At 45.2% G+C, this 1153433-nt stretch overlaps 2 protein-coding genes and 2 non-coding genes across 8 annotated transcripts; 3 read left to right on the plus strand and 1 right to left on the minus strand.

Annotated features, from left to right (window-relative positions):
* Positions 1–43772: 43772 nt before the first annotated feature.
* ADGRA1 (adhesion G protein-coupled receptor A1) lies at positions 43773–723237 on the minus strand. 2 transcript variants are annotated; one of them, XM_029061334.2, is made up of 19 exons: positions 723082–723237; positions 596220–596291; positions 495255–495326; positions 487633–487704; positions 470380–470451; positions 464994–465157; positions 436620–436833; positions 406337–406501; positions 390579–390777; positions 382931–383080; positions 376266–376427; positions 363136–363351; positions 191889–192096; positions 190877–191085; positions 156277–156404; positions 151731–151854; positions 128723–128868; positions 56016–56114; positions 43773–46301 (listed from the first exon to the last, which is right to left on the minus strand). In XM_029061334.2, exons 5-19 carry the CDS (start codon positions 470418–470420, stop codon positions 45098–45100), a joined length of 3429 nt encoding a protein of 1142 aa, XP_028917167.1. In that variant the 5' UTR covers positions 470421–470451; positions 487633–487704; positions 495255–495326; positions 596220–596291; positions 723082–723237; the 3' UTR covers positions 43773–45097. The 2 variants fall into 2 exon arrangements, with proteins under 2 accessions (XP_028917167.1, XP_028917168.1); XM_029061335.2 differs by lacking the exon at positions 723082–723237 and adding an exon at positions 609038–609114.
* On the plus strand, positions 113123–113260 carry LOC114810461. The gene has a single exon (XR_003758160.1). It is a non-coding gene; the product is annotated as a small nucleolar RNA SNORA7 (small nucleolar RNA).
* A 25310-nt stretch (positions 723238–748547) lies between the features above and the next one.
* LOC114810522 lies at positions 748548–748674 on the plus strand. The gene has a single exon (XR_003758221.1). It is a non-coding gene; the product is annotated as a U6atac minor spliceosomal RNA (small nuclear RNA).
* A 191177-nt stretch (positions 748675–939851) lies between these two features.
* CFAP46 (cilia and flagella associated protein 46) lies at positions 939852–1133026 on the plus strand. Of its 4 annotated transcripts, none has more exons than XM_029061715.1 (60): positions 939852–939911; positions 943701–943785; positions 948080–948204; positions 951547–951678; positions 954261–954325; positions 957827–957991; positions 963319–963442; positions 965386–965480; positions 967419–967529; positions 968418–968517; positions 972988–973086; positions 975332–975522; positions 977396–977624; positions 980874–980994; positions 990527–990650; positions 998433–998563; positions 1001039–1001196; positions 1003452–1003585; positions 1008258–1008470; positions 1009437–1009653; positions 1012334–1012483; positions 1017860–1017967; positions 1026750–1026931; positions 1033132–1033263; positions 1036506–1036671; positions 1038281–1038365; positions 1041576–1041714; positions 1046435–1046618; positions 1048485–1048644; positions 1051431–1051639; positions 1054976–1055131; positions 1055487–1055633; positions 1056992–1057140; positions 1060445–1060543; positions 1064714–1064876; positions 1071368–1071514; positions 1072183–1072383; positions 1072889–1072995; positions 1079715–1079891; positions 1082037–1082172; positions 1085779–1085967; positions 1086339–1086527; positions 1090013–1090147; positions 1090272–1090451; positions 1092045–1092215; positions 1093637–1093734; positions 1094331–1094407; positions 1096024–1096145; positions 1099811–1099944; positions 1101775–1101839; positions 1102601–1102765; positions 1106023–1106102; positions 1110036–1110096; positions 1110176–1110211; positions 1112443–1112545; positions 1115133–1115245; positions 1117782–1117863; positions 1124334–1124470; positions 1125456–1125536; positions 1132532–1133026. In XM_029061715.1, exons 2-60 carry the CDS (start codon positions 943737–943739, stop codon positions 1132666–1132668), a joined length of 7935 nt encoding a protein of 2644 aa, XP_028917548.1. In that variant the 5' UTR covers positions 939852–939911; positions 943701–943736; the 3' UTR covers positions 1132669–1133026. The 4 variants fall into 4 exon arrangements, with proteins under 4 accessions (XP_028917548.1, XP_028917549.1, XP_028917550.1 ...); XM_029061716.1 differs by having other exon boundaries at positions 1106026–1106102; XM_029061717.1 differs by having other exon boundaries at positions 1064744–1064876.
* The last annotated feature ends 20407 nt before the right edge of the window (positions 1133027–1153433 follow it).

Genomic DNA, 1153433 nt, shown 5'->3' on the forward strand with positions numbered 1-1153433 from the left:
CCAGTAATTTATTTTAGTATCATTCAATCAATAGTATTTATTGAATGTTTATTGCACGCAGAGCACGAAAATAAGCACTTGGAAGTGTACAATATACTGGAGTTGGTAGACATGATCCCTGCCCACAAAGAGTTTAAAGTCTAGATGGGGGGACAGACATTAATGTAAATTACAGATACGTGTGTACATAAGTGCCCGGGGCTGACGGTGGGGTGTCTATTAACTGTTAAAGGGGACAGATCCTAGTACACTGGTATCGCAGAATGGAGAGGGAGTACGGGACAAGGGGGCTTAGTTGGGGAAGGCTTCTTGGAGGAGATGTGATTTTCGGAGGGCTTTGAAGGTAGGGAGAGTGGTGGTCTGTTGGCTGTGACAGGGAGGGAGCTCCAGTTCAGAGGCAAGAAAAGGGCAAGGAATCAGTGGCAAGATAGATGAGATTGAGGACCAGTGAGTAGAATGGCATTAGAGGAGTGAAGTGTTGTAGTACGAAATCCGTGAAATAAGGTTGGAGGGGGAGAGGTCTGTCTCCCGTTCACAGTAGACCAAATTTTATCTACTTTGAAGACAATGGGCACCGGAAGCACATAACTGCAGGCAAATTCGTTCTGTGTTTTCAGCTCCCTTGATTGAGTTCTGAAGGACTCTGGAGAGACAGCACTTAGAAGAGCACTCTGCAAGCAGTAGGTGCTCAGTAGGTGCTCAGTGAATACTACTGATTGATTGGGAGGTAAGTCCTCTCTCTCTAAGGGGCTCAGAGGGCAGGCAGGTATGTTCAAAGCGATTATCACCGCGGTGGTATGAGGAGACTCCAGTAAGGTAGCTAATACCTGTCCTTTTCTTCAGAGGAGGAAACCAAGGAGCAAAGAAGTGGAATTCTTGGCCTGAGGATCCCAGTGGCAGAGTCTGCCCTGCCAGGGCCAGGGGGTGGAAGACAAACACTTCCAAGATGCTTTTGGCAGGGAAAATAGTTTGCATATACTGTATCAGCATTGTGCTAAGGGTTGAGGAGTTTCCGCGGCCAAATTCACACCCATCAGCAGCTGTTTTGGGGTCTGCCAATCCCTTAATACAATGAAGCGATTGGAGAGCTGCCCTGAAAGCCAATATTTCCGTACTGCGAAACTGCATTGCAATTGACAGGAGGAAGAGACTTTGAGGACGTCCACAGATCGGAAGCTCCTCTAGACCGAAAGCTCATCGTGGGCAGAGAACGTGTCTACCAACTCTCGGCTCCACCACTTGTCTGTTGTGTGACCTTAGGCAAGTCACTTCACTTCTCTCTGCCTCAGTTACCTCATCTTTAAAATGGGGATTGAATCTGTGAGCCAATCCAGACAGTATCTAACCTGATATGCTTATATCCATCCCAGCGCTGAGTACAGTGCGTGGTTCAAAGTAAGTGCCTAACAAATACCACTATTATTATCATTATTATATTGGACTCTTTGAAGGGCTTAGTACAGTGCTCTGGACTCAATAAGCCCTCAATAAGTAATAATAATAATTAATACTAATTATGGTATTTGATAAGCGCCTACTATGTGCCAATCACTGTTCTAAGCACTGGACTAGATACAAAGTAATCAGGCGGTCCCACGTGGAGCTCACAGTCTTAAACCTCATTTTACTGTTGAGGTAACTGGGACACAGAGAAGTGACTTGCCCACAGACACACAGCAGACAAGTGGTGGAGCCGGGATTAGCAGCGTGGCTCACTGGAAAGAGCCCGGGCTTGGGAGTCAGAGGTCATGGGTTCTAATCCCAGCTCCGCCACTTGTCGGCTGTGTGACTTTGGGCAAGTCACTTAATGTCTCTGCGCCTCAATTACCTCATCTGTAAAATGGGGATGAAGACTGTGAACCCCATGTGGGAGAACCTCATCACCTTGTATGCCCCAGTGCTTAGAACAGTGCTTTGCACATAGTAAACGCTTAACAAATATCATCATTATTATTAGAACCCAGGACCTTCTGACATCCAGGCCCGCACTGTAGCCACTTCGCCATTCTGCTTGATTGATCGTCTGACCCTTGTGAACAGGGATCACATCTCCTGACTCTATTGCATCATACTCTCCTAAGTGCTTGGTACAGAGTTTTGCACACAGTAAGCACTCAATAAATACCATTGATTATTGATTGATTAAAGAGGGAGAACTGGACAAGGCTCTGGGAACATCTCCTTGGATTTAGTCAGTGAATCCATCAGTGGTATTTTTTGAGCGCTTACTACGTGCAGAGAACTAATAATAATAATAATAATGATGGTATTTGTTAGAGCTTACTGTGTGTCAAGCACTGTTCTAAGCACTTCCCCTGGGGAAGTACAATACAATAGAGTTAGTAGATGCAATCCATGCCCTCAAGAAGCTCACAATCTAGCGGAGTCATATTTATTGAGCGTTTGCTGTGTGCAGAGCACTGTACTAAGCACTTGGGTGAGTGCGACACAACAATATAATGGATAAATTCTTTGCCCACACTGAGCTTACTGTTTAATAATAATGATAATAATGTTGGAATTTGTTAAGTGCTTACTATGTGCAGAGCACCGTTCTAAGCGCTGGGGTAGATACAGGGTAATCAGGTTGTCCCACATGAGGCTCACAGTTAATCCCCATTTTACCGATGAGGTAACTGAGGCACAGAGAAGTTAAGTGACTTGCCCACAGTGTTTAGAGGAAGATGGACATTAAAATAATTTACAGATGGGGGGAAATGGCAGAGTACTAAGATAATGGACATAAATGCCGTGAGGCTGGGGTGGGGGGATGTATCAAAGTACTTTAGGGGTATGAGCCAAGTAAATAGGCAATGCAGAAGGGAGGGTGATTAGGAAAAGTGAGGGGTTAGTCAGGGAAGACCTATTGGAGGAGATTTGATTTCAGCAAGGCTTTGATGATGGGAAGAGCGATGGTCTGTTGGATATGAAGAAAGGCACTGGAAATCAATTCAGGTAAATGTGAAGTAAAATACCTTTGAAATAACTTCAACAGACTCACATGAAAATGAAGAACAAAATTATTGCTTACTGTCCAACTGGGGCCTTTTCTCAGTGCCTTAGCTGCAAGTAAACCATACAAACATTCCAGAAATGCAAATAGAATTTTTCAAATCATGTGCTCTTCTTAAATCACCCCTGATTAAAATGTTTTCTTTTGAAACAGAGCCAGCCTTCCTCTTCCCGAAAACCAGGAGCAAAATTCAGTTCCCATCTGGCCAAAAATCTTTCTTAATCAATCAATCAATCATATTCATGAGGACCTGATATGTGTTCTAAGCAGTTCTGGAAGGGTAATAGAAGAAGAGGCCATTCCTGACCACAAGGAGCTCTTAATTTAACAGGGGAGATGGACACAAAATCATTTAGAGAGAGTGCCCCAAAAGTAGAGTATTCAAAAACGTGCAAGGAGAAATAAAGTGTGCAAAAGGGTTGAGACGACAGTAGGGAGGGTGTGACCGGGGGAGAAGAAAAACAAATCAGGGAAAGATTCTGGGAAGAGAGAGTCCTGCAGAAGTGCTGTGAAGATGGGTGAACTGTGCACTGTGAGGTAAGAGCCCAAGTGATTTCCCCCACTTACAGGATATGATGACATCATAATAATGTTGGTATTTATTAAGCGCTTACTATCTGCAGAGCACTGTTCTAAGTGCTGGGGTAGATACAGGGGAATCAGGTTGTCCCACGTGAGGCTCACGGTCTTCATCCCCATTTTACAGATGAGGTATCTGAGGCCCAGAGAAGTTAAGTGACTTGCCCACAGTCACACAGCTGGCAAGCGGCAGAGCTGGGATTCGAACCCATGACCTCTGACTCCCAAGCCCGGGCTCTTTCCACTCAGCCACATCATGGAAGCTGAGGAGTTTGATGTCATACACTGCACTCTGTATACATCTCCCATTTCCTCAAAAGCCTCCTGTGGTTGTCATTCCCCTCTACATCAAGGAGAAACTTCTGACCGTTACCTTTAAGGCAGTCACCCAGCTCTCTAGACTGTAAGCTCATTGTGGGCAGGGAATGTTTCTGTTATAAAATAATTATGATTTTACTATATAAAATAATTATGTACTAAGTGCTAAGCACTGTACTAAGACCTGGAGTAGGTACAAGTAAATCAGGTTGAACACACGCCCTGACCCTCATGGGGCTCACAGTCTCAATCCCCACTTTACAGATGGGGTAACTGAGGCCCAGAGAAGTGAAGTGACTCGCTCCAAGGTCACACAACAATTCACACAGCAGACAAGTGACAGAGCCGGGATTAGAACACATGACCTTCTGACTCCCAGGCCCGGGCTCTATCCACTATACCATGCTGCCTCAGTGGAAAGAGCCCGGGCTTGGGAGTCGGAGGTCATGGGTTCTAATCCTAGCTCCACTGTTTGCCAGCTGTGTGACTTTGGGCAAATCACTTAACTTCTCTAGGCCTCAGTTACCTCATCTGTAAAATGGGGACTAAAACTGTGAGCCCCATGTGGGACAACCTGATCACCTTGTATCCCCCCAGTGCTTAGAACAGTGCTATGCACTTAGTAAGCATTTAACAAATACCACCATTATTATTATTATATTGTTCTAGTGTACTCTTCCAAGTACTTAGTACAGTGCTCCGCACACGGTAAGTGCTCAATAAAGATGATTGATTGACTCCTTCCTAGCTATTCTTGCTCCTCTCCCGCTACCGCCCGGCTCAAACACTTCCCTCCTCCAACGTCAACCTACTCTCTGTGCCTCATTCTCATCTCTCTTGCAACTTACCTCTTGCTCACAAACCCCTGCTTATCTGGAACTTCTTCCCTCTTCACATCTGGCAGACGTCTGCTTTCCCGATTTTTAAAGACTTCCTCTAATCACATCACCTCCAAGAGGTCTTTCCTGATTAATCTTTCTCCTCACCCTATTTCCCTTTTTACTGCCATTCCAGCCCTTTTGCGTCACCTGAGCACTTGGACATTCACCCTGTACTAAGCGTGTAGTACAGTGCTCTGCACACAGTCAGCGCTCAATAAATATGACTGGCTGACTCACCCCTGGAACCTGCCCTCCCTATATTTTTTGCTTAGGTACAGATTTTTAAACACACTTTCCCCTACCTGCACTTTACTTTGTATTTCTCTCTGTCCCATTAGATTATGGGGAAGAGATTATTAGATTATTAGAGAAGGAGCATGGCTCAGTGGAAAGAGCCTGAGCTTGGGAGTCAGAGGTCATGGGTTCAAATTCCGGCTCTGCCACTTGTCAGCTGTGTGACTGTGGGCAAGTCACTTCACTTCTCTGTGCCTCAGTGACCTCATCTGTAAAATGGGGATTAAGACTGTGAGCCTCACGTGATACAACCTGATCACCTGTATCTCCCCCAGTGCTTAGAACAGTGCTCTGCACATAGTAAGCACTTAACAAATACCATCATTATTATTATTATGTACCTCTGAAAATCAGGAGTAGTAACTACTAACCGTATTGTACTCTCCCAAGAAATTATAATAGAACTAGTAGAAATAGTAGTAATAGTATTTATTAAGCACTCATTAATTCTTCTTCTCTCCAGTATATGCCAGTGTACAGCATGGCGTAGTGGCTAGAGCAAGGGCCTGGGAGTCAGAAGATCATAGGTTCTAATCCCTGCTCCATCACCCGTCTGCCCCGTGACCTTGGGCAAGACATTTCACTTTTCTGGGCCTCAGTTACCTCATCTATAAAATGGGGATTGAAACTGTGAACCCCATGTGGGACAAGGACCGTCTACAACCCGATTTACTTGGATCCACCTCAGCACTTAATACAGTGCCTGGCACATAGTAAACCCTTAACAAATACTACACATTATTATTATAGCTGTTGCGAAGTGGACTGCAAATCACCTTATTTCTCTGCTCTGAAAACTTCTTGTAGGCAGGGAACATGGCTTCAAATTCAATTGCGTGATACTTTCCCAAGGGCTTAGTATGGTGCTCTGCTCAGAGTAAGGGCTCAGTAAATACCATTGGTTGATCATGGTTATCTATGCCTTTCTACATGTTGTTTGCACTTTCAGGAGGTAAACAAAAGCCCAGGTTGTACAGCTAAAACCAAAGATGCTCTGGAAAGAAGCCTACTGCTGATAGTCACCAAACCAAGCAACAAAATTGTGCAACGATAATAATAATATTTGTATTTGTTAGGCGCTTACTATGTGCAGAGCACTGTTCTAAGCGCTGGGGGAGATACAGGGTAATCAGGGTAATCAGGTCGTCCCATGTGAGGCTCACAATTAATCCCCATTTTACAGATGAGGTAACTGAGGCACAGAGAAGTCAAGTGACTTGCCCACAGTCACACAGCTGACAAGTGGCAGAGTCGGGAGTCGAACTCGTGACCTCTGACTCCGAAGCCCAGGCTCCTTCCACTGAGCCATGCTGCTCCCCATAATAGCAAGGCAGGCATGAATCACTGTTATCCTTTCATCTGTTTATGAGAAAACTCATAAAGGATATGAGGAAGGATAAGAAGAAAGGATAATGTGGATTGGTACCTTTTTTCACTGTCTGAGACCAAACATTTAAACAGCATGGATTGGCAATAGCTAAGGTCCAGCCTAAACATAGTTCCTAATTGCAATTAGACTGTGGGTCCCATTTGGGACAGGGACTGTGTTCGAACTAACCTATACCTACCCCAGCATTTAGAACAGTGTTTGACACACAGTAAGCACTTAACAAATACCATAAAAAAAAAGCCAGAATCTCAATCAAAACTGAAAGGCAGGTGGACCCAGCTTGGAATTCTGGGTCTTTCCCCCAGGCAGAAGCCCAAACTGTAGTCACTCGGTTTCTCTCCCTCTTGTCACTCAGCAGTATTTATTGAGCACTTCCTGTGGGCAGAGCACTCTATTAAACACTTGGGGGAGGACAATATTACAAAATAACAGACGTATTCCCTGCCCATGATGAATTTACAAGGGGCCTGCTGCTAAACTCAGACTCCCTCATCAACCAATCAGTCAGTTGCATTTATGGAGCATATTGGCATAGTGGATAGAGCCTGGGAGTCAGAAGGTCATGGGTACTAATTCTGCCTCCTCCACTAGTCTATTGTGTGACCTTGGGCAAGTCACTTAGCTGGGCCTCAGTTCCCTCATCTGTAAAATGGGGATTAACATTGCGAGCCCTTATGGGACAGTAACTGTGTCCAGCTCAATTTGCTTGTATCCATTCCAGCGCTTAGTACAGTGCCTGGAACATAGTAAGCACTTAGAAAATACCACTATTATTATCATCATATGCCATTTAGACTGTAAGCCCGTCAAAGGGCAGGGATTGTCTCTGTTGCTGAATTGTAATAATAATAATAATAATGTTGGTATTTGTTAAGCGCTTACTATGTGCAGACCACTGTTCTAAGCGCTGGGGTAGACACAGGGGAATCAGGTTGTCCCACTTGGGGCTCACAGTCTTAATCCCCATTTTACAGATGAGGGAACTGAGGCACAGAGAAGTTAAGTGACTTGCCCACAGTCACACAGCTGACAGGTGGCAGAGCTGGGATTCGAACTCAAGAGCCCTGACTCCAAAGCCTGTGTTCTTTCCACTGAGCCACGCTGCTTCTCTACATTCCAAGCGCTTAGTACAGTGTTCTGCACATAGTAAGCACTCAATAAATACTAATGAATGAATATGCAGAACCCTATATGAGCACATGGGAGAGCATAATGGAGTTAGTAGCCACGATTGTTTTCCTGTAGAACCTACAATCTAGTGGGGGTGGAGAGAGATCTTGAAATAATTAACAGATAGGAGGAATAAGGAGAAGTGGAGTGAAACTTGGGGGATGTAACCAAGGGAGAGGAAAAACTGATCAGGGAAAGTCAGAGAACCTTTCATTCAATAGTATTTATTGAGCGCTTACTATGTGCAGAGCACTGTACTAAGCGCTTGGAATGTACAATTCGGCAACAGATAGTGACAATCCCTGCCCAAATCCCTTCTCTGGTAACTTTATTTGTATTGATGTCTGTCTCCCCTCTCTAGCCCGTGAGTTCGTTGTGGGCAGGGAATATGTCTATTGCTGTACTAAACTCTCCCAAATGCTTAGTCCAGTGCTCTGCATTTAGTAAGTGCTCAAAAAATACAAATGAATGAACAAAAGAATGAACTTGTTTGCTGCATGACCTTGGACAAGTCACGTAACTTCTCTGGACCTGTTTCTTCACCTGTAAAATGTAAATCTACCTCCCTCCTACTTAGACTGAGCCTCATGTGGGACAGGGATGGTGTCCAACCTGATTATCTTGAACCTACCCACTGTTTAATACAGTGCTGAGCATATAGTAAGCACTTGGCCAATGCCATTTTTTTTAACATTTACTGGAAGAGATATGATTTCACCAGGGCACTGAAGATGAGAAGGGCTGTGGTTTGGTGGATTTGAAGTTAGGAGGGTGTTCCAGGCTGGGTGGGGTAAGAGCATGAAGCCTCAGAGTTGATTCGCTTAAAATAAGGCTCTTCAAGCCAGGAAAATACACCAAATGAAAATGACAGAATTGCCAGGACACGGTGACCTAGTCAGCATTTTCCCATCCAGATGTCTTGGGGTAGGACAAATTCCCTGAAAACGATGAGGTAGGATAGGTTCGGTTCGCTCTAAGGGCCAGAGAAGCAGGGGGAGGGGGAGGAAGGAGGGCTGAAGAAGAATGAAAACCTCTGAAGCCACTTCTCATCTTGTGACGCTCTTTCTGAAAATATTGGTGCAGAACGAGATGAATAGCGTGCAGTATGTGGTATTATCAATAGGCCCTTGAGAGTGGGCCACTGACATATACTCAATCAATCAATTCATAGGATTTATTGCACATGTATGCGGAGCCCTGCAGAAAGTACTTGTAATCCTACTGTAAACTTTGCTAAGCCTTGGGAGAATATAAAACAACAGAGTTAGAAGACACATCCCCTGCCCTCGAGGAGCTTTCAGTCACTGGTAAATGGCATAAATTGTGTTTTTTAATTTCCTCTGAAAAGGTAGTAAGTCTCTATGCTGGTGTACAAGCTGCTGTTTATGGGACTTTGATGAATTCCACCAGTTCCAGGAAGCTGATGATAAAGAATAGCAATGGTGTAAACATGCACTGTAATAATACTCATTTAATTTCAATGTTGCATTAATGCTTCCCAAAAGGGCTCAGTGGGGTAATTTTCACTTTCACAGAAATCTCCTGGAAACAAATAGAATTTGAAGTCAGTAGGGGTTGCTCTCCGTAAGAGGACTCAAGCATATCCAGAGCCCTTGCTGCTAAATTATTTATTATAAATTACGTGTTTATATTGATGTCTGTCTCCCCCTCTACTCTGTAAGCTCTTATTTTTAAAAATGGTATTTGTTAAGCACTTACTATATGCCAGGCAGAATACTTAGTGGTGGGGTGGATGCTGATGAAGTTGAATACAATCTATGCACCACCCCAGCGCTTAGAACAGTGCTCAGCACATAGTAAGCGCTTAACAAATACCAACATTATTATTATTATTATTATTATGGGACTTGCAGTCTTAATCTCCATTTAGCAGATGAGTTAACTGAGGCACAGAGAAGTGAAGTGACTTGCCCAAGGTGACACAACAGACAAGTGGCAGAGTTAGAATTAGAACTCAGGTCCTTTTGATTCCCAGCTCTGTGTTCTAACCAATTTGCCACGCCGCTTCTCATGTGGGAAGGAAATGCGCCCCAACTCTGCTGTGCTGTACTCTCCCAAGCACTTAGAACAGTGCTCTGCACACTGTAAGTACTTAATAAATACAATTGATTGATTGATTACTCTGGATTCCTGGAATCTTCTCTCTCTTGCCACTGCCAAGGACAAAAGTGGGGCTTGGGCCATTCCTCTGACCTTCTGAAGTGCCCTGATGCTATCCATGGCATTTATTGAGCACTTCGTTTATGCAGAACACTGTAAGAAACGCTTGGGAGAATACAATACTTCAGGGTTGGTAGATATTCATTCAATAGTATTTATTGAGCACTTACTATGTGCAGAGCACTGTACTAAGAGCTTGGAATGTACAAATCGGTAACAGATAGAGACAGTCCCTGCCCTTTGATGGGCTTACAGTCTTGTTCCCTCCCCACAATGATCTTATAGTCTGGAAAATACTACTCATAATAATTATGGTACTTGCTAAGCACTTACTATGTGCTAACCACTGTTCTAGGCACTGGGGTAGATATGTCAGGATGGACCCAGTCCCTGTCCCGCATGGGGCTCACAGTCTTAATCCTCATTTTACAGATGAGACAACTGAGGCCCAGAGAAGTGAAGTGACTTGCCCAAGATCACACAGGAGACTTGTGGCAGAGTGGGGATTAGAACCCATAACCTTCTGACAGGCCCGTGTTCTAGCCACTATGCCATGCTAAAGCATTTGACATCCTCTGTACCCACAGGAGTAATAATAACTGTATTTATGAGGTCATGACCATGTGTCATACACTGTGCTCAGCACTAAAGTAGATAAAAAATCATTAGACTGGACTCTGTCCACTAGCCTGCTGTGTGACCTTGGGCCAGTCACTTCTCTGTGCTTCAGTATCTACATCTGTGAAATGGAGATTCAATTGATATTCATTTCCACTGCTTTTAGACTGTGAGCTCCACATGGGACAGGGACTATGTCCAACCGCATTGTCTTGAATGCACCCCAATGTTTGGCACATAGTAATTACCAAATATCATAAGTATTATAGTTTTATAGTTTTTTAATGGCATTTGTTAAGCACTCACTATGAGCCTGATACCATATTCATTCATTCAATAGTATTTATTGAGCGCTTACTATGTGCAGAGCACTGTCCTAAGCGCTTGGAATGTACAAATCGGTAACAGATAGAGACGGTCCCTGCCCTTTGACGGGCTTACGGTCTAATCGGGGGAGACGGACAGACAAGAACAATAGCAAGAACAATAGAATCGAGGGGATGAACATCTCATTAAAACAATAGCAGATAAATAGAATCAAGGTGATGTACATCTCATTAACAAAATAGGGTAATGAAAATATATACAGCTGAGCGGATGAGTACAGTGGGGAGGGGAGGGGAAGGGAAAGGGGGAGGAGCAGAGGGAAAGGGGGGAAAAGAGGGCTTAGCTGAGGAGAGATGAAGGGGGGCTAGAGAGGGAGCAGAGGGAAAAGGGAGAGCTCAGTCTGGGAAGGCCTCTTGGAGGAGGTGAGCTCTAAGTAGGGTTTTGAAGAGGGGAAGAGAATCAGTTTGGAGGAGGTGAGGAGGGAGGGCGTTCCGGGACCGCGGGAGGACGTGGGCCGGGGTCGACGGCGGGGTAGGCAAAAACGGGGGACGGCGAGGAGGTGGGCGGCAGAGGAGCGGAGCGTGCGGGGTGGGCGGTGGAAAGAGAGAAGGGAGGAGAGGTAGGAGGGGGCAAGGGGATGGGCAGCCTTGAAGCCTTACTATACTAAGCACTGGGGCAAATACAAGCTAATCAAGTTGGACACAGTCCATTTCCCATATGGGGCTCACACTCTTAATCCTCATTTTCCAGATGAAGTAACTGGGTCAGGCAGAAGTGAAGTGGCTTACCCAAAGTCACAAAGCAGACATGCGACAGGGCAGGGATTAGAACCCAGATCCTTCTGACTCCCAGGCTTATGCTCTATCCACTAGGTGATGCTGCTTCTCTGTCGCTATTATTCACTTCCTGAGTTGAGACTTGGGTTTGAAGCAATGTTGTCACCACTGGGATGAACTCCCAGCTGGATTTGGGGGAATTCCCTTCGCTTTTATTGGCCTCCTCCATCCAGCTGTCATCACTTGGGGGCTACGTTGCAGGAATCCAAATCCTGAGCAAACCTTCCATGCATCGTTAACTGTATAATTTAATTGCGGTTGAAAATATCCAGCTGTGTTATATTAGGGGAAACTGTGTTGTCATAGGAGAAAAGAAGCTGAGGGTTCTTTTTTTTTTCAGCGAGCGCAGCAGAAGCAGCCGTGGGAAGAAAAGATCAAGGTCGAACAGAGAACCTGAAATGAATCACATGTGGAAGGTCTCAGAGTTTGGGGTGAGAAGAAAGATGAACTTGAATGCCTAAATAGGCCACGGTAGAGAAAAGGCTGTCAATCAACCAAATATTTCACAAAACTCTTCCTAAAAAAATCCCTCTTCCTCCAAGAGGCCTTCCCTGACTACACTCTCATTTCCTCTGTGTACCTTCCCTTCTGTATTTACTGTGCTGTTTGCCCCTTAAGCATTTTGGTCCAGTGGAAAGAGCACCGGCCTGGGAGTCAGAGAACCTGGGTTCTAATTCCGACTCTGCCGTGTGTCTCCTGTGTGACCTTGGGCAAGTCGCTTAACTTCTCTGGGCCTCAGTTCCCTCATCTGGAAAATGGAGATGAATAATAATAATAATAATAATGTTGGTATTTGTTAAGCGCTTACTATGTGCAGAGCACTGGGAAAGTACGATACACAGTGACATTCCCTGCCCACACGAGCTTATAGTTTAGAGTCTATAGTGAGTTGTTACTATGTGCAGAGCACTGTTCTAAGCACTGGGGAGATACAGGGTAATCAGGTTGTCCCACGTGAGGCTCACAGTTAATCCGCATTTTACGGATGAGGTAACTGAGGCACAGAGAAGTTAAGTGACTTGCCCACAGTCACACAGCTGACAGGTGGCAGATCTGAGATTCGAACCCATGACCTCTGACTCCCAAGCCCGGGCTCTTTCCACTGAGCCACGCCGCTTCTCTGTGAAGACTGTGAGCCTCAGGTGGGACAACCTGATTACCTTGTACCTACCCTAGTACTTGGCACATAGTAAGTGCTGAACAAATATCGTAATTATTTATTATTATTATTCATTTATTTACTCACTCAAGCACTTAGTACAGTGCTCTGCAAAAAGTAAGAACTCACTATAGACTCTAGACTGTAAGCTCGTGTGGGCAGGGAATGTCACTGTTTATCGTTGTATTGTACTTTCCCAAGCACCAAATACAGGGCTCTGTAATAATAAAAATAATAATAATGTTGGTATTTGTTAAGCGCTTACTATGTGCAGAGCACTGTTCTAAGAGCTGGGGTAGACACAGGGGAATCAGGTTGTCCCACGTGGGGCTCACAATCTTCATCGCCATTTTACAGATGAGGGAACTGAGGCACAGAGAAGTTAAGTGACTTGCCCACAGTCACACAGCTGACAAGTGGCAGATCTGGGATTCGAACTCATGACCTCTAACTCCAAAGCCCATGCTCTTTCCACTGATCCATGCTGCTTCTCTGTACACAAAAAGCACTCAATGAATACGACTGAATGAATGAACTAAATACCATTGTTTGATCTATTGGATGATTGAACACTTTTCAGGCCACAATTAAGTTCAATCAGACTGAGACTGTGAGTCCTGCGTGTGGAACAGGGACTAACTGGATCCCATCTGATCCTCTTGTATAGACCCCAGGGACTAGCAAAAGTAAGTGCTTAATAAATACCATTATTAATAAAATGAGGATAAGATACCTGTATTCCTTCCCCTTAGATTGTGAGCCCCATGTGGGACAAGGATTTTCCCCGTCAGCTTCTAATCTACCGACCCCAGGTCTTTGCGTAGTGCACATAATAACTTAAAAACTACAGCCTATTAGTATTATCATTGTTGTTATTAATAACAATCCATGCTTTCCTCTATCTAAACCTTCTCTCACCTTGGGATTTCTACCATTCAGTTTCTCTTATAGAGGCGTGCATCATCAATAGCAATTATTATTAATAATAGCAAACCATCAATAATTATTAATCTTTAGCAACAATTAATAATTATCAATAGCAGCAGTAATAATACATGTCATTATAAAAGAAATCTAATGTGAAAAATCCCAAGGTGAGACAAGGTCTACGTAGAGGAAAGCGTGGATCAGAAATTAAAAGGATTCTAATTTTTTGCTGAGTATGTTGGAGGAAGTTAAAATACACCTGGGCAGCTTTGCTACGGAGCTTGTTGTTTAGAGCTTGTGCCCTTTGCCAGGAGCAGGGCCTCCTCGTTCTGTGATGCTCTCATCAATCCATCAATCAATCATATTTATTGAGTGCTTACTGTGTGCAGAGCACTGTACTAAGCGCTTGGGGGAATACAATATCACAGAATTAGTAAAGTTCCCTCAGTAATCCTCCCCACTCCAAATCTGACAGACCACAGCCCTTCCCACTTTTAAAGTCCTCCTGAAAGTCCACCTCCTCCAGCCTGTCCTCCCCGATTGACCCTCAGCATCCTATAACATAAAAATCCATGACTTACATCCAACGTCGGCACTCATGTATAAACATTTATTCAATTGCAGGTTCCATTCTTTAAATAAATACTTTAACTTCTTCCCTCCCCGCCATAGAGTATAAGCTCCTTGTGGGCAGGGAATGCGTCGCTTGTTAGTTTTGTTCCCCCCAAGCACTTAGCCCAGTGCATTGCACCCAATGGACACTCAATGAGTACTATAGCTACTACTGGTCAGTCAATAATATTCACTGAGTGCTTACTGTGTGCAGAGCATTCATATATTCAATAGTATTTATTGAGCACTTACTATGTGCAGAGCACTGTACTAAGTGCTTGGAATGTACAAATCGGTAACAGATAGAGACAGTCCCTGCCCTTTGACGGGCTTACAGTCTAATCGGGGGCTTACAGTCTAAGAAGTGCTTGGCAGAGTACAATACAACAGTAAACAGACACATTCCCTGTCCACAATGAGCTTATAGTCTAGAGGGGGACACAGACATTAAAAGACATAAATAAATGACAGATCTGTACATAGGTGCTATGGGGCCGGGAGGGAGGGGGACTGACGAAAGGGAGTAAGTCAGGGTGACGCAGAAGGGAGTGGGAGAAGAGGAAAGGAGGGCTTAGGGAAGGCCTCTTGGAGGAGATGAGCCTTCAGTAAAGCTTTGAAGAGGGGGAGACTAATATTCTATACGATAGGATGAGGGAGAGGTTAGTGGCGAGATAGACAAGATTTAGCTATAGTGAGAAGGTTGGCATTAGAGGAGTGAAATGTGCCTGCTGGGTTGTAGTAGGAGAATAGCAAGGTGAGGGGAATGGGCAACCACGGGAGTTTCTGGAGGAGTGAGAAAACACCATCTGAATGTTTTCGTAGCAAAATGATCCTGGCAGCGGAGTGAAGCATGGACTGAAGTGGGGAGAGACAGGAGGCAGGGAGGCCAGAAATGAGGCTACTTCTTGTTGTTAGAGGAGCTGAGGGTGTGGGTTGGAATATAGTAGGGAATCAGGGAGGTGAGGTTCGGGAGGAAGAGCTGATTAAGTGCCTTAAAGTAAGAAGTTTGATGCTGCAGTGGATGGGGAACCATTGGAGGCTTTTGAGGAATGGGGACTTAGGAACTGAACATATTTTTAGGATCCAGGCAGCAGAGTGAAGTGAGGACTGGAGTGGGGAGAAACAGGAGGCGGGGAGGTCAGTGAGGAAGCTGATGAAATAAGTCAAGGTAGGATAGGAGAAGAGCTTGGATCAATGTAGTAGCAGATTGGATGGAAAGGAAAGGTTGGATTCTAGAGCTGCAGCTAAGTGAGTTGCCCAAGGTCACACCACAGGCAAGTGGCGGAGCTGGGATTAGAATTTCTGACTCCCAGCATCTTTCCACTAGGCCACGCTACTTGCCCGGATAGTACTTCGTACTGGACTAATACCCCAACTTCACTCGTGAGAGGAGATTTTTTTAAAAAAGATTAAAACCCTGCAGGGAACTAGGCAATTGATCGTCTCTGATTGGATGGAAAATACCAACTTTTCCCTTCTCCCATTTTCCCAGATGTGGGTCTCCAAAGCCCTCTTTATCACAGTTGGCCAGAATTTATGTTAGTCTACTTTCTACCACCCCTTTCAGGGTGGCACCTGGAGAGTTTCCAGTACTCTATCAGTCTCGTCTATTCTGGGTTCTATTCCTGGCTCCACCACCTGTCAGCTGTGTGACTTTGGGCAAGTCACTTAATTTCTCGGTGTCTCAGTTACCTCATCTGTAAAATGGGGATGAAGACTGTGAGCCTCACATGGGACAACCTAATTCCCTTGTACTTAGCCTTGTATTATGGCTATGTACATTCAAGTGACATGATCCCTGCCCTCAAGAAGCTTGTCATCTAGTGATTGGGTAAGCTTAGAAGAGTGCTCAGCACATAGTAAGCACTTAACGAATACCAACATTATTATTGTTATCATTATATCTTTCCCTTTTAGTTCAGAGGTTCCCCCTCTGGGAGCCGGAGGGAGCCAGAGGGGTGGGGAGAGGGGCCGGGTAACAGGCTCCCATGCCCCAAGCTACCCCATCTAGTTCCCCGACCCCGTGCCCGGATCAGCGCCTGGGCGGAAATCCCAGCCCGCTCTCTGCTCCCAGTGGTCCCGCGTGGACAGGCGCGTGCAGGCCCACCCGCAGCCTCTACGGGAGCGGGGTGCGCTTCAGCAGCGTGGCTCAGTGGAAGGAGCCCGGGCTTGGGAGTCACAGGTCATGGGTTCTAATCCCAGCTCCACCGCTTGCCAGCTGTGTGACTTTGGGCAAGTCACTTCACTTCTCTGTGCCTCAGTTACTTCATCTGGAAAATGGGGATGAAAACTGTGAGCCCCACGTGGGACAACCTGATCACCTTGTATTCCCCCCAGCGCTTAGAACTGTGCTTTGCACATAGAAAGCATTTAACAAATACCACCATTATTATTATTCACCACCCGGCCATCCTTGGCCACGGCGAAAAGGTAGCTGTGTGGGTTATCTAGGGCCTCTTCGATCCTCTGCTCCAAGTTCTTGGGGCTGATGAAGTGTTTTGCTTTTTCCTGTAGCTGGAGGACCTCCTTCATCCTTTCCTGGAGAAACTCCTCTGTAGCCCGGGCCTTCTGGGTGGCTTCCTGGGAGTCGAGGGTGGAGACTCCAGTTGACTGCATGGAAGGAGGCAAGGGTAAACCACTTCCGTATTTTTTCCAAGAAAATTCTCTGGATTCACTACCAGAACGCTTGCAGATGGAAGTGGGGAGTTCTGGGAGAGACGTGTCTGTGGTGTCACTATGGGTCGGAGACGACTCCACAGCATAAGACAAGACTTTAGACCAAATCTAGGCATTTATCCAGTAGTTCTGTTTGATTAAGGAAAGGTCACGAAAATCAAATACTTCAAATATCTACTCAGGGCTGGGAAAGTTAATCACTTCACTCAACGTTTCCTCCCTGAAGATCTTTTCATTAGCTCTGAGACTCACGAGCAATCTCAAATGAGGGTTTATCCAGCAGAGAAAGTTAATAGAAGGAGTCTTTTTTATGGTATTTGTTAAGTGCTTACAATGTTCCATGTCCTGTACTAAGTGCTGGGGTAGATATAAGATAAGTGGGTAGAACGCAGTCCCTGCCCCACATAGGTCTCATAGTCTTAATCTCCATTTTGCAAATTAGGTGACAGGCATAGAGAATAATAATAATAATAATTCATTCATTCATTCAATAGTATTTATTGGGCACTTACTATGTGCAGAGCACTGTACTAAGCGCTTGGAATGTCCAAATGGGTAACAGATAGAGACAGTCCCTGCCCTTTGGTGGGCTTACAGACTAATAGGGGGAGACAGACAGACAAGAACAATGGCAATAAATAGAATCAATAATTTATTAAGAATCAAGAATTTATTAAGAATCAAGAATCAATAATCAATAGAATCAAGAATCAATAATAATAATGTTGGTATTTGTTAAGCACTTAACTATGTGCCAAGCACTGTTCTAAATGCTGGGGTAGATACAAGGTAATCAGGTCGTCCCACGTAGGGCTCACAGTCTTCATCCCCATTTTACAGAGGAGGTAACTGAGGCACAGAGAAGTGAAGTGACTTGCTCAAAGTCACACAGCTGACAAGCTAACAAGCGGTGGAGCCGGAATTAGAACCCATGACCTCTGACTCCCAAGCCCGGGCTCTTTCCACTGAGCCACGCTGCTTCTGGTCGCACAGCAGACAAGTGGCAAAACTGGGATTAGAACCCATGTTCTCTGACTCCCAGTCCTGGGCTCTTTCCATTGGGCTATGATTGATTTATCTGGAGCTGGGAAGAAATCCCCGACAGGCCACGAGAACTTGGCTGGATTGAACTTGAGTTTGGAAGGCAAAGTCAGGAAACAAAGACAAAAAGGTAAATCGAGGGAAGCAGTGTGGTCCTCCGGGCCTGGGAGTCAGAAGGACCTCGGTTCTAATCCTGGCTCCGCTACTGTTATACACCTATACTGATAGAGAAGCAGTGTGGCTTAGTGGAAAGAGCCTGGGCTTGGGAGTCAGAGGTTGTGGGTTCTAATCCTGGCTCTGCCACTCATCTGTTGTGTGACCTTGGGCAAGTCACTTCACTTCTCTGTGCCTCAGTTACCTCATCTGTAAAAATGGGGATTAAAAAATGTGAGCCACACGTGGGACAATCTGATTACGCTGTATCTACCCCGGTGCTTAGAACAGTGTTCAGCACATAGTAAGTGCTTAACAAACACCAGCATTATTATTATTATTATTATATACCTGTACAGCAGAGCACTGTACTAAGTGCTTGAGAGAGGATAATGCAACAGGGTTGGTAGACATGTTCCCTGCCCACACTGATCTTACAACCTAGAAGGGGAGACAGACATTAATATAAATAAATAAATTGTGGCTATGTACATTCAAGTGACATGATTCCTGCCCTCAAGAAACTAGTCATCTAGTGAATGGGGCATAGGCTGGGGCATTCTTTTTTTTATGGCATTTTTAAAATGCTTACTATGTGTCAGGCACTGTTCTAAGCACTAGGGTAGATTTAAGGTAATCAGGTTGGAGAAGCAGCGTGGCTCAGTGGAAAGAGCCCGGGCTTGGGAGTCAGAGGTCATGGGTTCGAATCCCGGCTCTGCCATTTGTCAGCTGTGTGACTGTGGGCAAGTCACTTTGCTTCTCTAGTCCTCAGTTCCCTCATCTGTAAAATGGGGATGAAGACTGTGAGCCTCACGTGGGACAACCTCATTCCCCTGTATCTGCCCCAGCGCTTAGAACAGTGCTCTGCACGTAGTAAGCGCTTAACAAATACCAATATTATTATTATTACTCTGTCCCTGTCCCACATGGGGCTCACAGTCTTCATCCCCATTTGGCAGATAAGGTAACTGAGGCCTAGAGAAGTGCAGTGACTTGCCCAGGGTGGGGGAGCCTGGATTAGAGCCCAGCGTGGTTTAGTGGAAAGAGCCCAGGCTTGGGAGTCAAAGGACGGGGGTTCTAATCCCGACTCCATCACTTGTGTGACCTTGGGCAATCCACTTAACTACTCTGTCCCTTAGTTACCTCATCTGTAACGAACCAATTGATCAATCTTAATCTGGACGATTAAGAGCGTGAGCCCTACGTGGAACAACCTGATTATCCTGTATCTATCCCAGTGTTTAGAACAGTGCTTAGCACATAGTAAGTGCTTAACAAATGCTATTATTATTATTATAATTATTAATCCATGTCTTTCCGACTCCCAGGCCCGCGCTCTATCCACTCGGCCACGCTGCTTCAGGCTTGATATTGACTGGACCCTCAAGCAGGGTTTATGCTTTAGATACATATATTTGAATGTAAAAGTCTAAAATATACTAAGTTCTTGTTCCTCTTCTTCTACTGAGTCTATTCCAAATGCAGAAGGGATAATTCTGCCTAATGTGTCTAAGGCCTTGTAACAAAATTGCTAATAGCAGCCAATCACTCATTTCCCTGAAAGCCATTCTACATCGATTTTGTTAAAGCCCATTTTATTCTGGTTCGATTTGGCTGAGATCGGAAGTGAAGATCCAGAAGACAAAACCATTTCATTCCGGCGTTTGTTCCTAAACTCTGGAATTCCAAATGCAGGCTCAGAGGTTTGCCTCATTCCGTTTTACTTAGTGGGAAGTCCAATTTGCTTTTTCCTGTTTTGCCCATGGTTCCCTAGGGAAGCAGCATGATGCAGTGGATAGAGCAGGGGCCTGGGGGTCAGAAGGTCATGAGTTCTAATCCTGGTTCTGCCACTTGCCTGCTGTGTGACCTTAGTCAAGTCACTTCAATTCTCTGTGCCTCATTTGCCTCATCTGTAAAAAGAAGATTGAGACTGTGAGCCCTATGGGGGACAGGGCCCGGGTCCAACCCAATTTGCTTGTATCCACCCCAGCATTTAGAACAGTGCTTGGCACATAGTAAACGTTTAACGTATACTGTCATTATTATTACTACAGTGTCTGGCACACAATAAGCACTTAACAACTACCATGGTTATGATTATTACCTCTGTGCAGTGTGATTGATGCTTTCCTGAAAACATATCCAAAGGAGGGAACGCAAAGAAAATAAGTCATTGCCAGCTTTTTGCCTAAATAGCCTTACCTCATGAACAAGGAAGAAATCCCATAATTGTGTGGAAATAATAATAATTTTTATTAAGCACTTATTTCATGCCAAGCATTATATTAAATGTAGATACAATATAATCAGGTCAGACAGACTCTCTGCCTTATACGATAATAACAATAATAGTAATAACAACCATAATAATAGTAATTACTACAATTGTGGTGTTCGTTAGGCACTTACTCTGTTCCAAGCACTGAACTAAATGCTGGGGAAGATACAATATAATCAGGTCTGACATAGTCCCTCTCCCACACAGTGCTCATAGTTTAAGGGGAGGGAGAACAGGCATATAATAATCCCCATTGTATAGAGGAGAAAACTGAAGATCAGAGAAATTAAGTGACTTGTCCAAGGCCACACAGCAGGTTTAGAGGTTGGCAGGGGGAGAGATGAGAATGAGGCATAGACTCAGAAGGAGCAAAAAGTGCAAGCTGGGGTGTAGTGCCAAAAGAGAGTGGATAAACAGATAGGAGAGTGTTGAGTGTGTTGAGGGTAATGCTTAGGAGTTTCTGTTTGATGTGGAGAGAGTGGATTGCTGAATTGTACTTTCCAAGAGCTTAGTACAGTGCTCGGCACACAGTAATCGCTCAATGAATATGATTGAATGAATGAATGAATGGATAATAATAGTAATGATGTTGGTATTTGTTGACCTCTTTCTATGTGCCAAGCACTGTTCTAAGCACTGGGGTAGATGCAAGGTAATCAGCTTGTCCCACGTGGGGCTAACAGTCTTATTCCCCATTTTACAGATGAGGTAATTGAGGCACAGAGAAGTGAAGTGATTTGCCCAAAGTCTCACGGCAGACTAGTGGCAGATCCGGGATTAGAACCCATGACCTCTGACTCCCAAGCCCGATCTCTTTCCACTAAGCATGCTGCTTTGTGGATACCTCACAATGTTTAGCTCTGTGTCTCCTCCTCTTCTCACTCTACACCTTCTTCTCTCTTCCTAAGCTTATTGGCTCATGTGGCTTTAAAAGATGGTGCTCAATAATTACCATTGATGGATCAATTGGTTTGACCTCAAGACTGGAACAACCTGATTACCTTGTACCCTCCCCTCCTCCCCCCGTTCCTCCCCCACCCCAGCACTTAGAACAGTCCTTAGCACAAAGTAAGCATTTAACAAATGCCACTATTATCATTATTATCATCAATCAGTAGAATTTAATGAGCCCTTACTGTGTGCAGAGCCCTATACTAAGCTCTTGGGAGAATATAACAGAGTTGGTAGACAAGTTCACTGCCCACAGTGAGCTACAGAAAATTCCCGTATTTACATAAGGTGATCATGTATCCGATTAGACTGTGAGCCCGTCATTGGGCAGGGATTGTCTCTATCTGTTGCCAAATTGTATATTCCAAGCGCTTAGTACAGTGCTCTGCACATAGTAAGCGCTCAATAAATACTAATGAATGAATGAATATACTTTTGAATTCATTCATTCATTTGGTTTTATTGAGGGTTTACTGTGTTCAAAGCACTGTACTAAGCACTTGGGAGAGAAAGGGCCTCTATGAGTAGGAAAGTTCTTTCTACTTTCTCCCTTCCCTCCCTTCCCTTCCCTATATATATGTGTATATATATATATTCACATACACACAAAGGTCACATATGTATGTAGAGTGAGAGAATATATATAATATAAATATATGAATATAATATATAAACATATATATATTGAGAAGCAGCATGGCCTAATGGAAAGAGCCCAGGCCTGGGAGTCAGAGGACCTGGGTTCTAAACCTGGCTCTGCCACTTACCTGCTGTGTGATCTTGGGTAAATCACTTCACTTCTCAGGGCTTCAATTTCCTCATCTGTAAAAATGGGGGATTAAATCCCACTCCCTTCTACTTAGACTGTGAGTCCCATGTGGGACAGCAACTGTGTCCAAACTGATAACCTTGTTTCTACCCCAGCACTTGGAACAGTGTTTGGCATATAGTAAGCACTTAAATTCCATCATTTATTTATATATATATATATATATATATATATATATATATATATATAATATATTCATTCATTCAATTGTATTTATTGAGCACTTACTCTGTGCAGAGCACTGTATTAAGTGCTTGGAAAGTACAATTCGGTAACAGAGACAATTCCTACCCAACAATGGACTCATAGTCTAGAAGGGGGTAGACAGACCACAAAACAACTAAACAGGCATCAATAGCATCAATATAAATAAATATAATTATAGATATATACACAACATTAATAAAATAAATGAAATAATGAATATGTACATATATACACAAGTGCTGTGGGGCAGGGAGGAGGGTAGAGCAGAGGGAGGTAGTCGGGGCAATGGGGAGGGGAGGAGGAGCAGAGGAACACAGGGGCTTAGTCTGGGAAGGCCTCTTGGAGGAGGTGAGCTCTCAGTAGGGCTTTGAAGGGGGGGAAGAGAGCTAGTTTGGCAGAGGTGAGGAGGAAGGGCATTCCAGGACAGCGGGAGGACGTGACCCAGGGGTCGATGGCGGGATAGGCGAGAACGGGGGACGGTGAGGAGGTGGGCGGCAGAGGAGCAGAGCGTGCGGGGTGGGCAGTAGAAAGAGAGAAGGGAGGAGAGGTAGGAAGGGGCAAGGTGATGGAGAGCTTTGAAGCCAAATATATGTATATATGTAAATATACATGTATATGTGCATATATTTGATTTGACATATATATGTATATATAGATACACACACATATAAGGAAAAGAATGGAAGGAACACCCAGGGTGAGAGTGTATCAGTCTGAGCAAGAAATAAGAGAGGCAAAGAGAGAGAGAGAGAGAGAGAGAGACTAACAAAGAAAAATGGAGCAACCCTGAGAAGAAAAGTAGGGCACCCAGGAGGGGTGGTGGATACTCCACATTCTCATTCAGAAACATCTAGCAGTTGAAGAGAATGAAGAACTGTGGAGCAGCAATTGAAGGCAGAGGCTCAGCTCCTGCGGTGGACAGTGGACAGCAGGGCAGGACAGAGCCAGTGCCAGCAGAGGGGAGAAGGAAGAAAGGGAAGGGAAGGAAGGGAAGGGAGGGAAAGGAGGGGAGGAAAAACAGGGAACAGAGGGAGAAAAGGGAGGGGAAGAAGGGAGGAGAAGGAAGGATGAAAGAGAGGGGAGGAAGAAGAGGGAGGGGAGGGAGGAAAAAGAGGGAAGAGAGGAAAATGAGGGAAGAGAAGGGGGGAGGAAAGGGAGGGGAGGGGAGGGACAAAAAGGAGGGAAGGGAGGAGAGAGAAAGAAGGGGAGGGAAGGGAGGAAGGGGAGGGAAAGGAGGGAAGAGAGGGAGGAAAGGGAGGAAAGAGAGGGTTAGGGAGAAAAGGGAGGTGAGAGAGGGGAGGGAGGAAGGGGCTGTTATGGCTTAGAAGGTGCAGCCCACCCTTGCCAGCTGAGGGGACAGGAGAAGGGGCCTCTGGGGTGGGAATGGGGTGCAGGCCTCTGGAAAGCTTTAAAGGGGTGGGCCCAGAGAGAAGCCCTGGGAGCACAAAGAGAGAGAGAAAGAGAGGGTGGGGGGGGGAGAAAAAGAAAATGGGGTAGAGGAAGAGAAGAGGAGAGACAGAGAGGATGAAGAAAAGGGAAAGATGAGATTAAAGGGAAAGGCAAAGGAATCTGGAAAACTGGTAGAGGGAGGGAGAGCGACACAAGAGAGGTGCAAGGGGAGACTTTGGCTTTTTCTTCTACTGCTTTTCTCTTCATTCCCCATCCTGCTTACCTACATAGTGACACAGAATACTTGGATAACACAGGACTGGGAGAGATTTAAATCTTGTAAAATGCAAGGGCCCGTGCTGGCTACCCAGTGGTTCTGTCTCCCTTCACTATTATAATCCAGCTCCTTGAGGATACAAATCTTTTACCAGCAAGCTCGTTATAGGCCCAGAATGTGTGTGCTCATTCTGTCATACTGGACTCCCCTGAGTGTTTAATACAGTGCTCTGCATATAGGAAGAACTCAATGAATACCATCACCTGATTGATTGAGCATCCACTGCATGCAAGGCACTGGTCTACGAATTCTAATTTTATTGTAGTCTCCCTAACACTTAGTACAGTGTTCTGGAGAAGCAGTTTGGCCTAGTGGAAAGAGCCTGGGTCTGGGAGTCAGAGGATCTGGGTTCTCATCCCAGCTTCATCAATGGGAAAGCTGTGTGACCCTGGGAAAGTCACTTGGCTTCCCTGGGCCTCAGTAAAATGGGGATTCAATTCCTGTTCTCGCTCATACTTGCACTTAGAGCCCCCTTTGGGAAAGGGATTGTGTCCAACCTGATTATCATGTATATTTACCCCAGGGCTTGGAACACAGTAAACACTTAAATATTAAGTATTAACAAACAGTATTATTACTGTTGCTCTGCACGCAGTAGGTGCTCCACAAATATAATAATAACACTTATGGTATTTGTTAGCACTTACCATCTGCCAGGCACTGCACTGGGGTGGATACAAGCAAATCGGATTGGACACAGTCCCCGTTCCATATTGGGCTCATAGTCTTAATCCCCATTTTTCAGATGAGGTAACTGAGACCCAGAGAAGTGAAGGGACTTGCCCAAGGTCACACAGCAGACAAGCATCAAGCTGGAATTAGAACCCATGACCTTCTGACTCCCAGGCCTGTAGATTGATTGATTGGCCAGTCAAGGAGACACAGAAGGGAGTTGAAGGAAAAAAGGGGCTTAGTCAGGGAAGCCCTCTTGGAGGAGATGGGCCTTCAGTAAGGCTTTGAAGGGGGGAGAGTTGTTGTCTGTTAGATATGAGGAGGGAGGGTGTTTCAGAAAGAAGCAAGAGGTGGGCGAGAGATCAGTGGCAAGATAGATGAGATGGAGGTACATTGAGAAGGTTGGCAGCAGAGGAGCAAAGTGTGCGGGCTGGGTTATAGTAGAAAAATGTGTGAGGTTGAGTAGGGAGGTACAAGGTGATGGAGGGCTTTAAGTATTCATGGATTTAATAATTGCAATTAACCATTTCAGGGGCTCCCTGTTGAAACGGCACTGTTACAAACCAGATTCCTTTGGTCGGTTCTTCCATCAAGGGGAGGAAATGGGGAAGAATCCCCCAAACTCCCAAATTAAGAGAAACCCACAGAAGAGGCTGGAGCACAATGTGTGTCTCCATAAACCTGCCAAAATATTCCAGGGACTTGTTTGCCAAATCCCTCCTTAGCGTTTTACTCTGACTTCGAAGCTGGCTTCTTTTTAAGTCATTTTTTCTAAACAGCAAGGATGCATTAAGGATGGATTGTCAGTTCAGATTTTGATCTTCAGTGAGGAATTTGGATGGCTTTGTGGGATTAGGAGTTATTTTAACACAGCTTTCTGTGGCTTATTGAATAGAATGTGCTACCGGGAGAAGGGAGGCAGCCTAGCTCATTGGTTGATGTCACTGCAACCAGTAATGGAGACGAATCCTCTATCATTACTCTTTCAGAATTCTGCAGCTCCTGCAGATAAACAATTTAAACAATGGGGTTTGGAGATAAATGACCACAATGTCACATTTTCCAAAGCAGACTTCAAATGGCTGCTTTTTTTATAGTTGTTGTCGTGGCTGCTTTTTCGCTTTATAGGCAGATGAGATTTTGGGGTTATCTTGTTTGTAATCCGCTTTTGTTTTTGCAAGCAGAATGTGTCCTGGCACGATTTTAACGTTTTTGTCTAGCTTGAAAGGATTTTACAAAGTACAAGTCGGCTCTCCATCTACACCCACTCCCTTGGAGAACTCATTTACTCACAAGACTTCGACTACCACCACTCTTTGGCTGATTCCCCAATCTCCATTTCCAGCTCTGATTTCTCTCTCTCTCTCCAGTCTCATGTCTTCTCCTGCCTTGGAGACATCCCTGCTTGGATGTTCTCCCATCACCTCAAGCTTAACATGTCCAAAACAGAACTCCTTATCTTCCTACCCAAACCCTGCCCTTCCCCTGATTTTCCCAACACTGTAGATGGCACCACCGTCCTTCTGGTCTCACAAGCCCATGACCTTGGCATTATCCTTGATTCCTGTCTCTCATTCAAACCAAATATTCAATCCATCACTAAATCCTGTCGGTTCCACCCTCACAACATCACTAAAATCCACCCTTTCCTCTCCACCCAAACTGCTACCTTGCTGGTACAATCTCTCATAATATCCTGACTGGATTATTGCATCAGCCTCCTTCCTGATCTCCCATCCTCCTGCCTCTCCCTGCTTCAGTCTATACTTCACTCTTCTGCCTGGATTATCTTTCTGCAGAAATGCTTTGGGCATGACACTCCCCTCCTCAAAAATCTCCAGTGGTTGCCTATCAAGCACAGAGGTTTCTTTATCAAGCAAAAACTTCTCACTATTGGCTTCAAAGATCTCCATTCCCTTGCCCCCTACTACCTCACTTCCTTCTCTCCTCCTACAGCCAGCCCACACACTCCGCTCCTCTGCCACAAACCTTCTCACTGTGCCTCGTTCTAGCCCGCCCCATCATTGATCCCTGGCCCACGTCCTGCCTCTGACCGCCTCATATCCTCCAAACTAGCTCTCTTCCCCCTTCAAAGCCCTACTGAGAGCTCAACTCCTCCAGGAGGCCTTCCCAGACTGAGCCCTCCCTTTACCTCTGCTCCTCCTCTCCTTCCCATTGCCCCTACTCCCTCCCTCTGCTCTCCCCCCTTCCCCTCCCCACAGCACTTGTATATATTTGTGCATATTTACTGCTCTATTTATTTTATTAATGATATGCACTTATGTATGGTTCTATTTATCTGTATTGATGGTAGTGATGCCTGTCTACTTGTTTTGTTTTGTTGTCTGTCTCCCCCTTCTAGGATGTGAGCCCATTGTTGGGTAGGGATTGTCTCTATCTGTTGCCGAATTATACTTTCCAGGTGCTTAGTACACTGCTCTGCACATGGCAAGTGCTCAATAAATACGATTGAAGGAATGAATCCCACCTTGATTACCATCTTCCTTTGCTGACCTCCCAGCCTCTTGTCTCTCCCCACTCCAGTCCATGCTTCACTTTGCTGCCCGGATCACATTTCTACAGAAACGTTTAGGACATTTCCCCATTCCTCAAGAACCTCCAGGGTTTGCCCATCCACCTCTGCATCGAACAAAAACTCCGCACCATTGGCTTTAAAACAGTCCACCACCTTACCCCCTCCTATCTCACCTTGCTAAACTTCTACTACAACCCAGCCCAAACACTTTGCTCCTCTACTGCCAACCTTCCCACTGTGCCTCAATCTCCTCTCTCACCAACCCCTCACCCACATCCTGCCTCTGGCCTGGAACTCCCTCCCTCCTCAATTCTGATAGACAATTACTCTCCCCATCTTCAAAGCCTTATTGAAGGCAATCTCCTCCCAGAGGCTTTCTGACTAAGTCCTCCTTTCCTCTTATCTTCAAAGCCTTATTGAAGGCATATCTCTCAGAGTCTTTTTCTGATTAAGCCCCCCTTTCCTCTTCTACCATTCCCGTCTGCATCGACCTGACTTGCTCCCTTAATTTATCCCCCCTCCCAGCCCCACAGCACTTATGTCCATATCTGTCATTTATTTATTGATATTAATGTCTGTTTCCCTCTCTAGACAGTAAGCTTGTTGCGGGCAGGGATTGTCTGTTTGTTGTTCTATTGTACTCCCCCAAGCGCTTAATGCAGTGTGCTTGGGAGAGTACAGTAGAACAACAAAGAGACACATCCCTGCTCTCAACATGCTCACACACAGTAAGCACTCAATAAATGCAATTAAATGAATGACCGAATGAACGGTATGGAATTCTAGTCCCGGATGCACCCTTTGCCTGTGGTGGGCCTTGGGCAAATCATTTAACCTTTTGGGTCTCAGCTTCCTCATCTGCATAATGGAGCTAATGATAATAATAATGATGATGGTATCTGTTAAGTGCTTACTATGTGCCAAACACTTTTCTTAAGCGCTGGGGTAGATGCAAGGTAATGAGGTTGTTCTACATGGGTCTCACAATCTTAATCCCCATTTTACAGATGAGGCAACTAAGGTACAGAGACATTAAGTGACTTGCCCAAAGTCACACCGCTGACAAGTAGCAGAGCTGAGATAATCATGTTGGTATTTGTTAAGCACTTACTATGTGTAGAGCACTATTCTAAGCGCTGGGGTAGATACAGGATAATCAGGTTGTCCCACAGGAGGCTCACAGTCTTAATCCCCATTTTACAGAGGAGGGAACTGAAGCACAGAGAAGTTAAGTGACTTGCCCACTGTCACACAGCTGACCAGTGGCAGAGCTGGGATTCGAACCCATGACCTCTGACTCCCAAGCCCATGCTCTTTCCACTGAGCCTCGCTGTTTCTCCTTGAGCCACGTAAAACCCAGACCTCTGACCTCCGAGCCCGTGCTCTTGATAAGTCCTTAATAAATACTATTATTATTTTTTTATGCTATTCGTTAAGCACTTCCCATGGACCAGGCATTGTACTAAGAGCCTGGGTACATACAAGATTATTGGGTTGGACAGTCACTGTCCCACATAGGTCCCACAGTCTTAATCCTCATTTTGAAGTTGAAGTAACTGAGTCATAGAGAAGTGAAGTAACTTGCCCAAAGTCCAAACAGCAGGCAAGAGGCAGAACTGGGATTAGGACCTAGATCCTCGGACTCCCAGACCCGGGCACTTTCTACTAGGCCACACTGCTTCTTGTTATTATTAGCTTGGAAGCAAAAAGGCAGGGAGTCACAGCTGATTTCACATAGCTCAAGGAGCAGAAGGAAACAAGGGAGAAGCAGCACGGTCAGTGGAAGGAGTACAGGCCTAGGAGTAAAGGATGTGGGTTCTAATCCCGGCTCCGCCATTAATCATCTGTGTGACTTGGGGACACTCAGTTACCTCATCTGTAAAATGGGGATTGACTGTGAGCCCCACGTGGAACAACCTGATTACCTTGTATCTACCCCAGTGCTTAGAACAGTGCTTGGCACGCAGTAAGCACTTAATAAACAACATGATTATTATTATTATGCTACAATGGAGTTGTGTCACTGCTCGCTTGATGACAGTGACTTTCCAAGCAAATTAGCTCGAGTTTGGAAGTGTTCTTTGATTCCTTAGAGACCGGAGAGCTGAGATCAAAATAGTGGAACTCTGGTACTGTCCTTCTCACAGTGCCTCCATCTCACCTGTCACTCACTGGGCCCCTTTTATTGCCATTGTTCTTGTTCTTGTCTGTCCGTCTCCCCCGATTAGACCGTAAGCCCGTCAAACGGCAGGGACTGTCTCTATCTGTTGCCGACTTGTTCATTCCAAGCGCTTAGTACAGTGCTCTGCACATAGTAAGTGCTCAACAAATACTATTGAATGGTCTGGAACGTCCTCCCTCTTCAAATCCCACGGACAATGACTGTCCCCCTCTTTCAAAGCCTTATCGAAGGCCCATCTCCTCCAAAAGGCCTTCCCACACTAAACCCCACTTTTCCTCATCTCCCACTCCCTTCTGCGTCGCCCTGACTGCTCCCTTTGCTCTTCCCCCCTCCAAGACCCACATCACTGATACATATCTGCCATTAGAGAAGCAGTGTGGCTCAGTGGAAAGAGCATGGGCTTGGGAGTCAGAGGTCAAACCCATGAATCCTGGCTCTACCACTTGTCAGCTGTGTGACTGTGGACAAGTCACTTAACTTCTCTGTGCCTCTGTTACTTCATCTGTAAAATGGGGACTAAGATTGTGAGCCTCACGTGGGACTACCTGATTATCCTGTATCTACCCCAGTGCTTAGAACAGTGCTCTGCACATAGTAAGCACTTAACAAATACCAACATTTTATTTAGGGGAAGCAGCGTGGCACAGTGGAAAGAGCCTGGGCTTCGGAGTCAGAGGACATGGGTTCGACTCCCAGCTCTGCCACTTGTCAGTTGTGTGACTGTGGGCAAGTCACTTAACTTCTCTGTGCCTCAGTCACCTCATCTGTAAAATGGGGATTAACTGTGAGCCTCACGTGGGACAATCTGATTACCCTATATCTACCCCAGCACTTAGAACAGTGCTCTGCACATAGTAAGCACTTAACAACTACCAACATTTTATTTAGTATTAATATGTCAGCTGTGTGACTGTGGGCAAGTCACAACTTCTCTGTGCCTCAGTTACCTCATCTGTAAAATGGGGATTAAGACCGTGAGCCCCACGTGGGACAACTAAATTCCCCTGTGTCTACCCCAGCGCTTAGAACAGTGCTCTGCACATAGTAAGCACTTAACAAATACCAACGTTATTATTATTATTATCTACCTTCCCAACTCTAGACTGTAAGCCCGTTGCGGGCAGGGAATGGGATTGTTTTTTGCTGTACTGTACTCTCCCATGCGCTTAGTAGAGGGCTCTGCACACAGTAGGCGCTCAATAAATACAATTGCATGAATGAAAGGCTGTGGACTTGGAAGGTCTGAGCGTCCAGCGAAGTGTCAATCCCGCACAATTTAGCTGATTCAGCAACTCCGCACACTTGCTGCTTTGCACCCCCTAGTGGCCAAACCATGGCGCTGCCTCCTCAAAACGTAGTCGATGCTCTTCATGAAAACTATCTTCCAGAGCTACTTACTGAAACCTCTCTCGGACGACATTCTAAGTGCATCAGATGACTAATTCTAAAAGGAACATACTATTAATATTATTCATTAACATATTAATCTGGAAAGAGATCCCAGTGACATCAGCAGGCGGGCAGCAGAGGACCCAGGGAAGGAGGAGGAGAAGAGAGTCCAAATAGCACCGTCCATCCACCTCTGGACCGTAAGCTTCTTGTGGGCAGGGATTGTGTCTACCTACTCCACTCATTCATTCGATAGTATTTATTGAGCACTTACTATGTGCAGAGCACCGTACTAAGCGCTTGGAATGTACAAATAGGCAACAGATAGAGACAATTCTTGCCCATTGATGGGCTTTAAAAATATATTTTTAATACCCTATTTATTTTATTAATGAGGTGTATATCCCCTTGATTAAGTTGTCTTGTTTTTATCCGTCTGTCTCCTACTGCACTTTACTCCCCCAATCAGTAAGTGATCCATAAATAATAATAATGCTGGTATTTGTTAAGCACTTACTATGTGCAGGGCACTGTTCTAATCGCTGAGGTAGATACAGGGTAATCAAGTTGTCCCACGTGAGGCTCACAGTTAATTCCCATTTTACAGATGAGGGAACTGAGGCACAGAGAAGTGAAGTGACTTGCCCACAGTCACACAGCTGACAAGAGGCAGAGCAGGGATTCAAACTCATGACCTCTGACTCCCAAGCCCGGGCTCTTTCCACTGAGCCACACTGCTTCCCCAGCATATACTATATCTGATATACTACCAGAATGATTGCAGGTGGAGATGGGGCGTTCTAGGGAAGATGTGTCCATGGAGTCGCTATGGTTTGGAGATGATTCGACAGCGTAGGGCAAGACGAGATAGTTTAGTGGGCCCAGAATTAAAGAAGACTTGGGTTCCAATCCCCACTCTGCCACTTGCCTGCTGTGTGACATTGAGCAAATTACTTGATTTCTCTGTGTCCTCATCTGTAAAAATGGGGATACGGAACTAGACAGAACTAGAACCAGAACTGCAGTCTCCAGACTGTAAGCTCATTGTGTCACGGAATGCTTCTGTTTATTGTTACATTGTACTCTCCCAAGGACTTAGTATAGTGCTTTCCACACAGTAAGCGCTCAATAAATATGATCCAATGAATGAATGAACCAGCTAGTGGGGAGGGAAGAGCCTGAGTGGGTTTCAGACTGTGACCCAGGAGGACTGGAGAAGGCCCAGATTATGAACTCAAAAGGTTCTGATACAGAACTCCTCTTTGCTGTCAGGAACCCAGGCAATAAACTCAGATGGTTCTGACTCAGAAGTCCTCTTGTTGTCGGGGAACTGGGGAAGGGTCTGTTGGCAATGGGAGCCAACTTGATCTGCTCCACACTTGGAATAGAACCAGGGCTTTCTTTTTCAGCTGGGAAACCAGGGGCAGGGAAATCTGGTTAACACACCATACTATACTAAGCATTAGGGGAAGAATAGCAGAAGCACAAGGCATATCTCCTGTTCACAAGAAGCTTACAATGGAATAAAATTATTTTGGATAGAGTGATCACAATATATATATATCTTGCAGTTGATTTCCTCCTCTCAGGATGGCATCTCAAGTACTCTACAATCTCATCTAGGGGAGGGAGAGTGAAGCAGAGGCCTACCCATTCCATTTTTAGCTTGGCCAGTGGCTAGCGAGTGGCAGGCCATCGGCTACAAGTCAAAACTCACCCGGGCTGGACAGCAGCAGCATGGGAGAGAGTTGAGGGAGGAGGCCCAAGTTGACTGTGCAGAAGAAGGAAGGAAAAAAAAAACACTTCTGGATTTTTGCCAAGAAAACTCTCTGGATCCACTACCAGAACGATGGTAGGTGGAGGTGGGATGTTCTGGGAGAGATAATAATAATAATGATGTTGGTATTTGTTCATTCATTCATTCATTAGTATTTATTGAGCTCTTACTATGTGCAGAGCACTGTACTAAGCGCTTGGAATGTACAAATCGGTAACAGATAGAGACAGTTCCTGCCCTTTGATGGGCTTACAGTCTAATCGGGGGAGACAATTTGTTAAGTGCTTACAATGTGCAGAGCACTGTTCTAAGCACTGGGGTAGATACAGGGTAATCAGGTTGTCCCACGTGGGGCTCACAATCTTAATCCCCATTTTACAGATGAGGTAACTGAGGCCCAGAGAAGTGAAGTGACTTGCCCACAGTCACACAGCTGACAAGTGACGGATCTGGGATTCGAACCCATGACCTCTGACTCCCAAGCCCGAGCTCTTTCCACTGAGCCACACCGCTTCTCTAGCATAATTATGGTATTTGTTAAGTGCTTCCTATGTGTCAAGCACTGTTCTAAGTGCTGAGGTAGATTCAGGGTAATCAGGTTGTCCCACGTGGGGCTCACATTTTTTTTAATCTCCATTTTACAGATGAGGTAACTGAAGCACAGAGAAGTTAAGTGACTTGCCCAAGGTCACACAGCAGTCAAGTGGCGGAGCCGGGATTAGAACCCACGACCTCTGACTCCCAAGCCCATGCTTTTTCCACTAAGCCACGCTGCTTCTCTTATGTGTCCATGGCATCGCTAGGGGTCGGAAAGAACTCGACAGCATAAAACAAGACAATTGAGTCTACAAATATACACAAGTACAAGCAGTGTGGCTTAGTGGATAGAGCACAGGCCTGGGAGTCAAAAGGACCTGGGTTCCAATCCTGACTCTACCACATTTCTGCTGTGAGAGCTCAGGCAAGTCATTTAACTTCAAGCCCCAGTTACCTCATCTGTAGAACGGGGATTAAAAGTGGGAGCTCCATGGGGGATAGGAACTGTGTCCTTTCTGATTACCTTGTATCTATCCCAGCGCTTAGAACAGTGCTTGGCACATAGAAAGGGCTTAACATGTACCATAATTATTAATATTATTTATTATTTAAGGGCAGGGGATGGAATTAAATAAATGTAAATGCTAAATTTATTAGAGAAGCAGCATGGCTCAGTGGAAAGAGCCCGGGCTTGGGACTCAGAGGTCATGGGTTCGATACCTGGCTCTGCCACTTGTCAGCTGTGTGACTGTGGGCAAGTCACTTCACTTCTCTGGGCCTCAGTGACCTCATCTGTAAAATGGGGATTAAGACTGTGAGTCTCACGAGGGACAACCTGATTACCCTGTATCTACCCCAGCGCTTAGAACAGTGCTCTGCACATAGTAAGCGCTTAACAAATACCGACATTATTATTAAACTAAATGAGAAGCAGCATGGCCTAGTGGAGAGAGCACAGACCTGGGAGTCTGTGGACCTGGGTTCTAATCCCACTTCCACCACTTAAGCTGCAGTGTGACCTTAGGCAAGGCAATGAACTTTTCTGTGCCTCAGTGCCTCAGATCAAGATTCAATCCCTGTTCTCCCTCCTACTTAGACAATGAGGTCCATGTGGGACCTGATGGTTTTGTACGGTGCTTGGCACATAGTAAGCACTTAACAAATACCACAATTATTATTTTTAGTATTATTGGTTGTTGTTGTCTCCTGCAGCAAACCCACGGGCAGACTGGGAGAAGAAACACTGCATTTGATGAAGTACATCTTCTTTGATGAATTACCTGTCTATTCATCCAAAATCAGGTAACCTGCCAAATGATCCGCTAGCAATATCAGAGCACATTTCCACTATATTTTTCAAAGGACAGCTAATTACTAGCATTGTGTCAACTACCCAGAAGTATTCCTTTTCATGTAGGGAACACATCGTTATTAATGAAGCACATTTCTTCATCTTCTAGAAAGACCTTTTTCTAGAAAGATATTCTTAGATGGTTGGGTCTTTGGCCCAAATCAGCTTTGTGTCGGCTGCAGAAGGAAGCTTGTCTCTAAGAGCTACTTAGAACTCTGCCTCTCCATTTTTTGTTTTGTTTCTTGTTTATTTTTTTGTTTAGTTTTTCATGGTATCTGTAAAGTGTTTTGGCAGAGACTTGTTTACTGCGTGGAAGGAGCAATGGTAAATGCTCCACGAGAAGCAGCGTGGCTCAGTGGAAAGAGCACGGGCTTGGGAGTCAGAGGTCATGGGTTCGAATCCCAGCTCCCCAGCTTGTCAGCGGTGTGACTGTGGGCAAGTCACTTAACTTCTCTGTCCCTCACTTACCTCATCTGTAAAATGGGGATTAAGACTGTGAGCCTCATGTGGGACAACTTGATTACCCTGTATCTACCCCAGCGCTTAGAACAGTGCTTTGGACATAGTAAGTGCATAACAAATTCTAACATTATTATTATTATTATTATTAAATTCTGTATTTTTACTAAGAAAACTTTATGGATCCACTACCAGGGCGATTGCAGATGGAAGTGGGGCATTCTGGGAGAGATGTGTCCATGGCGTCGCTATGGGTCAGACGTGACTCGACAGCATAAACCAACAACATAAAGTGCTTACTGTGTGCCAGGCACTCTACTGGGCACTGGGGTAGATATAGCTTAGTACAGTGCCTAAGCACCTACTACAGTGCTCTGCACATAGTAAGCGCTCAATAAATACAATTGAATGAATGAATATACGATAATTAGGTTCAACACAGTCCCTTACCTCATGGTATTAGTCCACTTTTTACAGATGAGGTAACTGAGCTACAGAGAAGTGAGGAAACTTGCCCAAGGTCACACAGTGGACAAGTGGCAGAGCTGTGATTAGAAATCAGGTCCTCCTGACTCCCAGGTCACTCTGCGTCTCTAGTTTCTAATATTGGGCAAGCCTCTGGGTGGAGAAGGAGGATAACAAGCTCATCTGGTACTTTTCATCATGTTGCCCCGTGAGGGCTCCGAGAACGTTAATGATGTCTAACACCCACTCATGATTTCTGGAAGAAAGGATAAAAGAGGGTATTCTGAGTTCCACCTGTCCAGTGTTTAAGCTACAGAAGGAGATCCAGCCAGGGATAAGGCTGGTTCTGTTCCCTGGACCCCACCTGTCAGAGACCATGAAGGACACCCATAGGGTGCCCTACAGTAGCCTACTCTTATTATTACATCACATGCACTTTGCAATGCGTAATATGCATATTGGTTGCCCAGCCACCTCCTCTAATGCTAACCTTCTTACCTTACCTAGATCTCATCTATCTCATCTCCCACCTGCCTCTGGCCTGGAACCCCCTCCCTCCTCATATCCGACAGACGATGACTCTCCCCTGCTTCAAAGCCTTATTGAAGGCCCATCTCCTCCAAGAGGCCTTCCCTGACTAAGCCCTTCATTTTTCTTCTCCCACTCCCTCCTGTATCGCCCTGACTTGCTCCCTTTATTCATCCCCCACTTCCAGTCCCACAGCACTTATGTACATAGCTGTCATTTATTTATTTACTTATGTTAAGGTCTTTCTCCCCATCTAGACTGTAAACTCATCGTGGGCAGGGAATCTGCCTGTTTATTGTTATACTGTACTCTCCCAAGCACTCAGTACAGTGCTTTGCACACGGTAAGCGCTCAGTAAATGCAATTGAATGAATGCACACAACTCTTCCTCTCAGCTGCCTTTGACACTGTTGACCATTCCCTTCTCCTCAACACATTAGCCAACCTTGGCTTCACAGACTCTGTCCTCTCCTAGTTTTCCTCTTATCTCTCTGGCCATTCATTCTCGTTCTCCTTTGCGGGCTCCTCCTCCCCCTCCCATCCACTAACTGTAGGGGTTCCTCAAGGGTCACTTCTTAGTCCCCTTCTGTTCTCCATCTATACTTACTCCCTTGGAGAACTCATTTGCTCCCACGGCTTCAACTATCATCTCTATGCAGATGACTCCCAAATCTACATTTCCTTCCCTGTTCTCTCCCCCTCCCTCCAGACTCGTATCTCCTCCTGCCTTCAAGACATCTCCACCTGGATGTCTGCCCGCCACTTAAAACTCAACATGGCCAAGACTGAGCTCCTTATCTTCCCTCCCAAACACTGTCCTCTCCCTGACTTTCCCATGACTGTGGACGGCACTACCATCCTTCCCATCTCACAAGCCCTCAACCTTGGTGTCATCCTTGACTCTGCTCTCTCATTCACCCCACACATCCAGTCCCTCACGAAAAGATGCCGGTCTCACCTTCACGACATCACCAAGATCCACCCTTTCCTCTCCATTCAAACAGTTACCTTGTGGGTTCAATTTCTCATCATATCCCAACTGGATTATTGTATCAGCCTCCTTTCTGATCTCTCAACCTCCTGTCTCTCCCCGCTTCCGTCTATACTTCAGTCTGCTGTCCGGATTATTTTCCTACAGAAATGCTCTGGGCATGTCACTCGGGCATGTCACTCCCCTCCTTAAAAACCTCCAGTGGTTGCCTATCAACCTTCGCATGAAGCAAAAACTCCTCACTATTGGCTTCAAAGCTCTCCATCACTTTGTCCCCTCCTTCCTCGCCTCCTTCCTCTCCTTCTTCAGCCCAGTCCACAAAACTTCACTGCTCTGCCGCTAATGTCCTCATTGTGCCTCATTCTCGCCTGTCCTGCCGTCGACCCCTGGGCCATGTCCTCCTGCTGTCCTGGAACGCCCTCCCTCCTCACCTCCGCCAAACTACCTCCCTTCCCCTCTTCAAAGCCCTACTGAGAGCTCACCTCCTCCAGGAGACCTTCCCAGACTGAGCCCCCCCCGCCTTTCCTCTGCTCCTCCTCCCCTCCCCATCACCTCAACTCCCTCTCTCTGCTATTCCTCCTTTCCTGCCCTATAGCACTTGTGAATATTTCTACATACTTATTATTCTATTTATTTTATTAATGATGTGTATGTATCTATAATTCTGTCAGGGATTGTCTCTATCTGTTGCCGAACTGTACATTCCACGTGCTTAGTACAGTGCTCTGCACATAGTAAGCGCTCAATAAACACTATTGAATGAATGATTATCTATTTTTTACGCTACTGATGCCTGTCTACTTGTTTTTTGTTGTCTGTCTCCCCCCTTCTGGACTGTGAGCCCCTTGTTGAGTAGGGATTGTCTCTCTGTTGTCAAATTGTACTTTCCAAGCAATTAGTACAGTGCTTTATACACAGTTAATGCTCAATAAATACTATTGAATGAATGATGAACACACGCACACACACACACACACATATGTGTGTGACCTTCATTTCCGACGAAAACACCACTTAAAATCTTATTCAGTTCTCCTTCTCCTTTACACTCAATCACACAACCTACCAGTGTTGGCATGTGGAAGTGAAGGACAGTTATTTCCAACCATTGGTATGAATTCTGGGGGAATCTCCCTCTGCCGGATTGGCCATTGATGGCACTAACCAATCCCGACCTCCTTTTTGCTGAACATTCTTTCCACCCTCTCATAGCACTGGACAGGAGATGAGCCACTTGAAAACCAGACCACCTGACCACCCTACCTGTGACTGCTGATATCGCCTCAGAATGCCGCCTCTGTGAAACCCAAATGGCACCCGCCCGAGAAACGCCCGACATTTTTCATTTCATCAGCTGTGACTGCCTAGCCCATAGAGGCTCACCCAAATGGCTTTAGTAAATTGGGGATTTATGGGACCCCCGATACAGGCTATCCAGGCTAGACCAGAGGGGTTCCCCCCACCCCCCGATACCCTGATCTTGCCGTGGCACTTATGTCCATATCTTTAAACTCCTTTGCCTCTCCCTATCTGAAATGTATTTTAGTGTTTATCGCCTCCGCTAAATAGTTGGCCCCTTTATTTCAGTGTTCGTAGCTACTAACTTGGGAGCAGCGTGGCCTAGTGGATAGAGTACGGGCCTCAGAGTCAGAAGAACCTGAGTTCTAATGCCGACTCTGCCACTTCTCTGTTGTGTGATCTTGGGCAAGTCATTTAATAATAATAATGTTGGTATTTTTTAAGCGCTTACTATGTGCCGAGCACTGTTCTAAGCGCTGGGGTAGACACAGGGGAATCAGGTTGTCCCACATGGGGCTCACAGTCTTAATCCCCATTTTACAGATGAGGTAAATGAGGCACCGAGAAGTTAAGTGACTTGCCCAAAGTCACACAGCTGACAAGTGGTAGAGCCGGGGTTCGAACCCTTGACCTCTGACTCCCAAGCCCATGCTCTTTCCAGTGAGCCACGCTGCTTCTTCTCTGTGCTTCAGTACCCTCATCTGCAAAATGGGGATTAAAACTGTGAGCCCCATGTGGGACAACCTGATGACCTTGTATCCCCCCAGTGCTTAGAACAGTGCTTTGCACATAGTAAGCGCTTAACAAATACCACCATTATTAATATTATTATTATTGTGAGCCCCATATAGGACAGAGACTGGGCCCAACCCGATTATCTTGTATCATCCCCAGCAATTAATACAGTGCCTGGCACATAGTAAGCACTTAACAAATACCATAAAAGGAAAACAACAAAAAAACTCTATTATACTGTCCCAAGGCCTCCAGACAGTGCCCGGCTCAGAATAAGCAATCAATAAATTCATTCATTTGATCATATTTATTGAGCGATTACTGTGTGCAAAGTACTGTACTAAGTGCTTGGGAGAGTACAATATAACAATAAATCGTCTTAGTTGATCGACTGCCTCCACAATTAATCTGGACATTTAAAGAACATCTTTGAAACAAAAGACTCCCAAACGTCCGTGAATGAAAACACATGAGGCTCGTGTTTTCCTTGTAATACTTAAATAATTTAAACATCATCAAAAAAGATAGCTTTTCCACTGAAACTCTCCAAACTATTTGTTTCCAGGAGTTCAGCCATGAGGCTTTCACCCCCAGTATAATTTCCACAGAAAGATACAACTGAAAATGAGAAGTGAAATGTCATCTCTGTAGAGACAGTGTCTCTAATCCAAGCAGCATCTTCCTTTAAAACACCCTCTCTTCTGGACAGTAGCAGTAAAAATGAAACTTTAAAAAGGTGAATAGCTATTCCATTTACTAATTCAGTTTATAATCATCTGTACTGTCTCCTGCTACTGTGAATGCTTAGCTCCATCTGATGTTTAAACTGTCCTTTAAGGAGGAGGATATATTTCTGGATCAGAGCCATTTTAATTCATTGACTTTGAAGCGGGGAAGGCAATTTTTGACGCTGACTCTACATTTTAAACTGATTGCTCTTTCTTTTAAAGGACCTGGTTTTTTATTTGCTCTCCTTAGAACATCCTGTATACCAGCTTGTATTTTTTTTAATGTGTGTGGTATTTGATAAGAATTTACTATGTGCCAGGCACTGTAACAGCACCGGGGTAGATTCAATTAGATCAGGCACAGTCCCTGTCCCACAGGAAGCTCACGATCTATGGGAAAGGGAGGATAGGTATTGGATACCGGGCTTACAGATCAGTCAGTTAATCGTACTTATTGAGTGCTTACTTATTGAATGCTTACTGTGTGCAGAGCATTGTGCTAAACGCTTGGGAAAGTTCAATATAACACTCCCTTTTGCATCGCCATGACTTGTTCCCTTTGTTCTTCCCCCTTCCTCCCTCCCAGGCCCACAGCACTTATGTCCCTATCTGTCATTTATTTATTTCTATTAATGTCTGTCTCTCCCCAACTAGAATGTAAGCTATTGTCGGCAGGGAATGTGTCTGTTTATTGTTGTATTGTCCTCTCCCAAGTGCTCTGTGCTCTGTGTAAAGTGCTCTGCACACAGTAAGCACTCAATAAGTATGACTGAACAAATTAATAAACAATACAAGAGACACATTCCCTGCCCACAACAAGCTTACAGTCTAGAGGATGAGGAGACCGAACCATAGAGAAGTGAAATGACTTACCCAAGAGCATCCAGGTGACTGGCAGAGCCAGAATTAGAACCCAGGTCTCCACGAGCAGGTTTGGGTTCTTTCCATTAGGTCACACAGCTTTCCCTTCCGTTTCTTCAGAGTCTAACCTTGAGGTCGGGGGACAGGCCATTGGTAAAATCAGGGCTGTGAGTGAATCATTCTTACTCAGGAGCAGTGTGGCCTAGTGGCTAGAGCATGGGTTTAGGTGTCAGAGGACCTGGCTTCTAATCCCAGCTCTGCCACTCACCAGCTTTGGGACCCTGGGCAAGTCACTTAACAGCTCTAGGCTTCAGTTTCCTCATCTATAAAATGGGGATTCAACTCCCTAGAGTTCTCCCTCCTGCTTAAACTGTGAGCACCATGTGGGGCGGGGACCGTTTCTGACCTGATTATTTTATACCTACCCCAGGGCTTAGAACAGTGCTTGACACGCAGTAAGTGGGTTAACAAACACCACAAATATTATTATCACTATTAATATGATCACTCCTCATCATCCTGCCTCCTGGACTGCCAAAGAAAGAAGTATAGAGAACCACAGGAAATCTGTAAACAAGTGAAAAATTCTGATGAGCTCTGGAACTACCAGATTCTTTTTCAAATTTATTTCACATGGAATAACCCTACCCTCTGGTTGCTGGGTCGATTTTTATTTTTCTCTAATAAAATGGGCAAACAACATTGCACGGCATCCTTTCCAAACGCAGTCCAATAGCAACCCAGTCAACATTTAAATACAATAAAATTGAATATTTAATGTTTAAGGTTCTATCGTTTTTCAGGGCCATATCCCCTGGGGAGACCGGCAACCACTCAGTTGAATTCTAGTGTAGAAGCCTCTCCTATAGGAAATGACCATCTGCACAGATGTGAGAGCTAAGAAAACAATCTCTCAAATGTGTGCCTGAAAGAAGGACGCAGATGGAGCTGTGAATGTTTAACCTGGTAAATGCAAGGTGACTTCGCACAGCTTGGTGGTCTCCCCGTTTGATAATTACAACCGGTGACTTCGTTTATCTTCCCCGAGGACTTGTTTTCTAAGAGTCAGGAGAACCAAACATGAAAATAACGATTAAATGAAACAGTCCAATCTGCAAACAATGGAAAATACTGTATTTTAGTTCTGTGACGGTCCAAGCATATACAGCATATACATAATAAAGCTTCGATTTTTTTGTTGTTGTTGTTTTGGCCACAGCTAAAGAAGCAGTCATGGACAGGTTACACATTGGGATAAAGCAATAATTGCACCCTCACCTAGTGCATTCACCTGGTTCCGCTTTTAAAGACACATCGCATGTGAAATGGATCCATTACACTGTTGTAGTTTACAATAGATCTTTCAAATTTACAAAAATACAGAAAGACAAGATTTCTCGCACTCAGATACTGAGCATTAACCCTTTGAGCACTGATTCCCACCTGCAACAGTGTAGAACACATTCATCACGACAAATACATTTTCAAAACATTCCGACGGATAATACTTCTCGGCTCTATATACACTGTCAGGAATATCTGCTCCTCGCAAAAGAGGGACAAAAAAAATACAACAAAACTGTAGGGGCTAGGCAACTGAAAGGAAAATTGACAGACGCCAGGTAGAAATATGTAAGGACTCTGGCAAGGACAGACTGTGATCTAAACATCAAAGATCTAGCGAGGTTCTTTTTCAACGATTTCTTCTGTTTTCTAAAGCAACGTGTCGACTACCTAAGCTTGTGTGAGGATCTGAGAATAGAGTTTCTTATATTCCTGTGGCCCGTGGAAAGAGCTCGGGCTGGGGAGTCAGAGGACCTGGGTTCTAATCCTGCCTCTGCCACTTGCTTTTTTTGTTTTGTTTAAATGGTATTTGTTAAGCGCTTACTATGTGCCAGGCACTGTACTAAGCACTGGGGTAGATACAAGCTAAACGGGTTGGACGCAGTCCATGTCCCAAATGGGGCTCACTGTCTTCATCCTCATTTTACAGATGAGGTCACTGAGGATCAGGGAAGTTGAATGACTTGCCTAAGGTCATGTAGCAGACAAGTGGTGGAGCTGAGATTAGAACACAGGTCTTTCTGACTCCCAGGCCTGTGTTTTTTCCACTAGGTCATGCTGTTTCTTGCTGTGTGACCTCGAGCAAGTCACTTAACCTTTCTGGGCCTCAATTTTCTCAACTGTAAAATGGGTATTCCATATCTGTTCTCTCTTCTATTTGGACTGTGAGCCCCATGTGGGAAAGGGGCTGTTTCCCACTGGATTATGTGGGCTCTACCCCCACACTTAGGATAGTGCTTGACCCATAGTAAACCGCTTAACAAATACCATTACATTCCTATGGCGGTGGGCTAATCCTGCTAGAGATGGATAGTTTCCTCTTTTCAGCTTAATAATGTTAATGATAATGACTTTTTTTAAGCACTCATTATGTGTCAAGCACCATGCTGATGTAGACACAAGTGAATCAGTTTGTATACAAGTCCCTGTCCCGGTTTGGGGCTCAGAGAATAAGCCCAACGCAGGGATGGTGACTACTAATTCTTCCCAAGAGTTTAATACAATGTTCTGCCTAGGGCAAATGTCAAATATTTATTAAACACCATCGATTAATCGACTGATTGATGCTGGTCACCTCTGGAACCTGCTATTATGATACTACTTCCTAGCTGATAAAATCTTTTTTTTCACATAAGGCTAGTTGCAATCATCATCTACCCTCTGAGTCCATTTATTCTGCCCAGGTGCTGATGGGAAGAGTCAAAGTAAATTCTTCCCTAACTTCTTCCCCTCCTCATTTTTGGGGGAAATGACAAAAGTCATCGTTCCTAGGAGCTCTGGGGTAGAACGGAATTAATAATTGTGACCGAGGAGTGAAAATGATAATAAAAAGAATGATTATGATATTCTTTTAGAGCTTACTATGTGCCGAGTACTGTTTTAAGCGCCGGGGCAGATACCAGATAATCAGCTTGGACACAGTGCCTGTCCCATCTGGGGCTCGCACTCTTAATCCCCGTTTTGCAGATGAGGTAACGAGGTCCAGCGGTGTGAAGTGACTTGCCCAAGGTCACACAGCAGACCCGTGGCGGAGCCGGGATTAGAACCCGGGTCCTTCTGACGCCCAGGCCCGGGGGTCTATCCACTAGGCCATGCTGTAACTCGAAGATCACGTATACATCTGGGATTTTTCAGAGGAACGGCATTCCCACGCAATCATAACTATGACGACAACAATAATGATGGTGATGGAATTTCAAATAAACACACGGTCATCGATCAGTGCTGCTACAAGACCCCTTTCCTCACGTGATCGGCCAACACAGAATGTTACGGTCCCAGTGAAAGATGACTGTAGTCCCCCAAGAGCTAATGATAACACTGCATTATGGGGGGCAGCGGTGATTGGGAAACAGCCGACAGGAGTGTTCCCAAGGCATATTTTACAACAGAGTGTCAAACTTGCAGAGACAACTGGCAGTCCATGGCAGTGTCGCAAAACACGATTGTGCATGCTCGACGGAGATATTAGAGTGGGCCCTTATCAAAGCTATCGTATAACCTCGGATGAGGGATCGTGCCACTTTAATTAGTCCGGTGGAGATCAGTGTGGATTCGTAATGCTCTGCGGCAATACCAACAGGGCTTTTGCAGTCTCTTAAAATACTGCTTTTTTTAAACACGTTTAACACCAGAAAACAGCAGCAAATGAAATAGCCGACATGGGGCATGCAGAACACAACTGGTACGACGCTGGAGATGTAACAGAGATATCAATTACCTACTACTTCTCTCCAGCATGGAGGGAGAGACTGTGCATTAGGTGATTTTACAGGCCACACGCTACAGTAAGGACGTTTGAGGCAGTATCACTTTTGGAGGTCTAAAAATTGATGACAGTTATTTTAAAAAAATCCTGCCCTTTATTTCTATGGCTGTTGCTTTTGCATATTAAATCCACGGCCCACCGAAATTGGCTCACTCAAAACAAACCCTAAACAATCTAGAGAAGCAGAGATTGGGATGTTTGCAGGTTAAAAGAAAAAAACGAAAGTTCCCACATCCTGGAGGCCTTTTTGTCAATGAAGCAGTGATCGAAAAGGGAATGCCCGTCTGCCTAAACACCATTCTGGGTGACCAAAGGATATTGCCTCAGAGTCAGTTGTGTAGGATGGATTTTCCAAACCTCTCTCAGCACTCCCTTTAACCTTTCGCGAACCAACGAGCAAACAAACCCACAGACAGACAGACACTTCACATTCTGGCTACTGTTGCCGCGTCTCTTCGGTAGGCGTCCTTCCCAGCAGAGAGAAAAGCTGGAAAAGGTCGACGTCGTAAGGAGCTCTGGGATCGATCTTCCCCGGTTTCGAAGACAAGCTCGGCGGAGGCGGGGGTGGGGGCGGGCCCGGGTCGAAGCCCTACACGGTAGTTTCGTTTTTCCAGGGGCCGGTTTTGATATTCCCCGTCCCATCCGAACCGTAGACGAGGGCCTCATGCAGCAGCTTGCCCTGGAGGATCCCGTCGCGCCCCGTGGGCCCGAAGCGCAGAGGCCGGGTCCGGGCCTGCATCTCCAAGTGAGGTCCCGGGGTCCCGTCGGCCGAGCCGGCCCCTCTGTAGAGCCCCACGGGGCTGGCGTCGCCGCTTCCCGGCTGGCTGGTGGTGGCCAGGGGCCGGTATGGGTCTCCCGGAGGGCGACCGTCGCGGGGGCTGTCGGTGCACGAGCTGCGGAGGCTGCCGTCGAGGCTGGAGGGGATGTGGTAGGCGTACGAGGCCCGGGGGCAGCTCAGGTAGCGCGCTTTGGTTCGGCCCTTGGGGCACCTGCTCAGGGCCGGGGCGGGCCCGAAGCCGCCCTCTCCGGGCACGTGGCCGCGGGCCCCATCGTGGTCCGCGTCGTCCTCGTCGTCGTCCTCGTCGTCCTCGTCGTCGGGCCCCATCAGCTGCTCGCAGCGCGCCTTGGCGCAGCAGGGCGTCACGGGCGACAGACAGTTGACGGGGTGGCTCTGGACGGCCTGGAGGTTGGTCAGCTTGCAGGAGCCCAGGGCCGGGTGGCCCAGGCCGGCGGGCTCGGCCGGACCGGGCCGGGGGGCCTCCCCGTTGATGGCGGCCTTGGGGCGGGGGGCGCCCGGAGGGGCGAGGGCGGGCGCGTCTCTCCGGGAGGGGCAGCAGGCCCACCAGCAGTGCCACACGTCGTCCCTTTTGGCGCAGTGGTGGATGAGGACGAAGAGGCCCAGCGTGACGCAGAAGGCCCCGTAGAGGCAGCTGAAGACCAGATCCAGGAAGTGGCCCTGGGACACGGCCAGGGCCCCGAAGGTCCAAGTGGCGGCGAACAGGAAGAGGGTGAACGCTGCCGCCCGCAGCTGGGCCTTGAACGAGTGCTCGTTTTCCAGAAGCGACGAGGGGGCCGAGGGGCCGGGCCGAGGGGCCGGCGGGAGGCCGGGCCCCGCTTCGGCCGGCCCGCCCGGCCTCTGCCGCTCTTCCGGCCGCTCCTTCAGTTCGTACTTGCGCTCCGGGTGGCGTCTCAGCTGGACGTAGGTGCAGAGGAAATAGACGCAGGTGACCAGCACGATGAAGGCCACGGGCCCGTAGAAGGCCCCCAGGCTCGGCTCCCAGGCCATCCAGCAGCTGTGGGGGACCAAAGGGCAAAAATGGCTCAACGCTGCCCGGAAATCAATCATTCACCTCCCTCCCCCCCGTCCCCACAGCACATCTATGTCCATATCCGTAATTTATTTATTTATTTCTATTCGTATCTGTCTCCCCACATCTAGTACTTGGTAAACTGCTCGGCAGAGATCGAGCCTTTAACCAACACCATAATAATTATTACTAGGCGAGAGGAGGAGGGTAGAGAAGGATCGGTGAGGAGTGACAGAAGAGAAGGAGAGACCAGATGTCGGTGAGGAAAGAGGACAGGAGGAGATAAGAAGAGTTAGACTCCAACTCCTTGGGCTGACAGACTACACAAACTGTCATGCCAAGTAACGGTTTACTTCCAGTGGAGAAGACTTAAAATCTAAACTCACAAGAGAAGTGAGAAGTCTAGAAACTTAGAAAAAGTCATTGCGTTCAATAAATGCCAAGGGTTGATTTTTTTTTCTAGTATTTGTTAAGCGCTTACTATGTGCCAGGTACTCTACTAAGCGCTGGGGTGGAGACAAGTTAATCAGATTGGATTCAGGGCCTGTCCCGCATGGGGCTCACAGAGAAGCAGTGTGGCTCAGTGGAAAGAGCACGGGCTTGGGAGTCAGAGGTCATGGGTTTGAATCCTACCTCTGCCACTTGTCAGCTGTGTGACTGTGGGCAAGTCACTTCACTTCTCTGTGCCTCAGTTACCTAATCTGTAAAATGGGGATTAAGACTGTGAGCCTCATGTGGGACAACCTGATTACCCTGTATACGTCACTGCTTAGGACAGTGCTCTGTACATAGTAAGCGCTTAACAAATACCAACATTATTATTATTATTAATCTCCATTTTACAGATGAGGTAACTGAGGCACAGGGAAGTTAAGTGACTTGCTCGAGGTCCCACAGCAGACAAATGGCAGAGTCAGAATTCAAACCCAGCTGACTCCAGGCCCATGCTCTTTTCACTAGGCCATTCTGCTTCTCTAACTGATTGGCTGATTTTCCAAACTGCTGTGACAATTAGACTTAGTCTGGGAGCCCCATGTGGGACAAGGACAGGGTCTCATCTGAATATAGCAGTATAAATTAATAATTATGGTACTCGTTAAGTGCTTACTATGTTCCAAGCACTATTCTAAGCGCTGAGGTAGATACAAGGTAATCAGGTTGGACACAGTCCCTGTCCCACATAGGGTTCACAGTCCTAATCCCCATTTTATAGATGAGGTAACTGAGGCCCAGAGAATTGAAGCGACTTGCCCAAGGTCACACAGCAGACACGTGGCAACCAGGATTAGAACCCATGACTTCTGACTCCCAGGACCGTGCTCCATCCACCTAGTCATGCTGATTCTCCTTCTGTACCCGCCCTAGCATTTAGCACAGTCCTTACTATATGGAAAGTGCTTACCAAATACCAAAAGAAAAGCCAGTTGAAGTGGCTTAAATAATTCTGATGTGAGATGATCTCATCAGGCGCTAGACAAATCTTCACCACGGGATTCTATATAATTTATGAATCCTAGTCTTGTCCATCAGATCATAATCTCGTCAAGGGCAGGCCTTGTGTCTTTCACTGTGCTCTCGCAAATGCCAAGTACAGTACTATGATTATATCATCATCGTCGACAATAGAATTTATTGAGTGCTTATTGTGTGCAGAACATTGTAGGAAGCGCTTGGGAGAGTACCATACAAGAGGATTGGTAGAAATGTTCCCTGCCCACAACAAATTTACAGTCTAGAAGGATGCCAAAATAATCCTTTTGAAAGGATGAATTGGTGGATGGTCCTTCACTGTACCTGCAGTACAAGTTCGGGGATTTACACTTGGAATTTATGCTTAGAGAAGCAGGGTGGCCTAGTGGATAGAGCATGGGCCTAGGACTCAGAAGGACCTGGGCTCTAATCCCGGCTCCACCCCTTCCCTGCTGGGGGACCATGGGCAAGTCTATTCACTTCTGTGTGCCTCAGTTCTCTCATCTGTAAAATGGGGACTAGGACCGTAAGCCCTATATGGGACAGAGACTGTGTCCAACATGATCAGCTTGTCTCTACCTCAGTGCTTTGTACAGTGCCTGACACATTAAGTGAGTAACAAAAGCCATTTAAAAAAGAAAAGGGAAGGGCAGGGGAAAGGTATTGGCAGCTCTTTGGGTTTTCTTCTTTAAATTAAATCTCCACAACTCTCAAGCTCTTTGTGCTTGTCCTTGACTCTCCCACTCCCAACACCTTTTTCATGCAATTCTTCCTGCTTGGAGCTTCCTCTTCCTTGAGATCCACTAGACAACAGCTTGCCCCATCTTCAAAGGCCTTCTGAAGTCCCACCTCCAAGAAGCCTTCCCTGATTGATTTTTCTTTCCCGATCTTACCTTTCCAATTCCCACCCTCACAATTCTACATCACCTCCAGAACTGTGTAGCACTTCTGCCTTACCAACTTATTCCCAAGTGCTTAGTACAGTGCTTTGTACACAATAAGTGCTCAAAATATACAACTGAATGAATGAACATCCTCCACTATTTAAATGCTTACTCAAATTCATCCTTCCAGTCTCTTCTTCCTACTAGCTGTAAATCAATTTGGATAATAATAATAATAATAATGATAATGATGGTATTTGTTAAGCACTTACTAAGTGCCAAGCACTGTTTTTTGCACTGGGGTAGATACAGGGTTCGCAGGTTGTCCCACGTGGGCCGCCCAGTCTTAAGCCCTATTTTACAGATGAGGTAACTGAGGCACAGAGATGTTAAGTGACTTGCCCAAAGTCACACAGCTGACAAGTGGCAGAGGCGGGATTAGAACCCATGACCTCTGACTCCCAAGCCCGGGCTCTTCCCATTAAACCACACTGCTTCCCTCCCCCCTTAGAATATAAACTTCTAAGGGCAGGGATGTTGTCTTCCACTACGATGTTGCTCTCCCAGTCGCTTAGCACAAGGCTCCGCACGTTAAACCCCAAGATGCCCTCTCTGCCGAGTCTCTTGGCGAGAGGATGCTTTAAAAACACAGTCCTTTGAAATTCAGTCCTTTGGTGCAATGGAAACCTGTTTCAGTGTCTATTCCCAGGCGGTTGTGGGTCAGTGTTCTTCATTACTTTATGCATGGACTCAATCACTGATGTTCAGATTGGTATCCTAGGGGTTTTGGAGAAAAAAGGATGCTTCCGTGACAAAAATGCTGGACAACCTGGGTCATTACCGATCCCTCCTACTAGCTCCTTAAGGGCTACTAACTCCACTGTATTTTCCTTAATGCTCAGTACAGTGCTCTGTCTTGAATAAATGCACAATAATTTGATTGTGTTCCTCCCATTTAGACTGGTTTCACCGACAAAGTGAAGACTTAGAGAAAGAACATGGCTTAGTGGTCAGAGAATAGGCTTGGGAGTCAGAAGGACCTAGGTTCTAATCCTGGCTCTGCATCTTGTCTGCTGTGTCACTTAGGGCAAGTCTCCGTACCTGAGTTACCTCATCTGTAAAATGGGAATTAAGATTGTGAGTGCCCTGTGGGATAGGGACTGTGTCCAAGTTGATTACCTTTTATCTACTCTACTGCATCCTAAAGGGCCTGGCACATAGTAAGTGTTTAACAAATGCCATAAAAATGTGTGAGGAAAGCAATTTCCTGGTGAATTTCATCAATGTAAAGGGTCGAATCACTCAATCCTACATCTCTCTTTTACCTTTTTGTAAAAGGGGGTTGAATTATTCACGTAATGGCCTCAACCTATCTGTTTCTAAGCAATTTTAGCTTTCATCTTAAAAGTCCTTGCCACAGTCCAACATGTGGTTTCAAACTCATATCTCTTTCAGTTATTTTTTTTTTATGGTATTTGTTAAGCACTTACTATTACTCAAGGAACCTCTCAGGGTCACACCTGGGGAGTTTCCAGTACTTTATCAGTCTCGACTACGGGAGGGAGAGTGAAGCAGAGTTCCATTCCTAGACTGGCCAGTGGCTAGCGAGTGGCAGGCCATCTGCTACTGCTGGGCAGTAGCGGCACGGGAGAGAGTCGAGGGTGGAGACTCGAGTTTACTACACGGAAGGAGGCAATGGTTTTTACCGAGAAAACTCTATAGATCCAGTACCAGAAGGATTGCAGATGGAGGTGGGGCGTTCCGGGAGAGATGTGCCCATGGCGTCGCTATGGGTCGGAGACGATTCGAAAGCGTAAGACAAGATATCTCAAGAATTGTTCTAAGCCTTGGAATAGATACTAGTTTATCAGGTTGGATACATTCCTTGTCCCATATGGGGTTCACAGTCTAATTTCCTCTTCTCCCACACCTTTTTGCATCACCCTCGCACGTGGATTTGCACGCTTTATTCACCATTTCTCCAGGCCCACAGCACAGTGGCTCAGTGGAAAGAACCTGGGCTTGGGAGCCCGAGGTCATGGGTTCGAATCCCGGCTCTGCCACTTGGCAGCTGTGTGACTGTGGGCAAGTCACTTCACTTCTCTGTGCCTCAGTTCCCTCATCTTGAAAATGGGGATTAACTGTGAGCCTCACGTGGGACAACCTGATTCCCCTGTATCTCCCCCAGCGTTTAGAACAGTGCTCTGCACATAGTAAGCGCTTAACAAATACCAACATTATTATAGTAGATAGAGCATGGACCTGGGAGTCAGAAGGTCCGAGGTTCTAATCCCAGCTCTGCCACTTGTCTGCTGTGGGACCTTGGGCAAATCACTTCACTTCTCTGGACCTCAGTTACCTCATCTGTAAAATGGGGATTGAGACTCTGAGCCCTGACTCTGAGCTCCACATAGGACAGGTACTGTGTCCATCCCAATTTGCTTGTATCCAATCCCAGCACTTAGTACAGTGTCTGCACATAGTAAGTGCTTAAAAGTACCATTATTTTTATTACTATTATGTATATATCTGTAATTTCTCTATATTAATGTCTATCTCCCCGTCTAGACTAGAGAAGAAGCGAGGCTTAGAGGAAAGAGCACGGGCTTGGGAATCAGAGGACGTGGGTTCTAATCCTGGCTCTGCCGCTTCTCTCCTGTGTGACCTTGGGCAAATGACTTAACTTCTCTGGGCCTCAGTTACCTCATCTGTAAAATGGGGATTGAGACTGTGAGCCCCACGTGGGACAACCTGAGAACCTTTTATCTACCCCAGTGCTTAGAACAATGCTTGGCACATAGTAAGCATTTAACAAGTACCATCATAATAATAATTATTATTGTCTTAGCAGGGAATGTGTCTACCAACTTCACTCTATTGTACTTTCCCCAGCACTTAGTAGAGTGCTCTTTACATGGTAACTTTTCAAAAAAACTGATCGATTAAGTTGAAAGGTAGAGGTATAATCCCCATTTTACAGATGAGGACCCTGAGGCCTAGAGAAGTTAAGTGACTTGTCCAAGGTCACCCAGCAAGCAATTAGCCGGTCCTCTGCCTCCTAGCTCCAAGCCATTTCCTCTAGGCCACACAAGATATTCCAAGCTCCTAGAAAATTGTAACATATGGATTTTCCCCATATGTTGCTACAGTTATCCTCGAAGGAATAAAAGAAACTCTCTTTTCATGTATCCAGGTATATCATTAAAATGTAATTAGTGCCACATAGAGTCTATGCATTGTGTTTTATTTTTACCAAGCGTGATTTTGAAATCTCTTTCTCCTTCAGTTGCTAAATAAATCAAAGCCTGATGATGAATGAATGTCACTGAGAAAAAGCCTGTCTCCTTAGTAACAGAGCCAAAATCAGCAGTGGAAATGTCTGAGTAGTAGAAGTACTAATAGTAGTGAGAACATTTATTAAGCCACCCCGGGTGTGATTGTGCTGTATTTAGTGAATGAGAAGCTCCAAATAAAGTGACATGCTTCAGTTATTGGCCTAGTGAACCGAGCACAGGCCTGGGAATCAGAAGGTCATGGGTTCTAATCCCGGCTCTGCCACTTGTCTGCCGTGTGACCTTGGACAAGTCACTTTACTTCTCTGGGCCTCAGTTACCTCATCTGTAAAATGGGGATTGATAGTGTGAGCCCCACATGGGACAGGGACTGTGTCCAACCCAATTTGCTTGCATCCATCTCTGTGCTTAATAAGCGCTTAACAAATACAATTGTTATTATTAGTATTATTTACTGAGTGCTTACTGTCTGCAGAGCACTGTATTAAATACTTTTTTTAAAAATGGCATTTGTTAAGTATTTACTTTGTGACAGGCACTGTACTAAGCACTGGGACAGATACAAGATAAACAGGTTGGACATAGGCCTTGTCCCACATAGGTTTCAAAGTCTTAATCCCCATTTTACCGATGAGCAAACCAAGGTACAGAGACGTCAAGTGACCAACTCAAGGCCACACATTAGACAAGTGGCAGAGCTGGAACTACAACCCAGAACCTCTGACTCCCAGGCTTGTGCGATTTCACTAGGCCACACTGCTTCTCTGCTTGGGAGAGTACAATGTAACAGAGTTGGTAGACATATTCGCTACCCACAAGGACCTTAGAGTCCAGCAGGGGAGACAGACATTAAAATAACTTACAGACAAGGGAAGCAGTAGAGTATTAGGCTAGGTACACAAGTGCTGTGAGGGAGGGAGTAGGGTGACTATCGAAGGGTTCACAATCCCTAGCTGTGAAGTCCTGTCTCTGAAGCACCTGTGATCTAATTCAACATGAATCTTGTCTTGTAGCTGCAATCTGGGCAAGGTCGATGGTCATACCTGCCCTCCTTACATCTAAACTTACTCAGGAAATACAGATTTCCCTCAAGAAATTCCTCCCTCATTCCTTCTCCAGCTGGAGTCCAAATCACCCTGATCCTTTTATTCATCCCACCCTCAGCCCCTCAGCATTTACACACATATCCATAAGCTGAGATATTAATATTTGTCACCCCCTCTAGACTGTAAATTCCTTGTGGGCAGGGAATGATCCCACCAACTCTGTTATACTGTACTCTCCCAAGAGCTTAGTGCAGTGTTCTGAACATATAGTGAGTGCTCAGTAAATTCGAATGACTGATTGACTGATTCCTTTAAATAATAATGGTACTAGTTAAGCGCTTACTATGTGCCAAGTATTTTTCTAAACACAGGAAGGTACAAGTTAATCAGATTGGACACAGTCCCCATCTCACACAGGGCTCACATTCTTAATCTCCCTTTTACAGATGAGTTAACTGAGGCTCAGAGAAGTTGAGAGATTTGCCCAAGGTTACAAAGGAGGCATATGGCAGAGCTGGGATTAGAACCCAGGCCCTTCTGACTCCCAGGCTCTTGCTCTATCCACTGTCACGCTGCTTCTTCACATTCAAACTTTTGATCAATCTATTGAAGAGCCTCTCATTTCCCTCCCCTTGTGCTTTCTATCTCTTTTTCCTTCTTCCTTTCCTTCTCACCTCACCCCACTTCCCTCCACCCCTCTCTCAATCTTCTCTGATTCCCAGGAATCTGGCTGTTCCTCACAAAGAAACTGCTGACATGAGGCTCTTGAAAATTTAAGTAGCTAATTCTCCAGGCTCTGTGAATGCAGCAAAGTTACGTCAATACATATTCATGCCGCTCGACGCATGCTGATACACAGGTGGTCAAGAGACTGGGCAGAAATGGCAGAGTCTCATCCAGTGGCAAAGCTCTCAGCCCAGAGCTATGGGTAAGAAATTCTAGAAAGTTGATCCTGAGGCCCTGGGGGTTACCATCTATAATACATCTTCCCGGGAGGAGAACTGAAAGCATTTGTGTTCCTGCCACCCTAAGGTATCCATCATTAGGCAAAGCAACAGCAAGGGAGTTGAGACCTGTATTAGCTTATCGCTCTAGAAAAATGAATATTTCAATATAGAAATACCTGCATCTAATAGCTTGGCTAGTGGATATAGCACGGACCTGGGAGTCAGAAGGACCTGGTTTCTAATCCCAGCTCCACCATATAATAATAATAATGTTGGTATTTGTCAAGCGCTTACTATGTGCAGAACACTGTTCTAAGCGCTGGGGTAGATACAGGGTGATCAGGTTGTCCAATGTGAGGCTCACAGTTAATCCCCATTTTACAGATGAGGTAACTGAAGCACGGAGAAGTTAAGTGACTTGCCCACAGTCACACAGCTGACAAGTGGCAGAGCCGGGATTCGAACCCATGACCTCTGACTCCCAAGCCCGGGCTTTTTCCACTGAGCCACACTGCTTCCCCTGAAGATGGTATTTGTTAAGTGCTTACTATGTGTAAAGCACTGTTCTAAGCACTGGAGTAGATACAAGGTTATCAGGTTGTCCCACTTGGAGCTCACAGTCTTGAGAAGCAGCATGGCACAGTGGAAAGAGCCCGGGCTTGGGGGTCAGAGGTGATGGGTTCGAATTCCGCTCTGCCACTTGTCAGCCATGTGACTGTGGGCAAGTCACTTAACTTCTCTGTGCCTCAGTGACCTCATCTGTAAAATGGGAATTAAGACTGTGAGCCTCAAGTGGGACAACCTGATTACCTTGTATCTACCCCAGAGCTTAGAACAGTGCTCCGCACATAGTAAGTGCTTAACAAATACCAACATTATTATTATTATTATTAATCTCCATTTTACAGATGAGAGAAGTGAGGCATAGTGAAGTTAAGTGACTTGCCCAAAGTCACACAGTTGACAAGTGGCAGAGCCGGGATTAGAACCTTCGACTTCTGACTCCCAAGCTGTGCTCTTTCCTCTTGGCCATGCTGCTTCTCTGCTATGTGACCTTGGGCAAGTCCCTTCACTTCTCTGGGCCTCAGGTACTTCATCTGGAAAATGGGGATTAAGACTATGACCCCCATGTGGGATAAAGACTGTGTCCAACCTGATTTGCTTGTATTTACCCCAGAGCTTAGTACAGTGACTGGCACATAGTAAGTGCTTAACAAATACCACAGTTATTATCATTATTATTATTATTTTGGGCCATTTCTGAGAACTGGAGCCCCTCTCAAAGGATACACCCAGACCAATGTCATAGCTAGTGCCTTCCAATCCAACATTCTGCAGTCTTTATTTTTATTATCATTATTATTCTTACTAACATAAGAAAAGCACCATGGCCTAGTGGAAAGAGCACAGGCCTGGAGTCAAAAATCCTGGGTTCTAATTCTGGCTCTGCCACATCTGCTGTGTGACCTTGGGCAAGTCACTTCACTTCTCTTTGCCTCAGTTGCCTCATCTGTAAAATGGAAATTGAGACTGTGAGCCCCATGTGGCACAGGGACTATGTTCAATACGATTTGTGTGCATCCACCCCAGCGCTTAGTACAGTGCCTGGCATATAGTAAGTGCTTAACAAATATCATTATTATTATTATTATTTTTATTCAAATCCCCAGAGTTTTAAAGATTGTCCCTTTCAAGAGATTTTCCAGTCTTTGCAGTCCACATTATTTGAACACAATTTTGGGGTCTAGAAGAAAGAACACCAGACATGGTGTCAAAAGATATGGCTTCTTATCCTGGCTCCTCCACTCACCTGCTGCTTGATCTTAGGGAAGTCTCTTAATTTTTTTTTGTTCCTCTGTTTCCTCATATTTTTAAAAAAGGGGATAAAATACCCATTCTGTTCTTCTTCCCTGTTTGACTGTGAGCCCCTTGTGGAATATGAACGCATCTGATCTGACCAGCTTGCATCTACTCCGGTGCACTGCAGAGGGCTGGGCAGAAGGTGAACATTTAGTAAATTGTACCTTGATTGTTATTATTATTATTGCCATTTACTTACTATGGTGCATCATCCCCTTCAGTCCCATAATTCTTGATGTTAGTTGCAGCTGTAATTCCACATATAATAAAAGGAACACCTCCGCTAATCAGATAAAACCTGTAAAAACACAAACATCATGCTTTAATTCCCATGGTATATGAATGAGTGTTCTTTTCACAAGAGTTTCTTCTTAACTAATGATCTTCCCTTTACTGCACTCTGCACATAGTAGAAATAACACATTAGCATGATCTCATGACCTAGCCCAAGGTAAAACAATAAACAGAATTAAGCACCAAATACACATTCCGCTCCATAATAAAAAAGACTGTTATTATCCTAATATAGTAATTCAAATTGCCCACTTGTTTTGTGTCCATTTAGTTATTGCTCCAGTAGACCCAAAGAACACAAAAGAGTATCTAAATTAGAAAGGATCGAAGATCTGATTCCAAGTTATCTTTTGTTTGATAGTGCCAAAGCCCCTCAAATCACATGTAATCCTCTTCTGCATTAATGTACCAAAAATGTAAACTATAGATAAGCCACTGAGCCCCGAATATGTATCCAGTGGTTTCAACAACAATTCTGGAAAAAGAAACTTGATTTCTAAACTGTCACTTCTTTGGCTTCATTTCTAGGCAACAGCCAGCAGTTTGGGCGTCCTCTCGAGATAGGTTTGGTGAAGAGTTCAGGGAGAAGGTAGTTCTAAGCTCCCCTCTTCCCAAAGAACGGGAATTCACTCCAAATAATAATGATGATGGTATTTGTTAAGCATTTACTATGTGCCAAGCACTGTTCTAAACGCTGGGGGTGATACAAGGTAATCAGGTTGTCCCACGTGGGATTCACAGTCTTAATCCCCATTTTACAGATGAAGGAACTAAGGCCCAGAGAAGTTAAGTGACTTGCCCAAAGTCATCCAGCTGACAAGTGGCGGAGCCGGGATTAGAACCCATGACCTCTGACTCCCAAGCCCCGGCTCTTTCCACTGAGCTACGCTGCTTCTAAGGTCTATCTTCAGGAAGCAGCCATAGTCTCTGTGGCTTCAATACCTTTCGATATCCCAAGCGCCTTAGTACAGTGCTCTGCACACTGTAAGTGCTCAATAGAGGAGACTGATTGATCAATATAATCGAATAACAATAATGATGATGGTATTTGATAAGTGCTTATTATGTGCTAAGCACTGTACTAAGCTCTGGGGTAGATAACAGCAAATCTAGTTGGATACAGTCCCTTTCCCATATGGGGCTCACAGTCTCAATCCCCATTTTACAGTTGAGGTAACAGGCACAGAGAAGTGAAGGTGCTTGCCCAGGGTCACACAGTAGAAACGTGGTAGAGCCAGGAATAGAACAGAGGTCCTTCTAACTCCCGGGCCTGCGCTCTATCCACCGGGCAACTCTGTTTCTGTAAATGTTCTGTGTATTAAAAGCACATCTCCTCTAAAAGGCCTTCCCTGATTAAGCCCTCATTTCCTCTTCTCCCTCTCCCTTCTGTGTCACCCTTGCACTTGGATTTGTAAAGTTTAATCACCCCTGCCTCAAGCCCTCAGCACTTATGTCCTCGGATTCATAATTTACTTATTTATGTTAATGTCTCACTTCCCCTATCGACTCTAAGCTCATTGTGGGCAGAAAATGTGTCTACCAACTCTGTTACAATGTACTCTCCCAAGAGCTTAGAACGGGGCTCTGCATACAATAAACATTCAATAAATACCATTGCTTGCTTGGTTGATAGAACACTGTATTAAGTACTTGGAAGAATGAAATAGAACAAGTAGACACGATTCTTGCTCTTAAAATGCTTACAATTAGCAAAGGAGACAAACACAAAGTAAATTTCAGATAGGGGAAATAATAGGTATAAGGATAATAATAGTAAATTTGGTACTTGTTAAGGGCTTACTATGTGCCAGACACTGTACTGAGAGCTAGGGTGAATACAAGCAAATTGGTATGGGCACAGTTCCTGTCCCATGTGGGACTCGCAGTCTCAATCCCCATTTCACAGATGAGGAAACTGAGACCCAGAGAAGTGAAGTGACTTGCCCAAGGCCACACAGCAGACAAGGGGCAGAGCTGGGATTAGAACCTATGACCTCCTGACTCCCAGGCCCGTGCTCTATCCATTATGCCAAACATATATAAATAAGTGCTTGGGGTTGAGGGAAATGATTGCAGTACTTAATATGGGGATTGAAAGAATCTGGGAAGCAGTGATGTCTAGTGGGTAGACCGTGGGACTGGTTGTAAGGAGGAACTGCGTTCTAGTCCTGGCTCCACCATTTGTCTGCTGCATGACCTTGGAGAAGTCACTTCACTTCTCTGTGTCTCAGTTACCTCATCTGTAAAATGGGGATTAAGACTATGAGCCCTATGTGGGACACAGATTGTATCTGGCCTGATTAGCTTGTTTCCATCCCAGGTCTTAGAACAGGGCCTGGCACATGGTAAGCACATAAAAAATACCATAAAAAGATAGAGGGCAGAGGCAAGACTATTGCCAAGTACGAGGCCTTGAGAGACAGAAAAGATGATAGCGTCATCAACCGTGATGGGGAAGTTAGGAGGAGGGGAGGATTTCAGAGGAACATTAGGTGCTCAGTTTTGGAACTTCATTGCTACAGCCTGATTTTCCTTCGATACTGGTTTCTACAAGAACATGCCCCGCCCCACCCCCCCATATTTTAGATGAACTAGGTGTAAGGCACCGATTCTGTCCATTTCAATTTTTATTAAATAAAAAAACCCTTCACTTTTCAATGAGGCATTTCCTTTTAGTTTAGGATTGGCATTTTTTCCCTTATGGCTCCTGTTCGTTTGGTTACAGTTGGACTGTGGCTTGTGTGCCCTGCCCACAGGAGGAAAAAGCTACTTCCTTTTTCCTATGATTTATTTCAGTGCCTGTTTCCCCCACTAGATTATAAACTCCCAGAAGGCAGAGATTGCATCTACTAGTTCTAGTATACTAGTGGTATTCTCCCAAATACTTCGGCACACAATGGGCATTCACTCAATTGATCCATCGTATTTGTTGAGCATTTACCTTGTGCAGAGCACTGCACTCAGTACTTGGGAGAGTACAGTATTACAGAGTTGGTAGACAGGTTCCCTGCCCACAAGGAGTTTTTGGTCTTTAAGGGGATACGGTCATTAATACAAATAAATTTTGGATGTATAAATTAGTGCAGTAGGGCTGAGGGTGTGGTGAATAAAAGGTACCAATCCAAGAGCGAGGGCAATACAGAAGGGAGAGGCAATAAATATTGTTGGGTGGGGTAGCTGACATTGAATATAGCAGTGAAATGGGAAAGTGGCATGACAGAGGGAGGAGGAAATGAATAATATTAATAAATTTACATAGTGGAATGCTCATCAGAATATAAGTTCCCTAAAAGTAGGAAAGGGACTCTGTCTTTGCATACATATGCACATATACAGTATATTTGGGTCTGATAAAGTCTCTATTCAACTCATATGTAGTAGTAATGATATTTATTGGGCACACCCTGGGTACGATAAACTCTATTTAATCAATCAATCATATTTATTGAGTGCTTACTGTGTGCAGGGCACCATACTGTTTGTGAGAGTACCACACAATAATACAACTGACATATTCCCTGTCCTTACTAAATGCCTGGGAAAGTTCAACAGACAAGCAAGACATAACCTCACCAAGAGCTTACAATGGGAGAGACAGACATAAAAATCAGACTCCGAAAAGACCATTGTGCCAGAAATAGTTCATTTCAAAATTACGCTTTTACCTGCGGGTGTGTTACATCGTCCTCTCCCAAGAACTTAGTATAGTGCTCTGCACACAACAGGCGCTTAATAAATATGACTGAATGAATGAATAGCGACTATCTAATAGCCATTGGCCTATTTTGATTCTGCTCCTTTGTCTCCAGTCTGCAGTTTGGGAAAATAAAAAGAGCATCACCATATTTCTACTTACTATTCATTCCACACTGTGTCCATTTAGCACGGTGAGTCCTTAATAAATATTCAATGTTGGTGGTAACCAGTGATTTTAGCTAAGCAAAAAAGACTATGTTTCATTAATTTACAATTCGTGTGGGAAACTCTCCAAGAAAGCTGAATAAGCCTGATCATTTAAGTTATTTCTAACCAGGCTGGGGAAAAGCACGACAGCCCAGACAAGCAAATAAGTATTTTCAGGACAAAATTTATGTGGCATTATCTCTCTGCTTCAAAAGAAAAACAAATGATTAGTTGAATTGTAGGGCTAACAGATGGGATCACCTCTGAGGAGATGTTAAGGTCTGAACTGTGGCAGTGGCAGAAAGGAGAAAACATAGAAAATAAATGTAGGATGAAAATGGAAAAAAGAAAGAGTGAATTCTTATTCTCTCTCATTTCTCCCCCAACCCAGCTAATCAGCAAAAACTAGTAATGTGAGTTCCAGTGGAAGAAAACTAATGGTTTAAAACACAAATTAGTCAGTGCCAAATCGATGTGCATCTGATCCCGTTCCTTTGCATCTTATCAATGCCCTTTGGCTCCTTCCTTCATCCCTCTTCAACAGCCATCTTCAAACTGTTCGCTCTCCAATGGCTTCTTCCCTATTGCTTTCAAACATTCCCGTGTCTTCCCTAAGTTAAAAAAGAAAAACCCTCCCTTGACCCCACAGCTCCCTCCACTTACCGCCCCAATCCTTCCTACCATTCCTCTCTGAACTCCTTGAACGAGTTGCCTACAACCTGCTGTCTCAAATTCCTCTCCTCCAATTCTCTACTCGAGCCCCTCCAATCTGGTTTCCATCCCCTTCGCTCCACGGAAACCTCCCTCTCGAAGGTCACCAATAATCTCCTTCTCATCAAATCCAACATTCTCTACTCCATCCTAATCCTCTTTGACCTCTCAGCTGCCTTTGACTGTCGATCACCCCCTTCTCCTGAAAATGTTACCAGCCTCAGCTTCACTGATGCTATCTTCTGATTCTCCTCCTCTCTCTGGCTGTTCGACTTAGTCTCTTTTGAGGGCGCCTCCTCTGTCTCCCACTCCCTAGCTGTGGGGGTCTCTCAAAGTTCAGTTCAGGGCCCCCTTCTATTCTCCATCTACACCCCCTCCCTTGGAGAACTCATTCACTCCCAAAGCTTCAACTACCACCTCTATGAGGATGATACCCAAATCTATGTCTCCAGCCCTGATCTCTCTCCCCCTCTCTGCAGCCTCACATTTCCTTCTGCCTTCAAGACATCTCTACCTGGATGTCCTCCCGTCACCTCAAAATTAATATGTCTAAACTGAAGCTCTTATCTTCCCACCCAAACCCTTTCCTCCCTCTAACTTTGAGTTGAGATACCAAGCTCTGGTACTGGCCTGCTGTGTGACCTTGGGACAACCTGATTACCCTGTATCTACCCCAGCGCTTAGAACAATGCTCTGCACATAGTAAGCGCTTAACAAATACCAACATTATTATTACATTTATTGGTTGCTTACTGTGTGTAGTGCACTGTACGAGGCGCTTGGGAGAGTAAGATAAAACAGAACTCTGGCAGTTACGTTCCCTGCCCACAGTGAGCTTGTCACATTTGGATAACTCTATCAGCCTCCCCAGTGTCTCCTTGCCTTCAGCATCTCCTTGTTTATGTTGATATTCCACACTAGGGGCCAAATCATCTCGCTGAACTATCACTCTCCTCTCTATCTTCTCATCCAAAGCCTCCAATGGCTGTCTATCTCCTTCCTATTCTGACAGAAACTCCTTATCATTAACTTTCTCTCCATTTTACATCCTGGATCTCTTCTCTCGCTACTCCCCAGCCTGCTCTTGGAATGCATTCTTTTCTCTCTCCAAGTTCTCCTGTTTCCCACCCGCCCCCTCCCCCTGCCTGCAGCAAACCCCTGGCTCATGCTTTGCTCCCAGGCTGAAACTCTTTTCTCCTCACAAACCTGCCAAACCTCAGCCCTCCCCACCCATAAAACCCTCCTAAAATCCCACCTCCTCCAATAAGTCTTTTCCAATTAATTTTCAAAAGCCACTTAGTTTTCAATTGTACACAATATTTTTTTTCCGGATTCCACCAACTTTAATTAGTTCTATCTCCCCTATTAGAGTTCAAGCTCTTTGTGGTCAGGGAACATGTCTTGTGCTTCTGCTATTGTATATTGCTCTTAGTTGGGCATTCAAGAAATACCATTATTACCAATACTGACAAATTCTAAGATTTTAAGGTCATTTAGCCTTAAATCCAAGATTGAAGGTCATTTTGAAGGTTGATGTTTACTGAATTTTTTAGTCACTCTAAAGGGAAATGGAGAAATAAATTAAACTTACAAGTACGTGTTGCCCTTATGCAGGAATATTAGTTTTGCCTTCTCCCTTCCTTCCCTCTTTCTGAGGGCAGCATATTCAATAATAATAATAATAATAATAACAATATTTATTAAGCACTTATTATGTGCCAAGAGTGGCACTAAGCTCAGTAGTAGACACAAGACAATCAGATCCTAATCAGAGTCTAAGTAGGAGGGAGAACAGGTTAAATCCCCATTTTGCCGTTGAGGAAACTGAGGGACAGAGAAGTTAAATGACTTGCTCAAGGTCACACAGCAGAAAAAATGGTGGAGCCAGGATTAGAACCCTGGTCCTCTGACTCCCAGACCCAGGCTCTTCCCACTAGGTCACACTGCTTCACTAGCATTATTGCTTCACTGTTGCTGAACTATGACCTCAAAACCAGTGAAACTTGGAGAGTAAACTGAGGAAACTTTCATATTTATTGGTAATACCTAGGTAGAGAGATATCTTGGTATTTGCTAAACACTTACTATGTGCCAGGCACTGTTTTAAGAGTTGGGGTAGATACGAGTTCGTCAGATTGGACACAATCCCTGTCCCTCCTGGGGCTCCCAATCTTAACCCCCATTTTACAGATGAGGCACAGAGAAGTAAAGTGACTTCCTCAAACTCACACAGCAGACAAGTGGAAGATCCGGATTAGAACCCAGGTCCTCTACCCTTCTTTAGAAAAAGTTTAAAGGGCACTTATGAAACAGGGCACTTTGTTCCCCAGTTGTCTAGCAATTTTCTATCTTATCAAGAAATACAGCCTGTCCTTTATTAAATGCTTTTTAATATGATAATACTAAAATAAATACTAAATACTAAAATACTAAAACAATAAAATAATATGATATTATTTTCAACATACCATTGGCTGCAGATAAATACAGTATTCTGTTATGATTCCCAAGTGCTTAGCCCAGTGTAGTGCAATTACTGGTGCTCACAAAATGTCATTACTACCATTACTAGTATTCGAGAAAGCTAAGTGGGTATTGCTTTAAGACCCAGGGGATTCTGACTCCAATATTCCAAAACTTTTCTTTGCAGCTTGAAATATTAACAATAACTGCAAGTATTTTGAAAAAAACAAATGAAAATGGAAACCCAAAGCAGTCATTAGTGTAAGCCACATTTAAAAATTAAATGAGGAGACCTGAGGAGATCCATTCTGACAGAATCAGGGAAGAGAAAAGCGCAAAATTATTCCATTTGAATATTACTAGAAGCCAAAGTAAATGAACCCAAATATTTTACTGCCTTGTGTCCTGTAAAATTTACAGAAAGGAAATGAATAAAATTCCTACAAACTAAGCACAGCATGAGAAAAGAAAGTCAATAAAGCTCCCCAAGAAGGCAAAATGAGGGCTGAGTTGCAGGAGAAAAACTACCAATTGTTTTTAATGACTTGAAGCATATGACATCAGTGAATACATGCAAAAAAAGAAAGCGGGCTTGAAACACTACCTGTTTTCACAACACTTTTCCCAAGGAGCCAGGGCTTTTAAATATTATTCAAGCATTAATTTCCAGAGTAAAGTGGCCTATAATCACCCCCAAAGCAATTCATTCCCTATTCCCTCTTCCAGGCGCTTGACTGCAATACTACAAAGTTGCTATCTAAAATTATGTTCCGGTTCCAGAGGGTCAAATCCAACTCAGCCACTACCTCAGTATCATGGCAACTCGTTAGAAAGTCAATTATCATCAGGGTTGCCCTTCTGCCTTCCAGGGAGGAGAAAGGAATCATTAACCTATCAACCTTCATCAGGACAATTCATTTGGAGAACTATCTATTTATGGTAATGCTACTTATTTAATATACAGCACAAGGGAAAGCAAAACATATAAGTTAGGATGCTAAATCCAACGTCCTTATAGTCTGCCCCTTGAATGTTTGGTTCATATTATACAGCACTGAGGTGTCATAACTGTCAATGCACAATTCCTTTGGTTCTGCTTCGTGGAAATTGCATTAACTTTGCTCAAGGGGGCAAATCAAAATATTAAGAAAAGGGAATGCATTTTATTTTCGCTCACAAGGCAAGTCTCGGAGAGCGGTGCCATTTTATGGCTTCTAGGATTGAAATGAAAAACACAATTAAAAAAAAAGTCATTTACTACAATTCAGGATCTCTACATTGGGACCATCAGCAAATCATCAGAAACATTGATGAAGTATACTCGTGGTTGTTCTGTCGCTAGTGAAGTTTTTGATGAAAACTTGACGAATTCTCACTGAATAGAGATTTTACTGCTTTTACGATAGTAAACCGAGAAGGCTGATTGGGAGTTTGAAATTCCTTCTCTTGCTTTCAGATGGATGATTTCTCCTGTCTAGGGAAGCCTGAAGAGAATCCTTAGGCTGTAATTGAGGCAGTATTGGAGACTCTTTTCCCTTAATTGAATGTTGGGCTTTCTCCTCTATCTTAAAGAGGTATCACATGGTTATTGCCTCTGGTTATATCTTGCTCTAGACCATGACAGCTTTGACACAGAATGAAGTTTCCCTTTGCCTCTGGTTAATGGGAGCTGAGGGACTGATGGAATATGCCAGGATATCTACTGAGCACATTTCCTTCCTAGTCTTTCCCTTCCAGCCTGCTTAGCAAGGGGATCAGGGGTTAGAATAAGTTGGTTGAGAAAATTTAAGTCTAATGCCTGTCATACTCTAAGGTAGTGACCTAGTGGAAGGAGCTTGGGCCTGGGAGTCAGAGGACCTGGGTTCTAATCCCCGGTCCACCATGGGCCTGCTGGGTAACCTTGGACAAGTCATTTAACTTCTCTCGGCTTCATTTTCCTCATCCGTCAAATAGGGATTTAATCCTCTGCCTGCAGATTTAGACTGTGAGCCCCAGGTGGGACAGGGACTGTGTCCAACCTGATTATCTTGTATTTACCTTAGTGTTCACTTCTGTGAGTGGTACAAAGTAAACACTTAACAAGTACCATATTAAAAAAAAGTTCAAATCCTGCTCTATGATGCAATAGAAGCAGCATGGCTTAGTGGATAGAGCATGGGCCTGGGATTCGGAAGGACCTGGGTTCTAATCCCGCCTCCACCACTTGTCTGCAATGAGAACTTGGGCAAGTCACTTCACTTGAGAAGCAGCGTGGCTCAGTGGAAAGAACCCGGGCTTGGGAGTCAGAGGTCATGGGTTTGAATCCCGGCTCTGCCACTTGTCAGCTGTGAGACTGTGGGCAAGTCACTTCACTTCTCTGTGCCTCAGTTACCTCATCTGTAAAATGGGGATTAACTGTGAGCCTCACGTGGGACAACCTGATTACCCTGTATCTACCCCAGCGCTTAGAACAGTGGCCTGCACATAGTAAGTGCTTAACAAATACCAACATTATTATTATTACTTCTCTGGGCCTCAGTTACCCCTCTGTAAAATGGGGATGAAGACTGGGAGCCCCATGTGGTACATGGACTGTGTCCAACATGATTAACCCCAGTGCTCAGGACAGTGCCTGAAATACAGTAAATGCTTAACAAATACCATGACAAAGATAGTAGATCAAGAAGTAGTATTCCATTCATTCGTTCATTAATTCATTCGATCATATTTATTGAGCACTGACTGTGTGCAGAGCACTGTACTAAGTACTTGGGAGAGTACAATACAGCAATAAACTAAATCTCTGCTGACAACCAGCTCACAGTTTAGAGCAGGGGAGACGGACCCAAATACAAATAAATAAAATTACAGATTTGGACATAAGTGCTGTGGGGCAGGGAAGGGGGAAAAGCCAAGGGAACAAGTCAGGATGACGCAGAAGGGAGTGGGAGATGAGGGAAGGTGAAGCTTAGTCTGGGAAGGCCTCTTGGAGGAGATGTGCTTTCAATAAGGCTTTAAAGTAGGGGAGAGTAACTGTCTCTCAGATACGAGGAGGGCGGATGTTCCAGGCCAGAGGCAGAAGCAGCGTGGCTCAGTGGAAAGAGCCCGGGCTTGGGAGTCAGAGGTCATGGGTTCTAATCCCGGCTCTGCCGCTTGCCAGCTGTGTGACTTTGGGCAAGTCACTTAACTTCTCTGTGCCTCAGTTACCTCATCCGTAAAATGGGGATTAAGACTGTGAGCCCCATGTGGGACAACCTGATCACCTTTTATCCCCCAAAACTTAGAACAGTGCTTTGCACATAGTAAGCGCTTAACAGATACAAATACCACTATTTTATATGGGCGAGGGGCTGGTGGCGAGTTAGGGGAGATGGAAGCACTGTGAGAAGGTCAGCATTAGGGGAGTGGAGGGTGTGGGTTGGGTTGTAGAAGGAGAGAAGAAAGGTGAGATAGGAGGGGGAAAGGTGGTAGACTGCTTTAAAGCCATTAGTGAGGGGTTTTTCTTTGATGTGGATGTGAATGGGCAACCACTGGAGTTTTTTGAGGAGAGGGGCGACATGTCCTGAACGTTTTTATAGAAAAATGATCTGGGCAGCAGAGTGAAGTATGGATTGGAGTGGGAAGAGACAGGAGGCTGGGAGGTCAGCAAAGAGGCTGATGCAGTGACCCAGGAGGAATAGGATGAGTGACTTATTACGTGGTAGCATTTTGGATGGAGGGGACTGGGCAGATTTTAGCTATGTTGTGTAGGTGGGTTTGATGGCATTCAGTGATGGATTATGTGGGTTGAATGACAGAGAGGAGTCAAGGAAAAAACCAAGGTTACAGGCTTGTCAGACTGCAAGAATGGTGGTGCCATCTACAGTGACACAAAAATCAGAGAGGGGAGGGTTCAGGTAAGAAGATAGGGAGTTCTGTTTTGGACATGTTAAGTTTGAGGTGATGGGAAGGCATCCAAGTAGAAGGCAGGAGAAGATGAGAGACTGAAGAGAGGGAGAGAGATCGGGGCTGGAGATGAAGATTTGGATATCAGCCATATAGAAGTGGTAGTTGAAACCATGGGTGGGAATGAGTTCTTCAAGGGAGTGGGTGTAGATGGAGAATAGAAGGGGACTGAGAACTGAACCCTGAGGGACCCCCACAGTTAGGGGATAGGAGGAAGAGGAGAAGCCAGGGAAAGAGACTGAGAATGAACGGCCAGAGTGATGAGGAGAACCAGGAGAGGACAGAGTCAGGGAAGTCACGGTTGGAAAATGTTTCCAGAAGAAGGGGGTGGTCCACAGTGTCAAAGGCAGCTGAGAGGTCAAGGAGGATTAGAATGAGTAGAGGCCTTTGGATTTGACAAGAAGGAGATCATTGGTGACCTGTGAGAGGGTGGTTTCTGTGGAGTTAAGGGGACAGGAGCCAGATTGGAGAGGGTCAAGGAGAGAATTGGAGATAATTTTGTTCTAAGCGCTGGGGGAGATACAGGGTAATCAGGTTGTCCCACGTGAGGCTCAGAGTCTTAATCCCCATTTTTCAGATGAGATAACTGAGGCACAGAGAAGTTACGTGACTTGCCTACAGTCACACAGCTGACAAGTGACAGAGCCGGGATTTGAATTCTTGACATCTGACTCCCAAGCCCGAGCTCTTTCCACTGAGCCACGCTGCACGTAGACAACACGTTCAGGGAGTTCAGAGAGGAATGGTAGGAGGGAGATGGGATAACTGTGGGGAGCCTTGGGGTCAAGGGAAGGGTTTTTCAGTATTTATTGGGAGCCTACAGCATGCACAGTCCTGTGCTAAGCGCTTGGGTGAGAACAAATAGACCTGATCCCTGCCCGAAAGCAGTTTACAGGGTAGTGAGGTGCTGACAGTATAGAACAGCACATTCACACCCGAGCATTGGAACCTCAATTTGATCAACTGAGTGGAGTCTGAGCCAAAGTCTTACTTTCATGTGATTTCACCTGCTGAAGAAATTCCCCTGGTCATTTCTTCCAATTTCTTGGAATGGAGATTATCACAATGATCCAGTGTGAATGAGGCCAGGCAAAAAGCTTCAACTAGACTGTAAGCTCCTTCTGGACAGGGAACATATCTACCCATTCTGTCGTACTGTAGTCTCAACAGATCAATTGGTCTTGCCGAGAATTAGAAGGCTGCTCTTCTCCCCATCATTAGAGCCTCCAGGAAGCCCTCCGTGACTAATCTCTCATCTCTTCACCCCATTTCCCTCCCTTTTGGGTCACCTATGCCTTTACCTACCTAACCCCTAATCACTTTGAGATTCATCCCAACCCCGCAACACTCTGTCCACAGAAAGATCGCGGGCTTGGGAGTCAGAAGATGCGGGTTCTAATCCTGACTCCGCTGCTTGTCTGTTGTGTGACCTTGGGAAAGCTACTTAATTTACCTGTCCCTCAGTTACCTCATCTGTAAAATGGGGATTAAAACTGTGAGCCCCACGTGGGACAAACTGATTACCTTGAACTACCCCAAGGATTACAACAGTGCTTGACACATAGTAAGTGCTTAACAAATACCATTATTTGTATTATTATTATTATCCTTATACTCTGCTGCTTACCCAGCTGAAATTTGTTTTAATGTCTGTCTCCCCCACTAGATTGTAAGCTTCTTAAGGGCAGGAATTATGCCTATCGAATCCTGGCTCTGCCACTTGACAGCTGTGTGACTGTGGGCAAGTCACTTAACTTCTCTGGGCCTCAGTTACCTCATCTGTAAAATGGGGATTAACTGTGAGCCTCATGAGGGACAACCTGATTACCCTGTATCTACCCCAGTGCTTAGAACAGTGCTCTGCCCATAGTAAGCGCTTAACAAGTACCAACATTACTAATATTACTCTGCATTTTACTCCTTCCAGAGCTTAGGAAAGTGCTCTGCACAGAGCAGACTCTCCATGAATATCACTGAATCCTTCATTGATTGATTGATTGTTTGCTGTGGCTAAGACTCCAGGACTGCAACTTGTTCTAATCAAAAGAACACCAAATAGCAAATCCATAGGCTGGTGCCTTTTATGAAGCATGAAATTATTCGTTTCTCAGTTAACCTCACATTGGTCTTCTCCATGTTCAATTTTAGCTTAACATAGTCCTTATTCTCTTTTTTTAAAAAAATTATCCTTGTACTCAGAGTAAACACTGGATCCAGTGACTAATGATAAATATGTCATTTCAAGTGCTCTTAGGAAACATGAATAACACCAGAAGAGAGAGGACTGGTCTTTAAAGGAGTTTTTAAATATATATTTTAAAATTGGAAATGGAGCAGAGAATGAGAAAACACATATTCTCTCTCTCTCTCTTTCTGTTCTTTCTGGACAGGGCATGCTTAAGGGGCATCTCACCTCCACAGTATTCCTCAGCCTCCTCTCCAGTATGAATCCCAAGGCCAGGGGAAGGGGCAGGATTGGTTACTTAGCAACCAGGTTGCTATCCTATGATTAATAACACCCCATTCTCCGGGCAACATAATGTTCTCTAAACTAACAGTTTCTTTCATCAGTAGAACCATGGAAACAGCAAAACCCCATCTCAGCCAGTAATAGTGCAGCAGTCACGAATGCCAAGGAGTTCTAGATTTAATCAACTGAATTCGTTTTCTAATTTCCACCTAGATTTCCTAAGTCCAGATAGAACAATATTCCCCGTTTGGCCGCAGTTGAGTCTCCAGCAGGAATACCAGTAATTTGATTGGTAGCTCTCAACGACGATATATCCTTGCTCCTCTCCCACTACACTCCAGCTTGCACACTTTGCTCCTCTCAAGCCATCTTAGAGAAGCAGCATGGCGTTAGTAGATAGAGGCTAGGCTTGGGACTCAGAAGTTCATGGGTTCTAACCCCAGCTCTACCACTTGTCTGCTGTGTGACCTTGGGCAAGTGACTCTACTGCTTTGTGGTTCAGTTACCTCATCTGTAAAATGGAGATAGAGACTGTGAGACCCACGAGGGACAGGGACTATGTCCAACCCAATTTGTTTGTACTCCAGTGCTTAATACAGTGCTTGATACATAGTGAGCACTTAAATACCATAATAATAATTATCATTATTAGTCATTGTGCCTCAGACTCATTTCTCTTGCCACCAACACCTTGCTCTTCCCTCCTTTCTGCTTGGAACTCTCTCCCCCTTTACGTCCATCAATCTATGCCCTCTCCATCTTCAAGGGCCTTCTGAGAGCACACCTCCTTCAGGAAGCCTTCCGTGATTGATGTCTCATCTCCCCACCTTATTTCTCACCTACTGCCACTTCGAGAGTTTCATGTCACCAAACCCCTTGGATACTCATCCCTGTTCACCCTCTTCTGCATTATATGCATATCTTTATTCTCCCTTGCTTCCCTCTACTTAAAATTTATTTTTGTGTCTGGTTCTCCTAATTGACTGTAAGCTCCTCGAAGGCAGGGTTCATATCTACTATCAATCCCACCCCATAGCCTCACAATACTTTTATACACATCCTTATACTTTCCCATTTCCACTTGTTATAAGTCTGTCTCCTGCTCTAGACTCTAAGCTCCTTGAGGTCAGGGATCATAATAATAATAATTTTGGTATTCGTTAAGTGCTTACTATGTGCTAAGCACCGTTCTAAGCGCTGGGTAGATACAAGGTAATTAGGCTGTCCCATATGGGGCTCACAGTCTTAATCTCCATTTTAACAGATGAGGTATCTGAGGCACAGAGAAGTTAAGTGGCTTGCCCAAAGTCACACAGCTGATAAGTGGCAGTCGGGGATTAGAACCCATGACCTCTGACTCCCAAGCCCATGCTCTTTCCACTGAGCCATGCTGCTTCTTATGACTATCTACTCTATTTTATTGTATTCTCCCAAGTGCTTACTACAGTGTTCTGCACTCAATAAGCATAGTAAGGCAGAATGGATAAAGCACGAGCCTGGGAGTCAGAAGGTCATGGGTTCTTATCCCAGCTTTGCCACTTGTCTGCTGTGTGACCTTGAGCAAGTCACTTCACTTCTCTGGGACTCAGTTACCTCATCTGTAAATTGGGTATTGAGACTGTGGCTCCACAAGGGACAGGGACTGTGTCCAACCTGACTTGCTTGCATCCACCCCGTGTTTAGTACAGTGAGTGGCCCATAGTAAGCAACTAAAAATACCATTATTATTATTATTATTATTATTATTATTACCCAATTAATACCACTGATTGAATCATAATGCCCCGTCTGCTCAAACAGATTGGCTCTAACCCTGAGCATGAGGAAAGAAAGAATAAGGGCTGTCATTTGTGGGCAGGAGGCAAAGTGGTCCAGAGGAAATAGCATAATTCTAGCATCTGGAGCTCCTGGGTTCTAGTCCCAGCTCTGCCCCTCCTCACTTCATTGCTCACCTTCGAGACTTTAGAGGGTGTTCTGAGCTCTCGAAGGGTGGCAGTGGAGAATGGGGCTGGGATTTTGTATGTCTCAGGAAGAAGTGCGGTTAATAACTATGGTATTTGTTAAGTGCTTACTATGTGCCAGGCACTGTTCTAAGCACTGGGATAGATACAAGGTAATCAGGTTGTCCCACGTGGGGCTCACAGTCTTAATCTCCATTTTATAGATGAGGTAACTGAGGTCCAGAGAAGTTAAGTGACTTGTCCAAAGTCACACAGCTGACAAGTGGTGGAGCCGGTATTAGAACCCAAGTCCTCTGATTCCCAAGCCCGGGGTCTTTCCACTAAGCCACGCTGGTTCGTTGTCACAGCACCCGAGACATCTCCTAAATGTAGTAAATTAATCATTCAGTCAACGGTGTTCACTGAGTGCTAAGAACTTTACTAAATGCTTGGGAGAGTACTATACAATGGAGTTGGTAGACACAAAACCTGCCCTCAAGGAACTTCCCGTCTAATGGCTATAATTGTTCAATTTGTTCAGTCATATTTATCAAGCGTTTACTGCCTGTAGAGCCCTGTACTGGGTGCTTCGGCAAATACAGTATAACAATAAAAAGACACATTCCCTGCCCGCAGTGAGCTTACTGTCTAAAGGGGGAGACAGACATTAATATAAATAAATAAATGATGGATATGGACATAAGTGCTGTGGAATTGCGAATGGAGATGAATAAAGGGAGCAAGTCAAGGTGGTGCAGAGGGATTGGGAGAAGAGAAAAGGAGGGCTTAGTCAGGGAAGTCTCTAGCAGGAGATGTGCCTTCAATAAGGCCATGAAGCGGGGGAGAGTAATTTCCTGTCAGATTTGAGGAGGGAGGGCATTTCAGAACAGAGACAAGACGTGGACAAGAGTCCACGAGATAGACGAGATTGAGGCACAGTGAGGTTAGCTTTAGAGGAGTGAAGTGTGCGGGCTGGGTTATAGTAGGAGAATAGTGAGATGAGGTAGGAAGGGGCAAGGTGCTGGACTGCTTTAAAGCTGATGGTGAGGAGTTTCTCTTTGGTGCGGAGGTGGTTGGGCAACCACTGGAGGTTCTTGAGGAGCGGGGAAACGTGGCCTGAACGTGGCTCAGCAGGACTCAGATGGGCAAGGATGAGAGATTGCACGTGGTACAGAGCAAACCACCGGGGCTAGAGTCAATTCCTTCATGTGGGGTCTAGGTCCTGAGGTGAAGAGAAGCAGCATGGTGTAGTGAATAGAACCGACACATTGGAGTCAGAAGGTCATGGGTTCTGAACCCAACTCCAGCACTTGTCTGCTACGTGATTTAGGCCAAGCCATTTCACTTTTCTGGGCCTCAGTTACTTCATCTGCAAATTGGGGATTGAGACTGTGAGCCCCCCATAGGAGAGGGACTGTGTCCAACTCGATTTGCTTGTATCCACCCGGTGCTTAGTTCAGTGCCTGACACATAATAATAATCACTTAACAAATACTATTATTATTACTAAGTGTCAGGCCCGAGCCTCGTCAAGAGATCCCATCACCATGAAGCAGCATGGCCTAGTAAAAAGAGCACGGGCCTGACAATCTGAGGCCTTGGGTTTTAACTCTGACTCCACCACTTACCTGCTGTGTGATTTTGGGCAAGTCACTTAACTTCTCCATATCTCAGCTCCCTCAACTGTGAAATGGGAATGAAATACCTGTTCTCCCTCATAGTTAGACTGTGAACCCCATGCGGGATAAGGATTGAGTCCAACCTGATTCATTTATACCTACCCCAGTGATTAGAACAGTGCTCGACACAATAAGCACTTAACAAATACCACTAAAAATAAAGGGAGAAATGAGTGAGTACAGGTTTCTTTTATTTTTTCCTTGCTTCAGGGTGTACGTGAGGCTGCTAGCCAAATCCGGGGAATGAGTCACCTTTAAGGAAGTAGACTGTGACTATAAGCCTGAGAGAAAAATCAACTCTCATGGCTTACAAGAGCAGAAGGACCCTAAATGACCAAATGTCTGGGAAAAGGACTTTGATGATTTCTCAATCCTTGATGAAAGTCTGGGAGGCTGATTATGGTTCATTTGGTCAGTTTTGGAAACAGGCTTGAAAGCCCAGAATCAATTGGGGACTGGGAAACCAAGAAAAAATTAAAATGCAGATACCCTCAGTTGGTCATAACTCATTCAATAGTATTTATTGAGCGCTTACTATGTGCAGAGCACTGTACTAAGCGCTTGGGATGAACAAGTCGGCAACAGATAGAGACAGTCCCTGCCGTTTGACGGGCTTACGGTCTAATCGGGGGAGACGGACAGACAAGAACAATGGCACTAAACAGCGTCAAGGGGAAGAACATCTCGTAAAAACCGATGGCAACTAAATAGAATCGAGGCGATGTACAATTCATTAACAAAATAAATAGGGTAACGAAAATATATACAGTTGAGCGGACGAGTACAGTGCTGTGGGGATGGGAAGGGAGAGGTGGAGGAGCAGAGGGAAAAGGGGAAAATGAGGCTTTAGCTGCGGAGAGGTAAAGGGGGGATGGCAGAGGGAGTAGAGGGGGAAGAGGAGCTCAGTCTGGGAACGCCTCTTGGAGGAGGTGATTTTTAAGTAAGGTTTTGAAGAGGGAAAGAGAATCAGTTTGGCGGAGGTGAGGAGGGAGGGCGTTCCAGGACCGTGGGAGGACGTGACCCAGGGGTCGACGGCGGGATGGGCGAGACCGAGGGACGGTGAGGAGGTGGGCGGCAGAGGAGCGGAGCGTGCGGGGTGGGCGGTAGAAAGAGAGAAGGGAGGAGAGGTAGGAAGGGGCAAGGTGATGGAGAGCCTCGAAGCCTAGAGTGAGGAGTTTTTGTTTGGAGCGGAGGTCGATAGGCAACCACTGGAGTTGTTTAAGAAGGGGAGTGACATGCCCAGATCGTTTCTGCAGGAAGATGAGCCGGGCAGCGGAGTGAAGAATAGACCGGAGCGGGGCGAGAGAGGAGGAAGGGAGGTCAGAGAGAAGGCTGACACAGTAGTCTAGCCGGGATATAACGAGATAATAATAATAACAATAATAACTGTGATAAGTGCTTTCTATTTGTTAAGCACTGAACTAAGTACGGGGGTAGATACAAGACATTGGTGGGCACAGTCCCTGTCCACGTGAGGCTCACAGTATAAATAAGAGGGAAAACAGGTACTGAATTCCCATTTTACAGCTGAGGAAATTGAGGCCCAGAGAGGTTCATTGAGTTGCCCAGGCTCATAGAGTGGGTAAGTGGTAGAGTTAGAATTAGAATCCATTTCTCTGACACCAGACCCATGCTTTTTCCACTAGGCCACACTGCTTTTTATTATAATAAGAATAATAATGATGATCTTATTGAGTGCTTATTAGGAGCCAAAACAATGTGCTAAGTTCCTGTCCCACCAAGGGCTCACAGTCTAGTTCACAGAAAAGGAAACTGAGGCACAGGGAGGTTAAGTGGCTCAGCGGAAAGAGCCCAGGCTTGGGAGTCAGAGCTCATGAGTTCGAATCCCGGCTCTGACACTTGTCAGCTGTGTGACTTTGGGCAAGTCACTTAACTTCTCTGTGCCTCAGTTACCTCATCTGTAAAATGGGGATGAAGACTGTGAGCCTCACGTGGGACAACCCGATTACCCTGTATCTCCCCCAGCACTTAGAACAATGCTCTGCACAAAGTAAGCGCTTAACAAATACCAACATTAGTAGTAAGTGTCTTCCCCAAGATCACACCACACACTAATGACAGAGCCAGAATTAGAGCACAGGTCTCCTATCTTCCAGACTCATACTCATTCCACTTGACATCCCAGGATTTTTTTTATTCCAACCTTGAAAAAAAAGATGAGCATTGTAGAAGTAATGAATATTTAGAGTCTCAGAGGACCCTTACTACTTGATTACATTTTGCGAGATGTCATTGTGGTATTTAGAATGACTTGACCATGTAAAGGCAGAATGAGTGGAAAAAGCCCAGGCCTGGGGAGGCAGGGGACCTGGGTTCTAATCCCGGCTCTGCTACATGTCTGCTGCATGACCTTGGACAAGTCACTTAACTTCTCTGGGCCTCGTACTTCTCCAGCGTTTATTGTGTGCACTGTACCAAGCACTGGGGAGACAATAAACAGACACACTCTCTGCCCACAATGAGCTTACAGTCTAGAGAGGGAGACAGACATTAATAGAAATAAATAAATGGCAGCTATGTATATAAGTGCTCTGCGGCTGGGAGGAGGGATGAATAAAAGGAGCAAGTGAGGGCGACTCAGAAGGTAGTGAGAGAAGAGGAAAGGTGGGGCTTAGGTCTGGGAAGGCCTCTTGGAGGAGATGGGCCTTCAATAAGGCTTTGAAGCGGGGGAGAGTAATTGTCGGATACGAGGAGGGAGGGTGTTCCAGGCCAGAGGCAGGATATGGGCGAGGGCCGGCAGCGAGTTAGGGGAGATTGAGGCACAGTGAGAAGCTTAGCAACAGAGGAGTGGAGTGTGAGGGTTGGGTGGTAGAAGGAGAGAAGCAAGGTGAGGTAGGAGGGGGCAAGGCAGTGAACTGCTTTAAAGCCATTGGCGAGGAGTTTTTGTTTGATGCAGAGGTGGATGGGCAACCACTGGAGTTTTTTGAGGAGTGGGGCAACATGTCCTGAACGTTTTTATAGAAAAATGATCTGGGCAGCAGAGTGAGGTATGGACTGGAATGGGAAGAGACAGGAGGCTGGGAGGTGAGCAAGGAGGCTGATGTAGTCACCCAAGCGAGATAGGATGAGTGACTGTATTACATGGTAGCAGATTGGATGGAGAGAAAAGGGTGGATTTTAGCTATGTCGTGTAGGTGGGTTTGATGGCATTTAGTGATGGATTATGTGGGTTGAATGACAGAGACGAGTCAAGGAAAACACCAAGGTTATGGGCTTGTGAGACAAGTAGGATGGTGGTGCCATCTACAGAGATGGAAAAGTCAGGGGGAGGATGGGGTTTAGGTGGGAAGATAAGGAGTTCTGTTTTGGACATGTTAAGTTTGAGGTGACTGGAGGACATCCAAGTAGAGATGTCTTGAAGGCAGGAGGAGTTGAGAGACTGGAGAGAGAGCAGGAGATGAAGAATTTAGGTATCATCTGCATAGAGGTGGTAGTTGAAACGATGGGAGCGAATGAGTTCTTCAAGGGAGAGGGTGTAGATGGCGAATAGAAGGGGACTGAGAATAATAATAATAATAATGATGGTATTTGTTAAGTGCTTACTATGTGCAAAGCCCTGTTCTAAGTGCTGGGGGGGATACAAGGTGATCAGGTTGTCCCACATGGGGCTCACAGTGTTAATCCCCATTTTACAGATGAGGCAACTGAGGCACAGAGAAGTTAAGTGACTTGCCTAAAGTCACACAGCTGACAAGTGGCGGAGGCAGGATTAGAACCCATGACCTCTGACTCCCAAGCCCGTGCTCTTTCCACTGAGCCGCACTGCTTCTCTAACTGAACCTTGAGGGACCCCCCACAGTTAGGAGGTGAGAGGAAGAGGAGATGCCCACGAAGGAGGCTGAGAATGAATGTTCAGAGAGGCAAGAGGAGAACTAGGAGAGGACAAAGTCAGTGAGGTCAAGATTGGATAACTTTCTAAGAGAAGGGGGTGGTCCACAGTGTCAAGGGCAGCTCAGTGGTCAAGGAGAATTAGGAAGGAGTAGAGGCTGCTGGATTTGACAAGAAATAGATCATTAGTGACCTTTGAAAAGGTGGTTTCGTGGAGTGAAAGGGATGAAAGATAGATTGGAGGGGGTGAAGGAGAGAATTGGAGGAGAGGAATTTGGGACGGGGTGTAGAGAACTCGCTCAAGGAGTTTGGAGAGGCATGGTAGTAGGGAGATGGGGCGATAACTGGACGGAGCCTTAGGGTCAAGGGACGGTTTTTTTAGAATGGGGAGACGTGCATGTTTGAAAGCAGTGGGGAAGGAGCCATTGAAGAGCAAATGGTTGAAGATGGCTGTTAGGTCAGGATGAGTTAAAAAATACATCAGATTAGTACAATCTTCTTCTACTTATAGAAAGTAACACTACATTAAGATGGAAATACATAAAAAAACCAGACCATGAAAGTTTGATTAAGTGAATAAAATGTCAATGATTACCCTGATCAATTAGGATGAGCACATTTCCCATCTCTCCAGACCAGCATTTCGAGCTAATGATTGTTCTGCATATTCAATAAATCAATCCTATTAAGTAGAATGGCCTTTACTCAGTCAGCTTTAACATTCCAAATGGGATATTTATTGGGGGAATTTCTTTCTGAAAAGCTGGTAATTAGCGAGTAAACTCTCCAGAGTCTCACTTCAAAATACAATTCTGAAAACACAAATGCATTCTGCTCTATAGAACAATGCTAAATCTAAATCAACTACTATTTAATTTTTTTCATGATCCATTATTATGCAGTTTACCAAGGCACACTAGGCAAACACTGAAAAATATAAATCTCTTTTACCATCAGAAATTATCAAGAGCTCCCTACAAACAATGCATTTTTAGAATAAGATGAAAAATGATCAGAACCAGTAAAAAAAAAACTTGAATCTTAATTTAGTATGCCAGAAAAATCCTTGAGAAGATGCACAAGATTTGGAAGATGAAATGCTCCAGTGACCATGGAGGAAGATTATTTCATTTTGAATTTTACTAGCTTTATCTTGAATTAACTAATAATGACAATCTAACTTATGTTACAGAACCTACTCAAGTGCAGTTTTATTCTTCTGAAGGGTTTTAAGCAGCACAGCCTAGTGAAAAAAGCAGGGCCTCTGGGAGTCAGAAGGTCAAAATCAACATGAGCAAGACTGAGCTCCTCATCTTCCCTCCCAAACCCAGTCCTATCCCAGACTTCTCTATCACCGTGGATGGCACAACCATCCTTCCCGTCTCTCAGGCCCGCAATCTCGGTGTCATCCTTGACTCGTCCCTCTCGTTCACCCCACACATCCTATCCGTTACCGAGACCTGCCGGTTTCACCTCTACAATATCGCCAAGATCCGCCCTTTCCTCTCCACCCAAACGGCTACCTTACTATTACGGGCTCTCGTTATATCCCGGCTAGACTACTGTGTCAGCCTTCTCTCTGACCTCCCTTCCTCCTCTCTCGCCCCGCTCCGGTCTATTCTTCACTCCGCTGCCCGGCTCATCTTCCCGCAGAAACGCTCTGGGCATGTCACTCCCCTTCTTAAACAACTCCAGTGGTTGCCTATCGACCTCCGCTCCAAACAAAAACTCCTCACTCTAGGCTTCGAGGCTCTCCATCACCTTGCCCCTTCCTACCTCTCCTCCCTTCTCTCTTTCTACCGCCCACCCTGCACGCTCCGCTCCTCCGCCGCCCACCTCCTCACCGTCCCTCGGTCTCACCTATCCCGCCGTCGACCCCTGGGTCACGTCCTCCCACGGTCCCGGAACGCCCTCCCTCCTCACCTCCGCCAAACTGATTCTCTTTCCCTCTTCAAAACCCTACTTAAAAATCACCTCCTCCAAGAGGCGTTCCCAGACTGAGCTCCTCTTCCCCCTCTACTCCCTCTGCCATCCCCCCTTTACCTCTCCGCAGCTAAAGCCTCATCTTCCCCTTTTCCCTCTGCTCCTCCACCTCTCCCTTCCCATCCCCACAGCACTGTACTCGTCCGCTCAACTGTATATATTTTCGTTACCCTATTTATTTTGTTAATGAATTGTACATCGCCTCGATTCTATTTAGTTGCCATTGTTTTTACGAGATGTTCTTCCCCTTGACGCTGTTTATTGCCATTGTTCTTGTCTGTCCGTCTCCCCCGATTAGACTGTAAGCCCGTCAAACGGCAGGGACTGTCTCTATCTGTTGCTGACTTGTTCATCCCAAGCGCTTAGTACAGTGCTCTGCACATAGTAAGCGCTCAATAAATACTATTGAATGAAAGGTCTGGGATCTAATTGCTCTGCAACTTGCCTGCTGTGTGCCCTTGGGTAGGTCACTTAACTTCATTGGGTCTCAGTTTCCTCATCTGCAAAATGGGGATAACAATAATGTTCTCCCTCCTATTTACACTAGGAGCCCCATGTGGGATAAGGACTGCCTCTACCCCAGTGCATTCCCCAGTACAGAGTTTGGGCCCAAAGCAATGCTTAACTAATATCACGTTTATTATAATAAGGGTTTAGAAAAATATAAATATGCTTAGAAAAAAGATCAGAGGGGTTTAATAAGCAGTTCTAGGTGCAGAAGAATGTACTTAAAGGTTGGGATATTACAAGAGGTTAGGTAGGCACTATCTCTGCTTTCAAGGTGATTACAATCTAGTGGGGGAGATAAACATTAATTCAAATTACAGGAATTAGTTCAGCAATTGTCAGTATGATTTTCTAGTGTGAGTGGAAGGCAATAGTGACCATACTTTGACAGGGAATTTAAAGCTCAAAATAGAGCAGTGAAGATTAATTAAAAGCCTTGAAAACAAGATCCATCACGAAAAACAGCTCTAGCAGAAAGAACACAGGCCTGGGAGCAGAGGTCCTGGGTTCTACTTCTGGCTCCGCCGCTCATCTGCTGTGCAACCTAAGGCATATCACTTCAATTCTGTCTCAGTTACTTCATCTGTGAAATGGGGATTAAGTCTGTGAGTCCTATGTGGGACAGGGCCAATGTCCAACCTGATTATCTTGTATCTATCCCAGTGCTTAGTATTGTGGCTGGAACAAAGTAAGCACTTAACAAACACCATTAAATAAAAGAAAATAAATGAATGATTCAATCCAGAAAAAGGTTGATTTATTTGGGAGAAGAAAAATACTGATCATAGGTTAGTGTTTAATATTAGCCACTCTAAGGTTAATGAAGTAAATCTTAATTTCTTAATTTCTTAAATTCTTAATTTCTCTGTATATCATTTTACCCCACCTGTAAAATGGGGATAGTAATACTAATAATAATAATGGTACTTGTTAAGCACTTACTATGTGCCGAACACTGTTCTAAGCGCTAGGGTAGATATACAAATTAACCAGGTTGGACACAGTCCCGGTCCCCCATTGGGCTCACACTTTTAATCCCCATTTTACAGAAGAAGTAACTGAGGCCCAGAGAAGTTAAGTGACTTGCCCAAAATCACATAGCAGACATGTGGCAGAGCCAGGATTAGAACTTGGGTCTTCCTGACTCCCAGGCCCATGCTCTGTCCCCTAAGCCATGCTACTTATTCTAACTTTATCACAGAATTTAAGCCCCATGTGTATGTTTTCACCTTCCCACTTCCAGAATTACACTCTTATAGAAAAAAAGAAAATAACCTGCCCTTGTGTGTGCAAAAATCAAATCATGCACATATTACGTTGTGTAAAATCATGGCCATTTCTTTGGTTTTCCTGTTGGTTAGTTGTTAAAGCACCAGGCACTGTACTGAGCACTGGGGTAGATGCAAATCAATCAGATTGGACACAATTCATGTCCCTCATGGGGCTCACAGACTTAATTCCCATTTTACAGATGAGGTAACTGAGGCCCAGAAAAGGTAAGTGACTTGATCCACGTCACACAGCAGATAAGTATCGGAGCCAGGACTAGAACCCAGGTCCTTTTGACTCCCAGGCCTGTACTCTAGCCACTGGGCCATGCTTCTTCTCACCCTGCTAGTCTACTTGAATGCCTCAATCTTGATCACAATGACCTTTTCTAGCTTCGGTAGTAATTTCAAGATTTCATAGCAAGGTGTTGAGGACCCTAGAGAGTCAATGAGTAGGAATAATCTTGTGCCTATGTTCTATGGTCCTTCAATGAGACAAGTGGTCCTGGCAAATGGCCAATCCCGCCAACCAATAATCCCTTGAGGGATTGGTCAGCTAAGTGTAAATTCAGTGGCAAATAATTCACAGGCACCAAGGTTTAGGCAAGGACTGAGAATCCTTTTAGAAGCAGAGAGGGCTCTGGAACGCGGCCACTTCAAGTGAGAGACAAGGACTCTCCACTCCTTCAAGGCCTTACTGAAGGCACATCTTCTCCAAGAGGCCTTCCCCGACTAAACTCTCCTTTCCTCTTCTCCGTCACCCTGACTTGCTCCCTTAATTCATCCCCCCTCCCAGCCTCATAGCACTTTTGTCCACAGCTGTCATTTATTTCTTTACAGTAATGTCTGTTTCCCTCTCTAGGCTTTAAGCTCATTGTGGGTAGGGAATATGTCTGCTATATTGTTATATTGTAATAATAATAATAACGATGGTATTTGTTAAGCGCTTACTATGTGTAAAGCATTGTTCTAAGCATCGGGGGAGATACAAGGTAATCAGGTTGTTCCCCTTGGGGCTCACAGGTTTAATCCCCATTTTACAGATGAATAACTGAGGCCCAGAGAAGTTAAGTGACCTGCCCAAAGTCACACAGCTGACAAGTGGAGGAGCTGGGATTAGAGCCCATGACCTTTGACTCCCAAGCCCGTGCTCTTTCCACTGAGCCACGCTCCAAGGCCATCAGGTTGTCCCCCGTGGGGCTCACAGTGGACATCCCCATTTTACAGATGAGGGAACTGAGGCACAGAGAAGTGAAATGACATGCCTAAAGTCACACAGCTGACAAGCGGAGGAGCTGGGATTAGAACCCACAACCTCTGACTCCCAAGCCTGGGCTCTTGCCACTAAGACACGCTGCGAGCCTGTTGTTCGGCAGGGGTTGTCTCTGTTGCTGAATTACAATTGCTCAATAAATATGATTGAATATATGAATTGTACTTTCCCAAATGCTAAGTACAGTGCTCTGCACATGGGAAGTGCTCAGAAAACACAATCGACTGACTGACTGACTCTTTGCAGTCACCAAAGAGAGAAATGGCTGCATTACGTGTTGCTCTCATTGTTTTCACCCACTTCTACACATCTCAAGCAGTGGATAGAGCACCGGATTACCACTGAAGCTAGAAAAGATTTAGGCATTCAACAGGACTAGCAGGATGAGAAGCAGCTTGGCCTACAGTATAGAGCACGGGCCTGGGAGTCAGAAGTCCATAGATTCTAATCCCAGCTCTGCCACTTGTCTGCTGTGTGACCTGGGGCAAGTCATTCCCTTTTTGGTGCCTCAGTTACCTCATCTGTAAAATTGCGATTGAGACGGTAAGCCCCAGGTGGGACAGGGACTGCGTCCAAATTGACTAGCTTGTATCTACTCCAGTGCTTAGAACATTACCTGGCACTTAGTAAAGTACTTAACGAATACTATTAAAAAAAATCATTTTCTTTACACCTCCCAAGCTTACGCTCTAACTGTGCTTTCCACTTCTCCACCTCTGACTCCTCACCCATGTTGTCCTGACTCCAGCTCTCCCCATCTTTAAAGCCCTCCTAAAATCTCACCATCCCCAGGAAACAATCTCAATAAATCAATCATACTTGTTGAGCGCTTATTATGTGCCGAGCACTGTAATAAGTGCTTGGGAGAGCACAATACAACAATATAACGGACACAGTCTCCGCTCGTGACGAGTTGACGGATTGATTCATTCCCAACCCCCTAGTCCCACGTGACTTTCATCCCATCCTCAGCACTCAATAGGAGTAAAGATTTCTATTTCTTTACAAATATCACTTCTACATTTCTCTGTCATTCTAATTACTTGCTCAGTGGTTTCATTCTAGATGTCTCTCTATTACTTTCTTCTTTGTATTTGTTCCTCCGGCTTTCGCTGTGTAAATCATTTTTGCCGTCTCCCCTAAATACTTGGAAATTCCCCAAGGGCAGGGAATGTGTGTCTTCTTACTTTTGTACTTCCCCAACACCACAGTACAGGTACCTACCACTCAGTAGGTGCTTAATAAATTCATTGATTGAAAAATGTTCAGAAGTGTTCTCACCGAACAGTCATGCAAAAAAGTACAAATTCAATACAGCCACCAGTAGAGTATAGTAGTAAAATATAGCACAGTGATATTTGTTAAGTGTTTACTATGTGCCATGCACTGTACTAAGCGCTAGGGTGTATACAAGCAAATCAGGTTGGACACATGGGGCTCACAGTCTTGCTGCCCATTTTCCAGATGAGGTAACTGAGGGATAGAGAAGTGAAGTGACTTGCCCAAGGTCACCAGACAGACCAGGATCCCCCAGGAGATTACAATAATAATAATAATTAGAATAACTATAGTACTTGTTAAGTAGTTACTATGTGCCAAACACTAAGCCCTTGGGGAGAAACAAGATTCTCTGGTCAGACAAAGTCTGTCTCCCCCTCTAGAGTGTAAGCTCTCTGTGGACAGGGCATGTGTCTGTTTTATTGTTATACTGTACTCTCCCAAGAATTTAGTATAGTGCCCTGCACAGTGAGTGCTTAATAAATAGGACCGAATGAATGAATGAGAGTCCCTGTCTCACATGGGGCTGACAGCCTAAAGTGCATGTAGTGGGAGAGAACAGATATTGAATTCCCATTTTACAGATGAGAAGTGAAGTAACCTGCTCTGTTTTCCACAGCAGGGAAATAACAGAAGCAGGATTAGAACTCCGGCCTTCTGATCTTCAGGGACTTGCTCTTTGCAGTAGTTCCCATTGCTTCCATTCAACATTGAACATGTCAGTCCTGAGGTCACTTGTCCTGGAAAGACATATTTTGTGGCCACTTTTTACTAATTTGACCTAGAGGGAAGTTGTCGATGGGGATTGTAATCTCCCTGAGAACAAGCAATCATGTCTACATCTTGTCTTGTCTTACGCCGTCGAGTCATTTCCGACCCATAGCGACACCACGGACACGTCTCTCCCAGAACGTCCCGCTCTCCCTCCGCCAACATTCTGGTAGTGGATCCGGAGAGTTTTCTCGGTAAAAATCCGAAAGTGGTTTATCACCGCTGCCTACCGTGCAGTAAACTCAAGTCTCCACCCTCGACTCTCTCCCACGCCGCTGCTGCCCAGCACAGGGGAGTCTTGACTTGTAGCCGATGGCCTGCCGCTTACTAGCCACTGCCCAAGCTAGGAATGGAATGGACAGGCCTCTGCCAGACTCTCCCTCCCAAAGCCGAGACTGGTAGAGGACTGGAAACTCTCCAGGTGCCATCCTGAAAGGGGCATGTCTACATATTCCATTGTATTCTTCCAAGCATTTAGGACAGTGTCTTGCTCACAGTAATCTCTTGATAAATACCATTCATTGATGCCGTTGAAGGCATATTCTCCATGGTGGATGGTGTAACTCCAATTACGAGGATGAGAGTCAAGGAAGGCATTTCTCCTGTTCTTTCAAGCATCCTTCGTTACCTCTAGTGGAACCAGAATATTGGACTGGATGAGCACCTAGTAAGCACTTAACGAATACCATAAAAAAATCACATTCTTTACCCTTCCCAAGCTTACTTTCTAACTGCACTCTCCACTCCTCACCTCTGACTCCTCACCCATGCTGTCCCCTAACCTGGAACTGCTGGGGGACTCCAGCTCTCCCCATCTTTAAAGCCCTCCTAAAATCTCACCACCTCCAGGAAGCCACCTCAATCGAATAATCAATCATATTTGTTGAGCGCTTATTATGTGCCAAGCACTGACCTAGTGCATAGACCCCGGGCCTGGGAGTCAGGAGGAACTGGGTTCTAATCCCTGCTCCACCACTTGTCTTCTGTGTGACCTTAGGCAAGTCACTTCGCTTCTTTGGGCCACTGTTCCCTCCTCTGTAAAATGGGAATTAAGACTGTGAGCCCCATGTGGGACAGGGAAGGTGTCTAACCTGATTAGCTTCTATCTACTGTAAGGCTTAGAACAGTGTCTGGCACACAGTAAGAGCTAGACAAATATCATCATCATTTTATTTGTCTATCGCACTAAATAACCAAAAACAGATGCTGCAAAACAAAGTCCTGGAATAAGCATATATGTAGAAGATTCCTACAGAATTTATTTTAGCAACCCATCAACATTAACAGGTGTAACTAGTAAATTAATGAAAAAGTATTTATTGAACATCTAGTGTGGGCAGAGCACTGCACTAAATACTCGGGAGAGTACAACAGGTATAAAACTATTTAGAATTCATCAGTCGCCACCTGATATAGAAATGAGTTCTCTAGATATAAATTTATCTAGCTGATGAAAATGTTCATTCAAAGAAAGAAGCTTCACGCTTTATAAAGTGGAGTAAAAGTGTGGTCAATTAGGTGGAATCTGAATCACCGACTGATAAATGGACTGCGAATTGCTTTATTTCTCTGTGAAATATAAGTTAAAGTTTCCAGCTCATGGGTAAAACCAATTTATGGAGGGAACAGTCAACAAGCGGGGTTTTTCACATAGAATGCAAAATCTTCAAATAGAGGAAAAAAATGGAAAAATATCACCCTGGTCCAAATTTCCACATGAAAACAAAGAAGATGAATTTCCTTATCATCCAGGCTATGTAAGGAAACTAGGTATTTATCTGAGCAAAGGATAACTCAATCACTAATATAAAGTAACTACAACTGTACCTTATTTGAAGTTTTACTAAAGCTCCTTATGGATGAGGAACATGTCTACCAACTCTGTTGTACTACACTCTCCCAAGTGCTTAGTACAGTGCTCTGAACATAGAAAGCAGTCAGTAAATACCACTGATTGATTGATTAAATAAACCACTTGGAGAAACTGAGAAAAATCTGATTCTAAGGCTTCTGCTATAGATAGAAGATAATGAAATATAGGCTGAACTTCTTACAATCTTCCAGCAGCTGGGCAAAGTGGATAGAGCCTAGGCCTGGGAGTCAGGAGGACCTGGGCTCATTAAATTGTATTTATTGAGCCCTAACTGTATGCAAAGCACTGTACTAAGCGCTTAGAACCTGGGTTCTAATCCCACCTCTGTCAATTGTATGCTGTGCGACCTTGGGAAAGTCACTTAACTTCTGGGCCTCAGGTACCTCATCTGTAAAATGGGGATTGAGACCGTGAGCTCCACATGGGACAGGGAACTGTGTCCAACCTGATTTGCTTCTTCCCACCCCAACACTCAGTATAGTGCCGGGAACATAGTAAATGCTTAACAAATAACAATTATTATTTTAGACTTGTAGAGAAATATAGACTTATAGACAAATAGACTTAGATACTCTGCTATTTTGGCTCTTAGTCACCCACTCCCTTCAAAGCTTTACTGAAAGCTCACCTCCTCCAAGAGGCCTTCCCAGGCTAAACCCTCCTTTTCCTCAGCTCCCCCTCCCCTCGGCATCACCCTGACTTGCTCCCTTTGCTCTACCCCCTCTCCCCACCCCACATCACTTTTGTATATATGTATTTATAATTCTATTTATTTAGATTGATTACTCTTTACTTGTTTTGATGTATATATATCTATAATTCTATTTATTTATACTGATGCCTGTTTACTTGTTTTGATGCCTGTCTCCCCACTTCTAGACTGTAAGCCCAGTGAGAGCAGAGATTGTCTCTCTTTATTGCTGAATTGTACTTTCCAAGCACTTAGCACAGTGCTCTGTCCAGAGTAAGTGCTCAACAAATATGATTAAATGAAAGATTGAATGAATGAAATTATCTATTCCTTTTCTTCCTACTTACAATCATCTGGCATCCTCAACAAGAATGTCGACTCCTTGAAGGCAGGGATAAGGTTTTCTCCCTCTATTATACCCTCCCAAGCATTTAGAACTGTGCTCAGCACCCAGTAGGCAACCAGTCAAGTCCACTGATTGATTGGTTGATTGATTGTCTTCAGGTTTATGTTCTGCATTAGGAAAATGTCAATTCTAATACTTCCTTTCCTTTTAGGTTCAACAGGCAGGTCAAACCTCTTTAGGCTTTTTCCTTGTTAATTTCCTTCATGCCTTTAATCAATTTCATTGTGATTTTAAGACGTCCTTTCCATTTTTTTTTAATACGCCTTAGGAGGGAAAATGGACAAAAATGAAAGCTGGGGTTTCAACAAAGTTACTTAGATACTATTAGTTCCCAGTTCTGAGCACTGAGCCCCTCTCTTCAAAGATCCTGATTTTTTTCTTTTTTTTTTAAAGGCATTTGGTCAATGCTTACTATGTGCCAGGCACTGTACTAAGCACTGGATTGGATATAAGGTAATCAAGTTGGAAAAAGTCCATATCCCACATGGGGCTCACAATCTTAATCCCAATTTTACACATAATATGAAGTGACTTGTCCAAGATCTCATAGCAGACAAGACCAGTGGTGTGGCCTAGTGTGAAGAGCATGGACCTCGGAGTCAGAAGACCTGGGTTCTAATCCTGATTCTTGCACATGTCAGTTGTGTGACCTTGAGCAAGTCACTTCACTCCTCTGTGCCTCAGTGCCCACATCTGCAAAATGTGGATTAAGACTGTGAGCTCTATGTGGGACCCAAACTGCATCTGACCCAATCAGCTTGTACTTAACCCAGTGCTTAATATGGTGCCTGGCAAACAATAAGCACTTAACATGGGCAGGGAATCTGTCTACAAACTCTGTTGTACTGTACTCTCCCAAACACAGTACAGTGCTCTGCAAACAGTAAGCACTCAATAAATACAATGGCTTGATTGATTAATAATAACCACACAAGAAAGTGGCAGAGCCAAGATTAGAACCAAGGTCCTTCTTACTTCCAAGCTCATTATTGATACCTTAGGCATAGTATACAATAGGCATACTTTTCTTATTAGCTAAGTTTACTTGCAGTACATATCTCTCAGCTCAGTTTCTTAGGCCTCTTTCTTCTCTCTCTCTTTCCCTGTCTGTCTTTCCCGATCTGATTGATCTTATCTGTTACCGATTTGTACATTCCAGGCGCTTAGTACAGTGCTCTGCACATAGTAAGCGCTCAATAAATACTATTGAATGATCTATGGTGCACTAAAATTAACCAATATTTGCCCATACAACCCTTAGTTCTCTTAAAATAGGGTTATAGTCTTGAAAAATCCTCATGAAAGTAACCTTTTCCTTAACTTCACACCCTTTGGCCAATGACACACAAATTGCACGTGACTATATCTCCTGACATTCCATCGTGTTCTATCCAGGCACTACTATTTAGCATTGCTGGACTACTTGTTTTCTTTGGTTTTGTTGTCTATCTTCCCCTTTTAGACTGTGAGGCCGTTGTTGGGCGGGGATTGTCTCTATCTGTTGCCGAATTGTACATTCCAAGGGCTTAGTACAGTGTTCTGCACACAGAAAGGGCTCAATAAATATGATTGAATGAATGAATAAATTATTGAGCACCTACTGTAACCAGAGCTCTGAGCTAAACATGCATAAGCAAGCAGTGTGGCTTAGTGGAAAGAGCATGGGCTTGGGAGTCAGAGGACTTAGGCTCTAATCCCAGCCACTTATCAACACTGCCACTAAGTGTGACTGTGTGACTTTGGGCAAGTCACTAAACTTCTCTGTGCCTCAGTTACCTCATCTGTAAATTTGGGATTAAGACTGTGAGCCCCATGTGGGAAAACCCGATTACCTTGTATCTACCACAGTGCTTGGCACATAGTAAGCACTTAGCAAATATCATTATTATTATTATTATCATCCCTCCCCTCAAGGAGTTTATGCTCTAGTGAGAGAGACTTCCACAAATTTTCAGGGTTGTCAGAAGAACATTCCCTAATTCCCTCACATCGTTCCAGCCGAAGTGAATACTAAAGGTTCTAGTATATCAATGATGCGAGGGATAGTTATCCTTAGAATAACAATCTACAGTATTAGACTGAACTTTCAGAAGTGTAGCTACTTTGCCCTTTAGCCACTCTTTTACTAGCCTCCTGATTTTTATGTGCCATTTCAATAACAGAAATCGGCCACTCCTCACAAACATTTTCCCTATAGACCGGAAAACCAGTTATTACTACTTGCGATTCACCTCCTTTCCGCATTAAGTCAAGTTATAATGCCCTCTAAGAGACTGCTCCAATGTATGCCACAATAATTAATCCTAATAAAACAGTCCATTTTCCAGAAACCATAAAAATATGGAATTTATGGAGACAAGGTTAATTTAACAATAAAATAGCTAGAGGGAATAAAAGAAATTGCATATTTAAATGTAGAATCTGTTTCTATGGAAAATACAAGTCTATAAATTTAAACGGCAGAGAGAAAAATGAATAAGGAAAGACAATAAAAGAAGCTTACAGACTCTACATGAATTGCGTTTTGTTGTAATGCAGCAAGCAGATTAGGCTTGCTGATCACCTTTTCTTATGTTTTAGGTTTGAAGTGTACAATTAATTGAATATACTGGGACACAGCTAAACCGGAAGAAGTCATCCTGTTTTTTACTAAGATGCTGGAAGTTACCTACCCATCCCTATGCTATTCAAGGTGCCCCCCCATATCTAATATTATTCTAAGAAGAAGATAACCGAAGGGCAGAACAATTTTCCAAAGCACCATATAGAATTCTAGAAATCAAGAATTCCAAAGAGAGTCAAAGTTGTAATCTCTGACACCTTGTCGATCAGGAAGCAGGGAAGCAGAGAAAAGGAAGCAGTGTTGCCTAGTGGATATAGCACGGGCCCAATAGTCAAGAGGATCTGGGTTCTAATCTTGGCTCTGCCACTTGTCTGCTGTGTGACCTTGAGCAAGTCACTTCACTTCTCTGTGCCTCAGTTCGCTCATTTGTAAAATGGGGATTAAGACTTTGAGCCCCATGTGGGACAGGGACTGTGTCCAACCCAATTTGCTTGTATCCACTTCAACGCTTAGTACAATGCCTGGTGCATAGTAAACCCTTAACAAATGCCATAATTTTATAGTAAGCACTCAACAAAAACCATTATTATTATTATTATTTTGGATCTACCTCGAAAAAAGGCAACTTTGGTTGTTTTGACACCATTTGGGGTCTTTGTGGTCAAACTGTCTGCAGGTCACCAATCTTAGCAGGACTCTTAGCAGGGCTTCACTATTCTTGTAAGGAATAATAATAATGGTATTTGTTAAGTGCTTACTATGTGGCAAGCACTCTTCTAACTAAAAGGTCATCAGGTAGGATACAGTTCCTGTCCCTCATGGGGCTCACAGTCTTACTCGCCATTTCCAGATGAGGTAGCTCTGAGGCCCAGAGAAGTGCAGTGCCTGGACCAAGTTAATAATAATAATAATGTTGGTATTTGTTAAGCGCTTACTATGTGCAGAGCACTGTTCTAAGCGCTGGGGTAGATACAGGGTCATCAGGTTGTCCCACGGGAGGCTCACAGTTAATCACCATTTTACAGATGAGGTAACTGAGGCCCAGAGAAGTGAAGTGACTTGCCCACAGTCACACAGCTGACAAGTGGCAGAGTCAGGATTTGAACCCCTGGCCTCTGACTCCCAAGCCCGGGCTCTTTCCACTGAGACACACTGCAGACAAGTGGAGGAGCCAGGATTAGGACCCATGACCTTCTGACTCCCACGCCCATGCTCTATCCACTAGGCCATGCTGCTTCAAATGTTTCTCCCTCCAGCTACTGTCTTTCTCCCCACCAATGAGGCTCTCGCCTGGAGACTTCTGTGGGGACCTTGCTTCAGTGTTGGAACAATAATATTTATTGAGCACCTACAGGGTACCGAGCACTACAGGAAGGGCTTGGAAGAGTACAGTTGCTGTCAAAACCACCATCCCTACCTTCAGTGGTAACTGTGCTATTTAATAATAATGTTGGCATTTGTTAAGCACTTACTATGTGCAGAGCACTGTTCTAAGCACTGGGGTAGATACAGGGTCATCAGGTTGTCCCACATGGGGCTCACAGTCTTCATCCCCATTTTACAGATGAGGGAACTGAGGTACAGAGAAGTTAAGTGACTTGCCCACAGTCACATGGCTGACAAGTGGCAGAGCCGGGATTCAAACCCATGACCTCTGACTCCCAAGCCCGGGCTCTTTCCACTGAGCAACACTGCTTCTCTAAGGGCTTACTGTATACCAAACACTATAACGAGTGCTGGGATAGAGTCAAGAATGAACAGGTTTGACACCATTCCCTTTCTCACATGGGGTTTCACAGTCTAAGGGGGAAGGGTACATGTATTTAATCCCCATTTTTGCAGATGTGGAAACCGAGGCTGAAAGGATAATAATCATGACGATGGTATTTTTAAGCACTTATTATGTGTCAAGCACTGTTCTAAGCACTGGGGTAGGTACAAGTTAGTCAGGTTGGACACAGTCCCTGTCCCACATGGAGCTCCCGGTCTTAATCTCCATTTGACAGATGAGGGAACGGAGGCCCAGAGAAATTAAGTGACTTGCCCGAGGTCACATAGCAGACAAATGGGGGAGCCGGGATTAGAACCTAGGTCCTTTGACTCCTGGGCCTGTGCTCTGTCTACAAGGCCATTCTGCTTCCCACAAGTTAAGTGACTTGCCTAAGGTCACACAGCAGGCAAGTAGGAGAGCTGGGATTAGAACCCAGGTCTTCTGACTCCCAGGCCTGTGCTCTTTCCACTTGGCCATGCTGCTTCTCACAACAGTTCCCACAGACATACATTCACATGGGCACATATATATATACACACGCTTGCACACAAATGCAAGGCTCTGATACTTGTAAGGCTTTCTGGATGGAGCCTCTTCCCCTCCTTCAATCATATTTATTGAGCGCTTACTGTGCACAGAACACTGTATAAAACGCTTGGAAAGTACAGTTCAGCAACAAAACAGAGACAACCTCTACCCAACAACGAACTCACCCTCATTCACCCAAATACGCTGAACAATGAATGCAAAGTCTTCTGCCTGCCAACTCTGACACTTAATAACCTGGAATTTTTAAGGAGAGGCACCTTCCATTTCTTCAGGAGAGGGAGAACAAGTCTTTGATTGTAAAGCTTTGGATCTTCTACTGTTAGTGGCTGCTACAGGCCATTTATGTTCCTCTCACTGTGTGCAACAGTGAATCAATCAATCAATCCATCAGTCGTGTTTATTGAGCACTTGCTACATGCAGCTCACTGTACTAAGCACTCGGGAGGGTACGACACAACAATATAGCAGACATATTCCCTGCCCAAAAGGAGCTTACAGTCCAGAGGGGGTGACAGACATTAATAAAATTAAATGCTGGATTTGTACATAATTGATTATTATTTGGCAAAACATAACCAATTCTTAAAGCCTTTAGACCCCTAAAACAAGCTCTGTAGCTGAAGCCATATTTTGTATCTTATCTTTTAACCAAGTCTTAAGTGTAAGGAAGAATAGAATCCATGTCTCTATAGTTTCCAGAATATACGATGCACAAGGTAAGTACCAAATATTATTGGCATAGCCAGTCTTCAATCTTAAACTATTCTACTTTAGAAATTTACCTTAATATACTCAGCCTCTCTTCTTGGCTCTGTCATTCCAATCTAGGAGGATTTTTTTTTATCTGGCTCTTTAAATCATCTCATTATCCATTCATACAATTGCTCTCATCTCACTCATGAATGATAGTCTCTTGAGCATTTCCCCCATCTCTCACACATGGCATAAATTGGAACGTGTACACATCGTACATCTTAAAGAAAGCATGTGCTATTATCCCACCTTGGATTCATGGAGGAGAGAGGATCATTTCCTCTCAAAGCTGCAAATAATCTTCCACTATAGTAAACAGAAAAGCAATTCATTCTTCTCTGTAGGTCACAGGTTTACCAAACATTCAGCGCATCAACCCTACATCACCTTTGAATAGATTCCACTCTGCAGTCTGACATCCCTCTGCTCTGATGTAGGAATTGAATTACTCCTGACTTGAAGGATTCAGTGTTCTTTCTTCCTCAACGAGAGTAGGCTCTCGCTCTGGAGTTTCCAGCATGGCATAGTGGATAGAGCACGGGCCTGGGAGTCAGAAGGTCATGGGTTCTAATTCTGACTCCGCCGCTCGTCTGCTCTGTGGCCTTGGGAAAGTCATTTCACTTCTCTGGGCCTCAGTGACCTCATCTGGAAAATGGGGATTGAGACTGCGAGCCCCAAGTTGGGACAGAGACTGCGTCCAACATGATTTGCTTGTATCCCCCCCCAGTGCTTAGTATGGTGCCTGGCACATAGTAAGAGCTTAATGAGTACCATAGTAATAATTATTATTATTCCCTAAATGAACCAGTTTTTGCTAGTAAATAGTAAAGCAGCCACCTTCAGAAGCGAGGTTCTTTCCGTTGAATTTCTTATGCTAGAAAGTCCAGGGTGACTGTAGTAGCCTGGTGTGTCTGAAATATATTCAGAGCTGATAATGATAATAATAACTGTGGTATTGGTAACTGCTTACTATGTGCCAGGCAAGGTTTTAAACGCTGGGTGAATACAAATTGGGTTGGATGTAGATCCTGTCATTATTCATTCGTTCATTCATTCAATCGTATTTATTGAGCGCTTATTGTGTGCAGAGCACTGTACTAAGCGCTTAGCACTCTACTAAGCACTTAAAATTGTGATGTGTACAGGTGTAAAGAGCTGGGACTGGGAGATCGGGAGAATCAGGTTTTATTTAGTCCCAGCTCTGCCACTGGGCTGCTGTATGACTTTAGGTAAGTCACTTAACCACTCTGAGTCTCAGCATTCTCAGTTGTAAATAAGGATAAAATATCTGTTCTTCTCTTCCTCCCTCTTTGACCAAGAGCCCTATCTGGTAAAGGGACTCTGTCTGATCTCATTATCTTGAATTTACCATAGTGGTTCACACAGTGCTTGGCACATAGTAAATTCTAAACTCATACCACGTATCCCATAACATAAGAATAAAAATACTAAAAAAAATGATTATCTTTCAGGCATAGATCAGACACAATAATTATCATCTGTGCATATTAAGAATTTACTAGGTACCAAGCATATTATTATTAGTCTATGTATCAGTTGTTTAATATGCTTATTACCAATAATAATAACAATAATAAAACTAGTAAAATTGTAGGTGTGACAGGGATTGTGCCTGAATCTACAACTGCCTTGCAACCCACACCTCCACCTTGCCCTGCTACCTCATCTTGCTACTCTCCTTCTACAACCCAGCCCGCACACTTCACTCCTCTAATGCCAGCCTTCTCATTGTATCTCGATATCCCTGCCGACCCCTAGCCCACATCCTGCCTCTGGCTTGGAATTCCCTCAAATCCGACAGACTCTTCTCTGCCCTTCAAAGCCTTAATGAAGGCACAGCTCCTCCAAGAAGCCTTCCCAGAATGAGCTCCCCTTTCCTCTTCTCCCACTACCTTCTGCATCACCCTGACTCCCTCTCTTCCCCTCCTCCCAGCCCCATAGCACTTGTATCTGCAGCTATCATTTATTTATTTGTGTTGATGTCTGTCTCCCTCCGTCTAGACTGGAAGCTCGCTGTGGGCAAGAAATATGACTTTTTATTGTTGTATTGGACTCTCCCAAGCACCTAATTCAGTGCTCTGCACACAGTAAGCGCTCAATAAATACAATTGAATGAATGAATGAACCTTTCTCACCTCACTGGCCCTCTCTCCCGTGGCTTGGATGAGCAGCATAGGAGATGCGGCAGGAAGCTTTTGTTGGAGTGTATTGCTTCCAGAACCTCCTTTATCTCGGCAACTCCCTAGGCAACAGGAGAATTCATACACCAGGAGGGAAGTAGTTATCTCTAGAGAGCAGGGATAAGCCATTTGTATTTTTGCTTCTGCTACATCTGACAGAGACCAAAAATATTCAGGCTACTACAGGGACAAGGCAAGTAACATAAACACACACACGCACACATTTCTAATCCCGGCTCAGCCACTTGTCTCCTGTGTGACCCTGGGCAAGTCACTTCACTTCTCTGTGCCTCGGGTCCCTCATCTGCCAAATGGGGATTCAACCCATGTTCTCCCTCCACGTGAAGCTACAAATACCACATTTATTATTATTATTATTATTCTGAGCGACTGATAAGGTGACCAGGGCTGCAACGACCCTTTCAACCCATGAGCAAACGAAGGACAGTCTTGGAGTGAATTTTGCAGGGAAAGCAGGAAAAGGAAAGACAACTTCTATTTTTTTAATCTCTATTCTTTCTAGAGAGTGAAAATTAATCTTTAGCAAAGCTTCAGTCATAATATATGCTCTTTTCAAGATTTTCCACCGAGAATACACACGTGTACTCTGAATCACTGTACTCCTGTAATAATGAAAGCAGGAAAATGAAGGAAACATAAAATTGAAAAAAATTCCACCAGAGACTGCCTGTATTTCACTGACTGAAAGGAAAGACGATCCAAAAAAGCATGCTGCTATTTCTGACTGAATTTCCTCGCAGGGGTCTGAATCAGATTCTTGAGGGGATTGCCAACTGTCACCCACACAGTGAAATTGATGGATTTAGATTTATTTCTGTGGTGTTGATTTTAAGAATAACCTAATCTATTTTGGCAATCCTTCTTCCAAGCTTCTACCAGAAGTGAACAATTAATTCTGCCTCCGGAAAGTAAACTCGGGCATCATAAATAAAGGTAAAAAAGTGGGTTTTTTTAAAAAGGTAAAGATATAATCTAGGAATTCATAAAAATTATAATAATGGTGGCATTTATTAACTAGTGCAACTATGTTACTAAACTGTGTTACATATGTTACTACTATGTGCAACTTAGTGCCTGACACACAGTAAGCACTTAACAAACACCACAATTATTGTGTTAAGCAGCAGCACTGATACAAGTAATCAAATTGGACACAGACTCTACCCTACTCTATCTGTTGCCGATTTGTACATTCCAAGCGCTTAGTACAGTGCTCTGCACATAGTAAGCACTCAATAAATACTATTGAATGAATGAATACCCCACGCAGGGCTCGCAGTTTGAGAGGGACGCCAGGTATTTTATCCCCATTTTACATGTAAGGAAACTGAGGCCCAGAGAAGTTAAGTGAGTAGCCCTTGGTCACACAGCAGGCTAGCTGCATAACAGGGACTACAACCTTGCTCTTCTAAATCCTAGTCCAATGTGCTTTCCGCGAGGCCGTGCTATTTCCCAGATACGCACCACACCAAAATGATTCTGAGGGGCAGCGAGGAAGTGGGGAAGGAAGAATGGAGGGAGAGGGAGGAAGACATGGAGAGAGAAAAGAACCTTTGAAAAATTAAAAGTTGAGATTAAAAAGAGGATAAGCTCCTGGAGGGAGGGGGCATTTAACATGGAGTCGTTAGCAGTAAATGCACAATGAGCAATACTAGATATTTTTTTGTAGAATATTTTCTATGTGGCGGTGACTGTGATTCCTTTTTTTATATTCTCTATCCTGGCAGCCAATTAATGGCAGGGTGGTGGGTCATTTAAAGTTGAATCGATGTGGCACTGAATAGAGAGCCATGTTAATTGGGTCACCCACCCCCTAGGATTTCAAATGTCTGTTCCCAGAAGCTAAAAAGCACCGAGCACAACTAAGAAACCCAATTAACAAGTGTGCTCCCTCCAGATAGCTCAATCTCCACATAGCAAGAACCATGGAGAATAATTTCAACACAGTGTTTGGTGAAGGGAAGGATTTGACTAGGGCAAATCTGAATGACGTCAGGCTCCCTGCTTGGCAAAAGCCATTCAAAGTGACATCAACAGTCATCAACGGAGGCTGCAGGCAACATCTTCCCATCTAGATTGGAAGCTCCTTGTGGGCAGAGAACATCTTCACCAACTCTTCTTCAATTTCAATAATGGTGGTATTTGTTCAGCGTTTACTATGTGCAGAGCACTGCTCTAAGCGCTGGGGTAGATACAGGGTAATCAGGTTGTCCCACATGAGGCTCACAGTCTTAATCCCCATTTTACAGATGAGGGAATTGAAGCACAGAGAAGTTAAGTGACTTGCCCACAGTCACACAGCTGACAAGTGGTAAAGCCGGGAGTTGAACCCATGACCTCTGACTCCAAAGCCCAGGTTCTTTCCACTGAGCCACGCTGCTTCCCAAGCACCTGGGTCAATGCTCTGCACACTGTAATCAGTCAATCAATTGTATTTACTGAGTGCTTACTATTCATTCATTCATTCATTCATTCATTCATTCATTCATTCATTCAATAGTATTTATTGAGCACTTACTATGTGCAGAGCACTGCACTAAGCGCTTGGAATGTACAAATCAGTAACAGATAGAGACAGTCCCCGCCCTTTGATGGGCTTACAGTCTAATCGGGGGAGACAGACAGACAAGAACAATAGCAATAAATAGAATCAGGGGGATGAACATCTCATAAGTGCAGAGCACTGTACTAAGTGCTTGGGAGAGTAGCTCACTCAAATATGATTGATTGATTGATGTTTGCTGAACAAATCATTTGTATAGTGGATATGTACATACGGATAAATTTTTGCACGTAACTGTACTTCATATGTCAGTCATTTATATTGATGTCTGTTTCCCCTGCTAGACTGTAAGCTGGTTATGGGCAGGGAATATGTCAATCAAGTCTGTTGCATTATACTTTCTCAAGCATTTAGTATAGTGCTCTGCACACAATAAGGGCTCAATAAATATCTCCCCAAAATGCGCAATGTATAGCCAAAGGTGTTATGACTTGCCACAGCGCAACAGATGATCTTGCAGGACTGATGCGATCTGGGGGGCTTCTCTCATTCATTCAGTCAAATTTATTTAGCTCTTACTGTGTGCAGAGCACTGCTCTAAGCACTTGGGAGAGCACCATGCAACAATATAACAGACAAATTCCCTTCTGCCTCCTGTCCTCCAACCAACAACCGCCCACATGAAGTCTGAATGCCACATCAGTAGTAATAACAATATTAATTACTGTGGCATTTGTTAAGTGCTTACTATGTGCCAAGAATTCTACCAAGCACTGGGCTAGATACAAGATGATCAGGCTGGACACAGTCCCTGACCCACTTAGGGCTGACAGTCTTAATCCCTATTTTACAGATGAGGGAATTGAGGCCCAAAGAAGTAACGTGACTTCCCCAAGGTCACACAGCAGACAAGTGGTGGAGCCGGGATTAGCGCCCAGGTCCTTCTGACTCCCATGCCTGGGGTACATCCACTAGGCCAAGATGCTTCTACAGTAGCGGGACGGGGTAAAACAGGACTCAGGGCCATGATCTTTGATGTCTTCCTCGGATATATGCGATGTAGTCCTGCTGGCATAATCGGGAGCCCACTGGCTGCCCTCAGGCAGGAAGAGGAAAAACTCCTGGGATCCGTGGACTTCTAAACTCAGCGGATAAGACGGAATACATAACTAGTTGGGCCAGTGACACTATCTGCTCCATGGACAGTGCTCTAATGATTGTTAACTATGCCTGGATACTGAATGATGTTATAAAACAACTGTTCCACAACCAGATTATAAAACCTAGGAGTCACAAGAGGAAGAAAGATCACAAAACCAATTGAATTTAGGGCCCCGTGGAGGAGTCTGGGCACCTGGACAGAAGAGTCGGAAGCCGCTTTGGGCTGGAGATGGCCGAGTATCAAATTCTCTGGGCAGGTTAGGAAGACATTTATTTTAGAGGCCCTGTCAAAGCCTGCTTAGGTAATATACGTTGATATATGATAACTACGGGATTCTATAAAATCTAAAGGGTTGTAGAAATGCAATATCAATAGAGTACAAAATGAAGATTTAGGAGGTAACAAGGACCACATTAAAAACAAGGTATTTACACTGTGTAGCTTGCTTCTGCTCAGTAAAAATGCACGGCAAAGTCACTGTTGGGTTTCAAAATATAAATAAAAATGTTTGTCAGGTAACTGAAATGGCTTATTCTTCCTCAATTTTGATTACTGAAAGGATTAAACTTTTGATCAATCAATTGTATCTATTGAGCACTTACTGTGTGCAGAGCACTGTACTAAGCACATGAGAGAGTACAATACAACAATAAACAGATGCATTCCCTGCCCACAAGAGCTTACAGCCTGGCGGGGTGGGAGGCAGGGCAGAGGGGGGGCAGAGACAGACATTAATATAATAAATTAAGGATATGGACATAAGCGCAGTGCAGCTGGGAAGGGGAATGAATCAAGGTTGCCAATCCAAGGGCAAGGACAACACATAAGGGAGTGGCAGAAGAGGAAATGAGAAGAAGTAGCGTGGCTCAGTGGAAAGAGCCTGGGCTTGGGAGTCGAAGGTCATGGGTTGAATCTTGCTCTGTCACTTGTCAGCTGTGTGACTGTGGGCAAGTCACTTAACTTCTCTGTGCCTCAGTTACCTCATCTGTAAAATGGGGATTAACTGTGAGCCTCACATAGGACAATCTGCCCCAGTGCTTAGAACAGTGCTTGGCACATAGTAAGCGCTTAACAAATACAAAAATTATTAAATGCGGGCCTAGTCTGGGAAGGCCTCTTGGAGGAGATGGGCCTTCAATAAGACTTTGAAGGTGGGGAGAGTCATTGACTGATGGATTTGAAGAGGGACAGTGTTCCAGGCCAGAGGCAGGATGCCGGTGAGGGGTTGGTAGTGAGATAGACGAGATTAAGGCAGAGTGAGACAGTTAGCATTAGAGGAGCAAAGTATGTGGGCTGGGTTACAGTAGGAGAGAAGTGAAGTGAGGTACGAGGGGGCAAGGTGATGGACTGCTTTAAAGCCGATGGTGAGGAGTTTCTCTTTGATGCGAAGATGAATGGGCAACCACTAGAGGTTCTTGAGGAGTGGGGAAACATGGCCTGAATGTTTTTGTAGAAAAATGATCTGGGCAGCAGAGTGAAGTTTGGACTGGAGTGAAGTTTGGACTGGAGTGGGGAGAGACAAGAGTCAGGAAATAATGTTGGCATTTGTGAAGCGCTTACTATGTGCAGAGCACTGTTCTAAGCGCTGGGGTAGACACAGGGGAATCAGGTTGTCCCACGTGGGGCTCTCAGTCTTAATCCCCATTTTACAGATGAGGTAACTGAGGGACAGAGAAGTTAAGTGATTGCCCACAGTCACACAGCTGACAAGTGGCAGAGCTGGGACTCAAACCCATGACCTCTGACTCCAAAGCCCGTGCTCTTTCCACTGAGAGGAAAGCTGATGTGGTAAACAAGGCAAGGGAGAGGATAAGACCTTGTCGACAGTCTGCTATTTGCACCGCCTGTTGCAGACAGTCTTCTATTGCACACAATTCCACCATTCATTCATTCATTCAATCGTATTTATTGAGAGCTTACTCTGTGCAGTGCACTGTACCAAGTGCTTGGAAAGTACATTTCGGCAACAAATAGAGACAATCCCTACCCAACGGGCTCACGGTTTAGAAGGGGGTAGACAGACAACAAAAAACAAAACAAAGCAAGTGGATGGCATCAATTGCATCAATGTAAATAAATAGAATTATAGATATATACATGCCATTAATAAAATAAATAGAATAATAAATATGTACATATAAACACAAGTGCTGTGGGGCGGAGGGGGTTAGAGCAGAGGGAGGGAGTAGGGGAGATGGGGAGGGAAGGAGGAGCAGAGGGAAAGGGGAGCTCAGTCTTCTACTCTCGACTAGGCTTCCCCTGACTCCTCTGAGTCCCTGGCACCCTCCATGACAGCCTCCTCTACCAGACTGACCTCTCTTCTGCCTCTCTGGGACCTCTCCCCAACTCTCCTTCGTGTACCCGAGTACCTTCCATCCCGCCCTGCCCCCCACCGCTCCAGCTCTCCTCCATTTCCCCTAGGACTCTGCTAGATAGTATTTGTTAAGTGCTTAGTATGTGCCAGGCACTGTACTAAGCACTGAGGCAGATACAAGACAACCGTGGACACGGTTCCCATCCCTAGAAGGCTCACATTCTTAATCCCCATTTTACAGATGAGGTAACTGAGGCTCAGAGAAGTGAAGTGACTTGACCAAGATCACACAGCAGACAAATGGCAGAGCCAGGATTAGAACCCAGGTCCTTTTGACTCCCAAGCGCATGCTCTATCAATTAGGTCAGGCTGCTTCCCATCCTGTCCCACCGCCCACCATCCCGGCCCGCCTCTCACGACCCCGGCAGAAAGGAGAGAAGCAGCCGCCTCCTGGCATTACTGCCGCTACTAAAGTTCAGGGAGATGTGGCGGCTGCCCCTGGAGTGCCCGCCGTGGCCACGGCCAGACCGTGGACTCTGAGCCACCGGGAGCCCCTACTGACAGCTAGAGAGGCATCACCCACCTACAGGACATCACCTCACAAAGTTCACTGTGGGCCGAGAACGCGTCTATCAACTCTGTCATCTTGTCCTCTCCCAAGCGCTTAATACGGTGCTCCGCACACAGTAAGCGCTCAATAAATACCATCGGTTGATTGATTTCTGCTTATTTCTGCCCATGCTCATTTCTGGACCTTTGTATTTGGGGTAGGGAGAATGTTCTAAGTGCTGGGGTAGACATAGGGGAATCAGGTTGTCCCACATGGGGCTCACAGTCTTAATCCCCATTTTACAGATGAGGGAACTGAGGCACAGAGAAGTTAAGTGACTTGCCCACAGTCACACAGCCGACAAGTGGCAGAGCTGGGATTCGAACTCATGAGCCCTGACTCCAAAGCCCGTGCTCTTTCCACTGAGCCACGCTGCTTCTCCATGTCCCTGCCCTCATGAATTCATAGGAAACCTTTCCCATTTTCCCTCAATCCCTAAAACAGGGCTCTCTATTAATGTTATCGATAAAGATGGTAAGGAATTCATTGGGATTTTCCTTCCATGATAATTAATTCCACATGGAGTGGGAAAAAGCTGGCCCTGGGGTTTTTTAAACATCTACTACCTACAGACTTGAGATTCATTCATTCAATAGTATTTATTGAGCGCTTACTATGTGCAGAGCACTGTACTAAGTGCTTGGAATGTACAAATCGGCAACAGATAGAGACAGTCCCTGCCCATTGACAGGCTTACAGTCTAATCGGGGGGAGACAGACAGACAAAAACAATAGCAATAAATAGAATCAAGGGGATGAACATCTCGGGACCTAATGTTGCTGTGACTATTAGTCTGCTGTGGGCAGGGAATGTGTCTACTAACTCTGGTATTCTGTTATATTGTACTCTCTCAAGTGCTCAGATCAGTGCTCTGCATATAGTAAATGCTCAATAAATACTATTGATTGATTAAGATTTGATGAATAGAAATTCCATTGCTCCATCAGTAGCCCACTTCTGACTCCAATATCTATAAAAAAATTTCCAACCTCTGGAAAGTCAGGCATTTTATGAATCTTTTTCTCAATAAATATCATCGATCTATTGACTGCTTGATAGATGTCATGGTCTTTGCAGATGAAAACAGTGAGTTGAAAAATAGTTACATGGTCTACCTAATCTTAATTTATATTCATCAAACATTCAGTATTATTTGCATGCCTACTGGGTGAAGAGCATTATATTATGTGCTTAGGAGAACAATGGTTTTAGTAGGCAGGTTCCCTGTCCTCAAGGAATTTACAATCTATTTTTTAATAGTATTTAAGCACTTACTGTGTGCCGGACAGATAGCTTTTTTCTGACAGATATGAAGAGGCAGGATGTGGGCGAGGGGTTGGCATTAGAGGAGTGAAGTGTGTAGCCTGGGTTGTAGTAGGAGAGTAGTGAGGTGAGGAGGGCGGAGGCAAAGTGATGGACTGCTTTTTTCAAGAAAACACATTTGTCTTTTTATATAATCCAAAAAATACATAAGTATTTGTTACGCTTGTGATTAGATTAGAGTCAGGTACTGGTGAGATGACCTATAAAATTAGAAATCAGTTTCTGAATGTAATCTGGATGAGGCTAGTTAAAGGTCAGTGTTTCACGACATTTGAAATGTTCTGAAGCTCCATTTAAAATTCCAGCCGACTCCATACAAACTCAGGTTGGAAACGCAAGTAAATTCCGAGAATCTGTCCCTTATGCACTAGGAGTGAATTGATTATAGCAAATTCAATCCCAACTGGAAGTCACATTCAGTGCCTATATTGGCCCTTCTGTGCTTTGACTGAAATATGGCTCCTGTCCATAGGAAATGGTATTCTTGAAACGGTTTTCCAAGACGATTCAATTTCTGGGCAACTTGTGAGAGATTTCTTCCACAAATGAACCAGTTTACTTCATCATCATCAAATTCGGAGATTTAAAAACACAAATGATAATAGTAATGATAATTGCAGTATTTGCTCAGTGTTTGCCAAGCTTCTGCTAAGTCCTGCAGTAGATATGGGATAATGGTATTGGACATAATGCCCGTCCCATATGGACTCACGATCCAACAGGATTTTAGTTTTAAAGTCTTAAAGCCTATGGGATAGTCTATTTTCAAATATAGAACACCACCAGCAGACTTTAACTTACTAGAATGGTGCATTTTATTAGAGGAAGCAAAACGGGACAAAATTAGAAGTTAATTACGCATAGCTTTATTGCAAATTAGATCCTCGGTATCTCTGAAGTATCAAAAGAAGGCTAGTTCCCTTGGATGACTAAGGGAATCAGAAGGTTAGGCCGATTGCCATTAAAGGGGTTTTTTTTCTTAACTATTTTTGGGTAAGGAGAGAAAGTCAGAACAATTTGGAGACATCACGTAGTGCCTGATGCCACCTACGTGCATTATATCCACCTGTGTTCTGGTCTGTTCCCACAGAGGAGTAGAGTATCATAAGGGGAGCAAGAGGAAAAACAGAAACCATTTCAGCTCCTTGAGATAAACTATATAACTTCAGTCAGCGAGTGGCTATTATGGCTGCAAGGTCTGGACTAGCTAAAGGAGATGCGTTAGGATGGGAGATGCTGAATGGAATCAATTCAGAGTAAGAGTAACTAATAGAGTAAGAATAAAAGCAGAGAAGCAGCGTGGCTTAGTGGATAGAGCCCGGGCCTGGGTGTCAGAAGTTCCCAGCTTCACCACATGTCTTCTGTGTGATCTTGGGCAAGTCACTTTACTTCTCTGGGCCTCGGTTCCCTCACCTGTAAAATGGGGATTAAAAGTATGAACCCCACCTTCACAATATCTCCAAGATCCGCCCTTTCCTCTCCATTCAAACTACTACATTGCTGGTACAAGTTCTCATAATATCCTGACTGGATTATTGTGTCAGCTTTCTCTCTGCTCTCCCGTCCTCCTGTCTCTCCCCGCTCCAGTCTTTTCTTCCGCTGCCCAGATCATCTTTCTAGAGAAACGCTCTGGGCATGTCACTCCCCTTCCCAAAAACCTCCAGTGGTTGCCTATCAACCTTCGTATGAAACAAAAACTCCTCTCTCTTGGCTTCAAAGCTGTCCATCCCCTTGCCCCCTCCTACCTCATCTCCCTTCTCTCCTTCTTCAGCCCATCCCGTACACTCTGCTTCTCTGCCGCTCACCTCCTCAAGGTCCCTCGTTCGCACCTGTCCCACCATTGACCCCTAGCCCACATCCTACCGCGGTCCTGGAATGCCCTCCCTCCTCACATCTGCCAAACTAACTCTCTTCCCCTCTTCAAAGGCTTAGAGCTCACCTCCTCCAGGAGGCCTTCCCACACTGAGCCCTCCCTTTCCCTCTGCTCCTCCTCTCCTCTCCATCCCATCTTCTCCTGCCCTCTGCTCTTCCCCCTTCCCCTCCCCACAGCACTTGAGCATATCTGTATATATTATTTATTACTCTATTTATTTTGTAATGATGTGAATATATCAATGATTCTATCTTGTTGATATTTATGCCAGACTACTTGATTTATTTTGTTCTATTTTGTTTTGTTGTCTGTCTTCCCCATTTAGACAGTGAGCCCATTGTTGGGCAGGGATTGTCTCTATCTGTCTTTTACATTCCAAGAGCCTAGTACACAGTGCTCTGCACACAGTAAGCACTCAATAAATACGATTGAATGAATGAACAGGGAAGGTGTCCAACCTGACTAACTTGTATCTACCCCAGTGCTTGACACATAATAAGTGCTTTACAAGTACCATTATTATTATTAATGGCTGCACACCGTTCTCTTCTTTAGGGGAAAATACTGTGCTGAGAGTCGAGGGCGGAGACTCGAATTTACTGCACGGAAGGCAGCCATGGTAAACCGCTTCTGTATTTTTACTGAGAAAATTCTATGGATCCACTACCGGAATGATTGCAGATGGATAGCAGGGCGTTCTGGGAGAGATGTGTCCCTGGTGTCGCTACGGGTCGGAAACGACTCGACGGCATAAGACAAGACCTGCAGCTGATGTCACGTCTACCCGTTTCCTTCCGGGAGGAGCTAGTTGCACGTGCTCCTTTCTGGTGAGCAGGACGTGAAATGGAAAAGAGGTTGAAGAGAGCATGGTTGGGGGCCACTCTCTCAGTCAGTCAATCGTATTTATTGAGAGCTTACTGTGTGCAGAACATGGTACTAAGCACTTTAACAAAATTTAACTGACTCATTTCTTGCCCACATTGAAGCTTCCTCTCCCCGCTCCAGTCACCTGGGTAACGGAAGGGCAGAAGGGATTGTTTGGGGAGCAGAGAGTAGTGATGCATTCAGTTTTGTGGGTGTAGGAAAGCGGAGGACTGAAGTGATGTGGGGGATAGTGCTGTCTCATCTCCTCCAGGAAGCCTTTTCTGAAAAATCTCTCATCCCCTCACTCTCTTTTCCTGTCCCTGCTGAGTCAGTCAGTCAGTCACTCAGTCAATTGTATTTATTGAGCGCTTACTGTGTGCAAAGTGCTGTACTAAGCGCTTGGGGAAGTACAATAGAACAATATAACTGACACATTCCCTGCCCATAACAAAATCAGTTTTAGCGGGAGAGAAATCACCTACATACTCGAGTATCCCCTAAGCTACTTAGGAATCCTCCCACTGTAAACTTGTTGTAGGCAGAGAATGTGTCCGTTTATTGTTGCATTGAACTCTTCCAAGCACTTAGTACAGTGCTCTGCACACAGTAAGTGCTCAATAAATATGACTGACTGAGTGGCCCCCACCAAGCTCTCTTCTACCTCCCTTCCAGTTCATGTCTTCGGAGTCAGGGGTTATGGGTTCGACTCCCAGCTCTGCCACTTGTCAGCTGTGTGACTCTGGGCAAGTCACAATTTCTCTGTGCCTCAGTTACCTCATCTATAAAATGGGGATTAACTGTGAGCCTCACGTGGGACAACCTGATTACCCTGTTTCTACCCCAGTGCTTAGAACAGTGCTCTGCACATAGTAAGTGCTTAACAAATACCAACATTATTATTATTATTATAAATACAATTGAATGAATCAATGAATGAATGTCTAGCCCACCAGAAAGGAGCAGCATGACCTAGTGGCTAGAGCATGGGCCCAGGAGTCAGAAGGATCTGGGTTCTAATCCCAGCTCCACCACTTGTCTGCTGTGGGACATTGGGTATGTCACTTCACTTCTCTGTGCCTCAGTTCCCTCATCTGTTAAATGGGAATGAAGACTGGAAGCCCCATGTGGGACATGGACTGTGTCCAATCTGATTAGCTTGTATTTGCTCCAGTACTTAGAACAGTTCATTCATTCATTCAATAGTATTTATTGAGCACTTACTATGTGCAGAGCACTGTACTAAGCGCTTGGAATGTACAATTGGGCAACAGAGACAATCCCTGCCCAATGATGGGCTTACAGTCTAATTGGGGGAATGTTGGTATTTATTAAGCACTGACTATGTGCCATGCACTGTTCTGAGTGCTGGGATAGATACAGGGTAATCAGGTCATCCCACGTAGAGCTCACAGTCTTCATCTCCATTTTACAGATGAGGGAACTGAGGCACAGAAAAGTGAAGTGACTTGCCCCAGATCACACAGCTGACAAGTGGCGGAGCCGTGATTAGAACCCACGACCTCTGACTCCCAAACCCGGGCTTTTTCCACTAAGCCACGCTGCTTCTCTGTAACAGTGCTTGACACACAGTAAGCACTTAAACAAATATCACCATCATCATTATTATTAATACATATCATGGATACATTTTTCTTTGTTTGCTTCCCCTATCTGTAATCGATTTCAGTGTCTGTCTCCACTGGGAGGTTACAAGCTCCCAGAGGGCAAGGATCGTGTCTACATACTCTATTGAACTTTCCCAAGTGCTTAGTACATTGCTTTGCACACAGTAAGCACTTAGTACAAACAATTGCTAAATTGATTGATTGACAGAGCTCTGCACACTGAGAGAGGATGGATCCAGCCAAGCCCGATCCCATTCCATTTGGAGCTCCATCAATCAGTCGATCAACTAATCATATTTGATTCTATTTATTGCTATTGTTCTTGTCTGTCCGTCTCCCCCGATTAGACCGTAAGCCCGTCAAAGGGCAGGGACTGTCTCTATCTGTTACTGATTTGTACATTCCAAGCACTTAGTACAGTGCTCTGCACATAGTAAGCGCTTAATAAATACTACTGAATGAATGCATATTTATTGAATGCTCACTGTGGGCAGAACACTGCACTAAGCAGTTGGGAGTATATGACAGAATTGGCATAACGGAGCTCAAGTCTGACTCAGCGGCCAAGAGGGAGGGGAGGATAAGGCGGGCTGCACATCGAACCTTGTCTCTGAGACTGCAATCGATGGCTCAGTGGTATTTATTGAGCACTTACTGACTGCAGAGAGCACTGCTATTGTTCTTGTCTGTCCGTCTCCCCCGATTAGACTGTAAGGCCGTCAAAGGGCAGGGACTGTCTCTGTTACTGATATGTACATTCCAAGCACTTAGTACAGTGCTCTGCACATAGCGCTCAATAAATATTATTGAATGAATGAATGAATGAATGAATGAGTGCTTGGGAGAGGACGATGCAACACAATTGGTAGATTTGTTCTCTGCCCACAAGGAGCTTATAGTCTAGAGGGGTGACGTCTCAATTGGAGCAAGTGGATTCTGCATGGGCACAAAGGAAAGTGGCATCATCTAACAGAATCAGGGATATCCCACTATCCAGAGGCCTCCCACCTCCGCTTTGCCTGATCTGGGGCGCAGGGAGATAAAGGACCTCACGGTAAAAGAGATGAGATCAATGTGGGACTCATCTCACATGTCCAACCTGATTTACTTGTATCTACTTCAGGATGGCAGTCCTCTAGAGAAGCAGCGTGGCTCAGTGGAAAGAGCAGAGGCTTAGGAGTCAGAGGTAATGGGTTCTAATCCCTCTTCTGCCACCTCTCAGCTGGGTGACTTTGGGCAAGTCACTAAACTTCTCGGTGCCCAGTTACTTCATCTGTAAAATGGGGATTAAGACTGTGAGCGTCATGTGGGACAACCTGATTACCCTGTAATACTGTTGGTATTTGTTAAGCGCTTGCTATATGCAGAGCACTGTTCTAAGCACTGGGGTAGATACAGGGTAATCAGGTTGTCCCACGTGAGGCTCACAGTCTTCATCCCCATTTTACAGATGAGGGAACTGAGGCCCAGAGAAGTGAACTGACTTGCCCACAGTCATCCAGCTGACAATGCTGGCATATAGTAAGCTCTTAACAAATACCAACATTATTATTATTATTACCAGCCTCGGCTACGGGAGGAAGAGTCAGGCCGAGGCATACCCATTCCAATCCTAGCTTGGCCAGTGGCGAGGGAGTGGCAGGCCATCGGCTGCAAATCAAAACTCCCCTGTGCTGGGCAGCAGCGGCACGGGAAAGAGATGAAGGGAGAGACTCAAGTTTACTGTGCTGAAAATGGTGATGTTAAACCACTTCTGTAACTTTCCCAAGAAAATTCTATGGATAAACTACCAGCACAATGGCAGATGGATGTGGGGCGTTCTGGGAGAGATGTGTCCATGGAGTCGCCATGGGTCGGAAATGACTTGACGGCATAAGACTAGACCTCAGTGCTTAGAATGGTGCTCAGCACACTGTTTTAGACTGTGAGCCCGTTGTTGGGCAGGGATTGTCTCTGTTGCCAAACTGTACATTCCAAGTGCTTAGTACAGTGCTCTGCACATAGTAAGCGCTCAGTAAATATGATTGAATGAACTGTATCTACCGCAGCACTTAGAACAGTGCTTGACACATAGTAAGTGCTTAACAAATACCACAATGATAATAATCACAATGATGATGATAACAATGATAATAATGCTAATAATAAGCACTTGACATCCATCCCAGCTCTGCCACTTGTCAGCTGTGTGACTGTGGGCAAGTCACTTCACTTCTCTGTGCCTCAGTTACCTCATCTGTTAAATGGGGATTAACTGTGAGCCTCATGTGGGACAACCTGATTACCCTGTATCTCCCCAAGCGCTTAGAACAGTGCTCTGCACATAGTAAGCGCTCAATAAATACCAACATTATTATTATCTTTTAGCTGCACTTAATACGCTAGGAAACAACTCAAGCAGAGTTCCTTCTATTGTATTTTAACACTTTTATCTTATTCTTCATTGTACAAAGAGCATCAACTCAGTATGAAATGGGGTGTTGTGCTTAATGGATTCTTAAACAAGGTGTAAGGAGTAACAGAATTTTAATCATAGCAAGTTATTCAGAATCCTTGGATTGGTATTTAATCATCATCATTAGTATTTATTGAATGACTAGTGGGTGTAGAACTCAAATCATTCTTACCAAGGAAATGGGATGGAGCACTTAGTCTAAAAATGTGGCTTTGAATTAGGAAGATGTTTGAAAATAGGGAAAAACAATTTAGGCAAAAGAAAAGCAGTAGCATGGCTTAGTGGAAAAGAGCTCAGGCTTGGGAGTCAGAGGTTGTGGGTTCTAATCCTGGCTTCACCAGTTGTCAAGCTGTGTGACTTTGGGTAAGTCACAAAACTTCTCTGTGCCTCAGTTACCTCATCTGTAAAATGGGGATCAAGACTATGAGCCCCAAGTGAGACAACCAGATAACCTTGTATCTATCCTAGTGCTTAGAACAGTGCTTGGCACATAGTAAGCGCTTAACATACCATCAAAAAAAAAAAAGATCCCTAGTGGTGTAAATCTAACACAAGAGGTGAGAAATCTGTAATCAAATTATCACAGCATCTCATTTTAAAACCCGATTCTACAGGGAGTTCTAATGTTCACAGCTAGTATGTTCCTTAAACCTTTGATTCTTGAACACCCTGCCTTATTGCCTCATCAAGTAGAGGTCTAATGCATTATGGTCAATCAAAATTGCAGTTAATAGTATTTATTGAGCATTTACAGTATTGAGCAATTACTGTACTAATCACTAAAGACATTACAATAGTAGAAATGAGCCCCACCCTTAAGGAGCTTACACTCCAGAGGAGAAAATGGACACTAAAATAAATCACAGCTAGAAGGCGGTAATAGGCTATAAATATTTTTAATGGTATTTATTAAGTGTTTAATATGTGTCATGGTTGAGGTTGAGACCTCTTTTAGGGCAACAGACTCTATCCATCCTCACTCATACAGATCAGTATTAAATATTGCAATAAAAAAAAACCACCTTTGAGCTATGCTGATATTACTTGTTTGTTTTTTTTTTGGACTCGACACTAGCAAGTGGCAGGCAATCTGTTACCAGTCAAAATTCCCGGGTGCTGGGCAGCAGTGGCATGGGAGAGAGTCTAGGGTGGAGGCTCAAGTTTATTGCACGGACAAAGGCGATTGCAAACCACTTCTGTATTTTTATCATGAAAACTCTAGGGATCCACTACCAGAATGATTGCAGATAGAAGCCGGGCGTTCTGGGAGAGATGTGTCCCTGGAGTCGCTATGGGTCGGAAACAACTCGACAGCATAAGACAAGACAAGACTACGCGTCAGGGACGATGCTAAATTCTGGGGTAGATACAAGCCAATTAGGTTGGGCACAGTCCATGTCCCACGTGGGGCTCACTTACGTGTGGCTTAGTGGAAAGAGCCCGGGATTTGGAGTCAGAGGACAGGGGTTCTAATCCTGGCTCTGCCACTTGTCAGCTACTTCTCTTACGTCTCTTAGCTCTTAACAAATACAATTATTATCACTATTATTATTAATAATCCCCATTCTATAGATGTGGTAACTGAGGTACAGAAAAGTTGAATGACTTGCCCAAGGTCACACAGCAGGTAAGTGGTGGAGCCTGGATTAGAACCCAGGTCCTCTGACTCCCAGATCTGTGCTCTTTCCACCAGGCAGTGCTGTTTCTCTATATGCACAAGTGTGATGGAGGTGAAAGGAGGTGTACACAACCACTTAGGTGGTTCAGAAGTGCTAAATTGGAAGCTGGGTGAATTGTAGGGTTGGAAGATGAGAGACTAATTAGGGAATAATGATGAATCTGAGCCAGAACACAGAATGGAGAATTACTGTACACTTAGTCTACATCCTTCAGTATAACTCCCATCTCTTGGCTTCACTGATTCTATCCTCTCCTGGTTCTCCTCATCTTTCTGGCCATACTTTCTCAGTCTCTTTCGTGGGATCCTCCTCTGCCTCCCATCCCCTAACTGTGGAGATCCCTCGAGGTTCAGTTCTGGGTCCCCTTCTATTCTCCATCTACATCCACTCCCTCAGAGAACTCATTTGCTCCCATGGCCTCAACTACTACCTCTAGGCAGATGACACCCAAATCTCCATTTCCAGCCTTGATATCACTCTCTCTCCACAGTCTCACATTTCCTCTTGCATTCAAGACATCTTTGGTATTTATTAAGCACTTACTATGTGCTTAGAACAGTGCTCGGCACACAGTAAGCGCTTAACAAACACCAACATTATTATGTGCCAAGCACTGTTCTAAGTGCTGGGGTGGTTACATGCAAATCAGGTTGGACACAGTCCCTGTACCACATTCATTCATTCATTCAATTCATTCAATAGTATTTATTGAGCGCTTACTATGTGCAGAGCACTGTACTAAGCGCTTGGAATGTACCAATCGGTAACAGATAGAGACAGTCCCTGCCCTTTGACGGGCTTACGGTCTAATCGGGGGAGACCGACAGACAAGAACAATGGCAATAAGTAGAGTCAAGGGGAAGGACATCTCATTAAAACAATAGCAAATAAACAGAATCAGGGTGATGTACATCTCATTAAACAAAATAAAAAGGGTGATGAAGATATATACAGTTGAGTGGACGAGTACAGTGCTGAGGGGATGGGACGGGAGAGGGGAAGGAGCAGAGGGAAAGGGGGGAGAAGAGGGTTTAGCTGCGGAGAGGTGAAGGGGGTAGAGGGAGCAGAGGGAAAAGGGGAGCTCAGTCTGGGCAGGCCTCTTGGAGGAGGTGAGCTTTAAGAAGGGTTTTGAAGAGGGGAAGAGAGTTTGGCAGAGGTGAGGAGGGAGGGGGTTCCGGGAGCGCGGGAGGACGTGGCCCGGGGGTCGACGGCGGGACGGGCGAGACCGGGGGACGGTGAGGTGGTGGGCGGCGGAGGAGCGGAGCGTGCGGGGTGGGCGGTAGAAAGAGAGAAGGGAGGAGAGGTAGGAAGGGTCAAGGTGATGGAGAGCCTCGAAGCCTAGAGTGAGAAGTTTTTGTTTTGTGCGGAGGTTGACAGGCAACCACTGGAGGTTTTTAAGACGGGGAATGACAGGCCCAGAGCGTTTCTGCAGGAAGATGAGCCGGGCAGCGGAGTGAAGAATAGACTGGAGCGGGGAGAGAGAGGAGGAAGGGAGATCAGAGAGAAGGCTGACACAGTAGTTTAGCAGAGCTCACAGTCTTAATCCCCATTTTATAGATGAGGTAACTGAGGCAAGGACACATAGGAGCCATGACCTTCTGTCTCCCAGGCCCATGCTCTATCCACTACTCCATGCTGGGGAGAGGTGGTTGCGAGGCAGAGATTCCCCTGCCAGTCAGGTCCAGCTCATTTTGAGTAAACTAGAGCTTCTTTTATACAGTACGGCATCTAATTGAATCCAAGTATGATACAGGATCACCTCTCAGGGTCGCAGCTGGAGAGTTTCTAGTCCTCTATCAGTCTCGACTCTGGGCGGGAGAGTCAAGAAGAGGCCTATCCATTCCATTCCTAGCTTGGTCAGTACCTAGCAAGTGGAAGACAATCTGCTACAAGGCAAAACTCACCTGTGCTGGGCAGCAGCGGCATGGGAGAAAGTCGAGGGTGGAGACTGAGGTTAACAACAATGATACAGGATAAATACATCAGATAAGTACATACATCTCTACTTGGATGCCCTCCTGTTACCTCAAGCTTAACATGTCCAAAAGAGAGCTCCTTATCTTCCCACCTAAATCCTGTCCTCCCCTTGACTTTCCCATCACTGTAAACAGCACCACCATCCTTCCTGTCTCACAAGCCCATAACCCTGACATAATCTTTGACTGCTCTCTCTCATACAACCCTCGTATTCAATCCATCACTAAGTCCTGTCAGTTCCACCTTCACAACATCGTTAAAATCCACCCTTTCCTCTCCATCCAAAGTACTACTACATTAATATAATTACTCTTCCTATCCTGCCGGGATTACTGCATCAGCCTCCTCGCTGACCCCTCAGCCTCCTCCTCCAGGTCATACTTTACTCTCCAGCCCGGATCATTTTCCTTCAGAAACGTTCAGGACATGTCACCCCCCCCTCCTCAAAAACTCCAGTGGTTGCCCATGCACCATCACATCAAACAAAAACTCCTCAGCATTGGCTTTAAAGCAGTCCATCACCTTGCCCCTTCCTACCTCACCTCGCTTTTCTCCTACTACAACCCAACCTGCACACTTGGCTCCTCTAAGGTTAACCTTCTCACTGTACCTCGCGCTCCCTTATCTCACTGCCGACCCCTGGCCGACGCCAGGCCCCATGGCCTGCCTCTGGCCTGGAAAGTTTTTCCTACTCAAAACTGACAAACAATGAGTCTTCCCGACTTCAAGGCTTTATTGAATTCAATACCTGATCTCCCTTCTACTTAGACTGTGTGCCCCATGTGGGACAGGGATTTTATCCAACCTGATTATGCTGCATCAACCTTAGGGTTTAGCTTGCCTAATGGATAGAGCAGGGGCCAAGAAGTCAGAAGGACCTGGGTTCTAATTCTGCTCTGCCACATGTGTGCTGTGTGATCTTAAGCAAGTCACTTCACTTCTCTTTGCCTCAGTTAGTTCACCTTTAAAAGGAGTACTAATACTGCGAGACCTAAGTGGGACATGGATTGTGTCCAACTGGATTAGCTCGTATCTACCCCAGCACTTAATACAGTCAGTCAATTGTATTTATTGAGTGTTTTTTGTGTGCAGCGTTCTGTACTAAAAGCTTGGGAGAGTACAATACAACAAGGAACAGATTCCTTGCCCACATTGAACTTGAAGTCTAAAAGGGTAGACAGTGCTTAACAAATACTATTATAAGTAGTATTTCTGTTTCTACTGCTTCTGCCCTCTCTCCCACAAATGAAGAAGCTCTGACTGTTGTGCAGAAATGGGAGAGACTCCAGTATCCTTCCCCAGGATGGAATTTAATTTGATGCTAGATCGAAAGACATTGGGAGTGCTAAATTCACACCGACAAAACTCTCAGCTAGAAATGAGAGATCAACATTAAGGTTACTATCTTTTCAGTTTAAAAGGTTACATTGAGGCCAGCACCAATATAGATGAGGTTATCTGGATTATCCCATGATGTATACGGAACACATAATGCACTTGACAAATATTTCCATTTTGAAGACTTCTAAGCAGTTTCTTGTTCTCTTTTTCACATCTCTCAGGCTTAAGTGACCTAGATTGACATCATGAATAATTATGATACTTGTTAAATGTTTGTTATATGCCACACATGGTACTAAGCTCTGGGACAGATAAAATATATAGGATGTAAACCTGGACACCGTCCCTGTCCCACGTGAGGCTAAAAGTCTAAGTAGGAGGGGAGCAGGATTTAATCCCCATTTTACAGATGAGATAACCAAAGCACAGATAAGTGAAGTGACTTTCCAAAGGTCACATAGCAAGACAAATGGAGGTGCTGGAATTAGAAGTCGGACCTTCTGACTCCGATACTCATGGGATAGAAGTACTCAAGTATAAAGATATGGACCTACATGCTGTGGAGGGATCTAAATTTAATTAGAAACTAGGCTGCCTTTTGTGTAAAGGAAATGCAGCATAGCAAATTGTTTCCCTGAAGCTCGAAAGCAATACGGTCTCTCTAAAGGATCGATCTAATCTTCTCCCCAGGGAGAAGCCTTGATATCCAGCAGAATTTGGTTTAGGGTGACCATTCGTCTGGTCCTACACCGGACAGACTGGCTTTCAGCTGGTCTGCCCTATCTGGTAGGCACACTGCTTCACATCATTAGATCTACGAGCTTGGCAAAGTTACAGAAGGGGTACCACGTTTTTTTAAATCAATGAAGAGGAATGAGAGGACCACTGTCTAGAAAGCAGCGTCGCTCAGTGCAAATGCAGAAATGGGAGAGATTCCATTTCTGCAAATGTTCAGAAAGAGAAGCAGCGTGGCTCAGTGGAAAGAGTGGGGGCTTGGGAGTCAGAGGTCACGGGTTCTAATCCCGGATCTGCCAGTAGCCAGCTGTGTGACCTTGGGCAAGTCACTTAACTTCTCTGTGCCTCAGTTACCTCATCTGTCAAATGGGGATTAAAAAACTGTGAGCCCCACATGGGACAATCTGATCACCTTGTATCCCCCAGCGCTTAGAACTGTGCTTTGCACATAGTAAGTGTTTAACAAATACCACAATTTATTTTATTTTATTGATTTAGAAATACACAAACACACCTAATGAGCAGTAAGAAGCCATTTAGTAAGAATGTTAGGATTTAGCTAGAAAAAAAAATTATCTAAGTGCCACAAAAAACAGTGTATAATAAAATCTCACATTTTAAATGGCATACGGCCTGCTCCTCCCCTTCCAAGCAATTCCAAAGATCTCAAACTCTTTACTTACAATTGGCCAGGCCCTGATTTTTTTAAAAATGGTACTTGTTCAGTCTTTAATAGTGTTAGGGTAATGATAATGATAATAATAATAATAATGGTATTTGTTAAGCACTGACTATGTGCCAAGCACTGTTTTAAGCACTAGGATAGATACAGGGTACTCAGGTTGTCCCATGTGGGGCTTTACATTTTTAATCCCCATTTTACAGATGAGGCACTTGAGGCACAGAGAAGTGAAGTGACTTCCCCAAGGTCACACAACAGACAAGTGGCAGACCCGGGATTAGAACAAGATAATCCAGTCATCCAGACAAAGTCCATGTCCCACATGGGGCTCATGATCTTAATCCCCGTTTTCAGAGGAAGTAAATGAGGCACAGAGAAGTTATGAAGACAATGTTAAACCACTTCCATAATTTTTTTTTACCAACTCTACAGGTTAATCCACTAAATCACTACGAATCAGAAACGACTCGACAGGATTTAAAGAAAGAACTGAGGCACAGAGAAGTGAAGTGACTTGCTCAAGGTCCCACAGGAGACAAGTGGCGGAGCCAGGATTAGAACCCAGGCTCTTTGGCTCCCAGGCCCGGGCTCTTTCCACTAGGCCATGCTGTGTCCCTCATTAGAAGACAAATTTGCTCCCTTTTAGGCAAAATGAGGATTTTTCCAGATGGGATGGATTCGCCCACCAACTCTGTCTACTAGAAGCGAGAATTGGCAGAGAGTGAGAGACTGAGGATATATCCTAGGGGTGCAAATGTTGGCAGCCTCAATTGCAGTCAGACAAAATGGGAAATGCAACCTGCTGTTTTGGTCATGTTTGCACAGCTTGGCAGGCCATCAGTTAGTAGATCAATGGTATTTACTGAGCACTTACTGTGTGGACAGAGCACTGCATTCAGTACTTGAGAGAGTACAACAGAATAAGTGGAAATGAATCCTATTCTTAAAAAATTTACAATCCAGCAGAGGGACAGATAGTAAAACAAATCTCAGAAAGGTGAAGTGCCTAAGTATAAAACATGTACCTAACCCTCTGTGGTGGGCGCTTAGTTTAATTGGTACAGCGCTTTGCACACAATAAGCGCTCAATAAATACGATTGAATGAATTAGAAACTGGACTGCTTTTTGTACACAGGAAATCAGCATAGCAAACGTTTTCCCTGAAGCTTGAAAGCATTAGGGTCCTTATAGAGAGTCTAGCTAATCTTTTAAAAAAGGAAAAGTCTCAGGATCCAGCAGAATCTGGCCTAGAGTGACCGTTCTTCCCGTCCTATACCCAATAGTCTGGTTTCCACCTTGTCTGTCCTATCTGGTACATATGCTTTTATCAATCAATGGTATTTATTGAGCACTTACTGTGTGCAGAGAACCATACTAAGTGCTTGGGAGAGAACAATACAACAAAATTAGCAGACACATCTCCCGCTCAAGTGTGGAGGGTTTATATTTTCAGTGTTGGGTCTCTCTCCACGTAGGTTCCTGCCATCTAGTTCTTTGGCTTGGGAGTAGGGCTTGTCATCAGGGGGAGAAGACAAGAAAGGAAAGGGAAGGAAAGGAAGGGAATGGAAAGGAAAGGGAAGGAAAGGAAGGGAATGGATAGGAAAGGACAGAACAGGACAGGAAAGGAAAGAAAGGACATGACAGGATAGGAAAGGAAAGGAGAGGAAAAGGAAGGAAAGGAAAGGACAGGAAAGGAAAGGAAAGGAAATGAAAGGAAAGGAAAGGAGCCAGAAGGAGGTAAAATGCTGCATGTAGCACATCACATTAGTCTACATGCCTGGCTTAATGTGTGACATTTGTCATGTGTATGGGGGCCTGCAGACTGCAAGTGCCATCACTGACTCCTCCAATCTGACCCAGTATCAATTAACCAATCAATCAATTGTATTTATTGCACTTACTGTGTGCAAAACACTGTACTAAGTACTTGGTAGAGTCAGCTAGTCAATCGTATTTTTGGGGCTCTTACTGTGTGCAGAGAACTATACAAAACACTTGGGAGAGTGCAATTTAACAATATAACAGATATAGCAGTTAAATGAAGTGCTAGTATAGTGCTCCACACCCAGTAAGCGCTCAATAAATACGACTGAATGAATGATTTACCCAAGGACACACAACAGACGTGTGGCAGAGCTGGGGTCAGAACCCAGGTCTTTCTGACTCCCAGGTCTGCGTTCTATCCACCAGGCCACACTGCTTCCCCGCCGTCTGATTGGCAGTTAGATTATTTCGGTGTTCCCCACCCTGGATGTTTCAACAAAGCCCCGGAGTCCCAGCAGATGGTGGAGACCAGAGAGCATCGCGGAGCCCCGGCTCTCTGAGCAAACAGTCTGTCAATTTGGGAAATGTCTAGCTCCTTTCAGGCTGTTTCCATGAGCACGCCATCCCATTCCCAGAGACCCAGCCTGTCAGACTACACATCGCTGGCTTTTCAGCTTATTCAGGCAAGTCGGAACCCCAAACCGCCCCTTGAAATCTCCCCCTGATTGAAATTGGGGGGGTGAACCTTACCACCTTTAAAGGGAAAAAAATGGATCCTGCTTTTCCTTCCAAAGAGCACTGGCTTTGGTTCTCATACAGACCACCCATTACTCCTCCTCCTCCTCATTATCATCAATTATATTTATTAATAATGATGGCATTTGTTAAGCACTTACTATGTGCCAAGCACTATTCTAAGCACTCGGGTAGATACAAGGTAATCAGGTTGTTCCATGCAGGGCTCACAGTCTTAATCCCCATTTTACAGATGACGTAACTGAAGCACAGAGAGTTAAGTGACTTGCCCAAAGTCACACAGCTGACAAGTGGCAGAGCCAGAATTAGAACTCATGACCTTTTACTCTCAAGCCTGTGCTCTTTCCACTAAGCCATGCTGTTTCTCACTTACTGTGTTAAGAGCACTTTATTAAGCACTTGGGAAAATACAATATAAAATAGTTGGTAGACATGTCCCCTGATTACAATGAGCATACAGTCTAGAAGGGGGAAAAGCAGTGGTCTTAACCCCCATTTTCCAGATAAGGGAACTGAGGCCCAGAGAAGTTAAGTGACTTGCCCAAGGCCACACAGCAGAGAAGTGGCCAACTGGGCTTAGAACCAAGGCCTGCGGCCTATCCACTAGGCAACACTGCTTCTTTTAAACAATTCACACACTTAGAACCTTTTCATCACCAGTATCATATTTACAAATAAGGGCAGCTCTCAGCCCCTCTTTCTATCTTCAATACTAATTCTGTTATGTGTTAAGCACTTATTATTCGCCCAGGACTGTACTAAGTACTGCAGTCAATACATGACAATCAAGTTAGACACAGTCCCTGTCTGGTAGGGTACTTACAGTCTAAGAAGGAGGGAAAACAGATATTGAATCCCCATTTTACTGATGAAGAAATTGAGGCATAGAGAAGTTGAGTGATGACCAAGATCACACAACAGATAAGTGTCTGATTTAGAAGTAGAACCCAAGTCTTCTGAATCCTAGATCTAGGCTCCTTCTATTAGGCTTCTCTGCTGTTTCCCTCTCTCCCCTGGGTACCGCCCACCCCCCTCAAATCTGCAATAATAATAATAATTATAATAACTGTGGTATTTGTTAAGTGCTTACTATTTGCCAGGCACTGTTCTAAGTGCTGGGGTAGATCCGATATGATCAGGTTGGACACAGTCCCTGTCTCACATAGGACTCACAGTCTTACTCCCCATTTTACAGATGAGGGAACTAAGGCTCAGAGAAGTGAAGTGATTTCCCCAAGGTCTCACAGCAGACAATTGGCGGAGCTGGGTTTGGAACTCAGGTCCTTCTGACTCCTAGGCCCGTGGTCTATCCACTATGCCACGTTGCTAAGTACGGGTATATGTTTACATGCATATGTCTAGGTATATACTAATTAATTATTATTATATGCATTTGTATACATACATATGCCAGGGAATGTGTCTGTTTATTGTTGTACTGGATTCTTCCAATACCTTAGTAGAGTGCTCTGCACATAGTAAGAGCTCAATAAATACACTTGAATTAATATACATATACATGCATATGTATATGAGTGTGTGTGTGTACATACAACAATTCTGCATAATCTCTAGGTCAGTCAGCAGGCTATAAGCCCAAAGCTAAAGTAGGACTACAGTGGTTGCATTTGATCCGGTCAGTACCCAAGGAAGCCCTGTTGATTTTTTTTGACACTTCCCTCAGGGATCACTTGTTGATTCTCACTGATTTTACTCACAATGGCAGGGGGTGAATAAAGCAACACTCACTATCAACTGCCTCGAGGAGAGGTTTGCCCCAGTGGGTGAACCACGTTGAAGGAAAGTGAAATGTTTTCTAATTCTGAGGAATTCCAGATTTCACATCTATTCCAAACCATTCCAAACTGTTTTGTTGTATGCCAATGTAGAACCCAGATACCACTAGCTAGGACTAGTCCAGGCCCAAACAAAAATGGAAATATTCTGCACTTTGTTCTGCATACACAAGGGTCCAACTCAAACAGGAAGTTCCATGTTAAATAACTCATAGGCATCTTTAATCAGGTAGAACTGGGCCAAACCGAAAAATGAGCAACAGCAAGTTTGGCAAGGCTAAATGAACAAATCCCCGAATCCAGAGTCAATGCCGGCTTGTGAAGCTACTTGAGAAGTTTTACTTAAAACAGTGTCAGTGTTTAGAGCAGTGCTTGGCACATAATAAATACTTAACAAATACCAACATTACTAAAATATAAATACCAACCACAACTTTAGTATATTTAGCAGATGACTACAGGTACGAATAGTATAACCTGGGGAAATAAAAAGTGTTTAAAACTTTGGCAGAAACCAGAGACAAGGATGTAGCCAAGGGGGTGAGGAGGAATCGACAACTCCTCCCAGAGGCCTTCCCTGATTAAGCCCTCTTTTCCCTGGCTCGCTCTCCCAATGCACTTGGATTTGTGACCTATGGACATTTGATATTCACCATATCCCCAAGCCCACAACACTTAGGTACATATCTTTAATTTATATACTATAAATAATTTATTCATATTAATGTCCGACTCCCCTTCTAGACTGTAAGCTCATTATGGGCAGGGAACATTTTCACTAATTCTGTTGTACTGTAATCTCTCAAGTACATACTGCATCAGCCTCCTTGTGGACCTCTCATTCGGCTGCCCAGATCATCTTTCTACAAAAATGTTCAGGACTTGTCACCCCCCTCTTCAAAAATCTCCCGTGGTTACCTATCCACCTCTGTATCAAACAAAAAGCCTCACCATTGTCTTTAAAGCTCTCCATCACCTTGCCCCCTCCTACCACACCTCGCTTCTCTCCTTCTACAACCCAGCCCTCAAGCTTGGTTCCTCTGGTGCCTCTAACTTCCTCACTGTGCCTCCATCTCACCTGTCCCACCGCCGACCCCTGGCCCACATCCTGCCTCTGGCCTGGAATGCCCTCCTTTCTCAAATACGCCAGAAAATTTTTCTCTCTGCTTCAGAGCCTTACTGAAGGCACATGTCCTCCAACAGGCCTTCCCTGACTAAGCCCCACTTTTCCTCATCTCCCGCTCCCTTCTGCATCACCCTGACTTGCTCACTTTTTCTCATCCCCCTACCCCAGTCCCACAGAACTTATGTATATATCTGTCATTTTATTTATTTGCATTGATGTAGGTCTCCCCTGCTCTAGACTGTAAGCTCGTTGTGAGCAGGAAATGTAACTGTCTATTGCTGTACTATACTCTCCAAGGTCTTAGTACAGTGCTGTGCACACAGTAAGCGCTCAATAAATACAATGGAATGAATTAATCGAGAGTTTATCATGTGCAGACCACTGCATAAAGCATTTGGGAGAATACAACAGAGTCAGTCAATCATTTATTGAGTGCTTACTATGTACAGACCACTGTATTAAGCTCTTGGGAGAGTACACTGCAACAATATAACAGACATATTCCCTGCCCACGATGTGCTGACAGTTGCTTCTAGACATGTTCATTGCCCACAAGGAGCTCATGTTTAGGGAAGCAGCATGGTCTAGTGGAAATAATAATAATAATAATAATAATAATAATAATAATGTTGGTATTTGTTAAGCACTTACTATGTGCAGAGCACTGTTCTCAGCGCTGGGGGAGACACAGGGGAATCAGGCTGTCCCACGTGGGGTTTACAGTCTTAATCCCCATTTTACAGATGAGGGAACTGAGGCACAGAGAAGTTAAGTGACTTGCCCACAGTCACACAGCTGACAAGTGGCAGAGGTGGCATTCGAACTCATGATCTCTAACTCCAAAGCCTGTGCTCTTTCCACTGAGCCACGCTGCTTCTGGAAAGGGCATGGGCCTGGGAGCCAGAGGTCATGGGTTCTAATCCCAGCTCTGTCACTGTTTGCAAGTCCCTGTGTCCTGGTTACTTCATCTGTAAAATGGGGATTAAGACTGTGAGCCCCATGTGGGACAGGGACTATATCCAACCCCATTACCTTGTATCTACCCCAGTGTTAACAAATACCACAATTATTATTATCATTATTTGCACTATTAAAATTTAAGCTCCTTATGGGCAGGAACATGATAATTCTCTGTTTTGTATTTCCCAAGCATTTAGTACAGTGCTTTTCGGTCAGGGGGCACTCAATAAATGCCATTATCACTACTATTACGGTGACTACTGCGATGAGTATGGCTACAACTAGTATAACCTGGAGAAATAAGAAATGAATGTGGACTGCTGACAAGAGCCTACAAAGGAGAGCCGAAAAATGAATCGATCCATCTGTCAATGATATATGCCTGACCCTGAAGCTCAGAGATTGATTTGCCAAGTCTCCACACCATTGCATCAGAGACGATCACTGCCTGAATATTAATTTCTGATATTATCGAGATTGAGAAAAAAGAGATTCACGAGCAGAATAAAGGAGCAGTGATGCTTATTAATACATTTATTAGGTAACATCTCACCTAAAAAAGTACATCCCTGATTAGAATTTAAATGGGTTGTGAGCCCAGTTTGATGACAGAATTTTTTTCCACCTCTTTTATTTCTCTGAACAAAGCACTAATAAAGGCATTTCTGTATGATCATAAAAACTTAAAGCATCCTAGAACTTTTAATGAACTTTGAGTCATTTTTCCTCACCCTCGGAATTAATGATTTCTGGATCTGGCGTTTGGTTTTGGATATTTTCCTTTGTTGGCTTTGCCTGACATGGCCGCCTCTGCATTTTCCTCTAGCCCCTATAATTTGTGTGGGTAGGGAACAAGTCTACCATCGCTATTATTCTTTCTGTACTCTCCCAAGTGCTTAGTATAGTGTGCTGCACAAAATAAGTGCTCAATAAATATGAATGATTGATTCATCTGCTCAGTGTGCAATTTGGCACTTAATAAATGCTATTACTAACTAAGGAATAGGGAGCAGAGTTATTTAATCCCCATTTCAAAGGTGATGAAACTGAGTCACAGAGTTCAGTGACTTGCCCAAGGTCACACAACAGGCAATTGGTGGAGCCGGGATTAGAATCCAGTTCTCCCGACTCCCAAACCTGTGCTCTTTCCACTAGACCAGGCATGCTGCACTCTTATGTTGTTGTAAAATAGCATCTGACACCCTCCACTCCACCATATCAGAAAGTTTGGGCTAATGGCAAAGTCCAGCTCTGTTGCCCGAGGCAGGCAGCTCCCCTAACTACTGGGACAATCCCTTGATTTTCCAAGAGAAAAATCCCAACGTGGGGATGAGTACCCCACCAGAAACCTGAGAGGAAAACAGCAGGGATTTCTCTCACCTCATCACCATTTCAATCTCTTTCTTGTATTCCAACTCTCTTTTTCCAACCTTTCACTGATCCTTGTGGATTTCAATATCCATATGGATGATCCTTGATGACCCTTCCGCTGCCTGCTTTCTATCACTCCTCAACTTCTGTGACTTCCTGCTGCACCTCACCTTGCCCACTCACCAACTTGGACACACACTTGATCTCATCATCTCTACTCACTGTACAATCTCTACCCTCACCAACTCTGAAATCCCTCTATAATAATAATAATAATAATGTTGGTATTGATTAAGCGCTTACTATGTGCAGATCACTGTTCTAAGCGCTGGGGTATACAGGGTAATCAGGTTGTCCCACATGAGGCTCACAGTCTTAATTCCCATTTTACAGATGAGGTAACTGAGGCCCAGATAAGTTGTGACTTGCCCACAGTCACGCAGCCGATAAGTGGCAGAGCCGGGATTCAAACCCATGACCTCTGACTCCCAAGCCCGTGCTCTTTCCACTGAGCCACGCTGCTTCTCTAATCCAACCACAACCTCCTCAGTTACCTTTTCTTCCCATACACACCCTCTCCACACACTCCCTCCTCACAAATCTGTCCTGTTCCCCCACAGAGACCTTCAAACCTTTGATTCCACCTGGTTTTCTCAAGTCACCATGTCCCATTTAGTTTCCATATCCAAACTACCTCCCCCCGATGACCAATTGACACCCACAACAGCATCCTCACCACTGAACTCGGTCCCCTATTCCTCGGCTGATCTCGTACTACTAACCCATAACCCTGGATCACTTCTACAGCCTGCTTCCTTTTCTCCTGTGCATTCGCCGCAGACCTCTGATGGCAGAAATTCAGATATCAGTCTGACCTCGTCTACCTTGTATTCATCCTTACCTGTTTTAACTCTGCCCAGCAACATAGGCCCAAAAGATAGGCCTGTACTTGAATGTCAAGAAAACAAAGATCATGACAACTGAAAGTTTTAACACTTTTGTAGGGAATGGAGAGAAGATTGAAATAGTTGACAGTTTTTCTCTCCTGGGATCGAGAATCAATAATAAAGGAGCGAGTAGCCAAGAAATACACCAAAGATTAATGTTATGAAGACAAGCTATGAAGAGCCGGGAAAAAGTCATGAAATGTGCTGATTAACAATTGCTACAAAAACACAAATTGTCAACTCTATGGTGTTTCCACTGACAATGCATGGATCCGAAAGCTAGACAGTGAGAAAACAGGATAGAAAGGATGTCAATTCTTTTGAAATGTGGTGTTGGAGAAGGCTTTTGCGACTACCATGCACTGCCTGAAAGGCAGACAAATGGATTTTGGAGCAAATTAAATCAAAGTGGTCTTTGGAAGGTCAAATGACTAGACTTAGATTAGCATATTTTGGACACAAAATCAGGACTAATTCTCTGAAGAAGACACTAATGCTAGGAAAAGTCCAGGGAAAACGTGGAAGAGGCAGATTGGCAGCTAGATGGATAGAGACCATAACAACGATAATGGAAGAATCATTAGAAAGGTTGCATATTATAGCAGAGGACAGGCCATTCTGGAGAAAATATATCCATGAAGTCGCACTGAGTCAGAAAAGACTCAATGGGACTTAATAATATAATACAGCAACATTAAATATTTCCCTCCCATGTCCATTGCCCTCTCCAGTTTTTTCAGACATTTAACTCCCTCCTCACACCGCTTCCCTCCCTGACCACCATCTTCCTGTTTACTCTCTTATTCATTCATTCAATAGTATTTATTGAGCGCTTACTATGTGCAGAGCACTGTACTAAGCGCTTGGAATGAACAAGCCGGCAACAGATATGGCTCTCCTATGGCTTTTACCTCACTGTTTTCAAACATGCTCACGTCTCCCCTATCCTAATGAAATCCTTTATTGACCCCACAGCTCCCTCCAGTTATTGCCCCATCTCCCCCCCTACCATTCCTCTCTAAACCCCTTGAGCGAGTAGTCTACACCCATTGACTCCGGTTCTCTCCTTGACCGCCTCCATTCTGGTTCTCACCTCTTTCATTCCACAGAAACCACCCTCTTAAAGGCCTCTAATGATCTCCTTCTTGCTAAATCCAACAGTCTCTACTTCATTCTAATCCTTCTTGACCTCTCAGCTGCCTACTTGGATGTCCCACTGACATCACATACTTAACATGACCGAAACAGTACTCTTTATCTTCCCAAACAAACCCTGTCCTCCCCTTGACATTTCTACCACTGTAGGCAGCACCACCATCCTCACTGTCTCACAAACCCGTAATCTTGCTGTTTCATCTGAATGTAAAAGGAGAAAATCTTTAAGGCAGTTACTTTAAAAACCAAGGGACCTTACACCTGATCAATCAACCAAGGACAAAAAATAAGAGCACTCATGGTAGTGTAGAAACTGTCACCTGAGGATACCTCAGGTCACATTTCCATCAGGAATAAGTTTCAATGTGAGACCTGGTATCGTTCTGCTTGTTGTTTTCTTTAAAAAAACAATCAAATAAGAAAATAGCTTAGGTTCAGAGTAACTTTCTATCCAGCTATCCTGCCTCTAGACTAAGCTCTTTATGGGCAGGGAATGTGTCCGATAATTCTGTTGTATTGTATTCCTCCAAACATTTAATGCAGTGTTCTGCAAATAGTAAGCACTCAGTAAATAGAGAAGCAGCGTGGCTTAAGTGGAAAGAGCACCAACATGGGAGTCAGAGGTCTTGGGTTCCAATCCGGCTCCACCACTTGCCAGCTGTGTGACTTTGGGCAAGTTACTTCACTTCTCTGGGCCTCAATTATCTCATCTGTAAAATGGGGATTAAGATTGTGAGCCCCATGTGGGACAGTCTGATTACCTTGTATCTACCCCAGAGCTTAGAACAGTACTTAGCACATAGTAAGCGCTTAACAAATACCATCATCATTATTATTATTATCATTATTATTAAATACCACTCATCGATTATAGAGCTCTTTAAGCACTCTTTCCTTATGATGGCATTTCATGTTAATGCTGACTACCTGCTCTCTCAATTCAAGCGAACTATCCAGAATGTACTTTGGCTTAAGCGTTACCCTTTCCACCCCTCTGAAGTGGCAGAGTGATCACAGTTTATTTCATTTAACATTAGATAGCTCCAAGAGTTCCATCCGGGATCGATAATAGCAAATCTGTTAGAACAAAGTGTCTTTTGTTGAACAGGATGTGAAAGATAATGCTCTGAAAAATAAATGTCACATTTCCATGTGAACGCAAAATCGCAGTTCCAAATATTACTTTAGAAGATGTATTCGCCTCGCTTTTGACGGCGCAACCATATTTACTGTGCTTATTTTTCTGTTTTAAAAATATACTTTTACGTGATTTTAGTCAATTATTTGAATCTTGGAAATGCTTTAAGGCACTTTACATTTCTTTTTGTGTCTCCAGGGTGGCCAGGATTTTAGATTCTGCATTAGACTTTTCAGCCAAACTCACAAAAGCACACACTTCACCATCAGTCGTGTATTTTGGAATTGTAAACGCAGGAGTGTTCAACACTCTTTCACTTAATCGTGACTCGGTCAATTAAGAGCGTTAACAAGGGTGAGGCAATACCAGCCGATTTGATTATCTTGTGATGATGATGGTATTTGTCAAGCGCTTACTATGATTCTATTTATCTATTTTGAGGGTATTGATGCCTGACTACTTGTTTTGTTTTGCAGTCTGTCTCCCCCTTTTAGACTGTGAACCTGTTGTTGGGCAGGGATTGTCTCTGTTGCCGAACTGTACACTCCAAGTGCTCAGTACAGTGCTCTTCACACAGTAAACACTCAATAAATACGACCGAATGAATGAATGCCAAGCACTGTTCTAAGCACTGGGGGAGATACAAGCTAATCAGGTTGGGGCACAGTCCCTGTCCCACATGGGGCTCACAGTCTTAATCCCCATTTTACAGACGAAGGAATTGAAGCCCAGAGAACTGAAGTGACTTCCCCTAGATCATAGGGCAGACAAGGGGAGGGCCTGGATTAGAACCCAGGTCCTTCTGACTCCAAGCCCCGTGCTCTATCTACTAGCCCGTGCTGCTTCTTGTGCCTATCCTACTGCTTAATACAGTGCTTTGACACATAGTAAGCACTTAATAAAAACCTTCTCTGCATCTTATATATAATGTCACAATTCACAGTCTCTAAGGGACTGCAGATGGTTGTCATTTCTTTCTCCCTAGCTCCTGACTCTCTGCTTCTTCCATACTGAAAACCTAAGAAGATGTGCTTTGCTGTGTCTCAGAAAATGGGATTTTGAAACTGGAAATTATTTATTTTGTGATCTGCTAATAATAGTCTTAAAAGCACATGGAGGGAATGCCACAAGTTTTTGAGAAATGTCCTGCCATTTGGATTGTACAAGCAGCAATCATTATAAATTCCGGTTTTTTTGGCTACTCATTCAATCATATTTATTGAGCACTGCCGGTGTGCAGAGCACTCTACTAAGTGGTTGGGAAAGTACAATACAACAACAAACGGTGACATTCTCTGCCCAGAATGAGCTTACTCAATGCACTGTGTTCTTTTTGCATATACGAGTTGGTTCAGGACACCATATTAAAATGCACACCAAAGCCTAGAAGTAAAAACACATTCATTCAGTGATCCTATAATGACTGACAAGGCACAGTAACACTGTGGTCATTTAAAAATGACTGATGCCATTTTAGGCATTGCTTAGGCACCGTGGACAACATTTCTTCCATACCTCGTCCAAAAGTGAAAGTGCACCAGGGCATAGATATGAAGGCAAATGCAAAACCGTCAGACACAATGCACGTCAAAACAGTTGATCCGTACCTGAGCAATGGTTGTTTAGGATAAGGAGGTGGGTCTCCATTTGGACACGGGTGGGCTTTTTTTATCACTTGCTTGTAAATGTTTCTTGCTGTAACCCCGATCCAGAGCATGGTGGAAAGTGTCGAATAATGTAAGACGATGCCAACCTGGAGAAAGGAGATGGAGAACATAAAGATGAGAGAGCCTCCAACCTTGAGCTCATCCTCAGGGCTTCTCTTGCATCTGGCCCTAGGTCCTGTTTCCTAGTCTTCCTGGTTTTTCCTGCACAAAATTTCCCTATTTCTCCCATCAAAATGTCACCACCCTGGTTACAAGCTCTGGCTCTGCTACGGCCAGACTCCTGAATCAGCCTCCTTGCTGGTGTCCCAGCCTCCAGCCTCTAACCAATCCATCTCTACTTCAGACTGCCGCACGGATCATCAACCTAAAGCAACAATCAGACCACTTTTTCTGAAGCAGCGTGGCTTAGTGGGTAGAGCCTGAGCCTGGGAGTCAGAAGGACCTGGGTTAAGCAGAGTGGCTCAGTGGATAGGTCATGGGCTTAGGAGTCAGAGGTCATGGGTTCTAATCCCAGCTCAGCCACCTGTGACTTTGGGCAAGACACTTAACTTATTGGTGCCTCAGTTACCTCATCTGTAAAATGGGGATGAAGACTGTGAGCCCCACGTGGGACAACCTGATTACCCTGTATCTACTCCAGGGCTTAGAACAGTGCTCGGAACATAAGTGCTTAACACATACCAACATTATTATTATTATTAATAATAATCCTAGCTCTGCCACATGCCTGCTGTGTGCCCTTGGGCAAGTCACTTTGCTTTTCTGGGCCTCAGTTACCTCATCTCTAAAATGGGGATTAAGACTGTGAGCCCCATGTGGGACAGGGACTGTGTCCAACCTGATGAACTTTTATCTACCCCAACGTTTAGAAGCAGTGCTTGGCAGTGAACAAATACCATCATTATTATTATTTCTATTAACTCAAAACCCTCCACTGACTTCTCGTGTCTCTTCTTATCAAACAAAACTGGCTCTGCTTCTGGCACCACCTTACTTATATGCCGTCTTCTCCCGCTCTTCCCCAACCCGTTGACTTGTTTCTCCGAAGTCAACCTTCTAGCTGTACCTCCTTCTCGACTCTCCCACCTCATTCCCCAAATTCACACCATTCCCCTGCTTGGAACTTCCTCCTTCCTCACATCAAACAGACTACACTTCTTTCCACACAGCAATCTCTCCTAAAACCCCAGCTCCTCCCACAAAACTTTCCCCATTGAATTTCCCAGCTCCCTAGTATATCATCCCTTCAACCCTCTAGACTGTAATCTCATTGTTGCCAGGGAATGTGTCTGTTTATTGTTCTACTGTACTCAGCCAAGTACAGTGCTCTGCACACAGTAAGTGCTCAATAAACAGGATTGAATGGATAAATGAATTCAGCCAACTCTAGCACTTAACTTATTTAACCTCTCTTCAACACTCATAAAGCATGATGTATATGCTATATTTATTTATTATCACTTTAATTGTAAATATCATTATGCTTACTTCTCCCTTTGGAATCTGAGCCCCTTATGGGCGGGGAATGTGTCACTTCATTATTTTGGACTTCCTAAGTGTTTTATACAGTGAACTGAATAAGTGGGTATTCAATAAATGCTACTATTACTAAATGCCAAGACGGATTAAACTTATCCTTGTAAGTTCTGTATGGGCAAAGAGTACACAGACATGCCTCCATACTAGACCCATATAAAACCACAGAGACTCTTCCATGAATTTCGGGAAGTCAGAATCCAGTAAAACAGAAATTTGACTATGTTTTATGCCAAAATCAATAATATTTTCCAGTGAATATGTTTGTACTCTCCAGTGAAATCTTGAAAAAGTTCAACAGTGCTAATATTTTCAATGTTATGTGTGGCATGAAAGTTAAAATATCAACAGCGATAAGTTACTAGCATTTGAAGTATGTAAGAGTTATTCATTACTATGGAAACAGTAATTGGAATTTTATCCAATCTCCAGAGCTTTATTACATTAGCTAATTATGCATTCTGCGCTCCTTAGTCTCCATCTGATTATAATAAAATGATGTTACCTTTGAAGCAATAACCTGACATTTTACAGTGACAAGTAAAATATTGCTATAATTGGAAAGCACATAAATGTTTAAGGAATACAAAGATTCAGTGACTAAAGCTAACATCAGACCATTATAATGATTTATCAAAATGTAAGTTCAATTTCTGCTGCAGTAGAAACTAGGAAATAATTGATGAGATCTTATGGGGTAATGCACACAAAAAGAAAAACCAAAGGATTTTGTTTATGTTTACTAATAACAAGAGCCACTCTACAATTGGTTTAAAAGAAGTCATGGCTGCTCCTTGGGAGAAAGTCTACGGTGAGTCTGACACATTAGACACGAGGTTTGAGGTTCTTTATAGGTGATGTCACCAAAGGGGAGAGAGGCAGAAGTAAGATGTTGAGAGATTGCCCTTCCACAAGTAGTCAAGCATCACTAGATCAAAGCCCAGGGCTGACTGCACTCACTTTAAGCTACAGTTGCAGCAACTCTACCAGGACTTTTCACTGTAAAGCTGAGGGAGAAGAAGAAGAAGGAATATTAAGAGTCCAGTTAATCTTTTAGAGGAAGGGTGCTGGGGGGGATCCATTTGTTATTTAGGAAACCTTGAGGCAGCCAGTGTCATCCTCTGGATTTGCTGTCTTGTCTTATGCTTAAGAGAAGCAGCGTGGCTCAGTGGAAAGAGACCGGGCTTGGGAGTCAGAGGTCATGGGTTCGAATCTCAGATCTGCCACTTGTCAGCTGTGTGACTGTGGGCAAGTCACTTCACTTCTCGGTGCCTCAGTTACCTCATCTGTACAATGGGGATTAAGACTGTGAGCCTCACGTGAGCCTCACAACCTGATTACCCTGTATCTACCCCAGTGCTTAGAACAGTGTTCTGCACATAATAAGCGCTTATTAGTACAGTACAGGTGGGAAGGGTCTGTTATATTGCTGTATTGTACCCTCCCAAGCATTTAGTATGGTGCTCTGCACACAGAAAGTGTTCAATAAATGTGATTGATTGATTGAAGTATGAGGGATGGGTTTGGAGGTGCAGATGCAGGAGGTAGATTTTGTTAGAATGCTGAAGACTTCTTGAGATCCTGCTCGGAAGGATGAGAGAGTGGAAGAGGGGGCAGGAGGAGGAGGGTGGGGAGAAGTAGACTATAAGCTCCTTGTGGGCAGGGAATCTGATTATTGTTATATAGTACCTTCCCAAGTGCTCAGTACAGTGCTCTGCACATGGTAAGTGCTGAATAAATATGGTTGATTGAATGAATGAATGAATGTGAAGCACAGGAGAGATTTTAGGGAGATCATGTCTAATACTTTCAAATTTATCAACAAATAAGGTGTCATTAGAGGCAAGGCATGGGGAAGGTGGGAGGGGAGGGACTTTGAAGAGGGAGTTAAAAGTCAGAAACAGCTGTGGTGAATAATGGGCACAGGAATCAATAAGGATGGAGAATGTGGTTATTGGAGGAAGAGAAGGAAGACTTGCAATAGAAGAGGATGAGTTTGAAATGAATGAGGTCGACTTGGCTGGATTTCTGCCTTCCACACTCTGTAGCTTGAGGAAATCCAATGACTTGATAAGACACAGCATCAAGGGCAGCTTACTTGTATCCCAGAGACAGGTAATTCATGAGGGAGAGGATGCCAGTGGCCCATCCCAATGCTTTAAGAGTGCCAGCTGTGACCCTCGTCTTTGTGGCTGCTCAAAAACTTGTCTAAACAATAAACTTCTCAAACATTCTGGCTCATGACTGGGGAAGCAGGCAGAGGGCCATTAAAATTTAGCCCTAATTGGGTTAGCATGGTTAAAATAACTCACTGACAATAGATAAAGAAGGCAGGCACAAAAATTCTGGTTTTTAAACCACGGGGCAGGTGATGAAGGGAGAGTTTGTTGTGTTTTGCTCCACAAGGGCACAAGGGTTCCTGTGCTGTTGTAACAGTGGAGCCAGCAAAGACCATCTGCTTTTGTTTATTATGCTATGTAAGAGTTTCAATTAGTAAAATTGTAGTCCCTTTTGTTTCCATAACAACTGCCTAGTCAGTTCAGTCATCCCGAATTTGGCACCTTCTTGTGAATCAATTTCCTCTAATGCTGAACACAAGTTTTACAGGAAATTGGAACAGCTGCTCAAGTTCTGACGTTCTCTGAGTTTTTCTAGAGGCAAATGTCCAAATAGTTCAAAGGGCTGTGTCAAAAGAGCTGAGGGCGGGAGTACAGGGGGCGTGGATGACGGTGCAGTCAGTCAGTTGTATTTATTGAGCGCTTACTATGTCCAGATCAGTGTACTAAGCACTTGGGAGAGTACAGTTTCACAATATAACAGACACAGTATCCGCCCACAGTGAGCTCACAGTCTGGATGGGGAGACAGTAATATAAAAAAATAAATTACAGATATGGATATAAGTGATGAGGGGCTGGGAGTAGGGGATGAATAAAGGGAGCAAGTCAGAGCGACGCAGAAGGGAGTGGGAGAAGAGGAAAGGAGGGCTTAGTCAGGGAAGGCCTCTGGGAGGAGATGGGCCTTCAAATAGACTTTGAAGTGGGGGAGAGTCATTGTCTGTCAGTTATGAAGATGGAGGGGGTTCCAGGCCAAAGGCAGGACATGGCAGCGAGATAGATGAGGTGGAGGTAGAGTGAGAAGGTTGATATTTGAGGAGCAAAGTGTGCAGGCTGGGTGGCAGTAGGAGAGTAACGAGGTGAGGCAGGAGGGGGCACGGTACTCTCCCAAGTGCTCAGGACAGTGCTCTTCCCAGAGTAAGCACTCGATAAAAACTCCTGATGGATGGATTGATTGATAATTGATCGAGCGGGAGGCTTTTCCTCTAGACTGTGAGCTCGCTGTGGGCAGGGATTGTCACTCCTTATTGTTTTATTGTACTTTCCCAAGGTCTTAGTCCAGTGCTCTGCACACAGTAAGCGCTTAATAAATGCAACTGAATGAATGAATAAGAGAATGAATGTGAGAGGCCTGTCAGTTGCTCTAGACTGCAAGCACCTTGTAGGCAGGGAACATATCTACCGACTCTACTGTGCTGCACTCTCCCAAAGACCTCGGACAGTGCTCAGCACACAGTGTGAGCTCATTAAATACCATTAACTGGAGGAGTGGGAGTGAACTGTAATAATAATAATAATGTTGGTATTTGTTAAGCGCTTACTATGTGCCGAGCACTGTTCTAAGCGCTGGGGTAGACACAGGGGAATCAGGTTGTCCCACGTGGGGCTCACAGTCTTAATCCCCATTTTACAGATGTGGTGACTGAGGCACTGAGAAGTTAAGTGACTTGCCCAAAGTCACACAGCTGACAAGTGGCCGAGCCAGGATTTGAACCCATGACCTCTGACTCCAAAGCCCATGCTCTTTCCACTGAGCCACGCTGTCTACCATGATGTAACTATAACAGAGGTTTTCCTGGATTCTTTCCCCTCATCCCCCCCACCTTCCAATAGGTTCATTCATTCATTCAGTTGTATTTATCGAGAACTTACTGTGCGTAGAGCACTGTACTAAGCTCTTGGAAAGTACAATTCCACAATAAAGAGAGGCAATCCCTGGCCACACCGGGCTTACCGTCTAGAGAGGGGAGAGAGACATCAAAACAAACGGGAAATGAATAGAATTATAGATATGTACATATATACACAAATGCTTCGGGGCAGAGCAAAGGGAGTGAGTCGCGGTGAAGCGGAAGGGAGGGGGAGCTGAGGAAAAGGTGGGCTGAATCTGGGAAGACCTCTTGGAGGAGGTGAGCCTTCAGTAGGGCTTTGAAGGGGGTAAGTGTGACTGGTGGATTTGAGGAGGGAGAGCGTTCCAGGTCAGAGGTAAGATGTGGGCCAGGGGTTGATGGTGGAATAAGAGAGAACAAGGCCCAGGGAGAAGGTTAGCTGTACCAGAGGAGCGGATTGGGTGAGCTAGGCTAGAGAAGGAGAGAAGGGAGGTGAGGTAGGAGGGGGCAAGTGGATGGACAGCTTTGAAGCCAAGAGTGAGGAGTTTTTGCTTGATATTGAGGTTGATAGGCAACCACTGGAGATTTTTGAGGAGGAGGGGTGACATGCCCAGAGCGTTTCTGTAGAAAGATAATCCGGGCAGCGGAGTGAAGTATAGACTGAAGCTGGGAAAGACAGGAGGTTGGGAGGTCAGAAAGGAGGCTGATGTAGTAATTAAGGCGGGAGAGGATGAGTGATTCTACTAACTTGGTAGAGGTTTGGTTTTAGAGGCGATGTTGTGAAGGTGAGACTGGCAGGCTGTGTTTTAGTGCCATTGTTCTTGCCTGTCCGTCTCCCCCGATTAGACTGTAAGCCCGTCAAACGGCAGGGACTGTCTCTATCTGTTGCCGACTTGTTCATCCCAAGCGCTTAGTACAGTGCTCTGCACATAGTAAGCGCTCAATAAATACTATTGAATGAATGAATGGTGACAGACTGGATATGTGGGATGAATGAGAGAAGAGAGTCAAGAATGACACCAAGTTGCGGGCTTGTGAGTCGGGAAGGATGGTAGTGCCAACCATGGTGATGGGAAAATCAGGGAGGGGACAGGGTTTGGGAGGGAAGATAAGGAGCTCAGTCTTGGACATGTTGAGTTTTAGGTGGCGGGAGGACATCCAAGTAGAGAGGTCCTGAAGGCAGGAGGAGATGAAAACCTGGAGGGAAGGAGAGAGAACAGGAGAGAAGATGCAGATTTGGGTGTCATCCACATAGAGATAATAGTTGAAGCCATGGGAGTGAATGAGTTCACCAAGTTAATGAGTGTAGATGGAAAATAGAAAGGGACCGAGAACTGAATCTTGAGGTACCCCACACAGTTAGGGGATGGGAAGGGGAAGAGGAGCCCATGAAGGAGACTGAGAATGAACGGCCAGAGAGATAAGAGGAGAACCAGGAGAGAAGAGAGCGAATGAAGCCAAGATTGGATAATGTGTCAAGGAGAAGGGGATGGTCCACAGTGTCAAAGGCAGCTGAGACATAGAGGAGAATTAGGATGGAGTAGGAGCCATTGGATTTGCCAAGAAGGAGGTCATTGTGGACCTTTGAGAGGGCGGTTTCAGTGGAGTGGAGGGGATAGAAGCCAGATTGGAGGGGGGCCAGGAGAGATTTGGAGGAGAGGACTTCGAGGCAGTGAATGTGGAGACAGTGTAGGTTCACATCAGGGAGGTTCTCTTCCTATTTCCTCTGTCCCTGGATGTCGATTGGCCAGCACCGTCTAATATATGGGCAGGGGTCTCTGAAGACCAATCAACGTCCTTGCTGCATGGCTTTGAAATGAATCTCAGCCCACGTAATGCATCATTGCTATGGAAATAACTTTGGTCGCCTTGAGGATTTCAACAATCCTGGCAACTGGAGCATGAGAACTTGCATGGCCTAGGGGGAAGAGCCTAGGCCTGAGAGTAAGCAAATCTGGGTTCTAATTCTGGCTCTGTCACTTAGTAATAATAATAATAATAACAATAATAATACTTGTTAATCATTATTTTGTGCCAAGCACTGTTCTAAGTGCTGAGGTAGATACCTCGATTCTATTTATTGCTACTGTTCTTGTCTGTCCGTCTCCCCCGGTTAGACTGTAAGCCCGTCAAAGGGCAGGGACTGTCTCTATCTGTTACCGATTTGTACATTCCAAGCGTTTAGTACAGTGCTCTGCACATAGTGAGCACTCAATAAATACTACTGAGTGAATGAAAGTTCATTAGGTTTGGACACAGTCCCTGTCCCACATGGGACTCACACTTTTATTCCCTATTTTACAGATGAGGTGAGGCCCAGAGAAATGAAGTGATTTGCCCAAGATCCCACAGCAGACAAGTGGTGGAGCCAGGATAGGAACCCAGGTCCTTCTGACTCCCAAGCCCACCTTCTATCCACTAAGCCACGCTGCTTTCCACACTACTTGTCAACCATGTGATCTTCGGTAAGACACTTAAGTTCTCGGTGCCTCAGTTTTCTCACCTGTAAAATGGAGATTAAATTCTACTCCCCTCCTACTTAGACTACGCGGCCCCTTGTAGGACAGGGACTGTGTTCAACCTGAATATCTTGTAACTATCCCAGCACTTAGCACAATGCATGGCACGCAGTAAGTGTTTAACAAATACATAATAATAATAATAATAATGTTGGTATTTGTTAAGCTCCTACTATGTGCAGAGCACTGTTCTAAGCACTGGGGTAGATAAGGGTAATCAGGTTGTCCCACGTGAGGCTCACAATCTGAATCCCCATTTTACAGATGAGGTAACTGAGGCACAGAGAAGTGAAGTGACTTGCCCACAGTCACACAGCTGACAGGTGGCAGAACCGGAATTCAAACCCATGACCACTGATTCCCAAGCCCGTGCTCTTTCCACTGAGCCACACTGCTTCTCTAATCATAATAAAAATTGCAATGAATTTTCACCAACGTGATTTTTTTAAGAACTGGTCTACTTTCATCCCAGATCACAAAGCTAGTATTTCATAGCTGGCTTAGTGGAAAGAACCCGGGCTTGGGAGTCAGAGGTCATGGGTTCTAATCCCTGCTCCACCACTTGTCAGCTGTGTGACCATGGGTTTCTCTGTGCCTTAACTTAACTTCTCTGTGCCTCAGTTACCTCATCTGTAAAATGGGGATGAAGACTGTGAGACCTACTTGGGACAACCTGATTACCTTGTATCTACCCCAGTGCTTAGAACAGTGCTTGGCACATAGTAAGCGCTTAACAAATACCAACATTATTATTATTATAGCTGGTAAAATCAATAAATCAATTCTCTTCAATCAATCAAAAGTATTTATTCAGCACTTATTCCACGCAAATCACAGTACTAAGGGTTTGACAGACTACAATAGAGTCAGTAGCCTTGATCCCTGCCTTCAAAGAGTTTACGATCTAATGGCAAAGATCGACATTGAAATAATTTACAATAGGGCAAGCAGCAGAGTTTAAAGTTAGATACATAAGTGTTACGGGGGATGGGGAAAGAGAGAAGAGTGAAAACCAGGTGCTCAGGTGCTGTAGAGGGGCTGAAATGGGAGTGGGTGAGGAATAGAGTGGGGAGATGAGATGAATCAAGGAAGGTCTTCTAGAGGAAGAAGCTTCCTCTTTTCTTCTGACGTTTATTACTAGTGCCGTGCGAGTGGTTAAATGGGTAACTGCAAGATATAAAGAGCTGAACTCTTTAGAAAGGTAGTAGCTGGGCCTAGGGGAAAGAGCACGAGTCCAGGATTCAGAGGACCAGGGTTCTAATCCCGACTGTGCCACCCGCCTGGTGGGCCACATTGGACAGTCACTTCAATTTTCTGTGCTTCAAGTTCCTTAGCCTAAAATTCATTCATTCATTCAATAGTATTTATTGAGCGCTTACTATGTGCAGAGCACTGTACTAAGCGCTTGGGATGAACAAGTCGGCAACAGATAGAGACAGTCCCTGCCGTTTGACGGGCTTACGGTCTAATCGGGGGAGACGGACAGACAAGAACGATGGCACTAAACAGCGTCAAGGGGAAGAACATCTCATAAAAACAATGGCAACTAAATAGAATCGAGGCGATGTACAATTCATTAACAAAATAAATAGGGTAACGAAAATATATACAGTTGAGCGGACGGGTACAGTGCTGTGGGGATGGGAAGGGAGAGGTGGAGGAGCAGAGGGAAAAGGGGAAAATGAGGCTTTAGCTGCGGAGAGGTAAAGGGGGGATGGCAGAGGGAGTAGAGGGGGAAGAGGAGCTCAGTCTGGGAAGGCCTCTTGGAGGAGGTGATTTTAAAATGGGGATTCAATACCCGTTCTCCCTCTTAGACTCTGAGCCCCATGGAACACCCTTTATTCACCTCACCCTCAGTCCCACAGCACTTCTGGCCATCTATATTATTTATAATATAGAATATATTTCTATATTTATTATTTATAATAATGCCATCTCCCCCTCTAGATTGTAAGCATCTTTTGGTCAGGGAACACGTCTATCACGTCTAGAGAAGCAGCTTGGCTCAGTAGGAAGAGCCTGGGCTTGGGAGTCAGAGGTCATGGGTTCTAATCCCAGCTCCGCTGCTTGTCAGCTGTGTTACTTTAGGCAAGTCACTTAACTTCTCTGTGCCTCAGTTACCTCATCTGTAAAATGGGGCTTAAAACTGTGAGCCCCATGTGGGACAACCTGATCACCTTGTATCCCCCCAGCGCTTAGAACAGTGGTTTGCACATAAATAATAATAATAATAATGTTGGTATTTGTTAAGCGCTTACTATGTGCCGAGCACTGTTCTAAGCGCTGGGGTAGACACAGGGGAATCAGGTTGTCCCACGTGGGGCTCACAGTCTTAATCCCCATTTTACAGATGAGGGAACTGAGGCACCGAGAAGTTAAGTGACTTGCCCAAAGTCACACAGCTGGCAAGTGGCAGAGCCGGGGTTCGAACCCATGACCTATGACTCCAAAGCCCGTGCTCTTTCCAGTGAGCCACGCTGCCTCTCTGTGGCTCCAGTGAGCCACATAGTAAGCACTTAACAAATGCCATCATTATTATTATTATTATTATTATTATTATATATTATAATATTTATAATATATAATAATTTTTATAATATAAAATTATTATATTATTATTATTATTATTATTATCAACTCTGTTACATTGTACTTTCCCAAATGCATGCAGTAAATGCTCAATAAATTCAATTTTTGGACTGATTGACATCGATTAATGTCAAACAATGACTGTCTCTAACCTGACAACCTTGTATGTACCCCAACAGGCGATTACTCTCCCCTGCTTCAAAGTCTTATTGAAGGCCCATCTCCTCCATGAGGTCTTCCCTGACTAAGCCCTCCTTTTCTCATCTCCCACTCTCTTCTGCATCACCCTGAATTGTTCCCTTTATTCAGCCCCCATTCCAGCCCCACAGCACTTTTGAACAAATCCACAATTTTATTTGTTTACATTAATGTCTGTCTCCCCTCTAGACTGTAAGCTCACTGTGAGCAGGGAATGTGTGCATTGTATAGTTATATTGTACATTCCCAAGCACTTAGTACAGTGCTCTGCACACTGTAAGTGCTTAATAAATATGATCGACTATCTTGTGTCTACCCCAGTGCTTAGTACAGTACTTGGCACATAGTAAGTGCTTACCAAATACATATTATTATTATTATTCTTTAGGTCAGCTTGAGAGAAACTCAAAATGCAATTTGTCTTCACATTCCCCAAAATGGACATTCTCCTACTTGCAAGGAATTCTGGAGGGGCGTGTCAAGAAAAATCCTATTCTTTATTTATTGCCAAATAGAAACACTCTTTGTGGATATAGATCACACTAGCAGTAAAAGTGTTTACTGAGTGCTCACTTTTTTATGGTATCTATTAAACACTACGTGCCAGACAGTACAAAACAGTGGGGTTAGATACAAGTTAATCAGGTTGGACATAGTCTGTGATTCACATAACCTCACAATCTTAACCTTTAGTTTACAGATGAATCAACTGAGGCAAAGAGAAGTTAAGCGACTTGCCCAAGATCACCTAGCAGTTAAATGGCAGAGCTGGGATTAGAACTCAGGTCCTCTGACTCCCAGGCTGTGTACTATCCACTAGCTCATGCTGCTTCTCAGGTACTCGGTGCTTGAAAGTGGTTGACTGTTCTTGGGGGCATTTTAATATTTCCACGTTTTCCCACATATTTCCCACATATTCTCATCAGTTTCTAAGAAGAATATAACACTCAGAACCGAGTTGAAATCTCTTCGGACAGTGCTACACACTCTTTTCTTCCCACACTCTGGAGGTTAACCTTGGAAGGAACTATGGGGTGACCCAGTAACACTGAGATCACTTAACAACGGAGACCTAAAACTGGAGACATCCATGCCTTAGGAGAGAGAAGGGATGAAACAGATGCGTATCGGCTCTAGGTTTTATGCCTCAGACAGATTTTGTTTATTGACAGGATCTTTGCATGTGGAGTAATCAGTGCTGCAAAGTGCTGCAAATAAAAATAACTATCCATTTTACTGCCTTTCTAATGGTTCCAGGGCTTCGTGATTTCTGGCAAACTTTCAGAGGGAGAACATAAGCTGCATTTGCGGTGGAACTTATATTTCATCTGTTTTACCTCTTCTTGGAGGAGAATAATGGAGGGCTTGGCAAAATGAGTATGGTAGAAGCTTCGTTATCCTGTAAGTTGTGGGGTGGGGGATGATGGAAATCAGGGCTGAAGACCACCCCTTTTAGGGACAGGGTCTGGGTCTGACTTGATTATTTTACATCTATCTTACCTCTTGACACACAGGAGCTACTTAACAAATATTATTATCACTATTATTATCATCATTATGTGAGCTTGTTGTGGGCAGGGAATGTGCCTGCTTATTGTTATACTGTACTCTCCCAAGCTCTTAGTACAGTGTTTTGTACATAGTGAGTGTTCAATTGACCCGATGGAATGAATGAATGAGAGAAGCCTGGCCCTAGAGACTCTGTTTGGAAGGGGATTGACATAGGTCAAATAGAAGTTATGTCAGATTGATTGATTCCAATACGCATGACTAGCTCACCATGTCCAAAGCATTCTGGGCAGAACTCTTGTAGAGCACTCATGAGAACCACCTTTTTTTCTTTTTAATGGTATTTATTAAGCGCTTAATATATGCCAAACACCATATTAAGCTCTGGGGTAGATATACGGAAATCCGGTTGGATACAGCCCCTGCCCCACATGGGGCTCAAACTCTTCATCCCCCTTTTACAGATGAGGTAAGTGAGGCCCAGAGAAGTGAAGTGACTTGTCCAAAGTCATTGAGCAGAAAAGGGGCAGAGCTGGGATTAGAACCCAGGTCCTTCTGACCCCCAAGTCCTTGCAGAGACTGAGCTAGTCTTGAGGAGTCCAAAATATTCTGTCTGATAGACTGTAAGCTTCTTGAGGGCAGGGATCTCTTTCTCAAGTGCACTCTCCCGAGGACTTAATGCAGCGGCCTGCAAACCCAGGTCTTCCAGAAATGGGATCAACTAAGTGATCATTGGAGTGAGGCATTTCCCTCAAGAGACTTGGTGGCCAAAATTGTTACGATTTGGATAGTAAAGGGGGATAGCGCAAGTACTTGTTACGAGAGGTTTATGGTGGATAAAGTCCCAGATAATATATTTTTTACTGGAAACCTTGGGGAATCTGCTAATGATAACAATCTATTACTAATATTAATGGATTTGTTGAACATTTACTATGTCCTAGCCGATCAATCAATCAATCGATCAAAGGTACTTATTGAGCGCTTACTATGTGCAGAGCTCTGGCCTTGGGAGAGTACAATGCAGCAGAATTAGGAGATTCGTTCCCTGCCCGTAACAACCTTACACTCAAGAGGGAGAGATAGACATCAATATGAATAGTTTATAATATGTAATATATAATTTAAAGTAGTTTATAATAAATAAATTAAAGATATGTACATAAGTGCTGTGGGGCTGAGGGTGGGGCAAATATCAAATGAACTGTACTAAGCCATGAGCTAGATACAAGATACCTAGGTTGGGTACAAGATTGCATACAGAGGTTCTGGTAAAGTGTTTCTACCAGATATCTTGCGGTTCAGTACATCTCAAAAAGCAGTTTTATTTTAGTTCTTTTTGCGAGGTGCCAAACTGTCCACACCCACTTCTGGCACTTTGGAAAGACTGAAAATAATTTTAGTTAGTCCTGGATGCGGCAAATAATCACCCCCAAGAAATTCTTAAAAATTCATTTTTGGAATTCTGCTGGAAGATATTAAATTTCAAGCCATTTAGATACATCAATGTCCACAAGAATTGTGTGTCATTATCAAGTAGTAGGCAGGTAAACAAATCATTATTGTGACAACAGATGGTCATTTGAAGTCTAAGAGAGCTGATACACGGCATATGGTAAGAGATTTGAGTCCCAGATAATTATCTAGTTATTGCTCCTCTAAAAACGCCTTACCGGAAAGAAGCTACAGTTATTGGGAAAAGAAAATCAAACCAAGGATGGAATTAAATCAAATTTTCACTCAGGTGAAATCAGAAGAATGGAATGAATGATGGTGTCTTTAGAAGTCAGTCTTGAGAAGCAGTGTGGCCGAAAGAGCACGGGCCTACAAGTCAGAGGACGTGGCTCTAATCCCGGCTCTCTCACCTGTCTGCTGTGTGACCTTGGGCAAGTGACTTTGCTTCTCTGTACCTCAGTTCCCTCATCTGTCAAATGGGGATTAAGAATATGAGACCCAGGTGGGACAGGGACTGTGTCTGACATGATTAGCTTTGTCCACCCCAGTTCTTAGAACGGTGCTTGATACATAGTGTTTAGCAAATACCACAGTCATTATTATTATTATGTCACTGAATTCATTCATTTGATCATATTTATTGAGCACTTACTGTGTACAGAGCACTGTACTAAGCGCTTGGGAAGTACAAATCAGCAACAAATGGAGACAATCCCTGCCCACAACGGGCTCTTGGTCTAGAATCTACTGAATCTACCCCACCACCACACACTCAACACTTGTCATTTTGGGGAAGGTATATAAAGAGGCCACAGATGACATCTCTAAAATGGGGATGAATAATAATAATAATGGTGGTATTGGTTCATTCATTCATTCAGTAGTATTTATTGAGCGCTTACTATGTGCAGAGCACTGTATTAAGCACTTGGAATGTACAAATCGGTAACAGAGACAGTCCCTGCCCTTTGACGGGCTTACAGTATAACTGGGGGAAACAGACAGACAAGAACAATAGTAATAAACAGAATCAAGGGGATGAACATTTCATTAAAACAATAGCAAATAAATAGAATCAAGGCGATGTACATCTCATTAACAAAATTAATAGGGTAATGAAAATATTGGTTAAGTGCTTACTATCTGCAAAGCACTGTTCTAAGTGCTGGGGGGAATACAAGGTGATCAGGTTGTTCCACGTGGGGCTCACAGTTTTAATCCCCATTTTACAGATGAGGTAACTGAGGCACAGAGAAGTGAAGTGACTTGCCCGAAGTCACACAGCTGGCAAGCGGCCGAGCCGGGATTAGAACCCATGACCTCTGACTCCCAAGCCCGGGCTCTTTCCACTGAGCCACGCTGCTTCTCTATGATTGGTGAAGACTGTGAGCCCCACGTGGGACATGGACTGTGTCCAAATTGATTACTTTGTATCTACACCAGGGCTTACTACAGTGCTAGGCATATAGTGAGTGCTTAAAAAATACCATGATTATTACTGTTATATTTTAGCAGGAGACCAGGATGTCATAGATTAATGGAGGCTGCCCTCTGCAGAAGTGTCTGAGAGGAAGTCAACTCAACTTCGACAAGGGCACGTCTCATCAGCTCTGTGCTGGGCGTGGAACTAGTGGTGTGCAGGATGGCGTGGTTTAGTGGAAAGAGCGCAGGCATGGGAGTCAGAGGTCGTGGGTTCTAATTCCGGCTCTGCCACTTGTCAGCTGTGTGACCTTGGGCAAGTTACTTAACTTCTCTGTGCCTCAGTTACCTCATCTGTAAAATGGGGATGAAGACTGTGAGTCCCACTAGGGACAAACTGATTACCTTGTATCTACTCCAGCGCTTAGAAAAGTGCGAGGCACTTAGTAAGCTCTCAGTAAATACGAATGAATAAATGAATAGTAAGCACTTAACAAATACCAACGTTATTATTATTAAACACCTGCTATATGTCAAGCGCTGGGAAAGAAACGGGCTAATCAGGTCATGCGTGAGGCTCACAGAGTAAGTAGGAGGGAGAACCAGTACCGAATGCCCATTTTGCAGATGAGGGAATTGAGGCCAAAAGAAGTGACGTGACTTGCCCACTATCCCAGAGCAGGTAAGGGGTGGAGCAGCATGGCTCAGTGGAAAGAGCCTGGGCTTCGGAGTCAGAGGTCATGGGTTCGACTCCCGGCTCTGCCACTTGCCAGCTGTGTGACTGTGGGCAAGTCACTTAACTTCTCTAGAGAAGCAGCGTGGCGCAGTGGAAAGAGCACGGGCTTTGGAGTCAGGGCTCATGAGTTCGAATTCCAGCTCTGCCACTTGTCAGCTGTGTGACGGTGGGCGAGTCACTTAACTTCTCTGTGCCTCAGTTCCCTCATCTGTAAAATGGGGATTAAGACTGTGAGCCCCACGTGGGACAACCTGATTCCCGTGTGTCTCCCCCAGCGCTTAGAACAATGCTCTGCACATAGTAAGCGCTTAACAAATACCAACATTATTCTCTGTGCCTCAGTTACCTCATCTGTAAAATGGAGATTAACTGTGAGCCTCACGTGGGACAGCCTGATTAACCTGTATCTCCCCCAGCGCTTAGAACAGTGCTCTGCACATAGTAAGCGCTTAACAAATACCAACATTATTATTAGAACCCAGGGGCTCTGACTCCCAGGTCTGTGTTCTTTCCACTAGGCCAGGTTGCTTCCCATATGGGAGCAGGGTGGTTCCTGCGTTCCGTGAGACCCTGCCCACCTGTAACATTGTAGGTTTCGGGGGCACCGTACCCGCGTCCTCGGGTTACCCAAGGGCCTCCAAGGGCAGAGGGGGTACCGGAGAGTCGGTTGGAGGCCAACAGAGCCGCTGGAGGATAGGAGGGGGATTCCACTTTGGATGGTTCCAGGGGAGGCCGTGGCCGCTCGGAAGGGAGTTTTTGTTCCCGTTCATTCACTCGTATTTACCGAGCGCTTACTGCGTGCAGACCATTGCACTAAGTGCTTGGGAGAGGACAAGACTGTGCTAGAAGACCCTTCTAGCCTGTTGTGGGCAGGGATTGTCTCTATTTGTTGCTGAATTATACTTTCCAAGTGCTTAGTACAGTGCTCTGCATGGAGTAAGTGTTCGATAAATACGATCGAATGAATGCATGAATACAATATAACAATGAACAGATCCATTCCCAGCGCACAAGGAGCTTACAGTCTAAAAGGGGAGAAAGACTTTAATAGAAATAAATAAATTCATAGATATGGACACAAGTGCTATGGGGCTGAGGGGGGCGATGAAGGAAGGGAACAAGTCAAGGTGATGCAGAAGGGAGTGGGTGAAGAACCTGTTCCCATTCTAGAAGCTTCCATGCGGCATTCCTGGAAACTATGTAAGCTGTTACCGCATCATGGGCAGGGAACATGTCTGCTAATTCATCACACTCTCCCATGCGCTTAGTACAGTGCTCTGCAAATAGTAAGTGCTCAATAAACACTTTCATTCATTCATTCATTCATTCATTCAATAGTATTTATTGAGCACTTACTATGTGCAGAGCACTGTACTAAGCGCTTGGGATGAACAAGTCGGCAACAGATAGAGACGGTCCCTGCCGTTTGACGGGCTTACGGTCTAATCGGGGGAGACGGACAGACGAGAACAATGGCACTAAACAGTGTCAAGCGGAAGAACATCTCGTAAAAACCGATGGCAACTAAATAGAATCGAGGCGATGTACAATTCATTAACAAAATAAATAGGGTAACGAAAATATATACAGTTGAGCGGACGGGTACAGTGCTGTGGGGATGGGAAGGGAGAGGTGGAGGAGCAGAGGGAAAAGGGGAAAATGAGGCTTTAGCTGCGGAGAGGTAAAGGGGGGATGGCAGAGGGAGTAGAGGGGGAAGAGGAGCTCAGTCTGGGAAGGCCTCTTGGAGGAGGTGATTTTTAAGTAGGGTTTTGAAGAGGGAAAGAGAATCGGTTTGGCGGAGGTGAGGAGGGAGGGCGTTCCAGGACCGCGGGAGGACGTGACCCGGGGGTCGACGGCGGGATGGGCGAGACCGAGGGACAGTGAGGAGGTGGGCGGCGGAGGAGCGAAGCGTGCGGGGTGGGCGGTAGAAAGAGAGAAGGGAGGAGAGGTAGGAAGGGGCAAGGTGATGGAGAGCCTCGAAGCCTAGAGTGAGGAGTTTTTGTTTGGAGCGGAGGTCGATAGGCCACCACTGGAGTTGTTTAAGAAGGGGAGTGACATGCCCAGATCGTTTCTGCGGGAAGATGAGCCGGGCAGCGGAGTGAAGAATAGACCGGAGCGGGGCGAGAGAGGAGGAAGGGAGGTCAGAGAGAAGGCTGACACAGTAGTCTAGCCGGGATATAACGAGAGCCCGTAATAGTAAGGTAGCCGTTTGGGTGGAGAGGAAAGGGCGGATCTTGGCGATATTGTAGAGGTGAAACCGGCAGGTCTCGGTAATGGATAGGATGTGTGGGGTGAACGAGAGGGACGAGTCAAGGATGACACCGAGATTGCGGGCCTGCGGGACGGGAAGGATGGTCGTGCCATCCACGGTGATAGAGAAGTCTGGGAGAGGACCGGGTTCGGGAGGGAAGATGAGGAGCTCAGTCTTGCTCATGTTGAGTTTCAGGTGGCGGGCCGACATCCAGGTGGAGACGTCCCGGAGGCAGGAGGAGATGCGAGCCTGAAGGGAGGGGGAGAGGGCAGGGGCGGAGATGTAGATCTGCGTGTCATCTGTGTAGAGATGGTAGTCAAAGCCGTGAGAGCGGATGAGTTCACCGAGGGAGTGAGTGTAAATGGAGAACAGAAGAAGGCCAAGAACTGACCCTTGAGGAACTCCAACAGTTAAAGGATGAGAGGGGGAGGAGGCTCCGGCGAAGGAGACCGAGAATGATCGGCCAGAGAGGTAAGAGGAGAACCGGGAGAGGACAGAGTCCGTGAAGCCAAGGTGAGATAAGGTATGGAGGAGGAGGGGATGGTCGACAGTGTCAAAGGCAGCAGAGAGGTCAAGGAGGATCAGAATGGAGTAGGAGCCATCGGATTTGGCAAGAAGGAGGTCACGGGTGACCTTAGAGAGAGCAGTCTCGGTAGAGCGGAGGGGACGGAAGCCAGATTGGAGGGGGTCTAGGAGAGAATGGGAGTTAAGGAATTCTAGGCATCGATTGTAGACGACCCGTTCTAGGATTTTGGAAAGGAAGGGTAGTAGGGAGATAGGACGATAACTGGAGGGGGAAGTGGGGTCAAGAGCGGGTTTTTTTAGGATGGGGGAGACGTGGGCATGTTTGAAGGCAGAGGGGAAGGAACCCTTGGAGATTGAACACTATTGCTTAAGTGATTGATTGGAGAAGTCTGGGACAAATCGGAACTGCCAGAACCCCCAACCTATCAGAATCCCTCAGGGAACCTGTCAGTCAATTAGTCGTATTTATTGAGTGCTTACTGTGTGTAGGGCACTGTACTAAGCACATGGGACAGTACAGTAGAACAGAAGAACAGACACATTCCCTGCCCACAGTGAGCTTCCGGGGGGAGACAGGCATTAATATGAATAAATAAATGACAGATATGGACATAAGGGCTGTAAGGCTGGGACAGGGGATGAATAAAGGGAGCAAGTCAGGGTGGCTCAGAAGGGAGTCGAAGAAAAAGAAAAGAGAGGCAGCCTCCCCTCCAACCCTAGGGTTACTCCCTAGGGGTCTTGGAACTGGGATAATAATAATTATAATAACTGTGGTATTTGTTAAGTGGTTACTATGTGTCAGGCACTGTATTAAGCACTGGGGTGTATATAAACTAATCAAGTTGGACACAGTCCCTGTCCTGCATGGGACTCAGTCTTAATCCCCATTTTCCAGATGAGGTAACATTTTCCAGAAAAGTAAAATGATTCGCCCAAGGCCACACGCAGACAATGGCAGAGCTGGGATCAGAACCCAAGACTCAGGCCCGTGCTCTATCCACTAGGTCATGTGAGAAGCAGCGTGGCTCAGTGGAAAGAGCATGGGCTTTGGAGTCAGAGATCATGGCTTTGAATCCCGGCTCTGCTACTTGTCAGCTGTGTGACTTTGGGCAAGTCACTTCACTTCTCTGTGCCTCAGTTACCTCATCTGGAAAATGGGGATTAAGACTGTGAGCCCCACGTGGGACAACCTGATTCCCTTGTGTCTACCCCAGCGCTTAGAATAGTGCTCTGCACATAGTAAGCACTTAACAAATACCAACATTATTATTATTCATGCTGCTTCCCGTTGCTGGACCCGGCTGGGCTCCGGGTTCCCGGAGGATGTTTACATATCAAGACCATCCTCCCAAGCAACAACGCCCCTTCGTTCATTCATCATTCAATTGTATTTATTGAGCACTTACTGTGTTCACAGCACTGGACTAAGCGCTTGGGAGAGTACAACATAACAATAAACAGACACATTCCCTGCCCCCATTGAGCTCACAGTCCTAGAGCTCACAGTCTAGAAGCATCATGGGGTAGTAGATGGAACCCGGGCCTCGGAATTAGAAGGTCATGAGTTCTAATCCCGACTCCACCACTTGTCTGTTCTGGTGTTACTTTGCTTCTCAGTGACTCAGTTCCCTCATCTGTAAAATCGGGGTCGAGACTGTTTCACCCCACACGGGACAGGGATTGTGCCCGACCCAATTTACTTGTCTCTACCCCAGCACTTAGTACAGTGTCTGGCACATAGTAAGCGCTTGAAAAATGCCATTATTATTATTTTTTTATTAGAGGGGGAATTCCTCCCAGGGGGCTACTGCCAGCCAGCTCTCTGGTCAGGAGGCTCTCAGGGGAGGGCGGTGTCACACGGCAGAGCGGCAGTGCCCCCTCCCAGGGGTCTGCAGGGACGGAGCCTCGGCTCCGCAGCTCCTGGGTGTGTGTCTTATCGTCAGTCAGTCCATTCTATTTATTGAGCGCTCACCCTGTGCAGAGCACTGCACTAAGTGCATGGGAGAGTACGTTATCACAAACAAGCACATTCCTTGCCCACAATGAATTTATAGTCTAGAGGGGGAAACAGACGTTAATATAAAGTTCCCAGAACTCATACTCATATTCTCTCAGGAGAGAACAGCGAGGCTTAGAGGAGGGAGCCAAGGTCTGGGTTCTAATCCTGGCTCTGCCACTTGTCTACTGTGTGACCCAAGTCACTTTACTTCTCTGAGCCTCAGTTAACTCATCTGCAAAATGGGGATCGAGACTGCGAGCCCCAACCCAAGTGGGACAGGGATTGGGTCCAACCCAATTTGCTTGTATCCACCCCAGTGCTTACTACAGTGCCTGGCACATAGTAAGTGCTTAACAAATACCATAATCGTAAGTATTATTATTATTTACACATACCACAATGATTATTATTACACAAGGAAGACTACGTATGGGTTATTCTTGCTTAATTCACACACAGACTGGGGGCCAAGAGAAATGGAGTATGTGGGGGTGGGCTGCCTTCCCTTTGATGGGCAGCACTTGAGACTTGCCCCCTCCCTCTCTTGTGGGGGGCCGATCCCTCTCAAATTACTCCATCTTTCCACACCTTCAGCAATAGTAATAGCATTTATTAAGCACTTCAGCATTGTTTAGTGGAAAGAGCACAAGCCTGGGAGTCAGAACGACCTGGATTCTAATGCTGACCTCCAGTTGTCTGCTGTGTGACCTTGGCAAGTCACTTCACTTCTCTGAGACTCAGTTACCTCATCTATAAAGTGGGGATTGAGACTGTGAAACTCACGGGGGACAGCGACTGTATCCAAGGCGATTTGCTTGCATGAATTCAATCATAATGACTGAGTCCTTACTGTGGGCAAAGCACTGCATTAAGCACTTGGGGAAGTACAATACAGCTATAAAGAGAGACAATCCCTGCCCATATCAAGCTCACAGTCTAGAGGCAGGGAGACACACATCAATACAAGTAAACAGACATCAATATAAATAAACACATAAATGAATACATTTAGTACAGCGCCTGGCAAATAGTGCTTAACAAATACCAGAATTGTTATTATTGTTATTATTAATTATTACTACTAAGTAATGACAAAGGAAGGGATGAGGGCCAGATACAGAGTTCCTATGCTGACAACAAAGAAATTTCACATCTGTGGAAATCTACTGGAAGATTGAAAAGGCAGCTGAGAAAAAAAAAAGGAGGCAGTTTTCCAGTCCTTATTGTCAGCTTCAAACTTCATCATAAAAAAATGAACAAAGAAATATGCTTCTCTCACCAACCCAGTAGGCTCTGTCCTTTTTCAAGGTTGTCACAAGCCCCAGGAAAATTTATGTCTTTCTTAAGAAAGTCTGGCTAGGTCATGGGGTCGAGTCAAGATTTATTTCTGGGGATGATTTCTTTTGATCCTTTTGAGTGCCCCGATGCTATAAAACTCCACTTCTAAATTAGATGTGAGAAAAGAAGGTCTATAGTATTAGGATTGCAGGCTGGATTAGGCAGCCTTACTTTCATCACCAGTCATAGAAAGAGCTCATCAGCACAATTATTTTCAATCACCTGAATCTCCACTAGAGAGTCCCTTTGAAGAAGAGAGGATATCAACAGCAATTAAATGTCTCATTGCTAATAGAGTTTGGAGCAGGAAGGGACTTTAATTCATATTTCCACTTCTCTTAATACTTTAGAGAAGCAGCGTGGTCTAGTGGACAGAGTACAGGCCTGGGAGTCGGAGAGTCCCGGGTTCTAGTCTACCGCTTCCACTTTTCTGCTGTGTGACCTTAGGCAAGTCACTTCACTTCTCTGTGCCTCAGTTACCTCAACTGTAAAATGAGAATTAAGACTACGAGCCCCAAGCGGGAGATGGACCGTGTCCATCCTGATTAGCTTGTATCTACCCCATTGCTTAGTAGAGTGCCTGACACATAGTAAGCGTTGAACAAACACCACATAAAAATGCGTTAGGGTAGGAATAACATATGGAAAGAGATGTTTAATTGCAGAGTAAACTATTAATTAAAATGACAACAATAAAGCCAATTGGCTAAATTTGAAAATAACTCTTGTGAGGTCCAAGTAAGATGATCTGCTGCTTTCTTGAAACAAATGCAATGCACATCCGGTACTGCTCCCTTCATTAAAGTATTTGAAAATTTGCCGAAACACTACTGCACAAATAAGCAATTATCACAAATGTCTCTTTCGGCAGAAAGTCAATAAACACAGCTTATGCTCTGCAGAGAAATAAAGGTAATGATGATACTTACAGCTTGACAAATAATTGGGTATTTTATGCGATTGATTCCACCAGCAAAAACGGCAAACGTAAGAGCGGTGTGGAAACAGAAATTGAGAAGCATGTGCCATCCTTTTCTACTGATTCGGATTGTGCTGTGGGAAATTAATAGAGAATATTTATAAATCCACATTTTGATTGTGTAACCCCCCAAAAATCATTTCGCATTCAGAAGTACTCTTAAAAATCCTTATTTTCCAAATGCTCTGTCTCCTTGATAATGGAAAAAATCAGGTGATGAACAAGCCTTACATCACTGTTGACTATACAATGGCCCTTATGTGTCAAGTCTAATGCATTAGCCGAATGATAGAGATTAGATTAATTGCACTTAATTCATTGTTTATTTACTTAAATTATTAATAATCCTGACATATTAATTCTCTAAAAGTCACAGCAGTGATTATAGGAGTGAAAAATACTGGGCAATGTAGGTTTGAGAGGAGACCTTCAAATGTATTGGCAGCGAATTTTGGGTGGGGTAAATTGGATACATTTTTGTCAGAAGCAAATAGAATCAAAGGAAATAGACCTGGTTCCTTCTTTTAGATTGATGAGGGACTATTAGTATGTGTTCTTCCGCTGATTTAAAAAACCATCATTATTATTATTATTATTATCTAAAGCCACCTTTCTCTGAGGCAGCTTCAACTGCTGCAGTCACTCTAACACTCTATCTAGGGGGTAGTTATAAGAAAGGTCCACTATGATTCTTACTTTCCTAATAGAATAGTTTAGTGACTAGAGCTCAGGCCTGGGAGTCAGAAGGTCATGGGTCTAATCCCGGCTCTGCTACTTGTCTGCTGTGGGACCTTGGGCAAGTCACTCGACTTCTCGGTGCCTCAGTTACCTCATCTGGAAAATAGGGATTAAGACTGTGAGTGCCAAAAGGGACAGGGGCTGTGTCCAGCTTGGTTTGCTGGTATTCTTTCAATCGTATTTATTGAGTGCATACTGTGTGCAGAGCACTGTACTGTGCGGTTGAATCGACCCTAGCGCTTAGAACAGTGCCTGGCACATAGTAAGCACTTAAATACCATCATTATTAATTAAACGAATAGAATCTCCTGAGTTTCATTCTTTCTAGTCCATTCATTTCAGGGGTCAGACTTTTTTGGCCAGCCTACACTTTCAAAAATTCACTCCATTTGAGGTAGCTACCCAGAAAATCAATTTCTGGAAAAAAAAATGTAACTTTCTTTTTCTTTTGATTTTTATGGTTCTTGTAAAGTGCTTACTATGTGCCAGGGGCTGTATTAGAGAAGCAGCATGGTCTAGTGGATAGAGCATGGGCCTGGAATTCAGAAGAGCCTGTGTTAATAATAATAATAATAATAATGGCATTTGTTAAGAACTGTTTTAAGTGCTGGAGAGGATGCAAGGTGATCTGGGACAACCTGATTACCCTGTATCTACCCCAGTGCTTAGAACAGTGCTCTATACATAGTAAGCGCTTAACAAATACCAACATTTTCCCCCCACTAGACTGTAAGCCCATCAATGGGCAGGGATTGTCTCTCTCTGTTGCCGAATTATACATTCCAAGCACTTAGTACAGTGCTCTGCACATAGTTAGCACTCAATAAATACTATTGAATGAATGAATGAATCAGGTTGTCCCACGTGAGGCTCACAGTTTTAATCCCCATTTTACAGATGAGGTAACTGGGGCACAGAGAAGTTAAGTGACTTGCCCAAAGTCACACAGCTGACAAGCGGCTGATCTGGGATTTGAACCCATGACCTCTGACTCCCAAGGCCATGCTCTTTCCACTGTGCCACGCTGCTTCTCTAATCACCACTCCGCATTTGTCTGCCATGTGACCCTGGGCAAGTCACTTTACTTCTCTGTACCTCAATTCCCTCATCTGTGAAATGGGGATTAAGACCCTGAGCCCTTTGGGGGACTCTGAGTGAGTCCAACTTGATTAACTTGTGGGCACCTCAGCTCTTAATACATATACTTGTTTTGTTTAGTTGTCTATCTCCCCCCTTCTAGACTGTGAGCCCATTGTTGGGCAGAGAATGTCTCTATCTGTTGCTGAATTGTACTTTCCAAGCACTTAGTACAGTGCTCTGCACACAGTAAGCGCTCAATAACCAAGAGGCCTTCCCAGACTGAGCTTCCCCTTTCCCTCTGCTCCCTCTCTGATCCCCCCTTCACCTCTCCTCAGCTAAGCCCCCTTTTCCCTCTGCTCCTCCCCCTCTCCCTTTCCCTCCCTTCAGCACTGTGCTCCTCCGCTCATTTGTATAGATTTTTATTCCCCTATTTTTTTGTTAATGAGATGTACATCCCCTTGATTCTATTTACTGCTATTGTTCTTGTCTGCCTGCCTTCCCCGATTAGACTGTAAGCCCGTCAAGGGGCAGGGACTGTCTCTATCTGTTGCCTAAATGTACATTCCAAGCGCTTAGTACAGTGGTCTGCACATAGTAAGCGCTCAATAAATACTATTGAATAAATACGATTGAATGAATGAATGAATGAATAAAGGCTTAACAAATACCATAAGAAAAAGACTGGGGTAAATACAAAATAATCAGGTTGGACACAGTCCCTGACCCTATGGGACTCACAGTCTAAATTTGGAGGGAGAAGGATCTAATCCCTATTTTCCAGATGAAGTAACTGAGACCCAGATAGGTGAAGTGACTTATACAAGGTCACAAAGCAGAAGCAGCGTGGCTCAGTGGAAAGAGGATGGGCTTTGGAGTCAGAGGTCATGGGTTCGAATCCCGGATCTTCCACTTGTCAGCTGTGTGACTGTGGGCAAGTCACTTAACTTCTCTGTGCCTCAGTTCCCTCATCTGTAAAATGGGGATTAAGACTGTGAGCCCCACGTGGGACAACCTGATTCCCCTGTGTTTACCCCAGCGCTTAGAACAGTGCTGTGCACATAGTAAGCGCTTAACAAATACCAACATTATTATTAAGTGGAGGACCTGGTATTAGAAACCAGGTCCTCCACCAGGCCACACTGCTTCCCACTGGGGTTCCTGAAGATGTGTGACTTTGGGCAAGTCACTTAACTTCTCTGTGCCTCAGTTACCTCATCTGCCAAATGAGGATTAAGATGAGCCCCACGTAGACAACCTGATTACCTTGTAGATAACCCAGCACTTAGAACAGTGGTTGGCACATAGTAAGCACTTAACAAGTATCATCATTATTACTGTTATTATGTGGAGAGATTCCACCTTGGACTTGACAGGGAAAACGCTATTATGTTGTGCAGACTTGGTCTGAGGGTTTAGGCGTCTGGGTCATTTCATTCTAGAAGCAGCGTTGGGCTCAAAATCAACCAGTAAGCAATCGAGTGCTTATTGAAGCAGTTTGGTGTAGTGGCTAGAGCCCAGACCTGGGAGTCAGAAGGTCATGGGTTCTAATCCTAGCTCGGCCACTTGTCTGCTGTATGGTCTTGGGCAAGTCGCTTGACTTCTCTGGGCCTCAGTTTCCTCATCTGTGAAATGGGGATTAAGACTGTCAGCCCTATGTGGGCAGGGACTGTGTCCAACCTGATTTGCTGCATCCACCCCAGCACTTAGTACAGTGCCTAGCTCACGGTAAGAGTTTAATAAATAGCACAATTATTATTATTATATTATTTACTTTGACCTGCCTCAGTTACCTCATCTGTAAAATGGAGATTAAGACTGCAAGCTCTATATGGTCAAGAACTGTGTCCAGCTCAAGTTCCTTGTATTCACCCCAGTTGCTTAGTACAGTGACTGGCACATAGTAGGAGCTTAACAAACACAGCAATTATCATGATCATTATTATTCACTTCTCTGTGCTTCGGATACCTCAACTGTAAAATTCTACTTATCTATTTTGATGATATTGATGCCTACTTGTTTTGTTTTGCCGTCCGTCTCCCCCTTTTAAACTGTGACCCTGTTGTTGGGCAGGGATTGTCTCTATCTGTTGCCAAATTGTACATTCCAGGTGCTTAGTACAGTACTCTGCATACAGTAAATGCTCAATAATATGATTGAATAAATGAATGAATCAAATCCCGGCTCTGCCACTCGTCAGCTGTGTGACTGTGGGCAAGTCACTTAACTTCTCTGTGCCTCAGTTACCTCATCTCTAAAATGGGGATTAACTGTGAGCCTTACATGGGACAACCTGATTACCCTGTATTTACCCCAGCGCTTAGAATAGTGCTCTGCACATAGTAGGTGCTTAACAAATACCAACATTATTATTATTAAAATGGGGTTTAAGACTGTAAGTCCTCTGCGGGACAGGGTCCGTGTCCAACCCAATTTGCTCCATCCACCCCAGCGCTCAGTACAGTGCCTGGCACATAGTAAGCGCTTAACGAACGCCACCATTATTAAATAAACCAAAAGCATCTCCTGGGTTTCATTCTTCGTAGCCCACTCATTTCAGGAAGGAGACTTTTTAAGCCAGCTTATTATTTCAAAAATTCATTCAACCGAAAGTAACTAACCAGAAAATCGCATTCCTAGAGCACTGCCAGCGTCGGGATGGGATGAGGCGGGCTCTTACCTGTGATGCACGATGTAGGTAATGATAGACGAGAGGAGGCACAGTAGCATCACTGCAGTGCAGGCATAGATCACAGGGTGGAGGAATTCCCCTGGGTACTGGGGCAGGGAGAGCACAGTCTTCAAATCCTGCCGAAGAACCAAAACAACATTAGCCTCCGATAATAATAATGATAATTAGGGTGCTGGTTATGCAGTCATTCATTTCAATCAGTCAGTCGTATTTACTGAGTGCTTACTGTTTGCAGAGCACTGTAGTAAGCACTTGGGAGAGTACAATAGAAGTATAAACAGACCCAATCCCTCCCCACAAGGAGCTTACAGTCTAGAGGGGGAGACTGACATTAATAGAAATAAATAAATGACAGATATGGACCCGAGTGATGTGGGGCTGGGAGGGCGGAAGAAAAATGGGAGCGAGTTAGGGTGACACAGAAGGGAGTGGGAGAAGAGGAAAGGGGGGCTTAGGGGAGGTCTCTTGGAAGAGATGGACTTTCAATAAGGCTTTGAAGCTGGGGAGAGTAAGCGCTTACTATGTGCCCAACACTGTTTTAAGGGCTGGGGTAGAAACAAGTTCATTCATTCAGCAATATTTATTTAGCACTTACTGTGTGCACAGCACCACACTCAGCACTTGTGGGAGAGTAATATATAACAATAAATAGATACATTCCCTGCCCACAAGTTTTCAATCTAAAAGAAGAGCTTAAGTTAATCAGGTTGGATACAGTCGCTGTCCCACATGGGGCTCACAGTCTTAGTCTCCATTTGACAGAGGTGGTAACTGAGGCCCAGGGTGTGAAGTGACTTGCCCAAGGTCACACAGCGGACATGTGGCAGAGCTGGGATTAGAAACCAGGTGTCTCTGACTTCCAGGCCCGGGCTCTAACCATTAGGCCATGATGCTTCTAAGGGTCACTTTCTTCATCCAAAAAAAATGATCTTTTCACATTCCCAAATACTACTCTAAAAGTCTCCTGCCCAGGAATTAAGCTATTTCTAACCAATCAAATAAAATATTTCTACCTTTAGTTATTTAAAGATATTTTTTCCATAGCCATTATTTAAAGTATGTTTCTACCCTTATCACTTATTTGAAGTAAGATATGTCTACCCTCATCAGGCATTTAGAGATATTTCGCTACCCAGAGCACTCATTTAAAGATACTTCTACCCTTCTATATGGGTTATTTAAAGATATTCCTCTACCATATCACTCATTTAAAGATATTTCTAGCCATATCAGTTATTTAAAATAAAATGTTTCTATCCATATCTCTTGAAATATGGTATTTCTACCCCTAGCAACTATTTAAAGCTAGTTCTACCCACAACAGTCATTTAAAGTAAACTACTTCTATCCACAACAGTTCTTTAAATGTTTCTTCTTGCATAAGGCATCTGGTGTGTCTTTTAGAAATAGAAACACTGGAAAAGAGAAGAGATCCACATGAAGTGAAAAAATAGTCTTCTCCAGGGGAGTTAAACAACAACATAAGGGTTCAAATTAGATAAAATTAGTTCTTTTTATGGCTAAGTAAGGCAAGAAGAGCAGTGAAATAAACAACGGTAATTCTATAACCACCTTGTGTTTCAACTAATGTCTGGGAGGTCTTTGCTGGGCCATAAGAGGATGCTAAAAGTCTAGGATTATTTTTTTTTTGCATTTCCTTAGAATTCTAGTGCTTTTCAAAACAATGAGAAGCAGGATGGCGCAGTGGATAGAGCATGGGCCTCAGAGTCAGAAGGTCATGGGTTCTAATTCGGACCCTGCCACATGTCTGCTGTGTGAGCTTGGGCAAGTCACTTCACTTTTCTGTGCTTCAGTTCCCTCTTCTGTGAAATGGGGATCAAAACTGTGAGCCCCATATGGGACAGGGACTGTGTCCAACCTGAATACCTTGTATCAACCCCGGCACTTAGAACAGTGCCTGACACATAGCAAGTGCTTAACGAATACCACGATTATGATTATTTTCAATGTAACTCCGTTTAGAATTCATTTTTAAGCCGATTCATTCATTCATTCATTCAATAGTATTTATTGAGCGCTTACTATGTGCAGAGCACTGTACTAAGCGCTTGAAATGTACAATTCGGCAACAGATAGAGACAACCCCTACCCAATGACGGGCTCACGGTCTAATCCCTTTATTGAGGGATTGAGTCTAAATGGCAGATCCCTTTATCATATGGTGTGGATGCGTTTCACGTGCTGGTGAACAAGTTACCTTGCTAAAGAGTCTGGATTAAACATGCAAAAAAAAAATAATAAAAAACCCAATTACTCCCATCTAAAGATCCTGACTTCTGAAAACCTGCCACTGAAGCCAGAACGCTCTTTCTGTAGAAAATTGCCCCTACTCCTTTGGATTGAAATAATTGAGAAAAGAGATACAGTTTTACTCTCCAGGGATACAGTAGTTTCATAGTCCTTTAGGGGATCTTGAAATCATAAATTGGGCTTTTCTGTTTATATTGCCACTGGGAATTACCCATTAATAAGTCTGACTAAAGCCTAGACAACATCATCAGATTGTTTTTGTTTACCCAGACTGTCTCAAATGTTCATTGTCATTCCTAAGAAATGCCTCAATACCTCAACAAAACACATCATTCAATGTGGATTGGTGGGGTTTTGAACTCATTTCCAAGTGACCTGAGTTAAAAAATGTTATCAGTTATCAGTGGGTATCGTTATCAGTTTTCAACTACAAATAACACCCAGTATTTGCCTATCAACCTTCACATGAAACAAAAACTACTTACTCTTGGCTTCAAAGCTGTCCATCATCTGGCCCCCTCCTACCTCACCTCCCTTCTCTCCTTCTACAGCCCAACCTGGCTTTGACTACCATCTCTACGCAGATGACACGCAGATCTACATCTCCGCCCCTGTCCTCTCCCCCTCCCTTCGGGCTCGCATCTCCTCCCGCCTCCGGGACGTTTCCACCTGGATGTCGGCTCACCACCTAAAACTCAACATGAGCAAGACTGAGCTCCTCATCTTCCCTCCCAAACCCGGTCCTCTCCCAGACTTCTCTATCACCGTGGACGGCACGACCGTCCTTCCCGTCTCTCGGGCCCGCGATCTCGGTGTCATCCTTGACTCGTCCCTCTCGTTCACCCCACGCATCCTATCCGTTACCGAGACCTGCCGGTTTCACCTCTACGATATCGCCGAGATCCGCCCTTTCCTCTCCACCCAAACGGCTACCTTACTATTACGGGCTCTCATATCCCGGCTAGACTACTGTGTCAGCCTTCTCTCTGACCTCCCTTCCTCCTCTCTCGCCCCGCTCCAGTCTATTCTTCACTCCGCTGCCCGGCTCATCTTCCTGCAGAAACGATCTGGGCCTGTCACTCCCCTTCTTAAACAACTCCAGGGGTTGCCTATCGACCTCCGCTCCAAACAAAAACTCCTCACTCTAGGCTTCGAGGCTCTCCATCACCTTGCCCCTTCCTACCTCTCCTCCCTTCTCTCTTTCTACCGCCCACCCCGCACGCTCCGCTCCTCCGCCGCCCACCTCCTCGCCGTCCCTCGGTCTCGCCCATCCCGCCGTCGACCCCCGGGTCACGTCCTCCTGCGGTCCTGGAATGCCCTCCCTCCTCACCTCCGCCAAACCGATTCTCTTTCCCTCTTCAAAACCCTACTTAAAAATCACCTCCTCCAAGAGGCGTTCCCAGACTGAGCTCCTCTTCCCCCTCTACTCCCTCTGCCATCCCCCCTTTACCTCTCCGCAGCTAAAGCCTCATTTTCCCCTTTTCCCTCTGCTCCTCCACCTCTCCCTTCCCATCCCCACAGCACTGTACTCGTCCGCTCAACTGTATATATTTTCGTTACCCTATTTATGTTAATGAGTTGTACATCGCCTTGATTCTATTTAGTTGCCATTGTTTTTACGAGATGTTCTGTAGAGAAGCAGCGTGGCTCACTGGAAAGAGCACGGGCTTTGGAGTCAGAGGTCATGGGTTCGAACCCCGGCTCTACCACTTGTCAGCTGTGTGACTTTGGGCAAGTCACTTAACTTCTCGGTGCCTCAGTTACCTCATCTGTAAAATGGGGATTAAGACTGTGAGCCCCACGTGGGACAACCTGATTCCCCTGTGTCTACCCCAGCGCTTAGAACAGTGCTCGGCACATAGTAAGCGCTTAACAAATACCAACATTATTATTATTATTCCTCTTGAGTCTATTTATTGCCATTGTTCTCGTCTGTCCGTCTCCCCCGATTAGACCGTAAGCCCGTCAAACGGCAGGGACTGTCTCTATCTGTTGCCGACTTGTTCATTCCAAGCGCTTAGTACAGTGCTCTGCACATAGTAAGCACTCAATAAATACTATTGAATACTCCGCTCCTCTGCCACTGCTCACCTCCTCACTGTCACCTGTTCGCACTGTCGACTCCTGACCCACGTCCTACCACTGTCCTGGAATGCCGTCCCTCCTCACCTCTGCCAAACTAACTCTCTTCCCCTCTTCAAAGCCCTACTGAGAGCTCACCTCCTCCAGGAGGCCTTCCCAGACTGAGCCCTCCCTTTCCCTCTGCTCCTCCTCCCCTCCCCATTACCCCCTCCAGCCCTCTTCTCTTCCCCATTCCCCTCCCCTCAGCACTGTGTATATTTGTTTATATTATTTATTACTCTATTTATTTTGTTAATGATGTGTATATCTCTATGATTCTATTTATCTTGATGATGTCTGTGCCAGACTGCTTGTTTTGTTTTGTTCTGTTTTGCTTTGTTGTCTGTCTCCCCCATTTAGACTGGGAGCCCATTACTGGGAAAGGATTGTCTCTATCTGTTGCCAAATTGTACATTCCAAGCACTTAGGAAGGCTCAATAAATACTACTGAATGAATGAATGAATATAATAATAATAATGATGGTGTTTAAGCCCCTACTATGTGCCAAGCACTGTTCTAAGTGCTGGGGTAGATACAAGGTAATCAGGTTGCTTCATATGGGGCTTAAAGTCTTAATCCCCATTTTATAGATGAGGCAACTGAGACACAGATAAATTAAGTGACTTGCCCAAAGTCATACAGCTGATAAGTGGCGGAGCCGGGATTAGAATCCATGACCTCTGACTCCCAAGCCCGGGCTCTTTCCACTAAGTCACACGGCCTGGTCTGAAATTCTGTTTTGTTTTTTGGTTTTTTAAACATAATCCTCTCCGGAGACGTTTGTATCGCAATTATAACGATTCATATATTTTAGGGCAAACTTCAGCTGTTGCCGGAATTACCCAGAAAATTAAAGAAAAATTGCGTTGTATAGTCCAAATTGCTCAGGCATGCAATCAAGATAAATTTCAGATAACTACACTAATTTCAAAGAGAAGGGAAGGCTTCTAGATGGTGCCTTGCTTTGAATTGGGTTTCCTGAGCTGTAATTTAGAGGAAGGATGCTACTTCCCCAAAAGATGAGAAAGGAGAAGGTTAACTGGGCGATATGAACTGGGCAGTGAAGGTTAGGTGATGAAGACTCCTAAGATTATAGTTAGAATTTAAATTTAGCGGCACTTCAAAGGATCCTCAGTTGTTAATTGTGTTTTAGAAACATCATGGCCTAGTGGAAAAAGCACAAGCCAGGGAGTCAGAGGACCTGGATTCTAATCCTTCTCTGCCTCTTACCCTTTGGGTGACCTTGGGTAATAATAATAATAATGTTGGGCATTTGTTAAGCGCTTACTATGTGTAGAGCACTGTTCTAAGCCCTGGGGTAGATACAGGGGAATCAAGTTGTCCCACGTGAGGCTCACAGTTAATCCCCATTTTACAGATGAGTTAACTGAGGCACCAAGAAGTTAAGTGACTTGCCCACAGTCACACAGCTGACAAGTGGCAGAGACGGGAGTTGAACCCATGACCTCTGACTCCGAAGCCCAGGCTCTTTCCACTGAGCCACGCTGCTTCTTAAGCAGCTGCTCCTCGAAGTGGGTAAACCACTTTGCTTCTCTGTGCCTCAGTTCCCTCATTTGCAAAATGGGAATTCAAAACCTGTTCTCCTTCCTGCTTAGACTGTGAGCTCCACAGGGACCTGATTATCCTGTATCTCCCCCAGTGCTTAGTATAGTGCTTGGTACTGTGAGCCCCATTTTGGACCTATCCCAATGCTTAATACAGTGCTTGGCACATAGTAAGCACTTAACAAATGCAACAAATGCACAAAAAGCAGCATAGCATAGTGGATAGAGCATGGGTCTGGGAGTCAGAAAGTCATGGGTTCTAATTTCGACTCCGCCACTTGTCTGCTGTGTGACCTTGGGCATGTCACTTCACTTCTCTGAGCCTCTTGAGTTCCCTCATCTGTAAAATGGGGATTGAGACTGTGAGCCCCACGTGGCACAGGGACTGTGTCTAACCCAATCTGCTTGTATCCACCCCAGTGCTTAGTACAGTGATTGGCACGTAGTTAAGCGCTTAACAAATATCATAATAATAATAGTTATTATTATTATTAACAATTGTTAATTATAATTAGTGGGAGCAGGAGCTGGAGGGAGATATTGAAGGGAGAAAGTAGTTTGATAGTTGGTGCTAGGTTCGTATTTACTCTGAATCTGGGGTAGCTGGCTGTGTTTCTACCACTTGGACCAGTAGAAACCAGGAGCCAGTGATGTCTGCTGCTGCTGAAATCTAAGAGGACTAAGCCATAATCTTTTCTGGGAGCCCAGATGACACCTGTTCTCCCCACCGGTTGTTCCTAATGTATGCCTCGGGCCAGGTGGGGGAATTGGGCCAGAGAGTGGGGACGGTTCAGTGCAAACCACCACTACTTCTGCAAAAACAGCTCACACGCATGCTGTACTGGAGATAGCTTTTCCCTTTTGTTTTCCTTTTATGGTATTCATTAAGTGCTTACTATACGCCAGGTACTGCTCTAAGTGCTGAGGTAGATACAGGATCATCAGGTTGGACACCGTAAGCCCGTCAATGGGCAGGGACTGTCTCTATCTGTTGCCGATTTGTACATTCCAAGTGCTTAGTACAGTGCTCTGCACATAGTAAGCGCTCAATAAATACTATTGAATGAATGAATGACACCGTCCACGTCCCAAGTGAGGCTCCCAATCTTCATCCCCATTTGACAGATGAGGTCACTGAGGCCCAGAGAAGTGAACTGACTTGGCCCAGGTCACATAGCAGACAAGTGGCGGAGCTGGGATTAGAAGCCAGGTCCTTCTGACTCCCGGGCCTGTGCTCTATCCACTAGGTCACACTTTTAACCACACTGCTTTCCTCTTAACCACTGGTGCCTGAGCACTGCTCATCCGGTGGCAAAGGGATCAGAAAGGTGCATGACTGTAATTCATTCATTCATTCTTATTTATTGAGCGCTTACTATGTGCAGAGCACTGTACTAAGCGCTTGGACTGTACAATTCGGCAACAGATAGAGACAATCCCTGCCCAGTGACGGGCTCACAGTCTAATCGGGGGAGGCAGACGGACAAAAACAAGACAACAGCATCACGATAAATAGAATCAAGGGGATGGACACCTCATTAACAAAATGAATACGGTAATAAAAATAACAAATGAGCACAGTGCTGAGGGGAGGGGAAGGGAGAGGGGGAGGAGCAGAGGGAAAGGGAGGAAAGGGGGCTTAGCTGAGGGGAGGTGAAGGGGGGAATGGGGAGGGAGCAGAGGGTGGAGGGGAAGCAGAGAGGGAGCAGAGGGAGCAGAGGGAAAAGGGGAAGCTCAGTCTGGGAAGGCCTCTTGGAGGATAGAAGAGCACAAGGGGCTCTCTCTCCGTGATGTTCACACTAATCGGTGCAATCTCACTGTCAACAGCATCATCTTCAACCCAAAGGACAACTCTCTATATCTCCAGTCATGAGCTGAACAGTTATTTTTCCCGAAAATGATTCGAGTAGCTGTTTTGGTTCACAGAGAATGGGGGATGAGGTGATGCTTTTCAATTGAAGGTGCACTGCTTCATTAATTTTATAAAATGCTCATCATGTGTTTTTGTTTTTAGTGTTCTGTTTTTAAAAGCCGAGGTCTGTGCAGCGGACAAGCTGTACATTTTGAGATGAGAAGCGGTGTGGCCTAGTGGAAAGAGCACGGGCCAGGGAGTCAGAAGGTCTTGGGTTCTAATCCTAGCTCTGACATTTGTCTGATGTGTGACCTTGGGTAAGTCGTTTCACTTCAGTTCAGTTACCTTCATCTGTAAAATAGGGATCGAGACTGTGAGCCCCATGTGGGACAGGGACTGTGTCCGACCCAATTTGCTTGTATCCCCTCCAGCGCTTAGTACAGTGCCTGGCACACAGTAAGCTCTTAACAAATTACCATCATCATTATTATTATGATTATCTCAGTTCTAATCCCGGCTCCACCACTTGCCAACTGTGTGACTTGGGGCAAGACACTTAGTTTTCCTGGTCCTCAGGTTCCTCATCTGTAAAATGGGAATCAGTACCTGTCTTCCCTGCCACTTAGTGAGCTTCACAGAGGACAGGGTCTGTGTCCAATGTGATTAGTTTATATCTACCCAGAGCTTAGAACAATGCTTGACACATAGTAAGGACTTAACAAATACCATAATTATTATTATTACGAGCCAGGTGGATTGGTGTGGTACATTTCAGGCCAAACTTGGGGTGAAAATAATAACAATAATAATAAAAAATAATGATAAAGGAATTCGTTAAGCTCTTACTATATGCCAAGCACTGGGGTAGATATATTACAATCACAACAAAGTCCCTATCTCACATGGGGCTCATAGTCTAAGTAGGAAGGAGAACATATATTGAGGGCCCATTTTACAGATAAGGAAACTGAGGCACAAAAAAGCTAAGTGACTGGCCCAAGGTCACACAGCAGGCAAGCGGTGGAGCCGCATTTAGAACCCAGGTCGCCTGGCTCTTCGGCTCTGTGCTTTGGACGTCAGGCCACATAGGGGGTGAGAAGTGTGCCTGAAACCACAAAGAGATGGCTATCTGCCCCAGACTAGCCTCAAATGTCCCATCAGTGATGGAGTGAAACAAGTCCATGTTTCTCCTCGAGTCTGGAGGGCTACCGATGTCTCCATGCAATGAGATAATGATGACACACTTGATTAAATTCTAGCTTTCTTCCATTTTCTAACCTAGCTATCAGAGCAGGTACCTTATGCGAGGATGAGGCTGAGGTCTGGACCAATATTGCCACGGTAAAATGACGAGTGTTTGGCGAGTGAGGAGAACAAGCAGGAATCCACGTTCGCAGCATTTGCGAAAGTAAATGTTACTGTCTAGTAAAGGATTTATTGCTTTTGCAGGAACCAAGGAGTGTAGGAAGATCTGCAAATAGGCTCAACAGTTCACTATGTACCGAAACCAGGAGCGTGTGGAAGATTAGGTGTATCCAAGAGTTAAACTGACGGGAAATGAAAGGGGAACGACTAGAGGAGACTTTAGTTACATGGGCTCAGAGGATAATGGTTGAAAAACCTGCCATTAGAGTAATTTGTCATCATAATGGCGGCAACAGGGAGAAAACTGCAAGACAGATGACTGAGGAGAATTTTACATCAGTCTGTTAGGAAAAAAGAAAAGATTCAATGTCAGTCGAAAGAGGCTCTTACGCCTCACTGTGATCTGGGAGATAGGGATCCTGTTCATCAAATTTGCTTTTCTGGCCACAAATGCAGAATGCCGGCATCTCGGGGATGTGGAATCAAAGCAGAAGTCAAAGCAAAAAGCCAAAGAATCCGCCCGTCTGCCCTTCAATCAAAAGATCAACAGGAATGCACAGTTTTCTTGATATTGAATAAAGGAAATATAACACTGGTTAAGAAACACATGCTATGAATTCTCTGCAGGCAGAACACTGGGGAGATGATAGGAGTTGAAAGTCGAGGACATTGCTCAAGTAGGAGATGGTCTGGGCATCATCCATTACAGTGCAACGGGACTGAGTGATAGGAACTTGGTAGTACAGGTTCAGTTCTAATAATAATGTTGGTATTTGTTCTAATGCTTACTCCCGTGTCTCCCTATTACACCCTGTGCTAAGAGAATAAATAATTTATAGTTTTAATAACAACAACGATGATGATGATAATGGTGCTACTTATTAAGCGCTTAGTATGTGGCACTTCAGCCCTTCCTCGCCACCAGAATCTTAGCTCAGCCACTAGCCTGATGTTTGAATTCAAGAAAGGCACTTAACTTCTCAGCGTCTCAACTTCCTCACCTGGAAAACTGGAATTCGATTAACATCTCTCTCCCTCTTAGATTGTGAGCTCCATGTGGGACGGGGACCTTGTCTGATCTGTCTGCGTTATATTTACACCAGTGTTTAGCACAGTTTTTGGGACATAGGAAGCACTTGATCATTATTGTTATTATTATTATTATCTAAATACTGAGTATTCACACTCTAGAACTTATGGATATATCTTTCTACTCTATTACCATCTCCTAATTCATTCATTCATTCATTCAATTGTATTTACTGAGCCCTTATTGTGTTCACAGCACTGTACTAAATGCTTAGAAAGTACAGTTCAGCAACAAATAATGAAAATCCCTGCCCACAGCAGGCATTAAGAATATTAGATATTTGAGGGCAGGAATCATGCCCACTGATTCGATTTTACATTCCCAAGTGCTTAGTACAATGCTCTGTATGGAGTAAAAATCTTTATTTGATATTCTTCTTCAGTGGGGCTACACATGATCCTCTAGCTCTCTTTAACCAAGAAACCTTCTCTGTCACCAACAGCCAGTGGCTACCGTGACAAAAAAAAATTATTCAGAATCAGTCAATAGTCAACAAATATTTATTAAGGGCCCTTGGGGTACAGAGTCTTGTATTAGACCCTTGATAAGTGAGTAAAGAAAGAAAATCCAGACAAATATCACACATTAGCCTTCTCCTTAGACTCAAAGGAAGATCTTGATTGACATTTAAAGATGAGTCTGAATAGTTAGGTAAGGGAAGAATAGCAGGTGAGGAAGACACAAGGAAAATGCCCACAGATGAAAAGAGGCAGAGAAGTTGGATCAAGGTGACCTTGCCAATTTGAAGTCTGGAAGGTAAAAAGAAAGGAGGAGGAGGAAAGAGGTTAGGAGTGTAGAATGGATAGAAAACGGAAACAAATGTGTCTTCCACCAATTCAGAAAATTGTTCCACCCACTGCATCTTCATCACCTTGAATTTTTCAATCACAAAGAACAATCAACTAGGATTCTCCCTTGGGTACTAATGAATATGAAGGATATTCTTATTCAGGGAAAATGAAGGAGAGTAACTGTTTAGGTTAATTCCAAACATTTCAACACCTGGAAGCCAATGAACTTGAATTGAAAATGAAGCTCTCTGAGAAACCAGGGATAAAGTGTCTGAATTAAGGGCTAAACAATGAAGAAATCCACTAATTGGAAATGCAGCAGTTGACTAGGATGGGAAGACCCTTAGAGATCTTTAAATGGGAGAGCTCCTTCTAGGCTAGCCTGCATTCAATTTTCATGAATTTCACCGAAATTTTCCGGTGCTTTAAGTGTGACAGGCAGAGGGATAGGACCGAAGTAATGACTCACTTTCCTCATCTATAAAATGGGGATTCAATACCTGTTCTCCCTCCCCAATCTAATGTGAGCCCTATGTGAGACACAGACTTTATTTCCACCTGCTTATACTGTATCTACCCCAGTGCTTAGACCAGTGCATGGCACATGGTAAGCGCTTAACAAATGATTTTGCTATTATTGATCAATCAATCAATGACATTTGTTGAGTGATTACTATGTACAGAGCAGTGTTCCAAGCAATTGGGAGAGTCCAATACAATAGAATTAACGGGCATGTTCCCTGTCCATGATAAGCTTACAGACTATTATTATTATTATTATCTTACATGGAAAATGAATTTGCTGACTGGGTGAAAATTTTCAACAGGGGTTTTAATGAGATCAATCATATTTATTGAGCACTTACTGTGTGTAGAGCACTGTACTAAGTGCTTGGGAAGATACAATATAACAATATAATGGACATGCTTCCTGCCCTCAAAGAGCTTAGAGTCTAGAGGGGGAGACAGATGTTAATAGAAATGAATTGATTACGTATACGGACATAAGAGGTGTGGGGCTGGGAGGGAGATGAATAAAGGGAGCATGTTAGGGAGACACAGAAGGGAGTTGAAGAAAAGGAAAAGAGGGCTTAGTCAGGGAAGACCTCTTGGAGAAGATGGGCCTTCAACAGGCCTTGAAGTTGGGGAGAGCAACTGTCTGTCGGATATGAAGACGCAGGGGGTTCCAGGACGAAGGTAGGACGTGGGCAAGAGGTCGGCGGTGAGACGGACAGGATCGAGGTACAGTGAGTAGGTTGGCATTAGAGGAGCGAAGGGTGAGGGCTGGGTTGTAGGAGGAGGGGGCAAGGTGACTGAGTGCTTTAAAGCAAATGGTGAGGAGTTTCTGTTTGATGCAAAGGTAGATGGGCAACCACTGGCGTTTCTTGAGAAGTGGGGAAACTTGGAATGAATGTTTCTGAAGAAAAATGATCTGGGAAGCAGAGTGAAGTATGGACTGGAATGGAGGCTGAAAAAGCAATCAAGGAGGGATAGGATAAATCCTTGGATTAACGTGGCTGTAGTTTGGATGGAGAGGAAAGGATGGATTTTAGAGATGTTAAGGAGGTTGATCCGACAGGATTTAGTGATAGATTGAATATGTGAGTCAAATGAGGCAGAGGAGTCAAGGATAACGTCAAGGTTGTGGGGTTGTGAGACAGGAAGGGTAGTAGTGCCGTCTACAGTGTTGGGAAAGTCAGGGGAAGGACAGCGTTTGGGCGGGGAGATAAGGAGTTCGGTTTTGGCCACGTTACGTTCGAGGTGACGGCAGAACATCCAAGTAGAGCTATCTTGAGGGTAAGAGGAAACGCGAGACTGCAGAGAGAAAGAGAGATTAGGGCTGGAGACGAAAATTTGGGAATCATCTGCATAGAGGTACTAGTCGAAGCCATTATTAAGCATTATTGAGATGGGTAAAGACAGATGAAAAAGAGCACAGCCCGGGGAGTCAGAAGGACTGGATTCTAACCGGGGCTCCACCGTCTACTTGCCAGGTGATTTGGGACAAGTCACTTAACTTCTCTGTGCCTCAGTTCCCTCATTTGCAAAAGGGGAATTTCAATCAGCTCTTTGACTTTGGGCAAATCACTTAACTTCTCTGTGTCTCAGTGACCTCATCTGTAAAATGGGGATTAGTAATGTTGGTACTTCTTAAGCGCTTACTATGTGCAGAGCACTGTTCTAAGCACTGGGGGAGATACAGGGTCATCAGGTTGTCCCACCTGGGGCTCACAGTTAATCCCCATTTTACAGATGAGGTAACTGAGGCACAGAGAAGTTAAGCGACTTGTCCACGGTCACACAGCTGACAAGTGGCGGAGCCGGGATTCGAACCCATGACCTCTGACTCCCAAGCCCGGACTCTTTCCACTGAGCCATGTGAGGCCCACATGGGACAACCTGATGACCTTGTATCTACTCTAGCACTTAGAACAGTGCTTGGCACCTAGTAAGCGCTTAACAGATACCATCATTATTTATTATTTATTGTTATTAAATAATCCTTCCGCAAACAGACGTGGCCTTCCGATCTTATTACTCACCACGACTTCATGGATTCCAAAAGAGAAGCTGTGCTCCCTCCTACTTAAAATGTGACCCCCATATGGGACCAGATTATTTTGTATCTACCCCAGTGCTCAGTACAGTGCTTGACATATAGTAAGGGCATAACAAATACCACAGTTACTATCATTATGATTATTATCATCATCGTCTTCATCAAATTTACAGATCAATCTCTTGATACTTTATAACTGCCATGACAGGTCTAATTGGCCCGTGATCATTGCGATCTTCTATATTTATTAGCAAGAAAAGTAACAAGTCAACACATCTCAGCGCTCAGTACAGTGCCTGGCACATAGTAAGCTTTTAACAAATACCATAATTATTATTATTATTATTCCAGTGCATGCTACTATTCTGCTATCCTGGCTCTGCTCCTTGCCTGCTGTGTAATATCGGGCAAGTTCAGATAACTTCTTTGTGCCTCAGTGACCTCATTTGTAAAATGCCAATTGAATACCTTAGACTGCATGCCTCATGTGAGACAGGGATTATGTATGATCTGAATGAACTGTATGTCTCCAATATTTAATGTTGTGCTTACTAAATAATGTTAAGATTATTTGATTAACACCTCTCTCACCCTCCAGACTGTAAGCTTGTTGTGGCCAGGGAACATGTCTACCAACTCTGAACCCTTTACTCTCCCAAGAGCTCAGAACACTTCTCTGCACACAATAAGTGCTCAATAAATTATATTGCTTGAGTGAGCACTTAAATAAAATTTATTATCATTATTATTGTTATTATTATAATTTTTATTTTTATTATTTTACCTCTCTTGACAGAGTAAAGAAATGATCCTTTCTCTCTCAGAAGCAGCATGGCATAGTGGATAAAGCATGGGTCTGGGAGTCAGAAGGACCCAGGTTCTAATCCCGACTCCACCACTTGTCTGCTGTGTGACCTTGGGCAACTCACTTTACTTCTCTGTGCCTCAGTTATCTCATTTGTAAAACGGGGATTGAGACTGTGAACCCCACATGGGACAGGGACTGTTTTCAACGCGATTTGCTTGTACCTATCCCAGCGCTTAGTTCATTGTGTGGCATATAGTAACCACTTAACAAATACTCATAATCATTATTAATTATTATTATCCTTTCTCAAAGGTTACTGTGATCCTAAGGACAGAGGGCAGTTGAGTCTCAAGTCACTGACCCTTTAGACAAGGCAATCAATGCTGAAAGGGAACGTCTGAAGTGGTTGTGATCGAGGTGAGAATCCACACTTTCTCTTTTGGGATACATAAAGTCTCAGTGAATAGTAAAACCAGAAGGCCACGTATGTTTGTGAAAGGATGATTTAGTAATAATAAATAATAAAAAATGATGGCATTTGTTAAGCACTTAGTATGTGCCAAGCACTGTTCTAAATACTGGAGTAGATACAAAGTAATCAGGTTGTCCCACATGGGGCTCACAGTCTTAATCCCCATTTTACAGATGAGGTCACTGAGGCACAGAGAAGTTAAGTGACTTGCCCCAAATCAAAGAGCTGATAAGTGGTGGAGCCGGGATTAGAACCCACAAGCTCTGACTTCCAAGCCCATGTTCTTTCCACCAAGCCACACTGCTTCTCTAATCTGATCTAATCTAGTCTTCTCTAATTTAGAATTTGTTCCCATTTGCTTGGAGATTTAACACCTGGAGAGATGTTAGAATTGATGTCAATGCATTTGCCGAGAATAATAATGACAATTGTGATATTTGTTAAGTGCTTACTATGTGCCAGGCACTGTCCTAAATGCTGGGGTGGATACAGATAAATAGTGTTGGACACAGTCCCTGTCCCAAGTTGGGCTCACAGCTTCAATTCCCATTTTACAGATGAGGTCACTGAGGCCCAGATAATTGAAGTGACTTGCCCAACTTCACACAGCGGACAAGTGGCGGAGCAGGGATTAGAACCCATGACCTTCTGACTTCCAGGCCCATGCTCTACCCACTACGCCGTGCTCCTTCTCATCTTTGATCTTTCTCCTTGCCTGCCTAGTCACTCGCCACCCTCCGTGCCCTAGTGGGAATGAGACTGACAGGGACAAGTGAAGGTGAATGGAATTGCGCAAAACACTAGCCCCAGAATCAATTCCTTCCGGAAGGTTCTCGGGCCTGAAATCTCCATGGTTTGGACTGGAGGCTCGTCTGTCCCTTCATGCTGGGAGACTCCATCTTATTCCCAATGTCAGGGAGGCAGACTGTGGCCTGGTGGAAAGAGCCCAGGATGGGACCCAGAAAACCCAAATTTTCATTTTGGCTTGGCTGCTTGCCTGCTGTGGGACCTTGGGAAAGTCATTTTTCTATTTATTTTGTTAATGAGATGTACATCACTTTGATTCTATTTATTTGCTATTGTTTTCATGAGATGTTCATCCCCTTGATTCTATTTACTGCTATTGTTCTTGTCTGTCTCCTCCGATTAGACCGTAAGCCCGTCAAAGGGCAGGGACTGTCTCTATCTGTTACCGATCTGTACATACTAAGCACTTAGTACAGTGCTCTGCACATAGTAAGCACTCAATAAATACTGTTGAATGAATGAAATGAATGAATTTCACTTCTCCGTGCCTCAGGTCCTACTCTATAAAATGGGGTTAAAATTCCCATTCTCCCTCCCTCTTAGGCTGTAGTCCTCAGGTGGGACAAGAGCTGTGTCTAGTCGGATTCTCTCGTTTCTATCCCAGCATTTAGCACACTGCTTGGCATGTAGTGGGCATTTATGTACATAGCTGTAATTTTATTTATCCCTTTGCTCTTCCCCATCCCAGACACAAAACACTTATGTACATATCTGTAATTTTATTTATTTGCATTGATGTCTGTCTCCCCTACTCTAGATTGCGAGCTTGTCAAGGGCAGGGAATATCACCAAGCGCTTAGTACAGTGCTTTGCACATAGTAAGCAATCTATAATACAGTCGACTACATGAATGAATAATATTATTTTTTTTTTTACTCAGCTTGAATCACCAAAGATTTTCTGAAGGAACCACTGACACATAATAGTTAGGAAAAAGTAACTTCTACCAGAAACATTTGATCTCTTGTAGTACAGTGCTTTGCCTACAGTAAGCAGTCTATAATTCAGTCGACTACATGAATAAATAATATTATTTTTTTACTCAGCTTCTATCACCAAAGATTTTCTGAAGGAAGCACTGACACATAGTAGCTAGGAAAAAGTAACGTCTACCAGAAACATTTGATCTCTTGTATTTCTCCAAAAATGTCACCGTTGATAGAGCATGTTGTCTTGACTGTAACGGAGTAAAGGTTGACTCTATGCACAACTATTCTTTAAAAGATTTCAACTCTCTGAGACCACATTCTTGGAATATATTTTGATCTCTGCTATTTATGTTCCATAAAGGCTTAATAAGTACAGTAAGATTTATGGTGATGGAGAATTCATTAGAATTCTGTGACCTTGGCTACATACCAGGTGTCACCCTAGAGTTTGGTGTTTTCTGTGTAATTAAACAGCCATCAGTTAATAAAGGTATTTTCAGAAGTCACCGAGAACTAAACGTCTGTTTCCCTGATCGAATAATAATGATGGTGCCACCTTTTCTGCTCTTATTAGGAGCCAAGTACTGTGGCCTAGTCGATACGGCATGGGCCGGGGAGTCAGAAGGACCTGGGTTCTAATCCCATTTGTGCCACTTGTCTGCTGTGTGACCTTGGGTAAGTCACTTAACTTCTCTGGGCCTCAGTTACCTCATCTGTAAAATGGGGATTAAGACCGTGAGCCCCATGTGGGACAGGGGCTGTGTCCAGCCTGATTAGCTTCTATCTACCCTAGGGCTTAGTACAGTTCCTGGCATATAGTAAGCCCTTAAAAAATACCACACATGGTTTTGTGCCGAGCACCGATGAACATACAAGAACAGCACAGTCCCCGTCCCCCATGGGGCTTTAGTATACTGGGTTCAGAGAGCAGCAGGTATCTTGTTCCCATTTTACAGATGAGAAAACAAAGGCACAGAGAGGTTAAGTGATGTATCAAGGTCACCCCCAGGTGAGTGGCAGAATTGGTGAAAAACTGGGTCTCTTGACACCCTATCTCATTTTTTTCAGGCAGTCAGTCGTATTAGAGAAGCAGCATGACCTAGTGGCAAGAGTCCGGGCTTGGGAGTCAGAGGTCATGGGTTCTAATCCCTGCTCTGCTACTTGTCTGCTGTGTGACCTTGGGCAAGCCACTTGACTTCTCTGTGCCTCAGTTACTTCATCTGTAAAATGGGGATTAAGACCGTGAGCCCCAAGTGGGACAACCTGATTACTTTGCATCTACCCCAGTGCTTGGAACAGTGCTTGGCACAGAGTAAGTGCTTAACATATACCCTAATTATTATTACTATTATTTATCAAATGCTTTCCATTTGCAGAGCACTGCATTAAACGCTTGGGAGTGTACATTTGTTGTCTGTCTCCCCATTCTAGACTGTGAGCCCATTGTTGGGTAGGGGTTGTCTCTATCCGTTGCCGAATTGTACTTTCCAAGCACTTAGTACAGTGCTCTGCACACAGTAAGCGCTCAATAAATACGATTGAATGAAATGAATGAATGAACAATACATAGAGACATTCCCCTCCCACAATGAGTTTCAGCTCTTTCATTCATTCATTCATTCATTCATTCATTCATTCATTCATTCATTCAACAGTATTTATTGAGCGCTTACTATGTGCAGAGCACTGTAATAATAATGTTAGTATTTGTTAAGTGCTTACTATGTGCAGAGTACTGTTCTAAGCGCTGGGGGAGATACAGGGTCATCAGGTTGTCCCACATGAGGCTCACAGTCTTAATCCTCATTTTCCAGATGAGGTAACTGAGGCACAGAGCAGTTAAGTGACTTGCCCACAGTCACACAGCTGACAAGTGGCAGATCCGGGATTGGAACACATGACCTCTGACTCCCAAACCCGTGCTCTTTCCACTGAGCTACGCTGCTTCTCTACTGTACTAAACTCTTGGAATGTACAATTCAGCAACAGATAGAGACGATCCCTGCCCATTGACGGGCTTACAGTCTAATCTTCTTCCTACTAGGCCATGCTGCCTAACATCTAATGCTCTTTTTTTCCCCAGCGTGTTCTTTTTAGATGAACCCTGGAACCAACAATTTATTTTTTCCAGTGAAATATGTTTGGAATTTAGAGTCATCCTTCTAAGTACCATGCTTACAAAATGGTGGTTTCTGCTGCTGAGAGAATGGGGATGATTCACGACCAACTGTCACCACTACTGCAAACACAATGAAAGCACCTATCCTTCTGGTGGTAGGACATATCTTTTCACTCTTAACAATGCTCTCCAAACAGGGGATGGGAAAAGGAGCCCATCTGTATTTGAAACCCAGCTTGGCAAAGAAATATAAATCCCTATTTGAAAATACTCAGAGTGGGAAGATGATAACTCTTTGTTCCTTGGGTTGCAGATCATGGGTTGAAAAAAAAAATCAAAGAATGAAACATTTTGACCCAAAATATCTTTTTTTGTTTTGTTTTTGGTGTGACATCTGGGTCTTTTTCTTTCCACTTGTCAGGATGAAATAGACTCCTCACTTTGTCCATTTTCTTGGTGTTCCCAAATAGTGCATTTGATCTAGTTTTATGAAGAGGAAACTTTCCCCCAGATAAATGACCTGCAAAGGTTGCATTCCCTTTGTCGGTCAGTTTATGGAATTTATGGAGTGCTGACTGTGCAGAGCACTGTACTAAACGCTTGGGAGAGTCTGACACAACAGACTTGGTAGACATTTTCCCTGTCCGTAATGAGATGATGACGATGATGATCATGTTTGTTAAGTGCTTACAAGCAATGTTAAAAGCAGTGGGGTAGAAGCAGATTAATCAGATAGGACACAGTCCCCGTCCCCGGGGAGCTCGGGCTTTGGAGTCAGAGGTCATGGGTTCGAATCCCGGCTCGGCCACTTGTCAGCTGTCTGACTTTGGGCAAGTCACTTAACTTCTCGGTGCCTCAGTTACCTCATCTGTAAAATGGGGATGAAGATTGTGAGCCCCAAGTGGGACAACCTGATTCCCCTATGTCTACCCCAGCGCTTAGAACAGTGCTTGGCACATAGTAAGCGCTTAACAAATACCAATATTATTATAGCCTAAATAGCCCACTGTTGGTTAGGGATTGTCTCTATCTGTTGCTGAATTGTACTTTCCAAGGGCTTAGTACAGTGCTCTGCACACAGTAAGCGCTCAATAAATACGATTGAATGAATGAATGAAATAGCAGGGAAACCAGGCATTAATAATAATAATAATGACGGTATTTGTGAAGAGCTTACTATGTGCCCGGCACTGTACTAAGCGTTGGAGTGGATACAAGCAAATGGGGTTGGACACAGTCCTTATCCCATGTGGGGCTCACAGTCTCGATCCCCATTTGTTGAATCCCCTTTATTTTTGAATGTCCCGTTCCACTCTTCAGCCACTTTACCCTGCCTTTGAGCTACTTCAAAGCAGCCGTCACACAAAGAAAATCCCCCAGCTGGTTGTGGCGAGGGATGGAGTGGTGAAGCTGCCAGACATGGTGAAGTGCTTGCTGGAACTTCGCCACCAGTGGTAAGAATTCTGACAGAACCAGCCGATAAATAAAATAGGCTCCGTACATATGACTGATTGATTGACTGACTGATTTATTCATTGATGATCATGGCCCATATGGTGGACAGTTTCAGAAGGAACTCTGAAAAACAGGTGGAAGACTGCAGTGGCTATCAAGATGGTTCCCCTGGCAACTACCCGCTGGTCTAGCGTGGTCTATAGAGGCAGGTTGGCCTAGTGGATAGAGCCCGGACCTGGGAGTCAGATGGATGCCGGTTCTAATCCCGGCTCTGCTCTGTGTGACCTTGGGCGAATCGCTTCACTTCTCTGGGCCTCAGGGAGCTCATTTGGAAAATGGGGATGTGACGGTGAGCCCCACATGGAACAGGGACTCTATACAGCCCTATTTGCTTGTAACCACCCCAGTGCTTAATACAGTGCCTGGTCCATAGTAAGCATTTATCAAATACCATGGTTATTATTATCATTTATTATTATTAGTATCATGGCACCGCATCGGCACTACATTCTGGTCATTTGGATATAAACAGAGAAGCTGCATGGCTTAGTGGACAGAGAAGGGGCCTAGGAGTCAGAATGACCTGAGTTCTAATCCTGCCTCTGCCACTTGCTTACTATGTGCAGAGCACTGTTCTAAGCGCTGGGGTAGATAAGGGTAATCAGTTTGCCCCACGTGAGGCTCACAGTCTTAATCCTCATTTTACAGATGAGGTAACTGAGGCACCGAGAAGTTAAGTGACTTGCCCACAGTCACACAGCTGACAAGTGGCAGAGTCAGAATTCGAACCCATGACCTCTGACTCCCAAGCCCGGGCTCTTTCCACTGAGCCACGCTGCTTGTCTGCCGTGTGACCTTGGGTGAATCCTTTACAATATCGCCAAGATCCGCCCTTTCCTCTCCACCCAAACGGCTACCTTACTGCTACAGGCTCTCGTTATATCTCAGCTAGACTACCGTGTCAGCCTTCTCTCTGACCTCCTTTCCTCCTCTCTCGCCCCGCTCCGGTCTATTCTTCACTCTGCTGCCCGGCTCATCTTCCTGCAGAAACGATCTGGGCATGTCACTCCCCTTCTTAAACAACTCCAGTGGTTGCCTATCGACCTCCGCTCCAAACAATAATAGTAATAATAATAATGTTGGTATTTGTTAAGCGCTTACTATGTGCCAAGCACTGTTCTAAGTGCTGGGGTAGACACAGGGGAATCAGGATGTCCCACGTGGGGCTCACAGTCTTAATCCCCATTTTACAGATGAGGGGACTGAGGCACAGAGAAGTGACTTGCCCAAAGTCACACAGCTGACAACAAAAACTCCTCACTCTAGGCTTCGAGGCTCTCCATCACCTTGCCTCTTCCTACCTCTCCTCCCTTCTCCCTTTCTACCGCCCACCCCGCAAGCTCCACTCCTCCGCCGCCCACCTCCTCACCGTCCCTCGGTCTCGCCCATCCCGCCGTCGACCCCTGGGTCACGTCCTCCCGCGGTCCCGGAACGCCCTCCCTCCTCACCTCCGCCGAACTGATTCTCTTCCCCTCTTCAAAACCCTACTTAAAACTCACCTCCTCTGAGAGGCCTTCCCAGACTGAGCTCCTCTTCTCCCTCTACTCCCTCTACCACACCCCCCTTCACCTCTCCGCAGCTAAACCCTCTTTTCCCCCTTTCCCTCTGCTCCTCCCCCTCTCCCTTCCCATCCCCTCAGCACTGTTCTCGTCCACTCAACTGTATATATTTCCATTACCCTATTTATTTTGTTAATGAAATGTACATCGCCTCGATTCTATTTAGTCGCCATTGTTTTTACGAGATGTTCTTCCCCTCGACTCTATTTATCGCCATTGTTCTCGTCTGTCCGTCTCCCCCGATTAGACCGTAAGCCCGTCAGACGGCAGGGACTGTCTCTATCTGTTGCCGACTTGTTCATTCCAAGTGCTTAGTACAGTGCTCTGCACATAGTAAGTACTATGTATTAAGTACTATGTACTATTACTATTATTATAGTAAGTACATAGTACTATTGAATGAATGAAAGTGAATCCCTTTACGTCTCTGTGCCTCAGTTCCCTCATCTGTAAAATAGGGATTAAGAATGGGAGTCCTGTGTGGGACAGACTGTGCCCAACCTGGAAATCTTGGATCTACCCCAGTGCTTAGAACAGTGCCCGGCCCACAGTAAGTGCTTAATAAATACCACGGTTATTATTATTATTATTAGAAATGGATTTAGTGTGTAAAATTCTTGCATGCACTCAGCTGTGTGTTGAACCCTTGTCTAACTGGCATGTTGCACTCTGGCCCCAGAGAGAAGAGACTGGCAGAGAAGAGAGAGTGTGAGTGATACTCACCGTAAGCTCGTCCTCTAGAGAGTAAGCTCCTTGTGGGAAGGGAAGATGTCTGTTTATTGTTCTATTATACTCTCCCAAGTGCTTAATACAGTGCTCTGCACACAGTAAGTGCTCAATAAATATGATCGAAAATGATTGACGCTGTGCAATTCACCAGCACTGTAGCCCTAATTTATTTTAATGCCAGTCACCTCCTCTAGAATATACACTCCTTGTGGGCAGGGATCATTTCTACCAACTCTGTTGTATTGTTAATAATAATTATGGTTTTTGCTAACAATAATAATGACAATAATAATAATTATGGTATTTGTTAAGCCCTTACTATGTGCCAGGCCCTGTTCTTAGCGCTGGGATGCTTACAAGCAAATAAGCACTTACTGTGTGCTAGGCAAGGTATGAGGTGCTGGGGCGGCCACAAGTAAATAAGGTTTGGACACAGTCCCCGTCCCACATGGGGCTGCCAATCTTAACCCCTATTTTACAGATGAGGTCACTGAGGTGGAGAGAAGTGAAGTGACTTGCCCAGGGTGACACAGAAGCAAACAAGTGGTGGAGCTGGGATTAGAACTCAGGTCTTCTGACTTCCAAGCTCTATCCCCTAGGCTACGCTGCTTCTAAATTCTTCCCAATTCTCAGTGCTTCTCATTATTTTTTATCAAGGGCTAAGTACAGTGTTCTGCACACAGAAAGCACTCAAATAAATACCATTAATTGATTATCACCAATTCTTTCATGCAGATTCTAGGTCCTTAAGTCTCATGACAGACCTGTGGCATGGCCTAGAGGAAGGAGTCCGGGCCTGGGAGTCAGAGGGCCTGGGTTCTATTCTCAGTTTCACCACTTATGTGCTGGGTGACTTTGGGCAAGTTGCTTAATTCCTCTGTGCCTCAGTTCCCTCATCTGCAAAATGGGGATTCAATACCTGTTCTCCTAATACTGTGAATCCCAGGTTTCTCATGTATTCTCATGTATCTATTCCGGCGCTTAGTTCAATTCTTCGCACGCAGTATGTACTTAACGAATTCCACAATTACTATCATTACTACTATTATCTGTCATTTAGCTCTTTATAGGCAGGGAACATGTTGGCTAATTTTGTTGTATTGTACTCTCCCAAGTGATTAGTATAGTGCTCTGCACATAGAGAGTGCTCAATCAAGAACATTGATTTATTGATTGATTGACTGCCTTAAAGAGATATATTGACAGGTTAGAAATAACGATATTTTTTGAGCGCCCACTGAAGGCAATATCCTGTGCTAAGAGTGGCTGAGTGGTCACTGGTATTATGATCTGCTACAAAAAACTAAAAGAAATACCAGAATATTCATCCTGGCCTCTTCTACCCATGCCTGCCTCGTCCTGCTTCTCTCAAATGAAGATCATAGAGATTGGACTATTGCAACAATTTTCAAAAACGAATTATTTTAAATTTTAAAAGAACAAGCAAGGAGATGAATTTTGTATCTGAAAAGCAGTGTGAAGCTGAAACCTAGTTGAAAGTGCACGGGTCTGGGAATCAGAGGACCTGGGCTCTAATTCCGGCTTCTCCGGTTGTCTGCTGTGAGACCTAGGGCAAATCACTTAACTTCTCTGTTCCTCGAGTTGCCTCTTCTGCAATACTGAGATGAAATCCTATTCCTTTCTACTTAGGCTGTGACCTCCATGGGGCAGGGACTGTGCCCAACCTGATTAACTTGAATTTACCCCAGCACTTAGTGCAGTGCTTGACATTCATTCATTCATTCAATAGTATTTATTTAACGCCTACTGTGTGCAGAGCACTGTACTAAGCGTTTGGAATGTACAATTCGGCAACAGATAGAGACAATCACTGCCCAACAACGGGCTCACAGTCTAGAAGGGGGAGACAGACAGCAAAACAAAACAGGGAGTCAGTCAGCAATGCCATCAAAATAGATAAATAGAATCATAGATCTATATACATCATTAATAAAATAAATAGAGTAATAAATAATATGTACAAATATACACAAGTGCTATGGGGAGAGGAAGGGGGTAGATCAGAGGGAGGGAGTAGGGGGAATGGGGAGGGGAGGAGGAGCAGAGGGAAAGGGAGAGCTTAGGCTGGGAAGGCCTCCTGGAGGAGGTGAGCTCTCAGTAGGGCTTGGAAGAGGGGAAGAGAATGAGTTTGGCGGAGGTGAGGAGGGAGGGCGTTCCGGGACAGTGGGAGGACGTGGGCCAGGGGTCGACGGCGGGATAGGCGAGAACTGGGGACGGTGAGGAGGTGAGCGGCAGAGGAGCGGAGCGTGCGGGGTGGGCGGTAGAAAGAGAGAAGGGAGGTGAGGTAGGAGGAGGCGAGGAGGCATCATTCTTTGATGCCAAGAATGAGGAGTTTTTGTTTCATGTGAAGGTTGACAGGCAACCACTGGAGGTTTTTGAGGAGGGGAGTGACATGCCCAGAGCGTTTCTGTAGAAAGATGATCCGGGCAGCGGAATGAAATATAGACTGGAGCGGGGAGAGACAGGAGGATGGGAGATCAGAGAGGACATTGATGAAATAATCCAGTGGGGATATTATGAGAGTTTATACCAGCAAGGTAGCAGTTTGGATGAAGAGGAAAGGGCGGATCTTGGCGATGTTGTGAAGATGAGGCCAGCAGGATTTGGTGACGGATTGGATGTAGTAAGTGCTTAACGAGTACCGTAAGTATTATCATTAATATTTAAACATAAAGGAAATATTAATTTGGGGGTAGGAGGGTGAGGAAGAAGGGTAATGTGGTTTAGTGGAAAGAACTTTGGAGTGGGATGGCAGGGAGACACCTTTCTATTCATTCATTCAATTCAATCTTATTTACTGAGTGCTTACTGTGTGTAAAGCACTGTCCTAAACGTTTGGGAGAGTACAACAGAACAACAAGTGAACATATTCCTGCCCATAATGAGTTCACAATCTAGAGGGGGAGACAGACATGAATATAAATAAATAAATAGATAAGCAAATAAATAAATAAATTTCTAGCCCTACTGGTCTGATTTGGGTCCTTGGGCAAGTCACTTAACTGTGTGGGGCTTAGTTTCCCTACTGGTAAAATAGGATAAAATATTTTATTTCTATTTTCTTTATTTTATTTTATTTTATTTTATTTATCATTCATTCATTCAATAGCATTTGTTGAGTGCTTACTGTATGCAAAACACTGCAGTACGCATTTGGGAGAGTACAAGAGAACAAAAAACAGATACATTCCCGGCCCACAACGAGCTTAGTGTCTAGAGGAGAGACAGACATTAATATAAGTAAAAAAAAAAATAACACTTCCTCCCTCTTAGACCATGAGTCCCATGTGGAACAGGGACTGCATCTGATTAAATACAGCATAGCTTAATGGAAAGAGCACGGGCCTGGATTCATGGGTTCTCATTCCGATCCACCACTTGTCTTCTGTGTGACCTTGGGCAAGTTACTTCACTTCTCTATGCCTCAGTTCCCTCATTTGTGAAATGGGGATTAAGACTGTGGCCCCACTTGGGACAGCCTGATTACCTTGTATCTACCCCAGTGCTTAGAACAGTGCTCGGTACATAATAAGTGCTTAACAAATGCCATCATTATTATTATCTACCCAAATGCTGAGCATAGAGTAAATGCTTACTATATACCATCCCTCATTAATTATTACCGATGAGTTGAATCTTTCCATCTACTAGATTATAAGCGCCTTTAACGCAGGGACCCGTGTCTTGTTATTTTTTGGTACCTCCCAAGCACTTCATAAAGTAGTGCTCAATAAATATGATGATCCTGCAGAAACGCTCTGGGCATGTCACTCCCCTCCTAAAAAACCTCAAGTGGTTGCCCATTGACCTCCGCACGAAACAACAACTTCTCACTCTTGGCTTCAGGGCTGTCCATCACCTTGCCCCCTCCTACCTCTCCTCCCTTCTCTCTTTCTACTGCCCAGCCCGTAGGCTCCGTTCCTCCGCCGCCCACCTCCTCACTGTCCCCGGTTCTCGCCTATCCCGCCGATGACCCCTGGCTCACGCCCTACCGCTATCCCGGAACGCCCTCCCTCCTCACCTCCGCCAAACTAATTCCCTTCCCCTCTTAAAAACCCTACTTAGAGCTCACCTCCTCCAAGAGGCCTTCCCAGACTGAGCTTCCCCTTTTCTCTCTGCTCCCTCTCTGCTCCCCATCAGCTAAGCTCCCTTTCCCCCCTCTTCCTCTGCTCCTCCCCCACTCCCTTCCCCTCCCCTCAGCACTGTGCTCCTTTGTATGTATTTTTTATTTCCCTATTTATTTTGTTAATGAGGTGTACATCCCCTTGATTCTATTTATCGTGATTAAGTTGTCTTGTTTTTGTCCGTCTGTCTCCCCCGATTAGACTGTGAGCCCGTCAATGCGCAGGGATTGTCTCTATCTGTTGCCGAATTGTACATTCCAAGCGCTTAGTACAGTGCTCTGCATATAGTATGCGCTCAGTAAATACTATTGAATGAATGAATCATTTATTTCACTTAATTTGTGCTATAGGTTTAGTAATAATAATAATGATCTTGGTCTTTGTAAAGCGCTTACTATGTACAGAGCACTGTTCTAAGCGCTGGGGTAGACACAGGGTAATCAGATTGTCTCATGCGAGGCTCACAGTCTTCATCCCCATTTTACAGATGAGGTAACTGAGGCACAGAGAAGTGAAGTGACTTGCCCACAGTCACACAGCTGACAAGTGGCGGAGCCGGGATTCGAACCCATGACCTCTGACTCCCAAGCCCGGGCTCTTTCCACTGAGCCATGCTGCTTCCCATACAGTGCCAAGCACTTAGTACCTTGTTTTGTACACAGTAAGCGCTCAATAAATACGGTTGAATGAACAAGTGAATAGATTTATAAACTTTCAATAGTCACGTGAACAGAAAAGCTATTCTGAAAGATGGCAAAAAGTGCCTCTCAGTGGCATTCCACGGAGAAGAATCCAGAGTTGAACAACCTGAATGTCTGAACGACAAAGGACACACTCATTGGAGAAACAAGCAATGATCGTGCATCCCTCCCGTCTAGACTCGAAGGTCGTTGTAGGAATGTGTCTCTTAAAATGTTATATCGTCCTCTCCCAAGAGCTTAGTACAGTGTTCTGCTCACAGTAAGCACTCAATAAATGTGATTGACCGACTGATCCCAGGCGACTTTGTAGGTGGAAGATTTCAGTAATCCCTCTAAGCCTCACAGATGGCAGGAATTTTGTCTATCAACCCTATTGTATTGTACTCTCCCTCATGCAGCCTGGCTCAGTGGAAAGAGCCCGGGCTTGGGAGTCAGAGGTCGTGGGTTCGGATCCCAGCTCTGCCACTTGTCAGCTGTGTGACTGTGGGCAAGTCACTTCACTTCAGCGTGGCTCAGTGGAAAGAGCGCGGGCTTTGGAGTCAGGGTTCATGAGTTCGAATCCCAGCTCTGCCACTTGTCAGCTGTGTGACTGTGGGCAAGTCACTTAACTTCTCTGTGCCTCAGTTCCCTCATCTGTAAAATGGGGATTAAGACTGTGAGCCCCACGTGGGACAACCTGATTCCCCTATGTCTACCCCAGCGCTTAGAACAGTGCTCGGCACATAGTAAGCGCTTAACAAATACCAACATTATTATTATTCTCTGTGCCTCAGATACCTCATCTGCAAAATGGGGATTAAGATTGTGAGCCTCACGTGGGATGACGTGATTACCCTGTATCTACCCCAGCGCTTAGAACAGTGCTCTGCACATAGCGCTTAACAAATACCAACATTATTATTATTATTCATGCTTAGTACATAGTAAGCGCTCAATAAATACCATCGCTTGATTGATGACAGAAAATATTAGGTGACCCACAGAGACCCAGCCATTTTGTCCGCAGAGAAGTTTAGCGCCATCCATTTTTACAAACTAGTCATGATGTCTAACCAAATGGTTAAAGTTTTCCTTTTTTCATCTCGTAGAGTAAATCCATCAGAGGATCGCCTTCCAGATGGAGCACTGCACAAGGGATGCCGTAAAGAATCCGATTTTATGGTTCTGTGCCCCGGCGAATGATTTCATTAAAGATCAAGGATAAATTTCTCCTGTCTCCCCTTTAATGATAATTAAATCTTATTGATCTGTCAGCCTCTCCTGAGTATTCCTTTGGGAGCGTTTGTGAGAAAACAATAAGTCACTTGTTTCATCCAAGATGCAAACTACATGGATGGTGTATTATGCTTATATGCCGGAGTTTTTATTTGGGATTTTTTTTTTATTGGCGGGACCAGGGAAAAGGACTCTGGATACTTTATATTACTATAACAATGAATATTAATAATAATCTTGGTATTTGTTAAGCGCTATGTGCAGAGCACTGTTCTAAGCACTGGGGGAGATACAGGGTAATCAGGTTGTCCCATGTGAGGCTCACAGATAATCCCCATTTTACAGATGAGGTAACTGAGGCACAGAGAAGTGAAGTGACTTGCCCACAGTCACACAGCTGCCAAGTGGCAGAGCCGGGAGTCGAACCCATGACCTCTGACTCCGATGCCCAGGCTCTTTCCACTGAGCCACGCTGCTTCTATTAATATGGATGTATGTCTCTCCCTCTACACCGTAAGCTCCTTGTGGACAGGGAATATGTCTACCGCCTCGGTTGTATTCAACCAAACGCTTAATACAGTGCTCTGCATAGAATAATCACTCAATAAATACCACTGATTGATTGACCACTGATTTATAATTGACTTCCTAATGGAAGCATTAGGACCGTACAGACCTCTAGACTCTAAGTTCGTTGTGGGCAGGGAATGTGTCTGTTTATCGTTATATTGTATTCTCCCAAGTGCTTAGTACAGTGCTCTGCATACAGTAAGCGCTCAATAAATACTATTGAATGAATGAATGAACCTGTCTCAGAGAGGATGTGCCTTGGACCAGAGACAGGATGATAGGGGAGGCGAGGGGAGAGGCGAGGTTTGACCCAGCTGGTGTATTGGCCTGGGCTTCTCCCGAGAGTGTAGGAGGTCAATGCCCATTTGCCATATATACAAGTGACATACTGTCATACTGTTAGAGAAACTGCGTGATTTAGTGGATAGAGAAGAGGCCTGGGAGTCAGAAGGTCGTGGGTTTCAATCCCGGCTCTGCCACAGTTCTGCTGTGTGACCTTAGGCAAGTCACTTCACTTCTGTGGGCCTCAGTTGCCTCATCTGTAAAATGGGGATTGAGACTGTGAGCCCCATGTGGGACAGGGTCTGTGTTTTGCTTGTATCCACTTCAGCACTTAGTACAGTGCCGGGCAGATAGTATGTGCTTAACAAATACCACAACTATTATTATTATCACATGCCTAGCACATTGGAAGTACATAACAGATATCATTATTATTATTATTATTATTATTGTTACATGAAGGCAAAGATACTTTCCAGGGAAGGCCCGTTTGTGGCTGAATTAGCCACAGCATAATGTCAGTGCTGTGCCGTAGGGCTGTGGACCAGCGGGTACTTGTTAAGCGCTTACTCTGTGCCAAGCACTGTTCTAAGCACTGGGATAGGTAGGAGTTAATTAGTTTGGGCACAGTCCCTGCCCGACATGGAGCTCACACTCTTAATCCCCATTTTACAGATGGGGTAATTGAAGCTCAGAGAAGTGAAGAGAGTCGCTCAAGGTCCCACAGCAGACCTGTGGCAGAACCAGGATCAGAACCCAGGTCCTTCTGACTCCCAGGCCCGTGCTCTATCCACTAAGCCACACTGCTTTCCAACCAGGCCACAGAGACACCCCAGCCTTCTCTTGACATAAGGTGTTTTTGAAGTTAGAGTCAGGACTCAGTCAGTTAGTCTTTAAAAAGAATCCAAATTCTATTCTGGATCAGGGCTTGTATAACACACTATTTTGTTCTGAGATAATGGTTAAAAGGAAGTGGGTCACAGTTTTAAGCTTAAACACCCAGTCGTAGTCAGCTTCAAGAACTGTAACAGAGAGTCGAGGCTTTCCAGTCGAGGCTTCATTTGGAAAGACATTTCATTTGGAAAGACAGCACTCGGTCAGGTTGGAGAATTTGATTTTGACTCATTTCCGAATGTGGTAGAAATCACTGATGATAAACTCCTCTGCTAAATAATTAGACCGTAAAACCTTTTAGGGCCAGGGATAGCGCTGTCTAATTCTCACCTGCGTATCCCTTCCCAGAACTTAGTATAGTGCTTTCCAAACAATAAACACTCAATCAATAATATTACTCCTTTAATAGTTGTAATAATTGTGATATTTGCTAAGTGTTTACTATGTGCCAAGCACTATACTAAGCGCTGGGGTAGATATGAGATAATCAGGTCTGTCACGGGGCTCAGAGTCTGAGTAGCAGGAAGAACATATATTGAATCTTCATTTTTGCAGATGAGGGAACTGAGTCACAGAGAAGTTAAGTGACTTGCCTGAGGTCACACAGAAGAAGAGTGACGGAACTGGGATTAGAACCCAGATCCCTTGATTCACAAGCCTGTGGTCTTTCCACTAGGCCACGCTGTTTCTCCGATTCCATGAGAGAAGGTATCGGGTCTATTAATGTCACTGCACTCTCCTTAATGCTTAGGACAGTGCTCTGCACACACTAAGTCCTCAGTAAGTAACTACTCCATCGATTAGAACAAGCCGATGTACGAAACGGAATACCTCGCTATAAAGGAAAATGGCATTAAAGCTCAAGCAACTGATCGCTTTGTTCTAATACACTGAAGGGGACAAAAAGCAAACCGGGGAAAAAAAAATCTGTCTGCTCCAAGCACTCATTTTCATTCTCCAGTCTGCTCCTTCCTTCTCATGGAGCTCCAGGTTTCCATTAATAACATGCACATAACCGGTTTTATTAAAAGCCGGTCTGCTTCAAACCTAATCTGAAATGCAAGTTGGTTTACTAAAGCTTTTATGTACATGAAACGTTGGCTGAGGTACATAAACCCTTCGCGAGCAACAGCTAAACTTAAAAACAGCATGCAGACATATTCACGGTCGTATGAGAGCTAAAGAAAAAGACTTTTGCGAGATGAGAAATGGAGAAACACACCATTTCTGGCAAAAGACCTGTGAATGGAAACCCTGTGTGAATCCTCAGTGTGAACAGCCCTAATTCTGCAAAACTAATGAGCCCTAGATCCCTTGGAGAAAAAAAAATTAAGATCCTTATCAAGCTACAGATGTGCTCGGAAAGGAGCTAGCCTCAGGCTCGGCCTTCAGCTAAAGAAACTTTGGAAGATGCTTTTTTTTCCCACACTCTGAGGTGCACTTTTCATACTCTATTCGCCTTGATTATGAGCTCCACTGAAGCTCATTTTAAAAAGGAGTCTACACTGCAGCGTAAGCCAATGACTCAAACCTCTCATGAGTGTTTACGCTCTTCTGCCTTCAGGATGAGCAAATAAAGAAGCGCTTATATCTTCCACGTTTACGCAGGCGGGTATTCCCCAAAGGGGCAGATCGTCAGCCAGACCCTCCGAGCATGAGTCGAGTGGTTGAGGTCATCACAGTCCTTTGACACGGGCCCCTGGGGGTGGATTTCATCTGTGGCATCTCCTTCACATACGAAGGGCAGCTAGATACATTTGATGTAGCTTTTGCGCTTCAGATTGGAAGGATGAAGCATCCTTATACTCGAACTAAAGTCAACAGGTGTCCAGTATTCGGGGCAAATATGACTCTGTCCAAAATCAGTGACTTTTAGGAATGAAGAGACAGAACGGCAATGGGCTTTTTCCTTGCCAGGGCGTATGTTCGATCTTGGACTTCTTACATCTATCTCTTCTCTGCAACCCTCCCTGGATCACGTGAAGGCAGTTGTCCCATCACACTCACTCATTCAGTCAGTGTTATTTATTGAGCACTTACTGTGTGCAGAGCACTGTACAAAGCTCTTGGGAGAGTGCACTAGACTAACAAACAACCACATTCTGTTGCCGAATTGTACATTCCAAGTGCTTAGTACAGTCCTCTGCACATAGTATGTGCTCAATAAATACTACTGAATGGATGAATTACCCTATTTATTTTGTTAATGAAATGTACATCGCCTTGATGCTGTTTATTTGCTATTTTTTTAATGAGATGTTCATCCCCTTGATTCTATTTATTGCTATCGTTCTTGTCTGTCCGTCTCCCCCGATTAGACCGTAAGCCCGTCAAAGGGCGGGGACTGTCTCTATCTGTTACCTATTTGTACATTCCAAGCGCTTAGTACAGTGCTCTGCACATAGTAAGCGCTCAATAAAATACGAATGAATGAATGAATGAACATTCCCTACCCTCAGCGAGCTTACAGTCTAGAGGGGGAGACTGGAGAAAAGTTCCGTAGAACACTCAGGATACAGTTTTTCTCTGGGACCCCTGTAGACGGGAAAGGCAAAGACGGGAAAGCGGGATGTATCAAACCACAGTTAATATGATATTTTCCACTTACACCCCGGTCCCTCTCAGAGAAATGTCCCAGAAAACCTCCAAACCCCTGCGGTTTAGGGGCCGTGAATAAAAGAAAAACAAACTGCGATGATCACTCCTCGGGATGTAATTCTTGAAAAGGAAGCTGAAGCTAAAGCCTTGATGATGATGGATCACCTTTGCGCCAATATGTAAGTTTCAGGGAAAAAAACCCAAAGAGTGAATAGAGATGACAAGGTTGCAGAAGGAGACAGCCATGTTGGGTGTGGTACCTGCAAAGTCAACAGGTGTTTGCCTAAACATTGGAAAGACATGTCACTGGCAATACTCTCTCCGCTCCTTGAAAAAGACCTGTGTTCTAGGACAAATAACTGGAGTTTGCGTTTGTGTGTACGCACAGGCATGGACTGGGGTGGGGTTGAAAAGTAAAGTGCATTCGATATCATTTCATTCTGAACTGGGTTGAAACATTGTGAGACACTTCATTTGGGCAAAAACATCTCCCTCAATTGGCCACTCAGGATGTAACCAAAAAAAAGAGAAGGGACACAGGCTAATCGATTCTTACAAAGTAAAGGATAATATCTGCATTTTACTACTCGTTGCCACAGCCTTGTGCAATGACTGGGTGACATCTGAGCTCCATCTGACGGCAGGAAGATTGGAATTCTCTGCACACCGTTCTCAATTCCTCTGTCGCCTCAGTTTGCTGTCCTTTACGAACACACACACAGACACACACAATGCATTGTTTACTCCACTCTAAACCTTTTTTTTTATGCCAACAGGCAGCATTTAACACACAAGGACGTGCGAGTCTTTAGGACACAAAGTCAGAGGCAGGGGCATGCCCGTAGCCTTCGCAATCATCTCATCTTTATTCTCAAGGGGAATAAAGAAAACATCAGTCAGCCCTACGGGTCCCGGCACCCTTCGTATTCGGTTTTCTCTGCTCTTCCTTTCCAAGCAGCCCACCGATCCAGCCCCGACTTAGACAACTTTCCGACAAGGAGGGGAGTTCACGTCTGCAACACGAACGGCAAGTGTGCCTCAGTAGAGAGAGAGGAGCTGCCTTAGGTGTGAGCACAAATCCGGAGAGATTCTGTCCTCACGAACAACGATTTAGTCCGAAAGGATATTGTCATCGATCCCCGGATTCAAGCTCCCGCAATTCTGCCAAGACTCAAGTGTCCCGATTCGGCGGAGCGTTAGAGGTGCTGTTATTTCCCCTCGATTTATTAAATGATTCAACATTGCGGTACGCCTGGAACTAATTAGTATGATCAACACGAGAGCGAGGCAGGAACAAAATCAGACAACCTTTCGGAGAGAGACGACGTCAAAAGCCCCCAAGTACCTGAACGTCTCTGAAACGATAACCGTCTTCGAGAGACGGCCCTTTGATTGAACTGGCACCTCATGGGATCGAACCAACTGTCATTTCTCATCGGGCCCGCTTCCCATCAATCACACTTAGCCTACCGCCCGGCTTGGACACCCGCTGCCCGTTAAATAAGTGACTCGGCCGAACACCGTCTCGCGGAGGACCTAAAGAGCCACTCGGCGCGAGGTGGACGCCCGCGGGGTAGAAGGGTAAGCGGAAAAGCGAGAAGTATTTTTGCCAAGTCATATACTACTCACCATGAGCACTGCAAAGTTACCGAAGTGTGTACACTGAACGGTGGTGCTATCGCCCGCGGAGCTAATTATGTGGCACCCTTCTCCGCGCCAGCCTCCATGTCCACCGCGAAGGTCAAAGTCCCAAAAGGCTACGATGGGATCCGTGCCCTGGGCAAAGTGCCTCAGTCCTACGGTGAGCAGGCTGGTGAGGTTTCCGGAGCTGCACCCATCTGAAAAAAGCAACAGACCGAATCAGGCACCCGGGAGCAGGGCGACCGTCAGCCTGGCCGCCGGTGGCACCGGCCGGCCGGTCGGAATCGCAACGCCGCGGGAGGGAGAGCATCGAATCCCCCCGAAGTTTGCCCCGTCCCGGGTTGGTGGGAGAATTCATCGCAGCCCGTCGAAGCGGCCGACCGACGCGGTGACCCGGGCTGAGGGAGAGCGAGTCGGAGAGTGACTACTTGGGTGACATTCCCTTTAGCACCTGCAACAAGGTCTCCGTTTCTCAGGAAACACCGGCAACCAAGAAACACCCTGCTCGGAGGACTCGCTAAATTTCCTCCCCGCCACCGATCCCCAATCTTAAAATGAAATTAGAGTGATCGGAAACGTATCCGGGAATAGTCCCCTTTAAGCGTCATCCACTTGGACGGAAAAAAAAAAAACAGATAAACTTCAAATACACCCGGCAAACAGTCTGCTGGTGAAAGGGACTAGATCCCCACGAGAACCTTAGCTATTTCAGCATTTACTCTGAAGGCGAACACCTCACCCCGTCGGTCGAATCTGTCGTGGCTTTAAGGCCGTCGGCTTAAAGTTACATCTACTCTACATTCTAAATACGGTTAGTCGCCTCTCCCTGATGTCCCGAGTGGGTTCCGAGGAAACGACCCAGGTACGTGTTAAGCACACTTAGGTTAATCAGGCTGGGGAGGGGATGAGTCCCTAGGCGACATCCCCTCTCTCCATCCTCTACAGAATCAAATACCCGGCGGCTCTAGACGAGAGGAGAGAACGCAGGATAACTTCTCACCTATTTTAGCAAAGACCGCCGGTGTGGTGACCGTCCTCCGCCGTCCGTGATCCGCAAGGTTGGACGAGTTCCCCGTGCTGGGAAAGAGTTTGCCATTGCGAAAGACGATGAATTGTAGCCGGCAACTGGAGTTATCAACAGATTGCCAGACCGGAGACTGAGAGAAGACGGGCTGTGCTGAATGAACTGAAGCGACAGCTACAGTATTCTGTACGATGAGAGAGGGAGAAGGGGGTGGGGAGAGGGAGGGGGGAAAGGGAGAGAGAGAGAGAGAGAGAGAGAGAGAGAGAGAGATTTCAAATGCAAATCTCAACAGGGTTGCTTTCGGGGTGTTTAAAACTCCGACGTGAGGAATGAACGCCCGTCTCCCTTTTCCGAGAGGCTGGAAGCAACCAAAGAAACAGGAGCTGTTACCATGGGGATAGGATCGGCTCGGTGCATATTAAAAGGCAAAACGTTTTGATGGCATGTTCCAGTCTGTATGGTCAAGCTCCCTGCTGCAGAGGTGATAATGGTTCTTACCAGGCCGGCTAGAGGGTCCAGCGACACTGCAGATCGGATTTAAAGAGACAACCCCGACCGGGTTTTTCTCCTTCACTTCCAACAGAATCCGACAACTATCCCTGAGATATTGCTCGGAAAAGGAGCTTGAAGAGTATGGAGACCACTTTTATCATCTAAGTATATATACTTATATTTGTGTGTGTGTATGGAGATCACTTTATTATCTAAAATATATATATATATATATTTGTATTTATACACGTGCACACACACACACACATTCCATCCATTGTCAACCTCATTTATACACAGATACACAGAAAAGGAGAAAATTTATTTTAGGGCATTTTTCTTCCTCCCTTGTTCCAGCACTCCAACACTTGAAAATTTTAATGTTTGTGGCATGAAAAATATATTAAAGTAGAAACATGCTAGAGCAAAGCAGTGATCGCAACAGTGAATAAAAGCTGTTTAATCCCACTAGTCAATCAGCAGGGTGGCAACATGATCCATATATGCATTTTCTTCAGTTCATTCAGAAAAATCGAGCCTAGCACAGATATTTCCCAGATCCGGATCGTCATTTGCCCGCAGAAACGTAATTTCTCATTGAGACCGAAAAACTACACAAGGTAATCCCAAGGAAGGAGGCAGAAGTGAGCCAAGCACAAGGGAAAGGACGGAAGCAAGAATAAAAGTTTTGTGTTTTTTTAAATAAATCAAAATCAGAATGTTCAATACTGAACATTCTGTTTTCCAAGTGCCAAAATATGGAAAAATGCATTTCTATCAGACTGTTTACTTATGTCTTAACTCTTATAGGGGGATTATAATTTTCAGATTCTACAGAAATGTGCCCAGCATACACATGTAGAACTATCTGGATGTTTATGCTCAGGATACGATATTAACAGCTGGGGCACAATTTGCCTATCCCCACGTATTCAGTGGATAAGCAATGAGAAGTAGCGTGGTTTACTGGATAAAAGCAAAGTCTTGGGAGTCATAAAAACCTGGGTTCTAATCCCAGCTCCACCACTTGTTTGCTGCTGAGTGACCTTGGGCAAGTCACTTAACTCTAAGGGCTTAGTACAGTGCTTTGTACCCAGTAAGCACTCAATAAATACGACTGAATGAACTTCTCTGTGCCTCAGTTCCCTCATCTGTAAAATGGGGATTAAGACTGTGAGCCCCACATGGGACAACCTGATTACCCTGTATCTACCCCACCGCTTAGAACAGTGCTCTGCACATAGTAAACACTTAACAAATAACAACATTATTGTCTGCCGTGTGATCTTGGGCAAGTCACTTAACTTCTCTGTGCCACAGTTCTCTCATCTTTGAAATGGGGATTAAGACTCTGAGCCCTATGTGGGACTTGGCATATACAGGCTTGGCACACAGTAAGCATTTAACAAATACCATTACTATCATTATTATTATGTGCTTAAAAAATACCCCAAATAAACTGCCGCCTTTTCAGACTTTCAGAAAACAAAGTCAACGTATAGTTTCCTTACACATTATTTGCCCAGCTTTTCCATACTTTACTTGCCACCTACAGAACTTCACGAACGGTCGTTCAAGAGTACGAAAACACGTTTTGCTCATGTGGGATATATAAAGAAAACTCGGTGCTGTATATTACATTTACACCGGTATTGAATAGAGAATATAATATCCTGTTCAAGATTGTTTTCTTTATCTATATATATATATATACCCTACGAGGAAACTATGCTTATAGTAACTGCTGCTTTAATACACTTCAGATGGAAAGTAAAATAACTGAAAGCAGGGAAAATACTGAGGATAGATATCTCAGTTTGTTTCAGGGGCCTGAGTTTTGCACCCATTTTACAGATGAGGTATGGATAAGCTAATTTAATTGCCCGAAGTCACAGGCAGGCAAATGGCAGGACAGGGATTAGACCCCAGATCTTCTAAATATGAGAATATCAACTGTCTTCTGCCCTACAGGGCCCTATGGGAAGGAAGCTTGCTGTTCCTCCAGCTTTCACTCTTTGTAAATCACTTCTATCTCTCTTCCTCATTATTTTCTAAGCTTGTCGAAGGCAGGAAATGTGGATCTTGCTAAAGTCCTGTGCCAAGCTCTTAGTGAAGCAGTGAGGCCTAGTGGATAGAGCGAAGGTCTGGAAGTCAGAAGGACCTGGGTTCTAATCCCGGCTCCGCCACTTGCCTCCTGCGTGACCTCGGGTAAGTCACTTCGCTTCTCTGTGCCTCGGTTTCCTCATCTGTAAAATGGGGATTAAGACCGTGAGCCCCATGTGGGACGGGGACTGCGTCCCACCTCATCACCTTGCATCTACCCCAGTGCTTAGAACAGTGCTTGGCATGTAGTAGGCACTTAACAAATACCATGATTTTAGCACAGTGCTTAGCATACAGCAGTTGCTCGGTAAATAACACTGATAGACCGATCAATTGACGGAATGAGGGCCTGACAGAGCCAGGATGGAACCCTCAAAACAACTCTTGCAAGAGCACGGACAGTCGTAACAGTCAAAGAACCTTTTACGTTAACGAGCCAACGAGGATCTAAAACAAACAAGTCGATATACTTGCCCACTTGAACAGATTGTCGCCTAGAATAGGAACTAAAAAACCAATGATGTGTATTCCCCTCTCTCGGCTCCATCTCTGGTGAGCAGAAAATGGACACATTGCAATATCAGTTTTCACTGAGTAGTCATTCTCTCCATCCTCTCGTTCAGTGGTGAACTGGGTACCTCTCTTACAACTTAGCTTCCCCTCATTCTTCTCCATACATAGAGAAGCAGCGTGGCTCAGTGGAAAGAGCCCGGGCTTTGGAGGCAGAGGTCGTGGGTTCTAATCTTGGCTCTGCCGCTTGTCAGCTGTTTGACTTTGGACAAGTCACTTCACTTCTCTGGGCCTCAGTGACCTCATCTGCAAAATGGGGATGTAGACTGTGAGCCCCACATGGGACAACCTTTTACCTTGTATCTACCCCAGCGCTTAGAACAGTGCTTGGAAAATAGTAAGTGCTTAACAAATACCACTATTATTAGTATTATTATTATCGGGAAGCAACACGGCCAAGTGGAAAGAGCATGGGTCTGGGACTCAGAGGACCTGCGTTGTAATTCTGGTTCTGTTGTTTACCTGCTGCGTGATCTTGGGCAAGTCATTACACTTCTCTTTGCCTCAACTACGAAATGGGGATTTAATACCTGCTTTCTTCCCTACTTTAACTGTGAATGCCATGTGGCACGTGATTTTCTTGAATCTACCACAGTGCTTAGTTCATTCATTCATTCATTCAATCGCATTTATTGAGTGCTTACTGTGTGCACAGCACTGGACTAAGCACTTGGATAGAGAAGCAGCGTGGCTCAGTGGAAAGAGCCCGGGCTTGGGAGTCAGAGTTCATGGGTTTGAATCCTGGCTCTGCCACTTGTCAGCTGTGTGACTGTGGGCAAGTCACTTCACTTCTCTGTGCCTCAGTTCCCTCATCTGTAAAATGGGGATTAACTGTGAGCCTCACGTGGGACAACCTGATGACTCTGTATCTCCTCCTATCTCCCCCAGTGCTTAGAACAGTGCTCTGCACATAGTAAGCGCTTAACAAATACCAACATTATTATTATTAAAGTACAATTTGGCAACCGGTAGAGACAATCCCTACCCAACAATGGGCTCTTGGCCCGTGATAAGCCTTTAACAAATACCACATTTGTTATTCGGCATTTCTCCTTCAAGTCTCAATCTCTTTTCCATCTGACCCTTGGGCTGCTGCAAAGTTTTGCAGGGCTCAATTCCATCAGTTTTTATCAATCGACGGCAATTATTGAGTGTTTACTGTGCAGAGCACCCAACGTTTATTGTAAATAGCTGTAATTTATTTTAATGTCTGTCTTCCCCTTTAGACTTATGCCTTATCTGTAATTTATTTTAATATCTGTCTCCCCTCTAGACTGTAAGCTCTTCAGGGGCAGGGAATGGGTCTACCTTCTCTGTTTCGCTGTACTATCCCAACTGTTTAGTGAGGTGCTTTGCACACAGTTAAGCACTCAATAAAGACGATCGATTGACTGATTGTAAGCTAATTGTGGGAGGGGAATGTATCCACCTATTGTTGTATTGTACTCTCCCACGTGCTTAGTACAGTGCTCCGCATGCAGTAAGTGCTCAATAAATACAACCGAATTGAATGAATGAATGCTTAATCTGCATGAGGTCATCCAACAGCAAAGGATGGAGCCGGGATTAGAACCCAGATCCTTTGTCTCCCAGACCCGTGCTCCTTCCACTAAATGCTCCACCAATACCCCCCACCCCCCACTTGGAGCTCGTTGTGGGCAGGGATCGTCTGTCTTTACTGCTGTGTTGTACTTTCCCAAGCATTTAGTACAGTGCTCTGCACACAGTAAGTGCTCAATACATACGACTGAATGAGAAACTCAGCTCCCTGTGCATCCTGCTTTGGGGAAAGCGTTTGAGGCTTATTTATAGACGAGAGACATTTTGTTGAAAAAGCGGTGAACGTTTTCCCTAAAACGATTCCTTTCCAAGTGATATCTCCCGATCACGGTGATCGGAGTGGCACGGTCTGGTGATCCGAGGACAGGATTAGGAGCCAGGTGAGGGGGTCGGGGAGGGGAAACCAAATCCCATCTTTGTCATCGGCCGATTGCCGCTGGCTCTTGAAGGAGGCACTCGTTCAGCCCAGCTCCTGTTTTCTCAGCTGTAAAAGAAGGCTCCTAAGAGCCATCTCACTCACGGGGATGGAGTGTGGATTAATTAACCATTAGAAAGCAAAATACATTTTAATTTTCATCATTTCATCACTGTGAAATGCCAGCCTCTCATGTAGTGGTGAAAATGACAAGACTTTTTTAGCCCATGTAAATTACATCAGTGCCTGAATTTACAGATTTCCTGGATTGAAAAGAGTGTAAAATATTTTTGTAAAATTTTGCACAGCTTTTTTCCCCAGTGCTTATGATACAAACTGGAAGCAAATTACGGAAAATTAGGACTTTATCTAATCTGATTACATGTATCTCCTCCCAGAGTTTCTCCCCTGTCTGGACTCTAAGCTCGTGGTGGGCAGGGAATGTGTCGGTTATATTGTTCTACTGTATTCTCCCAAGCATGTGTCTGCTGTGTGACTTTGGGCAAGTCACTTAACTTCTCTGTGCCTCAGTTATCTCATCTGTAAAATGGGGATTAAATCCCACTCCCTCCTTCTTAGACTGTGAGCCTCATGTGAGACAGAAACCGTGTCCAGCCTGATTAACTGGTATCTACCCCAGTGCTTTGAACAGTACAGTGCTCTTCACACGGAAAGCACTCAATAAATAAGATTGACTGCCTGACTCATGTGGGAATTGGGGCATTTGATATATGCCCCACCCTCAATCTCGCAGCCCTTATGTACATATCTTTAAATTATATATTATAAATTACTTATTTATATTGTCTCCCCTTGTATTCATTCATATTTATTGAGCGCTTGCTATGTGCAGAGCACTGTTCTAAGCGCTTGGAATGTACAATTTGGCAACAGATAGAGACAATCCCTGCCCAATAACCGGCTCACAGTCTAAACGGGGGAAATATTTTTTTTGGTATTTAAGCACTTACTATGTGCCAAGCACTGTTCTAAGCACTGGATAGATATAAGGTAATCAGGTTGCCCCACGTGGGGCTCACAGTCTTAATCCCCATTTTCCAGATGAGGTAACAGGCACAGAGAAGTTAAGTGACTTGCCCAAAGTCACACAGCTGACAAGTGGCAGAGCCAGGATTCGAACCCAAGACCCCGGACTCCCAAGCCCGGGCTCTTTCCATCGAGCCGCGCTGTAAGCCGAGGTTCTTCGAGACCGCAACTATCACATTACAGCAGAAATGACTGTACTTTATTGGGCATCTTTAACACTCTCATGGGCCAGAAGCTAAGATGAGGGCCTGGTTCATGACATATTTACACTATTTCCCATATACTGTAGCGGGAAGTCCTTTTAACAGAAAAATTACATTTATTCGCTTTGGGGGTGCATTTGTTGGATTTTGGTCTTGGTAGAGGAGCATTTTAGGGTTCTGTGGTGTTTTTTTTTAGGGGTATGGTAGGGTGTAAGTTCACTGTGGGCAGGGAACTTGTGGGCAGAGAACATGTCCGCTTACTCTATAGTATCGTACTCCTCCTTAGCACTCAGCCCCTTTCAGGACCGCACCTGGAGAGTCTCCAGTCCTCTACCAGTCTCGGCTACGGGAGGGAGAGTGAAGCAGAGGCCTGTCCATTCCTTTTTTAGCTTGGCCAGTGGCTAGCTAGTGGCAGGCCATCGGCTACAAGTCAAAACTCACCTGTGCTGGGCAGCAGCGGCCCGGGAGAGAGTCAAGGGCAGAGATTCAAGTTGACTGCGCAGAAGGAGGCAGTGGTAAACCACTTCTGGATTTTTCCCAAGAAAACTATGGATACACTATGAGAGAAACTGCAAGAAGGAGGTGGGGCGCTCTGGGAGAGACGTGTCCTTGCAGTTGCTATGCATTGGAGACGACTTGACAGCGTAAGACAAGACTAATAATGTTGGTATTTGTTAAGGGCTTACTATGTGCCGAGCGCTGTTCTAAGCGCTGGAGTAGATACAGGGTCATCAGGTTGTCCCACGTGGGGCTCACAATCTTCATCCCCATTTTACAGATGAGGGAACTGAGGCCCAGAGAAGTGAAATGACTTGGCCACAGTCAGCTGACAAGTGGCAGAGCCGGGATTCCAACCCATGACCTCTGACTCCCAAGCCCGGGCTCTTTTCCACTCAGCCACGGGTAGATACAGGGTAATCAGATTGTCCCACGTGGGGCTCACAATCTTCATCCCCATTTTACAGATGAAGGAACCGAGGCCCAGAGAAGTGAAGTGACTTGCCCACAGTCAGCTGACAAGTGGCAGAGCCGGGATTCGAACCCATGACCTCTGACTCCCAAGCCCAGGCTCTTTTCCACTGAGTCACGCTGCTTCCTAGTGCTTAGTACAATGCTCGGCTCATGGTAAGATCTCAATAGATACCATTGATTGATTATCTTGTATTTGCCCCGGTGCGAAGAACAAAGTAAGTACTTAAGAAATACCACACTTTTTATTTACCCCAATGTTCAGAATGCACTAAGTTCTTAAATAGAATTATTATTATTATTAACGCCTTAATAAATACCACAGTTATCATTATTACAATGTACCCTTGAGAAAAAATAGACAAGTACCTAAAGTACCTCACAAAGGAAGCACTGATGAACCAAGTGGCCTGAAACTCCACTAAAATTCCAACTCAGTAGCCTAAAAGAATGATACATTTTCACAAACAACTCTCGGGAAGTGTCCTGGGCACTGGAGTGGCCTTGCTGTGGGCAGGGAACGTGTCTACCAACTCAGTTATCCTGTACTTTTCCAAGTGCTTAGTACAGTGCTCTGCACACAGTAAGTAATCAATAAATATACGATTGATTGAGAGCACAGACCCCATTAGCTCATTCATCTAGCCAATATTATTCTGCGCAGCCCTGCTAGAGGATGCAACAAGAGCCCTGGAAGCAGGTGTAGGAATACACTTCCTCTCCTCTGGGAAAATCTTCCAACGCAGGGAAATTAAAGTATCATCCAAAATCCCAGAGACAGTCATTCAAGAATCGCTGGATGCAGATGGCTCTGCCTGAGAGACACACACTCCAGAAGACATGCAAACAATTGTAAAACACTTTATCACATCAGCCAGGCATTAGACACCGTCTACGAATCTAAAGAAAATCAAGGAAATCAAAGAAGCAATGTAGCCTAGCAGAAAGGGCACAGACCGGGGATTCAGAAGACCTGGGTTCTAATCCCTTTCTGCCGCTTGTCAGCTGTGTGACCATGGGCAAGTCACTTGACTTCTCTGTGCCTCAGTTACCTCATCTGTAAAATGGGGATTAAGACTGTGAGCTCCATGTGGGACAACCTCATTACCTTAGCAGCGTGGCTCAGTGGAAAGAGCCCGGGCTTGGGAGTCAGAGGTTATGGGTTCGAATCCCAGCTCTGCCACTTGTCAGCTGTGTGACTCTGGGCGAGTCACTTAACTTCTCTGTGCCTCGGTTCCCTCATCTGTAAAATGGGGATTAAGACGGTGAGCCCCACGTGGGACAACCTGATTCCCCTATGTCTACCCCAGTGCTTAGAACAGTGCTCTGCACATAGTAAGCGCTTAACAAATACCAACATTATTGACTTCTCTGTGCCTCAGTTACCTCATCTGTAAAATGGGGATTAAGACTGTGAACTCCATGTGGGACAACCTCATTACCTTAGCAGCGTGGCTCAGTCGAAAGAGCCCGGGCTTGGGAGTCAGAGGTCATGGGTTCGAATCCCCACTCTGCCACTTGTCAGCTGTGTGACTGTGGGCGAGTCACTTAACCTCTCTGTGCCTCAGTGACCTCATCTGTCAAATTGGGATGAAGACTGTGAGCCCCAGGTGGGACAACCTGATGACCCTCTATCTCCCCCAGCTCTTAGAACAGTGCTCTGCACACAGTAAGAGCTTAACAAATACCAACATTATTATTATTATTATTACTCCAGTGCTTGGAACAGTGCTTGGCACATGGTAAGTGCTTAACAAATACCAACATTATTATTATTATTGTTAATCCCAGCCTTGCCACTTGTCTGCTGAGTGACCTTGGGCAAGTCACTCATTATTTTTGTGCCTCTGTTCCCTCATCTGCACAATGGGGACTTGTATTAGACTGTTGGACCTGATGCATGGAGAGTGGCACCCACGTGGGACAACCTGATTCCCTTGTGTCTACCCCAGCGCTTAAAACAGTTCTCTGCACATAGTAAGCGCTTAACAAATACCAACATTATTATTATCTAAACAACTGGGTACTCAATTTGCAACCCAATTTGCTTGTGCCCACCCCAGCACTTAGTAGAGTGCAGTACAGTGCTCGGCACTCAGTAAACACTTAACAAATATCGTAATTATTATTGTTGTACTCTCCTAAGCAGTTAATACACTGCTCTGCACACTTTACGTCCTCAATAAATACGATTTACCTACTGACTGACTGACTAAAATTCAACAACCCTGACTCAGGCCCAGCATCGATATCAGAGATTGAGCGGGGCATAAATTCTGACTCCAAGACCAATTCAAATCCCTGAGCCTGATGTCTGCCCTCTTAGACAACCCACTCCTCAAGGCTACACAGAGCAGGTAAAGTAAATTTGTCTTATCTGATGCCGTCGAGTCGCCCCCGACCAGTGGAAACTCCATGGACATATCTCTTCCAGGATGCTCGACTCTCCATCTACGATCGTTCTGGCAGTATAGCCACGGAGCTTTCTTGGTAAAAATTCGGAAGTGGTTTCCCATCGCCTCCTTCCGCCAAGACTTGAGTCTCCGCCTTCTATTCTCTCCCAGGCCTCTGCTACCCAGCACAGGTGAGTTTTAGTAAAGGCAAAATCAGCTGCAGAGTTTTTGTGTTAACTCAGATGTAATTTTGAGTTTGTCACTCTTCCCTAAGATGCAGTGATAGACAAGAAAAACAGAATCGAGAAGGCCAGTACATCCTCTGGGAGATGGGCAACTAATGGGTAGTGGCAGTGTGGAATCAGCTTCCAGGAAAAAAAACTAAAGATCTACAGAGCTGTAACTTTTTTCTTAATGGTATTTCTTAAGCGCTTACTGTGTGCCAGCCATTACACTAACCACTGGGGTAGATACAAGATAATCAGGTTGGACACCATCCCTGTCCCTCATGGAGCTCACAGTCTTAATCCCCGTTTTAGGAACGAGGAACTGAGACACAGAGTAGTGAAGTGACTTGCCCCCAGGTCACACAGCAGACAAGTGGCGGAGGCCAGATGAGAACCCAGGTCCTTCGACCCCCAGGCCCGGGCTCTAGCCACTAGACCACGCTGTTTTTCTGATATCTAGGCTTCTCTAGTACTGTAGAGAAGAGATGCCACATCTCGCTCTTCGAGCAGCTCCGTGAGCAACATTTCCGGGCTAGAGCTCAAATGCCAAGACCAGATCGTGAACAATGAGCTTCTGGAATGTGGTCTGCAGAAGCAGTGTGGCCTAGTGAAAAGAGCATGGATCTGGCTCTGCCACTTATCTGCTGTGGAATCTCTCCCAAATGCTTAGGACAGTGCTCTGTACACAGTAAGTGCTCAATAAATACCACTGACTGACTGTGCCTCAGTTACCGCATTTGTAAAACGGGGATTAAATCCTACTCCCTCCTATTCCATCCTTCTAATCCCGGCTCCGCTACTTGACTGCTGGGTTACTTTGGGCAAGTCACCTCACTTCTCTGGACCTCAGTCACCTCATATGTCAAATGGGGAGTGAGACTGTGAGCCCCCCATGGGACAGGGACTGTGTCCAACCCAATTTGCCTGTATCCACCCCAGTGTTTTCTACAGTGGCTGGTACATAGTAAGCGCTAACAATTACCAATATATTATTATTATTGTTATTACTTAGACTGTGATACCCAGGGACAGTATCCAATCTGATTAACTCATATCTACTCCAGCACTTAGAACAGTGCTTGTCACATAGTAAGTACTTAACAAATGTAAATATGATAATAAATATAATAAAAATAAATTATTAGTGTCTTAGCCCAGATACCTCGGTTGGTAGAGAATTGAACTTTTAATCTGCGAGTCCAGTGTTTAAGTCCCTGTTCGGGTGAAAATTCATTTAGAGAGTAGCATGGTGCAGTTCATAGAGCATAGGCCTGGGAGTCATAAGGTCATGGGTTCTAATCCCTGCTCCGCCACTTGTCTACTAATAATGTTGGTATTTGTTAAGCGCTTACTATGTGCAGAGCACTGTTCTAAGCGCTGGGGTAGATTTACAGGGTCATCAGGTTGTCCCACGTGAGGCTCACATTCTTAATCCCCATTTTACAGATGAGCTAATTGAGACACAGAGAAGTTAAGTGACTTGCCCAAGGTCACACAGCTGGAAAGTGGCGGAGTCAGGATTTGAACCCACGCCCTCTGACTCCCAAGCCCGTGCTCTTTCCACTGAGCCACGGGTCTACTAGGTTGGGAGAGTCGCTTCTCTCTGATTCAGTTCCCTCATCTGTAAAATGGGGATAAAGATGGTGAGCCCCATGTGGGACAGGTACTGTGTCCAACCCAATTTGCTTGTAATAAAAATAATAATGATGGTATTTGTTCAGTGCTTACTATGTGCAGAGCACTGTTCTAAGCGCTGGGGTAGATACAGGGTCATCAGGTTGTCCCACGTGAGGCTCACAGTTAATCCCCATTTTACAGATGAGGTAACTGAGGCACAGAGAAGTTGTGACTTGCCCACAGTCACACAGCTGACGAGTGGCAGAGCCGGGATTGTAACAATAATGTTGGTATTCTGTTAAGCGCTTACTATGTGCAGAGCACTGTTCTAAGCACTGGGGTAGATACAGGGTCATCAGGTTGTCCCACGTGAGGCTCACAGTTAATCCCCATTTTACAGATGAGGTCACTGAGGCACAGAGAAGTGAAGTGACTTGCCCACAGTCACACAGCTGACAAATGGCAGAGCCGGGAGTCGAACCCATGAGCCCTGACTCCGAAGCCCAGACTCTTTCCACCGAGCCATGCTGCTTCCCATCCACCCCAATGTTTAGTACTGTGCCTGGCACATAGTAAACGCTTAACCCACTGCCGTTATTATTATTAAAGCTATGCTCATCGCAACAGAGCTCCACAGGGAGGGATGTGTGAAGAGAATGGGCGACAGCAAGACACTTATACAGCTGCTGTGTGGAGAGCTGAAATCGGGAATTTGAAAGCAAGGAGAGCAGACGAAGCACGTTAAAGACGTGGTAAAGCAAAGCCTCAGAGGGCGCTGAATCACAGCTGAAAACTCATCTCGTCTATCTGGCCTCCGACCCCTCGTCCACCTCCTGCCTCGGGCCTGGAATGCCCTCCCTCCTCAAATCCCAAAGACAATCACTCTCCCTTCGTTCCAAGCCTTATTGAAGGCACATCTCCTTCGAGAGGCTCTCCCTGATTAAACTCTCCTCTTTCCTCTTCTCCTACTCCCTTCTTCATCATCCTGACTTGCTCCCTTTATTCTTCCCCTTTCCCAGCCCCTCAGCACTTATGTTCGTATCGGTCATTTATTTAGATTAATGTCTGTCTCCTCCACCCCCCAGACGGTAAGCTCGTTATGGGCAGGAAATGTGTCTGTTCATTGCTGCACTGTCCTCACCCAAATGCTTAGGGCAGTGCAACTCACACAGTAAGCACTCAATAAATGACTGAATGAATAAAGTGGATCTCTAAGCAAAAGCGTCATATGGAAAGAGACATAAGGAGGCAAAAGAGGAAGAGAACCAGGCACCGCGAACATTCAGTACAACATGGCAAAGGACAACTTTTATGAGGGGGCCCGAAAGTGGCCAGGATGGTGGACCCACGTTGACCTTAACAGCCACCTGTACGCTCATAGACGAATTACACCGTTGAATTCGAAGAACAATTATTTATAGGACGTAGGGTATTCCATCAGCCAACGGGGGGAACAGCCTAATTTGAGGCATCCTTAAGGCTATGCGAAGGAAGCGGTGGCTCTGGGGCTGGAGACCTCCAGGGAGGTTAGTTGAGGGGAAAAAAAACCCCAACTAAAAATGTCCACGTGGAAAGACCGAGGTGGAAGTGATTAAGCAACAGAATGACTATACTTGGGTTGAGCAGTAGTCAACCAGCTTCTTAGATTCTGAAATCAATTAATCAATCAATGGATTTATTGAAAACACTGTGTGCAGGGTTCGTTGGAGAAGCAGCGTGGCTCAGTGGAAAGAGCACGGGCTTTGGAGTCAGGGCTCATGAGTTCGAATCCCAGCTCTGCCACTTGTCGGCTGTGTGACTGTGGGCAAGTCACTTAACTTCTCTGTGCCTCAGTTCCCTCATCTGTAAAATGGGGATTAAGACTGTTAACCCCACGTGGGACAACCTGATTCCCCTGTGTCTACCCCAGCGCTTAGAACAGTGCTCGGCACATAGTAAGCGCTTAACAAATACCAACATTATTATTATTATTACTAAGCACTTGGGGAAGTACAATGTGATAGAACTGCCCTCCCACTTCATAGTTGACAGAAAAGGATCCCCCCCCTTCAAAACCTTACTGAAAGCCCATCTCCTCCAAGAGGTTTTCCCTGACTAAGCCCTCCTTTCCTCTTCTCCCATTCCCTTCTGGACTGCCTCCACTCGCTTCCTTTATTCATCTCCCACTCCCGGCGCCTCAGCATTTATGTCCATATCTGTATTTTTTATTTATTAATAATAATGATAATAATGATAATGATGGTGCTTGTAAGCACTTACTATGTGCCAAGCACTGTTCTAAGCACTGGAGGTGTTACAAGGTAATGAGGTAGTCCCACATGGGGCTCACAGTCTTAAAATCCCCATTTTACAGATGAGATAACTGAGGCACAGAGAAATTAAGCGACTTGCCCAGGTCACACAGCAGACAAGTGGAGGATACGGAATTAGAATCCACAACCTCTGACTCCCAACCCCATGCTCTTTCCACTAAGCCACGATGCTTCTCAATTTCTGTTAACGTCCGTTTCCCCGTCTAGGCTGTAAGCTCGTTGTGAGCAGGGAATGTGTCTGTTATATTGTTCTGTCGTATTCAATCATATTTCAATCACATTTATTGAGTGCTTACTGTGTGCAAAGCTTGTTCTCTTCCAGGCACTTAGTACAGCGTTCTGCACATAGTAAGTGCTCAATAAATACAACTGACCGACTAAAGCTGATACTCACGTTCCCTGCCCACAAGGAGCTTTCGGTCTATCTCTCCCTGGCCATCAAGTGGAAAGAGCAAGGGTTTGGGAGTCAAAGGTCATGGGTTTGAATTCCTAATCTGCCACTTGTCAGTGTGTGACTGTGGGCAAGTCACTTAACTTCTCTGTGCCTCAGTTACCTCATCTGTAAAATGGGGATGAAGACTGTGAGCCTCACGTGGGAGAATCTGATGACCCTGTATCTACCCCAGCGCTTAGAACAGTGCTCTGCACATAGTAAACGCTTAACAAATACCAACATTATTATTAAAAGCAGCCCCAGTCTAAGTCTTGAAGTGATAAGGAGGCCAAAGGGATATTTTTGTGACTGCTTCCCCCCTTTCATTATTATCGTCATCATCCGTGTATTTGTTAAGCGCTTATTATGTGTCGAACACTGTTACAAATCCTGGGGTGGATATACGTTAATCATGTCATCCACAGTTCCTGTCCCTCTTGGGACTCACAGTCTAAGTAAAGAATGTGAAGTTCCTCGAGGGCAAGGACCATAGATGGTTACTGTACTCACTTGATCAATCAAATACCCCCACCTTGGACCTTGTGTACACACGAGAAGCAGCGTGGCTCAGTGGAAAGAGCATGGGCTTGGGAGTCAGAGGTCATGGGTTCGAAATCCGCTCTGCCACTTGTCACCTGTGTGACTCTGGGCAAGTCACTTCACTTCTCTGTGCCTCAGTGACCTCATCTGTAAAATGGGGGTTAAGACTGTGAGCCTCACGAGGGACAACTTGATTACCCTGTATCTATTCCAGCGCTTAGAACAGTGCTCTGCACATAGGAAGCACTTAACAAATACCAACATTATTACATGACGTAGTGGATAGGGCATGGTTGTCGCATAGGAACGAAGGGCTTGTAGCTAGATGAACAGCTTGCAGAAATGGCCCAAGGTGGCACTAAACAGAGACTAAACAACTCGCCCAAATTCCCCGAAACTTTCCCCGCCTGTTGCCTCCATGAAATGTTTATTGTAGACTAGGGTCTCTGTGGAAGAAGCTGGATGTTACATGTTACAGGTAGATAATCTTTTCCAAAATATGGCAGTGATATGGTACGCTCGCCCGATTACAGACACCCAGCCTCCACATCCACACCCCTTCCGTAAAAGCCACACGCACCTGAGTACGCTGCCGCTGCTTTTCCTTGCAACCCGGAGGGGAGGCTAGGACAGCCCGGAATGTGCTCGGCTCACCCGGGGACGCCCGGTCCAAGGCTCCGGAGGGGTCCCGCCGAGTACTAGAAAGGAGAAGGGGTTTGAGGACCCGTCTATCTGGGATAGAGGACGGCGCACGCCTAGAACCTCTCCGTGGCAGGGCGAGACACTGGGATCCTAGGGGATGTAATATGTAATAACTTTGATTGTGGGGTCCTGGGGGATGTAATACCTTGTGTTGGAGGTTTGGGTATGTGGTGTGTGCACTGGCTCCATAGCTTTTTTCATAGGTCTTTATATATTAAAGCCATAGCTTTTGTAGATTTATGCATTAAAGCCATAGTGTTTTATGCAAAACTCAATGAATCCATTTCTTTCATTTTTCTGAGCCTGGTTCTAAGTGCCCAATCCTCCTTTGGGAGCTTCATTTGAGGAAGGATTCCTGGAGATGGGGCTTTAATAAGCAACGCAGAAGCATGGCCCAGTGGGAAGCAGCGTGGCCTAGTGGATAGAGCCGGGGCCTGGGAGTCTGAAGGACGTGGGTTCTAATCCCAGCTCTGCCACCTGTGCCACTGTGTGCTCTTGGGCAAGTCACTTCAGGTCTCTGTGCCTCAGTTACCTCATTCGTAAAATGGGGACGAAGACCGTGAGCCCCGTGTGGGACAGGGATGTGTCCAACCCAATTAGCTTGTATCTGCCCCAGCCCTTAGAACAGTGCCTGGCACCTAGTAAGCGCTTAACAGAGAAGCAGCGTGGCTTAGTGGAAAGAGCACAGGCTTGGGAGTCGGAGGTCATGGGTTCTAATTCCGGCTCCATCACTTGTCAGTTGTGTGACTTTGGGAGAGTCACTTAACTTCTTTGTGCCTCAGTGATCTCATCTGTAAAATGGGGATTAAGACTGTGAGCCCCACGTGGGACAAACTGATAACCTTGTATCTACCCCAGCACTTGGAACAGTGCTTGGCACATAGTAAGTGCTAAACAAGTACCATTATTATTATTATTATTATTAACAAATACCATAAAAAATGGGGAAGTTAGGGCCCAGCTGGGGAAGGACTCCTGGAGATGGGATTTTAATAAGGCCGTGAAGGAGGGGAGAATGGTGGTCTGGTGTATATGGAGGGGGAGGAAATTCCAGGCAAGAGGGAGGACGAGGGAAAGGGGTTGGAGATGAGATAGATGAGATTGAAGTACAGCGAGTACGTTGGTGTTAGAGTAGTGAGGTGTGCGGGTTGGGTTTAATTCTAACGAATGTTCCCAAGTCCTTAGTCCAGTGCTCTGCACACAGTAGGTACTCAACCAAAGATGATGATAATGATGATAGAGAAAGGCTCTGACTTTTCCTTCCTCCCTCTCTAATGATTCATTCATTCATTCATTCAATCATATTTATTGAGCACTTACTGTGTGCAGAGCACTGTACTAAGTGCTTCGGAAAGTACGATACAACAATAAACAGTAACATTCCCTGCCCACAACGAGCTTACAGCCTGGCGGGGGGAGACAGACATCAATACAAATAAATAAAATGATAGATATATACATAGTTGCTGGGGGGCTGGCTGTGGCAGGGAGGAGGGAGAACAAAGGGAGCAAGTCAGGGTGATGCAGAAGGGAGTGGGAGATGAGGAAAAGTGGGGCTTAGTCTTAGGCTTAGGCAAATTATCTCATTTGCCTCCGGCCTCCTGGCCCAGAGCGGCTCCCGGAAATATTAACAGATGTCAGGGTCCCATAATTCCCCGCCAAAATTTACTTCTACTGTCATGCCCACTCGCTTCCTTATAATAACCCTCTTAAAAGCAGGCAGCTGCTTAGAAGCTATGAATATGCTAGGGAGGCCAGTGGAAGAGCACAGGCCTCAGAGTCAGAGGACTTGGGTTCTCATCCCCGGCCCCACTAGTTCCCTGCTGTGTGACCTCGGGCTAGTCACGCAACCTCTCTGGACCTCGGCTTCGTCATCTACAAAATGGAGCTTCAATTTCCACTCCCCCTCCCTTGTAGACTGTGAACCCCAAATGGGGTAGGATCTGTGTCTGATTAATTTGCATCTAATCCAGTGCTTAAAAAGTGCTTGGCGCATGGTAAGTGCTTAAAAATACCATAAAAAATGTGCTACTTCTATTTAATTTGGAGGATTTCCTTAGGAGACGATATAGAGTTGGCTTTTGCATTTGAAGAAGACACCACTGACAATGAAATTGGAAGTCAGAAGGTCATGAGTTCTAGTCCCAGCTCCGCTACTTATCTGCTGTATGACCTTGGGCAAGTCACCTTGCTTCTCTGGGCCTCGGTTATCTCATCTGTAAAATGGGGATTGAGCCTGTGAGCCACACTTGGGACGGGGGCTGTGTCCAACTCAATTTGCTTGTATCCATCCCAGAGCTTAGTACAGTGCCTGGCACATAGTAAGCTCTTAACAAATACCATCCTTATCATTATTATTATTAAGAGGTCAATGCAAAATCCATGGCCTCAGCCAGATTATGTTCACAAAAAGTCTGCCCCTTGTTTGTGTGGTTATGTTTGATGTCTGCAGCTCTTGGCTTTTGTTTCTGTCGAAGTTGGCAACCATTTCATGCCACATCCGTACGCTCCTAAAGGGATCACCTGATGGAATGGCAGTGGGAATGAGAAACCAGTTAAGAACCTTTCATTAGCTCCGAAATAAAGAACTGCTGTTAGTATTAGGAGAACATGACTGCTGTTAGGAGATCGAGTACTGCTCTTTGATTCACCATCTGGTGTCCTGGGAGGGGATTTTGGCTGAAAAAAAAAATCTACCTCGGCAATGACATCTGGCATCCTCTCAGGGAAAGGCAAGAGGAAAAACCCACCAGCTTGTGTTGCTTAATTACCTATAAGGAATTACTTATGCCATGGGGTGTTTGAAAGAGCTATAGCAGCAATCCCAATGCTTGGAAGAAACTGTCCTGTGGCCCCAGTTATTAGAACTGCATCTGAGATTGGTCACTTGTCCTGTTTGAGCTGGAGTTCCTAGATTTCTCTAGAGTCTCCTGGGCCATTTAGGAAAAAACAAATATATCTGTAAACACGTTCCAGGATTGCCCTTAACTGGCCAACCTACTTTGCATTAACTCACAGCTGCTCTTTTTCATTTTCAGTGCTTGGACTTTAATGTTTGGGCTAGAGAAGGCTCAACACCTGTTCAGTGAGGCTCCCAAGTCATTCTGGGACTTTGGCTAAAGAAGTCCTTGAAGAGAGAAAAACCTTATCTCCCCTTCCCATCTCACCCTTAAACCACAAGTACTGAGATAGAAATGTAGATATTCAACTGTCCTTGAATATCACAGTTCTCATGAAAAATAATCACTGAGGTAGACAGTCTGGGAAATGAAAAAGAGAACCATTAATTTCGAACGGATAGTTCGAAAATTTCCCAAGACCGAGAGGCAGTTCCAATTGATGTAAAGAGGCTAGCCGTTCAGAGAGGAGAAAAGAGCAGTCTGGGAAAAATGGAGGAGTCGCAGTTCAGGTCTGTTAGGGTTCTTTCTCTGCTAGAAGCACAGTGGTCAAGGTCTTGCATTTATCCACCTTTATCTTTGACCCTTCCCTCTGTCTAGGCCCGCTTGACCACTTTGGGTGTGCCTGATGGGTTGACTGACTCGAATTGAGTAGCCAAGCTTTATCTCAGTCAAGCACAACATGGTAAAACCACGCCCTTGACCAATTAAGACCCTGGCCCTACTTATCACTTTATCAAAGGAAGTCCAGGACTAAACAGGAAATGCCCCAGGGACTCCCTGCTTTCTATCCTAAAGTATTTTTCCTACCGAATTGTTCTGATCATTATGAATGCTGTATTAACGGTATATAAAGAAGGTCTGTATTGCTTGAAGTGGAGCTGGCCTTGACTAGCAGGGGAATCTCTGCCGCTCAACGCCTCTCCCTTCTAGTGTCGGATGAAGTGCTAGGAGTAATAATAACAATAATAATAATAATAAATGTTGGTATTTGTTAAGCACTTACTATATGCAGAGCACTGTTCTAAGCGCTGGGGGAGATACAGGGTAATCAGGTTGTCCCACGTCAGGCTCACAGTTAATCCCCATTTTACAGATGAGGTAACTGAGGCACAGAGAAGTGAAGTGACTTGCCCACAGTCACACAGCTGACAAGTGGCAGAGCTGGTAATAAAACTTGTCTCTGACATACCTGTTTCTGAACATAATGCAGAGTCTGTAAAGTTTTTCTTCCAAACTCTTTGGAGAATTTAGCTACCGTCGACCATTGACGTCTCCAGTGAAATTGAACATTTGAAAATACGGAGTTCATACTTTTAAAGCTTTTTAATGCAGTGAATCTCACCCATCTCCAAAGAAATGTCATTTCAAGATGGTGGCCAAACGTGAACAATTTTCCCCAGACAAATGTAATTTAGCCAGGATTCACCATTCTTCACTTCCCATCGGCTTGTTGTGGCCAGGGAACGTGACTGCCAAACCTCTTGTCTTGTACTCTCCCAGATGCTTTGTACCGTGCTCTGCACATATTAAGCACTCAATAAAATATCACTGATTGATTTCATCCATCTTTTTAGATTAAACGAGAGGTCATCTATACCTATTTTTTAGCTGCAATTTCATTTATGTATTTTCATTTTCTTTTTTCATTAGTGGGGACTTTGTGGAACAAGGACTGCGTTTCATCTAATGATTTTATACCCACCCCAGGCCTAGCACAGAGCAAGCACTTAATAAATACCATAATGAATAGTTATCTGTAGTTCTTGACTTCCCAGTATGATCTGATTGTTCATATTTGTCAGATAATTTATTGATTTTCATTTTCTTTTGAAGCTTTCTAGAGTCTTCTATTTGAGTGGCTTTTATGGATTCACTTTTCTTAGAAGGAAGGATAGTAAAGATATGCCGGTTTTGGGTTGGACTTGGAATGTTAAGAAGAAGAGGCAAGAGCTTAATGCTAAAACCGATGTTTTATTATTCACATTTAAAAGATAATGATCACAAATATTGCAATAGTAATACTCGTGGTATTTAAGTGTGTGCTATGTACCAAACACTGTACTAAGCCCTGAGGTAGTAGCAATATAAGCAGATTGGGCTCACACTCTAAGAAGAAGGGAAGGGAGCACAGGCATCTTGACCCCATTTTAAAGATGATGATAGTGAGGCCCAGAGAAGTTTAGTGACTTGCCCAAGGTCACACAGCAGACAACTTGCAAAGCGATTTAAAACCCAGGTTCCTTAATTCCCAGGCCTATGTTCTTTCCACTGGGGTACCTTACCTCTATACTTCCATATTTTGCATATTACTAACAAAATAATAATAATAATGAATAATGATAATGGCATTTGTTAAGTACTTACTATGTGCAAAGCACTGTTCTAAGCACTGGGAGGGGGATACAAGGTGATGAGGTTGTCCCACGTGGGGCTCACAGTCTTCATCCCCATTTTACAGATGAGGTCACTGAGGCCCAGAGAAGTGAAGTGATTCGCCCAAGGTCACACAGCTGACACGTAGCGGAGCCGGAATTAGAGCCCATGACCTCTGACTACTGTGTCAGCCTACTGTGTCAGCCTTCTCTCTGACCTCCCTTCCTCCTCTCTCGCCCCGCTCCGGTCTATTCTTCACTCCGCCGCCCGGCTCATCTTCCTGCAGAAACGATCTGGACATGTCACTCCCCTTCTTAAACAACTCCAGTGGTTGCCTATCGACCTCCGCTCCAAACAAAAACTCCTCACTCTAGGCTTCGAGGCTCTCCATCACCTTGCCCCTTCCTACCTCTCCTCCCTTCTCTCTTTCTACCGCCCACCCCGCACGCTCCGCTCCTCCGCCGCCCACCTCCTCGCCGTCCCTCGGTCTCGCCTATCCCGCCGTCGACCCCCGGGTCACGTCCTCCCGCGGTCCTGGAACGCCCTCCCTCCTCACCTCCGCCAAACCGATTCTCTTTCCCTCTTCAAAACCCTACTTAAAAATCACCTCCTCCAAGAGGCGTTCCCAGACTGAGCTCCTCGTCCCCCTCTACTCCCTCTGCCATCCCCCCTTTACCTCTCCGCAGCTAAAGCCTCATTTTCCCCTTTTCCCTCTGCTCCTCCACCTCTCCCTTCCCATCCCCACAGCACTGTACTCGTCCGCTCAACTGTATATATTTTCGTTACCCTATTTATTTTGTTAATGAATTGTACATCGCCTCAATTCTATTTAGTTGCCATCGGTTTTTACGAGATGTTCTTCCCCTTGACGCTGTTTAGTGCCATCGTTCTCGTCTGTCCGTCTCCCCCGATTAGACCGTAAGCCCGTCAAACGGCAGGGACCATCTCTATCTGTTGCCGACTTGTTCATCCCAAGCGCTTAGTACAGTGCTCTGCACATAGTAAGTGCTCAATAAATACTATTGAATGAATGAATGACTCCCAAGCCCGGGGTCTTTTCCACTGAGCCACGCTGCTTCTCAACAAAAATCAAACTCACATTTCATTTCAAAAGCGTACTCTGATTGGAAAACGCAGTCTATTCAGTTATGTTGCTGATATTATTTAGCATCTTGTTTTAATATTGAAGTAAGCTTCAATTAAAATTCCTCTGAGCAGGAGCTCTTGAAATCCAGCTTCATATGTTTCAATCTTATTATATCCTATTGCTGGTTCACGAAGGTGTACTTTCTGTACCAAGTGAACATTTTTTTTCTAAATGGTCGTGGAAATGATTAGATTTATCTGTTTTATTGCATTTTTTATTCTTTCCTCTTAATTGGGTGTGTCAATAGAGTCATACTGATTCAGCAAGGACCTGCTGGAAGGTTTTGAAACCATGGGCAGGAGTCCATTTGTTTTTACCATCTTATTTTCTAGGTGAAATGGTTTTTAGTTACTTTTTGTCACTTAGGAATAAGAAATAGAGAATGGTTCAGTTTTAAGACCTTCGGGTTGGTACAAAATAGCTACTTACAGCATTGATTCTGCTCTTCGATAGAATGCTCAGTGCTGAAGGATTTCATGATGATTCCGCTCCAGTAACATCCTGAATTCAAGTGGAAGCACCTCAGAATTAGCACCGTGGAAGGTGTGTGCCCTTGGGCCCCTGTGCTTGATGGATTATGGGATCAGGTGGGGTGGTGTGGGCCTTGAGGGAGAAGATCATGTATTCTCTCAGGTAATAATAATAATGTTGGTATTTGTTAAGCGCTTACTATGCGCAGAGCACTGTTCTAAGCGCTGGGGTAGATACTTGGTAACCAGGTTGTCCCACGTGAGGCTCACAGTTAATCCCCATTTTACAGATGAGTGTAACTGAGGCACGGAGAAGTTAAGTGACTTTCCCACAGTCACACAGCTGACAAGTGGCAGAGCCGGAAGTCGAACTCATGACCTCTGACTCCGAAGCCCAGGCTCTTTCCACTGAACCACGCTGCTTCCCCAAGGTCTTAGCATAGTGCTCTGCACATTGTAAGTGCTCAATAAATACCATCGATTGATCAGGAATAAGTCAGCGCGGCCTAGAGGAAAGAATAACAATAATAATAATGATGGTATTTGTTAAGCGCTTACTATATGCCAAACATTGCTCTAAATGCTGGGGTAGATACAAGCTAATCAGGTTGTCCCATGTGGTGCTCACAGTCTTAATCCCCATTTTTCCAGATGAGGGAATTGAGGCACAGGGAAGTGAAGTGGCTTGCTCAAGGTCACACAGCAGACCAATGGAGGAGCGGGGATTGGAAGCCACGTCCTCTGATTCCCAAACCCGGGCTCTTTCCACTACACAGTGCTGCTTCTCTAAAATCACAGGTCTGGGAGTCAGAAGACCTGGCTTCTAATCCCAACTTTGTCACTTACCTGTTGCGTGTCCTTGAGCAAGTCATTTTATTGTCCTGTGCCTCAGTTTCCTTATCTGTAAAATGGGGATTAAGGCTGTGAGCCCCATGTGGGACGGGGATTGTGTCCGACATGATTATCTTATATCTACCCCAGTGCTTATAATAGTGCTTGGCACATAAAAAGCGTTTAATAATTCCACAATTACCATTATTACTATTATTATCATTATTATTAAGAAACCCACGTTCAAATCTCGGTTCATCCATGTTAATTTTGGCAAGTGACAACCTCTCTGGTCCTCTGTTTCCTTATCTATAAAATGGATAAAATTCCTGCTCTCCATCCCTCTTAGACTATGAGCCTCTTGTGGGGCAGGGATCAGGTATTCATTCATTCATTCATTCAATAGTATTTATTGAGCGCTTACTATGTGCAGAGCACTGTACTAAGCGCTTGGGATGAACAAGTCGGCAACAGATAGAGACAGTCCCTGCCGTTTGACGGGCTTACGGTCTAATCGGGGGAGACGGACAGATGAGAACGATGGCGATAAACAGCGTCAAGGGGAAGAACATCTCGTAAAAACAATGGCAACTAAATAGAATCGAGGCGATGTACAATTCATTAACAAAATAAATAGGGTAACGAAAATATATACAGTTGAGCGGACAAGTACAGTGCTGTGGGGATGGGAAGGGAGAGGTGGAGGAGCAGAGGGAAAAGGGGAAAACTAGGCTTTAGCTGCGGAGAGGTAAAGGGGGGATGGCAGAGGGAGTAGAGAAGCGTGGCTCACTGGAAAGAGCACGGGCTTTGGAGTCAGAGGTCATGGGTTCAAACCCCAGCTCTGCCACTTGCCAGCTGTGTGACTTTGGGCAAGGCACTTAACTTCTCGGTGCCTCAGTTCCCTCATCTGTAAAATGGGGATTAAGACTGTGAGCCCCACGTGGGACAACCTGATTCCCCTGTGTCTACCCCAGCGCTTAGAACAGTGCTCTGCACATAGTAAGCGCTTAACAAATACCAACATTATTATTATTATTAGAGGGGGACGAGGAGCTCAGTCTGGGAAGGCCTCTTGGAGGAGGTGATTTTTAAGTAGGGTTTTGAAGAGGGAAAGAGAATCGGTTTGGCGGAGGTGAGGAGGGAGGGCGTTCCGGGACCGCGGGAGGACGTGACCCGGGGGTCGACGGCGGGATGGGCGAGACCGAGGGACGGCGAGGAGGTGGGCGGCAGAGGAGCGGAGCGTGCGGGGTGGGTGGTAGAAAGAGAGAAGGGAGGAGAGGTAGGAAGGGGCAAGGTGATGGAGAGCCTTGAAGCCTAGAGTGAGGAGTTTTTGTTTGGAGCGGAGGTCGATAGGCAACCACTGGAGTTGTTTATCTACCCCAGTGTTTAGTCCAGGGCTTGGCACATAGTAAAGGTTGAGCAAATCCCACCATTATTATTAAGAAAGCCTCTAATAAAATCATAATGATAATGATAATTTCAGCCACAAGATTGTAAGCTCATTATGGTCAGGGAACGCACCTGCTAATTCTGTTCATTCATTCATTCATTCATTCATTCATTCATTCATTCATTCAACCATTCATTCATTCAATCGCATTTATTGAGCACTTACTGTGCACAGAGCACTTTACTAAGCGCTTGCAATGTACAATTTTGCAATGAAAAGAGACAATCTCTGCCCACAATGGACTTTTGAGCGCTTATTGTGTACAGAGCACTGTTCTAAGCACTTGGGAGAGTACGATACAACAATTCTGCTGAATCATACTCTCCCAAGCACTTAGTACAGTGCCTTGTACATAGGAAGTGCTCAATAAATACGATTGATTGATTGATCATAATCACATAAAGTCCAGAAGCCTTCGCACAAGCCTCTAGAGTTCTCGTAGGGCTGGAAGTTTAGTTAGATTTGGAATTGAGTCTGCACCAGTTTTGTTCCGAAAAGGTTTCTTCTCTGTTGCCTTTGCAAAACACAGTCTGTGTTGATAATAAATCCAAAGAAAACAATGTGTTACACCTCTCCCTGCCAATTGATTCGATCCAGCCGCTATCCTAGCAGGACCATAACTGGCAGGCGTGAGAGTGTGTGAATGCCCTGCGCAAACCGCTAGCATATATGCATTTAATAATAATAATAATAATAATGTTGGTATTTGTTAAGCGCTTACTATGTGCCGAGCACCGTTCTAAGCGCTGGGGTAGACACAGGGGAATCAGGTTGTCCCACGTGGGGCTCACAGTCTTCATCCCCATTTTACAGATGAGGTAACTGAGGCACCGAGCAGTGAAGTGACTTGCCCAAAGTCACACAGCTGACAAGTGGCAGAGCCGGGGTTCGAACCCATGACCTCTGACTCCAAAGCCTGTGCTCTTTTCCTCCGAGCCACGCTGCTTCTCACTTCTTAGGTCTAGAGATGAAGACACAGCATGAGCACTCCAGACCTAGCCCCTATCCCACCTGGGGCTCACAGTCTAAGGGGGCAGGGGAACAGGTATATAATCCCCATTTTCCAGATGAGGAAACAGAGGCACAGAGAAGTTAAATGACTTGCCAAGGTCATACAGCAGGCCAGCGGCAGAGCAGAATTAGAACACAGGTCCATCCAGGTCCCCTGACTCCCGGGGCCATGTTCCTGCCAGTTGGCCACGCTGGCTAGACTCTCCTGAGTCCCTGTATTTCCTGCCCCTGTGCTGGGTCTAGAGCCTGGCAAAGGGAGGCAGTGCGGCCTGTTGGTAAGTGCAGAGGCCTACAAGGTGGACGCTTGGGCTCCATTTCCACCTCTGCCTCTTGTCTGCTGTGTGACCATGGACAATCCTCTCACCTCTTCGGAGAAGCGGCATGGCCTAGTGGTAAAAGTACGGGCCTGGAAATCAGAAGACCTGGGCTCTAATTCCGATTCTGCCAGTAGCTTGCTGTTATGGGCAAGTCATTAATTTCTCTATGTCTCAGTTACCTCAACTATAAAATGGGGATTAAATCCTCCTCCCTCCAATTTAGACTGTGAGCTCCATATGTGATAGGGGCTGGGTCCCAACTGATGAACTTGTAGAATGATAATAATGATAATGATGCTATTTTTGTTAAACGCTTACTATATGCCAAGCACTGTTCTAAGTGTTGGGGTAAATACAAGGTAATCAGGTAGTCCCACGTGGGGCCCACGGTCTCAATCCCCATTTTCCAGATGAGGTAACGGAGGTACAGAGAAGTTAAGTGACTTTCCCAAGGTCACACAGCAGACAAGTGGCGGAGTCGGGATTAGAACCCACGACTTCTGACTCCCAAGCCCTTGCTCTTTCCACTAAGCCATGCTGCTTCTCTTGTATCTCCACAACTATCTTCTCAGAGAATAATAATAATGATAATTATTTGTTAAGCACTTAGTACGTGCCAGGCACTGTACTATGCACTGGGTTGGGTATAAGCAAAAGGGGATGGACACAGTCCCTGTCCAATTTGGGGCTCACAGTCTCAATCCCCATTTTACAGATGAGGTAACTGAGGCACAGAGATGTGAAGTGACTTGCCCAATGTCACACAGCAAGCAAGTGGTGGATCAGAATTAGAACTCATGACCTTCTGATTCCCAGGCCCGTGTACTATCCGCTATGCCTTGCACCAACACCTCAAACTTTACATGTCCAAAACAGAACTCCTTATCTTTTCAATCAAATCCTGTCCTTCCCCTGCCTTTCCCATCAGTGTGGACAATATCACCATCTTCCCTCATCTCACAGGCTTGTAATTTTGGTGTTGCCTTCAAATCATCTCTCTCCTAATAATAATAATAATAATGATACTGTTGGTATTTGTTAAGCGCTTACTATGTGCAGAGCACTGTTCTAAGCGCTGGGGTAGATACAGGGTCATCAGGTTGTCCTATGTGAGGCTCACAGTCTTAATCCCCATTTTACAGATGAGGGAACTGAGGCACAGAGAAGTTAAGTGACTTGCCCACAGACACACAGCTGCCAAGTGGCAGAGCCGGGATTCAAACCCATGACCTCAGACTCCGAAGCCCGGGCTCTTTCCACTGAGCCATCCACGTATTCAGTGTCACCATATCCTGTCTGTTCTATCTTCACAAGATCGCTAAAATCTGCCCTTTCCTCTCCATCCAAACTGTTATCAGGTTAATACAATCACTCATCCTATCCCACCTCCTTGCTGATCTCCCAGCTTCCTGTCTCTCCCCACTCCAGTCCACACTTCACTCTGCTGCCCGGATCATTTTTCTATAAAAACGTTCAGGACATGTCGCCCCTCTCCTCAAAAAACTCTAGTGGTTGCCCATCCACCTCTGCATCAAACAAAAGCTCTTTCACCATTGGCTTTAAAGCAGTCCATCACCTTGCCCCTCCTATCTCACCCAGCCCTCACACTTTGCTCTTCTGGTGCTAACTTTCTCACTGTGCCACCATCCCGCCTGTCTCGCCGCAGACCCTTAGCCCATGTCCTGCCTCTGGCCTGGAAGGCCCTCCCTCCTCAAATCCCACACACAATTACTCTCCCCACCTTCAAAGCCTAATTAAAGGCACATCTCCGCCGAGAGGCCTTCCCAGACTAAATCCTATTTTTCCTCATCTCCCACTCTCTTCTGCATCATCCTTTGTCCCACACCGCTTACGTCCGTATCTGCCATTTTGTTTATTTTATATTAATATATGTCTCCCCGCCTCCAGACCCTAAGCTCTTTGTGGGCAGGGAAGGTGTCTGTTTGTTGTTGAATTGTACTCTCCCAAAAGCTTGGTACAGTGCTCTGCACACAGTAAGTGCTCAGTGAATATGAGTGAATGAAGGAATGAATACTGCATCTGCCTCCTCTCTGACCTCTCTGAGTCCCGTCCCTCCCTACTTCAGTTCATTCTTCACTCTGTGGCCTGCAGCATGGCTCAGTGGAAAGAGCCTGGGCTTCGAAGTCAGAGGTCATGGGTTCGACTCCCGGCTCTGTCACTTGTCAGCTGTGTGACTGTGGGCAAGTCACTTAACTTCTTTGTGCCTCAGTTACCTCATCTGTAAAATGGGGATTAACTGTGAGCCTCACGTGGGACCACCTGATTACCCTCTATCTACCCCAGCGCTTAGAACAGTGCTCTGCACATAGTAAGCGCTTAACAAATACCAACATTATTATTATCATTTTCTTAAAAAAAAAAATCATTCAGTCCATGTCTCCCCTCTCTTCAAGAACCTCCGATGACTTTTCCAACCACCTCCGCATCAAACAGAAACTCCTCACCTTCGGCTTTAAAGCATTCCATCACCGGTTGCCCCCTCGTACCTCACCTCGCAGCTTTCCTACTACAACCCAGCCACTTTGCTCCTCTAGAGCCAGGATGCTCACTGTGTCCTGATCTCGCCTATGTCACCCTCAAATCCCTTCCCCACATCCTCCCTCTGGCCCGAAATGCCCCTCAAATCCAACAGACTATCACTCTCTCCCACCTTCAAAGCCCTATTACGGTCACATCTCCTCCAAAAGGCCTTCCCTGATAAATCCTTCTTTTCCCTGACTCTCTCTCCCTTCTGTATCATCTATGCTCCCGGATCTGTACCCTTTGCACACTTCAACCCCAATTCTGTGGCGTTGAATACCAATTCTGTTGTGTTCTCTCGAGTGCTTAGAACTTGGAGTGAGCCCTCAAATAGATCACTGATTGATTGATTAGCCAGTGCTTGATGCACAATAAGCACTTAACAAATATCACAATTATTATTATCATCATTATCATTTTGGAAACGTCCATTTTTGTAGAAGTATGTAATATAGTGGAGGTACTTAGTTCAAAAATTTCACTAAAGGCTCCATAATTCAGGCACGTCACTCCAGTGAATCTGAATGCAAATAGACCGGGCAATTTGGTATTGGAATCCTTCAAATTCCTGAAAATTGCAACAAGTTAAGCAACTCCGACTGCTGATTCACAGCTCTGACTTTTGGAGTCACTGGATGCATGCTCCGTTCGTACATGTAAATTTTAAATTCTTCGGAAGTACAAGCAGGAATGCAAAAAAAACCAGCCCGGGATCCTGAGTGGAAACTCCAGTAAAAGAAAATTGCTAATGGACTGATGTGTTTGGAAGTCTCATTTCTGAGGACACAGCTGATCTACTTGTTCCTCCGGAGTGTTCTGGGGGTGAGGAAGGGTCAGAAATCATCACTTCTTTTTACTGGAAAACCTATATCCTAGGAAGAGCTTTGAAAATCCCCAAAGGAAAGTCTTTGGGGACAGGCCAAGAGTCTCAACTTCGTTTCTCTCTAAATTACCGGTTGCCCTATTTTCAAGAAACATGGGGACCGCATTTAATTTTCTGTAGGATCACGTTCTCTTATCTTGAGCTCTAAAGCTCATAGTTGACAGCACTCCTGGATAATAATAATTATAATAATTATGGTATTTGTAAAGGGCTTACTATGTGTCAAGCCCTGTTCTAAGCGCTGGGGTAGATACAAGTTAATCAGGTCGGACAGAGTCCCTGCCCCATATGGGGCTCACAGTCTTAATCCCCATTTTACAGGTGAGGTAACTGAAGCACAGAGAAGTGAAGTGACTTGCCTAAAGTCACAGAGCAGACAAGTTGTGGAGCCAGGATGAGAACCCACGACCTTCTGACTCCCAATGCCACGCTCTATCCACGTGGCCGTGCTGCTTCTCTGTTGATATGAACCCTTCTGGATTTGGATGGTAACGGAGAACCGGCAGTCTCAAAATGGTCCAAAATCAGAGGGCAAGGGATAGAAAAAGGATACCACTGTTCAATAAATCTCTCAGAAAGGCAGATAAAATGGATTTGCAGACTTCTCTGCATCACTTTCTTATCCTATCCTTTAAAGGTTAATCCTCTTAAATCAAGTCCTGTAAACAAATGTTAAAAAAATCCATAAAAATATCTTATGTTCCCCACTGAGGTTCAAAAGTAATATGAAATGTTATCAGAATTACAGTCGTTATTGATAGGGAATTAATATTATTATTATTTTTATGGTATTTTACAGAGAAGCAGTGTGGCTCAGTGAAAAGAGCAAAGGCTTAAGAGTCAGAGGTCATGGGTTCTAATCCTGGCTCTGCCACCTGTCAGCTGCGTGACTTTGGGCAAGTCACTTAACTTCTCGGTGCCTCAGTTACCTCATCTGTAAAATGGGGATTAAAATTGTGCCTCACGTGGGACAACCCGATTACACTGTATCTTCCCCAGTGCTTAGAACAGTGCTCGGCACAGAGTAAGCACTTAACAAATACCAACTTTATTATTATTAATTATTATTATTATTTGCCATGCATGTTCTAAGTCATGGGGACCGGAAACTCTCCAGGTTTGACCCTGAGAGGGGGAATACTTCACTATTCCAGTACTATCCATGAGAGTATGCAACCTGAGAGTTGGGGGACATGACATGCACTTCTTTTGGACTTCCCCGGCACTTAGTACAATGCATCGCACTAGGTACTCTAAATATACTACTATTTACTACCTTGGGTAAGAGGGAAAATAGCCATTTCTCACCCCTAAAGCTTGTTGCTATTTGATAAAAGTCATTTCTAGTGACCTCAAGTCTAAAGCCTTCTCTGTTTGAGAATTTTTAGTTTTCCTTAGGTGCTGCTTCCTGTAATTGGCAATTTATTACAATGTCTGTCTCCCTCACTAGACTGTATGCTCTTTGTGGGTAGGAAAGCCTGTCTACCAAATGTACTGTACTCTAGACTATAAACTCGTTGTGGGCAGGAAATGTGTCTGTTTATTGTTGCATTGTACTCTCCCAAGTGTTTAGTACATTCATTCATTCAATTGTATTTATTGAGCACTTATTGTGTGCAAAGTACAGTGCTCTGCACACAATAAGCACTCAATAAACCCAACTGAATGAATGAATGCTTTCTCTGGCTAAACTCTCATTTCCTCTAATAATAATAATAATGATTGTGGTACTTGTTAAGCACTTACTATGTGCCAGGCACTGTACCAAGTGCTGGGGTGGGTACAAACAAATTGGGTTGGACACAGTCCCTGTCCCAAGTGGGGTTCACAGCCTCTACTCCCTCTCCCTTCTGCTTCACACTCACACTTGGATTATTCATCCCCACCCCTCAATCCCACAGCACTTTTGTCAATATCCATGATTCATTTTAACATCTGTCTCCCCCTCTAGACCGTAAGCTTCCTGTGAGCTCCCTGTGAGACATGTTCCATGTCTGCCAACTCTCTTATATTGTACTCTCCCAGGCATTTAGCAGAGTGGCCCGGGCCTGGGAGTCAGAGGACCTGGGATCTAATCCCGGCTCTGCCTATTTATTTTGTTAATGAATTGTACATCGCCTCGATTCTATTTAGTTGCCATTGTTTTTACGAGATGTTCTTCCCCTTGACTCCGTTTATTGCCATCGTTCTCGTCTGTCCGTCTCCCCCGATTAGACCGTAAGCCCGTCGAACGGCAGGGACTGTCTCTATCTGTTGCCGACTTGTTCATCCCAAGCGCTTAGTACAGTGCTCTGCACATAGTAAGCGCTCAATAAATACTAGTGAATGAATGAATGAACGTATCTACTCTGTGACCTTGGGCAAGTCACTAAACTGCTCTGTGCCTCAGTTACCCCATACAAAAAATGGGGATTAAATCCTACTCCCTCCTTTCATTCATTCATATTTATTGAGCACTTACTGTGTGCCGAGCATGGTGCTAAGCACCTGGAAAGTACAATTAGACTGCGAGCCCCATGTAAAATGGGGACCTTCTCAGGCTAAACCCCCCTTTTCCTCTGCTTCCCCTCCCCTCCCCATCACCCCGACTCGCTCCCTCCGCTCTACCCCCTTCCTCACCCCACAACACTTGTGCGTATTCATTCAATAGTATTTATTGAGCGCTTACTGTGTGCAGAGCATTGTACTAACTGCTTGGAACGTACAATTCGGCAACAGATAGAGACAATCCCTGCCCATTGACGGGCTTACAATCTATATACATATTTATTATTCTATTCATTTTATTAATGATGTGTATATCTATAATTCTATTTATTCAAATTGAGGCTATTGATGCCTGTTTACTTGTTTTACTGTCTGTCTCCCCCATTCTAGACTGTGAGCCTACTGTTGGGGAGGGACTGTCTCTCTTTGTTGCTGAATTGTACTTTCCAAGCACTTAGCAGAGTGCTGTGCACACAGTAAGTGCTCAATAAATATGACTGAATGAATGAATGGATGAATGACCGCGTCCAACCTGATTAATCTGTATCCGGTGCTTAGAACAGTGTTTGGCACATTGTAAATGCTTTACAACTAGCATCACCATCATCACCACTTAGCACAGTGCTCTGCACACCAAAGCCCCTCAATAAATACAGTTCATTGAGAGACTGATCACCTTCTTCTAGTGCTCAGCACACAGTAAGTGCTCAGTAAATACTATTGATTGATAGTGAGGAGTGTCCTGAAGGTGACAAATGACGGAATGAGGAGGAATAAGGAACTTCCAGGCAGTCAGTTATATTTATTGAGCATTTACTATGTGCAGAGCACTGTACTAAGCACTTCTATGGGTGGAGTCTATTGCTGGATTTTGCTCTCTGTGGTACCCTTGAAATCAGTAGCAATCACACGTTACGCAGTTTTTTCCTAAAGTATGTTTACATATTCTTTTATCATCAGTCATCATCAGTGGTATTTATTGAGTGCTTACTATGTGCAGAGCACTGTACTAAGCGTTTGGGAGAGTACAATACAACAGAGTCGGCAGACACGTTCCCTGCTCACAATGAGTTTACAGCCTAGAGGCTAATTCAGACATTAATAAAGATAAATGAATTATAATATATAATGTGTAGATATGTCACTCTTAGGGTGGCACCTGGAGAGTTTCCAGTACTCTACCAGTCTCGGCTATGGGAGGGAGAGTCAAGCAGTACAAGAGTACAATCCCTCATCTTATCCTGACTGGGCTGCTGCATCAACATCTATTCTGATCTCCCAACCTCCTGTCTCTCCCCACTTCAGTCTATACTTCACTCTGCTGCCCGGATTATTTTTCTACAGAGATGTTCTGGGCATGTCACCCCCCTCCTCAAAAACCTCCAATGGTTACCTATCAACCTTCGCATGAAGCAAAACTCCTCATTATTGGCTTCAAAGCTGTCCTTCCCTTGCCCCCTCCTACCTCACCTCCCTTCTCTCCTTCTCCAACCCAGCCCACACACTCTTCTCCTCTGCCGCCGCTAACCTTCTCACTGGGCCTCGTTCTCGCCTGTCCCGTCGTCGACCCCTGGCCCACCTCCTACCTCTGGTCTGGAACGCCCTTCCTCCTCAAATCTGATAAACAATCACACATCCCCCCCTTCAAAGTCCTATTGAAGGCTCACCTCGTCCAGGAGGACTTCCCAGACTAAGCCCCCCTTTTCCCTTGCCCCCTCTCCCCTCCCCATCACACCTACTTACTCCTTTTGCTCCTTTTGCTCCACCTCTCCGCAGCTTAACCCTCTTTTCCCCCCATTCCCCTCTGCTCCTCCCCCTCTCCCTTCCCATCCCCTCAGTACTGTACTCGTCCGCTCAACTGTATATATTTTCGTTACCCTATTTATTTTGTTAATGAATTATACATCGCCTCGATTCTATTTAGTTGCCATCGGTTTTTACGAGATGTTCTTCCCCTCGACTCTATTATTGCCATTGTTCTCGTCTGTCCGTCTCCCCCGATTAGACCGTAAGCCCGTCGAACGGCAGGGACTGTCTCTATCTGTTGCCGACTTGTTCATTCCAAGCGCTTAGTACAGTGCTCTGCACATAGTAAGCGCTCAATAAATACTATTGAATGAATTTTGCTCTACCTCCCTTCCCCCTACAGCACTTGTGTATATATGTACATATTTGAAGCAGCATAGCTCAGTGGAAAGAGCCCGGGCTTGGGAGCCAGAGGTCAGGGGTTTGAATCCTGGCTCTGCCACTCGTCAGCTGTGGGACTGTGGGCAAGTCACTTAACTTCTCTGTGCCTCAGTTACCTCATCTATTTAATGGGGATTAACTGTGAGCCTCAAGTGGGACAATCTGATTACCCTCTATCTCCCCCAGCTCTTAGACCAGTGCTCTCCACATGGTAAGCGCTGAACAAATACCAACATAATAATATTTATAATTCTATTCATTTATAATAATAATAATAATGTTGGTATTTGTTAAGCGTTTACTATGTGCCAAGCACTGTTCTAAGCACTGGGGTAGATACAGGGTAATCAGTTTGTCCCACTTAAGGCTCACGATCTTAGTCCCCATTTTCCAGATGAGATAACTGAGGCACCGAGAAGTGAAGTGACTTGCCCCAAGTCACACAGCTGACAGGTGGCAGAGCCGGGATCAGAACCCATGACCTCTGACTCCTAAGCCCGTGCTCTTTCCACTGAGCCACGATTTATATTAATGTTGTGCTTATATCTCTAATTCTATTTATTCATATTGATGCTACTGATGCTTGTTTATTTGCTTTAATGCTGTCTCCCCCTTCCTAGACTGTGAGGCCGTTGTGGGCAGGGATTGTTTCTCTGTTGCCGAATTGTACTTTCCAAGAGCTTAGTACAGTGCTCTGCACACAGTAAGCTCTCAGTAAATACAGTTGAATGAATGAATGAATGAATGAATTGCAGCATAGCGATGACACAGGAGGGAGAGGGAGCCAGGGAAAAGAGGGGTTAATGGGGGAAGGCCTCTTGGAGGAGATGTGAACTTATTAAGGCTTTGAAGGTGGGGAGAGGGGTTTTCTGGCATATACGGAGTGGGTGGGGATTCCAGTCTCTAGGGAGGGGAACGTGTTCTATTATTCTGTTGCACTGTATTCTACCAAGCGCTTAGCGCACTGCTCTTCACAAAGTAAGCCCTCAATGAACCTGACCTACTGACATGTAAAAAATATATCTATTAGAAACAGTACTCCAGCTATTGTTAAAAATCACTGCTTTTGAGGTTTGTAAATTGATTAGATGAGCTGCATTTTTTTCATTTTAGCCAACGAGAAAAAGGATTTCTTTTAAATTGCAAAATATTTCCTACAGATTATATATTTTTGGCCACCTTTCTCTACTGATTACTTAGTTCTACTCAGGAAAGGTCAATTTTTCCAGCAATGGTAAATTTAATGGGCTCACATATTTGTACCAAAGGAGTTTAGACTAAAGGGCTTTATCAGTCTGACACTTTGACAGTATGTTGAACTTAGGTTTTTGAAAATGTGAAGAATTTTAAAAGAAGTGTTCCTTCATGACTTTTAGATCATCCCTAGTTCTCTCTTAAATTATCTAGGGGATTCTTCATTTGGGGGAAATTAACTGTCTGGTAAAAAGATTCTGTCCCTTTGTCTTGCACATTCTCCATTGGCTTTCTGTTCACTGACCTTAAGGTGTTTTCTAGGTGGAGATCAAATTTGGGTTAACATTTCCCACGTAGTTCATTCATTTATTCAATAGCATTTATTGAGCGCTTACATTAGTTCTACGCTCTTACTTTCAACTCGGAAGATGGGAAGAGCTACTCATGAGAGTGTAAGCTCCTTGAAGGTAGGCATCATGTCTACCTAATGTACTGTATTCTCCCAAGTGCTGAGTACAGTGCTCTGCACAGTGTAAGCATTCAATAAATACCATTGATTAGTGGATTGATCAGAATCAATAATTTACAAGACTGGCAGGGAAGAGGCAGTGTGAGTGGTATGTGCTGTATGACCTTGGGCAAGTCATTTAACATAATGATAATGTTGGTATTTGTTAAGTGCTTACTATGTGCCGAGCACTGTTCTAAGCGCTGGGGTAGATACAGGATAATCAGGTCGTCCCACGTGAGGCTCACAGTCTTAATCCCCATTTTACAGATGAGGTAACTGAGGCACAGAGAAGTTAAGTGACTTGCCCACAGTCACACAGCTGACAAGTGGCAGAGCCGGGATTCGAACTCATGACCTCTGACTTCCAAACCCGTGCTCTTTCCACTGAGCCACGCTGCTTCTCAGTTTCCTCATCTTAAAAATTAAGGGTAAAAGACCTAGTCCTTCTTCTACTTTGAACTGACAGTTCAATTCTCTGGTGTTTCCAGTGACAGCGTATGGATCCGAAAGTTGGACAGCGAAAAAAACAGGATAGAAAGAACATAGATTCTTCTGAAATGTGATGTTGGAGAAGGCTTTTAAGAATCTCATGCACTGCCCGAAAAACAAACAAATGGACTTTGGAGCAAATTAACCAAAGTGGTCTTTGGAAGGCCAAATGACTTGACTTAGATTAGAATATGAGGAGCACCGAGGCTTAGTGGATAGAGCAAGGGCCTGGGAGTCAGAAGGTCATGGGTTCTAATCCTGGATCTGCCACCTGTCTGCTGTGTGACCTTGGCCAAGTCACTTCACTTCTCAGGGCTTCAGTTACCTCATCTGTAAAATGGGGACTAAGAATGTGAGCCCTATGTGGGACAGGGACTATGTCCAACCCGACTACTAACTTGTATCTTCCCCAGTACTTAGAACAGTGCTTGGCACACAGTAAGTGTTTTACAAGTACCATCAGTATTATTATATTTTGGACACCTAATCAGGAGGACTAATTCTCTGGAGAAGACATTAATTCTAGGAAAAGTCCGGGGAAAATGTGGAAGAGGCAGACCGGCAGCTAGATGGATAGAAACCGTAACGACGATAACGGAAGAAGGATTAGCAAGGTTACAGACTATGGCAGAAGACAGGACGTTCTGGAGAAAATATATCCATGGAGTCGCTATGAATAGGAAATGACTCAATGCCACTTGATAATAATAATCTTCTACTTTGACTGAGAGCCCCATGTAGCCCAGGGACTGTGCTAACCTGATTATCTTGTATTTACCCTAGAGTTCGCTACGATGCTTGGCAAATAGGTAGATGCTTATCAATTCCAAAAGTATTATTATTATTATTATTATTCTTATCATCAGCACTATTATTATTATCACTACTACCAATCAATCATTAATAGTATTCCTTTAGTACAGTGCAGAGCACTGTATTCAGAATTTAGGAAAGTATACCTGAGCTAGTAGACTCAAGGAGCTTACAATTAGGCAGGGTTTACTAACGTGAGATCATTTGCCAAAAAGAGGAAGAAGGAAAAGTGGATAGATAGGAGCAGTATGGCCTATTGGAAAGAGACTGGGAATCAGAAAACCTGGGTTCTAATTACAGTTCCTACAGTTCCCTGCCGGGTTTGAGATATACCAATGCAATAATAATGACAATAATAATTATATATTATTTATATATTGTACACACATTTATATATCATAATTATATATGTAATGTAAGCGTAACAGTAGTCATAATAATAAGGGTATTTGTTAAGCACTTATGATGTTCCAAACACTGTTCTAAGCCCTGGAGTAGATACAGGGTAATCAGGTTGCCCCTCGTGGGGGTCACAGTCTTAATCCCCATTTTATAGATGAGGTAACTGAGGCACAGAGAAGTGAAGTGACTTGCCCAAGATTCATTTACTCATTCAATTCAACCGTATTTATTGAGCGCTTACTATGTGCAGAGCACTGTACTTAGCTCTTGGAATGTACAATTGGGCAACAGATAGTGACAATCCTTGCCCAACAATGGGCTCACAGTCTAAAGGTCAAATAGCAGACAAGTGACAGAGGCAGGATTAGAACCCATGTCCTCTGACTCCCAAGCCCGGGCTCTTGCCACTAGGATTCTCTATCCTGAAGTTTCAGGCCTGGAACTTATCCACCAATCATGACAGGACACTCCAGCAACCTAAGAGTTAATAGCTGAATCAGGCTTCATCAAATGAAAACAAAAGAAATCAATAAATATGAAAATTGTTTTTCTGAGGTCCCTAGTGGTCACTGTCCATCTAAAATTTTGCAGAACAGGGGAGTTTGGAGAATGTTTGGCTTTGGGCTCAGATGTCAGTGGCAAAGATTTTTTTGTTTTTGTTTTTTTTTTTTTTGGCCTTTTTTAATGATATCTGTTAAGTGCTTATTTTGTACCAGGCACTGTACTAAAGGCCGGAAGGGCTGGGATAGTTCATTCATTCAATCGTATTTATCGAGCACTTACTGTGTGCAGAGCTCTGTACTAAGCGCTTGGAAAGTAAAATTTGGCAACAAATAGAGATAATCCCTACCCAACAACGGGCTCACAGTCTAGAAGGGGGTAGACAGTAAAACAGAACAAAACAAGTAGACAGGCATCAAAAGCACCAAAATAGATAAATAGAATTATAGATATAAACACATCATTTATAAAATAGAGTAATAAATATGTACAAATATACACAAGAGCTGTGGGGAGGGGAAGGGGGTGGAACAGAGGGAGGGATTAGGGGCGATGGGGAGGGGAGGAAGAGCAGAGGAAAAGGGGGGCTCAGTCTGGGAAGGCCTCCTGGAGGAGGTGAGCTCTCAGTAGGGCTTTGAAGGGGGGAAGAGAGCTAGTTTGGTGGATGTGAGGAGGGAGGGAATTCCAGACCAGAGGCAGGACGTGGGCCAGGGGTCGAAGGCGGGACAGGCGAGATCGAGAACCAGTGAGAAAGTTAGCGGCGGCAGAGGAGCGGAGCGTGCGGGCTGGGCTGGAGAAGGAGAGAAGGGAGGAGAGGTAGGAGGGGGCAAGGGGAAGGACAGCTTTGAAGCCAAGAGTGAGGAGTTTTACATTAGTTACAAGCTAATCAGGTTGGACACGGTCCATGTCCCACATGGGGCTCAGAGTCTTAATCCCCATTTTACAAAGGAGAAAACTGAGGCACAGAGCAGTTAAGTGACTCGTCCAGTGCCACATAATAGGCAAGTGTTGGAGCTGGGATTAAAATCCACTTCCAACTGACTCTCAGGCCCGGGCTCTATCCAGTAGGTCACACTGCTTCTCAGAGGTTGCAAAGATGATGGTTTTTCTATTCATTCAATAGTACTTATTGAGTGCTTACTATGTGCAGAGCACTGTACTAAGCGCTTGGAATGGACAATACGGCAACAGATAGAGACAATCCCTGCCCAAAGATGGGCTCACAATCTAATCGGGGGAGACAGACAGCAGAGCAAAACAGAACAAAACCAAAACATGACAACATTATCAAGATAAAATCAAGAGGATGTACACCTCATTAACAAAATGAATAGGGTAATAAATAATATATACAAATGACCACAGTGCTGAGGGGAGGGGAAGAGGGAGGAGCAGAGGGTGGAGGGGGAGCAGAGGGAAAAGGGGGCTCAGTCTGGGAAGGCCTCTTGGAGGAGGTGAGCTCTCAGTAGGGCTTTGAAGAGGGGAAGAGAGCATATCAGGTCTTGGAAATTATACGAACTCCATGAAAACCACACTTCGCTGAGTAGACGGGGCTTCCAAAGGCGTGGAATAGTCAAATAGTCACGTAACGCTTCACCTATTCCTATCTAAGATTGCAAGACGCCGGTGTACTTATGAAAGAAGAGGAAGTTTTGGCGGTGATGATTCGAGAGACGTGTCAAAATACACTCCTCCAGATCAGCACAGTAACCGATCACATTGGATAAGACCACTGCAAAGAAAGACAGGTGTGCCGGTTGTAAAGAGACTGAATCCTAACTTCAGAGAGACACAGAGGCAGTGCCTCAGGGAAATTTTACCTTAAGCCCCTCTAGACTGTAAGCTCTTGGTGGGCAGGGAACATATCTACCAAATCACGCCTTGTACCCTCCCAAGTGCTGACTACTGTTCTCTGCACAGTCGGTCCTCAATAAATACCACTGATTGATGGATTCAAACAAATAAGAATGAATAATAATTATGGTATTTGTTAAGCGCTTACTATGTGCAGAGCACTGTTCTAAGAGCTGGGGTAGGTACATGGCAATTGGGTTGTCCCCCGTGGGGCTCGCAGTTTTTTACAGATGAAGTAACTGAGGCACAGAGAAGTGAAGTGACTTGCCCAAAGTCACACAGCTGACAAGTGGCGGAGCCGGGATTAGAACCCATGTCCTCTGACTCACCAGCCTGTGCTCTTTCCACTAACCCACACTGCTTCTCTAAATGAAATATGATTACTGAGATTAATGTTTTTCTTTTTTTTAGGTCAAAAATGTAAACCCCGACACAAATGCCCATGGGCCATCCTACATCACTCATGTGATTCTGTTACTAATGGCATGTGCTGGACAAACTGTCTGAGAAACAGCGTGGCCCACTGGATAGATCCTGGGCCTGGGAGTCAGAAGGACAGGAGTGCTAATTCCGGCTCCGCCACTTATCTGCTGTGTGACTTTTGGAAAGTCACTTCACTTCTCTGGGCCTTCAGTTCCCTCATCTGTAAAATGAGGATTAAGACTCTGAGCCCCTTGTGAGACGGGGTATGTGTCCAATCCAACTTGCCCGCATCCTCCCAGCACTTAGTAAAGAGCTTAGTGCATAGTAAGTGCTTAGCAAATACCACAATTATTATTATACTGACTGTTTTGCACAGGAGGGCCCTGTGATTAGACGGCAAGCATCTTAACGCTGACTTGTGCCCTACCTGGCAATTTTTGAAACCTCCCAGAAAAGCCATATTTTTAGATTACAAAAAGGAAATGGTAGGAATAGCTTGATCAGAACGAAGCATTCTGCAGTGTAACTCTGACGAGAAGAATGCTAGATCCCGGTACTTGCTAAGCCACGCTCTATTCAGCATCATTGTTGTGTTAGCATTACTCACGAAGTGGAATTAAAAACTGCACTACCGTTACCATGACAACCAGCTGTCTCCCACATACAACATCCGTTTGAATTTGTTCTGGCCATTTCCAACAAAGATTTAAGCCAATAAATTCATTCTTACTCAGAAGTAAATTCTGGTTTCCAAACAAACAAACAACAAAAAAAGCAATGAATAAACTTAAAATATTTAAGATGACGATGCTGAGCTTTTCATTAAACATTCCTCAGAGTTTTTTGTTTTTCAAATTGTTCCAGCCCCACTAGTATCAAAAATGAAAGGTGAGGTAAATGATCTCTATTGAAGACCTTAAGAACAGTTAACATTTGTGACGTGTAATCTATTAGATCCTTTAATCTGAAAAATGAAAACGATTTCTGTTTCTTCACCTCTATGTGTGCTGATTTTCAATTTAGCTTCAAACTATTTATAATAATAATAATGATGATTACATTTGTTAAGCACTTACTATGTACCAAGCACTGTTCTAAGCGCTGGGATAGAATCGAGGTAACCAGGTTGGTCCCACGTGGGGCTCACAGGCTTAATCCCCATTTTACAGATTAGGTAACTGAGGCACAGAGAAGTGAAGTGACTTGCCCAAAGTCACACAGCTAATAAGTGGAAGAGCCGGGATTAGAACCCACGACCTCTGACTCCCAAGCCCCGGGCTCTTTCCACTAAACCACTCTGCTTTTCTAAAAAGGATTTCCATGAAAACTGAAACTAAGCCCTCCGCCCTTAATCCTACAGTAAGCTTTTATTTTAATGGCCATTGTAAGAGGAAACCTAGATTTACATTTGCTTATCTGAAAATCTGTTATACTATAACATATGTGTAAGTCTTACAAAGGCTCTAACAAATCAAAAAAGTTTGTTTCTGAAATTTTCACTCCAATGAAAGTCAACTCTCTCCTGTGGAAAATACTATTTAGTCTGGGAAAGAGTGTTGTAAAGTCTAATCTTATCTCCTCCTGGACAGGGTGACAGTCCAGATCAACTGAGGAGAAACGATAGAACTAATCGAGCCTGACTTTTGGGAGACTCTTTATTCCGTCTCCGAGGACATAAAATCAGTAGATCGGGAAAATCGGAGGTGGGCGCACAAACAGCTGGAAGTTTGTCCTTCAACGGGGATGATCGATAAATCACCGTTGGACGAGTCCAACTTTCCCGGGAGAGGAACGTTGTGACTAGCGGAAAGAGCACGGGGCTGAGGGGTAGAAGATTTGGGTTCTAATCCCGGTTCTACCGCCCACCTGCTGGGTAACCTTGGGCAAGTCGCTTCATTCTGCTGCGTGGATCTTTTTTTTTTTTTAAATGTTCAGTCTGTATTTCTCTGCTCATCAAGATGGTGACCCACCCAACTCTGTCTGCATCAAATGGAAATTCTTTTCCTTTGGCTTTAAATCGCTTAATCTCCCTGTCGCCTCCAATCTCCCCTTGCCGATTTCCTTCTACAGTTCAGCCGGCTCACTTTGCTCCTCTAACACCAACCCACTCAACTGAATCTCAATCTCGCCTATCTTGCTTGCGACCCCTTGTCCCTTCATTCAATCATTCAAACTGTATTTATTGAGTGCTTACTGTGTACAAAGCACTGTACCAAACACTTGGGAGGGTACGCTACAGGGCTCAGTGGAAAGAGCCCGGGCTTGGGAGTCAGAGGTCATGGGTTCGAATCCCCGGCTCTGCCACTTGTCATCTGTGTGACTGTGGGCAAGTCACTTCACTTCTCTGGGCCTCAGTTACCTCATCTGTAAAATGGGGATTAAGAGTGTGAGCCTCACGTGGGACAACCTAATTACCCTGTATCTACCCCAGAGTTTAGAACAGTGTTCGGCACATAGTAAGCGCTTAACAAATAACAACAACAACAACAAAATAAACAGATGCATTCCCTGCCCGCAATGAGCTTCCGGTCTATGTCCTCCCTCAATCGAGCGAGAGTATTTATTGAGCACTGACTGAGTGCAGAGCACTGTACTAAGCAGGTGGAGAGTACAATATACACAGTTGGTATTCACACCCCCGGCCCGCACACAGGTGGTAGAGCCACGATTAAAACCCAGATTCTCTGACTCTCAGCCCTGTGCTCTTTCCGCTAGTCACACTGCTCCTCTCGTGGGAAAGAGGACTCGTTTGACAACGACAGACCACTTCTCTCCCCACCTTCAAAGCCTTATTAAAATCATATCTCCTCCCAGGAGTTTTCCCCTCATAATAATAATAATGTTGGTATTTGTTAAGCGCTTACTATGTGCAGAGCACTGTTCTAAGCGCTGGGGGAGATACAGGGTCATCAGGTTGTCCCACGTGAGGTTCACAGTTAATCCCCATTTTACAGATGAGGGAACTGAGGCCCAGAGAAGTGAAGTGACGAAGTGACTTGCCCACAGTCACTCAGCTGACAAGTGGCAGAGCTGGGATTCGAACTCATGACCTCTGACTCTGAAGCCCGATCTCTTTCCACTCATTTCACCTACTCCTTCTCTCTCGATGTCACCTATGCCCTTGGATCTGTACCCCTTAAATATTTGCTATTCACCCCACCTTCAACCCCACAGCACTTACGTATATATTAAAGAAGCAGCGTGGCTCAGTGGCAAGAGCCCGGGCTTGGGAGTCAGAGGTCGTGAGTTCTACTCCCTGCTTGGCTGCTTGCCAGCTGTGTGACTTTGGGCAAGTCACTTAACCGCTCTGTGCCTCAGTTACCTCATCTGTAAAATGGGGATTAAAACTGTGAGCCCCACGTGGGACAACCTGATCACCTTGTATGTCCCAGTGCTTAGAACAGTGCTTTGCACATTTCCCCGATTAGACCGTAAGCCCGTCAAAGGGCAGGGACCGTCTCTATCTGTTACCGATTTGTACATTCCAAGTGCTTAGTACAGTGCTCTGTACCTAGTAAGCGCTCAATAAATACTATTGAATGAATAGTAAGCGCTTAACAAATACCACCATTTGCGATTATACTGTAAGCCCGTCATTGGGCAGGAATTGACTCTATCTGTTGCCGAACTGTACATTCCAAGCGCTTAGAACAGTGCTCTGCATATAGTTAGCGCTCAATAAATACTATTGAATTAATCTGTAACATTTATTTATGCCAATAACTATCTCCCCCAGTAAACTACTAGCTCGTTGGGGGCAGGGAATGTATCCACCAACTCTGTTGTCCTGTACTCTTCCAGAGGCTCAGTACAGTGCTCTGCACACAGTAAGCGCTCAATAAATACGATTGAATGATTGATTCTCAGGGCCTCAGTTTTCTCATCTGTAAAATGGGAATTCGATCGCCGTTTCCTCTCCTACTAAGACCGTGAACCCTGTGTGGCTCATGTCTGACCTGATGATCTTCTATCTAGTTTTTGGTCCAGTATAAACTTCTTAACAAAACGCGCAATTATTATTATTACTACTACTAGGAAAAAATGAAAAAGAATGAAATGAATAGAATGTTAATTCAAATAACTAAACTCCTCAGCAATATCACCAACTGGTTTCAGAAGTAAACAATTATTAATGTCTCTTTCTAACACGACGATGTGTGTAATCTAGCCTATTGAACCCGATCTCTGTAATTACTCATTGTGCAAATGGAAATAAACAGCTCAGATACATTTGGGTCTCCCATATAAATATGCACTTCAGGGGTGCTTTCTTAATGATAAAAATATAATAATATTGGTATTTGTTAAGTGCTTACTATGTGCAGAGCACTGTTCTAAGCGCTGGGGGAGATACAGGGTCATCAGGTTGTCCCACATGAGGCTCACAGTTAATCCCCATTTTACAGATGAGGTAACTGAGGCACAGAGAAGTTAAATGACTTACCCACAGTCAGCTGACAAGTGGCAGAGCCGGGATTCGAACCCATGACCTCTGACTCCCAAACCCGGGCTCTTTCCACTGAGCCATGCTATATAATATTCACTAAATGGAACCTGTTCAGACACTTTCTAAAAACAAAAGAGACTCTGGGATGCAGCCACTGCAAAGAAACGACGGTTCTGAGTGTGCAACTCACACCGTGTAATTCCCTCCCACCCTGTAAGCTCATTATGGAGGGCGTATGTCTGCTCATTATTATTATTATTAGTAACAATAGTAATAATAATAATATCTAAGTTCTTACTATGTGGCAGGGACAGTACTAAATGCTGGTATAGATACAAGCTAATCAGTTTGGACACAGTCCCTGTCCCACATGGGGCTCACAGTCTTAATCCCCCATTTTACAGATGAGGAAACTGAGGCACAGAAAAGTTCAGTGACTTGCTCAAGGTCACCCAGCAGACAAGTAGAGGAGCCGGGATTAGAACCCATGACCTTCTGCCTCCCAGACCCGTTCTCTAACCTCTAGGTCATGCTGCTTCTCTTATAATAATAATCATGACAGTAGTAATAATAATGTTTTGTCATACTCTCCCAAGTGCTTAGTATAGTGCTCTGCCCAAAGTAAGTGCTCAATAAATATGACTGATTGAAATTGGCTCTGCTTACATAGGGGGCTTAGGGGTCTCTCCCAAATTCTCACTGCATAGTAATGATTTTGTTCCAGTTATGACAAAGAAGAATAAACGAAAGGGAGAGTCTTTTGTTGGTAGTGTAAATCCTCAGCTGGGCATAGGATGTTCTAACAATAATAATAATAATGATAATGATGATGATGATGGCATCTGTTCAGTGCTTACCATGTGCCAAGCAATGTTTTAAGCGCTGGAGTAGATACGAGGTAATCAGGTTGTTCCACGTGGGGCTCACGGTCTTAATTTGACAGATGAAGTAATTGAGGCCTACAGAAGTGAAGCGGCTTGCCCAAATTCACAAAGCAGATGAGTGGTGGAGCTGGAATTAGAACCCACATCCTCTGACTCCCATGCCAGGGCTCTTTCCATGCTGGTACTTTGCCTGTTCTCTTCAGGTTGATATTCACTCTGGCGCCCAGTTGAGATGCTGTGAAGTGACAGAGAATCATCTGCATGTCTCTACATGCCAGCCAATCAAGGAACGGTATTAACTGAGCACCTATTAAGGCCTAGGTACTATACTGAGCTTTTGGCAGGATATTCATTCATTCATTCATTCGTATTTATTGAGCGCTTACTATGTGCAGAGCACTGTACTAAGCGCTTGGAATGTACAAATCGGTAACAGATAGAGACAGTTCCTGCCCTTTGACGGGCTTCTAGTCTAATCGGGGGTACCAGTACAGTGTCTGGTACATAGTAAGCACTTAACAAATACCTCAATTATTATTATTATTAACTACCAATCAATCAATTAATTGTATTTATTGAATCTTTACACTGTGCAGAGCACTGTACCGAGGGCTTGGGAGAGTCCAATATAACAGATTTAGCAGTCACGTTCTCTACCCATAAGGAGTTTACAATTGATCAATTGTACTGATTGAGTGCCTACTGCGTGCAGAACACTGTACTAAGCACTTGGGAGAGCACGATAGGACAGACTTGATAGACGTATGTCCTGCCTCAATTTATCACAAAAAGCTGTGTAGCAAGAAAACATCAAAAGAGTTAAGTAGCATTTGGAAAAACAGAGAGCCATAACTGGTAAGTAGTAAGAAATATCAGGAAGAATAGTAATTGTGGTATTTATAAAGTGTGTCAAGCACTGTACTAAGTACCGCTGTACCATTAAAAATAAAGTATGTGGGCTGGGTTGTAGTGGGGAAAGAACTGACTGAATGACTTAAATTTGAAAGTAGGAAGTTTCTGTTTGCGGGGGAGATGGATAGGCAACCAATAAAGCAGCCTATGAGAAGCAGCATGGCTTAGTGGAAAGAGGCGGGCTTGGATGTCAGAGGACGTGGGTTCTAATCCCGGCTCTGCCGCTGGTCTGCTGTGTAACCGTGGGCAAGTCACTTCACTTCTCTGTGCCTCAGTTACCACATCTGTAAAATGGGGATTAAGACTGTGAGCCCACGTGAGACAACTTGATTACCTTTTATCTATCCCAGTGCTTAGAACAGTGCTGGGCACACAGTAAGCACTTAAAAATACCACAATTATTATTATCGTTGTGAATAAAGGTACCTAAGGAGTGGAGAGATGCGTGCAGAATAATTTTAGGAGAAGCGGGTGTATCACTGAATTATACGGTTGGAGACGGAACGCTGGCTTGGGTGACCTAGTGACAGGAGGAATGGGATTTAATAATCACGATGCCATTTATTAAGCGCTCACTATGTGTCAGGCACTGTATTCCATGCTGGAATTTCTTCTGCTCTTCTTACCGTGGAACCCAGTCTTCGGTGCCTTTCGTCTACATGAGTTAGTTGTGCATCAGAGCACGTTCCCGGGACCGCAAGGAGCCATCCGCAGGGTTTCCACGCCGCGTACCATCAGAAGCCAGAAGAAAACCGACGCGGACAATTTAGCTCTAAACACTGGTTAGAATCATTTGCTATATTTGGCAGATGTGTGTGTCACCGAAAGCTATAAAAAACAAAATTCTCATCAAATTGCTCAATCCGGCACCCTGCAGCTGGTCAGGGGTTAGAAGTGCTGCATATCATTTTTTTTTTATAACTTGCTGAAGGAAAAGTTAAGAAATCACTCACATGGAAACAAAGTCAGGGACGGAACAATATATACTGACCAAGTAAGGGGCAGTATACACAGACCAAGGAGAGGGCAGCATGTACAAAACGGGGAGGGGGCTAAGAACCCACAAGAAAGAGGGAGAGATGCATACTGACCAGGGAAGGAATGATATATACCGACCAAGGAGAGAGCAGCATGTACAAAATACAGAAGGAGCTGTGCACACAGAATACGGAGGGAATAGTAATAATAATGTTGGTATTTGTTAAGCACTTACTATGCGCAGAGCACCGTTCTAAACGCTGGGGGAGATACAGGTTAATCAGGTTGTCCCACGTGAGGCTCACAGTTAATCCCCATGTTACAGATGAGATAACTGAGGCACAGAGAAGTGAAGTGACTTGCCCACAGTCACACAGCTGACAGGTGGCAGAGGCGGGATTCGAACTCATGACCACTGACTCCCAAGCCCGGGCTCTGTCCATTGAGCCATGCTGCTTCTCAAAAAACAGTATATATAGACCAAGAAGAGAGCAGAAGGCACGAAGCAGCATGGCCTAGCGGCAAGAGCCTGGGCTGTGGGAATCAGAGGACCTGGGTTCTAATCCCTGTTCCGCCGCTTATCTGCTGTGGGACCTTGGGTATGTCACTTCACGTCTCTGCGCTTCAGTTATCTCAAATGGAAAATGGGGATTAAAACTGTGAGCCCCATGTGGGACAACCTGATTACCTTGTATTTACTCCAGCGCTTAGAACAGTGCTTGGTATATAGTAAGCGCTGAACAAACGCCGTCATCATTATTATTATTAAAACAGGGAGGAAGCTGTGTACACCCAGCAGAGAGGGAGCAGTATATCCTGCCCAGAAAAGGAACAATAAATACAGATCAGGGAGAGGGGAGCATGTATAAAACAGGGAGGGAGTCCTATGCACGGGACACAGAGGGAACAGCGTATACGGACCGGACAAGGAGAGAGCAGCATGGAGAGAGCAGCATGTACAAAAAGAGGGAGGGAGCCATGTACACAAAACACAGAGGGATCAGTACCTACTGACCAAGGAAGGAACACCATATACAGACCAGAAACAGTATGGCCTAGTGGAAAGAGCTTGGCCCTGGGAATCCGAGGACCTGGGTTCTTATTTCTGCCACTTTTCATTCATTCAACTGTATTTATGGAGTGCTTACTGTGTGCAGAGCACTGTACTAAGTGCTTGGGAGCGTACAATACAGCTATAAAGGGAGACAATCCCTGCTCCCAGTGGGCTCACTGTGGGTGACCTTAGGCAAGTCACTTTTCTGTACCTCAGGGACCTCATCTGTGAAATGGAGATTCAAGCAAGAGCTCCAAGTGGGAAACAGATTGTCTTGTAGTTACCCCAGCACTTAGTACAGTGCCTGGCTTGACAAATGCCATTAAAAGTAAACAAAACAAAACAGGGAGAAAGTAGCTTAAACAGAACAGGGAGGGAAATGGGTATGCAGATCATGGAGGGAGTAGTGTATACTGATCGGGAAAGGAGCAGTATATGTAGTAGTAAGACTGTGGGCCCGTTGTTGGGCAGGGATTGTCTCTTTTCATTGCCCAACTGTACTTTCCAAGCGCTCAGTACAGTGCTCTACACACAGTAAGCGCTCAATAAATACAATTGAATGACTGAATAATAATAATAATAATGATAATTGTGGATACAAGCAAATCAGGTTGGACACAGTCTCTGTCCCGCATGCCGCTCACAGTCTTAATCCCCATTTTAGAGATGAGGGAACTGAGGCACAGAGAAAGTTAAGTGACTTGCCCAAGGCCACGCAGCAGAGAAGTGGTAGAGCCAGGATTAGAACTCATGACCTTCTGACTCCGAGGCCCTTGCTGGAGCCACTATATCTTGCTGCTTCCCCCGTGACACAGGGAGGGAGGAATGTAGCCATATACAGACCAAAAAAAGAAGAAATCTGTACAGAGCAGGGAGAGATTGGCAATCAGAACAAAAAAGGGGAGTATAGAGAAACACCGACTTTCCTGGGATATAATAATGATGGTATTTATTAAGTGCTTACTATGCATCAAGCGCTGTTCTGGGATACGGGCAGGTACTTTCATTAACAGTAACAGAGCATGTGAAATGAACCATCTCCTGAAATCATATCCATCTTCAAAGCTACACTAAACCGAACCGACAAGAACACTGCATGCGAGGGGAAAGGAGAAATACATTACGGCACTTTCATCTTCAAATTTGGAAGTGCACGGTGCTTAAGTGGTGAAAAAAAAATGGAAGAAGTGTAACTCATTAAGGGAAAGGGAAGGAAGTGGAAAATGCAAAACTGAAACTTTAAACGGTTCCAAATTTTAAAGGGCACAGGGCTTCCAAATGTTTTCAAAGGAGAGAAGCAAAATCAACCAGCGTTATTTACTGAGTGCTTACTGTGTGCAGAGCTTGTGGAGAATAAGAAGAAGGTGACTACCAAGGGAAGCAGCACAGCCTGGTGGAAAGAACACAGGCCTGAGAGTCAGAGGACCTGGGTTCTAATCGTGCCTCCATGACATACCTGCTCTGAGATCTTGGGCAAGTTACTTCACTTTAAAAGGCCTCTGTTTCCTCCTCTGTAAAATGGGGATTCAATACCTGTAACTTAGACTGTAACATGCAGGACAGAGATTTATAATAATAATAATAATTTTGGTATTTGTTAAGTGCTTACTATGTGCCAAGCACTGTTCTAAGCACTGGGTAGATACAAGGTAATCAGGTTGACCCATGTGGGGCTCACAGTCTTAATCCCCATTTTACAGATGAGGTTTCTGAGGCCCCGAGAAGTGAAGTGACTTGCCCAAAGTCACACAGCTGATTAGTGGCGGAGCCTGGATTAGAACCCCAGACCTCTGACTCCCAAACCCGGGCTCTTTCCACTCTGTCCACTGAGCCACGCTGCTTCTCAGTGCAGTGTCCAACCTGATTAGCTTATATCTTTTTTTTTTTTAATTAAGTGTCATCGAGTCGTTTCCGATTCAGAGCAACTCCATGGATCTACTTTCTTCAGAGTGTCCTGTCCTCTGCCATAATCCGCAATCTTGCTAATGATTATTCCGTTATCATTGTTAGGTTCTCTACCCATCTAGCTGCCGGTCTGCCTCTTCTACGTTTTCCTTGGACTTTTCCTAGCATTAGTGTCTTGTAACAACCCCAACACTTAGTACAGTGCCTGGCATATAGTAAGTGCTTAGCAAATAACAACGTTCTTAATAATAATGATAAGGATGGTATTTGTTAAGCGCTCACTATCTGACAAGCACTGTTTCAAGAGCTGGGGTAAATACAACATTGTCCCACATGGGCCTCAAGGTCTTAACCTCCATTTTACAGATGCGGTAACTGGGGCACAGAGAAGTGAAGTGACTTGCCCAAACTCACACAGTTGATAAGTGGTGGATCCGGCATTAAAACCCACAACCTCTGTCTGACTCCCAAACCCATGCTCTTTCCACTAAACCCCGCTGCTTCTCTAAGTAGTCTTAATGATAAGCATTCTTATTATGAAGATGATTATTAGCAATAATAATAATAATAGTCATATTTGTTAAGCACTTTCAATGTTCTAAGCACTGGAGTAGATAGAAATGATCAACTCTATGGAGTCTTTGTACTATGTGGGATTTGCAATCTAAGAGAGGAAGAGGCGGTATCCTGATGCCATTTTATAGAGGAGAAAACTGAAGCTCAGAGAGATGTCACTCAATTGTATTTATTGAGCGCTTACTGTGTGCAGAGCACTGTACTAAGCGCTTGGGAGAGTACAACAGAACAATAAACAGACACAGTCCCTGCCCACAGAGAGCTTCCAATCTAGAGGTAGGGAGATGGACATCAATTCATTCATTCATTCAATTGTATTTATTGAGCTCTTACTGTGTGCAGAGCACTGTACTAAGCACTCAGAAAGTACAATTCAGCAATAAAGAGTGACAGTCCCTGTCCACACTGGGCTTACAGTCTAGATGCGGTGAGACAGACATCAAGATAATGGGCATAAGTGCTGTGGTGCCGGGAGGGAGGATGAATGAAGGGAGCAAATCAGGGAGATGCAGAAGGGAGTGGGAGAAGAGGAAAAGGGGGGGATAGTCAGGGAGGACTTCTTGGATGAGATGGGCCTTCAAGAAGGCTTTGAAGTGGGGAAGAGAAATGGTCTGTGGGATATGAGGAGGGAGGGCGTTCCAGAAACTTGCTCTAGGTCACAGAACAGGCCCGTGATTAAGCTGTGAATCAAAGCCGGGTGGCCCGAGTCCCAGCCCAATACTCTTTTGAGTAGGCCACGCGACCTCTCAATTTACCAATAATTTTCTTGCATCATTTGCTGAAGATATGGCAAAGGATCCCAGTCACGACTTCAATTTCTTTTTCTGATTTTTGCTGAAATTATGCCTAGATGGCTGAGGGCTGGGAATATCACTTTGCTGAGCCATAACTGGCAGAAGTAAAAGATGCGACTCTTGTTCTCAAGGAGTTTATTCAATTCATCACATTTATTGAGCACTTACTGTGTGAAGAGCACTGTACTAATTACTTGGAGTAACACAATAGAACTGAATTGGTAGACACATTCTCTGCCTACAACGAGCTTACAGTCTAGAGGGGGAGACAGACCGTATGCTCGTTAAGGGCAGGGAATGTGTCTCTTTACTGTTCTATTGTACTCCTCCAAGTGCTTAGCGAGACGCAGCGTGGTTTAGTGGAAAGAGCACGGGCTTGGGTGTCAGAGGACGTGGGTTCTAATCCCGGCTCTGCCACTTGTCTGCTGTGTGACCTAGGACAAGCCACTTAACTTCCCTGTGCCTCAGTTACCTCATCTGTAAAATGGGGATTAAGACCGTGAGCCCCATGTGGGACAACCTGATTACTTGTATCTACCCCAGCACTTAGAACAGGGCTTGGCACATAGTAAGCACTTAACAAATACCATATTTATAATTATTATTATAGTGCTTTGCACACAGTAAGCGCTTAATAAATACGATTGAATAAGTGAATGACAACCTGACTACCCTGGATCTCCCCCAGAGTTTTGAACCGTGCTTGGCACATAGTAAGTGCTTAACAAATACCATCATGGTTATTATTATTACTATTATTATCACCCAACTCTCCCTGGCAAGAAATGAGTGCTGAGGAGTTGCCCTACTTCTCTTTGAAAATATTATCATTATGGTACTTGTTAAGCGCTTACAATGTGTCAAGCACTGTTCTAAGTGCTGGGGTAGATAGAAGGCAATCAAGCTGGACACAGTCCCTGTAACACATAGGGTTCACACTCTTAAACCCTATTTTAAGATGAGGTAACTGATGTCCAGAGAAGTGAAATGACTCGCTCAAGCTCACGCAGCAGACAGGCGGTGGAGCCGGGATTAGAATCCATGACCTTGTGACTCCCAGCCCTGTGGTCTCTCCACTAAGCCACGCTGCTTCTCACTAAGCCACACTGCTTTTGTACCACATCACGAAGGAGGGTGGCCTTCCCTAAAAACACCCCAGGAGGTGGCTTACAGGTGCTAGGGCCAATGTGGTTACCCAATACTCATTCTGACCTGATTATCCTGCCTCTCTCCCAGTGCTTCGGCACAATGCTTGGCAACCAGTAAGCACTTAGCGAGTACTATTCTTGTTATAGTTATGCTGTGTTGGGTAGGCGGGGAGGATACCGTTCCCAGATGTACTGGCCTGCTCAGCCTAGCTGTGGAGCTTCCTGTCTGTTCCCCTGCATTCCCCTCTGGGATCTAGTTTTGGCATGAACCCCGGGAAAATTTGGAAGGTGGATGAAGCAGAATAGAGAAGCAGCGTGGCTTAGTGGAAAAAGCCCAGGCTTGGGAGTCAGAGGTCATGGGTTCTAATCCTGGCTCTGCCACTTGTCAGCTGTGTGACTTTGAGCAAGTCACTTCATTTCTCTGGGCCTCAGTTACCTCATCTGGAAAAAGGGGGAGCCTCACGGGGGACAACCTCATTACTTTGTTTCTACCCCAGTGCTTAGAACAGTGTTTGGCTCATAGTAAGTACTTAACAAATACCATTTTGATGCTGCTGCTGCTGCTGCTGCTGCTGCTGCTGCTGCTGCTGATGAAGATGATGATGAATGCACGGGGGTGTCTTGAGGACTGAGTTGGGCTGGGAAAAAGGCTAGTTCCTCATAGACCCCCCTGCAGATTCTCAATCCCCCAATCTCTCAATCCCACTTATCTCTCAGGCCACTAGCTCTCTCAGCCCCCCAGTCTCTCAGCCCCCCAAGTCTCTCAACCCTCTCAGTTGAGAGTTTCCCCTTCAGTTCCCCCCTTCTCTTGTAGCTCCTATTCTCTCAGTCCCCCAATCTCTCAATCCCACTTGTCACTCAGCACACTCCACTCAGTCTCTCAGACCCGTCAGTCTCTTAGGGCCAAATGTGGTTGCCCAGGATTCCTCTGAGAATTAACATATAGATTTTAGTGATTCAGTGCTTAGTTCAGTGCTGGGCAAGTCACTTCTCTGCGCCTCAGTTGCCTCATCTGCCTACCCTATATGGGAAGGAAAGGGATTGTGGAAAGCCCCCCGTCCTCTTCTCCCACTCCCTTCTGCGTCGTCCTGACTTGCTCCCTTGATTCATCACCCTCCTCTCAACCCCACACCACTTAGGTCCACATTTCTCATTTATTTATTTCTATTAAGGCCCATCTCTCCCTCTAATAATAATAATGATGATGGCATTTGTTAAGTGCTCACTATGTACTTGATTCTATTTATTGCTATTGCTTTTGTCTGTCCGTCTCCCCCGATTAGTCTGTAAGCCCGTCAGAGGGCAGGGACTGTCTCTATCTGTTACCGATTTGTACATTCCAAGCGCTTAGTACAGTGCTCTGCACATAGTAAGTGCTCAATAAATGCTATTGAATGAATGAATGTTCCAAGCACTGTTCTAAATGCCGGGGTAGATACAAAGTTATCAGGTTATCCCACGTGGGGCTCACAGCCTCAATAGCCATTTCACAAATGAGGCAACTGAGGCACAGAGAAGTGAAGTGTCTTACCCAAAGTCACAGAGGTGACAAGAGGCTGATTCGGGATTAGAACCCAGGACCTTTGACTCCCAAGCCCTAGACTGTAAGCTCATTGTGGGCAGGGAATGTGTCTGTTTATTGTTCTACTGTACTCTCCCAAGTGCTCAGTACAGTGCCCTGCACACAGTAAGTGCTTAATAAATACGACTGATTCCTGTGTGTGATTGATTTTGCTTAACACAGCCACGGTATTGGTAGTACTCTAATCAGTGCTATTTATTGAGCTCCCTCTCAGGATGGCAACTGGAGAGTTTCCAGTCCTCTACCAGCCTCGGCTATGGGAGGGAGAGTGAAGCAGAGGCCTGTCCGTTTCATTCCTAGCTTGGGCAGTGGCTAGCGAGGGGCAAGGCCATCGGCTACAAATCAAAACTCCCCTGTGCTGGGCAGCAGCGGCACGGGAGAGAGTTGAGGGCAGAGACTCAAGTTTACTGTGCGGAAGGAGGCAGTGGTAAACCACTTCCACATTTTTACCAAGAAAACTCTGTGGATCCACTACCCGAATTCATTCATTCATTCAATATTATTTACTGAGCGCTTACTATGTGCAGAACACTGTACTAAGCACTTGGAATGTACAATTCGGCAACAGATAGAGACCATCCCTGCCCAGTGACGGGCTCACAGTCTAAACGGGGGAGACAGACGGCAGAGCAAAACAGAACAAAACAAGACAACATCATCAAGATAAATGGAAACAAGGAGATATATACCTCATTAACAAAATAAATAGGGTAATAAATAATATATACAAATGAGCACAGTGCTGAGGGGAGGGGAAGGGGGAAGAGTAGAGTGTGGTGGGGGGGGGGAGGGGTGGAGGAGCAGAGGGAAAGGGGAGGATTGCGGATGGAGGTGGGGCGTTCGGGGAGAGATGTGTCCGTGGCTTCACTATGGGTTGGAGAGAACTCGACAGCATAAGACACGATTTACTGAGCCCTTACTGCATGCAGAGCAATGTACTAAACGGTAGTACGACAGTAATTATAATGAGAGTTAGCAGTACAATTCATTCAGGGCCTGATTAGACCGTAAGCCCGTCAATGGGCAGGGACTGTCTCTATCCGTTGCCGATTTGTACATTCCAAGCACTTAGTACAGTGCTCTGCACATAGTAAGCGCTCAGTAAATACTATGAATGAATGAATGAATGAATGAATAAATACTATTGAATGAATTTGGTGCGGTGCTCTGTACTGGACATATCTAGAATTCTCCTCCGGCTCTTCATTAAACTGCTTTACCCAAGTGACTCCCATGACTCTACAGGTCACTCACTCCTTTCATTCATTCATTCATTCATTCAATACTATTTATTGAGCGCTTACTATGTGCAGAGCACTGTACTGAGTGCTTGGAATGAACAAGTCGGCAACAGATAGAGACGGTCCCTGCCGTTCGACGGGCTTACGGTCTAATCGGGGGAGACGGACAGACGCGAACGATGGCGATAAATAGAGTCGAGGGGAAGAACATCTCATAAAAACAATGGCGACTAAATAGAATCGAGGCGATGTACAATTCATTAACAAAATAAATAGGGTAATGGAAATATATACAGTTGAGAGGACGAGTACAGTGCTGTGGGGATGGGAAGGGAGAGGTGGAGGAGCAGAGGGAAAGGGGGAAAAGAGGGTTTAGCTGCGGAGAGGTAAAGGGGGGTGGTCGAGGGAGTAGAGGGAGAAGAGGAGCTCAGTCTGGGAAGGCCTCTTGGAGGAGGTGAGTTTTAAGTAGGGTTTTGAAGAGGGGAAGAGAATCAGTTTGGCAGAGGTGAGGAGGGAGGGTGTTCCGGGACCGCGGGAGGACGCGGCCCGGGGGTCGATGGCGGGATAGGCGAGACCGAGGGACGGCGAGGAGGTGGGCGGCAGAGGAGCGGAGCGTGCGGGGTGGGCGGTAGAAAGAGAGAAGGGAGGAGAGGTAGGAAGGGGCAAAGTGACGGAGAGCCTCGAAGCCTAGAGTGAGGAGTTTTTGTTTGGAGCGGAGGTCGATAGGCAACCACTGGAGTTGTTTAAGAAGGGGAGTGACAGGCCCAGATCGTTTCTGCGGGAAGATGAGCCGGGCGGCGGAGTGAAGAATAGACCGGGGCGGGGCGAGAGAGGAGGAAGGGAGGTCAGAGAGAAGGCCGACACGGTAGTCTAGCCGGGATATAACGAGAGCCCGTAACAGTAAGGTAGCCGATCGGGTGGAGAGGAAAGGGCGGATCTCGGCGACATTGTAAAGGTGAAACCGGCAGGTCTCGGTAACGGATAGGATGCGCGGGGTGAACGAGAGAGACGAGTCAAGGATGACACCGAGATTGCGGGCCTGAGAGACGGGAAGGATGGTCGTGCCATCCACGAGAAGTCTGGGAGAGGACCGGGTTTGGGAGGGAAGATGAGGAGCTCGGTCCTCCTCCTCCTTTTTTGAGTAGCTTTGAATAGAGTATAAGCTCCTTGTGGGCAAGGAATGTGTCTCGGGCTCCCGCTGGACTTTCTCAAGAGCTTAATACTGTGCACTGCATCCAGTGGGGCCTCGATAAATACTTCTACTCCAATTCAATCAATCGATCGTTCAGCCAATGGTATTTATTGAGTGCTTACAGTGTGCAGAGCACTGTAATAAGCGCTTGGGAGAGTAATAATGATGATGATGGTATTTGTTTAGCACTTACTATGTGCCAAGCATTGTACTCAGTGTTGGAGTGTAGACAAGCAAATTGGGTTGGAGACAGTCCCTGTCCCACATGGGGTTCACACCCCTAATCCCCATTTTATGGATGATGTAACTGAGGCCCAGAGAAGTAGAGTGACTTGCCCAAAGTCACACAGTAGATAAGTGGCAGAGGTGGAATTAGAATCCATGACCACCTGATTCCCAAGTCCGTGCTCTATCCTTTGAGCCACACTGCTTCTCGTCTGCCTCCAGCGCTTAGTACAGTACCTGGCACATAGTAAACACTTTAATATAATAATAATAATAACTATAACAATAACAATAAATACCAGAAAAAGAATGAGCCAGAAAGTAAAACCAACATGTTTTCAAAACAGCTGGCTTCCCATATGGATCACCTCTAGTGCCTGCCATTTCTAACAACTTAATAAATAAAGGTATAGTGCTATCACGCAGGCCACGGAATAGCTCCATAAGTAATACTTATGCTCTCTGGGAATGTAATACATGGAGTCATTTCCAAGCAGTTGCCAAATAATCCCTCTTTCTACCCTGCAATAGAGAAGGCACGCTTTCATATGAATAGCATTAAAACGAAAATTGAACCCAGAACCCTGATGTTAAAACGCAATAAATAGAATGCTTAGAGTTCCGTCAAACGGTGTCGACGGACGTTAAAAGGTCCTTTATTTTCAAGTCTAGGAGTGGAAGCAATGAGCTAAAACTAATAAAGCCCCCCCCCCCCATTCCTAATGGCTGAAGGAATGCCCGATCCACCCGGAATTTTAGCTGAGCAGATGCTTGCTTGAATTGGTTGGTTCCCTTCAAGGAAAACTTTAACTTACACAAATTGGAACCCAGTTGCAGCGAGTTCTGTTTAGAAGGCTATTCCCATGCCAAGAAGAGTTTTTTTCAGCTTTGCTCTAAAGCATTCGTCTTTTTTACCGGGTGTGAGGTTCATAAGCACACCAGCATCAATTATCATGTAACTGCGTGCACCCTAGGGTCAGAAACTAATTTTCCTTACAAAGTCACTAACTATACAAAAGAAAAGTGCAGAATGCTCTCTTTTTAAAAGAAGAGACTAAAAGCAGCTGTTTGACTAAGGTTTGATTTTAGCTTCTTCCTTGGGGAAGGTTTATTGGTAATTTTCCATGCGTAATTTCCCATGCATTCAGTCTTTCCATAATGCATGTTTTCACTATATTTTAAGGGTGGAAGGCTGCTGAGAAGTTAGGGAACGTTCTTCTAACGTTGTGCATCCACCTGGATAGAATGTGATGTGCTCTTCTCCTAATGACCCGGCCGTGTGCTTTATTGGAAAATGGAAGCCATCAAGCACGGTCTCCCTATAATCACCCCTTCTCCTCTTCGGCCCGCCCCTTCTTCAACTCGCCCATCTTTCCCAGCCCTCTCTCAAAAGGAGATCTCCCATCTCCTCTCAAAATCTACCCCCTTCACCCGCACCACTGCCTCTGTTGCCGAACTGTACATTCCAAGTGCTTAGTACAGTGCTCTGCACATAGTAAGAGCTCAATAAATACTATTGAATGAATGAATGAATTCCTTCGCACCTTATCAACAAAATCCCTTCTTGAATCGAAAGGAGATATTTGGTAAGCACTTACTTTATGCCAGGCCGTGTATTAAGCGCTGGGATAGATACAAGGTGACTGGGTTGGACACAGTCCCTGTCCTCCATGGGGCTCAAAGTCTTCATCACCATTTAACAGAAGAGTTACCAGAGGCACAGAGAAATGAAGGGACTTGCCCAAGGTCAAACTGCAACACAGGTGACAGAGCCGAAATGAGAACCCAGCTTCTTCTGACTCCCAGGCCAGCGCTCTATCCATTAGGCCATGCTGCTTCCCTCTCTGATCTCCATCTTCAACTGTTTGCTCTCTATTGGCTTCTTCCCTACTGCTTTCAAGCATACTCAAGTTCCCCCTATCCTAAATCCCTTCCTTGACGCCACAACCCCCTCCAGATAACACCCCAACTCCCTCCTACCATTACTCTCCAAACCATTTTGCCTATTCAACCTTCTGCACTTCCTCTCCTCCAGTTCTCTCCTTAACCCTCTCCGATCTGGCCTTCGTCCCCTTCGCTCCACCAAAACTCCCCCCTCAAAGTCACCATTTACCCCCTTCTTGCCAAATCCAACAGCCTCCACTCCGCCCTAATTCTCCTCGAACTCTCAGCTGCCTTCGACACTGCGAACCCCCTCCCACTCCCGGAAACATTCGCTAATCTTGGGTGCACTGACATTGTCCTCTTCCGGTTCTAATCTCTCCGACCGCTCCGTCTCAGTCTCTTTTGCGGGCTTCTTCTGTGTCTCCCACCCCCAGATACTGGGGGAGGGGCCCCTCACGATTCAGTTCTGGGTCCTCTTCTATTCTCCATCTTCACTCGCTCCCTCAAAGAGCTCACTTACTCCCACGGCTTCGACTGTCATCTCTCCACGGTCGATTCCCAAATCTACCTCTCCGAGTTCGATCGTTCTCCTTCTCTGCAGCCACGTTTCCCCTTGCTTTCAGAACATCTCTATCTGGATGTCTCACCAATATCTCAAACCGAACATGTCCAAAACAACTCATCTCTCCACCAAAACGCTGTCCTCCCACTTGGGGGGTTGAGGGTGGGGAATTTTGAGTGCTACCATTTCAGATTTTCTTGCCTATTTTCTGGCCACGTTTTCTAGTGTGCAAATGATTGCATGTGGCGTGTCCTCCCCAAGCCCCACTACACTGTAAGCTCGTTGTAGGCAGGGAATGTGCCTACTGATTCTGTCGTCTTGTGCTCTCCCAAGCTCTTAGGACAGTGCTCTGCACACAGTAAGCGCTCAATAAATACGATCGATTTAATACAATCGAGAAGCAGCGGCTTAGTGGAGAGAGCACAGGCTTTGGAGTCAGAGGTCATGGATTCTAATAATAATAATAATAATAATAATAATGTTGGTATTTGTTAAGCACTTACTATGTGCCGAGCACTGTTTTAAGCACTGGGGTAGACACAGGGGAATCAGGTTGTCCCACGTGGGGCTCACAGTCTTAATCTCCATTTTACAGATGAGGTACCTGAGGCACCGAGAAGTTGTGACTTGCCCACGGTCACAGCTGACAAGTGGCAGATCTGGGATTCGAACCCATGACCTCTGACTCCAAAGCCCGTGCTCTTTCCACTGAGCCACGCTGCGACTCTGCCACTTATCAGCTGTGTGACTTTGGGCAAGCCGCTTAAGTTCTCTGTGCCTCAGTTCCCTCATCTGTAAAATGGGGAATAAGACTGTGAGCCCCATGTGGGACAACCTGATTACCCTGTATCTACCCCAGCGCTTAGAACAGTGCTTGGCACATAGTAAGTGATTAACAAATACCATCATTATTATTATTATTGTTGTTATTATTACCGATTGATATGTCCGCTAATTCTGTTCCGCTGTAGCCTCCCAAGTGCTTAGTACAGTACCCTGCACATAATAACTGCTTAATAAATATGATCGATTGATGATGTATAGACCACACATGCATTCTAATGATACCCACACACTCCCAAAATGTCCACCTTTCATTCATTCATTTAATCTTATTTATTGAGCGCTTACTGGGTGCAAAGCACTGTACTAAGCATTTGGGAGAGGACAATAGAACACCTGTAGCATTTTTGAGTTTGATGACTTCGGAAACTGACCCCCTACCACTGAACTCGTGATACAGGCCACAGGGTGCCAGGGGGTTGAGGGGAAGAGTGTGGAAAGTTCAGTGCAAACCGTCACTACTTTACTTCTGCAAAAACAATTCACATCCATATCTTTTGGGCAGAAGAGCATCTTTTTCCTTTCCTAACCACTGGAATCTAAGCAATGCTCACTGACTGTCAACAGGACCAAGCGTGGTGCATTTTGCAGACCAAATATGCAAGTGTGCAAAGCGATCTGTTCTCAAAGATGCTCATGCCCTTTAGGCTGTAAAGTTGTTAGGGCAGGGAATGTGTCTGCTTATTGTTATACTGTACTCGCTCAAGTGCTTAGTACAGTGCTCTGCACACAGTAAGCGCTCAATGAATAAGACTGAACCAATGAATGAATGAATGGATTCAGGCATCTCTCCATCTCCCCTTTAGATAGACAGTCCTACTATTAGTATTTCTTCTGTTCCCGTCGGGAGAACGTGGCATAGATTCAGGAGCGGAAGCAGGAATTGTGACTCAGATCAAAAAAGATTGGGAAGGACTGTATTCCAATAAAATTTTTTTCTATAATTCCTTTTCCACTTAACTTTCTGGATAAGTATTTGTTTTAATGATATTTGTTCACTGCTTACAGTGTGCCAGCCTGTGTTCTCAGGGCTGGGGTTGATACAAGGAAATCAGGTTGGACACAGTCCCTGTCTATTTATTGCTCTTGATTCTATTTATTGCTATTGTTTTTGTCCCTCTCGCCCGATTAATGTTGGTGTTTGTTAAGCGCTTACTATGTGCAGAGCACTGTTCTAAGCACTGGGGGAGATACAGGGGAATGAGGTTGTCCCACGTGAGGCCCACAGTCTTCATCCCCATTTTACAGATGAGGGAACTGAGGCCCAGAGAAGTGAAGTGACTTGCCCACAGTCACACAGCTGACAAGGGGCAGAGTTGGGATACGAACCCATGACCTCTGACTCCCAAGCCTGGGCTCTTTCCACTGAGCCATGCTGCTTCTCTGGTGTGTCTGCAGTTACAATTAGACTGTAAGCCTGTCAAAGGGCAGGGACGGTCTCTATCTGTTACCAATTTGTACATTCCAAGCGCTTAGTACAGTGCTCTGCACATAGTAAGCGCTCAATAAATACTTTGAGTATGAATGAATGGGGCTCACAGTCTTAATCCCTACTTGGCATATGAGGTAAGTGAGGCACAGAGGAGTTAGGTGACTTGCCCAAGGTCACACAGCAGACATGTGGCAGATCTGGGATTAGAACCCACGTCCCCCGATTCCCAGGACTGTGCTCGTCTCAATGGGGCACCCCGTTTCTCTGGGTCGGTGTTTACATGGACGTTTGATCGGCGACGGGACAACCTTCGAGGAGCTTAACCTCAGTAGGATCTGGATGATCTGGTGGATAGCAGCTTCATGCCACAGTCATCTCTGTGAATCCCTCAGAAAAACTAAAGTAAAGTGGAAATGTCAAGAACACAGTATTTACTGTAGAAATACTGACAAAACTGGCTCGAGCAAAGCTGACACGGTTCTTACGGCGCGTCCTTGAGAGGCATAGATCATTCTTCCCGGACCGGACCATAATGCATCTCAACTTTGACATTTTCCTCGGAAACACGGGAACAAATGCAATTTCAGCTGAAAGGGTGATTGTGTGAGCTATTTTAGGGCGGGCGAAGGAGGAGGGGATGTCAAAATGGCTCCCCCGGGGGCACAGGGATGGCAATCGCCTCGGACGTTCTCCCCAGCCAAAAGAAGCAGGGGGTCACGGGAACCTCCCACTGGAAATAGCGGATTGGCATCGGCCCCGTAGAAACCCTACCTGCCCCAACCCCAGTCGGGGTCTCTAAGCTCTCGGGAAGATCCGGGTCTGGGGTCTCCCCAGAGCCGTGGGAATTCACCGCAGAGTTCAGGGAACTGGTTTGGTCCTGGGTCTCCCCAAAGGTTCTGACCTGCTGAGGCAGAATGTCTGGGGCACGGCTTCATCTATATCACTTTCAGTCATTGATTCGATCGTATTTACTGAGCGCTTACTGTGTGCTCGCTGTACCTCGATCTCGTCTATCTCGTCTCTGACCTCTCGTCCGCATCCTACCTCTGGCCTGGAATGCCCTTCCTCTTTATATCAGGCAGATAATCGTTCTCCCCCACTTCAAAACCTTATTGAAGGCCCATCTCCTCCAAGAAGGCTTCCTGGACTGCGCCCTCCTCCCCTCTTCTCCCACTCCCTTCTGTACGGTTCTTTCTTGCTCCTTTATTCATCCTCCCTCCCATCCCCCGGCACATATTGATATATCTGCATATATCTGTAATTTATTTATATTAATGTCTATATTCCCCCTCTAGACCGTGAGCCCGTTGTGGGCAGGAATGTGTCTGTCCTTATATTCTCCCAAATGCTTAGTACAGTGCTTTGCACACAGTAGGTCACTTAATAATAATGTTGGTATTTGTTAAGCGCTTACTGTGTGCAAAGCACTGTTCGGGGATACAAAGTGATCAGGTTGTCCCACGTGGGGCTCACAGTCTTCATCCCCATTTTACAGATGAGGTAACTGAGGCCCAGAGCAGTGAAGTGACTTGCCCAAAGTCACACAGTTGACAAGTGGCGGAGCCGGGATTAGAACCCATGATCTCTGACTCCCAAGCCCGGGCTCTTTCCACTGAGCCACGCTGCTTCTCTAACTTAACTTCTCTGTGCCTCAGTTACCTCATCTGGAAAATGGGGATGAAGACTGTGAGCCTCATGTGGGACAACCTGATTACCTTGTATCTCCCCCAGTGCTTAGAACCATGCTTGGCACATAGTAAGTGCTTAACAAATGCCATCATTAGTATTAGTTAGCACTCAGTAAATGCGATTGAATGAATGAATGCAGAGCACTGTATATGCGTTTGGAAGAGTACATTGTACTAATCCACCAATAAAGAGACCCATTCCCTCCCCTCAGTGAGCTTACAGTCTAGACAATAATCGTGGTATTTGCTCAGTGCTTACTATGTGCCAGACACTCCACTAAGCACTAGGGTGATACGAGCAAATCAGGAGGGACTCGAGATCAGGGACCGACCTTGCCTATCACGACTTCCCTGGAGTCTCGGGCTAGCCCGGACCTCCAGTCAGTCAATCATATTTATTGAGCGCTTACTGTGCGCAGGGCACTGTACTAAGCACTTGGGTGTGGCTTAGTGGAAAAAGCATGGGCTTGGGAGTCACAGGTCATGGGCTCTAATTCCACTCGTCAGCTCTGTGACTTTGGGCAAGTCACTTCACTTTGCTGAGCCTCAGTTCCCTCCTCTGTAAAACGGGGATTAAGACCGTGAGTCTCATGTGGGACGACCTGATTACCCTGTATCTATCTCAGAGCTTAGAACAGTGCTCTGCACATAGTAAGTGCTTAAAAAATACCAACATTGAGAAGCAGCATGGCTCAGTGGAAAGAGCCTAAGCTTGGGAGTCAGAGGTCATGGGTTCGAATTCCAGCCCTGCCACTTGTTAGCTGTGTGACTGTGGGCAAGTCACTTCACTTCACTGTGCCTCAGTTAACTCATCTATAAAATTTGGATTGAAACTGTGAGCCTCATGTGGGACAACCTGATTACCCTGTAACTACCCCAACGCTTAGGACAGTGCTCTGCGCATAGTATAAGCCCTTAACAAATACCAACATTATTATTATTCCTCCCGACCGTAAGCTGACTGCAGGCAGGCAACGTGTCTACCAACTCTGTTGCAGTGTACTCTCCCAAGTACAGTAGTACTCTCCTTAGTACAGTGCTCTGCACACAGTAAGTGCTCGATAAATACTATTGATTGATTGGATCATCGATTGATTGGGATGACCAGGTAGTTCCGAAAGAAGTTCTCGGTTTAAAATCCGGAGGTCCTCAGGTCTGGTGAGATGAGCTAGCCTGGAGGCTATAGACCTGGGACAGTCATTCATTCATGCATTCATTCAATCGTATTTATTGAGCAGTTACTGTGTGCAAAGCTCTGTACCAAGCCCTTGGGAGAGTACAATATAACAATGAACAGGCTCATTCCCTGCCCACAGAGAGCTTACATCATCATCCACCACCACCATTATTATTATCTTCATCAGCAGCCCCATCTTCAATCTTATCACCATTATCATCCTTCTTATCAACACCAACTGTACTTTCCAAGAGCTTAGTAGAGTACTCTGCACACAGTAAGCGCTCAATAAATACAATCGAACAAATGAATGATCAGCAGCAGCAGCACCATCCTCTTCATTATCATCATAACCATCATCACCACCCCTATCGTTATCTGGATTGTAAACTCACTGTGGGCAGGGAATGGGTCTTTTTATTATTACATCGTAATAATAATAATAATGATTGTGGTATTTGTTAAGCACTTACTGTGTGCTAGGCACTGTGACCACTGGGGTGGATACATGGAAATTGGGTCGGACACAGTCTCTGTTCCACATAGGGCTCACAGTCTCAATCCCCATTTTACAGATGAGGGAACTGAGGGAAAAACCATCGATTCTTTTGAAATGTGGTGTTGGAGAAGGCGTTTGAGAATAGCATGGATGGCCTGATAGACAAACAAATAGATTTTAGAACAAATTAAACCATAGTGCTCTTTGGAAGGCCAAATGACTTGACCTAGATGAGCATATTTTGGTCACATCATCAGGAGGACTGATTCTCCAGAGAAGACACTAATGCTAGGAAAAGTCCAGGGAAAATGTGGAAGAGGCAGACTGGCAGCTAGATGGATAGAGACCATAACGACGATTACGGAAGAACCATCAGAAAGGTTGCGGATTATGGCAGAGGACAGGATGCTCTGGAGAAAGTATATCCATGGAGTCTCTATGAATCGGAAATGACTCGATGGCCCTTAATAATAATAAACTGAGGCCCAGAGAAGTAAAAGGACTTGCCCAAGGCCACACCACAGACAAGTAGCAGAACCGGGATTAGAACGCATGACCTTCTGACTCCCCAGCCTGCGCTCTATCCACAATGCCATGTATTCTCCCAGGCGCACACAGTAAGCACTCATTAAATACAATCGACTGACTATCATCATAATCAACAGCAAAATTGCTATTTAACATCACCACCACCACCACCATCAGCCGTCACCCCCAAACCCTTCATCATCTTCTTCATCATCACCAACCTGTGAGTTTGTTGTGGGCAGGAAATGTCACTGTTTATTGTCGTATTGTACGTTCTCAAGCGCGTAGTACAGTGCTGTGTACACAGTAAGGACTCAATAAATACGATTGATTGAATTACCATTATCATTATCACCATCATTAGCAGGAGCATTATTCATTCGATCGTATTTATCGACCGCTTACCGTGTGCAGAGCACTGTACTAAGTGCTTCATCGTCACCATCATATCATTAACATTATCATATCACCACCCATCATCATTATCATCATCATCATCACCATCATCACAATCAGTCTTGTCTGAGGGCCTCCTGCATGTCAAAAGCTCCACTAACTCTCGGAACCCATGATATGAGAAGGAGAGATGTTTTCGGCCGTAAAGGAGCTTACGGTCAGATTCAATATTCCTTGGCCTGCAGCTTCCCCCGGTAATAATTAAAAATAATTACGGTATTTGCTGAGCACTTACTATGTGTCAAGCACTGAAATAATAATGATGGCATATGTTAAGCTCTTACTATGTGCCAAACACTGTTCCTAAGCGCTGGGGTAGATACAAGGTAATCAGGTTGTCCCACATGGGGCTCACAGTCTTAATCCTCATTTTACAGATGAGGTCACTGAGAGGCAGAGAAGTTAAGTGACTTATTGGACTAAGTACACGACAATCAGGTCATACACACTCCCTGTCCCATGTGGGGCTCAAAGGGTTAGGGTGGAACGGTATTTAATCCCCAAATTACAGATGAGGACACTGGGGTACAGAGAAGTGAAGTGACTTGCCCAAGGTCACACAGCAGCAAGTGGCAGAGCCGGGATTAGAACCAGGTCCTCTGATTCCCAGGCCTTTCCTCCTTCCACTACACCACACAGCTTCTCTGCACCCCAGGATAAACTGGGATATTAAGGGATGGAGGGAGAAGAGATGACCTAAAATGTCATACCACCATGATGGTTTTTGTCAGCCGTTATTTCATAACTTAGTCAGTTATCCAGGTAGCAAACTGGAAATGACACCTTCTTTGAGACAGGAACCCTCTGGAAGATCCGTCAGGAATAGATGTTGCAAAAACAAACAAATCGAGGTTCGAACCACAATCGGTTTCCATAGAAATGAGATATCGGGCAGACCTTTCGGAAAACGGATCAGGCAGCGCTCCAGAAGCTGAGCAAATTTCTCTTCTGATCCGTAGATATTATGAACAAAGAGGGATGAGCCAAATCCAGAAGTTAAGATTTCTGAGAATAAATTACAGAGAACATTTCATAGACTTTAGGAAGAGGATAATACAGCACAAAATGGACAATCATGGTGGAAAGTTAGATAGCAGGGTAGGGGGCTGGGCAAGATGCGGTGGAGATGGACTATACTGAATTGAACTTTATCACCCATCTAGAAGCAGTAAGGCATAGAGGATAGAGCACGGGTCTGCGAGTCAGAAGGTCATGAGTTCTAATCCCGGCTCTGCCACGTATCTGCTGTGTGACCTTGGGCAAGTCACTTCACTTCTCAGGGCCTCAGTTACCTCATCTGGAAAACGGGGATTGAAATTGTGAGCACCACGTGGGACAGGGACAGTGTCCAACTTGATTTGCTTGTGTCCATCCCGGCGCTTAGTACACTGCCTGGCACATAGTAAGCACTAGACAAACACCATTTTATTACTATTAATATTTGCCCAGACTTGTGAAATTCAAAGCCTTTTTTCTGTAGCCTAGAAAATGGAGTGTGTCCAATCTGATTAGCTTGCATGTACCCTACAGCTTAGTACATTGCCTGACACAGTGCTCTGCACATAGTAAGCGCTCAATAAATACTACTGAATGAACACATAGTAAGCATTCATTCATTCACTTAATCACATTTGAGTGCTGACTGTGCACAAAGCATTGTCCTGAGCACTTGGAAGAGTACAATACAACAAAAAATAAGACACATTCCTTGCCCAGAAGTGCTAAACAAATATAGTTTCTTTTTAAAAAAAGCAGAGTCGGTATTCATGGATTTCCCTGACCATCTAAGGCAAATCACCAGCTGTTGGAAAACACTTAGCCCACTGCTCAGATGATAGCTTTTTGTCCTGTTCTCATTCTGCCATTGATTCTTGTCAGAGACTTCTTTCATTCTGCCCTCAAATTAGTTTCCATCGGAAACTGCAAGGGCACGTGACACAGGAGGAAGGTTCATAAATCAATGGTATTTATTGAGCACTTACTATATGCAGAGCACTGTTCTAAGTGCTTGAGAGAGTACGATTTGAGAGAAATTAGCAGAAACATCCCTGCCCATAATGAGCTTACAGTCTAGAGGTTCTTCCAATCAATCAATCAATCAATCATATTTATTCAGTGAGTGCTAGGCACTGTGCTAAGCCCTGGGGCTTGTGCTTTGCACACAATAAGTGCTCAATAAATACAATTGAATGAATGATGGTCTAATGGTAGCAAAATATGTGTCCCCTGTCCGCAAAGAGTTTGCAGAGCACAGGAATGACAAGTTTTTTAGTTCTTCCCTTGTTCTTTCATTCATTTATTCACTCATTCGATAGTATTTATTGAGCACTTACTGTGTGCAAAGCACTGTACTAAGCACTTGGGAGAGTACACTATAACAACAAGCAGACACATTCCTGCCTACAACAACCTCACAGTCTAGAGGGGGAGACAGACTTTAATAAATAAGTTAAAGATAAATACAGATCTATGCATACGTCAATGAGGAAGGGAGGGAGGATGAATGAAGCAGCAAGGAAGAGTGGTGCAGAAGGGAGTAGGAGAAGAGGAGAGGAAGACTTATTCAGGGAAGGCTTCTTGGAGGAGATGGGCCTTCAGTAAGGTTTTCAAATGGGGGAGAGCAATTATCTGTCTGATATGAGGAGGGAGGGCGTTCCAGGCCAATGGTAGGATGTGGGCCAGAGGTTGGGAGCGAGATAGACGAGACTGAAGTACAGTGAGAAGGTTGGCATTAGAGGTACAAAGGGTAATAATAATAATGTTGGTATTTGTTAAGTGCTTACTATGTGCAGAGCACTGTTCTAAGCGCTGGGGTAGACACAGGGGAATCAGGTTGTCCCACGTGGGGCTCACAGTCTTAAACCCCATTTTACAGATGAGGTAACTGAGGCACAGAGAAGTGAAGTGACTTGCCCACAGTCACACAGCTGACAAGTGGAAGAGCCGGGATTCGAACCCATGAACTCTGACTCCGAAGCCCAGGCTCTTTCCACTGAGCCACGCTGCTTCCCCGTGTGTGGGCTGGGTTGTCATAGCAGAGCAGTGAGGTGAGGTAGGAGGGGACAAGGTGATTAAGTTCCCTCGTCTATAAAATGGGGACTGAGACTGTGAGCCCCACGTGGGATGGGGATTGTGTTCAACCTGATTGCTTTGTATCCACCTCGGCACTTAGAACAGTGCTTGGCACATAGTAAGTCCTTTATTCCATGGTTATTCTTATGATTAAATGCTTTAAAGCCAATGGTAAGGAGTTTGTGTTTGATGCTGGCGGTGGATGGGCAACCACTGGAGGTTCTTGTGGAGTGGGGAAACCTGATCTGAACATTTTTGAAGGAAAATGATTCAGGTAGCAGAGTGGAGAATGGGCTGGAGTGGGGAGAGACAGGAGGCAGGGAGGTCAGCAACGAGGCTCATACAGTAATCAAGGCGGGATAAGTGCTTGCGTTAATTTGATAACAGTTTGGACGGAGAGGAAGGGGTGGATTCGGGGGATGTTGTGAGGGTAGAACTGACAGAATTTAGATCACATGGATTGAGCAGAAATCTGTTTCTGATAGGAATGATCGAGTTTTCCAGTAGGTCAAGTGGAGGAATGAGAATGAGCGTGGTTTAGTGGAAAGAGATAGTGTCTGTTCTATTGTACTTTCCCATGCATTTAGTATAGTGCTATGCACAGAGTAAGCGCTCAATAAATAGGATTGACTGACTGACACAAGCCTGGGAGTCAGGTGAACAGGGCTCAAATCCTGGATCTACCACTTGCTTGCTCTGTGACCTTAGACCAACTAAATTTACTGTGCCTTAGTTTTCTCATTTATAAAATGGGGATTAAAGATATATTCTTTTCCCTTAGCCCGGGAACAGCATGCGGGAATGGGACTGTGTCTGATCTGATTATCCCGTACCTGATAATAGTGTTTAAAGCAGTGCTTGGCACAGATTAAGCACTTACCAAATATCATAATCCTTACGTTTGGAAATGGGAAAAAATGATCTTTAAAATGATCATAATCATTACAGAGAAGACTGTTTTTCTGGGAATGAGTGAATATAAAAAGAGAAATTAATATTTATATTTACTCCTTTGTTTCGAAGGTGGCATTTCATCCTGTGAGAGTCAATCCATGAATTTATTGAGCACTGACTGTATGCAGAGCACTGTACTAAGCAGTTGGTAGAGGACAAATCAATGGAGTCGGTACACCTGTTCCCTGCTTATAGTCTCGAGGGGGAATGGATATGAACTAAATTACATAAATTTAATTCATTTAAAATAAAATAAATTACAGATATGTACATAAATGCTGTGGGGCTGAGGGTGAAGTAAATAAAGGCTACAGATCCAAGAGCACAGGCAACACAGAAAGGCTATCTCTTCCATTATATGTTATAAATCACTTATTTATTTATAATAATGTCTGTCTACCCCTCTAGACTATAATCTCGTTTCAGGCAGGGAACCTGTCTGCAAATTCTGTTGTATTCTCCCCAAAAACGTTGTACAGTGCTCTGTACATAGTAAGCACTCAATAAAGGCCATTGATTGATACAGGTATTCCAGCACAATAATATTGGTGTAAGATGGATGTAGCATGGTATAATAATAATAATAGCAGTAATGATGGTATTTGTTAAGTGCTTATTATGTGCCAAGCACTGTTCTAAGCACTAGGGTAGATACAGGGTAATCAGGTTGTCCCATGTGGGGCTCACAATTTCAATTCCCAATTTACAGTTGAAGTAACTGAGGCACAGAGAAGTGAAGTGACTTGCCCAAAGTCACATAGCAGACAAGTGGCAGAGCCGAGATTAGAACCCATGTCCTCTGACTCCCAAGCCTGTGCGTTTTCCACTAAGACATGCTACTAATAATAATTATGGTATTTGCTAAATGCTTACTTTGTGCCAGGTACTGTAATAAGCACTTGGGTGCCCAAGCAAATCAGGTTGGACACAATCTCTGTCCCATGTGGAGCTTACAGTCTCAATCCCCATTTTACAGTTGAGGCAACTGAGGTTCAGAGAAGTCAAGTGACTTGCCAAGGTCACATAGCAGACAAGTGGAGGATCTGGGATTAGAACCCATGACATTCTGGCTCCCAGCCTCTTACTCTATCCACTCTGCCATGCTGTTTCTCATGAAAAGTGTAGTGGAAAGTGTACAGAGTCAGGAGAACCGGTTCCAATCCCAGCTCTGTCACTGACTTGCTGTGACACCTTGGACAAGTCACTTTATCTTTTGACACCTCAGTTTTCTCATCTGTGAAATGGAAATTGGATATCTGCTCTTCCTATTGCTCGGGATTGTGAGTTTCAAGTGAGAAAGAGACTGTCTCATTTGATTACCTTGTATATACCCCACCGTTTATCACAGTGCATAGAAAAGGGTACATAACAGGCTCTTAATAAATGTTATCATAATTCTAGCCACAATTTATTTATATTAATGTCCCTCCCCCCCACAGCTGTAAGCTCATTGTGGGCAGCGAATGTGTCTGTAATATTATTTGTATCCTCTCAAGCGCTACTTAGTACAGTGCCCTGTACATAGTAAGCGCTCAGTAAATACGATTGTTTTGTTGTTATTGTTACTACATTTGAGTCAAGGTTATGCTTGAACTCTTTGATATTATTTACACTGCATCACCATGGAATAGGTGAGAAGGTTATTCCCTTATGGACTGTCTTCTTCAGTGATTAATTAGTCTCTGTACTGAACCAGAGAAGAAGCCTGGTCTGTTCGGATAGATCACTGGCCTAGGAGTCAGAAGGACCTGGGTTCTAATCCCCACTTTGCCACTTCTCTGCTTTGTGAGCTTGGGCAAGTAACTTAACTTCTCTCGGCCTCAGTCAACTCATCTGTGAAATAGGGATAAAGACTGTGAGCCCTATGTTGGTCATGGACTGTGTCCAACCTCATTTGCTTGTATCTACCTATGCTAAGTACAGTGCCTGGAACAAATAACATTAACAAATAGTTTAGAAGTCCTTAATTTCTCAGACCAAAATTATTTTGAATAAGATTGGGAAGGAGAACTTGTAATTTAAAGATTACAATTCTGAGTTTACTCAGCACCTTAAAAATTGCCTCCAGACCATTTTTCTGAGGTAGATTGTTATTAAGGGGGTTTTTAGTGTTCTCCCGGAGACTGAGAGCTCCTTGAGGGGAGGGGTCATGTATACCTACTCTATTGCACTCTCTCAAGTGCTCAGTACAGTGCTCAATAAATATCACTCATTGATTGACTAAATGAATTTCCCTCAAAGTGATTGGAGCAAACCTGGCTTGGAAATAACAATTTTACATTTCAGAAAACCAGTGCCACCTCCTCTAGAAAGAATAAAAGGGACATATAAATTTAGAAGGGGGCCGAGATCCAGGAAAAGATTCAGACTGATGTTCTCAAAGGCTTACCTCCCTATTATTGCTTTCGGTTCTCTGGACTATCCATCACTTGAGACATAAATGAATTTGTTTATTGGTTTTAGGTTTGAAATAGATGAAAAGTCACTGAAGGATTCTGCAATAATTAAGAGTACACTGAGCTGGCCCTCAGGTAGTTTTTGACAGACACCTCCTAATAGAACTGAAAAAAAATCTCTCTTCTGTGTCCTAACGGTGAGCTCTAGAATTGGATTTACACTAAGAAGTGACAAGAACTAGGCAGTCGTTGGGTGTTAATTAAAAAAGAGTAAAGAACAATCCAAAACATCACGAAGACAAATCTCCTCAATGCCTCGAGAAACTAGAAGAGGTGGCAGAGGCGGAGTAGTAGTAGACATAATAATAATAATGATAATAATATTCATTCATTCAATCATATTTATTGAGAGCTTCCACAAAGCACTGTACTAAACGTTTGGGAGAGTACAAAACAATAATAAACAGGCTCAATTCCTGCCCACAGTGAGTTTACAGTCTAGAATGATAATAATAATCATGGTGTCTGTTAAGCTCTTATATATATATGCCACGCACTGGGGTAGACACAAGATAAACAGGTTGGACAAAGTCCCTGTCTCAAATGCTGCTCACAGTCAGAGTAAGAACTAGTAATAGTCGTGGAAGAAGTAATAAGAGCATACATTGAACGCGTAATGAGTGAAGTTACCGTACTCTTTGGTCAGTACAAGATCTGATCACTTAGAGCTGACGCTTATCAAGTTCCGAACCTAGACACTGAACTGTCTTGTCTTATGCCGTCGAGTCATCTCCGACCCATAGCCACGCCATGGACACATCTCTCCCACAACAACCCGCCTCCATCTGCCATCGTTCCGGTTGTGATTCCAGAGAGTTTTCTCCGTAAAAATCTGCAAGTGGTTTACCGCTGCCTCCTTCCGTGCAGTCGACTCGAGTCTCCGCTCTCGACTCTCTCCCGTGCCGCTGCTGCCCAGCACGGGGGAGTTTTGACTCGTAGCAGATGGCCTGCCGCTCGCGAGCCACTGCCCGAGCTAGGAATGGAATGGATTGACTCTGCTTGACTCTCCCTCCCATAGTCGAGACTGGTAGATGACTGGAAACGCTCCAGGTGCCACCCGGTGTGGGAAGACACTGAATTACCCACAGCGAATCGGGGCACTTCACAAGGCGGTCTTGGAAAACTGTGGTGGGTAAAGTAAACATCGAGAGAGCACAGTGGAAGTGCAAATTCACACTGACTCAGAAAATATTGAGACTTCTCATTCATGCATTCAGTCGTATTTATTAAGTGCTTACTGTGTGCAGAGCACTGTGCTAAGTGCTTGATCTGGGTCATAGTGGGACTCTGGACTCTGAGATGTCCTGCTAGCTCCACCCATTGCATCTTGGGGGGTCCACACCAGCCAAAGGTCAGCTCTCTCTAATCAATCAGGCAATCAATGGTATTTATAGAGTGCTTACCATGTTCAGAGCACTGTAATAAGCGACCCTCTTCTCCCTCCATTATCTGGCACTCACTCCTCACTCCTCCCACATCTACCTAACTTGATCCTGAGCTCGACTTCCCCACCTCTGGCTGTCCCCGTCCTACTGCCCCCCCAACCTAGAATTCCTCCCCATCTCTGAAGCACTCAAATGTTGCCCTCTCCTCCAGGAAGGCCTCCCTAATTCCCACCACCTCCGAGTTGTAAGCAGGGAAGGTTTCTGTTATATTATGTTGTTCTCTCCTAAGCACTTAGCGCTGTGTTCTGCAAATAGTAAGTGCTAAGTACACATGACTGACTGACTAGCAGGCCAACTGTTAACTTTGGTGTTTATTTATAACTCTCTTCAGGTCTTACGGATCTATGCTTAGTCAAGTTCCATCAGTGACTTCTGATTCATTCCGCTATTTCATCTTTGCATATTCACTCAGACTTTTATCATCCCTATTTTTCCTGTTGCTCCTACTATTCACAGATACCTTTTTTTTTTTCTATTTGTTATGCACGTACCCCGTGCCAGGCACTGTACTGAGCACTGGAGCAGATGCAAGTTAATTAGGTTGGATACAGTCCCTGTCCCGCATAGGGCTCACTCTCAATTTCCATTTTACAGGTGAGGTAACTGAGGCACAGAGAAGTGAAGTGACTTACACAAGGTTATGCAGCAAGCAAGCAGTAGAGTTAGAATTGGAACCCAGGTCTTTCTGACTCCCAGGCCCAAAGTCAATTCACTAGGCCACACTGGTTCTCAACTTGTAATTTAAAAATCTTTTTAGGAAGAGACTGGATTGTGCTTCTGTTGTGCTTTCCCAAGTTACGAAAGCAGTGTACTGTGCTCATGGCCTAGTGAAGAGAACCCAGGTCTGGGAGCCAGAGGACCTGCATTTTAATTCCAGCTCCGTCAATTGTCCGTTATATTTCCATAGGCCAGGTGTTAATTCCTCCGTGCCTCTGCTTCCTCATCTGTGAAATGGGGGATAAATATCTGCTCTCTCTCCTACTAAACCTGTGAGCCTCATGTGGGACAGGGACTGTATCCAAGCTCGTTGTGGGCTGGGAATGTGTCTACCAACTCAGTTATATTGTAGTCTCCCAAACACTTAGTACACAGTAAGTGTTCAATAAATATGATTGATTGATTGATCTTCTATCTACCCCAACACTCAGAACAGTCCTCGGCTCATAGTTAGTACTTAACAATGCCATTATTATTATTAGTATCAGTATTTCCAGGAGCTCTACACAGCCCCTTTCCTGGCTAGATTTTCTTCTGAACTAATAAACCCAATAATGGGCTTGAATGTTATCCAAGAATCTAGCGGGTGCTTTCTGGAAGCAGGATTTGAGTCCCCAAACATTGGAAAAAGATTTCCTTGATTCACTGAATCACTCATTGACTCATCCACTTAACTGCACCTACTGTATTCAGAACACTCCGACAGACTCTAAACCCAATAGCTTCTTCCCCACTACCTTCACACATGCTCATGTCTCCCCCATCCTAAAAAAAAAAACCAACCTCCCTTGACCCCATAGCTCCCTCCAGTTATCACCCCATCTCCCTTCTATCTTTCCTCTCCAAACTCTTTGAGTCATCTACACCCGCTGTCTCAAATTCCTCTCCTCCAATTCTCTCCTGGATCCCCTCCAATCTGGCTTCTGTCCCCTTCACTCCACTGAAACTGCCCTCTCAAAGGTCACCAGTGATCTCCTTCTTGCCAAATCTAATGGCTCTTACTCCATCCTAATCCTCTTCAACCTCTCAGCTACCTTTGACACTGTGGACCAACCCCATCTTCTGGATATTTTATCCAACCTTGGCTTCACTGACTCGGTCCTCTCCTGGTTCACCTCTTATCTCTCTGGCCATTCATTCTCAGGGCTTCTCCTCTCCCTCCCACCTCCTTACTGTGGGGGTTCCTCAAGGTTCAGTTCTTGGTACCCCTCTATTCTCCATCTACACTCATTCCCTTGGTGAACTCATTCGCTCCCATTGCTTCAACTGCCATCTCTAAGTGGATGATACCCAAATCTCCATCTCCTCCCCATTCTCCCTCCCTCTCTCCAGGCTCACATCTGCTACTGCCTTCAAAACATCTCTACTTGGATGTTCTCCCATCATCTCAAACTTAACATGTCCAAAATAGAGTTCCTTATCTTCCAACTCACACCTCGTCTTCTTCCGGACTTTCCTGTCACTGTAGATGGCACCACCATCCCTCCTGTTTCAAAAGCCCGTAACCTTGACATTATCTTTGACTCTGCTCTCTCATTCAACCCACATATCCAATCCATCATCAAATCCTGTTGGTCTCACCTCCACAACATCACTAAAATCTGCCCTTTCCTCTCCATCCACTTGACTGCTGTGTAGTCTCGGACCTATCACTTAACTTCTCTGTGTCTCGTTTTTCTCATCTGTAAAAGGGTGATAAAATTCCTGTTTTCTTCTTCCTTTAAACTGAGAGCTACCTATGGGAGAGGATTGGTTCAGATCTGAGGATACTGTATCTTCCTCAGTGTCTGGAACGCAGAAAGCACTTAATACCTTCCTTATTGTTATTCCTACAACAATAACAAGATTCATATTCCTTTCCCTCAAGGAGCTTCCAATCTCGTGCCCATCGCATGGATTGTTGGATGTGATAATGGGCCAGAGATCCGGCATCTCATTATTGTAAAACCCACGCTTTCGGCTCAGTCCATTTTCACACAGGACGATTTTAGAGGTGGCACTGATCATTTTCTCATAAATCATTATCCTGATAAGCAACAATGGAATTACTCATTATTAAATTTTCAAAACAGCAGGACTGGCTGAGCATACGTAGAGTTCATGGGGTTCAGTGGAACCAGAAGAAACCAGGACGTTCTGAATTATAATCTCAGGCTATTGATTTATCGTGTGGCTAGGACAGGCTGGCTTTCTTCAACCTCCAATTTTCCATCAGGAAGCATACTAAGTGTGGTGGGCATCAGCTACATAATTACTAGTAATACGAATATAAGTAATTAAATTAAAAAAGGAGGATGACAAAGTCTCCCTGTGGGAGGTATGTCATTCTGTTTCCGTCCTTGGGATTCTGCCAGTCTATACTTGTGGGATACTAATAATAATAATAAGCATTTTTAAACCCTTGCTGTGTGCCAAGCACTGCAGTAAACACTGGGGCAGATACTAGATAATCAGATCCCACACGGGGCTCACGGTCTAAGAAAGAGGGAGAATAGGCATTGAATCCCCATTGTGCAGATAAGGGAACTGAGGCAAAGAGAAGTGAAGTGACTTGTCCCGAAATTCCAATTAGTGCAGGTTCCACTGCTTGTGGACACCCGATGCTCTGTGGATACGTATCTGGATTTCCATGTGTGTGTCCATGCTACTGTGGGTCTTTGTTGGCTGTCTTTTGTCTTGATGTCAGTGATTTTTTAGGTGTTATTATGGACTCCCTGAATACAGAGTAGAGAAGCAACACGGCTTAGTGGACAGAGCCCAGGCTTGGAAGTCAGAGAACCTGGATTCTAATCCCAGCTCCGCCATTTATCAGTTGTGTGACTTTGCGCAAGTCACTTAACTTCTCTGTGCCTCAGTTACCTCATCTGTAAAATGGGGATGAAGATTGTGAGCCCCACCTGGGACAACCTGCTTACCTTGTATCTACCCCAGTGCTTAGAACAGTACTTGGCACATAGTAAGCGCTTAACAAATACCATCGTCATTATTATTACTAAGCATTTGGGAGAGTACATTGAAATAAGCAGACACCACCACTGACCTCCAAGATTGTACAGTCTTTTACAGATATTACAAAAGGGAGACACCAATACAATAATAATTGTGGTATTTGTTAAGTTCTTACTTTATGCCAAGCACTGTACTAGCCACTGGGTTGAGAGAGGATAAACAGGTCCCACGTGGGGCTCATAGTCTAAGTAGGAGGGAGAACAGGGTTTCATTCCCATTTTGCAGATGAAGGAACTGAGGCACAAATGTGTATATATCTATGATTCTATTTATCTATTTTGTTGCTACTGATGTCTATCTACTTGTTTTGTTACCTCCCCTTTCTAGACTGTGAGCCCGTTGTTGGGTAGGGATTGTTTCTTTCTGTTGCCCAACTGTACTTTCCAAACACTCAGTACAGTGCTCTGCACATACTAAGTGCTCAATAAATACGATAGAATGAATGAATGAATAATAATAAGAATAATGTTGGTATTTGTTAAGCCCTTACTATGTGCAGAGCACTGTTCTAAGTGCTGGAGAGGATACAAGGTGATCAGGTGGTCCCATGTGGGGCTCACAGTCTTCATCCCCATTTTATAGATGAGGTAACTGAGGCACAGAGAAGTGAAGTGACTTGCCCAAAGTCACACAGCTGACAAGCGATTGAGCCGGGATTTGAACCCATGACCTCCGACTCCCAAGCCCGTGCTCTTTCCACTGAGCCACGCCGCTTCTCATTTAGAAGTTCTGATCTAGGATTATGAACTGTGCTCTGCTAGGAACAGCAGAACTTCGTTCATTTACTTTAATGATCGGGATACACACTGTAGAGTATCAATCGAGCAAGAAAGCAAAAAACATTATTTAAAAAAAGACGCAAGGCTACCGCACCATCACGCTCATTTATTCTGACAAATGCAGTTTGGTTGTAATTCCTTATGATAATACTCTCAGCATCACTGGATATTTCCCCTATTCAACATTTGCCGAGCAGTACAATGAGCCACTGATGAGAATTACAATGTAGGTATTAGCAAAAGGAGAATCATCCAACTTCTCTTTTATTTAGTCCCATTGTATCTATGGCAGTTAAAAATAGAGATAGCAGGGCTCTTTTAGTAAAAATAACTTTCAAAGCCAAAAATGAGGCTGGGTCAAGTCCGTGTAGGGACAAATGAGAGAGACTGTAACAGCACTAAAGTTACATATGGTTTTCAAATTGAACTGCCTTAACAGGAATGGAAGAGTTTATTTTCCCATATCCTTGCCTTCTGAATCGGTAATGCTTTAAAGGAGTACAGTGTAGTCTGTGATCAATCCTGGCTCCCGGATGACTTAAACCTGCCTCAAATTGTCACTTCATCTCAAAACATTTTGTACTTGATCTCCCCTGAAATTTAAAAGGGAATATTTTAGTCAAAGCCTGCCCTAGCAGAAAACAGTATAAGATTTTCAGAGATTTTTCCAATGGCGTGAAATGATGCTCACCAGCCACTGAAGCCAGTTTGGCTTGGAGTGACACAATGAAGGGAAGTTGAGAGTGTTTAAATGCTATGCACAGCACTTGGGGACTAGGTATTTGAAAGAGCAAGCCATCTCAATGAGTACGGAGGGCATATAGCCTTGTTAAACATCAGATCAATTCACAAGGAAGTTTGCAGCTTCTCTTTTTCTGGAGTTGTACGGTGGAATTAGGATAAAAATTTCAATGTATTCATTCATTCAATCATATTTTTTGAATGCTTACTGTGTGCAGATCACTGTACTAAGCCCTCGGGAGAGTACAATATCTACTCGTTTTGTTTTGTTGTCTGTCTCCCCCCTTCTAATAATAATAATGTTGGTATTTGTTAAGCGCTTACTATGTTCAGAGCACTGTTCTAAGCGCTGGGGGAGATACAGGGCAATCAGGTTGTCCCACGTGAGGCTCACAGTTAATCCCCATTTTCCAGATGAGGGAACTAAGGCACAGAGAAGTGAAGTGACTTGCCCACGGTCACACAGCTGACAAGTGGCAGAGCCGGGAGTCGAACCCAGGACCTCTGACTCCAAAGCCCAGGCTCTTTCCACTGAGCCACGCTGCGAGCCTGTTGTTGGGTAGGGATTGTCTCTATCTGTTGCTGATTTGTACTTTCCAAGAGGTTAGTACAGGGTTCGGCACACAGTAAGCGCTGAATAAATATGACTGAATGAATGAATGAACACATTCCTTGCCCATACCGAGTTTACAGTCTACATAAGTGCTGAAGATGAATAATGATAATAATACTTGTGGAATTTGTTAAGTGCAAGCAGCATGGCTTAGAGAAAAGAGCACAGCCTTGGAAGTCAGAGAACCTGGATTCTAATCCCAGCTGCTCCATTTGTCTGCTTTGTGACCTTGAGCAAGTCACTTAACTTCTCTGTGCCTCAGTTCCCTCATCCGTAAAATGCGGATTAAAGACAGTGAGCCCCACATGGGACAACTTGATTACCTTGTATCTACCCCAGCACTTAGAACAGTGCCTGGCACAGAGTAAGTACTTGACAAATGCTATCATTATTATTATTAGGCCGAACACTGTACTAAGCACTAGGGTAGATATGAGATAATCATGTAGGACACAATCCCTGCCCCACATGGGGCTCACAGTCTAAATAAGAGAGAGAGCAGGTACTGAATTCTGATTTTACAGATGAGGAAACTCAAGCACAGTTGAATGATTTGTTGAAGACCACACAGCAGACCGGTGGAGGAGCAGAATGGCCTAGCGATGAGCACAGGTCTGGGAGTCAGAAGGACCTGAGTTCTAGTCTCGGCTCTGCCGCTTGTCTGCTGTGGGACCTTGGACAAGTCACCTAACTTCTCTGTGCCTCACTTGACTCATCTGTAGAATGGGGATTGAGATTGTGAGCCTCACGTGGGACAGGGGACTGTGTCCAACCTGATTTGCCTGTATCCATCCCAGCACTTAGTATGGTTCCTGGAACATAATAAGCACCAAACAAATACCTTAAAAAAATATGGAGGTACTGGGTCCAACTCGATTTGCTTGTTTTCATCCCAGCACTTGGTACAGTGCCTGGCATAGAGTCAGTGCTTATTAAATATCATCGTTATTTTAGGTGATCTGGGGTGGTGTGAGCATTAAAGTGCTTAAAGGGGAACTGAACCAGGTACAAAAGAGAGGCAGAAGGGAGGACAAAGTGGGTGGGTAAGAAGAGGGTTAGTCAGGTCCTTGAATCCATTGAACAGGCATTTTATCCTCAGGAAGCAGGGTGACACAGTGGAAAGAGCACGGGCTACGAGTCAGAAGACCTGGGTTCTGATCCCAGCTCCACCACTTATCTGCTGTGTGACCTTGGGTGACAACATAAATTCTCTGTGTCTCAGTTCCCTCATCTGCAAAATGGGGATTCAAAACCTGCTCTCCCTCCTACTGAGAATGTGGGACCTGATCATCTCATCATCTCATATCTTCTCCCCCTCTTCTCCCCCGTTTCCCTCTCCTCCTCCCCCTCTCCCGTCCCACGCTCTCAGCACTGTACTCGTCTGCTCAACTCTATATATCTTCATCACCCTATTTATTTTGTTTAATGAGATGTACATCACCCTGATTCTATTTATTTGCCATTGTTTTTATGAGATGTTCTTCCCCTTGACTCTATTTATCGCCATCGTTCTCGTCTGCCCGTCTCCCTCGATTAGACCGTAAGCCCGTCAAAGGGCAGGGACTGTCTCTATCTGTTGCCGACTTGTACATTCCAAGCACTTAGTACAGTGCTCTGCACATAGTAAGCACTCAACAAAAACTGTTGAATGAATGAATATCTACCCTAGTGCTTAGTACAGTGCTGGGCCCTTAGTGAGCACTTAACAAGTACCACTCATTGTGATTATTATTATTGTTGCTATTCATTCATTCAATTGTATTTACCGCATGCTTACCGTGAGCAGAGCACTGTACTAAGAGCTTGGAAAATACAATTCAGCAATAAAGAGAGACAATGCCTGCCCATACCAGATTAATTATTATTACTACAGATGAAGGAACTGAGGCACAGAGAGGTCAAGGGAGCCTTCCAAGGTCACATAGCATGCTAGGGACAAGGGACAGAGCTGACACTAGATCCCAGATATTCTGACTCCAGTCCCATGCTATTTTCACTAGGTCATGCTGCAGGGCTGTGATGTACTGCGTTAGGTATTGTCAGGCTGTAATAATAATAATAATAATGATGTTGGTATTTGTTAAGCAATTACTACGTGCAGAGCACTGTTCTAAGCACTGGGGTAGATGCAGGGGAATGAGGTTGTCCCACATGAGGCTCACAGTCTTCACCCCCATTTTACAGATGAGGGAACTGAGGCACAGAGAAGTGAAGTGACTTGCCGACAGTCACACAGCGGACAAGGGGCAGAGTCGGGATTCGAACCCCTGACCTCTGACTCCCAAGCCCGGGCTCTTTCCACTGAGCCACGCTGCTTCTCTAGAAAGACAGAGTTAAAATCCCACGGTTTGCTAACGTTCCTTAGAGCTCTGAGCATTTTCCTAATATCGCGAAAGCCCAAAGAGAGATTTGTGACACCCGGCGAATAGGTAGTCATGATTCTAGTAGATTTTCGGTCAGGAGAACAGGATTGAAATGAATCTCAGATTCATCGAGAATTTAGACTATTCATCAGCCTTTTCCCTTGTCTGGAAAAGACTTCAGAAGTTCTACCATCTCCCTAGTAACACGTTCCGGGGAAAGAGATGAAGAATGAGGGGGTGGTGTGGTGATGTGGTGATAAAGATCACATTCCTCCAACGGCGCACACGAGCAGGACACTGGCCTTCGTATTCAGAAAAGACGTGATTGGGAAGAATAGTCTTTTGTCCCAATTTAGCTGGGAAAGGCTTGGCACCAGGGAATTAATAATGAGAAGCATGGTACTCTTCAATCGCTTCCCATGTGCCGCGTACTGTCTTAAGGGGTGAGGTAGACAACGGACAAGGTAATCAGATTAAATCCTGACCCCTGAGGGGCTCACAGTCTAAGAAGGAGGGACAGTAGTTATTAATTCCCCATTGGGCACATGAGGAAACTGAAGTTAGTAGGAGGAAATAGGGTTTTATCCCCGTTTTACAGATGAGGTAACTGAGGCACAGAGAAGTGAAGCGATTTGCCTAATGTCAAGCAGAAGGCAAGTGGCAGAGCTGGGATTAGAACCCAGGTCTTCTTTCTCCCAGGCCCGTGATCTTTCCACTAGGCCACTCTGCTTCACATCCAAGGAGAGTGAGGATTCCTTTACATTGTCTTGTGGTGGGATAAAAATCAACACCAGCCTGGCTAGAGCGTCAGGGGACCTAGAACACGGGCCTGGCAGTTAGAAGGACCTGCGTTCTAATCCCGGGTCCGTCGCTCGTCTGCTGTGTGACCTCGGGCAAGTCGCTTCACTTCTCTGGGCCTCAGTGACTTCATCCGTAAAATGGGGATGAAGACTGTGAGCCCCATGTGGATCATGGCGTGGCTCAGTGGAAAGAGCGCGGGCTTGGGAGTCAGAGGTCACGGGTTCTAATTCCGGCTCCGCCGCGAGTCAGCTGTGAGACCTTGGGCAAGTCACTTAACTTCTCTCTGCCTCAGTTACCTCATCTGTCAAATGGGGATTAAAAAACTGTGAGCCCCACATGGGACAACCTGATCACCTTGTATCCCCCAGCGCTTAGGACAGTGCTTTGCACCTAGTAAGTGCTTAACAAATACCACAATTTATTCATGGACTCTGTCCAGCCTGATGATAGTATATCTACCCCAGCACTTAGTACAGTGTCTAGCACATAGTAAGCGCAGAACAAATACGATTAAAAAGTACGGTAACAGAGTAATGGTAAAGCATTCATATTGCATCACAGCGGTTCCTTAACAGCACAAGAGCATGGCCCGATGGAAAGAGCACGGGACTGGGTGCCCAAGATTAGGGTTCGAGTCCTTTCTCCACCACTTGCCTGCTGTGCAACCTTGGGCAAATCACTTAACTTCTCTGGGCCTCAGTCTACCTTCACTGAGGGCAGAGATCCTGCCTGGCGACTCCATTGTCTTGTACTTTCCCGATCGATTGGCAAGTTGCCCTGCACACAACAAATGCTCCATGAATATCAATAACTGATTGAAAATGGAGATAAAATAACTTTTCTCCCACCTCTTAGACTATGAGGCCAATATAGAGCAGGGATTGTGTCTGATTTGATGATCCTGTATCTACTCCATCATTTAGTTTGGCACATAGCAGGCCAAACCAATCATGTATTATCATTTTTATTAGTATTTACTTTATCAGAGAAGCAGCATGGCTGGGTAGATAGAGCCACGGGGCTGGAGGTCAGAAGGACTTGGGTTCTAATCCGAGCTCTGCCACTTGTCTGCTGTATGACTTTGGACACGTCACTTAACTTTTTTGTGCCTCAGTTACCTCATCTGTGAAATGGGGATTAAGACTGTGAGCCCCATGAGGACTGTGAGCTCCCAAGCACTTAGTACAGTGCTTTGCACACAGTAAGCACTCAATAAACCCAACTGAATGAATGAATAAATGAATGTGGGACAGGGACTGTGTCCAACTCAATTTGCTTGTATCCATCCCAGCGCTTAGTAGAGTGCCTGGCACATAATAAACGCTTAATGAATTATTGCTATTGTGCGGTCGAGTCGTTTCCAATTCATAGCGACTCCATGGATCTACTTTCTCCAGAACATCCTGTCCTCTACCATAAGCCGCAACTTTTCTAATTGTTCTTCCATTATCGTTGTTATGGTCTCTATCCATCTAGCTGCTGGTCTGCCTCTTCCACATTTTCCCTGGATTTTTCCTAGCAGTAGTGTCTTCTGCAGAGAATTAGTCCTCCTGATTATGTGTCCAAATTATGCTAATATAAGTCGAGTCATTTGGCCTTCCAAAGACCACTTTGGTTTAATTTGCTCCAAAATCCATTTATCTATCTTTTGGGCAGTCCATGTATTCTTCACGAATTCCATCACTGTAATCGGGAATAAAATGGACATGTCCACCTCCCCTGCTTGTCCACTGGGTGACTAATTAAGCCCCTTCCCCTTCCTACCTTCTCCCACGCAGCATCTCTGCTTTCTAAAAACTTTCACTCTTTCCCACCACCCCACTGCAACGTTTAAAGCAGTTTCCCCATTTCCCCGTAAATTCCTCCCTGCTGATGCTCCCACCGCTGGGCCTTTACAGAAGCGAATGTTGGAAAGTCAAAATCGATGTGTTGTAAAGGCCGAAACAGGTGTGAATTTTTGTGCGGTCGGTCATGACTTGAAGCTTGGGTCGAGGACCTCCTGCTTCGGTGGAAAAACTAAGGGCATGATGCCCATCGTGCAGTTTGCAGTCGCTGGACTTTTCATCCCGCTAGACTGGAAGCTCGCTGTGGGCAGGGAATGTATCCATTTATCATTATAAGGTACAGTGCTCTGCACACAGTAAATGCTCAATAAATACGATTGAATGAATGAATCCCGTAGAAGACCAGATCGACACCTTTCACATACACGTTTTTCAGAGTGAACATCTGAGATACTGTATAAAAGTTCACAGTGAATATTTGCAATGTCTTATTTACTTCGTCAAGGCCAATGTTATTTAACCTCAGTGTTCAACAGACCTGTGAGTCTGAAGATCCCTTAAAGAGGGCTGTCACACAGTCCCAAAGGAATATTCTATTTGATTACCCCCTGAGAACACATTTTCAATTTCAGGAAGATTAATAAAGCCTCCTATTAACCCTACGGCACCGGCAGCCGGCTTATTCTACCAGAGAACCCCAGTTTCCAATCCTGACAAATGGGTATTTCCATATGAAAGGACAATCGGAGGCGTCAAACAACGTGTATGGGAAAACTAGGGCTCTGATTGGGCTGCGGTTCTTGCTCCTTGTCAGTGGAAATGTTATTTCTCCATCAAATGAGAAGTGGGCTTTCTGTTGGCGTTCTGTTAGAAAAGATTTGCAGGGGTGCTTATTAACATTTTCCATCGCAGCGGGTTGGCTTTTATCAGTGCAAGGAGGACATAATCACCAGCCCAGCCACCCCGAAGCCTGCTGTTAACTGCTCCGTGCTTTCGTCTTTGGAATTTTACTCACTTCTCAGGCAAGAGAAAACAACTGAAGTTAGGGTTCTATTTCCATCCTATTCTAGAGTGGAGCAGTTTGTCAAGAATCTGACCAGAAGCCTCTCTCCTTCAGAGCATCAGCCCCTTTAACGCTTGGAAACAGAAAGCTGTAAAGAGTTTCTAGGCGAGAGGAATTAACTGTGTGGGTGGTGGTTTTGGCGAAGGCCACATTGTGAGAAGCAGCATGACATAGTGGATAGAGCACAGGCCCAGAGTCAGAAAGTCACGGGTTCTAATCCTGACTCCACCCCTTGTCTGCTGTCTGACCTTGGGCAAGTCACTTTACTTGTCCGAGCCTCGGTTAACTCATCTGTGAAAAATGGGGATTAAGAGTGCGAGTCCAATATGGGACCGGGACTGTGTACGACCTGGTTAAGTTATATCTATCCCATTGCTTAGAACAGTGTTTGGAACATAGTAAGTACTTAACAAGTACCAGAGTAGTAATAATTATTATTTATCTTTCAATCAATCAATCAGCATGGCCTAGTGGATAGAGCACAGGCCTAGGGGTCAGAAGGATCCCTGCTCCACCACTTGTCTGCTGCACGTCCCTGGGCAAATCGCTTCACTTCTCTGGGTCTCCGTTCCCTCATCTGTAAAATGGAGATTAAGACAGTGAGCTCCCCTCTCAAGGTTGTACCTGGAGAGTTTCCAGTCCTCTCCCAGTTCCGACTATGGGAGGGAGAATCATGCAGAGGCCTGTCCATTCCTTTCCCAGCCTGGCCAGTGGCTAGCGAGTGGCAGGCCATCTGCTATCAGTCAAATCTTCCCTGTGTTGGGCAGTAGCAGCATGGGGGAGAGCCAAGGGCGGAGACTCAAGTTTACCCCGCGGAAGCCGGCAGTGGTCAACCATTTCCGGATTTTTACTAAGAAAACTCTCTGGATCCACTACCAGAATGATTCCAGATGGAGGCGGGGCCTTCTGGAGAGATGCGTTCATGGCGTCGCTTTGGGTCGGACACGACTCGGCAGCATAAAACAACAGCAAAGGCAGTGAGCCCCACGTGGACATGGACTGAGTCCAGCTTAATTAGCTTGTATCTACTCCGATGTTTAGTAGTCGGTCAGTCAATCAATCGTATTTATTGAGCCCTTACTGTGTGCAGAGCAGTGTACTAAGTGCTATGGAGATTGTAAGACAACAGAGCCAACATACACATTCTCTGCCCACAAGGAGCTTACAGTCTTGGCAGAGGGGGCTGTGTTTTGATGTCTGTCTCCCCACTTCTAGGCTGTAAGCCCAGTGTGGGCGGGGATTGTCTCTTTTTATTGCTCAACTGTACTTTCCAAGTGCTTAGTACAGTGTTCAGCACACAATAAGAACTCAATAATATGACTGACTGACTGAATGAATGAATATGAGCAAGAGACTGACAGTGAGAGAGATGCAAAGACCAATAGGGATCTGATATCCTTTTGGTAATAATCATTACAACCATTACTAATTATAACAATAATGTTAATAATCAGTGTGACTTAGTGGAAAGAGCATGACAGTGAGAGAGAGAGAAGTGAGGCCTAGTGAGTAGGTTGGCATTACTGGAGTGAAGTCTGTGGGCTGGGATGTAGTTGCAGAGGAGAGAATGGGCTGAAGCAATAATGATAATAATAATAATAATGATTATTATGGTATTTGTTAGGCACTTACTCTGTGTCAGGAACTGTACTTAGCACTGGGGTGGATACAGGCAAACCCACATGGCGTTCACAGTCTCAATCCCCATTTTACAGATGAGGTAAATGAGGCCCAGAGAAGAGAAGTGAATTGCCCAAGGTCACACAGCAAACAAGCAAGCAAGCAGAGTCAGGATTAGAACCCACGACCTTACGACTCCCCAGGCCCGTGCTCTATCCACTACCCCACGCTGCTTCTCATATGTATAAATTATGCATACCTATAAACTGTATATTATGATTTACTGATGTCTGCTTCCCCCTCTATACTGCTCGTTGTCGGCTGAGAACGTGTCTACAGACTCTGCTATCTTGTACTCTCCCGAGCACATGCTTAGTACAGTGCTCTACGCACAGTAAGTGCTCAATAAATACCACCGACGGATTTCCGATGAGGAGTTTCCGCTCGAGGCAGAACATCATCTAGATATAGTTAACCAGAGCCTGATTTTGAATGGCTCAGATCCAGAGTTCAAACGCTAGGGTTATATAATAACTGTCTCCCCTTAAGATTCATACTCCAGCTAGAGAGGGTTGCAGACATGACAAGCGGTGAGTCACTGAGAGCCAATTCGACTGCTTCTATCCATCAATCTGACCACAACTGACTCACTGAGCCTTTTGTTTGGAGCTTTTTCCTCCCTTGGAAGAAATAAGTACGCTGAAAATAGTTTGGACAAAAATATGGAAGGTAAAACTGGCTCCACTGTCAGGATACCCTGCCCATAACTGTAAGCATCGATTAATTCCTTCCCAATTGGTTTGCTTTCGGGAGGCGTTCTCCGTGTCAGGTTCGGATGCGTTCTCCAAACGGAAAGAACAATTCCTTTCTCAGTCGGCACATTACCGAGCCTCTTGGCTTCCAATGCCCGATACAACAGCACGCAATCCACACAAAATACAACCCACACATCACAGCATCTCGGAGATGAGGACAGCTAGAAGCAGGGGAATTGTCAATAAGGGTTGTACCCTCCGCACGTCTAGAAAATAAGCTCCTTGTGGGCAGGGAGCATGGCAACCGATTCTACTGTACTGTACTTTTGCAAGTGCTCAGAAGGAGCTCCGCACAAGGTAATGGCTCAATCGATACCACTGATTGATCGATTGACTGATTGATCAGCGGTGAAGGTATCGGAATGAAGAACCACCTCAGGCAGACTGTGTGTGGAAAAACTCAAAGGGGATCATGAAAATGGGATGTGGTGTGGCTCCGTGGATAGAATGATGATGATGATGGCATTTGTTCATTCATTCATTCAATACTATTTATTGAGCGCTTACTATGTGCAGAGCACTGTACTAAGCGCTTGGAATGAACAAGTCGGCAACAGATAGAGACGGTCCCTGCCGTTCGACGGGCTTACGGTCTAATCGGGGGAGACGGACAGACGAGAACGATGGCGATGGATAGAGTCGAGGGGAAGAACATCTCGTAAAGACAATGGCAACTGAATAGAATCGAGGCGATGTACATTTCATTAACAAAATAAATAGGGTAATGAAAATATATACAGTTGAGCGGACGAGTACGGTGCTGAGGGGATGGGAAGGGAGAGGGGGAGGAGCAGAGGGAGATGGGGGGAAAAGAGGGTTAAGCTGCGGAGAGGTGAAGGGGGGTGGTAGAGGGAGTAGAGGGAGAAGGGGAGCTCAGTCTGGGAAGGCCTCTTGGAGGAGGTGAGTTTTAAGTAGGGTTTCGAAGAGGGGAAGAGAATCAGTTTGGCGGAGGTGAGGAGGGAGGGCGTTCCGGGACCGCGGGAGGACGCGGCCCGGGGGTCGACGGCGGGATAGGCGAGACCGAGGGACGGCGAGGAGGTGGGCGGCGGAGGAGCGGAGCGTGCGGGGTGGGCGGTAGAAAGAGAGAAGGGAGGAGAGGTAGGAAGGGGCAAGGTGATGGAGAGCCTCGAAGCCTAGAGGGAGGAGTTTGTTAAGGGCTTACTACGTGTCAAACACTGTTCTAAGCACTGAGGTAGATACAGGACAGGGACAGGGATCCGATATCCTTTTGGTAATAATAATGACAAATGTTAATAATCATAACAGTAACATTAATAATCAGCATGGGTCAGTGGAAAGAGCACGGGCTCGGGAGTCGGTGGTCATGGACTCTAATTCCGGCTCTGCCACTTGTCTGCTGTGTGACCTTGGGAAAGTCCCTTAACTTCTCTGTGCCATCTGTAAAATGGGGATTAAGTCTGTGAGCCCCATGTGGGACAACCTAATTACCCTGCATCTACCCCAGTGCTTAGAACAGTGCTTGGCACATAGTAAGTGCTTAACAAATACCATCATCATCATTATTAATAATGATTATTCTCAATCATTATATAATAATTATAATTTGCTAGGTACTGTATTAAACACTGGAATAGCACATCGGGCATAGTTCCTGTCCCACATGGGCCTCACAGTCTAAGGTGGAGAGAGAAGAGCTATAGTAAGCACTTAATGAGAGCCATAATCATTGTAAGTATTATATTCCTTGGCCTTTTTACCTTCCATTTTGAAAGAGGCATTAAGATGAATGTGAAAATCCTATTCTGGAAAATTTGAGAAAGGTTCCCCCATTTTTAAAAGGTAGAGGATTGCATGTGTTCACCTCCTTTGAATGTTTAGTTTGGTCTGATTTAAGAGGGACACTGGAGTTGGAAGATATGTTTTTTCTATTTCACAAACCCCGAGCAGAAAGAGAATGAAGCACTTTTGAAAGTTGTATCGAGAACAATTTCAGGTGAATGGGGAATCACTTGGCATATTATTGGGAAGCAGCGTGGCTCAGTGGAAAGAGCCCGGGCTTGGGAGTCAGAGGCTATGGGTTCGAATCCCGGCTCTGTCACTTGGCAGCTGTGTGACCTTGGGCAAGTCACTTCACTTCTCTGGGCCTCAGTTCCCTCATCTGTAAAATGGGGATGAAGACTGTGAGCCTCACGTGGGACAACCTGATGACCCTGTATGTACCCCAGCGCTTAGAACAGTGTTCTGCACGTAGTAAGCGCTTAACAAATACCAACATTATTATTATACTACTGCTTGAATACATGCACTTGCTCTACTCTATTTGCTATTTGTATTTTTAACTCACCAAGAGAAATAGAAAAAGCCTCTACATTCTCCTGGGACATGACAACTGATAGAGCCCTGGCCTGAGAGTCAGAAGGACCTGGGTTCTCATCCCAGCTCTGCCACTTGTCTGCTGTGTGACCTTGGACAAGTCACTTCACTTCTCTGGGCCTCACTTCTCTCCTTTGGAAAATGGGGATTAAAGACTGTGTTCTCCATGTGGCACTGTGTCCAGCTGGATTATCTTGTATCTACCCCAGTGCTCAGTACAGTGCCTGGAACATGATGAGCGCTTGATAAATATCATATAAAAAAACCAAAAGAACAACTCTTGCCAGATTCTTGGGCTCTTTTGCGAGTGTGATCTGATGGGAAAAACAAAGGTCAAGGAGTCAGGGGACCTGGATTTTTCCTTTAGCTCTGTTGCTGGCCTCTGTGACACCTCAGGCAAATCATTTAACCTCCCTGGGCCTCAGTTATAACATTTATAATTTGTGCCTAATAATACCTGCCACTCCCTACCTTATAGGGATCTTGTGACTATAAAATCAGATCATTTATGTGAAAGCACCTTTTGACCCTCTCCCTGTCCCTCATGGGGTTCTCTATCTCAGAAAGAGGGAGAGCAGGCATCTCAACCCCATTTTACAGCTGAGGAAACTGAGGCCTGGAGAGGCTAAAAGACTCACTCGAGGTCAAGCAGCAAGCCAGTGGCAGAGCTGAGACTTAGATCCATAATCTTTCTATTAGTCCATGGAATTATTTTACGACTGCAGCCTCATAAATACTATGATCTCCCGAGGATGATAGGAGCCTGCTATATTTTATCGAGCCTTGTACTTCTGTCACACTTTCCCAAGCACTTGAATAATAATAATTATGGTATTTGTTAAATGCATTGCACTCAAGATGTTCAACATACCATTCCGACTTCTGATACATTTTTTTTCATTCCCACTTAGTTTCCAGACCCTCTGGCCCTTCCCTTCTGTCATTAGATCCCTTCCGCCTCTTGCCTGCTGTGTGACCTTGGGCAAGCCACTTAACTTCTCTTTGCCTCGGTGACCTCACCTGTAAAATGGAGACGAAGACTCTGAGCCCCACGTGGGACAACCTAATTACCTTGTATCTACCTCAGTGCTTAGAATAGTGCTTGGCACATAATAACTGCTTAACAAATACCATTATTATTATTATTATTAACGTTCACTAGAACAATCCATTTCCCACATAAACTCTCTTTCGCAACGGCCCTGGGTTTTCAAAGCTCAGAAGTGCAAAATCTTTCCACCAGGCTGCAGATGACAAATTAACATTCAACCCACGTCACTTGCCAGGGTGTCATTAATTATGCTTAGACAGCCACAACAGAGATAACAGGTGTCTATGATAAGGTCACATAGAGGACTTAATCTTCAACCGTAATAGGAACGGGATTGTAATAGCACCGTGTAACACCCACGCTTTGAGCCCACCTCAGTCATGGCTACAACCCTCAAAGGCCATGGTCCATCTCTGCTTTTGCTGATATTGATGCTATTGATGCCTGTCTACTTGTTTTGTTGTCTGTCTTCCCCCTCCTAGACTCCGAGCCCATTGTTGGGTAAGAAATGTCTCTATCTGTTGCCGAATTGTACTTTCCAAGTGCTTAGTACAGTGCTCTTGCACACAGTAAGCGCTCAATAAATATGATCGGATGAATGAATGATTTGAAGATCCGGTACGATCAACCAAGAATCCACAACCAAATTAGCTTCTTCGCCATGAAGATCCCCTTACTTCGACTATCCTGCTCTTTGTTGTCATATCATTTCTTGCTTTACTGAAGCGCACGCAGGAGTTTTAAGGATTGGGCCAAGAACTCACCCCCACAAAATTGCAAATGCACAGATGAAATATCTCCTTAAGCTAATCTTTCTCTTGTCTTCTGGCATTGCTCGTGCCAAGAAAAAAGAGACTGCTAGGAAATACAGTTTGCTCCTTGAAACACCCTCCCTCGCCCAAGAGTGTAACAATGGTCTACTGACAAGACGAAACCGACATTTCAGTGGAAAAGCTTGAAAGACAAGCAGGAAAACTATGTACTTGAACTTTTAAGAAGGACCTGGACAACTCCTGCTAAGGTTTGCTTTTCCATAATTGGTATTCACAGTCTCATGTTGGGTGGGGAACAAGAATTACATCATTCTTATATCATTTTAAAGTTGAGAAAGTTGAGGCACAGAAACTGTATCAATCAGTCGTCAATTGTGCTTACAACGTGCAGAGCCCTGAACTAAGCATTTGGGAGACTACAATATAACAGAGTTGATAGGCACATTCTCCACTTACAGCAGACTTACAGGCGAGAGGGGAGACGGGCCCAAAGAGAAATAAATTACGGACGTGGACGTAAGCGTTGTCGACTGAGGGAAGGGTGAATAAAGAGCAAATCCAAATGCAAGGATGATGCAGAAGGGAGTGGGAGAAGAGGAAATGAGAGGTTAGTTAGGAAAGGCCTCTTGGAGTTTCTTATTCCAAATTTGACAGCAGGCAAGTGGCAGAAGCCAGGATTTGAACCCAGGTGAACTGTTGCCCAGTTTCGGGCCCTTCCCTCTAGGCCACACGATTGATTCAACTTGCTCATTCATTCATTCATTCAATAGTATTTATTGAGCACTTACTATGTGCAGAGCACTGTACTAAGCACTTGGAATGAACAAGTCGGCAACAGATAGAGACAGTCCCTGCCATATGACGGGCTAACGGTCTAATCGGGGGAGAGAGACAGACGAGAACGATGGCAATAAATAGAGTCGAGGGGAAGAACATCTCGTAAAAACAATGGCAACTAAATAGAATCAAGGTGATGTACATTTCATTAACAAAATAAAGACAAGAGACAATTAAGGTAAGAGACAATGTCTATTGAAGCGACGACTGTATGGCTCTGTCTCCAACTTGTTACATATTTTGCCACCCTCGCTAGATTGCCAGCTCCTTGAGGGCAGAGTTTGTGTCTTCTTTCTCTGGTGCCCTCTCCCACATGCTTTATGCAGTGCTTGGCACAGAGCAAATAATAATAATAATAATTATGCTATTTGTTAAGCACTTACTATGTGCCAAGCAATGTACTAAGTGCCGGGGTGGATCCAAGCAAATCGGGTTGGACAGTGTCTGTTCCACGTGGGGCTCGCAGTCTTAATCCCCATCTTACAGATGAGGTAACTGAGGCACAAAGAAGTGAAGTGTCTTGCCCAAGGTCACACAGCAGACAAGAGGAGAAGCCGGGATTGGAACTCACGACCTTCCGACTCCCAGACCCGGGCTCTAGCCACTACGCCGTGTTGCTTCTGTGACACAGTTATTGACTGCAGAGCATTCGGAGGCGTAACCATCGTAACACACTGTGGGGATTTTAAGAGGCTGGTGGAAAATGGCATTGATTTTTGTTCTACGTACATTAGGTGCTCAATAAATATTATTGATAGATTCACTGGATCAAATATTTATATTGATGCTACTGATGCCTGTTTACTTGCACCTGTTTTGTTTTGTTGTCTGTCTCCCCGCTTCTAGACTGTCAACCTGTTGTTGGGTAGGGATTGACTTTATTTGTTCCTGAATTGTACTTTCCAAACACTTAGTACAGTGCTCTGCACACAGTAAGTACTCAATAAATACGACTGAATGAATGAATGAATGAATGAATAGGCTTAAGTCGGGGGATGGGTGTGCCTGATTCTCAATTTTTTCACGTTTTACAGGCAAAGCTAACTCAGTTGTTTTCTTTGCTATACTAGAACACCTACAAAATGTTGAACTGTGAAGGACAATTATGGTGTCCCATCTGACTATCTTATACGTAGCCCTAGATTGGAGGGCAAAGATCAAGTTCACCGATTATTGTATTCATCCCACCTTCAACCCCACGGCACTTAGGTACATATCTGTTCATTATATATTCTTCTTTAAATGCCGTGGAATCATTTCCGATCCATGGCGACCCCATGGACTCACCTTCTCCAGAACATCCCATCTTCTGTCACAGAGTCATTCTGGTACGTGTACCCAGAGAGTTTTCATAGCAGAATGATTCTTGAGAATGACTCAAGAAAACCAGAGTTTTCTTGGTAGCGATACTGAACTGGTTTACCACTGCCTTCTTCCACACATTATATATTATGAATCATTAATATATATTAATGTGTCTCCCCTCTAGATTTTTAAATTAATAATAATAATAATAATAATAATAATAATGATGGCATTTGTTAAGCGCTTACTATGTGCCAAGCGCTGTTCTAAGTGTTGGGGTAAATATAAGGTAATCAGGTTGTCCCACGTGGGGCCCACAGTCTCAATTCCAATTTTACAGATGAGGTAACTGAGCCACAGAGAAGTTAAGTGACTTGCCCACGGTCACATGGCAGACAAGCGGCGGAGGCGGATTAGAACCCACGACCTCTGATTTCCAAGCCCGTGCTCTTACCACTAGGCCATGCTGCTTACTTCTTGTTGGGCAGGGAACATGGTCGCCAAATCGACTGTATTTTACTCTCCTAATAATTATAATGACAATAATTGTGGTATTTGTTAAGTGCTTACTATGTGCCAGGCACTGTACTAGGTTGCTATTGATTTAATGAGATGTTCATCCCCTTGATTCTATTTATTGCTAAGGTTCGTCTGTCCGTCTCCCCCGATTAGACTGTGAGCCTGTCAATGGGCAGGGACTTTATCTGTTACCGATTTGTCCATTCCAAGTGCTTAGTACAGTGCTCTGCACATAGTAAGCGCTCAATAAATACTATTGAATGAATGAATGCTGAGGTGGATACAAGCACATGGGGTTGGACACAGTCTTTGTCCCACATGGGGCTCATAGTCTCAATCCCCATTTTACAGAGGAGGTCACTGAGGCCCAGAGAAGTGAAGTGACTTGACTAAGATCACACAGCAGAGAAGTGGCAGAGCCGGGATTAGAACCGAGGTCCTTCTGACTCCCAGGCCCGGGTTCTATCCAATTGGCCACACCGCGTCCTGAGAGTTTAGAACAGTGATCTACCTAGAGTGGGCATTCAATAAACGGCACTGATTGATTGATCCCAAGCACTTGTGCAGTGTTCTCCACAGACCACGTGCTCAATAGTTACCACTAGTAGCTCAGTTGTACTCCAGTGCTCAGCACAGTGTTTAGCATATACTTTGCAAGCTCTCAATAAACACCATATACAGGAAAAGGTTGGGATCTTCTAGACGGGGGCTCACGCTCTCCAAATGCAAGGCCTCGGTCTGGCCAGATGAAATCTCTTCTCTATATCAGATCGGCTCAGTTCGATTCCATTCGTTACATGACGAATGGATATTTTCTTCTGTCTAATATCGGCAACGATACTAAATTCCCGCTGCTACACAACGGTAATGAGATCTTGGATACGAATTCCGAACGAGCTATAGGTATCGATCGGATCTATTGGCACCGCTGGTCACATTCCCCTATAAACCACATTTAGATGCTAGGATCCCGCGGTAGAATGGGGATACTGAATAAGGCCAGAGTTTGCCGCTAATAGGCTCCGCGAACTATTGATGCATGTGTTTAATTCCGATGAATTATGTATTTCTTCTATGACCAGACAGTGCATTCCAAGGTGTTCGGTGATTCGAGAGACTGCCTTTATTGAGTGCATCCTAAAAAGGAGGAGAGTGATGTGTTTGAGTCCTGTTACATACCCACAAGATGTATCTAGTAATTGTGTAATGGAAAAAAGAACATCCGACTGTTTCTGTTCAAGCTTTAATCTTTTAGAATGTTAGTAATGGGCTCTTGTGGGAGAAGAATAAAGCTTGTCTTCTCTCTCTGTTGCTCCCACTTCTCTTCACCCCCTGGGATTCATTCCTCCTCTCCCCCCACCCCTTCAGCCCCCCACCGAGGGCAAGTGTGACCTTGGACGAGTCACTCACTTCTCTGTTCCTCAGTTACGTGGCTCAGTGGAAAGAGCTCGGGCTTGGGAGTCAGAGGTCTTGGGTTCTAATCCCGGCTCCGCCACTTGTCTGCTGTGTGACGTTGGGCAAGTCACTTAACTTCTCTGTGCCTCAGTTACCTCATCTGTAAATATGGGGATTAAAAAACGTGAGCCCCTCGTGGGACAATCTGATTACCCTGTGTCTACCCCAGTGCTTAGAACAGTGCTCTGCACATAGTAAGCGCTTTACAAATACCATAATTATTATTATCTCATCTGTAAAATGGGGATTAAGACGGTGAGTCCCATGTGGGACAAGGACTGTGTTCAACCTGATTTTTGTGTATCTACCCCAGCGCTTAACACAGTGCCTGGGCCATAGTAAGGGCTCAACAAATTCCACTGGAAAAATGCACATGGAGGTTGACAGACTGGAAGGAAAGAAGTTGGAGACAAATTAAGTAGAACTAAATTTTTCACAGGTAAATGAGTCAGGTCTCCCTTCTGAGATTATAAACTCCTTGGGAGTAGGAATCATATCTAATCTCAGCTCTGCCCCTTGTCTGCTGTGTGACCTCGGGCAAGTCACTTCACTTCTCTGGGCCTCAGTTCCCTCACCTGTAAAATGGGGATTAAGACTGTAAGCCCCCTGTGAGACCACTTGATTATCTTTTATTTACCCCTGTGTTTAGAACAGTGCTTCACATAGTAAGTGCTTAATAAATGCTATTATTATTATTTTGTCTACCAACTCTATCGTATTGTACGCTCACCATATTGTACGGTGTTCTGAACAAGTGGTTTGCTCAGTACATACCATTCATTCATTGACTACGACTGCCTTTCACAAAATATATTGATCTTAAACTGTTTGCTAGAATCATGCACTTAAAAATAAAATATGGCACAATATGGGCAATGATACATCTGCTTCTAAATATTGATCGAATGTCTAGTTTTGCTTCGTAAAAAAAAAATGTCCGGTTGTGAAACGAAAGGACTGATTTTTATTCTAGTAAGTAAAAAGAAGCAAATGTATTATATCACTTTTGGCCAAGGGAAAATATGCTGAGAACTTGCTTTATCAATAAGAGATTCTGGAGGTCACCAAATCTGAACTGACACTCAGCTAAGTGCTTCGCCTATTATGAGATTAACAAAGATTTCAATGGAATTTGGCTAATACCTCACAAATTCCTCTTGGCTTCTAAAGATCGAGTTAAGAACATTCTGTATGATAGGACGTGACGATGATGGTGACAAATGAGACAGATAAATGGAGAAAACAGTTTCTGGTACTAATGCCAAACAAACCTGAACTCAGTGCTTAAGCAGACTTAGAAATGTGTAATGAAGGATCGGAGGGAATTGAGGGAATTTTCTTCTGCTCAGATGAAGATTTAAATTTTCTCAGTAAGTGAGAATGTTTGGAAAACTAGAAAACCCAATCAAACTGAATAATTCTCCCTGAATACTCTACAGAAGTGGAAATGAGTAAGACTTTATAGGCAAAGAATACAATTCTTAGGAGACAATTCCCTTGTAATGCCAGCAATGAAACAGTAGCAGAGCCTTCCGTCTCAGCACTAGCAACTAAAAACTGAGCACTTTAGGTACCATCCGCAGCTCTTCTGCATGTAATGATTTACATCCTCTGCTATAACCACTGACTCATCTCTAGAGCCATCTTTCCAGTATCTTCTTTCTCCTGTCTCAGTCCATCAATCAACAGCGTGTATTGAGCGCTTATTCTGTGCAGAGCACTCCACCAAGCTCTCTGTACTTTGCTTTGTGTCTGTTTCCCTTGCTAGAGTGTAGGCTCTTTGAAGGCAAGGACTCAGGTAATTTAACGCCATTGTACTCCCCCAAATGCAGTATTATCAGTTATTATCACTATTATTTTGGCATTTGCTAAGCCTTTACTATTACTATGAATAATAATAACAATGATGATATCTGTGAAGTGTTTACTTTGTGCCAGGTACTGTACTAAGCGCTGGGGTGGACACAAGCAAATTGAGTTGGACACAGTCCCTGTCCCATGTGGGGCTCACAGTCTCAATCCCCATTTTACAGATGAGGTAACTGAGGCACAGATAAGTGAAGTGACTTGCCTAAGGTCACACAGTTCACAAGTGACAAATCAGGATTAGAATCCATGACCTTCCGACTCCCAGGCCCACGCTCTATCCACTACACCGTGCTGCTTCTTTACGTGTCAAGCGCCGTAGTAAGTACTAGGGTCTCATCATCATCATCGGTGGTATTTATTGATTGAGATAGTAGACGAACAGATGGGACACAGGCCCGAAACTATTTGGGGCTAACAATTGAGGTGAGGAGGGAAAACAGGAATTATATCCCCCTTTCACAAATAAGGAAACTGAGGCACAGAGTAGGTGCTCAATAGTTGTCATCTTCTACAGGGAAACCATAAAACTACCTTGCTTTCACTTCTAATTAGGGGTTGCACACAAACCCCAGGTCCCCTCACTAGCCTTAGACCCCCGCTGCCTGGCAGGGCTCAGTTTTGATATATTATTATTAATAATAATAATAATAACAACAGTATTTGTTAAGCATTTACTATGTGTGAAGCACTATTCTAAACATAAGGGTAGATACTGCTAATCAGGTTGGACACAGTCCCCGTCCCACATGGCCCTCGCAGTCTTAATCCCCGTTTTACAGATGAGGGAACTAAGGCCCAGAGAAGTGAAGTGACACGCCCAAGGTCACAAAGCAGACAAATGGCAGAGCCTGGATTAGAACCCAGGTTCATCAGACTTCCAGGCCCGTGCTCTAGCCACTAGGCAACACTGCTTCTCACCTGACCCGAACCAGGGGTCACGAATCTCCGGCTTGGTCACAACACACCTACGTATCTGTTCTATTCACCCGGTTCATTTTCTTTAGTTCCAGCTAATGATAGTGTATTAAGACAGTACTAAGTTTTCAAAGAAATTACTATTGATTTTCAGTTTTAAAAAAGCAAGTTTCCTGTATGAAAGTGTAACTCTACAGGAGTGAATTGGGAACGCCTGTCTTACAGCCCAAATATAATCCAGTCTGTTCTGCCGTCATCGCCCAATAGTATTGAGTGCCTATTGTGGGTAGAATGCTGTACTTTAAGTGACCGGGAGAGTATAATTAATCAATCGAAGGAATTTATTGATTACTTATTGTGTGCGGAGCACCGAACTAAGTACTCAGGAGAGTACAGTACAATAGAATTTGTACACATGAGCCCAGTCCTCAAGGAATTTGCATTTAGCTGTAATACGGAGGTTACATCCCCAAGGAACCTCACATCCATGAGCCTTCCCAGTAGACAACACTACCGTCCTCTCGGCCTTACAAATCCACAACCGTGGCATTATCTTCAACTCCTCTCTCTGATTGAAACCTCCTATTCGGTTTGTCACTATATCAGTTCTCAGTTCTACCTTCTCAACATCTCTAGAATCGGACATTTCCTTGCCAACGAAACCATTAATGCCTGTTTCCTCCACTACAGTGTAAGCTCTTTGTGGGCAGGGAATGTGTCTACCAACTCTCTTCATTCATTCATTCATTCAATAGTATTTATTGAGCGCTGACTATGTGCAGAGCACTGTACTAAGCGCTTGGAATGTACAATTCGGCAACAGATAGAGACAGTCCCTGCCCAATGACGGGCTCACAGTCTTTGAATTGTAGTCCCCTAAGCGCATAGTATAGTGCTCGGCACACAGTAAGCCCTCAGTAAATACGATTGGGTTTCACTCTCCCAAGTGCTTAGAACAGTCCTCTGAAGATAGTAAGCACTCAGTAAATACCATTGATGATGATGACAATGTTACTCATTCTTATAAATTGCCTCAACCTCTCTGAAGGGTACGAAGGAGCCCTCTTCATCCCAGAAAAAGGGGGACTCGTACACTGGGCAAGAACATTAAAACGCAATTCTGAATTCTGCATCTTGAATTCCACCTTCAAGGAGGTAGGCTGTCCGAGTGTAGAAAACTAGTGAAATTTTGGGGTCTGTCTTAAGGAAGGAACTTTAATCAAACAATCTTATGTATTGAGTCCTTACTACATAATAATAATAATGGTGGTATTTGTTAAGCACTTCCTATGAGCAAAGCACTGTTCTGAGCGCTGGGGGATACAAGGTGATCAGGTTTTCCCACGTGGGGCTCACAGTTTTAATCCCCCTTTTACAGATGAGGTAACTGAGGCACAGGGAAGTTGTGACTTGCCCAGAGTCACACAGCTGACAAGCGGCGGAGCCGGGATTCGAACCCATGACCTCTGACTCCCAAGCCTGGGCTCTTTCCACTACATGCAGAGCATTGTAGTGAGCACTTAGAAGAGAGTTGGTAGATATGATTGTTGCACTCAAGGAATTTCCAGCCTTGTGGTGAAGACAGAGATTTTAAAATAAATTAAGGGAAATGGCAGATTACAAAAGGATGTATGTGATTTGAGGAAAACAGAGAAGCAGTGTGGCTTAGTGATTAGAGCACAGGCTTGGGAGTCAGAAGGACATGGGTTCTAATTCTCGCCATGCTACTTGTGGGCTCTGTGATCTTGGGCAAGTTGCTTCCCTTCTCTGGGCCTCAGTTTCTTCATTTGTAAAATGGGGATTAAGATCATGAGCCCCACATGGGGCAACCTGATTACCTTGTATCTTCCAGCATTTAGAACAGTGCTCGACACTTACTAAGCTCTTAACAGATGCCCTAATAGTAATAAAGCTCATCTCTGCTCTGCTGTAAAATGGGGAGTAAGACTGTGAGCCCCATGTGGGACAGAGACTGTGACCAACCTGATTAACCTGTATCTACCCCAGCACTTAGAACAGAGCTCGGTACATAGTAAGCGCTTAACAAATACAATACACACACCTACACATACACCTACGTACACCCGCCTCCCCCCGTCCCTCCTGCCACCCTTCCCAACCCCTCGGCACAGTAATCGTCCGCTCAACTGTATATATTTTCATTACCCTATTTATTTTGTAAATGAGATGTTCATCCCCTCGATTCTATCTATTGCTATTGTTCTTGTCTGTCCGTCTCCCCCGATTGGACCGTGAGCCCGTCAAAGGGCAGGGACTGTCTCTATCTGTTACCAATTTGTACATTCCGAGTGCTTAGTACAGTGCTCTGCACATAGTAAGCGCTCAATAAATACTATTGAATGAATGAATATACTCCCCAGTCGAGGCCATGATAATTGGAAAAGCCCCCAAATCTGACAGCATTCCTCTGGAAATTGCAAGAGCTTAGTCTGATGAATTGCTCCAAGTGTAGACTTCATAAATATACTGAATTATATTAATAATAATAATAATAATGTTGGTATTTGTTAAGCGCTTACTATGTGCCGAGCACTGTTCTAAGCGCTGGGATAGACACAAGGGAATCAGGTTGTCCCACGTGGGGCTCACAGTCTTAATCCCCATTTTACAGATGAGGAAACTGAGGCACCGAGAAGTGAAGTGACTTGCCCAAAGTCACACAGCTGACAAGTGGCTGAGCAGGGATTCGAACCCATCACCTCTGACTCCAAAGCCCGTGCTCTTTCCACTGAGCCACGCTGCTTCTCTAGCAATATGATTATTGCTACTGGTACAACTACTAGATTACTACAGCGTAGCTCAGTGGAACAAGCACGGGCTTAGGAGTCAGGGGTCATGGGTTCTAATCCCGGCCCCGCCACCTGTCAGCTGTGTGACTTTGGGCAAGTCACTTCACTTCTTGGTGCCTCAGTTACCTCATCTGGAAGCTGAGCCCTACGTGGGACAACCTGATTACCCTGTCTCCATCCCAGCGCTTAGAACAGTGCTCGGCACATAGTGAGCGCTTAACAAATTATTATTATTATTACAGGGTACCTCACTGCTTTGCAATTGCTCTTGAGATTCTAGCAAAACCATTTGGAACAGCTGCTAAAAACATAATTCAATTCACAATCAAAATTTAAATGAGGCTTCCAACCCAAACGCAACAGAGCCAAAATGAGTTATGCAGTGTGGCTTAGTGGAAAGAGGTCGGGCATGGGAGTCAGGGGACGTGGGTTCTCATCCCAGCTTCGCCACTTGTCTGCTCTGTGACCTGGGGCACGCCGCTTAACTTCTCTGTGCCTCAGTTACCTCATCTGGAAAATGGGGATTAACTTTGAGCCTCACGTGGGACGAACTGACTACCCTGTGTCTACCCCAGTGCTTAGAACAGTGCTCTGCACATAGTAAGCGCTTAAGAAATACCAACATTATTATTATTATTGTAAGCACTCAATGAACACCATGGATTGATTGATTGAGAATTGACGGATGGTTCCCCATCTAGATACTTCCCCATCTCTGCCAGGGTCAATAAGGTCCGTCACTCAGTCTATCGCATTTATCGAGCGCTTACTGTGTGCAGATAACTGGACTGAGCACGTGGGAGAGTACACTATAACAATAAAGAGACACACTACCTGCCCATGGCGAGTTTACAGACTACAGGGGGAGTACAGTGATTTCTTTTAACTAATTCCACGTTGCCACGTTAGATGAACCGACAAGAAATCTGCAAACCGGAAATTTGATTCTAAGCTCCTTGAGGGTGGGGAATTGTGTCTTTTGAGAAGCGGCGTGGCTCAGGGGAAAGAGCCCGGGCTTGGGAGTCAGAGGTCGTGGGTTCTAATCCCGGCTCCGCCACTTGCCAGCTGTGTGGCTTTGGGCAAGCCACTTCACTTCGCTGTGCCTCAGTTACCTCCTCTGTAAAATGGGGATTAAAACAGCGAGCCCCACGTGGGACAACCTGATCACCTTGTATCCCCCAGCACTTAGAACAGTGCTTTGCATATAGTAAGCACTTAACAAATACCACCATTTATTTTTATTTATTTTTATATTCTCAGTGCTCTGCACCCAGTGGACGCTCAGTAAACAGCAGAGATTGAGTAACAAGATACATCCCACCAATGGTGAATTCTTGGACAGGGGAAGTCTCTGCCAGATCTGTTACGTTGTACTCTCCCAGGCACTTAATACAGTGCTCTGCATGTAGTAAGTACTCAATAAATACCATTGATTGAATAATCTCAACAGGTTGTAAGCATCATCTTCAGCCTTTGAGACAATCATTCAGAAAATGCTACGTTGAGGGGGCTCTCTTGTCTTGTCTCATGCCGTTGAGATGTTTCCGACTCATAGTGACACGAGGGCCACATCTCTCCCAGAATGCCCCACCTCCATCTGCCATCGTTCTAATAGTGGATCCATAGAGTTTTCTTGGGAAAAATCTGGAAGTGGTTTACCATTGCCGCCTTTCACTCAGTAAACTTGAGTCTCTGCCCTTGACTAATAGTAATAATAATGTTGGTATTTGTCAAACGCTTACTATGTGCAGAGCACTGTTCTAAGCGCTGGGGTAGACACAGGGGAATCAGGTTGTCCCACATGGGGCTCACAGTCTTAATCCCCATTTTACAGATGAGGTAACCGAGGCCCAGAGAAGTGAAGTGACTTGCCCACAGTCACACAGCTGACAAGTGGCAGATCCGGGATTCGAACCCATGACCTCTGACTCCAAAGCCCGTGCTCTTTCCACTGAGCCACGCTGCTTCTCAAGATTAGACTAGATTAGATTAGATTAGAACCCAGCTCCTTCTGGCTCCTTCTGGCTCCCAGGCCTGTGCTCTTTCTACTAAGCACTTAGTACAGTGCTCTGCACATAGTAAGTGCTCAATAAATGCTATTGAGTGAATACTAGGCCATGCTGGTTCTAGGCATGTTTCTAAGAAGTTGTCTTGAGAATAAATGATTACAAATTGCCCCGTTAATGCGGAACAGAGCTCTGAATACCTCCACTGATATAAATGTCATGAAGGTGTATTTGGGTGGGCTCAGATGCTCCCAGAGGCAGCACAAAAGTTTCATAGGCTAAGACCCTCAGTCAGCAGGTTTAAACTTTAACCTCTCTCTGAAAAAAATCAGGAAAAAAACCCCAGGTCCCACATAACCTAATAATAATAATGTTGGTATTTGTTAAGCGCTTACTATGTGCAGAGCACTGTTCTAAGCGCTGGGGGAGATACAGGGGAATCAGGTTGTCCCACGTGAGGCTCACAGTTAATCCCCATTTTACAGAGGAGGTAACTGAGGCACAGAGGAGTTAAGTGACTTGCATCAGTTGAAGAGCAACAATGAGACACCTCATATCGAGTGTGGTTGCCGATTTCTCACTGAATTCACAAAGAGGAAACAGCAGAATATTTGTAGGGGAAAACAGGCTCCAGCGGAGGCTAGAAATTCATAATGGGGATTATGCGTTTTAAGGATTTCAATGAAAAAGCTCATCATACCACTCTGCTAGAAGTAATTGGCGGTTTCTCTCGCAGCACAACTGAGAAGCAGTGAAGCTAAAATGCTATTTCATTTCCAGAAGCCCATCGTTTCCAATGAGAGGAACCAACTTTGAAGACGATCTCCTTTCATGAGCAGTAGGTGCCTAAGTGATTACTTCTTCCGGTGGCGCCGGATTCATACATTCATTCGATCGTATTTATTGAGTGCTTACTGTGTGCAGAGCACTGTACTTAGAGCTTGGAAAATACAATTCAGCAATAAAAAGAGACAATCCCTGCCCACACCTGGCTTACAGGCTAGAAGGGGGAGGCAGACATCAAAACAAGTAAATAGGCATCAATATAAATAAATAGAATTATAGAGATAAGAAGCAAGTGGATCCAGGGTGCAAGGAAGGATATCTGTGTGCAAGGGGAAGGGTTTGTGTGGCTTTGGGTTCAGATGGGGGAGCCTGTGGACCCAACACCTGTAGTATACGTTAAGCACTTACTATGTGCTAAGCACTCTCCTTGAATGCTTAAGATTTTTCTTTTTTTGTTAATAGTATTTGTTAATAATTGTTAAGTGCCTACTGCATGCCAGGCACTGCACTAAGGTAGACGCAGGCTAATCGGGTTGGACACAGTCCATGTCCCACAGGGAGCTCACAGTTTTCAGCCCCATTTTACAGATGAGGGAACTGAAGCCCAGAGAAGTGAAGTGACTCACCCAAGGTCACACAGCGGACAAATGGCAAAGCCGGGATTAGAATCTAGGTGATTGCCAGACCCGTGCTCTTTCTACTTCTGGTGTTCAATAAATACAAATGATCAATCGATTGACTCATTGATAAAAGCTTTATTAATGAAAAACGGAGAATAAAACGGCCATTAGTGTTGAACCTGAGCTCCCCTAAAGTGGATTTCTTCCTATCCCTAATATTTATTTTTTTTTGACTCGTTCTCAACGGGCTGTGGGGAAGGCACATTCTGAAGAACTTTGTATCTTAAATACCTAATGCAATTAATAATAATACTAATAATAATTGTGGTATTTGTTAAGCACTTACTATGATCCAAGGACTTTACTAAGCACTAGGGTCGATACGGGATCATCAGGTTGGAAACAGTCCTCATCGCACATGGGGCTCACAGTTAAAGGGGGAGGGAAAATGTTTTGAATTCCCATTTTACAGATGAGGAAATTGAGACCCAGATAAGGTAAGTGACTTGCAGAGGGTCACACTGCAGGCAAGTGGCAGGGCTGGGATTAAAACCCAGTTCTTCGGACTCCTGTGCTAATGCCCTTTCTACTAGGCCAGGATGCTTCTTTTTGGAAGCCTTATACCAAATGTAGTTAAGGCACAATTTTCCAGGGATAATTCCTGGCATATTAATCTTCCTCCCAGGTCCATTTAATCCCTCAAATGGAGGATTTCAGGTCTCTAATCTCACAGGTTCCTTCAAACACCCTGCAGGAAGTAGCCAGTGGCTCCTTCATTTCCATATCAATGAATCTGTATCCTCTCAGGACCTCATATCTCTACTTAATTAAACTTTCCCTGAAAGGTTAAGAGCCACTTACGCAGGTGATAATATATGCCCAATATGCTATGAAAATGTGTATTTGTGCCTAACCAAGCCAGCATTGTTAATTGCATTACTGGCCTTCAAGATCTTTAACTGTTACTTTTTTTTGCCTGGAGAAAGAGCTAGAAGGTAAATCATCTGAAATGCTGTAAGGTTTCTTCATTCAATTGTAAAAGAAATGATTCCCTAGTCAGCATCTTATAATTCATCTACTACCATTGATTTCTTGGTGGAAACTCAAGACTTTCAAACCTTTTACGGAATTCTTTAATAAAATTCAATTTTCTTATCTTTTCACTCAGCCACCAGCAGGGTATACTTTGTTTTATTGAACTGCAAAGCTTAAAGGAAGAAGAATGGTTCCTTACTGAAAACCCTCAGAAAGAGCAGTGACATTTTAGGATTTGAGATTCTCTTTCAAAGAGCTCGGAGGGATTTTCCATCCTATTCCGATTGGAGGGAAGAAGCTTGGCCTCATGTTGGAACGGGCCTGGGAGTCTGAGGACCCGGGTACTAATCCCGTACCTGTCACTTGCTTGTCGTGTGACCCTGGGTAAGTCACTTCACTTGTCTGGGCCACGGTTTCCTCAATTGTAAAATGGGGATGCAATACCTATTCTCCATCCTATTTAGGCTGTAAATAATAATAATGATAATAATAATAATTATGGCATTTGTTAAATTAGCCAGGCATTGTACTAAGCGCCGGGGTGGACAGAGGCAAATTGGGTGGGACCCAGTCACTGTTCCACGTGGGGCTCACAGTCTCAGTCACATTTTACAGATGAAGTAACTGAGGCAAGGAGAAGTGAAGTAACTTGCCCAAGGTCACACAGCAGAGAAGGGGAGGAGCTGGGATCAGGGACTTTGTCTAACCTGATTAACTTGGATCTCCTCCTGCCCTTAGAACAGAGCTCTGCACACAATCAACACTTGATAAAAACCATTATAATAGTCTCCCCTACTTTTTTATGGTATTTGTTAAGTGCTTACTATATGCCAGGCGCTGTATTAATCACTGGGGTAGATACAAAGTGATGAGGGACACAGTGCCTGTCCCACATGGGGCTCACAAGCTTAATCCCCATTTCACATCTGAGATAACGGAGGCAGAGAGAAGTGAAGTGGCTTGCCCAAGGACACACAGCAGAAATGTGGCAGAGCAACGCTGGTCCTTCTGCCTCCCAGGCCCGGGCTCTATCCACTAGGCCACACTGCTTGTAACTGGTACGTTGTGGGTCTCTTCTGAAAGTACCTTCTCTCTCTCAATCCTGGAATTCCTGTGACTAACGCTGCCTCTCACCTGTCCCCCCCCAAATCTCTCTGAAGGAGAGGGGATCATCGGGGATGAGCCAAGCATGCCCCTCCAGGAGTTGGCCACGGGAACCTTGGGGAGAAAGCACCCCCTCTGACAACTCCTCAATTCCACACATCCCACTGGCACCAGGAGCTTCTCCATCAGTCCCCACCATGGGAAGCAACGTGGCCTAGTGGCTAGAACCCGGGCCTGGAGGTCCAAAGGAGCCGGGTTCTAAATCCAGCTCTGCCATCTCGGGCAAGTCACTTCACTTCTCTGGGCCTCAGTGACCTCATCGGGAAAATGGGGATTAAGACTGAGAGTCCCATGTGGGACTAAAACTGTTATTAGTTTAATAGTTTTCTTGAAAATATTCTCAATCACGTAACAACCAAATTCCAATTCAAGACACCTTTCCCTAGTTTTTTTTTTTTTAATAGCACATTTGTTAAGCGCTTATCAATATCTGAGGTCTGAATAGTGGTTAATAGTTTTTGAAAATATTCTCAATCACATAACAACCAAAGAGAATTCCAGGTCAAGGCCCCTTTCCCTAGTTTCTTCTTTTTTTATGGCACATTTGTTAAGTGCTTACTATGTGCCAGGCACTGTACTAAGTGCTGGGGAAGATGCGAGCTAGTAAGGTTGGACCCAATCCGTGTCCCACATGGGACTCACTGTCTTAATCCCCATTTTACAGATGAGGTAATTGAGGTATTTACTTGCTTTGATGTCTGCCTCCCCCCTTCTAGACTGTGAACCCATTGTTGGGTAAGGATTGTCTCTATTTGTTGCTGAATCGTACTTTCCAAGCTCTTAGTACAGTGCTCTGCACACAGTAAGTGCTCAATAAATACAGTTGAATGACTGAATGAAGTGACTTGCCCAAGGTCACAGAGCAGACAAGTGGTATTAGAGCCCGGGTCCTTCTGACTCCCAGGCCTATGCTCTATCCTCAGTTCCCTCATCTGTAAAATGGGGATTAACTGTGAGTCTCACGTGGGACAACCTGATGACCCTGTATCTCCCCCAGCGCTTAGAACAGTGCTGTGCACATAGTAAGCGCTTAACAAATACCAACATTATTATCCACTAGGCCTCTCTGTTTCTCAGTTCCCTCGTCCCAGTTCCAGGCTTTTCCCACTAGGTAACACCACCTCCCTAGATCACCATTCGAGGCCTTCGCCTCCATCTCTCAGATTCAATTTTTGAGCAACAAAGTGGCTTAACTGCCTTTCTAATATATGGAAAGACACTGGTAATCCCTCCCTAGATCCCCACTGCATTTCTTTTCTTGTAGCATCTCCTGGCTCTGCCTCAAAGAACAAAGGCAAGCTGATTTGTAGGAAGTTCAAATTCAGCAATTATGCTATTTTATCTTAAAAATCTCGGTGAATGTCTGTCTCCGTTGCCTTATCACGCAGGCTAATTGCAGCTCTTCTCAGACACTCCTGGTCTGTTCAAGATGCAAGATCATTCCTCAGCAATGGAACAATTGCATTCCTCTTAAAATGTTTCAGATTCAATTTGCCTCGCCGACTTTACCGACATGATTCATGTTGATCTGCCATGGGATTCAATAGCTGATTGAGAAATATGTCAAATATCCCCATTCATTCGGGTGAAGTAATGTTTTTGAGGAATTAAGAGATGCCAATCTGGATTCCACAGGGTGGTGGTCCGAAGTGGCTATTAATAATAACATAAGAATAATAATAACAAAAAATCGTGGTATTTGTTAAATGCCCTTATAGACTGTGAGGCCATTGTGGGCAGGGATGTCTCTATTTGTTGCTGAACTGTACTTCCCAAGCGCTTAGTACAATGTTCTGCACACAGCAAGCACTCAATAAATATGACTGAATGAATGAATGAATGAAAATGTTATGTGTCAGACACTGTTCTAAGCGCTGGGGTTGATAAAGGTAAGCCAGTTGGTGACAGTCCCTGTCCCTCATGAGGCTCACAGTCTTTATCCCCATTTTACAGAGAAGGTAACTGAGGCATAGAGAAGCGAAGCGACTTGCCCAGGATCACGCAGTCGACGAGTGGCAGAGCGAGGATTAGAACCCAGGACCTTCGGTCTAGCAGTCCCGTGCTCTATCCACTAGGCCACGCTGCTCCTCACCTAACGACACATCAGGTGAGGCTATTCATCACTGCTGACCAATTTCCATTTGCTTGGCCCAAGAGCCCACATTTAGGCACGTTTGCATCTGTGCATTATGGTGTTACAAATGAAAATTATAAACAGCTACTCCAATTCACACACCTGGTGTGACGTGCTATACCACACAGGATAGAACGTAGTAAATGTAACAGCCCGAAGTGCAACCAGTACAGTCTTACAGAGATGATGGTGGCTCAGTGGAAAGAGCCCGGGCTTGGGAGTCAGAGATCATGGGTTCTAATCCCGGCTCCGCCACTTGTCAGCTGTGTGACTTTGGGCAAGTCACTTCACTTCTCTGGGCCTCAGTCACCTCATCTGTAAAATGGGGATGAAGATTGTGAACCCCATGAGGGACAACCTGATCGCCTTGGATCTATCCCAGCGCTTAGAACAGTGCTTTGCACATAGTAAGCACTAAACAAATACCAACATTATTATTATTATTATTATCATTATTATTATATAGGCCATTTTGGGTTGGAGGAGTTGACCAGATTAGGGAGTTTTGAGGTTGGCAAAATTGTCTCTATAATTACCACAGGGATTTGCTAATATTCCTTTTCAAAGAAAAGGAACACAGGCTTGGTCCACTTTCATAATTTGGCCCCATATTTGCATTAAAGATCAATCAACTATATTTACTGAGTGCTTACTTAGTGCACAGCACTGTACTAAGCGCTGGGGAGATTACACCAGAGTAAATAAGCACAAAAGCTGCTCTCAAGAAGCGGTGGCTTTCTCTTTTTCTTTCTACTCTCCCAAGCACTTCCTACAGTGCTCTGCCCATAGTAAGCCCTCAAAAAGAAGCAGCGTGGCCTGAGAAGTAGAGCATGGACCCATGGAAAGAGCACGGGACTGGGAGTCTGAGGTCGTGGGTTCTAATCCCGACTCTGCCACTTAGCTGTGTGACTTTGGGCAAGTCCCTTAACTTCTCTGTGCCTCAGTGACCTCATTTGTAAAATGGGGGTTAAGGCTGTAAATCCCACATGGGACAACCTGATTACTTTGTATCTATCCCAGCGCTTAGAACAGCGCTTGGCACATAGTAAGCACTTAACAAATACCATCATTATTATTACATTCAATCACATTTATTGAGCACTTATTGTGTGCAGAGCACTATACTAAGCGCTTGGGAGAGTGCAATACAACAATAAACAGACACAATCCCTGCATGCAACAAGCTTACAGTTTAGAGGCGGGAAGAAAGACATTAATATGAAAAATAAATTACAGATCCTAGATTCGCCACTTATCTGTTGTTTGACCTTAGGCAAGTCACTTAACTTATCTGTGCCTCAGTTACCTCTGGAAATTGGGGATTAAGATTACAAACCCCATGTGTGACATGGACTGTGTCCAATTTGATTTTCTCATATCTATCCGAGCGCTCAGTACTGCATCTGGCACATAGTGCCTAACAAGGACCATAAGAAATAAAAGACATATGACTGATGGATTGAAGGAGGTTTTGAAGAATTTTTTTTTATCAAACATCATTAAATCAATACACCTTACTGTGGTATTTATTGAGCGCTTACGTTGTGCCAAACCCTGTAGTAAGCACTTGCGAAAATACGACGTAATATAACTGGTAGACCCAGTGCCTGCCTAGTAAAACCACAATTCCAATGCTATCGAAACCATTATCTTCAACATTCATTCATTCATTCAATAGTATTTATTGAGCGCTTACTATGTGCAGAGCACTGTACTAAGCGCTTGGGATGAACAAGTCGGCAACAGATAGAGACAGTCCCTGCCGTTTGACGGGCTTACGGTCTAATCGGGGGAGACGGACAGACAAGAACAATGGCACTAAACAGCGTCAAGGGGAAGAACATCTCGTAAAAACAATGGCAACTAAATAGAATCGAGGCGATGTACAATTCATTAACAAAATAAATAGGGTAACGAAAATATATACAGTTGAGCGGACGAGTACAGTGCTGTGGGGATGGGAAGGGAGAGGTGGAGGAGCAGAGGGAAAAGGGGAAAATGAGGGTTTAGCTGCAGAGAGGTAAAGGGGGGATGGCAGAGGGAGTAGAGGGGGAAGAGGAGCTCAGTCTGGGAAGGCCTCTTGGAGGAGGTGATTTTTAAGTAGGGTTTTGAAGAGGGAAAGAGAATCAGTTTGGCGGAGGTGAGGAGGGAGGGCGTTCCAGGACCGCGGGAGGACGTGACCCAGGGGTCGACGGCGGGATAGGCGAGACCGAGGGACGGCGAGGAGGTGGGCGGCGGAGGAGCGGAGCGTGCGGGGTGGGCGGTAGAAGGAGAGAAGGGAGGAGAGGTAGGAAGGGGCAAGGTGATGGAGAGCCTCGAAGCCTAGAGTGAGGAGTTTTTGTTTGGAGCGGAGGTCGATAGGCAACCACTGGAGTTGTTTAAGAAGGGGAGTGACATGCCCAGATCGTTTCTGCAGGAAGATGAGCCGGGCAGCGGAGTGAAGAATAGACCAGAGCGGGGCGAGAGAGGAGGAAGGGAGGTCAGAGAGAAGGCTGACACAGTAGTCTAGCCGGGATATAACGAGAGCCCGTAATAGTAAGGTAGCCGTCTGGGTGGAGAGGAAAGGGCGGATCTTGGCGATATTGTAGAGGTGAAACCGGCAGGTCTTGGTAACGGATAGGATGTGTGGGGTGAACGAGAGGGACGAGTCAAGGACGACACCGAGATTGCGGGCCTGCGGGACGGGAAGGATGGTCGTGCCATCCACGGTGATGGAGAAGTCTGGGAGCGGACCGGGCTTGGGAGGGAAGATGAGGAGCTCAGTCTCGCTCACGTTGAGTTTTAGGCGCGGGCCGACATCCAGGTGGAGATGTCCCGGAGGCAGGAGGAGATGCGAGCCTGAAGGGAGGGGGAGAGGACAGGGGCGGAGATGTAGATCTGCGTGTCATCTGCGTAGAGATGGTAGTCAAAGCCGTGAGAGCGGATGAGTTCACCGAGGGAGTGAGTGTAAATGGAGAACAGAAGAGGGCCAAGAACTGACCCTTGAGGAACTCCGACAGTTAAAGGATGGGAGGGGGAGGAGGCTCCAGCGTAGGAGACCGAGAATGATCGGCCAGAGAGGTAAGAGGAGAACCAGGAGAGGACAGAGTCCGTGAAGTCAAGGTGAGATAAGGTATGGAGGAGGAGGGGATGGTCGACAGTGTCAAAGGCAGCAGAGAGGTCAAGGAGGATCAGAATGGAGTAGGAGCCATTGGATTTGGCAAGAAGGAGGTCACGGGTGACCTTAGAGAGAGCAGTCTCGGTAGAGTGGAGGGGACGGAAGCCAGATTGGAGGGGGTCTAGGAGAGAATGGGAGTTAAGGAATTCTAGGCATCGATTGTAGACGACTCGTTCTAAGATTTTGGAAAGGAAGGGTAGTAGGGAGATAGGACGATAACTGGAGGGGGAAGTGGGGTCAAGAGCGGGTTTTTTTAGGATGGGGGAGACGTGGGCATGTTTGAAGGCAGAGGGGAAGGAGCCCTTGGAGATCGAGTGGTTAAAAATAGAAGTTAAGGAAGGGAGGAGGGCAGGGGCGATGGTTTTAAGAAGGTGAGAGGGAATGGGGTCCGAGGCGCAGGTGGAGGGGGTGGCACTTGCGAGGAGGGAGGAGATCTCCTCTGAGGATACTGCAGGGAAGGATGGGAAAGTAGGGGAGGGGGTTGTTGCGGGGGAGGGGAGAGGCGGAGGGGTGACTTTGGGGAGCTCAGACCTGATCGTGTTGATTTTCGTGAGGAAATAGGTGGCCAGATCATTAGGGGTGAGAGATGGGGGAGGGGGAGGAACAGGGGGCCTAAGGAGAGAGTTAAAGGTCCGGAACAATCGGCGGGGGTGACGGGCATGGGTGTCGATGAGGGAGGAGAAGAAGCTTTGCCTGGCGGAGGAGAGGGCAGAGTTAAGGCAGGAAAGGATAAATTTGAAGTGTGTGAGGTCGGCTCGGTGCTTGGACTTTCGCCAGCGGCGCTCGGCAGCTCGAGCATAGGAGCGTAGGAGGCGGACGGAGGAGGTGATCCAGGGCTGTGGGTTAGTGGAGCGAGAGCGGCGGAGGGAAAGGGGGGCGAGAGAGTCGAGATGAGTAGAGAGGGTGGAGTTGAGAGCGGAGACCCGCTCGTCGAGAGTGGGAAGAGAGGACAGGGCGGCAAGGTGAGGAGAGATGCTATTGGAAAGACGGATGGGATCGAGAGAGCGGAGGTCTCTGTGGGGCAGTAGCGAAGATTTGCAGGGGGAGGGAGTGTGAGAGATGAGGCAGGTGAGAAGGTTATGGTCAGAGAGAGGGATTTCAGAGTCGGTGAGTGAGGAGACAGTGCAGCGGTAGGAGATGACGAGATCGAGGGTGTGACCGAGTCGGTGAGTGGGCGCGGTATGGTGGAGGAGGAGGTCGACAGAGTCGAGGAGGGATAGCAGGCGGGCGGCAGAGGAGTCGTCGGGTACATCCGTATGGATGTTGAAGTCTCCGAGGATCAGAGTGGGCAGAGAGAAGGAGAGGAGGAAGGTGAGAAAGGGGTCAAGGTGGTTGAAGAAGTCGGAGGTGGGACCGGGAGGGCGGTAGATGACGGCGACAAGTAACCGGAGTGGGTGGTAGAGGCGAACGATATGGGCTTCGAAGGAGGGGAAGGAGAGGGAGGGGGGAGGAGGGATAGTGCGGAAGCGGCATCGGGGCGAGAGGAGGAAGCCGACGCCTCCTCCCTTACCGGTGAGTCTGGGGGAGTGGGAGAAGGAGAGGCCTCCGCCGGAGAGAGCGGCGGCGGAGACCGTGTCTTCGGGAGAGAGCCACGTTTCCGAAAGGGCGAGGAGGAGGAGAGAGCGGGAGAGGAAAAGGTCATGGATGAAAGGTAGCTTGCCTGTAATAGAGCGGGGGTTCCAGAGGCCACATTTGAAAGTAGCTGTGGGTGCAAGGGGAGGAGGGGGGGGAAGGGCGGGGGGAGGGGAGGGTTTGGATGGGAAGGAGGTGGCGGGGCCCTGGACGAGGAGAGGGGGATGAGGGGTGGCGGTGGGACAAGAGGACTGGGATGGGGCGTGGGTGGGGAAGAGAGAAGGGGGGAGGGGGTGAAGAGGGGGTTTGGTGGGGGGAAGAGTAGGGGGAGGGGGAAGAGGGGTAGCGCTGGTAAAGTGGGGTTCTAGGGCGGGAGAGAGGAGGGTGACACTTTAGGTGACACTTATTGGAAGACCTCTGTATAGAGCACAGTGCAAACCATAACCTTCAAATCATGTGCGTAGAGAAAAATTCAATTTCGCAATCTAGTTTTTTAGTTCTTATAATAACAATTATGCCATTTATTAAGAACTTCCTATCTTCTAATCACTGGGCTACTTCCACTCTGTAATTTATTTTAATGTCCGTCTCTCCCTCCTCCCCTAGCTCGGCCCCGTCTCCCCAACTCCCAATAGATGATAAATTCCTTATGGGCAGGGATCAGTTCTACCAACTCCGTTATATCGAACTTTGCCAAGTGCTTAGTACAATGCTCTGCACATTGTAAATATTCCAAAAATTCCATTAGCTGATTGGAGTAAAAATAAGGTTGGACACAGTTCCTCCCTCACAAGTGGCTCTTATCTCCATTTTACAGATGAGGAACTTGAATAATGTTGGTATTTGTTAAGCGCTTACTATGTGCAGAGCACTGTTCTAAGCGCTAGGGCAGACACAGGGGAATCAGGTTGTCCCACGTGGGGCTCACAGTCTTCATCCCCCTTTTACAGATGAGGTAACTGAGGCACCGAGAAGTGAAGTGACTTGCCCACAGTCACACAGCTGACAAGTGGCAGAGTGGGATTTGAACTCATGACCCCTAACTCCAAAGCCCCTGCTCTTTCCACTGAGCCACGCTGCTTCTCTGAGGCCCAGAGAGGTTAAGTAGCACACCAAGATCACACAGCAGACTAGAGGCAGAGCTGATACTCGAACCTAGATCTCCAGACTCCCCGGTCCCAGGTCCTTCCCAGTAGCCACGCTTTATTCCCAGACTCAGGGTTGCTAGCCTAATAAGAGTTTATCCGGCACGTGGCTCAGTGGAAAGAGCCCGGGCTTGGGAGTCACAGGTCATGGGTTCGAGTCCCATCTCGGCCACTTGTCAGCTGTATGATGGTGGGCAAGTCACTTCACTTCTCTGTGCTTCAGTTCCCTCATCTGTAAAATGGGGATGAAGACTGTGAGCCTCACAGGGGACAACCTGATTACCCTGAAACTACCCCAGCTCTTAGAACAGTGCTCTGCCCATAGTAAGCGCTTAACAAATACCAACATTATTAACATTAAATGTGGGCTGTGAAATTCAGACAGGGTCATCCAAACATCTTCTCTTCTCAATACCCTTTCCTCCTCCTGCAACTGAGTGATTGCATCTGGGATAAATAAAATCTTTCCCAACCTTCTGAGGTGACAGAGTTTCCCACTGAGCCACTCTTAGAGGTTTGGACTGGCATGATTTTGACATTGGGTCTCAACCTTTTTAAGTGACACGCAAAACACGAGTAAGAAAAATGTATTTTGGAAAAGGTTATCTCCGAGGTCTAAATCACTTATGTCATTCATTTGAAATTAGATCCCTTAGCTGAGAAGCATTTTGGAAAGATATTATGGATGACTGCTCAGATTTAGACTAGATTTATGGTTTAATTTTGGGTCCCGTTTTGTTTTTCTATCACCACCTTTGGAATATTTCTTAATTTATCCCAAGCCTTCAAATTGTTCTGTTATTCAAATATTAGTTATAGAATGGGGTGTGCGTACTCTCCCGCTCCCCTGCCCCCAAACTAAAGCTGCATGATAATAATAATAATAATACTATTTAAGTGCTTATTAAGTGCCAAGCACTGTACTAAGTGATAGGATACATGATAATCAATAGTATACCGAATTTCTATCGCACTCACTGGCCCTACATTTAACGAGCATACAATTGAGCAAATAGTGGAGTCTTTGCTTGCCCTGATCAAGAGTTATCTTTCAGGATTCCCTCCAGGAATCGGTGATGAACTCTTTCATTTACCAGAGGGAGAAATAAAAGACTTGTTTGCCTCCAGCAAAGACCTGAACATCTTTTATAAAAGAATTAATGACCTCTGTGTATGTCTTCAGAGTTTCAATCCTATGCTCTAAAACAGTTCGGTCAATTTGTTTTCTCTGCAACATTCCAGGGCAAATATTTGTAGTGATACATGCTGCATAAAAGATGTGCGTTCTACACTATCAGGTTTTGCCAGTCAAGGGTGAAGGAAGGTTCTAAGCTAATTCAATGAAGGCGTGTTTGGGAGACGATCATGAAATTTCAGGAGTTTATCAAAACGTGGCTGGGGTAGCAGGAGATATCCGGAGCCAAAGGGATTTGTCAAAATCTGGAGCAAGTCTCGATGACCACTGAAGACCAGCGTAGCCCACCTGTGATAGCTAAGGGTAATTATGTTGGCATTTGTTAAGCGCTTACTATGTGCAGAGCCCTGTTCTAAGAGCTGGGGGAGATACAGGGTAATCAGGTTGTCCCACGTGGGGCTCAGTCTTCATCCCCATTTTACAGATGAGGGAACAGAGGCATAGAGAAGTGAAGGGACTTGCCCACAGTCACACAGTTGGCAAGCGGCAGAGCGGAATGAGAACCCACGACCTCTGACTCCCAAGCCCGTGCTCATTCTACTGTGGTATAAAGATGCAGTCTACCTGAGCAGCAGTGTAGCCTGGTGGATAGAACACGGGCCTGGGACTCAGAAGGACCTGGGGTCTAGCCCCGGCTCTGCCACTTGTCTGCTCTGTGACCTGGGGCAAGTCATTTCACTTCTCTGGGCTCAGTGACCTCATCTGGAAAATGGGGATAATGATTGTTGGTGCCATGACGTTGTGGAAAGGGAACGGGTCTGCTTACTGTTGTTTTGGACACTTCCAAGCACTTACTACAGTGTTCTGCACATAGTAAGTGCTTAATAAATTCAACTGAATGAATGACAGGGACTGTGTCCAACCTGAATATCTTATATCTACCCCAGTGTTGAGAACAGTGCCTGGTAAACACCATAAAAAATAATAATACCAAATGCATTAATGTGTTCCCAAGAAAGCAAAATTCAACCCTGAAAAAATAAATAGATATTTAAAACATTATAAATCCGACTGAATCTTTGACGAATTACTCAATAGTATTTATTGAGTGCCTAGCACATGCCAAGCACTTGGGTGAATATAAGACTGTTTATAGTCTTGTTCCCTGCCCTCAAATAGCTGACAGTCTAGCAAAGAAAATATGTGCCGGTAATATTTCAGTGACAGTGAGATGTTTCTCTCTGGCCATATTTAAATCTTCATTTTCCAAGTGATAGCTTTCAGCTCCTATTCAGCAAGAAGACACTTTGTGCTAACAGATAAGAGAGTCCAACTAATCCTTCTCAATTTCTCTTCCCCCAGCCCTGCTAAAAAGGCATGCTCCAGTTGGTAACGTTAGCCCAACTAAACCACTGAACAGGGGGAAATAATCATTCCATCAGTGGCATTTAGCCTGGCTTAGTGGCAGGAGTATGGGCTTGGGAGTCAGGGGACATGGGTTCTAATCCCGGCTCCGTCATCTGCTCTTTGACCTTAGGCAAGTCGCTTCACTTCTCTGTGCCTCAGTTCCCTCATCTGTAAAATGGGGATTAATAATAATAATACTAATAATAACATTGGTATTTGTTAAGCGCTTACTATGTGCAGAGCAGTGTTCTAAGCACTGGGGTAGAAACAGGGTAATCAGGTTGTCCCACGAGAAGCTCACAGTTAATCCCCATTTTACAGATGAAGTAACTGAGGCACAGAGAAGTGAAGTGACTTGCCCACAGTCACACAGCTGACAAGTGGTAGAGCCGGGAGTTGAACCCATGACCTCTGACTCCAAAACCCAGGCTCTTTCCACTGAGCCACGCTTGGGAGCCCCACGTGGGCCAACCTGATTACCTTCTATCTATCCCAGTGCTTGGAACAGTGCTTGGCACACAGTAAGTGCTTAACAAATACCATTATTATTATTCATTCATTCAATTGTATTTATTGAGCGCTTACTGTGTGCAGAGCACTATACTAAGCACTTGGAAAGTACAATTCAGCAAGAAATAGAGACAATCCCTGCCCACAACAGGCTCACAGTCTAGAAGCGGGGAGACAGGCCTCTAAACAAGTCAAAAGGAATTTATTGAGTACTTATTGTGTGCAGAGCACTGTACTAAGTGCTTGGGAGAGTACAGTACAAAAGAGTGGGTAGATTTTTCCCTGCTCCCAAGGGGCTTACAGTCTAGAGGAGACGCTTGAACCAAATGCAGCTCGAGTTAAAGACTTACTGGAGACTCCTCACCCCACAATATACACACACCCCCCCCCCCCCACAGAGTTCTCACTACACCCAGTATGCATTCATTCATTCATTCATTCATTCAATAGTATTTATTGAGCGCTTACTATGTGCAGAGCACTGTACTAAGCGCTTGGAATGAATAAGTCGGCAACAGATAGAGACAGTCCCTGCCGTTTGACGGGCTTACGGTCTAAGAAGCAAGAGAAGCAGCGTGGCTCTGTGGAAAGAGCACGGGCTTTGGAGTCAGGGCTCATGAGTTCGAATCCCAGCTCTGCCACTTGTCGGCTGTGTGACTGTGGGCAAGTCACTTAACTTCTCTGTGCCTCAGTTCCCTCCTCTGTAAAATGGGGATTAAGACTGTGAGCCCCACGTGGGACAACCTGATTCCCCTATGTCTACCCCAGCGCTTAGAACAGTGCTCGGCACATAGTAAGCGCTTAACAAATACCAACATTATTATTATTATTATTAATCGGGGGAGACGGACAGACGAGAACAATGACAATAGAGTCAAGAGTCAATAGTACATGCCTATTTCACTCTTCTTTTTTTATGGTATTTGTGAAGCACTTACTATGTGTCAGGCTGCGTACTTAGCGCTGGAATAGAATCACATTGGATATAGTCCCTGCCCATATAGGGCTCACAATCTTAATCCCCCTTTAAGTATGATTTTTGTTTTGTATTTGTTTAGTACTCATTTTGTACCAGGCACTGTTCTAAGCACTGGGATGAGTACAAGCAAATCGGGCTGGACCCAGTCCCTGTTCCACATGGGGCTCACAGTGTCAATCCCCAGTTTACAGATGAAGTAACTGAGGCCCAGAGAGGTGAAGCGACGTGCCCAAGGTCACATAGCAGACAAAAGGGGGAGAACCCATAACCTTCTAACTCCCAGGCTCTATCGACTACACCAAGCTGCTTCATAATTTAGTTAACTTAGGCACAGAGAAGTTTAGTGGTCACATGGCAGGCACGTGGCGGAGCTGGGATTAGAACCCAGGTCCCTATGACTTCCAGTCCCACGCTCTAGCCACTAGACCACACTGCTTCCTCTCACACCAACCTACCCCCTATCCCTTTCTCTCATCTCTCTTGACATCAACATCCTCTCTCCCTCTTCTGTCATGTCAGTCAGCCAATCGTATTTATTTTTTATGGCATGTATTAAGCGCTTACTATGTGCAAAGCACTGTTCTAATCGCTGGGGGGATACGAGGTGATCAGGTTGTCCCACGTGGGACTCACAGTCTTCATCCCCATTTTACAGATGAGGGAACTGAGGCATAGAGAAGTGAAGTGACTTGCCCAAAGTCACATATCTGACAAGCGGTGGATCCGGGATTAGAACCAATGACCTCTGACTCTCAAACCCTGGCTCTTTCCACTTAGCCATGCTGCAAGCGCTTACTGAGTGCTTATTGAGCTTATTGAGCACTTACTGAGTGCTTATTGATCTTTTTGGGCACTTATTGAGTGCTTACTGAGTGCAGAGCTCTGTACTAAGCACTTGGGAGAGTATAATGTAACAATATAACAAACACATTCCCTGCCCACCCTGAATTTACAGTCTGAAAGTCCTCCACCCTCCCTATCTTCAAAGCTCTACTAAAATCCCATCTCTTCCAGGAAGCCTGTCCTGACTAACCTTTCATCATTCCACCCTCTTCTCCCTCCCTTTTGTGCCACTGACGCATTTTATTATTATTATTATTATGGTATTTGTTAAGTGCTTACTATGTGCCAAGCACTGTTCTAAATGCTGTGGAAGATATAAGGCAATCAGGTCGAACACAGTCCCTGTCCCACATGGGGCTCACAGTCTCAATCCATATTTTACAGATGTGGTAACTGAGGCACAGAGAAATTAAGTGACTTGCCCATGGTCAAACAGCAGATGAGTGGCGGAGCCAGAATTAGAACCCAAGACCTCTGACTCTCAAGCCTGTGCTTTTGCCGCTAAGCCACGCTGTATTCACTATCTCCTCACCCCCACAACACGTATGTATATATAATTTATTTATCTATTTATTTAATTATATTGATGTTGATCTCCCTCTCTTGACTGTGAGCTCATTTTGCGCAAGAATGTATCTGTTGATTGTTATATTGTACTCTCCAAAGTGTTTAGTACAGTGTTTTGCACACAATAAGTGCTCAAGAAATACAACTGAATGACTGACTGAATGAATGAATGAAAGAATCCTAATACTCTGGAGCTGCTCCCATCTATAATCAATTTTAGGTGGCTCAGTGGAAAGAGCACGGGTTTGGGAGTCAGAGCTCATGAGTTCGAATCCCAGCTCTGCCACTTGTCAGCTGTGTGACTGTGGGCAAGTCACTTAACTTCTCTGTGCCTCAGTTACCTCATCTGTAAAATGGGGATTAACTGTGAGCCTCACGTGGGACGACCTGATTACCCTGTATCTACCACGGCTCTTAGAACATTGCTCTGCACACAGTAAGCGCTTAACAAATACCAACATTATTATTTTAATGTCCATTTCCCTGTTAGAACATGAGCTCCTTGAGGACAGGGATAGTTTCTACCTACTTTATTGCAATTGTAGTCTCCCAAGCGCCTAGTACAGTGCTCCGTAGACACTCTAAGTGCTCCAGAAACTACCAGTGATTGATTCAGTCATAGAACAATTCCCTCAGTAGCATTTCTTGTTATTGGTATTAATAATAATAATTATGGTACTTGTTAAGCATTGACTATGCACCAAGCACTGTTAGGCACTGGGGTAGATACAGGGTAATCAGGTTGGACACAGTCCCTGTCCCGCTTGGGGCTCACAGTTTCAATCCCTATTATACAGATGAGAGAACTGAGGCCCAGAGAAGCCAATTGACTCGCTCAAGGTCACACAACAGACGTGTGGCAGAGCAGGAATTAGAACCCAGGTCCTTCTGACTCCCAGACCCACGCTCTATCCACCAGACCACGCTGCCTTTTGTTGGTGGATAAGTGACCGTTCACACTGTTTACAGCATTATTTAATCACAACGATAATTTTAGAGGTTTCTCGGTTTACTAACAGATGGCTGGCAAGTTCAGTGAGTACTCACTTCTGACTCATTTGTGTTAATATCCTTCCATCGTAGAGGTAATTAAGAGGGGCTTCAAGAATTTCTGAACATTTGGTGGATAATAATGATCGGATGAGAAGGAACAGGTGACTAGATTTCAAGGAAATTTCAGAGTTCCACACCACTGGAGTGCTGTATGACCTCAGGCAATCAAATAACTATAAGCTCGTTGTGGGCAGAGAATGAGTCTGTTTATCATTGTGTTGTCCTCTCCCAAGCGCTTAGTACAGTGCTCTGCACACAGTAAACACTCAAGAAATATGATTGAGCGAATGACTGAGTGAAATAACTTCTCTGGAACCCAATTGCCCAGAGAGAGGAGATTAATTGTATGTTCCATATTGGACAGGAACTGTCCCCAATCTCATAACTTTATATCCACCAAACGTACATATTGAGTGCTTACTATGTGAAGAGCACTGTACTAATCAGAATTAGCAGACACTTTGCCTGCCCATAATGAACTCACAGTATAGAGGCGGGAACAGACATTAATATGAATAAATGATTTTCCAGGTTAGTAAAATTACTCATTATATTCCAAGTGGATGACTGCATCAGCCTTCTTTCTGATCTCCCAACCTCTTGTCTCTCCCCACTTCAGTCTATACTTCGCTCTGCTGCCCGGATTATCTTTCTATAGAAATGCTCTGGGCATGTCACCCTCCTAACCCTCCTCAAAAAATCTCCAGTGTTTGCCTATCAATCTCCATATCAAGCAAAAACTCCTCACTATTGACTTCAAAGCTGTCCATTGCCTTGCCCCCTCTTACCTCACCTCCCTTCTCTCCTTCTCGATCTCAGCCCCACACTCCGCTCCTCTGGTGCCGCTAACCTCCTCACTGGGCCTCGTTCTCGCCTGTCCTGTTGTCGATCCCTGGCCCACGTCCTGCCTCTGGCCTGGAACACCCTCCCTCTGCAAATGCACCAAACGCTCACACTGCCCCCCTTCAAATCCCTACTGAAGGCTCACCTCCTCCAGGAGGCCTTCCTAGAAGAAGCCACCCTTTACCTCTGCTCCCTCTCCCCTCCCCATAGTCCCAAATCGCTCCCCTTGCTCTACCCCCCCTTCCCACCTCACAACACTTTGTGTATATATGTACATATTTATAATTCTATTTATTTATATGAATGATGTATATATATATCTATAATTCCATTTATTGACTTTGTTGCTATTGATGCCTATTTACTTGCTTTGAGTCTCCCTCCTTCTAGTCTGTGAGCCCATTGTGGGCAGGGATTGTCCCTATTTGTTTCTAAATTGTACTTTCCAAGCACTTAGCACAGTGCTCCGCACATAGTAAGTGCTCAATAAATAATAATGTATTTGTTAAGCGCTTACTATGTGCAGAGCACCGTTCTAAGCGCTGGGGGAGATACAGGGTCATCAGGTTGTCCCACGTGAGGCTCACAGCTAACCCCCCTTTTACAGGTGAGGTAACTGAGGCACAGAGATGTTAAGTGACTTGCCCACAGTCACACAGTTGACAAGTGGCAGATCCTGGATTCGAACTCATGACCTCTGACTCCCAAATCCAGGCTCTTTCCACTGAGCCACGCTGCTTCTCTAAATAAATATATTTAGATATAATAAAAAATAAATATGATTGAATGAATGAATTTATAATATACAATTCAAAGGTATGTACATAAATGTTATGGGGGTGGAGTGAATATCAAATATCTAAAGGGCACAGATTACATCTACCCCAGTGCTCAGCACACAGTAACCACTTGTGCCACGACTGGTAGACATGGCAACAACAAAGCCTGCATTTTCATCATTCCTCAGCGTTCAGTTGTCCGTAAAAGTAGAGGTGATGTGCAAACAACTGGAGCAGAAGATGAGGAATCCAGCTGGGGATCTCTGCTCTACTTTTTCTTTGCTATATTCACTTTGGGGATGCACTCTCGAGAGCGGCGACTGGGTCTTTCATTATATTGAATAAACCTAAGCACTCAGTACCGCTTACCCATCTATCGATGGTATTTATTGAGCACTTACTCGGTTCAGAATACTGTACTGAACACTTGAGAGAGTACAATGTAATAATCAGTAGACACATTCTCTGTCCTCAAAGATCTTACAGGCCGGGGGTGATAGAGGTAATAACATAAATAAATCATGGATACATATATAAGTGCTGTAGGGACGAGAGATGTGTCCATGGCGTCGCTGTGGGTCGGAGACGATTCGACTGCATAAGACATGAGACGAGGGAGGGATGAATTAAAGGTGGAAATCCCAGGGCAAGGTGACACGGAAGGGAGTGGGAGAAGAGGAAATGGGGGCTTAGTGGAGGGAAGGCTTCTTGGAGGAGATGGGCCTTCGATAGGGCTTTGGAGGTGGAGAGAGTAATCGCCCGTGGGATTTGAGGAGGGAGGGCGTTCCAGGTCAGAGGCAGGACGTGGACGAGGGGCCGGCGGCGAGATAGAAGAGCCCGAGATCCCGTGAGAAGGCTGGAATTAGAGGAATGAAGCATGCGGGCTGAGTTTTTAATAGGAGAGCAGCGAGGGGAGGTAGGAGGAGGTGAGGTGATCGACTGCTTTCAAGCCAGTGCTAAGGAGTTTCTCTTTAACTTTGCAACACGGTCAAGAGACACTCAACAATGATAATAAAAATAAATGCAATTCTTCTACAATTTTTACTATTACAGCTCACCCATTCTGATGCACAAGGGATGAAGAGGACCCGGCTCCCAGAACAACTGTCATTCCTACCGGGTCGATGTGTATTTTCTAATGCTGCCATCGGTCTAACACTTGACTTGAAATAGGTTTGAAGTGCAGATTTCTGATGCACAAACCATTACAACATGAATTAGTTTTTATTCACTTGGAAAAATAAAATAGTGAATTCTTTATAAGAGGTCTCCCTTAGGCCCTGTGGCACAGGAATAGGTGGGTGATTAACATATCACCAAACTAATAATAATGATGATAAAGGGTATTTGTTGAGAGCTTACTATGTGCAGGCAGTGTATTAAGCATGGGGTGGATATAAGCTAATCAGATTGGACATAGTCCCTGTCCCATAAGGGACTCACAGTCTTAATCCTTATTTACAGATGAGGCAACTGAGGCAGAAAGAAGTAAAGGGACTTGCTCACGGCCACGCATCAGACAAGTGGCAGAGCCAGAATTAGAACCCATGACCTTCTGACTCCCCCCTGGTTGATGGCACAGTTCTGCCTCAGGTACACAGTGTTCTGCAATTTTTCCAACCCCCTCTCCTGGATCTTCAGGAAGAGGCATGGAGTCACCAAGGGCATTTCTGGTTGTTTTTAAAATAGTAATTAATAATAATTATGGTACTGGTTAAGCGCTTATTAATTGCCAAGCACTGTTTGAAGCACTGGGGTAGATCCAAGTTGATCAGGTTGGACAACGACACTGTCTCACATGGGGCTCACAGTCTTCATCCCCATTTTACCGAGGAAGTTAACTGAGGCCTAGAGAAGTTATGTGACTTGCCCCAAGTCACACAGCAGATACGTGGCGGAGATGGGATGAGAACCCAGGTCCTTCTGACTCCCAGGCCCGTACTCTTTCCATTAAACCAGGCAGCTTCTTTGTGGAGGTACACACTGTCATTCCGCAGCCCTTTCCAAGGAAAGGTGAAAAGAAGTGAAAGGTCAATGAAAGAACGTCTTGACCCTTGGAAATGAAGGAAGGGGGAAATGAAGAGAGTGTATTGTAATCGAGTTCTGGTTCTCCAACTCCAGTCTGCTACTCTAAACAAAGATAGAAGTTGGCTCTGATCTAGCCCATTTGGATTCCTCCTCTTAATTTTACTTGATTTCTGAAAACATGATTTGCTAATATGAAAAACAGCACGGGCTAGTAGAAAGAGTACAGATCTAGAAGACAGAGGACCTGGGTTGTAATCCTGGCTCTGCCAACTGTTTGCTTTGTGAATTCAGGCAAGTCACCTTCACCTTTCTGTGCCTCACTTATTTCATCTGTAAAATTCATTCAATCATTCATTCAATCGTATTTATTGAGCGCTTACAGTGTGCAAATCATTCCTCCCTTATCTCTTTCCACTGCCCACCCTGCACACTCCGTTCCTCCGCCACACAGCTCCTCACCGTCCCCCGTTCTCGCCTATCCCGCCGTCGACCCCTGGGCCAAGTCCTCTCGTGGTCCCGGAACGCCCTCCCTCCTCACCTCCACCAAACTAATTCTCTTCCCCTCTTCAAAACCCTACTTAAAACTCATCTCCTCCAAGAGGCCTTCCCAGACTGAGCTCCCCTTTTCCCTCTACTCCCTCTACGCCCCGCCCCCCCCGCCGCTTCACCTCTCCGCAGCTAAACCCTCTTTTCCCCCCCTTTTCCCTCTGCTCCTCTCCCTCTCCCTTCCCCTCCCCTCAGCACTGTACTCGTCCGCTCAACTGTATATATTTTATTACCCTATTAATTTTGTTAATGAGATGTACATGACCTTGATTCTATTTATTTGCTATAGTTTTAATAAGATGTTCATCCCCTTGATTCTATTTATTGCTATTGTTCTTGTCTGTCCGTCTCCCCAGATTAGACTGTAAGCCCATCAAAGGTCAGGGACTGTCTCTATCTGCTACCGATTTGTACATTCCAAGCACTTAGTACAGTGCTCTGCACATAGTAAGCGCTCAATAAATAAATACTAATGAATTAAGCACTTGGGAGAGTAAAAAAGTAACAACGAATATACACATTCCGGCCCACAGTGAGCTCACAGTTAGAAGGGGAGAAAGACATTAATATAAATCAATAAATCAATGGATAAATAAATAAATATCAGCTATATACAGATATATGCATATGTGCCATGAGGATGGGAGGGAGGATGAATGAAGGAGCAAGTAAGAGCGGCGCAGAAGGGAGTGGGAAAAGAGGAGAGGAGGGCTTAGAGAAGACTTCTTGTAAAATGGGGATTAAATATCTGTTCTCCTACCTATTTAGACTCCGAGCCCCATGTGGGAGAGGGAGTGCGTCCAACCTGATGAACTTGTATTTATCCGAGCCCTCAAAATGGTTTTTGACACACAGAGAGACTTAACAAATACTATTATTATTCGTATTATTATGTGTCAGCATCAAGGATAAATGTATGACGGAAAAAGGAATTCCAATCTTGAGGCGATTGTATCCTAAGCTTAATACCTCTGTCAGGTCTTATTGTAAGTGGAGAGAAAGCTCCCAGTGTTGCTAAATCCAGGATGCAGAGCTGTCTACAACTGCTGCTGGAAAATAGTGAATATTCTTCTCTGCTGCATGTTCGGGACTGGTTTGCTGTTCCTTTGTCATGGAAATGGGCTAGGCAGATGTCTTTTTCAAGCCTTCTGAAGAATTTATCTGGGGGTAATCTTCAGATAGAATCTGATTTCAGTTGCTTTGCCAGGCACCAAGACATTGAAAATGTCTTTAGGGGCACAAGAAAATGTCAAAGGCAGGTAAGTAATTGAAGGTCAATAGTTAATAGGAGAGGCAGCGTGACTTAGTGGATAGACCTTGGGCCTGGGAGTCAGAAGGTCCTGAGTTCTAAAACCAGCTCTGCTACAGGTCTGCTGTATGACCTTGGGCCAGTCACTTCATTTCCCTGGGCTCCAGTTTCCTCATCTGTCAAATGGGGATTAAGACTGTGAGCCTCATTTGGGACAGGGACTGTGTCCAACCTGATTGACTTGTATCTACCCCAGCACTTAGATTGGTGCTTGGCACAGAGTAAGCACTTATCAAGTACCATAACGTTGTTTTTATTATTTTTACTATTATTACTATTAGTGCTGCATCCAAATCCCCTTGAATCCTCACCGAGTTTCCGTGGCCTGAGCACGGGCTCAGGAGTCAGAGGTCGTGGGTTCTAAACCTGGTTCCACCACCAGTCAGCTGTGTGACTTTGGGCAAGTCACTTCACTTCTCTAGGCCTCATTTACCTCATCTGTAAAATGGGGATGAAGACTGTGAGCCTCACATGGGACAACCTGATTACCCTGTATCTACCCCAGCGCCTAGAACAGTGTTCGGCACAGAGTAAGCACTTAACAAATACCAACATTATTTTTATTATTATTATGATACCCAATCTCCTGGACCCAGAGTCAGACACTCTTTGGAGCTTGATGAAGAAAGAGACCTGACAGCCAGGTTAAACAGGGAACGACTACAATATGCTTATTCATGCATTCAATCATATTTATTGAGCGCTTACAGTGTGCAGCGCACTATAATAAGCATTTGGGAAAGTTTAACAATAAACAGTGACAGTCTCTGCCCACATCAAACTCACAGCCTGGTGGGTAGGGTGGAGACACACATTAATATGTATGAATAAAATGACAGATATGGACATAAGTTGGGACTGGGATGGGGGAAGAGCAAAGGGAGCAAGTCGGGATGATGCAAAAGGGAGTGTGAGATGAGGAAGCGGAGGAAGCAGTGTGGCCTAGTGGAAGAAGCGGCAGCCTAGGAGGCAGAACACCTGGGCAAAACACTTAACTTCTCTGTGCCTCAGTTTCCTCACCTATAAACTGGGGATTCAATATTGGTTCTTCCTCCCGTCCTCAAACTGTGAGCCCCATGTGTGACCAGGTCTACGTTTGATCTGATTATCTTGTATCTACGCCAGAGGGTGGCATTTTTGTATGGTATTTGTTAAGGGCTTACTATATGGCAGGAACTGTACTAAGCACTGAAGTAGATGAAAACTAATCAGGTTGGATAAAGTTCAGGTCCCACACGGGGCTTACAGTCTTAATCTCCATTTTAATAATAATAATTATAATGATGTTTGTATTTGTTAAGCGCTTACTATGTGCAGAGCACTGTTCTAAGCGATGGGGTAGAACAGAGTAATCAGGTTGTCCCACCTGAGGCTCACAGTCTTGATCCCTATTTTACAGATGAGGTAACTGAGGCACAGAGAAGTTAAGTGACTTGCCCACAGTCACACAGCTGATAAATGGCGGAGCCGGGATTTGAACCCATGACCTCTGATTCCCAAGCCCGGGTTCTTTCCACTGAGCCACACTGATGAAGCAACTGAGGCACAGAGAAGTTAAGTGACTTGTCCAAGATCACAGAGTGGATCATGGCGGGAGTGGGGTTAGAACCGACAAAGTAACAAATCAACACTATTATTATTATTATTATTAGTTTCAGAGGAGAGTGGGACATGGGAGATCATATAAGTACTTAAGTATAAGAACCCAAAATGAAAGTTCTTGTGAAGACATCTTGAATACCACAGCCATACTATGAAATCGTGGAGAATTTGCTGAGAGAAAATCTATGCTGAGAGCATTAATGAACTGTGATCGTCCCTTTCCAGAGGGCATTATAAAACCACATTATAATACAGTTTTACTCCTTAATGCTTTCACCCTATCAGTCAGTCAGCCAATCATATTTATTGAGTGATCATTGTGTGCAAAGCACTGTACTAAGTGCTTCGGAGAGCACAATAGAACAATAAATACAGCCGTTCCCTTCTCAGTGTGAATTTGGGACTTGAGGATGGGCTCATACAAGTGCTCTAGTAGAAATATCAGTATTAGTTGTAATAATATTAGTAATAATAGTAGTGGTAATAGCAGTAGTGTTGGTTATAATAGTAATATATTAGTAATAGTAGTAGACACCTCTCAGGGTGTACCTGGAGAGTTTCCAGTCCTCTACCAGTCTCGGTTACGGGAGGGAGAGTCAAGGAGAGGCCTGTCCGATCCACTCCTAGCTTGGGCAGTGGTTAGCGAGCGGCAGGCAATCGGCTACAAGGCAAAACTCCCCTGTGCTGGGCAGCAGCGGCACGGGAGAGATTCGAGGGAGGAGACTCGAGCTGACTGCACTGGAGGCGGCGATGGTAAACCATTTCTGGATTTTTATCGAGAAAACTCTCTGGATCCACCACCAGAACGACTGCAGATGGAGAGCGGGGCGTTCTGGGACAGATGTGTCCGTGGGGTCGGTACGGGTCGGCAGCGACTCGACGGCATCAGACAGGTAGTAGGAGAAGACAAGCAGCATGGCCTAGTGGAAAGAGCACGGGCTTGGGACTCAGAGAACCTGGGTTTTAATCCCAGCTCTGCCATTCGTCTGTTTGGTGACCTTGGGGAAGTCGCTTAATTCATTCGATCGTATTTATTGAGAGCTTACAGTGTGCAGAGCACTGTACTAAGCGCTTGGAATGTACAATTCAGCAACAGATAGAGACAATCCCTGTCCAAGCACTTCCTACAGTGCCCTGCCCATAGTAAACCCCCAGTAAGAAGCAGTATGGCCTGAGAAGTAGAGCATGGAAAGAGCATGGGTCTGGGAGTGTGAGGTCCTCAGTTCATTAATTCAATCATTCGAAGCAGCATGGCTTAGAGGAAAGAGCCCAGACTTGGGAGTCAGAGGATGTGGGTTCTAATCCCAACTCCTCCATTTGTCTGCTGTGTGACTTTGGGCAAGCCACTTAACTTCTCTGTGCCTCAGTTACCTTAACTGTAAAATGGGGATTAACACTGTGAGCCCTCTGTGGGACGGGGCTGACTGACTATGTTGAATCTACCCCAGTGCTTAGTACTGTGCTTGGCACCTAGTAAATGCTTAACAAGTGCAAATACCATTATTATTATTACTACTAATAATAGTAATAGTAATACTGACTGTGAGCCTGTTATTGGGCAGGGATTGTCTCTGTTGCCGAACTGTACATTCCAAGCGCTTAGTACAGTGCTCTGTACATAGTAAGCGCTCAATAAATACGATTTAATGAAGGAATAATACTGGTGAGAACAGGAGTAGAAGGAACTATAATACTATTACTATTACTTAACTCCCCTGTGCCTCAGTTACCTCATTTGTAAAATGGGGATGAAGACTATGAGCCCCAAGTGGGACAACCTATCTTGTATCTACCCCAGTGCTTAGAACAGTGCTTGGCACATAGTAAGCACTTAACAAATACCATCATCATTATTATTAGTATTATTCTATCCTGACTCCACCACTTCCCTTCTGTGTGATCTTGGGCAAGTCACGACCCCACGTCCTCCCTCTGACCCCCTTCTCTATCTTCAAAGCCTTACTAAAGTTAGCAGCGTGGCTCAGTGGAAAGAGCCCGGGCCTGGGAGTCAGAGGACATGGGTTTGAAACCCGGATCTGCCACTTGTCAGCTGTGTGACTATGGGTAAGTCACTTCACTTCTCTGTGCCTCAGTTACCTCATCTGTAAAATGGGGATTAAGACTGCGAGCCTCATGAGGGACAACCTGATTACCCTGTATCTACCCCAGCACTTAGAACAGTGCTCTGCACATAGTAAGCGTTTAACAAATACCAACATTATCTCACCCTGGAGGCCTTCTCTGACTGAGCTTTCATCTCCCTCTCCCTTCTGCATCATCCTTGAACTTGGATCTTTTCTCTTTCAGCACTTGCTATTCACTCCACCCTCAGCTCCACAGCACTCATGTCCAGATCCGTAATTTAGTTATATTAATGGCGGTCTCCCCGCTGCAGGGAATGTGCCCATTCAAATCGTTCAGTCATATTTATTGAGCACTTACTTTGTGCAGAGCCCTGTAATAAGCGCTTAGGAGAGCACAATATAACAATAAACAGACACCTTCCCTGCCCACAGTGAATTTACGGTCTAAGTGCTCTGCACACAGTAAGCACTCAATAAAAATTCATCGACTGACTCCTGCCCAGAAAGATTTCTGGTCGAGTGGTTAAGGCGATGGACTAGAAATCCAATGGGGTTTCCCCACACAGGTTCGAATCCTGATGACTACGACTGTTGAGAAGCAGCGAGGCTTAGGGGAAAGAGCCCGGGCTTGGGAGTCAGAGGTCGTGGGTTCTAATCCCGGCTCCGCCACTTGTCAGCTGAGTGACTTTGGGCAAGTCACTTCACTTCTCTGTGCCTCAGTTGCCTCATCTGTAAAATGGGGATGAAGACTGTGAGCCCCATGGGGGACAACCTGATTACCTAGTATCTACCCCAGCGCTTAGAACGGTGCTTTGCACATAGTAAGCGCTTAACAAATGCCCTCATTATTATTATCTTACAGTCTAGAGAACCTCAAATGGTCAGTGAGTCAGAAAGCAATAAGACACGGGTCAAATCCGAGAACATCTTTCCAGCTGTGTTATTTCTGTTTCAGGCCAATATTTTCTAGATACTTTGTCTTAAGATCACTAACACTTACTAGCTGTGGCTAGAATTTCGTCAATAAATTCAAAGGAGTAAATGTTTCAAGCAGGAAATATATCACTTTCAGACTTGGTGATTAAATTTTAATAACGTTTCCTATTGTACAATCAGGCAATTTAAATGGGAGCAGGGTAACTTGTCAACATTCATCTAAAAATGATGACAGAAAAAAGTTCTTTGAAAAGAGTTTGGAATAATCTTGCGGTAATTTAATATATCACCTTGCCCTAGCATTCTCCTAAGGGGAATGTGATATTGTTTCCATCCAATATCTGCATTTAAATTAAGATATAACTCATTCAGATCTTGGTTCTGAACCAGTTTGGATACAGATACAGTGTGTGAGTGTGTGTGTTTGTAGACTCAAGCTTTCTAACAGAAATCTGCAAAGAAAATCAGGCCCAAATTCACTTTCCCAAGGCTTTCTCTTCAGACTTCATTTCTATAAAGAGAGCTGGGCATATTTTTATTTTTCCTCAGACAGCTGTGATAGCCTCTCACAACAGAAACACATTTAAATGGAAATTTCCATTGAGGAAGGGCCCAATCACCTCCGCATAAATGAAGTCAGAGCAGCGGAAGTCCTGGCAGACTGGATGCTATCGATCCCAGCGGGGCCGCCATGATGGGAGAAGGGGGCTTTCTCGATGCTGTCATTAGAACGCGCTCAGCCCTAATATTAATAATAATAATGATTGTGGTATCTATTAAATGCTTACCGTGTGCCAGGCACTGTTCAAAGCGCTGGGGTGAATACAAGCAAACCGGGTAGGACACCAGGAGATAACTGGTGATAGAGGTTTCCCTTGCTCACCCTTGGCTAAAATCCGGAGGGTAATTCCCATAGTTAAAACATAACAATGTTGGTATTTATTAAGTGCTTACTATGTGCAGAGCACTGTTCTAAGTGCTGGGGTAGATACAGGTTAATCAGGTTGTTCCACGTGAGGCTCACAATCTTAATCCCCCTTTGACAGATGAGGTAACTGAGGCCCAGAGAAGTGAAGTGACTTGCCCACAGTCACACAGCTGACAAGTGGCAGAGCCGGGATTTGAACTCATGACCTCCGACTCCCAAGCCCGGGCTCTTTCCACTGGGCCATTCATTCAAATATATTTATTGAGTGCTTACTGTGTGCACAGCACTGTACTAAGCGCTTGGGAGACTACCACACAACAATAAACAGACACATTCCCTGCCCACGATGAGCTTACAGTCTGGACTTAAGGTTTAGGGGATATAAGGGTTTTGGAATCACCTTGCTTCCACTACACCTACTGAAAGACGTAAGGAAAAATCAAATGAAAGAAGCATAATAAACATGTTTCATGCTCTGTGCCCTTCCTTGGCATTATTATTGAATCTGTAGTTCATTAGGGATACACAGAATCTCTTAGGTAACTGTTCAGAGTTCACTTTTTCCCTAAGTACCCTGGTACTGGTGAACTTCAAACAGTTACTTGAGTACCCTGTGTAATGCTAATGAACTTCTGAGAAACACAATGTATTCATTTTACAATGGTTGACGGAGAACCACTGAGGGCTAATTAACTAGATTTTGTATCTGTCTGAACAATGGGCAGGATCTAAGTGGGCTTGGAAGAGCATGCTAATGATGCATTTATTAATCATTCACTATGTGACAACCACTGTCTAAACACGTGGTAGATACAAGTTAATCTAATGGACCCAGTCCCTGACCCACACAGATTAAGGAGGGAAAAAGGAGTTTCCCCCAGTTACAGATGAGGAAACTAAGGCCCAGAGAGATTAAGTGATTTGGCAAAGGTCTCTGGGCACCTGGAGAAGCCTGGATAGAACCTGTGTCTTCTGATGCCCAGGGCCGTGATCTTTCCCCTAAGGATAATAATAATTGTGGTATTTGTTAAGAGCTCACTATGTGCCAGGCATCATACTAAGCGCTGGGGTAAATACAAGGTAGCTGGATTGGACAAAGTTCCTGTCCCACACTGGGGTCACAGCCTTAAGCCCTATTTCACAAATGAAGGAACTGAGGCCTAGAAAAGTGAAATGCCCTGCCCAAGGTTCCACAGCAGTCGAGTGGCAGCATCGGGATCAGAACCCAGGTCCTTCTGATTCCCAGGCTGCTTCCTTGATACATATATTAGAGAAGCAGCGTGGCTCAGTGGAAAGAGCCCGGGCTTGGGAGTCAGAGGTCATGGGTTCGAATCCCATCTCTGCCACTTGTCAGCTGTGTGACTGTGGGCAAGTCACTTAACATCTCTGTGCCTCAGTTACCTCCTCTATAAAATGGGGATTAACTGTGAGCCTCACGTGGGACCACCTGATTACCCTGTATCTACCCCAGCGCTTAGAACAGTGTTCTGCACATAGTAAGCACTTAACAAATACCAACATTATTATTATTATTTTATTGTATTCTCCCAAACAGGACTGTGCTCAGCACACAGTAAGCACTCAATAAATACCATTGATTGATTGACTGGTTGTAAGAGGTGTCCTTGGTGATTGAAGATGACAGTCTCCCTCCTAGTTAGACTGCGAACCTCACGTGGGACAGGGACTGTGACTGACTTGTATTTATCCTAGAGCTCAACACAGTGCTTCGCACATAGTAAATGTCATATTGATCATCAGCTTGGGTATGGTTGAAAATGTGATCGTGGCATCAACAGTACCTCCTAAACAAAAAGGAAAGTCCTATATTTTCTTGTATCCACCCCACTGGTGAGTGGCACATAGCAAGCACTTAAGAAGCCCCACAATCCAAGCAATCAATCAAGGCATTTATTGAGCACTTAGTGTAGAGAGCACTGTAATAAGCTCTTGGAAGGGTACAATACAGCAGAGTTGGTAGACACGTTCCCACCCCATAACGAGCTTTCAAGTCAAGAGGGGGAGACAGACATAAATAGAAATAAATAAATTATGGATATGGACGTAAGTATTGTGGGGCTGAGGGTGGGGTGATAATAATAATAATGATAATGATGGCATTTGTTAAGCACATACTACATGCCAAGCACTGTTCTAAACATGGGGTAGATACCAGGTAAACAGGTTGTGGGGCTCACAGTCTTAATCCCCATTTTACAGATGAGATAACTGAGACCCAGAGAAGTGAAGTGACTTGCTCAAAGTCCCACAGCAGACAAGTGGCAGAGGTGGGATTAGAACCCAAGACCCCAACTCCCAAGCCCTTGCTCTTTCCACAAAGCCATGCTACCTCTCCTAAGCGTACAGATCCAAGTGCATAAAAAATGCAGAAGGGAGAGGGAGTCAGGGAGAGAGGGCTTAATTGGAGAAGGCCTCTTGGAGGAGATGTGACCTTAATGATGAGGATTATCATCATTACGCCACTATTACCCAAAATACACACAAAATCTATTCTGTTCTTTGCAGAGGCTGGTGCTATTTTGGTTGGTCTCAACCTTGTTGTCCTCTTCAGGCTTCTGCTCAGAAAGAGCTGTGAAATGGGGATTATGTTGTGAGTTCCATGTGGAACACGGACCATGTCCAACCTGATTAGCTTGTGTTTACCCCAGTGCTTAGTACAGTACCTGGCACATAGTAAAGTGCATGACAAATACCATTAAAGGAAGCAGTACGGCATAGTGGATAAAGCACGGGCCTGGGAGTTAGAAGGACCTGGGTTCTAATCCTGATTCTGCCACTCCTCTGCTGTGGGACCTTGAACAAATCACTTCATTTCTCTCTGCCTCAGTTAACTCAACTGTAAAATGGGGATTAAGATTGTGAGCCCCACGAGGACAAGGACTGTGTCCAACCTGTTCAGCTTGCATCTACCCCAGCGCTTAGAGCAGAACTAGGCACATAGTAAGTGCTTAACAAGTGCTATTGTAATGATTATTATTGCTGATAATAATAATGAAGAGCTCCTCTTTTCTTAAATGTGGCATTCTGGTCGGTGGGTTTGGCTACAAGCATTTCTTCAGATTCAGCTGTCCCACTGAGTTGTCTGTGGCTGTAATACTTTGCCTTCAATCAATCAGTCGATCAATCAACCGTATTTTTTTACTGTGTGCAGAACACTATACTAAGCACATGGGAGAGTACAATCTAACAACAAACAGACACATTCCCTGTCCACAAGGAGCTTACAATCTAGAGGGGGGACAGGCATTATTAGAAATGAATAAATGGTAGATATGGACCTTCCAGGGTGATGCCAGGTCTCCCAGACACCCTGAATAATAAAAATAATAATGATGTTGGTATTTGTTAAGCGCTTACTATGTGCAGAGCACTGTTCTAAGTGCTGGGGTAGATACAGGGTAATCAGGTTGTCCCATGTGAGGTTCACAGTGAATCCCCATTTTACAGATGAGGGAATTGAGGCCCAGAAAAGTTAAGTGACTTGCCCACAGTCACACAGCTGACGAGTGGCAGAGCTGGGATTCAAACCCATGACCTCTGACTCCCAAGCCTGGGCTCTTTCCACTGAACCCCGCTGCTTGGACAGCCCTGCCGCTCGGACCGATCTGATTAGTCGGACGTTGATGATGATAAACGACGATGGTATTTGTTAAGCGCTTACTATGTGCCAAGTACAGATCTATCTGTTACCGATTTGTACATTCCAAGTGTTTAGTACAGTGCTCTGAACATAGTAAGCGCTCAATAAATACTATTGAATGAATGTATGAACGAATGAATCTAAGCACCGGAGTAGATACAGACTAATCAGGTTGGACACAGTCCCTGGCCCGCGTGGGGCTCACCGTCTCAATCCCCATTGTACAGATGAGGTAACTGAGGTCCAGAGAAATGAAGTGACTTATCTAAGGTCACACAGCAGCCAGGTCAAAGAGCTGGAATTAGAGTCCAGGTCCTTCTGACTCCCAGGCCCGTGCTTTATTAGGCTATGCTGCTTCCCGCTGTTGTCACACTCTGCCCAACTGTCTGCTCATTGTCATCGTGACCTTGGCTATCTTCATTAGCCCTGCTACAGGTCCAGGGAAAAGAATACTAATCTGAATGCTCCTATGAGAAGGTCATTCATTCAATGGTATTTATTGAGCGCTTAGTATGTGCAGAGCACTGTACTAAGCGCTTGGAATGTACAAATCGGTAACAGAGACAGTCCCTGCCCTTTGATGGCCTTACAGTCTAATCGGGGCATGGCTTAGTGGATAAAGTCTGGGCCTGGGGGTCAGAAAGGCCTGGGGGTCAGAAGGACCTGGGTTCTAATCTCAGCTTCGCCACACATCTGCTCTGTGGCCTTAGGGAAGTCACTTTACTTCTCTGGGCCTCAATTCCCTCATCTGTAAAATGGAGATTAAGACTGTGAGCCCAAGTAGGACATGGACTTTGTAAAACCAGATTAACTTGTATCTACCACAGTGCTTGGCTTATTGTAAGCACTTAACAAGTACTATATTATTATTATTATTATCATTATATCATCGGGCAATCAGGAGATCAAGGGCTCTAGTTCCAGCTCTTTCTGTTGGGGCTCAGCTACAGTGATGAAGATCCCTGGCCAATCCGGAGATGCAAAGGTTCAGGCCGAATTCCCAAATTAGCTGGTTAAAAGCAGCTACCGGGGCAACCATCTAAGGTCATTATGACAGTAAATTAGCCCTGCAATCAATCAGTGATGTATTTATTAAGTGCTTATTATTTGCAGAGCATTGTTCTAAGCCCTTGGGAGAGGACAACCCAAGAGAATTAGCAGAAACATTTCTTGCCCCTAAAGGCCCTTCAGCCCAAGCCTGAAGCTTTTCCCCATGAGACACCCCATTAAGAATTAATAGTGATAACACTTATGGTATTTCTTAAAATTGGATATGTTAAGCACTTACTATGTGCCAAGCACTACTCTAAGCACTGGAGTAGATACGAGATGATCTGGTTGGGCACAGTCGTTAACATGGGGCTCACAGTCTAAAGAGGTGGAAGGAGGACTTAATACCCATTTCAAAGAAGAGGTAAGAAATTAAGTGATTTGCCCGAGGTCACACAGCAGAGAAATGGCAGAGCTGGGGTTAGAATCCAGGTCATCTACCAGGCCCGTGTTCTATCCACTAGGACACACTGCTTCTCAGTAGGCCATGCTGCTTTGTTAAGCATTTACTATGTGCCAAGCACTGTTCTAGGCACTGGGGTAGATAAAAGATAATCAGATCGGACATGATCTGGGTCCTCCGTGGGGATCCCAGTTTAAGGTGGCATGCCCCAAGGAAATTGAAATCTTCACGCCAATGTGGCCTTGACTACTACCTACTGACTACTAGAGAAGCGACGTGGCAGAGTGGGCCTGGGAGTCAGAGGTCGTGGCTTCTAATCCCACTTGCCTGTGGCGTGACCTTGGGCAAGTGACTTCTCTTCTCTGGGCCTCAGTTACCTCATCTCTAAAATGGGGATCGAGACTGTGAATCCCAAGGTGGGACAGAGAGGGTCCCCAACCTGATTTGCTTGTATCCACCCCAGTGCTTAGTACAGTGCCTGGCACATTGTAAGCATTTAACAAATACCACAATTATTACTATTGTTAGTACTGCAGTAAGCAGTTTATGGAGACTGACTTCCTTGATATCAGTAATTACTTGGGCACTGGAGAGAATAGAGCCTAATATAGGTTATAATTTTTTTTTTTGAGACTCTCTTAACAAGATGATGTTTTCAGTCTTAATTCCTAAGTCCCCCTTTGTCTTTTCCTTTTAGCTGAGCAGTACGTGTTGGTCAGTGAAGCATACAAGCTAGCAGCTGCCTTCAAGACAGGGTGAAATGCCCACACTGAATCAGCCATTGTACTCTTCAATTCTGGTTCACCACACTTTTGTTCTGAGGGGCTTTAAACTAAATTTAACCAAGGAACACTATTCACTGTTACTTTGTCTATCTATAATTCATAGCCTTCAGACTGCTTTAGATTTCAAGTAATTGGAACATATTCTTTTTTGCTTCTTCATATTGTGGGATCTATGGGGGGGAAACAACCCCTCTCCCCCCCACCCCACCAAATAAGGCTGATGAATGCAAACCGCTAAGAAAAGCTAGGTGAAAATAACCAACTGGCTTTGAGCATTTTACCATAAAGTGTTGGATTTGTCTGAAGTCTTATATAAAGGATTCGACTGCTCTCTGGAAGATAGGGCTATTACCAGCTCATCTCTTGAAAAGAAAATGGAGCCAAATGTTCCATTTCCGTTCCTCAAAGATCAGTTGGGATTCTTTGGGAGATGACTATCTTAACTTGTCTGCTGTGTGACCTGGGCAAGTCACTTAACTTTTCTGTGCCTCAGTTACCTCCTCTGCAAAATGAGGATTAAAAGTGTGAGCCTCATGTGGGACAACCTGATTACCCTGTATCTGCCCCAGCGCTTAGAACAGTGCTTGGCACATACTTAACAAACACCATAATTATTCTTATTATTATCAATCAGTCCCCATAAACTATCCTTACTATCACCAGTATCGATTAAGGGCCAAATGGCAAAGACCGTTAGCCCCATGTGGGACAGGGATGGTGTCAGATCTGATTCTCTTCTATCTATGCCAGCACTTTGAACACTGCTTGGCACATAGTAAGCGCTTACTAAATATTAGTGCTATTATTCCCTTTACCAATAATAATAATAATGGTATGTAAGCACTTACTACCTGCCAAGCACTGTGCAAAGAACTAGAGCACTGTTCTAAGTAGTTAGGCAAGGCTCAAGTTCTTGGAAAGACCTCTCAGACAGATCTCTTTTGGATCTACAGAGCATTAAAAGGGCATAAATCAGAATCTTCAGAGACAAATCTTTCCTTCTCATAAGGCACCCCTAGTTCTTATCAACCAATCAATCAATGATGCTTATTAAGGCCCTACTGAGTGCTAAGCACTGGATGAAGAATTTAGGAGATTAAAACCATAGCACTAAATCTAGCTCTTAGGGGGTTACCAATTTAATGTAGGTGACAGACAAAAATGATTCACAGATGGTGAAAGCAGGAGGAAAAGCAAGGAAATTCAGGGAGCAGTATGCCCTATCAGGAGGAAACAGCCAAAGACATCGTTCATTCATTCACTCAGTCGTATTTACTGAACGCTTAATGTGTGCAGAGCACTGTACTAAGCGCTTGGAAAGTAAAATTCAGCAACAAATAGAGACAATCCCTACCCAACAACGGGCTCACGTAATATGAAGGCATGGAAGGACAGACGAATGAAATATCTAAATGGAGAATAATAATAACGATAATACACAAGGGCTAAGGGTTGACTGTGGCTGACATGACTGTAAACTCATTCTCTGCAGGGAACTTGTCTACCAACTCTGTTATATTGTACTCTCTCACACGCTTGGTATAGAGCTCTGCACGCTTAATAAATACCATTGACTGATTGGCTGTGACTTAATCAAGGAGGGCTTGCTAAAGGAGGTGGGCTTTTAGGAGGTGAGAGTGAAATTCACCTATGAGAAACCAGCTTGGCTGAAAAGGTCCGGGACTCTTTCCACTAAATCCCACTGTACGCTTCCTCTCAGTCCCACAGACCTTATGTCCATATTTCTAATTTATTTATTGACATTAATTTCTGTCTCCCCCTCTAGCTCCAAGAGGCCTTCCCAGACTAAGCCTCACTCTTCCTCATCTCCCAGTCCCTTCTGCGTCATCCTGATTTGCTCCCTCTGCTCTTCCCCCCGCCCAGCCCCACAGCACTTACGTATATATCTGTCATTTTATTTATTTGTATTGATGTCTGTTTATTTGCATTGATGTCTGTCTCCCCTCCTCTAGACCGTGAGCTCGTTATGGGCAGGGAATGTCACTGTTTATTGTTGAACTGTACTTTCCCAAGCACTTGGTCCGCATTCAGTAAGTACTCAAAACTATGACTGACCGATGAATTGATTGAACCTATTCTATAGGCGGACTAACCCTGAATTTGGTGTTGCAGAGTTGCGTGTGTTCCTTGTTACTATTAATACAATTAGATGTGCTCTAACCGGTAAGGCTCGGGATTATTAACTTTTACATCGTCACAGGGTTTCCATTATCAGATCTATCTTAATTAATGTACGAGCCAGTCGAGTTATTATGAGATAGAACATTGCACATGAAAAACTCCAGTCATCACGTATTCCTGACTCATAGGAAATACATTCTATAATGAGCTTCGAGAGATCAGAATAGAACTTTCTATAATTGAGGAGCAGGGAAAGAGAAAAAAGGAAATGTTTCCTTTAAAGGCTATTTATTAAATTAGTAGCTGTGCTTGGGGATGGATTTACATTAGCTTAATGTACCACATAGGCTGAAATAGGTCTAACCTTGTATAGTTGGGGGAGACAGAATTGTGGCCTGAAAAGTCGTTGCTATGGAAATATGTCAGATCACTGCATGTGGAAGAGAAGCGTGTGGTGTAGTGACTAGAGCACAGACCCGGGAGTCAGAAGGTCATGGGGTCAATTCCAGCTTTACCATTTGTCTGCTGTGGGACCTTGGGCAAGTCGCTTCACTTCTCTGGGCCTCAGTTACCTCATCTGGAAAATGGGGATCGAGATTGTGAGCTCCACGTGGGACATGGACTGTGTCCATTCCGATTTGCTTGTATCCAACCCCAGAGCTTAATACAGTGTCTACAGATAGTAAGCACCTAACGAGTACCGTAATTATTATTATTATTGCTATTATAATTAAACCCTGGAAACTCCCTCCAAGGGCAGCAGGGAAATGCTGGCCATTTGACATTTGACCAAAGGGAAGCCAGGAGTAGTAAGAGTATTTATTATTAATAATAATAATAACCATATTTGTTAAGTGCTTACCATGTGCCAGGCACTATCCTAAGCGCTGGGGTGGATACAAGGTAATCAGGTTGTCCCTGGTAGGGCTCACAGTCTTAATCCCCATTTAACAGATGAGGTAGCTGAGGCACAGAGCAGGTAAGTGACTTACGCGAGGTCACATAGCAAGTGACCTTGATTCTATTTATTGCCATTGTTCTTAATGTTGGTATTAGTTAAGCACTTACTATGTGCAGAGCACTGTTCTAAGCACTGGGGTAGACACAGGGGAATCAGGTTGTCCCACGTGGGGCTCACGGTCTTAATCCCCATTTTACAGATGAGGTAACTGAGGCACAGAGAAGTTAAGTGACTTGCCCAAAGTCACACAGCTGACAAGTGGCAGAGCCGGGATTCAAACCCATGACCTATGTCTCCAAAGCCCGTTCTCTTTCCACTGAGCCACGCTGCTTCTCCACAAGAAGCCACAAGATTGTTCTTGTCTGTCCGTCTCCCCCGATTAGACTGTAAGCCCGTCAAAAGGCAGGGACTGTCTCTATCTGTTACCAATTTGTACATTCCAAGTGCTTAGTACAGTGCCCTGCACATAGTAAGCGCTCAATAAATACTATTGAATTGAATGAACATAGCAGACGAGTGACTGGACTAAGATGAGAAGCCACATCCTCTGATCCCCAAGCCCGTGCTCTTGCCACTAGACCTTATTTTTTAAGCGCTTACTCTGTGCAGAGCACCATACTAAGCTTTAGGAAGAATATGTTGGTAGGAATTAAATATGATCCCTGTGCCTTGGGGTCCCAGGGATGGGGGTGGGAGTGGGGGCTCAAAATCTGGAAAAAGGAAGGGTTGATGACTGATGGGATCTGAAGGAAAAAAAGAATATAATAATAATGTTGGTATTTGTTAAGCGCTTACTATGTGCTGAGCACTGTTCTAAGCACTGGGGTAGACACAGGGGAATCAGGTCGTCCCATGTGGGGCTCACAGTCTTCATCCCCATTTTACAGATGAGGTAACTGAGGCACAGAGAAGTTAAGTGACTTGCCCACAGTCACACAGCTGACAAGTGGCAGAGCTGGGATTCGAACCCATGACCTCTGACTCCAAAGCCCATGCTCTTTCCACTGAGCCACGCTGCTTCTCTAAGTTGTTAAGAATTAATTTGTTCTTTAGTATTTATTGAGCACCTACTCTGACAGAGTGCTGTATCTAATGCCAATTATCAATCAATCACATTTATTTTATTTTATTTTTTATGTCATTCATTAAGTGCTTACTTTGTAGCCAGGCACTGTTCTAAGTACTGGGGTAGATTCAAGCTAATCAGGTTGGACACAGTCCCTGTCCCACTTAGGGGTCACAGTCTTCACCCCCATTTTACAGATGAGGGAACTGAGGCCCAGAGAAGTGAAGCACCTTGACCAAGATCAGGCAGCAGACAAGTGGAGGAGCCGGGATTAGAACCCAGGACCTTCTGACTCCAAGGCCCGTGCTCTAGCCACTACACCATGCTGCTTGTCTATTCATCAGAGAATCAGCATTCACAGATCATAAAACTCTAAAGGCACAAAACGATCCCATGTAAGTCTATTAAAATGCAAGAATGATAAAAAGCCAAATAATTTCAGACTGAGGAGGTAATCAATAATTTAGTCCAAAGGAAATCAGTGACAAAGGCTGCACTAAAACTAAGCAATATTAATTCGATGTAAGAGCTGGTGGCATTCTTACAAGTTTGTCGCTGACAATATTAAGAGAGACCCTACATAGATTCATTCATTCATTCATTCATTCATTCATTCATTCATTCACTCACTCACTCACTCACTCACTCACTCACTCACTCACTCAACCATATTTATCATGCGCTTACCGTGTGCCCAGTAGTGTACTAAATGCTTGGGCGAAGACAATATAACAATAAACAGACACATTCCCTGACCACAACTAGCTGATGCAGTGGCTAGAGCCCAGGCCTGGGAGTCAGAAGATCATGGGTTCTAATCCCGGCTCTGCCACTTGTCCGCCGTGTGATCTCGGGCAAGTCACTTGGCTTAATGGAAAGAGCCCGGGCTTGGGAGTCAGAGGTCATGGGTTCTAATCCCGGCTCTGCTGCTTGTCAGCTGTGTGACCTTGGGCAAGTCACTTAACTTCTCTGTGCCTCAGTTACCTCATCTGTAAAATGGGGATGAAGAGTGTGAGCCCTGTGTGGGACAACCTGATTACCTTGTATCTAGCCCAGCACATAGTAAGCTCTAAACAAATACCAACATTATTATTCTCTGGGCCTCGGTGACGTCGTCTATAAAATGGGGATTGAGACAAGGACTGTCCAACTCAATTTCCTTGTCTCCACCCAAGCGCTTAGTACACTGTCTGGCACATACTAAGCATTTAACAAATACCACAATTATTATTATTATTAGCTGTAGTAAGGTGGACAATGAGTTGTACGTTTTCCCCACTTGCCAAAACAAAGATAAGCAGGGGCTAAATCCAATTTTTTATTCTACTATTGAAAATTCACTCTCCACAAATAACTCACACGCTGCTCAAAATCAATCAAGTAGGTGTTTAAAGAATATTAAAAAATTCAACTGCTTTAAAGGCATTCATTGTAAGATAACTTGAGATGCCTTTTTCCCCAACTGTCCTTATCAGGCAACATTTCTTTATTTCGGAATTAATATTGAATGTTGGGTCATTACGATCTATTAACAAAAAAAGGTATAAAAATAAACATGGATTATGGTCTGTTGAATTCATAATATAAACCATAGTCTGTGAGCCTAAGGCAAAGACAGGTAACTAACAGGAAGAAACACTCAAGGGGAAAATGAATGAAAGTAAATTTAAGCAAATATCATCTACTGCATAAGTGAGTCTAAGAAATGGAAATGGAAAATCTAAGTGGAAGTAAATGTAGAGTCCAAGAAACTATATATTCTATTTATTTTTTCAATGGTATTTGTTGAGCGCTTATTAGGTGCCGGACACTGTCCTATGCATCTGGGTAGGTACAAGATTTCAAGACAGATTAGACATCAGTCCTTGTCCTTTATGGGGCTCACATTCTTAATCACCATTTTACAGGCGAGGTAAGTGAGCCCAGAGAAATTAAGTGAATTTTCTGACATCACTCAGGAAACAAGAGCAGAACTTGGATTAGTACTCAGGTCTTCTGATGCCCAGGCCTATGCTCTACTGCTCCTGCTTCACTGTTTCTCCAATTTCAAGCCACTAGGTCCAAATTGGACAAACATTTCACAATCCAATTCTCCTGGCTGGCCTTAAATACTTCCCCTCTTTGTAGAAAGTGTAGTTGGAGAGGGAGGTTGTTAGAGATGAGACAGTGGGAACTTGACCTATCATGGCCCCATCTTTTTTTAAAAAATGGTATTTGTTAAGTACTTATTATGTCTCAAGCACTGTTATAAGGGTTGGGATAGATACAGGCCAATCAGGTGGGACACAGTCCCTGATCCACATTGGGTTCACAGTCCAAGTAGGAAGAATAGGTATTCAATCCCCATTTTACAGATGAGGCAACTGAGGCACTGAGAAGTTAAGCAACTTGCCCAATGTCACTCAGTAGGCAACTGGCAGAGCCGGAATTAGAACCCAGGTCTTATGACTCCCAGATCTGTGCTGTTTCCACGTAGGCCACGCCGCTTCTACAGTAAAGCAAGACACCATGTATCTAGAAACTTCCCCTCGACACACGAGCTTCAAACACATTTTCTGTTGAAATGTTTGCCAAAGCAGAACCGTTTCTATTTTCCCACTGCTTAATTCTCCAAACATCGATGTATCATCTAGGAGATCCATTCTGCTTCATTTTGTCTCTGTAATAAGGACATTGTTTCCTTGGCGAATCTCAAAAGTTTCTAATAGTGACAATAATAACTTGCCTTTTTAATGGAGTATATACTATTCCAAAGCTCATTCACATCAATCATCCTATTTCATGCTCCCAGTATTCCTGTAAGGCAGGGAACGGCATGCATTATTAATAATAACAATGATAATAATAATTATGGTATTTGCAAAGCCCTTAATATGTGTGGACACTGTACTAAGCGCTGGGGTGGATACAAACAAATTGTGTGGATACAGTCCCTATCCCACATGGGGCTCACCATCTCAGTCCCCGTTTTACAGATGAGATAACAGAGGCACAGAGAAGTGAAGTGACTTGCCCAGGGTCACACAGCAGACAAATGGTAGGGACAAGATCAGAACTCAGGTCCTTCTGACTCCCAGGCCCATGTTCTATCCACTAGGCCATGCTGCTTCCCTGCTGGTCTGTGAAGAGCGCAGGGACTGTGTCTGAGCTGATTGTCTTATATCTTCCCCAGTTCTTCGAACGGTGCTTGACACAGAGAAAGCATTTAACCAATACCATAATTATAATAATGGTGGTATTTGTTAAGCGCTTACTATGTGCAAAGCACTGTTCTAAGCGCTGGGGGGATACAGGGTGATCAGATTGCCCCACGTGGGTCTCACAGTTTTAATCCCCATTTTACAGATGAGGTATCCGAGGCCCAGAGAAGTTAAGTGACTTGCCCACAGTCACAGAGCTGACAAGTGGCAGAGTCGGGAGTCAAACCCATGACCTCTGACTCTGAAGCCCAGGCTCTTTCCACTGAGCCACGTTGCTTCTTCTTATTATTATATCTGTATCTCCCAAATTCACAACGCTTTTGCCTTGAAAAGAACATACACCGACAGGACAGAGCATCTATCACATGGTGCCAGGAGTGATTATAAAACAGGATTCAGGTGGCGAGTGGGGAAAGATTCCTATTAAGATTTGGAAAAGCTAAAGCACCAAAGCCTTTTTAAAATGGACTGTGAATGTGACTCATGGCTGGACATATTTTATTCCAATGTTGGACTCTTTCTTCATGTAAACAGACTCAATCTAAGAAAAGATCTCCAGAAGGTTGCAACATTCCTAAATACATCATGGGAAGAACCTATCTCATTTTTAATAATAGTTTTGAGGGCTCCAAGCCTAAAAAAGACTCCCTCTAATTTGGAAATCCGATATTTCAGGATAATTGTTGGCTGAGGGTTAATAAATGATAACAATAACGATGGTATTTTTTAAGTACTTATTGTGCGCCAGACACGGTTCTTTGTGCTAGGGTACATAAAGGCTATCAGGTTGGACACAGTCCCTGTCCCACGTGGAAGTCACAGTCTTAATCCCCATTTTACAGCTGAAGTAACTGAGGCACAGAGAAGTGAAGTGATTTTCCCAAGGTCACACAGCAGACATACGGCAGAGCCAGGTCCTTCTCACTCCCAGTCCCGTGCTATAGCCATTAGGCCACACTGCTACTCCTCTATCCATCAGTGATATTTATTAAGTGCTCACTGTGTGCAAAGCACTCTACTAGAGAAGCAGCATGGCGTAGTGGATAGAGCACGGGCCTGGAAATTAGAAGGTCATGGGTTCTAATCCCAGCTTGGCCACTTGTCTGCTGTGACCTTGAGCAAGTCACTTCACTTCTCTGGGCCTCAGTTACCTCATCTGTAAAATGGGGACTGAGACCGTGAGCCCCACATGGGACGGGGACGGTGTCCAACCCGATTTGCTCGTATCAACCCCAGGGCTTAGTACAGTGCCTGGCACATAGTTAAGCACTTAACAAATACTATCATTATTATTATTATTATTACTAAGCCCTGTGTGTAGAGCACTGTTAAAGTTGGGAAAGCACTGTTAAAGCAATGTTAAAGAGCAATGTTGGGAAGCAGCGTGGCGCAGTGGAAAGAGCCTGGGCTTCGGAGACAGAGATCATGGGTTCGACTCCCGGCTCTGCCACTTGTCAGCCGTGTGACTGTGGGCAAGTCATTTCGCTTGTCTGTGCCTCAGTTACCTCGCCTGTAAAATGGGGATTAACTGTGAGCCCCACATGGGACAACCTGATTACCCTGTATCTCCCCCAGCGCTTAGAACAGTGCTCTGCATGTAGTAAGCGCTTACCAAATACCAACATTAAAGGAGGAAGCTTTGGTAATCTAACAATGCCATAACAATTAAGTCAAAGTTGCAGTGGTGTGACTCCTTTCGTCAGGAAGCAAAAAGGGACAGAATAAGGCACGAGGATACAGAGAAAAATCTAGTGGAAATGGGTAATGAATTCCAGTAAAAGAATTAGGATATGAAGAGCAGCTAAAGTGAATTCATTATAGAAGAAATTGAGGGAGATGACCAATAGATACACTAGCTGGAGAAGATTAACAATTTGATTTTGGAGGTTTAATTAGGAAAACATGAAAATAGAGCAATTATGGTCACGACAAGCAGCTGTAAAACTGTCAAGCAACTACCCTGAAAAAATTCTGCCACTGCTGCAATGGAGGTAACCACTCCACATTAGCTTAGGACAACAAAAAGTGGGGGAAGGGGTGGATTTAAGTCAGCCTTCTTTGTCTCCCCCTCATGCAGGGTGAGCACTGAGCCCCTCAATAAAAATAAATAAGAAGGGCTGTCATCAAAAGCCACCACCGGCTCATCAGCTATCAAAAAACCAATATCCCTGGCTGCCTATTTGCAGAGAGGATTTTAATAATATCGGTAGTATTTGTTAAGCACTTACTATGTGCAAAGCACTGTTCTAAGCGCTGGGGGGAAACAAGGTGATCAGGTTGTCCCACCTGGGGTTCACAGTTTTAATCCCCATTTTACAGATGAGGTAACTGAGGCAGAGAGAAGTGAAGTGACTTGCCCGAAGTCACACAGATGGCAAGTGGCGGAGCTGGGATTAGAACCCATGACCTCTGACTCCCAAGATCGGGCTCTTTCCACTGAGCCACGCTGTCTTTCTCCCTCTCTAGACTGCAAGCTCATTGTGGGAGGGCTCTGGTCTACCAACTCAATTGAACTGGACTCTCCCAAGTGCTCAGTACAGTGCTTGGCACGCAGTAAACACTCAATAAATACCACCGATGGATTCTCGAGGGAAGAGGCCTTCCGTTTAGAGTAGAGGAAAGTCCAGCAGTCAGCAGGACATACACTTGAATTGTTTTCCAGCAGCGAAGTCTTGCCCTGAGCCATCCACAACCCCATCGGGTCCGTCGGTGATTAGGGGAGCGTACTGTGATATTACAACAACAGCCAATCAACACCCGTTCACTTACTCGCTCCCTTCAGTCCGGGTCCCCGCGGAAACAGGATGGACTCAGCTGACAGAGTTTCAGCGGAACTGCGCCAGCCACTGGCATTAGAATCAAATCCTGCATCCAGGTTCTCAATAATAATAATAAATTATTATTATTCTCAAGGCAATAATTCTCAAGACTGAGGTTCATCCTTCTTTCCCGACGGGAGCTTCCACCAATCACCAATGTCAATTCTGATCTAGCACGATAAGAGCATCATCTAGACTGTAAGGTCACTGTGGGGCAGGGAGAGTGCCTGTTATATTGTTATAATGTCCTCTCCCAAGTGCTTAGTACAGTGCTCTGCACACGGTAAGTGCTCAATAAATAGGCTTGACTGACTGACCGACCCTGAATAGCCTCTCGAAAAGCAGTGCGCTCTAGTGGATAGAGCACTGGGCTAGGAGTCAGAAGGGCTTGGGTTCCAATCCCGGCTCTGCCACTTGTCTGCTGTTTGACCTTGGCCAAGTCACTTCTCTATGCCTCAGTTCATTCATCTGCAAAATGGGGATTAAGCCCGTGAGTCCCATGTCGGACAGGGACTGTGTCCAACCTGATTACCCAGTATCCACCCCAGCATTTCGTATAGTGACTGTCACAAAGTAAGCGCTTAACAAACACCATTTGGTGCCATATGGTGTTAAATCACTCCCACATTACCGATATCCCACCCTTGCTCATGCTTGGAACTGTTTATTCCTACAACAAATCTGTTTGTGCCTTCTTAAAGATCCTGCAATAATGACACTATTAATAATAAGCATAAGAATGTAAAGCACTTACTATGTGCCAAGCCCTGCACTAAGCACAGGGGTATATACGAGATAACAGAGAAGATATACGTTGTGAGAAGAACATTCTCTAATTCCATCCAGATCACTTAAAGAAAACCCTTGTTACAGGAGGAATCACTAGGATACCAAGATTGTAGAAGCGATAGGAAAAATTGACATCTATTACCAGCTAAGAGGAACAAAACCATAGGGAAGAATAGTGGAGTTTTGAATATACTTAGAAACTGGACATAAGGAAGATGGAAAAATAAAAGCTATACAATCCTGGAGTTTAGATAAAATCATGGGGAATAATGTTAATATAAAGAAGAAAAAGCGGGAAACTAGAGCGAGTACGTCTATAACATGAACTGAAAACCCTTAATGTGCCTCCATTTGATGTTCATATTTAAATATAAAGAATCAATCAATCGTATTTATTGAACACTTACTGCGTGCCAGGCGCTCTACTAAGCACCTAGGAGAACATAACAGAGTTGGTAGACATGCTCCCGGACAAGTATATTGATATTTATAAGGTGGGAAAAATGTTGCAAACTTTAGAGGCAGGAAAGACTTTGAGAGAAATGAGGGAAGGACATTCTTCTACGTCTTTTACATCTGGTTATCCCAAACACCCTGTACAGGTTTCCAGACAAAGCTGAAGGTCTCTAAATACTGATGACATTCCCAAGCGTTCAGTATAGTCTTCCAGACAAAGTAGGCTTTCGTTAAATATCAGTGATGATCCCAAGCATACGGTACAGGGCTCCAAGGTTGGAGGTTATTAAATATAGATGATGTGCCCAAGTATTCAGTACGACCAAGTAGGCATTCTCAAAATAACAATGGTGATCGGTATTTAGAGACGCAGCGTGGCGTAGTGGCTAGAGCACGGGCCTGGGAGACAGAAGGTCATGGGTTCTAATCCCAGCTCCGCCACTTGTCTGCTGTGTGACCTTGAGCAAGTCATTTCACTTCTCTGTGCCTCAGGGACCTCATCTGTAAAATGGGGATTGAGACTGTGAGCCCCACATGGGACAAGGACTGTGTCCAACCCAATTTGCTTGTATCCATCTCAGTGCTTAGTACAGTGCTTGGAACATAGTAAGAACTTAACAAATACCATTATTATTATTATTATCATCCCAAGCATCCATTCTAGTCCTCCAAAGTAGGAGGTTGCTAATAACCGATGACGCAACTAAGCCTCCAGTACGGCACTCTAAACAAAGTAGGCTTTTTCTAAATATCTTTGATGAGAATGCCAACTTGATCTTTCATTTCAGGTTTTCAATTTATGGAAAAAGAACCTGGTATTGAGAATTACCTTCTTTAGACCCAAATTCTTGTTACCGAAAAGTTTACCCTCCTTCTTGCTCCATCGGTATAGTTATTAATGGATTTCAAACCCAGGCCAGTGCTTAGCATTAATCCGAGAGCTCTTAACCCTCGGCGGGGCAAATAAATGGGAAAAAGCAGCCAGACTGGCTTTAGGGTTGAGAATGAGAAAGGATACTTAAGCATATTTCCTATGCACATCCAAGCTTTTTAAGCCTCCTTTAAAACTGATACGAGCTTTATGCACCTCTGGAAAATGACCCCTGAAAGAGAGAACGAGAAAACTGCATTAAAAATCTGGCACCCACATTTGGCCAAATCGATCCATGTCCACGGAGAAACCACGAGCAAAGTACACAGCGTGAAAATGAACAATATGAATCAAGTACCAAGCCGAAGTTGAAATTGAAACGGAACTGGGGGGTGGGAGATTGGGTGAAAGAGGGTTGCGCTCGGAAAGACCTTGCTAAACTAGCAAAATGCATGCCGCGATCTAGGTCATTTAGCATTTTAAACCGCAGGCATCCTAAACCCTAATGACCTAAATTATACTGAAAGGAGCAAATGGATAAATTGTTGGTTGCTAACTTCAAATATGAATTCTTTTGACCTTGGATTTATTAGGGAGGAATTGGTGACCAGCACTTCGGTAAGAAAATCCTCAGCATTAGAGAGCCTTTAGCCTTCACGCATTCATTCACTCATTTAATCCTATCTATTGAGTGCTTACTGCGTGGAAAGCACTGTACTAAGTGCTTCAAATAGTACAAAAACAAACAGAAACATTCCCTGCCCCCAGCGAGCTCACAGTCTAGGGGGGAGGCAGACATTAATATACATAAATAAATCTCCTGTCTCAACAGTGAACCTAACAGCCTGGATTCATTATTTATAGAAATTGGAATTTGGGGAAGTAAGCAGATCTTGAGCAAGCGTAAAAATGTTTTTATGGGTGTTTTTTTTTCTTTTGACTATAATCCAGAACCCACATAGCATCAGTTTAAATTCCCTCACTGTAGGAGGCCCAATACACAATTTTACTAGTGAGCATATTGAAATAGTCTGCGCTGTCGATTTTAATTCAGTGCGCATTATCGCTTTGCATATTACACAGTTATTTAGAAACGATTGTTGAGATCAATAATTACAAATTCAATTAAAGCGTCTGTCTAGGGGTTTTTTTTTCCACGAAACTTGTAAAAAAACCCTCTCTATGTGAGGATGATGAACACAGTTATCAATTTATGCCACTCATTTCACATCCAATTATAATTGTAATGTAGTCCCAAATAGGAGTGTGAAATAATTACCAAAATACTTTGGTATGAGATTTCAGTGTTATTCCTCTAATACTTTCATACTCAAAAAAGCCTGTGAGCGGATAAAAAAGCTATTGTTTAATAATATTGTTAGGATTGGAACGTTTACTTAACCCCAATATTAGAGTAAGGATGAATTAATTTGTCTCATTAGGGAGTTATTAATTTCAGGAAAATGCACAAATGAGTCAATTAAACCTACACGAACCAACCTTTCCTGTCCTAATTGACTGGTTTTGCTTTTTTTGATTAGCGCAGGAGCATCATAGCCAGTGATACGATTTGTTGTTGTCGAGTCGTGTCCGACCCATAGTGACGCTATGGACCCATCTCTCCCGGAACGCCCCACCTCCATCTTCAATCGTTCTGCTAACATATCCAGGGAGTTTTATTGGTCAAAATCTGAAAACGGTCTACCATTGCCTCCTCCAAGCAGTAATCCCGGGTCTCCGCCTTCGACTCTCTCTCATGCCGCTGCTGCCCAGCACAGGGGCGTTTTGACAGGTAGCCGATGGCCTGCCACTCGTTAGCCACTGCCCAAGCTAGGAATGGAATGGACGGGCCTCTGCTTCACTCTCCCTCCCATAGTCGGGACTGTAGAGGACTGGAAACTCTGCAGGTGCCACCCTGAGAGGTGGATCTGACTTACACTTGACAAATATTAGGCTGTGACAGCACTTTGACCCCAGTGACCTCTAAAGCACAGTATCTCTCCATGTTACAAACTACAGATTTCACACCCAGACCATTACTAAGTCAATGAGTCCAATATTCTCCTCAAACGCTCAGTAAAGTGGGGAGCACACCATAACCACTCTTTTTTAAAAAAGGTATTTGTTAAGAACTTACTATGAGCCAGTCACTGTACTAAGCTCTGGGTAGATACAAGCTTATAATAATAATTATATTTATGGTATTAAGCACTTAACTGTCAGGCACAGTACTAAGTGCTGGGGTGGATACAAGCAAATTGGGTTGGACATAGTCCTTGTCCCACATGGGGCTCACAGTTTCAATCCCCATTTTACAGATGAGGTAACTGAGGCACAGAGAAGTGAAGTGACTTGCCCAAGGTCACACAGCAGACAAGTGGTGGAACCGGGATTAGAACCCATGACCTTCTGACAACCAGGCCTGTGTTCTATCCATTACGCCACGCTGCTTATCAGGTCGGACACAGTCCCTGTCCCAGTGGGGCTCACAATCTTAATACCTATTTCATAGATGAGGGAATTGAGGCACAGGGACCTTAAGTGACTTGTCCAAATTCACACAGCAGACAAGTGGCAGAGCCAAGATTAGAACGAAGATTCTAGTAAACATTCAATAAATACCCCTGATCAATAGATCACTTTATGGTTTCAAACGATGCAATGATATGTAGCTCTCTAGAATTGCCTGGCAGAAAGGACCTTCTTTTACTCACCATCCCCTGAAGTCCTGAGTTCACCTACCAAAGAGGGTGGCTTCCTATATCTGATTTTCCACGAACCCCAGAGGTATTTTCATTAATTCATTCAATCTCATTTATTGAGTGCTTACTGCGTGCAAAGCACTAAGCACTTGGGACAGTACAACAAAACAATAAACTGTGACATTCCCTGCCCATAACTAGCTTACCAAGAGCACACTACTATCGTCATTCCTGGCACAATTGCTAAGTAATGATAATAAAAATGATATTCGTTAAGTGCTAAATATGTGCCAAGCACTGCACTAAGCACTGGGGTGGATACAAGCAAATCGGGTTGGTCACAGTTCCGGTCCCACGTGGGGTTCACCGTCATAATACCCATTTTACAGATGGGGGAACTGAGGCCCGGAGATGATAATAATAATGATAATAATGATGCTGGTATTTGTTAAGCGCTTACTATGTGCAGAGCGCTGTTCTAAGAGCTGGGGTAGAAACAGGGCAATCAGGTTGTCCCACGTGACGCTCACAGTTAATCCCCATTTTACAGATGAGGTAACTGAGGCACCGAGAAGTCAAGTGACTTGCCCACAGTCACACAGCTGACAAGTGGCAGAGCGGGGATTCGAACCCATGACCTCTGACTCCCAAGCCCGGGCTCTTTCCACTGAGCCACACTGAGATGTGAAGTGAATTACCCAAGGTCGCACAGCAGACAAGTGACAGAGTAGGGATTAGAACCCATGACCTTCGGACTCCCAGGCCCGGGCTCTAGCCACTAGACCGTGTTGCTTCTCATCCATCCGTCATCCTGCCCTGAGTTTGAACCCAGCCCCGGTGCCAAGTAGCATTTTTTTGTTATTTCCTCACAGTGCCAGACCCGTTCTGTAGAATTCTTGCCATGGGTCACTGGGATGGAGTGCTGCAGTTTCTGTTCCTGTTCCCCTTAAACTCTGAGAGGAAAACAGTCATGGGGAAGGACGATGGATAATGTTGTAGTTTTGTAGCTCTTCAACTGGTTTGAAACTTGATGCTCCACTGGCATTACGCCGCTGGTCTATTTCCAAAATCCCACTGGCTTTCCTCACTGTGTTTTTGGTTCCTTTCTCTATCCCTGCATCACTGTTGACTTTTGTACTGTGATGATGATGATGATGATGGTATTTGTTAAGCGCTTACTACGTGCCGAGCACTTTTCTAAGCACTGGGATAGATACAAGGTAATCAGGTTGTCCCACACGGGGCTCACGGGCGTGGTTCAGTGGAAAGAGCCCGGGCTTGGGAGTCAGAGGTCATGGGTTCGAATCCCGGCTCCGCCACTTGTCAGCTGTGTGACTTTGGGCAAGTCACTTAACTTCTCTGGGCCTCAGTTACCCCATCTGTAAAATGGGGATTAAGACTGTGAGCCCCACATGGGACAACCTGATCACCTTGTATCTTCCCCACCGCTAAGAACAGTGCTTTGCACATAGTAAGCGCTTAACAAATGCCATCATTATTATTCTTATTATTCCTCATATTACAGATGACGTAACTGAGGCCCAGAGAAGTGACGTGGCGTGCCCAAGGTCACACAACAGACAAATGGAAGAGCTGGGATTAATAATAACAACAATGATAATAATAATAATGTTGGTATTTGTTAAGCGCTTCCTATGTGCAGAGCACAGTTCTAAGCGCTGGGGTAGATACAAGGTAATCAGATTGTCCCACGTGGGGCTCACAGTCTTAATCCCCATTTTACAGATGAGGTAATCAGAGACTCAGAGAAGTGAAGTGACTTGCTCACAGTCACACAGCTGACAAGTGGCAGAGCCGGGATTAGAATCCATGACCTCTGAATCCCTAGCTCAGGTTCTTGCCACTAAAGCCACGCTGCTTCTCCAACGTGACAGGGGTGAGGAGGGCGTGTGAGGGATAGAGGGAGGGGGTGAGGAGTCCCTCCCGGCCCAGCCCCCCATATCTCCCGAGGGCTTAGTACATTGCTCCGCACACAGTAAGCCATCAATAACTACAACCGAATAAAGGAATGAATCACTAGATGTTGTGCTGCCAAGGTAGCAGAACTTGTTGACAGTTGTGGGTTAGGGAAGCTTCCTCGGAGCAGTGTGGCATGTGGCTAGAATACGGGCCTGGGAGTCAGAAGGTCATGGGTTCTAATTTTGGCTCCACCGGCTTGTCTGCTGTGTGACCTTGGGCAAGTCACTTCACTTCTCTGGGCCTCAGTTCCCTCATCTGGAAAATGGGGATCGAGACTGTGAGCCCCATGTGGGACAGGGACTGTGTCCAATCTGATTCGTTTGTTTCCACCCCAGCACTTAGTAGAGTGCTTGGCACATAGTAAGTGCTTCACAAATACCATACTATTAATATTATTATTATTGTTCTGGGTTATAGATGGAAATCTTTCATGACACATATGGTCTCATGGGGACGGGTTGACCCATAATCCTGGTTTTCTTGGTTTATTATGAATCCCGGCTCTGCCACTTGGCAGCTGTGTGACTGTGGGCAAGTCACTTAACTTCTCTGTGCCTCAGTTACCTCATCTGTCAAATGAGGATTAACTGTGAGCCTCACGTGGGACAACCTGACTACCCTGTATCTTCCCCAGTGCTTAGAACAGTGCTCTGCACATAGTAAGCACTTAACAAATACCAACATTATTAATCCATCAATCAACAGTATCTACTGAGAGCTTACTGTGTGCAGAGCACTGTACTAAGCACTTGGAAGAGTACAACAGGAGCTCTTTGGTGGTGGTAAGCACAACACCGTATGTATTCAACATGGACATCTCACTATGAGAGAAGCAGCGTGGCTCAGTGGAAAGAGTCCGGGCTTGGAAGTCAGCAGTCATGGGTTCGAATCCCTACTCTGCCACTTGTCAGCTGTGTGACTGTGAGCAAGTCACTTAATTTCTCTGGGCCTCAGTTACCTCATCTGTAAAATGGGGATGAAGACTGTGAGCCTCACGTGGGACAACCTGATGACCTTGTATCTACCCCAGAGCACAGAACAGTGCTCTGCACATAGTAAGCGCTTAACAAATACCAACATTATTATTATATGAGGCTCCAAGTCATTTTTTTAAGATACCATTTTGTTTCGGGTGTGGGGAACTGAAAATAGAAAAATCAAGTCCCTATGAATGCGGATTTGACCCCCTATGTTTCTGGAGTATTTCTTGGTTTGCCGCAAGTAGCTTTTACAGTATAAATTATATATATAGTATATATGTTGGAATGTGTTTTTGCTTCACTGGAAAAGTTAATTAGTACACATTCTACTTGGCATTGTAAGAATGAATTCAATCACCTTCTCCTAACAGGTCTGAAAATTTCACACCTGCAGAGTTACAGTAACCACGTAGCATGGTTGGAATTACGATCAAGAACCGATTTATTTTTAGATCCTGCTCTAAGGATTTAGGCTAGATCCCATAGGAAGGCAGAAAGCTCTTTTTTGGAGTAGAGGGAGAGAGTTGACTGCATTTTGATTTTCGAAAGTCATCTGGGCTAGATATTTTGCCACAATGAGAAATGGCTCAGTGCACATTTGGCTTGCAGATGCTATAACTCTAAAGTACAAATTTGAAAAGTTGAAATATGTTACCAAGTTGCGACTTTGGAAGAAATACACCTTTCAAAAATGATCGGGCCGAAATTTGATTGAAGAATCCCCATATTCAACAAGGGTGAAGACCCATCTCTCTCTTCATTTTTCTCGGCTTAGTTCAGATTTGGGAATTTTTTAACCCCCACGAGAGCGTAAAATGTCATCTTACAGTTGAGAATGAAAATATGCTACCAGAATATCAATATCATAAATAAAAAATATTTCAATGCAATACCCAGATCCATAATTTAGCTACAAATTATACTTATGTCTAGGAGATTTGATCTGTAATAGCCGTTGAGAATCAAATATCTAGGGATCAATCCTTGATAAATCAATTTAATTCAATAACAGTCCAATGATGACAAAACAAGTCATTCGTTCTCATCCCTCACTCCAACCCCAGGGCCGACTCTAAATCCAATGTGGCTATTTGGGTTTTTCACTTTGTGCGTAAGGTGACCAAGAAAACAGCATGGCCTAGTGGATAGAGCACGGGCCTGGGAGTCAGAAGGATCTGGGTTCTAATCCTGGCTCCGACATTTCTCTGCCATGTGCCGTGGGTAAGTCATTTCACTTCTCTGTGCCCCAGTTCCCTCATCAGTAAAATGAGGATTGAGATTGTGAGTCGCAGGTGGGACAGGGAATGTGTCCAATCCTATTTGCTTGTATCCACCCCAGAGTTTAGTACAGTGCCCGCCACATAGTAAGTGCTTAATACCACAATTATTATTATCATTATTATTATTATTCTCAAAAAATATAATTGAATGAATGAATGATTGAATTAATGACTAAAGTACTTGACCCGTAGTAAAGACTTAACAAATACCGCTATCATCTTTATCATCATCCTCATTATTAGGCATTTTATCCCCATCTTAAAGATGTGGGAACTGGGGCACAGATTGAGAAGTAAAGTGACTTGCTCAAGATCACACAGCAGGCAAGTGCAAGGTCTCCTGACTCCTTGACCTCTTCTCTCTTCACTACACCTTGCTGCCACCCCAAAACGTTATAAAGAGTTTTATTACCTAGAGAGTCGCTTTTAACTTTCGGAAACCGTCGCGTGGATTTTATATTTTTGTGGAATGAACGATCCGTCTGGATGAATCAGCCTATAAAACGTTACCAATCCTTCCCACCCTTTCAAGAGAGGAAGACTTGAGAGAAGCCATTAATGCTCAAAAAATACAGTATTGTCCTGGCCGACTCATACAGTCAATCTTCAGGAAATTCTTAATGCCCAAACAAATTTATTTTTGACGTCGGGTTTGATGACCCACATAAACCTGCATTTCAATTATGCACCTACGTTTTTGAAAGAAGCCAGGGTTCAGCTGAAATGCACTCTCGCATCTTTGAAAAATGTAGTGTACTAATTATCTGTACAGCTATATACAATTTACAGTTGTACTGAGCATTCAAAAGCGATGCTACTGACAGCAGGATATTTTGATCAGTGCGTGCAGACGTGGCAGACACGGGCGATTCCATAACCAGTGCATGTAAGACCTTGTACTTTGCTGTACTCTTACATTTATCAAGCAAAAACTCCTCACTCTTGGCTTCAAAGCTGTCCATCCCCTCGCCCTCTCCTACCTCACCTCCCTTCTCTCCTTCTCCAGCCCAGCCCGCACGCTCCGCTCCTCTGGTGCCGTTCACCTCCTCACTGGGCCTCGTTCTCACCTGCCTCTCCTTCGACCCCTGGCCCACATCCTACCTCCGGTCTGGAATGCCCTTCCTCCTCATATCCGCAAAACTAGCCCTCTTCCCCTCTTCAAAGCCCTACTGAGAGCTCACCTCCTCCGGGAGGCCTTCCCAGACTGAGTCCTCCTTTCCCTCTGCTCCTCCTGCCCACCCCATCGCCCCAACTCGCCCCATTTGATCTAGCCCCCATCCCACTGCACTTACATATATACGTACATATCTATAAATCTATTTATTTATATCAATGCCTGTTTCCTTGTTCTGATTTAATAATGTTGGTATTTGTTAAGCGCTTACTATGTGCCGAGCACTGTTCTAAGCGCTGGTTTGTATATACACCTCTAATTCTATTCATTTATATTGATGCTATTGATGTCTGTTCACTTGTTTTGATGTCGATATCCCCGCTTCTAGACTGTGAGCCCGTTGTGGCCAGGGATTGTCTCTCTCTGTTGCCGAATTGTACTTTCCAAGCACACAGTAAGTGCTCGATAAATGACTGAATGAATGAATTGAATAAATGAATTTAGTAGCTTCAGTACGAATAGCCAGGCACTGTACTAAGCGGTGGGGTGATAATAATAATAATGTTGGTATTTGTTAAGCGCTTACTATGTGCAGAGCACTGTTCTAAGCGCTGGGGTAGATACAGGGTAATCGGGTTGTCCCACGTGAGGCTCACAGTCTTCACCCCCATTTTACAGATGAGGTAACTGAGGCACAGAGAAGTTAAATGACTTGCCCAAAGTCACACAGCTGACAAGCGACAGAGCCGGGATTCAAACTCATGACCTCTGACTCCCAAGCCCGGGCTCTTTCCACTGAGCCACGACCAGCTAATCAAGCAGGTACAACAAAATCGGTTTGGACACGGTCCTCGTCCCACATGGGGCTCCCAGCCTTAATCCCCATTTTACAGATGAGGGAAGTGAGGCACGGGGAAGTGAAGTGTCTTACCCAAGGTCACACAGCAGACATGTGGCAGAAAATATTGGATGGATCCCTTGTGATTTCCCGATAATGCTCTACCAAAACACGAAGCCAAAACACGAGTTCTGGCAGCCTTGGATACCCTTTCATCTGAGAGGCGGCTGCACTTTATATCTGAAGAGATTCCTGTAGGATATTATTTCAAGGGCTTCGAGGTCCTCTGGGGCGAGCACAGCTTTAAGACAGGTCGATAATATTTCAACTAATTAAAGTTAAATGCAGTGAAAGCTCTTTAGCTCAGGGTACCGGTGAAAATCGGCTTCCCGATAGGTTCTGGAAAGGTCAAAGAAAATGATGCCGAAGATCCGAGGGATGTTTGATGTCTAATTTCAGACAAGAGGCTGTGTAAGGGAGGCACACATTACTACAGTGTAACCAAACATACTGGCCCCGGATCGAGTTATATATTAGTCACTGCTTCAGCGTGGCTTAGTAGCAGGAGCCCGGGCTTGGGAGCCAGAGGTCGTGGGTTCTAATCCCGCCTCCACCACTTATCAGCTGTGTGACTTTGGACAAGTCACTTCTCTGTGCCTCAGTTAGCGCATCTGTAAAATGGGGATTAAGACTGTGAGCCCCCCGTGGGGTAACCTGATTACCTTGTATCTACCCTAGCACTTAATAATAATAATTCATTCAATAGTATTTATTGAGCGCTTACTATGTGCAGAGCACTGTACTAAGCGCTTGGAATGAACAAGTCGGCAACAGATAGAGACGGTCCCTGCCGTTCGACGGGCTCACGGTCTAATAGGGGGAGACGGACAGACGAGAACGATGGCGATAGATAGAGTCGAGGGGAAGAACATCTCGTAAAAACAATGGCAACTAAATAGAATCGAGACGATGTACATTTCATTAACAAAATAAATAGGGTAATGGAAATATATACAGTTGAGCGGACGAGTACGGTGCTGAGGGGATGGGAAGGGAGAGGGGGAGGAGCAGAGGGAGATGGGGGGAAAAGAGGGTTAAGCTGCGGAGAGGTGAAGGGGGGGTGGCAGAGGGAGTAGAGGGAGAAGAGGAGCTCAGTCTGGGAAGGCCTCTCGGAGGAGGTGAGTTTTAAGTAGGGTTTCAAAGAGGGGAAGAGAATCAGTTTGGCGGAGGTGAGGAGGGAGGGCGTTCCGGGACCGCGGGAGGACGTGGCCCGGGGGTCGACAGTAGGACGGGCGAGACCGAGGGACGGCGAGGAGGTGGGCGGCGGAGGAGGGGAGCGTGCGGGGTGGGCGGTAGAAAGAGAGAAGGGAGGAGAGGTAGGAAGGGGCAAGGTGACGGAGAGCCTCGAAGCCTAGAGTGAGGAGTTTTTGTTTGGAGCGGAGGTCAATAGGCAACCACTGGAGTTGTTTAAGAAGGGGAGTGACATGCCCAGATCGTTTCTGCGGGAAGATGAGCCGGGCAGAGGAGTGAAGAATAGACCGGGGCGGGGCGAGAGAGGAGGAAGGGAGGTCAGAGAGAAGGCTGACACGGTAGTCTAGCCGGGATATAACGAGAGCCCGTAATAGTAAGGTAGCCGTTTGGGTGGAGAGGAAAGGGCGGATCTTGGCGATATTGTAAAGGTGGAACCGGCAGGTCTCGGTAACGGATAGGATGCGTGGGGTGAACGAGAGAGACGAGTCGAGGATGACACCGAGATCGCGGGCCCGAGAGACGGGAAGGACGGTCGTGCCATCGACGGTGATAGAGAAGTCTGGGAGAGGACCGGGTTTGGGAGGGAAGATGAGGAGCTCGGTCTCGCTCATGTTGAGTTTTAGGTGGCGGGCCGACATCCAGGTGGAGACGTCCCGGAGGCGGGAGGAGACGCGAGCCCGAAGGGAGGGGGAGAGGACAGGGGCGGAGATGTAGATCTGCGTGTCATCTGCGTAGAGATGGTAGTCGAAGCCGTGAGAGCGAATGAGCTCACCGAGGGAATGAGTGTAAATGGAGAACAGAAGAGGGCCGAGAACTGATCCTTGAGGAACTCCAACAGTTAAAGGATGGGAGGAGGAGGAGGCGCCGGCGAAGGAGACCGAGAATGACCGGCCAGAGAGGTAAGAGGAGAACCAGGAGAGGACGGAGTCCGTGAAGCCATTTTGTTGCTATTTGTTAAGCGCTTACTATGTGCCGAGCACTGTTCTAAGCACTGGGGTAGACACAGGGGAATCAGGTTGTCCCACGTGGGGCTCACAGTCTTAATCCCCATTTTACAGATGAGGTAACTGAGGCACCGAGAAGTTAAGTGACTTGCCCAAAGTCACACAGCTGATAAGTGGCTGAGCGGGATTCGAACCCATGACCTCCGACTCCAAAGCCCGTGCTCTTTCCACTGAGCCACGCTGCTTCACGCTGATTCCCCTGTGTCTACCCCAGCGCTTAGAACAGTGTTCAGCACATAGTAAGCACTTAAGAAATACCAACATTATTATTATTATGAAGTGCTAGGGTAGATACAAGGTAATCAGGTTATCCCACAGGGGGCTCACAGTCTTAATCCCCCTTTTACAGAATTTAGAACAGTGCTTGGCACATAGCACTTAACAAATACAATCATTATTTTTATTATCATTCTACTTAAAAGGTTCAGAACAAGGAACTAAAATAATAATTATTATAATAATTGTGGCATTTGTACTAAGAGCTGGGATGGGTATAAGCAAATCAGGTTGGACACAGTCCCTGTTCCACGTGGGGCTCACGGGCTCAATTCCCATTTTACAGACGAGGTGACCGAGGCCCGGAGAAGTGAAGCGACTTGCCCAAGGCTACACAGCATTGGTGGATCCAGGATTGGAACCATGATTTTTTGCCTACTTGTTTTGTTTTGTTGTCTGTCTTCCCCCTTCTAGACCGTGAGCCCGTTGTTGGGTAAGGATTGTCTCTATCTGTTGCCGAATTGTACATTCCAAGCGCTTAGTACAGCGCTCCGCATATAGTAAGCACTCTGTTTCACTTTGCTGTCTCCCCCGTTTAGACTGTGAGCCCGTTATTAGGCAGGCATTATCTTTATCTGTTGCCGAATTGTACATTCCAAGCAGTTAGTACAGTGGTCTGAACATAGTAAGCTCTCAATAAATAGGGTTGAATGAATGAATGCTCTGCATACAATAAGCGCTCAAGAAAAAGATTGAATGAATGAATGACTCCCAGGCCCAGATTCTATCCAGGACGCCATGCTGCTTCAAAATGGCCACTGGAGATGGAAAGGGTAAAGGAGAGAACAGGGAAGGGGTAAATAGTTGGTATTTTGTTAGCGCTTACTATGTGCAGAGCACTGTTCTAAGCACTGGGGTAATAATAATAATAATGTTGGTATTTGTTAAGCGCTTACTATGTGCAGAGCACTGTTCTAAGAGCTGGGATAAATACAGGGTAATTAGGTTGTCCCACTTGGGGCTCGCAGTCTTAATCCCCATTTTACAGATGGGGTAACTGAGGCACAGAGAAGTGAAGTGACTTGCCCACACTCACACAGCTGACAAATGATAGAGCCAGGATTCGAACCCATGACCTCTGACTCCCAAGCCAGGGCTCTTTCCACTGAGCCACGCTGCTTCTCTAGTGAATAGTGAAAGGGGGTTCTCTCTCCTTAATATGCTATACCAGTAAGTGATAGTCTGTGGGTGGGGATTAAGACTGTGAACCCCACGTGGGACAACCTGATTCCCCTGTGTCTACCCCAGCGCTTAGAACAGTGCTCGGCACATAGTAAGCTTTTAACAAATACCAACATTATTATTATTATTTTAAATAATAGGCCAAAGTCTGGCTTGATGAGACTAACCACAGACTTGGGAAACTTAGGAGAAGCTGTGTAGCCGAGTAGAAAGTGCTCAGGCCCGGGAGTCAGAGGACCTGGATTCTAGTCCGGGTTCTGCCAGTTGCCTGCTGTGTGAACTTGGGGTAGTCACTTCACTTCTCTGAGCCTTAGTTTCCTCAGCTGTAAAATAGTAATTGAAATCCTACTCCCTCCTATTTCGATTGGGAGCCCCATGTGGGACAGGGGCTGAGACCAACTTGATAAATGTGTATCTATCCCAGTGCTTAGAATAGTGTTTGCTACATAGTAAGAGCTTAACAAATACCATAAAAAACACAATCCATGAAGATTTGGAGCTTCTCATTAACTCTCCGGTCAGATTTAACACTCTTGTTCCCACAGCCACTACACCCATCTTGCTACCGTTCCTTCCTTCATTCATTTCATTCACTAGTATTTAGTGACTGCTTACTATGTGCAGAGCACTGTACTAAGCGCTTGGAATGTATAATTCGGCAACAGATAGAGACATTCCCTGCCCATTGACGGGCTTATAGTCTAATCGGGGGAGACAGACAATAAGAATAGCAGTAAATAGAATCAAGGGGATGTACATCTCATTAACAAAATAAATGAGGTAATAAAAATATATACAAATGAGCAGATGAGCACAGTGCTGAGGGGAGGGGAAGGGAGAGGGGGAGGAGCAGAGGGAAAGGGGGGGAAAGGGGGCTTAGCTAAAGGGGATGTGGGGGGGCAGAGAGGCAGCAGAGGGAGCAGAGGGAAAAGGGGAAGCTCAGTGTGGGAAGGCCTCTTGGAGGAGGTGAGCTCTCGGTAGGGCTTCGAAGAGGGGAAGAGAGTGAGTTTGGCGGAGGTGAGGAGGGAGGGCGTTCCGGGACCGCGGGAGGACGTGGGCCGGGGGTCGATGGCGGGATAGGCGAGAACGGGGGGCAGGGAGGAGGTGGGCGGCGGAGGAGCGGAGCGTGCGGGGTGGGCGGTGGGAAGAGAGAAGGGAGGAGAGGTAGGAGGGGACAAGGGGATGGAGAGCCTCGAAGCCTAGAGTGAGAAATTTTTGTTTCATGCGGAGGTCGATAGGCAACCACTGGAGGCTTTTAAGAAGGGGAGTGACATGCCCAGAGCGTTTCTGCAGGAAGATGATCTGGACAGCGGAATGAAGAACAGACCGGAGCGGGGAGAGACAGGAGGAAGGGAGATCAGAGAGAAGGCTGACACAATAATGCAGCCGGGATATTACGAGAGCCTGTAACAGTAAGAAAGCCGTTTGGGTGGAGAGGAAAGGGCGGATCTTGGCGATATAAAGGTATTCCTGTCCCTCTGTGACAGTTGCTCTTTCTCATTTATTCATTTATTCTTTCATACTTATTGAGTGCCTATTGCGTGCAGAACACTGTACTAAGCGCTTGGGAGAGTATGATGCAACAATAAACAGACACATTCCCTGCCCACAACAAGCTTACAGTCTAGAGGGGGAGATAGACATTAATAGAAATAAATACAATTATAGATACATACATAAGTGCTGTGGGGCTGGGTTGGGGGAGGAATAAAGGGGGCAAGTCAGGGTGGTGCAGAAGGGAGTGGGAGAAGAGGAGAGGAGGGTGTAGTCAGGGAAGGCTGCTTGGAGGAGTTGGGCCTTCAATAAGGCTTTGAAGTGGGGGAAAAAATAATGCTTCTGGGATCATGGGTATTTGCATCATATTGCAGCTGACCAAAAAGAAAACAAAAGGTATTAGAGCTGTCCATTATAGTGTCCCAAGTCCCCAGTACAGTGCAGTCCAACAACCAATCAATCATATTTATTGAGTGCTTCCTGTAATAATAATATGTGCCAAGCACGGTTCTCAGCACTGGGGTAGTTACAAGGTAAGCAGGTTGTCCCACGTGGGGCTCACAGTCTTCATCCTTATTTGACAGATGAGGAAACGGAGGCACAGCGAAGTTAAGTGACTCGCCCAAGGTCATACAGCAGACAAGCGGCAGAGCCGGGATTAGAACCCATGTCCTCTGACTCCCGAGCCCGTACGCTTGTCTCTAGGCCCACCAGCGCTAGAATCTATTTCTCCGTGCCGGCTTTCCACCTCAAGACCGACGTGCCCATGATGACACTTCACTCCAGTGGGTGCTGGAAGAAAGATTTGGTCAAAGAGCTTTTCCAGCTCCACTTTTTTTTTTTTAACATGGCAATTATTAAAAGGTTTGTGTTAAGCACTGTTCTATGGGCTGGGGTTGACACAAGCTAATCAGGTCAGACACAGTGGCTGAACCAGATGGGGCTCATAGTTTAAGAGGGAGGGAAAACAGGTTCTGAATCCCCATTTTACAGTGGAGGCCCAGAGAAGTTAAATGGCTTGCCCAAGGTCACTCAAGAAGAGGCATGGCCTCGTGGATAGAGTGTGGGCCTGGGAGTCATAAGGTCATGGGTTCTAATTCAGGCTCTGCCACTTGTCTGTTGTGTGACCTTGGGCAAGTCACTTTACTTCTCTGTGCCTCAGTTTCCTCATCTGTAAAATGGGGATCGAGACTGTGAGCCCCATGTAGGACAGGGACTGTGCTCAACCCAATCATCTTGTCTCTAACCCAGTGCTAGAACAGTGCCTGGCTCATAGTAAGCGCTTAACAAATGCCATCATCATTATTATCAACTGGCAGAGCAGGAATTAGAACCCAGGTCCTCTGTCTCCCAGGCCCGGGATCTTTCCACTAGGCCACACGGCTTCCCATTTATCACTTTAGCTTAGGGGACTGCTCTCCTGTTGTTGAAAATGACCATGTTTACTGGGCATTTTATGTTTCCCCATTAACAAAGTTATCTTCATTCAATATCATATTGATTGAGCGCTTACTGTGTGCAGAGCACTGTACTAAACCCTTGGAAAGTACAATTCAGCAAAAAGAGAGACAATCCCTGTCCACAACGGGCTCACAGTCTAGAAAGGAGGAGACAGACATCAAAACAACTAAACCAGGCATCAATAGCATCAATGTAAATAAATAGAATTATATTAATATATATATATATGTATATAAATCAAAACAAGTAAACCTGCTAACATGTTGGGGTAGTTCCTAAATCCAAGAGCCCTGCAAACAGCTACTGAATCAGCCTCTGATTACAATGTCACTGTGCGCTTGATTCCAAGAAAAAGATAAATTAAGACTCACTTTCCTTTTAGCATTCTGATACCGATGAAATACGCATTTTAGGTGAGCTTTATGGTTTACTACTGACAACTATGAATTTTCTATCCATGTTATCGTATATGATTCAATTTAAATGCAATTCTGTTCATTTAATGAAGCTGTACTTTACAATTTACAATAATTATCCCAGTGAAAAATGAATACACCTGGTGCTCTACATAATGATAATAACTATGGTATTTTTGAAGTTTTTGTTAAGCGCTTACTATGTGCAGAGCACTGTTCTAAGCACTGGGGCAGATACAGGGTAATCAGGTTGTCCCACGTGAGGCTCATAGTCTTAATCCCCATTTAATCCCCATTTTACAGATGAGGGAATTGAGGCACAGAGAAGTTAAGTGACTTGCCCACAGTCACACAGCTGACAGGTGGCAGAGTATTTACTATGTGTCAGGCACTGTACTAAATGCTGGGTGGATACAAGCAAATTGGATTGGGCACAGTCCTTGTCCCCCATGGGGCTCAATTCATTCATTCATTCATTCAATAGCATTTATTGAGTGCTTACTATGTGCAGAGCACTGTACTAAGTGCTTGGAATGTACAGATCAGTAACAGATAGAGACAATCTCAATCCCCATTTTCCAGTTGAGATAACTGAGGCCCGGAGAAGCGAAGTGAGTTGTCCAAGGTGACAGAGCAGACAAGTGGGAGAGTCAGGATTAGAAACCAGGTCCGTCTGACTCCCAGGCCTGTGCTCTATCCACTACGCCATGCTGCTTCTCTTATAACATGAAGGGGTGAGGGAAGGGGTGAGCCCTACATGGGACAACCTGAATAACCTGTATCTAGCCCAACGCTTAGCATAGTGCTTGGCACATAGTAAGCGCTTAACAAATACGGACATTATTATTATTCTCGTAAACCTCATATTAAGTAGTAATCGATCGATCACTCAATTACGGTATTCACCCGGTGCTCACTGTGGGCAGAACATTATGTTGTGACCTCCCTCTAGACTGTGTGCTCATTCATTCATTCAATAGTATTTATTGAGCGCTTACTATGTGCAGAGCACTGTACTAAGCGCTTGGGATGAACAAGTCGGCAACAGATAGAGACGGTCCCTGCCGTTTGACGGGCTTACGGTCTAATCGGGCTTACAGTCTAATCGATTTGTGGGCAGCAATGAGTTTGTTGTGATATTGTACCCACCCAAGCGTTTAGTACAGTGCTTTGCACACTGGAAGCGCTCAAAAACTACGACCGAATAAACGAATGAAACGCACCTCTGTGCTGTGGGCCTGGGGTGAGAATCAAATGGGGGATAATGAGGTGTCCATCCCCTTGATTCTATTCATCGTGATTACGTTGTCTTGTTTTTGCCGTCTGCCTCCCCCCGATTAGACTGTGAGCCCGTCACTGGGCAGGGATTGTCTCTATCTGTTGCCGAATTGTATATTCCAAGCGCTTAGTACAGTGCTCTGCTCATAGTAAGTGCTCAATAAATACTACTGAATGAATGAATGATTCAGTACCTGTTCTCTTTCCTAGTTGGACTTTCCCACACAGGGCTCACCGTCTAAGTAGGAGTGAGAACCGATACCGTGACCGATCTGATGATCTCGCACCTACCCCGGAGCTTCGTACGGTGCTCGGCACCTAGTAGGTGCTCAACAAACACCGCAATGATTATCACGATTTAGACTCCCTAGCCAGATAGTTTAGAGCTTCCCGCCTTCGGTGGGGATCTGGAGACAGTTCCTTTAGAGGTCAGGTGCAAGTTTCAGCGGCTTTAGGGCTCTCTCCAGTTCATGTCGGCCCCATTTTTCACCAGAGGCTGGCAAGTGCCGGCTCCCGACTCGTAACCGGAGTTGCCCCTCCCCTGCCAAACCGGCCTAGCCCCCGGCTTGGCCTCCGAATTTTGCCTACGTCTGGGGGTCGGGGGTTAACCCTCAATTAAGCGAGGAAGCCACGGAAGCGATTACATGGACCGACGCCCCGGTCGGATTTTTCATTCAGAGACATGAAAAACGGCAGAGGAATATTACCTACGATTCCACTCATCTGAGGTTTCAAGAAGCCTGAAGTCTTACCTAGAAAACCGTTATTTTGAAAACAGAGTGCATCAAGGCAAGAGTCTATTAAATAAGAGCCTCTTCAAGGATCATCAAGCTTCACCCCAGAACCCTTAAATTTAATGACATACTCAGTGGAACATAAAATTATATTTTCAGTTACATTTCCACTAGATTTTCAGCCTTTCTCTTTGATCCGAGAAAAGATAGATTACGAAGCGTTCTCCCAAGAGTTTTGCTTATTATTATTTTTCTCGGGTTACTCAAAATGGATTCCAAATAATATTCCCATCTCTCTATCTGGATTTAGGGGGAAGGGAATGAACTATATTAAAGGTAAGGGAGTTTCCCTGAAAATATGACCTGCCTTACATCACATTTCAGGTTTCTTAAGCATCCGGGTGAACCAACGTAAAATCCCAGGTGAAAAAAATGTGACTATTTCCAAGAACTCTTCCTTATGAGCTGCTTCTAGTGCAATAAAGAAACTTAGTGGAACTAGACAAACCTCATAGGGAATGTGTCCGTTATACCACTATAATTATCATGGTATTTATTAGAGCTAACTACGTTCCAGGCACTGTACTAGGCGCTGAACAAATCGAGTTGGACACAGTCTCTGTCCCTCGTGGGACTCACAGACTCAACCCCCGTATCACAGATAACTGAGGCCCAGTGAAGTGACTTGTCCAGGGTCACGCAGCAGAAAAAGCGGCAGAGTCGAGATTAGAACCCGTGATCTTCTGACTCCCGGGCCCGGGCTCTATCTGCTACACCCTGCTGCTTTTCCTATTGTTATACTGTAGTCTCCCAAGCGCTTAGTACAGTGATCTGCATAGAGTTAGCGCTCAGTAAATACGACTAACTAATGAGCATAGGTCTGGAAGTCAGAAGGACCTGAGTTCTAATCCCGTCTCTGCCGCCTCATCGATGGATTGATGAGAAGCAGTGTGGCTTAGTGGATAGAGCACGGGCCTGGGAGTGAGAAGGACCTGGCTCTGCCATCCCCTCGATTCTATTTATCGCTATCGTTCTCGTCTGTCCGTCTCCCCCGATTAGACCGTAAGCCCGTCAAAGGGCAGGGACTGTCTCTATCTGTTACCGATTTGTACATTCCAAGCGCTTAGTACAGTGCTCTGCACATAGTAAGCGCTCAATAAATACTATTGAATATGTCTGCTGGGTGACCTTGGGCAAGTCTGGGCCTCAGTCACGTCACTTGTAACATGGGGATTAAGACTGCAGGACGACGATTAACTTGCGCCTACCCCGGCGCTTAGTGTCTGGAACACGCTAATTGCTGAACGGATACCATTAAATGCCCCCCGCCACACAGAAAAAGTAAAATAATAAAGCAGCCCTCCGCATGCACGGCTTGCATCTCTTACCTTGGCGGAGAAACTGTCTCCGGGAGCGCCGGGCTCCCCGGGGTGGCATTTCCAACTCAAGCGTTGGTCCGGGTGGAAGTCTTGGTGTCGGTGCCTCCCCCAGCTGAGCCTCGCCCAGTCCCCGGAAGCGGGCCGATTCTGGAAGGCTGTGCAGGTCACCCCCGGGAAGCTGGACGGTTGGATCCAAAAGGCCTCCAGAGCGATGTTCAGCGAAACCTGTCGACAACCAGTGACGAGCCGGTATAGACCGAGCGGCCTCTCGGGGCTGGATATTCACACCCGCTTTGCGAGCGAACTTTACGTGACCTGGATTTGGGACTGGGGATTCTGGATTTGGGACCTACTTTAATAATGATCATCATCAGAATAATAATTATAGTACTCGTGAAGTACTTGCGATGTGACAAGCACTGTTCTAAATGTTGGGGTGGATGCAAGTTAATCAGGTTGGAGACAGTTCCTGTCCCACTTAGAGCTTTCACTCTCAATCCCCATTTTACAGATGAGGTGACTGAGGCTCAGAGAAGTGAAGCGACTCGGCCACGGTCACACAGGAGATTTGTGGCCGAGTCAGGATTGATGACGATGGCGTTTGAGAAGCACCGTGGCTCAGTGGAAAGAGACCGGTCTTAGGAGTCAGAGGTCATGGGTTCTAATAATAATGATAATGTTGGTATTTGTTAAGCGCTTACTATGTGCAGAGCACTGTTCTAAGCGCTGGGGTAGATACAGGGGAATCAGGTTGTCCCACGTGAGGCTCACAGTCTTCATCCCCATTTTACAGATGAGGGAACTGAGGCCCAGAGAAGTGACTTGCCCACAGTTCTAATCCCGGCTCTACCACTTGTCAGCTGTGTGACTTTGGACAAGTCACTTCACTTCTCTGGGCCTCAGTTCCCTCATCTGTAAAATGGGGATGAAGACTGTAAGCCCCACGTGGGACAACCTCATCACCTTGTATCCCCCAGTACTTAGAACAGTGCTTTGCAAATACTAAGTGCTTAACAAATACCATCATTATTTCATTTATTATCATTTGTTAAGCGTTTACTACGTGCCAAGCACTGTTCTACGTGCGGATTAGATTAGAACCCAATTAGATTAGAACCTAGGTCCTTAGGCCTCCCAAGCCCACACTCTATCCACTAAGCCACGTTGTCTCTCATGCCACAGGCTCCTTCCGGGCAGGGACCGTGTCTACCGACTCTGCTGTATTGCGCCCTCCCAAGCTTTTAGTAACCATCGATCCATCAATCGTATTTATTGGGCACTTACTGTGTGCAGAGCACTGTACTAAGTACTTTGAAGAGCACAATATTACAGAATTGGTAGACATGTCCCCCGCCCACATTGAGCTTACGTTATTTATTGGGTGAAGAGCACTGTACTGAGCACCTGGAAGAGCACACTACAACAGAGTTGGTAGACATGTTCCTTGCCCACAATGAGTTTATATCCTAGTTTAGTGCTCTGCACACAAGGACTTGATAAATATCAGTGATCCGTTGATTGGTTTAGGGGCAGAGAAAAATGATCTGGGGAAACCCATCAAAGGAAAATGAAAGGTAAAACACAGCTGCAAACTGGTTTCTCAATAATAATTACGATAACACTAATAATAGTAGTGATAGTTAAATTCTGACTACGAGTCAAACACTGGGTTAGGCACTGGGGTAGACACGATATAAACAGATCTCTGTCCCACACAGAGGTCAAAGTCTAAGAGGGAAGGAGAACTTGATTCTATTTATTGCTGTTGTTCTTGTCTGTTCATCTCCCCCGATCAGACTTTAAGCCCGTCACAGGGCAGGGACCGTCTCTATCTGTTACCGATTTGTACATTCTAAGCGCTTAGTACAGTGCTCTGCACAGAGTAAGCGCTCAATAAATACTACTGAACTTACCTTATCCCCATTTAATCAGAACGGTGTTTGTTAAGCACTTCCGGACCAAACGCTGAACTAATCCACGGGGTGGGTATAACTTAATCAGTTTGGGCACCGTCCCTATCTCGCACCGGGCTCACCGTGTAAGGGGGAGTGGGAACAGCTACTGAATCCCCATTTTACAACTGCAGAAACTGAGGCCCGTAGAAATTTTATGACTAGCCCAAAGTCAGTGGTGGAGTAGGATTAGAACCCAGAACTCTTGACTCCCACATCTGTGGTCTATCCATTGCCCCCCCCCCCCCACCAGCCCACTGCCTCTTCCCAACATGTATTTATTATTTTATTAGACACAGAGAGAGAAAATGAAGTTTAATTGTGGATAATAAGTGAGGAGAGATTTATGGGAACGTCTTTTCTCTTTACACAGCGAGCCTGTTTCCTACTGTATAATTCTTCTTCTCCTTCCTAGCCCCGGGATTGATTTTGGAAAATTACCTCTCCTAATGCACTAAATCAGCCATGAAAATAAGCATTGCCTTAAATGTCTTGAGCCCATTTGAAGTTAGGCAAGTGAGCTTAAATGAAATGCGATCCACTTTGCCTCTCCCTTCTGATCTCTTTTTATTTGGTTTTCCCGAGTCTCTCTGCTGTGAAGGGAAATCTGAGAAAAATGTGAAATAGGAAGAGCACTGAGGTTTCTCAGCTTGGTGTGCTGAGGAGCAAGCGGAAGAGGAGTGGATGGTTGGAAGACGTGTAGGAATTCTTCTTCTTAATAATAATAATAACTACTGTATCATTAAGTACTTCCCATGGACCAAACACTTTGTTAGCTCATTGTAGGCAGGGAATGTTCTCTTTATTGTAATATTGTATTCTCCCAAGGGCTTAGTACAGTGCCTTGCACACAGTCAGTGCTCAATAAATACAACTGAACGAATGGCTGAATGAACTCTGTAAGCCCTGGGAGAGATACAAGCTCATTAGATTGAACACCACCCCACCTAGGGATCACAATCTGATAGGGAAAGAGAGCAGTTATTTTATCCCCATTTTTAAAATGAAAAGACAAAAAACAGAGACACAGGGTGGTCCAGTGACTTGCCCAAGGTCACACACAATGGGCTAATGGCAGAGCTGGGATTGTTACTAGATCTCCTGCTTCTCTGATTCAAACTCTCCCCCCTAGGCCACACAATTGCTTCCCTACCTGCCTTAGACGTGCTATTTTTGACTTTTGCTGCTGAACAATAATAATAGTACTATCATTATAATCACTACTACTAATAATAGTACTATTATTATGAGGAGAAGCAGCGTGTCTCAGTGGAAAGCGCAGGGGCTTGCGAGTCGGAGGTGATGGGTTCTAATCCCAGCTCCGCCGCTTGTCAGCTGTGTGACTTTGGGCAAATCACTTCACTTCTCTGTGCCTCAGTTACCTCATCTGGAAAATGGGGATGAAGACTGTGAGCCCCACACTGATCACCTTGTAATAATAATAATAATGTTGGTATTTGTTAAGCGCTTACTATGTGCCGAGCACTGTTCTCAGCACTAGGGTAGACACAGGGGAATCAGGATGTCCCACGTGGGGCTCACAGTCTTAATCCCCATTTTACAGATGAGGAATGAGGTAACTTTTATGCCCCCCAGCACTTAGAACAGTGCTTGGCACATAGTAAGTGCTTAACAAATACCACCATTATTATTATTATTACTAATAATCGTGGTATTAGTTAAGCACTTACTGTATTAAGTGCTGGGGGAAATACAAGCAAATCGACTTGGAAACAGTCCCTGTCCCAAATGGGGCTCGCAGTCTTCATCATCATCATTTTATCGATGCGGTAACTGAGGCCCAGAGAAATGAAGTGACTTGACCAAGGTCACACAGCAGACAAGTGGTGGAGCCGGGATTAGAACTCATGGCTTTCTGACCCCAGGTCTGTGCTCTATCCACTACGCGATGCTGTTCTCCACTGTTCTCTTATGTGAGTTAATGCAGTGCTCTGCACAAAGTTGGTGCTCAATTTATATTCGTGATTGAACGAAGGGATGGAAAGCTCCCAGAGGGCAAAAATGATGTCTATTTACACTACTGTTCTCATGTGCGAGCTTAATGCAGTGCTCTGCATACATTAGTTGCTCAATTAATATTCCTGATTGATAGAAGACATTGATAGAAGAAGAACTCCAAGAAGGCAGGATCACGTCTCTCCCACGAGCTAAGTCCTCACTTCTTCTTTTCCCATTCCCTTCTGCGATGTCCTGATTTCCTCCCTTTAGTCACCTCTTCCCTCATCTCCCCAGAATTTATGTACATATCTGAAATTTCTATTTATGTCTGTCTCCCCCTCTAGACTTTTGAACTCATTAAGTATTTATTAAGCAATTACTAGATTCCAGGCACTGTTTTAAGCGCTGGGGTAGCTACAAGATAATTGGGTTGGACACGGTCCCTGTTCCATATAAGAGTAATTACGATATTTGTTAAGTGCAGCGTGGCTCAGTGGAAAGAGCACAGTCTTGGGAGTCAGAGGTCATGAGTTCAAATCCCGGCTCTGCCACTTGTCAGCTGTGTGACTGTGGGCAAGTCACTTAATTTCTCGGTGCCTCAGTTACCTCATCTGTAAAATGGGTATTAACTGTGAGCCTCACGTGGGACAACCTGATGACCCTGTATCTCCCCCAGCGCTTAGAACAGTGCTTGGCACATAGTAAGCGCTTAACAAATACCAACATTAAGTGCTTATTATATGCCAGGCACTGTTGTAAGCACTGGGGTAGTTACATGATAATCAGGTTGGACACAATCCCTGTCCCACATAGGGCTTAAAATCTTCATCTCCATTTTACGATTGAGGGAACTGAGGCCCAGAGAAGTGAAGTGACTTGCCCAAGGTCACAGAGCAGACAAGTGATGGAGCCGGGATTAGAACCCTTGTCCTTCTAACTCCCACAGATCTTGTTCTACCAACTTCGTTGCATTGTACTTTCCCAGGTGCTTATTAGAGTGTTCTGCACAGATTTAGTGCTCAATCAATAGGATTGGCTGATTGATTGACTGATTGATTACCAGCTCATGAGGTGGAGATTTGGGATTGCGTTAAACCCCTGGATTGAGGGATCTAGTGGCAGGTCAGAGGGGTTTTCTCTCTCCACTGAATCTCTGCAAACTTGCACAAAGGTCACTTTCCTCCATGGGTAAATGTCCAATTGTATATACCACATTTAGAAGCGGCGTGACCTCGTGGAAAGAGCATGGACCTGGGAATCAGAGGATCTTTCTTCCAATCCTTGGGCAAGTCATTTCACTCTTCTGTGCCACCGTTTCCTCATCTGTAAAACAGGGATTCCATCCTTGTTCTCCTTCCCCCTTACACTGTAAGTCCCTTGTAGGTCAGGGCCTGTGTCCAACCTGATTATCTTGTCTCTACCCAAGTGTTTAGTTCAGTGCTGGGCACATTTGGTCAAATTAGTGAATAACTGCTTAACAAATGCCACAATTACTATTACTCTTAGGATTCTTAAGCTCCTCAAGGGCAGGTAAGGAGCCTTCGGCTTCTACTGTACTCTCCCAGCGCCAGTCAGTACAGCACCCGGTACACGGTAGATGCTCCAATAAACAAAGATGTGTGGAGGCCTAAGTATGCCAGGCCAATGTTTAGACTTCTGGCCTCCTCCAAGAAGCACTCCCTGATTAAGCCCTCTTTTCCCAGACCCCCTCTCTCTTCTGTGCCAACTATGCACGTGGATCTTTACCCTTAAAGCATTTGATATTCACCCCACTCTCAGTTCCACAGCACTTAAGTACATTTCTGTAAATTATTCACTTAAACCATCTGTCTCACCCTGTAGACTGTAAACTCCTCGTGGGCAGGGAACATGTCACCAACTCAGATTATGAGCTCCCAAGCACTTAGTACGTTTCTCTGTACACAGAAAGCACTCAATAAATACCACTGATTGATTGTTTCATTCACTAAATGTTAATTCCCACCAGCTCTACGGCAAACACCCAAACCCTGGGGTTCTATTATCCGAGATTTTGTCTCAAGGACCGGTTGATGGTACGATTATTTATCTCACAGTCAACTCCTCTTTAGGACCAAACATGATCCATCTGTAACCAAAAAATCACATCTGAAGAGATTTAGCTCTTGGACATTGAAAAACAAAAAGATTACATAATAGTTCGACTTAGTTTATCAAGAAAATTTCCAGGAATTGCTGTGAGACTTGGAGATGGGAGGCCATGGCAAGACCTGGGAATTCCTTCTCTTTAAAGAAAATAATGTGTTTCCAATGAGGCAATTTAGGACGGCTAATTGCTGGCTGGCTTTTATCCAGGAAGAACAGAAGTTGCTTAGGTCCGTGAGAGACAACAGAAGAAAGTCCACTGCTTTGTTTATTTATGAGCCGCACTTGACCTTACCCTAATTTCTTCTCGTGGTAAATGCACACAGAAACTTGATAAAACCCAAATACAGGAGAGCTAGATGGATTTTCAACCCACATAAACAAAGAGGAATTCTCTGAAAAGGAATGTCAACATAATCCTTAAGCGGTAACAAGAAAAATGACCTTAGGTGCTTGACATTTGAAATAAATCACCATCTCATACAAAAACACCCTCTACTTTGCTGTTGCCTGAGAGGAGCGGTCTTGCCATTTAAGGGCTTGGTTTTACAAACTCTTTTACTGAAGAACCTTCAATTTTTGGATACACGTTCTGTTTCTTCCTGGGGTTCAAGTGAAAAGAAGAAATTGTGGAAGATGAAAAATAGCACGACCTATTCATTCATTCGATTGTATTTACGGAGCGCTTACTGTGTGCAAAGCACTGTACTAAGGGCTTGCCAGAGTCCAATATAACAATTAACGGACACATTCCCTGCCCACAACAAGCTTACACTCTTGCGGCTTAGTGCAAAGGGCATGGGTCTAGGAGTCAGAGGACCCGAGTTCTAATCCCGGTTCTGTTACCTGTTTGCTGTGTGACTTTGGACAGTTAACTACTTATCTGGGCCTCAATAACGTCACCTGTAAAATAGGGATTAAGACTGTGAGTCCCACGTGGGACATGAGATAGGGACTGTGACCAACCTCATTGGGATGTACCTACCCCAGTGCTCAGTATAGTGCCTGGCACATAGTGACCTTGGGCAAACACTCAATTTCTCTGTGCCTCATTTTACTCACCTGCAAAATGGGATGCCTTTCTCCCTCCTGTTTAGGCTGTGATTCCCTGTGGGACCTGCTTATCTTATATCTAACGCAGTGCTTAGTGCAGTGCTTAGTAGAGTGCTTGGCTCATAGTAAGCTCTTCACAAATACCTCAGTTATTATTTGCATCATTATTATTATTATCATTATTAGTTCCTAGTGCTTAAAATACCATTTTAAAAAAGAAAAAGAGTTGTGTCCTTCCATCATTTATTATTTTCCTCCAGTTGAGTTGAATGGAAAAGCAAGCCCCTTGTGTTTAACAAACCATTGGTGCCTAATTAATAATAATGATAATAATGTTGGTATCTGTTAAGTGCTTCCTAGGTGCCGAGCACTGTTCTAAGCACTGGGGTAGATACAGGGTAATCAGGTTGTTTCACATGAGGCTCACAGTCGTAATCCCCATTTTACAGATGAGATAACTGAGGTACCGAGACGTTAAGTGACTTGCCCAAAGTCACACAGCTAACAGGTGGCAGAGCCGGGATTAGAACCCATGATCTCTGACTTCTAAACCTGTGCTCTTTCCACTGAGCCATGCTGCTTCTCTGTAATTCTCTGTAATTAAGTGTGTTGTATTCCTATATCTACCTTGAAGCTCACTGCTAGAGAACATAGAGAGTGAAAGAGTATGAATACTAAGACTAGTTTTTAGCTTCTAATTTCAAAGAAGATTTTTTTTTCCCCTTAATGATATTTGTTAAACACTTACTATGTGCCAGACACTGTACTAAGCACTGGGGTGGACACAAGTAAGTTGGATTGGACACAGTCCCCGACTCTCATGGAGCTCACAGTCTCAATTTCCATTTTACAGATGAGGTAACTGAGGCCCAGACAAATGGCAGATCCGGCATTAGAACTCATGATCTTCTGACTCCCGGGCTCGTACTCTGTCCACTAGGACATGTTGCTCCTTCAGTTACAAGGCTGAACATCGTCCCACATGGGGCTCACAGTTTTAACCCCCATTTTAAAGATGAGGTAACCGAGGCACAGGGAAGCTGAATGACTCGCCTAAGGTCACACAGCAGACAAGTGGCCGAGGCGGGATTAGAACCCAGGTCCTCTGGCTCCCAGCCCTGTGCTTTTTCCAACAGGCCATGCTTCTCCTAATTTGGAGAAGTTCAAATAACTGCCATAATTGTTAATCAAAATATGCAAATACCTGATTTCAAAAATCATACTTGAGATGCTTGGTTCATTATATGTGAATATATAATAATTAATGAGGGGCCAAGTCAGGTTTAAGCAACCTAGTTTGTATGCAAGAAGACACTCCAACTATTACAGCAGAGGTAACCTCTAACCTCATTTTGCGGTCCGGACACATTTTGACAAGAACTTTTGGTTCCAAGTTCTAAATGACTCTGCAGTTAAAAATGTTGAACTATCGGAAGACAACCGCGTCAGTGGACCGACATTTAAACTCAGAATAATTCCTCAGGCTCACAGTTGGCTCGGAAATGAATGTGAAAACTTTCGGCCATTATCCAAACTAACCCCACGCTTAAATTCATGAACCGTTGGTCGTAATTCCCCCGCCCTTATAATCTCTCACCATCCCTCCTTGCTCCCGCTCTTCCTCCTGACTGGAATCAATCGATCGATATTAACTGTTGAGCACTGACTATACGTGGAGCACTGTACTAAGCACTTGGGAGATTACAGAACAGAGTATGGAAGCAGCACGGCCTAGTGGAAAGAGTCCGGGGCCTGGGAGTCGGAGAGACCTGTGTTCTAATCCCAGCTCTGCCTCTTGTCTGCTGTGTGACCTTGGGCTTCGTCTTTACTTCTCTGGGCCTCAGTTACCTCATCTGTAAAATGAGGATTAAGATTGTGAGCCCCATGTGGAACACTGCTGAACTGTACTTTCCAAGCGCTTAGTACAATGCTCGGCACACAGTAAGTGCTCAATAAATATGACTGACTGAATGAATGACAGGGACTGTGTCCAACCCGATTATCTTGTACCTACCCGAGTGCTTAGTCCAGTGCCTGGCACACAGTAAGCGTTAAACAAATACCACAATTATTATTATTATCAGTTGTTAGTCACATTTCCTGCCCACAGGGAGCTTACAGTTTAGAAGGGGTACGGACTTACGGGGCACAGACTCAAGGGTTTAAGGGATCCGGAAGGGAGAGGGAGTCGAGGAAGAGAGGGCTTAGTCGAGGAAGGCCTTTTGGAGGAGATGGGATTTAAGAAGGGGGAGAGTGGAACTTCCTATGGCATAGTGCATAGAGCATGGGCCTGGGAGTCAGAAGGTAAGGGGTTCTAATCCTGGCTCCTCTACTTCTCTGCTGTGTGAACCTGGGAAAGTCACTTCACTTCTCCGGGCCTCAGTGACCTCATCTGTAAAATGGGGATTGAGACTGTGAACCCCACAGGGGACAGGGACTGTGTCCAACCCAATTTGCTTGCATCCACCCCAGGGTTTAGTAGAGTGCCTGTTACATATAGTAAGCACTTAACAAATAATTCATTATTAATAATAAATTATCATTAATAAAAATCATTTAACAATAATCACTTAATTATTTATTATTTAATAATGATGATGACGGTATTTGCTACGTACTTACTCTGTGCCAAGCACTGTTCTATCTCCAAAAGACCACTACTGACTCCAATATTTAAAGCCCTACTAAAATCACATTTCCTCCAGGAAGCCTTCGGTGACTAACCTGTCATCTCCCCACCCTATTCTCCCTTCCTTCTGCATGACCTATCCACTTGCAATTTATACCCCCTAGTTCCTTGATGATCGCCCCATCCCCAGAGGACTTAGGTATATAGCAGTTATAATAATGATACTAATAATGGTGTTTGTTAAGCACCTCCTCTGTGCAAATCACTGTCCTAACCACTGGGGCGGATACAAGACGATCAGGTCCCACGTGGAGCTCACAGTTTAAGGAGGAGGAATAGCAGTCATGGAAATTCCATTTTGCAGATGAGGGAACTGAGGCACGGGGAAGTTACGAGACTTGCCCAAGGTCTCACAGCAGGTGTGAGACTTCCAGGCCTGTGTCTTTCTGCTAGACCACATTTTCTTATGGTAATTGGTCAGAGCTTATTAGGGGTAGATACAGATTGATCAGGTTGGACATAGTCCCTGTCCCACCTGGGGCTCACAGTCTGAAGTAGGTGGGACTAGTATTTAAACCCTATTTTACATATGAGGTAACTGAGGCACACAGAAGTTAATAATAATAATAATTGTGGAACTTGCTAAGTGCTTACTATGCGCCAGGCACTGTATTAAGCCCTGGGGTAGATACAAGATCACCAGGTCCCACATGGGGCTCCTATTCTCAAGAAGGAGGGAGAACAGGTATAATAATGTTGGTATTTGTTAAGCGCTTACTATGTGCAGAGCACTGTTCTAAGCGCTGGGGTAGACACAAGGGAATCAGGTTGTCCCACGTGGGGCTCACGGTCTTAATCCCCATTTTACAGATGAGGGAACTGAGGCACAGAGAAGTGAAGAGACCGGCCCAAAGTCACACAGCTGACAAGTGGCAGAGTGGGGATTCGAACCCATTATCTCTGACTCCAAAGCCCGTGCTCTTTCCACTGAGCCACGCTCAGTGAGGTAACTGAGGGCACAGAGGAAGTGACGCAACTTGCCGAAGGTCCCACAGCAGGTACATGATGGAGCCGGGATTAGAACCCAGGTCCTCTGACACTAGGCTATTGCTCCTTCCACTAGGGCACGCTGCTTCGGTGTACATATTCTTACATTTCACTCCCTGGCAACTGTTGAGGTCTGTGAATCACCCTGTGAGGAGGGGTAGAGATGTGGCAAGCAAGAAAAGCTGTTCCTGGGCTGGAACTTTTTTTCAATGGTAATTGTCAAGCGCTTACTCTGTGCCAGGCAGTGGATAGAGGAGGGGCCTGAGAGTCAGAAAGACCTGTGTTCTAATCCTGGCTCTCCCACTTGGCTGCTGTGTGACCTTGGGTAACTCACTTCAATTCTCTGGGCCTCGGTTACCTCATCTGTAAAATAAGGATTAAGACTGTGGGCCCCATGTGGGACATGGATTGTGTCCAACCTGATTAACCTCTATCGACCCCAGATGTTAGAACAGTATTGACACATAGTAATGATAATAATAATATTGGTATTTGTTAAGCGCTTGCTATGTGCAGAGCACTGTTCTAAGCACTGGGGTGGATACAGGGTAATCAGGTTGTCCCCCGTGGGGCTCACAGTTAATCCCCGTTTTACAGATGAGATAACTGAGGCACAGAGAAGTGAAGCGACTTGCCCACAGTCACACAGCTGACAAGTGACCGAGCCGAGATTTGAACCCATGACCTCTGACTCCCAAGCCCGTGCTCTTCTCACTGAGCCACGCTGCTTCTCTTAAGCGCTTACTATGTGCAGAGCACTTTACCAAGCCCCTGGGAGAGTACAATAGGACAATAAACAGATGCACTCCCTGCCCGCAATGAGTTTACAGTCTAGACAGACAGACGTTAATAGAAATAAATAAATTGCAGGTGCCCAGCTCCCCTATTTGTCCCTTCCACCATCTGTGCCCTCCAATCTCCCCATCCTTGGATTTCTCTGGACCTCTTCTCCCACCCAGCTCCTTTCTGGACCTCGATCTCGCATCCCCACAACCCCAGTAAGCACTGAACAAATACCATCGTCATTATTATTGTTACTATGCCCTGGAGTAGATAGAAGAGGATCAGGTTAGCCACAGCCCACGTCACTCATGGCGCTCACAGTTTTAAACCCCATTTTCCAGATGAAGTAACAGAGGCACAGAGATGTTACGTGACTTGCCCGAGGTCACCAAGCAGACGAGGGGCAGAACCGGGATTAGAACCCAGGTCTCTAACTCCCAGGCCCGTGCCAAGAACATTGCTTTCAGCGCTTAGAATAGTGCTTGACACATACTAAATGCTTAATAAATACCATCCTTATTAATAACAATAATGGTGGCATTTGTTAAGCGCTTACTAGGTGCCCAGCACTGTTCTAAACTCTGGGGTAGATATAAGGTAATCAGGGTGTCCCACATAAGAATGTTGGTATTTGTTAAGCGCTTACTAGGTGCAGAGCATGGTTCTAAGCACTGAGGTAGACACAGGGTCATCAGGTTGTCCCACGTGAGACTCACAGTTAATCCCCATTTTACAGATGAGATAACTAAGGCACAGACAAGTGAAGTGACTTGCCCACAGTCACACAGCTGACAAGTGGCAGGGCCGGGATTCGAACGCATGACCTCTGACTCCCAAGGCCGGGCTCTTTCCACTGAGCCAAGCTGCTTCCCATGTGATTCCCACATTGGGCTCACAGTCATAATCCCCATTTTACAAATGAGGTAACTGAGGCACAGCGAAGTTAAGTGACTTACCCAAAATCACACAGCTGATAGGTGGCGGAGCCGGGATCAGAACTCAGGACCTCTGACTCCCAAGCCCGGGCTCTTTCCACTAAGCCACGCTGCTTCTCAACTCATTTGCCAAGCTGTGCACCCAATATCCACCGATGTTTTGAGTGCGATCCAGTCTAGCGAATTCACAAGACCAGTGCAAGAATCTACAGGGTACCCACCGGTACCTCCCAGGAGCAGATAACAATAATAATAATAACAACAACAATAATGATTACGGTATTTGTTAAGCGCTTACTGAGTTCCAGGCACTTTACTAAGCGTTGGAGTGGATACAAGCAAATCAGGTTGGTCAGTCTCAATCCCCATTTTACAGATGAGATAACTGAGGCCCAGAGGAGCAAAGTGACTTGCCCAAGATCACACCTCTATCTGTACCTCATACGGTCGTGGGTCCGTATCCCGGCACTGCCCCTTGTCAGCTGTGGGGCTGTGGGCGAGTCACTTCACTTCTCTGTGCCTCAGTGACCTCATCTGGAAAATGGGGATGAAGACTGTGAGCCTCACGTGGGACGACCTGATTCCCCTCTATCTCCCCCAGCGCTTAGAACAGTGCTCTGCACAGAGTCAGCGCTTAACAAATACCAACATCATTACCTTGGATAGGGCCGGCGTGTCCCTGGCCAGGGCCAGAGGCGTGATTCGTTCCACACACTGCACGATCCGGGAGCAGGCTCTGTCTTCGTTCTGGGCCGTCCACAAGACGTGCTCGTCCACCACCATTACGTTGCTGGCGATGTCCACTAGAGCCCCGCCGAGCTGCGGGAAGCGAACAGACAACGGGGCGGCACGTTAGCGACCGCTCCAGCGCAGTCAGTCGGTGAGTCAATCGCACGGGTCGGGCGCTTCCGGGGTGCGGAGCACTTGGGAGAGGACCACAGAGGCAGCCTGGCTCACTGGAAAGAGCCTGGGCTTCGGAGTCAGAGGGCGTGGGTTCGACTCCCGGCTCCGCCACTTGGCAGCTGTGTGACTGTGGGCGAGTCGCTTCACTTCTCTGGGCCTCAGTTACCTCATCTGGAAAATGGGGATGAAGACCGTGAGCCCCACGTGGGACAACCTGATTCCTTTGTGTCTACCCCAGCGCTTAGAACAGTGCTCTGCACACAGTGAGCGCTTCACAAATACCAACATTATTATTATTATTACTCTCCCAAGTGCTTAGTCCAGTGCACCGCACATGGTGAATCCTTAAGAAATACAGGGAATTGACCGATTTCAATCTAATGGGGAAGACAGACCCGTGGGCCTCAGTGACATATGAGTGGTAGAGAGTGGTAGAGAAGCAGCATGGCATAGTGGACACACAGCATGGGCTTGGGAGTCAGAAAGGCATGGGTTCTAATCTTGACACCGCCACTTGTCTGCTGGGTGACCTTGGGCAAGACACTTCACATCTCTGTGCCTCAGTTTCCTTATCTGTAAAATGGGGATTGACCCAGTGAGCCTCACGTGGGACAACCTGATTACTCTGTATCTAGCCCAGCGCTTAGAACAGTGCTCTGCACATAGTAAACGCTTAACAAACACCAACATTGATTCTCTGTGCCTCAGTTCCCTTATCTGTAAAATAGGGATTAAGAATGTGAGCCCCATGTGGGACACGCAATTTTGTCCAACCTGATTAGCTTGTTTCTATCCCAGTGCTTAAGACGGTGCCTGGCACAGAGTAAGCGTTTAACACATGCCACAAAAACAAACAGAAATATTCAAAAGAAGTCTAAAGCACTCTCTTTGTAATAATAATAATAATAATAATGTTGGTATTTGTTAAACGCTTACTATGTGCCGAGCACTGTTCTGAGCGCTGGGGTAGACACAGGGGAATCAGGTTGTCCCACGTGGGGCTCACAGTCTTAATCCCCATTTTACAGATGAGGGAACTGAGGCACGGAGAAGTGAAGTGACTTGCCCAAAGTCACACAGCTGACAGGTGGCCGAGCTGGGATTTGAACCCATGACCTCCGACTCCAAAGCCCGGGCTCTTTCCACTGAGCCACGCTGCTTCTCTTTGTGCCAACAGGTATGCATTTGGATGGAATCGCAATGTCATCTCTATCATCCCAACCGTTGAACGTCAAGTTCCTGGGGATAGAACCCCAGAGAAGTAGCGTGGCTCAGTGGAAAGAGCACGGGCTTGGGAGTCAGAGGTCATGAGTTCGAATCCCGGCTCCGCCACTTGTCAGCTGTGTGACTGTGGGCAAGTCACTTCACTTCTCTGGGCCTCAGTGACCTTATCTGTAAAATGGGGATTAACTGTGAGCCTCACGTGGGACAACCTCACGTGGGACAATGTGAGCCTCAGTTACCTCATCTGTAAAATGGGGATTAACTGTGAGCCTCACGTGGGACAATCTGATGACCCTGTATCTACCCCAGTGCTTAGAACAGTGCTCGGCACATAGTGAGCGCTTAACAAATACCAACGTTATCATTATATATGCAGGGAGACCGTGTCATAATTTAAAAAACTCAAAAAAACAAAAAACTATTACAGGTAAAAACTTGTGTCTTCGGGAAAGTGACTGGAGCATGGTTGCCTGCTTGTGATTCTACCAGACAGCTAAGACTGAAAACACCTTTAACAGAGAACACCAGGATTGGCTCAAGGAGAATAATTCTGTGATCAATCCTAGAGCATTCTCATGAGATTACTTTTCTTTCTAAATTCAGCCGGACCATTTCGTCTTGATACCTTGAATCACAAGGATTGAACTGCGGCTTTAAAATAGGAAAGTCTTTTATTTACCATTTCGGGTTTTATTTATCAGCCAGGAGGAAACTGAGCATCTAGCAATGCCACATCTCTGTTTCCTAACCCCAAACAACTGTGGAAAATTGAACAATGGGAAACAAAAATAGCTCACGTTCTTGTTCTCTGGTTTTCTAGAAGCATAAACCCGATTCGATGAGCCGTTACGGTCATGCAGTCTTTGTTTAGAAATGTTATCCCTTTTTGAATGCATTTTAGGGCTGGGGCACAATTGGGACATTTAAATGGTAACAGACAGAAGTAGGGCAAAAATGGTAAAAATTACAAATGGCAGAGCCTAAAAGGAATAAAAAAGTCAGACCCAAAAGAAACAAAGGCACGAACGTGGACTATAATTTACTAAAAACCCCGCTTCAAAGGATTCCCAAGTTTTACTATTCTCAAAATCAAAAGGGAAGATCTACAGTGAGTATTAATACCCAAAGAGAAATGATTTCTTATGGGCGAATATAACCGTTTAGGCAATCTGGATCCATGTCACCCGATGTGATAGAATAGCTAAAAAAGCCAATTTTATCTTCTACCCATATAGGTTTCTACTTCACACATAACACAATAAGAACCCAACAACTTAGCATTGAGTTCAATTTAACAGTAAGGTCAAATAATAATAATAATTGTGAAATCTGTCAAGCACTTACTGTGTGCCAGGGACTGTACTAAGCGCTAGGGTGGATACAAGCAAATCGGGTTAGAGACACAGACCCCGTCCCACACGGGGCTCAAGGTCTTAATGCCGATTTAACGGATGAGGTAGCTGAAGCGCAGAGAAGTGAAGTGACTTGTCCAAGGTCACATAGCAGACAAGTGGCAGAGCCGGGATTAGAACACAGGTCCTTCTGACTCCCAGGCCTGTGCTCTATCTAGTCGGCCATGCTGCTTCTAGAATCTTCGAAGGAGGAACGCTAATTGATTTTACTATAAATGCTCACATTTTCAACAGCAGATCAAATAGAAGGAATAATAATAATAACGTTGGTACTTGTTTAACGCCTATGTGCAGAGCACTGTTCTAAGCACTGGGGTAGATACAGGGTAATCAGGTTGTCCCACGTGAGGTTAATGTTGGTATTTGTTAAGCGCTTACTATGTGCCGAGCACTGTTCTAAGCGCTGGGGTAGACATAGGGGAATTAGGTTGTCCCACGTGGGGCTCACAGTCTTAATCCCCATTTTACAGATGAGGGAACTGAGGCACAGAGAAGTTAAGTGACTTGCCCACAGTCACACAGCCGACAAGTGGCAGAGCTGGGATTCGAACTCATGAGCCCTGACTCCAAAGCCCATGCTCTTTCCACTGAGCCACGCTGCTTAAGGTTCACAGTCTTAATCCCCATTTTACAGATGGGGATAACTGAGGCCCAGAGAAGTGAAGTGACTTGCCCACGGTCACACAGCAGACAAGTGGCAGAGCCGGGATTCGAACCCATGACCTCTGACTCCCAAGCCCGGGCTCTTTCCACTGAACCATGCTGCTTCTCTAGTAGTGATGCAATTTTCTGAGCATTTAATGAGTGGACTGTAAGCACCGTGCTACAAGCTAGGCAAAATATCAAAAGGCATGTGCCCTGCTCCCGAGATAGGGAAGAAAATATGATTCTTTTTGGAAACAGTGAGCAGCAAAAAGTTAGAAGTTGTTCAAACTTGGAGAAAGTGCAGGAAGTGGTGTTTCCACCTGATTCCACCGATCTTTCCACTACAAAATCCATAGCTCTTTTGTGAGTTTTGAGCAAGGTTGCTCTGACTGTGAGATTTTTCCATGTGGGAATTCAAAAGCATTTATTTATTGAGCGCTTACTATGTGCAGAGCACTGTACTAAGCGCTTGGAATGAACAAGTCGGCAACAGATAGAGACGGTCCCTGCCGTCTGACGGGCTCACGGTCTGATCGGGGGAGACGGACAGACGAGAACGATGGCGATAAATAGAGTCGAGGGGAAGAACAGCTCGTAAAAACCGATGGCGACTAAATAGAATCGAGGCGATGTATATTTCATTAACAAAATAAATAGAGTAATGAAACCAACATTATATACACTATAAAATGGGGATTAAAACTGTGAGGCCCACGTGGGACGATCTGATCACCCTGTACCCCCCCCAGCGCTTAGAACGGTGCCTTTGCACATAGTAAGCGCTTAACAAATACCACCATTATTAATACATACGACTGAGTGAATGAATGAATAGAGGGGGAGACAGACATTCCTAGAAAGGATTTAAGGATTCAGTGTTGTTCACTGAAACAAGTGGCTGCTCGACGAAAACCTTTACCGCTACCAAGACCGAAGTTGTATAAAAAGAAGCAGGTTTGGTATCCATCTCTCCAGGTAAAATCCCAGAAGGTGTTCATAATTGAAAATAAAACAAAACAAAAACCAGCATTCTAAGACCACGCTTCTCACCTCTGGCTCGCATTAGCCAGCTAAGGGCAGAGCTGGGACTAGAACCCAAGTCTCCAGACTAGCAGAGTTGGGGCGAGGCTTAGTGGGTAGAGCACGGGCTTGAAAGTTCGAAGGTCATGGGTTCTAATCCCATCTCTGCCATTTGTCTGCTGTGTGGCCTTGGGCAAGTCACTTCACTGCTCTGTGCCTCAGTTCCCCCATCTGTAAAATGGGGATTAAGAGTGTGAGCCCCACGTGGGACAGGGACTTTGTCCGACCAGATTGACTTGTATCTACCCGAGTGCTTAGAACAGTCCTTGGCACATAGTAAATGCTTTACGAGTACCATTATTCAGCGTGGCTCAGCGGAAAGAGCACGGGCTTGGGAGTCAGAGGTCATGGGCTCGAATCCCGGCTCTGCCACTCGCCAGCTGTGTGACTGTGGGCAAGTCACCTAACTTCTCTCTTCCTCAGTTACCTCATCTGTAAAATGGGGATGAAGACTGTGAGCCTCACGTGGGACAACTCGATTACCCTGTATCTACCCCAGTGCTTAGAATAGTGCTTGAGAACCAACTACAGGCTTTCTTGATGGACCCCAATTCAATCGATAACTGTTATTTATAGGGCGCTTTCTATGTGAAGAGCACTGTATTAAGTGTTTGGGAGTGCTGTCCCTCTACCCCCGCCTTCACCTCCCCTCAGCTAAGCCCCCTTTTCCCCCCCTTTCCCTCTGCTCCTCCCCCCTCCCTTCCCCTCCCTTCAGCACTGTGCTCGTCCGCTCAATTGTATATATTTTTTATTATCCTATATATTTTGTTAATGAGATGTACATCCCCTTGATTCTATTTATTGCTATTGCTCTTGTCTGTCTACCCCGATTAGACTGTAAGCCCGTCGATGGGCAGGGACTGTCTCTATCTGTTGCTAATTTGTACATTCCAAGTGCTTTGTACAGTGCTCTGCACATAGTAAGCGCTCAATAAATACTACTGAATGAATGAATACAGCGTAACGGAACTGGTAGATATGTTCCCAACCCCTTAAGATTAAAAGTCATAATGCCATTCCCCTAGGAAAAGTCTGGACCCAGAAACTGGCTTTTGTTGCAAATGGGCCTTTCAAAATATATTTGAGAACAGCTGAAACTGCTTTGAACACAGCCATAACGTCTCCCGTTAAAGATTACCAAACGGAGGGAGGAACATTTTCCCCCTTCAAGCAACAGCTAGAAGAAAAGTAGCATGGCCTAGTGGCTAGAGCCCGGGCCTGGGAGTCAGAAGGACCTGGGTTCTATTCCCGGCTTCGCCACTTGTCCGCTGTGTGACCTTGGCAAAGTCACTTCACTTCTCTGGGCCTCAGTTATCTCATCTATAAAATGGGGATTGAGACTTTGAAACCCACATGGAATGAGGGACATTTGCTCGGAACCAACTCAGCATTTAATGTTGGTATTTGTTAAGCGCTTACTATGTGCAGAGCACTGTCCTAAGCGCTGGGGTAGATACAGGGTGATCAGGTCGTCCCACGTGAGGCTCGCAGTTAATCCCCATTTTACAGATGAGGTAACTGAGGCACAGTGAAGTGAAGTGACTTGCCCACAGTCACACAGCTGACAAGTGGCAGAGCCGGGAGTCGAACCCATCACCTCTGACTCCGAAGCCCAGGCTCTTTCCACTGAGCCATGCTGCTTCCTGACATGTAGTAAGCACTTAACAAATACCAGATTAATAATAATAATTGTAAGTAGAAGGAAGCAGTGACTACTGGCTTAGTACAATGGCTTAGCACACAGTAAGTGCTCAAGAAATACGATTGAATTGAAGTAACCCATTCAAAGACAGGTCATTGTACCAACCAAATCTTTGATAAAACAACCTCTTGTTGCTGCAAAATGCCCATTTCCAAATGCATCTTCCTGCCTTGCGGGGGTGTCTTCATGCTACGGTCCTCTCCCAAGCACTTAGTACAGTGCCCCGCTTTTAGTAAGTGTTCAGTAAAGACCATTGATTGACTGATTAAAAGCAAAAACACCTTAAAATCACACTCTCACGATGTCATCTAGAAAGGTTACAGAGCACGGGTGATCCCTTAGTGGGCATGGCTTACGTCTTTGACTTCCTCCACGAAGACGATTAACTTTTCCATCATTTCGGCCAGATACACAACGTCCATCTTATCTGCAAAGTTGAAAGCCCCTCCTGTATAGATTCTAAGTTGGCGGGAAAACTCAAGGGCATTGGATGCATTGATGGGCATCTGAAAATACAGGAGAATTGTGATGGTTATAGTCGCCTCTCTCTATGATGAGACCCCACCTTAACAGCTCTGGTCAACAACTGCTCCGACAACCATGTTATTTTTTTTTTTATGGCATTTGCTAAGCGCTCACTTCGTACCAGGCGCCGTACTAAGTGCTGGGGTAGATACAAGTTAATCAGGCCGGACGCAGACTATATCGATTAGGTCAATCAAATCATGAGAGTGCAGGTGAACGCAGAATTAGCTGGATGCAAACCGGGGAAGTGTTGGCTCGGCCACTTGTCTGCTGTGTGACCCTGGGCGAGCCACTTCACTTCTCTGTGCCTCAGTTACCTCATCTGTAAAATGGCGATTAGGCCTGTGAGCCCTAGCAGGACTCTGTCCAACCTGATTACCCTGTGTCCACCCCAGGCCGGCACATAGTACATGTTTAACAACTACCATTACGAGAAAAACTGATTATAAGCAATTTCAACAAATGCAGTGACAAAACCTTGGTCGCCAGAACTGTGGATTTCTAGAAAGGTCCTTGCTGCCGTCACAGCTCCAGCTTCAGCAATTAATAATAATCGTGATATCTGTCGAGCGCTGACTATTCGTGAAGCCCTGTACTGAGGCACCAGATAATCGGGTCCCATCAGGGGCTCGCAGCCCAAGGAGAACGGGTTTTGAAGTGTGGCTTAGTGGAAAGAGCAAGGATTTGGGAGTCAGAGGATGTGAGTTCCAATCCCGGCTCCTCCACCTATCAGCTGTGTGACTTTGGGCATTTCACTTCACTTCTCTGTGCCTCAGCTCCCTCATCTGTAACATTGGGATTAAGACCGTGAGCCCCACATGAGACAACCTGATTACCTTGTATCTACCCCGGTGCTCAGAACAGCGATTGGCACATAGTAAGCGCTTAACAAATACCATCATTATTATTATTATTATTATTACGAAGGAACTGAGGCCCAGCTTAGTGAAGTGACTTGCCCGAGGTCGCACAGCAGGCAGGTGGTAGAGACCGAATTAGAACCCAGATCCTCTCACTCCCGGGCCCGGGCTCTTTCCACTAGGCCACGCTGTTACACGACGGTTTAGTTTCAATAAGGAGTCGATGAGTTCAACTCCGGTAGGGAGGATTTCCTCACGGCATCCCCACCATTCCCTCTTCTCCCAGTCACTCTCTGTGCTGGAATCCCTCCCCCCACCCCATCATGTACACCCCACACCCTTCATCACACTCTGCTCTTCCACCCAACTTGTTCCTCTACCCAATCAATCAACCAATGATATTCACTGACTGTTTACTATGTGCGGAGGACCCTACTAAGTGCTTGGGAGGGTACGATACAAGAGAATTGGTAGATAAATGCTCCCTGCCCTCAAAGAGCAGAGGAACAGAGAAATAGCATGGCCTAGAGAAAAGAGCTCAGGCCTGGGAGTCAGAGGACCGGGTTCTAATTCTGCCACTCCAGATGTTTGCTGGATGACCTCGGGCAAGTCATTTAACATCTCTGCATCTCATTTCTAGTGTTCTCCCTCCTACTTAGACTGTGAGCATGCAGGGATTGTGTTCAATCTAATTCACCTTTATTTACCCCAGTGCTTAAACAGAGCTTAACACATAGTGAGTGCTTAACAAATACCATAAATAAATAGAAAAACATTCAGCCTAGAGGGAAGAGCACATGTGTGATGGTCAGGAAACCTGAGTTCTAATCTCAGCTCTGTCACTTTGCTGCGTGACCTCGGCGGCTCAAATCCCAAAGCAAGAAACAAGAGGCATTAACGACATTGAGCAGGTAAGCATGGCTTTGGAATGTTCTCTGTGAGATCCAAAATGAAAAATAAAATCAGCCATTGTGCCATCTTCCAGAAGATAGCTGAGGGATATATACCGTTCTATAGGTTTCCCCTTTTCAGTACAGTTTACTTTAACAACTATTTAGAAATTCTGCCAAAATATCACTTTACTCTTTAGGAGAAAGAACTAAAACACCACAAATCAACCAACTCTATCACCTAAGCTGTTCTTGTCGAAATAAGGCAGAGATAAGAAATAGAGAAGCAGCATGGCATAGTGGATAGAGCATGGGTCTGGGAGTCAGAAGGTCCTGGATTCTAACCCTTGGGCAGATCACTTCACTTCTCTGTGCCTCGGTCCCCTCTTCCGTAAAATGGAGATCAAGACTGTGAGCCCCTCGTGGGACAGGGACTGTGTCCAACCAATTTGCTTATATTCATTCATTCAATCGTATTTACTGGGCACTTACTGTGTGCAGAGCACTGTACTAAGCACTTATGTCCATGCTAGCGCTTAGTACAGTGCCTGGCACGTATTAAGCACTTAACAAACACGGTAATTATCATCACTATTATAAGGCAGGGTTGAATGTTTTCTTTAGCAATGCTGAGCAGTAGAGTAGTGAAGCTGAGAGAATTGTCTAGAATGAGACATTCAGGTGCAGCCGTTGATCATTCAAGTTCCAATCTAAGCCATCTTGCATGTTAAAAAAGCAAGGAAAAGAACTGATATTAGAGATGTGAAATTTTTCCAGAAAGGATGCTAAATCTGACTAAACAGCCAGTAGAATTACATTTTATACGTGTGTGTGTGTGTGGCTATAACCACAGACCTGAGCACATGTATAAACACACAACACAGGAGCAATCTTTTTCCACGGGATTTTGCCAGGGTTGCGAGAGAATAATGCAATTCGTTTTCTGATCTGGCACCATTTGAGCCCAGCATTCGAAATTCAGTAAGTAGGCAGATGACAATGCTGTTTTTAAAATGTGCTTTACGTTTTGTTCCCCCGCTGCTCTCTGAGGGGATTCTGAGTAAGGCAGGATGCATGGCTCCATTAATGGAATGACCACGAGTCTCCATGGGGCAGTGGGTAGAGCACGGGCCTGGGAGTAAGAAGGTCATGGGTTCTTATGCCGGCTTTGCTATTTGTCTGCTGTGTGACCTTTGAGTAAGTCGCTTCACTTCTCTGGGCCTCAGTTCCCTCATCTATAAAATGGGGATTGAGACTGTGAGCCCCATGTGGGACAGGGACTGGGTCCAACCCGATTTGTTTGCATCCACCTCAGGGTTTAGTACAGTGCCTGGTACGTAGTTAAGTGCTAAAGAAAAACCAATTATTATTTTTATTATCATTATTATTAGGACACAGAAGGCCTGGGTTCTGGTCCCAGCTCTGCCATTTGCCTGCTGGGTCACTTGGAGAAAATCCTTAACCTCTCTTCGCTTTAGTTTCTATATCTATAAAATGGGGAAAAAAATAAATTCTGCCTTTCCCTTCCTCACAGGGAAATAAGGCAGAAGCATTTTGAGACTATAATGGCTCCTTAAAATCAAAGTATTATCATATTTCATTTACTCATTCATTCGATCCTATTTATTGAGCACTTACTATGTGCAAGACGCTGTGTTAAGCACTTGGGAGAGTACAACACAACAGCAGACACAGTCCCTGGCCACAGTGAGCTCACATTTTGTGGTATTTGTTAAGTGCTTATTAAGTATCAAACACTTCTAAGCGCTAGGGCAGGTGTAAGTTAATTAGGTAGGATAATAATAGCAGTAATGGCACTAGTTAAGCGCTAACGGTGTGCTAAGCACTCTTCTAAGTGCTGGGGTAGATATAGGCTAATCAGTCTGGACGCAGTCACTGTCTCACATGGGTCTCACACTCTTTTTACAGATGATAAGGTAACTGAGGCACAGAGAAGTTAAGTGACTTGCCCAAAGTCACGCATCAGACATGTGGTGGAGCCGGGATTAGAACCCAGGTCCTTCTGACTCCCAGGCCCATGCTCTATCCACTAAGCCACGCTGCTTCTAGGACACGGTTTCTGTCCCACCAGCGGCTCGCAGTCTAAGTAGAAGGGAGGCCAGGCATTTAATCCCTATTTTATAGTTGAGGAAATTTAGGCACAGAGAAGTGAAGCAACTTGCCCAAGGTCACACAGCAAGCTATCGGCAGAGCTGGAATTAGAACCCAGGTCCTCTGACTTCCAGGCCGATGCTCTTTCCACTAGGCCACGGTGCTTGTCTTTACTGTCGTGTTTTGCTCTCTAGCAGGTTCTCATTAAAGCGTATGCTGGCAAAAACAAAGAAAACGAACAAAACAGAACCAAAAAAAGCAGATCTTTCCCCATCTGCCAAACCTCTTGGCTACATTTAATGGTGTCAGCCTTCCTGTCTACCAACTTTGCAAATCTCTGGATCGCCTACGGATCCGGTCTCCACGGCCGATGCCGTCACAACCGCTGGTCAGCTCCTAGGGCCCCTGCCGGGGTCAGAGCTGGGAGAGGGACTTTTCCATGGGGCACTGGGTTAGATCGACCAAACCATCTTTCCTCCCGGTCCGGTGGCATCGACTATCTCTGTGGCTACAGCGGATTCCTGTCCGGTTCTTTGTAGCTGGCCGGAAAGGATCCTAGGGGTCATGACCTTTTCACCTACTGTACGGCATCTGGGCCCTTCAAGATATTAAAAGGGAGAAAGGGACAATTATTCTGGGGATGGATATGATAAGAAGGAGGGTGGCCTAGCGGCAACAACACGGGCTCGGGAGACAGAGATGTGGGTTCTAATCCCGGATCTGCCACTTGCCTGCTGTGTGACCTTAGGCAAGTCATTTCGCTTCTCCTTTCCTCAGCGACTTCATCCATAAAATGGGGATTAAGACTGTGAGCCTCAAGGGGGACAGAGACTGTGTCCAACTTAATTATCTTGCATCTACCCCAGAGCCTATGACACATTGTGAGCTCTTAACAAATACCGTAATTATTTTCTATTATTATCATATTGCACGCTCCCAAGCGCTCAATACGGTGCCCTGCACGGAGGAAGTGCTCAATAAATATGATAAATCAATTGATTTAGAACTTTAACCATTGGGGACGTTTCCCAGTTTCCAGGATGCTGGGTTATTTTAAGCGATTCCCTTTTGGTGCCGATGAAATGCTAGATGTCCTCTCCATCTCTTACTCCGTAGACCTTTGCAATGCTGCACTTTTCATTCATCCATTCAATAGTATTTATTGAGCGCTTACTATGCGCAGACCACTGTACTAAGCGCTTGGAAAGTACAAATTTGCAACAGACAGAGACAGTCCCTGCCCATTGACGGGCTTACAGTCTAATCGGGAGAGATTTTTTTATAAAGATTTCCCCCAATACCGACTGCTATATTATACTCGGTTTATTTCTTGGTTATCTGCAGAGGGGATTCTTCTGCTCTCATTCATCTCCTCTGAAGAGTTAAACTAAATGAAGCGCCTCACTCCGGAGGTGACTTTCAAAGGTGGGTCTCTGGTGAGCTGTCTCCACTGCTTTGATGTCAAAGCAAGGCTGGTCTTCTGGGAGGTGTTGAAGGATAGGATCTTTTTTCTTTTTATGGTATTTGTTAAGCACTGAGATAGATACAAGTTGAGCAGGTTGGACACAGTCCCTGTAAGGGGTTCACAGACTTAATCCAAATTTTACAGATGAGGGAACTAAGGCAGAGAGGAGTGAAATGACTTACCCAAGGTCACACAGCAGACAAGCGGTTAAACCGGGATGAGAACCCAGGATCTTCTGACTCCCACACTTGTGCTCTATCCACTGGACCATGCTATTTCTCAGGGTATATTCCAATATGATTTTTGGACTGCTTGGAATGTGAGAGGATAGAAATGTTTCCACCAGCACCAGCGGGAGTATAAGGTGGTGAGTTGCCTTTCTAGGGAATTCAAGACATGGCAGAAATATATCCCAGTGGGTTTTCAATAAATACCGTGTCTGCTACTGCTCCTATCCTTCTTTCCCCTCCACCTGCCTTGAGCTCCTCTCTCAGCAATGCTCTTGTTATTTGACTGCGGTTAGCTAAGAATAGCTTGAGATCATTTAAGCCAAATAATTGTGGTACTTGTGAAGCGCTTACTATGTTCCCAGTTCTGCACCAAGCACTGGGGTATGGTCAAGGTCATCGGGTGAGACGGAGTCCCTATCCCACACGGGACTCACAATTTAGTAATAATAAGCTCATCCTCTACACTGTAAGCTCATTATGGGCCGGGAATGTATCTGCTAATTCTGTTGTACTGCACTCTCCCAAGCGCTTTGTACAGTGCTCTGCACGTAGTAAGTGTACGATAAATACGATTGATTGTTTATTTGATTGATTAGTAGTATTTAAGTCTGACTTAGAGGAAGGAGCACTGGCCGGAGCGCCAGAGGACCTGGATTCTCCTCCCGGCTCCACCAAATGCCTGCTGCGTGACCTCGGGCGAGTCACTTCACTTCTCTAGGCCTTAGTTCCCTCAACTGTAAAATGGGGATTCAATGTCTGTTTCCTCTCCTGCTCAGACTGGAAGCCCCATGGGGGACAGGGGCTGGGTCCAACGTGATTAACCTGTATCTACCCCAGTGCTTAGAAGAGTGTCTGGCACATAGTAAATGCTTAACAAATGGAGTAATGATAATAATCGTAAAAATAATAATACCAAAGAGATGACTGAGTGCAGAGTACTGTACTAAGTACTGGGAAATAACACACCAGTGGGAATTAGACATAGTCTCTGGCCCTCAATATAATAGGGGCTGAGTTCAAGGGGCCGAGTTCAAAGGAGGGGGAGAGAGAGAGCAGGTGCTGAATCCCCATTTCATAGATGAGCTAATTGAGGCACAGAATCATTAGATGACATTTCCTAGGTCACAGAGCAGGCAAGTGTGACTTCCCAGTCCCTTCCATGTCACCCTTGCAGTTGGATTTGCTCTCTTTATTTACCCCTCCCTCATCCCCACAGCACTTATCTACATATCCGTAATGTATTTATTTATTTACACTGACGTCCATCTCTCTCTCTCCAGACTGTAAGCCCGTAGTGGACAGGGAAATTGCCCATTATATCGTACTCTTCCAAGCGCTCGGTACAGAGAGCAGAGCTCAATAAAACGATGAAGTGGCGGAGGTGGGATTAGACCCTCTAGAGTGTAAGCTCACTGTGGAGAGGGAATTCGTCCATTGATTGCTTTACCGTGCCCTCCCAGGCACTTAGCAGAGTGCTCTGCACTCAATAAATACGACCGAATGAATGATGGAACTTGGGTCACGTGACTCCCAGCTCCGTGCTCTTTCCACTAGGCCGTCGAAAAGCGGTGACTCTATTAGAACTGAAGCTTTGGAAAAGGCTGCGATAGCAAGAGGCAGAAACAAGAAACCTGCCGGCACTAAGAATAACAAATGGAACGGAGCCGGCAAGGACTACGTTTAAGAGCGCGCAGTAGGAAAGGCCTGAGACATATTGGTCTCTTCCATCAGTTGGATACCACCCCACCATCCATCACGAAGGACACAGCGAATGTGTGTCTATTTATCCCTGACACGCTCCCCTTTTAAAGGCATAAATCTGGATACCCCGTTTTCATTCCTGATTGCGGAAGCGGAAGCTCATCTGTCTATTCCACTGCCTGGAGTGTCGGTTCGAAGGAATAAGCTACTCAGAAGCTTACCATGCTGAAAGCGTGAAGGATTTGTGTGACTTCTTTTGAGTAAGGACACTCGGAATAGTCGAATTCAGCCCAAAGTCCGGTCCGATTACATTTGCGCCAGGCCTTGGCTTCTGTGGGGCCGTTTTTGAAAGAGATCGAACTAAATGAATACTGGAGACAGGGCAGGTAGGCCGTAATCCCGGCCAAAGTTTTGGGCCACCTAGGAGCAAGAAGATGATCATAATTATGGCATTTATAATAATAATAATAATAATAATGATCATGACTGTGGTATTTGTTAATCTCTGTACTAAGCCCTGCCAAGCACTGTACTAAGACCTGGGGGGGACGCAAGCAAATCAGGTTGGACACAGTCCCTGTCCATTGTGAGGCTTGCCGTCTCAATCCCCATTTTTCAGATGAGGGAACTGAGGCCCAAAGAAGTGAACTGACTTGCCCAAGGTCACAAAGCAGAAAAGTGGCGGAGCTGGGATTTATGAAGAGCATACTAGGTGCCAAACACCATGCTACGCACTGGGGTGGACACAAGATCATCCGATCAGACGCAGTCCCTGTCCCACACGGGCTCACACAGGTAGGGAGAATGGGGATTTTATCCCCATTTTTCAGATCAGGAAACTGAGGGAAAGAGGTGAAGTGAGCTGCCCAACGTCACACTATGCTGGGGACAGAAATGGGATTAGAACTTTGGTCCTCTCTCTTCTGGGTCCACGCTTTGTAGATCGTGCTGCTTTGGGCCAAATTCTCAGCACTTAGCAGGTCTCTGGAAAATGATTTGGATCATGACATGAGGATGGAGGCATCTTTAGTTCAGGAAACAAACCCGAAGTTTAACCTAAAAATACCGGAGGATTGCCAGAGCCATTATGAAGGCACAACTCCTCCTCCAAGAGGCCTTCCTACACTAGGCTCTTATTTCCTCTTCTTCCACTCCTGTGTTGCCTTTGCACTTGGATTTGCACCCTTTATTCACGCTCCCTCAGCCCCACAGCATTTATGTCCATATCCAGAATTTATTTTATATTCACCAGTCAATCGTATTTATTGAGTGCTTACTGTGTGCAGAGCACTGTACTAAGCGCTTGGGAGAGACACATTCTCTGCCCACAACGAGATCTACAGTCTGGACAGGGAGGCAGACGTCCCCCTCTAGACCGTAAACTCTTTGTGGGCAGGGAATGTGTCTACCAACTCTGTTATATTGTACTACCCCAAGCGCTTATTCAGAGCTCTGCGTACAGTAAGCACTCAATAAATACCGCTGATTGATTGAATGAGTGGAAGTGTGATATATGCTGATACAGTGAGCTAGAATGAGGGTTTCGGAGTGAGATTTTCCTTCAAGAATGGGATCCGCCTTCAGGAATGAAAACCCAAGGTTTCAACCTGGACTCCTTCACTGAGTTTGTCCGAGGCCCAGTTTTAACACTGAAGCAGCAGATGGCCCAAAACATTTCCAATGAGTCACATCATTCCCATCCCCGATAAAACCGAACAAAGAGAACAACTTTAGGAATAATGATAATAATGGTATTTGTTAAACGCTTACTGTGTGCCAGGCACTGTACTAAGTGCTGGGGTAGATACAAGAAAATCGGGTTCGACCCAATCCCTGGTCCCAAATGGAGCTCACAGTTTTAATCCCCATTTTACAGATGAGGTCACCGAGGCACAGAGAAGTGAAGTGACTTTTCCAAGGCCACACAGTGGACAAGTTGGAGCGTGGCTTAGTGGTTCAAGTTTGGCCTGGGAGCCATAAGGTTGTGGGTTCTAATCCTGGCTCCTCTACATTTCTGCTGTGTGACCTTGAGCAAGTCACTTAACTACTCTGGGCCTCAGTTATCTCATCTGTAATATGAGGATTAAGATTGAGAGCCCCATGTGGGATGGGGACTGTGTTCAACCTGATTAACTTGTAACTATCTCAATGCTTACAGCAGTGCTTGGCACATAGTAAGTGCTTAACAAGTACCATAATCAATATTATTATTATTATTATTATATGGCAGAACCAGGATTAGAACCCATAACCTTCTGATTCCCAGGCCTGTCAAACCAGAAAAAGGAAGGATCATATCCTGGGCAGTGAGCAAAGTTCATGAAAAGTTGAAGCCAACAAAAAAATAGTTCATCGCCTTTCCCATGACGCGACTAGTGAGTCATTCTCGGAATATCGTGTGTCATTATTTTAGTGACAAGAAATGAGGGAGCAGAGGCTTCTTTAACCTAAATACTGAAGATCACAGTTTTCTTGGATGAATAAAAAAAAGATGGGAAGCAGGACAGATGCATTTGGCCAACATATTTATGCATTCATGTGTATATCTTTAAATAATATTTTATTATTTACATTGACTCTAAGCACATTTCGGGCAGGGAATGTGTCTGCTAATTCTATTGTATTGTGCTCTCTCTTAGCCCTGTGCTCTGCACACAGTAAACACTCAATAAATTCCACTAATTAATGGAATAGCCTTTTCCCCATACTCTTCAACTGTACTATCTGGAATTCTCTACTTAAGCAACCAAATATCTTCACTTCCTCACAGAGAAAAAGTCATTCTAATCAGCTTTACTTCCCTTGCTGTGAGCTTTCTCGCTATTAGCTTGCCATGAAAAATGAACCAATAACCCAGTCAATCAATGGTATTTACCAAGCACTTACCGTGTGCAGAGCACTGTACTAAGCACTTGGGAGAATATGCTAGAACAGAGTTGGGAGATGCATTCCCTACCCACAGTGAGCTTATATTCTAGAAGGGGAGATAGGCATTAATGTGAATAAATTGTGATATATACATAAGTGCTGTGGGTTTGAGGGAGAAGTGAAAAAAAGGTGCAAATTCAAGTGCCTGGGTGGTGCAGAAGGGAGTAGAGGAAGAGGAAATGAAGGCCTAGTAGGGTAAGGATTCTCGGAGGAGATATGCTTTTAGTAAGGCTTTGAAGGTGGGGAGAGTCATCGTCTGTCGGCCATGAAGAGGGAGGGCGTTCCAGGCCAGAAGCAGGAGGTGGGAGAGGCGTCGACGGTGAGATAAACAAGATCAAAGAACAGCGGGTAGGTTGGCATTAGAGGAGCGAAGTGTGGGGGCCGAGTTGAAGTAGGAAATCGGGGAGGTAAGGTTGGAGAGGGCAAGATATTGAGTGCTTTAAAACCAATGGTGAGGAGTTTCTGTTTGATGCGGAGGTGGAGGGGCAACCGCTGGAGGCTCTTGAGGAGCAGGGAAACACGGACTGAACAGATTTGTAGAAAAACGGTCCAGACAGCAGAATGAAATATGGACTGGAGTGGGGAGATACGGGAAGCTAGGGAGAGCACAATACCACGTGATCTCTAACCCCAAGGAGTTTAAAGTCTCCCGGAGGAGACAGACTCCTTTAGGGTAGGGAACATGTTTACCGGCTGTTGTCATATTGTCCTCTTCCAAGCACTAAGGGCAGGGCTCTGCACACAGTAAGTTCTCAATGAGTATCAGTGATCGATTGACTAGAATAAATTACAGATCGGGGATCGTATAAGGATGTGGACAAAATTGCTGAGGGAGAGGGGATGGAGTGAGTTCTAAAGTGCTAAACGAATAAAGTCCCAACTGCAAAGGCGTTGCAGAAGGGAGGATGGATAGGCAGGGACTGTATCTGTTACCGATTTGTACATTCCAAGCGCTTAGTACAGTGCTCTGCACATAGTAAGCGCTCAATAAATACGATTGAATGAATGAATAGGGAGGGGAGATGAGAAGCAGCGTGGCTCAGTGGAAAGAGCACGGGCTTGGGAGTCAGGGCTCATGAGTTCGAATCCCAGCTCTGCCACTTGTCGGCTGTGTGACTGTGGGCAAGTCACTTAACTTCTCCGTGCCTCAGTTCCCTCATCTGTAAAATGGGGATTAAGACTGTGAGCCCCACGTGGGACAACCTGATTCCCCTATGTCTACCCCAGTGCTTAGAACAGTGCTCGGCACATAGTAAGCGCTTAACAAATACCAACATTATTATTATTAGAGTTTAGTTAAGGAGACAATCTATCAATGGTATCAATTAAGAGCCTACTGGGCACTTATACTAAGCAGCATGGATAGAGCAGGAGCCTGGGAGTCAGAAAGTCATGGGTTCTAAACCCAGCTCCACCATTTGTCTGCTGTGTGACCTTAGGCCAGTCACTTTACTCCTCTGAGCCTCAGTTCAAACAAACCCTCTGAACAAAACGGGGATTAAAAGTGTGAGCCCAATGTGGGAAAGGGACTGTGTCCAACCTGACTAACTCGTTTCTACTCCAGCACTTAGAACAGTGCTTGGCACATAGTAAGTGCTTAACAAGTATCATGATTATTATTATTAATTATTTTTATACTAAGTGTTTGGGAGCATTTAGCTGTAACAGGGTTTCCAAGCCCTTAAGGAGTTAACAGTTTAATGGGGAAGATGGATAAAAATCATTCACAGATAATGAAAACAGGCATGAATAAAGTAGGAATAATAATAATGATTATGGTAATAATAATAATAATGATATTTGTTGATCATTTACTATGTGACGAGCACTGTTCTAAGTACTGAGGAAGATACCAGCTAACCAGGTTGGACACAGTCCCTGTCCTAAATAGGCTTCACAGTCTTAATCCCTATTTTACAGATGAGGGAACTGAGAAACAGAGAAATGAGGTGATTTGCCCAAAGTCACGCAGCAGGTAAGTGGCGAAGCTGGGATTAGATCCCAAGTCCTTCTGACTCGCGGCACAGTGCTCTATCCACTAAACTACGCTGCTTCTCCATAACCTATGGAATAAAGTGGGTGAACACATCACTAAATATACATATGAATGATTAAATGAAATGAACGAATAAATGAAAAATACATCTGCTTATGACTTCACATCACTACAACTGGGATATAGCTGTGGGGAAAGGGGGCAAACTTGGAGACGGGCATCTGAGTTTAATCATCATCAATGGTATTTATTGAGCACTCACTGAGTGCAGAGCACTACTCTAAGCACTTGGGAGACTATGATACACTGCTCCAAGTAGTCAAGCAGTTCCATCAACATCACTTACGGGCCAGATTCAATATCAGTGGCCCAGTTCGATCACAGACACCCAAGTTCAGTCTCCTGGCATCAAAACTAGGAGCATTGTGCCCTCGTGGGTAGAGCCCAGGCCTGGGAGTCAGAAAGACCTGGGTTTTAATCATGGCTCTGTCACATGTCTGCTTCGTAACCTTGGGCAAGTCACTTCACTTCTCTGGGCCTCAGTTCCCTCTTCTGAAAAATGGGAATTGAGACTGTGAGCCCCACGTGGGACAGGGACCGTGTCCAATGCAGCTTGCTTGTACCCACCCCAGGGCTTAGTATCGTGCCTGGTACATAGTAAGTGCTTAACAAATACCATCATCATTATTATTACCAAATACCATCATTATTATTAGTATGAAAAAATCTGCTCACCGTTAAAACAGCTTCTAGGGAAGGGAGGTATGAGGAGAATGAGTGACAGAAGGACACTCGTGAGCAGGGAATGTGTCTGTTTACTGTTATAATGTATTCTTCCCAGTGCTTAGTAACAATAATAATAATAATAATAATAATGATGGCATTTGTTAAGTGCTTACTATGTGCAAAGCACTGTTCTAAGCGCTGGGAGGGACACAAGGTGATCAGGTTGTCCCATGTGGGGCTCACAGTCTTAATCCCCATTTTACAGATGAGGTCACTGAGGCACAGAGAAATTAAGTGACTTACCCGAAGTCACACAGCTGACAAGTGGTGGAGCTGGGATTAGAACTCATGACCTCTGACTCCCAAGCCCGGGCTCTTTCCACTGAGCCACGCTGCTTCTCCTGCTTCTCCTAATACGATGCTGGGCACAGAGAAAGCACTCAATATATCTGCCAGATTGACCCAAACAGCTGCTGCATAGAGAGCTGAACCTGGGAATTTGAAAGCAAGGAGGGCGGAGGAAGCATTTTCAGGACAAGGCCAAAGAGAGCCTCAGGCAGGGCTGCATCCCAGTGGATGGAAAACTGGGAGTCATTCGCTGAGGCAGACCTTCACTGGTGCACAACGACAAACCAGCAACAAACCAGTGGCTCTCTTTAAGGGAAAGCCCTGGAAACCCCTTGAGGGCAAAGAACATGTCAGGCAACTCATTCAATCGTATTTATTAAGCACTATAAATGGGTAGCGTTGTGGTTGCCTATCCATCCCCGTATCAAACAAAAACTCCTCACCACTGGCTTTAAAGCAGTCCATCACCTTACCCCCTCCTACCTCACCTCACCTTACTGCAAGAAGCCAGCCTAAAAACTTCGCTTCTCTGGTGCCGCTAATCTTTTCTCTGGGCCTCCATCCAGCCTGTCTCGCCACCAACCCCTGGCCCACGTCCAGCCTGTGGCCTGGAATGCCCTCCCTCCTCAAATCTGACAGACAATTACTCTTCCTCCCCTTCAAAGCCTTACTGAAGGCACATCTCTTCCAAGAGGCCTTCCCAGACTAGTCCCACTTTTCCTCATCTCCCACTCTCTTCTGTGTCTCCCTGACCTGCTCCCTCTGCTCTTCCCCCGTCTCCCAGCCCCACAGCACTTATGTATATATCTGTCATTTTATTTATTTCTGTTAATGTCTGTTTGTATTGATGTCTGTCTCCTCCTCCTCTAGACTGTGGGCTCACGGTGGGCATGGATTGTCACTCTTTATTGCTGTACTGTACTTTCCCAAGTGCATAGTACAGTGCTCTGTACACAGAAAGTGCTTAATAGGTATGATTGAATGTATGAATGAATGAAAGTGTGTGCTAAGCACTTGGGAAAGTACGATACAACAATAAAGAGACACATTCCTTGCCCATGACGGTCCATTTTATTGTCCTTTCTCAAGTGCTTAGTACAGTGCACTGCACACACTAAGTCTTCAATTCATATCAATCAATCAGTCAATGGCATTTATTGATCACTTACATCAGAGCACTGTTCTAAGCGCTTGGGAAGGTACAATACAAGAGAATTAGCAGACCCGCTCCCTGCCCATAATGAGCTTAGGTTGTAGAGGGGGAGACAGACATTAATATGGATAAATAATTTATAATGAATAATTTAAAGATATGTACATAAGCGCTGTGGGGTTGGGGGTGGGGTGAATATCAATGTCTAAGTCAAACCACAGATGGATTGATAAAGAACGTGCGATAAGGAGGTAAAAGAGCAAAGAGTCAGGCACTGCAAACAGTAAACATGACAACACGAAAGACAACACACAACCTTTTGTGTGCATAAAGGAGCTGGGATTATGGGTCTGACATTAGCTTCTTTGATCATGCACACATACGCACATACACACACACTCACAAGTAAATTTTGAAAGATTACTATATATTCGGATTAATGTTGTTTGCACTAAAGACACGCTCTGAAATTTCCTACTCATAACTTGCAAATGCCAGCGGAATCCAAGAGCTCAGCAGGAGTTTGAGCTCGTCTTGTCTTATGCCGTCGAGTCGTCTCCGACCCGTAGCGATGTCATGGACATCTCTCTCCCAGAACGCCCCATCTCCATCTGCAATCGTTCTGGTAGTGGATCCAGAGAGTTTTCTGGGTAAAAATCCAGAGGTGGTTTACCCTTGCCTCCTTCTGCGCAGTAAACCCGAGTCTCCACCCTCGACTCTCTCCCGTGCCGCTGCTGCCCAGCATGGGTGAGTTTTGGCTTTTAGCAGACGGCCTGCCGCTCGCTAGCCACTGGCCAAGCTAGGGATGGAATGGACAGGCCACTGCTTGACTCTCCCTCCCGTAGCCTAGATTGGTAGAGGACTGGGAACTCTCCAGGCATGATCCAGAAAGGGGAATGGGTTTGATACAGGTTACCAAAATAAATCTGCAGGGATTTTGTAACAATCGATACAGCTGGAATGAGAACTCCCCTTCTTTTGATTTATTTGCAGTGACAACATACCCTTGGCATATGGGTTTGAAGTGCAACGTAGGAATTTATAAACCTCTTACCTTTCAAGAAAAAAATGATGACATTCGCTGGCATTGGAGTCTAGTGGCTCTCAAAGTTTCCATGTGAGAGCACGGTGCTGTCCTTATGGGAAGTTCACATGAACAGTTTGGAAATCTCTCAAATGAACATCCAAGACCCCGATTTGAGTAGGATGGAGAGGTGGCTTGTGTAGTAGAGTAGAAGCATTTCTCTCCCAAGCGACTTAATCGCTGCAATATTCATTCAATTCATTCAATAGTATTTATTGAGCACTTACTATGTGCAGAGCACTGTACTAAGCGCTTGGAAAGTACAAATCAGTAACAGATAGAGACAATCCCTGCCCTTTGTCGGGCTTACAGTCTAATCGGGGGAGACAGGCAGACAAGAACAATGGCAATAAATAGAATCGAGGGGAAGAACATCTCATAAAAACAACAGCAAATAAATAGAATCAAGGTGATGTACATCTGATTAACAAAATAAATAGGGTAACGAAGATATATACAGTTGAGCGGACGAGTACAGTGCCGAGGGGATGGGACGGGAGAGGGAGAGGTGCAGAGGGAAAGGGGGGAGAAGAGGGTTTAGCTGCGGAGAGGTGAAGAGGGGGTAGAGGGAGCAGAGGGAAAAGGGGAGCTCAGTGTGGGAAGGCCTCTTGGAGGAGGTGAGCTTTAAGTAGGGTTTTGAAGAGGGGAAGAGAATCAGTTTGGCGGAGGTGAGGAGGGAGGGCGTTCCGGGACCGCGGGAGGACGTGGCCCGGGGGTCGACGGCGAGACAGGCGAGAAAGGGGGACGGTGAGGAGGTGGGCGGCAGAGAAGCGGAGCGTGCGGGGTGGGCGGTGGAAAGAGAGAAGGGAGGAGAGGTAGGAAGGGGCAAGGGGATGGACAGCCTTGAAGCCTAGAGTGAGAAGTTTTTGTTTTGTGCGGAGGTTGATAGGCAACCACAATAATAATCGTGGTATTTGTTAAGTGCTTATTGTGGGCCAAGAACTTAGTTCAGTGCCAAACACTACACTAAGCATGGGGCTAGATACAAGATAATCAGATAAGACACACTCCCTCTCTCACATGGCGCTCACAGTAGAAGTGGGAAGGAGAACAGGTATTTAATCTCCATTTTACAGATGAGGAAACCGAGGCCGAAAGAAGTTAAGTGACCTGGCCAAGGTCACGTATCAGGCAAATGGCAGAGCTGGGATTAGAACCTCAGGTCCGTGTTCTTTCCAACTGGCCACACGGTTTCACAGTGAGAGCCAATCCTCAGTAAAACCTGAAATATGTGTCAGTTCTGATGTTGCTTTTTGATACCAAATCAGATCCTGAAAAATCACTGGAATGAAGATCCTTAAACTTGCCATCAATGTCTCAGCACGGAAACACACTTCAACTCTGGCAGAAACTGGGCAGGGAATTCATTGGAATTCTACAAAACAAAGTGTACTTAAGAGAATTTTTTTATGGCATTTCTGAAGTGCTTACTATGTGCCAGGCCCTGTTCTAAGCCCCGGGGTAGATGCAAAAGAAATCAGGTTGAACATAGTCCACGTCCCACATAAGGCTCAGATCTTAATCCCTATTTTACAGATGAGGTAACGGAGGCACAGAGGAAGTGAAATGACTTGTCCAAGGTCACACAGCAGACTAGTGGGGAAGCCAGCATTATTAAAAATACCAATGATAGTAATGGTATTTATAAAGTGTTTACTATGTGCCAGGCACTGTACTAAGCGCTGGAGTAGAGACAAGCAAAGCGGGTTGGACACAGTCCCTGTCCCAGGTGAGGCTCACAGTCTCAATGCCCATGTTACAGATGAGGTAACTGAGGCCCAGAGAAGTGAAGTGACTTGCTGAAGGTCATGCATCAGAAAAGTGCCAGGACTGGGATTAGAAACCAGGTCCTTCTGACTCCCAGCCCCATGCTCTATCCACTAGGTGAAGCCTGATGTCAGTGTACTTTCCAAGTACTTAGCACAGCGCTCATCACACAGTAAGCACTAAGAAAATACTATTGATTGATGCCAGACACAGTAGGAAGTAAGCGTGGTCTAGTGGAAAGCACATGGGGCTGCTTGGCAAGAGACTTGGGGTCTAGTCCCGGCTCTGACCCTGGCCCGCTGTAGGACCTTGAGCAAATCACGGGCTCAGTGGAAAGAGCCTGGGCTTGGGAGTCAGAGGTCATGGATTCGAATCCCAGCTCTGCCACTTGTCAGCTGTGTGACTGTGGGCAAGTCATTTCACTTCTCTGGGCCTCAGTTACCTCATCTGTAAAATGGGGATTAAGACTGTGAGCCTCACGTGGGACAACCTGATTACCCTGTATCTACCCCAGCGCTTAGAACAGTGCTCTGCACATAGTAAGCACTTAACAAATACCAACATTATTATTATTAACCTCTTTGGGCCTCAGTTTCCTCACCCATAGAACTGGGATACCACCTACATGTCTACATGTCCTCACTGGGACTGTGTGAAGATTCACTGAGATACCCGATATGAAATTCCTTCATAAAAATGCAAGCTCTATAAAAAAGAATCATTTTATTACTCTCATGATTATGAGCTCTTTTTGTGCTGTGAGCAAGTCTACCAACTCTAGAGTACTGCATTCTCCCAAATGTTTAGTTCAGTTCTTTGTATTCAGTAAGAGCTCAATAAATAGTACAGTGCCTGGTACCTAGTAAGCGCTTAACAAATACCATAATTATTAAATACCACTGATTGATTGATTGAATGTGATCAAGCAGGAAGAGCAAAGGACAGGGAGTCAGGAGACGTGGGTTTCTAATCCGAGCTCTGTCCGTGCCCTGCTGGGCAATTTTAGGCCAGATGTACCTCAGTTTCCTCGCCTTTGAAATGGGAATAAGATTGAGAAGCAGTGTGACCTAATGGATAGAGCTCAGGCCTGGGAATCAGAAGGACCTGGGTTCTAATCCCGGCTCTGCCACATGTCTGCTGGGTGACACTGTGCAAGTCGTTTTACGTCTGTGGTCCTCAGTGACCTTAACCGGAAGAATGGGAATGAAATCTGTGAGCCCCATGAGGGACATGGACTGTGTCCAACCTGATCGGCTCATATCTATTCCAGCATTTAGTACAGTTCCTGGCACATAGTAAGTGCTCAACTAATGTCATAAAAAGAAAAGATATCCACTCTTCCTGCCTCTTCGATTGTATGAACCTCTTGTATCTACCCCAATGCTCTGTCTGCTGCTTGGTACTTGGTAAGGACTTATTAAACACCAGTCAGCTGGTCAATTGGTCAGTTGTATTCAGCACTTACTGTGTGCAGAGCACTGTACTAAGCAATTGGGAGAGTACAATATCACACTAAACAGACACATTCCCTGCCCACAACGAGCTTACAGTCTAGGGAGGAGATATTCATTCCTTCATCCATTCAATTGTATTTACTGAGAGCTTACTGTGTGCAAAACACTGTACTAAGCACATGGGAGGGTACAGTGTAACAATGAACACACACATTCCCTGCCCACACTGAGCTCACAATCTAGAGGGGGAAACATTTATTCATTCCCTCTAGACTGTGAGCTCTTTGTGGGCAGGGAACGTGTCTGATGTTATACTGTACTCTCCCACGAGCTCAGTACAGTGCTTTGCGCACAATAAGCACTCAGTAAATGTAATGGATTGATTCATTCTTTCCTATTCAATTGCATTTATTGAGCACTTACTGCGTGTGAAGCACTGTACTAAGCGCTTGGGAGAGTACAATGTAACAATAAACAGACACATTCCCTGCCTGCAATGAGCTTGCAGTTTACAGACATGAATATAAATAAATGGCCAGAAACAAATGCCATTATCTATCGATCATTATCAATAATTATTATTATTGTGAGAGCAAGGATCACAATTTCCCAATCCGCAAATGCAATTTATTTTTTTCCCGAGCCCGCATATCTGAAGGAAAGGAGAGTGTGCAGATCTAGATACCTAAGGCTCAAGAATGCATTCACCCTACTGGGAGCTTAGCAAAGACACTGCACTGCTGGAGTTATCAGAGCAGAAAACTCCTTTCTCAATTCTTCGCTGGAGCTGTGGCAGAAGGGTGCCTGAAGGATGAAGATGGGTTTATTTCCAGAAAAAAGCACTTGGGATTGAGCCCAGAGGAGAATCGCCAACCTTCGGAGCTTTCTAGTCAGGAGAAAGGTCTGGAGGATGTCTAGGGTTTGGAAGTTTCAGAGCTCCAGACTCCAGAAGGAGTGAGCCAACTGGACCGCATTGCCTGGCCCCGGGAGACCAGGGAGAGTCAGAGAGCCAATCTGATATCTGGCTAGAGTGGTGTGGGGGAGAGAGTCACAGACCCCAGTATGTGCAAGCAAACGCACGCAGCTAGGGATATCAACCCCCTCTTCAAAAATCTCCAGCGGCTGCCCATCCACAAAACCTCCTCACCGTTGGCTTTAAAACTGTCCGTCACCTTCCCCCCTCTTACCTCACCTTGCTTCTCCCCTTCTCCCACTCAGTCCGCACACTCCGTTCCTCCAGTGACGCTAACCTCTTCCCTGGGCCTCCATCTCGCCTGAAGAGCCGCTGACCTCTGGCCCACATCTTGCCTCCGGCCTGGAACGCCCTCCCTCCTCAAGTCTGCCAGACAATGACTCTTCCCCCCTTCAAAGCTTTACCGAAGGCACATGTCCTCCAAGAGGCCTTCCCAGACTAAGCCCCGCTTTTCCTCATGTCCCACTCCCTTCTGTGTCACCCTGACTTGTTTCCCTTGCTCCTTCCCGCACCCCCCAGTTCCACAGCACCTATGTATATATCTATAATTTTATTTATTTGCATTGATGTCTGTCTCTACCCTCTAAACTTTGAGATCGTTGTGGGCAGGGAATGTCACAGTTTATTGTCGTATTCTATTTTGCCAAGCACTTAGTACAGTGCTCTGCACACATAAGTGCTTAATAAATGACTGAATGCATGATTCACACATGCAGACATATGAATCTAGACAGCCCCCCCGCCCCCACCCAAGACAGACAGAGACCCAGACACAGAGTGACACAGAGAGAATCACAGTATAAGCACACTCGGGAAGGGAATGTGACTTTTTATTGTCATACCGTCCTCTCCCAAGCCCTTAGTACAGCGCTCTGCACACAGTAAGTGCTCAGTAAATACGACTGACTGAGTGACTGATACACAGACTAAGCCATCAGAGGGGACACAGAGTTATTTTGCACAGAGGGTACCGAAAGGGACAGATGGTGAAATTATAATAATAATATGGTATTTGCTACATGCTCGCTTTGTGCCAGGAATTGTACTAAGTGCTGGGGTTCATCTGGTTGGACACAATCCCTGTCCTACACAGGGCTCACAGTTTTAATAACCATCTTACAGGTGAGCTAACTGAGGCACAGATAAGTTTTGTTTTTTTTGTATTTTTTTATGTTATTTGATAAACTCTTAATATGTGCCAAGCACTGTCCTGGGGTGGATACAAGCAAGACAGGTGGGACACAGCCCCTGTCTCACAAAGGGCTCACAGTTTTAATCCCCATTATACAGATGCGGGAATTGAGGCATAGAGAAGTGAAGTAACCTGCCCAAGGTCACAAAGCAGCCAAGCGGAGGAGCTGGGATTAGAACCCAGGTCCTTCTGACTCCCAGGCCTGTGCTCTATCCACTTGGCCATATTGCCTCTCTCAGGAAAGAGGCAAAGAAGGTAAATAAAACAGAAAAGAAAGCCAAAAGCCCTGAAACATTCAAAAAACCAACACCTGTTGGAAGATGAGAAACAGCATGGTCTAGTGGCAAGAGTCCGGGTTTGGGAGTCAAAGGACGTGGGTTCTAATCCCGGCTCTGCCACTTGTCAGCTCTGTGACCCTGGGCAAGTCACTTCACTTCTCTGGGTCTCAGTTACCTCTTCTGGAAAATAGGGATTAAGACTGTGAGCCCCAAGAGGGACAACCTGATTACCTTGTATCTACCCCAGAGATTAGAACAGTGCTTGGCACATAGTAAGTGCTTAACAAATACCATCATATTTTTTTTTACATCTAAGGAAAGTGAAGGAAAGGAAAGGCTGTAGTGGACCACGTGGGGAGGATCAGGACTCAGATGTCCCATCTATACTGATGCTCTCAGTTCTCAGGTAGGAGAATCCCAGGCCTAGAGGATCGGGAGTCAGACAATCTGCCTACCCTGACAGTCTCAGGACTCTCCTGAGCCGGGGAGATCCGGGCCTGGAGGATCAGAACTCAGACATCCTGTCTACACTGCAACTCTCAGTGCTCTCTTGGGCTGGGGAGATCCAGGCCAGGAAGATCAGGAGTCAGCTGTCCTGTCTACCCTGAGACTCTCAGACCTCTCCCCGGCTTGCCCCACTCTGGACTCGACATCTGGTTTAGCTTTAGAATGGCATTTTTCCCCCAAGTGCCCTATGTTTTTATTACCCTACTTATTCTGTTAATGAGGTGTACATCCCCTTGATTCTACTTATCGTGCCTATGTTATCTTGTTTTTGTCCGTCTGCCTCCCCCGATTAGACTGTAAGCCTGACATTGGGCAGGGATTGTCTCTATCTGTTGCCGAATTGTATGTTCCAAGGGCTTAGTACAGTGCTCTGCACATGGTAAGCGCTCAATAAATACTACTGAATGAAGGAATGAATGTATAGGAACTGATAGAGGCTGACATGATCACCCAAATCAATCTCGCAGGAGCCCTCTGGGTTGGATGCGTGATCTCAGCGTGAGCCACACCTCTCCTGCTCCAGGATGGGAGTGGTGAGGAAGCCCTCTGCCAATTTCCATTTCCACATCCGACACCTCCCCTAGAGAATACGTCAGAATTTCTAGCCTTCTTCTGCATCACCAGATCATCTCAACGTCCAAGTCTTATCAGCCAAACATTGCTCAAATGCAGTTTCAGCAAACCCGGGGCTGACTATCAATTGATTGACCACCACCATGTACTGAGCACCTTCTCAGTGTGGAGCATGTTGCTAAGTAGGAGGGAGAGTACACCAGGAGTTAAATATTCATTAGCAAGGAACTGTATTTAGGGAAGCAATGTGGCTTCGTGAGAAGAGCATGGGCCTGGAAGTCAGAAGATCTGGGTTCTAATCCCATCTCCTCCACTTACCTGCTGCATCATCTTGGGCGATTCACTTAACTTCTCCGTTCCTCAGTCTCCTCATCCACAGAATAAGGATTCGATATGTGTACTCTGTGAGCCCCAGGTGGGACCTGATTGTCCTGTATCTAGCCCCACAGCTCTTATTTATATATCCGTCATTTTATTTATTTGTGTTGATGTCTATTTATATTGATGTCTGCCTCCCCCTAACCACCACTGACGCTATCAAACACCACAATCATTATTATGCCCCCAAATGCCATTTGGCTTAATTCAAAGATTTCCCCCCACTTTGTAGGTAATTGTATTTCCCCCCATTTCTACCAGTATCGTTGCACTAGCTATTCTGGCGTTCCAGGGCAGGGGTTGAAGTTCACTCTTCCAGTTGCCAAAGAGTGCATTAAACTTGTTTAAAAACCTAGAATTAGTGCTGGGATGGATACAAACAAATCAAGTTGGACATAGTCCCTGTCCCAAATGGGGCTCGCAAGTCTTAATCCCTATTGTACAGATGAGGTAACTGAGGCCCAGAGAAGTGAAGTGACACACCCAAGGTCCCACAGCAGACAACTGGCAGAGCAGGGATTAGAACCCATGACCTTCTGCCGCCCAGTCCTGGGCTCTCTCCACTTCGCCATGCTCCTTCACCCCACTCTACCGGAACGAGAATCCCTGAGTTCGATCCTACCTGAAATCGCCTTTATTATTGAGGACCCTTTCTGCGGGACAGTAAGGCGCCACTGTTTCCAGGACAGCGATTTCCACTCGCTTGGTTTTAGATCCATAGGAATTGTTGACCAAGCACTCCCAGGTCCCGGTGGCACTAATATCAATGCTGGACAGAATCAGCTCCCTAAAAGAGATAAGAGGTGAAAACAGAAAATGAGCAAATAGAGCATTCATTATGGAATTACTATGCATTAATAATAATAGTAATACTTGTGGTATTTGTTAAGTGATTAATAAGTACCAGGCACTACACTAAGCTCTTGGGTGTATAAAGTAATTCTGGTTGGATGCAGTCCCTGTCCCACGTAGGGCTCACAGTCTCAATACCCATTTTACAGATAAGGGAACTGAGGCCCATTCATTTATTCAATCACATGTATCGATCACTTTGATGTGCAAAACATTTGGGAGGGTACCATACAATAACAAACAGACAGTCCCTGCCTACAATGAGCTAACAGTCTAGAGTGGGAAGTGACTTGCCAAAGGTCAAACAGTAGACAAGTGGTGACTCCACACCCGTGCTCTATTCACTACGCCATGCTGCTCCTTAGGGGCAGATAAAAGATAATCAATTATCTTTTAGTGGTAATCAAAGATTACCCAAGTGTAATCAAAGTGGTCACCAATACTTTGTCCACTTCGGCAGGGAAGGTGGGGAAGTGCTCCAAATCTAGAGGAAAAGGAAGCAGGGGCCTTATCCTTATTGTTCAAGTGAGGAAACTGAGGCACAGTAAGGTCAGGGGACTCGCTCCAGATCACACAGTGGCGGAGGAGGGATGAGAAACCAGGTCTCATGTCTCAGAGACTGAGGGTCTTTCCAACAGTCGGTCAGTCAACCGTATTTAAAGGTTGGTATTTGTTAAGTGCTTACTATGTGTTCTAAGCACTGGGGTAGATCCAGGGTAATCAGGTTGTCCCACGTGAGGCTCACAGTTTTAATCTCCATTTGAGAGATGAGGTAATTGAGGCACAGAGAAGTGAAGTGACCCGCCCACAGTCACACAGCTGACAAGTGGCAGAGCCGGGATTCAAACCCATGACCTCTGACTCCCAAGCCCGGGCTCTTTCCACTGAGCCATGCTGCTTCTCAAGTATTATTTAGTGCTTAGTACAGGACTCTGCACACAGTAAGCACTCAGTAAATACAACTGAATGAATGAATGACTTTATTGAGCCCTTACTGTGTGCAGAGCACTGTACTACGCACTTGGGAGAGTACAATAGAACAATATAACAGACACATTTCCTGGCCACAACAAGCTTACAGTCTAGAAAGGGAGACAGACATCAATATAAAGAAATGTATAAATGACAGATATGGACACAAGAGCTGGAGGCACTGGGAGGGGGATGAATAAAGGGAGCAAGTCAAGGCGATACAGAAGGGAGTGGGAGAGAAGGATAAGAGGGCTTAGTCAGGGAAGGCCTCTTGGAGGAGGTGTGCACCAGGCCATGTTTCCTCCCATGCTGTGAAGGGCACTATTTGCCACCCTCTGGGTAGTAGAGAAGCAGTGTGGCTCAATGGAAAGAGCCTGGGCTTGGGAGTCAGAGGTCATGGGTTCGAATTCCGGCTTGGCCACTTGTCAGCTGTTTGACTGTGGGCAAGTCACTTAACTTCTCTGGGCCTCAGTTACCTCATCTGGAAAACGGGGATTAACTGTGAGCCTCACGTGGGACAACCTGATTACCCTGTATCTATCCCAGCGCTTAGAATAATGCTCTGCACATAGTAAGCGTTAACAAATACCAACATTATTATTATTATCATTAGTGTAAAGACCCACTTTTTCTCTTCTTCCATTCTCCTCTGTGTTGCCCTGACTTGCTTCCTTTGTTCTGCGCCCCTCCCAGCGCCACAGCACTTGCGTACATATCTAAAAAATATTTATTTCTATTACTGTCTCTCTCCCCCATCTACCGCTCTCAGCGTCACACCTACAGAGTTTCCAGTCCTCTACCAGTCTCATCTATAAGAGGGAGAGTCAAACAGAGGCACATCCATTTCATTCCTAGGTTGGGCAGTGGCTAGCGAGTGGAAAGCCATCTGCTACAAGTCAAAACTCATCCGCGCTGGGCAGCGGCGGCACGGGAGAGAATCGAGGGTAGAGACTCGAGTTTACCATGTGGATGGAGGCGAGGGTAAAAACACTTCTCTATTTTTACCAAGAAAACTACGGATCCACTACCAGAACGACGGCAGATGGAGGCGGGGGGTTCTGGGAGAGATTTTTTTTTTTTTTGTATTTGTTAAGCGCTTACGATGTGCAGAGCACTGTTCTAAGCGCTGGGGTAGATACAGGGTCATCAGGTTGTCCCACGTGAGGGTCACAGTCTTAATCCCCATTTTACAGATGAGGGAACTGAGGCCCAGAGAAGTGAAGTGACTTGCCCACAGTCACACAGCTGACAAGTGGCAGAGCCGGGATCGAACCCATGAACTCTGACTCCCAAGCCTGGACTCTTTGCACTGAGCCACGCTGTTTCTCCATGAAGCAGCATGCATCCATGGTGTTACTATGGGTCGGAGATGACTCGACGGCATAATAATGTTAGTATTTGTAAGCGCTTACTATATGCAGAGCACTGTTCTAAGCGCTGAGGTAGATACAGAGTAATCAGGTTGTCCCCCGAGAGGCTCACAGTCTTCATCCCCATTTTACAGATGACGGCATTAAGACAAGACCTCCGGTTAAGACTGTAAGCTCGTCGTGGACAGGGAATGTGTCTGCTTATTGCTGTATTGTACTCCCCCAAGCACTTACTACAGTGCTCAGCACACAGTATGCATTCGATAAATAAGACTGAGTGAATTAAGTGCAGTCCACAGAACAAACTGATTTGGAAATCAAAAGAGAGTAAAAGAGAAGAGTAACAGCTTATGTTCCGTGGGTGGGGTCAGACATTACTTCCCAAGCTCTCAGTTTTTTTAGGACTCCGCATCGATTTTCTACACTTTAAGATGGAGAGTGAGGCTAGGACTAGTTTGGAAATGATGGAAGAGAAGGGAGGACTCAAAGAGCTAGGTGAGGGTCAATCCACTGTCACCAGTCTTCCTAATAAAATGATTTCCCTTAGTAGCAATATTTCCCGAACGTTCAGAGCCGCGACCTAGCTTTGCTGTCATTTTCAAGGTGAGATTTAGTTTCGCTTTTTAGCGTGATGGTGGTTTCCGTTCCGAGGTACCTTGAGTCACCGCACATGTAATTATGAAGTGACTGACATAAATCACTTTTCAATGTCAAGCGAAGAAACCATTAATTATAGGCTTGAACTCTCCATGTCTGAACTTGAACCGCTTGGCCATCACGACTCATAAAACGAAGGTTATCCAAAACAATCATGAGTCTTTTAATAGTCACCTAATTGTTATCAAGTGCCTTCAATTAATGGTGATTAACTGAAGCAACAGGAAGCTGGAAGAGGAGGAGGCTACAACTTGAATCTACCCAGTGCTTAGAACAATGCTTGCCACATAGTAAGCGCTTACCAAGTGCCATAATTATTATTATTATTACAAGCACGATTTCAGCCCTGTCCATCCTCAAGACTGATAGTTTATTGTGGGCAGGAAATCTGTTTATGATTGTACTCTACTCACCCAAGCGCTTAGTACAGTGCTCTGCACATCTCTTAGATTTTTTTGAGGAAAATCATAATAATCAGAGTGGTATTTTCTTAAAGACTTACCATGTGGAAGCACTGTACTAAGCACTTAGAACAGTGCTTGACACATAGTAAGTGCTTAGCAAATAACATTTTAAGGATCTATATTATATGGATAGAAGATAATCAAGTCGAGCAAGCGCTTAACAAATAACATTATAAGGATTTAATTATACGGTTAGAAGATAATCAACTCGGACTCATACCCACATGGGGCTTACGGTCTAAGTAGGAGGGAGGTCAGGTATTGAATTCCTACTTTACAGATGAGGAAACTAAAGCACAGAGAATAACGATAATGATAATGATTATGGTATTTGTTAAGCGCTTACTATGTGCCATGCACTGTACTAAGTGTTGGGGTAGATATAAGATAATCATGCTGGACACAGTCCCTATCCCACATGGGGATCACAGTCTTAATCCCCATTTGACAGATGAGGTAACTGAGGCACTGAGAAGTCAAGTGATTTGACCAAAGTCACCCAGCAGGCAAGTCACGGAACCAGGATTAGAATCACAGGTCTGCTGACTTCCAGGTGTATGCTCTTCCCACTAGTGTACACCGCTTCTATTTATGATTTATTGGTTTGAGGTTGCATTTACTGCTTATTGTGCTCAGTTCATTAGTTTTTATTATTTTATATTACACAGCAGAAAAATGGTGGAACACTGCTTAGACCTCAGGTCCTCCTGCCTTTCAGGCCATTGCTCTATCCATTAGGCCATGCTGTGTCTGCCTGCTGGGTGATCTTGGGCAAGTCACTTAACTTCATTTATAAAATGAGGATTTAACATAATATTTAACAAATATAACATCTGTTCTCCCTCCTATTTAGATTGTGAAATCCATAAGGGACTGGGCTTAACTTTTAACTTTACCCCAGAGCTTAGCACAGTGATTGACACATAGTAAGGGCTTAACAAATACCATCTGATGATAAAGATGACCAGGACGATGATGATGATGATTACACTTTGCTCCTCTAATGCCAACCTACTAACTGCACCTCGATCTTATCTATCTCACCATCGACTTCTCGCCCACATCCTGCCTTCATACATAACATATCCACATCTCTCTCTCTCTTTCTCTCTCTATCCACCTTCAAAGCCTTATTAAAAGCACATCTCCTCCAAGTGGCCTTCCCTGACTAAGCTCTCATTTCCTCTTCTCCTACTTGCCTCTGCATTACCCTTATACTTGAATTTGCACCCTTTATTCATATATATTCATATATATATAAATTCATTATATTTATTTTTGACAGCTTGTTGGGGACAGGGGATACAACTCTGTTGTATTGAACTCCTCCAGGTCCTCTGCACATCGTAAGTGCTCACTAAATACGACTGATTGATTATTACTACTACTTTTATAAGGATAGGCAGTATAGACCAGAGAACTCCCTATATGAATACTATATGTGTGCATATATGAGAACTCTATGCATACATATATATCTCTAATTCTATTTATTTGTACTGATGCTATTGATGCCTGTTTAATTGTTTTGATTTCTGTCTCCCCCCTTCTAGACTGTGAGCCTTTTATGGGCAGAGATTGTCTCTCTTTGTTGCTGAATTTTACTTTCAGGGCACTTACTACAGTGCTCTGAACAAGGTAAGCTCTCCATAAATATGATTGAATGAATGAATGAACTCCATTAATGCTCCCATATGTTTACACAAATATTTGCTTCAGTTGAAAATTAAGCCTTGGGACTTTTCTCAGACAATGTCTTTTCCTGTCCTATATGGGAGAGAGAAAACTGGCTGACCAAACAGCTGTGAGGAACAAGACGGTGGGGTGTTATTATTTGGTTTGTATCTTAAAGCAAATTCGAATTTATTTAAAGTATCGGTGCTTTTGGAACTCAGAAATATGGTGAAAACACAACTAAATGGTAAATTATCAAGCCCCCAAATGACAGCTGATCCGTATTTTTAGGAGAGGTGTGATGTTCTCCAAAGCTTGACAAGCTGTGACATTCCTAATTGAGTGGTATTTCAAACACTGTCCTCTAGTGGACAGATATGAAAAATATATTTACCATAATAGTAATAATAATAATGTATTTAAGTGCTTACTAGGTGCCAAACACTGTTCTAAGCGCTGGGGTAGATACAAGGTTATCAGGTTGTCCCATGTGAGGCTCACAGTCTTAATCCCCATTTTACAGATGAGTAACTGAGGCACCGATAAGTTAAGTGACTCACCCAAAGTCACACAGCTGAGAGGTAGAGGAGCCAGGATTAGAACCCATGATCCCTGACTCTTAAGCCCGTGCTCTTTCCATAGATCCACAGTGATAATAATAACAACAATAATGACAACAACATTTGCTAATACTTACAATGTCCCAAGCACTGTACTAAGCACTAGTACACATTACTACAGGGATAGATCGATGATAATCATCTCAAATGCAGTTCTTGTCTGAAGTATTATGATTATCATTATTCTTCTTCTTGTAAAATAATCATTATTATTACCACATAGGGCTAACAGTCTGGAGTAGATATTTAACACCTATTTTAGAGATGAGAAAACTGAGGCATAAAGAAGTTAAGCGACTTGCCCAAGGGCATTCAGCAGGGATTGTCTCTACTACATGTCTATTGTATTCTCCCAAGCGCTTGGTACAGTGATCTGCTCACAGAAAGTGCTCAATACCATAGATTGATTAAGTTTAAACAAGCATGGGAAGAGGGGTGGACTGGAAGAGGATGGGAGTGGGGAGAAATGGGTAGTTAACCAGATTCCAGCGTGGCTCAGTGGAAAGAGCCTGGGCTTGGGAGTCAGAGGTCATGGATTCGAATCCCAGCTCTGCCACTTGTCAGCTGTGTGACTGTGGGCAAGTCACTTCACTTCTCTGTGCCTCAGTTACCTCATCTCTAAAATGGAGATTAAAACTGTGAGGCTCACGTGGGACAACCTGATGACCCCGTATCTACCCCAGTGCTTAGAAAAGTGCTCTGCACATAGTAAGCGCTTACCGAATACCAACATTATTATTGCGTTGTCTTACGCCATCGAGTCGGCTCCAACCCACAGCGATGCCATGGACACTTCTCTCCCAGAACACCCCATCTCCATCTGCAATCGTCCTGGTAGTGGATCCAGAGAATTTTCTTGGTAAAACTACAGAAGTGATTTATCATCGCCACCTTCCACGCGTTTAACTCGAGTCTCCGCCCTCGACTCTCTCCAGTGCCGCTGCTGCCCCACATGGGTGAGTTTTGACTTGGAGCAGATGGCCTTCAACTCACTAGTCACTGGCCAAGCTAGGAATGGAATGGAATGGATATGCTTCTGCTTGACTCTTCCTCCCATAGTCAAGACTGTTAACCAGATTATTAGGTGGAATTACAAGGGAAGGTTGTCACATCCATTTTACTTCCATTCCGCGAAATATAAACTGGTTATTCTGTAGTAGCGCACCTCTGATTCGATATAAATGCATTAATGTCACTGTAACACTCATAGGTTTGGTTGTTATGGGGAATTCAATCTTATTTTAGGAGCCAATGTCCAATTCATAACACTGTTTCTATATGAAAAGTGGAACCCATTCACAACGTGAATCAAGAATCAACTGCATTAGTACAGTGCCGTGCACACAGGAAAGCTCAATAAACATGATTGAATGAATGAATGATAATAATTATGGTATTTGTTAAGCACTTACTATGTGCCAAGTGCTATTCTAAGCACTGGGGTAGATACAAGGTAATCAGGTTGTCCCACGTGGGCTCACAGTCTCGATCCCCATTTTACAGTTGAGGTAACTGAGGCATAAAGAATTGAAGTGGTTTGTCTAAGATCACACAGCAGACAAGTGGTGGAGCTAGGATTAAAGCCCACATCCTCTGACTCCCAGGCCCAGGCTCCTGACCCTAAGCCACGTTCCTTCCCTATTGTACTCTCCCAAGTGCTTAGTACAATAGGTGCTCAATAAATTCCATTGATTGATTGATCTGAATAAAATCATGGGCAAACAATTCTTGGGGCAGATCAATGATCCAATTATTCTGCCTGCATCTGGGTCAACAGAAACTGGATGGTGGCCATTCTAGTAGACAGACATCCTAATGTTTAGGGATGGATCAACCAACCTCTCTTCCTTTTCTCCTCGACAACCAGCATGGCCTAGTGGATTGAGCACGGGTCTGAGAGTCAGAAGGACCTGGATTTGAAACCCGGCTCCGCCACTTGTCTGCTGTGCGGTCTTGGATAAGTCACTTCACCTCTCTGGGCCTCAGTTACCTTATATGTCAAACAGGGATTGAGACTGAGAGCCCCATGTGGGTCAGCGACTGTGTCCAACCCGATGTGCTTGTATTGAGAAGCGGCATCGCTTAGTGGCAAGAGCTCGGGCTTGGGAGTCAGAGGACGTGGGTTCTAATCCTGGGTCTGCCACTTGTCTGCTGTGTGACCTTGGGCAAGCCACTTCACTTCTCTGTGCCTCAGTTACCTCATCTGTAAAATGGGGATTAAGACTGTGAGCCCCATAGGGGACAACCTGATTACCTTAATAATAATAATGTTGGTATTTGTTAAGCGCTTACTATGTGCCGAGCACTGTTCTAAGCGCTGGGGTAAACACAGGGGAATCAGGTTGTCCCACGTGGGGCTCACAGTTAATCCCCATTTTACAGATGAGGGAACTGAGGCACAGAGAAGTTAAGTGACTTGCCCACAGTCACACAGCTGACAAGTGGCAGAGCTGGGATTCGAACTCATGAGCCCTGACTCCAAAGCCCGTGCTCTTTCCACTGCGCCACGCTGCTTGTGTCTACCCCAGTGCTTAGAAAAGTGCTTAGCATATAGTAAGCACTTAACAAATACTATTATTATTATTATCCACCCCAGTGCTTTTGTACAGAGGCTGGCAAACAGTAAGTTCTTAATGGATACTATCGTCATCATTATTATTAGGACCCATAATGGGGCATCGTTTGTCAGACAACGAAGAACAATTTTAGTTAACTTTTGTGTTCCCTGGTTGTAATTAAACAGCCAAAGCAGTGAGTTTTGAGAGAATTTGGGGATTAAATAACTGGTGTTTTAAAAGGCAGATGGCTGTCAGGAGATTCAGTGTCTTTGGAGAATTCAAACCCTGGTTCAAGATGTCCATTAAAACCTTCAGAGGAGTAAGTCCGACATCATCAATGTACCATTTTATGCATCAGCAATGAACATTTACTGAATATTCACAAGGTACTGTAAAACACTCAATATACTTTAGTCTTTCTCAGGGGAAACATCACAGTAGAAATTAAAAAATTGCACATGAAGCAAAATCGGGGCCAATTTACAGGAAGTCTTGCAAAGGACCAGAATAATTTGGTCTTGAGAATTGCCAACACTGGTTAGGATGGGATGCGACTTTAACTGAAGATCAGATGGGGCTTCTCAGGAATTAAGAGGTAGCTCTCTTACTGATTTCTGAACCAGTGTCTTCCTGAAGGAGATTCTACACTTTCTGGAGGATATTCTTTGGTTCACGCCACTGCCAAAGTACTGAGGATGCCTGTTGAGATGGTGGTAATTTCCCCTTATAGCCAACGTGTTCCTGGATTCTACCTTATAAAATATATTTGCATTCATGAGCATTTCTGTTCAGTGAAAAAACCTACGCAATAGCAAACTCGAGCCATAACTTGAAATTTGCTCTTATAAACCACCTACAAACTGCCATTTGCGAAATGATTGGGGAAAATCAAGGACCTTAGAGAGTGTTGATTTGTTGCTGTTTTTTTTTTTAAATGATACTTCTGGGGCACTTACTATGTGCTGGGAACTGAAATAAGCTCCAGAGTATTTACAAGATAATCAGGTTGGACACAGTCCCTCCACATGGGGCCCACAGTCTAAGTAGGAGGAAGGAGGATTTATTTCCCATTTATAGATGAGGTAACTGAGGCACAGAGAAGTTAATTAATTTTGTCCAAAGTCATACATCAGACAAGCGGCAGAGCCAGGATTAGAACCCAAGTCCTCTGATTCTTTGGCCTGTGCTCCTTCTACTATACTATGCTTCTTTTTACCATTTAGCACCTTTCCATTTAGTATCTCCATCAATGTATTTATTCACTGATTATGATATTTATTAAGCATTCGCTATGTGCCAAGCATTGTTCTAAGTAATGGAGTAGATGCGTGTTAGTCTTGTTGGACATAGTCCTTGGCTGACATGGGGCTCAAATTTTAAGTAGGAAGGACGACAGGCATTGAACCCCTAAATTACAGCTGAGGAAACTGAGGCCCAGAGAATCAATCAATTAATTATATTTATTGATGATGATGGCATTTGATAAGCGCTTGTTATGTGCCAAGCCCTGTTCTAATAGCTGAATTATTGAGCACTTGCCATGTGCATAGCAAAGAAGTTAAGTAACTTGCCTAAAGTCCCACAACAAGCAAATAGCAGAATACAAATTAGAACCCAGGTCCTCCACCTCCAAGGCTGTGTTTGTGCAAGGCTTGTGCATCCATTAGGCTACGTGGTCTTCACTCTCCATCTCCATTAGTACTTTTCCCTCTCCTTCCTCCTTTCCCATCCAGGAGTGCTCAGTGCAGCCTCTGAACAGAATAAGGGGCAGCTTTAAGGATAATAATAATAATAATGTTGGTATTTGTTAAGTGCTTATTATGTGCAGAGCACTGTTCTAAGCACTGGGGTAGATACAGGGTCATCAGGTTGTCCCCCGTGGGGCTCACAGTCTTAATGCCCATTTTACAGATGAGCTAACTGAGGCACAGAGAAGTTAAGTCACTTGCCCACAGTCACACAGCTGACAAGTGGCAGATCCGGGATTCAAACCCATGACCTCTGCCTCCCAAGCCCAGGCTCTTTCCACTGAGCCACACCGCTTCTCTATCAAGACAGAGGGATGTAATGCTTCCATGAGACAGGTCAAACTAGCAGATGAAACAGCTTTCTGTTTCAATTGTGTAAACAGGGTTCTTTTGCGGTAAAATATATATTGCACAGCTAAACTGGATGCTAGGTCACTCTGGAGATACCATTTTCCCCATTATTCTGAGAACACATTTTCCCAGGGTTGACCCAGATTCTTTCCACTCTCTGAGTTCCTGGAGAGCAATTTACGTGGGCTGCTGAGTTATCAGATGCCTCATCTCCTGGAAGAAAGAAAGAGGCTGAGTCTCCATGTGGAAGTTTTGAGAGACAAAGCATAATGACTGGGACATACAATTGTTATCTGAATTACCATCTGGATATGGCACATGATGAATAAATTTGTATTCCCAAGGGGACTTATGGACCACAGAACCAGCAAAGAAACTCTACACTGGAAACCCATCTGGAGGTAGCAAACTATCAACTGATTTTTCTTCTCCCTAGGGATTCTGACTAAGCACAAAAATGCCGAAATGATCAGAAAGGGCATTTAAAATTACCTTGATAATCTATTTCCTTTGATGTATGGGGAAGCTTCTCACCTAGAAGTTCTGGCTCAAAAATAAAAATGCAGAAAACGGCATGGTAACTGCCCTTATGAAGAAGAAGAAGGAGATCGCCTCTCAAGAATGTTACTGAAGATGCAGATTTCTAGGAAAGGACTTTGTTGTTCCTCGTCTGGATTCTGATGCTCCAATATCTGCATGGGCACCGATCAAGTTGTGGTTTGCACAATATAGTGCTTTGCACAGAGTAAGTGCACAATGATTGCCACTGCTTGACTAGTTCGGGTTCTTGCAGAGAAGACGTCCACCAACTCTGTTAAAATGTAGTCTGGCAAGTGTTTAGTTTAGTTCAGTGCTTTGCACATAGTAAGTGCTCAATAAATAATAATAATGATGATGGTACTTGATGACGATGGTATTTGTTAAGCACTTCCTGTGTGCCGAGCACTGTTCTAAGCTCTGCGGTGGATACCAGGTAATCGGGTTGTCCCACATGGAGCTCATAGTCTCAATCCCCATTTTACAGAGGAGTAACTGAGGCGCAGAGAAGTGAAGTGACTTGCTCAAGGTCACACAGCAGACAAGTGGCAGAGCCGGGATTGGAACCCACGTCCTCTGACTCCCAAGCCCGTGCTCTTGCCACTAGGCCGAAGGAGCGAGCAGTATTTGCTAAGCACTTACTACGTGCCAAGCACTGTTCTAAGTGCTGGGGAAGATGAAAGGTAGTCAGGTTACCCACATGGGGCTCACGGTCTCATTCCCCATTTTACAGACGAGGTAACTGAGGCAAAGAGAAGTGAAGTGACTTGCCCAAAGTGACACAGCAGAAAAGTGGCGGGCAAGTCACTTAACTTTTCTGAGCCTCTGTTACCTTATCTCTAAAATGGGGATCAAGACCGTGAGCCCCACATGGGACAATCTGATTCCCTTGTATCTGCCCCAGCACTTAGAACAGTGCTTGGCACATAGAAAGCGCTTACCAAATACCATCATTATTAAATTATTATTATTACAATCTAACCACAGACACATTCCTGCCTACAACGAGCTCACATTCTAGAGGACTCCGACTTTACCTCTTCAGACTCCACTGCAGAAGGGCAAAGCTGTATATGAATATGCTGCCCATATAATAATAATAATAATAATGTTGGCATTTGTTAAGCGCTTACTATGTGCAGAGCACTATTCTAAGTGCTGGAGGAGATACAGGGTAATCAGGTCATCCCACTTGAGGCTCACAGTTAATCCCCATTTTACAGATGAGGTAACTGAGGCACAGAGAGGTTGAGTGACTTGCCCACAGTCACACAGCTGACAAGTGGCAGAGCCGGGAGTCGAACCCATGGCCTCTGACTCCGAAGTCCAGGCTCTTTCCACTGAGCCATGCTGCTGCTTAGAAACCCTGATGTAACCTCCACCTTCAAACATCCCCAAGTGACAACAATTTTCCAAGCAGAGCTTGCAAAATGTCAAAAGTGTGACTGTTAGCTCCTCGAGGGGATGGATCATGTCTTCCAACTCTCCCAAGCACTGAGTACAGTGCTCTGCGTACGATAAGTGCTCAATAATAACCTGACAATTAGCTCGTCTCGACTGTTAGTTCTCTGTGGACAAGGATTGCGCCTACCAAATCTATTGGGTCGTATTTTTCCAAGCGCTTAGTATAGTGCTTTGCACATAGTCAGTGTTCAATACGTACCACTGGTGGACTGATTGGTAACAGGAATCCCCAAGACTCAAGGTTCTTCATTTGCCTAAGTGAAACACTTTGGTACTTAAAATGATTTAACTGGGAAATGATGGGTAATGAAGTGTATGTCGGCATCAACATAAAAAGAAGTTTAATTAGGCAAGAGAGCGCATTATTTTAATCTACTCCCCCATTGCAAATGATTTTCCATCACTCCTTGTCATCTTTACAGGAAAAGGTAAATAATGAGATCAGACACTTCTCAGAGTACTTACACAATACATTTAGACTTAGCTCTGTCATAATCTACCTTTCCACTTGGCTTGAACTTTGGGAATTGGGAAGCAGCGTGGCTCAATGGAAAGAGCCCGGGCTTGGGAGTCAGAGGTCATGGGTTCGAAACCCGGCTCTGCCACTTGTCAGCTGTGTGACTGTGGGCAAGTCACTTCACTTCTCTGGGCCTCAGTTCCCTCATCTGTAAAATGGGGATTAACTGTGAGCCTCACGTGGGACAACCTGATTACCCTATATCTACCCCAGCGCTTAGAACAGTGCTCTGCACATAGTAAGGGCTTAACAAATACCAACATTATTATTTATCTGATTGTGAGTCTATATGGAAATGGGACAGTGTCGATCTGATTCTCTTCAATTGTATTTATCAAGCATTTACTGTGTGCAGAGCACTGTACTAAGCAGTTGGAAGGATACAATATAACAATACAGCAGGCACGTTCCCTGTCCACAGTGAGTTTACGGTCTAGAAGAGGAGACAAACAGTAATATGAATGAATAAATTATGGACATGTACATAAGTGCTATGGGGCTGGGAGATGGGGGGAGATGAATCTAGTGAGCAAGCCAGGGTGACGCAGAAGGGAGTGGAAGAAGATAAAAGGAGGGCTTAGTCAAGGAAGCCCTCGTCGAGGAGATGGGCCTTCAATAAGGCTTTGAAGCAGGGCAAAGTCATTGCTTGGTACGAAGAGGGAAGGTGTTCTGTTCTGAGGTGTTCGGGAAGCTGCGTGGCTCAGTGGAAAGAGCACGGGCTTGGGAGTCAGTGGTCATAGGTTTGAATCCCGGCTGTGTGACTGTGAGCAAGTCACTTAACTTCTCTGTGCCTCAGTTCCCTCATCTGTAAAATGGGGATTAAGACAGTGAGCCTCACATGGGACAACCTGATTACCCTGTGTCTAGCCCAGCGCTTAGAAGAGTGCTCTCGCACATAGTAAGCGCTTAACAAATACCGACATTTTTAATTTATTTCATTTCCGAGCCGGGGCAGGGCATGGTGAGAGTTCAGCGGTGATATGGACGAGATCGAGGTACAGCGAGAAGGTTAGCACCAGAGGAGCGGAGTGTTCGGGTTGGGTTGTAGAAGGAGAGCAGCGAGGTGAGGTAGGACGGGGCAAGGTGATGGACGGCTTTAAAGCCAATGGTGAGGGGTTTCTGTTTGATCCGGAGGTGGATAGGCAACCACTGGAGATTCTTGAGGAACGGGGAAACGTGGACTGAAAAGTGAAGTATGAACTGCAGTGGGGAGAGAGAGGAGGCTGGGAGATCAGCAAGGAGGCTGATACAGTCATCAGGGCAGGAGGAATAAGGGCTTAGATTAACATGGCAGTAGTACGGACGGAGAGGAAAGAGTGGATTTTAGCAATGTCGGGAATGTTGAACTGACAGGATTTTGTCATAGATTGAATACGTGAGATGAATAAGAGAGAGGAGTCAAGGATCCTGCCAAGGTCACAGGCTTGTGAGACGGAAAGGATGGTGGTGCCACCTACAGAGATGGGAAAGTCAGCGGGAGGACAGGGTTTGGATGAGAAGATAAAGAGCTCTGTTTTAGACGTATGACGGTTGAGGTGACGGCAGGACATCCAAGCAGAGATGTCTTGAAGGCGGGAGGAGATGCGCAACGGCAGAGAGGGAGAGAGTTCAGGGCTGGAGATGAAGATTTGGGAATCATCCACACAGAGGTGGTAGTTGAAGCCATGTGAGCAGATGAGTTCTCCAAGGGAGGGGGTGTAGATGGAGTATAGATGAAGAACAGTATTGACCCCAACATTCAGCACAGTGCTTTTTATATACTAAATGCAGCGTGGCTCAGTGGAAAGAGCCTGGGCTTCGGAGTCATAGGTCATGGGTTCGACTCCCGGCTCTGCCACTTGTCAGCTGTGTGACTGTGGGCAAGTCACTTCACTTCTCTGCCTCAGTTACCTCATCTGTAAAATGGGGATTAACTGTGAGCCTCACGTGGGACAACCTGATGACCCTGTATCTCCCCCGGCGCTTAGAACAGTGCTCTGCACATAGAAAGCGCTTAACAAATACCAACATTATTAAATGCCTAACAAAATACTACAACGATGATGATGATGACAGTAATGATAATTACTCCAAACATGAATCTGTTTGCATTCCATGCACTGTGATGTGGGAAAAGCGGTTATATTATTGCATACTCCAACTGGACATCTTGAACCCCAAACCGCTAATTTTCTTTAATGTTCCAAGAACGTTGGAAAGCATGTGTTAAAGGTACCTAGAGTGTAATGGCAGGCGATTACTATTCAGAGTTATTGAAAACTGCCTGACTCTCTGAAATCTACTCATCGGTGTGAGCTTTGCACTATAAACTCCTTGTGATAACATCTACCAACTTTGTGGTACTGAACTTTCCCAAGCGCTTAGTACAATGCTCTGCACAGAGTGATTGCTCAATAAAAATCATTGATTGGGCAGTGAACGTTTCGACCAAATCTGTTATAATGTACTCTTCCAAGTGCTTAGTACAGTGTTCCGCAAACACTAAGCCCTCAGGAAGTATGACCGATTGATAGAGAAAAAGACAGTGCTAATATTCATATCCCCCTTTGCTTCTGTACACCTTGAACTCTGAATTATGAGCAGTCTGAAATTCTGCTTCTCTAGCCACAGTTCTCTACTGACTTTTGTTTTTATTTTAGGGGAGCAGCATGGCCTAGTGGATAGAACATGGGCCTGGGAGTCAGAAGGACCTGGGTTCTAATCCCAGCTCTGCCACTTATCTGCTGGGTGACCTCGGGCGAGTCACCTCGCTTCTCTGGGCCTCAGTTCCCTCATCTGTAAAACGGGGATTACGACCGTGAGCCCCGGGTGGTACAGGGACTGTGCCCAACCTGATTAGCTTGTATCTACCCCAGAGCTTAGAACAATGCTTGGCACATAGTAAGCACGTAACAAATACCATTATTATTATTATTTTGTTTATTATGCATCTGTCCTTGTCCTTTATGTTGTTTGAATATTTTACTGTTTCATCTCTTCTGATGGGTTTGTCTCCGGTCCTCTTCCCCACTTATTCTCATAATAATGTTGGTACTTGTTAAGCACTTACTTACTATGTGCCAAGCACTGTTCTAAGCACTGGGGTAGATGCAAGGTGATCAGGTTGTCCCACGTGGGGCTCACAGTCTTCATCCCCATTTTACAGATGAGGTAACTGAGGCCCAGAGAAGTGAAGTGACTTGCCCAAAGTCACACAGCTGACAAGGGGCGGAGCCAGGATTTGAACCCATGACCTCTGACTCTCAAGCCCATGCTCTTTCCACTGAGCCATGCTGCTTCTCTGAGCCCCTCCTGGGGCCAGGGACCCAGACTAATTCCAACCTGTGGGTTGAGAACTGTACTAAGTGCTCACAGGAAACACTTAATAAATTATTATTACTACTATTACTCCTATTTTGTTAGCATCAGTCTTCCCCGCTAGGTTATGGACTCCTTTAGACTTGGATATGACTATTAATTTTATTGTACTTTTCCAAGAGCTAATTGCAGTGTTCTGCACCCAATAAATGCTCGATAGATGCTTCTGGTTGATTGATCGAGCCATCTCCATAAAGGGGCTAAGGGAAGAAAAAAAAGATGAAGCTGAGAAATCGTAATATCTGTCATCTATATTGGCTCACTCAGCCTCTGTTTATGGAGAAAATGGAATCACAAGATTGTGTTTATGCTGGAGGTTCCTTTGTTTTTTTTTTTTACTAACAATTCGTTTCTCATTTAGAAAGAAAGCAGGTGTCACAAGCAGAGGGGAAGGTAAACAGAAGGCAACTGATCTATGGTTGTAATTAATTACCGCTCTAGTCTATTCGAGGCTCAGATGCCATTTCAGTTTTGGTATGCCCGGCATCTATCAGCTGACCCAACCAGAAGAAATTCCTAGGGTGGACCAATCAATCATATTGATTGAGTGCTTAAGGTGTGTAGAACACTGTACTACGACTTTGGTAGAGTACAATATAATAGAGTTGATAAATTGTTTGCCCAAGGTCACAGAGCAGACAAGTTTCGGAGCCAGGATTAGAACCCAGGTCCTCTGACAACCAGGCCTTTTCTCTTTCCATTAGACCACACTGCTTCTCTGGATCATTCTCCTTACATTACTGGAAAGTGCTCCATATCAGAGGGGAAGCACTGTAGAATCCCAATCTGTAAATTTCCAAATGGGGAAATTTCTAGTCCCTGTAGACTGCAAAATCCTTGTGAGCAGGGATGGAATCCAACAACTATATCACATTACATCCTCCTAAGCACCCAAGCCCTACTGAAGGCTCACCTCCTCCAAGAGGTCTTCCCAGACTAAGCCCCCCTTTTCCTCAGCTTCCCCTCCCTTCCCCATCATCCCGACTTCCCCCCTTTGCTCTACCCCCATCCCTGCCCCACAGCACTTGTGCATATATGTACATATCTATAATTCTATTTATTTATAATAATGCTTGTTTACTTGTTCTGATGTGTATATATATATATATTTATATTGATGCTATTGATGCCTGTTTATTGTTTTGATGTCTGTCTCCCCCCTTCTAGACTGTAAGCCCATTATGGGCAGGGATTGATGGTCTCTGTTGTTGAACTGTACTTTCCAAGCACTTAGTACTGTGCTCAGCACCCAGTAAGCACTCAATAAATACAATTGAATGAATGAATGAATTCTCCAAACACAGTAAGTGCTCAGTAAGTACCAGTGACTGAATAGTGAGGTGGAAGAAAAGCCTATTAGTGTTATCGAAATTCCTATGGGAGGGATGGGTGACTAGTCTGAAATGAGCACAATCGCCCTGCCATGACTAGAAAGTCAGAACAGAGGGAATGAATGGTGTCTATTATAACTAAATGCATCAGATAATAAATAATAATAATAAAAATGATAGCATTTGTTAAGTGCTTACTATGTGCCAAGCACCGCTCTAAGCGCTGGAGTAGATACAAGGTAATCCGGTTGTCCCACATGGGGCTCACAGTCTTAGAGAAGCAGCATGGCTCAGTGGAAAGAGCCCGGGCTTGGGAGTAAGAGGTCATGGGTTCGAAACCCAGCTCTGCCACTTGTCAGCTGTGTGACTGTGGGCAAGTCACTTCACTTCTCTGGGCCTCAGTCACCGCATCTGTAAAAAGGGGATTAACTGTGAGCCTCATGTAAGACAACCTGATTACCCTGTATCTCCCCCAGTGATTAGAACATGCTCTGCACATAGTAAGCACTTAACAAATACCAACATTATTATTATTAATCCCCATTTTCCAGATGAGGTAACTGAGGCACAGAGAAGTCAAGTGACTTGCCCAAAGTCAGTCACCCAACTGATCAGTGGCGGAGCCAGGATTAGAACCCACGACTTCTGACACCCAAGCCCGGGCTCTTTCCACTATGCTATGCTGCTTCTCTGCTAGTCGATCTGGTAGCTATTCCTGTTTCTCCATCCCATTTACCACACCCCAATCTAACTCACTGAATGGGAAGCATCTGAAGCATTTTCCTTTAATAAAACCAGAGAGTGGAATTAGAAGAGTGCTTGGCACTTAGAGAAGCAGCGTGGCTCAGTGGAAAGAGCCCAGGCTTGGGAATCAGAGGTCATGCGTTCGAATCCCAACTCTGCCCCTTGTCAGCTGTGTGACTGTGGGCAAGTCACTTCACTTCTCTGTGCCTCAGTTCCCTCATCTGTAAAATGGAGATGAAGACTTTGAGCATCACGTGGGACAACCTGATTACCCTGTAACTACCCCAGTGCTTAGAACAGTGCTCTGCACATAGTAAGCGCTTAACAAATACCAACATTATTATTATTATTATTATTGTTGGCACATAGTAAGCACTTAACAAATACTATTATTATTATTATCATTATTAATAAAATAAAGTACCATATAAATCTAGGTGAAAATGACCATCAGTGTATGAGAGAATGTTTCATTTCCTCCTGTTGCATTTGCCCAAGTGCTTAGTACAGTGCATAATGATAACGATAATGATGTTATTTGTGAAGCACTTACTATGTTCATTCGATCATATTTATTGAGCGCTTACCGTGTGCAAAGCCAAGCACTGTCCAAAGCCCTGGGGTAGATGCGAGGTTATCAGATTGGATCGAATCCCGGTCCCATATGGGGCTCTCAGCCGTAATCCCCATTTTACAGATGAAGTAACTGAAGCCCAGAGAAGTGAAATGCTTTGCCCCAGGTCACCCGGCAGACAAGCGGCAGAGCAGGATTAGAACTCAGATCCTTCTGACTCCCAGGCCCATGTTCTATCCATTAGACCACGCTGCTTATGTGCATCATAACCAGTGAGTGCTCAATATGTAAGAGACACTACACTAGGGAAGCAGTGTGGCCTAATGGACAGAACAGGGGCCTGGGAGTCTGGGGATTTGGGTTCTAATCCAGGCTCCTCCATTTGCCTATTGTGTGACCTCAGCCAAGTAGCTTCACTTAACTCAGTCTCTCAGTTCCCTCATCTGCCAAGTTGGGAGTCCATTCCTGTTCTCCCTCCTACTTAGACTATTAACTTCATGAGGGACCTAATTATCTTCTCTCTACTCCAGCACTTAGTATAATGCTTGGCACCTAGTAAACTCTCAACTAATGCAACAATTATTATTATTACATTTCAGCTAAAATAGTGGGAAACCTATAGGGTTAGCCCCTCCTACAATTGAGAATCACTGAAACCTAGTGTCGGAAGTAAGGAGAAGCAGCCCAGTGTAGTGGATGGAGCACGGGTCTGGGAGTCAGAAAGTCATGGGTTCTAATTTCGGCACCACCACTTGTCTGCTGTGTGACTTTGGACAAATCGCTTCACTTCTCTGAACCTCAGTTATCTCATTTGTAAAATGGGGATTGAGACTGTGAGCCCCATGTGGGTTAGGGACTTTGTCCACCTTGATATGCTTTTATCCATCCCAGCACTTAGAACAGTGCCTGGCACAAGGTAAGTTCTTAAATACCATTATTATTATTATTATTATTTCCCAGAGAGGTCTTCAGAGTCCACTGCACCTATATTATTAATGTTTCTAATGGTATCCAATCTACTACTTTGGAAAAATAATCCATTGGTTCAAATGCTGAGCGAATGCAGAATAATTCAGCATTGGTGGATCCATTAAACACTTTACATTTACCATGTCAAGGAAATCATATTTAGGTTGTGACCCACTGGGGCTAATCGAAGACATTCGATTCGGAGAAATTCCACGATTTATGCTCTCTCTAAATTCTCTATCACATGCTCTCTTGTTCTCCCTCTCTCCCACTACGAATACCTTTTGTAATTCAGTTCAGAATTGAGAAATTATGAGGGAATTTTTCCAAACTTGATCCACTGATGCAGGAGAAATGTTTCATCTCTTTTCTGAAGATTGTTAAATGTTTAATTACTTGCTATTGAGGTAGACTGGAGAGAAAAAAAAATGATGCTCCAAAGTTCCTCTCATTTTTCAACTGAAAAACTTTTCAAGTTTAGAACTCAGACAATAAATTACAATAACACAAGGAATGCCCCCAAAGACACCCAGACAATGTCTTGGAATTTAAACATGAACCTATTTCTAATTTTCCCCCAGGACCTCTTCTTTCAAATTTTCCTTTAACTTAAAAAGGAGAAGAGCTTTGTTGGAGAATGTACCATTTCTAAATTCTACTATCACAGCATTAACCCCTCGAACCATAAAATTGTTTGACTGAGGAAGTACAGACAGTTCTTCTAGAATATGTATTTTCTTTTCACATTTTGGAGAGACAATGACAACAAAATATGGGAACATCCCTCAGATGGATTGTGTCTGTTTGGAGAAGTTGAGAGAGTGTGGGAAAAAGCAGTTTGTGTGTATGTGTGTGGTGAAAGACATACTGTACCAAAACATGAGTTTTCCTTAATGTAGATTCATCTAGAATGCAACCTCATGTTTTAGGAGAACAGTTTGTTTTCCAATTTAGAGGTGACACTGCAGGTGGTCAGTCAGTCAGGCAATCAGTCAATATTATTTATTGAGCTCTTACTGTGTGCAGAGCACTATACTAAGCACTTGGAAGAGTAAAATAGAACAATAATAATAATAATAGTTTTTAAGTGCTTACTATGTGCCAAGCACTGTTCTAAGTGCTGGGGTAGATAAAAGGTAATCAGGTTGTCCCACGTGGGGCTCACAGTCTTAATCTCCATTTTACAGATGAGGGAACTGAGGCACAGAGAAGTTAAGTGACTTGCCCAAAGTCACATAGCTGATAAGTGGGAGAGCTGGGATTAGAACCCATGACCTCTGACTCCTAAGCCCGTGCTCTTTCCACTAAGCCACGCTGCTTCTCAGTAAAATATAATAAAAACAATAAAACTGACACATTCCCTGCCCATGTCGAGTTTACATTCTAGAGGGGGAGACAGACATTAAATGAACAAATGAATTACGGATTTGGACATAAGTGGTGTGGGGCTGGGAGAGGGGATGAATAAAGGGAGCAAGTCAGGGCGACGCAGAAGGGAGTGGGAGAAGAGGAAAGGAGGGCTTAGTCGGGGAAGGTCTCTGGGACGAGATGGGCCTTCAGTAACGTTTTGAAGGAGAGAATAATTGTCAGTCAGATCTGAGGAGGGAGGGCGGTCCAGGCCCGAGGCAGGATATGGGCGAGAGATAGGTGGTGAGATAGAGAGATGGAGGTTCAATGAGAAGGTTGGCATTAGAGGAGCGAAGAGTTTGGGCTGGCTGGTAGCAAGAGAGTAGCCAGGTGAGGTAGGAGGAGGCAAGGTGATGGACTGCTTTAAAGCCAATGGTGAGGCGTTACTGTTAGATGGACAACCACTGGAGGTTCTTGATGAGTGGGGCTGCCAAAACTACATTTACAAGTGAGAGTAGTTTTTGCTGAGAAAATCTCGGGCACGCTGGCACACTTAAACAGAGGGCCAGATGGGGTACGTTGGCAGAGTTTCACAGCATGCAGATGAGCACTGCTGGTACCCCATTGGAGAAGAAGCAGCGTGGCTCAGTGGAAAGAGCCTGGGCTTCGGAGTCAGAGGTCATGGGTTCGACTCCCGGCTCTGCCACTTGTCAGCTGTGTGACTGTGGGCAAGTCACAACTTCTCTGTGCTTTAGTTACCTCATCTGTAAAATGGGGATTAACTGTGAGCCTCACGTGGGACAACCTGATTACCCTGTAACTCCCCCAGCGCTTAGAACAGTGCTTGCACATAGTAAGCGCTTAACAAATGCCAACATTTTTATAGTCATATCCTCTCTTCAGCGGGATGTGTGATGGAGCTGTTTTTGCTGTAGCGGTGATGGTTGGCACTGAATCGTCCCCACACTCTGGCCCTTTCTTTCTGTGCCGAGCACCCAGTGGAATAGTGGCAGCCTGTGGTCACAGAATAGAGGCAGGCTCCACTGGGCCCTCTCCGTTGGGTAAGTCATCGTGGAATTAGACATACAGATTGGTGTGACCAGTGCTTAGCATGGTGTCCCAGCCCTTAGAACAGTGCCTGGCTTATAGTAAACACTTAACAAACACCATAGTGATTAGAGGAAACAGCAGGGGCCTTGGAATCAGAGGACCTGGGTTCTCACCTCAGCTCTACCACTTGCCTGCAGTGAGACCCTAGGCTTTACTTTTCTGTGCCTCAGTTTCTTCTTCTGTGAAATGGGAATTAAATTCCCTTCCATTAAGACGGTGAGCCCACTGTGTGACAGGGACGGGGTCTGTTCTGATTATCATGTGTCTCTCCCGGCATTCAGTACAGTGCTTGTTACCAAGTAGGTGCTTAAGAAAGACCACAATTTATAATTATTACATTTGTTATAATTATAATTGGCCTCGTAAGGATTGGAAGGCCATGAGATTAAAGTTAGACACACACTACCTTCAGTGGCTCAGGCAAGAGACCTAGAAATCATACTACTCTTTCTGTATTTTACAGAAGTGAAAATAGTTTTAATAAGATTCAGCTCCTTCCAAAATGCCCATGTATCCCATATCCTAAAATGAAAAACCTCCCCTGACCCAGTGACAACTTCCAATCATCACCCCATCTCGCTCCAATATTGCTTTCCAAATCCAAACCAGTTGTTTCCACTCTCTGCCTTCACTTCTTCGTCTCCTTTAATTCCCTTCTAGAACCCCTGAACTCTGGTTACTATTGCTATTGTTTTTGTCTGTCTGTCTCCCCCGATTAGACTGTAAGCCCGTCACTGGGCAGGAATTGTCTCTCTCTGTTGCCGATTTGTACATTCCAAATGCTTAGTACAGTGCTCTGCACATAGTAAGCGCTTAATAAATACTAGTGAATGAATGAGTGAATGAATGGTTTCCAACCCCTCCACAGGAACCATACATTCGTATATTGTTATAGTGGACTCTTCCAAGCGCTTAATACAGAGCTCTGCACACATAAGTACAAATGACAGACTGACTCCAATCTATTGCAATGTTTTCATCGAGCCAAATCCCACGGACACTTCTCCATCCTAATCCTTCTCTACCACTCAGCAGTCTTGGATACCTTGGACGACCCCCTTTTTCTGGAAATGTGATCTAACCTTATTTTCAGGGACACTGTCCTCTTCTGGTTCTCCTTTCTTCTCTAGCCATTTCTTCTCTGCCTCCCATCTCCAAACTGTGGGAATCCCTCAAAACTCAGTTCTAATCCCCTTACATTCTCCCATTTTACACACACTTTCTCAGTGAACTCATTCATATGCATGACTTCAATTACCATCTCTATGCAAATGACTCCCAAATCTACCTCTTCACCCCCGACTGACTCCCAAATTTATCTCTTTGGTCCCAACCTTTCTCCTTCTCTGCACTGGCCTGGAAGTCGGAAGGAGCTGGGTTCTAATCCTGGCTCCATCACTTGCCTGCTGTGTGACCTTGGGCGTGGCTCAGTGGAAAAGAGTCTGGGCTTCAGAGTCAGAGGTCATGAGCTCGACTCCCGGCTCTGCCACTTGTCAGCTGGGTGACTGTGGGCAAGTCACTTCACTTCTCTGGGCCTCAGTTACCTCATCTGGAAAATGGGGATTAACTGTGAGCCTCACGTGGGTCAACCTGATTACCCTGTATCTACCCCAGCGCTTAGAACAGTGCTCTGCACATAGTAAGCGCTTAACAAATACCAACATTATTATTATTATTATTCTCTGGGCCCCATTTACCTCATCTGTAAAAATGGGGATTAAGACTGTGAGCTCCATGCGGGACAGGGACTGTGTCCAAACTGATTGACTTGTAACTACTTCAGCACTTAGAATAGGGCTTGGCACACAGTAAGCCCTTGACAATTACCACAATTATTGTTATTAATCTTGAATTTCCTACTGCCTTCAGGACATCTTTACTGGATGTCCCACTGTCATTTCAAACTTACTTTTCTAAACCCCAGGTTCTTCATCTGTAAAATGGGGATAAGCTAGATTTTGAGTCTTCTGTGAAAGAGGGACAGTGTCCAATCTGATAATCACCATCTACCTTAGTGTTTTGGTTCTAGTAAGTCTTTAACAAATGTAATAATAATAACAACAATAACAATAATAATGCCCGCCTCATACTTGTTCTCCCTCTTGCTTTCACTTTTTGTAAATCAACTAATCGATGGTATTTATCGAGCACTTGCTGGGTGCAGAACACTGTACTGAGCACTTAGGAGTAGGTAGACACAATTACTGCTCTCAAGGATTTTATAATTCATTCAATCGTATTTATTGAGCGCTTACTGTGTGCAGAACACTGTACTAAGTGCTTGGAAAGTTCAATGCAGCAAATACAGACAATCCCTGTCCACAGTGGGCTGCGTCTGTAAGAATGAAAACAATTTTTGTCTATTTCCCCCAATAGATTGCAATTGCTTCAAGATTTGGGGGTCTATGACTTTGCTGGTGTCCTCTTCCAAACACTCAATACATTGCCTAGTACAGAGAAGTTGTTTAATAAATGCTATTATTTGATGGATGAATCGATGACTATTTTTATAAATTTATAGTGAGGAATGAATCACCAGTTCTACAAGCTCCTTTTCAGCCATAAACTCACACATTATTACTGGCATTATTTTCTAATACAAAGAACAACGCTCATGTGTCTGGGGTGGTATTTATTGAGCACTCACTGGGTGCAGTGTACTCTAATAAGCACTTGGGAAAGTCCAACAGAAGCATGACTCTCATTCCCAGCTTCCGATGAACTTTGATATAAATTCAGATTAAAGTACTTCACCCCTCACAGAACATGTAATACTACTCCTAAGCCTCTTTTGAATGTGAAGATAAAATTTCAAAAAGCTCCCAGTCTAAACAGATTTTACTGAATTTTTTTAGTACAGTTCTAGTTCTCCAGATGTTTCTAGTTATAAATTTACAACACAAATATCCAACCAAATCTTTTTCACTCTATTAATTGGTTAAATATTAAAACACATACTTCATTCTCCAACAGAGAGGCAGAGTAAAATAAATACATTTCACTGCACTAATTTAACTAACTTTTGAAACAACGTTCTGTCACGTGACATTTTTCTTGGCCTGTGATACTTCCTTATGGGAGGAAAACGGTGTTTGAAATTCTACTCGCATTTAGTCCTTCTTGCCAGGAATAACGATATTTGATTTTACTTCTCCTGAGCTTCGTCATTATTCCTGGATCGAAATGTCATAATCATATAAAAAATGTAAATGGGTTGTGGAAGCCATTTTCAATTAAACTGTCAATGGTATTTATCAATCCATCAATACTATTTATTGAGTGCTTACTGTGTGGAAAACACCTTACTAAGCGCTTGGGCGTATCTATAATTTATATATCAATAACTGTAATGCATTTATTATATCTGTAATTTACTTATTTATATTAACGTTTATATAGCTGTGATTTATTGATTTATTGGTTTATAGCTATTATTTCTGTCTCCTCCTCTAGACTGTAAGGTCGCTGTGGGCAAGGAATGTCTGTTTAGCATTCTATTGTACTCTCCCAAGGGCTTAGTATAGTGCTCTGCACACAGTAAGCACTCAATAAATACAATTGAATTGAATTGAAATTACAGTACAACAGAGTTGGTAGGCACAGTCCCTGCCCACAAGAAGCTTCCGGCCTAGAGGCCATTCTGAGGGAAGAATTGGAGCAGAAATTATGGCACAAGCTTTGTCCTTTGGGATCAGGATTTTAGTTTTGATCAAAAACCTGGCAGGGACTTCTCCTTCCAGAAACTACCGGATGGTTTTCAAACCTCCTCCACTGGCACCTCAAAAGATTTTTTTCCTCCTTATATAAATGGTACTTTTTAAGCACGTACTATGTTCCAAGCACTGTACTAAACATTTGAAGAGATTCAAAATAATCTGTCATATTTATCGAGCGCCATGTACAGAGCAGTGTACTAAATGCTTGGGAGAGTAATAATAATGTTGGTATTTGTTAAGCGCTTACTATGTACAGAGTACTGTTCTAAGCGCTGGGGGAGATACAGGGTAATTAGGTCGTCCCACGTGAGGCTCACAATCTTAATCCCCATTTTACAGATGAGGTAACTGAGGCACAGAGAAGTTAAGTGACTTGCCCACCATCACACAGCTGACAAGTGGCAGAGCCGGGCTTCGAACCCATGACCTCAGATTCCCAAGCCCAGGCTCTTTCCACTGAGCCACACTGCTTCTCATTATAACAGAGTTGGTAGCCACATTCCCCATCTACAAACCGCTTACAGTCTTGAGAAGATAATCACAGTCCCTTTACCACTGGACGCCACCGGTCTAAGAAGGGGGTAAGAGGATTTAAATCCCCATTGTACAGATGAGGTAACTGAGGCACAGAGAAGTGAAGTGACTTGCCCAAGGCCACACAGCAGGCAAGTGGCAGAGGCAGCTGAGTGGCCAAGGGCTGAATGGCAAGCTAAGAAATGACCTCTCACTCCAGGTTGGTCTTCCCTTTGCCCTGACGTTACTAACCCAGCTCTGCCACTTCTCAGCTGTGTGACTGTGGGCAAGTCACTTCACTTCTCTGTGCCTCAGTTACCTCATCTGTAAAATGGGGATTAAGACTGTGAGCGTCATATGTGACAATCTGATTACCCTGTATCTACCCCAGCGCTTAGACCAGTGCTCTGCACATAGTAAGCGCTTAACAAATACCAGCATTATTAGGAGTCGCTCCCCTCATGTCACTAAACACATCTGATCCCTTCTCCACCTCTACACTGTAAACTCGCTTTGTTATATTGTTATATCGTACTCCCATGTGGGGCTCACAGTCCCAATCCCCATCTTACAAATGAGGTAACTAAGGCCCAGAGAAGTGAAGTGACTTACCCAAGGTCACCCAGCAGACAAGTGGTGGAGGCAGGATTAGAACCCATGACCTTCTGACTCCCAGGGCCCTGCTCTACCATACTGCTTCTTATCGTGGGTAGAGAAGAGATGACACAGTCCTCCCTGCTGCTCTCTTTGGGAGGTGGGAGGGGGAAAGTTTATCTTCTCCTATTTCCCAAGACTCCCCTGGAAAGAGGAGGAGTGGGCTTCTTTCTCATTCCCCAATGCCAGTTTTGCACCATTCCACTTCTACCTCCTTCACATTCCCTTCCTTTAAAGCCCATATCATCTGCCTCTTCCTCCGACTCCTGATACTAATCACACTCAGTCAATCGTATTTATCCAGCGCTTACTGTGGGCAGAGCCCTGTATTAAACGCTGGGGAGAGTATGACGTAACAATGTAACAGACATATTCCTGCCCATGACGAGCTTATCATCTACCGCCCCCCGCTCCCTCCCCCAGGCCCCTCTTCCCACTTTCTCAACCATTTTACCCCTTCCTCACATTGCTTCTCCCTTCCTCCATCTCTACATTGCTTCTCGGGGACTTCAATTGCCACACGGTTGTTCCCGATGACCCTTTCACTGCCTGTTTCCTCTCATTTCTCAACTCCAGTGACCTCCTGACCACCCCACCTCATCTATCACCAGCTCGGACACTTGCCCGATTTCATCATTTCTAGTCGCTGTACAATCTCTACCCTCACCGACTCCGAAATCCATCATCTGATCACAACGTTCTCAACTGCCTTCTCTATCACATAACTCCTCCTTCCAATCTGTCCTTCCCCCTCACAGAGACCTCTGATCTTTCGACCCCCCTCGAATTCTCTAAAATCATCATTCCCCACTTATCTCTCCCCACTCCAGTCCATACTTCGAATTCTCAAATTCTCTAAAAGCATCATTCCCCACTTGTCTCTTCCCACTCCAGTCCATATTTTGAATTCTCAGATTCTCTAAAATCATCATTCCCCACTTGTCTCTCCCCACTCCAGTCCATATTTCGCCTGTTGCCTGGATTACCTTTCTTAAAAAAAAGCATTCAGGCCAAGTCTCCCCACTCCTCCCCGGATTAGGCTGTAAACCCGTCAAAGGGCAGGGACTGTATCTGTTACCGATTTGTACATTCCAAGTGCTTAGTACAGTGTTCTGCACATAATAAGCGCTCAATAAATACTATTGAATGAATGAACTCCTCAAGAGACTCCATCAATCAGAACTCCTTACGATCAGCTTTAAAACACTCAATCACTTTGCTTCTCCTATCATCTCACTTCTCCCATTTCATTCATTCATCTGCTCAGTCGTAATTATTGAGTGCTTAGTGTGTGCAAAGCACTGTTCTTGGGAGATTACAATATAGCAGCAAATGGACACATTCGCTGCCCACATTGAGCTCACAGTCTAGAGGGAGAGAAAGATATTAATATACATAAATAAATGAATAAATGATTTCTTAGTACAATCCAGCCAGCACACTTTGCTCTTTCCTCGCCAATTTACTCCTGGAACCTTAATCTCCCCTATCTTGCCAGCAAACCTCTGCCCATTTCCTCCCTCTGGTCTAGAAGCTCCTCCCTTCCTCCACAGCCTTATTAAAATTGTATCTCCTCCAAGAGGCCTTCTCTGATTAAGCCAACTTTTCCTCATCTCCCTCTCCATTCCATGTGGCTTATAATAATAATAATAATAATGATAATGATGGTATTTGTTAAGCGCTTACTATGTGCCAAGCACTGTTCTAAGCACAGATCACTTGGCTCTTTTCCTTTCAAGCATTTGATATACCCCCCCCTCAATTTATGCACATACTAAGCGCTTAGTACAGTAAGCGCAAAGCACACAGTAAATGCTCAATAAATACAATTGAACGAATATCTGCAATTGATTTATTCAATGTCCACCTCCCTCTCTAGAAAATATCCCTTTCTCCTTTCTCCTTCCTCCTTCTCATTGTAGGCAAGAAACATGTCTGATTATTCTGCTGCATTATAATCTCCTAAATGCTTACTAAAGTGCTCTGCAAACAGTAAGGGCCCAATAAAAACCACCGATGATTTGTGAAGTGGGAGTCTAGAGCCCAAACCAGTAGCAATCTAATCAATTCCCCTGCACAGTACGGAGACCCACACGTCACAGGGAAGAAGCGTGGCCTAATGAATACAGCCCGGGCCTGGGGGTCAGAAGGACCTGGGTTCTAATCCTGGATAGCTATCTGTTGTGTGACCTTGGGCAAGTCATTTCACATTTCTGGGCCTCATTTCCCTCCTCTGTCAAATGGGGATTAAGACTGTGAGTACTTAGTTGAAAAAGCACAGGCTTGGGAGTCAGAGGTCATGGGTTCTAGTCCCAGCTCCGCCACTTAGCTGTGTGACTTTGGGAAAGTCACTTAACTTCTCTGTGCCTCAGTGACCTCATCTGTAAAACGGGGATTAAGACTGTGAGCCCTACGTGGGACAACCTGATTACCTTGAATCTATCCTATTGCTTAGAACAGTGCTTGGCACATAGTAAGTGCTTAACAAATGCCATTTTTATTATTATTATTATTATTATTTTGGGAATGAAGAGTATGAGCCCCATGTGGGACAAGGACTGCAACCAACGAGATTTACTTGATTCTATCCCAGTGCTTAGACTAGTGCTTATCACATAGTAAGTGCTTAACAAGTACCACCATTATTATTATTATTATTATTGTTATCCTGGGCAGGCGACTCCATCGCTTAACTGAGTTAAAATGAAAGTTGTCCAAAGTGCCACTTGGGCTGCGTGACTGTCCATCTCTGCGCTCCAGAAACTTTCTCTGGGCACGTGCCTCGATGGCAGTCTGAAATCCTTACCGGGTAACTAAGCAGCAGTCGTGAATGATGCTGTCTTCCACAATCACGCCCCGCTCTTCGTCGCTCTCAACCAAGCGTCCGTTGTGATGCCAGTGGACTTGGGTGGTGTTGTCGACGTACGTTGCGGTGCACTGGAAGGGCAGGCGATCCCCATGGAAAACCACTTGCCTCTGGGATGGAATCAGCTCAAAAAGGGGCAGTTCCAGGGGGCCGGCTGCAAAAGGGAGTCCGGGAGAAAGGAGTAATCAAAATACAGTAAGGGAATGTGCTCCTTTCATGGAGTTCTCTTCAGATACATGAGATACAAAGTTCCAACGCTCCTTGAAACCCCCAGTCTATTCACCCACTCACCACCCTAACTGCTACTTTGCAGATCCAAGCACTGTTCCTATCCCACCTTGACTATTGTATAATAACTGTGGTGTTTGTTAAGCGCTTATACTATTCACCAGGCACTGTACTAAGCGCTGGGCTGGGTACAAGCAAATCGCAGTCCCTGTCCCACCTGGGGCTCACGGCCTCCATCCCCATTTTACAGATGAGAGAACTGAGGCCCAGAGAAGTGAAGTGATTTGCCCAAGGTCACACAAAGCAGATAAGTGGTAGAAATGGGATTAGAGCCCATGACCTTCTGAGTCCCAGGCCCATGTTCTATCCACTACGCCATGCTGCTTCTGCCTCCTTGCTGACCTCCTTGTCTCCTGTCTCTCCCCACTCCAGTCCAGACTTCACTCTGTTGCCCGAATCACTTTTCTAAAACGACATTTAGGCCACGTCTTCCCATTCCTCAAGAACCTCCAGTGGTTACCCGCCCATCTTTAAAGGACTCGATCACCTGCTACGCAACATCTCATCCCATTTAGTCACTGTAGCTCTGTTCCAAGCCTCCCCTCCAAGAGGCCTTCCGAGACTAAGCCCCACCTTTCCTCATCTCCCACTCCCTTTTGCATCACCCTGACTTGTTCCCTCTGGTCTTCCCATCTCACAGCCCACAGCACTCATGTGCATATCTGTTATTTTATTTATCTGTATTGATGTCTGTCTCCCACCCAACAAGACTGAAAGCTTATTGTGGGCATGAAACGTGCCTGTTTATTGTTGTATTGTAATAATAATAATAATAATAATGTTGGTATTTGTTAAGTGCTTACTATGTGCAGAGCACTGTTCTAAGCGCTGGGGTAGATACAGGGTGATCAGGTTGTCCCTTGTGGGGCTTACAGTTTTATTCCCCATTTTACAGATGCGGTACCTGAGGCGCAGAAAAGTTAAGTGACTTGCCCACAGTCACACAGCTGACAAGTGGCAGATCCGGGATTCGAACCCATGACCTCTGACTACCAAGCCCAGACTCTTTCCACTGAGCCACGCTGCCCAAGCACTTAATATGGTGCTCAGCACACAGTAAACGCTCCATAAATACAATTGGATGAATGAATGAATGAATGCCTGACCCCTGGCTGCTGGAGTGGTGTGTTTCCAAAAGGTGCTACCAACTGGGATGAAAATGAGGCCACAATAATCCATACCACTACTAATAATAATGATGATGGCATTTAAGCGCTTAATATGTATCAAGCACTGTTAAAGCACTGGGAGAGACACAAGCTAATCAGGTTTTACACAATCCATGTCCCACATGGGGCTCACGGTCTTAATCCCCATTTTACAGAACAGTTAAATGACTTGTCCAAGGTCACACAGCTGACAAGTGGCAGTGCTAGGATTAGCACTCTTCTGACTCCCAGACCCATTCTCAATATAATAAATCATGCTGCTTCACATAATAATACTAATAATATTAGCATTATATTATTATTATTATGTAATAATAAGTAGGTTATAATAATAATAATGGTATTTGTTAAGTGCTTACTATGTGCCGAGCACTGTTCTAAGTGCTGGGGTAGATATGAGGCAAACAGTTATCCCACATGGGGCTTACAGTCTTCATCCTCATTTTACAGATGAGATAACTGAGGCACAGAAAAGTTAAGTGGCTTGCTCAAGGTCACACAGTAGACAAGTGGCGGGGCTGGGATTAGAACTCATGCCCTCTGACTCCCAAGCCCGTGCTCCTTCCACTAAGCCATGCTGCTTCTCTAAGCCACAGTACTAATAATTACGGTATTCTTAAGCACTTACTAGGTAACAAGCACAATACTAATAATACTAATAACGTTGGTATTTGTTAAGCGCTTACTATGTGCAGAGTACTGTTCTAAGCACTGGGGTAGACACAGGGGAATCGGGTTGCCCCACGTAGGGCTCACAGTCTTAATCCCCATTTTACAGATGAGGTAACTGAGGCCCAGAGAAGTGAAGTGACTTGCCCACAATCACACAGCTGACAAGTGGCAGAGCCGGGATTCGAACCCATGACCTTTGACTCCAAAGCCCGTGCTCTTTCCACTGAGCCACGCTGCTTCTCCAGCGTGGCTGGAGTATTAGTATCATACTAATACTAATAATACTAAGCACTAGGGTAGATACCAGATAATCAAGAATTCAGTCTTGATGGGTGGGAGACAGACATCAGCGCAAATAAATAAAATGACAGATATGGACATGAGTGCTGTGGGCTGTGAGATGGGAAGAGCAGAGGGAACGAGTCAGGGTGACGCAAAAAGGAGTCCCTGTCCCACATGGGGATCACAGTCTAAGTAGGAAGGAGACCAGGCTTTACCTACTTATTTTACAAATGAGGAAATTGAGGCACAGAAAAATCAACCCCATTTATAGAGCCCTTACAGTATGCAGAGCAATCAGTCCATCAATAGTATTTATCAAGCACTTCCTTTTTGCAGAACACCATACTACGTGTTTGGAAGAGTACAATATGACAGTGTTGGAAGGCATTTCCCCATCCGCAAGGAACTTACAGTCTAGGGGAAGGAGCACTGCACTAGCACTTGGGAGAGTAAACTCTAACAGAGTTGGTAAACACCTTCCCTGCCCACAAGGAGCTCACAGTCTAAAGGGCAATATAGACATTAAAATAAATTACGGGTATATACAAAAGTGCTAAGGGGTTGAGGTGGGGTGAATACAGGGTACAAATCCAAGAGTAAGGGAAAGGCAGAAGGGAGACAAAATGGGGGGAATGAGGGCTAAGTGAGGGAAGGCCTCTTGAAGCAGACGTGATTTGAAAAAGGCTTATTAAGTTGGAGAGAGTGATGATCTGTCGGATATGAAGGGGGAGGGCATTCCAAACCAGTGGCAGGATGTGGGCCAGGGGTCGACGGCGAGATGGACGAGATGGAGACCCAGTGAGCAAGTGGACATCAGAGCGGTAAAGGGAGCGGACTGAGGAGGGGACTTTAAAGCCAATGGTTTCGGTTCGCCCCAGGTCATACACAGCAGATAAGTGACACGGCCGGGATTAGAACCCAGGTCCTTTGACTCCCGGGCCTGGCCTCTTTCCGCCAGATCCATCTGATCAGATTTGTTTCATCTCATAAGATCCCGGTAGAGGAGCTCAGGGATTCTCTCCTTTAACACTCCATGGGGAATGGTAACATTTACTGGGGAAGCAGCGTGGCTCAGTGGAAAGAGCCTGGGCTTCAGAGTCAGAAGTCATGAGTTCGACTCCCGGCTCTGCCACCTGTCAGCTGTGTGACTGTGGGCAAGTCACTTAACTTCTCTGTGCCTCAGTTACCTCATCTGCAAAATGGGGATTAACTGTGAGCCTCACGTGGGACGACCTGACTACCCTGTATCTACCCCAGCGCTTAGAACAGTGTTCTGCACATAGTAAGCGCTTAACAAATACCGACATTATTATTGTTATACTGTACTCTCCCAAGCCCTTAATACAGTGCTTTACACACAGTAAGCACTCAAGGAATACGACTGAATGAATGACTGAAAGACAAGGGGTGGGAGGAGGGGTTATGCCCCGACGGCTGCCTGAGCTGCACTTTCAACCTCGTTTTTCCCAGGAGATGGACAGGACCCGAGACCTTCCAGTTTAGGTAGAGAAAAACTCCAAATGGTGGCTTTCTGTCTTGTTAGCTCTTTTCAGCCTGCCTCATCCCTAACCCCAACTGCCAGCAAAATGTAAACAGTCAATCAGTGGTATTTACTGAGCACTTGCCATGCGCAGAGCACTGAAGTAAGCACTTGGAAGAACACAAGAGAGAAAGCAGACAAGATTGCCGGCCCCAAGGAATTAACATTCTAGCAGGGGAGACAGAAAGACAAGAAGAAACGTGGCCTAATGGATAGAGCACAGGCTTGGGAATCAGGAGGAACTGGGTTCTAGTCATTCATCTGTTATGTGACCTTGGTCAAGTCACTTCAGTTCTCTGAGCCTTAGTCCCTTCATCTGTAAAAAGGGGATCAAGACGGTGAGTATTACGCATCTTGAATAATAACCAAATCAGGCACTGCATGAAGCAGCGTGGCGCAGTGGAAAGAGCACGGGCTTTGGAGTCAGGGATCATGAGTTCGAATCCCAGCTCTGCCACTTGTCAGCTGTGTGACTGTGGGCGAGTCACTTAACTTCTCTGTGCCTCAGTTCCCTCATCTGTAAAATGGGGATTAAGACTGTGAGCCCCACGTGGGACGACCTGATTCCCCTGTGTTTACCCCAGCGCTTAGAACAGTGCTCTGCACATAGTAAGCGCTTAACAAGTACCAACATTATTATTATTATTATGAATAGGAAACTGTAAATTTGTTCCGGGCAGGGAAGGTGTTCCATATTTCCATTGTACTGGACTCTCCCAAGCACTTAGGACAGTGCTCTGCACTTGGTAAGTGCTCAGTGAATACCATTAATTGATCAGATTGATCACAAAAACAGAGACAACCAAGGTATGCTTCAGGGACAGGGTAGGAGTCTTTTATAGGGTCCCACGGTTCTCTTGCCCTCTTTTAAAAGGGGAAGTGGAGAGGAGAGGAGGTAAAGTAATAATCTTCTGGAAAATACAAGCCAGGAATTGACCAAGACTAATTGCAGCATATTCTGTATGGACCTTGGCTCTGCTGTGATTTTCTGAAATGAAACAGCTGTTCTAGACTTAAGCCAACAGGAATTCTCCCTTTGTTCAAGCAATGGTGCTTAGCACTAAAGGTTATGACTTCTATTTTCTCTTTCATTTGTTGGGGGGTGCGGGAGGGGGGAGAGAGAGTGTGTGTGTGTGTGTGTGTGATCATACTACCCTTTTTTCCACCTTTCCTAGTAAAAACGTGCTGAAAATAACTCTAAGTACTGACAACAAACCAGAAAGGAATAGTGAAGGGCCTTAACCTTCACTATAATAATCCTTCATAATCCTACTGGTCCATGAATTTAACCTCCCTGAAGTCATAAATATGCATCAATTAGTCCATCACATTTATTGAGTGCTTACTATGTGCAGAGCACTCTACTGAGCGCTTATGAGAGTACATCATAACAGAGTTGGTATGTACATTCCCTGACCACAAGGAGCTTAGAGTTTAGAGGGGGAGACATAATAATAGTAATAATAATAATAGTAATAACTGTGGTATTTGTTAAGTGCTTACTACGTGCCAGGCACTGTACTAAATACTGGGGGTGGATACAAGCAACTCAGTTTGGACACAGTTCCTGTCTCACATGGGACTCACAGTCTTAATCCCCATTTTTCAGATGAGATAACTGAGACACAGAGAAGTAGTACGTTTACTACTTAGTGCTTTATCCACTAAGCCTCTCTCTATACGAGAAGCATATAAGCATTTTATGGATATGTATAGAAGAGCTGTGGGGTGTGGGTTAGGTGAATAAAGGGCATAATTCCAAGTTCAAGGGTGATGCAGCAGGGAGTGGGAGAAGAGGAAATGAGGGCTTATTCAGGGAAGAATACTCTGGTTACTTTGCATTAAACTTGACAATTTTACAGAACATGAAAGTAACTGATGAGCTCATTCCAGAAGCATAATCAAGCTACCTATTTTTTTCCCCTCAAAATTCTATTCAGTCTGCAAAAATTGATCCGGTACCATCTAGTCGCACCTCTTCAATTTAAACTCTCTCCTTCCCTCCCCTCTTCTTTTCCTCCTTTCCTCTTTTGCTATATGGAGTTCCTATAGTGTGCAGACTGCACTGCGCTGTGTTTGGAAGAGAACATTCTAATATTAATAATAATCATTAGTGAGCCCCCATTTGCAAAAACTGTTCTAAGGGTGGGGAAAAAATACTTAAGAATTAGACACACCTCTCTGGCCCCCAAGGAGAATAAAAGAATATAAAACAACAACAAAAAGTCTAATAATCAAGCAATAGAAGGAAAGAGGTTGTGCCTGCCTGTGAAAAGCTTACATTTTAGGGCTGATTCCCACCAGCACAGTCAATCCAGAAAAATAGAAGGAAATGGGACAAGGAAATGAATGTTAGATAAATTATTTTTGGATCCGTTAGCTAATATCAGAAGAGCAGCGTGGACTAGTGAAAAGAGCATGGGTCTGGGAGTTAGAGGACCTAGGTTCTAATCTTGACTCTGCCACGGGTCTGCCATAAGAACTTGGGCAAATCACTTCACTTCTCTCTAATCTAATTATCATCTTCTTATGATAGCCAACGTTTTGAGAGATGATGCCACAGAGAAGAATGCCACACTACTGGATAAAGCCCTCAATCTGATTAGAAAAAGTCCACATTCCCGGTAAATGCTACCTGGATTCTATGCAATTAAGCAATAAACAATGTGAGGTGAACACACACTTGGACTGATTCACCTGGCAAGCTGAAATGGGCAGATTTCAGCAGGAAACTCAGGGGTGGGGAGGGAATGAAGTTCTACTACTAATAAGTAGTAGAAGAGTTCAGAATAATAATAATAATGTTGGTATTTGTTAAGCGCTTACTATGTGCAGGGCACCGTTCTAAGCGTTGGGATAGATACAGGGTAGTCAGTTTGTCCCATGTGAGGCTCACAGTCTTAGTCCCCATTTTACAGATGAGGTTACTGAGGCACAGAGCAGTTGAGTGACTTGCCCAAAGTCACATAGCTGAGAAGTAGCAGAGCCGAGATGAAAGAGAAGCAGGATTGGCGTAGTCGATAGAAGCCGGGCCTGGGAGTCAGAAGGACTTGGGTTCTAATCCCAGATCTCCCACTTGCCTTCTGTGCATGCTTGGGCAAGTGGCTTCACTTCTCTGTGCCTCAGTTCCCTCATCTGTGGAATGGGGATTATAAAACTGTGAGCCCCATGTGAGACAGGGACTGTGTCCAACCTGATTTATTTATATTCATCCCAGTGCCTAGTACAGTGCCTGCAACATAGTAAGTGCTTAACAAATACCATTATTATTATTATCATTAGGAAGCATGAATTCATTCATTCATTCAATAGTATTTATTTAGCACTTACTATGTGCAGAGCACTGTATTAAGCGCTTGGACTGTACAGATTGGTAACAGATAGAGACAGTCCCTGCCCTTTGACGGGCTTACAGTCTAATCGGGGGAGACGGACAGACAAGAACGATAGCAATAGATAGAATCGAGGGGATGAACATCTCATTAAGACAATAGCAAAGAAATAGAATCAGGGTGATGTACATCTCATTAACAAAATAAATAGGGTAATGAAAATATATACAGTTGAGCAGACGAGTACAGTGCTGAGGTGAGGTTACAGAAAACATCCATCGCAGATAGAACCAGGCCCACAGCTGCTAGGTTGGAGGGTCGTGTGACCCAAACTGATCGTCTCTAGACAGTAAGCTCACTGTGGGCAGGGAATGTGTCTGCAACATTGTTCTACTGCAGTCTTCCAAGTGCTTAGGACAGGGCTCCGCACACAGTAAGCACTCAATAAATACGACTGATTGACTGACTTGACTCTTGGGGTTTCTGCACAAACCCTGTGGCAGCCTTCACGTATGTCAACATGTATGGGGCACAGCATGTGGGGTGAACTTAGGTACTTCTCAGGTCCCGGCACGTCCCCCAAAAGAAGAGTTCAATAGCCTACTGCAAGTCAATGCTAAAGTCATCATTTTCCTCTGCTCAGTTCAGACCGAAGAAGGGAGCGGGCTTGTTTGGATGGGGCTCTGGGTGGCTCAGAATTTACTCTTGAAATCAGGAATACTACTGCCCAGGCTGCAAACTTCATTCCTCTAATACTAACCTGCTCACTGTAGCTCCATTTCATCTATCTCACTGTCTACCTCTTACCCACATCCTGTCATTGGGCAGGGATTATCTCTGTTGCCAAATTGCACATTTCAAGCGCTTAGTACAGTGCTGTGCACATAGTAAGCGCTCAATAAATACAACTGAATGAATGAATGAATGCCTCTGCCCTGGAACGCCCTCCCTCTTCATATCGACAGACAATGACTCTCCCCCTCATTCAAAGCCTTATTGAAAACCCATCTCCTCCAAGAGGCCTTCCCTGACTAAGCCCTCTTTTCCTTTTCTTCAACTCCCTTCTGTGTCACCCTGACATGTTTTCTTTATTCATCCCCCCTCCCAGCCCCTCAACATTTATGTCCATCAAGCGTTTAGTCCAGTGCCCTGCACACAGTAAGTGCTCAATAAATACGATTGAATGAATATCTGTAATTTATTTGATCAATGCCTGTCTCCCTCGTTAGACTGTAAACTCGTTGCGTTCAGGGAATGTTTCTGTAAGTGCTTAGTACAGTGCCCTGCACACTTTTTGTAAGCCCCCCAAAAACATGACTGGCTGACTGACAAGAATCTATCAATCAATCCTATTTATTGAGGACTTACTGTGTGCAGAGCACTGCACTAAGCACTTGGGAGAGTATGGTATAGCAGAGTTGGTAGAGACATTCCCTGTCCGCAACAAGGTACTGAAGGAGAGAAAGAAGAGAGGCTACTGAGGAATGGTGAGAGAAGGTCTCTGAGTGAAGCAAACAAGGGGGATGGATTTGAAGCTGCAAAAGGGAACGGTGAGAAAATTCTCCAGACTTTCATAAGCCACTTTGCAAATGGAGACGGGCTAGAACTGACAACAAAAGGGGAAAATCGGCTAAGACGCTGTAGTAGACGCTTCCATTTTCCAATCCAAATCCCATCCATTTTAATGCCAACCAACCTCTTCACAGTCTTTCTTGAGTTTTCATCAGGCGAAAGAAATGCTTCGGGGCACGTCAGCGATCCTAAGAACGGCCCAAATGAAACTCTCAATCATTCCACTCTTTCGCCTGCCCTTGGAAGGATGATAAAAATACTTTGGGAATATTTTGGAAAATTGGGTATTCAAGATGAACGGAGCCTTTGGTCAGTGGTTTTCTGAGAAACAGCTGCTGCTCTGATTAAATATCTGATTATACTGACGTTTGCTAAAATCTTTCAAAATGCCTGGCGATTGTGCTCTGAAAATAATAAGTGAACTCTTCCCCCAAATGAATGTCTTGGAAATCAATCAATTAATTAATCATTCATATTTTTTGACCACATACTGTGTGCAGAGCATTATCTTGAGTGTTTGGATAGTCACAATATAATAGAGTTGGTAGACACATTTCCTGCCCAAAAGGAGCTTCCAGTCTAGAATATGGCTATAAATTTCCCACCCAACCAAAGCCAATCTTGCCAGTTCCTATGGTTTACCTCTCCCTGAGTAAAGTGAATCCTGCTAACTAAATGATAAGTGCAGAGATCTGCACTTACAATAAAAAAAAATTAACACGAGAGACTGGTTTACAGAAACCTATATTTTTAGATGGGATAAACTTAGACAGCAATACGAGTTTTCCAAATGCCTAAAGGTTTGTGCTAGAGTTGAAGACATTTACTTATTTATTTAAATTCAGTAATAATATCAGACTCGGCCTCAATTCGACACGGGACTCATCATCCATTTTTTTGGATGAGGAAGCAGGCTCAGAGAGATTAAGGTACTTACCCAAAGTCATTGGACAGGTAAGTGGCAGAGCTGGGATTAGAACATGGATTTTTTGACTCCCATCCCATGCTCTCTCTATTAGAGGTAAACTGAGGGATATACTGTGCCTGTTCCATTGTAAATCTTGAATCAATCAACGGTATTTATTAAGTGTTTTACTGTGTGTGAAGCAATCAGTCAATCGTATTGATTGGCTCCTTACTGCGTGCAGAGCACCGAACTAAGCATTGGGGAGGGTATGATGTCATAATAATGTTGGTATTTGTTAAGCGCTTACTATGTGCAGAGCACTGTTCTAAGCGCTGGGGGAGATACAGGGTAATCAGGTTGTCCTACTTGGGGCTCACAGTCTTAGTCCCCATTTTACAGATGAGGGAACTGAGGCACAGAGAGTAAGCGCTCAATAAATACTATTGAATGAATGAATGAATGAATCATCCATTCTGAGCTCTGGGTGTTTGGATGCCTTTGGTCAGATTCATCTGTGTCTCACCTTTCCCACCTATAACATGTAGATGCTATATTAAATTATCCACCAGCTCAGAAACCATGACAGCCTGACCTTAATACTTTTTCCTCTATACCAGTTCACCCTCAGCCAAAGTGCAGTAGAAGACTGTAAGCTCGTCTCTAGACCGTAAGATCACTGTGGAGAGGGAATCTGTTTATTGTTATATCGTACTCTTCCAAGAGCCTAGTACAGTGCTCTGCACACAGTAAGCACTCGATAAATATGCCTGAATGAATGTTCCGGCACTATCTCTATCCCCGCTCTGCCACTTGTCAGCTGTGTGACTGTGGGCAAGACACTCTGTGCCTTAGTTACCTCATCCGTAAAATGGGGATTAAGACTGTGAGCCCCACGTAGGACCACCTGATTCTCCTGTGTCTACCCCAGCGCTTAGAACAGTGCTCTGCACATAGTAAGTGCTTAACAAATACCAACATTATTATTATTATTATTATTATTATTAACTTCTCTGTGCCTCAGTTACCTCATCTGTAAAATAGGGATGAAGACTGTGAGCCTCACATGGGACAATCTGATTACCTGGTATCTACCCCGGCACCTAGAACAGCACTCTGCACATAGTAAGCGCTTAACAAATGTCAACATTATTATTATTATTATTCTTTGCCTCCTTCTCCCTCCATCTTGTCAAGAACTCGGCTCTTCCTTTTTAACAGCTAAATGCCCTTCGGCATTTCTTTCTTCACAACCTCAGCACAACACAAACTCTAGGAGAGCATCAAAAGCATCTTGTAGCCTGAGTGCTGGGTTTCAAAAGGTGTCCAATTAAACAACACGGACTTCCAATTTACCGGACTCCTCTCCTTGTCCGCTGGCATCAGCCATTTCTGTGAAATGCCACAGACCTAACGTGAGTTCTCTATACTCAGAGGAATTTGAGCTCTCCCTATCATGGGTCACGCCTCGAATCTCTTCGGCAAACACTCCAGGATTTTTAACTTCTCATCAGACCCAAAGCAGGAACAAAAACCACCCTAAAAACTTGATTTTACAGCTTATAATAATAATGATGACACTTTTAAGCACTTTCTATGTGCCAGACACTGTTCTACATGCATAAATACAAGATAATCACGTTAGACGCAGTCCCTGTCCCACATAAGGCTCACAGTCTTAATCCCCATTTGGCACACGAGGGAGCTTGGGCACAGAGAAGTTTTAGTGATTTGCCCCAGGTCACACACAGTAGATAAATGGCGGAGCCGGGATATGAACCCAGGTCCTTCTGACTCCCAGTCCTGTGCTCTAGCTACTAGGCCAGGCTGCTTCTCTGCCTTTGTTGAGGACAACTTCTCCTACCACTGCCTCCTTCTCTAACTTTTCCAAAACATCATTGGGGAATTATATCCAAACGTCTCTCCACAATTTATTTTAATGTCTATCTTCCCCTCTTGACTGTAACATCATTGCAGGTAGGGAATAGTGCTCTGCATACATTAAGTGCTCAATAAATATGATGGACTGACCGACCGAATGCTTGTATCAAGCGATTAATCACTAAATTGGATTCGCTGTGGGTGATGCTGCTTGGTAAAGTAGAGTACTGTGTTTTGGGTCCTCTGCATTGTGTCAGATTCATGAGTTCACCACTGCAGTGACAGTGTTTTCAGCCTCCAGATAAACTGGAAAGTCATGAAGTCTCATTTCCATCTTTCATAATAACTCAAACAAAATAATTGCAAGACCAATGGATGTGGTGCGATGTTGAAACTAGGACACCTTAAACGAACGTTTCCTAAAGCAAGTAGTTAGAGGTCTGCTACTTTCATTCATTCAATCGTATTTATTGAGCGCTTCCCCTCCAAAACTTGGCTTAATCTAAAATTATATATATATATATATATATATATAAAAAGTTGAAAAAACTGTCCAGGTTTCCCAGGCTCAAAGTGGCTAATCCACTACACATCTGACTACCACTACTGTAACCCCCTGGGACTGGAGAAAGAGGCTTTTGTTGGACCATGTGCAGTGAGAGTTGGGAGAAGCAGTGTAGCTTAGTGGAAAGATCACAAGCTTGGGAGCCAGTGTCCTTGTGTTCTAATGTCGCCTCTGCTACGTTTCAGTTGTGTGACCTTGGGCAAGTCAGTTAACCTCTCTGGGCCTCGGTTATGTCGTGTAAAATGGCGACTAAATCCTTCTCTCTCCCACATTTTAGGGTATTTGTAAAGAACTTTCCATGTGCCAGGCACTGTACTAAGTGCTTAGACTGTCCCCAGGGTAATTGGTAACTACCCCTGTATTTGGAACAAAGTAGGTGCTTAATACAGCGTGGCTCAGTGGAAAGAGCACGGGCTTTGGAGTCAGGGCTCATGAGTTTGAATCCCAGCTCTGCCACTTGTCGGCTGTGTGACTGTGGGCAAGTCACTTAACTTCTCTACGCCTCAGTTCCCTCATCTGTAAAATGGGGATGAAAACTGTGAGCCCCACGTGGGACAACCTGATTCCCCTATGTCTCCCCCAGCGCTTAGAACAGTGCTCGGCACATAGTAAGCGCTTAACAAATACCAACATTATTATTATTATTAATAAGTACCATGATTATTAAGAGTTCTTGCCTCTTTTAGTGAAATCTTACTCTCTCCCACTTCAAAGCCTGACTGAGGGCCCATCTCCTCCAAGAGGCCTTCCCTGACTAAGCCCTCTTTTCCTCTTCTCCCACTCCCTTCTGCGTCACCCTGACTTACTCCCTTCGTTCATCCCCTCCCCCGCCCCCAGCCCCATGGCACTCATTTCCACATCTGTAATTTCTTTATTTCTCCTGATGTCTGTCTCCCCCCTAGACTGTAAGCTCGTTGTGGGCAGGGAATGTGTCTGTCTACTGTTTTACTGTACTCTCCCAAGCACTCAGTACAGTACTCTGCATACAGTAAGCGCTCAAAAAATACAAGTGACAGACTGTTCAACTGACTGTCCTGCATGCTCCTGTCTCACCGCTAATTCTCAGAGCAGAGGGTGACCCTGTAAATTTTGGGGGGTGTAAATGGGGTTGGGGATGGTTTGAGGAAAACTGTGCAAACTCATTTTTGAAGCAAAATGGGCTTCAACCCTAATGGGTGATGTCATCGGGGCAGCGTGGAAGATGCATCGTGAGCACTGTTTCAGCACATCTGGTGTTTATTTCCTGGAGCCTCTGGAAAAAGAATGATCAGTGAGCTGTCCCCCGGTGATGATTCTAACCTAGAGCAAATCTACCTGCCAGCAGACGAAATGGAAGACGGAGCGCTTATTTTTCAAAACTCAGATCAGCTGAACTCTCTATTTGGGGAATGCTAAGAACTGAAAGATCCTCTGAAGATGGAGAAGCAGTGTGGCCTAGTGGAAAGACTAGGGGCTTGGGAGTCAGAGGACCTGGATTCCAATCCCGGCTCTGCCCCTTATCTACTGTGTGATCTTGGGTAAATCACGTAACGTCTCTGGGCCTCAGTTCCCTCATCTGCAAAATGGGTCGTGGGTTCGAATCCTGACTCTGCCACTTGTCAGTTGTGTGACTTTGGGCAAGTCACTTAACTTCTCTGCGCCTCAGGTACCTCATCTGTAAAATGGGGATTAAGACTGTGAGCCCCACGTGGGACAACGTGTTTCCCCTGTGTCTACCCCAGCGCTTAGAACAGTGCTCGGCACATAGTAAGCGCTTAACAAATACCAACACTATTATTATTATTATTAAAATGGGGATTGAGATTGAGATTGAGAACCCCATGTGGGACAGGGACTGTGTCCAACCCGATGTGCTTGTATTGAGAAGCAGCGTGGCTTAGTGGCGAGAGCACAGGCTTGGGAGTCAGAGGACGCGGGTTCTAATCCCGGCTCTACCACTTGTCTGCTGTGTGACCTTGGGCCAGGCACTTCACTTCTCTGTGCCTCAGATACCTCATGTGCAAAATAGGGATTCAATGCCTGTACTTCTTCCTAATCAGACCGTGGGACCTGATTTTCTCGTATTGACCCCAATACTTAGTACAGTGCTTGACACATAGGAAGCAGTTATTCTTATTTAATAATAATGATTCCAGCTCTGATTTTTCTGCTATGTGTCCTCGGGCAAGTCACTTCACTTCTCTGGACCTCAGTTACCCCATCTGTAAAATGGGGATTAAGACTGTGAGCCCCATGTGGGACACGGACTGTGTCCAAGCTAATTAGCTGGTAACTGCCCCAGTACTTAGTATGGTGCCTGGCACATAGTAAGCCCTTAAAAAATACCACTGAAAAGGAAAGAAAAGAAAAAGACAGCCTGCCCTTTTTATAAACACAAGCACACAAAGCACAAAAGCTATCACATTCAGTAGCAAATCATTTTCCTATTTTTAGCTATTTCCTCTGATTTTGAGAGTGATTTGATTGCAAATAATACTCGTTCAAAGTGCCAGATAATCATACTATAACTTCTTCATTGATTAAGTAATTACCCAAGACATGTTTTCGCTTTTGAACAGAAAGAGCAAGTGTGTATGAAATATTAGCAGAGGGTAGCTTCACAAGAGAGGGATTTTGAAGTGTATTGCTTAGACAGCTCATGTTCTAAAGTGAGAAATATGACTTTCAGGTAATTCACAAAGAAATTTATGCCACTGAATGAAACCGAATTCGTGTTTTCTCTCAACACCACACGAGTCAGAGAAAAAACGAATTTCTGGCAAAGAGGAAATAAGATCCTTCCGACATTCCGATGAAGAGCTATTAAGTCATTTTTACAACCATCTCTGAATCTCTCTTATCTCAGCATTAAACCAGGACTGCAAGAACCGACCAGTAAAATCACTACAACATGGATTCTCTGGCCCAACTTATCATTACACTAATTAGTTCTCTTTATCTTTTTCATTTCTCTGCCTCCGCCAAACTCATTTTCCTTGACCAAAGACCATTCCCCTTACATCCTCTCTGAACAAAATCTATTTATAATAGCTCCGATTTTATGATCCTGATTTAGAAACTATTCCACAATACATTTCAATGAATCTTGTCAGAGTCAGCTGGAGTAAAGGAGTCTGCACTACTTCTGGTGGGATTTTTGATGGTTTTCTCAGGCAGCAGCCTAGCTATCAGTGCTAATTGGGAAAAAAATGACAAATAAAAATAAAGAAAATGTAAAAATACAAGTGTTTTGCTTAGGAATGTAGGGCAAACTGATTTTCAGCTCCAGCATAGCCAGAGTAGTCCATGATTTGTATCACCAATCCTATTTTTGAAATAGTAATGTCACAGAATTGGGTTTATTCCCAACTCACAGGTCTGTCTACCTAGAGGAAGGAACACAGAACTGGGAGTCAGGAGACTTGGATTCTAATCCAAGATCTGACATTTTCCTGCTATAGGCCCCTGGGCAACTTACTTAACTTCCCTGTGCCTCAGTTTCCACATATGTCAAATAGAAATTGAACACATGTTCTCCCTTCCCCTTTGATTGTGAGCTTCATGTTGGACAAGGGATTGTGTCTGATATGATTATCCAGTATCTATCCTAGCATTTAGGACAGTGTTTGACCCATAGAAGGTACCTAAACAACACATTATTATCATTATTATGGTATCATAGTTATCATCCACCTGTTCAGCTATCACCCCTTTCTCGCCTAAGATTTTTTAATGGTATTTGTTAAGTGTTCATTCATTCATTCATTCATTCAATAGCATTTATTGAGCACTTACTACATGCAGAGCCCTGGACTAAAGACTTGGAATGTACAATTTGGCAACAGAGACAATCCCTGCCCAGTGACGGGCTCACAGTCTAAACGGGGGAGATAGCAAAGCAAAACAGAACAAAACAAAAACAAGACAACATCATCAAGATAAATAGAATCAAGGGGATGTACAACTCATTAACAAAATAAATAGGGTAATAAATAAAATATGCAAATGAGCACAGTGCTGAGGGGAGGGGAAGGGGGAAGAGCAGAGGGCGGGGGGAGGGGAGGGGAAATAGAGGGAAGGGGAGCTCTGGCTGGGAAGGCCTCCCGGAGGAGGTGAGCTCTCAGTAGGGCTTTGAAGAGGGAAAGAGAGTTAGTTTGACGGAGATGAGGAGGGAGGGCATTCCAGGACAGAGGGAGGACGTGGGCCAGGGGTCGACGGTGGGATAAGTGAGAATGGGGGACAGTGAGGAGGTGGGCGGCGGAGGAGTGGAGCTTGCGAGGTGGGCGGTAGAAAGAGAGAAGGGAGGTGAGGTAGGAGGGGGCAAGGTGATGGAGAGATTTGAAGCCAAGAGTGAGGAGTTTTTGTTTCGTTCGAAAGTTGATAAGCAACCACTGGAGGTTTTTGAGGAGGGGAGTGAAATGCCCAGAGCGTTTCTGTAGAAAGAGAATCCGGGCAGCAGAATGAAGTATAGACTGGAGTGGGGAGAGACAGGAGGAAGGGAGATCAGAGAGGAGGCTGACACAATAATCCAGTCAGGATATTATGAGAGCCTGTACCAGCATGATAGCCATTTGGATGGAGAGGAAAGGGCAGATCTTGGCGATATTGTGAAGGTGAGACCATTAGGTGTTGGTGACGGATTGGATGTGTGGGGTGAATGAGAGACCGGAGTCAAGGATGACACCAAGGTTGCGGGCCTGGGAGATGGGATGTGGCACACACTGTACTAAAAATTGGGGTAGATATTCATTCATTCATTCATTCAATAGTATTTATTGAGCACTTACTATGTGCGGAGCACTGTACTAAGCACTTGGAAGGTACAAATCGGTAACAGATAGAGACAGTCCCTGCCCTTTGACGGGCTTACGGTCTAATCGGGGGAGACGGACAGACAAGAACAATGGCAATAAATAGATACAAGTTAATTAGGTTGGACACAGTCTCTTTTCTCTTTTCTCTAACACAGAGAAGTTAAGTGACTTCTCTTATGTGAGGTCTCATGTGACTTCTCAATGTGAGGTCACATTGTCTTTTCCTGGTCCTTCTGACCGCCAGGCCTGTGCTCTATCCACTACGCCCTGATGCTTCCCAGAGAGGTCCCGGAGGCAGGGGATGTGAGATTGCAGAGCAGAGAGTTTGGGCTAGTGGGGTCTATTTGGGAGCCATCTAAGTAGAACTGATAGTTGAAGCTATGAGAGTGGATAAATTCCTCATAGGAATGAGGGTAGATTGGGAATAAAAGGGGATGCACAACTAATTTTCTAGAAAAGCTCACAATTCATAACTGAGAGCCAGAGGAAGGAAATTTTAGTCTAGAGGGTGAAACAGACATTAAATTACAGGTCTAGACACAGGACAGGGGTCTATGCCTGATGAGGGCAGGGATGACAGCTACTAACTCTACTGTGCTGTATTTTTCCAAGTGCCCAGTACAGTGCTCTGCACACATTAGCGTGGCTCAGTGGAAAGAGCACGGACTTTGGAGTCAGAGGACATGGGTTCGAATCCCGGCTCGGCCACTTGCCAGCTGTGTGACTGTGGGCAAGTCACTTCACTTCTCGGTGCCTCAGTTACCTCATCTGTAAAATGGGGATGAAGACTGTGAGCCCCACGTGGGACAACCTGATTCCCCTGTGGCTACCCCAGCGCTTAGAACAGTGCTCGGCACATAGTAAGCATTTAACAAATACCAACGTTATTACATTAAGAGCTCAATAAATACCAATGATCGATTGATTTAAGGGACTCAATTGGTTATTCAGTTGTTTTCCTCCTACCTTTCTTTGCTCCTCTCCCACTACAACCCAGATCATTTTTTTAAGGTATTTGTTAAGCACTTACTATGTGCCTGGCCCTGTTCTAAGAACTGGAGTAGAAACAAAGTAATCAGGTTGGACACAGTCCTAGTGGACAGAGCACGGGCCTGGGTGTCAGAAGGTCATGGCTCTAATCCCGACTCTGCCACTTACCTGTTGTGTGACCTTGGGCGAGTCACTTCACTTCTCTGGGCCTCAGTTCCCTCATCTGTAAAATGGGGATTAAGACTGTGAACCCCATGTGGGACAGGGACTGTGTCCAAACCGATTATCTTGAACCTACTCCAGCGCTCATAACAGTGTATGGTACATAGTAAGCGCTTAATGAATGCCATAGTAATAATTATTATTACGTCCCACCTGTGGCTCAGTCTTAATCCCTATTTTTTATAGACGAGATAACCGACGGACAGAAAAGTGAAGTGACTCACCCAAGATCACACAGAAGACAAGTGGCCAGATTAGAACCTATGTCCTATCACTGTGGATGGCACGACCATCCTTCCCGTCTCTCGGGCCCGCAATCTCGGTATCATCCTTGACTCGTCTCTCTCGTTCACCCCACGCATCCTATCCGTTACCGAGACCTGCCGGTTTCACCTTTACGATATCGCCAAGATCCGCCCTTTCCTCTCCACCCAAACGGCTACTTTACTGCTACGGGCTCTCGTTATTTCCCGGCTAGACTACCGTGTCAGCCTTCTCTCTGACCTCCCTTCCTCCTCTCTCGCCCCGCTCCGGTCTATTCTTCACTCCGCTGCCCGGCTCATCTTCCTGCAGAAACGATCTGGGCCTGTCACTCCCCTTCTTAAACACCTCCAGTGGTTGCCTATCGACCTCCGCTCCAAACAAAAACTCCTCACTCTAGGCTTCGAGGCTCTACATCCCCTCGCCCCTTCCTACCTCTCCTCCCTTCTCTCTTTCCACCGCCCACCTCGCACGCTCCGCTCCTCCGCCTCCCACCTCCTCGCCGTCCCTCGGTCTCGCCCGTCCCGCCGTCGACCCCCGGGCCACGTCCTCCCACGGTCCCGGAACGCCCTCTCTCCTCACCTCCGCCAAACTGATTCTCTTCCCCTCTTCAAAACCCTACTTAAAACTCACCTCCTCCGAGAGGCCTTCCCAGACTGAGCTCCCCTTCTCCCTCTACTCCCTCTACCACCCCCTCTTCACCTCTCTGCAGCTTAACCCTCTTTTCCCCCCATCTCCCTCTGCTCCTTCCCCTCTCCCTTCCCATCCCCTCAGCACCGTACTCGTCCGCTCAACTGTATATATTTTCATTACCCCATTTATTTTGTTAATGAAATGTACATCGCCTCGATTCTATTTAGTCGCCATTGTTTTTACGAGCTGTTCTTCCCCTCGACTCTATCTATCGCCATCGTTCTCGTCTGTCCGTCTCCCCCGATTAGACCGTAAGCCCATCAGACGGCAGGGACCGTCTCTATCTGTTGCCGACTTGTTCATTCCAAGCGCTTAGTACAGTGCTCTGCACATAGTAAGTGCTCAATAAATACTATTGAATGAATGAATGAATGAATACTACTCACTGAGCCTCATTCTCATCTCTGTCTCGAGCCCCCAGTTTGTTTAGAGAAGCAGCGTGGCTCAGTGGAAAGAGCCCGGGCTTGGGAGTCAGAGGTCATGGATTCGAATCCCAGCTCTGCCACTTGTCAGCTGTGTCACTGTGGGCAAGTCACTTCACTTCTCTGTGCCTCAGTTACCTCCTCTGGAAAATGGGGATTAACTGTGAGCCTCACGGGGGACAAACTGATTACCCTGCATCGACCCCAGCACTTAGAACAGCGCTCTGCACATCGTAAGCGCTTAACAAATACCAACGTTATTATTATTACCTACCAGGACCTTACTGGACGGGGGAGCCTTGGTAACACCTAGTATAAGTCAAATCATACCTCTGATCACCAAGGTTACTGTGGAAAGCTTTTTACTTCATTTTACCAGCTTGCAAGGGAGTGATACATACACACACACTCACTCACTTCACTCCACCAAGGGTCCAATACCAGTCTGTGCTCAAAGGAGCCTGTTCTGCCGAGGCTTCTTCTTTCTGCTTCCAAATGCTGCTCTCCTGCTATTTCTGCTGCTCTCTTGCTCTGTGTGCATTCTGTATATGTGTGTCTGCACGCCCCAGCATGCTTAACTCTGTGTGTGCCCCTTCACGATTCAAAACGACCGCCTTTTATCTGCCTTAGACTTCGCAGCTCTGGCTCTATGTAGCAGTCACTGACTGGTCCAGGCCCGTTACCGGTTAGAATATTAATATTTAGGGTATTTGTTAAGTTCTTACTATGTACCAAGCACTGTTGTAAGCGCTAAAATAGATACAAGGTAATCAGGTTGTCCCACATGGGGCTCACACTTTTAATCCCCATTTTGCACTTGAGGTAACTGAGGCACAGAGAAGTTAAGCGACTTGCCCAAGGACACACAGCAGACAGGTGGTGGAGCCGGGATTAGAACCCGTATCCTCTGACTTCCAGGCCTCTGACTCTTTCCACTAAGCCACACTGCTTCTAGAACAGGGAGAGAAAGCCATGTCTCCCTCCATGCTACATCCGCAAAGGCCCGCAATCACCTGCCTCAAGTAGAGCGTGTCAGTCTGTTCCTTGTTGTTCCTCACGCGATCACAAACAGTCTCTTAACAAGGCAGCTTGCTGTGGACTCACCACTGACGTCTTACTGATTCAATAGTATTTACTGAGCGCTTACTGAGTGCAGAGCACTATACTAAGCACTCGTTCCCTCTCTCCGTCTGGACACGTTCGCTCTCCCTATCTTCAAGGTCCTTCTGCAATCACATCTACGCTAGGAAACATCTTCTGATGAATCATTTCCCTCATGCCTGCCACTTCAGAAATTCCACATCAACTAAACACTTGGATACTCACTCCTCCGACAGTTGTGCTTACAACACATCTTTAAATTCTATTGCTTCCTCCTACAATCATAATTTCTATCAATCGATGGTAGTGACTGAATGCTTATTCTGCACAGAGCACTGAGGTGCTATCATAATAATAATGATAATGATAATTGTGGCATATGCTAAACACTCATGTAGACACAAAATAATCAGACTGGACATTATGCCTCTCTCACAGAGGGCTCACCAGCTTAAGAGAGAGGAAGAACAGGTAATTACTCCCCTTTTTACAAATGAGAAAAAATAATAATGTTGGTATTTGTGAAGTGCTTACTATGTGCAGAGCACTGTTCTAAGCCCTGGGGTAGATACAGGGTAATCAGGTTGTCCCACGTGAGGCTCACAGTTAATCCCCATTTTACAGATGAGGTCACTGAGGCACAGCGAAGTTAAGTGACTTGCCCAAAGTCACACAGCTGACAAGTGGAAGAGCCAGTATTCAAATCCATGACCTCTGTCTCCCAAGCCCATGCTCTTTCCACTGAGCCACGCTGCTTCCCTGAACGAGACACATATAGCAGACACATTCCCCGCTCACAACAATCTTAGAGTTTGGAAGGGGAGACAGGCATTAATACAAATAAATAAATGACAGATATGTACATAAGTGTTGTGTGGCTGAGGGGAAGTGAATAAAGAGTTGCAAATCAGGGCAAGGCAGAAGGAAGTGGGAGAAAAGGAAATGAAGGCTTAATCAGGGAAGGCCTCTTGGAAGAGATGTGCCTTCCCGCATGACTTGCCCAAGGTCACATAACAGACAAGTGGCAAATTCACCATTAGAACCCTGGTCTTTCTGTCTCCCAGGCCCAGGTGCTATCCATTTTATCTCCCTCTTCAGAACATCCTCACTTTGCAATCTTAAACTATAACCCTGAATCATTGGAAGCCTCCAGCCAGGCATTCCAACAAGGGAAAAACAACAATTTCTTTAACGTTTTATTAAAAAACATGAACTATGCATCAATATACTGAACCTCACTGGGCAGTAGAAACCCTTGAAGAGCCTGGGTTAGGCAGCTTCTATTTGTGAGGAGACTGGGGTTGACGGTGCACAAGGGAGGAGAGAGTAAAAGTAGTGCCAGACTCTGCAAACATACAATGAAATATGGCAACACACACAAAGGACAGTCTTTGTGTGCCAAGGATTGTGGATCTCACATTGGCCTTGTCAGTCTCTCGCGCTCTCTCTATCTCCCACACACATATACAAACACACACACACACCCAGAGATGAACTTCCAAATTAGTCAGTGGTGTCTTTTACTATGAAGAGATTCACACAAATGTATTTTCTGGAGGACAGATGTCAGGGCAATAGCCAACTCAATCAATTAATTATATTTATCGAGTGCTTACTCTGTGCAGAGCGCTGTACTAAACGCTTGGGAGACTACAACAAATCAGAGTTGGTAGACACATTCCGTGCCCACGATGAGCTTACAGTCTAGACGGGGAGAAGCATCCCCTGATGGCAGAAGAAGACTTAGCCGCCACACATCATCAGCTGTCGAGGAGATAAAAGGTTGGAAAAGCGATTTGGGTCCGCCACTAGGCCTTTCACCCTAAACCAAAGTCCCGTGTAAATCGGGAGTTGGTGTGCTAATAGTTTTCACCACCAGTGTGGTGAAATATTTCTATTAAATGTCTGACCTCCCCTTTAGACTCTAAGCTTGTCGTGGGCAAGGAATGGGCCCGTTTAATGTTGTAGTGTACTCTCCGAAGCACTTGGTAAAGTGCTTTGCAGCCAGTAAATGCTCAATAAATACCGCTGAATGAATGTACTCTGGGTTACAAAGCCCACAATTCCATCCTACGGAAAAGGAGCCCAAAAATGTGGGAAAAAGAAAAGGGCTGTGAGTCAGGATACCTAGGTTCTGATCCCATCTCCTCCACCTGCTGACTGTGTGGTATTGGGCAAGTCACAATTTCTTTGGTTTCTTCATCTGTAAAATAGGGCTTAAATATCCAGGCTTCCTTCCCCATAGAACATTAGTGCCATGTGGGACAGGGACCATATAATAATGTTGGTATTTGTTAAGCACTTACTATGTGCAGAGCACTGTTCTAAGCACTGAGGGAGATACAGGGTAATCAGGTCGTCCCACGTGAGGCTCACAGCTAATCCCCATTTTACAGTTGAGGTAACTGAGGCCCAGAGAAGTGAAGTGACTTGCCCACAGTCACACAGCTGACAAGTGGCAGAGCCGGGAGTCGAACCCATGACCTCTGACTCCGAAGCCCAGGCTCTTTTCACTGAGCCATGCTGAAAATATATGATAATAATGGTGGTATTTGTTAAGTGCTTACTATGTGCAAAGCACTGTTCTAAGCGCTGGGGGGATACAAGGTGATCAGGTTGCCCCACGTGGGGCTCACAATTTTAATCCCCATTGTATAGATGAGGTAACTGAGGCACAGAGAAGTGAAGTGACTTGTCCAAAGTCACACAGCTGACAAGCGGGGGATCAGGGATTCGAACCCATGACATCTGACTCCCAAGCTGGGGCTCTTTCCACTGAGCCACGTGGATATCTCTCTGGTTGTACTGTATCTACCCCACTGCTTAGCTTAGAGCTTGTCACAGTCAAGTGCCTGTCACAGTTTAAAGAATACTATGATTTTATGACTGTAAACTTGTCGTGGGCAGGGATTATGTCTCTTTATTGGTATACTGTACTCTCCCAAGGGATTAGTACAGTGCTCTACGTGCAGTGACCGTTCAGTAAATGTGAATGAATGAGCATTCTCCATGCAGAGGAGATGGTCTTCTCAACAACAGAGATGAGATCTCACAGTCAGCAGCACACTTTCAAAGGAAGGAAGGCAAATTCCCTATCTCCCTCAGGCCATAAATGGCTTCAGAATCGTTCCGCAGAATTGTGGTTCCTTGAGATAGAAAGCAGAGTAACTACTTGGTGTCCTGCTGGGGAACCCTCATTCATTAACCAAATATTATGTTCACCTTATTAAGAATCTTGCGCTCACCGCCGACCTGAAAAATATGAATTATGAATACCGTGGGCTGACGTCGGATGTGTACACACTGTCTTGAAATATAAATTCCCTCGCTTCCACCGCCTTAAATAAGCGGCTCTATTTTTAGAATTGGAAACAAAGTTCGGATGTCCTGTGGATCGTGGGTTGATCGTCTGGCCGGAGACCAGCAGCTGGCTCGGGAAGGACCAGCGATCGTGGGCGAACTCGGAGACGGAGGCGAGTTGGACGTGAACGCTTATATACAATGTCAGCGGGGAAGACGTGTAAAGCGAGGCTTACAGTTGGATTTTTGACATCTGGATGGAGCCCAAAGAACGAATCCAACCACGAAGACAGGCAGAAAACTGGCAGCACGCAGCGGCAAATGCAAAACGGAGACATCCGCTCGAAAATATTCTTCCCTAAATTAAGTTCCTACCAAGCCGACGCTTTCGCGGTGGCATCAGCTCCACGAGACAGAGAAGAGGTAGATGGATGGATTTCTGAGTTAGAGCTCTGAAGTTGTCAGCCCAGAGACTGAAAAATTCTTATTTACCAGTGACGCACAAGGATCAGGGGAAGATCGGAATCGGGGCCACAGGCGGAAAGATAAATGCTAGATGATGATGATGATGACATTTTGTTAAGCGCTTACTATGTGCCAAGCACTGTTCTAAGCACCGGGGTAGATACAAGGTCATCAGGTTGGACACAGTCCCTGGCCTATTTGGGGCTCACAGCCTTAATCTCCATTTTACAGGTGAGATAACTGAGGCCCAGAGAAGTGAAGTGACTTGCCCCAGGTCGTACAGCAGACAATCAGTGAAGCCGGGATTAGAACCCATAACCTTCTGACTCCCAGGCCCGTGCTCTATCCACCAGGCCATGCTAGAGTGAGGAGGCCTGGAAGGGAGCTGATTTCAAGTCCTGATTTCAAGAGAAGATGTGTGGCTTAGTGGGTAGAGCCCAGGCCAGGGAGTTAGAAGGATCTGGGTTCTAATCCCAGCTCCACCACTTGTCTGCCATGCGACCTTGGGCCAGTAATTTATCTACTCTAGGCCTCAGTTCCCTCATCTGTAAAATAGAGATGAAGACTGTGAGCCCTATCTGGGACATGGGACTGTGTCCAACCTTATTAGCTGTATCTACCCCAGTGTTTAATGCATTACCTAGTAAACAATAAACGCTTAACAAATAGCATAAAAATCCCCCAAAACACTGTCTGACTATTACATTCTAGGCTGTACAAGACCTATCAGATGGGTTTCATCCGGGATTTTATTGCCTTAAAAAATGAAAAAAATCTATGCTAAAGAGACTGCCAAGGTAGCCCATCAGCCTAATATGTTATACTGTACTCTCCCAAGCACTTAATACAGTGTTTTGCACACAGAGAGAGCTCAATATATTCCACTGAATGATTCAACCACATCTCATTTTCAGACCATTTATAAACACCATCATAGTGAGAAACTTCCAATGGGAAATCTTGGATTTTTTTCTTTATGGTAATATCAAGAGGACATTTCTGTTCAGGGTTATGCACGCTTCATTCCAGCACATCGTGAGGAACACGGACACAGTTGCTAAGGGCAGATTGTGAATTATACCCTATAATATACACGGTTCCAAAGATATAGTTTGATTGGCAGAAGAATAAAATAATCTCTAGGCTCCCTGTGTGCAAAGAACATGGCATTTCTTTATCCTGTCCTAACCAAGGATCTTAGTTCAGTACACTGCCATAAGTGGGTGCTCAATAAATGCTACTATTACACTACTATTACTACTCTCCTCCTCATTTCTTTATCCTGTCCTAACCAAGGATCTTAGTTTTTTTGATTAGTTTATTGCCATTGTTCTTGCCTGTCACCCCCAATTAGACCGTAAGCCCATCAAACGGCAGGGACTGTCTCTATCTGTTGCCCACTTGTTCATTCCAAGCGCTTAGTACAGTGCTCTGCACATAGTAAGCACTCAATAAATACTATTAAATGAATGAATGAATCAGTTCAGTACACTGACATAAGTGGGTGCTCAATAAATGCTACTATTACACTACTATTAATAATAATAATGTTGGTATTTGTTAAGCGCTTACTATGTGCAGAGCACTGTTCTAAGCGCTGGGGTAGATACAGGATAATCGGGTTGTCCCACGTGAGGCTCACAGTTAATCCCCATTTTACAGATGAGGTAACTGAGGCACAGAGAAGTGAAGTGACTTGCTTACGGTCACACAGCTGAAAAGTGGCTGAGTCAGAATTCGAACCCATGACATCTGACTCCCAAGCCCGGGTTCTTTCCACTGAGCCACGCTGCTTCTCAATAAATGCTACTATTACACTACTATTACTACTCTCCTCCGCATTTCTTTATCCTGTCCTAACCAAGGATCTTAGTTCAGTACACTGCCATAAGTGGGTGCTCAATAAATGCTACTATTCCACTATTACTGCTCTCCTCCTCCTCCTGCTCCTATTACTGCTACTACGAGAAGCAGCATGGCGTAGCGGCTAGGGCACGGGCCCAGGAGTCAGAAGGTCGTGGGTTCTAATCCCCGTTCTACCACTTCTTGTCGTGAGACCTTGGGCAAGTCACTTCACTTCTCTGGGCCTCAGTTACCTCATCTGTCAAATGGGGATTGGAACTGTGAGCCCTGTGTGGGACAGGGACTGTTTCCAACCCAATTTACTTGTACCCACCCCACTGCTTAGTACAGTGCCTGGCACATAGTAATTGCTTAATAAATACCACACTTATTATTATTATCATTACTAATAGTCCTAGTACAACTACTCTGCTACTACTAATAGTCCTCCTACAACCACTACTAGGGCTTAGCAGGAAGAGCACGGGCTTGGGAGTCAGAGGTTGCGGGTTCTAATCCTCTCCGCCACTTGTCAGCTGTGTGACTTTGGGCAAGTCACTTCACTTCTCTGGGCCTCAGCTATCTCACCAGGAAAATGGGAATTAAGACTGTGAGCCGTGTGTGGGACGACCTGATTACCTCGTATAATAATAACAATAATAATAATGTTGGTATTTGTTAAGCGCTTACTATGTGCAGAGCGCTGTTCTAAGCGCTGGGGTAGATACAGGGTAATCAGGTTGTCCCATGTGAGGCTCACAATCTTAATCCCTATTCTGCAGATGAGGAAACTGAGGCATAGGGAAGTGAAGTGACTTGCCCACAGTCACACAGCTGACAAGAGGCAGAGCCAGGATTCAAACCCATGACCTCTGACTCCCAAGCTCGGGGTCTTTCCACTGAGCCACCCTGCTTCCCCATATCTACTTCTCGTATGCTTCCTCGTATCTACCCCAGCGCTTATAATAGTCCTTGGTACATAGTAAGCACTTAACAAACACATCATTATTATTATTATTATATTTACTACTACTACTCTACTACTAGTAGTAATAATAACGATGGCATTTGTTAAGCACTTAGTATGTGCAAAGCACTGTTCTAAGCGGTGGGGAGGATTTTCATCAGGATTTTTTTTAAAGATTGAGAAGCAGTGGGTCTCAGTGGAATGAGCACAGGCTTGGGAGTCCTTCATTGAAAGTATTTATTGAGCACTTACTATGTGCAGAGCACTGTACCAAGAGGTTGTGGGTTCTAATCCCGGTTCCACTGCTTGTCAGCTGTGTGACTTTGGGCAAGTCACTTCACTTCTCGGTGCCTTGGTTACCTCATCTGGAAAATGGGGATTAAGACTGAGAGCCTCACGTGGGACAACCTGATTACCTCAAATCTCCCCCAGCACTGAGAACAGTCCTTGGCACATAGTAAGCGCTTAACAAATACCATCATTATTATTATTATTACTACTCTATAACCACTGGTAGTATCACAACTATTACTCTACTACTAGTACTATTCTAGTTCTACCAGTCACTTGACTTCTCTGGGCTTCAGTTCCTCATCTGGAAAATGGGGATGAAGGGTGTCAAGCCCGAAGGGGACAGCGACTGGGTCCAACCTGATTAACTTGAACCTAATCCAGAGCTTAGAGCGGTGCTTGGCACACAGTAAGCGCTTAACAAGTACCATGATAATAATAACTATAATGATTAATAATGTTGGTATTTGTTAAGCGCTTACTATGTGCAGAGCACTGTTCTAAGCGCTGGGGTAGATACAGGGTCATCAGGTTGTCCCACGTGAGGTTCCCAGTTAATCCCCATTTTACAGATGAGGTAACTGAGGCCCGGAGAAGTGAAGTGACTTGCCCACATTCACACAGCTGGCAAGGGGCAGAGCCGGGATTCGAACCCCTGACCTCTGACTCCCAAGCCCGGCCTCTTTCCACTGAGCCACGCTGCTTCTAGCATTATCTGATACTAATAACTATTATTATTATCATTATCAGTGCCCAACTCACCACAGGTCAGTTCGGTCTCCTTGAGGTTGCGAAAGGCCAGACCTCGTAGGGCACTGGGGTAGGCACAGAGGGTTTCTTCTGCTATCCGCACCGATGCACTTCGGGCCCACTGAAGGACCCATCTTAGATTGCAGTCGCAGATGAGGGAATCCGTGTTGAAATGTCTTGGGAAAGCAAAAGCGAAAGACAAATGAAAAACACTCAAAACCCAGAATATAATAATAATGTTGGTATTTGTTAAGCACCTACTATGTGCAGAGCACTGTTCTAAGCGCTGGGGTAGATACAGGCTAATCAGGTTGTCCCACGTGAGGCTCACAGTTCATCCCCATTTTACAGATGAGGTAACTGAGGCACAGAGAAGTTAAGTGACTTGCCCACGGTCACACAGCTGAAAAGTGGCAGAGCCGGGAATCAAACCCATGACCTCTGACTCCGAAGCCCAGGCTCTTTCCACTGAGCCACGCTGCCTCCCTATATCCTATATAGGATATTTAGGATATATAGGAGATAGGATAGGAATATCCTAACTCCACCATTGGCCACTGTTGTGACCTTGGACAAGTACATTAACCTTTCTGTGCCTCAGTTTCCTCATCTGGGAAATGGGGATAAAATATCTGTTCTCGCTCCCTCTGAAACTATGAGCCCGGGGTGGGACAGGACCGTGTTTGCCCGGCTTAAATTTTATCAGTCCCAGAGCTTAGGATCCTGCACGGGGTAAGTGCAGACAGTGAGAAGCAATGTGGCTCAATGGAAAGAGCACAGGCTTGGGAGTCAGAGGTCATGGGTTCTAATCCCCGCTCTGCCACTTGTCAGATGTGTGACTTTGGGCAAGTCATTTAACTTCTCTGTGCCTCACTTACCTCATCTATAAAATGGGGATTTAGACTGTGAGCCCCACGTGGGACAAGCTGATTACCTTGTATCTACCCCAGCACTTTGAACAGTGCTTGGCACATAGTAAGCGCTTAACAAATACCATTATTATTATTACTGAAGGGAAGGGAGAACAGGTATTTCATTCGAAAAGAAAGAAGTCCCAGGGAGGTTGTGGCCTAGTTGGAAAAAGCAGGTGCTGGGGAGTCAGAGACTCTGGGTTCTAATCTCAGATCAATCAGTCAATCCATCTATGGTATTTACTGAGCACCTACTGTGCACAGAGTACTGAACTAAGCGCTTGGGAGAGAACAATGTAACAGTGTAAGAGACACAATCCCTGCCCACAACAAGCTAATGGTCTAAAGGACTGTACTAAGCTCTTGGTAAAGCACAATACAACAGAGTTGGTAAATTTGATTCCTGGCCACAAGGAGCTTACAGACTAAAGGGCCAATTGCCTGCTGTGTGGCCTCAGGCAAATTACTAAACTTCTCTATGCCTCAGTTCTCTCATCTATAAAATGGGGATTCAATATCTGTTCTCCCTCTTCCATAGACTGTGAGCCCCATGTGGAACAGGGGTTGTGTCTCATTCATTCATTCAATCATATTTATTGAGCGCTTACTGTGTGCAGAGTACTGTACTAAGCCCTTGGAATGTACAATTCGGGAACAGGTAGAGATAATCCCTGCCTAACAACGGGGTTCACAGTCTAAAAGGGGGAGACAGCAAAGCAAAAGAAGTAGTCAGGCATCAATACCATCAAAATAGATAAATACAAGCATAGATATATACATATCATTAATAAAATAGAGTAATAAAAATATATACAAATATACACAAGTGCTGGGGGAAGGGGAAGGGGGTAGAGCAGAGAGAGGGAGTGGGGGAATGGGGAGGGGAGAAGGGGCAAAGGGAAAGGGACGGCTCAGTCTGGGAAGGCCTCCTGGAGGAGGTGAGCTCTCAGTAGGGCTCTGAAGGGGGGAAGAGAGTTAGTTTGGCAGATGTGAGGAGGGAGGCCATTCCAGGTCAGTGGTAGAATGTGGGCTGGGGTCCTATTGATCCTATTTTAATACTAATAATAGTAAGTGCTTAATAATCATAATAACGTTGGTACTTGTTAAGTGCTTACTATGTGCAGAGCACTGTTCTAAGCACTGGGGTAGATACAGGGTAATCAGGTTGTCCCACATGAGGCCCACAGTCTTAATCCCCATTTTACAGATGAGGTAAGTGAGGCCCAGAGAAGTGAAGTGACTTGCCCACAGTCACACAGCTGACAAGTGACAGATCTGGGATTCGAACCCATGATCTCTGACTCCCAAGCCCGGGCTCTTTCCACCGAGCACGCTGCTTCTATTGTATTGCATCTATCCTAGCACTGAGAACAGTGTTTGGCCTATAGTAAGCGTCACAAATATTATTACTGAAGAGTATGAGGTTGTTTGTGTATGGCATTCATTAAGGGCTTTTTAAGTGCCAAGCACTGTGCTGAGAGCTGGGGTAGAGTACTCAGATTAGACACTGTCCCCGTCCCACTTAGGGCTGAGAATCTAAATAGGAGGAAGAAGGATTTAATCGCCAATTTACAGATGAGGCAACTGAGGCCCAGAGAAGCGAAGCGACTTGTCCGACGTCACCCGGCAGACAGGAGGCAGAGTCGGAATTAGAACCCAGGTCCTCTGACTCCCAGGCCTGCGTCCTTTCCGCTAAGCCATGCTGCTCTCAGACCAAGCTGGGATTAGAATGCAGAACCCTTGACTGTCAGTCCCCTGCTCTTTCCATTAAGCCACGCTGCCTGAAATAAATCAGCTTCCCGTCAAGGGAAATCAAGCACACACAGTTGGTTTTGCTCGGGGTCACTGTTTTCGCCATAAACCATCCAACCTGCCGAGAACTTTCTCCTGCACGCAGTTTAAGTGTGCATACATCTTACTGAGGCAATGCTTCAAGCCGGAGAGCCGTGTGTTGTAGGAGCTGAATATAAAGGAGGACCATGGAGAGGGAAGGAACTTGGAGTTATTTTTCCCGTTCAGTAAGTCAGAGGTTTTATTACTTCGACCAAGGGACCAATTCATGCAATAGTTTATTGTCCAACTTGGTCCTTTAGGGTAGGATGGAACTCGAGGATTCAGCAGAGTGCTTGGCACATAATAAGTGCTTAGCGGCATGGCCTAGTGGGTAGAACACAGGTCTGGGATTCAGAACGTCGTGGGTTCTAATCCCGGCTCCGCCACCTATCTGCTGTGTGACCTTGGGCAAGTCACTTTGCTTCTCTGGGCTTCAGTTCCCTCATCTGTAAAACGGGGATTAAGACTGAGCCTTGTGTGGGACAGGGACTGTGTCCAACCCATTTATCTTGTATCTACCCCAGCGCTTTGAACAGTGCCTGGCACAGAGTACGCGCATAACAAATACTATAACAAATATCACAATTATTTTCCATCATTAAAGATAAGGAAGAGAGGAAAGAAAAAAAAAGTCTGGCCACGTTGAGATCGAAGAGGTTCTTGAGGGAGTAATTTTATGATTCTCTTCTGGAACATTGTGGAGAAAGAAACATTTAAGTTGTTTATTCCTTTCTCCCCTCTCCCAGGATCTGGCTAGGAGAGAAGTGGAAAGTGATGGGATAGCAGAGATGGGAGGGTGGGCTGGGAATCCACCCCCTCACCTTCTTTTCCCTCCCTATTCTTCCCCCTTTCCCCCTCTACAGCTCTTATGTATATATCTGTCGTTTTATTTATTTATATTGATGCCTGCTTACTTGTATTGATATCTTTCTCGCCCCCTCCAGACGGTAAGCTCGTTGTGGGCAGGGATTGTCTCTCTTTATTGCTGTATTGTACTTTCCCAAGCGCTTAGTACAGTGCTCTGCACACAGTAAGTGCTCAATAAATAACGACTGAATGAATACTACCTCCCCACTATGCACTAGACTCTGTAACCCCTAAGTACTTCGATACCCTACCCCCACAGCCTATTTGCACTATCCTTATACTCTCTAATCTATTTTGATATCCATCTCCCCTGCTAGATTTAATCTCCATGAGGCTATGAAGCCTGCCCCCCTCCTCTATCATACTCCCTGCATTCTTAGCACAGTGCTCTGCACATTATGAGTGCAATAAGCGCCTAGCACAGTGCTCTGCACACAGTGAGCACTTAATAAATACAACTATAATTGACTGATAAAACATTCATAGTCCAGGCATCTCAAGATCATGGGCTTGGGAGTCAAAGGTCGTGGGTTCTAATCCCGGCTCTGCCGCTTGCCAGCTGTGTGACTTTGGGCAAGTCACTTAACTTCTCTGTGCCTCAGTTCCCTCATCTGTAAAATGGGGATTAAAACTGTGAGCCCCACGTGGGACAACCTGATCACCTTGTATCCCCCAGTGTTTAGAACAGTGCCTTGCACATAGTAAGCACTTAACAAATACCACCATTTTTTTATCTTTTTTTACTTATTTTCTTAATGCTATTTATTAAGTGCTTACTGTGTGCCAGGCAATATACTAGGACCTGGGTTAGATACAATCAATAATCAATTAATCATATTTATTGAACGCTTAGGTGTGCAGACCACTGTACTCAGTGCTTGGGAGAGTATAATGTAACAGACACATTCCCTGCCCACAGCCAATTAGATTGGACACGGTCTAATCTGGACACAGTGTCTGGCCCACACGGGGCTCACGGTCTACAGATGAGGTGATTGAGGCACAGAGAAGTGAAGTGACTTGCTCAAGATCACACAGCAGACAAGTGGCAGAGCAGGGACCAGAACCCAGGTTTTCTGACTTCCAGGCCCCTGCTCTGTCCACCAGGCCACGCGACTTCTCTTGGTCAGCAGTAGCGTTTATTGAGAATCTATCGAATGTGAAGCATTGAATTTGGCACATGGAAGAGTATCAGAGATGCAAGAAATACAATTATTGGCCTTCCAGCTACTTACAATAGAAAATGAGACTGCCACATACCCCCTTCCCGCCCCACAGCACTTGTGTACTTATGCACATATTTATTATTCTATTTATTTTATCAATGATGTGTATATATCTATAATTCTACTCATTTATATTGATGCTATTGATGCCTGTTTACTTGTTTTGTTTGGTTGACTGTCTCCCCTCTTCTAGACTATGAGCCCATTGTGGGGACTGTCTTTGCTGCTGAATACTTTCCAGTGCTTAGTACAGTGCTCTGCACACAGTAAGTGCTCAATAACTACGACTGAATGAATGAATGAAAGTTACTTGTCTGCTGGAAGTGGCTATTGCTCACATCACCTCCTGAAACGTTTTTCATTACCTGTTGGGTTTTGGAGAGGTCTCGGAGACAGAGAAGTTAATTGGGTACATTTTCTACCCCCCATTGCTCAGTGGCTTGGCGGTTATAAGGAATGAGCTCAAGGTCCTCGCTTTGGATCGGTCAACCAAAGAAATGACAAAGTTTTGGACTGTGAGTAATCTAGGACGAAACAGCGTGTGACGTAAATCATACTTACAAGGCTTTCAGGGCTAAAAGCTCAGAAAAAAGTCCGTGCATTAGACTGGAGAAAATATTTCCCGATAAATTCCTGGGGGAGAGAGGAAAAAAAAGTCAAATAGGAAATTAGGCAGGAGACAAAAATGGACATTTTAAGGGGAAGTTAAATCTAGGTATGTGCTCAGCATGGGTGAGGTGATTTGTAAATGAACAAACCTTAAAACTACCAGTGTTAAATTACTTTCTTACAAAAAGACTCAGAGAAATAAGTCGGCTGCTCTATTGTATCAGGATGTAACCGAAATGCGACAAAGCCAACGAAAAGGACTGCGCTTTCAAAGACCACAGATCTCTTCGGGATCTCTCAGAATAAAATAAAAGCCAGGCACTCTCCGGTTGACCCAACAATCCATCTTTCACTACATCCTGCTCAAAGCAAGGAAGTCTTGGTCCCTTACTATCGCGATCCCTGTCAATTACCTGGCAATCTAAATAAATCCAGGGAGCACAAATGGAAGAAGAAGGTCCAAGAGAAAGAGAGGAAATGGTTTCAATATATATTCAATATATAGGCATTTCCTTCCATTCCTCACTGGATTTTCTCTTGACCTCATGAAGGAAACCTTCTGGTGAAAGTGGTCAGTCCCTCTTGAGATGAGCTGGGAAGAGGTCAGATGCCTTGTCAGGCAGAACAAAGCAAAACTCTGATATTGGGGCATGGGAAGGATGTGCAGGTTATAGGTAAACAGTCAATCCATCAATAATAATAATAATAATAGTATTGGTTAAGCGCTTACTATGTGCTAAACACTGTTCTAAGCTCTGGGGAGATAAAAGGTTATCAGGTTGCCCCAGGTGGGGCTCATAGTATTAATCCCCATTTTACAGATGAGGTAACTGAGGCACAGAGAGGTTAAGTGGTTTGCCCAAAGTCACACAGCTGACAAGTGGCGGAGCCAGCATTAGAACCCATGCCCTCTGACACCCAGGCTCGGGCTCTTTCCACAAAGCCAAGAAATTTACTGAGTGCTTACTGTATGCAGAGCACTGGGCTAAACCCTTGGGAGAGCACAATACAACAGGGTTGGTAGACACGTACCCTGCCCACAATGAGCTTATAATCTAGGGGACCATCAGTGGTATTCGTTGAGCACTTACCGTACAGAGAGCACTGTCCTAAGTGCTTGGGAGATACAGAAGAGTTGGTAGACATAATCCCTACCCTCCAGGAGCCCACAATCCAGAAGGGACAAAGGATGGCTTTTTTTTTTGGCCCTAAAAAGGTCTTGTCTTATGCCGAGTCGTCTTCGACCCTCAGCGATGCCATGGACACACGTCTCCCAGAACGCCTCACCTCCATCTGCAATCCTTCTGGTAATGGATCATAGAGTAATCCGGAAGTGGTTTACCATTGCCTCTTCCAAGCTTTAAACCTGAATCTCCACCCTCGACTCTTTCCCGTGCCGCTATTGCCCAGGACAGGAGAGTTTTGACTTGTAGAAGATGACCTGCCCCTCGCTAGACCCTGCCCAAGCTAGGAATGGAATGGACAGGCCTCTGCCTGACTCTCTCTCCCGTAGTCGAGACTGGTAGAGGACTGGGAACTCTCCAGGTGTGACCCTGAGAGGCGATAAATGACTGGTAGGGGGTTCAAAAAGTGGCTGCTCCAGAAAGGTTGGGGAATTCATCTTGGAAAACCTTAAGGAGAAAGATGATAGGTTTGGAAAGCTCTGAACATGGAAATTGGCAAGGAATTCATTCTTTGCAGCAGAAAAGATGTGAGCAAAAGGTCAGAGTCAAGAGAGTTATGGGTTAGATACAGCAAGAAAGTCAGCATGGCAGAAAAATTACGGTCAATTATAAGCTATTATAATTAAATTATCATCTGCAACTTTCTTTTCTAAAAGGGAAATTTTCATGTGCCAAATAAATGGATGCATGCATCCCAGTGAACTCTTGTATCAGAGCAAAGAAAACTATGAAGGCCACACATTTGGGACTTGAAACACGGTTTCTTTTTTAAGAGTTAACCGTAGGAGTCTTTGTTGGGGAGAAGAAAAAGATGAATTACTGTCATATTGTTCTAGGAAGGTGCCTCACCAGCTATTCGTTTCACACATTTTAATAGCAGATATTGCGAAGGATAAAATCACAGCTCGAGCTTAATGCTTCTGGATTAGAGAGCCCGGAGCCCTTAATGTAACTCTTCACAGACTCTTGACAACTCAGTTAGCATTTCCTGAAAAGACAGCTAATTATTCTCCTGTGGCTGTAGCTGAATAGGAACACAAGGAATCAGAGGATCCTATTCTTCTCCTTCTCTCACCAAAAAAGAATAAATTCCACCTCCTCAGGATTTACTGCTGGGCACTACTGTGGGTAAAAATCTTCGAACACATTTTTTGCCCCCTGCTGAAGCTAAAAAGAGCACAGGCACAAATGCTTGGTAGTTTGCTAGATTAGAACACTCTTCTGATGAGTGGGATCAATCTGTCTGATTTTTGATTCCTTCCTTTCCCCCTCACCCCCGTCTACCCCCCATAAATATGAACACTACAGATATATTATTTCCTGGTGGGCAGAGATCACGTCTACCAAGTCTTTTGCATTCTACTCTCCTAAGTGCTTAGTACAGTACTGAGCACACAGTAAGCACTCAATAAATACCACTGATGAATTGACATTATATTTCACTTTTGGAAATAGCCCAATATCGGCCCTCCTGTGTAAACTCCTTGTGGGCAGGGGACGTTTAGCTTGCTCGCTTATATTCAGTCATTCAATTCAATCGTACTTACCGAACGCTTACTGTGTGCAGAGCACTGGACTAAGCGCTTGGGAAAGTCCGATACAACAATAAACAGTGACATTCCCTGCCCATAATGAGTTCACAGTCTGGGCATCGGATGGGGAGACAGACATGGATGCAAAATAGATAAACTTACAGATATGTACATAGGTCCTTCGGGGTTGGGGGGGTTGGGGGAGAAGAGCAAAGGGAGCAATTCAGGGCAACGCAGAAGCTTCCCAAGCTTTTAGCGCAGTGCATTGCACCCGGAGGGTACTCAGTATACTACTGCAACTATTACCATCGAGAAAGGTTAACTGTGATCTCCCAAACCACTTTCAAGCAGAAGGTTCTTCTCTCTTTGCAGCCAGTACTTAAAACTATAACTTCATCTAATGTTTATTAGGATAAGCCTAATAATAATAATCGACGTGTTTACTCAACTCACTATAAACTAAGTACTGAACTAAGTGCTGGGTTAGATACCAGCATGGGCGAGATACCCGAAGCAGCATGGCCTAGTGGACTGAACACGGGCCTGGGAGTCAGAAGGCCATAGGTTCTGATCTTGGCTCTGCCACTTCATTCATTCATCCGATCGCACTTACTAAGCACTTTCTGTATACAGAGCACTGTACTATGTGCTTAGGAAAGTACAATACAGCAAAAAAGAATGATAATCCCTGCCCCAAATGAGCTCAGAGTCTGGGGGCGGAGACAGACATCAATATAAAAAAAAAGATACAATATAGAGTTACAATAAAATATAGAGTTACAGATGCATTCATTCATTCAACAGTATTTATTGAGCGCTTACTATGTGCAGAACACTGTACTAAGCGCTTGGAATGTACAATTCAGCAACAGATAGAGGCAATCCCTGCCCAATAACGGGCTCACAGTCTAAAGGGGGGACACAGACAGCAAAGCAAAACAGAACAAAACAAAACAACGTCATCAAGATAAATAGAATCATGGAGAAATACACATCATTAACAAAATAAATAGGGTAATAAATAATATATACAAATGTGCACAGTGCTGAGGGGAGGGGAAGGCGCAAGAGCAGAGGGTGGGAGGGGGGGAATGGGGAGGGGAGGAGGAGCAGAGGGAAAGGGGGGCTTAGTCTGGCAAGGTCTCCTGGAGGAGGTAAGCTCTCAGTAGGGCTTTGAAGAAGGGAAGAGAGTTTGGCAGATGTGAGGAGGGAGGGCATTCCCACACAGCGGTAGGACATGACCCGGGGTTGATGGCGGGATAGGCTTGAATGGGGGATTGTGAGGAGGTGAGTGGCCGACGAGCGGAGCGTACGGGTTGGGCAGTAGAAAGAGAGAAGGGAGGTGAGGTAAGAGGGGGCAAGATGATGGAGAGCTTTGAAGCCAAGAGTGAGGAGTTTTTGTTTCGTGCGAAGGTCGATAGGCAACCACCGGAGGTTTTTGAGGAGGGGAGTGACATGTCCAGAGCGTTTCTGCAGGAAGATGAGCCGGGCAGCGGAATGAAGAATAGACTGGAGTGGGGAGAGACAGGAGGAAGGGAGATCAGAGAGGAGGCTGACACAATAATCCAGTTGGGATACTATGAGAGCTTGTACCAGCACGATAGCAGTTTGGATGGAGAGGAAAGGGAGGATCTTGGCGATATTGTGAAGGTGAGACCGGGTATATACATAAGTGCTTTGGGGCTGGAAGGGCAGGAAGAGCAAAGGGAGCAAGTCTGGGCCACTGATCTGCTGTGTGACCATGGGCAAGTCACTTCACTTCTCTGTGCCTCAGTTCCCTCAACTATAAAATGGGGATTGAGACTGTGAACCCCACATGGGATAGGGACTCATTCCAACCCAATTTGCTTGTATCCACCCCAGAGCTTAGTACAGTGCCTGGCACATAGTGAGCGCTTAACAAATACCGTAGTTACTATAATTATTATCCCAGATAATGAGATCAGTCTTTTATCCAATAGTACAGGGCTTTAATTATGTCATTCATCAAGTATCTTTCCGATTTTGTGTTTATGCCATCACCTTACCTATCTTCATTTTATTGTATTCATTTGGTTGTGTTTGATCAGATTATTTTCTATCTGCCCCAGAAATCAACACAGTGCTTGGCACACAGTAAATGTTTAATACTTCCGATTATCATCATCATGATTAAATGGTGAGAGCTTATATTTACCTTTTATAAGTTGGCAGAAAAAATATTTTGGAGGCAAAAGAAAATGAGTTAAAACAATATTATTTTAGCATACATGGGGCTTATAGAGAAAAATGATTACATCTGTGAATTTAGGAATGCAGAAGCCAAGGGAAATGTGGTGTTTCCACTCCTAGCAAGAAGGAAATGGTAGAGAATGTAACTTGGTCTTCTAGCAATAATCTAATAATATTTATTTAGCCCATACTGAGGGGGAGCATCCCTGCTCAGGGTCTCACCTGGAGAGCTTCCAGGACTCTACCAGTCTTGATTATTTATTCATTCATTCATTCATATTTACTGAGTGCTTAATGTGTGCAGAGCACTAAGGGAGGGAGAGTGAAGCAGAGGCCTACCCATTCCATTCCTAGCTTGGGAAGTGGCTAGTGAGTGCTATATAATTTTAAACTATAAATTTTATAGTTTATAAATATAAAATTATATATTTTATGTTCATATATATAGTTTATATATATATAATTATATTAAAAACTATAAATATAGTTTTATTGCTATTGTTCTTCTCTGTCCATCTCCCCCGATTAGACTGTAAGCCCATCAAAGGGCAGGGACTGTCTCTATCTGTTACCGATTTGTACATTCCAGTACAGTGCTCTGCACATAGTAAGCGCTCAATAAATACGAATGAATGAATGAATGAATGAATGAATGAATGAATGAGTGGCAGGCCATCTGCTACAAGCCTAAACTCGCCTGTGCTGGGCAGCAGCAGCACGGGAGAGAGTCGAGGGTGGAGACTCAAGTCTACTGCACAGAAGGAGGCAATCGTAAACCACTGCCGGATTTTTACCAAGAAAACTCTATGGATCCACTACCAAAAGGATGGCAGATGGAGGTGGGGCCTTCTGGGAGAGATGTGTCCATGGCGTTGCTATGGGTCAGAGATGACTCAATAGCATAAGACAAGATAAAAGGGGTGAGCGCAATACTAAGTGCTTGGGAGAGCACGATAGAGTTAGAGGACCCAATCCCTGTCCTCAAGGAGCTTATGCTCTGATCTCTGTAGATTACAAAGTCCACTTTTTAATGGTATTAAAAGGAAGTTAAATGATTTGTTCAAGGTCACAAAGCAGACAAGTGGCAGAGCCGAAATTAGAACCCAGCTTCTCTGACTGCCAGGCCCGTGTTGTTTCCACTAGGCCGTTATGCTTCTGATGTTGCCCAGGGATCATGCCTACCAACTTGTTTGTCTTGTACTTTCCCAAGTGCTTACTCTAGAGTCCTGGACACGGTAATCACTCAACAAACACCACTGATTGAGTGATTGATCTCTGAAAGAATGACAATCCTTCTTTCCATTTGTTAGGCTGAGTGACATTTCTCATTTTCTCCATTCACAGGAATGTGTCTACCAAATCTATTATATGGTACTCGCGCAAGAGCTCAGTACAGTGCTCAATACACAGTAAGTGCTCAATTAATACCACTGATTACCTGACCGAGAAAATAAGGGTGGGCAACCCTCATGCCAAGAGCACGTCGGCCAAAATGATAATGATTATCATTATGATAATATTATGATATGATAATTATGATAGTATGGTATTTGTTAAGCGCTTGCTAAGAGCCCAGCACTGTTCTAAGTGCTGGGATAGAAACAAGGTAATCAGATTGGACACAGTCCCAGTTCCAAATGGGGTTCACAGTCTCAATCCCCATTTTGCAGATGAGGTAACTGAGGCACTGAGAAGTTAAGGGATGAGCTGGGAGTAGAACCCACGACCTCTGACTTCCAAACCACACTGTTGCCACACACTGCTTCCCAAAAGTGCTGAGCGGACGTGAGCAGTGTCAGGACAGCCAAGGATGTGGCCTCTCAGACAGAGCCCCAATCCTACGAGTCAGAGGATCTGGATTCTCATCCCGGCTCTGCCACTTGCCTGATGCATGACCTTGGGCAAGTCATTTAACTTCTCTGGTCCTCAGTTTCCTCTTCTGTAAAATGGGAATGAAATACCTGTTCTCTTTCCTCCTTAGACTGTAAACCCCATGTGAGAAAATGACGGTGCCCAGCTTGACTGAGCGCTCGGTAGAGTAGGACAGAGTAAGGAGACAGGACTCCTGCCCTTAAGGAGTTTACAATCTAGGAAGGAAGACGGGTGTTAAAATGTTTGTAAGTGCTGCGGGAGTGGGAGAGGGATGAGCAGCAAAGTGCTTGAGCAATGCAGACTCAACTGCAAGGGTGATACAGTAGAGAGGGAAAATAACATGGAGATGAGGAGCTTTACAATCTAGTGGAGTAAGCGGACACTAAAATAAATGACAGCTAGCCAATGAAGGAATGAGAATAGTATCTTGTGGTGAGTCCACAACAAGCTGCCTTGTTAGTGACTGTGATCCCACGAACAACAAGAAGGAAAAGACTGGTGAAGACACTGGTGGGCTCTAACTGAGGCAGGTGACGGCCGGCCTGAGCCGGTGGGGAGCATGGAGGGAGGCGGGGCTATCTCTTCCTGTTCTACCCGGTGACGGGCCTGGACCGATCCATGACCGCCACGAAGAACCCCAACTGCGACGCCTAACGCAGATAAAAGGCGGTCACCTTGAATCATGAGGGGGCACAGGGAGGCCATGCAGACAGAGGCGTGTAGAGAAGCAGCACTGAGGCTCACAGGAGGCACGGAGGGAAGCACCTGGAGCAGAAGCATGCAGAGAAGCCAGAATGAAGCATGCTGAGAGCCGCAGAGGAAGCAGGAAAGCAGCACTCAGAAGCAGAAAGAAGAAGCCTCGGGCTCCTTTGACCACAGACTCATATTGGACCCTTGGTGAAGTGGAGTGAGTGAGTGCGTGTGTATGTGTCAAACTAAGTAAAAAACAGAAACCTTGGGGAGCAGAGGTGTGGTTTGACTTTACTACATGTCACCGAGCTCCCCCGATCCGGGAAGGCCCTGGTTGATACGAACTGGGGAGGGGTCTTGCAACATTTCTTACCTTTGACCCTTTGCAATTTTGACTCATCATTCAATAGTATTTATTGAGCGCTTACTATGTGCAGAGCACTGTACTAAGCACTTGGAATGAACAAGTCGGCAACAGATAGAGAAGGTCCCCGCCGCTTGACGGGCTTATGGTCTAATCGGTTGGTAATGTTTATGCTGATAAATTAAAATACTCAAAGACGTTTAGTACAGTGCCCAACACTTAGTACAGAGCCCGGCACATAACACTTAAAAGATACCATTATTTTTATTTTACGTTTTGAAGCTCACACAGAGATTTTCCTCTGTTGTCATTATTATCTATTATGGTATTTGTTAAGAACTTACACTTCTAAAACCTGGAGTAGATACAAAGTTAACCATGTTGGACACAGTCTCTGTCCCACATGGGGCTCCCAGTTTAATCAGAAAGGAGAACAGGTATTTAATCCCCATTTTACAAGTGAGGAAACTGAGGTACAGAAAAGTTAAGTGACTTTCCTCTGGTCACACAGTAAGCCATCGGCAAATCCAGGATTAAAACCCAGGTCTTCTGACTCCCAGGCCCATGCTCTAGGCCATGCTGCTTTGCTTACTTTTGATTTTTTGCCAGCCCTGCCAAGCACGAGAGAATGATCTGAAAGCAAACCACACTGCATTTTCTTTTCGTCCATTTATTAAATTAGAATACATATTTCTACGAACTGTATTTTGCTGCCATTTTTCTGAAGCTCTCATTAGCTACAGCACCAGTTACGAGGCCATATTGGCAGATGCAGTCAGAAAGAGAACCCTGAAGATGAGATAGCGTCGTAATGAAATGCAAATCAGAGTCACGGTTTAATTAAATGGTTGTGAGAAAGGCATTAAAGACAGTTTCAAAATGAAAAGAACCCAGCAGTGATTGTTCTTCGAAGGGTATTTTTGCCTTGATTGTTTTCAACACTAATGGCATTAAAGACATTTCCCAGACTAAACTACTACTAAAATCATCCTCTCTGGCACTTCAGATGGAAATAGTCCACCTTAACCTGGAGGCTTGTGCTATGGGGAGCTTAAGTCTTTGGAAATTCAATTCCCATGCCTATTTCCTGGAATGATATTTAATCAGTGGAAGAGGCGGGCGGTGGAGACAGTGCAAGAGAGCTGTTCTTCCTTTTGATGAGCGACCTATCCTTAGTCAGATGTCCATCTCCAGGCTTGATCTCTCTCCTTCTCTGCAGCCTCACGTTTCCTCCTGCCTTCAAGACATCTCTACTTGGATGTCCTGCCGACGCCTCAGACTAATCGTGTCCAAAACAGAACTCCTTATCTTCCCAACCAAACCCTGTCCTTCACTGCCCTTTCCACGTTTCCTCCTGCCTTCGAGACATCTCTACTTAGATGTCCTGCCGACACCTCAAACAGTGTCCAAAAGAGAACTCCTTATCTTCCCACCCAAGCCCTGTCCTGCACTGCCCTTCCCATGTTTCCTCCTGCTTCAAGACATCTCTACGTGGATGTCCTGCTGAAACCACAAACTAGCGTGTCCAAAACAGAACTCCTTATCTTCCCACGCAAATCAGGTCCTCCCCGTCCTTCCCATTGCTGTAGGCGGTATCTCTATCCACCCTCTCTCACAAGCCTTGTCTCTGTCCTCGAATCATTAGAGAAACAGCTGGCTTAGTGAAAGGAGCACAGGTTTGGGAGTTGGAGGTCGTGGATTCTTATCCCGGTTCCGCCACTTGTCAGCTGTGTGACTTTGGGCAAGTCGCTTAACTTGTCTGTGCCTCAGTTACCTCATCTGTGAAATGGGGATGAAGACTGTGTACCTTGCATCTACCCCAGCACTTAGAACAGTGCTTGGTACATAGTAAGCGCTTAACAAATATTATCATTACTATTATTATTATCTCTCTCATGATGATGATGATGATGTTGGTATTGGTTAAGCGCTTACTATGTGCACAGCACTGTTCTAAGCGCTGGGGTAGATACAGGGTAATCAGGTTGTCCCACGTGAGGCTCCCAGTTAATCCCCATTTTACAGATGAGATAACTGAGGCACACCTATTCTGCCAGTCATCAAATCCTATCCATTCTGCCTTCACAACATGGCTAAAATATACCCTTTCCTCTTCATCCAAACTGCTACTTACTCTAATCCAAGCACTTATCCTATCCTGCCTTGATTCCTGCAACAGTCACCGTGGTGACCTCCCTGCCTCTTGTCTCTCTGCACTCCAGTCCATACTTCACCTTGCTGCCCAGGTCATTTTTCTACAAAAAACGTTCAGTCCGTATTTCCCCACTCCCCAAGAGTGGGGAAACCTTTAAAGCACTCCGTCAGCTTGCTCTCTCTTACCTCACCTCACTACAAACCAGCTCACATACTCCGCTTCTCTAGCGCCAGCTTACTCACTGTACCACAGTTTCATCCATCTCATCGCTGACCTCTTTCCCTCATCCTCCCTCTAGCTTGGAATCCCTCCCTCTCCTTGTTTTTTGAGGGAACTGTTTCAGATACGGACAAAAGGTCTGGATGAATTTTCAAGATCCAAGATTTATTCGTTCAAATGGTGAAATTTATATGCGATCTGAGCTCATTAAGTACGATGAATCTCATATTAGCTATCTACCCCAAACCAATGATATTTCAGATTCATTACAGAATTATAAAATACCCTAATTACCATCAATCGATCATGTTTTTTGAGTACTTACTGTTAGCAGAACACTGTACCAAGCACCTAGGAGAGTACATCATTTATAAAGAATAAAGTTTTTTTGGTTCTCTTTCAGGGACTAGAAATGCTATAAAGTTATAGGGAAAGTAAGACTAGTTGTAGTAAGTATGATTAGTTATCAGAAATAAGAAGCGGCATGACTTAGGAGAAAGAGCAAGGGCCTGGGAGTCAGAAGCCCAGGTTTCTAATTCCAGCTTCGCCCCCTGCCTGCTGTGTGACCTTGGCTAAGTCACTTAACTTTTCCATACCTCAATTTCCTCATCTCTAGAGTGGGGATTCAATTTCAGCTTCCCTCCCGACTAGACTGTGAGCAGGAAATTGTGGAGCAGGACTGTGTCTGACCTGTGCTTAGTACAGGACGGTGTTTAGTACAGTGCTTGGCACGTACTAAACATTTAGCATATACACCACGATTACTGTTATGGCTAGTATTTCCTAGCTTTATTATCTTGGGTTGAGTCACCTCAGCAGCCTTCGTTAGTACTTATGACTCACATAATCCACATTCGTATTTATTAATTCATTTTTCCATAATCTTCCCAGTACCAGTTGGATATTTGTTCCTCTGAAGCTCCAGCTACTTGTAAACTGTGTCTACGTGTGACCCCCTTTAGATTGTTATCATCATTGAAGACAGGGACTGTATCCTTCTTTTACTATTTGCTAGACTGTAAATTCCTCGAGGGCAGGGATCATTTCTAAGTATTGTATTCTGCCAAGTGTTATCTGTAATTGCTTTATTTATATTAAAGTTTGTCTTTCCCCCAGACCATAAGCTCGTTTTGGTCTGGAATTGTTCCTGTTTATTGTACTCTCCCAAGGACTTAGGACAGTGCTCTGCACACATTAAGTGCTCAATAAATATGACTTTTTAAGTTATTGCCCAATTATTGCCCTATCTCCCTCCTACCCTTCCTTTCCAAACTCCTAGACCGAGAAGTCTACACTCGCTGCCTTGAAATCCTCAACTCCAACTCTTTCCTGGACCCCCTCCAATCTGGCTTGTGTCCCCTCCACTAGACCGAGACTGCTCTCTCTAAGGTCACCCATGACCTCCTTCTTGCCAAATCCAATGGCTCCTACTCTATCCTAATCCTCTTTGACCTCTCAGCTGCCTTTGACATTGTTGGCCATCTCCTTCTCCTCCACACCTTATCTCACTTCGGCTTCACGGACTCTGTCCTCTCCTGGTTCTCCTCTTATCTCTCTGGCCGCTCATTCTCGGTCTCCCTCGCAGGCTCCTTCTCCCCTTCCCATCCTCTAACTGTTGGGGTTCCTCAAGGGTCACTTCTCGGCCCTCTTCTGTTCTCCAACTACACTCCCTCGGTGAACTCATCCGCTCCCACGGCTTCAACTATCATCTCTATGCAGATGACACACAGATCTACATCTCCGCCCCTGTCCTCTTCCCCTCCCTTCAGGCTCGTATCTCCTCCTGCCTCCAGGAGGTCTCTACCTGGATGTCTGCCCACCACCTAAAACTCAACATGACCAAAACTGAGCTCCTCATCTTTCCTCCCAAGCCCGGTCCTCTTCCTGACTTCCCTATCACCGTGGATGGTACGACCATCCTTCCAGTCTCTCAAGCCCGCAACCTCGGTGTCATCCTTGACTCGTCTCTCTCGTTCACCCCACACATCCAATCCGTCACCGAGGCCTGTCGGTCTCACCTTTACAATATCGCCAAGATCCGCCCTTTCCTCTCCATCCAAACGGCGATTGTGCTTATACAAGCTCTCATAATATCCCGACCGAATTATTGTGTCAGCCTTCTCTCTGATCTCCCTTCCTCCGGTCTCTCCCCGCTCCAGTCTATTCTTCATTCCACTGCCCGGCTCATCTTCCTGCAGAAACACTCTGGGCCTGTCAATCCCCTCCTTAAAAACCTCCAGTGGTTGCCCATCAACCTCCGCACAAAACAAAAACTTCTCACTCTAGGCTTCAAGGCTCTCCATCACCTTGTCCCCTCCTACCTCACCTCCTTTCTTTCTACTGCCCACCCCGCACGCTCCGCTCCTCTGCCGCCCACCTCCTCACCGACCCCCGTTCTCGCCTGTCCAGCCGTCAACTCCTGGCCCATGTCCTCCTGCTGCCCTGGAATGCCCTCCCTCCTCACCTCTGCCAAACTAACTCTCTTCCCCTCTTCAAAGCCCTACTGAGAGCTCACCTCCCCCAAGAGGCCTTCCCAGACTGAGTTTCCCCTTCTCCCTCTACTCCTGCTCCCTCTCTGCTCCCCCTCCACCCTCTGCTCCCTCCCCCTTCCCCCCTTCACCTCCTCTCAGCTAAGCCCCCCCTTCCCCCCCTTTCCCTCTGCTCCTCCCCAGCTCCCTTCCCCTCCCCTCAGCACTGTGCTCGTCTGCTCATTTGCATATATTTTTATTACCCTATTTATTTTGTTAATGAGATGTACATCCCCTGGATTCTATTTATCGTGATTATGTTGTCTTGTTTTTGTCCGTCTGTCTCCCCCGATTAGACTGTGAGCCCGTCACTGGGCAGGGATTGTCTCTATCTGTTGCCAAATTGTACATTCCAAGTGCTTAGTACAAGTGCTCTGCACATAGTAAGCGCTCAATAAATATTATTGAATGAATGAATGAGTGACTACAGTATTCTGCACACAGTAGGCATGCAATAAATAGTAGTAGTAATAGTAGCTATTAGATGATTACGCTGTGCAGAATGCTGGGAAAGAGTACATCGTTGCGAATTAGACACTGCCCCTGCCCCTGGAGGGACTCAGAACCTACGAAAGGGCTGCAAACCTATGAAGTACGACACTCACTGACTCACTGGTTGTACTTTCCTAATAATGTAATACCGTACTTCGTCTAGTTGGCTCTTAATAAATTCTGTTGATTGATTGATATTTCCAGAATACAGAGCCTCACAAATTTGAATTCAAATTGGAGTGGGAAACCATGAATACAAGTCTTTGTGTGAAGCACAAAAGAAGGATGCATTTGTGAATTTATGTTTTTGCTTGATAAAGTAGTTTGGAATTGATGTTTTCTTGATGCTACGTGGCTGCATTTAATTAGCATGAGTACTTTGATGGGAACTGAATTGCTTATTAAATTAAGCAATCACACCGACAATTTGTAAGTATTATTTTGGGACACACCGACCTTGACTTTAACTCTTAACTTTTAATTTGATAGCTGATGCATAACTAAGCACGAGAAGCAGTGTGGCTTAGTGGCTAGAGCACGGGCCTGGGAGTCAGAAGGTCATGGGTTCTAATCCCGCCTCCGTCACCTGTCTGCTGTGTGACCTTCACACCATAATAATTATCATTATATATATATTATAATACCATAATACCATAATAATTATTAAGCAGTGCATATCCCTGGTAAGAACTAAATTCCTAAAGTTTCCAACTGAGGGAATGTAGTTTTGCAAATACTGCTTTATTTAATGGAAGTTTGTAAATGATTTATTCAGAACGTGTGAAATTGTTGCTTGGAAATGTGGGTCTAAAACATTTAATCACAACTGGTAAATGGAGTTAAATACATTTAGATACTAAATCTCTCATCATTGTTGTGTGTAATAGGGAGACAGTGAGGTCTGGTGAAAAGCTGTAAGGGTCTGAGAGCTTAAAATTTAAAGATTAAATAGTGGTTACAATAACCTAAGGTAATTCTTTTAAACGAACCTCATCCCCCAAATTGATATCCCTCTAGATTCCTTCTCTTTTTAAAAATCAAATAATTGAACCAATGCATAACAGTCTGAATCCTGTATTACAGATTCACTGAGTAGAAGCAGCATTAATGAGTAGAAAGAGCAAGGGCCCAGGAGTCAGAGGACCTGGGTTCTAATTCTGATTCAGCCAAGTGTCTACTCTGTGACTTTGGGCAAGTCACTTACTTAACTTCTCTGTGCCCTAGTTTCTTCAACTGTAAAATGGATATTCAAAACCTGTGCTCCCTCCTTAGACTGTGGGATAGGGATGGCATCTAATGTGATTAACTTTAATCTACCCGAGCACTTAAAACAGCACTTGACACATAGTAAGCATGTAGAACATACCACTGTTAGTATTATTATGGAAAAGCAGAATACCTATCCTCCAAATTAAGTATTTTTACTTAAATAATTGGACTCCCATTTTGGTGTTAATCTTTTTCCCTTCACATTTTGTACTGTCACTTCCTTCTTATGCCCTCAGACACTGACAATGTCTTCTTCAATTCAATTCCATAACTACATCCAACAGGAACCGTAATATCTAGGCTAGATATCCATAATATCCCGGCTAGATTACTGAGTCAGCCTTCTCTCTGATCTCCCTTCCTCCTCTCTCTCCCCGCTCCAGTCTATTCTTCACTCCACTGCCCGGCTCATCTTCCTGCAGAAATGCTCTGGGCCTGTCACTCCCCTTCTTAAAAACCTCCAGTGGTTGCCTATCGACCTCCTCACTCTAGGCTTCAAGGCTCTACATCACCTTGCCCTTTCCTACCTCTCCTCCCTTCTCTCTTTCTACCACCCACCCCGCACGCTCCGCTCCTCCGCCGCCCACCTCCTCGCCGTCCCTCGGTCTCGCCCGTCCCGCCGTCGACCCCTGAGCCACGTCCTCCCGCGGTCCCGGAATGCCGTCCCTCCTCACCTCCGCCAAACTGATTCTCTTCCCCTCTTCAAAACCCTACTTAAAACTCACCTCCTCCAAGAGGCCTTCCCAGACTGAGCTCCTCTTCTCCCTCTACTCCCTCTGCCACCCCCCTTTACCTCTCCGCAGCTAAACCCCCTTTTTCCCCTTTTCCCTCTGCTCCTCCACCTCTCCCTTCCCATCCCCACAGCACCGTACTCGCCCGCTCAACTGTATATATTTTCATTACCCTATTTATTTTGTTAATGAATTGTACATCGCCTTGATTCTATTTAGTCGCCATTGTTTTTACGAGATGTTCTTCCCCTCGACTCCATTTATCGCCATTGTTCTTGTCTGTCCGTCTCCCCCGATTAGACTGTAACCCCGTCAAAGGGCAGGGACTGTCTCTATCTGTTGCCGACTTGTTCATCCCAAGCGCTTAGTACAGTGCTCTGCACATAGTAAGCGCTCAATAAATACTATTGAATGAATGAATGACCTCCGCACAAAACAAAAACTTTTCACTCTAGGCTTCGAGGCTCTCCATCACTTTGCCCCTTCCTACCTCTCCTCCCTTCTCTCTTTCCACTGCCCACCCCACACGCTCCGCTCCTCTGCCGCCCACCTCCTCATCGTTCCCCCGTTCCCACCTATCCCGCCGTCCACCCCCGGGCCACGTCCTCCCGTGGTCCTGGAATGCCCTCCCCCTTCACCTCCGCCAAACTAATTCTCTTCCCCTCTTCAAAACCCTACTTAAAGCTCATCTCCTCCAAGAGGCCTTCCCAGACTGAGCTCCCCTTTTCCCTCTGCTCCCTCTACCCCCCCTTCACCTCTCCGCAGCTAAACCCTCTTCTCCCCGCTTTCCCTCTGCTCCTCCCCCTCTCCTGTCCCCTCCCCTCAGCACTGTACTCGTCTGCTCAACTGTATATATCTTCATTACTCTATTTATTTTGTTAATGAAATGTACATCACCTTGATTCTATTTACCTGCTATTGTTTTAATGAGATGTTCTTCCCCTCGATTCTATTTATTGCCATTGTTCTTGTCTGTCTGTCTCCCCCGATTAGACTGTAAGCCCGTCAAAGGGCAGGGACTGTCTCTCTCTGTTACTGATTTGTACATTCCAAGCGCTTAGTACAGTGCTCTGCATATAGTAAGTGCTCAATAAATACTATTGAATGAATGAATAAATGAACACTTCTCGTCACACCTCTTATGAACATGTAATGACCTGTCTCCTCTGCAGTCTTGCATTTCCTCCTGCCCTCGGGTCTTCTCTACTTGGATGTCCTGAGGACACCTCAAACTTAGCCTGTCTACTACAAAACTCTTCCTCTTCCCAACCAAATGCTGCCCTCCCCCCGACTTTCCCATCACTGAATAACAAAAATAATAATTGTGATATTTGTTATGCACTTACTATGTGCCAGGCACTTAAGTGTTTAGGTGGATACAAGTAAGTGCTCTGCACACAGTAAGTGCTCAATAAATATGATTGAATGAATGAATGAATGAATAAGAGTAAACTGGATTAGACACAACCCCCATGCAATGTGGGGCTCACAGACTCGCTTCCCGTTTGACAGATGAGGTAACCAGAGAAGTCAAGTGACTTACCCAAGGTCACACAGCAGGCAAGTGGTGGAGCTGGAATTAGAACCCATGACCTTCTGACTTCCAGGCCGAGCTCTATCCACTACACCACGCTGCTTCACCATACTGCTTCTATTGCTTCGTACTGTCTCAGTGTCCTCTGTATAGTGAGCACTAAAAAATACCATTGACTGAACTACTGATGGAGTAATATCTGAGGACAAGATTTCATAAACCGTGAGCCCTATGTTGTACAAGAACTGTGTCCAACCTGATTACCTTGTATCTCCTCTAGTGCTTAGTACATTTCCCAGAACAAAGTACCCTCCTTCCGAGTACTATGATTACCGTGATCATTACCGATTCCACCAAATGTAAGGAGATGCTATTTTCAAAGTATATCTCTTGTTACATAATAACAACTTAGCATTATACTCACAATTTGTGAAGACTGTTAAGTCCGATAAATATGTCAGGGGTTAAACAGCCAATCCTATTATTAGAGAGGTCCCTGCAGAGAGAGAAAATGTGAAATTTAATATGATTTAATTTTAGCAGCAGTTACACCTGCAGAATTTTTACTTTGTGCATGACAAAAATTCATTCAGTACAGTCCAACCTAGGGGCATGGATTGTTTATACCTACTCTTCTGTACTGTACTCTCCCAAGCGCTTAGTATAGTCCTCCACATGCAATGATACCTCAATAAACACTACTGATGGATTGATCGATGGATTGAGATACGGAAGCCGAGGCACAGGGAAGTTGGATGATTTGCCCGAGGTCACACAGCAGGCAAGTGGCAGAGCCGGGATTAGAACCTAGGTAGAAAACCAGAGTACTGCTACAAGAGTTTCATTTCTATGCTGCTTTTATTACTTTTTTCTGGTATTTGTCAAGCACTTATTATGTGCCAGACAATGAACTCAGTACTGGGGTAGATACAATTCTATTTATCGTGATAATGTTGTCTTGTTTTTGTTTTGTTCTGTTTTACTTTGCTGTCTGTCTCCCCCCATTAATAATAATGTTGGTATTTGTTAAGTGCTTACTATGTGCAGAGCAATGTTCTAAGCTCTGGGGTAGATACAGTGTAATCAGATCGCCCCACGTGAGGCTCACAGTCTTAATCCCCATTTTACAGTTGAAGGAACTGAGGCACAGAGAAGTTAAGTGACTTGCCCACAGTCACACAGCTGACAAGTGGCAGAGCTGGGATTAGACTGTGAGCACATCACTGGGCAAGGATTGTCTCTCTCTGTTGCCGAATTGTACATTCCAAGCGCTTAGTACAGTGCTCTGCACATAGTAAGCACTTAATAAATACTATTGAATGAATGAATGAATGCAAGCTAATTAAGTTCGACACAGTCCATGTCCCACATGGGGCTCACGGTCTTTATCTCCATTTTCCAGATGGGATAACTGAAGCCCAGAGAAGTCAAGTCACTTGCCCAAGGTCACCCAGGAGGCAAGTGGCAGAATCAGGATTAGAACCCAGGTTCTCAGATTCCCAGGCCCCATGCTCTATCCACTAGGCCACACTGCTTCTACTCCTGGGCTTCACTGTCAAGCGCAAGGATGTCTGGTGATGCAGAGATCGCCATTTGGATTGGAAAACAGCCCTGATTCCAGGCAGGTCATAGATCTTTGCATCCCCACTGGGAAGTAATCACTAATGACACTGGGCTCATCATAGAGTTGAAAATGATTGTTTTGAATGAATAAAGTCAATCCACATGCCACAAGGCATTGAAAATTGGATAGCGAGCGTTAATCAACCGGAAACCAACAGCGATCCAACTCTGTCATTTCATCTGCGTCACTGATGGCAGGATAAAATCTGATGGGACGTTGGGCTCAGGCATAAATCCACTCCCTCACAGATCAACCACACTGATATTTATTGCTATTGTTCTCGTCTGTCCGTCTCCCCCGATTAGACCGTAAGCCCGTCAAAGGGCAGGGACTGTCTCTATCTGTTACCGATTTGTAAATTCCAAGCACTTAGTACAGTGCTCTGCACATAGTAAGCGCTCAATAAACACTATTGAATGAATGAATGGAAATATTCCAAATATGGCACCCAGACCAGCCGTTAATAAAGACAGCCTCATTTCCTCTACTCCTTCTCCTTTCGGCATCACCTTTGTACTTCGATCTGTACGTTGTAAGCACTGGATACTCACCCCATCCTCAGCCCCATAACACTTACGTCCATATCTGACATTTATTTATTCATTAATAATAAAAATAATAATACTAATCATGGCATTTGTTAAGCGCTTACTATGTGCCAAACGCTGTTCTGAGCCCTGGGGTAGATACAAGGTAATCAGGTTATCCCACGTGGGGCTCACTTAGTGGATTGCCTAGTGGATAGAGCACAGGTCTAGGAGTCAGAAGGACCTGGGTTCTAATTCCAGCTCTGCCACTTGCCCGCTGTGAGACCTTGGATAAATCACTTTACTTCTCTGTACCTCGGTTACCTTATCTGTAAAATGGGCATTAAGACGGTAAGCCCCATGTGAGCCATAGGCTGTGTCCAATCTGATTATCCTTCATCTCCTCCAGCACTTAGTACAGAGCCTGGCCCCAACTTAACATAAGCCATTAGCAAAAAATCAAGCCATCTTATTCATTGAGTGCTTACTGAGTGTAGAGCACTGTACTAAGCACTTGGGAGAGTACGAATGAGTCAGTTGACCGATCTTCAAGGAGTTTATAATCCGGCAGATGATACATATGATAATGTTGGTATTTATTAAGCGCTTACTATGTGCAGAGCACTACTCTAAGCACTGGGGTAGATACAGGGTCATCAGGTTGTCCCACGTGAGGCTCACAGTTAATCCCCATTTTACAGATGAGGTAACTGAGGCACAGAGAAGTTAAGTGACTTGCCCACACTCACACAGCTGACAAGTGGCAGAGCTGGGAGTCGAACCCGTGACCTCTGACTCTGAAGCCCAGGCTCTTTCCGCTGAGCCACGCTGATACATATCTGTTCTCCTCCCTAAAGTGGCATGAGCTGTTTGCTGAAATAATAATAATTAGTAATAATAATGGTACTTGTTAAGCACTTACTATGTACCAAGCACTCTTCTAAGCACTGGAGTAGATGCAAGTTAATCAGGTTGGACACAATCCCTGTCCCACATGGGGATCATTCTCTTCATCCCCATTTTACAGATGAGGTAACTGAGGCCCAGAGAAGTGAAGTGTCTTGCCCAAAGTCACACAACACTCTTGTGGCAGAGCCAGGAGGAGAACCCAGGTCCTTCTGACTCCCAGCCCCGTGCTGGAAATATAACGCTTTTAGTTTCAGAAGCTTCAGGGTAGCATGTGGAGCTTGTTAGGGATTTTTCTGGAAGAGATATTAGTGCTTTGCTGAACTGACTGCTCTCCTCTCATTCATTCATTCAACAGTATTTATTGAGTGCTTACTATGTGCAGAGCCCTGTACTAAGCGCTTGGGATGTACAAATTGGTAACAGATAGAGACAGTCCCCGCCCTTTGACGGGCTTACAGTCTAATCGGGGGAGATGGACAGACAAGAACAATGGCAATAAATAGAATCAAGGGGAAGAACATCTCATTACGACAATAGCAAATAAATAGTTGGACAGTCTTCACTGACTTGATGCTGGAGATAGTGGGGTGTCCCTGTCCCTCTTGGGAACTTCTTGGGACACCCCCCCCCCCCAACTCTGCATGTTTGAAAAAGAAGTCCCAGGCCTATTGCTCCAAGCTCTTGTGGATCAGGCATGATTCGTGGTCCAAGCAGCGTGGCTTCATGAGAAAAGCCCAGGCTTGGGCGTCAGAGAACATGGGTTCTATTCCCGACTCCGCCACTTGTCTGCTGTGTGACTTTGGGCAGGCCACTTAACTTCTCTGTGCCTCAGTTACCTCATCTGTAAAATGGGCATTAGGACTGTGAGCCCCACGTAAGACAAGCTGACTACCATGTATCTACCCCAGTGCTTAGAACAGCGCTTGGCGCATAGTAAGTGCTTAACAAATACCATCATTATTCTTATTGTTATTCTATTTCACCTTGCTATTTTTGTTTCATTTCTTGGAAGAAACGAGAGGCAGCAAGGCCACGCTGCTAGAGAGCCTAGATACTAGAGCATGGGTATGGAGTAAGAAGGACCTGGGTTCTAATCCTGGCTCCACCGCTTGCCTGCTGGGTGACCTTGGGCAAGTCACTTCTCTTTTCCATGCCTCGGTTACTTCATCTGTAAAATGGGGATTGAGATTGTGAGCCCCATATAGAACAGGGACTCTGTCCACACTGAATTGCTTGTATCCACTCCAGCGCTTAGTACAGTGGTTGGCATATAGTAGGCACTTAACAAATATCATGATAAGTATTACTACTATTATCATCCAACACAATCCCTTTCTCACACCGGCTCAGAGTCCAAACAGGAGAGAGTACAGGTAATTAATAGCCATTTTAGAGATGAGGAAATAGAGGCAGAGAGAAGTGACATATCTTGCCCAGGTTCAAAGAGCAGGCAGGTGGCAGAAAGAGATGGGATCAGAACTCAGGTCCTCTGACTCCCAGGCCTATACTGTTTCCACTAGGCCACACTGCTGTAGAGCGCGCTGTCTAAACCTTGCTCTTCCTATTGCTTCCGCTATTTGGAAATCATTTTATGTCTGTCTCCCTTGTTAGATTATGAGGGAAGCAGCGTGGCTTAGTGGATAGAGCAGAGACCTGGGATTCAGAAGGACATGGGTTCCAATCCTGCCTCGGCCATTTATCTGCCGTGTGACGTCGGGAAATTCACTTCACTTCTCCAGGCCTCAGTTACCTCAACTGTAAAATGGGGATTTAGAGTGTGAACCCCTTGTGGGACAGGGACTGTGGCCAACCTGATTAATTTGTATCTATCCCAGTGCTTAGAACATTAAGAACATAGTAAGCGCTTAACAAGTACCATAATTATCATGATTATGAGCCCCCTGTGGGCAGGGAGCCTGTCGAATACTTAAGGTGTATTTTCCAAGTGGACTGCACTGAGTTGAAGCTCAATTAGTTCCACTGTCAACACTCCAAGAATCATCCCCTTCTAGACTGTGAGCCCATTGTTGGGTAGGGATTGTCTCTGTTGCCGCATTGTACCTTCCAAGCGCTTAGTACAGTGCTCTGCACACAGTAAGCGCTCAATAAATATGATTGAATGAATGAATTTCCAATTCTGCAAAGGTCATCGTCAATTTGATGCCTACATTCTATACCCTTAAACTCTTTCCCCTAACTGAAATTTATTTTAACGTCTATCTCCCCCTGTAGATTTCAAGCTCCTTGCGGGCAGGCATCACGTCTATCCACTATATTTAATTTGCCCAAGCACTTAATTCAGTGCTCCACACACAGTAAGCACACAGAAGCTAAGATTAGTTCATTGGTTGATACTCCTGTTGAACTTCTCATTCTCAGGGCATCCCACACAGCTTCTGAACATATTTTGACATGCTCCATAATAAAAGTAATAATGATGGCATTTGTTAAGCGCTTATTATGTGCCAAGCACTGTTCTAAGTGCTGGGATAGATACAAGGTTATCAGGTTGTCCCACGTGGAGCTCACAGTCTTAATCCCCATTTTACAGATGAGGTAACTGAGGCCCAGAGAAGTTAAGTGACTTGCCCAAAGTCAAACAGCTGACAAGTGGCAGAGTCGGGATTAGAACCCACAACCCCTGAGTCCCAAGCCCAGGCTCTTTCCACTAAGCCATGCTGCTCCATTTGCTGTGAAGTTTCCAAGTTCTTGATCGTACACATTGTCCTAGTAAAAATGAAATAAAAATAAATTGTGGTATTTGTTAAGTGCTTACTATGTGCCAAGCACTGTTCTAAGCGCTGGGGGATACAAGGTGATCAGGTTGTCCCACGTGGTGTCCCAGGTGGGGCTCACAGTCTTCATCCCCATTTTACAGATGAGGGAACTGAGGCACAGAGAAGTGAAGTGACTTGCCCAAAGTCACACAGCTGGCAAGTGGCGGAGCGAGGATTAGAACCCGTGACCTCTGACTCCCAAGCCCAGGCTCTTGCCACTGAGCCACGCTGCTTCTCTAGTAGATACTCTAAACACCAAATTGACTGTATGTTGCATCATAGATCTTTTCCTTTCTAGAGTAAAGAATGCCTTTCCTTTCCTAGAATTCTCAATCCCAATCAATCCATCTCTCCATTGTATTTATTGAGCACTTACTATGTGCAAAGCACTGTAATAAGTGCTTGGGAGAGTATGATACAACCAGAATTGGCAGATTAGTACAGGGTTTTGCACACAGAAAGCACTCAATAAATAAGATTGAATGAATGAATGAGTGGGTTCCCTGCCCATTATGAGCTATCAGTCTAGAGGGGGACACTGATATTCATTCATTCAATAGTATTTATTGAGCGCTTACTATGTGCAGAGCACTGTACTAAGTGCTTGGAATGTACAAATCGGCAACAGATAGAGACGGTCCCTGCCCATTGATGGGCTTACAGTCTAATCGGGGGAGATGGACAGACAAAAACAATAGCAATAAATAGAATCAAGGGGATGTACATCTCACTGAAGCAATAGAAATAAATAGAATCAAGGTGAAGTACATCTCATTAACAAAATAAATAGAATAATAAAAATATATACAAATGAGCAGATGAGCACAGTGCTGAGGGGAGGGGAAGGGGGGGGGAGGAGCAAAGGGAAAGGGGGGGAGAAGGGGGCTTAGCTGAGGAGAGGTGAAGGGGGGCGTAGAGAGGCAGCAGAAGGAAAAGAGGAAGCTCAGTGTGGGAAGGCCTCTTGGAGGAGGTGAGCTCTCAGTAGGGCTTTGAAGAGGGGAAGAGAATTAGTTTGGCGGAGGTGAGGAGGGAGGGCGTTCTGGGACCGCGGGAGGACGTGGCCCAGGGGTGGACGGCAGGATAGGCGAGAACGGGGGACGGTGAGTAGGTGGGCGGCGGAGGAGCGGAGCGTGCGGGGTGGGCAGTGGAAAGATAGAAGGGAGGAGAGGTAGGAGGGGGCAAGGGGACGGAGAGCCTTGTAGCCTAGAGTGAGAAGTTTTTGTTTCGTGCGGAGGTCAATAGGCAACCACTGGAGGTTAAGAAGGGGAGTGACATGCCCAGAGCATTTCTGCAGGAAGATGTATGAATAAATAATTTATAATATATAATTAAAGATAGGGACATAAGTGCTGTGGGTTGGGGGTGGGAGAATATCAAATGCCCAAAGATCACAGTTCCGAGTGCGGGAATGACGCAGAAGGGTGATTGAGCTGGGGAAAAGGGGCCTTAATCAGGGAAGGCCTCTTGGAGGAGATGTGGCCTTAATAATGCTTGGAAAGTGGAGAGAGTGGTGGTCTGGCTTCTATGGAAGGGAGGGAGTTCTAGGCCAGGGGAAAGATGCGGGAAAGGGGTCAGCAGCGAGATAGATAAGATCAGGGCTCTGAGTAATCTGGTGCTAGAGAAGTGGAGTGTGCAGGCTGGGCTGCAATAGAAGATCAGTGAGGTGAGGCAGGAGGGGGTGAGCTGATTGAGTGCTTAATATAACCCGAAAATCATAGTCCCACAGTTTATCAAAGTTCCAAGCGAAACTGTTACAAAACAATTGAATAATTCAACAAGTAACTCCAGAGTTATTATGGCTGCCATTCGCGCATAAATGGCCGAGGTATAATTTTTAAAATGGTGTTAATTTATGGGCTGATAAAATCCATTAGCTGTGCAGAATTAAAAAATTGCCAGATCTAGACTCATAGTGCACTTTATTAACGCATGTTAACAGGTTGTCGTTCTTGCTAGAAGGCAAAACTTATTTTCATTTGGAAATTTCCTTTATAAACAACCCTAAACTGTAAAAAAGCAAATGTTATATCTGAATGAAAACACGGTTTTGCAGCTAAATAGAAATCTAAAGTCCCAAATAAGAGGAATTATGTCTGCTGTTAAAAGTCCTTATGCTATTATTGTGTGGTGACATATTTTGGGCCCCCAAGGACAGACGCGTCGATAGAAACACAATTTGCAGGGTAATTCAAATGGAATTAATACTCACAGGCGCTTCAGTTCTGAAAGTCCATGAAAAGCCCCAGGTTCAATAGTGCTAATCAAGTTATTCTTCAGATCTCTAGAGACAACAATATGAAGAGCAATTAATAACCATTTATATACAGCAAACTTCTTTAAAAGGAACAGAAAAAATATTAGCTTTCCCTTTGTATCTTAAGTGCTTTCACTCCCCTGGAATTGAGGAGTACTGCTTTCTACATTCTTCCAGATCAAGAACTTGTAAAATGGAGAGACTTTTTCCAAGTATTTGTTTAAGGTCAAGGAAAACAAAGTTTTCCATTGGAAAATCTTGGAATCACTTAGCATGGAAGAGTATACATTGGAATGGGAAAATGACAAGAGTCTGGTTGACTAGGTAACATGACAGCTACGGATGGAAAATTTGACACTGGTGATATGATTCAGATAACTAGGTTTATGTTTGCTGTGCTTTTATCTATCTACACAGAACGAGGTCATGTGAACAAATGTCTGTGTACAGATTGGAAATGCAGGATAATTTAGGAGTATCTTGAAATCTTGCATGAAAGGGCACCATTTTTTTAATAGTATTTGTTAAGTGTTTTCTATAAGCCAGGCACTGTACTAAGTTCTGGAGAAGATACAAGTTCGTCAGGTTGGACAAAAATCCATGGACTCACACTCAATATTTATTTTAAAGAAGAGGTAACTGAGGCACAAAGAAGTGAAATCACTTGTCCAAAGATACACAGTAGACAAATGGCAGAGCTGGGATTGGAACCCAGATCCTCCTGACGCCCAGGCTTATGCTTTATCCACTAGGCACACTTCTTCTATTTTGTACTTCATGTAACAAGGAGACTTTCCTAGATGTAAGTAAACTCACCCTTTAAATTATTGAGACTACTTTATTTTAAGGTAAAACCTCATCATCAGATTTCCTCCTCCTCCTCTCTAAATCAAAAGGTCAAATTCATTTTCAGATAAAGCAGTACGAGGTCACAGATTCTAGCAGATGCTAGTGCTGGACTTTCAACAATCTACAACAAAATCCAACTTTTTATGTAATGTTTTATTTGTTTTATTCAGTTAGGCATTTTAAATTAGGATGATCAAGCAATCAATTATATGTACTTAATAATAATAATAATAATAATAATGACATTTGTTAAGCATTTACTATGTGCAGGGCACTGTACTAAGCACTGGGGTGGATACAAGCAAATTGGGTTAGACATAGTCCCTGTCCCATGCCGGGCTCACAGTCTCAATTTACTTAGCACTTATTGGGTTCAGGGCACTGTACTAAGCGCTAGGGAGAGTACAATACAATAGAGTTGGTAGACCCTTTCCCTGCCCACAGACAGCTCACAGTCTAGAGGAGGAGACAGACATTAATACAATAAATTAATTTCAGATATGGATGTAAGCACTGTGAGGCTAGAGGGTGTGAATAAAGGGAGCAAATCTGGGCAACGCAGAAGGGAGCAGGAAAAGAGGAAATGAGAGCTAATGGCTGAGGAAATGAAAATATAAAAGTAAAAATGGTGGTATTTTCCATGTGCTTACTATGAGCCAAGCATAGTGCTGGGGTAGATTAAATATAATCAGATTGGATATAATCAGACTTGCCCTAGTTCACGCAGCAGACAAGTGGCAGAACTGGGGTTAGAACCCAAGTTCTTTTGAGTCCCAGGCCTGTAGTCTATTCACCTAGGCAATGCCATCTCACTTGTGTTAGTACTTAGTGCTTAGTTCTTTCATTCATTCACTTATTCAGCCATATTTATTGAGTGCTTACTGCGCGCAGAGCACTGTACCAAGTGCTTGGGAGGGAACAATATAACAACAAACTGACGCACTCCTTGCCTACAATGAGCTTACAAATGGTCTACCAAAGTGCTCAATAAATACCATTGATTGATTGATGCATATTGAACACTTACTATATGCAAAGCACTGCACTAAATGCTTGGTACTGTACAAGAGAGAAAGTAGGCATGATTTCGGACTTCATGGAGCTTATAGTATAGAGGAGGAGTTTACGATATATCAGCTGAACAGTCTGACTTCAATGTGCCTACCTCCCCATTAGATTATAAACACTTTGAAGGCAGAGATTTTTTCTTCTACATCTACTCTATTCTCCTGAGCACTTAGTGGAGTGCTCCACAAACAGAAGTTCCATAAATATAATTTTCCCTGAGCCCCTAATTCTCTCCTAATTGCTTAATGCAGTACTCTGTGGGGCTCAATGAATATTACTGTCCGATTTATTCAGAAGAAATCTCACACGAAAGTCCAGATTCAGGCATCATTCTAGTTTGGGCGACCAAGCACAACAGTGACTTTCAATGTCCATATAACAATAATAATGACGATAATATTTCTGAAGCGCTTACTATGTGCCAAGCACTGTTCTACGTGCTGGGGTAGATACAAGGTAATCAGGTTGTCCCATGTGAGGCTCACAATATTAACCGCCATTTTACAGATGAGGTAACTGAGGTACAGAGAAGTTAAGTGGCTTGCCCAAGGTCACACAGCAGACAAGTGGTGGAGCCTAGATTAGAACCCAAGTCTGCAGGTAGGCTTCTCATGGCAAAACATCACTGGGAAGAAGGAGGAAATTCAGACCAACAGATACCAAGTTGGCAGGGGCACTGTGAGCAGGGAATGTGCCCATTAATTTTTATATCGTACTCTCCCAAGCGCTGAGTTCAGTGCTCTGCACACAGTAAATATGATTGAATGAATAACAAATGACAGTTTATCTTTTCTTTACAGTTGGGATAGCAAGATCCCATACTCACAACCCGGGTCGGAATCAAGGTCAAATGGCAAAACAAGATAACAAGCGATGAAGTCCTGAAATGTTTCCTACTATCCAAGCTAGGCTCACCTTCACTCAGCTGTGCTGAGTGGCTTCCAAAAGGTGATTGGATGAGAGCAATATAACCAAGCAGGTGCTGTAGGGTAAAATGAAATTGGGTCCCTGTATCCTTTTTTCTCTTTTTTTTAATGATAGCTAAGTGCTTACTATTCATTCAATCGTATTTACTGAGTGCTTAAATTGTGCAGAGCACTGTATTGAGCGCTTGGGAGAGGTCATTAGAACAATAAACAGACACATCCCCTGCCCACAGTGAGCTTATAGTCTATGCAAGGCGATGGAGTGGATACCAAATGATCAGGTTGGACACAGTCCCTGGCCCTCATGGGGCTCACTGTCTTAAGCCCCATTTTACACATTAATTAACAGGCACAGAGAAGTGAAGTGACTTGCCCAAGGTCACGCAGTAGACAAGTGCTGGAAGTGGGATTAGAACCCAGGTACTTCTGACTTTCAGGACTGTGCTCTATACTCGGTAATGCTGTTTCACTTTGAATCCCTTAAAAACATCTCTGAGTATCCCTTAAAAACCTAGCTTTGCACTCTGTTACTTCTTTCTATCTTTAATTTGTTTACACGTCTATCTCCTCTGCTGGATTGTAAGCACCTTGATCTCAGACATGGTATCTGCTAACTCTGTCACAATAGTTACGGTATTTGTTAAGCACTTACTATGTGCCAAGCACTGTTCTAAGCACTGGGGTAGATACAAGGTGACAAGGTTGTCCCACGTGGGGCTCAAAGTCTTAATCTCCATTTTACAGATGAGGTTACTGAGGCACAGAGAAGTTAAGTGCCTTCAGGTCAGACAGTAGACAGGTGGCGGAGCCAGCATTAGAACCCACGTCCTCTGTCTCCCAAACCCAAGCTCTTTCCACTAAGCCTCGCTGCTTCTCTCTCCCAATTGCTTAATGAAGTGCTCTCTGGGGCTCAATAAATATTACTGATTGATTCATTCAGAACAAATCTCATATGATAGTCCAGACTCAAGCATTATTCTACTTAAGGCAACCAAGCTCAACCGTGAAGTTCAATCACAAACCCAGACACTACATTAACTTGTCCAAACACTACTATCACAAACTGACAATGATAAATAGTCGAAGTCCACATCTAATACTCTTCTTAAAATTTTACCTCTCGGAAGTCGTGCCTCCCACAATTATTGTCAGTTGGTCTCGTATTTTCCTCTATTTTCATTACAGTGACATGAATAACCCAAACTGCTTTTCCTGGTCTTAAATGGAAATGTTTTCTGAAAGCACCGGTCTGTCTGTGCTGCTTGTAGCCTCCCTAATCAGGCGGTAAAGAGACAGTCGACTTCTCTTGTATTCCACCCGCATAGGGGAACGCCCAGAGGGAAAGGGAAAGACTGTTCAATTTTTCACCCCTGAGAGAAAACCATGTACCAATCACTTAAAATTAAAATGGAACCAATAGAAGCACTCTCTTTTTTTAATAAATCACACTTGTAATTAACAGGTTAACCACACAAAGAGATTTAAAAAGAAAACAAAGTAGCACATTGAACAAGCCAATTCACTAAAAGCTCCTAGTGTGACTTTTGTTTTTTAATGGTATTTGTTAAGTATTTACTATATGCCTTGCACTGTTGTTGCAAGGTTGGATACAGTCCATGTCCCCCAGTGGGCTCAGAGTCTTAATCTCCATTTGACAGATGAGATAACCGAAGCATACAGAAGTGACTTGATCAAGGTCACATAGCAGACAAGTGGAGCAGCCGGCATTAGAACCCAGGTCTTCTGACTCCCAGGCCCATGCTCTATTCATTAGATCACTCTGGTTCCCTAGATTCGACTCTTGATACAAGAGGAAACAATTAAATAATGCTTATCCAATCAATCAACAAATGGTATTCATTGAGTGCTTACTGTGTGCAGAGCGGGCGAAGCAGACATTAAAATAAATGTCGGATACGGACATAAGTGCTGGGGGTGAGGGTGAATATCCATTCATTCAATCGTATTTATTGAGCGCTTACTGTGGGCAGAGCACTGTGGAAAGGGCACGGTCTTGGGAATCAGAAGACGTGGGTTCTAATCCCAGGTCCGCCACTTGTCTGCTGTGTGACCTTGGGCAAGCCGCTTAACTTCTCCGTGCCTCAGTTACCTCATGTGTAAAAGGGGACTAAGGCTGTGAGCCCCCGATTACCTTGTATCTACTTCAGGGCTTAGAACAGTGCTCGCCACATAGCGCTTAACAAATACCATCATTATTATTATTACTAAGTGCTTGGGAGAGTACGCTACAAAAATAAACAGACACATTCCTGCCCACAAAGTCCTTAAAGGGTCCAATCAAAATACATAAGCTACATTAACTTGCCCCATTTTGTTTCCAGTTTCAATTTTGCCTTAATCTATCTCATTTCCCTAAATCATGCTTCAGCCACATCCTCCCCCTATGGTCAACCCCCTGTGGTTAGAGAAGCAGCGTGGCTCAGTGGAAAGAGCCCAGGCTTTGGAGTCAGAGATCATGGGTTCGAATCCCGGCTCTGCCACTTGTCAGCTGTGTGACTGTGGGCAAGTCACTTAACTTCTCGGTGCCTCAGTTACCTCATCTGTAAAATGGGGATTAACTGTGAGCCTCATGTGGGACAACCTGATTACCCTGTATCTCCCCCAGCGCTTAGAACAGTGCTCTGCACATAGTAAGCGCTTAACAAATACCAACATTACTATTACTATCATCTTGAGCCATACTTTCCCCTGCCGCCAACTTCAGCCACACCCTGTCATGAGTTAAGAAAACTGGAGGCACACTTGATTGGATTCTGCTGTGGGGGGGAAGGAACACCATGGAACACTTTTCCTCATCTCCCACTACCTTCTGCGTCATCCTGACTCGCTCCCTTTGCTCTTCCCTCTCCCCACCCCACAACACTTACGTACATATACATGAGAAGCAGCGTGGCTCAATGGAAAGAGCTCGGGCTGGGGAGTCAGAGGTCATGGGTTCAAATGCCGGTTCTGCCGCTTGTCAGCTGTGTGACTTTGGGCAAGTCACTTAAATTATCTGGGCCTCAGTTCCCTCATCTGTAAAATGGGGATGAAGACCGTGAGCCCCACGTGGGACAACCTGATCACCTTGTATCCTGCCCAGCGCTTAGAACAGTGCTTTGCACATAGTAAGGTCTTAACAAATGCCATCATCATCATCATCTATCTGTCATTTTATTCATTTGTATTGATGTCTGTCTCCTCCCCTCTAGACTCTGAGCTCACTGAGGGCAGGGATTGTCTCTCTTTATTTCTGAATTGTACTTTCCGAAGTGTTTAGTACAGTGTTCTCCATACCGTAAGCACTCAATAAATATAACTGAATGAATGAATGGCCACCACAGACTATAACTAGCTACCTCTTCCACCTTTTGGTGATGAGGTTGAGCCTTCTTTTAAGGCAACAGACCCTGTCTGTCGTCATCCATACAGATCCGTATTCAATATTGCAATGAAAAACCCCTCGTCCTGTGTTGCTGTGACTGGAACTTTTGGGGGTATCGACAGAGGTAACATCTGAAGACGAGAAAACGAATCAGGGCAAGTCTCCCTGGGCTAGATTGCAAGCTACCCGAGGGCAGGAATCATCTCTACTGACTCTACTGTTTCTCTCCCAAGTGCTTAGTACAGTACTGTACAGCAGAGAGGAAGTGCTCAATATATACTGTGGATTGACTGATTAGGTGAAACATCAGGAGAGATTACAGCACAGGCCTGAGAGTCAGAAGGACCTGGGTTCTAATCATGGCTCCACTTGTCTGCTGTGTGACCTTGGGCAGGCCACTTCAAGTCTTTGGTCCTCAGTTACCTCATCTGAAAAATGGGGATTAAGACTGTGAGCTCCCTATAGGACATGGACTGTGCCTAACCTGATTAGCTGGTATCTACCCCAGGGTTGAGCGCAGTGCCTGACTCATAGTAAGCACTTGAAAATAAAAGAAATAAAAGATTTGAAGATGGGGAGAGCCTGGCCCAGCAAATCAAAGAGGAGAGAGTTCCTGGAAGGAAAAAGGCACAATAGCACAGTCAAATGTAGGAATTGTATTTATTGAGCATCCACTGGGGGTGATGTATACTTTTAAGCATCAATTGAGATATATATGCCTCTCCAGTTAAGAGTTGTTCATGGTATTATCTTCTACATGAATTAATGATTTTCCTCATGAGATGACTCTTTGGTCGCTATTAGGGATCACTCAGAATCAAGCACCCCTAATCAGTCAATCAATCAATGTACTCGAGTGCTTGCTTTAATCGTGGGTTCGAATCCCGGTTCTGCCATTTGTCTGCTGGGTGACCCTGGGCAAGTCACTTAACTTCTCCGTGCCTCAGTTCCCTCATCTGTAAAATGGGGATTAAGACTGTGAGCCCCACGTGGGACAACCTGATTCCCCTGTGTCTACCCCAGCGCTTAGAACAGTGCTCGGCACATAATAATAATAATAATAATGTTGGTATTTGTTAAGCGCTTACTATGGGGTAGGCACACATAGTAAGCGCTTAACAAATACCAACATTATTATTATTATTATTATATAATAATAATAACGGCATTTATTAAGCACTTACTATGTGTGAAGCACTGTTCTAAGCGCTGGGTGGGATACAAGGTGATCAGGTTGTCCCACGTGGGGCTCACAGTCTTAATCCCCATTTTACAGATGAGGGAACTGAGGCCCAGAGAAGTCAACTAACTTGCCCAAAGTCACACAGCTGACAAACGGCTGAGCCGGGATTTGAACCCATGATCTCTGACTCCCCAGCCCGTGCTCTTTCCACTGAGCCACGTTGCTTCTCTATGCAGAATACTGTACTAAGCCCTTGAGAAAGTAAACTATAACAAACTTCGGCAATGGGATCCCTGCCCTCCAGGAGCTTACATTCTACAGGAGGAGTCTAAATGTCCAAGATCACTGAGAAGACATTTTCAATTGATGGTATTTAATGAGAGTTACTGCATGCAGAGCACTGCGTCAGATGCTTGGGAGAGTACAATACAGTAGAGTTGGCAGACGTGTTGCCTGCTCACCAGGAGCTTACAGTCTAGAGAGGAGAAAGACATTAAACAAATTATGAATATGTTAGTGACGTAGGGCTGAAGGTGGGGTGAATATCAAGTACTTCCAGTGTACAGATCCAAATGCAAAGGCGTTGCAGAAGGGACAGTGGTAGGGGAAATTTACTTATATTAACGTCTGCTTCCCCTTCTAGCCCAAAAGCTCATTGTGGGCAGGGAATATGTCTGTTTATTGTTATATTTTACTCTCCTAAGCGCTTAGTATAGTGACTTGCACACAGTAAGCACTCAATAAATAGTACTGAATGAATGAATGAATTGAAAGGGAGAAATGAGAGCTTAGTGGGGGAAGGCCTCTTGGGGATGCGATTTTAATAATACTTTGAAGGTGGGGAGAATGGCAGTTTATTGAATATGGAAGGAGAGGGAGTTCCAGGCCAGGGGGAGGATGTGGGAAAGGGGTCAATGGTGAAATAGATGAGATCAAGTGCTTAATACACTGTTTTGCCCACAATAAGCACTCAGTAGATACGGTTGAATGAATGAATCGAGGTACAGTGAATAGGTTGGGTTTGGAGGAGAGAAGGGTGCGGGCTGGGTTGTAGTAGGAAATCAGGGAGGAAAGATAGGAGGAGGATGAGACTATTGAGTGATTTAAAGCCGATGGTAAAGAGTTTCTGCTGGACATGGAGGTGGATAGGCAGCTACTGAACATTTCTGAGGAATGAGAAAATGTGAACTAAACAGTTCAAGTTTTTTGAATTTTTAAATCTGAAAATTTTGATTATTTGCTCATTTACTTATTCATTCAAGAAAGAGTCATCTGCTCTGGCTGGATTAAACAGATCTAGAGTTCAATTTTCTGATAGTAAAAGTGCAAGAAGAGTGGGAAAAGTTCCTGGCATCTTTCTACCCAGCATACTTGAAAGCAATTTATGTTTATATTTTCCTGCCTTAAGAAAAATACAGAAGGTAAGTAATGCAGGCTTTCTTTGTACTTTACATAACTCTGCCTTTGTTATCCCAAACATAATCCAGGTTATAATTAATAGGTGTAAGAAATAGATTTAGATTTAAGAAATAGATTTCTCAACACAAAGGACCTACTGGGGATACATTTGCCCTATTACTTGTGGAAAATTCTCCTACCACCAGAAAGAAAGGAGCCCAAGGGGATTTAACAGGTTATCTATGTTTTTCGTACTTTGTTTTCAAAGATGAAAGATGGCTGAAGTCTAATTCATAAAAATGGACCTTCATACCCAGATGGGAAAATTGCATTGCATTAATATTCTGTGTATTTCTTTAAATAGTTCCATAAATACTATCTTTCCTGGAAACATGTCAAGTTCCCTTAGCAATATTTGGAGTAAATTACCTACTATATCCTCAGGATTACCGGCACTTGTTCATGTGATTATAATTATGCTGCTATTGTTTTCTACATATCATGACTGTCAGCTATTTAATCTGACAATTTGAAGCCTCTCTCTTCTACTGACATCACTAGCTCTTTTTCTCTCTTAAGGAGGATTGTTATATTTTCAGCAAAGAAAATTCAATTCTGATTTTCTTGAGAGCATAGACCCTAGCTTCTACTTTTAATGTATGATCCCAAGTGCCCCTCAGAGGGTTCCACACAAAGGAGGTGAGGAAAAAAAATACTAATGATGATGGAATAAAAGACTCCACATCCATATCCCCTCTTGCAAGCACACCTGACATGAGGACTCTATGAACAGCACTGGGGATTTTCATTGCAGAGTGTGCGGAGGAGAATGTATCGTGAAAGGTTGACAACCATTCTACGCTTTCAATAATAATAACATTGCTAGACTGTGAGCCCGTTGTTGGGTAGGGATTGTCTCTATTGCTGAACTGTACTTTCCAAGCACTTAGTACAGTGCTCTGCACACAGTAAGCGCTCAATAAATACGATTGAATGAATGAATAACAATAATAATAATGATATTTGTCAAGCACTTACTCTGTAATAATAATGATAATAATGGTATTTGTTAAGCACTTAGTACGTGCCAAGCACTGTTCTAAGTGCTGGGATAGATACAAGATAATCAGGTTGTCCCTCACGGGGCTCAAAGTCTTAATCCCCATTTTACAAAAGAGGTAACTGAGGCGCAGAGAAGTTAAATGGCTTGCTCAAGATCAAACAGCCGACAAGTGGTGGAGCTGGGATTACAGCACTGTGCTAGGGACTGGGAAGGTACAGTACAGTTGGGATAAACACATTCCCTATCCCACCTGGGGCTCAGTTTAAGGGGAAAGGAGAAAGGGCATTTCATCGCCATTTTGCAGGTGAGGAAAATGAGGCACAGAGAAGTTCAACGAATTGCCCGTGGTCACACAACAAGCAGGTAGAGGAGGCAGAATTGAAACCCAGGCTTCTTGGCTCCGAGGCCTGTACTGTCCCAGCTGGGCCATGCTGCACTCCACTTTTCTCCACTGATTAATCAACCTATCTACTGTGTGAGCTTGGGCAAGTCATTTCACTTCTCTGGGACTTACCTCATCTGTAAAATTAATTGAATCATTCATTCAATCGTATTTATTGAGTGCTTATTGTGTGCAGCGCACTGTACTACGTGCTTGAAAGTGCAATTCAGCAATAGATTGAGACAATCCCTACCCAACAATGGGCTCACAGTCTAGAAGGGGGGAGATAGACAACAAAACAAAACAAATAGCCATCAATAGCATCAAAATAGATAAATAGAATTATAGATATATATGCATCATTAATAAGATAAATAGGATAACAAATGTGTACAAATATACATAATAAAATAAATAGAATAATAAAGATGTACAAATATACACAAGTGCACAAGAAAAATAAGGATTGAGCCTGTGAACCCCACTGCCTGACTACTAAAACAAGTTTTGCTGTTTGTCTCCCCCTTTCATTCATTCAATAGTATTTATTGAGCACTTACTGTGTGCAGAGCACTGTACTAACCACTTGGAATGTACAATTTGGCAACAGATAGAGACAATCCCTGCCCATTGATGGGCTTAAGTCTAATCGGGGGAGACAGACAGACAAAAACAATAGCAATAAATAGAATCAAGGGGATGTACATCTCATTAACAGCCCGTTGTTTGGGAAGGGATTGTCTCTATCGGTTGCCGAATTGTACATTCCAAGCACTTAGTACAGTGCTCTGCACACAGTAAGCCCTCAATAAATATGATTGAATGAATGAATGAACTTGGGACAGGGACCGCATCCAACCTGATTAGCTCGTATCCACCCCAGTGCTTAGTACAGTGTCTGGCACATAGTAAGGGTGTAACAAATACCACAATTATTATTGTGAGAATTTATTCTAATTGAACCAACACAGGGAATGACAATGAACATTACCTCATCCCTACAGAGAATACAACTGATAGGACAAAGTACTGATAGAGAGCCAAGCCCCGGCACCCGTCTTTTTGATGGTCGCTTCATGGGGAAAGAGCTGTGGACCAGCACAAACACCAAGTCCATTCCCAAAATCATGAAGGAAAATCAAAGTAACTCTGAAAAAAGACTCACTCCCCACCAGACCTTGGCCCAGAAAAACCATCCTGCACAATCACGAAGCAGGTGGCCTCCTGGAAAGAGCATGGCCTGTAGAGTCAGAGGACCTGACTTCTAATTCTGGCTCTGCCACAAGTCTGCCGTGTGACCCTGGGCAACTCACTTCTCTTCTCTGGGCTTCGGTTACCTCATCTGTAAAATGGGAATTAAGAGTGTGAGCCCCATGTGGGACAGGGACTGTGTCCAACCTGATTAACTTGTATCTACCCCAGTTCTTCCTACAGTGCCTGGCACGTAGTAACTGCTTATCAACTATTACAAAAAACCTACCAATCTAAGAAGAATAATATCCAGCTCCTTGAGGAGAGGGTTCATGCCTTTCACTTCATTCATTCATTCAATTGTGTTTATTGAGCACTTACTGTGTGCAGAGCACTGTACTAAGCACTTGGGAGAATACAACAATAACCAGACACATTCCCGGCCCATAATGAGCTTATGCAAGGAAAGGGAATCAGGAATATATATCTTAATTAATTATGCTAAAAAAAATATTAAAAATAAAGTACATAAAAGTACATAAAAGATATTGTACAGTCCCTGTCCAACATGGGGCTCTCGATCCTAATCCCCATTTTACAGAGGAGGCAATTGAGCCAGAGAGAAGGGAATAGCCCAAGGTCACCCAGCAAACATGTGGTAGAGCCGGAATTGGAACCCAGGTCCTTCTGACTCCCAGGCCTGTGCTCTATCCACTAGGCGACCTGTTTCTCATATGAAACATCAGTACTTAATATTTGAACCTGATAAGCCTAGATGGATCAATCTCAGAAGGAGAGTCTGTGATGATTACAATAGGCTCGCTTGTACACACTTCAAGCTGAACCTAAGGGAAAACCAAGGAATTTGTGAGAAAGTTATTAGAGACTAAAAGAATACATAGGATGCGGTAAATATTTGGCCGACTAAGCCAAATCAAGCTGCTTCATCACCCTATTTTAGAATTGCATTAAAAATCTGATAGATCATTAAAGTTAAGATAATTTCCAGAAAATAGAGAATTTCTCTCACTAAAATCCACCCTTTCCTCTTCATTTAAACTGTTACCATGTTACTCCAAGGACTTAACCTATCCCACCTTAATTACTGTATCAGGTTCCTTGCTGACCTCCCAGCCTCATCTCTCTCCTCACTCCAGTCCATACTTCACTCTGCTGCCCGGATCATTTTTATCCAAAAAGGTTCAGGCCACGTTTCCCCACTCCTCAAGACCCTACAGTGGTTGCCCATTCACCTCCACATCACACAGAAACTCTTCACCGTCGACTTTAAAGCTCTCCATCCCCTTGCCCCCTCTTACCTCACCTCACTACTCTCCTTCCACAACCCAGCCTGCACACTTCGCTCCTCTAATGCCAACCTTTTCACTCTGCCTCAATCTTGTCTATCTCGCCGCTGACCTGCCCACATCCTGCCTCTGGCCTGGAATCCTCCCTCCTCATAACCAACAGAAATTTACTCTCCCCCATGCTTACTCTGTGCCAGGCACTGTACTAAGTGCTGGGGTGGATACAGTGTTGGACACAATCCATGTCCCACATGGGGCTCACATTCTTAATCCCCATTTTCCAGATGAGGTCACTGAGGCATAGAAAAGTGAAGTGACTTGGCCAAGGTCAAACAGCAGTCAAGTGGAGGAACCGAGATCAGAATACAGGCCCTTCTCACTTCCGGGCCCGTGTTCTATCCAACTAAGCCATGTGGTCTCCTTGAAACAAAATAATAAATAGTCTTGATTGATTGACTGATTGATCAAATGAAACACCCCATTGGCCTTTCACTATCACTATTTCTTGATAGTGAAAGGCCAACGGCGTTTTTCATTTGATAACCCAATATATCGGGCAAGAGTATTTATTCAGAGAAGAGCACTTTATTAAGCTCTTGAGAGAGTACAACAGAAAATGAGAAGCTATGAAAAGCAGACATTGAGAAGCAGCGTGGCCCAGTAGAATAATAATGATGGTATTTGTTAAGCGCTTACTATGTGCAGAACACTGTTCTAAGCACTGGGGTAGACACAGGGGAATCAGGTTGTCCCACGTGGGGTTCACAGTCTTAATCCCCATTTTACAGATTAGGTAACTGAGGCACAGAGAAGTTAAGTGACGCCCACAGTCACACAGCTGACAAGTGGCAGAGCTGGGATTCGAACTCATGACCTCTGACTCCAAAGCCCGGGCTCTTTCCACTGAGCCACGCTGCTTCTCTAGAAAGAGCCTGACCTCAGAGTCAGGGCATTTGGGTTCTCCTCCCAGGTCCACCACTGGACGGCCCTGTGACCTGGAGCACCAAACTTCTCTGGGACTCAGTTTTCTCATCTATAAAATGGGAATAATAATGATAATAACCACATTTGTTAAGCGCTTACTTTGTGCCAACCTCCCTCTTGGGGTGGCACCTGGAGAGTTTCCAGTCCTCTATCAGTCTCGACCATGGGAGGGAGAGTCTAGCAACAGTCTTGTCCATTCCATTCCATTCCTAGCTTGGGCAGTGGCTAGTGAGTGGCAGGTGATCTGCTTCAAGTCAGAGTTCCCCTGGGCTGGGCAGCAGTGGCACGGGAGAGACTCGAGGGCTGAGACTCCGGTTTACTGCGTGGAAGGAGGCAACGGTAAACAACCTCTATATTTTTACCAAGAAAACTCTATGGATCCACTACCAGAGCGATTGTCGATGGAGGTGGGGCCTTCTGGGAGAGATGCATCCATGGCATCGCTGTGGGTTAGAACCGACTCCAAGGCATAAAACAAGACAATGTTCCAAGCCCTGTTCTACGCGCTGGGGGAGATAATAATAGTAATAATAATGATGATGTTGGTATTTGTTAAGCACTTACTATGTGCAGAGCACTGTTCTAAGCGCTGGGGTAGATACAGGGTCATCAGGTTGTCCCACGTGAGGGTCACAGTCTTAATCCCCATTTTACAGATGAGGTAACTGAGGCATAGAGGAGTTAAGTGACTCGCCCACAGTCACACAGCTGACAAGTGGCAGAGCTGGGATTCGAACCCATGACCTCTGATTCCCAAGCCCGTGCTCTTTCCACTGAGCCACGCTGCTTCTCTGATACAAAGTACAAATGCTTCTCAGATACAAAGTAATCTGGTTGGACACAGTCCCTGTCCCTATGGGGCTCACGGTCTTCATCCCAATTTTACAGCTGAGGGAACTGAGGCAAGGAGAAGTGAAGTGATTTGCCCAGGGTCACACAGTTGACAAGCGGGGGAGCCGGAATTAGAACCCATGACCTTCCGACTCCTAGGCCCGGGCCCAGCCACTAGGCCGCGCTGCTTCTCCAGGGATTTGAAACCTGTCCTCCCTCTGACTTTGTGTGGAACAGGGACTGTTTCTGATGTAATCATTTTATATCTACCTTGGCACCGTTTCTTGGCACATAGTAAGTGCTTAAGAAGTCGCACACATTATTACGGTTGCTTTTCCTCATGGATAAAGCATGGGCCTGGTTGTAAGAAGGTCCCGGTTTCTAATCCTGACTCTGCCACAGATCTGCTATGTGACTTTAGGCAAGTAACTTCACGCCTCCGTGCCTCAGTTACCTCATCTGTAAAATGGGGATTAAGACTGTAAGCCCCACGTGGGACAGGGACTGAGTCCAAAATGATAATAATAATAATGTTGGCATTTGTTAAGCTCTTACGACGTGCAGAGCACTGTTCTAAGTGCTGCGGTAGATACAGGGTCATCAGGTTGTCCCACGTGAGGCTCACAGTCTTAATCCCCATTTTACAGATGAGGAAACTGAGGCCCAGAGAAGTTAAGTAAGAGAAGCTGCGTGGCTCAGTGGAAAGAGCTTGGGCTTGGGAGTCGGAGGTCATGGGTTCGAATCCCGGCTCTGACATTTCTCAGCTGTGTGACTGTGGGCAAGTCACTTCACTTCTCTGTGCCTCAGTTACCTCATCTGTAAAATGGGCATTAACTGTGAGCCTCACGTGGGACGACCTGATGACCCTGTATCTACCCCAGCGCTTAGAACGGTGCTCTGCACATAGTAAGCGCTTAACAAATACCAACATTATTATTATCAAGTGACTTGCCCACAGTCACACAGCTGACAGGTGGCAGAGCCGGGATTTGAACCCATGACCTCTGACCCCGAAACCCAGGCTCTTAGCTTGTATCTACCCCAGTGCTTAGAACAGTGCTTGAAACATAGTAGTAAGTACTTAACAAATGCCATCTTTATTATTTTATTATTATTATGACTTAAAAGATAATGTGTTTACATTTTTTTCCATCTTTGGAAAGTGAGTGCTGAAGTTTGGAAAGAGGCTTTGATCCTGGATGTACTAAGCAGGCATCCAGTTTTGAGCAAACACTCTGCCAGGTCTTTGGAAGCAGCCAATGCCTACAAAAACGATCCACCCTTTTGGCTTGGCTCCCGGAACCCTTAGAAGCGCATGCCGGTGGAGTGACCCAATTCCCTGCGAAAAAATGAGCACATCTTAACCACCACTTAGGGTTTGGTGTCATTTCGGATGGTGAATTTTAAGTATCTGCCCCGGCTTCCAGAGGGTGTCATTTGCGGTGGGAGTAAATACGGTGACATGTCAGGAAAATGAATCCCGACTAAACTGCATTTGATTGACAGAAACTCGGACCCCATCGAGACCAGCGACTGGGCTGGAAATGTCAAGCCTTGCCATCTGCAAAGACCCCACTGGGCCCCGGGTGGAGAAACTGCAACGTGCCCAGTTTTAGTGGAATTGTTCCGGAAACCTGAACATGGGGGTCGAGATCAGATGGTGGGTTTTTCCATAAATCAACACATCTCCCATTCCACAATGCAGCTGCACTCTGTTGAAAAAAATCAAGCCCATAATGGAGGCCAAAACCTTCAGATGCCTGGTTAAGGGGAGGAGGGAGGGCACGGAAGGATTATCTGAAAGCTTAACTTTAATTTAGAATAGCAGCGTTGCTTAGCGGAACTGTACTTTCCAAGCTTTTAGTACAGTGCTCTGCACACAGTAAGCACTCAATAAATATGTTGAAGGAATGAATGACTGAATGAAAGAGTGTGGGCCTGAGAGCAAGAGGTCCTGGGTTCTAATTCCAGCTCTGCCACTTGCCTGCTGTGTGACCCTGGACAAATCGCTTCACTTCTCTGTGCCTCAGTTTCATCCTCTGTAAAATAGGGGTTTAATATCTGTTCTCCCTCCTGCTTGGACTGAGAGACCCATGGGGGACGGCCTGTTTCTGATCTGATGGCCTTGTTTCTACCCCAGTGCTTAGTACAGTAGTTGGCACATAGCAAGTGCTTTACAAATACCATAAAAATAGAAAAGAAAAGAACCCAGAAAATTCCACTCCAGGCACACACACAAAAAACCTTGAAATGCGTTTTGGACAAGGCCTCGGAACTGCTTACTACTTTGGTGAAATAAGAATGCGAAATGAGAAGTGAAAAGTGCTAAGCTTCTTGTGGGCAGCGATTTTGTCTACATACTACTTAGACTGTACAGAGCTCTTCCTCTATACTGTAAGCTCATTGTGCGCAGGGAACAAGTCTATAAACTCTGTTTTACTGTACTCTTCTAAATGCTTAATAATCAATCATTTGTATTCGTTGAGTTTTATTAGTTTGTTTAGTTAGTTCAGTACAGTGCTCTGCACATAGCAAGTCCTTAATAAAGGCCACCCGCTTGACGGATACAACTCGACTCCAAACATTAGGTCTCCTTCGAGGATTCTATCACTTGTCTGCCTGGAACGGCCAACTTTTGTTGATCTCAGTGTGGTCAGTGGTATATTTATGCTAACAAAAGTTATCTATGATTTGGGACACATGGTTTCGCTCTTGTCAAAGTACGAATATTTCTGTTTCTACCAGGTCTACTACATGTGGAAGCATGAGAAGCAGGGTGGCTCAGTGGGGAGCACAGGCTTGGGAGTCAGAGGTCAAGGATTCTAATCCTGGCTCCACCACTTGTCAGCTGTGTGGCTTTGGGCAAGTCACTTAATTTCTCTGTGCTTCAATTACCTCATCTATAAAATGGGGATGAAGACTATCAGCCCCATATAGGATGACCTGATTACTTTCTCTCTCCCCCAGCACTTGCTTGGCAAATAGTAAGAGCTTGGCAATAGCTTGGCAATAGCACTCCCTGAGTGCTTGGCAAATAGTAAGAGCTTGGCAAATAGTAAGAGCTTAACAAATACCACTATTATTATTATCATTATTATTACGTCTGTCACTTCCCTGTGCCTCAGTTCCCTCATTTACAAAATGGGGATTCAATACCTATTCTCCCTCCTAACTTAGACTATGAGCCCCATATGCGACCTGATCATCTTGCATCTCCCCCAGGGCTTAGAACATCCTCCTGTCTCTCCCCACTTCAGTCTATACTTCACTCTGCTGCTCGGATTATATTTCTACAGAAACACCTGGGCATGTCACTCCTCTCCTCAAAAACCTCCAGTGGTTGCCTATCAACCTTCACATGAAACAAAAACTCCTCACTATTGGCTTCAAGCTCTCCATCGCCTCGCCCCCTCCTACCTCTCCTCCCTTCTCTTCCTCTACTGCCCACCCCGCACTCTCCGCTCCTCTGCCACTCACCTCCTCACCGTCCCCCGTTCTCGCCTATCCCACCGTCGACCCCTGGGCCACGTCCTCCTGCCGTCCTGGAACGCCCTCCCTCCTCACCTCCGCCAAACTAACTCTCTTCCCCTCTTCAAAGCCCTACTGAGACTGAGAGCTCACCTCCTCCAGGAGGCCCTCCCAGCCTAAGCTCTCCCTTTCCCTCTGCTCCTCCTCCCCTCCCCATTCCCCTTACTCCCTCCCTCTGCTTTGCCCCCATCCCCTTCCCAGAGCACTTGTGTATATTTGTATATATTACTCTTTATTTTATAAATGATTTGTATATATCTATGATTCTATTTATTTATTTTGATGGTATTGATGCATGACTACTTGTTTTGTTTTGCTGTCTCCCCCTTTCAGACTATGAGCCCCTTGTTGGGCAAGGATTGTCTCCATCTGTTGCCGAATTGTACTTCCCAAGCACTTAGTACAGTGCTCTGCACACAGTAAGTGCTCAATAAGTATGATTGAATGAATAAATAAATGAATGCCACATAGCATGTAACAAAAGCCACAATTATTATAATCATTACTATTAGTAGTAGCATTTTGTAATTATAGACAGCAAAGCTCCCTTGCTACTTTCCAATATTGGGGAAAATATGTACTTAGAACACCAGTGTTCAGTGGATTTCAACTCACCATATGAGTCCCTGATATTGATATATTTTTCTATAAAAATTATAGGTTGTACAAATGGGACCTCTAAGTTGGAACTCTGTCATTAGTGTTCTAAATAGAGAAGGCCGTCTCTGAGCAAATTCCAAACTCCAGTGAAATCCAAGGAACGTGGATGTGAGGATAGCATATCTCAGGTTCTTATTAGCCTTTTTAAGAGAATAAACAAGATATCCTCTAAGGCTGAGGCACAATTAATAATAATGATAGTAATAATAATAATAATAATGTTGGTATTTGTTAAGCGCTTACTATGTGCCGAGCACTGTTCTAAGCGCTGGGGTAGACACAGGGGAATCAGGTTGTTCCACGTGGGGCTCACAGTCTTAATCCCCATTTTACAGATGAGGTAACTGAGGCACCGAAAAGTTAAGTGACTTGCCCAAAGTCACACAGCTGACAAGTGGTAGAGCCGGGGTTCGAACCCATGACCTCTGACTCCAAAGCCCGTGCTCTTTCCAGTGAGCCACGCTGCTTTTCGTAATAATAGTAATAACTAGTAGTAATAACTACTAGTAGTAGTAATAACTAGTAATAATAGTGGCATTTTTTTGAATGCTTAGTATGTGCCAGGCGCTGTTCTAAGCACTGAAGTGGATACAAGTAAATTGGGTTGGACACAGTTCCTTGTCTCACGTGGGGCTCACAGTCTCAATCCCCATTTTATAGATTATGTGAGGCCCAGAGACGTAAAGTGACTTGCCCAAGGTCACACAGCGGACAAGTGGTGGAGCTGGGATTAGAACCCATGACCTTTTGACTCCCAGGCCTGTGCATATACCAAGTGCATACTACATGCAGGGCACTGTACTAAGCACTTGGTAGAGTACAATAGACTATTATTACTATTATTATTATTACTAGAGATAGCAGACATTTCCCCTGCCCACAATGAATGTACACTTAATCTCTGCCCATTTTATCAGCTTGGCCCATCCTACCATACCTGGATGATCTCCTACTACAACCCAACCCATACACTTTGCTCCTCCAGTGTCATTGTATTCACTTTAACTCAATCTCACCTACCTGGAACTCCTTTCCCTTTTCCCCTACGACAGATCATCGCTCTCTCCATCTTTAAAGCCTTATTTAAATCACTTAAATGATGAAATACTGAGGCTGTTCATTCCAAGACGGGAAGCAGCATGGCTTAGTGGACAGGGCACAGGCCGGAGAGTCAGAAGGACCGGAGTTCTAATCCCGGCTCTGCGGTTTGTCTGCTGTGTGACCTTGGGCAGGTCACTTCACTTCTCGCGGCCTCAGTTAACCCATCTGTAAAACGGGGATTAAGACGGCGAGCCCCATGTGGAATAGTGATTATGTACAACCTGATAACACCCTAGCTGAATTTAGTGCAGTGTCTGGCACATAGTAAAGATAATAATAATGTTGGTATTTGTTAAGCGCTTACTATGTGCCAAGCACTGTTCTAAGCGCTGGGGTAAACACAGGGGAATCAGGTTGTCCCACGTGGGGCTCACAGTCTTAATCCCCATTTTACAGATGAGGGAACTGAGGCACAGAGAAGTTAAGTGACTTGCCCACAGTCACACAGCTGACAAGTGGCAGAGCTGGGATTCGAACTCATGAGCCCTGACTCCAAAGCCCGTGCTCTTTCCACTGCGCCACGCTGCTTCTCTTCTCTAAAGATCTTATCACCTTGTATCCCCCAGCGCTTAGAACAGTGCTTTGCACACGATAAACGCTTAACAAATACCATCATCATTATTATTATCAAATACCATAAGAAAAACCTAGCAGCGATGAAGTAGTGCACCAAATCTAACATACCTATATCTTGTTTATGATAGTTTTAAATGCAGTAGATTAATGCTCTATTCTGTTAAGATCCATATCATATATTCTGGAAGTGTGTTTGGAGAAGAGATGCTGTCAGGAAATGTGTTTTGCTCTTATTGTAATAATAATAATGGCGTTTGTTAAGTACTTACTATGTGGTAGGCACTGTACTAAGCGCTGGGGTGGATACAAATCAGGTTGGGCACAGATCCTTTTCCCACGTGGGGCTCACCGTCTCAATCACCATTTTACAGATGAAGTAACTGAGGTCCAGAGAAGTAAAGTGACTTGTCCAAGGCCACGCAGCAGACAACCGGTGGAGCCGGCATTAGAACTCATGTCCTTCTGACTCACAGGCCTGTGCTATGTCCACTGCGCCATGCTAAAAAGTATGTGTAATGTGCTCTGTGTTCAGAGAACAATTTCTTTTTTCTAATTATATCATCATTATCTCATACTATTTGAGATTGAAATTTCACATCAGGTGTGTTGCAACATCTGAGTTCCGCAAGGCATAAGGGCTGATTCAGTCACAGCGGTGTTAGATCACCTGGTTGCTTTCTCCAGAACAATGCAAATCCCTCCAGTCTGATCTTGGACTCTATAAAAGCACTCACTTTAGATCAGGGTAATATCTCATTATCCAAATGGCAACAGCCACATGGTCCGGACCTCTGGGCCTCATATTAATTTGGCTACCAGAAAGTAGCATGATGTAGTAGAGAAGGGGCCTGTGAGTCGGAGAATCACGGGTTCTCATCCTGCTTGCTCTGCCACTTGTCTGCTATGTGACCTTGGGCAAATCACTTCACTCCCTGAGCCTCAGTTACCTCATCTGTAAAAAATGGGGATTAACGGTGTAAGCCCAGCGTGGAACAGGGACTGCGTCCAACCTGATTAAGTTGTATCTACCCCAGTGCTTAGAAAAGTGCTTCACACATAGTAAGCACTTAACAAGTATTATAATTATTATTATGAACTGAAAGGATTCCTTAACCCATGCTCAAGTACCTCCAGTAATTACATGCAGTGTAATTGCAGTCATCATGGGAGAAGGTCCACTTTTACATGGAATTCTCAGCCAATTTCCATGGGCTCCGTCTGTGGTAATTAAGTGAATCCTTCATCATTTCCCATATTCATCCCGGGTCCAGTCAGCGATGGATCTAATCTGGGCTGTGGGCCGTTCTGCCCAGCTTCTACACGGATTGTTCATTTTGTTCTTGCTTTTATGATTGTTCTATTGTTACCTACTCAATTTCCCTACTCAGTGAACACCAAATCCCACACAGATGGCTGACTGTTGAGTACCAAGTAGCCCTTCTAAATGAATATTGATTTTATTTTACATAACGTACAGGAAAACAGCTGCCCTTAAAAGCTTCATACTGAATCCTGCTGAACAAAAGAAAAACGTTGAATGGGGCACATCAAGAGAATCTGAGAAATTTTTTTGTCTCGAAGTTTGGAGGCCTGGTAATCCCCCTAACTCACAAAAGCAGTTGAGGAGAAAAGAAGGAGGGAGGAAAGAGGAAAGAAAGGATGGGAAGGAGGGAAGAAGAGAGGAAGGGACGGGAGGGAGGGAAAAAAGGGGATATGGAGGCAAGGTGAGAGGGAGGAAAGAAGGGTAAAAAAAGGATAGGAAGTAGGGGGAGGGGAAAGAAGGGAAGGGGAAAGAGGGGAGGGCATGGAGGAGAGGGCCAAGAGGAGGGGGGAAAGGAGAGAGGGGAAGAGGCAAGGGGAAACATCATCAGCAACAAAATTGGAGCCACTGCACTGATACATTTGGGTTCTGGAAATTTTTCAGTTGAAAACAAAAATCCACCGTTCTTAGAAACCATTAAATTAAAACACCCGAGCCTGCGTTCTCACTGTGGGTAAGTAAGTAGACCCACAGCTGGGATGACTGCATAACCAAATTTAGAGAGCCAAAGCGGCAGGCGGGCCGAACCAGCCTGGAGAAACCCATCTCTTGGAATCACTAATTGAGATTTCCAGGACAACATCGACATGGATTTATTTCACTTTTAACTAGTGACTCGGGCCCACTGGGCATTAACTATACACTTGGCTCCTTTGGAATAGAAAGAAATTCTTTGCAAAGGACAGAGGGAACAATGTATTATTCATTTTCTTGCATAAATTTCACCAGAATCATCAGCAGGGCCACCTATCACAGGAAACCACATGTTTTCGAGCTCTTATCTGAAAGACGTTGGAAGGTGGAACTCATAAATGTCCCAAACTGAGGAGATTCAGACCCTGCCCAATAGTTTTAAAAATTAAATGGGACCAGATATTAACTGACATGGTGATTAACCTAGAACACATAAGGCCTAGATTTATTTTTGGTTTTTTCTTGGAAGCATTTTTTAATCCAAGCAGTGTGGCCTGAGGGAAAGAGCACCGGCCTGGTAGTCAGAGGACCTGGGTTCTAATCCCTCCTCCACCACTTGTTGGCTGGGTGACTTAGGGCAAGTCACTTACCTTCTCTATGGTCTCAGTTCCTTCATCTGCAAAATGGGGATTTAATATCTGTTCTCGGTCCTGCTTAGACTGTGAGCCCCATGTGGGACCTCATTATCTTGTATCTACAAACCCAGTGCTTAGTACAGTGCTTGGGACATAGTAAGCGACTAACAAATTCCACGATCATTTTTATATTCCTTCCCTGAAGCCAGTTGGTTACTCCGAGGTGACCATTCATTCAATCATATTTACTGAGCGCTTACTACATGCAGAACCCTGTACTAAGTGCTTGAGCACTGTACTAAGCGCTGAACTAACCATTAATTAGCTATACAAGAAGTAGTGATATATTTATTAAGTGCTTACTGTATATAGGGGCACTGTACTAAGCGCTGCGAGAGAATACATACCAAACAATCTTACTACTTTATAATACTTTGAAAAATAGAATCTTATCGTCTTCCAACAAAAGAATTTTTAAACATTAAACAAATACAAAGGATTTGTTTGAGGGGAAAAAAACCCCAGCTCAGATGACATAACTTTTGTTGGAAACCCCACGATTTTTAAAAATAAAAATAGTAGAATGTATTCAAATCACACTAATGAATGACATAAAGGCTAGGCACGAGGAAAATGTGTATTAGCCATGTGAATAACACCCATATTGTGATATCTGGCCTATAGCCCTTCCTTTAACTGCTCACATCTGTCTAATGCATAAATGTGAATCAGATCTCTGTCTTTTCTCCCTTGTATAATGATAGGTCACACTTTTTTTCCCAGTTGTCTGAACAAAGGAGGAATACTATGATTCTCTCTGATGTATACAGAGCCTACCAGAATTTCAAACTCAGAAGAAAGAGCCTCAGTTTTCTTTGAGACAAAAATTTTCCACTTATGCTGCTTAGGCACCACCCAAAAGACTACTCTTACTCTGATATTTTCAAACAAACACACATACACAATCTGCAGGTCTTTAATTCAAGACCTCAGAAAAGCAGTGTGGCCTAGAGGAAAGAGCATGGGCCTGTGAATCAGAGGAGCTCAGTTCACATTCCGGCTCTGCCACATGTGTGACTTTAGGCAAGTCGCTTAACTTCTCTGTGCCTCAGTTTCCTCATCTGTAAAACAGGGGTTAAGACTGTGAGCCCCACCTGGGACAACCTGATAACCTTGTATCTTCCCTAGCGCTTAGAACAGTGCTTGGCACATAATAAGCACTTAACAAATACCATTATTATTATTATTTTCACTTAACCTTCATCAGTCAATCAAATAATCAGAAGTACTTACTGAACACCTTGTGCATAGCACCGCTCTAAGCATTTGTGACTTTAAGAAAGAATTTGTGGACATGATTCCTACATTATCAAGCAAAAACTCCTCACCATTGGCTTCAGAGCTGTCCATCACCTCATCCCCTCTTACCTCACCTCCCTTCTCTCCTTCTTCAGCGCAGCCCGTACACTCCGCTCCTCTGGTACCGCTAACCTCCTCACGGTGCCTGTTCGCTCGTTCTCGCCTGTCCCGCCGCTGACTCCTGGACCACGTCCTACCTCTGACCTGGAACGCCCTCCTTCCTCAAATCTACCAAACTAGCACACTTCCCTCCTTCAAAGCCCTACTGAGAGCTCACCTCCTCCAGGAGGCCTTCCCAGACTAAGCTCCCATTTTCCTCAGCTCCACTCCCCTTTATCCCATCTCCCTCCCTCTGCTCTACCCCCCCTCCCCGCCCCACAGCACTTGCGTATTTATGTACATATTTACTATTCTATTTAGTTCATTAATGATGTGTGTATATCTATAATTCTATTTATTTATATGAATGCTATTGATGTCTGACTACTTGTTTTGCTTTGTTTTCTTGTCTGTCTCCCCACTTCTAGACTGTGAGCCCGTTGTTGGGCAGGGATTGTCTCTATTTGTTGCCAAATCATACTTTCCAAGTACTTGGCACAGTGCTCCGCACACAGTAAGAGCTCAAGAAATATGATTGAATGAATAAATGAATGAATTCCTGCAATCGAGGAGTTTATAACCTAGTGGAGATTGGAAGACACAATAAAGAAATAGTAATAATAGTGGCGATTGTTTTTACGAGATGTTCTTCCCCTCGACTCTATTTATTGCCATTGTTCTTGTCTGTCCATCTCCCCCGATTAGACCATAAGCCCATCAAACGGCAGGGACTGTCTCTATCTGTTGCCAACTTGTTCATTCCAAGGGCTTAGTACAGTGCTCTGCACATAGTAAGCACTCAATAAATACTATTGAATGAATGAATAATAATAATAATAATAATGTTGGTATTTGTTAAGCACTTACTATGTGCAGAGCACTGTTCTAAGCGCTGGGATAGATACAGGGTAATCAGGTTGTCCCACATGAGGCTCACAGTTCATCCCCCTTTTACAGATGAGGTAACTGAGGCACCGAGAAATTAAGTAACTTGCCCACAGTCACATAGCTGACAAGTGGCAGAGCCGGGAGTCGAACCCATGACCTCTGACTCTGAAGCCCAGGATCTTTCCACTGAGCCACACTGCTAATGACTTCTACCGACACAGAATAGGTTCTCGGTTTTCTAAATTCAGCCTGAAAAAGCTTCTCATTCTTAATCGGTGGTATTAACTGAGCCACCTCTCAGGGTGGCACCTGGAGAATTTCCAGTCCTCTACCAGTCTCGACTATGGGAGGGAGAGTGAAGCAGAGGCCTGTCCACTCCATTCCTAGCTTGGTCAATGGCTAGACAGTGGCAGGCCATCGGCTACAAATCAAAACTCCCCTGTGTTGGGCAGCAATGGCACGGGAGAGAATCGAGTGTGGAGACTCAGGTTTACCGCGTGAAAAGAGGCAATGGTAAACCACTTCTGCATTTTACCAAGAAGACTCTATGGATCCACTACCAGAACAATCGCAGATGGAGGTGGGGCCTTCTGGGAGAGACGCGTCTATGGCGTCGCTATGGGTTGGACACTATTCGACAGCATAAGACAAGATCGACTGATCATCTAGTAGTAGTAGTATGGGAAGTATTTATTGAGTATCCACTTGGCTTGGTGCACTGAAGTAGGAGTTTGGGAAATAAAGAATAAAGAATTGGTAAGTTCCCTCCCTTCTCAAAACACTTGCCTTCCTTCCTCTGACCTCCCACCAATCTCTTGCACCTAATAAGGAGGGAGAAAATTTACCAATTCTTTAGTCTTTATTTCCCAAGCACCTAGTTGGGTACCAAAGCATCTGGGGTTTGGGCAAAAGCGGTGTCTTTCTGGATCTTTCCAAGGGACTTTCTGAAGTATTTTCTGAAGACATGATGGGGTGCAGTTGTCCATGGAAAGAGATCGCTTTTGCCCAAATCCCAAAAGCTTTGGTACCCAACTCCATGGCACTGCGGATAGAGAGCGGGCCTGTGTGTCAGAAGGCATGAGTTCTAATCCCCACTCCGCCACTTGTCTGCTATGTGACCTTGGGCAAGTCATTTCAATTCTCTGGACCTCAGTTACCTCATCTGTAAAATGGCGATTAAGTCTGTGAGCCCTATGTGGGACAGGGACTGTGTCCAACCCGATTGGCCTTTATCCACTCCAGCATTTAGTACAGTGCCTGGCTCATAGTAATTGCTTAACATATACCATGATTATTATTATTAATAATTACTATTATTACCAAGCCCGTTCTTCTTGCTCCTGACATTTGCAGTAAGAGGGAGATGACTAGTGTGTCCCTATGCCCAGCCGGGGAAACAAAACTCTAAACTTAGTCTTGTAAAATCCAAGCCCTCGTGATTAATCGTTCAGTGCAATTTCATACATTCATTCATTCAGTCGTTTTCATTGAGCACGTAGTGTGTGCAGAGCACTGTTCTAAGCGCTTGGAAAGCGCAATTCAGCAACAAATAGAGATAATCCCTGCCCACAACGGGCTGACAGTCTAGAAGGGGCGAGGCAGAAATCAAAACAAGTAAACAGGCATCAACAGCATCGGCACAAATAAATAGAATTTATATATACCCATCATGAATAAAAATAAACAGAATTATAAATATGTACATATATACACAAGTGCTGTGGGGCAGGGAGGGAGTAGAGCAGAGGGAGCAAGTTGGGACGATGGGGAGTGGAGGGGGAGCTGAGGACAAGGGGAGCTTAGTCTGGGAAGGCCTCCTGGAGGAGGTGAGCTTTCAATAGGGTTCTGAAGGAGGGAAGTGTGCTAGTTTGGCGGATGTGAGGAGGGAGGGCATTCCTGGCCAGAGGTAGAATGTGGGCCACGGTTTGACGGCAGGACAGATGAGAATGAGGCCCAGTGAGTAGGTTAGCAGCACCAGAGGAGTGGAGTTTGTATGTTGGGATGGAGAAGGAGAGAAGGGAGGTGATGTTGGAGGGGGCAAGGAAATGGAGAGCATTGAAACCAATAGTGAGGAGTTTTTGCAAAATTATGGAATGCTTCACGAATGTGCGTTTTTATTATTTATTGAGCACTTTTTATTGAGAACTTACTAGGTGCAGACACTAATTTGGGCTTCATGAGCATTCAAAACAAATCAGTAAAGATTAGGTCGATCGCAAATCAGGAGAAAACTGGTGTGAAGACAGAAGGCGTCTTAAGACAGTGCCGTCTCAGTTGGATTTCACGGCTTTGTACCCATAAACTTTTCAATGCCTCAAACTGACTCCTTTTCATTTCCCAGACGCTCTTAGAGAAAGGTTTCTCTCTCTCGAGATTCACTTTCACAGCTGTACTTTCTGGGCTGCGCACACATCCCCGCCACAGCCTCAACTGTACGGAGAGAGTGGTGGAAAAGGGCACAGCTGAAGACAATAACGTTGCATATCGCCCCGGCTCAATACACACTAACCCTATTCTTCCGCCTCCCAGCACCGCGTTATAGCTCATTAAATTCAACTGAAGGATGAGAACAGGGCTGTGTCGCTAAATGTGGACAATTTCTGTTCACCGGCCAGAACACTGAAGTTACTGTTGTTCACAACACAGCCCTGTAATGTGGCAACATTCTTTTTGGCAGCTTTGACAATTTATCTATTCATATCAAAGCGAAACAGTTACGGCCCCCAAAACTGTTGCTCCTTGTTTTAATGGGAAGAGAGGAATATTAAAAACTCTCCCAGGGAAACCTCTCTTGCCATCAAAAAGGTCACGGATCCAATAGACAAACAACCCAGTGTTAATGATAGAGCAAAAACATTTTTCACCCAAATTACATGCCTATCCGTCAGTGGACACCGTTTCTCGCCTAATGAAAATGAATATTTGGATCTCGGAGGCCTAAGGACAATGGACCCTCGGTGAAGTAAATGCATTAAGAATTTCTCGATAACTCTAAATAAAAGCTTTCAACCCAATAAAGAGATCAAGATAAACAGAAAAATGAGATGAAAATGAAAATGTTGGGAGGATTAGACTGATATTCCCCACAGTATTTATGGGTGAAACATAATGATCAATCGATCAAGTCTATTGAACGCTTTCTGTGGTCAGAACACTTACTAAGCACTTGGGAGAGGACAATATAATAGCGTTAGTAGCCTGCCCACAAGAAACTCCCAGGGTTGAGTCGATTTTTTTCTGGTGGTTGGTCTCTTTCCCTCAAAAGCAGTGTTTCCTGGTGAACAGAGCATGGGCCTGGGAGTCAGAAGGAACTGGGTTCTAATCTCAGCTCAGCCACCTGTCTGCTGTATAACCTTGGGCAAGTCACATAACTTCTCTGTGCCTCAGTTTCCTCATCTTTAAAATGACAATTAAGAGCTAGAGGTAGGTAGGAGTAAGAGCTAGGGGTAAGTACAAAAACTGTGTCCAAACTAATAAGCTTGTTCCCATCCCAGTATTTAGCAATGTGCTTGACACATAGTAAGCACTTCACAAATACCATAAAAAAGTCTGTTTTCCCTTACTGTCAGACTATGAGCCTCAAGAGGGCATAGTGCTTGATTGTATAGTGCTTAAAAATACCACTATTATTATTATTGTTATTATTACATAGCTTTGAGGTCAGTTGTTTCCCCTATCTGTAATTTATTTTAGAAACTGTAAGATTGGAAGTTCCTTGATCTTCACTCTACTCTCCCAGATGCTTACTAGAGTGCTCTGCACAGAGGAAGCACTCAATAAGACTAGTGATCAATGGATTTGATTAGGGGCATGGAGTTTGTCACGATGTGCAATGATACACTTCTTGTTTAGTGCAAATAACTCTGATTTGGGGTTCATTTTCCTCACACCGGTCCTGACACCATCTTCTGGAAACTCCTAAAGTCTATCTTATAATAACCTTTGATTATAATCTTATATATTTGGAATTTGTTTTTAAGAGGTACTTGTTGAGCACTTACTACAGAATAATAATAACGAAGGCATCTGTAAAGTGCTTACTATGTGCCAAGCACTGTTCTAAGTGCTGGGGTAGATACAAAGTAATCAGGTTGTCCCACGTGGGTTTTAATCCCCATTTTACAGATGACGTAACTAGGCACAGAGAAGTGAAGTGACTTACCCAAAGTCACTCAGCTGATAAGCACCAGAGGCAGAATTAGAACCCACAACCTCTGACTCGCAAGACTGTGCTCTTTCCACTAAGCCATGCGCCAGACACTGTACTAAGTGCTGGGGTAGATACAAGATTATAAATGATTTATTTTTATAAATGATTTATTTTTATTAATGTCTGTCTTTCCTTCTAGGCAGTAAGTTTATTATGGGCAGGGAATGTATCTGCTAACTCTGTTGTATTGTACTCTCCAAGGGCTTAGTACAGTGCTCTCCACAGAGTAAGTGCTCAAGAAATGTTACTCATTGATTCAATAATAATCAGGTTGGATACGATCCCTGGCCCACACAGGGCTCACAGTCTTAATCCCTGCTTTACAGATGAGCTAACTGAGACACAGAGAAGAATAATAGTGTTTGTTAAGTGCTTACAATATTATAATACTAATAAGTATATAATAATAATATATAATAAGCACAGTATTTGTTAAGTGCTTACTACGTGCCAAACACTGTACTAAGCATTAAAGTGATACAAGCAAATCAGGTTGGCCAAAGTCCATGTCCCATACGGGACGCACAGTCTCAATCCCCATTTTACAGATGAGGAACTGAGGCCCAGAGTAGTGAAGTGACTTGTCCAAGGTCACACAGCAGACAAGTGGTGAAGCTGGGATTTGAACCCATGTCCTCTGATTCCCAAGCCCGTGTTCTATCCACTACACCTGCTGCTTTACTATACTAAGCACTGGAATAGATACAAGGTAATCAGGTCCCAAATGGGGCTCATGATCTATGTAGGACAATGAAGCTGCATTCGGCAGATGAGGGAACTGAGGCACAGAGACTGAAGTGACTTGACCGAGATCATTAGAGGCATTTTCCCAGGCTTCCATTAAGCACTATGCTTTCCCGAATCCCATTTACTTCTCTAGAATGAAGTCCAAGATGTACCTTAAACAGTTGTTTGCTAATACAGACCTTTGATTTCATAGTCTCTGGGGAATAGGATATCTTGGGGTGTCCTATGAGCGGAATTGCAATTTGTGAAACAGCCTAAGTTCTTGTGAAGATATGAAGCCATGATGACAACTGATTTCAATTTGGAAACTTACTTCAAGTATAGACATAAACATAGATAGTATTTCATAACAGTCTTCCTTTCTAGGGTTTGTTTTTTTGCCTTTCCATCCATATACGTTTGTCCTTCATATATGATAGGGAAATTCACCCATGATTTGTAGGTAGCTGATATGGCTACTGATGATGATTGCGGTATTTAATGATAATAACAATGGCATTTGTTAAATGCTTACTATGTGCAAAGCACTTTTCTAAGCACTGGGGGGATATAAGGTGATCGGGTTGTCCAACGTGGGGCTCACAGTTTTTAATCCCCATTTTACAGATGAGGTAACTGAGGCCCAGAGAAGTAAAGTGATTTGCCCAAGGTCACACAGCAGATACGCAGAGCTAGAATTAGCAGGCGGGTCCTTTGACTCCCAGGCCCATGCTTTTTTTGCTAGAACACACTGTCCCCAGACCCAAGGTACCGACCACTCTGAATACACAGAAAATGCTCTTTGTTTGTGTTGAGCACTATACTAAGCACTTGGATAGAGCATGATAGAGTAAGTAGACAAGATCCAGGGCCATGGTTGCATATAATGCTCTAGACATTTTAACCTCTCCTCACTTCTCTCTTTCTACCGCCCACCCCGTACGCTCCGCTCCTCCGCCGCCCACCTCCTCACCGTCCCTCGGTCTCACCTATCCCGCCGTCGACCCCCGGGCCACGTCCTCCCGCGGTCCCGGAACGCCCTCCCTCCTCACCTCCGCCAAACTGATTCTCTTCCCCTCTTCAAAACCCTACTTAAAACTCACCTCCTCCAAGAGGCCTTCCCAGACTGAGCTCCCCTTCTCCCTCTACTCCCTCTACCACCCTCCCTTCACCTCTCCGCAGCTAAACCCTCTTTTCCCCCTTTCCCTCTGCTCCTCCCCCTCTCCCTTCCCATCCCCTCAGCACTGTACTCGTCCGCTCAACTGTATATATTTCCATTACCCTATTTATTTTGTTAATGAAATGTACATCGCCTCGATTCTATTTAGTCGCCATTGTTTTTACGAGATGTTCTTCCCCTCGACTCTATCTATCGCCATTGTTCTCGTCTGTCCGTCTCCCCCGATTAGACTGTAAGCCCGTCGAACGGCAGGGACTGTCTCTATCTCTTGCCGACTTGTTCATTCCAAGCGCTTAGTACAGCGCTCTGCACATAGTAAGCGCTCAATAAATACTATTGAATGAATGAATGAAATGACAGAAGTGTGGAGCCATTCACTGTCTTGCTCATTGTCTTTCTTTTGCAGAAGTGATTCAGGATCCTAAGCAACAGACCTCAGAATCTGATCCAAGCTTGGAAAATTGACCGGGAAAGAGTGGAATGCAAATCACAAGGGGAACCAAGGACAAATATGAATTTAAATTTGAATGACAAAATACCTTTATCATTCTGTTAGTAGGCATAGTATGAGGGAAAAAAAACTGAGAAAAGCCCTCTAGAACATAAAAAACATTGCAAATTCAATGAATTATCCTATTATTACAAGTAAAAGACACTCACTTCTAACTAACCCAATTCATTTTTCTCAATGAATAATTCACTTATAAAACAATGTGTATTTAATGACCATGGTCTTTTTAACTATCAACTAAAGATTAGCACACCACCAAATATTTCATTCACAGTAAAAAGAATGTAGCATTTCTTAAATTAAGCCTGTGTAAATTGCATACAAAGGTTATCCTTATAATCTTTACTATTTATTTTATTATGAAACCTACATATTCAGAAATAAATCCAATTTATTGTAAAAATAAACACATTAGGATCTTATAAAAAGCCGTTCGAAAAATTCCATATGGTTTAACAAAAGGTCAAAAAGATTGATTCACAAACTTTCTGACCGCTACTCAAATGGTTTGGAAACGTCGTCTATATTTGACAAGTTGTGATTAGTGGAGAATTGTTTCTAATGCAGAGTTTCCATTAACATGACAGGTTTTTAAAAAGCCACCTCCTCCCAAATTTCCAGGGGACCCTAAAAAAGGAGAGATGTCAAATCCTTTTCGATAAATGCAGTGACATAAAAAAGACGGAGGGAGAAGGCAGCTGTTTCATTTTTATCTTTTCACTTCACTTTGATATATCAGCCAATACTCTTTTCATTAAGAGAATCCAAGGTTGAACTCCACATGATATTCAGAAACACCTTCCAAGAGCATAGCGTGATATACTTACTGCCCACTGAAGCAAGAATTTAGTAAGCATAAATGGCCAAGCATTCTATCAATTTTCATCAAAATGTATATGTATTCAGTAGATGGCTATATTTATAGAACAGCTTTTTACAAGGAGATAAAAATGATTCACTTATTTCTACTTTTTTATTTTTTACTCTTTCCACAATTCCTGCAAAGAAAGGGGCAGATATTATTATTCCCTGGGGCAACACTGCATCCTTCTCTTTTTTAAATGGTGCTCAGGTGGCAGTTCAGGTCAATTCTATCATACTCTCCCTAGCACTTAGTGATAATAATAATAATTATTATGGTATTTGTTAAGCGTTTACTATGTGCCAGGCACTGTTCTAAGCGCTGGGGTGGATATGAGCAAATGGGGTTGGATACATTCCCTGTCCCACGTGGGGCTCATAGTCTCAATCCCCACGTTACAGATGAGGGAACTGAGGGCCAGAGAACTTGAGTGACCCACCCAAGGTCACACAACAGACAATTAGCAGAGCTGGGATTAGAACCTACGAGCTTCTGACTCTGACGCCTGGGCTCCACCACTACGCCATGCTGCTTCTCATGGCACAGAGGATAGAATACAGCACTCTGCACACAGAAGCACTCAAAAAATACTGTTCGGTGGAAATGAGGATTGAGGAGAGCACGTGAGGGATCGCCATCATCACTGAAAAGAACAGCGTGGCTAGTGGATAGAGCATGGGCCTGGGAGTCAGAAGGACCTGGGTTCTAATTCCCGCTCGGCCACCCAAGCCTGGAACGGTGCCTGGCATATAGTAAGCGTTTAATGAATACCGTTAAAAAATAAAGGTTCAAAATGGGAAATCATCCCTCATTTTCCCCAGTTTACTGATGGGAGAAGCGAGGCTGAGATATGTTTCTGAGGCATGAGGATGTGCAAGAAAGGAATTTTGGCTGGTTAGGGATGTTTTCTAAAAGTGGAAGCAGCAAGGCCTAGTGGAAAGAGCATGGCCCGGGAGTCAGGACACGGGTTATAATCTCAGCTCTGCCAGTTGTCTGCTGGGTGTCCTTGGGCATGTCACTTCATTTACCCCATCTGTTAAATGGGGATTAAGACTGTGAGCCTTATGTGGGACAGGGACTGTGTCCAACCTGATTATCTTATCTCTGCCCTGGAGCTTAATACAGTGCCTGGCATATAGTAAGTGCTTAAAAGACACCATTACAAAATGAGATGACTCGCAAAAACCTTAACATAAATATTTTAACATTTTTGGCAAGAGCACCTATGTAGGTAAGAGGGTAAAATGGTGGTTCTGATGGTGATTTGTGTGTGTGTGTGTGTGTGTGTGTGTGGGTGGGTGTGTGGGTGTGTTTGTGTGAGACTGTGAAAGAGATAGCACACAAGAGAGCAGTTGTGTGTGAGAGGAAGACTATGGAACAGATGGTGAGGAGTGTGGGTGTGTATGTGTGCGTGAGTGAGACACAGCACAAGAGAGTAGATGTGTGTGAGAGGAAGATTAGGGTACTGATGGTGAAAACCTACCCGAGAGTGTGTGTGCGTGTGCATGTGCACGTGTGCGTGCTCGGGCATATGCATATATGTGCCAGTGTGAGACAGGTTACAAGATATCTTTTGAGAGGAAAAGGACATTGATGATGAAAATAATGATGGCATTTGTTAAGCGCTTACTATGTGCAAAGCACTGTTCTAAGCGCTGGGGTATACAAGGTGATCAGGTTGTCCCACGTGGAGCTCACAGTCTTGATCCCCATTTTCCAGATGAGGGAACTGAGACCCAGAGAAGTCAAGTGACTTGCCCAAAGTCACACACCTGACAATCGGCAGAGCCGGGATTTGAACCCATGACATCTGACTCCCAAGCCCGGGCTCTTTCCACTGAGCCACGCTGCTTCCCTAATCTAACCATGCGTACGAATATGGTCCCAAAAGACTGACTTGCCATCACCAGTCCATTTCAAACTATGTATGTGTCACGACTGGGTTGGACTAATTTGGTTATTTGTAGCATAACAATTAATAGGTGGCATTTGTTAAGCACTTACTAAGAGTCAAGGATTGTACTAAGCGTTGGGGCAGATAACGTGTTCATCTGGTTGGGCCCCAGTCCCTCTCCCCATTTTATAGATGAGGAAACTGAGGCACGCTCAATTGACAAGTGGCGGGGTTGGGTTAAGAACCTAGGTTCTCTGACGCCCAGGCCCGTGCTCTTTCTTCTGCTTCTCCTGACCTTTCCGTTGCCGTTGCTTTTCTGTGGCTCCAAAGAGCTGTATTTTGTGGGAGGAGGGGAGGTACTCGTTATGCACTTATTATGTGCCAGGCACTGTACTAAGCCTTAGGGTAGATACAAGATAATCAGGTTGAACACAGTCCCTGTCCCACATAGGGCTCCTTGACTCTATTTATCGCCATCGTTCTCATCTGTCCGTCTCCCCCGATTAGACCGTAAGCCCGTCAAACGGCAGGAACTGTCTCTATCTGTTGCCGACTTGTTCATTCCAAGCGCTTAGTACAGTGCTCTGCACATAGTAAGCGCTCAATAAATACTATTGAATGAATGAATAGGGCTCGTAATCTTAATGTCTATTTTACAGATGAGGAAACTGAAGCACAGAGCAGTAACATGATCTGCCCAAGGTCACACAGCAGACAAGTGGCAGAACCAGGTTTAGAACCCAGGTCCTCTGACTCCCAGGTTGGCGGTCTTTCTGCTAGGTCACACTCCTTCCCCAATAAGTGAACACTCTGAGTTATGGTCGGCATCTGTGAGTCAAGTTCTTGGGAAATAGCACTAAGAATCGTATTATCGCTAAAAGGAGAAAGAACATGCCAAAGTTCTTAAGATGTTTGTTCAAATAATAGCTGTGGTGACTTTTCACCCTGACCACATCTTGGCCTCAAAATCACCGGGCGGAAAAGTAGTAGAAACAAACTGAAATGCCAGCAGGAACAGAATATATATGGCATGATAAGCTAGCTTGAGAAAGCACATTATCTTTGCACTGAAAATCTGGATTGGTTTATGTTCGAAGCCTTACCCCGACATATATTTGTTCCATCTTTTCCTGCCGTATGAATTACGGAGGAGCAGCCCGGCTTGGTGGAAAGACCTCAGACATGGGAGTCAAAAGATCCAGGTTCTAATCCTCGCTCCAATGCAAGCCTGCTGTGTGACTTTGGGCAAGTCTTTTCACTTCTCTGTGCCTCAGTTACCTCATCTGAAAAATGGGGATTTAATACCTGTTCTCCTTCCTATTTAGACTGTGAACCCTCTGTGGGACCGGGTACCGTCCGATCCGATTATCTTGTATCTTCCTCAGAGTAAGAGCTTAATAAATACCCCAGTTATCATTATGATTGCTATTATTATTATTATTATTAACATCAGGGAAATGGCGTGGCTTAGTGGTAAGTGCACCCGCTTGGGAGTCAGAGGCACCTCCACCACTTGTCTGCTGTGTGACCTTCGGCAAGTCACTTAACTTCTCTGTCCCTCAGTTACTTCATCTGCAAAATGGGGATTTAAAGTGTGAGCCCCACGTGGGACATCCTGATTACCTTGTATCTACCCTAGCACTCAGAATAATGTTTGGCACATACTAAGTGCTTTACAAATACCATTATATAGAAGCAGTGTGGCTTAGTGGAAAGAGCATGAGCTTGGGAGTCAGAGGTCATGGGTTCTAATCCCAGCTCTACCACTTCTCAGCTGTGTGACTTTGGGCAGGTCACTTCTTCTTGGGGCCTCAGTTACCTCATCTGTAAAATGAGGATTAAGACCGTGAGCCCCATGTGGGACAACCTGATGACCTTGTATCTACCCCAGCACTTAGAACAGTGCTTGGCGCAGAGTAAGCGCTTAACAAATACCAACATCATTATTATTATTAGATTGTAAACTCACTGTGTTCAGAGAATGTTTCTGCCACTCCAAGCAACGTGGCTTAGTTGATGTAGCACAGGCCTGAGAGTCGGAAGGACCTGGGCTTCAGTCCCGGATCCATCACCTGCCTGCTGTGTGACCTTGGGCAAATCACTTCACTTCTCTGGGCCTCACTTACCTCATCTGTAAAAAATGGGGATTGAGTATGAGCACACTATGGGACAGGGACTGTGTTCAACCTGATTAACTTGTATCTACTCCAGTGCTTAGAACAATACTTGACGCATAGTATGTTCATAACAAGCATCATTAGTACTATTATCCCCCCTGCAAGCACTTAATACAGTGCTCTGTCAGTCACTCATATTTATTGAGCACTTACTATGTACAGAGCACTGTACTAAGAGCTTGGGAGAGAATATAAGAGACACATTCCCTGCCCACCGTGAGCTTACATTCTAGAGGGGGAGAGAAACATTAATACAAATAAAAAAAATTAGAGCTATGGACATAAATGCTGCACATAAGAAGCACTCAGATGTCATTGAGGATGATGATGATACCTCTGGGCAGTTTTGCTTTGCTAAGCAAGCTGACTCCAGGAAAATGACAATGTGCTATATCATCTGTACTTATGTTTTCCTCCAGTATTCATCCCAAATTGCAAGTTCTATGGCCATCCATCAAATGCTTGAGGGCAAGGGAATTTATTCAACATATCCTAGTTGCCCATCAGTTGATGAGATACAGATGTAATCATTGATGTAAATATAAGTTAACTATAGTTTCATGCTATGAAGAAATGGTTAAAATGAAGTCAGATGATCCTGAATAGAAGGGGGAAATGTCCTCACTGATTTGGAAGCACCTTGCATGTGTGTGAGCAGGAAATAATGCTATACCTAAAATAGAAGGAGACCAAGCCTAAAACTAATAATAATAATATTTGTTAAGTGTTTACTATGTGCCAAGCACTGTTCTAGTCGCTGGAGTAAATACAAGGTAATCAGGTTGGCCCACCTGGGGCTCACAGTCTTAATCGCTGTTTTACAGATGAGGGAACCGAGGCACAGAGGAGTTAAGTGGCTTGCCCAAGGTCACACAGCAGACAAGTGGCAGTGCTCTTTCCACTTAGCCTTGCTGCTTCTCTAGTCTAGAGGCACCAAACTCCCTGCTGTTCTTTAGTGTAGAAAAGGTATTTTCCCATATCTGGGACTCTGCTGATCTTAGAGCCAGCTCACTTCCAAACCACCAAGAACCAGAGTGGCTGAGTGGAAACAGAAAAGGGCTGGAAGTCAAGAGTCTTGGGTTCTAATCACAGTTCCACCCTTTGCCCACTGTGTGACCTGGGGCAAGGAGTAGCGTGGCTTAGCGGAAAGAGCACGGGCTTGGGAGTCAGAGGTCATGGGCTCTAATCCCCTCTCTGCCACTTGTCTGCTGTGCGACTTGGGGCAAATCACTTCACTTCTCTGGGCCTCAGTTTCCTCATCTGTAAAATGGGGATCGAGACCGAGTCCCACGTGGGACAACCTGAGTACCTTGCATGTACCCCAGTGCTTAGAACAGTGCTTGGCACATAGTAAGCACTTAACAAACACTAGATTTATTTGTTCTGCTTCGGTTTTTCATCTGCAACATGGCAATTAAATACCAGTTCTCTCTCTTTTTTAATGGTATCTGTTAAGCCCTTGCAAGGTGCCAGGCACTGTACTAAGCCCTGGGATAGATCAATCACGTTGGACACAGTCCAGGACCCACCTGGGGCTCCCAGTCTTAATCCTTATTTACAGAGTAAGTAACTGAGGCACAGAGAAGTGAAGTGACTTGCTCAAGGTCACACAAGGTGCTCTAGACTGTAAGCTCCTTGTGGGCAGGGACTGTGTCTGTCTACTGTTGTATTGTACTTTCCCAAATGCTCAGTACAGGGCTCTGCACACAGTAAGCTCTCAATAAATACGATTGAATGAATGAATGAATGAATACAGCCGACAAGCGGCAGAGCTGGGATTTGAAACCAGGTCTTTCTCAATCTCAAGGCCGTACTCTATCCACTAGGCCATGCTGCTTCTCAGTTTTCTTTAGACTGTGAGGCCCATGTGGGACGGAGACTATGTCCGATCTGAGTGTAACAACAATAATAATAATAGTTATGGTATTTGTTAAGCGCTATGTGCCCAGCACTCTTCTAAGCACTGGGGTAGATAGAAGTTAATCAGGTTGGACACAGTCCCTGTCTCAAATGGGGCTCACACTCTTAGTCTTCATTTTCCAGATGAGGTCACTGAGGCCCAGAGAAATGAAGTGATTTACCCAAGGTCACCCAGAAGACAAGTGGCAGAGCCGGGGTTAGAACCCATGACATTTTGACTCCCAGGCCTTGCTCAATCCACTTGGCGAGGCTAAACCTCATCCTTACGTAAATACTTGGTTCTCCAAGATATCTGAGCAGAGGATCCAAAGACACAGCTCAAGCGTTGGTAGCTATGCATGACTACAGAGAGAAACCACTTTTGGGCTTTTATCTACTTGAATATGTAATGGACATTTGAAACTTTTTGTAAACAAAAAGAGGGGGATTAATGACCATGCTGAACATACAGTAGAAGATGTTTTCTTTGGGGAGAATAAATTCTGCACTATTATGAATGCTTGAAAATCACTTATGAATAATGCATAGATTTTCTATGAATTGGGCCACCACTCAAATACTGTCTACTGTACTTAAAATAACAGAGTAAGTCTAATAAATGTTCATTTCATTGCCGGGAGTAAGAAACTGTTAACTGTTGTTTTCCAAGATGATATCACAGATATTCTTCTGGAGTTTTTCTTTATAAATGATTTGTTTTGTGTATTTTTCTTTTAAAGACTCACCTCGCTGGTCTCGGATAAAGACATTCTTGCTAAATCACAATTTCTTTTAATCTTATTGCGTTCCTCATTGTGAATCTGTCTCTATAAAGCAGCAACTTTTGCCAAAGTAAAAGGCACAAAATAACACCATAATTTACAAGTGGTCTTTTAAAACATTCTTTTCAATGGTATTTGTTAAGCACTTACTATGTATCAGGCACTATGCTAAGCGCTGGGCTAGTTACAAGTTAATCAGGTTGGGCACAGTCCATGTCCCATGTGGGGCTCACAGTCTTAATCTCCATTTTTACTAGGAGGTAACTGAGGCACAGATCAGTTAAGTGATTTGCCCAAAGTCACACTGCAGACATGTGGTGGAGTCAGATGTAATAATAATAATAATGTTGGTATATGTTAAGCGCTTACTATGTGCCGAGCACTGTTCTAAGCTCTGGGGTAGACATAGGGGAATCGGGTTGTCCCACGTGGGGCTCACAGTCTTAATCCCCATTTTACAGATGAGGTAACTGAGGCACCGAGAAGTTAAGTGACTTGCCCGAAGTCACACAGCTGACAAGTGGCCGAGCCGGCATTCGAACCCAGGTCCTCTGACTTCCAGGCCTGTGCTCTTTCCACTAGGCCTCACTGCTTCTCACAGTTGCAAATAGTAATAACCTTTAAGCAAGTGCATACCATTCTAATGATGTGCCCATTTTTGTTTCTTAAAGGGTTATCAAGTTTCTCTAAAACATAGTATTCAAACAAGCAGCCCATTCTAGTCAGCTGGGCATTCAGTCCAGTGACGTTGCCACTGGAAACCTGGATGTTGCATTATATCCCCCATCAGCCAACGATGGAAAAAATTTGTAGAGCTCTTTGGCAATGGGGTACCATCTTGGGAATCTGAAGACCTGGGTTCTAATTCTGGCTCTGCCATTTACCTGCTGTGTGACCTTGGGCAAGTCACTTCAATGCTCTGAGCCTCAGTTTCCTCACCTCTAAAACGGAGAATAAATTGATGTTCTACCTCCCCTTTGACCACAAGCTCCATGTTGGGCAGGGACTCTGTCTGATCCAGTATCTTGTGTCTCTCTGTGACCTTAGGCAAGTCACGTCACTTCTCTGTGCTTCAGCTACGTCATCTGTAAATTCTGATCCTCCTTGACCTCTCTGCTGCCTTTGACACTGTCGACCATCCCCTCCTCCTCCATACCTTATCTCACCTTGGCTTCACGGACTCTGTCCTCTCCTGGTTCTCCTCTTACCTCTCTGGCCGGTCATTCTCGGTCTCCTTCGCCGGAGCCTCCTCCCCCTCCCATCCTTTAACTGTCGGAGTTCCTCAAGGGTCAGTTCTTGGCCCTCTTCCGTTCTCCATTTACACTCACTCCCTCGGTGAACTCATCCACTCTCACGGCTTTGACTACCATCTCTACGCAGATGACACGCAGATCTACATCTCCGCCCCTGTCCTCTCCCCCTCCCTTCAGGCTCGCATCTCCTCCTGCCTCCGGGACGTCTCCACCTGGATGTCGGCCCGCGCCTAAAACTCAACGTGAGCGAGACTGAGCTCCTCATCTTCCCTCCCAAACCCGGTCCGCTCCCAGACTTCTCCATCACCGTGGATGGCACGACCATCCTTCCCGTCCCTCGGGCCCGCAATCTCGGTGTCATCCTTGACTCGTCCCTCTCGTTCACCCCACACATCCTATCCGTTACCGAGACCTGCCGGTTTCACCTCTACAATATCACCAAGATCCGCCCTTTCCTCTCCACCCAAACGGCTACCTTACTATTACGGGCTCTCGTTATATCCCGGCTAGACTACTGGGTCAGCCTTCTCTCTGACCTCCCTTCCTCCTCTCTCGCCCCGCTCCGGTCTATTCTTCACTCCGCCGCCCGGCTCATCTTCCTGCAGAAACGATCTGGGCATGTCACTCCCCTTCTTAAACAACTCCAGTGGTTGCCTATCGACCTCCGCTCCAAACAAAAACTCCTCACTCTAGGCTTCGAGGCTCTCCATCACCTTGCCCCTTCCTACCTCTCCTCCCTTCTCTCTTTCTACCGCCCACCCCGCACGCTCCGCTCCTCTGCCGCCCACCTCCTCACCGTCCCTCGGTCTCGCCTATCCCGCCGTCGACCCCCGGGTCACGTCCTCCCGCGGTCCCGGAACGCCCTCCCTCCTCACCTCCGCCAAACTGATTCTCTTTCCCTCTTCAAAACCCTACTTAAAAATCACCTCCTCCAAGAGGCGTTCCCAGACTGAGCTCCTCTTCCCCCTCTACTCCCTCTGCCATCCCCCCTTTACCTCTCCGCAGCTAAAGCCTCATTTTCCCCTTTTTCCCTCTGCTCCTCCACCTCTCCCTTCCCATCCCCACAGCACTGTACTCGTCCGCTCAACTGTATATATTTTCGTTACCCTATTCATTTTGTTAATGAATTGTACATCGCCTCGATTCTATTTAGTTGCCATTGTTTTTACGAGATGTTCTTCCCCTTGACGCTGTTTATTGCCATTGTTCTTGTCTGTCCGTCTCCCCCGATTAGACCGTAAGCCCGTCAAACGGCAGGGACCGTCTCTATCTGTTGCCGACTTGTTCATCCCAAGCGCTTAGTACAGTGCTCTGCACATAGTAAGCGCTCAATAAATACTATTGAATGAATGAATAAAATGGGGATTAAGATTGGAAGCCCCTTGTGGGACAGGGACTGTGCCCAACCTGATTAGCTTTTATTCCCCCGATTAGACTGTAAACCCGTCAATGGGCAGGGATTATCTCTATCTGTTGCCGAATTGTTCATTCCAAGTGCTTAGTACAGTGCTCTGCACATAGTAAGCGCTCAATAAATACTATTGAATGAATGAATGAATCTATCCCAGCACTTAGTACAGTGCCTGGCACAGAGTAAGTGCTTAACAAATACCACAGTTATTATTATTCCCTCCCTAACAGCCATCTTCAACCTTTTGATCTCCAGTGGCTTCTTCCCTATTTGTTTCAAACATGCCCATGTCTCCCCTATCCTAAAAAAAAACCCTTCCTTGTCTCCATGGCTCCCTTCAGTTACCACCCCATCCCCCCCCCCATCATTCCTCTCCAAACTCCTTGAGCGAGTTGTCTACACCCGCTGTCTCAAATTCCTCTCCTCCAGTTCTCTCCTCGACCTCCAATCTGGCTTCCATTTCACTCTACAGAAACCGCCTATTCAAAGGTCACCATTGACCTCCTTCTTGCCAAATCCAAGGGCCTTTACTCCATCTTAATCCTCCTCGACCTCTCAGTTGTCTTTGACACTGTGGACCACCCCCTTTCCTGGAAACGTTATCCAATTTTGGCTTCACTGACAATGTCCTCTCCTGGTTCTCCTCTTATCTCTCTGGCCACTCATTCTCAGTCTCCTTCTTGGGCTCCTCCTCTGCCGCCTACCCCCTAACCGTGGGAGTCAATAAATAGGATTAATTGATTGATTGATGTGAAGGTTCCATGCTAGTGGAAAGGACTTTTGTTTAAACAATGTGTGAGAAAGAGGTATTTACATCTGTCACCCTACTCCCAGATTATCATGTTAACAAGGGCTTTGCCTTGTCCTTTTTCATGTAATCAATTATGCTAAATGGGCCTCTTAGTCTTTTAACAGCTCATTCAAACCCTACTTGGTCTTTAGGAAGAATTCCTCATTAGCAAGGGTCAAAATAAGGGTCAGGGTAGGGCTTGTGACCTACTTGAGACCTGAGGGGATATGGAAACCTGTCCCCAAATTGACAAATTCATCCTGAGGTGAATTTTAGAGTTTTGACAACACACCTTTCATTTTAGTAATAATAATAATAACTGTGGTATTTGTTAAGCACTTACTTTGTGCCTACACTGGTAGGGAATGTCACTGTTCATTGTTGTAATGTGCTTTCCCAAGCTCTTAGTACAGTGTTCTGCTCACAGTAAGTGCTCAATAAATAGGATTGGATGAATAATAAGTGCTGGGGTTGATCCAAGATAATCAGGTCCCACATGAGGCTCACATTCTAAATAGGAGGGAGCACAGGTATTGAATCCCCATTTTGCAGAGGTGGGAATTGAGGCACAGAGAAGTGAAGTGACTTTCCCAGAGTCACACAGCAGGTAAATGGCAAAGTCAGGATTAGAACCCAGGTCTTCTGACTCCTGGGGCCCGTGCTCTTTCCAATAGGCCGCACACTTCTCTCCTAGGCCACGTTTCATCTGAAGTATGAATTGCCATAGGTTCCTCCTGTGCTGATATCCCAGCAAAGTGTTGGTGTGTGTACCATGTAGCTCACTGCATGGGCTTCTGTCACGTTCAGACTGAACTAGGCCTACAGTAATCCCAGAATGTACTGGGAGGCCCCATCAACGAGTCACTAAATATTAATAGTTCATTTGGAGAACTAGGGGTCTTTGGAAGCCACCCGTACAAGCAGTCTTCATATCCTGTCAGATCTACTGCATCAGCCTTCTCCCTCACCTTCCTGCTTCCAGCCTCACCCCTCTCTAGTTCATACTTCACTCCGCTGCCTTCATCATTTTTCTAAACAATAATTTGGTACAGCTCCCCTCCCCAACCACACACACACACTCTTCACTTGTCTCCAATTGCCCCTTGCAATAATAATAATCATACCCCTCTCTACCCCTTGCAATAATAGCAATAATAATAATAATGGTATTTGTTAAGCACTTACTATATGCCAAGCACTGTTCCTAATAATAATGTTGGTATTTGTTAAGCGCTTACTATGTGCAGAGCACTGTTCTAAGCGCTGGGGTAGACACAGGGCAATCAGGTTGTCCCACGTGGGGGTCACAGTCTTAATCCCCATTTTACAGATGAGGGAACTGAGGCACAGAGAAGTTAAGTGACTTACCCACAGTCACACAGCTGACAAGCGGCAGAGCCGGGATTTGAACCCATGACCTCTGACTCCAAAGCCCGTGCTCTTTCCACTGAGCCATGCTGCTTCTCCAAGTGCAGCACTCCTAAGTGCTGGGGTAGATATAAGGTAATCAGCTTGTCCCACGTGGGGCTCGCAGCCTTCATCTCCATTTTATAGATGAGGTAACTGAGGCACAGAGAAGTTGAGTTACTTGCCCAAAGTCACACAGGGGAGAAGTGGCACAGGCGGGATTAGAACCCACGACCTCTGACTTCCAAGCCCAGGCTCTTTCCACTAAGCCATGCTGCTTCTTCCTTACCTCACTTTTCTCCCACGACAACCTAACCTACACCTTTCTTTCCTCTGATACCAACCTGCTCACTGGACCTAACTCTCACCTCACCTGTCATTGACGCCTTGCTCCCGTCCTTTCTCTTACCTGGAACTCCCTCAATCATACTTATTGAGCACTTACTGTGTGCCCAGTACTGTATTAAGAGTTTGGGGAGAGGACAATATAACAAATATCTGCATGTCTGACAGATCGGCACTCTCCCCATCTTCAAAGCTCTTCTGAAGTCATATCCTTCCCTGACAAATCTCTCATCTCCTCCCTCCCCTTTCATCTGACAGATCACTCTCCCCACCTTCAAAGCCTTATTAAAATCACCTCAAGGCCTTTTGAGACTCAGTCCTCAATTTCTCTACTCCCTTTTACCTCTTTGTCACCCTTTCACTTGGATCTGTACCATTTATTCACCCCAGCTTCTGCCCCAGGGCACTTATTTCCTGTCTTATGCCAGTTGAGTTGTGTCTGACCCACAGGGACACCATGGACACATTTTTCCCGGAATGCCCCACCTCCATCTGCAATCATTCTGGTAGAGGATCCAGAGACTTCTCTTGGGAAAAATCCAGAAGTGGTTTACCACTGCCGCCTTCTGCGCAGTCAACTCGGTTCTCCACCCTGGACTCGCTCCTGTGCCGCTGCTGCCCAGCACGGGGGAGTTTAGACTTGTAGCAGATGGCCTGCCACTCGCTAGCCACTGCCCAAGCTAGGAATGGAATGGACAGGCCTCCGCTTGACCTTCGTCAATGGGCAGGGATTGTCTCTATCTGTCGCCGAATTGTACATTCCAAGCGCTTAGTTCAGTGCTCTGCACATAGTAAGCGTTCAATAAATACTATTGAATGAATGAATGAATGGTCGAGACTGGTAGACGACTGGAAACTCTCCAGGTGTGACCCTGAGATGGAAGGCACTTATGTACATACGGCTAATTTAGTTTATTGTCTATCTCCCCCTCTGTGAGGTCCCTTTTGGCAGGAAACGTTCATTTACTCTCTTATGTTGTAGTCTCCCAAGTGCTTAGCACAGTGTTTTGCACACAGTAAGCGCTCAGTAAATACAAATCATCAGTTGATCCCCCCATCCTACTTTTCCTCCCTAATACATCACCCATCCATTTAGTCTGACCCCCTAAACAACTGAGGTCAAGAGTTCTAATCATGAGTTCTAATTCCGGCTCCACCACTTGTCTGCTGTGTGACGTTGGGCAAGTCACTTCATTTCTCTGGGCCTCTAAAATGGGGATTGAAGCTGTGCGCCCCACCTGGGACAGGGACTGGGTCCATCCTGATTTGCTTGTATCCACCCCAGCACTTAGTACACTAAGGCCTGGCACATTGTAAGTGCTTAAAAAATGCCTTCAGTATTAAATACTAACTCCCATGCCCACCCACAAAGCTCTAAATCAAAATATCCTTGAGGGCAGGAACTGTGTCTAGCAGCATGACCTAGTGGATAGGACAGAGGCCTGGGAGTCAGAAGACCTGGGTTCTAATTCCCACTCTGCCACTTATCTGTTGTGTGACCTTAGGCAAGTCACTCTACTTCTCTATGCCTCCATTACCTCTTCTATAAAACGGGGATTAAGACGATGAGCCCCATGCAGGACACAGACTGTATCCAACCTAATTAGTTCGTATCCACCTCAGGGTTTAGTACAGTTCCTGGCGTGGAGTAAACACTTAAAAATACCATTAAAAACAAAAACAAAACAAAATTTGCCCTAGATCACACAGCAGACAAGGGGTGGAGCCTGGATTAGAACCCAGGTCCTCTGACTCCCAGGCCTGTGCATTATCCACTAGGCTATTAATATGACTCTGCATGTCTCTGCTGTTAGAGTAGAAGCTCCCTGAGGGCTGAGAAAGTGTTTCCTGAGTGCTTAGTTCAGTGCATCGCACCCAGTGTATACAAAATAAATACTATTATGAATACTGAATTTTGATTCCATGCTATTGCTACATGCTCTCTGAGTCTTGGCAGGGAAGTACCTGTTACATTGTTATTGTTATATTGTTATATTGTTATTGTTATATTGTTATGTTAGAGAAGCAGCAAGGCTCAGTGGACAGAGCACGGGCTTGGGAGCCAGAGGTCATGGGTTTGAATCCCGGCTCTGCCACCTGTCAGCTGTGGCAGTGACAGTGACTGTGACAGTGCCAGTGGCAGTGACAGTGACTGTGGGCAAGTCACTTTACTTCTCTGTGCCTCAGTTCCCTCATCTGTAAAATGGGGATGAAGACTGTGAGCCTCATGTGGGACAACCTGACAGCGCTTAGAACAGTGCTCTGCACATAGTAAGGGCTTAACAAATACCAACATTATTATTATTATTATATTGTACTTTCACAAGCACTTGGTAGAGTTGCTCTGCATACAGTAAGCGCTCAATAAACATGACTGACCAAGTGAAAGAACACACTCATCATCGTGACTCAGGTTTATCTCTACCTCCTTGTCTGACCTTGCATCACCGATCGAATCAATGAGTGGCATTTATTGAGTGCTGAACGTGTGCAGAGCGCTGCACTAAGTACTTAGGAGAGTAGAATACAAGAATTGACGGACACGTTCCCTAAACATAAGGACCTTACAGAGTAGAGAAGCAGTGTGGCTTAGCAGAGAAGCAGCATGGTTTAGTGGCAAGAGCCTGGGCTTGGGAGTCAGAGGACGTGGGTTCTGATCCCAGCTCCACCACTTGTTTGCTGTGTGACCTTGAGCAAGCCACTTAACTTCTCTATGCCTCAGTTACCTCATCTGTAAAATGGGGATGAAGTCTGTGAGCCTCATGTGGGACACCTGATTAACTTGTATCTACCCCAGCTCTTAGAACAGTGCTTGACACATAGTAAGTGCTTAACAAATACCATTATTATTATTATTAGGAGGAGAACAGATCAAGAGATGCCCAAGGAACAACAATCCACCTCCTCCCTTCATGATTCTGTCATCATCATCATCATTACCTGTAATCAGCCCAGCGCTTAGTACAGTGCCTGGTACGCAGTCAATGCTGAACAAATACCACAGTTATTATTATTATCATCATTAACATCTTCGACAGCTAGAGGCCGAGGTGTTCCGTGTGCAGGGAGCTGTGCTGGGCCCTCAATCAATAAGTGGTATTTGTTGAGCGCTTACTCTTTGCAGAGCACTGTACTAAGCGCTTGGGGGTGTAAAATCCAACTGAGTTGGTAGACACGTTCCCAAGCTAAAATGCCGACGTAACCCTGGCCTCCAAAGATTTTACAGCATAAACACAGGATCCGCAACAGCTACCGAGAATCCCAATGCATCTATTTCATCTATTTCTGTTTTCAAGCTTGTAGCATTTGTTTAGGAGTATTTGTTTATCTTGGCTTGGATTTTTTGCCAATTTCCACATCCGGCAGATTGCTATTGGCCCGGCGGGGGAGGGAGAGAGGAGAGGAGAAATTCCACACTGCCCAGCTTCCCCATTTGAGGGATAATGTTCCCTCTTCACTTTCCTCCAACGCAACATTTGATTCCTTTCTGGATCTCACCCATCCACCTTTCCTCACAGTGTTCCCCACCCTCTCCCAGAGATTATGTCAATCTGGATATCACTCTCTTCCCCTACGTCAGCTTTCAATTTGAAAACCATTAAACCATTCTCTTCTTTAAGGTCGTTACGGGAAGGGATCGTGTCTGCTCAGTCTGTTGTACTCTTCTACTCCCAGCTGACTTCTACCATTTTGGTTCAGCTGCAGCCTGTCCTCTCTGAACAGATTCCACTGAGCTGAAGTGAAGCATCCTTGTTGCAGATTATACATGGACTGGGGAGAAAACTCCCATTCCCTCTGCCTGGACAGGAAGTAGGACTAGTAAGTAGCACTGGTATGGGTATTTATTGAGCACCTAAAGGGTGATCTCTCTCTTTCTCTCTGATCTCCCTTCCTTCTCTCTCTCTCCCCGCTCCAGTCTATTCTTCACTCCGCTGCCCAGCTCATCTTCCTGCAGAAACACTCTGAGCATGTCACTCCCCTTCTTAAAAACCTCCAGTGGTTGTCTATCGACCTCCGCATAAAACAAAAACTTCTCACTCTGGGCTTCAAGGCTCTCCATCCCCTCGCCCCCTCCTACCTCTCCTCCCTTCTCTCTTTCCACTGCCCACCCCATACGCTCCGCTCATCTGCCGCTCACCTCCTCACCGTCCCCCGTTCTCGCCTATCCTGCCGTGACCCCTGGGCCACGTCCTCCCGCGGTCCTGGAACGCCCTCCCTCCTCACCTCCACCAAACTAATACTCTTCCCCTCTTCAAAGCCCTACTTAGAGCTCACCTCCTCCAAGAGGCCTTCCCAGACTGAGCTTCCCCTTTTCCCTCTGCTCCCTCTGCTCCCCCTCTACCTCCCCTTCACCTCCTCTCAGCTAAGCCCCCTTCCCCCCCCTTTTCCCTCTGCTCCTCCCCCTCTCCCTTCCCGTCCCCTCAGCACTGTGCTCATCCACTCAATGGTATTTATTTTTATTACACTATTTATTTTGTTAATGAGATGTACATCCCCTTGAATCTATTTATTGCTATTGTTTTTGTCCGTCTGTCTCCCCCGATTAGACTGTAAGCCCGTCAATGGGCAGGGACTGTCTCTATCTGTTGCCGATTTGTACATTCCAAGTGCTTAGTACAGTGCTCTGCACATAGTAAGCGCTCAATAAATACTATTGAATGAATGAATGAATGCAATGTCCTGGAGTTAGGGCTCGAGAAAGGAGAGCATTAGCACAAGACGCAGTCCTAAGGTTTCCACACGTAGTTCTTAGTTGAATTCTATTTCTATTTCAACTGCATTATCTACATCATCTACAATTACATCAACTACCCTTGGCCTGGAATGTTCTCCCTTCTCATATCAGAAAGATAATTGCTCTCCCCCACTTCAAAACCATATTGAAGGCCCATCTCCTCTAAGACGCCTTCCTTGACTAAGCCCTCTTCTCCCCCTCCCTTCTGTGCCGTTCTTACTGGCTCCTTCATTCATCCTCCCTCCCATTCCCACAGCACAGAAGTATATATCTGTGCAGACCTGTAATTTATTCGTTTATATTAATGTCTGTCTCCCCGTCGAGACTATGAGCTCGTTGTGGGCAGGAATGTGTCAGTTTGTTGTTATATTGTACTCTACCGAGCACTTAGTACAGTGCTTCACGGCCCGTAAGTTCTCAATAAATAAGACTGACTGACTGAATGAGTACATCCCTAGTCCTTGTTTAATACTCACAGATTTAGAATTGTCTTCTCTTGCTGTATCTGCAGACTCCACCTATTTTCTAACTCAAGCACGAATCTGACAATCTATACAATGATCAATATTGTGCTAACAGGCAGCTCAACCAGGACTATAATTTTGAGAGACGCTGTTTGAAACTCAAGAATCAAACCAGCAAGCAAGGAATGGTATTGATTAGGCACTCACTGAGTGCAGAGGTCTGAACTAAGCACTTGGAAGAGTACAATACCAGGGAGTTGCGAGACATGTTCCCTGCCCACAAGGGATTCACAGTCAAGAGGGGAAGACAACTGTTACCGCTTCAGGTCACGGGAGCCGACCGTGAAGTTATTTATAAAAGCCAAATGCATACATCGCTACGTAAAAACACAGAAATTACATACAACAAATGACCAAACTCAAACCGAAATATCTGATTAAAAGGAATGCAATCACAGGCCCTGTCCCACATGCGCTTAAAAATACCATCATTATTATATTATTATTAATACTCTGCGCCCAGTAAGTGCTCGCTAAATACCATTGACTGATTCAAGATTTGCAATAGAACTGGTACAGTAGCTCCCTCAGGAAGTCAGTCTACCCTAATGGAAAGAGCACGGGGTGGGAGTCAGGAAACCCGGGTTCAAATCTCAGCTCCGCCATTCACCTGCTGAGTGTCACTGGGCAAGTCACTTAAGCCCTCTCGGCTTGTTTCCTCACCTGAAAAATGGATGATGAGCCCCATGTCGGGCCGAGGCTAAGATATTATTATATTTCATTTACCCCAGCACTTAGCACAAAGTAAGCACTTAAACACTGGAATTATCCTTTAGCTACATAATCCGGATAAGGCTCCCCCTGGACTCAGAGAGTTGCGTCAGCCTGCATTTTTCTTTAATTGAGTCGAACTGGAACCGGTCACGAAGTGACCAGCCGCCAATCTTCTCTCTGGTGTCCTTTCTGCCAAATGATTACATAATATCAGCGAATAGGAATTGACACCAAGGGAGCCATTATGCGATTAAAATGTCACAAATCATAAATGTGAGACAACCCCATGACCACCATTACCCGGACAGATTTTGGACATGTTCTCTGTCCGTTTTTTTCAGGGCTGCCCGGATCAGGGCTTGTCGTTTTCCAGTTCCTCTGGAAAAGCAGTGATTCTCACTCTCCCTCAACGGACGCACCGTGGCCTAGTACATAAACGCAGCGTGGCCTAGTGGATAGAGCCCGGGCCTGGGAGTCAGAAGGCCGTGGGTTCTAATCCCGGCTCTGCCACTTGTCTGCTGTGTGACCTTGGGCAAGTCACTTGACTTCTCTGGGCCTCAGTTACCTCATCTGGAAAAAGGGGATTAAGACAGTGAGTCCCTCATAGGGCAGGGACTGTGTCCAACCCGATTGGCTTGTGTCCACCCCAGCGCTTAGTACAGTGCCTGGCACATAGTAAGCACTTAACAGATACTATAATAATAATAATAATGGCATTTAAGCACTTACTATGTGCAAAGCACTGCTCTAAGCACTGGGGAGGATACAAGGTGATTATTACAAGGTGATATAGAGAAGCAGTGTGGCTCAGTGGAAAGAGCACGGGCTTGGGAGCTAGAGGTCATGGGTTCGAATCCCGGCTCTGCCACTTGTCAGCTGTGTGACCGTGGGCAAGTCACTTCACTTCTCTGGGCCTCAGTTACCTCATCTGTAAAATGGGGGTTAAGAGTGTGAGCCTCATGTGGGACAACCTGATTACCCTGTATCTACCCCAGCGCTTAGAACAGTGCTCTGCACATAGTAAGCGCTTAACAAATATCAACAATTATTACTATTATTATTAGGGGATAAAACATGGGCCTGGGAGTCAGAGGATCTGGGCTCTAAACCCAACTCTGCCACTTGTCTGCTGTGTGAGCTTGGGCAAATCATTTAATTTCTCTGGGCCTCAATTTCTTCGTTTGTCCATTGGGATCTAATCCCTGTTCTCCCAGAAGCAGCAAGGTGTAGTGTCTAGAGCACGGGCCTGGAGTCAGAAGGCAATGGGCTCTAATTCCGTCTCCCCAACATATCTGCTGTGTGACCCTGAGCAAGTCATTTCACCTCTCTGGGCCTCAGTTACCTCATCTGTAAAATGGGGATTGAGACTGGGCGCCCCATGTGGGACAGGGACTGTGTCCAACCTGATTTGCTTGTAATAATAATAATAATGTTGGTATTTGTTAAGCATTTACTATGTGCCAAGCACTGTTCTAAGCACTGGGATAGATACAAAGTTATCAGGTTGTCCCACATGGGGCTCACAGTCTTCTTCCTCATTTTACAGATGAGGTAACTGAGGCACAGAGAAGTTAAGTGATTTGCCCAAAGTCACAGAGCTGACAAGTGGTGGAGCCAGGATTACAAGCCACGACCTCTGACTCCCAAGCCCATGCTCTTTCCACTAAGCCATGCTGTATCCACCCCAGCACTTAGTACAGTGCTTGGCACCTAGAAAGCACTTAAGAAATACCACAATCATTGTTACTATTATTATTATTAGACTGTGAGCCAGATGAGGGCCAGGGACTGGGCCCAACCTAATTGTCTCAAATTCTTGTAGTAGAGCTTGTACTATTTCTGTTCTACTGTACTCTCCCAACTGCTTAGTACAGTGCTCTGTACATAGTAAGTGCTCAATGAATACCATCGATTGATTGGCACATAAAAGTGCTTAACGAATGCTATAAAAAAATCTGACTTTGAATTTTACCTCACAGCTGCAGACTAGTTAAGAGAATGAAAGGACAAAAACTCTCCTCACACTTTTCGCCCCCCGAACTCCGCAGTTTCTTTCCAGTTAAACACCAAGAGGAAAAGAGTACGAAGCGGACATAAACACTGGCACAAAATCCAGGAAATTGTAAAGCAGAGAGAGAGGAATTGAGAGGCCTCAACAATGGCAGAGCTTTCAGCTTTTATTTCACAAGGTTCAATCTTTTTCAACTAAAAAAATCCATGGTTTTGTCTAAGTGAAAATGAGGAGCCATTTATCTGTCACATAAAATAATAAATTGCAAAGTTTTACTCCCGTGGCTCTATGTCTGAGAAATGGAATCAGTCAATGAATGCCATTTATTGAGCACTTACTCTAGGCAGGGCACTGTGCTAAGTACTTGGGAGAAGACAATACGGGACAAAGATGGAGTTTATGGTCTATAACAAAATAAAAGCAGATTCACAACATAAGACCAAATGGAATTGTTATTACTATTACAACTAACGCAAGGGAACAAATTGGTGACATGCCAATACGAGCAATCAGAATGATGCCTCCAGCTAATTGGATTAGAGCAGATGATCAAGACACCATTCTGTGCCTCAGTTTCCACCTCTGTGACCTGGGATAAGATTCCCGTTTTCTCTCTCTTTTTCTCGGAATAATAATGTTGGTATTTGTTAAGAGCTTACTATGTGCAGAGCACTGTTGTAAGCGCTGGGGTAGGTACAGGGTAATCAGGTTGTCCCATGTGAGGCTCACAGTCTTCATCCCCATTTTAATAATAATAATAATGTTGGTATTTGTTAAGCGCTTACTATGTGCCGAGCACTGTTCTAAGCGCTGGGGTAGACATAGGGGAATCAGGTTGTCCCACATGGGGGCTCACAGTCTTAATCCCCATTTTACAGATGAGGTAACTGAGGCCCAGAGAAGTTAAGTGACTTGCCCACAGTCACACAGCTGACAAGTGGCCGAGCCGGGATTTGAACTCATGACCTCTGACTCCAAAGCCCGTGCTCTTTCCACTGAGCCAGGCACAGACAAGTTAAGTGACTTGCCCACAGTCACACGGCTGCCAAGTGGCAGAGCCGGGATAAGCGCTTACTATGGGCAGAGCACTGTTCTAAGCGCTGGGGTAGGTACAGGGTCATCAGGTGGTCCCACGTTCATTCATTCATTCATTCAATAGTATTTATTGAGCGCTTACTATGTGCAGAGCACTGTACTAAGCGCTTGGGATGAACAAGTCGGCAACAGATAGAGACAGTCCCTGCCGTTTGACGGGCTTACGGTCTAATCGGGGGAGACGGACAGACGAGAACAAATCTTCACCCCCATTTTACAGATGAGGGAACTGAGGCACAGAGAAGTGAAGTGACTTGCCCACTGTCACAACTGACAAGGGGCGGATCTGGGATTCGAACCCATGACCTCTGATTCTCAAGCCCGACCTCTTTCCACTGAGCCAGGGGGTGTTTAATTATTTTGTCTGTACCCTAGCACTTAGTACTGTGCTTGATTCACAGTGACCACTTAGTAAGGACCATTACTACTGTTATTATTTTACTCAGTGATACTAAAGTGAAAGCTTTCAATAAGCTCGTTGTTGGAGGTGAGAGAGGTTTATAAAAAACCCCACCTGAACGGCTAGTTCTTTGATCAATCCATAGAATTTAAAACAGGGCTTGACGGAGAAAAAGTGCTTAGCAATAATACTAATGAAAATAATAATTTATGGAGCACTTACAGCATGCAGAGCACTGAATGAAGAACTTGGGAAAGTACCCTAGAGTCAAACAATATGATCTCTGCCCTCCAGGAACTTAACAAAAACCATAACTAATTCAAAGAGGTTAAAGATCAAAATAAAAAGGTAAGGGAAAAACAGATAGGAAAATGACCAACAAGGTGGATATGGAGCCGTGAGGAGGTGAAAAATAGAGGAAATTACTTCAACTTGGATCAGTCCCCGAGAAATAGGAGATTAACAGCGAAAACTCGATTGTCATAAAAAAAAAAGTTTGATTTTCAGGCAATAATTTCTCCGGAGCAAACTCCTACAGCTTAGTCGACTACTCCTTCTTAATGGTTTTCATCTACCCTGGAATTTAAACAATGGGTTGCATAATCCACGGGAATGCTTTATATGTGAAAACACTGGGCTCATTTTCTCATTTAATGGAGTAAGCAAGAATTTTGCAAAAAATCCATTTTCTACATGCCGCTTTAATTTGTAAGGCTCATTTTTACACGATCAATTTCACTTTCATTAAAAATGTCATTACCCTCCTATAGTAGATCCATCTTTCCACTGTGGCAGTGTGCCCTAGTGGAAAGACCACGGGCCTGAGAGTCAGAGGACCTGGGTTCTAATCCCAGCTCTGCTACTTGTCTGCTGTGTGTCCTTGGGCAAACCACTTCACTTCTCTGGGCCTCAGTTACCACATCTGCAAAACAGAGATTCAAGACTTCTCCGCCCTCCTACTTAGATTTTGCATCCTCCATGGGTCTTGACTATTGTCCATGTACTTTAGCGCTTAGCAGAGTGCTCACCACATAGTAAGCATTTCACAAATACCACAATCACTATTATTATACTGTTGTACTCTCCCAAGCACCTAGTACAGTGCTCTGAACACAGTAACTGCTCATTAAATATCATTTACTACTTGGTTAGCTAAGGGAAGCTAGGAATCTGACTCTCCCAGCTGTGAGAATAATAACAACAGTAATAACAATGGTATTTGTTAAGCATTTACTATATGCCAGGCACTGTACTAAGCACTGGGGTGGATACAAGCAAATGGGGTTGGACACAGCCCCTTTCCCACACAGGGCTCACAGTCTCAATCCCCATTTTACAGATGAAGTCATTAAGACTTGCCCAAGGTCACACAGCAGACAAGTGGCTTAGGCGGGATTAGAACCCATGACCTTCTGACTCCCAGGTCCGGGCTCAACCCCCTACGCTGTGCTGCTGCCAGCCTCATAGTGTTGGCTCTAGACTGAAAGCCCTTTGTGGGCAGGGATCACATCAAACCCTCTGTTGAATTGTTCTCTACCAATTCATCCATCTCGTGGCTCAGTGGAAAGAGCCCGGGCTTGGAAGCCAGAGGTCATGGGTTCGAATCCTGCCTCTGCCACTCGTCAGCTGTGTGACCGTGGGCAAGTCATTTTACTTCTCTGTGCCTCAGTTACCTCATCTATAAAATGGGGATTAACTGTGAGCCTCAGGTGGGGCAACCTGATTACCCTGTATCTCCCCCAGCGCTTAGAACAGTGCTCTGCACGTAGTAAGCACTTAACAAATACCAACATTATTAGTGAGTGCTTACTGTGTTCAGAGCACTGTACTATGTGCTTGGGAGAGTGCAATATAACAGAGTTCGTAAACACGTTCCCTGTTCACAATGAGCTTACAGTCCAGAGGGAGAGACAGATAATATAAATTTCAGATGCGTACATAAGTTCCGTGGGGGCTGTGGGAAGGGTGACTAAAGGGGAGAAGTCCTAGTTCAAGGGAAGGGAGTGGGGAAAGAGGAAATGAGGGTCTAATCAGGAAAGACCTCCTGGAGATGTCCTTTTAATAAGGCTCTGAAGGTGGGGAGAGTGGTCTTCTATCGACTATGAATGGAGAGGGATTTCTAGGCCAGAGGCAGGACGTGAGTGAGGGGTTGGTGGCGAGACAGAAGAGATCGAGGTCCAGCAAATGTAGGTTGGGGTTATAGGAGAGAAATGAGTGAGGTGGATTGTAGTAGGAAATCAGGAAAGTAAATCAGGAAGAGGCAAAGTGATTAAGAACAAAAGCTTAGTACAGTGCTCGGCTCCCACTGAGCGATCAATAAATAGCACCGATTGACCTGATTGTCTCTCAGTCATACTCATTTTTACTCTTGTGGAGCCTGATGCTTTAAATCCCACAGTTGATCCCACTGGTCCATCTTTAATTTCCACTTGTGAAAAATTCCATTTGCTTTGAGTGCTATCCATCGATCATTCAGTGGTATTTATTAAGCGCTTACTGTGTGCAGAACACTATACTAAGCAATTGGGAGAGTACAATACAACAGCGTTGGAAGACATATTCTCTACCCACAAGAAGCTTACAGTCTAGAGAGGGAGACAGACATTAAAGTAAATTACAGACATGTACATAAATACTGTGGTGCTAAGGGTGAGGTGAAAAGGGCGAGGGTTCGGCAGTGAGTCAGATGACACCAACATAGAGCAAATAATTCGACATTAGAGGAACAAAGGGTGCAGACCGTTTTGTAGTAGGAAATCAGTGAAGTAAGGAAGGAGGGAGCAAGGCGATCGAGTGCTTTAAAGCTGATGATAAGTTTCTGTTGCATGAGGAGGTGGATGGGCAACTTTTGGAAGTTTTTGAGGGGTGGGGGAGTTGTGAAGTGAACTTTTTTTTAGAAAAATGATCCGGGCAGCAGAGTGAAGTGGGAACTGGAGTGGTGGAAAGACAGGCGGCAGGGACATCAGCAAGGAGTTTGGTCCAGCAGTCAAGGCAGGATAGGATAAGTGCTTGGATCGGCATAGTAGTAATAATAATAATAATGATGGTATTTGTTAAGCGCTTACTATGTGCAGAGCACTGTTCTAAGCGCTGGGGTAGACACAGGGGAATCAGGTTGTCCCACGTGGGGCTCACAGTCTTCATCCCCATTTTACAGATGAGGTAACTGAGGCACAGAGAAGTGAAGCGACTTGCCCACAGTCACACAGCTGGTAAGTGGCAGAGCTGGGATTTATGGAGAGGAAAGGACAGATTTTATCAATGTCATGAAAGTAGGATGGACAGGATTTGGAGACAGATTCAATATGTGGGTTGAATAATGATGTTGGTATTTGTTAAGCACTTGCTATGTGCAGAGCACTATTCTAAGCACTGGGGTAGATACAGGGTAATCAGCTTGTGCCACGTGAGGCTCACAGTTAATCCTCATTTTACAGATGAGGTAACTGAGGCACAGAGAAGTTGAGTGACTTGCTTACGGTCACACAGCTGACAAGTGGCAGAGCCGGGAGTCGAACCCATGACCTCTGACTCCGAAGTCCAGGCTCTTTCCACTGAGCCAAGCTGAGAGAGATGAGTGGAGGATAATGGCATGGATATGGGCTTGTGAGTCAGGGAGGCTGGGGGTATTGTCTTTAGTGATAAGAATGACACGGGGAGGTTCGGGTTTGGGTGGGGAGATGAGGAGTTGTTTTGGACATGCTAAGTTCGAAGTGTAGATGGGACATCTAGGTAGAGCTGTCCCGTAAGGAGGATATGCATGATTACAGGGAAGGAGAAAGGTTGGGAATGGAGAGGTAGATTTGGGAATCAACAATGTAATAATAATAATAATAATAATGTTGGTATTTATTAAGCGCTTACTACGTGCAGAGCACTGTTCTAAGCGCTGGGGGAGATACAGGGAAATGAGGTTGTCCCACGTGAGGCTCACAGTCTTAATCCCCATTTTACAGATGAGGGAACTGAGGGCCAGAGAAGTTAAGTGACTTACCCAAAGTCACACAGCTGCCCGGTGGCAGAGTCGGGAAATGAACCCATGACCTTTGACTCCCAAGCCCGGGCTCTTTCCACTGAGCCACGCTACTTCTCAGCGTAGAATTGGCAGTTGAAGCCAGGGGAGTAAATGAGCTCTTGAGGGAGTAAGTGTAGATGGAGAATAGAAGAGGACCCAGAACTGATCCTTGAGGATCCCTGTCACTCCCACCCACCCCACTGTCTGAAGGTGGGAGGCACAGAAGGAGCCCGCAAAACAGACTGACACAGATAAGTCAGAGAGATAGATCCAGGAGAGGACAATGACGATGCAGTCAAGGTTAGATAACATTTCCAAGAGACAGACATGATTCACGGTGCTCAAGCAGCTGAGCAGTAGAGGGACATTAGGATGGAGTAGAGGCTGTTGGACTTGGAAAGAAGGAGATCATCGGTGACCTAAGGGAGGACGGTTTCGGTGGAGTCAAGGAGATAGAGGCCAGATTGGAGGAGGTCAAGTAGAGGAAGCGGAGGGAGAGGGAGGTGACCATTCCCTCAAGGAGTTTGGAGAGGATGGGTAGGAGGAAGATGGGGCGATAACTGGAGAGCGCCGTGGGTTCAAGGGAGGATGGGGAGACATAACCGCGTTTGAAAGCAATGAGAAAGAAACCGTTGGCAGGTGAATGTTCGATGGTGGTGGTCAAGGAAGAAGACAGGAAGGGAGGAAATGTTTGGATAAGGTACAAATAGTTGGGATGGCATCGGAAGACCAGGCGGAGGGGGAATAGATTTTGAAAGGAGGCCAGAACGTGGCTTAGTGGAAAGAGCCGGGCTTGAGAGTCAGAGATCGTGGGTTCTAATGCCGGTTCCGCCACTTGTCAGATGTGTGACTTTGGGAAAGTCACTCAGCTTCTCTGTGCCTGTTACCTCATCTATAAAATGGGGATGGAGACTAGAATCCCCACATGGGACAACCTGCTGCCTTTGTATCTATTCCAGCACTTAGAAGCTTGCTTGGCACATAGTAAGCACTTAACAAATAACATCATTATTACTATTATTATCTCCTCTTAAGATGCTGCTGGGAAAGATGGGAGAGCCGATGAAGGGGCAGGAGGCAGGGAGGGCCTGGAGAGAAGTAGGGGAGAATTTAGGGAGATCACAGCTCAAGGTTTCAATTATCTCAATCAAGTACGTGACCAGGTCATTAAGGGCAAGAGATGGAGGAGGCAGAGGGGAAAGAGGGTTTGAGGATGGAGTTAAAAATTTGAAACAGCTGGCGAGGCCAATAGACAGTGGATTCAATAAGGATGGAGAAATAATCTTAGTTAATAATAATTAATAACGATTCATTCATTCCATATTTATTGAGCACTTACTGTGTGCAGAGCATTTTATTAATCGCTTGGAAAGTACAATTCAGCAAAAAGAGAGACAATCCCCACCCAAAACGGACTAACAGTCTAGAAGAATAACCATGGTATTTTTTAAACACTTACTATATGCCAGGAACTGTACTAAGCACTAGGGTAGATACGAGATAACAGGGTTGGACAGCCCGTGTCTCACGTAAGGCTTACAGTCTTAATCCCCATTTTCCAGATGAGAAAACCAAGTCGCAGAGAAGTTAAATGACTTGCCCAAGGTCAAATAGCAGGCACTGATTTGATTGATGAATTGATCTAGTCAAACACCACTAGTTGCTGAGCGCTTACTGTATGTACAGCACAGTATTGCATGCTAGGAAGAGTACAGTATAATAGAGTGGCTCAGTCATTTTTCTGCTGTGTGGCCTTGGGCAAGTCATTTTACTTCTCTGGGCCTCAGTTCCATCATCTGTAAAATGGGGATTGAGACTGTGAGCCTCATGTGGGAAAGGGACTGTGTCCAACCCAATTTGCTTGTACCCACCCCAGCACTTTCATTCATACATCCAATCGTATTTATAGAGTGCTTACTATGTGCAGAGCACTGTATTAAGCGCTTGGAATGTACAATTCAGCAACAGATAGGTCAATTCCTGCCTAATAATGGGTTCATAGTCTAAACTGGGGGGGGGGGTAGGGACTTAGTACAGTGTCTGCCACATAGTAAGCACTTAAATACCACTATTTTTATTATTATCATTATTATTAAAATCGGTAGACATGTTCCCTGACTAAGGCATTTACAATCTAGTGGAGGAGCTTCTAGTCTAATACAAGGCAGCAGCCCAAGGTTACCCAAGAATCTTGGTTAGCACAGAAGTTCTGCAAGCCTGTCAGGAGAAAGTGAAAAAATAGCATGTGATTTTTGGCAAACTTAAGTCTACAGGAGTAAAAGAGAGAAAGAGAAGGAGAGAGAGGGAAAGGAGAGACAAAGAGACAGAATCTATAAAACACAGTTCTCACACATTCATACTTCAGCCTGAGGCTCATAAGGAATATGAAAAAGCATTGTAAGAGCACCATTTTTTCTTCAATCAATTCATTAAACACATTGCCTAGCAGATAAGGGAAAATAGCTAAAACTCTGAGGTCCTTCCTGGGCCTGACAGCTAGATCTTAGTATCAGTGGGAATTATAGGCAGTTTTCTCATTTTTTTTTAAATCAGTCTATTCATCAGTGGTATTTACTGAGTGCATACTATGTGCAGAGCACAGAGTTCTCCTGTATTGTGCATTTTCATGACCCCTTGTGGATAGACCATAATAGAAGTTTTAGGTAACATTATGGTAAAACATAATCCACCAGTCAGCGTAAGTAGATTTGGAGTAAGAACTGTTAGCTCACTGCAGGCAGGGAATATTTCTACCAACTCTGTTCTACAGTCTTCTCCCAAGCACTTAGAACAGTGCTCTGCCCACGGTAAGTGCTTAATAAATAAGATTGATTGATTAATTGGTAGGAAGGAGTGATTTTGTGAACGCATGTGACATTAGTCAAGGCCAGATAATGCTAGGCTTCCCGGCCTGGGTTTCACGCTTGCTAACCTGCAGAATTCCGGACTTTGGGTATCTCTGAGCCCTTTAGTACGTAGCGCAATAGTCACCAACAGTGGTGTACTATAGCCTCCCAAGTGCTTAGTACAATGCTCTGCACACAGCAGAGAGCACAGAGCACACAATGTTCTGCTCAATAAAGGACCTGGCTGTGAGCCCTTTGTTGAGTAGGGACTGTCTCTGTTGCCAAATTGTACTCTCCAAGCGCTTAGTACAGTGCTCTGCATGCAGTAAGCACCCGTTGTTGGGCAGGGATTGTCTCTATCTGTTACTGAATTGTACTTTCCAAGGGCTTAGTACAGTGCTCTGCACACAGTAAGAGCTCAATATGATCGAATGAATAAATACAATTGAATGAATGAATGAATGAATAAATGAATAATCCCAACTCCACCACTTGTCTGCTGTGTGGTCTTGAGTAAATTGCTTAACTTCTCCGTGCCTTGGTTCTCTCATCCTTAAAAAGGGGATTAAGACTGGGGGACCCACGTGGAACATGGTCTGTGACTAGCCTGATTATCCACTTAGAACAGTGCTTGGCACATAGTAAGAGTTTAACAAATACCAAAATTATTATCCTCTATCAACCCCAACGCTCACTACAGTGGCCTGGCACCTAGTAAGCAGTTAAGAAATGCCATCAAAATAATGAAGACATATACTTTTGTTGATGATGATGACGATGATGATGAATGGCAATGCTTCAAAGCAATCCAGTGCTGGTAATAATAATAATAATGATGGAATTTGTTAAGCACTTACTATGTGCCAAGCACTGTGCTAAACGCTGGGGGAGATACAAGGTTATCGGGTTGTCCCAGGTGGGGCTCACAGTCTTAATCTCCATTTTCCAGATGAGGTAACTGAGGCACAGAGAAGATAAGTGACTTGTCCAAAGTAACACAGCTGACAAGTGGCGGAGTCGGGATTAGAATCCACGACCTCTGACTCCCAGGCCTGGGCTCTTTCCATTAAGCCATGCTGCTTCTCACTAAGCTAAGTTGCTTCTTGTAGACATAATTATATTGGAGTATGTCCTGGGGAATTTTAATCCATTAATTCTCATTAAATCAACAGTCACTGTAATAGGATTTTCCCATAGCATGAGGTTCTTCAAGAAAACAACCCCCGCTATAAAATTGGGTGTATCCCATATCCCCTAACAAGGGAAAATATTTGTCTTCTCATTTCTTGGCTGTCCTTTGTGAAGGAAATATTTATCTTCTCTCACTACCCCCAATTGCCTACTTCACTCTAAGCCATTTCTGGAAAATCCTTCTTTCTTGGAATTTGTTTTCAAGTCAGCTGTTTCATGTCTTGTATTAATCTGTTAATATTCCATAAAGAATGAATAATGGCCTTTTTATAGCCAAGTGAGTAAACTAAAGTATGTACTGTATGCACAGTATTGGAGAAGCTGAAGTTACCATGAGAACGCTGATTTTTACGTGGCCTGATTTTACGGATTTAAATTGGCTACAGAATGCATGATTTAGCAAAAGGTTTTACACTGAATTTAGTAATGTACGGTAGGGTACGTACATAAATATCAATGTATGGGTCACTTGATTCCCTTGAGTCCTTACCCCCTAAGCATTTAGGTACATATCTTTCAACTCTGTCTTCCCCACTTTGTTATATGGTGTTTGTTAAGTACTTACTATTGTGCCAGGTTCTGTACTGAGTGCTAGGGTAGAAACAAGCTAATCAGATTGGACACAGTCCACGTCGCACATGGGGCTCACAGTCTTCATCCCCATCTTACAGATGAGGTAACTGAGGTACGGAGAAGCTAAATGACTTGCCCAAGGTCACACAGGAGACAGGTGAAAGAGATGGAATTAGAACCCCCGTCCTTCTGACTCTCAGGCCCATGTTCTATCCACTAGGTCACACAGCTGCTCTTAAGCCCAATCGATCAATCAATGGTATTTATTCATTCATTCAACAATCAATGGTATTTATTCATTCATTCATTCAATCATATTTATTGCGCACTTACTGGGTGCAGAGCACTGTACTAAGTGCTTAGCACTGTATTTATTGAGTGCTTAGTGTGCGCAAAGCATTATACTAAGCACTTGGGAGCATACAATGCAACGGGGTTCTAGACACATTCCCTGGCCACAAGGACTTATAGTCTGCTAGGTTAGAAAGACATTAAAGCTTGTGGGCAGGGAAGGGATCTACCAACTTTCTTGTATTACACTCTCCCAATCACGTCATACACTGCTCTGGGCATAGTAAGCGCTCGATAAATACCACTGACGATTAAAATAGGCTAGGGGAGGGGAAATAGAGTATAAGAATTTATAAGAATACATATAAGGTAATGTCAGAAAAAAAGGATATGTACATAAGTGAAGTGGGACTGGGGCTGTGATTAATATTTACTCATTTAGTAATTCATTCTTTCATTCATTCATATTTATTTAGCGATTACTGGGTGCAGAGCACTGTACTAAGCACTTGGGAAAGTACAATACAGCAATAAAGAGAGATAATCCCTGCTCACAAAGGGCTCACAGTCTAGAAGGGGGGAGACAGACATCAACAAAAGTAAACAGGCATCAATATAAATAAATAAAACTACAAATATATACATATATAAGTGTTGTGGGGCAGGGAGAGGGGAAAAGCAAAAGGAGCGAGTGGAAGTGACAAGGAAGGGAGGGAGAGCTGAGGAAAAGGGGAAGGTCTCCTGAAGGAGGTGAGCTTTCAGTAGGGCTTTGAAGGGGTGAAGTGCGATTGTTGGGTGGATGTGAGGAGGGAGGGCGTTCCAGGCTAGAGGTAGGAGGTGGGCCAGAGGTAAGCAGAAAGACAGGCGAGATGGGGGCCCAGTGAGAAGGTTAGCGACACCAGAGGAGTGAAGTGTGCGGGCTGGGCTGGAGAAGGAGAGAAGGGAGGTGAGGTAGGAGGGGGCAAGGGGATGGACAGCTTTGAAACCAATGGTGAGAAGTTTTTGCTTGATAAGGAGGTTGGTAGGCAACCACTGGAGGTTTCTGAAGAGGGGGGTGATATGCCCTGAACGTTTCTGTGGAAAGATAGCTCGGGAGCAGAGTGAAGTATGGAAGGGGGTGGGGAGAGGCAGGAGGTTGGGAGGTCAGAAAGGAGGCTGATATGGTATTTGTTAAGCACTTACTATATGCCAGGAGCCGTATTAAGTGCTCAGGTGGATACAAGCAAATTGGGTTGGACACAGTCCCCGTCCCATGTGGGGCTCACAGTCTCAATTCCCACGTGGCTCAGTGGAAAGAGCACGGGTTTAGGAGTCAGAGGTCATGGGTTCTAATCCCGGCTCCGCCACCCATCAGCTCTGTGACTTTGGGCAAGTCACTTAACTTCTCTGTGCCTCAGTTACCTCACCTGTAAAATGGGGATTAAGACTGTGAACCCGATTACCTTGTATCTACCCCAGCGCTTAGAACAGTGCTCAGCACATATTAAGCGCTTAACAAATACCAACATTATTATTATTTCACAGATGAGGTAAGTGAGGCACAGAGAAGTGAAGTGACTTGCCCAAGGTCACAGAACAAACAAGTGGCGGCGCAGGGATTACAACCCATAACCTTCTGACTCCCAGGCCTGTGCTCCATTATTATTATTACGTCATGCTGCCTCTCTCTATATCAAAGTGCTCAAGGGTACATAATACTGTTGGTTTTTGTTAAGCGCTTACTATGTTCAGAGCACTGTTCTAAGCGCTGAGGTAGATACAGGGTCATCAGGTTGTCCTACGTGTGGCTCACAGTTAATCTCCATTTTACAGATGAGGTAACTGAGGCACAGAGAAGTTAAGTGACATGACTAAGACCCCCTTTTCCTCTGCTCCTCCTCCCCTCACCATTGCCCCAACTCCTTCCCTCTACTCTACCCCCTCCCTGTCCCACAGCCCTTGTGTATATATGTACATATTTATCATTCTATTTTTTCCATTAATAAGGTGCATATACCTCTAATCCTATTTATTTATATTGATGCTACCGATGCCTGTTGACTTGTTTTGATGTCTGTCTCCCCCTTCCAGACTGTGAGCTCGTTGTCTCTATTGCTGAATTGTACTTTCCAAACGCTTAATACAGTGCTCTGCACACAGTAAGCGCTCAATAAATATGATTGAATGAATGAATGAACCAGGAGCATAGTGAATGTAGGGGGCAGGGCAGGAAGGAGAAATAGAGGGCTCAGCCAGGAAAGGCCTCTTGGAAGAGATGTGATTTTAGATGGGTTTGGAAGGTGAGGAGAGCAGGGGCGTGTCGGCCATGAAGGGAGAGGGACTTGGGCAAATCGATCCATCAGTGGGATTCACTGAGCACTTACTGTGTGCAGAGCACTGTACTCTGCATCTTAGTTATCTCATTTGTACAATGAAGATTATGCCTGCAGAACCCATGTGGAATAGGAACTTCGTCCAACTCGATTATCTTGCAGCTACTCCAGCGCTTAGTACAGCGGTTGGCCCAGAGCAAGCACTTAACAAATACCAAGAAAAAATAAAATAGAAAAAATGAGTCCTTTCCAGGGCGGTCGCCTTAGGCCTCCTGTTTCCTGATGTCATGAAATTAACTCTTTGATTTGTAAGGTCACAAAGAAAATATCTGTGGTTTGCACCAGATTCATTGTTTATTCAGGCATTTCTAATGCCGTCATTTAACAAATAAATCCTTCCCCTTCCAAAGTGTACTTCAAAACGTGCAGATATTTTAGGCTTGTTGGATGAACATCCTACCGGTCTGCATAAAAGAAAATAAACTCAGTAATCTCAAATCATTTTCAAGACAAAATATAGACACGGCAAACACAATGAACTCCAACAAACCAAAGGGATTTCAAGGCACTCATTATGTGGAAAATCAAACTGATCATAGCTATTTAGATTTCTAGGAAGAGCTAAGCATTTCATATACTCTTTATATGCACTCGGGCTTTGTTTTTCTCCAGACAAAAAGCATCTGATGCTGTCAGACAGAATACACTTTCGGCCCATGAGCCTCTAGCCTTGCAAAACAGAAAAAGAAATTAATCATTTTAGCAAAACATAAACTTGCCCACGAGGTTATTTTTCTGAGTCAGACGGTATCTCTTGGGTGACCACGTCCTCACGAGGAAGGGGAAAACAATGAGACTCTCCTGGCAGTGAAACCTCCCGCCTGTGACTGTTGTAATATCCCGCGGGGACTCTTCCAGAAGTGTCTGGAACAAACTGAACCCTCCCAAAGCATCCGACGGCCTCGGCAGACCTGGACTCGGGCCTCTAGGAAATCGATCAGGCTCCTCTGAGACTTTTATCGAGGTCGGTTAATCAATCGGTCACATTTATTGAGCGCTTAATGTGTGCAGAGCACTGTACTAAATGCTTGGGAGAGAAGGAAAAAAACGATGGTACTTGCTAAGCACTTACTTTGTGCCAAGAACAGTTCTGAGTACCAGGATAGGTACATGTTAATCAGGTTGGACACAGTCCTTGTCCCACACGGGGCTCACACTCTTAATCCCCATTTTATAGATGAGGTAACCGAGGCACAGAGAAGTGATTTGTCTAAAACAACACAGCAGACGTGTGATGGAGCTGGGATTAGAACCCAGGTCCTTCTGACTCCCAGGACTGTGCTCGGACTGTGTTGGTGAAGCTTCAGTCTTCACCAACACCCATAGAGTAAAGCAGAGTGGTGCCACATAGTCCAGATTGCGGTGCCACACAGTCCAGATTTTACTCACTTATAACCTTGGTATTTGTTATGTACTTCTGTGCAAAGTACTGTTCTAAGTACTAGTGAAGAAAAGTGGCCAGGCAGTCCCTATCCTAAACAGGGATCTCAATCGAAGTAGGAGAGAGAATGGGTATTGAATCCCCATTTAATGGACGAGGGAACTGAGGCACAGGTAAGTTAAGTGACTTGCTCAAGATCACACAGCAGGCATGTGGTGGAGCCAGGATCAGAACCCCTGCTACCTAACTCTCAGGCCCATGTTAATAATAATAATGTTGGTATTTGGTAAGTGCTTACTATGTGCAGAGCACTGTTCTAAGCACTGGGATAGATGCAGGGTAATCAGGTTGTCCCACGTGAGGCTCACAGTCTTAATCCCCATTTTATAGATGAGGTAACTGAGGCCCAGAGAAGTGAAGTGACTTGCCCACAGTCAGCTGACAAGTGGCAGAGCAGGGATTCGAACCCATGACCTCAGACTCCCAAGCCCTTGCTCTTTCCACCGAGCATGTTGCTCCACACACCTATAATAATATTAATATTACTGATGGTATTTAAGTGCTTACTATGTACGAAGCAGCGTGGCTCAGTGGAAAGAGCACGGGCTTTGGAGTCAGGGCTCATGAGTTCGAATCCCAGCTCTGCCACTTGTCGGCTGTGTGACTGTGGGCAAGTCACTTAACTTCTCTGGGCCTCAGTTCCCTCATCTGTAAAATGGGGATTAAGACTGTGAGCCCCACGTGGGACAACCTGATTCCCCTATGTCTACCCCAGCGCTTAGAACAGTGCTTGGCACATAGTAAGCGCTTAACAAATACCAACATCATTATTATTATTATTACGAAGTACCATTCTAAGTGCTGAGGGGGATAGAAGGTGATAGAACTGTCCCACGTGGGATTAGAACCCATGACTTCTGACTCCCAAGCCCGGGCTCTTGCCACTAAGCCATGACTAGTGAAGACTGAGAGTTAGAAGAGCTGAGTTCTAATCCTAGCTCCACTACGCTTCTGCTGTGTCACTTAGGTCAGGTGACTTGAATTTCTCCAGGCCTCAATTTCATCATCTGTAAAATGGGGCTGAAACACGTGTTCTCCCTTAGACTGTGAGTCCCATGTAGAACAGTCACTGTGTTTGACCTAATTGCATTATTTCTACTCCAGCGGTCAGTACAGTGTTTGGCACATAGTATGCATTTTCTACCCCGCCTTGATTACTGTATCAGCCTCCTTGCTGACCTCCCAGCCTCCTATCTTTCCCCACTCCAGTCCAAACTTCATTTGGCTGCCTGGATCATTTTTCTACAGAAATGTTGAGTCCATGTCACTCCCCTCATCAAGAAACTCCAGTGGTTGCCCATCCACATGAAACAGAAACTCTTTACCGTCGGCTTTAAAGGAGTCCATCACCTTGCCCTCTCTTACCTCACCTCTCTACTCTCCTACTACGACCCAGCCCACACACTTCACTCTAATGCCAACCTTCTCACTGTACCTCGACTTCAACGATCTCACTGCCTACCTCTTTCCCACGTCCTGCCTCTGGCCTGGAATGCCCTCCCTCTTAATAACCAACAGACAGTGACTCTCCCCTCCTTCAAAGCCTTATTGAATAATAACGTTGGTATCTGTTAAGCGCTTACTACGTGCAGAGCACCGTTCTAAGCGCTGGGGGAGACACAGGGTCATCAGGTTGTCCTACGTGGGGCTCACAGTCTTAATCCCCATTTTACAGATGAGGGAACTGAGGCACAGAGAAGTGAAGTGACTTGCCCACAGTCACAAAGCCCATCTCCTCCAAGATGCCTTCCCTGACTAAACCCTCCTTTTCTCTTCTCTCACTCCCTTCTGCGTCACTCTGACTTGTTCTCTTTATTCATCCCTCCTCCCATCCCCAGAGCACTTATATACATGTATAGGTATTTATTTATTTATTCATATTAAGGTCTGTCTCCCCCTCTAGACTGCGATCTCGTTGACAGCAGGGAATGGGTCTGCTTATTGTTATATTGTGCTCTCTTAGCACAGTACTATGCCCATAGTAATAGTTCTGTAAATATGACCGAATGAATGGTATACTAGAATCATCAGTTATTAACATCCACCTACAAACGTCTCTTCCTTCCCAAACTGGATCACTTGACCATTTAATGTTAGTATCTGTTAAGCGCTTACTATATGCAGAGCACTGTTCTAAGCGCTGGGGAAGATACAGGGTAATCAGGTTGTCCCACGTGAGGCTCACAGTTAATCTCCATTTTACAGATGAGGTAACTGAGGCACAGAGAAGTGAAGTGACTTGCCCACAGTCACACAGCTGACAAGTGGCAGAGCGGGAGTCGAACCTATGACCTCTGACTCCGAAGTCCACGCTCTTTCCACTGAGCCACGCTGCTTAAAAAATGAATCCTTGAGTATTCTGTCCCACTTCCTACGCATTTGGGAGTTTCTTCTTTAATCAAACAATTCTGTAGAGCATAATATAAATTCCCTTCGGAGCGGAGAGTCAGTGAAGTAGAACCGTAAGAGATGGTTGCTTTCTTGCTTCTATTTCCCGGCGAGTCTCAGCTTCTATCCGCGAGTTTAAAACGAAGCTGGCTGGATTCACCAGGAGTTAATCTACATTTTACAGATATCTGAGCAAAAGCTAAATACATACCTGTGGAAATCAAGGGTCTTCACGGTCATCTTAAATTTGTACCAGAGTGCTACTTTTATATTAACCTTTTCCACGAATATTGAGTTGAACAATCCGATCCTAATTGAGCGACTCCGAGAGGAGTCGACGGGAAACAAACCAGCAGCTGTCAGGTAGATGACCTCGGTTAGACAGTGATTGACTCTGCTGCTACTGCCATGTCAGTTCTGACCTGCTTTTCTCTCTCATTACACCAACAGAAAAATGCAGTCTAATTATGGCGCTAATGAGCTTGGCTACAGTTGAAGACTTCAGGTGCTAGGTGGGACTGAATTTTTATTTCATTTGTCAGAAAAGCACTTTACACATTCTCTTTCAGCAATTTTGTGCCTATTAAACACTTGGGTGTTGACTTCCACATTCTACTCATCTGTAATTGATTTTAATTCTCTGAATTCCTTGGGGGGGGGGGGAGTCACACCTACTATTTCTACAGTATTCTCTCAAGTGTTTTGTTTGTTTTTAATGGGAGTTAAGTGCTTACTATGTGCCAGGCACTGTACTAAACCCAAGCGCTGGGGTAGATACAGGGCTCTCAGATTGGACAAAGTTCCTGTCCATCATGGGGCTCATTTGACAAATGAGGTAACTGAGGCACAGAGAAGTGAAAGGGACTTGCCCAAGATCATTCAGCAGACAAGTGACGGAGTGGGGATTAGAACCCAGGTCATTCTAACTCCCAGGCCCGGGTCCTATCCACTAGGCTATGCTGTTTTTTCACTATACGAAGGGGTTAGTATAATGGGAAGCAGCGTAGCTCAGTGGAAAAAGCCTGGGCTTCGGAGTCAGATGTCATGGGTTCGACTCCCGGCTCTGCCACTTGTCAGCTGTGTGACTGTGGGCAAGTCACTTAACTCCTCTGTGCCTCGGTTACCTCATCTGTAAAATGGGGATTAACTGTGAGCCTCACGTGGGACAACTGATTACCCTGTATCTACCCCAGCGCTTAGAACAGTGCTCTGCACATAGTAAGCGCTTAACAAATACCAACATTATTATTATGCTCTGTACAGAGTAAGCATTCAATAAATATTAATTAATCGATGCCTCAGTTTCAAACTCCCCTCCGCCTCCCCATTTTTGTTGATTTACCTTATTATCATTAATAACAACAACAATAATAATACTGTTATTTGTTATATGCTCAATATGTGTGGGGTGGATACAGGCTAATCAGGTTGCACCCTATTCCTGTCCCACCTGGGCTCACAGTCTTAATCCCCATGTTGCAGATGATGTAACCGAGGCACAGAGAAGTGAAATGACTTGCCCAAGGTCACACAGCAGAAAGGTGATGGAATCTGGATTAAAACCCAGGCCCTCTGACTCCCAGGCTCATGTTGTATCCACTAGGCAATGCTGCTTCCCTTCAGGTCAGTTCTCCCTTTTTGGGGGGTTCCTACAATCCTTAACTTTTAACTTTCTCTTCTTTGTTCTGTGCTGTTCTAAACTTCTGTTTCCTTCTTCAGCCACTTTCTCTAGGAATTCTTTACAACAGTGTTATTTTATTTTTAATGGTATTTAAGTGCTAACTATGTGTCAAACACTGTTCTAAGCACTGGGGTGGATACAAGTGAATTAGGTTGGACACAGTTCCTGTCCCATATGTGGCTCACAGTCTAAGTAGCAAGGCAGAGCAGGTGTATAATCCTCATTTTACAATTGAGGAAACTGAGTACCAGAGATATTAGATGACATTAAGTGTCCTGCCCAAGGTCACACAACACGCAATCAGCAGCGCATAGGGCTTCAATCTAAATGGAAAGGGATCTTGTTGATTTTCCATATGGCCTGTACAAGGTTTCAAGAGATTTTATCATCAGGTAACTGCCAACTAAACAATGATAATGTTTATTAAATCGCTCACTATGTGCCAAGTAATAATAATGTTGGTATTTGTTAAGTGCTTACTATGTGCAAAGCACTCTTCTAAGCGCTGGGGGGATACAAGGTGATCAGGTTGTCCCTCATCGGGCTCACAGTTTTCATCCCCATTTTACAGATGAGGTAACTGAGGCCCAGAGAAGTGAAGTGACTTGCCCAAAGTCACACAGCTGACAAGTGGCGGACCCGGGATTCGATCTCATGACCTCTGACTCCCAAGCCCGGGCTCTTTGCACTGAGCCACGCTGCTTCGCTAAGTACTGCACTAAGCAGTGGGGTAGATAGAAGATAACCCAATCAGGCCTGGTCCCTGATCACTGCAGAACTCACTGCCTAACAATGATAATAATAATAATAATATTTACGGTATTTGTTAAACACTTACTAAGTGCCAATCACTGTTCTAATCGCTAGAGTAGATACAAGGGAAGCAGGTTGTCCCACGTGGGGCTCACAGTCTTAATCCTTATTTTCCAGATGAGGGAACAGAAGCCCAGAAAAGTTAAGTGGCTTGCCCAAGGTCACATAGCAGGCAAGTGGCGGAGCTGGGATTAGAACCCAGGACCTCTAACTCCCATGCTCTTTCCACTAAGACATGTGTCTTGGAATGTTTCCTTTCAGATGGGTTGCTGGCTCACAATTCATCTTGAAAGCATCCTGCACATGGGAAGCACTCAATAAATTCCATTCACTGACAGTAGGCTTGTCCAATAATAGCAATAATAATAATAATAAATAATTAATGTATTTGTTAAGTCCTTAGTATGTGCCAGGCACCATACTAAGTAGATATAAGCAAATGGGGTTGGACACAGTCCCTGTCCCATGTGGGGTGCGCAGTTTCAATCTCCATTTTACAGATGAGGTAACTGAGGGCCAGATAAGTGAAGTGACTTGCCCAAGGTGACAAAGCACATAAATGGCATTCATTCATTCATTCAATAGTATTTATTGAGCGCTTACTATGTGCAGAGCACTGTACTAAGCGCTTGGGATGGGCAACAGATAGAGACAGTCCCTGCCGTTTGACGGGCTTACGGTCTAATCGGGGGAGACGGACAGACAAGAACAATGGCAATAATGGCAGAGCTGGGATTAGAACCCATGTCCTTCTGACTCTCAGACCCCTGCTCTAACCAGTATATACATGCACCCCATTCCAAATGACCTTTCAAGAAATGTTTTGTGATGAGTTCAAGTTTTAGTTAGCATAAAAAGCTCACTCATTCATTCAATTGTATTTATTGAGCACTTACTGTGTGCAGAGCACTGTACTAAGTGCTTGGAAAGTACAATTCGGCAACAGATAGAGACAATCCCTACCCACACATCTATTTGGAAGCAGTATGGATTTGTGGAAAGAGAATGGAGCTGAGAATTAGAAGATAGAGATAGAGATAGAGATAGAGGAGATAGAGATAGAGAAGAGAGCTACAAATCTAATAATAGTAACAATAGTAATGAGGAACAGTGTGGCTTAATGGATAGAGCATGGGCCTGGGAGTCAGAAGATCCTGGGTTCTAATCCCGTCTCTGCCGATTGTCCGGTGTGTGAACTTGGGCAAGTTGCTTCATTTCTCTGGGCCTCGGTTACCTTATCTGTAAAATGGGGATTATGTTTGTGAGCTCTATTTAGGACAGGGATTATGCCTGATCTGATTATCTTGTATCTATCCAGCGCTTAGAACGGTGGCTGGCACATAGCAAGTGCTAAACAGATACCATAAAAAATTAAATAATAGTAACGGTATTTAAAGACATACTATGTGTCAATCACATTACCAAGTGCTTGGATAGCTTAACGATGACCAGGTCGGTCACAGTTGCTGTAATAATCATAATAATGATGGCATTTGTTAAGCACTTTCTATGGGCCAAGCACTGTTCCAAGCACTGGGGTAGATAAAAGGTAATCAGGTTGTCCCACGTGGGGCGTCACAATCTTAATCCCCATTTTTACAGGTGAGGTAACTGAAGCACAGAGAAGTGAAGCGGTTTGCCCACGGTCACATAGCAGACAAGTGGAGACCCGGCATTAGAACCCATGTCCTCTGACTCCCAAGCCCCAGCTCTTGCCACAAGGCCACACTGCTTCTTCTTCCCATGCTGTACCATATGGGGCCCATAATCTAAACAGAGGTAGGAAAAATGGGAATATCATTCCCATTTTACAGATGAGGAAACTGAGACCTGGTGAAGTGAAATGCCCAAGCTTACAGAGCAGACAAGTGACAGATGGAGGACTGGAACCCAAATCCTCTGAGTCCCCTGACTTCATTCATTCAATCGTATTTACTGAGCGCTTACTGTGGCAGAGCACTGTTCTAAGTGCTTGGAAAGTACAATTCAGCAACAGATAGAGACAAGCCCCCTACCCAACATCCGGCTATGTGAGCTTAGATAACCACTCAACCCTCCCTGAGCTTCAGTTTTCATGACTTATTGTTATACTGTACTCTTCCAAGTGTTTAGTATAGTGCTCTGCACAAGTGAGTGCTCAATAAATATGACTGACTGGAATGGAGATAATAAACCAACTGTATTTAATCAGTCATATTTATGGCATTCTCACTGTGTGCAGAGCACTGTACAAAGCACTTACGAGAGACTAAGCCCTACTTTTCCTATGCTTCCCCTTCCCCCATCTCTCAGACTCCCTCCCTCTGCTCTACCCCATGCCCCCCAGCACTTATGTATATACGTACTTATTTATAATCATAAATCTATTTTTTTAATGATGTGTGTATATCTTTAATTCTATTTATTTATAATGATGCTACTGATGCCTGTTTACTCATTTTGATGTCTGTCTCCCCACTTCTAGACTGTGAGCCCGTTGTGGGCAGGGAAGCCTCTATTTGTTGCTGAATTATACTTCCCAAGCACTTAGTACAGTAAGTGCTCAATAAATACGGCTGAAAGGCTGAATGAATGAGAGAACAATAGAACAAACTTGACAGACAGGTTCCCTGCCCTCAACAGGCTTACGGTCTAAGGGTACGACACTTGTTCCTCCCTCTTAGATTAAGAGTCTCACATAGGACAGGGACCATGTCACCCTCTAGACTGTAAGCTCTCTGTGGGCAAGCAATGTGTCTATCAACTCTACTGTACTGTACTTTTGTGAGCACTTAGTACGGTGATCTGCACACAGTAAGGCTCAAAAAATACCACTGATTGATGTCCAATCTGGTTATGATGATGGTATTTGTTAAGCGCTTACTATGTGCAAAGCACTGTTCTAAGCGCTGGGAGGGATACAAGGTGATCAGGTTGTCCCAGTGGGGCTCACAGTCTTAGTCTCCATTTTTACAGATGAGGTAACTGAGTCACAGAGAAGTGAAGTGACTTGCCCAAAGTCACACAGCTGACAAGTGGTGGACTTGGGATTAGAACCCATGACCTCTGACTCCCAAGCCCAGGCTCTTTCTACTGAGCCACGCTGCTTCTCTCCTCAGGTATCATGCCTAGGACTTACCACACTCAAAGCCTTAATAATTGCCAGTTTCTCCTCACCAGTCCTCTAACCCTAATTCAATCCTTCAATAGTATTTATTGAGCACTTACTATCAATAATCATATTTATTGAGCACTTACTGTCTGCAGAGCACTATACTGAGCGCTTGGGAGAGTACAATATAACAGACACATTCCCTGCCCTCAACCAGCTTACCGGTCTAGAGGACGAGCTATGTGCAAAGCACTGCCCTACACTACAACAGAATCAGGGGACACAACCCCTGCCCATAACGAGCTTCCACTTAAGCTTCCAGTCAAAATTAGATCTGTAATGTTGCCGTCACTTTTCATATCCTGGTAATACAAGTCTTCAAAAGAGTCAGAAAGCCACTTCACAGATTTGGCACCTTCCCTCCCTAAGAACAGAGCAGAATGATAACCGGGTTTAAACCAGAACCATGAAATCCATAAACAAGGCGGTTTAGGAACGAATGGTCATGTTGATGAAAATTATTATTTCCTCTTCATGAAGTTGGTCAGAAGTAGGCTTGAGTAAATCGCAGCATATCATGATCAAAAATAATATCCCAATATAAATACGGCTACATTCCCTCCCGGCCAAGCTGTAAGTGATGAATACCTTAAATAGCTGCGATATATGGGTAATAGAGAGCCAGTCCTTTGATCGACTACATAAAATCCTGATTTTGTTAAACTAGTACTAGGGAAAAAAAAAAAAAGTCCAGTTTTCCGGTTGACTTTCTTTCCGCGCCACTGTAATGCATTTTTGACTGTAAAATATTCACTCTCCTGGGGTAATTATCTCTCCACTGGCCTCAGGAAGGCAGAATATTTCTATACTAAATGGCTGTACCTCTGCTGCGTGTCAAGCTTAGTTAGACTTGGATAACGGGCACCACCACTTTACACATAAATTTTCGTGTTTGCAATATCTTACGGCTACATTAAGGGCGACAGATTCTATACTCCTGAAAAATGTCAGCAGGGAAAGCCATGTGTTTCATTGGCCGCGCTAGGTTTTCCATGCAAAAAGATTTAAAGAAAATCTGTAGTTTTACTGAAAGGACAGTGCCACTTCCAATCCATCAGAAAAAAATGAGCTAACTATGGTAACTGCTCTGGAAATTATTTCAACCTTTCAATCGACAGATGAATTCAGATTCATTCTCAGCCCCTGTGCAGGCATGTACAGCATGTACATATGTTTGTGTATATATCCACTGGACACCCAATTATTTATTTGGATATTTCATCCTTGCATATCTGTTCTTCTACCGATCTCTTATTTTTCCACAGCTCCCACTAATTGAAAATCATCGTATTTATCTCTCCCATTAGATTGTAGGCTCCTGGAGACTGAGAATGTGTCTTGCTCTCTTTTGTATCTTCCTAAATACATAGGATAATAAGGATAATAATGGTACTTGTTAAGTGCTTACTATGTGCCTAGCACTGTTCTAAGTGCTGGGGTAGATACAAGTAAATCAGATGGATACAGTTCTTGTCCCAAATGAGGCTCACATTCTTCATCTCCATTTTACAGGTGAGGTAACTGAGGCCCAGAGGAGTGAAGTGATTTGCCCAAGGTCTCGCAGCAGACAAATGTCGGTGCCAGGATTAGAACCCAGGTCCTTCTGATACCTGAATCCATACTCTATCCACTAAGCCATGTTGCCTTTTGAATACATGGTACTCAAAAGGCACACAATCAATACCCTCACTCCTGTGAGTAGGAGTAATAAGTAAGGCTATTTATTGAGCATCCATTGGGCGCAATACGTCATACTAAGTCCTCTACACTGTAAGCTCCTTGTGGAAAGAGTTAGAGTCTCCAAACTCTGTTGCACTGCATTCCCCCAGGCCCTTAGTATAGAGCTCTGTAGGCAGTAAGTGCTCAATAAAGAACATTGAAAGTTGATTGGAAACCTTCTAATGCTATTGGTAACCTTCTAATGTTAACACTAACTTTCTTGCTGTACCTCGATCTTGTCCATCTCATCCCCAACCTTTCACCCACATCCTACCTCAAACCTGGAACCCCTTCCTCCTCATATTAGACAGATATCAGACAGAAAATTGCTCTCCCCCACTTCAAAGTCTTATTTAAGGCTCATCTCCTCGAAAAAGCCTTCCCTAAGCCCTCCTGTCCTCTTCTCCCACTCCCTTCTGCGTTGCCTTGACTTGCTCCCTTCATTCATCTTCCCTCCCATCCCCAAATATCTATGTGTAGATCTGTAATTTATTTATACATTTTTATTTATATTTTCATTTATGTATACCAATGACTGTTTTACTTGTTCTGATGTATGGTATATGTATAATTCCGTTTATTTGTATTGATGCCACTGATGCCTGTTTACTTATTTTGATGTCTGTCTCCCCACTTCTAGACTCTGAGCTCATTGTGAGCAGGGATTGTCTCTGCTGCTGAATTGTGCTTTCCAAGTGCTTAGTGCTCTGCATACAGTAAGTGCTCAATAAATACGACTGAATGAATTAATTAATATTAATGTCTCGCCCCTTAGACTGTGAGCTCGTTGTGGGCAGGGATTGTGCCTGTCGTATTGTACTCTCCCAAACGCTTAGTCAATGCTTTACACACGGTAAGCACTCAATAAGTATGAATGAATGACAAAATCACATTTAAGACATAGTTGAGACCCTACTTGAAACATACAGAACTGCAGCCTGATCAACACTGGGCTGGATGGTTCACAAAAAGTAGGACTCTGGTGGTTCCCCTAAGACTCCTCCAAGCCCAACTCCCCTCTCTTAGCTGCATCAGGGATGTAGCTCTGGTCAGGGAGCAAGGCAAGGTCAGTAGGGCACGAGGGGACAAGCCAGACGTGCCCAGCCAGGCTCAAACCTACCCCACGAGTAGAGGGGGCCTCCCCCGGCAAAGTGGATTCTGTCTGGACCCTCTACCAAGTGCTTGGCCCCCACTGCTTGGAAACATAAAGTAAAAATCCATGGATAACTCTAGTCAATTGCTTCCAGCTCCTCCCCAGTCACAGAGCAGCTCCCATCCCCAGCGCTTAGAACAGTGCTCTGCACACAGTAAGCGCTTAACAAATATCAGCATTATTATTATTCCCAGGCGTGAGGTAGGGCATTAGGCAAGGGGCCAAAGGCCTGGATATAATGGAGGATTTAGAGAAAGGAGAGGACCTACAACACTCTTGATTGCTTCTTTATCATATGAACATTAGAAGACTCTTCTCAAGTTAGGGATTGAGAAGTGGAAGAGGAGTCGGCAAATGACACTGAGATGGAATGGTCTGAGAATAATAACAGTGATAATGGTATTTGTTAAGTGCTTACTATGTGCCAAGCTCTGTTCTAAGAGCTGGGATAGATACAAGGTAATCAGGTTGTCTCACGTTGGGCTCACAACCTTAATCCCCATTTTGCAGATGAGGTAACCGAGGCATAGAGAAGTGGCTTGAGCAAGCTCACCCAGCAGATAAGTGGCAGAGCCAGGATTAGAACCCACGATCTCTGACTCCCAAGCCCTGGCTCTTTCCACTATGCCACGCCGCTTCCGAAGTAAGTGAGAAGTAAGAGGAGAACCAGCTTAATATGGTGGCAGCAAAACCTGAGGTCTTTAATAGAGTTCAAGGAGGAGGGTCTGGTCCATGGTGTCAAAGCTGACTGAGAGGTCAAGAAGGACTGGACCAGAAAAAAGACTTGATAATAAAGAGACACTTACGACCCTGAGTTCAATGTCAGTGGAATGAAAAAGCCAAATATCTGATTGAAGTGGATCCAAAAGAGAGTTGGTGAAAAGGTATTGAAAGGAAGAGGTAGCCCGGCCCCCACACTTCGCTCCTCTAATGCCAACCTACTCACTGTACCTCCACCTCGTTGAGTTCACCGCTGACCTCTTGCCCACATCCTGCCTCTGGACTGAAACGTCCCCCCACCATTTTTTATCTAACAGAAAATTATTACTCTCCTCTCCTTCAAAGTCTTTTTGAAGGCATATCTCCTCCAAGAGGCCTTACCTGACTAAACCCTCAAAGATTCCTGTGTGCTTACTCTATTCAACTTTGCCAGGCACTTAATATAGTGCTCTGCAAGCACTAAGTGCTCAATAAATGCCATTCTCCTGCCTCATTTGTTCATATGATAACGAAGCAATCAATGGTAAGTGCTCAATAGATACCGACTGATTGCTTCTTTATCATATGAACAAATGAGGTAGCAGAATGGTATTTATTGAGCACTTACTGTGTGCAAAGCACTGTACTAAGCGCTTGATTGAGTACAATACAACAGAGTTGGTGGATATGTTCCCTGCCTACAATGAGCTTACAGTCTAGAGGGGGAGACAGACATTAAAAGAGGTATAATTCGTAGGTATGTACAGTATCAGCCAGTGAGTCAATTGTATTTAATAAGTGCTAGCTTTGTGCAGAGCACTGTACTAAGCACTTGGGAGACTATTATATAACAGTAAACACAGTCCTGCCCAAAATGAGCTTACAGTCTAGAGGGGGAGATACATTAATATAAATAAGTAAATGACAGATATGTACATTAGTGTTGTGGGGCTGGAAGGGGGGATGCAGAAAGGGAGCAAATCAGGGTGACATAGAAGTGAGAGAAAAGGAAAAGAGGAGTTAGTCAGGGAGGGCCTCTTGGAGGAGATGGGCCTTCAGTAAGGCTTTGAAGGAGGGGAGAGTAAACTATCTGTTGGATTTGAGAAGGGAGGGTATTCCAGGCCAGAGGCAGGACACGGGCGAGAGGTCAGGGGTGAGATAGATGAGATCGAGGCACAGTGAATACGTTGGCATTCCAGGAGTGGGCTGGGTTGTAGTAGGAGAGTAGTGAGGTGAAGTAGGAGGGGGTAAAGTGATTTACTGCTTTGAAGCCAACGGTGAGTAGTTTCTTTCTGATGCGGAGGTAGATGGGCAAACATGGGAGGTTCCTGAGGAGTGGGGAAACATGGCCTGAACAATTTCCAGTAGCATTTGAAATGGAAGCTTCAGACAACTGCTGGAATTAATCCCTTCCAACCTCTGCTTCTGACACTGCACAGCTGGCACTAGGGTAAATCTGGAAAGAAGTGGACCAAAAATAACATTCAACTGCTAAATTTAGGTGTTCTGGGACTGTCTCAGAGATGGGGCAAAATGGTCCTAAGTATCTTCTTTTCTGGCTCCATATAAAACGGGGAGGGGGGAAAAACATCTCAAGAAGAGATTTGAGTACTGGGAGACTTTCCATGAAACACTTGTGTAAAGAGTTGGTGCAGCTGGGAAATAAATGAAAATCAAGCCACGTAAGCAAAACTCAGGGATAGACAGAAAGAGTTCCATGTCAGCCTGGCCTGGACTTTGAAAGAGGCCTTTGTCGAAAAGAACCCGCGCAAATGTGCGGGACCGTAAGCCTTAAAAAAATGAGCGTTTAAAGTAATGCGATATAGTATGGAATTTCTATATGATTTAAGAAGGAAGAAATGCTGTATCATTGGTAATAAACCCTCAGTCTAAATCAAGCATTAAGTAGATTACCCTGAATTCTATCCACCCTGAAACTAAAATGAAAGAACAACACAACGCTTATTAGGAGGGTGATCACCAACAACAGTAAATTTCTTATGTAGGTCTAACAGAAAAAAATAAAGATTCTTCAGTGCAAAGGCATCTCTATTTCAGGGAAGATTTCCTCAAGCATATGACAAAACATCTGTCCAGAGAACATTCCACCAGCATTATGGGGAGCAAGAAGGCATTGGAAGCCTAAACAAATAAGAAAAGACATCAGTAACCAGACGATACAATTTATTTAACGTCGGTATTAAGTGGCCGAAGAAATGCAAACCAGTTCAGCCCTCTTCAGATAGTTTCTCTAATGAGGATTTACCATATGGCAATTGCTTAGGAAATTTTCTTGTCCTGGGAAACTCATCAAGACACGGAGATGGTGTCGGTCTAGCACGGCTTTACCGTGTGTGAGCCGGAGGTGTCCATTAGGTTCCATTATCGTTTATCGGAGCAACTCAGGGGAATCAGCCCTGATCGCTTTATTCTACACCACCAGGCAGCAAGAAGTGGGATAAGACCTAGGTGCAGATGGTCACTTTCTGCTCCTCCAAAATCTCTTCCAACCTGATGGTCATAGGCATCATCGAAAGAACCAGACAAACTCTTATGAGAGCTAATGATAATAAACAATAATAACTGTGGCAACTTGTTGAGCACTTACTATGTGCCAGGCACTGTTCTAAGCGCTGGGGTGAATACGAGCAAATCAGGTTGGACACAGTCCCTATCCCACATGGGCCTCACGATCTTAATTCCCATTTTGCAGATTTAGCAGCATGGCCTATTGGCAAGAGCACAGGCTTGGGAGTCAGAAGACCTGGGTTCTCTGCCACTTGTCTGCTGTTTGACCCTTGGGCAAGTCACTTCTCTGGGCCTTGGTTACTATATCTGTAAGATGGGGATTAAAACTGTGAGTCCCATGTGGGACAGGGATTGTGTCCCACCTGATTACCTTGTATCTTCCCCAGTGCTTGGCACACAATAAGTGCTTGACAAATACCACTATTATTATTATTATTAGATGAGGTCACTGGGGGGCAAAGAAGTGAAGTGACTTGCACAAGGTCACGCAGCAGACATGTGGCGGAGCGGTGATTAAAACCCAGCTCCTCTGACTGCCTGGCTCGGGCTCCTATCTACTGCTCCCATAGGCGACTGATCCTTCATATTCATATTCACATAGGCACATATTCATTCATTCATTCACATTTATTGAGCACTTACTGTGTGCAGAGCACCGTACTAACTGCTTAGCAAGTACAATTCGGCAACAGAGAGACAATCCCTACCCAACAACAGGTTCAGTGTGGCCTAGTGGAAAAGGCATGGGCCTGAGAGTCAAGAGACCCGGATTCTAATTCCGGCTCCACCACTGGCCTTCGGTGACCTAGGGCGAGTCACAATGGCAACACACCTCAGTCTCCTCATCTGTACAATGGGAATTCGATTCCTGTTGTCCTTCCTACTTAGACTGTTAGCCACATGTGGGATAAGGACCGTGTCCAACATGATTCACGCTTTGAACAGTGCTTAACACACAGCATCTCCCACCACTCAATTGTGTGTGTAAGGGGGGACCCTCAAGGTTTAGTTCTGAGTCCCCTTCTATTCTCCTTCTACACCCACTCCCTTGAAGAACTCAGTTGCTTCAACTACCATCTCTTGAGGATGATGCCCAAATCTACCTCTCCGGCCCTGACCCATCTTCTCTGCCGTTTCGTATTTCCTCCTGCCTTCAGAACATCTCTACTTGGACGTTCTGCCGACACCTCAAACTGAACACGTCCAAAACAGAACGCCTCATCCGTCCATCCAAACCCTGTCCTCCCCTCGACCTTTCCATTGCTGTAGATGGCACCACCATCTTCCACCATTACCCTATTTATTTTGTCATTACCCTATTTATTTTGTTAATGAGATATACATCTCCCTGATTCTATTTATTTGCTATTGTTTTAATGAGATGTTCTTCCCCTTGATTCTATTTATTGCCATTGTTCTTGTCCGTCCGTCTCCCCCGATTAGACTGTAAGCCCGTCAGAGGGCAGGGACTGTCTATATCTGTTACCGATTTGTACATTCCAAGCGCTTAGTATAGTGCTCTGCACATAGTAAGCGCTCAATAAATACTACTGAATGAATGAATCTTCCCTGTTTTACAAACCCATAACCTTAGCATTATCCTCAAATCGTGTCTTTCATTCCATTTCATTCAATCTGTTACCAGATCTCGTTGGTTCAACCTTCATAACAACACTCTTTTATTGTACACTCCCATGCACTAACACAGTGTTCTGCACAAGGTAGTCATTCAATAAATTCAATTGTGAGGAGAGTGCACTGCAGTAGGATAATAATCATGGTACTTGTTAAGAGCTCACTATCTGCCAAGCACTGTTCTAAGCGCTGGGGTAGATTCAAGTTTACCAAGTTGGACACAGTCCCTGTCCCACAAGTGGCTCACAGTCTTAATTTCCATTTTACAGATGAGGTAACTGACACAGAGAAGAGAAATGACTTGCCCAAGGTCACAGCAGACAAGTTGCAGAGCCAGAATTAGAATCCAGGTCCTTCTGACTCCCAGGCCAGTGCTCTATCCACTAAACCACACTGCTTTCCAATAAGATTATGTACACTTATGTACTGCTTCAAGTACATAAGTGATGTGGGGTTAGGAAGGGAGCAACTCAGGGCGACAGAAGGGAGAGGCAGAATCTGTGAGAATAAAGGACTGTTTTCACATGTACACATATATATACACACACATATATATGCAAATATATACATAGCATGTTCAAACTTCTAGAAAAATACATTCTGTATATAATACAAAAATAATTTTTAAATCCTGCAAATATGTATATAATCTTTCACATTTTCCCCCTGAAAATCTCTTATTAAAGTTTCTTGGGCTGTTTCCTTGAAAAATCTCTTTGGAACTTTACTGTGTCCAATATACTGGCTTTAAGCCAGGAAATTATTCAAGGTAAATTTCAATTTCCATAAAACATGTGGAGAATGGGAGTAGCATAAATATATATGTGTGTTTGTATAGCATATTCAGCAATCAATCTTTCAAAGAGCCTGAAATGGAGTATTGATTTACTTGGAAGCTAAATCAGGGTCTCAATGAGTGTCAGTTGGAGAAGGAAAGAAAGGCTGGGGACGTAAACCCCCTGGCATTGATCCCGGCCTCAGTGGCACCTCACCCCCACTCCCACCCCCAGCCTCAAACCTCCCACTAAGGTCTTGCCCCTCCACTCCAGAGGCAGGAAAGAAGCAGCGTGGCCTAGCGGTTAGAGCATGGGCCCGGAGTCAGAGGGACCTGGGTTCCGATCCCGGCTCTTCCACTTGTTTGCTGTGTGACCCTGGACAAGTCACTTCACTGGGCCTTATCTGTAAAATGGGGATTAAGATTAAAATCCTACCTGATTAGCTTGTACCTAGCCAGCGCTTAGTACAGTGCTTGGCATTCATTCATTCAGTTGTACTCATTGAGCGATTACTGTGTGTAAAGCACTGTAACTAAGTGCTAGGGAGAGTACAATATAACAAACAGAAACATTCCCCGCCTACAACGAGCTCACAGTCTAGAGGCACAGAGTAAGTGCTTAAAAAATACCATTAAAAAAAAGGAAGCAATCAGTCAGATTTATTGAGTGCTTACTCTGTGCAGAGCACTGTACAGAGCACTTGGGGGAGAACACCACCACAGAATTGGCAGAAACTTTCCTTGCCCATAACGAGCTTACAGTCTAGAGGAAATAGACTTTTTAAAGCCTGTGGGGAAGATATTTTCTCTGGACCAAGAATTAGGGTGGTGGAAGAAGGCTACTTTTGTATATTTATTTATTCAACTGCGCTTTCAATTATTGATTTTGACCACTCTAATTGCAGCTGTCTATTGTAAATCTTTCTGTGTCTGTTTCTGTAAGCCCGTCGATTAGACTGTTAGCCCGTCAAAGGGCAGAGACTGTCTCTATCTGTTACTGATTTGTACATTCCAAGCGCTTAGTACAGTGCTCTGCACATAGTAAGCGCTCAATAAATACTACTGAATGTTTCCCTTGATAGCCTATAAGCTGTAAGCCCGTCAAAGGGCAGGGACTGTATCTGTTACTGATTTGTACATTCCAAGCGCTTAGTACAGTGCTCTGCACATAGTAAGTGCTCAATAAATTCTATTAACTGATGGACTGATTCAAATGAAGCTTAGTTAAGCACTTAGTACTGTGGTCTGCACACAATGATTGCCCAATAAATACTAGCGATTCATTAATAAAATTCATTATTAGAATTAAATTATTAGAATATTGGCGGGGTCAGAATTAGAACCCACGACCTCTGACTCCCAAGCCCAGGCTCTTTTCACTAAGCTATGCTGCTTCTCTAATAATAATGGAGGTGACAGACAGGCAGGGGAATATCATTTGAAAATAACAGGAGCCAGAGGACAAGGATAAAGCACGTTAGTAGACATATATATGCCCAACGCTGGCTCTCCGGAGTTTCATGTTTCGGCATCTTACTTCAGTCCTCTCAGTTATTTAGCTTTCTGGGGAAAGTGATCTGAAGGAGTTCACATAATCGGCCCACAGAGAACACCAAGAACTCTCTGATAACCGTAATCCTTTGGATTCACACACCTGAATTTACACAGATGGTAAATGGAGGCCTACGGCCCTGCAGTAAAGATTGGACCAAGACTAACTCATTACTCTCTGGACCACTGTTGGCAACGCTAACGGGGAAATGATCAACGCTACAGCTTCTTTCCCCGGTCTCAATTTAGTTGCCTGCTGTCAGCTGAATCCTCTGAGAATCAAACCAACCCATCTGGCCCAAGAACTCAACTGCCGACGTTCAAATGAGCAACTTTGCTCCTTCTTTTATAATGGGAAGTAATGCGACCTAGTTGAAAGAACATGGAGTTGGGAGGTACAGGATTTGGAGGTAGATGATTCTTGTTGGGGGGGCGGGGGGAACGTGGACTGAATGTAGAAAATGGATCTGGGCAGCAGAGTGAAGTATGGACAGGAGTGGGGAGAGACAGGAGGAAGGGAGGTCAGAGAGGAGGCTGGTGCAGCAATCAAGGTGGGAGAGGATGAAAGCTGTGTGATTTGGGGCAAGTCACAACTTCTCTGTGCCTCGGTTACCTCATCTGCAAAATGGAAATTAAGACTGTGAGCCCCACGTGGGACATTCTGATTATCTTGCATCTACCCCAGCCCTTAGACCAGTCCTTGGCACACAGTAAGAGCTTAACAAATACCATCTTTATTATCATTATTATTAATAATAAAATAGTAGCAGATTGGATGGAGAGGAAAGGATGGATTTTCAGCAATGCTGTAAAGGGTGAACCTACAGTATTATGTGAAAGATTGAATATGTGTGTTGGAAAGAGCAATTGTTTTGGAGTCAGAAGACCTGGGTTCTAATTCCGACTCGACCACATGGCTGCTGTGTGACCTTGGGCATGTCATTGGACTTTTTTGGGCCTCAGTTTCCTCATCTGTAAAATGGGGAAGAAATGTCTATTCTTCCTCTGTACATTTTAACCCATATTTGGGACAGGGATTGTGTCTGGTCTGATCATCTTGTATTTTACCCTAGTGCCTTGACACATATATAGTCATGGCTTAAAGGAAGCAGCGTGGCCCGGTGGAAGGATCATGGGCCTGGGAGTCAGAGGAGCTGGGTTCTAATCCTGGCTCTGTCAGTTGCTTGCTATGTGACCTTGGATAAGTCACTTTACTTCTCTGTGCCTCAGTTTCCTTAACTGTAAAATTAAGATTAAATATCTGTTTTCCTTCATCCCTCTAGGCTGTGACCTCATTATGGGCAGGGAACCCATCTGCCGACTCTGTTGTATTCTACTCTCCCAAATACTTTGTACAGTGTTCTGCACACACAGTACATATAACTGATCGATTCATTTGACTAAGCCCCACGCAGGATAGGGACTGTAGCTAACTCGATTAAATCGTATCTACCCCAACTCTTAAAACAGTGCTTGACACGTAGCCCTTAACCAGTACTACGAGAAGCAGCGTGGTTAGCGGACAGAGCACAGGCCTGGGAGTCAGAAGGACCTGGCTTCTAATTCTGGCTCCACCGCTTCTCTGCTGTGTGACCTTGGGCATATCACTTCACTACTCTGGGTCCCAGTTACTTCATCTGCACAATGGGGATTAAAAGTGTGAGCCCCGTATGGGGATCCAGACTGTCTAACCTGACAATACCTTGCATCTACCCCAGGGCTTAAAACAGTGCTTGCCACATACTAAGCGCTTAACAAGGGCCATAATTATTATTATCTTAAGACTCTTCTCCTCATACCCCCTTGACAGGCTCTCCTGAGTCTCCTCCTCACAGCTCCAGAGAGGGCTGTCCCCGTCCAAACCAAGCGAGTCATGGGGGTCTGTGTGACTCCTGGAGTCAAACTCCCTCCAAGGGCTAGATACAATGAGACCACGGACTAGTGGAGAGAGCCCGGGCCTGGAAGTCAGGAGGACCCGGGTTCTAATTCTGCTCCACCACTTCCCTGCTGGGGGACCTTGGGCAAGTCACTTCATTTCTCTGGGCCTCAATTCCCTCATTTATAAAATGGGGATTAGAACGGTGAGTCCCATTGCGGGACAGGGATTTTGTCCAACCTGATTAGCTTGTATCTAACCTGACGATTAGAACGGTGCCTGGTGCATAGTGAGCACTTAACAAATAACCATAAAAAATATGAGGTATTTAAAACTTTTAAATGAGTGCTTTTCTAGCTGAGGGAAGGTAACACGGGACACCCACTCCAGTGTTTTTGCCAAATCGATCGAGTAATTGTATTTTCTGAGCACTTACTATAATAATAATAATCATAATGATGGAATTTGTTAAGTGCTTACTCTGTTCGAAGCACTGTTCTAAGCGCTGGGGTAGATACAAGGTAATCGGTTGTCCCATGTGGGTCTCACAGTCTTAATCTCCATTTTACAGATTAGGTAACGGAGACACAGAGAAGTTAAGTGGCTTGCCCAGGGTCACACAGCAGACAAGTGGCAGAGCTTTAATTAGAACCCATGTCCTCTTACTCCCAAATCTGTGCTCTTCCCACTAAGCCACGCTGCTTCTACTATGGGCAGAGCACTGCACTAAACACTTCAGAGAGTACAGTGTAACAAAATGGGAAGATGTTACATGCTCACAACGAGCTTACAGTCTAGTGGGCGAGACACAGCTTAATATGAATAAATAAATTATGGTTGCGTACATATGTGTTGCAGAGCTGAGGGAGGAGTGAAGGATGCAAAGGATGCAAGGGCCAAATGAACAGAGGTGATTATGGAGATAATGCAGAGTGAAATTTGCCCTAAAATACGATTCGCCTTATCTCTGCCCAGTCCCTAATTTTTTGTCTAGTTAATTGTATTTGTCATGTACAATTTAAAACAAGTATTTGGGTTTCAACATTGTGTATTTACTTAAGCCATTCAGAGAGGAATGAAGGTGTCAACCTTCAGATTATATAATTACTGTCCCTTATGAGGCCCTGGCTCTTTTCTAAAAACAATCCGCTGACAGATAGCAATGGGAATTTGCAAATGATGCATTTTAATGTGTGTGTGTGTATATGCGTGTGTGAGGGAGAGAGAAAGAAAGAGAGAGAAATGGGTTAGCTCAGAACACACTGCACCTTAAATACTTCAGCTGCCTGGGTTTTTGGGGGTTTTTTTAAACACAATATGTTCTCTTCACTAATTGTCTGGATTAGAAGAAACAAGCATAAGTACTCAACATAATTGGAAATGATCCAGTGCTTTCAAAAAGGATTATTCTCAGCTGCTCAGAAATAATTCACTAGCTTTGTTCTTTACCAGCAAAATGGAGTGGATAATTGAGAGAATTTCCCATAGACGTCAATGTGCGAATAATACACCGTTGTTTCAATTATCTGGATATTTCAAGCCGAAGCATTTTGGAGGCCTGAGTTTTCTCAGACAAGGTGTGGTTGGGAGAGTAGATCTGTTTATCTGGAGTACAGTCCCAAGGAGGTGGCTTTGGGGATAACAATCAATTCTTTGAATGGTTCTGATGCAGCCAAAGCAGTATGTCAATAGTGGGTGTTAGGATCCTAGCATGATAACAATAAAAATATTAGGAGGGAATTTATTAAGTGCTTACTCTGAAGTAAGTGTGGGTAAGTACAAGGTTATGAAATTAAACAGTTTATTCCTGCATGGAACTCACAGTCTATTTTATCTCCCCTTTACAGATGAGGAAACTGAGGTTCAGGGAAGTTAAATAACTCACCCAAGGTCACACAGCAGGCCATTAGCCGAGGGAGTACACAAACTGACTTCCAGGCCCATGCTCTTTCCACTAGGTCATACTGTCTCCTCAGCCCATCTTCGTATACTCTCTGGGCCAATCTACAAGACAGGAATTCTCTTTGGTTTCACTGCAGGGATAATGTCTAGGTCCAAGATGGAATTTCCTGACAGAGAGGACTGTTAATGCAGTGGAAGATTTTAGACACTGAAAAAACTTGGTGAACTTTTTGATTGAGGATCTTTGAGAATCAAATTTTTCTCATCTTCCTGGAATGTCTGATTGGGACTCTAAGGGAAAACAGGGGAATAAACCAGATAAATTCTTAGGGACCTTTACAATCTTTTGACTTGTATCTGATATACATGTGAAAAGGGAATTTAATTTTTCTCATAAAAGTTCATTTATTTGGGCCCACTCTCATAATTTAACTTTTGCCTGCCTTCTTTCACAACAAGAAGAATAATAACAATAATAATGCTCCCTTTGCTCTTCCCCCCACAGCACTTATGTACTTATCTTTAATTTTATTTATTTGTATTGATGTCTGCTTCCCCCTACTGTAGACTGTAAGCTTGTTGTGGGCAGGGAATGTGATTATTTATTGTTCTACTGTGCTTTCCCAAACATTTACTGCAGTGCTTTGCACACAGTAAGCGTTCAATAAATAAGACTGAATGAATGAATTAGAATAATGACACTGAACGCTTACTATTTGCAAAGTGCTGAAGTAACACAAGGTTAAGAAATCAGACACAGTCTGTCCCACACAGGCAATGAATCTCATTATGGGCAGAGAACGTGTCTGTTTATTGCTGTATTGTCCTCTCCCAAGTGCTTAGTACAGAGCTCTGCACACAGTAAGCACTCAGTAAATACAACTGAATGAAAGAATGAGTCTATGAATCATTTGATGGTATTTATTGAACATTTACTGTAGACAGAGCTCTGAACTAAATGTTTTGAAGAGTGTAATACGACAGAGTCGGTAGACCCGTTCCTGGTCCACAAGGAATTTTCCCTCATCCATCCCTGTTTTAGATGGGAAAACTGAGGCCCAGTGAGGACGTAAGTGACTTGTACAGATAATAATGATGGTATTTGTTAGGCGCTTACTATTTGCTAAGCACTGCACTAAGCGCTGGGGTAGTTACAAGGCAATCAGATTGGACACAGTCCCCGTCCCACATGGGGCTCAAAGTTTCAACCCCATTGGGTCTCATTACTTCCTTGACCATGTTGTTTTCACTAGGCCAAATCTTCTCTGGTGCTACCAAGGCTTGGCAGGATTTCCTTTAAATGTTCATTGAAAAGTTTCATTTTAATTAATTTTATTGCACTTGGATCTGTGACCTTTGGACATTCGGTACTGGCACCATAGCACTTACGTACGTTGCCATAAATATATTATGAATTAGAGATATGTCTGTCTCCTCCTCTAGACTGTGAGCTCACTGTAAGCAGGGAACATGTCCACCAATTCTGCTCTATTGTACTCTCCCAAGCGCTTAGTATAGTACTCTGCTCTCAGTAAGTGCTCAATAATACAATTGATTAATTGATTTAAAGACAGAAATGTTTGTTCTTCATTGTGGTTATTGTGGGAAGCACTTCAATTGTATTTCTTGAGTGCTTGCCGTGTGCAATGCACTGTACTAAGCACTTGGGAGAGTAGAACAATGACCAGACACATTCCCTGCCCACAGTGAGCTTACAGTCTAGAATCAACATGGATAGTAGAAAGAGCGCGGTCCTGGATGGCAGAGGACTTGGGTTCTAATCCCGGCTCTGCCATTTGTTCGCTCTATGATCTTGGGCAAGTCACTTCACCTCTCTGGGCCTCCGTTTCCTCATCTGTGTAAAGGGCATTCAAAACCTATTCTTCTTCCAACTTAGACTGCGAGCCCCACGTGGGACAGGGACTGTGTCTGACCTGATGACCATGTATCTATCTTAGGGCTTAGACTAGTGTTTGTCACAAAGTGAGTGCTTAAATACCAGAGTTGGACTGTTGCTGTTCCTATTATTATTATGAGCATCATTATTTTTATTATCATTATTATCAATCCAACGGTTCCATGTAGAGTGCCTGTCTACAATGCACTGTACTAAGCATAACATGGAAACTCATCGACATCATCCCCTCCCTCAAGGAGCACACATAAGTCTCTCTTCTAAATCACCTTAAATTTCACAATACTGAATCCCACGTTGCAAATTTCTGAAAGTATCTACGTTGCATTTCTCTACCAGGCAAATCTTTACCTGTGCAAAAAAAAAAAAAAAAAGGGCTTCTATTGTTATTTTGTTTACCGCTATTCTACTTCTACCACGTCTTCTGTCTACCTCTTTTTGACTGCTTCTTGATGACTGTATCAGCTTCCTTGCTGATTTCCCTGCCTCGCGTCCCTCCCTACTCCAATCCATACTTGACTCTGCGGCCTGGATGATTTTTCTACAAAAATCTTCAATCGATGTTTCCCCATTCCTCAAGAACCTCCAGGTGTTTCCCATCCACCTCCACATCAAACGGAAACTCCTCACCATTGGCTTTGAAGCAATTAATCCCCTTACTCCCTCCCACCTCATCTCGCTGCTCTCCTACTACAAGCCAGACCACACACTTCACTCTAATGCCAACTTACTCACTGTACCTCCATCTCGTCTACCTCACTGCCGACCTCTCCCCCACATCCTATCTCTGGCCTGGAACGCCCTCCCTCCTCAAATCCGGCATACAATGACTCTCTCCTCCGTCAAAGCCTTTTTGAAGGCACATCCCCTCCAACAGGCCTTCCCAGACTAAGCCCACCTTTCCTCTTCTCCCACTCCCATCTGCATCACCCTTTACTTGGATTTGATTCCTTTATTCACCCCTCCCACAGCGCCACAGAACTTATGTACATATCCCTAATTTACTAATTTAATAATTATGGTATTTGTTAAGCACTTACTATGTGCAGAGCACGGTTCTAAGCGTTGGGGTAGATACAGGGTAGTCAGATTGTCCCACGTGGGGCTCACACTTCTTATCCCCATTTTTACGGATGAGGTAACTGAGGCCCAGAGAAGTTAAGTGACTTGCCCAAGTTCACACAGCAGTCAAGTGGCGGAGTCAGGATTAGAACCCATGACCTCTGACTCCCATGCCCATGCTCTTTCCATTAAGCTACGCTATTTTTATTAACGTCTATCGCCCCCTTTAGAGTGTAAGCTCATTGTGGTCAGGTAAGGTGTCTACCAGTTGTGTTACATCGAACTCTCGCAAGCACTTAGTACAGAGAAGCAGCGTATCTTAGTGGAAACAGCATGGGATTGGGAGTCAGAGGTCTTGGGTTCTAATCCCCGCTCCACCACCTACCAGCTGTGTGATTTTGGGCAAGTCATCTAACTTCTCTGTGCCTCAGTTACCTCATCTGGAAAAGGGAGAGTAAGACTGTGAGCCCCACGTAGGACAACTTGATTACCTTGTATCAACCCCAGTGCTTAGAAGAGTGCTTCGCACATAGTAAGTGTTTAACAAATACCATTATTATTATTTTTATTTTTACAGTGCTCTGCACACGGTAAGTGTTCAATAAATAGGACCGATAGATTGATTTTTGTCACATGCAAAATTCATCAAACACACACCATATTTAATGCAACTACAGAAAATGCCAAAATTAAATGAGTGAAACATAGTACCTCAGCTTGAATAAAACAGGGTTTTGCTTACATAAGAAACTCAGTGAGAGAAAATTCCCAACAGTAATTACTGGAAAAACTGCCTATACTGTATTATGAGCTAATGACATATTTGTATAACATTACATTAATGAATGCAAATGATGTTTCTTGGCTCTGTACATTGTTTTGGTGAGGCTGCTCAACTGCAATAATCAGAATTTTTAAAGAGTAACAATACATAACACATACAAGCAATTTGCAAGTGATTTTAGAGAGTGAATCATGTAAAAACTTAATTCTTTTTCATGTTATATGCATTGAACTACATTCTTGGAAAGCTGCAGAGAGGCAGATAACCTCTCTTATTCTCTTCCCTTAATCCCAGCCAGAAGCAGCTTCAGTTTATTATTCATTCATTCAATCCTACTTATTGAGCGCTTACTGTGGGCAAAGCACTGTACGAAGCGCTAGGGAGAGTACAATATAGCTCATTAGGACAATCTCCTTCTAGACAGCAGTAGAGTTTCTCCTGCCACCCACATCATAATAATGATAATGGTATTTGTTAAGCACTTACTATGTGCCAAACACTGTTCTAAGCACCGGGTAGATAGAAGGTATTCAGGTGGTCCCATGTAGGGCTCCCAGTCTTAATCCCCATTTTACAGATGAGGTAACTGAGGCACAGAGACGTGAAGTGACTTGCCCAAAGTCACACAGCTGATAAGTGACAGAGCCGGGATTAGAATAATAATAATAACATTGGTATTTGTTAAGCGTTTACTATGCGCAGGGCACTGTTCTAAGCGCTGGGGTAGATACAGGGTAATCAGGTTGTCCCATGTGAGGCTCACAGTTAATCCCCATTTTACAGATGAGGTAACAGAGAAGTTAAGTGACTTGCCCACACTCACACAGTTGACAAGTGGCAGAGCCGGCAGTCGAACCCATGACCTCTGACTCCGAAGCCCAGGCTCTTTCCACTGAGCCACGCTGCTTCCCCGAGCAGAACCCATGAGCTCTGACTCCCGAGCTCGGGCTCTTGCCACTATGCCATCTACTTCATTCATTTATTTAATCATATTTATTGAGCACTCACTGTGTGCAAAGCATTGCACTCTGCATTTGGGAGAGTACAATAGAACAATAAACAGATGCATTTCCTGCCCACAATGAGCTGACAGCCTAGAGAGGGAGACAAACACTAACAGAAATGAAAAAATTACAGATGTGGACATAAATGCTGTGGGGCTGGGAGGGGAAGATGAATAAAAGGAGCAAGTCAGGGTGACGCAGAAGGGAGTGGGAGAAGAGGAAAGTGACGCTTAGTCAGAGAAGGCTTCTTGGAGGAGATGGGCTTTCCATAAAACGTCGAAGCGGTGGGGAGAGGGATAGTAACTTCAGCCACAGTGAAAACATGGTGAACTGGACGAGAACCGTCTCTCCAAGTGAGTCCTGGAAATAAGTCTGGGCAGGATACTCTGGCTAGGAGTCTATTTGAGCATTCCCTCCCACCGTATTATTCAGTGTTCCTTCCAACTAATTCACTGGATTGCCTGTTTCCCATGCTAGATGGTAAACCTCGATTCTATTTATTGCCATTGTTCTCGTCTGTCCGTCTCCCCCGATTAGACTGTAAGCCTGTCAAAGGGCAGGGCCTGTCTCTATCTGTTACCGATTTGTACATTCCAAGTGCTTAGTACAGTGCTCTGCACATAGTAAGCGCTCAATAAATACTATTGAATGAAACCCCTTGAGGGCAGGCATCCTGCCTCCTAATTCTCATATACTCTCCCAAGCACTAAGTAAAATGCTCTGCCTACAGTCTTCGCTCAGTAAGTACGACTGACTGTTCGAATACCCATGCTCTTAGCATTTGTGAACCAATGGTTCAGAGAGTCACGGGTGGGCTTTTCTGTTCTTTGTTACCTTGGTCAGACCCTGATTTCTAAGTCGGGTTCTGCCACTTACCTGCTGTCTTACTTCAGGCAAATCACATAACTTTTTGATGGCTCACTTTCCTCATTTGTAAAATGAGGATTAACTTTCCGTTCCCCCTTTCTCTTAGACTGTTACCCCATGGGGAACAAGACTGTGTTCAACCTAATCTAATTGGGAAGGAGCATTGCAGAACGGATACAGCAAGGGTCTGGGACTTCTAATCCCGGCTCCACCACTTGTCCGCTACGTGGTCTTGGGCAAGTCACTTCACGTCTCTAGGCCTCAGTTATCTCATCTATAAATTGGGGATTGAGCCTATGAGTCCCCCGTGGAACAGGGACTGTATCCAGTGCAATTTGCTCATATTGATGTCTTTGGTGGCATCATGAAAATGGAACTAAATCACTGAATCTAATGGGATTTTTTCTTAATTCCTCTTTTTTGTCTTCAAGGAACACAGTGTACTTGTAGCGGCAGTAGAAAATGTTTCCCTTCCTTGGGTGAACCCAAACCCTATTAAATATGCTGAGTAAGCTCTAAAATGAGGAACGGTTAGTTAATGAGACCAGGCTAAAACACAAACTAGAGACATCACTGTTCGTGCCCGAAAAAAAAAAAAAAAAATCACATCGCCCGGGGAAGATTCAGAAGAAAAGATGCATTGTGAAGCTCGAACACTATTCGTGAACCTTGCTTTTAATTTGGGGGTTTTCTTTTTTATAAATTATTATTTTTTTAAAGATCTAATTCCAACCCACCATGGTAAGTTCATATTTTTAGTTGGCAGAAAGCTCACGTGAACCCTGAGTCCCTTATGAATTATAAAGAAGTTGTTCAGGCACTCCCCTTCTAGACTGTAAGTTTATTGTGGGCAGGGAATGTGTCCATTTATTGTTTTATTATACTCTTGTCAGTGATTAGTATAGTGCTCTGCACACAGTAATCACTCATAAATACAATTGACTGACTGGCATGCAACTTCTTTAACAAAGAAGAAAGTTTTCATTATGAGTAGCATTTATTGAGCACTTACTGACAGCAAGGGCCTAAACCCTTGGGCAAGCACAACATTAGCAAGACACCCATTCCCCATGGCTCAATGGAAAGAGCCCGGGCTTGGGATTCAGAGGCCATGGATTCAAATCCCGGCTCTGCTACTTGTCAGCTGTGTGACTGTGGGCAAGTCACTTAACTTCTCTGTGCCTCAGTTATCTCATCTGTAAAATGGAGATTAACTGTGAGCCTCACATGGGACAACCTGATTACCCTGTATCTCCCCCAGCGCTTAGAACAGTGCCCTGCACATAGTAAGTGCTTAACAAATACCAACATTATTATTCCCCACCATCAAGGAGAAGCAGTGTGGCCTAGTGGAAAGAGCCTGGGCCCAAGAGTCAGGTGTTCTAGGTTCTAATCCCGGCTCCGCCACTTGTCTCCCGTGCGACTTTGGTCAACTCACCTAACTTCTCTGTGCCTAAATTACCTCCTCTGTAAGATGGGGATTAAGACTGTGAGCCCCATGTGGGACATGGGCTTTGTCCAAACTTGTATCTACCCCAGTGCTTAGTACAGTGCCTGGCACTTAATAGCAGCTAAAGAGATACCATTAAAAAAGATTACAGTGTAATGGACTGGTGCACTTGAGTACATGCCTGTGTATACACACACATGATGTTGTGACCCTTAATAATGATGACGGTATTTGTTAAGTGCTTACTCTGTGCCAAGCGCTGTTCTAAGTACTGGGGTAGAGACAAGGTAATCAGGTTGTCCCACGTGGGGCTCACAGTTTTAATCCCCGTTTTCCAGATGAGATAACTGAGGCACAGAGAAGTTAAGTGACTTGCCCAAAGTCACACAGCTGACAAGGGGAGGAGTGTCAGGATTAGAACCCACAACCTCTGACTCCCAAGCCTGTGCTCTGTCCACTGAGCCACGCCCGTAAATGTCAAAGATCGTGATTCCTAGTAGGAAGTGAGATGGTTCACCTAATTAATGAACTGTGGTATTTCCTAAGGGCTTACTATTTGCCAGGCACTGTTCTAAGTGTTGGGGTAGATAATAATGATAATAATAATAATAATGTTGGTATTTGTTAAGCACTTACAATATACCAAGCACTGTACTAAGCGCTGGAGTAGAGACAAGGTAATCAGGTTGACCCACATGGGGGGGGTACGGTCTTCATCCCATTTTACAGATGAGGTAACTGAGGCACAGAGAAGTTAAGTCACTTGCCCAAGGTCACCCAGCTGACAAGTGGTGGAACCGGGATTAGAACGCATGACCTTTGACTGCCAAGCTAGTGCTCTTTCCACTAAGCCATGCTGCTTCTCAAGAATACAAGATAATTGTGTTGGACACAGTTCCCGTCCCACGGATTGGAAAGGAATTCTCTTTCATCATCATCATCTATTGAGGACCTACTTAATTACCAGCACTGGACTAAGTGCTTGGCAAATTACACCCAAATCAGCGTGGCCTAATGGATAGAGCAAGGACCCCGGAGTCAGAAGGACCTGGGTTCTAATCTCGGCCCCCTCACTTGTCTGCTGTTTGAACTTGGGCAAGTCACTTCACTTCTCTAGGCCTCAGTTCCCTCATCTGTAAAATGGGGATTAAGAGTGTGAGCCCCATAGGAGACAGGAACTAGGTCCAACCTGATTAGCTTGTATCTTCCCCATTACTTAATGCAGTGTGCGGCACAGAGTAAGCACCTAAATACCATTAAAAAAAAAGCCAATCAGTCCTCTCTAGGAGTTTGCCATCTATTGGCTGGACAGATAGACAGATACAAATGGTGATCTCTTATAAACTGAAGCTATTTCAAGTAGAAATCAAAAAGAGTGAGATTCAGATGGTTCTTATTCTTTTAATAGACCTGTATTTTTTTCCCTTCCCATAATGTGAGTTAATAGAAGTACCACGGTTCCGATTTTCTGCTCCATTATATAGTTTCAATTAGGGTGCTTTATAGCACCGCTCAATTATATTGAAATTATGCACTTTCAGTTATACTGTGGCTTAGGAAATGCATTTCGATCAAGCTGTAACCCTGCAGAAAGAGCCGGTGTGGGGCTTTTCGTGTGCATGAGCTGGGTCTGGTGGCAGAACTGTGTCTTCCTAAGCAGGAAGGGTTCGATGAAGGATTTGAAAGGAAGTCGCGTGGCCTATTGGAAAAGAGCATGGGCCTGGAAGTCAGAGGGCATGAGTTCTAATTCATTCTCATTCATTCATTCATTCATTCATAATCCTGGCTCTGCCACATATCTGCTGTGTGAACTTGGGTAAGTCACTTCACTTCTCTGGGCCTCAGTTACCTCATCTGTAAAATGGGGATTAAAACTGTGAACCCCATTTGGGACAGGGATTGTGTCCAACCTGATTAATTTCTATGTACTCCAGAGTTTAGAACAGTGCTTGGCACATAGTAAGGCTGAGTCAGTAAGAAAAGGCTGGTAAAACCAGACTCCATATCAGAAGCAGCATGGCTTAGTTTAAAGAGCCTGGGCTTGGGTGTCAGAGGTCATGGGTTCTAATTCCGGCTCTGCCACTTGTCAGCTATGTGACTTTAGGCAAGTCACTTAACTTCTCTGTGCCTCAGTTCCCTCATCTGTAAAATGGGGATTAAGACTGTGAGACCCATTTGGGACAACCTGATCACCTTGTACAGAACAGTGTTATAATAATAATAATATTGGTATTTGTTAAGCACTTACTATGTGCAGAGCACTGTTCTAAGCGCTGGGGGAGATACAGGGTCATCAGATTGTCCCACATGAGGCTCACAGTCTTCATCCCCATTTTACAGATGAGGGAACTGAGGCCCAGAGAAGTGAAGTGACTTGCCCACAGTCACACAGCTGACAAGTGGCAGAGCAGGGATTCGAACCCATGACCTCTGACTCCCAAACCCGGGCTCTTTCCACTGATCCACGCTGCTTCTCTTATCATACTATTACTACTATTGTTAAAGAGTGTGGCCTACTGAAAAGAACAAAGACCTGTGAGTCAGAGGGCCTGGATTCCAATCCCGACTTCGCCACTTGCCTGCTCTGTGACCTTGGGCAACTCACTTCACTTCTCGGTGCCCCTCTTTGCTCATCTGTAAAATGAGGATTCAATACCCATTCTTCTGTGTACCCTGAGCCCCAGGTATGGATGAATCTGATTTTCATTGTAGTTTATCAATTAATCAATCATTGGCATTCATTAAGCGCTTACTATGTGCAGAGCATCGTACTAAGTGCTTGGGAGAGTACAATACAATAGAATCGGTAGACCCATTCCCTGCCCGCAACATGTTTACAGTCTAGTGAGAGAGACAGACATTGAAACAAATTATGGATATGTGCATACATGCTGTGTGGTTGATGATGGGGTGCCCAAAGGGTTCAGATCCAAGTAATAATGATAATAATCATAACTGTGGCACTCAATAATAATGTTGGTATTTGTTAAGCGCTTACTATGTGCAGAGCACTGTTCTAAGCGCTGGGGTAGATCCAGTTAATCAGGTTGTCCCATGTGAGGCTCACAGTTAATCCCCATTTTAGAGATGAGGTAACTGAGGTACAGAGAGGTTAAGTGACTTGCCCACAGTCACACAGCTGACAAGTGGCAGAGCCGGGAGTCGAACCCATGACCTCTGACTCCGATGCCCAGGCTCTTTCCACTGAGCCACGTATGTGCCAGGCACTGAACTAAGCACTGGAGTGAATGCAGCAAATCAGGTGGGACACAGTCCCTGGCCTACATGGGGTTCACAGTCTTTAATCCCCATTTTACAGATGAGGTTACTGAGGCACAGAGAAATGAAGTGACTTGCCCCTCATGGCATGGCAGACATGTGGTGGAGCTGGGAATAGTACCCATTAACCTCTGACTCCCAGGCCCGTGCTCTATCCACTACACCATGCCACTTCCCCTAGTGCATAGGGGTATCTACCCCAGAGCTTGGTACAGTGCTTGGTACATAGTAAGTGCTTAACAAATATCACCATTATGAACTCTCTGCCACGATCACTGTGATCACACTTGTTTGCTAATGATCTAGATAATGAATATTTCATCTCTCGCTCTGCATCCGTCAGCTACAGATACTCCGCCTCAGAGCTCTGACAATTTCAGGATTCTTTCAAGATGTACGGATAGACGCTGACAGCCACGTTTCCCAGGCGACGTCTCGGGATGGAGGAAAGGACCCAGACTCCTGTGTTGGATACTCCACTGGACCAGCAACAAGCAAACATAAAGTAGAGCTCGAGAAAATTTAATAGAGCTTGAGAAAATTTAACTTCACATACACCCGCCTTAACCACGTTGACCTGCTGGCCTGGAATGCGCTCCTCCCTCTTCATCTCTGACAGACAACTGCTCACCCACCGTTCAACGCCTTATTGAGGGTACACCTCCTCCAAGAGGCCTTCCCTACTAATCCCTCTTTTCATTTTCATCCTCTCCCGCCTCATCCTCTTCCCAGCCCCACAGCACTTAGGTCCTTATCCAGCATGACTTAGTGGATAGAGCCCGGGCCTGGGCGTCAGAAGGACCTGGGTTCTGATTCCGGCTCTGCCACATGTCTGCTGAGTATCCTTGGGCAAGTCACTTCACTTCTCTGGGCCTCAGTTACCTCATCTGTAAAATGGTGATTAAGAGTGTCAGCCTATGTGAGACAGGGACTGTGTCCACCCTAATTAACTTGTACCCACCCCAGCGCTTAGAACAGAGCTTGACACATAGTAAGCACTTACTCAGAACCACTATTACTATTAGTAGTAGTAACAGTAGTATTTATTTTAATGTCTGCCTCCCCCTATAGATGGTAATCTCACCGTGGGCAGGGAATGTCTCTGTTATATCGCTATATTATACTCTTCCCGAGTGCTTAGTACAATGTTCTGCATATAGTGAGCACTCAACAACAATAAGAATTATGGTATTTGTTAAGCGCTCACTATGTGCCAAGCACTGTTCTAACCGCTGGGGTAGATACAAGGGAATCAGATTGTCCCACATGGGGCTCACAGTCTCAATCCCCATTTTACAGAGGAGATAACTGAGGCACAGAGAAGTGAAGTGGCTTGCTCAAGGTCAGATAGCAGACAAGTGGCGGAGCTGGAATTAGAACCCACTGATCTCCATGTTGGTATTTATTTTTGTTACAAATTGCTGCTCACCATTTCCCGTGTTTTCCATACCCACTTTTGTTAGTTTGCTTTTAGTTCTGACCGGTTAACGCGATGCTGAGCAGAAAGCCCCGTTCTACTCCTCAAAGCCAGAGGGTCGTTCCGGGCCGTCGTGCAATTCAGCTCCCAATATCAGTGATGAGGAGCGGTGGTGTGAGTAGGGTTTTGGGGAAAAACATAAGTCAAGGGATGGGGAAGAGAAGGGAGGGTCAGAGGATTTTACTCACAGCCTTTCCAGGGATCTCAGGCCGAAGAAAGCGCCGTTCTTGACCCACAGGATCTTGTTGTTGCTCAGAATCCTGCAAAAAAAGTCAGGAAAGAGTCAGGCGGGCTGAACGGAACAATTTGGCTGAACTACGAGAACACGGCCCGAGAGAATGAAAATCCCATCCCGTTGTCACCGTGCGGCGATGCGCTACATTCCCCAGTCTTTCCTTGGAGGCACCACTGAATGGGGATGACCGTTTCCACTACCAGAGGCGATTCCTTTTTCACCGGGTCCCGCTTTGAGAAGCATCGTGGTTCACCGAGAACATTAAGAAATTAAGCATTTGGTGGATCTTCCGTTGGCCTGGGTCCTCCCGGAAAATCTGACCCAGGCTAAACCACAAGAGCCAGGCTGGGACAGTGGCTCAGAGGCCCATTCCGGCATTGAACCCAGAGCCTCCAACACCACTGCCTCAATGCGTGAAGGCTGTCTATTCTATCCCCGCGACACACACTCATTCACTCAAGCATATTTATTGAGCGCTTACTGTGTGTAGAGCACTATACTACCAGTTATCGTCCAGTTAACAGGACGATAACCCTCCAGTTATCGTCCTATCTCCCTACTACCCTTCCTTTCCAAAATCCTAGAACGAGTCGTCTACAATCGATGCCTAGAATTCCTTAACTCCCATTCTCTCCTAGACCCCCTCCGATCTGGCTTCCGTCCCCTCCACTCTACCGAGACTGCTCTCTCTAAGGTCACCCGTGACCTCCTTCTTGCCAAATCCAATGGCTCCTACTCCATTCTGATCCTCCTTGACCTCTCCGCTGCCTTTGACACTGTCGACCATCCCCTCCTCCTCCATACCTTATCTCACCTTGGCTTCACGGACTCTGTCCTCTCCTGGTTCTCCTCTTACCTCTCTGGCCGATCGTTCTCGGTCTCCTACGCCGGAGCCTCCTCCCCCTCCCATCCTTTAACTGTTGGAGTTCCTCAAGGGTCAGTTCTTGGCCCTCTTCTGTTCTCCATTTACACTCACTCCCTCGGTGAACTCATCCGCTCTCACGGCTTTGACTACCATCTCTACGCAGATGACACGCAGATCTACATCTCCGCCCCTGTCCTCTCCCCCTCCCTTCAGGCTCGCATCTCCTCCCGCCTCCGGGACGTCTCCACCTGGATGTCGGCCCGCCACCTAAAACTCAACATGAGCAAGACTGAGCTCCTCATCTTCCCTCCCAAACCCGGTCCGCTCCCAGACTTCTCCATCACCGTGGATGGCACGACCATCCTTCCCGTCCCGCAGGCCCGCAATCTCGGTGTCATCCTTGACTCGTCCCTCTCGTTCACCCCACACATCCTATCCGTTACCGAGACCTGCCGGTTTCACCTCTATGATATCGCCAAGATCCGCCCTTTCCTCTCCACCCAAACGGCTACCTTACTATTACGGGCTCTCGTTATATCCCGGCTAGACTACCGTGTCAGCCTTCTCTCTGACCTCCCTTCCTCCTCTCTCGCCCCGCTCCGGGCTATTCTTCACTCCGCCGCCCGGCTCATCTTCCTGCAGAAACGATCTGGGCATTTCACTCCCCTTCTTAAACAACTCCAGTGGTTGCCTATCGACCTCCGCTCCAAACAAAAACTCCTCACTCTAGGCTTCAAGGCTCTCCATCACCTCGCCCCTTCCTACCTCTCCTCCCTTCTCTCTTTCTACCGCCCACCCCGCACGCTCCGCTCCTCTGCCGCCCACCTCCTCGCCGTCCCTCGGTCTCGCCTATCCCGCCGTCGACCCCTGGGTCACGTCCTCCCGCGGTCCTGGAACGCCCTCCCTCCTCACCTCCGCCAAACTGATTCTCTTTCCCTCTTCAAAACCTTACTTAAAAATCACCTCCTCCGAGAGGCCTTCCCAGACTGAGCTCCTCTTCCCCCTCTACTCCCTCTGCCATCCCCCCTTTACCTCTCCGCAGCTAAAGCCTCACTTTCCCCTTTTCCCTCTGCTCCTCCACCTCTCCCTTCCCATCCCCACGGCACTGTACTCGTCCGCTCAACTGTATATATTTTCGTTACCCTATTTATTTTGTTAATGAATTGTACATCGCCTCGATTCTATTTAGTTGCCATCGGTTTTTACGAGATGTTCTTCCCCTTGACGCTGTTTAGTGCCATTGTTCTCGTCTGTCCGTCTCCCCCGATTAGACCGTAAACCCGTCAAACGGCAGGGACTGTCTCTATCTGTTGCTGACTTGTTCATCCCAAGCGCTTAGTACAGTGCTCTGCACATAGTAAGCGCTCAATAAATACTATTGAATGAATGAATGAATACTAAGCACTTGAGAGGGTACAACATAAGAATAAGCACATTCCCTGCCCATATCGAGCTTACCACCCCCACCCCCAACTCTGATGTAACTATGTGTTAGGCAAACACCCCAGAACACCCCTGCCTCTGCTGTGTGACCTTGGATGAGTCACTTAACTTATCTGTGTCTCAGTTACCTCAACTGTAAAATAGGGGTTAAGACTGTGAGCCCCATGTGGGACAGGAACTGTGTCCAACCTAAGTAATTTGTATCTACCCCAGCACTTAGAACAGTGCTTGGAACATAGTAAGTGCTTAACAAGTACCGTAATTATTATTATTATCATTTTCCAGTTCCAGAAGCAACAAATGGATTCTGGACTTTGGTGAATAATAATGTTGGTATTTGTTAAGCGCTTACTAGGTGCAGAGCACTGTTCTAAGCGCTGGGGTAGACACAGGGGAATCAGGTTGTCCCACATGGGGCTCACAGTCTTAATCCCCATTTTACAGATGAGCTAACTAAGGCACAGAGAAGTTAAGTGACTTGCCCACAGTCACACGGCTGCCAAGTGGCAGAGCCGGCATACGAACCCATGACTTCTGACTCCAAAGCCCGTGTTCTTTCCACTGAACCATGCTGCTTCTCCATGGCTCCTGGAAGCCATCCCCAGCTAGAAGACTCTTCTGCAGCTTTCTTGCACCACAGCAGTGTTGAGTTTTTTTAATTTTATTTTATTATTTATTTTAATGTATTTGGTAAGGGCTTACTATGTGCCAGACACATAGTACTATGTGCTGGGGTAGATACCAGCTAATTATTTGGGACACACTGCCTGTCCCACATGGGGCTCACAGTCTTGATCCCCATTTATAGAAGAGGGAACTGAGGCACAGAGAAGCAAAGTGACTTGCCCAGGGTCACAGAGCAGACAAGTGGCGGAGCCGGAATTAGAACCCAGGTCCTTCTTACTCCAAGACCTGTGCTCTTTCCACTACACTATGCTGCTTCTCTTGGAGAGAAGAGATTACTTTGACTTACTCCAAACACCTCCCTTCCTCTCCTCCTCAACTGTGAAAGCATTTTCACTGGTCTGAATAACATAATTCAAGCCCATTTCAATTAGCACTAGTTAATGACACATCTATAAGCATAGATAGAGTCATAATCGATAGCGTCCTAGTGCAAGTTGCCTATTTTCTGAAAAGGATGTCAATCCATCAGTAGTATTTATTAGGCAATTGATGTGCAGAGCACTGTATTAAGTGCTTGGGAGAGTCCAGTAGAGTTAGAGAAAGAGCGTGGCTTAGTGGAAAAGAGCATGGGCCTGGGAGTCAGAGGTTGTGGGTTTTAATCTGGTTCTAATCTCGCCTCTGCCACTTGTCAGCTGTGTGACTGTGGGCAAGTCACTTAGCTTCTCTGTGCCTCAGTTACCTCATCTGTAAAATGGGGATTAAGACTGTGAGCCTCACGTGGGATAACCTGATAACCCTGTATCTACCCCAGCGCTTATAACAGTGGTCTGCACATAGTAAGCGCTTAACAAATACCAACGTTATTATTAGTACCACCTTATCTGTAAAATGGGGATTAAGACTGTGAGTCCCTCATGGGACAACCTGATTACCTTGTATCTATACTTGTGCTTAGAACAGTGCTTGGCACATAGAAAGCACTTAACAAATATCATCATCATCATTATTATTATTATTACAAGACAAAAACCCTGCCCTCAAGGAATTCACAGTATAATGGGGGAGACTATAACTGACAGAGAGGAGATGGAAAAGGGGATATATACATAAATTAGTGCTTAAATAAGGTATGCATTTTGTGCAACATATTCACTTTACTTACATATTCATATAGTCATATTATATTTATTTATTTACATATTCATTTGCATATTTACATAGTGAGCAGAGCAATGTTCTGTGTGCTTGGATGAGTAAATATAACAGAGTTGGTAGACACCTACCCTGCCCAAAGTGAGTTTCGAGTCTAGAGGAGGAGAAAGACAAAATAAATTCTGGATGTGTACCTAAATAATAATAATGATAATAATGATGATGGCATTTGTTCAGTGCTCACTAAGCGCCAGGCACTGTACTAAACACTAGGGTAGACACAAGCAAATCGGGTTGGACATGGTCCCTGCCCCCACGTGGGGCTCACAGTCTTAATCCCCATTTGACAGACGAGGGAGTTGAGGCACAGAGAAGTACAGTGATTTGTCCAAGGTCACACAGTAGACACAGTGCCACAACAGACACAGTGCCTAGCACAGTGGCTAGGAGAACCAGGATTAGAACTCATGACCTTCTGACTCCCAGGCCTAGGCTTATTCACTATGCCATGCTGTGGAGCTGAGTGTTCAGGTGGAAAGGTATAAACTGGGGAGATTAGGGATTAAATAGGGAGGGCTTTTTGGAGGAGAAGTAATTTCAGAAGGGATCCACAGATTGGGAGAGCTGTGTTCATTCAGCTTCCAAGCAAGGGGGAGATCTGACCATGTGGTTGGTGGAGGAGACAAGGAAGAGGCACATGGAGAAGGAAATGAAGAATACACTTTTTACAATCTGCCCACCTGTCGTGTATCCTGTGAGACCTAGTCGGGGAAACAATAAACTCCTTGTGGAGAGCCGTGATTAAAAGTGTCAATCAGTCAGTCGTATTTATTGAGCACTTACTGTTTGCAGAGCACTGTACTAAGCACTTGGGGGAACACGGTATAACAATTAAAAGACACATCCCCTGCCCACAATGAGTTTACAATCTAGAGAGGTAGAAACCACTAGGTAATACGCTTAAAGAGATGCTTTTTGACTCCAGAGGTTTATATCTTTTTCTCAACTCCTTGAGAGCAGAGATCATGTCTCTAACTTTACTGTACTTTCCAAGTGCTGAACCCAGTGCTCAGCACAGTGCTCTGCCTACAATAAGTGCTCAACAAGTACTACTGATTGCTCTCCATGATTTGGCTTCCTTATATGCCAACTAGTTAGCTATACGGAAGGAGGCACAAGCAGTGAGAAAAACGGTGGAGAAAATGTGTAGCAAATGGCTTTCCTTTACTGATTTGCAATAGAATTTCATTTCCTGGAGATGTTTTAATGAAAGAAGCCAAATGAACTCCAGGTCTTCTGGAGCAAAAGGAGCCTCCAGAGAATTGATCTCAACCGGGCTAGCTTCCAGTTCCAGGAGGTCTTTGTTTTTTTTTCTTTAACCTTCCGCATTTAAAATTCCTATTTGAGCACCCAAACACTCAGCAGCACAACCTTAAGCTTTTATTCCCCTTGGCGGAAGCCCAGTTCGGCTTTAGGGAGACCTGCAAGGTGTTCATCATGACACCGTAGCCTAGGAACATGACTTACTGTCCTCGATATTGCTGGTCTTCCACATTTTGATAGTGGGGAGAGGTCGTTTGTATGAGAACTAATTTCATCTGACTTGTGAATACTGAAATACTGGCAAATGCAGAACCATTTGTATTCTGCCCTCTGGGTCTGTTCCTGTTTGCATTAGCACCGTGTTTTAATTACACCTTATTAGGCCACCATTTTGCTGTGGCTAGGAGAAGAGTGCCCCCCCCCCCCCCCCCCCGCGCCCATCAGATATGATGTCATAAAACATATTTACATTTTGCTTGATGAATCAATTTGGGAAGATGATCAGTACATTGCCTGTGGCTTAAATGCTTTCATTTTGAAACCTACACTAACTTCATTTCATGAAAGACTGCCAATTCTTTTCTTTTTGTTTTTTCTACTTGTCAGGGGTTTTCACACCCAAGAACCAGTCAAAGGGGTATTTTTCAGAAGGAAAGAGAAATTTGTAATAATTTCCAGATTTCCCAAGCACCTAGTGGAGTGTGCCACGCTAAATGGTATTCGAGTGCTGACTGCGTGCAGGCCACTGTACTAAGTGGTTGGAAGAGTACAATCCCGCTGGTTGACACGATTCCTGCCCATGGGTGTTTACGATCTAGTGGAGAGGAGCTCACAGTCTTGTGCTGTCTAAAGTTACAATCTTCTTGAAAGAATATAGTAATAAGAGTAACAAGAATAATAATAATGATGATGATGATGATGATGGTATTTGTTAAGCATTTACTAAGAGCTCTAATTGCTGGGGTAGATACAAGGTAATAATGATGTTGGTATTTGTTAAGCGCTTACTATAATAATGTTGGTATTTGTTAAACGCTTACTATGTGCCAAGCACTGTTCTAAGCTCTGGGGTAGATACAGGGTAATCAGGTCATTCATTCATTCATTCAATAGTATTTATTGAGCGCTTACTATGTGCAGAGCACTGTACTAAGCGCTTGGGATGAACAAGTCGGCAACAGATAGAGACAGTCCCTGCCGTTTGACGGGCTTACGGTCTAATCGGGGGAGACGGACAGACAAGAACAATGGCACTAAACAGCGTCAAGGGGAAGAACATCTCGTAAAAACAATGGCAAATAAATAGAATCAAGGCGATGTACAATTCATTAACAAAATAAATAGGGTAACGAAAATATATACAGTTGAGGCTCACAGTCTTCATCGTCATTTGACAGATAAGGTCACTGAGGCACAGAGAAGCTAAGTGACTTGCCCAAAGTCACCCAACTGACAAGCGGCAGAGCCGGGATTAAAACCCATGACCTCTGACTCCTAAGCCCGGGCTCTTTCCACTGAGCCATGTGCAGAGCACTGTTCTAAGCACTAGGGGAGATACACGGTACTCAGGTTGTCCCACGTGAGGCTCACAGTCTTCATCCCCATTTTACAGATGAGGTAACTGAGGCACAGAGAAGTGAAGTGACTTGCCCACAGTCACACAGCTGACGAGTGGCAGAGCTGGGATTCGAACCCATGACATCTGACTTCCAGGCCCATGCTCTTTCCACTGAGCCATGCTGCTTCCCAGGTAATCAGGTCATGCCACGTGGGGCTCACAGTCTTAATCCCTATTTTACAGATGAGATAACTGAGGCACAGAGAAGTGACATGATTTACCCAAAGTCACATAGCTGATGAGTGGCACTGTTGGGATTAGAAGCCACGACCTCTGACTCCCAGGCCCGTGCTCTTTCCACTGAGCCATGCTGCTTCCCAGGTAATCAGGTCATGTCACGTGGGGCTCACAGTCTTAATCCCTATTTACAGATGAGATAACTGAGGCACAGAGAAGTGACATGATTTGCCCAAAGTCACACAGCTGACGAGCAACAGAGTTGGGATTAGAACCCATGACCTCTGACTGGCAAGCCCGGGCTCTTTCCACTAAGTCATGCTGCTTCTCTCATCTCTTAACAATAGAGTTATCAGACACGATTCTACCTTCACTGAGTTTACAATCTAATGGAAGAGCTTAAATCCAGTACTATACCAAATGCTGGGGAGAGTATAGTTGAATAATAATAATAATGATAGTATTTGTTAAGCACTTACTATGTGCAAACCATTGTTCTAAGCGCTGGGCGATGCAAGGTAAACAGGTTGTCCCACAGTCTTCATCCCCATTGTACAGATGAGGTAACTGAGGCACAGAGAGGTTAAGTGACCTGCCCAAAGTTACACAGCTGACAAGTGGCGGAGCTGGGATTAGAACCCATGACCTCTGACTCCCAAACCCGGCTCTTTCCACTGAGCCACGCTGCTTCTCTAACCCATGCCCAAACTTTCGGTGAGCTTCACTGTTTGCCATCATTACATAGGCACCTCAAAAGTTGATGACATTAACCCTGAATTTCTACCACAGATATTGAGAGGACTGTGAGCCCATTGTTGGGTAGGGATTGTCTCTATCTGTTGCCCAATTGTACTTCCCAAGCGCTTAGTACAATGCTCTGCACATAGTAAGCGCTCAATAAATATGGCTGGATGAATGAATGAAATTATCGAATTCAAGCCGCTTATCAATCAACTGTACTGAGCGCGTCCTGTGTGCCAAATACCATACTAAGCACTTGGGAGAGTAGACCTGATTAACTAGCATTTACCTCAGTACTTAGAATAGTGCTTGGCACATAGTAAGCACTTAATGAATACCATAATTATTACAATAGAGAAGCAGCGAGGCTTAGTGGAAAGAACGCGGTCTTGGGAGTCAGAGCTTGTGGGTTCTAATCCCGGCTCCGCCGCTTATCAGCTGTACGGCTTTGGGCAAGTCGTTTCACTTCTCTGCGCCTCGGTTACCTCATCTGTAAAATGGGGATGAAGACTGAGTCCCAAGTGGGACAACCTGATTACCTTGTATCTGCGCCAGTGCTTAAACCAGTGCTTTGCACCTAGTAAGCGCCTAACCAATACCATCCTTATCATTATCACTACAATACAACAGAGTTGGTAGGCATAATCTTTGGTTTAAGAGGCCAATTCGTATAAATTTATCCATCCTGCTCTGTGCTGGACATTCTACAAAGCACTTGGAGGAGTACAGTAGAGTAAGATGTGGGCTCTACCCTCAAGGAGCTTGCAGTCTACTGGGGTAGACAGAGAGATAAATTACGGGTAGGGGGAAGCAATGGATTTTACAGTGCTACTCGCCCCTCATTCAAAGCCTTATTGAAAGCACATCTCCTCCAAGAGGCCTTCCCTAACTCCTCTTTTCCTTTTTTCCCATTCCCTTCCTCCCTTTATCCATCCCTCCTCCCAGCCTGAAAGAACTTATTTATTTAGTCATATTAATGCCTGTCTCCCCCTCTGGACTGCAAACTGATCATGGGCAGGGAATGTGTCTGTTTATTGTTGTACTGTACTCTCCCAAGGCTTAGTACAGTGCTCCACACATAGTTCACAATAAATATGATTGACTAATCGACTTCCTCCTGCACAAAGATTGGAGGAGCTGCTTAGGCCACTGAGGATGGGGTTAGGAGGACTACCACACGGCATCCACGTGAGGCTGCAAAAATGAACCAAAACTTTGCTGGCCCTTTGTGATTTTTTTAATAGTATTTGTTAAAGCACTTATTATGTGCCAGGCACTGTACTAAGTGCTGGAGTAGATAATAATAATGATTGTGGTGTTTATACTTATTATGGGTCAGGCAATGTAGTGAAGCAGCGTGGCTCAGTGGAAAGAGCTCGGGCTTGGGAGTCAGAGATCGTGGGTTATAATTCCGGCCCCGCCTCCTGTCAGCTGTGTGACTTTGGGCAAGTCATTTAACTTCTCTGGGCCTCAATTACCTCATCTGTAAAATGGGGATTAAGACTGTGAGCCCCACGTGGGACAACCTGATCACCTTGTATCCCCCCAGCGCTTAGAACAGTGCTTTGCACACAGTAAGCATTTAACAAATACCGTCATTATCATTATTATTACTAAGCGCTGGTGTGGATACAAGGTAATTGGGTGAGACGTGGTTCCTGTCCCACATGGGGTTCACAGTCTTAATCCCCATTTTACAGATGAGGTAACTGAGGCCCAGAGAAGTGAAGTGACTTGGCCAAGGTCACAGAGCAGATAAGTGACAGAGCCAGGATAAGAACTTGGGTTATTCTGACTTCCAGGCCCGAGCTCTAACCGCTCAGCCAGGCTGCTTCTCTGTAGCAATGAGCAGCACTCCTGCCTGCCCCCTCTAGAAGGGAAACTCACTGTGGGCAGAGAATGCGTCTGTTTACTGTTATTTTGTCCTCTACCAAGCACTTAGTACAGTGCTCTGCACACAGTAAGTGCTCAATAAATACAACAGAACGAATTGAACGAAACCACAAGTAAGAAAATTCTTTCCTGAGCCCAGATTCTCAGGAAGCTCCCACAGGGCTTGGCAGAGTCCTCAGCACAGAGTAAGTACTTCACAGAAGCATCACTTTAAACGGGTTTCATATCCAAGGACAGTGGATAAAATGGATTTTTTTTGAGGGCCAAAGTACGCAGTTTCATTATTATAGATTGTGTGGACTGTACATTATGAACTCCTGGTGGGCAGGGATCGTTTCTACCAACTCTGTCGAATTGTCTTATTTTGTTCTGTTGTTTTCTCTGCTGTCCGTCCCCCCCGATTAGACTGTGAGCCCGTCATTGGGCAGGGATTACCTCTACCTGTTCCCGAATTGTACATTCCAAGTGCTTAGTACAGTGCTCTGCACATAGTAAGCACTCAATAAATACTATCGAATGAGTCAACCTTCTCTCTGATCTCCCTTCCTCCTCTCTCATCCCGCTCCAGTCTATTCTTCACTCCGCTGCCCGGCTCATCTTCCTGCAGAAATGCTCTGGGCATGTCACTCCCCTTCTTAAACACCTCCAGTGGCTGCCTATCGACCTCTGCTCCAGACAAAAACTCCTCACTCTAGGCTTCGAGGCTCTACATCCCTTTGCCCCTTCCTACCTCTCCTCCCTTCTCTCTTTCTACCGCCCACCCCGCACGCTCCGCTCCTCCGCGGCCCACCTCCTCACCGACCCTCGGTCTCGCCTATCCCGCCGTCGACCCCTGGGCCACGTCCTCCCGCGGTCCCGGAACGCCCTCCCTCCTCACCTCTGCCAAACTCATTCTCTTCCCCTCTTCAAAACCCTACTTAAAGCTCACCTCTTCCAAGAGGCCTTCCCAGACTGAGCTCCCCTTCTCCCTCTACTCCCTCTACCACCCCCCCCTCACCTCTCCGCAGCTTAACCCTCTTTTCCCCCCATCTCCCTCTGCTCCTCCCCCTCTCCTTTCCCATCCCCTCAGCACTGTACTCGTCTGCTCGACTGTATATATTTTCATTACCCTATTTATTGTGTCAATGAAATGTACATCGCCTCGATTCTATTTAGTTGCCATTGTTTTTACGAGATGTTCTTGCCCTCGACTCTATTTATCGCCATCGTTCTCATCTGTTTGTCTCCCCCGATTAGACTGTAAGCCCGTCGAACGGCAGGGACTGTCTCTATCTGTTGCCGACTTGTTCATTCCAAGCGCTTAGTTCAGTGCTCTGCACATAGTAAACGCTCAATAAATACTATTGAATGAATGAAGTATTGCCCTCTCCCAATCATTTGGTACACTGCTGTGCATATGGTAAACACTCAATGACTGATCATGTTTGCTTGCAGTCTTCTCCATCGTTCAATTCATCATTCATTCACTCAGTCGTACATATTGAGTGCTTACTAAGTGAAAAGCACTAGATTAAGCTCTTGAGAGAGTAGAATAAATAATAAACATTCCCTGCCCACAACAAACGTACAGTCTAGGGAGGGAGAAACAAGACATTGATATGAATAAATAAAATTACAGATGAATTACAAATATGTTCATACGTGCGGTGGGGCTGATTCACAGCTCTCCTGTGTATCAGGAAGTGGTTAGGTCATGTTCCAAATATCAAGGACAGACCATTCTTACATAATTAAATCAGACTCTAAATGATTTCATGGCCTAGTGGAGAAAGCCTGGGGCAGGGAGTCAGAAAGACCTAGATTCTAATCCCATCTCTGCCACTTGTCTGCTGTGTGACCTTAGGCAAGTCACTTTACTTCTCTGAGCCTCTGTTACCTCATCTGGAAAATGGGGATTGAGACTGTGACCCCCACTGTGGGGCAGAAACCGTGTCCAACTTGATTAACTTGTATCTAACCCAGCACTTAGAACAGTGCTTGAGCAGATAATAAGTGCTTAAGAAATACCATTAAAACAATATTAAGAAAACATCGGAAACTGTGCTTACCTGAGCTAACTGTGATGGTTCTAAAAGTAAACTCAAATAATTCTGTGTTTTCATTTTGTTTTTATGGTATTTTTTAAGCATTTATTATGTGCCAGGTACTGTACTAAGTGCTGAGGTAGATTCAAACTAATCAGGTTGGACACAGTCCCTGCCCTGCATAGGGCTCACAGTTGGAGAAGCAGCGTGGCTCAGTGGAAAGAGCCCGGGCTTGGGAGTCAGAGGTCATGGGTTCGAATCCCGACTCTGCCACTTGTCAGCTGTGTGACTGCGGGCAAGTCACGTCACTTCTCTGGGGCTCAGTTACCTCACCTGTAAAATGGGGATTAACTGTGAGCCTCACATGGGACAACGTGATTACCGTGTATCTACCCCAGTGCTTAGAACAGTGTTCTGCACACAGTAAGCGCTTAACAAATACCAACACCATCATCATCATCTTAATCCCCATTTTACAGATGGGGTAACTGAGGCCCAAAGAAGTTAAGAGACTTGCCCAAGGTCATAAAGCAGACTTGTGTTGGAGACTAGATTAGAACCCAGGTCCTCTGGCTCTGAAGCCCGTGCTCTTTCCAGTAGGCCACAATGCTTCTCTGTACATGAGGCTTCCTGAATATCCACCCTGACCTTAATTCAGAGTTAGCTGCAGCTGAACTATAAAAATCTGAACATCCTCTTCTATCTTGAGTACAATGTAGAAACTTTAGCATGGTGGCTTTATAATTTTTTGATTTTGAAACAAGACTCTTACAACCTTTGGGTCACATTCTTTAACTGCACAGAACAAAAACCACCGAGAACAAAACATGACAAATGCAGGGTAAGTGCTTCAAAGAAAAGAAGTTAAACAACTGGTTTTATTATATTGATTGAACAGTTTCTCTCACCAAAATCTAATTGCTGCTTTTTGCTGGATGCCTTGACTCGGGCAGTCCAAATATCTTCTGTCCTAAGGTTAGATTCATAAATCAGAGATATACACAACTCCAAAAATGAAATCAACTGGAGCCAAGAAATTTTACATCTGGAAAATCTATCACGTTACTGCAGGGTTCTGGAAACACCTACGATAGCATGAATAATGATTAAAGAGGTCAAGGGAGCAAAAAGAAAAAAAAAGAGAAAGAAAAGCACGGTTACATTTCCCAGTGGTTTATACAGTGTTGTCATGGTGGGGGCCAGGCATATTTTATGATGGGCAGGGAAGGGAAGTGTCCAGGCGTTATTTCTTTTCACGGTATTTGTCAAGTGCTTTTACTAGATGCCAGGAACTGTTCTAAGGGTATTCATTCATTCAATCGTATTTATTGAGTGCTTACTATGTGTAGGGCACTGTACTAAGCACTTGGAATGTACAATTCGGCAACAGATAGAGACAATCCCTGCCCAATAACGGGCTCACAGTCTAGATACAAGCTCATCAGGTTGGACACAGCCTGTCATTCATTCAATCGTATTTACTGAGCACTTACTGTGTACTAAGTGCTTGGAAAGTATAATTTCAGCCACAAGTAGAGACAATCCCTACCCAACAACAGGTCTATGTCCCACATGGGACTCATAGGGAACTGAACAGTATTTTTAAAGCATTTACTATGTGCCAGGCACTGTACTAAGTACTGAGGTAGATACAAACTAATCAGGTTGGACACAGTCCCTGTCCCACTAAGAGCTCACAGTCTTAATCCCCACATGGGACTCACAGGGAGCTGAAGCCCAGCAAATGAAGTGACTAGCCCAAGGTCACACAGCACACAGGTGGCAGAGTCAGAATTAGAACCCAAGCCCTCTGACTCCCGGGTCCACATTCTAGTCATTAGGCCACACTCTATTCCTGAGAGAAAGAGACATTCAAGTCAGTCAGTCAACTGAATTTATTGAGTGCTTATTGAGTGCTGTATTAAGTGTTTTGAGAGACTATGATATAACATTAAGCAGAAACATTTCCTGCCCACTACAAGCTTACAATCTAGAGGGGAATAGTGCAAGGTTTGGATGGAATGCGATGGAAGAATGAAAGAAAATAGTGCCATAATGAAGCTATGACTGTGACCTGGGGGCTTCTATTGAACAGCACCCAGAGAAGCAGCATGGCATAGTGGATAGAGGTCGGGCCTAGTAGTCAGGAGGTCAAGGGTTCGAATCCCTGCTCTGCCGCTTGTCAGCTGTGTGACAGTGGGCAAGTCACTTAACTTCCCTGTGCCTCAGTTACCTCATCTGTAAAATGGGGATGAAGACTGTGAGCCTCACGTGGGAAAACCTCATTGCCCTGTATCTACCCCAGCGCTTAGAACAGTGCTCTGCACATAGTAAGCATGTAACAAATACCACCATTATTATTATCATTATTAATCTTGGCTCCACCACTTGGCTGCTGTGTGACCTTGGGCAGATCACTTCGCTTCTCTGGACCTGTTACCTCGACTGTAAAATGGGGATTGAGACTGTGAGCCCCATGTGGGACAGGGACTGTGTCCACCCCGATTTGCCTGTATCCACCCCAGCGCTTAGTACAGTGCCTGGCACATAGTAAGCACTTAAATACCACAATTATCCCTCTGCAATGAGGCTAGCTGTTACTCTTTGGCACTGACCCAGGGAGATGACACCCCCTTGTAGAAAAGGCCCAGTAACAGGAGCCAGAAGACTTGGGTTTTAGTCCCAGATCTCCCATTGGTCAGCTCGGGAACCTTGGCTACATTACAACTTTTCTGGAACTCAGTTTTCTCTTCTGTGAAATGGACATAGGACACCCTCCCTACGCTTTAGACAGTCTGCCCCATGTGAGGCAGATTGGGTCTGATCTAATATCTTCTTTCTACCCCTAGCGCAGAGCAATCGAGGGGATATCTGAGCACTTACTGTAAGGAGAGCACTGAATGAAGCACTCAATATACAGCTAGTGGTTAATCGATCAATCTATCAATAGGATTTACTTTTTTCTTTATGTAGATTAATGCCTGTCTCCCTCTCTAGACTGTGAGCTCGTTGTGGGCAGGGAATGAGTCTGTTGCATTGGACTCTCCCAAAAGCTTAGTACAAAAGTAAACGCTCAATAAATAATTGAAAGAATGAATGGCATTTAGAGAGTGTTTGTTATGTGCATAGCATTGGGCTGAGCACTTGGGAGAGTAAAACACAACAGAATTAGCACATATTCTCCCTGTCCATAATGAAGTTACTGTCTAGAGATGAGTTTATAGTCTAGATTAATGAATATTGTTGAAAAAAAAAATCTATGGTGTTTATTGAGTGCTTACTAGGTGCAGAACCTTGTACTAAAGGTTTGGAAGAGGACAATATAATGAATTGGTAGACAAGAATTACCTCAAGAATGTGCTTTGCTTTGCACACAGTAGGCATGCAATAAATATGACAATGAATGAATGGAGGAAGTTTAGAGTCTAGAAGGAGAGGCAGGCATTGATATGCTGAATCATGGGGGTAATTGATAATGATAATTGTGGTATTTGTTAAGTGCCTACCATGTGCCAGGCACTGTAGTAAGCAGCATGACTCAGTGGAAAGAGCCCGGGCTTGGGAGTCAGAGGTCATGGGTGCGAATTCCGGCTCTGCCACTTGTCAGCTGTATGACTGTGGGCAAGTCATTTCACTTCCTCTGTGCCTCAGTTACCTCATCTGTAAAATGGGAATTAACTGTGAGCCTCACGTGAGACAACCTGATTTCCCTGTATCTACCCCAGTGCTTAGAACAGTGCTCTGCACATAGTAAGCGCTTAACAAATACCAACATTATTATTATTATTACTAGGCACCAGGGTGGATAAAAGCAATTTGGGTTGGACACAGTCCCTGCCCCACGTGGGGCTCACAGACTAGGCAGAAGGAAGGGAATTAGCTCAAATGGTAGAGCACTCGCTTAGCATGTGAGAGGTAGCGGGATCAAGGCCCACGTTCTCCAAGGTTTTAGAAAAGCAGCATGGCCTAATGGAAAGAGCATGGGCTTGGCAGGCAGGGGTCGTGGGTTCTAATTTTGGCTCTGCCATTTGTCTGCTGTGTGATCTTGGGCAAGCCACTTAACTTTTCTGTGCCTCAGTGACCTCATCTGTAAAATGGGGATGAAGACGATAAGCCCCAAGTGGGACAATCTGATTACCTTGTAACTATCCCAGAGTTTAGAACAGGGCTTGGCACATAGTAAGCGCTTAACAAATACCATCATCATTGTTATTATTACTCAAACCTCTCCCTCAGTAAGTTGGCTTGGGATGGATAGGGAAAGATTGAGTACTGAGAGGAATCAGAGCAGCTCTGATGGGAATTAAAGGATTTAATACCTAAACCAGCCCTTCCTGCAGCTGTGATGACCATAAATTTGTCATTTCCAGGCCAAACTCCCGTGGACCCGCTCCATTTCTGATGATCTGGATGTATTTTGCACTGGGGAATTGTGTTGGATTCCAAGACTATTCTCTGTCTCCTTAAAGGCTGAGGGGGAATATCACCCCAGGAGAATGCACCCATAGAAGGCAATACGGATCTCACTTCAAACTCCAAATTTTGAGAACAAAGAAAGTAGTTTTAAAAATGGAAAAAGACCAGGGCCTTCAGTTGAATTACCAGAGCTGAGGAAACACTGAATAATTATCTCTGGCTTCCCTCACCACTGTCACTATATCAATCAATTGATGGTATTTATCCAGGGCTTACTGTGTGTAAAGCAGTGTACTAAGCGCTTGGGAGAGTACAGTACAAATGAATTGGCCGATGTGATCTCTAATTAAAGAGCTTACAATCCGGAGGGGGAAACAAATGTTATAGTAAGTTAATTTAATTTAGGTTCCTTGCCACCAGCTTTAAAGCACTCGATCGCCTTGCCCCCTCCTGCCATACCTCCCTGCTCTCCTACTACAATCCAGTCTGTGCCCTTCACACCCTTTACGCTTAGTGGAAAGAGCCCGGGCTTGGGAGTCTGAGGTTGTAGGTTCTAATCCCAACTCTGCCACTTGTCAGCTGTGCGACTTTGGGCAAGTCGCTTAACTTCTCTGAGCCTCAGTTACCTCATCTGTAAAAGGGGGATAGAGACTGTGAGCCCCACATAGGATCGGGACTGTGTCCAACTGGATTTGCTTATATCCACCCGAGCGCTTAGTCCGGTGCCTGGCACATAGTAACAAGTACCATGTTATTCTTACATATATGCATGTTATTACACGCTTAACAAACACCATTATCATTAGTCTCTGTGCCTCAGATATCTCATCTGTAAAATGGGAAAGAAGAATGTGAGCCCTGTAAGGGACATGGACTGTGTCCAGCTGGATTTGCTTGTATCCACCCGAGTGCCTGGCACACAGTAAGTGCTTAACAAATATCATAATTATACATTATAATTATTATTATCCAAGCTGTACTTGTTCAGTCGTATTTATGAAGCGCTTGCTGTATGCAAAGCACTGTTCTAAGAGCATACTTATTCTCTAGTATTATAAAAATGTTGTATTTGTTCAGGGTTTTTATAGTTCTCATGACTTGTCCCATTGATGATCTCTTTTCATTCTTGCAACATCCCTGGCATATAGGAAGAAGCAGCAGGTATTATTCTTCCCTCTTTCCAGTTAGGGCAGCAGAATAACACAGAGGTTAAGTAACTTCCCAGGTCACACAGTAGACAAATGGCAGAGATGGGACTAGAACTCAGCTCTTCCAAGCCCCAAGCCCAATAACTTTCCACTTTTCCACTAGGCCAGGCTGCTGACTGAAAACATTTTCGGGAGATATCTTTTGCAGTGAGCCCCAATAAAGCAAAGAAAAAAATATTTTCTGAATCCCAGTTTCTTTACCACCAAATATCAATGGTGGTGCGTTAAATGACATAATTGTAATTTTTAAGGTTGTTTGCAAAGATTGCACAGGTCACAACACCCCCTGCACCCCATGGCAATCTACTTAACATTCTTCCCATTTTACTAGTACCTTCTTGAAGCCCTTAAAATGATCTGGTTCCAAGCTCTTATTTGATGATATCAATGCCTCACAATTCAACCTATGTAAAAGAGATTCCTTTCAATTATAATCATCCAAATCAGAGTCCCTTCCTGAATCAGTGACTCACACCTGACCTCTATCCTGCAGTAACCCACAAACACACCCACACACACCCATCCAGTCATTCATTCAATCGTATTTATTGAGCATTTACTGTGTGCAGAGCACTGGACTGAGCGCTTGGAAAGCCCAATTCGGCAACAGATAGAGACAATCCCTCCCCAACAACGGGCTCACAGTCTACAAGGGGGAGATAGACAACAAAACAAAACAAGTAGGCAGGCATCAATAGCACATATCAAAAGCAATAATCAATAGCAATATCCTCACACACCCCCCACACACACACCCAACCCCACCTCCCCAACCCCCCTCCATGTGCTTCATTAGATGGGCGAAAGATTCTGGAAGAAAAATAAGATTCCAAGAGAACTATTGTTTTAGGGCGATTTCAGATCTCTTGATAATATCAACTCTGGGTTAATGGAATCCCAGTCTCTAAAAAGACACTTGTGATTGCCAGTTTCAAAATTCAAGCATTTCCATTCGCTTCAGTGAAAAGTAATTATATCATATTTCTTTGGAAAAAGTACTTTTTTCTTTGGAAAAATGCTATTGAATCTGTTTTTGTTTTAAGCTCTCGTCCGCTTCGGGCTAAATAAATATTAGTACACTATGCTGGATATAAGGCAACTTTAATTTAAAATAAGTACCATTTAATAATCCTCTAAAATCTGTGCTGTCTTTCATTCCATTGTTTTAAAGGCCCTTCACTAATTAAACCTTATAAATACAGCTATAAAGTCAGCATTATAAAATCCGTTTAGCAGATGGATGAAGTAGCTGTCAGGAATATGTGCTAAATGAGTGACAGAGTGCTAAATATAATCTCCAGAAGGGCAGGGACCATGTCTCTTGCCTTTGCTGACTAAAATAATCAATCAATGGAATTTATTGAACACTTACTGTGTGCAGAGCACTGCACTAAGCACCTGAGAGACTACAACAGCATTGGTAGACATATGGTCCCCCTCCACAAGGAGCATACGGCCTAGAGGAAGCAGCACGTGACTCAGTGGCAAGAGCACAGGCTTGGGAGCCAGAGGATGTGGGATCTAGTCCCGGCTCCTTCACTTATCTGCTGTGTGACCTTGAGCAAGCCACTTTGCTTCTCTGTGCCTCAGTGACCTCATCTGTAAAATGGGGATGAAGCCTGTGAGCCCCACGGGGGACAACCTGATTCCCTTGTATCTACCCAGCGCTTAGAACAGCGCTTGGCACAGATTAAGCACTTGTCAAATGCCATTATTATTATTACTAAGTAAAGGTGACACTGACACTGTCAACGACAATGACTAAGCCCTCATTTGCCCTACTCTCTCTCCCCTCTGAATAATAATAATAATAATGATACTTAAGCACTTACTATGTGCCAAGCACTGTTCTAAGCACTGGGGTAGATACAAGGGAATCAGGTTGTCCCACGTGGGGCTCACAGTCTTAACACCCATTTTACAGTTGAGTTAACTGAGGCACAGAGAAGTGAAATGACTTGCCAAAGGTCACAAAGCCGACAAGTGGCAGAGCCGGGATTAGAACTCATGTCCTCTGACTCCCAAGTCCGGGCTCTTTCCACTAAGCCACACTACTTCTAAGGTAATCAGATCATCTCACGTGGTGCTCACAGTCTTAATCTCCATTTTACAGATGAGTAAACTGAGGCACAAAGAATTTAAGTGACTTGCCCAAAGTCATGCAGCTGAAAAGTGGCGGAGCCGAGATTAGAACCTGCAACACCTGACTCCCAAGCCCGGGCTCTTTTCACTAAACTATGCTGCTTCTCTGCAAGGACTTGGCTATTTTCCCATTAAGTACTTTGATACTTATCAAAGCATGTATTTATGTACAGAAACTTATATTCTACTATTTCCCCCCTCTCTAATTTATTTTAGTGTCTGTCTTCCTCTTTAGATTGTAAACTCAAATTTTTATGGTATCTGTTAAGCACTATGTGCCAGGCACTGTATTAAGCACTGGGGTAGACACAAGCTAATCGGATTGGACACAGTCCACATCCCATATGGGGCTCACAGTCTTAATCCCCATTTTACCGATGAGGCCACTGAGGCACAGATAAGTGAAGTGACTTACCCAAGGTCACATGGAGCACAAATGGCAGAGCCGGAATTGGAACACAGGTCTTTAGGACATAAATCGGTCCTGAAGATATTTGCTATTCACTTCTAGAGTGGGAAGAAAATCATTTTTCAAAGACCTGGAGACATCGCTAGTAGATTACCCCTAAAATTCAAGGTGTGAGATGGCAAGGCGTGGATGTTTAAACCCATTTTTGCTGGTATTAACTAATGTCTTCATCTGTCTGGATGGCCACGTATGGCGTGACACCCTGCCATTTATTTAAAAGTAGTTTAATACTTTAATATCAAGTCAAAGAGTCAGAGAACCGAATGGCACTTTTCTCCAACAGCCCTGGGCTTTTACGGGTAGGGGATCATGCAGTCTTCAGGAGAAGCAACATGGCCTAGTGGTTGGAGCCCAGGCCTACAAGTCAGAGAGCCTGGTTTCTAATCCCAGCTCTGCCAAATGCTTGCTGTGTGACCCTGGGCAAGTCAATTTATCTGTGCCTCAGTTTCCCCATTCCTCAAGAACCTCCAGTGGTTGCCCATCTACCTCCGCATCAAATGGAAACTCCTCCCATCAGCTCTAAAGCAATCAATCACCTCGCTACCTTCCTACTGCAGCCCAGCCCGTACGTTTCTCTTCTCTTGTGCTAACCTCCTCCCTGCATCTCCATCTCATCTCTCTCGCCGCTGACCTCTCGCCCACCTCCTGCCTCTGGCCTGGAACGCCTTTCCTCCTTAATACCGGACAATTAATCTTCCTCCCCTTCAAAGCCTTATTTAAGGCCCATCTCCTCCAAGAGGCCTTCCCAGACTAAGCCCCACTTTTCCTTATCTCCCACTCCCTTCTGCATCACCCGGACTTGCTCCCTTCATTCATCGCCCCCTTGCAGCTCCACAGCACTTATGTCCCTGTTTGTTATTTATTTATTTATATTGTCTGTCTCCCCTTCTAGACTTTAAGCTCGTTGTGGGCAGGGAATGTGTCATTTATTGTTGCATCGTACCTTCCTGAGCGCTTAGTACAGTGCCCTGCACACAATATGACTGAATGAATGAATGAATAAATAAATGATTTGAAAGGATTTGTTTGGGTGAAATCTATCAAGACAAAGGATGGAAAAACAAACTCAAACACACTGAAAGGGCGTGGAACTTCAATCTGGGGTCAACTGCATTCAATTGTCATTAAATAAATTAGTCAGTGAGTGCCCCTAGAAAATTCTCAGAAATAGAATCTGAGCCAACCACTTTCTACCTCCGTCAGTCAATCCACCTTATTAATAATAATAATAACTGTGGTATTCGTTCAGAGCTACTATGTGCCAAGCACTATACTAAGCCCTGGGGGAGATGCAACATTATCAAGTCAGACAAAGCCTCCGTCCCAGAAAGGGCTCACATTCCAAGTGGGAGGGAGAACACAGGAAGCAGTGTGGCCTAGTGGCTAAAGGATGGGCCTGGGAGTTAGAGGCTCTGGATTCTAATCTTGGCTCCGCCACTTGACTGCTGCGTGACCTCGGGCAAGTCGCTTCACTTGTCTGGGCCTCAGTTCCTTCATCTGTAAAATGGGGATTGAGACTGCGAGCCCCATGTGGGACAGGGTCTGTGTCCAACCCCATTTGTTTGTATCCACACCAGAGCTTAGAACAGTACCTGCCACATAGTAAGCGTTTAACAAATACCACCATAAAAAAATCAGCACGCAAGTATAACACATCCCAGCATGATTGTGACCATCTGAGATTTTACCTGCTATCTAGTATCTCCAAATTTAGTGTTTTGCATGCGGTAAGTGTTCAATTAATGTCCTCGATTGGTAACAGAATAGACACTTGCCCAAGTGACAATCTGTATTTTATTATTTAGTGCATTTTATGGTACTTATTAAGCACTACTATGTGCCAGGCACTGTACTAACAGCTGGAGTAGATACGAACTAATCAGGTTGGACACAGTCCATGTCCCACGTTGGACTCAAAATCTTAATTCCCATTTTACAGAGTAGATAACTGAAGCTCGTACTCTTCCAAGCACTTAGAACAGAGTTCTGAATGTAGGTGCTCAGTAAATAGCATTGATTGATTAACAAATACCATCAAAAGATCATAAAGCGACAGAGTTAGGATTAGAACTCAGGTCCTCTGATTCCCAGGCCACACTGCTTCTCAAAAATTTCAAAAATCTTTTAAAAAATACAATATTCCTTAAACATCTTTCAAAATTCTAATTCAGGTAACCAAAAACAAACCAGAAATAGCTTCCCTTTCTCCATGAATCCAGCAAGCTGTGACTGTATTTTCTGCGGTGAACTGCATGTGAAAATCTTGCAGATTATATAACCCTACAGAGTTGGTTATTTAAAAAACTCTACCTCAAGCTAAGCAAACCCACAGACTTTATTTACCTAGAGCATCAGTGCTTCCTGTTTAATGCTAAAATGTGCTTTCATTCCATTAAGCCTTCGGGAATTTCTGACTGAAAAGATAATGATCTTTTCCCCCCTATCTGAGATGCATTCTTTATTTTAGTTCCATATCCATGCCCTGAGAATGTACTAAAAGAGGTCATTTAGGTTATAAAATTCCCTGTCCAGACTTTGTTTCCAGGGCTAAATTTTGCTAAGCAAATTCAAAAATAAGGGGAGTCGGTGGCTCTGAAAGGACGAGAGGCTACCAATCTCACATGTGTAAAATATGCATTCAATTAAGAATAATCAGCAAAGTCCAGATAAGAGATTTGTAAAAATCTGTTCATCTTCATGATTAAAGACTAGATACACTGCAATATTTATATGTAAGAAACAGTGGGGAAAATAAACAATTTAAACAAACACTTTCTCCACGGTTTAGTTTATATTTCAGGTAACTTCTAAATAAACTAATACAGCAGCAGACTGTCTGGCACACTCCATATTCAACTGAGCACTCAATCATTCATATTTATTGAGTGCTTACTGAGTGCAGAGTACTGTACTAAATGCTTGGGAGAGAACAGAACAGAATTGGCAGACACATTCCCTGCCCACAATGAATTTATTATTATTATTATTATGTTGGTATTTGTTAAGTGCTTACTATGTGCCGAGCACTGTTCTAAGCGCTGGGGTAGATACAGGGTAATCAGGTCCCACGTGGGGCTCACAGTCTTAAGCCCTATTTTCCAGATGAGGTAACTGAGGCACAGAGAAGCTAAGTGACTTGCCCAAAGTCACACAGCTGACAAGTGGCGGAGCCGGGATTAGAACCCATGACCTCTGACACCTAAGCCCGTGTTTTTTCCACTGAGCCATGCTGCTTCTCTTTACAGTCTAGAGCTTGCCTTCCTAGTCAGAACCTGTTGTACAGGCCAGTAATTACTCTAGGTGGCTATAGAAGTAACAGTGATATTTAGAATAAGAATATTTGTTAAAACCTTACTATGTGCCAGGCACTGTACTAAACACTGGGGTGGGTACAAGCAAATAGGGTTGGACACAGTCCCTGTCCCACGTGGAGCTCACTGTCTCAATCCTCATTTTACAGATGAGGTAACTGAGGCCCAAAGAAGTGAAGGAGTTGCCCAAAGTCACACAGCAGACAAGGAGCGGAGTGGGATTAGAACCCATGATCCTCCAACGCCCAGGCCCGTGCTCTATCTACTCTACTTCTTCTGCTACTTGGGACACTTTGGGTGCAGACCTTGAGCTTGCTGTGGGCAGGAATGTGTCTGCTTGTTGTTTTATTGTACTCTCCCAAGCGTTTAGTACAGTGCTTTGCACACAGTAAACTCTCAATAAATACGACTGAATGAACTGTTCCAACTGTTGAGAGCACAAAATGAAGTGACATATTCCCTGCCCAAAACGGCTTAGCCTCTAAGAGTACAAAATTGCCGCTAAACTATAAGCTCCTTGTATACAGGGAACATGTCTACCAAATCTGTTGCATCGTACTCTGCAAAGCATTAACTTAGTTCAGTGCTCTGCACATAGTAAGCACTCAATAAATATCATTGAATACTGAAATTATTTTAAATGAGCCTATCTGAATGGGTCACCTTGTGATAGATACACGAGTCTCTAATAATACTAATGATAATTATTTTTGAAAAGCGCTTACTATGTGCCAAGCACTATAGTAACCCCTGGTGTAGATACAGGATAATCAGGTCCCACTTGGGGGCTCAGAGAGTAAGTAGGAGGAAGATCAAGGATTGAGTCCCCATCTTGCAGATGAGGGGAATTGAGGCAGGGAGAAGTAGGGTGACTTGTCCAAGGTCACATAGCAAACAAGTGGCGGAACCAGGATTAGAACCTAGGTCCTCTGACTCCCTGGCCTGTATTTTTTTCCATTAATAATAATAATAATAATAATAATAATTTTGGTATATGTTAAGCGCTTACTATGTGCAGAGCACTGTTCTAAGTGCTGGGGAAGATACAGGGTCATCAGGTTGTCCCACGTGAGGCTCACAGTTAATCTCCATTTTACAGATGAGGTAACTGAGGCACAGAGAAGTGAAGTGACTTCTCCTCAGTCACACAGCTGACAAGTGGCAGAGCCGGGAGTCGAACCCATGACCTCTGACTCCCAAGCCCGTGCTCTTTCCACTGAGCCAAGCTGCTACTCTCAGGCCACGCTGCTTCACTTTCTGTATCTGCATGTGAAGTTTGGGGAAATTATCCGGGTAGTTTGGGACAAATTGTTTTAAATTGATAATTAAGAAAAATATTTTTTAGCCTAAAGTATCTCAAAGGACAGTTTTCCTTAGCGAAATTTATTTAACAAGTGCCCAGACTTCCACTTTCTTTAGCCTGTGCATATATATACTGAAGCAGTATGACCTAATGACAAGAGCCTGGGCTTGGGAGTCAAAGACCATGGGTTCTAATCCCAGCTCTGCCACTTATCTGCTGTGTGACCTTGGGCAGGTCACTACTTCTCTGGGCCTCAGTGACCTCATCTGTAAAATCAGGATTAAGACTGTGAGCCCCACGTGGGCAACCTGATTACCTTGTATTTACCCCAGTGCTTAGAACAGTGCGTGGCACATATTAAGCACTAAACAAATACCATAATTATTATATACTCAAATGAAAATCAATAAAGATTAGTAAAACAAAGGTTTTGCCTAAAACTTTTGAATGAACATTATGATGAAAATGAATATTTCAATATTCTCACAAGGCCTTTTATGCTTCAATTATCCTGTTCCCTCATCTACAAAGAGCTCATCATCTGACCTTAATTGATCATTTACTCTGCTCAAAGCATAGTATCAGGTGGTGGTCGGGTGCAATAAAAATGTAATAATAATAATAACAACAACATTTGTATTTGTAAGGCACTATACTAAGCGCTGGGGGAGATAGAAAATAATCACGCTGTGGCTTTGAGGGCTTTAGAATCCAGTGAGAGCGACAGGCATACATACACAGTATAAACAATATAAGATCAAAAAAAAAGGATCAGACTCAAGTGGTAAAAGAAAAGCTAGCCAAAATGAAAAAGGGAACAGTTCCCCCAACATCAAGCAGTATGCCTTAGTAGATAGAGCCTGGGCCTGGGAGTCAGAAGGTCATGAGTTCTATTCCCACCTCTGCCAGAAAAGCAGCATGGCTCAGTGGAAAGAGCCCGGGCTTGGGAGTCAGATGTCATGGGTTCGAATCCCTGCTCTGCCACTTAGCTGTGTGACTGTGGGCAAGTCACTTAACTTCTCGGTGCCTCAGTTACCTCATCTGTAAAATGGGGATGAAGACTGTGAGCCTCACATGGGACAACCTGATTACCCTGTATCTACCCCAGCACTTAGAACAGTGTTCTGCACATAGTAAGCACTTAATAAATACCAACATTATTATCACTTGTCTGCTGTGTGACCTTGGACAGGTCACGTCACTTCTCCGTGACTCAGTTATCTCACATCTGTAAAACGGGGATGAAGACTGTGAGCCCCACGTGGGATAGGGGCTGTGTCCCACCTGATTTTCTTGAATCCACCCCAGCACTTAGTACAGTGTCTGGCACATAGTAAGCACTTAACAAACACCAAAATTATTACTATTATGATTAATATTATCAATAGTATTTATTTAGCACCTAAAGAACACTATGCTCATCAATTAAGGGAGTAAAACAGATTCTGTAGGTATGCTCCTTACCCTTAAGGAGTTTACAATCTAATGGTTGAGACTAATGGTAAAATAAATTACAGATATAGTAATAATAATGGTGGTATTTGTTAAGCGCTATGTGCAGAGCACTGTTCTAAGTGCTGGGGGGATACAAGGTGATCAGGGTGTCCCACGTGGGGCTCCCAGTTTTTTTTTAATCCCCATTTTACAGATGAGGGAACTGAGGCAAAGAGAAGTTAAGTGAGTTGCCCAAAGTCACACAGCTGGCTAGCGGTGGAGCCGGGATTAGAACCCATGACCTGTGACTCAAGCCCAGGCTCATCCCATTGAGCCACGCTGCTCAGTGGGAATAATTTTTATTTATTACTATTTAATTTCAAGGCAAAGTTTTTTATAGCACTCTTTCACTGGTAAATGACCCTCTGGTTTGCAAGGCACACAGAGATAACCTTGGTTTCATTATCTCCCTTTGTTCATCATTCTCCTTCCCCTTTGCCACATCCTAAATCGTTGGAGTATTTCGACATAATAATAATAATAATGTTGGTATTTGTTAAGCTCTTACTATGTGCAGAGCACTGTTCTAAGCGCTGGGGTAGATACAGGGTAATCAGGTTGTCCCACGTGAGGCTCACAGTTAATCCCCATTTTACAGATAAGGTAACTGAGGCACCGAGAAGTTAAGTGACTTACCCACAGTCAAGACATGGGATTCTCACCCATGACCTCTGACTCCCAAGCCCGGGCTCTTTCTACTGAGCCACGCTGCTTCTCTGAATGAATTCAAGTGGTACAAATGTATTTGTACATTTGAGCAACTGTTTATTCTCTATTTAGGATTAGGTGGTGGGAAGGTTTTAAGATGTTAAGTACAAGGGGTCTTTCTGCTGAATAGGATGTGAAATAATAATAAAAATGATCCTTCTGGTATTGGTTAAATGCTTACTATGTGTCAGGCATTCTGCTAAGTGCTGGGGTGGACACAAGGAAATCGGGTTGGACACGGTCCCTGTCCCACACAGTCTCTATCCCCATTTTACAGATGAGGTAACAGAGGCACAGAGAAGTTATAATGTATTTGTTAAGCGCTTACTATGTGCCGAGCACTGTTCTAAGCGCTGGGGTAGACACAGGGGAATCACGATGTCCCACGTGGGGCTCACAGTCTTAATCCCCATTTTACAGATGAGGTAACTGAGGCACAGAGAAGTTAAGTGACTTGCCCACGGTCACACAGCTGACAAGTGGCAGAGCTGGGATTCGAACTCATGACCTCTGACTCCAAAGCCCTTGCTCTTTCCACTGAGCCACGCTGCTTCTCCAAGTTAAGTGACTTGCCCAAGGTCACACAGCAAACAGCAGAATTAGAATTAGAACCCATGGCCTTCTGACTCCCAGGTCCATGCTCTATCCACTACGCCATGCTGTTTCCACTTTGAAAAATACATATGTATGTATATTTATAATCCTTTTAGGGCATGTTTACAATGCTATCTATTCATAAAATTGTGTATATATAGAGTGTTTACCCTTATTTTTGAAGAATTCTTTTGAGATAGTCAATGTTTTGGGATCTTGCGAATTCCTTAATGCACGCTATATTATTTATTTAGACAAATTTTTATATCATGAGAAGCAACCTGGCCTAGTGGGAAGAGCCTGGACCTGGGAATCAGAGGACCTGGATTCTAATCCAAACTCTGTCCCCAGTCTGCTGTGTGACCTTGGGCTGGTCACTTCACTTCTCTGTGCGTCAGTTCCCATATCTGCTAATTGGGATTTGATATCTTTTCTCACTCCTATGTAGACTGTGAGCCCCATCTGGAACCAGATTATCTCGTATCGATCCCAGTACTTAGAACAGTGTTTGGCTCATAGTACATGCTTAACAGATACAATTGTCACTGTGAACATCTCTTTTGCTTAAAGTTCTATTTTTATGGAACCAGTTAAGAGCATTATTATTTTTCAATAGTATTTATTGAGCGCTTACTATGTGCAGAGCACTGTACTAAGCGCTTGGAATGTACAAATCGGTAACAGATAAAGACAGTCCCTGCCCTCTGATGGGCTTACAGTCTAATCGGAGGAGACGGACAGACAAGAACAATAGCAGCATTCCTTGAAAACGCCAAGACTGAATGATGGAATGACTTGATCATAAAATCAATCGATCAGTGGTAGCTATTGAGCACTTACTGTGTGCAGAGCACTCTTCTAAGCTGTTGAGAGACTATCACGCAACAGAGTTGGTAAACACATTCCCTGTCCACAAAATTAGTCAGGGAATGTCTCTTGAGAGAGACTGTAGCCTCCTTGAGGGCAGACAGCACGTCTTTTTGCTCAGCTGTACACTCCCACGTGCTTAGTAAGCTGTTCTGCACACAATACTCACTCAATAAAAGCTTTCATTGACAAGTTTTGTCTTCTTCTCGAGCGCTTTATCAAACTTGTCTCCCTCACTTGCCTTCAACAAGATGTTTGTGTTGATCACTTACCAATAACATTCAGTATAATACTGCTGAGCAACCATAATAATGATGACAATAATTGCATTTACTACTACTAATAATAACAATAATTGTGGTATTTGTTAAGCACTTTCTATGTGCCAGCACTGTATTAATAGAGTTAATTAATTAGAGGAGCAGCGTGGCTCAGTGGAAAGGGCACGGGCTTTGGAGTCAGGGCTCATGAGTTCGAATCCCAGCTCTGCCACTCGTCGGCTGTGTGACTGTGGGCAAGTCACTTAACTTCTCTGTGCCTCAGTTCCCTCATCTGTAAAATGGGGATGAAGACTGTGAGCCCCACGTGGGACGACCTGATTCCCCTATGTCTACCCCAGCGCCTAGAACAGTGCTCGGCACATAGTAAGCGCTTAACAAATACCAACATTATTAATAATAATGTTACTATGTTACTATGTGCCGAGCACTGTTCTAAGCGCTGGAGTAGATACAGGGTCATCAGGTTGTCTCACGTGAGGCTCACAGTCTTCATCTCCATTTTACAGATGAGGTAACTGAGGCACAGAGAAGTTAAGTGACTTGCCCACAGTCACACAGCTGCCAAGCGGCAGAGCGGGGATTCGAACCCACGAACACTGAAACCCAAGCCCTTGCTCTTTCCACTGAGCTACGCTTCTTCTCTGGGGTGGATATGCAACAGAGTTGGTAAACATTCCCTGCCCACAGTGAGCTTGAGAATTAGGGGGTGTCTCGAGAGACACTGTAACCTTCTTGAAGACAGAACCTTGGGGCTCACAGTGTTAATCTCCATTTTACAGATGAGGTAACTGAGGCGCAGAGAAGTGAAGTGACTTGCCTAAGGTCACACTGCAAACAAGTAGAGGAACCAGAATTAGAACCAGGGTCCTTCTGACTCCCAGGCCCATGCTCTATCCCCTAGGCCATGCTGCTTCTCTGCTCAGAGTAAACACTTAGTATGAGCCCAGTACTGCTAAAATCAGGGATAGGGACAAGGTGATCACAACAAATATAGTCGCTGTCTGATGTTGTCTTCTGTTCTGTTATGTTTTGCTTTGCCGTCTGTCGCCACCGTTTAGACTGTGAGCCCGTCATTGGGCAGGGACTGTCTCTGTTGCCGACTTGTCCATTCTAAGCGCTTAGTACAGTGCTCTGCACATAGTAAGTGCTCAATAAATACTATTGAATGAATATTGAATGAATGAACAAAGAGTTCGCAGTTTAAGAGGGAAAGAAAATCGGTTTTCTCTCCCCATTTTCCAGATGAGGAGACTGAGAATCTTAGATATGGGACTTGACCAAGGCCTCACAGCAAGACAGTGGCAGAGCAGGAATGAGCAGGAATTAGACCCCCTGCCCTTTCCAACAACCATGCAACGTCCCTGATTGAAGAATCATATGGAGACCAAAGCCTATCCCAAGGCTGACATCAGTAATGCTAGTGAAATTATGAGAAAAATACACATTTTGCCTCAAAAAAGGCCACCTCCACAATTTTCCCATCCTATTCCAAGTGAACGTGGATTCTGTACCTTTCATACATTTTCCAACAGCCTTTATGACTTATAAGCAGATGAAATGGGAGGGAAAATACAGAAAGAGTGAATGACTTAGCATAATTGGTAGTTGGGAACGGAGAGAAAACAGAAGCAGAAACTTTTCTTCAGTGACCTGTTGCCATCACTACACAAGGGATTGCATTCATCTGTATTGCAAATAACTGCTGAAATCGAGCTGTATTACACGGGAAAATTGAAAGTACAGATCTGAATTCTGGAATGGCTATTAGAGAACCACGTATGCAGGATAAAGGTGGGTCGTAAAAATAGATGTGTCACAGTCAAAGGCACTCTTAGTTGTATCGACACATTGGCAGCCTCTAGCACTTGCATATCAATCAATCAGTTCTATTGAGAAGCAGTGTGACTCGGTGGAAAGAGCCCGGGCTTGGGAATCAGAGGTCATGGGTTCTAATCCTGGCTCGGCCACTTGTCTGCTGTGTGACTTTGGGCCAGTCACTTAACTTCTCTGGGTCTCTGTTACCTCATCTGTAAAATGGGGATTGAGACTGTGAGCCCCACGTGGGACAGGGACTGTGTCCAAACCTATCTGCTTGTGTCCGCCCCAGCACTTAGTACAGTGCTTGGCACATAGTTAAGCACTTAACAAATACCATCATTATTATTATTATTCATTGGGCAATTATTATCATATCATCCAAGGAATTTATGAGAAGCAGCATGGCGTAGTGGTTAGAGCACAGGCCTGGAAGTCAGAAGGTCAGGGGTTCAATTTTCGGCTCTGTTTCCTGTCTGCTGGGTGACCTAGGCAAACCACGTCACTTCTCTGGGCCTCAATGACCTCATCTGGAAAATGTGGATTGAGACTATAAGCCCCACGCGGGACAGGACTGTGCCCATCCCAATTTGCTTGTATCCACTCAAGAGCTTAGTACAGTGCTTGGCAGAGTAAGCACTTCACAAATGCCATAATTTATTTTATTTTATTATCAATGGCTTACTGTGAATAGAGCACAGTTCTGCCTACTTGGGAGAGTACAATGCAGTTGGCAGACATGATCCCTGACCTCAAGGAATTTCACAAAGTAGCTGGAGAGAAAGACAATAAAATAAATTACAAATGGGAAAAATGTCAGAATATAAAAAAACGGGCATAAGTGTTGTGGGATTTGGGGATGGGATGACAATCAAGTGTTTAAGAGGTGCCTATGGGCGACATGGAAGGGAGGGCAAATAGGATGGGCAAATGAGGAAATTTACTTATTTAAACCTATCTTAAGCACTTTGTGTAAATGCATATTTGATTGAGCATTTAAATTATTTGTGCTAATTCCATTGCTTGTAAATATTCTTCTGCAATTCCCATTATCCCAAAGCAAATAAATCCATCAGCCACATCAAGCATTTTTCTACTTATGCCCAGCCTCATCATTGATGTATATTGTATAATAAACTGATTATTGATTGCAAAAACTTTTACTAAGTCATCTTTCTCACTAGAGTGTAAACTCCTTGCAGGCAGGGAATATGACCCCTGCTTGCTTAGCAACGTTCATTGAACCCAGTGGTTGTTTAATAAATGTTACTTCTATTATTCATTCATTCAACTACATTTATTCAGCGCTAACTGTGTGCAAAGCATTGCACTAAGTGTTTGGGAGAGTACAACATAACGTAACACGCTGCTTAGAGAAGCAGCATGGCTTAGTGGAAAGAACACGAGCTTAGGAGTCAGAGATCATGGGTTCTAATCCCGGCTCCGCCACTTGTCAGTGGGCAAGTCACTTGACTTCTCGGTGCCTCAGTTACCTCATCTGTAAAATGGGGATTAAGACTGTGACCCTCACGTGGGGCAACCTGATTACCCTGTAATAATAATAATGTTGGTATTTGTTAAGCGCTTACTATGTGCAGAGCACTGTTCTAAGCAATGAGGTAGATACAAGGTAATCAGGTCGTCCCACGTGAGGCTCACAGTTAATCCCCATTTTACAGATGAGGTAACTGAGGCACAGAGAAGTTAAGTGACTTGCCCACAGTCACACAGCTGACAAGTGGCAGAGCCAGGAGTCGAACTCATGACCTCTGACTCTAAAGCCCAGGCTCTTTCCATTGAGCCACGCTGCTTCCCCCCCCCCCCCAATGCTTAGAACAGTGCTCAGCACAAAGTAAGCATGCAACAAATACCACAGTTATTATTATTATTACTGCTACTAACAGGTCATGAGAGCATCAACTCACTGTGGGCTGGGAACAACTCTAGTGTTTACACTAGCTATAATGATGGTTATTGAGATGTATAATATATTGTAAGTTTGATGGGTAGATTGTTGTACTTTATTACGCTTTTAGCATTTCCCAATGCACTCAGTAAGCACTACAATATTACTATGACAACCACAGAGGAGGGGAAGAGCGGATCCAGTGACTTAAAGGGGATGGCAAGGAGTTTCTGTTTGATGTCCAGATGGATGGGAGAACTTTGGAGGTTGATGAGGTGTAGGGAGACGTAGGCAGAATGATATTTTAGAAAAAGAGGAGCAGAATAAGGACTGATCACGGGAGAGATTTGAGGAAGGGAAGTCAGTGACGAGGCTGATGCAGGAGTAGAGGCCGAATGTGGAAGTGTTTGGATGAGAGAGATAGCAGTTCGGGTGAAGAGGAAAGAGAGGATTTGCGAGATATTGCAAATGGAGAACTGAAGTACTGAATAATGAGTGACACATTCTCTACCCACAAGGGGATTACACTCAAGCTGGGAGACAAACATAAAAATATTTACAACAGGACTGGTCAAAAATTAACTGAGCCGAGGAGACTGAGCTCCGTCTCTTCTCTCCCAAACCCTGTCCTCTCCCTGACTTTCGCATCACTGTGGATGGCACTACCATCCTTCCCATCTCACAATCCCACAACCTTGGTGTCGTCCTGGACTCCGCTCTCTCATTCACCCCACACATCCAATCCGTCACCAAAACCTGCCGGTCTCACCTTCACAACATCACCAAGATCTGCCCTTTCCTCTCCATCCAAACTGCTACCTTGCTGATACAATCTCTCATAATATCCCCACTGGATTATTGCATCAGCCTCCTTTCTGACCTCCCAACCTCCTATCTCTCCCCGCTTCAGTCTGTACTTCATTCTGCTTCCCTGATTATCTTTCTACAGAATGCTCTGGGCATGTCACTCCTCTCCTCAAAAACTTCCAGTGGTTGCCTATCAACCTTTGCATGAAGCAAAAACTCCTCACTCTTGGTTTCAAAGCTCTCCATCCTCTTGCCCCCTCCTACCTCACCTCCCTTCCCTCCTTCTCCATCCCAGCCCGCACACTCTGCTCCTCTGCCGCGCACCTCCTCACTGGAGCTCATTCTCATCTGTCCCACCGTCGACTCCTGGGCCACTTCCTACCTCTGACCTGGAATGCCCTCCCTCCTCACATCCGCCAAACTAACTCTCTTCCCCTCTTCAAAGCCCTACTGAGGGCTCACCTCCTCTGGGAGACCTTCCCAGACTGAGCCCTCCCTTTCCCTCTGCTCCTTCTGCCCTCCCCATTCCCCCGACTCCCTCCCTCTGCTCTACCCCGTTCCCCTCCCCACAGCACTTGTGTATATTTGTACATATTTATTACTCTATTTTATTGATGTGGTTCTGCTTATCTATTCTGATGGTATTGATGCCTGTCTACTTGTTTTGTTTTGTTGTCTGTCTCCCCCTTCTAGACTGTGAGCCTGTTGTTGAGCGGGGATTGTCTCTATCGGTTGCCGAATAAGCGCTTAGTACAGTGCTCTGCACACAGTAAGCGCTCAATAAATACTACTGAATGAATGAAATATCCGTGAGTGCTAAGGAGGGTGTAAAGAAGTTAATAATAATAATTGTGGTATTTGTAAAGCGCTATGTGCCAGGCACTGCCGTAAGTGCTGGAGTAGATACAAGGTAATCAGGTTGGACAAAGACCCTGTCCCAAATAGGGCTCACATTTTTAATCTCCATTTTAAAGATGAGGTAACTGAGGCACAGAGAATAACAATAATAATTATCGTGGTACTTGTTAAGTATTTACTATGTGCCAAGCATTGTTCTAAATGCTGGGGAGGATACAAGGTAATTGGGTTGGACACAGTTCCTGTCCCACAAGGGGCTCAGGCTTTTTACAATCGGACACGATGTCAATTTTTCCAGCTCCCACACTCGCCCCAGGTCACACAGCAGACAAGCGGCGGAGCCGGGATTAGAACCCATGACCTTCTGACTCCCAGCCCTGGGCTCTCTCCACTACGCCCCAGATAGCACCAGCAAGACAGTTGAAAGCAAGGTACAGCTAGAAGGTTGGCTTGGGAGAAGCGATGACAGTGGGTTGGAGAATAGAGAGCAGAGAGGTACAACGGGGCCAGATGGTGGACTGCCTTGAAGCCGACTGTTAGGCGATCGCGTTTGATGCAAAGAGACACGGGGAGCTAGGGGAGGGATTTGAGCAGAGAAGCGATGTCTTGCTACTTCAAAAAGATGACCTTGGCAGCAGCCCGGACTCTAAGAAGATGCTCACTAACGTGAACACAAAAGATATAAACGAAATCAAGTGATTCACCTACCGGCTGATCGTGACTCAACCTTTATCTAAAACCAAATGTCCTTCCCTGCCTAAACCCTCCTTCCTTCTTCTCCCACTCCCTTCTGCCTCGCCCTGACATGCTTCCTCTATTCATCCTCCCTCCCGGTTCCACAGCAGTTATGTTCATAGCTGCAATTTCTTTCTATTAATGTCCGTCTCCCCTTCTAGACCGTAAGCTTGTTGCGGGCAGGGATTGTGTCTGTTATATTGTTAAATTGTACTCTTCCAAGTGCTTAGTACAGAGTAAGTGCTCGATAAATATGACTGAGTCTTCATAACCATTCCAAGCAACACACCCCATGCCTTTTCTTCCCAATCAATGGAGTTTAATGAGCATTTACTATGTATAGAGCATTGTACTAAGCACTTGGGACAGTACAACAGAATTAGCAGATACAAGCCCTGCTTATAACAAGTTTACAGTCTCCCATGATAATAATGTTGGTATTTGTTAAGTGCTTACTATGTGCAGAGCACTGTTCTAAGCGCTGGGGTAGATACAGGGTCATCAGGTTGTCCCACGTGAGGCTCACAGTTAATCCCCATTTTGCAGATGAGGTAACTGAGGCACAGAGAAGTTAAGCGACTTCACACTCACACGGCTGACAAGTGGCAGAGCCGGGATTCGAACCCTTGACCTCTGACTCCCAAGCCCAGGCTCTTTCCACTAAGTCATGCTGCTTCTCAGCCACGCTGCTTCATGATAACTCCAATTGCCATTTTTTTCCACTGAGAACACCTCATTCCCTACTTCCCTGAGGTCCTAGGCTCCTATTGATTAGCTCATATTTACAAGTGCTGTTTTCTCTGATCTAATCCATCTCACCGCATGGAGCTGCCTCTTTGGCACTGCACAATCCCTAATGGTTGAGAATTCCGGGTTCATTAGCCATCACATATTAAGAAACTAAACCTCATCCTGTGGAAACAACTTACCCATTAATGCAGAATCTGTCAGTCAGTCGTATTTATTGAGGGTTTACTGTGTATAGAAGCAGAAGCATGGCTTAATGGATAAAACCCGGGCCTAGGAGTCAGACGGTCATGGGTTCTAATCCCGGCTCTGCCACTTGTCTGCTGTGTGACCCTGGGCAGGTGACTTCACTTCTCTGGGCCTCAGTTCCCTCAGCTGTAAAATGGAGATTAAGACTGTGAGCCCTATGTGGGACAGGGACTGTGCCCAACCTGATTATCCTGTATCCACTCCAGCGATTAGAACAGGGCCTGGCATACAGTACACACTTAAATACCATAATTATTATTAATATTATTACAGAGCACTGTACTATGTGCTTGGGAGAGCACAATAGGACAGTATAAAAGACACATTCCCTGCCCACAGCGAATTTACGGTCAATCCGTCGATGGTATTATTGAGCGCAGACTGTGTGCAGAGAACTTTATGAGAGCTTGGGAAAGTACAATATAACAATATTTGTCGATGTGATCCCTGCCCACAACCACTGTACTAAGCGCTGGGGGATAAGACGAGCTAATCAGATTAGATGCCCCACATGGGGCTCATGGTCTTAATTCCCATTTACAGTTGAGGGAACTGAGGCTCAGAGAAGTGAAGTGACTTAGCTAAGGTCACACGGCAGACAGGGGTTTTAGCTGAGATTAGAACCCAGGACCTCTTCCTCCCTGGCTCATGCTCTTTCCACTAGGTCGTTCTCTTCTTCCACATTGACCCCCTCAGTGGTCACTGAGTCCAAGGGCTTCAGAGGGAACCCTGTAGGCAGATGACTGCCTAATAATAATAATAATGATAATGGTATTTGTTAAGCATCTAATATATGCCAGGTACTGTACTAAGTGTTTTGGTGGATACAAGCAAATCAGGTTGGACACAGTCCCTGTCCCACATGGGGCTCACAGTCTTCAACCCCATTTTCCAGATGAGGTAACTGAAGCACAGAGAAGTGAAGTGACTTGTCCAAGGTCACAAAGCAGACAAGTGGTGGAGCCAGGATTAGAACCCATGACCTTCGGACTCCCAGGGCCATGCCCCATCCACTACGCCATGCTGCTTAGAATTAACTAATGGCCCCCGTCCCCTAGGAGAATGGCTTGTTAGTTTAGAAGCTGTTGAGGTATGAGTGATCCGTGTTTATAAATGAATCAATCAATTGTATTTATTTAGTTAATCAATTATTTTTAAGCCCCTACTTTGTGCCAGGTACTGTACTAAGCGCTGGGGGAAGATGCCAGCTAACCAGGTTGGACACAGCCAACATCCCACATGGGGCTCAGAATCTTAATCTCCATTTTATGGATGAGGGACCTGAGGCACGGAGAAATTGAGTGACTTGCCCAAGGTCACTATCATTGAGTCTTACTATGTGCAGAGCACTCTAGTAGGTGCTCGGGAGGAGAAAATGGGATCAGTAGACACGATTCCTGCCCTCAAGGAGTTTACAATCTAGCAGACGAGACAGACACCAAAATTAATTACTAGTGTGTGCTGAGAACGATAGAGGAGGGAGGGAAGGGGAGGCAGAGGAAAAAAAATTAAAGATCTAAGCAGAAATGAAGTAAGGAGTGCTTAGGTCACCTAGAAGCTGAAGTGTCTGTTGCAGGAGAGATGAGAGATGGGAAGCAACATGTCATAGCGGGTAGAGACCGGGCCTGGAAGTCAAAAGGTCAGGGGTTCTAATCCTGGCTCCGCCACTTGTCTGTTGTGTGACCTTGGTATTAATAAATTCCATAATTATTGCTCCTTCTACCACTTCACCCTAGTGCTTAGTATAGTGTTTGGCATAAAATAAGTGCTTAATAAGTACCATTTTTTTTTACTACTACTAACAACAACAAAAACAACTACTATAATAACTGCGGTATTGGTTAAGAACTTACTCTGTGCCTATATCCATCACCCCCAGTTGATTGAAAATTCCTTGAAGGCAGAGATCATCTCTTCTAACTTTATTTTCTGCAGCCGTAGAGTACTCTGTCTAGAGTAAGTGCCTAATTAAGAGTGCTGTTTGATTGAAATGGTTCTCTAACAATATAAAGAGAGAGCTGATGGCTAATCCTTTCTGACAATTTGTGCTTGCAGAGCATAATCGTAAAACCAGGCTGATTGAGACTTTAAAAGATGTTCTCCATTACTGAGGAAATGTTATGGAAGACTCCTAATATTCCTATTTGATCAATCAACTGCATTTATTGAGTGCTTACTATGTGCAGAACCCTATATTAAGCATTTGGGAGAGTTGACAGTCACATCTTCCACCCACAATGAGCTTACAATCTAGATTTATTGATGTATATAATTTATAATATATATCGATCTGTACATAAGAGCTGTGGGATGAATACCAAATGCCCAAAGGTCACAGATCCAAGTGCAGAGAAGGGAGGAATCAGGGGGAAGAGGGCTTAATCGGGAGAGGCCTTCTGGAGCTGAGACTTTAAAAAGGATTTGAAGGTGGAAAGAGTGGTGGTCTGGTGTATTTGGAGTGGGGAGGGAGTTCCAGGCCACAGGGAGGATGTGGGAAAGGGGTCGGCGGCGAGATAGACGATACTGGGGCAAAGTGAGAAATCTGGTGGCGGAGGAGTGGAGTGGGGTGGGCTGGAGCAGAACAGGGAGGTGAGGTAGGATGGGGCGAACTGATTGATTGCTTTAAAGCTGATGGTAAAGACTTTCTGTTGGATGTGGAGGTGGATGGGCAACCACTGGAGGTTGTTGAGGAGTGGAGAGACATGGAGTGAATGATTTTTCAGAAAAATGATCCGGGCAGCAGAGCGAAGGATGGACTAGAGTGGGGAGAGACGGGAGGCCCGGAAGTCAGAGAAGAGGCAGATGCAATGATAATAATAATAATAATGTTGGTATTTGTTAAGCGCTTACTATGTGCAGAGCACTGTTCTAAGCCCTGGGGTATATAGGGTAATCAGGTTGTCCCACATGAGGCTCACAGTCTTAGTCCCCATTTTACAGATGAGGTAACTGAGGCACAGAGAGGTTAAGTGACTTGCCCAAGGTCACACAGCTTACAAGTGGCAGAGCTGGGATTCGAACCCATTACCTCCAACTCTCAAGCCCAGGCTCTTTCCACTGAGCCACGCAGCTTCTCTAGTCGAGTCAGGACGGGATAAGTGCTTGATTTAATTTGGTAGCAGTTTGGATGGAGAGGAAACGGCGGATTTAGCGATGTTGTGAAAGGCGAACTGACAGGAATGGGTGACAAATTGAATATGTGCGTTGAATGAGAGAGATGAATTGAAGACAACGCCAAGGTTACAGGCTGGTGAGATCGGGGGGATAGTGGCATTGTCTACAATGATGGGAAAAAAAGGGAGGACAGGGTTTGGGTGTGGGAAGATAAGGAGTTCTGTTTTGGACGTGTTTAGTTTGAGGTGCCATATGGGCATCCAGGTAAGGCAGGAGGAAATGCATGACAGCAAAGAGGGAGAGAGATCAGGGCTGGAGATGTAGATTTGGGTATCATCCGCCCAGTGGTTGTAGTTGAAGCCATGGGGGAAAATGAGTTCTCCAAGGGAGTGGGTGTAGATGGACAAAAAAGGGGACCCAGAACCGAGCCTTGAGAGACGACCACTCTACTGAGACTGCTCTCTCTAAGGTCACCCATGACCTCCTTCTTGCCAAATCCGATGGCTCCTACTCCATTCTGATCCTCCTTGACCTCTCTGCTGCCTTTGACACCGTCGACCATCCCCTCCTCCTCCACACCTTATCTCACCTCGGCTTCACGGACTCCGTCCTCTCCCGGTTCTCCTCTCATCTCTCTGGCCGGTCATTCTCGGTCTCCTTCGCAGGCGCCTCCTCCCCCTCCCATCCTTTAACCGTTGGAGTTCCTCAAGGGTCAGTTCTTGGCCCTCTTCCGTTCTCCATTTACACTCAATCCCTCGGTGAACTCATCCGCTCTCACGGCTTTGACTACCATCTCTACGCAGATGACACGCAGATCTACATCTCCGCCCCTGTCCTCTCCCCCTCCCTTCAGGCTCGCATCTCCTCCCGCCTCCGGGACGTCTCCACCTGGATGTCGGCCCGCCACCTAAAACTCAACATGAGCGAGATTGAGCTCCTCATCTTCCCTCCCAAGCCCGGTCCTCTACCTGACTTCCCTAATCACTGTGGATGGTACGACCATCCTTCCCGCCTCTCAGGCCCGCGACCTAGGTGTCATCTTTGACTCGTCTTTCTCGTTCACCCCATGCATCCGAACCGTTACCAAGACCTGACGGTCTCACCTTTACAATATCGCCAAGATCCGCCCTTTCCTCTCTACCCAAACGGCTACCTTACTGCTACGGGCTCTCGTTATATCCCGGCTAGACTACTGTGTCAACCTTCTCTCTGATCTTCCTTCCTCCTCTCTCGCCCCGCTCCGATCTATTCTCCACTCCGCTGCCCGGCTCATCTTCCTGCGGAAATGCTCTGGGCATGTCACTCCCCTTCTTAAACACCTCCAGTGGTTGCCTTTCGACCTCTGCTCCGAACAAAAACTCCTCACACTAGGCTTCGAGGCTCTCCATCACCTTGCCCCTTCCTACCTTTCCTCCCTTCTCTCTTTCTACCGCCCACCCCGCACGCTCCGCTCCTCCGCCGCCCACCTCCTCACCATCCCTCGGTCTCACCTATCCCGCCGTCGACCCCCGGGCCAAGTCCTCTCGCGGTCCCGGAATGCCCTCCCTCCTCACCTCCGCCAAACTCATTCTCTTCCCCTCTTCAAATCCCTACTTAAAGCTCACCTCCTCCAAGAGGCCTTCCCAGACTGAGCTCCCCCCTTTTTTCCCTCTGCTCCCTCTACCCCCCCTTCACCTCTCCGCAGCTAAACCCTCTTCTCCCCCCTTTCCCTCTCCTCCTCCCCCTCTCCTGTTCCACCCCCTCAGCACTGTACTCATCTGCTTGACTGTATATATCTTTATCACCCTATTTATTTTGTTTATTTTGTTTAATGAGATGCACATCACCCTGATTCTATTTATTTGCGATTGTTTTTAAGAGATGTTCTTCCCCTTGACTCTATTTATTGCCATTGTTCTTGTCTGCCTGTCTCCCCCGATTAGACTGCAAGCCCGTCAAAGGGCAGGGACTATATCTGTTGCCGACTTGTACATTCCAAGCGCTTAGTACAGTGCTCTGCACATAGTAAGCGCTCAATAAATACTATTGAATGAATGAATGAATGAACCACAGTCAGAGAATAGAGACAAAGGAGGAGCCTGCAAAAGAGACTGAGAAGAAGCAACCACGGAGATAGGAAGAGAACCAAGAGAGAACCAGTGTTTGGGAAGCCAAGGTTGGATAAAGTTTCAAAGAGAAGGGGTTGGTCCACAAATGAAACCAAAAGGTGAATTTTCTTCCATATCACTGTGAAACTAAAAATGCCAAGCTGGTTGCAATGTTTATATTCCTTTTTTTTTTTGGCTAATTAAAATCCTAAAGCCTGGGATGATCTTATAAAACCTCAAAATAAATATTCGTAAAGAAAAAATGTATTTCGATCTCATAATAGGCCCTCGGATTTCTTAATAAGGTTAAAATGGACCATTAGAATACTTGATGAAAATACACTCAGACTCTCTATTTTCCTAAATTTGCCTAAGGAAGAAAAGAGAGAACAAAGTTGGAATGGAAAGCTTTGGAATCTAGAAATTCAATTTCCTCAGAGACTATCTGAAAGGCCCATTACAGGAAGCTCCAGTTCCTGACAGAAGGGAAGAGGATGGAAAGAAAAAGCAAAATAACAAAATGTGCGGCTGACCTGAACGTGCTGAAAAACAAAAATAAATATTTCGTTGAATTCATTTTCTTGGAATCAGGCTTGGTAGTAGTATGTTGGCATAGAAATAGACCTCAAAAATCTATAAAAACTCAAATGAAATATACCCACTGCAGAAGCTTAATCAACAACTTGTGAAGCTAGCTATGTTCTCTGTTGAAAATTTGAAAACCAGGATACTAATTTACCAACACGTAAATCATAGCTCAGTTCAAATGACTTCACAAATCAGAGATACTTTCAAATATTTATGTCTAATTCTAGAGATTTCCTAGGCAAATACAAGCTTATCCCTGTCCTAAGCACTAAGAACTTGGGAAAGTACAATACAGCAGAATGAGCACGTACATTTCTTACCCAAAACAAGTTTACAATCCCACTCCTTTTGCGTCACTCTGACTTGCTCTTTCTATTCCACCCATTGCCCCCAGTCCCCCAGTCCTTATGTACAATATATGTCGTTTATTTCTTTATATTCATGTCTGTCTCCCCCCTAGACTCTAAGCTCGTTGTGGGCAGGAAACATGTCTGTTGTATTGTTCTGTTGTACTATCCCAATCATTTAGTACAGTGTTCTGCATAAGGGAAGCGCTCAATAACTGTGATTGAATGAATGAATTTATTTAGATTAATGTCTACCTCCGCTAGTAGATTGTAAGCTCATCGTGGGCAGAGGATGTGTCTGTAGTACCGTACTCTCCCAAGCTCTTCATTTATTCATTCATTCAATCATATTTATTGAGCACTCACTGTGTGCAGAGCACTGTACTAAGCGCTTGGAAAGTACAATATGGCAACAGATAGAGATGATCCCTACCCAACAACAGACTCACAGTCTAGAAGGGTCAGACAGACAACAAAACAAAACAAGGAGAGAGGCGTCAATAGCATCAAAACAGAATTATAGATATATATACATCATTAATGAAATAAATAGAATAATAAGCTCTTAGTAGAGTGCTATCAATAGATACAATAGACTGACCACTCCAGCCCTGCAGTGACTCAACCAGGGTCACTGTGTGTTCCCCTCCACACCACCTTCACCGAAGCCTCAGTTAGGACGCTTCCGGCCACTATTCTCGGCCTGGGGACCCAGATATCCTGCTGCCCCTCTCTCTGAGAAGAAGTGTGGCCTAAAGGTAAGGGCCCCGAAGTCAGAGGAGCAGGGTTCTAATCCCAGCTCTGCCATCTCTCTTCTGGGTGACCTGGGGCAAGTCCCTTCACTTCTCTGTGCCTCAGTTACTACGTCATCCACTACGCCATGTACTGTACTTTCCCAAACGCTTTGTCCAGTGCTCTACACAGAAGCAGTATGGTGTAGTGAATAGAACACGGGCCTGGGAGTCAGAAGGTCATGGGTTCTAATCCCGGCTCCACCACTTGCCGGCTGTGTGCCCTTGGGCAAGTCACTTCACTTCTCTGGGCCTCAGTTACCTCATCCGTAAAATGTAGATTGAGACTGCGAGCCCCACACGGGACAGGGACTGTATCCAACTCGACTTGCCTGTATCCACCCCAGTGCTTAGTACCGTGCCTGGCATATAGTAAGCACTTAAATACCATGATGATAATAATAAGAGCTCAATAAATACAATTGAATTAATTAATTTCTGTCATCAGGCACATTCTAATCAAAATCTCATCACTGGTAGTGCCATCTTGTGACATGAATGACAGCCGCTGATTAAGCCTGAGGCACCAGTTAAGTTGACCAAGCACCACTCAGTACAGAGGAAATCTCAGAGTTGACACACGGCAATCTTTTTTTAAATGGTATTTGTTAAGTGCTTACTGCATGCCAGGCAGTATACTAAGCGCTGGGGTAGATACAAGCTAATCAGGTTGGATACAGCCCATGTCTCACTTGGGGCTCATGGTCTTAATCTCCATTTTAAAGATGAAGTAACTTGTACTTTCCAAGCGCTTAGTACAATGTTCTGCACACAGTAAGCACTCAATAAATGCAATGAATGAATAGATGAAGTAACTGAGGCCCAGAAAAGTGAGGTAACTAGCTCAAGGTCATGCAGCTGGCAAGTAGAAGCAGCATGGCTCAGTGGAAAGAGCACGGGCTTTGGAGTCAGAGGTCATGAGTTCGAATCCCAACTCTGCCACTTGTCAGCTTTGTGACCGTGGGCAAGTCACTTAACTTCTCTGGGCTTCAATTCCCTCATCTGTAAAATGGGGATTAAGACTGTGAGCCCCACGTGGGACATCCTGATTCCCCTGTGTCTATCCCAGCGCTTAGAACAGTGCTCGGCACATAGTAAGCTCTTAACAAATATCAACATTAAGTAATAGTAATGATGGCTTTTGTTATGCGCTTACTATGTGCCAAGCACTGTTTTAAGCTCTGGGGTAGATACAAGGTTATCAGTTTGTCCCACGTGGGGCTCACATTTTTAATCCCCATTTTACATGTGGGGCTCACAGGCTTAACCCCCTTTTACAGATGAGGTAACTGAGGCGCAGAGAAGTTAGCGTGGCGCAGTGGAAAGAGCACAGGCTTTGGAGTCAGGGCTCATGAGTTCGAATCCCAGCTCTGCCACTTGTCAGCTGTGTGACTGTGGGCAAGTCACTTCATTTCTCTGTGCCTCAGTTACCTCATCTGTAAAATGGGGATGAAGACTGTGAGCCCCACGTGGGATAACCTGATTCCCCTGTCTACCCCAGCACTTAGAACAGTGCTCAGCACATAGTAAGCGCTTAACAAATACCAACATTATTATTATTATTAAGTTAAGTGACTTGCCCAAAGTCACACAGCTGAAAAGGGGCGGAGCTGGGATGAGAACCCACGATCGCTGACTCCCAAGCCCGCATACTTTCCACTAAGACGCTGCAGCCGAGCTGGGATTAGAATCCAGGTTCTCGGATTCCCAAACCCATGTTCTTTCCCCTAGGCCATGCTGCTTCTCTTTCATTCATTCATTCAATCATATTTATCGAGCACTTACTGTGTCCAGACCAATGTACTAAGCGCTTGGAAAGTACAATTCGGCAACAGATAGAGACAATCCCTACCCAACAAGAGGCTCGCTTTCATGGCAATCGTGTCTATAACCCTCCTGCCACTGTGATCAAAGCCCTATGAAATACTCTTTCCCAATCAGCATGAGAAGACATGACATTCCCTTTGATTTTCAGTAAATTCACCACTGCTGTTCCTTCTACAGAAAAGCTTCTTAACAGTTTGGTTGGGCATTAGAACTGCAAGAAGGACCTTCTGTTTGAAAAATGTCCATCTCCCCTTCCAGACTGTAAACTTGTCATGGGCTGGGAATGTGTCTGCTGTTTACTGTTGTATTGTACCTTCTCCAGCACGTAGTATATTGCTTTGCACACAGTAACCGCTCAATATGATTGAAATTGTAGCATCCGAACTGCTATAGGATTGGGAGTGATGCAACTTCCATAGCCGTCGTGACTGTCTCCTTGAACCTTTCACTCATTTAATCGTATTTACTGAGCACTCAGTATGTGCAGAGCACTGTACTAAGCACTTGGGAAGTACAATTCAGCAACAAATAGAGACAATCTCTGCCCACAGCGGGCTCACAGTCTAGAAGAGAGGAGACAGACATTGAAATAAGTAAACAGGCATCGATAAAATCAATAGAAATAAATAGAATTATAGACACATACCCATCAAAACAAATGAACAGGTATTGATATAAATAAATAGAATTATAGATATGCCCATAGATACACAAGGTACATTACATATGCCAAGACATGATATCCTTGGACACAAGACCACCAGACCACCATCCACACAAAGCGATGGTCCTCACATCACACAACTGCACCAGGAAAGACACTTGAGGAGACTCCATAAGACCGGGGCCTCCGAGTCAGGTCATGGGTTCTGATCCCAGCTCTGCCACTTCTCTGCTGTGTGGTTTGGACAAGACACTTTACTTTTCTGTGCCTCAGTTAACCTTATTTGGAAAATGGCAAATGAGATTGAGAGTCCCACGTGAGACAGGGACTCTGTCCAACCTCATTTGCGTGTATCCACCCCAGCACTTAGTACAGTGCCTGGCATATAGTAAATGCTTAATAAATATCACAATTGTTATTATTACTATTATTATAAGATCAACAATCATTTCCCAGTGAACTTACATGCATTTGGTCGATGTTTTGTTTAGGTTGCTGGAATGTCAGTAGATAAAACTTTTCAAACCCAAGCATTTTCCCCACAAACACTATTTTTTAAATATTTGTTAAGCGCTCACTGTATATCAAGCACTCTTCTAAGTGTTGGAGCAATAATAATAATAACAATGTTGGTATTTGTTAAGCGCTTACTATGTGCAGAGCACTGTTCTAAGTGCTGGGGTAGACACAGGGGAATCAAGTTGTCCCACGTGGGGCTCACAGTCTTCATCCCCATTTTACAGATGAGGGAACTGAGGCACAGAGAAGTTAAGTGACTTGCCCACAATTACACAGCTGACAAGTGGTAGAGCTGGGATTCGATACCAGTTAATCAAGCTGGAATGTCATCCCTGGCCCATGTGGGGCTTCCAGTCTAAGTACGAGGGAGAACAGGAGAACTGAGGCTCAGAGAAGTGAATTGACTTGCCCAAGGTCATATAGCAGACAAGTGGTGGAGCTGGGAATAGAACCCAGATCCTCTGACTCCCAGGCCCGTGCTCTTTCCACTAGGGTATGCTGCTTTCATTCGTCCAATCGCATTTATTGATTATAGTGCTGATTTATTAATTTATTTATTATAGTGCTCTTTTTGTGCAGAGCACTATACGAAGCGATTGGGAGAGTAATAATACTAGTACTAATAATTATGGTATTTGTTAAACGCTTACTATGTGCCAGGCACTGTACTAAGCACTGGGGTGGATACAAGGAAATCGGGTTGAACACAGTCCCTGTCCTGCATGGGGCTTACAGTCTTCATCTCCATTTTACAGATGAAGTAATGGAGGCACAGAGAATAATCAGCGTGGCACAGTGGAGCTGTACCCAGGCTTGGGAGTCAGAGGTCATGGGTTTGAATCCCAGATCTGCCACTTGTCAGCTGTGTGACTGTGGGCAAGTCACTTAACTTCTCTGTGCCTCAGTTCCCTCATCTGAAAAATGGGGATTAACTGTGAGCCTCACGTGGGACAACCTGTTTCCCCTGTATCTCCCCCAGCGCTTAGAACAGTGCTCTGCACATAGTAAGCGCTGAACAAATACAAACATTATTACTATTATTATTATTAAGCACTTACTATGTGCAGAGCACTGTTATAAGAGCTGGGGTAGATACAGGGTAACCAGGTTGTCCCATGTGAGGCTCACAGTTACTCCCCATTTTACAGATGAGGTAACTGAGGCACAGATAAGTAAAGTGACTTGCCCAAGGACACACAGCAGACAAGTGGTGAAGCCGGGATGGGTCTGTTCCAAACACTGAGGCTGAGCTAACGTCAAATTAAGGGTCCAAAGATATTTCAGATATCCTCAGAGAAACGATGGTCCTATTTCCTCTTTTCCAAAACTTAAATTCTGTAAAGGAATTTAGCTGAAGGGAAAGGAAGAGGTATGATTGACAGCTGGTGGAATGGCTTAGAATAACATGGACAAATAAGAAATCGTCATTTTCAAATATCTGTGCTTGGCATAAATTCACAGGCATTTAATACATCATTTTGCAAGTTCTTAAAAACAATTGTACCTTCCTATAATATTTTCCTCGCCTAGAAAGTTACTACCATATTATCTTGCTGAACAGATTTCAATAGACATTTCTGTTTTCGTCTTCAATTCCATCAAGCCTTAGGGCAATATATCGAAATGTGTTTTGTTATTTTTATTATAGCCCGGGTTCTGTTTTAGCTAGACACTTAAATGCCAAAGAGTTTCTACAGTTCTGGGTCCTCTATTTTCACTGAGCTGAACTTAGAGTTTATTTTTCATTTGATCAAACGAAAGCCTGACAGTTTCTAAATTACCCCTGAATTCATTTTTATTCTTTCTGACCCCAGTGGTGTTTTAACATCTTTCAAACGAATGCATTCTGCAATTGTCATCAACTTAATTATCCTGCAGAAGGGAAACAAGACAAGGTCTAACTGACCCTTGACATATCTTCGCCCCTAAAGTCTGTCTTTGCTGGGTTCCCGAGACCTATATTTAGGGGGTGCTGGGCCCAGGGGAGAGTAAATGAGAGGTCTTCCGTACCCCAACGTATCCCTCCCTCCCCCAAAGTACAAAAGCATGTCAGGATGCTCTAATGCCTTCTCCTTTCCCTAGAAATTCAAGCTCTTTTTAGAAAAACATGCAGTGCAGCTCAGAGGGGCCACAAGCCTAGCATAGGTAGTCGCTTCCCCTCTAGACTCAAAGCTCACTGTAAGCAGGGAATGTATCTGCTCATTCTTCTATTGTACTCTCCAAAGCGCTTAGTCATAATAATAATAATTTGGTATTTGTTAAGCTCTTACTATATGCCAAGGACTGTTCTAAGCGCTGGGCAGATTCAAGGCAATTAGGTTGTCCCACGTGGGGCTCACAGTCTTAATGCCCATTTTACAGATGAGGTAACTGAGGCCCAGAGAAGTGAAATGACTCACCCGAAGTCACCCAGCTGATAAGTGGCAGAGCCAGGATGAGAACCCATGCCCTCTGACTCCCAAGCCTATCCTCTTTCCACTGAGCCACGCTGTACCACGCTGTGCACACAGAAGGTGCTCAATAAATAATAATAATGTTGGTATTTGTTAAGCGCTTACTATGTGCAGAGCACTGTTCTAAGCGCTGGGGTAGACACAGGGGAATCAGGTTGTCCCACGTGGGGCTCACAGTCTTAATCCCCATTTTACAGATGAGGTAACTGAGGCCCAGAGAAGTTAAGTGACTTGCCCACAATCACACAGCTGACAAGTGGCAGAGCCGGGATTCGAACCCATGACCTCTGACTCCAAAGCCCGGGCTCTTTCCACTGAGCCACGCTGCTTATAGGATTGAACGAATGAATGAACGCTCCACTGGACCAGTGGGGGCGATCAATGCATCAAAGGTATTTATTGAACACTTACCATATGCAGAGGACTGACCGAAGAACTTGGGAGAGTGCGACCCGATGGAGTTGATTAAAATGATCCCTCTCCTCAAGGGGTTTTACAGTTCCTCCCCTGGCTTTGGGGATTTGAGCACTATTTAATTATATATATAAGATACTAAATTGATAAATATGCCACCCTGCCTTTACTAATTTAGAACAAGAATTGGCTCATTCTAAACCGCTCCCAGGGAATGACAGAGAAGATCTGGCTAATGTCAAATAAATTTATCCTGAAGTGTGAGAGCACTCACTCGTGTCTGAATAGATAAACTTAAGTGATGCGTTAATGGAATAATATTAGTCGGGAAAAATTCCCCAATATTGAGAAAAAAGATGTGGTTTGGCTGGACCTTCATTATGTTGATTTGCTGACTAATCTCAACAGATTCACCAGATAATTGCTTAATTCTCCATGACATTGAACTGCATGATGGAGTCCCTGTGTGCCATTCCAAAATATGACCCTGATGGGGAAACTACTCCCTTAAATCAAACCTTGATTTAGGGTGTCTTGGAAAATATGAAATAATCTGTTCAACATGTATTTCCTTTCAGTTTCATTTGATTATCCTGTCGCTCACATTAAAAAAAATGAATAGAAATTTTTCTTTCTGAGTAGTTTCAAAGTACAGGCCACTGGTTTTGCACATTGCATGATGGAGTTGGGAGAAATATCAATAGGAGTCAAAAATTGGAAGCACTATGAATTGCTGGTAAAACCATAAGCCTGGGAGTCAGAGGACCCGAGTTCTAGTTCCGGCTCCTCCACCTATCTGTGTGTCCTTGGGCAAGTCACTTAACTGATCTGTGCCTCAATTACCTTCACCTGTAAAATGTGAAATAAGACTGTGAGCCCTGTGTGAAAGAGGGGCTGTGTCCAACCTGATTAGCTTGTATCTCCCCCAGGCATTAAGCGCTTAACAAATGCTATTTAAAAAAAAATAACCTCTGATCACTAGCTTGGGGCAGAGATAGCCTCCCTTTAAAAAGGGTGATTGTCCTGATTTCCTGACGGTTTGGTGGATTTTACTCTACGAAATGTTAATCAAGCAAAATCCGAGGGGAGGGGGAAGTGAAACCATGTTGGAACATAATTCAACCCCTTCACCTTGGGAATGGTAAAACTGAGACGCAGTGTGGCCTAGCGAATAGAGTCCGGGCCTGGGAGTCAGAAGGACCTGGGTTCTAATTCCGGTTCCCCCAGTTGCCTTCTGTGTGACCTGGGGCCTGTCACTTAACTACTCTGTGCCTCAGTTCCCTCATCTGTAAAATGGGGATTACTTCTGTGAGCCCTGAATGGAACAGAGACTATGTCCAACCCGATTATCTTGTATCTACCCCCACGGTTGGTCCAGTCATGGCACATAATAAGCGCTTAACAAGTACCGTAAAAAAATTGATAGGACACCTATACAACTTCATAAGCCAACCATACGATTATCAACCAAACGGCATCGCTGTCGCACCACTATTGTCCCAACCTAGAAAGAGTAGTAAATCCCATTTGGTCCAGCTGCCGAACATCATGTTCCAAAGCAATGGAAATGTATTCCAATCAATTGATCAGTAGTATTCACTGAGCACCTACTCTTTGCAGAGCACTATACTAAGTGCTTGGAAGAATCCAACTGACACATTCTCTGCACTCAAGATACTTACAATCCCGTGTACCATCAGAGAAGCAGCATGACCTAATGGATAGAGCCCGAGCCTGGGAGTTAGAGGACTCCCAGGATTCTAATCCCAGCTCTGCTACTTGTCTGCTGTGTGACCCTTGGGCAAGTCACTTCACTTCCCTGGGCCTCAGGTATCTCATCTGGAAAATGGGGATTAAGACTAGGAGCCCAAGGTGAGACAGTGACTGTGTCCACCCTGAACTTAGTACAGTGCCTGACACATAGTAAGGACCGAAATACTACACATTATTATTATTATTCGTGCTTTGAAGAGTCCAATAGAGTTAAAAGACACAGTCCCATTCTCAAGGATCGTACAAGCTAACAAGGAGCCAGCATTTCAGTTCCTGATATTGGGCTTCATTCACGCCTACACAGAAGGTCTGCATGGAATCCAGAGAGATCAAGAAAGACAGGAAAAGTATCAATAAAAATGGAGGCTATGAACCAAACCATGATGCATGGTCCCGTGGGTTTGGGAAAGGGAAAGTCGAACTTGAAGCCTGATCAAGTGTTCCAAACATTTGAATTTTTTTCAACTGTATTCCTGCTAAACTGGATTCATTATTGACAAAGGTGGGAAGTCATTCGATCTGCCCATTCAAAGGTAGGGTCTAGGTGAAATTCTGTGAATTTCAATTTTTCCCCATTTTGGCCGGGAAATCTCACTCTGTCACACCTTTATGCTCTTTGAATTTGAGCCCCACTTGGGACAGGGGCTGGGGCTGAATCAATGAATCCATGTCCATGTAGTCTGCCCGGGATTCAGTTCCACATTTCACACACTGGAAATGGTTAAATAGTTCTGCTTGATTGACTGACTCTGAAAAGAACAGAGAGAAAAACGCCAAATGCATTTTCCTAGGGCCCCAATTTCCCTTGTCAGAGATCTCTAGGATATTTTTCTGGGGGTAAGTAGTTTTCACATGTTTATAAGATGACCAGCTAATGAACAATTATTCAGGGAATATCCAGCGTCCCTTTTAGCCACTCAATTGAACGATTAAATGTATTGAGCATCTACTATATACACCATTATAGTGCTTGGGAAAGTACAGTGAAATTATAAAGCACAATCCCTACCCTCAAGTAATAGTAACAGTAAAAGGGAGAGGAGGAGGAAGAAGAGGAGAAAGAAGAGGAGGAGGGAGAGGAGGAGGAGTATTTACTGAGCACCCACTTGGGTAAGTGGTGGGGAAGTACAGAATCAGGCAGTGACATACTACCTGCCCACAATATGCTTACCCTCTAAAGGGGAAGACAAACACAAAAATATTTACAACTAGAATGGTCAAAATAAATAAACTGCACTGATATATAAATGAGTGTTAAGGCAGCATAAATAATTTCATAAACGCTAGAGCTTACACTTTAGCAGAGGTGTTTAGAGACTGAAAATGAATGATGATGAAGGTACTTAAACGCTTACTTTGTGCCAAGCACTGTTCTAAGCACCGGGGTAGATACAAGGTTATCAGGTTGTCCCACTTGGGGCTCACAGACTTAATCCCCATTTTGCAGATGAGGGAAATGAGGCACAGAGAAGTGAAGTGACTTGCCCAAAGTTACACAGCTGAAAGTGGTGGAGCCGGGATTGTTAATAATAATAATAATAATGTTGGCATTTGTTAAGTGCTTACTACATGCAGAGCACTGTTCTAAGCATTGCGGTAGATACAGAAGAATGAACCCACAGCCAAAGAGCAACCAAATGAAGAGCAACTGAATCTACATCCAGTGTGGCAACTCAGGCTACAAACCATTGTCTTCACTCTGGACATTCCCGAAAGCTGAGGTGTTAGGTGAGTTCCTGATTTAATTCCCCTCCACAAACCACTTTCCTGTCAGGATGTTCCAACTGGGTTGGACCACGTCCATGGAGCAAGCTGGGCAAACATTCCTTCTGGGTCAGGATGTAGGACTTCCAGAAGATGAGGTCAGTGGTTTGAGCCATTCCGTTGTTGGGGGCGGCTGGAGAAGGGAAAGCAAAAGGCAGGAACCCGGAAAGGCTCAAATACAGCCACCCTAAGTGGGACATTCCAAATTCCAGCACAGCACTGGAACTTTTCATTGTGAGGGTAGAGTTGAAAGGGGACGGGAATGGGGATGGGGTATCTTTGAAGGGCAGACCAAAATCTTCTTCATGTATTCATTCATTCAATCACATTTATTGAGCACTTACTGTATGCAAAGCATCTACTAAGCACTTGGGAGAGTATGATATAACAATAAACTGACATAATCCCTGCCCACAGCATGGCTACAGTCTAAAGGGGGAGACAGGCATTAATAAGAATAAATAACTAAATAACAGATATGTAGACAAGGGCTGTGGGGCTGGGGGGGGGCGGTAAAAAAAGGGAGTAAGTCAGGGTGATGTAGAAAGGAGTGGGAGAAATAGAAAGTGGAGGCTTAGTCAGGGAAGACCTCTTGGAGGACATATGCCTTCAATAAGGCTTTGAAGCGGGAGACAGTGATTGTCTCTGATATGAGGGGGGAGGGCATTCCAGGCCAGAGACAGGACATTGCCGAGAGATCAATTGTAAGACAGATGAGATGGAGGTACAGTGAGAAGGTTAGCATTAGAGGAGCAAAGTATGCTGCCTGGGTTGGAATAAGAGAGTAGCAAGGTGAGGTAGGAGGCAGCAAGGTGATTAAGTGCTTTAAAGCCAATAGTGAGGAGTTTCGGTTTGACGTGGAGGTGGATGGGCAACCACTGGAGGTCTGTGATGATGGGGGTGATGTGATCTGAACGTTTCTGCAGAAAAATGGTCCGGGCAGCAGAGTGAAGTATGGACTGGAGTGGGGAGAGACAGGAGGCAGGGAAGTCAGCAAGGAGGCTCATACAGTAATCGAGGCGGGGTAGGATAAGTGCTTGGATTAATCTGCCCCTTGGGGTCTTCTCTGCCCTGGTTGGAAACTCTGAGGTGTTGTCAAAGAGACTTGAGAGGATGTATAGTGGATAGAGACTGGGTCTGGGTGCCAAAAGGTCATGAGTTCTGATCCCAGCTCTGCCACTTGCCTACTTTGTGGCCTTGGGCAAATCACTTCATTTCTCTGGGCCTCGGTTACCTCACCTGTAAAATAGGGATTAAGACTGTGAGCCCCAGGTGGGACAGGGACTATGTCCAACCCGATTTGCTTGTAACCACCTCAGTTCTTAGTACAGCGACTGGTACACAGTAAGTGCATAACAAAGACCACAATCATTATCATTATTATTATTATTATTATCATCATTATGAGAGACTGGGAAGGAAGCTCATTGAGCTGTGCGGTGGGTGATCACCCCCTATTCAGATGGTGTCCATGGAAAATGACCACATCTTGAGAATGGCTGACCAGACTGCTCTATCTCCCCTTCATTCAATCGCTCCTTCAGTACGATTTATAAAGCATGCCTCATTCATTCATTCAATTGTATTTATTGAGCACTTACTGTGTGTAGATCACTGTAGTAAGCACTTGGGAAAGTACAGTACAACAGTAAACAGTGACATTCCCTGCCCACAACAGGCTCACAGTCTAGAAGTGGGGAGACAGACATCAATACAGATAAATGAAATGACAGATACGGACATAAGTGATGTGGGGTTGGGAGGGGGGGAGGAGCAAAGGGAGCAAGTCAGGGCGACACAGAAGGGAATGGAAGATGAGAAAAAGTGGGACTTAGTCTGGGAAGGCCTCTTGGAGATGTGCCTTCAATAAGGCTTTGAAGCAGGGGAGAGTGGTTGTCTGCCTCATGCACAGAGAATTTGGGAAAGCACCAGGCAATTAGTCACCACAAGCCCAGCCCTCAAGGAGATTAGTGTCTAGCAGTCTCAGCCAGCAGGTGGAAAGCAATAGAGCCTGGTCTGGGAGTCAAAAGGCCATGAGTTCTAAACCCTGCTCTGCCACTTGTCTACTGTGTGGCCTTGGGCAAGTCACCAGCAAGCGGCGGAGGACGAAATGTCCAACCTGCTCTTCCTCCCCACCCACCACTTCAGCTGCAGTCAACATCACAGCCCTGGCCTTCCTGAGACTTTTTTTTAAATGGTATTTGTTAAGCGCTTACTCTAAGCGAGGCACTGTACTAAGTGCTGGAGTAGATATGAATTAATCAGACTGGACACGATCCGTGTCCCACATGGGGCCCACAGACTTAATCCTCATTTTACAGATGAGGGAACTGAGGCACAGAGAAATGAAGTGACTCAATCATCCTACAGCAGACAAGTTTGGAAGTCAGAATAAGAACCCAGATCCTCCTGGGCCCGTGCTCTATCCACTAGGCCATGCTACTTCTTGTTTGACCATCTTCAGTGTGGTCAGAACCAAACCCTCCAGAAGTCTCCAGAACATTCTATAGCCGTCACAAAACTCACCTCCCCCAGCCCGCCACCCCCACCTGTATCATGCTATTGACCCTGCAGATTTCCAGAAAGGGTTCCACATGCTGTCATAATAATAATAATGGTATTTAAGTGCTCACCATATGCCAGGCACTGTTCTAAGTACTGGGGTGTACACAAGCAAATCAATTTGGACATAGTTCGTGACCCTGTCCTATGTGGGACTCACAGTTTCAATCCCCACTGTACAAATGAGGTAGCTGCGGCACAGAGAAATGAAAGGATTTGCCCAAGGTCAGACAGCAAACAAGTGGTGGAGTCAAGATTAGAACTCATGACCTTCTGGGTTCTATGCTACGTTGTGTCATCTAGCACATGCAATATTTTTGCACTTGTTATGCCCAGGTCAGTAAAGAGATGCCTCTTAGCCACCATGTGCTAAGAGACCAGGGGCCTGGTACCTCCTCCAGGAAGTCTTCCCAGACTAACTTCTCATCTCCCTTCCCTATTCTCCCTCCCTCCTGCATCACCTCTGCAGTTGGCACTATGATACCCTACTACCAACCCCTCAGCATTTACAATGATAATTATAATGGTAGTTGTTAAGCACTATTTATTTTGTTAATGAGATGTACATCCCCTTGATTCTATTTATTGCTATTGTTTTTGTCTGTCTGTCTCCCCCGATTAGACTATAAGCCCGTCAATGGGCAGGATTTGTCTCTATCTGTTGCCGAATTGCACAGTCCAAGCGCTTAGTACAGTGCTCTGCACATAGTAAGCGCTCAATAAATACTATTGAATGAACTTCCTATATAAGGCTAGCAGTGTACAAAACACCGGGGTAGATGCAAGATAGGTCAGACGATTAAGAAGCCTGTGGTCTAGTGAAAACTAAAGGCCTGGGAGTCAGAGGACATGGGTTCTAATCCATTCATTCATTTAATCATATTTATTGAGCACCTACTGTGTGCAGAGGATTGTACTATGCATTTGGGAGAGTACAATACAACAATAAACAGACACATTCCCTGCCCAGAATGAGTTTATAGTCTAGAAGGAGAGTCAGACATTAATATAAATAAATGACAGATATGAACATAAGTGCTGTGGGGCTGGGAGTGGGGATAAATGAAAGGAAGAAGTCAGGGTGACTCAGGAGAGAGAGGGAGAAGAGGAAGGGAAGGCTTAGTTGGGGAAGGCCTCTTGGAGGACATGTGCTTTTAATAATGTTTGAAAGTGGGGAGAGTGAGGATCAGTTGGATATGAGGAGGGAGGGTGTTGCAGACCAGAGGCAGAACGTGGGCTAAAGGTTGACGTCAAGATAGATGAGCCTGAGATACAGTGAGTAGTTTGGTATTAGAGAGGAGTGAAGTGTGTGGGCTGAGTAGCAGAAGAAGAGATGTGAGGTGAGCTAGGAGGAACAAGGTGATTGACTGCTTTAAAGTCGACGATGAGGAGGTTTCTGTTTGATGAGGAGGAGCTCTCCTTGGCTTGGCTTCAAAGCTCTCTATCCCTTTGCCCTCTCCTACCTCACCTCCCTTCTCTCCGTCTACAGCCCAGCCCGCACACTCTACTCCTCAGGCACTAACCTTCTCACTGGGCCTCATTCTCGCCTGTCTCGCTGTCGACTCCTGGCCACATCCTATCCCTGGCCTGGAATGCCCTCCCTCCTTAAATTCGCCAAATTAGCACACTTCCCCCCTTCTAAGCCCTCCTGAAAGCTCACCTCCTCCAGGTGAGCCCCACTTTTCTTCTGTTCCCCCCATTACCCCAACTCACCCCCTTTGCTCTACCCCTCCTCACCCAACAGATATATATATATATACATATTTCATTCATTCAATCATATTTATTAAGTGTTTACTGTGTGCAGAGCACTGTACTGAGTGTTTGGAATGTACAATTTGGCAACACTATAATTTATACTTATAATTCTATTTATTTTTTGCTAATGATGCATATATATTTAATTCTATTTATTTATAATGATGCTCCTGATGCCTCTTTACTTGTTTTGATGTCTCTCTCCCCCCTTCTATAATAATAATAATAATGTTGGTATTTGTTAAGCACTTACTATGTGCAGAGCACTGTTCTAAGCACTGGGGTAGATACAGGGTAATCAGATTGTCCACGTGAGGCTCACAGTTAATCCCCATTTTACAGAGGAGGTTACTGAGGCCCAGAGAAGTTAAGTGACTTGCCCACAGTCACACAGCTGACAAGTGGCAGAGCCAGGAGTCGAACCCATGACCTCTGACTCCGAAGCCTGGGCTCTTTCCATTGAGCCATGCTGCTTCTACACTGTGAGCCCATTGTCGGCAGGGATTGTCTCTGTTCGTTGCTGAACTGTACTTCCCAAGTGCTTAGTACAGTGCTCTGCACACAGTAAGCACTCAATAAATGTGATTGAATGAATTGAATGAATGAGGAGGTGGATGGGCAGCACCTGGAGGTCCTTGAGGAGTGGGAAAACATGGTTTGAACGTTTTTTGGAGTAATAATAATAATAATAATAATGTTGGTATTTGTTAAGCGCTTACTATGTGCCAAGCACTGTTCTAAGCGCTGGGGTAGACATAGGGGAATCAGGTTGTCCCACGTGGGGCTCACAGTCTTAATCCCCATTTTACAGATGAGGGAACTGAGGCACGGAGAAGTTAAGTGACTTGCCCACAGTCACACAGCCGACAAGTGGCAGAGCTGGGATTCGAACTCATGAGCCCTGACTCCAAAGCCCGTGCTCTTTCCACTGAGCCACGCTGCTTCTCAAGTAAGCAGAGTAAGCAGAGTGAAGTACGGACTGGAATCGGGAGAGATGGGAAGCAGGGAGGTAAGTGAGGAGGCTGCGGCAACAGCCAAGGCGGAATAGGATAAGTCCTTTGATTAGCACGGTAGCACTTGGGATGGAGAGGGGAGGGTGGATTTTAGCGAAGATGTGAAGGTTGAACCTACAGGATTTAGTGGCAGACTGAATATGTGGATTGAATGAGAGAGCTGAGTCGAGGAAAATATATATACATATATATATATACATATATATATGTATATGTAAAATATATATACAGTGTCTTCTCTAGCTCTTGGCACACTGCTTGGCATACAGTCGAGGCACATTTTCCAGATTGTAAATTCCTTTTGGGCAGGGCTTGTGTCTACCTACTGATATATTATACTCTCCCAAGAGCTCAGAACAGTGCTCTGCACACAGTAAGTGCTCAATAAAAACAATTGAGAGTGCTTAACAAATTCCACAGTTATTATTATTTCCGGGCAGAATACATGGTTGGATCCAGATCTACACGAGACAGGCTTAATCAAACACGCAACTGTCACAACCCTGCTCGGTGTTCAAAATCAACGTCGGCCGGGATAGCCGATTTACCTATCACTATCCGACGAGGCAAGTAGCGTTCAAACCCTACTATGACAGAAGCAGAGTCTGGGAAATAATTTCACCTGACGTTATGTTTGCCCCGGGCAGATGGGACCTCTATCTTATTTTATGCAGAGGAATGGTTTCTATAACCTACCATGATCATCCAACCGCTGTCTAATAAATCTTGCTATGAGGAAGTTCAATTTTACCATTAAACATTTTTATTAATGACTCAGATGATGGAATAAATTTCCATCACACTGAATCTCAAAATGAACAGATACTAAAATCTCAAAACTAAAATCCTCCAGAAAGGTGAGAAATGGATTTTTGCATGCCTCCAATAAATCTGTGCTGCAATTTCAGGGCAGAAGAAAGTGCCTCCTCACATTACATCGTCACTCTCCGATGGCAGAATCTTTGGATTAAGTGCAACAGTGACCAGTCTCAGCAATAAAAACAACAATAATAATAATAGTGGTTTTTGTTAAGCACTTACAATGTGCCAATGCCTGTACTTAAAGCTGGAGTGGATACAACATATTCAGGTCTCACATTGGGATCATAGTCTAAGTAGGAGAGAAAACAAGTATCAAATCCTCATTTTGCAGATAAGGGAACTGAGACTCTGAGAAGTTAAGTGACTCACTTAAGGCCAAACAGCAAAGTGGCAGAGCTGGAAACAGAACTCAGGTCCTCTGACTACCAAGGCCATGCTCTTTGCTTTTTTACTAGGACAGGCTGCCTTTCTTAAATCTGCTGTTCTTTTGCATCCTTTCAAATATCCCTTTATTCATTCAGTTGTATTTATGGAGCGCTTGCTGTGTGCAGAACACTGTACTTAGAGCTTGGGAGAGTACAATATAACAGTATAACAGACACATTCCCTGCCACAAACGAGCTTACAGTAGAGAAGACTGTTTATTCAGAATCTCAGAGGAATTGTGTATATTGAGCGTCTACACTATCTAATGCACTGTACTAAGCCCTTGGGGAAGCAATAGACATGTTCTTAGTGGAAAACTAGAGGACTGAGACCAGAATACCTGGTTCTTAAACCTGGCTCCGCCACTCTCCTGGTGTGTGGCCCTGGGCAGGTCAAAATTTCCCTGGGCCTCAGCTTTTTCATCTACAGAATGGAGATTCAATTCCTGTTATCTCTCCCCCATTGACAGTGAGTCAGTCAGTCAATCATATTTATTGAGCACTTACTGTGTGCAGAGCACTATACTAAGCACTTGGGAGAGTATTATAAAACAAAAAACGGGCACATTCCCTTCCCACGGAGAGCTTACACGCTAGAGGGAACTATGTGGGACAGGGACTGTGCTCGACTCGTTTATCTTGCTCCAGCACTTAGCACAGTATATGCTCAACAAATGCCACAGTTATTATGATGCTAAGATGGCTGACACAACAGGAAAGGCCTCCCGGAGGAGGCAGATTGTCATCAAGGTTTGGAAAATAGGAGGAGAGTGTATGGTGGATTAGAATATTTCTGTGTATATTTGAACATATTGTGTATATTTGAACATATTCTATTTATTTTATTAATGATGTGTATATATCTATAATTCCATTTATCTATTCTGATGCTATTGGTGCCTGTCTACTTGTTTTGTTTTGTTGTCTGTCTCCCCCTTCTAGACTGTGAGCCCATTGTTGGGAAGGGATTCATTCATTCAATAGTATTTATTGAGCACTTACTATGTGCAGAACACTGTACTAAAGCGCTTGGAATATAAAATTCGGCAACAGATAGAGACAATCCCTGCCCAATGACGGGATCACAGTCTAATCGTTCTATCTGTTGCCCAATTGTACTTTCCAAGCGCTTAGTACATTGCTCTGCACACAGTAAGTGTTCAGTAAAAACGACTGAATGAATAAATGAATGAATGGAAGAGGAAAGGAGCACCATGTAGGGAGCAAGGTGTGAGCAGAGGGGTGGAGATGGAAAAATCAGAGGTGAGGTTCAGTTAGGAGGTAAATTTGGGAGGAACAACAGACACTGCTAATGTGTTGCATCGTATTTTTTTTTTATTGTTGGAGAGTACAAAGGAAAGATCCCGTGTCAAGAGTCAAAACATCAGGATGAAAAACAAGGAAGGCGGCTGTCTATTTGTCATTCCTTAGCAACTATCAAAGAGAGGAAAGAGGAAAGCCATGGAAATCATCCTTGCAGTGGGAGGGGAAAGGAGAGGTAAGAAGGTGGATGGTGTCTTGTCAAAGAGGGTGGCCTGGGGGAAAGAGCCTGGGATTGTCAATCAGGAGACATGGCTTTCATTCAGTCGCATTTATTGAGCGCTTGCTGTGCACGGAGTCACCGTATTAAGCACTTGGAAGAGTACAATACAAAAACAGCTTCATTCCCTGTCCACAATGAGTTTACAATCCTAGCTCTGCCACTGCCCAGCTGAATGACCTAGGGCAAATCCCTTATCCTTTATGGGATTCAGTTTTCTCACCTGTAAAATGTGGCACAGTGGCATTTCATTCATAGTGGTATGGTGATATTTAAGTGCTTATGTGTTAAGCACTGGGTAGATACAAGCTAATCAATTTCCACATGGGGCTCACAGTCTAAGTAGGAGGGAGAACAGTAATGAATCCCCATTTCCCTGATGAGGGAACTGAGGCCCAGAGAAGTTAAGTGCCTTGTCCAAAGTCACACAGCAGGTAGGTGGAAGAGTCGGCTTTAGAACCCAGGTTCACGGACTCCCAGGCCTGTGCTCTTTCCACAAGGCCAGGCTGTTTTCCCCATTTCTTAGATTATAAATCCCGTGCGGGTCACAGGCCCTCCTGCAGTAATTTAAGGAATACTGAGGCCATTTCTGAAATGAGCTTTGACTGCTCAGAGAATAGGGCCCTTGCCCTTAGGAAACCTTCTTTATTAATGAAAATAGCTTATATTTCAGGTGCTCCATGACCTTTATTCTGTTGAACAGCAGCATGGCCTAGTGGAAAGAGCAAGGGCCTGGGAGTCAGAGCACCTGGGTTCAAATTTATTATTCTCTTAATTTTATTAATGATGTGCATATATCTATAATTCTATTTACTTATATTGACGCTATCAATGCCTGTCTACTCGCTTTGTTTTGTTGTCTATTTCCCAACTTCTAGACTGTGAGCCCATTGTTGGGTAGGGATTGTCTCTATTTTTTGTCAAATTGTACTTTCCAAGCGCTTAGTACAGTGTTCTGCATACAGTTAGCGTTCAAGAAATATGACAATGAATGAATGAATAATCTCAGCTCCACTACTTACTTCCTCTGAGTCCTTGGACTAATCATTTAACTTCTCTCTGCCTCACTTTTCTCATCTGTAAAACGGGGATTCAATGCCTGTGTTTAATACTTAGACTGTGAGCCCCATGTAACAATAATAATAATGTTGGTATTTGTTATGCGCTTACTATGTGCAGAGCACTGTTCTAAGTGCTGGGGTAGACACAGGGGAATCAGGTTGTCCCAGGTGGGGCTCACAGGCTTAATCCCCATTTTACAGATGAGGTAACTGAGGCACAGAGAAGTTAAGTGACTTGCCCACAGTCACACAGCTGACAAGTGGCAGAGCTGGGATTCAAACTCATGACCTCTGACTCCAAAGCCCGGGCTCTTTCCACTGAGCCACGCTGCTTCTCTGTGTCTAACCTGAATAACTTGTTTCTACGCCAGTGCTTAGAACAGTGCCTGAAACACAGTAATGCTTAAATACCATAATAATAACAATAATAAGCTTTCAGTACAATGCACCTCAACAAGTGGGAACTCAACAAATACGATTACTAGTATCTCATCCTGCTGCTATCCTGCAGCCGTGGCATAATGACCTAATCGGTTTAAGAAGAACCACTCGGGTTTTTTGAAAATAAATTATGAACAAAAGAAGCTCTTCGAAACACACTTGGTGGCAAACGCACTTACTCCCTTCAGAGATAAAGTGATCTTTGGAAATCATGAATTCATTCAACAGGGCCCTTTCCTAAGGTTTGATGAGAACAGAGCTATCCTGTTAATAAAAAATAAATGTGAAAATCTTTGTACACTCAGAGAGGATTACTCCAAATTGGAGACATTGCTTACTTGATCAGCGGGTCTGAGTCTGTAGTGCCCTGAAGTCAGAGCCTCCTTTGGGGATTTCTTGGCCAGGATAAACAGAATCACTTCTATTTTCAATCATTTACACAGAGGAAGAACAGCCACTAGTTACTTTGATTTAATGCAAATATCAGAGTCCATCTCCACTCGGTATCTCAGTCCTTTAAGCTCAAAAGCTGCCTGCCGTAATGTAATAAAGTTGTCTTCTCAGAAGAAAGATCAGCTCAGACTTTAGAGTGGGACTGAAATAATAAGAAAGGGATTCCCTGGTTCATCGTCATCAGTATTTACCAGTAATTTGAGGGGAAGCAGCATGGTGAAGTGGTTAGAGCACAGGCCTGGGAGTCAGAAGGTGATGGGTTCTAATTCCGGCTCCGCCACTTGTCTGTTGTGTGACCTTGGGTAAGTCACTTAACTGGTCACAATTGCAAGTGCAGAGACGATGCATAAACGGGGAAAAGAAGGCTTAAATGGGGAAAGGACTCTTGGAGGAGATGTGATCTTAATAAGGCTTTGAAGGTGAGGAGCGGGGCTGTCGGGCATATATGGTGGGGATCGGAGTTCCAGGCTAGGGGGAGGACATGGTTAAATGACCCAGAAAACATTGATCGATCTTGAAAGATGCCCAAAAATCCTACTGAGGAATCCGAGAATCACAAGAGGGCTTCACATTGCAGCAGGCCAACAGCAAACATCATTTTCATTACACATCCATCATGCCAGCAATGATAGTTACTGAGCAATTACTCTGTGCAGAGGTCCTACTCCAACCCAGCCCACACACTTGGCTCCTCTAATGCCAACCCTCTCGCTGTACCTCCACCTCATCTATCTCGCTGCCAACCTCTCACCTACATCCTAGAAAGCCCTCCCTTTTCAAATCAGACAATGACGCTCCCCTCCTTCAAAGCCTTATTAAAAGCACATCATCCAAGAAGCCTTCCCTGACTAAGCCCTCCATTCCTCTTCTCCCACTCTCTACTGCGTCACCTTGACTTGCTTCCTTTATTCATTCCCCCGCCCACCCCCCCCAACCCACAGCATTTACATACAGATCTGTAATTTCATTTCTGTTAATGTCTGTTTCCCCCTCTAGGCTGTAAGTCCGTAGTGGGTAGGAAAGGTGTCTGCTATACTGTTATGAAGTACTCTCCTAAGCACTTTCATTCATTCATTCGTTATTGAGCACTTAACTGTGTGCAGAGCGCTGTACTAAGCTCTTGGAAAGTACAATTTGGTAACAGATAGAGACAATCCCTACCCAACAATGGGCTTGCAGTCTAGAAACGGGAGACAGACAACAAAACAAAACAGACAGGCATGTGCACACAGTAAGCACTCAACTATGATTCTCCCCCTCTAGACCGTAAACTCGTTGTGGGCAGGGAATGTGCCTGTTATACTCTCCCAAGTGCTTGGTACAGTGCTCTGCCCACACTAAGTGCTCAATAAGTAAAATTTACTGACTGGTCTAAGTGCTTGGATGAACACAACAGAGTTAGCAGACACGGTCCCTACTCTCAAGGAGCTTGAAATCTAGCAGGGGTGTCGGGCACTAAAATAAATCACAGGTAGAAGAAGCAACAGAGGACAAGTTATTTTCTACAGAGTCAGTCAGTCCATGTTTCTCCAATTCTCAAGAACCTACAGTGGTTGCCCATCTACCTCCACATCACGTGGAAGGTGGACTGCGTGCGCCCCGATGATCTTCTCTCTGCCCCAGCGGTCAGTGCACTGCCTGGCACATAATGAGTGCTTAACAGATACCGTTATCATTATGATTATCATATATGTTGCTATTGTTTTAATGAGATGTACATCCCCTTGATTCCTTTTACTGCTATTGTTTTTTCTGTCTGTCTCCCCTGATTAGACTGTAAGCCCGCCAATGGGCAGGGACTGTCTCTATCTGTTGCCGATTTGTACATTCCAAGTGCTTAGTACGGTGCTCTGCACATAGTAAGCGCTCGATAAATACTAATGAATGAATGAACATCAAACAGAACCTCCTCCCTTTCGGCTTTAGAGCATTCAATCACATCGTCCCCTTATTTCCTACAACCCAGCCCTCCCACTTTGCTCCTCTACTGCCAACCTATTCACTGTCCCTTGATCTTGTCTCACCTCCAACCCCTTGTCCGTGTCCTACCTCAGGCCCGGAACTCCCTCCCGCTTCATAGCCGACAAACCGTCCCTCTTCCCTCCTTCAAAGGCTTATTAAAAGCACATCTCCTCCCCCGACTAAGCCCTCATCTTCTCCACTCTCTCTCCCTTCTGCATCACCCTTGCCCTCATATTGCACCCTTAGCCCTACAAGACTTGTGTTCATATCTGTGATTTATTTCATATTAACATCCATCTCTCTTTCTAAGCTTAAAGCTCTTTGTGGGCAGGGAATGTGTCTACAAATTTGGCTCTGCCGTACTCTCCCAAGCGGTGAGTACAGTGCTTCGCACATGGTAAGCACTAAATAAATATTACCTAAGTGCTTTGGAGAGGTGTTTTCCATTTCTAAAGTTTTGTTTTGCTCCCAAATGCTGCAAGAAGTAGGCAGTCAATGAATACTACTTTCATAATTACGGTACTTGTTAAGCGCTTTGCCAACCGTCGTTCTAAGCTTTCGGGTAGATGCAAGGTTGGAAACAGTCCCTGGCCACATGGTGCTCACAGTGCTTAATACAGTGCTCTGCAAAGAGCAAGTGTTCAATAAATACTATCAATTGAAGAAGGATGGAGTAGAATTTACTCCTCATTTTACAGATTTAACTGAAATCAAGTGTATATCTGTAGTTTATTTATCTGTTCATTTATATTAGTGTCTGTCCCTCTAGACTGTAAGCTCCTTGTGAGCTGGGATATAATAATAATGTTGGTATTTATTAAGCGCTGACTATGTGCAGAGCACTGTTCTAAGCGCTGGGGTATACAGGGTAATCAGGTTGTCCCACTGTCCCACATGAGGCTCACAGTCTTAATCCCCATTTTTACAGATGAGGTAACTGAGGCACAGAGAAGTTAAGTGACTTGCTCACAGTCACACAGCTGACAAGTGGCAGAGCCGGAATTCGAACCCATGACCTCTGACTCCCATGCCCGTGCTCTTTCCACTGAGCCACATTTGTTGTTACACTGTACTCTCTCAAGTGCTTAACACAGTGCTTTGCACCCAATAAGTGCTCAATAAATTTGATTGATGATGATGATGATGACGATATTTGTTAAGCACTTACTATCTGCCAAGCACTTCTCTAAGCACTGGGGTAGATACAATGTAATCAGGTTGTCCCACATGGGACTCACAGTCTTTATTCCCATTTTACAGCTGAGGTAACTGAGGCACAGTTACCTTCTGTAACTGAGGAAACTGAGGCAATGAACTGAATGAACTGGCAGAGCTGAGATTAGAACCCAGGTCCTTCTGACTACCAGGCTTGGGTTCTTTCCATTCAGGAAGCAGCGTGGTGCAGTGGAAAGAGCACGGGCTTTGGAGTCAGGGCTCATGAGTTCGAATCCCAGCTCTGCCACTTGTCAGCTGTGTGACTGTGGGCAAGTCACTTCACTTCTCTGGGCCTCAGTTCCCTCATCTGTAAAATGGGGATGAAGACTGTGAGCCCCACGTGGGACAACCTGATTCCCCTCTGTTTACCCCAGCGCTTAGAACAGTGCTCGGCACATAGTAAGCGCTTAACAAATACCAACATTATTAAAATGGGGATTAAATGTGAGCCTCATGTGGAACAACCTGATTACCCTGTATCTACTCCAGCGCTTAGAACAGTGCTCTGCACACAGTAAGCGCTTAACAAATACCAACATTATTATTCTCTGTGCCTCAATTCCCTCATCTGTAAAATGGGGATTAAGACTGTGAGCCTCATGTGGGACAACCTGTTTACCTTGCATTCATTCAGTTGTATTTACTGAGTGCTTACTGAGTGAAAAGCACTGTACTAAGTGCTTGGAAAATATAATTCGGCAACATACAGCCTATCCCAGTGCTTAAAACAGTGCTTGGCACATAGTAAGCGCTTAACAAATACCATCATCATTATTATTATACTAGAAACCTCCCACAGAGTGTATTACATTATTGGGACCTATTGACACATTTTTATGGCATTTTTTAAGCTCTTACGCTATGTCGAGCACTATTCTAAGTACTGGGTTAGAAACAAGTTAATCAAGTTCAACACAGTCTCTGTCCCACATGGGACTCACAGTCTAAATCGCAGGGAGAACAGATATTGAATCCCCATTTTAAAGTTGAGGAAATAGGCCCAGAGAAGTTAAGTGACATACCCAAGACCACACAGCAGGCAAGTGGCGGAGCTGATGGATTGTCTCTAACAAGCTAATGTTTGCCTTTCTGGAAAATTAGCAACCAAAGTAGTACAACTTCTCCACCTGTGAACCATGTGCTAAGATCTTACTAACGTGAGAACATTAAAATTCACTCACTAGGCAACTCTGAAAAAAGCTGACACAACACCATTAACTTCCACGTTCAGCGACTGTGAGGTGAATGTTCAATTACAGTTGTAGCAGTGGAAACTACTTTTTAGGTAGTAATTTCCCTTTATGCCTTTAGCATTAAAGACCATAAAATTGTTTCAAGACACTGTTCCTAAATGCCAGCAAGGGTACTCTTGAATATTTATAAACGAGTTTTTCCACTTCGTCTGAATGAGCTTTTATGAAATGCTTATAAAATAAAAGAGGAGAAAACAGATTGTGACTTCAGATGCCTTTTGGCGTTCATTATTTTTTTTAGGAAATTATGAAAAATATATAGGTAGTCAATAGGTAGCTTAGGGAAGCAGTGTGGCTCAGTGGAAAAAGCACGGGCTTGGGAGTCAGAGGTCATGGGTTCGAATCCCAGATCTGCCACTTGGCAGCTGTGTGACTGTGGGCAAGTCACTTAACTTCTCTGTGCCTCAGTCACTTCATCTGTAAAATGGGGATGAAGACTGTGAGCCTCATGTGGGACAATCTGATTACCCTTTATCTCCCTCAGCACTTAGAACAGTGCTCTGCACATAGTAAGCGCTTAATACCAACATTATTATAATTATTAGTGTTTATTGAGCACTTACTGTGTTCAGAGCACTGTACTAAGCTTTATGTCTCATGATGACCATTTCAGTCATTCTACAACGTATTTACACATTACATTCATTATAAATGCTATTGACTTACTCGAGTATCACAGCTTCTATGAACAGAGTATTCATGACTTTCATATATATTCTCCTGCTCGAAATTATGCCCACAGAGAATGAATTTCTGCATGCCAAAAAGGAAGTCATTTCTTTTCTGATAATGAGCAGTTTGGATCCGAGATCACATCCTTCTTTCCCCCTTTGTCCACGGATCCACCTGTGGCCCGATGTCACATATGATTAATGAGCTTTCTGAAACAGCCAGTCACCTCCACCCCTTCCAGCCCTTCCTTGGGGGGGTGTAGGGTTCATTCAATTGCATTTATTGAGCGCTTACTTTGTGCAGAGTGCTGTGCTAAGTGCTTGGGAGAGTATGATAGGACTATAAACAGACACATTTCCTGCCCACAACAAGCTTCCAGTCTAGAGAAGGAGAAAAAGGGCAACCCCAGGATTCCCTCAGGTCACGAGCCTATCTCAGATCATCCTTTATCTGAAGGGTCCCATTAAATAAAAATAATTATTAAGCACTTACTATGTGTCAGGTATTGTTCTCTGTGCTTCAGTTACCTCATCTGTAAAATGAGGATTAACTTAGCCTCACGTGGGACAACCTGATTACCCTACCCCAGTGCTTAGAACAGTGCTCTGCACATAGTAAGCACTTAACAAATACTAACATTATTATTACTAAGCGCTGAGGTGGATACAAGCAAATCGGATTGGACACAGTCCCTGTCCCACAAGGGGCTCACAGTCTCAATCCCCATTTTACAGATGAGGGGACTGAGGCTCAGAGAATAATAATGTTGGTATTTGTTAAACGCTTACTATGTGCAGAGCACTGTTCTAAGCGCTGGGGTAGACACAGGGGAATCAGGTTGTCCCACGTGGGGCTCACAGTCTTAATCCCCATTTATCAGATGAGGTAACTGAGGCACAGAGAAGTTGAGTGACTTGCCCACAGTCACACAGCTGACAAGTGGCAGAGCCGGGATTCAAACCCATGACCTCTGACTCCAAAGCCCAGGCTCTTTCCACTGAGCCACGCTGCTTCTCCAGTAAAGTGATTTGACCAAGGTTACACAGCAGATAAGTGGATTAGAACCCATGACCTTCTGACTCCCAGACCTGGGCTCTAACCACTACCCCGTGCTGCTTCCCAGCGGGGAAAGGGGATGGAGGGGAAGGGAAAGACCTGGCTGGCCTGCGGGATAACAGACACTGAGATGCAGATGATACAGAATTTTATCTATCACATCGAATGTAGGCCCTCTCCAATAAAGGACATTGAAGTGCAGTTGATTTCAAGTTACATCCTTGACATCAGGAAGCTCGTCCTCCTTTCATTCATTCAATCGTATTTATTGAGCGCTTACTTTGTACAGAGCTCTCTACTAAGTGCTTGGAAAGTACAATTTGGCAAGATAGAGACAATCCCTACCCAACAACAGGCTCACAGTCTCAAAGGGTGGAAGAAGAGGTAACTGAGGCACAGAGAATTTAAGTGGCTTGCCTAAGGTCACACAGCAGACAAGTCACAGAGGCGGGATAAGAACCCATGTCTTCTGACTCCCAAGCCTGTGCTCTTTCCACTAAGACACCTCTAGACTGCAAGTTCACTGTGGGCAGAGAATTTCTCTTTATTTTTTTACTGTGCTTTACCAAGCACTTAGTACAGTGCACTACACTCAGTAAGGGCTCAATAATTTGACTGAATGAACAAATTGAATGTTCTGCAGAAGTCTGTCTGACTCTGCCCAAATCTCAAGTGTACTGGAGGGAGGGGGAGGAGGAGAGACCCATCATCCCTCCTTTACCCTCCCCCACCAAAAAAAAACAAACCAACTCTATCAGGGCTGTTTCATTCCCTTCCCAGGTTTCAGTGAACCTGGATACCAATTTTGAGCCACCAAACTCAGTGGGGCAGCTGAGGTAGACAGAGGGTGGAGGTTTAAAAATAAAATACAAGACATAACGGCACTAGGTGCAGGATACTGAACAGGATACTGAATGGCTAAAATAATAGTAATATAATAATATTTATTATTATTATGGTATTTGTTACATGCTCATTATGTGCCAGGCACTTGTTCTAAGGACAGAGGTGGATACAAGGAGGTCAGGTTGGACACAGTCACTGTCCCATGTGGGGACTCAGTCTCAAGCCCCATTTTAGAGATGAGTAAGTGAGGCCCAGAGAAATGAAGTGACTTGCTCAAGATCACACAAGAGACAAGTGCCAGAGTCAGCATTCGAACCCATGACCTTCTGATTCCTAGGACCATGATGCTCTATCCACTATGCCATCTCTCAGGAAAATTAAGGGAGGTCTGGCCCACTCCAGAATTACCATAATATATTGGGCCAAGCTGAAAATAGTTAGCCAGTCTATCATATTTATTGAACGCTTACTATGTGCAGTGCAGTATACTAAGCACTTTGGAGAGCACAATCTTCATTCATTCAATAGTATTTATTGAGCGCTTACTATGTGCAGAGCACTGTACTAAGCGCTTGGAATGAACAAGTGGGCAACAGATAGAGACAGTCTCTGCCGTTTGACGGGCTTACAGCCTAATCGGGGGAGACGGACAGACGAGAACGATGGCGATAAATAGAGTCGAGGGGAAGAACATCTCGTAAAAACAATGGCGACTAAATAGAATCGAGGCGATGTACATTTCATTAACAAAATAAATAGGGTAAAGAAAATATATACAGTTGAGCGGACGAGTACAGTGCTGAGGGGATGGGAAGGGAGAGGGGAGGAGCAGAGGGAGATGGGGGGAAAAGAGGGTTAAGCTGCGGAGAGATGAAGGGGGGGTGGTAGAGGGAAGGCCTCTTGGAGGAGGTGAGTTTTAAGTGGGGTTTTGAAGAGGGGAAGAGAATCAGTTTGGCGGAGGTGAGGAGGGAGGGCGTTCCGGGACCGCGGGAGGACGTGGCCCAGGGGTGGACGGCGGGATAGGCGAGACCGAGGGATGGCGAGGAGGTGGGCGGCGGAGGAGCGGAGCGTGCGGGGTGGGCGGTAGAAAGAGAGAAGGGAGGAGAGGTAGGAAGGGGCGAGGGGATGGAGAGCCTCGAAGCCTAGAGTGAGGAGTTTTTGTTCGGAGCGGAGGTCGATAGGCAACCACTGGAGTTGTTTAAGAAGGGGAGTGACAGGCCCAGATGGTTTCTGCAGGAAGATGAGCCGGGCAGCGGAGTGAAGAGTAGACCGGAGCGGGGCAAGAGAGGAGGAAGGGAGGTCAGAGAGAAGGCTGACACAGTAGTCTAGCCGGGATATAACGAGAGCCCGTAGCAGTAAGGTAGCCGTTTGGGTGGAGAGGAAACAATCTAACAATAAACAGACCCACTTTCTGCCCACAATGAGCTTACAGTCCATAGGACTGGACTGTACTCTCCCAAGAATTTAGCACAGTGGTCTGCACATAGTTAAGTGCTCAATAAATAGCACTGATTGATTAGAACGTAGGGCTCCTCAACTCACAATCCTGGACCCTTTTACCTAGGCTATGAACCAACCCCTTATTCTGCCAGTGACTTAGCACATCATCTCCTTGGCTTGTTTCTTTTACGTCTCTCCTCTTAATTTCAGCCTAAATTGAAATTTCAAGTCGATAGAAAATATCCAGATTTCAATATGAAGTAAAAAACATTCAAATGACCATCTCCTTGCCTCTTTAATTAAGTTCGTTTTTACCGTCAAATTCTATTGCAGTCATAAATGTACATTATAGCCTTATCCTGACGCTGTCGGTTGAATTTGTACAGCAAGGAGGTTGCTAGAAAAATGATGCTTCCAAATGCAAGTATCATTACGAGTCCAAGGGGAATTCTGTTACCCACTTAGGTCTCGGGCCACATGCTAATTGTTTTAAGATTACGTGGTGATTGATCTTTAAAGTTATTTCTTAAATTTTACTTTCCAGTTCTGTCCGTTCACTGACCCAACTCTGCATTTTGGGTTATTCCCCTAATATAACACATTCAATTTCCTGAATTAAAGAATATAATCTTTAATAATAATAACTGTGGCATGTTTTAAGCACTTACTATGTGCCAGTTACTGTAATAAGCACTGGGGTAGACACAAGGTAATTGGCTTGGACACAGTCCCTGATCCCCACTGGGCTCGCAGTCTTAATCCCCATTTTACACATTAGGTCACTGAGGTTGAGAGAAGTAAAGCAATTTAACCGAAATCACACAGCAGATACGTGGCGGAGCTGGGATCAGAACCCACGTCCTCCTGACTGTTCTCTAACCGCTAGACACACTGCTCCTCAAAGCATATTGCAGTTTCAGAAAGTGTTTTATTTATATCATAAAATACAAGTAATAGGAGTGACGTTCAAATTTTATAGACTGAAGCATTTTAGGGTTATTTCTCTTATTTTTTATAGATTCTTTCGCTAACCAATTTATCATTTTCTTAATGGAAGTGAATGTGCATCTTCAGTCTTGGTCATGTTTGACTAGCAATGTGGGCAGTTGAAGCTCCGGTTTGGTTAATACTTGCGGTATTTATTAAACGCTTACTATGTGCCAGGCACTGTATTCATTCAATCACATTTATTATAATAATAATGTTGGTATTAGTTAAGCGCTTACTATGTGCCGAGCACTGTTCTAAGTGCTAGGGTAGACACAGGGGAATCAGGTTGTTCCATGTGGGACTCACAGTCTTAATCCCCATTTTACAGATGAAGTAACTGAGGCACCGAGAAGTTAAGTGACTTGCCCAAGTCACACAGCTGACAAGTGGCCGAGCTGGGATTTGAACCCATGACCTCTGACTCCAAAGCCCGTGCTCTTTCCCCTGAGCCACACTGCCTTACTGTGTGCAAAGCACTGTACTAAGCACTTGGGAGAGTACAATATAACAACAGACACATTCCCTGCCCACAGCAACTCACTTTCTGGGTGGGGGGGCGGGGAAGACATTAATGTAAATAAATAAATTACAGATAGACACATATTTGCTGTGGTCATGGAAGGGAGGATGAATGAAAAACAAGAAAAAGTGGCACAGAAGGGAGTGGGAGAAGAAGAGAGGAGGGCTTAGTCAGGGAAGGCTTCTCGGAAAAGCAGTGTGGTCCAGTGGAAAGAGCACGGGCTTAGGAGTCAGAGGTCATGGGTTCTAATCCCGACTCCACCACCTGTCAGCTGTGTGACTTTGGGCAAGTCACTTAACTTCTCGGTGCCTCCGTTACCTCACCTGTAAAATGGAGATTAAAACTGTGAGCCTCCCGTGGGACAACCTGATTACCCTGTATGTACCCCAGAGCTTAGAACAGTGCTCGGCACAAAGTAATCGCTTAATAAATACCAACATTATTACATTATTATTGGAGGAGATGGGGCTTCAATAACTGTACTTTGCGCAGGGGTGGATACAGTCAAATCGGGTTGGATGCAATCCTTGTCCCACGTGGGGCTCACAGTCTCAATCCCCATTTTACAGATGAGGGAACTGAGGCCCAGAGAAGAGAAGTGACTTGCCCAAGGTCACCCAGCAGACACGTGGCGGAGCCAGGATTAGAAACCATGACCTTCTGACTCACAGGCCTGTGCTCTAGCCATTTGGCCACACTGCTCCTTTAGCTGGTTAACTACTGTGGGAAGCCCCACAACCCTTTGAAGCATTGTGCATCTTGGCTTTCCAGGAAGGTAATAATGTTGGTATTTGTTAAGTGCTTACTATGTGCAGAGCACTGTTCTAAGCGCTGGGGTAGATACAGGGTCATCAGGTTGTTCCATATGAGGCTCACAGTCTTAATCCCCATTATACAGATGAGGGAACTGCGGCCCAAAGAAGTGAAATGACTTGCCCACAGTCACACAGCTGACAAGTGACAGAGCCGAGATTAAAACCCATGACCTCTGGCTCCCAAGCCCAGGCTCTTTCCACTGAGCCATGAAGGTAATGGGTCTAAAATCAGTGTGGCCTACTACTACTATTAATAATAATAATGACAGTAACACTAATTCTGGTATTTATTAAGCACTTACTATGTGCCAGGCACTGTACTAAGCACTGGGGTACATATAAAATAATCGGGTTGGACAGAGTTCCTATCCCACATGGGACTCCCAGTCTTAATCCCCATTTTACAGAGGAGGGAACTGAGGAACACAGAAATAAAATGACTTGCCCCAGGTCACCCAGTAGCCAGAATTAGAACCCAGGTCTCCCGACTCCCAGGCCTGTGCTCGTTCCACTAGTTCACGTTGCTTCTCTTGGAAAGAGCAGAGGGAGTAAAACTGTAAATGGAATCTACGAATCTGTCTTTGCCTTTGTGGCTAAAGAGGAGAGCTCTCAACTATAGCACAAGGAAATATGTCTGTTATACTGTTACATTGTCCTCTCCCAAACACTTAAGTAAGCGCTTAATAAATATGACTGAATGAATGAACAAGTACCATTATTCTTATCATTATTACTATTATTATTAATCACTCTGCATAACCCAAAATGTGAGTGTTCTGTCTTCCTTTCTAATCCGTGAATACCTTTGGGGCATGGATCCTCTCGGTACTGTATCTTATTATTCTCTCACTGCTCTTCTTCCTCTCCTCCAACTTTCTCCTCAACCCCCTATCATCTGGCTTCCACTGCCTCACGCCACAGACCTCCTTCTCGGCAAATCCCACGGCCGCTATTCCATCCGTTGCATTTACTAAGAGCTTACTGTGGGCAAGGTGGCTCAGTGGAAAGAGCCCGGGCTTGGGAGCTGGAGGTCCTGGGTTCGAATCCCAGCTCTGCCACTTGTCGGCTGTGTGACTGTGGGCAAGTCACTGAACTTCTCTGTGCCTCAGTGACCTCATCTGTAAAATGGGGAATAAGACTGTGATCCTCATGTGGGACAAGATGATTACCCTGTATCTACCCCAGTGCTTAGAACAGTGCTCTGCACATAGTAAGCGCTTAACAAATACCAAAAAAAAAGTGGCAGATTCCACCCTAATCCTCCTCGATCTCTCAGCTGCCTTCACCTCTGTGGACCAACCCCTTCTCCTGAAAACACGATCCAACCTGGGCTTCCCTGACACTGTCCTCTCCTGGTTCTCCTCCTATCTCCCTGACCGTTCCTTCTCAGTCTCTTTAGCAGAATCCTCCTCTGTCTCGCACCCTCTAATTCATTCAATAGTATTTATTGAGCACTTACTTTGTGCAGAGCACTGTACTAAGCGCTTGGAATGTAAAAATCGGCAACACATAGAGACAGTCCCAGCCCTTTGACGGGCTTACAGTCTAATAATTCTGGGGGCGCCTCAAGGCTCAGTTCTGGGACAACTTCTATTTTCCACCTCCACTCAACTGCTCGTTCCAAAGACCTCAAATTCCATCTCTACTATTACTACTAATAATAATAAAAATTATGGTACTTGTTAAGAGCTTACTATGTACGAAGCACAGTTCTAGGTGCTGGGTAGATACAAGTTAATCAGGTTGGACCCAGTCCCTGTCCCACACTGGGGCTCACACTCTGAATCCCCACTTTACAGATGAGGTAACTGAGGCCCAGAGGAATTGCCCAAGGTCACACAGCAAACATGTGGTGGAGCCAGGATTAGAACCCTTGACCTTCTGACTCCCAGGCCCGTAGTCTATCCACTAAACCATGCTGCTTCCCAGTAGAAAGAGTGCAGACCTGGGAGTCAGCAGACCTGGGTTCTAATCCCTGCTCTGCCACACGACCTTGGGCAAGTCACTTAACTTCTCTGGGCCTCAGTTATCTCATCTGTAAAATGGGGATTAAAGATTGTGAGCCCCATGTAGGACAGAGACTGTGTCCCACCTGATTATTTTGTATCGACCCCAGAGCTTCAAACAATGCTTGGCACATAGTAAATGCTTAACGAGTACTAATATTAATTATTATTAGTAGTATTATGATTCTCAAATTTTCCTCTCCAGCTCTGACCTTTCTCCTTCTCTGCCCTCTCACATGTCCTCCTCCCTTCAGGACATCTCTTCTTGAATGTCCCACTGACACCTCAAGCTTAACATGTCCTAAACAGAACTCCTGATCTTCCCACCCAAACCCTGTCCTCCCCGTGACTTTCCCATCCCTGCAGACGGCACCTCCATCTTCCCTATCTCACAAGCCCGGAACTTTAGCTTTATCCTCGACTTGTCTCTTATTCAACCCATATATTCAAACTGTCATCAAATTCCACTGGATCGACCTTCACAAACCTGCTAAATTCTGTCTTTTTCTTCCCATCCAAGCGGCCACCATGCTGATTTAAACAATTTAGAGCCCATCTTAACTACTGCATCGGCATCCTCACTGACCTCCCGGCTTTCGGTCTCTCCCCTCTACAGTCCACACTTCACAGCCCAAATAGTTTTTCTGAAAAAACCACTCAGTCCATATCTCCCAATTCCTCACAAGCCTCCAGTGGTTGTTTATTTACCTCTGCATCAGACAGGAATGCCTTACTGTCAACTGTAAGGCACTCAATCAGCTCTCTCTTTCCTACTTGGGCAAGCCACTTAACTTCTCTTTGCCTCAGTTACCTCATCTATAAAGTGGGGATTAAGGGTGTGAGCCCCAGGTGGGACAGCCTGATTACCTGATTATCTACACCAGTGCTTAGAACAGTGCTTGGCACTTCTTCTAAACTGTGAGCCCATTGTTATGTAGGGATTTTCTATCTGTTGCCAAATTGTACTTTCCAAGCGCTTAGTACAGTGTTCTGCACACAATAAGCGCTCAATAAATACGACTGTAAACCCATCAAAGGGCAGGGACTGTCTCTGTTACTGATTTGTGCATTCCAAGCGCTTAGTACAGTGCTCTGCAGATAGTAAGCACTCAATAAATACTATTGAATAAATGAATGAATGAATTGAGTGAATGGAGTAAGCGCTTAACAAATACCATCATTACTATTAGTATTATTACCTCGCCTCACTGATCTACTTCTACCTAATCCATGTATTCCACTCCTCTAACAACGTACTCACTCTACCTCCATCTCATCATCTATTCTACTACTGACCCCTTCTCCCTTCCCTAATAATAATAATAAAAATAATCATAATTTTGGTTTTTTAAGCAGTTACTATCTGCCAAGCACTGTACTAAGTGCTGGGGTGGTTACAAGCAAACTGGGCTGGACACGGTCCCCGCCCACATGGGATTCAGAGTCTTAATCTCTATTTTACAGATGACGTAACAAACACAGAGAAATGAAATGACTTGCCCAGGGTCACACAGCAGATGAGGCAGACCTGAGATTAGAACCCAATTCCTTCTGACTCTTAGACCAGTGCTCTCTCCACTAGGTGACACTGGGTTCATTCATTCAATTGTATTTACTGAGCACTTACTGTGTGCAGAACACTGTACTAAGCACTTGGGAGAGTACAATACAGCAATAAACAGACATATTCCTTGCCCACAGATAGTTTACAGCCTAGAGTGGTGGAAGACAGACATCGATATAAAAAAATAAATTACAGATATGGACACAAGTGCTGGGGGGCTGTCTAATCCTGACTCTGCCATTTGGCTACTGTGTGTGACTTTGGGCAAGTCATTTAATTTTTCTGTGTTTTAGTTTCCTCATCTCTAAAATGAGTGTTCAACAGTTGTCCTTCTACTTACAGTGTGAGCCCGATGTGGGATAGGGACTATGTTCAACCTGATTAACTCTTGCCTAACTCAGTGCTTGACACACAATAAGCGCTTAACAAATCCTACCAGTAATATTATTATTATTTTAGAAGCGATAATAAGGGTATTCGTTGAACACCAACTGAGCAATTCATTCAATCGTATTTATTGAGTGCTTACTGTGTGCAGAGCATTGTACTAAGTGCTTGGAAAGTACAATTCGGCGACAAATAGACAATCCCTACCCAACGACGGGCTCGGCACTTGGGTATGACTGACAATAGGATGAGAAGCATCTCCTTGCCCACAGAAGATTCCGCTCGAACAGTTCAGCACCGTAAGAACTTGTGGGAAAGGTGTAATAGGAATGATATGAGAATGTAGTTTGGTGGGGGGTTTTTGTATTTTTCAGGATGACCAACGTTTTCCAACCGTGACACCTTCCTCTTGCCCGAATTAAGACAGAACTCTCCAGCCTCTCCAGCATGGGAAACCCAAAAATACGGATTAGTGATCACTCCCTTTCCCTTCTACATCACCCTTGCTTTGGATCATTACCCTTTAGGTAATTCACATTCACCCCGTAGCACTGATGTACATATGGATCAGTTAATTTGTCTGGCTCCCCCCCTAGACTCTAAGCTCCTTGTGGGCAGGGAACATGTTGACTAACTAAATTGTGTCATACTACTAGTAATAATTATTATTATTATGTTAATTGTTAAGCACTTACTATGTGCCAGGCACTGTTCTAAGCACTGTGATAGATACTAGGTAATTGGGTTGGACATAGTCCCTGTCCCACGTGGGGCTCACAGTCTTAATCCCCATTTTACTGATGAGGGAACTGAGGCCCAAAGGAGTTAAATGACTTTCCAAAGGTCACACAGCTGACAAGTGGAGGAGTCGGGATTGGAACCCATGGACCTTCTGACTCCCCGGCCCGTGCTTTATCCACTAGGACAAGCTGCTTAGTACACACAGTAAATACTCAATGAATACCATTCGTTGATCACTGAATACTGAAGGAGAGTTCAGATAAAGATAGAATTCAGATAAAGAAGTGGCATGGCTTAGTGGAAAGAGCATGGACTTGGGAGTCAGAGGTCATGGGTTCTAATCCCAGCTCCGCCACCTGTCAGCTCTGTGATTTTGGGCAAGTCGCTTAACTTCTCTGTGCCTCAGTTACCTCATCTGGAAAATGGGGATTGAGACTGTGAGCCCCAAATGGGACAACTTGATTACTGTGTATCTTCCCCAGTGTTTAGAACAGTTCTTGGCACATAGTAAGCACTTAACCAATACCAGTATTATTATTATAAAACATAATTTAGAATCCTTCTGACATTTCAGATGGGAGGTTTGTTCACTTGGATAGAAATCTGGCCCTTACCTGCTCACTGTCTCTTTCTTATGAGTCAAGACTGGTGGAATTGTATCAATTAATTGAACAAAGGTATTTAATGAGTGTTTACTGTGTGCAGAACACTGTACTAAGCACTTGGGAAAATGATACAACAGAGTCAGAAGACACAAGCCCTGCACACATGGAGCTTACATCTTTAGGGAAGAAAAGCATTAAAATAAATTTCAGGTAGGGGAAATAATAGAATATAAGGATATTTACCTAAGTGCCAAAGGGCTGAGATGAGTATCAAAGTGTTTAACAGGTGCATAGCCAAGTGCAAAAATGACCCAGAGGGGAAGGTGGGGAGTCAATCAATCATACTTACTGAATGCTTACTGTGTGCAGAACACTGTACTAAGTGCTTGGGAGAGTCCCATATAATAACAGACATATTTGCTGCCTACAACGAGCTCATAGTCTAGAGAGGGAGACGAGTTCTTTCTTGCAGGGAACATGTCCGCTAATTCTGTTGTACTACACTCTACCACTTGTCTGCTGTGTGATCTTGGGCAAAGTCACTTCACTTCTCTGTGCCTCAGTTACCTCACTGCAAAATGGGGATTAAGACTTTGAGCCCCAAATGAAACAGGGACTGTGTCCAATGTGACGATCTTGAATCTCCCCCAGGATTTAGAACAGTGCTTGCCACACAGTAAGCGCCTAACAAATACCATCATCTTTATCATTATTATTACGATTGAACGATTGAGGGGAAAATGAAGGCTTAAGTCAGGGAAGGCTTCTTGGAAGAAATGTGATTTTTAGGAGGGTTTTGAAGGTGAGAAGAGGGGTGGACTGTTGGGTATGAAGCAGCCTGGAGTAGTGGATAGAGTATGGGCCTGGAAGTCAGAGGATCATGGGTGCTAATCTCCACTTTTCCACTTGTCTGCTATGTGACCTTGGGCAAGTCACTTCACTTCTCTGTGTCTCAGTTACCTCTTTAAAATGAAGCTGTGTCTGTCCCGATTTGCTTGGATTCACCCAAGTGCTTAGAACACTTTCTGGCACAAAATAAACGCTTAACAAATACCATAATTATGATGATGATGATGACGATTATTCTAATCCCTGCTCCACCACGTGTCCGCTGTGTGACCTTGGGCAAGTCACTTCATTTCTCTGTGCCTCAGGTACCTCATCTATAAAATGGGGATTGAGACTGTGAGCCCCACAGGGGACAGGGACTGTGTTCAACCTGATTTGCTTGTATCCATCCCTGCGCTTAGTAGAGTTCCTGGCACATTGTAAGCACTTAACAAATACCACAATTATTATTATGATACGAAGAGTAACTCTGGTGCTGGTCCAGTGGAAATAGCATGAGCCTGGGATTCAGAGTACCTGGGTTCTAATCCCAGCTCCACCAAAGGACCTGCACGCACTTCACGATGGGTTGCACTGTGCCCATCTATGGGCTCACTGCCGTCCATACTGCTTCTCTCCCCCCGTAGCCCGTCAGCTCTTCATAAGCAACCATCTACCAACTCTGCTACTCTGTACTTTCTCCAGCGCTCATCACAGCACTCCACACACAAAAAGCTTTCGGAAATGCCACTGATGGATCCATCGACTGACTTCCACCAGTCTTGCCTAATAGGAAATGACTGGCGGGAAGAAAGAGTGTGAGCAGTGCCGAGCAAGCCACTAGAACTAGAAGCAACTCCTCTGCATGGCTTCTCCACCCTGAAGACTCTGATCTGAGATTCACCCGGTGTTCCTGACGGGAGACTCCATCACTTCATTCATTCATTCAGTCAGTCGTATTTATTTAATACTTACCATGTGCAAACCACTGTACTAAGCGCTTAGGAGAGTACAGTGCAACAACAGACACATTCCCTGCTCACAGCGAGCTCACAGTCTAAAGAAGAAAGACGTTAACATACATAAATAAATAAATTACAGCTATCACATGAGTCTCAGAGATTTCATCATCTAAACAAAGAGGGGGAAGAAAAGTGGACCTGTGCAGCTACACAGAAATAGAAATCTTTCAGAAACCACGAAGCCCCACTGCCCCTTAAAACTCTGCTCAGTCTGGAATTACGACCATCCTGAAACTTGCAGCAACCTATGTATCTTTGTGCCTAGGGTTGGTAGTCATCTGTAGAAGCAGGATGGCCTAATGGATAGAGCACTAGGACATGGGTTCTAATCCCAGCTTTGCCTCGTGTCTGCTGTGTGACCTTAGGCAAGTCACTTTGCTTCTCTGGGCCTGTTAATTCATCTGTAAAATGGGGATTAAGATTATGAGGGACATTGTCCAACCTAATTTGCTTGTTTCCAGTTAGTACAGTGCTTGGCACATAGTAAGTGCTTAACAAATGCCACAATTATTATTACTATTAATAAAGACGATCAGACTCAGCATTCTTCACTATCTGGGTTTTTCCCTAGGAGAGCGATCCACCAGGGAGGGGGAATCTTGCTGACACTGTAGCGATTCTGTGTATTTTCAATACTCGTCCTTGCTGTTGCCAGATTTAGCATCTGGGCTCCTTATCTCTCTCCTTCCACGACCTCAGTAGAGCACCAAGGAATAGGAACGTCCAAGCAGCAGGAAAGATGAGGCCGGGAAATCGGAGGCTGAAATAGCAATTGGCGAGCTAATCGTGGGGACAATTTTTGGCCATGTTTCCCTCTTTCATCCCTTGAACGGGAGCCAGCAGGATGTTGACACCAAGGGGTCGTCGGCCTCTGAGACATCTGTTTCCTTCCAGCTGAGGCTGGAGCTCTTGTAGATCATTGGGATGCTTCTGAAAAAGGCTGCCTGGGAATCGCTTCCTCGGGGCTGGCACACATGTGCTCTCTCTCTCTTTCTCTCATGAGCTGCTAAGGTAGCACTTCCTCAGGGCTCTCACTGTCTACACACTGCTGCCAGGGTAGCACTTCCTCATGGCTCAGGGGAAGCAGCGTGGCTCAGTGGAAAGAGCCTGGGCTTCGGAGTCAGGGGTCAGGGGTTTGACTCCCGGCTCTGCCGCTTGTCAGCTGTATGACTATGGACAAGTCACTTAACTTCTCTGTGTCTCAGTTCCCTCATCTGTAAAATGGGAATTAACTGTGAGCCTCACGTGGGACGACCTGATTACCCTCTATCTCCCCCAGCACTTAGAACAGTGCTCTGCACATAGTAAGCGCTTAACAAATACCAACATTATTATGGCTCTCTCTTCCCACTGCTGCCAGGGTAGAACTTCCTCAGGGCTCTTGCTCTCGCTCCACTGCTGCCAGGGTAGCATTTCTTCAAGGCTCTCCCTCTCCCTCTCCCTCCCTCTCTCTCTCTCTCCTGTTGCTGCAGTAGCATTTCCTCAAGGTCTCTCTTTCTCTTGACTGCTACTGGCGTAGCACTTTCTCAGACTTCTCCAGGGTTCTCTTCACAGCTGCCTGAGTAACATTTCCTCAGGGTGCTCTCTCTCTCCACTACTGCCAGGATAGCACTTCTTCAGAGGTTCTCTTCACTGCTTCCAAGGTAGCACTTCCTCAGGGCTCTCTCTCTACTGCTACCAGCATAGCAGTTATTCAGGGCTCTCTCCCCCCCCCCCCCCCCCCCCCCGCCTTTCTCCTCTCTATCCATCCACTGGCACTGCTGTTCACATTAATTTTAATAATTTGGTGTTTGTTAAGCGCTTACTATGTGCCAAGCACTGTTCTAAGCGCTGGGGTAGATATAAGGTAAACAGATTGTCCCACATGGGGCTCACAGTCTTAATCCCCATATCTCAAATGAGGGAACTGAGGCCCAGAGAAGTGAAGTGACTTGCCCAAAGTCACACAGCATATAAGTGATGGAGCCAGGATTAGAACGCATGATCTCTGACTCCCAAACCCGTGCTCTTTCCACTGAGCCATGCTGCTAATGTGGACTTTAGGAAGTCCACACCCAGGGTCCCCATCCTTTCTCAGCAGGAGAGTGTGGCCAAAGCCAAATCAGAGAAAGACAGTAGTTTAGCTCCCTAATTTGGAAGTGAAGCACTAGAATAAACTCCCTGTGGACAGAGAATGTGTCTGTTTACTGTTGTATTATACTTTATCGAGTGCTTAGTACAGTGCTCTGCCCACAGTAAGCGTTTAATAAATAAAAGTGAATGAATGAATGAATGAATGAATGAATGAATGAATGAATGAATGAATGAATGAATGAATGAGAAGAGTCTATACTAAACACTGGGAAAGAATAGACAGGTGGGAATCAGACACGGTCCCTGTCCTTCTCCGGAACACACCGTTTAGCAGAAGCAAAAGGCTAGGCCGACTTCAGTGGATCGAACACCCCTCAAGGGCAGGTGACCTTAAGATCTTCCTTCTGATCAGAAGCAGCAAGGTCTAGTGCAAAGAGCATGGGCCTGGAAGTCAGAGGACCTGGGATAATAATTATGATAATAATAAAGGGTTTTCTTAAGTTCTTACTATGTGCAAGGCACTGTACTAAACGCTGGGGTGGACGGGTGGACACAAGCAAATTGGGTTGGACACAGTCCCTGTCCCACATGTGGCTCAAAGTCACAATCCCCATTTTACAGATGAGGTAACTGAGGCACATAGATGGGAAGTGACTTGCCCAAGGTCACACAACAGACAAGGGGCAGAGTCAGGATTACTACCCATGACTTTCTGACCCCTAGCCCTGTGCTCTATCCACTATGACATTCTGCCAGAGGCCAAATGTGTGACCTTGGGCTACTCACTTAACTTCTCTGTGCTTCAGTTTCCTTATCAATACCTGTCCGTCAATGGGCAGGGACTGTCTCTGTTGCCGATTTGTACATTCCAAGCGCTTAGTACAGTGCTCTGCACATAGTAAGCGCTCAATTAATACTATTGAATTAATTAATTAATGTTCTTCCTCCTACTTAGACTGTAAGCCCCATGTGGGACAGGGGCTGTGTCCAACCCGATTTGCTTGTTTCCATCCCAGCGCTTAGTACAGTAAAATGGTATCTTCTCCAGGAAGCCTTCCCTGACTACCTGCCCATCTCCCCATCCATTTCTCCCTCCCTTTTGCACCGCCTAATTCCTACCCCCAAGCACTTTGATATTTACCCTATGTCCTAAGAACTTATGAACATATCTTTGTGCTCTACTGCTTAGTACAGTGCCTAGCACATACTAAGCGCTACCACAATCATTATTACTTCTTCTCCTAGCTATAATTTATTTCATTGTTTGTCTCCCCTGCTAGACTGTAAGTTCCTTGAGGGCAGGAATTGTGTCTACCAACCATATTGTGCTTTCCCAAGTACTTAGCCCAGTATTCTTCACAAAGTAAACACTCAATAAATATTCATTCAATAAATACCATTGATTAGGATAGTATTGTAGTCAGGGGGTCAATAAAGAGCACCACTACTTGGCAACTTGATAGACAACCCACCTTCAGCCCCACAGTACTTAGGTCCACATCTGTAATTTATTTATCCATATTTGTGTCTGTCTTTCCCTCTAGGCTGTAAGCTCCTTGTGAGTAGGGAACATATCAACCAATTCGGTTACATGAGCTCTTAGGACAGTGCTCTCATTTTGGCTGGGAATGTGCCTGTTCCATTTCACTCTCTCAAGCGATTACTACAGTGCTTTGCACACAATAATCAATAAATATTAATAATAATTATGGTATTTGTTAGATGCTTACTATGATTGTAAGCCTGTCGATTAGACTGTAAGCCTGCCGATTAGACTGTAAGCCTGTCAGTGGGCATGAATTGTCTCTATCTGTTGCCAAATTGTACAATCCAAGCGCTTAGTACAGTGTTCTGCACATAGTAAGCGCTCACTAAATACTATTGAATGAATATGTGCCAAGCACTACTCTAAGCACTGGAGTAGATACAAGTTGATCAGGTTGTCCAACGAGGGGCTCACAGTCTTAAACCCCATTCTCCAGATGAGGTAAGTGAGGCACAGAGAAGTTAAGTGGTTTGCCCAAGGTCACACAGCTGATGGCGGAGCCAGGATTGGAACCCACGCCCTCTGACTCCCAAGATCTTTCCACTAAATACGCTGCTTCGATAAATACGATCGACTGACTCTGCACACAATAAGCACTCAATGAATACCACTGATTGATCCATCTGATTTTTTGACAAGCAGTATTTATTGTGCAGTGCCCAATATGGCCGGTGGACTGGGCTGCCTAATAATAATAATAATAATTGTGGTATCTGTTCTGCGCTTACTATGTGCCAGGCACTGAACTTTAGGCACTGGGATGGATACAAGCAAATCAGGTTGGACCCAATTCCTGCACCAAAGCGTGCAGTGCAGCCCAGTGGAAAGAGCACAGGCTCGAGTCACAGGATCTGGGTTCTAATCCTGGCTCCTCTACTTGTCTGCCATGTAACCTTAGGCAAGTGACTTCTTCACTTCCCTGTTCCTCAGTTTGCTCAACTGTAAAATGGGGATTAATCACCCGCTCTTCCTCCCACTTAGACTGTGAGCCCCATTAGGGACAGAGATTGTGTCCGATCTAATTAACTTGGACCTCCCCCAGCGCTGAGAACAGTGCTTGACACATAATAAGTGTTTAACAAATACCTTTTAAAAGAAAAAAGAAAATTTGGACCTGATCATTTTGGCCATTGCGGCATTCGGTGATATCTGGGGTCTGACTAAGCCAATTCAGAGTTGCTCCACCCACATATCTCACTCTTCAGAGACTCTACAGGTATTTTAAGCTTTAATCCGTCCCTCGGTCTCGCCTATCCCGCCGTCGACCCCTGGGTCACGTCCTCCCGCGGTCCTGGAACGCCCTCCCTCCTCACCTCCGCCAAACTGATTCTCTTTCCCTCTTCAAAACCTTACTTAAAAATCACCTCCTCCAAGAGGCGTTCCCAGACCGAGCTCCTCTTCCCCCTCTACTCCCTCTGCCATCCCCCCTTTACCTCTCCGCAGCTAAAGCCTCATTTTCCCCTTTTCCCTCTGCTCCTCCACCTCTCCCTTCCCATCCCCACAGCACTGTACTCGTCCGCTCAACTGTATATATTTTCGTTACCCTATTTATTTTGTTAATGAATTGTACATCGCCTCGATTCTATTTAGTTGCCATCGGTTTTTACGAGATGTTCTTCCCCTTGACGCTGTTTAGTGCCATTGTTCTCGTCTGTCCGTCTCCCCCGATCAGACCGTAAGCCCGTCAAACGGCAGGGACTGTCTCTATCTGTTGCCGACTTGTTCATCCCAAGCGCTTAGTACAGTGCTCTGCACATAGTAAGCGCTCAATAAATACTATTGAATGAATGAATGAATGAATGAATGAATAATTCCACGGGTAGACTTTAATTTTGCGACCGTTAGCTCCTGGTGGGCAGGGAACATGTGTCTTCTGCTGTCTAGTGCCTTGCACTCAGTAAGCACTCACAACCGATTGACTGCAATAACTAGTCTTTCCCAAGCATGTTCTAGCGGATAGAGCAGAGGTCTGGGAGTCAAAGGGCCTGGGTTCTAAAGCCGGCTCTGCCACTTTTCTGCCTGGTGAGCTTGGGCAAGTCATTTAACTTCTCTGGGCCTCAGTTACCTCAATCTGGAAAATGGGGATAAAGGGCGTGAGCCCCAAGGGGACAAGGATTGTGTCCAACCTTATCGGGTGGTAGCTACTCCAGCACTTAGTACGGTACCCGGCACATAGTAAGTGCTTAAAAAATACCATATAATAGAGCACTTAGTACCGTGCTCTGTAAACAGTAAGCACTCAGTAAATACCACTGATAGATTACCAGTAAAAAAAAATCAGCACATATAAAGAAAATAAACACTGTGTCCTCAAACCCCAAGACCAACTAGACATATTTTAACACATATGTTCCTCATATAGAGAAGCAGCATGGCTCAGTGGAAAGAGCACGGGCTTGGGAGTCAGAGGTCATGGGTTCGAATTCTGACTCTGCCATTTGTCAGCTGTGTGACTGTGGGCAAGTCACTTACCTTCTCTGTGCCTCAGTTACCTCATCTGTAAAATGGGGATTAAGACTGTGAGCCCCACGGGGGACAACCCGATTACCCTGTATCTACCCCAGCACTTAGAACAGTGCTCTGCACACAGTGAGCGCTTAACAAATACCAACATTATTATTATTATATATTTTAACAGGGTCTTTCCTTGTAGTGAAAGAAATGAATGCTAACTTTAATAATGTCTCTGTTTTATTATATCCCTGACTAATCAGCAGCTTCCTAGTTAGATGGTCAAATCAGTCCCCTTTGAATTCATGTGATAATTATAATATTCATTCATTCAATAGTATTTATTGAGCGCTTACTATGTGCACAGCACTGTACTAAGCACTTGGAATGTACAAATCGGCAACAGATAAAGACCGTCCCTGCCCTTTGACGGGTTTACAGTCTACAATACTTGGTAAGCATTCACTATATGCTGAGCACTTTTCTAAGTGCTGGGGTAGAAACAAGTAAATCAGGCTGGACACACAGTCCCTGTTCTATCTGTCGAGCAACCCAGCCTAAAATGAAAAGAGTTCAATTCTGGGAATCTAATCTCAGCTCTGCAACTTGATTCTATTTATTTGCTATTGTTGTAATGAGATGTTCATTCCCTTGATTCTATTTATTGCCATTGTTCTTGTCTGTCCGTCTACCCCGATTAGACTGTAAGCCCGTCAAAGGGCAGGGACTGTTTCTGTTACCAATTTGTACATTTCAAGCACTTAGTACTGTGCTCTGCACATAGTAAGTGCTCAATAAATACTATTGAATGAATGAATGAACTTGTCTGACATATGACCTTGGGCAAGTCACCTAACTCTGTGCTCAATGGCAAAATGGGAATATAATACTCATTTTCCCTCCCCATTAGACCATGAGACCCATGTGGTACAGGGACTGCGTTTGATGATATTGTACTGTATCTGCTCCAGTATAGAGCACATAATAAGTGCTTAATTACCTCAATAATTATTATGATCACTATTAATAATGATGATGATAGTGGTATTTGTTAAGCACTTACTATGTGCCAGATACTGTATTAAGAGCAGGGGTGGATATAAGCAAAATTGGGTTGGACATAGTTCCTGGTCCACATGGGGCTCACCTATTATCATTTATTCCATTTATTTACCAATCTTGCTTATCATCATTTTAACTGTCATATCTTTGTTCTGTGAGTTTGTATGTTTATATGTGTTTTAATGGCATTAAAACAATGGTATTTGTTAGCTTACTATGTGCCCGGTGACATACTAAGCACTGGGGTAGATACGAGCTAATCAGGTTGGAACACAGGCCATGGGAATCACAGTCTTAATTTTCCAGATGAGGAAACTGAGCCCCAGAGAAGTGAAGTGACTTGCCCATAGTTACACAGTAGAAAAGTGGCAGAGCCGGGATTAGAACCCAGGTCCTTCTGACTTCCAGGCCCATGCTCTAGCCACTAGGCCATGCAGGGTTACTGTGTGGGTGATCTTTATCTGTGCCTTCCTCAGTTGATTATAAAATTCTCTATGGCAAATGTGTCTGTGTCTTCTATGTTACTGAATGTCAACACCTAGAACGAATTGTCTACACTCGCTGCCTTGAATTTCTCGACTCCAACTCTCTCCTGGACCCCCTCCAATCTCCCTTCTGTCCCCTCCACTCCACCCAAACTGCCCTCTCAAAGGTCATCAATGACTTTCTTCTGGCTAAATCCAATGGCTCCTACTCTAGGCTAATCCTCCTCGACCTCTCAGATGCCTTTGACACTGTTGACCATCCCCTTCTCCTCAACATTTTATCCAACCTTGGCTTCACGGACCCTGTCTTCTCCTGGTTCCCCTCATCTTTCTGGCCGTTTGTTCTCGGTCTCCTTCACGGGCTCCTCCTCCCCCTCCCATCCCCTAACTATAGAGGTTCCTCAAGGGTCAGTTCTTGGCCCTCTTCTGTTCTCCATCTATACTCACTCCCTTGGTGAATTCATTTGCTCCCATGGCTTCAACTATCATCTCTACGCAGATGACACCCAAATCTACATTTCTTCCCCGTTCTTTCATCCTCCCTCCAGGCATGTATCTCCTCCTGCCTTCAGGACATCTCCACCTGGACGTCTGCCCACCACCTAAAACTCAACATGTCCAAGACTGAGCTCATCTTCCCTTTCAAACCCTGTCCCCTCCCTGACTTTCCCGTCACCGTGGACGGCACGACCATCCTTACCGTCTCACAGGCCTGCAACCTTGGTGTCATCCTTGACTCTGCTCTCTCATTCACCTCACGCATCCAATCCATCACCAAAACCTGCCAGTCACACCTTCACAATATCGCCAAGATCCCCCCTTTCCTCTCCATCCACACTGCTCCCTTGCTGGTACAAGCTCTCATAATAGCCCCACTGGATTTCTGCATCAGCCTCCTCTCTGATCTCCCATACTCCTGTCTCTCCCCGCTCCAGTCTATATTTCACTCTGCTGCCCGGATTATCTTTCTACAGAAACACTCTGGGCATGTCACTTCCCTCCTCAAAAACTTCCAGTGGTTGCCAATCAACCTTCGTAGGAAACAAAAACTCCTCACTCTTGGCTTCAAAGCTCTCCATCACCTTGCCCCCTCCTACCTCATCTCCCTTCTCTTCTTCTACAGCCCACCCCGCACACTCCGCTCCTCTGCCGCTCACCTCCTCATGGTGCCTCGTTCTCGCCTGTCCCGCCGTTGATCCCTGGCCCATATCTTACCACTGACCTGGAATGCCCTTCCTCCTCACATCCGCCAAACTAACTCTCTTCCCCTCTTCAAAGCCCTACTGAGAGCTCACCTCCTCCAGGAGGCCTTCCCAGACTAAGCCCTCCCTTTCCCTTTGTTCCTCCTCCCCTCCCCATTCCCTCTTCTCTCTCCTTCTGCTCTTCCTTCCCTCTTCCCCTCCCCACAGCACTTGTGCATATTTGTATATATTATTTATTACTCTATTTTGTTAATGATGTGTATATATCTATGATTCTATTTATCTTGATGATATTGATGCCAGACTACTTGTTTTGTTTTGTTGTCTGTCTCCCCCATTTAGACTGTGAGCCCGTTGTTGGGCAGGGATCGTCTCTATCTGTTGCTGAATTGTACATTCCAAGCAGTTAGTACAGTGTTCTGCATATAGTAAGTGCTCAATAAATACGATTGAATGAATGAGCGAACTATCAAGCACCAGTACTCTGCATACATGATGATGACAGTATTTGTTAAGCGCTTACTAGGTGCCAAGGACTGGTCTAAGCGTTGGGGTAGGTATAAGGTAATCAGGTTGTCCCACGTGGGGATCACAGACTTAATCTCCATTGTACAGGTGAGGTAACTGAGGCCCCCATCTCTCACCCCTAATGATCTGGCAACCTATTTCCTCACGAAAATCAACACGATCAGGTCTGAGCTCCCCAAAGTCACCCCTCCGCCTCTCCCCTCCCCCCCAACAACCCCCTCCCCTACTTTCCCATCCTTCCCTGCAGTATCCTCAGAGGAGATCTCCTCCCTCCTCGCAAGTGCCACCCCCTCCACCTGCGCCTCGGACCCCATTCCCTCTCACCTTCTTAAAACCATCGCCCCTGCCCTCCTCCCTTCCTTAACTTCTATTTTTAACCACTCAATCTCCAAGGGCTCCTTCCCCTCTCCCTTCAAACACGCCCACGTCTCCCCCATCCTAAAAAAACCCGCTCTTGACCCCACTTCCCCCTCCAGTTATCGTCCTATCTCCCTACTACCCTTCCTTTCCAAAATGTTAGAACGAGTCGTCTACAATCGATGCCTAGAATTCCTTAACTCCCATTCTCTCCTAGACCCCCTCCAATCTGGCTTCCGTCCCCTCCACTCTACCGAGACTGCTCTCTCTAAGGTCACCCCTGACCTCCTTCTTGCCACATCCAATGGCTCCTACTCCATTCTGATCCTCCTTGACCTCTCTGCTGCCTTTGACACTGTCGACCATCCCCTCCTCCTCCGTACCTTATCTCACCTTGGCTTCACGGACTCTGTCCTCTCCTGGTTCTCCTCTTACCTCTCTGGCCGATCATTCTCGGTCTCCTACGCTGGAGCCTCCTCCCCCTCCCATCCTTTAACTGTTGGAGTTCCTCAAGGGTCAGTTCTTGGCCCTCTTCTGTTCTCCATTTACACTCACTCCCTCGGTGAACTCATTCGCTCTCACGGCTTTGACTACCATCTCTACGCAGATGACACGCAGATCTACATCTCCTCCCCTGTCCTCTCCCCCTCCCTTCAGGCTCGCATCTCCTCCTGCCTCCGGGACGTCTCCACCTGGATGTCTGCCCGCCACCTAAAACTCAACATGAGCAAGACTGAGCTCCTCATCTTCCCTCCCAAGCCCGGTCCGCTCCCAGACTTCTCCATCACCGTGGATGGCACGACCATCCTTCCCATCCCGCAGGCCCGCAATCTCGGTGTCATCCTTGACTCGTCCCTCTCGTTCACCCCACACATCCTATCCGTTACCAAGACCTGCCGGTTTCACCTCTACAATATCGCCAAGATCCGCCCTTTCCTCTCCACCCAAACGGCTACCTTACTATTACGGGCTCTCGTTATATCCCGGCTAGACTACTGTGTCAGCCTTCTCTCTGACCTCCCTTCCTCCTCTCTCGCCCCGCTCCGGTCTATTCTTCACTCCGCTGCCCGGCTCATCTTCCCGCAGAAACGATCTGGGCATGTCACTCCCCTTCTTAAACAACTCCAGTGGTTGCCTATCGACCTCCGCTCCAAACAAAAACTCCTCACTCTAGGCTTCGAGGCTCTCCATCACCTTGCCCCTTCCTACCTCTCCTCCCTTCTCTCTTTCTACCGCCCACCCCGCACGCTCCGCTCCTCTGCCGCCCACCTCCTCGCCGTCCCTCGGTCTCGCCTATCCCGCCGTCGACCCCTGGGTCCGCGTCCTCCCGCGGTCCTGGAACGCCCTCCCTCCTCACCTCCGCCAAACTGATTCTCTTTCCCTCTTCAAAACCCTACTTAAAACTCACCTCCTCCGAGAGGCCTTCCCAGACTGAGCTCCTCTTCCCCCTCTACTCCCTCTGCCATCCCCCCTTTACCTCTCCGCAGCTAAAGCCTCATTTTCCCCTTTTCCCTCTGCTCCTCCACCTCTCCCTTCCCATCCCCACAGCACTGTACCCGTCCGCTCAACTGTATATATTTTCGTTACCCTATTTATTTTGTTAATGAATTGTACATCGCCTTGATTCTATTTAGTTGCCATTGTTTTTACGAGATGTTCTTCCCCTTGACGCTGTTTAGTGCCATCGTTCTTGTCTGTCCGTCTCCCCCGATTAGACTGTAAGCCCGTCAAACGGCAGGGACTGTCTCTATCTGTTGCCGACTTGTTCATCCCAAGCGCTTAGTACAGTGCTCTGCACATAGTAAGCGCTCAATAAATACTATTGAATGAATGAATGAATGAACAGAGAAGTTAATTGACTTGCCCAAAGTCATCCAGCTGATAAGTGGAGGAGCGGGAATTAGAACCCACGCCCTCTGACTCCCAAGCGTGTGATCTTTCCACTAAGCCATGCTGCTTCTCCATGAAAAGCATGCCAATTGCTTGCTGTGTGACCTTGGGAAAGTGCCTTCACCTCTCTGGGCCTCAGATTCCTCAACCGGAAAATGGGGATACCTGTTCTCTCTCCTACTTAGACTGTGAGCTTCATGCAGGATAGGGACTGCGTCAGACCTAATTCACTTATACCTAGGTCCCTTTAGACTGTAAGCTCATTGTGGACAGGGAATGTGCCTGATTGCCTGGTTTTTGTTATAGTGTACTCTCCTAAGCGCTTAGTACAGTGCTCTGCACACAGTAAGCACTCAATAAATATGATCAAAGGAATCAATGAATACTCGGCCCTTAGAGCAGTACTGGACACATTAGTAAGCACTTAGAGACCATGAAAAAAAAAGTAGACCCATTCTGAATTCTGAGGAAGATGCTGATTTTAGCCTAGACTCTTTATCTCACCTCTATCTACTTTCCCTATTCCACACTATGGCAACACTGTCTGACTCAGAGTGACACCTTAGAATTAATTTTCTGTTTCCTAGTTCAAAAATTACATCCATTATCTCATTCTGTGGATTTCTCGTCGATCCCGCTGTTCTCAGCGGGCAGCTGAGGCAGAAGGAGGCTAGAAAACAAATGGAGAACCGGGATTCGTTTATGGCTTCTCTTCCACCCAATTTAAATCCTGGCTTGTTAGAAAAACATTCACTAAACTCTTCCAGGAAGCAAACGTCGTTTTCTAGATAGCAATAACCCGATTTCTCTGAACACTTGAATGATTAGAAGTTGCGTCTGCTTTTAATTATACAATTGAGAAATCGTCACAACATCAAGCAACTTGCGCTTCCCTTCCATGCTGGTTTCCTATTCTCTTTTGCAGTCTTAGGTTGTCTACTTCGGTGTCAAAGAGGGTAAATAACTGGTGGAAAACTTAAAGACTCTCTTCTCCTACAAGTGCTTCTCCACAGAGACTTTTGTGCCACTACAGAATTTTGTATCATTCCTGAGGATTTCTTAAAAATCATGCTTCCTGAATGTTTAATCATCTAGGAGCTACAAATATATAGGCATCTGGACAGATGGTTCATCCTTATCAAGTCGGTATTCCCCACAGGGAGAATGGTGTTTGCTCCTACCTATTTATTGCTAACTCCAACTCGTTCTCACTTCATTTGGTACCATTGGTTTGGGGGGATTTTTGTTTTGTTTTGGCTTTTTCCTCAGGTGTGTATACCCTGGAGGCCTGATTAAACTTCCAACCTGCAAAGTTTCTAACCTCTGGGAAAAAAACGTTTTGGAAAACAAAGTCTGTCCATAAATACAATTACTCAGTGTTCTGGATGCGCACTGAGAGAGGGACACTGAGGAGAATTATTAACTAAGCATTTTTTTTCCTGCCCCTCATCCACTAGAGCATCGGACTCCCATCAACATATCCCATTTTAATTGCCATTCAGTTTGAAAGAAAAAAGAAGAGGAAAGGGAACCATTACTGTTCATTCATTCATTGATTCAATAGTATTTACTGAGTGCTTACTATGTGCAGACCACTGTACTAAGCGCTTGGAATGTATAATTCGGCAGCAGATAGAGACAATCCCTGCCCATTGACGGGTTTACAGTCTAATCTGGGGAGACAGACAAAAACAATAGCAATAAATAGAATCGAGGGGATGTACAACTCATTAACAAAATAAATAGGGTAATAAAAATATATACAAATGAGCAGAGGAGCACAGTGCTGAGGGGAAGGGAGAGGGGGAGGAGCAGTGGGAAAGGGGGGAAAAGGGGGCTTAGCTGAGCGGAGGTGAAGAGGGGATAGAGAGGCAGCAGAGGGAGCAGAGGGAAAAGGGGAAGCTATTCTGGGAAGGCCTCTTGGAGGAGGTGAGCTTTGTCTTTTATTGTCTTTCATTTTGTTTTTTTCGTAGCATTTCTTAATATTATTGCTTAGTACAGATGCCAGGCACTGTACTAAGCGCTGTGCTAGATACAAAAAATTCGGGTTAGACAGAGTCCATGGGCCACATAAGGCTCACAGTCTGAGTAGGTGTGAGAAGCAGTATTAAATCATTAAGTAGTAGAAGAAGCATGGTGGTAGAGGGTAGACTACGGGCCTGGAAGTCAGAAGACCAGCGGCTCTAATCCCAGCTCGGCCACTCGTCTGCTGTGTGAGCTTGGGCAAATCACTTCAATTCTGGGCCTCAGTGACCTCATCTGGAAAACTGGGACTGAAACTGTGAGCCCCACGTGGGACAGGGACAATGCCCAACCCGATTTGCTTGCATCCACCCCAGGGCTTAGTACAGTGCCTGGCACACAGTAGGTGCTTAACGAATACCCCAATTAAGCAGCACTGATTGATGGAAGCAAAAGCTCAGTTGATGTGGCAGAATTTGGAGACAGCTGTAGAAGACAGACCGGCCTGACACAGAGCAACTGGCAAGGGTGTGACCCAAAACTGCAAGAAAAGAGCAATGCAAATGCCAACTAAGGACTGTGGGTGAAGACGGCAACAGGGAATCTAGCCAAGGTCGCTAAGTATACACAAAGTGGGAGGGGCTTTGGGGCAAAAGTTGTGCTCGTTTGCCCTAACGCCTTCTAGATTGTGAGCCCGTTGTTGGGTAGGAATTGTCTCTATCTATTGCCTAATTGTACTTTCCAAGCACTTAGCACAGTGCTCTGCACAAAGTAAGTACTCAATAAATACGATTGAATGAATGGACTAACACTACCAGCAGCATGTCTAATATAAAATCCTGACGAAGAGCAGTGGATGCTTGGAACAATTTCCTCTTCTTCCTCTACATAAACAGATTCACACCTATGAGGGAAAGATGCAAAGCTCTACAGACATCATGAAAGCTCACCTACTGAAAGCTCACCTCCTCCAGGAGGCCTTCCCAGACTAAGCCCCCATTATCCTCTGCTCCTCCTCCCCTCCCCATCTCCCCTACTCCTGCCCTTTGCTCTAAACCCCTCCCTGCCCCACAGCACTTGTGTATATATTTATTATTCTAGTTATTTTATCAATGATGTATATATATATATATATACATATATATATATATATATCTACAATTCTATTCATTCATATGGAAGCTATTGATGCCTGTTTACTTGTTTTGATGTCCGTCTCTCCCCCTCTAGACTGTGAGCCCGTTGTTGGGTAGGGATTGTCAGTGTGGCTTAGTGGAAAGAGCCTGGGTTTGGGAGTCAGAGGTCGTGGGTTTTAATCCCACTTCTGTCACTTGTCAGCTGTGTGACTTTGGGTAAGTCACTTAACTTTTCTGGGCTTCAGTTCCCTCATTTATAAAATGGGGATGAAGCCTGTGACCCCCTACATGGGACATCCTGATTACCTTGTATCTACCCCAGAGCTTAGAAGAGTGCTTTGCACATAGTAAGCAGTGTGGCTCAGTGGAAAGAGCACGGGCTTGGGAGTCAGGTCACGGGTTCGAATCCCGCTCCGCCACCTGTCAGCTGTATGACTGCGGGCAACTCTCTTCACTTCTCTGTGCCTCAGTTACCTCATCTGTAAAATGGGGATTAAGACTGTGAGCCTCACGAGGAACAACCTGATTACCCTGTATCTACCCCAGTGCTTAGAACAGTGCACTGCACATAGTAAGCGCTTAACAAATACCAATCCCAGAACAAATGCCATCATCATTATTATTATCCTTTCCTGCCTTAACTCTGCCCTCTCCTCCGCCAGGCAAAACTTCTTCTCCTCCCTCATCGACACCCATGCCCGTCACCCCCGCCAGCTGTTCCGGACCTTTAACTCTCTCCTTAGGCCCCCTGTTCCTCCCCCTCCCCCATCTCTCACCCCCAATGATCTGGCCACCTACTTCATCACAAAAATCAACACAATCAGGTCTGAGCTCCCCAAAGTCACCCCTCTGCCTCTCCCCTCTCCCACACCAACCCACTCCCCTACTTTTCCATCCTTCCCTGCAGTATCCTTAGAGGAGATCTCCTCCCTCCTCTCAAGTGCCACCCCCTCCACCTGCGCCTCGGACCCCATTCCCTCTCACCTTATTAAAAACATCGCCCCTGCCCTCCTCCCTTCCTTAACTTCTATTTTTAACCATTCAATCTCCAATGGCTCCTTCCCCTCTGCCTTCAAACATGCCCACGTCTCCCCCATCTTAAAAAAACCCGCACTCGACCCCACTTCCCTTTCCAGTTATCGCCCTATCTCCCTACTACCCTTCCTTTCCAAAATCCTAGAACGAGTCGTCTACAATCGCCGCTTAGAATTCCTCAACTTCCATTCTCTCCCGGACCCCCTCCGATCTGGCTTCCGTCCCCTCCACTCTACCGAGACTGCTCTCTCTAAGGTCACCCCTGACCTCCTTCTTGCCAAATCCAATGGCTCCTACTCCATTCTGATCCTCCTTGACCTCTCTGCTGCCTTTGACATTGTCAACCATCCCCTCCTCCTCCATACCTTATCTCACCTCGGCTTCACGGACTCCGTCCTCTCCCGGTTCTCCTCTCATCTCTCTGGCCGGTCATTCTCGGTCTCCTTCGCGGGCGCCTCCTCCCCCTCCCATCCTTTAACTGTTGGAGTTCCTCAAGGGTCAGTTCTTGGCCCTCTTCTGTTCTCCATATACACTCACTCCCTGGGTGAACTCATCCGCTCTCACGGCTTTGACTGCCATCTTTATGCAGATGACACGCAGATCTACATCTGCTCCTGTCCTCTCCCCCTCCCTTCAGGCTCACATTTCCTCCCGCCTCCAGGATGTCTCCACCTGGATGTCTGCCCGCCACTTAAAACTCAACGTGAGCAAGACTGAGCTCCTCATCTTCCCTCCCAAACCCGGTCCTCTCCCAGACTTCTCTATCACCGTGGATGGCACGACCATCCTTCCCGTCTCTCGGGCCCGCGATCTCGGTGTCATCCTTGACTCGTCTTTCTCGTTCACCCCACGCGTCCTAGCCGTTACCGAGACCTGCCGGTTTCACCTTTACAACATCGCCAAGATCCGCCCTTTCCTCTCCAGCCAAACGGCTACCTTACCGCTGCGGGCTCTTGTTATATCCCGGCTAGACTACCTTGTCGGCCTTCTCTCTGATCTCCCTTCCTCCTCTCTCGCCCCGCTCCAGTCTATTCTTCACTCCGCTGCCCGGCTCATCTTCCTGTAGAAACGATCTGGGCATGTCACTCCCCTTCTTAAACACCTCCAGTGGTTGCCTATCGACCTCCGCTCCAAACAAAAACTCCTCACTCTAGGTTTCGAGGCACTACATCCCTTTGCCCCTTCCTACCTCTCCTCCCTTCTCTCTTTCTTTCTACCGCCCACCCTCCACACTCCGCTCCTCCGCTGCCCACCTCCTCACCATCCCTCGATCTCGCCTATCCCGCCGTCGACCCCTGGGCCACGTCCTCCCGCAGTCCCGGAACGCCCTCCCTCCTCACCTCCGCCAAACTGATTCTCTTCCCCTCTTCAAAACCCTACCTAAAACTCACCTCCTCCGAGAGGACTTCCCAGACTGAGCTCCCCTTCTCCCTCTACTCCCTCTACCACCCCCCCTTCACCTCTCCGCAGCTTAACCCTCTTTTCCCCCCATCTCCCTTTACTCCTCCCCCTCTCCTTCCCATCCCCTTGGCACTGTACTCGTCTCCTCAACTGCATATATTTTCATTACCCTATTTATTTTGTTAATGAAATGTACATCGCCTTGATTCCATTCAGTTGCCATTGTTTTTACAAGATGTTCTTCCCCTTGACTCTATTCATTGCCATCGTTCTCATCTGTCCGTCTCCCCTGATTAGACTGCAAGCCCATCAAACGGCAGGGACTGTCTCTATCTGTTGCCGACTTGTTCATTCCAAGCGCTTAGTACAGTGCTCTGCACATAGTAAGCGCTCAATAAATACTATTGAATGAATGAATATTATTATTGTCTCTGTTCCTGAATTGTACCTGCACACAGTAAGCGCTCAATAAATACGATTGAATGAATGAACAAATGATACCTGATATCAGCTTTTAGCCTATTTGGAAAGATTTCTAGGACTAATTGTAGGGGATGGGCAGTCACTAAATTGTATAAGAATCTGAGGAATTTCACCGTTTCCGTGTTCCGCTCCTCGGAGAGGAAAAGAAACCCAAGGTTCACATTCTTTCTTGAACAATGCAGCAAAAAATCGGTCAAAATGTAGAGAGAGAGAGGTACTTTGCCAGCAGGACTCCGAACGGGAGATCTCCGGAGTTTCGACCCCTGGGTTTTTTTTCAGGAGTTTCTGGGGGGATGTGGACGGCAAAGAGACTTATGTCTGTCCAGCAGACCAAAAAACGTTTTCCCATATGGATTGTGAAACTATTAAGGAATGTTGGTGGTGATGAAAATGAGCATGCTAGAGCACTGGTGGTTGTCCTCAAATTTTCATCCAGAAGGAAGGGCCCATTATCACAGAAGAAGCGACCTTACATCAGAAGGGTTTCTGCTTCTCTTTTCCCTCACACAAATATCTTCTACTTTTGGCTTCAGGCCATGGGACATTCAGGACGCGTTGCCAAGCACTGCAAGATGCTCTTGGAGGAGGAGAGAGGAAACGAGAGAGAATAGAGAATGTTGCTCTCCACTAATCATTCATTCATTCAATAGTATTTATTGAGCGCTTACTATGTGCAGAGCACTGTACTAAGCGCTTGGAATGTACAATTAGGCAACAGAGAGAGACAATCACTAATATGCTTCCCCATCGATCCATTACAGATATTGATTCAGTACCTACTGAGTTAAGAGCACGTGGGAAAGGATCCCGACCTTCAAGGAGTTCACAACAATAATTAATAATTACGGTACTTGTTAAGCGCTTACTGTGCACTAAGCACTGTTCTAAGAGCTTGGGTAGATACGAGTTAATCGGGTTGGCCACAGTCCCTGTCCTATGTCTTGTTTTTGTTTCGTTCTGTTTGGCTCTGCCGTCTGTCTCCCCCGATGAGACTGTGAGCCCATCACTGGGTAAGGATTGTCTCTATCTGTTGCCGAATTGTACTTTCCAAGCGCTTAGTACAGTGCTCTGCACATAGTAAGTGCTCAATAACTACTATTGAACATGGGGCTCACACTCTTAATCCTCAGTTTCCACATGAGGTAACTGAGGCCCAGAGAAGTGAAGTGATTTGCCCAAGGTCACACAAAGCACATGTGGGAGAGCTGGGATTCAGAACCATGTCCTTCTGATTCTCAGACCTGGGTGCTATCCACTAAGCTACACGTTGCTTCTCTATCCTATGTGGGAGGCCAGGCAGATAAAAAATGCTTACTTATGGAAACAGGAGGTAAAAATAAGAAAAGAAGAGAAAGTGGTGTGGCCTAGAGGAAGAGCATGGCCTAATGGAAAGAGCATAGGCATGGGCCTGGGAGAATTAGAGGACCTTGATTCTATTTATTGCCATTGTTCTTGTCTGTCCATCTCCCCCGATTAGACTGTAAGCCTGTCAAAGGGGAGGAACTGTATCTGTTACCGATTTGTACATTCCAAGCGCTTAGAACAGTGCTCTGCACATAGTAAGCGCTCAATAAATACTATTGAATGAATGAATGAATGACCCGGGTTCTAATACCAGCTCCGCCACATGCCCGCTGGGAAAAATTGGCCAAGTCCTCGTTGATTATCTACCCCCCAGTGTTCAGTACAGTGTGTGGCATATAGTAAGCACTTAAATGCCATGAAAACAGGAAATCCTAAAAATATATCAGAATGATATGGTCAGATAGTTGTATAGACAAATATCTATATATTCATACGTGCTGAAGATAATGATAATAATAATGACTGTGGTATTTGTTAAGTGCTTACTACGTGCACCAGGCACTATACTAAGCTCTGGGGTGGATACAAGCAAATCAGGTTGGTCCCAGTCCTTGTACTACACGGGGCTCATAGTCTTAATCCCCATTTTACAGATGATATAACTGAGGCACAGAGAAGTCAAGTGACTTGACCAAGGCCACACAGCAAGCAATGTGTATATATCTGTAATTCTATCAATTTATATTGATGCCTATTTACTCCTTTTGATGTCTGTCTCCCTCTTCTCGACCGTAGGCCCGGTATGGGTAGGGATCTTCTTTACTGCCGACTGTACTTTCCAATCACTTAGTACAGCACTCTGCATATAGTAAGTGCTCAATAAATGCGATTGAATGAATGAATGAATGAAAAGTGGTGGAGACAGGATTAGAACCCCCGACCTTCTGACCCTCAGGCCCCTGCTCTTTCCACTAACTCCATGCTGCCAGACTTGATCCCTGCTCTCCAACAGTTTACAATCTAGTGAGGGGACACAGGCAAAATAAAATACAGGTAGGGGAAGGGGTAGAATAGAAAAATATGGACATAACTGCCAAGGGACTTGGGATGAGGTGACTATTAAAGTGCTTAAAGGCTACAGATCCAAGTGCAGAGGTGATCTTTGTTGGCAGAAAACATAATTACCATCTCTGTTATAATATACTCTCCAAAGCACTTGGTACAGTGCCCTGCTCAATATATTGAGCAATAAGTGCTCAATAAATACCATTGATCGATTGGCAGGGAAGTAGAATAGGATGGAAATAAAAGAGGGTATTCATTCATTCAATAGTATTTATTGAGCGCTTACTATGTGCAGAGCACTGTACTAAGCGCTTGGAATGAACAAGTCGGCAACAGATAGAGACGGTCCCTGCCGTTTGACGGGCTTACGGTCTAATCGGGGGAGACGGACAGACAAGAACAATGGCAATAAATAGAGTCAAGGGGTGGTCAGGGATTGCTTCTTGGAGGAGATATATTTTCAGTCAGGCTTTGAAGATGGGGACAATGGTTGTCTATTATATATGAAGGGGGAGAATGTTCCGGGCTAGAGGGAAGACGTGGGCCACGGGTCAGTGATGAGAGACACAAGCTGTAGTCTCATTATATATTACTATACTTACTATATTGTGCTTTTCATTAGAGAAGCAGCATAGCTCAGTGGACAGAGCCCGGGCTTGGGAGTCACAGGTCATGGATTCGAATCCCGGCTCTGCCACTTGGCAGCTGTGTGACTGTGGGCAAGTCACTTAAATTCTCTTTGCCTCAGTTACCTCATCTACAAAATGGGGATGAAGACTGTGAGCCTCACATGGGACAACCTGATTACCCTGTATCTACCCCAGCACTTAGAACAGTGCCCTATACATAGTAAACGCTTAACAAATACCATTATTATTATTATTATTATGCATTTATTAAGCATCGGAGTGCTAAGCCCTGTACTAAGCATTTGGGAGAGTGCCAAAGTAGCAGGACATATGTTTTCTTCCCTCAGGGATTTAATTTTCTTATATCAATCGATCAAAGGTATTTATTAAGTGTTATTGCAGAGCACTGTACTAAGCACCTAGGAAAGTATAATACAGGAGAAGAGACTCTTGTCTGTTTACTGTTATATTGTACTCTCCCAAGCGCTTAGTACAATGCTTTGCACACAGTAAAAGCTCAGTGCATATGATTGAATGAATCAATGAAAGGGGAACTGAAAGCCCAACTAAAGAGACTTGAAATGTAGACATAATTTATGATTTATTTCTTTGGGCCATTACACTTTATTTCAAACACAGTTTTCTATATGTATGAATATATATACAACCCACCCTCAGCCACCACGTTTTGGAAAACATCCATAATCTATTTATTTATATTAATGTCTGTCTCCCCCTCTAGACTGCTCACTGGGGATAGGGAACATGACTAACAAGTCTGTTTTCATGAGCTCTCCAAAGTTTTTATTAGTACGGTGCTCTGTACACAGTAAACGCTCAAAAAATACCATTGATTGATATATGCACATATAGCTTGTTGTGGGCAGGGAATATATCTATTATACTGTACTCTCCCAAGCACTTAGTATATTGCTCTGAACAAAGTAAGCACTCAGTAAATACGATTGATATAATTGAGCGGCTACTACATATCCAGTAGTAACTCTGAAAAATATTCCTTTACTCATTCATTCAATCGTATTTATTAAGTGCTTACTGTGTGCAGGGCACTGTACTAAGCGCTTGGGAGAGGACAATACAACAATAGTGACAAACCCTGCCCACAACGAGCTCTCAGTCTAGAGCGGGGAGAAAGACATCAATACAGATAAATAAAATCACAGCTATATACATAAGTGTTGTGGGGCTAGGAGAGGAGGGAAGAGCAAAGGGATCAAGTCAAAATTGAATGGCAAATGTTTAACCTTTTTATTTTTTTGAAGTGAGATAATTTGGTTTCCTCTGGCAAATGCCAAAAATAGCAAAGAGAATAGGGGAATTCAGTAAATGAGAAAATGGCTGGTTTCTTTATTTTCCCTCCTGCTTTCACATACTTTTAACCAGCATATCCATAGACTTGTAGGCAACTTTTCCTCGGGGTCAGGGGGCTTTCTGGAACGGTCAAGGAAGAGTCCAGGAGCCAGTGCCAAAACCGAGGTCTGGGATGTTTGGAGACTTGAAGATAAATTTGCAGATGGTGAATTCAGACTGAGGCACTGGAGTAGTGAAGTTTCTTTTGATTGACTGCTTGGGGAAAGATAGGTTGGCTTTCTTTTCAGCTCTCCTGCTTTCACAGCCCAGCAGTCTCCTCCACCTAAGTGATGCTCATCTTGGTTTGGTTCCAGGGCTCTTTCACTAGGAAATCAACTAAAATCTCCCCGTGAAGCTCATGATTGAAATAGCCAGTTCAGCCAGGACAGACACCTTCTCGGTGATGAGCTCATCCATTCTGTGATTCTCTCATGTGAGGAGCCAGCTACTTTCTGTCAGGTGGGACTATTTTTCAATCTCTGTGAATGGGACCATCTATGCCCTAAGCAAAGCAGCGCAGCCTAACGGATAGAGTCCAGGCCTGGGAGTCCAAAGCACCTGGATTCTAATCCCATCTCCTCCACTTGTCTGCTGTGTGACCTCGGACAAGTTACTTCTCTGTACCTCAGTTCCCTCGTCTATAAAATGGAGATTAAGACTGTGAGCCTTCTGTGGGACAGGGACTGTGTCCCACCTATTTTGTATCTAACCGAGCACTTAGAACTCTGCCTGGTATTTAGTGCTTAACAAATAATAATAATAGTAATAACTGTGGTATGTGTTAAGCACTTACTATGTATCAAGCACTGTACTAAGTGCCAGGGTGGATACAAGCAAATTGGGTTGGACGCTGTCCCTGTCCCATGTGGGGCTCACCAACTCAATCCCCATTTTACAGATAACTGAGGCACAGAGGAAGTGAAATGACTTGCCCAAGGTCACACAGCAGACAAGGGGCAGAGCCAGGATTAGAACCCATGATCTTTTGATTCCTAGGACCATGCTGTTTCTCAAGTCCCACAATTATTATCATGATTATTACTAAACCATCCCCCTCCACTCTCATACTTCCCAGTCTGGGTCACACTGGATTATCCTTGTAAATACCCTCTAGATTGTAAGCTTGTTGTGGGCAGGCAATGTGACTGTTATTGTTTTATTGTACTCTCCCAGGCGCTTAGTACAGTAAATATTATTTATCTATTTATTTATTTTAATGCCTGATTTACTTGTCCTGTTGTGTATATATATATATATATATATCTAATTCTATTTATTTATATTGATGCTACTGATGCCTATTTACTTGTTTTGATGTCTGTCTCCCCACTTCTAGACTGTGAGCCCGATGTGGGCGGGGATTGTCTCTATTTGTTGTTCAATTGTACTTCCCAAGTGCTTAGTACAGTGCTCTGCACACAGTAAGTGCTCAATAAATATGATTGAATGAATTGAATGAATGAATACTAAGCCTTGGGAAAGTACAGCAGAATTAACAGACACATTCGCTGCTTGTAATAAGTTCATAGTCTAGAGGGGGAGAGAGACAGTAAGATGAATAAGTAATTCATAATATTTAAGTTTAATACGTACACAAGCGCTGTGGGGTTGAGGGTGGGGTGAATATCAAATGCCCAAAGGTCACAGAACCAAGCACAGAGATGATGCAAAAGGGAGAACGAGCTGGGGAAAAAAGGGCTTAATCAGGGAAGGCCTCTTTGCGGAGATTGATTCATTCATTTGATCATATTTATTGAGCACTTACCAAGTGCAGAGCACTGTACTAAGCACTTGGTCCCATTTCACCAATGCTGGGCAGCAGCGGTTATGGGAGCAAGTTGAGACTCAAGTTTATCGTGTGGAAAAAGGCAACGGTAAACCACTTCCAGATTTTTACCAAAGAAACACTATGGATCCACTACCAGATGTACTAAGCGTTAATCGCTGCCCACAGTGAGCTTACAATCTAGAGGGGGCAGATGGATATTAATAGAAATAAATTAGAGATATATACTGAGATCAGCAGCTAGATGGACAGAGACCATAACAACGATAACGGAGGAACCGTTAGAAAGGTTACGGATCATGGCAGAAGACAGGACGTTCTGGAGAAAATACATCCAAAGAGTCGCTGTGAATCGGAAACGACTCGACGGCACTCGATAATAATAATAATACTGTGACCTTAATAATGCTTTGAAGGGGAAGAGAGTGGGGGATCTGGCATAGATAGAAGGGGAGGGAATTCCAGGCTAGTGGGAGGATGTGGGAAAGGGGTCGGCGGCGAGATAGACGTGATCAGGGCACAGTGAGCAAGCTGGTAGTAGAGGAGCTGAGTGTGCAGGATGGGCTTGAGTAGAAAATCAGTGAGGTGAAGCAGGAGGAGAGTTGATTGACTGCTTTAAATTCCCCTAAAGCCAAGTTTACTAAACCTGGGACTCTTCCCTCCGTTAAAAATGTCTACAGTCTTTTAGCTCCAAGAGGGATGAAGAGTAGGCTTTACCAGTCATTAAGATGCTTAGAAGAACCAAAGACAAATAATAAGCCTCCTGAACATTTCATCTGCCACAGATTGCCTCCAAATTCACTTCCTGAAAAACTGAAATGCTTCCTGAAATCTCTAAGACGCTAAGAAGACCTTTTGGAATATTGTTTTTTCCTCCAAATCACCTGGGCTTTTGAAAGAAGAGAGAGAGATGGAATCTCTTCAGTGCACCACAATTTCAGCCATTCATTTTCCACAATGTCTCTTCAAAAAGCCAAGAAAAATCAACAAAACCCAGTTATCGAGGCAAAGCCTCTCACTTTATACGGCTTCCAGATGAGGCTATTGTAAATCGACATGTAAAAGCGAGAGGAGAGAGAGAGGGAGAGAGAGAGACTAGAGTTTCAGATAGGTTTCTCTATCTCAAGAGAGCTGCACCGATCGACAAGCGGCCGGAATCTTGCATTGAGGTCTTACACGTAATCATGACAATTTCCATCTCGTTTTTCATCAACCCCACTTATTGTACCCCTACTGGGTAGACATGGGCTAGGCAGGTGAGACCACACGACAGAAGTCAAAGAGAAGCAGCGTCACCTTGTGGAAAGAGCATGGGGCTGGGATCAGAGGACCTGGGTTCTAATCCCAGCTCTGTCACGTGTCCGCTGGGTGTCCCTGGGCAAGTCACGACCTCTCTGTGCCTCGGTTCCCTCACCTATTAAATGGGGATTAAGACTGTGAGCACAGATATGAAATCTCCATTTCTAAGATCGGGAAACTGAGGCCCAGAAAGGTTCAGTGAAATCGCCCCGCAGGTAAGTGGTGGAGCTGGGATTACCAATCAGTGGCATTTATTGAGCATTTATGGTGCAGAACACTGTACTAAGCACTTGGAAGAGTACAATCTAACAGAGTTGGTAGGCACATTCTCCCTTTCAGGATGGCACCTAGACAGTTTCCAGTCCTCTATCAGTCTTGGCTAATAATAATAATAATGTTGGTATTTGTTAAGCGCTTACTATGTGCCGAGCACTGTTCTAAGCGCTGGGGTAGACATAGGGGAATCAGGTTGTCCCACGGGGGGCTCACAGTCTTAATCCCCATTTTACAGATGAGGGAACTGAGGCACAGAGAAGTTAAGTGACTTGCCCACAGTCACACAGCCAACAAGTGGCAGAGGTGGGATTCGAACTCATGAGCCCTGACTCCAAAGCCCGTGCTCTTTCCACTGAGCCACGCTGCTTCTCAGTCAGGCAGACATCTATCCATTCCATTCCTAGCTTGGCCAGTGGCTAGCGAGCGGCAGGCCATCTCCTACAAGTCAAAACTCACCTGGGCTGGGCAGCAGCAGCACGGGAGAGAATTGAGGGCAGAGACTCAAATTTACTGTGCAGAAAAAGGCAATGGTCAACCACTTCTCTATTTTAACCAAGAAAGCAGTGGTAAACTGCTTTCGGATTTTTACCAAGAAAACTCTCTGGATCCACTACCGGAACGACTGCAGGTGGAGGTGGGGCGACCTAGGAGAGATGTGTCCTTGGTGTCGCTATGGGTCAGAGATGACCCAACAGCATAATTCATTCATTCAATAGTATTTATTGAGCGCTTACTATGTGCAGAGCACTGTACTAAGCGCTTGGGATGAACAAGTCGGCAACAGATAGAGACAGTCCCTGCCGTTTGACGGGCTTACGGTCTAATCGAGGGAGACGGACAGACGAGAACGATGGCGATAGAGTCGAGGGGAAGAACATCTCGTAAAAACCGATGGCAACTAAATAGAATCAAGGCGATGTACAATTCATTAACAAAATTAATAGGGTAACGAAAATATATACAGTTGAGCGGACGAGTACGGTGCTGAGGGGATGGGAAGGGAGAGGTGGAGGAGCAGAGGGAAAAGGGGAAAAAGAGGGTTAAGCTGCGGAGAGGTAAAGGGGGGATGGCAGAGGGAGTAGAGGGGGAAGAGGAGCTCAGTCTGGGAAGGCCTCTCGGAGGAGGTGAGTTTTAAGTAGGGTTTCGAAGAGGGAAAGAGAATCAGTTCGGCGGAGGTGAGGAGGGAGGGCGTTCCGGGACCGCGGGAGGATGTGACCCGGGGGTCGACGGCGGGATGGGCGAGACCGAGGGACGGTGAGGAGGTGGGCGGCGGAGGAGCGCAGCGTGTGGGGTGGGTGGTGGAAAGAGAGAAGGGAGGAGAGGTAGGAAGGGGCAAGGTGATGGAGAGCCTCGAAGCCTAGAGTGAGGAGTTTTTGTTTGGAGCGGAGGTCGATAGGCAACCACTGGAGTTGTTTAAGAAGGGGAGTGACATGCCCAGATCGTTTCTGCGGGAAGATGAGACGGGCAGCGGAGTGAAGAATAGACCGGAGCGGGGCGAGAGAGGAGGAAGGGAGGTCAGAGAGAAGGCCGACACAGTAGTCTAGCCGGGATATAACGAGAGCCCGTAACAGTAAGGTAGCCGTTTGGGTGGAGAGGAAAGGGCAGATCTTGGCGATATCGTAGAGGTGAAACCGGCAGGTCTCGGTAACGGATAGGATGCGTGGGTGAACGAGAGAGACGAGTCAAGGATGACACCGAGATCGCGGGCCCGAGAGACGGGAAGGACGGTCGTGCCATCGACGGTGATAGAGAAGTCTGGGAGAGGACCGGGTTTGGGAGGGAAGATGAGGAGCTCAGTCTCGCTCACGTTGAGTTTTAGGTGGCGGGCCGACATCCAGGTGGAGACGTCCCGGAGGCGGGAGGAGATGCGAGCCCGAAGGGAGGGGGAGAGGACAGGGGCAGAGATGTAGATCTGCGTGTCATCTGCGTAGAGATGGTAGTCAAAGCCGTGAGAGCGCATAAGACAAGACCAAACTCCAGTGCTAAGTTCAGTGGCTGGCACAAAGTAAACACTTAGCAGATGCCATTCTGGGGGGATACTAGGCCATGCTAGGGGGGATACAGCATGGCCTAGCATCATTGTACACTTCAAGCACTTAGTAAAGTGCTCTGCACACAGTAAGTGCTCAATAAATACGATTGAATGAATCAATCAATCAAGCCTGGGCCTGGGAGTCAGAGGACCCGGGTTCTAATTCCAGCCAATTATTCGCTGTGTGACCTTGAGCAACTCACTTCACTTCTCGCTGACTCAGTTACTCTATCTAGAAAATGGGATGAAGACTGTGAGCCTCTTGAGGGACACGGACTGCATCCAACTTGATTAGCATGTATTTACCCCAGCACTTAATACAGTGCCCAGCATGTAGTAAATGCTTAACGCATATCATTAAGAGAAAAGGTAAAAAAGAGAGGCCTACTCCCACCCTCAGGAAGCTTAAAGCCTAATAGGAGAGACACCTCTATTAATTTCTATTCTCCCACAGCTTTCACTCCAACCCTTCCATGCCACCTATGCACATAAGAGAAGCAGCGTGGCTCAGTGGAAAGAGCCCAGGCTTGGGAGTCAGAGGTTGGGGGTTCTAATCCCGGCTCTGCCACTTGTCAGCTGTTTGACTTTGGGCAAGTCACTTCACTTCTCTGTGCCTCAGTTCCTTCATACGTAAAAAGAAGATTAAGACTGTGAGCCCCACATGGGACAATCTGATGACTTTGCATCTACCCCAACGCTTAAAACAGTGCTCAGCACATAGTAAGTGCTTAATAAATACGACCATCATCATCAAGAGACCATATCACCTTTAGCACTTAAGTATGTATCTTACATACACTATTCCTCCCCTTACCTGTAATTTATTTATTTTCCCCCACCTTAGCGCCTCAAGGACTGGGATCTTTTCTTCCAACTCATCTCCCAAGTGCTTAGAACAGTCCTCGGCGTACAATAAATGTTCAACAATTACTTAATAATCGTAATGATAATTGTGGTAATTGTTAAGTAATAATAATAATAATGTCGGTATTTGTTAAGCGCTTACTATGTGCAGAGCACTGTACTAAGCGCTGGGGGAGATACAGGGTAATCGGGTTGTCCCACATGAGGCTCACAGTTAATCCCCATTTTACAGATGAGGTAACTGACACACAGAGAAGTTAAGCGACTTGCCCAAAGACACAGCTGACAAGTGGCAGAGCCGGGATTCCAACTCATGACCTCTGACTCCCAAGCCCGGGCTCTTTCCACTGAGCCACGCTGCTTCTCTTATGTGCATAGGTGGCATGAAAGGGTTGGTGTGAAAGCTGTAGGAGAATAGAAATAGAGGTGTCTTTCCTACTAGACTTTAAGCTTCCTGAGGGTGGGGGTAGGCCTCTCTATTTTTCCTTTCCTCTTAATGATGTGTTAAGCATTTTAATGCCCCTGTCCCCCTCTAGCTTGCTGTGGACAGGGAACGTAAACACCACCTCTGTTACACTTTACTCTCCCAAGCACGGGAAGCAGCATGGCTTGGGAGTTAGAAGGTTATGGGTTCTACCTCTGGCTCGCCACTTGTCTGCTGTATGACTTTGGGCAAGTCACTTCACTTCCCTGTGCCTCAGTTACCTCATCTGTAAAATGGGGAAGAAGACTGTGAGCCCCATGTGGGACGGGACAGGGACTCTGTCCAACCTGATTTACTTGTATCCACCCCAGCGCTTAGTACAGTGTCTGGTACATAGTAAGCACTTAAGAAATACCGTAATTATTATTATTATCATTATTACAAAGAGCAGGGATTGATACGAGATAATTAGGTCAGACACATTCCCATCGCTCCTCAGACTCACAGTCTGAATTGGAGGGAGAACAGGTATTTAATCCCCATTTAACATGTGAGGAAACCAAGGCACCGAGGAGTGATTTACCCAAGGTGTCCCAGGTGGCAAGTGGCAGAGCCGGAAATAGAATTTAAGATCACTGACTCTAAGGCCTGGGTTCTTTCCACTAGGCCACACTACTCCCCTATTGACTACTGACTGATTAATTAAGATTGCCAAATATCCAATAGGTAGAAGAGATCCACTAGAGGTCAGTGAATAATAATAATAATAATGGCACTTGTTCAGCGCTTACTATGTGCCAAGCACTGTTCTAAGCACTAGGGTAGGTACAAGGTGATCAGGTTGTCCCATGAGGGGCTCGTAGTCATAATCCCCATTTTACAGATGAAGGAACTGAGGCACAGAGAAGTGAAGTGACTTGCCCAAAGTCACACAGCTGACAAGTGGCAGAGCCGGGATTAGAACCCAAGACCTCTGGCTCCCAAGGCCGGGCTCTTTCCACTGAGCCACACTGCTTCTCTGAATCAAATCAATTGAATAATTCATAACCCGCAAACAGGCACAGTGCCATTTTTGATTCCTCTCTTTCACTTTTTTTCTTCAATTGTATTTGCTAAGCGCTTACTATGTGCCAAGCACTGAACTGGGGTAGATACAAGCTAATCAGGTTGGACACAGTCCCTGTCCCACATGGGACTCACCATCTTAATTCTCATTTTACAGATGAGGGAACTGAGGCCCAGAGAAGTGAAGTAACTTGCCCAAGGTCACACAATGGGTAAGTGCTAGAGCTGGGATTAGGAGCCAGGTCCTTCTGATTCCCAGACCCGTGCTCTATCCACTAAGCCACATTTTCAGACTCCAAGCTTTTCTTCGGCAATACGTCCCAGACCCACCCACTCCGCTCCACCGTCTGGGCCTCCTCGCGGGTCCCAGGCTCCGTCGCCTCGGGGATGGCCCTCTGCCTCCGTCTCCTTACCCATCTCCAAGGCGGGACTGATGGCCTGAGATATCCATCCCGGCTCCACCGACTTGTCTGCCGTGTGACCTTGGGAAAGTCATTTTTCTTCTATGTGTCTCAGTTACCTCACCTGTAAAATGAGGACTGAGATTGTGAGCCCCACATGGGGCAGGGATTTTGTCCAACCCGCTTTGCTTGTATCTCCCCAGTGCTTAGTACAGTGCCTGGCAGAGAGTAAGCACTTAATAAATACCATAATTATTACTATTATTTAACTCCCATTTGATAGAGAAGCAGCAAAGAGCACTGAGGCACAGAGAAGTGAAGTGACTTGTCCAAGGTCACACACCAGACAAGTGGCAGAGCCGAGATTGGAACCCACGACCTTCTGATTCCTAAGCCCGTGCTCTATCCAATAGGCAATGCTGTTCTCTATGTGCCAGGCACTCTACTAAATCCCCAATTTACCGATGAGATAACTGAGACACAGAGAAGTCAAGGTCGTGTGGCAAACAAGTGGCCAAGTCAGGTCCTTCTGACTCCCGGGACATTCAGAGTATCAATTATTTGTACCTACTGAGGGCTTACTATGTGCAGAGCACCATACTAAGCCCTTGGGAGAGTACAGTGGAACAGGGTTGGTAGACATATTCCCTGCCCACAACAAGCTTGCTGTCTAGAAGACAAACAGGATAAATAAATACATTACAGCTATGTGGGGCACTGTGACTACTGACTGAGGAGCTACTGTACTAGGTGTTGGAAGGATTCCATAGAAATAAAAAGACACGGAGCTTTCAACTTGGTGTAGCGGGTGGAGTCCGGGTCTGGGAGTCAGACGGTCATGAGTTCTAATCCTGATCCGCCACTTGTCTGCTGTGGGACCTTGGGTAAGTTGCTTTGGCTGGAAAATGAGGATTGAAACTGAGTGCCCCCCGTGGAACAGGGACTATGTCCAACCTGATATGCTTCTATCCACCCCAGCCCTTAATACAGTCCCTGACACATAGTAAATGCTTAACAAATGCCATTATTAATAATAATGATGATGATGGTATTTGATAAGCGCTTACTATGTGTCAAGCACTGTTCTAAGCACTAGGGTAAATACAAGGAAATCAAATTGCCTCACGTGGGGCTCAATCCCAAATTACAGATGAGGAACTGAGGCACAGAGAAGTTCAGTGACTTGCCCAGGTCACACAGCAGACAAGTGGCAAAACAGGTATTAGAACCCACGACCCCTGACTCCCAAGCCCATGCTCTTGCCACTAGGCCATGATTATTATCATTACTACTATTATTAAAAATCATAATAATAATATTCTATTCACAAACAACTTAGATGGCAAAATCCAAGTGGAACAGGGACTGTGTCCAACTTGATTAACTTGGAACACCCCCAGGCATCTAGAACACCAAAAGCACTTAAACTCCATAATAACAATAATAACCAAAAATCTTTATCAGTGACTCAGAGTTAAATGTTTTCATAATTCAAAAATCAATGGCATTTACTGAGCACTTACTGTGTGCAGAGCACTGTTCCAAGGCATTTATTTCTATGAATGTCTGTCTCCCCCTCCAGACTGTACGCTTGTTTCAGGCAGGAATGTGTTTATCATTGTACGGTACTCTCCCAAGTGTTTAGTACAGTGCTCCGCACACGGTGAAGCAGCCTGGCTTTGGGGAAAGAGCAAGAGGTCATGGGTTCTAATCCCGGCTCCGCCACTTATCCGCTGTGTGACTCTGAGCAAGTCACTTGACTTCTCTGTGCCTCAGTTGTCTTGCCTTACGCCATCGAGTGGTTTCCGACCCATATTGACACCACGGATATCTCTCTCCCGGAACGCCCCGCTCTCTGCGATCCTTCTGGTAGTGGATCCGTGGAATTTTCTTAGTCAAAATCCGGCAGTGTTTTACCGTTGCCTTCTTCCTCAAAGTAAACTCGAGTCTCCGCCCTCGATTCTCTCCCGTGCCGCTGCTGCCCAGGACGGGGGAGTTTTGACTTGTAGCGATGGCCTGCCGCTCGCTAGCCACTGCCCGAGCTAGGAATGGAATGGACAGGCCTCTGCTTCACTTTCCCTCCCATAATCGAGACTGGTAGAGGACTGGAAACTCTCCAGATGCCACCCTGAGAGGGAGTGCCTCAGTTACTTCGTCTGTAAAATGGGGATTAAGACTGTGAGCCCCACATGGGACAACCTGATTATCTTGCATCTATCCCCACTCTGCCACTTGTCAGCGGTGTGACTGGTGGCAAGTCACTTAACTTCTCTGTGCCTCAGTTCCCTCATGTGTAAAATGGGGATTAAGACTGTGAGCCTCACGTGGGACAACCTGATTACCCTGTATCTACCCCAGCGCTTAGAACAGTGCTCTGCACATAGTAAGCACTCAACAAATACCAACATTATTATTATTATTACCCCAGGGCTTAGATCAGTGCTTGGCACATAGCACTTAACAATACCACCATTATTATTATTAAGGTAAGCACTCAAAAAACATGATTGACTTGGGAGACTACGATACAATAGAGTTGGCAGACAGAATTTCTGGCTCAGTGAGGCAAGACTAACAGAAGAGGCAGGAAACTCAAATCAGGAAAAGCCACCACCCGCTTCCTTCAGGAGTCCGGCCAGCGGGGTTTGGCGACACTTGTGGAGGCTTTTTGAGGCCCCGGCGTCCTCAACTTCCAAATGCGATGTGAGAACTGGCCTTTGCCACGAGCATCCCTGGAAGCTCGCTGTGAGCAAGGAACGTGTCGACCAACTCTGTCATTCCGTACTCTCCCATGTGCTCAGTACAGTTCTCTGCACACAGTTAGTGCTCAATAAATAGGATTGATTGAGCTAGAGTTTAAGTTCGTTGTGGGCAAGGAACGTGTCGACCAACTCTGTTATACCGTACTCTCCCATGTGCTTAGTACAGTGCTCTGCACACAGTTAGTGCTCAATAAATAGGATTGATTGAGCTAGGTTTTTAGCTCGTTGTGCAAGTATCGTGTCGGCCAACTCTGTTTTCCCAAGAGCTTAGGACAATGCTCTGCATGCAATAAGCGCTCAGTAGGATTGATTAAACTAGACTAGAAGCTTGTTGTGGGCAAGGAATATGTCGCCCACTTTGTTAAAGCGTCCTCTCCCAAGCGCTTAGTACGCTGCTATGCACACAGTAAGTGCTCAATAAATACGATAGCTCAATCTAGATGGTAAGCTCGCTGTGGGCAAGGAATGTGTCTACTGACACTGCTATGAGCCCGTTGTTGGGTAGGGATTGTCTCTATCTGTTGACGAATTGTACTTTCCAAGCACTTAGTACAGTGCTCTGCGCACAGTAAGCACTCAATAAATACGACTGAATGAATGAATGTACTGTACTTTCCCAAATGCTTAGTACAGTGCTCTGCACACGGTAAGTGCTCCTAGAATGAGTCGTCTACACTCACCGCCTAGAATTCCTTAACTCCCATTCTCTCCTGGACCCCCTCCAATCTGGCTTCCGTCCCCTCCACTCTACCGAGACTACTGTCTCAAAGTCACCCACGACCTCCTTCTTGCCAAATCCAATGGCTCCTACTCTATCCTAATCCTCCTTGACGCCTCAGCTGCCTTGGACGCTGTTGACCATCCCCTTCTCCTCCACACTCTATCTCACCTTGGGTTCACGGACTCCATGCTCTCCCGGTTCTCCTCTTATCTCTCTGGCCGTTCATTCTCCGTCTCCTTCGTGGGCTCCTCCTCCCCCTCCCATCCTCTAACTGTTGGGGTTCCTCAAGGGTCAGTCTCGGCCCTATTCTGTTCTCCATCTACACTCACTCCCTCTGCGAACTCATCCGCTCTCACGGCTTCCATTATCATCTCTATGCAGATGACACACAGATCTACATCTCCACCCCTGTCCTCTCCCCCTCCCTTCAGGCTCGCATCTCCTCCTGCCTCCAGGACGTCTCCACCTGGATGTCTGCCCGCCATCTAAAACTCAACATGGCCAAAACTGAGCTCCTCATCTTCCCTCCCAAGCCCGGTCCTCTCCCTGACTTCCCTATCACCGTGGATGGTACGACCATCCTTCCCGTCTCTCAAGCCTGCAACCTCAGTGTCATCGTTGACTTGGCTCTCTCGTTCACCCCGCACATCCGATCCGTCACCAACACCTGCCGGTCTCACCTTTATAATATAGCCAAGATCCACCCTTTCCTCTCCACCCAAACGGCTACCTTACTGGTACAGGCACTCGTACCAGGCGAGAATGGGGGATGGGGAGGAGGTGGGCGGCGGAGGAGCGGAGCGTGCAGGGTGGGCAGTGGAAAGAGAGAAGGGAGGAGAGGTAGGAAGGGGCAAGGTGATGGAGAGCCTTGAAGCCTAGAGTGAGAAGTTTTTCTTTTGTGCAGAGGTCGATAGACAACCTCTGGAGGTTTTAATACATAGTAAGCGCTTAACAAATACCAACATTATTATTATTATTATTATTATTAATGCCGTCGAGTCGTCTCCGACCCATAGCGACGCCATAGACACATCTCTCCCAGAAGGCCCCACCTCCATCTGTAATCGTTCTGGTAGTGGATCCAGAGAGCTTTTTTGGTGAAAATCTGGAAGTGGTTTACCGTCGCCTCTTTCCAGGCTGTAAACTCAAGATTCCACCCTCGACTCTCTCCCGTGCCACTGCTGCCCGGCATGAGTTTGTTTTGCCTTGTAGCCGATGGCCTGCCACTCGCTAGCCACTGGCCAAGCAAGGAATGGAATGGACAGGCCTCTGCTTGGCTCTCCCTCCCATAGCTAAGACTGGCAGAGGACTGGAAACTCTCCAGGTGCCACCCTGAGAGGGATCGTTAAGGGTAGGGATCAAGATATCTACTAACTCTACTCTACTTTTCTGAGTGCAGATTTCAAAGTTCTGTCCTGGATGAATACTACTGATGGACTGATTGAACTGCATCCTCTGTGGAGTAAAAGCTCTTCGTGGGCAGGAAACTAGACACATCTTTGTTCTGTACTTTCCTAGCGCTCTGTACATTATGCCATACTACATGGTCAGGTTGTAATAACAATGATTGTCGGCATTTGTTAAGCACTTACTTTGTGCCAAGCACTGTTCTTAGCTCTTGAGCGTATAGAAGCAAATCGCGTTGGACACAGTTCCTGTCCCCCATGGGGCTCACAATCTTAATCCCCACTTTCCAGATGAGGGAACTGAGGTCTGCAGAAGTGAAGTGACTTGGCCAAGGTCACACAGCAGACACATGGCAGAGCGGAAATTAGAACCCAGATCCCTCTGACTCCCAGGCCCGACTTCTATCTACTAGACCACACTGCTCCTCTGCTTGAAACGGCTACTACGATCATTACTATTACAGGCACCACAAAGTCCGTGAATTAGCCAGAAAATATCGACAACGAAACCGAATGCGGACCAGGGCAGGGTCCAATGCAACAACGCAGTAGAAATAAGATGGGAGCAGGATGTTTTCCTCTCCTCCAAATCAACAGCGCATTGTGCGGGAGAGTTGGAGATGCAGATGAAGCTTAGAGCTATGCCATATAAGGTTACCCACAATGGAAAGGTCTAAGCCTTGATGATCTTGATGATATTTATGCCAGACTACTTGCTTTGTTTTGTTTTGTCTGTCTCCCCCATTTAGACTGTGAGTCCGTTATTGGGCAGGGATTGTCTCTATCTGTTGCCGAATTGTACATTCCGAGCCCTTAGTACAGCGCTCTGAACATAGTAAGCGCTCAATAACTACGATTGAATAAGTGAAATAAGCCAAAGCCCAAAGTCGATTGACCTGTGCTGGGCAGCAGCAGCACGGCAAAGAATCAGGAGGATGATCGAGTGATAGAAACGTCGAAGGAAGACAACAGCCGAAATTCAAGTTGTTTATTGCGTGGAAGAAGGCAATGGTAAACCTTTTTCATATCTCTACCACGAGAAGCAGCACGGCACTGTGGATACAGCACGGGCCTAGGAGTCGGAAGGTCACGGGTTCTATTCCCTGCTCTGCTACATGTATGGTGTGTGACCTGGGGCAAGTCACTTTATTTCTCTGTGCCTCATTTACCTCATCTGTAAAATGGGGATTAAGACTGTGAGCCCCTTATGGGACAGGGACTGCTTCAAACTGATTTGCTTGTCACCACCCTAGGGCTTAGCAAGCACATAGTAAGTGCTTAACAAATACCTAATTATTATTACGATTATCAAGACACCTCTCTGGATACCAGAATGACTTTATGGCAGAAGATGGGACGTTCTGGAGAAGGTTTGTCCACGGAGTCATTCATTCATTCAATCATATTTATTGAGCGCTTACTGCATGCAAAGCACTGTACTAAGCACTTGGAGGCCTTTTAATGGAGGACATTTGAAGTGAAAAAAGGAGAAAATGGCTTCATGCAAACACTCTCCTAATGTTCGGTCTCAGGTGTCCAAGGCCTGAAGAGAAAAATATCTGCACACAGTACGAGCTCAGTAAATACAATTGAATGAATGAATGAAAATACAATCCAGCAACAAATAACGACAATCCCTACCCAATAACGGGCTTACAATCTAGAAGGGGGGGAGACAACATCAAAATGAGTAAATAGGCATCAGTAGGATCAGTAGAAATAAATAGAATTATAGATCTATATGCACATCATTAATAAAATAGAGCAATAAATATGTACAAATATACACAAGTGCTGTGGGAGGGGAAGGTGGTAGAGCAGGGAGAGGAGGAGCAGAGGAAAAGGGGGACTCAGTCTGGGAAGGCCTCCTGGAGGAGGTGAGCTCTCAGTAGGGTTTTAAAGGGGGGAAGAGAGATAGTTTGGCGGATGTGAGGAGGGAGGGCATTCCAGGCCAGAGGTAGGACGTGGGCCAGGGGTCGATGGTGGGACAGGCGAGAATGAGGCCCAGTGAGCAGGTCAGCACCAGTGCTGTGGATCGGGAATGATTCGACAGCACTTGAAGAGAAAGCGATGTGTTCTGCTGACTCCCTTCACAAATTGTTTTACCAGGCCCGGACATGGATTAAAGTCTCTCTTCAAGCCTCAGAGGGCAGCTATATTTAGTTACACTTCCACCTCCGTGTCCTCACAGAGAAGCAGCGTGGCTCAGTGGAAAGAGCACGGGCTTTGGAGTCAGAGGTCATGGGTTCAAATCCCGGCTCGGCCACTTGTCAGCTGTGGGACTTTGGGCAAGTCACTTAACTTCTCGGTGCCTCAGTTCCCTCATCTGTAAAATGGGGATTAAGACTGTGAGCCCCACGTGGGACAACCTGATTCCCCTGTGTCTACCCCAGCGCTTAGAACAGTGCTCGGCACATAGTAAGCGCTTAACAAATACCAACATTATTATTATTATCCTCACCCTGTGTACTGCAATTTATAGGAAAATGTCGAAAAGGGCTTTGAAATTCAAGTTACATCCTGCAATAACAATTTCTCGGGATCCTCATACAATATAAATGAATATTCCTAGAGTTATTGCATGAGATCAGTGATATGAGAATGATTTCTTTAGACCGTGAACTCAATGTGGGCAGGGACCCTGTCTGCCAGATCTGTTAAATTGTTCTCTCCCAAGCGCTTAATACAGTCTTCTGCCCACTATAAGCGCTCAATAAATACCACTGATGATTAACATTGGCGACAGGTATGCCTGTAGAATAGCCACCAGCACTGGAAACTTGACGACTCTCCCCACTATCATTTCCAGATGAATTTACTGTGTTCGAAAAAACCACTAGTTTCCCCTGAACTCTTTCATAAAACCAGGGGTAAGAGAGCATGGCAAAGCTAAATTATAATTAAAAGAGTATCTGTCTTGGTTAGTTATATGACAAACTACTGTTTAACCAGCATGATCTCTGAAGGCCCACGGAGGTTCACTTGTGGAAAAAACTTGAGATTTTCACAAGTTAAATAATGTATTTTTTCAGTAACTGAGAAGCAGCATAGCCTAGTAGAGAGTGCACGGACCTGGGGTTCCGCGGGTATGAGTTCTAATCCCTTCTTCGCCACTCGCCTGTCGTATGACCTTGGACGAGACACTTTGCTTCTCTATGCTTCAGTTTCCTCATCTATAAAATGGCAATTCAATGCCTATCCTTCTTTCTACTTCAACTGTGAGCCCCATATCGGGCAGGGACTGTGTATGATCTGATTATCTTGTACTGAACCCAGGGCTCAATATGATGCGTGGCACATAGTAAGTGCTTTAAGAAATACTGCAATCGTTATCATCGGTCCCTTGCCTTTTGGGTGGGCAATACTCAGATGCCAATGGTCAAGAAAGGAATGGTACAGCGTGGCTTAGTGGGAAAAGTCCGGGCTTGGGAGTCAAAGGTCGTGTGCTCTAATCCCAACTCTGCCACGTGTCAGCTGTGTGACTTTGGGTAAGTCATTTAACTTCTCTGTGCCTCAGTTACCTCATCTGGAAAATGGGGGTTAAGACTGTGTGCTCCACATGGGACAACCTGATTACCTTGTATCTACCCCAGTGCTTAGAACAGTGCTCGGTGCACAGTAAGTGCTTAACTAGTACCATCATCATCATCATTCCCAGCAAGGCACAAGCTTGAAGTATCTTTGCAGCCATGTCATCTTCAAACCAACTCTTCAGTAACTCTACTACAGAATACTGAATCTTGGAGCTAATACTGAAATGGTTCACGAACCACTAATTGTCAATTACCAACTATTGGGAGTTTGAGAAGCAGTGTGACCTAATGGAAAGAACATGGGCTAGGGAGTTAGAAGACCTAGGTTCTAACCATCTAACAATAATAATAATCTAATAATTTATAACTTTTCGTTTCTTTTATGGTATTTGTTAAGCGCTTACTATGGGCCGGTCACTGTACTAAGCACTGTGGTAGATACAAGCAAATCAGGTTGGACTCAGTCCCTGTCCCATATGGGACTCACAGTCTCAATCCCCATTTTACAGATGAGGTCACTGAGGCACAGAAAAGTGAAGCGATTTGCCCAAGGTCACACAGCAGGCAAATGGGAGAGACAGGATTAGAACCCATGACCGTCTGACCACCAGGCCCATGTTCTATCTACTAGGCCATACTACATGCCAAACACCATTCTAAGCACTGGGGTAGACACAAGTCAATTAGATTGGACACAGTCATTGTCCCGTATGGTGCTCACAGTTTAACTAGGAGGGAGAAAAGGAGAACTGAGGCACAGAAAAGGTAAGTGACCTGCCCATGGTCACACAGCAAGCAATTGGCAGAGCCGGGATTAGTCATCAAGTGATATTTTTTGAGCATCAACTGAGTGTAAAACCCTGTAATAATAATTGCTTGAGAGCCTGGTAGTAGTAGAGACTGTAAGCTGGTTGCGGGCAGGGAATGTTCCGTTCATTGTTATACTGTGCTCTTCTAAACGTTCAGTACAGTGCTCTGCACAAAGTACTCAATAAATTCATTCATTCACTCAATAGTATTTATTGAGGGCTTACTATGTACAGAGCACTGTACTAAGCGCTTGAAATGTACAATTTGGCAACGGATAGAAACAATCCCTGCCCATTGTCGGGCTTACAGTCTTACTGGGGGAGACAAACGGACAAAAGCAAGACAACTTAATCACAATAGATAGAATCAAGGGGATGGACACCTCAATAAAATAAATAGGGTAATAAAAATATATACAAATGAGCACATTGTTGAGGGGAGGGGAAGGGAGAGGGGGAGGAGCAGAGGGAAAGGGGGGAAGGGGGCTCAGCTGAGAGGAGGTGAAGGGGGAGCAGAGAGGGAGCAGAGGGAGCAGAGGGAAAAGGGGAAGCTCAGTCTGGGAAGGCCTCGATAAATATAACTGACTAGTATAGAAGTAGCACTTACTGAGAGCCTATTTGGTGTGGGGCACTATACTAGGTCTTCGGGAAGTAGAGAATAAAGAAGTGACACTCCCCTTGCCCGGAAAAATCTTAGACTCTAGCAGAGGAGACAAAAATAAACATGTTTACAATTCAAGTGGTCAAAATACATAATTGAATCCATCAATCCATGGTATTTATTTATTGAGCACTTTCTGTGGGAAAAGCACTGAACTAAGCACTAGAATACACAGATCTGAGTGCAAAGGAGCATAGAAATTCATTAGTGCTATAATAGTGGAGAAGCAGGAAGTGCGGAATATTTCCAGACCCCGGAGGGTTTACAATTTAATGGGGGAAAGAGACAAAATGATTTCCAAACTCACTGTTTGTCATTCTTATCTCTTTCACCTGTAGTCTCCTGCTCACATCCTGCATCTCCCCCCGCCCCCACCATTCTAACCTGAATACCTTCCCAATGGATAAACCACTACACTCCCCACCCACCTTTTAGTAGCTTTAAGAGTAGCTTAGTGGATAAACCTCGGGGTTGGGACCTGGGTTCTGCCAAATGTTTGCTGGGTGAAACTGGGCAAGTCACTTCACTTCTCAGGGCCTCAGTTATCTCTTCTATAAAATGGGGATTAAGAGTGTGAGACCCTTGTGGGACAGGGACCGTGTCCAACCTCATTAACTTGTATCAGCCCCAGTGCTTAACAACAACTATAACAATAATAATGTTGGTATTTGTTAAGCGTTTACTATGTGCAAAGCACTGGTCTAAGCGCTGGGGTAGATACAGGGTGATCAGGTTCTTCCACCTGGGACTCACAGTTTTATCCCCATTTTTTACAGATGAGGTAACTGAGGCCCAGGGAAGTGAAGTGACTTGCCCACAGTCACACAGCTGACAAGTGGCAGATCCAGGACTCGAACCCATGACCTCTGACTCCCAAGCCCAGACTCTTTCCACTGAGCCACGCTGCTTCTCTAACAAGAGTTGGTCGGTGCGATCCCTGCCCCGAAGAAGCTTACGGTCTATGGACTGTACCCCGAGTCTTCTCCACCAGGTAGCTCATAGACCTAGCCCTAAGTTTTGAATTTTACTATCTCCCTGGCTAGGTTTTAAACTTCTCGCGAGCAGGGTCATGTCTACTTGCTTTATTCTGCATTCCCCCAAGAGCCTTGCCCTCTGCCCATAGTAAACTCCCTATAAATATGAAATAATGGGAGTTGAAGGAAGAAGATGCATTCAACTGCTTCAGGATGAAATAGCTGAATAAATTAGGGACTCCATAAATACACAAATAACAATATACGTCGCTACGTAAACTTGGATGACAAGAATGAAATACGTAAGAATTAAGGCTGCTAAACAGGCTCTGTCTAAAGATAATGACAATTGCACTTCTACACGAAAAGCTCAATTTCAATCAGTAGTTAAGACGACTTTTTAATGCTTAAGGAATTTTGGATCACCAGATGGAGAGAACAAAATATTAATATTTTTCACATAATAGAATTGTACTGTCCTTATAACACAAGCACCAAATACCTCTGTTTTCTTTATTTTAAAATTATTAAATTATTTCAAAAGACTAAGTGGCTAGTTTCCACATGTTAGTACCCTTCCTCTACGGAATAGTAAAACGGATTGAACCGATATCGGGTTTGGATTAACCAAGCAGCTGGGGTTAAAGAAAAAAAAATGTAAGCGAGCACTTCTCTGTGAACTTTGTTACTACCGTCGATTCCTAGAACTGATCAAATTGCTCATACAGATCTCCACTCCCCTTTAGTTTCCATGGGGAAAACAACTTCAACATTGTCTTTGACAATCTCTGTCAACAGTTTGGATATTCAGAAATCACTCAAAAATTCATCCAAAAGTTCAAATCTTTACGCTAAAAAGTAACTGCTTTATGAACTTAAGCACTCTATTAAATGATGGTTTTCTCAGGTATGATTGAATGTTTTAATTATATGTACTTATATAAATACACACACACACAGAGATATATATATCTCACTTGAAAAAAAGTAAAGCTGGGAAGTGCACTGGAGACTTAATTGGTTTTAATTCTTACCACAGGCTAGGGCATAAACAATAAATGCCTGAAAGTTTAGGTTTGCAGTTGGATTCTAGTGATTTGAAATGTGACCACTTGTATGATTTTTGAAAGATAAAATAAACCTAAGTATCATTCTCACAAATGACTGAAATGCTCTAATATTGGAATATCATATTTCTGCCAAATATCATATTTCTGCCACCTGGTCACCTATTTGAATCCTGAAAAATCCATATCACCGTGCTAACTTTCCAAGTGGTTCTTAAAAGATAAAATACAATGTAACATTCAATTCAGTATGGGATCACAGTTCCCTCTGAAACTCACACACAGCCCAAGGCCTGAACTCTCACAACACTATTTGAAAACAGAGAGGTTAATTTAAAATGTTATCGTATCCAGAAGAGGTCTTTATCGTCCTTACTGTTTTACAGATTAGACCCGTTAGGAAATAACCTTTTGTGGGCAATCATTCTGGGAGATTTAGATTTGCAAGTGCCTGGAAAAGCGTAGTTTGTGATTAACTTTTTTAGTTCTTTGGAAATAGTGGAATGTATCAAGACAGAGGCTAAAGCAAACTGCCAAAGCAAGGTTGTATGAAAAAGCCTGGCCCAAGTATAAGAAATAAGCAGCGTAAAACTACCACCTCCAACATTTTAGCAAAATTTAGACACACACACACACAGAGCACACAAATCCGACCCTCCCTGCCTCCCACCGCACGGCTTAGGAAAACCCACACTGCAGTATACACAGCACATCTGTACATTGACAAGCATAAGTTTTCCAGATGTGGCAAATTATTCTCTCGACCGGTTGTCTTCTAGAAAGTGTTGACTTGAAGAAAAGCGGAGTGAACAGTGGACGTGTTCACAGCGGGAACTGTCAACAGAATGAAATTCAACAGTAAAGGGGTGGGGGGGAGATGAATCTGGGCATGATCTAAAGACTGAATTCTGTCCAACTGTCAGCCGTGCCTGAAGTCCACAACTCTGGGCTCTTAGAGGGATTCCAGGATTTACGTGTTTATATCAATTTGTTCTCATTACGAGCCGCTCCACGGATTCTCGTGTCACCTGATGTCTGGCTAGTCGAAAGTCAGGAAGGAGCTGAATGTGTGAACTTCTCTCCCTCACCGCCACCACCGAAGAGGCAGCGAAGAGGCAGCGTGGGTGATAAAACTCCAAACCAGCACGTAAATGACCACCCGCTTCCCAACTCCACCTCCAGCTCTAATAATAAAATGATAATTACGGTATTTATTAAGCGCTTACCACGTGCCAGGCGCCGTCCTAAGCCTGGAGCGGATACGAGCGAATCGAGTCCCTATCCCACATGGGGCTCACGGTCTCCATCCCCAATTTCCAGGCGAGGTCACCGAGGCCCAGAGAAGGTCACATGGCAGCCAAGTGGCGGAGGCGGGATTAGAACCCATGACCCTCTGACTCCCAGGCCTTACTCTATCCACTATGCCGTGCTGCTTCTAGTTAGCCAAAGTCCACTTGGACTTTCAGGCCAGCTCACACCGTTCATTGTTTAGGGATCACTGGGATTGAAACCAGGCCCAGGGTTCCGATGCAGAGCCATCCCAGCTGGTCGAATCGATTCCGGAAAACGAAAGCCTTAAAACGGAGGGAAGGGGAAGACTTCAGAGCCTGCTTCTTCCAAAAAGTAAAACGCTGTGCTTCCCCCACACCGACCGATCTGTGAAAGCAAGAAGCAGCGTGGCTTAGTGGAACCGATTTATCTGTTACCGATTTGTACATTCCAAGTGCTTAGTACAGTGCTCTGCACATAGTAAGCGCTCAATAAATGAGAGAAAGAGAGAGAGAGAAAGAGAGAGAGAAAGAGAGAGAGAAAGAGAGAGCGAGAGAGAGAGAGAGAGAAAGAGAGAAAGAGAAAGAGAAAGAGAGAGAGAGAGAGAGAGAGAGAGAAAGAGAGAAAGAGAGAAAGAGTGAAAGAGTGAAAGAGAGAAAGAGAGAAAGAGAGAAAGAGAGAAAGAGAGAAAGAGAGAAAGAGAGAAAGAGAGAAAGAGAGAAAGAGAGAAAGAGAAAGAAAGAAAGAAAGAAAGAAAGAAAGAAAGAAAGAAAGAAAGAAAGAAAGAAAGAAAGAAAGAAAGAAAGAAAGAAAGAAAGAAAGAAAGAAAGAAAGAAAGAAAGAAAGAAAGAAAGAAAGAAAGAAAGAAAGAAAGAAAGAAAGAGCGAGCCCGGGCTTGGGAGTCAGATGACCCGAGTTCTAATATCAGCTCCCGGCACTTGTCTGCTGTGCGACCTTGGGCAAGCCACTTCACTTCTCTGGGCCTCAGTGACCTCTGGAAAATGGGGATGAAGACTGTGAGCCCCACGTGGGACAACCTGATTACCTCGTATCTACCTCAGCACTTAGAACAATGCTTGGGCACACAGTAAGCGCTTAACAAATACCATCATTATTATTAAGAGAAATCCTAGGTGCCGTTTAGCAACAAAACCTGAACAGCCCCCTCCCCTTGATAAGCAATACGACGCGCAATGTGATGGAAAATATATGCCTTCAGCTGTTCAAATACCAAAAAAGTTTATCTGAAGATTGTTATTATTAGTGATCGTACTTATTGAATGCTTACTGTGTGCAAAGCACTGTAATAAGCACTTGGAAGAAGACACTAGAACTTCAAACACATTCCCTGCCCACAGCGAGCTGACAGTCTGCGCTTCTGCTTCGAAGAACCGGTGACAAAAGTTTTTTGGAAGTTGCAAGGCTTGGGAATCGTGCGATTCCCTAATGGGAGGATTCCAGAGTAATGCTCGGGAGCCGGGGGAGGCTTGGGGATCCCGGGAGCTTTATGAACACCCATTTCTCCTAGAATGGGGGTCTCTGGGGTGCCCCACCTCTCCAGGCCTGGAATTAGGGCTCCAGGAAGGTCCCGAATAATAATACTAATGATATTTGTTAAGCACTTACTATGTGCCCAGCACCGTTCTAAGCGCTGAGGTGGATACAAGCAAATCAGGTTGGATACAGTCCCTGTCCCACATGGGGCTCCCACTCTTCATCCCCGTTTTCTGGACGAGGGAACTGAGGACCAGAGAGGTGAAGTGACTGGCCCCCGGACACCCAGCAGATATATGGCGGAGCCGGGATTGGAACCCAAGTCCTTCTGACTCCCAGGGCCGGGCTTGATCCACTCCCCGGGTGGTGGAGCACGTGAAGGCGAAGGCCGGGGGCCCAGGGGGAGGGGTCGGTGGGCCTTTCGCCGGAGCAGATTTAGTAGCCAGAACCCGGGCTTGGAAGTCAGAGGATGTGGGTTCCAATCCTGCCTCCGCCCCCTGTCTGCTTTGTGACCTCGAGAAAGCCACTTCCCTTCTCTGGGCCTCCTCGGTGACCTCATCTGCAAAATGGGGAATAAGACCGTGAGCCCGATGAGGGACAGGGACCGCGTCCAACCCGATCCGCTCGCATCCGTGCCAGCGTTTAGTACGGTGCCTGACCCAGAGTAAGCGCTTAACAAATACCCTAATTATTATCACTATTCTAATCCCGGCCCGGTCACTCGTCTGCTCTGTGTTCTTGGGCAAGCCGCTTCACTTCTCTGGGCCTCCTCGGTGATCTCGTCCGTCAAGACTGTGAGCTCCACATGGGACCGGGGCCGTGTCCGACCCGATTCTCGCGTCTCCACACCGGCACTCAATACAGCGCCTGGCCCAGAGTCGGCGCTCAACAGATACCCCGATTATCATCATCATTCTAATCTCGTCTCTGCCACTTGTCTGCCGTGTGACCTGGAGCGAGCCGCTTCACTTCTCCGGACCTCCTCCGGGATCTCGTCTGTCAAGACCGGGAGCTCCACGTGGGCCCGGGACCGTGTCCAACCCGATTCTCTCGTCTCCACACCGGCGGTCGGGCACAGCGCCCGGCCCAGTCGGCGCTCAACAGATCACCCGATTATTAACATCATTCTAATCTCGTCTCTGCCACCCGTCCGCCGTGCGACCTCGAGCGAGCCGCTTCACTTCTCCGGGCCTCTTCAGCGACCTCGTCCGTCAAAGGGGGATCGGGACCGTGAGCTCCACGTGGGACCGGGACCGCGCCCCCGTCTCCGCGCCAGCGCTCGGTCCAGTGGCCCAGAGTGAGCGCTGAACGAGGATTTCGATGACTCTAATGATGAGTCCCAAGAGAAGCAGCGTGGCTCCGTGGAAAGAGCCCGGGCTTTGGAGTCAGAGGTCATGGGTTCGACTCCCGGCTCTGCCGCTTGTCAGCTGTGTGACTGTGGGCGAGTCACTTCGCTTCTCTGGGCCTCGGTTCCCTCCTCTGTAAAACGGGGACTCAGACCGTGAGCCCCACGCGGGACAACCCGATTCCCCTGTGTCTATCCCAGCGCTTAGAACAGTACTCTGCACATAGTAAGCGCTTAGCGTGGCTCAGTGGAAAGAGCCCGGGCTTGGGAGTCGGAGGTCAAGGGTTCTGGTCCCGGCTCCGCCACCTGTCGGCTGTGTGACTTTGGGCGGGTCACTTAACTTGTCTGAGCCTCAGTTCCCTCAGCTGTAAAATGGGGATCAAGACCGTGAGCCCCACGCGGGACAACCCGATCACCTTGTATCGCCCCAGCGCTTTGCACATAGTAAGCGCTTAACAAATGCCATCATCATTATTATTATTAACAGATACCGACATCATCAGTCCCGGCCCCGGCGCGCTGGGTGAAGACTCACAAGGTGACGGTGTGGCGCGGCAGCAGGCTGGGCTGCAGGGTCTCCAACAGGTCGCCGGCGGGGCAGGCCACCTTGATGCGCAGGGTCCGGCGGGCGGGTCCCTTGGGGCGGTGGGCGGCGCAGAGGCAGCTGCTGCTGGCCACCGGCAGGGCCGGGCAGCCCCCCGAAGCGCCCCCCGGCCGCCCCAGCAGCGCCCCGCACACGCACAGCAGGACGGGGCCCAGCCCGGGCATCCTGCGCCCGCCCGTCACCCCGGCAACGCCCGCCCGTCACCCCGGCAACGCCCGGAGGGACCGGCCGCCCCGCTCCTCCCCCCCCCCCCCCCCCCCACGCGGCCCGGAGCCCGGGGATGCGCGGCCCGCGGGGGGCCTCTCGGGGGGCTGCACGGAGGAGGAGGAGGAGGGAGGGTCCCGGCTGAGCACCGAGGAGGAGGAGGAGACTCTGGGGGGTCTGCACGGAGGAGGAAGGGAAGGAGGGGGTCTTCTCGGGGGTCTGCACGGAGGAGAAGGAAGAGGAGGAAGAGGAGGGGTCCCGGCCGAGCGGGGATGAGAAGGAGGGGTCCTCTCGGGGGTCTGCACGGAGGAGGAGGAAGGAGGGAGGGTCCCGGCTGAGCACCGAGGAGGAGGAGACTTTGGGGTCTGCCCGGAGGAGGAGGAAGGGGAGGAGGGGTCCTCCCGGGGGTCTGCCCGGAGGAGGAGGAGGAGAAGTAAGAGGAGGAAGAGGAGGGGTCCCGGCCGGGCGGGGAGGAGGAGGAAGGGGAGGAGGGATCCTCTCGGGGGTCCCGGCTGAGCACCGAGGAGGAGACTTGGGGGTCTGCACGGAGGAGGGAGAGGAGGAGGAGGAGGAGTCCCGGCCGAGAAAAGAGAAGGGGCGCTCTCGGGGGGTCTGCACGGAGGAGGAGGAGGAGGAGGAGGAGGGCGAGGGGTCCCGGCCGAGCACCGAGGAGGAGGAGGAGGAGCGGGGGGGGGGGGTCTTGTGGGCGGTCTTCACGGAGGAGGAGGAGGAGGAGGGCGACGACGAGGAAGGGCAATCCCAGCTGAGCGCCCAGGAGGAGGAGGAGGAGGAGGGGTCCTCTCGGGGGGCTGCACGGAGGAGGAGGGGGAGGAAGGATCCCGAGCGAGCAGGCAGGAGGGGCGCTCTCGGAGGTCTGCAGGGAGGAGGAGGGGGACGAGGCAGGGGAATCCCAGCTGAGCCCGGAGGAGGAGGATCCCGGGCGAGGAGGCAGGAGGGGAGCTCTCGGAAGTCTGCACGGAGGAGGAGGGGGACGAGGCAGGGGAATCCCAGCTGAGCCCGCAGGAGGAGGAGGAGGAGGAGGAGGAGGAGGAGGATCCCGGGCGAGGAGGCAGGAGGGGCTCTCTCGGAGGTCTGCACGGAGGAGGAGGGGGACGAGGCAGGGGAATCCCAGCTGAGCCCGGAGGAGGAGGAGGAGGACGAGGAGGAGGAAGAGGATCCCGGGCGAGCCGGCAGGAGGGGAGCTCTCGGAGGTCTGCACGGAGGAGGAGGGGGACGAGGCAGGGGAATCCCAGCTGAGCCCGCAGGAGGAGGAGGAGGAGGAGCGCGGCGAAGAGGGAGGGAGGGAGGGAGGCCGGCAGGGCGTCGTGGGGCGCAGCTCCCCATTGACGCCCGGAATCGAACTGTCCCGGGCCAAGGGGGCGGGGCGGGGGGCGCGGTCGGGGAAGGGAGCCGGCCAATCGGCTCCTCCCGAGGGTCGTCGACGTCCCCGGGCCCCGCCCACCGCCGCCCGGCCGGCCCGCCCCCCAGGTCCCCTTCCCCCACCCCGGGCCTCCCCCGTCCCCCGCTCTCGTCATCAGATTCCTTCATTCGTTCTTTCCTGCCTATTTCGGGATGATGTTGGCGCTTGTTAAGCGCTTACTATGTGCGGAGCGCCGTTCTAAGCGCCGGGGGGGATGCGGGGGTCATCGGGTCGTCCCCCGGGAGGCTCACAGGCTTCATCCCCATTTTGCAGATGAGGGAACTGAGGCCCAGAGAAGTGAAGTGACTTGCTCAAGTTCACACAGCGGACGAGTGGTAATAAGAATAATGATGATGTGGGTATTCGTTAAGCGCTTACTATGTGCGGAGCGCTGTTCTAAGCGCTGGGGTAAATACAGGTTAATCGGGTCCCACGTGAGGCTCACGGTCTTCATCCCCATTTTAGAGATGAGGGAACTGAGGCCCAGAGAAGTGAAGTGACTTGCTCAGGTTCACACAGCGGACGAGTGGTAATAAGAATAATGATGATGTGGGTATTCGTTAAGCGCTTACTATGTGCGGAGCGCTGTTCTAAGCGCTGGGGTAAATACAGGTTAATCGGGTCCCACGTGAGGCTCACGGTCTTCATCCCCATTTTAGAGATGAGGGAACTGAGGCCCAGAGAAGTGAAGTGACTTGCTCAGGTTCACACAGCGGACGAGTAATAAGAATAATGATGATGCGGGTATTCGTTAAGCGCTTACTATGTGCGGAGCGCTGTTCTAAGCGCTGGGATAAATACAGGCTAATCGGGTCCCACGTGAGGCTCACGGTCTTCATCCCCATTTTAGAGATGAGGGAACTGAGGCCCAGAGAAGTGAAGTGACTTACCCACAGTCACACAACTGACAAGGGGCAGAGTTGGGATGAAGGCTTACTCTGTGCAGAGCACTGGACTAAGCTCTTGGAATGGACATTTGAGCAACAGATAGAGACGATCCCTGCCCAACGACGGGCTCGCAGCGTAGCTCAAGTGGAAAAACTGTGGGCTTGGGAGTCAGAGGCCATGGGTTCCAATTCCGGCTCTGCCACTTGTCAGCTGTGTGACTGTGGGCCAGTCCCTTCACTTCTCTGGGCCTCAGTGACCTCGTCTGTAAAAGGGGGATGAAGACTGTGAGCCTCACGTGGGATGACCTGATGACCCTGTATCTACCACAGCGCTTAGAACAGTGCTCTGCACAGAGTAAGCACTTTACAAATACCAACATTATTATTATTATTATTATTATTATTATTATTATTAAACAGCATGGCTCAAGTGGAAAAAGTCCAGGCTTTGGAGTCAGAGGTCATGGGTTCGAATCCCGGCTCTGCCACTTGTCAGCTGTGTAACTGTGGGCGAGTCACTTCACTTCTCTGGGCCTCAGTTCCCTCATCTGTAAAATGGGGATTAAGACTGTGAGCCTCACGTGGGACAACCTGAGTACCCTGTATCTCCCCCGGCGCTTAGAACGGTGCTCTGCACATAGTAAGCGCTTAACAAATACCAACATTATTATTATTATTATTAAGAGACACCCAGTAAATCCTACTGATAGTGAGCGATCCTTGTTCAAAGGAGAAAACTAAGGGCGACTAACCCTTTCAGCTACATTGCCAGCGCCTTGGACCATTTCTGTGGAGCAGACACGCCAATGGTCTCACGGATAGACAATTTTGAAAAATCACCAGCCTGACCTGATGTACGCTGTTTATGGGCAGGGATGACATACAGAGCTCTGCACGCCGTAAACGCTCAATAAATACGATGGAAAGAATGAATGAATGAACTGCAAGGGACTCGCCTCTGCCGCTCGTCAACTGTGTGACAAGCGCTTAGTGCGGCGCCCAATAAATATGATCGAATGAATGATAAAGGGACTAACTACCAGAAAATAGACTGCATTTTAACAGGGTTGTTCCAACAATCTGCATAGAAAGACTATGGACTGTGAGCCCTTTGTGAGCGGGGATTACGTCTATTTGTTGCTGAGTTGTACTTCCCAAGAGCTTAGTACAGTGCACACGGTGAACACCTATAAATACCAGTGACTGGCGATAATCGAATCATAAATCCCCTGCCTATGCTTTCATTAGAAACCCACGCACTCTCTCTTTCTTCATACACATGCTCCCCATTACTGATTTTCAATAAACCTTCTAGGCGGTAAACTCCTTGAGGGCAGGGATCATGGTACTATTAGATCTTCCAAGTACTTAATACAGTTCTGTAGATATAGTCAGTGCTCAGTAAATACCATGAATTAATTGAAATAAAGTTGGGTTTCTACATCTTGCATCTCGTCTCCTCTATAGTTCTGCTGGGGTGTTGGGCTAGGAAAATCTGCGGGACACATTTTTTTGCTTTTGTTTTGCTTAATCGCCACATGTAGCATTACCGTACATGCATGCACTTTTATATGAATGGGAGCTACGATGAGTACTGACAGATTTGGAGGGTTAATCGTTAAGATACTTTCCCAGGAGAGTAAAAGAAATCTAAAGAAATGATGTAATAGATCTGTTGCTCTCCCAGAAGAAATGATTTGTTTGAAAGAGTGGAAAAGGGTGGGTAGAGCAAGTATCCCTCTTGGCTATATGAAGGCAGGACAGATTATTTAAATATCATCCATGAAATTTTCCAGAAGCGAGTGGTTACGGGGCAGCCACCTGTTCCTTTTAAAGCATATTGGCTTTAAGGCACTCAATCGGTTCTCGCCCTCCTACTTGTATCTATTCTCTTCTCCCATTAATAATAATAATAATAATAATAATGTTGGTACTGGTTAAGCGATTACTATGTGCAGAGCACTGTTCTAAGCGCCGGGGGAGATACAGGGTAAACAGGTTGTCCCACGTGAGGCTCACAGTCTTAATCCCCATTTTACAGATGAGGCACAGAGAAGTGAAGTGACTTGCCCACAGTCACACAGCTGACAAGTGGCAGAGTCAGGATTCAAACCCATGACCTCGGGCTCCCAAGCCCAGGCTCTTTCCACTGAGCCACGCTGCTTCCCCTTACACGCCAGCTCACAATCTCCTTCCTCTCAAGATAGTCCTATGGCTGAGCCTCATTCTCATCTCCCTGTTTCCAGAGCCCTGTCGCTCACAGCCTCCCTCCCGCCTGGAACTCAGCCCCCTCCTATAGGCCAAGTCACTTTACTTCTTTGTGCCTCAGTTACCTCATCTGGAAAATGGGGATTGAGACGGTTTGAACCCCTCGTGGGACTGGGACTGTGTCCAACCCGATTTGCCTGTATCCACCCCGATGCTTAGTGGCACATAGTAAGCGCTTGACAAATACCACAATTATTATTATTATTATTATTATTACCTCGCCGCTCTCCTGCTCCAACCCAGCCCGCACGTTTCTCTCCTCTAATGGCAATTTACTCACTGTACCATGATCCAGCCGCTGCCACTGACCGGCCCACTTCCGGCCTCTTGACTGATACTTTCCCCAACTTCTTATCCAAAAGACGATCCCTCTGCCCACCTTCAAAGTCTCACGTGACCTAGCGGAAAGGGCCCGGGCCTGGGAGTCAGAAGGACCTGGGTTCTAATCCCGGCCCTGCCACTTGTCTGCTGTGCGACCTTTTGCAAGTCACTGCACTTCTCGGGGCCTCAGTTTCCTCATCTGCAAAATGGGGATTGAGACTGTGAGCCCCATGTGGGACCGGGACTGTGTCCAACCCGATCTCCTCGTATCTACCCCACAGATTAGTACAGTGCTTGACACATAGTAAGTTTTTAACAAATACCGCAATCATTACTATTATTATTAAAATCACAACCGTGCTGAGTGCTTAGTACAGTACTCTGCACACAGTAAGCTCTCAATAAATACGATTGAATGAATGAATCTCCTCCAAGAGGCTTCCCAAGTCCTTCTTTCCTCTACTCACTCTCCCTTCTGCATGAGCTTGTACTTGGATACGCACGCTTTATTCATCCCACCCTCAGCCCCACGGCTCTTGTGTCCCTATCTGTCATTCATTTATTTTAATTCGTTCGATCATATTTATTAAGCGCTTAGTGTGTGCAGAGTACTGTACTAAACACTTGGGAGAGTAAAATGCAACAACAAAGAGTGACCATCCCTGCCCACAACGAACTATTTTAATGTCTATCCCCCCTCTAGAGACTGTAAGCTCCCTGTGGGTAGGTAACCCGGCTACCGATTCTGTTAATTGTTCTCTCCCAAGGGCTTAGCGCAGTGCTCCGTGCACAGTAAGTCCTCAGGAGATATGATTCTTTGAGCAATTGGAAGTCCTTTTGCATCAGACAGGTGACGGCTCTTCCCATCTTCAGAGTCCTTCTGAAATCACATCTCCTCCAGGAAGCCTTCCCTGATTAATTTCTAAACTTTCCCACTTTATGTGCTCCCAATTTTTAGGGTAGCTCTTCCATATGATAATGATATCTGTTAAGCACTTATAATGTGCAAAGCACTGTTCTAAGCACTAGGGGGGAGAAATACAAGCTGAACAGGTTGTCCCACCTGGGGCTCAATCCCCATTTTACAGATGAGGTAACTGAGGCCCAGAGAAGTGAAGTAACTTGCCCAAAGTCACACAGCTGACAAGTGGCGGAGCCGGAAGTAGAACCCATGACCTCTGACTCCCAAACCCGGGCTCTTTCCATTGAGCCAAGCTGCTTCTCTATCTTCCCATATCATCCCATATCATCCTTCCTACCTCTCCTCCCTTCTCTCTTTCTACCGCCCAACCCGCACGCTCCACTCCTCCGCCGCCCACCTCCTCACCGTCCCTCGGTCTCGCCCATCCCGCCGTCGACCCCCGGGCCACGTCCTCCCGCGGTCCCGGAACGCCCGCCCTCCTCACCTCCACCAAACTGATTCTCTTGCCCTCTTCAAATCCCTACTTAAAGCTCACCTCCTCCAAGAGGCCTGCCCAGACTGAGCTCCCCTTTTCCCTCTGCTCCCTCTACCCCCCCCTTCACCTCTCCGCAGCTGAGCCCTCTTCTCCCCCCTTTCCCTCTCCTCCTCCCCTCTCCCGTCCCACTCCCGTACGCTCAACTGTATATATCTTCATCACCCTATTTATTTTGTTTAATGATTTGTACATCACCCTGATTCTATTTATTTGCCATTGTTTTAATGAGATGTTCTTCCCCTTGCCTCTATTGCCATTGTCCTTGTCTGCCTGTCTCCCCCGGTTAGACTGTAAGCCCGCCAAAGGGCAGGGACTGTCTCTATCTGTTGCCGATTTGTACATTCCAAGTGCTTAGTACAGTGCTCCGCACAAAGTAAGCGCTCAGTAAATACTATTGAATGAATGAATCTAAGCACTTGGGTAGTCACCACCTCCAGGGTGCAACAGTATATTCTCTACGTACCCTATAACTGCCTCTCATCAATAATTTACTTTCACGTCAGTCTCTCCCACTAGACTGTAAGCCTCTGGAGGACAGACATCATATGTAATATTTCCACTATAGTCTCTCATAACAATAATAATGATAATTCTTCTTCTCATTATTATCATCGTTTTTGTTCTAATAATTATTGTGGTATTTGTACTTGTTAAGCAGTTACTATGCACCCAGCGCTCTTCTAAGTGCTGGGGTTGGTACAAATGAATCAGGTTGGACACAGCCCCTGTCCCACGTGGGGCTCATATTTTTAATCCCCATTTTACAGATGAGGTAACCGAGGCCCAGAGAAGTGAAGTGACTTACCCAAAGTCACACAGCTGACGTGTGGAGGAGCCGGGATGAGAACCCATGACCTTCTGAACCCAGGCACAGGCTCTAATCACTAAGTACATCCATCAGTATCCTACTCATAGACTGACTGATTTGGAGGTTTGGTATGAATAGAGGCTGAGAAACAGCATGGCGGCATAGTGGAGGGAGCCCGGGCCTGGGAGTTAGAAGGTCATGGGTTCTAATCGCAGCTCCGCCACTTGTCTGCTGTGTGACTTTAGGCAAGTCACTTCACTTCTCTGGGCCTCAGTTCTCTCATCTGGAAAATAGTAATAATAATAAAAATGTTGGTATTTGTTAAGCGCTTACTATGTGCAGAGCACTGTTCTCAGCACTGCGGTAGATACAGGGTAATTAGGTTGTTCCACATGAGGCTCACAGTTAATCCCCATTTGACAGATGAGGGAACTGAGGCACTGAGAAATGAAGTGACTTGCCCACAGTCACATTGCTGACAAGTGGCAGAGCCAAGATTATTGTTTTTGTCCGTCTGTCTCCCCGATTAGACTGTGAGCCCATCAGTGGGCAGGGATTGTCTCTATCTGTTGCCGAATTGTACATTCCAAGCGCTTAGTACAGTGCTCTGCACATAGTAAGCGCTCCATAAATACTATTGAGTGAATGAATGAATGAATGAACCCATGACCTGTGACTCCCAAGCCCGGGCTCTTTCCACTGAGCCACGCTCCTTCTCTGCACACCTCACATGGGACAGGGACTCTGTTCAAACCAATTTGCTTGTAGCTACCCCAGCCTTAGTACAGTGCCTGGCACATAGTAAACACTTAACAGATACCACAATTATTGTTATTATTACCCACTTTTGTGAATAAATGATTAGAACTATCCCAGAAGAAATATGAAATGATTAATGGGAATAAGAGGCCGCAAAACCAGATTAGAGGAAGACAAGCGTTTTGTTGAAGTGGTCGATATTCATTGGAATTAAGGAAGCAGCATGGCCTGGTGGAAAGAGCATGGGCCTGGGAGTCAGAAGGACCTGGGTTCTAATCCCAGCTCCACCACGTACCTGCCGTGTGACCTTGGGTAAGTCACTTAACTTCTCTGTGTCTCAGTTTTCCTCATCTCTAAAATGGGGATTAAGACTGTGAGCCGGACATGGGACGGGGACTGTGTCTGCCCTGATTATCCTGTATCTACCCCAGAGCTTGGTGAAGTGCTGGGCTAAATACGTAGTGAGCGCTTAACAAATACCGTTAAAAAAAATATCTGATATGCAAAGAGGAGTGAAAAGCAACTGAAAGATAAGAATCTTCTCACCATTGACTTTAAGTCCCTCATTCCCCTTGCCCCCTCCTACCTCACCTCAGCATGGCTCAGTGGAAAGAGCCCGGGCTTGGGAGTTAGAGGTCATGGGTTCGAATGCCGGCTCGGCCACTTGCCAGCTATGTGACTGTGGGCAAGTCACTTAACGTCTCTGTGCCTCAGTGACCTCATCTGTAAAATGGGGATTAACTGTGAGTCTCACGTGGGACGACCTGATTACCCTGTATCTACCCCAGCGCTTAGAACAGTGCTCTGCACATAGTAAGCGCTTAACAAATACCAACATTATTATTATTATTATTATGTGCCAGTCACTGTACTAAGCGCTGGGGTAATACGAGGAAATTGGGTAGGATACAGTCCCCGTCCCTCATGGGGCTCACAGTTTTAAACCCCATTTTACAGATGGGACAACCGAGGCCCAGAGTAATGAAGTGACTTGCCCAAGGTCCCACAGCAGATAAATGGCAGAGCCGAGATGAGAACTCATGTCTTCCTGGCTCCCAGGCCCGGGCTCTATCCACTAGGCCGTATTTTGCTTAGATTATGCTGTGTTCTTCAGGGAAATGGAGTTATTTTAAAAATCTGTTGGCGGTCACAGTGACCGAGTGGGAAAACCATGGGAGTGAAGACACCAGGACTCTAGTCCCTAGCTTGACTAACTGACCTGCTGTGCCCCTTTGGGCAAGTTATTTAACCTCTCTGGGCCTCAATTTCCTTGTCTTGGACTCCCTACTTCCACACGACAGGAAGCCTGAATTGAAAATCTATTTCGAGGTGTCTAAACATCCTTTATCACAAGATGATGGCATGGTCTGGGCCATTTCAGCTATGGACAAGAGAACCAGTTTAGTAGCGAACACCCCAATCCTGCTTGGTTTAAGTCCTCTACGACAGGAAGAAATGCGTGAGGACTTAGCGGAGAGGTTCGCAAGGAAAAGTGCTGTTCAAGGGAAGCTTGACTGCTATGAAAAAGATCCCTGAGAAAGGGATATGACACAAATAATTTCCCAAGGGAAACTGCAACATTGGATCATTTGAAAGTGTTCTGGGCAAAATGCTAGAAAATGTACTTTTTAGAACACTTTAACTTTTAGAAACTACATTTTTCATCCCTCAGTTTATGATTTTAAACTCAGCCAAGCTAGAAAATGTCAAACCGAACGGAGCATTCCATCTTACGTGATGTAAAAGCTGTCTCCGAAGTGATCTTTAATTCTCTTTACAAACGCATCTTTATTTCATTTATTACTACAAAAATCCCATTTTAAGGCATAATTGCCAGATCATTCTTTAATACTGTTTTATTCTATCTGTAAGGCCTTGAATCTAGCAAAGCTGCCATCAAATTTATCAATAAGAATAGATTAACATTTTCTGTAAGTTAATAATCTTTTTTAAAAAATTAGCTCTAGAATTTAAAGAAACAAACACTCTCTCCTTCTCCCTATGTATGCATTTTTGTGTATATTTCCTACAATGAGTTCTTCTTTGGTGAGCAGAATTGGATGAACCAATCTATCAGCGGTATTTATTGAGTGCTTACTCTGGGCAAAGGACTGTATTAAGCGGTAAGGAGAGTCTAATATAACAATAAAGGGCAAGTTGTCTGTCCACAGTGAGCTTACAGTAGGTAAATTAAGTGCTTACTAGCTGCCAAGCACTGTGCGGAGCACCGAGGAAGACACGATACGGTCAGGTTAGATACAGTCCCTGCCCCTCATGAGGCTCGAAATCTAAAAGGGAGGGAGAACAAGGTATTTAATTCTCAATTTACAGGTGAGAAAACCATGGCACAGAGAAGTGAAGTGACTTGCCCGAGGTCACGCAGCAGGCCAGTGGCAGAACCGGAACTAGAATCCAGGTCCTCCGACTCCCAGGCTCAAGGTCTTTGCACTCGGCCCATTCGTTCATTCATTCCATCGTATTTAATAATAATAATAGTAATAATAATGGTCTTTGTTAAGCGCTTCCTGGGGGCCAGGCACTGTACTAAGCGTTGGGGGGGACACACAAGCAAATCGGGTTGGACACAGTCCCTGTCTCACGTGGGGCTCCCAGTCTCAATCCCCATTTGACAGATGAGGGAACTGAGGCCAAAGAAGTGAAATGACTTGTCCAAGGTGACACAGCAGGCAAGTGGCAGGGTCTGGATTAGAACCCGGATCCTCTGACTCCCAAGAATTTTTTTTCCATGAGGCCTCACTACTAAATAAAGCCCCAAACTTGGCTTCATATTGGGCCCATGAAAACTGAAGGTATAAGTACTTAAATAAATTAGAAGTTCAGCATTGCACATCAAAATTAATTTCCCAACAAATGACCAAAAACGAGTGCAATTATTTATTCAAACAAGCCTCTGCTGCCTGAAAATTTTCCATAACCCAAAATAAGTGTTGTGAATGTCTCCTTCAACCCTACCGGCATTTTAATTTATCACTGCAAAGTCTCGATAATATGTAGTATACATTTTTCAGTGACAAGTAGAAAACTTGTTTGCATCTATTCATCAAATGACTATCTTCGACTTTACAACTGTGGAGAAACGTGGGGAAAATACCGGCCGAACAGTAGCAGTTAGTCGGACTCCCCCATAATTTTCTAACGGTTCATTTTTAACGTTCCCTTCAGTGCATTTTAAAGTATTTCATTTTTCTTTGGTCATCTTTTTCTGGAATGCTCATTATTATAGGGGGAAAATTGGAATCTCTCACTCAGGTTCCAGGCTGTAGGCAAATTAAAACCCAGTTTGATTTGTCTGGACGTTTTGTTTCTTTGTCCCAAGCCTTTGACCCTCTCTTCTCCTTCCCCTTTCCCCCCAAAGCCCCATTACTCTGACGTCACAGGATGGAACATTGTTTTAGTTTGGGACGGAGCTATTTCCTCTAAGAACAGAAGTCTGTGGTTGGAGGTGGAGAAGCTAGGGGAAAGAGAGGTTAAAGGGAAACTTTAAATAAATACAGCAGAAATTAATGTTCCATCTGCAACTGAGATTTTCACTCAGGAACCGTCAGACCTGGTTTCACTGTGTTTCTTATTCGGTCAGTCCTTGTCTCCTATTAGCTTTCAGTTACAGCTATTTGTGCCTATTGGCTGAGAATAATAATAATTATAATGATGGCATTTGTTAAGTGCTTACTATGTGCAAAGTACTGCTCTAAGCGCTGGGGAGGATACAAGGTGATCAGGTTGTCCCACGTGGGGCTCACAGTCTTAATCCCCATTTTATAGATGGAGTAACTGAGGCACAGAGAATAATAATAATAATAATAATGTTGGTATTTGTTAAGCACTTACTACGTGCAGAGCACTGTTCTAAGCACTGGGGTAGATACAGGGTTATCAGGTTGTCCTACGTGAGGCTCACAGTTAATCCCCATTTTCCAAATAAGGTAACTGAGGCACCGAGAAGTTAAGTGACTTGCCCAAAGTCACACAGCTGACAAGTGGCAGAGCTGGGATTCGAACCCATGACCTATGACTCCCAAGCCCGGGCTCTTTCCACTGAGCCATGCTGCTCTTTCTGCTACATTTGGGATTGGGTTATATTCCTTTTGGAGGATCAGAAAGAGTCAGTGTAGAAATAGAGGTTATTTTTTGTTTCAAATATAATCATAAATATTTATTATACTCTCCCATGTGCTTAGTATGGTATTCTGTGTGCCGCTGATAGATTGTAAGTTTCTTGTGGGCAAAAAAGCAGCAGAAGCAGCGTGGCTAAGTGGAAAGAGCCCAGGCTTGGAGTCAGAGGACATGGGTTCAAATCCCAGCTCTGCCACTTGTCTGTTGTGTGACCTTGGGCCAGGCACTTAATTTCTCTGTGCCTCAGTTACCTCTCCTGGAAAATGGGGATTAAGATGTGAGCCCCATGTGGGACAACCTGATTACCTTGTCTCTATCCCTGTGATTAGAACCTAGTAAGCGCTTAACAAATACCTTCATCATTATTTTTTAAAAGACAGGTGTTTCGCTTCTGGGGTACTTCCCAAGTAACACTCAGATTGGATCAATCAATCAATTGTATTTACTGAGCACTTATTATGTGCAGAACACTGTATTAAAAGCTTGACAGAGTGCAATATAACATAGTTGGTAGTCCCATTTCCTGCCCACAGGGCACTTACAATCTAGAGGGAGAAACAGGCATTAATATAAATAAATAAATTCCAGATACGTACATGAGCGCTGGGAGGCTGAGGGAGGGAGGAATAAAGGGAGCCAATCTTAGTGCCAGAGTATCGCAGAAGGGAATGGGAGAAGAGGAAATGAGAGCTTAGTCAGGGGTTGATTGATGCCTGTTTACTTGTTTTGATGTCTGTCTCCCCCTTCTAGATTGTGGGCAGGGATTGTCTCTCTCTGTTGCTGAATTGTACTTTCCAAGGGCTTAGTACAGTGCTCTGCACACAGTAAGCGCTCAATAAATGCGATTGAATAAATGAATGGAAGGCCTCTTGGAGGAGATGGGCCTTCAGTAAGGCTACGAAGACAGGGAGACTGGTGGTCTGTCGGCTATGAAGAGGAAGGGCATTCCAGGCCAGAGGCAGGACGTGGGCCAGAGGTCGGCGGTGAGATGAACAAGATCAAAGAACAGGGGGTAGGTTGGCATTAGAGGAGAGAAGTGTGAGGGCTGAGCTGTAGTAAGAAATCGGCAAGCTAAGGTAGGAGGGGACAAAGTGATTGACCGCTTTAAAACTTGGTTGAACGCTTTAAAGAACCGGGTCCTAGCCGGGATTCTGCTTGCCACAGCATCAGTAATGGTTTGTTGTCACTTCATTTGGAAATGCGTCCTGCATGCAGAAGAAATCACAGGACCTTGAAATGTGGTGTACCCTCCCCCTCCACTCTCTTGTTGCCCTCCATGAGCCGGCGGGAATACCCCAGGGCGGGCTGAGAGAGGGAGCCTGGTATTATGCAAATCACTAGCCTTCAAATCAATTCCTTCTCTCAATTTCTCAGACATTTGGCAAGTAGTAAGCATTTAACAACTACGGTAATAATAACAATTATATTATATATAGACAGTAAGGTCGTTGTGAGCAGGGAATGTGTCTGTTTATGCTTTAGTGTATTCTCCCAAATGCTTAGTGCAGTGCTCCGCACGATAATATAATAATCATCTCCATTTATTTCATCATATTTATAAATGCTCAATAAATATGATTAAATAAATGGAGATAATTGTAATATTATAATAGTTATTATTCAAAATCCACAAATACCCCAAAGGCAGAACAAACAAGAACGATAGCTGCCTTAATCAATTAATCAGTGGCATTTATTGAGTGCTTACTGGGTGCGGAGCACTGAGCTAAGCGCTCAGGAGACTCAAGTACAACAGAGTTGATGGACATGTTCCCTAACCACGAGTAACTTATAGTCCAGAGGGAGATAGCCCTCACATTATTTCTTCTTACCTCTCCTCACTTCTCCTCAGCAGATGTGCCCAAAGGTATAATCAGTTCTATAGCCGACCTGTGAATTTATATTTTTACATCTGTCTCTCCCATTAGAGTGAACGTTTCTTGGAGTCAGGGAATGTATCTCATATTTGTGTTATGATTTCCCAAGGGCGTATAGATTGCACTACCCCCAGCAGAAGCCCAGTAAATACTATACTATACAGTAAATACTGTTTTATATATTATAAAAACTATAATATTGCTATTTTACCTCCTTCTCTCCCAACTCAGAGTTCAGAGCAGGTGTTTCTCTGTGGGAAACACGCGTAGCTGAGTGGAAAAGTGCTGAGGGCAGTGTATAAATGCTATAGATGACCGATAGATCGATATGACTGGCGTTGCTCTGTAACCTAAGTGGAAACAGCACAGGCCTGGAACTCAAAGGATCTGGGTTCTAATCCAACTTCTGCCAGTTGCCCGCTGTGTGACCTTGGGTGAGTCACTTAACTTCTCTAAGCCTCATTTTTCTCCTCTGTAAAATGGAGATTTGATGCCTTGTTCTCCCTCCTTCATGGATTTTGGCCCCATGGGGGAAAGGAACTGTGTCTGACCTGATTGATCTGTAGCTAAGGAAGCATGTAGAACAGTGTTCGACACATAGGAAGGGCTTAACAAATATAAAGATAATAACGTTAATGACAATAGTAATGTTAACAATGATAATGCTGGAAATTTATCAATCATAATAATAATTATGGTATTTTTTAAGCTCTTACTATGTGCCAGGAACTGTTCAAAGTGCTGGGGTAGATACAAGGTAATTAGATGGGACACAGTTCCTGTTATTCATAAAGAAGGCATTAAGACTGTGAGCCCCATGTGGGACAACCTGATTACCTTATATCTACCCCAGCGCTTAGAATAGACCTTGGCGCATAGTACGTGCTTAGCCAATACCATAATTATTACAATTATTATTAAGGCTCACAGTTTAAATCCCCATTTTACAGATGAGGGAACTGGGGCATAGAGAAGTGAAGTGACTTGCCCAAGGTCACAAAGCAGACAAGTGGCAGAGCCAGGATTAGAACCCATGACTCTTTGACTCCCAGGCCCCTATTCTATCCACTAGGTCCATTGCCGGAGGGACGTTTGGAGGTTGGCTTTGAATTCAAAATGGACCATTGTCTGTCAGATTTGGGGAGGGATAAAGCACACACTTTGAGAAGCAGTGTGGCTCAGTGGAAAGAGCCTGGGCTTGGGAGTCAGAGGTCATGGGTTGGAATCCTGACACTGCCTTTGGGCGAGTCACTTAACTTCTCTGTGCCTCAGTTCCCTCACCTTTAAAATGGGGATGAAGCCTGTGAGCCCCACGTGGGATAACCTGATCACCTTGTATGCCCCCCAGCGCTTAGAACAGTGCTTTGCACATAGTAAGCGCTTAACAAATATCACCATTATTATTACTATTGTAATGCCAGGAGAACACTGGGAGTGATAGGATGAAGAGGGAATGGTTGAGAGGAGAGCTTAGTCAGGGAAGGTCTCTTGGAGGAGATGTGCTATGTGGGGTTTGGAAAATCCAACCACGTGCCCAAGGCAACATAACCATGAGCAGCAGTTTCTGAAAGCAAGACCACTAAGGAAGGGAAATTCAAGTCCGTTTACCTGGTGAGAGAGCTATCCTAGACTGGAAGCTTGCTTTTTTTGTTTGTTGCTTTTTTTGTTTGTTTCTTCTTTTAGGGTATCTGTTAAGCACTTACTATGTGTCAGGCACTGTTCTAAGCACTGGGGTGTAAATACATGGTAATCAGGTTGGACACAGTCCCTGTTCCATAAGGAGGCCCGCAGTCTTAATCCCCATTCTGAGGATGAGGGAACTGAGGCCCAGAGAATCATAATAATAATAATAATAATAATAATAATAATAATAATGGTATTTGTTAAGTGCTTACTTTGTGTCAAGTACTGTTCTAAGATCTGGGGTAGATACAAGCTAATCAGGTTAGAAACAATCCCTCTCCCACATAGGGCTCACAGTCTTAATCCCCATTTTACAGACAAAGGATCTGAAGCCCAGATGAAGTTAAGTGACTTGCCCAAGGTCACACAACGGCCAAGTGGCAGAGCCAGGATTAGAACCCATGACCTTCCACCTCCCCGGCCAGTGCTCTAGCCACTAGGCCACGCTGCTAGGTTGTGGGCAGGTAAGGGGTGTACCGACTATTATAGTGTACTCTCCCAAGCGCTTAGAACAGTGCTCTGCACACAGTAAGTGCTCAATAAATAGAATTGATTGGTTGAATGATGTTCTGGAAGCAGCCACTGCTGCTTCTTCAGCAGGAGGGTATCCTGCATATGAGCTCGCACACCACGATGCGATTCATAATGCTGGTTCCTGTTCATTCCATTGTATTTACTGAGCGTTTACACTGTGCAGAGCACCGTACTGAACGCTTGGGAGAGCACGATATAACGATAACCAGACACATTTTCCGTCCTGTGTCTCAGGGTCTTCGAGGGACTTCTGCTCTCGAGCCATGGTATCTTTCGACTAAGGACGGGACTTGTTTTAAAGTCCTGCCCGGTGTCAAAAAAAACAAAAACAAAATGCAAAACTTCAGCACCGTTCAAGGCCGTTAGACAAAAAAGTCCTGCCCGGTGTCAAAAAAAACAAAAAAAAATGCAAAACTTCAGCACTGTTCAAGGCCGTTAGACGAAGCATCCTGTGGAGAATTTTATATTACTTATAGTAATTAGCTCCGTGGTAGTTTGGGATTACCATAATTTACAACTCCAGGAAAGCTGCGAAGGAAAGACGCTAAATTCCACAGGATCGACTAAATAAACACTTGGTTGTAGAAGCCTCGAAATTGAACATTCCCTTGAGATTTGCATTAAGCCTTTCGGTTACTCTTCTATTTATATGTATACTTTTTTCTGAGGGCCTGAAAATAGATCCGCTATCTGTCTGGAAATGCATCTCATTAGTTCTAACTGGAAATTAAATAGCAGGGGGAAGAAAATAGACTTCGGTGAAGAACGGCACTAGCCGAGTGTGCTAACTCTGTGCTTTACATTACTTTAAACCCTGACCTCTGGGAATATTCATGGACTGAAAAGAGGCAGGATATACTTCAGCATTCTGGATTAGCTCAATAAAAACGGTGTCAATTTTTCAGTGGTTATAACCCTATGCACACAGCTTCGTTTATCGTACTCATAGGGATTCGGGGATTTATCCACATTCATATGTATATTCAATTTTACTTATCCTTACCCTCAACCCATCAGTTACTTCTGGCATCAACATATTGATTGATTTACTTATATCCCTCCCCAGCACTGATGGACGGATGCGGTCTCTCATCTGTTGTGTGATCTTGGACAAGTCATTTCACTACTCCCGGTCTCAGTTCCCTCATCCGTAAAATTCATTCATATGTATCGAGTGTTTACTGGATGCTGAGAACTGTAGTAAGCGCTTGGGAAAGTGCGGTATAACAGTTAACAGACACGTTCCCTGCCCACAAAGAGCTTACAGTCTGTAGAGAAGTAACATGAAATAGTGGATAGAGCTTAGGTCTGTGAGTCAGAAGGATATGGGTTCGAATAGCAGCTCTGCCACTTGTCAGCTGTTTGACCTGGGCAAGTCACATCACTTCTCTGGGCCTCAGTTACCTCATCTGTAAAATGAGGACTAAGATCGGAGCTCCAAGTGAAAACGGGACAGCATCCAACCAGATTTGTTCATATCCACCCTTACGCTTAATAATAATAATAATAATAATGTTGGTATTTGTTAAGCGCTTACTATGTGCAGAGCACTGTTCTAAGCGCTGGGGTAGATATGGGGTAATCAGGTTGCCCCATGTGAGGCTCATAGTCTTAATCCCCATTTTACAGATGAGGGAACTGAGGCACAGAGAAGTTAAGCGACTTGGCCACAGTCACACACCTGACAGGTGGCGGAGCTGAGATTCGAACCCGTGACCTCTGACTCCCAAGCCCATGCTCTTTGCACTGAGCCACGCTGCTAATCCTGGCTCTGCCACTTGTCGGCTGTTTGACCTGGGCAAGTCACATCACTTCTCTGGGCCTCAGTTACCTCATCTGTAAAATGGAGATTAAAACTGGCTTCCCCATGTGGGACATGGATTGTGTCCAACCTGATTATTCTGTATCTGTCCCAGCTCACAGTACAGTGCCTGGCAAATAGTAAAAGCTTAACAAATACCCTAAAAATAAAAAGGAGAATCTCTCAAACCCACTCCTGGGATGGTGAAAAGGTGGTGAAGAAAAACACATTCTCTAACTTGAATGTAGCTCAAGCACTAAAAGAAAACAAGAAAAGGGAAGATAAAGTGGTGTTGTTGTCGAGACGATCTCATCTCCAGCGTTCTGCTCTTATGGTCATTAAACAAAGAGCGCACTCCAGTATTTTTTGGAAAACTACCGGACAGGTGATTTATGCAGGCTTTCAATTTGGAGATTTAGTATCCTGGTAAATTTATATTGGGCAATGAACTAACTGACTGAACTCAGATGTTCGTTCTCTGTCGTGACTGATTCCCAAAAGAAACAGCCAAAGAGAAGAAATAAATTTCAATGTCACAGGGTAACAATCAAGTCTGGAAGAAAAACAAAATACCCAACTCTCCAAACCATTCAGTCACGCAGTCCTCTAAATCTGGGACCACATCAGGACTCACCTTTAAAGTTTACTGCTCTCCCCGTCGTCCAGACAATAACTAAAGCCTCTTTAAAAATATTTTTAAATCCCTCCACTGCTGGTCTACATTAGAGGAATATAAGATCTTGATATGAAGCTGTGGTGCTAAAGTTCATGCATTTGAAGCTTTCATCAAGAACCCGCTGCATGGTGGTAAAAATGATTCTTTAAAATGGTTAATAGTTATGGTCTCTATTAAGCCTTCGTTACCGGCCGAAGCGTTGCGCTAAGCACCGGGGTAGACAGGGATTGTCTCTTTGGACACGGTTCTCGTCTCGCAGTCTGAGAGTCGGGGAAAGCAGGCAGCTCATATCTTCATTTTATGGATGAGGAAGCTGAGGGGCTCAGAGAGGTTACTTGTCTTGACCAAGGCCACACAGCAGATCAGTGGCAGGGCTTGGATCAGTGCCTGGGTCTCCTTACTCTCAGGCACAGTGGTCTTTCATGAAGTTGGTTTTGGATTGGATGGCTATAGTTTAAGAAGACTCTATACTTGATAATAATAGTATTAAGTGTGATATTTGTCAAGTGCTTACAATGAGACGGGCACTTTACTAAGCGCTGGGGTAGTTTCAAGATAATCAGATTGGACACAGTCCCTGTCCCACACAGGGCTCACAGTCCTAATCCCCATTTTCCCGGTGAGGTAAGTGAGACACGGAGAAGTGAAGTGACTTGCCCAAGGTCACACAGCAGACAGGTGACAGATCAGGGATGAGAATAATAATAATAATAATAACTGGGGTATCTGTTAAGCGCTTACTATGTTCCAGGTGCTGTTTTAAGCGTTGGGGCAGATACAAAGTAATCAGGTTGGACGAAGTCCCTGGCCCACGTGAGGCTCACAGTCTTAATCCCCATTTTACAGATGAGGCACCAGAGGCTCAGAGAAGTAAAGTGAATGCCCAAGTCACACAGCAGACAACTGACAGAGCAGGATTAGAACCCAGATCCTTCAGACTCCCAGGCCCTTGCTCTATCCATTAAGCCAGAATTTTTCCAATTATAATTAAAATGGGCCACAAATTCAGGTCCAGAAATCTCTTCAGGGAGGCCGGGAGGTGAGAAGAAGCAAAGAGAGGGAAGGAGAGGCGATCCCCTCCCCCTCCTCAAGTCACCCCGATCGGTCCAAACGATAATGACCCTTTAGGCCTGAATTCTTTGTTTTAAATTGTTACCATAACACACATAAAGTCTCCAGTATGGCTGTTATGCACGAAGCCCAATCCTTCATTTGGTTTATGAAGTTCACTGCTTTTAACGTGGAAAGTCATTCCAACTTGTAAAATGTTGGATGAGTTTCTCTTTCAAGATCTGTTCTGGCTGTTTGATACGAGCCGAGCCCCCTCCAGCTAGGATTCAGTCTTGGGAGAAGATGATCTCAGTCTATCAGTGGTCAATCGATGGTGTTTATTGAGTGCTGACCGTGTGCGGAGCACTGAACTAAGGCCTGTGCTAGTCTTCTAAGAATTCCAGCCCCAGAACTGGCTCGGAGTGTCCGATCCTCATATTTACAACTGAGCAACACCAGGTCTGAGAGACAGCCAGGCGTCGGAGAGACGTGGAGAAAGAGGGGTTGTAGTGAATTCAAGAAGCTGTGTGGTCTGGTGGAGAGAGCAGGGACCTGGAAGTCAGAGGACTTAATGATAATAATTATTATTATGGTATTTATTGAGTGCTTATAATGTGCCAAGCACTGTTCTAAGTGCTGGGATAGATACAAGGTAATCAGATTGTCCCACGTGGGGTTCACAGTCTTAATCCCCATTTTACAGCTGAGGGAACTGAGGCACAGAGAAGTTAATGGCTTGCTCAAGGTCACACAGCAGACAAGTGGCAGAGCCGGGATTAGAACCCACGTCCTCTGACTCTCAAGCCTGGGCTCTCTCCTCTTAGCCACGCTGACTTGGGTTCTGATCTCGCCTCCAACCCTTACCTGTTGTGAGACCTTTGGCAACCAACCTAATTTATGCCTCTGTTTCCTTATCTGATAAGGGGGGATTTAATACCTGCTATTAATAATAATAATAATAATTGTGGTATTTGTTAAGCACTTACTATGTGCCAAGCATTGTACTAAGCATTGGGGTAGAAACAAGATAATCCGGTTGGACACAGTCCCTGTCCCACACAGGGCTCACAGTCTTAATCCTCATTTTACAGATGAGGAGACTGAGGCACAGAGAAGTCAAGTGACTTGCCCAAGAACACACAGCAGACAAGTAGCAAAGTAGGGATTAGAACCCACGTCCTCTGACTCCCAAGCCTGGGCTCTTTCCACTAGGCCACGCTGCTACCTATTCTCCTTCCTACTTAGACTGCGAGCCCACGTGGGGCAGATTGTGTCCGACCTTAATCACCCTATGTTTGGCATTCAATCATTCAATCGATGGTATTTATTGAGTACTTACCGTGTGCAGAGCACTGTACTAAATACTTGGGAGAGTACAATACAGCAGAGTTAGCAGGCACGTTCCCCGCCCCTAACGATTTTACAGTCTAGAAGTGCTTAACCAATGTTCCAGGAAAACAAAATACACATCAGAATCTTTTTCTGCTTCTAAAACTCCAAATTCTCTAAGGGATTCTTTGCCCACTGTAACTGGTGGAGTCCCCCAGGGGGAATGTGCCTGTTTTGGGTTTTTTTAAGGTATTTGTGATGTGCTTATTCTGTGCCAAGCCCTGTTCTAAGCACTGGGGTTGTTACAAGCTAATCAATTTAGACTCAGTCCCCTGTGGGGCTCAGATTCTTAGTCCCCATTTTACAGATGTGGTAACTGAGGCCCCAAGAAGAGAAGTGAGTTGACCGCGGTCACACAGCAGACAAGTGGCGGAGTCAGAACTAGAACCCAGGTCCTTCTGACTCCTAGACCCTTGCCCTAACCAGTAGGCTATTGTGATTCACAATTTTAAATTATTCATTATAAATCACTTATTCTTGCATATTAATGTCTGCCTCCCCCTCTAGACTGTAAACTCATTATGGGCAGGAAACGTGCCTGCTAATTCTTTTGTATTCATTCATTCATTCAATAGTATTTATTGAGCGCTTACTATGTGCAGAGCACTGTACTAAGCACTTGGAATGTACAAATCGGTAACAGATAGAGACAGTCCCTGCCCTTTGACGGCCTCACAGTCTAATTGGGGGAGACGGGCAGACAAGAACAGTGGCAATAAATAGAATCGAGGGGAAAAACAACTTGTTAAAACAATAGCAAATAAATAGAATCAAGATGATGTACATCTCATTAACAAAATAATAATAATGTTGGTATCTGTTAAGCGCTCACTATGTGCAGAGCACTGTTCTAAGCGCTGGGGGAGATACAGGGTCATCAGGTTGTCCCACGTGAGGCTCACAGTTAATCCCCATTTTACAGAGGAGTGAACTGAGGCACAGAGAAGTGAAGTGACTTGCCCACAGTCACACAGCTGACAAGTGGCAGATCCTGGAGTCGAACCCATGACCTCTGACTTCGAAGCCCAGGCTCTTTCCACTGAGCTAAATAGGGTGATGAAGATATATACAGTTGAGCGGACAAGTACGGTGCTGAGGGGGTGAGACGGGAGAGGGGGAGGAGGGGAAGAGGGTTTAGTTGCGGAGAGGTAAAGGGGGGGTGAGGGAGCAGAGGGAAAAGGGGAGCTCAGTCTCTCTCCCAAGCGCTTAGAACAGTGCTCTGCACAGAGTAAGCACTTCATGAATACCGTTGATTGACTGACAGATTGAGTCTTCTGACTCGGAGACCTGTGCTCTCTCCACTAGGCCACTCTGCTTGGTAGCCACTACGGTCTTCTGGGGTTTGCTATATTTGAATGAATTATACAGAATTTGTCTTGGGGCTTGGGGAATTGAGGGTTATGGATTTTGTAGGGTGTAGTAGTTAGATTCCGGTCCTGGGGGTCAGAAGGTCATGGGTTTTTATCCCAGCTCCGCCACGTCTGCTGTGTGACCTTGGGTGAGTCATTTCACTTCTCTGTGCTTTAGTTACTTCATCTGTAAAATGAGGATTGAAACTGGGAGCCCGAAGTGGGACGGGGACTGTGTCCAACCCTATTTGCTTGTATCCACCCCAGAGCTTAGAACAGTGTCTCACACAGAGTAAATGCTTAACAACTACCATAATTATTATTATTATGATTACCTCGCCTCCCCACTCCTCAAGAACCTCCAAGTGCTTAGTGCAGCGCTCTGCACACAGTAAGCACTCAATAAATACGATTGAATGAATGAATGAACGAACCTCCAGTGGTTGCCCATCCAGCTCAACATCAAATGGAATCGGCTCTCCCCGGCCTTGGTGGAAAAGCAGCGTCTCCTACTTCCGTCCTGTTGTTGACTCCTACCTCACTCCCTTCTGTCTGGAACTCCCTTCTTCTTCCTATCCCTCAGATCACCATTCTTCCCATCTTCAAAGCCCTACTAAAATGAGACTCCTCCAGGAAGCCTTCCATGATTACCCCATTGTCCTTCCACCCAATTCTCCCTCCCTTTGTATTGTCTGAGCACCGGTTTTCATATTTCATCTGCTATTCATGCTACTCCTTCCCTCCGCAGCAGTTAGATCATTATTATTATCAAATGCCATCGAATCGTTTCCGATTCACAGCGGCTCTTTGGATCTATTTTCTCCAGAACGTCCTGTCCTCTATGATCCGTATCCTCTCTGATGGTTCTTCCGTTATTGTTGTTATGATCTCTATCCATTTAGTTACGGGTCTGCCTTTTCCACGTTTTCCCTGGACCTTTCCTGGTATTAGTGTCTTCTCCAGAGAATTAGTCCCCTCCTGCTGATGTGTCCAAAATAGGCTCACATAAGTCAAGTCATTTAGCCTTCCAAAGACTACTTTCTGTTCATTTGCTCCAAAATCCATTTGTTTTTTGGGCGGTCCACGGTATTCACAAAAGCCTTCTCCAACACCTCATTTCAAAAGAATCGATGTTCTTTCTATCCTGTTTTTTCACTGTCCGGCTTTCGGGGCCATACATTTTCACTGGAAACACCATAAAGTTGACAATTTGTATTTTTGTGGCAACTGTTACATCAGCACGTTTCATGACTTTTTCCAGGCTCTTCGTAGCAAGCCTTCCTAACATTAATCGTTGGCATATTTCTTGACTACTAGTTCCTTTATTATTGATTAAATGATCCCAGGAGAGAAAAATTGTCAAGGATTTCAATCTTCCTTCATTCAATCACATTTGAGCGCTTAATGTATGCAGAGCACTGTACTAAGCACTTGGAAAGTTCAATTCGGCAATAAAGAGAGACAACCCCTGCCCACACCAGGTTTACAGTCTAGAATGGGGGAGACAGACATCGAAACAAATAAACAGGCATCAGTGTAAATAAATAGAATTATAGATGTGCATCAAAACAAGTAAACAGGCATTAATATAAATAAATAGAATTACAGCTATGTACATATATACACAAGTGCTGTAGGGTGGGGAGGGTGGGGAGAGCAAAAGGAGCAAGTGGGAGGATGGGAGGGAGCTGAAGAAAAGGGAGCTTAGTCTGGGAAGGCCTCTTGGAGGAGGTGAGCCTTCTCTAGGGCTTTGATGGAGGCAAGTGTACTTGTTTGGTGGATTTGAGGAGGGAGGACGTTACAGGCCAGAGGTAGGGCATGGGTCGGGGTCGACGGCATGACAGGTGAGAACGAGGCCCAGAGAAGCGGAATGTGCTGGCTGGGAGGGAGAAGGAGAGAAGGGAGGCGAGGTAAGGAGGGGGGCAAGGTGATGGACAGCTTTGAAGCCCATAGTGAGGAGTTTTTGCTGGATTCGGAGATTGATAGGCAACCACTGGAGATTTTGGAAGAGGGGGGTAACATGCCCAGAGTGTTTCTGTAGAAAGATAATCGGGGCAGCAGAGTGAAGTATAGACTGAAGTGGGGAGAGACAGGAGGATGGGAGATCAGAAAGGAGGTTGATGCAGTCATCCAGTCGGGTTAGGATGAGTGATTGTACTCCAACCACTACAAATATGTTAAAACTTCCAATTGTCATGATCTTTGTTTTCTTGACATTCAAATGTAGGCCCATCGTTTTTCTCTTTCCTTAACTTTTAATAATAAGTCCTTCAAATCTTCTTCACTTTCCGCTAGTAGGTTAGTATCCTCAGCACAAAGAAGGCTGTTTATATTCCTTTCCCCTATCTTACTCCCCATTCATCTTCGTCGGATCCGGTTTCTCTCAAGGCACATATCCTAATACTCTGTTGCTTCCCCTTCCAGAAGTTTGCACTGATGTCTTTCTCTTGATTTTGAAAATTCCTTGTGGGTAAGATTGTATCTACTTGTCTGCTGTGTGACCTTGGGCAAGTCACTTCACTTCTCTGGGCCTCAGTTACCTCATCTGTATAATGGGGATTGAGACAGGGAACCCCACGGGGGACAGGGACTGCGTCCAACCCGGTTTGCTTGTATCCAACCCCAGGGCTTAGTATAGTGCACATTTTAAGTGCTTAACAGATACCATAGTTATTATAATTATTATTACCAACTGTATTGGATTCTCCCAAGCATTTAGTACAGTGTTCTGCACTCAGTGAATTAAATGATCAACTTGCAACTCCCAGATTCTGAATTCTGTGTGGTATGAAAGGAGAGAGGTTAGAACTTCCATTGAGAAGGATGGAAGAAGTCCTAGTGGCCTTTAAAACACACATATGGTTAAGGCATTGCCACCTACTACATGGCATCTAACCAAATTTTTATACTGTTATACCCTATTTATTTTGCTAATTAGGTGTACATCCCCTTGATTCTACTTATCATGATTATGTTGTCTTGTTTTTGTCCACCTCTCCCGATTAGACTGTGAGCCCATCATTGGGCAGGGATTCTCTCTATCTGTTGCCAAATTGTACATTCCAAGCGCTTAGTAGAGTGCTCTGCACATAGTAAGCGCTCAATAAATACTAATGAATGAAACAAACTTACTCCTTTTGTACTTCTCCATCAGCTGAATTGCTGAAAAAAATTGCCAGGGAAGAAGAATTAAGATAAAAGACTGCAAGAATGAAAATGAAAGACTAGACTAAGCTGCTCCTGGGCAGGGAATGAAATAATGATAATGATGATGGTACTTGTTAAGTGCTTACTTATGTGTCAGGCACTGTACTAAGCGCTGGGGTAGATACAAGCAAAGCAAGTTGGACCCAGTCCCTGTTCCAAGTGTTTTGTTTTACTTGTTTTGTTTTGTTGTCTGTCTCTCCCATTTAGACTGTGAGCCCATTGTTGGCCAGGGATTGTCTTTATCTCTTCCTGAATTGTAGATTCCAAGCACTTAGTACAGTGCTCTGCACATAGTAAGCACTCAATAAATACAATTGAATGAATGAAGTGGGACTCACGGTCTCCATCCCCATTTTAGTGATGAGGGAACTGAGGCCCAGGGAAGTGAAGTGACTTACCCAAGGTCACACTGCAGCCAAATGGCTGAGCTGGGATGAGAACCACCGATTTGTACATTCCAAGCGCTTAGTACAGTGCTCTGCACATAGTAAGCGCCCAATAAATACTATTGAATGAATGAGTGTCCTTCTGACTTCCAGGTCCGTGCTCTACCATTTTGCTTCTATCACCTCTATTTTAGTGTACTCTCCCAAGTGCTAAATACGACACATTGCAGATGCTCAATAAATACAATCGATTGATTGATTAACTGATCAATCAATTGTATTTACTGATAAAAGGAGGAAAAAAGGGAAGGAGGAGAGAACGGAGGGAGATACCAGAAACTCTCTTAATAAAAACGAAAATGTTTAAATTTTTCGAATGCTTTATTCAGGTACTTTTCCCCAGGGGAGATAATTTCCGATTCAAAGCTAAATATTATGGAGAATTTTGTCAGGATTTGAATACCAGAATTGCTGTTTACGGAGTCATTATCCAGGATTTACTGGAGCTGCTATAACAAGGGAAATCATTTATTCTTTAGTATCTTTTCATGGTAAGCAACAGAGTAAAAACCTGTTTTCCATTTACAATTAATTTGATATGTATGATAAAATAACAGCTGGTAAGGAGTGTTTTACAGCAACACAACTGAGGAGGTTGGGAAATGTCATAACATCTCAAATATAATAAAATTATTGAGACCATAAAATGAAACTGCTGGATGGTAGAATTGTCTAGCGTAGTTAAAGGAGAAGAGTCATTTACATATTTTGAATAAAAGCTGTTTTCTCTGCCCTCAAATAGCCTCTTCTGAAAATATGTAGAACTTTTCAGAGATAGGATTAGATTTCCCTGGGGTGGGCAGGGAAAGAAAAGTTCATGGTTATTACGATTTTGATTTTTTTTCCCTTCTAGTTTGCTTCTTAATTCCCATGGCCATCTCTCATTCTCTAACTTCTTCACACCCATTCCTGAACTGGTCAAAAGCATGAGGAAAATCAACTCTTCATAATGCCTCAGTTCTTCTTATCCCCAGAATGCTGCTCCAATGAGTTTCCTCTAGTGATCAGAGATTCATTCATTCAATAGTATTTATTGAGCGCTTACTATGTGCAGAGCACTGTACTAAGCGCTTGGAATGAACAAATCGGTAACAGATACAGTCCCTGCCCTTTGCCGGGCTTACAGTCTAATCGGGGGAGACGGACAGACGAGAACGATAGCAATAAATAGAATCGAGGGGATGAACATCTCATTAATACAATAGCAAATAAATAGAATCAAGGTGATGTACATCTCATTAACAAAATAAATAGGGTAATGAAAATATATACAGTTGAGCAGACGAGTACAGTGCTGAGGGGAGGGGAAGGGAGAGGGGGAGGAGCAGAGGGAAAGGGGGGAGAAGAGGGCTTAGCTGCGGAGAGGTGAAGGGGGAGTGGTAGAGGGGGAGCAGAGGGAAAAGGGGAGTTCAGTCTGGAGGTGAGAGATATATATTCACACCTGTATTTTCGTTTCCAAAGACGATGCGACGGATGGGAGATTTTTTTCAGAATGAGCATGTAAGTCTTACCCTGTCAATTAATAGCATTTATTGAGTGCTTACTCTCTGCAGACCATTGTATTACAAGAACCTGGGAGTTATTGCCATTGTTCTCGTCTGTCCGTCTCCCCCGATTAGACCGTAAGCCCGTCCAACGGCAGGGACCGTCTCTATCTGTTGCCGACTTGTTCATCCCAAGCGCTTAGTACAGTGCTCTGCACATAGTAAGCGCTCAATAAATACTATTGAATGTACAGTCCAAGGGAGTTAGTAAAACAGGATTCCCTGTTCTCAAGAAGCTTATGGTCTACTATGTGCAGACCCTTGAGAACTATGTTCTTGGGCAAATTCATTCAGTCGTATTTATTGAGCACTTACTGTGTGCAGAGCATTTCATTCATTCAATAGTATTTACTGAGCGCTTACTATGTGCAGAGCACTGTACTAAGCACTCAGGAGAATACAACAGAACAATAAACAGGCACATTCCCCATCTGCAATGAGCTTACGGTCTAGAGGGATAGTTAGTAGACAATCACTGTCTTCAAGAATCTGATGATCTAACAGGTGAGCCAGGCACGAAAATATATACAATGGTGTCTGAGGATAAGCTCGTTGTGGGCAGGGAATGTGTCTCTTATATTACTATTTGTACTCTCCCAAGTGCTTAGTACAGGGCTCTCACACAATAAGCCCTCAGGAAAAATAATGATAATAACAATAATTGTGGAATTTGGTAAGCACTTACTGTGTTCCAGGCACTGTACTAAGCACTGGGGTGGATACAAGCAAATTGGGTTGGACACAGTCCTTGTCCCGCATGGGACTCACAGTCTTAATCCCCATTTCTCCACTTAAGAATCTTGCCCGATTTTTACCCTGAAAAAAACCCAACTCTGTCATGGAGAAGATAATAATAATAATGAATAGAATAGAATAAAAATAGAATATTATGGTATTTATTAAATGCTTACTATGCACAAATCACTGTTCTAAGTGCTGGGGTAGCTACAGGGCAATGAGGTTGTCCCACGCGAGGCTCACAGTCTTAATCTCCCTTTTACAGATGAGGTAACGGAGGTCCAGTGAAGTTGAGTGACTTGCCCAAGGCCACACAGCAGAAAAGTGGTGGAGCCGGGAGTAGAACCCATGACTTTCTGACTCCCAGGCCTGTGCTCTAATCACTACGCCGTGCTGCTTCCCTTACTAGTAAATAAATATGAATGGTATTCAAATCGCAAAATGAGGATTGATTATCCAAGTGTTAAAGCGGGAGCTGTGAGGAAAATTGGGTGGGAGAGAAGATATTTGGGGAATACCTGCTGGATAACATGTGTTTTCAAAAGAGTTTTGCAGCTATGGGGGAGAGCAATGTTTTGCTGGGTAAGAAGTGGGAGGGAAGGAGGGAGAGATGGAGAAGTCAATGGAGAAAAAGACAAGAACGAGGTCCAGTTAGTAGACTTCTAAATCATTTTCTTCGAGCAGGAGGGAAATGCTGAGCAAGAGATTGGCAATGGGACAAGATTATTATTACTATTATTGTATTTGTTAAGCACTTACTATGTGCCAAGCACTGTTCTAAATAAAATAAATGGTGGTATTTGTTAAGCGCTTACTATTTGCAAAGCACTGTTCTAAGCACTAGGGGATACAAGGTGATCAGGTTGTCCCACGTGGCGCTCACAGTCTGAATCCCCATTTTACAGATGAGGTAACTGAGGCACAGAGAAGTGAAGTGACTTGCCCAAAGTCACACAGCTGGCAAGCGGCAGAACCGGGATTCAGCGGCGGAGCCGGGATTCTAAGTAATGGAGGAGTGATAAGGTAATCAGACTGTCTCATGTGAGGCTCACAGTCTGAATCCCCATTTTACAGACGAGGTAACTGAGGCCCAGATAAGTGAAGTGACTTGCCCAAGGTCACACAGCAGACAAGCAGCGGAGCCGAGTTAGAACCCATGTCCTTTGACTCCCAAGCCCGTGCTCTTGCCACTAGGCCAAGCTGCTTCTCTAGAATGAACAAGATGAGAAATGGTCATCTCAGGTCATCAGGTCTAGTCGAAAGAGCACTGGCCTGGGAGTCCGAGGACCTGGATTCTAATCTGCCCCTTGTCTGCTGTGTGACCTTGGGCAAGTCCCTTCACTTCTCAGGGCTTCAGTCACCTCACCTGTAAAATGGAGATTAGGAACTGTGAGCCCCATATGGGATATGGACTGTGCCCAACTTGATTAGCTTGGGGTGGGTACAAGCTCAGTAGAGTGTATATAAATTCTTTAATGTTAGGGATTCGCACCTGGATACAAGCAATTGAGTTGACACAATCCACGTCCAATGTGGGACTCACTGTCTCAATCCCCATTTTACATTTGAGGTAACTGAGACCCAGAGAAGTGACTTGCCCACGGTTACACAGCAGACAAGTGGCAGAGCTGGGATTAGAACCCATGACCCTCTGACTCCCAGGTCCATGCTCTAGCCACTAAACCCTGCTGGCACACAGTAAGCTCTTAACAAGTACCATTAAAAAACCCCAGAAAACAACCTGAGAAGCAGCGTGGCTCAGCGGAAAGAGCACGGGCTTTGGAGTCAGAGTTCATGAGTTCGAATCCCAGCTCTGCCACTTGTCAGCTGTGCGACTGTGGGCAAGTCACTTAACTTCTCTGTGCCTCATTTCCCTCATCTGTAAAATGGGGATTAAGACTGTGAGCCCTACGTGGGACAACCTGATTCCCCTGTGTCTACCCCAGCGCTTAGAACAGTGCTCTGCACATAGTAAGCGCTTAACAAATACCAACATTATTAACCTGAAAGGCAACTATAGATGGTCCCACAGTGTCCCAGCGGAAATCACAGAAACTCCTTATGGGCAAAGATCATTTTTTTATTCCCTTATTTGTACTCTCCCAAGTACTTAGCACGGGACTCTGAACAGCTTAGATGCTAAATAAATCAGTATTGTTGTCTGATGGATAGAAGTGATTTCCACATTTGCAGATTTGACAGGAGCCGTAATAGCATTAGCAGTGATGGTGGGACTAGTGATAGTAATTCATTCCTTATTTGGATTTACTGAGCAGTTACAGTGCACAGAACACTGCTCTCAGCGATTGGGAGAGTACAATACAACAATAAACAGACACATTCCCTGCCCCGATGAGTTGACAGTCCAGAGGGGGAGACAAACATTAAGATAAATAAGCAAATTACACATATGTACCTAAGCGCTAGTTTAAGAACCTGGGCTCTAATCGCGTCTCCTCCACTTGCAATCCTGGGAGTCTGAGGTCATGGGTTCTGATCCCGGCCCCACCACTTTCCTGCTGTGCGACCTTGCACAAGACACTTAACTTCTCTGTGCCTCGGTTACCTCATCTGTAAAAATCGGGATGAAGACTGTGAGCCCCACATGGGACAACCTGATTACCTTGTATCTACCCCAGGGCTTAGAATAGTGCTTGACACGTAGTAAGCGCTTAACAAATATTCATTCATTCATTCAATAGTATTTATTGAGCGCTTACTATGTGCAGAGCACTGTACTAAGCGCTTGGAATGTACAGATCAGTAACAGATAGAGACAGTCCCTGACCTTTGACGGGCTTACAGTTTAATCGGGGGAGAAGGACAGACAAAACAATAGCAATAAATAGAATCAAGGGGATGAACATCTCATTAAAACAATAGCAAATAACCAACATTATTATTAGTAATAGTAGTTCTGGAATTAATTCTGTACTAAGTGATTGGGAAAGTATTACCGAAGTGAAAGACACACTCCCAATCCTTACCCAAAAAGAGCTGGGGAAGATGGATGTCTAAAATGTTTACAAATAATGACTTCAGGTAGAATGTAACAATAATAATACTAACAATAATAATAATGGTATTTGTTAAGCACTTACTCCGTGCCGGGCACTGTACTAAGCGCTGGGGTGCATACAAGCAAACTGAGTTGGACACAGTCCCCGTCCCATTTGGATCTCACACTCTCAATCCTCATTTTACAGATGAGGTAACTGAGGCCCAGAGAAGTGAAGGACTTGCCCATGGTCATGCAGCAGACAAATGGTAGAGCCGGGATTAGAACCCATGACCTTTTGACTCCCTGGCCCTTGTTCTATCCACTACACCATACTGCTTCCATATACATTCTCAATCCCTATCTACAAGGAGCAGGAGGAGATGGACATCTAAAATATTTACGGTTAATGATTCCATGAAGAAGTACAAGGATCAGATAGAGTATAGATTGAATGTGCCAGAATGACCTGTGAGAATAAACCAGAATAACTGAATATTCAAATTTTTTGGTATTTACGTGTAAAGCCCTGTTCTAAGTGCTGGGATAGATTCAGTTGCTGAGAAGCAGTGTAACTTAGTGGAAAGAGCCCAGGCTTGGGTGTCAGAGGACATGGGTTCTGATCTTGGCTCTGCCATTGTCTGCTGTGTGACCTTGGACAAGTCACTTAACTCTCTGTGCCTCAGTTCCCTCATCTGTAAAAAGGGGGATGAAGACTGTGAGCCCCACATGGGACAACCTGAATACCTTGGATCTACCCCCGCGCTTAGAACAGTGCTTGACACATAGTAAGTGCTTAACAAATACCATCATTATTATTTTATTTATTATGATTCAGGGCTGAACACAGTCCATGTTCTTCATGGAGCTCAGAGTTGAAGTAGAAAGGGAGAACAGGAATGTTGAATTTTTAAAATGGCATTCTTAAGTGCTTACTGTGTGCCAGACTCTTTACTAAGTGGTAAAGTAAATATAAAATAATCCAGCTGGACATATTCCATGTCCCACATGGGACTCACAGTCTTAATCCCCATTTTACAAATGATGTAACTGAGGCACAGAGAAGAGAAATGACCTTCCCAAAGTTACACAAAGCACCCATGTGGCCGGATTAGAACCCAGGTCCTCTGACTCACAGGCCCGTGTTCTTACCACTAGACAATACCATTTCTCATTTGCTGCTTCAGTGGATGATACAGAAACATCAAAGTGGCATTCTATTGGGTGGAAAATATAAATGTGACACTTCCCATTTTGAAACTATCTTTTTCTTTCATTACATATATTTTCTCAGCATTTTTTCCCCGTCTCCTACGGTGAGTCTTAAAATGCAGTCTAATAACAAACACATAAAATCCTTTATTAAATTTTAGGGCATAAGTCAAGGCAATTAGAAGATCATTATGAAAAATGGCACTAAGTGCAAGCAGAACAAGACTGGGCAAAACCAACAAACTTTTAAGCAATTTGCAATTCTATTAATCATGACTGCAAATGACAGTGTTTATAAAAGCAGCAGAGATAGAGGCCTTCAGACTCCCATCCAATGTTGATGATTTAGATCATTAATTGTGTTGTTAATGTTTCTCGCTACTGACCTGAATTCAAGGGTCATAAAATGTTATTTTTCAAATTTACAGTCCGTTGAAAAAGGCAAAATCCTAGCACTTTAAAAAGACTTAATATCTCTAATGCTAATATATCAAACTGTCAGCCCGTTGTTGGGTAGGGATTGTCTCTGTTGTCGAATTGTACTTTCCAAGCGCTTAGCACAGTGCTCGGCACACAGTAAGCGCTCAAAAAATACGACTGAATGAATGAAAACCAGTCGCAAGGCCCCCACACCACCCCTCCCAGCCCCACGGCACGTAGGTCCATATCTGTCATTTATTTATTTCTATTCATGTCTATCTCCACCCCCTCTAGACTGTAAGCTAGTTGTGGGCAGGGATTGTGTGTGCTTTTGTTGTATTGTATTTTGTTGTGTTGCATCTGTTGTGAAGCGGGGTATTCTGGTAGAGATGTGTCCATGGAACCGCTATGGGTCCAAGACAAGACGCTCCCAAGTGCTTAGTACAGTGCTCCGCGTACAGTAAGAGCCGCGTCTTTGTCAGTCCATTGGCCGGGACTCCCGCCTCCAATGCCCCACTGCCCTTCACCCCCCTACACCACCGCACCACCATCGCCCTCTCTGATGATACACCGGGAGGTTTCCAACTAGACTGTAAACTCCTCCTCTAGGCTGTAAACTCTTCCTCTAGACGGTAGGCTCGTTGTGGGCAGGGAACGTGTCCGTTTATTGTTGAATCGTACTCTCCCAATGCTTAACACAGTGCTCCGCACATGGGAAGCGCTCTGTAAATACGATTGAATGAATGAATACATAAAAAACTTACCACCTGCAGCCGGCCCTGGAGAAAAGGTGGTCGTTCAGTCTCTGAGATCAGGCAACTGAACTACGCGCAGAGCTCTCAGCTAAGAGCTTGGGCTTCGGTAGACTCGATTCGTGCCCACAAGGAGCTGCTTGAAGTGCCCAGTCGACGAGATCAAAGCAGCGCCGACAGTCACTTCCACCTGATGGGCCTTGCTGTCGTGTTGCATTTGCTACCCATAACCCCTTGACCCTCCTTCTTAATAATAATAGAAATGATGGTATTTGTTAAGCACTTACTAAGTGCTAAGTGCTGTTCTAAACGCTGGGTAGTTACAGGGTCATCAGGTTATCCCACGTGGGGCTCACAGTTTTAATCGCCATTTTACAGATGAGGGAACTGTGGTACAGAGAAGTTAAGTGGTTTACCCAAGGTCACACAGCAGGCAAGTGGTGGAGCTGGGATTGGAACCCACATCCTCTGACTCCCAAGCCCAGGATCTTTCCACTAAGCCATACTGCTTCTCCTCATATCAGACAATGACTTTCCCTGCATTCAAAGCCTTTTACCGAAATCACACCTCCTCCGGGAGGCTTTCCCGACTAAGCCCTCCTTTCCTCTTCTCTCACTCCCTTCTGCATCACCCTGACTTGCTCCTTTTATTCCTCCTCCTCTCCCAGCCCCAGGGCACTTGTGTCCCTATCTGTCATTTATTTATTTATATTAATATCTGTGTCCCCCTCTAGACTGTAAACTCACTGCTGGCAGGGGATGTATCTGTTTGTCCACTCCCAAGAGCTTAGTAATAATAATAATAATGTTGGTATTTGTTAAGCGCTTACTATGTACAGAGCACTGTTTTAAGCGCTGGGGTAGATACAGGGTAATCAGGTTGTCCCACGTGAGGCTCACAGTTAATTCCTATTTTACAGATGAGGTAACTGAGGCACCGAGAAGTGAAGTGACCTGCCCACAGTCACACAGCTGACAAGTGGCAGAGCCGGCATTCGAACCCATGATCTCTGACTCTCAAGCCCGGGCTCTTTCCACTGAGCCACGCTGCTTCACAGAGCTCTGCACACAGTAAGCACTCAGTAAATACGACTGACACCCGCTCACCGGCTTCTTCAGTCCCCTAAACTACGTCGCGGCAAAAGGTATCTTTCCCGTTCACGAGTTTCCCGCTGACCCAAAATGTCTTTAATCTTATTTTCCCGCTTGTTACAGCTGCAATGTAAGACAAAAATCCAATAAACTAGATTCAAGTATTCCCTATGACTTCTAAAGTCCATATAGAATGCTGATGGAGAGCCAGGCAGCAGCTAATTCTACAAGCCTGCCAATTCCCATTTTTACGGTGGAGAAAGTAATGAAACTCTAATGCAATCTAGCCAGTAGATCAGAGGTTCCAACTCTCAGCGTTTTTATTCCTGCCCTATTTCCCTCCTGTTCTCTGCTCTCATTTATTCATTCATTGAGTCAGTCGTATTTACTGAGCATTTACTGTGTGAGAAACACTGTACTAAGTGCTTGGGAGAGTACGATACAGTAATACACAGACACATTCCTTGACCACACCAAGCTTACGGCCTCCTTCACTCCACATCTGTTTTCCTTCCCCGGAATGCTAGAGATCATTCTTTCTCAGTCTGTCCTAATAATGGTGACATTCGTTAAGCACTTACTCTATGTCGAGCACCGTACTAAGCTCAATGGTAATAATAAAAATAATAATGTTGGCATTTGTTAAGCGCTTACTATATGCAGAACACTTTTCTAAGCCGTCGGGTAGATACAGGGTCATCAGGTGGTCCCACGTGAGGCTCACAGTCTTCATGCCCATTTTACAGATGAGGGAACTGAGGCACAGAGAAGTAAAATGACTTGCCCACAGTCACACAGCCGACAGAGTCTGGATTCGAACCCGGGACCTCTGGCTCCCAAGCCCGCGCTCTTTCGGCTGAGCCACGCTGCTACGAGATAACCTCTAGGTGGAGGGAGAATAGGTGATCCCTATTTTACAGATGAGGTAATTGAGGCACAGAGAAGTGAAGTGATTTGCCCAAGGTCACACAACAGGCAAGTGCTGAGACAAGATTAGAACTCAGATCCTCTGGCTTCCAGGCCTGGGCCATTTCCAATAAGTCACTCTGGAGACTTGAGGTGTGTTCGTGGCCTCGAAGCAGTGCTGTCTAGTGGATAGAGACGAGCCTGGGAGTCAGAAGGACCTGGGTTCTAATCCCGACTCCGCCACTTACCTGCTGTGTGACCTTGGGCAAGTCACTTCTCTGTGCCTCAGTTACCTCACCTGTCAAATGGGGATTGAGACGGTGAGCCCCATGTGGGACACGTGTCCAATCTGATTAATTTATATCTATCCCAGCGTTCAGAACAGTGCTTGACACTTAGTCAGCACTTGATAAATACCATCATTATTATTTTTATTAGTGGTGTGAATCAAGAGAACCGGGTTCTAGTTCCAGCTCTTCCAGTGACCCCCCTACGACCTAGAACAGGGTACTTAACCTCTCCGGCCCTCAGTTTTCTAACCTGTAAAATAGGGGTAAACTACATATTTTCCTCTCCTCTTAGATTGTGAGCTCCTTAGATGGTGAGGACAGTGATCTCATGAACTTGTGCCTGACCTGGTGCTTAGCTCAGGGCTTTGGCATATGGTAAATTCATAATGAGTATATTAATTCACTGCCATTTTATGAACAGCAGCCTTGGCTGATATCTTGACTGATAGAGAAGCAGCGTGGCTCAATGGAAAGAGGACGGGCTTGGGAGTCAGAGGTCACGGGTTCTAATCCCGGCTCCGCTGCTAGTCAGTTGTGTGACCCTGGGCAAGTCACTTAACTTCTCTGTGCCTCAGTGACCTCATCTGTCAAATGGGGATTAAAACTGTGAGCCTCACGTGGGACAACCTGATCACCTTGTATCCCCCAGCGCTTAGAACAGTGCTTTGCACATAGTAAACGCTTAACAAATACCACAACTTACTTATCTTGGCAAAACTGACTGAATAAACCCAAAGTGACAGAAAACATTCAGACCTCCTAGCAAAGTAAGATCACGAATCAATCAAGCAGTGGTATTTGCTGAGCACTTTCTAGGCACTAGTAGCAGAGCACAGACCTAAGAGTCAGAAGGAACTGGGTTCTAATCCTCACTCCACATGTCTGCTGTGTGACCTAGGGCTAGTCACTTCACTTCTCTGGACCTCCTCAGTTACCTCGTCTGGAAAATGGAGATTAAGAGAGTGAGTCCCATCTGGGACAACCTGATGACTTTGCATCTCCCCCAGTGCTTAGAACGGTGCTCGGCACATAGTAAGCGCTTAACAAATACCATCATTATTATTATCGTTGTACTGTACATTCCGAAGTGTTTAACATGGTGCTCTGCACACAGTAAGCACTCAATAAATACACCTGAATGATTGAAGCACGTGCTGTGTGCAGAGAACTAGACTAAATTCTGGGAGAGGATCCACAGGTGAGGATCAAACATGGTCTCTGTCCCTCGGTGAGGGGTTGCAATCTCAAATTACTGTTGCGTTTGCAGTCTAGAGTTAACGAGAATGTCATTCACCTCAAGTGGAAGGGAAGCCCAAGCTTGGGCAGAACCTCAATTCCATCCTCAGCTGCTCTTGGGTTAGGGCTGAAGGGTGGGGGAGGAGATTAGATTAGTTTTTGGCCCTTGTAGGTTGAGAAAAATCGTCACCTTAGGAAAATTATGCCTACGGGGAGCCAGCTGGGGACCTAATTATTTGCATCTGGAGCTTCTGTGGTTTAGGAATAACTTGTCTTATGCCGTCGAGTTGTGCCAAGCACTGCTCTAACCGCTGGGGTAAATCCAAGGTAATCAGGTTGTCCCAGGAGGGGCTCACGGAGAAGCAGTGGGGCTTAGCGGAGAGAGCACGGGCTTGGGAGGCAGAGGACGTGGGTTCTAATGCGGCTCCGCCACTTGTCAGCTGTGTGACTTTGGGCAAGTCACTTAACTTCTCTGTGCCTCAGTTACCGCATCTGGAAAATGGGGATTAAGACTGTAAGCCCCATGTGGGACAGCCTGATCACCTTGTATCTCCCCCAGTGCTTAGAACAGTGTTTGGCACACAGTAAGCGCTTAACAAATACCATTTTTATTATTATTATTATTAATCCCCAATTTACAGATGAGGTAACTGAGGCACAGAGAAGTTAAGTGGCTTGTCCAAGGTCACACAGCAGAAAAGTGGTAGAGCCGGGACTAGAACCCAAATCCTCTGACTCCCAAGCCTGTGCTCCTTCCCCTAAGCCAAGCTGCTTCTTAGTGCTCAATAAATAACACCGATTGAGTCATCGATTGATTCTTTCCCAGAGCTTAATAGAGTGCTAGGCCCACAGCAAGTGTTTGATACACTTAAGTGTTCAATATCTGTTACCACTCCAGATACTGTGAAGTTCACAGAGAAGCTGTTTTTTCAAAGAACGGTTTTTAGAATAAGCCAACTACAGCGGACTCTTTGCTCCAGCATGGTTGTTTGTGGGCGTGTCTATGCGTGAGGTGGTTGAAGATGATACAAGCCTAGAAAATTTTTAGAGCCTCATTCCCTGGTGTGAAGATCAGCCTGGCTGTCCTTCTGTCCCATTTTCGGCTTGTCTAATCATGATGGTCTTCGTTAAGTGCTTACTATGAGTCAAGCACCGTTCTAAGCACCGAGGAAGGTAGAAGTTAATCAGGTGGGACACAGTCCATGTCCCACATGGGGCTCACAGTCTTAATCCCCATTTTCCAGATGAGGTAACTGAGGCCCAGAGGAGTGAAGCGACTTGGCCAAGGTCACCCAACAGACATGTGGCAGAGCCCGGATTAGAACCCAGGTCTCTCTGACTCCCAGAACTGTGCTCTTTCCGGCAGGCCATGCTTCTGGCTTCTTCGAACATCACTGCTGGCACTGGAGAACGTGCAGCCCGGTGGAACACGGTCAGGGAGGAATTTCGAAAAGCAGGGAATGTCGGCGTAGATCAAAGATCTTTCTTCTCTCTCGGGCCAGCAGAGAAACATTTATCAGGAAGTTGACCCTCACAAGCCTCCAGTCACGCGTGCGTCCAAGGACCCCCTTCAGAGAAGCAGCGTGGCTCACCGGAAAGAGCCCGGGCTTGGGAGTCAGAGGTCGTGGGTTCTAATTCCGGCTCCGCCGCTTGCCAGCTGTGTGACTCTGGGCAGGTCACTTAACTTCTCTGTGCCTCAGTTACCTCATCTGTAAAATGGGGATTAAAACTGTGAGCCCCACGTGGGACAACCTGATCACCTCGTATCCCCCAGCGCTTAGAACAGTGCTTTGCACATAGTAAGTGCTTAAACAAATACCACCATTTTTTTTTTCCCCTCTCCTCAGTTCTGGAGCACAAGCTGGGGACTGCATCAGCCTCCCCTCACACCTCATTCTGTTCAATTCCCACCCGTCTATTTTCTCCCAGCGCTTAGTAAGATGCTATGGACCCGCTTAGCACTTAATAAATCCTATTGCAACTACTTTTTTGTGGCATTGGTTAAGTACTTACTATGTACCAGGCACTGTAATAAGAATGATGGTATTTGTTAAGCGCATACTATGTGCCAAGCTCTGTTCTAAGCACTGGGGTGGGTACAAGGTAATGAAGTTGGCCCATGAGGCTCGCAGTCTCGATCCCCATTTTACAGATGAGGTAACTGAGGCACAGAGAAGTGAAGTGATTTGCCCAAGGTCACACAGCAGACACGTGACAGAGCAGGGATTAGAACGCACGCCCTCTGACTCCCCAGCCCCTGCTCTTTCCACTAAGCCACGCTGCTTCTGCACTTACTATGTGCCAGGCACTGTGCTAAGTGCTGGGGTGGATACATGCTAATCAGGTTGGACCAGTCCATGTCCCATATGGGGCTCAAAGTGAGCAAGGACTGTGTCTGTTTACTGCTATACTCTACTCTCCCAAACGCTCAGTACGGGGCTCTACACACAGTAAGTGCTCAATAAATACGACTGACTTACTTTCATTCAATCGTATTTATCGAGCACCTCTATTTGCAGAGCGCTGTACTAAGCAGTACAATATAACAGTAATAAATAATGTTGGTATTTGTTAAGCGCTTACTATGTGCCGAGCACTGTTCTAAGCGCTGGGGTAGATACAGGGGTCATCAGGTTGTCCCACGTGAGGCTCACAGTTAATCCCCATTTTACAGATGAGGTAACCGAGGCCCAGAGAAGTGAAGTGACTTGCCCACCGTCACACAGCTGACAAGTGGCAGAGCTGGGATTCGAACCCATGACCCCTGACTCCCAAGCCCGGGCTATTTCCACTGAGCCACGCTGCTTCTCAAACAGTAGCAAAGTTTGTGGACTGGGTTGTAGTGGGAGAGAAGCGAAGTGAGGTAGGAGAGGGCAAGGTGGTTGATTCTATTTATCGTGATTACGTTGTCTTGTTTTTGTCCATCTGCCTCCCCCGATTAGACCGCAAACCCATCATTGGGCAGGGATTGTCTCTATCTGATGCCAAATTGTACATTCCAAGCGCTTAGTACAGTGCTCTGCACATAGTAAGCGCTCAATAAATACTACTGAATGAATGACTGCTCTGAAGCCGACGGTGAGGAGTTTTCGTTCGATGCCGAGGTGGAAGGGCAGCCACTGGACGTTCTTGAGGAGTGGGGAAACATGTCCTGAATGATTTTGTAGAAAACATGATCCAGGCAACAGAGTGAAGTATGGACTGGAGTGGGGAAAGGCTGGGAGGTCTGCAAGGAGGCTGATACAGTAAAGAATAATAATAATAATAATAATAATGTTGGTATTTGTTAAGCGCTTACAATGTGCAAAGCACTGTTCTAAGCGCTGGGGGGGATACAAGGTGATCAGGTTGTTCCACGTGGGGCTCACAGTCTCCATCCCCATTTTTCAGATGAGGTAACTGAGGCCCAGAGAAATGAAGTGACCTGCCCGAAGTCACACAGCTGACAAGCGGCAGAGCCGGAATTAGAACCCGTGACCTCTGACTCCCAAGCCTGGGCTCTTTCCACTGAGCCACGCTGCTTCTCTAGAAGCAGAAGAACTTGGGGTAGGATGAGTGCATGGCTCAGTGGAAAGAGCCCAGGTTTGGGAGTCAGAGGTCATGAGTTCGAATCCCGGCTCTGCCACTCGTCAGCTGTGTGACTGTGGGCAAGTCACTTCACTTCTCTGTGCCTCAGTTCCCTCATCTGTAAAATGAGGAGGAAGACTGTGAGCCTCACGTGGGACAACCTGATGACCCTGTATCTCCCCCAGCGCCTAGAACAGTGCTCTGCACATAGTAAGCGCTTAACAAATGCCAACATTATGAGTGATGAGATTAACACGGGAGCGGATTGGATGGAGAGGCAAGGGAGGATTTTAACCAATTTTAGCCACATTGTGAAGGTGGAACACGGTATTTAGTGATGGATAGTAAATGGGGGTTGAATGTGAGACAGGAGCCAAGGACTTCATCCCCATTTTACAGGTGAGGTAACTGAGGTCCAAGTGAAGCGACTTACCCAAGGTCACAAAGCAGACAAGTGGCAGAACAGAGATTAGAACCCAGGTCCATATGACTCCCAGGCCTGATAGGCCACAAGGCTTCTATCATTCAACCCCCACTTTTCCTCCTCTTGCTTCCCACCTTCGCCCCTGAAAAGACCTATCCTGCTCCCGCACGAGCCTTCGACAAGAGCAGCAGCGGGACGGAGTGGCTGGAACTAGAGCCTGGGAGTCAGAGGGTCATGGGTTCTAATCCCAGCTCTGCCACGTGTCTACTCTGTGACCTTGGGCAAGTCACTTCACTTGGGAAGCAGCGTGGCTCAACGGAAAGAGCCTGGGCTTCGGTGTCAGAGGTCATGAGTTCGACTCCCGGCTCTGCCACCTGTCAGCTGTGTGACTGTGGGCAAGTCAGCGTGGCTCAGTGGAAAGAGCAAGTGGCAGAGCTGGGATTCGAACCCATGACCCCTGACTCCCAAGCCAGCTGTCCAAGGTCACACAGCAGACAAGTGATTAGACTGTAAACCCATCAGATTAGACTGTGAGCCAGTCAATGGGCAGGGATTGTCTCTGTTGCCAAATTGTACATTCCAAACGCTTAGTACAGTACTCTGCACATAGTAAGCGCTCAATAAATACTATTGAATGAATGAAAGTGGCAGAGTCGGGATTAGAACTCACATCCTCTGACCCCCAAGCCCGTGCTCTTTCCACTAAGCCAGCAAGTTCATCATGGATAGTCAAAGTATCTACCAATTCTGTTGTACTACGCTCTTCCAAGCGCCTAGTACAGTGTTTTACACACAGTAAGCATTCAGTGATATTCATTGCTTACTGAGTGCAGAACACTGTACTGATCAATTGGTATTCACTGGCAGATGTATTACACTCCCAAGTGCTATTCGGAACCCAGTCCTCAGTACACAGTAAGTGCTCAGATACCACTGATTAAATGGTTTTTATTTATTGAGCACATACTGTGTACAGAGCACTGTACTAAGCACTTAGAAGAATTCAGTAAAGTAATTTTGACATAAACCCTGCCATCAAAGAATTTAGGTGTCCTAAAGGATACAGAAATCATGCAAGCATGGCCTAGTGGAAAGAGCCCTGGCCTGGACCTCAGAGGAGCTGGCTTCTAATTCTGATTCCACCGCTCTTCTGCTCTGTGCCTCAGTCCCCTTATGTATAAAATGGTGATTAATCCTGCGAGCCCTATGTGGGACGGGGACCCTGTTCAACATGATTATCCTTTATCTACCCCAGTCGCTAGTACAGCGCTGGGCACATAGTAAGTGCTTAATGCATACTATTTAAAAAAAAGTCACGAGACCTGGTTTCTAGACCCAGATCAGTCCATTTTCTCTGTTTCCTCATCTGTAAAATGGGAATAAAATGCCCGTACTCCCCTTCTCTTGGACTGTGTGACCCATATCAGTCAATCATTCGATGATATGTACTGACTGCTTACTGTGTACCCAGCAATGTTTTAAGTACGCGTGGCTCAGTGGAAAAAGCCTGGGCTTCGGAGTCAGAGGTCATGGGTTCTACTCCCAGCTCTACCACTTGTCAGCTGTGTGACTGTGGGCAAGTCACTTCACTTCTCTGTGCCTCAGTTCCCTCATCTGTAAAATGGGGATTAACTGTGAGCCTCACGTGGGACAACCTGATTACCCTGTATCTCCCCCAGCGCTTAGAACAGGGCTCTGCACATAGTAAGCGCTTAATAAATACCAACATTATTATTACTTGGGAGACAATAGTTGCTTATAGACTTAAGGGACAGGGACAGCTTGGGACATGAGCTATATGTGCTTTAATTTTCATGTGTCTCTCCCAGAACTTAGCACATAATAAGCCCTTAGGACCATAATAGTTCTAATTATTATAAGTGCTTATAAAATGTCATAGATAATAAATAGCAGCTGTGGTAAAATGGCAGAATATACTCTCCTGAAGAGAAGATTTTTCTAAAACCTTCTGCTGGAGGCGGAACCAGTTTGGGTGTTAAGATATTTCTTCCCACAGCATCACGTTCCAGTTTCTTTTCTTGCCAAAATCTCTTCTGCCTTTCCTGTAGACCCAGTCTCAGAACTCCTCATTTTGGATGGTTTCCCTATGCGGTGGGGTTCGAAGATCAGATTGAAAGCTAACTTCTCATATGCTTCCTGTCTGCCCTTTAAAATGCTCTCAGGAAAATAGTCTTCGGGGCTTGGAATGAATCCTAAAATATGAAATCGATCTCTCCTCTTCTAGAGGGGAGGCCACTGAAATATGAATTTCTGCAAAAATGCATACTTTACGGTATGGTTGACTTGCCTGAAACATGGCATGAACAACCCAAAATTGCATGGCCTAGAAACCAATTCGGGTGCTTCACCTAGGTGGCTTGCCAGAGTTAAACGAGTTAAAATGGAATGAAATGGAGAGGGTGGGGGGGGTTGGGGAGGAGGGGAAAAGTTCCATGGAATAAGAAAGGTAACTTATGCTGATTCATGGAGTTCATAGTTTAAGATTTAGCTCTCGTTTCAATAGTTGAGCTTGGGTACATAATGATTTCTTTGCAGTTCTTCATTTGGAGGTTCTACTCCCACAATATTCACAACAAAATTAAAAGTTCAAGATACAAAAACCGGTTGTGGCTGGAGACACACGGAAGAGACTTATTGGCAGAATGCACAGCATGGCTCAGCGGAAAAGAGTCTGGGATTCGGAGTCAGAGGTCATGAGTTCGACTCCCGGCTCTGCCACTTGTCAGCTGTGTGACTGTGAGCAAGTCACTTAACTTCTCTGTGCCTCAGTTACCTCATCTGTAAAATGGGGATTAACTGTGAGCCTCAAGTGGGACAACCTGATGACCCTGTATCTCCCCCAGCGCTTAGAACAGTGCTCTGTACATAGTAAGCGCTTAACGAATACCAACACTATTATTATATCACAAAATCTACTACCATCTCATGGGATCGGATTAGAGTACCAGTTAATGAGAGGATTAATTATCATCATCATTACTGTATCGGTGTTTACTATGTTCCAAGCATTGTTCTAAGCACTGGGGTAGATACAAGATGGTCGGGTCCAACGTGGGGCTCAGCGGGAGATCAGTGATTGAATCCCCATTTTGCAGATGAGGTAACTGAGGCACAGAGAAGTTAGGTGACTTGTCCAAGGTCACACGGCTGACAAGAAGTGACGGAGCTGGGATTAGAACTCAGGTCTTCTAACTCCCCGGCCCTCGGTCCTTCCGCTAGGCCACGCTGCTTCTCTGTATGTGGCCGTGATAGCCGTGAAAAGTGAGACCAAGGGTTGTGAGTGCAGTGAGTTGGACGGTGATAATAACTGCTTTGGTGTTGGTAAAAGCAGCATGGCCTAGTGGACAGAGCCCGGGCCTGGGAGTCAGAAGAACAAAGGTTCTAATCCCAGCTCTGCCACTTGTCTGCCGTGTGACCTTGGACAAGTCACTTCACTTCCCTGTGCCTCAGAGACCTCATCAGTAAAATAGGGATTAAGACTGTGAGCTCCATGTGGTATACGGACTGGGCCCAAACTGATTAGCTGGTTAGTCCAGCGCTTAGTACAGTCCCTGGCACAGAGTAAGCACTTAACAAATACCATAAAAAAGTAAAGGAAGGGCAGAGTGGAGGAGCTGTCCCCATAGCGTCCTACTGACCTATCACCCTTCCTTCCTAGAGGCCTGATAGAATGGAATTGTTCTCAGCCAGCCTTGGTAAAGAACCCTGACATCCTGAGGCATGGCTGGAGAGCCCTGCTGATCTGAATGAAAATCAGATTTTGGAACCCAAATAATCTTCCTTTCCAGGCTGGGATTCAATCTGCTCTCCGGATCAGAATGTGGTTCTCCCTACCAATTCCCACCCCCGCAATCCTTTAATGGTTATCCATTCCTCTCCTCATCAAGCAGAAATTCCTGATTGTTGGCTTAATGACACTCCATCAATTCTCTCTCTGTTCTTATTGGAATGAGCACAGGATTGGGAGACAGATGGCCTGGGTTCTAGTCCCAAATTAGCCATTTGCCTGCTGCGTGACCTTGGGCAGTCGTTTGACTTCTCTGTGCCTCAGTTTCTTCATCTGTAAAAGGGAGATTAAGTATCTGTTTTCCATCAGTAGCTTAGTCGCGTTTATTCATTCATTCATTCAATAGTATTTTTGGGGCACTTACTATGTGCAGAGCACTGTACTAAGCACTTGGAATGTACAAGTCGGCAACAGATACAGTCCCTGCCCTTTGACGGGCTTACAGTCTAATTGGGGGAGACAGGCAGACAAGAACAATGGCAATAAATAGAGTCAAGGGGAAGAACATCTCATAAAAACAATGGCAACTAAATAAAATCAGGGTGATGTACATCTCATTAAACAAAATAAACAAAATAAATAGGGTGATAAAGATATATACAGTTGAGCGGCCGACTACAGTGCTGAGGGGGAGGGACAGGAGAGGGAAAGGGGGGAGCAGAGGGTTTATCTGCGGAGAGGTGAAGGGGGGGTAGAGGGAGCAGAGGGAAAAAGGGGGGAGCTCAGTCTGGGAAGGCCTCTTGGAGGAGGTGAGCTTTAAGTAGGGATTTGAAGAGGGGAAGAGAATTAGATTGTCAGAGGTGAGGAGGGAGGGTGTTCCAGGACCGTGGGAGGATGCGGCCCAGGGGTCGACGGCAGGATAGGCGAGACCGAGGGACGGCGAGGAGGTGGGCGGCGGAGGAGCGGAGCGTGCGGGGTGGGCGGTAGAAAGAGAGAAGGGAGGAGAGGTAGGAAGGGGCAAGGGGATGGAGAGCCTTGAAGCCTAGAGTGAGGAGTTTTTGTTTGGAGCGGAGGACGATAGGCAACCACTGGAGGTGTTTAAGAAGGGGAGTGACGGGCCCAGATCGTTTCTGCAGGAAGATGAGCCGGGCAGTGGAGTGAAGAATAGACCAGAGTGGGGAGAGAGAGGAGGAAGAGAGATCAGAGAGCAGGCTGACACAGTAGTCTAGCCGGGATCTAACAAGAGCCTGTAGCAGTAAGGTAGCCATTTGGGTGGAGAGGAAAGGGTGGATCTTGGCCATACTGTAAAGGTGAGACTGGCAGGTCTTGGTAACGGATCGGATGTGTGGAGTGAACACATTTATGGAGCCTTGCCGTGTGCAAAGCATTGTACTAAATGGTTGGGAGAGTACAACAAGCAATAAACACACTCACATTCCCTACCCACAAAGAGTTTACAGTCTAGAGAGGGAGACAGATGGTATAAATTCCTGATATGGATATTAATGCCGTGGGGCTGGGGTTGGAGAATGAATAAAGGGAGCTAATCAGGGTGATGCAGAAGGATGTGGGATAAGAGGAAAGGAGGGCTTAGTCAGGGAAGTCCTCTTGGAAAAGCTGTCCTTTCAATAAGCCTTTGAAGGAGAGGGAGTAATTGGTGGATTTGAGGAGGAGGGAGGGTGTTCCAGGCCAGAGGCAGGATGAGGGTGAGGGGTTGGCGCTCAGATAGACGAGACTGAGGTACTGTGAGAAGGTTAGCATTAGAGGAATGAAGTGTTCAGGCTGGGTTGTAGCAGAGTCCCCACTGGAACTGTGAACCCCATGTGGGACTGGGATTGTATGAACTGATTATACCTGTCCCAGCACTAGCACAGTGCTTGGTAGAGTGTAAGTGCTTAACAAAAGCCATAACTATTTCTCTTCTCCCACTGTACCCCAGCTCACATTATTCATCCTTTCAGGCTAACTTACTCAACTTGCCTCCTTCTCATTTCTCTCATCTTCGACCCTTTGCTCACCCCCTCCTCCCACCTGTATGGAACCCTTTCTCCCTTCAAACCTGCCGGTCAGTCGAACAGTTGTTGTTGTTGTCGTCTTATGCCGTCGAATCATCTCCGACCCATAGCGACGCCAAGACACATCTCTCCCAGAGCGCCCCGCCTCCATCTGCAATCGTTCTGGTAGTGGATCCAGAGAGTTTTCTTGGTAAAAATATGGAGGTGGTCTTCTGTGGCCTTCTTCCACGCAGTAAGCTAAAGTCTCTACCCTCGACTCTCTCCCGTGCCGCTGCTGCCCGGCACGGGTGAGTTTTGACTCGTAGCAGATGGCCTTCCACTTGCTAGCCACTGCCTAAGCTAGGGAATGGAATGGGTAGGCCTCTGCTGGACTCTCCATCCCTTAGTTGAGACTAGAAGAGGACTTTTAGACTGTGAGCCCATTGTTGGGCAGGGATTGTCTCTATCCATTGCCGAATTGTACATCCCAAGCGCTTAGTACAGTGCTCTGCACACAGTAAGCGCTCACTAAATACAATTGAATGAATGACTGGAAACTCTCCAGGTGTGACCCTGAGAAGGGCAGTCAATCAGTTAATCATGTTTATTGTGCTCTTACTGTGTGCAGATCACAGTATTAAGCACTTGGGAAAGTACAATATAACAATATAATTGTAGATGCATTCCCTGTCTATAAAAAGCTTACAGTCCAGAGGGGGAGAAAGATACTAATAGAAATGAATGAATTATGGTTAGGTACATAAGGGCTGTGGGGCTGAGAGAGGGTTGATAAATGCTGCAAATCCAAGTACCAGGGTGACACAGAAGGGAGTAGGAGAAGAGGAGATGAGGGCCTAATCGGGAAAGGCCTGTTGGAGAAGATGTGCCTTCAATAAGGCTTCAAAGGTGGGGAGTCACTGTCTGTCAGATATGAGGACAGTGCTTGGCATATAGTAAGCGCTTAACAAATGCCATGATTATTATATGAGGGAAGCAGCATGATCTAGTGGATAGCACCCGGGCCTGGGAGTCAGAAGGACCTGGGTTTTAATAATGGCTCCACCACATATCTGCTGCATAACCTTGCACAAGTCACTTCACTTCCCTGGGTCTCAGTTACTTCATCTGTAAAATGAGGATTAAGACTGTGAGCCCCATGTGAGACAGGGACTGTGACCAACCTGATTACCTTGGATCTACCCCACAGCTTAGAACGGTGCTTGGCACACAGTAAGCACTTAACAAATACCAAAATTACATTATGAAGATGGAGGGTGTCCCACGTCAGAGACAGGAACATTTTTATCCCTAATGGACTGCTGCACAAATTAATTTACATACTCTATTTCCTCTAAGTTAAGCATTTAATCATCAACATAACCATTTTTTCCTTCTTTCTATTTTCTGTCTCTAAATTGTTTTATGATTGTTTTCCCACCTAGACTGCTAATTCCTTGAGTTGAGAGATCGTGCTTCCTTATTCTACTGTCTTCTCCCAGCTGCTTACTATTGATCTCTGCACATAGAAGATGCTTAATAAATACTATTGCTCGATTGATTCTACCAACTTGGTTGTTTTGTACAGGCAGTCAGTATGTTCTATTTGTTGGTTGGGTGAGGGGGTGACTTAGTGGAACGAGCCCAGGCTTGGGAGTCAGAGGTAGTGGGTTCTAAACCCTGCTCCGCTACTTGTCACGTGTGTGACTTTGGGCAAGTCACTTAACTTCTCTGTGCCTCAGTTACCTCACCTGGAAAATGGAAATTAAGACTGTGAGCCCCACCTGGGACAACCTGAATACCTTGTATTTACCGCAGTGCTTAGAACAGTATTTGGCACATAGTAAGTGCTTAACAAATACCATCATCACTATTATTATAAATCACTAGCATATTAAAGCATCAAGAAGAAGAGCAATCTTGTGGATAGTACATGGGTCTGAGAGTCAGAGGACCTGGGTTCTAATCCTAACTCTGCCACTCACCTTCTTTATGACCGTGGGCAATTCGCTTAACTTCTCTGTGCCTCAATTCCCTCATCCACAAAATAAGGATTCAATACCTGTTTTCCCTCCTACGTGGTCTGTGAGCTCCATGTGGAGCCTGATTAACTTGAATCTACCCCAGCTCTCAATAAAGAGCTTGGCAGAGAGTAAGCGCTTAACAAATACCATAATTACCGAAGGGGCTAGAAGATCCACCTTCTGAACCGCAAAGAGCTAGCTTAGTTGCTAAGATGAGCACATGGCAATAAGGTTCTTAGGAACCTATGTCTGAAGTAGCCAATTACCCTTACAAGGATAACAGCTGGAAACAGGAGAAAAGAGGGAGTTTAAAGCGACAGGCCAATTTAATGGTGTGCAGACTGAATTGATTTCCTCCTTTGAAAATGATATGGCCCCTTTCTCTAACTTCATTCCTTTTGAACACAGTGACTTTTACTTATAGCACCTCCTATTTCTCCCTTCTTATTTCTTCACAAAACACAGAATAAATCCAGAAGGGAAGGCATTTTTTCCCCTCAGGCACCCCTTACCCAGGAATTTAGGAATGCATCTGAAATGTACCCACCTGTATATATTTATTAGCACATAGCTAGCAGGGGCTAGAGTCTAATGTGTGACATGCTGAAGTTGATTTTGGCTTTCACTTCCCCTACTCTTTCAGGAGTGGTGAGTTATTAATATCTGATTCATATTGACTTAATTTATACGGGACATGAATAAACAAAGGCAACTGCAATCATAATAGAAGAGTTCAGCTCAAGGTATGTAGCGATATGGCCCTAATTTGTTAACTTGGCAGTGTTGAATCTAGCGCTCAGTTGATTGGCATCCAGATCCTTAAAGAAACTATGTTAATAATTCATCTAAAAATAACTGAACCGGATAGAAGGGAAACAGTGTGGTCTAGTATAAGGAGCACGGGACTGGGAGTCAGAGGACCAGAGTTCTAATCCCATCTAGTTCAGCTGCTTGCCTGCTGTGTGACCTTGAGCAAGTCACATTTTCTTTTATTAATGGTGATCATTATGTGCTCACTATGTGCCAGGCACTGTACCAACCGATGGGGTAGGTACAAGATAATCAGTTTGGACACAGTCCATGTCCCTCTTGGGGCTCACAGTCTTAATCTCTATTTTACAGATGAGGTACTAAGGCACAGGGAAGGGAAGTGACTTGCCCAAGGTCACACAGCAGGCAAGTGGCAGAGCCAGGATTAGAGATTAGGGATTGGAGAAGCAGCATGGCGTAGAGGATAGAATATGGCACTGGGAGTCAGAAGGTCATGGGTTCTAATCCTGACTCCACCACCTATCTTCTGTGTGACCTTGGGCAAGCCACTTCACTTCTCTGTGCCTCAGTTATCTCATCTGTAAAATGGGAATTGGGACTGTGAGCCTCACGTGGGACAGGGACTGTGTCCAATCCGATTTGCTTGTATCCAGTCCAGCGCTTAGTACAGTTCCTGGCACATAGTATGTCGATAGTGATAGTGATGTGTATTGTATTCAGTCATTCATTCAATAGTATTTATTGAGCGCTTACTATGTGCAGAGCACTGTACTAAGCGCTTGGGATGAACAAGTCGGCAACAGATAGAGACAGTCCCTGCCGTTTGATGGGCTTACAGTCTAATCGGGGACTGTCTAGGACTAATTGTATTGGGAAGCAGTGTGGCTTAGTGGAAAGAGCACGGGCTTGGGAGTCCGAGGTCGTGGATTCTAACGCCGGCTCTGCCACTTATCAGCTGTGTGACTTTGGGCAAGTCACTTATCCTCTCTGTGCCTCAGTGACCTCATCTGTAAAATGGGGATTAAGACTGTGAACCCCAAGTGGGACAACCCTAGCGCTAGAACCCTAGCGCTTAGAACAGTGCTTGGCACATTTTAAACGCTTAACAAATACATCATCATTCTTCCCCTTTCTAGACTGTCAGCCCACTGTGGGCAGGGATTGTCTCTCTTTATTACTGTCTTGTACTTTCCAAGTGCTTAGTACAGTGTTGTGCACACGGTAAGGACTCAAATACAATTGAATGAATGAATAGTAGTAGCTTAACAAATTCCAAAATTCTCAGGCCTGTGCTCTATCCACTAGACCCCTTAACTTTTCTCTGCCTCCATCTCCTCATCTATAAAATGAAGTTTGAACCTGTTCTCTCCTACGTAGACTGTGAGCCCCATGTGGGGCAGGAGTGATGTACAGCCTGATTATGTTGTAGTGTTCCTAGCGCTTAGGAAGCGCTTGGAACATAGTGCTAAATGACTACAATCATTTTTTAGGGAGTAGCTTTCCGGCTTAAATCAAGCAGGGTTTATATTCTTAGAAGTCAATCAATCATATTTATGGAGTGTTTACTGTATGAACAGCACTACACTAAGTGATTGGGAAACTACAATGTAACAGAGTTAATAATAATAATGTTGGTATTTGTTAAGCGCTTACTATGTGCCGAGCACTGTTCTAAACGCTGGGGTAGACACAGGGGAATCAGGTTGTCCCACGTGGGGCTCACAGTCTTAATCCCCATTTTACAGATGAGGTAACTGAGGCACCGAGAAGTTAAGTGACTTGCCCACAGTCACACAGCTGACAAGCTGACAAGTGGCCGAGCTGGGATTCGAACCCATGACCTCTGACTCCAAAGCCCGTGCTCTTTCCACTGAACCACGCTGCTACTCATTCATTCATTCAATAGTATTTATTGAGCGCTTACTATGTGCAGAGCCCTGTACTAAGCGCTTGGAATGAACAAGTCGGTACTCGTTGAGTAGACAGGTTCTCTTCCACAATGAGTATACAATACAGAGAAGTCATAATGGATTCTAAACTCAAAAGTGGATCCTTTCCTCTCCACCCAAACTGTTGGTGCATTAATCCAGGCACTTATCCTATCCTGCCTTGATTACTGTATCAGCCTCCCTCTTGACCTCCTTGCCTCCTGTCTCTCCCCACTCCACACTTCACTTTGCTACCTGGATCATTTTTCTACCGAGACATTGTCTGTTTTCCCCACTCCTCAAGCATCTTCCATGGTTGCCCATCCACTTCCTCATCAGACAGAAACCCTTAACCATCGGTTTTAAAGCAGTCAGTCACTTTGCTCCCTCATTCATTCATCAATTCGATCTTATTTACTGAGTGCTTGCTGTGTGCAGAGCTCTGTCTGTCTGTCTGTCCACTAGTATTGCTTTGTGTCACTCCCTTCTTCTTCCCCCTCCTCAGCCAATAAAGGTGGCCTTCAGGGACCAGAAGGCAAAGAAAGAGAAGGTGGGTTTCTTGTTCAATCGATCAGTCACATTTAGTGAGCATTTACTGTGTGCAGAGCATTGTACTTAGCACCTGGGAGAGTATAATATAACAAAATAACAGACATTCCCTGCCCGCAATGAGCTTACAGTCTAGAGGGGGAGACAGACCTTAATAGGAATAATCAATCATATTTAATGTGCACTTACTTGAAGAGCTTGGGAGAATATAACAGAATTAGCAGACACGTTTCCTGCCCATAATGAGTTTATACTCTAGAGGGGGAGACAGACATAAATATGAATAAATGAGTCATTTATAATGTCTAATTTAGAGCTGTGACCATAAGTGCTGTGGGGTTGGGTTTGGTGCAAATATCAAATGTCTCAAGGTCACAGATTTAAGTGCAGAGATGACACACAAGGGAGAGAGAGGTGGGGAGTAGAGAGCTAAATCGGAGAAGGCCTCTAGGAGAAGACGTGAACCTAGCGATATTTTGAAGGTGGAGAGAGTGGGGGTCTGGCATATATGGAGCAGGATGGAGTTCCAGGCTAGGGAGAGGATGTGGGAAATAGGTCAGAGGTGAGTTAGATGAGATCGGGCCCAGTGAGCAGACTGGTGCTAGAGGAGCCAAGTGTACGGGCTGGGCTGGAAGAGATCAGTGACGTGGGATATGATGGGGCCAGCTGATGGAGTGCTTTAAAGCCAATTGTAATGATTTATTATTGATAATAATGATGAAGCTGGTATTTGTTACGCACTTACTATGTGACAGTCACTGTACTGAGCACAGGGTTGGATACAGGTAAATCGAGTTGGACACAGTCCCTGTCCCACGTGGGGCTCACCGTCTCAATCCCCATTTGACGGATGAGGTACCTGAGGACCGGAGAAGTGAAGTGACACTCCCAACGTCACACAACAGACAATAATAATGTTGGTATTTGTTAAGCGCTTACTATGTGCAGAGCACTGTTCTAAGCGCTGGGGCAGATGCAGGGTAATCAGTTTGTCCCACGTGAGGCTCACAGATAATCCCCATTTTACAGATGAGGTAACTGAGGCACAGAGAAGTTAAGTGACTCATCCACAGTCACACAGCTGACAAGTGGCAGAGCCGGGAGTCCAACCCATGACCTCTGATTCCGAAGCCCACGCTCTTTTCACTGAGCCACACTGCTTCTCCAAGTGGCGGAGCAGGGATTAGAACCCGTGACCTTCTGACTTCCAGGCCCGGGCTCTATCCACTACGCTGTGCTGCTTCTTCTACGTAAGTGTTGTGGGGTTGAGGGAGGGGAAGAATAAGGGGAGAAAATCAGGGGGAGGCAAGAGGGAGTGGGAAAAGAGGATTTGAGGGCTTAGTCTGGGAAGGTCTCTTGGAGGAGATGAGGGCCTTCAGTAAGGCTTTGAAGGTGGGGAGAGTAGTTTTCTGTTGGCTATGAAGAGGGAGGACGTCCCAGGCCAGACGCAGGATGTGGGAAAGAGTTTGGCGGAGAGATAGATGGAAGTACAGTGAGAAGGTTGACAATAGATGATAGAATTTCGTGGGCTGGGCTATAGTAGGAGAGTAGAGACGTAAGGTAAGAGGGGGCAAGGTGATGGAGGGCTTCAAAGTCAACTGTTTGGAATTTCTGTTTGATGCAGAGGTGGATGAGCAAGTATTGGAGGTTCTTGAGGACTGGAGAAGCACGGACTGAACGTTTTTGTAGAAAACTGAACCGGGCAGCAGAGCTAAGTATGGACTGGAGTGGGGAGAGACAGAAGGCTGGGAGGTCAGCGAGGAACCTGATACGGTAATTAAGGCAAGGTGGGATTAGTGTTTGGACTAAGACAGTAGCAGTTTGGATGGAGAGAAAAATTTGGATTTTAGCAATGTTGTGAAGGTTGAACAGACAGGATTTAGTGATAAATTGAACATATGGGTTGAATGCATGAGAGGAGACAAGGATAATGCCAAGATTATGGGCTCGTGAGATAGGGAGGATGACAGTGCTGCTTACAGTGATGGGAAAGTCATGGAGAGGACAGGGTTTGTTGGGAAGATAAGGAGGTTTGTTTTGGAAATGTTTAGGTTTGAAGTGAAGGCAGGACATGCAAGGAGAGATGTCTTGAAGGCAAGAGGAAATAGGAGACAGCCGAGAGGAAGAGAGATCAGGGATGGGCATATAGATTTGGGAAAATACTAAATGGAGAATCTCCTTCTCTTTCCTTCCCCATATCCCACCTAAAACTCCATTCTCGGGTAGAATATTTTCTACAGCAGCTTCTGGATGTTAATATTTAGTGTGGCTGTCAGGGTCTCCCCTCTGCCTCTTCCACTGAGGGAGGTGCCAAAGTAATTTTGGTATTTGTTAAAGGCTTATTATGTGCTGACCATCATTCTAAGTGCTGGGGTGGATACAAGGTCCCACATGATGCTCACACTATTAATCAACATTTTCCAGATGAGGTAACTGAGGCACAGAGAAGTTAAGTGACTTGCCCAAGATCACACAGCAGATAACCAGTGGAGCTGGGATTAGAACCCATGACCTCTGACTCCCAAGTCTGTGCTCTTGCCACTAGACCATGCTGCTTCTTTTTAGGGATTCCTCTTCATCGACTCCCTTTGCCACAAGTCTGTAAACTCCTTGAGGGGAGGGACGTAATTATGTTGTCTTGATTTTGTCCATCTATCTCCCCTAATTAGACTGTAAGCCCATCATTGGGCCGGGATTGTCTCTGTTGCCGAATTGTACATTCCAAGCGCTTAGTACAGTGCTCTGCACATAGTAAGCACTCAATAAATACTATTGAATGAATGAATAGCATACACACTCAGTACAGAGCTCTTCATGCAGTAAGTGCTCACTAAGTACCATTGATTTATTGACTGATTGATTGACTGATCTGCCAGACCTCTTGGGTCTGGATTTTCTCTAGAGCCAAAAAATAAAATATGAAATTCTGTGTTTCAAAAATGTAAGCTCAATTTTGCTCCATATTTTAAAAAGATTATGACTCCATCCAAGTTGTGTTTTATTTGAAAATTCTCCACATAAAAAGAACCTACGAAATGACTGTTCATTTGATGAGAGCGTCTCCTCTTGAAAAGGATGGAAGAGTTGGCAAAGATGAAATCGCCTCAGTCCAGTCAGACAGTTGGTCGCATTATTGAGCGCTTACTGTGTGCAGAGCACTGTACTAAGCACTGTACTTTGTGATTGGGAGAGTACAATATAACAAGAAACAGACACATTCTCTGCCCACAACGAGCTTACAGTCCGGAGGGGTAGACAGTCTTCAGGATGGACAATCTGTGATGAGGAGACGATTTTAGTGGTAGTGCCTTGTGGAACTCTACTCCCACTCTCTCTTATCCCTGACTCTCTTGTGCAGATGGTGCCACAGATACGTAGAAAATGGTTCAGCTCGATATAAAACGGCCTCTTTTCTCCAGAAGGAGGGAAAACGGAGAGGTGGGGCTAAATGGTAAAATATCAAATATCTCAACGCCAAAGCAGTAGACTCAAATTAATCAAATTAATCAACAAAATACCAAAAGGTATGGAATTTCGAAACACCAACCCCAAAAGGGAAACCTTTTAGATGGATATTTAATTCATCTAGGGCACTCGATGTATGGGCTTCTCTACTAGGACCTCCATTGGGCGTCTTCGAATGAGACACTATCGGAATAATGGTCTCCCGATGGATTGGCCCATTTTGGCTACTATCCCTTAAATCATGCGAAATCCTTCGAGACGATCCGATAAAGGAGCAGTTTATAGCGGTTCCCGATTGGCTGTCTACTTAGTTTAAATCACAAGATCTCCTGAACTTCTGACCTGGGGTTGTGCCGGGGAGAGGGAGGCGGGGCTTTCCATCAAGCTGGGGAGGAAGGGACCCAAGAGGATCATGAGTATGTGGACCGGGGAGAGATATATCTGTAGAAGCAGCATGGCACAGATTGGATAGGTAGTGGCTAGAACCCGAGCCTGGGAGTCAGAAGGTCATGGGTTCTAATCCCAGCTCTGCCCCTTGTCTCCTGGATGACCTTGGACATTGTGTGACCTTATTGAAGGCACATCTCCTCTGGGAAGTGTTCTCCGACTAAGACTGCACCCCCCTCTCCTCTTCTCCCACTCCCTCTGCATCACCCTGACTTGTTCCCTTTATACTAAATAATAATAATGACATTTGTAAAGTGCTTACTATGTGCCAAGCACTGTTCTAAACACTGTGGTAGATACAAGGTAATCAAGCCAACCCACGTGGGGCTCACAGTCTTAATCCTCATTTTAGAGATGAGGTAACTGAGGCCCATAGAAGTTAAATGCCTTGCTCAAAGTCATACAGCAGACGAGTGGCGGGGTTGGGCTTAGAACCCACATCCTCTGACTCCCAAGCCCGGGCTCTTGCCACTGAGCCATGCTGCTTCTCTATAATTTATTTGCTATTGTTTTAATGAGATGTTCATCCCCTTGATTCTATTTATTGCTATTGTTTTTGTCTGTCCGTCTTCCCCGATTGGACTGTAAGCCCGTCAGTGGGCAGGGACTGTCTCTATCTGTTACCTATTTGTACATTCCAAGCGCTTAGTACAGTGCTCTGCACATTGTAAGGGCTCAAAAAATACTATTGAATGAATGAATTAATATACATTCACCCTCCCAGCCCCACAGCACTTCTGTGCATGTCAGTAAATTATTCATTTATATTAATGTGCTCTCTAGACTGTCAGCTCATTGTGGGCAGGGAATGTGTCTGTTCATTGTTGTATCATACTCTCCCCAGCGCTTAGTGCAGTGCTCTGCACACACTAAGTGGTCAATAAATTTGATGGATTGAATGAATGACAAGTCATTTCACTTCTCTGGGTCTCAGTTCCCTCATCTGTAAAATGAGGTTTAAGGCTGTGAGCCCCATGAGGGACAGGGATTGTGTCCAACTCTATTTGCTTGTATTTTCCCCAGCATTTAGTACAGTGTCTGGAGCATAGTAAGGACTTAACAAATACCATAGATATCATTATTATTATTATTATGAGCACAGACATGGAACAGAGAGAATGGGCTGCCAAAAGGCTGGTACCCCGTCCCCTCTCCTCAGAGATCAGAGCCCTACTTCCATCCCCCCCTTGGACCCCTTCTGTCCGGGCCCACAAATTTTGGACTCGAGCAGCACGTGGAACTTGGCCATGTCCTGACCGGTGCCTCGTTTTGTTTTGTTTATGGAATTTGTTAAGCACTTACTCTGTTCTAAGCACTAGAGTAGATACAACGTCGCCTAATTGGACACAGTCCATGTCCCACGTGGGGCTCAGGGTCTTCATCCCTATTTGACAGATGAGGAGACTGAGGCCCAGAGAAGTGAAGTTATTTGCCCAAAGTCAGACAGCAGACAAGTGGCGGGGCCAGGATTAGAACCCAGGTCCTCTGGCTCCCTAGCCCGGGATCTATCCTCGGTCAGGCCTCTACCCCCGTCCCCACTCACGCTAACCCTGGACCCCGGCCGTGTGGTTGCAGGGAACCCAAAATAGAGGATGCTTGACGAGGAGGAGCAGACACTTATGGTCACCACCACTAATTGGCTGAGGGAGCAGATTGACAGCCCAGCAGTGGCCAGAGGGTGGCCACGGAGGATTCGAACAGAGCACCTGGACCCATGGACGGGTTGGAGTGGGATTTAAGGTGCCTGACTTAGCGAGCTATTGACCTTATCTTCTTATGTCCTCTACACCTTTCACTGATTCAGTCATTCAATCGTTTTTATAGAGCACTTATTCTGTGCAGTGCACTGTACTAAGCGCTTGGGAGAGAACAGTAGAACAGTCAGCTGACACGTTCCCTGCTCTCAGTCTAGAGGGGGAGACAGACATTAATGGAAAGAAAGAAATTACAGATATGTAGGTAAGTGCTGTGGGCTGGGACGGTGGATGAATGAGGAGAGCGAGTCAGGGCGACGCGGAAGCGAGTGGGAGAAGAGGAAAGGAGGGCTTAGTCAGGGAAGGCCTCTGGGAGGAGATGGGCCTTCAATAAGGCTTCGAGCGGGGGAAGAGTCATTGCCTGTCGTATTTGAGGAGGGAGGGTGTTCCAGGCCAGAGGCAGGACGTGAGCGAGGGGTGTCACTCTCTGCGAGTGTGAGGGACCGTGAGGATGATGGACCCAAATGACTAACTACCATCACCTCTCGATATCACTTTAAGAAACTGGTTTTAAACATGACCCTTCATGGTTTTGATAAACATGCCAAAAGTTTCAGTGTTTCATAGGAATTCCATTTCGGAGGGTAGCTGGATAAGTTTTATTTCCTTCCATCTTAAAAATGTAAAATAGCTGAAACCAAAAATGTAGACCAGAGAAAATTGTATTAAATATTTATCGACCCAAATATAACGCTTACAGATTAAGTAGTTATGTCCTCACAAAAATGTAAGCCCTTAAAGGGTGATCATCTTTCTGTTTTTGGAAATATTTTACCACGTCAGTGGAAAGCCGAGATGTAAATCTCTAGAATAAATACGACTTTGCCCTTGAAACACACCCTTCATCCAAGAATATCAAAGTCACCTTCCAATCTGATAGCTGTATAGGAAAGAAAGTAGAATTAAAAATGTAATAACGCATTTATGGCCAAAGTGGCTACATCTTGTAATATAGCACCCGCGATCAATCGGTCAATCAGTGGGATTTATTGAGTGCTTACTGTGTGCAGAGCACTGTATTAAGCAGTTGAGAGAGTATAATCTAACAGAATTAGCAGACACGTTCCCTGCCCATAGTGAGTTTACCGTCTAGAGGGGTAAGACAGTCTAGAGTCCGTGACCGTGAGGGCAGCTACCTCGTCTTTTTCAGATTCCTTCTGAACCAGTCCACATCTCAGAATGCTTTAGGTGAGTCTTTGCATTGCACAGGGGATAGAGCCCAGGCCTGGGAGTCAGAAGGTCCTGGGTTCTAATCCCAAATCTGCTGTGTGACTTCAGGCAAGTCATTTCACTTCTCTGGGCCTCAATTCCTCATCGGTAAAATGGGGATTGAGACTGTGAGCCCCACGTGGGACAGGGACCGCATCCATCCCGATTTGTTTGCATCCACCCAGTGCTTAGTAATAATAATGGTGGTATTTGTTAAGCGCTTACTATGTGCAAAGCATTGTTTTAAGCACTGGGGGGATACAAGGTAATCAGGTTGTCCCACGTGGGTTCACAGTTTTAATCCCCATTTTAATAATAATGTTGGTATTTGTTGAGCGCTTACTATGTGCAGAGCACTCTTCTAAGCACTGGGGTAGATACAGGGTAATCAGGTTGTCCCACGTGAGGCTCACAGTCTTAATCCCCATTTTACAGAGGAGGTAACTGAGGCACAGAAAAATGAAGTGACTTGCCCAAGGTCACACAGAAGACAAGTGGCAGAGCGGAATTAGAACCCACATCCTCTGACTCTTAAGCCCGGGCCTTTTCCACTGAGCCACGCTGCTCCTCTATAATAATGGTGGTATTTGTTAAGAGCTTACTATGTGCAAAGCACTCTTCTAAGCACTGGGAGGATACAAGTTGATCAGGTTGTTCCACGTGGAGTTCAAGGTTTTTCATCCCCATTTTACAGATGAGGTAACTGAGGCACAGAGAAGTTAAGTGACTTGCCCAAAGTCACCCAGATGGCAAGCGGCAGGGTCAGGATTAGAACCCAGGTCCTCTGACTCCCAAGCCCGGGCTCTTTCCACTGAGCCACGCTGCTTCTCTTACAATGCCTGTCACATAGTAACGGCTTAACAAATCCTGGAATTATTACTATTATCATCGCCCCTAATAGCATAGCCCCAGTGGCAGAACTGAGACTAGAACCCAGATCCATTTATCAACACACCCAGAACTGGTTTCTAATCACTGCAACAGTAGGACTTATAATAAAATAATGAATTTACAAAGCATTCAGATGTTCACGTGCATTATTTTTTTCTGTCTGGATAGAGCACGGGCCTGGGAGTCAGAGTAATAATAATAATAATAATAATAATGTTGGTATTTGTTAAGCGCTTACTATGTGCCAAGCACTGTTCTAAGCGCTGGGGTAGACACCGGGGAATCATGATGTCCCACGTGGGGCTCACAGTCTTAATCCCCATTTTACAGATGAGGTAACTGAGGCACAGAGAAGTGAAGTGACTTGCCCACAGTCACACAGCTGACAAGTGGCAGAGCTGGGATTCGAACTCATGACCTCTGACTCCAAAGCCCGTGCTCTTTCCACTGAGCCACGCTGACCTGGGTTCTAATTCCGGCTCAGCCATTTGTCTGCTGTGCGACCTTAACTTCTCTGTGCCTCAGCTTTCTCATCTGTAATATGGGAATCAGGACTGCAAGCTCTATGTGGGACAGAGACTGTGTCCAACCTGATTATCTTGTATCTACTCCAGTGCTTAGAACATTGCCTTGCCCATAGTAAGTGCTTAATAAATACCACAGTTACCATCATCATTAGTACTAGTACTAATCGAAGCAGCGTGGCTCAGTGGAAAGAGCCTGGGCTTGGGAGTCAGAGGTCACGAGTTCGACTCCCGGCTCTGCCACTTGTCAGCTGTGTGACTGTGGGCAAGTCACTTCACCTCTCTGGGCCCCAGTTACCTCATCTGGAAAATGGGGATTAACTGTGAGCTTCACGTGGGACAACCCGATTACCCTGTATCTACCTCAGTGCTTAGAACAGTGCTCTGTTCGTAGTAAGCGCTTAACAAATACCAACATTATTTATAGTACCATTATCATTATTATTATAGAGCCCAGAAGATAGTGATAGTGAATGCTCTTTATTTAGTACAAGTATTGTTCTAAATGCTGGGGGAAATAAAAGATAATCAGGTCAGACACAGTCCCCGTTCCCCAGAGGCTCCCAGTCAAAGTAGGAGGGAGAACCAGACTAGAACCCCCATTTTACAGATGAGGAAACTGAGGCACAACAGGCAAGTGAGGGATCTATGATTAGAATTCAGATTCTTGGATTCCTTTTCTTTTTTTGGTGGTATTTGTTAAGCTCTTACTAAATGCCAAGCTCACTTCTAATTGTTGGGGTAGATACAAGTTAATCAGATGGGAGACCCCTGGAGAGTCTTGAAGAGTTGGGGGACGTGGGAGGTGCAAGAACAGTATTTAACCTCTATTTTAAGGTTGGGGAAACCGAGGCCCAGACAAGTTAAGTGATATGCCCAGGTTCATCCAGGAGGCAAGGCTGGGATGAGAACCCAGGTCCTCTGCCTCCCTGGTCCATGTTCTTTCCACTAAGCCACGTTGCTTCCCAGTGGGGATGGGAGCAAGTTCAAAAGCTGCCTTCCTTTCTCCTCCTCTCCTTGTCATGTCTGATGCTGTCGAGTCGTCTCCCACCCCTAGCGACATCATGGACACATCTGTCCCAGAAGGCCCCACCGCCATCTGCAATCGTTCTGGTAGTGGATCCGGAGAGTTTTCTTGGTAAAAATCCAACCGTGGTCGACCACTGCCTTCTTCCGCACGGTAAACTCGAGTCCGCTCCCTCGACTCTCTCCCGTGCCGCTGCTGCCCAGCACGGGGGAGTTTTGACCTGTAGCCGATGGCCTGCCGCTCGCTAGCCACTGGCCAAGCTAGGGATGGGTCTCTGCTTCACTCTCCCTCCCGTAGTCGAGACTGATAGAGGACTGGAAACTCTCCAGGTGTGACCCTGAGAGGGGACCTCCTATCCTAAAGAGAATAATATCTGGCAAGGACAATCGCAACCCAGCGGTGCCGGTTTTCAAGATAAATGGTACATAAAGGTAGAACTGTTTCCATTGTTGAAAATACTGTTCCAAGACAAAGAGTTTATATTTTACAAAGAAAATATATCAAACACCTGGAGAATTACATAATGATCTATACCAAATGTTTCTATGTGAAAATTGAAGGCTATAAAAACACACAAATATAATATTGTCATTTTTCATACCAGTAAAAAATCAATAAAAAATCAACCTTTTTCTTTTACTTTTTTGTTTTTGAATTTTTAAATATTCTTTAGGAAATGATAGCCCAACAAATTTTAAATACCTATTCATAAATGTGAATTCATTTACTAATGCAGAATGGATCAAATTTACGTTATGGTTGGTTGAGTCAAAATGGAGAAAAAGAAAACCCAAATGCCCTGTTCTGCCCAAACTGTAAACATCGAAATCTATTTTTGTTCATTCTAAAGGACCACGTGAATCAATAATGCGTGGCGCAGTCAAATAAATTCCATGTGGGTGAAATGGCAGGGTATGATATTATGTCCCCTATCTCTCTTGGGGCCCAGTGAAAAGCACTTGGGCCTGGGACTCAATATCCAGTTCTGCCCTTTGCCTGCTTTGTGAGCCTGGGCATGTCACTTACCTTCTCTAAATCTCAGTTTCCTAATCTGTAAAATGGTGATTAAATACCTTGTAATTTAAGTATGAGCCCTGATGAGAAGGGGACTCTGGACAAGTTGATTATTCTGAATGATAACAATAATAATAATTATGATATTTATTAAGCACTTACTATGTGCCGAGCATTGTTCTAAGCTCTGGCGTAGATACGAGGTCATCAGGTTGTCCCACGTGGGGCCCACAGTCTTAATCCTCATTTTACAGGCGAGGCAACTGAGGCACAGAGAAGTTAAGTGATTTGCCCAAGGTCACACAGCAGACAGGTAGCAGAATCGGGATTAGACCCCACGTCCTCTGATTCCCAAGCCCGTGCTCTTGCCATTAGGCCCTGCTATATCTAACCCCATCTCTCATTGAAGAGCTTGGGACATAATAAGTGCTAATTCCAATCATTATTATTATTGATATTTTTGTTCTCCACTCTGCTACCTGGATCACTTTTCTAAGAAAAGGGTTCTCAGTATCTCCCCACTCCTACAACTCCCTTCCCCCTCACATCTAGTAAGCCACTCCTCTCCCACCTTATAATGTTGGTATTTGTTAAGCGCTTACTATGTGCCAAGCACTGTTCTAAGCGCTGGGATAGACACAGGGGAATCAGGTTGTCCCACGCGGGGCTCACAGTCTTAATCCCCATTTTACAGATGAGGTAACTGAGGCACCGAGAAGTTAAGTGACTTGCCCAAAGTCACACAGCTGACAAGTGGCCGAGCTGGGATTCGAACCCATGACCTCTGACTCCAAAGCCCGTGCTCTTTCCACTGAGCCATGCTGCTTCTCTCTGCAGGACACTGCAAACTGCTCTCTGCCCAGCTGAAGATCCACACTCTTCTCTCAGCATTAACCAATGAGACACAGGGAACAACATGGTGTAGTGGAAAGAGCACGCGCTTGGGAGTCAGAGGTCGTGGGTTCTAATCCCGGTCCTGTCACTTAGCTGTGTGACTTTGGGTAAGTCACTTCACTTCTCTGTGCCTCAGTTACCTCATCTGTAAAATGGGGATTAAGACTGTGACCCCCACCGGAGACAACCTGCTAACCTTATATCTCCCCCAGCGCTTAGAACAGAGCTTGGTAAGCACTTAGAAAAGACCATCATTATTATTATTATTATTATTATGCCTGGAAACAGTGGTCCTTCATTAGTTTAGTGAGTTAGTCTCTGACTTTTTGTTACACTTCACTCCAATTTAACTCTAGTTCGAATCACAGTGAAATCTTTCCAATTGCGTTTTGGCTTGAAACGTTTTCGGCAGAGTCGTTTTTGGCGATCATCTTTCAGGAGACAGAGATTTAGACCGATTTCCTTAATTCCAGCTCTCCTCAGCCACCACCTCAGTTCCACAAGCCCCAGTAGCAAACATATTTCCTTTTGTCCCCCGCTTCTCAAGGGTAAAAGGGAAATCTGTGCAATGTCACAGTGAACTCATCTAGTGGCTTCTAACCGGTTATATCGGACAATCAAGAATCAATACTCTGGTGCCATTCATTAGCACGCTTTGAAATGCCCAGAGGTTGGAAAATGTGACAGACCTCAGAGCAACAAACAGGAGAGGATAAAGCCAATATGTAATTTTGGAAGCTCTCATCCTCTGATAGCCATGGGTACATGACCTTGAACTAAACAAAATTCCTCGAGAAAGGAAACAACTTTAAAAGGATTTTCTCAGCAATCAATTAATCAATCAAGCATATTTATAATTGTGGCATTTGTTAAGCAGTTACTATGCATCAAGCACTCTTCTAAGTGCCCTAGACTGTAAACTCATTATTATTATATGATATATGATATTGAACACTGTATTTTATATTTATATATGATATATAAACATTATATATAATACATTGTATTATACTTTATAATATATTGTATTATTGTTATAATAATAATTATTACGGTATTTGCTAAGTGCTTACTACGTGCTAGGTACGAGATAGGTTAGACACAGTCCCTGTCCCACACTGGGCTCACACTCTTAATCCCCATTTTACAGATGGGGGAACTGAGGACCAATGACTTACCCAAGGTCACACAGCAGACAAGTGGCAGAGCTAAGATTAGAACCCAGGTCCTCTAGCTCATTCATTCATTCATTCAGTAGTGACTGTGGGCAAATCACTTCACTTCTCTGTGCCTCAGTTACCTCATCTGTAAAATGGGGATTAATTGTGAGCCTCACGTGGGACAACCTGCTTACCCCGTATCTCACTCAGCGTTTAGAGCAGTGCTCTGCACATAGTAAGCGCTTAACAAATACCAACATTATTATTATTATTCATTCATTCATTCAATAGTATTTATTGAGCACTTACTATGTGCAGAGCACTGTACTAAGCTCTTGGAATGAACAAGTCGGCAACAGATAGAGACAGTCCCTGCCGTTCGACGGGCTTACGGTCTAATCGGGGGAGACGGACAGACGAGAACGATGGCGATAAATAGAGTCGAGGGGAAGAACATCTCTTAAAAACAATGGCGACTAAATTGAATCGAGGCGATGTACATTTCATTAACAAAATAGGGTAATGAAAATATATACAGTCGAGCGGACGAGTACTGTGCTGAGGGGATGGGAAGGGAGACGGGGAGGAGCAGAGGGAAATGGGGGGAAAAGAGGGTTAAGCTGCGGAGAGGTGAAGGGAGGTGGGAGAAGGAGTAGAGGGAGAAGAGGAGCTCAGTCTGGGAAGGCCTCTTGGAGGAGGTGAGTTTTAAGTAGGGTGTGAGTTTTAAGTAGGGTATTATTATGTGCAGAGCACTGTATTAAGCACTTGGAATGCACTTGGAATGTACAATTTGGCAACAGATGGAGACAGTCCCTGCCCAATGATGGGTTCACGGTCTAAACGGGGGATTCCCAGGCCTCTTCTACTAGACCACTCTACCTCAAGTGTTTATTGAACACTTAACGGTGCTTTGCACATAGTAAGCACCCAATAAATACCATCGATCGATTGATTGATTGGGCAGAGCACTGTACTAAGAGGTTGGGAGAGTGCAGTACGACAGAGCTGGTAGAAACATTCCCTGCCCACCCACCTGGAGCTTGCTGTCTTGAGGGGGAGAAAGGCAATAAAATAAATTAGAAGTATGCACGTAAGTGCGGTGGGGCTAAGAGTGAGGTGAATAGCCAAAGCTTAAAAAATTCAGATCCAAGTGCAAGGGTGATGCAGGAAGGAGACGGGTTAGAGGGAATGGGGGCTTAGTCAGGGAAGGACTCTTGAAGGAGATCCGACTTTAATAAGGCTTTGAATGCGGGGAGAGTAACGGTCTGTCATACATAGGGGAGAGGGCGTTGTAGGCCAGAGGGATGATGAGAGAAAGAAAGGGGTCTATGGTAAGGTAGTTGAGATCAAGGGACAGTGGTTAGATCGGCCATACTGGAGAGAAATGTGGAGGCTGGGTTCTAGTAATAATAAAAATAATGATGGTATTTGTGAAGCACTTAACATGTGCCAAGCAGTGTTCTAAGCACTGGGGTAGATACAAGGTAATCATGTCGCTCCACGTGGGCTCACAGTCTCCATCCCCATTTTACGGATGAGGTAACTGAGGCACAGAGAAGTGAAGTGGCTTGCCCAAAGTCACACAGCCAATAAGTGGCGGAGCCGGGAGTAGAACCCACAACCTCGGTCTCCCAAGCCCGGGCTCTTTCCACTAAGCCACACTGCTTCTCTGGTAGAAATCAGGGAAGTACGATAGAGGGGGTAGAGCTGATGGAGTGCTTTAAATCCAAAGGTAAGGTGTTTCTATTAGATGAAGAAGTAGATGGGCACCTACCGGAGGCTCTTTTTTCAGAAAAAGGAACCGGGCAGAGTATAGTATGAACAGGAGAGGGGAGAGACGGGGGCAGGTAAGTCAGCAAGGAGGCTGATGCAATAATCAAAGAGGGATAGAATAAGCGATTGTATGAATGCAGTAGCAGATTGGATAGAGAGGAAAGGGCAGATATCAGTGATGTTGTGAAAGTAGAACCGACAGGATTTGGTGACAGGTTGAGTAATTGGGTTGAATTAGAGAGATGACTAGAGGATAATGTCAAGTTTGTGGGTTGGTGCGATAGGGAGGATAGTGGTGTTATCTACAGGATTGGGAAAGTAATGAATAAAACAGGTGCGGGGAAGATAAGAAGTTCTATTTTGGACACGTTAAGTTTGAGGTGTCAATAGGAAATCCAACTAGAGATGTCTTTGAAAGCAGGTGGAACTGTAAGGCTACAGAGAGAGATGGAGGCTGGATTTGGAGATTAAAGAATCACCTGCAAAGAGATTGTAGTTGAGGAACAAATGAGTTCTCCAAGGGAGTGGGTCTAGATGGAGAATAGAAGGGGGACCAGAACTGAACCCTGAGGGGCCCCCACAGTTAGGGGGCGGGAGGCGGACGGAGAGCCCGTGAAGGAGGCAGAGAAGGAGCCGCCAGAGAGATAGGAGGAAGAAGATTATTGATGACCTGCGAGAGAACAGATTTAATAGAGAAGCTCTCTGCGGGCAGGGACTGTTTCCACCAACTCGGTTGCATTGATCTCTCCCTAGTGCTTAATATAGTGCTCTGCACCCGGTAAGTGCTTAATCGGTATCATTGATTGAGTGGAGAAACAGCTTAAAAAAGAGAGCTGGATGAGAATTAAAGTTGCTCTGTGGAGGCTTAAATAAAGCCAAATATGACTTTCTAATCTCACATCTCTGCGTCTCCTGACAATGTCGATTAGCTTTCAGTATTTATGGTTGTTTTTCTGGTCTTGAAATGGGAACAGAAAATTATCTGGCATATTCAAAGAAGCAAGATCTTATCTGAGTTCTCCCTGTTTGTTTAGAGAAGCAGCATGGCCTAGAGGAAAGACCACAGGCCTGGGACACAGAGGACCTGGGTTCTAATCCCATCTACCGCTAGTCCGCTGTGTGATCTTGGGCAAGTCATTCAACTTCTCTCTGCCTAAATTACCTCATCTGTAAAATGGGGATTAAGACTGTGAGACCTACGTGGGACAGAGACTGTGTTCAACCTGATTATCCTGTGTCTACCCCAGCGTTTAGTACAGTGTGGTTTATTCATTCAATAGTATTTATTGAGCGCTTACTATGTGCAGAGCACTGTACTAAGCGCTTGCAATGTCCAACTCGGTAACAGGACAGTCCCTACCCTTTGACGGGCACTGGGGTAGATACAAGGTAATGAGATTGCCTCACGTGGGGCTCACAGTCTCAATTCCCATTTTATAGATGAGGTAACTGAGGCACAGAGTTACCTTACAGTATGCGCCAAACAAATGTCATTAAAGCGTAAATTCTGAGTGAATATAACTGAGCGATTTGTTCAAGGTGCCTCCAACAGGATGTGTAGCTGTGACCAACCACTGCAACATATTTGTTTCAGAACATGGTTCTAGCCAGTGTAGTTGCAGAGGCTTAAGCATTAAAAGCATTAAAAGCTGGAAAAATGGTACCAGTTTGTAGAGAGGTACCTGGGAAAATGACAGAAGGGAGTCATGAGAATACTCATGCTGTTTGTGTATTTTGGTATTAGAGACAGCAGCATGGCTTAGTGGAAAGAACCCGTCAGAGGTGGAGGGTTCTAATCCCGCTTCTGCCACTTAGCTGTGTGATTTTGGGCGTCACAACTTCTCAGGGCCTCAGTTCCCTCATCCGTAAAATGGGAATGAAGCCTGTGAGCCCTGTGTGGGACACCCTAATTACCTTGTATCTACCTCAGCGCTAAGAACAGTGCTTTGTACATCATAAGCGCTTATATGCCATATATGTCTTGTAAGCGCAATAATGCCATAAATGCCATTATTATTAAGTGTTTTTCAGATACCAGACACCTAGCTAGAAAGAACAGAACCAGATTGGACACAGTCCCTGTTCTCCCATAGGACTCACAGTTTAAGGGGGAGGGAGAACAGTTGTTTAGTTCCCATTTTACAGTTCAGGAAAGTGAGACCCAGAAAATTACAGAGAAGTGGGGTGGCTTAGTGGATAGAACATGGGTCTGGGAGTCAGAAGGACCTGGGTTCTAATCCCAGCTCTATCCCATGTCCGTTATGTTACTTTGGACAAGTTACTTCACTTCTCTGGGCCTCAGTCACCTCATCCGGAAAAAAGGGATTTAGATTGTGAGCCCTATATGGGACAGGAACTGTAATAATAATAATAATAATAGTAATTATGGTATCACTTAGTGCTTACTATGTTCCAGGTACTGTATTAAGCACAGGGGTGATTACAAGGAAGTCAGGTTGAACACAGTCGCTGTTCTTCATGGAGTTCACAGTCTTAATCCCCATTTTACAGATGAGGTAACTGAGGCACAGAGAAGACAAGTGACAAGTGACTTGCCCAAGGCCACACAGTAGACTAGTGGTGGAGTTGGAATTGGAACTGATGACCTTCTGACACCCAGGCCCATGCTCCATCTACTATGTCATGCTGCTTCCCCCCAGTTACCTAGTATGTACCCCACCAGCGTTTAGTACAGTGCCTGGAATATGGTAAGTGCTTAACAAATGCCACAATTATTATTATCATTATTATCTTTTTTTTGTAACTCACCCAAGGTCACCCAGCAGGTAAGTGGTGGAGTCACAATTAGAACCCAGGTCCTCTGACTCCCAAGGCTGTGCTCTTCCCAGGAGCCCATGCTGCCTCTAGATGAGCATTTTCAATCAGAGGGGAGGTGTAGCATTTCCCATGTAAATTTTCTGGCAATCCTCTGCATCCTATTTCTCCCTCTAATTCTACTCCTTGTTGAAACAGCTGCATCTTTGTTACGTGGCGAGGGCGGAGAGCACAAATATTATCTGTACTGCAATTTTGAACGCCTAGGCAAACAGAAACATAATCGCAGTCCTAATTGCCCTTTTTCTACACCTGCCGCAAAGTCTGTCTTTTTTCAAGAGGTGATGACATTCTGAAATGGTGACGGGTCTGGAAATCGGGGCTGGTAGCCCTCACTGTGGGACAGAATGATCACAATTTCCATTTCCCCAACAGGCCTGAAAGTGGCTGCCTCGTCTCATTCCCTGCTCAAGCAATTCAATTCCCCTGAGAGGATGGAGCCGTGAAATAATGATAATGATGGTATTTGCTAAGTGCTTACTATGAGCCAAGCCCTGTTCTAAGCGCCGGGGTAGATACAAGGTAATCAGATTGTCCCATGTGGGGCTTACAGTCTTACTGACTTGGAGAAAGGTGAAGATAGCTTTCAATCTTACTCCCTCCTCCTTGCACTGTGAGCCCCGTGTGGTCAGGGACTATGTCCAAAATGACTACTTTGTACTCATCCCAGTACTTTGTAGAGAACTGGGCACGTGGTAAGCACTTAACAAATCAATCAATCCTTCTTTTTGAGCGTTTACTATGGGCAGAGCATTGTACTAAGCACTTGGGAGAGTACAATATAACAAAGTTGGAAGACATCTTCCCTTCCCAAAACAAGCTTAAGGACCATAATTATTATTTTTTGGTAGAAGGAAGGTGGTTCTTTCTGCAGGGGTCTATTGGTGACCCAGACAACAAGCTCCACCCTGTTCATGACATAGTTGTCTCTCTGGAGGTTAGGTATTCATTCAGTAGTATTTATTGAGCGCTTACTATGTTCAGAGCACTGTACTAAGCGCTTGGAATGTACAAATCGGTAACAGACAGAGACAGTCCCTGCCCTTTGACGGGCTTACGGTCTAATCGGGGGAGACGGATGGACAAGAACAATAGCAATAAATAGAATCAAGGGGTAGGTAGGTAGCTGGGGAGAGGAACAAATGAGTGTTCTAGACTGTAAGCTTGTCGTGGGCAGGTAATGTGTCTCTTATATTGTTCTATCGTACTCTCCCAAGCACTTACTATGGTGCTCTGCACACAGTAAACTCTTACTAAATACGGTTGACTGACCAAATGAATAAATGAATGCTTCTATCTGCTGCAGACCAGTATCAAAGAATGCTGGTATCGCTTGCGGATGGGGAGTGGGGAAGAACCACTTGTTAGCACTTTCCTTTCTCCATCCTATATCTGGAATTAATTTTGTGTCCATCTCCCTGATGGATTGGAAACTCCTGCAGGGCAGGAATCCTATTTTCTAAATCCGTAGCGTTCCCCCAAGCACTTAGTGCAGCCTTTCATTCATTCAGTCTAATTTATTGAGCGCTTACTGTGTGCAAAGCACTGGACTAAGCGCTTGAAAAGTACAGTTCGGCAACAGATAGAGACAATCTCTACCCAACAATGGGCACACAGTCTTGAAGGGGGGAAACAGACAACAAAACAAAACAAAAAGTAGTCAGGCATCAATAGCATCAGTATAAATAAGTGGAATTATAGATATATATACACGCCATTAATAAAATGAAAAGAATAATAAATATGTCCATATATACACAAATGCTGTGGGGTCAGGAGGAGGGTTGAGCAGAGGGATGGAGTAGAGGCCATGGGGAGGAGAGGAGGAGCCTTCTTTACACTGTAGGCAGTTGGTAAATATTATTGATTGGTGACTAGTTGATACACACTCACACACACACACACAAACACACATTATCCCTAGGCTCTCCCCAAGAGAGTTCAATGCGGTGATTAGATCCCATATCCCGATACAAAGCCCGAAAGGTTCAAACAAACATTCACTACAAAACCCAGGCTTGGCTTTCTTAGGAGAGAGGCTTCAGTTTCATCATACAGTCCATTCTATTCCTGGGCTTCATAGGAGCAGAGTAGCAGCCACTCTAAGCTCCTTGTGGACACTTGATTGATCCATTCGGGCATTCAATCGCATTTATTAAGTGCTTACTGTGCTCAGAGCACTGTACTAAGCACCTAAGAGAGTGCTTAGTAACCCTAATCCATCAATCAGTCATATTTATTGAGCACTGATAGTGTGCATAACACTATATTAAGTGCTTGGGAGAGTACGGTATAACTGAGTTGGTAATCATGTTCCCTCCCCATAACAAACTCACAGTCTAGAGGGGGAGAGAGACATTAATAGAAACAAATAAATTTCAGATATGGACATAAGTGGTGTGGGGCTGGGATGGGGGGATGAATAAAGAGTGTGAGTCAGGGTGATACAGAATGGAGTGGGAGAAGAGGAAAGGAGGGCTTAGACAGGGAAAGCCTCTTGAAGGAGATGGGCCTTCAATAAGGCTGTTGAGAAACAATGTTGCCTAATGGATAGAGCAGAGGCCTGGGAGTCAGAGGACCTGGGTTCTAATCCTGCCTCTGTAACTTGTCTGCTGTGTGATTTGGGGCAAATCACTTCACTTCCCTGTGCCACAGTTTCCTCATTTGTAGAATGGGGATTCAATACCTGTTCCCACTCTTAATTACAGTGTGAGTTCCATGTGGGACAGGGACTGTGTCTAAGCTGATTATGTTGTATCTTCCCCGGTGCTTAGAACAGTGGCTGACACACAGTTAGCAGCCAGATCATCACTTTGTGCACTTTCAAAGTACTACGAAGGTCACATCTCCTCCAAAAGGCCTTCCCTGATCAAACCCTCTTATCCCCTACTCGCTTTCCCTTCCACCTCATCAGTGCACTCAGCTCTGTGACTTTTGGACATGTGATATTCACCCCACCCCCAATCCCACAGGATTTATGTACCTATCTTTAAATTATATATTATAAATTACCTATTTATACATATTAATGTCTGTCTCTCCCTCTAGAATGTAATTTCATTATGGGCAGGAAATGTGTCTGCCAATTCTTTTGCATTACACTCTCCCAAGTGCTCAATACAGTGCTCTGCACATAGTAAGTGCTCAATAAATGCTATTGAATGACTGATTGATTGATATACTTTAAGGGGGAGAGAGTAATTGTCTGTCCAATATGAAGATGGAGAGCATTCCAGAGCAGAGGCAGGACGTGAGGTTGGCGACAAGATAGATGAGATAGAGATACAGTGAGAAAGTTGATGTTAAAGGAGTTAAGTGCGCTGGTTGGGTTATAATAGAAGGGCAGCGAGATGAAAGGGAAAAGCGATTGAGTGCTTTAAAGCTTATGGTAAAAGTTTTCATTGTGATGCAGACGTGGATGGGCAACCACTGAATGGGGAAATATGGACTGAACGTTTGTGTAGGAAAATGATGCGGGCAGCAGAGTGAAGTATGGACTGGTGCAGAGACAGACGGAAGGAAAGGTGGTCAGCAAGGAGACAGGATAGAAGCAGTGCTTGGACTAGTATGGTAGATGTTTGGCTGGAGGGGATGTGATGCCGTGAAGGTGGAACTGACAGGATTTAGTGATAGTTTGAATATGTGGGTTGAATAAGATGAGACAAGGATAACCTCAAAGTTACAGACTTGTGAGACAGGAAGGATGGTGGTGCTGACTACTGTCATGGGAAAATCAGGGGGAGGACAGGGTTTAGGGTGAGATGAGTTCTCTTTCAGTCAGGTTAAGTTTGAGTTGTCTGGGCGTTATCCAGGTAGTGATGTCGTGACGGCAGGAGGAAATGCAAGGCTGCAGAGAGGGAGAGAGAGAAGAGCTGGAGATGTTGATTTGGGAATCATCCACAAAGAGATGGTAGTTAATGCCATGGGAGTGAATGAGTTCTTCAAGGGAGAGGATGTAGATGGAGAATAGCAGGGGACGCAGAAGTGAACCTTGAGGGACTCCCACAGTAAGAGGATGAGAGGCAGAAGAGGAGCCCATGAAAGAAACCGAGAATGAGCGGCCAGAGAGATAGGAGGAGAACCGGGAGAGGACCGTGTCAGTGGAGAATGGAGAATGTTGGAGAATGTTTCCAGGAGAATATACCCAGTATACTTGGGTCTCTACCCCTAAGTACTTTGTTTCTCTTCCCACCCCTGTCCCGTATCATCCTTAAACACTCTGATACTGTGTAATGGATAGAGCTCAGGCCCAGGAGGCAGAAAGTCATGGGTTCTAATCCTGGCTCCACCACTTGTCGCTTTGTGACCTTGGGCAAATCACTTTGCTTCTCTGGACCTCATTTCCCTCATCTGTAAAATGGGGATTAAGATGGTGAACCCCATGTGGGACAGGGACTGTGTCCAACCCTATTTACTCATGTCCACCCCAGCGCTTAGTAGTGCCTGGCACATAGTAGGTGCTTAACAAATACCACAATTATTATTATGATTACCCCGCCCCACTGCGAAAGCACACATGTACGTATCTGTATTTTCTGCCATTAACCCTGCTGGTAATTTAATATCTGTCTCCCCCTCTAGACTGTAAGCTGCTTGTTGGCAGGGAACACGTCTACCAACTCTGTTGTACTTTGTACTCTCCTGAGCGCTTAGCACTGTGTTCTACACACAGTAAGTGCCCAGTAGATACCACTGATTGGCTAATTAATTGATTGATAAATAAAATCTCTTGCAGCTGTCAAATTTGCCCACCCTTCCACTCTTAATGGAAGTCATGATGTTTACCCAACTAGTTTGAAGCTCAGAAGTCATCATTTATCAATCAATGGTGTATACTGAGTACTTACTGTGTGTAGAAAATTGTATTAAAAGCTTGGGAGAGAACATTGAATACAGCAGAGTTGGTAGATATGTTCCCTGCCCACAGTGAACTTTCAGTCTATTTCCGATTAAACTTCTTGTACCAGGAAAGTCGAGGGTACAGGCTCAAGTTGACTGCGCGGAAGGAGGCAGTGGGTCAACCACTTCTGGATTTTTCCCAAGAAAACTCTCTGGATCCAATACCAGAACGATTGCAGATGGAGGTGGCGAAGCAGCGTGGCTCAGTGGAAAGAGCACGGGCTTTGGAGTCAGAGGTCATGGGTTCAAATCCCAGCTCTGCCACTTGTCAGCTGTGTGACTGTGGGCGAGTCACTTCACTTCTCCGTGCCTCTGTTACCTCATCTGTAAAATGGGGATTAAGGCTGTGAGCCCCACGTGGGACAACCTGATTCCCCTGTGTCTACCCCAGCACTTAGAACAGTGCTCTGCACATAGTAAGCGCTTAACAAATACCAACATTATTATTATTCTGGGAGAGATATGTCCATGGTGATGCTATGGGTCGGAGACGACCTGACAGCATAAGACAAGAAAAGACCAGAGTATATGTTGGTATACTTTTCTCTGAGAATATCACGTAAAGTATATATAAAAATCTACTTTATAACCCTCCAACCACCACTGCAGGATTTCCTCAATGCCTCAAATTCTCAGAACTTCCCAAAGCACTTATATACATATCTTTCTACCCTGTTGCTTCCTCTTACCTGTAATCTCAGGGTCAGTTTCCCTTGCTGATTGTCGGTACCATGACAACAGTGATTGGGTCTTCCGACTATTGTACGTGTTTTCCCAAGGGCTTAGAACAGTGCTCTGCACACGGTAAGCGCTCAGTAAATACCATCGATCCACTGATTTGCACAGTGTGTTTAGTCTCTTCTCGAGAAGCAGAGTGGCCTAGTGGACAGAGCATGGGCCAGGGAGTCAAAAGTCATGGGTTCTAATTCCCTCTCTGCCACCTGTCTTCTGTGTGACCTTGGGCAAATCACTTCCCTGTGTCTCAGCTACCTCATCTCTAAAATGGGGATTGAGACTGTGAACCCCACGTGGACAGGGACTGTGTCCAGCCCAATTTGCTTGTATCCACCCCAGTGCTTAGTACAGTGCCTGGCACATAGTAAACGCTTAACAAATATCACCATTGTTAACAAATACCATTAAAAAAAAGAACCTCTGTGAATCTGAGAACCAGGATTCTTTCCTTTTGCCCCAGGCCTTTAAAGGAGACGTTGTTCAAAGTAAAGGAGCCAGTGAATATCATCTGAGCACATGCTGTTCTGTTTTTCACACTGAAGATGAAAGATTAAAAGGTTTATTTCCTGACAGTGAGCAGAACGAGATCGGGAATGTTGGAAAAGGAGAGCAGCCGCCGTGGGGACTGTTGTGGGATTTATAATATTAGATATCTCCAATTGCCAATAATAGGGCCGAGTCCAGGAAGAGAGCAGGAGCACAAAGCCTACGCAGATTTTAAGAACACAATCCAGCCCCCAGTACAAAAGCTATAGCAAACACTCTCCAGTGGACCTGACATTCTGAAATTTTATATTTGGTCCCCCACGCATCTCTCAAGCTCACGTGTTGGCGAAGCACCATGATATAGTGGCTAGAGCATGGGCCTGGGAGTCAGAAGGTCATGGGTTCTAATCCCGGCTCTACCACTTGCCTGCTTTGTGGCCTTGGGCAAGTCACTTCAGTTTGCTGGGCCTCAGTTACTTTATCTGTAAAATGGGGATTGAGACTGTCAGCCCCACCTGGGACAGGGATTGTGTCCAACATGATTTGATTGTATCCACCCCAGTGCCTGGCACATAGTAAGCACTTAATAAATACCACAGTTATTATTGTTGCTATTATTATTACTCACAGCTCTCCCACTCTACATCACTTGTCTCCCAAATGGTGCTGGCGAGAAGGCCCAGCTTCATACACCTGGTTGCCTCGAGGTGGGAAAAATATCAGACTCTTTTCCTAGATGGGCTGCCATGACAACAGTCATGAGCTATACATTATGCCACCCTCGCTGCCCGATGTAATGACACCATATGGCTTTCAGCCCAAACCTGGAGTGTTTCTCAGAGGCATCCCCAGACCTCTCCCCTCACTCCAAATCAAATCTATGATATTTGTTGAGTACTTACTGTGTGCAGAGCACTGTATTAAGCACTTGGGAGAGTATTATCATTCAATAGTATTTATTGAGCACTTACTATGTGCAGAGCACTGTACTAAGCGCTTGGAATGTACAAATCGGTAACAGATAGATAGTCCCTGCCCACTGAAGGGCTTACAGTCTAATCGGGGGAGACAGACAGACAAAAACAATAGCAATAAGTAGAATCAAGGGGATGTACATCTCATTAAAACAGTAGCAATAAATAGAATCAAGGTGATGTACCTCTCATTACCAAAATAAATAGGGTAATAAAAATATATACAAATGAGCGGACGAGCACAGTGCTGAGGGGAGGGGAAGGGAGACGGGGAGGGAGAGTATAATACAGTGCAGTTGGTAGAAACTGTCACTGTCCACAAAGAACTTATAGTTGAAACATCGTGCTCCTCTCACAGGCACCTGTTCGTAGTAGTGTGAGTAAGTAGCTGTACTGAGTGCCCAACTTGTATGGTGCACTGTACTGGGTACTTGAGAAGGATAGAATAATGAAGTGACACATTTCCTGCCCACAAGGAGCTTATACTCTAATGGGGATGACAAACAAAATATATATATATATATATAACCAGAGAGGTCAAAATAAATTGAACAGACATATCTATCTATCTAGATAGATATGCTTGAATTCTCACTAGAGTGTATATAAATTATTTAATGTCAGGTAAGGCTAAAGAGATGTTATGCATTAGGGTGGTTGGAAATTAATCTGGGAACGTTTGTTGGAAGAGGTAGGGTTTTAGAGAAGATTTGAAACAACATAGCCTAATAGAAAGAGCACAGGCTTAGGAGTCAAAGACCTGGGTTCTAATCCCAACTCTGCCAAATTCTTGCTGTGTGACCTTGGGCAAATCACTTTTTTTTTTAAATGATATATGCTAAGCACTTATGCTCCAGGCACTAAACTAAGCATTAGGGTAGATAGAAGTTAGTCATCTTGGACACAGTCCATGTTCCACGTAGGGCTCATGGTTTTCATTGCCATTTTCCAGTGAGGTAACTGAAGCACAGAGAAGTGAAGTGACTTTCCTTAGGACACACAGCAGATCAGCATTGGAGCTGGGATGAAAACTCAGGTTCTTCCAACTCCCAGGCCGGTGCTCTATCCACTAGCCACGCTGCTTCTCTGTGCCTCAGTTCTTGTTCTCCCTCCTACTTAGACTGCAAACGCCATTCGGTACAGGGACTGCATCCAACCTAATTCACCTGTATCTACCCCAGTGTTTGACACACAGTAAATGCTTTAAAAATGTCATTAAAAAAAAAAGTAATGGGGACATGACCTATTTCTGACTGAGACTGAGGCAGGATGAGCCCCTCTAATTTTCACTGCCCATTGTCCTGTTGCCAACCTCTGTGTGTGTGCCCTGAGACAGCTTGCTTTCTGCCTTACGTCAGGCCAGCCTCTGTGGGAGCAGGAAGTTGGGGCTGGGACCGACAGGTAGTGAGGGAGCGGGAGAGTGAGTTAGCAGGACACAAAGGGAGAAATGGGGGAATGACAAGAATTATAATAATAATAATAATGGTGCTATTTGTGAAGTGCTTACTATGTGCCAAGCACTGTTCTAGGCACTGGGATATTTACAAGGTAATCAGGTTGTCCCATGTGGGGCTTACAGTCTTAATCTCCATTTTACAGATGAGGTAACTGAGGCAGAGAGAAGCTAAATGTCTTACCCAGTGTCACACAGCAGACAGGTGGCAGATCCCGGATTAGAACCCACATCCTCTGACTCCCAAGTCTGGGCTCTTTCCACTAAGCCACGCTGCTTCTCTCATAATAATTCTCTCTAATAATATAACGATGGTATTTGTTAAGCGCTTACTATGTGCAAAGCCCTGTTCTAAGCGCTGGGGGGATACAAGGTGATCAGGCTGTCCCACGAGGGGCTCACAGTCTTCATCCCCATTTTACAGATGAGGGAACTGAGTCACAGAGAAGTTAAGTGACTTGCCCGAAGTCACACAGCTGACAAGTGGTGAAGGTGGGATTTGAACCCATGACCTCTGACTCCCCAGCCCATGCTCTTTCCACTGAACCACACTGCTTCTCTAATAATTGTGGTATTTGTTAAGTGATTACTATGTGTCAGGCACTGTGCTAAGTGCTGGAGTGGATACAAGTGAATTGGGTTGGATACGGACCCTTTCACACATAGGGCTCACAATCCTCGTTTTACAGATGAGGTAACTGAGGCCAAGAGAAGTGAAGTGGCTTGCCCGAGGTCACACAGGAAACAAGTGGCAGAGCGGGGATTAGAACCCATGACCTTCTCTGTGAGCCCTGTCCCACATGGGGCTCACAGTCTCAATCCTCATTTTACAGATGAGGGAATTGAGACGCAGAGAACGCATCTGCTAATTCTGTTGTCTTGTACTCTCCCAAGTGCTTAGTACAGTGCTCTGCACATAGTAAGTGCTCAGTAAATACTATTGATTGATTCAGATAGATGCAGCGCTTTGAACAGTGCTCGGCACATAGTAAGCACTTAACAGATACCATCGTTATTATTATATTAAATGGTACTGCCTTTTCCCCCAGGCTTTAAGAATTTCCAACTAGAGTTTCAAAGGGAGAAGCCGCCTGACTGTTTGTCCTCACTGAGAAAATTCCCCTGCGTGATCAAGGAAGGTATAATCACTCAATCAATCAATCGATCGGTGATATTTATTGAGCACTTACGATGTGCTGGGCACCGTATAGAGAGCTTGGGAGAGTACAATACAACAGAATTAGCAAGACACGTTCCCTGCGTTACATTAAGTCTATTTCCAGCTATTTTATTTATACACTTAAGCCCCTCAAGTTCAACAATGTCAACCGATTCAGACAAACTGCAGCCTGGTCTTAATTAAAATAATCCGACTCGTCAACTGGCTGGAAATCAGTTTGTAGGTCTGGTTCTCGTTAGCTCTCCGTGAAGGAGTCCAGGAGAACTTGTCTTGTGGATTCTCTCTCTCTCTGGCATCTGTCAATGGTTCACATCCAGCAGGGAGTGAACTGGCCTGTGCCTGGACAGGGCGACGCACAAAGCAAAGTGGAAAGTCAGGGCAGTGATCCAGAGAATTCTGGCCCAAGTTATTCGCTCCGAGGGGAAAGGAGAAGGTTTTCTGAGGCTGAGTGACCCAGATCGGCTCGCTTCAGGAAGCCAACGTTCAGCATCGACCGCTCCAACTTCGAAACTACTTTGTGGGTGAAGGTGGGCCCTCGGTGAGAGATCACTAAAATCCAACTGCGTCACTGGAGGGTATTGAGGAAGTGACCTTTCCTGGGGTATTTTGGGCACTGGAAAAATGGAACTCTTGTGTATCCAGGAATTTCACTGTGCATTAGTAGGATCTCAAGTAAGATCAGTGATCGGTCTAACGGCCTATATTTTTCTTCCACCTTTTTCTTCTTGCTGAAAGAAACTCTGGCCTACTATTTACAATCTACCCTTTGCCTCCAAACATGACGCTGACAGAGGCGGTGTAGCCGAGTTGAAGGATCACTCATCTGGGAGTCAGGAAAACTGGGTTCTAATTCCAGATCTTCCACTTACTTGCTGGGTAACCTTGTCGAGTCACTTGAGCTCTCGGGGCCTCAGTATTCTCATCTGTAAAATGGGGAGAAACTCTCCCTCCATCTTATTTTGAGAGCCCCATATGGGGCAGAGACCGTACCTGATCGATATTGATTATGACATTTGTTAACCACTCACTGTGTGCCAAGCACCGTACTAAGCTCTGGGGTAGATACAAGCTAATCAGATCGAACTTGGTCCCTGTCTCACAGGGAGTTCACAGTTTAAGTAGAAGGGAGAAGGGGTATTGAATCCCCATTTTCCAGACCAGTAAACCGAGGCCCAGGAAACTTAAGTGACTTAGCAAGGACACTTTTGTCCTACAGACTAGATGGGCAAGGAACGCATCTGTTTATTGTTATGTTATACTCTCCCAAGTGCTTAGTACAGAGCTCCACACACAGTAAGTGCTCAGTAAATACGATTGACTGACTGACAAGTGATTTGCCCAAAGTCACATTGGAGACGATTGGTCAAATGGGAATTAGAATGATAATAATAACAATTATAAAATTACATTTGTTTGTTAAGCATTTCCTATGTGCCAGACTCTGTACTAAGTGCTGGGGTCGAAACAAGCCTATCGGGTTGGACACAGTTCCTGTCCCACAATCTCAATCCCCATTTTACAGATGAGGGAACCGAGGCCCAGAGAAGTGAAGTGACTTGCCCAAGGATACACAGCAGACAAGTGGCGGAGCCGGGAATAGAACCCACCACCTCTGATTCCCAGGCCTGTGCTCCATCTACTCCATGATGCTGCTTCACCGATTTGTTTCCACTTCTAATCAATTATACCTGATTTATTTAATTACATCGGCCCTGGGGCCTAAATAATAGTTATTTCTTCATTTATATTAATGCCTGTCTTCCGCCTCTAGACTGTAACTTCATTGTGGGAAGAGAATGTGTCTGTTTATTGTTGTATTGTACTCTCCCAAGTGCTTAGTACAGTGCTCTGCACCCAATAAATGCTCAGTAAATATGATTGAATGAATGAAAGAATGAATGAATAATCAATGGCCACTATTAAAACTATCTAAGCGACAAGGGTGGCTGAAGAGACCCGATGGATAATTGACATTTCCCTGGGAATTGTGTTCATAAAGATGGATCCCTGCTGAGTCCTAGTTCTGTTCTCGAACTTTCCTGTTGGCATCCTGATCTCTGTGAGGCCTTTTTCCTCTGCCAATTGTTTGCCTTTGAGCCTGGGGTGACTGCCTCCAGCAAGCTGAAAAAGGAACTCTTCCACCTTCAATCAATCCAACAAACGTATTTATTGAGCGCGTATTTCTTGTGTGCGGGGAGACAGTAATAGAAATAAATGAATGACGGCTATGGATATAAATGCTTTGGGGCTGGGAGGGGAGATAATAAAAATGATGGTATTTGTTAAGCGCTTACTATGTGCCAAGCACTGTTCTAAGCTCTGGGGTAGATAGGAGGTAATCAGGTGGTCCCATGTGGGGCTCACACTTTTAATTCCCATTTTACAGATGAGGTAACTGAGGTACAGAGAAGTTAAGTGACTGGCCCAAAGTCACACAGCTGACATTGTTATTGTTCTTGTCTGTCCGTCTCCCCCGATTAGACTGTAAGCCCGTCAGAGGGCAGGGACTGTCTCTATCTGTTAATGATTTGTACATTCCAAGTGCTTAGTACAGTGCTCTGCACATAGTAAGCGCTCAATAAATGCTATTGAATGAATGAATGAACAAGTGGCAGAGTCAGGAGTAGAACCCACGACAATTACAGGAGTAAGTCAGGGTAATGTAGCAGGGAGTGGAGCTTCAACATCTCCCTTCTACACCTGCTCATATCATTTTACCTCTCTCTCCCCTTCCCTCTAGACGGTAAGCTCCTCGTGGGCAGAGAATATGTTAGTTTATTGTCGTATCGTACTCTCCCAAGCACTTAGTACAGTGCTCTGCACGGAGTAAGCTCTCAGTAAATACGATTGAATGAATTCCCTTTACGTCTCTTTCCTTCTCCACCATCTTCCTATTTCCCCTTCTCTTTACTCATTTCTGTTCTGTTTTCTCTGTTTTCTGCACTTTTAACGTTTCTGTAAATTTCAATACAAGCTCGCTTTGCTAAGCTGCATCTGTATCATCTGTCTTTCACAAAATAATACTGCCCATTCCAAAGTTAGAGGCTTGACATTTTCTCTCTTCTGGAGAAATGTAGGATTTCTGTTATTTGATGATAGGATTCAGTCTTTGAAAAATAATCACCCGTATGTTTCCATGTTTTCCATATTCCTCTCCTCCCTATGAGTCTCCCCCCACCACACCCCTTCTCCGTGGGATGGGGACTATGTCCAAACTGATATTTTTTTAAATGGTATTTGTTAAGCACTTACTATGTGCCAGGCCCTGTTGTAAGTACTGCAATAGATCCCAGCTAATCAGGTTGGACACGCTTCGTCCCACAAAGGGCTCACAGTCCTAATCTCCAATTTTCATCTGAGGTAACTGAGGCCCAGAGCAGTGAAATGACTTGCCCACGGTCACTCAGCAGATATGTGGTAGAGCTGGGAGTAGAACCCAGGTCATCCTGACTCCCAGCCCCGTGCTCTATCCACTCGGCCATGCGGTTTCTCTGTTCCCTTGGACCGTGAGTCTGATAAGGGACAGGGTCTGTGTCCACACCGATTTTCTTATATCTCCCCTGGAATTTTGTAGAGCGTTGGCGTGTAGTAAGTGCTTCACAAATACCACAATCACGTGTAGTAAGTGCTTCACAAATACCACAATGATTAACATCATTTGTTCAATTGTATTTATTGAGCGCTTCTTGTGTGAATAGCACTGTACTAAGCACTTGAGAGAGAACAATAGCACAATAAACAGACACACTGCCTGCCCACAATGAGCTCACAGTCTAGATTATATTGTCTCTTCCTCTCCTTCTCTTCCTCTGTTCCCTCTTACTCCCTCGATTCCCCTTCACCTCTCCGCAGCTAAACCCTCTTTTCCCCCTTTCCTTCTGCTCCTCCCCCTCTCCCTTCCCATCCCCTCAGCACTGTTCTCGTCCACTCAACTGTATATATTTCCATTACCCTATTTATTTTGTTAATGAATTGTACATTGCCTCGATTCTATTTAGTTGCCATCGTTTTTACGAGATGTTCTTCACCCCGACTCTATTTATCACCATTGTTCTTGTCTGTCCGTCTCCCCCGATTAGACCGTAAGCCCGTCAAACGGCAGGGACCGTCTCTATCTGTTGCCGACTTGTTCATTCCAAGCGCTTAGTACAGTGCTCTGCACATAGTAAGCGCTCAATAAATACTATTGAATGAAATAAATACTATTGAATGAATTTTTTTCCCTCTTGCTCTCCCTCCGGACTAAGCGATTGGGAAAGTAGTAGCTGCAGAGTGGAAGCCGTTGCTAAATGGAAAACCCCAGAGGTAAGAGCAGCTGGAAGCCAGAGTGCAGGCAAGTAATTTCTAAAGGGAGAGGAATCATTGGGAAACTGGGAAGGGACTGACAATTGCTTTTATAAATGATTGTTCTGCCAAAAAACTGGACATCAAATAATGGATAAAGCCCCACCCTGCCTGACTTCTGTTATTGGTAAAGTCAACAGAAAGAAATCCTAACTAAAAAAAATATTATTAAGAATTTTAAAACTTGCTCAAGGTCCACATGCAAAGAAACAAACAAAAAAAGGAAATAGCAGAAATGATTTTTCTTGTCTAGCTCTTCTGTTAAAATATATTTCAGTTTTGTAGCCCCATGTCAATGAAGCAATTCAACCCAGCCCCTTAATGTGGAAATTGCACATTATCTTCAGTGACACAATGTATTATTATTTGCTAGCGGGAGGCAAAGACAGGAAAAATTTGTGTTGGATTGAGCATGATTTCTTTTGTCCAATTTCAATATTTATCCGAGGGATTTTGACAGTCTAGTTTCACACTGTTGTCCTGCAAAAAATGTCTTTCACGCTAAGTAAACTTTCAAAAATGAGTTATGGCATGTCTCGCTCATGACAAGTCAACCATTTACAAAATGTGCTTAAGTGAAAACCTATCATAGCAGGTTTTAACCGAGGCACTTTTAATGTTTCTGCAAATCTCAATACAAGCTCGCTTTGCCAAGCTGCATCTGAATCATCTGTCTTTCACAAAAGAATACGGCCCCTTCCAAAGTTACAGGCTTGATATTTTCCTCTCTTCTGGAGAACTATAGGATTTCTGTTATTCGATGATAGGATTCGGTCATTGAAAAATAATCATCCATTCGTTTCTATGTTTTCCATATTTCTGCCATCGTATCTGTACCACTGTTTGACTGGAATTTGTTAATTGCTTACTGGGTGCCAAGCACTGTGTTAAGCACTGAGGTAGATACAAGACAATAGGGTTGAAAACACTCCCTGTCCCACAAGAGGTTCGCGGTCTAAGGCGGGAGGAGAACAGGTATTAAATCCCCATTTTAAAGATGAGGAAGCTAAGGCACAGAGAAGTTAAGTGCCTCGCCCAAGGTCACATGGCAGACAAGTGGCAGAGATGGGATTAGAACTCAGTTCCCTGGCCTCCCAAGCCCGTGCTCTTTTCCACTAGGCAGCACTCGTAGAAGTCAGGGATTCAGCATGGCTCAGTGGAAAGAACCCGGGCTTGGGAGTCAGAGATCATGGGTTCGCATTCCAGCTCTGCCACTTGTCAGCTGTGTGACTGTGGACAAGTCACTTAATTTCTCTGTGCCTCAGTTACTTCATCTGTAAAATGGGGATTAACTGTGAGCCTCATGTGGGACAACCTGATTACCCTGTATCTACCCCAGAGCTTAGAACAGTGCTCTGCACATAGTAAACACTTAATAAATACCAACATTATTATTATTATTATTATCATATGTCTTTTAGTTCCAGTGTATCCTGTCCCGGACTGAAAACCCACCTCCTACAGTCAGCCTTCCCTGATTAATTCCCAGCATCTCAAATCAAATAAACCTCTCAGCCATCCTCTCAACACTCAACACCATTAAAAGTGTATCAGGAAGCAGAGTTGCTTAGTGGGTAGAGCTAGGGTCTAGGAGTCAGAGCCACCTGGTTCTATACCAGGGGAAGCAGCATGACCTAACAGAAAGAGCCCTGGCTTGGAAGTCAGAGGACGTGGATTCTAATCCCGGCTCTGCCACTTGCCTGCTGTGAGACCTTGGACAAATCACTTAACTTCTCTGTGCCTCAGTTACCTCATCTGTAAAATGGGGATGAAGACTGTGAGCCCCACGTGGGAAACCTGATTACCTTGTATCTACCCCAGGGCTTAGAATAGTGCTTTTCCCATAGTAGGTGTTTAACAAATAACATTATTATTATTATTATCATTATTATTATCATTATTAAACCTGGCTCCACCATTTGTCTGCTGTGTGACCTTGGGCAAGTCACTGCACTTCTCTATGCCTCAGTTCCCTCATCTGGGAAGTGGGGATAAAGAGCATGAGCCCCATTTTGGGTAGGGACTGTGTCCAACCTGATTAATTAACCGAGAGCTTAGAATAGTGCTTGGCAAATAATAAGAGCTTAACAAGGACCTCAATTATTAATTATTGTTATTAACACTCCTGTGAGTTTGTGTCTGCCCCACTGCCCCTCCAATGTGCCCCAAAGCAGTGGCTTATTCATATCCCCTCCCAGCCCCACAACACGTACGTCCATCTGTCATTTTGCTGTCATTTATTTATCTGTCATTTATTTATTTATTCATATTAATGTCTGTCTCCCCCTCTAGACTGTAAGCTCGTTGTGAGCAAGGAATGTGTCTGGTCTACTGTTACACTGTACTCTCCTAAGTGCTTAGTACAAAGCTCTGCACACAGGAAGCGCTCAATCAATACGATTGACAGACGGATTGATCGCATCCTTTCCAAAGCAGCCCCCCTGCCCTCCCGGGAGAGGCTCAATCAATCTTACTGAGTTAATTACTTACTGGAAGCGAGATGTATGTGGATTATCTGGGGATTTTCCCTGTTCTTTTCCTCCGTGATGACAGGCGATTAAAAATGAGTACTAGTTCCAGATTTAAATCAATCAATATCATTTACTGACCGCTTACTGTGTGCAGAGCACTGTTTTAAGCACTTGGGAGAGTATTCGTTCATTCAATAGTATTTATTGAGCACTGCACTAAGCATTTGGAAAGTGCAATTCAGCAACAGAGACAATCCCTGCCCACAATGGGCTCACAGTCTAGAAGCGGGGAGACAGATAACAAAACAAACCAAGTAGACTGGCATTAATAGCGTCAGTATAAATAAATTGAATTTTAGGTATATACCCATTATTAATATAAATGTGTAGAATTATAAATTTGTTCATATATACACAAGTGCTACAGGATGGGAAGGGGGGTAGAGCTAAGGGAGCCAGTCAGGTCGATGGGGAGGGGGAGCTGAGGAAAAGGGGGGCTTAGTCTGGGAGAAAACAATTGTATTAATAATGGTGGTATTTGTTAAGCACTTACTATGTGCCAAGCATTATTCTAAGCACTGGGTTGGGAGAGTACAATAGATTTGGTAGACATGAACCTTGTCCCCAAGGAGTTTACAATTTAAATGAAGTGTACAACCACCTAGATGTGAGCCCGTTATGGGCAGGGAACATGTTGGCTATTTCTGTTGCACTGGACTCTCCCAAGCCCTTAGAACAGTGCTCTGCACAAAAGAAGTGCTCAATAAATACGGTCAATTGATCTCAAAATGTTCCTCGCGATAAAAGCGATGCATACTATCGATGAGTGTTAATTAGATAACACCGATGGATCTTATTCCCTCATTCAATCATATTTACTGATGGCTAACTGAGTGCAAGGCACTGTACTAAGCACTTGGGAGAGGACACTAGAACGACAAGCAGACATATCCCCTGCCCACAACGAGCTCCCAGTCAACAGTTGATCTTATTCATTCGTTCAATCGTATTTACTGAGCGCTTCAATTCCCGCTGCCTGTTCAGCTCTTCTGCCAGCCATTTTGCACGGACCATAAATATCCTATCCCTTAGCCACCAATTCATGGACATAGTTCCTCTTCCTCCTCTCCGTACATTATTTTTATGCCTGTTCTCCCCGCTGAATAGGAAGCTACTTTATCATACTCTCCCAAACGCTTAGTACAGTGCACTGAACCCAGTAGGTGCTCAATAAATAGGATCGATTGATTAACTGGGTGTGTACCAGGGCTCTGTAGCAGAGTGCTTCTCTCCTATGAATCGATGCCTTATCGTGGAAGGAGAGTTTGCGTACGCGGATGAAGCATAGAGCTATGCTATATAGGGCTACCCAGACTGGAAAAGCCTAAGCCAAAGCTTGAGAAAAAGTTGATTGACCCGTGCTGGGCAGCAGCAGCAGCAAAGGAAAGAGTCACAGGCAGATAATAATAATAATGGCATTTGTTAAGCTCTTACTGTGTGCAAAGCACTTTTCTAAGCACTGGGGGGATACAAGGTGATCAAAATTAGTAATTATGGTATTTGTTAAGCGCTTACTATGTGCAGAGCACTGTTCTAAGCACTGGGGTAGATACAGGGTAATCAGGTTGTCCCATGTGGGGCTCACAGTCTTCATCCCCATTTTACAGATGAGGTCACTGAGGCTCAGAGAAGTTAAGTGACCTGCCCAAAGTCACACAGCCGACAAGTGGCGGAGCCGAGATTAGAACCCATGACCTCTGACTCCCAAGCCCGGGCTCTTTCCATAGAGCCACGCTGCTTGATCGAGTGATCGAAACGTTGAGCAAAGACAATAGCAGAGATTCAAGCTTTAACCGCGTGGAAGAAACCATGGTAAACCACTTTCGTGTCCTTACTGAGAAAACCCTCTGGATCCACATATCAGAATGATTTTATGAACAAAGATGGGATGTTGTGGAGAGGGGGAGTCCATGGAGTCTGTCGGAAACGACTAGACAGCATTTGAAGAAGACGGAAAGCAGAACGCTGTCCTAAGCATTTGGAGGAGTACGGCAGAAAGAAAAAACATATTTCCTCCTCTCAAGGAGTTTCTAATCTGACAGGGGAGACAGAAACAAAAACAGGGTGCTAATGGTCAGAACCCATCATATGGAGCACTTGCTTGCAGACTAAATAAATAAAAATAAATGGTGGTATTTATTAAGCACTTACTATGTGCAAAGCACTGTCCTAAGTGCTGGGGGTGGTACAAGGCAATCAAGTTGTCCCGGGTGGGGCTCACAGTTCTTAATCCCCATTTTCCAGATAAGGTAACTGAGGCACAGAGAAGTTAAGTGACCTGCCCAAAGTCACAAAGCTGGCAAATGGCGGATCCGGAATTCGAACCCATGACCTCTGACTCCCAAACCCGGGCTCTTGCCACTGAGCCGCGCTGCTTCTCAATGACAACAATGACTATGTTGTCATTCTTCCACTACGATGTGCTCCTTCTCATATACAGGCCGTGGTTGGACTATGAATGAATGACAACATAGTCTATGAACATTCATAGTTCAAACACGGCCTGTATATTCATTCATTCATTCAATCGTATTCATTGAGCGCTTACTATGTGCAGAGCACTGTACTAAGTGCTTGGAATGTACAATTCGGCAACAGATAGAGACAATCCCTGCCCATTAACAGGCTTACAGTCTAATCGGGGGAGACAGACAAGAACAATAGCAATAAATAGAATCGAGGGGATGTACATCTCATTAACAAAATAGGGCAATAAAAATCTATACAAATGAGCAGAGGAGCACAGAGCTGAGGGGACGGGAAGGGAGAGGGGGAGGAGCAGAGGGAATGGGGGGGAAAAGGGAGCTTAGCTGAGGGGAGGTGAAAGGGGGGCAGAGAGGCAGCAGAGGGAGCAGAGGGAAAAGGGGAAGCTGAAGGAGCCCATCGTAGTGAAAAGAGCAAGGTCCTGGATTTTTATTCCGACTCTACCGCTCACCTGCTGTGTGACCTTGGACAACTCATGTAACTTCTCTGGGACTCAGTTCCCTCATCTGCAGAATGGGGATTCAATACCTATTCTCCCTTCTACTTAGACTGGGAGCCCCACGTGGGACCTAATAATGTTGGTATTTGTTAAGCGCTTACTATGTGCCGAGCACTGTTCTAAGCGCTGGGGTAGACATAGGGGAATCAGGTTGTCCCACGTGGGGCTCACAGTCTTAATCCCCATTTTACAGATGAGGGAACTGAGGCACAGAGAAGTTAAGTGACTTGCCCACAGTCACACAGCCGACAAGTGGCAGAGCTGGGATTCGAACTCATGAGCCCTGACTCCAAAGCCCATGCTCTTTCCACTGAGCCACGCTGCTTGAGACCTAATTATCTCGTATCTCCCCCAGCGCTTACTACAGTGCTTGGATAGAAAACACTTAACAAATAGGACAAGTATTATTAATAGTACCCACATCAAGGAGCTGATATTCCTGGGCCATCTTAAAGTTGTGGAGGAGGAGCACAGGAGTCGTCTTTGTCGATGTGCGAGATATGAGCCCAAGTGTGAAAGTTAATCATTCTTCAAAGTTTGATTCTTCTTTGAACAACTGACTTATTTAACTTTGATTTTGACTGCCACATCTGCAGGGGATATTTGAAACTCAGAGATCAAGTTGCAATTTTTCACTGACCGCAAGCTAAGCAGGCAAGGGAGAAACCTAAAGTCTAATGAAAGTTTCAGACACACAATTACATCTTTCTAAACTGCCTCTCATGATGTCTTTTTCATTTGCTTGTCATTTCCGCTACCTGATGAGTAAAATTCATTCTTTTACCAGAATTTCTAAGCACAGATATTGGCCCTTGCTGTTTTTCAAAATTACCAATTTAAATGACATCAACGGTAGTGGTTGGAATTTAACACACAATCCTTATCCATGGGAAAGAGCTCACCATTGTACTAATTATTAAAAAAATACATGAATTGTAATATTATCACTATTAAGAGAAGCAGCACAGTCTAAGTGGAAGCGCCACTAAGTGGAAAATGGGGGCCAGAAGAACTTTTTTTATTTTATGGTATTTGTTAAGTGCTTACTCTGTGCCGGGCACTATTCTAAGCGCTGGAGAAGACACAAAATCATCAGCTTGGACCCAGTCCCTGCCCCACTTGGGGCTCACCGACTTCATCCCCATTTTACAGATGAGGTAACTGAGGCACAGAGAAGTTAAATGGCTTGGCCAAGGTCACACAGCAGACAAGTGGCAGAGCCGGGATTAGAGCTCACGTCCTCTGACTCTCAAGCCTGTGCTCCTTCCACTAAGCCACACTGCTTACTTAGTACAGTGCCTGGCACATAGAGCTTAACAAATTCCACAATATTATTATTATTATTACTATGAACAACATCAGGAGGGCGCATACGCACACACGCATGTACACACATGCACCCACAGACATAATAATGTTGGTATTTGTTAAGCGCTTACTATGTGCAGAGCACTGTTCTAAGCGCTGAGGTAGACACGGGAATCAGGTTGTCCCACGTGGGGCTCACAGTCTTAATCCCCATTTTACAGATGAGGGAACTGAAGCCCAGAGAAGTTAAGTGACTCGCCCACAGTCACACAGCTGACAAGTGGCAGAGCTGGGATTCGAACCCATGACCTCGGACTCCAAAACCCGTGCTCTTTCCACTGAGCCACACTGCTTCTCGACATGTACACTCATGGAGAAGCAACGTGGCCTAGTGGAGAGAGCCCTGGCCTGGGAGTCAGAAGGACTTGAGTTCTAATCCCATCCTTCCATTTGCTTGCTGTGTGACCTTGAGCAGGTCACTTAATTCCTCTGTTCCTCAGTTTCCTGAGGTTGAGGATGTTACAGTTTCCTGTAAAATGGGGATACCTGTGCTCCCTCCTATTAAAGCTGTGAGCTCCATGAGGGGAGGAACTGTGTCCCACCTAATTAATCTATACCTACTCCAGTGTTTGGAGCGGTATCTGACACATAGTAGGCATTGAATAAATAGCATGAAAACACACATAAACCTCACACTTGTTCACATATGAACACATGGGTACACACACACATACACATGCACACAGAATGAGCATTAAGCAGCATGGCTTAGGGGCAAGAGCCCAGGCTCGGGGGTCAGAGGATGTGGGTTCTAATCCCGGCTCTGCCACTTGTCTGCTGTGTGACCTTAGGCAAATCACTTCACTTCTCTGGAACTCAGTTACCTCAATTGTAAAATTGGGATGAAGACTGTGAGCCCCATGTGGAACAACCTGATTACCTTGTCTGAAGCAGCGTGGCTCGGTGGAAAAGAGCCTGAGCTTCGGAGTCAGAGGTCGTGAGTTCGACTCCCGGCTCTGCCACTTGTCAGCTGTGTGATTGTGGGCGAGTCACTTCACTTCTCTGTGCCTCAGTTCCCTCAGCTGTAAAATGGGGATTAACTGTGAGCCTCACGTGGGACAACCTGATGACCCTGTATCTACCCCAGCACTTAGAACAGTGCTTGGCACATCGTAGCATTTAACAAATACCATTATTATTATTATCATGTGGGGCAGGGACTGTGTCCAACCTGATTAGCTTGATTAGACCAGTGCCTAGTCCATAGTAAACGTTTAACAAAAACCATAAAAAAATTTAAAAAGTGAGGGGTTAGAAGAGAGGAACTGCAGGAAAGCCAGGGCCCATGGACAGAGGGGCATCAAGCTGAGACGCCGCCGTGTGCAGACATTCAGTTTTGACAAGTTGCACGTAAATATGAACGTGCTGGGGTATTTTTAAATATGGCTTTGGAATGCTTCAGCTCCTCTGTGGGAAAATCGTTTGTCCTTGGCTGGGTCACACTCATTTTCCACCAGTCAAAACTCTGGATCCAATCTGCTTCTAATTAATCAACAAAACTAGACAAGGGGACGGTTACTCCAGCACAATGTCACAGAGCAAGTCACACAGGCATAAACGGGCATTGGGAATATCCCAGGAGATTTTTCCATTACTGTGACAAATGCCAAAATACTCCAGAGTTCCTTGCTTTGATTATAAAGTATCCAGAAATGAGTGTTTATCAGTGAAAGTTTGCTTTGTTTGTTTCATCATTTTGCCCCACAGCATTCTGGGTTCAGGAAGAATAAATACCGGAAATATGATGTGAGGCAGGGCCTCCCACCAGGACATAATAATGTCTAAAACTTGAAATTTTGAAGGGGAAAAGGCAACGTGGTCTTTCTCACTCTACAGAATTAACAGCAAAAATACCTTAGTCATATCCTTAGCTATTATATATTTTATTTTATTCCTTATATCATTTTATTTATTGAGAAGGAGCATGGCTTAATGGAAAGAGCACAGGTTTGGGAGTCAGAGGATTTGGGTTCTAATCCCGGCTCTGCCTCTTGGCTGCAGTGTGACCTTGGGTAAGCCACTTCACTTCTCTGTGCCTCAGTTACCTCATCTGTAGAATGGGGATGAAGACTGTGAGTCCCACGTGGGACAACCTTATTCCCTTGCATCTACCCCAGCGCTTATTGGCTTCAAAGTTCTCCATCGACTCACCCCCTCCTACCTCACCTCTATTCTCTCCTTCTCCATATCAGCCTGCACACTCCGCTCCTCTGCCGCTAACCTTCTCACAGGGCCTCGTTCTCGCCTATCCCGCCATCGACTCCTGCCCCACGTCCTACCTCTGACCCGAAATGCCCTCCCTCCTCATATCCGCAAAACTAGCTCTCTTCCCCTCTCCAAAGCCCTACTGAGAGCTCACCTCCTCCAGGAGGCCTTCCCACACTGAGCCCCCCTTTCCCCCTGCTCCTCCTCCCCTCTCCATCGCCCCGACTCTCTCCCCTGTTCTACCCCCTTTCTGGCCCCACAGCACTTGTGTGATATTTGTACATATTTATCATGATATTTATTTTATTAATGATGTGTAATAATAATGTTGGTATATATTAAGCACTTCCTATGTGCAGAGCACTGTTCTAAGCACTGGGGTAGATACAGGGTAATCAGGTTGTCCCATGTGAGGCTCACAGTCTTAATCACCATTTTACAGATGAGGGAACTGAGGCACAGAGAAGTGAAGTGACTTGCCCACAGTCACACAGCTGACCAGTGGCAGAGCTGGGATACGAACCCATGACCTCTGACTCCGAAGTCCATGCTCTTTCCACTGAGCCACATTGCTTCTCCATGTGTTTCTCAATGCTGCTTCTCACATGCTTCTCCATGTGTATATGTCTTTAATTCTATTTATTTTGATGCTTATTGATGCCTGTCTACTTGTTTTGTTTGGTGGTGGGTCTCCCCCTTCTAGACTGTGAGTCCGTTGTTGGGTAGGGATTCTCTCCATCTGTTGCCGCAGTGTACTTTCCAGGCACTTAGTACAGTGCTATGTGCGTAGTAATTGCTCAATAAATACGAGTGAATGAATGAATGAATGAATGAACATAGTAAGTGCTTAACAAATATCATCATCATTATTATTATTATTACTGTTATTATGTCTTGACTGTTTTTGTAGAAAAATGATCAGGTCAGCAGAGTGAAGTATGGACTGGAGTGTGGAGAGACAAGAGGCTAAAAGATCAGCAAGGAGACTGATACAGTAATACAGGCAGGATAGGATGAGCGACTGGATTAATGTCGCAGCAGTTTGGAAAGCAAAGTGTGGATTTTAGCGATATTGTGAAGGTGGGAAGGTGAGTTTAGGATGGATTGAGTACGTGGGTTGAACGAGAGAGAGGATTCAAAGCTAATGCCAAGGTTGCGGCCTTGTGAGGAAGAGTGGTGGTGCCATCTAAAGTGATGAGAAAGTCACGGGGAGGACGGGGTTTGGGAGGGAAGATAAAGAGCTCTGTTTGGACACACTAAGCTGGAGGTGACAGGAGGATATCCAAGTAGAGATGTCCTGAAGGCAGGAGGAGACGTGAGCCTGGAGAGAGGGAGAGAGACCAGGCTGGAGATGAAGATTTGGATATCATAATAATAATAATGTTGGTATTTGTTAAGCACTTACTATGTGCAGACCACTGTTCTAAGCACTGGGGTAGATACAGGGAATTCAGGTTGTCCCACATGAGGCTCACGGTCTTAATCCCCATTTTACAGATGAGGTAACTGAGGGACCGAGATGTTAAGTGACTTGCCCACAGTCACACAGCTGGCAAGTGGCAGAGCTGGAATTCGAACTCATGACCTCTGACTCCCAAGCCCAGACTCTTTCCACTAAGCCACGCTGGGTGGTAGTTGAAGTCACGGGAGTGAAAGAGTCCTCCAAGGGAGGGGGTCTAGATGGAGAATAGAAGGGGACCCAGATCTGAACCTTGAGGGACCGCTGCAATTAGTGGGTGGGAGGGAGAGGAGAAGCCCGTGAAGGAGACTGAGAATGAATAGCCATTGAGCTTAGAGGAGAACCAGGAGAGGATGAGAGCCAGTGAAGTCAAGGTTGGGTAACGTTTCCAGGAGAAAGGGGTGGTCCACGGTTTTAATCTTGACTATCACTTGCTTCATGTGTGACTTCGGGCAAATCACTGAACTTGTACGGCTCAGTTGCCTCTTCAGTAAAATACAGGTTTGCTCCCTGTGCTCTCTCCTGCTTAGACTGTGAGCTCCATGTGTCCAACCTGATTTTCTTGCATCTACTGCAGTGCTTAGGCCCATCTCCTCCCAGAGGCCTTCCCCACTTTTCCTCAGCTCCCACTCCCTTCTGCATCACCCTGACTCACTCCCTTTGTCAGCCCCACAGCACTTATGCATATATCTGTCATTTTATTTATTTCCATTGATGTCTGTCTCTCCACCTGTAGACTGTGAGCTTATTGTGGGCAGGGAATGTCACAGTTTATTGTTGTACTGTACTTTTCCAAACACTTAGTACAGTGCTCTGCATAGAGTAAGCGCTCAATAAATACAATTGAATGAATGAATGAACCAATCAATCAATCATTTATTGAGCGCTTCCTGAATGTAACGCACTCTATATAGCACTTGGGAGAGTACAATAGAACGATATAAAAGACACATTCCCCGCCCACAATGAGCTTACCCTGCTTTATCAACTAGGCAACAGCGTTTCTCTAATTAAATGTAAGAAGACAGTCTTCTGTCTGGATTTTCATTCTCTACTCTCCCACCTTCGTTCCTCACTCACACTGTTCCCCTGGCTTGGAATTCTGTTCTGTCCATCTCCACATAAACTTGTTAAGGGCAGGGAATGTGCTCGTTTATTGTTGTATTGTACCCTCCCAAATGTTTAGTACAGTGCACTGCTTGTCATAAGCGCTGAATAAATTCAGCTGAACGAATGAGTGAATCAAATTTCGCAGCACCCCAAGCCATCCATCCTTCCCTCCATCCATCTCACACACTTATGAACTTTTTTTTATGGTATTTGTGAAACTGTTAGTGTGTGTCAGGCACTGTTCTAAGTGCTGCGGTTCAAGTTAATCAGACACAGTCCATAACCCATATCCCACATAGGGCTCACGGTCTTAATGCCCATTTTACAAGTGAGGTAATTGAGGCACAGAAAAGTTCAGTGACTTGTTCATGTTCACACAGCGGATGAGTGGTGGATCTGGAATTAGAACCTAGTGCCTCTGACTCCCTATGCTCTTTGCACTAGACCGAGCTGCTTCTCTTATATGATGGCAGACATTACCCCTGTCCTTAAGAAGCTTCCAGTCTAACCTCCGTGCAGATTCTTATTTCTGAAGTACTCATGAGTATATCGGAGCTTCACCATCCTTTAGTATGAGACGCTATTAACTATCACCAAATATTAGAGCCAAGACCAGGTATTAACTGGTTATCAGGCCAACTATCGTTCCCAGAAAATTATCCTCGGAGGTGGAAAAAGCATTCAGCGTCTCACTGAAATGACACTGTCATGTCTTTAAGATCTCCTCCTATGGGATGAGGACATAACTTTCTCTTTCACTTTTTGTCCTAATGGTCGAACGCGTCTTAATCCCTCCAAAAGTCCCATCTTCCCCAGAAAATTTCTCAGCACTCCAAGCCTTTCAACCTTTCATCCATCTCACACACTTAGGAACTTTTTTTTAATAGTATTTTTGTTAAGCGCTTAATAAATGCCAGGCACTAAATGCTAAGTTACTAAATGCTAAGACATTTACTAAAGGCACTTACTAAATGCTAAGTGCTGGAGTAGATACAAGCTAGTCAGGTCAGACACAGTCCATGTCCCAGGTTGGGCTCACAATTTTAATCTCCATTTTACAGATGAGGACCTGAGGCCCAGAGAAGTCAAGTGACTTAATCCCCCTTCTGCCATCTAGCAGGGGAGACAGATATTAAAAGAAATTACAGATCGGGGTGGCAACAGACTATAAGGATATAGATATAGGTGTCGTGCAGGTGAGAAAAGGGTGAGGGTCAGAGTGCTTAGGGCATACGGATTTAAGTTCCAATTCGTTCATTCAGTCATATTTATTGAGCGCTTTCTGTCTGCAGAACACTCTACTAAGCGGTTGGAAGAGTGCAATATAACAATAAACAGACACATTCCCTACCCATAATGAGCTTACAGTCTAGAGGAACAAAAATTTAGTGTTGTGAAGTATATGATCATAACATTGGTACCTGTTAAACACTGACTCTGCACCAAGCACTGTACTAAATGTTAGGCTAGCAACAGGATAATCAAGTTTGACACAGTCCCGGTCCCATGGGGCTCACGGTCAAAGTAAGAGGGGTGAACTGGGATGGATTCCTCATTTTACAGATGAGGAAACTCGGCCACAGAGAAGTGAAGTGACTTGGTCAAGGTCACACAACAGACATGTGGCAAGGTCAGGATGAGAACCCAGGTCCTCAGACTCCCAGGCCCATGCTCTTTGTACTAGACCATGCTGCTTTTCAGGATTTGTTACAGAGTTTTTGCCTTGGTGAAATTTTACCTTTCTCATTCTACTGATGAAGCTTGAGAGCAGGAGAGAACCCTGTGTCCATTTCCCATTAAACTCCCTGGATTTCGGATTTCTTCAGTCGCCGCGTTCAATGACAAAGCAAAGAGACAAGACACGGCTCCAATTAAGGGGGAAGTGGTGAATTTGGTTGTCTCACCTTGTGTGATTTTTCAAGGACAAAAGAGAAGGCAGACAGACTCCTTCCCTAAAAAAATCTACTCTTCCCTAATTAAGAAAACAATAAATTCCATTTAGTCTATCTCCATCTAGTGACCAGAAACACTCAGAGCAAGGCAACGCATTTTGAACAAATGTGTTTCATCTCAATGAGAGGGACCTCAAATCTAGCTAAGAATTCTGAGCTCCAATGTATTACGGGTTCAAAGAACAAATCTTAAGAATCAGTAATCTTTTTCCTTCCTAGCTTTTCCTCTCAATTCCCTCTAGGATTCTTTTTAAATGTTTCATATGTAAGTTGGATCTTCCTCGTTTCCTACCGGTTCCCCCCAGTTCTCCTGTGCTATGTTTCTTACCTGTGACTCTTGGGTGATGGCTCTATTTGGTGATGGAAGAAAAAGATTTCTCAAAGGGACCTCAAATCTAGCTAAGAATTCTAGTTCAAATGTATTACGGGTTCAGAGAACAAATCTTAAGAATCAGTAATCTTTTTCCTTCCTAGCTTTTCCTCTCAATTCCCTCTAGGATTCTTTTTAAATGTTTCAAATGAAAGTTGGTTCTTCCTTGTTTCCTACCAGTTCCCCCCAGTTCTCCTTTGTTGTGTTTCTTACCTGTGACTCTTGGGTGATGGCTCTATTTGGTGATGGAAGAAAAAGATTTCTCAGAGGGACCTCAAATATAGCTAAGAATTCTAGATCAAATGTATTATGGGTTCAAAGAACAAGCCTTAAGAATGAGTGATCTTTTTCCTTCCTAGCTTTTCCTCTCAATTCCCTCTAGGATTCTTTTTAAATGTTTCAAATGTAAGTTGGATCTTCCTTGTTTCCTACCAGTTCCCCCCAGTTCTCCTTTGCTGTGTTTCTTACCTGTGACTCTTGGGTGATGGTTCTATTTGGTGATGGAAGAAAAAGATTTCTTGAAGACATTTTCTGCTGTTTTGTATGGTATTTAAGGACTTATTATGTTCTGGACCCTGTTCTGACCACTGGGGTCGATGCAATATAAGCAGGTTTGTCCCAGTCCCAGTCATTCATTCATTCAATTATATTTATTGAGTGCTTACTGTGTGCAGAGCACTGTACTAAGCGCTTGGAAAGTACAATTCGGAAACTGATACAGACGATGCCTACCCAACAATGGGCTCACAGTTTGGAAGGAGGGAGAGAGCCAATAAAACAAAACAAGTAAATAGGCATCAATAGCATAGTTATATACATCATTAATATAATAAATAGAATAATAACTATGTCCCACATGGGGCTCACAGTTTTAATCCCCATTTTACAGATGAGGAAACTGAGGCCCAGAGAAGTGAAGTGACTTGCCCAAGGTCACACAGACAACAAGTGGTGGATTGAGATTAGAACCCAGCTCGTGGCAAAACATCACTGGGAAGAAGGAGGAAATTCAGACCAATAAATAACAAGCTGGAAGACGTTCAGCAGAAAAATCCTGGAAAGTAACATGGCCTATTGAATAGAAAAGAGGACTAGAAATCAGGAAACCGGGTTCTAATCCTGACTCTGCCATTTCCCTTCTGTGTGACCTTGGGCAAGTCAATCAACTTCTCTATGCCGCTGTTTCCTTTCCTCATGTAAAATAGGGTTTTAAAAACTTTTCTGTTGTTATTGTTTCGATGGTATTTGTTAAATGCACCATACTAGGCACTGGAGTACATACAGTTTATTCAGTTGGTTACAGACCATGTCCCACATGGGGCTCAAATTCTTAATCCCCATTTTAAAGATGAGGTAACTGAGGCATAGAGAAGTTAAGTGATTTTCCCAAGTCCACAAAGCAGAAAAGTGGCAGAGCGAGGGTCAGAATCCATGCTTCCGACATAATATTAATAATAATAATTGTGTCATTTTGTAAGTACTTACTATGTGCCGGGTACTGTATTAAGCATGGGGTGGGAACAAGCAAATAGGGTTGGACACAGCCCCTGTCTCACATGGGGCTCACAGACTTAATCCCTATTTAGCAACTGAGGTAACTGAGGCTTAGAGAGTGAAGCGACTTGCCCAAGGTCACATAGCAGACAAATAGCAGAGCTTAGACTAGAACCCAGGTCCTTCTGACTCCCAGACCCATGCTCTATCCACTAGGCCACACTGTTCATTCATTCAAAACAGTCAATCTTATTTATTGAGTGCTTTCTGTGTGCAGAGCCCTATACCAAGCGTTTCTCCCTCTACTCCAGTACATGGCTCATGGTGCTTAATAGATACCTCAATCATTAAATAATAACAATGATAATAATTGTGGTATTTTTAAACTGCTTCCTAGGTGCCCAATCTATACAAATCTCCGAGGAAGATACCATATAAGCCAATCAGACACATTCAGTCAGTCAGTCATATTCAATGAGCGCTCACCGGGTGCAGAGCACGGTACTAACCGCTTGCCAGAGTTCAATATCACAATGACTCCACAATTTCCATGTGCACAACAACAGTCCCGGTTTCACATATGACTCACAGTCTAAGGGAGAGGGAGAAGAGATAGTCAATCCCCATTTTACAGATGATGAAACTGAGGCACAGAGAAGTGAAGTGGCTTGCCAAAGGTCACGGAGCAGGCAAGTGGCAGATCCGGGATTAGAACGTAACTTCCGTATTAAGGAATGAACTTGAGCCTCTCCCACACCACAAGGAAAACCAAACTGATAATGGGCATAAACATATTTTTCAGCTCACGAGACCGGTTGAAATGAATAATAGATTTTAGTAGAGGATAGAACGCTGACTGATTTTCTCTGCAGGCATTCTTGATTAGAAGATTATATTGTGAACTCCTTGGGAGCAGAGGATTTGTCTTTTGCTTTGCTCAGTTAGTTGTATTTTTCGAGCACTCACTCATTGAGCAATCACTCATCCTCTCCCGCCTAGATGACTGCATCAGCCTACTTGCTGACCTCCCGGCCTCCTGTCTCTCCCCACTCCAGTCCATAATTCTCCCTGCTGCCCGGATCGTTTTTCTACAGAAACGCTCCTCGGGAAACTCCAGTGGTTGCCCATCCACCTCCACCTCCAACAAAAACTCCTCACCATTGGCTTTAAAGCACTAAATCACCATTTCCCCTCCTACTTCTCCTCGCTACTCTCCTACTACAACCCGGCCCACACACTATGCTCCAGTAAAGCCAACCTTCTCACCGTGCCTCAATCTCACCTATCTCGTCCCTGACCCTTAGTCCCCGTTCTGCCTCTGGCCTGGAACACCCTCCCTCCTCCAGTCTGATAAACAATTACTCTCTCCCCCTTTAAAGCCTTATTAAGGGCACATTTTTCTCCAAAAGGCCTTCCCTGACTAAATCCTCCTTTCCTCTTCTCCCACTCCCTCTGTATCACCCTGACCTGTGCCTTTTCTTCTTCCCCCCGTCCCAGCCCCACACCACTTATGTCCATATCTGTCACCAGTATGAGCAGGGATTTTCTCTCTTTATTGCTGAATTGGACTTTCCAAGCGCTTAGTACAGTGCTCTGCACACAGTAAGTGCTCAATAAATACTACTGAGTGAAAGAATGAATGAACTTATTTATTTGTACTGATGTCTGTCTCCCCACTTCTAGACAGTAAGTTCTTCGTGGGCAGGGAATGTGCCTGTTTATTGTTGTATTGTCCTCTCCCAAATATGATTGAGTGAGTGAATGAATGTACTGAACACTCACTATATGCAGGGCACTGTAAGATAGTATAACAGTATAACAGACACATTTCCTGCGCACAACAAACTTATAGAATAGAGAAGGAGACAGACTTTTAGTGCTTAGCCCTCAGTTGATGCTCAACAAATACCACTGTGATTGATTGAAAATCTCTATTCCTTTAATAGGACTTGAAATATTGATTATTTGAGTTTAGTTTTTTGTTTAACAAACCTTATCCTCACATAACTCTTATTTATAATCAATCAACCTCTAAACTGTAAGCTTACTCTCTAGACCGTAAGCTCATTATGGGCAGGGAAAGTGTCCACCAATTCTGTTCTGTTAAGAAGCAGCATGGTTTAGTGGAAAGAGATCGGGCTTGGGAGTCAGAGGTCACAGGTTCTAATCCCAGCTCCGCCACTTGTCAGCTGTGTGACTTTGGGCAAGTCACTTAACTTCTCTGGGCCTCAGTTACCTCATCTGTAAAATGGGAATTAAGACCCAAGTGGGACAACTTGATAACTTTGTATCTTTCTCAGCACTTAGAACAGTGCTTGGCACATAATAAGCCCTTAACAAATATCATCATCATTATTATTATTTATTGTCCTTTCCCAAAGTGCTTAGTACAGTGATCTGTACAAAGGAAGCACTAAATACAATTAATTGACTCAATCAATAAGTGGTATTTAATAATAATAATGATGATATTTGTTAAGTGCATATAATGTGCCAAGCACTGTTCTAAACACAGGAGTAGATACAAAGTAATCAGGTTTTGCCACGTAGGGCTCACAGTCTAAATCCCCATTTTACAGATGAGGTAACTGAGGCACAGAGAAGTTAAATGAGTTGCTCAAGGTCATTCAGCTGACAATTGGCAGAGGTTGGATTAGAACCCACGTCCTCTGACTCCCAAGCCCATGATCTTTCCACTAAGTTTATTTGACCTGGTACAAAGCCCTTGGGGAGCCAGTGCTCATTGTCAGAAGGGAATGTGTCTGCTTATTGTTGTATTGTACTCTCCCAAGCACTTAGTACAGAGCTCTCCACATAGTAAGCGCTCAGTAAATACGAATGAATGAATGAGTGAACGAATGAATGAACAAATCAGCAGCTAGGCATACATTCTGCACTGTTCAAGTTTACAATCTAATGAGATTTACAGGGAGTGAAAACTGGAGGAGGAACAAATATGAAGCAAGAAGCAGAACAAACATTAGATGAAACAGCTGAAAAAATAATTGAATGCACAGATCACTAGAAAAAAAATCCATAAATGAATTAAAATATGCGCAGAAGTGCTAAGGATAGGATTAAAGATGGAAGCGAGAAGGTGGATGACGGCCTGACTCGACTGGGGTGCTGTGAATTAATAAAGAAGACTTCCAGGGTAAGAGGGAATTTGAGGCGGGTTTTAAAATGGGGAGAGTTGTAGTCTGTGGGATTTCTGGGAGAAGGGTCCTCCAGGTCAGTTTGTGCTCCATGAGCAATCCATCAATCGATCAATCAATTAATGGTATTTATTGAGCGCTTAATATAATAATTGTGGTATTTGTTAAGTGCTTACTATGTGCCAAGCACTGTTCTAAGCACTGGGATAGACATAAATTGATCAGTTTGGAACTAGTCCCTGACCCACGTGGGGCTCACAGTTAATCCCCATTTTACAGATGAGGTAACTGAAGCACAGAGAAGTGAAGCGACTTGCTCAGGGTCACACAGCAGACAAGTGGCGGGACTGGGATTAGAACCCAGGTCCTACTGATTCCCAGGCCCGGGCTCTATCCACTAGGCATTGTACTAAGCGCTTGGGAGAGAACAATAAAACAGAATTAGCAAACACGTTTCCTGCCCATAACAAGCTTACAGTCTGCTGTGGGAGGGGAATGAGGGAAAGAGAGAAGGGTAGCCAGGGGAATGGGGGGGAGTTTATTCATTTGTTTATTCAATCGTATTTATTGAGCGCTTTCTGTGTGGAGAGCACTGTACTAAGCGCTTGGGAAAATACAATACAGCAATAAAGAGAGACAATCTCTGCCCACAGCAAGCTCACAGTCTAAAGTGACAGAGACAGACATCAGTACAAGTAAACAGACATCAGTAAAAATAAATAAAATTGCAGATATAATAATGTTGGTATTTGTTAAGTGCTTACTACGTGCAGAGCACTGTTCTAAGCGCTGGGGTAGGTACAGGGTAAGCAGGTTGTCCCACGTGAGGCTCACGGTCTTAATCCCCATTTTACAGATGAGGTAACTGAGGCCCAGAGAAGTTAAGTGACTTGCCTACAGTCACCCAGCTGACAAGTGGCAGAGCCAGGATTCGAACCCATGACCTCTGACTCCCAAGCCCGGGCTCTTCCCACTGAACCACTCTGCTTCTATATGTAAGTCCTGGGGGCAAGGAAAGCGGGAGTCAAGGTGATGCGGGAGGGAGTGGGAAATGAGGAAAAGGGGGCGCAGTCTGGGCAGGAGAGTCGACAGTCAGGTGGGAGGTGAACAAAGGAGGCGAGAAAAGAACACATCTCTAAAATGAAGAGAATTGAACTTTGAAACCGAGAGATGCCCTTGGGTTCATTCCCTCTACCTTCGTGTGACATTTTCTCTGCTCGATCAATCAATCAATCAATGATATTCATTGAGAGCTTACTGCCCACAGTGAGCTCTGATGTCTTTCACTGTCCTACTCTAGAAACATTTAGTTTTGCTGCAGGTTCCCCTTGCCACTTGTGAGATATTTAGAACTGTCTAAAGAAATATGCGATTTTAAAGATCAAGTACGGTGCCCATGATCAGGGAAGATTCTGACATTTAATACTCAGTTTCTAAATTGCCCAAAATAGCCATGGGAACAGAGCAATGGTTCACCCAAGGTCCTGTGATATTAGTTGAATTTTTCTCCCTTCACTATGCCCTCTTAGACAGGGCTATTTTTATCTCATCATTTCCCTTAGGAAACTATTTTAAAGTCCAATGCATCTCAATATTCAGAGTGCTTCCTGATATTCAATTTATGTATTTTCTTTTCCCTAAGCAATCTAAGCCTTTTTTTTTAAAAAAAAAGCACCTCATCATTATCTTTTAATAATTTCCCTTTCCCAGGGAGCACATCTCCTATTTCTGTTGTACTCAACCAAGTGCTTAGTACAGTGCTGAGCATGGTAAGCACTCAATAAATACCACTTATTAAGAAATAGGTTTGAATGATGGATTCAGCTTTCAAGGAAGCACAAAGAATATGCAGACTGCCTTAATTAATTGGTCAATCAATGGTATTTATTGAGCACTTGCTGCACACAGAGCACTGTACTAAACGCTTGGAACAGTACGATACAAAAGAATTCGTAGACAAATGAGAAGCGGCATCGCGTAGTGGACAGATCAAATAGGGTGGCTCAGTGGAAAGAGCCCGGGCTTTGGAGTCAGAGGTAATGGGTTCGAATCCCAGCTCTGCCACTTGGCAGCTGTGTGACTGTGGGCAAGTCACTTCACTTCTCTGGGCCTCAGTTACCTCATCTGTCAAATGGGGATTAACTGTGAGGCTCACGTGGGACAACCTGATTACCCTGTATCTATCTACCCCATAGATTAGAACAGTGCTCTGCACATAGTAAGCGTTTAACAAATACCAACATTATTATTATTAAACATTATTATCAAGGGGTTGGAAGTCAGAAGGACTTGGGATCTAACCCCAGCTCTGCTGTATGACTTTGGGCAAGTCGCTTCACTTCTCTATGCCTCAATTCCCTCATCTGTAAAATGGGGATTAAGACCGTGAGCCCTGTGTAGGACAGGGACTGGGTCCAACCTGCTTAACTTGTATGTACCCCAGCACTTAGAGCACACAGTAAGCGCTTAACCAGTACATTAATTATTACATCTGATTCTGACTCTGGAATCCAGGGTTCTGTTTGCTCTAAGTTATTTCCTGCAAGGGTTTTCAGTTTGTCCCTCAGGAAATCTGTTGCCGACTTCCACTTTGGCTCAGCGGGAGCTAAGCTATTGTAGATTCATCCACCCCTGTGGTCAGAGTCTAAAGTTTTCTGGCTGTCTGGGGAAGACTTTAAACTCATTCCTGACAGACCCCAAGCAAAGTTCCTTAACCTAACACAGTGGCCTGGTCTGTCTCCAATGAACCTCTAGGCCATTTCCTCTAACACCACCTGATGTACCCCTTGTTCCCAGAGGTTTGTAACACCACTAAAAAGATATTGCATATGAAGCCACCACCAGAAAAAAAAAGGTGTTCTTATTAAGTCCGGAGACAGAATGCAACTCCGTGGTACAGATCTATTTGGTGAGCGTCGTAACAGTTCCTGAAACATCTCCCCCCCATTCTTGACTATTTTTGTTCATTTATGTCATTTCCAGGATTAGTGACTGTGGATTTCACTTCTAAGATCTAACTGGATTCTACATATCTGATAAGTTCCAAAACTTACATTCAAGGAGTTGCGGTACTTTCTCGATACATCTGTCCAAGTGGAACCATGAAAAATAATTCCTTCAGGCCCAGGTAGAGAGCAAAACGGAGGTATAACGTTTTAGAATCAAATAATAAAGCTGCCATTTGACTACATAGGAATTGTACAATGTTGTGTAAATCACTGTAAAACTGTAAAATATCTTGCGAAGTCTTCAGTTTTAGGGCTTTATTCAGTTAGCGGGAGAGAGAATGTTTATAGCCTGGGCCATTAGGTGTGAAAAACAGTTCCCTTAGAACACGAAGGTTGCATTTTCAAGAAAATGGTACCAAAAAGAAAACATGCACTGTTGGATTCACTTATTCCAATATTTCGTGACAGCTCACAGGGTTTTTTTTCCCATAGCATAGTATTCCAGGATCCCAAGCATTCACCCATCCCACACACTTCGTTCGTCTATAGCCAACCTTCTGAATGTACCTCGATTCAATCAATCGTATTTATTGAGTGCTTACTGTGTGCAGAGCACTGTACTCTCATATCTCACCACCGACCACTCTCCCACGTCCTTCCTCTGGTCTGGAACATCCTCCCGCCTCATATCCGACAGACAATTACTCTCTCTTGATTCAAAATCTTATTGAAGGCACACGTCTCCTCCATGAAGCCTTCCATGACTAACTCCTCTTTTCCTTTTCTTCAACTCCCTTCTGAGTCACCCTGACTCGCTCCCTTTATTTGTTCCCCCCCCCCACCCAGCCCCACAACACTTATGTCCATATCTGTAATTTATTTATTCATATTAATATCTATCCCCACCCCCAGGAGAAGCAGCATAGCGGAGAGGATTTAGCACGGGCCCGGGATTCAGAAGGTCATGGGTTCTAATTCTGGATCCTCACTTGTCTGCTGTGTGATCTTGGGCAAATCACTTCACTTCTCCGGCCTCAGTTCCCTCATCAGTAAAATGGGGATTATGACTGTAAGCCCCATGGGAGACAGGGACTGTGTCCAAGCTGATTTGCTTGTATACACCCCAGTGCTGCCTGGCACATAGTTAGCTCTTAACAAATACCATAATTATTATTATTATTGTTATTAGACTGTAAGATCATTGTGGGAAGGAATGCATGTGTTGTATTGTTACATTTTACTCATCCAAGTGGCTAGTACAGTGCTCTACATACAGCAGGTACTCAATGAATACGATTGATTGATTGATTGACTGACTGACTAGTAGAAGGACTTTCCGTAAGTATCTAGCAACGTTCCAGCCAAAAAAGGGTATTTTGTCAAAACTGGGTAAAAATTTTTACAAAGCTATGTTGTAGCCATAGGCTTAAAAGTTCACTTCCTAGTATTAATAGTAGGAGAAGCATAGCAATAGTTAAAGTAGTAATTTTATTGGTAATAGTAGAAGGAGTAGAAGGAATACTAGGATTAATAATAATGACAATAATTATGGTATTTGTTATGCGCTTACTATGTGCCAAGCACTGACCTAAGCACTGGGGTAATAATAATAATAATGGTGGTGGGATTTGTTAAGCACTTACTATGTGCAAAGCACTGTTCTAAGCGGTGGGGGGATACAAGGTGACCAGGTTCTCACAGTCATAATCCCCATTTTCCAGATGAGGTCATTGAGGCACAGAGAAGTTAAGTGACTTGCCCAAATCCACACAGCTGGCAAGTGGCGGAGCCGGGATTAGAACGCATGACCTCTGACTCCCAAAGCCATGCTCTTTCCACTGAGCCACCCTGCTTAGGAGTAGTAGCATTTACTGAGTACATACCTAGTGTGGTGCACTGTGCTAGACTTGTAAAATGCAGAGTAATGAAATGACTTGTTCTTTTCCCTCAAGTCTATCAATAGTATTTTCTGAGCGCTTACTGTGTGCAGAGCACTGTATTAAGCACTTGGGAGAGTATACTATAACAATAAGCAGGCTTTCCCTGCCCACGACAAGTTTGTAGTCGAGAGGGGGAGACAGACATTAATACAAATAAATAAAAATATAAGGTATGTACACAAGGGCAGTGGGGCTAGGAGGGGGGATGAATAAAGGGAGCAAGTCAGGGCGACGCAGAAGGGAGTGGGAGAAGAGGAAAGGAGGGCTTAGTCTGGGAAGGCCTCTGGGAGGAGGTGGGCCTTCAATAAAGTTTTGAAGGTGGGGAGAGCCATCGTCTGCTGGATATGAGGAGGGAGGGTGTTCCAGGCCAGGGTTGAGATGTGGGAGAAAGGTCTGCGGTGAGATAGACGTGATTGAGGAGGGAGAGATAAACGTGACTGAGGAACAATAAGATGGTTAGCATTATTCATTCATTCATTTAGTAGTATTTATTGAGCGCTTACTATGTGCAGAGCACTGTACTGAGCGCTTGGAATGTACAAATCAGTAACAGATAGAGACAGTCCCTGCCCTTTGACAGGCTTACAGTCTAATAGGGGGAGACGGACAGACAAGAATAATAGCAATAAAGGAGGAATGAAGTGTGATGTCTGGGTTGTAAGGAGCTTAAGTTCTAGTGGGGGAGACAAAATTAAATGATTTCCAACCAGGGAGGTCAAAGATAAATAACTAAAGAACGAGCAGCATGGCTTAGTGGCTAGAGCCTGGGCCTGGGAATCAGAAGGACCTGATTTCTAATCTTGACTCCTCCACTTGTCTGCTGTGTGATCTTGAGCAAGTCACTTCATTTCTTTGGGTATTAGTTACCTCATCTGTAAAATGGGGCTTAAGACTGTGAACCCTAATGGGACCAGTGATTAGCTTGTACCTATCCAGTGCTTGGCGCAGTGGCAAGAGCCCGGGCTTGAGAGTCAGAGGTCGTGGGTTCTAATCCTGGCTCTGCCACTTGTCTGCTGGGTGACCTTGGGCAAATCACTGAACTTCTCTGGGCCTCAGTCACCTCATCGGTAAAAACTGGGATTAAAGAATGTGAGCCCCATGTGGGGCAATCTGATTACCCTGTAACTACTCCAACACTTAGAACTGTGCTCAATACATAGTAAGTGCTTTACAAATACCATAATTATTATTATTATTACAGTTGTCTGGCACGTAGTAAACACTTAACACATACCACATTTATATTATTATTATTATATATTTGAGTACTAAAGAGGGTGTATATAATATCACAGGGCTAGAGTCCCAAGAATTCTATCCATCTTGGCCTCTTGATCCCGGCTCACTGACCCATTAATTAATTAATCATGATACTTGTTAAGCACCTACTACGTGCCCAGGAGGAAAGCGGAGGGAAGGAGAGGGCATGTTTACGACAAAGAAATGTGAATTGATATTTCGTGTCCATTCTGAAGCTTTCCCTTTGTCAGAAAATAATAATAATAATAATAATAATGATAATAATAATAGTACCATTAAGTACTTACTCTGTGCCAAACACAGTTCTAAGCCCTGGGGCAGATACATGTTAAGCAGGTTGGACACAGTCCATGTTCCACATGGGGCTCACACTCTTAATCCCCATTTTACAGACGAGATACCCAAGGTCCAGAAAAAGTAAGGTCTCAAGGACACACAGCAGACAGGTGGAGGAACCAGGATTAGAACCCGGGCCTTCCGGATTCCCAGGCTTGTTTTCTAACCACTGAGCCATGCTGCTTCTCAAGAAGACAGACTGTGACCCTAATCTCCACTTGCTGTGCTAGATCATAAATGGAAGTGTCTCCCATCCAGGTATGCTTTTCTCTGCTGTGAGGACCTGTCTAGTGAAGGTAGCAGGGAGAGGTTTGGGCTCCGCACAGCCTCTGAAAGCAATAACAGACGCCTTGCTCTCTAAGCCCTGGGGTAGATACCATATAATCAGGTTGGACACGGTTCCAAATGAGACTCACAGCCTAAGTATGAAGGAGAACAGGTATTTTATCCCTGTTTAATAATTTAAAATAGGTATTTAATCCCTGTTTAATAATTTAAAATAATTTAATTTTATAGTTGAGGAAACTGAGGCCCAGATAGGTTAATAATAATGACAATAATAATGAGGCATTTGTGAAGCGCTTGCCATGTGCCAAGCACTGTTCCGAGTGCTGAGATAGATACAAAGTTATCAGATTAGACGCAGTCCCTGTCCCACGTGGGGCGCACAGTCTTAATCCCCATTTTCCAGATGAAGGAACTGAGGCCCAGAGAAGTGAAGAGATGTGCCCAGGGTCACACAGCAGATAAAAGGCAGAGCTGGGATTAGAACTCAGGTCCTCTGACTTGCACACCCATGCTCTTTCCAATAGGCTATAATGCTGGTTCTTCACTGAATCAGCACAGCTTAATTATAATAATCATAACAATTATGGTCTTTGTTAAGCGCTTACTATGTTCCAAGCATTCATTCATTCAATAGTATTTATTGAGCGCTTACTATGTGCAGAGCACTGTACTAAGCACTTGGAATGTACAATAGAGACAATAGAGACAGTCCCTGACCATTGACGGGTTTCCAGTCTGTTCTAAGTGATGGGACAGCTACAAGGTAATCAGGTTGTCCCACATGGGGCTCACAATCATAATCCTCTTTTTCCAGATGGGGGAACTGAGGCCCAGAGAAGTGAGGTGACTTGCCCAGGGTCACAAAGCAGATAAGTGGCATGGTCGGGATTAGAACCCATGACCTTCTGACTCCCATGTCTGCGTTCTATCCATGCCACCCCTCACCCACAATGGATAGAATACCTGCCTTGGAGTCAGAGGGATCTGGATTCAATTCCTGACTCCACCACTCTTCTGCTGGGTGATATTGGGTAACTCACTTAACCTCTCTGTGCCTCAATTCCCTAAGGTGTAAAATGGGAATTAAGGCTGTGAGCCTTATAATAATAATAATAATAATGTTGGTATTTGTTAAGCGCTTACTATGTGCAGAGCACTGTTCTAAGCGCTGGGGTAGACATAGGGGAATCAGTTTGTCCCACATGGGGCTCACAGTCTTAATCTCCATTTTACAGATGAGGTAACTGAGGCCCAGAGAAGTTAAGTGACTTGCCCACAGTCACACAGCTGACAAGTGGCAGAGCCGGGATTCGAACTCATGACCTCTGACTCCAAAGCCCGTGCTCTTTCCACTGAGCCACGCTGCTTCTCTATGCAGCCACGCTGCGTCCTTATGTGGGACTTAGACTATGTCCAACCTGCTTAGTTTGTATCTACCCCAATACTTAGTGAGAGTGCTTGGCACACAGAAAGCGCTTAACAAATACAATTTAAAAAAAAAGAAAAAGAAGAATCAGCCAGGCTCATATCTGAAAAGAAGTGCTTTCCACCCTTTAGACATGATAAGGGACAGGAACTACAGTTCACTCTGTTCTGTAATTCTACTCTTTGCATTCCCATCTGGCCTCATTCCAATATAATATTGAAACCACATTCGTACCTTGTAGCCGACACAGGAAGCAAAATGGAACATTAAACTTGGTCCAGAAAGAGGTGTCCCTCAGGCAAGAGTTTGTTCCACCGATGGGATAGAAATCAAAGAAGATTAGAATCAGAAACATTCCTTTTTATTGGTAAATACCAAAAAAAGGATGGAAAAGCATCAAAAATGCACTTAAGCCGAAAGCCCCCCTCTTCTGATGATCAACGGCTCCTAGGGATCTGAATGAAACTTCCCGGCCAGGAAGTAAATTTGTTCTCAGCCTGTAAAAATCACCCTTGGCCTCAAGATTCTTTTGGGCATGATCCTTAAAGGGTATTGCTCTCTGGGAGAGGCAGCTGGTCTGTGTCCATTGAGCTATCTCAATAATAATGTTGGCATGTTGGTATTTGTTAAGCGCTTACTATGTGCAGAGCACTGTTCTAAGCTCTGGGGGAGATACAGGGTCATCAGGTTGTCCCATGTGAGGCTCACAGTTCATCCCCCTCTTCTCCCACTCCCTTCTGCATCGCCCTGACTTGCTCCCTTTACTGATCCCCACAGCACTTATGTAGATATCTGTCATTTTATTTATTTATATTAATGTCTGTCTTCCCCTCTAGACTGTAAGCTCATTGTGGGTAATAATAATCATAATATTGATTTCATTTGTTAAGCGCTTACAATAGAGTGCCAAGCACTTGTTCTAAGCACTGGGGCAGATACAAGGTAATCAGGTTGTCCCACGTGGGGCTCACAGGCTTCATCCCCATTTTACAGATGAGGTAACTGAGGCCCAGAGAAGTGAAGTGACTTGCCCACAGTCACACAGCTGACAAGTGGCGGAGCCGGGATTCAAACCCATGACCTCTGACTCCCAAGCCCGGGCTCTTTCCACTGAGCCACGCTGCTTCTCAAGAAATATCCCACAGGTTGAGAGAAGGTTGGGTTACCCTAAAGCAATAGAAATCAAATTAGGAGTAGTAATTAATCTTAATGATAATTATGACGGTACTTGTTAAGTGCTTATTACACGCCAAGTAGTGTTCCAAGCTCTGGACTAGATACAAGCTCGTAATAATAATAATAATGACGATAATTATGGTATTTGTCAAGTGCTTACTATGTGCCAAGTACTGTTCTAAGAGCAGGGATAGATACACGGTAATCAGGTTGTCCCACATGGGACTAACACTCTTAATCTTAGAGAAGCAGCGTGGCTCAGTGGAAAGAGCATGGGCTTTGGAGTCAGAGGTCATGAGTTCGAATCCCAGCTCTGCCATTTGTCAACTGTGTGACTGTGGGCAAGTCACTTAACTTCTCTGTGCCTCAGTTTCCTCATCTGTAAAATGGGGTCTAAGACTGTGAGCCCCATGTGGGACAACCTGATTCCCCTGTGTCTACCCCAGCGCTTAGAACAGTGCTCTGCACATAGTAAGCGCTTAACAAATACCAACATTATTATTATTATTATTATTAATCCCCCTTTTACAGATGAGGTAACTGAGTCTCAGAGAAGCAAAGGGAATCTCCCAAGGTCACACAGCAGACAGGTTGCAGAGCCGGGATTAGAACCCATGACTTCAGTCACGTACTTGGAAAGAGTCATTTTGATAAACTTTTTTTTTTTACAGAATTTCTTAAATGCTTACTAGGTGCTAGTCTTTGTACTGGTGTAGTTACAAGCTAAACAGATTGGATACGGTCCATGACCCATAAGGTGCTCAGAGTCTTAATCCCCATTTTACAGATGAGGGAACTGAGGCACTGAAGAAGTAACGGATCCAAGGTCACCAAGCAAACTGGAGGTGGATTCGAGATTAGAACTCTGGTCTTTCTGATTCCCGGGCCTGTGCCTTATCCATAAGGACACACTGCTTCTCAAATCTGTCTCCAAAACGTTTAATCATTGAGGAAAATTCACCCAATAGGAGGATCAGACAAGGTAGATGGCACCGTTCCGTCTACCCCTGCATAGAGTGAACTTCACCAACGGAAGCATCTTAAATTGAAAATCTAAAATGAGAAACTTTTCTTCCTCATTATCTGACATGCAAACTCAGGATAGAATTATTACTTTTCACTTTGGCTTACTGTGTGTATTTATTTAGTAAATGATATCCATAAGGGATTTGGTTTGCTCTAATTATTTTTGTTTGTGGTTATAAATTACTTGTTTGACTCTAGAGTCATTTCTGCTACATCCTAGTGACTTTGTTCTCCAAGAACCTCATGTGAGAGGAAAGACGTGTTAAAATAACCCTTGATTTAGGGGGAATAAATATGTTAGGGGAGAGGTGGTTTGAAGATATCATTATGGTTAGCATTTTTGGGTACACATCTCTGATTTATTAAGTCCATCATTACCCTGGTGCTTTCCAGTGATTTTCTTGGAATCAATCAATCATATTTATTGAGTGTGCACGGAGCGCCGTAACAATCGCTTGGGAGAGTACAGTGTAACACAGTCAGTCGACATGTTCCCTACCCACAAGGAGCTTACAGTCTAGAGGGACTGTATTAAAAGCAGTGTGACCTAGCGAAGAAAATGAAAGAACTGGAATTGAGAAAACCTTTACTCCCGGTTCTATCATCTACATGCTCTGTATTCCTGGACAAGTATTTAATTTCTCCTGTGCCACAGTTTTCTCATCTGAAAAATGGAGAATTGAACACCTAGTTCTCCTTCCCTCTCAGAATATGATCCCCATGAAGGACAGTAAGCACTCAGTAAATACAACTGAATGAATGAATTGCATCAATTATAGCGCTTAGCTCAGTGCCTGGCACACTCTAGGCACTTGCCACATACTGCCATCATTATCACTGTTATTATTACTATTATTTTTATTATGACATTGAATCAAATATTGATTTACTCTCTTTGCTCTACCCCGCTTCCCAACCCCACAGCTCGTATGTATAGATCTATGATTTTATTCATTTGTATCCATGTCTGTCTCCCCTCCTCAAGACTTTGAGCTCGTTGGGGGCAGGGAATGTTACTGTTTATTGGTGTATTGTACTCTCCCAAGAGCCTAGTACAGTGCTCTGCACACAGTAAGCACTTAATAAATATGATTTAATAAATGAATGAAATGATTCAAACGGAATGCTTTCCTTTAAAGGAATAGATTTTAAGGGAAATGGAAGCTATGGATTTCACATTTAGTTTCACTTTGTAATGACAAAAATTATCTCCACAGAGCTCTTTTGAATGCCTCACCAAAATTTCAAGGCTTCTCTCCTTTCACCCCACAAAACAGGACACTGTGTTTTGTCAAACTCACAAGACTATCGAGTGGTTAGAAAACCTGGCAATTTTTCATTCATTCACTGAGCACTTACTGTGTTCAGAGCACTGTACTAAGGGTTTGGGAGAGTACAAAAGGACAATAAGCAGACACATTCCCTGCCCACAATGAGCTTACAGTAAAGAGGGGATAATTTAGAGTCTTCTACTCCCCCCAGGACAGAAATCTGATTCCAAAACCAGTCAGTCAAACAACTGAATTTCTTCTTCATTCAATCATATTTATTGAGCGCTCACTGTGCGCAGAGCACTGTACTAAGCATTTGGGAGAATATAACAGCAAAACAGAGACATTCCCTTCCCAAAGGGATCTTTACAGTCTAGATGAGATGAGAAGCAGCATGGTCTAGTGGATAGAGCATGGCCTAGGAGTCAGAAGAATCGGGGTTCTAATCCCGGCTCTTTCGTTTGTCTGCTGTGTGGACAAGTCACTTATATTCTCTGGGCCTCTGTTACCTCATCTGTAAAATGGGGATTAAGACTGTGAGCTTTGCTATTGTTTTAATGAGATGTTCTTCCCCTCGATTCTATTTACTGCTATTGTTCTTGTCTGTCTCCCCCATTAGACTGTAAGCCCGTCAAAGGACAGGGACTGTCTCTGTCTGTTACCGATTTGTACATTCCAAGCGCTTAGTACAGTGCTCTGCACATAGTAAGCGCTCAATAAATATTATTGAATGAATGAATGAATGAATGTGGGACAGGGATTGGGTCCAAACCTATTTGCTTGTATCTATTCCAGGGCTTAGTACAGATCCTGGCACACAGTAAGAGCTTAACAAATGCTGCAATAATTATCTTTATTTTTACTAGAGGAGGAAAGAGACATTAATGCAATTAAATAAATTACAGATATGAACACAAGTACTGTGGGGCAGCGTTGGGGGGATGAATAAAGGGAGCAAGTCAGGGTGATGCAGAAAGGAGTGGAAGAAAAAGAAGAGACCCTAGTCAGGGAAGACCTCTCGGAGGAGTTGTGTCTTCAATAAGGCTTTGAAGTGGGGAGAGTCATTGGTCTGTTGGATATGAAGAGGAATTCATTCATTCATTCAATAGTATTTATTGAGCGCTTACTACGTGCAGAGCACTGTACTAAGCGTTTGGAATGAACAAGTCGGCAACAGATAGAGACGGTCCCTGCCGTTTGACGGGCTTACGGTCTAATCGGGAAGGGCATTCCAGGCCAGAGGCGGGACTTGGGGGAGAGGACGGCGGTGAGATAGACGAGATAGAGGTGCGGGGAGTAATTTGGCAACAGAGGTACGAAGTGTGCCGGCTGGGTTGTAGTAGGAGGGTAGCAAGGTGAGGTAGGAGGGAGCAAGGTGATTGACTGCTATAGAGTCAACGGTGAGCAGTTTCTGTTTGATGCCAAGGTGAATGGGCAGCCATTGGAGGTTCTTGAGGAGTGGGGAAAAGTGGCCTGAACGTTTTTGTACAAAAGGTTAAGGTAACTGGAATACAGTGACTTGCTCGAAGGATACACAGCAGAAAAGTAGTGGAGCTGCGATTAGAATCCATGACCTTCTGACTCCCAGGCCCGTGCTCTTTCCATTAGACCACGCTGTAACTCCTTTGACTAAAATTCATTTCATTCAATCATTTTTATTGAGCACTTAATGTGTGCAGAGCACTGTACTAAGTGCTTAGGAAAGTACAATACAGCAATAAAGAGAGACACAACAAGCTCACAGTCTAGAGTAGCAGCCGTCACAGTCTAAATCCCCATTTTACAGACAGGGTAAGTGAGGCCCAGGGAAGAGAAGTGACTTTTCCAAAGTCACAGAGCAGACAAGTAGCAGAGCCAAGCTTAGAACCTATGCCCTTCTGATTCCCAGGCTCTTTCTCTATTCACTAGGCCACGCTGCTTCTCAGTAGTTCTATAGTTAAAGTTTCTCCAAAACAGGAACACACTGGAACACAGAATTCTGGGCTCTGCTTCAAACAAAGAGAGAAAAGAGAGCCTCGTTCTCTCCCTGGAGATCTCTCTGTGGGTGAGGTAAGGGTTTTCTTCAAAAGCCAGGTAGCCCAAGGCCTCATTCTGAAGCCTGGACATTTGCTCAGTTCCTGCCAGTGTTAATGATCAAAAGACAGACGCCGACGATCAAGCTTTTCTACCGCTTCCTCCTCCCTCAAAGCATTAATTCTTCATCAACGTTTATTAATTGCCAGTCATTGCTATGCTGCTGGGAGCTCACTGTGGCACATAAAAATAAATGGTGGCATTTGTTAAGCACTTACAATGTGCAAAGCACTGTTCTAAGCGCTGGGGGACACAAGGTGATGAGGCTGTCCCACGTGGGGCTCACAGTTTTAATCCCCATTTTAGAGATGAGGTAACTGAGGCACAGAGAAGTTAAGTGACTTGCCCAAAGTCACACAGCTGGCAAGCGGCTGAGCTGGGATTAGAACCCATGACCTCTGACATAGTAACTGCTCAACAAATGCCATCATCACCATCATCATCGTCACTGGATGGTGGCAAGAAAATGGAGTCAGAGCCCCCACTAGACTCCAGAGCTCAGGGGTCACAGCCTGGGTCCCCCCACTACAGGACTGAGAAATGGGAAGCAGGAGGGGAAGGTGGAACTGGGAGAGTCAGGACCCCGCTGGACTTCAGAAGACAAGGGGCGGAATCAGGACATTTAGCTTATAATTATAATAATAATGATGGTATTTGTTAAGTGCTTACTATGTGCCAAGCACTGTTCTAAGCGCTGGGCTTGATACAAGGTAATCACATTGTCCCACGTGGGGCTTACACTTTTAATCCCCAATTTCCAGATGAGAAGTTAAATGACTTGCCCAAGGTTACACAGCAGACATGTGGTGTAGCCAGGATTAGAACCCATGTCCTCTGACTCCCAAACCCGTGCTCTTTATATATATATATATGTTGGTATTTGTTAAGCGCTTACTGTGTGCAGAGCACTGTTCTAAGCGCTGGGGTAGATACAAGGTAATCAGGTTGTCCCACATGAGGCTCACAGTTAATCCCCATTTTACAGATGAGGTAACTGAGGCCCAGAGAAGTTAAGTGACTCGCCCACAGTCACACAGCTGACAAGTGGCAGAGCGGGGAGTCGAACTCATGACCTCTGACTCCAAAGCCCAGGCTCCTTCCATTAAGCCACGCTGCTATGTTGAGTCACTGCCTCAAACAGACCTCACTGAGGCCCAGAGAGGTTAAGTGACTTACCCAAAGTCACCCAGCAGGTCAGTGGCAGAGCTGGGACTGGAACTCACGTCTCCCGACTCTCAATCCCTTTTTCTTTCCATTAGACAACACAGCCCCTTTTTATCTTCGAATTGTCACTAGCTTTCCCTTCTGTCCCCAGAGGTTTCCTGCTGTCACCCTCGCAAATGACAACATCCTTTCCCACCATCCTCACAGCTTTCCCAACATCCAGACCTATAACCTGCCCTTTGGACCTTTCTGCCTCGGGTCAGAGAGCTGTTGGATTCTCAGCCAGGAGGGATTTTCCTGGTTTTCCCAGCCCACACTGGCACTCCAGCCAGACCTCCTTGGCTAGCTCCAGGATATGTGAGGATGATACCCTCCATGTTCCTGATCCATGTTCATATCAGGCAGATAATTGCTCTCCCCCACTTCAAAACCTTACTGAAGGCACATCTCCTTCAGGAAGCCTTCCCACACTAAGCCCTCCTTACCTCTTCTCCCACTCCCTTCTGCGCCGTTTTTATTTGCCCTTTCATTCATCCTCCCTCTCATCCCCACAGCACATACGTATATATCTATAATTTATTTATTTATTCATTTATCTATTTATATCAGTGACTGTCTCCCCCTCTAGACTGTGAGCTCATTATGGGCCGGAATATGTGTTTGTCGTTATATTGTACTCTCCCAAGTGCTTAGTGTAGTGCTTTATGCACAGTAAGTGCTCAATAAATGTGACTGAATGAATTGAAGGAATGAATGTGTGTGCTAAAATCTCAGCAGATGATCTGGGCCTCAAACCTGGCATATCCAAAGATGTTTCCTTCCTGATGAAAAGGATTTCCCTGTAATGAAATCTCCCCACAGGCCACCACCTTCTGGCCTGCTCCTCAATAGGAGAAGAAGCTTTTACCCAACCCAACAGCAAACAGCCACTTCCTCTTTGATAAAAAATGGTCCCAGTTTAGAGGGACTTCCTGTGTTTATTCAGTTTCTGGGTCACGGGGTCGTTCTTTCCTTTCCCCACAAAGCCAGGCTTCCTTCCCAGGTACTAAGTCTTGTAGCGTGTTTGTTCAACCAGGATAGCTCCTTTTGTCACCAGGGAGATGTGTCTGTCTCCACTTGTGAATCTTTAAGGATTTTTACACTGAAAAAACCCCAACTTTCCCATGGAAAAGATAATTAATGAGAATAATAATAATTTCTATCATGGAATTTGTTAAATGCTTACTATGTGACCAGCACTGTTCTAAGCCCTAGGGTAGATAGAAGGTAATCAGGTTGTCCCATGTAGGGCTCACAGTCTTAATTCCCATTTTACAGATGAGATAATTGAACCACAGAGAAGTTAATTGGCTTGCCCAAGGTCACACAGCAGAAAAGTAACAGAGTCACGATTAGAACCCACATCCTCTGATCCCAAACCCATGCTCTTTCCACTAAGCCACACTGTTTCTCTCGAAATAATTATTAATTTGGCTCGCTGATTTACTCTCCGAAAGTGAAATGACAGACTTTACACGAGTGATTTGTGTTTTTCTTTCAAAGCAAAACAATACCTTTTTAAGTTACCCAACCACCATCTTAACTCAGTTTTTGTTTTGTTTTTGAACACTAAGGGAAATACGAGATGATCAGGTTGGACACAATCCATATCCCACATGGGGCTCACAATCTTAATCCCCAAATTATTCATTCTTTCAATAGTATTTATTGAGCACTTACTGTGTGCAGAACACTGTACTAAGCGCTTGGAATGTACAATTAGGCAACAGATAGAGACAATCCCTGCCCATTGACGGGCTTACAGTCTTATCGGGGGAGACGGACGGACAAAAACAAGACAACTGGATCGCAATATATAGAATCAAGGGGATGTGCACCTCATTAACAAAATAAATAGGGTAATAAAATGTAGACAAATGAACACAGTGCTGAGGGGAGGGGAAGGGAGAGGGGGAGGAGCAGAGGGAAAGCGGGGAAAAGGGACTTAGCTGAGGGGAGGTGGAAGGGGGGGCAGAGAGGCAACAGAGGGAGCAGAGAGAAAAGGGGAAGCAAAGTCTGGGAAGGCCTCCTGGAGGAGGTGAGCTCTCAGTAGGGATTTGAAGAGGGGAAGAGAGTTAGTTTGGCGGAGGTGAGGAGGGAGGGCATTCCAGGACAGCGGGAGGATGGGGGCCAGGGGTCCACGGCGGGATAGGAGTGAACGGGGGATGGTGAGGAGGTGAGCGGCAGCGGAGCGGAGCGTACAGATGAGTTAACTGAGACACAGAGAAGTGAAGTGATGCGCCCAAGGTCACAGAGCAGACAAATGGAGGAGTGGGGATTAGACCCCATGATCTTCTGACTCCCGGGCCCATGCTCTACTCGGGCAAGTCCTACATAACAGAGTTGGTAGACATGTTTCCAGCCCAAAAGGAGCTTACTCTCCCAAGCACTTAGTACAGTTCTCTGCAAGCAGTAAACACTCAATAAATATAATTGATTAACTGATTGATTGATAGTCCATGTCCCACAGTGGGGCTCACAGTCTTAATTCCCATTTCACAGATGAGATAACTGAGGCACGAGAAGTTGAATGACTTGCATCTTCTTCATTGACTAAAAGCATTAGAAAGCTAGGCAACTCTTCGTAAACTGTGAGCCCCTTGGGTAGGGATTGTCTCTATCTGTTGCCGAATTGTACTTTCCAAGCGCTTAGCACAGTGCCCTGCACACAGTAAGCGCTCAATAAATACATTTGAATGAATATCCCTCAATCAATCGATCAATTGTATTTACCGAGTGCTCACTGTGCATACAACACTGTAATTACTGCTTGGCGGAATAGAATATTACAGTTATTAGACACACTCCCTGTCCACAGGAGCTGAAAGATTATAGAATATTCCCTTGGAAAATTCCGTTGTTAAATGAGTTAGCGTTAGAGTTGCCTAATGGTAGAAGGAGCTAGGCCTAGTGGAAAGAGCATGGGCATGGGAATTATATGACCTGGGTTCTAATTCTGGCTCAGCCACTTCTCATTTTATGTGACCTAGGGCAGGCCCCTTAACTTCTCTCTCTCTCTGCTATCCCTTCTGCAAAAAGGCGGCAAGACTGTGAGCCCCATGTGGGAGAGGGATTGTGTCCAACCTGAGTATCTTCTATCCTCCCTAGCATTTATTATAGTGCCTGACACCTCGTAAAAGTTTAACCAATACCGTTAAAAAAAGGGTGAACGTTCTTATCCTGCCATTCAATCAATCAACCAATGGTATTTATTGAGGGCTTACTGACTATGCAGAGCACTGTACTAAGCGCTTCTTCTTCAAATGCCGTCAAGTTGTTTCTGACCCACAGCAACTCCATGGACACACCCTCTCCACCACATCCGTCTTCGGTTATAAGGTCATTCTGGTATGTGTACCCAGAGAGTTTTCTCGGTGAAGATACAGAATTGGTTTACCCTCGCCTTCTTAATAATGATAATAGCAATAATAATAATGGTATTTGTTAAGCACTTACTATGTGCCAAGCACTGTTCTAATAATAATAATAATAATGTTGGTATTTAAGTGCTTACTATGTGCAGAGCACTGTTCTAAGCCCTGGGGTAGACATAGGGGAATCAGCTTGTCCCATGTGGGGCTCACAGTCTTAATCCCCATTTTCCAGATGGGGTAACTGAGGCCCAGAGAAGTCAAGTGACTTGCCCACAGTCACACAGCTGACAAGTGGCAGAGCCGGGATTCAAACTCATGACCCCTGACTCCAAAGCCCGTGCTCTTTCCACTGAGCCATGCTGCTTCTAAGCACTGGGGACGATACAGGGTAATCAGGTTGTCCATGTGAGGCTCACAGTCTTCATCTCCATTTTACAGATGAGGGAACTGAGGCACAGAGAAGTGAAGTGACTTGCCTGAAGTCACACAGTTGACAAATTACAGAGCTGGGATTCGAATCCACGACCTCTGACTCCCAATTCTGTGCTCTTTCCACTGAGCCACACTGCAGTAAAAGCTTGAGTCTCTGCCTTTGTCTTTGATCAATGATATGATTGCTTGATTACCTTTGACTCTTTCCCATGCCTTTGCTGCCCAGCATAGGTGAATTGACTTTGCCTTGTGCTTCGACTTAGACCTTTCCATTCTGGGTAGTCCTATATGGCCTATCCCTAAGCTTCATCAGGGTATACAAACTATCCTGCCATGTTAAGGTCTCAATTCATAGGAGAAGACTAAATGCCTGGGAGAGTAATATATAATATAACTGACACAGTCCCGGCCACAATGAACCTACAGTCTTTAACTGTAAGTAGGACTTCAGGGTGACGCCGGAGAAACCGCTTAAAAAAAAATACTGGATGTGGCTTTGGAAGCTGGACATCATCACGACTTTATGGACCTTCTCACCAAACTGTTGTTCAATCCTTCAAAAGCCATTTTGGCCTCCTTGGACCTGAGGTCACCTTCTTGGTTTCTCCTCATGTCATTTGGATTGCATGAGCCTTGCCTTAAGATTTGCCCATTATAACATGTAGTTTTTAAAACAATCATTTGTTGGCTTTTAGAAAGTATGTGGAAGTCCAAGCTGCTATAAAGAAGGTCAGTTTTCATCACAAAACCTAACCTTAGTGATTCAACAGTTGGATACCCTGCCATGTAACTACCTGAATTCAGCTCTTCAGCTCAGGTTTGGAATTTATTCTTCTGGTGCCAACAAAGTAGAAGCAGTTTGGCATAGTGGAAAAGGCATGGGCCTAACGGTGTCCCAGACTGTGAACTCACAGTGGGCACAGATTGCATCTACCTACTCCACTGTATTGTACTCCTCTAGTAAACATTAAATCAATCAATCGATCGATCCATTCAATTGTATTTATTGAGTGCTTACTGTGTGCAGAGCACTGTAATAATAAAATTATGGTATTGGTCAAGCACTTATTAAGTCCCAGGCACTGTTCTAAGCACTGGAGTAGATACAAGATAGTTGGGTTGGACACAGTCCCTGTCCCACATAGGATTCTCGGTCTTAATCCTATTTTACAGATGAGGGAACTGATGTTCAGCGCTTAGAACAATGCTTGGCAAAGAGTAAGCACTTAACAAATACCATCGTTATTATTATTTGTTGTCCTTTCCCAAAGCACTTAGTACAGTGATCTGCACACAGGAAGCACTCGATAAATGCAATTAATTGACTCAATCAATCAATAAGTGGCATATAACAGCAATAATAATAATAATGATGATATTTGTTAAGTGCATACAATTTGCCAAGCCCTGTTATAAGCGCTGGAAAAGATATAAGGTTATCAAGTTGTCTGTTCCCCTTGGGGCTCACAGTCTTAATCCCCATTTTACAGATGAGGTAACTGAGACACAGAGAAGTTAAGTGTCTTGCCCAAGGACGCACAGCAGAAAAGTGGCAGAGCCGGATTAGAACCTATGGCCTCTGACTCCCAGGCCTGTACTCTATCCACTAGGCCATGCTGCTTTTCTTAAGGGATGATGATGTTGGTATTTTTCAAGCGCTTACTACGTGCAGAGCGCTGTTCTAAACGCTGGGGTAGATACAGGATAATCAGGTTGTCGCACATGAGGCTCACAGTTAATCCCCATTTTACAGATGAGGGAACCGAGGCCCAGAGAATAATAATAATGTTGGTATTTGTTAAGCGCTTACTACGTGCAGAGCACTGTTCTAAGCACTGGGGTAGATACAGGGGAATGAGGTTGTCCCACGTGAGGGTCACAGTCTTCACCCCCATTTTACAGATGAGGGAACTAAGGCACAGAGAAGTGAAGTGACTTGCCTACAGTCACACAGCTGACAAGAGGCAGAGTCGCGATTTGAACCCATGACCTCTGACTCCCAAGCCCAGTCGCTTGCCACTGAGCCACGCTGTTTCTCTTAGAGAGTACAATATAATAATAAACAGACAATTCCCTAGTATTTACTGAGAACTTACTATTTACTATAAGCATTTACAGAGTACTGCACAAATGACTTGGGAGAATACACTACAACAATTAGCAGACACGTTTTCTGCCCCTAATGAGTTCACAGTCCCGAGGGGCAGACATTAATATAAAAAATAAATACCATTGATGAATTCATTGATTGATATTGAAAGATTATGGCCACATGGGCAAAGAGAAGTTAAGTGTTGAAACAATGATCCAGATATGTCAGTTCAAAGAAAAATCTGTCTTTTTGAGGAAAAAAAAGTATGTGGAAGTCCAAGCTGCTATAAAGAAGGTCAGTTTTCATCACAAAACCTTTTGTTGGTGGGGTTGTTTCAACTGGCTTATCCATGCAATTTCCAACTCCTTACTTGCCCATATTTAGACTAGTAATTCATTAGAAATATTTCTTGAATAACAAAATACTTCTGGCGGCATTTCAAAAAGTAAAATTAATTACGTCCTCATATCGAAATAAATGTATTCTTAATTTTCTGGAAAAATAATGTGCTAAATAAAAATAGCATGCTCAATGGAGGAAGTTTCTTACGATGAAAGGAGAGACAATTGGGCATAATCGCCTCTGTAATTAGGAGATTTTCCCTCCAAAGCCCACGTTTGAGAGGCTTTTCATCACTCGCTGTAGTTGATAAATGATACACCCACGATGTTTGAGCTCACTGATTCTTCCGTTTCCATCCAGGTTAAAAGATGCTCTGTTCACAACAACAGCCACACAGATGTTATTTGAAGCCACTGATGGCGCCATTCATTTATTTATTCAATCATATTTTTTGAACGTGCACTGTGCGCCTAGCACTGTACTAAGCACTCGAGAGAGTACAGCAGAACAGTGAACAGACTCATTCCCCGCCCATTTCTTCTTTTCCCTCCTGGTGGCCAGGAAAATTTACTAAGTGCCTCCAGCGGGTAAAGAATTGAAGTAGTAGTAATATTTATTGAGTACCCGGTGGGTCACTAAATGCTTGGGAAAGTACAGAGTAAAGAAGGGATACAGTCCCTGGCCAAAAGGAGCTTTCCACTTTAAAGGGACAGACATAAAAATTCTTACATCTAAAGTCAGCAAAATATGATCAGTGAATGTACAATAGATGAAACACGGATCCCCAAGGGTTGAGAATGAGTGTAACAAATACAGAGAGGTTAGAAATGGTCGTGACTTGGTATGGTTTCAGATTGGTATCCCCTGGGAAAGTTCCTTCTACTCCTCCTCAATTACTCTTCTGGTCTCTTCTTGGTCTCTCATTACTCTCCCAGCAGTATCTCTGGAGAGATCTCCCACCTCCTGAGAAAAATCTCCCCGCTCCACCTCCGCCTTCAACTCGATCCCTTCGTAACTCATCACAACAGTTTCTCCTTCCCTCCATGACCACCATCTTCAACCAACCCCTCTCAACTGGCCTCTTCCAACTGCTTTCAAGCATTTCATGTTTCCCCTATTCTTAAAAGCCCTCCCTTTAGCCCTCGGTGCCCTCCAGTTATCACACCATCTCCCGCCTGCCAATCCTCTCCAAACGCCTTGAGCGAGTTGTCTGGACCCACTGCCTCCACTTTCTTTCTTCAAATCTCTCCTTGAGCCCCTAAAATCTGGTTTCTGTTCGCTTTGCTTCACAGAAACTGCCCACTCAAAGGTCACCAGTGGTCTCCTTCTTGCCAAATTCAATGGCCTCTACTCCATCTTAATTCTTCTCTACCTCTTGGCTGCCTTTGACACTGTCGACCATCCCCCTGCTCTTTGAAATATTATCCAACTTTGGCTTTACTGACACTGTCCTCTCCTGGTTCTCTTCCTATCTCTCGGGCTGCTCATTCTCAATCCCTTTCATGGGGTCCTCCTCTCTTGCTTTTTCTTTTTTTTGGGGGGGGGCAGTATTTGTTAAGGGCTTACTAGGTGCTAGATACCGTACTAAGGGTTGGGTTGATACAAGATAATCGAGTTGATCACCATCCATGTCCCCCATGGGGCTCAAAGCAATTATCCCCTTTTTACAGATAAGATAACTGAAGTCCAGAGAAGTTAAGTGACTTGCCCAAGTATAAGACCGGCCTGAGATATATCCACAGTTGCCCGACCAGAGTGAACTAAACCAACTGAATTTGGGGGAGGCCCGACAACTCGTGCTTTCCAGGAATCATTCATTCATTCATTCATTCAATCAATCATTTTTTTTAGCACTTACTGTGTGAAAAGCACTGTACTAAGTGTTTGAAAAGTACAATTCAGCAACAAATAGAGACAATCCCTGCCCACAATGGGCTCACAGTCTAGAAGCGGGGAGACAGACATCAAAACAAGTAAATAGGCATTAATAGCATCAATATAAATAGAATTAGAGATGTATATACACATCAGAACAAGTGAACAGGCATTAATATAAATATATAGAATTATAGATATGTATCTATATACACAAGTGATGTGGGGCAGAGAAGGGGTTAGACCCAAGGGGGTGAACTGGGGCAATGAGGAAGAGAGGGGGAGCTGAGGAAAAAGGGAGCTTAGTTTGGAAAGACCTCCTGGAGGAAGTAACCCTTCAGTAAGACTTTGAAAGGGGCAACTGTGATTGACAGATTTGGGGAGGGAGGGCATTCCAGGCCAGAGGTAGGACGTGGGCCAGGAGTCGATGGCGGGACAGGTGAGAAGGAGGCATAGTGAAGTTACCTGCTCTTAGTTATTTGTGTAAGGTTAACAAAGGATCTGCTACCTAAGGAATGTGATACCTTCTGTTCGAGGTTAGGGTATGTTTTGTTCATTGGATCCATACCTTTTTGCAGGTGTCTGTATTTTAAAACCATAGCTTTTTCATAGGTTTACGCATTAAAGCCACAGCTTCTCACAGGTTCACGCATTGAAGCCATAGTTTTAGTAGCAAAACTCGGTGAGTCCATTGGTTTCTTTCTTCCCCACCTGGATCTAAGTGTCCATGTTTGAACCTCTTCCTTAGGGGTACGTCACCAAGGTAACACAGCTGACAAGTGGCCAAGTAGGGATTAGAAACCAGGTCTTTCTGACTTCCAGACCCATGCTTTATCCACTAGGCAATTTTGCTCCTCTGCCACCCATCATCTTATTGTGGAAGTCTCCCTCAAGGCTCCGTTCTGGGTCCCCTTCTAGTCTCCATCTACACTCTCTCCCTTGGAGAATTTATTTACTCCCGTGACTTCAACTACCCTCTTTGTGCAGATGATTTCCAAATCTACATTTCCAACCCCGATCGTACAGTCTTATATTTCTTCCCTCCTTCAGGAGGTCTCTATTTGGATGTGCTGTTGACACCTCGAACCTCCTCATCTTTCCACCCATACTCTGGTCTCCCGATAACTTTCCCATAACTTCAGACAGAACTACCATTCTTCCTGTCTCCCTTGGCATTATCCTTGATTCATCTCTTTCATTCAATCCATATATTTATTGGGTCACCAAATTCTGTCTGTTCTATCTTTGAAACATCGCTACAGTCTGCCTTTTTCTCTCCATCCAAACTGCTGCCCCGCTGATCCAAGCACTTAACCTTTCCTGCCTTGACCACTTAATCAGCCTCCTCGCTGACCTCCCTGCCTCCTGGATCTCCCCAGTCCAGTCTGTACTTCACTCTGCTGCCCACAAAATTACTGACCCCACTCTAAGTGGAGCCAGGGGGGTTTTACCAGAGAGATTACCCTGCCATTGGGGTGATGTATAACAGGGTGAAATACCTGGATTCAGAAGGTCGTTGGCATTTAAATCGATCAATCAATGGCTTTAAGTGCTTACTATGTGCAAATCACTGCTCTAAGCACTTGTTAGAGCACAGCAGAATTAGCAGACACATACCCTGCCTATAATGAGCACCGTCTGGGTGGGGGAGATAGACATTAATATGAATAAATAAATCATTTATAACAAAGAATTTAAAGATATGTATGTAAATGCTATTAGGTTGAGGGTGGGGCGAGTATCAAATATCCAAAGGTCACAGATCCAAGTGCACAGATGAAGCAGAAGGGAGAGGGAGCCGGGGGAAAGAGATGTTCATTGGGAAAGTCCACTTGGAGAAGATGTGACTTGTACTAAGCACTGTATTAAGTGTTGGGGAGAAGAAAATACAACAGAAATAGCAGACATGTTACCTGCCCCCAAATAAGCTCACAGTCTGGGGAGGGTGTCAGATATTAATAAGTCATTTATGAGATATAATTCAAAGATACGTACATAAGTCCTTTGGGGTTGACCCTGGCCTCCTTCTGCGCAGTCAGCTTCAGTCTCTGCCCTCGACTTTCTCCCGTGCCGCTGCTGCCCAGCACAGGGGAGTTTTGACTTGTAGCAGATGGCCTGCCGCTCGCTAGCCACTGCCCAAGGTAGAAATCGACCGGGTGGGCCTCTGCTTGACTCTCCCTCCAGTAGTCAAGGCTGTTAGAGGACTGGAAACTCTCCAGGTGTGACTCTGAGATTGGTGTGGGATTGGAGGTGGTGCGAATATCAAATGTCCAAAGGTCACAAATTGAGGGGCTTTGAGAAGGCAGAAGGGAGAGTGAGCCAGGGAAAAGAGAGTTTCATCTGTTTAAAGAGCTGCTGAAAGGGGCAGCAGCAGTGTGATGCAGGAGAAGAAAGGTACAAATGGAGAGGTGCAAGGTGATGCGACGTGTTGCGGACCCGAAAAATTGAAATGCCTAAGTTTTGCAATGTGAGGCAGGAACAGAAGGGGTAATGCGATAGGTAAGTAAGGAGGAACTAGAGCGGTAGGCAAATTTTCTGAAGCACTTAGTACACTGCACTGCACTCAATGGGCACTCGGTAAATACATTTACTAATAACTGTGCTATCTGTGAAGTGCTTACATGTGCTAAACACTGTTCTACGTGCTGGGGTAAACAAGAACGACAGATCCCTAATGAGAAGTATCGTGGCCTAGTGGATAGAGCACAGGCCTGGGAATCGGAAGGACCTGGCATTTAATCCTGGCTCCGCTGCTTGTCTGCTGTGTGACCTTGGGCAGATCAGTTCACTTCTCTGGGCCTCAGTTCCCTCATTTGTAAAATAGGGATAAATAATAATAATAATAATAATAATGATGTTGGTATTTGTTAATCGCTTACTATGTGCAGAGCACTGTTCTAAGCACTGGGGGAGATACAGGGTAATCAGGTTGTCCCATGTGAGGCTCACAGTTAATCCCCATTTTACAGATGAGGTAACTGAGGCACAGAGAAGTTAAGTGACTCGCCCACAGTCACACAGCTGACAAGTGGCAGAGCCGGGAGTCGAACCCATGACCCCTGACTCTGAAGCCCAGGCTCTTTCCACTACCATGAGGCCCGTGTGGGACATGGACTGTGTCCAACCTGATTAGCCTGTAATCTCTCCCAGTGCTTAGTATGGTACCTGGAATGTAGTAAAGCCTTAAATGATGAAAAAATAGAGGGTTTATAGTCTAAATGGGAGGATGAACAAATATTGAATCCCCATTTTGCAGATGAGGGACTTGAAGCCCAGAGAGGTTAAGTGACTTGTCTAAGATCACACCACAGACACGTGGTGAAGTCCAGTTCCTCTGAATCCCAAGCCCAAGCTGTTTTCTCCTACATCTCGCTGCTTCTCTGGGTTTTCTATTATCACTTTTATTCCCAAAGCACTCTCCTATTGATTAACTGATTTTTTTGCTGGGACAATTACCGCTGCTATTACTTCTACTATTCATTCATTCAATCATTCAATAGTATTTATTGAGCGCTTACTATGTGCAGAGCACTGTACTAAGCGCTTGGAATGTACAAATCGGCAACAGATAAAGACAGTCCCTGCCCTTTGACGGGCTTACAGTCTAACTGGGGGAGACAGACAGACAAGAACAATGGCAATAAATAGAGTCAAGGGGAAGAACATCTCATTAAAACAATAGCAAATAGAATCAGGGTGAAGTACATCTCATTAAACAAAATATATAGGGTGATGAAGATATATACAGTTGAGCGGACGAGTACAGTGCTGAGGGGATGGGACGGGAGAGGGGGAGGAGCAGAGGGAGAGGGGGAAAAGAGGGTTTAGCTGCGGAGAGGTGAAGGGGGGCGGTAGAGGGAGCAGAGGGAAAAGGGGGGAGCTCAGTCTGGGAAGGCCTCTTGGAGGAGGTGAGCTTTAAGTAGGGATTTGAAGAGGGGAAGAGAATTAGTTTGGCGGAGGTGAAGGGGGGGGCATTCCAGGACCACGGGAGGACATGGCCCGGGGGTCGACGGCGGGATAGGCGAGAACGGGGGATGGTGAGGAGGTGGGCGGCGGAGGAGCGGAGCGTGCGGGGTGGGCGGTGGAAAGAGAGAAGGGAGGAGAGATAGGAAGGGGCAAGGTGATGGAGAGCCTTGAAGCCTAGAGTGAGAAGTTTTTGTTTTGTGCGGTGGTCGATAGGCAACCACTGGAGGTTTTTAAGAAGGGGAGTGACAGGCCCAGAGCGTTTCTGCAGGAAGATGAGCCGGGCAGCGGAGTGAAGAATAGACTGGAGCGGGGAGAGAGAGGAGGAGTCGATCAACGGCATTTATTGAGGGCTTACTGTGTGCAGAGCACTGGACTAAGCACTTGGAGGAGTACATTATAACAAATTTGGAAGACAAATTCCCTGCCCACAGTGACCTCATAGTCTAGAGGGGAAGGCAGACATTATTATCAAGAAATAGATGATGGATACCTATATAAGGGTTGTGGGGCTGAGAGGGGGTGAATAAAGGGGACAAATCCAAGGTCATCAACTAATAACATTTGTAGAGTACTTAATGTGGGCATAGCACTGGTTACTACACAATTTAATGGCACTGCAATATTTACTCTCCTCTCAGGATGGCACCTGGAGATGTTTCCAGCACGCTACCAGTCTTAGCTAAGGTAGGAGGAGTAGAGCAGAGGCCTACCCGTCCCATCTCATTCCTAGCTTGGCCAGTGGCTAGCGAGTGGCAGGCCATCTGCTACCAGTCAAAATTCCCCCGTGCTGGGCAGCAACGGCGTGGGAGAGAGAGAAGGGCGGAGGGTTAAGTTGACTGTGCGGAAGTAGGCAATGGTAAACGATTTCCGGATTTTTACCGAGAAAACTCTCTGCATCCACTACCAGAACGATTGCAGCTGGAGGTGGGGCGTCCTGGTAGAGATGTGTCCGTGGAGTCTGTATGGTTCAGAGACGACTGGACAGCAGACGTCCAGTGTTTACTGGAGTAGAATTGTACATTCCAAGCACTTAGTACAGTGCTCTGCACATAGTAAGCACTCAATGAATACTAGTATTAATAACATTTACCGAGAACACATTGGTTGTAACGTACTATACAGCGCCTCTAGGCTGTAAGCTCACTGTAGGTAGGGAATGTGTCTACTAGACTATTTTTTATTCTCCCACGTGCTCAGCATAGTGCTCTGCGTACAGTAAGCGCTCAATAAATACGACAGTCTGGCTGACTAGGCATTTGAAAAGTGAGAAACAATTTACATGCTAATGGGAGAGACTGACATAGAAAAGAAACTAAGAGGTGCATGCTTATAATAGCAACTGAGGTATTTTTTAGGCTCTTACTGTGCCAAGCACTGTAAAAAGAATAATAACTGTTGTGTGGGTTAAGCACTTACTATCTGTCAGGCACTGTTCTAAGCACTGGGGTTGGTACAAGATAATTGGGTTGGACACAATCTCTATCCTACATATCTATCACAATTTCTAACCTACAATATCTATCCTATCACAGTTTTGATTCCCATTTTACAGATGAGGGAACTGAGGCACTGGGGTAGCTAGAAGATAATCAGATTGGATATCATCAGTATCCCCCAGGGGGTCGCAGCATAATTAATAATAATAATAATAATAATGTTGCTATTTGTTAAGTGTTTACTATGTGCAGAGCACTGTTCTAAGCGCTGGAGTAGGTACAGGGTAATCAGGTCATCCCACATGAGGCTCACAGTCTTAATCCCCATTTTACAGATGAGGTAACTGAGGCACAGAGAAGTTAAGTGACTTGCCCACGGTTGGCTCACAAGTGGCAGATGTGGGATTCGAACCCATGACCTCTGTCTCCCAAGTCTGTGCTCTTTCCACTGAGCCACTGCTTCTCTAGGAAGAACAGGTATTGCATCCTGAGAAGTGAAGTGATTTGACCAGGTCACACAGCAGGTAAATGGCAGAGTCAGGATTAGAACCTAGGCCTGAACTCTTTTCACAAGACAATGCTGCTTCCTGCTACTGGTCAGTGGTGTTTATTGAGTGCTTACAGTTATGTCGACAGTGCTCTGCAAACAGTAAGTCCTCAAACAATACGATTGACTGACTGTGCCTGAATGACATTTCACCTTGCAGTCATCTTCAGAACTGAATATTTACTAAGCATAGAGAAGCAATGTGGCCTGGTGGATAGAGGTCGGGACTGGGGATCAGAAGGATGTGGGTTCTAATCACGGCTCTGTCAGTTGTGGGCTCTCTGAACTTGGGCAAGTCCCATCACTTCTCTATGACTCAGTTCCCTCATCTGTAAAATGGATATTGAGAGTGTGAGCCCACAGGGGACAGGGAATATGTCCAATCTGATTTGCGTGTATCCACCCCAGTACTTAGTGCCATGCCTCGCACATAGAAAACACTTAACAGATACCACAATAATGAAGAATTCTGAATCCCAGGCCTGTGGCGTTCCACCATTCACTTCACTTTTCTCTGCCTCAGTTACCTCATCTGCAATATGGGGATTATGACTATGAGTCCTATGTTGGACAGGGACTGTGTCCAACCGTATTATCTTGTATTCATTCAATAGTATTTATTGAGCGCTTACTGTGTGCTGAGCACTGTACTAAGCGCTTGGAATGAACAAGTCGGCAACAGATAGAGACAGTCCCTGCCGTTTGACGGGCTTACGGTCTAATCGGGGGAGACGGACAGATGAGAACGATGGCAATGAATAGAGTCGAGGGGAAGAACATCTCGTAAAAACAATGGCAACTAAATAGAATCAAGGCGATGTAAAATTCATTAACAAAATAAAATAAAATAAAATAGCTACCTCAGCGCCTAGTACAGTGCATGGTGTGTAGTAAACACTTAACAAATGCCGCAAGTGTCATTATCATTATTATATTATTATATAGACTGCTTACCTGGACACTACAGTAATCGTTCTAATGAAGGGAAAAAAATACAAAACCTGTTATGTATAACTGGGATGGATATAAGATATTTGGGTTGGATACAGTCCCGGTCCCACATAGGGCTCATAGTCTTAATAGAGAAGCAGCATGGCTCAGTGGAAAGAGCCCGGGTTTGGGAGTCAGAGGTCATGGGTTCTAATCCCGGCCCCGCTGCCTGTCAGCTGTGTGACTTTGGGCAAGTCACATTCAAACATTATCCAAAGGAAGTACTATTTTTCTCCAGAGCAGACAGAACAAAAGTTCCAGCAAATTATAGGTTGCCACATACATGCAATACCACTTTTCTTTACACGCAGCTGCTAGGAATGATTTACGGTTGCCTGGTGGTTTATTAGACTCTTCCAAGTGACTTCCTTCTCCCGCAGAGGCAGTTAGAGTTGGAGTGAAAAGTTTTTCTCTGGAGCTATGCTCTAGAGATTCACTGCAGGGCTGCAATCAACTGGCCTCTCACCAGACTCACAGAGTCACAACTCCAACAGGTGTGTTCATTATGGAGTGAATAAACTGAGCCGCTGAACATCCTGGAATGACCGATGAGCTGGGAGCTCCAAGTGGCTTTAAACGTGAGCCCCGTTAGCCCGTCAGCTCCTTGAGGGCAGGTGGTGTTTCCACGAGAAGCAGTGTGGCCTAGTGGTTAGAGCCCGGTCCCGGGTGTTGGAAGGACCCGGGTTCTAATACTGGCTCGGCCTCTACTCTGCTGCTGGACTTGGTCGAGTCATTTCCCTTTTCTGAACGTCAATTACCTCCTTGGTAAAATGGAGATTAAGACTGTGAATGCCTTGTAGGACAGGGACTAAAGAAGCAACGTGGCCTGGTGGCTGGAGCACGGGCCTGGGAGTCAGAAAGACCTGGGTTCTAACCCCGTCCTGCCACTTGTCGTCTGTGCGACCTTGGGTAAGTGACTTCACTTCTCTGGACCTCAGTTACCTCATTTTGTAAAATAGGGATTAATAATAGTAATGATGATGGCATTTGTTAAGTGCTTACTATGTGCAAAGCAGTGTTCTAAGCACTGGGGGGATACAAGGTGATCAGGTTGTCCCACATGGGGCTCACAGTTTGAATCCCCATTTTACAGATGAGGTAACTGAGGCACAGAGAAGTTAAATGACTTGCCCAAAGTCACACAGCTGACAAGTGGTGGGGCCGGGATTAGAACCCATGACTTCTGACTCCCAAGCCTGGGCTCTTTCCACTGAGCCACGCTGCTTCTCTATTAAGACCGTGAGCCCTATGTGGGACCGGGACTGTATCCAACCCAATTATCTTATATCCATCCCAGTGTTTAGAACAGTGCCTGGCACATAGTAAGCACTTAACAAATACCATCATTATTATTATTAGCACCCAACTGGATTAGCTCATATCTATCCTGGGACTTTGTACAGCATCTGGCATGTAGTAAGCACTTAACTAATACCATAAAAAAAAAAAACTAAGTCTTTTGCCCTCTCTCAAAGTACCTAGTACAATTCTTTGTATGCACTAACATGATCAATTAGGACAGGGATTGGGGTTTAAATTGTTTATATGTAGATACCCCAGCAATCAGCTCAGTTCTCAGCACACTGTTGATGTTTCCTCAGTCCCGTAATCAATCAAACCAGAATCAATCAATCATATCGAGCGCTTACTATGTGCACCGCACCATACTAAGCACTTGGGAGAATACAATATAACAATCAATCTAACAGACATGTTCCCTGCCCACAGTGAGCTTACAGTCTAGAGGGGGAGACAGACCTTAATAGAAATAAATTACGGGTATGGACATGAGCACTGTGGGGCCGGGAGGGTGGATGAATAAAAGGAGCAAGTCAGGGCGACTCAGAAGGGAGTGGAAAAAGAGGAAAAGAGGGCTTAGTCAGGAAAGGCCTCTTGGAGGAGATGGGTTTTCAATAAAGCTTTGAAGGAAGGGAGAGTCAACGTCTGATGGATATGAAGAGGAAGAGCGTTCTAGGCCAGAGATAGGACCTGGGCGAGAGGTCGGCTGCGAGATAGACCAGATCAAGTTTCAGCAAGTAGGGTGTGTTCTGAAAACACAAAATAATGTTGCATCTGCACAACTGCCCAACTTTGAAATTTCTAAAGAAAGCATGCCCAGAGTTAGGTTTGCAACGACTGTTGATCGTTAATTACTTTCTCTCTTTTCCATTCTGATTCTTAACAGGGAACCATGGCAGATGGTACTATAAAGGGACCTGCTTCCACACACACTCAGCGACAGCCATAAAGAAGTGACTATATGACAACTGAGAAGTACTCTATGGGACATCTGCTCCTGCTGCTCTTCGAATACAGAAATTAAAACCACTTTCAGGTACCTGCATGACAGAAAATGGATCCTACTTTGTTGTTTATACAACTATATATTCAATCATTAATTTTGATTACTCTGTAAATACTTTAATGGCAGTCTCCCCCACTTAGAACGAAATATTTTGTAAGCAGGGAATATGTCACTTAATTATTTTGTACTTTAGCGCTAAGCACAATAGATCGCACCCAGTGGGTGTTCAATAAGTATTCTTGCTATTCGTTGATATTATTTAATGGTGTATTTGAATGTCAAGGAAACGAAGATCATGACAACTGGAAGTCTTAACACATTTGTAGTGGACGGAGAGAAGATTGAAAAAGTTGATCATTTTTCTCTCCCGGGATCGATAATCAATAATAAAGGAACTAGTAGCCAAGAAATACGCCAAAGAGTAATGTTAGGAAGACTTGCTATGAAGAGTCTGGAAAAAGTCACGAAATGCTCCGATGTAACAATTGCTGAAAAATACAAATTGTCAACTCTCTGGTGTTTCCAGTGACAATGTTTGGATCCGAAAGCTGGACAGTGAAGAAACAGGATAGAAAGAACATCGATTCTTTCGAAATGTGGTGTTGGAGAAGACTTTTACGAATACCATGGACCGCCCGAAAAACAAATAATGGATTTTGGAGCAAATCAAACCCAAGTCATCTTTGGAAGGCCAAATGACTCAATTTAGAATAGCATATTTTGGACACATAATCAGGAGGACTAATGCTCTGGAGAAGACACTGAAGCTAGGAAAAGTCCAGGGAAAACTTGGAAGAGACAGACCGGCAGCTAGATGGGTAGAGACCGTAACAACGATAACGGAAGAACCATTAAAAAGGTTACGGATTATGGCAGAGGACAGGACGTTTTGGAGAAAGCATATCGGTGGAGTCACTCTGAATTGGAAATGACTACACTTAATAAAAATAAAATGTGTTAAGTGCTTATCATGTTCTGGGTACTGTACTAAGAACTGGTGTAGATACAAGCTAATCAGTCCCTATCCCACCTGGGGCTCTGAGGCCAAATCCCCATTTTACAGCTGATTAAATTATTAACTGAGGCTCAGAGAGATTAAGTGAATTGAACAAGGTCACACAGCAGACAAAAGCCAGGATTAGAACCCCAGCACGGTGTAGTGGATAAAGCAAGGTCCTGGGAGTCAAAAGGTTGTTTGTTCTGATCCTACCCTGCCACTTGTCTGCGGTGTGACCTTGGGCAAGTCTCTTCACTTCTCTGGGTCTCAGTTCCCTCATCTATAAAATAGAGATTGAGACCGTGAGCCCGACATAGGGCAAGGACTGTATCCAATCTGATTATTTTATCTCCACCCCAGTGCTTAGTACAGTGCCTGGCACATAGAAGGCACTTAAATACCAAAATAATAATGATTACAATTCTGGATCTCATCCCCGTGCCTTTCCACCAGCCCACACTGCTTTTTCTACTTCTTTATGGGCACATAGTAAGTCCTTAACAAATGCCATAATTATTATTATTATTATTATTATGCACAAAGCTCATTTCAGCCTCTCCCTGATTTGGCGGAGGGAGTTCAGAGAGGGACTGGTAGGGATGAAACGCTCAGTTCTGCCTTAGCAAGTGCTTCGCTACAATCCCCTAGGCTATAATCTCCTTGTGGGAAGAGAACGTGTCTGTTTATTGTTGTGACATACTCTCCCAAGCGCTTAGTACAGTGCTCTGCACACAGAAAATGCTCAATAAATCCTATCGATTGGCCTAGACTGTTACTGAGGAATCAAAGATAGTTCATCCAACAACACTCAACCAATGGCATGAAGCAGCCATTGGAGAAGCAGCGTGGCTCAGTGGAAAGAGCCCGGGCTTTGGAGTCAGAGGTCATGGGTTCGAATCCCAGCTCGGCCACTTGTCAGCTGTGTGACTATGGGCAAGTCACTTAACTTCTCGGTGCCTCAGTTACCTCATCTGTAAAATGGGCATTAAGACTGTGAGCCCCACGTGGGACAACCCGATTCCCCTGTGTCTACCCCAGCGCTTAGAACAGTGTTCGGCACATAGTAAGCGCTTAACAAATACCAACATTATTATTAATGGCATGTTGCCTGATGGGATGGGAAGCAGCGTGGCCTGTGGATAGACCCCGGGCTTGGGAGTCAGAAGGACCTGGGTTCTAAACCCGGCTCACCCACCTGTCTGCTGCGTGACCTTGGACAAGTCACTTCACTTCTCAGGGCCTCAGTTCCCTCATCTGTAACATGGAGATTAAGAGTATGATCCCCATGTGGGACAGGGGATGTGTCCAACCTCTCTCCCATGCCGCTGCTGCCCAACACAAGTGAGTTTTGACTTGTAGCAGATTGCTTTCCAAGCTAGGAATGGAATGAAATTGGCCGGCCTCTGCTCGACTGTCGCTCCCGTAGTGGGGACTGGTAGAATATGGGAAATTCTTCAAGTGCCACCCTGAGGGTAAGCACTGGGGTAGATAGAAGATAATCAAGTTGGACACAATTCTTGTTCCACATAGGGCTCACAGACTTAATCCCCTTTTACAGATGAAGGAACTGAGGCACAGAGAAGTGAGGAATTTGCCCAGTGTCGCACAGCAGACAAGCCTGGGAGCGGAGATTAGAACCCCGGTCTTTCTATTGTAAGCTCACTGTGAGGAGATTGTGTCTGTTGTATTGTTGTGTTGTACTCTCCCAGTCCCTTAGTACCGTGTCCAGCACACATTAAGCACTCGATATATATGAATGATGCTTTTGTAACAAGCACCGTACAATGGGTCGAGTCCGGTGGAACAAGGAAGTCTGAAATGCTCAGTCATAAAAGAAGAGAGGCACGAAGGTGTTGTGGTGCAATTTGTACCGTGTCGGTAGGCAAATTCCCTGCCCATAGAAGACCCTGGCTAGAAGCACACCTTCAGGACACAGTTCCCTTCCTGAAACTAAAACCACGGACATATGCCGATTATGCATTCATTTCAGTCACCAGAGTTAAGGCATTCCGAGGTTTGAAATGGATGAGAAGCAGCGTGGCTTAGTGGAAAGCAAACGGGGTTGGGAGTCAGAGGTTGTGGGTTATAATCCTGGCTCCGCCACTTATCAGCTGTGTGACTTTGGGCAAGTCACTTCACTTCTCTGTGCCTCAGTAACCTCGTCTGTCAGCTAAACCCCCTCTCCCTCTGCTCCTCCCCCTCTCCCTTCCCCTTCCCTCAGCACTGTGCTATTTGTATATATTTTTATTACCCTATTCATTTTGTTAATGAGGTGTCCATCCCCTTGATTCTATTTATCGTGATTATGTTGTCTTGTTTTTGTCCGTCTGTCTCCCCCGATTAGACTGTGAGCCCGTCATTGGGCAGGGATTGTCTCTATCTGTTGCCAAATTGTACATTCCAAGCACTTAGTACAGTGCTCTGCACAAAGTAAGCGCTCAATAAATACTATTGAATGAATAAATAAAATGGAGATGAAGACTGTGAGCCCCACATGGGACAACCTTATTACCTTATATCTATCCCAGCACTTAGAACAGTGCTTGGCACATAATAAGCACTTAACAAATACCATTATTATTATTATTATCATTTGATTAATGAAGGAGAATCATCCTTAATGACAAGAAAAATGGTCTCTTCACCCAGGATGTAAACAGTTTGATTGAAGTAGAGAAAGAACTTAAGTGATAAAGACCCACTCAGAGAAAATAGTAAGGAGCAGTTGATTAAATGGGGACCAAGAACAGATGCTTGCGAATAAAATACCCAGATAACTCAAACCTACAGTACTTTTTGGCCAGGATTCTGGAGTTATCTAAGCTAATATGTGTTTTGGCCTGAATTATCTCGATCATTTCCTGAGGTAAATCCATTCCAAAACTATACTAGATGTCAAATAGAATCAGTTTCAAAAGACATCCATTCTATTTCCCATTATATCCTCGTTCTTCCTTCTGCTATTTGTAAATTATCTCCTCTAGGACAAGGAATCCATGTCCGGCTTCTCCCGAACTCTCCCCAGTGCTTAGAATAGGGCTTCTCACTCAGTCATCGCTCAAATACCGTTGACGAGGAAACATGCTACAGCAATTCAAGGTGCCAAAGAGGTTAGACCAGAATGCTTTTGGCCGAGCGGTGGAAGTTCTCGGGGAGGGCGACTATTAAATGACCTTAAGGAAGTTGAAGCGTTTCCCGATTTGAATCATTTGTAACTTTGGAAAGGACGCAGGCACTTGAGAGTAGACTACAGGGAACAATCAATCCCGGACTGACAGAAGAATGTACTTGGACGACCTAATAGGACTTTCATATGTATGATTCATCGAGGAGGTTATTGTTGGGCCAAAGCGTAATTGTCCCCCGCATTTCTCTGGAAACTGTCATTCCGTTAGAGCTCTCCATGCCTTCGGTTGCAGATGGATCCAGGAGACTTCGCCTGAGAAGTCGTTAAAATGAAAACCCCAGTCAGCACATTTCTTCCCGAGGAGCTACATTTTGGAAAGCGACGAGAAAGTTGAAGTCGCTATCCGGCTTGGATTTCGTCAAGGAGACATGAGAAACGTGAGAGGAACGCCCCTGCTTTACCCTGCCACCTTGGATCCAAGTCTGAGCCGGGAAGCAAATAATAAAATTGGGGTGACCATCTGCACGCAAATCTGACAGTTACTCTCACCCCATTCCACATCTTAATGAAGGCACATCTCCTCCAGTAAGCCATCCCTTACTAAGCCCCCCCCCCTTCTCCCATTCCCTTCTGTGTCACCCTGACTTGCTCCTTCTGTTCTTCCCCCCTCCCAGTCCCACAGCACTTATGGAGATAGCTGTCATTTTTTTAAAGTATATATGTTAACTTCTTTCCCCCCGCCCCCAGACTGTAAGCTTGTTTTGGACAGGGAATCTGTCTGTCTTATTGGTGTACTTTGTTTTCTCAATCGCTTAGTACAGTGCTCTGCACTCAGTAAGCGCTAAATAAATACGAATGAATGAATGAATGAATGAATGAATGAATACTAGAGAAGCAGCGTGGCTCAGTGGAAAGAGCAGGGGCTTGGGAGTCAGAGGTCATGGGTTCGAATACCGGCTCTGCCACTTGGCAGCTGTGTGACTGTGGGCAAGTCACTTCACTTCTCGGTGCCTCAGTTACCTCCTCTGTAAAAGGGGGATTAAGACTGTGAGCCTCATGTGGGACAACCTGATTACCCTGTATCTCCCCCAGCGCTTAGAACAGTGCTCTTGCACATAGTAAACGCTTAACAAATACCAACATTATTATTATTACCACCACCCCTCCCCTAGGGAGCATCAAACCAGCCCCTGCCCAGAAGGCAGTGTGGCCTAGTGTTCATTCATTCATCCAATCATATTTATTGAGTGTTAACCTTGTGCAGAGCACTGTACTTAGCACTTAGGAGAGGAGAATACAAAAATAAGCAGACACATTGTTAGCATTCATTCATTCAATCACTCACATTTATTGAGCACTTACTGTGTGTAAAGCACCATACTAAGCACTGGGGAGAGTACAATATAGCAATAAATAGACACATTCCCTGCCCACAGTGAGCTTACAGTCTAGAGGAGAGATCATGGACCTGGGTTCTAATCCTGGCTCTCCCATTTGTACACCGAGTGACCTTTAGAAAGTCACTTTCATTCATTCATTCAATAGTATTTATTGAGCGCTTACTATGTGCAGAGCACTGTACTAAGCGCTGGGAATGAACAAGTCGGCAACAGATAGAGACAGTCCCTGCCGTTTGACGGGCTTACGGTCTAAGCTGGGGAGACGGACAGACGAGAACGATGGCAATAAATAGAGTCAAGGGGAAGAACATCTCGTAAAAACAATGGCAACTAAATAGAATCAGGATGATGCACATCTCATTAAACAAAAGAAACAAAATAAATAGGGCGATGAAGATTTATACAGTCAAGCGGATGAGTACAGTGCTGAGGGGGTGGGATGGGAGAAGAGGAGGAGGAGAGGGAAAGGGAGGAGAAGAGGGTTTAGCTGCAGAGAGGTGAAGGAGGGTTAGAGGGAGCAGAGGGAAAAAGGGGGGAGCTCAGTCTGGGAAGGCCTCTTGGAGGAGGTGAGTTTTAAGTAGGGATTTGAAGAGGGGAAGAGAATTCCCCTCTTCTCTGGGCCTCACTTCACTTCTCTGTGCCTCAGTTTCCTCAACTGTGAAGTGAGGATAGCCATTCTCTCTCTACTTGGACTGTGAGCCCCTGTGGGACAGGGACTTTGTCCAACCTAATTAAATTATACCTACCCCAGTGCTTAGGACAGTGTTCGACAGTACAGTTTTAACAAATACCAGAAAAAAAAAAGCCACCATATTTATCTTTCCTTTGAGAGGATACCTCACTGAGGACTCAGGAATCGGAAGCCACCTCTTGAGATCCCAGCCCTCCTCCTGGGGACAACACCACTTGGTTGTTGTTGTTTTTACGGCATTTGTTAAGCGTTTACTATGGTAGAGCTGACCAGGTGTCAAATTTGAACCCAGCTTTATCTTCTGGGACATCCTCCTTGCAAATGGGTCACCTTGGGGCTGTCCACTGTGGCTCTAGGCAATCTGGATGCTTTCCAGGTGAAGGGGAAATGATTTCTTAAGGCTTCCACGGTCAGTGACTCGATTCAAGCCCTTTCGGTCGTCAAAGAGAGCGTTGAGGTGGAGGTTCAGAGCTCTTGCCTCCCAGTAACTGGACTGTGAGAAGGTAGCTTGACCTAGAGAAAAAATTACTATTAGACCTCTATCACTGGCTTGCTGTGTGGCTACAGACAAGTCATTTAACCTCTCCGGACCACAGTTTTGCCATTGGTAAAATCGCTATTATGAGAATAATTATAATGTGTGGTATTTGTTATGTGCTAAGTATGTGCCAAACACGGCTAATAATAATAATTACGGCGTTTGTTAAGCGTTTACTATGTGTGGGGGAGGGGGGGCGGGAATACAAGCAAATCAGGTTGGACACAATCCCTGTCCCATGAGGGGCTCACACTCTCAATCCCTCTTTTACAGATGAGGGAACTGAGGCCCATAGAAGTGAAGTGACGTGCCCAAGCTCACACAACAGAGAAGTGGCGGAGCCAGGATTAGAACAGTGACCTTCTGACTCCCAGGTCCGGGCTCTGTCCACTACACCATGCTGCTTCTCACAGAGCTGGTAGGCACATCTCCTGCCCACAACGAGTTTACAGTCTAGAAGGGGAGATGAACATTAATAGAACTAAAGATATTACTACTAATAATAATAATTGTGCATTTGTTCAGCACTTACTGGGTTCCAGACACTGTACTAAGCACCTTGGTGGTTACAAGTAAATGAGGTTGACACGGTCCCTGTTCCACAGAGGGCTCACACTCTTAATCTCCATTTTACAGATGAAGGAACCGAGACACAGAAAAGCCAAGTGATTTGCTCAAGGTCAGACAGCAGACAGGTGGTGGAGCCAGGATTAGAACCCACGTCCTTCTGACTCCCGGGCCCGTGCTCCATCCACTCTGCCACGTGGGATAGACCCCGGGATAGATCCGATCTGATCAGTCACTGTCCTTGTCCCACATGGGACAGTACGAGGGGGAGGGAGGACGGAAGCAGCGTGGCCTAATGGGAAGAGCACGGCCTTAGGAGTCAGAGGACCTGGTTTCTAATCCCGGCTCTGCCACTTGTCTGCTGTGTGCTGTGTCACGTCTTTCTCTGTGCCTCAGTTTCCTCATCTGTAGATGCCAGTGGGCTTCCGGAAAGTGGTGCGTTTGGCATCATTAGGTTATGCTGTGGGAATGGGGTGAAGCACGTGATGTCTCAAGGCTCTGGGAGGTCTTGTATCCAGCGGGGCCGTCGGTGGTCCGTGGGCGTTAGGCTTCCTTATGATGCTCTAACAGCTCCTCGCCCTATCTGCTGTTAGCAGGCCAAGGGACAGTTTATAATGAACTGCAGATCAATAATAATAATAACAATAGGGATTATAGCATATTATATAACAATAATAATAATAATGATGGTATTTTTTAAGTGCTTAATAGGTGCCAAGCAACTGTTCTAAGCGCTGGGGTAGATACAAGGTAATCAGATTGTCCCACGTAAGGCCCACGGTCTTAATCCCCATTTAAAGCTGAGGTAACAGAGGCACAGAGAAGTTAAGTGACTTGCCCAAAGGCACACAGTAGACGAGTGGAGGAGCCAGGATTAGAACCCATGACCTCTGACTCTCAAGCCCACGCTCTTTCCACTAAGCCGCTGCTTATCATCATTTATTCGCTCGGTGGTATTTATTGAGCGCTTACTGCATGCAAAGCACTGTACTAAGCGTTTGGGAGAGTACGACAGAAAAACAGACACATTCTGTACCCACAATAAGCTTACAGTCTAGAGGATCATTGTCGATCATTATTGAGCACTGGAATAGGCACAAGATAATCAGGGTAGACTCAAGCCCTATCCAGCCTGGGACTCACAATCTAGAAGATGGGGGGACTATCCATTGACTATACATTTTCCAGATGACAAGCAGCATGGCTCAGCGGAAAGAGCCCGGGCTTGGGAGTCAGAGGTCATGGGTTCGAATCCCAGCTCTGCCACTTGGCAGCTGTGTGACTGTGGGCAAGTCACTTCACTTCTCTGAGCCTCAGTTACCTCATCTGTAAAATGGGGATTAACTGTGAGCCTCATGTGGGACAACCTGATACTCCTGTATCTCCTCCAGCACTTAGAACAGTGCTCTGCACATAGTAAGCGCTTAACAAATACCAACATTATTATTATAGATGAGGAAACTGAGGCACTGAGAAGTTGCTTGCCCAAGGTCATAGAGGCAGTACGTGGAAGAGGCAGGTTTAGAACTCAGGGTTCCACACTCCCAGACCCGTGTTCTTTCCTCTAGACTGCAAGTTCGTTGTGGGCAGGGAATTTGCTTATTGTTATATTGTACTCTCCCACACGATAAGTACAGTGCTCTGCCTGCAGAAAGGGTTCAATAAATGTGATTGACTGAATCACTAAGAAACACTGCCTCAAGTTGTTCCCTGGGCAAAGTGAGGACACGCTTGGGAATCTTCGAGTCCAGAGACAATGGAGAAAATCCCAGGTTGTCTGTGCTGAATGTCCAGCTTTCCCAGAGAGAAAAAACAAGATAATTGCATATAATTGGATAACTGCATAGTCCCATAGTCCTTAGTCCCTATTTGTAATTTATGTCATTTATTTATTTCTTCACATTGCCCATCTCCCTGCTAGACTGTGAGCTCGACGTGGGCAGGGAATTTGTATGCTTGTTATACTGTACCCTTCCAAGCGCTTAGTACAGTGATTGTCACACAGTAAGTGCTCAGTAAATACAATTGAATATGTGTCAGCAAAATCTAATTATGTTTCATTCCATAACTTCCTAGTCGCATTCTTCCTGTACCTACTACACACTAAACAATCAATAGTATGGGTTCTAATTCTAGGGCCGCCACTTGTCTGTTGTGTGACCTTGGGCAAGTCACTTTACTTCTCTGTGCCTCATTTACCTCATCTGTAAAATAGGGATAGAGTCTGTGAGCCCTACATGGGACAGGGACTGTGTCCAACCCAATTTCCTTGTATCCACCCCAAGGCTTATTACGGTGCCTGTCACAGAGTAAATGCTTAACAAATATCATCATAATAATAATAATTACTATTATTTACTAGGCACCTACTATTTATTCATTCAATTGTATTCATTGAGCATTTACTGTGGGCAGAGCACTGTACTAAGTGCCTGGGACGCTTCAGAGAGTACAGTACTACAAGTAAGCAGACACATTCCTGTCCACAACTAATTTTTCTGCAGAGTATTCTACCAATCACTTGGAAGAGCATTGTTAAAGTGGAAGACATTGTCCCTACCTTCAAGGGGCTTAAAATCTAATAACGGCAACATAACCTAGTGGAAAGAGCACGGGGCTGGGAGTCAACAGACAATGGTTCTGTTCCATTCACATGGCTCAGTGGAAAGAGCCTGAGCCTGGGAGTCAGAAGTCGTGGGTTCTAATCCCAGCTCCGCCACCTGTCTGCCGTGTGACTTTGGGCAAGTCACTTAACTTCTCTGTGTCTTGGTTACCTCATCTGCAAAAATGGGGATTTAAAAATAATGTGAGCCCCACGAGGGACAATCTGATTACCCTGTATCTACCCCAGCGCTTAGAACAGTGCTCAGCGCATAGTAAGCGCTTAACAAATACCAAATACCGTAATTATTATTCACATCTCCGCCTCTTGCCCATTCAGTGTCTTTGGTCAAGTCATTTTACTTCTCCATCCCTCAATTTCCTCATCCTTAAAGTGGGGATTAAATAAATGCCTCCTCTCCCTCCCTCTTAGATTATGAGCCCTATGTCTGACTTGACTATCTTCTGCCCACCCAAATGGGTGGCTCGTAGTAGGAACTTAATAAATACTATCGTTATAAATAAATACCATCTTTGTTGGAGTAGACAAACACTAATCATCGACAAAAAAGCTAGAGTAGGAGAAACAAAACAAAAACCTGCTGACCTGGAAGCAGCATGGCCTAGAGGAAGGAGCTTGGACCTGGGAGTCAGAGGACCTGATATTTTCATCCTGGCTCTAACAGTTGCTCTGCCAATTACTAACTGTTTGATCTTGGCTAAGTCATTTAACCTCTCTGGGTCTCGGTTTCCTCAACTGTAAAATGGGAATTCAATACCTGTTCTCTCTCCCTCTTAAGACTTTGAACCCTAGGCAGGACAGCGACTCTGTCCAACCTACTTAACTAGTACCTACCCCCTCTATTAGAACAGGGTTTGACACATATTAAGCTCTTAGCAAGTACCTTAAAACAAATAGCAGGAGTAAGGCAGGATGAATAAAGGCAAATTAATGTAAGCCAGTATCTGATCCATCAGTCGTATTTATTGAGTACTCTTACTCTGTACAGAGCACTGTACTTACAGCTTGGGAGGGCACAATACAACAGAATGAGCATTCATTCATTCAATTGTATTTATTGAGTGCTTACTGTGTGCAGAGCACTGTATTAAGCACTTGGAATGTACAATTAGGCAACAGATAGAGGCAATCCCTGCCCAACACGGGCTCACATTCTAAAAGACTGTGTGAGGAACACTGTACTAAGCGCTTGGGAGAGTACAATATGACAGAAAATAGTCACATTCCCTGCCCACAATGAGTTTACAGAGGGGGGAGATATGGTGATATGAATATATCAATAATTTATAATATATAATTTTAAAATGTGGACATAGATTCTCCGGCTACATCCGTTTCACTTTTCCTCCTGCAGACCTTGAGAAAAAGATTCAAGAACCTCTGTTCATCTTTTTGCACCTGAGCAGCCTAGGGAGAGAGACGAGTCATGGCGTATTTGAGCAAAGAGTCGAACATCAAACTGAAGCGGACATCAAAAAGCACATCAATCTTCTTACGAAGCAATTTGCAACAGGTAGTGTTGTCTCGGACTGTGCGAGCACAGGAGTGACACCTGCAGAGGATGAAGGATGAATGGGAAATGGATTCTGGTTTCGCTATCTGAGATGGAAGTGTACGAGGTTCATTCATTCAGTCGTATTTATTGAGCCCTTACTGTGTGCATTACAGGAACAGGGAGACCTAAGAGAATATGTGTTCATAGGCACCATTGATAATATGGAAGCACAATGGTCAACATCCTGCACTTGTCCACCTTTCTCTCTGACCTCTTCCTCTGCCTAGGCCCGTTTTGGGTGTGCCTGATGGGTTGATTGACTCCAGGCTTGGTCACTTGATTAACTCAAATTCCTGGCAAGTAAAAAATTGAATAAAGTGGCCCCCGAGGAAGTCACTTTTTTATTCTTCGAGCTGGCAGGGATAGATCCAGTTTTCATTTTCATTAAGTTCAAATCGATCAATCATCGTCAGCTTATGTAATTGGCTCCTTAATCTTTAAAGATGAGATGTTCACCCCACCCTCAGCCCCATAAAATCTATGTTCATATTCATTATTCATTTTAACTTTTATCTTCCCCTCTGGACTGTAAACTCCTTGTCGGTCAACCGTATCTATTGAGCAAGCACTCTGTCCAGAGCACCGTGTTTAGCGCTGGAAGAGTACAAAAGAACAATAAGCAGATACATTCCCTGACCTCAGTGAGCTTACTGCCAAGAGAGGAATCAGACATTAGTATAAATGAATAAATTACAGATCTCAGGATCACTTTTGGAGAGTTTCCTGTCCTCCACCAGTCTTGTCTACGAGAGGGAGAGTCAAGCAGAGGCCTGTCCATTCCATTCCTAGCTTGGCCAGAGGCTAGCGAGAGGAAGATAATCTGCTACAGGTCAAAACTCACCTGTGCTGTGCAGCGGCCGCACGGGAGAGAGTCAAGGGTGGAGACTCGAGTTTACTGTGCGTTAGAAGGCGATGGTAAACCACTTGGGGATTTTTACCGAGAAAACTCTCTGGATCCGCCACCAGAACGATTGCAGATGGAGGTAGGGGGTTCGGGGAGAGATGTGTCATGACGTCGCTATGGGTTGGAGACGACTTGGCATAAGACAAAAAGTGGACATAAGTGCTGTGTGGCTGATGGGGTAGGGGGGATAAATAAAGTGAGCATGGAACATATCTATACACTCTATTGTATTCTACTTTTCCAAGTGCTCGGTACAGTGCTCTGCACACAGTAGGCCTTAGATGAATATTATTGGTTTATTGGTATTGATCGAGTAACTACTGAGTTGAAAATGCTATCCTAAACTCTGGGTCGAGTTGACCAGAAGACCAGCTAGAGTAGCAGAAGCAAACATGGAGTAGTGGATAGAGCACGGGCCTGGGAGTCAGAAGGTCGTGGGTTCTAATCTAATTTTCTGCTGTGTGACTTTGGGCAAGTCACTTCACTTCTCTGTGCCTCAGTTACCTCATCTGTAAAATGGGGATTAAGACAGTGAGCCCTGTGCAGGACAGGGACTGAGTCCAACCCAATTTGTTTGTATCCACCTCAGCACTTAGTCCAAGGCCTGGCACATAGGAAGCGCTTAACAAATACAATTATTATTATTATTATTGTTATCATTATTATTATTAAAGCATGTTTCCTTCCATCAAGAACCTTAAAATTTAAAGTGCCTTTAAGGCATTAACCAAAATGTCCTTGCATGTGACTTGGGATGCCGCAAATTGGGCTGCTATAAATTAGTATATGTAGTCAATCGTACTTATTGAGCACTTACTATGTACAGAACACTGTACTAAGCACTTGGGGGAGTACACTATAATGATAAACAGACACATTCCCAGCCCATTACGAGCTTACAATCTGGAGAGGGAGACTAGACATTAATATAAATAAAGGAATTATAGATATGTACATAAGTGCTGCGGAGCTGGGCGGTGGGAAAAAATGAAGGGAACAAGTCAGGGTGACGCAGATGGGACAGGGAAAAGAGGAAAAGAGGGCTTAGTCAGGGAAGGCCTCTTGGAGGAGATGAGCTTTCAATAAGGGTTTGAAGTGAGTGACAGCAATTAGCCATCTGACATGAGGAGGGAAGGTGTTCCAGGCCAGAAGCAGGAAGTGAGCGAGAGGTTGGCGGCCAGAGAGATGAAGTCGAGGTACATTGAGAAGGTTGGCATTAGAGGAGCTAAATGTGCGGGCTGGCTTGGAGTAGGAGACTAGGGAGGTGAGGTAGGAAGGGGCAAGGAGATTGACAGCTTTAAAGCCAGTGGTGAGGAGTTTTTGTTCGACGCAGAGGTGGATGGGCAACCACTGGAGTTAGGGAAGTGGGGAAATATGGCCTGAATGTTTTTGTAGAAAAATGATCCGGGCAGCAGAATGAAGTATGAACTGCAGTGGGGAGAGACAGGAGGAAGGGAGGTCGGCAAGGAGGTCGATACAGTAATCAAGGAGGGGTAGGATGAGTGATTGAATTAACGCAGTAGCAGTTTGGATGGAGAGGAAAGGATGACAACACTACCATCCTTCCCGTCTCACAGGCCCGCAACCTTGGTGTCATCCTTGACTCGGCTCTCTCATTCACCCCACACATCCAATCCGTCACCAAACCTGCCGGTCTCACCTTCACGGTATCGCCAAGATCCGCCCTATCCTCTCCATCCAAACTGCTACCGTTTTGGTACAAGCTCTCTTAATATCCCGACTGGATTATTGTGTCAGCCTCCTCTCTGATCTCCATTCCTCTTGTCTCTCCCCACTTCAGTCTATTCTTCATTCCGCTGCCCGGATCATCTTCAGAAATGTTCTGGGCATGTCACTCAAAAACCTCCAGTGGTTGCCCATCGACCTTTGCACGAAACAAAAACTCCTCACTCTTGGCTTCAAAGCTGTCCGTCACCTTGCCCCCTCCTACCTCACCTCCCTTCTCTCTTTCTACTGCCCACCCCGTACACTCCGCTCCTCTGCCACTCACCTCCTCACGGTCCCCCGTTCGCACCTGTCCCGCCGTTGACCCCTGGGTCACGTCCTGCTGCTGTGCTGGAATGCCCTCCCTCCTCACATCAGCCAAACTAACTCTCTCCCCCTCTTCAAAGCTCTCCTGAGTGCTCACCTCCTCCAGGAGGCCTTCCCCGACTGAGCCCCCCCTTTCCCTCTGCTCCTCCTCCCTTCCCCATTTCCCCCTCTCCTGCCCTCTACTCTTCCCCTTCCATACATACATTTTTTATATATTATTTATTACCCTATTTATTTTGTTAATGAGGTATATATCTCCATGATTCTATTTATCTTGATGATGTTGTCTTGTTTTGTTCTCTTTTGCTTTGCTGTCTGTCTCTCCCATTTATACTGTGAGCCTATTATTGGGCAGGGATTGCCTCTATCTGTTGCTGAATTGTACATTCCAAGCGCTTTGTACAGTGCTTTGCACAAAGTAAGCGCTCAATAAATACTATTGAATGAATGAATGAATGATGGATTTAAGTGATGTTGTGAAGGTGGAATGGACAGGAATTAATGATGGATTGTTTGATTTAATGATTGACTGATTGATATCCCTGAGAGCCCAACTTGGAGACTGGGTGGTACATTTGTCTTTTTCCTAATGGCAAGAGCACAGGCCTGGGAGTCAGAGGATCTGGGTTCTACTCCCGGCTCCGCCACTTGTCTGCTGTGTGACCTCGGGCAAGTCACTTAACTTCTCTGAGCTTCAGTTTCCTCATCTACAAAAAATGGGGATTAAGACTGGGATCTGAATGAGGGACATGGATCGTGCCCAACCTGATTATCTTGTATCTATCCCAGGGCTTAGAACAGTGTATGGCACATATTAAGCACTTAACAAGTACCATAATTATTATAAATATGAGACGCAAGATAGTCTCATCAAGCTCAAAATGGGATACGACTTGGAACTGTGGCTGAAGGAAATAAACAAAACCCTTGAAACAGTCAGTTCTCAGAGAAAATGCTACATTGGCCCATTCGACTTTGCATAGTTGTTCAGCCAGTATGTCGATCATAAAATGAGCAGCAAAAAGCCTTTCCCATTTCTCACTTTCAATCAATCAGCAGTTATGCGCATGTTTATTAACTTTTTCACTTGATGTGGAGGTCATTTCATTTTCATCACAAAAGTTCAGTAAATAAGAGTCTCTTTTCTTGCCAACCGTTTCTTCTTGGAAAAGAGATGAAATTTCTTGCCCAAACAGAAAGCCAGATACATCGGCTTAATAAATAATGAAAAGAGAAGAAAAGTCCAGTTACTTAAATTTTCATTCTTGTATTAATATTTCAGTAGAGAGTAAATGCCCCCCCGGATTATAATAATGAACTTATCTTTGAACCAAGAAGCATTTCCTCCTCTGAATGCTTTTGCTTTGAGTTAAGTGTTTTTGACATTTTGGCTTTGTGTCACATTGGGCAATTTCAACTCCCTGAATTTTCTGAAAGGTAAAGTCAGGTTCCAGGAGAATTTCCAAATGTCCCAGCTTCTCCTTATACTCATCATTTGGGGTGTTCTGTTCTCTCATTGCTATATAATAATAATAATGTTGGTATTAGTTAAGTGCTTACTATGTGCAGAGCACTGTTCTAAGCACTAGGGAGGGATACACGGTAAGTAGGTTGTTCCTTGTGGGCCACACACTAGGTAGTCAGGTTGTCCCATGTGAGACTCACAGTCTTCATCCCCATTTTACAGATGAGGTAACTGAGGCACAGAGAAGTGAAGTGACTTGCCCACAGTCACACCGCTGCCAAGTGGCAGAGTTGGGATTCGAACCCATGATCTCTGACTCCCAAGCCCGGGCTCTTTCCACTGAGTCACGCTGCTTCTCTATGGCATGGGCATCGGGCAAACCATCCTATTCGTTGGTCACAGACTGTGTGCAGAACACTTGGCAAAGCAAAATGAGATTTAAAGACCCAATCTCTGCCCTCAAAAAGCATACAGTTTAGCAGCTAGGAAGACAGGTAAAAAATGATTTACTACTAGGAGAGGAAAGTTGATATGTGGATAGATAATAATAATGATAATAATGACAATAGTATTTATTTAGCAATTATACTATGTCTTGTCTTATGAAGTCAAGTCATCTCTGACCCATAGCAAGGCCATGAACACATCTCTCCCAGAACGCCCCATCTCCATCTGCAATCATGCTGGTAATCGTTCCATAGATTTTTCTTGGTAAAAATCCTGAAGTGGTTGACCATTGCCTTCTTCAGCTCAGTAAACGAGTCTCCGCCCTCAACTCTCTCCCACGTTTGCCGTGGCCAAGCACAGGTGAGTTTTGACTTGTAGCAGATTGTCTGCCACTCATTAGCCTTTGGCCAAGGCAGGAATGCAGTGGAAATGCCTCTGCTTCTCTCTCCCTCCGGCAGTCGAGACTGGTAGAGTGCTGGAAACTCTCCAGGTGCAACCCCGAGAGGGGAATTGTGCTAGGCGCCAAGCACCATATTAAGCGCTGGGATAAAGCCCTCCGTCACCTTTCCCCCTCTTACCTCACCTTGCTACTCTCCTACTCCAACCCAACCTGAACCCTCCCCTGCTCTATTGCCAACCTTTTCAACTCTACCTCAGTCTCGCCTATTTTGCCACCGAACTCTGGCCCATGCCCTGCCTCTGGCCTGGAACAACCTCCTTTCTCATATGTGACAGACAGTGACTCTTGCCACCTTCAAAGTCTTGCTGAAGGCACATCCTCCTCCAAGAGGCCTTTCCTGACTAAGCCCTCCTTTCCTTTCTCCTATTCCTTTCTGCGTTACCTTGTCTAGCTCCCTTCATTCATCCCTCTCCCAGCCACACCAGCGTGGCTCAGTGGAAAGAGCCCGGGCTTCGGAGTCAGAGGTCGTGGGTTCGACTCCCGGCTCTGCCACTTGTCAGCTGTGTGACTGTGGGCGAGTCACTTCACTTCTCTGTGCCTCAGTTCCCTCATCTGTCAAATGGGGATTAACTGTGAGCCTCACATGGGACAACCTGATTACCCTGTACCTACCCCAGTGCTTAGAACAGTGCTCTGCACATAGTAAGCACTTAACAAATACCAGCATTATTATTATTATATACATCTCTGTAATTTATTTCATTTACATCGACGTCTATTTCTGGCTCTAGACCATAAGCTCGTTGTGGGCAAGGAATGTGCCTGCTACGGTATTATACGGTACTCTCCCGACCACTCTGTGCAGTGTTCTGCCCACAGTAAGCGTAAGCCCAGTAAATACAATCTGATTGATAAATACGAGAAAATCAGGTTGGTCACAGTCCCTGTCCTCCTTTCATTCATTCATTCATTCATTCAATCGTGTTTATTGAGCGCTTACTACTTAGGGTTTCACAGTCTGAGTAGTTGGGAAAATTAAGGTGAGGAAACTGAAGCCCAGAAAAGTAAAGTGACTTATCCAAGGTCTCACATTATGCAAGGGTCAGAGTTGGGATTAGAACCTAGCTCTCCTGATTCCCAGGCCCATGCTCTTTCCTCTAGGCCATCCTTCTTCTTTGTAGTGCTTGAAAAGTCCGAAATGTGACTTGATGTAACCAGAATTATTTCTGAAGGATGTGAGGGTGTAAAAGGGTAGTTGGTGCAAGACAGCTGAAGTAGCTGTTGGGTGATTTGACCTGGAGAAAAGAAGAATTCAACTAACATCAGCACTCGGCTGCCCAGAACATTATTCTAAAACACTGTCCTAATATTAATAATAATGATGGTATTTGTTAAGCACTTACAATATGCCAGACGCTGGGGTGGATATAAGCAAATCAGGTTGGACACAGTCCCTGTCCCATGTGGGGCTCACAGTTTCCATTCCCATTTTACAGATGAGGTACCCGATTCACAGAGAAGTGAAGTGAGTTGCTCAGGGTCACACAGAGGACAAGTGGCGGAGTTGGGATTAGAACCCATGGCCTTTTGACTCCCAGGCCGTGCTCTATCCACTCCGCCAGGCTGCTTCCCGTGTCCCGTGCCCCTCTCCCCACTCCTCAAAAACCCCCAGTGGTTGTCAATCTATCTTCGCATCAAATAGGAATTCCTTACCACTGGCTTTAAGGCACTGAATCACCTCCTGCTGTCAGTGCTTAGAACAGAGCTTGACACCTAGTAAGCACTTAATAAATGCCATTTTCATTATTATTATTTATTCTTGCTCCTCTAACAATAATAGTAATTACGGCATTCGTTAAGGGCTTACTATGCGCCAAGCACTGTTCTAAGCAGTGGGGCAGATACAAGGTAATCAGGTTGTCCCACGTGGGGCTCACAGTCTTAATCCCCACTTTACAGTTGAGGTAACTGAGGCACAGAGAAGTGAAGTGACTTGCCCAAAGTCACACAGCTGACAAGTGGTGGAGCCGGAATTAGAACGCATGACCTCTGACTCCCAAACCCGTGCTCTTTCCACTAAGCCACACTGCTTCTCCTCTCCCACTAAAAGCCAGTCTGCACACTTGGCTCTTCTAACACCGAGCTAGTTATGTGCACTGATCTCTGCTCTTTCAATCCCATGTTCATGTCTCTCTTCCCCTTTATATTTGACAGGCGAGCACTCTCCCCATCTTTGGAACCTTACTAAAATAATAATAATGTTGGCATTTGTTAAGCGCTTACTATGTGCCAAGCACTGTTCTAAGCGCTGGGGTAGACATAGGGGAATCAGGTTGTCCCATGTGGGGCTCACAGTCTTCACCCCCATTTTACAGATGAGGGAACTGAGGCACCGAGAAGTGAAGTGACTTGCCCACAGTCACACAGCTGACAAGTGGCCGAGCTGGGATTCGAACCCATGACCTCTGACTCCAAAGCCCGGGCTCTTGCCACTGAGCCACGCTGCTTCTCTACACATCTCCACAAGTGAAAGTTTTGTAAAAGAATGATCTGGGCAGCAGAGTGAAGTATTTTCCTTCTCTTCTGCATCACATATGCACTCTTTCCCCAAAACTCTTTGGTATTTACCCCACCTCTAGTGCCATAGAGAAGCTGGTGTATTCTGAGCCCTTACTATGTGCAGAACACTGTACTAAACCTTTGGGAGGGTTCAATACAACAGAATTAGCAGACAGTTTCCCTGCTCAAAATGAGCTTAGAGTAGACTTTGAAGGTGGGGTGAGTGATGGTCTGTCAGCTATTCATTTAATAGTATTTATTGAGCACTTACTATGTGCAGAGCACTGTACTAAGCGCTTGGAATGCACAATTCGGCACCAGATAGAGACAAGCTACGAAAGGGGAGGGTGTTCCAGGATAGGCACAAGATGTGGGTGGCTCAGTGGAAAGAATCTGGGCTTGGGAGTCAGGGGTCATGGGTTCAAATCCAGGCTCTGCCACTTGCCAGCTGTGTGACTGTGGGCAAGTCACTTCACTTCTCTGTGCCTCAGTTCCCTCATCTCTAAAAGGGGGATGAAGACTGTGAGCCTCACGAGGGACAACCTGATTACCCTGTATCTACCCCAGCGCTTAGAACAGTGTTCTGCACATAGTAAGAGCTGAACAAATACCAACATTATTATTATTATGTGGGCAAGGGATTGTTGGTGAGATAGATGAGCTTGAAGTACTGTGAGTAGGTTGGCAATAGAGGGGTAGGTTGGCAATAGAGGACTGAAGTGTATGGGCTGGGTTGTAGAAAATAATGGGATAAATTATTCCAATTATCCCTCTTGGTTTTTCAGTTTTTCTCGTAAATTAGGAGAGCACTTTGATGACAGGGAATATGGCAGTCATTTGTTTTGTGCTCAAGAAAAGTCACTACTACACGAGTTAAGTTCAGAGGAATAATCTTAACTCTGCCCTGCAGCAGCAAAAAAATTTATGGAGTCGACATACAAATCGTTACTTCATTCTACATCACTATAAAGAGAATCATACGCATCGTGTTCTGTCCTCTGTGCTCTTTCCTGGATCCAAACCTGATGGTATCATGTGTCATGGAAGAGAATCTTGACATCATCTCATTCCATCACTCGTGTTTATTGAGTGCTTATTATGTGCAGAATACTGTACTAAGTCCTTGGGAGAGTACAATACAACTGTAAGCAGGGACGCTACCCACAACTAACTTTCTGGGAAAGAATCTTGATAGTTTTGATGGCAGCCATTTAGAAATAATACCCTTATTTTGATTTAGAAAATTAACTGTTTTTTTTTTAATGGCAAGGGGAAAATGCACATTTTTGTTCACATGACTGAATACATTTTAGTTAAACCAGGAGCTGTCTTTATTTCAGTTTAATAATGAAATTGAAATCCACTTTCCATTTGGGGATTTAGCTTGGACTCTGAAAAAGCAATAGGAGGATGTGATAATTGTGCTGTTTGTGCTGCCTTGCTTTTCTGGGTCTTGCTCCCTTTCCCAGATAGAAGATTACCTAAGGCTGTTTCCTTTTTGACTGATTTTAATGCGCTCTAGTTGGCACTGACTAGGGGAGAGGGCTAGTGGGGAGAACAGGTTAGCAGGTGCAGGTTATATAAGAGACGACACCGTGATCACCCCACTCCTATTTTGACTGTGCGTTTGTTTTTCTTCAGGGAACCCTAGGGGACTAGTGTGAGTCTGATTTTGCAATTAGATGTGGACTCTTTTTGAGGCAGTTTTGTTCAGGCATTTGTTTCTCCCTCCAGAGCCTCAAAAAGAGAGGAAAGATAGAAAGGAATATAGGTATTTTCTACCTCTGCCTGCACAGGCAAAATAATATAGAGAAATAAGCAACTATCCAGGGAATTAGAGGCAATGGAAGCTACAAAGTCTGTGGAAATACAGCAGGAAGAGCATGGATCTGGGAGTTAGAAGATCTGGGTTCTAAACCCAGTTCCACCACTTACCTGCTGTGTGACCATGGTCAAGTCCCTTCTGTTTGCTTCAGTTCATCTGCAAAATGGGGATTCAATACCAATTCTTCCTCCTGCTCGGGCTGTGAGCCCCATGTGGGTCCTGATCATCTTCAATCAATCAAGTGTATTCATTTATTCATTCAATTGTATTTATTGATCACTTACTGTGTGCAGAGCACTGTACTAAGCACTTCGAAAGTACAAAACAGCAATAGAGGGACAATCCCTACACACAACGGATTTACAGTCTAGAGGATAATTAGGGCATTTACTAATCGCTTACTACGTGCCAGGAACGTAAGAAGTACTGGGGTGGATACAAGCAAATTGGGTTGGATACAGTCCCTGTCCCACATAGGGCTCCCAGTCTTATTCCCCATTTTACAAATGAGGTAACAGAGGCCCAGAGAAGTGAAGTGACTTGTCTAAGGTCCCAGAGATGATAAGTGGCAGAGCTGGGATTAGAACTCATGACTCCCAGGCCTGTGTTCTATCCACTAAACCACTGAGTACTTGTTGTGTGCTGAGCACTGTACTAAGGACTTGGGTGATATACTACCAAGCAGCGTGGCTCAGTGGAAAGAGCACGGGCTTGGGAGTCAGAAGTCATGGGTTCGAATCCCCGCTGTGCCACTTGTCAGCTGTGTGACTGGGGGCAAATCACTTAACTTCTCTGTGCCTCAGTGACCTCATCTGTAAAGTGGGGATGAAGACTGTGAAGACAGTGAGCCTCACCTGGCTCACCTGATTACCCTGTATCTACCCCAATGCTTAGAACAGAGCTCTGCACATAGTAAGTGCTTAACAAATACCAACGTTATTATTATTATTATTATTATAACAAAGCTGATAGGCACATTCCCTGCCCACAATGAACTTAGAGTCTAGAGGATCTTGGGTGTACTCAAGGGCTTAGTATAGCACTTTTCATATAGTAAACACTTAAATACCATTGTTATCATTATCATAATTTTTCTATGTACATAAAACCTGTGGGAATTGGGTGATTAGCTCAGTGCTTAATGGGGTCCGGATCTAAGAACACTGGGGAACCAGGAGGGAAGTAAATAGTATGGGGAGATGGAGATTAAGCAATCAGCACCACGCTCTGCACACAGTAAGCGCTCAATAAATACGATTGAATGAATGAGAGATTAGTCAAGAAAGCCTTCTTTGAGGAGATGTGATTTTGGTAGGGCTTTGAAGATGAGAGCAGTGTTCTGACAGATTCGCTGGGAAAAGGAGGGAGGGAAGCACAATGGCTCTGAAGTAAAGAGGTGTCCTAGGGTCTGGGCTCAGAGGTTTCGGTGTACTCCTGGGAAGCTGCGTGATGTAGTGGCTAGAGTCCAGGCCAAGGTGTGGCCATTCTGATCCTCCTTGACCTCTCTGCTGCCTTTGACACTGTCGACCATCCCCTCCTCCTCCATACCTTATCTCACCTTGGCTTCACGGACTCTGTCCTCTCCTGGTTCTCCTCTTACCTCTCTGGCCGATCATTCTCGGTCTCCTACGCCGGAGCCTCCTCTCCCTCCCATCCTTTAACTGTTGGAGTTCCTCAAGGGTCAGTTCTCGGCCCTCTTCTGTTCTCCATTTACACTCACTCCCTCGGTGAACTCATCCGCTCTCACGGCTTTGACTACCATCTCTACGCAGATGACACGCAGATCTACATCTCCGCCCCTGTCCTCTCCCCCTCCCTTCAGGCTCGCATCTCCTCCCGCCTCCGGGACGTCTCCACCTGGATGTCGGCCCGCCACCTAAAACTCAACGTGAGCGAGACTGAGTTCCTCATCTTCCCTCCCAAACCCGGTCCTCTCCCAGACTTCTCTATCACCGTGGATGGCACGACCATCCTTCCCGTCCCGCAGGCCCGCAATTTCGGTGTCATCCTTGACTCGTCCCTCTCGTTCACCCCACACATCCTATCCGTTACCGAGACCTGCCGGTTTCACCTCTACATTATCGCCAAGATCCGCCCCTTCCTCTCCACCCAGACGGCTACCTTACTATTACGGGCTCTCGTTATATCCCGGCTAGACTACCGTGTCAGCCTTCTCTCTGACCTCCCTTCCTCCTCTCTCGCCCCGCTCCGGTCTATTCTTCACTCCGCTGCCCGGCTCATCTTCCTGCAGAAATGATCTGGGCATGTCACTCCCCTTCTTAAGCAACTCCAGTGGTTGCCTATCGACCTCCGCTCCAAACAAAAACTCCTCACTCTAGGCTTCGAGGCTCTCCATCACCTCGCCCCTTCCTACCTCTCCTCCCTTCTCTCTTTCTACCGCCCACCCCGCACGCTCCGCTCCTCCGCCGCCCACCTCCTCGCCGTCCCTCGGTCTCGCCCATCCCGTCGTCGACCCCCGGACCACGTCCTCCCGCGGTCCTGGAACGCCCTCCCTCCTCACCTCCGCCAAACTGATTCTCTTTCCCTCTTCAAAACCTTACTTAAAAATCACCTCCTCCAAGAGGCGTTCCCAGACTGAGCTCCTCTTCCCCCTCTACTCCCTCTGCCATCCCCCCTTTACCTCTCCGCAGCTAAAGCCTCATTTTCCCCTTTTCCCTCTGCTCCTCCACCTCTCCCTTCCCATCCCCACAGCACCGTACTCGTCCGCTCGACTGTATATATTTTCGTTACCCTATTTATTTTGTTAATGAATTGTACATCGCCTCGATTCTATTTAGTTGCCATTGTTTTTACGAGATGTTCTTCGCTTGACGCTGTTTAGTGCCATTGTTCTCGTCTGTCCGTCTCCCCCGATTAGACTGTAAGCCCGTCAAACGGCAGGGACTGTCTCTATCTGTTGCCGACTTGTTCATCCCAAGCGCTTAGTACAGTGCTCTGCACATAGTAAGCGCTCAATAAATACTGTTGAATGAATGAATGAATGAATGAATGAATGAATGAATGAATGAATGAAAGGTGTCCGAGTACCTGCTGTGTGACCACAGACAAGTCACTTCACTTTTCTGGACACTCAATTCCAGTCTGTAATACCATTTTGGGCAGGGGCTGTGTCTATTGTCATGTTGTACTCTCCCAAGCACTCAGTACAGTGCTCTGTGCACAGTAAGTGCTCAATAAATACAACTGAATTGAATTGTTTTCCCTCCTACATAGACTGTGAGCCCCATATAGGACCTGATTACCTTGTATCTACCCCAGCATTTATTACAGTAAGTCCATTCATTCAGTCGGGTTTACTGAGAGCTTGCTGTGTGCCAAACACTGTACTAAGCCCTTGGAAGAGTACGATGTAACAACAGATACATTCCCTGCCCAGAATGAGCTCATGGTCTAGAGGGGCAGACAGACATTAATATGCAGAAGTAAATTAATTAATAGATAAGTGGTATACACATATGTGCTGTGGAGCTGGGAGGGAGGATGAATGAAGGGAGCAGTCAGGGAACACAGAAGGGAGTGGGAGGAGAGGAGGGCTTAGTTAGGGAAGGTGTTTTGGAGGAGATGGGACTTCCATAAGGCTTTGAAATGGGGGAGAGTAATTATCCGTCTGATGTGAGGAGGGAGGGCGTTCCGGGCCAGGGGTAGGAGGTGGCCGAGAGGTTGATGGTGAGATAGATGAGATGGCGGTAAAGCGAGAAGGTTAGCATTAGAGGAATTAAGTGTGCAGGCTGGAGTGCAGTAGGAGAGTAGCAAGGTGATGTAGGAGGGGGCAAGGTGATTTAGTACTTTAAAGCTAAGGGTGAGGAGTTTTTGTTTGATGTGGAGGTGGATGGTCAACCATTGGAGTTTCTTGAGGAACGGGGAAACGTGGTCTGAATGTTTCTGAAGGAAAATGTACTAGGAAGCAGGATGGAGTATGGACTGGAGTGGGGAGAGACAGGAAGCAGGAAGTTCAGCAAGGAGACCCATATAATAATCAAGGCAGGATAAGATCCCAGCTCTGCCACCTTGTCAGCTGTGTGACTGTGGGCAAGTCACTTAACTTCTCTGTGCCTGTTACCTCATCTGTAAAATGGGGATGAAGACTGTGAGCCTCATGTCTCTCAATCTGATGTGAGCCTCAATCTGATTACCCTGTATCTACCCCAGCGCTTAGAACAGTGCTCTGCACATAGTAAGCGCTTAACAAATACCAACATTATTATTATTAAAGTGTTTACATTAATGAGGCAGCAGTTTGGAAGAAAAGTAAGGGATAGATTTTAGCGATGTTGTGAAGGTAATAATAATGTTGGTATTTGTTAAGCACTTACTATGTGCAGAGCACTGTTCTAAGCGCTGGGGTAGATACAGGGTCATCAGGTTGTCCCACGGGAAGCTCACAGTTAATCCCTATTTTTACAGATGAGCTAACTGAGGGACAGAGAAGCAAAGTGACTTGCCCACAGTCACACAGCTGACAAGTGGCGGAGCTAGGAGTCGAACCCATGACCTCTGACTCCGAAGCCCAGGCTCTTTCCACTGAGCCACGCTGCTTACCCAAGGTAGAACTGACAGGATTGATTGATGGCTTGAATATGTAGGTTGAACGAGAGTGAGGAGTCAGGGATAATGCCAAGGTTATGGGCTTGTGAGTCAAGAAGAATGGTGGTGCCGTCGACAGCGTTGGGAAAGTGAGCGGGAGGACGGGGTTTGGGTGGGAAGATAAGAATTTCAGCTTTCCCCAAATTAAGTTTGAGGTGACGGGAGGACATCCAAGTAGAGATGACTTGAAGACAGGAGGAGATGCAAAACTGAAGAGAGGGAGAGAGATTAGGGCTGGAGAGGGAGATTTGGGTGTCATCAGCATAGAGGTGGTAGTTGAAGCTGTGTGAATGAATGAATTTTCCAAGGGCATGGATAAGTCAGAGCTTAAGAATTCCCAGAATTATTGTAGGTCTGTCATGGGATTAAGGTGACTGAATGAATTTTTTTCTGACTCAAGGCCCCCAGATGTCAGGACGCAGCAATGTTCATCTGGAGGGAAAAGGTCATGAGAGGCAGCATGGCTTAGTGGCAAGAGCACGGGCTTGGGAGTCAGAGGATGTGGGTTCTAATCCCGGCTCCACCACTTGTCTGCTGTGTGACCTTGGGCAAGTCGCAACTTCTCTGTGCCTCAGTTACCTCATCTGTAAAATGGGGATTCAGACGGAGCCCCATGTGGAACAGAGACTCTGTTCACCTGATGAGCTTGTATCTACCCCGGTGCTTGGCACATAGTAAGCACTTAACACATACCGTAATCATCATCTTTATTACTGTTATTTTTGAATATCTTTGTTGAACTGTGGGAAGGCTACAAGTATTCCCAAGTCAAATCTGAGAAGCAACGTGGCCTGTTGGATACAGCACAGGCCTGGAATCAGCGGGACTTTGTTTCTAATTCCAGCCCTAACAACTTGTCCACTGTGTGACCTTGGGAAATTCATTTAATTTCTCTGTGTCTCAGTTCTGTCATCTGTAAAATAGGGCTTAAGACCTCGAACCCCATATGGGTTATGGAATGTGTCGAACCTAATTAGCTTGTATCTACCCCAGTGATTAGTACAGTGCCTGGCACAGAGTTAGCGCTTAACAAATACCTCAATTATTATTATTATAAGCACAGGTGTGGTGAGTTTCTGAACTGATAAGCCGTGGCCAAAACTGGGACAGTCTTAACCCCTGCAAAGAGAAGTTTCAGTTCCACGGTTCCACTAATGCTAACCTTCTCACGGTGCCACGATCTTGTCTATCTGACCACCGACCTCTCACCCACATTCTGCCTCTGGCCTGAAACGCCCTCCCTCCTCATTCAATAGTATTTATTTAGTATTTATTGAGCGCTTACTATGTGCAGAGCACTCCGCTAAGAGCTTGGAATGTACAATTCGGCAACAGATAGAGACGATCGCTGCCCATTGACGGGCTCACAGTCTAATCGGGGGAGACAGACACAGACAAAAACAATAGCAATAAATAGAATCAAGGGGACGTACATCTCATTAACAAAATAAATAGGGTAATAAAAATATATACAAATGAGCAGACGAGCACAGTGCTGAGGGGAGGGGAAGAGAGAGGGGGAGGAGCAGAGGGAAAGGGGGGGAAAAGGGGGCTTAGCTGAGGGGAGGTGAAGAGGGGGACAGAGAGGCAGCAGAAGGAGCAGAGGGGAAAGGGGAAGCTCAGCCTGGGAAGGCCTCATATCAGACAGATAATTGCTCTCCCCCTCTTCAAAATCTTACTGAAGGCCTATCTCCTCCACGAAACCTCCCCTAAGTCCTCCTCTCTATTTCTCCCACTCTCTTCTGTGCCACTCCTGCTCACTCCTTCATTCAACCTCCCTCCCATCCCCACAGAGCATTTGTATATAACTGTGTATGTATCTGTAATTTATTTATCTATTTAAATTAACGTCTGTCTCCCCCTCTAGACTGTGAGCTCGCTGTGGGCAGGAAAGTGTCTGTTTGTTGTTATATTTTACTCTCCCAAGTGCTCAGTACAGTGCTTTGCACAAAGTAAGCACTCAATAAATATGATTGATTGAATGAATCACTGCGGGCAGGGAATGTGACTGTTGTACTCTCTCAAGCACTTAGTACAGTGCTCTGCATGCAGTAAGTGATCAATAAATACAAGTGAATAAATGAACATCCCTGTGATACCTCTGTGGTGGCCCTTCAGATAAAGTGGAAGTCAGGGTGTCATCTTTTAAGTTGGATTCCTGACCACAGTCCCAATCCAAATCAACCAATCTGTGATATTTACATTCATTAATTCTATCGTATTTATTGAGCACTTACTGTGTGCAAAGCACCGTATTAAGTACTTGGAAGACACATTTGCTGCCCAGAATGAGCTTAGAGTCTAGAGGGGGAGACAGACATTAATATGAATAAATAAGTTTCCTGAGTGCTTACTATGTGCAGAGCAGCATACTAAGTGCTTGGTTAAGCACAGTAGAGATGGTAATAATAATAATAATTATTGTATTTGTTAAGTGCTTACTGTGTGCCAAGCACTGGTCTTAGCACTGGAGTAATAATGTCGTTGGTATTTGTTAAGCACTTACTATGTGCAGAGCACTATTCTAAGCGCTGGGGTGGATACAGTGTAATCAGGTTGTCCCCCATGAGGCTCAATCTTAATCCCCATTTTACAGATGAGGTCACTGAGGCACAGAGAAGTGACTTGCCCGCAGTCACACAGCTGACAAGTGGCAGAGCTGGAATTCGAACCCATAACTTCTGACTCCCCAGCCCGGGCTCTTTCGACTGAGCCATGCTGCTTCTCCTAGTTACAAGGTAATCAGGTTATCCCACAAAGGGCTCACAGACTTAAACCCCTTTTCACACATGAGCGCTTACTCTGTGTCAAGCACTGTTCTTAGCACTGGGGCAATAATGTTATTGGTATTTGTTAAGTGCTTACTATGTGCAGAGCACTTTTCTAAGCACTGGGGTAGATACAGTGTAATCAGCTTGTCCCACATGAGGCTCACAGTCTTAATCCCCATTTTACAGATGCGGTAACTGAGGCACAGAGAAGTTAAGTGACTTGCCCAAAGTCACACAGCTAAGTGGTGGAGTGGGTATTAGAACCCACGACCTCTGACTCCCAAACCCGGACTCTTTTCACTAAGCCAAGCTGTTTCCCTAATAGAAGTTTGTAGGCATATTCCCTGCCCCCAACAAGCTTACAGACTAGAGGAGGAGTCAGACATTAATATACATACATAAGGGGCTGCTGGAGAGGTGTTAAGAGTGTGCAAATTCTTGTGCAGAGATGACGCAGAAGGAAGTGGGAGGAGAGGAAAAGAGGGCTTAGGCTTAGAAAACAAGCACTAGTCACAAATTTTATTATAATATGGTATGCAGGGGAGATGGAAATGGTTATTGCCTTCTGAAGTGAGCTGATTGTGGGAATTGATTACCTCCTCTATTGTATCATACTCTCCCAAGGTATTCGTAGTGTGCTCTGAACACAGTAAGCACTTAATAAACAAGAACAATTGAATGATTGAATGTCTCCAGTTCTAAAAGATGTTTATCTGGTAAAATGGCGGACAACCTATTTTCCTATGGCAATGGATGGAAACCGTGGTACAGCAAATTGCCTCAGATCCTCCTCCAGGCCTTGGACTTATTTATTTTCTCTGGATGTGTACTTGGAATTTTTCTGTAAGAAGAACAGTGTCAATAATTTCTGTTTATGGAACAGTAAATCAATAAACTCCACTATTTCATTAGGTTTATCAGATGGTCTGTAGCCCAAGACTTCGTCGGCTAACGAACTTGTTCTATCCCTCAAAATTACGCCTTATAATGAGTGGTGCGGCTCAGTGGATAGAGCACGGGCCTGGGAGTCAGAAGGATCTTGGTTCTAATCCCAGCTCCACTACTTGTCTGCTGTGTGACCTTGGGCAAGTCACTTCACTTCTCTGTGCATCAGTTACCTCATCTGTAAAATGGGGATTGAGAATGTGAGCCTTATACGGGAAAAGGACTGTGTCCAAACTAATTACTTTGTATATGCCCCAGAGAAGCAGCGTGGCTCAGTGGAAAGAGCACGGGCTTTGGAGTCAGAGGTCATGGGTTCGAATCCCGCTCCACCACTTGTCAGCTGTGTGACTGTCAGCAAGTCACTTAACTTCTCTGTGCCTCAGTGACCTCATCTGTAAAATGGGGATTAAGACTGTGAGCCCCACGTGGGACAACCTGATTCCCTTGTGTCTACTCCAGCGCTTAGAACAGTGCTCTGCACATAGTAAGCGCTTAACAAATACCAACATTATTATACCCCAATGTTTAATACAGTTCCTGGGACATACCAAGCGCTTAGCAAATACCACAGTTATTCATTCACTCAGTTGAATTTATTGAGCGCTTACCGTGTGAGAGCACTGTACTCATCAACATCATTATTATTACTATTATTACTTTGAGGAACCAAATGGCCATCACTGCCCAATTCTCCCCACTAGATGGTCAATTCCCAGAGAGCAGGAGTGTTTCAAATTGAAATCTTGCAAACCTGTACTAAGCACTTGGAAAGTACAATTCAGCAACAAATAGAGACAATCCCTGCCCAACAACGGGCTCACAGTCTAGAAACCCTGGGTGTTGGTCAGTTTTCTGAGTTGTTTCTGAACTTTCTGCCTTAAGCAGTTGCTCCTGTGTCTCTTCAAATCTTCTCCTTTTTGAAAAACCTCGTCATTCTAGCCACATCCATTAATGTTTTATGTGACCAGAAGTAGCAAGGCCTGGTGGGTAAGGCACAGATCTGGGATGATTTACTTCATCAATAAAATGGGGTGAAGCCTGGGAGCCTCATGTGCGACAGGGACTGTGTCCAACCCGGTCACCTTGTATCTATCCCAGTGCTCAGGACAGTGCCTGGCACATAGTAACTGCTTAATGAATGCCGTCATTTTATTATGTTTTAGTTGATGATAATAACGATAATGAATGTGGTATTTGTTAAGTACTTACTATGTGCTCAGCACTGTACTAGGCATTTGGGGAAGCAGTGTGGCTCAGTGAAAAGAGCCTGGGCTTCGGAGTCAGAGGTCATGGGTTCAACTCCATTGCCGCTTCCGCACTATCCCTCCTCCCCCCTCCCTATCCTTCCCCTCCTTTGAAGCCCATATCATTCGCTTCTACCACCCCCTCCAGATACTCGTCGCCATCATCTACCGCCCTCCCGGTCCCACCTCCGACTTCTTCGACCACCTAGACCCCTTTCTCACCTTCCTTCTCTCTGCCCACTCTGATCCTCGGAGACTTCAACATCCACATGGATGTACCCGACGACTCCTCTGCCGCCCCCCCGCTATCCCTCCTCGACTCTGCCGACCTCCTCCTCCACCGTACCGCACCCACTCACCGACTCGGTCACACCTTCGATCTCGTCATCTCCTACCGCTGCACCATCTCCTCCCTCACCGACTCTGAAATCCCTCTCTCTGACCATAACCTTCTCACCTGCCTCATCTCTCACACTCCCTCCCCCTGCAAATCTTCGCTACTGCCCCACAGAGACCTCCACTCTCTCGATCCCTTCCGTCTTTCCGAAAGCATCTCGCCTCAGCTTGCCGCCCTGTCCTCACTTCCCACTCTCGACGATCGGGTCTCCGCTCTCGACTCCACCCTCTCTACTCATCTCGACTCTCTCTCCCCCCTTTCCCTCCGCCGCTCTCGCTCCACTGACCCACGGCCCCGGATCGCCTCCTCCGTCCGCCTCCTACGCTCCTATGCTCGAGCTGCCGGGTGCCGCTGGCGAAAGTCTGAGCACCGAGCCGACCTCACACGCTTCAAATTTATCCTTTCCTGCCTTAACTCTGCCCTCTCCTCCGCCAGACAAAACTTCTCCTCCCTCATCGACACCCATGCCCATCACCCCCGCCAGCTGTTCCGGACCTTTAACTCTCTCCTTAGGCCCCCTGTTCCTCCCCCTCCCCCATCTCTCACCCCCAATGATCTGGCCACCTACTTCATCACAAAAATCAACACAATCAGGTCTGAGCTCCCCAAAGTCACCCCTCTGCCTCTCCCCTCCTCCCCACCAACCCTCTCCCTTACTTTTCCATCCTTCCCTCCAGTATCCTCAGAGGAGATCTCCTCCCTCCTCGCAAGTGCCACCCCCTCCACCTGCGCCTCGGACCCCATTCCCTCTCACCTTTTAAGAAACATCGCTCCTGCCCTCCTCCCTTCCTCAACTTCTATTTTTAACCACTCAATCTCCAATGGCTCCTTCCCCTCTGCCTTCAAACATGCCCACGTCTCCCCCATCCTAAAAAAAACCCTCTCTCGACCCCACTTCCCCTTCCAGTTATCGCCCTATCTCCCTACTACCCTTCCTTTCCAAAATCCTAGAACGAGTCGTCTACACTCGCCGCTTAGAATTCCTTAACTCCCATTCTCTCCCGGACCCCCTCCGATCTGGCTTCCGTCCCATCCGCTCTACCGAGACTGCTCTCTCTAAGGTCACCCGTGACCTCCTTCTTGCCAAATCCAATGGCTCCTACTCCATTCTGATCCTCCTTGACCTCTCTGCTGCCTTTGACACTGTCGACCATCCCCTCCTCCTCCACACCTTATCTCACCTTGGCTTCACGGACTCCGTCCTCTCCCGGTTCTCCTCTCATCTCTCTGGCCGGTCCTTCTTGGTCTCCTTCGCGGGCGCCTCCTCCCCCTCCCATCCTTTAACTGTTGGAGGTCCTCAAGGATCAGTTCTCGGCCCTCTTCTGTTCTCCATTTACACTCACTCCCTCGGTGAACTCATCCGCTCTCACGGCTTTGACTACCATCTCTACGCAGATGACACGCAGATCTACATCTCCGCCCCGTCCTCTCCCCCTCCCTTCAGGCTCGCATCTCCTCCCGTCTCCAGGATGTTTCCACCTGGATGTAGGCCCACCACCTAAAACTCAACGTGAGCAAGACTGAGCTCCTCATCTTCCCGCCCAAACCCGGTCCTCTCCCAGACTTCTCTATCACCGTGGATGGCACGACCATCCTTCCCGTCTCTCAGGCCCGCGATCTCGGTGTCATCCTTGACTCGTCTCTCTCGTTCACCCCACGCATCCTATCCGTTACCGAGACCTGCCGGTTTTACCTTTACAGTATCGCCAAGATCCGCCCTTTCCTCTCCACCCAGACGGCTACCTTACTGCTACGGGATCTCATATATCCCGGCTAGACTACTGTGTCGGCCTTCTCTCTGATCTCCCCTCCTCCTCTCTCGCCCCGCTCCAGTCTATTCTTCACTCCGCTGCCCGGCTCAGCTTCCTGCAGAAACGATCTGGGCCTGGCACTCCCCTTCTTAAACACCTCCAGTGGTTGCCTATCGACCTCCGCTCCAAACAAAAACTCCTCACTCTAGGCTTCGAGGCTCTACATCACCTCACCCCTTCCTACATCTCCTCCCTTCTCTCTTTCTGCCGCCCACCCCGCACGCTCCGCTCCTCCGCCGCCCACCTCCTCACCATCCCTCGGTCTCGCCTTTCCCGCCGTCGACCCCCGGGCCACGTCCTCCCGCGGTCTCGGAACGCCCTCCCTCCTCACCTCTGCCAAACTGATTCTCTTCCCCTCTTCAAAACCCTACTTAAAACTCACCTCCTCCGAGAGGCCTTCCCAGACTGAGCTCCTCTTCTCCCTCTACTCCCTCTGCCACCCCCCCTTTACCTCTCCGCAGCTAAAAACCCTCTTTTTCCCCTTTTCCCTCTGCTCCTCCACCTCTCCCTTCCCCTCCCCACAGCACTGTACTCGTCCGCTCAACTGTATATATTTCCATTCCCCTATTTATTTTGTTAATGAATTGTACATCGCCTCGATTCTATTTAGTTGCTATCGGTTTTTATGAGATGTTCTTCCCCTCGACTCTATTTATTGCCATTGTTCTCGTCTGTCCGTCTCCCCCGATTAGACCGTAAGCCCGTCAAACGGCAGGGACCGTCTCTATCTGTTGCCAACTTGTTCATTCCAAGCGCTTAGTACAGTGCTCTGCACATAGTAAGCGCTCAATAAATACTATTGAATGAATGAATGACTCCCGGCTCTGCCACTTGTCAGCTGTGTGACTGTGGGCAAACCACTTAACTTCTCTGTGCCTCAGTTACCTCATCTGTAAAATGGGGATTAAGACTGTGAGCCTCACGTGGGGCAACCTGATTACCCTGTATTTACCCCAGCGCTTAGAACAGTGCTCTGCACATAGTAAGCGCTTAACAAATACCAAGATTATTATTATTATTATACAAGATAATCAGGTCCCACATAGGGCTCATCATAGTTTAGGTAGGCGGGAGGAAAGGTATTGAATCCCCATTCTGCAGATGAGGGAACTGAGGCCTAGAGAAGTTAAGTGACTTGCCCAAGGTCATCCAGCAGATAAGTGGTAAAAATGGAATTAGAACCCACCTTCTCTCAGTCCTGGGTCTGTTCTCTTTCCGCTAGGCATGCTGCTAGTCTATGAGCAGTCCTGTCTGTTGATCTTTCTCTGGCTGATGTGAGTGACTAAAAGAATAAAAAAAAAATTCCTTCTCCATGGAAGGGGTCTTCTTGAATCTAATTAAATGTGTCCTAAGATCCTCAACCCACGGTGGCATTTCAGAGGGTGTTTATAGAGCCAGCCGGCTGATGCCGCAAATCAGACTAGAATTTCTGAGGTCAAGGAGAGAGAACTTTGACAGAAACCATTGTAATGAAACTGGGAGCCAAGAGGCAAATAGGAGTTCAGCTGGTGAATGGGCTCTTTATTTGAACTCTTAACTGATGTCAGAAAGCTCCAACATGGGAAACGGCATCACAGGGGAGGAAGAGAGCTTGGAACACCTTCTGATCCATCCCCATCTCCCTCCTATCATTCCCTTCCAAACTCCTCGAGAGAATTGTCTTCACCCTCTACCTTCACTTCTTCTCCTCCAATTCTCTCCTGGATCCATTCCAATCTGGCTTTTGCCCCCTTCACTCCATAGAAACAGCTCTCTCTAAAGTAGCCAGTGATCTTCTCCACAAATTCGTTCATTCATTCAACCATATTTATTGAGCACTTATGGTGTGTAGAGCACTGTACTAAGCGCACAAATAGAGGTAATCCCTACCCAACGATGGACTCACAGTCTACCAATGGCCGCTACTCCATCCTAATCCTTCTCAGCCTCTCAGCTGCCATGGACACTCGCAACAGGCTCCTTCCTGGAAACATCATCCAATCTTGGCTTCACAGACACTCACTTCTGGTTCTCCTCCTCTGTCTCTGATCATTCGTCCTCAGTCTCTTTCACAGTCTCTTCCTTCAGTGATAATAATAATAATGATGGTATTTGTTAAATGCTTATTATGTGCCAAGCACTGTTCTAAGTGCTGGTGTAGATACAAGGTCATCAGATTGGCCCGATTGGGGCTCACTGTCTCAATCCCCATTTTAAAGATGACGTAACTGAGGCATAGAGAAGTTAGTGGCTTGCCCAAATCACACATCCATTCATTCAATAGTATTTATTGAGCGCTTACTATGTGCAGAGCACTGTACTAAGCACTTGGAATGTAAAATTCGGCAACAGATAGAGACAATCCCTGCCCATTGATGGGCTTGAAGTCTAATCAGGGGAGACAGACAAAAAGAAGACAACTTAATCACGATAAATAGAATCAAGGGGATGTACACCACATTAACAAAATAAATACGGTAATAAAAATATATACAAATGAGCGCAGTGCTGAGGGGAAGGGGGGCAGCAAAGGGGAAGGGGGGAAAGAGGGCTTAGCTGAGGGAAGGGGAAGGGGGAGGGAGCAGCGGGTGGAGGTGGAGCAGAAAGGGAGCAGAGGGAAAAAGGGGAAGCTCAGTCTGGGAAGGCCTCTTGGAGGAGGTGAGCTCTCAGTAGGGCTTTGAAGAGGGGAAGAGAGTTAGTTTGGCTGATGTGAGGAGGGAGGGCATTCCAGGACAGCGGGAGGATGTGGGCCAGAGGTCGACAGCGGGATAGGTGTGAATGGGGGACAGTGAGGAGGTGAGTGGCAGAAGAGCGGAGCGTGCGGGGTGGGATGGAGAAAGAGAGAAGGGAGGAGAGGTAGGAGGGGGAAAGGGGATGGAGAGCCTTGAAGCCCAGAGCGAGAAGTTTTTGTTTCAAGCAGAGGTTGATAGGCAGCCACTGGAGGTTTTTGAGGAGGGCAGTGACATGCCCAGAGCACTTCTATAGGAAGATGATCTGGGCAGCAGAATGAAGAATAGACTGGAGTGGGGAGAGACAGGAGGAAGGGAGATCAGAGAGGTGGCTGACACAATAAGCCAGTCGGGATATTATGAGAGCTTGTACCAGCACGGTAGCAGTTTGACTTCACGGACTCTGTCCTCTCCCGGTTCTCCTCTTATCTTTCTGGCCGTTCATTCTCGGTCTCCTTCGCGGGCTCCTCCTCACCCTCCCATCCTCTAATGGTAGGGGTTCCTCAAGGGTCACTTCTTGGCCCTCTTCTGTTCTCCATCTGTACTACCTCCCTTGGTGAACTCATTTGTTCCCACGGCTTCAACTACCATCTCTATGCAGATGGCACACAAGTCTACATCTCCTCCCCTGTTCTCTCCCCTTCCCTTCAGGGTCGTATCTCCTCCTGCCTCCAGAACGTCTCCACCTGGATGTCTGCCCGCCACCTAAAACTCAACATGGCCAAAACTGAGCTCTTTATCTTCCATCCCAAGCCCTGTCCTCTTCCTGACTTCCCTTTCACTGTGGATGATACGACCATCCTTCCTGTCTCGCAGGCCCGCAACCTTGGTGTCATCCTTGACTCAGCTCTCTCATTCATCCCACACATCCAATCCATCACCAACGCCTGCCAGTCTCACCTTTACAATATTGCCAAGATCTGCCCTTTCCTCTCCACCCAAACGGCTATCTTACTGCTTCAGGCTCTCATAATATCCCGACTGGATTATTGTGTCAACCTTCTCTCTGATCTCCCTTCCTCCTGTCTCTCCTGCTCCAGTCTATTCTTCATTCCCCTGCCCGGCTCATCTTCCTGCAGAAACGCTCTGGGCATGTCACTCCCCTTCTTAAAAACCTCCAGGGGTTGCCTATCAACCTCTGCATGAAAGAAAAACTTCTCACTCTGGGCTTCAAGGCTCTCCATCACCTTTCCCCCTCCTACCTCTCCTCCCTTCTCTTTCTACTGCCCATCCCGCACGCTCCACTCCTCTGCTGCCCACCTCCTCACGTCCCCCGTTCACACCTATCCTGCCGTCGACCTCTGGCCCACGTCCTCCTGCTGTCCTGGAATGCCCTCCCTCCTCACCTCCACCAAACTAACTCTCTTCCCCTCTTCAAAACCCTATTGAGAGCTCACCTCCTCCAAGAGGTCCTTCCCAGACTGAGCTTCCCCTTTTCCCTCTGCTCCCTCTTCTGCCTCTCTGCCCCCTTTCACCTCCCCTCAGCTAAGTCACCTTTCCCCCCTTTCCCTCTGCTCCTCCCCCTCTCCCTTCCCCTCCCCGCAGCACTGAGCTCCATTGTATATATTTTTATTACCCTATTTATTTTGTTAATGAGGTGTACATCCCTTTGATTCTATTTATCGTGATTAAGTTGTCTTGTTTTTGTGTGTTTGTCTCCCCCAGTTAGACTGTAAGCCCATCAGTGGGCACGGATTGTCTCTATCTCTTGCTGAATTGTACATTCCAAGTGCTTAGTACAGTGTTGGTATTTTTTTGTTAAGCGCTTACTATGTGCCGAGCACTGTTCTAAGCGCTGGGGTAGACACAGGGGAATCAGGTTGTCCCACGTGGGGCTCACAGTCTTAATCCCCATTTTACAGATGAGGTAACTGAGGCACCGAGAAGTTAAGTGACTTGCCCAAAGTCACACAGCTGACAAGTGGTAGAGCCGGGGTTCGAACCCATGACCTCTGACTCCAAAGCCCGTGCTCTTTCCAGTGAGCCACGCTGCTTCTACAGTGCTCTGCACATAGTAAGCGCTCAATAAATACTATTGAATGAAAGAATGAAAGGTAACAGGTCTACTCTTGCACTCTTTCAAGATCTTAGTACAGTGCTTTGGGCAGAATGAGCACTCAGTACACCCTCTTGATGGAATGCCCGTGCCCAGAAAGTCTCAGGACATAAATTCTGAGTGGATTGTCAGCATAAGTTATAGTTCTGCATTATTTTGGCGAGTTTGTGCTCCCATCTATTCAGTGTTCAGTATGTCTAGGGGGATATTTGAAAGAACCTCAAGTCACTATGACTTTTTTAAAAGTGCTTCAGAGAGGGTGAGGCTTCTATGTCGTTCATTTGTTTCTCTCCCTGATCTTTCTTCAGTCTGTCTGTCATGGGATAGAAACACGACACTGTTTATTTCCATTTCCATAGTCACAGAAGGAGGTATTTAGCTGGACTGCTACCTGTTGACACGATATGCAAACACCAAAATGGTCATTTCCTCATCCTCTATTCCTTAATTCAGCTGAATTACTTTTTAATTCAGTATTTGGTTACCCATCCATCTCCATTACTGTGAGTTATTGCCATCATTACTCATTCTTAGAAGGGAAGCAGCAAGACCTAGTGGATAAAATATGGGCCTGGGAGTCAGAGGACCTGGGTTCCAAACCCCAGCTTTGTGAACTTGGGCAAATCACTTCATGTTTCTGTTCCTCAGTTTCCTCAACTGCAAAATGGGGATTCAATACCTGTTCTTTTTCCTACTTAGACCGTGAGCCCCTTGTGGAATAGGAACTGTCTGTCCTGAGTAACATGTATCTACCTCAACACTTAGAACAGTGTTTGACACACAGTAAGCACTTAACAAACACTACTTTTTAAAGAAGAACCAACTCTGATGGAATTCTTAGCAATAGAATAAATCCCACCAATCAAGATGACAATTGGAAAAAGGTGTGGCTTAGTGGATAGAGCCCGGGACTGAGAGTCAGAAGGACCTGGGTTCTAACCCTGGATCAGCCACATGTCTGCTGTGTAACCTTGGGCAACTCACTTCACTTCCCTGTGCCTCAGTTACCTCATCTGTCAAGTGGGGATTGAGACTGTGAGTCCCACATGGGACAGGGACTGTGTCCAACTCTATTGGCTTGAATCCACCCCAAGTGCTTAGTACAGTGCCTGGCACATAGTAAGTGCTTAACAAATACTATCATCCATTATTGTTATTAACCTCTAGTGGGTGCTCAATAAATAATATTATTGCTACAATATCATATGTACATACATTTTGAATTCTCATTCATTCAATAGTATTTATTGAGCGCTTACTATGTGCAGAGCACTGTACTAAGCCCTTGGAATGTACAAATCGGCAACAGATAGAGACAGTCCCTGCCCATTGACGGGCTTACAGTCTAATCAGGGGAGACAGACAGACAAAAACAATAGCAATATTGTCATCATTCATATTAAGATATGGATAGGTGAAGAAACGTGGCCTATAGAAAATAATAATAGTAATGCTAATTCTACTATGTGCCAAGCGCTGTACTAACCACTAGACACAAGAGAATCTGGTCCTACATGGAGCTCACTATCTAAGTAGGAGGGAGCACAGGTATCGAATCCCTGTTTTGCAGAAGAGGGAACTGAAGCACAGAGAAATTAAGTGACTTGCCCTAGGTCACAAAGCAGGTATATGTCAGAGTTGGGATTATAACCCAGGTCCTCTGACTTCCAGTCCTGAGCTCTTTCCATATGGCCACACTGCCTCCAAGAGCACTGGAAAGAATACTGGCCTGAGGGTCAGGAAACCCAAATTCTAATCCTGTCTCCTCCCACTGATTGCTTTGTCACTTTGAACAAGTTCCTTAAACTTTTCTGTGCCTCAATTCCCTCATCTGTAAAATGGGGATTAAATACCTGTTCTCTCGCCCTCTTAGATTGTAAGGCCCCAGTGACTGTGTCAGATTGGTTTACATTTTACATACTCCACTTCTTACTCTCTTGCTTGGCACATAGTGAATCCTCCATAACTCTCACAATTATGATAAATAAATATGGATGCTGAAATTGGACCATGGCTCGCAGATGTTTTTCAGACTTCTTTCTGACTGATTGGGAACCATAAGCATATCACAGCAGCAAATGCATCTCTAGATAACTCAATTTTTAAGTTTGCTAACTTGAGGGCTTAAATTCCTGATTTTTTCCAGTACAGTCTTTTGGATTCATTTTGTATGCCTTGGAGAGAGTGCTTAAATACCACCATAAAGATTAGTTCATCAGTAACTGAAAAATCCTGTATTTCCCTTCCTCTCTCGCTTAACTGTTCTTCGGCTGCCTTCGTATCCAGGAGTTCCATTTTCTTCAGCCTCACTTTTTATGTTAAAAAGAATCATAGTTTCGAGAGCAAGGCACAAGGTTTCTCTGATGTTCAACACCAAGTGATAACAGTTAGACATTAAACAGCGTAAGGGAAGCTGCATTTCTTGGAAAACGCTCATCTTATCTATTATGATGTAGGAGAGACAGTGTTGTCCAGTAGAAGGAGCTCGGATTTGGAAATCAAAAGTTTCAGGTTCTAGTACTGGCTCTGCCCCAGCCTGCTGTCTGACCTTGGGAAGCTCACTTGGCTCCTCTGTGCCTCAGTTTCCTCAAATGTAAAATAAGGATAAGCTATATACTCTCCCTACCTCTTAGACTGTGACTCCTGTGTGGGATAAGGATTAAGTACAATCTGATAATCAAAATTGTGGTATTTGTTAAACTTTTACTATATGCCAAGTACTATACTAAGCACTGGGTCAGATATAAGAAAATCAGGTCCCACATGGAGCTCACGGTCCAAGTAGGAAGGAGAATGAGTATAGTTATTATTATTATCATTATTATGATATTTGTTAAGCACTTACTGTATGTCATTCACTGTACTAAACGCTGGAGCGCGTACAAGGAAATCAGGTTGGTCACCATCCTTTCCCCCAAAAGGCTCAAGATCTCAATCTCCATTTTACAGATGAGGTAACTGAGGCCCAGAGAAAAGAAGTGACTTGCCCAAGATCACACAGCAGACACGTGGCAGAGCCGGAATTAGAACCCAGGACCTTCTGACTCCCGGGCCCATGCTCTTTCCACTTGGCCATGCTGCTTCTCAGTTTAGCACAGTTTTGTGGCCCTCAGTAAGCATATAATTAAACATTATCATTATTAATACTGATTATTATTGTGCTGTGCAAAGTTAGAGAAGAGAGTCAGTACAATTACCAAACGTGCACAGATTTGGATTGTAGTGAGAAAGAGAATGGAGAGAATGGGAAGGGTGAAGAAAGTTGACGAACACTAAGTGTAGGAAGGAGGAAGTAAATAGTGAGGGGAGGCGACAGATCAACTTGGGGCCTCCACCATTGCAACAGCGTGGCTCAGTGGAAAGACCCGGGGCTTGGGTGTCAGAGGTTGTGGGTTCCAATCCTGCCTCGGCTACTTGTCGGCTGTGTGACTTTGGGCAAGTCACTTAACTTCTCTGTGCCTCAGTTCCTTCATCAGTAAAATGGGGATTAAGACCGTGAGCCCCCGTCACGTGGGACAACCTCATTACTTTTTTATCTATCCCAGCATTTAGGGCTGTGCTTGGCACATAGTAAGGGCTTAACAAATACCTTCATTATTATTTTTATCATTAACATCTTGAAACCTGGAAATTACGCCCCCAGATCTATGAAGTCTAGGCAAGGTGAAACTGTAGACTAGACTGTAAGCTTGCTGTGGGCAGAGGATGTGTCTGCTATTGCCATATTGTACACGCTTAGTATAGTGCTCTGCACAAACTTAGTGCTCAGTGAATACAATTGACTGACTGACTAACTGAGGGATATGAGAGATATTGACAGGCAAGAGGTGATTTGAGGAATTGAGTCACTTGTCCTCCACTCATCTGCTGTGTGACCTTGGACAAGTCATTTAACTGCTCTGGGGCTCAGTTCTCTTGTCTGGAAAATGGGGATTTGATTATTAAGACTGTGAGCCCTATGTGGGACAGTCATGCACTTACTATGAGCCGGTCACCGTACTAAGTGCTAAGGTAAATACAAGCTAATCAGGTTGGACCCAATCCCTGTCCCCCATGGGTTTCACAGTCTTAATCCCCATTTTACAGATGAGGTAACTGAGGCACAGAGAAGTGAAATGACTTGCCCAAGGTTACAGAGAAGATATGTAATCCAAGGTTCTTCTGACTCCCAGGACCGTGCTCTTTCCACTAGGCCATGCTGCTTCTCTACCTTCAATTTATTTAAGCATTTGCCTTCCAGATTAGACTGTAAATCCTTGAGGGCAGCTATCATGTCTACTAGCTCTAGTGTATCAATCGGTCATTCCCTGCTGATGGCACCACCATCCTTCCTGTCTCACAAACCTGTAACCTTGGCTTTATCCTTGCCTCCTCTCTCTCATTCAACCCACATATTCAATCCATCACTAAATCCTGTCAGTTCTACCTTAGCTACATGGCCAAATTCCGCCCCTTCCTCTCCGTCCAAAGTATTACCACATTAATGTAAGCATTTATTGTATCGGCCTCTTTGCTGACCTCCCTGCCTCCTGTCTCTCCCTACTCCAGTCCATACTCCATTTTGCCGCCCGGATCACTTTCCTTAAAAATCGTTCAGACCATATTTCCCCACTCCTCAAGAAACTCCAAGCAGTTCCCCATCCACCTCCACATCAAACAAAAACTCCTCACCACTGGCTTTAAATCAATTAATCACCTTGCCCCCTCCTACCTCCCCTCACTGCTCTCCTACTACAACCTAGCCCGCACAGTTCGTTCCTCTAATGCCAACCTTCTCACTGTACCTCGATCTCATCTATCTGGCCGCTGACCTCTCAACCACATCCTACCTCTGGTCTGGAACACCCTCCCCCCTCATATCAGATAGATAATTGCTCTCCCCCGCTTCCGAACCTTATTAAAGGAACATTTCCTCCAAGAAGCCTTCCCTGACTAAACTCTCCTCTCCTCTTCTCCCACTCCTTTCTACGTTGCCCTGACTTGCTCCCTTCATTCATCCTCCCTCCTATCCCCACAGCACATATGCATTAGTTTAGGAGATTCATTCATTCATTCAATCATAGGGCTTGGGAGTCAGAGGTCATGAGTTCAAATCCCAGATCTGCCACTTGTCAGCTGTGTGACTGTGGGCAAGTCACTTAACTTCTCTGTGCCTCAGTTACCTCATCTGTAAAATGGGGATTAACTGTGAGCCTCACGTGGGACGACCTGATGACCCTGTATCTACCCCAGCGCTTAGAACAGTGCTCTGCACATAGTAAGTGTTTAACAAATATCAAAATTATTATTATTATTATTTATTGAGTGCTTACTGTGTGCAGAGCACTGTACTAAGTGCTTGGAAAGTACAATTCAGCAAAAAATAGAGACAATCCCTACCCAACAACGGGCGTACAGTCTAGAAGGGGGGAAACAGACAACAAAACAAGATAACAAGATAAAGCAAGTAAACAGGCATCACTGGCATCAACATAAGTAAATAGAATTATAAATATATACACATAATAAAATAATTAGAATAATAAATATGTCGGGCCTGGAAGTTGAAGGTCATGAGTTCTAATCTCAGCTCTGCCACTTGTCGGCTGTGTGACCTTGGACTAGTAGCTTCACTTATTTGAGTCTCAGTTCCCTCATCTGTAAAATAGGGATTAGGACTATGAGCCCCATGTGGAACAGGGACTGTGTCCTGTGTCCAACACAGCTATCTTGTATCTACCCCAGCGCTTAGAATACCGTGCCTGGCACACAGCAAGCCCTTAGCAAATACAATAATTATTATATATCTGAATATGTCTGTAAATGATTCATTTATTCATGTATATTAATGTCCGTCTTCCCCTCTAGACTGTGAGCGGGTTATAGGCAGGGAATGGATCTGTTATATTGCTATATTGTACTCTCCCAAGCAATTAGCACAGGCTCTGTACCCAGTAAGTGCTCAATAAATACGAGTGAAGGAATCAATGAATCACTGGTATTTATTGTGCATTTACTGTGTAGCACTGTGCTAAGTGGCCAGGGGAATGTGGTATAATAGAGCTGGTTGACGTGATCCTTTCCCATAGGGAGTTTAGAGTCCAGAGAGATAACTCTTGGGTGTACTCTCACAGTCACTTAGTAGAGTGCTCTTGCTCACATTAGGTGCTTCAAACATATGACTGGTCAAATGAAGAGAAGTAGTTGAGTAAAGAAAAACCAGCAATGAAAGTTCTTTGAAGCAAAATGTCAGTCAGCCAGTCACATTCACTGAGTGCTTACTGTGTGCAGAGCATGGTACTAAGTGCTTGGGAGAGGACAATACAACAATATAGCACACTGTCCATGTTGAGCTTCCAGTCTAGAGGGGGAGACAGACATTAATAGAAATAAATTATGGATATGTATATTAGTGCCGTGGGGCTGGGAGAGGGGATGAATACAGGAAGCAAGTCAGAGCGACATCCCAAACACTGTCATCTCACTGAGTTTCCTGTCACTGTGGACAGCCCTACCATCCTTCTCATGTCACAAGCCCGCAACCTTGGAGTCAGGCCTGACTCTGCTGTCTCATTCACCCCACACATCCAATCCGTCAACAAAACCTGCCGGTCTCACCTTCACAACATCACCAAGATCCGTCCTTTCCTCTCCATCCAAACTGCTACCTTGTGGTTACAATCTCTCATCATATCCTGACTGAATTACTGTTTCAGCCTCCTTTTTTACCTTCCAACTTCCTGTCTCTCCCCACTTCAGTCTATACTTCACTCTGCTGCCCAGATTGTCTTTCTATAGAAACACTCTGGGCATGTCACTCCCCGCCTCAGAAATCTCCAGTGGATGCCTATCAACCTCTGTATCAAGCAAAAATTTGTCACTCTTGGCTTCAAAACTCTCCATCCCCTTGCACCCTCCTACCTCACCTCCCTTCTTTCTTTCTCCATCCAAGTCCACACACTCTGCTCCTCTGCCGCTATCCTCCTCACTGGGCCTCGTTCTCTCCTGTCCCACCTTCGACCCCTGGCCCACGTCCTGCCTCTGGCCTAGAATGCCCTCCCTCCTCACATCCGCCAAATAATCACACTTCTCCCGTCAAAGCCCTACTGGAAGCTCACCTCCTCCAGGAGGCCTTCCCGGACTGAGCCCCTCCTTTTCCTCTTCTCCTCCTCCCCTCCCCATCGTCCCGACTCCCTCCCTCTGCTCTGCCCCACCTCCCCCCCAGCACTTGTGTATATTTGTACAGATTTATTATTCTATTTATTTTATTAATGATGTGTATATATCTATAATTCTGTTTATCTATTTTGATGCTATTAATACCTGTCTACTTGTTTTGTACTGTTGTCTGTCTCCCCCCTTCTAGACTTGAGCCCGTCGTTGGGTAGGGATTGTCTCTGTTGCCGAATTGTACATTCCAAGCACTTAGTACAGTGCTCTGCACACAGTAAGCGCTCAATGAATAAGACTGAATGAATCAATGAATAGGAGATGCCTTCAGGAAATGCGAGATGATGACGATGATGATGGTATTTGTTAAGCCCTTACTTACCTTCCAAGTACTGGGGTGGTTACAAACAAATCAAGTTGGACAGTCTCTGTCCCATGTGGAGCTTACAGTCTCAATCCCCATTTTACAGATGAGGAAATGAGGTAACTGAGGCACACAGAAGTAAATTGACTTGTCCAAAGTCTCACTGCAGATAACAGGCAGAGCTAGAATTAGAACTCAGGTCCCCTGACTCCCAGGCCTATACTACATCCACTAGGCCTCGCTACTTCTCAGTCTAGGGCTTAGTTATGTGCTTGTCGCATACCTTTCCAGTAGAAGGGTCACAACAAACACAGATTGTCACTTTTTTGATGTTCAGAAAGTATTTCACATTAATCTATAAATCAAATCATGAAGCATTATAAAAAAGCATAGCAAAAGTCAAACGTTTGATTCTTCAATTAAATGAGCTGTTCATGTTTTATCTTATTTACATTCATCAACACAGTAGAAATTTTAAAAATTGGTTGATATAAATTATACATGGATATCTTACACTACCATTTAGTTGTACGAATTTCCATATAAAGAAAATTTAGCCAAGCCCCCAAATTTTATGTCGCTTCCAAATGCTTCATGTGAAAAATCCCAGCTATGTTCCAAATGTCAAGTGGCTACAAGCAATATGGAAAGACTACTGCAAATTTATCTAGAGAGGAAGATTGACATTTTCGTTCTTCTTGCAACTGCTGTGGAGCTAGGATTTGCCAATATGGGCAGGTTCCACAGACAACATCCAGGACCGAAAAGCTCTCAGTCCCAGGGATTCTGCCCAGGCATTCCCCGGCTCCGGTTACTCCCATCCTGGATTTCAGCTGGCGGGAAGACTATCTGGCAGCTCCAGTGGAGCAAGGAGCCAGGTGACAGAAACCACCAGGAGATTTTTCCAGTGCCAGCTTCCAACAGTAAGCTAGGTAAGCAGTCTTCTCAGGCATGTTTCCCTGCTTGGGTGGGCTTTTCCCACCCAACCACCCTCACCCCTTCTCTCCCTCTCCCTCGCCTCTCCCCTCTCCCTCCAGGGTTGAAACAGGATGGGAGCTTAGCCACTCCTCTACAACGCAGCCCACACACTTCGCCCCTTAAATGCCAACCTGCTCACTGCACTCTGATCTCGTCTATCTCGCCGCCGACTCCTCGTTCACGTCCTGCCTTTGACCTGGCACCCCCTCCCTCTTCATATACGAGACCACCACTCTCCTCCCCTTCAAAGCCTTATTGAACACACATCTCCTCCAAAAGGTCTTCAACTAAGCCTTCATTTCCTCTTTTCCCATGCCCTTCTGTGTTGCCCTTGCATTTAGATTTGCATCCTTTATTCACTCCACCCTCAGCCCCACAGCACTTAGGTACATATCTGTAATGAATTCATCGATCTGTCTTCCCTCTAGACTATCAGCTTCTTGTAGGCAGGGAATGTGTCTCCCAACTCTGTTATAGCCTACTCTCCCATGCCCATGGTACAGTGTTCTGAACACAAGAAGCGCTCAATAAATATGATTGATTGTATGCACACACACTCTCTAGGAATCCATACTTAATGGAATTGTAAAATGAAACTATTATAGAAAATGTAATAGCAAAACCTGCTTTGCATGTACCACATATACAACTAACTTTATTTTAATCCTATTTCTTTCTAAAATATACCTCAGGATTGGAGGAAAGCTGTTGGTCTTTCTATTCCCATGTTCCCCAGTCAGGCAGCTAAAACAATGTAAGGAAACCTATTTCATTTATCCTGTTCCTTTATAATAATCGAGAATTAAATCTGGAAATGGCGAAGAAGAGCTGTATTTCTGTTAGACTAATGTAATCAATCAATAAGCCGCTGGACTTCACTGAGCATTTACTGTGTGCAGAGCCCTGTAGAAGTGCTTGGTAGAGTACAGTGCAATGGAACTGCTAGAAATATTTCCGCCCACAGTGAGTTTACGGATGATAATAATAATAATGGTATTTGTTAGGCGCTTACTATGTGCCAGATACAGTACTAAGCAAACCAGATTGGACACAGTCCCTGTCCCACCTGGGGCTCAGAGTCTCAATCCCCATTTTACAGATGAGGGAACTGAGGCACAGAGAAGTGAAATGACTTGCCCCAGGTCATCCAGCAGACGAGTGGCGGAGCCGGGATTAGAACCCATGACCTTCTGATTTCCAGGCCCTCGCTCTATCCACGACGCCATGTGGATCAGTAACGGGAAACCTGTACTCTCAGATTGGCTGCTGCCTCCTACTTGAGACAATGAAGATTAAAGGTAGAAACAGTCCTGCAAGAAAGTCAGAGGATTCCGGTCATTCTAAAGGACTTTTCCTAAAGTCAAGTAATACTAGAGAGGCAGTGTGGCTCAGTGGAAAGAGCACGGGCTAGGGAGTCAGAGAGCATGAGTTCAAATCCCGGCTCTGCCGCTTGTCAGCTGTGTGACTTTGGGCAAATCACTTCACTTCTCTGTGCCTGAGTTCCCTCATCTGCAAAATGGGGATGAAGACTGTGAGCCCCATGTGGGACAACCTGATCACCTTGTATGTCCCCCAGCGCTTAGAACAGTGCTTGGCACGTAGTAAGAGCTTTAACAAATGCCAACATTATTATTATTATTATTTCCTACTGTGAGAGGATCCGTTCTGCGATTTGAGATAGTTGTCTTGTTTTGAAAAAAAAAAAACTTTTCCATTTCAAGCTAATGAAATGTAATTTAAAATGAGATTTTTCTTTTTGGTTTTCTTTAATTTTATCTGGACCAAAAAAATGTTCTTTCCGGTGTAGATGAATACGTGTTTTCTGGGGTAAATTGATATGTTGTATTGCCACCCGGTGGCTGTCAGAAAAATTGGCAGCCAAACTTTAAACTTGTTTCCGATTTTAGCGTTTACTTGTCCAGGGGATTTTGAGCTAGTGACCCTGGTAGAGTCGTTGAGTGTATCTTATGAATTGACCCCAGGTCTTCCAGCTATATCGGAAGGTGGACGTTGCAACAGCCTTGTAGACCTTCAACTTGGAACAGAATGAGACGTCCTGTACTTCCCAAGTTTGGATTTCCAAACTCTCAAAAGCCTGGTAAGAGGCCGGAAGTATAATAATAATTATAATAATAATGATAATGATGGCGTTTATTAAGCGCTTACTATGTGTAAAGCACTGTTCTAAGCGCTGGGGGATACAAGGTGATCAGGTTGTCCCACGTGATCTTCATCCCCATTTTAATAATAATGCTGGTATTCGTTAAGCGCTTACTATGTGCCGAGCACTGTTCTAAGCGCTGGGGGAGATACAGGGTCATCTGGTTGTCCCGCCTGAGGCTCAGTCTTCATCCCCATTTTCCAGATGAGGTAACTGAGGCCCAGAGAAGTGAAGTGACTTGCCCACAATCACACAGCTGACAAGCGGTGGAGCCTGTATTAGAACCTATGACCTTTGACTCCCAAGTCCGGGCTCTTTCCACTGAGCCACACTGCTTCCCTAATAATAATAATTATTATTACTTTATTTGTTGTGTTTTCTATGTTCATTCATTAATTCATTAAATCATATCTGTTGAGTGCTTACTGTGTGCAGAGCCCTGAACTAAGCACTTGAGAGAGTAAAATATAATAATATAACGGATACTTATCCTGCCCACAACGAGTTTACAGTCTAAAGGGGGAGACATACGTTAATATAAATGAATAAATTACAGATATGCATTTAAGTGCTGTGGGGCCGGGAGCAGGGAGAGCAAAGAGAACAAGTCAAGGTGACGCACAAGGGAGTGGGAGATGAGGAAAGATGGAGCATAGTCTGGGAAGGCCTCTTGGAGGAGACCTAATAATGATGGTATTTGTTAAGCACTTACTATGTGCCAAGCACTGTTCTGAGCACTGGAGTAGATACAAGCTAATCGGGTGTCCCACGAGGGGCTCACAGTCTTCATCCCCATTTTACAGATGAGGTAACTGAAGCACAGAGAAGTTAAGTGCCTTGGCCAAAGTCACTCCGCTGATAAGTGGCAGAGCTGGGATTAGAACCCACAACCTCTGAACCCAAGCTCGTGTTCTTTCCACTAAGCCCTGCTGCTTTCAGTAAGGCTTTGAAGTTGGGGAGGAGTAATTTTCTGTGGGATTTGAAGAGGGAGGGTTTACCAGGCCAGAGGCAGGACGAGGCCCAGTGAGAAAGTGAGCGGCACCAGAGGAGCAGAGTGTGCGGGCTGGGACGGAGAAGGAGAGAAGGGAGGGGAGGTAAGAAGGGGCAAGGGGACGGAGAGTTTTGAAGCCAATGGTGAGGAGTTTCTCTTTGATACTGAGTTGGATAGGCAACCACTGGAGTGTTTTGAGGAGCGGAGTGACGTGTCCTGAGTGTTTTTGGAGATAAACGATCCAGGTAGCCGAGTGAAGTACCTGCCAGTCACTGTTCTACGCGCTGGGGTAGATACAAGGGAATCAGGTTGGACACAGCCCCTGTCCCTCACGGGGCTCACAGTCTTAATCAAGAAGCTGCATGGCATTAGTGGATAGACCCCGGGCCTGGGAGTCAGAAGGACTTGGGTCTCTACCGTGTGTCTGCTGTGTGACTGTGGTCAATTCACTTCGCTTCTCTGTGCCTCAGTTACCGCATTTGTAAAATGGAGATGGAGCCCCTCATGGGAAAGGGACTATATAATAATAATGTTGGTATCTGTTAAGCGCTTACTATGTGCAGAGCACTGTTCTAAGCGCTGGGGTAGATAGAGGGTAATCAGGTCGTCCCACGTGAGGCTCACAGTCTTCATCCCCATTTTACAGATGAGGGAACTGAGGCACAGAGAAGTGAAGTGACTTGCCCACAGTCACACAGCTGACAAGTGGCAGAGCTGGGATTCGAACCCATGACCTCTATCCAACTCGATGATAACAATAATAATGATGATGGTATTTATTAAGCACTTACTATGTGCCAAGCACTGTTCTAAGCATCGGGTAGATACAAGGTAATCAGGTTTTGCCACGTAGGGCTCACAGTCTTAATCCCCATTTTACAGATGGGGTAACAGACCCAGAGAAGTGAAGTGACTTGTCCAAGGTCACACAGCCGATAAGTGGAGGAGCCGGGATTTGACTGTTACTACCCCAGCGCTTAGAACAGCGCCTGGCACGTACTTCATTCGGCTGCTCGGATCATTATTCATTCAATAGTATTTATTGAGCGCTTACTATGTGCAGAGCACTGTACTAAGCGCTTGGGATGTGCAATTGGGCAACAGATAGAGACAATCCCTGCCCAGTGACAGGCTCACTGTCTAATCAGGGGAGACAGACGGACAAAAACACCCATCTATATGGTGCACAGCAGAACCACTTAACAGACACCACAATTAGCCTTAATTATTAGAATGCTTTGCACACGGTAAGCACTCAATAAATACCACTGATGGATTGGTTGATTGAAAATTCCCCTTCTGGACTGCCATCCTCACCCTCCTTCGGCACCCAAGCAGAGACCTTCCCTGGTGCTGAAGATCTGCTTGTTGCAACAGCTGTCGCTGATTTTGTTTTCCCCTCAGCCACAAAGTCCCTTCAAACGTTCTCACTCCTTTTTTAATTAGAGTGCACAAGCTGGCCCGTCTGCGGCAGCTGGCTTCACATTCAACTCTGATGGACTGTGATATTTGCTGAGCGAGGAAAGCAGCATGGCCTAGTGGATAGAGCCCAGGCCTGGGAGTCAGAAGGATCTGGGTTCTAATCCTAAATCCGCCACTTGTCTGCTGCGGGACCTTAGACAACTCACTTAACTTGTCTCTGTTACTTCATCTGTAAAAGGGGGATTAAGACCGTGAGCCCCATGGGGGACAGGGACTGTGACCAATCTGATGAGCTTGTCTCTACCCCAGTGCTTAGATTAGTGCCTGGCACATAGTAGGTACTTAACAAATACCATATAAAATGATAATAATAAGTGTAGTACCCCAGAGCTAAGTACAGTGCTTGACAGATAATGAGGTGCTTAACAAATACTACAATTATTATTTCTTTTTTATGGTGTTTATTAAGCACTCCATATCTGTCAAGCACTGTACTCAGCTCTGGGATAGATTAAAAAAATCAGGTCGCACACGGGCCTCACAGTCTAAGCAAGAGGGAGTTCGGGCATTGAATCCCCATTTTGTAGATGAGGGAACAGAGGCACAGAGGTTTTAAACATCTTGTCCTCTGTCACAAAGCAAACAAATGCAGAGGCAGGACTAGAACCCAGATCCTCTGACTCCCAGGCCAGTGTTCTTTCCACTAGGCAATGCAGTTTCCCAGGGTATAGCAGGAGTAAGGGTGGGTAGAAGTCGGAAAATAATACTAACAATAATGATAGTATTTGTTAAGCATTTACTATGTGCCAAGCACTGTTCTAAGCACTGGGGGAGATACAAAGTAATCAGGTTGTCCCATGTGGGGCTTATAGTCTAAAACCCCATTTTACGGATGAAATAACTGAGGCACAGAGAAATCAAATGACTTGCCCGAAGTCACACAGCTGATAAGTGGCGGAGCCAGAATTAGAACCCACGACCTCTGACTCCCAGGCCAGTGCTCTTTCCACTGAGCCACGCTGCTTCTTAAAATAATGATAGTGTTTGTTAAGCACTTACTATGTGCCAAACACTGTTCTAAGCACTGGGGTGGATCCAAGGTAATCAGGTTGTACCATGTGGGACTCACAGTCATAATCCCCATTTTTCAGATGAGTTAACTGAGGCACAGAGAAGTTGAGTGACTTGCCCAAAGTCACACAGCTGACAGGTGGCAGAGCCGGGATTAGAACCCATGACCTCTGGCTCCCAAGCCCGGGCTTTTCCCACTAAGCCATGCTGCTTCTTACTAGGGAAGCATGGGGTAGAGGGAGAAAAAATAATTTTTCTGGGATTGCCATGAGTGTTTCTGACACTCGGCTGAATGTTACGTTTGTGGTGAGTCCAGATCGCATCACGAGATTAAATACTTACTACTACTTATTACTATTTATTTATTGATTTATTTTAATGTCTGTCTCCCCTTCTAGTTTATAAGCTCAGCGTGGGCCAGGAATGGGTCCGTTTGGTGTTGCATTGTACTCTCCTAAGTGCTTAGTACAGTGCTTGTCACAGAGTAAGTGCTCAATAAATATGATTGAATGTATGAATCAATACTACAGTGCTCTGGACACAGTAATCCTTCAAAAAAATACCTCGTTTGGCATAGGAGGTTAGACGGCTGTTGAGCTCCGTAAACTCGTCTCTAGATTGTAAGCTCGTCGTGGGCAGGTAATGGGTCTGTAATGTTGTTCTGTTGTGCTCTCCCAAGTGCTCAGTACAGTGCGCTGCACACAGTGAGAGCTCAATAAACAGGATTGACTGGCTGACTGACTGATTCCGGGCCAGATTTCCCATTCGTAGGCCCAGGTTGGCTCTCAGTGTCCCTTAGCAGCCAAAGCTGACTGATGTCAGACAAGCTGCAGCTGAAATGCCCTTCACCATGGCACTGTCAGGCCCTCAAAAGAAAAAAAGAGTAAATTTTGAGCACCGTGAGACCCTTGAAGCAAAATAGAGCGACAGGCCACTCGATGAACAGACACAGCTATAACCAGAGGATAAAGTCTTCAAATAGTTTAGAGAAGCAGCATGGCTCAGTGGAAGGAGCCCGGGCTTGGGAGTCAGAGGTCATGGGTTCGAATCTTAGCCCTGCAACTTGTGACTGTGGGCAAGTCACTTCACTTCTCTGGGCCTCAGTTACCTCATCTGTAAAATGGGGGTGAAGATTGTGAGCCCCACATGGGGCAACCTGAGGACCCTGTATCTACCCCAGAACTTAGAACAGTGCTCTACCCTTAGTAAGAGCTTAACAAATACCAACATTATTATTATTATTAAATACGAGCCTGGCTAGTGAATATTAGAGAAGCAGCCCGGCCTAATGGAAAAATAAAGCCCAGGCTTAGGAATCAGAGGATGTGGGTTCTTATCCCGACTCTGCCACTTGTCTGCTGTGTGACCTTGGGCAAGTCACTGAACTTCTCTGTGCCTCAGTTACCCCATCTGCAAATGGGGATGAAGACTGTGAGCCCCATGTGAGACAACTTGATTACCTTGTATCTACCCCAGCGCTTAGAACAGTGCTTGGGACATAGACAAAAAACCACCATTATTATTAATTATTATTATTAATAATGATTTTGGTATTTGTTAAGCACTTACGATGTTGCCGGCACTGTACTAAGCACTGGGATGGATGCAAGCAAATCGGTTGGACACAGTCCCTGAACCACATGGGACTCACAGTCTCAATCCCCATTTTGCACAGGGAGGTGAAGTGATTTGCCCAAGGTCACACAACCGAAAAGCTCAGTTGGTAAGAGCAGGCTGATAATGCCAAGGGTGCAGGTTCGATTCCCATACAAGCCAGTTATATTTTCCCCCCTCTAGACTGAGAGCTCGTTGTGGGCAGGGATTGTCTCTCTTTATTCCTGTATTGTACTTTCTCAAGCACGCAGTACAGGGCTTTGCACACAGCAGATGCTCAATAAATACAATTGAATGAATGAATGAATGAATGAATGCCAAGTGACAGATCTGGGATTAGAACCCATGACCTTCTGACTGCCAGGCCCAAACTCTATCCACTCTTCCTCATGGAAGCACGTGCCTGGACTCAGCGTGGCTCAGAGAAGCAGCGTGGCTCAGTGGAAAGAGCACAGGCTTTGGAGTCAGAGCTCACGGGTTCAAATCCTGGCTCGGCCATTTGTCAGCTGTGTGACTTTGGGCAAGTCACTTAACTTCTCGGTGCCTCGGTTACCTCATCTGTAAAATGGGGATTAAGACTGTGAGCCCCACGTGGGACAACCCGATTCCCTTGTGTCTACCCCAGTGCTTAGAACAGTGCTCGGCACATAGTAAGCGCTTAACAAATACCAACATTACTGATTCAGAGGACTTGGGTTCTAATCCTGGCTCTGTCACTTGCCTATTGTGTGACCTTGGGGAAGTGACTAGGCTTCTTTGTGCCTCAGTTCCCTCATCTGCAAAATGGAGATTCAATACCTGTTCTCCCTCCTCTTTAGACTGTGAGCCCTATGTGGGATCCGGTTATTTTGTATCTAGTACAGGGCTTGTTACATAGCGAGCACTTAACAAATCCCACAATTATCATTATTCTATTGACGTGATGAAAGTAGATGATTGTCAGGCTTTTATCAATCAATCACGCTTATTGAGTGCTTATTTTGAGTACGCTTTAGAGAGTACAATACAGTTGGCAGACACGGTCCCTGACCACGATGAGCTTACGACCTAGAGAGGGAGGCAGACGTTGATATGAATACATAAATTATGGATATGGACATAATTGTTGTAGGGACCAAGGGAGGAGTGAATAAAGGGTACAAATCCAAGTGCAAGGATGAGGCAGAAGGGAGTGGGAGAAGAGGAAGTGAGGGCTTAGTCGGGGAAGGCATTTTGGAGCACATGTGCTTTTAATAAGACTTTGAAGGTGGGGAGAGTGATCATCTGTCGGGTATAAAGACGAAGGGAGTTTCAGGACAGAGACAGGACGTGGGCAAGAGGTTGGTGGCGAGATAGATGAAAAATCGAGGTAGAATGAGTAGGTCGGCATTGGAGGAGCAAATTGTGTGGGCTGAGTTGTAGTAGGAAATCAGGGAGGTAGGGTAAGAGGGGACAAGGTGATGGAGTGCTTTCAAGCTGATGGTAAGTAATTTCTGTTTGGTGAGGACGTGGAGGTTCTTGAGGAGTAGGGAGACGTGGCCTGAACGTTTTTGTAGAAAAAATACCCGGGCAGCCGAGTGAAGTATGGACTGGAATGGGGAGAGACAAGAGGCGAGGAGGTCAGCAAAGAGGCTGATTCGGTGACCACAGAGGTTAGAGGAGAAAACATGTGAAATGGGCCCACTGCTTGTTGATAAAGATCCCAACCGTTGCTACCGATCTTTTCCTGCTGTCACGGCCGCTGGGAGGAAAGAGTCTTTACTTCCATCCTGGCAGAAGCCCGCAGTGCTGAGGAAAATGATAGACGTGAATCAGAGAGCGGAGCAGAATCTATCATTTCTATTGGTTTGCAAGCGGGCTGCTCAGAGGAGCTGAAACAGCAACAGCCTTTCTTAGCAGAAGGTGGACGTGACAGTAATCCAAGCAAGGAAAAACCCTTCAAACATCTGCCTCCTCTAAGCCCCCACCTCTATTTAGCCTGTGAGCACTAATTATAGAAACAGCAGAAATTAGTGGTTGAACCTTTTCACCAGGTGACCTAAATTTTTAGACAGAGGACTCCTGCTCTTCACATCTCCAAATTGCACTCAGTACAGTGTTCTGCGTATAGGAAGCACTCAATAAATACCACTGATTGATCTTTGATCGATCCTGGTGAGAGAATGCTTGCATTGTGCTTCAGTCCCTTCTTTTCAACAGTGGAGTATGACTTAATTGGAAAGAATGCGGGCCTGAGAGTCAGAAGGATTCTAGGTTCTAATTCTGGCTCTGCTCCTTATCTGCTGTATGTCCTTGGGCTAGTCACTTTACTTGTCTGTGCCTCAGTTACCTAATCAGAAAAATACCCAAGTCCTGCCTCTGTCCCGAAACTCCCTTCATCTATTTATCTGACAGATGATCACTCTCCCCACCTTCAGAGTCTCATTAAAAGATCTGCTCCAAAAGACCTGCCCCGACTAAGCCCTCATTTCCTATTCTCCCACTCTCTTCTGCATCATCCTTGCACTTGGATTTGTGCCCTTTACTCACCCCTCCCTTGTTCCCTACAGCAATTATGTCCATATCCATAATTTATGTATTCTTATCAATGTCTGCCTCCGCATCTAGGCTGTAAGCTCAATGTCATCAGGGATGACTGTAAAATGGGGATGAAGTCTGGGAGTCCCATGTGGGACAGCGACTGTGTCCAACCTGATTATCTTGTATCTACTCCAGCTCTTAGTACAGCACCTGGCAGATAGTAAGCGCTTAAATACCATAAAAAATTAAATGAAATTAAAAAAAGAGAAGGATGACACTCCATGATCTTCTCTTAGAGACTGATGAGATTCACCATCATGTTGGTGGAGAAAATTGGTGCATCTTTCTAGCTTAAATCCCCATCATGCCCCCGAGCCTTGTCAATCAATCAGACAATCAGTGGCATTTATTGAGTGCTTACTATGTGCCGAGCACTGTACTAAGCTCTTGGGAGAGTACAGTGCAACAGAATTAGCAGACATGTTCTCTGCCCATAACTAGTTTACAGGCAATGATACTTATTTGGCGCTTACTGTGTGCAAAACATTGTACTAAGAGCTTGAGAGCATCCACTACAATAGAGTTGGTAGCGTGTTCTCTGCCCTCAGTGAGCTTACGGTCTAGAGGGGGTGGCAGACATTGTTATAAATAAAAGAATTAGGGATATGTACATAGGTTCTGCGGACTGAGGGTGGAGAGATTACCGAGTACCCAAAAGGTATAGATCTAATTATATAGACAATGCAGAAGAGGGAAGGAGTAGGGGAAAAGTAAGCTAAATCAGGGAAGGTCTCTTGGAGGATGTAATGTTCTAATCCCAGCTATGCCACTTATTTGATATGTGACTTGGGCAAGCCACTTCACGTCACTGTGCCTCACTTACCTCATCCGGAAAATGGTGATTAAGACTGTGATCCCCACGTGGCACAACCTGATTATCGTATATCTACCCCAGTACTTAGAATAGTGCTTGGCACATAATAAGCACTTAAGAAATACCATGATTATATTATTATGAGTGAATTTAATAATGCTTTGAAGGTAGGGAGAGTGTATGCTCGTTTGGGGGAGGGAATATAATAATAATAATGATGGTATTTGTTAAGTGCTTACTATGTGCCAAGCACTGTTCTAAGCACTGGGGAGGGATACAAGGTAAGTAGGTTTGCCACGTGGGTCTCACATTCTTAATCTCCATTTTACAGGTGAGGGACTGAGGCACAGAGAAGTGAAGTGACTTGCCCAGAGGCACACAGGTGACTAGTGGTGGAGCCAGGATTAGAATCCATGACCTCTGACTCCCAAGCCCGTACACTTTCCATGAAGCCATGCTGTTCTCTGCTACCAACTCTGTTATACTGTACTTTCCCAAGCACTGCCCATAGTAATAATAATAATAGTAGTTAATATAATAATAATGGTTTCTGTTAAGTGCTTACTGTGTGCCATGCACTGTTCTAAGTGCTGGGGTAGATACAAGTTAATTTATTTGGATATAGTCCCTGTCCCATTTGGGGATCACAGTCCTAATCCTCATTTTACAGATGCGGTAACTGAGGCACAGAGAAATGGAATTCATTCAATTATATTTATTTAAGTGAAGTGACTTGCATAAGGTCGCACAGCAGACAAGTGATGGACCTAAGATTGGAACCCAAGCCCTTCCTACTCCCAGGTCTGTGTTCTGTGGAAAGAGCACGGGCTTGGGAGTCAGAGGTCATGAGTTCGAATCCCAGCTCTGCCACTTGTCAGCTGTGTGACTGTGGGCAAGTCACTTAACTTCTTTGTGCCTCAGTTACCTCATCCTTAAAATGGGGATTAACTGTGAGCCTCACGTGGGACAACCTGATTACCCTGTATCTACCCCAGCGCTTAGAACAGTGCTCGGCACATAGTAAGCGCTTAACAAATACCAACATTATTATTATTATTGTTAGCCTATGCTCCTTCTCAGTAAACACCCAATAAATAGCACTGATTGACTGATTGAGAGTGGAGGTCTGGTGTATGTGGAAAGGAAGGGAGTTCCAGGCCAGGAGGAGGATATGAAAGAATGACTTCTCCTTGGAAGATGGTCAAAAGGCTGCAGATGCCTGGGACCCAACAAACTCTCACCTCCCTTTAAAGCCTTACTGCAGGCCCATCTCCTCCAAGAGGCCTTCCCAGACTAAACCCCACTTTTCCTCATCTCCCACTCCCTTCTGCATCGCGCTGACTTGCTCCCTTTGCTCTCCCCTACCCCCAACCCCACATATATCTGTAATTTTATTTACTATATCGATGTCTGTCTCCCCCCGACTAGACAGTGAGCTCGTTGTGGGCAGGGATTGTCACTGTTTATACTGTTGTACTTTCCCAAGTGCTTAGTACAGTATTCTCTGAACACAGTAAGCGCTCAATAAATACGATTGAACTAGTGACTGAATGAACATTAATCTGGACATAAAAACAGTGTGTCGCACAAGTTCCAAGCCCATAGCCCACCCACAGTAGGGTACTTAAGGTAGCTAGGACACCCGGATTTCTTGCCTGCTGGAGCTGAGATGAAGGGTAGGGCTGATTTTGTCCAGTATGTACATTCATTCAATCGTGTTATTGAGCACTTACTGTGTGCGGAGCACTGTATTAAGTACTCGGGAGAGTACAATAAAACAAAAAGACATATTCCTAGATCACACAGGCTTACAGTCAAGAAGGAGAAGGACATCAATACATCTCAATAATAATAATGATAATGATTCTAGTACTTGTTAAGCACTTACTATGTATCAAGCACTGTTCATTCAATAGTATTTATTAAACGCTTACTATGTGCAGAGCACTGTACTAAACGCTTGAAATGTACAAATCGGTAACAGATAGAGACAGTCCCTGCCCTTTGACGGGCTTACGGTCTAATCGGGGAAGATGGACAGACAAGAACAATAGCAAGAAATAGAATCAAGGGGAAGAACATCTCATTAAAACAATAGCAAATAAATAGAATCAAGGTGATGTACATCTCATTAACAAAATAAATAGGGTAATGAAGATATATACAGTTGAGTGGGTGAGTACAGTCCTGAGGGGAAGGGATGGGAGACACTGGGGTAGATACAAGTTGATCAGGTTGGACGTGATCCCTCTGTCCAACCTGGGGTTCACAATCTAAATCCCCATTTTACAGATGAGGTAATTGAGGCTCAGAGAAGTTAAGTGACTTGCCCGAGGTCACATAGCAGACGTGGCAGAGCCGGGCTTAGAAACCAGGTCCTTCTGACTCCCGAGCCTGTGTTCTATCCACTTAGCCACACTGCTTCTCTAAAATAAGCATGCAGTGAATCCTCACATCCTTAAGGTCCTCGCAGATAATAATAATAATAATGTTGGTATTTGTTAAGCGCTTACTATGTCCAGAGCACTGTTCTAAGCACTGGGGGAGTTACAGGGTAATCAGATTGTCCCACATGAGGCTCACAGTTAATCCCCATTTTACAGATGAGGTCACTGAGGCACAGAGAAGTTAAGTCACACAGCTGACAAGTGACAGAGCCGGGAATCGAACCCATGACCTCTAACTCCGAAGCCCAGGCTCTTTCCACTGAGCCACGCTGCTTCCCATTCATTCAATCATGTTTATTGAGTGCTTAATGTGTGCAGAACACTGTAATAACAATAATAATAATAATGATGATGGTATCTAATAAGCGCTTACTATATGTCAAGCACTGTTCTAAGTGCTGGGGTAGATACAAGGTTATCAGGTTGTCCCACTTGGGGCTCAGTCTCGATCCCCATTTTCCAGATGATACAACTGAGGCACAGAGAAATGAAGTGACTTGCCCAAATTCACGCACCTCACATGGCAGAGTCTGGATTAGAACCCATGACCTCTGACTCTTAAGCCCGCGCTCTTTCCACTAAGCCATGCTGGTGGGCTGTGGTTCTGATTCGCTGCTTCATTCTCCTCGTAATTCAAGGACTGATGGTAAGCAGAGCCAGACTAGGCTTCCTTTCCAACTCAGCAATTAAGAGTTCATTTCCTCTGACTTGTTTTAATTTCAGTGGACGATAAACAAGTATGACTCTGACAAGTCCTAGCCCGTGGCAGACACCGAGACGATTACAACCTGGACTTGTTTGCTTTCTCAGAGCACCTCTAACTTTTCTGACCAAAGGCTGACTTTCCCTCCAACAAAACTAAGATTATCGAGCCTGGGCACTTTCTGAAAGGGTTTTAGTGCTTAGTAAAATACAATAAAACAATCAACAGTGACATTAATTATTATTATGTTGGCATTTGTTAAGCGCTTACTATGTGCCGAGCACTGTTCTAAGCACTGGGGTAGACACAGGGGAATCCGGTTGTCCCACGTGGGGCTCACAGTCTTCATCCCCATTTTTTACAGATGAGGTAACTGAAGCACCGAGAAGTGAAGTGATTTGCCCAAAGTCACACCGCTGACAAGTGGCCGAGCCGGGATTCGAACCCATGACCTCTGACTCCAAAGCCCGTGCTCTTTCCACTGAGCCACGACATTCTCTGCCCACGACAAGCTCACGGTCTCGAGGGGCGGGGGGCTGTGCGGTGACAGACATCAATAAAGTAAATAAAATGACCAATCTGTTCATAAGTGCTGTACATAAGGGGCTGGCAGGGGGGAAGAGCAAAGGGCGAAGGAGGAGGAAGTGGGAGATGAGGAAAAGAGGGGCGTAGTCTGGGAAGGCCTCTTGGAGGAGATGGGCCTTCAGGAAGGCTTTGTATATTCAATTCAATAGTATTTATTGAGCGCTTACTATGTGCAGAGCACTGTTCTAAGCGCTTGGAATGAACAAGTCGGCAACAGATAGAGACGGTCCCTGCCGTTTGACGGGCTTACGGTCTAATCGGGGGAGACGGACGGACGAGAACGATGGCAAAGAATAGAGTCAAGGGGAAGAACAGCGTGGTTCGGTGGAAAGAGCCCGGGCTTTGGAGTCAGAGGTCATGAGTTCAAATTCCAGCTCTGCCACTTGCCAGCTGTGTGACTGTGGGCAAGTCGCTTCACTTCTCTGTGCCTCAGTTACCTCATCTGTAAAATGGGGATGAAGTCTGTGAGCCCCACGTGGGACAACCTGATTCCCCTGTGTCTACCCCAGCGCTTAGAACAGTGCTCTGCACATAGTAAGCGCTTAACAAATGCCGTCATTATTATTATTATTAGAACATCTCGTGAAAACAATGGCAACTAAATAGAATCGAGGCGATGTACAATTCATTAACAAAATAAATAGGGTAAAGAAAATATATACAGCCGGGGATGGTGGTTGTCTGTCAGATTAGAGGAGGGAGGGTCTTCCAGGCCAGAGGCAGGATGTGGGCTAGGGGTCGGCGGAGAGACAGGCGAGATGGAGGCCCGGTGAGAAGGTTAGCGGCACCGGAGGAGCGGAGTGTGCGGGCTGAGTTGGAAAAGGAGAGAAATGAGGTGAGGTAGGAGAGGGCAAATCTCCCTGCCTCCTGTTTCTCCCCTCTGCAGTCCATACTTCATCTGGATTGTTTTACTAAGATATTTTGGGTATGTCTCCCCACTCCTCGGAAACCTCCAGTTTCTATTCCTTCCTCCATCGAGCAGAAACTCCTGATAATTAACTAAGATAAAATAATATTAGCAACAATAATAATATTAACAATAATTATGGTATTTGTTAAGTGCTTACTATGTTAGAAGCATTACACTAAGCACTGTGATAGAGACAAGGTAATCAGGTTATTAATAATAATAATAATAATGTTGGTATTTGTTAAGCGCTTACTATGTGCCGAGCACTGTTCTAAGCGCTGGAGTAGACACAGGGGAATAAGGTTGTCCCACGTGGGGCTCACAGTCTTAATCCCCGTTTTACAGATAAGGGAACTGAGGCACCGAGAAGTTAAGTGACTTGCCCAAAGTCACACAGCTGGCAAGTGGCAGAGCCGGAGTTCGAACCCATGACCTCTGACTCCAAAGCCCGTGCTCTTTCCAGTGAGCCACGCTAGGGCTCGCAGTTTAAGAACGAGAACAACTATTTTTTATGGTACGTGTTAAATGCTTACTATGTGCCAGGCACTGTTCTCAGTAATAATAATGTCGGTATTTGTTAAGCGCTTACTATGTGCCGAGCACTGTTCTCAATACAGGGGTCGATGCGGAGTAATATGGTTTAGCACAGTCCATGGCCCACATAGGGATCGCAGTCTTAATTCGCTTATTACAGATGAGGCAGCGTGGCTCAGTGGAAAGAGCATGGGCTTGGGAGCCAGAGGTCATGGGTTCGAATCCCCACTCCGCCACCTGCTCTCTCCAGCGGAGGCCTCTCCTTCTCCCACTCCCCCAGACTCACCGGTAAGGGAGGAGGCGTAGGCTTCCTCCTCTCACCCCGTTGCCGCTTCCGCACTATCCCTCCTCCCCCCTCCCTCTCCTTCCCCTCCTTCGAAGCCCATATCGTTCGCCTCTACCACCCCCTCCAGATACTCGTCGCCGTCATCTACCGCCCTACCGGTCCCACCTCCGACTTCTTCGACCACCTAGACCCCTTTCTCACCTTCCTTCTCTCTGCCCACTCTGATCCTCGGAGACTTCAACATCCACATGGATGTACCCGACGACTCCTCTGCCGCCCGCCCGCTATCCCTCCTCGACTCTGCCGACCTCCTGCTCCACAGTACCGCGCCCACTCACCGACTCGGTCACACCCTCGATCTCGTCGTCTCCTACCGCTGCACCATCTCCTCCCTCACCGACACTGAAATCCCTCTCTCTGACCATAACCTTCTCACCTGCCTCATCTCTCACACTCCCTCCCCCTGCAAATCTTCGCTACTGCCCCACAGAGACCTCCGCTCTCTCGATCCCATCCATCTTTCCGAAAGCATCTCGCCTCAGCTTGCCGCCCTGTCCTCACTTCCCACTCTCGACGATCGGGTCTCCGCTCTCGACTCCACCCTCTCTACTCATCTCGACTCTCTCTCCCCCCTTTCCCTCCACCGCTCTCGCTCCACTGACCCACGGCCCCGGATCGCCTCCTCCGTCCGCCTCCTACGCTCCTATGCTCGAGCTGCCGGGCGCTGCTGGCGAAAGTCCGAGCACCGAGCCGACCTCACACGCTTCAAATTTATCCTTTCCTGCCTTAACTCTGCCCTTTCCTCCACCAGGCAAAACTTCTTCTCCTCCCTCATCGACACCCACGCCCGTCACCCCCGCTGATTGTTCCGGACCTTTAACTCTCTCCTTAGGCCCCCTGTTCCTCCCCCTCCCCCGTCTCTCACCCCCAATGATCTGGCCACCTATTTCCTCACGAAAATCAACACGATCAGGTCTGAGCTCCCCAAAGTCACCCCTCCGCCTCTCCCCTCCCCCCCACCGACCCTCTCCCCTACTTTCCCATCCTTCCCTCCGGTATCCTCAGAGGAGATCTCCTCCCTCCTCGCAAGTGCCACCCCCTCCACCTGCGCCTCGGACCCCATTCCCTCTCACCTTATTAAAACTGTCGCCCCTGCCCTCTTCCCTTCCTTAACTTCTATTTTTAACCACTCGATCTCCAACGGCTCCTTCCCCTCTGCCTTCAAACATGCCCACGTCTCCCCCATCCTAAAAAAACCCTCTCTCGACCCCACTTCCCCCTCCAGTTATCGCCCTATCTCCCTATTACCCTTCCTTTCCAAAATCCTAGAACGAGTCATCTACAATCGCCGCTTAGAATTCCTCAACTCCCATTCTCTCCCTGACCCCCTCCGATCTGGCTTCCGTCCCCTCCACTCTACCGAGACTGCTCTCTCTAAGGTCACCCCTGACCTCCTTCTTGCCAAATCCAATGGCTCCTACTCCATTCTGATCCTCCTTGACCTCTCTGCTGCCTTTGACGCTGTCGACCATTCCCTCCTCCTCCATACCTTATCTTACCTTGGCTCCACGGACTCCGTCCTCTCCTGGTTCTCCTCTCACCTCTCTGGCCGGTCCTTCTCGATCTTCACTGGTGCCTCCTCCCCCTCCCATCCTTTAACTGTTGAAGTTCCTCAAGGGTCAGTTCTCGGTCCTCTTCTGTTCTCCATTTACATTCACTCCCTCGGTGAACCCATTCGCTCTCACGGCTTTGACTACCATCTCTACGCAGATGACACGCAGATCTACATCTCCGCCCCTGTCCTCTCCCCCTCCCTTCAGGCTCGCATCTCTTCCCGCCTCCGGGATGTCTCCACCTGGATGTAGGCCCGCCACCTAAAACTCAACGTGAGCGAGACTGAGCTCCTCATCTTCCCTCCCAAACCCGGTCCTCTCCCAGACTTCCCTATCACCGTGGATGGCACGACCGTCCTTCCCGTCTCTCGGGCCCGCGATCTCGATGTCATCCTTGACTCGTCTCTCTCGTTCACCCCACGCATGCTATCCGTTACCGAGACCTGCCGGTTTCACCTTTACAATATCACCAAGATCCGCCCTTTCCTCTCCACCCAGACGGCTACCTTACCGCTACGGGCTCTCGTCATATCCCGGCTAGACTACCGTGTCAGCCTTCTCTCCGATCTCCCTTCCTCCTCTCTCGCCCCGCTCCGGTCTATTCTACACTCCGCTGCCCGGCTCATCTTCCTGCAGAAACGATCTGGGCCTGTCACTCCCCTTCTTAAACACCTCCAGTGGTTGCCTATCGACCTCCTCTCCAAACAAAAACTCCTCACTCTAGGCTTCGAGGCTCTCCATCACCTTGCCCCTTCCTACCTCTCCTCCCTTCTCTCTTTCTACCACCCACCCCGCACGCTCCGCTCCTCCGCTGCCCACCTCCTGACGGTCCCTCGGTCTCGCCCATCCCGCCGTCGACCCCCAGACCACGTCCTCCCGCGGTCCCAGAACGCCCTCCCTCCTCACCTCCGCCAAACTGATTCTCTTTCCCTCTTCAAAACCCTACTTAAAAATCACCTCCTCCAAGAGGCGTTCCCAGACTGAGCTCCTCTTCTCCCTCTACTCCCTCTGCCATCCCCCCTTTACCTCTCCGCAGCTAAAGCCTCATTTTCCCCTTTTCCCTCTGCTCCTCCCCCTCTCCCTTCCCATCCCCTCGGCACTGTACTCGTCCGCTCAACTGTATATATTTACATTACCCTATTCATTTTGTTAATGAAATGTACATCGCCTCGATTCTATTCAGTTGCCATTGTTTTTACGAGATGTTCTTCCCTTCGACTCTATCGCCATGGTTCTCGTCTGTCCGTCTCCCCCAATTAGACCGTAAGCCCGTCAAACGGCAGGGACCGTCTCTATCTGTTGCCGACTTGTTCATTCAAAGCGCTTAGTACAGTGCTCTGCACATAGTAAGCGCTCAATAAATACTATTGAATGAATGAATGTCAGCTGTGTGACTGTGGACCAGTCACTTTACTTCTCTGTGCCTCAGTTCCCTCATCTGTAAAATGGGGATGAAGACTGTGAGCCTCATGTGGGACAACCTGATTCCCCTGTATCTATCCCAGCGCTTAGAACAGTGCTCTGCACATAGTAAGCGCTTAACAAATACCAACAATATTATTATTATTCTGATGAGGGAACTGAGGCTCAGAGAAGTTAGGTTATTTGCCTGAGGACACACAGCAGACCAGTGGCGGAGCCTGGGATTAGAACTCAGGTTCTTCTGATTCCCAGTCCCATGTTCTAATCCACCTTGCCAGAATCCCTATTTTACAGATGAGGGAACTGAGGCACAACGAAGATAAATGACTTGCCCAAGATAAGACACAGACAAGGGGCAGAGATGGGATTAGAACCCAGGTCTTCTGTCAGTCGGTCATTCATTGTATTTATTGGGCACTTACAGGGTACAGAGTTCGAAATAAGCACCTGGGGGTGTAAAATATTAAAACATAACAACACAGTTCCTGCCCACAACAATCTAGAGGGAGATACAGACATTAATATAAATAAATGACAGATATGGACATGAGTGCTGTGGGGCTGTGAGGGGGTTGAATAAAAGGAGCAAGTCAGGGAGATACAGAAGGGAGAGGGAGAAGAGGAAAGGGAGGGCTTAGTCAGGGAAGGCCTCTTGGAGAAGATGGGCCTTCAATATGGCTTTGAAAGGGGGGAGAGTGAGGAACAGTGAGAAGGTTAGCATTAGAAAAGAAGACTGTGAGGGCTGCGTTATAGAAGGAAATAAGTGAAGTGAGGTAGTAGGGGGCAAGGGGATGGACTGCTTTGAAGCCAGTGGTGAGGAGTGTCTGTCTGATGTGGACGTGGATGGGCAACCACTGGAGTTTCTTGAGGAGTGGGGAAACATAGCCGAAAATTTTTCACAGAAAAGTGATCTGGGCAGCAGAGTGAAGTATGGACTGGAGTGGGGAGAGACAGGAGGCTGGGAGGTCAGCAAGGAAACTGTTAATCAAGGCAGGATAGAATAAGTGGATCTTACCGACTAATCCTTACTGTAATCTTAAATACAACTAATTCTTATCGTAATCTTACGTACAACTGAATATCGCGCTCTGGCCAAAGTAACGTCTCAGTTCACACGATTGATTTATGAGTCGAACAGCGGGGGCCATGATGTAGCCACGCGGCACCATGACATCATCACACTGTCCCATGTCTGGTCTTATGTAATGATGTCATTTATCGCCTAGGAAGCCATAAATTAGACGACCGCCTTTTTGTACAACTGTTGGAAGATTCATTTTGTTTCGCTCTTTAGCTTCTGGTCCCTGATTGGGAATAAACATTAAATAAGGATCTAGAATGTAATGATAATAATAAAAATTATGGTACTTATTAAATGTTTACTATGTGGCAGGCACTAAGTGCTGTACTAAGCGCTGGGATGGATACAAGTTAATCAGTCTGGACCCAGTCCCTGTCCCACATAAGGCTCACACTCTTATTCCCCATTTTACAGATGAGGAAACTGAAGCCCCCTCAAAGTGAAGTGACTTACCCAAGGTCATGCAGCAGACATGTGGTGGAACTGGGATTAGAACTCATGGTCTTTTGACTACTAGGCCTATGCTCTAGCCACTAGACCACCCTGTTCCTCCAGCTCCAAGTATGTTTCCCTCGGGCAGGGAGCATGCCTGCTACTTCTGATGTCTTGTACTCCCCTAAGCACTTAGTACAGTGCTCTGTGCTCAGTAAGTGTTCAATAAATACTACGTAGAGTCTGAGGGATTGGATCTGTTTTAAATGGCTTAAAATAATAATAATAATAAATAATAATAATGGTGTTTGTTAAGCACTTACTAAATGCCAAGCACTATTCAAAGCACTGGGGTATATACACAGTCATCAGGTTGTCCCATGTGGGGCTCACACATCATCCCCATTTTCCAGGAGAGGTAACTGAGGTACAGAGAATGAATTGACTTGCCCAAAGTCACACAGCTGATGAGTGGCAGAGGGGGAATTGGAACCCAAGTCTTCTGACTCGCAAGCCCACGCTCTTTCCACTAAGCCACGCTGCTTCTATAATCAATCAATCGTATTTATTGAGCACTTACTGTGTGCAGAGCACTGTTCTAAGCACTTGGGAGAGTATGATATGACAATATAACAGGCAGATTCCCTCAGTAGAATGAGCTGACAGACTAGAGGGGGAAACAAAAACTAATATGAATAAAGGAATTGCAGATATGTACATAAGTGCTGTGGGGCTGGGAGAGGGAGGTAGAATAAAGAGATATTAATCACCCAATTTGCATTCTGACCCTTCTGTTGAAGGTGATTATCCCATGAGGTCCTTTCAACAAACACCATGCATGCTGAAAAAAAAAATATTTTACATGATGTGATCTTTGAACAATGGACTGGAACGGAAGAAACTCATGAAAATGTAATTATCGAAATGACTGTTTCCTTTCAGTCAAATCATGCTTTCATTGGTGCCCATTTAGAAAAAATTACCCCATCCTTGAACTGCTTCTTGGCTAACAGGTCTAGCTCATTAAGTCCTGAATTCACAAATATCCAATAAAAGATAATTCATTTTTTCCAGGGTCATTTTTGCATTATTATTCCCTATTCTTTTGTATCTCTAATGACTTTTCTTTTCTTCCTTTCTTTTATAAATGTTTTTCTCCTCCATTTCGTCCTTCAAAAATGCACTGACAGTGAGGATTATTTCCAAGCAGAGGACTTTCGACCTTAAGGGACAATTATAACTTTCCCCGGTGTTTGGTGGAATTGAAAGTAAAGCAATTCAGAGGCGGTTGGCTAGAGTTGACTTGAAGTCCATTACTATTTCAAAAGGCCAAAATGAACTTTCCCTTAGGAGAAGCGTGATTAAAATAAGAGCAGTTTCTATGCAGAATACACTAGCAGAGTTCCTCTTCATTTCGGTTCACGCACACCAAGAAAGCCAGCTCTCTTCTACAGAACCAACTTATTAACCCCAGCTGACAGCATGTCTATCTTTGTCTCAAACTGCAAGGTTTGAAGGGGTGACCCCGGCTTCCCTGGTAAAACAAACTCCCAAACTAACCCTAGCATTCATTCCACGGCCACTTTCGATTTATTAATTTTACCAATTCATCCTGGACTGCCTTGGTTTGTCCCTTAATGTGTTCATGCCGTGTTTTTATTCATTCATTCATTCATTCAGTAGTATTTACTGAGCACTTACTATGTGCAGAGCACTGTACAAAACAGTTGGAATATACAATTCAGCAACAGATAGAGACAATTCCTGCCCAGTGACGGGCTCACAGTCTAATCGGGAGAGACAGACAAAAACAAGACAACATAATCATGATAAATAGAATCAAGGGGATGTACACCCTGTTAAGAAAATGAATAGGGTAATAAAAATATATACAAATGAGCACAGTGCTGAGGGGAGGGGAAGGGAGATGGGGGGGAGAAGAGGGAAAGGGGGGGCTCAGTCTGGGAAGGCCTCTTGGAGGAGGTGAGCTCTCAGTAGGGCTTTGAAGAGGGGAAGAGAGTTAATTTGGCAGAGGTGAGGAGGGAGGGCATTCTAGGACAGCGGGGGGACATGGCCCAGGGGTCGATGGCGGAATAAGCGAGAACGGGGGATGGTGAGGAGATGAGTGGCAGAGAAGCGGAGTGTACTGGGTGGGCAGTAGAGAGTACGGAGGTGAGGTAGGAGGGGACAAGGTGATGGAGAGCCTTGAAGCCCAGAGTGAGAAGTTTTTGTTTCCTACGGAGGTTGATGGGCAACCAATGGAGGTTCTTAAGGAGGGGAGTGACAGGCCCAGAGTATTTCTGCAGGAACATGATCCAGGCAGCAGAATGAAGAATAGACTGGAGCGGGGAGAGACAGGAGGAAGGGAGATCAGAGAGAAGGCTGACACAATAATCCAGCTGGGATATTCATTCATTAATTCATTCATTCAATAGTATTTATTGAGCGCTTACTATGTGCAGATCACTGTACTAAGCGCTTGGAATGAACAAGTCGGCAACAGATAGAGACAGTCCCTGCCGTTTGACGGGCTTACGGTCTAATCGGGGGAGACAGACAGACCAGAACGATGGCGATAAATAGAGTCAAGGGGAAGAACATCTCGTAAAAACGATGCCAACTAAATAGAATCGAGGCGATGTACATTTCATTAACAAAATAAATAGGGTGATGAAAATATATACAGTTGAGCAGATGAGTACAGTGCTGAGGGGATGGGAAGGGAGAGGGGGAGGAGCAGAGGGAGATGGGAGGAAAAGAGGTTAAGCTGCGGACAGGTGAAGGGGAGGTGGTAGAGGGAGTAGAGGGAGAAGGGGAGCTCGGTCTGGGAAGGGCTGTCGGAGGAGGTGAGTTTTAAGTAGGGTTCTGAAGAGGGGAAGAGAATGAGTTTGGCGGAGGTGAGGAGGGAGGGCGTTCCGGGACCGCGGGAGGACGTGGCCCGGGGGTCGACGGCGGGATGGGCGAGACCGAGGGACGGCGAGGAGGCGGGCGGCAGAGGAGCGGAGCATGTGGGGTGGGCGGTAGAAAGAGAGAAGGGAGGAGAGGTAGGAAGGGGCAAGGTGATGTAGAGCCTCGAAGCCTAGAGTGAGGAGTTTTTGTTTGGAGCGGAGGTCGATAGGCAACCACTGGAGGTGTTTAAGAAGGGGATTGACAGGCCCGGATCATTTCTGCAGGAAGATGAGCCGGGCAGTGGAGTGAAGAATAGACTGGAGCGGGGCGAGAGAGGAAGAAGGGAGATCAGAGAGAAGGCCGACACGGTAGTCTAGCCCGGATATAACGAGAGCCCGTAGCAGTAAGGTAGTCGTTTGGGTGGAGAGGAAAGGGCGGATCTTGGCGATATTGTAAAGGTGAGATCGGCAGGTCTCGGTAACGGATAGGATGCGTAGGGTGAACGAGAGAGACGAGTCAAGATGACACCGAGGTCGCGGGCCCGAGAGACGGGAAGGATGGTCGTGCCGTCCACGGTGATAGGGAAGTCTGGGAGAGGACCGGGTTTGGGAGGGAAGATGAGGAGCTCAGTCTCGCTCACGTTGAGTTTTAGGTGGTGGGCCGACATCCAGGTGGAGACATCCCGGAGGCGGGAGGAGATGCGAGCCTGAAGGGAGGGGGAGAAGACGGGGCGGAGATGTAGATCTGCGTGTCATCTGCGTAGAGATGGTAGTCAAAGCCGTGAGAGCGAATGAGTTCACCGAGGGAGTGAGTGTAAATGGAGAACAGAAGAGGGCCGAGAACTGACCCTTGAGGAGCTCCAACAGTTAAAGGATGGGAGGGGGAGGAGGTGCCCGCGAAGGAGACCGAGAAGGACCAGCCAGAGAGGTGAGAGGAGAACCAGGAGAGGACGGAATCCCTGAAGCCAAGGTGAGATAAGGTATGGAGGAGAAGGGGATGGTCGACAGTGTCAAAGGCAGCAGAGAGGTCAAGAAGGATCAGAATGGAGTAGGAGCCATCGGATCTGGCAAGAAGGAGGTCACGGGTGACCTTAGAGAGAGCAGTCTCGGTAGAGTGGAGGGGACGGAAGCCAGATCGGAGGGGGTCAGGGAGAGAATGGGAGTTGAGGAATTCTAAGCGGCGATTGTCGATGACTCGTTCTAGGATTTTGGAAAGGAAGGGTAGTAGGGAGATAGGGTGATAACTGGAGGGGGAAGTGGGGTCAAGAGTGGGGTTTTTTTAGGATGGGGGAGACGTGGGCATGTTTGAAGGCAGAGGGGAAGGAGCCATTGGAGATTGAGTGATTAAAAATTATGAGAGCTTGTACTAGTACGATAGCCGCTTGGATGGAGAGGGAAGGAAGGATTTTGGCGATATTGTAAAGGTGAGACCAGCAGGCGCTGGTGACGGATCGGTTGTGTGGGGTGAATGAGAGAGCTGAGTCAAGGATGATACCAAGGTTGCAGGCCTGTGAGACAGGAAGGATAGTCGCACCCTCCACAGTGATAGAGAAGTCAGGAAGAGGACAGGGCTTGGGAGGGAAGATAAAGAGCTCAGTTTCGGACATGTTGAGTTTTAGGTGGTGGGCAGACATCCAGGTGGAGACGTCCTGGAGGCAGGAGGAGATATTAGCCTGAAGGGAGGGGGAGAGAACAGGGGAGGAGATGTAGATTTGGGTGTCTTCAGCGTAGAGATGATAGTTGAAGCCGTGGGAGCGGATGAGTTCACCAAGGGAGTGAGTGTAGATGGAGAACAGAAGAGGGCCAAGAACTGACCCTTGAGGAACCCCAACAGTTAGAGAATGGGAGGGGGAGAAGGAGCCCGCAAAGGAGACCGAGAATGACCGGTCAGAGAGATAAGAGGAGAACCAGGAAAGGAAGGAGTCCGTGAAGCCAAAGTGAGATAAGGTGTGGAGGAGAAGGGGATGGCCGACCGTGTCAAAGGCAGCAGAGAGTCGAGGAGGATTAGGATAGAGCAGGAGCCATTGGATTTGGCAAGAAGGATGTCACAGGTGACCTTAGAGAGAGCAGTCTCGGTGGAGTGGAGGGGACGGAAGCCAGATCGGAGGGGATCCAGGAGAGAGTTGGAGTTGAGAAATTCAAGGCAGTGAGTGTAAACGACTTGTTCTAGGAGTTTGGAAAGGAAAGGTAGGAGGGAGATAGGGCGATAACTGGAAGGGGAGGTGGGGTCGAGAGAGGGGTTTTTTAGGTTGGGGGAGACATGGGCATGTTTGAAGGCATAGGGGAAGGAGCCACTGGAGAGTGAGCGGTTGAAGATAGAAGTTAAGGAGGGGAGGAGGGAAGGGGCAGTGGTTTTTATAAGGTGAGCGGGAATGGGGTCCGAAGGACAGGTGAGGTGGGTGGCACTTGCGAGGAGGGAGGAGATCTCTTCTGAGGATACTGCAGAGAAGGATGGGAAAGTAGGGGAGAGGGCTGGGGCGGCAGGGGGAGGCAGAAGGGGAGGGGTGACTTTGGGGAGCTCAGACCTGATTGTTTTAATTTTTGTGATGAAGTAGGGGACCAGATCATTGGGGGTGAAGGATGGGGGATGGGGAGGAACAGGGGGCCTGAGGAAAGAATTAAAAATCCAGAACAATTGGCGGGAGTGATGGGCACGGGCGTCAATGAGGGAAGAAAAGTAGTTTTGCCTAGCAGAAGAGGGCAGAGTTAAGGCAGGAAAGGATAAAGTTGAAGTGAATAAGGTTGACTTAGTGCTTGGACCTTCACCAGCAGCTCTCAGCAGCTTGATCATAAGACCAAAGGAGGCAGACAGAGGCAGTGACCCAGGGCTGCGGGTTAGTGGAGCGAGAGCAGCGGAGGGAAAGGGGGGCGAGTGAGTTGAGATGAGTAGAGAGGATGGAGTTGAGAGCGGTAACCTGATCATCGAGAGTGGGAAGAGAGGATAGGGAGACAAGGTGGGGAGAGATGCTTTCGGAGAGACGGATGGGATCAAGAGAGTGGAGGTCTCTGTGGGGGAGTAGTACAGATTTGCAGGAGAGAGTGTGAGAGAGGAGGCAGTTGAGAAGGTTACGGTACAGAGAGGGATTTCAGAGTTGGTGAGGGAGGAGACAGTGCAGACGAGATCGAGGGTGTGACCGAGTCGGTGAGTGGGCGAGGTGTGGTGGAGCAGGAGGTCGGCAGAGTCAAGGAGCGATAGCAGGTGGGCGGCAGAGGAGTCACCGGTACATCCTTGTGGATGTTGAAGTCTCTGTTTATCTATGTTCTTTCTCTGACCCGCTGGAAATTTGGCCATTTGTATTCTCTTCCTCCCCCCACCATTAGATTGCAATCTCCTGGAGGGTAGGGACCACATTTTCTATTTTACTGCTTGTTCCCAAGTGCTCTGCACACAGTGGGTGCTCAATAAATACCGCTGCTAGTGATGAGGGCGTTCAAGATGAGGCTGATACGATGGTGATGGTGGAGAGTAGTGATGCTGCTGGGGATGGGGATGGGGATAATGAAGAGAATGATGATCGATGCTCATCGCGATGATGACTGAATTGTACTTTCCAAGCACTCTGCACCCAGTGAGCGCCCAATAAATACGATCGAAGGAAGGACTCTGATTGCGATGATGAGAACGGTAATATTGAAGCCTGTCTACTTGTTTTGTTTTGTTATCTGTCTCCCCCTTCTAGACTGTGACCCCGTTGTTGGGTAGGGATGATCTCTTCTGCTGCTGAATTGTACTTTCCAAGCACTTAGTACAGTGCTTTGCACACAGTAAGGGCTCAGTCAATACGATGGAATGAATGAAAGAATGAATGGTGGCCATGATGGTGATGAGAAGAATGATGATGGTGACTACTGATGGTCTTAGTGATAATGATGAGGATAATGACGATGATGATGATGGTGATGATGATCATGATCATGGTGATAGTGATGATTGATAATAATGATGGAATTTGTTAAGCACTTCCTATGTGCTAAGCGCCGAGGTAGATACGAGGTAATCAGGCCATCCCACGTGGGGCTCACAGTCTTCATCCCCATTTTACAGATGAGGGAACTGAGCCACAGAGAAGTGAAGCGACTTGCCTAAGGTCACACAGCAGACAAGTGGCAGAGCCAGGATTAGAACCCGTGACCTCTGACTCCCAAGGCCGGGCTCTTGCGATTAGACCACACTGCTTCTAGTGATTATGAGAATGATGATGGTGATGATAATGATGAAGACAGTGATCATAGTGATGGTGCTGAGGCGGTGAGAATGGCGTTAATGATGATGACGATGATGATGGTGGTGATGTTAATGATAATAATAATAATGATGATGGTATTTGTTCAGCCCTTACTATGTGCCAAGCACTGTTCTAAGTGCTGGGGTAGGTGCAGGGTAATCAGGTTGTCCCACATGGACAACCCCATTTTATCCCCATTTTAAGGACGAGATAACTGAGGCCCAGAGAACTTAAGTGACTCACCAAGGTCACACAGCAGACAAGTGGCAGAGCCGGAATTAGAACCCATGTCCTCTGACTCGCAGGCCTGTGCTCTTTCCACTAAGCCACTCTGTTTCTTATAATGGTGATGATAGTGGTGATAGTCATGGTGATGGTGATGATGACAGTAGTGATCATCCAGCACTTAGTACAGTGCCTGGCACATCGTAAGCACTTTATAAATGTCATAATTATTATTCTTATTTTTATGTTTGTGATGGAGATGATGATTATCAAGCAAAAACTCCTCACTATTGGCTTCAAAGCTGTCCATCACCTTGCCCCCCTCCTACCTCACCTCCCTTCTCTCCTTCTCCCTCCCAGCCCGCACACTCTGCTTCTCTGGTGCCACTAACCTCCTCATTGTTCCTCGTTCTCACCTGTCCCGCCGTCGACCCCTGGCCCACTACCTACCACTGAACTGGAATGCCCTCCCTCCTCACATCTGCCAAACCAGCTCACTGCCCCCCTTCAAAGCCCTACTGAGAGCTCACCTCCTCCAGGAGGCCTTCCCGGACTGAGCCCCCCCTTTTCCTCTGCTCCTCCTTCCCTCCCCATTGCCCCGACTCCCTTGCTCTACCCCCTTTTCCCTGCCCCACTTGTGTATTTTTGTACATATTTATTATTCTATTAATTTTATTAATGACATGTATATATCTATAATTCTATTTATCTATATTAATGCTATCGATGCCTGTCTGCTTGTTTTGATGTCTGTCTCCCCCATTCTAGACTCTGAGCCTGTTGTTGGGGAGGGATTGTCTCTATTTGGTGTCAAATTTAGTTTCCGAGTGCTTAATACAGAGCTCTACACACAGTAAGGGCTCAATAAATACAACTGAATGAATCAACGAATGATGATGATGATGATGATGACATTGATCGTAGTGATGGTAATAAGGATGGTGATAATGATGACAGTGATGACAATGGTCATGGAAATGATGATTATGATGATGATGGTGATGATTCATTCATTCACTTGTGGTTCCTGTAGAGAAGAAATGCTGCTTAGTAGAAAGAGCCCGGGCTAGGGAATCATAGGTCATGGGTTCTAATTCCTGTTCTGCCACTTATTATAGATTAGACTGTAAGCCCGTCAAAGGGCAGGGACTATCTCTATCTGTTACTAATTTGTACATTCCAAGCGCTTGGTACAGTGCTCTGCGCATAGTAAGCGCTCAATAAATACTATTGAATGAATGAATGAATGAACTTATCAGCTCTGTGACTTCGGGCAAGTCACTTCACTTTTCTGTGCCTCAGTTACCTCATCTGTAAAATGGGGATTAAGACTGTGAGCCCTACCAGGGACAACCTAATAACCTTGTATCTCCCCCAGGGTTTAGAACGGTGACTTTACTACAGGTCACCGAGGTCCCCCAATCCAGGAAAGCCCTGGTTGGTACGAACCAGGGGCTTGAGATAGTCGGTGACGATGAGTATGATAATGATGATGATCATGGAGATGAGGATGGTCATGATGGTGATGATGATGATAATAATACTAATAATAATGACGCTTTTGTTAAATGCTATGTGCCAAGCATTGTTCTAAGTGTTGAGGTAGATAGAAGGTGATCAGGTTGTCCCACATAGGGCTCACAGTCTTCATCCCCATTTCACAGATGAGGTAACTGAGACACAGAGAAATGAAGTGACTTGCCCAAAGTCACACAGCTGACAAGTGGCAGAGCCGGGATTAGAACCCACGACCTCTGAGTCCCAGCCCGTTCTCTTTCCAGAAAGCCACGCTGCTTCTAGCGGGGGTGATGCGAGTGATCATGTTGGTTATGGTCATAACGATGATGCTGATGATGGTGATCTATAATTAAGCTATTTATACCTGTGATTTATTCATTCATATTTATTGAGCACTTACTGCACGCAGAGCACTGGACTAAGCATTTGGAAAGTTCAGTTTGGCAACAAATAGAGAAACTCCTTACCCAACAACAGGCTCACAGTGTAGAAGAGGGAGACAGAAATCAAAACAAGTGAACAGGCATCAATAGCATCAACATAAATGAATAGAATTATAGACAGATACACATCATGAATAAAATAAATAGGATAATAAATATGTACATATATATACAAGTGCTGTGGGGAGGAGGGGGGGGGTAGAGCAGAGGAAGGGAGTCAGGGAGATGGGGAGGGGAGGAGAAGCAGAGGAAAAGGGGGGCTTAGTCCGGGAAAGCCTCCTGGAGGAGGTGAGCTTTCAATAGGGCTTTGAAGGGGGGAAGCGTGCTGGTTTGGCGGATGTGAGGAGGGAGGGCATTTCAGGTCAGAGGTAGGAAGTGGGCCGGGGTCGACGGCGGGACAGGCGAGAACGAGGCCCCGTGAGAGGTTTAGCGGCACCAGAGGAGCGGAGTGTGCGGGCTGAGATGGAGAAGGAGAGCAGAGAGGTGAGGGAAGAAGGGGTAAAGTGATGGACAGCTTTGAAGCCGATAGGAGTTTTTGCTCCATAAAACTCTTAGTTTGGGTTATTTTTGCTTGATCCAAAATAACCCAAGCTCCCAGATAACCTCTGAGGATCAGAGCAGCTTCCCGTGCCTCATGCCTCACCTCCTCCAAGAGGCCTTCCCAGACTGAGCTCCTCTTCTCCCTCTACTCCCTCTGCCACCCCCCCTTTACCTCTCCGCAGCTAAACCCTCTTTTTCCCCTTTTCCCTCTGCTCCTCCACCTCTCCCTCCCCATCCCCACAGCACTGTACTCGTCCGCTCAACTGTATATATTTTCATTACCCTATTTATTTTGTTAATGAATTGTACATCGCCTCGATTCTATTTAGTCGCCATTGTCTTTACGAGATGTTCTTCCCCTCGACTCTATCTATCGCCATCGTTCTCGTCTGTCCGTCTCCCCCGATTAGACCGTAAGCCCGTCAGACGGCAGGGACCGTCTCTATCTGTTGCCGACTTGTTCATCCCAAGCGCTTAGTACAGTGCTGTGCACCTAGTAAGCGCTCAATAAATACTAAATACTATTGAATGAATGCCTCCCTCCGGCTCGACGGAGCAGAGAAAATGGTCTAATAGCCGTCTGCATATTTCCTCCATATACTTCATATACCAGGCCAGAGGGAGGATATGGGTAAGTGGCCGGTGGCAATACCGACCAGATCGAGGTGCCCTGAGGAGGTGGGCGTTGGAGGAGCCGAGTGTGTGGCCTGAGTCGTAGTAGGCGATCAGTGAAGGATGGAATAGGGGGCAAAATGATTGAGTGCTTTATAGCCTAAGGGCAGAAGTTTCTGTTGGATGTAGGGATGGATGGGCAACCACTGGAGGTTATTGTTGTTTTATCCTCTCATTCATTTATATAATCGTATTTATTGAGTGCTTACTCTGTGCAGAGCACTGTACTAAGCGCTTGGAATGTACAATTCGACAACAGAGACAATCCCTGCCCAGTGACGGGCTCACAGTCTAATCAGTAGGTCTTGGGTTCTAATTCCAGTTCCACCACTTGTGTGCTGTGTGACTTGGGCAAGTCACTTCACTTCCCACCCCCCCTTCACCTCTCCTCAGCTAAGCCCTCTTTTCCTCCCTTCCCCTCTGCTCCTCCCCCTCTCCCTTCCCCTCCCCTCAGCACTGTACTCGTCCGCTCAACTGTATATATTTTCATTACCCTATTTATTTTGTTAATGAGATGTACATCACCTTGATTCTGTTTATTTGTTATTGTTTTAATGAGATGTTCATCCCCCTGATCCTATTTATTGCCATTGTTCTTGTCCGTCTGTCTCCCCCGATTAGACTGTAAGCCCATCAGAGGGGAGGGACTGTCTCTGTCTGTTACCGATTTGTACGTTCCAAGTGCTTAGAGCAGTGCTGTGCACATAGTAAGCGCTCAATAAATACTATTGAATGAATAAATGAATGAATGAATGAATTTGTAATATGGGATTGAGACTGTGGGACATGTGGGACACGGATTGTGTCTAACCCAATTTGCTTGTATAATAATGTTGGTATTTGTTAAGCCCTTACTATGTGCAAAGCACCATTCTAAGCACTGGGGGGGATACAAGGTGATCAGGTTGTCCCTTGTGGGGCTAGCAGTCTTCATCCCCATTTTACAGATGAGGTAACTGAGGCCCAGAGAAGTTAAGTGACTTGCCCGAAGTCACACAGCTGACAAGTGGTGGAGCCGGGATTAGAACCCAAGACCCCTGACTCCCAAGCCTGTGCTCTTTCCACTGAGCCACGCTGCTGCTTTTTGTATCCATCCCAGCACTCAGCACAGTTCCTGGCACACAGTGAGCAATTAATAAATAACATTATTATTACTTGGCACACTGTGTGATTAACAAGTATAGCAATTAAGCTATCATCCTGTCATATTTTATTGTAAATAGCACAGAAACACATGCACTGTGATTATAGTGTTCACCGTCAAGGAGAACAAGATCCTATCTTTACTCTCAGATTGCCTGTAGTACAGGATAGCCTGCATTCATTTGCCTCTCGTATTGTCCTTAACTACCATCCTTTACTACCATCACATTAGGTTCCAGTCCAGACTTCACTCTGCTCACCGGATCATTTTCCTACAAAAACATTCAGTCCATGTCACCCCACTCCTCACGAAACTCCAGTGGTTGCCCATCCACCCCTGCATCGAACAGAAACTTCTGCCCTTAGGCTATAAAGCACTCAATCATTTTGCCCCCCATTCCATCCTTCGCTGATCGCCTACTACGACTCAGGCCACACACTCCGCTCCTCCATGGCCCACCTCCTCAGGGCACCTCGATCTGGTCGGTATTGCCACCGACCCCTTCAGAGAAGCAGCGTGGCTCAGTGGAAAGAGCCCGGGCTGGGGAGTCAGAGGTCATGGGTTCGAATCCCGGCTCTGCCACTTGTCAGCCGTGTGACTTTGGGTAAGTCACTTCACTTCTCGGTGCCTCAGTTACCTCATCTGTCAAATGGGGATTAACTGTGAGCCTCATGTGGGACAACCTGATTACCCTGTATCTACTCCAGCGCTTAGAACAGTGCTCTGCACATAGTAAGCGCTTAACAAATACCAACATTATTATTACCCATATCTTCCCTCTGGCCTGGGCCTCTGGGCCTCTTCATATACCACCAACCGTTAATCTCCCCTCTTTTACAGCCTTAATAAAATGTCATCTCCTCCAAAGGTCCTTCCCTGAATCGACCCTCATTTCCCCGACTCCCTCTCCTTTCTGCGTCACGGACGTGCTTAGATCTCACCCCTTTAAGCACTTGATATTCACCCCAGCCTCAGTCCCGCAGCAGCTATGCACATATCCTTAATTGATTTATTTTAATATCTGTTCCCTTTCTAGATTATAAGCTCCTTGCAGACAGTTTCTATCAGCTGTTTCTATCAGCACTAGTTCAGAGCTCTTTAAAGAGTAAAGCACTCGATAGTAATACGATTAATTTATTGATTGATGTCATCGCCGGAGGTGTATTTTCTCTGAGCTAACGTGGGGAAAGCAAAAGAGAAAGCAGACCCTCTCTAGACTGAAAATGATGCTTTGATTCTCTCTGCCACGGCTCGTTGTGGACAACAAGGTAACGGACTAAAAGGTTACACCAGTTCTCAACTCTCTTCCCTTTTGGACTCAGAATTCAAGGAGAAGGGGCCCTGTTTTGCTCGTAGCTAAGGGAAAGGCTGAAGAATTTCTGGATGACCACTCGATGACAGCGATATTGTGCAGATCTGTCCAGCAGGAGGGACCGAGATGTCTGTTTGGATAACAGTTGCACAGTGAAGGGAGAAGAGAGTTCCCAAAGGAAATTCCAAGAAACAGCCTTTCGCAGTAATAAATTAGAAACCAGTGATGACCTGTTACAATCCTTCCCTGCATTCTTAAGGAGGTGAAAAGATAAGTCTGCTTTGTCTTCGATTTGCTCGTCAAAATGAATTGGAGAGTAGCATAAAGGTGGGGCTCTCTTTCATCCTTAATATTTAAGGTTATTGAATATCTGGGGAAATGAGTCTCAAGCTCCAGTATTGGAGAATTAAAGAAAATCTCTCATTATATAACATTTAAGAGACACTGCATGGCAGAAACTACTTTGAGAGATGCAAAACAGAGATGGTGCTATCGGAAATATTGCTTATATATATATACGTATATATATATATATACGAGCATACACAGATTCTGTGGAAAAGCAAGACCCTTAAATGGTCTTCTGAATACCCTGTCACTAATAAAGTTATGGCTCTGTGAAGCAGCGTGGTTTAGTGGAAAGAGCACAGGCTTGGAAGCCAGAGGTCATGGGTCCTAACCCCGGCACTGCCGCTTGTCAATTGTGTGACCTTGTCAGGTCACTTCACTTCTCTATGCCTCAGTTATCTCATCTGTAAAATGGAGATTAAGACTGTGAGCCCCACGTAGGACAACCTGATTACCTTGTATCTATCTTAGCGCTTAGAACAGTGCTTTGGTGCATAGTAAGCGCTTAAGAAATACTATAATTATTATTATTATAAATGTAAAAAAGATCCCAATCTATAGGTTGTGTTAAATCCAATTTTTAAGGCAGAGATTATCTTAATCAGAGTCAGATTAATGCCTGTCTCCCTCTATTCATTCAATTCAACCGTACTGATTGTGTTTACTGTGTGCAGAGCACTGTTATTACCACAGCCTCTCTATCATCATTACATTAACGCCTGTCTCCCCCTCTAGTTGGTGAGCTCATGTGGGCAGGGAATAGGTCTGTTGTTCTAGTGTACTTTCCTAGGCGCTTAGTACAGTGCTTTGCACACAGTAAGTGCTCAATAAATATGATTCAATGAACGAACGAAGAATGAATGAATGAATGAATGAATGAATGAATGAATGAATGAATGAATGAAAATGAATAAATGAATGAAAATGTCTGAGTGAAAATGAACGAATGAACGAATGAATGAATAATAATAATTTTGGTATTTGTTAAGTGCTTACTATGTGCACTGCACTGTTCTAAGCGCTGGGGTAGATACAGGGTAATCAGGTTGGCCCACATGAGGCTCTCGGTCTTCATCCCCATTTTCCAGATGAGGTAACTGAGGCCCAGAGAAGTGAAGTGACTTGCCTGCAGTCACACAGCTGACAAGGAGCAGAGTCGGGATTCGAACCCATGGTCTCTGACTCCACTGCCCGGGCTCTTTCCACTGAGCCACGCTAAATGAAAATGAATGAATGAATGAAAATGAATGAATGGATAATAACAATAATAATAATGTTTTGTATTTGTTAAGTGCTTACTATGTGTAAAGCGCTGTTCTAAGTGCTGGGGGGGATACAGGGTAATCAGGTTGTCCCATGTGAGGCTCACAGTCTTCATCCCCATTTTATAGATGAGGGAACCGAGGCCCAGAGAAGTGAAGTGACTTGCTCACAGTCACACCGCTGATAAGTGGTAGAGTCGGAATTCGAACCCATGACCTCCGACTCCCAAGCCCGGGCTCTTTCCACTGAGCCACGCTGCTTCTAATGGATGAAAATGGATGGATGGATGGATGGATGGATGGATGGATGGATGGATGGATGGATGGAAGGATGAATCCATCCAGAGAAGCAGCATGGCTCAGATTAGACTGTAAGCCCGTCAATGGGCAGGGACTGTCTCTATCTGTTGCTGATTTGTACATTCCAAGCGCTTAGTACAGTGCTCTGCACATAGTAAGAGCTCAATAAATCCTATTGAATGAATGAATGGGAAGATCCCGGGCTTGGGAGTCAGAGATCATGTGTTCTAATCCCGGCTCCTCCTCTTGTCAGCTGTAGGACCTTGGGCAAGTCACTTCACTTCTCTGGGCCTCGGTTCCCTCGTCTGTAAAATGGGGATGAACACTGTGAGCCTCACGTGGGACAACCTGATCACCTTGTATCCCTGCCCAGGGCTTAGAAAAGTGCTTAGCATACAATGAGCGCTTAACAAATACCAACATTATTAGAATGAATGAATGAATGAATGAATGAATGAATGAATGAATGAATGAATGAATGAATGAATGAATGAATGAATGGCTGTTCCTAGGATACTAAGTTTGTCCCGGAGCAGAGCCCGTAGCGGCGCGGTTGCTAGGAAACGGAGGATGCTTTGTTGCTCTGCCCGAGCTGCTGATCAGGTCTGGTCCTGGGAAAAAGCTGGTGGGAGGGGAGGGGAGGGGAGGGGTTCTGGCTTTTGGGGTCCCCGGGGACCCCCCAAGGAAAGGATTCTCAGTCTCTCCTTTCCTTTCCTCGCCCTGGGGGAGGAGGGAACAGGGGAGAGGGTGTCAGCTCCTTGTGGGCAGGGCAGGGATTGTCCCCCTTTATTGCTGCATCGTACTTTCCAAGCGCTTAGCAATAATGATAATAATGGTATTTGCTACACTCTTACTAGGTGATGAGCACTGTTGCAAGCCCTGGGGTAGATACAAGGTCAACAGGTTGTCTCACGTAGGGCTCATAGTCTTAATCCCCATTTTCCAGGGGAGGGAACTGGGCCCCAGAGAAGTTCAGTGACCTGCCCAAGGTCACACAGCAGACAAGTAATAATAATAATAATAATGTTGGTATTTGTTAAGCGCTTACTATGTGCAGAGCACTGTTCTAAGCGCTGGGGGAGATACAGGGTCATCAGGTTGTCTCACGTGAGGCTCACAGTTAATCCCCATTTTACAGATGAGGGAACTGAGACACAGAGAAGTGAAGTGACTTGCTCAAGTTCGCACAGCAGACAAGTAATAATAATAATGTTAGTATTTGTTAAGCGCTTACTATGTGCAGAGCGCTGTTTAAGCACTGGGGTAAATACAGGGTCATCAGGTTGTTCCACGTGAGGCTCACAGTTAATCCCCATTTTACAGATGGGGGAACTGAGGTACAGAGAAGTGAAGTGACTTGCCCACAGCCACACAGCTGACAAGTGACAGAGCCGGGATTCAAACCCATGACCTCTGACTCCCAAGCCCGGCCTCTTTCCACTGAGCCACGCTGCAGAGCCGGGATTAGAAGCCACGTCCTCTGACTCGGAAGCCCGGCCTCTTGCCACTGAGCCACGCTGCTTACAGTGCTCCACAAACAGTGAGGACTCAATAGCGGAAAGAGGCTGGGTTTGGGAGTCAGAGGTCATGGGTTCTAATTCCGGCTCTGCCACTTGTCAGCTGTGTGACTGTGGGCAAGTCACTTCACTTCTTTCTGTCTCAGTTCCCTCAGCTGGAAAATGGGGTTTAAGACCATGAGCACCACGTGGGACCACCTGATTACCTTGTATCTGCCCCAGCACTTAGAACAGTGCTCAGCACATAGTAAGTGCTTAACAAAATGCCATTATTATTGTTATTAATAAATACGATTGAATGAATTGTCACTATTAATTGTTGTATTGTACTTTCCCCAAGCGCTTAGTATAGTGCTCTGCACACAGTAAGCGCTCAATAATAACTGAATAAATGAATTAATGAATATCCTGCCCAAGTTTAATAATCATTAATAATAATAACGGTGGTACTTGGTGAGCTTTTACTATGTGTCAAGTACTGTTCTAAGCTCTTGGGTAATGATAATAACTGTGGTGTTCGTTAAGTGTTTACTATGTGCCAGGCACTGTACTAAGCGCTGGGGAGGATATAAACAAATTGGGTTGGACAACAGTCCCTGTCCCAGGTGGGCCTCACAGTTTCAATCCCCATTTTACAGATGAGGGAACTGAGGTACAGAGAAGTTGAGTGACTTGCCCAAGGTTATATATCAGACTAGCCATGGAGCCGGGATTAGAATCCATGATCTTCTGACTTCCAGGCCCATGCTCTATCCACTACTCTGTGCTATTTCGCTTATTTGTTAAGGGCTTACTAGGTGCCAAGCACTGTGGTAAGCACTGGGGTGGAAACAAGCAAATTGGGTCGGATATAGTCTCTCTCCCACATGGGGCTCACAGTCTCAATCCCCATTTTAAAGATGGGGGTACTGAGGCACAGAGAAGTTGAGTGACTTGCCCTTTGCCACTCAGCAGCCTAGTGGCGGAGCCGGGATTAGAATCCTTGACCTCTGACTCCGAGGCCCGTACTTTATCCACCTCACCATGCTGTTTCCCCTATTTAATAATAATAATAATGTTGGTATTTGTTATGCTCTTACTATATGCCGAGCACTGTTCTAAGCGCTGGGGTAGACACAAGGGAATCAGGTTGTCCCACGTGGGGCTCACAGTCTTAACCCCCATTTTACAGATGAGGTAACTGAGGCACAGAGAAGTTAAGTGACTTGCCCAGAGTCACACAGCTGACAAGTGGCGGAGCTGGGATTTGAACTCATGACCTCTGACTCCCAAGCCCGTGCTCTTTCCACTGAGCCATGCTGCTTCTCTATTTGTTAATGGCCAGCGTGGCTCAGTGGAAAGAGCCTGGGCTTGGGAGTCAGAGGTCATGGGTTTGAATCCCAGCTCTGCCATTTGTGAGCTGTGTGACTGTGGGCAAGTCACTTCACTTCTCTGTGCCTCAGTTCTCTCATCTTTAAAATGGGGATTAACTGTGAGCCTCATTTGGGACAAACTGATGACCCTGTATCTCCCCCAGTGCTTAGAACAGTGCTCTGCATATAGTAAGCGCTTAACAAATACCAACATTATTATATGCCAGGCACTGTACTAAACGCTGGGGTGGATACAAGCAAATTGGGTTGGACACAGTCCCTGTCCCACGTGGGGCTCACAGTGTCAATCCCCATTTTACAGATGGGGGTACTGAGACACAGAGAAGTTGAGTGACTTGCCCTTTGCCACACAGCAGACTAGTGGTGGAGCCGGGATTAGAATCCTTGACTTCTGACTGAGGCCCGTACTTTATCCACCTCTCCTTGCTGTTTCCCATATTTGTTAATGGCCTACTATATGCCAGGCACTGTACTAATCGCTGGGGTGGATACAAGCAAGTTGGGTGGAACACAGTCCCTGTCCCACGTGAGGCTCACAGTCTCAATCCCCATTTTACAGATGAGGGAACTGAGGACCAGTGCTGCTGGCGAGGCTTGATTTTACTGCAGATTGGAATTGAAAGTGCGGTTAGGCGAGTGAGCTTAATTAATTAATGTTGGTATTTGTTAAGCACTTACTATGTGCAGAGCACTATTCTAAGCGCTGGGGTAGATACAGGGTCATCAGGTTGTCCCACGTGAGGCTCACAGTTAATCCCCATTTTACAGATGAGGTAACTGAGGCACAGAGAAGTTAAGTGACTCGCCCACAGTCACACAGCTGACAAGTGGCCGAGCTGGGAGTCGAACCCATGACCCCTGACTCCGAAGCCCAGGCTCCTTCCACTGAGCCACGCTGCAGAGGGCACTGCCCCCATTTCCCTCCCTCTTATCCCGGGGAGGGGGGTCCCTTGGAGGGTTCACAGGGCTTTGCCGATCCTGACCATTTCAGCCCAGTGACAGCTTGTGAGACCCTACAGACATGACGCTAGTTTTATTTAAGCTCATACTCTGTGCCACGTACTATACTAAGTGTTAGAGAAAATACAATTAAACCAGAGACAGTCCCTGCCCCATATGGGGCACTTAATTAGGAGGAAGAACAAATATCAAATTCCCGTTTTACAGAGGAGGAACCTGAAGTTAGTAAAGTTAAGTGACTTGCCCAAGGTCTCAGCTGGGATGTGAGGGAGGTGGGATCAGAACCCAGGTCACCCTCTGACGCCCCGGCCTGCTACGCTAGGCCGGCCAGGAGGCCGTCTTCCAGATCTGCTTCCTTAGGCAACCCACACTGATCCGAACTGCCACGACCGACCCATTTAGCTCTGTGTTCTAAAAGAAGACAGAAATGTCGTGTACCGGCTGTTTCTCTTGCCACGTGAGCCATTACCCGACCACTGGGAAATCTCCGATTTGACAAACCGCAATTTCCCGTGCCTGGATTGCTTGTTCATTTGTTGCAGCTGTTGTTCCGAAGGAGCCCTTAAGTTGAAAGCGACATGGATCTGATGATCAGACAACTGTTATGTGGAGCAGAGAATCATCAAGGTAAACCATTCTGATCACAGTTTTACTTTAAAAAATCTGCCTGTACAAAGTGAAAAAATGTCTTTTGATTCATTCATTTGTTTTTATTGAACGCTTACTTTGTGCAGAGCACTGTAATAAGCGCTTGGAATATACAATTCGGCAACAGATAGAGACAATCCCTGCCCAACAACGGGCTCACAGTCTAAATGTTCTTGTCTGTCTGTGTCCCCCCATTAGACCATAAGCCTGTCAGAGGGCAGGGACTGTCTCTATCTGTTACCGATTTGTACATTCCAAGTGCTTAGTACAGTGCTCTGAACATAGTAAGCGCTCAATAAATATGAATGAATGAATGGGGGAGACAGACAACAAAATAAAACAAGTAGTCAGGCATCAATACCATCAAAATAAATAAAATCATAGATATGTACATGTCATTAACAAAATAGAGTAATAAATAATATAGACAGATATGCACAAGTGCTGTGGGGAGGGAAAGGGGGAAGAGCAGAGGGAAGGAGTAAGGGGAATGGGGAGGGGAGGAGGAGTAGAGGGAGAGGGAGTTCTCAGTCTGGGAAGGCCTCCTGGAGGAGGTGAGCTCTCAGTAGGGCTTTGAAGAGGGGGAGAGAGCTAGTTTGGCAAATGTGAGGAGGGAGGGCATTTCAGGCCAGAGGCAGGACGTGGGCCGGGGTCAACGGCGGGGCAGGCGAGAACGAGGCCCACTGAGGAGGCGAGCGGTGGCAGAGGAGCGGAGTGTGCCGGCTGGGCTGCAGAAGGAGAGAAGCGAGGTGAGGTAGGAAGGGGCAAAGGGATGGACAGCTTTGAAGCCAAGAGTGAGGCGTTTTTGCTTGATACAGACGTTGATAGGCAACCACTGGAGGTTTTTGAGGAGATGGAAGGCATGCCCATAACTTTTCTGTAGAAAGATAATCCGGGCAGCAGAGTGAAGTATAGACTGAAGTGGGGAGAGACAGGAGGTTGGGAGATCAGAAATGAGGCTGTTGCAGTCATCCAGTCAGGATATGATGAGTGACTCTACTAACAAGGTAGTGCTTTGGATGGAGAGGAAAGGGTGGATTTTGGCGATGTTGTGAAGAGAAATTTAAAGATATATACATAAGTGCTGTGGGATTGAGGGTGAGTTGGATATCAAATGCCCAAAGGTTACTGATCCAAGTGCATAGATGACAGAGAAGGGGGGGGAAGCCAGGGAAAAAAGCGCTTAATAAGGGAAGTCTTCTTGGAGGAGAGGTGGCCTTAAGACATTTAAGGTGGGGAGAGTGGTGATCTGGTGTATGTGGAAGGGGAGGGAGTTCCAGGCTACAGGGAGCAAGTGAGAAAAGATTCCATGGTAAGATAGATGAAACTGGGCCACGGTAAGCAAGCTGACCTAGAGGAGTGAAGTGTACGGACTGGAATTTAGTAAGAAATCAGTGAGGTGAGGTAGGAGAGGGGGAGCTTACTGAGTGCTTTGTTAAGCACTTACTATGGGTCAAGCACTATTCTAAGTGCCGGGGCAGATATAAGTGAATCAAGGTTAGGAAGCAGCGTGGCCTAGTGGATAGAGCACCTCTGACTCCCAAGCCTGTGCTCATTTCACTAAGCCACGCAGCTTCTCTGTAATAATAAAGTTGGTATTTGTTAAGCACTTACTATGTGCCAAGCACTGTTCTAAGCTCTGGGTAGATACAAGGTCATCAGGTTGTTCCACGTGGGGCTCACTGTCTTAATCCACGTTTTACAGATTAGGTAACTGAGGCCCAGAGATGTGAAGTGACTTGCCCAAAGTCACTCAGCTGACCAGTGGCGGAGCCAGGATTAGAACCCAAGACCTCTGACTCCCAAGCCCGGGTCTTTCCACTAAGCCATGCTGCTTCTCCGTACTAAGCGCTTGGGAGAATACAACAGTAATAATAATAATGTTGGCATTTGTTAAGTGCTTACTATGTGCAGAGCACTGTTCTAAGCGCTGGGGGAGATACAGGGTCATCGGGTTGTCCCATGTGAGGCTCACAGTTAATCCCCATTTTACAGATGAGGTAAAATGGGCACAGAGAAGTGAAGTGACTCGTCCACAGTCACACAGCTGACAAGTGGCAGAGCTAGAATTCGAACCCATGACCTCTGACTCCCAAGCTCAGGCTCTTGCCACTGAGCCACGCTGCTTCTCAAGACAAACACGTTCCCTGCCCACAGTGAGCTTATAGTATAGAGGGGGGTAGATCCCTACCCTGAAGAAGCTTATGGGCCAAAGGAGGAGACATTAAAATAAATTAGGAAATGAGCGTTAAGTGCTGTAGGCCTGGAAATGGAGTGCATGAGAAAGAGTGTGGCTAGTGGATAGAGCAGGGGTTTAGGAGTCAGAATGACCTGGGTTCTAATCCTACTCCACCACTTTTCAGCTGTGGGACCTTGAGCAAGTATGGGAAGCAGCGTGGCTCAGTGGAAAGAGCACGGGCTTGGAGTCAGAGGTCGTGGGTTCGAATCCCACCTCTGCCACTTGTCAACTGTGTGGCTGTGGGCAAGTCACTTAACTTCTCTGTGCCTCAGTGACCTCATCTGTAAAATGGGGATGAAGACTGTGAGCCTCATGTGGGACAATCTGATTACGCTGAATCCACCCTAGCGCTTAGAACAGTGCTCTGCACATAGTAAGCACTTAACAGATACCAACATCATTATTATTATTATTAAGTCACTTCACTTCTCTGGACTTCAGTTACATCATCTGGAAAATGGGGATTAAGACTGTGAGCCCCATGTGGGACAGGGACTGTATCCAGCCTCATTAACTTTTATCTACCCCAGAATTTAGAACAGTGCTTGGCACATAGTAAGCACTTAACAAGTACTATAATAATAATCATCATTATTAAATACCATAAAAAAGTGCTTAGTTTCATGCTATGTGCACAGTAAGTGCTCAATAAATACCACTGATTGACTGATCTAGCAGTTGCAAACCATTCAATATTCCCCCTCTTTTCTTCAGGACCATCATTCATTCATTCATTCATTCAATAGTATTTATTGAACACTTACTGTGTGCAGAGCACTGTACTAAGCTCTTGGAATGTACAAATCGTAACAGATAAGAGACAGTCCCTGCCCTCTGACGGACTTAGAGTCTAATCGGGGGAGACGGACAGACAAGAAAAATAGCAATAAATAGAATCAAGGGGATGAACATCTCATTAAAACAATAGCAAATAAATAGAATCAAGGTGACGTATATCTCATTAACAAAATAAATAGGGTAATGAAAATATATACAGTTGAGCGATAATGTCGGTATTTGTTAAGCACTTACTATGTGCAGATCACTGTTCTAAGAGCTGGGGTAGATACAGGGTAATCAAGTTGTCCCACGTGAGGCTCACAGTCTTCATCCCCATTTGACAGATGAGGTCTCCGAGGCACAGAGAAGTGAAGCGACTTGCCCACAGTCATACAGCTGACAGGTGGCAGAGCCGGGATTCGAACCCATGACCTCTGGCTCCCAAACCCGGGCTCTTGCCGCTGAGCCACAACACTTGCCCTATTTCTCCTCTCCCTTTTCAACTAACCTTATGCTTCATTCAATAGTATTTATTGAGCGCTTACTATGTGCAGAGCACTGTACTAAGCGCTTGGGATGAACAAGTCGGCAACAGATAGAGACGGTCCCTGCCGTTTGACGGGCTTACGGTCTAATCGGGGGAGACGGACAGACAAGAAGAATGGCAATAAACAGCGTCAAGGGGAAGAACATCTCGTAAAAACAATGGCAACTAAATAGAATCGAGGCGATGTACAATTCATTAACAAAATAAATAGGGTAACGAAAATATATACAGTTGAGCGGACGAGTACAGTGCTGTGGAGATGGGAAGGGAGAGGTGGAGGAGCAGAGGGAAAAGGGGAAAATGAGGCTTTAGCTGCGGAGAGGTAAAGGGGGGATGGCAGAGGGAGTAGAGGGAGAAGAGGAGCTCAGTCTGGGAACGCCTCTTGGAGGAGGTGATTTTTAAGAAGGGTTTTGAAGAGGGAAAGAGTCAGCCACCGTTCCCTGACCAGAGTATAAGCTCCTCTTAGGGATCATCCACGTCAGTACCAGGAAAATGGTGGCCACAGACTGACTGCAGAACTATGGGAAACTGTGCTTGAATTGACGCAATGGGATGTGGAGGGAAATGGGAATATCGCTCAGAAAAGACGACGCTTACTGTGGGCGAAGAATGTGGTCGATCTCATTCCTCTGCCATTCTGCGTTTCATCGATGGATCGCCGATCGGTGCAATATTCTTCGTACCTGCCTTATTTTTATCTTTTAAAGATACGGAATCCCTGAAAAAGGCATACGAATTCATCAAAGCGGCCAACGAAGGAAAATCTGCCCTCGATTCTTCAGAAAGCTTCAGCTCTGATCTGTATGTTTTGTGTGCAGAACAAGCACTTCAGGTAATTTTGAATTTTATGAACTGTGCATTGATCCTTCATTGTTGTCTAGGAGTTGTTTGTCTGTAAAGACAATATGCCCCTCCGGGAGCCTTAAAATTTCGGCAAATTGATGTGGGTTAGAAGACAGTGCTGATCGCAAAAGCATCCCCTTGGGTGAGAGAACCTGGCCCAGGACAACGCAATCGAACACATTTTCTGGTCCCTTGCAATTCATTCAATCAATCAACCAGACAGTCGTATTTATTGAGTGTTTCATTCATTCATTCAATTGTGTTTGAGTGGAGCACTGTACTAAGCGATTGGGAGAGTACAATAGAACCATAAGCTGACACATTCCAATGCTTAATTTAAGAGAGCATTGACCAGAGGCCTAAAGTGGCAGGGTAGTTGTAATAGAAACAGTATCTATTAAGCGCCTACCGTTTGCAAAGCGGCACACTAAGTGCGGGAAAAGAATTCTCAGGTGGGAATTAGATTCAGTCCCTGGCCCTTTACTATCTTTACTAAGGGTTTACTATCTATAAATACAAGTCAGGGAGGGGACTGGAAATAGACCTATCAGGAGGGGTAAACTACTAAAACAGAATAAGCCGTCCATCACCTTGCCCCATCCTACCTCTCCTCGCTACTCTCCTCCTCCGAGCCAGCCCACACACTTCACTCCTCAAATGCTAACTTTCTCACGGTACCTCAATCTCGTCTATCTCGCCGCTGACCCCTGGCCCACGTCCTGCCTCTGGCCTGGAACGCCCTCCCTCCTCAAATCCCACAGACAATCACTCTCCCCTCCTCCAAAGCCTTATTAAAGGCCCATCTCCTCCAAGAGGCCTTCTCTGACTAAACCCTCCTTTCCTCTTCTCCCACTCCCTTCTGCGTCACCCTGATTTGCTCCCTTTATTTGTCCACACTCCCAGACCAACAGAACTTATGTACATAACTGTCATTTATTTATTAATGCCCCTCTCCCCCTCTTGACTGTAAGCTCGTTGTGGTCAGGGAATGTGTCTGTTTATTGTTATTTTGTACTCTCCCAAGCACTTAGTACAGCGCTCTGCACACAGTATGCACTCGATACGATTGAAGGAATGAAAGGATAAAACACAAAGGTAAATAGGGAAAATAAAAGCAAAAATCAATAGGGTGCTTTAGCTAAAGGAGCAGAATTTCAGGCCCCTCACGGTTCAGAGTCCAAAGCACGGCCGGAACCACAGCGTCAGCTCCAGCAGCCACCTGCTCTTCTGAGGTTTTTCGGTGGACCCATCCTGCAGCTGCGTTTCTTTTGAGGCAGTGGAAGCCAGGATGAGATGGAATCTCCTCGATGTCACGGACGAGAGCCAGTTGTGGTTGTCAGACCGGCTGTCAGATGGGCCCACACCGCTCAGCTGCCGGTTTTATTCCCGTGATTTGGTGCTCACCGAATATGTCAGGTCCAAGATATTCCCACCAGCAGACTGTGCACTTCACTTGTTTTTGCAGGAGCAGCGAAGGTTTGCACGGAACCATCCACACCCCCTCTCCCAATCTCCCCGGATCTCTCTGCAGGAGACCTCAGTGATCATGATAATTGTGGTATTTAAGCACTTACTATGTGCCAAACACTGTTCTAAGCTCTTGGGTAGATACAAGGAAATCAGGGTTGGACAAGTCCCTGTCCCACATGAGGCTCACAGTCTTGATCCCCATTTTACAGATGAGGTTACTGAGTCACAGAGAAGGGAAGTGCCTTGCCCAAGGTCACACAGCAGGTATAGTGGCAGAGCCAGCATTAGAACCCTTGGTTTTTGACTCCCAGGCCCTGGCTCTAACCATTAGGACACACTGCTAAAAGACACCATTGAGCCCACACCCATTTCATCTGCCTTCATCGAGTGTGATATGAGAAGCAGCGTGGCTCAGTGGAAAGAGCCCGGGCTTGGGAGTCAGAGGTCATGGGTTCGAATCCCAGCTCCGCCACTTGTCAGCTGTGTGACTGTGGGCAAGTCACTTCACTTCTCTGTGCCTCAGTTCCCCCATCTGTAAAATGGGGATGAAGACTGTGAGCCTCACATGGGACAACCTGAGTACTCTGCATCTACCCCAGCGCTTAGAACAGTGCTCTGCACATAGTAAGCGCTTAACAAATACCAACATTATTATTAACATTATTATTAGAGGGGCATCTTTCAGATCAGTCAAATGTAGAGAGAGAAAATAAATGGAAATGAGAACAGAATAGAACTGCAAATTGTTGAGGTGCTTGTCAGTGCAGTGGATCTATTGGCAAAAGCAGAACCCCCCGGTGGAATCATTGTCGGGGGAAGTGATTTCTACCAGGGATTTCCACCAGTGATTTCAAGGGAAGTGATTTCTACCATTTCTACCTCACATTCCTCCCAGAATGGGGCAATCCAGCCAACAGATCGTTGCCTCCTTGCAAACTTTATTCCACCCATAAGGCTCTACTGTTAATCAGTTGCATTTATTGAGTACTTTGTGCAGAGCGCTTTATTAAGCACTTGGGAGAGGACAATATCAGTTGGTAGGCACGATCCATCAAAACTCAGTATTTAACCAATCCTATTTATTTATTCACTGGTATTTACTGAGTGCTTACTGTGTACAGAGCACTGCACTAAGTGCTTGGAAAGTATAATTTAGCAATAAAGAGAGACAATTTCTGCCCACAACGGATCGAGCACTTAGTTTATGCAGAGCGCTGTACTACGTGCTTGTGAGAGTACACTATAGCAGTTGATGGACATGTAAATCATCAATTTATCCTTGCACTTCCTCTAAAAATATAAATGATTTAATCATATTAATTCTCACCCCTCTCAACTCTAAGCTTGTAGTGGGCAGGGAACATGTTTACCAACGGTTATACCGTACTCTCCCGAACACTTAGTACAGAAGCAGCATGGCCTAGTGGGTGGAGCACGGGCTGGGAGTCAGAAGTTCATGGGTTCTAATCCCAGCTCTGCCGCTTGTCTGCTGTGTGACCTTGGGCAAATCACTTCACTTCTCCAGACCTCAGTTACCTCATCTGTAAAATGGGGATTGAGAATGAGAACTTCATGTGGGACAGGGACTAGGTCCAACCCGATTGGCTTGTATCCACCCCAGTGCTTAGGACGGTGCCTGGCTCATAGTAACACTTAACAAAGCCACAATTATTATTATCATTATTATAGAGCTCTGCACACAGTAAGCACTCAATAAATACCACTGATTGGTTGATTGATATTGAAGAATCATCTTATACTTGGTTAGGAGTTACTACTCTTAATAATGGTGCTAATAGAAAAACCTCATTCCACTCACGTTCACTCATATTCTCTCTCTCTCTCTCCGTTTTCTACCTAGCTGGGGTATCCTGAAATAAGTGCTACCTGCCTCCAGATGTACTTCAAGGGGAATCCTCCTTCAAACCAGTTTTTAGGCAGAGCTCACTTATGCGAAGCCCAGTTACATACTCCACATTCTGCAGATAATTTGGTGAGACTAAATTGTTATCTCCCTTTTGGTGCTCTTAGCAGCAGCCTATAAGGATGCCACTGTAACAGGAATTCCCACAGTCTGATTTGGGAAACAGCCTAAATAGCTTAGGTTCTTACTAAGCACTTACTATATGTCAAACACTGTTCTGAGTGCTGGGGTTGATAAACTCATCAGGTAGAACACAGTCCCTGTCCCACATGGGCTAACAAGATTAATCTCCATTTTACAGATGAGGTACCTGAAGCACAGGGAAGATAAATTCATTCAATAGTATTTATTGAGCGCTTACTATGTGCAGAGCACTGTACTAAGCGTTTGGAATGTGCAAATCGGCAACGGATAGAGACATTCCCTGCCCTTTGAAGGGCTTACGGTCTAATCGGGGGAGACGGACAGACAAGAACAATGGCGATAAATAGAGTCGAGGGGAAGGACATCTCATTAAAACAATAGCAAATAAATAGAATCAGGGTGATGTACATCTCATTAAACAAAATAAATAGGGTGATGAAGATATAGACAGTCGAGCGGACGAGTACAGTGCCGAGGGGAGGGGACGGGAGAGGGGGAGGAGCAGAGGGAAAGGGGGGAGAAGAGGGTTTAGCTGCGGAGAGGTGAAAGTGGGGGGTAGAGGGAGTAGAGGAAAAAGGGGAGCTCAGTCTGGGGAGGCCTCTTGGAGGAGGTGAGCTTTAAATGACTTGCCCGGGGTCTCACAGCAGACAAGTGGCAGAGTTGGGATTGGAACCCAGGTCCTTCTGACTCTCAGGCCCATGGTCTATCCACTAGGCCACACTGCTTCGCATATGTTGGTTTTGTTCAGCCTTGAAGTCCATTCTCACTTCCCCCACATTTAAAGGTCCAAATGCAGCCTCCAAATGGTAGTAACTGTGTTTTGCATTCATTCATTCACTCCTATTTACTGAGCTATGATTCATGCTATTGATGCCTGTCTCCTTGTTTCATTTTGTTGTCCGTCTCCCCCTTTTAGACTGTGAACCCTTTGTTGGGTAGGGATTGTCTCTATCTGTTGCTGAACTGTACTTTCCAAGCACTTAGTATGGTAGAAGCAGCGTGGCTCAGTGGCAAGAGCCCGGGCTTGGGAGTCAGAGGTCATGGGTTCGAATCCCATCTCCGCGGGCTGTGGGCAAGTCACTTCACTTCTTTGTGCCTCAGTGACCTCATCTGTAAAATGGGGATTAAGACTGTGAACCTCACGTGGGACAACCTGATGACCCTGTATCTACCCCAGCGCTTAGAACAGTGCTCTGCACATAGTAAGCGCTTAACAAATACCAACATTATTATTACTCTGCACACAGTAAGCACTCAGTAAATATGATTGAATGAATGGAGAGCTTACTGTGTGCAGAGCACTGTACTAAGCGCTAAGGAAGGTACAATACAACAATAAACAGCGACATTCCCTGCCCACAACGAGCTCACAGTCTAGACTTGGGGAGGCCGACATCAATACAAATAAATACAATTGCAGATAGGTACATAAGTGCTTTATCTAGTGCCTTCTGGGTATTAAGCACTTGGAAAAGTTTTACATTTACAAGAAACATGTAGTTTGCCTAAGAAGGACGTAGAGTTTAGTTGGCGGACAGTGGACTGAAGCATGAGTAACACTCTGGAAGGAAGATTAGATGAATTAGAAAACCAGAGTGCAAAAGGGAGAAGAGAAATAGGTCAAATATCTTGATGGTCCAGAAGAAAAGAGAGGGAATATTGAATGGTTTGCAACTGATTGATCAATCAGTAAATCAGTGGTATTTATTGAGCACTTACTATGCATAGGGCACTGTACTAAGCACTTTTTTATGGTATTTAAGTGCGTAGCTCAGTGGAAAGAGCGCGGGCTTGGGAGTCAGAGGTCATGGGTTCGAATCCCAGCTCTGCCACTTGGCAGCTGTGTGACTGTGGGCAAGTCACTTGACTTCTCTGTGCCTCAGTTACCTCATCTGTAAAATGGGGATGGACTGTGAGCCCCACGTGGGACAACCTGATTACCCTGTATCTACCCCAGCGCTCAGAACAGTGCTCTGCACATAGTAAGTGCTTAATAAATACCAACATTAAATACCAGCATTATTACTATGTGCCCAATATTGTCCTAGGTGCCTGAGTAGATATGACCTAATCAGGTTGGACACAGTTTCTGTCCCACTAGAAGCTCAAAGTCTTCAACCCTATTTTAGGGATGAGGTAACTGAAGTCCAGAGAGGTGAAGTGACTTGCCCAAGTCACACACAGCAGAGAAGTGGCAGAACCTGGATTAGAACGCGGGTCTTTCTGACTCCCAGGCCTGTGCTCGATCACTAGGCCATGCTGCTTCTCAACACTTGGGAAAATACAATACAAAAACGTTGGTAGACCCATTCCCTGTCCACAAGGAGCTTACAGTCTAGAGGAGAAGACAGACATTAATATAAATTAATAAATGCATCATTAGCATTTGTTTTTTAAAAAAGCAAATGATAGAGGTGACTTTTTTATTCAGTTGAGGTTAAAGCATGTACCTATCTATGTAAAGCATGTAACTATGAAACTCAGTTTAATTATTTGTGCTATTTTAGGAGGAATTTGAGAAGAGTGTGATTCATTATATGAAAGCAATTAACTTTGCCAAAGAAGATTCCAGGTAAGAATTACCAATTAAGCCAAATTATTTTATCCATCAATCAGATTTATTAAGCATTTATTATTTTCAGAGCATTGCACTAAGTGCTTAGAATAGTATAATACAATGGAGTTGGTACTTTTATCTGACTGTTGTGTGACCTTGGGCAAGTCACTTAACTTCTCTGTGCCTCAGTTACCTCATCTGTAAAATGGGGATTAACTGTGAGCCTCACGTGGGACAACCTGATTACCCTGTATCTCCCCCAGCGCTTAGAATAGTGCTCTGCACACAGTAAGCGCTTAACAAATACCAACATTATTATTATTATTATTGTATTTGTTAAGCACTTACTTTGTGCTAAGCATTGTTCTAAGCACTAGGGTAGATACAAGGTAATCAGGTTGTCCCACGTGGGGTTCACAGTCTTAATCCCCATTTTACAGATGAGTTAACTGGGAGAAGTTAAGTGGCTTGCCCAAGGCCACAAAGCAGCCAAGTGGCAGAGCCGGGATTAGAACCCATGAACTTCTGACTCCCAAGCCCGTGCTCTATCCACTACATCACGCTGCTTCCACTGTGTGTCAAGCACTGTACTAAATGCTGAGGTCAATACAAGACAATTAGTATCCATATGGGGCTCACAAGTAGGAGGGAGAACACACATTTAGTTTCCGTTTTTACAGATGAGGAAACTGAGGCACAAAGAAAGTGAGTGACCTGTCCAGGCCGCAGAGCGGATAAGTGAGAGAGACAGGATTGGAACCCAGGTTCCCTCACTCCCGGGCCCATCTCTTTCCATTAGGCCGCACTAGTGGTACAACCGTTATGACTTGTCTTCTGCTGTCGAGTTGTCTCTGACCCATAGCGACTCCACGGACCCATCTCTCCCCAAATGCCCCACTCTCCATCGGCCATCTTTCTGGTAGTGGATCCATAGAGTTTTCCTGGTAAAAATCCAGAAGTGGTTTACCATTGCAGTAAACTCAATTGATTCTATTTATTGATGATTCTATTTACTGCCGTTATCTGTCCGTCTCCCCCGATTAGACCGTAAGCCCGTCAAAAGGCAGGGATTGTCTCTATCTGTTACCGATTTGTCCATTCCAAGCGCTTAGTACAGTGCTCTGCACATAGTAAGCGCTCAATAAATACTAGTGGATGAATGAATGAATGAATCAATCAACTCAAGTCTCCGCCCTCGACTCTCTCCCGTGCCGCTGCTGCCCAGCCCGGGGGAGTTTTGACTCGTAGCCAACGGCCCGCCGCTCGCTAGCCACTGCCCGAGCTAGGAATGGAATGGACGGGCCTCCGCTTTACTCTCCCTCGCGTAGGAGAGACTGGTAGAGGACTGGGAAGGCTCCAGCTGCCATCCTGAGAAGGGACAACTTTTAAAGTTGAACCAGCATTAACACTAACACTTCTACTACTGCAACCCAGAAAGGGCATCCTCTGACCCAGATTTAAAGTTACTGCTGTTCAGATTTAGTGTGGCTTAATGGAAAGAGCACAGGCTAGGGAGTCAGAGGTCATGGGTTCTGATCTGGAATTCGCCACTTGTAAGCCGTGTGACTTTGGGCAAATCACTTAATTTCTCTGTGCCTCAGTTACCTCATCTTAAAATGGGGATTAAGACTGTGAGCCCCACCTGGGACAACCTGATTACCTTGTATCTACTCTAGGGTTTAGAACAGTGCTTGGCACATAGTAACGCTTAACAAATACCATTATTATTACTATTATTATTATTTTCTACCTTCAACTATGTGCTCCCAATCCAACTCCACCTCCACCTTAGGAATGGGGTAATATCTAGAGGGTGGTCCTAGGAGTCAGGGGGCCGGAGATCTAATCCCGGTTCCGTCGTTTTTCCCGCTGTGTGACCTTGGGCTAGTCAAGTAACTTCTCTGTGCTTCAGTTTCCTCATCTGTAAAATGGGGATTCGAGAGCTGTTCTCCCTCCTAGACTCAGTCCCATAAGGCACAAGGACTGTATCTTTGCTTCAAGGCTCTCCATCACCTCACCCCTTCCTACCTCTCCTCCCTTCTCTCTTTCCACCGCCCACCCCACACTCTCCGCTCCTCCGCCGCCCACCTCCTCACCGTCCCTCGGTCTCGCCCATCCCGCTGCTGACTCCTGGGCCACGTCCTCCCGCGATCCTGGAACGCCCTCCCTCCTCACCTCCGCCAAACTAACTCTCTTCCCATCTTCAAAGCCCTACTGAGAGCTCACCTCCTCCAAGAGGCCTTCCCACACTGAGCTCCCCCCTTTTTCCCTCTGCTCCCTCTACCTCCCCTTCACCTCTCCGCAGCTAAACCTTCTTCTCCCCCCATTTCCCTCTGTTCCTCCCTCTCTCCCTTCCCCTCCCCGCAGCACTGTACTCATCTGCTCAACTGTAGATATTTTCATTACCCTATTTATTTTGTTAATGAAATGTACATCGCCTTGATTCTATTTATTTACTATTGTTTTAATGAGATGTTCATCCCCTTGATTCTATTTATTGCTGTTGTTCTTGTCCGTCCGTCTCCCCCGATTAAACCGTAAGCCCGTCAAAGGGCAGGGACTGTCTCTATCTGTTACCGATTTGTACGTTCCAAGCGCTCAGTAGAGTGCTCTGCACATAGTAAATGCTCAATAAATACTATTGAATGAATGAATGAATGTATCTGACCTAATCATTGTGTATCTACTCACCTTATCGTCTTGTTTCTACTCCAGTATTTGTACAGTGTTTGCCACCTAGTAAGTGCTTAACAATTGTGGTTATCATCATTATTATTATCATACTGTCATCATTATCATTATTAGGCTCCTCCTCTAAACTGTAAGCTCCTTTGGGGCAGGAAGCATGTCTACCAACTTTGTTAAACTGTACTCTTCCAAGCACTTAGAACAGTGCTCTGCATTCAGTAAACACTCAAGAAATACTATTGATGATTGACTAATTCATTCAATCACATTTATTGAGCATTTACTACGTATAGAGCACCATACTAAGCACTTGGGAGAGTACAATAGAACTATAAACAGATACATTCCCTGCCTACAACGAGCTTCCAGTCTAGAGGGAGAGACAGACATTAAAATAAAGAAATAAATTCCGGTTGTGTACGTAAGTGCTGTGGTGCTGGGAGTGGGGGATAATAATAATAATAATAATGTCGGTATTTGTCAAGCGCTTACTATGTGCAGAGCACTGTTCTAAGCTCTGGGGTAGATATAGGGTAATCAGGCTGTCCCACGTGAGGCTCACACTTAATCCCCATTTTACAGATGAGGTAACTGGGGCACAGAGAAGTGAAGTGACTTGCCCACAGTCACACAGCTGACAAGTGGCAGAGCCGGGAGTCGAACCCATGACCTCTGACTCCGAAGCCCAGGCTCTTTCCACTGAGCCTCGAGAGGGTGCGAGTCAGGGTGATGCAGAACCAAGTGGGAGACTGAGTGACCGATTGATTAATAATGAGACCGCTCCTTGGTGCCCAGGAGAATTCATCATTTTCCTGCTTTGTTTTGCAGGTATTACTTTTTGATCTACAATGCCTCAGTTCTCTACTGGCAGATGGTAAGGCCGTTCCTGAAGCCTGGCTCTCGTCACTTTCTGATTCCCAGCCTGTCTCAAATCGTGGCCGTTTTGAATGAAGCCACCAAGAAGGATAAGGAGTGGACAGCCGAACTTATGCTGTGAGTCGAAGCGGTGATTTTCAAAAAAAAAACCTCAAATAGACCGCTCATCCCCATTTATGCATGTCATATGCCAGTGAAGCTTAACGTTACTCAGCTATTTTTAAATTGGACCGTCATTTCAATCTCTAATTCTCCCTCACTGCTTATAAAAGTGGTTCACTGTGTTTATGCCAGTATCTCAGTCACTTTTTTTCAGGATTAAATCAATCCATCAGTAGTGTTCATAGAGCACTTACTGTGTGCAAAGCATGGGAAGCTGCATGGCTTAGTGGCTACAGCCCGGGCCTGGGAGTCAGAAGGATATGGGTTCCAATCCTGGTTCCGCCACTGATCTGCTGTGTGACCTTGGGGAAGTCGCTTCATTTCTCTTTGCCTCAGTTACCTCTTCTGTAAAATGGGGATTAAGACTAGGAGCCTCATGTGGGACAGGGACCGTGTCCGAACTTATTTGCTTGTAAGCGCTTAAGTACCCTAATTTTTGTTTGTATGTGTGTTTGAAAAAAGAAATAATCGGTGATTTGAAGATTCAGGTGGTATAAAATGGCAACGGTCAGGCCCGGCTTTGCAGAAAGAGAAACAGCTCACCATTGACATCGTTAACCAGTCTCCTCTATTTGTGGCTCTTTCTCTAGAGAAAGTATTTGGAAGTTTTAGAATTGTGTGTGCTGACCGTATAAGATTGATAGGCCACTGAGATAAAACATAAATTGAAGCTTGCACTTTATTTGTCAAAAGAAGACCTGCCTCAGTCAATTACTTAGTACACAATTCTTGTAGTATCCTATTTGGATCCTGTTTCTGTAAACGGGCAAAACAACATTTTGTACTATCTTTGATTCAGACTTCTAGGTCATGACATGAAGGGGAACTGATCTGGGGGAGGATTTTTGCCTTGAAGTCGAATTAGATTTTGTCTGAATAGGGCAGACTGTACCTGTGATTGATTATAGAGCCCAGAGCATAAGCTTTATGAAACACCTTTAATCATCCATCACATGGTCGTGTGGTTTCTCTACTTCTCTTTTTAAGCCTATGGTAGTTCCTCAGAACAGCAAATTCCTCATGTTTAAAAGATGGGGCAAATTTTTCATCAGTACCTCTTTTAATAGACAGCAGATATTTTGATCATTTATGGAAAAATGTGGGTATTTCACTGAATTTACTAAGAACCCCTCAAAAATGAGTGCCGCGCTCAAAATTGTGTTGCCAAAGGAAGGCAGTGATAAGGGAAAGCAAGCAAGCAATGAATATGCTAAGTAAAGATCACCATCTTTTCCATAACTTGGAGCATTACTTCTAAAATGGGATCCCTGGGTTAACAGATAAGAAAAGGGGACGTTTTTCTGGGTTTTGTTTTTTGTTTTTAGGTTTTTTTAATGGTATTTCTTAAGGGCTTAATAGACTGTGAGCCCCCTGTGTAACAGGGCTGTGTCCAACCCCATTTACTTGTGTCCAGCCCAGTGCTTAGTACAGTGCCTGGCACATACTAAGTGCTCTACAAATACCACAATCATTATTATTATAATTATGTGCTGAGCACTGTACTAAGCGCTAGGGGAGATACACGCAATCAGGTTGGACACAGTCCCTGTCCCACATAGGGCTCACAGTCTTCATCCCCATTTTATGGATGAGGGAACTGAGGGACAGAGAAGTGAAGTGACCTGCCCAGGTCACACGGCAGACAATGGGCAGAGGTGAGATTAGAATCCTGGTCCTTCTGATTTCCTTGCGACTTCTCAAAGTTTTAAGGGAAAATAAATATACTTTGAATAAATAAAAACAGGGCTAACTTAAAAGTACTTGCACTTCTGCTTTCTGAATTTTCTAGAAAATGATGGTAATCACTCTTCACGTGGTATTGTGTCACCAGAAATAATATTCTTTACTCATTCAGTTTGGGAATTGGACTTTTGCCTTTCTGTCAGGAGGATTTTACTAGAAGGATTTTCATTCTGATTTGGTTTTTATAACTTTGAATCCTGCAACTTCCCAGGCATATGCAATGAAGTGGAGATATTTTTAACAAGTGAAGCTGCAGTGGTGTAATGGCTACAGCTTGGGCCTGGGAGTCAGAAGGTCATGGGTTCTAATCCCAGCTCTGCCACTTGTCTTCTTTATGGCCTTGGGCAAGTCACTTCACTTCTCTGTTACCTCTTCTGCAAATGGGGGTTAAGGCTGTGAGCCCCATGTGGGACAGGGACTGAGTCCAACCTGATTACTTTGTATCTACCCCAATACTTAGAAAAGTGCCTGGCACATAATAATAATAATGATCATATTGGTTAAGCACTTACTATGTGCCAAGCACTGTTCTAAGCACTGGGGTAGATATGAGGTAATCAGGCTACCCACGTGGGACTCACAGTCTTAATCCCCATTTTACGGTTGAGGTAACTGAGGCCCAGAGAAGTGAAGTGACTAGCCCAAAGTCACACAGTAGTAGAGCCGGGATTAGAACCCATGACCTCTGACTCCCAAGCCTGAGCTCTTTCCACGAAGCCACACTAGTAAGTGCTTAACAAAGCAGTGCTTGGCACATAGTTAGCGCTTAACAAATACCATCACTATTAAATACCATTAAAAAAACATCATCCAACAGCCAGCATTCCCGGGTCCCCCACACACAGACCCTTGTCTGTCCGGCAAGTACCCTCTCTTCTGACTGACCCATTTAGACTGTGAGCTCACTGTGGGTCATTTGTTCATTCAATCAATTGTATCTATTGAATACGATAATAGATACGCTCAATAAATATGATTGAATGACTGAACGAATGACCCCAAGATCAAGACACCTAAGACCCCAGACCCCAGTGCACTAGGGTGAGAGTGAGAGAGCCAGCACGACCCCTGTAGAGAAAACTACCCTCGCAAGCGCTTAGTACAGTGCTCTGCCCGTAGTAAGTGCTCAATAAATACCAGTGATTGTTCGATCGATTGATTAAAGACTGAAAAACCCAGTGGCCCAGAATCCCAGAGACCTGGAAGCCCCCAGCCCAAACACCTCTTGCCCACACTCAGGATCAGACGTTTTTCCCCACGTTCTCGTGAGTGTCACCCCAAGGCTTCCCCAGTGTTGGTCAGTTCCTTCTCTAACCACACTGTCCACTCCGCAGGGTCACTGTGCCCTGTCAGGTGGCATGTACTTGGCGTGTACTTGACCATCCACATCAGTCTCCTCTCCCTATGTCAAAATTGTCCTGTGTGTCTTTGGAAAAGCAGCATGGCCTAGTGGATAGAGCACAGGTTCTAATCTTGGCTCTGCCACTCGTCTGCTATGTGACCTTGGGCAAGTCGCTTCATTTTTTTTGTGCCTCATGAATCGGAGCCCCATGAGGGACAAGGACCGTGTCCAATCTGATTAGTTTGTATATCTACCCCATTGCCTAGTACAGTCTGGTACATACCTATACTTCACTCTGCTGCCCGGATTATCTTTCTACAGAAATGCTCTGGGTATGTCACCCCCCTCCTCAAAAATCTCCAGAGGTTGCCTATCAACCTCTCTATCAAGGAAAAACTCCTCACTATTGGCTTCAAAGCTGTCCATCCCCGTGCCCCCTCCTACCTCGCCTCCCTTCTCTCCTCCAACAGCCCAGCATGCCCCTCTGGTGCCGCTAACCTTCTCGCTGGGCCTCGTTCTCGCCTGTTCTGCCGTCGACCCCTGGCCCGTGACCTACCTCTGGCCTGGAATGCCCTCCTTCCTCACATCTGCCAAACTAGCACACTTTCCCCCTTAAAAGCCCTACTGAGAGCTCACTTCCTCCAGGAGGCCTTCCCAGACTGAGCCCCCTTTTCCTCTGCTCCTCCTCCCCTCTCCACCGCCCCTACTCCCTCCCTCTGCTCTACCTTCCTCCCCTCCCCGCAGCACTTGTGTATATATGTACATATTTATTATTCTATTGATTTCATTAATGATGTGTATCAATCTATAATTATATTGATGCTATTGCTGCCTGTTTACTTGTTTTGTTGTCTGTCCCCCCCTCTAGACTGTGAGCCCCTTATTGGGTAGGAATTGTCTCTCTTTGTTGCTGAACTGTACTTTCCCAGCGCTTAGTATGGTGCTCTACACACAGTAAGCGCTCAATAGATAGGATTGACTGCATTTAACGAACACCATAAGAACAAAGAATTTGGCAGCAAGAATGAGGAGAACGAGGTACAATGAATAGGTTAGTTTAAGAGAAATGAAGCATCTAAATTTATGAGCTGGAGTAGATTGGGAGAGTAGTGCAAGTGAATAATAGTGATGGTATTTGTTCAGCGCTTACTGCATATGAAATACTTTTCTAAGTGGTGGGGTTAGATGATAATAATAATAATAATAATGTTGGTATTTGTTAAGCGCTTACTATGTGCCGAGCACTGTTCTAAGCGCTGGGGTAGACACAGGGGAATCAGGTTGTCCCACGTGGGGCTCACAGTCTTCATCCCCATTTTACAGATGAGGTAACTGAGGCACCGAGAAGTTAAGTGACCTGCCCAAAGTCACACAGCTGACAAGTGGCCGAGCCGGGATTCGAACCCATGACCTCTGACTCCAAAGCCCGGGCTCTTTCCACTGAGCCACACTGCTTCTCTATAGATACCAGGTGGTCAGGTTTCACATAGTCCTTGTCCCACGTGGGGCTCGCAGTCTTGATCCCCATTTTATAGATGAGGCAAAGAGAAGTTAAGTGACTTACCCAAGGTTACCCAGCAGACTTTATATCAATGTCTGTTTATTTGTATCGATGTCTGCCTCCCCCACTCTAGACTGTGAGCTCATGTGGGCAGAATCATTATTCCTTATTGCTCTATTGTACTTTCCCAAGAGCTTAGTACAGTGTTTTGCACACAGTAAGTGCTTAATAAATAGATTGAACCAGTGAAGTGGCAGAGCTGAGATTAGACCCCACGTCCTTCGATTCACAGGCCTGTGCTCTTGCCGTTAGGCCATGCTGCTTCTCTAAAGTGAAGTCGGAGGGAGAGCTGATTGAGTGCATTAAAGGCAGTGGTCAGGATTTGCTGCTTGGAAGTTAGGGAAGTTTGAGAAGACAGGTGAGACGTGCGTAGACCTTAATGGAGAAAATATGAAGTTCCTCTATTTTTAAGTTTTATTTTCTGCTGTTCTTCCCTAGTCTGGCGCAATTTAGTGTTTATTTTGCTGATGTTTCAGGAAATAGAAATATTTGAAGCTCAGCACTCCATGCATGTTAAGAAAAGTTATTTTTAAAATTGTGTGTTTTTAAAATTGTGTGTTGAATGCTGATTTAGAGGCCTGAATGAGGCTTCATAAAATATTCAAGGTTTAATATGTGATATTCTTTCATTTACAGAGAACTACTGGAATGTTTTCTCGATGCTAGAAAAACAGCAGAAGCCGCTGAATTTTCCTCCACTGCAGCAGCATATATTAAAGTTAATGTGCCACATAAATATCCACAACTATTTTCTATTATGGTAAATTGAAAAGTTTTACGAACCCATTTGGAACGTTTGGGGATTAATATAGACGACTAATTGTAAGACTGGAGATGAAGAAGCATAGCTGGATATAGTAAGATCAAATTTAAGAAGGGCTAATCTATATTTGATGTCAAAAATCTTTCTTCAAATGAAATCTGTGTAATATTAGAAGATCCTGAAAGTAAATGATGGCAACTGGATTTGTTGGGATATTTAAAAAGGGATCGGAACTCGTTAACAGATTAGAAGAATCCTGTCTTGAGGGGAAATCACATATGGGGGTGCGGGGGGTATGTGTGTGTGTTTGTGTATGTGTGTTTGCACATGTACACACACACAAACACACACCTGGGTAGTTTTCCACTTTTCAAAGCTCTGCTGGAGAAGATTACTTCCTCAAACATCAAGGCTAAGATCATGCATCTCCACATTTCAACCGTTTTTCTCCATCTTATAAGATGGTAAACTCATTAATTCATTCAATCCTATTTATTAAGTGCTCACTGGGTGCAGAGCACTGTACTAAGTGCTTGGTAGAGTCCAATAGAACAAGAAACAGACACATTCCCTGCCCACAAGGAGCTTACAGTCTAGGGACTCTTCGTGGGCAGGGAACGTGTCCGCCAACTCTTTTGTATCGTACTCTCGCCAGCACTTAGTACGGGGCTCTGCATAGGGTAAACATTCAATCAATACCATTCACTAACTAATTATCAGGGCAGTCTCCTCAGTAGGGAAAGTTCAATTCAGAATGCTTAATGAGTGTTCTCGCCATCTGTTTGGGATTCCATCTTTGCCTGGCCTGAGGGTGACTTTCTCTTAGTTTGGGAGGTGGAAAAGGATGTTGGTGATTATGAAGTGAAGTCTAGTACGGTGGTTGGTGGGTGATAAGGGGACTGCTTGTTTTATCCGATAGTTGCATTGGACTCACCTTGTGGTTCTGATCAACAAATTGGACCCAGCCCCTGTCCCACATGGAGCTCAAAGTCTTAATCCCCATTTTATTGAGGCCCAGAGGCCCAGAGAAGTGAAGCGATTTGCCCAAGGTCACACAACAGACAAGTGGCAGAGCCAGGAACTCAGGTTCTTCTGACTCCCAGACCCATGCTTCTTAGTACAGTGTGCTCTGCACATGGTAAGGATTCAATAAATAATGAGAATAATAATAATATACGTATGATATTTGTTACATGCTTACTATGTGCCAGGCACTGTACTAAGCGCTGGGGTGGATACAAGCAAATCGGGTTGGACCTAGTCCCTGACCTACGTGGGGCTCACATTCTCAATCCCCATTTTACAGATGAGGTAACAGAGGCCCAGTGAAGTGACTTGCCCAAGGTCATACAGGAAGCAAGTGGCGGAGTTGGAATTAGAACCTGTGACCTTCTGACTCCCAGGCACTGGTTCTCTCCACTAGGCTGGGTTGCTGATTGTTTGATTGATAGCATAGATGGGAGGGCGGATAAGGTGGGGAAAGGACAGTTTAGTAAGACAAGACTTCATGGAGGAGAATGTTTTACTAATTCATTCAATTCGATCATATTTATTGAGCACTTACTGTGGGCAGAGCAGTGTACTAAGTGCTTGGGAAAGTACAACACAACAATAAACAGTGACATTCCCTGCCCACAACAACCTAACCATCTAGAGAAGGGGCGACAGACATCAATACAAATAAATATTGTTTTTCCTGTTTCTATTTCATTCTGTTACTTCCAGTTCTCCATTTCCTTGCCAGTCTCCTGCTGTCTGTGTAGTGTGCACAGTGTTTCTACCAGTAAGATGAGAAGGTCTACAGAGAAATATGTATTGATAGCCAGCTCTCTAGAAAAACAAATGAGGGGGAAATGTCCTAAATTCAAATCCAACAATGGGTGGCAAAAACAGATTTTAGGTTTAATGTTGAATAATTTTCCTATTTTGTTTTTTCCAAGGTGCATCACAAACTAATGGATGATTCCCAAATGGAAACAGAAATGCAGGAGTCAGTCAATCTATCGGTTATTTATAACATACAGGCATTAAAATCGTGAGTGCCATCTCAATGTTCCCTAAGAATTTCTACCTCAGAAAATGGAAAGACAAATATTCCTGGGATAGCAATAATGAACTGGAAAGGGAGGGAATTAGCCATGTGGTTCCTCAAGGAGCAGGTGCTGCTATTTCACCGAAGACAATAACTAACTTTAATTTCTGAATTTGCTATTTATCAGTGGTGTTTATTGAGCTCTATTGTGTGCAGAGCATTGTACTAAGTGCTTCTGAGAGTGCAATAAAATCGAGTAGATAGACACAATCCCCTTGTGGAGCTTATAGCCAAGCAGTAGAAGCTTTTTAAGAAAAATGGTAATCGTTAAGTGCTTATTATGTGCTAAGCACTGTACTAAGCACTGGAATCAAAACAAGCTAACCAGGTTGGACACAGTCCATGTCCCAGATGGGGCTCAAAGTTTTAATCCCCATTTTACAATAAGGTAACTGCGGCACAGTGAATTGACTTGCCCAAGGTCAAACAGCAGACAAGAGGCAGAGATGGGATTAGAGCACAGAATCAAGTCCTCTGACTCCCAGGCCTTTGATTTAACCTCTAGCCCATGCTTATTTCTATCAAAAATCACCCACTGCAAGATAAACATAATTGAATACCTTTCCTGACACAAATACAAAACAATTTACATCAAATTATTAATATTACTATTATTATTAATAATAGTTGTATTTTTTTGAGTTTACTATGTGCCAGGCAATGTACTAAGCACTGGGGTGGATGCAAGTAAATTGATTTGGACACCATCCCTGTCCCATGTAGGGCTCACAATCTTAATCCCCATTTTACAAATGAGATAACTGAGGAACAGAGAAGTTAAGTGATTTTTTTCCCAAGGTCGCACGGCAGACAAGTGGTGGACCTGGAATTAGAACCCAGGTCCTTCTGACTCCCAGGACTGCATTCTATCCACTAGACCACGACCGCTTTAAGGGCTGCATTTAGGGGTGACTATCTGGCCCCCTCTGCACCCCAGCACAAGAAGGCAGGGAAGCAGGAAAGGCTCTGAAGTTGAAAGGGCCAGAGCACCACTGTCCACAGCAAAATGAGAATTCACCAATCAAAGTTATTTCTTTTGAAACAGAAATTCCTCACTATTGGCTTCAAAGCTGTCCATCACCTTGCCCGTTCCTTCCTCACCTCCCTTCTCTCCTTCTCCATCCCAGCCCGCACACTCCGCTCCTCTGCCTCCACTCACCTCCTCACCACGCCTCGTTCTCGCCCGTCCCCCGTCGACCCCCGGCCCACGTCCTCCCGCGGTCCCGGAAGGCCCTCCCTCCTCACCTCCGCCAAACTAACTCTCTTCCCCCCTTCAAAGCCCTACTGAGAGCTCACCTCCTTCAGGAGACATTCCCAGACTGAGTCCCCCTCTCCCTCTTCTTCCTCTCCTTTCTGCGTCGCCCTGACTTGCTCCCTTTTTTTCATCTCCCCTCCCAGTGCCATAGCACTAATGTCCATATCTGTCATCTATTTCTATTAAAATCTGTCTCCCCCTCTAGACTGTAAGCTCATTGTGGACAGGAAATGTGTCCCTTCATTGTTCTATTTTACGCTCCCAAGCACTTAGTACAGTGCTCTGCACACAGTAAGCACTCAACGAATAAGGTTGAATGAGTGAAAGAACTAAGTGGTTGAGAGATTACAGGTGAAGTCTGCAGCCTCTAGTTTTTCACGATCTGCTATTTGGGTCTGTTCCTTGAAGTTCACTTGCCCTTCTGCCTGATTCCATTTCCTGACATTCCCCTCAATTTATTTCAATCCCTAGCCTTACCTGCCACTCTTTATTTGAACAGATCATTTTTTTCCTCATGGACAAAGAGTATTATTTCAGCTTGCAATTTCAGGGGATATTTTTTCAGAAAAATTTGCAACCACAATCCACCCTGACCCCTAATCATCCCAGCCTTAAAATCATTCCAGGAAATTGGGTGGAAAAGAGATGCCCCAGGAAGCGGACACATACCTGCAGAATGCCTACAAACTTTTAAAGCAATATGACCATCAGTCTGTAACTTCAATCGGAGATGAAAGGTGAGTTTTGTTTTACCTTTCAGAAGACTGTGATTTCGGCCTTTAAATTGTTGGTTAATTTGGTGAAAGATATTAAGATGCTAATTATATTCTAAAATGGAACTTTTTTTCTTAAAGTACTAGATTTTGTTTGGTGTAAAAAAAAAAAGCATCTCACTGCCCTGAATATTTTATCATCAGCGTCCTTTTCGATACATGGCCTCGTGGATAGAGCACGGGCCTGAGAGTCAGAAGGTCATGGGTTCTAATTCCAGCTCTGCCATTTGTCTGCTGCGCATCCTTGGGCAAGTCACTTCACTTCTCTGGGCCTCAGTTACCTCATCTGTAAAATGGGATTGAGACTGTGATCCCCAAGTGGGACAGGGACTGAACCCAACCTGATTTGCTTGTATCCACTCCAGTGCTTAGTACAGTGCCTGGCACATAGTAAATGCTTAATATATATCATCATCATCATCAGCATTGTTATCGTGATTATTATTAATTATATATATTTATTTTATTATAATTATTATAATCATGATAATAATAAAAGATGATGGAGATCATCACTGACTGTCTTTAACTGGTATTGAAAGGTATCCTCTGTCCTTTTCATTTCTTACTGATGTTCTATAATGAATTGATTTTCTTCTCCGTGTGGAGTTGGGATTCCCCTGTGAATCATATTTAATATAACTGTGATATTTGTTAAACGCTTACTATGTGCCGGGCACTGTACTAAGTGTACAGTAATTATGCACGTATCCCGACTTTTGAGTCATTCAAAATGAACTGCTCATTTCTGTCTCAATACTTTAAATATACTCAGTAAAAATGGTCACAAATATACCGACTCCTATTTCAAGGCACACCTTTACTAATGTACAATTTTTTTCATAATTTCAGAATGCCTTTGCTTTTAGAATTGGCTCGCCTTTCTTTGACGATGAAATCCATTGAACTTTCATACGATTGTATATGTGATCTGAAGGAATTTAAAAATGATGTAAGTATGTTCAGTGTATTTGCATATTGCTAAACACATATTTGTTCTATTGTTAATATTGGCTCAATGGAAAGAGCCTGGGCTTCGGAGTCAGAGTTCATGAGTTCGACTCCCAACTCTGCCACTTGTCAGCTGTGTGACCGTGGGCAAGTCACTTCACTTCTCTGTGCCTCAGTGACCTCATCTGTAAAATGGGGTTAAACTGTGAACCTCACAAGGGACAACCTGATGACCCTGTACCTACCCCAGTGCTTAGAACAGTGCTCTGCACATAGTAAGCGCTTAACAAATACCAACATTATTATTTCAAACAGTTGTCTAAGAAAAAGATGATAAATTCCTCCTTGCTGTGGGCAGGAACCTATCTATCAACTCTGTTGTACATTCCCAAGCGTTTGGTACAGTGTTCTGCTCACCATAAACTCTTAATAGATATGAATTATTGATTGATTAACTGAACTTCAATGACCACAAATATAAAGTACCAAAAGATTAATTTGAAACAAATGAAACTTTATTATCATTCAACTGTTTATAAACTAATAAATGGACTTCTCCCAGGTTAAAATATATACTATGCTTCCTCTTGTTTGAAAACTCTATGATTCAAACTTTCTGAGAATGTGAAATCCGAGAGGGTGGTTCTTTATACAATATAAAAACATTGTTTAGAAATCTTCCTCGTTATTAGACTGTGAGCCCATGTGGAACAGGGATTTAGTCTGACCTAATAAGCGTGTACCTATCCCTGCACTTAGAACAGTGTTTGACATATAGCACACATTTAATAAATACTGTTAAAAAAAAAAAAAAGCATTTCAATGATGGTCTTGCTAAGAGTCAGTCACTCAGTCGTATTTACTGAGCGTTTACTGTGTGCAAAAAACTGTACTAAGTGCTTGGGAGAGTACAATACAACAATAAACAGACATGTTCCCTACCCACAATGAGTTTACAGTCTAGAGGACAAAGGCCTGGGAGCCTGCAGGCCTGGAGTCTCATCCCGGCTCTGCCGCTTTTCCGCTCTGTGACCTTGGGCAAGTCACTTACCTTCTCTGTATCTCAGTTAACTCATCTATAAAATGGGGTTACTCCCTCCTCCCTTCCTCTTATACGATGAGCCCAGTATGGAACAGGGACTGTGTCCTTGCTGATTAACTTTTATCTATCCTGGCGTTTAGAACATTGCTTGACACATAGTAAGTGCTTAACAAATACCATTATTATTACTGGAATTCATTCATTCAAAAGATTGTGAGCCCCCAAATGGAACTACCTGATAACCTTGCATCTATCCCATTGTTTAGAACGGTGCTTGGCACATAGTAAGCGCTTAACAAATACCATTATCATCATCATTATTATTATTATTTTTGAGTGCTTACTGTTGCAAAACTCCATACCAAGCATTTGGGAGAGTACAATACCAAAAAAAAAAAACCCAGACACATTCCCTGCCCACAATGAATTATTATTATTATTAATTACCAAATGATAAAAAGTGTAGGAAAATATTCTAGCTCTATTCTTTTATTTCACTACTTTCTCACCCCATTTTCTTTCCTCCATTTTTGTGAAATGTGAACAGAGAATGCTCCGATGAATCCATTAGTGACCATGACAGCATGTGTATTGACACCATTAAAGGCACTCAGACAGGGAGAAGGGAGATAGGTTGTTAACGTGAAGCGTGAGGGTGACAAAGGAGCATAGTTTCTGTTTGGGGAGAGTTGGCCAGGAGGAAAGACAGAGAGAAAGGAGAGGGAGAGATTGAAGAAAGCAAAAGGAGAGGTGGTCAGGAGCAAGGACTTTTGAAGAAATGAGAGAAAATGGGTTCCTCAGGACAGCAAGAAAGATGAGTGTTCAAAGATAGGTCGTATATCTCCTCTTGAGAAATATGGTTACCAATAATGAAAACAAGAAATAGTGATAATAATCATGGTATTGTTTTTAGCACTTTCTACAAGCCAAGCACTGTACTAAGTGCTGGAATAACTGGGGCAGACCCAGTTCCTCTACCACATGGGATTCACATACTCCAAATGAAGTAGGAGGGAGAACAAGGAATCCCCATTTTGCAGATGACATAACTGAGACACAGAGAAATTGAGTGACCTGTCCAAGATCTCCCAGTGGGTTAGAACCCAGGTCCTTCTGACCCCCAGACCTGTGGTCTTTCCACTAGGCCACACTGAGAAGGAGAGGAAGATGTCGTCAGGAGGAGGAGGATATCATCCCTGTCACATGCCTTCGACCCTAGGTTGCCTCAAGGTGCCCGGAAGCCGGTGCTAGGTAGAGAATGCTCTACCGCCAGCATGCTCGAGCGTCGGCTATCGATACAGTTGCCTCGGCCGTCAATTAGATATAAGTGGTATTTGTTAACCCCATACCATGCACTGACCACCATACGTACTCTGGGATAGATACAATGCAATCATATGAGACACAGTCTCTGCCCCATGTGGGGCTCTCGGGATAAGTCGATCAGTCAGTAAAACATGTTTAATAAGCGCTTATTGTGTGCAGAGCACTGTACTAAGATCTTGGGAGAGGATAATACAACAATAAACTGACACATTCCCTGCCCACAGTGAACTTATAGTCTAGAGGGGGAGAGAGATATTAATAGGAATAAATCAATGGCAGGTATAAACTTAAGTATGGTGGGGCTGGGCGGGGCGGGGATGAATAAAGGGAGCAAGTCAAGGAGAAGCAGAAGGGAGTAGGAGAAGGAGGAAGGAAAACAAGAATTGAATTCTCACTTTATAGATCAGAGAGAGAGTGAGGTATGTAAGGCACAGTCTCAACACAAAGATGTCCTGACTTCAAGTACTCAGCTCAGTGTTCACAAACCCTAACCGTCAAGCCGTCTAACAGTGGTATTTACTAAGCACTTTCTGTGTGCAGAGCGCTCTACTAAGCACTTGGAAAAGTACAGCACAAAAGAGTTGGCAGAAACGTTCCCTGTCCACGGTGAGCTTGCAGTCTGAAGGGGAGACAGACACTAATAGAAATGAATGATTGGTAATATGTAATTTCTAATATATAATTTCCATCATGCTAAATTATGTCAAAGTGCTAGTAGCAAATGTCCCTCTAATTCTCTGGCTGTGGGATCAAATAACAGTTGAGGTATTAATAATAATGTTGGTATATATTAAGCGCTTACTATGTGCAGAGCACTGTTCTAAGCACTGGGGTATACAGGGTAATTAGGTTGTCCCACATGAGGCTCACAGTCTTCATCCCCATTTTACAGAAGATGTCACTGAGGCCCAGAGAAGTGAAGTGACTTGCCCACAGTCACACATGAGGCTCACAGTCTTCATCCCCATTTTACAGAAGATGTCACTGAGGCCCAGAGAAGTGAAGTGACTTGCCCACAGTCACACAGTTGACAAGTGGCAGAGCTGGGATTCGAACCCATGACCTCTGACCCCCAATCCCTTGCTCTTTCCACTGAGCCACGCTGCTCTGATGGAGTCCAGAGAACTTTTTTCGACCACAATTTAATCGTATTTATTGAGCATTTAAACCGTGTGCCCGGCTCTGTAGTGAGGGCTTGGAAGAAGGCAGTGGAATAGAGTTGGTAGAAACGTTCCCTGCCCACAGTGAGCTTTCAGTCTAGCTTTCAGTCTGCTTATTGTATTGTAATAATAATAATAATGTTGGTATTTGTTAAGCGCTTACTATGTGCTGAGCACTGTTCTAAGCGCTGGGGGAGATACAGGGTAATCAGGTTGTCCCACGTGAGGCTCACAGTCTTCATCCCCATTTTACAGATGAGGGGACTGAGGTACAGAGAAGTTAAGTGACTTGCCCAAAGGCACACAGCTGATACTCTCCCAGGCACTTAGTACAGTACACTGCACACAGTAAGCACTCAATAAATATGATTGAATGAACGAATAAATTACAGATAGGTACATAAGTGTTGTGAGAGGGAGGGAGGAATGAATAAAGGGTTGCAAGACAAAGACAAACCACCATTAGATTTGTCTCAGTCAGATGTAATGTCCATAGTGTTTCCGCGTGGCACTGTGTTAAATCAAATTCTCCCCTCTACTTGAAGAATGGTGTGTATAATGTAGACTTTTCAAGATGCTCTATTGAAAAAGGGTCTTGAAGAAATTAACACATGGAAATAATAATAATAATAATAATGGTACTTGTTAAGCACTCGCTAAATGCCAAGTGCTGTTCTAAGCACTGGGTCACATGCAAGGTAATCAGGTTGTTCCACGTGGAGCTCACTGTCTTCATCCCCATCTTACAGACTAGGTAACTGAAGCACAGAGCAGTGAAGTGGCTTGCCCGAGGTCATTCAGCAGACAAGTGACGGAGCCAGAATTAGAATCCACGTCCTCTGACTCCCAAGCCCGGGCTCTTGCCACTAAGCCACACCGCTTCGCTAATGGTGATTTTCATTCGAGAATTCTACGTCGATTGACGTATCGTTTTGTTTTTTAGGATCCTGGAAGACAGATTGAAATCGAATGCCTGGAATATGAGTTTCAAGTTTTGAAACTGGGTAATAAAATGAAAACATATGCCCGGAGTGCTGTTGAGGTAAATTTTAAAATAAAAGTTAGGGGTGAAAGGAAACCAAGAATAGAGAGAGCGAAAGCTCCTTGTGGGCGGGGAACGTGTCTGCCATCTCTTTTGGTTTTGTGGTATTTGATAAGCACTTACTGTGTACCAAGTACTGTTTTAAGCACGGGGGTAGTTACAAGTGAATCAGACACAGCCCCTGTCCTTCATAATAATAATGTTGGTGATGATGATATTTGTTAAGTGCCTACTATGTGCCAAGCACTGCTGTAAGGGCTGGAGTAGATACAAGACAATCAGGTCATCCCACGGGAGGCTTACAGTCTTAATCCCCATTTTACAGAGGAGGTACCTGAGGCACAGGGAAGTTAACTGGCTTGCCCAAGTTCATCCCGCAGACAAGTGGCAGAGCTGAGATTAGAACCCACATCCTCTGACCCCCAAGACTGTTCTCTTGCCACTAAGCCAAACTGGGACTCACATTCTAAATCAGAGGGAGAACAGGGATTGAATCCCCATTTTGGAGTTAAGGAAAATGAGTCACAGAGAAGTGACGTGACTTGCCCAATATCACACAGCGGGTAAGTGGCAGGGCCAAGATTAGAACTCAGGTCCTCTATCTCCCAAGCCCTGGCCTTATCCACTAGACCATGCGACTTCCCCAGTGTATGTGGGTTTGTACGGTACTGTACCAAGTGCTTAGTGCAGTTTTCCGTACATAGTAAAAGCTTGATAAATTCCATTGATTGGTTCTGGCATCGGTTAGTCGATAGAGCATGGGCCTGGGAGTCAGCGGGTCATGGGTTCTAATCCTGACTCTGCCACTTATCTGCTGTGGGACCTTGGGTAAGTCACTTCACTTCTCTTTGCCTCAGTTACCTCAACTGTGAAATGGGGATTCATACTGTAAGCCCTGCGTGGGACAGATACTGTATCCAACAAGATTTGCTTGTCTCCACCCAGCGCTTAGTACAGTGCCCGACACACAGTAAGCACTCAACAAATACCATAATTATGATGATGATGATGATGATGATAATGATTCTACTCACTGTACCTCGATCTCCTCTATCTCGCTGCCAACCTCTCGTCCACGTCTTGACCCTGCCCTGGAATGCCCTCCCTCCCCATATCCAACAGACCATCACTCTCCCCCACCTTCGAAGCGTTAATAAAATTATTTCTCCAAAGAGACCTTCCCCCAACTAAGCCCTCCTTTTATCTTCTCACCCTCTCATCTATGTCACCCTTGTAGTTGGATTTACTCCCTTTATTCACCCCTCCCTCAGCCCCATGGCACTTATTTATATATCCATAATTTATCTATATTAATATCTGTTTCCACCTCTAGACTGTAATCTCGTTGTGGGCAGGGAATGTGGCGACTCTGTTAGAGGGTTATGTTGTACTCTCCCAAGCACATAGTACAGTGCTCAGCACACAGTAAGTGCTCAATAAATAAGATTGATGGATTGGTTGGTATTTGGTAAGTATTTAATATGTGCTAAGCACTGGGGTAAATATAAGATAACCAGACAAGACACAGTCACTTTTCTACATGGGACCTGTGATCTAAGAGGGATCGAGAAGCAGTGTGGCTTAATGGATAGAGTCCGTCAGTCAGTCAAATCATATTTACTGAGTTCTTACTGTGTGCCGAGCCCTGCATTAAGCACTTGGGAGAGTACGGTAGAACGATAAAACAGACACATTCCCTCTCCACAATGAGTTTATAATCTAGAGGGGCAGGCAGACAAAAATATTAATAAATAAAATGACAGCTATGGACATAATTGCTGAGGGGCTGGGGTGGGGGATGAATTAAGGGATGAATTAAAGGTGACACAGGAGGGAGTGGGAGAAGAGGAAAGGAGGGCTTAGTCTGGGAAGGCCTCTTGGAGGAGGTGGGCCTTCAAGAAGGCTTTGAATGTGGCGACTGTGATTAACTGTTGGATATGAAGAGGGAGGACGTTCCAGGCCAGAAGCAGGAAGTGGGCGAGAGGTGGGAGGTGAGACAGACGAGATGGAGGTACAGTGTGTCGGTAAGCACTGGAGGAGCGAAGTGTGCGGGCTGGGTTGTAAAAGGAGGGTAACGAGGTGAGATAGGATAGGAGATAGGAGGTGGTCGACTGCTTTGAAGCCGACGGTGAGGAGTTTGTGCGACGCCACAATCATCATTATTATTTGACGGCAGTAATTTAGGATCTCATGACTTGCATAAGTATTTCTACATCCGTATGGGGCCATACTTTCCTTTTTCCAGACCCTGTTGAACGTGATAAAGAGTCTGGATGTAGTCCTGCCGCGGGCGATCCGAATGGGAGACCCCAACCTCATCCAAGTGGTGTGTGCCACTCAGTGGAATCTCTGCCTGCCTCTATTACAGCATAATTTGCGTTGCAATTTGCGCAAGTCGCTAACGAACATTGCCGAGATCCTCGAAAAGATCGACAGGTGAGCTGCCCTCTTCTCCTCCCTCTGAGTTTGTTTGCTTTGAAATATGTATTGTATGTATACAATGATATAGGATGAGAAGCAGTGTGGCGTGGTGGATAGAGTAGAAGGGAGTCAGAAGGACTTGGGTTCTAATTCTGGCTTTACCACGTCTGATGTGTGACCTTGGGCAAGTCAGTTTCCTCGTCTGTAAAATGGGGGTTAAGAGTGTGAGTCCTATGTGGGACAGGGACCGTGTCCAATTTGATTAACTTGTATCCAGCCCAGTGCTTAGAATAGTGCTTGGCACATAGTAAGTGCTTAACAAGCGCCGTGATTATCATTATGCGCCGTGATTATCATTATTATTCTCCAGGGAACTTAAGCTGTTTTAGCAATATCGAACACAATCATCCAGCCAGCCCCTGAAACCTTGTGAAACATACTGGACTTCGTTGCTTTCACCTGAATCAGTCAATTATATTTACTGAAGGCCTATTGCGAGTAGGACACTGTACTGAGCACTAAGGGGACTATACCCTGAACACTGGCCAACTTGTGTCTTTAAATCCCCGACCAGAGGCAAAAATATAATAATAATGATTGTGATATTTGTTAAGCGCTTACTATGTGCCAGTCACTGTCCTAAATGCTGGGGTAGATACAAGATAATCAGGTTGGACATAATCAATGTCCTATAATAGGGTTCACAGTCTTAATCTTAATCTTTGAGAAGCAGGGTGGCTTAAAGGAAAGAGTCTCGGCTTGGGAGTCAGAGAACCTGGGTTCTAATCCCGACTCTGCCATTAGTCTGCTGTGTGACCTTGGACAAGTCACTTAGCTTCTCTGTACTTCAGTTCCCTCATCTGTAAAATAGGGATTAAAGAGTGAGAGCCCCAGGGAGACAATCTGATTACCTTGAATCTACTCCATTGCTTAGAACAGTGCTTGGCACATAGTAAGTGCTTAACAGATACCATCATTGTTGTTATTATTTTTTAAATCCCCATTTTACAGATGAGGGAACTGAGGCACAGAGAAGTGAAGTGACTTGTCCAAGGTCACACAGCGGAATAGAACCGAGGTGCTTCTGACTCTCGGGTCCAGGCTCTATCCGCTAGGCCGTGCTGCTTCTGTACGTCGGCAGGTCCCGAATGGCAGATAAACAGCGAGGCCTAGTGGATAGGGAACAGGCCTTGGAGTCAGAGAACCTGGGTTCTAATCCTGGCTCCACCACTTCTCTGCTGGGTGATCTTGAGCAGGTCACTTATCTGTGCCTCAGTTTCCTTATATGTAAAATGGGGATTAATCTTACTCCTTCCTATCTTGACTGTGAAGCAACATTGTCTAACGGATAGAGCCGGGGCCTGGGAATCTAGAGGATCTGGGTTCTAGTCCCGGCCCTGCCACTTGTCGGCCATGTGACCTCGGGCAAGTCACCTCACTTCTCTGGGTCTTATAGAGATTAAGAACGTGACTCCATGTGGGAAATGGACTGTGTCCTACTTGATTATCTTGTATCTACCTCAGCATTTAGAACAGTGCCTGGCACATAGTAAGCACTTAATACCATTTTAAAAAAAAAGACCGTGAGCCCCGTTTGGGACAGGGTCCGTGTCCAAACCGATAACATTTTATTGACCCCAAGGCTTAGAACTTAGAACATAATGAACACTTAAATATCATAATTATCAATAATTAATAATTACCATTAATATTATTGCCATTATGATAAGCCACTGTGTTTCTGCCACTCACATCACGGGAGGGAACCCGTAACTTCTCCCGGGGTTGTTTCGGAGATCTTTCCATAGCAGACGGCCGTGGTGAGACCGTGGAGTAGAACGGTCGGCTCGTGATTTTTTTAATTCCTTAAAACCGGATCATTTTCCAGCTTGATGGTCGAGATGCGTTGCCAGGTCCACGTGGAAATCGCTCACATCGAAGAGGACGAAGATCGAATCGAGGCAGCCATGGACCATCTCCAGAAAGCAATGCATCTCGATGACAAAGGCCAGTATCGGGATCATCTTCAGATGGCGTTTAACCGCCTTGGTCTGTGCAGCCTGCTGTACCAGTCGCCCGAACGCCGGGAGGATAAGGCCATCAAGACCATCGAGCAGGTAGCGGCAGCAAACCGTTGCGGAAAGTCATATTTGAAGGAGTTTCCCGAACATTGCCGCGCGAAGGGCACGACTTAGAAACCTCTTGGGCTCGTGGCCAAGAGAAGCAGCGTGGCCCCGTGGATGTACCCTAGTTTCCTCATCTGTACCGTTATTTATTTATCTACCTATTTATGTATATTAATGTCCATCTCCCCCTCTAATAATAATAATACATGTGGTATTTGTTAAGCGCTTGCTATGTGCCAAGCACTGTTCTAAGTGCTGGGATAGATACAAGGTAATGAGGTTGGCCCATGTGGGGCTCACAGTCTTAATCCCCATTTTACAGTTGAGTTAACTGAGGCACAGAGAAGTGAAGTGGCTTGCCCAAGATCACACAGCAGACAAGTGGCGGAGCCGGAATTAGAACCCATGATCTCTGACTCCCAGGCCCGGGCTCTTTCCACTGAGCCACGCTGCTTCCATGAGCTCATTGTGGGCAGGGAACGTGTCCATTTGCTGCTGTAGAGTACCCTCCCGAGCGTTTCATACAGTGCTTTGCCCACAGTAAGTGTTCAATAAATATGATTGAATGAATGAGGATTAAGACTGTGAGCCCCTTGTGGGACGGGGACTGTGTCGAACCCAATTTGCTTGTATCCACCCCAGCGCTGAGTACAGTGCCTGGCATATAGTAGGCGCTTAACAAATACCACCATTATTATCATTGTTATTATCAAGGAAGTGATAATGCAGCTTTGGAAACTGTGTACCGGAGAACACTCTTCCAGCTCATCAGTATGGCCTTAGGGAAGCAGTGTGGCCTAGTGGAAAAGAGTGTGGGCTTGGGAGCGACAGGATCTGGGTTCTAATCCTGGATCCCCACTTGTATACTGTTAGAGAAGCAGTGTGGCGCAGTGGAAAGAGCACGGGCTTTGGAGTCAGGGTTCATGAGTTCAAATCCCAGCTCTGCCACTTGTCAGCTGTGTGACTGTGGACAAGTCACTTAACTTCTCTGTGCCTCAGTTCCCTCATCTATAAAATGGGGATTAAGACTGTAAGCCCCACGTGGGACAACCTGATTCCCCTCTGTTTACCCCAGCGCTTAGAACAGTGCTCTGCACATAGTAAGTGCTTAACAAATACCAACATTATTATTGTATACTGTGTGACCTTGGGCAAGTCACTTCACTTCTCTGTGCTTCAGTTACTTCATCTTGAAAAGTGTGATTAAGACTGTGAGCCCCACGTGGGGCAACCTGATTACCTTTATCTACCCAGGACTTTGAACTGCGTGGCTCAGTGGAAAGAGCGCGGGCTTTGGAGTCAGGGCTCATGAGTTCGAATCCCAGCTCTGCCACTTGTCGGCTGTGTGACTGTGGGCAAGTCACTTAACTTCTCTGTGCCACAGTTCCCTCATCTGTAAAATGGGGATTAAGACTGTGAGCCCCACGTGGGACAACCTGATTCCCCTGTGTCTACCCCAGCGCTTAGAACAGTGCTCGGCACATAGTAAGAGCTTAACAAATACCAACATTATTATCATTATTATTAACAGTGCTTGGCACGTAGTAAGCGGTTAACAAATACCATTATTATTCAGCGCTTAGAACAGTGCTTGGCACATAGTAAGCGCTTAACAGATGCCATCATTATTATTGTTAACATTATTATTAGTAGTAAATATTCATTCAATTCTATTTATTGAGTGCTTACTGTGTGCAGAGCAATCTACTAAGCGCTTGGGAAAGTATAATAGAACAATAAACAGACACATTCCCTGCCCTCCATGAGCTCACAGTCTACAGTGGGAGGACAGACAAAAATACAAATAAATAAATGATAGATATGGACATAAGTGGTGTGGGGCTGGGAGGGGGAAAGAATAAAGGGAGCAGGTCAGGGCAATGACAGATAAATGACAGATATGGACATAATTGCTGAGGGGCTGGGGTGGGGGATGAATTAAGGGAGCAAATCAGGGTGACACAGGAGGGAGTGGGAGAAGAGGAAAAGAGGGGCTTAGTCTGGGAAGGCTTCTTGGAGGAGATGGGCCTTTAATAAGGCTTTGAAGTGGGGGGAAGTCATTGTCCGGTTTGAGGAGGGTCTTGGAACCGAGACAGGTGAGATGAAGGTACAGTGAGAAGGTTACTTACTCCATGCAGAGCACTGTACTAATCACTTGGGAGAGTATTATGAGAAGGAGCAAGGCCTGGTGGATAGAGCATGGGTCTGGGAATCAGAAGAACCAGGGTTCATTCATTCATTCATTCAATAGTATTTATTGAGCGCTTACTATGTGCAGAGCACCGTATTGAGCGCTTGGAACGTACAATTCGGCAACAGATAGAGACAGTCCCTGCCCACTGACGAGCTTACAGTCTAATCAGGGGATACAGACAGACAAAAACAATAGCAATAAATAGAATCGAGGGGATGGACATCTCATTAACAAAATAAATAGGGGAATAAAAATATATACAAATGAGCGGACGAGCACAGTGTTGAGGGGACGGGAAGGGAGGGGGGAGGAGCAGAGGGAAAGGGGGGGAAAAGGGGGCTTAGCTGAGGGGAGGTGAAGTGGGGGGCAGAGAGGCAGCAAAGGGAGCAGAGGGAAGAGGGGAAGCTCTGTCTGGGAAGGACTCTTGGAGGAGGTGAGCTCTCAGCTCTTCCATTTCTTTGTTAGGTGACCTTGGGCAAGTCACTTTACTTCTCTGTCCCTCAGTTACCTCACCTATAAAATAAGGATGAAAATTCTGAGCCCTGCATGGAATATTTGATGGTGATCAACCTGATTAGCTTTAGCTCACAGTGGGCAGGGAATGGACCCACGACCTCTGACTCTCAAGCCCGTGCTCTTTCCACTAAGCCACACCGCTTCTCAAATAATGATGGTACTTCTTAAGTTCTTACTATGTGCCAGGCACTGTACTAAACGCTGGGATGGATAGAAGCAAATCGGGTTGGACACATTCCCTCTCCCACATGGGGCTCACAGTCTCAATCCCCATTTTACAGATGAGGTAACTGAGACCAGGGAAGGGAAGTGACTTGTCCAAGGCCACACAGCAGACACATGGCAGAGCTGGAATTAGAACCCATGACCTTCTGACTCCCAGAACCCTGGTCTAGCCACTAAGCCATGGTGCTCCCCACTAATATAACAGAATTTGCAGATCTATTCCCTGCCCATAATGAGCTTACAGTCTAGACTTGAATACTTAATGATCACAAAATCTCTCTATTTATCCACATTCTTCTTTATAGGCCAAAAAAGCTAGACAGAAAGACAGCGTGAGGAAAAAGCGGGCTCTGTTGGTGAATGCAGGCCTCGCTTTAGCTCCCGATACCTTTCAAATCGTCCTGGATAGTGAAAATGAAGCTAAAGGTAAGGATTTTTCTTATTCTCGTTATTTAATAATAATAATAATAATGTTGGTATTTGTTAAGCACTTACTATGGGCAGAGCTCTGTTCTAAGCGCTGGGGTAGATACAGGGTGATCAGGTTGTCCAACATGAGGCTCACAGTCTTAATCCCCATTTTATAGATGAGGGAACTGAGGCCCAGAGAAGTGAAGTGACTTGCCTACAGTCACACAGCTGACAAGTGGCAGAGCTGGGATTTGAACCCATGACCCCTGACTCCCAAGCCCGGGTTTTTTCCACTGAGCCACGCTGCTAGAAATGCCAAGTTCCGAGAAGACTTCCTCGGCTAAGCCATCTTTTCCCCAGCTCTCCCCTCCCTTTTGTGTCTCTTGAACACTTGGATCTGGGCTTAGTACAGTGCCTGGCACAGAGTAAGCACTTAAGACGTGGCTCAATGGAAAGAGCACGGGCTTGGGAGTCAGAGGTCATGGGTTCTAATAAAGGTTCCGCTACTTGTCAGCTGTGTGACTTTGGGCAAGTCACTTAACTTATCTGGGCCTCAGTTCCCTCATCTGTAAAATGGGGATTAAGGCTATGAGCCCCACGCGGGACAACCTGATAACCTTGTATCTACCTCAGCTCTTAGAACAGCGCTTGGCACATAGTAAGCGCTTAACAAATACTATCATTATTAACAAATACCATTAGCATTATTACCTGTGACCTTAGGCCCTTTGGTATTCACCCCATCCTCAATCCCACCACATTTATGTACATATCTGTAGTTCAGAAGCAGTGTGGTTTAGTGGAAAGAGCACTGCTTGGAAGTCAGAGGTTGTGGGTTCTAATTCTGGCTCCGTCACTTGTCAGCGGTGTGACTTTGGGCAAGTAACTTCACTTCTCTGTGCCTCAGTTACCTCATCTGTAAAAATGGGGATTAAGACTGTGAGCCCCACGCAGGACAACCTGATAACCTTGTATCTACCTAAGCCCTTAGAACAGTGCTTGGCACATAGTAAACCCTCAACAAATACCATCATTATTATCATTTATTTATAATGACATCTTTCTACCCTTCTAGAATTCAAGCACACTGTGGACAGCAGTGAGGCCTAGTGAGAAACATCATGGCCTAGTAGCTAGAGCCCGGGCCTGGGAGTCGGAAGGACTTGGGTTCTCATCCTGGCTAAGGCATTTGTCACCTGGGTGACCTTGGGCAAGTCACTTAAGTTCCCTGTGCCTCAGTTATCTCATCTCTAAAATGAGGATTAAACCTGGGAGCCCTGTGTGCCCAACCTGATCGGCTTGTATCTACCCCAGTGCTTAATACGGTGCCTGGTACGTAGTAAGTGCCTAACAAATACCGTTTTTAAAAATAACAAAAAAACTCTTCCAAGCACTTAGTACAGTGTGCTGCACACAGTAAGCGCTCAATAAAAATGATTGAATGAAGGAATATCTACCCCAGCGCTTAGTTCATTCATTCAATAGTATTTATTGAGCGCTTACTATGTGCAGAGCACTGTACTAAGGGCTTGGGATGAACAAGTCGGCAACAGATAGAGACAGTCCCTGCCGTTTGACGGGCTTACGGTCTAATCGGGGGAGACGGACAGACAAGCACAATGGCAATAAATAGAGTCAAGGGGAAGAACATCTCGTAAAAACCGATGGCGACTAAATAGAATCGAGGCGATGTACAATTCATTAACAAAATAAATAGGGTAATGGAAATATATACAGTTGAGCGGACGAGTACAGTGCTGTGGGGATGGGAAGGGAGAGGTGGAGGAGCAGAGGGAAAAGGGGAAAAAGGGGGTTTAGCTGCGGAGAGGTAAAGGGGGGGTGGCAGAGGGAGTAGAGGGAGAAGAGGAGCTCAGTCTGGGAAGGCCTCTCAGAGGAGGTGAGTTTTAAGTAGGGTTTCGAAGAGGGAAAGAGAATCAGTTTGGCGGAGGTGAGGAGGGAGGGCGTTCCGGGACCGCGGGAGGACGCGGCCCGGGGGTCGACGGCGGGATGGGCGAGACCGAGGGACGGCGAGGAGGTGGGCGGCGGAGGAGCGGAGCGTGCGGGGTGGGTGGTGGAAAGAGAGAAGGGAGGAGAGGTAGGAAGGGGCGAGGTGATGGAGAGCCTTGAAGCCTAGAGTGAGGCTTAGTACAGTGTGTGGTGCATAGTAAACACTTAACAAGTACGATAAAAAGCAAACATAACAACAACAAAAAAAGCACGATGGCCACTGGTGGTTAGAGCCCATCTCTGCCATGGACACTAAGGGGAGGAAGTACAGAAAAAAGAAAGATGAGCTAACCGCGGGGGTGGAGAGAAAAAGCTGGAAAAATGGGGAGAGCTGTGTGAACTGGGAAAAGGGAGAATCTAGATCATGAATCCAGTGTGGCTGATAGAGGAACCCAGAGGGAGAGGAAGGAGAAAGGAAAGAAAAAAAGAAGAGGAGAAAGGAGAAAAATTCAAATCAGTCTCTCTCTGGCTTCCTTTCCACATTCACATGCACACAACGTGCTTCCAAGTTCCAGACGCTCAGCAAGAAAGAGAAGGGCGTTTGAAAGCTGCATTTGTAGAATAATCAGATTGCGGGGCCTCGGACTCCCTCGGGTTGAATGCTATTAATAATTGTGGTATTTGTTAAGCACTTACTATGTGGCAGGCACTGTACTAAGCACTAGGGGGTTACAAGCAAATCGGGTTGGATACGGTCCCTGTCCCACCTGGGGCTCACAGTCTCAATCCCCATTTTACAGATCAGGTAACTGAGCCACAGGGAAGTGAAACAACTCACCCAAGGTCACCAAGCAGGCAAGTGGCAGAGCCAAGTTTAGAACACATGACTTTCTGTTTCCCAGGACCACGTTCCGTTTTCAGACGGGCAGACGGCCAAACGTGGAGCCGACACTAGTGGTTGAGTCTCCTTTTTGTTCAAGGCAAGAGGAGAGGCTGCCCAACCTCCCGGGACGATGATGTCTCCTAGGTGTTGACAAGTTCTGGCTTTTGTTTTCTTTAAATGATCTTTGTTAAGAGCTTACTATGTGCCAGGCACTGTACTAAGTGCTGGGGTAGATCCAGGTTGGATACAGTCCCTGTTCCACTTAGGGCTCACAGTCTTAATCTCCATTTTACATGTGCAGTGACTGAGGCAACGATAAATCGGTGACTAGCCCAAGGTCACACAGCAGACAAGTGGCCGAACCGGGATTTGAACCCTGGCCTTCTGACTCCCGGGCCCATGCACTAGTTGTTCAGTCAGTCATTCATATTTATTGAATACGAGAAGCAGCGTGGCTCAGAGGAAAGAGCAGGGGCTTGGGAGTCAGCGGTCATGGGTTTGAATCCCGGCTCTGTCACTTGTCAGCTGTGTGACTGTGGGCAAGTCACTTCACTTCTCTGGGCCTCAGTTATCTCATCTGGAAAATGGGGATTAACTGTGAGCCTCACGTGGGACGACCTGATTACGCAGTATCTACCCAGCGCTTAGAACAGTGCTCTGCACATAGTAAGCGCTTAACAAATACCAACATTATTAACATTATTATTGAATAGAGTGCTCTGCACATAGTAAGCGCTCAAGAAATACTATTGAATGAATTGAGCGCTTACTGTGGGCAAAGCACTGTACTGAGCACTTGAGAGAGTACAGCATAACAATAAACAAACACATTACCTGCCCACAACAAGCTTACAGTCTAGAGGGCTTTTTCCATTAGACCACACTGCTTCTCTTCCCATGCACATTTCCAACGGAATTTGCCCAAACGTCTTTTTATTTAGTCTCAGAGGGTGTGTAGAGGAATAGATCAGCGTTGTTCCTGTACAAAAATCCCTTTACATCGTTGCAGACAGTCAATAAATCTCCCTCTTATCTAGGCTAAACACCTGTGATTCATCTAACCTTCTTTCAAGGGGCTTATTTTCCTACCCTTAAGCCATTTTAAGGACACTAAGGCATCCATCCATTCAGCTGGCTCTGATCCACCACTTCCTTTCTCTCTCTCTTCCACACACTCTCTCTTTTCCTCCCTCTCTCTTCTCCCTTTTTCTCCTTCACACTGTCACAAAGGATCGCCCACTCACTGACTACAGAAGGCAAAAATTAGAGACACAAGTAGAATTTGGTGATTTTGACCCATCAGTCAATGGAACCCATTGAATTCCTACAAGATTGAGGATCTGAGAAAGCAAAGAATGTGGTCCCTGCCCTCTAGAAACTTGCAATCTAAGGGGGGGGAAGCAGACATGCATTATTTTCAAATAGTTGGAGTCAGAAGAAAGGGAAGGATATAATAAAATTAAACCAAATGTCAGAATAAAATTTTGAATTGAGTATAGATTTATAAGTACTGAGGATGGACATAAATGCTAAGAGTAATAATGTTGGTATTTGTTAAGCACTTACTATGTGCAGAGCACTGTTCTAAGCACTGGGGTAGGCACAGGGGAATCAGGTTGTCCCACTTGGGGCTCATAGTCTTAATCCCCATTTTACGGATGAGGTAACTGAGGCACAGAGAAGTGAAGTGACTTGCCCACAGTCACACAGCTGACAAGTGGCAGAGCGGGATTCGAACCCATGACCTCTGACTCCAAAGCCCGGGCTCTTTCCACTGGCTTTTGGATTGAATAATAATAATAACTATGGTATTTAAGTGCTTACGATGTGCCAGGCTCTGTTCTCAGAGCTGGGGCGTATGGAAGCAAATCAAGCCGATCACAGTCCCTGTCTCATGTGGGGCTCTCAGTCTCAATCCCCATTTGACATATGAGGGAACTGAGTCCCGGAGAAGTGAAGTGACTTGTCCAAGGTCACACAGCATACAAATGGCAGAGCCGGGATTAGAACTCATGATCTTCTGACTCCCAGGCCTGTGCTGCTATACACCATACTGCTTCTCAAAGTGTGGGGAATTTTTTTTAATGGTATTTGTTGAGCATTTACTATCAATTGATTAATCAATCATATTTATCGATCACTTATGGTGTGCAGAGCAATATACTAAGTGCTTGGAGGGTCAGTGCTTAGAACAGTGCTTGGCACATAGTAAGTGCTTAACAAATACCAGCATCATAATTATTACAACACATTCCCTGCCCACAACAAACTTATAGTCTTGAGGGGTCTGTATCAGGCACTTAATAATGTTGGTATTTGTTAGGCGCTTACTCTGTACAGAGCACTGTTCTAAGCACTGGGGGAGATACAGGGTCATCAGGTTGTCCCACATGAGGCTCACAGTCTGAATCCCCATTTTACAGATGAGGTAACTGTTGCACAGAGAAGTTAAGTGACTCGCCCACAGTCACACAGCTGACAAGTGGCAGAGCTGGGAATCGAACCCATGACCCCTGACTCCAAAGCCCAGGCTCTTTCCACTGAGCCAGGGCGCTTCCCCTGAGCCAGGCTGCTTCCCACTTACCAAGTGCCATGCTACATCCAAGACAGGTTGGACACAGCCCATGTCCCACATGGGGCTCTCAGTCTTGATCCCCATTTTACAGATGAGGTAACTAAGGCTCAGAGAAGTGAAGTGACTTGCCCAAGGCCTCACAGCAGACAAGTGGCAGAGCCAGGATTAGAACCCAGGTCCTCTGACTCCCAGACCCGGACTTTTTAAACTAGGCCACGTTGCTCTTCATTGAGAATTTGCCAATGGAGAGTTTATAAGAGATGGGATTTTAGGAGGACTTGTCGTTCATTCATTCATTCAATAGTATTTATTGAGCGCTTACTATGTGCAGAGCACTGTACTAAGCGCTTGGAATGGACAAATCAGTAACAGATAGAGACAGTCCCTGCCCTTTGACGGGCTTACGGTCTAATCAAATGGGGAGAGTTGTGAAGTAACCTATTAGACTGAGGGAGGAGTTTGCAGAAGGGGGAATAGCGTGAGCGAGAGGTCAGGAGTCGGAGAGTCAAGAGTGAGGTGCAGTTAGAACCGGAGTTTGAGAGTGCCAGCTGAGGGGGAGTGGGTGAGAAGCGCAAATACATATGACGGGAAAAGCCATAAACCTTGGTATGGAGAGAATAATAATGTTGGTATTAGTAAAGTGCTTACTATGTGCAGAGCACTGTTCTAATCGCTGGGGTAGAGACAGGGGAATCAGGTTGTCCCACGTGAGGCTCACAGTTAATCCGCATTTTACGGATGAGGTCACTGAGGCCCAGAGAAGTGAAGTGACTCACCCACAGTCACACAGCTGACAGGTGGCAGAGCCGCGAGTCGAACCCATGACCTCTGACTCCCAAGCCCGGGCTCTTTCCATTGAGCCACGTATTGGAGGCTTTGAGTAGGCTGTTTTAGAGAGGAGGAACTCAAATTGATCAAATCGCCTCCCCAGAATTGGAAACAAATATATGTCTTGGGCCTACGTCTTCTAGAAAGAAAGGTTTTGAGGAATACTCTGCTACTGTTGTTTTGAAAGTATTTGCATTTTACCCGCTCATTTCTGTCCCCATCTCAGTTTCAAAATGTCACTGAGATTCATTCAACTAAATTGTGTATGTGCATCAGAACCCATGTGCCTTTTTTCTACACAAGCGCTCAGGTTTCCTGCAGCCCAGCCTAGTGGAAAGAGCATGAACCTGGGAGTCTGGGAACTTGGGTTCTAATTCTGACTCCGCCACTTGTCTACTGTGTGACCTTCAGCAAGTCACTTCGCTTCTCTATGTCTCAGTTTCCTCACCTGTAAAGTAGAAACACATAAGAGACTCTAAGCCCATCAAAGGGCAGGGACTGTCTCTATCTGTTACCGATTTGTCCATTCCAAGCGCTTAGTACAGTGCTCTGCACATAGTAAACACTCAATAAATACTATTGAATGAATGTTCTCCCCATTATTTAGGCTGTGAACCCCAAAGGGGACGGGGACTCTGTCCAACTTGATATCTAAGCAGCGTGGCTCGGTGGAAAGAGCCTGGGCTTTGGAGTCAGAGGTCATGAGTTCGACTCCCGTCTCTGCCACTTGTCAGCTGTGTGACTGTGGGCAAGTCACTTCACTTCTCTGGGCCTCAGTTACTTCATCTTTTAAAATCTTTAACTGTGAGCCTCACGTGGGACAACCTGATTACCCTGTATCTACCCCAGCGCTTAGAACAGTGCTCTGCACATAGTAAGCGCTTAACAAATACCAACATTATCATTATTATTACCCCAGGGTTTAGTACAGTGCTTGGCACATAGTATAGGCTTAAAAAAATCACAATTATTTATATTCTCAGTGCCTCAGTTTTATTTCCAAAAATGGAGATAAAATACCTCTTCTCCCTCCAGCTTAGACAGTGACTCCCTTAAGGGGCAAGGACTGTTCTGACCTGATTATTTTGTACCTATCCTACTTAGAACGGTGATTGGCACATATTAATATCTGAAGGAATATCCCAGTTATTCTTCTTCTTAATATATCTCTGTTTATTCATTTATCTTTGATAGACATATTCATATGTGCTATCTATTTCCCCATATCTACTTTCTTTGATGTTACCTTTATTCTTTCAGCCATTTTTTTAATTTAGAAAGAAAAATATCTCTACATGGCTGTTGTCAATTTTTTTATTGATATTTCATTTCCTCGGTTGATTGTTTCAAGGTCAGATCAGAAGGTGTTTGGTAGTGGGCATGTCAGCAGGTCTTGCTAAATATGTCAGCTTTCCTCTTGAGATTCTTGAAGGAGCCACTACCTACTTTTCCACTGCCAACCCCGCACGCTCCGCTCCTCTGCCGCCCACCTCCTCACCGTCCCCCGTTCTGGCCCATCCCGCCGTCGACCCCCGGGCCACGTCCTCCCGCGGTCCCGGAACGCCCTCCCTCCTCACCTCCGCCAAACTAACTCTCTTCCCCTCTTCAAAACCCTACTTAGAACTCACCTCCTCCAAGAGGCCTTCCCAGACTGAGCTTCCCCTTTTCCCTCTGCTCCCTCTGCTCCCCCTTTACCCCCCCTTCACCTCCCCTCAGCTAAGTCCTCTTTTCTCCCCTTTCCCTCTGCTCCTCCCCCTCTCCCTTCCCCTCCCCTCAGCACTGTGCTCGTCCGCTCAACTGTATATATTTTTATTAACCTATTTATTTTGTTAATGAGATGTACATCCCCTTGATTCTATTTATTGCTATTGTTTTAATGAGATGTTCATTCCCTCGATTCTATTTATTGCTATTGTTTTTGTCTGTCTGTCTCCCCCGATTAGACTCTAAGCCCGTCAGTGGGCAGGGACTGTCTCTATCTGTTGACAATTTGTACATTCCAAGCGCTTAGTACAGTGCTCTGCACATAGTAAGCGCTCAATAAATACTAATGAATGAATGAATGAATGAATAGAGGAAGGCAATAACTGTCCAGTCTCAGATTGTGAAAATCTCCTTTGTGGACGTATGTCCCCATCCTGGGGTTATTTCCTGAGAAAGAGGCAGGGCTTTTTAGGTCTCTGGCTGCTATTACATGGAGATTTGGCTTTTTCATTAACTTTATCCCATAAATAATGAATCATTTCCTCCTCAAATTTGACAATGACTCTCCCGTGCTTCAAAGCTTTATTGAAGGCACATCTCCTCCAAGAGGTCTTCCCAGACTAAGCCCTACTTTTCCTCATCTCCCCTGCTCCCTTTGCTCTTTCCCCCTCCCAGCCCCACAACACTTATGTGCATATATGTAATTTTATTTATTTGCATTGATGTCTGTCTCCCCTGCCCTAGAATTTAAACTCGTTATGCGCAGGAAATGTCACTGTTTATTGTTGTATTGTACTTTCCCAAGAGAAGCAGCGTGGCTCAGTGGAAAGAGCCCGGGCTTGGAAGTCAGAGGTCGGGGGTTCGAATGCCGGCTCCGCCACTTGTCGGCTGTGTGACTGTGGGCAAGTCACTTAACTTCTCTGATCCTCAGTTCCCTCATCTGTAAAATGGGGATTAAAACTTTGAGCCCCACGTGGGACAATCTGATCACCCTGTATCTACTCCAGCGCTTAGAACAGTGCTGTGCACATAGTAAACACTTAATACCAACATTATTATTCATACAGTGCTCTGCACACAGAAAGTGCTCAATAAATACGATTCAATGAATGAATGAGTGAATTTCCCTTGAGTAACAATCTCTTCTCCTCCAGCTTCTAACAGTACACCTCGCTCAGATTGTTGATGGATTTAATGCAGAAGTTCATGTAGCCAGCTTCAAGAATTACAGATGGATCCATACTCCTTATATTGTCTGTTTTTGAAATCCAGGTGTTTTTTTTCCTGTTTTTATTAATGGTATTTATTTAAGCACTTAGTATGTGTCAGTTTTCTAAGTTCTGCAGTAGATACAAGCTAGTCGTAGGTAGGGCACATTCCAAATCCCACATGGGACTCGGTCTTATTCCCCATTTTACAGATGAGGTAACGGAGAAGTGAAATGACTTGCCCAACGTCACACAGAAGACAAGTGATGAAGTCAAGATTAGAACCCACATCCTTTTGACTCCTAGGTCCATGCTCGATCCCCTAGGCCACACTGCTTCCCAAGCTTCCCACATCCACCTGCTCTATGGTTTAAACGTTTGCATTTGTTTCTCTACTTTAAGTTTCCACAGGCAAAAGCAGGAGCCAGATCAGTTTTCTCTGTGCAAAAGCTCACCATCACACCAAGAGTGTAGAGAAAGCCGGAGGACATTTGAAACGATTAGGGCGTGAAAATGAAAAAGAGAGGTAACCAAGAAAAATTTATTTTTATATCATAAATGGAAAGATAGAATTAATGGAGATTTTGTATTGACATTTTCCTTGTGCCAATACCCTGTGTATTTTTTTAATGGTACATGTTAAGTGCTTACTAAGTGCCAGACACTACTAATCGCTGGGGTAGATCCAATAATAATCAGTTGGGCATCATCTCTGTCCCACATGCGGCTCCCAGTCTTAATCCCCAATTTATAGATTAGATATCTGAGGCCAAGAGAAAGGTAAATGACTTGTCCAAGGTCAAGCAAAAGATAAATGGCAGAGCCAGGATTAGAACCCATCCTTCTGATTCCTAGGCCCAGCCTCTTTCCACTGGGTAACTCTGCTTCTAATTAAAAAAAAAATCTTTCAGTTGCCAGTGAATCTTCCACATGCAAACACATCCGATACATGCAAATACAAAATTCGTAAACATCTTGACACTGTGGGCAAAGTAAAAGTGTTTTGCAGATTTTGCCCGAGTTTTGCAGATAGAGGTGGGGCGCTCTGGGAGAGATGCGTCCGTGGCGCTGCTATGGGTCGGACTCATTCATTCAGTAGTATTTATTGAGCGCTTACTATGTGCAGAGCCCTGTACTAAGCGCTTGGACTGTACAGATCGGCAACAGATAGAGACAGTCCCTGCCCTCTGACGGGCTTACGGTCTAATCGGGGGAGACGGACAGACGAGAACAATGGCGATGAATAGAGTCAAGGGGAAGAACTTCTCATAAAACAATGGCAAATAAATAGAATCAGGGTGATATACATCTCATTAAACAAAATAAATAGGGTGATGAAGATATATACAATTGAGCGGATGAGTACAGTGCTGAGGGGGTGGGACAGGAGACGGGGAGGAGGAGAGGAAAAGGGGGGGAGAAGAGGGTTTAGCTGCAGAGAGGTGAAGGGGGGTAGAGGGAGCAGAGGGAAAAAGGGGGGAGCTCAGTCTGGGAAGGCCTCTTGGAGGAGGTGAGCTTTAAGTAGGGATTTGAAGAGGGGAAGAGAATTAGATTGTTGGAGGTGAGGAGGGAGGGCGTTCCGGGACCACGGGAGGACGCGGCCCAGGGGTCAACGGCGGGATGGGCGAGACCGAGGGATGGCGAGGAGGTGGGCGGCGGAGGAGCGGAGCGTGCGGGGTGGGCGGTGGAAAGAGAGAAGGGAGGAGAGGTAGGAAGGGGCAAGGTGACGGAGAGCCTCGAAGCCTAGAGTGAGGAGTTTTTGTTTGGAGTGGAGGTCGATAGGCAACCACTGGAGGTGTTTAAGAAGGGGAGTGACGGGCCCAGAGCGTTTCTGCAGGAAGCTGAGCCGGGCAGCGGAGTGAAGAATAGACCGGAGTGGGGCGAGAGAGGAGGAAGGGAGATCAGAGAGAAGGCTGACACAGTAGTCTAGCCGGGATATAACGAGAGCCCGTAGCAGTAAGGTAGCCATCTCGGTGGAGAAGAAAGGGCGGATCTTGGCGATATTGTAAAGGTGAGATCGGTAGGTCTTGGTAACAGATCGGATGCGTGGGGTGAACGAGAGAGACGAGTCAAAGATGACACCGAGGTCGCGGGCCCGAGAGACGGGAAGGACGGTCGTACCATCCACGGTGATAGGGAAGTCTGGGAGAGGACCGGGCTTGGGAGGGAAGATGAGGAGCTCAGTTTTGCTCATGTTGAGTTTTAGGTGGCGGGCCGACATCCAGGTGGAGACGTCCCGGAGGCGGGAGGAGACGCGAGCGTGAAGGGCGGGGGAGAGGACGGGGGCAGAGATGTAGATCTGCGTGTCATCTGCGTAGAGATGGTAGTCAAAGCCGTGAGAGCGAACCGTGACTCGACTCGACGGCATAAAACAACGACAACTACTTAATCAATCCATTGTATTCACTGAGCGCTTACCATGTGCAAAGCACTGTAGAAGCAACAGAATGGCTTAGTTGGAAGAGCACGGGCTTGGGAGTCAGAGGTCGTGGGTTCGAATCGGACTCCGCCACTCAGCTGTGTGACTTTGGGCAAGTCACTTAACTTCTCTGTGCTTCAGTTACTTCATCTGTAAAATGGGGATTAAGATTGTGAGCCCCATGTGGGACAACTTGATGACCTTGTATCTACCCAGCACTTAGAACAGTGCTCTGCACATAGTAGGCACTTAACAAATACCATAATTATTATTATTACTAAGCGCTTGGGAGGCTACAATACAACAGAATTAGCAGCCACATTCCCTGCCCATTACAAGCTTACAGTCTAGAGGACTTAATGGCAGCAATAGTTTCTTACCCATTCATCTTCTAAAAATATATGGAATTTTGTCCTAACTCAGAGTGCTTTGCAAGTAGGCAGCACGTGTTTCCTTGTGACTTATACTGTCCTCTCCCATGTGCTTAGTGCAGTGTTCTACACACAGTAAGTGCTCAGTAAATACGATTGACTGGTTGACTGACTGACATTTCCCCAAGCAACGATCACTAAAGTATTATACTCCGCTCCTCTGCCGCTAACCTCCTCACTGTGCCTCGTTCTCTCCTGTCCCTCCGTCGACCCCTGGCCCACGTCCTCCCGCTCTCCCAGAACGCCCTCCCTCCTCACCTCCGCCAAACTAGCTCTCTTCCCCCCTTCAAAGCCCTACTGAGAGCTCGCCTCCTCCAGGAGGCCTTCCCAGACTGAGCCCCCCTTTTCCTCTCCTCTTCCTCCCCTCCCCATCACCTCTGCTCCACTCCCTTCCCTGCCCCACAGCACTTGTGTATATTTGTACATATGTATTACCCTATTTATTTTACTAATGATGTATCTGTATCTATAATTCTATTTATCGATGCCTACTTGTTTTGTTTTATTGTCTCTCTTCCCCCTTCTAGACGGTGAGCCCATTGTTGGGCAGAGATTGTCTCTATCTGTTGCCGAATTGTACTTTCCAAGAGCTTAATACAGTGCTCTGCACATAGTAAGCGCTCAATAGATACTATTGAATAAATGAATGAATAAATACGATTGAATGAATGAATGAACATTTATTGAACGACAACCATGCACTGAGCACTGTATTATGTGCAGAGCACTTAAGGGAGTACAACAGAATTTGTGAACACGAGCTCTGCCCTTCAAGGGTGGAGACCAACACAATGATTGATTGACACAAATGCTCTGGGTGCGAGTTTGTCCTCTAGACCGTGAGCTCACTGGGGACAGGGAGTGTGTCTATTTATTATTATATTGTACTCAAGTGCTTAGCACAATGACTTGCATAAGTAATAATAATAATGTTGGTATTTGTTAAGCGCTTACCATGTGCAGAGCGCTGTTCTAAGCGCTGGGGTAGATACAGGGTAATCAGGTTGTCCCACGTGAGGCTCACAGTTAATCCCCATTTTACAGATGAGGTAACTGAGGCACAGAGAAGTTAAGTGACTTGCCCACAGTCGCAAAGCTGACAAGTGGCAGAGCTGGGATAAAGTAAGCACTCAATAAATACAATTGAACAAATAAATGAACATGTGTGTTAGGGAATGTGAAAGGACTGAAATAGCAGTCAAGGTATATAAGGGAGGGAAGAATAGACATTAATGTGGAAAATGATCTTCCAAAAGCAATCTTACCCAGCACAAGCATGACAAGAATTTACTTTTTATTGCTAATGGAGTTAAACAATTGCTTTCTATGATTCAAAACATCTACCAGTGTCCTGATCCCATTACTTGGATTTGTACCCTTTAAGCAACAGATCGATCAGTCGTATTTATTGAGCACTTACTGTGTGCAGTGGCTAGAAGAAAAAGCTTACAGTCTTTACGCTCTTGATATTCACCCCACCCTCAGCCCCATAACATGTATGTGCATATCCATAATTTATTTTAATGTCCGTTTCCCCTTGTAGACAAAAATCCCCTAGTTGGCTGGGAAAATACCTACCAAATAGGCCAGTGGCAGCGTGGCCCAGTAGAAAGTGCACAGACCTTGGAGTTAGAGGACCTGGTTCTAATTCTCGCTTCGTCACCCTCCCCCCCTTCAAACCCTACTGGAGGCTCACCTCCTCCAAGAGGCCTTCCCAGACTAAGCCCCCCTTTCCCTCAGCTCCCCCTCCCTTCCGCGACACCTCGACTCGCTCCCTTTGCTCTTCTCCCCACTCCAGTACTTAAGTATATCTATAATTCCATTAATGTTGATGCCTGTTTACTTGTTTTGATTCGTATGTATCTATAATTCTATTTATTTATATTGATTCCTGTTTACTTTTGATGTCTGTCTTGCCCTTTCTAGACTGTAAACCCAGTATGGGCAGGGATTGTCTCTCTTTATTGCTGCATTGTACTTTCCAAACGCTTAGTTCAGTGCTCTGCACACAGTAAGCGCTTAATAAATATGATTGAATGAATGAATGAATGAATGAATGAATGAATGAATGAATGAATGAATGAATGAATAGGCTCGTATCCACCCCAGTGGTTAGTACAGTGCCTGGCACATCCTGAGCGCTTAACAAATACCATTATTATTTGTTATTATATGGCCTGTATCCAACCTGATTATCTTGTACCTACCCCAGCACTTAATACAGTGCCTGGCACAAAGTAAATGCTTTACAAATGAAATTAAAACCAAAAACCTTATTATGCTGTATTTTCCCAAGAGCCTAGTATAATGCCCTGCTCACAGTAAAAACACTCAATAAATACCATTGACTGAGTGTTTGGGGCGGGTGGGTGGGGGGAGGGGCTCTCAAATTTCAGTTCTAGATCCTCTATTCTCCATCTACACTCATTCCCTTGGAGAATTCATTCGCTCCCATGGCTTCAACTACCATCTCTGTATAAATGATCCCCAAATCTACATCTCTGCCCTGATCTCTCTCCCTCCCTCCAGGCTCGCATCTCCTCCTGCCTTCAATACAGGATATGTGGATGTCCTCTTGTTATATCCCGGCTATATATATATATATATATATCCCGGCTACTGTGTCAGCCTTCTCTCTGATCACCCCACCTCCTCTCTCGCCCCGCTCCGGTCTATTCTTCACTCCGCCGCCCGGCTCATCTTCCTGCAGAAACGCTCTGGGCCTGTCACTCCCCTTCTTAAACACCTCCAGTGGTTGCCTATCGACCTCCGCTCCAAACAAAAACTCCTCACTCTAGGCTTCGAGGCACTCCATCCCCTTGCCCCTTCCTACCTCTCCTCCCTTCTCTCTTTCCACCGCCCACCCCGCACGCTCCGCTCCTCCGCAGCCCACCTCCTCGCCGTCCCTCGGTCTCGCCTATCCCGCCGTCGACCCCTGGGTCACGTCCTCCCACGGTCCCGGAACGCCCTCCCTCCTCACCTCCGCCAAACTGATTCTCTTCCCCTCTTCAAAATCCTACTTAAAGCTCACCTCCTCCGAGAGGCCTTCCCAGACTGAGCTCCCCTTCTCCCTCTACTCCCCCTACCGCCCCCCCTTCACCTCTCCGCAGCCTAACCCTCTTTTCCCCCCATCTCCCTCTGCTCCTCCCCCTCTCCCTTCCCCTCCCCTCAGCACTGTACTCGTCCGCTCGACTGTATATATTTTCATCACCCTATTTATTTTGTTAATGAAATGGACATCGCCTCGATTCTATTTAGTCGCCATCGGTTTTTACGAGATGTTCTTCCCCTCGACTCTATTTATCGCCATCGTTCTCGTCTGTCCGTCTCCCCCGATAAGACCGTGAGCCCGTCAAAGGGCAGGGACCGTCTCTATCTGTTGCCGACTTGTTCATTCCAAGCGCTTAGTCCAGTGCTCTCCACATAGTAAGTGCTCAATAAATACTATTGAATGAATGAACCTCAAACGAGTCCAAAACAGAGCTCCTTATCTTCCCACCCAAACCCTGTCCCCTCCCAGACTTTCCCATCACTGTAGACGGCACCACCGTCCTTCCTGTCTCATAAGCCTTGACATTTCCCTTGAGCCTGCTCTCTCATTCAACCCACATATTCAATTCGTCACCAAAACCTGCCAGTCTCACCTTCACGATATCTCCAAGATCCGCCCTTTCCTCTCCATCCAAACAGCTACCGTGTTAGTACAATCACACATCCTATCGCGCCTAGGTGACTGCAGCAGCATCCTTGCTGACCTCTCCCCACTCCAGTCCATACTTCACTCTGCTGCCCGGATCGTTTCTCTACAGAAACGTTGAGGACGCATCATCCTCCTTCTCAAAAGTCACCAACGGTTGCCTATCCACCTCCGTATCAAACAAAAACTCCTCACCGTTGGCTTTAAAGCTCTCCATCCGCTTGCCCCTTCCTACCTCACCTCACTGCTCTCCTTCAACCCAGTCCACAGACTCGGCTCCTTTGGTGCTAATTTGGGCAAGTCACTTCACTTCTCTGTGCCTCAGTTACCTCATCTGTAAAATGGGGATTAAGACTGTGACCCCACGTGGGACAACCTGATTCCCTCGTGTCTACCCCGGCGCTTAGAACACTGCTCTGCACATGGTAAGCGCTTAACAAATACCAACATCGTTATTAATCTTCTCACCGTGCCTCTATCTCGTCTGTCTCGCCGCCGACCTCTGGCCCACGTCCTGCTTTTGGGCTGGAACACCCTCCCTCCTCAAATCCACCACACAGTGACTCTCCCCCAGTTCAAAGCCTTGCCGAAGACCCATCTCCTCCAAGAGGCCTTCCCAGACTAAGCCCCATTTTTCCTCATCTCCCACTCCCTTCTGCGTCACCTTGACCTGCTCCCTTTGCTCTTCCTCCCTCTCCTCCCCACAGCGCTTATGTATATATCTGTCATTTTCTTTATTTATATAGATGTCCGTTTATTCGTATTGACGTCTGTCTCCTTCCTACTAGACTGAGAGCGCACTGTGGGCACTCTTTGTTGCTGTATTGTACTTTCTCGAGCACTTAGTACAGTGCTCCGCACACAGTAAATACACTCAATAAATACAGTTGAATGAATGAATGATTGATTTTCATATGAAAGTTTCAAGTCTCCTGCCCAGGTGAATAGGGATTTCCCTAATCTTTGGTAAATCCAAATTTGCCAGGAAATGATACTGCCCCTTAATAATGTTGGTATTTGTTAAGCGCTTACTATGTGCCAAGCACTGTTCTAAGCGCTGGGGTAGACACAGAGTCATCAGGTTGTCCCACGTGGGGCTCACAGTCTTAATCCCCATTTTACAGATGAGGTAACTGAGGCACCGAGAAGTGAAGTGACTTGCCCAAAGTCACACAGCTGACAAGTGGCCGAGCGGGGATTCGAACCCATGACCTCTCACTCCAAAGCCAGTGCTCTTTCCACAGAGCCAAACTGCTTCTGCCCCTTAAGGTCTATGGTTATCAAATCCTTTACTTTTTCTCATTAAAAATCAATGGATTTGGGAGTGGAACCTTACTTTTCCACTGATTATCAATTTGTAATCTGAAATCTTGTAATAATAATGATAATGTTGGTATTCGTTAAGCGCTTACTATGTGCCGAGCACTGTTCTAATTGCTGGGGTAGATACAGGGTAATCAGGTTGTCCAGCGTGAGGCTCACAGTCTTCATCCCCATTTTACAGATGAGGTAACTGAGGCCCAGAGAAGTGAAGTGACTTGCCCGCAGTCACACAGCTGACAAGTGGCAGAGGCGGAATTCGAACCCATGACCTCTGACTCCCAAGCCCGGTCTCTTCCCACTAAGCCACGCTGCTTCTCATGCTGTTTTTTTCCTTCCCAATGCCTAAATAATAGCTACCTCTCTGGTCCATGCTGAAGTTTTAGGAACTATTTTGGAATTTAGGTCTCATATTCATGTTTTTTCTATTTCCGGGGGCAGAATCCAAATCTGGGCAGACCTCGCCAAAGTGGCCCGGAAACAAGGCGTGTGGGATGTTTGCCGAACAGCTAGCAGGTTCTGCCTCCTGTACGATGATATGATATTCAAGAAGACATCCCGACCCACGAAAGGTTGGTAAACTTTCCAAGGAATAGATGATGCTGTCTCTAAGGCCAAGGATCATATCTAAAAACGCTTGTACTCTCCCAAATGCTTAGTACGGTGCCTGCACATAGTAACCACTGAGGGAATGACACCGATTAATATTAGCTTTGAAACTGATCACGTAGCCCTTTGGTGGGCAGTGGCCCTTGTCCCCTCCCCACTGGAGAAGACAAGAAGCTTGGAGTCTAGTCCCAGCTCTGCCACCGGTCTGCCATGCAGTCTCGCAAAATTCGCTTAGCCTGCCTGGGCCTCAGTTTCCTCCTCTGTGGAATAGGGATAAGAAATGTGCTCTCCCTACCTGGTGACAAAAACCCTCGGATTCAGTGTGGGGAATCTGGAGGCTCCAGTGTCAGAAGAAGAGCCTGGTGGAAAGAGCACGGTCCTGGGAGTCGGAGGACGTAGGTTCTAATCCCGGCTCCACCACGTATCTGCTGTGTGACCTTGGGCAAGTCACTTCACTTATCTTTGGCTCAGTTCCCTCATCTATAAAATGGGGATTAAGACTGTGAGTCCCATGTGGGATAGAGACCGTGTCCAACCTGATTACCTTGTATCTACACCAGTGCTTAGAACAGTGCCTGGGACATGGTAAGAGCTTAACGGATAGCCTTATTATGATTATTATTACTATTTTTATTAAGATTTCAATTAAACAGCTGAGGTCTCGCTTCCCAAAACAGCCCATGTTCTCCCACCTCCCACCTCCGGTATCTTCCGTTGCTTTTCTGCCAGTAGAGAAGCTTAAATAGCTCTTCGCTTTTCACCGACGGTCCTTCCGATCTCACGCTTCGCCGACACTGAACTAGGGATGTAGAATAGAGCGTTACAAAAACATATTTTAAAAAAAAAACACAAAAGAAGGGAAAAAGAAAGAAAAATCTGGACTTCCCAGGCTAAGGGCTTTATTTCCCCTGTCTCCCATCTCCATCAACTATGAATTTGGCTATGAACTTCCAAGGACTTCAGTACTCCCCCCAACCCCACAACACTTAATGCAAATATTCTTACACTCTATTATCTCCCCTATCCCAAAACCACTTTGTCTATCTCCCCTTGTAAACGGTAAGCTCTTCGTGGGCAGGGATCCATCTAATAATAATACTAATTGTGATATTTGGTAAGCGCTTACTATGTGCTAGGACTGTACTAAGCACTGGCGGGGGAATAAAAGCAAATCGAGTTGGACACAGTCTCAGAAAAGCAACACGGCCTAGTGGATAGAGCACGGACCTGGGAGACAGAAGGACCTGGGTTCTAATTCCAGCTTCAACCCTTGTCCGCTATGTGACCCTGGGCAAGTCACTTCACTTCTCTGTGCCTCAGTTCTGTTGTCTGTAAAATGGGGATTAAGATGGTGAACCCCATGTGGGACAGAGACTGGGTCCAATCTGCTTTGCTTATATCCACCCCAGCACTTGATACAGTGCTTGGCGACGTGGTCTATACTTATCAAACGCCTCAATAATTATTACTAATATCTACAAACTCAGTTGTCTTTACTTTCCCGAGCGCTTAGTACGGTGCTGTGCACACAGTAACGGCTCAAAAAATATCACCGACTGATCCGTTCTTCCAGGAATATAACAATGAAATATTCAGTTAGATTGTCAACTTGGTAGGGAATAATTTTGTCCCAACTTGTATTTTTCTCCAGCTTTAGTAGAAAAGACAAATTGACATCGGGACTGTGTCTTCTACTATTGTCTATTGCTTCTAAGTGCTTAGAATAACGCTTTCTGCACAGTAAGTGCTCAGTATAGGCTGCTAATAATATAGTAAACTAGAGTGTAAGGTAGTTATGGGTAGGGATCATAATTATTACTGCTTTTTTATGTATCTATTAAGCACTTACTATAGGTCAGTTACTGAACTAAAGGCTAGTGTAGATATGAGCTAAGCAGGCTTAACCCCCATTTAACAGATGAAGCAACTGAGGCCCAGAGAACAGTATTAATGATATTTTTTAATAATAATGGCATTTGTTAAGTGCTTACTCTGTGCCAAGCACTGTATACTAAGCACTGAGGTGGATACCATCAAATCGGGTGGGACACAGTCCCTGTCCCAGGTGGGGTGCACAGTCTCTATCCCTATTTTACAGATGAGGTAACTGAGGCCCAGAGAAGTGAAGTGAGTTGCCCAAGGTCACACGACAGTCAAGTGGCAGAGCCAGGATTAGTACCTGTGACCTTCTTACTACCAGTCTCATGCTCTACCCGCTACACCATGTTGCTAAGTGAACCGATTTGGCCAAGGTCACACAGCAGGCAGGCGGAAGAGCCGGGATTAGAACCCAGGTCCTTCAGACTCCCAGGCTCATGCTCTACCCACAAGGCCGCACAGCTGTATTGTACTCTCCCAAATGTTTAGTACAGTGCTCTGCACACCGTAAGCTCCCAATAAATATCACGGATGGATTCATTAAGATATCTCACATTTAGAAATTGCAGTTTCGGCGGTGCTTTCAGAGAAGAAGAAGAAAACACTCGAAAGCCCAGATCGGATGCTATCAGATCCCTCCGAATCGAGTCAGCCTGCCAAATCACTGTCTCCTGATCTGCTCAGAACATTTGCAGAAGTAGGATTTATTAATGCCGAGGTTTGTGAATTTGCAGTCCTTAAAAATCCCTGCCAAGTGCTTTATATTGTCTTTAATTTTGCCTTTCCGCATTCCTCATTGAAGAAATTAGAATGTTATTCCGGAAAGTGACCGCCCAAGAAATCATAATGTGTTAGTCGAATCCATAATTGTTTGGATCGATTCAGTAGCCATAAAACCAAGCTGATCCAGGCTTTGTAGGCCTGGTAGTTTTTCCTACATTCTCGATAATAATGGTTTTCATTCAACACTTACTATGCGCCTGATACTTTGCCAAGCCTGGAAGAGATGCAAGACAATCATATCCGATTCAGTCCCTGACCCCCATAGGGCTCAAAACCTAAGAGATTAAGAGATCTCACATTTAGAAATTGGCTTAGTGGCAAAAGCCCGGGCTTGGGAGTCAGAGGACATGGGTTTTAATCCCGACTCTGACACTTGTGTGACCTTGGGCAAGGCACTTCATTTTTTTGTGCCTCAGTTACCTCATCTGTAAAATGGGGATTAAACCTGTGAGTCACATGTGGGACAACCTGATTACCCTGTGTCTACCCTAGTGCTTATCTGTTGCTGAATTGTGCTTTCTAAGTGCTTAGTATTTGCACCATTTTCTAAGCAGCGAGGTCCACCCTTTCCTCTCCACCCAAATGGCTATTTACTGTTACGGGCTCTCATAATATCCCGGCTGGATTATTGTGTCAGTCTGCTCTCTGATCTCCCTTCCTCCTGCCTCTCCCCACTCCAGTGTATTCTTCATTCCGCTGCCCGGATCATCTTCCTACAGAAACGCTCTGGGCCTGTCACTCCCCTTCTTAAAATCCTCCAGTGGTTGCCTATTAACCTCCACATGAAACAAAAACTCCTCACTCTGGGCTTCAGAGCTCTCCATCCCCTCGCCCCCTCCTACCTCTCCTCCCTTCTCTCTTTCTACTGCCCACCCCGCACGCTCCGCTCCTCTGCCGCTCACCTCCTCACTATCCCCCGTTCTCGCCTATCCCACCGTTGACCTCTGGCCCAGGCCCCCACCCTCCCGCTGTCCTGGAATGCCCTCCTCACGTCCGCCAAAGTGACTCTCTTCCCCTCTTCAAAGCCCTACTGAGAGCTCACCTCCTCCAAAAGGCCTTCCCAGATTGAGCTCCCCCCTTTTCCCTCTGCTCCCCCTCCACCCTCTGCTCCTCCCCTTTCCCCCTTCACCTCCCCTCAGCTGAGCCCCCTTTCCCTTTGCTCCCCCTCCCTTTCCCGCCCCACCCCATCCTCTGCTCCTCCCCCTCCCCCCTTCCCCTTCCCACCCCATCCTCTGCTCCTCCTCCTTCCCCCTTCCCCTCTCCTCAGCACTGTGCTCATTTGTATATATTTTTATTACCCCATTTATTTTGTTATTGAGGTGTACATCCCCTTGATTCTATTTATCATGATAACGTTGTCTTGTTTTTGTTTCGTTCTGTTTTGCTTTCCCGTCTGTGTCCCCCGATTAGAGCATGAGCCCATCACTGGGCAGGGATTGTCTCTGTTGCCAAATTTTACACTCCAAGCTCTTAGTACAGTGCTCTGCACAGAATAAGCACTCAATAAATACTAATGAATGAATGAATTAGTATAGTGCTCCACGCACAGAAAGTGCTCAATAAATACGATTGAATGAATGAATGAACGGTGTTTGGCACATAGTAAGTCTTAACAAATACCATCATCATCATTATTATAATTATTATTATTATTAAAAGGAAATGAGAAGAAGTATTTTATCCCCATTTTACAGATAAGAAAAGAGGACCAGAGAGGTTAAGTGACTTGCCCATAGCCCACAGCAGACAAGTGGTGGATTTGGGACCCTGATCTCAGCAATCTCGTTTCCTTGCTCCTTCCAATAGGCCAGACTTTCTCCTTGCAGAATCTTGTGGATTAACCTCTCAATCAATCGTTCAATCAATCAATTGTAATAATTGAATGCCTACTGTGTGCAGAGCACTGTCCAGTATACCAGAGGTGGTAGACAAGTTCCCTGCCCGGGATGAGCTTCCATTCTAAAAAGACGGTAAAATAAATTATGGGCAGGTCAATTATTAGGGTCCAGTTCTATTCTCCATGTTCACCCACCCCTTGGAGAAATCTTCCTCTTTTAATCAAGCCCCGACGCTTCTCAGCGAATCTTCGGCCCCTCTGAATTCTCTCGATCGATCGACGGCATGATTTCCATAAACCGCGACGCGGGTGAAGTTGAGATTTACCCTTCTTTCTTTTGTCCTTGTCCGTAGGCCACGATTCATTTGCTTCACTCTGAAGGTACTCAGCTGAACGATCAGGCTGTCCCACCTGAAGACTTAAGCCAACATCCGATTGGCTACGTGTCCCTGCCTCCCTCTCAAGATCCAGAATGGCTGGAGTATTGGTAACAGTACAGGGTTACCCGAAAAGCCCCATCACCTTTCATCTTGCTCATTCTCTTTCTGCCGTTGTTGTGTTTCTGGGTTGCGATCTGCATATTAGTATTTACTAATAATAATGACGATGGTATTTGTTAAGCGCTTATTATGTGCCTAGCCCTATTCTAAGCACTGGAGTAGATTTGAGATCATCAGGTTGTCCCATGTGGGTCTCACAGTCTTAATCCTCATTTTGCAGATGAGGGAATTGAGGCACAGAGAAGTAAAGTGACTTGCCTAAGATCACACAGCAGGCAGGTTGTGGAGGCAGGATTAGAACCCATGACCTCTGACTCCTAAACCCATGCTCTTTTCACTAACTCACACTGCCTCACAAGCTTTGCTTGTGGGATCTTTGAGTAGAATGTTATACAATAATAGTGATGCTAAAGCATGGCCTAGTGGAAAGAGCCTGGGCCTGGAAGTCCGAGGATGCGGGTTCTAAGCCCGACTCCACAACAAATCTGCTGTGTGACCTCGGGCAAGTCACTTCACTTCTCTGTGTCTCAGATGTCACTTCGCTTCTCTGGGTCTCAGGTACCTTATCTGGAAATTGGGGATTAAAAGTGTGAGCCCATGTGGGACAAGGACTGTGTCCAACCTGATTACCTTGTATCTACCCCGGTGCTTAGAACAGTGCTTGGCACATAGTAAGTGCTTAAAGAATACCACAGTTATCATTATTATTTTTATTATGTGCTCAGTGCTGTGCTTAGCACTGGAGTTGATAGATCGGTTGCATTTCCTGTCCCACCTAGGGCTCACAGCCTAAGGGGGAGGAAAGTGAAGCACAGAGAAGTTAAGTGACCTGCCTAGAGTCACACAGCCAGCGGGTGGTGGAGCAGGTATTAGAAGTTGGATTTCCTGACTCCCAATCCTGTCCTTTTTCCAATAGGCCTTGCTGCTTCCTGTTTCTCTTTTTTCGATCATGCTGTGTGTTGTTTTTTTTATGCTATTTGTTGATCACTTACAAGGTGCCAAACTCTGTTCCAAATGCTGGGGCAGATACAAGTTAATTAGGTTGGACACAGACCCTGTCCCACATTGGGTTCAGAATCTAAGTGGGAGGGAGAACAAGAGAACTGAGGCACAGAGAAGTGAAATGAGTTGCTCGAGGTCACTCAGTAAGCAATTGGCAGACCAGTTCCCCTGACTCCAAGATCCGGGCTTTTTCCACTAGACCACTAGAGAAGCAGCGTGGCTTAGTGGAAAGATCACAGACTCGGGAGTCTGAGGACATGGGTTCTAATCCCGGCTCCACCACTCGTCACTGTGTGACCTTGGACAAGCTGCTAAACTTCTCTATGCCCCAGTTATCTCATCTGTAAAATGGGGATTAAGACTGTGAGCCCCACGTGGGGCAACCTGATTACTTTAAATCTACCCCAGACCATAGAATAATAATAATAATGTTGATATTTGTTCATTCATTCATTCAATAGTATTTATTGAGCGCTTACTATGTGCAGAGCACTGTACTAAGTGCTTGGAATGAACAAGTCGGCAACAGATACAGTCCCTGCCGTTTGACGGGCTCACGGTCTAATCTGGGGAGACGGACAGACGAGAACGATGGCGATGAATAGAGTCAAGGGGAAGAACATCTCGTAAAAACCGTTGGCGACTAAATAGAATGGAGGCGATGTCCATTTCATTAACAAAATAAATAGGGTGATGAAAATATATACAGTCGAGCAGATGAGTACGGTGCTGAGGGGATGGGAAGGGAGAGGGGGAGGAGCAGAGGGAGATGGGGGGAAAAGAGGGTTAAGCTGCGGAGAGGTGAAGAGGGGGTGGTAGAGGGAGTAGAGGGAGAAGGGGAGCTCAGTCTGGGAAGGCCTCTTGGAGGAGGTGAGTTTTAAGTAGGGTTTTGAAGAGGGGAAGAGAATTAGCCTGGTGAAGGTGAGGAGGGAGGGCGTTCCAGGACCACGGGAGGACGTGGCCCAGGGGTCGACGGCGAGGTGGGCGAGACCGAGGGATGGCGAGGAGGTGGGCGGCAGAGGAGCGGAGCGTGCGGGGTGGGCGGTAGAAAGAGAGAAGGGAGGAGAGGTAGGAAGGGGCAAGGGGATGGAGAGCCTCGAAGCCTAGAATGAGGAGTTTTTGTTTGGAGCGGAGGTCGATAGGCAACCACTGGAGGTGTTTAAGAAGGGGAGTGACGGGCCCAGAGCGTTTCTGCAAGACGATGAGCCGGGCAGCGGAGTGAAGAATAGACCGGAGCGGGGCGAGAGAGGAGGAGGGGAGATCGGAGAGAAGGCCGACACGGTAGTCTAGCCGGGATATAACGAGAGCCCGTAGCGGTAAGGTAGCCGTCTGGGTGGAGAGGAAAGGGCGGATCTTGGCGATATTGTAAAGGTGAGACCGGCAGGTCTTGGTAACGGATAGGCTGTGTGGGGTGAACGAGAGAGACGACTCTGTGCCAAGCACTGTTCTAAGCGCTGGGGTAGATAGAAGGTAATCAAGTCGTCCCACATCGGGCTCACAGTCTTCACCCCCATTTTACAGATGAGGTAACTGAGGCACAGAGAAGTGAAGTGACTTGCCCACAGTCACACAGATGACAAGTGGCAGAGCAGGGATTCGAACCCATAAAAGCCAACAGACTACCAACGCCGTGCCAAAGTCTGCCGGGATTGAAAGCTGGTTGTGCAATTGGGAAACTTTTTTTGTTTTCTTGTACATTTTTGTAAAGCCTCATTTGTGAGGCCCGATTAAACCAAGAATGCAGCCTGTGGCCGTCTTCGCCAACGTCATTATTATCGGTATACACTGACCATTCACTGAGTGTACTGCACTGTGCTAGGTACTTAGCAGGGTCCAATAAAAAGCAGGAGACGTAGTCCTCTGCCTCGTGGAGTGAACAAGGGGGAAGAGAGGAAGGCACAGATAATAAGTGTAGCCCAAACCAGCCTCTCACCACAATCATCCCTCTCCTGATTGCTACCCGCCAAACTGGTCTCTCTGCTGCACTGGTCTCCCAGCAGTTTTTGGACGTTCCGTGTTGGTTAAGACTAGGCTTCCCTACACCGTGAAAACATTTGTCTGGCCTTCCTTCATTGCATCAGTCCCCAGGGAGCAGTTGCTTGGTCATCCTGCTATCAACCATGAAACATCATCATCACAATAATAATGATTAAATATTATGGTATCTGTTAGAAGCAGCATGACTCAGTGGAAAGAGCACGGGCCTGGAAGTCAGAAGGTCATGGGTTCTAATCCCAGCTCCTCCACTTGTCTTCTGTGTGACCTTGGGGAGGTCATTTCATTTTGCTGTGCCTCAGTTCCCTCATCTGTAAAATAGGGATTGAGACTGTGAGCCCCACTGGGACAGGGACTGTGTACAATCCAATTTGCTTGTATCTACCCCAGCGCTTAATACAGTGCTTGGCACCTAGTAAGTGCTTAAAAAAAACCACAATTATTATTATTATCACCAATGAGAACCTTCTCCCTATTCATTTATTCATTCATTCAATAGTATTTATTGAGCACTTACTATGTGCAGAGCACTGTTCTAAGAGCTTGGAATGTACAAATCGGTAACAGATAGAGACAGTCCCTGCCCTTTGACAGGCTTACTGTCTAATCGGGGGAGACGGACAGACAAGAACAATAGCAATAAATAGAATCGAGGGGATGAACATCTCATTAAAACAATAAGACAATTAAGACTGTGAGCCCCACGTGGGACAACCTGATTCCCCTGTGTCTACCCTAGGGCTTAGAACAGTGCTCTGCACATAGTAAGCGCTTAACCAATACCAACATTATTATTATTATTGTTAACAATAGCAAGTAAATAGAATCGAGGCGATGCACATTTCATTAACAAGATAAATAGGGTTTCTGTAATATTACCACTCTAGAGCGTAAACTCCTTCATTCAATTCAGTCATATTCATTTATTTAGTTATATTTATTGAGCACTTACTGTGTGCAGAGAATTGTACTAAGCACATGGGAGAGTGCAGTACAACACTAAACAGATACATTCGCTGCCCAAAACAAGCTTGCAGTCTAGAGGGGGAGAGAGACTTTATTAGAAATAAATAGATGACAGATATGGACATAAGTGGTGTGGGGCTGGGGGGTGGGGAATGAATGAAGGGAGCAAGTCAGGGGGATGCAGAAGGAAGTGGGAAGGGAGGAAAGAGGAGGCTTAATTAGGGAAGCCTTCTTGGAGGAAGTGTGCCTTCAATAAGACTCTGAAGGGGGAGAGAGTAATCGCCTGTCGGATACGAGGAGGAAGGGCATTCCAGGCCAGAGGCAGGATGCGGGCAAGAGGTCGGTGGCAAGGTAGATGAGATTGGGATGCAGCGAGAACTTTGGCATTAAAGAAGTGAAGTTGGCAGGGAATACAGCTTTTATATTGTGTTGAACTCTTCTAAGTACGTAGTACAGTGCTCTGTACACAGTAAGTGCTCAGTAAATATGATCGATTGATCGATGGATTCTTGGTTCCAAAGGAAGGTGCCCAGAAATGACTCGATGTCCTAGTAATATATGATGAGAACAATGAGAAACTCTGATCCTAAAACTAGTAAGATGGCTTAGCCCTTTTAGATTCCCTAAAGGAAAAGAAGCCACAAACACTTCTTAGTGCGATTTCAGAATCAGACTGTCCCATCTTTCATTTTCCAGCTCCTGGATAAAAAACCTATCTCAGTATGCCATGAAAAGCCTGCTGAGGTCAGCAGAAATTGGACAAGAAATAAACGAGGCGTGGATCGTCCACAACGCGGTGGTGTATGTCTTAAATCACAATAGGCATCTGATAGCCGCGGGACGACAGAGGGAACTTGTTGCTCCTTTGCAGAAACTTCTGAATATAATGAAAGTCACCGGGCATTGTGGGTGAGTCGGTCTTCTACCGTGCATTTTTCTTTCAGAGAATAATTGTTATTATTAATTATTATGGTATTTGTTAAGCACTTACTATGTGCCGAACACTGTTCTAAGTGCTGGGATAGATACGAGGTAATCGGGTTTTCCCACGTGGGGCTCACAGTGTTAATCCCCATTTTACAGATGAGGGAACTGAGGCCCAGAGAAGTTAAGGTGCTTGTCCGAGGTCACACAGCAGACAAGTGGCAAAGCTGGGAGTAGAACCCACGTCCTCTGACGCCCAAGCCAGGCTCTTTCCACTGAGCAGGTCTGCTTCTCATATATTGAGTATATATAGTCTCTTATTTTCTCATATATTGAGAATATTGAAGAAATACTGGGAAGTAGAGGAAGCAGCATAGTGTATTGGATAGGCCACGGGTCTGGGAGTCAGAAGGTCATGGGTTCTAATCCCGGCTCCGTCACTTGTCTGCTGTGTGACCTGGGGCAATGCCTGCCTCCTTGGTTTGTTTTGTTGTTTGACTCCCCGCTTTAGACCGTTGTTGGGTAGGGATTGTCTCTGCTGCTGAATTGTACTTTCCAAGGGCTTAGTACAGTGCTCTGCACACATTAAGCGCTCAATAAATACGGTTGAATGAATGCATTCTCCGGGCCTCAGTTCCCTCATCTGGAAAATGGGGATTGAGACTGTGATCCCCACGAGGGACAGGGACTGTGTCCAACTTGAATTGAAGTCACGCAGGAGAGAAGTGGCAGAGCTGGGATTAGAACCCACGTCCTTCTGACTCTCAGGTCCGTGATCTATCCACTAGGCCACACTTCTAGTGCCGCGTTTATAGACTTGGGAGATAAGGAGGATGATGGTGCTGCCTGCAGGGATGAGAAAGTTAGTGGGTGGAAAGGGTTTGGGTGGGAAGATGATGAGTTCTGTTTTTATGTGTTTCACTGCATTTCTTTTGGTATGTATTTTTCTAGGAATACTGTTATTTTAGTGACGCTATGTAATGCTTTGGCTCGAGGCTTAATGCTCTCCTGGATCCCCCCGTTCCCAAAGAATGAGGAAATGAAGACCGTGGAGTCCACCACAGAGAAGTATAAAAAGGCTGCCATCAAAATCATCGAAAAGCCAAATCAGGCTCAGATCACGTCGGTGGATCCCAGCGGAGTTCTCGAAATCAAATCAGCCTTAGAGGTACAGAGGCCCTGTTCTTCTCTCTCCTGCTGCGCTGTCTCTGGTGGAGAAGCAGCAGGGCATAATGCATAGAGCCCCAGCCTGGGTGTTAGAAGGTCGTGGGTTCTAAACCCGGGTCTGCCCCTTGTCTGTTGTGTGGCCTTGGACAAGTCACTTCAATTCTCTCTTCCTCAGTTCCCTCATCTGTAAAATGGGCATTGAAAATGAACCCCAAGTGGGACAGGGACTGTGTCCAAACAGATTTGCTTGTATCTGCCCCAGTGCTTAGTACAGTGCCTGGCACATAGTAAGTACTTAACAACTACAACAATTATTATAATTTCCTCCAGGTATATGGGTCACTGCAACTGCAGTGGTTTGTTCCAGAAGTTCCAGGGAATGAAGCAGATAGTGTGCTGATTTTTTTATTCATAAGTAAATGAATAACAAATAACCCATATATACATATGTGCCTTGGGGCTGGGAGGGAAGATGAATGAAGGGAGCAAGTCAGGGTGACACATAATAGGAGAAGAGGACAGAAGGGCTTAGTCAGGGAAGGCTTCTTGGGGGAGATGTGCCTTCAGTGGGGTTTTGAAGTGGGTAAGAGCAATTATCTGTCTGATATGAGGAGGGAGGGCATTCCAGGCCAGAGGCAGGAGATGAATGAGAGGTCCGTGGTGAGATCAACGAGACCCAGGTACAGTGAGAAGGTTGGCATTAGAGGAACAAAGTATGTTGGCTGGGTTGTAGTGGAAGATTAATGAAGTGAAGTAGGAAGGGGCAAGGTGGTAAACTGCTTTACAACCAAAGGTGAGTTTCTGTTTGATAAGGAGGTGGATGGGCAACCACTGGAGGTTCTTGAGGAGTGGGGAAGCGTGGTCTGAACGCTTCTGGAAGAAAATGATCCGGGCAGCAGAGTGAAGTATAGACTGGAGTGGAGAGAGACAGAAGGCGGGGAGGTCAGCGAGGAGGCTGATACAATAATCAAGGTGGGCTAGGAGAAGTGCTGGAATCAATGTGGCAGCAGTTCAGAGGGAGAGGAAGGGGTGGATTTTATCAATGTCGTGAAGGTAGAACTGACAGGATTTAATGATGGTTTGATCATGTGGGTCGAACGACAGAGAGGAGTCAAGGATAATGCCAAGATTACAGGTTTGTGAGACAGGAAGGATGATGGGGCTGTCAACAGTGATGGGAGGATGGGGTTTCGGTGGGAAAATAAGAAATTCAGTTTTAACCATGTTAAGTTTGAAGTTACGGGGGGTCACCCAAATAGAAGGCAGGAGGAAATGTGAGACTGCAGAGAGGGAGAGAGATCAGGGCTGAAGAGGTCGATTTGAGTATCACCTGCTTAGGGGTGATAGTTGAGGCTTTGGGAGCGAGTGGTTTCTCCAGAGGAGTAGGTGTAGGTGGAGAATAGAAAGGAACACAGAACTGAACCTTGAGGGACCCCCACAGTTAGGGGTGGAGAGGCAGAGGAGGAGCCCTGAAGGAGACCGAGGATGAGCAGCCAGAGAGATAGGGGGAAGAACCAGGAGAGGACATTGTCGGTGAAGCCGAGGATGAATAATGTTTCCGGAAGAAGGAGGTGGTCGACGGTATCAAGGACAGCTGGGAGGTGGAGGAGGATTAGGATGCAGTGAGTAGAGGCCATTGGATTTGGCAAGAAAGAGATCATCGGTGATCTTTGAGAGGGCGGTTTCTGTGGAGTGGAGGTGTTGGAAGCCGGATTGCAGGGGGTCAGGGAGAGAATTGGAGGAGAGAAATTTGAGACGGGATGCGAAGGACTCGCTCAAGAAGTTTGGAGAGGAATGGTAGGAGGGAATTGAGGCGATAACTGGAGGGAGCCGTGGGGTCAAGGGAGGGGTTTTGTAGGCCAGAGGAAACATGGGTGTGTTTGAAAGCAATGGGGACAGAGCCATTGGAGAGTGACAGTTGAAGATGGTGGTTAGGGAGGGAAGAAGGGAGGGCCAAGTGTTTTGATAAAGTGTGAAGGAAAGGGGCAGGCACTGTTCTAAGCGCTGGGGGAGATACAAGTTAATCAAGTTGGACACAGTCCCTGTCCCACGTGGGGCTCACAGTCTAAGTCATTCATTCATTCAATCCTATTTACTGAGCGCTTACTGTGTGCAGAGCACTGTACTAAGTGCTTGGAATGTACAATTAGGCAACAGATGGAGACAATCCCCGCCCAACAACGGGCTCACAGTCTAAAAAACAGATGAGGTAACTGAGGTGCAGAAAATGAAGTGACTTGCCCATGGTCACACAGCAGAGAAATGACAGGGCCAGGGATTAGAACCCTGAGAAGCAGCATGGCGTAGTGGATAGAGCACGGGCCTGGGAGTCAGAAGAATCTGGGTTCTGGTCCTGGATCCACCACTTGTCTGCTGTGTGACCTTGGGCAATTCACTTCTCTTCTCTGGGCCTCAGTGACCTCATCTGTAAAGTGGGGATTGAGACTGTGAGCCCCACGTGGGACTGGGCCTGTGTCCAACCTGATTTGTTTCTAACTGGCCCAGCAGTTAGCATAGTTAGCACTTGACAAGTACAACAATTATTATTAGGTCCTTCTGACTCTCAGGACCTTGCTCTCTCAGCTAGGCCACACTCCTCTGAATCTGCCAGCCTGCTTTAGAAAGGATTTAAGTGATCCCCATCCTACCCAAATTTGTGTAAAAACTGTCTTGCCTTTTAGATTTGTGAGTTTGCACTGCATCTGACTAATGGGAGTTTGCCCGAAGAAGTGATACCAATCCACGTGCGACAGCAACTGATCGTGACATGGGTTAAAGCCAAACAATTAAGCCAGCAGCAGATTGGACCGAAACTTGGAACGGACAGTGAGGTACGGTTTAATTCCTGGAATTCTGTTCCTTCAGTAAATGGTTAGACTATTTTGTGGCTGAGACCATCTACACTACTGAAATAAATGTTCTTATGCTCTAATATTTCCCCCATCATCTGTACCTTAATGTCTGGCCCCCCACGTATCATCGTCGACATCATCAATAAGCAGTGCGGCTCAGTGGAAAGAGCCTGGGCTTGGGAGTCAGAGGTCATGGGTTCGACTCCCGGCTCTGCCACTTGTCAGCTGTGTGACTGTGGGCAAGTCACTTCACTTCTCTGTGCCTCGGTTACCTCATCTGTAAAATGGGGATAAACCTTGAGCCTCGTGTGGGACAACCTGATTACCCTGTATCTCCCCCAGCGCTTAGAACAGTGCTCTGCACATAATAAGCGCTTTACAAATATCAACATTATTATTATTATTATACCATTTATCTGCCCCAGCAGTCAGCACAGTGCCTGGCACATTGTAGGCACTTGACAAATACCACAATTATTATTTTTATTATTAGCTCCTTCTGACTCCCAGTCCCGTGCTCTCTCGGTTAGGCCACACTCCTCTGAATCATCAGTGATATTCACTGAGTGTTCACAGTGTGCGGAACACTGTACTGAGCACTTAGGAAAGTACAATATAAACAGATTTGGTAGACACATTCCCTGCCCACAATGAGCTCATGGTAAAATATGAAAACAAGTATTATAAGAGGTCGAGTGAACCACCAAAGTATTGAAGTGGCACCTAGTCAATTGTATTTACTGAGCTCTTACTGTGTGCAGAGCACTGTACTAAGCACTTGGGAGAGTTCAGTATGTCAACGTAACAGACACATTCATTAGAGAAGCAGCGTGGCTCAGTGGAAAGGGCCCGGGCTTGAGAGTCAGAGGTCGTGGGTTCTATTTCCGGCTCCGCCACATGTCAGCTGTGTGACTTTGGGCAAGTAACTTAACTTCTCTGTGCCTCAGTTACCTCATCTGTAAAATGGGGATTAAAACTGTGAGCCCCACGTGGGACAACCTGATTACCTTGTAATAATAATAATAACGTTGGTATTTGTTAAGCGCTTATTATGTGCCGAACACTGTTCTAAGCGCTGGGGGAGATACAGGGTCATCAGGTTGTCCCACGTGAGGCTCACAATCTTAATCCCCATTTTACAGATGAGGTCACTGAGGCACAGAGAAGTTAAGTGACTTGCCCACAGTCACCCACCTGACAAGTAGCGGAGCCGGGATTCGAACCCATGAGCTCTGACTCCCAAGCCCTGGCTCTTGCCACTGAGCCACACTGCTTCTATCTGCCCCGGCGCTTAGAACAGTGCTTGGCACATAGTAAGTGCTTAACAATTGCCACCAATATTATGATTATTGTTACCCACATTAAACTTACAGTCTACAGGGGGAGGCAGACATTAATATAAATAAATAAAATGACAGATATGTACATAAGTGCTGTGGGGATGAATAAAGGGAGCAAGTCAGGGTGATGCAGAAGGGAGTGGGAGAAGAGAGGAGGGCTTAGTCAAGGAAGGCCTTTTGGAGGAGATGGGCCTTCAGTAGGCCTTTGAAGGTGGGAAGACTCATTGTCTGACAGATCTGAGGAAGGGAGGGCATTCCAGGCCAGAGGCAGGATGTGAGCGAGAGGTCAGCGGCCAGATATACAAGATATACAAGATGGAGGTACAATGGGAAGGTTAGCATCAGAGGAGCAAAGTGTGCGGGCTGGATTTAGTAGGAGAGTAGGGAGGTGAGGTAGGACGGGGAGAGACAATTAGTGAGGTGAACACCCCGAGGGACAGAGACTATGTCTAATTCCCACCTGTGTATTCCTTCCCCACGCTTAGTACAGTCCTCTGCACCGAGGAAGCACTTAATAAATACCATGACTACTACTAATAGTGCTGTGAAGTGGGGAGATGAGAGACGAATCAGGGAAGGCCTCCTGGAAGAGATGTGATTTCAGAAGGGCTTTGAAGGCTGGAAGGGGTCCAGTTTGTTGCCAGGAGTTGGGGGGAAAGTCGAGAGAATGAGTGAAGTGGCAGTAAGGATGAGACCAAGACACGGTGAGTAGGTTATCTTGAGAGGAGCAGTGAGTGAAAACTGGGCCCTAGGGGAGAAGAGAATGGCTAAGCAGGAGGAAAGGAGCATTTTTTCTTTCTCAGTCTTTCTTTGTCATTTATTAAGCACTGACTCTGAGCAGAGCTTTGTACTAAGTGCTTGAGAAAGTACAGTACAACACTACGAGCTTACAGTTTAGAGGGGGAGACAGATAGGATAATATTTATAGTATCTGTTAAGCACTTATTATGCGCCAAGCACTGTTCTAAGAGCTGGAATAGATACAAGGTAATCAGGTTGTCCCATGTGAGGCTCACACTCTTAATCTTCATTTTACAGATGAGGTAACTGAGGCCCAGAGAAGTGAAATGGCTTGCCCGAGGTCACACAGAAGACAAGTGGCAGAAAAATCGGGATTAGAACCCATGTCCTCTGACTCCCAAGCCCGGACTCTTGCCACTAAACCACACTGCTTATATGTTTATAAGAGCAAAGTATATATAAAAGCAGTGTGTGTGTGTGTATATATATATGTATAAGATGTAATATATATATACACACAAGAGCAAAGGCCTGGGAATCAGAGGCCTAAATTCTAATCCCAACACAACCACTTTCCAGCTTTGAGACCTTGATCAAGTCACATAACTTTTTTGTACTTCAGTTTTCTCATTTGTCATATAATTTCTGTCATTTCTCATATAATAATAATAATAGTGTTGGTATTTGTTAAGCACTTACTATGTGCAGAGAACTCTTCTAAGTGCTGGGGGAGATACAGGGTGATCAGGTTGTTCCAATTGGGGCTCACAGTTAATCCCCATTTTACAGATGAGGTAACTGAGGCCCAGAGAAGTGAAGTGACTGGCCCACGGTCACACAGCTGACAAGTGGCAGAGCCGGGATTCAAACCCATGACCTCTTTTTACTTATTGGAGAGTTTAGTACATGGTAGGCACTATACAAATACCACAGTAATAATAATGTTATTATTATTATTTAGGAGGAAGTAGATGAGAAAGGTGAACTCAACTAGTTCAATATTTAATCAATATATACAAAGTGCTATGGTGGCTGTGAGTTTAGAAGTATTCAAGTGAAAGTTGGCTAGTATGAGTTGGGAAGAACAGTGTGAGTTGAGAAGTAGCACGGTCTAGCATGGTAGAGCACGGGCCTGAGAACCAGAAGGACCTGGTTTCTAATCCCAGCTCTGCCACTTGTCTGCTGTGTGACCTTGGGCAAGTCACTTCACTTCTCTCTGACTCTGTTACTCCATCTGTAAAATAGGAATTGAGACTACGAGCCCCATGAGGGACACGGATTGCATCCAACTTCATTAACCTGTATCTACCCCAGTGCTTATAATAGTGCTCGGCACGTAGTAAGCGCTTAATAAATGCCAACATTATTAATATGATAATAATGTTGGTATTTGTTAAGCGCTTACTACGTGCTGAGCACTGTTCTAAAGGCTGGGGTAGATACAGGGCAATCAGGTTGTCCCACTTGAGGCTCACAGTTTTAATCCCCATTTTACAGATGAGGGAACTGAGGCCCAGAGAATGAAGTGACTTGCCCAAAGTCACACAGCTGACAGGTGGAGGAGCTGGGCTTCGAATTCATGACCTCTGACTCCAAAGCCCACGTTCTTTCCACTGAACCTCGCTTCCTCTCTAATTATAATTAAATACTGTTAAAAATGAATAGCTTTATCAAACAGTAACTATGTAATGGCTGTATTTGCATAGCCTCAGGCTTCCCCATTTTCATTCAAATAAACGATTTCATCCCTGAATTTGATAACCTTCCTTTGAGACTGCTTTCAGTCAGGTTATGATTCAGCTAAATAGATATTCAAGATGTTAGTACAGTCATTCATCATATCCCGACTGGAATACTGCCTCCTTTCCCATCTCCCAACCTCCTTTCTCTCACCACTTCAGTCTATACTTTGCTGTCCAGATTATCTTCATACAGAAATACTCTGGACACGTCAAATGCCTCCTCAAAAATCTCCTTTCAACCTCCGTATGAAGCAAAAACTCCTCACTATTGGCTTCAGGGTGCTCCATCACCTTGCTCCTTCTTACCTCCCCTCCCTTCTTTCCTTCTCCACCCCAGCCCGCACACTCTGCTCCTCTGGTGTCGCTAACCTCCTCACTGGGCCTCGTTCTCGCCTGTCCCGCCGTCGACCCCTGCCCCACGTCCCACCACTGACCTGGAACGCCCTCCCTCCTCACATCCGCCAAACTAGCTCACTTCCCCCCTTCGAAGCCCTCCTGAAAACTCACCTCCTCCTGGAGGCCTTCCCAGACTGAGCCCCCCTTTTCCTCTACTCCCCCCTCCCTCCCCACAGCACCTGTGTATATATGGACATATTTATTATTCTATTTTTACATTAATGATGTGTATGTATCATTAATAAATGATATATATGATTTATATATAAAGAAATCAGAGAAGCAGCGTGGCTCAGTGGAAAGAGCACGGGCTTAGGAGTCAGAGGTCAGGGGTTCTAATCCCGGCTCTGCCACCTGAAAACTGTGTGACTTTGGGCAGGTCACTTAACTTCTCGGTGCCTCAGTTGCCTCAACTGTAAAATGGAGATTAAGACTGTGAGCCCCACGTGGGACAACCTGATTCCCTTTTATCTCCCCCAGCGCTTAGAATAGTGCTCGGCACATAGTAAGTGCTTAATAAATACCAACATCGTCATATATATGACTTTCCCCCACAAATGATGGGGGAAGCAGCGTGGCTCAGGGCAAAGAGCCTGGGCTTCGGAGTCAGAGGTCATGGGTTCGACTCCCAGCTCTGCCATTTGTCAGCTGTGTGACTGTGGGCCAGTCACTTAACTTCTCTGTGCCTCAGTTACCTCATCTGTAAAATGGGGATTAACTGTGAGCCTCACGGGGGATGACCTGATGACCCTGTATCTCCCCCAGCACTTAGAACAGTGCTATGCACATAGTAAGCGCTTAACAAATACCAACATTATTCTTATTATACCTATAATTCTATTTATTTATTTTGATGCTATTGATGCCTGTTTAATAGTTTTGATGTCTGTCTCCCCACCTTTAGACTGTGAGCCCGTTGTTGGGTAGGGATTGTCTCTATTGCTGAATTGTATTTTCCAAGCGCTCATTATAGTGTTCTGCACACAGTAAGTGCTCAATAAATACAATTGAATGTTAAATGTGTGTTAGCTCCTAGTGTTTCTACCTAGCTGTTCTCACACATGTGATTCTGTCAATGTGCATTTTCTTCTATTCGTAAAATATTCAACAAATGGTTAACTTTTCTTTGTAACCAGAACGGTAATGGAGGGCAAGATCCAATGACTAAAGTCCTGGTTGCTTTGGAGATGTACTCATGCAACGGTCTGGGACTCATGGAGTTTACAGTTCCCAGCTTAACTCAGGTATTTGTCTTTCATTTTCTCTCGGGAGCACGGTACCCAAATCTGGAAGCCTGTCTGTTTAGCTATCTCATATATTTATTGCTATTGTTTTTGTCCGTCTGTCTCCCCCGATTAGACTGTAAGCCCATCAATGGGCAGGGACTGTCTCTATCTGTTGCTGATTTGTACATTCCAAGCGCTTAGTACAGTGCTCTGCACAGAGTAAGCGCTCAGTAAATACGATTGAATGAATGAATGGATGAATTAAAAGGTAAGCCCACTTTTGGTGAAGGTCAGAGCGCAGATGAGGCTGTCAATCAGCTTGCCACCTCCTACCCTCACCTCCTGATCTCCTACTCCAGCCCAGCCCGCGCAACACAGAAAGGACTGGGAGATGACGAAAAGTGAGGCTTAGTCAAGGAAGGCCTCTTGGAGGAGATGGGCCTTCAGTAAGGTTTTGAAGTGGGGGAGAGTCACTGTCTGTCAGATTTGAGGAGGGAGGCCACTCCAGGCCAGAGGCAGGACGTGGGCCAAGATGGAGACACTTAGCACTAGTGGAGCGAAGTGTGCGGGCTGGGTTGTAGAAGGAGAGAAGGGACGTGAGGTAGAAGGGGGCAAGGTGATGGAGAGTTTTGAAGCCAATAGTGAGGAGTTTTTGTTTGATGTGGAGGTGGAGAGACAACCACTAGAGATTTTTGAGGAGGAGGGTGACGTGTTCTTAACATTTTTGTAGAAAAAAGATCCAGGCAGCAGAGTGAAGTATGGACTGGAGTGGGGAGAGGCTGGGAGGTCTGCAGGGAGGCTGATACAGTAATCTAGGCGGAATAGGATGAGTGATTGTATTATGATGATGATGATGGTATTTGTTAAGTTCTTTCTATGCTCCAAGCACTGTTCTAAGCACTGGGGTAGATACCAGGTAATCAGGTTGTCCCACATAGAGCTCACAGTCTTAATCCCCATTTTACAGATGAGGTAAATGAGGCACAGAGAAGTTAATAATAATAATAATAATAATGTTGGTATCTGTTAAGCGCTTGCTATGTGCAGAGCACTGTTCTAAGCGCTGGGGTAGACACAGGGGAATCAGGTTGTCCCACGTGGGGCTCACAGTATTAATCCCCATTTTACAGATGAGGTAACTGAGGCACGGAGAAGTGAAGTGACTTGCCCACGGTCACACAGCTGACAAGTGGCAGAGCGGGGTTTCGAACCCATGACCTCTGACTCCAAAGCCCGTGCTCTTTCCACTGAGCCACGCTGCATCCCCCAAGTTAAGTGACTTGCCCATAGTCACACAGCTGACAAGTGAGAAAGCAGCATTTTCTAGTGGATACATGTCTGTTGTGTGACCTTGGGTAAGTCACTAGACTTCTCTGGACCTCAGTTACCTCATCTGTAAAATTGGTATTGAGACTGTGAGCCCCAGGTGAGGTAACCTGATTACCTTTTATCCCCCCCAGCGCTTAGAACAGTTCTTGGCACATAGGAAGCGCTTAACAAATACCATTATTATCATCATCAAGTGGCAGAGCCGGGATTAGAACCCATGACCTCTGACTCCAAAGCCCATACTTTATCCACTAAACCACGCTGCTTCTATTAATGGGGTAGCAGTTTAGCTGGAGAGAAGAGGGGCAATTTAGTTATGTTATGAAGATGAGACCAACAGGATTTAGTGATGGATTGAATATGCGAGTTGAATGACCAAAGAGTCAAGGAAAATGCCAAGATTACCGGCTTCTGAGACAGGCAGGATGGTGATGCCATCTCCAGTGATGGGAAAGATGGGGAAGGGAAGATAAGGAGATCTCTTCTGGACATGTAAAGTTTGAGGTGATGGGAGGACATCCAAGTAGAGGTGTCTTGAAGGCAGGAGATGCGAGATCGGAGAGAGGAAGAGTGATCAGGGCTGGAGATGGAGATTTGGGGGTCATCCGCATAGAGCTGGTAGTTGAAGCCATGGGAGGGAATGAGTTCTCCAAGGGAGGGGGTGTAGATGGAGAGTAGAAGGGGACCCAGAACGGAACCCTGAGGGACCCCCACAGTTAGGGGGTAGGAGGCAGAGAAGAAGCCCACAGAGGAGACTGAGAATGAACGGCCAGAGAGATGAGGAGAACCAGGAGAGGACAGAGTCAGTGAAGCCCAGATTGGATAATGTTTCCAGGAGAAGGGGGTGGTCCACAGGGTCAAAGGCAGCTGAGAGATCGAGGGGGATTAAGATGAAGTAGAGGCCGTTGGATTTGGCAAGAACTGGATTTGGTGACCATATGGTACTGGTTGCTAAGCTCTTCCTCTTTGCCAAGCACTGTGCTCAGTGCTCAAAGAGAGAGAAGATAGCCAGATAAGGAGGAAGATGGAATAGAGACCATTGGATTTGGCAAGAAGGAGATCATTTGTGACCTTTGAGAGAGTGGTTTCTGTGAAGAGAAACCAGATTGGAAGGGACCAAAGAGAGAATTGGAGGAGAGGAATTTGAGACAGCGGATGTAATAATAATGATGGTATTTGTTAAGCGCTTACTATGTGCATAACACTGTTCTAAGCACTGGGGGAGATACAAAGTGATCAAGTTGTCCCACGTGGGGCTCACAGTCTTAATCCCCATTTTACAAATGAGGTAATTGAGGCACAGAGAAGTTAAGTGACTTGCCCAAAGTCACACAGCTGACAAGCGGCGGAACTGGGATTAGAACCCATGACCTCTGACTCCCAAGCCTGTGCTCTTTCCCCTGAGCCACTCTTCTTCTCAATATCTAGATGACTCACTCAAGGAATTTGGAGATGGGGCAATAGCTAGGATAGACATGGGCAGGTTGGAAAGCAGTGGGGAAGAAGCCATTAGGAGCAAGTGGTTGAAGATGGCTGTTAGGGAGGGAAGAAGGGAGCGGATGAGATCTCCCATCCTTCTGTCTGATCTCCCATCCTTCCTCTCTGATTACCCATCCTCCTTTCTCTCCCTGCTCCAGTCCATACTTCATTCCGCTACCCAGATCATCGTTCTACAGAAACGCTCCGGGCATGTCAACCCCCTCCTCAAAAACCTCCAGTGGTTGGCTATCAACCTTCGCGTGAAACAAAAACTCCTCACTCTTGGCTTCAAAGCTCTCCATCACTTTGCCCCCTCCTACCTCACCTCCCTTCTCTCCTCCTACAGCCCACCCCATACACTCCACTCCTCTGCCGCTAACCTGAATGAATGATAAATTGCTAAGGAATGGGGTCGGATATGCAGGTGGAAGGGGTGGCCTATGAGAGGAGGCTGGAGATCTTGTCTAAATGTAATAATAATAATAATGATGGTATTTGTTAAGCACTTTGTATGTGCCAAGCACTGTTCAGGTTGTCCCACATGGGGCACACAGTCTTAATCCCCATTTTACAGATGAGGTAAATGAGGCATAAAGAAGTTAATTGACTTACAGTTGACAAGTGGCAAGTCGAGTTTAAAACTCACAACCTCTGACTCTAAACCCCATGCTCTTTCCACTGCAGGGAAGAATGGGAGAGTTGAAGAGCGGGCTCGGATAGGACAGTGCTCTGTACACAGTAAACACCCAATAGATACTGTTATTAATAAGAAGCACTCGAGAGTGTACAGTGGAAGCATGAGACCCAATCCAGTCAAAGAAATGAATGATGACTTTGCAGAGCACGGTACTAAGTACTTGGGAGAGTCCAATATAGTTAATACTCATGATCCCTGTCCTCAACAACTTTACAGTGTAATTGGGGATACGGATACTAGAATTAATTGCAGGTAGAGGGAAAGAGCAGAGTATAAAGACATATACATAAATTCTGTGAAGGTTGTTTGGAGGATAAATTCCTAAGTGTGGGGTCAAGGGGATAAGTGACCCATTAGGAGGAGAAGATAGGGTGGGGAGAAGAGAGGTTAGGGAAGGCTTCTTGGAAATGATGTGATTTTAGTAGGGCTTTGAAGATGGAGAGGATAGTGATTCCCTGCCCACAGGAGCTTACAGTCTAGCAGGAGAGACAGAATCACAGATCTTTTCATTATATATTATCGAGCCCCAGTGAGAAGGTTAGCACTAGAGGAACGAAGTGTGCAGACTGGGTTATAGAAAGAGAGAAGTAAGGTGAGGTAGGAGGGGGCAAGGTGGTGGACTGCTTTATAGCCAGTGGTGAAGAGTTTTTGTTTGAAGTGTTATTATGGTTATTATTAGTGTTGTTATTGTTAAACGCTTACTAAGTGTCAGGCACTGTTCTAAGCGCTGGTGTGCATACAGGTTAATCAGGTCAGGTCTATATCTCCTCCCCTGTTCTCTCTCCCTCCCTCCAGAGTCATATTCTCCTACCTTCAGGACATCTCTACTTGGATGCCCTCCCGCCACCTAAAACTCAACATGTTCGAAACAGAGCTCCTCACCTTCCCTCCCAAACCATGTGCTCTCCCAAACTCTCCTAACACTGCCAATGGCACAACCATCCTTCCCGTCTCACAAACCCACAACCTTGTTGTCATCCTTGACTCCGCCCTCTCATTTGCCCCACATATCCAATCCGTCACCAAATCCTGCTGATCTCACCTTCCCAACATCGCCCTTTCCTCTTCATCTAAACCACTACCGTTTTAGTAGTCACTCGTCCTATCCCGACTGGACTACTGCATCAGCCTCCTTTCTGACCTCCCAACCACCTGCCTCTCCCTGCTTCAGTTCATACCACATTCTGCTGCCCAGATTATTTTTCTACAGAAACGTTCACCTCATGTCACCCCCCCTCCTCAAAAATTTCCAGTGGTTGCCTATCCACCTCTGTATCCACCTCTGAATTGGTTGCCTATCAACCTCCGCACAAAACAAAAACTTCTCACTCTAGGCTTCAAGGCTCTCCATCCTCTTGCCCCCTCCTACCTCTCCTCCCTTCTCTCTTTCTACCCCCCACCCCACACGCTCCGCTCCTCCGCCGCCCACCTCCTCGCCGTCCCTCGGTCTCGCCCATCCCGCCGTCGACCCCCGGGCCACGTCCTCCCGCGGTCCCGGAACGCCCTGCCTCCTCACCTCCGACAATCTAATTCTCTTCCCCTCTTCAAATCCCTACTTAAAGCTCACCTCCTCCAAGAGGCCTTCCCAGACTGAGCTCCCCCCCTTTTCCCTCTGCTCCCTCTACACCCCTTCACCTCTCCGCAGCTAAGCCCTCTTCTCCCCCCATTCCCTCCGCTCCTCCCCCTCTCCCATCCCATCCCCTCAGCACTGTACTTGTCCGCTCAACTGCATATATCTTCATCACCGTATTTATTTTGTTTAATGAGATGTACATCAACCTGATTCTATTTATTTGCCTTGACTCTATTTATTGCCATTGTTCTTGTCTGTCCGTCTCCCCCGATTAGACTGTAAGCCCATCAGAGGGCAAGGACTGTCTCTATCTGTTGCCGATTTGTACATTCCAAGTGCTTAGTAGAGTGCTCTGCACATAGTAAGCGCTCAATAAATACTATTGAATGAATGAAAGTATCAAACAAAAACTCCTCACTATTGACTTCAAAGCTGTCCATCTCCTTGCCCCTCCTACCTCACCTTTCATTCATTCAATAGTATTTATTGAGCGCTTACTATGTGCAGAGCACTCTACTAAGCGCTTGGAATGTACCTCCCTTCCCTCCTCCATCCCAGCCCACACACTCCACTCCCCTAGTGCCGCTAACCTTCTCACTGGGCCTCCACCTCGCCTGTCCTACTGTCGACCCCTGGCATGGAACCCCCTCCCTCATCAAATCTGCCAAACAATCATTCTTCCCCCCTTCAAAGCCCTACTGAAGGTGCACCTCCTCCAAGAAGCCTTCCCAGACTAAGCCCCCCTTTCCACAGCTCCCCCTCCCTTCTGCATAGCCTCGACTATCTCCCTTTGGTCTCCCCCCCACCCCACAGCACATATGTACATATCTATAATTCTATCCTTTATATTGATGCCTGTTTACTTGTTGTGATATGTACATATCTATAATTCTATTTATACTGATGACTGTTTACTGAAATGTCTGTCACCCTCCCTCTAGATTGTAAGCCCATTGTGGGCAGGGATTGTCTCTCTTTATCGCTGAATTGTACCTTCCAAACTCTTCGTTCAGTGCTCTGCACACAGTGAGTGCTCAATAAATATGACTGATGAATGAAAGGTCAGACACAGCCCCTCTCACACGTGAAATTCACATGTCAGGTATGAGGGAGAACAGATACAGAATCCCCATTTTTTGAAGTTTTGGAAACTGAGTCCAGACAAGTGAAGTGACTTGTCCAAGAACACACGGCAGACAAGGGGCAGAGTCAAGATGAGAACGCTTCTTCCTACAGAAACACTCTGGGCATGTCACTCCCCTCCTTAAAATCCCCCAGTGGTTGCCTATCAACCTCCGCATGAAAAAAATAACTTCTCACTCTGTGCTTCAAGGCTCTCCATCAACTTGCCCCCTCCTACCTCTCCTCCCTTCTCTCCTTCTACCGCCCACCCCGCACGCTCCGCTCCTCCGCCGCCCACCTCTTCACCGTCCCCCGTTCTCGCCTATCCTGCCGTCGACCCCTGGGCCACGTCCTCCCGCTTTCCCGGAATGCCCTCCCCCCTCACCTCCACCAAAATAATTCTCTTCCCCTCTTCAAAGCCCTACCGAGAGCTCACCTCCTCCAAGAGGCCTTCCCACACTGAGCTTCCCCTTTTCCCTCTGCTCCCTCTGCTCCCTCTCTACCCCCCCTTCACCTCCCCTCAGCTAAGTCCCCTTTCCCCCCTTTCCCTCTGCTCCTCCCCCTCTCCCTTCCCCTCCCCTCAGCACTGTGCTCATTTGTATATATTTTTATTACCCTATTTATTTTGTTAATGAGGTGTACATCCCCTTGATTCTATTTATCGCGATTAAGTTGTCTCGTTTTTGTCCGTCTGTCACCCCCGATTAGACTGTAAGCCCGTCAGTGGGCAGGGATTGTCTCTATCTGTTGCCGAATTGTACATTCCAAGAGCTTAGTACAGTGCTCTGCACATAGTAAGCGTGCAATAAATACTATTGAATGAATGAACCCGGGTCCTCTGATTCCTAGGCCTGTGCTCTTTCCACTAGGCCATGCCGCTTCCCCGCTCTTGTGGGTGAATAAAGCTGAGCATCCACCCCAAAAAGCTGTGGGCTATGAAAAAATAATAATGATGATAACGGTGGTATTTGGTATTTGTTAAGGGCTTGCAATGTGTAGAGAAGCAGCCTGGCTTAAATGAAAGAACCCGGCGTTGGGAGTCAGAGGCAGTGGGTTCTAATCCCAGCTCCATCACTCGTCAGCTGCGTGACTTTGGGCAAGTCGTTTCACTTCTCTGTGCCTCAGTTACCCCATCTGTAAAATGGGGATTAAGACTGTGAACCCCACGTGGGACAACGTGATTACCTTGTATCTACCCCAACGATTAGAACAGTGCTTGAAATATAGTAAGTGCTTGACAAATATTATCATTATTATTATTATAATAAAGCTCCTTTCTAAGTACCGGGGAAGATACAGGATGATCAGGTCATTCATTCATTCATTCAATCGTATTTATTGAGCGCTTACTGTGTACAGAGCACCAGGCGCGGTCCTTTCGAAAAAGTGCTTTCACCCTAGAATGAATGTCCCCGCTGCTTCCACTGAGCTGCCAGTTAAAGGGACATAGAGGGGAGTGAAGAGATTAATCAGAGAGGGCCTCCTGGAGGAGATGGGATTTCAGAAGGGCTTTGGAGACTGGGAGAGGTGTGGCGAGACGGGAGAAAAGTTCTGAGAACGTGTGGGGAAGAGACGCTTGGTCTATTCATTAATAATAATGGTAATAATAATAATAATCATGGTATTTGTTAGGTGCTTACCGTGTGCCAGGCATTGTTTTAAGCTCTAGGGTAGATATAAGTAAATTGGATTGGACAACGTCCCTGTCCCATCCAGGGATCACAGTTTTCGTCCCCATTTTGCAGATGAGGCAGCTGAACCACGGAGAAGCCAAGTGACTCGCCAAAGACTACACAGCAGCCAAGTGGCAGAGCCGGGATTAGAACCCATAACCTTATGACTCCCGGGCCCGTGCTCTATCCACTAGACCTCGCTGCTTCCCCACTTTTGCGGGTGAATCAAACTGATCATCCACCCTATATAGAAGCCTGCTGCTTAGCGCTTACTGTGTAGCACAGGCCTGGGAGTCAGATACCTTGTGACCTGGGGCAAGTCACTTCAACTTCTCTGAGCCTCAGTTTCCTCCTCTATAAAATGGGGATTAAGACTGTAAGACCTATGTGGGAGAGGGACTACGTACATCCCGACTATCTACACAGAGAAGCAGCGTGGCTCAGTGGAAAGAGCACGGGCTTGGGAGTCAGAGGTCATGGGTTCGAATCCCAGATCTGCCACTTGTCAGCTGTGTGACTGTGGGCAAGTCACTTCACTTCTCTGGGCCTCAGTTACCTCATCTGTAAAATGGGGATTAAGACTGTGAGCCTCACGTGGGACAACCTGATGACCCTGTATCTTCCCCAGCGCTTAGAACAGTGCTCTGCACATGGTAAGCGCTTAACAAATACCAACATTTCTATTATTATCATTATTATCGTGTCTCTACCCCAGCGCTTAGAACAGTGCCTGGCACATAGAGCCAACAAATATCATAATTATTATCATCCTTCTACCTACCCTCTTTCTCTCCGAGATTGTAAATCCACAGGGGAGAGATTTGGGTCTGATTTGAATAGCTTGTATCTACCCTGAGGATTTAGCGAAGAGTGAGCTCTACCGGAATCCCTTGATTAAAACTTTCGACATTTTTCTCTTTCTTGCAGTTGGTGACACTGGCTTTAGAATGCAGTTGGTCAGATGTCCTGGTGGAGCTCCAGACACTCACCCGTTTGACCCACTTTGCCTATGCGTTGCGTGACCACGACAAGGTGATGTTGTGTTCACAGGCAGTCACACAGTTGCATGAGAGAAGTTTCAAGGACGTGACTTCAAAGACGTCCAAAGTGTAAGTAGAATTCAGATCTTCATTGTGGAAAAAAGTTTCCAATCCTTTTGTGGCATTTAGTAAGCATTCTCGGCTTGCAGAGGACTATATTAAACACTTGGAAGCAGCATCACCTAGTGGATAGAGCACGGGTCCGGGAGTCAGAAGTCATGGGTTCTAATCCCGGCTCCGCCACTGCTCCGCTGTGTGACCTTGGGCAAGCCACTTGGCCTCTCTGTGCCTCAGTGACCTCATCTGTAAAATGGGGATTGAGACTGTGAGCCCCACGTGGAACAGCTCCTGTATCCAACCCAATTTGCTTGTATCCACCCCAGTGCTTAGTACAGTGCCTGGAACACAGTAAGCGCTTAACAAATGCCACAATTAAATATCACAATTACTTGAAGAGTACGATAGGGTAAGTAGACATAATCCTTACTCTCGAGGACTTTTCAGTCCAACAGGGGAGATGGAAATCGATCGTATTTATTGAGTGCTTACTGTGCGCGGAGCACTGTACTAAGTGTTTGGGAGAGTACAGTATAACAGAGTTGGCAGACACGCGACATGAAAATAAATGACAGGTAAAGGAAGTGACAGGGTATGTGCATAGGTGCTGTGGGAGTGAGTCTTTGAGTCTTCTTAGGTGACGGGGCTAAATCATAGGTGATGCAGAAGAAAAATAAAAGAGGATGAGGAGATGAGAGCTGAGGCCAGAGCCCCTCAAAGGGCAGGGACTGTATCTGTTGCCGATTTGTACATTCCTAGCGCTTAGTACCGTGCTCTGCACATAGTAAGCGTTCAATAAATACTATTGAATAATGAATAATGAGAGAGATTTGCTGAGGGAAATAGGATTTTAGAAGGGTTTGAAAATGGGGAGGGTGGTGATCTGTCAGCTATAGTAATAATAATGGTGGCATTTGTTAAGAGCTTACTATGTGCACAGCACTGTTCTAAGTGCCGGAGAGGATACAAGGTGATCAGGTCGTCCCACGTGGGGCGCACAGTCTTAATCCCCATTTTATAGATGAGGGAACTGAGGCATAGAGAGGTTAAGTGACTCGCCCCAACTCACACAGCTGACAAGCGGCTAAGCCGGGATTTGAACCCATGACCTCTGACTCCCAAGCCTGTGGTCTTTCCACTGAGCCACACTGAAGCTGTTTGGCCTACTGGATAGAGCATGGCACAGCGTGGCTCAGTGGAAAGAGCCCGGGCTTAGGAGTCAGAGGTCATGGGTTCCACTCCCGGCTCTGCCACTTGTCAGCTGGGTGACTGTGGGCGAGTCACTTCACTTCTCTGTGCCTCAGTTACCTCATCTGTAAAATGGGGATTAACCGTGAGCCTCACGTGGGACAACCTGATGACCCTGTATCTCCCCCAGCGCTTAGAACAGTGCTCTGCACATAGTAAGCACTTAACAAATACCAACATTATCATGGCACTGGGAGTCAGAGGACCTGGGTTCTAATCCCGGCTCCGCCACTTGCCTGCTGCCCGACCTTGGGTGAGTCACTTCACTTCTCTGGGCCTCAGTTTCCTCAACTGTAAAACAAGGATTAAATACCCGTTCCCCATCCTATTAAGATTGTGAGCCGCATGTGATACGGGGACTGTATCCAACCTGATTAACTTGTATTTACCCCAGCTCTTAGAAAAGAGCTTGACAGATAGAAAGCATTCAATAAATGCCATAATAATAATAATAATAATAATAATAATAATAATGAAGAGTAAGAGAGTTCCAGACAGGAGGGATGACGTGAACAAGGGGTCAAAGGTGAGAGAGATGAGAGCAAGGCACAGTGACTAGTTGGTGTTGGAGAAGTGAGATGTGTGGGCTGGATCGCAGTAGGACGGATGCTAATTTAGCCGATTGAATGTCTCGGAGCTGAAAGTGAGAAATTTCTGCTTGATACGGGAACGGATGGGCCAACGTTGGAGGTTTTTGAGAAGTATGGAGAGATGTAGAAAAATGATATAGGCCGCAAAGTGAAGTGAGGAGGTAAGGAGGTCAGCGAGGAGTCTGGTGCAGTGTTTGAAGCAGAATTTAAAGAATCCTTAGATAGGCATGGGAGCAATGCAGATGGAGAGGAAGGGGTGAATTTTAGGCTATGATGATGAAGATAGAACCCACAAAATTGGGTGCCTGACAAAATATGCAGGGTTAAGGAGAGAGATGAGTCAAGAATAATACCATGGTTGCAAGCTTGCGTGGTAGGGAGGATCAATAAATCAGTCAATCAGTGGTATTTTTGGACCACTTACTGTGTGTAGAGCACTGTACTACAAAGGAACTGGAAGACATGTTTTCTGTCCACAAGGAACTTACATTCTAGATGGGGAGACAGGCATTAATAAATAAATGAATAAATAAATTGGGGTACATTACTGCTGTGGGACTTGGGGGGGGGGTGAATATCAAGTTATAAAGGGTACGATCCAACTGCGTAGGCGATGCAGAAGAGAGAGTGAAGAGGAGAAAAAGGGCTTAATAGGAAGAGGCCTCTTGGAGGAGATGTGTGATTTTAATAGGCTTTGAGGAGGGGAGAGTGATGGGAGGGTGGTGATGTTGTCTACAGAGATGGGAAAGTCGGTGAGAAAGAGAGGGTTTGAATGGGAGGCTGAGGAGTTCAATTTTGGATACGTTGAGTTTGCCCTGTAAGCGGGGCGTCCAAGTGGAGAAGCCCAGAAGGCAGAAGGAAATGTGAGGCTGCAGAGAAGGAGAATGATCAGCGTTGGGGATATAGATTGGGGAATCATCCGCACAGGGAATGTCGTGGAAGCCAGAAGAGTGATTGAGTTCTCCAGGTGAGTGGGTGTAGATGAAGAATAAAAGGGGGCCCAGAGCTGAGCCTTGCGGATGAGGCAGATATGTCTTTTGCATCTGCACGGTTAAGAGACCAGTTACCAAATCTGAACACGGTTTCCCACAGCCTGACTGCCATTTCTGTCATTAATTTATTTCTATTAATGTCTGCCTCTCCCTTTAGATTATAAGCTCACTGTGGGCAATGAATGTGTCCGTTTATCGACCTATTGTACTCTCCCAAGCACTTAGTGCAGCGCTCTGCACACGGTAAGCGCTCGGTGAATACGATCGACTGACAGGCCGACGTATCCTCTTCTGCGTCCTGCATACGCTGGAAAATCGTTTCTGCAGCTCTTTTCACAGGGACGCCTGGAACTTCTGTTTCTCATAGATGCATTTCACGTCGGAATCACGATATGCTTAAGCCATATTTATGTCACCTAAAGTGATCCTTGATTGCTCAATCCATTCCATCAGTGTTAACGTGAGTGTAAATTGATGCAGACTTTAGAAGGCACAAAATCTGTTTTTTACCATCTGCAGTTAGTCGGGAAGAGCCAGCCGTCTTGCTATATCTCCTCTGCACACCTGCCAGCCAATTCAAGGACCCGAACTCAAAATCCAGCAAATCGAGAACATTATGTGGTTGTTTGCCATTTCCTAGAAACCTCTCGGACCATAAATTAAAGCATATATCCCAGAAAGAGACTTAATGTAGGCTATTAATTTTTGACAGGCACCTTCAGTATAGGGTAATTTTTCATGCCCAGGATACGGTCACAGAGGCAAGGGCTGGAATAATTCATTTTCATTTGCTGCCAGGCCCCGCTCTAGTGGAGAGAACTCAGCATCCACTTTAGTCATCTTAGACTCTTTTCTTTCCAAGAGTGGTGGTGGCGGTATTCATACAAGTTATATTATTCATTAAATGTTTCCCATGTGCAGGTCCCTGAGAAACAGCGTGGATTGGAAGAGAGAGCGTAGTTTTGGGAGTAAGACGTGGGTTCTAATTTAGTAAGCATCCTCACCTCGCGGAACACGGTACTAAACACTCGGAGAATACAGTAGGGTTCTGCTGTGAGACCTTGGGCAAGTCACTTTATTCCTTTGGGTCTCAATTTCCTCAAGTGTAAAATATGGATTTAAATACCTGTTCTCCCTCTCCCTCGGACTGTGAGCCCTGTGTGGGACGGCGACTGTGTCTGACCTGACGATCTCGTTTCTGCCTCGGTTCTTAGTAGAGTGCTCAGAACGTTCGAATTGCTGAACAAAAAACACAGTTATGGTGGAGTGGCGTAAATGGAGGGAGAGGGAATTTCAGGCTAGAGGGAGGATGTGGGAAAGAGGGCTGTGGTGAGATAGAGACACAGCGAGTGAACTGGTGCTAGAGGAGGAAAGCGTGAGGGAAGAGCTGCACCAGGAGAAACAGTGAGGCCTAGTGGAAGGACACTGGCCTGGGAATCAGAAAGACCTGGATTCTAATCCAGGCTCTGCTACATGTCTGCTGTGTGGCCTTGGGCAAGTCGTTTCACTTCTCTGGGCCTCAACGGAGATTGAGACTGTGAGCCCCACATGGGACAGAGACTGTGTCCTACCCGATTGACTCGTATCCACCCCAGTGCTTAGTACAGTACTTGGCACGTAGTAAGTGCTTAACAAAAATCATAATTATTATTATCAGAATCTCTTGGCACCTACCTACCCAGCGCTTCACTTCTTTCTGCCTTTCTGTTTTGACCTCTCCGGAGGAATCCTGTGATCCAAATGGAAAGTTGGGGCTTGTGTTCTCTTTAGGGGAACAAATCTGGTGGGTCTAAGCTTAATCAAGAGATCAATCGATCAGTTGTACAATGAAAAAATAAACAGACACGTTCCCTGCCCACAGTGAACTGACAGCCTGGAGGGAGAGAGAGGCATTAATATGAATAGATAAATTACAGATAAATTACAATGTGTACATAAGCGGCATGGCTCAGTGGAAAGAGCCCGGGTTTGGGAGCCAGTGGTCATGGGTTCAAATCCCAGACCTGCCACTTGTCATCTGTGTGACTGTGGGCAAGTCACTTAATTTCTCTGCACCTCAGTTACCTTATCTATAAAATGGGGATTAACTGTGAGCCTCACACGGGACAACCTGATAACCCTGTATCTACCCCAGCGCTTAGAACAGTGCTCTGCACATAATAAGCGCTTAACAAATACCAACATTATTGCCATTGTTCTTGTCTGTCCGTCTCCCCCAGTTAGACTGTGAGCCCATCAAAGGGCAGAGACTGTCTCTATCTGTTACCGTTTTGTACATTCCAAGTGCTTAGTACGGTGCTCTGCACATAGTAAGCGCTCAATAAATGCTACTGAATGAATGAATGAATAAGTGTCGTGGGGGCTGGAAGGGGATTAATGATAATGTTGGTATTTGTTAAGCGCTTACTATGTGCCGGGCACTGTTCTAAGCGCTGGGGGAGATACGGGGTCATCAGGTTTGTCCCACGTGAGGTTCACAGTTAATCCCCATTTTACAGATGAGATAACTGAGGCAAAGAGAAGTGAAGTGACTCGCCCACGGTCACAGAGCTGACGAGTGGCGGAGCTGGGATTCGAACCCATGACCTCTGACTCCGAATCCCAGGCTCTTTCCACTGAGCCACGCTGATTAATAAAGGCTTTAAGTGTTTCATGGCTTCGTCCAAAATCTGTCAGTACCTAGAAAGGCATTGAAAAAGTAGGCAAAGTGTGGGAGATGAAAAGCAAGATGCGTTCAGTTGAAACTGAGAGTGTGGGGCTTTTGGCTTTCATTTTACAACAGATTTGCAGAATGCTAGTGTCCTCTGGTGGCCACACACAAACAGAGACAGATTCCATCGTCCCTTTCAGCTCTGGGTCGCCAACCCAGCTCGGGCATTCCTATTCGTTCATTAAGTCGTATTTGTTAAGCGCTTACTGAACGCAGAGCACTGTATTAGGCTCCTGGGAGAGGACAATACAGCCAGAAATGGACACGTTCCCTAACCATTCCTATGAAGCTGAAGAGAAATAGACACAACCCTATCGTTCCATTTACTAACGCATTTCTCACGCCCGGCTATTTTTGTTAATTCCCGTAACATATACGAATAGATACTTACAGATGGTTTCGAATGGAGTAATCGACAATAGCAATAATGGCATCTGTTGAGCAGTTGCTGCGTGTCGAGCGCTGTTCTCAGCGTGGGGGTAGATATGAGGTGATCAGGTCGTCCCATATGGGGCTCACAGTCTTAATCCCCATTTTAAAGTAACGGAGGCCCGGAGAAGTGATGTGACTTGCCCAAGGTCGCAGAGCAGGTAAGTGCCGGAGCCAGGATTAGAGCCCAGGTCTCAGACAGCCGGGCCTGGGCTATTTTTTGTTTCTGTGTTTGTTTCGCAGAGGTGAACGCGAGTTTCGAGCTGAAATGTTGAGCACCGCTTATTGCGTACGAGGGAAAAGCATAATGGAGAACTTGGCTGGGAAGAATGAACTGCGCTTCGCAGCGGTGGCATCCTTTGTCCAAAGCGCGAGGTACAGTGGAACGGGGGGAAGGACACACGGCGGATATTCCAAACGGCGACCGTTGAAGACAGTGGGGGGAGCCTGGCTCAAGGCAGGCGGGTGAGCGAGGGTGATCCGTGGTTCCTCCGCTGAAAAAATAAAAATAATAATGATTATAATAATAATAGTAATAATGATCATCCTTATTGTCATATTTGTTAAGGGCTTTCCGTCTGCCAGTCATTAATTCATTCAGTCGTATTGACTGAACGCTCACTGGGTGCAGAGCACTGTACTGAGCTCTTGGGAGAGGACAGTAGAACAATAATCAGACACGGTGAGTTTACAGTCTAGCAAGGCCCTGTACTAAGCAGAAGCCGCGTAGTGTAGTGGATAGAGTGCGGGCCTGAGAGTCAGAAGGTCATGGGTTCTAATCCCAGCTCCACCACTTGTCTGCTCTGTGACCTTGGGCAGGTTGCTTCATTCCTCTGTGCCTCAGTTCCCTCATCTGTAAAATGGAGATTGAGAATGTGAGCCGAGTCCTCTGTGGGACAGGGACTCTGTCCGACCCGATTGGCTCGGCTCCACCCCAACACTTATTAAAGCACCTGGCACATAGTAAGCACTTAACAAATATCATTATTATTATTATTAATCAGGTCAGACATAATCCCTGTCCCATGTGGGGATCACAGTGTAAGTAAAAGGGAGTAGGATTTAATCCCCATTTTACCAATGAGGTAACTGAGGCACAGGGAAGTGGAGTGACTTGTCCAAGGTACACAGCATACGTGTAGCAGAACCAGGATTAGAACCCAGCTCTTTTGACTTCCAGCCCCACGTTCTTTCCACTAGGCCATGTTGTTTCTCCAGATGTTTTCAAGAGGACCCTAAATTCTCCTGAAGCACAGGGCTGTTTTCCTGATGAGCCCCACTGAGCAATGGCCCCTTACGTCTTGCTTGAGGTGGTGATGGGATTTATTCATTCATCCATCCATCCATCCATCCATCCCATCATACTTATTGAGTACTGACTGTGTGCAGAGCACAGTACTAAGCACTTGGCGGAGTAATTTACCGAGCACTCAGTGGGTGAAATGTGCTGTGCTAATTGCTTGGGAATTACAAGCTCAAAAAGCAGTGTGGCCTAGTGGACAGAGCCCAGTCCTTCTAATTAGGCAACAGGGCTTCAATCCAGCTCTGCCATCTATGTGCTGCATGACCTTGGACAGGTCACTTGATTTTTCCATGCCTTGATTTCCTCGTCTATTAAATGAGGGTTATATGTCTGTTCTCCCTCCCTTACAATCCTAATAAAATCACTGTGGTATTTGCTAGCCACCAATGTGCCAAGAACTGGACTGGTCTTTTCTCATCTTATGCTGTCCAGTTGTGTCTGACCCATAGCGACACCATGGACACATTCATTCATTCAATAGTATTTACTGAGCGCTTACTATGTGCAGAGCACTGTATTAAGCGCTTGGAATATACAAATCGGCAACAGATAGAGACAGTCCCTGCCCAGTGACGGGCTTACAGTCTAATCGGGGGAGACGGACAGACAAAAACAATAGCGATAAATAGAATCGAGGGGATGGACATCTCATTAACAAAATAAATAGGGGAATAAAAATATATGCAAGTGAACGGACGAGCACAGTGCTGAGGGGAGGGGAAGGGACAGGGGGAGGAGCAGAGGGAAAGGGGAAGAGGGAGCTTAGCTGAGAGGAGGTGAAGGGGGGACAGAGAGGCAGCAGAGGGAGCAGAGGGAAAAGGGAAGCTCAGTGTGGGCAGGCCTCTCGGAGGAGGTGAGCTCTCGGTAGGGCTTCGAAGAGGGGAAGAGAATTAGTTTGGCGGAGGTGAGGAGGGAGGACGTTCCGGGACCGCGGGAGGACGTGGCCCGGGGGTCGACACATCTCTCCAGAAGCCCCCACCTCCATCTGCAATCGTTCTGGTAGTGGATGCAGAGAATGTTCTTGGTAGAAATCTGGCAGTGGTTTACCTTTGCCTCCTTCCGCGCAGTCAACTCAAGTCTCCGCCCTCGACTCTCTCGCGTGCCGCTGCTGCCCAGCACGGGGGAGTTTTGACTCGTAGCCGACGGCCCGCCGCTCGCTAGCCACTGGCCGAGCTAGGAATGGAATGGACGGGCCTCTGCTTCACTCTCCCTCCCAGTACAGTGCCTGGCACATAATAATAATGTTGGTATTTGTTAAGCGCTTACTATGTGCCGAGCACTGTTCTAAGCGCTGGGGTAGACATAGGGGAATCAGGTTGTCCCACGTGGGGCTCACAGTCTTAATCCCCATTTTACAGATGAGGGAACTGAGGCACAGAGAAGTTAAGTGACTTGCCCACAGTCACACAGCCGACAAGTGGCACATAGTTAAGTGCTTAACAAATACCATTATTACTATTACCATAAATATTATTTCTGTATTGATTTCATTAATTCAATCATTCAGTCATATTTATTGAGCATTTCCTGTGTGCAGAGCGCTGTACTAGGCCCTGGGGAAGTACAGTTCAGCCACAAGTAGAGACAATCCCTGCACACCATGGGTTCACAGTCTAGGAGGGGGAAAACAGACCTCAAAACAAGTAAACAGGCATCAGTAGCATCATTATAAATAAATAGAATTATAGACATATATATCATTAATCAAAATAAATAGAATTATAATTATAAATACGTACATACATGCACAAGTATCATGGGGCAGGGAGGGGGGTAGGGCAGAGGGAGCGAGTCAGATGACTCCGGGGCTTAGTACAGTGCTTGGCACTTCTAGGCGCTTAACAATTAAATGATCGTTGCGATCGGGAATTGCCCAAGTTATATCTCCTGCCCACCAGGGATGCTGTGTCAGTGAATGCTAGGGACACTCTCCGGGCCGAGACTTTCTTGGATCCACCCCAGCGCTTAGAACAATGCCTGGCACATAGTAATAATAATAATAATAATGTTGGTATTTGTTAAGCGCTTACTATGTGCAGAGCACTGTTCTAAGCGCTGGGGGAGACACGGGGGAATCAGGTTGTCCCACATGGGGCTCACAATCTTAATCCCCATTTTACAGATGAGGTAACTGAGGCCCAGAGAAGTTAAGTGACTTGCCCACAGTGACACAGCTGACAAGTGGCAGAGCTGGGATTCGAACTCATGACCTCTGACTCCAAAGCCCATGCTCTTTCCACTGAGCCACGCTGCTTCTCCTTAGTATTAACAAATACCGTCATCATTATTCCGGTCACCAGATCCTCCCTTTCAGATTTGCAGGTATCGCCCGGTCAAGTGAGCTAGTGATGCTGGCCACCCGTCATTTCTGGAACGCCTGCCTTCCTCTTCTCGGCTCCAAGGTTCACAGGGAGAAGCTCAAAGTGCCCACGCGAACCATCATCAAGATTATCAATGAATCGGAATCTAGAAACCAGGAGGTGAGAGACCTTGGATATTGGACATTGATATTTGATCTGCATTGGTTATTCGCCCCACTCCAAGGCCCTTATTCATTCATTCTGTCATATTTATCGGGCACTTCCTGTGCGCAGAGCACTGTACTAAGTGCTTGAAAGAGGACAGTAGAACCATTCATTCATTCAATAGTATTTATCGAGCGCTTACTATGTGCAGAGCACTGTACTGAGCGCTTGGAATGGACAGATCGGTAACAGATAGAGACGGTCCCTGCCCTTTGACGGGCTTACGGTCTAATCGGGGGAGACGGGCGGACAAGAACAATAGCAATAAATAGAACAATAAGCAGACACACTCCCCGCCCACAGTGAGCGAGTGAGTGAGTCTAGAGACTCATCACAGGCAAGGAACATGTCTGTTGACTCTGTCGTATCGTACTCTCCCCGGCGCTGAGGACAGTGCTCTGCACATGGTAAATGCTCAATCAATACTGTTGACGGACTGATTATAAGGGATTCTCCTCAGTGGGGAGAGGCCAGTTCAGGAGGTCGGTTCGGGACGCTTAATAAGCGTTCTCACCATCTGTCTGGGATTCCATATTTGCCTGTAAAGTGGTTGATGAAATGAGAGGCAGTCTGGCCAGCGTGGCTTAGTGGAAAGAGCCCGGGCTTTGGAGTCAGAGGTCATGGGTTCCAATCCCAGCAATGGCCACTTGTCAGCTGTGTGACCGTGGGCAAGTCATTTCACTTCTCGGCGCCTCAGTTACCTCATCTGTAAAATGGAGATTTAACTGTGAGCCTCATGTGGGACAACCTGATTACCCTGTATCTACCCCAGTGCTTAGAACGGTGCTCTGCACATAGTAAGCGCTTAACAAATACCAACATTATTAAGGGATAATTGTTCTCCCCCACATCTCCTCCCAGAAGCCTTCCCTGACCGAGCCCTCCTCTCCTCTTCTCCCGCTCCCTTCTGCGTGGCTCTTACTTGCTCTTTCACTCATCCCCCCTCCCATCCCCACAGCACATATGGATATACCTGCAATTTATTTATTTATCTATTTATGTTAATGTCTGTCTCCCCCTCTAGACTATGAGCTCGTTGTGGGCAGGAATGTGTTTGCTGTTACGCTGTACTCTCCCAGGCACTCAGTACGTTGCTTTGCACAAAGTAACCACTTAATAAATATGATTGAGTGAATCACGGAAAGAGCACAGACGTGAGAGTCAGAAGACCTGGCCCATAGTCCCAGCTCCGCCACTTACCTGCCGTTTGACCTTCGACAAGTCGCTTCACTTCTCTGTGCCTCAGTTCCCTCACTTCAAAATGAGGATGGGAGCTGTACCTGTCCTCCCTTCTTAGACTGTGAGCCCCTTGTGGAACACACTGGTTTCTCGTTGTGGGCAGGGAACGCATCCTCCAGCTCCGTTATATTGTTCTCTCCCAAGCGCTTAGTACAGTGCTCTGCACACACTAAGCGCTCACGAAATACAAGCGATCGATCGATTGGCTATCTTTTTTCGGCCTTCATGTTTGGCACCTGGTGGGAACCTAATAAATGTCATTATCGTTACTAAGATTATCGTATTAATTCTGACTTGGAAATGCATGCAGCTTTTTTCATTTTAGGAGACAGAAAGCTCACTTCTTTTGCACCAGTGGCCTACAATGGATTTTCAAACTACTGGAACCACGGAAGGATGCTTTTGCCCAGGTTTGTACTTAAAAAAAAAAAATCCCGCCTCGTAAGAAAGCTTCTGTCTTCCCCAGTGATCAGTCAGATGCCCCCGCCCCAGTTTATCCTGACCCTCCTTTCCTGCACAAATAAGAGCAATAATAATAATAATTATGGTATTTGTTAAGTGCTTACTATTTGCCAAGCACTGCTCTAAGTACAGGGGTAAATATGAGTTAATCATTCATTCATTCATTTATTCATATTTGTTGAGAGCTTATTATGTACGAAGCACTGTACTAAGCACCCGGAAGAGTAAAATACAGCAACAGACACATTCCCTATCCACAAGGAGGTCACAGTCTGGAGGGGGAGACAGACAGTAGAGAAGCAGCGTGGCTCAGTGGAAAGAGCCCAGGCTTGGGAGTCAGAGGTCATGGGTTCGAATCCTAGCTCTGCCACTTGTCAGCTGTGTGACTGTGGGCGAGTCACTTCACTTCTCCGGGCCTCAGTGACCTCATCTGTATAATGGGGATGAAGACTGTGAGCCTCAGGTGGGACAACCTGATTACCCTGTATCTACCGCAGCGCTTAGAACAGTGCTCTGCACATAGTAAGCGCTTAACAAATACCAACATCATTATTGTTATTATTACTATGAAATAAATGAATAAATTATAGTTATATATATAAGCGCTGTGGGGATGGGAGGGAGGATGAATGAAGGGAACAAGTCGGGAGACAGAGGAGTGGGAGAAGAAGAGGGTTTAGTCGGGGAAGGCTTCTTGGAGGAGATGTGCCTTCAATATGGCTTGGAAGTGGGGGAGAGTAATTATCTATCGGATTTGAGGAGGGAGGCGTTCCAGGCCAGAGGCAGGACGTGGACGAGAGGTCGATCACGAGATAGACGCGATCAAGGTACAGCGAGAAGGTTAGCAGATGTCATCCAGATAAATAGAATCATAGATATACAGACATCTCCTTGTCCCACATGGGGCTCACAGTCTTAATCCCCATTTTATAGATGAGTTAACTGAGGCATAGAGAAGTTAAGTAACTTGCCCAAGGTCACACAGCAGACATGTGGCTGAGTCAAGATTAGACCCCAGATCCTTCTGACTCCCGGGCCAGGGCTCTATATCTTAAGGCGCGCTCCTTCTCCAGTTATAGCGGGGCTATTGATTAGCCACCACCTATACATCAAGCACACTGAAGAAGCGTGGCCTAGTGGAAGGAAGCTGGGCTTGGAAGTCCGAGGACCTGGGTTCTCATCCCAGCTCTGCCAGTCACTTGCTGTGTGACCTTGGGCAAGTCACTTAACTTCCCTGTACCTCAGTTACCTCCTCTATAAAATGGGGATGAAGACTTTGAGCCCCAAGTGGGACAAGGAGATGTGTATATATCTACGATTCTATTTATCTTGATGATATCTATGCCAGACTACTTGTTTTGTTCTGTTTTGCTTTGCTGACTGTCTTCCCCTTCTAGACTGTGAGCCCGTCATTGGGCAGGGATTGTCTCTACCTGTTGCCGAACTGTACATTCCAAGCGCTTAGTACAGTGCTCTGCACAGAGTAAGCGCTCAATAAATATGATTGGATGGATGGATGGATGGATGGATGGATGGATGGAAGGGATGGATGGAAGGGATGGATGGATGGATGGATGGATGGATGGATGGATGGATGGATGGATGGATGGATGGATGGATGGATGAATGAATGAATAGGGCTTTGAAACAAGAGAGAGGCTTGTTCTGGCAGATGTGAAGTGAGAAGTAGTTTTAGGCAGGTGGGAAAGTGTCAGCAAGGAATCAGGGGTGAAGGGAAATGAGTGAGGCCCAGTGAGTAGGTTGGAATTAGAGGAGCCAAACGTGTTAGCTGGGTTTAATTTAACCAGACCCACATATTCACTCCGTCACTCAATCCTGTCGGTTCGACCTTCCCAACATCGCTAAAATCTGCCCTTTCCTCTCCATCCAATTATCACAGACACTCATCCTATCCTGCCTGAATGACCGCATCGGCCTCCTTATTGACCTCCCTGCCTCCTGTCTCTCCCCGCTCCAGTCCACGCTCCATTCTGCCGCCCGAATCATTTTCTTTCAAAAACATTCAGACTGCGTTTCCCCGCTCCTCGATAAACTCCAGTGGTGTCCCATCTACCTCCACATCAAACAGAAACTCCTCACCATTGGCTTTAAAGCAGTCCACCACTTTTCCCCCTCCTACCTTACTTTGCTACTCTCCAACAACCCAACCTGCACGTTTCGTTCCTCTAATGCCAACCTTCTCACTGTGCCTGGATCTCTTCTAGAAGCAGCGTGAGAAGCAGCGTGGCGCAGTGGAAAGAGCACGGGCTTTGGAGTCAGGGCTCATGAGTTCGAATCCCAGCTCTGCCACTTGTCAGCTGTGTGACTGTGGGCGAGTCACTTAACTTCTCTGGGCCTCAGTTCCCTCATCTGTAAAATGGGGATGAAGACTGTGAGCCCCACGTGGGACAACCTGATTCCCCTGTGTCTACCCCGGCGCTTAGAACAGTGCTCTGCACATAGTAAGCGCTTAACAAATACCAACATTATTATTATTATTCTATCTTGCCGCCGACCTCTCATCCACATTCTGTCTCTGGCCTGGAACGCCCTCCCCCCTCAAATCTGACAGACGTTGACTCTTCCCCCCTTCAAAGCCTTATCGAAGGCCCATCTCCTCCAAGAGGCCTTCCCTGACTAAGACCTCCCGTCCATTTCTGCCACTCCCTTCTGCATCTCCCGACTAGCTCCCTTTATTCATCCCCCTTCCCATTCCCACATCGCTAATGTCCGTATCCATAATTTACTGATATTAATGTCCATCTCCACCTCTAGACTGTCAGCTCATTGTGAGCAGGGAATATGTCTTTTTATTGTTACACCGTACTCTCCCAAGCACCTAGTATAATGCTCTGCACACAGTAAGTGTTCAGTAAAGTTCAATAAAGTCCCGTAAGCCCGTCAAACGGCAGGGACCGTCTCTATCTGTTGCCGACTTGTTCATTCCAAGCGCTTAGTACAGTGCTCTGCACATAGTAAGCGTTCAGTAAATACTATTGAATACTATTGTATGAATAAATGTGATCGACTGACTGACCGTCTTGGGAAACACTGTAGTTACTGTTGTTCACAGCACAGTGGTCGTGTTGTTATTTTTGTGGTGGGGTCATTGGTGTTTCCGTCTCACCCCGTGTCTCTCGGCTGGCTGCTTTTTAAAGGAGCAGAGGATGACCTGACTTTAAGAGCATCTCTCTACGGACTGCTTTTCCACATGCACGCGGACAAAAATGACTGGGAAACGGGGCTCAAGGTCTTAGACGAAGCGATTCAAGCGCTACCTCGGACATCGCACCGGCTGTAAGTTGGCGTGTTTATTCGGTGGACAGTAGCCCAAGAATCCCATTTGGGTTTCTTGTTTTAATGGTATTTGTTAAGCACTTATTCATTCATTCATTCAGTCAGTCGTATTTATTGAGCGCTTACTGGGTGCAGAGCACTGTACTAAGCCCTTGGGAGAGTACAATACAACAATAAACAGACACATTCCCTGCCCGCAACGAGCTTACAGTCTAGATGGAGACAGACATCAATGCAAGTACTAAATGCTCGGGTAGATGCAAGATAATCAGGGTGGCCCAATCCATGTCCCCCTTGGGGGGGGTCACAGTCAATCCCCATTTGGCAGATGAGGTAATAATAATAATGATTATTGTGCTTGTTAAGCACTTACTATGTTTCAAGCACTGTTCTAAGCGCTGGGGTAGGTACAAGATAATGGGAGTTGGACACAGCTCATGTCCCACGTGGGGTTCGCAGTCTTAATCCCCATTTTACAGATGAGGTGACTGAGACCCAGAGAAGTGAAGTGACTTGCCCAAGGTCACACAGCGGACAAGTGGCGAGGATGGGGTCAGAACCCGGGTCACCTCACTCCCAGCCCCGTGCTCCATCCACTGGGCCACGTTCCTTCTTATTCTTTTGAAATATCCGTAAATCAAACACAGGCAGCACTGAGACACAGATTATCCAAATAATTTCATATCCTCCCTCAAAACATTTTGGTTCAGAGGCCCGAATCATCTGGGCATTTAAGATAAATGAGGACTTGTGGCCCAAAACATATGAATGGTGCTAGCTGAGATGTAATTTCAAGCTCAGTTACTCAGTTAACTTGCCTGGGTAGATCTTGAGTCAGATGATATTTAACGAAATGATAAAAGTAATTATCAAACAATGCCCAAATGTTAATGCTCCCACAAAGGGACAGTCTAACTCCTGAGTAAAGCATTTTTGAAGGAGTTAATTAGATCGAATAATGTTATTTAGTGAAGTTCGGGGGATGAAAACCATAATCATCATCTTCTTGAAGGGCAAACGCTTTTTATTTATTTTGAAAAAAAAAATGCATTTATACTTCAAGGGCCGATTTTCCTTCTTTCCTTCCTTCCTTCATTCAGTCGTATTGTTCACTTCTCTGGGCCTCAGTTACTTCATCTGCAAAATGGGGATTAAGACTGCAGAGAACTGTACTAAGCATTTAGGAAGAGTACAATATAAAGCTCAACAGACACATTCTCTGCCTACAGTGTGCCAATTCTACCCTGAGTGTGTATTTTGAAGCAGGTCTTCTCCCTTCCAGTTACTTCAAAGACAGAAATTCCATGACTTCTCTAAGCAGGAGAAATCAAACCTGTAAAGGAATATCAATCAAATGAAATGGCTGGGCCTCCAAAAGCCAGTCAGTCATATTTATTGAGTGTTTACTGCGTGCAGAACACTTGGGAGAGTCCAGTAGAACAATACAAAAGACACATTCCCTGCCCACAGCTAACTTACAGTCTGGCCACCCGTTCACTTTTGCTTTCTCCTCTTAAGAGGGAGATGAGGCTCTCTTTGGTCTTAGGGAATCAGTCGCTCAATCAACAGTTTTTAATGAGCACTTATTATGTGCAGAGCCCTGTACTTGGCAGAGTACATTACAGCCGGGTTAGCAGACACGTTCCCTGCCTATAATGATAATAATAATGGTGGTTTGCATCAAGGGCTTACTATGTGCCAGGCACTGTACTGAGCACTGGGATCGGTACAAGCAAATCGGGTTGGACACAGTCCCCGTCCCATATGGGGCTCACAGTCTCAATCCCCATTTTTCCAGATGAGGCAAATGAGGCACCGAGAAGTGAAAAAGCCTACAGTCTAGTGTTCTACAGGCACCTCTCCAGAAAATCCCTGCCCATTATTATTATTATTAATAACGTACAGAGAAACTCTGGCCCCATCTTGACCCACACTGGCAAGGGCATTATTACTAGGCATTTTTTTGAGCACCCTCTGAGTGCAGTGCGCTGCACTGAGCACTTCAGAAAGCACAACAGAATCCTGAGAAGAGCAAAATGGCCTAGTGGCTAGAGCCCCGGCCTGGGCGTCAGAAGGTCGTGGGTTCTAATCCTGGCTCCACCACTTGTCTGCTCTGTGGCCTTGGGCTTCTCTGGGCCTCAGTGACCTCGTCTGTAAAATGGGGATGATGACTGGGAACCCTAGGCGGGACAGGGACTGTGTCCAAACCTATGTTCTTGTAATAATAATAATGTCGGTATTTGTTAAGCGCTTACTGTGTGCAGAGCACTGTTCTAGGCGCTGGGGGAGATACAGGGGAATCAGGTTGTCCCACTTGGGGCTCACAGTCTTAGTCCCCATTTTACAGATGAGGGAACTGAGGCACAGAGAAGTGAAGTGACTTGCCCACAGCCACACAGCTGACAAGTGGCAGAGCCGAGATTCGAACCCACGAACTCTGACTCCCAAGTCCAGGCTCTTTCCACTGAGCCACGCTGCTTCTCGTATCCACCCCAGCGCTCAGTGCAGTGCCTGGCACACTGTAAGTGCTTAACAAATACCGTAACTGCTACTATAATTATTATGAGGCACATTTCCTGCCGACAAGGAGCTTTACGAATAGTGGAATCAAAATAAATAATCAATCATTGACCGTGTCCTAAGCACTTGGTAGAGGGAGAAAATTTCCCACGGCACTTAGGTCAATATCTGTAATTTATTCATTTCTATTAAGGGGGTCACAGTCTCAATCCCACAATCGATCTCTGGGTTACTGAGGCCCAGAGCAGTTAAGTGACTTGCCCAAGGTCACACAGCTGACAAGTGGCAGAGCGGGATTAGAACCCATGTCCTCTGACTCCCAAGCCTGGGATCTTTCCACTAAGCCACACTGCTTCTCGCTGTCTTCTCTCTGCTCCTCTAATGTCTCTTCCTCTAGAATCTAAGCTCCTTGTGGGCAGGGAAGGTGTCCATTTATCGTTGTTTTGTACTCTCCCCAGCGCTTAGTACAGTGTTCTGCACACAGAAGGTGCTCAATAAATACATTGAATGAGTGTCTGACATGACTCCTGCTCTCAAAGAATTTACGATCTGCTGTGTGGAGATCTGCATTGAGCACTTGGGAGAGTATGAAAGAGTTGGTAACCTAATCCCTGCCCACAAGGAGTTTATAATCTGAGGTGTGGAGAGCTTGGGAGAGAACAGTCGATCCATTTATCGACTGTACTGAGCACTTACTGTTCCCAGAGCGCTGTACTAAGGGCTTGGAAGGGGACAATCAATTAGTCAATCAAATTCAAGGTATTTCTTGAGTGTTTACTGTGTTCAGAGCACTGTACTAATTACTTGCGAGAGCACAATCAGTCCATCGATCCATGGTATTTATTGAGTGCTTACCTTGTGCAGGGCACTGTACTAAACTCTTGGGGAAATACAACGCAACAGAGTTGGTAGGCATATTCCCTGCCCACAAGGAGTTTATAGTCTAGAGAGGGAGAAATAGAATTAGAAGATCCAATCCCTGCCTTAACCATTGAGTAAACTATATACACAAGGGGCTCCACTAGATTATAAACTCCTCTCTCATTTACTCAGCTGTGCTCCCCTGAGGGCTTATTTAGTCCAGTGCTCTGCACAAAGTAAGTACTCAAGGAATACCGTTACAATGGGTGGGTATGAAAAAATACAGGAGTGCTAGAAATAGCTGTAATAATAATAATAATGGTATTTTTAAGTGCTCACTATGTGCCAGGCGCTTTACTAAGCGCTGGGGTAGATATAAGCAAATTGGGTTGGACACAGTCCCCATCCCGGGTGGGGCTCGCAGTCTCAGTCCACATTTTACAGATCGGGGAACTTAGGCACGGAGAAGCCAAGTGACTTGCCCGAGGTCTCACGACAGAGAAGTGGCGATAGGGCTGTGGGACGTGGAGATCTGGGAATTTATTAGGGAAGGTGATAGGACTCCAGAGGAAGCCAAAACGTTCAATCCCGAGTGACTAGGCGGACCCGTTCATTCATTCAGTCAATCGTCTTTATTGAGTGATCACTATGCGCAGAGCTCTGTACTAAGCGCTTGGAAGAGTACAATATGACCATAAGCAGACATATTCCCTGCCCACAACAAGGTTACAGTCTAGAGGGGGAGCAGACGTTAGTATAAATAAATGACCAATTTGGACATGAGAAGCAGCATGACGTATTAGATGGAGCATGGGCCTGGGAGTCAAAAGATCGTGGGTTCTATTCCCGGCTCCCCCACGTGTCTGCTGTGTGACCTTGGGCAAGTCACTTTACTTCTCTCTGCCTCATCTACCTCATCTGTAAAAACGGGGATCGAGACTGTGAGCCCAATATGGGACAGGGACCGTGTCCAACCCGATTTGCTAGTGTCCACCTCGGTGCATAGTGCAGTGCCAGGCATGTAGTAAGCGCTTAACAAATACAATGATCATTATTATCGTTATCATTATTAAGTACCGTGGGGCCGGGAGGGGGGATGAATCAAAGGAGCAACTAGAGGAGGGATGGTCTTCTAGGATCACAAGTGCTAGACGGTTTCAGCGGTACCATAGCCTCTTTCCACTTACCCCGGGCTCCCCCCAGATTGGCCCTAGATCCACCCGTCTACGCTCCAGGCCTAGGGGAGGAGTGAGCCAGTCTGACAGAAGCCGAAAATGATGAGAGAACTTTACCTAATCTGGCCTCTCACTCCAGGTTAAAACTGTCATTGTATTTTCAGGCTAATTTTCAAACACATGGTAATAGTGAAAGCAAAACTCGGTCTCAGCTTCCTGAGGGACATTCAGAAGTTCAAAGACGAAAGTGAAGATTACTTGTCCCACATGTGGCACCGTTTGGCCCTGAATTCCAAAGATCTTCATCGACAGTTAACCTGCTTTCAGAATGCGATTGAAGCTTTACAGGTCTGAATGTGAATAACAACAATAATAATAATGATCGTGAGGATGATATTCACGCTCATGATAATTGGGCTGTTTGTGAGGCACTTGATAATAGTAATATTCATGATAATGATAGTTGGGGTATTTCTAAGGCACTTACACTGTGTCAATCATTGTGCTAAGCACTGGGGCGAGTAGAGAAGCAGCGTGGCTCAGTGGAAAGAGCCCGGGCTTCGGAGTCAGAGGTCGAGGGTTCGAATCCCAGCTCTGCCACTTGTCAGCTGTGTGACTGTGGGCGAGTCACTTCAATTCTCTGTGCCTCAGTTACCTCATCTGTAAAATGGGGATTAACCGTGAGCCTCACGTGGGACGACCCGATTACCTTGTATCTACCCCAGAGCTTAGAACAGTGCTCTGCCCATAGTAAGCGCTTAACGAATACCAACATTATCATTACAGGATCATCAGGTCGGACACAGTCCCTGTCCCAGCTGGGATTCACAGCATAACGAAGAGGGAGAATACGTGTTTAAACCCCCATTTTAATAATGATGATAATTATTATGGTACTTGCTAAGAACTTTTTAAGCCCTGTTCTAAGCACTGTTCTAAGCTCTGGGGTAGATGCAAGTTAATCAGGTTGGACATAGTCCCTGTCCCACATGGGGCTGACACACTTAATCCCCTTTTTTCAGATGAGGTAACCGAGGCCCAGAAAAGTGAAGTGATTTACCCAAAGTCACACAGCGGACATGTGGCAGAGCTAGGGATAGAACCGAAGTTCTTCTGACTCCCGGGTCCACGTTCTATCCACTAAGCCACAGAGCTTCTCAGTTAAAGAGGAAACTGAGGCACAGAGCAGTTAAATGTCTTGCCCAGCAGACAAGGGGCAGCGTTGGGATTAGATCCCAGGTCTCCTGACTCCCAGTCTCCCTAAACCTAAGAGAACACCAGCAGGGTAGACATGAACAGAACCGATCAGACACAGTCCCTGTCCCACATGGGACTCGAAGTCCAGGTTGGGGTAGACAAAAATAATAATAATGATAATTATGGTATTTGTTAATCGCTTCTTATGTGCCAAGCACTGTTCTAAGCGCTATACAAGGGAAATAATAAAACCGAGTCCACGAGAGAAAAGTCAAGTCAAGGAAAAGAATGGCTCTTGGAAAGCAGTGTCTCCAAACTCCCCGTTGCCCTCGAGGGAAACAGGCCTTACTTACCGACCCTCAGAATATTCCCAGGCTTCTTTCTAAAGGTGGCTTTGAGGTGGAAAAATACTACTGCGCTTAGAACAGTGCTTGGAACATAGCGCTTAATAAATAACCATCATTTTTATTACTGTGGGCAGGGAATGTGTCCGTTTATTGTCATATGATAATAATAATAATGTTGGTATTTGTTAAGCGCTTACTATGTGCAGGGCACTGTTCTAAGCGCTGGGGTAGATACAGGGTCATCAGGTTGTCCCGCGTGAGGCTCACAGTTAATCCCCATTTTACAGATGAGGTAACTGAGGCCCAGAGAAGTGAAGTGACTCGCCCACAGTCACACAGCTGACAAGTGGCAGATCCGGGAGTCGAACCCGTGACCTCCGACTCCGAAGCCCAGGCTCTTTCCACTGAGCCGCGCTGCTTCCTTTCCCAAGCACTTAGGGGAATCAGGTTGTCCCACGTGGGGCTCACAGTCTTAATCCCCATTTTACAGATGGGGGAACTGAGGCACAGAGAAGTGAAGTGACTTGCCCACAGTCACACAGCCGACAAGCGGCAGAGCTGGGATTCGAACTCATGAGCCCTGACTCCAAAGCCCGTGCTCTTTCCACTGAGCCACGCTGCTTCTCTACTGATACTGAAACTGATACTAAATATGTGTTTCCTCCCCAAGAAACAAGAGAATGCATGGCAGAAGGTTGATTTCCTGATGGAATTTGCAGAATGGTTATATTTCAAACAGTTTCCTCTCACTGATGCTATTTACCAGCTGAACTGGGCAATCGATATCTCACTCCAAATGACGTATTCCCTGAACTTGGTTGAAGAAGAAGGTATGTAAATATATGTCTCCGTTCCTTATTTTTTTCCATCAATGAAGAATTTTACCATTTTCATATCGGGTTTACCATTACTACAGCAGGAGAAGCAGTGAGGCTTAGTAGAAAGAGCCCGGGCTTGGGAGTCAGAGGTCATGAGTTCTAATACTGGCTCCGCCATTTGACAGCTGTGTGACTTTGGGAAAGTCACTTCACTTCTCTGTGCCTCAGTTACCTTATCTGTAAAATGGGGATTCATACTGTGAGCCCCACGGGGGACAACCTGATTACCTTGTATCTACCCCAGCGCTTACAACAGTGCTCGGCACATAGTGAGCGCTTAACGAATACCATCGTCATTGTTATTATTATTAGAACGGATGATTGTTGTAGTGGTAAATGTGATATTATATGACTGTAAGCTCTTTGTGGGCAGGGAATGGGTCTGTTTATTGTTGTATTGTCCTCTCCCCAGCGCTTAGTCCCCTCTCAGGGTCACATCTGGGGAGTTTCCAGTCCTCCACCAGTCTCGGCTATGAGATGGAGAGTCAAGCGGAGGCCTGTCCGTTCCATTCCTAGCTTGGGCAGTGGCTAGCGAGTGGCAGACCATCTGCTATAAGTCAAAACTCCCCAGTGCTGGGCAGCAGCGGCACGGGAGAGAGTCGAGAGACTCGAGTTGACTGCGCGGAAGGAGACAGTGGTCAACCACTTCCAGATTTTTACCGAGAAAACTCTACGGATCCACTACCAGCAGCGATTTTAGATGGAGGTTGTGCGGTCTGGGAAAGATGGGTCCGTGTTGTCGCTATGGGTCGGAAATGACTTGGTAGTATGACGATTGCTGAGTACAGTGCTCTGCCCACAGTAAGTGCTCAAAAGATACGATTGAATGAATGATTGTTTTCCAGTGTCACTAAAATGTGCTGTTTAGTTTATTTCCATTCTTTGCTCTTGCCTTTGGCAAGAAGACAAAATCAGAAGCCCTGGTTTCTCCGGTTAAAGATTAAAGATTCATTCAATCATATTTATTGAGTGCTTACTGTGTGCAGAGCACTGTACTAAGCACTTGGGTGAATACAGTGCAACAATAAGACACATTCCCTGCCCATGATGAGTTTACAGTCCAGCGGACGGAGCTTACAGTCTACAGAAGAAATTACAATATAGGATGGATAATATAAAAAAGTAAATCAGTGTGATTCTGGTCCTCATTTCCTTCGCCTGCAAAATGGGGATTCCGTGCTTGTTCTCCTTCCTTTTTAGGCCGTAAGCCCCATGAGGGACCAAGTTCTCATGTATCTACCCCAGCACTTAGTACAGTGCTTGGCACATTTTAAGCGCTTGACAAATACCATAATTACTGGTAGTAATTGATAGTAGTAGTAAGTGATAATAGCAGTAGCAGATTAATTGATCACCCACTGGGAGCCATGCACTCTGTTAGGTGCTTGGGAAGTATAGAGAGGCAGTATGGTCTAGTGGATAGAGCACGGGCCTGGGAGTCAGAAGGTTGTGGGTTCTAATCCCAGCTCCACAACTTCTCTGCTGGGTGACCTTAGGCAAGTCATTTCACTTCACTTTACCACATCTGTAAAATGGGGATTGAGACCGTGAGCCCCATGTGGGACAGGGACTGTGTCCAATCCAGTTTGCTTGTATCCACCCCAGCCCTTAGTACAGTGCCTGGAACAAAGTAAGCACTTAGCAAATACCATCATTATTACAATGCCTGGCACATAATAAGTGTTTAATAAAAGGCATTATTGTTATTATTATCATTATTATTATAAAGAATCAATCAATCCACAGCATTTATTGAATGTTTACTACATGCAGAGCCCTGTACAAAGCGCTTGGGAGATTATAGTACAACAGTGCCCAGACATGTTCCCTCCCCACAACAAGGTTACAGTCTAGAGAGGGAGACAGACACTAACATAAATGAATAATTCATCATTTATAATTTACAGATCTGTCCATAAAAGCTGCGGGGCTGAGGGTGGGGCGAGTATCTAATGCCCAAAGGTTACAGATCCAAGTGCAGAAATGATGCAGAAGGGAGAGGGGGCCGGGGAAGAGAGGGCTTGATCGGGAAAGGCCAAGAAAGAAGTGATACATTCCCATTCCCTGCCCACAAGGAGATAAGCAGCTGCAAAATGGGAGGCCCACTCTACAAGTATTTACAAATGGAATAGTCAAAAGAAACAATTTATTATTATAATATTATAATAATTATGGCATCTGTCGAGTACTTACTATGTGCCAGGCACTGTACTAAGCACCGGGGTGGATAGAAGCCAACAGGTTGGACCGGGTCACTGTCCCACACAGGGCTCACAGGCTGATTCCCCATATTACAGATGAGACAACTGAGGCACAGAGAAGTGAAGTGACATACCTAAGGTCACACTGCAGACAAGTGGAGGAGCGGGGATTAGAACCCATGACCTCCTGCTCCCAGGCCCATGGTCTATTCACCTCGCCACGCTGCTTCCCTATATGTTATCATTATACTATAATGGTAAATGAGTAAATATGTACGAAAGTGTGGAGGAAGAGTATGCAGAAATTAATAAGTGCTAGGAATCAGGGTGCTGGAAGTTTATTGGGTGGTAGTTTTGGAGTTCATTCCTGGATAAGGAAAATCACTGACAAATCTCTCAGTTTCCATTTTACCACTAAAAGAGAGCAGTGTGGAAATTTAGGGATTATTTTTTCCATCTTAGCTAAAAATAGCCTCTATTTTAAATTTTAATTTTCCCCGAACAGTGTTAATTTGTGACTTTTTTCATGTTTTGCAGAGAAAAGTTACCTAACTCCAGCAGCGTATCTGGAAACGCAGACGTCCAAGGAGATTAAACAGATAACCATAAACGATATAAGGAATGTGAGACAATTAGAAACACTGTTTAGAGCTCACACTATAATGGCTTTCATTTTGCCTCACAGTTCATCCAATCACCAGGAACACTGCTTAATGGCATACGCTTATGTCATGCGCATCTGGAAGGTGAGAAGAAAAATGAAATGTTAAGACCCTCAATTAAAATACAAACCTGAAATCGCCATTATCTTATCGACCTTTCTTGAAGTACCTAAAGTGGCTATTTGACTGGCTTGTATTTTTAAATATCTCCTTTGGCTACCCTGTACGGTTTGGTGTAATCGTGGTATTTGTTAAGTGCTCACTATGACTTATGCACTGCACTAAGCACTGTGCTTCTTAAGCATTTTCATACATACAGTACTTATGGAAAAGTTCCTATACTCTGTTTACCCTACCTGTGATCTATTTTAACATCTGTCTCCCCCGGGTAGACGGTAAACTCCCTGTGAGCAAATATTAAGAATGATGGTATTTGTTCAGCGCTTACTGTGTGCCAAGCGCTGTTCTACGCGCTGGATCGTTTCTACCAACTATGTTGTATTATGCTCCCTCAAGCGCTTAGGGTTGTGTTTATTAACTCTGTCATAGCGGGCTCTCCCAAGCACATAGTACACTTCCATCTTTCTACTTTAGAGAAGCAGCGTGGCTCAGTGGAAAGAGCCCGGGCTTGGGAGTCAGAGGTCATGGGTTCGAATCCCGACTCTGCCCCTTGTCAGCTTTGTGACTTTAGGCAAGTCACTTCACTTCTCTGTGCCTCAGTTCCCTCATCTGTAAAATGGGGATGAAGACTGTGAGCCTCACTTGGGACAACCTCACTCCCCTGTATCTCCCCCAGCGCTTAGAACAGTGCTCTGCACGTAGTAAGCGCTTAACGAATACCAACATTATTATCATTATTACTAGGCCATAGCTAAAAGCAAACTGATAAGCAGACTTCTAGACTGTGAGACTGTGTGTTAAAGTAGAAAATACCTAGGTTTGGCAGAGGACCTGAGTTCTAATCCCAGTTCAGCCATCCGCCTGTTATAATAATAATAGTAATGGCATTTGTTAAGTGCTTACTATGTGCAAAGCACCGTTCTAAGTGCTTGGGGCCGGGGGGAGATGCAAGGTGATCAGGTTGTCCCACGTGGGACTCACAGTCTTAATCCCCATTTTACAGATGGGGTAACTGAGGCACACAGAAGTGAAGTAACTTGCCCGAAGTCACACAGCTGACAAGCGGCAGAGCTTGGATTAGAACCCAGGACCTCTGATTCCCAAGCCCGTGCTCTTTCCACTGAGCCACGCTGCTTCCCTATGTGACCTTGTGTTCTGTGACCTTGGGCAAGTCACTGAACATCTCTGTGTCTCAATCCATCAATCGGTGGTATTTATTGTGTTCTTACAATACGCAGATCACTGTACTAAGCACTTGGGAGAGTGCAATACAACAGAATTAGCCATCTCGTTCCCTACCCGTAGAGAGTTTACAGTCTAGATTCCATAAATCATGTCATCGTTTCAGCACCCTAGCACTAGTATATTTCATTTCTTTCCTCGGCACTTGGAATAATTTTGGTATTTATGTGCTTACTATGTGCTAAACACTATTCAAAGCACTGGGGTAGATACAGGGCTCAGCCTAAGTAATATATACATTGGCCTAGTGGAAAGACCATGAGCCTGGGAGTCAAAAGGTTCTAATCCCAGCACCTCCATATACCTGTGGTGTGACCTTGGGTAAATCTTGACCTTGAAGCAGCGTGGCTCAATGGAAAGAGCCCGGGCTTGGGAGCTAGAGGTCATGGGTTCGAATCCTGGCGGTGCCACTCGTCAGCTTTTTTGACCGTGGACAAGTCACTTAACTTCTCTGTGCCTCAGTTACCTCATCTGTAAAATGGGGATTAACTGTGAGCCTCAAGTGGGACGACCTGATGACCCTGTATCTCCCCCAGTGCTTAGAACAGTGCTCTGCACATAGTGAGCGCTTAACAAATACCAACGTTATTATTATTATTATTAAATCACTTCACTTCTCTGTGCCTCAGTTCCCTCATCTGTAAAATGGGGATTGAGACTGTGAGCCCCATGTGTCTAACCTGATTATCTTGTATCTGCCCCAGTGCTTAGTACAAAATAAGCACTTAACAAATACCACAATTATTATTATTACAATATATAGTCTTTCAAATTGTCTGTTATCTCCAAATAACCTTCTTAAAGCACCTCATCCTTCACTATTTTTCTATCTATCATTATCATCACTGGCCTTCATTTCTTTTCTTTTTAATGACATCTGTAGCGCTGGGGTGGATAGAAGCTAATCCGGTTGGACGTAGCCTATGTCTCACGTGGAGCTCACGGTCCTAATCCCCATTTTACAGATGAGGAAACAGAGGCCCAGCGAAGTGAAGTGACTTGTCCATGGCTGCATAGCACATGAGTGGCAGAGTCAGAATTAGAACCCAGGTCCTTCTGTCTCCCAGCCTCTTGCTTTATCTAACAGGCCACACTGCTTCTCTTCCCCTGTAGCCAGCTTTGTATTGGTTTCCCTCACTTACCAATCTGTAGTTAGTAATCAATTCTGTAGGATTGGCCCAATTCCCATATTTTGGCTCTCTGTCTATCCAACAGAGCTATTGGCCACAGCTGAAGACCTCACCTAGCTTGGCCTCCCTTCTCAGGTCTGGGATTGAAAAATGCAGCAATAATTTCTGTTCCTTCTGTGACTCAACCGACTCCATCGATCATATTTACTGAACACTTGCTCGGTTCAGTGCACTAAACTCAGCGCTTAAGGCAGTAGAATAAAGTTAAAAGACACTATCCCTGCCCCCACAGGCCTTAGGGTCTAGAGGGATATTTCAATCCATCTTACATCTAGTAGGTCCATATTCTTGTTCTTCACACTTGCCCTTGCTCTGAATTTCCCCCACAAACTGTCACCTCTATTCCTAAAATCAGCGTGGCTCAGTGGAAAGAGCACGGGCTTTGGAGTCAGGGCTCATGTGTTCGAATCCCAGCTCTGCCACTTGTCGGCTGTGTGACTGTGGGCAAGTCACTTCACTTCTCTGTGCCTCAGTTCCCTCATCTGTAAAATGGGGATTAAGACTGTGAGCCCCACGTGGGACAACCTGATTCCCCTATGTCTACCCCAGCGCTTAGAACAGTGCTCGGCACATAGTAAGCGCTTAACAAATACCAACATTATTATTATTATTATTAAAATGAATTCATCGCCCGACCTGAATTCACACACACCCCTCCCTGAATTCTCCCCCAAATTCACCACCCTCCCTGCATTAACCTATTCACCTCACATTCAACCCCCACCCTGAAATCACTTGCCTCCCCCAATTTCCCCCTTCCAAACATACACACACACACACACACACCTCGCCCCGAATTCTACCACCCAGCGACACCTTGATTTCCCGACCACTGAAATGAGCCTGACCTTCCCTTTTGTTTTTAAAGATTTCTTTGGCAACAGCAGGAAATCACATACAGGCAGCAAACAGAACTCCAGTGACCGGCCAGCAGTCGACTCCATCTAAAAAAGAGAAACAGAAGAGTAAAGGAAAAGACAAAGAAAGTAAAGAAAATCCCAAGCCAAAGAAGGAATCAAAACCGGTGATCTCCTGTTTTGCCTGGAATACGTACATCTCTTTACAGAAATTGTAACTTTGGGGTCAGATTCTCTTCCCAACCTTGCTGGATCTTTGGGTGTCAAAGCATTTAAAATCTATTCCCCTTCATGATATGCCCCTGAGGTTATGACTGAGAAAAAAACACAGGTGTTGTTATCTAAACTATGTTTGTTGAAAATAAGTTGGGTCTTTTGTTAGGCTCTAGGGTCAGAGCAAAGGGTATTTTCCACGTAGCAGGGGATCCCTGGTCAATCAGAATGAAAAAAGAAACGATCAAATGAACGAATATTTTTGAAAAATGCGTGTCGGAATAAATCGGAACCGTTCCTTCTTCCCAGGTTCAGCCTGTGCTTGTGAAACCCGCCGACACCATGCCAGGAAGTGTCGAAGAATGGGCTTTATATGACTGCCCCGAAGAAATCATAACGGTCTTCAAACAGCATCCTGATGGCTGTTCCATTAACAGGGAGAGTTTTCTCAAACCTGTAAGTTTGAGGGGGTGAGGAGAAAACTAGATAATGAACCTTTTCTGGGATACCAGGGGGAAGCTATGCTGCGTTGATGCTAGAACACAGGCCTGGAAGTCAGAAGGTGTCATGTGTTCTAATTCTGGCCCTGCCTCTTGTCTGCCACGTGACCTTGGGCAAATTACTTCACTTCTCCGGGCCTCAGTTCCCTCATCTGGAAAATGAGGATTGAGACTGTGAGCCCCACATGGGACAGGGTCTGTGACCAATCTGATCTGCTCGTATTCACCCCAGCACTTAGTAAAGTGTCTGGCACATAATAAGCGCTTAACAGATGCCACAATTATTATTATTATTGGGGCGAGGCCACCCTGTGACATCATCACACCATCATCTGTGCTCCGTTTAACATGGGCGATGTCATGAGCGTTCCAGTTAGATTTTTTTTTATTGTTCATTTCGATGCCCGTGTTTTTCCCAGTGTCTTCACACACACACTAAATATGGGCTCTCCACACAATAGCCACCAAATAATTACCCCTGAGGAATGGATTGATAAATTGTGGTTTGACACCTCACTGAAACCCAGTTAGCATCCTGTTGGAAGGGAGAAGAAGAGGAAATATCTTCATCAACATTTTTGGCTGGTTTCTCTCCTTGTGGCATTAGTGTATAGAAAGGGACGAGCCCCTTCCGTCTCATTCGATCGTATTTATTAAGCGCTCACTGCCCCGTCTCCCGAGGTGTGGTATTTTGCCGTTCGTATCCACCGTCGTCCGGTTTACACCATCTGGACCTATTGGTGAAGGCGAAGCGGATGATTTCATTGACACGCCTCAACTTTGCCGCTTATATCCACAGTGGATAGAGCATGGGCCCAAGAGTCAGGAGGACATGGATTCTAATCCCGGCTCCACCGCTTGTCTGCTGTGTGGCCTTGGGCAAGTCACTTCAGTTCTTTGGACCTCAGTTCCCTCATCTGTAAAATGGGGATGAAGACTGTGAACCCAATGTGGGTCAGGGTCCTTCATTCATTCATTCAATAGTATTTATTGAGCGCTTACTATGTGCAGAGCACTGTACTAAGCGCTTGGGATGAACAAGTCGGCAACAGATAGAGACGGTCCCTGCCGTTTGACGGGCTTACGGTCTAATCGGGGGAGATGGACAGACGAGAACGATGGCGATAAATAGAGTCGAGGGGAAGAACATGCTGCATTCAACCCGATCTGCTTGGATCCACCCCAGGATCTGGCACATAGTCAGCGTTTAACAAATGCCCCTATTATTATTATTATTATTACTTGATACTGTTTGAACCTGTTGGTGAAGGGGATGCAGGCAATTTCTTAACTCCGTCGTTTGCATCCATCTAGACGTATAGTTTATACTACCTGGATCTGTTGGTGAAGGTGATGCAGACAATTTCGCTGACACACCTAACTCTCCCCATCCTGCATCTGGCCAAAGTCATCGTGGATGTCGCCGTAGACTGTCGAAGCCTCTCCGATCTCTACCACCTCAGGTTTGGGCACTTTACCGGTTTCAGGGGAAGCTGAAACTGGGGAAATGGAGTAGGACTTTCCCCAGTGCTTAGTACAGTGCTCTGCACACAGTAAGCACTCAATAAATACAACTGAATGAGAGTTGCAACCGAGAATTTCGGTCTTGCAGAGGTTCGGATTAACGATGTGCTTGGATAACCAAACTGATGATAAACAAAATGAAACTCGAATAAATGGGTGTTTGCCTATGTCTCTTCTATTGAACTGCTTTCCCGAATGGACTAGTTTTAAAGTAAATTTAATCTTTGAAAGCCTCAAACGTACTCCTATGTGATTCAATAAAATCAATCCATCAGTCGTACGTATTGAGTGCTTAACGCTATACGCAACAGAGTTGATAGACATGTTTCCTGCCCACAGCAAGCTACAGCCTAGAAGGAGAGACAGACGTTAATAGAAATAATTAAGTTTCGGATGTGGACATTAGTGCTGTGGGACTGAGGGAGAGGTGACTAATAATAGTACTGATAACTATGGTATTTGCTAAGCGCTTATTAATAATGTTGGAATTTGTTAAGCGCTTACTATGTGCAGAGCACTGTTCTAAGCGCTGGGGTAGACACAGGGGAATCGGGTTGTCCCACGTGGGGCTCACAGTCTTTATCCCCATTTTCCAGATGAGGTAACTGAGGCACCGAGAAGTGAAGTGACTTGCCCGCAGTCACACAGCTGACAAGTGGCCGAGCCGCGATTCGAACCCATGACCTCTGACTCCAAAGCCCGTGCTCTTTCCACTGAGCCGCGCTGCTTATTATGTGCCAAGCCTGTTCTAAACACTGGGGTAGATGCAAGGTATCTAAAAGGGTGCGAATCCAAGTGCAAGGGTGACTCAGAAGGGAGTGGAAGAAGAGGAAATGAGTTGAGTTGGGGAAAGCCTCTTGGAGGAGACGTGCTTTCGGTAAGAATTCAAAAGTGGTGGGATTTGAAGGGGGACGGAGTTCCAGGCCAGAGGCAGGAATAATAATAATAATGATAATGCTGGTATTTGTTAAGCGCTTACTATGTGCCGAGCACCGTTCTAAGCGCGGGGGTAGACACAGGGGAGTCAGGATGTCCCACGTGGGGCTCACAGTCTTAATCCCCATTTTACAGATGAGGGAACTGAGGCACAGAGAAGTTAAGTGACTTGCCCACGGTCACACAGCTGACAAGTGACAGAGCTGGGATTCGAACTCATGACCTCTGACTCCAAAGCCCGTGCTCTTTCCACTGAGCCACGCTGCCAGTTTGGAGGCAAGACAGATGAGATGGAGGTGCAGCGAGTAGGTTGGCATTAGAAGAGTGAAAGTGTGCGGTCTGGGTTGCAGTAGGAGATCAGAGAGCTAAGGAAGCAGGGGGACAGAAATATGTTTTTACGTGCCAGGTTCCATTGGCGTGTTTGGAATTTCCCAAGCATTCATTCATTCAATAGTATTTATTGAGCGCTTACTATGTGCAGGGCACTGTACTAAGCGCTTGGAATGTACAAGTCGGCAACAGATAAATCGGCAAAAGCACTTAGTTGACTGCATTTCATCCACTGGGACCTCAATAAAGACCACTACTAGTGCTATTTATATTACTATAAATTTATATTACTATAAATAGTACCGTTTATATTACTATAGTACTATTTATATCACTATTATATTAGAGAAGCAGCATGGCTCAGTGGAAAGAGCCCGGGCTTAGAAGTCGGAGGTCATGGGTTCGCATGCCGGCTCTGCCACTTGTCAGCTGTGTGACTGTGGGCGAGTCACTTCACTTCTCTGGGCCTCAGTTACCTCATCTGTCAATTGGGGATTAACTGTGAGCCTCACGTGGGACAACTTGATTACCTTGTATCTATCCCAGCGCTTCGAACAGTGCTCTGCACATAGTAAGTGCTTAACAAATATCAACATTATTATTATTACTATTACTACCATATTACTACCACTATCAACCAGTGATATTTATTGAGTGCTTACTGTGTGCAGAGCCCTATGCTAAGCACTTGGGAGAGTTCAATGAAACAGAGCTGATAGACAATGAGCTTACAGTCTAGAGGACTCACGCTTGGCAAAATGGATAGAGAAGCAGCATGACTCAGTGGAAGGAGACCGGGCTTGGCAGTCAGAGGTCATGGGTTCAAATCCCGACTCTGCCACTTGTCAGCTGTGTGACTTTGGGCAAGTCACTTCACCTCTCTGGGCCTCAGTGACCTCATCTGTAAAATGGGGATGAAGACTGTGAGCCTCACTTTCATTCAATAGTATTTATTGAGCGCTTACTATGTGCAGAGCACTGTACTAAGCGCTTGGGATGAACAAGTCGGCAACAGATAGAGACGGTCCCTGCCCTTTGACGGGCTTACGGTCTAATCGGGTGAGACGGACAGGCGAGAACGATGGCGATAGATAGAGTCGAGGGGAAGAACATCTCCTAAAAACAATGGCAACTAAATAGCCTCACGTGGGACAACCTGCTCTGCACATAGTAAGCGCTTAACAGATACCAACATCATCATCATTAAAATAGGGATGAAGACTGTGAGCCCCACGTGGGACAACCTGATCACCTTGTATCCTCCCCCAGCACTTAGAACAGTGCTTTGCACACAGGAAGTGCTTAACAAATACCAACATTATTATTATTATTGGCACAGGCGTGGAAGTAAGGGGGGCATGAGTTCTAATCCCGGCTCCACCATTTGTCTGCTGTGTGGCCTTGGGCAAGTCACTTCACTTCTCTGGCCCTCAGTTCTGTCATCTGTAAAATGGGGATCTAGACAGTGAAACCCATGTGGGACAAGGACTGCGTCCAACCCGACTTGCATGTATCCACCCCAGCACTTTGTACAGTGCCTGGCACATAGTAAGCACTTAACGAGTACCATTATTATTAATAATAATGCTTATGCACTTGGGTTTTTAATCTTTATTCACTCCAGCCTCATCTCCAGAGGACTAACGTGCATATCGGTAATTTATTTAAATGTCCATCTCTCCCTCTGGACTGTATATCACTTGTGGGCGGGAACATATCTTCTGCACTCCCCCAAGCACTTCATATAATGCTCTGCACCCAGTAAGCAATCAGTAAATACAATGGATTGACTAACTGTGATTTTATCTCATAAATACAGTTCTGACCAGATTAGTCCAGGCTTTCATATTTTCATTAAAATCCTAACCAAAATAAAATTTCTATGCAATACGCAACTAGTTTGAAGGTGTTAGAACAGCTGTTTCTTGATAGACTGCCTTTCTATCACTTGAGCTCTGTTTTTAATCGTTTTCCCAGAATCGCCCAAACATGCTATGATTTGAAATTGAGCCGTGCAGCTAGTTTTCATGAGGAAAAAGTTGGCGGAATATACATCAATGAAATGGAGCAAGCCAAGTAAGTTTAATTTCATGTTACTACAGCACTTCACCGCTCAGGGTTGCACCTGGAGAGTTTCCGAACTCCACCAGTCTATCCCGGCTCTGCCACTTGTCAGCTGTGTGACTATGGGCGAGTCACTTAACTTCTCTGTGCCTCAGTTACCTCATCTGTAAAATGGGGGTTAACCGTGAGCCTCACGTGGGACAACCTGATTGCCCTGTGTCTACCCCAGCTCTTAGAACAGTGCTCTGCACATAGTAAGCGCTTAACAAATACCAACATTATTATTGTTACCAGCCTCAACTACGGGAGGGAGAGGCAAGCAGAGGCCTGTCCGTTCCATTCGTAGCTTGGGCAGTGGCTAGCGAGTGGCAGGCCATCGGCTACAGGTCAAAACTCACCCGTGCTGAGCAGCGGCGGCCCGGGAGAGAACCGAGGGCGGGGACTCAGGTTCACTACACTGGAGAAGGCAGTGGTAAACCGCGTCTGGAATTTTACCAAGGAAACTCTCTCGATCCTCCTCCAGAAAATTTGCGGATGAAGGCGGGCCGTCCTGGGAGAGATGTGTCCATGGTGTTGCTATGGGTTGGACAGGACTAGACAGGATAAGACAACAATAACATTTCAGAGTATCTTAATGTTTTCGTGGGGATTCACTTGGTAGCAAGATATTAGTTGACGGAGTCTTTCCCCATAAAACTGTCAGATAGAGACCCTGCAGAAAGCAATCGATCGTAGTGTTGGCGGCGTTTAAGTGCTTGCTATCTGTCGCCAAATTGTACTTTCCAAGCGCTTAGTACAGTGCTCTGCACACAGTAAGCGCTTAATAAATATGATTGAATGAAATTAATGAATGACTGTCGAACTGGCTAAGTGGTTATTATGAGGCAAACATTGAAATAATAACAACCGTAGTATTTTTGAAGCTCTTACTGTGAGCCAGGCACTGTACTAAATGCTGGGTAGATACAAGTAAATCAGGTTGGACAGAGTGCCTGCCCTGCATGGGGCTCACCGTCCTAATCCCCACCATCTCACAGCAGACCAGTGGGGATTCAATCCCTGGTCTCCCTCCTACATAGACTATGAGCCCCATGTGGGATGTGACTATCTTGTATCTTAGAGAAGCAGCGTGGCTCACTGGAAAGAGCACGGGCTTTGGAGTCAGCGGTCATGGGTTCGAATCCCGGCTCGGCCCCTTGTCAGCTGTGTGACTGTGGGCAAGTCACTTCACTTCTCTGGGCCTCAGTTACCTCATCTGTAAAATGGGAATTAGGGCTGTGAGCCCCACGTGGGACAACCTGATTCCCTTGTGTCTACCCCAGCGCTTAGAACAGTGCTTGGCACATAGTAAGCGCTTAACAAATGCCAACATTACTATTATTATTATTGTATCTACCCCAGCATGAACCATGGTATTGATGGTATCGATGCCTGACTATTTGTTTTGTTTTGCTCTCCCTTTAAGATTGTGAGCCTGTTGTTGGGCAGGGATGGTCTCTATCTGTTGCCGAATTGTACATTCCAAGTAATTGTACATTCCAAGTGCTTAGTAAAGTGCTCTGCACACCGTAAGAGCTCAATAAATAGAATGAATGAATGAATGAATGAATGAATGAATGAATGAATGAATGAATGAGTGAATGAAAAGCAGCATGATCTAGTGGATAGAACACGGGCCTGGAAGTCAGATGATCCCAGCTCCGCCACTTGTCTGCTGTGTGACCTTGGGCAAATCACTTCTCCGGGCCCAAGTTACCACACCTGTAAAATGGGGTTGAAGCCCGTGAGCCCCATGCGGGACAGGGACTGTGTCCGACCCGTTTATCTTGTATCTACCGCAGCGCTTAGTACAGCATCTGGCCCATAGTAAGCGCGGAACAAATGCCATAATTACGGTAATCATTACTACTTCACTCTTCTTCCTGGATCATTTCCCCAAAACACAGCGCTTCGTACCCCCCTCAATCCTCACAAACCTCTATTGCCCGTTCTTCTCCGCATCACGTAGGAACCCGAACCGTGGGCCGTAAGGCACTCAGCCCACTCCCTCCACTTATCCACTCTCTTCTCCCACTCCACCCCGGGTCTCGCTATTGGTTCCTCTCAGGTCAACTTTCCTCACTGTGCCCTGTTCTCCTCTCTCCAACTGCAGATCCTGCTCACCCCCTCTCTCCTTCCTGGAATCCCCTCCCCCATCACCTTCAGCAGCATGGCTTAATGGATAGAGCACGGGCTTGGGAGTCAGGTCAGCGGTTCTAATCCTGCCTCTGTCACTTGTCTGCTGTGTGACTTTGGGCAGGTCCCTTCACATCTCTGGGCCTCAGTGACCTCATCTGTAAAATGGGGATCGAGACCGTGAGCCCCACATGGGACAGGGACTGTGCCCAATCCGATTTGCATTTATCCACCCCAGCACTTAATACAGTGCTTTGCACATAGTAAGTGCCTAAATACCATCATCGTTATTATTATTGCTGTTATTATCATCATTTTATTTATTCAACAGACCTCTTCAAGGCCCTTCCGAAATCACATTTCTTCTAGGAGGCCTTTACATTCGTGGCTCAGTGGAAAGAGCACTGGCTTGGGAGGCAGAGGTCATGGGTTCTAATCCCCGCTCCACCACTTGTCAGCTGGGTGACTTTGGACGAGTCACTTCACTTCCCGGTGCCTCAGTTACCTCATCTGCAAAATGGGGATTGAAACTGTGAGCCCCACGTGGGACGACCTGATCACCTTGTATCCCCTCCAGCGCTTAGAACGGTGCTTTGCACATAGTAAGCGCTTAACAAATGCCGTCATTATTATTACATTGCTGACTGCGTGCAAAGCACTGTATTAAGCGCTTGGGAGAGTACAATATAATAACAGACAGACACATTCCGGCCAGCAACAATTTCACAGTCCGTAGGGGGAGACAGACATCAATATAGATAAATAAATAAAGAAATGAATTACAGATATATCAACTCCAAACCCTATGTTACCTCCTAATGCCACTTCACCCCTTTCACGTCACCTAACCACTTACAAACTGCCCCCTCATCATTCGTATGTATGTATCTTTAGGATCAGGTTGGACCCAATCCCTCCCCCACGTGGAATTCACGGTCTTAATCCCCTTTTTACAGATGAGGTAACAGAGGCACGGAGATGTTACGAGTGACCCGTCCAAGGTCACGCAGCAAGTAAGTGGCGGAGCCGGGATTAGGACCCAGGTCCTTTCGCCTCCCGGGCCCTTGCTCTATCCACTAGGCAACCCTGTTTCTCTAAGCCATTTAAACTGCTTCTAGACAAAATGCAAGTTAATTATATCTCATACATTACATCTTATACATTCATCTGTTCTGTCCATTTGATTCTTTTTTCCAGCATTTTCATTCTGTTGTGTTTGTTCCACTTCCTGCTTCACCCATTTTCCTGCTCCGGCTTTAGTTTTGCATAAATGATTTTTGTCGGTCCTCCCCCTATTAGATTGGAAGTTTGAGGATGGGAAGCGTGTGTCTTGTTAACTGCCATATTCCCCCAAGAGATTAATACAGTGCTTAAGTAGCAGCAGGGGCTCAATAAATGCTATCCACTGGAAGGGTTTTAAGGGAAGGTACGGACAGCGAAGCAGTTCTATCCTGACTTGCAGGACACGAAAAGAATTGAAAGAATTTCACTTTCAGGTAACAACCGAAATAGTAATTGTGGAATTTGTTCAGTGCTTACTTTGTGCCAAACACCGTACCAAGAACTGGGGTAGATGCAAGACAATCAGGTTGGACACAGTCCCTGCCCCTCATGGGGTTTACAGTCTAAATATGGCGGGCTACGGATTGTGAATCCCCATTTCACAGATGAAGGGATGAGACAGAGTTGTCGAGTGACTTAGCCAAGGTTGCCCAGCAGGCTGGTAGAGGCAGGAGAAGAACTCAGGTCCTCTGACTCCCAAGCCTGTGCTAGTTCCAGCGCTCGGCACATAGTAGGCGCTTAACAAATGCCAACATTATTATTATTAGTTCCAATAATCCATGCTGCCACTGCAAAACCTACTTGCATTACGGTGGGTTGCAACTGATGGGTAAGTAGAATAACTTCGTTTTAATGACCATGGCGCTTATAGTTTATTTTTAAATTCCTAAGGAAAGATTTTTGAAGGAAAACCCCAACCTTCATTCTTCTTCGAGTCCCTTGCAGGGTTTTAAATATATGGTTTTTAAAACGTAGTTGTAGAAAAGAAATTGCACTGAGGAAAGAAAAAAATGTACAGCCTACAAAGAAGGAAGAAGCCGGGAATACGCTGGACCAAAAGACTATTCCAGGTCTGACTCAAGACAAACCTCTTGAAGCAAAAGAAAAGGTACGGTTTTAATTCCCTTGGCAGAAATAACCTTCTGAAAGGTGTTTCTGATTTTACTGGCATTTGAACACGTGACTGGTTGCTATTAGTGATCTCTGACTTTGATGTTTTGGCTCTGGAGGCTAAAAACTATGTTCATTGGGATTTCAGTGTTAATATAGATCACATTAACAGTCCTGCCGGCATAATGAATGTTCTACGGATGCCAACAAGCATATTCGATTTACCTGCGGCTGTAAGATTTTTCCTAACTAGTATCATCTTTCAGGCCCACCATTTCCCGCAGTGTCTTCATGTAATGCATACCAAATTTCCAATCCTCTAAACTTGGAGCTTGTTATGAGCAGGGAACATTTTGACCAACTGTGTTATATTGTAATAATAATATTAACTTCGGTATTTGGTGAGCGCTTACTATGTGCAGAGCACTGTTCTAAGCGCTGGGGTAGATACAGGCTAATCAGGTTTTGTCCCATGTGAGGCTCACAGTTAATCCCCTTTTGACAGATGAGGTAACTGAGGCACAGAGAAGCTTGGCTCAGTGGAAAGAGCCCGGGCTTGGGAGTCAGATGTCATGGGTTCGAATTCCGGCTCTGTCACTTGCCAGCTGTGTGACTGTGGGCAAGTCACTTACCTTCTCTGTGCCTCAGTTACCTCATCTGTAAAATGGGGATTAACTGTGAGCCTCACATGGGACAAAACCTGATTACCCTGTATCTCCCCCGGCGCTTAGAACAGTGCTCTGCACATAGTAAGCGCTTAACAAATACCAACATCATTATTAAGTGACTTGCCCACAGTCACGCAGCTGACAAGTGGCAGAGCTGGGTTTCGAACTCATGAGCTCCGACTCCCAAGCCCATGCTCTTTCCACTGAGCCAAGCTGCTTCTCTACTCTTGTACTCTTGTACTCTCCCAAGCATTCAGCACAGTGCCCTTCACATAGTAAGGATTCAGTAAGTACCGTTGATTGATTGACTGATGCTTTCCCTAATACATTGCTGGTGCCTGTGACCCACATCGCATTATTCCAGAGGAGGAAAGAAATCGGTCAGTGGTATTTATTGAGCTTGTCCTGTGTGCAGAGCATTGTGCTAAGCCCTTGAAAGAGTACAAAATAATAAAGTTGGTAGATATATTCCCTGCCCATAAGGAGCTTACAGTCTAGAGGGAGAGGCCAACATTCAATTAAATTCTGGATCTGTACATAAGTGCTGTGGGGCTGAGGATGGGGTGAATATCAAGGGTTTCAAGGGGACAGTTCAGAAAGCAGCATGGCCTAGTGACAAGAGCCTGGGCTTGGGAGTCAGAGGACGTGGGTTCTAATCCTGGCTCCGCCACTTGTCTGCTGTGTGACCCTGATCAAGTCGCTTCACTTCTCTGGGCCTCAGTTACCTCATCTGGAAAATGACGATTAAAACTGTTGGTCCCACGTGGGACAACCTGATTACCTTGTATCTGCTCCAGTGCTTAGAACAGTGCTTGGCACATAGAAAGCACTTAACAAATACTATAATTATTATTATTACTATTATTTGATCCAAGGGCAAGGGGGATGCAGAAGGGAGAGGGAGTAGGGAAAATGAGGGTTCATTCATTCATTCAATCGTATTTATTGAGCACTTACTGTGTGCGGAACACTGTACCAAGCGCTTGGGAAAGTACAGTACACAATAAAGAGTGACAATCCCTGCTCACAATGAGCTCACAGCCTAGAGGATAAAGATTTAGTTGGAGAGATCTCTTGAAAGACATGTGATTTTAGTAAGGCTTTGAAGGTGGTAAGCTCATCTCTAAACTGTAAGCTTACTGTGGGCAGGAGATGTGTCTGTTTATGGTTGCACTCCCTCAAGCTCTTAGTACAGTGTTTTATACACAGTAAGTGCTCAAAAAATATGATTGAATGAATTAATGAAGCGGGGGGGAGTGATAAAGCAGCAACCCCTCCTCCACCCCAGTGTTCTCTCTGTTATCGAAATATGCACTTCAGAACGCCCTCCCTCCTCACCTCCGCCAAACTGATTCTCTTTCCCTCTTCAAAACCCTACTTAAAAATCACCTCCTCCAAGAGGCGTTCCCAGACTGAGCTCCTCTTCCCCCTCTACTCCCTCTGCCATCCCCCCTTTACCTCTCCGCAGCTAAAGTCTCATTTTCCCCTTTTCCCTCTGCTCCTCCACCTCTCCCTTCCCATCCCCACAGCACTGTACCCGTCCGCTCGACTGTATATATTTTCGTTACCCTATTTATTTTGTTAATGAACTGTACATCGCCTCGATTCTATTTAGTTGCCATCGGTTTTTACGAGATGTTCTTCCCCTCGACGCTGTTTATCGCCATCGTTCTCGTCTGTCCGTCTCCCCCGATTAGACCGTAAGCCCGTCAAACGGCAGGGACCGTCTCTATCTGTTGCCGACTTCTTCATCCCAAGCGCTTAGTACAGTGCTCTGCACATAGTAAGCGCTCAATAAATACTATTGAATGAATGAATGCCATCCCCCCTTTACCTCTCCGCAGCTTAACCCTCATTTTCCCCTTTTCCCTCTGCTCCTCCACCTCTCCCTTCCCATCCCCACAGCACTGTACTCGTCCGCTCGACTGTATATATTTTCTTTACCCTATTTATTTTGTTAATGAATTGTACATCGCCTCGATTCTATTTAGTCGCCATTGTTTTTACGAGATGTTCTTCCCCTCGACTCTATTTATCGCCATCGTTCTCGTCTGTCCGTCTCCCCCGATTAGACCGTGAGCCCGTCAGACGGCAGGGACTGTCTCTATCTGTGGCCGACTTGTTCATCCCACGCGCTTAGTACAGTGCTCTGCACATAGTAAGCGCTCAATAAATACTATTGAATGAATGAATTTTCAGTTAAGCATTCAAGTTATGTCTGATGCTTTGATGAACTTTTCATTGCATTATTACAAAGTTGTCACAGTTAGATGGTATTTATGGTACTTATTAAATACTTTCTAGGTACTTAATAGTACTTTCTATTAAGTCTGTGCATCAGACCGAAACTCCTAATCGTAGCTTAATCAGCCCTTTCCCCCCCTTATCTGTCATCATTTTGCCTCACTACATAACCACGGTGACTCTCTCATCTCTTTAGCCGTCTATCACGTCCTCCCGCCTTTCTGGACCTCTCTCCTACTTCACACCTAGTAACCCTCAAGTCTCCCCTTCTTCAGAGTCCTACTGAAATCACACCTCCTCCATTAAGCCTTCCCTGACTCATCTCTCAACTGCTCACTTCATTTCCTTCCCTACGCTGTCACCTACGCACTTGAGCTATCCCTACTAAACACGGAGTTGCTCCCCTCTCCCTCTCCCTTCAAAACGCTTATAAACCTACGTTTCAACTCTTTATTTATAAACCTATCTTTATTTTGGTGTTTATCTTCCCCACTAGTATGTAAGCTCCTTGAGGGATCTTATTTGATTGACCGGGCTGAGCATTAGGGTAGCTATAAACATAAAAGATTAGTCACGATCCCTTTCCCAATAAGATTCAGAGATATACTAACTGAAGAACAGGCTAGAGGTAGCAAGAAAGAGGCTCACGTGGAAGCGGAATCACAGCCTTCTGCGTGGGCTGCTCTGTGAACTCTTCCGTGTGTTCCACACCTTTTTTTTGTGGTATTTGTTAAGCGCTTACTATGTTCCAGGCACTGTACTGAGTGCTGGTGTAGATACAAGCCAATCAGGTAGGACGCTGTCCAGGTCCACATGAGGTTCACGTGTTTTAGAGATCCCTAGTAGTAATAGTAGTAAAGGTAATGGTATTTGTGGAGCGCCTACTGAATTCAGTGCACTAGATTACGCACCTGAACAATACTACAAGAAATACAAGTTCTCCTGCCCAAAAGGAGCGTATGCCCTAAAGAGTGTACAGCTCTCTCTTTTTTTAATGGTATTTGTTAAACGCTATCTATGTGCCAGGCACTGATCTAAGTTCATTCATTCATTCAATAGTATTTATTGAGCGCTTACTATGTGCAGAGCACTGTACTAAGCGCTTGGAATATACAATTGGGCAACAGACGATCCCTGCCCGATTATGGGCTCACAGTCTAAACGGGAGAGACAGACAGCAAAACAGAACAAAACAAAACAACATCGTCATCATCGTTGGTGGACCACTATGGGTTCCCCCCTTTTTCCCTCTGCTCCCTCTACCCACCCCCCCACCTCTCCGCAGCTAAACCCTCTTCTGCCCCGTTTCCCTCTCCTCCTCCCCATCTCCCGTCCCACCCCCTCAGCACTACACTCATCCGCTCGACTGTATATGTCTTCATCACCCTATTCATTTTGTTTATTTTGTTTAATGAGATGTACATCACCCTGATTCTATTTATTTGCCATTGTTTTTATGAGACGTTCTTCCCCTCGACTCTATCTATCGCCACTGTTCTCGTCTGCCCGTCTCCCCCGATTAGACCGTAAGCCCGTCAAAGGGCAGGGACTGTCTCTATCTGTTGCCGATTTGTACATTCCAAGCGCTTAGTACAGTGCTCTGCACATAGTAAGCGCTCAATAAATAGACCGTAAGCCCGTCAAACGGCAGGGACTGTCTCTATCTGTTGCCGACTTGTTCATCCCAAGCGCTTAGTACAGTGCTCTGCACATAGTAAGCGCTCAATAAATACTATTGAATGAATGAATACTGAATGAATGAATGAATGGGTTGAGGCACTGCACTGAGGTAAGGGGCCAGGGATGGTTGAAGAATCCGCTGCATGCAGATTGAGCGGTGCAGCAGTGAGACAGATAACAAACGCCCTTCCCCACTAATAATAATGTTGGTATCTGTTAAGCGCTTACTACGCGCAGAGCACCGTTCTAAGCGCTGGGGTAGATACAGGGTCATCAGGTCGTCCCACGTGAGGCTCACAGTTAATCCCCATCTTCCAGAGGAGGTAACGGAGGCACAGAGAAGTTAAGTGACTTGCCCACCGTCGCACAGCTGACAAGTGGCAGAGCCGGGATACGAACCCATGACCTCTGACTCCCAAGCCTGGGCTCTTTCCACTGAGCCACGCTGCTTCTTTAGTTAACAGCAAAAAGTCTTTGCAGCCCATGGACTAGGGAGCTGCCTCAGGTCTCAAAGGAGGCCTCAAAACCGCTCTCCAACTCCTTCCGTGGCGTGGACTCCCCGTCAGCCGCACGGTACGCTGCCGGAGATGATTGCGTCCAATAGTCCAGAATCACCGGGATGAAGAGGCGAGGGTCACCGATCAGGTTGCAACAAGTGGTCTGGTAGAAACAGGTTCCCCTCCCTGATGCTGTCACGTCACAGCTAAGGCCGAAGACAGGATCTCTGGGAGGCAGTTCAGCGGCGATGCCTTTGCTATACCTGTCCTTTCCAAGTGTTGGGGTAGATGCAAGCTGGTCAGGTAGGACACGGTCCATGTCCCCCATGGGCCTCACAGTCTTAATCCCCATTTTACAGGTGAGGGAGCTGAGGCACAAAGAAGTGAAGTGACTTGCTCGAGATCACACAGCAGATAAGCGGCAGAGGCAGGATTAGAACTACGGTCCTTCTGACTCCCGGGCCCATGCTCTCATGGCGTTGTGGATAGAGCGTGGGCCTGGGAGTCAGAGAGTCATGGGTTCTAATTTCAGTTCCGCCCTGTGTCTGCTGTGTGATCTTGGGCAAGTCACTTCATTGATCTGGGCCTAAGATGGTATTTGTTAAGCACTTACTATGTGCCAAGCACCGTTCTGAGCCCTGGGGTAGACACGAGGTCATCGGGTTGTCCCACATGGGGCAGCATGGCCTCGTGTCAAGAGCACAGGCTTGGGAGTCAGAGGTCTTGGGTTCAAATCCCTGCTCCGTCATTTGTCTGCTGTGTCACCTTGGGCAAGTCACCTCACTTCTCTGTACCTCAGTCACTTCATCCGTAAAATGGGGATTGCAACTATGAGCCCCACGTGGGACGACCTGATTGCCTTGTATCTATCTCAGTGCTTAGAACAGTGCTTGACACATAGTAAGCGCTTAATAATAATAATAATAATGTTGGTATTTGTTAAGCGCTTACTATGTGCCGAGCACTGTTCTAAGCGCTGGGGTAGACACAAGGGAATCAGGTTGTCCCACGGGGGGCTCACAGTCTTAATCCCCATTTTACAGATGAGGGAACTGAGGCACAGAGAAGTTAAGTGACTTACCCACAGTCACACAGCTGACAAGTGGCAGAGCTGGGATTCGAACCCATGAGCCCTGACTCCAAAGCCCGTGCTCTTTCCACTGCGTCACGCTGCTTAACAGATACCATCATCATCATTATTACGATATAGTCGGTAGGTACAATCCTCGCCCTCAAGGAGCTTACGGTCCATTGAACTATTTCTCCCAAAAGGAGATCATCTTAGATTTTTTTCTATATCAGAACGTACGGAGTTTTCAACATAAATACTACCTTTTTTTCTTATTTGTACCCCCATCATCTCAAAGAGTATAATAATTTAGACCTGAATTGTCTTTCAGATTTTGAATATAAACGCGGAGACCGGAAAAGGTCTCTGTAGCCTCTCCTTCCCTTATCTGTGGATTTCCAAGGCAGAAGCACTACTTGAGTTGGGCTTATATCAACCCACGAGACTGCTGCTGGCAGAAGCATATGCGGCTCTTCAGGTAAAATCAGTCAATCAATCAATCGGTGCTATTTATTGAGGACTTAGCGTGTGCAGAGCACTGTACTAAGTGCTTGGGAGTGCACAATGCAACAGAATTGGCAGACACATTCCAAGCCCACAGCGAGCTTCCCCCATTAATAATAATGATAATAATGTTGGTATTTATTAAGCGCTTACTATGTGCCGAGCACTGTTCTAAGCGCTGGGGTAGACACAGGAGAATCAGGTTGTCCCACGTGGGGCTCACAGTCTTCATCCCCATTTTACAGATGAGGGAACTGAGGCACAGAGAAGTTCAGTGACTTGCCCAAAGTCACACAGCTGACAAGTGGCGGAGCCGGGATTCGAACTCATGACCTCTGACTCCAAAGCCCGTGCTCTTTCCACTGAGCCACGCTATACTGGCGAAATGGGAAGAAGACCAATTCCAACATCTAAAACATCCACAAAAGACCAAGGAGCCATTTCAGTGACACCCCAGTATTAAGGGCTGGCTTTGGATACCAAGTTGCCAAGATTAACCCCCAAATGGCGGCATCTCTTAGTGCAAAGTGCTAATTTATCAAACATCTCCCCATATCGATGCCATCCCTGAATTGAGTTGCCTCCATAAAGGGAGTGGGTTGAGGGAAGATTATAAATACTCACAACATCTATCTTTCTTAGGAACTTAATGACCCCTGTGCGGTATCAAAATGCTTGCATCTCCTAGCCGAATTGGCCATCAAGGAAAATAAGTATGGACAAGCAAAAGCACTGATTGAGGCAGCCCAGCACATCGGAGGCAATGAAGAATTCTGGTACAAAAGCACCCTCAGTTTTGTAGAGACAATCGTAGCCGGAGAAAGAGAAGGAAAAGAAAGAATGGTGAGAAGAATGTCTTCATAGCCTCGTTCCGGTGATCTCAGGGTGTTGCCGTTTTGGGGACCTTTATAGTTTTTTAGTGACGGCCAGTGATTCACTGCAATGAAATTGGAAAAACACAAAAAGGTCTTACAAATCTCCTCACCAGATCCAGGATAATTTTCCATCTGAAAAATGCCAGATCCTGCCCCAGTTCTTATATAATTCTATATAATAATTATATGACTAATTCATTCATTCATTCGATCATATTTAATGAGTACCTACTCTATGCAGAGCGCTGTATGAAGCGCTTGGAAAGTAAAGTTCGGCAACGGAGAGAGACAATCCCTACCCAACAATGGGCTCACGGTCTAGAAGGGGGAGACAGTCAACAAAACAAAACAAGCAGATAGCAATAGCGTGAAAATGAATAAATAGAATTTTAGATATATATGCATCATTAATACAATGGTTCAGAATGGTTAACATTGGCATGTCAATCTATTAACTCTAATATTATCCACAGGCTTGCAATATTTTGCAAAAAACCATAAATGTATTCCAGATTGTGTTGAAGGAAAGACCTAACCGAGACTGTCTCCTGGGATTCTGGATTACGTCTCTGGAAGCCAGGTACTTTTTTCTGTTATAGATAATTGATGGAAGCATTAGTTTTCCCTTTGATTAGTAGATGATAATTGAATGAAGTTAGATTTAAATGTGTAGACCAACTTCTGAAATGGAATTTCCATTTCCAGTAGATTTCACTCCTTGAATAATACTCCAGAATATTTTCGAGTAATCTATGAAATATATTTCTCTGGTAAAATTCCTGTTGGTGGTAATGGTATGTATTGAGCACCTAATGAATGCAAGGCACTTCACTAAATATTGGGGAAGTATCCCAGAAGCACAAGACATGAGTTGGGCCCAGGCAGAACTTACACTCCAGCGGGGTAATGTACCTGCTTAAATTTCTGGTTTGGTTCCATTACAGAGTCAGCGAACCCATATGAGTATTTCCTTCATTGTTTCCAACTCACACTTCAATATTATCATTTTTATTAGTTTTAATAGTAATAATAATAATGATGATGGTATTGGTTAAGAACTTACTATGTGCCAAGCACCGTTCTAAGCACTGGGGGAGATGCAAGGTATTCAGGTCGTCCCACGTGGTGCTCACAGTCTTAATCCCCATCTTACACATGAGGCAACTGAGGCACAGAAAAGTGAAGCCTGAGCCACGCTGCTTCTAGTGGTAGTAATAGTAGTTTTAATGGTAATATTCATTCAATTCATACATTCATTCAGTTGTATTTATTGAGCTCTTACTGTGTGCAGAGCACTGTACTAAGTGCTCGGGAGAGGACGATACAACAATATGCAGACACATTCCCTGCCCACAACGAGCTTACAGTGTAGAGTAGAGGTAGTAATTATAGTTGGAGTAATGAAATACAACATGGCATAGTGGATGGAGCAGGGGCCTGGGAGTCAGAAGGTCATGGGTTCTAATCCCGACTCTGCCACTTGTCTGCTGTGTGACCTCGGGCCAGTCACGAGAAGGAGCGTGGCTAAGTGGAAAGACCACAAGCTGGGGAGTCAGAGGTCATGGGTTCTAATCCCGGCTCCGCCGATTGTCAGCTGTGTCACTTTGGGCAAGTCACAACTTCTCTGTGCCTCAGTTATCTCATCTGTAAAATGGGGATTGAGACTGTGAGCCCCATGTGGGACAACCTGATTATGTGGTATTAACCCCAGTCCTTAGAACAATGCTCTGCACATAGTAAGTGCTTAACAAATACCATTTCTGTGCCGCAGTTACCTCAGAATAATGTTGGTATTTGTTAAGCACTTACTATGTGCCAAGCACCGTTCTGATCCCTGGAGTAACAATAATAATAATAACGTTGGTATTTGTTAAGCGCTTATTACGTGCAGAGCGCTGTTCTAAGCGCCGGGGTAGATACAGGGTAATCAGGTTGTCCCACATGAGGCTCACGGTTAATCCCCATTTTACAGAGGAGGTCACTGAGGCCCAGAGAAGTGAAGTGACTTGCCCAAAGTCACCCAGCTGACAAGTGACGGAGCCCCGATTAGAACCCACGACCTCTGACTCCCAAGCCCGGGCTCTTTCCACTGAGCCACGCCGCTTCTCAACTGTAAAATGGGGATTGCGACTGTGAGCCTCATGTGGGACGGGGACGGTCTCCAACCCAACCTGCTTGTATCCACCCCAGCACTTAGTACAGTGCCTGGCACATAGTAAGTACTTATCAAATACAATTATAATAATAATAGTAACAGTAATAGTTGTGGCAGTAATAGTAATAGTGGAAGTAATAGTAGTATTGCTACCAGGTTAATCTGATCACTCGTCCCACCTTGATGACGGCATCAGCCTCCTTGCTGAGCTCTCAGCCTCCTGGCTCTCCCTAGTCCAGGTCATTCTTCACTCTGCTGCCCAGATCTTTTTCCTACAAAGATGCTCAGGAGATGTCCCCAGGCTCCTCAGAAAACTCCAGTGGTTGCCCGTCCACCTCCGCATCAAACCAAAACTCCTCACCAGTCTATGGCTTTAAAGCAGTCCACCGTCTTTCCCCCCCGACCTCAGCTTGCTCTCTCCTTCTGCAAATTAGCCCGCACATTTCACTCCTCAAGTGTTAACCTTCTCACTGAACCTCCATCTCGTCTGTCTCACTGCCAAACCCTAACCCACTTCCTCCCTCTGGCCTGGAATGCCCTCCCTCCTCAAATCTGAAAAAAAATGACTCCTCCACCGCAAAGCTTTATTGTTTTTATTAGTATCTGTTAAGTGCTTACTATGTGCCAAGCACCATTCTAAGCACTGATAATAATAATGATGGTGATAGTATTTAAGCGCTTACTATGTGCCAAGCACTGTTCTAAGCAGGGGGTTTAGATACAAGGCAATCTGGTCGTCCTAGTCCCTGTTCCACATGGGGCTCACAGTTTCAATCCCCATTTTACAGATGAGGGCACTAAGGCACAGAGAACAATAATAATAATAACGTTGGTATTTGTTAAGCGTTTACTATGTGCAAAGCACCGTTCTGAGCACTGAGGGATACGAGGTGATCAGGTTGTCCCACGTGGGGCTCACAGTCTTCATCCCCATTTGACAGATGAGGGAACTGAGGCACAGAGAAGTGAAGTGATTTGTCCAAGCTCACACAACAGACAAGTGGTGGATCCGGGATTAGAACCCACGACCTCTGACTCCCAAGCCCGTGCTTGTGCCACTAGGCATGCTTATTGAAAGCATATCTCCTTCAAGAGGCCTTCCTAGACCAAACCCCACTTTTCCTCGTCTCCCACTCCCTTCTGCGTCACCCGGCCTTGCTCCCTTTGCTCTTCCTCCCTCCCAGCCCCACGCCACTTATGTCCATATCTGTTATTTTATTTGATTGTAGAGAAGCAGCGTGGCTCAGTGGAAAGAGCACAGGCTTGGGAGTCAGAGGTCATGGGTTCTAATCCCGGCTCCACCCACCTGTTAGCTGTTTGATTTGGGGCAGCTCACTTAACTTCTCTGGGCCTCAGTGACCTCATCTGTAAAATGGGGATGAAGACTGTGAGCCCCACGTGAGACAACCTGATCACCTCATATCCCCCCCAGCGCTTAGAACAGTGCTTCCGCCTAGTAAGTGCTTAACAAATACCACCATTATTATTATTATTATTATGTATGTCTATCCCCCCTACCCCAGACTGTAAACTCCTTGTGGGCAGGGAATGTGTCTGTTTATTGTTGCACTGTACTCTCTCAGCTGCTTAGTTCAGTGCTCTCTACACAGTAAGTGTTCAATAAATATGACTGAACAAATGAAGTTGTAGTAATAGTTGTAGTTGAGGAAACAGTAGTATTTGTAGTATTCTTAGTAGTAGAAGTGAGAGGTGGATTGAGTTGGTTGTGGACAGGGACTGTGAGTTGTTAAATTTCCTACTGAGAGCAGTAGGAGAGCTCACCTCCTCCGAGGCCTTCCCAGACTGAGCTTCCCCTTTTCCCTCTGCTCCCTCTGCTGCCTCTCTGCCCCCCCCAGCCCCCTTTTCCCCCCTTTTCCCTCTGCTCCTCCCCCTCTCCCTTCCCCTCCCCTCAGCACTGTCCTCATCCCCTCATTTGTATATATTTCTATTACCCTATTTATTTTGTTAATGAGATGTCCATCCCCTTGATTCTATTTATTGCTATTGTTTTTGTCTGTCTCCCCCAATTAGACTGTAAGCCCGTCAGTGAGCAGGGACTGTCTCTATCTGTTGCCGAATTGTACATTCCAAGCACCTAGTACAGTGCTCTGCACATAGTAAGCGCTCAATAAATACTATTGAATGAATGAATGAATGAATTTACTCTCCCAAGTGCTTAGTACCGTCCGTTGCACATAGTAAGTGCTCAATAAATGCAATCGAGTGAATGAACGAAGAAAAGTTGTAGTCATAGTAATACTGGTAGTGATGGTAGCCATTCATTCATTCAATAGTATTTATTGAGCGCTTATTATGTGCAGAGCACTATGCTAAGCGCTTGGAATGTACAATTCGGCAACAGATAGAGATAGCCCCTGCCCAATGACGAGCTCACAGTCTAATCGGGATGCTAGCCATGGTAGCCCTGCCGTTGGTTTGATGGAAACGGCACTCTTCTGGGAATCGGGAGACCTGGATTCAAGTTCCTATCACTTTTTTTAAAAAAAAGGAGCTTTACTTCCTTGCACTCTGCCGTGATAGTATCTGCTAAATTTATCACAGATCATTTTACCCTGTGAATGTAAAATTCACTCTGTTAGTACCAATAAGTGATTTTGAAACTATTCAACCTGAAAGTATACCTGAAGATCTGGGGCAAAATCCCCACTCGAGTGCAAGCTCCTTGAGGGGAGGGACCTTGTGTACTGGACCCAGTCAATTAATCACATTTATTGAGTGCCTACTAGTACCGTACTGAGCATCTGGGAGAGGACAATAGAAGTAGTAGGTGTAATAATAATAATAATATTTGTTAAGCGCTTACTATGTGCCAAGCACTGTTGTCAACACTGGGAGAGATACCGGGTAATCAGTTTGTCCCATGTGGTGCTCACAATCTTAATCCCCATTTTACAGATGAGGTAACTGAGGCACAGAGAATTGAAGTGACTTGCCCAAAGGCACACAGCTAAGTGGCATAGCCAGGATTATAACCCATGATCTCCCCCGATTTGACTGTAAGCCCGTCGAAGGGCAGAGACTGTCTCTATCTGTTACCGATTTGTACATTCCAAGATCTTAGTACAGTGCTCTGCGCATAGTAAGTGCTCAATAAATACTATTGAATGAATGAATGAATGAATGATCTCTGACCCCTAAGCCTGTGCTCTTTCCACTGAGCCTTGCTGCTTCTCTCCCCTCATGGAGTTTACAGTCTAGCCCACCCATTTCTACTTTACTCTTAAAAATGCTTAGTATATGCTCTCTACTCAGTAGACAATAAATGGTAGTGATTGGCTGATTAATTGGGGGTTTGAAGCAACTTCTAAGACATTCATTTTCAGAACAAGAGATAGCCTTGAGTAGCTCGAGCACATTTCAGGCATTTCAGTCAATCAGTCAACCAATCCATTTTTTATTGAGCACTCACTGCACATTTCAGGCATTTCAGTCAATGTCAATCTTTTTTATTGAGCACTTACTATGTGCAGAGCACTGTACTAAGCATTTGGGAGCATACGATGCAACAGAGTTGGTAGACACGTTCTCTGCCCACAAGGAGCTCACAGTCTAGAGGGGAAGACAGGCATTAAATTTCTCCCCCTAGACTCTAACTAGTCTATTCCTCCAGAGTGTAACTCTTCCTCTAGACTGTAAACTCATTTTGGGCAGGAAATGTGCCAGCTAATTCTGAGGAAGGAGAACGGGAATTGAATCCCCATTTTAGAGATGAGGAAACTGAGGCGCATATAGAGCCTTTCTTCAATTCTTCCAAGACTAATTGCTTTAGAGGCGGCTTTTCCGAGTGTTACTCCATTTCTCAAATCTATTAAGGCTCAGTTTCTTCTTTGCTAGAGAAGAAAGGGTGGAGAAGGAGGAGACAGGGTGGATCTTGATCCAAACTGGGTTTGTTGTCAAGATTTGTGGGAAAGCGGGAGAAAAAAGATTTTTTTCTGATTTCACTCCCTTTCGTTTGCAGTTTATCTGCTTGCCTGCTCCCAATAAGGAATGAAGTTGTGGGTTTTTCTGGGGGAAGTAGGGGAAAATATTTTCATTTCAGGTTTCCCCCAACGTGTCTGTCTTTTATTATCAGACCTCAAAGGTTATTGACACAGGGAAACAAAGTGCCAGCCGCCAGGAGAAACAAGATACAGTGGGTGCTGCTTGCCTACCTCAACTACACTCCTACATTTCAAACCAGAGGGGATTGAACAACAACAGGCAGATTTTCCCACCGAACAGATCCTGCCTGCAAACTAATCACGGGAGGGGCCGGCCGAGGCATATCGTAACCCCACTGTTTTGAGGGAGCTCTTCATTTATCCTGAGGGTCGTACATTAGCAAGACCCAGACTTATTGTGAACCCCTAGAAGCTTTTGAGAAGGACTCTAGACTTTAATATCCCTCCAGACTGTAAACTTGTTTTGGGCAGGGAATGTGACTGTTATATTGTTATATTGTACCCTCCCAAGCACTTAGTACTTTCATATAGTAAATGCTCAATAAATATGACTAACTGAATGACAACCAAGATACTCACAGAAGATTAATGGAAAAAATTAGGACTCTGTAGTCTGGAAAGACAAATCCCAAGAGGGAACATGACTGAGAACTATAGATAGGTCAAAAATAGAGGGTGTTGAGCAGAATGAATGGACTCCAGCTTGAAGGTGATATGCTCAGAAGAAACAAAAGACATAAAACATCAGAGCAGGTAGGAAATGGTATAGAATGTGTTGCCAATAGAAGGTGAATAGGCCCAAAAGACCACTCGGTTTGAGGAGGATTTTTGGATGAATTCACAAATTAGGAATCTATAATAGTAATTATAATAATTATAGTATTTAAGCACTTACTATGTGCCAGGCACTGTACTAAACGCTGGGGTGGATAAACACAGTTCCACCAAGAATCCTGGAATAGCGGGTTGGGCAGAACATCGTTTTCCTATTAAAGGCGTTTCTTAAGATCGAAAACAACTTGTGGTTTGTCCGCAGCTGTGAAAATGCCTGCTCTGCAGGGAATGTGTGTGTTATATTGTTGTGTCGTACTCTCCCAAGGGCTTAGTACAGTGCTCTGCACACAGTAAGCACTCAATAAAGACGATTGATTAATTGATTGAAAATGCATTTTCACGCCACAGGAAAATAGATTTTCAGATAATGCTTTATCAAAATTCAGAAAGTGGGAATACTTCCCAGTTGCCATCTGTACCAGAGGAAATATGCGAGGCGTTGATGCAACTTGGAGAAGATTTCCTTCATTTCGGATATATAGAGCATTCCACTGAAATAAAGATGAAGCATGCGAAACTCATAAGGTACGTCATTTTACTGTTGCGAATTAATTTCAACGCAGCCCAGTAGAAACGACACAGTTCCGGAAATCAGGAGACCTGTCTTCAAGTCCCTATCACTTAAAAAAAAAAAATGATAGTTTTACTTCTTTGCATTCTGCAAGAACTTGATTTGCAAAATAGGTCACAAATGATTTCAAAGAAGCAGTGTGGCTCAGTGGAAAGAGGTCGGGCTTGGGAGTCAGAGGTCATGGGTTTGAATCCGGCTCTGCCACTTGTCAGCTGTGTAACTGTGGGCAAGTCACTTTACTTGTCTGTGCCTCAGTTACCTCATCTGTAAAATGGGAATTAAGACTGTGAGCCTCACCTGGGACAACCTGATTACCCTGTATCTACCCCAGCACTTAGAACAGTGCTCTGCACATAGTAAGCACTTAACCAATATCAACATTATTATTATTTTACCAACTCTGTTATAGTGTTATATTGTAATCTCCCAAGTGCTAAGTAGTGTTCTGCACATAGTAAGTGCTTAGAAAGTGCCCCTGATTGATTTAATGGACAAAGCATGGGCCTGGGAGTCAGAAGACCTGTTTTCTAAACCCAGCAATTCCACTATCCTGATTTTGGATAGCGGACAGATCTCTCACCCTCATTTTCCTCAGGTGTAAAATGGGATTGATACAACTTGCCTCCTCATTCTACAGGGGTATCACAAGGAAGAAATGAGATGATTGATATAAAAGTACTTCGGAAAAATAAAAGTGCCATACCTTTTAAAAGTATTTTTATTACTGTTCCCAGTATAAATGATTATAACTCAGCTCTTTGCTCTTCCCCCACCCCTACCAGCCCCACAGCACTTATGTATATACCTGTGATTTTATTTATCTGAATTGATGTCCGTCTCTCCGACTCTAGACTGTGAGTTCGATGTGGGCAGCGAATGTCACTGTTTATTATTGTATTGTACTTTCCCAAGTATTGTACAGTGCTGTGCACACAGTAAGCACTTAACAGATATGACTGTATGAATGAATGAATGTAACATTCCCAATAAAGCAAGAGCAGACAATCCATGTGCATTCACACTGAAGGATAAAAATAATAATAATAATAATATTGGTATTTGTTAAGCGCTTGCTATGTGCCGAGCACTGTTCTAAGCACTGGGGTAGACACAGGGGAATCAGGATGTCCCACGTGGGGCTCACAGTCTTAATCCCAATTTTACAGATGAGGTAACTGAGGCACAGAGAAGTGAAGTGACTCGCCCAAAGTCACACAGCTGACAAGTGGCAGAGCTGGGGTTCGAACCCATGACCTCTGACTCCAAAGCCCGGGCTCTTTCCACTGAGCCACTCTGCTTCTCAAGGATTCACTGTGCTTTATTCATTCATTCATTCAATCGTATTTATTGAGCACCTACTCTGTGCAAGAGCACTGTACTAAGCGCTTGGAATGTACAGTTCAGCTTTATATTGTTCTATGCATAATACTGGATGATTTGGACTTTTGCCGTTGACTCAGTCTTTGAGCCACATAGTAAAATTAATTACCTTTACTTTATCAAGAAGTACAATTTTAAAAATTATGTTCATGTGGAACCTACTTACCTTAATCGATAGTATTTCTTTTATTTGTTTTCTTTGGTATTTAAGCGCTTACTACTTGCCAGACACTGTACTAAGTCCTGGGGTAGATACAAGCTAATCACGTTGGCCCCAATCCGTGTCCCATTTGGGGCTCACAGTCTTAATCCCCATTTTACAGATGAGGGAACTGAGGCCCAGGGAAGTGAAGTGACTAACCCAAGGTGGCACAGCAGACAAGCAGCGGAGTGGGATTAGAATCCAGGTCCTTCTGATTCCCAGGCCAGTGCTCTATCCGCTGAGCCACGCTGGTCACCCCATATCGGGCGTATGTGCCTGACCTGACTGACTCGTATCTATCCTAGCACTTAGAACAGTGCTTGACAAATAGTAAGTGCTTAACAAATGCCATTAAAAAAAGTTTAATTCAGTACTGTGCACAAAGTAAGCACTCAATAAATATTTCTGTTTGCTTTAGGGACAGTCAGAGGTTTGGCAGAGCATAGGGCCTGGGTTTACTGAAATCAGTTGTTAAATGCTTAATGAGAATTTAATTTTTTTTTTGCTCTTTTTAAAGCTTGCTTGCCAAAAATGAAAAGAACGAAGAGGCAAAGCATTCATATTATTTAGAATCCCATGTATTGGCCCAGAGAGCAGTGGCAGAAGAAGAAGAAAGGTTTCAGAACATTCAGAGCTTATCACCCTGCGATGAGGTATGGATTAATTAATCACAAATTCATTGTGGTATCAATCAATCATTATCGATTGTCATTAATGATGATTATTTGTTATTAATAATTATTAGTAATTAATATGGTATTTCTAAAGCACATACTATGTGCCAAGAATTGGGTGATGCAATGACATAGTTACCAGATCAACAGTTTGGAAAAAGTCCCTTGTAGCACGTGGGACTCACAGGCTAAGAGAAAGGGAGAACGAGTATCGAATTCTCATTTTACAGGTGAGGAAACTGAGGCACAGAGCAGTGAAATAAGTCGCCCATGGCCACGAAGGAAGGCGATAGTTTTGACATTCTCTTTTAACTGTCTCGGTTTTACAATAAAACGATTCCTTTTTTCCATTATCTTGGAACCGATAGAGCACGGTTGCCAAATTCAGGGAAAGCAAATAGCATCTCAGCTTCCAAGGTCCCTTAAACTGTAAACTCATTATGGGCAGAGAATGTGCCTACTAATTCTTTTGTACTCTCCCAAGCACTTAGTACAGTGCTCCGCACACAGGAAGCGCACAAGCATTGTAAGATCCTTAAGGGCAGGGACTGGGTCCCTCTAGACTGGAAGCTCCTTGTGGGCAGAGAACATGTTTAAGATCTCTGTTGTTCATCCTCTCCCAAATGCTTAGTACAGTGCTCCGCACAGGAAGCGCTCAATAAATGTGATTGATTTATCGATCTACGTTGGCCAATGGGTAGAGAGAACTTTTCTGCTCTCCGCAACGTTGGCAAACGTGGGGCTGCTTCCTGAAAAATCCTCCCACTGTATTACCATTTTTCAAGCCTTTTTAAAATTGTAGTTTTCAATCAATCAGTGCTATTTATTGAGCGCTTTCTGTATGCAGAGCACTGTACTAAGTGCTTGGGAGAGTGCAATAAAGCAGAGTTATTAGACACATTCCCTGCCCAACAAGAGCTAACATTCTAGAGGGGGAGACAAATATTAAAATAAATTATGGATATATTGTACTCTTCCAAGCGCTCAGTACAGTGCTTGCACACAGTAAGCACTCAATAAATATGATTGAATGAATGAATATGGACGTAGTGCTGAGGGGCTGAGGGTGAGGTGAATATCAAGTTCTTAAAGGGGTCAGAGCCCAGTGTTTGACTGTAAGCCCGTCAAAGGGCAGGGACTGTCTCTATCTGTTGCCAACTTGTACATTCCAAGCGCTTAGTACAGTACTCTGCACAGAGTAAGCGCTCAATAATACTATTGAATGAATGAATGAATGAATGTATGGGAGCTACCATGAGAAGCAGCATGGCTTAGTGGAAAAAGCACAGGTTTAGGAGTCATAGGGAGTGGGTTTGAATCCTACCTCTGCCACTTGTGAGCTGTGTGACTTTGGGCAAGTCACTTAACTTCTCTGTGCCTAAATTACCTCATCTGTAAACTGGGGACTAAGACTGTGAACCCCATGTTCCCACGTGTTCCCACAACCTGATAACCTTGTATCTACCCCAGTACTTAGAACAGTGCTTGGCACATAATAAGCGCTTAACAGATACCATCACTACTATCTATACCAAAGAGCCAGTCAGTCAATTGTATTTATTGAGCGCTTACCGTGTGCAGAGCATTGTACTATGCCCTTGGTAGAGTACAATACCTGCCCTCTCCCTGACTTCCTTGTCACTGTGGACGGTATTATCATCCTTCCTATATCACAGGCCCGCAATCTTGGTGTCATCCTTGACTCCGCTCTGTCATTCACCCCGCACATCCAATCCGTCACCAGAACCTACCTGCCGGTCTCACCTTCACAATATCGCCAAGATCCGCCCTTGCCTCTCCATCCAAACTGCTTCCTTGCTGGTAAAAGCTCTCATAATATCCCAACTGGATTACTGTGTCAGCCTCCTCTCCAATCTCCCTTCCTCCTCTCCCTCCCCACTCCAGTCTATTCTTCATTCCGCTGCCCGGCTCAATTTCCTACAGAAAGGCTCTGGGCATGTCACTCCCCTCCTCAAAAACCTCCAGTGCTTACCTAGCAACCTTTGCACAAAACAAAAACTCCTCACTCTTGGCTTCAAAGTTCTCCATCCCCTTACCTCTTCCACCTCACCTCCCTTCTCTCCTTTTCCAGCCCACCCTGTACACTCCGCTGCCGCTCACCTCCTCACGGTTCCTCGTTCACACCTTTCCTGCCGTCAAACCCTAGCCCAAGTCCTCCCGCTGTCCTGGAACGTCCTCCCTCCTCACCTCTGCCAAACTAACTCTCTTCCCCTCTTCAAAGCCCTACTGAGAGCTCATCTCCTCCAGGAGGCCTTCCCAGACTGAGCCCTCTCTTTCCCTCTGCTCCTCCTCCCCTCCCCATTCCCCCTTCTCCCGAAAGAGCCCGGGCTTGGGAGCCACAGGTCATGGGATCTAATTCCGGCTCTGCCGCTTGCCAGCTGTGTGACTTTGGGCAAGTCACTTCACTTCTCTGTGCCTCAATTCCCCCATCTGTAAAATGGGGATTCAAATTGTGAGCCCCACATGGGACAACCTGATCACCTTGTAGCTACCCCAGTGCTTAGAGCAGTGCTTGGCACATAGTAAGTGCATAACAAATACCAACATTATTATTTGTATATATTATTTATTACTCTATTTTGTTAATGATGTATATATATCTATGATTCTATTTTTCTTGATGGCATTGAAACCCGACTACTTGTTTTGTTTTGTTGTCCGTCTCCCCCGTTTAGACTGTGAGCCCGTTGTTGGGCAGGGATTGTCTCTGTTGCCGAATTGTACTTTCCAAGCACTTAGTAAAGTGTTCTGCACATAGTAAGCGCTCAATAAATAGGATTGAATGAATGAATGAAGACAATATAACAATATAACAGACACATTCCCTGCCATCAACAAGCTTACAGTCTAAATGGAGAGACGGACGTTAATATAAATAAATAAAATTACAGATAAACCCATACGTGGTGTGGGGCTGGGAGAGGGGATGAATAAAGGAAGCAAGTCAAGGTGATACAGAAGGGAGTGGGAGGAGAGGAAAAGAGAGAGAGGGATTAGGGGAAAAGAGACTTAATTGAGGAAGGCCTCTGGGAGGAAATGTTATTTTAATATTTTTGAAGGTGGAGAGAGTGGTGGAGTTTGTGGGAGTAGGGAGTTTGTTTATCTCAGGAAATTTTGTCCAAATAATTCTTCCAAAGATGAGACACTGTGAAAGGAGCGATGAGATAGTCACTTGATTTTGGATTGAATGTAAAAGGTAAAGTGGCAATGGGTGAATTATCCCACAGAAGATATTTCTGTATTCCTGACTTTTAATCACATCGAGAAAGGGAATAAAGCTTTGGGAGTCTTTCGTGAAATAGACTGTCAGCTTTGGAACTATCCAAAGCTAATTTCTTTTTGACGTTTCTCATGACTGGCATCCTGGTTTAGAAAACCGTTTCTTCCTTTCTTTTCCATAAAAACCAACTTAATATTCCACTTCTGTCTCATTTTACTTAATTAAAGGGCTGTATTAAAATTTTTGACGTGCATGTCCCATTAGGCTTAAGCGATTTTTCATTTCACTGTCACCAGATTTCCAAAATATTTGTCATGCATATCTGACATTCTTAAATATTTCAGACACAGAATATCAGTACGCCATTAATGAGGAAACTCGCCAACCTGAAACTGAGTCTGGTGGAAATTACACTGGACATACTTCAAGTCATTCAAACGGAAACGTTTATCAAACAGCTGGAGAAAGAATCATTGAAAAGAATCCTTTCGGAATACATGCGGAATACCAGTGATGTTACTTCCGAAGAATATGTAAGTATCTTTTATAAGTCAACTAATGGAATTTATCGAATGCTCTGAAGCGCTCGGGAAAATTTAGCAGAATCAGGACTCGTGTTCACTGCCCACAAAGGGTTTGCAATCTAATGAAGGGAGACAGACAAAAAATATGTACAGTTAATGGGAATAGAAGAAGGAACAAGGATAAAATAGAAAGTCCTACAATTATGTCAGAATGAGGTGTCAATGTGAAATTGAGGATATATATATATGCTTATACTTTAAATATAATATCAATTATAATTGTATGTGGTAAGTGCTTACTATGTGCCCTTCCTCTTCAAGATGATTTAATGGCTACCTACAGCCACTGATTTTGAACGTCTGCTTTGTGTCTCTCAAAGAAATGGTTCATGCTCAGCCGAACACTGGCTCCCGAGATCCTCGCTCATTTGGCCATCCTGCCAATCCTGTCAACCGGATGCACAGAGATCCGGGCAAACTTCCTGCACTTCATGGGGAAAACCCTCCACTTACTCGCCATTCAGGTCGACCCAGTGAATCCCTCTTCCTACTGGGATGACAATTTCTTGGTAAGAATTGTGGTTTCTGTGCCCTGAGATTTTCTTTTTTTTATGGCATATGTGACGCGCTAGAGAATTAGCATGGTCTAATGGAGAGAGCACGGGCCTGGGAGTCGGCAGGACCTGGGTTCTAATGCTGGCTCTGCCGATTGCTGGCTGTGTGATCTTGGGCAAGTCACTTCACTTCTCTGGGACTCACTTCCCTCAAGTGAAAAATGGGGACCTGTTCTCCCTCCTACTTAAACTGTGAGTCCCGTGCTGCACAGGGACTGTGTCCAACCCAATTCATTTGTACCTACCCCAGTCCTTAGAATAGTGTTTGACACACAGTAAGGGCTTAACAAATACCATAAAAAGGTACTGTTCTATGAGCTGGAGAAGATACAAGGTAATCAGGTTGGGGTCACAGTCTAAGCAGGAGAGAGAATGGATATTGAATCCCTATTTTACAGATGAGGAAACTGAGGCACTGAGAAGTTAAATGACTTGCCCAAGGTCACTTAGCAGACCCCATCTGTGTTTCCCTGATTTGCACCACTCTGTATCTCTGTCTTCCATTTGCTCTGCCCCGTTTTTCTAGTCACTCAGTCCGTCAATTGTATTTATTGAGCATTTACTGTGTGCGGAACACTATGCTAAACATTTGGGAGAGAACGATATAACAGACGCATTCCTTGCCCGCAGGGAGCTTACAGTCTAGAGGGGGAGACAGACATTAATAGAAATAAATAAATGACAGGTAGAGACATAAGTGCTGTGGGCTGGGAGGGAATAAAGGGAGCAAATCAGGCAACTCGGTAAGGAGTTCGAGGAAAGGAAAAGAGAGTTTATTCAGGAAGGGCTCTTGGAGGAGATGTTCCTTCAATATGGCTTCGAAAGGGGCGAAAAGTCATTCGGATTGGAGGAGGGAGAGCATTCCAAGCCAGAGGCAGGACATGGGTGAGAGGTTGGCAGTGAGATAGGCGATATCGTGGCACAGCGAGCAGGTAGATGTTAGAGGAGTGAAGTGTGCGAGCTGGGTTGTAATAAGAGAGTATTGAGTAGTTGTAGTAAAAACATTTAGTGCATACCTTTTCATTAGAAATAGAAAAATGACACAAGTGTGTAAAAAATGGTCTTGTGTCTGGTTCCATTCTGTGCACCAAAACGTGTGTTAAAACTGTGACTAAAAATGCAAGCAGTGGAAGAGACTTCTGGTTACAGGTTTCCAAGCAGCTATGATGGAGAAGAAACTCCATTTTCCCCATAGTTTTGAGAGATTTCCCAGTGATTTTGAGAGTGTACAGTTCCTTCAGCCCAGAAATTTACTACAAAAGAACCATTTCTGGTCGGTCCCTTTTTTCATCCTAGGAGAACGTTCGCAACGGGTATATTGTCACAGACCAGCTACCCAGTGAGGAGGCCACCAGCAACTTTGCGGAACTTCAGAAGTCCCATACCCACTTGTCTCAAAACAGTCTTAATCTCTCTCTCTAATCCCTCTTTCTGCCACTTGTCTCAAAACAATCTCAATCTCTCTCTCTCATCCCTCTTTCTGTGAATCTCTTTTCTCTCATCTCCTCTCTCTCACTCTCCTCCCTCTCTCCATCTCCCTCTCTCCTCTCTCCCCTCTCATCTCCTCTGCACTTTTTCACTTTCTCCTCTATCACTTTCTTCCCCTTCCCCTCTCCCATGTCCCCTCTCCCCTCTCCCTTTCACTTCCGCTCTTCCCCCCTTGTCTCCTATTTCTCTCTTTCTTCCTCCCTCTCTCCCCATCTACTGTCCTCTTTCCCTTTCTCTCTGCCCTCTCTCCTCTCTTTCCCTCTTTAGCCCTCTCTCATTCATTCATTTATCCATACAATCATATTTATTGAGCACTCACTGTGTGCAGAGCACTGTCTTTCACTCTCCCTCCTCCTCTCTCACTCTTTCTGCTCTCTTTCTCTCCTCTCCCTCCTTACCTTTCTCCCTCCCTCTCTGTCTTCTCTCTCTGTCTCTCCCTCACTCTCTCCACCTCCCATCCACTCCTTTCCCTGTCCTCTCTCCTTCCCACCCCTCTCTTAATAATAATAATAATAATAATACTGATGATGGTATTTGTTAAGTACTTACTTACTATGTGCCAAGCACTGTTCTAAGCACTGGGGCAGATACAAGGTAATCAGGTTGTCCCACATGGGGCTCACAGTCTGAATCCCCATTTTACAGATGAGGTCACTGAAGCAAAGAGAAGTTAAGTGGCTTGCCAAAGGTCACACAGCAGACAAGTGATGAGGCCGGGATTAGAACCCATGTCCTGTGACTCCCAAGCCCGTGATCTTTTCGCTAAGCCACTCTGCTTATTAGCTTGATAAGAAAGGGAAGAAGGAAAGAATGCTTCTCCCACCCTGAGCTTGGGCAGAGCACGAAGCCAGCCCTCTAAGAGCTCCCGGTGACGAGCCACCGGCTTTATCAACCATTGTCCCAAAGGCTGCTTGACAACAAGTGTCTGTTTGTGTTACTTAAAACAGGTCTAAAAATAACACTTCCTTCGGTTCTTGAATGGTACAGTAAAAGAATATTTGAAAAATACTCAGAAATTCCTAAAGTATCCTTTGTAGTCATTCGATCATATTTATTGAACTCTTACTATGCAAAGCACTGTACTAAGCACTTGGGAAAGTACAATACAACAATAAATAGTGGCATTCCCTGCCCACAACGAGCTCACCATCTAGAGGGGGAGCTAACAGTCTTAAAAGAAGACACCACTGATGGTGAAGTTCACTATAACTGTGTATGTGTGGCAGTGTGTGTTTCACAGTCTTGGCCACTTTGGGAAAGGGCTGTCCCTTGTGTTGTCACGCTTAATGTTTGTGGCGTGGTACAGTGGAAAGAGCCCGGGCTTGGGAGTCAGAGTTCATGGGTTCGAATCCCGACTCCGCCGCTTGCCAGCTGTGTGACTTTGGGCAAGTCACTTCACTTCTCTGTGCCTCAGTTATCTCATCTGTAAAATGGGGATTAAAACTGTGAACCTCACGTGGGACAACCTGATCACTTTGTTTCCCCCAGTGCTTTGCACATAGTAAGCGCTTAACAAATACCACCATTTAATTTTTTTTAGAGCATCTGTACACACAGTCATCCTTTACATTTGAAGAAGACACCACAGATTGCGAAGTACACTATGAGTATTTGTGTGTGGCAGTATATAGTCTACACTCCCGCCCCTTTGGGTACACAAAAAGACCGTCCCTTGTTGTGTTGTCTTGCTTATTTGTAGCGCCTCATGCTTTTTTTTCCTTTGGCTCCCTGTCGCTCGTTCCTTTCGAAACTTTCTTTCATCTTAATTCAAAGTACTCTTTAAAGAAGTGAATTACTCTTTTCCAGTAGAACAGACCCGGTACTAGTTCAGATAAATACGGACAAGGTACTGGGTGATTGATATTTGTGTGTGCGTGTGTGAGTGTCTAATTGGTGGGCTATTTAGAGGCTATTGAAGAGAATTACCTTATTCACAGCATGTTCCTTTATAGTTAGCAGCTAAATTGAATGCCTCAAATGAGTTTGCAGAAGACACAGAAAGCAACAAAAGTGCAATTCCAAGTTTGGAATCCCATCTCAATGAACCAATGGGTGAGAAACAAAGAAGGAAAGGAATTGAATTAAAGGTATTTATTTTTTTTACCGGGTTGACATAACTGGCCCCCCACCACCGCCCGAACAGATGTTTTGTCAGAAGTGCAATTTAACAAATAGAAATAAAACCCTTCTCCTGCTCTTTTTCCTCTCTAGCAAAGGATGGTCCTGGCCCAGAGATATCTCTCTCAAGCTACAGAGGTTTTTCTCCAGTCCATGAGCATCACCTTCAGTAACAATATTCTCCACACCCTGGCTGCTTCCAGCCTTGAAATGGTTGAATGCCTGGGGCGATTGGATCCAAATGCGGCCGTCCAGTTTTTGGCTGTGTACCAGGTAATGGGATGGATTTTCCACGATGAACAACCCTTCCATGTTTCCACACATTCCCACTCTCCGTATTCTTTACCCCTTGGAAACACTGGGTAAAATGGTGGTATTTGTTAAGCGCTTACTATAATAATTGTTGGCATTTGTTAAGCGCTTACTCTGTGCAAAGCACTGTTCTAAGCACTGGGGGATACAAGGTGATCAGGTTGTCCCATATGGGGTTCACAGCCTTAATCCCCATTTTGCAGATGAGGTAAATGAGGCACGGAGGAGATAAGTGACTTGCCCAAAGTCACACAGCTGACAAGAGGCAGAGCTGGGATAGTTCGTTACCTTTGAGCTTTCATATATCTTTGGCTCAGAATTTGGTCTCCAAGACCTCTCATCTTTCAACACATGAAAGAGAACGGCCTAACGGACAGAGTACGGGCCTGGGAGTCAGAAGGTCATGGGTTCTAATTCTGGCTCCACCACTTGTCTGCTGGGTGACCTTGGGCAAATGACTTCACTTCTCTGTGCCTCAGTTACTACATCCATACCATGGGGATTGAAACTGTGAACCCCGCATGGGACAGGGACTGTGTCCAACTCGGTTTGTTTGAATCTACCCCAGCGCTTAGTATGCTGTCTGGCACATGGTAAGCGCTTATCAAATACCACTATTATTATTATTCAACCTTCTTCATCTTTTATGACAGTCGGCAGAGCTAAGTTACTGTTATTATAATGGGATTTGTTAAGCGCTTACTTTTGGGATAAGAAGAAAGGTAAATAGGAGATAATTATAATGATGATGCTTGAAATATGTGTTCCACACTTGATATGTGGCAGACACTGTTCCAAGAGCTGGAGTCAATGCAGTCTAAACGGATTGGACACCGTCCCTGTCCCACATGGGGCTCACAGTCTAAGGAGGAGGGAGAACAGGAATTCAACCCCCACAGTACAGATGAGGAAACTGAGGCACAGAAAAGTTAGGTGACTTGCCCAAGGTCACTCAGGCAAAAGGCATAATCAGAATTAGAACCCAGGCCTCCTGACCTAATCTGCTGTGTTTCTCAGGTCAGAAACAGTCCCTGCTCCACATGGGAGAAGCAGCATGGCTTAGTGGAAAGAGCACAGGCTTGGGAGTCAGAGGTCGTGGGTTCTAATTCCGACTCCGCCACTTGTCAGCTGTGTGACTTTGGGCTAGTCGTGACTTCTCTGTGCCTCAGTTACCTCATCTGTAAAAAGGGGATGAAGATTACGAGTCCCAAGTAGGACAACCTCATCACCTTGTATCTATCCCGGCGCTTAGAAGAGTGCATGGCATTTAACAAATACCAACGTTATAATTATTATTATTATAATGGGGTTCACAAATCTGAGAGGGAGGAGGATACGTATCTCACCCCCATTATTATGAATTGTAATAGTACATGTTAAGCACTCACTATGTGCCAAGTACTGGGGGAGGTATAAGGTAATCAGGTTGGAGACAGTTATCTGTCCCACATGGGGCTCACACACTCACACTGACTTCATTTTACTGATGAGGAGACTGAGGCACAGACCATGTGACTTCTTGGAGAAAACTGAATTTTCACCCAACTGTTTCAGAGTTGCTCTGCCTCCCTGATGATGAAAGAAATCCTGCTGACGGCCACGAGAGACACGAGTAGCTCCCAGCCCGCGGCCCTGCTGCAGCTTCTTCAGCAGCTAGAACTGCAAGGGAAAACGACCAGTCAGCTTTTCACCAAGGCGGAGGCTAAGTTAGCCACCATTTCTAAGGTAGTTGCCTAGGCCAATGTCGGTACTGTGGCCTAGTGAATAGAGCACTAACAGTAATAATAATAATGATAATGATGGTATTTGTTAAGCGCTTACTATGTGCCAAGCACTTTTCTAACCACTGGGGTAGATACAGGGTAATCAGGTTGTCCCACATGGGTCTCACAGACTTAATCCCCATTTTACAGATGAGGTAACTGAGGCACAGAGAAGTGAAATGATTTGCCCAAGGTCACACCGCTGACAAGTGGCGGAGCTGGGATTAGAACTCTCGACCTCTGACTCCCAAGCCCAGACTTTTTCCTCTAAGCCACGCTGCTGCTCTGATAAGTAAAAGAGAAGCAGCGTGGCTCAGTGGAAAGAGCACGGGCTTGGGACTCGGGGGTCATGGGTTCAAATCCCGGCTCTGCCGCTGGTCAGCTGTGTGACTTTGGGCAAGTCACTTCCCTGTGCCTCAGTTCCCTCATCTGTAAAATGGAGATGAAGACTGGGAGCCCCACGTGGGACAACCTGATCACTTTGTATCCTCCCCAGCACTTAGAACAGTGCTTTGCACGTAGTAAGTGCTTAACAAATGCCATCATTATTATTATTATAAGTAGTAGTAATACCAGTTAGTATTGCAACTACTTCTTCATAAATCACTGATGGGTTGATGCATCTTGCGGCACTGGGTGTTCTTGGCATCCCACAACAGCGTGGTTGGGATCATGAGGAAAAATTTTGGATAATGGAGAAGAATTGACTAACTGAGATGGCCAAATAGCATGGCATAGTGGATAGAGCACTGGCCTGGGAGCCAGAGGTCATGGGTTCTAATCCCGGCTCTGCCACCTGTCTGCTCTGTGACCTTGGACAAGCCACTTAACTTCCCTGTGCCTCTATTGCCTCATCTATAAAATTGGAATGAACACTGTGAGTCCTGTCCAGGACAGGGACTGTGTCCAACCTGATTTGCTTGTATCCACCCCAGCGCTCAATACAATGCCTGGAACATAGTAAGCACTCAACAAACGCCATTATTATTATCGTCATTATCATTATCATTCGTAAGTCACTGTTGGGATGATACAATTTGAGGCACTCAGTATTCTTGGTATCTCACAACAGGATGGTTCAGATCATGAGGAAAAATTGGGGGTAATGGAAAAGATTTGAATAAATGCCAAAGATGGTCAAATCGAATTTTATTTGATTATACCAACTGCCAGTTATCTGAACTAGCCAAGAGTTTCCATTTATTTGAAAAAGCCATCTCTGCTCTTGTTTTGATGGTTCATACAAATGTGTTGCCATGGATATGTAAAGTACAATTTAATGAGATAATTTGCTTATGAAAAATCTATTTTCCCCTTCTTTAGTATTGCCTGGAAAAGTTCTTAGGAGATTATTAAAAGGAATTTCATTTTCTTACTCCATAGGCATGGCAAAATCTCTGTGTTCCCATACAACATTTCAATATCCTGAATGAGATTCCATCTAATTTCCACATAGTCATCCTTCAGCATTCAGAAGACAGGTAAGTTCAGGCATTTTGTTGTATATTAAAATGAAAGTTTTCTTTTGTATATATATATACAGGTATGAGGGGGCAAAGTGATGGAGAGCTTTGAAGCCAATGGTGAGGAGTTTTTGCTTAATACGAAGGCAACCACTGGAGATTTTTGAATTTTTTTTTTCTGTTAACCACTTACTATGTTTCAAGCACTGTTCTAAGCTCTGGGGTAGATACAAGCTAATCAGGTTGGACACAGTCCCTGTGCCCCATGGGGCTCACAGTCTTCATCCCCATTTTTCAAATGAGGGAACCCAGAGAAATGAAGTGACTTGCCCAAGGTCACCCAGCAGAGAAGTAGCAGAGTCTAGATTAGAACCCAGGTCCTTCTGATTTCCAGGCCCGGGCTGTAGTCACTAGGCCACGTTGCTTCTCCACTAAGCCATACTCCTCCATCTGCCTTGGATCGAGTGACTCTTGGGGAACTGTCAACTAGGATCATCCCTTAGCCTGCCCTGGTTTGATCTGGTTTTATTTAATAGGGAAAACTTGTTTTCCCAAGTTCCTTGTCATCTGAATCTCTGTTGTGACAACGTGTGCTCTGTGCCGCCTTCTGGCAGGTCTTTTTTGTACAGTGCCATCCTTGAGAAGCCCAAGTTTATTGTTGGAGCAAAAGGAAAACCTTTGCAAATCGGTGGTGAGTATCCCCTATAAAAAAGTCAAGCTGGTCAATAATAATAATAATAATGTTTGGACAGTGCTTCCTAGCTGCCAAGCACTGTCAAAATAATAGTAATAATAATAGTGGCATTTGTTAAGCACTTATTATGTGCAAAGCACTGTTCTAAGTGCTGAACAAAGCCCTGAGGTAAATACAGTATAATCAGATCAAACACAGTCCCTGTCTCACCTGAAGCTCACACTATAACCTTTTTCCTCTTTCCCACTTCCTTCTGCGTCACCCTGACTTGCTCCCTTTGCTCATCACCCTCTCCCAGTCCTACACCACTTATGTCCCTATCTGTCATTTATTTTATTATATTAATGTCTGCCCCTCTAGACTGTAAGCTCGTTGTGGGGAGAGAATGGGTCTGTTCATTGTGATACTGTACTCTCCCAAGCACTTTTTCATTCAGTTGAATTTATTGAGTGCTTCCTGTGTGCAAAGCACTGTACTAAGCGCTTGGAATGTACAATTTGGCAACAGATAGAGACAATCCCTGCCCAACAATGGGCTCACAGCAGTGCTCTGCATACAATGAGCACTCAATAAATTTGATTGAGTGAATGAAGAACAGATGAGGAAACTGAGGATCAGAGGAGTTAACTGACTTACCCATGGCCACCCAGAAGGTAAGTGGCACAATTGAGATTAGAGCCCACATCTCCAAATAAGTCAATCATATTTATTGAGTGCTTACTGTGTGCAGAGCACTGTACTAAGTACTTGGAAGAGTACAATATAACAATATAATGGAGTTGGTAGACACATTCCCTACCCACAAAGACTGGGAGAAGTGGGCTCTAATCTCAATTGCGCCACTTGCCTTCTGGGTGACCTTGGGTAAGTCAATTAATGAGCGTACAGTCTAGAGGGGAAGGCAGACATTGATATAAGTAAATAAATTATGAATATGTTCATAAGAGCTATTTAATAACTGTGGTATTTACTAAGTGCTTACTATATGCGAGACACGGTACTAAGTGCTGTGATGTACACAAGAAAATCAAGTCACGCACGGTGCTGAGGGAGGAGAGAATAAAGGGAGCAGAACCAAACACATGGCTGATACAGAAAGGCGTGAGAGAAGAAGAATTGAGAGCTTATTCAGGGAAGGCCTCGTGGAGGAGGTGTGCCTTCAATAAGGCTTTTAAGATTCACTGGCAAAATTAAAGCGACAACTTGAAAATCTGTAGAATGTTAAGGAGATTCCAAGGTCAGCATCCTTTCCTTTAAGCATTCATCTTCATTCTTCCCCTCATCACCGGCAAAGAGGGTTTTTCCGCAGAATGAGGAAGAGAAAAATTAAAATTGGGAGAAGTGAAATTAAAGTGGGTGAGATTTCACATTGCTCCGCAGAGGAATTTCTTGACTTTGAGGGTTAATTTTAGGACTCCAAATCACTACAGACCTTGAAGAAAAGAATAGCTGCCATTCTTATCTGAATATTTTAGCCTTCCACTTGCACGGAGGCAGGGGGTTTGCAATTTCCCTCAGCTGCGGCTTGAAAAACCCGTCCATTAAATTCAAGATCCCCAGAAATGGAATTGAAGTGGGGAATTAATGCAATTCATTTTATTCCTTTTATTTAGGTCATAGTAAAATTTCACGCATTGCCGTGGATTCTGCTTCACTCTCCCGGTTAATAGCAGATGTACAGGATTTTAAGCAGAAAGTAAAGACCAGTCTCTTCAAAGAAACGCAGTTTAGTCTGGTAATGTTCAATTATTCTTTTTTGTCTGACAACTCATTTTGGACTTCAGGCCTTTCCCTTACTGCATCTCTAGACTGTAAGCTCATCTGTGGGCAGGAAATGTGTCTGTTTATTGTTGTACTTTACTCTCCCAAGCCCTTAGTACAATGCTGTGCACACAGTAAGAACTCGAAAAAAACACCCAAAAAATTGAATGAATTAATTAATTCATTAATTAATGCCCGCAAGCTATCGTCCAGGGCTGAACCATTGCCAAGCTCCTTTGATCAATTCATAATAGACAATAATTTTCCCCTTCTCTGGTTTTCATTATTATTATTATTATGGTATTTGTTAAGCAATTCCTATGGGTCAGGCACTGTCCTAAGTACTAGGAGGGTAGATACAAATTAATCAAGTTGGATCCAGTCCCTGTCCCACACTGGGCTCACAGCCCAAGTAAGAGTTGGATTAAATCTCCATTTCACAGTCGAAGAAACCGAGGCATAGTGAAGTGACTTTCCCAGGGTCACACAGTAAGCAGTTGGCAGAGGTGTGATTAGAACCCAATATTTCTGACTCCCAGGCCCATGCTCTTTCCACTAGACCACACAGCTTCTTTCATCCCCTTTTCAGCCTCAAGAATCAATCAATCAATCGTATTTATTGAGCACTTACTGTGTGCAGAGCATTGCCCTAAGCACTTGGGAGAGTACAGTATAACAGCATACAGACACATTCCCTGCCCACAACAAGCTTACAGTGTAGCGGGAGAGATGGACATCCATATAAATAAATGAATAAAAATATCCTTCCATTCCTTTCTCCCATTGCATCTTCTGTCCTTTCATTCACAAATCCTCTATCCTCCAGAAACACCCTTCCTCTTCCAACAAACCAATCCTTCGTTCCTCAAGACTCATTTCTCCTGTGAGTTATTAGCCAGACAGATTGGGTCAAGGGGTTAATGTGCCACTGTGGTCAACCCAGTGCTCTGTTGTTTCATTAGTAATGTAATTTCCTAAGTTTGTTGCTGAACTGTACTTTCCAAGCGCTTAGTACAGTGCTGTGCACACAGTAAGCACTCAGTAAATATGACTGAATGAATGAAAGTTCCTGCAGAGTGAGGCAAATTCATGTGTATCTGGTCCTTCGAAAATCCCATGTGTACCAAGGTTATTCACTGCAGAGTGGATTCTGCTCTGCTAGTCAGTTATGGTATTTATTAAGTGCTTCCTAGGTTCTAAGCACTGTGGTAAGTGCTGAAGAAGATACACATAATTAATAATTACAGAACTCGTTAAACACTTACCGCATGCCAAACACTGTGCTAAGCACTGGAGAGAATAACAGTCATTTAGGTTGGACTCCATCTCTGTTCCACATAGGGCTCACACTCTTAATCCCCATTTTACAGATGAGGTAACTGAGCCCCAGAGAAGCAAAGTGACTTGCCCCAGATCACACAGCAGCTCAGGGTGGGCAAGGAATGTGTCTGTTTATTGTTGTGCCGTACTTTCCCAAGCGATCAGTACAGTGCCTGCAAGCAGGAAGCGCTCAATAAATAGGATTGAATGTATGAATGAATGTGGCAGAATTAGAACCCATGTCCTTCTGACTCCCAGGCTTGTGCTTTATCCACTAGGTCACACTGATCCTCTAGTCCCTGCCCGACACAAGACTCACAATCTAAAAGGCAAGGAGAGCAGATACCTAGTCCCCATTTTACATATGAGGAAACTGAGGCCTAGAGAGATTAAATGGCTTGCCCGAGGTCAAACTACAAGCCAGTGCTCTTTCCATTTCACCACACTGTCTCTAATAAAGCCCATTACCTTGACCTTGTCCTCCACTCATCTCTCTTATACAACCCACATATTCAGTGTCACCAAATCCTGTCAGTTCTACCTTCACATCCATAATGTTACTAAACAGATCCAAGTACTTTTCCTGTTCTCTCTTGATTACTACATCAACCTCCTTGTTAAGGCCACTGTTGACCTTCCCCCTTTCCTGGAAACCTTATCCAACCTTGGCTTCAATATCACTGTGGTCTCCTGGTTCTCCTCATAATAATAATCACAATGATGGTATATGTTAAGCTATTAACTACATGCCGGCACTGTACTAAGCCCTGGATCTCTCTGGCCACTCATTCTCAGTCTCTTTTACAGATTCCTCCTCCTGCCTCCCACCCCATAATGCTGTTTGGGTTCCTCAGGGCTCAGTTTTGGGAGCCTTTCTATTCTCCATCTACACCCGCTCCATTGGGGAACTCATTTGCTCTCATGGCTTCAACAACCTTCTCTAGGCAGTTGCTTCTCAAATCTGCATCTCCAGCCCTGATCTCTTTCTTCCCTTCCCTGCCCTGACATTTCCTCCAGCCCTCAGGACCTCTTTACTAGTACTTCCCGCCAACACCTCAAATTTAGCATGTCCAAAACAGGACTCCTCATCTTCACACCCAAACCCTGTCCTCCCCTAACCTTTCACATCACTGCAGATAACACCATCATCGCCCTTGTCTCACAAGCCTCTCATTCAACCCTCATATTTAATCTGTCACTAAATCCTGTTAATTCAACTTTTACATCATTAAAATCTGCCTTTTCATCTCCATTCAAACTTAGTGGAGTTAATCCAAGCATTTATCCTATCGCATCTAGATTACTCTATCAGCCTCCTTGCTGACCTCCCTGCCTACTGTCTCTCCCCTCTCACTTCACTCTGCTTCCTGGATCATTTTTCTACAGAAACATTCGGTTCATGTCTCCCCACTGCTCAAGAACCTCCCGTGGTTGCCCATTCACCTCCACATCAAACAGAAACTCTTTACCATCAGCTTTAAAGCTCTCAATCACCTTGTCCCTTCCCACTTTATCTCAATAAACACAATTGACTGATTACTCTACCAGTGCTTAGTACAGTGCTCTGCACCCAGGAAGTGCTCAGTAAATATGATTGAATGATTCATTGATGCTATTTCTTGAGCTCCCACTGGATGCAGTACACACTATTTAACTCCTGGGAAGTATAACAGAAGATCAAAGCACATTCTCTACCCAAAGGTGTTTACAGAAAGTGGATAGTAGAAAGGAAGTTATTCCCAATCAATCACGTAATGGTATTTATTGAGCACTTACTGTGTGTTGAGCACTGTATTTGCCACTTGAGAGAACAATGCACAATTTATTTACTAAAGTCTGTCTCTCCCCTTACAGACTGTAGGCTCCTCGTGGGCAGGGAATGTACCTGTTTATTGTTGTACTGTATTCATTCAATCATATTTATTGACTTACTATATGCAAAATATTGTGTAGTCTCCCAAGCACTTAGTGCTCTGCACAGAGTAAGTGCTCAACAAATGCAACGGAATTAATGAATATGATAGGCATGTTCCCTGCCTGCATTGAGTTTAAATTCTAGAACATATAACCTTTTTTGTTGCCTGGAAATTAATTTAATTGGCAACTAACATTTAATGGTTTTTCAGTCACTGTCTTTGACATCCAGAAACTGACACCATATCAAATTTCATGTATCGATGGACAAAAAAAAGTTTGGTTCTAAATAGCTGAATAGTCATTGAACTTTTCCCCCTACTTGTATTTGAAACAAAAAAGAATAACTTTATCATCCGTTCAAAAGCTTTTATATTTAATTCTTGTTGTTGTTGCTCTCGGCAGGGTGGTGAGGCACAGGCTAAGACACCAATTTTAGCCGCGGAGGAGGAAAATATGCAACGTTTTAGCAACATTTGGAAATCCATGGAAAATTACCTAAGGCCAGTTCTCTCTGTCTTCAATTCATCTGATTTAAGGTGCATTCTTCCCTTACAGATCTCTCTTCTAAAATGTATATTATTTCCAGAAAGATTTCAAACGTTTCCTTTTCCTCACTATGAAGTTTGACATTGGGCCAGAGAGAGTCAAATATAGAGGTTTCTAATTTACTGCAAGAAGAGAGTCACATAATAATAATAATAATAGTAATAAATAATAATGGTGGTATTTGTTAAGCACTTACTATGTGACAAGCACTTTACTAAGGCCTGGAGCGGATACAGGCAAATCAAGTTGGACACAGTCCCTGTCCCAAGTGGGGCTCACAGAAGGCACACCTCCTCCAGGAGGTCTTCCCAGACTAAGCCCCGCTTTTCCTCAGTTCCCCCCCTCTCCACAACACCATAACTCGCTCCCTTTGCACTCCCCCCAACCCCAGTCCCACAGCATGTATATTTGAATATATCTATAATTCTATCTATTTGTATTGATGCCTGTTTACTTGTATTGATGACTGTCTCCTCCCCTCTAGACTGTGAGCCTGTTAGGGGCAGGGATTGTCTCTCTTTACTGCTGTATTGAACTTTCCAAGCACTTAGTACAGTGATCTGCACACCGTAAGCACTCAATAAATACAACTGAATGAATGAACGAATGAATTTTGCAGATGCGGTAACCGAGGCACAGGAATGTGAAGTGATTTGCCCAAGTTCACACCACAAAGTGGCAGGACAGAGATTAGAACCCATGACCTTCTGACTCCCAGGCCCGAGCTCTATCTACTATACCATGTCCTCTCCTAAGCATTTAGTACCATGCTCTGTATACCATGAGTACTCAATAAATACCGTTAGGCCCAGATTTCTAGTATCAGCTCTGTCCCTCATCCACTGTGTTACCCTGGACACATCACTTAACTGCATGGTACCTTAGTTTCCTCATCTGTAAATTAGAAATAATAATAATAATAATAATACCTGCTTCTTCTAACTCACAGGACTTTCTCTCTTTATCCCCATTTCCAGTTCCCAACTTTTCTGCTTCTAATTCCTTTATTTCCAGATTTTCTTCTGGCTGGAGTTTCCTCCTCTTTCAAAACTGCCAGACAAAAGATTTCCTCATCTTTAAAACCCTTATGAAATTCCACCTCTTTTTTTATTTTGTGGCATGTTTGTGGGTTTACTATGTGCCAGGTACCATACTGAGGGTTAAGGTAGAGACAATCATACCAGGTTGGACACCATCCACATCCCACCATCTCCTGGAATCATTTTGTGAATATTGATTTACGAACTCCAGGTTTATTCACTTTGTTGATTACATATCCCTCTCCAGTCACTTCTTTCTCCCATCTGTTCATATTTTTTTGTCTATCTGCCTCACTCACTAGTTTGACAGCTCTCTGGGGGCTGGAATCAAGTCTCTGACTGCTTTATATTCTCCTAAATGCACAGAGTGGGTGCTCAATAAATTCCATTGATTTCTCATCCTCTAGACTGTAAGCTCATCGAGGCCGGGAATGAGTCTGCTATTCATTCCATCGTATTTATTCAATCATATTTTTTGAACACTTTGTGTGGTTAAATATTGTTATATTGTACTCTTCCAAGTACTTGCTATAGTTCTATGTGCCCAGTAAATGCTAAATAAATACAGATAATAATAATAATAGTAATTGTGGAATTTGTCAAATGCTTACTCTATGCTAAGCACTGTTCTAAGCACTGGGGTAGATATGAGGTAATCAGGTTGGACTTTGAAAGCTCTTTGGAAACATGAAAGTGCTTTGCAGATTCAGGGTGCTCTTTTGAACTGTATTTACTTATTTTCTTTGAATTTCAAATGACCGACATGACTTTGGATTTCAGAATTCCAACACCTTCGTTGTCTATCGAAGAGGGAAAACCCAAAAGCAGAGAAAAAGACTCCCCAGGTAGGTCTTAGAATGCAAAGAGCAAAGAGGATTCAATGGGCAAATGGCTTATAAAACAAATGAACCATTTCCTTCCCTCAGTGCCGCAGTAGATCCATTCATTCAATCTTATTTATCGAGCACTTTCTATATGTAGAGCACTGTACTAAGCACTTGATAATAGATTGATATATTCTCCAGTCATCTCAATTTGAGGGGAAGACACGTGTTTCTCAGTTCCTCTGTTTCACAGCTCAGTGATCCAATGCAGAACATTTGTTCACCTTTCTGTTTGTGATCCACAACCTTCTAGCTTCATGCAGGAAACCTCAAGAGTAAAAAACAGATGGACTCCAGTCTCAGGTGGCATCATTATTTTCCTTTTGCTTCCCAATCATCAAGTTTATACCACTATAAAAACGAAAAAAAAAGTCTAACGGGTCTTCCACACTGAAACACCACTGAGCCCTCTGATTAGCTCTGAGATGGCTCTCGGGCAGTGAAGGTAGAGGGATAAGTGAGGTTAGGGATTGTCTCTCTTTATTGCTGAATCGTACTTTCCAAGCGGTTAGTACAGTGCCTCTGCACACAGTAAGCGCTCAATAAATACGACCGAATGAATGAATATGGAGAAGGAGGGCTTAGTCGGGAAAGGCTTTTGGGAAGAGATACGATTTTAATAAGGCCTTAAAAATGGGGTGAGTGGTGATCTGTCGCATGCAAAGAGGGAAGGACTTGGAATTTCTATTAGCCACTAAAAATGTGTGTCCTCTTTGTTCCAGGCGCTCCTGCAGAAGCTGCAGACTATGCCATAATAATGGCAGACAGATTACTTCAGGAATTGCCGTTGGAAGCTCTGAGTGTCTTCGAAGAAGGGATGGTATTATCCGTCTCCAGAGAATTTTCCCTCCAGATGCTACATAACCGGCTTCGCAAAGAAGAACCAGGTAGATCGATCATTCGATCATATTTATTGAGTTCTTACTGTGTGCAGAGCACTGTACTAAGCACTTAATCAATCATCCAATCGGTGATATTTATTGAGTGCCTACACTGTGCAGACCAATATACTAAGTTCCATATACTGAGCTTTTTTCTTCGCAATTTTGGCATCTGGACTAACTGGGTTTTTAATTTCCGTTTTACTGGTAAAGAAACTGAGGCATAGAGAAGTTAAGTCACTCACCCAAGATCTCACAACAGATCAGTGGCAGAGCCGAGATTAGAAACAGGCTCCCCAGGTCCATACCTCTGAGCTATGAGAACAGAGCAAATGACATTACACCTGTGATTTCCCCCTACTGTGCCCTCCTCTCACGAGATATGTGGTTTAACCCAAGAAACATGTTCATGGATTCATTCATTCAATTGTATTTATTGAGTGCTTACTTTGTGCAAAGCACTGTGCTAAGTGCTTAATATTCATTCATTCAATAGTATTTAGTGAGCACTTACTATGTGCAGAGCACTGTACTAAGAGCTTGGAATGGACAATTAGGCAACAGATAGAGACAATCCCTGCCCAGTGACGGCTCCCAGTCTAAATAATCTATGGCCAATCTCTCATGTCCTTTTTCCACTCCCTACAACCTCACCTCAAAGCAATAAGGTACTCTCCTTATCCCCACAATACATTCCTTATCCTCAAACTCACTTGCTTCCCATATTTGTAATTTCTTCTCCTGTCTGTCAGTCATTCATATTTATTGAGAGCTTACTGTGTGTAGAACACCATACTAAACACTTGGGAGAGTACAATATGACAATAAACAGACGCATCCCCTGCCCACAATGAGTTCACAGTCTAGAGGGGGTGACAGACATAATAGAAATAAATACTTATTAATAAATAAATTGGACTGTGAGCCCAATTTGGACGGTGTCTGATCTGGTATTTTATCTACCCCAGTGCTTGACACAGTACTTAGAACAATAGTAAGCATTTAATAAATACCACAATTATTGCCATTCAATCAATTGTATTCACTGAGCATTTACTGCGTGTAGAGTGCTGTTCTAAGCACTTGGGAGAGAAAAATATGGCAATATAACAGACACATTCCCTGCCCACAGTGAGCTTACAGTCTAGAGGGGGAAGGAGCCATTAATATAAATGAATAAATTACAGATATGTACATAAGTGCTAGGCAGCAGTGGCACGGGAGAGAGTCGAGGGTGGAGACTCAAGTTTATTGCGCGGAAGGAGGCGATGGTAAACCACTTCCGGATTTTTCCCAAGAAAACTCCACGGATCCACTACCAGAACAATTGAAGATGGAGGTGGGGAGTTCTGGGAGCGATGTGTCCATGGAGTCGCTATGGGTGGGTGATGACAGCAAAGGAGAAGACCTAAGTGGTGTGGGGCTGGAACAGGGGATGACTAAAAGGAGGAGGTCAGGGTAGGGCACAAGAGAGTGGAAGAGAAGAAAGAAAAGGAAAAGAGGATTTAGTCAGGGTAGGCCTTGGAGTCAGGGAAGTCCTCATCATTATTAATATTAAAAATAATAAAATAGCAATAATATGAAACGACACCTTACCGTGACAGGAGAGTTTGCGTACCCTGGTGAAGCTTAGTCTACCCATAATGGAAAGGTCAAAGCCGAAGTGTCAGATAGAGTCGATTCACCAGTCCTGGGCAGCAGCACGGGAAAGAGTCAAAAACAGATGATCCAATGGGCAAAACATCGATCAAATAATGATTACTAATAGTGATTATGGTATTTGTTAAGTGCTTACTATGTTCCAAGCACTGTTCTAAGCTCTGGGGGAGATACAAAGTAATCAGGTTGTCCCACGTGGGGCTCACAGTCTCAATCCCCATTTTACAGATGAGGTAACTGAGGCACAGAGAAGTTAAGCGACAAGGCCGAGACTCAAGTTTTTAGTGCTCGGAAGAAGGCAATGGTAAACCGCTTCCATATCTTTACCATGAAAACTCTCTGGATCCACATCCCAGAATGACTTTAAGACAGAAGTTGGGTCATTCTGAAGAGGGTGTGTCTATGGAGGCACTATGGGTCGGAAACGGCTCGATAACATTTGAAGAGGAATTGAAATTAAATGAAACCAAGGGCCAGTATTAGGTATTGCAAACTATAAGGAATTTAGTATTTCTAGTGAAAGTCATATGATTTTTTTCCCTATTAATGAATAAATGGAGGTTATAACTCATATTTGGCTACCAAAACAATGCAGCCTTACCTCTGTGCGGTGAAAATAAATCCTAATATAATTTCCCTAAAACAATTGCCTTTTTGTCATTTTGAAATATTGTTGAGGACAGAAGCATCATAAATCTTTCCCATAAATTAGGAATAGGAGATATCAGGCGACCTTGTTTTACCCGTGATGAAGAAGATGTAAATCAAAGATTTTTGAAAAATCATAAATAGTGTTTGACATGAACATTTCCAACGATTACAAAATAAACTTGGAAATGAATTAAGTTGCTCCATGTCCCATCCAGGAGAACGTCTATTAAATGAGGTGTATAATAGAATTTTCATATCCCTTTTTGCTGAGACGTTATAATACAAATTGCCTCAATCATCAAAATGTAAAGTATAAACATTTACATGTCTTTGTTGGTAGACCAAGGAAAACTTCCATTACTTGTCCATCACCAGTACAGACTCCTATTTATTTTCTTAAGTCTCCTTGTCTCTATTTTTATGAAGATTCTCTTTGAATAGAGCCTCTCCTTTAATCGCGGTATCTTTTAAGCACTTACTATGTACCAAACACTGTAAAGAGTACTGGGGTGGATACAAGACAATCAGGCAGGAAACACTTCCCATCCTGCTTGGGGCTCTCTGTCTAAGAGGAAGAACAGGAGAACATTTCCGCTTCACAAACAGGGAAACTGAGGCACAGAGAAGTGAAATGACTTACCAAAGTCACACAGCAGGCAAGTGGGAAGCTGGGATTAGAACCTGGGTCTTCTGACTCCCAGGCCTGGGCTCTTTCTGCTAGGCCACGTTGCTTCTTTCTTGATAGCAGTGCAACGTGCTGGTCTATCCTGACTCCCTGTTTTCATTGCACGGCAGCGTCTTCTGAGAATTCATTTTACCTTATCTTTACAGTATTTCTTCAGTCCTCCTTGTTTTCGGTTTCTGAATTTCAGCTCGCCATACCAATGTGGTTTGGGGTTTCTGCTACTCCCCTTTTTTTCAGAATATTGCTTTCATTTTTATGATTATTTTAGCAGAAGTTGTGATAAAGAAAGAGGGTAAAGGAACTAAAGATCCCAAGACCAAAGGAGGACAAAAGAAGAATACCAAATCGGTAAGTAGGTTGGATATCGATTCTACTTATTGCCATTGTTCTTGTCTGTCCGTCTCCCCCGATTAGACTGTAAGCCCGTCAAAGGGAAGGGACTGTCTCTATCTGTTACTGATTTGTACATTCCAAGTGCTTAGTACAGTGCTCTGCACATAGTAAGCGCTCAATAAATACTATTTAATGAATGAATGGATGAATGAATGAATGAATTTGTGATTCCTGCATGATTAGGAAATCCGAAAAAATACCGCTCTCCACTTATGCTGAGAAACCAAGATGTTTCCACATTTGGGGTAATCACGAGGGCAGGTGGGTTCTTACTTTTCTCATGTTACAACTAGCTCCTGAATGTGGAACTGCTCAAATTTCCATTGTACCATTGGGAGGATCAGCTTGGAAGCTGTTACGATGGTAACTTCACAGTGTGCAAACGGCAGGAAATGGTCAAGGATTTAATTGAAAACTTCCCAGATGGAATCATATTTTATCCCCTCTCCCACCAGGATCCCAGAGAACTTAATCCTGTCATGGATTTGGGGAAAGAATGGATTTTTTTTCATCTGCTCGTATTTCAAGTAATCCAAAATTAAACCCCTAATGGTCAGTGCATTAATCATTTAGTGCTAGGGCATAAGGAACTCTTGGAAAAAAATGGTTGCCTCCAGTCATTGTGGAGGAAACCTAAGGGGAATTTTATTTGTTTCCTATTTGTGCGTGGTATTTGTTAAACACATAGTATGAACCAGGAGCTATACTAAGCATTGGGATAGGTATAAGCTAATCAGGTCAAACACAGTCCGTGTCCCAAATGGGGCTCACGGTCTTAATTCCCATTTTGCAGATTGAGTAACTGAGGCACAGAGAAGTGATGTGACTCATTCAAGGTCACACAGAAGATTAATGGAAAAGGCATGATTAGAACCTACAGTCTTCTGACACCCAGGCCAGGTCTCTAACCACGAGGCAATACTACTTCTCAGGAGTTATCAGGAAGTTGCGGCAGTCATCTTATGGGCTTTCCAACTCAAGGCAACACATAAATCAAGATGAGAGAGGACCCGTAGATAAAAACCCTCTTGCCCCTTGATTTTGTGAGCCACAGAATTTGATGGAGGTCTCACACCTCTTTGGTTCCCAGAGCAGAGGTATTCATTCATTCATTCAATAGTATTTATTGAGCGCTTACTATGTGCAGAGCACTGTACTAAGCGCTTGGGATGAACAAGTCGGCAACAGATAGAGACAGTCCCTGCCGTTTGACGGGCTTACGGTCTAATCGGGGGAGACGGACAGATGAGAACAATGGCAATAAACAGAGTCAAGGGGAAGAACATCTCGTAAAAACCATGGCGACTAAATAGAATCAAGGCGATGTACAATTCAATAACAGAATAAATAGGGTAATGGAAATATATACAGTTGAGCGGACGAGTACAGTGCTGTGGGGATGGGAAGGGAGAGGTGGAGGAGCAGAGGGAAAAGGGGAAAAAGAGGGTTTTTAGCTGTGGAGAGGTAAAGGGGGGGTGGCAGAGGGAGTAGAGGGAGAAGAGGAGCTCAGTCTGGGAAGGCCTCTCGGAGGAGGTGAGTTTTAAGTAGGGTTTCGAAGAGGGAAAGAGAATCAGTTTGGCGGAGGTGAGGAGGGAGGGCGTTCCGGGACCGCGGGAGGACGTGGCTCGGGGGTCGACGGCGGGATGGGCGAGACCGAGGGACGGCGAGGAGGTGGGCGGCGGAGGAGCGGAGCGTGCGGGGTGGGCGGTAGAAAGAGAGAAGGGAGGAGAGGTAGGAGGGGGCGAGGGGACGGAGAGCCTCGAAGCCTAGAGTGAGGAGTTTTTGTTCGGAGCGGAGGTCGATAGGCAACCACTGGAGTTGTTTAAGAAGGGGAGTGACAGGCCCAGATCGTTTCTGCGGGAAGATGAGCCGGGCAGCGGAGTGAAGAATAGACTGGAGCGGGGCGAGAGAGGAGGAAGGGAGGTCAGAGAGGTAGCTAACCAGAGTCCAAAATCTTAGAAGCAACATGGCTGAGTGGAAGAACCACAGGCCTGGGAGTCAGAGGACCTGTCCTCTACTCCTGACTCCGCCACTTGTCTGCTGTGTGACCTTGGGCAAGTCACTTCACTTGGTTGGGCCTCTGTTAACCCATCTGTAAAATGAGAATTGAGATTTTTGAGTCTCACGTGGTACAGGGACTGGGTCCAACCTGATTTGCTTGTATCCACACCAGTGCTTAGTACAGTGCCTGGCACAGAGTAAGCACTTAACAAATACAATTATAATTATTCTAATCCTGACTCTGCCGCTTGTCTGCTGTCTGATCTTTGGCAAATCACTTCACTTCTCTGGGTCTCAGTTACCTCATCTGTAAAGTGGGGATTAAGACTGTGTCTAACCTAATTAGCTTGTATCCGGTGCTTAGTACAGTGCCAGGCACATACTAAATGCCCTACAATTACCATAATTATTATCATTTTTCTAGAGCAGTGAGATTTATTGAATGCTTACTGTGTTCATAGCACTGTACTAAGCGTTTGGGAGAGCATAATACAGCGGAGTTAGTAGACACATTCCCTGCCCACAAGGAGCTTAGCCGTCTAGAGGGGTAGTTAGAGTAGAAGTTCCTTGTGTGTAGGGAACATTTCCTATAATAATAATAATAATGGTATTAAGAGCTTATTATGTGCCAGGCCCTGTACTAAGCACAGGGTGGATACAAGCAAATCAGGTTGGACACATTCCCTGTACTTCCCAACCACTTAGTATCCATTTAATTGTATTTATTGAGCGCTTACTGTGTGAAAAACACTGTACTCTGTATTAAGTGCTTAGTACAGTGCTCAAGTACTATGTCTTGAACCCTGTGGGCATTCAATAAATGCCACTACTGCTTAGCCTATCTCTCAGCCAACTCCATTGTGCTCACACAGGCCCAGCCTGCCACAGCCTCTCTCCTCCTTGCTATGACTTTCCCTGTTATTTGACAGATTTCTTCTAAGAATTTCTCATGAGCCATTTCTCTGAGAGCCTGACCAGAGAGGTCCCCCGACCTGAGGCGGAGCTCCTGACCAGAGCATATGTGAACACCCTAAAAACATTCCCTCCAAAGATCCCAAACCCCAGCCTTGATAGTGGGAATCTAGACCCTCCCTCCTGAATCCCCTCCTGGACCCGGTGAGAAACTCCAGGGTGCTTCTCCTCCCATTTCCAAGAAAGCAGCGGGGCCAAGTTAGAACATAAGCCTGGAAGTCTGAAAATGTGGGTTCTAAAAAAAAGCAACGGTGGTATTTGTTAGACACTTACTATGTGTCAAGCACTGTTGTAGTGCTGGGGGATATACGAGCTAATCAGGTGGGGCACAGTCCATGTCCCACATGGGGTTCACAGCATTAATCCCCATTTTACAGATGAGGTAACTGAAGCACAGAGAAGTGAAGTGACTTACCCCAGGACACAGCCGACAAACGGCGGAGCCGGCATTAGAACCCAGCTCCTTTTGACTCTCAGGATGGTGCTCTATCCACTAATAATAATAATGATGGTATTTGTTAAGCACTTACTATGTTCCAAGCACTGCTCTAAGCTCTGGGTTAGATACAAAGTTATCAGGTTGTCCCATGTGGGGTTCACAGCCTTAATCTCCATTTTACAGATGAGGCAACTGAGGCACAGAGAAATCAAGTGACCTGCCCAAAGTCACACAGGGAACAAGTGGTGGAGCCGGGATTAGAACTCATGACCTCTGATTCCCAAGCCCGGGCTCTTTCCACTAAGCCATGCTGCTTCTAGACCAAGCTGCTTCTCAATCCCAGTTCTAATCCCAGTTCTGCCACTTGTCTGCTGTAGGAGCTCATTCAAGACATTTAACTGCTCTGTCCTTCAGGTTCCTCATCTGCAAAATATGGATAAAATACCTGTTTTTCCTCTATTTTTCTATCATTTTAGGCCCCTCTAAGCCGGGTCCTTCCTCCCAACTGCATTGGGATCGATACAAATAATTTTAAATGTATCCTTTGACGACTTGCTCTTTCTAGAAAAAGATCATTCGCTTTAGGACCATAGTTATCTTAACTCATCACCATCAGACATTGTGGATCCTTTTGAAGAGGCGACGGCTGTAGGTAAGATATTTGAAGGGTTCGTTTTGATCCCCTGCAGTGGGTTCGGTGGAAGTGATTCAGTGATAGATAAGAGAGCCGGTCTTCCATCAAGTCTCCTCACCTCTACCTCTGAAAATGGACTGAAAGCATAATTCCATTCCGAGCGTGGAATAATACAAGTTCACACTTTAGTTTTAAAACAATCGAATTCTGTACCAGCACGTATAAATAATGCTTGAAACTGAAATATGCTCTGTCAGGATACTTCCCCTGGAGGAACGTGATCTTTAAAAGAAGTCACAGAAGCAGCGTGGCCAGTGGATAGCGCACGGGCCTGTGAATCAGTTGGTCGTGGGTTCTAATCCCAGCTCTGCCATTTGTCAGCTGTGTGACCTTGGGCAAATCATTTAACTTCTCTGTGCCTCAGTTACCTCATCTGTAAAATGGGGAGTGAAACTCTGAGCCCCATGAGAGACAGGGACTGTGTCCAACCCGATTTGCTTGTATCCACTCCAGTGCTTAGTACGGTGCCTGGAACACAGTAAGGGCTTAAAAAATACCACAGTTATTATTATTAGGTGAAATCAGATCAAATTAAGTGTATTAAAATGATTGATCAATCAATGGCATTTATTGAGCACTTACTGTGTGCAGAGCACTGTTCTAAATGCTTGGGAGAGTACAACAGAGTTAGCAGATACGTTCCAATCAGTTGAACTTATTGAGTGCTTACTGTGTGCTGAGCACTGTTCTAAGCACTTGGGGGAGTACAATACAACAGCATTGGTAGACATATTCTCCACCCACAATAAGTGGATTCATTCATTCATTCATTCAATAGTATTTATTGAGCACTTACTATGTGCAGAGCACTGTACAACACAAGCGCTTGGGACGTACAAATTGGTAACAGAGACGGTCCCTGCCCTTTGACAGGTTTACAGTCTAATTGACTCGAGAGGCTATATAGACCTGCCTTGGCCAAATCCAGACTTTACCAAAATTTGGGAGCCATCTTCAGTTGGAATCGATTCATCCAAATTATTTTTTTTAAAAAAGGGATCTGAAGTGAATCTCTTAAAAGCCTAATTCTGTAGCCTTATAAATCAAATCTTCCAATGGGGCTTACTATTTCAACTGCCCAACTGGGCTTTATAAGATCAGTCTGGTCATTTTTCCCCCTCATCGTTTTGGATTCCAACATTAGAATTGCCGTCAATAGTGTCTTCTCTGCCATCTTTCTGGGTCGTCTCTGAATTCCCCATGAGAGTGTAAGCTTCTTGTGAACAGTCACTTCTTTGTTATATATTTCCCAAATGTTTAGTTCAGGGCATAGCACCCAGTGGTACTTGAATGATAATAATAATAATAATAATGCTGGTATTTGTTAAGCGCTTACTACGTGCCAAGCACTGTTCTAAGCACTGAGGTAGATACAAGGTAATTAGGTTGTCCCACATGGGGCTCACAGTCTTAATCCCATTTTACAGATGAGGTAACAGGCAGAGAGAAGTGAAGGGCCTTGCCCAAAGTCAAACAGCTGAACAGTGGCGGAGCCGGGATTAGAACCCACGACCTCTGACTCCCAAGCCCATGCTCTTTCCGCTAAGTCATGCTGCTTCTCCTAATAATAATGATAATAGTGAGGTCTGTTAAGCACTTACAATGTGCCAAGCCCTGTGCTAAGCACTGGGTTAGATACAAGCTAATTCGGTTGGACATGGTTCCTGACCAACTCACAGTCACAGTCTTGATCACCGTTTTACAGATGAGGTAACTCAGGCACAGAGAAATTAAGTGACTCGCCCAAGGTCATCCAGCAGACATGTGGCAGAACCAAGATTAGAACCCACATCCTCTGACTCCCAGACCACTGCTCTTTCCACTTGGCCACTTGGAAATTACTACTACTACTGACACTGCTACTAGTTAACCTTGTCTCCACCCCAGCGCTTAGAACAGTGCTTGGCTCATAGTAAGCGCTTAACAAATACCAACGTTATTAGTTCAAGTGGTCAGAATACTTGGAACGGGAAATTTCATCTCTTACTCTTTTACGAGCCAACTCCCAGTTCTTTCACCAATTCATAGCAGTCAGTTTTTCCATCCACAAAATCCACCTTCGTTCTCCTGAAATTCAATTTTAAAACAGGTATTAAAGATTGAAGAGTTGGTTTACTAAAATTGACTCACTACACTCCATAAATGAAGAAAATAACATGGATGTTATTTATGAAATTCTCATATTGCAGAACATCTGAGCCCTTCCTTCAAAATGCGGGAAATTCTGGAAAGATACCGAGACCAATTCACATCCCGATGGGTTGGATTTATTGGGAAAAAGAGTTTTCCAAGGTTGGTAATCTCTCTTTTTTTATAAATAAAAGGATTTTGAAGATCTCTTGCTTGGTTGAAGTGTCAGAAAGATGGAAGCAACTAGTTTTGGGGGGTTTGTTTTTGTTTTGGGGGGTTTGTTTTTTATTTTTGTTTTATAAGGAAGAAGTTCCACATGATCCAAATTTCTTACTGTCTCTGACCAAAACCCCTAATTATTCATTTTCAGATACATTGCAAACATCATGATTTATAATGATTCCTTATCCATCAGAAGGACCATTGTAAAATCAAGTCATTTTTTGCTGTTTATGCTAATCTTTGTTTAATAGATTACATTTGCATTTGGCAGTGGATGATTTCAATTACCCGAGGCCTGCTGTGAGCATAGGATACAGTAATTTAAACCTATGATTAATCCAATTCTATGAATAAGAATGAAATAATCCAATTGATTTCTGAATCAATCTATGATATTTGTTGAGTGCTTACTATAAGAGAAGCAGAATGGTGTAGTGAATAGAGCACGGACCTAGGAGTCAGAAGGTCATGGGTTCTAATTCCGGTTCCACCACTTGTCTGCTGTGTGACCTTGGGCAAATCACTTCACTTCTCTGTGCCTCAGTTACCTCATCTATCAAAGGGGAATTAAGACTGAGAGCCCCACATGGGTCAACTCGATTTGCTTGTTAATAATAATAATAATAATGTTAGTATTTATTAAGTGCTTACTATGTGCAGAATACTGTTCTAAACACTGGGGTAGACACAGGGGAATCAGGTTGTCCCACGTGGGGCTCACAGTCTTAATCCCCATTTTACAGATGAGGTAATGGAGGCACAGAGAAGTTTAGTGACTTGCCCACAGTCACACAGCTGACAAGTGGCAGAGCTGGGATTCGAACCCATGACCTCTGACTCCAAAGCCTGTGCTCTTTCCACTGAGCCACGCTGCTTCTCACACTGTTTCCACCCCAGCGCTTAGTACAGTGCCTGGCACATAGTAAACAGTTAACAAATACCATCATTATTATTATTGTTATATACAGAGCATTGTACTAAACTCTTGAGGGAGAAAAATACCAGAGAATTAGCAGACACATTCTTTGCCCATAACGGGCTTAGTGCAAATATGAAAATTCGGTTTTAAGGTTTCCCATAATTCATTCATTCAGTTATATTTATTGAGTGCTTTCTAACTGCAGAGCACTGTACTACGCGCTTGGAAAGTACAAATGGGCAACAAAAAGGTAATGATGATGGTATTTGTTAAGCGCTTACTATGTGCCAAGCACTGTTCTAAGCGCTGGGATAGATACGGTAGAGACAATCCCTACCCAACAATGGGCTCTCATAATCAGACTGATCATTTTTTACTATACTAAGAAAACAACTTTGTCTCTTTGGTAATTTTTTCAAAGTAGTAATGGGGGGATTCCCAAGTGCTTAGAAGAGAACCATTGCCCCCAGGAGTAATAATAACATTCATTAATGATGAATAAGGTTGACTCTTGTACCTATAAGGGATTGTGCATGTAAAAAGACACTTTGTTTTTATTTCACCAATTTTCTCACAGTTCACTGGAAGCTCGTTTTGAGCAGGAAATGTTTCTACCACTAAACATCGGGTGTTTAGTCTCTGCACATAGTAAGCACTCAATAAATGCAACTGATGAATTGATTGAATGATGGGAAGAATTGGGCTGGGTGGGTGAGGGTTCCAAAAGCATCTGCCAATTCTGCTGTATTGGACTCTCCCAAGGGCTTAGTCCAGTGCTCTGCATACAGTAAGCACTCAATAAATACCATCGAATAATACCTTTGGAGTAAAAAATTCCTGCAATGCCCTGACTGGGGAAAGACCATGAATTTTAGTTTTTTGGGGAAAATGCAGTGCGATGTAGAGGCGCAATATCGAGTCTGCTATCTCATCAGGTTCCCAGAGCTAGTGTCACTGGGAAGAAGGGAAACAATATTTCTAGACTGAATCCTCAAAATCCTGAGGTAGCAACTCAGCTCATTTGATTTCTTTGTTCCTCATCTTAATATAGTAATCTGGGTGGAGCAAGCGAACAATAATTTTAAAACACTAAAAAGTGTTGTGCCGTTTTAAAAGAACAAGTAAATTTATAGAATAGGGATGGCCGTGTAAGAATCTAAATCGTGATTCAGGACTTTAGTTGAATATTTCATTTTTCTTTGGAATACAAATGGAGCTTTCAAGTTAAAGTAGTAGTAATAGTTATTATCAAGTGTGATGCTCTGTATTGTTTGAAAAAATATAGCATAAGAATAGACACGTTCCTTACCCGCAAAGAACATTCACCTCTAACAGAAATAGCTCAATCCTATTTTTCACTGTAAACTAAAATTGGTAATCAGTAAATAGTGAACTGTAACTCTCCACTGTCACTAAAGCCACAGTCCAAATCCCTCTTCAACTTTATCCCTTCCAACTTTTTCCCTTTAGGTTGCATTCTTTGGCACATCCTGCTCTCATTGGATTTATCCTCTGGGTGTGCTATCAGAATCCTTTGGCTATGTGCTTTGCAAAAGTTCTTCACCAAATTGGAACTGGGTTAAAGTAACTTCCATCTCTGCTTTTCAGTCAGGCTGAGTGGGAACAGTTTTTGACCGACTGCAGCGCATTCCTCTTCTACGGAATGGAACAGTTCTCCACTCATATATTAGTGGACCGATTAGCAGCCATGAATTTACGAGGTAAAGACAGCAGCAGGCGGAGGACGATGTTTTCTTGTGAGACTGTTTTAATGAGAAGAGAGAGGTGTTGAAGCCTAGTGCAAAGAACGCAGGTCGGGGGTCAGGAGACACAACTTCTAGTCCCAGTTCTGCTCCTTGCCTTCTGGGTGACATTGGACAAGTCATTTTTCCTCTTTGGCCCTCAATTTCCTCATCTGTAAATAGGAATGAAATACCTGTTCTCCCTCCCCCTTAGAATATGAACCTTGCGAAGAGTAGAGACTGTAGCTGACTGGGCAGGGAGTGTGTCCATTATATGGTTGTGTTATACTCTCCCAAGTGTTTAGTACAGTACCCTGCACACATTAAGTGCTCAAAAAATATGATTGATCTGATTATCTTTTATCTACCCCATTTTTTAGCATACTGCTTGGCAATCAATAATATTTATTGAGAGTTTACTGGGTGCAGAACACTGTACTAAGTGCTTGGGAGAGTACAATCTAACCAAGTTGGTAGACACATTCCATGCCCACAAGGAGCTTACAGTCTAGAGGGAGAGACGGACAATAAAATAAATTACAGATATGGATATAAGTGCTATGGAGCTGAGAGGGGGGTGACTAAAAGGTGAAAATCCAAGTGTGAGGGTGCCAAAGAGGAGAGAGGGAGTAGAGGAAATGAGGGCTTAGTCAGGGAAGATTTCTTGAAGATGCGATTTCAGTAAGGCTTTGAAGGTCATCTGTCTTATATGAAGGGGAAGGGAATTCCAGGCCAGAAGCAGGATGTGGGTGAGGCGTCGGCGATGAAATAGATGAGATTGAGGCACAGTGAGTAGGGTTGACGTCAGAGGAGCAAAGTGTCACAGTAGGAATTCATCATGGTAAGGTAAGAGGGGACCAAGGTGATTGAGATCTTTAAAGCCAATGATGAGGAGTTTCTTTTGGATGAGGAGATGGAAGGCAACCACTGGAGGTTCTTGAGAAGCAGAGAAAGATGGTCTGAACGTTTTTTAGAAAAATGACCCAAGAAGCAGAGTGAAGAATGGATTTGAATGGGGAGAGACAGGGGGCAGGAAGGTCAGTAGTTAAGTCGGGATACGATAACTGCTTGGATCGATATAGTAGCAGTTTGGATGGAGAGGAAAGGGTGGATTTGAACAATGTTGTGAAGGTGGAACCAACAGGATCTGGTGATAGAGTGAATATGAGGATTGAATGAGAGAGATGAGTTGATAATTCATTCAATCATATTTTTTGAGTGCTTACTGTGTGCAGAGAACTGTACTAAGAGCTTGGAAAGTACAATTCAGCAACAAACAGAGACAATATCTACCCATGGGCTCACCAAGGTTGCGTGCTGTGAGAGAGGGAGGATGGTGGTGATGTCTACAAAGGAATGGAAAGTAAGGGAGAGGACAGGGTTTATGTGGGAAGATGAGGAGCTCTGGCACATAGTAAGCACTTATTGTCATTATTAATAGGAATTTTCTGTATGTGAATTGACAAAGAAAAAACTTACCAAAATGTATCTGAAAATTTCGTGACAGGGGTTCCTACTGTTGAATGAGAGGGATAAATTCCTTCTTTATTAATAATAATAGTAATAATAATGATTGTGGTATTTGTAAAGACTTTACTATGTGCCAAACACTGTGCTAGGCACTGGGGTAGATACAGAATATCCAGATCAAACACAGTTCCTGTCCCACATGGAGCTCCCAGGTTAAGGGAAAAAAACAGTTTTTAAAACCTATTTTACAGATGAGGAAACTAAGGCACGGAAATCAATCAATAAGTGGTATTTCATGAGTGCTTAGTATGTGCATAGCACAGTACTAAGCACTTGGCATAGTATAATAAAAAATCAAGTGACTTGTCCAAGGTCATAAAGAAGGCCGGGACAGAGCCGGAATTAGAAGCCAAGTCCTACTGACTCCCAAGCCCATGGTCTATCCACTACGCTAAGATATTTCTCGGACTCTTGTTGTTTGGGGCTAGGTTCCTTGTCTGATCTGGGCCTCAAATGATCCAGTTCCTGGGGGAATTGGAGACTGAACGCTCAGAGTTTGTTAGAACCGAGACCTGAAGCCCGTTCTCACCTCTTCTCAGTATTATGTGATTGTCGATATCCTTTACCTAAACCCCCTCTAAAATGCTGATTAAAAAGTGAACGCTTTTTAACTAGCATTGACCAGACTGGATTAATGAGCTTGTCTGGAAAGCTTTCTGTATAAGAACTGCTAAACAGGGTGTCAGGGTTTGGTAAATTATTGCTACATAAGGGATTTGCAAAGTGCTGTGAGATCTCTCTGTATGGAAGCAGCTCTTTACGTGACTAATAAATTATTATTCACCCTTTGTTCTGCAAAAAATTGGAAATGCAACTATTCGATAAAAATACGAATGATTTTGTTCAATTATGAAATGTAGCCAGACCATGCACTTAACAAATTGCATTGTCTTCATCATAATTCTGTCTTTGTAATTACCGTGAGCATTTTCTAACCAAATTAAATCTAAGCCTGTTATTGGATGGGGTTTTAATTGTTTTTCAGACTGTCAGTTGGTGATTCTATTAGACATGGTGCAGTCAACACAAAGTCTACAGCGACGATCAAAGTTTGATGAAAATAAGAGGTTTGGTATTCTAAGTCCCTTTATTTTGCCTGTCTAACCTTGGCTTCACTGACACTGTCCTCTCCTATCTTCACGAAATTCTCAGTGAAGGCCACTGATTGATCGATTAATTGACTGATGAAGGAAAGAGAGCCTAGTAGCAGTCAGACCCGGCTAAGCAGACCCAAATTTCCGACATTCCTCTGCAGCAGAACAATCAAGCACCTCTGCCTACTACAAATTTTCTGACTAAAAGAGAAGAATCAATGTGGCTTAGTAGAAAGAACACGGGTCTGGGAGTAAAAGAACCTGGTTTCTAATCCTGGCTCTGCCAACTCCTTGCTGTGTGACCTTGGTCAATTTACTTCACTTCTCTGTTCCTGTTTCCTCAACTGTAAAATGGGGATTCAATACCTGTTCTTCCTTCTCCTTAGACTTTGAACCCTCTGCAGGACAGGGCCTGTGCCCAACCTATTTAACTTGTACCTGCTTAGAATAATAATAAATAATTATTATTATGGTATTTGTTAAGTGCTTACTATGTGCCAAGTACTGTTCTAAACGCTGAGGTAGATACAAGATAATCAGGTTGTCCCATGTGGGGCTCACAGTCTTAATCTCCATTTAACAGATGAGGTAACTGAGGCACAGAGAAGTTAAGTGACTTGTCCCAGGTCATACAGCAGACAAGTGGCAGAGTCGAGATTAGAACCCATGTCCTTTGACTCCCAAGCCTGTGCTCTTGACACTGGGCCATGCTGCTTAGAATGGTGCTTGACACATAGTTAGCACTTAAATACTACTAAAAAAATAAGAAGAGCTGAAGATCCTTGGAATCTATTATTGAGGAGAAAAAGCCTCTGCCCTGGAGATTTTGAGGTATGAACAGCTAGCATAACGGCATTTAGGCCCTTGTGTCGGCATTTAGGCATATCTTGAGGCTAGGGTAACACAATTAGGGTAACGGAAAGCAGATGGCATATCAGGAAGCAGCATGGCTTAGTGGATGGAGCACGGGCCTGGGAGTCAGAAGGACCTGGGTTCTAATCTTGGCACTACCAATTCCTTGCTGTATGATCTTGGGCAAATCACTTAGCTCTCAGTGCCTGTTACCTCATCTGTAAAATGGGGATTGAGACTTTGAGCCCCGTATGGGACAGGGATTGTGTCCAACCCGATTTGCTTGCATCCACCCCAGTGCTTAGTACAGTGTCTGACACACAGTAGGTGCTTCACAAATACCACATTTAATTTGCTGAGCCCATCTGGAGGCCACACACAGAATTTAGTGCTTAGAAAAGTCCAACAGAAGTACGATAAGTTCCGAGGGTTCACTCTTATTTATCTGTGGGGAAACAGGGCAGCAGTCTATGACCACAGTTCCGCTCTGTCATTTTTCCTTCATTCTCCCTCTTTGCATTTCCCTCTTTCCTTTTGCCGGTCTATTTCTTCTCAGCCCCCCAGTAATCCCCTCTCAGGGTTGAAACTGGAACGTTTCCGGTCCTCTACCAGTGTCAGCTATGGTTGGAGAGTGAAACAGAGGCCTACCCAGTCCATTCCTAGCATGACCAATGGCTAGCCAGTGGCAGGCCAGCTGCTACAAGTCAAAACGCCCCTGTCCTGGGCAGCAGCAGCACGGGAGAGAGTCAAGGGCGGAGACTCGAGTTTACTGCGTAGAAAGCAGCAATGGTAAACCAATTCTGGATTTTGACCAAGAAAAGTCTATGGATCCACTACCAGAACGATGGCAGATGGAGGTGGGGCGTTCTGGGAGAGATGAGACCTTGGAGTGGTTATGGGTCGGAGACGACTCGACGGCAAAAGACAAGACCCCCAATAAATCTGGCCCCTGTGGAAACCGGAAAGGCCGCTTCGCGAATGGGCTGCAATCGTTCTCAGTCACCCAGTCAGTCAATTGTATTTACTGAGTCCTTACTGTGTGCAGAGCACTTACTACGTCCTTGGGAGCGTCCAATCTAACAATATAACACACATTCCCTCAGAGTCTAAGGAGAACAATCAATCCATCAATGGTATTTATAGAGCGCTTACTATCTGTAGAGCAGTCAATTGCATTTATCGAATGCTTACTGTGTGCAGAACACTGTACTAAGTACTCGGGCGAGTAGAGTATTACAATATAACAGAAACACTCCCTGCCCACAGTGAGCTTACTGTCTAAACGGGGAGACCGACTTTCATAAAATTAAGTGAATTACAGATACGTACATAAGTTCTATGGGGCTGGAAGCGGAGGAAAAAAGGGAGCAAGTCAGGGTGATGCAGAAGGGAGTGGGAGAAGAGGAAAGGAGGGCTTAGTCAGGGAAGGCCTCTTGGAGAAACGTCGCTTTCAATCAGGCTTTGAAGGGAGGAGGAGTAATTTGTTGGAAAACTGTACTACTCTCTTGGAAGAGTACAGTACAACAGAATTAGCAGACACGTTCCCTGCCCATAACTAACTTAGAGTCTTGGTGACAGAACAAGTATTTTATCCCCATTTTACAGATGAGGAAACAAGCACAGAGAAGTTACGTGACTGGCCCAAGTTCACACAGTGGACAAGTGGCGGAGCTGGGATTGGAACCCTGGTCCTTCTGTCTCCCAGGCCCATGCTCTTTCTACTGTGACTTCTCATCACAGAGAGAGGGGATAGGTTTAGCACAAAGATGGAGCCCGGTCTGATACCACATGTTCCCCATGCTGGGACTTCCAGTCTCTGAAAGAGCATGAGTCGTTTCACCTCTCCACTGAATCATTCACGTATTCCTTGATTTCCTTGGGGTTAATCGGTGAGCTCTCCTCCACTATACCGTTGTGGAGATGTGGAGCATGGCCTAGTGGCAAGAGACATGCTTGGGAGTCAGAGGATGTGGGTTCTAATCCCGGGTCTGCCACTTGTCTGCTGAGTGACCTCGGGCAAGACACTTCATTACTTCCCTGGGCCTCAGTTACCTCACCTGTAAAACGGGGATTAAGAGTGTGAGCCCCACATGGGACAGGGACTGTGTCCAACCTGATTAGCTTTTATCTACCCCAGTGTTTAGAACAGTGGTTGGCACTTAGTAAGTGCTTAACAAATACCATCATTACTATTATCACTATTATTATTATTATTATTATTATTATTATTATTATGTGTGCAGTAGTCCTCACTACTGTAAGCTTCCTGTGGGCAAGGAGCATGTTTACCAACTCGTACTCTACCCTCTCAGTCTCTTAGTACAGTGCTCTGCACACAGTAAATGCTCAATAAATACTGTTGCTGATGATGTCAAATATTCCCGGAAACCCCGACGGATTTCAAATCTATCCCTTTAACCACTCGGCCACCCAACCAACTTGTACTGTCCTCACACTCAGTGACTAGATTAAGTCCATAATTGCCAGGAAACCTCATCCCTCGCTTCCTGAGAGAGGCAGTCGGAGTAGTAATAATATTATTTAAGCATTTACTGTGTGCAGAGAATTCATTCAATTATTGAGAGCTTCCTATGTGCAAAGCACTGTATTAATCACTTGGGAGAGGACGATACAACAATAAACAGATACATTACCTGCCCACAACAAGCTTACAGTCTAGAGCACTGAACTAAACACTGGGAGAGGATACACCCCTGGACTTCAAAGGCTAATTCTAGACTGTAAGCTCATTGTGGGCAGGGAATGTGTCTGTTGATTGTTACATGGTACTCTCCCAAGCGCTTAGTACAGTGCTTCACACATAGTAAGTTCTCAACAAATACTAATGACTGAGTGATAAGAGCCGACAGAAGTCCGTTCTTGCATTCTGGCCAATAAACTCAGTCACCCACCCAGCCCAAGCGATTCATTAGGGTTTTGCACTGGACAATTAGAATTGCTCAAATTAGAATTGCTCAAATTAGAATTGCTTGAATTCAGGTGAACTCAACTCCACCCTCTCTACTCATCTCAACTCTCTCGCCCCCCTTTCCCTCCGCCGCTCTCGCTCCACTAACCCACAGCCCCAGATCACCTCCTCTGTCCGCTTCCTACACTCCTATGCTCGAGCTGCCGAGCGCTGCTGGCAAAGGTCCGAGCACCGAGCCGACCTCACACACTTCAAATTTATCCTTTCCTGCCTTAACTCCCCTCTCCTCCGCCAGGCAAAGCTTCTTCTCCTCCCTCATCGACACCCATGCCCGTCACCCCCGCCGATTGTTCCGGACCTTTAACTCTCTCCTTAGGCCCCCTGTTCCTCCCCCTCCCCCATCTCTCACCCCCAATGATCTGGCCACCTATTTCCTCACGAAAATCAACACAATCAGGTCTGAGCTCCCCAAAGTCACCCCTCCGCCTCTCCCCTCCCCCCCACCGACCCTCTCCCCTACTTTCCCATCCTTCCCTCCGGTATCCTCAGAGGAGATCTCCTCCCTCCTCGCAAGTGCCACCCCCTCCACCTGCACCTCGGACCCCATTCCCTCTCACCTTATTAAAACTGTCGCCCCTGCCCTCTTCCCTTCCTTAACTTCTATTTTTAACCACTCGATCTCCAACGGCTCCTTCCCCTCTGCCTTCAAACATGCCCACGTCTCCCCCATCCTAAAAAAACCCTCTCTCGACCCCACTTCCCCCTCCAGTTATCGCCCTATCTCCCTACTACCCTTCCTTTCCAAAATCCTAGAACGAGTCGTCTACAATCGCTGCTTAGAATTTCTTAACTCCCATTCTCTCCCGGACCCCCTCCGATCCGGCTTCCATCCCCTCCGCTCTACCGAGACTGCTCTCTCTAAGGTCACCCGTGACCTCCTCCTTGCCAGATCCAATGGCTCCTACTCCATTCTGATCCTCCTTGACCTCTCCGCTGCCTTTGACACTGTCGACCATCCCCTCCTCCTCCATACCTTATCTCACCTTGGCTTCACGGACTCTGTCCTCTCCTGGTTCTCCTCTTACCTCTCTGGCCGGTCCTTCTCGGGCTCCTTCGCTGACGCCTCCTCCCCCTCCCATCCTTTGACTGTTGGAGTTCCTCAAGGGTCAGTTCTTGGACCTCTTCTGTTCTCCATTTACACTCACTCCCTCGGTGAACTCATTCGCTCTCACGGCTTTGACTACCATCTCTACGCAGACGACACGCAGATCTACATCTCCGCCCCTGTCCTCTCCCCCTCCCTTCAGGCTCGCATCTCCTCCCGCCTCCGGGATGTCTCCACCTGGATGTCGGCCCGCCACCTAAAACTCAACGTGAGCGAGACTGAGCTCCTCATCTTCCCTCCCAAACCCGGTCCTCTCCCAGACTTCCCTATCACCGTGGATGGCACGACCATCCTTCCCGTCTCTCGGGCCCACGATCTCGGTGTCATCCTTGACTCGTCTCTCTCGTTCACCCCACGCATCCTATCCGTTACCGAGACCTGCCGGTTTCACCTTTACGATATCGCCAAGATCCGCCCTTTCCTCTCCACCCAAACGGCTACGTTACAGCTACGGGCTCTCGTTATATCCCGGCTAGACTACTGTGTCGGCCTTCTCTCTGATCTCCCTCCTCTCTCGCCCCGCTCCGATCTATTCTTCACTCCACTGCCCGGCTCATCTTCCTGCAGAAACGATCTGGGCATGTCACTCCCCTTCTTAAACATCTCCAGTGGTTGCCTATCGACCTCCGCTCCAAACAAAAACTCCTCACTCTAGGCTTCGAGGCTCTACGTCACCTTGCCCCTTCCTACCTCTCCTCCCTTCTCTCTTTCTACCGCCCACCCCGCACGCTCCACTCCTCCGCCGCCCACCTCCTCGCCGTCCCTCGGTCTCGCCTATCCCGCCGTCGACCCCCGGGCCACATGCTCCCGCGGTCCTGGAACGCCCTCCCTCCTCACCTCCGCCAAACTGATTCTCTTCCCCTCTTCAAAACCCTACTTAAAACTCACCTCCTCCAAGAGGCCTTCCCAGACTGAGCTCCTCTTCTCCCTCTACTCCCTCTACCACCCCCCCTTCACCTCTCCTCAGCTTAACCCTCTTTTCCCCCATCTCCCTCTGCTCCTCCCCCTCTTCTTTCCCATCCCCTCAGCACTGTACTCGTCTGCTCGACTGTATATATTTTCATTACCCTATTTATTTTGTTAATGAAATGTACATCGCCTCGATTCTATTTAGTCGCCATCGGTTTTTATGAGATGTTCTTCCCCTCAACTCTATTTATCGCCATCGTTCTCGTCTGTCCGTCTCCCCCGATTAGACCGTAAGCCCGTCAAACGGCAGGGACCGTCTCTATCTGCTGCCGACTTGTTCATTCCAAGCGCTTAGTACAGTGCTCTGCACATAGTAAGCGCTCAATAAATACTATTGAATGAATGAATGAAAGTGAAACTTGTAGTCAAGTGAAAAATAGTTCACAATGGAGTGTGTTTGGTAAAGATGGATACCACCTTGTGGAAACCATTTTGCCATTTGTCCCGCAACCTCCATCCTCACTACATAATTGATGTCGCATGCTTCACTGGATATAATCCTATAATTGGAAGTCATTGTTCTTTCAGCACTCGACAGCTCTTGATAGAGAGACCGATAGAGACGGCCGTCCTATTAAGCCTTTGTGGGGTCCACAGTGTCATAATCAACCAGTGGCACACGACTTTGCAACACAATGCCAGAAGACTGCAAGTCCTGTGTGAAAGTATGTATTTTTATTACCCTATTTTGTTAATGAGATGTACGTCCCCTTGATTCTATTTATTGCTATTGTTTTTGTCTTTCTCCCCCGATAAGACTGTAAGCCTGTCAATGGGCAGGGATTGTCTCTATCTATTGCCGAATTGTACATTCCAAGCGCTTAGTACAGTGCTCTGCACATAGTAAGCGCTCAATACATACTATTAAATGAATGAATGTATTTCACACCTATCAGTCAGTGGCACTTACTCATCATTTCCTAAATGCTAGGGACTGTACTAAGCCCTTGAAAGAGGACAACAGTAGGAAGATGGGCGTTGGCCGCCTTCGGGGAGTTCATAATCTAATGGGAAAGTGATTGTCAATGGCTAAATCCAGAAGGCGAGCAAGTATAAGGTGGGAAGCAGCAAAACTACATCCATACAAAACAGCTTAAGGAGTAACTGTACGCAGAGATGAATATGTATGTAAATAAAAATATACATATCTTCACAAATGCAAGAGGATAGAATTAAAGGACAGTACTCAGTGGTCATTTGCCAGCTGGTGTTGTGAGTTAATCAAGGAAGGCTCCTCAGAGAAAGTGGAATTTTAGGAGGGCTTTAGAGATGGGCAGAGCTGTGGTCGATTGGATTTGAGGCAGGAGAAGGGAATTCCAGGCTGGAAGAATAGCATGAGCGGAAGGTCGAAGGTGGGGGAAGTGAGAACCTTGGGTGGGGGATGAAGGGTGTTCATTCAATAGTATTTATTGAGCGCTTACTATATGCAGAGCACTGTACTAAGAGCTTGGAATGTACAATTCGGCAACAATTGTGAGCTGTGAGCTGAGCAGGAGGAAGAGGGCGAGTGGAGGAGTTTTTTGGAGCCAGAATGAAGAGCTGCACAACTGAGCAGAGGCCCAAATCCAAATGGAAGCATGTAATATCCATTTGCCTCACAAAACCTTCCAGATCCATCCATTCCTATGCTTTCCAATGCTTCTTTTACAGATCTGTTAAGAACTGGAAGAACAAATGGGAAGACGGTGCATTTATTTCACAGGCAAGGAATGGAAGAAATGGTTATCGAAGGTAATCTTTAAAATTACTAATTTCTATACATTATAGTAAGCCTTTTCATTCTTTCATTCCTTCAATCATACTTATTGAGCACTTACTGTGTGCAGAGCACTGTTCTAAGCACTTGGAAAGTACAATTCAGCAATAAAGAGAGACAATCCCTGCCCATAACAAGCTTACGGTCTAGAAGGAGGGGAGTCAGACATCAAAACAAGTAAACAGGCATCAATGGCATCAATATAAATAGAATTATAGATATATACACATCAAATTAAGAGGCATTAATGTAAATAAATAGAATTACAGATATGTACATATATACACAAGTACTGTGGGGTGGGGAGGAAGGGTAGAGCAAAGAGAGAGAATAGGGGTGATGGAGAGGGGAGGGGCTTAGTCTGGGAAGGCCTCTTGGAGGAGGTGAGACTTCAGTTGGACTTTGAAGGGGGAAGTGTGATTATTTGGCAGATTTGAGGAGGGAGGGCATGTCGGAACAGAGGTAGGACATGGGCCAGGGGTCGACGGTGGGACAGGTGAGAACGAGGCCCAGTGAGAAGGTTAGCAGCACCAGAGGAATGGAGTTTGCGGGCTGGGATGGAGAAGGAGAGAAGGGAGGGGAGGTAAGAAGGGGCAAGGGGATGGAGAGTTTTGAAGCCAACAGTGAGGAGCTTTTGCTTGATACGGAAGTGAATAGGAAACCACTGGAGATTTTTGAGAAGGTGGGGGTGACATGCCCAGAACATTTCTGGAGTAAGATAATCCAGAGCAGAGTGAAGTATGTTCTGAAGTGGGGAGAGACAACCAGGTGCCGGGGCGGCGTTGCGCGGACCCGGCCTCCACCAGTCGTGTGTCCCCGCTGCCGAGGCGGGTGGCTATTTTTTCACACCAAGGGTCAGAAATGTGTGCGGAGATTTTCGGCGACGTGTTTTTTGGTGGGACTTAGTCTCTGGCACGACATCTCTGAGGGTGTCTTTTGTGAGACGGGAGCAGCGACTCTCTCCTTAGGCCCCCTGTTCCTCCCCCTCCCCCATCTCTCACCCCCAATGATCTGGACACCTATTTCATCACAAAAATCAACACAATCAGGTCTGAGCTCCCCAAAGTCACCCCTCCGCCTCTCCCCTCCCCCCCATCGACCCTCTCCCCTACTTTTCCATCCTTCCCTGCGGTATCCTCAGAGGAGATCTCCTCCCTCCTCGCAAGTGCCACCCCCTCCACCTGCGCCTCGGACCCATTCCCTCTCACCTTATTAAAACCGTCGCCCCTGCCCTCCTCCCTTCCTTAACTTCTATTTTTAACCACTCAATCTCCAACGGCTCCTTCCCCTCTGCCTTCAAACATGCCCACGTCTCCCCCATCCTAAAAAAATCCGCTCTCGACCCCACTACCCCCTCCAGTTATCGCCCTATCTCCCTACTACCCTTCCTTTCCAAAATCCTAGAACGAGTCGTCTACAATCGCCGCTTAGAATTCCTCAACTCCCATTCTCTCCCGGACCCCCTCCGATCTGGCTTCCATCCCCTCCGCTCTACCGAGACTGCTCTCTCTAAGGTCACCCGTGACCTCCTTCTTGCCAGATCCAATGGCTCCTACTCCATTCTGATCCTCCTTGACCTCTCCGCTGCCTTTGACACTGTCGACCATCCCCTCCTCCTCCATACCTTATCTCACCTTGGCTTCACGGACTCCGTCCTCTCCCGGTTCTCCTCTCATCTCTCTGGCCGGTCCTTCTCGGTCTCCTTCGCTGGCTCCTCCTCCCCCTCCCATCCTTTGACTGTTGGAGTTCCTCAAAGGTCAGTTCTTGGCCCTCTTCTGTTCTCCATTTACACTCACTCCCTCGGTGAACTCATTCGCTCTCATGGCTTTGACTACTATCTCTACGCAGATGACACGCAGATCTACATCTCCACCCCGTCCTCTCCGCCTCCCTTCAGGCTCGCATCTCCTCCCGCCTCCGGGATGTCTCCACCTGGATGTCGGCCCGCCACCTAAAACTCAACGTGAGCGAGACTGAGCTCCTCATCTTCCCTCCCAAACCCGGTCCTCTCCCAGACTTCCCTATCACCGTGGATGGCACGACCGTCCTTCCCATCTCTCAGGCCCGCGATCTCGGTGTCATCCTTGACTCGTCTCTCTCGTTCACCCCACGCATCCTACCCGTTACCGAGACCTGCCGGTTTCACCTTTACGATATCGCCAAGATCCGCCCTTTCCTCTCCACCCAGACGGCTACCTTACTGCTACGGGCTCTCGTTATATCCGGGCTAGACTACTGTGTCAGCCTTGTCTCTGATCTCCCTTCCTCCTCTCTAGCCCTGCCCCACTCCGCTGCCCAGCTCATCTTCCTGCAGAAATGATCTGGGCCTGTCACTCCCCTTCTTAAACACCTCCAGTGGTTGCCAATCAACCTCCGCTCCAAACAAAAACTCCTCACTCTAGGCTTCGAGGCTCTACGTCACCTTGCCCCTTCCTACCTCTCCTCCCTTCTCTCTTTCCACCGCCCACCCCGCACGCTCCGCTCCTCTGCCGCCCACCTCCTCGCCGTCCCTCGGTCTCGCCCATCCCACCGTCGACCCCTGGGTCACGTCTTCCCGTGGTCCCGGAACGCCCTCCCTCCTCACCTCCGCCAAACTGATTCTCTTCCCCTCTTCAAAACCCTACTTAAAATTCACCTCCTCCAAGAGGCCTTCCCAGACTGAGCTCCCCTTCTCCCTCTACTCCCTCTACCACCCCTCTTTTCCCCCCATCTCCCTCTGCTCCTCCCCCTCTCCCTTCCCATCCCCTCAGCACTGTACTCGTCTGCTCGACTGTATATATTTTCATACCCTATTTATTTTGTTAATGAAATGTACATCACCTTGATTGTATTTAGTTGCCATTGTTTTTACGAGATGTTCTTCCCCTTGACTCTATTTATTGCCATTGTTCTTGTCTGTCCGTCTCCCCCGATAAGACCATAACCCCGTCAAACGGCAGGGACCGTCTCTATCTGTTGCCGACTTGTTCATTCCAAGCGCTTAGTACAATGCTCTGCACATAGTAAGTGCTCAATAAATACTATTGAATGAATGAATGAATGAAAAAGGTTGGAAGGTCATAAATGATGCTGATGCAGTAATCCTCTTGAGAATGATACTTTTCCTTCTGTTTTGTCCAACTTAAAACAGTTTTAGTAAGATATACCTTTAAATGATAAAAGCACTTTTATTCCCGCAGGTTTCATTACTTACCTCAGTTTTGTCCTCGCAAGTATGTGAGGTAGAGAATCAGTCAATCCATGGTATTTACTGAATATTTTCTTTGTGAAGAGCACTGCACTAAGCACTTGGGAGAGTACAAACCAACAGAGTTGGTGGATATGTTACCTGCCCACAAGGAGCTTATAGACATTCATTCAGTCATGTTCATTGAGCACTCACTTTGTACAGAGCCCTGTACTAAGCTCTTGGAAAGTACATTTACAATGGGCTCACAGACTAGAAGGGGGAGACAGACATCTGAACAAGTAAACAGGCATCGAAAGAATCAATATAAATAAATAGAATAATAGATATACACACATCATTAATAAAAATAAATAGATTTGTAATTATAAATATGTACATATATACACAAGTGCTGTGGGGCAGGGGGTTTAGAGCAAAGGGAGCGAGTCAGGGCGATGGGGGGGGGGGAGGAGCAGAGGAAAAAGGTGGCTTAGTCTGGGAAGGCCTCCTGAAGGAAGTGAGCTTTCAGTAGGGCTTTGAAGGGGGGAAGTGTGCCAGTGTGGTGGATGTGAGAAGGGAGGACATTCCAGGTCAGAGGTAGGACATGGCACAGGGGTCGATGGCCAACGGGCAAGAACGAGGCCCAGTGAATAGGTCAGTGGCACCAGAGGAGTGGAGTGTGTGGGCTGGGATGGAGAAGGAGAGAAGGGAGGTGAGGTAGGAAGGGGCAAGGGGATGGACAGCTTTGAAGTCAACACTGAGGAGTTTTTGCTCGATAGGAAGTTGATAGGCAACCACTGCAGTCGAGAGGGAACACAGGAATTACTATTTCCATTTTACAGTTGAGGGACCTGAGACACAGGGAGGTTAAGAGACTTGCCCAAAGTCACTCAACAGATGGGGATAGAACCGGGATTAAAACCTGTGTCTCCTGATTCACGGCCCCACTTTAAACCAGTGGGTAGATCCCGGGCCTGGGAGTCAGAAGGACTTGGGTTCGAATCCTAGCTCTGCCACGTGTCTGCTGTGTGACCTTGAGCAAGTCATTTAACTTCTCTGGGCCTCAGTTATCTCATCTGTAAATTGGGGATTAAAAGTGTTAGCCCATGTGGAACAGGGACTGTGTCCAATCTGATTAACTTGTACCTACCCCAGTGCTTAGAACAGTGCTTGGCACATAATAAGTGCTTAAGAAGTACCATGTAGATGTATTCATCATATCAGATGCTGTGGGTAGGCCTTCCTGGATTCGCTAGGGGCTAGATTATTATTAATTGAAGCTATGAAGTAAAATAAAATGCTGATGCTGAAATGATTCCTTTAAATAGAAAGTTCCATGCTCTTTCCTTTCTTCCTTAAAATCCTAAAATTGTTCACCGACTACTTGGATCCAAACTGCTGCCACGTTAATCCAAACATTTGTCCTATCCCTCCTTGATTACTGCATCAGCCACCTTGCTGACCTCCCTTCCTCTCATCTCTCCCAACTCGGGGCAGTACTACACTCTGCAGCCCAAACCATTTTTCTACAAAACCTTTCAGGCCACGTTTCCCCACTCCCCAAGAACTTCCAGTGGTGGCCCATCCACCTCCGCATCAAACAGAAACTCCTTACCATCAGCTTTAAAGCACTAGATCAACTTGCCCCCAGCTACCATACCTTCCCTGATTTTCTACTACAACCCAACCCTCACACTTTGCTTCTCTAATCTAAATCTACTCACTGGACCTCGATCTCATCTATCTCAACACTAAATCCTCGCTCTCATTCAGCCTCTATCCCGGAACGCCCTTCGTATCCTCACTCTTGGCTTCAAACAAAAACTCCTCACTCTTGGCTTCAGAGCTCTCCATCACCTTGGCCCCTCCTACCTCACCTCCCTTCTCTCTTTCTACTGCCCACCCCGCACGCTCCGCTCCTCTGCCGCTCACCTCCTAACTGTCCACCGTTCATGCCTATCCCGCTGTCCTGGGCCACATCCTCCCGCTGTCCTGGAATGCCCTCCTTGCTCACATCCGCCAAACTAACTCTTCCCCTCTTCAAAGCCCTACTGAGAGCTCACCTCCTCCAAGAGACCTTCCCAGACTGAGCCCCCTTTCCCTCTGCTCCCCCTCCCACCCTCTGCTCTTCCCCCTTCCCCTCCCCTTCATTTGTAAATATTATTTATTACCCTATTTATTTTGTTAATGAGGTGTATATCTCCTTGATTCTATTTATCTTGATGATGATGTTTTGTTTTGTTCTGTTTTGCTTTGCTGTCTGTCTCCCCCGTTTAGACTGTGAACGCTTCATTGGGCAGGGATTGTCTCTATCTGTTGTCAAATTGTACATTCCAAGTGCTTAGTACAGTGCTCTGCATAAGTAAGCGCTCAATAAATACTATTGAATGAATGAATCCTCTTCGTATCCTGCCAACAATCACTCTCCCTACTTTCAAAGCCACATGAAAAGCACATTTCCACCTAGAGACCTTCCCCAACTAAGCCTTCATTTCCTTTTCCCTCCACTCTCTTCCACAACACCCCTGCACTTAGATTTGCACCCTTTATTCACCCCTCCTTCATCCCATCAATACTTACACACATATCCATAATTCATTCATTTATATTAATTCCTGTGTCTCCTAGACTGTAAACATGTTGTGGGCAGGGAACATGTCTACCAGCTCTGTTATACTGTAGTCTCCCCAGCACTTAGTACAGTGCTCTGCACATAGTAAGGGCTCTATGAATATGACTGATTTATTGACTGATTCAACTAAATATACCCAGATATAAGATTACACAGGAGTATAAAATTAATCATGACTATCAGTTAACTAGGATGCCACTAAGGAGAATCCCAGCCAGAAACTAAAATATGGGTTAGAGAGCTTTAAAAATAAATGAATATTAAAAAAAACCCATAGTTGTGTATTATTTTTGTACTCATAAATATAGGCAACCACTGCAGTCGAGAGGGAACACAGGAATTACTATTCCCATTTTACAGTTGAGGGACCTGAGACACAGAAGGGTTAAGAGACTTGCCCAAGTCTCTTATCAGCATGATTATCAGGTTTTTATTTTTCAATTTGAAAAAGTATTGGTTTTAAATTTCAAATACTGGGTGTGTATTTTAGCTTATGTTTTTATGATGTCTTTTCAACACCATCTCCATCATAGTCTTTGTTTGCTGATATTATTCCTTTATGCATCAAGAAAGACAACAAATCCTCAACAGTCCAAATGCTGACAAACAATCCACTGTTAGACAATAATCACCTGATGTTACTTAACCTGTATTCACAAAGCAATTTTGCATGACCTTGTCACTCTTTTGTCCTCAAAACATGCTGAGAGGTAGGGAAAGACAGGTGTAGTTATCCATACTTCATAGATTAAAAAACTAAGATTCAGAGAGGTTAAGTGACTTCCCTAAGGCCACACGGCAAGCCATGAATTGCCCTGCAACCAGAACAAAGAAACCCTGACTCACAAATCCATCCTCTTTCCCTTCCACCACTCATTCACTCACTCACTCATTCATTCATTCATTTATTTATTCATTCATTCTGTCGTATTTATTGGACACTTGCTGTGTTCAAAGACTACCCCAAGAACGTTAACTGTAAGCTCACTGTGGGCAGGGAATGTGTTTATTGTTCTATCGTACTCTCCCAAGCGCTTAGTACAGTGCTCTGTGTACAGTAAGCTCTCAATAAATACGATTGAATGAACGATTGAATAAACATTCAAAGAATCTAGAGAGCTGTGAAGGCGTAAAGACCCACGACTTATTTTGCCTTTCTTTCCTTGTAGAAGAATCTCTCAAAACGGTCAAAGAAAGAAAAACAAGCCATCCTTCCACATCCAGAATCCTAGTTTCCGAATTGAAATTGCCATTGTCGGCCTACAATTTGGTAATATATGGACTGCCCAATTTGATGGTCATCTGATCCAGGTGGCACGGGCGTCGTCTGGGACTCTGACAAGAAGGGAGCCTGATTCAGAGCAAGCTTTCCTCTCTCCCAGCCAACCTGAAAGTTCACTTCTTTTTCCTAGCAAGGTTTTAGGCCTTTAACGCAATATTAATGTGGAACATCCCTAGGGGGTAGATTCATTCATTTCCCTACCCTTTATTAAAGCTGATAATTTAGCCAAATGTACCTCATCCATCAGGTTTCTATGAAGCTAGTCATTTACTCCATCGTTGACTATTTAGCTAAGTTAAAGGCAAATAAGAATCACAAGTCTGTACGCTACTTCTTTTTGGGTTAGTTAAGCACCTCAATAAATAGAAGATGATCAAAATTGTCACGGCTTTGAAAATGTTGTTATTGGTTCTTTTCAATGGCATTTGGTAAGCATTTGCTATGTACCGGGCACTGTCCGAAGCACTGAGGTAGATACAAAGTAATTGGGTAGGACACAGTCCCTGTCTCACACTAGGCTCCCATTCTTAATCCCCATTTTAAAGATGAGGTAATTGAGGCCCAGAGAATAATAATAATATTGGTATTTGTTAAGCGCTTACTATGTGCAGAGCACTGTTCTAAGTGCTGCGGTAGATACAGGGTAATCAGGGTGTCCCACGTGAGGCTCACAGTTAATCCCCATTTTACAGATGAGGTAACTGAGACACAGAGAAGTTAAGTGACTTGCCCACGGTCACACAGCTGACAAGTGGCAGAGCCTGGATTCGAACCCATGACCTCTGACTCCGAAGCCCAGGCTCTTTCCACTGAGCACACTGCTTACCCAGAGAAGTGAAGGGACTTGCCCAAAGTCACAAAGCAGACAAGTGGTAGAACCAGGATATAGAACCCAAATCCTCTGAATCCCAGGTGTGTTCTCTTTCCACTAGTTCAAGCTGCTTCTCACACAGATGTTGTATAATAATTCAATTATAATTTTAGAAAGATAATTTCAAATTCATGCATCCCTTACTTATTCTCTCCAAAAAGGTTGAAAAGTTCTCCATTTCATTTGATATTTCGTTATTTTTAACTGAACCCTTCATAAGAAATAACCTCAAGTCATTACTTTAAACATTTCAAATAATGAAAAGCAATTTGGTCTTTTGAAGGTTCACTAATCTCTGAAGTCGCACCGATTATCAAAAAAAGTAAACCACATCTATTGGAGTCCAAATACTGTAATCTACTTTGACTCTTTTAGAAGCACTGATTTGTACATCTAATTGAAAACTTGCCCTCAACGTGAAAACCGAGCCGGCCATGTCCATAGATAGGTCACAGATTGATATCGCTAGAGATCATTTTTCAATGTCGTGGGAGGCCATGAACATGCTCGGTGCCAAGAACTACTCGTTTATTCAAAAGCTGACGTGGTTGCTGTTAGTCCCAGTTAAAGAGGAGAAAAAGATATCGTGACCCCTTCCAGGGGAGAATGAGGAGAAGGAGCCCTCACAGCTTCAGGTAATTTCCCCACTCCCACTCCAACCCTGAGCAGCATAGCATAGAAGGTCATCAGAGAGTCATGGGCTCTAATCCCAGCTCTGCCACTTGTCTGCTGTGTGATGTTGGGCAAGTCACTTCACTATTCTGTGCCTCAGTTACCTGTAAAACGGGGATTGAGAATGTGAGCTCAAATAGGCTGTGTCCAACCTGATTTGCATTGTATCCAACCCAGGGCTTAGAACAGTGCCTGGCATAAAGTGAGCACTTAAATGAGAAGCAGCATGGCTTAGTGGAAAGAGCAAGGGCTTGGGAGTCAGGGGACGTGGGCTCTATTCCCAGCTCCTCCGCTGGTCTGCTGTGTGACCTTGGGCAAGTCATTTAACTTCTCTTCGCCTCAGTTACCTCATCTGTAAAATGAGGATTAAGACTGTGAGCTCCATGTGGGACAACCTGATTACCTTGTATATACTGGGAACTTAGTAAGCACTTAGCAAAGGCCATAATTATTATTATTATTATTCTCCTGCCATTGACACTGCAGGGACCTAGATATATGATTCCAAAAGTCCCAAAAGTTCCAATGGTCATGGTCACCAGGTGCTCCCCCAATTTCCAGGGTCCTGGGAGTCAGAGGATCTGGGTTCTAATCCTGGCTCTTCCATTTCTCTGCAGTGTGACCTTAGGCAAGTCACTTCACTTCTCTGGGCCTCATTTACCTCATCTCTAAAATGGGGATTAAGACTGTGACCCCTATGTGGGACAGGGAGTGTGTCCAACCTGGTTATATCTTGTATCTACTCCAGTGCTTAATACAGTGCCTAAGCAGCGTGGCTTAGTGAAAAGAGCACAGGCTTGGAAGTCAGAGAATATGGGTTCTAAGCCCAGCTCTGCCACTTGTCAACTGTGTGAACTTGGGCAAGTCACTTACCTTCTCTGTGCCTCAGTTACCCCATCTGTAAAATGGGGATAAAAACTGTGATCCCCATTTGGGACAACCTGATTATCTTGTATCTACCCTAGAGCTTAGAACAGTGCTTGGCACATGGTAAGTGCTTAACAAATACCACCATTATTATTATTATTATTATTACATAGTAAGCACTTAACAAATGCTATTGTTGATGTTATCATTATTATTATTGTTGTTACAATGGTTTCTGGATATCCATTTCCATGGTTTCCATGGCCTCGATATCAGTAGGCAACAGTGATCATTTTTTTCCTCCTCCATATTCTTCCACAGTACTTAGCAAAGTTCTCTCTGCACATCTTTTGTGTGCAGAATGCTTTATTTATACTAATGTCTTTCTCCCCCTCTAGACCGTGAGCTCCTTGTGGGCAGGGAACGTCTTCATTCATTCATTTAATCATATTTATCGAGTGCTTACTGTGTGCAGAGCACTGAACTAAGCACTTGGGGGAATGCAGTATAACAATAACCAGACACATTTCCTGCTCACAACAAGCTCACGGTCTAGAGGAGGAGAAAGTCATTAATATAAATAAGTAAATTACAGCTATGTACTTATGTGCTGTGGGGCTTGAAGCGGGGATGACTAAAGGGAGCTAGTCAGGGTGACGCAGAAGGGAGAGGGAGAAGAGGAAAGGAGAGCTTAGTCAAGGAAGGCCTCTTGGAGGAGATGGGCCTTCAGTTAGGCTTTGAAGTGGAGAAGCGTCATTGTCTGGCAGATATGAAGGGGGTGTTCCAGGCCAGAGACCAGAATTGGGTAAGGGGTCGGCAGGGCGATAGATGAGATGAAAGTACAGTGATTAGGTTGGCAATGAAGTGTGCGGGCCACGTTATAGTAGGGGAGTAGTGAGGTGAAGAAGGATGGGGCAAGGTGATTGCTTTAAAGCTGATGGTAAGGAGTTTCTGTTTGATATGGCGGTGGAAGGGCAACAAATGAATGTTTCTGAGAAGTGGGGAAACACTATCCACTCTGGTGTACTCTACTTTCTACTCTCCCAAGCACTTAGTAAATAGTAAGTGTTCAATAAATACCACTGATCGAATAAAGGAATGATATATACGTCTCCCCTCCTGCATTTCCTACACCCGCCCTGCACCCTTTTTCAGCCTTCTTAGACACTTCCCAACACCCTGTCTCCTGTCTCACCTGACTCCAGTCCACACTTAATAATAATAATAATTGTGGCATTTGTTAAGCGCTTACTGTGTGCCAGGTACTGTGCTAATTGCTAGGGTAGATACAAGCTAATCATGTTGGACACAGTCCCTGTCCCACATAGAGCTCAAAGTCTTAATTCTAATTTTACTGATGAGGTAATGGAGCCACAGAGAAGTGAAGTAACTTGCCCACAGGAGAAAAGTAGCAGATTCAGGATTAGAAACCAGGTCCTCCTGACTCCCAAGCCTGGGTCTATCCACCAGGCCACGTTTCTTCTGCTCTGTTGCCCAGATTATTTTTCTACAAAAACTTTCAGTCTGTGTATTTGCACTCCTCAAGAACCTCCTGCGGTTGTCTATCCAACTCTGCATCAAAGAGAAACTCCTCCTCACCATCAGCTTTAAAGCCCTCAATCTCCCTCCCCTCTCCTACCTCACCTCACTACTCTCCTATCACAACCCAGCCTGCACACTTCGATCCTCTAAATGCCAATTTACTCACTGGACCTCAATCTCATCCATCTCACAGCTGACCTCCCACCCACGTCCCGCTTCTGAACCGGAACGACCTCCCTCTTCATATCCGACAATGACTCTCCCCTCTTCGAAGCCTTGTCAAAGGTACATCTCCTCCAGGAGGCCTTCCCTGACTAAGCCCTCCTTTCCTCTTCTCCCACTCCCTTCTGCCTTACCCTGACTTACTCACTTTATTCATCTCCAGCCCAACCACACAACACTTACATACATATCTACGGAAGCAGCGTGGCTCAGTGGAAAGAGCCTGGCCTTCGGAGTCAGAGGTCATGGGATTGACTCCCGGCTCTGCCACTTGTCAGCTGTGTGACTGTGGGCAAGTCACTTAACTTCTCTGTGCCTCAGTTACCTCATCTGTAAAATGGGGATTAACTGTGAGCCTCACGTGGGACAACCTGATGACCCTGTATCTCCCCCAGCGCCTAAAACAGTGCTCTGCACATAGTAAGCACTTAACAAATACCAACATTATTATTATTATCTATAATTCATTTATTTATATGAATATCAGTTTCCCCCTCTAATCTGTAAGCTCACTGTGGGCAGGGAATGTGTCTACCAACTCTGTTATATTGTACTCTCCCAAGTGGAGAAGCAGCGTGGCTCAGTGGAAAGAGCACGGGCTTTGGAGTCAGGGCTCATGAGTTCGAATCCCAGCTCTGCCACTTGTCGGCTGTGTGACTGTGGGCAAGTCACTTAACTTCTCCGTGCCTCAGTTCCCTCATCTGTAAAATGGGGATTAAGACTGTGAGCCCCACGTGGGACAACCTGATTCCCCTGTCTACCCCAGCGCTTAGAACAGTGCTCGGCACATAGTGAGCGCTTAACAAATACCAACATTATTATTATTGTTATTAAGTGCTTAGTACAGTGCTCTGCACTAAGTAAGCTCTCTCTCTCTCTCTACATATATACATACATATATATACACACACACATATATACATATATATATATGTATATATATATACACATTATAACATATATATATGTATATACATATAAATATATATATATCTAATTCTATTTATTTATATTGATGCTATTGGTGGTTGTTTACTTGTTTTGATGTCTGTCTCTAGATTGTGAGCTTGTTGTGGGCAGGGATTGTCTCTCTTTGTTGCTGAATTGTACTTTCCAAGCACTTAGTACAGTGCTCTGCACACAGAGAAGCAGTGTGGCTTAGTGGAAAGAGCCCGGGCTTGGGAGTCAGAGGTTGTGGGTTCTAATCCCAGCCCCGCCACGTGTCAGCTGTGTGACTTTGGGCAAGTCACATAACTTCTCTGTGCCTCATTGACCTCATCTGTGAAATGGAGATCAAGAGTGTGAGCCCCAAGTGGGACAACCTAATAACCTTGTATCTATCCCAGGGCTTAGAACAGTACTTGGCACATAGTAAGCACTTAACAAATACCAACATTATTATTAGTAGTAGTAGTAAGCACTCAATAAATACAATTGAATGAATGAATGAATATATATATGCACATCTGCAAAGATTTCTGCCAGAGTATAATCTACTACTTATGGTATTTTAAGCACTTATTATGTCCCAAACACCCTGCTAAGCACTAAGATAAATACAAGATAATCATATCAGATCTAGTCCCTGTTCCACATAGAGTTCACCGTCTAAGTGGTAAGAAGAGTACATAACTTTTCCCCATTTTACAGATGAGGAAAATGTGGTGCCAAGAGAATAAAAGCCTTGCCCAAGGTTACATACTAGGTAAGTGACTGAACTGGGACTAATAATAATAATGATGGTATTTGTTAAGCACTTACCTTGTGCTAGGCACTTTACTATTTATTGCCATTGTTCTCTATTGCCATTGTTCCCTATTTATTGCCATTGTTCTCTATTTATTGCCACTGTTCTCTATTTATTGCCATTGTTCTCTATTTATTGCCATTGTTCTTGTCTGTCCATCTCCCCCGATTAGACTGTAAGCCCATCAAACGGCAGGGACTGTCTCTATCTGTTGCCGACTTGTTCATCCCAAGCGCTTAGTACAGTGCTCTGCACATAGTAAGCGCTCAATAAATACGAATGAATGAATGAATGAATGAATGAATGAATACTAAGTGCTGAGCAGATACAAGTAAATCGGGTTGGACACAGTCCCTGCCCCACATGGGGCTCACAGTCTCAAACTCCCTTTTACAGGAGAGGAAACTCAGGCCCAGAGAAGTGAAGTGACTTGCCCATGGTGACACAGCAGACAAGTGGCTGAACTAGAATTAGAACTCATGATCTTCTGACTCCCAGGCCCGTGCTCTATCCACTATACCATTCTCCTAAAATCTGCCACTCTTGACTTTCAAAACCAGGCTATTCCACTAGACCACACTGCCAAGGAAATTGTCTATTTCTTTAAAAAAAAAAACACAATATTTTGATGTAAAGTATTAACTTATTCTTAGTGTAATCCAGTATTGCTGGTTAGAATTTATATTGATTGACTCTTGAAACTTTTGAAATGGCCAGAGTCACTATTCAGTGTGACTGATGCCTCCTTTCTCCCAAAACCCATGCTCTTTCCACTGCACCACATAGTCATTTTGAAATGTACGTTTGAAGTTTGATATGAAAAGACAGTTCCTCACTTTTTCAGAAAATAACAAGGAAAAACTCTAGTTAACAAAATCACCAATTGTTGAAGGAAATCCTTAGCTCATCGATGGTTTGGTGTCAAGTGAAAATAATAATAAGAATTATGGTATTTGTTAGGTGCTTACCTATGTGCCAGGCACTGTACTAAGTTATTCATTCATTCATTCAATAGTATTTATTGAGTGCTTACTATGTGCAGAGCACTGTACTAAGCGCTTGGAATGAACAAGTCGGCAACATATAGAGACAGTCCCTGCCGTTTGACGGGCTTACGGTCTAATCGGGGGAGACGGACAGACCAGAACGATGGCGATAAATAGAGTCGAGGGGAAGAACATCTCGTAAAAACCGATGGCAACTAAATAGAATCGAGGCGATGTACATTTCATTAACAAAATAAATAGGGTGATGAAAATATATACAGTTGAGCAGACGAGTACAGTGCTGAGGGGATGGGAAGGGAGGGGGGAGGAGCAGAGGGAAATGGGGGAAAAGAGGGTTAAGCTGCGGAGAGGTGAAGGGGGGGCGGTAGAGGGAGTAGAGGGAGAAGGGGAGCTCAATCTGGGAAGGCCTCTCGGAGGAGGTGAGTTTTAAGTAGGGTTTTGAAGAGAGGAAGAGAATCAGTTTGGCGGAGGTGAGGAGGGAGGGCGTCCCAGGACCGTGGGAGGACGTGGCCCTGGGGTGGATACTAAGTTCTGAGGTGGATACAAGCAAATTGTGTTGGACAGTGTCCCTGTCCCACGTGGGGCACAATCTCAATCCCCATTTTACAGATGAGGTAACTGAGGCACAGAGAAGTGAAGTGACTTGCCCAAGGCCATGCAACACAGACAAATGCAGGGATTAGAATCCATGACCCTCTCAGTCCCAGGCCCGTGCTCTATCCACTACACCATGACCTCCCTGTGAAACAGATAGTATAGGTAGCATTTATACAAGTGATTCAAATATTTAATCTTTATGAGTGTTTATTATAAAGATGTACCATTAATAGTCAATATTCTGGCCTTACTTCCACGCAGCCCCAGCTGTCAAAGAGATGAATGAGCGTGATGGGAAATTTCTCTGCCGTCCGACAGCCTTACTTTATCACAAAGCATTGATCAAGAGTAATGTACAGATCCAGGAAACTACAGACCACGTTACACTTGACTTGTTGTGGAGAAGATACCTGAAAAGACTACTCAGAGGCGAAATTGATCTGAATCTCCAAATCACAATTTAGGCTAATTAGAAGAGTTAGCATAATGACTTTATTTGGCCTTAGACTGAGTGATTTGCAGTACTTTCATTCATTCATTCAATAGTATTTATTGAGCGCTTACTATGTGCAGAGCACTGTACTAAGCGCTTGGGATGAACAAGTCGGCAACAGATAGAGACAGTCCCTGCCGTTTGACGGGCTTACGGTCTAATCGGGGGAGACGGACAGACGAGAACAATGGCACTAAACAGCGTCAAGGGGAAGAACATCTCGTAAAAACAATGGCGACTAAATAGAATCAAGGCGATGTACAATTCATTAACAAAATAAATAGGGTAACGAAAATATATACAGTTTTAAGTGCTTACTATGTGTCAAGCACTGTGCTGGGATAGATATGAGCTAATCAGGTTGTCCCAAGTGCAGCTCACAGTCTCAATCCCCATTTTCCAGATGAGGTAACTGAGGCAGAGAGAAGTTAAGTGGCTTGTCCAAGGTCACACAAAAGATAAGGGACGGATCCAGGATTAGAACCCATGTCCTCTGACTCCCAAGAACGGGTTCTTCCCATTAAGTTACACTGCTTCTCACAACAACACAATTAGCGGACCCGTTCCCTGCCCGTACTTGGGTGTCTTCACGTCACATCAAGCTTAACATGTCCAAAACAGGACTCCTTATCTTCCCACCCAAACCCTGTCCTGCCCCTGACTTTTCCATCACCGTAGACAGCACCACCATCCTTCCTGTCACACAGGCCCATAACCATGGAGTCATCCTTCACTCTTCTCATCCATTCAACCCACATTTTCAATCCACCACTAAATCCTCAGTCCCACCCTCGCAACATCGCTAAAATCCGCCCTGTCCTCTCCATCCAAACTGCGACAACGCGTGGCTCAGTGGAAAGAGCACGGGCTTGGGAGTCAGAGGTCATGGGTTCGAATCCCAGCTCTGCCACTTGTCAGCTGTGTGATTGTGGGCAAGTCACAACTTCTCTGAGCCTCAGCTAACTCATCTGTAAAATGGGGATTAAGACTGTGAGCCTCACGTGGAACAACCTGATTACCCTGTATCTACCCGAGCGCTTAGAACAGTGCTCTGCACATAGTAAGCGCTTAACTAATACCAACATGATCATTATTAATACCATCACTCAATCTATCCCACCTGGATTACTGCATCAGCCTCCTTGCTAACCTTCCAGCCTCCTGCCTCTCCCCACTCCAGTTCATAATTCACTCTGCTGCCCAGAACATTTTTCTTCAAAAATGTTCGGGACATGTCACCCCCGCTCCTCAAAAAACTCCTGTGGTTGTCCATACACCTCCGCATCAAACAGAAAGTCCTCATCACTGGTTTTAAAGCAGTCCATCCCCTTGCCCCTCCTACGACAATCCAGCCTGCACACTTTGCTCCTCTAACATTAACCTTTTCACTGTGCCTCAATCTCACCGCCGAGCCCTGGCCCATGTCCTGCCTCTGGCCTGGAGCATCCTCCCTCCTCAAATCCCACAGACAATTACTCTCCCCCAATTCAAAAGTTTATTGAAGGCACATCTCCTCTAGGAGGCCTTCCCTGACTAAGAACCCCCCTCCTCTTCTCTCATTCCTTTCTGCATCGCCCTGATTTGCTCCTTTTGTTCTTCCCCCTCCCCAGCCCCACACCACTTATGTCCAGATCTGTACTTTATTTCTTTATATTAAAACAATTTAGAACTCCTATTGAGAGGACTCTGGGAAAAACCCAGAGCGCTTCAGTAGTCCACCAGGAATTCTGGGTAAGATCAGAAAATGTAATAACAATAATAGTAATAATAATAATAATAATGGTATTTGTTAAGTGCTTACTATGTGCCGAACACTGTTCTAAGCGCTGGGGTAGATGCAAGGTTATCAGATTGTCCCACGTGGGGCTCACAGTTTTAATCCCCATTTTACAGATGAGGGAATTGAGGCCCAGAGAAGTGAAGTGACTTGCCCAAAGTCACACAGTTGACAAGTGGCAAATCTGGGATTTGAACCCACAACCTCTGACTCCCAATCCCGTGCTCTTGCCATTAGGACAAGCTGCTTCTTTAAGCCACGCTGCTTTTGTGGATACATCCTTTTGGGTGGATAATGAACTGATTCAGCAACCTGTGACCAACAATAATGATAATATTATTACAGAATTTGTTAAGCATTTACTATGTTAACTCCTTTAACTTTTGGAGTTCCTCAAGGGTCAGTTCTTGGCCCTCTTCTGTTCTCCATTTACACTCACTCCCTCGGTGAACTCATTCGCTCTCACGGCTTCGACTACCATCTCTACACAGATGACACGCAGATCTACATCTCCGCCCCTGTCCTCTCCCCCTCCCTTCGGGCTCGCATCTCCTCCCGCCTCCGGGACGTCTCCACCTGGATGTCGGCCCGCCACCTAAAACTCAACATGAGCGAGACTGAGCTCCTCATCTTCCCTCCCAAACCCACTCCTCTCCCAGACTTCCCTATCACCGTGGATGGCACGACCGTCCTTCCCGTCTCTTGGGCCCGCGATCTCGGTGTCATCCTTGACTCGTCTCTCTCGTTCACCCCACGCATCCTATCCGTTACCGAGACCTGCCGGTTTCACCTTTACGATATCGCCAAGATCCGCCCTTTCCTCTCCACCCAGACGGCTACCTTACCGCTACGGGCTCTCGTTATATCCCGGCTAGACTACTGTGTCAGCCTTCTCTCTGATCTCCCTTCCTCCTCTCTCGCCCCGCTCCGGTCTATTCTTCACTCCTCTGCCCGGCTCATCTTCCTGCAGAAATGATCTGGGCCTGTCACTCCCCTTCTTAAACACCTCCAGTGGTTGACCTCCGCTCCAAACAAAAACTCCTCACTCTAGGCTTCAAGGCTCTACATCACCTTGCCCCTTCCTACCTCTCCTTCCTTCCCTCTTTCTACCACCCACCCCGCACGCTCCGCTCCTCTGCCGCCCACCTCCTCACCGTCCCTCGGTCTCGCCCATCCCGCCGTCGTCCCCCGGGCCACGTCCTCCCGCGGTCCTGGAACGCCTTCCCTCCTCATCTCCGCCAAACCGATTCTCTTCCCCTCTTCAAAACCCTACTTAAAACTCACCTCCTCCGAGAGGCCTTCCCAGACTGAGCTCCTCTTCTCCCTCTGCTCCCTCTACCTACCCCCTTCACCTCTCCGCAGCTTAACCCTCTTTTCCCCCCATTTCCCTCTGCTCCTCCTCCTCTCCCTTCCCATTCCCTCAGCACTGTACTCGTCTGCTCAACTGTATATATTTATTAGCCTATTTATTTTGTTAATGAAATGTACATCGCCTCGATTCTATTTAGTTGCCATTGTTTTTACGAGATGTTCTTCCCCTCGACTCTATTCATTGCCATCGTTCTCGTCTGTCCCTCTCCCCCGATTAGACCGTAAGCCCGTCAGACGGCAGGGACCGTCTCTATCTGTTGCCGACTTGTTCATTCCAAGTGCTTAGTACAGTGCTCTGCACATAGTAAGCGCTCAATAAATACTATTGAATATGTGGCCAGCACTGTTCTAAGAGGTGTGGTACATACAAGGTAAACCAGGCTGGACACAGTCCCCGTCTCACATGAGGCTCACAGTCTCAATCCCCATTTTACAGATGAGGTAACGGAGGCACAAAGAAGTTAAGTGACTTGCCCAAGGTCACACAAAAGACAAGTGGCAAAGCTGGGATTAGAACCCACAACCTCTGACGCCCAAACCCATGCTGTTGCCACTAGGACATGCTGCATACTATGCAAAAGGACACAGATCTCTATATAATAATAGTATTTATTAATGCTATAATAATAATAGTATTATTAAGTGTTTACTATGGGCCAGGCACTATAATAATACAACTAGGGACAGGGACTGCATCCAGCCCTATTTCCTTGTATCCACCCCAGTGCTTAGTACAATGCCTGGCATAAGTGCTTAAATAGCACAATTATTATTATGGAAGGCCAGCCCACTGTGTGCAGAGCACAACATTTAGCTCTTATTCATTCATTCAATCATATTTATTGAACACTTACTGTTTGCAGAGCACTGTACTAAGCGCTCAGGAGAGTGCAATACAATAATACTCTCCTCCTCCAGGAGGCCTTCCCAGACTGCTCCTCCTCCTCTCCCCGTTCCCCCTCTCCCGCCCTCTGCTCTTCCCCCTTCCCCTCCCCTCAGCACTGTGCATATTTGTATATATTATTTATTACCCTATTTATTGTGATAATGAGGTGTATAACTCTATGATTCTTTTTATCTTGATGACGTTTTGTTTTGTTTTGTTTTGTTCTGTTTTGCTTTGCTGTCTGTCTCCCCCGTAAAGACTGTGAGCCCATCATTGGGCAGGGATTGTCTCTGTTGCCGAATTGTACATTCCAAGCGCTTAGTACAGTGCCCTGCACATAGTAAGCGCTCAATAAACATAAATGAATGAATGAACACTAAACAGACACATTTCCTGCCCATAACCAGCTTACTTAGGGACTATACAGAGGCACTGCCTTGAGGAGTTTACAATCTAGTGGATGCTTGCAGTCTGGAGCAGGAGTTTACAATCCCTTGGGAGAGTTTATAAACTAGTGGGAATTTACAATCTAGCAGCACCATCCATAACTTCTTCCAGATCAGCCCCAATCCACTCCAGGTGAATTGGAGAAAATCAGCTTTATAAATGCCTGGATTCCTGCTTCTGTTTCCCTGAGATGTGTAAAACAGCATGGTGATAGAACAACTCATGAGCTCTTAATCCAAGCTCTACTACTTTTCTGCTGTGTAGCCTTGGGAAAAGTCACTTAAATTATCTGAGCCTCAGTTCCTTCATCTGTAAAATGGGGATTAAGACTGTGAGCCCCAAGCGGGAAAGGGACTGTATCCAACCCGATTTGCTGGTATCCACCCCAGTGCTTAGTACAGTGCTTGGCGCATAGTATATGTACATTAGTTCTTCAGAGGAGGTAGCTGGCTTTTTGGATATAGCTCTGAAAAGGTTTATAAAGTCTCAGAGAATCATAGAGCTAAATCCAATGGCCCCTACTCTATCCCAATCCTCCTTGACCTCTCAGCTACTTTTGACACTGTCGACCGTCCCCTTCTCTTCAACACATTATCCAACCTTGGCTTCATGGACTCCTTCCTCTCCTGGTTCTCCTCTTATCTTTCTGGCCATTCATTCTCAGTCTCCTTCGCGGGCTCCTCCTCCCCCTCCCATACTCTAACTGTAGGGGTTCCTCAAGGGTCAGTTCTTGGACCCCTTCTGTTCTCCATCTATACTCAGTCTCTTGGTGAACTCATTGGCTCCCACAGCTTCATCTATCATCTCTACGCAGATGACATCCAAATCTATATCTCCTCCCCTGTTCTCTCCCCCTCCCTTCAGGCTCATATCTCTTCCTGCCTCCAGAACATCTTCACCTGGATATCTGCCTGCCACCTAAAACTCAATGTGTCCAAGACTGAGCTCCTTATCTTCCTTCCCAAACCTTGTCCTCTCCCTGACTTTCCCGTCACTGTGGACGACACTACCATCCTTCCCATCTCACAGGCCCGCAACCTTGGTGTCATCCTTGACTCTGCTCTCTCATTCACCCCACACATCCAATCCATCAGCAAAACCTGCCATTCTCACCTTCACAACATCGCCAAGATCCCCCCTTTCCTCTCCACCCAAACTGCTACCTTGCTGGTACAATCTCCCATCATATTCCGACTGGATTATTGCATCAGCCTCCTCTCTGATCTCCCTTCCTCCTGTCTCTCCCCACTCCAGTCAATTCTTCATTCCACTGCCTGGATTATCTTTCTACAGAAACGCTCTGGGCATGCCACTGCCCTCCTCAAAAACCTCCAGTGGTTGCCTATTAACCTTCACATAAAACAAAAACTCCTCTCTTGGCTTCAGAGCTCTCCAACATCTTGCCCCTTCCTACCTCACCTCCTCTCTCTCCTTCATCAGCCCACCCCGTATACTCTGCTTCTCCACCACTCACTTCCTCTCGGGGCCTCGTTCTTGACTGTCCCGCCATCAACCCCTGGCCCACATCCTACCACTGACCTGGAATGCCCTCCCCTCTCCCATCCGCCAAACTCACTCTCTTCCCCTCTTCAAAGCCCTACTGAAAGCTCACCTCCTCCAGGAGACCTTCCCAGACTGAACCCTCCCTTTCCCTCTGCTCTTCCTCCCCTCCCCATTGCCCCTACTCCTTCCTTCTGCTCTTCCCCCTTCCCCTCCCCACAGCATTTGTGTATATTTGTATATATTATTTATTACACTATTTATTTTGTTAATGATGTGTATATATCTATGATTCTGCTTATCTTGATGATAATGACACCAGACTACTTATTTTGTTTAGTTGTCTGTCTCCCCCTTTTAGACTGTGAACCCATCGTTGGGCAGGGATTGTCTCTATCTGTTCCCGAATTGTACATTCCAAGCCCTTAGTATGGTGCTCTACACATAGGAAACGCTCAATTAATGAATTAATGAATGAATACAGCTAGAAGGGACCGCAAGGTTCATTTGGTCCAGTCCCCTGTGTCAAGGCACATCAGAAAACATTTCCTGGTTTTTTGCAACCCGACTTTTGCCCTTCCATTTTTTACATTATCGAGTTCATTTTTTTTTAATCAAGCCTGGAACACTTCAATTAAAAGAGATTTCGAACCTAAACGTACTCTTATGTGTGTATGACAAAGAATACACACAAACTCAAAGGAATTAAAATTCAAACTAACTAAAAACATACCCAATGGGAACAATTCCACTTTTCCCCTTAAGTTTGGAAAACACCAGCCAATGATGAAAATTTGCTTCGATTCTTAAATTATTCAAGTTAATAGTCGAAGATGCCATCGGTAATAAATGAAGGAAATCAGTTAACAGGTAGGGTGGAATCTACCAGTGGCCTCTGAAGATTTTGATAAGATTACCTCAGGCATTAGCATTATATGTCCATATTTCAAGGAAAATTACTACTGTGCTTTTCTTAGAGAGCATATCCAGAAGTTTGAACTCTTTCCAAAAACAATGCATGCCATTAATAGGAAAGAATTATATCAGGCCTGGTACTCTCCTCTTACATTTTGGTTTGAAGATATTTAGTTCCTCAAATGCCTATTTTTGGTCCAGGTCAAAAAAAAAATGTTAAGTAATGACTGGGGAATAAATGCTAGGAGAAGCACCTTTGGAAATATGGGCTTCTGTGAAGAAAGATATTGGCACCAGCCCAAATAACAAGAATAAAAGCTTCTGGAAATATTTCATCTATGTGACACCACATTTTTTAACCTTATGTTGTATCTCCTCAAACAAGAAATATTAAACAGTTAGTGCTATTCCATGTATCAAAGGCTTTAAAGTAACTTTCTGAATTATGTCTCGGCAACATAACAAATCACACTATCAATTAGCTTTTATAACAAAAATGGCATTTCATAATGTATTCAAGCAGAAAAAATTGCTTTGCTGAAATTTATGTAATCTAGAGAACTGGAGGAGAAAAATCACTTTGAACATTTTGGTAATACAGGACAGAAAACCACTGAAGTGGTAGACAGCTGTACAAGAAAGTGACCAAGCTGTCTTGCATGGTGCTTTGACCTAGAGCCCTGGTTTGTCAGTCAATCGTATTTATTGAGTACTGTGTGCAGAGCACCATACTAAGTGCTTATTTTTTTAAATAGTATTTGTGAAGCATTCACTATGTGCCAGGTACTTACTAAGAATTGGGGTAGATACAAAATCAGGATGGACACAATCCCTGACCCACGTAGAGCTCACAGTCTGTAAAATCCCCATTTTAAAGCTGAGGTAACCGAGGTCCGGAGAAGTGCAGTGACTTGCCCAAGGTTATACAGTGGAGAAGGGGTAGGGCCGGGATTAGAAGCAGCGTGGCTTAGTGGAAACAATACGGTCTTGGGAGTCAGAGGTCATAGGTTCTAATCCCGGCCCTGCCACTTATCAGCTGTGAGACTTTGGGCAAATCACTTAACTTATCTGTTTCTCACTTACCTCATCTGTCAAATGGGGATTAAGACTGTGAGCCCCAAGTGGGACAACCTGATTACCTTGTGTCAACCCCAGTGCTTAGAACAATGCTTGACACATAGTAAGCGCTTAACAAATACCATTATTTATTTTATTTTTAGAACCCAAGTCCTTCTGACTCTTTGGCCCATGATTTATCCACTAGGCCACACTGCATCTCACTTGAGAAAGTACATTGTAACAGAGTTAGCAGACCCATTCCATGCCCAAAACGAGCTCACCATCTAGAGGAGGAGACAGATTTTAACATAAATAAAGAAATTATGTCTAGGGACATAAGCATCCTTAGCTAGAACCTCTTAAGGGCTCACCATTGACTCTTCCAATTCATTCATTCAATCGTATTTATTGGGCACTTACTGTGAGCAGAACACTGTACTAAGCGCTTGGGAAAGTACAATACAGCAATAATGAGAGACAATCCCTGCCCACAACAAGCTCCCAGTCTAAAGATACTGCTCTCCAGAGTCAAACGCTCCTAAAATCCCATCTGGTCCAATACATCTTCCCCTCCCTGAACTGCTAGCTCCCCAAAATCATACAAATCCATCATCCCCACCATTTGACTGTAAGTTCATTGTGGGCAGGGAATATGTTTGTTGTATTGTTCTACTGCACTCTCCCAAGTGCTTAGTACTGCGTTCTGCACACAGTAGGCACTCAGTAAATATGATTGATTTATTGATTGCCCCTCCCCCTTCCTCACCAAAAAACAAACATGGTCATTAGCCCATTTCCTATCCATTTATTCAATTGTGCATTCAGTTATTTATTTGGATTAATCCGTTTGTATTTCTGGTTCATTTATGTATTTGGATCTTTACCCTTCAAATTCATGGTGGTCAGGGAACATATCTGCCAACTCTATTGTTTCCTACTTTCCCGAACACTTGATACAGTGCTCTGCACACAGTAAGTGCTCAATAAATACCACAGATTGATTGAGTGATATTCCTCCGCCACCCTCAGCCCCAAAGCATGTATGTATATCTATGATCATTGATTTTAATGTCTGTCCCTTAAGACAGTAAACTCCTCATGGGCAGGGAATGTGTCTACCAAATCTGTTCTCCTCTCCCAAGTGCTTAGTAGAGAACTCAGCTCACAGTAACCGCTCAATAAATACCAATGATAGATTGATTATTTTTATGTCAGTCTCCCCCTTTAGAGTTTAAGCTCCTTGTGGGCAGGGAATATATCTGTCACCTGTTTGTGCCACATAAATACTAGTGATTTTTAAAAAAACTTTTAAAAAGTTGGTATTTGTTAAGCGCTTACTATGTGCAGAGCACTGTTCTAAGTGCTGGGGTAGATACAGGGTAATCAGGTTGTCCCACCTGAGGGTCACAGTCTTAATCCCGCTTTTACAGATGAGGGAACTGAGGCACAGAGAAGTTAAGTGACTTGCTCACAGTCAGCTGCCAAGTGGCTGAGCCAGGATTCGCACCCATGACCTCTGACTCCCAAGCCCCTGCTCTTTCCGCTGAGCTATGCTGCTTCTCTAAACACATCACGCCCGAACAGGGACTTGAACCCTGGACCCTCGGATTAAAAGTCTGATGCTCTCTCGACTTTTAAGCCGCGCTGCTTGTGAAGAGGTAATAATAATAATGTTGGTATTTGTTAAGCGCTTACTATGTGCAGAGCACTGTTCTAAGCGCTGGGGGAGATACAGGGTAATCAGGTTGTCCAACCTGAGGCTCACAGTTAATCCCCATTTTACAGATGAGGTACCTGAGGCCCAGAGAAATGAAGTGACTTGCCCACAGTCACACAGCTGACAAGTGGCAGAGGCGGGATTCAAACCCATGATCTCTGACTCCCAAGCCCGATTCTTTCCACTGAGCCACGCTGCTTCTCGTGATGCAGGACACGGGCAAGAGTTCAGCGGTGAGATAGACGAGATGGAGTTACAGTGAGAAAGTTGGCATTAGAGCAGCGAAGCGTTCAGACTGGATCATAGTAGGGGAGTAGCGAGGTGAGGCTGGAGGGGGCAAGGTGATGGACTGCTTTAAAGCCGAGGGAGAGGGGTTTCTGTTTGATGAAGAGCTGGATAGATTTTGACTGGAGATTCCCAAGGAGTGGGGAAACGTGACCTGAACATTTCCGTAGAAAAGTGATCCGGTCAGCAGAGAGGAGCGTGAACTGCAGTGGGGAGAGACAGGAGGCAAGGAGGTCAGCATGGAGGCCGATGCAGTAATCAAGACGGGATAGAAGTGCTTGGATTCATGTGGTAACAGTTTGGATGGAGAGTGACACCAGCTGAAGAGGACCGAGAAGGACCATCACCCTCCACAGACCCATGAGGGGAGCTGCCTTGCCATGATTTAGGGGGGCAGGGCAGACAACCATAGTGAAGCTACCCCTCTCTCCCACATCTTGCCTCTGTCCTGGAACACCCTTCCTCCTCATATCTGACAATTACTCTCCTCTCCTTCAAAGCCTTATTGAAGGCACATCTCCTCCAAGAGGCCTTCCCTGACTAAGCCCTCTTTTCCTCTTCCCCCTCCCTTCTGTGTCGCCCTGGATCATTCCCTCTATTCCCAACCCCTGATCCCACAGCACTTATTTCCATATCTGTAATTTATTTATTTATATTAATATCTGTCTCCCCTTCTAGACTGTAAGCTAGCTCATCATGGGCAGGGAATGTGTCTTATATTGTTTTTATGTATTCTCCCAAGTGCTTAGTACAGTGCCCTGCACACAGTAAGGGCTCAAAAAATATGATTGATTCATTGCCACTCCCCCAAAAACAAACTTGGATAAAAGGGACCCTGGTGGAAAAAGCTAGCACATATCACAGCACAGGACCTGGGTTCTAATCCCCGGCTCATCTTCCTGCAGAAACGCTCTTGGGCATGTCACTCTCCTTCTTAAAAACCTCCAGGGTTGCCTGTCAACTTCCACATGAAACAAAAATTTCTCATTCTAGGCTTCAAGGCTCTCCGTCACCTTGCCCCTTCCTACCTCTCCTCCCTTCTCTCTTTCTACTGCCCACCCCGCATGCTCAGCTCCTCTGCCGCCCACCTCCTCACCGTCCCCCGTTCTCGCCTATCCCATCGTCGACTCATGGGCCAAGTCCTCCCGCTGTCCCAGAATGCCCTCCCTCCTCACCTGCGCCAAACTAATTCTCTTCCCCTCTTCAAAGCCCTACCGAGAGCTCACCTCCTCCAAGAGGCCTGCCCACACTGAGCTTCCCCTTTTCCCTCTGCTCCCCCTGTTCGCCCTCTATCCCCCTTCATCTCCCCTCAGCTAAGCCCTCTTTTCCCCCCTTTCCCTCTGCTCCTCCCCCTCTCCCTTACCCTCCCCTCAGCACTGTGCTCGCCCACTCAATTGTATATATTTTTAATTACCCTATTTATTTTGTTAATGAGATGTACATCCCCTGGATTCTATTTATTGCTATTGTTTTAATGAGATGCACATCCCCTTGATTCTATTTACTGCCATTGTTTTTGTCTGTCCGTCTCCCCTGATTAGACTGTGCGCCCGTCAAAGGTCAGGGACTGTCTCTATCTGTTGCCGATTTATACATTCCAAATGCTTAGTACAGTGCTCTGCACATAGTAAGCGCTTGATAAATACTATTGAATGAATGAATAATTCTGGTTCTGCCACCTGCAAGCTGTGTGACCTAGGGCAAGCCACTTAACTTCTCTGTCCCTCAGTTTCTTCTCCTGTAAAATGGGGATTCAATACCTGTTCTTTCTCCCCTTTAGACTATGAGCACCTTGTGGAATAGGAACTATGTCCAAACAGATTATTAAGAATCGCCCCAGGACTTAGTAAAGTACTTGACACATTATAAGTGTATAAGAAACACTATTATACTATCATTATTATTATTATTGTTTTATCATTAGTTAAACACTTACTATGTGCCAGGCACCATATGAAGCACCGGGGTAGATACAAGCTAATCAGTTTGGACAGAGTCCAGGTCCCACATGAGGCTCACAGTCTCAATCCCCATTTTACAGATGAGGGAACTGAGGCCCTGAGAAGTGAGGTGACTTCCCCAAGGTCACACAGCAGACAGGTGGCAGAGCAAGGATTAGAATCCAGTTCCTCTGACTCCCAGGACGGGGTTCATTAAGTGGGAGGCTCCACTTCTCATCCCAGCTGGACTCCAGGCCTGAGCCAAAGGGTCTTGGTTCCTACTGTCTGGCCACTGGGAGCTGTGATGGGATGGCTCCCCCCTACCCTCGAGCCAATTAGCAAGCCCAGCAAGGCCTGGGGGAGGGAGACCCAGCTCCCTCTGGGGCCTGGGCTGGCCGGGGGGGCTCAACGGCCCGGTCTGAGAAGTCTGGGGGCCAGTCTGCCCTAACTCCCACCACTCCTGGATTCCAGCAGGGGGAAGAATGGAACAGCGTGAGGAGCAGAGAGGCCTAGTGGATAGCACACGGGCCTGGGAGTCAGAGGTCATGGGTTCTAATCCTTGCTCTGCCACTTGTCTGCTGTGTGACCTCGGGTATGTCACTTCACTTCTCTGGGCCTCATCTCCCTCATCTGTAAAATGGGGATTAAGACTGTGAGCCCTGTGTAGGACAGGGACTGTGTCCAAGCTTATTCATTTATATCTACCCTGGTGCTTAGAACAGTGACTGGCACATAGGAAGTGCTTAACAAATACCATAATTATTATTATTATTATTAGGAGAGTGCAAGGGTGAGCCAGATCTCCCTCTTGCCCTTGAAAAGTTCCTTTTTTTTATTTTTAATGACCCAAAGCTGCTCATCTGCCACCTCATCT

The sequence above is a fragment of the Ornithorhynchus anatinus genome, chromosome 3 (genome assembly GCF_004115215.2).
Source record: "Ornithorhynchus anatinus isolate Pmale09 chromosome 3, mOrnAna1.pri.v4, whole genome shotgun sequence".
Classification (NCBI taxonomy): domain Eukaryota; kingdom Metazoa; phylum Chordata; class Mammalia; order Monotremata; family Ornithorhynchidae; genus Ornithorhynchus; species Ornithorhynchus anatinus.

Excerpts from the sequence above, each read along its gene's own strand:
- ADGRA1 (XM_029061334.2), bottom strand. The coding sequence starts at position 470,420 with ATGCACGGACTTTTTTCTGAGCTTTTAGCCCTGAAAGCCTT. Across the intron at positions 363,352-376,265 it reads ACACGCCGGCCCTATCCAAG|GTTTCGCTGAACATCGCTCT; the intron begins GTAATGATGTTG and ends GGTTGTCGACAG. Across the intron at positions 56,115-128,722 it reads CCTAAACAACCATTGCTCAG|GTTTTATCTGATTAGCGGAG; the intron begins GTACGGATCAAC and ends GTGTTTTTACAG.
- CFAP46 (XM_029061715.1), top strand. The coding sequence starts at position 943,737 with ATGGATCTGATGATCAGACAACTGTTATGTGGAGCAGAGAATCATCAA. Across the intron at positions 980,995-990,526 it reads TAGTGAAAATGAAGCTAAAG|TTTCCACAGGCAAAAGCAGG; the intron begins GTAAGGATTTTT and ends CTCTACTTTAAG. Across the intron at positions 1,055,634-1,056,991 it reads GGGAGAGTTTTCTCAAACCT|ACGTATAGTTTATACTACCT; the intron begins GTAAGTTTGAGG and ends GCATCCATCTAG.